This window comes from Megachile rotundata, chromosome 15, assembly GCF_050947335.1.
Source record: "Megachile rotundata isolate GNS110a chromosome 15, iyMegRotu1, whole genome shotgun sequence".
Taxonomy (NCBI): domain Eukaryota; kingdom Metazoa; phylum Arthropoda; class Insecta; order Hymenoptera; family Megachilidae; genus Megachile; species Megachile rotundata.
In genome coordinates, this window is record NC_134997.1 from 6,152,735 (window position 1) to 7,299,775 (window position 1,147,041).

The 1,147,041-nt window shown below is 32.2% G+C and overlaps 12 protein-coding genes and 3 long non-coding RNA genes across 44 annotated transcripts; 6 read left to right on the forward strand and 9 right to left on the reverse strand.

The window, feature by feature from the left end:
• The first annotated feature begins 72,081 nt into the window (after window positions 1–72,081).
• Window positions 72,082–149,328, forward strand: CycD (cyclin D). The gene is made up of 5 exons (XM_003704764.3): window positions 72,082–73,199; window positions 86,621–86,836; window positions 128,741–128,903; window positions 139,061–139,206; window positions 141,371–149,328. The coding sequence occupies exons 1-5, from the start codon at window positions 73,002–73,004 to the stop codon at window positions 141,575–141,577; spliced, it is 930 nt and encodes a 309-aa protein (XP_003704812.1). The 5' UTR covers window positions 72,082–73,001; the 3' UTR covers window positions 141,578–149,328.
• Window positions 111,679–149,051, reverse strand: LOC143265944 (uncharacterized). The gene is made up of 2 exons (XM_076540651.1): window positions 148,912–149,051; window positions 111,679–112,092 (listed from the first exon to the last, which is right to left on the reverse strand). The coding sequence occupies exons 1-2, from the start codon at window positions 149,049–149,051 to the stop codon at window positions 111,891–111,893; spliced, it is 342 nt and encodes a 113-aa protein (XP_076396766.1). The 3' UTR covers window positions 111,679–111,890.
• LOC105662905 (uncharacterized) lies at window positions 135,599–141,477 on the reverse strand. Its single transcript, XR_001096414.2, has 4 exons — window positions 141,349–141,477; window positions 136,775–140,743; window positions 136,517–136,616; window positions 135,599–136,384 (listed from the first exon to the last, which is right to left on the reverse strand). It is a non-coding gene; the product is annotated as an uncharacterized LOC105662905 (long non-coding RNA).
• Window positions 149,329–152,639: 3,311 nt separating the features above from the next.
• Window positions 152,640–193,923, reverse strand: pns (DENN domain containing pinstripe). 4 transcript variants are annotated; one of them, XM_076540646.1, is made up of 20 exons: window positions 193,275–193,923; window positions 164,147–164,256; window positions 163,547–163,767; window positions 162,105–162,299; window positions 161,037–161,508; window positions 160,383–160,519; window positions 160,121–160,308; window positions 159,767–159,945; window positions 159,482–159,693; window positions 159,173–159,379; window positions 158,618–158,792; window positions 158,169–158,433; window positions 157,353–157,460; window positions 156,652–156,910; window positions 156,306–156,570; window positions 155,921–156,233; window positions 155,670–155,846; window positions 155,334–155,544; window positions 155,039–155,255; window positions 152,640–154,972 (listed from the first exon to the last, which is right to left on the reverse strand). In XM_076540646.1, the coding sequence occupies exons 1-19, from the start codon at window positions 193,390–193,392 to the stop codon at window positions 155,066–155,068; spliced, it is 4,002 nt and encodes a 1,333-aa protein (XP_076396761.1). In that variant the 5' UTR covers window positions 193,393–193,923; the 3' UTR covers window positions 152,640–154,972; window positions 155,039–155,065. The 4 variants fall into 4 exon arrangements, with proteins under 4 accessions (XP_076396761.1, XP_012144100.1, XP_076396762.1 ...); XM_012288710.2 differs by having other exon boundaries at window positions 156,306–156,573; window positions 193,275–193,921; XM_076540647.1 differs by lacking the exon at window positions 157,353–157,460 and adding an exon at window positions 158,031–158,066 and having other exon boundaries at window positions 156,306–156,573; window positions 193,275–193,920.
• Window positions 189,772–197,341, forward strand: LOC100876914 (coiled-coil domain-containing protein 22 homolog). Of its 2 annotated transcripts, XM_003704772.3 has the most exons (10): window positions 189,772–190,026; window positions 192,009–192,143; window positions 194,101–194,153; window positions 194,676–194,847; window positions 194,934–195,234; window positions 195,307–195,551; window positions 195,627–196,052; window positions 196,137–196,577; window positions 196,675–196,845; window positions 196,949–197,341. In XM_003704772.3, the coding sequence occupies exons 1-9, from the start codon at window positions 189,994–189,996 to the stop codon at window positions 196,792–196,794; spliced, it is 1,926 nt and encodes a 641-aa protein (XP_003704820.2). In that variant the 5' UTR covers window positions 189,772–189,993; the 3' UTR covers window positions 196,795–196,845; window positions 196,949–197,341. The 2 variants fall into 2 exon arrangements, with proteins under 2 accessions (XP_003704820.2, XP_076396763.1); XM_076540648.1 differs by lacking the exons at window positions 192,009–192,143; window positions 194,101–194,153 and having other exon boundaries at window positions 189,781–190,026.
• Window positions 197,342–197,389: 48 nt separating this feature from the next.
• On the reverse strand, window positions 197,390–199,211 carry LOC100876805 (uncharacterized). Its single transcript, XM_012288706.2, has 2 exons — window positions 197,856–199,211; window positions 197,390–197,764 (listed from the first exon to the last, which is right to left on the reverse strand). Exons 1-2 carry the CDS (start codon window positions 198,912–198,914, stop codon window positions 197,480–197,482), a joined length of 1,344 nt encoding a protein of 447 aa, XP_012144096.1. The 5' UTR covers window positions 198,915–199,211; the 3' UTR covers window positions 197,390–197,479.
• A 10,878-nt stretch (window positions 199,212–210,089) lies between these two features.
• On the reverse strand, window positions 210,090–867,635 carry LOC100876585 (opioid-binding protein/cell adhesion molecule homolog). Of its 15 annotated transcripts, none has more exons than XM_076540714.1 (9): window positions 867,392–867,635; window positions 763,690–763,721; window positions 647,520–647,626; window positions 624,380–625,339; window positions 486,588–486,757; window positions 477,369–477,579; window positions 475,434–475,545; window positions 473,367–473,549; window positions 407,336–408,323 (listed from the first exon to the last, which is right to left on the reverse strand). In XM_076540714.1, the coding sequence occupies exons 4-9, from the start codon at window positions 624,447–624,449 to the stop codon at window positions 408,011–408,013; spliced, it is 1,059 nt and encodes a 352-aa protein (XP_076396829.1). In that variant the 5' UTR covers window positions 624,450–625,339; window positions 647,520–647,626; window positions 763,690–763,721; window positions 867,392–867,635; the 3' UTR covers window positions 407,336–408,010. The 15 variants fall into 15 exon arrangements, with proteins under 15 accessions (XP_076396838.1, XP_076396829.1, XP_012144093.1 ...); XM_012288703.2 differs by lacking the exon at window positions 867,392–867,635 and adding an exon at window positions 866,342–866,927; XM_076540716.1 differs by lacking the exons at window positions 647,520–647,626; window positions 763,690–763,721; window positions 867,392–867,635 and adding exons at window positions 635,161–635,424; window positions 636,193–636,366.
• On the forward strand, window positions 213,077–333,658 carry LOC100876695 (ras-specific guanine nucleotide-releasing factor 1). Of its 4 annotated transcripts, none has more exons than XM_076540135.1 (26): window positions 213,077–213,496; window positions 229,570–229,794; window positions 237,274–237,404; window positions 242,541–242,657; window positions 289,005–289,111; window positions 292,841–292,988; window positions 294,267–294,574; window positions 300,565–300,794; window positions 302,040–302,236; window positions 303,813–303,938; window positions 305,098–305,200; window positions 308,296–308,547; window positions 310,697–310,857; window positions 311,635–312,017; window positions 313,210–313,319; window positions 313,498–313,608; window positions 314,218–314,439; window positions 314,719–314,841; window positions 315,700–316,001; window positions 318,473–318,597; window positions 320,649–320,669; window positions 328,039–328,417; window positions 329,206–329,303; window positions 329,435–329,717; window positions 330,472–330,669; window positions 332,611–333,658. In XM_076540135.1, the coding sequence occupies exons 2-26, from the start codon at window positions 229,767–229,769 to the stop codon at window positions 332,827–332,829; spliced, it is 4,482 nt and encodes a 1,493-aa protein (XP_076396250.1). In that variant the 5' UTR covers window positions 213,077–213,496; window positions 229,570–229,766; the 3' UTR covers window positions 332,830–333,658. The 4 variants fall into 4 exon arrangements, with proteins under 4 accessions (XP_076396250.1, XP_076396247.1, XP_076396248.1 ...); XM_076540132.1 differs by having other exon boundaries at window positions 213,079–213,496; window positions 314,662–314,841; XM_076540133.1 differs by having other exon boundaries at window positions 213,079–213,496; window positions 310,706–310,857; window positions 314,662–314,841.
• Window positions 395,611–594,701, forward strand: LOC143265949 (uncharacterized). 2 transcript variants are annotated; one of them, XM_076540724.1, is made up of 3 exons: window positions 395,611–395,879; window positions 522,189–522,295; window positions 592,804–594,701. In XM_076540724.1, the coding sequence occupies exons 2-3, from the start codon at window positions 522,286–522,288 to the stop codon at window positions 593,334–593,336; spliced, it is 543 nt and encodes a 180-aa protein (XP_076396839.1). In that variant the 5' UTR covers window positions 395,611–395,879; window positions 522,189–522,285; the 3' UTR covers window positions 593,337–594,701. The 2 variants fall into 2 exon arrangements, 1 of the variants encoding a protein (XP_076396839.1); XR_013040724.1 differs by lacking the exons at window positions 395,611–395,879; window positions 522,189–522,295 and adding an exon at window positions 525,674–526,447.
• Window positions 518,882–521,887, reverse strand: LOC143265950 (uncharacterized). The gene is made up of 3 exons (XR_013040725.1): window positions 520,670–521,887; window positions 520,463–520,545; window positions 518,882–519,791 (listed from the first exon to the last, which is right to left on the reverse strand). It is a non-coding gene; the product is annotated as an uncharacterized LOC143265950 (long non-coding RNA).
• Window positions 867,636–888,657: 21,022 nt separating the features above from the next.
• Window positions 888,658–891,204, reverse strand: LOC143265945 (uncharacterized). Its single transcript, XR_013040717.1, has 2 exons — window positions 890,279–891,204; window positions 888,658–890,057 (listed from the first exon to the last, which is right to left on the reverse strand). It is a non-coding gene; the product is annotated as an uncharacterized LOC143265945 (long non-coding RNA).
• Window positions 891,205–894,447: 3,243 nt separating this feature from the next.
• On the reverse strand, window positions 894,448–899,600 carry LOC100875718 (ubiquitin-conjugating enzyme E2 N). 2 transcript variants are annotated; one of them, XM_003704761.3, is made up of 3 exons: window positions 899,275–899,600; window positions 897,427–897,687; window positions 894,448–897,244 (listed from the first exon to the last, which is right to left on the reverse strand). In XM_003704761.3, exons 2-3 carry the CDS (start codon window positions 897,669–897,671, stop codon window positions 897,034–897,036), a joined length of 456 nt encoding a protein of 151 aa, XP_003704809.1. In that variant the 5' UTR covers window positions 897,672–897,687; window positions 899,275–899,600; the 3' UTR covers window positions 894,448–897,033. The 2 variants fall into 2 exon arrangements, with proteins under 2 accessions (XP_003704809.1, XP_076396769.1); XM_076540654.1 differs by lacking the exon at window positions 899,275–899,600 and adding an exon at window positions 899,124–899,170.
• Window positions 899,601–900,607: 1,007 nt separating this feature from the next.
• Window positions 900,608–946,560, forward strand: ssp3 (short spindle 3). 4 transcript variants are annotated; one of them, XM_012288695.2, is made up of 16 exons: window positions 900,610–900,789; window positions 901,289–901,512; window positions 901,645–903,020; window positions 903,093–903,428; window positions 903,507–903,838; window positions 903,904–904,384; window positions 904,486–904,668; window positions 904,777–905,028; window positions 905,273–905,713; window positions 905,808–905,917; window positions 906,115–906,238; window positions 914,619–914,782; window positions 933,255–933,678; window positions 935,320–935,511; window positions 943,852–944,025; window positions 946,158–946,560. In XM_012288695.2, the coding sequence occupies exons 2-16, from the start codon at window positions 901,302–901,304 to the stop codon at window positions 946,224–946,226; spliced, it is 4,869 nt and encodes a 1,622-aa protein (XP_012144085.1). In that variant the 5' UTR covers window positions 900,610–900,789; window positions 901,289–901,301; the 3' UTR covers window positions 946,227–946,560. The 4 variants fall into 4 exon arrangements, with proteins under 4 accessions (XP_076396767.1, XP_076396768.1, XP_012144085.1 ...); XM_012288693.2 differs by having other exon boundaries at window positions 900,611–900,789; window positions 903,093–903,838; XM_076540652.1 differs by lacking the exons at window positions 914,619–914,782; window positions 933,255–933,678; window positions 935,320–935,511; window positions 943,852–944,025; window positions 946,158–946,560 and adding an exon at window positions 911,308–911,409 and having other exon boundaries at window positions 900,608–900,789; window positions 903,093–903,838.
• Window positions 946,561–1,022,359: 75,799 nt separating this feature from the next.
• Window positions 1,022,360–1,097,545, forward strand: tup (LIM1_Isl and LIM2_Isl domain-containing protein tup). Its single transcript, XM_076540002.1, has 6 exons — window positions 1,022,360–1,023,485; window positions 1,075,678–1,075,864; window positions 1,081,678–1,081,982; window positions 1,088,186–1,088,487; window positions 1,088,981–1,089,187; window positions 1,090,515–1,097,545. The coding sequence occupies exons 1-6, from the start codon at window positions 1,023,347–1,023,349 to the stop codon at window positions 1,090,749–1,090,751; spliced, it is 1,377 nt and encodes a 458-aa protein (XP_076396117.1). The 5' UTR covers window positions 1,022,360–1,023,346; the 3' UTR covers window positions 1,090,752–1,097,545.
• A 13,472-nt stretch (window positions 1,097,546–1,111,017) lies between these two features.
• Clk (circadian locomoter output cycles kaput protein Clock) lies at window positions 1,111,018–1,127,541 on the reverse strand. Of its 4 annotated transcripts, none has more exons than XM_012297302.2 (12): window positions 1,127,523–1,127,541; window positions 1,123,083–1,123,127; window positions 1,122,849–1,122,997; window positions 1,121,060–1,121,151; window positions 1,120,258–1,120,462; window positions 1,118,398–1,118,493; window positions 1,118,235–1,118,310; window positions 1,117,262–1,117,500; window positions 1,116,961–1,117,202; window positions 1,115,694–1,116,104; window positions 1,115,343–1,115,516; window positions 1,111,018–1,113,630 (listed from the first exon to the last, which is right to left on the reverse strand). In XM_012297302.2, exons 2-12 carry the CDS (start codon window positions 1,123,118–1,123,120, stop codon window positions 1,113,226–1,113,228), a joined length of 2,127 nt encoding a protein of 708 aa, XP_012152692.2. In that variant the 5' UTR covers window positions 1,123,121–1,123,127; window positions 1,127,523–1,127,541; the 3' UTR covers window positions 1,111,018–1,113,225. The 4 variants fall into 4 exon arrangements, with proteins under 4 accessions (XP_012152692.2, XP_076396053.1, XP_003708362.2 ...); XM_076539938.1 differs by lacking the exon at window positions 1,127,523–1,127,541 and adding an exon at window positions 1,125,978–1,126,288; XM_003708314.3 differs by lacking the exon at window positions 1,127,523–1,127,541 and adding an exon at window positions 1,125,726–1,126,033.
• Window positions 1,127,542–1,147,041: the final 19,500 nt, after the last annotated feature.

The following is a 1,147,041-nucleotide window of genomic DNA, read 5'->3' on the forward strand; positions in this document are numbered from 1 at the left end:
TTGTATACAAACATTTAATTATAATGTATAGATTATTTATAAAAATTTATGGAATGACAAGTTTAATGATATTCGTTTAAAAATAGATTCAAAAAGGATAGTTACATTTGATTTTAATTTTTTGAAACGTGCAAAGTAATTTATACAATGTATTATAAACATCTTAATTTTGACAAATGTCCTTATTTGTTTAACAAAAAAATTGAGTTGCAAATAATTAAATCTACTTAGCAAACATTCTATTGTGTACTAAGATTAATTATTATGCTCTGAAAGTTGATTAATACTTTCTGAAGGTTGAACAAGTAGTTAACTGACTATGATAAGACATTAATAATTGATATCAGAAAAAAAGAAAAGGTAATTTTCTTCACACGTGCCACACCATACAAAATTTTCCACAATTTTCCAAGCTTATAAAAATCATCGACACCGAAATTGTTGAAGTAATAGTCAGTGAAGCGTTATATCAAAAGAGTGTTATTCCACATGATAGCAAAGCATCCTTAAAATTATTGACGATCAATTTCTGAATCAGCCTGTACATCCGTTTCTTTAAATAAGCCAGCACCTTCTCGAACTGACATTCCAGAGAAAGAGCTTTCTCCATAAAAGTCCCCTCGATTTTCCCGAATTTCTCATCTCCATCGCCTGCGGTGTCTCCACCCTCTTCAGAAACCAGTCCCGAGGGAGCGAGGAAACGCGAGTAGGCCGAGAAAAAAGACGCGGAATCACCTCTGGAATCCGGCAGGGACAAAAGGAGCCACGAGTCGGGCCCCTTTGAAACATAGTCTCATTATTTGCAAATCCGATAAATCTCCCATCCCTGGGGCCCAGCCAGCTTCCACGAAAAGTTCCCGGCAGAATCGGGCCACAAGATTTCGAATGGAGACTAGCGATGGCGGTGATACGAGTCTTTTTGATCGATACCCTTTTCTACATCTTTATTAACGATATCAGCGATTAAACGGTACCGATAGATATCGGTAATGTAAATGTATCGGTAAGGTAAATGATATCGGTAGACATCTTACGGTAAAAAATTCCAAAAAATACAATCAAACTGTAAACACGGCCGACGTGGTTCGATACCACCGAGACGCGACAGAAACAAAAAGACCGTGCATGTAATTTGAATGCCGCTTCTTTTCCCTCGTTCAACGGTAAAATCGTATGCACGGAAAATCGTTTAGTGTCCTTCGTCTGACCAGCTACTAATAGACCTTTGTCGACTTGTGCGTTGCCTAGCCGTTTGTCTTCCGGTGTTTCTAAATGTCATTCGCTTTTCTCCAAGTGAGCCCTTAATTTACAATTGCTTAATGGTTCACGGTTAACTTCTGATCGAAGTATCCGCGATTTAGACATTCGATTCGCTGACCTCTATTTTAGTAATCATATTTGATATGTATGGAATGAAGCCCTTGGTCTTATGAGAGCTTCTAAAACTTTCCACGATGTTGACAGCTTGCGTGTTTTTTCGTGTTCCTCGGTTCGTACTCGCTTAGAGTGTGGCTCGTTAATCTGGACTGTATATTGTAATAAATATATTAATACGGTAGAAGGGGTACGACATTTTCTTCGTTTCGCAGTATATCGCAAGAGTCATGTGTCTACAGCGATTTATTAGATATTCTTATATTTTTGATGCAAGAACATCCTAAAATGAAATAATATGTCTCATGTCCACGACGTGTAATCTATCACATTTGAACAAAACTCAATTTGTCTGTAGAGAAGAGGCGTTCGATGTCTGTCATCCTACTTGTTTTTCAAGTTGTAAATAATATTAGATATACTTCTTTTTAATCTGTTCCACCTGGAAACCTCAGACATCGTACTCTTTTCTCTGTTCGAAATCATTATACAGTACATGGCCGATTCAACCAAATATCTTCATTGACAGCGTGTTATTTGCTTAATAATTCTTTATCTTTAAAAAACTGTCACTCACGTTTTGATCTAATAAATCTAATTTTTTGTATACAAGATGGTTCAACTATATCAGATGACTCCGCTATCAGTGCCGATATAATATAATGTCGAATCAGAAAAATGAATAGTAACAACTGGAACCATGTTCAATAACGATTTTATAAAAATACCTCGATAACTAATAACTTTTTTATTATTGTACAATACTTTTTTACGTAGAACAGCGAAAGGAATTCAACTGTGGACACATGAACAGAATCTTATAGGTTAAACAGCGTTTTGGATGGCGAAATTTTGTCAAAGGAAATATGTTCGCAGGACTTATCTGTGCTGATCAATGTTGGGGCACTCTATGCACAATATGGAGGCGTTTGGAACATTTCAAGGATGATTCGCAAGTATGTAATGGTTGAGTATGTTTTTAGTATTGTGGCATAATTTTTATGTAGAAGCTAACTGTGTGTAGAACGTATGTATTTACAAATACAATGTAGTTGTTGCATGTGAACCACTTCTAAAAGAACATACTGTTTGTACCATCTTTGTCGTTTTTGATGGATTTTTCTAGACCGATGATAGAATTATAACCTGCTAACACCCTCTAAAGGGTTATTTACCTTAACTCAAGTATTAAGTAAATTTATAATTAATTTTCCCAATAAACTCAGCTATGCACGTTTCGCAGAGAATCTCGTGCACAGGATCTCTCCACCACAAAAACGAACTTTTTGCCAGTTGCAATCAAAGTTTCAACCCAGTGGGGTCCGAGAAAGTTCGCGGCGTGCAGAGGGAAAATCAGAAAAAGCGAGAAAGGAAAAGCAATAAACAAGGGTTCCGAGACGAAACAGACCCGACATCGTTTGCAACAAAGCGGACGACTGTTGATAAAGTAGCTAATTTGCCGGGACGAGGTCTTCGTCCGTTTATTTTTCTCCGTTCCCCGGAATCTTTGCTCTTCCCATCGTTTCGTCTCTTTTGCCTCTTGGGTTTGCCAGCTTCTTCTTCTGGGTTAGAAAGACCCCTCCCTCTCGGAGGGTGGCGTTAACGAGCCGGCGAGACTTTCACACGATCGTTTGCATCGAGACAAACAGGTCCGCTCGGTTCAACCGAGACGATTCTTTCCTATTTACACGACAATGGTGCTCGCAGGTTGCTAGGCGATCTTCGCTGTTTCTCTTTGTTAGCAAGGTGCTTTATGAAGGTCAAATACAAAAGTCGGGGCGTTAGAATCAACGGTACATTCGACTAATCTGGTTACAGATCTTTCTGCGACTTTAGCGTACGAATGTTATAATACTACTATCGGTTATAGCGTACAAATAACTGTTTAAATTATTTTTACCTCTTTCTTGTTTGCATGCAAAGACATATAATTTTAGTAGAAGATTAACCAATAAAAATTTTGCAATCACTTGGAGAACAATCTTCAAGAGTACTCTCTTGAGAATCTTTATTCACATACTGAATGTCTGATACTCAGATTGGTTATTACCCAAAAGTTGATCATTGAATTTGTAAAAGATTATAGTAATTGTTGGAAATGTTATCAATGTAGTGCAATAAAATTCCACGTTCACATTATAGTCCTCTTAAACCATATTCTTGATGAAGATTAAGGTGGATATTAAAGTAGGTGTTTCTGTGTTTCCAAAGTGGCGCCCTGACACGATAAAATTCGTAAACACGCCCCAGTAAATTATTGTCCTTCACGAGATAAATATTTCATCGGTAATCGATCAGAACGAGCACAGTCCATCAGTTGTGCATCACCGAAAAAGGGACACGTAATAAATCATACGTTGTAAAACACCACGTAGCCTCGTGAATCAACGACGGAAAAGTACTTATTTACAATTAGTTCGAGCAAAAAATTGAGGAGAATTTTTCGATCACGTCCGAATGCCAGCACGACAAACGCGAGGAATTCCATTCGTCCGACGAGCATTGGCAATATCGTTCATTAAAATTCATTAGAATCGATAAGCTCAATTAGACTTTCTCGTGTGCATAATTTCGGGTTTACATGCGAGTTTTTTAAGCTTGTTTGATAACATTGCTTTATTATTGTGTACTCCCTCTAATTGTATAGTCATAATTGTATTTGTACACTCATATGCTCATACATGTATGCTTCATTTAATTTAACCATTTTCAATAACTTTGTTATTTATAAAAATATCTCTGAAAGAAATTATCTGCAGGAAGGTTAGAGTAAGATTGTCATTTTCTGACATTTTATAGCAATTTATAAATTTTATAGGTTTGTCTAAAGTAACTTTTGATCCAACGTTCAAATTTTGTTCTACATAGGTCTTGTTTAATAGATACTTTAGATTCAGTGTAAGGAGATTTTCGGGTATAATATTGTGGAATGAACAATTGTTATACAAGCACCATAGGTTGATAAGGGTCCACCTAACATTTGACATGAACAAATTAGACTATACTATTGTTATTGCTGTACTATTATTAACTCAGGACCTAACATAAACAAGTATCATCATATTACAGTCAGTATTTAATACAAGCATCATCTCGTACATCAAATCTGATCCAAGAATACATTTTCCTTTGAAGACTAATCCCCCTAATTCCTAATATCAACAAACATCATCTAAAACATCAGATCTGATCCAAAAGTACATTTTCCTTTGAAGACTGATCTACTTAATTCCTAACATAAGCAAGCACCATCTTACTCAAGCTAATATCTGACACAAACAAGGATCAATCTAATAACTAACACAGCAAATTCAACTAAACTAGCATCTGACATAAAGAAGTGTTATTCTGATTGTCCTAGTACCCAACACAAACAGACATCATTCTAATCATCTTACATGAATAACTTAATCATACCCAACTTAAACTAGTTTGTGACACAAACAAACATCATCTAATCCAACCTGGTATGTGGCAGAAATAAACATCATTCAAATTATTATAATTCGAATTAAACTACTATGTAACACAATCATATAATCAACGTGGCACTTAATATAAGCAAGCATCACTCAAATCATCCTAATACCTAATATGAACAAATTAAACTAAACTAGTATCTGACATAAACAAGTGTTATCCTGATTGTCCTAGTAACCAACACAAGCAGACATCATTCTAATCATCTCACATGAATAACTTAATCATACCCAACTTAAACTAGTTTGCGACACAAACAAATATCATCTAATCCAACCTGGTATGTGGCAGAAATAAGCATCATTCAAATTATTATAATTCAAACTAAACTACTGTGTAACACAATCAAATAATCAACGTGGCACTTAACATAAGCAAGCATCACTCAAATTATCCTAATACCTAAACAAATTAAACTAAACTAGTATGTGATACATCAGTTGATCAACCTAGTACTAAACCTTAAACTAAACTAGTATGTAACACAAGCAAACTTCACTTAATCAACCTAGCACCCAACGTAAGTCCGCATCATCCTAATAAATTACCTAACATGAACAGATTAAACTATAGTATCTGACACAAACAAACATCACCTAATCAACCTAGCATCATTCAAATCATCCTAATACATAACATGAACAAGTTAAACTAAACTGGTATGTGACATAAGCAAACATCACCTAATCAACCTAATACCCAACGTAAGTCAGCATCATCCTAATCATCCTATTACCCAGCATGAACAGATTAAACTAAAGTAGTATCTGACACAAACAAACATCACCTAATCAACCTAGCATCATTCTACCCAGTATCTAAGTATTATCCCAGTGAAGTAAATAAGCATTCCACCGAATCCAATACAAAAGTCCATTTTCGTCGCAAGCCTAACCGCCTCAATGATCCTTACAGCCGCAATTAATACGAGAAACCATCCAAGTAACGAAGGCGATGCATCGTTATTCATCGGACGTCCCGCTAATTCACACAGCCATGAAGGCGGTCAGCGCAGTCTCCAAGAATACACCAAAGATCGTGCAACTAATTAACAGTCCTTACGCAAATAGCAACTGTTGTCTACGTGTCGTCGTTTTTAATTAGTCGATGGGACGGCTGGCGGAGGAGGGACGAGGGAAAAGCGATTTGCCAGGGTGGCACGTAAACCCTGGAGCATGTGTCAGTCCTCGGTGAAGCTTAATGGAACAATGGTCGGAGGATGGGTAGGAGGGCAACTTGTGGGCCTCGCAGTCAATGAATCTGCTGGCCTTTTCCCATGCCCGCGAACAGCAACAGCAGAGTTCCCTCTCTCTGAGACGAGTCTTCGGGTCCAGTCGATTTTATTAGCCTCTGACTCATTCCCTCTTTACTCCCCCGCCAGGCTAGCCTCTCTCAGCCGGATATTTCTTGCTTTTTTTCGCTCTTTTCTTTCCTTTTTGCTGGGACACTGTCAGAGGATGCCATCCCGGAACGTCTCGACGTGACGTCCCAACTGTGCCGATAGGTTCATTTTCTCGGGGAAAATGGTAGCTGGACTAGGATTGTGCGGGAGTTTTCTCGAGATGTATGAGTGATATTGAAGGAAGAGCTGAAAGTGCGGAGACACTCGTGGAAAGATAATTACGTTTGTTAATAGTGGAGGTTTCTGGAAGAAGACAGTTTAATGGGCTTAGGTTTAACTGGTTTAACAAGTTATTTTGAGTTACAGAAATTCTTCTAGGTTATTTTAGATTACAAGGTTAAGTTACAAGCGACAGTTATTTAACGTTGCTATAAATTACAGAGATAGTTTGAATTGTTTGTAGATACAAAGTTATTTTATGTTGGAAGGTTAAGTCGGTTATGCTACAAAATTAAGTTATTTTAAATTGTCGAGTTAAGTTAATTTAAGTTACTTGAAATTACGGAGTCAAATTATTTTAAGTTATTTTATATTAGAGAGTTAAGTCATTTTATGTTTCAGAGTTTAGTTATTTGAAATTACAACGTTAAGTTATTTTCAGTTACCAGATTAAGTTACCTTAAGCTGCAAGTTTAAGTTACAAAGGTGAGTTACTTTAAGTTCCAAGATTAAGGTATTTTAAGTTATTTTAAACCACAAACTTAAGTTGCTTTAGGTTCTTTGAACTTACAAAATTAAACTATTTGGTGCAAACTTAAGTTACAAAGTTAAGTTATTTTGAGTTATAAAGTTAAGTTAGTTTAAGTTATAAGATTAAGTTGCTTTAGATTCTTTGATCTTACAAAGTTAAATTATTTAGTGCAAACTTAAATTACAACGTTAAGCTATTTTAAGTTACAAGGTTGAGTTACTTTAAGTTGCAAGGTTAAGTTATTCTAAGTTATTTTAAACTACAAACTTAAGTTGCTTTAGGTACTTTGAACTTTCAAAGTTAAACTACTTGGAGTAATGTTAAATTACAAAATTAAGTTATTCTAAGCTATAAAGTTAAGTTAATTTAAGTTGCAAGGTTAAGTTGCTTTATATTCTTTGAACTGACAAAGTTAAACTATTTGGTATAAACTTAAGTTACATTAAGTTATTTTAAGGTGTAAGATTAAGTTACATTAAGTTGCAAAATTAAGTTACTTTAAGTTATTTAAGTTATAAACTGAAATTACATTAGGTTATTTGAACTTACAAAGTTAAGCTATTTAGAATAATTTTAAGTTACAGAGTTAAGTTATTTTAATCCACAAAATTAAATTATCTTACACTACTTTAGGTTACAAAATCAAATTATCTTAAATTATTTTTAGTCACAAAATTAGTTAATCTAAATTTTCTTGAAAATCTGAAAATCTGAGTTATTACATTCTATCAAGTACTTTGAGTTAATTATTATTCACATTTGCCGAACCTTTGATCTCAGTAGAGTCCTTTATTTGCAGTTTCCTTCGAGGTATGGCTTGCTATAATTTGCTACAGTTTTTGGTGAACACTACCGCCAGTCACTCGGATTCTCATTTCCACCCAAATTCGTGTACGCAATAAAAATCAGGAACTCAACCTTGTTCATAAAAAATAAAAATTACACTCACACCGAGCCTCCATCTTGCAATAAGCAATCAAACAAATAGACACAAAACGAACGCTTCACTTCGGAACATCGTATATGTAACGTTCGCTTCGGAACATCGGATAGACAGTCGTTCAGTTTGAACATCGTTAAAAATAAGTCGAAACATATCGGTTAAACAATTATCTACTTATGAATATCGACTTCAAACTATATGAAGTGTCCTACGTTTAATTGTTGCTGAATATTGCTCCTCTGAGGACATACGTGGCCCAGGTCAAAGTGGTCCGTATCCATAAAATTGTCAGCAGTCCTAGACTACCTCTTAGGGCGTGTCTACATTATGCCAGTAACTGGTGCTAGCCTTGCAGTATTTAGTCGAATTTTCGCGTTTCTTTGCCCGTACCGGGTTAGAAAAAGGTGAGAAAGTAAAGAAACACAGCAATCTTGCAATAAGCAATCGAACAAACACGAACTAGACACGGTAACATTGGATACATAGACACGTTGCTTCAAAACATCAGATTTCTTAATTATTGTTAAAAATAAGTAGAAACACATCAGTTATACAATTATTCTACTCTTCATAAATATAAGGACTTGCAATACGAAGTTCACAATGTCTTAATTTCACAACTACTCCTCTAACATATGTAATAAAAACGAAATTGAATCGTTCATTAATAACTTGTGGAATGTTGATCATTAATATCAAGTAGAATATTGAATACGTTAAATCTTGTAAAATATTGAATACATTAAATCTTGTAGAATATTAAATGCATTAAATCTTGTAGAATATTGAAGACGTTAAATCTTGTAGAATGTTGAATACGTTAAGACAATCAGGTTATAAGCATAATTATCAATTAGCTGTATGAGTACAATTATTTTTGAGAGCTCTGCTATCTCGTGACAAAATTCATCTAGAAAAGGTGAGAAAGTAAAGAAATATACTAATCTTGCAATAAGCAATTGAACAGACACGAAATAGACACGGGGATGCACGTTCTTTGAAACGTACATACATAAGCTACGTACACACATAAGAACTGTATAGATAGATGGATCTATACAATTGTATATACAGGTGTGTACAGATATACAACTGTATCGACAGCTGAGAAGATAATTAAAAATAAGTAGGGAGTGTTATAGAATTATTCGACGTTCACTTATGAATATGAGGAGTGATCGGAGCTCCCCACGTCGTTTAATCGTCGCTAAATATTACCGACGCTGCGATGCGTACACAGAGATTAAATTGATAATGTGCTAATCGTTTTTTTAAAAAGTGGGCCATCATTCCCCTATATCATTGATTGACGTGGTAGGAAATTAAAAAGAGGAGGTCTGGTCGTTTTCCTCTTTTCGTTCTCTCCTTACCACCTCTTTCGGCTGTCCTGACCGCTTTATTGTCGGGCCGACTTATTTCGAGCGATTACGCAGCCCATGATGGGTCGAGATGGAATCGCTTCCTCGATAACGCGAGCACCGAGCTCAGCTTTTTGACGAAGAACGCCGCGACGAATTGAAGAGGTTCGCAGAAAAAAGAAGAGGCCCGTAACCGGGAAGAAGGACTTTTTATCGCTCGGTCTAACAAGCGCAGAATGTATCTTTTCGGTTCGAATCGAACGAGTTACAGGGAGAATAATTGAATGTGTCCAGGACCAGTATCAAAATCTGATGGAATTTCAATTTCGCCCGAACGTCTTTTATCATTATTATACTTTACGCGAGAAATTAAAGCGCCTATTTTCATTTTATTTATGGATTCTCGCGTCTACCGGCCGAGCATTAACGTCGATATTATCAAAATTACGATGAACGCGTTATGTATTTAAACACACACAATTATTTGCATACAGGTTGACTCAAAAGGGACACGCTTTGTGAACATTTGCATTTAAATGTTATCGCCTCCGGTTATGGCGATGGACTACCTTCGTACGATGATTAATTGATATAGCAGATTGTTTTCAATGCATTGTACGGATATTCGTTGATGTTTCAAAAATTTGGAAATTTTTAAGTTCATGAAAGTATGAAGTTCAAAGAAATACGAAATTCAGGACCTTATGAATTTTGGATGTAAATTCTGGATGTAAATTTTCCTGACATTCTCTACTGACATTTATTTGATTTTTGAAATTTGAACATTTGGAAATTTAAAAAATTTTATTACAGTAATTCAGAAATTTTTAATTGTAAAATCTGAAAACTTGAAGACTTGAAACCTCAACATTTTTGGATATGATTGTTATTACTACCTGCATTTCAAACTTTACAAGTTTGTTAACTTCAACCCTTGTAAAGTCTTATATTTTCATAATTGGCAATCTGTCAAACACACAGAAATTTTTTACAGTTTAAAAAATTTCTGAATATGCAATTTTATAAATTTGAAAATTTAAAAACGTGATAATTTCTAAATTTGAAAATTTATAATAAAATATTAATAATTCTTAAAAAAGAAATTTTTGAGTTTGAAATCTTAAAAAATTACTGAACATAAAGTTTCTTAAATTAAAAACAAAGAAGATTAATAAATTGAAAGTTTTTAAATTCAAAATCTTCAAATATTATTAAGCAGAAAATTAAGTTTGAAAACATATAATATTAATAAAGCAAAAGTTTTTAAATTTGAAATCTTGAAAGATTATTAAACAGAAAATTAAGATTGAGAATATATAATACTAATAAACTAAACATTTTTAAATTTGAAAACTTGAAAATATAGTATATTTTAAATATATTTAAATTATTTAAAATATATTATTAATGAGATGTTTATGATCTTTAATATTCAATAAGTCTGTGAACGGTGAGACGTTTTCTCCCTACTCCTCCACTTTCCCTGCAGAAACGAGTATTTCCCTTGCAGCTGACTTCCTACTTACTCCACTTAACCTTGCATCTTTAATGTTCATTAAAATATTAATCAGTGACATTAATCATATCTTATCTTAATATTATCAAACTTATTCTGCTTGTATGAAGAGCTTCACCCTCTTTTTACTTTTTTTGAAATTTCAACAGCACTTGTATAAAATTTACTTTATGCAAAGAGCTATTCTAAAACCAATAATAATTCTAATTTTAATTTTATCCAAAAAAAATAGTCATTATCAGAAAAATGACAAATTTGCTTTCCACATTCTAGTCAAAAAGAGCATCTATCTAATACTAAAATAATATACTGACATAATAATAACATAAATTAGAAATTTGTTGAGGAATGAAAATAAGCAAATGTTCCAGTGAAAAATATAAATTCTGCAACCAACAAAAATTCTAATTTCAATTCTAACAAAAAGAAATTGTAATTATCAGTAAAATGACAAACTTGCTTTCCACATTCTAGTCAAAAGTAGCATCTATCTAATACTAAAATAATATACTAACATAAATTAGGAATTTGTTGAGGAATGCAAATGTTCCAGCGAGAAATATTTAAAAAGAAATTGAAAAAGGGAAAGGATGCATGAAGTGGTGTGCGGAGATAATACGAAGGGAGGCAGGTCGAAAATGACAGAATAGGGGAGAAGAGAAAAGTGGTGCGCATGCAAGAAGAAGAATGCGGCGAAAGGAAAGCAACAAAAGGAGACGAGGAATCGAGGGAGAATTCGAAGAGCCGCGTACGAGCATCTTATTTCAATATTTTAAGCGCACTCCGGGGTATCACGCATACCACGAGTGGACGGCCAATATTTGAAACGGACCACAAAACGCCGCGCCGGCTGTTCCTGAGAAAAGGAAGTGGCGTGGTGGGCAACGTCGTTTAATGCTGCTAACTTTCAAACGTGAACCTCTATGCTGCTCGAAATTATCAGTTCACTTCCACATAGCTGACTGTGGATCACGCGAATTCGAATTTCGAGTTAATATACCTCTGAATCGAATTGGGACCACATATAAAAATTTCAGTCTAATGGCCACAACGCATATGTGAAAAATTGTCTTGAAAGGCCAAAAAATTAATTGTGGAGAAATTATTCAACTTAGAGAATTTTAAGCTAAAATTATTTTACCTTTCAAAGTGTCTTGACACCTCTTGGTAGAAATAGTACTAGGACCACGTATGAAAATTTCACTCTTATGGCTATAACGTGTCATGTATGGAAAATTGTCTTCAAAGGTCAAAAAATTAATTGTGGAGAAATTATTCAACTTAGAGAATTTTAAGCTAAAATTATTTTACCTTTCAAAGTGTCTTGACACCTCTTGGTAGAAATATTATTAAAAATGCTAGCCATACTTTAATTCGACCACCGATAATTCGAGCTTCACATCAAACAATATCGTTATTCACAAAAATCGCTGAAACTACTGAGGTGATTAATGGAGTGGTTACAGTTTCGTTTAATTATCGAAGAAGCATCAGATAATAACAGTAATTGGTCCGCAAGTAAAACATGATTCCTCTTATTTATGTTTCAAATTCAAAGCGGATGAAGTAGCGTTTGATCCGTCCTATCTTAAATTGATATTTTCATATAGTCCCTTCTGGTCGATAACATTGTCTCATTGGCGGCACGTTATTACTGGATCATCGTTGAAGAATTAAAGATGACTGGTCGAAGCAGTTCAACTTTTTCGGTCGGATGCATTGTGCCTGTTTTTTCCCTGGTTTAATCAACTTGTTGCCGATTTTTTCATCTTTCCCTTCCTACCTTCGTACGTCTTTCCACGAGGGTCAACATTCTGCGAGGAACGCGAACTGAGGCTTCCGAAGTACGTGCGAGTCTTTAGCTGAAAGTTATTCAATTTTAGTCTTTGCTTCTTTCTTTTGAATTTTGTTTCTATTGTTTGACAGAATTTGTTCTCTTCCAAATTTTAAATGAAATGTGTGTCATTTATCCGGAGGATACAGGGAAGTACCTTAGCATCATATGTGGAAGATGTGTGAAATTCCTATATGAAATAATATGTGAAACTCTTATATGAAATAATATGTGAAACTTATATGTGTACTAGTTTGTGGAAACTTCTAAGTAAAATAATATGTCAAACTCATATGTGGTATAATATCATATGTGATTCTCATATGTGGTACAATATGTGAAATTCCCATATGAAATAATATGTGAAACTCATATGTACACTAGTTTGTGGAAACTTTTATATAATATAATAGATGAAACTCATATGTGGTATAATATCAAACATATATGATATTCATATGTGGTACAATATGTGAAATTCCTATATGTATTAATATGTGCAACTCTTATATTAAATAATATGTGAAACTCATATGTGTACTAGTTTGTGGAAACTTCTAAGTAAAATAATATGTCAAACTCATATGTGGTATAATATCATGTGTGATTCTCATATGTGGTACAATATGTGAAATTCCCATATGAAATAATATGTGAAACTTATATGTAGACTAGTTTGTGGAAACTTCTATGTAATATAATAGATGAAACTCATATGTGGTATAATATCAAACATATATGATATTCATATGTGGTATAATATGTGAAATTCCTATATGTATTAATATGTGCAACTCTTATATGAAATAATATGTGAAATACATATGTGTACTAGTTTGTGGAAACTTCTAAGTAAAATAATATGTCAAACTCATATGTGGTATAATATCATATGTGATTCTCATATGTGGTACAATATGTAAAATTCCCATATGAAATAATATGTGAAACTCATATGTACACTAGTTTGTGGAAACTTCCATGTAATATAATAGATAAAACTCATATATAGTATAATATCAAACATATATTGTACTCATATGTAGTACAATATGTGAAATTCCTATATGAAATAATATGTGAAACTCCTATGTAAAATAATATGTCAAACTTATATGTGGTGCAATGTGACCAAGAATGGACTTAGACTTCCAAAATAAACAACTGACATACAAAACTTCTCTACGTGTGCATTTACATAATCTTCCATGTCAATTTACTAATAATAAAATTTCGTTAAAAACCCATACCAAGCTTCATTCAATTACAACCCATTTTCGAACTAACTTTGATCATCTACGTTAAGAAAAAACACCGAAAATTTTCCGTCACCGTGCATCTTTTCTTTGAATCACAAATCGGTGAATTTGCGCTTCTTGCTCGAACATCATCGCGACGCAGACGCGTTCCCCGTCATCCGGTAAATAACAGCCGACGATGATATACGACGCACCGTGGTAAATTGCCACGGATAAGGGTATGATTATCAGTTACAACACTTAAAAGGGAACGATCCCCTGAACATTGATTTAATATTTTTTTTCTCCCTTTTCCCTCGTACCTTCACCCCGTGACGCGTAATACGACCACGCCCTGTGCTTACCGGCATTATGCAATAATTCACGTTCATTACGCGATTATTAACCATTAGCGTTCGTGACGGGCTGCGCGCCTTATGGACACTGTTTTCTTACAATTTCCTTGCGTGTCACTTCCATTTTGCTGTGTATCGCGTTACGATTGATTTGCTTCTCTCATTCTGGATTGCATTCCGAGACGCATAGTGGGTTTAAATGAATCACGGTGGAAAGTTGAGTTGCGCGCTTTTGGGAAATGGAGGAAGACTGGTATTTTATGAAATATCAAACTTTGGAATTTAAGTTAGATTTTTGTTTCCTTGCATTTCTTTAATTTTAATTTGTCAAATTTTTTAATTTATTTGTGGAAAAATTTGGGAAATGAGAAATCGACAAGATGAAAATCTGTATACTTCTAAATTTATTTAGGTAATTTCAAAAATTTTGAGATCTTAATTTTCTGACATTCTGACATAGTGGAATACTAATGTTCTGATAATTCGATATTTGATGTTGTGACTTTACAACATTTTGACATTTTGATATTTTCATATTTCGATATTTTCATATTTCGATATTTTCATATTTCGATATTTTGATATTTCGATATTTTGATATTTTGATATTTTGATATTTTGATATTTTGATATTTCGATATTTTGATATTTTGATATTTTGATATTTTGATATTTTGATATTTTGATATTTTTATATTTTGACATTCTGACATTCTAACACTTTGACACGCTAACAATTTGACATGCTTAAACACCAGAATTCTGACTTTAAAATTCAGTCAAACTCTGAAATTCTAACTTGGTGGAATTCTGTCATTTTGACATTTTAGTATTGAGATTAACTAAAATTCTAAATTTTCAAGTTCTGAGATTCTGAAATTCTAAAATTTTGAAATTCAGCAATTAAAAAATTCAGGAATTTCAAAATTTAGTAAAATCATTTAGTGCTTCAGTAATTCTGTAACTTAAGCATTCAAGAATTCAGGAATTCAGGAATTTAGGAATTCAGTTACTCAATAATTCAGAAATTCAGGAATTCTGAAATTCAATGATTCAATAACTCAATAACACAATAATTCAATGATTCAGTAATTCAAGAATTCCTTGAATCGAAGAATTCAGTAATTCAGTAATTCAGTAATTCAGTAATTCAAGAATTCAGGAATTCAGGAATTCAGGAATTCAGGAATTCAATAACTCACTAACTCACTAACACACTAACTCAATAACTCAATAACTCAATAACTCAATAATTCAGTCATTCAGTCTTTTAGCAACTCAGTAATTCAGTCATTCAAGAATATAGGAATTCAGAAATTCAAAAATTCACAAATTCACAAATTCTAAAATACTGAAACTCCTAAAGAGTGGAATTCTGCTATTATAAAATGAAAAAATTGATAGATCCTGCAATTCTAATTAAAAAATTTTTAATTCAGAAATCCTTATATTTCTTCTAAAATCTTCAGATTGGGAAATCCTAAAATCCTAAGATTCTGGTATCCTAATATTCCAAAATCTTAATATCTCAAAATTCTGAAATTCTGAAATTCTGAAATTCTGAAATTCTGAAATTCTGAAATTCTGAAATTCTGAAATTCTGAAATTCTGAAATTCTGAAATTCTGAAATTCTGAAATTCTGAAATTCTGAAATTCTGAAATTCTGAAATTCTGAAATTCTGAAATTCTGAAATTCTGAAATTCTGAAATTCTGAAATTCTGAGACTCTTAAAGTCTTAAATACTCAAAGTCTCTGCTATCATAAAATTTAAAGAAAACTTCAATTTAATTCTTTCGAAGTTTGAAAGTCTCATCTTCCCAAATCTCCAAACATAAAAACTTAAGAATTTCATAATAGTACAATTACAATCCTGAATCTATCCATTTTTACACGTTATGAAACCGTAACCTATACTCGCAACATGTAACGTATTTCGATAATTTTCTAGCGATATAAGTAAAAGTCGCATCGGCAGGAAAGGGCGAGGGTGAAGCAGAGGGTCGCAAGTTGCAGTGCACGTGCCCGTTTTTCCAGTGTGGTGCGTGGTGCGCTGCGTGTTCCCGGTTCTGTTTTTCCTTTTTTCCCTTTTTTTCCTCCTCGAATGCAGCGGAAACGCGGCCTCGCGCCACAATGCGATCCTCGCTGTTGCTACGAATGCTTCTTTAACCGAATAAAAAAGGGGCGGCCAGCATTTTTGTCAGTCTGGACACGTGTTCTCGCGACGAGGAATCGTACTTCTTCGCGTTGGTCCCAGTTTGTCGCGCGGCGTTCCATGTGTGCCCATCGGAACTCGCATGCTCGCATCATGTGCTCGATTAATCCTCTCCTTCTTTCCTACAGATGCTGCTCCATCCTCCGTTTAAAGAGACCGAACTCTTTCTTTTTTCTTCTTTTTAATATCATTCAGAGCTGTCTCCGTCTAAACTGGCGCAAGGATCACGCTCGTGAATGAACTGCTACTGCATTCAAAATTCTTCGATGGTTCGGTTCTTTCTTCTTGTGGTGGATGTACGAACAACTTGCTGGCAAACTTTTTTAGTTTTTATGGATTTGTTAGCCTCTTCTACTTGAAGGTATTTTTACTATTTGCAACTTTACAACTTACTAAAGTTATAAATAAAATGAAATTCAATAAAATGTTAAATGAATTCTTTTGAGGTTGTTTCTCTATTAATAATTTTTACTATTGTCTGTTTCACTATGTTTATAAATTACATGTGTTATATTATAGAGGCAGTTAAAAAATGGTTATTTCAAATTATTGTATTAAATCGAGTGGCGATTAAGAGTCGCTTTTTGAGCGCAAAGTGTTAATGACATCTGAATAATACCTATAATAATAATATCTGAATAACATCTATAATAATAATATCTGAAAAGCAATGATATTTCAAGTTAATTATAGATAGGGCTTTAGGTAACTTCAGAATAATATTTCTTATAAACAATATTATTTCGGGCGCTAAGGTTAGAATTGAAGAATTTGTTAATTTAACAATTTGATGGGTTGAAGAATTGATAAATGGAAGAACTGGCGAATTAGAGAACTGAAAAATTATACAACTGAAGAATTGAAGAATTGAAAAATTGAAGAATTGAAGAATTGAAGAATCGAAGAATCGAGGAATCGAGGAATTGAAGAATTGAAGAATTGAAGAATTGAAGAATTGAAGAATTGAAGAATTGGAGAATTGAAGAATGGAAGAATGGAAGAATTGAAGAATGGAAGAATCGAAGAATAGAAGAATGGAAGAATTGAAGAATGGAAGAATGGAAGAATTGAATAATTAAGGAATTGAGAAATTGAGGAATCGAAGAATTGAAGAATTGAAGATTTGATGAACTGGACATTTGAAGATTTGAAGAATTGAAGAATTGAAGAATTGAATAATTGAATAATTGAAGAATGGAAGAATTGAGAAATTGAGGAATTAAGGAATTGAGGAATTGAGGAATTGAGGAATTGAGGAATTGAGGAATTGGGGAATTGAAGAATTGAAGAATTGAAGATTTGGTGAATTAGAAATTTCGAGATTTGGAGATTTGGAGAATTAAAGAGTTGAATAATTGAAGAATGGAAGAATCGAAGAATTGAAGAATTGAACATTTGGTGAATTGGAAATTTGAAGATTTGGGGAATTAAAGAATTGAATAATTGAAGAATAGAAGAATTAAAGAATTGGAGAATTGAAGAATTGAAGAATTGAAGAATTGAAGAATTGAAGAATTGAGGAATTGAAGAATTATTGAAGAATTGAAGAATTGAAAAATTGAAGAATCGAATGATTGAAAATCGAAAAATTGAAAAATTGAATAATCGAAAAATTGGAAAATTGGAAAATCAAAAAATCGAAAAATTGAAAAATTGAATAATCGAAAAATTGAAAAATCGAAAAATTGAAAAATTGAAAAATTGAAAAATTGAAAAATTGAAAAATCGAAAAATTGAAAAATTGAATAATCGAAAAATTGAAAAATTGAAAAATCGAAAAATTGAAGAATTGAAAAACCGAAAAATTGAAAAATCGAAAAATCGAAAAATTGAAAAATTGAAAAATTGAAAAATTTGATAACTGTAGAATTAAATTGACTAAATGATGAATTGAAGAAGTGAAGTATTAGGGAAGTAAAGTATTATATAACACAAATATTATATAACATTAATAAGAATGAAATAAAAAAATGTGTATTAGCACAACACAACGAAATAGCAGAAATGCTAAAAGATAGTTTAAATTCCTCCAACTAAATATTTGTAACAGGAATACATTTAGAGAGCAGAGACGTGACTAGAAACAGGAACATCAACCTAAATTATGTAAAGTTTAAATGGAACCGGTGTACCGAAGGTCGTTAAATCTCCCGGTAAATAAAAATCCAGTCCCTTTAAACGCAACAGCGTCTTACAAAATCGTGACCGCAATTTTTTATCAAGCCAATGCCGTATCACTTCGAAAGGGAAAAGAAGGGCGCAATATCTGGAGCGAAGCTCAATTTTCTGCAATCATCGATATAATTTGACCGAAAAATCACCTTCTTTCGCGAGAAACTCTTCGTCGAAACGGTGTTACGTAAAATGTCATCGGAACGCTGGTAATCCGTTTGTCTTCCGTCGAAAGATAATCTTCCCATAATTTCGTCCGGGAATCGGCAAGGCAGATTTCGTTTAGCTTTTTGCGTGCATTAAAAAGAAGTTTTCACTCGTGGCGCAATGGAAATCATTTGGATCGATTAGCCAGAAATGGACCGTATCGTCAAATGACCGGAGATGCTGTAACCATTTACAAATATTACGCCATGATAAAATCAGGGGCGTACGATTTCTCGCGATAATGATCGAATTTATAAAGGTAGCGAAAAGGGAAATTGATGGTAAGAAATGTTTCAACGTTTCACTGTCGGGTAATTCGGTGGTCAAGTGAAATTGATTTAAAAGGAAAGAGGTAATATTCTCTTGGTGGACTTTAAATCGTCTTTTGGTACCTTGCTTCTTTTGTCTTAACTTTCTTTATTGAAAGTGTCGGCTGCTTCAGAAATAGTTTTTGTTGGTAGTTTTTTAACTTACGATTGTGCAGGGATAGTATAAATCATTCGTTTTGAAAAGACTATATCTTCAAAAGTATTAGAGCTAATCTTCAATATGTGAACCTTTGGTGAAACGACAGACGATAATTGAACTCATTCCATTTTGTAGCATAATACTGTCAAGAATTTTTTGGTATTTATAAATTTCAAACCTGAAAATTTGGTATTTATAAATTTGAGTTTTTGTACATATCGAATTTGTAAATTTGAGCTTTCGTACATTTTGAATTTATAAGTAGAATTTTTGTAGGTATCAGACTTGCAGACTTGAGCTTTTGCAAGTTTTAAATTTGTAAATGAGAGCTTTCATAAATTTTGAATTTATAGTTTTGAGCTTTCGTATATTTTGAATTTATAAGTAGAATTTTTGTAGGTATCAAACTTGCAGACTTGAGCTTTTGTAAGTTTTAAATTTGTAAACTAGAACCTTCATAAATTTCGAATTTGTAATTTTGAGCTTTCGTAAGTTTCGAATTTATATATTTGAGTTCCTTAAATTTCAAAGTTATAAATTTTTGAAATTTGAAAATTTGGAATTTGTTAATTTGAGCTTTCATTCACTTCCAATTCGTGAATTTGAGCTTTCTTACATTTCCAATTTATAATTTGAGCTTTGGTTGATATCAAGTTTATAGACTTGAGCCTTTGCAAGTTTCATATTTGTAATTTGCAAATTTGAGCTTTCATATATTTCGAATTTATAAATTTAAGTTTTCTTAAATTTCAAATTTGTAATTTTGAGCTTTCGCAAATATCGAATTTGTAAATTTGCAGCTTTATAAACACCCAAAATGTGGATTTGTGCTTTCGTTAAATTTAAGCTTCTGTAAATTTGGTATTTGTAAATTTAAGCTCTTTAAATTGGAAATTTGTTCGTTTAAGCTTCTGCAAATTTGGAATTTGTGATTTTAAGCTCCCTTAGATTCCGATTTTATAATTCATTTTTTTATCAATTTTAAACTTGAAAAGTGGGCTTTTCGAAAATTTTAAATGTGAAAATTTTGTGTTTCTTAATTTTCAAGTTTCCAAATTTGAGCTTTTATGCATTTCGAATTATGTAAATTTGAGCTTTTTAAAATTTCGAATTTGTGAATTTGAACTTTCTTGAATCTCGAATTTGTAAATTTAAGCTTTTTAAAATTTCGAATTTGTAAATTTGAACTTTCTTGAATCTCGAATTTGTAAATTTGAACTTTCTTAAATTTCGCATTTGTAAATTTAAACTTTCATAAATTACAAAGTTGTGAATTTTAGCCCTTTTGAATTTTAGACTAGAAAATTTGAGCTTTTGTAAATGCCCTATTTACAAATTTACACTCTCGTAAGTTTCTAATTTGCTAATATTTGCTTTCGTAAATTTAGCTTAAGAATCCCTAACAGTCGAATTTACGAAATCGACTTGTTTCTCTCACACATTGCATGTACGTGCATGGTCCCGTTGAATGTTCCGATTTCATAAATTCTACTAAGGCTTGATAATTCCAAAAATGAAATTTTTACAAGTACAGCACTCTCCAATAGAGTTCACTACAGGGTAAACAGGTATTTTTGGACAGCAGAAAATAACGTCGAACATTAGAAGACGCAAATTTCAGACAGATGCTAATCTAGTAAGTGTATTTCATAAAAATGTGTAATGTATAATGTAGAATATTTTATAATGTATGACGTATAATGTGCGACATATTTTATAATATAATGCTTCGACCATAAGACGTCTTGAATGTCGTCAGATTAGTAGGTTTTCTTTTTGCTCGTGTTCCCTCCAAAAAATTGTTCGGAACGCCGAGACGAATAGACGTTTGCAACTTGGTAATCATTTGCCAAAAAACCAATAATACTTCATAATATTTCAAACACCATTGATCTTATTAAATATATTAAACCTATAACTATTGGTCGTATTAGCACTAAACCTACCAGCATATAATGTGTATTTAATTTGAAATTAAAACTGAACCTAAGTTAGTACACACATTTAGTCTTTATCTTGATGAAAAACAATTCTGATTGTAAGGAATATATTTTAACAAAATGTGTACCTTATAATAGGAAACTTGTGGAGCGGTCATTCGACCGGTTTGGTAATTTCAGTGTTAAATAAATAAAACCCATACTAATACAAACACAATGTCCGCAAAGAAAGAAATTTGAAGCACCCACTGTAAGGGCCACCTTAGTACCGAAACGTCCGCTCCGCGAAGAAAACACGGCAGCTCAGCGTGGCGGACGCATCGTTACGCAAACGCATCGCCGAGCGATCTGCAACGAGCGCAGCGTGTGCATGGATCCGCGGTGCGCATGCGCGGCGTAACCGTCGACGATAGTGGGAGAGGCGGGGAGGGGGAGTTCATTCATAAATGCCGGCTCGAAGGCGTCAATGGATGGCCCTGTGAACGAGCGAGACAGCCATCCCTCTTTTCTCCCTCCACCGCCGCGAATTCCTCGTCCTTTCTTTCCTCGTCGGCACCATTTACTCCCACTTCTGCTGCCCCCGCCCCGCTGTCACCGGCCCCAAGTGCAGAGAATGCAGCGCGGATGCCGGACAGGAATTTCACGGCGCAGGTGCTTTCGAGCAACGTTTTTGGAAAAGAATCAACCGTGGCCCGCCACGGGATTTTGTTACCATGTTGCCTACGCCAGGATGAGCTCGATCGAAGGGACAGGTATCGACATCGGTACACGGTGGTCCGTCGGTGAAAGAAGGGTTTCGCGAAACGGAAGTTCGCTCGATGTTTATTTGCAGTCGCGGGCTTGGGCGATCGAACTTCTGCGAGCATAGGGGATTCTTACGGGCACTGGGAGACGAGGGTGGGAGGAGTCGGATTTTGGAGTAGACTGATTTCGGGAACGGGGGTTTGGGGAGAGAGGTAGCTGGTGCAAGGTTCTGTATAGGTGGATAAGACTTAGGGTGGGGAATTTTGAATAGGGGAATTTAGGGTGTTTGGAAAGTTGGAAATAGGTTATTGGAGAAGACAGAATTTTGGAAATTTTTAAGGTTTCAGATTTTGGGATTTAGACTTTTGGAAAACTACAAATTTGGAGAGTTGGGGATTTGAGAAATTGGGAATTTGTGATTTTTGGATTTTGAGGAGTTCAGAATTTGAGAAATTGGGAATTTGGGATTTTTGGATTTTGAGCAGTTGCGAATTTAGTAACTTGGGAATTTGGAAATTTGGGGATTTAAGAAATTTGAGAATTAAGAGGGGTGGACATATATAAATTTAGAAATTTGGGAGTTTGGGAATTTGAGAATTTGGAAATTTAAAAACTTGAACATTTGAAAAATTAAAAAATTGAAAAATTGAAAAATTGAAAAATTGAAAAATTGAAAAATTGAAAAATTGAAAAATTGAAAAATTGAAAAATTGAAAAATTGAAAAATTGAAAAATTGAAAAATTGAAAAATTGAAAAATTGAAAAATTGTGATCTCTAGAAATCTGTGAATTTCAGAATTTAAAAATCTGAGAACTTCAGGAATTTGAAAATGCAGAAACTTGAGAAATTGGAAATTTAATAATTTGAGAAACTTCAAAATTAAAAAATGTTAGGATACTTATTTCGGAACTGAAAAAATAAATGACAGACCATGTAAAAGAATTTTACCACTGATTATAGTATACTTCTTTTAATCAAGCACAATAAGATGAAACTGAAGATATTGTTATTGATTACTGATAAAGTATCGAAGTTTTATTGATACTAATGATATATCAATCATATCGTTACGATACCGTCGAGGCTAATTGAAATGATTGAGATATACATATGCAACATACGTCGCACAATGAAGTTAGTATCGCAAAAATTATAATGAGATTTTAAACTTTGCAATCAAAGAGTTGCAAACAATTCCAGAAGACCCCCTTATAACGCAGTTAAAAAATTGCGACTAATATTCATAGAACGTGGACGACTTTGTATTCATACAATCACCAGAAACATTTAACATATTTTAATAGCTCTTTGGCTGTTTATTATGAAGTAGCTACATTTAGTGTTAAAAGAACGGTTGATAAACATACTCTCGTATAGTACAATTCCGGTATCTATTTCCTCAAAAGCAGACTGACAAATATAGCAAATGTTGAAAATCTGACTCTTCTGAAAAGTATGAGTGTTTGTAGAATGATTAGAATTGTACTAAATTTTCACTGGATTTTGGATTGCGGAATTGCAGAGTTTTAGAATTATAATAGTGGAATTCTAAACTTATAGAATTGTAGAACTGCGGAATTGCAGAATTGCAGAATTGCAGAGTTTTAGAATTATAATAGTGGAATTCTAAACTTATAGAATTGTAGAACTGCGGAATTGCAGAATTACAGAACTGTGGAACTGTGGAATTGTGGAATTGTGGAACTATGGAATCGTGGTTTCGTGGAATTATAGGACTTTGGAATCGTGGAATAGTGGAATTATAGAACTTTGGAATCGTGGAATCGTGGAATTCTGGAATCGTGGAATTGTGGAATCGTGGAATTGTGGAATTGTGGAATTGTGGAATCGTGGAATTCTAGAATTGTGGAAATGTGGAAACGTGGAATTGTGGAATCGTGGAATTCTAGAATTGTGGAAATGTGGAAATGTGGAATTGTGGAATTGTGGAATTGTGAAATCGTGGAATTGTGGAATTCTAGAATTGTGGAAATGTGGAATCATGGAATCATGGAATCGTGGAATCGTGGAATTGTGGAGTTATGGAATTGTTAAGTTGTGCAATTGCAAAGTTATGGAATTGTGGAATTGCGGAATTGCGAAACTACGAAATTGTGGAATCGTGGAATTGTGGAATTATGGAATCGTGGAATTCTGGAGTTATGCAATTGTGGAATTGTAGAATTGTAGAATTGTAGAATTGTGAAACTACGAAATTATGGAATCATGGAATTGTGGAACCTATAAATCTCTCGAACCAACTTCTCTCGGAAAATAAAAGCTCTACATCATAGGTACAACCTTGCTGAAGCAACCACAGAAAAACATGGCGAGGAGCAATTCCGTGCAGGAAAATATGCTCGAGACGAAACGTTTCATAGAGCCTTACAGGATAATTCTCGTTCCTATACCTTCCGACCGTGATTGACATATACACCAAATGCTACTTTCCCTCCCTATAAATCTCTCGAAGCAAATTCCATCGGAAAATAAAAGCTCGGTATCATAGGTACAACTTTCCTGAAGCGACCAGAGAAAAAAAAAATAGCGAGGAGTTATTCCGTGCAGGAAAATATGCACGAGACGAAACGTTTCATAGAGCCATAAGGTCGACGATGTTCCAGCGGAGTCGTCTCGGAGATAGGATGCACGAGAACGCTCGTCGACGAGCCGCCATTTATCTTGATCCTGCATAACTGACCATTCTGACTGTTTAGCTATAGGCGTGCATCGCATCACCGTGCAAACGTCGATTCACCGGCCGAGGAATTCTATCATGTGCTCGATCAAACTTGCGTCTCGACCTGCCACGTCTGCACGCCTCTCCTGGTAGGTGGTTTAATCCGACTGTGTCCGTATTAACCCGTAACATTCAAATGAGCGATAACAAACAGCCACGAACGCGACATATGGAACGAGCTTAGAAAGTAATTGATAGTTACGCGGACAAAAATTGGTGGAATTTTTAGTTGGGCAGATTCGACGAGATGGAAGTCATGGCACTTGGATGAGCAAGGATATAAAATATATACGTGTACATTTTATTAATTTTCAAGATTTGTAGATTTTTAGTTCTGCAATGTTATCGTTTTCGAATGTATGCAATTATAAAGTGCCTGGAGTTTTTTAGATTTTTTAGATGGAAGTCGAGGTACTTGGATGTGCAAGAACGTAAAATATGTACATTTGTGTAAATTAAGTAGTTGTTGAAATTTTGTGTCTGGGATTTTCAAGATTTGTAGATTCTCAGTTCTGCAATTTTACAATTTTTGTATATTTTCATTACTGAGTTTCAATATTTTTGTACAAGTTACATAGTTGAATTTATATAATTATAAACTGCCTGGATTGTTTAGATTTTCTAAGTTGTTTAAATCTTGTGGATTCCTTAGGTTCTTTGGATTATTCTGCTTGTCTAGATTTGTAGAATTTCTATGTCATTTAGATTATCTATATTTTGTAGGTTTTCTAGACTTTCTACACTTTGTAGGTTCTCTACATTTTCTACGTCTTCTAGGTTTTGTAGGATTTCTACATTTGATAGATTTTCTAGATTTTCTAGACTTTGTAGATTTTATAGATTTTATAGATTTTATAAATTTTAAACATTTTATACATTTTACAGATAAAACATATATTCAACAATTACAAATTGTATGTCACAACCAACTGTTAAATTACTTTACCTAACTATCATATTATTGCATGCAACACTTTATTACAGAAATTATTTTACCTAACTGTCATACTATTATATAAAATTGTTTATTACAAAATTAACTCCTATCAAAACAATTTCATTTCGTCACAAAGCTCACTGAAAACGTTCTCAATACAAATAAAATTAAATAGTTCACAATTTTATTACTTCACAATAACAATTACTATGTTCATCTGTAAAATTATTTCATTCACCATCCAAATATGCTCCAAAATTTTGTGCAAAAGGAAACTCGTTTTCTTTAACAAAACTACCATCATTTTATTGTTTTCCATAAAAAAATTCACTTCACGTAATTTCTCGAATAGCACAGATTTACGCTACAAATAAAACGCAGATAACCTGCTTTCATTTTCAAAGTAAACGTCAGAGTTTGACTATTTCTGGAACACCTTATATAACAGTACTAAAATTTCTGTCTAGATATTTGTTTTCTGTGTTAACGCGTTCCACTTAACGTAGCTGAATTTTAACAGCAAGCAATGTATGAATTTACAGTTAGATTTGCTTCACCTCTAACGGCTTTGGAAGTTCACATTCAAAACCATTAACTGATCTACACTTTAGAATTCTCAAAAACATTCTAACGTTTCTGTTCTTATTTTTGTTCTTTTTTGATGTTGTTATAAATTATTAAATGTAACTAATTATCAAATTATCAAATTTTGAAAATAGTCTCATAACTTTTGTGTATTAGATTGTTACGTATGAAATATTAATCATTTGAGCTTTAAAATTTTCTAATTGATTACACATTACAATTTAAGTATTACTCACTATAATTTCTTATCCAAAGATCATTAACATATTGATTACCATAAGTAGTTGAAAATTTATATTAAATTTTTATATTCAGTGTATTAGGTTCGAAAATTTAGGTTATGACATAATAACCTAAATGGTGTACTAAAAGAATAATTATTTTTTGACATACTAAGTACAAAATATGTTATGCTATTAACGTGAAAGGTATTATTAGTCCAAATGTATCAAAGAAGCAATGAGTTGTAAACAAAATATTCACCAGAAGACAATATTAAGCATCAGAATATAATTTGACAGCAGAGATTGTTCTATGTTAAATTTACAAGTTACGCGATATTGAAACAGAAAATAATTTTAAAAACTAGCATGTAAATGTGTTAAGTTAACAAAATAAGAAAGTGCACACTCGTAAACATACCTATTTCGTATTTGTCAGCGTGAAGTCAGTCACAAGGCATGCGACAGTTAAAGTCCGCGTCACCACGAACTACTTAACAGTTAATATCCTCTTACACGTTTTCCGTACGCACACAAAGCCTAGCCTCAAATTAAACCTTCTCAAATACCTTCAAAAGTGTTTACAATACCCTATCACAAGTGATAAAAAAAATCAAATCTCCATTCAAGATTAGAAATGTGTCAACAATAAATGTGTCACAGAAATTCAAAACGTCGAGGGGTTAAAAAACGATCCATTGAATGAGGATGTTAATCGATTCATAAACACGGGATACTTCATAAGCGGCAGTATAAACAGAAAGCAAAACGGAACGATTATCAGTCTGGTTATCCGAGCTATAAACACCGTCACATTACCGATCGGTAATCGATCGCGTAATAACATCTGGCGGCAAATTGCCATCGAAAATAAAGGAAGCGCCCGACTGCGTAAATATATGTAGATCGCGAGGTTTATATCCGCCGGGTGGTTCGTTATGCATCGACAGCTCGTTTCCAGCGCGAGGTGTCCAAGACTATCTCGGAGCGATCGGCTCGCGAGCGGCAAAAATAATGCCCGCTGGCGACGAAACATTTCGAGTTGCACGACTTATCACCGTGGAACATCGGTTGGAATGCATCGTAATTTACGGACACAGGAGAGGTCAGTCCGGTCCGTCGATACAGCAAGAAGGAGTAATGGCGAGGAGGCTGCACCCTGGCCGACACCAACGCCTGCCCGACTGTTCATGGCTTTTGTCGCGCGAGATCGGATCGCGTGTTGTCCCGTACACGACGCGCGTGTAATTATACGGCGAATTTGTTGCGTTGCGCCGTGGAAAGATGATTCGACGCCGTTTATGGAAGTTGCGTTCTAACGAGAGCACCCCGCTGACTGATACGTGGCGATTTTTACTGATCTCGAGTTGGTTGACTCAAGTGTTTAGGGGAGAAAACGTAAATTAGATATCTGACTATTCAATACGATGACCTCAACTCCGATTCATACTGTCAATACTTAGCCCTGCATTATCCTCGACCTTGTCCTCCACGTCATTTTTTAACTCTAACTTCCTCCACCATTCCCCCGAACATATCCTGTATTTTCCAAAACGACAGTTAGTCAGATTTTCTGTCTTAGAGCCATATCTCGCACGACAAAATATTCAATCGAATCAAAGTTTATTTAATACCAAAACTACTAGAAAGGCTTAATGACCCTTTTACTAGTTAATACAATTTCTTTAGGGTCTTTGCTGATCTTCATGAAGGTGAAGAATTAATATGTATATCAATTTATGTTTTATCATTTGCTTATTTATTTGTCAACTTCATTTTTAATATCACAGTAAGTGTGTACTGTACACTGGCAGGTTTAATGTTGATACAGTAACCCAGATCCCTATGGAAGACAAGAGCTACAGCACCAATTGGTCAGAATAGAAAAATGGAGGCTTGGACACGTATTTGGAACAGGGCTAGAATAAATGATTCATTTGTTTGAAAAGGTTATATCTTCAAAGGTATTACATGTGAAAAGAACCATGAACTCACCAAGTTGATACACCCTCTGATGTTCAATATGTGCCTCGTGGGTGATACGACACGTTCAAACGATAATCGAGTTCATTCCATTTTGTAGCATAGTCGTGTCAATTGTCTGCACAATTTTAATTCTAGTGTTGAATGAAATAGCCTCTAAGAACATTTGTTAAAAAGCCATTAAAAATTGTACTTATTAACATATTAATTTTGGAGGTAACCTTATTATCAAGATAACCTTGTCTTGTTAATTTGAGTGCTACGTCACCAACGTGTAGGTAATGCTTCTCATACAGTTCTACCACATGCATTAGTACGAATTTTGTTTAATTACCTCATTGAAAATACTTGTATTAACTAGTTAGAACTATGGATAAGTATCATAAAACATCGTGAAAATGTTCTGTAAGATTTGTTAAAAATAAAAATTCTATCTAATCAAATTTTCAGCTGCCTCAGTACGGCAGTCAACTTAAGACTACAAGAAGAACTGTGCTAAGAGTAATGGAAGAGTAAAGGTTAAGTCAACAAACTATTAAAAAATACGTGGTCTAATTACATAATTTTCAGAAAATTCAAATCGTACAGTTAGGGAGCAACGGTTTCGAGAAATTCACAATAAATGGAGATTTTCAATTGACCAATAGTATAAATTATATTTATACACTTGGTAAGTTTAGCTTGAGTAAAAAGAACCAACGATAAAAGTATTATCTTCATTAATCATGTTACAAGGTAAAAAGTAATGCGATGTTGAAAATCATTTCCGTTAAGTTGTTGGCGAAGTCGGATATCCTGTATGTCCTCCATATACATATATACAGGGTGTCCAGAAAGATTGGCCCCATTTTCGGTGAGAAGACATTCGCTTAATAATTGCTATTATTTCAATAGGAATTGTAAATTTAACTCTCTTAGATACACTTCAGTGTAATACATCGGTATCCTATTTCTAATTTTCTTAAAACGCATACTCTCTCAATTTAAACATAAACGGATTTAGGCCACTTTCAAAATGAACGGCTCAATTGTTCATTTCAGTAAAAGTTAGCACATAATTCAAAAATAACATCTTAACAAATTTTGCAATTTAAGCAAACGTCATTTGATCAGTTTAGTTTGTTTAAAAAATTCTCGACTTATAAAGCTGTATGTTAATAAGTTTTAACGAGAAACTCACCCAGTATTAGGTTAAGTATTAACGTTGTATTTTGAAGACCACATTCCCCAGTAACTATTTTCAATTTGCAATAATAATACATTAATCCTTTGCACTCCTTAATTTCTTTTACTTACAGAGTCCTTAATTTACAAAGTAGACGAAGAAAGGGGTTCTTCTAACCTAACACTTTGCACTTCTCAATTTCTTTTACTTACCGACTCCTTAATTTACACTTCAGAAGCCTGATATCCTATTTTTAATCCAATAAAAACGCAAACTCATATCTTAATTTTAAAACGAATGAACTTAAGTCTTTTCAAAGTGGCGCAATTATTTTTGGACATCGCGGCATTACTCATTCGATGACGTCAATTAAACGATAAACAATAGAAGGAAAAATTGTGTGTCTCGTTATCAAGAATCCGGCTGACGATCGTTGCTGACACGCGTAACACAGCAAAGTTGCATTCGCCCTGCAAGACGTTGCAGTCGCGTTTGCGTGTGGGCGTATAAAGGCCTCTCCTCGTCTTTCCCTCGCAGCGGGGTGATAAGTGCACACCGCGAAAAACGAGACGCCGGATATGACGTCATCAGGCCCTGCATATTTGCGTACACAACGAGGCACGATCGCGCTCCGCTGCAATAATTCGGTTCCGACAACCAACCAGTCTCCACCGACCACCTTCTTCCACTATTTTCATTGATAAGCAACACCTATACGCCTGTAAATGAGTGTCGAATACGTTATACCTCACTGGTTCCAGTGAACTTGACGCGGGATGCAAAGGTTAATGACCTTTGGTAATTTCTTGTATGCGTGTTATATGTGTTGTAGGTTTGATGGGAATTTTGTTGTTTTGGGACTTTGGGAAAATTGTTATTTTCGGAGTTCGAGAAGTTTGTGATTGTGGAACTTAGGGATCTTGCAACTTTGGGACTTTAAGAAGATAGCGATTTTGGGATTTTGGAAGTCTTAAAATTTTAGGAGTTTGAGAAGCTTGTTATTTTAGGACTTTGAGAATCTTATAATTTTGGGACTTTGGGAATCTTGCAATTTTGGGACTTTGAGAATCCTATGATTTTGGGACTTTGGGAATCTTGCAATTTTGGGACTTTGAAAATCCTATAATTATGAGACTTTGAGAATCTTATAACTTTGAGACTTTGGCAAGCTCGTGACTTCGAGACCTTGACAATCTTATAATTTTTGCACTTTGAGAAGCTTGTTATTCTGGGACTTTGAGAATCTTATAATTTTGGGACGCTGGAAATCTTGCAATTTTGGGACTTTGAGAATCCTATAATTATGAGATTTTGGGAATCTTACAACTTTGAGACTTTGGCAAGCTCGTGACTTCGAGACCTTGACAATCTTATAATTTTAGCACTCTGAGAAACTTGTAATTCTGGGACTTTGAGAATCTTGCAATTTTGGGACTTTGAGAATCTTGCAATTTTGGGCCTTTGAGAATCCTATAGTTTTGAGACTTTGGAAAGCTCGTGACTTCAACACCTTCAGAATCTTATAATTTTAGCTCTTTGAGAAGCTTGTAATTCTAGGGCTTGGAGAATCTTATAATTTTGTTACTTTGGAAATCTTGCAATTTTAGGACTTTGATGATGATGATGATGATCAGTGTTATGGGCATCGACTGCCATGGTCATTAACCCATTAGGACTTTGAGAATCATATAATTTTGGGACTTTGGGAATCTTGTGACTTTGAGACTTTGGAAAGCTCGTGATTTCGACACCTTCAGAATCTTATAATTTTAGCACTTTTGAGAAGCTTGTTATTCTGGGACTTTGAGAATCTTATAATTTTGGCACGTTGGAAATCTTGCAATTTTGGGACCTCGAGAATCCTATAATTATGAGACTTTGGGAATCTTATAACTTTGAAACTTTGGTAAGCTCGTGACTTCGAGACCTTAAGAATCTAATAATTTTGGGATCTTGACTTGATTGTAATTCTGAGACTTTGAAAATCTTGTAATTTTGAAATTTTCAGTAGCTTGCATCTTTGGGACTTAGATAGGATACTGTAAAAAATATATTATGATATTTGTTAAAAATGAAAATGCTACCTAATACAATTTTCAACTGTTTCAACGTGGCAGTTCACGTGCTAACGCAATAGAATGCACTGTGAAATAATTAGCTAAACCAATTTCTTTTTAGACCACTTTCATAATCAGAGACAAAATTGACCTAGAATATTTGCTTAAGTCGCAATGGCGATTGTACAAACTTGGCCCTGAACCCGAGCACGGTGCTCTTTACTCTTCCCAGGCACCAGGGACGATAGATTGTGTGCACGAAGAAGCTCAGGCACACAGGACGAGGACCGCACATCGCGAATTCCTATGGTGTACCGTGTAACCTTAATTGTCTCGCACCAATTATTTTCACTGCCCAAACTACGTATTCGATCATCATATTTCAACTTTTCTTACCACATCCATTGCTGTACGGTTCAAAATTGTATTACGTTTTTTAAACAAATTTTAATGTTTTCATAGTACATATCTTGTGTTACAAATTGTTGCGTATGGAATATTAACTCTTTCATTTAAATTTGATTTAAGGAATATTTATTGTAATTTTCTGCTGAAAGATCATTGACTGCCATGCAGTTCAAAATTGTATTGTTTTGTATAAATTAGTGAAACTAGCAGAGGAGTCAAAAGACCTCCACAATTTTCTCCTTTTAATTACCAAAATTTATTAAGGTTTACTCGAAATCTGCATTAATTTCCATCAAGACAGGGTGAAAATAAAGAAAAACAGAAACTTGTAGGTGAAGTGTTGAAAAAACTTTAAAAACCTTTAAGAAATTCGGTAAATGAAGGGTTAATTAAACGAGACGGAAAAAAATTTTCTCCTCTCCGTTAACCCTCTTAAAGCATGATTTTTCACTGCGTGAGAATCTTGTGATTCCCTCTTAATGTTCCCGAAGAGATAGGAAGGAATTCGAAACAAGTTGAAGACCTCCTGCCTGGTAGGGTACCACGCCTACGTTGCCTTTCAAGGGTTCGTTCTTCTTTAGAAGAAAAATGTTCGTGCGTAAGTCCTTTGGCAACGAATAAATATCAGTAAATCATCGCGTTGAAAATTTTAACAGTCGGTATCCCGCGAAATTATGCTATTGTTCAGGAAATTTCTTCCTGAATGTCTTTTAACTTCAAAGAGGAACCAGGTCTTGTGCGTTCCGTGCATTCTGGTCATTTCTGAGCTTGATAAATTATCTGTAACTGCATTCTTTTGCATATTTTAAATTCGTGAAATTTTCGGTTCTTGTATGTTCTTTGTTTACTTGTGGGAATACATGAGTGTGTATCCAGGTGAAATAATTTACTTGAAGAGTAGTAATATTACTAATCCTTTAGTAGTAATGTGAGCACTAATGTTTAGAGCACAAATGGTATAGGCTGAATAAATATAAGTGTAATTAATTATTAGAATACTACACAATATTATAAACTACTAGAAATTACTGGAAATGGCTAGAAATCATTAAAACCTACTAGAAACTACTACAAATTACTAGAAACTACTACAAACTACTAAAAACTGCTAAAAACTACTACAAACTACTACAAACTACTACAAACTACTAAAAACTGCTAAAAACTACTACAAACTACTACAAACTACTACAAATTACTACAAACTACTACAAACTACTACAAACTACTACAAAGTACTAAAAACTACTACAAACTACTAAAAACTATTAAAAACTATTAAAAACTACTAAAAACTACTAAAAACTGCTAAAAACTGCTAAAAACTACTAAAAACTACTGGAAATTACTAGAAACTACTAAAAACTACTAGAAACTATTAGAAACTACTAGGAACTAGTAGAAACTACCAGCAATTACTAAAAACTGCAAGAAACCACTAGAAATTAGTAGAAATCACTAGAAATTACTAGAAATTCCTAAAAATCCTTAAAATTACTCAAAAATTCTAGAAATTATTAAAAATTACTAGAATCACTAGAAATGACTAAAAATTACTAGAAATTACTAGAAATGACTAAAAATTTCTATAAATCCTTAGAAATCACTAGAAATCACTAGAAATCACTAGAAATCATAAGAAATTGCTATAAATACTAGAATTTACTAGAATTGACTGAAATTTACTAAAATTTACTAGAATTTACAAGAAATTACTAGAAATTCCTAGAAATGATTATTGGGAATCACTAGAAATCACTAGAAATCACTACAAGTACTAGAATTTACAAGAATTGACTAAAAACGACTAAAAATTATTGAGAATTACTAAAAATTACTAAAAATCACTATAAATTACTAGAAAAAGTACTGCTATACTAATTAACTTGCAATAGTACCATTATGTAATGCTAATAATACTTTACACAACATTAATAATACTGTATTGTTGCAAAGTAATTGACTTAACAATACTAATATTTCCTAATATCATTTACTTTAATACTAATACTAACATTACTTTAATACTACTATTACATAATACTACGAACACTATACAGTAATAGTACTAAATTAACTTCTCAAATCTTTAAATTCCCACATAGTCCTTTTTCAGACTTGTGCATTATCAAATGTCGATACTTCTAAATTTAGAGTATCTACTTTCAAATGTAGAAGTATAAAATCGTAGAATTTAATTTTTAACTGCTTAGATCTTCAAATTTCCAATTCACATCAGAATTTTGTCCCACCGTTGAAATTTTCAAATTGTCCAACTTCGAACATATACATCATCAAATATTAAAATTTTCAAATTTACAGTATCCATTTGCGAACATACAGTACAAAATCTGAGAACTCAAGGATTAGAATGAAAGCTTAGTTAAGTGGTTAAGCGAGGAAGACCAAAGTAGGCGCGAGAAAAACGCGTTCGTGACGGACGAAAGTGCATCGATGCAGTTGTTTGCAGGGTTCCGCTGGTGGGTGTGGGAGCGAATGCAATATTGTGCACCCACGTGCAACCACTAAGTCTATAACTCATGGGGCACCACGCGTGTACACGGTCGCGACAAAGCGCACCTTGGATCGGGAACACCGCGAACCTTGAATTCTCCTCGTGTGTGAACTCGCCTCTGCATATATGTACGTATATATCCACGTATAACGAATGTACTCACCGAGATTGACCGACTGTTGTGTGCACCGGTTCACACGCGATGCACCGAGAACCAACCATTTGTTCAATCGCGTTTACTCGCGTTCGCTGTGTTTTCCTTCCTGACCCCTTTACTCGTTTTAACCCGTTAATTGGGTCATTTGTAGGTACCACAAGTGTTACTTTCCTCCTGTTTACACTGTTCATTCAATTTATTGCCGAGTTGGATACTCTGATTGCGAGACTGTAAGGATAAGAATGCATTCTGCGCAGTTCAACGCATTCTGAGGGCGCGAAAACAGATGTTAGGAATTTAGAATTTAAACAGAAGTTTAGTTTTTTTATTCGTAGAATGTACTTTTATGTGGGAGTGTGATTTTATTTAATAGTATTTTTGTACTATTTCGAAAACACCCTATATAAAAATATGAAGTTAGTCCGGTGATTCAACAGGCAGCCACAAGTAAACAGTTCCAGGAATTGAATAGCTGGCGGTCACATAAGCGGACTCACGGTTATATGTCCGTACAGTACTGTAATTGTGAAAAATTGATCGTACGAAGCGAAGGAAGTAACATCCTGTTAAAACGAAGCGGAATATTAAAAAATATCACGCTCGTAAGTGTTGCGTTCCATGAAATTCGAGCGTAAATCATTTTCCCCGGTGTTTCTATTTTCCCGTATCCCCTTTTAAATTCCCTTTCGTTCCTCGTGGTCCTTCACGGTACCCGCAGACCAGCCACGCATTACGTCACGTAGCGCTGATGACTTTAAATGCCACTCCGGTTGGCCGTTGCGTCGGCTATCCCTTTCGATTTCGACGTCCACGTTGTCTGGGCACTCCCCTTTTGTATTTCTCACTGACTGAGACCATCACGAACAATTCGGCTGCGATAGAGACAGAAAAGGAATTCGTCGACCAACCAGTCGTTCTTTCTTGGCCATTCCAACTTCTCCTGCGCTGTTCTTCTGCCTTGGGAATCTCCGAACAGGTGAACTTAACCTTTACATTCGGAGCCACGTTTTGATCTTATGTTTTATCACACGGTACGGCAACATTATTGTAATTTGGAATTTCGTGGGGTTCATGTTTGTCGAATGTTCGATTCTTCAGTGCTTGCACTCTTGCATTCTTCCATTCTTTAATTTTTAGTTTCTTGGATTACTATGACTATTTGATTCTTTAATTATTGGAGACTTCCATTCTTCATTCATTAGCTCTTTAATATTTTAGTCTTCACATTTCTCTTCTCTGATTTTTCAATTTTTCAATTTTTCAATTTTTCAATTTTTCGATTTTTCGAGTTTTCGATTTTTCAATTTTTCAATTTTTCAATTCTTCAATTCTTCAATTTTTCAGTTTTTCAATTTTTCAATTTTTCAATTCTTCAATTTTTCATTTTTTGGTATTTCAATTTTTTAATTCTTCACCCTTCAATTCCTTAAATCCTCAATTCCTCAATTCCTCAAATCCTCAATTCTTCAATTCTTCAATTCTTCAATTTTTCAATTTTTCAATTCCTCAAATCCTCAATTCTTCAATTCTTCAATCTCTTAATTCTCCAATTTTTCAAAACTTTCAATTTCTCAACTTTTCAACTTTTCATCTTTCTATTCGATTATTCAATTAGTCAATTATTCAACTTTTATATTTTCAGATTTTTAATTTTTTAATTGTTCTGATACTTCCTGTAATTTATTCCAGTTCTTCAATTGCTTGCAATTGCTTTCACTTCATCCAATTATTCAATTTCTTTCAATTCTTCAATATCTCCCAATGGTTCAATTTCCTTTCATTCTTCAATTTTTTTCAATTCTTCAAGTTTTATCAATCTTATAATTTTTCACGTTCTTTGATCTTCGAATCTGTCAGTGTTTCAATTTAATTTCTCAGTTTTGTATTTCGAAATATGCAAATTATTATGTGCAGTGTCTACGACAGGTGCCACATGCGGCCCAAAGAAAAGGTGGCGCCATGGTTCGTGACCACAGAAGAAGAGTTAATGAAATTACAATGTGTTCCGAAAAAACCGACTTCCTTTATCGAGAAATTATTCGACACCACAGTGACACGAAAGAAGCCCACCAAAGACGCGCGGATGTCGAAAAAGAAGGGTAGAAAAATTGTTTCTCATGACCACCAATCACCGGCTCGTTCATTCGTAAACCTTCAAGGAAGATTATCAGTGCATCGAATGCACGGCAGCTTGCATGAAAAGGGCAACAAGCTCACAAGGATTTCGAGTGGCCGTCAAAATATTTAAAGGACGAGTCGAGCCAGCGAAAACATCTGTTTCTCTAGTCGGATCGTTCCCTTCACGAATTCGTTCACGATTCACGTGTTCAACCATATGTGGCCAACCATATAAATTAGTGCTGGGAATCTGGGTAAAGGAGTCCGTGAACTGAATTAACCATCATTTATTTGAACAAAATTTAATTTAACCCTTGGAACTGTAGGTGTGATTAAATTATAATTCTATGAAGTTATTTTATTTTTTATAAAATTGGATTGGAATATTAACAATTTAAAAATTGTAAGTGAAAGTGTAGGACTGGGATGAAAATTTGTGCATGTAGTTACTTCTATTTATAAATATATGTATATGCATATGTACAGGTTGCTCACCACATTTATTTTGTTCAGTTAGGGAATTCATAATGTTCACGAGAAAGTCACGATTTCCTAACAAGTTAAAATTATATTTTATAATACTTGTAATTTCTATTACTTACATCTTGTAATAAAACTTTGTAATGCAAACAAATTCGTATAAAAATTCCTTAAAAATTTATAGTATTTTAAACTAAAATATTTTATAAACGAGATAAATTTCACTGCTGCATTATTAATCACTTTTCTAAGCAAAGTAGAAAGAGCATCGTATACAAATGAATTCATCAACATAGAAGCCGAGGATTATTTTTCACGTCAGGCGTAATACCGCCTCAATCATTATCCAATTAATTAGCCAGATTCGATCGTTTCCTCGGCTGAATCTCATCGGCGAGTAAATGAAGGTCTTATGAAACGTTCACGGAAACGTGATGAATGGACATCGATGAAGAGGCAGTGAATTATTTAAGGAGAATAATCGAAGGTCTTGATCGAGGAGCAAAAGTTGAGAACTGTTGCGTAATCAGAATAGTTTATTCAGAGACTTTCCTACGGCAACCACTTCCTATAACGTTAATTACTCTTATCAACGGCATTATCGTTTGCACTATCGGAAACGTGCTCGCTGAGTGAACGAACTGCGGGGAACCGCAACACGTTCAATGTACTATGTTACCTTCGTAAAAAAATACATTTCATTTCCGTTTCCATGTCGGTCTATTTTTCTTCGACTACTGAACAATGAATGTTCAGTTTGATTCATTAACTATGAGTTGCAGTAGTATTGTTTCAGAACCGTTGAACAATCGCACACTAGCGTTTCGTAACCTTTTTACGTGGACTCTTGGAGTTTTCGGGATTTTTAAATATGACATTTTGGAATTTCGGAATTTGGGTATTTAAGAATTTGGAAATTTGGGGATTTGGGGATTTGGGAGATGAGAATTTGGGGATTTGGAAAATGGGAATTTTGGGATTTGGGGATTTGGAAGATGGGAATTTGGGGATTTGGGGAATTTCGGAATTGGGGAATTTGGGATTTAGGGAATTTGGGATTTGGGGAATTTGGGATTTGGGGAATTTGGGATTTGGGGAATTTGGGATTTGGGGAATTTGGGATTTGGGGAATTTGGGATTTGGGGAATTTGGGATTTGGGGAATTTGGGATTTGGGGAATTTGGGATTTGGGGAATTTGGGATTTGGGGAATTTGGGATTTGGGGAATTTGGGATTTGGGGAATTTGGGATTTGGGGAATTTGGGATTTGGGGAATTTGGGATTTGGGGAATTTGGGATTTGGGGAATTTGGGATTCGGGGAATTTGGGATTCGGGGAATTTGGGATTCGGGGAATTTGGGATTCGGGGAATTTGGGATTCGGGGAATTTGGGATTCGGGGAATTTGGGATTCGGGGAATTTGGGATTCGGGGAATTTGGGATTTGGGGAATTTGGGATTTGGGGAATTTGGGATTTGGGGAATTTGGGATTTGGGGAATTTCGGAATTGGAGAATTTGGGATTTGGGAAATTTGGGATTTAGGGAATTTGAGATTTGGGGAATTTGGAATTTGGGGAATTTGGGATTTGGGGAATTTGGGATTTGGGGAATTTGGGATTTGGGAAATTTGGGATTTGGGGAATTTGGGATTTGGGGAATTTGGAGAATTTGAAATTTGGGGAATTTGGAGAATTTGAAATTTGGGGAATTTGGGAAATTTTGAGAATTTAGGAATTATGGAATTAGGAAGTTTTGGAGATTTAGGAATTATGGAATTAGGAAATTTTGAGAATTTAGGAATTATGGAATTAGGAAGTTTTGGAGCTTTAGAATTTTGAAGTTTTTGAACTTTGGTATTATAGAATCAGAACTTTGGTATTATTAAATTCTTGAATACTGAAGTTAGAAACTATATTACTAATAGTCTAATTAGTTTCTTCTATGTTAATTTTCCCGTATTTTATTAATTCCATCAATTATATCTGTTACATTGTACGTTTCAATAATTCTTCAACTAATTTAACGATAAAAAATTATAAAAATTATATTAATTGTAATATTATAATGTATTATTAATATTAATATACTATATTAATATTATAATTAAGTATGAATATTAATTATAAGTTGAAAGTATATTAATCAATTTCTTTTATAACCATCATTTGCATTTTATCATAGAGACAACCTCTTGCGTTATAATATTTCCAAGACGTGACGCACCCTTATTTGCAAATGACGCACCTAACAAATCTTCCTCAAATTCTTAATAACTTTCAATTATATTTGTTCAATTATAATTTGCAGAGTCAAATACTGAATACAAAATCGACACAACATTTCTATTTTATTTTTCTCTTTACTTACTTAGTTCCGATTGACGCACCTGTTGCGTCCGAAGGGGTTGACTCACATCTAACAATTTAAAAAGTATGAAACACGTATTAGGACATGCAACATACCAAGAACGAAAAGAGTTTATCCAAGAAATAATACAATATAAATTAATATAGAAAATACAACATGGTTCTATAACATAAAAGTAAAAACCGCCAAAATTCAAATAAATGAAGTCTGGCGCCAAAAAAATTCCAATTTTTAGATGTGTTAATGTATCCCCGCCAATATTCATAAGTTTTAAAAGCTTCGCACAAAAGAGCTTTCAGAATTGTTTACGAAAGGCCTTTATCCGTGAAAACAGAAATCGTAGACTGACCGACGCAACGGAACAGGTGGTGGGTTTCGTGTCAGCGAGAGATTTTTCAGGAGCGTTTCGAGGAAACCGATTGGAACTCTAGCCTAAGAAGATTGAGTGTTGGGGTAGGCTAGAACCGAGAATCCTAAAGCGTTCTAGGCCTTAAATCTAGCCAGATTAGACCGGGTAGCGCCTTTAATCTGGCCGCGTCCCAATGAAAGGCCTCGGCTAGAGACACTGCAGGCAAAATGAAAACGTATGACTTTAAAAAAGACGAGAGGGTGCCCGCTTAAGCATTCCAGGGATCACGTTGCGACTTTGGGAAACACTTTCTCTCTCTTTTTCCTCCTTTTTTGCTTCGAGATTCGATCGGACGAAACGTTCTCGAGCGATGCGACGAATGAACAATGAGACGTTACGAAATTTCGCGACATCTGTATTGTAAATAGACGGTTTCACGGAATATTTATCTTTAGAGAATTTTCGGAAATTTTTATCGCATTCCTGCATCTTTTGAAGCTTGCACGAGATTTAATCGAACGGCCATTTTGTGCCGGAGTTATTTTTGTGAAATGCGTTTGTCTTTATAGGATTTTTAAAACTTTTTTTGAGAACGTATCTTCTGTTTAAAAAATTTGAATTGATTTATTGTTACGTACATATTGCTGATTTACTATACTCTTTGCAAAAAAGGTCACAATGCTTTTAATTTAATTATAGAATTTGCTATTTGTTTACATTTAACAAAACACGTTAAAGAGATATTAACAAGAGATTGTTTTTTTGAATAATTTTGTTATTTATAGAATTTGGTATTCTTTCAAATTTAACAAAAAATGTGCACTTTTGAAATCTTGCAGATAATATTTTTAAGAGCATAATACAAGTGAATTTTCTATTAAAAAAATTTATTTAAATGACTGATTTATTACTATCGTATATAAATGTTGCTAATTTACAACACTCTCAAGGGACTTCTATTTTTAAATTTTTCTAAAGAGTTATTATTTCATTAATTATAAAATTTGCTATTCATTTACATTTTACAAAAAATGTGTATTTTTCAAATCTTATAGATAATATTTTTAAGAACCTAATACACCTATTTTTCCTATTAAAAAAATGTATTTGAACGACTATTTATTATTCCATAAATATCACAAGTTTAAAAAACCTTGACAAGGCCCAATAAAATAAATTTTATAAATTCAAAAAAATTTTGTAAATAAATTTAAAAAATTCAAATAAATTCAATAATAAAATTTGCTATTTTTTAAACATCAAGAAACTTCACAGATCTGAACAAAAATATTACGCACTGTTATTAAAAAAATTTATTTCAATTTCTGCATAAATACGAAAATTACAAACACGGCTGATTTAATAAGCACCTAAGTTAGAAAAAAAATGTTCTATCGGCTAGAATTAATTTCCTGATCGTTTATTCAACGGAAGCGACGACTGTAAATTATATCACAAATCACGAAGCGATTTAGCGTAAAATTCTGCAGCGTATCCCCGCGTCAGAAAGAAAATCGATGGTCAGAAACGAGTTACAGCATCGCCGGTGTTTCCTGAGAATCCATAAGCGGTTATTGTACAACCTGTGTTCAAAGTACTTTAGTCTACACCTCCTTCGATTTTTGCTCTATGCTAAAAAGCACATTCCACGATGCCTAGTCATCTCGAGTTAGCGCGGTATAATGTGCAGCCACGAACCGAGCGTGGCTTGCTACTCGACAAAGAGCACTTCGTTATTTACTGTGTGCACCCTTGAAACCGCTACTTTTGTCAACTGTTGCGAGACTTTTCGAGGAAGCATCGAGTTATTCCAATCATTTCAATTCCACTTTTGCAAAAATTTCGATACTTCAGTAATAAAATTGCTTCGTTACTTCATTACTTCAGAATTTCCTCCAGAGTGCATCATAACAAGGATACTCCTCTTTATAATTAAAAGTTCAGTATTAATATCGTAATAAATCAGATAGCATCGTCATAAGTAAATTATAAGATATCGTTCTTAAAGGAATTACAAGATCAGTTGAATAAATTCTTAGACCCCGTTCGATATCGTAAATAAATTATTGTAACGTTACCCCGAAAAAACTGAGTTATGGCCTAACGCGTTATCGGATGTTATCAGAAAAATATTACTGTTACCTCGTTTATTTATTTCCACCGATAGTGTATTTTTCCCTACGATGCAAATGGGTTAAGAGGCTACCAGACGAGTTTCGAACATGACCCCAGCCACGAAGCGCCGGGCCCTTTACGGGGACCATAGACAAACGGTCGAACCTATCCTAACGTAACCGACCAACCATCTTCCTTGTTCTTTCTATTCGTGAGCGTTCCTCGTTGCTTCTCTTCGGGTTTAGCTCGTTTCCGAGAAACCGTTCACCGACGGCTACGCACACGAAACGCTCGAACTTCTGGTGGGGAAGCTTCAACAGGCGTTTGTTAACCCCCGTTCCAAGGTTTCCTTGGTCTCTTTGCTTATTTATTAACGGCTCGTTACCCTTCTTGGCGTGAACGGATTTTTTATTCAGGGGCGTGATCTTGTGGATGATCGGGTGACGCCTGCAAAAATTTTGTACTAATTTCACACCAGTTTGAAATTGCTGGGATTTGGAAGTGACGAGATCTGCGTTTGATTCGATGGAAAGAGCTTACTGTGGTTGTAGAGAAAAATTGGTCGGGACGTCTTTCTTGACGAAGTATAGCAAGGTCAAGGGTGGGTACTATAAACTCTATGTGTAGCGACATATTTTTGCAAATGACATGGATATGTTAAAATTTCTAAATTTGAGTATATTTGCAGGTTTTATTCGTTATTTTCTGATAGAAAATTTGATAACATGGAAGTCTTTATATTTCTGTATTTAATTTGCAAGTTATATAAAATTTTAATCTTTAAAGCCTAAAAATCTGATAACGTGCAAATCTCGACATTTGTGCATATGTATATTTGCAAGTTTTAAATTATACTACTATAGTATAATTAATATAAAATGTCTACATAAAATACTACTATAGTATAATTAATATAAAATGTCTACATAAAATTCTACTATAATATAATTAATATAAAATGTCTACATAAAATACTACTATAATATAATTAATATAAAATGTCTACATAAAATACTACTATAGTATAATTAATATAAAATGTTTACATAAAATACTACTATAGTATAATTAATATAAAATGTCTATATAAAATACTACTATAATATAATTAATATAAAATGTCTACATAAAATACTACTATAGTATAATTAATATAAAATGTCTACATAAAATACTACTATAATATAATTAATATAAAATGTCTACATAAAATACTACTGTAATATAATTAATATAAAATGTCTACATAAAATACTAATATCGCCATAGAATATATAGATGGCGTCAGTTGCAAGTTAGGTTAGAAAATTGACGCCTTCACTAACATAAAATAACAATTTTCAATTTTAGGAATCATTTCAATAATAATAATCAAGTTGAACAGAATGTAAATAGTGACGAAACAAAATTAAAAAATGTAATTATAGAAATAATCGTATGACCGTTAAGACGATGCGTATTCGCTTTTTAAAGAATACAGCGTACCAGTTATCGCTAAGTAAATCGTACGAAGCATCGCCCTCTAAGCATCGTTGTTTACATTCGAGTGATAAGAAACGAGCTCGTGCCGAGTTCACGCGGGTCAAAATGACCCCGTGAAGGGTTAACGTGCCCGCATCTGCCTGCGACGCTCGTCTCGGCGCCTCGTTGTTAAAAAGGAAGCGTCAGAACGGAAGACCGATGCGGGCACGAGATGCTCTTAACTTTTACCTTCTGTTCTCGGAACGAAATTTGTGAGTACAATTTTCGTTCCAGTTTTCGATAATTTAGAATTTAATGGATGAAATCTGTCCAAATGAATTTGATGACTATTTTCGATACAATTATACTTCGAATTTTGGAAAGATTACAAATAGCAAAATTTTGTTGTCTTTCAATTTTCAGGTTTTCAAGTTTATCAATACGTAAATAATTAATCTTTTCTAAATACTTCTGTTAGAGATTCTTATAGTTTGAATTTGAACAAACTTCTGGATATTATAAACTCTCAGTTCTCTGAACCAAAAAATTTTATTTTCAGACTTCCAAATTTTCAAATCTTCAAATCAAAAAATGATTCAACATCTAAATTTTCCAGGTTTTGAATATCATAATTTTCTATATTTCACAATCTTCAAATTCATAAATTCCTAAATCTCGAAATTACTAGATTTCCGAATCTGAGATATTTAGAATTTTAAATGTCTAAATTCTTAAATTCCAAAATTCATCGATTCTTGAATTCTTTAATTCCTGAATTCCTATAGTTCTCAATTCCGAAGTTCCAAAATTTCTTAAATAGAAGATCCCAGTATTCCATATTTTCATAGTTCCAGAATTTCCAAATTCCAGAGTTTCAGAATGCCAGTAGTTCGAAATTCTAGGAATGTAAAATTCCAGAATTTCAGAATTACTGAATTCCTGGATTTTTAAATTCCTGAATTCCTAAATTTCTAAATTCCTGAATTCCTAAATTCCTAAATTTTCATATCCTTAAATTTCCAAATGCCTGAATTCGCAAATCCCTAAATGTCTAAATTAAAAATTTCTAAAATTCTAAAATTCCTAAATTCCTTAATTTTCAAATCCTTAAATTTCCAAATGCCTGAATTCACAAATCCTTAAATGTCTAAGTTAAAAAATTCTTGAATTCCCAATTTCCTAAATTTTCAAATTCTTAAATTCCCAAATCCTTGAATTCACAAATCCCTAAATTCCTAAATATCTAAGTTAAAAAATTCTTAAATTCCTAAAGTCCCAAATTTCTAAATCCCTGAATTCCTGAATTCCTGAATTCCCAACTTCCTAAATTCCTAGATTCCTAAGTTTTCAAATCCTTAAATTTCCAAATGCCTGAATTCACAAATCCCTAAATGTCTAAGTTAAAAAGTTCTTAAATTCCTGAATTTCCAATTTCCTAAATTTTGAAATCCTTAAATTCCTAAAGCCCCAAATTTCTAAACTCCTAAATTTCTTAATTCTCAAAATCCAAAATTCCAAATTTTCAAAATTCCAAAATTCCAAAATTCCAAAATTCCTAAATTCCTAAATTTCTAAATTCCTAAATTCCTAAATTCCTAAATTCCTAAATTTCTAACTCCCTAAATTCCCATATTCGTGAATTCCTAAATTCCTAAATTCCTAAATTTCTGATTTTCCAAATTCCCAAATCCCTAAATTTGCAATTATAGCTTCGTTAAATCCCTAAACACGTTCATAGTATTTCAAAAGCTAAATTGACGATAATCAACAAAAAAGATCCGATTATTAACTCATTATTACACTAGACTGCTCGAGATTTAAGCACTTCAATATAATAAGAATGTGGGTAATTTGTAACAGATTGAGCAAGATCCATTTAATTAGATGTTTTTTATATCTGAATCTATCACTTAAGTTAATTTGACGTTCAATGTACATATATTCTCTAATATGCGGGCCCTGTAAGATCTATTGATTTTTAGTTTTCATATACATATAACATAAGGAAATTGAATACGAGGATAAGGGTCATTTCATATAATGCAATAGGTATTATAATACAAGTATTCAATTTTTGTGTTTAATACTTCTGTATAAAATTTAAGAAATACCCAACATAGTAGTTTTATTTTGTAGTAGCAAAAATCGTTATAAAAATGTGAAAGAAAATTTACATATTTATATATTGCAGCAGAATATTTGATAATTAAGTTAATACGACCAAAACATTTTATATAATTTGACTACATGTTTCAATTTGCCAATTTCTAAATTTGTACATTTGAAAATTCAGAGATTTCAAAATTTGAGTACTTGGAGTTGTACAATTTAAATACTTGAAAGTGTAAAATTTGAAAGTTTGAAATTTGCAAAATTGAAATATTTGAAGTTGAAAAAATTAAAACTTGAACATGCAAAATTTGAAAGCATAAAAGTGCTGAATTTAAACATCCAAAATTTGCAAAATTTGGAAACTTGAAGTTGCAAAATTCAAGTACTTGAACTTGCAAGATTTGAATACTTCAAATTTGAAAAATTGAAATACTTGAAGTTGAAAGATTTTAAAACTTGAATATACAAAATTTGAATACGTGAAACCGCCAAATTTGAACATTTGAAATTTGCAAAATTTGGAAACTTGAAGAAGCAAAATTCAAATACTTGAAGGTACAATTTTCCTGAAAAAACCAAACACCAATTTTATTGCATACTTTTTTCTTATTTTTCAACGTTGATTCCTTTTTCCGCTCTCCATTTCTGAAACACCCTTTACATTTAATACATTGAAACTGTCACTCATGTTTTTCCTTTCCAAGAAAAAACATTCTATATCAACGTTACGTTTGCAACCTGAAAGCACTATTTGATATAAACGAAAAGAAAAAATTACGTTATTGACCATGATAGATGTTGAACGTAATAACTGTACACCAAGGAATCTAATCTTTCAAATAGAATAAAAAAGATGGAATGTAAAGTAAGGAGCGGTCGAATATCAGTGTCTACGATGTACAATGAAGTTTCAGAACGCAAACGCATGACATTTAAAAACCACGAGTCAGTTAAAGCTGACAATGAGATATGGCACCCGTATCTAGCCATTTAAACCATATGGCTATTTAAATTTCTTCTAAATTAAATAACTTATTTGTATTGTATAGTTCTTTTATTATTATGCTTTTTTGTCTTTGTTAAATTTAACCCCTAATTTTAATCCTCCTTAATTTCTGTTACCTACCAACACCTTCATTCATAAGATAAATCAAGAAAGGGGTTCTGAATTAAATGTATTGTAACAGAGTAGGGTATATAACAAATATATTTTTGCTTTATTGTAAATAGTGGAAAATCCCTAGATTACTTTATTCCTACTCTCCAAAATCCCTAAATTACCTTGTTCCTAGACCCCAAATCCCTAGATTACCTTATTTCTAAATCCCTGAAATCTCTAGATTGACTTATTTCTAGTCGACCAAATCTCTAGATTACTTTATTCCTACTCTCCAAAATCCCTAGATTACCTTATTCCTCAATTTCCAAATCCCTGAATTACCATATTTCTAAATCCCCAAAATCCCTAGAGTGACTTATTCCTAGTCGACCAAATCCCTAGATTTTTTATTTCTACTCTCCAAATTCCCTAGATTACCTTACTCCTCAATTTCCAAATCCCTGAATTACCATATTTCTAAATCCCCAAAATCCCTAGATTGACTTATTCCTAGTCGACCAAATCCCTAGATTACTTTATTCCTACTCTCCAAAATCCCTAGATTACCTTATTTTTCAATTTCCAAATCTTTAAATTACTTTATTTCTAAATCCCCAAAGTCCCTAGATCGACTTATTCCTCAATTTCCAAATCCCTAAATTACCATATTTCTAAATCCCCAAAATCCCTAGATCGACTTATTCCTCAATTTCCAAATCCCTAAATTACCATATTTCTAAATCCCCAAAATCCCTAGATTGACTTATTCCTAGTCGACCAAATCCCTAGATTACTTTATTCCTACTCTCCAAAATCCCTAGATTACCTTATTTTTCAATTTCCAAATCTTTAAATTACTTTATTTCTAAATCCCCAAAATCCCTAGATTACCTTACTCCTCAATTTCCAAATCCCTGAATTACCATATTTCTGAATCCCCAAAATCCCTAGATTGACTTATTCCTCAATTTCCAAATCCCTAAATTACCATATTTCTAAATCCCCGAAATCCCTAGATTACCTTTTTCATACGGTACCTTGCTCCTAAATCTCCAAATACTTAAATTTAAAGCTTCAAATCAAATCTCAAGCTTCTCACATCTCGAAATCCTCAAATCCTAAATTCCATAAATTCTTAGATTATCTTATTCCTAGATCCTCAAATCCTTAGAATCCCTTATTCCTATCTCCTCACATCCCAAACTTCTCAATTCCCTAGATTCTCAAATCCTTTCTTAAATTCTCTCAACCACAATTCCTTGGCCTCGAATTTCTAGATCTCCCTATATTCACAAATTACCATGTTCCCAAATTCGTTCTGTCCCAATGTGTCTCAATCAATCCACCGTACAGTACAATTACGTTCCACCTTATATTAACTAACCTAATTATACTATGTCAAAACTTAAATACATTATGTTTCATTTTATGAAATATCTGACATCTAACATATTAACACACTGTCTGCCACATTGAAACAATTGAAAAGTGCATCAAGTAATGTTTTAATTTTTAATCAATTTTACCAAATATTTTCACAATATCTTATTATATTTTTTTTCCATAAATCCATGTAATTAATGCAAGAATTTTTTATGAGGAAAATGAACAAATTTTTAATAACGCTCATGTTAGATCAGTTTTGCAACTTAAGTCTCCATATATGGATGACGTGGCAGTCAACGTGTTAATCGAGTGTCAATTAATAAATAATGAAAAGATTCAGACAAATAACCATCCACATGTCATTCAGAGCAAAAGAGTTAAAAAGTACGTGAAATTAAAAATTCTATATTAACTAACCACAGTTGTAAACCACATCAGAAGTCAAATACATTGCGTTTTGTCCTACGAAATATTTGACGTCTACCATATAATCGGACGTCGCGTGTAAAATAACGAAAAGGTTAAGACAAGTAACTGTATACGTGTCACCCAAAGCGAAAGGGTTAGGGAACACGTATTGGCAGAGTTGTCCGTGTTCCATTCAGTATTTTCCAGTCGAATATCCTCCGGAATTCCGACGAAACAACGAGAAAACAGAGGCCAGACAGAGGCAGCTCGTCTCGTTTTATAATTTAAATGAGAAACCCGCATAGCTTCACGCGTTATTCCGAATGTGTGCCCTCGCGATGGAAACCGTGAAAGAGACACCGTTTCTTTTCCTTTATTTTTTAAGGGGAAACGGTGTATAACCACGTAAAAGATAAGCGAGATTTCGGTTGTTTCGTTCAACGGAAGAAACGTGGATCCGTGGGGCCAACGCTTGTGGGACACGCCTTGCATGAAGAACACTTGTGTTACCGGCAAGAATGTGAAGTTCAAACACGACACCCGGCTTCGACGGTTGTCTGGTAGCCGTTTTACTGCTGGATCAACATTCTATTCTAATAAATTGAACGTAAACGTATTTTATTTTCGTTTGTTCTTTTATGCGCCTACGTACAAGATACGTGATATTAGAATTGAACTTGTCTCACGGCTTTCTGATCGGTTTGGATTATTTTATGGGGCGAGTTTATACAAAGAAACGGAGAATTTAAAGTGAAGTTTGAGTAGGAAAATGAAGAGAAATATAAGGCTTGTAACGTCGAGTCAGACTCGTGACGCGCGTGACGCAGCTCAAGTATGACAAACTTTAATTTGATGCAGTATCAAATAAAGATCCAGTTTTCGATACCTATTATAATTTGTATAATTGAAGATAGCTAAAATATACTTAACATTTCAACGTTGTTTATTTAACACTCTAATAGTAATTAGATAAAACTGACACAACTGTCGAAAAAATTATAGGTTAAGTGCTTAATAATACAAATTCCCAAATTACCTTTCTAAACATTTCCATGTATTAATCTCAAAATTTATACCTCTATAAATTCCGAAATGCCTCAATCTTTAAACACCCCAATTTTTAAACACCTAGAAACTCAATATCTTATATTACAAATCCGTCATCATGAAAATATAGAATATTACATGCTTCCTAAGTAAAAATGACAAGAAGTCCCCTATTAACCGTTATCACTACACAGTCGTTTGTCAAGATCGATATTCTGTATAGATCCCCCAAAAAATGATAGAAAAAAGTAGGAAGGGTGAGATACGACCATTTGTGTCCGGTGATAATGCAAAGGGGGCAATTATTACTGCCTGATCATCGTCGCTATTATCTACTGGGTGCAAAATCACTTTAATTTGCATGCATCATTCATTGCGTAAGAGTTATTGTTTGTTGCTAATTACGTTCAGTCATGCAAACTCGAACCTTGACTACTTTTTCTTCCTTGATGTCTGATGAGTAGTAATTAGAAACGTTATGAGACCAGCAGGTTCGATAGTAAGAAATGAACTTAATTTATAGAAAATAAGATTACTATTTTATTCTGTTTCGTTACATAAAATTATGAAAGTTTCTACATTGTTCGTGTGAAATGAAGATTACAATTAATTTAACTCCATAATTATTTTATTCAATATTTTCAATGAAAAGAAGAATGATTGAGCTAAAGCATAAAGTTAAGAATGAAAACAGTTACTTTAACCACCAATTCATTTTTACGAATTCTATGATAACCAATTTTCTTACAATGAAAAGGAAACGAATTGAAGAAGTATTCTTATCTCTCTTGCGACATATCGATCATTAGAATAATTAATATATGTATAAGGTTACCAACTTTTGTACAATGAAAAGGACCAAAATGCAAGTCAAAAATATTATAAATAAAAGAAATATTTTATTCGTTGCAATGTTAAATGCATAACAACAACATTTGTAACATTTTACATCGTGATTATGCCTATTAATTATTATTTAAATAAGTACTTTTCCATCGACCGAATATTTTTCGTCAATGTATCATCTAACAATATATTGGAAATATCTGAACGAAAATAATCCTTCGTATCGAATTTTACGGTAAGTGCCGTATCAACATTCAATCCTGATTTCTCACCCGTCCAAAAATCATCAGATTGAAAAAACTCCTTCAACCGCTGCGTCAGTTCCAGTGGCAACGTAAATTGAACAAGAATAAAGAAATTTTCGAATCGTCGTGTCGAATACAAATACGTGAAATCACTCGCAACGGACCGGCTCGGCATCGATCGAGTACGGAGATTTACAGATTAGTCTTGAAATATCGAAGAGGACATGTAGGACACTTATCGAGGGAGGACAGAACTTACGAAAGGACTGTCCTACAGGAGGACGATTCACCTTATATACCGTTTTGTGGCCGGCATACTCTATAATTTTACAACTTTAGCCGATCATTCTTTTATCGCAATCAGCAGTGAGAAAGATCAGCAAACTGCTCTGACTGGTTAATATTTTAATAATCGACAGGATCAATTTGTATTTCGATCGATTCTTATCATATCATCGGACGATTAAGTTCGTCAAATCCAGTTACAGACTGAAACATTTCGATTTAAACAGATTTGAAACCTTCTCCTATCTCCCTCATACAAGTTCATACTAGAAATAATGAACACATAGATACTTTACATATGTTACTATCATCTGTTCTGTTAACTATAACCTATAATCAATTCTGTAATCTGTTAATAATTTGAAAAAGGGAAAGAGAAACTATGAAAGAGAAAAGTGAGAAGAGCTATTGAATGAACCCTCAAAATGAGAATACACCTCTGGTTCTTCAAATCTGATGTTCAACGAGCTTACGAAATAAAGGGATGGTGTTAGATAGCGCAATATTAAATAACCACACCCTTTTAACGATCTCTCCTAACTAAATCTATCAAATAGCTTATCGTACCCCACGTTGATAACTGCTTCCGCTCTTCTTCGATAAAGGAACGCTCAATACAAAGCCATAACGGTGTTGTTTGTAAAAATAGGGGCTTTCATTACCAGACCACAATCTAGCTTAGTTTTATCGCATCTACAGCGGTATATTTCTAGATAAATACAAACATTGATCTACCACCGGTTTAGTTGGTCTGTAATCGTTCAATCGATATGTAAACATCGACAACACAAATCCTGCTGAAGGATCCTTACAATAACGTAATTGTTGATGAACCGTTATATCGATTAAACTTTATCGACTCCTATGATTTATTACTTTGCTAGATATAGTTAAAATATATGAGACAATTTATTATACAGGGTGTCTCACAATTAGTGTAGGTCCCCGAAATGGGGGGTGTCGGACGTGATTCCGAATAAGATTTCCCTTTGCAAAAAAGGGGTTTGAAGCTTCGTTTTTGAATTATTAAGGAAAAACACGGACCAATCAGAGCGCGAGGATAAGTTTCGAGTATAGTGGCTGAGCGCGCGTAATCCTCGCGCTCTGATTGCTACGCGTTAGATTATCACACGTTGCATTAGTACGCGTAGAATTACCACACGTTGCATTACTACGCGTTGGTTAACTACGCGTTAGATTTCCACGCGTTAGATTCCTACGCGTAGAATTACCACGAGTTATATTACTACGCGTTGGATTATCACGCGTTGAATATCTTCGCGCTGGATTACTACGCGTTGGATATTCGCACGTTGGGCTACTACGCGTTGGATTATCGCACGTTGCATTACTAAGCGTAGAATTACCACGCATTGCATTACTACGCGTTGGATTACCACGCGTTGAATAACTACGCGTTGAATATCCTCGCGCTGGATTACTGCACGTTGGATATTCACACGCTGGGTGACTACGCGTTGGATTACTACGCGTTGGATTACCATACGTTGCATTACTAAGCGTAGAATTACCACGCACTACATTACTACGCGTTGGTTAACTACGCATTAGATTTCCACGCGTTAGATTCCTACGCGTAGAATTACCACGCGTTATATTACTACGCGTTGGATTATCATGCGTTGAATATCCTCGCGCTGGATTACTACGTGTTGGATATTCGCGCGCTGGTTTACTACGCGTTGGATTACTACGCGTTGGATTACTACGCATTGGATTACCACACGTTGCATTACTAAGCAAAGAATTACCACGCATTGCATTACTACGCGTTGGATAACTGCACGTTATCCGAAGCTGCCGTTCTCGTCGCGCTCTGATTGATCCGTGTTTTTCCTTAATAATTCAAAAACGAAGCTTCAAACCCCATTTTTGCAAAGGGAAATCTTATTCAGAATCACGTCAGCTACACCCTACTTCAGGGACCTACACTAATTGTGAGAAACCCTGTATTGACACTTCTATAGAATATCTGCGGGCAATATTGTCATGGACGATTTTTTCAAATAGTTGTGCATAGTTAAAGGCTAACTCTGCAGGTTAACTATTTCAGTGTTAGATTAATACTTTTCATTCTTTTAAATTCTGTTTAATCCACATATGACTGACATTCAAATTTCGTATTACTAAGTTTTTAATTTCATATTATTATGAATTTGGTCACTTATGTAGTTGGTCAAACTTAACTAAATGGAACTACGAATAATAAATATATCAATATATTGTGAAAACATGTGGTATTTATTAGGAACGAGAGTACTACGTAACAAAAGTTTCAACAGCTGGTACTGAAGCTAGGAAACTAGGAAATTAGCCATCACTACATGGGACAACGTCGAGTAATATTAACACGAAATTACAACTTCACCCACGACTTACAAAAAATATTGCCCCTAATTTCCTCGCAAAAAGAAAGGGGGCTGCACTCATCCCATTAAAGCCTCCATCTTGTCAAACAGCAACGATCCTACAATAGAGAAGCGAATTTTCTCGAGCGCCCAATAAACTCGCTAAGAACAATTTACGAGCGTGTCCCCATTGAGAAGCTTCGAAAATCAACAAACCCTGAAAGTCCGATCGGTGTCCTTTGCTGACAAGGAGCTCTCAGGTAGAATTGGTCGCAGCAGGGACCCGTTAACCGATCAGAAGGCATTGAAAACAGGCGAAAAATCCGTGGCCCGGTTCCGCAGTAAATTCAGGCTGTAAATTCGGCGGTAAGTCGAAAGTACGTCGGGTCTGAATGGCCGGCAAGCACGCCGTGGTCCCACAAGCATCCATTGTACGGTTTATTATCCTGCTACAACCCTTGAGGATGCGCGCTCCACGGGAGAAACAATGTCCGACGTTTCTTCAGGATGTTCGGGACAGGTCTGGTCATTAACGGTTCAGGTACGTGTACCATCAGCTGAAAGGTTGTTCCTCTGTTCAGAGGCCAGGTCTGGGTTTCGTCCCTTTTATCCCTGCCGCTCCTCCCTCGTTCGAGGCAAAAGTTCGTTTCAACGGTATCATGATTACGGTTCACGGGTCCCGAGGTGTCTAAACAATCTTTGGATGCTATTCCGGCACGATTGTGATTCAAAGGATAATGTGATTTGTTGGCGAAATTGGGGTTAATGGATAGCTTTTGGAAATACGGGTGATACACTTCACACGTTTGCTCGAGACGTTTATTGGGGTTTAGGTCTTTGAATATTTTGGACACAGGAAATGTTTGGGAGAGTGCTTATGGGTATTATACGGGTCTGCAAGATTGGGTGTGGAATTAGGCGTTGCAGGATAATTGTGGGAGACAGTTCTTTGAATTTTGGACATTTTGTAATACGTAAGTTTGTCTATTTACAGATTTAGGTATTTAGAAATATCAAGGTTTAGAGATATTTAAAAATGCGGAGATATTAAATTATTTAATTTGTAGATTAAGATTCATGAACGAAAATTCGAACTAGTTATATAAATTTTGGTAAAAATCACAAATATTCATGAGACTTAAAATTAAGTGCAATTTTATTGGTTACTATAAACAATCTAACAATTCAATTCACAAATTTCTTTCGTTCACATTTTTTATCAACATTATGCACGTGTAAATCATAATCGATAAATTGAATTGAATTAACCAGAGACAACTTCGAACCGTCAATTATGTCAATAATACCCACGAGTTCTTAAAAAAATTCCATTGGATTTGTGTAAAAATAAAAGAAGCGCAACAGCCAGCGCGCGTCCGAAGAACTGTCTCAGAATAATCATCGCAAGTGTCAGAGTATCAGAGCCATAATCATCGCTGATTACCCTAACGTGAAACGCGTCCGGCCAAAAATTTGCGGGGGCTAAATTAAGATAACCCCTCGTCCAATTATCTCAGCTGTCATCGTCTCCCAGTTATTAAACGAGCTCAAGGTGGAACACCTCTGATCGTTTCCGTATCTCGAGCGCTAAACCTACGGGCGTATAATGCGCACATAATTTGAAATTAAAAATGAATAAACAAACGGCGGAACGTAAATTAGTGCACACGCAGATTCTTTGTCTCGATAGAAAGCAACACGGATGTCGAGGAGATCTTGACAAATTTTGTAATTTAAAAAAGAAAACTTGCGAATGGGTCGGCGTACTGTGTCGGTACTTACGTCTACCGTACGGTAAAATGCTGGTTATAACGCGTGATTTCACGTAACGATAGTAATGTATTCGTGGCATCGTTCGATCAATATAAACTAGTCCTAAGGGACTCCACCGTCGCGCTGTATTGTTTCTATCACCGATACGTACACTCGGTAACAACGTAGGCTTCCCTTCGATCAGAACACCTATGTAAATTTCACAATTTTTAGTTCTAAATTTTCTAGTTTCCAAATTCCTGAGTCCTCGAATTTCAAAATTCCCAGTTCCTCCAATTTTCTGAACTTCAAAATTCCCAAATTGCAAGATTTATGAATATCACAGATGTTATGTTTCTCTAGAACCAAATTCTCTTGGTCTTCAAATTCATATCTTCCTAAACTGGACTTCCGATTCTCTTGATAGTTAAATACTGGATCTCAACATCTCTAGATTCTCAAATTTTTAAAATATAAAATTTCCAAATTTCTAGATCAACTAATTTCTGATTTCAAAGTCCCTAGATTCCAAAATCCCTAGACTCGAATATACGTAGACTCGAAAGTCCCTAAACTTGAAAATCCCTAGACACGAAAGTCTCCAGATTCAAAAATCCCTAGATTTGAAAATCTCCATACTCGAAAGTCCCTAGATTCCAAATTCCCCAAATACCAAGGTTCCTAGATTCCAAATTCTCCAAATACCAAAAACCTACATTCCAAATTCTTCAAATACCAAAATCCGTAGATGCCAAATTCCACAAATACCAAATTTCTTAGATTCTAAATTCCCCAAATACCAAGGTTCTTAGATTCTAAATTCCCCAAATACCAAGGTTTCTAGATTCCAAATTCTTCAAATACCAAAATCCCTAGATTCCAAATTCCCCATATACCAAAATCCCTAGATTCCAAATTCCACAAATACCAAAATTCTTAGATTCTAAATTCCCCAAATACCAAGGTTTCTAGACTCCAAATTCTCCAAATACCAAAATCCCTAGATTCCAAATTACCCATATACCAACATCCCTAGATTCCAAATTCCTCAAATTCCCAAATCCCTAAATTGCAAATACCCCAAACACCAAAATCGCTATATTCCAAATTCTCCAAATACCAAAATCCCTAGATTCAAATTCCTCAAATGCCAAAATTCCTAGATTCCAAATTCTCCAAATATAAAAATCCCTAGATTCCAAATTTTCTTAATTTCCCTATATCCTTAAATTCCTATATTCTGTGATCACTCAAAATCCAATATCTCTATACCCTCATACCCTCATATCCCTACATCCTCAAACCCCAATGCTTTCACTTGATTTACCATAAACGAACTTATCAAAATATTCGAACCTCCTTAACGCGCAAACAATTTCACCCAAGCAGTCACCGAATCAATAATAACATTGACAGGATCGAATACGAACATGAAAAGTCCCGTACGTGAAGTGTTCATCGAAGCAAGCGACATCGAACGTGTTCTTCAATCGGCGAATCGAACAGCGACAAAATCCCATGAAACTGTTCGCCTCAAACAGTCTGCTGACCATGTTCTCGATCGAACAACCCGCCTTAGGCCAACATTATTTGGCTTATCTGTCTGTAAGTGGGCGTGCTCGATAATTCCGATGCCTGCAGTCCTGACCGTATGATTTATACGCGGCTGCATAATGTGTCACATCCTTCGATGAGCCTTCCGATTGCATAAGTGACTACGGGGTTGCCGTCACGACCGTTGAAAGACCCGATGTGGCGCCAGCATCTCACGTTCTGCCACACGTGTACAGTCACCAGCAAATCTGGCTTGCCTAGGGAGAATGCGACGGACGACTGGGGGAACGCGATCGTTCATTCATAGAAATTTTGAGAAATTTTTAAAGTTTTGGGGTTAGTTGAGAATTTTGGGACTTAGGAGTCGGAGATTTAGAGATACGGAAATGTTAGGATTTGGTTCAGGGATTTCGGTAGGGACTTGGGTTAGGAATTTGGTACATGGAAATTTAGTGGTTCAGGATTTTAGGGATTTGAAGACTAGAATTTTGGACACAAAAATTTGGCGGTTTAGAAATTTCAGAGTTTAGGGATTTAGGGATATAGAGATTTGGGAACATGGGGATTTGGGAAAGTAATGATTTTTGAATCTAGGGTATACAAGGATATGTAGTTAAGTTGGGATATGGGAATATAGGGACGTAGGGATAAATCTAGGGATTTGTAAATGTAGAGTATGAGAATATGGAAATTTGGAAATCTAGGGACTTGCAGATAATGAAGGAATACACAGGAAATATGGAAATATAGAGGTGTACATAAAAATATGTAGAGATGTCAGAACGTAAGAATGTAGGGATGTTGGATACAAGAGTATATGAATGCAGAAATATAGAGATATTCGAATATAGTAATATAGGAGTATAGGTATGAACAGACACAGAAATATAGGAATATGGAAAATAGGGAGATGGGGATTCAGAAATACAAAAATATAGAAATGCAGAAATTTACAAAATGTGAAAATGTAGAAACATGGAAATATGGGAACATGGACATATGGAGACCTGGACATGGTGTCAAGAATATATCAAATTATCGAACTTAAATCATAAATCGACTGAAAAAAGACTACCTTATCGTTAGTTTATATAAACTGTGAACACCACCCCAAATGTCATTCCTTGTCGTATATTTACCATCGTTCAGTTATCAAGAGTTTCTTGTAATGTTATTTTAACAAATTAATTATTATATTAGGGGTACCGAAAAGTAATCAAAACTTTGTTTGCTGGCGAAAAATATTTATTTATTAAAGAAATCTTAAATCAACGAAACAATTTCCATCACTTTCTAACGCTTTTTGCCAGCGTAAAGGCAATTGTTCCCTTCTTAAAAAAAGTCCTTCGATTTTTCATAGAAAAACTTTGAAATCATCGAAGAAATTTTGATTACTTTTCGGTACCCCTACATTTGGTTTAACATCCATTTAATAATTCAAAGTTGTTGTCTTCAATCACTGCATCATTCTAACATATGGGAACGTAGAAATGTATAAAAATGGTGAAATAAGAGGAGGTGAAAATATAAGGACATGGAAATATGGGGACGTGGAAATATGGGAACGTGGAAATATAGAAACGTGAAAATATAGAGACGTGGAAATATGGGGATGTGGAAATATGGGAATGTGGAAATATAGAAACGTGGAAGTGTAGAAACGTGGAAATATGGGAACGTGGAAATATAGAAATGTGGAAATATAGGAACGTGAAAATATACAAACGTGGAAATATGGGAACGTGGAAATATAGAAACGTGAAAATATAGAGACGTGGAAATATGGGGATGTGGAAATATGGGGACGTGGAAATATGGAAACTTGGAAATATAGAAACGTGGAAAGATGAGAACATGGAAATATGGGGACGCGGAAATATAGAAACGTGAAAATATGGGGACGTGGAAATATAGAAACGTGGAAATATGGGTACATGGAAATACAGAAATGTGGAAATATAGAAACGTGGAAATATGGGTACATGGAAATACAGAAATGTGGAAATATAGAAACGTGGAAATATGGGTACATGGAAATACAGAAATGTGGAAATATAGAAACGTGGAAATATGGGTACATGGAAATACAGAAATGTGAAAATATAGAAACGTGGAAATATGGGTACATGGAAATACAGTAATGTGGAAATATAGAAACGTGGAAATATGGGTACATGGAAATACAGAAACGTGAAAATATAAAGACGTGGAAATATAAAAACGTGAAAATATAGAGACATGGAAATATAGAAAGATAGAAATATAAAAATATGCAAATATACAAACTTACAAGTACACAAGTATACAAATATACAAATACATGAATAACATTACACAATATTCATATATTACTATATCCAAAAAATATCGATCATAGTATTCAAAAATCAACATTATCATTAATTTATTACACCTTATCTGAAGTCTCCATTAAACACACAATTTTTCTACTTAAAAAGCGAACGGAATATAACGATAAAACTTGTCAAATAAAAAACTTGACACGATTAATGGCATTAATCGAGCAAAAGTTGACCTACAAGTATAATCAAGTATATTTTTCGTCTCTTCTTCAGTAGTTTGACCGTATATTGAACTCTCTACATAAGGTTTTTATACATATTCGTATGAATTGTTTATTTTTTACGAACGATTAAGATAAAGTTTAAAAAGTGTTATTCATTCGAATACTATTTGCCTAGATATTTCAACATCGTTGATATATTTGCACACGAATGCCAATTTATCTTCTCATTGATAATCTCTCGTTCCAATTATTTTCCCCCTTTGATCAGCGAAGATTTTGCAACAATTTCAACTCACGTCTGCGCTGAGAATTAAGAACGTTAATTCTTAAGAATTAAAACATTAAAAAAAACGTCACAGATTATATAAATTGTGACGTTTTTTTTTATTAATATGTCAAAATCTTGAAGTATTTATAGTTATGTCTAAAATAGTACACATCTATTTTAGAAACACTGCTTGTTCTATATCTTATAATTTCTACATGATTAGTTATTTTAATCTTATTTGCAGGGGACTGTAACTCGGTAATGAGAACTATTAATGTATATAACTGTCTTTCTGAACTAAAAGGTTTTTTCGATGTTCTTAAAATTCTATTTTTTATACTATAAGCAGTTGGACATTTTTATTAATTGTAATAAAATTAATTTACATAATTTATCAAAATTTATATTACAAACTTTATTAAAACTGTACTTATTATATAAAACAGGAAATATAAAAATTAAAAAATTCCTAAAAATTTCCAAAATTAAAAAATTGTGAAAATAAAAAAATTGTAAAAATAAAAAATTGTTAAAAATTGTAAAAATTAAAACATTTTTTAAAGTTGTAAAAACTAAAAAATTTTCAACTAATCGTATGATTAATCATCGCATAATAAAATTCTACTTTTTACACAATAAAAATTTTCTACCAAATATAATAAAATTAATTTCACTATAACAAGTCTAAATTATAATCTTCACAAAATTTCTATTTTTTATACAAACAATTAAAGACGTTTTATCGTAACAAAATTAATTTACATAGTCTATTAAAATTTGAATTACAATCTTCGCTAAAATTCTACTTTTTACATGAATCAATTTTCTATTAATACAACGAACTAATTAATATAGAAAGGGGGAAATATGAGGACGTGGAAATATCAAATTATAGAACGTAAATCATAAATCGATTGACAAAAGACTACCTTATCGTTAGTTTATATAAAATGTGAACACCACCCCGAATGTCATTCCTTGTCGTGTATTTGCCATCGTTCAGTTATCAATAGTTTCTTATAATATTATGTTAACAAATTAATTATTATATTTGGCTTAACATCCACTTAATAATTCAAAGTTGTCGTCTTCAATCACTGCATAATTCTAACATGTGGGAACGTAAAAATATAGAAACGGGGAAATAAGAGGAGGTGGCAATATAAGGACGTGGAAATATGGGGACATGGAAATATGGGGATGTGGAAATATGAGAACGTCGAAAGATGAGAACGTGGAAATATAGGGACATGGAAATATGGGGATGTGGAAATATAAAAGCGTGGAAGTATAGAAATGTAGAAATATAGAAACGTGGAAATATAGGAACGTGGAAATATAGAAACGTAGAAGTATGGGAACGTGGAAATATGGGGGCGTGGAAATACGGGAACGTGGAAATGTGAAAACGTGCAATTGTGAGGACGTGGAAATATGGAAACCTAGAAATATAGAAACGGGAAAATATGGGGACGTGGAAATATGAAAACACGGAAATATGAGGCGTGGAAGTATGAAAACGTGGGAATATGGGAAAGGGGGAAATATGGGGACGTGCAAATATGAGAACATGGAATCGAGCCTCCTATAATAAAATGAATTATGTTCCCTAATAAAACTAAATAATAAAGAATTGGCTCCCTAGTAATCATAACGAAAAAAAAATTTTTTTAAAAATAAAAATATTTTTTGGAAATAAGAAAAGTAATGAAAAGAGTAGAATTTATTTCATCTAAAGTAGACTTTCTCCCATCGATTGTCAACGCAGTTGCGACAAACGAATAAGATAGCTTCTTTAGGGGATTCTTTTCGGTATTTTTATAAAGACCTCGCCAGGATTTCGTTCCTAACTAATCGAGACAAGTTCGAGGGCAGGGTCTGGAGCAATGGTGGCTGAGGAATGGAATGCCACTTTTACCTTAACGGACATTTCCAACGATCCTTCCAGCAAACCGAACCAACCAAAAGCGACGAGAACTCGATAATTCGCTGATAAATTCGCCTCTCGTTCTGCACCTGTTTCCTCTATCCCTTATTTTTGGCAAACACGCGAAATAAAGTTCGTTTGAAAATTCACCGCCACCATTCGGCTACAAATATTCATTTTCTCTTACATAATTGACGTTCTTCATAATCTTTCTATTTTATGGAGAAGGATTTATACAAAAATTTTTTTATTTATTGCTATTATACTGTTTTCTTTTATTTTACATTTTATTTTATTTTTTTACATTTTTAGCTCTTTATATTAAAATCGAAAAAAGTTTTGAATTTTTCTGAGAGAATCATTTTTCAATTTTTTCACATTTTTTTGTTTACATTAAACGTTTACATTGAACATTTACGTTTAAATTTACTGAAATCAACTGTGATGTTTTAAAACGATTATCTATGATTTATTTCGAGTTAAAATAATGAATAACTTTGTATGAAACGTTTTTATTGGCTGGAGTCCTAAACGTCCCAGGTATATTATTCCGTTGAAGGTTGATCATTAAGAGTTAATGTATTCATTGAACTACAAATGATTCCAAAACTAATTCAAATTTCAATGCTATTCAATATAATTTTATAATACTTAATATAATTTTTATAACATACAGATATTTATTGCTTCTTTATGTTTAATTCTTGGTACTCTGTTCTTATTACAGGTATTCTCCACTTTTGCAATCCCAGTTATTCTTAAAATATCACTTTTCCTAGAAGATCTTAATCGTGGTTATACAATTACCTCGGTTATCTTGGATTTCGATCATTATAGGCGCCACAAACCAGGTATACTTTACGTCCACGCTACATTCTCGTTTTAAATAAAAGATTGCTGCAATTATTTCAATTTTTCACGATTACGATGTAGTAGTATCTTAAATTTTTTAATGTCGACAATTTTTGTTGAAATCGAAACAGTCTCAGACTTATTTATATTGTTTTTTATTTTAATAAAAAGAATTTGATTTATGTATTATATGTATATATGTATTTTAATATATCAAATTTCACATTATTTCGTTATTTTAATAGAATAAGGAAATGCGAATTTACAAATAAAAATTTAACCTTGAATAAATTACAGTAAACTATTTATAGATATATGTAAACTAATTACTATTACTCGTTACAATTTAATGACAGTAATTTGAAAAATTAATTATAGCTAATATGTTGTGAAATATTAACTAGTTCAGTAAAAACAACAATTATCAAAATTAATTAGTGACTAACAATTATTTACTAAATAAGTAAATTGAACAAAAAAGTTAATAACTAATGATCCATTATAAAAATGACTTATAAAAATTGATTATTGCTGATAATTTATCATTAAGATTATTGTTGACTAATGTTTAGAATAGGATTAATTAAGTAGAGTAATTATAGATAATCTATTATTAAGTTTAGTAATAACTGAAATCAATAAAAATAATAGAACTATTAACCTAACCCCACCTAACCTAACATGACAATGTCAAAAATAATGATTCAAATTAATAGCTACTAAGTACCAAACAAAATGTTCACATAACATTGTTTATAACAAATACTTCATGAAACCAAAAGACTTTCTTCGAATTTTAGAATTATAACCTACAAACTAGGCAATATATTATGGAATATTCTATTATTACCTTTAAATGCTTCTTCAATAAGAATTGTAATAAACGTTAAACACCTAATTTCTACCAAGATAAAGAATGTGAATTTTAATTTACATTTCATCATTTGTTCTTTATTTTCATTATTAAATTTTTTTATTTACTTGTTTATACATTAAACCTACCACTAGTCCACATTAAAGAATACCTCATAAATAAAATATACATCAAAATTAATGCCGTTTTCAATTTAATTTTTTTATTTGTTTGTTAATTGACAGTGTTCATAGCCATCACTAGCAAATTAAAAAACTATCCACATTAAAGAGTACCTCATAAATAAAATATACATAAAAATTAATACCATTTTCAATTTAATTTTTTTATTTGTTTGTTAATTGACAGTGTTCGTAGCCATCAGTAGCTTATAGAAAAACCATCCACAATAAAAAATGCCTCGCAAATAAAATATATAGTAAAGTTAATACCGTTTTCAATTTAATATTTTTACTTATTATTTGTTTACTAATAGTATTCGCAGCGTTCAGTAGCGTATCAAAAAACCGTCCACATTAAAGAATATCTCACAAATAAAATATTCAGCAAAATGAATAGCACTTTCAATTTAATTTTATTATTTATTTGTTTACTGACAGTGTTCGTAGCCATCACTAGCAAATTAAAAAACCGTCCACATTAAAGAATGCCTCGCAAATAAACTATACATCAAAATTAATATCGTTTTCAATTAAGATCTCCACCATAAAGAAAACAGGAAGTTGTGAAACAGCCCACTGAAAACAGTGTTCACAGTGTTGAACAGCACGCGTCACCGTCGAAAAATCTTCATCGACGCAGAGCCTTCTTCAACGAGCCTGCAGAGACGTTACGCTTGTATCGAGGGGCGTGATCCTAAAAAAAAAGATCATTTCGCTAGTTAAACACTAATTAGCCCCGAGCGGCAATTCAGTTTGTCTGGAACAGTTCGTTGCCGAAACGGGGACGTTGATCCGTCGAAGTCGTCGGTTGCCCAAAACGCAAAGCAACTAATAATTGCTTAATGAGACTCAGGTCACGATGCCGTTTCGTGTTTGCGCTTCCACGCGAGAAGCGTGTCCATCAATTTCGGCCTGGTTAACGAAACAATACGGGGGGAAATTAACGCGAACCCTTCCTGTTCTTTCCTGTGAACACGAAAAGTGAGTGTTTGATGCACTCGTTTGCAACAGAAACTCAGGACATTGTTATCAAGGTTTCGGTAGATATATTCAGATAGAAATGTCGAGGTTTCGATAGAAATTTCAAGGTTTCGATAGAAATATTAAGATTTGGTGCAAATATCAAGGTTTCGATTTGCACATTTTTGACAATAATTGCAAATTAAGTATAACGAAGATTTAAATCAGGTTTGAAGATTACTTCAGATTATAGTAAAGTGATTTCGAAAATGAAGAGTCCGGTTTGATGAAGGTACCGCCCTACATCAGTTTGAAACTAGAAATTTGATGAAGACTTAAATCAGTTTGAAAGTAAGAAGATGAATATTTAGTAGCTAGAAATTTGAGGATTACTTATATAGTTTGGACCTAGAAATTTGTGGAATACTTACATAGTTTGTACTTAACAATTTGATGAATATTTACATAACTCTAAAACTAGAAATTTGAAAAATACTGATATCAATTTAAATCTAGAAATTTAATGAATACTTGCATCAGTTTGAACCTAGAAAGATGAATGCTTACATCAGTTTGAAGCTAGAAATTTGAAGAATACGTATTTCAGTTTAAACCTAGAAATTTGATCAGTACTCACATCAATTCAAAGCTAGAAAGATAAAAGTTTGCACTAGTTTGAAGCTACAAATCTGATAAATACATACATCAGTTAAAACACATACATCAAGTTGTAACTAAAAATTTGGTAAATACATCACTTTGAACTACAACTTCATTTACCTGCACAAAAAGAAATACACAGTAAGGTTAAACCCATGTCGTTGTAGCAAATGTTTGTCCAAAAAGCCTCTCCCTCCAGCCATAAATCCATCCAAGATCGTCCCAAATGAGCACTAAACACCTAGAAACAATCCCTCAGCTCTTCAACAAAGCTTCCACATGGTAGCTCCACGTGGTCAAGGATCCACGTGGTCAAAAAGCTCATTCTCCTACAGAATTCGAGTATATGGCCGGGAAAAACCCGGTGGGTTCGAGGGGGAAGAAGTTGCGAGGCGTATCGTAAAAGACGGGTAAGCACCGAGCGGAACATTCATGCTCTAGCGAAATTAAATGCTAAAGCAACGAGAGCGCGTCTAGAGCCGCCTCGAAGCCATTTAAACCGGCCGGAGGCGAGGATATTCGCCGGGTTTCCAACAGCATAAATCTTCGGCCGACATTGGCCGACCACGTGGTGCAACCGGTACGTTGTTGGCCACTTTGTCGCAGTCCCGTCGAAGGGAATTGTTGCGTGATGCCTTGCGAACGGTTGTTCGTACGATTTAGGGGATTGTCTGGCAGTTACGGTCGATTGTCAGCCCGCGGTGTTACTTAGATTCATGTGTCGTTGTTGGATGTACAGGATGCTAAGAAAATAATGCTCATTGCTCGCAGACGTAATTCTCTGCGTCATATTGGACGGACATGTACGAAGGACCAGCTGCACAATTAATCCTTTCGCTCGCTGTTGTAGAATAGTCGTTAAAGCTTGATACATAACCTATTGTTAATTATTGACGCGTTGAATGCCTGCGGGACCACCTGTGACCAGCACATATTTCCTGTAATCGAATGTGTCCCAAGTGCGGGGGCTTTGTGTACATAAGGTATCGATTAAAAACTGTCGTATTTGTAAACAATTTTTGTGCGGGAATTCTTTTAATCTTTTGTCTTACTATATTGCACATGTGACACGTACATGTTCATATGTGATATATTAGACTTGTACTATTTTCATTGCAATTGAATTTTGGGTTCAATTTTTCATGTTGCCACGTTTATAAATTCCTAGATCTCCAAATCTTTCGATTTCCAAATTCTCCTATCCACTTCTCAAATCCACAAATATACAAATCCCTAAAGTTTTAATTACCAAATCCCAAATCCCTAAAGTCCCAGTTGTCAAGTCTGAAATCCTCAAACTTAAGAATTTCTAATTTTGCAACAAAACCAAATGTCCAGTTCCCTAATCCTCAAATGTCCAATTTTGCAACAAAACCAAATACCCAAATGTCCAAGCTCCCAAATGCCCAACTATCTAATTTTGTAACGAAACCAAATGTCCAAACTCCCAAATGCCCAAATGTTCAATTTTGCAATAAAACCAAATGTCCAAGCTCCCAAATGCCCAACTATCTAATTTTGTAACGAAACCAAATGTCCAAGCTCCCAAATGCCCAAATATTCAATTTTGCAATAAAACCAAATGTCCAAGTTCCCAAATGACCAAATGTTCAATTTTGCAACAAAACCAAATGTCCAAGCTCCCAAATGCCCAACTATCTAATTCTGTAACGAAACCAAATCTCCAAGCTCCCAAATGCCCAAATGTCCAATTTTACAATAAAACCAAATATTCAAGCTCCCAAATACTCAAACGTCCAATTTTGCAATAAAACCAAGTGTCTAAGCTCCCAAATGTCCAACTATCTAATTTTGTAACAAAACCAAATCTCCAAGCTCCCAAATGCCCAAATGTCCAATTTTACAATAAAACCAAATGTTCAAGCTCCCAAATACTCAAACGTCCAATTTTGCAATAAAACCAAGTGTCTAAGCTCCCAAATGCCGAACTATCTAATTTTGTAACAAAACCAAATCTCCAAGCTCCCAAATGCCCAAATGTCAAATTTTGCAATAAAACCAAATGTCCAAGCTCCCAAATACCCAACCACCTAAATACGAAACATCAAAATTCCACATAACCCTGCGATCTAAAACTGTTGCTCCGGTGACCCTGACGTTCTCACGTCGATCGAAGAAACCCAGTTCAGCGAAGAAATTTGTGATGCGTGTACAGGGAAAGTAAGGGCCACTTCCGGCGGATAATTTGAACGGGTCAGGAGAAAGAAACGGGCCGTGTAGGAGTGGGAATGTTGTTCGTGCACGAAACTCGCAGCTTGTTCGCGTGTACTACGCTTTTACTACTACGGGATGGTCATCGTACGCGCGTGCAACTTACGCGACCGGATGTTGCGTTGCGCGTACCAGACGACGTCGTAACGACTGTACAATAAGTGGTACGCTCGAGTACTACGGACGAGTAAGTCGGAATGATATCGGACAACACGTATGAGGGGACTTCGTGCCAACCGGATATACGATTGTTCGATTTGTAATCGATCGAATGACGATGACTTGGATCGGTTACGTGTTTTTGATCCTTGTGACCGAGAGAGTACCCTGAGAATACTAGATGCATATTGATACCTAAAGTAACTAAATAAATAAATAAGTAACTTAACTAAAACAAATTTTATAAATTCTGAAAGTGAGGATACTTATTAACACTTTGCACTCTGATTTATTTTGTTATTTGGAATATTTTTTCAGAGGAAATAACCGAGTGCAAAGGGTTAAATTCTAAGGAGAACAAGTTATAAGATAAATTAATGTCAATTGAGTACTCGACATTTTTAAAATTAAATTATTTATTTTTATTGATATTGTTCTTTGGTACTGTAGTCAGTTGTATACTCAGCATTTTTAATTCTAAATTGTTTACTTTTTTTTATATTCTTCTTGGACATTGATAGTCAATTGTACACTTAACATTTCTAATTCTAAATTGTTTATTTTTATTTATATCGTTATTTTATACTAATAACCAGCAGTACACTTAACATTCTTAATGCTAAATTGTCTATTTTTATTTAGACCATTATTTAGCATTGACAGGGTTAAATTCTTCATTCTATCACATCTAAAAACAGTCACATGTAGGTGATTTTCCAAACAGTCACATGTAGTGATTTTCAATATGGTTTAACGAAGATAATTCTACAAATGTATTTACTCGTTCATAACACTGTCCTATAAAAAGCATTTATATACCATATTTTGAAAGTAGACTAACTGTTTAGAAGATATTGACAATTAAACTCTTTAAATTCTCTAGCATGCCAGACTAGCACATGTAAAGCTGCTGCGTGGTTAAACGCTTGATAGATTGAAAGGTCTAAGGTTCAAGTACTAGTTCCTTATTTTTTTTATTTAAATGTTTGATTATGTTAAAGTATCATTACGTACTGTTACTATGTAGCTGAGTGATTAATTTAATTGCAAAAACGTTTGTTTTATAACGGTTCATTAATAGTTTGCCATTGTGGAGCTGGTAATGGTACGTTTACAGTGACTTTGATAACACAGTGAATACTTAAGAAAATTTAGAAGAGTCATCGAAGGTTAACCCCTTCAAGGATTCACATAACTAACATTTACTAATAACAAGTTTTATTAATTTTAATCATTTATACTATATGTACACATTTTTTTGCTTGAATTTTATCATCACGTTTTGAAATATTTTGGAACTAAATAAACTATAATAAAACATAATATAGAACTCTAATAAATAATACAAATAATAAACAATAATAATGTGTAAGCACTAAATAATAAATAAATATTAGATAAGTCAAATATAATTTCATAAAAAAATATCAGATGTTTCATAATTGTATACATTTAAAAAACGAAACAAAAGTTGAAGTAAACGTTGTTCTTTAAAATTTGAGTTAACGAGTCTATCATATTATACAATCAATGTATTTATAGAATTTTTTAAATCGATATACTGATTTAAAAAATTCCAGTCAAAAGATATGAAATTTTAAAGAAAGTCGCGTGATCGTTCAAAGGTGCAGTTGATAATAATCAAATAAAACATATTATCGACCTCGATGCTTATCTTAAATTTTACACGATATTGTACATAAATTAACAGCAAAAAGATAATAAAATTTCAGTTATAAATTAATTAACTAATTTTGTTTCTTAATTTGAAATAGTTGAAAATGTTGCATTGGGATTTATTTCGAAATGGAAGCTATTTTACCAATAGGAAGATATAGAATGCTATTTCTGAAAGTGAAGGTGACCTCTGTATCATTTCGTGATTCGTTTCCATTTTAAATACTTAACTATAGTGTATTATTTATGGTATAATTACATTGTAGTTATACTTATATTATAATGTGATTTAAACTTCATGTAATATTTACACTATAGTTAATGGTATTTACACTTAGTGTATTATTTACACTATAGTTAATAGTATTGCTTACACTAAGTATATTAAATACTTAACCATATTATACCACATACAGTGTACATAATTTACAGATTATTCTTCAAATAAAAGAAGCTATTTCACTTTTCATCATAAGTACAAAGATACGCGCGTAAGAAGCTCGAAATAGGTTTATTTTCGACATTTTTCACTTTTTTTCAGCCATTGTCCCTGTTTTTATTAAGGGTATCTCAAGAGATATGTCAGTCAGTTCTTAAGTTATGAAACGAAGATAACAAGTTGTAAGGTACTCTTAAAAAGCTGAAATTTCGATAGCAAAGAATGATGGAAAGATTTTCGACGTCATGTATGAACGAACGAAAACGAATAAATCCGGACATGTCCGAACCTCTTTCAAGGCAAGCACGGGTCACGTGCAAATAGCGCCCTACGCCACGTCATCGGACATTTAAACGTAACCATACACAACGTGGTCAGTTTTCGATAATTATACTGTTGCTCACAATTTTAAACACTCAAATGTCTTTACTTTAACTTTCTGTAAATGATTATAAACGAAGATATTGAAATTAAATGAATAACGTGAAAATGATTAACTTCTTAATTTTTTTCTTTTACGTATTTAACTTGTGGTTATTTGTGCACGCATATGCTTTTATAACATATTTATGTACATAATTTAATTTAGTTTGTTGTGCAATTTTACTTATGTAGATACATAGAAATATTACAATAATTTAAATATAAATATTTATCAATTTTTTTCGTTTTACAATGTAGTTCATATATTTTTTATTTTTCTATTTGCAAATTATTGGGACAAAATATTAGGTAGAATTGTTGAACGTTGTTTTAATAAATTAATAGACATCATTTGCTAGACAGAATATTAAGAATTCTATCAAAAAAATAATAATAAAATTAATAAATTGTTTGGAAAAATGTGAAGAAATTATTTTGAGTAAATATGTCCTCAAATAAAAAAACCTGCATGTTTGCAAAATTTGTATTATATATAATAATTAAATAAAATTTCTCATGTACCAAGATAACATCACCCAAACATCTTCCTAAAGAAATTGTCTAAAATTTAGAAAATTGTCTAAAATCAAATAAGTCAGTTTGATTTAGAATTTAAATTAAATTTAGATGAAATTAAACTTGATTTTTAATTTTATTACCTTAAAAATTAAATAAGAGATAAATGAGGAACATCTATTGTGTTTAAACATCCGTTAAAGACAGAACTATGGTCCTTTCACAGACCTCCGAAAGTTTTGACGCTATAAAACAGTATTTCTTGTGTATTTTCCAAGTACCACCGGAAATCGTAAATTTTGAACAGCAGTGGACACGCTAAATCATTCACGTTCGGAAATCTGTCCTAGGTCATTGCGAACCCAAAGACAGCAGGTTTAAAACGCTACCATGTTGGGATACGTCGTTTCCGTGACCATCCCTGGAAATAACACGAGAACGGCGAAGGTAGTGACCTTCATAGTAGAACCGCAGGAATTTCTACTTTCCAGTTTCTAATGTTTATGAATATCAAACTTGTTAAATACTCGAATTTTGCAACTTTAGGGCTCTGCTTTGTAAATTTTCATGTTGTTAAACTTTCAAGTTTTCAGATTTATAAGTTTTCAAATTTTCAACTTTCAAGTTTGTGAGTTTTCAAGGTTTCAAATTTTCAAGTTTTCAAGGTTTCAAATTTTCAAGTTTTTAAGGGTTCAAATTTTCAAACTATCCAGTTTATAATTTCTCAAGCTCTTAATCTCACAAGTATTTAAATATAAAAATTTTGTACCTTTCAAATTTTTTAATTTTTAAATGTCGAAAATCTCAGGTTCACAAATCTCTCAAATTTCTAAATTTCTAGTTTCATAAAACTTGAGATTCATACCTCTCTAGATCTTAAATATCTAAACCTACAAACATCTAGATTCCCACATTTCTACCTCCCTAAATCCTAAAATCCTAAATCCTTCCCAAAATCCTAAAATCTAGACCCCCAAATTTCTATTCCTATATTAGGAGTTTGATATATCTCAAGACGCTCGCATGCACCCTCAATTACAAAGTCTCCAAACCGTCATCTAAATCTCCAAAAAGTAACCCTAAATTTACAGATAAAAAACCAAACAGTAAAAATAAATCATACGTAAACCATTTGCCAATTTAGTAAAAAGCTCAACCCTTTCATACGACACAAACTGGCCAGACTTGCCAACGATTTTCCATGTCACTATCGATCAAAATTTCCCATTTTGCGGCGTCATAAGGTGTAAAAATTGTAAATCAACGACGATTCACCACCAACTGCTTAGCAATAAGTCATGAGATTCTTCTGAGAACGCATACGCGTCCACAATGCTTGAAGGATCAATAACTTTCTCATGAAACGTAAGATCCGTCATATTTCCGTAAATCTAGCGTTAAAAATGAACGAGAGTATTTTAGTTTTGTTATCTGTGTTAGAGAAGCCAGATTTGCCGTTGACTGTACTAGAACGTCGAATGTGGAGGCCCTGTAGGTGGCAGTCTCGCCGTTCGGGTTGCTGTTACACGATGCGAATCCGGCACTGGCGCCCCAGTCACTGATGCGTTGGTGGGGGTACAGTTACGTTTCACGTGACACGTTGGCGCCTCGGTGGTAGGGATCGATCGGGGCGTCACGTGACCCGTGGCGCCGCAGTGGTGGGGACGCACCTACCACCCCTTCGGCCGGAGCGAACCGGCAAGACAGGAAAACCGCCGGCATTCTGACCTGGTAAGTCGCCAGTGTCGGATCGTGAGAAAAGTGAGTGCGACAGGCTAGGCTACCTACGCCAGGACATTTAAATCGACCGTGAGCAGACATCGGCTGCAAAAGGAAACGGTTTCAACGCGTACACCGGCCGCCCAGCTTATCGCAACAATTGTGGACATAACTCGCGCACGACACTAGCCGACGATACACGAACGGGCCCGAATAATTTCTACGCTTATTTATTAGAATCCTAACGTCCCACGATCCTTCGTGAACGATCGCTCTTTATTCGGTGTGTATCGTTGCCCGCTTTTTTTTTATTATTTTGAAACCGCGAGAGGCAGCTCCGAAGACTACGAGAAAGATAGGAACGTATTAAACGGGAAAGATAGTGTTGTGTACCTCCGGTTTTTTTCTCATCCCGTGTCGTATCTAATATATTGTTTTTCGCGTAAACGGCCTTTAGGTGAGTGATATTTTGGAGTCATCGTCCGAAGCCAAGGTCCCCCTTGTTAGTACACGCGTGTATACACCCGTAAATACGCGTGTGTATATGTATGTTATTTAGTGAAGTGTTGAGTGTCCCGGTCGCGCGAATTCGTGTGAACTTCTGTCTGTATCTTTACGATCGATTCGTGCATGCTCTGTCTGGTCGCGGCGGCGAAAAACGGTTTGGCAACGTGGCGCGTGAATAAAAGTGACACCGCGACGGCGACGTCGACGACGACGACGACGACGACGGCTGCGAGAGAAGAAACGGGGGAAAAACACGAACGTTCGGGAAACAAAAAACAGCCGATCTGACAGCGTCGTTCGAATTGACAGAAACGGAATTGTACGCCGAGAGGATCGTTGTTCGTCGACGAGAGGCTGTGCCGTTGTCGCGTTCTCTAGAGGTTAGAAACGCCACGGGACCATGGATTTGCTTTGCTGCGAGACCACCGAGACAGAGTGCAGAGCCTATGCCGATCCAGCTCTACTTGGCGACGACCGTGTGTTGCAAAATCTGCTGAAAACCGAGGAGAGATATGCGCCGAGCAGTTCTTACTTCGAGTGCGTGCAGAGGGACATCTCGCCGCTCATGCGCAAGATCGTCGCAGAGTGGATGTTGGAGGTGAGCTACCGTTTCCGGTCCACGTGTCGCCCTTGAATTTTCCCGAATTTCTCTGATTCCGTCCCCCATGTCTCGTGTCGTCGAACGAACGTGTGCAAATTGTGCAGGGTTATCGATGCTTTCGAAGCTCGATTCGCCCGACGTTATTTATTTATCCGAACGTTGGTTTTGTCAAGTTGACAGTCAGTGTGTGCAATCGTATTCGATAATGCTCAACGATAACGCTCTGTGCTCGCTGGGAAACAAAATCGAAACCCATCGTTTTCGCTGTTTAAACACAAACAATTGAATCAGTAGTGTTACGTAATTGGAACGTGACGAGCACTCTGCTGTGCTAGACGAAATTATTTGCTTTAGATTCGAGAATACGACTTCCGGTATCTTGAGGATTTCAATCTCTGGATAAGTTGTAATCGCTAGTGCCAGTGGGATATGTTCGAGCAGTTTTGAATAACGGAAAAATACCTGTCGAAGATAGCGTCATTTCTCGGTCGAATTGTGCGTGTCAAATGTTTTTCTTCGAAGAAATGAAAGGCTCGAGTAAATTTAACCCTCCGTTGCATCGTGCGGCAAATCGAAACCGTGGGTTATCGAGATAGTCTTTTATTTGGATTTTTTTCTTATCATCTCAGTCGTTGTTTTATCTAGCAATGGTGCATGAGATTTTGCAAAATCACTGAGCACAATTCTTCAAAATAACGAAGAAATTTATATCGTATATTTGACTATTTGAAAAGTGCGCGAAATTGTAAATGCCAATCGTGAAAAGTGATACGTTTACACAATCGACGGTTGCAAGTTCAAAAGTTGTAACGTACTTTTTCAATTCTTTTTTTACCAAACGTAATTAAAAAAATTTTTAACATAAGTTACATTAAACAAATAGTATTGCAGGTGTTTATGCTTCGACTATTTCATAACAGTGAATTTTCTCATATTTTCTAAAAAAGAATAAAATTAAAGAAAAGCAAATTTGACCTGCCGGTGAATTTACACACAACAATTTTTTATTCAGTTTTTACTTCTTGAAAATAAACATTTTTCTCTAACATTTCTTTTTTTATAATTTTGATGAATTAAAAGAGAAAATTAAAGGGAAATCTTGTTATATTTGTACTCGTAAACCTCAGTTTTATAAACCTATAATTTTTCTACCGCACCATAATCTAGTTGCTATTATTCTGACACGGTCAAACATACGTTATGAGAATTTTAAATGTTTCTCCATTATTTTGAAGAGGTACGCGTTGTAATTGAACAAAATTATTACTTTTAGCATCCTTTATGATTGCACGCAGTTTGAATGAAATCGTTTCAAATGTCGCACCCTTTATATTGCCGTTCGTGTAATATATATTTATTAAACGAATTATTTCGTTGATCATTACTGTCATTTGCAATAACAGGTGTCCAAACCTGTTGCAAATACATAAAGTAATTCTTGCATCTTGTTGAATACAAATGAAATAAAATGTAATATTATTACTTTTATACTGTTCTTGAAATTATACAAATATTTCCTTTTTTTTACTACATTTAATATTTTCTCACGTACATTCAAATTTGTATTATTAGTTTAATGCTAATTAAAACTAATTACAATAATTAGTTTTTCGTTGAATAAATTTGTAATATAGAAATATTTGTTCTAAAAATGTATTTTCTTACAAAATTCAAAATCGGATGCAACAAAGGGTTAATAAATTATTTACATTTCTATTTCACATTCATACAATACTTTGTAAGATCACATAACTTTTTTTTAAATAAATTTTTATTATTGCTATTTTCTGATTGTTATCACTTCCAAGAATTCCAAAATATTTTTTTAACCGCGCACATACACTTTTAAAAATAGATTTTATAATATTTAATTTTATAACATTTAGATTTCAAATAACTGAAATAATTTATTCGATGCGTTGTTATTAAAATATTATCGACGAATGTAAAGCGATAGATCAAGTAATAAAAAAAATAAAAAATTGTATCGAATAAAAGCTTGTTTCTTACGTCCAAAATGGCACATATATTTCAAAGCCGTTGGCTTCGTTTCTGCAAATTCATTCGTTATTTTTATGAAAATTTTCCAAATCAAAAAGCCGTAGAATACCAAAATTGAAATGAAACAAATTAATTTTTGGACGTACAAAATTATTTCACTCTTAATGGTCATATTTCATGAGAATAACGTACTTTGCACGTTAGAACGTTTATGACCCCAGTCGCTAAAAATGGTTCTTACAAAAAATTACTCATTATTTTAATTTGAGATAAATTATAAATAATCGCGTTAAAAGTGACTAAATTTGCTAGGGTCGTTTTATACTTTAATCTGACCGTCGAGAGTTAGAATTGCATAGATACCTAAAATTATTTATTTGCTGTTAATAAATAGGGAATTGAACTAACTTAATAACTATTATATACTATATAACTACAATAACTATTTTAGCGTTCCAAAGTAACAGAATTATTTTCATTGTTAACACTAGAGTTGTCTGGCATAGACATACAATTTAAAACTACGTAACACAGGTTCTTTTTCACATTCGGTTGATCGCTTAACGGAAATCAACTTTGTAGCGTCGAGATATCGAATATACGAGCCGTGAAGTGAATTTGTTACTTTTCAACTTCCTAAAATTCGAGATCAAGAAATTTCTATATTTTTAAATATCGAAATTTTCAAGTTTCTCATTATTTTCAAATTTTTCACATTACACTGAATTTTCAAATAATGAAATTTCTATACTTTCAAATATCTCATCATTTTCAAATTTTTCAAATTAAACTGAATTTTCGAATAATAAAATTTTTAAATATTCAAATTTCTGAATTATTAAACCGAATATTCAAATTATCGAATTCACAAAATATTGTACCCAAATTTTGCACCTTTTTAAATCACAAAATTTTCAAATTTCTAAATCATTAGACTTTCAAATAGCCGCATGACCAAAGTCATTCATTTTGAAAGTAGTGCAAATCCATTTGTATAATTTCAAAACGAATGCATTTCTGTATAATTTCAATGCGTATTTAGTCAAAATAATTAACTACTGTATAATAAACTAATTACCTAACAACCTAATAGTACAAAATACATAAAGTTTGCAATTACAAAATTTAAAAATTATTATATAACAATTACTTTAAAATGAATTCTAATGCAAAGCCCGAAATATCTACCAGTAACAAAAAATGAACGCACTTCGAACTAAACGACTGGTATGTTGATCTACCTGTCCTGCGGTATTTTTTCGGTGTGTAACGATACGTTGCAAACGTAAACGTTTAGCAAATGTTAACGAACGGTTTAGATTATTTTTGGCTGCGCAGAGCAAGCGGAGACGTTCGATGACGTCGAATAAGAGCGCGTGTGGGTCCCTTTAAAATTTAAAAAACACGCTTATTGCGTAGGTACGCGTTTTACTGGCGGCGCTCTTGCGGTTCTTTGCTCGATCATTGACGAAACGAATCATGTCGGTTACCATCACTCACCGATTACGTCACCGTGCCTTTGCCAAATGTGTCTCGATAACGGCGACCACTTTCATAATTAATATTTCACTTTCGACGATTAACGCGTTAACTACCGTTGAGGTCACTCGTATCGATAAATTGCATAAAATTCTTTCGTTGCTAGTTGTACTACCGTACAAGGTATTTTCGAAAAACTGTGTAATAAAATTTGCTCGTATATGCCCCTATTTTCAAGAAAATTGAATTCGAACCTTTTTTTAAGTATTTGAAAATAAATTTTTTCACAGTATAAAATGGTAAAATCGACAAACTTTTTAATTCTACTGTAAACTAATGTAAATCAACAGATACAATTATTGATATTGCTAAAATAGGTTTATTGATTTACATTACTTGATTAGGTTTGCCATTTACGCGTGTTCTTATCGTTGACAAAATTTACGGCATTAAACATTAGTAGCATTAATGATCCGATTCATTTTTTTCATGATATTAATTATCAAAGTATAACAAAGTTTTTGCAATTTATCATTTTATAATGGTTTTTGAATCCAGGAATTTGAGGATGTAGGGATTTTAGTAATCTAGGCATTTGTAAATCTAGGAATTTGAGGAGGTAAGGATTTTACAATCTAATGATTTTACCATCTAGAGATTTCGGAATTGAGGAATTTTGCGATCTAGGCATTTTTGTCACCTAGGGATTTTGCGATCTAAGGTCTTTTGCCATCTAGGAATTTTACGATCTAGGGATTCTTGCCATCTAGGAATTTCACGGTCTAGGGATTTTTGACATCTAGGAATTTTACGATCCAGGGATTTTGTGATCCAGGAATTTTGCGATCTAGGGGTTTTTGCCATCTAGGAATTTTACGATCTAGGGATTTTCTAATCTAGGGATTTTCTAATCTAGGGATTTTGTAATCTAGGAATTTTGCGATCTACGGACTTTCCAATCTAGGAATTTTGCGATCTAGGGTTTTTTGCCATTTAGGAATTTTACGGTCTAGGGATTTTTGACATTTAGGGATTTTACGATCTAGGGATTTTGTGATCCAGGAATTTTGCAATCTAGGGTTTTTTGCCATCTAGGAATTTTACGATCTAGGGATTTTGTAATCTAGGAATTTTGCAATCTAGAGATTTTGTAATCTAGGAATTTTGCGATCTACGGACTTTCCAATCTAGGAATTTTGCGATCTAGGGATTTTCCAATTTAGTAATTTTGTAATCTAGGGATTTTCCAATCTAGGAATTTTACGATCTAGGGATTTTGTCATCTAGGGATTTTCCAATCTAGGGATTTTGCCATCTAGGGAATTTACGATCTAGAGTTTTTCGGGAATCTAGGAAATTGAGGAAGTAGGGCTTCTGCAAACTAGGGATTTAGGCATTTATCGATTTGGGTATGTTGGATTTGAAAATTTTTGATTGAAAATGATAAATACTTTACAACACCAAATGTGTAAATTCCCCATTTTCTAAATTTTGAAATATCTAAATTGTCAAATCCCTAGATCCCTAAATCGCTAAGGTGTCAACTTCTTAAAGTTTCAAACCCCCCGATTTCCAAGCTTCCACGAAATTCTTAAAATAAAAATGATTTCTTTTCGTCGTTTTCTAACGACATACCTGGTAGAGGCAAAGCAAGGAACATAAAAATTCGTCTACCTATTGTCAAGGCTACAGGCACCATTTACCAGCATAATGTAGACGCTCTCTTAGATTGTGGTCGTGTAATCGCCGTACGGCAGACTTCCTTCGACGACTATGGTAATGAATTCCCCGCTTCCGGATCGAATTGCACGATTCCACGTTCATTTTTCCTTTCAACGTGACTCTGGCCCGCTGACAATGTAGCCTTGTTGGCCAGCAAACGATTTAAATGCCCGCGTTCCGAGACTGGCCCGACGGAAATATGCGCGTTTCAAGCGACAAAGAGCATCATTCGTTTTTTCCTTTCTAAACTAACGTTCGTAACGGTAATCGTACTTCTTTTTTTTTTTTAATATCCTGCCAAGCTATTTATCGGCCGACTTTTGTTATACTTGAACGAGCAGGTTTAATAGACGTCCGTCGTTTTCTTTTTCGCCTTTTAACGCGCTATTCGAGACGCTGGATAAACGGACTTTGATGAACGTTCATCGTATCGTTTTAGTTTCAGGTTTTTTTGCCGTGGTATTTTATATATTTTGTGTAGCTGTGATACGCGATAACGATTTTATATAGTTTTGTGAGGATAGGTTTGAAGCTTTTATCGAACTTTCATTTTAGGAGTGCTTTAGGATTTTTTTATTGGGACGGAAATTTGGATAGGTGATTATTTAGTTTTATAGCAAATTTGTTATTTTTATTCATTTTCATACACTTTTATTTTTACTTATTTTTGTAGTTTTATAAAAATCATGATGTATCATGAAAGTATGAATCTCTCGAATTTATTTTTGTACTTATTCAATAAAATAATTCCCTAATAAAACTTAAAATGCATACACTAATTTAAATTTTCGAAACGAAGTGAACGTTGCACAAGTATATTACAGAATCAAATTTATAAAAGAAAGTGGGAGAACTTGTACACGCTTTCTAATGATGTAACGTTAAATTAGAAATCGTTGAAAATCGTCGCATTCAATTCGTAATTAACCGTCAAACGTTTCATCACGAAACTAGACTGAGATATTTAAAAATTCGAGGTTGTATAGGTCATTTTATAAATATTGATAAGAATAACAAGGACTATCTAATCTACGAGCCGAGATAACGCCTTAATTTCTTATGTAATACACTGTTTTCGAGATAAATATAAGTTCTGTTAAATGCTCGTTGCAAAATCCGATTGTATATTATAAATCGTTTAGTAATTCTAATTAATTCATTCGTTAGTTTCGGGTTTATCGTAAAAAGCGTATGTTTTAATCGGACATTATACGATGTATCGATTTTTTGTGTAAATCATTAGATTAAAGACGGAATGGTTGATTAATTTTCGAGATTCGCGGAAGTAATTGATTTGCAGACATTTTAGTTTGAAAGGATTTTTAAATACCATGTGTCGGCGAATTCTAATGCGATACTTTCACTTTTTATCGTTTTCGCACATCTAATAATTGGTTGGCTTAGCACGAAATTATTTGTCAAGGACGTATATAAAATTCTTGTCACAAGATTTTAATGAACAATAGCACGTAACGTTTTTTAAAATTAATATTATATTTGTTCATTTTTAATTATTAATCAGTAATTTTAATTATTAAGAGTAATTTTTGAGACTTGCAATTTCAAGCTTGATTTAATAAATTAACTATTTATTTTGAAAGTGGTGTAAGAACATTTGTCATGTGTTTGTTGTTAACTATAGCAACATGTGTCATGTGTTGCTATAATTAATTTATGTATCATGTATAGCAACATTTACTATGTATTTTTAATTTCATTGTAACGCAAACTCTTAAATATTTTAATTTAAACATGAATGGACTTAAGCCACTTTCAAAATAAACAGCTCAAGTATAATTAATTTATACCATTTGATCAAATATTAATATTTATTTTAATAAAATTAATGATATTATTTTCTACAAAGTTGACTATTTCTTCAATTAGATAGTGAAAGAATACAATGACATTGTTGTACAATAGGATGGTAGTATAGTAGTTTTGCAGAATATTAAGATAGAATGATAGTATAGTTGTGTAAATTAGAGGAATAATAGAAGTTATGAAGTAGAATTTATTAGATAGTAAAGTAGTGAGATAGTACGGTGAGAAATAGTAGAATAGTAAGTCAATGAAATAGTAAAATGGCAAAGTAGTGATATATTGGAGCAATGAAATATTAAAACATTAAAATATGTAATAAAATGGTAAAATAATAAAATGTAATACTAAATGAAATAGTAAAATAGTAAATCAGTAAAATATTAAAATGATAAAATGGTAAAATAGTACAGTGAGAAATGGTAGAATAATCAATGAAATAGTAAAATGGCAAAGTAGTGAAGTATTGGAGTAGTGGTATATTAAAACAGTAAAATATGTAATAAAATGGTAAAATAATAAAATGTAATACTAAATGAAATAGTAAAATAGTAAATCAGTAAAATATTAAAATGATAAAATGGTAAAATAGTACAGTGAGAAATGGTAGAATAATCAATGAAATAGTAAAATGGCAAAGTAGTGAAGTATTGGAGTAGTGGTATATTAAAACAGTAAAATATGTAATAAAATGGTAAAATAATAAAATGTAACGCTAAATGAAATAGTATAATAGTAAATCAGTAAAATATGAAAATAATAAAAGAGTAAACTAGTAAAATATTAAAATGATAAAGTAAAATAATGAACCAGTAAAATATTAAAATAATAAAGCAATAAACCCAGTAAAATAAAACAAGAAAATAAAATTCCCAAACAACCCATTAAATCCACGCAAACAGAAACACAATACTAAAAATTACAAACCATCAAAAACAGAAATAAATGTAAAGAATCCGTAAAATAAACATTCGAATCTTCCTAAATAAAGAAGATCTAATCTAACATAACAGATAAAGACACCTAACCTCACACACGGTTATTCTAATCTAAATACTTATATAATTACGCGTCGCAAACTTCAACAAAATAATTCTCCTCCAACTTCGCATCAGAGAACTTATCACGAAAGAAATTATCGATCAAACGTTCGAGAGCAAAGGGTTAAATGTTCCACGAACTCGTGTGGTCATTTCTGTAGGACAGTTTCCCCGCGATTAGAGGTTCAAGGCCCGGTGTTATTCGGGCGTCGATTGATTTTTTGCACGATTAATTGCAACGATCAAAAAGGTTTGTAAAGTCGTCCTTGAAGCACACACGGCTTACGATGAGAACGTGACCGGACTCTGGCTTTAACTCGGCTGCAACGCTCCCTTTAGATTGCTATACATACGATACTTAACAATTTATCGATCCCTATATTTTCGTAATGGGAAATTGTAGAAAATTCAGGAGTATCAAATTCTCTCGTTTTACATTTGTAATTGTGAAAACTTTCGAATACAGATTGTATCCTTGTATCTTTATTTTGTATTTTTAAATTGTGGAGGTTCTGACATTCTCAAGGTTAGGGACTTCGGAAGGTTATGGATCTTGGAAACTTAGCATGTGTAAATGCTTGGAATCCCAAATCACATGTTCAATTCTGAGGATCCTCAAATACTTATATTTCCAAATCTCTGGATCTCCAAATTATTATTAACTTTGATTAAATTCTTTGATTTCCACATTTCTTAATCCCCACATTCGAATGTCCTTAAATTCCTAGTCTACATTCCTACTATTGTTACTACTACTCTTATTCCTATGTCTACAAAAAGCCTAAAGTTTCAAATACATTATTGGACCTCACAATTTCATGATCCACAAATCTAAGGATTTCCAAATCCTTGCATCCTCAAATCTTTAGATTTCCAAATTCAAATGTTATTAAACCTCTATATTCCCCATATTGCTATGTCTTCAAATCTTAAGACCTTCAAATATCTGGATCCCCAGATCTATAGATTTCCAAATTTCTGAATCCTCAAATTCATATGTCTCAAATCTCTACATGTCTCATATTGATTCGTGTATAAATCTCTGGACCCCCAATTTCTAAGATCCCCGAATCTCAAGATGTGCAAATTCCTAATTCCCTAAATTTATATGTCTCAAATCTCTAATCCCCCATATTACTACGTCTACAAATCTCTGGATCCCAAAATTCCAAGATCACCAAATTCCAAGATCACCAAATTCCAAGATCCCCAAATTCCAAGATCCCCAAATTCCAAGATCCCCAAATTCCAAGATCCCCAAATTCCAAGATCCCCAAATTCCAAGATCCCCAAATTCCAAGATCCCCATATTCCAAGATGACCAAATTCCAAGATGCCCAAATTCCAAGATCGACAAATTCCAAGATCCCCAAATTCCAAGATCCCCAAATTCCAAGATCCCCATATTCCAAGATGACCAAATTCCAAGATCGACAAATTCCAAGATCCCCAAATTCCAAGATCCACAAATTGCAAGATCCCCAAATTCCATGATCCTCAAATTCCAAGATCCCAAAATTCCAAGATCCCCAAATACCATGATCCCCAAATTCCAAGATCCCCAAATTCCAAGATCCTCAAATTCCAAGATCCCCAAATTCCAAGATCCCCAAATTCCAAGATCCCCAAATTCCAAGATCCCCAAATTCCAAGATCCCCAAATTCCAAGATGACCAAATACCTGGATTTCCAAAATTCTAAATCCCCAAATTGAAATGTTCCAAATCTCTAATCTCTCATATTGCTACATCTACAAATCTCTAGATCCCTAAATCCCAAGATGCCTAAATTTCTAGATTTCCAAATTCCTAAATCTCCAAATCCCAAAATGTTCAAATTCCATGTTTTCCAAACTCAAATATTATTTAATTTCTACATTCCCCAATATCATTACGTTTATAAATCCCTAATTTCCCAAATTTCTACGTCCACAAATCCCTAGATTCTCCCAGCCCTACACCCACAAATCCATTGATTCCTAATTCCCTACTTCTTCAACTTCTTTAAACTCCAAAATTCCTAAATTCGTAATACGAAAAACATTTTTTAACAATACTCCAAATTGCTCATATCTGAAACATTCTTATTCTTATTTATTAAAAAATTAACATATATTATTCTTTTTTATTAAACAATAACTTATACCTTATAAATGTATAACTTGTAAATGATTAAATTTATAAATTTCTTTTCATAAACAAATTCGATGATAAAACTCAACGTTACTTATTTAATATACAAAATGTAAAAAATCGAAATGTAAAGCAGTAAATTTATCACTATAGTACGTTAATGAACGTCAGTTTGCCCGTTTCGAAAATGCCATGACATTTCAAGCACGAAATCCTTTTAGAACAGAAACGTTAATTATTCTAATTCAAGATACTTTATTAAACATCATGGTTGTGTGCTCATCAACTTCTCCCTGAATTTATTTCTCTTCTTTTTATCGCCTTTGTTTTACACGTTTCAAGTTCAGTTTTATGTAAGAGCTTTTGCAAATTTGGGGCAAAAATTTTGTAATAAAAAAGAAGTAGTCTAAGGTTTGAATGTTGCAATGGAACCTGGGATAAAAGGAGTACGTTGTTTGATTAAATATAGCAGAAGGGGTTAAAATTTTATTCGGGATTCTCTAAGGTTTTCTAAGTTTATCCGCGACGGAAATACGACATCCTGTCAACGATTTATTACACCACTGAATAAAAATATATTTTTAACATTGGAATATTTGCATTATGCCACGTGTCACATTAGATTTTGTTATTTTCAGTATATGATTACAAAAGGAGTGTAGAAATTTGGGTGAATAATTATTATAATTAGTGAGTAATAATTTGGGGCAGAAATTTAACTGTTAGATTAATTATTAGATTGTTTATAAGTTTAATAGCAATTTGAGATTTTATGAGGGAGGATAAAATTTATATTATACTAATTAATATTATATTATATTCCATTTATGTTATACTAATAATATTATTATTAAATTAAATTTTTATTTATTTTAGTAACCAATACATGGTTTATAAGCAAAAAATTTTATAATATAATTTTTCAGTTAGAATTTAAATTTGAATAAAAGTTTAATTCAGAGGAAAATTTTTAAAGTGAAATTTTAATTTAGAGGGAAAATTTAATTAATATTACATAGCGTTAATATATTAATATATTTTCTTATTAATAATATTACATATTAATTTAATAAAATTTGAAGTTTGACGAACTTTTGATCCTTAAATTAAAGATTATCAAAATTGTAACTTAAAATCTTAATTCCTCGGATTTAAATTTTGCAAACTTCCCAATGTCATTGAATCGAGATATCGAACCACCAATTCGAGTTAACCTTCTGCAATATTTGAACAGATGCCCGACGTAACCGAAAACTTTTATTTTTGAAACATGTGCTCGATACGACCGTTTTCTTTTTTTTTCATAAATGTACATTTTTCGATTCGTCCTATTTTATATCAGATGTTCATATATTTTTGAAGGTTTTTACGGGTTAAAAATAATTCAATATCTTTTCAAGTTTACATTTATAAAATTTCGATTATTCAAATTTTAGTTTCATCAATTTTTAGTTGTTCAAATTTTAGTTTCATAAAATCTGAGTTTTCTAATATTCAGTTTTACGAAATCTGAGTTTTCAAATTTCATCTTTGCAAAATCTCAATTTAAGTATTTCGGATTTTATGTAATTTGAATTCTTCAATTTTCAATTCGTCAAAATCTCACATACTGGAACTTTCAAAATCCTAGACACTAAAACTGTTTCTTACAAAGAAGCTTACTTTAACAAAATTATAAATAATCTTTGAAAGCATATTTTATAATTGTGACTGTTACGAGTTAATATAATCCTCTTACAAATGATAAAAACATATATTTGGGGCGAAAGAAATTTTGTTTCTTGGTGAAAAACATTTATTTATTAAAGAAATCTTAAATGCTAATCAACAAAATAATTTCCATCATTTTCCAACGTTTTTTACCAGCGTAAAGACAACTGTTCGATTCGCTTATAAAAAAAAATCCTTTCATTGAAAAGCTTTGAAGTCATCGAAGAAATTTTGAATACTTTTCAGTACCCCTAATATATTAAAAGTCTTATTTAAGAATCGTGATAGTAAATGAATAAAAAAATTCTTTTCTAAAGAATTTCCTAAAGTCTAAATAGCGGAGGTACCTGCGCACCCTCCCGACGCGACGTTTAATCGATGATAGGGCGCAGACAATTATTTCGTTAAGTCGCCGGTACTAATTGGTCGTGGTATACGCGTCATGAAGCAATTAGGAGTAGAGGGCTGTTGGAAAAGGGTAGAAAACGTTGGTCACGCTCGATAAATCGATTCGTATGGCTGCACTCACCGGTTGAAAGCAACCGGTGGGATTTCTGTGAACCCTTCATACGAAATTTCGGTCAACCCTTGCGTCAGTTAACGGAGTAATACAAAATTAACCCCTCGGTTGGACTCGTAACGAACCACCATTCAAATCTTACTTTAAACAATTATATTTCAATAGAATGTGTATCTGATCATTTTAATTTAAAGAAAATATGTACTTGCATATTTCGATTTAAGTAAAATATCTGCACGTTTTAATTTAAATAAAATATATTTCTGAATTTTCTTATTTAAACGTGTACCTGAGTTTTTTAATTTCCTTGGAATGTTTTATGTTAGGAATTTAACATTTTGGGGATTTGGGAATGTAAGATTTTAGGGGTTGCAAAATTTGGGAATTTAGGGTTTTAGGGTTTGAAAATTTCAAGCTAAAAATATTTAGAAATTTAGAAAGAGGACTTGGAAATTTAATTTGAGAAATTGAATTTTTAGAGGTTGAAAACTTGAGAATTGGAATACTTGTGGACTTCATAATTTTTTAATTTAGAAATTTAGCAATTGGGTACCTTCATTTGCACCTTGGAATTTAAGAACTGAAGAATTTGGAAATTCAGGAATTTGGGGGTTGCAAAATTTACAAATTTTAAGTTTGCAAACATTTGCGATATTTTTCTAGGTTTGCACTTGAAAAAATTTCCGAACTGCCCAACTCTTCAAATATTTGTTAAAAGTGTTAATAAGTAATCGATCAACACAGTCTCACCCTTTTTCATCAATACAAAACATTCAACAAAATACTTTCACTACAAAGGAAAACCCTGTAAATCCCTTTACTGTGAAGAGAATCTAAATCCTTTCACAATTTTGCCCTTCAAATTTCGCATCATATTCAGTTGAAACGATACAGACATCGATTTCACCCCTCTGAACAAATTGTTAAACGAAACCCTTTTCAGCCATTTGACGCGAGCAACAGGATTCTAATCTGTTTGATTATCGGTAACAGGTATGCGAGGAGCAGAAATGCCAGGACGAGGTCTTTCCCCTTTCGATGAACTACGTCGACAGGTTCCTTTCGATTTGCCCGATCAGGAAGTCGCAGCTGCAGCTGCTCGGAACCGCTTGCCTTCTTCTCGCCTCGAAATTGCGAGAACCATCACCACTCACCGCTGAGGTGTTAGTTTTCTACACGGATAACTCTATCACCATGGACGACTTGTGGGTAAGTCACTAAGTTCATGAGAACTAAATTTCACACGCATCACCTGAATATTTGAAATCACTGAATATGATTTTCACACAATTTTCAATGCGTGAGCAAATTTTCAAATATAAAATTGAGAAATTTCAATTGCATGAAGTCTCATAATTTGATGAATTATTTTTAATTCATACTTTTATGATGGTACTTGTAGAATATTTCAAGGTTAAACCGTAATAGAAGTGGTAGCGTAAAGGATGCGCGACTGCGTCTAAAACAAAATGGCGGATTGTGAGTTCTAGCGAACTGTGGTCAATGTAGAAGCGTGTTAAATCTGAAATAATTTCTCAAGTTATTTCTGAAATAATGAATTAAAAGAGTAGTTTGATAGCACTTGCAGTACATCAAATTCAAGGTTAAAGCATAACAAAAGAGGCTGCAAAAAAGACTCACATTCTAATACAAAATGGCGGACTGTCAAACTACGCTCAGTTTAGAATTATGAAAGTTTGTAAAAATTCAGAACTTGAAGTTTAGAAGCTTTGACAATTACAAATTTTCAATTATGAAACTTAAAATATTTAGAACAGATAAATTTTTAGAAAATTTAGACATACTAATAAATTAATATATTTGTACACTGTAATTACGAAATTTATCACTTCAAGAATAAAATAGTTGTCATTTCGCATACTAATTATAATGTCCTGTGTTCCCGGACTATCGATAATAACGGAAAGAACAAAAATCCTGTTGGTACACACTATTACCTTCCACTGATAAAAGACTACGCGTTAATGAAAACGCGCCGTGCTTATCGTTAATTGCACCTCCGTGCACGATAAACTCTCAGGTAGAACAGCCGTGAGTAGGTTTTCGGCGCAATCATGTGGTTGATATCTTCCACTTTCTTGCTCCACAAAAAGAGATCTCCGTGTGATAAATTAGCGATAAAAACCGGTTCAGCTTTCTTTGCCGAATCAACAAAGAAACGGGACTCTGTTCTAGGAAATTAATTTAACACGTTCGGGCGCAGACAAATAACATTGTAGAATATGCGGACACGTTAACGCTATATTTATGGTCATTTAAAATGCAATTTTCGGTTGAACATAAAATACGATTAATCAGAGAATAACATACAAACGTTTTAAAGTAACGATAAGCACTAAACACAAATTTGATTGAAAAAAAGATATACTAAAATATTAAAAGAGTGATACAATTTTTGTACGCTTATATAATTTACAAAATTATTAAATGCAGCAATTTCGTAAATTCTAGCTCCGGAATTTATCAACCGCAAGACATTTGCAGAATTAAAAAATTTAGAAATTAGAAATTTATGCACTTGAAAATTTGTGAATAGGTGAATTTATGGATCTAGTGATTTTTGAACGTAGGGAATTTGGGATTTAGGGATTTTGGTATTTGGGGAATTTGAAATCTAGGAATTTGGTATTTGGAGAATTTGAAATCTAGGGATTTGGTATTTGGGGAATTTGAAATCTAGGGATTTGGTATTTGGGGAATTTGAAATATAGGGATTTTGATGTCTGGGGAATTTGCAATTAAGGGATTTTGGAATTTGAGGAATTTAGAATCTAGGGATTTTGGCATTTGGGAAATTTGAAATCTACGGATTTGGTATTTGGGAATTTGGAATATAGGGATTTTGGTGTTTGAGGAATTTGCAATTTTGGGATTTTGGAATTTAGGGAATTTGGAATCTAGGGATTTTCGTACATGGGGAATTTGAATCTAGGGACTTTGGTATTTGGGGAATTTGGAATCTAGGGATTTTGGTATTTGGGGAATTTGGAATCTAGGGACTTTGGTATTTGGGGAATTTAGAATCTAGGGATTTGGTATTTGGGAAAATTGGAATATAGGGATTTTAGTATTTGGGGAATTTGGAAACTAGGAACTTTCGAGTCTGGGGATTTTCGCGTCTGGGGACTTTTGAGTTTAGAGACTTTCGAATCTAGGGATTTTGGAATCTAGGGACTTTGAAATCAGAAATTAGTTGATTTAGAAATTTGGAAATTTTACATTTCAAAAATTTGAGAATCTAGAGATGTTGTGATCCAGTATTTAACTATCAAGAGAATCGGAAGTCCAGTTTAGGAACATACGAATTTGAAGACCAAGAGAATTTGGTTCTGGAGAAACATAACAACTGTGATATTCATAAATCTAGCAATTTAGGAATTTTGAAGTTCAGAAAATTGGAGGAACTGGGAATTTTGAAATTCGAGAATTCAGGAATTTGGAAACTAGAAAATTTAGAAATAAAAAAATTGTGAAATTTACATAGGTGTTCTGATCGAAGGGAAGCCTACGTTGCTACCAAGTGTACGTATCGGTGATAGAAACAATACAGCGCGACGGTGGAGTCCCTTAGGACTAGTTTATATTGATCGAACGAAGCTACGAATACATTACTATCGTTACGTGAAATCACGCGTTATAACCAGCATTTTACCGTACGGTGGACGTAAGTATCGACACAGTACGCCGACCCATTCGCAAGTTTTCTTTTTTAAATTACAAAATTTGTCAAGATCTCTTCGACATCCGTGTTGCTTTCTATCGAGACAAAGAATCTGCGTGTGCACTAATTTACCTTCCGCCGTTTGTTTATTCATTTTTAATTTCAAATTATGTGCGCATTATACGCCCGTAGGTTTAGCGCTCGAGATACGGAAACGATCAGAGGTGTTCCACCTTAAGCTTAGAGCTAAATACCTGACTTAACTGTTGATTCCACATTTAATTCCTGAAATTAAGTGGATCAATATGTAATTGTTTGAATTATAACATTCAGTTGGAACTTTGTATAGGTCATTCGAACATTTCAAAGGTCAGAAATGTACGAGATATTCGTCCCCTTGTTATTTTGGTATGATCGTGTTTACGATCGGAAGCAAATCATCAGCTGGATCAAACACGCAGTCAGTGGTGCGAAGTGCCGTGAATTCCCTCTTGTCGTTAAAATGTATCGCAAGCTGTATCGATTCGCGTGCTCGTATGTTAATGCCATGAAACTTTCATAGGAGAAATTTACGGTACACTTCTTTCCCGACCATTTGGCAAAACGGTTTTGAATAGACAGAACACTGACTCTATTATATTGTCGTTCCTCGACGAAACCGTTAAATTACCGAATCTTGAACGACTGATAAACGGTACCGTCGATAACATTATCGATTATCATACCTTCTTACGTGTTTTGGGTTTATTTTATTTGCCCCGTTTGACATTCATGGAATTTAAAGTTAACCTGTATAGTTATATGCTTCAGTTTTATGATTTGTGATGATCGGAGACAATAATATTATTTATAATAAATTCTGTCGATATAAGTAGAATATATGTATATTTTTAGTACATATGAAAAATGAAAGAAATACTAAGAAGTTGGGAAAAAATTCTAGAAATTCTAAAAATAGTTAACATTTAATCATAATATTTTTTTTAATCAATTTAAAATAAAAATATATCAAATTTAAAATATAACAAAATCAAAATATATCAATTTTAAAATATAACAAAATAAAAATATATCAAGTTAAATATATAACAAAATAAAAATATATCAAGCTTAAAATATAGTAACAATAAACTATAGCAAATATAAAAAATAACAAGTATAAAATATAAAAAATTGAAAATTAAGTGTTCATAGAGTGCTTAGTATAATCCATAGTATAGACAATTGAACGAACAGCTGACTCACAATCAGGGCGCACATGACATATGTACACGTGTGTGTTCGTACAGAGAGACAACAGTTACAAAACAGTAAGAGGTCATTCACTCATAGCCCTTCTCGTAGCACAACAATCGCTCGTGTAAATAATCTCCTACTGTTCGATAGTGTTTGCTATGTGTACATGCGTGTATTTATGATGTGTGTTTATTTGTGCAAGTACAGGTATCTCTAGCCACGTGAGCCTGACATTTAAATACCTTCTGCAAGTTGAACAGTAGAATACTGAAATAGCCCTCATTGGATCAAATTATAACCAAAGCTCACCCTTGATTAGGAAAGAAAGTCCTTGAAAGGATTTTTGGTAGCAGAGCCACGTTTGCTACTTAGCCTTCAAAGCCTTTTACAGTTCTCACCAAATATATCTGAAAATATTAATTTTAGAGAAAAAAGTTTGAAACAAAAAATGAAGCTCGTAGAAAGGTCTACAAAAATGGTTATACATATATTTTTCACCTAAACCTATTGTTTTGGTTGTTATAACAAATACTATTAAATGTTCCCAACTCGTTCCTCAGCACCATTCAAAGTCTTTTACAGTTCTTACCAGATATATCTGAAAATATTGATATTAGAGCAAAAAGTTTCAAACAAAAAATGGAGTTTACAAAGAGTTCTACAAAGAAGGTTATATACATTTTTGACGTAAATCTATTATTTTGGCTGTTGTGGCTTAAAATATCTCGGTGTGGTTTGATTTCTGTCCAGGATACTTCGACTACTTTCTTTCATGATAGCCAAAGTAATGGGTTTACGTAAAAAATGTATATAATCTTTCTTGTAGAACTTTTAAAAAGCTTCATTTTTTGTTTATAACTTTTTCCTCTAAAATCAACATTTTCGAAGATATTTAAGAAAAACTGTCAAACGATGGCTTTCAGGGGGAGTAGAGGACAACGGTTCAAGCTTGTACTTATAAAAAATTGTAAATAAATATGTTTATTAAAATTGCTTACATAACCTCCGATAAATGCATTAAAAGCTTTTCAAACATCAAAGATATGATTAAATTTCTCGGATTAATTTAAAGAAACCGATCGAAATCGCACTCGAGTACCTCCAATTTTGCGAGTTAATTTTCAAAACGCATTTTATTATCTAATCTTGCACAGTCATTTTGTTAAAAGTCAAAGTACAAAATGTGTCCGTTATCAGATAAAAGGAAGCATCGTTATCAAAAGGATTTCGTGTAGTTACATAATGTATAAACCTAAAGGGACTCGAGCTAAAAAAAATATAATTTCGAATGTTTTTTTTAGCCACGGTGACTCACAATCGGTGAAATTGAAACGAACGGTGACAATATGACTCTCTGAATAATTCTATGCGTTCTAAATCGACGCTCCAATATAACTTGCCTAGTCTCGTGAATCATTGTCGTGGAAAAATTACTAAGTCTTCGTCCAAAAATAGTCTTTGGAATTCGCGTTTCTTTCGATTTCTAGACCGAGCGTTCTAGTCTCGGACGTCGCAAGAATTTCCTATTAGAAAAGGTAGAATCTAGTAAATTATGGTAACAATGATACAATTTTATTTTGTGAAATTGGACTGTTCGAAAATGTCGACGAATTAGCTGAAAATGTAAAGTTAGGATTATACAATTTTACTGTTTACTATGGTGAGTTTTCAGTAAATTACTTTTCCTTTAATACTAAAATTTAACAAAATACAGTATAATTAGTTAAAAATTATTTGAAAGCAAGTTAAAAATTGGGTAAACTTCAAAGAAGTCAATTGATGTTATGTTTAATGTGTTTCAGTCAATATTTTATGAATAATACAAATTTACAATAATACGAATTATTTTTTTTAATAATAATAATACAAGGTTTTTTAATAATACAAGTATGGGACATTCATATGTAGATAACATGTCAATGCGTTAATATAGCATTTTTCTCTTATCTCTGCATTTGAAACATGCTATATAATAAACTGAACACCCTATACATAAAAACCATAAATATCTGCCCTCCATTCAACCGACCATTCCTCAAATTCTTCACAGTCGAGAATCAACTCTTATCAACTTAACCCAGCCCACTATTTCTTAATCACGAACTACGAAGATCTCGAATCAGTGAAAAATCCCTAGAATTTCCAAGATACCAGACCGCAATCGAGACACTCGAAAATGGCTGGAAATTAAATAACGTGCCCTCCTATCAGCTGTTATCTATTTAGGCTTGCTCAGGCTATCGCTTGCTTGCCCGGTTACGCTTTCGTGTACGTATATGTACTCGAAAAGATATTCAGGCCGAGACACTGGCCATCACGGCCATTTAAAACCCTCCAGACTGTCTCTGATTTCTCAACCACGTAGATTCCTTACGAATTCTTGCGTTTCGATGCTGCGTTCGCAAAATTCCTGCGATTTCTTCCAGCTGAATTTGACACTGCCTGATGCGGAATGTTCTACGCGTTCAAAACATGTATACATTGATATAACGTGTAAATTAACTTGTAGAAAAATATAGAAAATATTTGGTAATTTTAGGTGCAACTTTTGAGGAGGTTGAATTTGAAATTTTTTTAGTACTTTACATCATCAGATCGTATTAAGGACTCTTTGGTAAATTCAAGATATAAATATAACGCCTTACCCTACAATTTTCCAGGCAGTTATGTACATAACTCACATATACAAAGCTCACTAATTATTACAACAACGCAAAGACAATGTTTTGTATTCAATGATCCGTGATTGTGAAGATTATAATTAGAGTTGAACGCAAAATCCAATTACATATGATGAACATATGAGTCTCATGTCACGTATGAACTGCAAGGTGCGTCACGAGTGTGTCACGATATTAACAAGGATCTACATGTATTAATGTTGTTAACAAGTGTTAGTAACGTCAAAATTATGTAGCTAATCAGTTTCTTTTGCGAAGATTACAATTAGAGTTGAACGCAAAATCCAATTACATATGATGAACATATGAGTCTCATGTCACGTATGAACTGCGAGGTGCGTCACGAGTGTGTCACGATATTAGCAAGGATTTACATGTATTAATGTTGTTAACAAGTGTTAGTAATGTTAAAATTATATAGCTAATCAGTTTCTTTTATGTCAACATTACTTTATTTGTATTACATATGTGCCTTACATGTTCCACATATGACGCACCCTCTTCAACTGACAAATCTTGCTCGACAAATCTTGCTCAAATTTTTAACACGTTTCATTTTGCAATTTGTCCAATTATAATCTACATAGTCAAGTATTGAATACAAAGTTGACATTTCTTTTTTTCTTTGTTTTAATATTGTAGCTATGATTAGGTCCGACTGACGCAACTGACAAGTGAATAGTAAAACAAATATCAGCGAAATTCTTTGGTTAATTTAACAACCAGTTACATATATAATTGACATTGTTAAAATTATGTTTTAGTTCCACTAATCTTGACACTAATTGCGTAACTACAGCTGTTTAATGTCTTTGTTTACGTATCTCGCAATCAGCGATGAGAATGTGGGAGGTTATCGGTTTAAAAGCTAAACCTTTGATAACTTTAACATTCGGAAATCTGACAGTGTATTAGGGTAGAACAATGTATATAAATACAGAATTTTCCCTTGTAACGGTAAACATTCTCATATTTGTTCCATTTATCTAAATGACGGATATTCAGAGATGCATTATACGTTTAATGACTTCGGATCATTAGCAGCTTAGTGACCCAAATCCGACGGTTGTATTAAAATGGTGCACGATATCTCATTATCATATTGTACACAAAAGTATCTGCCATCTCGTTTGAAGAACGATCAATGAGAGCGTAATCAAAATTGTTTGTTTCTTGGAAAAATGATTGCTGATTCGGTCGAAATTTAATATCAACGTGTGATGTTCAACCTTTATATTTAACCTTTAAATTTTTACTTAAATTTTATTCTTTATATTTTTAATTAAATTTTAATCTTCAACTTTTTACTCAAATTTAAACTTCCAATTTTTTACTCAAGTTTGAACCTTCAATTTTTTACTCAAATTTGAACCTTCAATTTTTTACTCAAATTTTTACCTTTAACTTTTTACTAAAATTGTTAAAATAAAACAAAATAATTAACCTTTGGAAGTATACATGTGCTTAAACACCTAAAATCAAATTCCGCAGTCAACTCTTTAAAATATCATTTTAACCAAACACCTTGATTCAACCCTTCCCTCAGAGTCAAACACGTGGTTAGATAGCCAAAAAAACCCGGTGCACGAGCAGATAATCGTCGCGTAAAACAGTCGAAACGTTGAAAGGGTAATTGCTGTTTTGAGGCCAATTCCGTCACCCCTGCGGCAATAAACTCGTTGCAGACGGTGTGTTGTTCCCCGCGTTCGTCCAGTCGTGTAATAAAAAAGTAAAAACAGCGAAAAAAGGAAAGGGGGAGGGAGAGACCACTGACTAATCATTGGAAAATAAACAGGAAGGTGGTAGCTGAGGGCGTGGTGCACCTGCACCACGCTGGAATGCACATGCACCGGCACGCGTGCAACAGGCACGAAAAAGTTTATCGATCGACAGACACCGGATAAAATGACGGAATTCACCGACCACCCCGGAAATGGGGGAACATTTCGAGGGTGGGGTGCTAATGATGGTGACAAAATAGAAACTCTGGGGGTGAAGTTGGTTAGGGGAGGAACAAGGGTAACACCCTTTTATTACACATTTAATATTGATATACAATATTATTACATTGTAGTATTATTTATTGATTAGTAGTATTATTACATTTATTTAATAATGATATTTCATAGTTATTATAGTAGTCATTATAGCCATAGTAGTTATACTATGGAGACTATACACTATACTCATGTACTATAGTGACTATATCTATAATATTGTAAAAAAAGAACTAAATAAATAATGTAAATAAATAATGTCGTAAAAAAATTAAAAATACTCTACATAAGTAAATAAATGATATCCTACATGAATAATACTTTAACTATACACACACACATACATGTATGTATAATAACCCAAATAAATAGATAATCAAAGAATATACTGAGTGATTAAATAAACAGCACACTAAGTAAAAATGTAGGCAGTTAAATAAATAATACTGTAAATATATAAATAAATGAATATTACTTCTACTGAATAAATAAATATCTCCTCCACATAAGTAATGTCTTTAAAAAAAAGTAATAATAATAATATCCCAGCACATAAATAATACCATAAAAAAAAAATAAATATCTTCATCACATAAAAAATACCCTAAAAAAATAAATACTACCTTAACCAAATAAATACTACCTAAACAAATAAATATAACCACATAAAAAATACCCTAAAAAAATAAGTACTACCTAAACAAATAAATACCATTTTAACCAAAAGAATACCCCCATAAACAAGTAAATACTATCTTAACCAAATAACATCCTAAAAAATTAAATCCTGTCATAAACTATCTAAACTAAAATAGACTAAACTAAAATAAAAACAACCTAAAAAAAATAAAAAAAGAGTCATCCACGTGATACAGGAAGCATCCCAGTTCCCAAGCATCAGCATAAATCAGCTTCCCATGCGCCCCTAAAAGTTTGTGTCGCGTTAAAAAAAGAAAGGTTTCGCAAGCCCATGCGAGTAGACAGGATACGGGATTGCGTCGCGACACTTTGGATCACGCGAAAATACCCATAAAAGCGAATTCCGGCCGGCTGTCCTGTTGCATGGTGTCCGCTGCAGAAGCCACAGAAAGGAAGGGAGCAGGTGAGGGCCAGGTGCGTCGATCGTCGTCGTCGCTGACGGCATCCTGGTTCTTTGAGGGCTGCACCGGGCCCCGGGCACTGCCAGCTGCATCTCTCAATGCGAACACCCCTTTCTTCCTTCGCGGCCAAGGAAACCCCGCCGGACCGATGCTCGACTTCGAGCTCTACAGAGAACGAATCTGGTTTCCCTAGGGAAAATCACTCGAATAGAAGCTTCCTTGCGGAGATAATCAGTTTTTTAGGGTGCTTTAATTGTTTTTGAAGAGTGATTTGAATCAAAGAGTTTTGATTCCAGTTTTGGAATGTGTTTGGAAGTGATTGGAGATTTGGGAAATTGGGAATTTGGAGGTTTGGATGTTTGGGACTTTTGATAGGTAGAAGATTAGGGATCTTAGAATTTGGGGAATTTAGGAATACTTTGAGAGTTTATAACTTTGGAAATTTGAAAAGTTTAAAATATGGGAAGGTGAAGTATTGGAAATAAGAGAAATAGGGGAATTGAAAATTTTAGAATTCAAAATTTGGAAACTTAAAAGTTTGGAAATTGTGTTTAAGACTTCAGGAATTTGGAAATTTAGAAATCTAAAAATCTAAAATTTAAGAATATAGAAATCTAAAAATATAATAATTTTAAACCTACAAATCTACAAATCCATAAATCCACAAACTCATGACTACAATTAATAAATCTAAAAATAAATAAATATATTCACAAATTTATAATCTAAAAATCTATAAATCCACAAACCTCAAAAATGATAAATCTTCAAATAGCCAAGAACTTGATCTCTAAATTCTCACATGTTTTCCCACTTGTCCTTATACAACGGAAGCGTACATTGCACCCTAGCGCACCTCGTGAGAGATCCTTAAAGAAGACTTCCGTTCTCGTCTTCCTGAGAAGAGGAAGCTGTGAAAGCGATCTGAATACACGTAGCACGTGTGTTTGCGCGAATGTGCGCCAGGTGCTTCATAATTGCTGTGGAAAGCGTCACCTGTTGATCGTTGAATATCAGGTGCTACCTGAGCTGATTCGATCGCCAGGTTGGCTGGAATTGGTAATTGAAATAAAAGGATTTCCTTGGTTCCATGGTGTCCTAGATTTTGAGATAAAATTCCATATTTTTGCAGAAAAATATATGTAACTTATCTTTCACTTTTTTTGCATCTGATAATATTATTAATGCTAATATAAATTAAGATTAATTAGTTAGTATTAACTAAGGTGTTATTAAATTAATCTGGTAGTATTCAACTAATTTTAGTATGCAATAATCATAGATAAAATATTATTTTGAATGTTAGAATCTATTAGTTCAAAAGTTATATGTGGAGCAAGTTTGGTACTATTTGTGTAGTTTACTGTATGTGTTTTAATAATTTTAGGTTAAGTTGTGTGATATGATGATCTTGTTAAGTTAACATTTTAACTCAAGGTTTTAACTCTTAACTCATTTTAACTCTTTAATAATTCAAGGTTAAGTTGTATGATATGATGATTCCATAAAATAAGTTAAGTTCATATGTATTTATACTTAACTTCTGGGATTTCTAAAATAATGTTTTAATCAATTTAGGTTATGTTGTGTCGTATGATAATCTGACTTTCAGTTTTATTTATTTTAATGATTTGAAGGATTAATTCAGTGGCTTTTAAAAGCCCTTCAAGATTACATCTTGTGTACATAGAAGTTTGAAGTTTGATCAAACTCACTCTTGATTTGATCAAATCACGTTTCAACCCATCACTAAAATTTGACAAAACTCACTATTGATCAAATCACGTTTCAACCCATCACTAAAATTTGATCAAAATCACATTTCAACACATCACTGAAATTCGATCAAATTCATCACAGACGAAAACAATTTTGTAGTTTACAGATAACTAAAAAAAAAAGCTAATAAACTACAATAACCAAAACTTGAAATGTTCCACCAAATACTCCTAAAAAACCTAACTATATACTCACATATGTGTATCCAAAAAGTTTAGAAACTTGAACTTAGCTAAAATAAACCTTAAGCCGTAACAAAAGCCCGAGTAAAAAGAATCTTGATGAGGACACAAAGAACACACGTTACGAAAAAAAGCGTCAACCATCACCTGCCCGCAGATAATTATGCATGCAGATCTTGTCGCGTTTCCCGTATTAATAAGCCGGATTAACGATCCAGGCAATTCCTCTTGCTTTTCTCTGCAATTATTTCGACTATTAATCAGCAATTAATTAATCCTTTCTATGTTTCGTCGATCGTTAGGCCTTTCTATCCCGTATAATTCTCGATCGCCGTGTTCCATGAACGTGTTCGGGCTCGATATAGTTGGTTGCCGATGCGGATGTTCACGAGCCTGATGATTTTAACCGATAACAAGTTGAATCCACCAGTTAGGCACGCGATAGTTCTGTTACGCTTAATCATTGTGCGTCCGCCTTGCTTTTAATCCATTTTGTTCCTTGAACTCGCCAGGAAGGATAAATTGCGAACTTGCCTTCAATGAAACTAGCAAATTATTTCTAATTTTCTTTCACTTTTCAGTTGTTTCGCACTTTGGGTTAGAAGTCTATTTTTGAGTTATATCTAATTTTGGGTTACATTGACTTTTTTTTACTTTTAATTTATTGGTAATTTTAGGTTAGAAGTCTGATTTTGGGGTATATCTAATTTTAGAAGTCTAATTTTGGCTTATATCTATTTTTAAATTATAACTAATTTTCTTCCATTTTTCAGTTTTTTCTATTTTTAGGTTAGAAGTCTAACTTTGGGTTATATCTAATTTTAGAAGACTAATTTTGCGTTATATCTATTTTTAAATTAATCTGTAATTTTCTTCCGCCTTTCACTTATTTCTAGTTTTGCATTAAAAGCCCTTTGGTTACATCAAATTTTAGAAGTCTAATTTTGGCTTATATCTATTTTTAAATTATGGCTAATTTTCTTCCATTTTTCAGTTATTTCTATTTTTAAGTTAGAAGTCTAACTTTGGGTTATATCTAATTTTAGAAGTCTAATTTTTTGCTATGTATAATTTTAGAAGACTAATTTTGCGTTATATCTATTTTTAAATTATTTCTAATTTTCTTCCACCTTTCACTTATTTCTAATTTTATATTAAAAACCCTTTGGTTACATCAAACCTTAGAAGTCTAATTTTGCCTTATATATTTTTAAATTATTCCTCACAATTTCTGACAGGATCTCTAAAGGTCCCAGTCGCGTGATTTCAACCCAACTCAGAATATGGAAATAAAATTTTGTCCCGTTACCTTTCCAAATCGTCAATTTGATTTCGAATTTCCAGCTTTCTACTTGCAAATATCAGAATACTCAAATCTGTCCCCTCTGAAGTCCCAGTATCGATTAATTCGCTAATAACCTGTATCGTAAGAAAGTGGATGATGTAAATGCTAACGAAATTATGCGGTCAAACCGCACAACGATTTTTAATCATACCTCAAGGCCATCGGCTGCATGGATGCACGGACGCGGAACGAAATGTTCTTTTACAAAAGCGAAGCTAGCTATATCATAGACCAGTCACGACGTTCCTAAGGTAAACCTGTTGCCATCATAAAATTAATAAAAAGTAAGAGTAAAACGACGAGTGAAATTTCTGAGCAACTGGTTCAATTCCATTTTGACCATTCGTGGAAATTTATGCGGGTCAGAACAGGTGCTTGCTATTTGACAATTTTTGCGTATATTCTAATAACGTGAAATGTTTCATGTCTAATGTAAACTTGAAATGATATCAGTAGCGGTAAATTCAACATTTTATATTTTATTTTTATTTTATCGCGTTTCTATAATTCTGTTAATTCAACAACCAACGCATGAATATAATACTGTTAAAATTATATCGGTCAGTTTCTTTTGTGACAATGTTACTTTAATATTTACTGTCATCTAAAGTTTTATCGTTTGTTTCGATAATTCTTTAGAGACTAATTTGGAGGTTAATTTAGGGACTAATTTGTTTAGAGGTTAATTTAGAGACTGCACGATTTGTATAATGTTACTTTTATATTTACTGCCGCCTAAATTTTATCATTCGTTTTGATAATTCTTTAAAGACTAATTTGGAGGTTAATTTAGAGACTAATTTGTTTAAAGGTCAATTTAGAGACTAATTTGTTTAAAAGTTAATTTAGAGACTGCACGATTTGTATAATGTTACTTTAAAATTTGACAATGTTACTTTTATATTTACTGTCGCCTAAATTTTATCATTCGTTTTGATAATTCTTTAGAGACTAATTTGGAGGTTAATTAGAGGCTAATTTGTTTAGAGGTTAATTTAGAGACTGCACGATTTGTGTAATGTTACTTTAATATTTGACAATGTTACTTTTATATTTACTGTCGCCTAAATTTTATCATTCGTTTCGATAATTCTTTAGAGACTAATTTGGAGGTTAATTTAGAGACTAATTTGTTTAAAAGTTAATTTAGAGACTGCACGATTTGTATAATGTTACTTTAAAATTTGACAATGTTACTTTTATATTTACTGTCGCCTAAATTTTATCATTCGTTTTGATAATTTTTTAGAGACTAATTTGGAGGTTAATTTAGAGACTAATTTGTTTAAAAGTTAATTTAGAGACTGCACGATTTGTATAATGTTACTTTAAAATTTGACAATGTTACTTTTATATTTACTGTCGCCTAAATTTTATCATTCGTTCCGATAATTCTTTAGAGACTAATTTGGAGGTTAATTTAGAGACTAATTTGTTTACAGGTTAATTTAGAGACTGCACGATTTGTATAATGTTACTTTAAAATTTAACAATGTTACTTTTATATTTACTGTCGCCTAAATTTTATCATTCGTTTTGATAATTCTTTAGAGACTAATTTGGAGGTTAATTTAGAGGCTAATTTTTTTAGAGGTTTAGAGACTGCAGAATTTACACAATGATATTAAATGCGTTTAAACTTGATAATATAATAGATTGCACGTACAGAAATGCATACTGCTGATATTTTAGTCTCATCCCAAGAGATTCATATGTAAATTGCCAGAAGTTCACAGTACGGCTCGAGTGAAATTCGCAGTAGATGAATACCGTAGGTAGTCAGACAGCTGTCTTCGGAGCTGCTACCTTTCGCTTGTGACACGCTTTATGTAGCCCGTTTTGTTTGTACCTCGGTTCCTTCTTTTTCGAATAAAATATCGTCACTACTATTATTCTTAATAATCTCCTATATTTTTTTTTTAAATTTTAATACATTTTTGAAACATTCGTTTAGCTAGTTTGAATCGAACTTTCACTTTTTTTAACTTCTTTGCTTTTAACTTTGACCTTTTTAATTATTTTGCTTTTGCAATTTTAACATTTTCAATTATTTTGCTTTTATAATTTTAACATTTTCAATTGTTTTCATTTTTTAATTTTGGCTTGTTTAATTATTTTGATTCTAACTTTGATTTTATTAATTATTTTTCAGTTTGACTTTTTTTATTATTTCAATTTTAACTAACTTCTTTAATTATTATTTTTCGAATTTTAACTTTTTTCATTATTTCAATTTTAACTTAAATTAATTTGTCTTTTATAATTTTGACTTCTTTAATTATTTCATTTTTCTAATTTTAACATCTTTAATTATTTCATCTTTCACTTCAATTTTTTAAATTATTTCCATTTTACAATTTTAACTTTTTAATTATTTTACTTTTTTAATTTTATCTTCTTGAATTGTTTCATTTTTAATTTCAAAATTTTTTAAATTATTTTACTGTTAACTTTAACTTCCTTAATTATTTCAACTTCCACCTTATTAGCCACAAAAAATTTAGTTATGACTTACATGTCCATTATCAATTCTCAATTAAATGAGCTACATAATTATTTGAACTTCAGTTTTTATTATGCAGTATTCATTTAATTGCATGTTAAATTGGCAGTGTAATTACTGTCAATTCTAATTACAATTTTTTGTTAGACCTTCTTAAAGTATTTCAAATTAGCAATATCACAAATTTTCATTAAAGAAATTTGTTTAATTACTTGTAGTCGTTTATTGTTATTTTCTTACTGTTATTACCCATTCTTATTCAAAAATTCATACTTTCCAAACAAAAAAAGTAAATATAAAACGAACAGGTGAAATAAATATTTCTCCCTCAAATTTTAAATGTAATCGCCAATTATTTATTTCATGGCAATCATCTTTTGCATCATATCTCTCGAAATAATATTTTAGCGTAATTGGTGTAACTGACCATCTGTCATAGTAATTAAGTCCTGCAACGCTAATCAATCAAATTACAGTACAGAAAGGTGGTGCTTTCCACCTGTTTTACTTCTTTATTTCTTCACGGCAATTTCTTTTTCCATCGTTTACCATTGTTATTCTTTTGTCACGGGTTGAAAACCCCTTTTTCTTCTTCTACCTTTGGTCACCGCTATTTCCTGGCATTTAAATTCTTCGTTGTGCGTGACTCGTATAAGAACAACGTTGTACCGTGTCATTGATTAAATACAAACACCACAAAATGGATCTTCGTTGTATAGAAATCGTTGTAAAGCGTTTGTTTATTGTTTAGAAAGAAAATATGTGGGAATTTTCTTTTTCTCAAATCTGTTCTTTCGTTAGTTAAATAATTATTTACAAAACAACTAAATTTCATTCAAGTTTTTAATTTAATTTTCATAAGTTAATTTTTTTTTATTAATTTTTCTAATATTAATAATGGTTAATAATATTTAATGAATTTATCAAAAAGAAATTTAATAAAGAAGTTAATGTACAATATTTATTATTTGTGATAGATTTAAATTTCCTTTAATTTTTTTATTTAATTTTCATTACATAAGTTAATGTTTTTTTATTAATTATTATAATATTAATAATTGTTAATAATATTTAATGAATTTATCAAAAAGAAATTTAATAAAATAGAAGTTAATGTACAATATTTATAATTTGTGATCGATTTAAATTTTCTTCAATTTTTTTGTCTAATTTTCATGAAACAAATTGCAACTAATAAAAGACATAAATTGTCAATTATTTATGAAGTTAATATTGTTTATACAAATAATTGTTAATAATTTGATAAGTTTATAAAAAAGAAATTTAGTAATAATTGTTTTCTTTCAATTACTTTCTAAATAACAACACTTCAAATTTATGATACAGCAAGTAGTAGTTATATAATAATTAATATATTAATACAATAATATAAATTCATATAGTATACTAATAAATTAATAAACTAGTAGTAATTACTTGTAAAATCATGAATTTTATTATTATCAATTTCCCCAAACATGATCATCAAAATAAAATAAAATTTTACATCCCTTCAGCACACTGTTAATTAACTAAGAAGCTCGTTAATCCACCTAGCAAACGATACCGGATGAAATTACGAAGAAAGAAAGGTGGTATGCCAGCATACTGGGTCATTATCGGCACATGCTACAACCTGTTGTAACATTTGTAATGCACACCTTGCAGCCCTTCACCAATGAAATGGTTCGTTCATCATCGACGTGGCCTACCTTAAAGTAGCCATACGACAGGTGCTTCTGCCGGCAGGTTTTCGTTTCAATGCGATGGAAATGGGACGAAAGGATCGGCAAATTGGCCCGACGAGAAAAAACAGCCGAGAATTAAGTCGACCCCCGTAAGTCGCGTGAAATTGAATCCACCTAGTTAATTGTTGCTTTGCCTTTCAATCTTCGACTTCTTATCGAGGAATTTGCAACGTTTTCTCTTTATCTGGGTACTGATCATTGTGGTACTTTGTGGTTGTTCTTTTTCTTTGAGACGGTTTGAAGATACTTTGTAACGGTTTGAAGGTACTTTGTTACAGTTTGAAGGTATCTTGTTACGGTTTGAAGATACTTTGTTACGGTTTCTGTATCTTAAACAATAATTATTTCCATAACTTACAAATTCATATAGATAGAGTGTTTACAACCTTGACACGAATGAAAATTGTCAGTGCAGCCATAATAAATGAAGACATGTTAAACTAATGTAACTCGTATACATAAAATAAAATACCTCACAAAAGAATAATAAAATACAACAAGAAAATCAGAAATAACAAAATATGAATCTAACCTAAAAAATCTAGCTAAACAATATAAAAAGCTAAGATATTACAAAAGTAGAATTTTAAGTACCTCATTTTCCCTCCTGTAAGAAATTCGCTCCACAACGGAACATAATGTTATAGTTCGCGAATTTCGCCGTAAGCTCGCAAAAACCCACCCACGAAGATCCGAGAAGTTTCGAGAAAAACGAATCTTCATCACGGACTACGTCACGCCTAAATTTCCGTCGAAGGCAACGATAAAGAGCATGCCTCTCTTACGAGGCAGAGGAGCGAGTTTATGCGGCCTCCGGCTGGTCACCGCCCCCATCCGACTTGTTCACGTCGAAACTATTTCTAATAGTCGGCTTAGAGCCGACAAAATCGACTCCGTGACGGCTCGAACAATAGGCGAACCTCGCTGAATTAAGGACAACCAAGGAAGAACCTAACGCCTGATACGATGCCGCCATTACGTTTCGCTTTTTCTCTTACCGCCTTTTTTCCTCTCTTTACAGCGGCGACAAAAAGTTGCACGCACCTCGGTCACGATTCTAACGGGTCAGAGAAAGTTTTAAACGGTATGTCACTGGATGCCTAGTTATTTCTCACGGTCTCTTATTGGTCGAAACGTAAGACTCTCACAAATTCTTTGCTTTATATTGGGGATGATGTATCTTCAAATATTAATGTTTCTTTTCATTTTATTTTCGGCGACCGTATTTTTATTTAGAGAGTAAATGTTTCTATTCATTTTTTATCTAGATGAAAAGTCAATATTTGTATTAATCTTTTATTTACATAAAGAGATAATGTTTATATTTATTCTCTCCCTTGATGATGACTAGATGTTTATATTAATTTCTTTATCTAGATAAATGGTTAGATAAATTTCTAGATAATTGTTTTATCTAGATAAATTTCCAGATAATTTTTTATCTAAATTAATGTCTAGATAAATTATCTAGATAAATCTAGACAAATTAATGAAAGAGAGAGTTTGCATTAATTTTTCCCTGTGAAATAGATAATGAACACATTGGTGAAGTGATGCATATACACAAATTTTATTTGTAAATAATAATAGAATGTGTCAAATATCATATAATAGATATACTGTACACATAATATTGTTTTATGGTATTTTTCAATAATTCATTCAACCCTAACCTAACCTAACAAACAAAATAATTAATATTTCAGAAAAGTAAAGATATTTAAAAATATAGTAATGTGTAAGAAAATTGAAACACGCAATGAATTCACGAAGAACGAAATTGTATTGGATGGATCACACAATTAACCATGTACAATGAAAACGTTGAATACAAAGGGAAAAATTGAAAGAGTTACATTCATACGAGAGAAATGAAGACATCTTTTATGAACGAAGCACTTGCATTTTCTTACATCGCATCGTAGACGTTGCATAAAGATGAAGAACACAGTAGATGATTATTTGTCGTCCGTAATTTACATTCGTACATTGCTACAATGTGACAACTGTTTGCAACGTTAACTGTGCATTTTAATGACAAATTTACATGGCATTCTTAATGGTACGATGATTGTTGGAACAGCATAATTTTAAAGTGACATTTATGCTAATCTGACCTCATTTGATTTAAAAAATTCTTTTTGTAGGCTTCAAGTTCTCGTAAGAAAATGGTTTTTATGCATTCAGTTCAGTGTATCGATTTGAGAAAGACGAATCAATTTATCTTTTTTTTTTGCAAGGACGGTTTATTGTTGTTGCGGAAAATGTTTGGTAGTTTAAACATTTTGTTATTGGAAGGTTTAGAAATTTGAAATTTGGGGAATTTGTGAACGTGGAAACTAGGGAATTTTGGGAATTAGAACACGTGGATAATTAGGGAATTTTAGGAATTAGAAAATATGAATAACTAGGGAATTTTGGGAACTAGGAAATATTGATAACTAAGGAATTTTAGGAATGGGAAAATATAAATAACTAGGGAATTTCAGGAAATAGGAAATATGGATAACTAGGGAATTTTGGGAACTAAAAGATATGGATCACTAGGGAATTTTAGGACTTAGAAAATATCGATAACTAGGGAATTTTGGAAACTAGAAAATGTGGATAACTGGGGAATTTTTGGGAATTTTAAAATGCGGATATTGAGGAATTTTGGGAATTAGAAAATTTGGGGAATTTAAAAATATAAATAACTAGGGAATTTTTGGAAATAGAGAATGTGAAATTTAGGGAATTTTAGTTTTCGAAATTTGAGAGTTTAAAAAGTTATGAATCTGGGATTTTTCAATATAGAAATTTGGAAATTTAGTAACTTGAAAATTTGAAGTTTGGAATATTTATTAATTTGAAAATTTCGGGAATGGGGAATTACAAAATGGGAAAATTGGGTAATTTCAAAATTTCAAAATTAAATAACTAAAAAATTTATTCTTAGAAATTTCTAAAATTACGTAATTTGTAAATTTGTAAATTGAGAGAAGAAGCAATTTGAGAGTTGAAAGTGATCAGATAATTTTAAAATTTGAAAATGCTCTGTAAGTACACTGCTGTCCCTTTACGCCAATGCCCTTTTCACATCCACTTCTTCAACGTCCATTTAATCCCACAAATGGCGCCTCGAGGCGCTATACCCACAACCAAACGCAATTCACGGAAGAAACGATCACGTAGCGCGTTTGTTAAAAAGTGACAGAGAGCCATTACACTTCCGGCAAAGAAATAATTTAACAATTCGAGGCAAATAAGTACACGAGTGTCGGGTTAATGTTTCGCGCGTGTCCCCTTGCTGAATATTGTCGCGTGAGAAACAATGGGGTCGACCACAAAAATAATCGTTTTACGAGCGAACAAAGATTGCTTCGTTAACATTTCGTAACGCATTGTAACCTGCAGGAAGCGGTTTTATGTGTTTACGCGTTTCTTTTCAATGACCATGCCTCTTCTTTTCGCGTTCACCGCCGCCATTGTGTTTCTGCACCTCTGATTTTTAAGCGCCATCTTCGCGGTAGCTATATTCTTCCGCGAAGATAACAACACTGTGGCGAATACGAATCGTAAAAGTAACTTAACTCGCTATTTACTGTTCATTGTCTTCTAAATTTAGCATATCTCTTCCTTCATTTTCGATTATTTACTTAAACTAATTTTTTACGCAAATTATTACTTTTTTGCTTGCAAAAGAGATTCAAATTTTTGAACATTTTTCCATATTACTAATCCAGTATTTTCTCATTCATTTTTCTTTCTAAAAAATTTCATATCTTATCCACTATATTTTTTGCTTATAGCAAACTTTATTAAAAGAGTTGATCTTTGCAAAAAAAGGTGTTTTAAGTTGCATAAAATTCTGTTTTAATTTGAACAAAAATCCTTTCAATTATTTAACATAAAAACAAGGAACCCTAATTCCAGAATTGTTAATTTCTTTAAATTCTTAGATTCCCTAAAATTATTTTGCCTATATTCGCCGTTGAACATAAAATGAGCCCACACGTGACGTCACAGGGCGACGAAATTCGAGCAACGACATGAAATCGAATCCACACATCCGTTTGCACAGACTACCGTGTTATGTCAGAATTTGTCACAAGATCGTTTGTAGCAGCTCGATCAAATGGCACGTCTCGGTATTTGATCTTCGTAAACCGGATGTTCGTAAATATTGATCGAGCCAAGGCCAGATACGAGAATTGGCTTTCTAACTTCTAAGAGCAACAGCCGCTCGATTCTTTTCGTCCTCGTTCCTTTCGGCCTCGAATACGGATGTGACGTATCTATGGCGGATCTATGGCTCGGACCACGTGTTGAAACATTTTGCTCGTTCAATGAGTCTTACCTCGACTCCAAGGCGAGCGCAAAATGGCGGACTGCGCGGAGCGAAGAAACTGGAACGTTCTTATTGAAACTTAAATTAACTTTGTAACTTGAATACTAAAAATTGATAGTTGTCTATATTATTGTCTTTATTTGAAAGTAGAAATTTTTTTAATGAATTTTAAGAAATTTTGTAGTTTATTGTAAATTTTACTGAATCGACATTTTTCACATATGTTCTCTCATGTGTGTCAGTTTTCAAAATTTATTTATTACATTCTTTTATTTAATCTTGTACGTAATTTTAATCATCTTATGCTAGAAAAGAACTTCGTTTATTTTATTTATTAATGTATGAAGCTTATATTTTTAATTAACCCTCTAGCTCAATAGAGACATTTTAAATGCAAAAGGTTGATGAAGTTTAAAGTTCATTTCACATTGCATTTATTAATAAATTATGTTATTATGTTCGTATAACTACAAAGATACATTTTAACATTATTTTCTTCATTTTTCAATGAACTTTATGTTATGTTCTTAACTTATGTTTAATTATAAAGATACGTTTCAACATTTTTATTTGCATTTTGTCTAAAGAACCTTATTATGTCTTGTTCTTACATTATGTTCTTAAAATTACATAAATGCATTTCAACGTTATCTTTATTTTCTAATGAACCTTATATTATGTTTTCATCTGATGTTCGTAAAATTGTAAAGATACGTTTCAACATTTTTATTCGCATTTTGTCTAGTGAATCTTATTAGTTATTTTCTTATATTATGTTTGTGCAACTACTTAAAAGCGTTTGAACATTATTATCTTCATTTTGCAGTGAGTCTTATTATGTTATGTTCAATATGAACCTTATTATGTCTTGTTCTTATATTATGTTCTTAAAATTACATAAATGCATTTCGACGTTATTATCTTTATTTTCTATTGAACCTTATGTTAGGTTCTCATCTGATGTTTGTAAAATTGTAAAGTTACGTTTCAACATTTTTATTCGCATTTTGTCTAGTGAATCTTATTAGTTATTTTCTTATATTATGTTTGTGAAACTACTAAAAAGCGTTTGAACATTATTATCTTCATTTTGCAGTAAGTCTTATGTTACGTTCAATATAAACCATATTATATTATGTTGCAACGAACCTTAGACCCAATAACAAAAATTGCCATCACAATTTAAATAAAAGCAAGATAAAATAAAGTCACTCCATCAAACTTTTCCTCCATAAAAAGAAGGAAACGATCGGTCCTCCCGAAACCCCTCGAAGCCTAACAGGACACAAAGAGAATTTTAATTACTGTTTTCCGGGTATCGTAACCCTCGAAAATACAACGATCCTTTTTCATTTTCGTCGAATGACAGTGTAAATGCACGGGACCTTAAGGATACGGGTACCCGCAGCCCCCAGGTCGACGTTTTTCCTCGAAATTTTTTCCGAAAACGATCCGTTTAATTCCGCGTTTACATGCTCTGTTCACTGATGAAGATGGCTTTTTCTTTTCAGTTACGTTTCTTCGACGCTCGTTCACGATTTTCGTGCGTTGAATACTTGTCGAACCTGTTTTTCTTTCTGTGGAAACAATTTTTCTTTCCTATACAATTTGTCGAATAGCTTGGACCTTTAGTCATTTTTCTTGGAATGGATTCCTGTGGATTCGCGATTTAAATATTAATTGTTTCAGATTTTCCGGTTTGTTTTGGGATTTTGTTAGTAAGTTGGATTTTAATATTTAGTTTTTAAATATTCATACACTTAAATAATTAAATTATATAATTAATATACAGTTAAATAATTAAGCATGTAGGAATTTAAAGATTTATTTCATGTATGAAGTTGAAGTGAATTCATACAATTATGAAATCGAATTTATAAAATAGATTTAGAAAGTAAATTTACAGAAGGAATTGATACATTATTTAATACATTATAAATTTCATTAATTCATTATAACATTAAGTATATTAATATTAATATATTGTTAGAAATAAATTCATTTATTTATTGTATGAATTTATTTTATCAAACCCTTCAATTATCAAACTGCCTGTATTAATTATTAGTTATTGGCAATTTTACAAAAAGTTATACTTTCAAGTCATTTTATAAAAAGTTAATTTTTTGAATCAGTCATTTATAAAAAAAAATCACTCTTTTAGTCAATCGTTTTAAAAATTGATTTTTAATTAATTCAAATTTAAATTTCAAATTAATTTTTGAAACGAATTTTCCATTTCATAATTTGTTATGTAAGCTTCATGCTATACTGAGTGTATAGATTGCATAATAAATGCTTCAATAAATCCACTTTAACCTCTACAGTAGAATGTATAAAATTTGATTTAGGATAGAATATTTTATTTAAAATAGAAAAAGTATATTTTGTTAAAAAAAATAAGGAGTTAGAATTGAGAAAAAGGTAGATCAGTGTAATTAAATTAAATAGTAAAGTTTAATAATGATTAATTTGAGACTGCACATACGAATAAAAGATAATTATGTTATTTTAAGGTAGAAAAAGCTTTTGTTATGAAAAAGTAGTTAAAGGTTAGGAAAATCGTGAGAAAAAGCAGACCACGTGTGGCTGACTAGTGGAATCAGTAGTCGCTGCCAGTACGCCGTCAGACACGCACGATGAGGTCACCGCCGTTCTTCTCCAAAGTGAACGTAGAAACAAGTCGGACAAGGTTGCAACGAGTTCTTTTACGAAGTTCTATCATTCAGTAATGCCTTTCTACGTAGAAAATATCCGAACTTCTGAAAATTATCTTAAAATAGCCTTGTTCAGTTTCTACATATTTATTAACGCTCGATATTTGAACGCTCGGTGACTGTTCGTTTTTAAATTGAAAATGAAGTGGAAAAATTAATGAGGGATGATACTTAAATTAGAGTACACCGTGATCTAATGAAAGTTTTTTTGTAATTTCTAATTACTTAATTATTTGTGATTATTTAGTCATTTTATTCTTGTCATTACTGGTTATTTAATAATTATTTTACTGTCATTTCTTATTCAATAATTACATTTTTATTATTTAGTAATTGCATTGTAATAACTTTTGATTATTTAATTATTATATTTTAATAATTTCTGATTATTTAACATAAGATGTCCAAGATCTACCATTTTTACAATAAAAGCAAGTCTTCTATTTTAAAACTAGAACGTTAGAAAATATCTTAGTATGATTGAAATTCTTATTGCATTTTATTTTATATTTTTCAAACTTTCACATTTCTCTCGTATTTTGAATTTATTTCATAAACGATGTTCTTTCAATTTTAAAGTTTGTGTTAAATATTGTTACAAGTATTAATGAACAAAAATAAATGTACAAATATGCAAATACACAATTTGCTAGTATACAAACACAATATTATACAAATTTATTTTATATTATTTATTATAACATTCTCAAACATGTAAATGTACACATATGAATATACAAACAAACGCAACCATAAAAATAAATATGTAAATATATTTACATTATCAAAGTGAAAATTTATTATCTCCAGAAATAATAAATAATTTAGTAAATTGTCTAAAATGAATACAAAAGAAAAGAAAGCGATGAGCTCTAAAGAAGCACGTATCTGAAAGTTGAATGGTACACGTGTTACGAGAAGAATGAAGCCCAAAATTAGTCCATACTGTGATGAAAATGAATATCAGTGATATTTCTGGCGATGGTGTGGAGAATTAGGGGCTATATGCTTGACCGTTGTAGAGAATGCATAAGCACATGCACAAATAGAAGTCGGCAGTCGAAGCAGATGTGTCCCACACGATTCCTGGAAAGGAATCGACAGGAGGACAATGATGCTTCTTTCTGTACACAGTGCAGGAACTACAGAGCCTCCTTTCAGGGTCCTAAACAAATATACATATAAATATGTGTATTAAAAAATGCCCTTTTCAATTTGAATTTACTCGAATAGGGTGAAACCTGTGGGAAATTTAGAAACATGAATAACAATCAGAAAAAAAAAGTTTTATTCATCATTGTAATACAATAACTACTTTTTCTGAATGCAATATATTTTAAAATTTAATTTCAAAAATTTTTAATTCAAATTACATTTATCAAAACGTATCAGTTTAATTTTATATGGTTTCGTCTCTAATTGTTTGTAATCCATTTTTATTTTCAGAATGAGATTTTTATTAAATCGTTTTCACCTGTAGCTTTTTGAACACTATGAACACTATGAACGATACAATTATTAGAAAAAGCAAAAATAAGGAAAATACAAATTCATTTTTGCGCTTATTCCCAACGACAGAACGTGTCTACGCTTTCCTGTAATCGACGACGGTGATAAAAGAGATAATTCCGGTGCAACGAAACGAGGGACTGTTACTTTGGAAAAAGGATCCCTCCTATAATGGGAACAGATGTCCTGCAGTGGACACGGTTCCTGGAAGTACAGTAAAGCCTCGATATAAGCGAAAGTGATCATTTGTGTCGAGGCTCTACTGAATTTACCATCGTTTCCTATAGACATTTCGGTCATGGAAGTCTACTTTGTCCAGATCACGTGATTGTCCGAATGGCACCGAAGAGAAACGAAGTTATCCGACGTTTCATTACTCATCTGTTTACCGCGATTCTTACCAGAGTAAAACCTCCCTACAAACAAGTCATTTGAAATTATAAACAAGTATGTTCCGAATTACGTCGTGTTTGGGCTCATTTTAATCAGCAAAATACCACAAATATGTTGGTAAAAGTTTCATAACAAGAAAGTCAAAAGTAAAAAAATTTAATCTTGTATTAGTATTATCTCGTTGATATGTTACTGTCTGTTTATGTTTGGTCTACGCTCGCTTTTTTACATTCGAACTTTAATCAATGTATGAACTATACAATATAAGCTAAAGTTCAAACCTGAAAGACTTTATTGTAACTTCTACCATTCTTTTCGATAGCACTTATTCATTTTAGCCATAGAAGTCTTCGATTTTGACTGGCAGGCGTATCACGTGATTATCCGAATAGCACCGAAAAGGAACGAAGTTACCCGATGTGTCACTATTCGTCCGTTTACCGCGAATTTTGCCGTAGTAAACCCTCGATATAAACAAAACTCAGCAATCAAAAACGTATTGATAAAAGTTTCATAACAAAAAAGTAAGAAATACAGTTTCATCCGTGCATTAGTTTGTTTCACCGATATGTTACTACTTGTTAACGTACGATTTGGATGTTTTCTTCGCTCACTTTTCTACAGCTGACAAACGTCGATCGATGTAGTAACTGCACGATGTAAGCGAGACTTCAGACATCGAGACTTTACTGCGCTGGCATTTTCTAGAGTACTTACTATTCCTGAAACACCCCGTATAGATGATTTTAGCTAGACCATTTTTGGAAAGTTCTAACCAGACCGAATTATTACAGTCGAACAGTTACGTTGGGAACTAGTGGTCTCTCGTTGAATTAAAGTACAACGGGGGTTGTTGCATTTTAATTCTGTTCTTACTTCGTATTATACTGTGCGTTCATTGTATTATGCTCGGTTGAGGATACACCGCGTTTATCAAACTCGCTGGCACGAAATATAGAAATACTTGTTCGAAAGATTAACGGGAATTAAACGGTAATTTTTGGTACTATACACAGTGCTTCTGTTTGAATCCATGACCGCTTTAATTATCCTACTAATTGTTATACGTGTTTTAAAAAATGTTTCATGTTCGTGCACATGGTATGTTCTTTGCGAAGTACTTTCAGGTAATTTTTATTATCACACACACTTTACATATTTTACTTATTTCGAACAATTTATTTCGTTTCCTTCCACGCTGTAGTACAAATTATGAATATAAGTGTTGTTTACGTAAAGATATATGGACTCTTGGTAAATGCATATGAAAGAAAAAAATTCAATAACAAAATAAAGCACAAAGTTAGCGTTCAATTAATAGCTGAAACGGTACTATGCTTTCACTTGAATTTATTATCTCTTTTACTTGTAAATGTGATTCCCGTTTTAATTGTACGAAGCAATTACCCAGTGTGCAGTTTAACTTTTCAGCAGTAACATCGTCGCAAAAAGAAGAAATTTCAGTCAAACAATTTATTTCATGTCCTTGCACGCTGTGGTACAAATCCTGGTTATGAACATAAGTGTTATTGAGAAGAAAATGGTAATATTTAAAACTGCACAGTGTTTCTATTTTAATTCCCGTAATTAGCATGCTATTTGTTTCTCAAATGTTTCACATGGTTATACTGTATTTTTACAAGGCTCCGCACTGTCGCAGCCATAGATGGCTACTAGAAGAACCTGAAAACGACCCCTTGAGCACCGTTTCGTGTCCCGGTCGTTCCTCGAGGAACCTTCTCTCCCCGGCAGGAATGCCTTACGCCCATGGGGAGCAAGGAATGCACGGACGGTGATTCTGCTTTTTGTTGCCAGTTACGCTGAGAGAAGGAGCTCTCCCTGGTCTTTGTATTTTATTTTTGGCCGGAATGGTAAACACCTTGCTCACAGGCGCCGCCCTTCGATCCTGCATCATTCTTCCCTCTTTCTTCGTTCACCGCTCCTATTCCCGTCGGCTCGTTTTCTACTTTTTCTTCTCACTTTCTCTTACTCTCTTTCGCCGACCATCCACTGGGTGAGCTCGAATCTTCAGAAAAAATCCGCTAGGGACTAGGCCGAATCCTTGCTGGGAACGAGGGATACTCGAGATCGCCACATCTTCGCAGGTCTCCAGGTTTGAGTTCTGAATTTGGCGAAGCGAAGATTGGGAAATTTATGAATTTGAATGTTAGAGAATACGGAGATGGAGGTTCGACTTTTTGGAGAGTTAGAAATTTAGAAACTTGATGAAAGATAGGAAGTTTGAATATTCGAGGTATATCTTGCAGAATTTGGAGACTGAGAAATGTGATGATTTAGAAATTTGGGAATTTGAAGAGTTGGAAATTTGCGAACTTGGATACTGAAGAGTATGGAAGATAGCAGAGTTGATTTGACATTTTGGGGATTAAGAAATTTGGAAACTTGGTGGGTGTAAATTTGAAAGATAGGAAGTTTGGACATTGGGGGTATCTTTTCCAGAATGTGGAAATTTAGGAATGTGATGATTTAGAAATTTAGAAATGTGGGAATTTGAAGAGTTGGAAATTTGCAAATTTGAATACTAGAAAGTATGGAAGATAGCAAAGTTGAATGTTTGACCTTTTGAGAACTCAGAAATTTGTAAACTTGATGGGCGCATATATAGAACATAGACAATTTGGACATTCAGATGTATAAATTTGGACATCTTGCAGAATTTGGACTTGCCTATTTACAGATTTATGACTGTAATGATTTAGAAATTTAGAAGTTTGAAAGTTCAAGAATTTGAATACTTGAAGTTATGAAATTTGAAGAAGAGGATTTAGCAGAGTTGCTCCCTCATCATCTAATGTTTCCACACATCTATTAATCATTTTGCCGAATGATCACAGTAGCTATTTTCTGAACACGTTGTATATTTCGGCATCTACCTTTTCGGTGCAGACCACCTCCTATCGATTCCTCATTGCGAACCAGATAAATCGGACCCCCGTTTCTCAGAACCAGCCAGGTAATGGCAGGGACGTAACCCTCCGTGTTTCTCTTCTCAAGGAAAACTATTGTCCGTTGAATTTGTTGGCCGCTTTCGCCCTGGTTCCTTGGTCTATCTAGAATTCGGGTCGAACATTTGTTGGCGAAAATTGATTGCAAGGATCTTTGCAAAGAGCTACGGCTCCTTTGAATTTTTACGCAACGCCGTTCAATTTGAAGTCTGTGGATAATGAAATTAACGCAGGAGTCTTCGCATCTGTTTATCGAGTAACAATTCAGTTTGTTTTTTGGTTATTTGCTCTTTCGGCTTGTGATTTGTTCATACATTTTTTTATTTTTAATTTTTATTGTAATATTTTTATATATTTAATTTGTAGCATTTTTAATTTTTAATGCTGTATTTTTATAAACTTAATTTCTACTATTTTTCATTTTTATTGCAATATTTTTACAAACTTAATTTCTACTATTTTTAATTTTTAATGCAATATTTTTACAAACTTAATTTCTACTATTTTTAATTTTTAATGTAGTATGTTTACAAACTTAATTTCTACTATTTTTAATTTTTAATGTAGTATGTTTACGTACTTAATTTCTACTATTTTTAATTTTTGATGTAATATTTTTACATTGTTAATTTTGAGTATTTTCAATTGTTACTGTAGCATGTTTACATATTTAATTTTTGAGTATTTTTAATTTTTATTTATCTTCACATAATTTGTATTATTTTTAACATTTGCTGTAAGACATTTGCATACTAAATTTGTGCTATTTAAAATTTTAACTCTTACAAAAATGTTATTTTGTAAAATTATTTAAATATATCTTATCATTTATAAATCATTATCTTACAGTTATAAGAATTTGAATTTTTCTTATAATTATAAGAATTTTTTATTTATTTCTTACAAAATATTTATTACAATTAACTTAATTCAAATGTAATTATGTGTATCTCCTAAAATTCCTCAGAATGAAAATTCGTAAATCATTCGACCCGCCATTGAATCGTACATCAGAATGAGGCAACGTCAAATAAATAAAAAAATAAACTTACGATTGATTATTGTAATTACGTGTCATAAACTCAATTCGATAAGAACGTAACATGTATTCCTAAAACGATACACCGTTTTAAAAAAATGATGCAGCAGAACTGTGCATATAAGAGGTATAATAAGTGAATAATATTCTGTCCTGTAATTAATAAATGGACGCCGAAAGTTCACTTCCAAGAAACTGGAGCAACTCACAAAGGAGTCGACCGAGTGAATATTACAGTAGGGACCGTATCATTTTATTACCATTAAATCAGACTTCCTGTTAGCTTTCTATTGTGTTCGATATGCGTTATCGACGCCGAAATCGAAAGAAGGAAAGTCGATAGCAGCTTCGTAAAAAGAACGAAGACGAAGAGCGTAAGACGTGGAACATTCGAGTCCTACACATATGTCCATATCCACAGGTGCGAAGTTATGTGTTGTAAATGAGTGACAGTAGTGTAACGCTGAATACGTGGACCATGTGTCAAGAATTAATGAATCATCTTCGATTATAATACTAAATTGGGTTGTTCTGAAAGTGGTCTAAGTTCATTTAGCACTATTTCTTTCACGATTCTGTGTATACCATCAAAAGATACCTCTTGGTAGAAATTATGTTAAATCTTGACTGTTGACATCAAATTGTACATGCTATAGCTAACAACAACTGATAGGTGGACTTAGGTCACTTTTAATAATTGGGTTTAAATAAATTTTTATTAATCATGTAAAATATTAAAGTATATTATTATAGAATAATAATGACTAAAAAATAAACAAGAAACTGTCTCAAAAATCCTAAAACAGCTCTGAAGTATAATCTTAATAATTCCCAATTTTTTTACTTAAATACAATATCATAATATTACCATTTAAGAGATCTCAGGTTAGGTTAGTTTGACGCTCACCGAAACAAATCTACACATGATGCATACATTCTACTTAATTTTAAAATAGGAAGACTAAACACGAGTTACGGCTGGTAATAATTCAAGCATAGATGGATAGAAAAAAGTGTGACCAGGAAGAGTAGATGATCGCCGTTTCAAAAATCTCGCAGACTGGTTCGGACCGGTTGACAAAGTGAAGAGCTGATTGCTAACGTCCGGAATGCACGCATTCCGAAGACCTGCGTGAAAAATGATCATTGGCTCCATTTTTTATGCAAAATTTTGAACGTCGACCGAAAATTTTCTTCTTATGTTTGGTAAATTATCGAGGAGTGCATGCAGACTGGTGTGGAATTTTCGTTTTCATCTTAATTTCTTTTATCAACTCTTCTTTTATATTCAGTATCAATTATTCAGTTTGCAAAATAGATGAAGGGAGGGGTAGTTAAAATATATTACAACAGTGTGGATAAATATATTCTTCATATGGTTCATTATAAGTATTAAGTAAAGTATGTATATTCAACCAATATATTTATTTGAATTATTTATGAGATTCAAGAGAAATTATATCAAGCTACATTTGTCATAGAAATACAAATGATACATTTTCTTGATTTTCCAAAAAAAATAAATAAGTACGTAATGTATTAGTGTCTGACTTGCCAGAAATGATGTGGAAGCTCTTGGTTCATTTGCTAACTTATGGTTAACAGATTTGGTAACTCTTCCTTAACTCTTAGTCACACTTCATCAGAATAATATACCTAACACATTAAAACATTGAAAACCTCATTAAAAATGATTCTTACAAAGCTACTTATTTTAACTTGAACAAAATTATAAATTTGAAAATTGACTATTCGCTAGCCTCTCACTTTATCACATAAAAATTTGAACATCAGATTTCCCCACAGCTAATTGACTTAATCATTCTATCTCCAACAAATACAGACATGAACAGAGAAAATAGAAATGTGAAATTTCTAAGTGTGAGATAATTCTACTGGCCACTTCTAATTCTTACGGTATATAGCAGGGGTCGGCAACCTGCGGCCCGCGGGCCGCATGCGGCCCTTTGCAACTTTTTGTGCGGCCCGCCAAAGCACCAATATAATTTTAGGAAAAATCAACAAACTTAGAGCGTGAGCGTGCCGAAATGTGGCCGGTGACAAAAATGCGCGCTAACAGAAGCATATTGGGAAACCTATTTTACTGCGCAAGTTTAGTCCCCGCTCTCCAGCGAATACGACGCAACGGTTCGCTTAACAAGTGTAGCACTCTTTCATTTCGCCAGTTTGCTACTGTATGTTCATATGTGCATTTTGCACGTAAACACGTTCATATTGACAACCGTATGACGTTTCACTACAATAGGTAATGAGAAATACATGTTATTCTTAATGTATTTATACTCGTATATGATATAAAAGCACTATTTAAGTTACATTTGAATGTGCGGCCCGCATACAAAATTTTATTTTGAAAATGGCCCGCCATCCGAAAAAGGTTGCCGACCCCTGGTATATAGCATTGAATGTGCCAATAGCTTGATCGAAACAGGAGAGAGTAAAATATACATATGTATCGACGTCGTAAAAGAAATCGATTTTCAAACAAGTTACTCTTGATTTAAGGAAAAAAGAAGAGAGACGAAGGGCACGTTGACAACTTGATACGCCACTTGGGTATTCATGGTATTGCGGTAGTGCATACGTATCGTGTGTACGCGTATTTCGTCGACGTACACACATTACGCACGCACGTATGACGCAACGGGTGTGCATACCTGATCCACGTGCAATTTAACCCTTTGCGGTCTCGACCCGATACCGTATTTTGCCATTATCGCCTCCGGATCGAATTTAATAAACAACGGAACTGCGTTGTGCCTTTGGAATTTTTGTAATTATCAAATTTCGATACTTGTAGGTTTGAAATTTCGGAATTTGTGCATTTGATATTTCTGTGACTATCAAATTTTGAAATTTGTATGTTTGGAATTTTTATTGTTAGGTTTTAGAATGGAATACTTCAGCAAGAGTTGTAGATGACGATACAAGTTTTTGTTGATACAGTAATATGTTTGTAACAATTCAATTTTGGAATTTGTTCATTTGACATTTCTGTGACTATCAAATTTGGAAATTTTTACGTTTGGAAGTTCTAGGACTGTTAGGTCTTTAAATGGAATATCAGAGCAAGAGTTTTAGATCACAGGTTTCTATCGATACGATAATATATGATTTTTCTCCAGACAACTAGGTTCAAATCAATAGTAGCATCAATAACACCTGTGTCGTTACATTCCTTCGAGCAGTTTTAGTTTATTATCATTCACATCTACCGAACCCTTTTAGCAGCACTTGAAATCATCAATTCAGCCTTGTTCGTAAAAATTACGCCCATACCGAGCCGCCATCTTGTAAGCAGTCGAAAAGATAGATACAAAATGGACGGTTCACTTCGGAACATTCGATACATAACGTTCGCTTTGGAACATTCGATACATAACGTTCGCTTCGGAACATCGGATGGACAATCGTTCAGTTTGAACATCGTTAAAAATAAGTAGAAACATATCGGTTATACAATTATCCACTTATGAATATCGACTTCAAACTATATACAGTGTCCTATGTTTAATCGTCGCTGAATATTGCTCCTCTGAGGACATACGTGGCCCAGGTCAAAGTGGTCCGTATCCATAAAATTGTCAGCAGTCCTAGACTACCTCTTAGGGCGTGTCTACATTATGCCAGTAACTGGTGCTAGCCTTGCAGTATTTAGTCGAATTTTCGCGTTTCTTTGCCCGTACCAGGTTAGAAAAAGGTGAGAAAGTAAAGAAACACAGCAATCTTGCAATAAGCAATCGAACAGACACGAACTAGACACGGTAACATTGGATACATAGACACGTTGCTTCAGAACATCAGATTTCTTAATTATTGTTAAAAATAAGTAGAAACACATCAGTTATACAATTATTCTACACTCCATAAATATAAGGACTTGCAATACGAAGTTCACAATGTCTTAATTTCACAATTACTCCTCTAACATATGTAATAAAAACGAAATTGAATCGTTCATTAATAACTTGTGGAATGTTGATCATTAATATCAAGTAGAATATTGAATACGTTAAATCTTGTAAAATATTGAATGCATTAAATCTTGTAGAATATTGAATACATTAAATCTTGTAGAATATCGAATACATTAAATCCCATAGAATGTTGAATACATTAAGACAGTGAGGATATAAGCATAATTATCAATTAGCTGTATGAGTACGCAATTATGTTTGAGAACTCTGTTATCTCGTGACAAAATTGTACATCATGTGTCAAAAACGCAGGATTAATTACGGGAGCATATGTTGTAAGATAAGGCATCGTGTGAAATCGAATTACATGAACCGCAGGATAATTACGGATAATTACTGCATGATGATACATCATTTTTGGGATGACGAATTTTTTACGTCAGATGGCAGGGGCTGGAATCAGTGCAACAGGTGGCGAATGTAGTGAGAATGAAAGTAAACGCAATGAATTTCATTTTCATTTATATCTATATACATGAAGACTTTCAATTTTATAATAATTATATACGAAACTGTAATTTTAGTTTTACTGCTACTTGAACTTACATGTGAATCATCTATATTATTCAAAATTTTTTTAACCTCCAGTACACACTGGATCACACATGTTCACACGAACGTGTTAATCTTGTACTATTAATCGCTACTTCTGATTATATTCTACAAATCCATAAACTTCAAAATTTTAGTACTCTACAAAATCGAAGTATTGCAAATAATTTTCTAATTTTAATAACTGTAAATTTTGTACAAATTTTTTAATAATTTTGTAACAGTTCCAAATTTCAAAATTACCAAATTACCACGTCCACAAATTCTAAAATCTGAAAATAAAAAAATACAAAAATACATGGAACCAGAAATAGAAATACTAAATATGATAAAATTTGAAAACTGGGAAGAGTTACAAATAAGTTCATAAACTTATATATGCAAAACCAGATATGTGCAGCATTATCACGAACGTTAATAATGCTAAATATCTCGACGAGATTTTTCTCCAATCTACAACTGTATTCCTCGAGCATTAGTAGACCAGTTATTCGATTTTAATTTCCCAGAAGTTGCCCAGAAACGACCGTCTGCGAACGGCGCATCGACTGCGCCGATTCGATTCCATTTAATCGAGACGGTGCTGAGAGGGTCAGAGGGGGGACTGGCCCTCTAAGCATTCCAAGAGGACCACGAACTCGTCCCCTCGTGAGAACTCGCTAGCCGACTAGCCGTTCTGTAAAAATGCAAACGCACAAGTGTAACCGCCCCGGCGTTGCATCATTTAACACACCGGCTCTTACGCTGCATCACGAGATACCAGATATTTCAAGAGAAAATAATAAAGACGCGAACGAGCGAGCGAGTTGCGAGAAGCGACTTGTGTTACTGGATGGTCTACGCGGACTCGGCCGGTCGACGATACAGAAAACCGCAACGGTCCAACTCGTTTTATATACAGGGTGGTTCTGTTGGGACGAGCTTCTTTAAAGGAAAATTTCGAGGAAATTATAGGGGAAAAAATAAGGTGGTTACTGGGTGGTTACAAGGTGGTTACAGGGTAGTTACTAGTTGTGGATGTTACTGTTGGGGGCTGTACTAGCTTTTCTGGGAGTTGTGATAGGGACTGCACTTTTTTACGTAAAACTAGGAGAAAATTATAGAGGAAAACATTGGATGGTACAAGAGGGTGCTTACTAGTTCCACCCTAGTACATAGAATGTTTCTGCGAGCTGCAATAGAGACTGTTATTTTTTAAATAAAATTAGGGGAATATTATAGAGGAAAATATTGTAAGGTACAAGAGGGTAGTTACTAGTTCCACCCTAGTACATAGAATGTTTCTGCGAGCTGCAATAGAGACTGTTATTTTTTAAGTAAAATTAGGGGAATATTATAGAGGAAAAAATTGTAAGGTACAAGAGGGTAGTTACTAGTTCCACCCTAGTACATAGGGTGTTTCTAGAAGCTGCAATAGAGACTGCTATTTTTTAAGTAAAATTAGGGGAATATTATAAAGGAAAACATTGGATGGTACAAGAGGGTGGTACTTACTAGTTCAAACTAGTACATAGGATGTTTCTAGAGGATGCAACATGGTAGAGCTTTTGTTTTGTTAAAACTAGAAGAAAATATTAGAGGAAAATATTACATGGTACAATAGGGTTGTAGTTACTGGTTCACCATGGTATAGAGTGTTTCTGGTGGATGTGAGAGGGTAGTAAAGGAAAATTAGAGTAGTTTAACTAACAAGGTAGTTTAAGTTTAGCTAACAGGGTAGTTTAAGGAGAACTAGGGAAAATGATAGAGGAAAGTGTCATATGATATGTGGAGAGGTACTTCATTACAGTAAGTGTTCGAATGGTTCTCCATCGTACTCTACGCCATTGTGAAATTATTAATTTAAGGGTGAAATTATAAAATTACAAATTTGTTATAAAAGGATGAAATTAGTGATGAAATTATGAAATAATAAAATTAATTATGAAATTATGAAGTTACAAAATTATAAAAGTATAGAATTACTAAATTATTAAATTGTAAGATTGTAAAATTATTAAATTGTAAAATTCTAAAATTCCAATATTTCAAAATTCTAAAATTCTAAAATTAATTATGGAGATCTAAAGATAAAACTAAATATGAAATTAAAAGACCATAAAATCATGAAACTAACCATAAAATCATTTAAATATAAAATATTCAAATTTACAAAAATTCCCACATCTCCAAGCTCCCAACCTCCCGAACACAAACTAAAACAGTAAAGAATTCTACAAACTAGACAAAACATCAGTATTTGTTTGAATATTGCATCAGTGTACAACCGCTAACGCACCGTGGAAATAAATGATGCATGAAGGGGTTAAAATGAGAGTGTTCACCCTGTATAAATAGTAAAACGGCGTATCCCTGAGCCGGATCGTTGGCCTTGATCGCGGAATCGTTACGTTTACGCTCGCGTACGCATCGTACCGTGTCGTGTGTAGCAGCGTCGTGTGTACCGCGTCGTTGCACCGTCACGCATTCCGTGACGAGTTTATACGACCATCGACGAGATACTACGTGTGTCGACGTTGTTCTTCGCTATGCTCGAGCGTGCCCCTTCTACTACTCTTTCCGAGCAACTTTTTATTAAATCTACTCGAAGCTTTGACCACGCTAATAGCGCGCACGTTCTCCACGAAGGTTAACTTTTTTCGTTTTAGATGAATTTTACGCGTTACTGAACTTGCCGAGGCTGATTCTTTGAAAATGGAATCATTTATTTCCTGCCTGTCATTGTTGGAAATTGTTTATGACGGGAGTTGTTTAAGCTATTTTGCGATTTTATTGTTTTTGTGGAGGGAGGACTTAGGTATATGGTTTAGCTTGAAAATAATTTATTTCCATATTATATATTTTATATGTATTTTTATATTTTTATATACGTGTATTAAATGTATTTTGTCAAAGTATATAAAAATATTAAAATGTTAAAACATACAGATATATAAAAATACACAATACATATGTATGTATAACATGTGAAAATATTTGTATGCGTACATATATGTAATTTAATATTCTCTATTTATGTGCAAAAATAATATATGTATTTATATGTACATATAAGTTGTAATATTCCCAGTTCATAGTGTATATAAAAATTGTATATTTATTATGCATATATGTACATATGAAATGTAGTATAAAACAAACATGTAGTCTAAACACTTTTTGTCGCATTAATTTATATTCATTTTTTAATTAAATTTATTCAATTTGTAATTTGTATTTTACCTAAAGTTCTCCAAATTACTGAATAATTAAATCTGTAGACATTATTGAAACTTAGGTTAGTTCACCCAACCTTTCATACCAGATTCACGAGACTATACAAAATGGCGGATCTCAGTCTCATCTCAAATTACGGAAATATTCTACCAAAATTTAACCTTCAAAATGAAGAATCATAAACCAGTTCTGGGAGAATCATGAATCAGTTCAATGTTACAAATTTTCAATTTGAATACAAATGCTTATTAATCGTCGTATGTATAAAAATGAAATACTCGAATGACGCACAACCGTGGTTCTATCATAAATCGTTTTCCTCGTTTGCCTCGACAAGCAGATAAATTGTGCATCGTCGCGTTACGGTGCAACTATCGACTACGACACCACTCGAGAATCGACTTACGGTCGCGTAAAAATCACGCCTATACCACTTGCGCGTGGTCGTCTTTGTTTCATTCACCGGCACTACGTGTCGCGTTACGAGCGTATACGTACGCACTCGAGTATGAAGCTCCACCTCTTCAAGGATGAGAGGTCAATCGAGGAGGTGAGACCAAGAGGAAAACGATATGCTTTGCACAAATACAATGAGGGTGAAAGAAAATGGATCCTTGGCGGTTTCTTCTACTTAACTGCGGAATTTCGTTTGAAAGAGTTCGTAATTAGATTCAAATGAGTATACATCAGTACATGAGCATACGTCAAAATATATTTCGGCTGTGAATTTTATTATAAATTTTGTTCTAAATGTTTCTATTATAGATTTTATGACGAATGATTATTTTTTAATTTACATGACAAGTATATACATCACTCACACTACAAATAAAACTTGAGATTAATGAGTGTACACGTTGAATGTGATTAATTGGACGAAGACCTGAGTTAAGTATATTTTTTCAAATTGATCAATTTTATTAAATTTATTGAAATTATCAAGTTCACCAAAATTTTAAATTTGATCAAATTTATCAAGTTCATTAAATTTATTCATTGAAGTTATCAAGTTCTCAAAAATTTTTAATTTGTTCAAATTTATCAAATTCATTAAATTTATTAAATTTATCAAACTCGCAAAATTTAAGAGGTTAATCAAATTTATTAAATTTATCAGACTTACCAAATTTATAGAATTGATTAAATTATTAGAATTGTCAAGTTTATCAAACTTGTCGAATCTATCATATTTATCAAACTTACCAATTCCCTTTACAGAATTTATGAAATTTATGTAATTTAATTTATTAAACTTTGCAGATACAACGAATTTATCAAATTTATCAGGATCATCAAATTTATTAAACCTATTTGTCAAATTAATTTACCAAATTGATCAGATTTATGAAATTAAATTTTATCACAAATCCCTAATACTATAATTACTAAAAGGGTATGAACCCTTTCAAATCCCCCACCTCAAACTAACCTAACCCTATACATTTTACGTACAAAGATCGCACATTTCTGACAGGAACAAAGTGTGATGACAAGACAATTAATTTCACGTGGAACGTGAAAATGTCACGAAGCGAGGTGTTGATTCGACTAAAAGTTGACTCAAGCCACGTCACACGGTTTCGTAAGAGACTTTCAGAGCCTTGAGTATCGTACCCACCGAATTCAATGGACTTTTAATCAAGCCGAAGGACGCGTAGTACTCCACGTAGTATAGCCGCCGTGTAATTTCACGGTCGAGAGAAAACGAGGGTACTACGACGTACTCGAGCGAGCAGCGCATCCGCGAGACGGAAAGGAAGCAGAAAGCGTACGTGTACGTTTACTACGATCACGCGCGATACACGCGGAGGAAATGAGCGTGTACAGTCAGCAGCAAATCTGGCTATCTTATGGAAAATATGGCAAGCGAGGGGGAAGAAATTAGTTGATCGTTCAGTTTTTTACCTTGAAAGTTTTTAGATACGTTGCGCATTTACGAACTTTGGATTTGGGGATTTATGGATGTGGGAGATGAAGGATTTGGAGATTTATGGATGTGGAAACTTAGGGTTTCGGGGATTTATGGATGTGGGAACTTAAGGATTTGGAGATTTACAGGTACGAGAGCATAGGGATGTGGGAACTTAGGGATTTGGAAATTTACGAGTATTGGAACATAGGGATTTGGGGATTTATGGACGTGGAAATTTAGAGATTTGGAAATTTACAGGTACGAGAGCATAGGGATGTGGGAACTTAGGGATTTGAAAATTTACGAGTATGGGAACATAGAGATTTGGGGATTTATGGACGTGGAAACTTAGAGATTTGGAGATTTACAGGTATGGGAGTATACAGATGTGGAAACTTAGGGATTTGGAGATTTACGAATACGGGAACATAGGGATTTGGGGATTTATGGATGTGGGAACTTAAGGATTTGGAGATTTACAGGTACGAGAGCATAGGGATGTGGGAACTTAGGGCTTTGGAAATTTACGAGTATTGGAACATAGGGATTTGGGGATTTATGGACGTGGAAACTTAGAGATTTGGAGATTTACAGGTATGGAAGTATACAGATGTGGGAACTTAGGGATTTGGAGATTTACGAGTATGGGAACATAAGGATTTGGGGATATATGAATATGGAAGCTGAAGGATTTTGGAGATTTACAGATGTGTAAATTTAAGAATTTGAGAATTTATAGACGTGGAAACTTAAATTTTGGAATTCAAAAATATAGAAACTTAAAGATTGTGGGATTTACGAGTATAGGAACTCAGGCATTTGGAGACTTGCAAGTATAAGAATTTAGAGATTCAGGAATATATGTGGAAGTTGAAGCATTAGGGGATTTACTGATGTGGAAACATAAGAATTTAAGTATTTATAGATGTGAATCTTGAGATTTAAAGGTTTATAGATATGGGAATCTAAAGACTTGGAGATTTGCTGCAATAGAAACTTATGAATTAGAAAATATGGATACAGCAACTTAGGGATTTATCGATTTAAGAATTTGACGACCGGAATTTGAACATTTACGAATTTATAAATTCAGAAATTTTGCAGATACCAAATTTGATTTAGAAAGATAAGGTAGTTATTTGAAGATATATGAATTTAGGAATATAAGTATTTGATGTCCTTAACATTTGAGTACATGCACATGTAAAAATTTAGGGTTCGAGACACTAGAAAATATAGATTTCCTGAAATTTAATGATTCAAGAACTTGTAAATATAAATGAAGATTTGAAGAATTCGAAGTTTAAGAATTTTAAAGATTTTTATAGAAACGTAATAATGTGAAAATTATCAAACTTAGATATGTCCATATCCAATGCAAAGTTATGTTGCATCCGAGTGTACAGCATGGAAGGAACATGCCAAGTTAAACGTACCTTCCTTAGGTTAGGTTAACGTTTGAATATTTAATGCGTAAACTGAGCACCATGTGCCCACGAATAATATGAAATGTACGCGCTGCAAAGAGGATATATCCTATGTGCACGTATGTGAAATTATTAACATGGGATATTTAACGTGAGGAATATTTCGTTTATATATGAGAAATTAATTGAAGGTAGGAAAGATATTTTATACGTGAAATATATAATTGTACTTGCGATAGCAATTATTTTTTTCTTGGAAAAATGAAAAATTTCTGTGATTTGAAAATTTTTTAATTTGAACAATTTATATTTTTCATGTCTGTAGAATCTGACGGTGAAACATAACATTTTGACCAATTACCCATGTAAGGTATTTTGACCTAACCCATTAATTAGCTGTTTTTATTTTGTAATAAAGTAAAAAATTTAATCAATACTCATCTGAAATAAAATTCAGTCAAAACTTCATCAAAAATTCAGACAATACTGAGAAACGTCAAAATTAAACCTCAACTCGCTAACAATAAACCAAAAAACCGTATCACTACTCTTAAATAAAATTAAAGAATGTAGCTAACAAAAATTCCCATACAAAATAATCACACAGTGCATTAATTTTTCCAAATCGTACAGACTGCACATATAAGGAAAAACAAAAATCGTATGATAATACCTATGCATCATTAACGCCCACTATGAAGCACAAATCCACTGTAAAACACGTTCCACGTGTCTCAGTTTGATGTAGGTTCCACATCGTGGAGCAATGAATCATAATCGCATTCTGTTCGATGGTTGCAGAGGTGGGAACAACTGGTCGTCTCGAAGCTGAAATGGGAATTATCTGCGGTGACACCAGGTGACTTCCTGATGCACATCCTGAGCAGACTGCCCGTGCCCGGAAGCTGGGACCCGGTGATGGTCAGGAGGCACGCGCAGACTTTCATCGCCCTCAGCGCCAGAGGTAAATAATAAAAAATTTAGAAAACCGCACACAGGATGTGGACGTAATAAGAAATGATAGCTGGAGTGATACCGAACAAGTTTTTCCTCTACCAAAATGTTCGACGAGGCTGAATTTTTGAGTTATTAATACTTTGACTGCGGTAGTGATGGCTATGAACTGATTTTGATCGTGAACAAGCAAGATCTTAAACTTTACTCTTCATTTTTTCCCCCATGAAATTTGCTTTGTATTTATGCTTATAAATATTAGCACATTTTGTAAGTGATAACGCGTTTTATTAATATAGACACATCGATTGATTAATAATATGTTACTGCTGCGGTGTAGATTTGTTTGCGATTGCAATGAACATCGGATCATACCCATCACTCTCCTAAGTTCAATATTGGTCGGCCAATCAATTTTTTTCTAAATTGATTTCTAATTTTACTCAACAATAAAATTATTTTATATTTTACATTTGATATTATCATAAAGTTCCTTGCTGAGAAACGTAACAGATTTTTGTGAAAAATAGTATGTCGTCATATGGATGACGTGACACGTTCCAAGCATATGGTCGTAAACACATTTTAAGTTTCTCTAATTTTATTAGTTTAGAAGGCACCTGGCGGATACGCTAAAATGGATATCGTGTATTTGATCATGTTAAAATTTTCTGCGTTTTAGATTTCGCGTAAAAATAGACGAACTAACCTTAGCACACTATTTATGGAGCGGCAACGTAAAAGTTTCTTAGAAGCCAGAATTTTAATTATGAAATGTAAACACTCATATTTCACTCCTTGTTATTGTTTAAATATAAATAACATACACTATAATATTCATGAGTTAATTATAATTATGATTGTTGTACAAATAAACAACGTGTATACACTGAGTAAAAATTGTATAAATATTAATTCATGTTAATACGCTACTATTATTGGGTTGAACGAAATAACATCATGGAAATATTGCACTAATTGTAAAACATTGTAACGAGTTGAATTCATTGATAAGAACTTATTACAATTCGTTCTACTTTTCGACAGGAAATCCTTCTGACAAGTTTTTAAGCTTCTTGGCGCCTACAGCCATCATTTTCATAATACTGTAATTGTCGTAGACACGATAAGAATAATTAACAAGAAAGGTCGTACCGTAGAGTAGCGCATAAATTTCTATCTGTGTTCTAGTTTTCAATCATAACTGCTCGTCAAATTTGAATATTTCAATGAAACGATAACACTCGCTCCTCTTTTTGCAAATTTGCGATACACGTTTTAAAAGTGGATCAAGTCCACTGTTTATGAAAGATAACTTAATACGTCAGCAATCTGCAGCGAAAATAATTGAAAATTCCCAATTTTTGATCAGGCAATATAATGGTAGTGAAAAGATTATGATAGTGCAAGCCCTTAGGTTGATTTTTCTTTGTCTTTCTTACGCAGTATATAAGATATGATATTGTTGCATAGCAATTATGGATAATTGTAGCGAAATTACGAGTGAAGGTTCATCGTGTGAAAACACAGAGCGTAAAATTAAGGTGTGAAAGATTGCAGCGTGGAAAATTACCATGCAAGGGATTATAAGGCGTGAAATTACGACGCAAGGGATTATAGCGCGTGAAATTACAACGTAAGGGATTCCAACGCGTGAATATACGGCACGAGAAATTACAGCACGTGAAATTACGATGCAAGGAGCTATGGCGCTAGAAAATGGGACGCGAGGAATTACAGCGCGTGAAATTACAGCGCAAGGAATTATAGCGCACGAAGATACGATGTGCAGGGATTTATAGCGCGTAGAGATACGACGCGAGAAATTACAGCGCATGATATTACAGTGCAAAGGATTATAGCGTATGGAATTATCATGCAAGGGAATGCAGCGCGTGAAATTACAGCGCAAGGAATTATAACGCGTGAAGATACGATGTGTAGGGATTTATAGCGCGCAGAGATGCGACGCGAGAAATTACAGCGCATGATATTACAGTGCAAAGGATTATAGCGTATGGAATTACCATGCAAGGAATTGCAGCGCGTGAAATTACAGCGCAAGGAATTATAACGCGTGAAGATACGATGTGTAGGGATTTATAGCGCGCAGAGATGCGACGCGAGAAATTACAGCGCATGATATTACAGTGCAAAGGATTATAGCGTATGGAATTACCATGCAAGGGATTACATCGTGTAAAATTAAGGCACTAGGAATTATAGCGCGTGAAGATACGAAGTGTAGGGATTTATAACGCGTAGAGATACGACGCGAGAAAATGCAGCGCAAGAAATTACGGCGCAAGGGATTATAACGCGTCAAATTACCACGCAAGGTATCACAACGTGTGAAATTGCGGCGCAAGGATTTACAGCGCGTAGAATTACGACGCGAGAAATTACAACGCGTGAAATTACGATGCAAGGTACTATTGCGTGTGAAACTATGACGCGAGGAATGACACCACGTGATTATACAATGCATGGAAATACGATAAGTGACGGTATACGATTCATGGAAATGGAACACATCAAAATACATCAAATTAATCAATAACAAAAGAATGTTGGAGTCAAAATACGAAGACAATGCAAGTGAAACTAAAATTACAAAAATAACTGAACAACCGAAATATTATCCATGTAATCAACAATTTATTCAGTTTGAAAGTCGATCACATGAGAAATGTTTCGAGAACTTTTTGTATTCGACCGGAACCGAGTTATCGACTTTCGTCGAGCGATTCGACACATCGAAGGCATTTCGACGCTTATTACAAATGATAATCGCGTCATGCAACGCGTAGTAAATACGACACGCTTTAAAATGCAATTCCACCGGGCTGCTGTTCATTGTCAGCCCGGTTAGAACCGTGCCACGGCATCGTAAACAATCGATAACGTGCATCGTTAACTCACGCGTTAATGAATATGCCGGTGCATCGTATAATGCACTCGACCATCACGTAACTACATACTTTCGATCGAGTCTATATATACATACACGAGTGTGTGTACTTTTTGCCTCTTTAATGGGTCATTCGCTTTGTGGGACTGTCGATAGTATACGATGAAAGTGCAAGGACGTTCATTTTTATCGTTCGATTTGTCTATTCAATTTGTTTATTGTCTATAAACTTAATCATTATTCGTTTCATATTTATTTTTCAATTCTTTTATTCTATGTATATTTTATTGATCTTCCGTGTGTGTGTATTTCATGAATTGATATTTTATGGTTACTTGTATTGTACATTTTTATTGTACATTTATATTCTACATTTACATTGCACATTTGTATTGTACATTTACATTGCACATTTACATTACACATTTGTATGGTACATTTACATTATACATTTACATTGTACATTTACATTGTACATTTACATTGTACATTTACATTGTACATTTACATTGTACATTTACATTGTACATTTACATTGTACATTTGTACTGCACATTTATATTGCACATTTACATTGCACTTTTACATTGTATATTTGTATTGCACATTTACATTGCACATTTACATTGCACATTTACATTACACATTTGTATTGTACATTTACATTATACATTTACATTGTACATTTACATTGTACATTTACATTGTACATTTACATTGTACATTTACATTGTACATTTACATTGTACATTTGCACTGTACATTTGCCCTGTACATTGTGCACTTCACAAGCATCAGATAAATCAACCAAAATGGAGTCCTATGTCCACCCCATCGCAAGAAACTCCGTAACAAAAAGTCATCGTTAACGAGTCGAAGAACAATTATCAAAATCGTGTAGGTATCGAAAACGAAGACCTTGAAAAACCACGGAATCAAAAAGAAACTGTTGAAGCGAAGAAAGAAGAAGAAGGGGGAAGCGTCGGTCACGACGGGATCGCGAGACACGTTTAAATCCCCTTCTGGTCGTTGCCAGTCGGTTGTTATTACAAGTGACGACGGCAAAAAGCAAGGACCATCGTCCTTCGTCGTCTGGCCGGCTCGGTGGTCCCTGCTTGAAGAAGGAGAAAAGACTAGAAGCGGACCCGAAGAGGATGATTGTTTCTCACGAGCCAAACTAGGTAGTCGACGTGCCCGGTTCGAGTCGTTTGACCTTCTTTTTCAGCGACGAAAAGAGAAGCAAACGGCGCCACGAATTCCAACCGCTTCCTTGAATCGCGGAAGGTCCCTGAACTCCGCCGACTTTTTCGATTACACGCCCTTATGTTGCCTGCCTGAGTGCGCGGATGCTGGGTGCTTGTACAGTCACCGGCAAATATGGAGGTTTACTAGGGAGAATGGTGGAGGAAAGGAAGGACGGGGTTTTGGGGAGTGGACTCGAAGGTTTAGGTATTTAGGTGTTTGAATATTTGGAGGGATTTGGGAATTTAAGAGTGTGAGAAGCTGCGATTGTGGAAAAGTGAAAATATGAAAATTTAGGGAATTTTAAGAATTCGGAAATTTGGAGGAATTTAGGGAAATTTAAGAATTTAAAAATTTGCAGGGGTTTGGTAATTTGGATATGTGAGAAGATGGGAATATAGAAAGTTAAGGAATTTTAAGGATTTGAGAATTTAGGGATTCGAAAGATTTAAAGAATTTGACAAATTTGCAAGAATTGGAAAATTTTTAGAACTTTTAAATTTCTGATGTTGGTAATTTAGTAACTTAGGGATTTAAGAAATTAGAAAATTTGGGGATTTCAAAATTTTAAGAATTTCGGGAGTGTTGGTTTCATAATTTGTGAATTTGGAAATTTGAAGAATTGATCATTTGGAAATTGTAAAATGTATTAGCTGGGAATTTTTTAATTTTTTAATTTTACAAAAATTGGTATCTCATCAATTTTGAAATTTTAAAAGCTTGAAATTTGGAAAATGGTATCTAGAAAATTTTAAAATATACGAAATTATTATCCGTGAAATTTTGATATTTTAAAAATTTCAAGTGATATCTAGGGAATTCTGGTACTTTAGAACTTTCAAGCGATATCTAGAGAATTTTGGTATTTTAAAAATTTCAAGTGTATCTAGGGAATTTTGTTATTTTAACAATTTAAAATAATGTCTAGGGAATTTTTATATCTTAAAATTTTCTAGTGATATCTGGGGAATTTTTGTATTTAAAAAATTTCATATTAATATCTAGGAAATTTTATATTTAAAACCTTTCGAAGCTGATATCTAAGGAATTTTCGGAATTTATAAAATTGCTATCTTAGGAATTTTTTTATTTTAACAACTTATAAAACTATATCTAAGGAATTTTATGAATGTATGAAATTGCTATCTAGGAAATTTCTTAATTTTACAAACATGAAAAATAATATCTGGGCAACTTTTAATTTTAAAAACTTAAAATCTGGTATCCAGTGAATTTAGGGAATAAATAATTGAAGTACTATTAAAATACACTTAAACGCAATTCTAGTTACAAATTTTAACACTAAAATTTCGAAATTTAAAAATAACGAATCTTAGATTTTTTATTTAAAATTACTATACTACTATTATTTTCTTAAGTATCATTATTATTTACAATTATTTTAATTAAAAACTGTTGAATTCCTTTATTAAAAAATGACCGCAACATTTCCATTAAAATTATTTGGAATGCAACATCCTATCGATTTATCATTCTTCACCGCAATATCCGTAGAAGATGAAATATTCTGACGAGAAGAAAATTTCTGAAGATTTATTTCCATAGTTAGTTTCATAGCTAGGTATTTCATTGAATACAACAATCGTTGACGTGGCACGTCGTCTTCTTCAAACATTTATAATTAGGATGCACCCTGAGGACGCCTAGCAACGCGACAAGAAAAAGGATTTGAAAAGCATAAATACCACAGAAACAGGAAGAACCACTGTCGGGAAAGAATAAGGAGAAAAGAAATCATGAAAGGTATGAAAGAAAAGCATAAGTGACAGGGAAGAAAAGAAGAAAAGAAAGGCAGGAGAATAAATATACGACGAAAGAGAAAGATCCAAAGGGAAGAGAGGAGCTCGACAAACAGCCATCAAGAGAACATAACCAAAGCACCAAAATCAAAAGAAGCTTCAGAATGGATGGAAAGAGGAAGACGTGCGGAATAAAAGAATCGCGATCAAGAAGAGAGCCCGCAAGAAAGAAGCGGAATATGAGAACAGGAAGTACAAGAGAAGTACAAGAAAATTGAAACCAAAACAAAGCAAAAGAAAACTTTTCATTATTCTGAGCGGTCTGCAGCATGATGCGAAAAATGTTCAATCTAATCGAGACTTCTGCTGTATACATAAATAAATTACCTTTTTTTTGGTAATTTAAACATTTTTATTTATGTGGTTTCTTTAATTTTTGTTTCAAAATTGTTAAAGACAGAAAATTTTATTTTGGAAAGAAAAAATTTTAGACTTATATATTTCAATAATTTTTGTATAATATAATATTCAACTATATTGAATAATTATTTAATGTATTTGGATTGCGAAACAATAGTTTTATTTCAAGTAAACATTTATTCAAAAAAATTAAAATTTGAGAAAATTATACATGACTATAAAATTAAAAATTATTGAAAACAAAAAATTTTATTTGATAACAGAATTTCTAAAGCTATAGATTTAAACAATAAAATTAATAATAATTACACTACATTATAAACTAATAAAGAAAATCTAAAATTAAGAATAAATAGAAAAAATTATACATGGCTGCAAAATTAAAAATTATCCAAAACAAGAAATTTTATGTAGGAACAGAATTCCTGAAACTACAAATTTAATAAAAAAAAAAAAAATAATTGCATCACATGTAGAAAGAACCTAAAATAAATATAATTTAAAAAAACATAAAAATTGAAGAAAGGCTTCTAAGATACCACAGCACTAAAAGGAACGGTAAAGATTAGAACGTTAAACAGCTTTTAACTTGTTGTAAAATAGAGAAAAATTAATCGCGGTTTAAAGAGATAATCAATTGACGAAAGGAGTGTGGTCCTTTGATCTCGGCACCTCATTCTCAAATTATAATTCACGATCAGAACAGACCGCACCTGCACAGAAGATGGTTCATTCTCCCTCTGCAAATTTAAAAGCGCCTTCGTGGAATTCCATTCTTAATGGCTTTATTACGGCCGGTACCCGTTGAATTTCACCTTGTCCATCGGACGCTTTGGTTGTCCGTAAACCTGTTCCCATCTTTCCATGAATGAATAGTGCTCGCGTTTCAGAAAAATCCGAACGGACCGCACCGGTCGAATGTATAGGGTGTTTCGGGGAATTTGGGTATTTTGGTATCAGGAAATTCTCAAATTTTCAGGTTTAAATGTTACAAAATTTCAAGCTTGTAAGTATGGATTTTTGGTAATTTGGGAAATTTGTAAAGTTGGAAATATGGTAACTTGGAAATTTAAGAATTTGGAATAGTTAACTTGAAAATTTTTGAATTTGTGAAACTGACAGTTCAGTAACTTGGAAAGAGAACTTCTAATTGGTAATCTGAAAAATTAAAAATTTGTTATGTTAGGTATACAATCACTTTAAAATTTAAAAGTTTAAAATTTTACAATTAAAAATTTGATTAGATCATTTTATTACTAAATCTTGCTAAATATAATCACAATATTTTACCCTTATGTATAAATCACAATATATTAAACTTATGTATGACTCACAGATCCAAGTACATGTATGCAAACATAAGTATCATAATACCTAACCTCATACATTCCTGTAAAAATTTAAAGACAAAGCATTAAAAAAATCGTCTATATTTGTCACAAGATTCATAGTAAATCGATTTATATAATATATTATTGTACAATATTAAAAGAAAAATTCCAAAAATCAATAAGAAAATGTCTAAAAAAATGTGAATACTCTCTCAACTATTCGATTGGCGGGTTTCTGGACACCGGTAACCGTTGCTTGCACCAATAGGTGGCAAAAGCTTTCACGCTCGAACCCGACATAACAAAGAAGAGGTGGCATGGCGTGGATCTGTTTGCTGTCGGTAATCTTTGGACTTGGTCCTCCGAAGGCCACGCTTTTCTACGTCGTAAATCTTATTTCAAACCTCGAATCCTTTTCCTGGGATACGTCTACCTGGCGGCTTCTATTAGCGGATTTCGATCTTGGGCCAACGTCTTTGCGACCTAGGATTCGCTCGGCAACAGGAGTCGTTTATTTTGAAAATAGAGAAAATTCATTATTCAAGGAAGTTCGGTTCAGTTCTTTATTTACTCCTTTTTAACCAAAGATGGCGTTTAGGCTATACAAAACCTATATTGCTTAACTCGACAGTATATTCTTTAAACATAAATTGGCACCATTTTCAAAATTCTCGTTTCCATAATGTCTTAAAACTCTCTTAACTTTCTATTCTTTCATGCGTTACCTTTTTGAAAGAAATGTAGATAAAAACTTAATATATTTTTATCTTTATGCACTCTACAGTGGAAATAATTGAAATTCTCTAATATTTGGCTTGGAAAGATGTTTACTTTGAAAGTAGTGCAAGTCCTTAGGTTAAAATTATTTTTGGCCGAATATATTACGTTGCAATTTAGCTCCGGTAAATTTCAGTTATACTGACTGTTGGAAATTAGCCTTTTTAAAATCGCTACGCCCTCTTTTTCTACGTCGTTGTCGGTGCTGCCTCTTGCGTGCTTGATTCATGATCGATCGAAATCCGTTGCTGTTGAATGTTGTTGCTTCGCTTTGTAAATGTATGTACTCTTATATTAAGTTAAATAAGTATATTAAAGTTAAAGTTAGTTTACTACGGCTCGTTTCAGTTATTTATCATATCCATAATCTTAACATTGACAATATCGTGAAAAATTATGAATTGTATATTGGTGGCATAACCTCAATATGAGCGATGATCTGTCAAGGTATCGTTGTTTTTATTATCACCTTGCAAGTTCTAATAAATACTCGAATTTTCTTTACGAATTTGAACGTACATACATTTGGGAAATTTCGAGATTTAAAAACTTACTTTTCAAATCGAAGAATTTGATAATTTGGTAATTTAGAAATTTTAGTGTCGAATTATTTACTAATCTAGAAAGTAGGAAAACTAAAAGTTTAAGTACAAAAATTTAAATTTATTCAAACCCGTTTAGAACTGCATAAAAATATAAATTGGTAACGTTCAACTACTTCTATATGCAGTGAACATTCCTCCATAAAGAACCAAGGAAGTATAATATCCACAGCATTAGAAATCTCGCTATTAATCTGACATTAGTATAATCATCTAAGTACCACTCGTTTATTCCACGCTGAAACCATTTATCATTTCACATATTCAAATAAAACTTGAAACATATCCGAAGCGTCATATATTAACATTTCCATGGCATCTCCTAACCGATCCCTCTACGTCATAATTCCCGCCATAATTCTCTATTATGCGTTCGAAATTCCGACCACATCCAGCAATGATCCTGAACGACGTCCATCCCGAATACGAACCAAAAGACTGGTTCTCGTTAAGCATACCAAAGAATCTCAAAACACCGTCCATTATTTTCGAACGGTCTAGTTTGATCCTGCCGCAAGAAGGAACAAGAAACCAGGTCCTGTCGGGCCAGTGCCGGATTTATGTTTCAATGGACCCTAGGCTAATAACGAAGCCTGTGGCTCTAAGACCGGTATTCTTATAATTAACCTTAGAGAATTTCAGTGCTATAATTAATAATTATTAGAGAGTTTCATTTCTTATAATTAACAATTACTAGGGAATTTTTATTGTTATAGTTGACATTTATCATGGAATTTTAATTGTTATAATATATATTTATTACGGAATTTCAATTCACAATTAATGCTTGTTAAACAATTTTTAAATTATAATTAATAATATAATTATTAATTAATAATTAGTCGTAATTAATAATATATTCATTAATAATTAGTTATAATTAACAATTATCACAAAATTTCAATATCAACTACAAATAGCTTACAGATAGAAACAAATTAAGTGTGATCTGTCGTAATCATAATTTTAATATCTTCTAAAAAATGGACGCACTTTTAAAGTAAACCCATTTATAGAAATATCTTTCCTCTCGAACAATTTCATCGACAATTTAGTAAGAAATAAATTATTCGACTGGACTTAACACATACTTAGGTAACGGTAAATTTGTTTTTGTTTTACAGAGTACAAATTCTCAATGTACACGCCTAGTATGATCGCGGCAGCGAGCGTCGCGGCAGCCCTTCATGGTCTCGATTGGACCGGGAAAAGCGGCTACGGGTTGGCCGGCCTTCTCGACGAGCTTACTCGCATCACGGCGATCGAACAGGTTTGTCTTGTGTTGATATTATTGCATGACAGCTCAGAAAAATATCGTATAGCTATGTCCGCAAGTAGATTTAATCGCGAAGCGCATTGCTTACACTCGATTGGCTCATCCAAGTGTCGGAAGCGAACGTTGTTGCGTGACGATGTCTGTATTGGTGATACTTGCATTCCCCTGATCAAAATTTTTGTTTTGATTTTATCATTTTAGTTTTATATCGCAAACCTCGGAATGCAAAATTGATATGCATATCACATAAATTTCCAAGTTGATTTCAGTTCAGTTTATGAGTTTACTTCTACGAAAGATGACGTTCCTAAATGTTTTGTAAAGTGATAAATTGTTAGAAGCGAGTTTGGCAATCTAAGTTCTGCGCCGTCTACGGCCATTAAACTCGAGTTCGCGATCTATGTAAATTCGATCGATGTACGTTAAAAAACGCGGGTTCTTTCGGCGTCGAGTTGAAGATAGTGCGTATAAAAGTAATTCAAACGTGAATCTAAAATACAGTGTTCATACACGTGCAGTACTAGAATAATGTTAGTAGTATAATATTAATAATGTGAAATATTGGATCGTATGAATTTTGAAAAACTGATCGGCAAGAACGCTCGACGGTAAGCTGTTAGTTGATTCTAGATTTTTCCACTGTTGAGAAAAAATGTCGGATTTGTTTGCAAAACTCAGACGGAGATTTGTTGTAAATGTGTTTATTGAAATTAAGTTTAAAAAGTTCTTATTTCGTTTAAAATTAAATTCCATTTCTTGGTGTTACTATTTAAAAGAAAATAAAACTATCCTTATATTAAATTACAATAGTACTTTCAGAGGTTATGCATTGCACTCCCCCACCTCATCTTCTCATAACTATTGTAGAACTGAATATTAACGAATAATATAAACGAAACAATATTACTATTTATTCTAAACTAAATTAAATTTCAAATAAATCCTACATTCTTGTACCTGAATAAATTCGACTGCACTCTGAGTCTATTTCATATTCTCTATAGGAATACTCACTGATGTGACAAGCGTGAGTCATCCGAACCTAAAATTATTGAGCATTGTTCCTGTAAGAAATCGATCGTAACGTTCATGTTGTACGAAGAAACGGCAGGAAAGTCATGAATGAAGAGAGGTCAGGTGGCCAAGATAGTTCCAAGAACATTCTTCCTGTTTCTAAACACATGCGAAAATATTGCGCTTACAGGGCGTAGACCCCATGCCGAGCCATTCACGCGTGCACTTTAGTTGCACTCACCGCATTATGAATGTATAGTCTGCGCGTGTTTCGAATCGTCTTTCCCTCTCTCGTCACGCTCTCTGGGCCCTTTTTTCCCCCATAAACATGTGCCCGACACCTGCTACGCCGCTCATCAGGACTTTTTGTCGGCCGTCGCCACTGGATTCGCGAATGATCTTTCGCGAAACGTTTCTTGAACATTCAAACAGATTCTTTCGAAATTTATCTCAAGAATGTTAATGGCGTTTGCAGATAGTCATCTTTAAATTCACTGTTGGATCTTTAGATCTGTAACTGGATATTTACAATCAACTGTTGAAGTCCTGAATTGCAAATTTAGATATTTAAAATTGGAAAATGTGGAATTTGAAAATTTAACACTTCCAAAAATTTGGAAGTGTAGAATTAAATATTTGAATATTTGAAAATGTGAAATGCAAGAATTTGAAAATTTGAAAATGTATAATTTACAAATATGAAAATGTATAATTTAAAAATTCGAAAATGTAAAATTTAAACAATTGAAATACATAAAAATATCGAAAGTGTTATTCAGACATACAGAATTAATATATTTAAAAATTAAAAAATGTAGAATTTCAGAAACTAAGAATTCAAAGTTCAAGAATTTACATTTTAAGAAATTGCATATTCAATCACATGTAAATTTCTAAATTTTGCAATACAATCTACCCACAAATACCCACAATCCGTTTCTCAGCTTCGCAATCACACTTTCAAATAATTATACAGCAAGTAACCAACATTAAAATATTATAAAACATCTCCTGTTGTTTTATGTCCAATTGTTAGAAATAATATATCTTTAAAAATAATTTTCTACCTCTTAATATTAGTAATTTTCACCAATCACCTTAATAGCAATAACCTAACTTAACCTGTGTTTATTTATCTTTTCAGGACTATCTCCAGGGTTGCCTGGAGCAGATCGAGGAGATGGTTTCGGAAGCTGTGGGTCCGAATGGCGGTGGAAACAGCCATCAGGCGTCCGACATGTCGATCTCGGCGCCCCAGAAGCCTCTGGGGGACGACATGACCAGCCAGGAGAAGATCCTGGAACACGAGAAGGCGGGCACCCCAACCGATGTGAGGGACGTCCATTTTTGAGAGACGCCGCTGAGGGAAACTCTGGCCAGGGTGACTCTCTGCTAAACCTGGAGGCCGAGGAGCAAGGGTTAGCCAGCAGCGACGAGGACGCTGAGGGACCTACGGCCAAAAAACGAATCAAGATGAACGAAGAGGAAACGCCTGACCGAGCAGATCCGCGACAAGAGGACTCTTGAAAGAGAAAACGATCAAATTCTGCTCGTACGGATCGTTTGCCTTCGTCTCGATAAACTGAATGGCCTCCAGAAGAGAGTGTCCTGGGGAGGCCCTCAACGGAAAGCGTTCTCGTAGAAATTCAGTCAAAGGGGACATTTATGGACATTTTTCTTACGCTACTTGGAACCGAGGATACACTCCGCTCCAAAGAGTGATTTTTCGAGTCAGGAGACTGTCTCTCCGCTCACCAGGGACCCCGATGATTCTTTCTTTTTGTTTCTTCTTTTCTCTTAGTCTCGAGATCGAACTATGTACGTACGAATAAGCTGTTGTAGTTTTTAAACCGGGAAGCGAACGACTGCTGAAACTGATCCGGGACTATATTTTGCTTCCCGCGTGCGAGAAACAGAGTTTTTTTTGTTTTACACGATGTGGAAAGGTCGGACGGCGTAAACGAGAGGGCCCGATTTCCCGGGGCCCCTTTTTGTTATTTAGTTGTACGCGTTTTTATTCGAAAGATGCGACCGATCCTCGCGGTCGGTATCGGTTTTGTTCTCTCGAGACACTGCGTTGTCTCGAATCATGATCTTAGACTTTGCAGAGACTTCTTTTTGTTTTATTTTCTTTTTGTTCGTTTCGAATGACGATACGGGAGATGCGCGAAAGAAGGTCGGAAACTTGTCGAAGTTTCTTCGTTCGAGCGTTGATCGCTGTTTTAACCCTCTGTGTGTGTGTTTTTTTTTCTTTTTTGTTAATTTAATGCGAGGAGAGATACAATTCGTCGTTTGAATGATGTTAACACAGGGTGAGACCTGAGAAACTCAGGCTATTTTCGACTCTCCGAGCGATTACGACATTAAATTCCGTGGAACTTTCACGTTAATGTCGGCTCGCTTTCGAACGATCTCGATATGCAGAATGCGAGAGATAACAGAGGGTTATTAATTTCAGTGTTAAATTCCACGAAGAAAAACAAAAAGGAGGTACGTCGAAATCTAAGGTCGTTTGTATGCGCGAAAATGCGAGGATAAAAAATGAAACAAATTATAAAAATGATTGTAAATCGTTTGAAAAGCGTCTCTTCGTTAACGGTGTGTCCGTGAAATCGCGAAAGATTTTAATGCACGAAGTTCAGCGACCACGAAAAGGAAGAACGAAGAAATCAAGATGGCGGAAATAGCTGAAGAGACCGGAAGGCGGCGTGCTGTTGGGGGAAGGCAATGCAATACGCTTTACGCATCTATTTCGTAATAGAATTATACACTTAATTTTTAGCCGGACGACGAAACTACCACGCCAGAGAATGTTATAACGAAAGTTTAAATAGGGGAGTTTGAGAATAACGAGAAATGCGGATTATAGCTCCTCCGTGAGACTAAACGAGATAGGGATATATAAAAGAGAGGACCGGAAAGAAAGGGAAGAAATGCACATAGTCATGTCGAGTCACTTAGTGTTTTGTACATAGGTATACATACGAAAAAAATGAGTATATATATATATGGTACACAAAATGTGTGTGAGTGTGCGCGTGTATGCGTGAGGGAGAGATTTTGGTGTAAAGAAAACGCGGAAAAGTGTTGCATGTGAATTAAGGTTCGTTTATATCATCTGTTCAGACACGAAACGTTTATGAGTTTCTTTCTGACCATAAGGGTGTTTATACTATGGTCACTGTCAATTTCTTTGACAATTTGATACTGCCAATTTGTTTGTTCGTGTTTGTTTGAGGGAAATACAGTTACAGCAACAAACAGAATACTATTTCAAAGTTGAAAGAACTGAATGTAATACATGTATCAACACATAGCATATCTAAACCAGTTTACTAGTTTGTAGTTTATAATCTCCATCTATTTATTTATAAGCAGCTTGAACTGAACCATGCAAAAGTAGAAGTTTCATTAATTAACCAAGTATACTTATAAAAGATCCAAGAGAAATGTCAGAATGTAATGGATATTGAAACATAGCTGATTCAACTATATTTGTATTTTTTTATTTATAATAATCTTTACGTGAATGGAGCCGTTTCTTGTCTGAATGGATAATATAAATGAACCTTTATTATTGCGTACGCGTGTATGCGTATAAAAAGAGAAACAAAAACAATGTTTTAGATTGATAGAATGTAGTTCCCTTTTTTGTATTTACGCTACGTTAATTGTTTATCCAAATGAGTTTTCCCGAGGGCTGTGGCGCGACCCGTCGCGTATTCCAGTCGGTTCCTAAGATCGGTTGTGCCAGCCCACAATGCGCGATTAAACGCACGAAACGCGGTGTATGAATGTGTATATGTGTGGGTGCGTGTACACTCTTGTGTGTCGGAGTTATCGTCTTGTGAAAATGGGGAAAAGAAATGATTGTATAAAGAATCGGTTTCGAAATGCGTGATCAATTCGTAAATTTGTAGATATTTGATACTTACGATTAGAATTATCTTTCTAATTTTATGAATAGATGGAACTAGGTGGTAGATGTTTGTGCAGTGCTTTGCAAAGTACTTCTGCAAAATATTGAGATCCACAATTCACAGATTTATGTATACTTCGCATTTTATAAATGCATAAACATCTACAATCAAGATATTAATTTCAAAGAATGATTCAAGTTAATATATTCACTGTCACATCGTATACAGACGATGCTTGAATTTTCATAGGAATTCATCATCCATATTCTTTCACTTACATAAAGATACTTGTATTAGGTATCATAACATTACTATTGGAAAAAGAATGGACAAAATTTGTTAAGAGTAAAATACATTTTGATGTTTTAAAAGAAAGGCAATATTTGTTCCATGAGAAGAGATTTAATTCTACTATATGGATAATACCAAAACAATTTCTATCAGAATAGTTATTTTATTTTTAAATGCTTTACTATTTGAATATTTTCTTTTGATAACATTTGGTATTTTCTTAAAACGTTTGCTACCTGAATTCACTTACAATTTAATATTCAATATTTGTATATTATACTATTTTTAAGATTGCGATACAGTTTTCATCTGTTCTATTACACACAAAACAATTAATTATCATCTCAGACATACATGTGAATTTTGTAACAAACGTTTAATAGCAATTTGTATAATCTTTATCTGACTACACCTTTATACTTTATGACTTTGTACATTCAGCATATCAAGGAACTTATTTTTGAATAATTTATGAATTTCTTATATTACTCTTCTTATGGAACAAAATCACTAAACAAAACCAAGTGCAATTGTAAACTCTTAAAAATGGTCAATAACATTTTTTAAGCAAAATACAAACTTTTGCTCAATTTTTCCAACATTGGAAACCAATTTTTAGAATCAATATCCAAAGAATTATTTAAAATATATTACAAGATCTTGAAAGCTCAATTATAGAAGTAAAAGAGATGTGTAGAATGGTTTTGATTGTCAGTTTGATAATCTTTCTCTAGAATGAATTTCTTTCTTTACTTCTTTTTCGAAACCAATGCTGTACACACGCTCTTTCCCCATAAATCGCGGCTGTACATATGTAGGTAAGCTATACGAGGCGTACGATCAAGAGTAATCACGTAATCCGTGTAAGATATTGCGACAAATAAGATGGCAAAATAAAATCGAGAACCGAAAGAGAACGTTATAAGGGAGCTTAATTAAAGCGGACGTATTCGAAAAAAATACAACTTTTTCAGTGCTGTGACATAATGTTCAAGGCGTATTTGTACTACCTTCAAAACTCTTAAAGTTGCGATTACATAAAATTTGTACAACTATTTTTTTCAAGATTCTAATTTTTTATTTTCAACTTTTGGAATGCTCGTTTATACTGATTCTTTTTACATTGATTCATTTGTATTCGTTTTGATAAGGTATTTGCACGCAGTCTATTTATACTAATTTTAATTCAGGTTTTTTTAACTTTTTAATGTACTGTAAATTACAAACTATGACGTAACTAGAACAAAGCTTCCTATTTTTGTTTTTGACATTTTATATAAAACATAACCAATTTGCCAACAGAAAAAGAATTTTCAAATTTGAAAATTTCTGATATGAGTTACGCCAATGGTTATAGAGAAAGAATTTTATAACGTAAAAGCCACTCGAGAAGATGAATAGTACAAAATAAAGTAAACCGCTCGAATAATTAGGCCAAAGCCCGAATGTTATATTTCTTAAAAATTAATTGCATTCGAAATCAGAGTTACGATTTTCAGTGATGAAAATGAGTCAAAAAAAATAAATGCGTACCTTTCGAAAATGTTAAAAATATAACCTCAAAAGCGACTGGAAGAAAAAGTCATGAAAGAATACGTCAAAAATTTGCAGCACCGAGAGAGTTCGCCTCCACTGCTATCGTTCGATCAAATTATACTACAGCATTTATATAATCGTACCCTTGTCCTGACCGTGAAAAAGCATTTAACATTTACCGTATGTACCCGTTCTAGATCGCAAAATAATAATACAGTAGAATTATATACGTATATAAACTGAAGTACAGAAAAAACAAGAATCATTTAAAAAAATAATATCGTTGTAAATCGAACGACAGAGGTCGAGGCAACGTCCGAGCATCATCCAAAAGAAAAAATATATATATTATTATATTAACTCAATAGTACTTAAAAAAAATACGTCGATAGTGTGAACAGAGCGAGAGAGAAAGAGAGAATGAAAGAGAGTGAAAGAGAGGACGGAAATTCGGAAAACGCGTGTTTCCTTTCTTTTTGAGAATCGAAAAGAAAGATACCGCGTGTTTCGTCCACTCGAATCCGCATTCCGATTAACAAATGGGAGATGTCCCAGTGCCACAAAGCGAACTAGTTTAGTAGCATACTCTTCAGTAACCAAATCTTAGTACAACGTAGCAGATCGAATAATATAAACGTTACGATAAAAAATAAACCCGGCTGGTACGCGTGGCTGACCATTCACTTACTTCTACCACTAGCAGTAGTAGTACCGTTCGTCAGGAGGTCCTATGTGCACGCACCTGTTTTGTTTTTTTATTTTTTATGATTTTATGTACCTTGGGGAAAAATGGGAATATCGTCGAGAGGGATGAAACGACGATAAAGTGCATTTTGATTAATTTTTTTATGCGGGATCCATGGTTCTCCTTGCGAGGTGCAAGAGGGATTGAGATTGTTCTTTTTATGAAGGTTATGTGCTATTAACAAGTTGAACACAGTGAGACAATGATACCATAAATTCAATGTGATTGATTAATTAACAGAAAACAATCATTTTCAATTTTAAATTGTATGAATATTATATTAGGTATCAGGGAAGTATGTTTCATTCTACTTTTGAGATACCAAATTTTCTCATTTTCAAACTTGTAAGTTTAGGACTTATAAAATTTATGAATACAAAAATTTTGTAATTTGTAATCAATAAAATTTGTAAATATAGAAATTTTCTAATTTGGGAATTTAGAATATTTAGAATGTACTGTAAAAATGAATTTATACATTCAGTAATTTGGATGTACAGTTTGCAAATTGACTAATTCATAAATTAGCAGTTGCACAATGACAATTATAATGTAAATTGTCATTAACAATTGTTTAGTCATTAAACAGCCATTTTCATTTAACGCATTAGGTTGAAAAGCTAAAGATACTTCATTGAATTTATGGTTATCTTTAGTAGTCTAATACATAGCCATACTATAGCACACAACATGCTAAAGAAATGAGAAGCATTTTGAGAACTAAATAGAGTTGATAATTGTACATAATAGAAAATTCAATAAGTTTATTCAATATTTTAAAACTCTTCATTTACATTTACTATTTAGATTTCTCTTTATATTTATTATTCCTTTATTCATTTTGCAAGAACTTGATACACTTTTTATTTGTTTGGAGATTGAATTTTGATAGATGGTCCTTCATTTTTTTATGTTTGTATTCATGATTCAGAATTTTATGTTCATATCCAGGATTCAGAATTTTATGTTTGTATACTTGATTGCTAATTATTCGCAGTTCTATGTTCTTTCATATATTATATTGTAACTTATTTATATTGATTTAGTTGGAATATTTCATACTTATTTTTCTGTAGATTTCAGTTGAATTTTTTAATTTCATTCACAGTCTTTCTTAAGATTTCATTCGTTCAAGCTCTTTCTTATGTCATTTCACAATTTATTATGGAATAGTTTTTTACTGTTATATCTTTGTAGAAATAGTCATAATGCAAACATGTATTAACTCTTCTTAGGATTTGATAATTCAATTTCATAGGTAATTTGATGGAGTCATTACTTTATTTAAATTTTAATTTACAATGATTAAAATTAGACAAGCAAATTTTTAAACAAGATTCTGTCATGGACTAGGTAAATGAAATATAGAAAGTTATTATATGTAAAGAAATATGTAGTATAAGATTTAGAAAGTGAATGAAAATGAATTTATAATTCAATTGAACTTATAAATTAGTGGTAAACAGTTCAATACAAAATATGGACAGAGGTTTCAAATTTGAAAATAGAAAAATATCAAATTTTCAAATATTAAAATTTTCCAATATTCTAATTAAAACATATGAACTTAAAAATAGTGAAACATCAAATCTACAAATTTTCTGCCTTTATTAAAATAATGAGGATCTAAAAGTTAAAAAATTAAAAAATTTAGATATTGCAAATTTTTAGTTTAAAAAATTAACAATCTATCACTGTTTTAAATATCTTCGTCTAACAATTAAACGTTTATGGTCCTTTCCATAATCCAAAGAAGAGTTAACCAAAAAGCAGACTACAAAATTTCTTTCTCAAAAGATTATAAATCTCCCTCAAGAGTAAATCGCTGGAGAACCAGGGAGATCCTAAATTTTCTGTTCCTAATAATCATCTCGTTCCAATCGAACAACCCCGTTATTCCACTTGTTTTTAGCTTTGTAAGAACACGACGAGCTTGCGACACTCTTCTATTTGTAAAACAGCGAACAAAAGCGAAATTGTAACGACGTCACAGCGATCCGTGAGTTCCTGCGAGACTCTTAGTTACTTTTACACTTCGTTTTCTCCCCGTTCGATGCGAGCCGTACCAGAAATCCTTGAACTTCTTCGACGTGAATTTTAAAATTAATATAAAAACATCGAAGTTGTTGAAGTCTCCCGTATATATATTTCACTGCCAGACACATACACACACAGCATATAAAGTGCACATACCTTTTAAAACTCGCATCGATTTTTGTACGATTTGTTGTTGTACCAGTCGTTTGTTCCCCCATATTAGTTCGAAGCAAAGCAGCGCAATAGAAATACCACTGATATACCTCAGGCACCGCGTACACCGCTCGGAACAGCATGCGTAGTTTTTAAATCGCTCGCGGCGACGATGATGAAAATAATAATAATAATAATATTAAAAAAACGAAAGAGTTGATGATGAACGAAAATGATGAAAGCAACCACACTTATATGCGTTACTTTTTAAACCTAGCACGTAAAAAGCATCATTTTTAATCGGTAGGTGCGCGACTGTTGTACCGGGGAAGATACGGTACGACGAACTTTGTACATATCCCGTGCGTGGTGCGACGCACAGTCGATTGAAAAATAAAGTATTGGTATTTTATACAGTCACATGATGTGTTTCATTTTCATACCCTTGTATATATTTCAGTAATGGATGAGAGTTAACGGGAATATTTTCAGTATATTATTGAGCGAGCGAAGCTCTTATACTTGACTTTGCAACTTCTTTGTCCGCGTTTTTCTTTTGCACCACTCAACCACATCTCATCAAATTTTGCACGCACATGCGTATGTACATCCAGATGGACATAGAAAAAAAAATTTTAAATCGGACTTGGCACGGAGGAATAATCACCGAAAAAACTGATCCTCATAGACTTCAATGTAAAAATTGAATTTGCTCGCGCTTGGAATTTTCGTTATTAGGAATATTGCAAACCACCCACCGTTTGATATTCAACACATACATTTTAAAAACACTGTTTCCGGATAAATATACAGTTTTATACATATATCTTCGTTCAAAAAATATTCTTGGACATGTCGAGACTAACTTGAGCCGTCCAGATTTAAGGGGTGAAAAAATTTCACTCTGGGTTAAAATACACTGCAGGAAATTAACGGTCAATTTTGAACTTTGACCCCATACGCAGTAGCAAACCGTTACAAAGAGTGCAGTTTATGGACTAAAAAATTGGAACCATCTAGCGGCGAAACGGCGAACTAAACCTAAAAAGTGAGGGTCCGACCCCGTATACATATAAGGAAAATAAAAAAATGAATATTTCGGTACTTTAGCGACGTAGTATTGTTCCTGAGGCATTTAGAAGCAAATTTCTATTAGGGTTTGATGCGTTTTGATGCCTAATAAAGCCAGAAAATCAAATTTTGTCGAATTCGATCCAAAACGATACAGGTGGCGCCATCTAGCGGCGAGCGGTGGAACTACGAAACAATAAAATTTCGATTTTCTCCAAAATTAGGCAATTTTACGTATTTCTGAGGGTCGGAAATTGTCCTGTGGCTTCTCTAGAGCCCATATAATGTCGCAAAAACCTCCTCAGAGCGCTAGAAAAGAAAATAAAAAATAGGTCAAAACATGGACTAAAAAATTGGCGTCCATCTAGCGGCGAAAGTTAGAACTACAAAAATACAAAAATGGGATTTTCTTGAAAATTAGCGAATTTTGAGTACTTCTCAGGCTCAGAAAGTGTTATGTGATCGCATTAGAAGCAAAATAGTGCAAGAAAAGCTTCCTAAAGGCTTTAATAAAGAAAATAAAAAAAATGTTATTTTATGGAGAAAATTTGTGGCGCCATCTAGTGGTGAAACTGCGAACTAAACTGAAAAAACGTATGCCCGTACACGCGTTAAGGAAAAATATAAAATGTAATATTTCGGAACTTTGATGACGTAGTATGATACCTTAGACATATTAAAGCAAGTTTTGTTTAATTAGTTATGCATTTTTTTGCCTATTAGGTTCAGAAAATCAATTTTTATTTGACCCTTTGTTGCGTATTCGGACGTACGGTTTTTCAGTTTAGTTCGCAGTTTCGCCACTAGATGGCGCCACAAATTTTCTCCATAAAATGCCATTTTTTTTATTTTCTTTATTAAAGCTTTCAGGAAACTTTTATTGCTTTATTTTGCTTCTAAGGCGATCACATAACACTTTCTGGGCCTAACAGGTACTCAAAGTTCACTAATATTCGAGAAAATCGCATTTTTATATTTTTGTAGTTCCAACTTTCACCGCTAGATGGATGCCAATTTTTTAGTCCATGTGTTGGACTATTTTTGTATTTTCTTTTCTAGCGCTCTGAGGAGGTTCTTGTGGCATTATATAAGTTCTAGAGATGTTACAGAACAATTTCTGACCCTCAGAAATACGTAAAATTTCCTAATTTCGGAGAAAATAGAAATTTTAGTGTTTCGTAGTTCCACCGCTCGCCGCTAGAGGGCGCCACCTGTACCGTTTTGGACCGAATTCGACAAAAATTGATTTTCTGGCTTTATTAGGCATCGAAACGCATCAAACCCTAATAGAAATTTGCTTCTAAATGCCTCAGGAACAATATTGCGTCGCCAAAGTGCCGAAATATTGCACTTTGCATGCGCAGCAGAATTGACACAGGTGGCTCTTGTACTTACGTATCGGAATGCTGACACAAAATAATTAATTACTCGTTACCCGCACATTATTTATGAACTTTTATGATCGAATCATGTAAATAATGCATTGCTGACCATTCTTTAATTATAAAAGTTCATAGACTGTGCTTAGAAAGTGAGTAATTAACGATTTTGCATACTCATTATCGTTTTCGGTTCAATTCAATTAATATAGTTCATTTTATTAACTTAATTGATTTTACTCAATTTTAAACTATTCTTAAAATAATTCTGATTAACCTAAAAGTTTTTGTGATGATCATCAGAGTCGTCGGTCAAGAAGAATTCTGTTAGCAAAGTTGTCGATCAAGAAGAGTCCTATTTTTATTTGTGAGCAAGTGATTAATGTTTAAAGCTATCGTCGTTTGATCATATTCAATTTTATTTTAAAAACAAAATAGTTTACTATTCATTCTGTAATCAAACCTTAATTCAAGAACATGTATTAAAATTAAATTTATAATCAATTCTAATAAAATTAGTTATATTGAAAAGTTAAAAGTTAATTGATTATTTAAATATAGGGAGACAATTCCTATATTTTTATGTAATAATCCGTCATCTAGCGGTAGAAGATGAGAACTAATTAAACTACAGTTTCAAAAGTGTGTAGTTCACCCTGTTGGCCTGAGAGATGGCGCCACTTGTTCCATTTTCGAAAAACGTTATTTAATAATGATTTATTGTGAATGTTTATTATAATGTCTATTAATAATTACATCGCAAAACGAGAATAGTTAATTTAAGAATGCTTTTGATTTTATCAAGATCTTATCAATTTTGTACCATTCAACTTTTTAAAATTAATATTCCGAATAAACTATTCTCTTTTATGTAAATTTTACTATAAAATCCAATTATAAGAAGAGTTATTTGCGTTCAAATGTAGTTTCTAGAATCACCTTTCTAAAATATACAGTGCATAATAAAGCAACTTTTAAAACCAGACATATATTTAAGAAAATCTTTCTCTCCACATTTACAAAGAGCAGATTTATGGAAGTTTCTCATATTTAATAATTCCATATCTTTATTTTTCAATCTCTATTAACACTCACACTTTATAATTTTAAATTAATAATTATTTATTCTCTAAATATAAAAAGTAAATGTAAATGGTAATTAAATATTAAATATTATAATAATAATTAAAATTAGTAATTGTTAAAATTCTACTAAATGATAAATAATGGCAGATTATTATGCAAGTAACAAAATGTTATTCAGAATATCAAAGGAATTCCTTTCTATTTTGACAATCCTTTATTCTACTGTACAATATTACAGTATCTTGTTTTACAATTCGTATATATACAATTATGTTATACGACGGTCGTCTTGTAAAAGATCCTACACGTTACATCAAGCTTTGTAATTTGTCATTTATATACAAACTTGGTAAATCTAATTTTCATAATGAAGAACGACCGAACATGGATAGTGATCAATGGGCATGATTTAAATTCATTAACTGAAATTTATACATAAACTATTTTTGAGTATTACAAATCGAAGCATATGTTGACATCATGTAGAAGAGACATTATGAATCTATTAAAATTAATAAAACAGTAAATTTGTTCGATTACAATTTTTACGAAAAATTATAATGACTCACGACATTGATAAGAAAATATTTTATCCTTTCACATCATTATTTTTTATAAAATAGGTGAAATTAGATTTGTACAATTTTGTCGTCAAAAATTGAATACATAATGTAACTCCAACATGACGACACAACCCTCGCATAAAATATAACAAAAATATAATAAAATAAAGTGCTACGCGTTATTTCAGTCTAGAACAATCACAATACACGTTCCTTGGCTATTTAAAATAACATTCGTCAGTTATTGCTAAAACAACAAAATTTACAATAACTTGAAACTAAACACACTTTTCTACCCTTCCGTAGAATGATCAGATCAGATCATTATGCGAGTATTTCTCATACCTTAGTATTTTGTTAACAATATAAACATGATTATTCAACAGATGAAAATGCCACGTAGTTTTTTAAAGCAACTAATTATACATAATCAACAGATTTTTTCGTGTACTGTACTTTCCTGCATGTTAATATATTGTTTCTCATCCAATTTGTATCTTAGTAAATACAAAAAATTTTAAGGAATAAGATTTAACAGATGACTATTTTATCTTTTCTTAAAATATTACAATATACAGTGCCTTTTAAATTAAAGAAGAAATAAATATTCTGAATTAATGAATATTTCAGATTTAAAAATTTGTAATGTTTTCATGGATTTATATGCAAGGCGATGCTATGAATTATTATATTTGGCCACACAGACGCGAACGGCTCGCAATGACATACGAGTTAATAATGCGGTAGAACGATTTTTATCTATGAACTGTGAATGTTCGTGGAACACTAGCAGTAGAATTGTACTCTGAAAGCTATTTGTTCAAAACATTATTAATAATAATCGATCTACTCCAGTTATCAAGTACATTAAAATCTTAAAGAGCAATCAGTACCGATGCTATGTATTCTGCAAGTTAAAAACCAACTGCCACGCTTGAAAATTTTTAACAAATAATCAAGTTTTTTGGTCCATTTTTTCAATATATACTTAAATATTTTTCACAACGTATTATGTTACTTTAACTTCAAATTTTAATTATGATTGTTTTCCAATTTTCATTAAAAAAAGAAAATTATAAACCGCGTGTAATGAAATAAAATTTTAATTGTTTGTACTTTAAGCTATGTTAATAAAAATAAGAGTTTCGTAACAGTTGCTTAAAAAGGAGTATTAGACAATAGTACAAGCATTTTTTGACAAGTGTAAGAAAACAACGTATAGAAAATAATAAAAATAATATAATACAGATAAATTATTATAAAATTATATATCATAGAATATTTAAATGCAATATAGTTTTTAAAATAATTCGAGATTTAAAAATAATAAAACATAAATTTCTTTCCTATTTACATTTTCTAGGAGAAATTTTTATTCGTCCATGGTTTTTATAACTCAATTAAAAAATTAAATAATGAAACATATAAAATTCGTGTTATCTTTCCGTTTACTTTGTTAGTTGTTGCAATATACGTTGTTAGCGCACTCCTTATGTGTTTGTCGGCTTATGTTCAAGATTGTAGAAAAACTAAATCCTTAATAATAATGACAATATTAATAATACTAATTAGTATAACTAATAGGATCACATCTTTGGTACACGATACGTCTGTTTCAACAAACTCTCTGTTGCTTCCTAACATCTACGGCAAGATGGGCCAAATTAGATAGTTTATCTTTGCACTGAACTCTCATTGTCATAATATCGTAAGCTTTCAGAACAGGGCAAGATCTATGCTTCCATTATCACTCGTGTAATAACTTCCTGTCAAATAGTTTGTCATCTAAAAACGACTATTTTACATTTTGTGTAACAGTCTTCATTTGCATTATTAAATTCCTCTTAACTTCTTAATGATAGGTTTTACAAAGTTACTCATTTTTTCAATATCATAATGCTTATCTTTTCTTCGTTTCATATTATTTAGAATTTGGTAAATTGTGCCGCTTCGAAGAAACATATCCTACGTAAAGAAGTATAATTATAATAATATAAAATCTGAAAAATCAATTATTGTAATATAACTTACCTAGTCGCCTGGAATGTTTATGATAAATTAACATATACTAGAAATCCCATGAGTTAAACTCTTTTCAAGAACAATGTGAAACTCGCTTAATGGTTCAAGAATATGAATGAGGAAATTCAATAATGTCGCATTCCTTAAAAAGGAATTTTCTTCATACATATCCGCCGTAGAACGGGCTTCGCTCATGGGTCGAAGCATTAAATGAAGGAGCTGCTCTCTGAGGTATAAATTAACGATTAGACCCGTAGACACATAAATGACGTATGTCGGAAGCGCATAAGTAATTATGTCTTACCTCGCTGCTAAGCAAATGAACAGCTGAAACTTCCCATCTTTCCCAAGAGTTTGACTGAACATGTTAATCTGATCGATAAGGTGAGAGTAACATCTTAGAGTTGTAAATCTTTGATTGTTCGCTGAATGAACTCTCCTATCTCGGTTCAATCTTTGAGAATATTCGTCCATTTCCTCCAACAAAAATATTTCGAAGTTTTCCTTCACGCGTACTGGAAAGAAAATTTGAAATGTCACTATATTCCATTAGAAGTAATATTGTCATAACCCACTTATGTGTATGCATAATACACATATATCTTGTAATTAAATTTTATTAATATGAATGATGACATACAAAGATAATCCCACACATAGAAGTTCCTCCCAAATATCCTTTGATTTTTAAATCCAAATAAAAATATTTGTTCTAACGATGGTACAAGACCTCCCTCGCCACAAAGCAATGCTGTCAAGGAACCATCTTGACATTCTCTTCTATAGTGAAATTTGACAATTGCGTTTACAGATTCGCCTATAATTAAATGTTACTCTTTATTTTTTATGTTACATTATTTGAATTAATGAAGATATTTCAGTGAGACTTACCCAACATATGTTGCAATTCAACTTGAGATAATATTGGACGTCTAGGTATACTAGGAGATCTACATCTTGGTGGTGTTGAACATGTCTCAACTAATTCTTCACTATCAATACTACGAGGTACTAGAGCACCTACTAATAACCTTTCGGTAGAACCATCATCAATGCCTCTACCAAGCCATCTACCACAAGGAAATTTGAACGTATGCCCTGTGACTTCGTTTCTTACTACAACATGTTCCACCATCCATTTAGGTGAAAGACCTGTATTGTCATGACCTATACGTAATGTAGAAAGTACTCCCAAATTTTTGTGCTAAAACAATAATTATAAGGTTATGAAATACTTATATTTGAACAACATTTAGTATGTTGGCTAAGAACGTACATGAAACACAAATTCCAATGCTCCCTTGGGAATCGGAACAGGGTTTGTTTCACACAAAGTGCCTGAGATAGCAATCCAACTGTTAGCTGAAGTGGTAGCTGCACTTGCTTTTCGACTAGGAAATATAACCACCCTATATGGCAGTTTCGTGGTCGGATAATTATTAGTGAAACAGAAATAATCAACTGCATTCAATGTCAGAAGATGATAAAGAAACTGTTCCTTTTCTTCTTCACAACGTAAAAAAGCAGAACGCTTGTATTGACTTCTAAAAAGTAACAAAGGAGTCAAAATAACTTTAAATGACATATAAAATATGTAGTTTATTAAGGGTTTATGGACTAACCTTAATAACCTGGTATCTGACAACAGAGTTTTCAAATGACGAGAAAGGAGTTTCTTCTCAAGTGCCAATCGAACCCAAGCTCTAGCATATCCAATGTGGGTTTTGATATCGGTCATGGCTTGCACGTTTCGGATATCAAAAAGCAAAGAGTCAGGTAAAGGCCTCAGATGTTCAGGACCAATTTTCCTATCTCCAGGAGATTTATGTTTATCTGTCCCACGTGTAGGTGAATCAATTTCCAATGCCAAATTTGGTAGATCTATCCATAAAAAGAACCAAATTAGATAGGAAACTTAAAGAATATTTATCCTTCACACAGTTGAAAAAGTATTTCCATAAATGCATGCAAATAATAACGCCATGCTTTGAACAAAAACATAACGCATGCACTTTGTAAACAAATCACAAAGTACACTCTTCTTTTATGGTATACGATCACATTATACATGCTAATTTTCCAAACATTGTATCCTGGCATGATAAATGTAATTTGTAATACATAGCTTTTGAGCAATGATATTTTGTAATGAAAATACATAAATAAATGAATTTTAGATTAACTCTGATTTAAATATGTATGCATAAAAAGATTTTTACTCTCAACACCCATGCGGTTTTTGATGTCTATGTAAAATTTCAAATGTATTGTTAGAATAAACGCTAATGGATTTCTTTTGTGGCAAGCCAATGTCAAGGCTTACCATTAAAATTCTCCTTGATATAAGAAGCAATTTCAAAAATATTTCTGCCCTTTAAGGTGGAAATTAAACGGTCCGGTAATCCAAAAAAACTATTTGTAGATTTCTTGGCTAGTAGCGAAAAGAAAATGAAATACAAATAAAAATCAACTGAAAAAGAAACTACTATGTATTTAACAGAATGTTACGACTCAAAAAGTAACATTAGATATAAAATTATAATTTTATAAAGGAATAGTAGAACTGAACTAATAAAAACTTTTGCAGCAAAGTATTTTTGAACAAGAATAGTTAAGAATAGAACTTTTCGAGTTATAACATGACTATGAACACAAAATAATGGATTCAAATGAACATTATAATTTAAATAAAATAAATTTGTGCAAAGAAATGTAATGATAATTTTATTTTTACAAAATAAAACTCTACCGAATATGTACTGTATTTATAAATAATACTTAACAGCAGTAGAATATGTAATTGTGAAAAATAAATAGTTTCTAAGCAGCCAAACATACTTGTTGAAATATGATGCAGTTCAGCAATAAACATGTAGAATGATTTAAATAATTATTTATCCATAATGTGTCACTTACAACTAATACAGTGCAGAGTATCTACGTATCAGAAACTAATCTCTACTTTTTTAACACTTTATTTGAAATAAAATAAGACACGTACAATCGAGTCGTTTCCGCAGCACGCACCACGCTAACGCTGCATTTCCAAATATCATAAAATTCAATAATCTTTGTGTTCTCGAAAATGAAACATGATTGTGCAGCAATATTTGATGAGAACTAACAAACTTTCACTTACCAGGAGAAAGAAAATTAGGATCTATGGGTTTACTCGGATCGTTACACTCTTCCAGTGCTTGATACATGGTAAGGTGTGACCAAAGAGCGCTTTTTCCTTGCTTATTTTGCAATCCGTGACTCCAAACTCGTTCCAAAAGATCACACAAACTGGCGACCAACGTATTTTCTTCCACGTCGGATAACGATTCTCCACCATGACCTAATGCAACAGCTTCAGAACCCATCTTCTCTACTAACATTCTTTTTGTTTTTGACTTGCAATCCTTAAAATAGGAAAACGTAAATTTAACGTATTTTCTTGTTACTGGGGATAGCTTCATAGTAAATGAATATACCATTTTTCGACAACACATTTCTAATTTTTTAAATAAATTATAAATCTCAGAAAAATATATTCTATAATATTCTCATATGTTTAATCGACGGATTTCTGTTTCTTGATTGTACCTTGAGCAATTTTTCAACAAACGTCCAGTTAGCTTGCGCTATCAAGGCTGGACTCATGTCTGCTGAGAGCTTGGTTTGTGGTCGAGGCGATTGAGTTTCTTGAGGTGCCGTTGTTTTACCGTTCGAGTCCATAGATTTCATTTTATACTTCCATTGAGTCTGTCCTCTTCGACTACTGTTAAGTATAAAATGTTAATTAGAATTATTTTTAAAATCCTTAAAAATATAGTTACATAACATACAAGAGAATAAAAATAATACTGACTTACAATATTCTCAAATCAATAAAAACTAATTTTTTTTACATTAATTAAGCTTCAGTAACTAACAAAGATAAGTTGTAAATTCTATTTCAAAGATTTTTCTAAACTATAACAAAATAAGGGATAGTAATATATTTATACAAACTTATTACACATGCGTAATGTTGTTCAATTTCTTACCGAAGTATACTACACGTAAGCAGGAAAAAGAACAATAAATGTCAATATTTTTCAATTTAGTATAAGAATATCTGTTTTATAAATGTTAATGTTTTTACACTCAAATATATACCTTTGAGCCGGTTCCTTGTTTAAAGCAACGATGTCTAGCAGCGGGAAACTTCTAAAATACGCCGCTCTATGAGGAAGAATCTCTGTGGGTGGGTTTGTTTCAAAATCCACATTCGTTAATCTTTGCTCCAAAACTTTCTGGGACTCTTCTATACTAGAACACGGCTCGTAACGTGTTGACCGTATGATACCCTCGCCAACTTTTTTTCTGTAACAAATAAAAATAGTAAACACTGTAGAAAGATTATGGTGTAATGTTATTAATCGATTTTAAAAAGATTATTTAATATTTTTATTTGCCTGTACTTACCTTAAGAGAGAAATTCTTTGATCAAAAACCCGTATGTTGAAGTCTAACTCACTCCACGTTGACATAACTTTGCTATCGACCAGAGAAGCAAACATTTGTGTTTCCAGGAATCTCGACAGAAATGGCAAATGCTGCGTGGGTTGATCGGATAAAAATGTGGCTTTATCAAAAACATGCATACTATCCCTGTTATTTAGCCACTCGTCCTTATCCTGCAAAACAAAATTATTTTTTTTTAATACAGTTTTGTGATACGACATGAATTACACAAATAATATATCGTACCTGGCTTGGCTGAATAACGAAATGTTCATAGCTAGAAAAAATCTGTACAAAACGATTCAAAAAAATCTCTCTAATGGCATTATTGAACATAAGCATCTCCTGGTACTCTTCCTGAGGCGTGAGTATTTGTTCCTTAACATTATTATCTTCAACCGACTCAATATCTTCTACGTTTACCCCTAAAAAAAGTTTTTTTTTTAACATAACATATTGCATATTTCATAAGATATTGTTATATATATATAGATGTAAGATGTAAGTACATGTATAGATGTAAGAAAAGTAGTTAAATAATCGTAGTTCTGTTGGAAGTGAAGAAAACTTGTTTTGGTATTTTTGTTAATCAGAATATACCTGTCCTTTTAACGATATCTACTATCCTCTGCAAAGTGTCAGATTGCGGAGTCGGTTCCGGCCGATCCCAATCCAATACGTCATGTAACGAATGTTTTCTTCGAGGAAGATGGAATCCAGAACCAGGAAGCGTCAAACTACTTGTCATGATGTCGCCGTTATAATGATTTATGACCATATTATCAGTCCTGGAAGAAAGTTTAATTCAGAAATGTATATCAAACGAAGAAGAGAAGCCGAATAGGATAATGTTTGAACTTACTTTCCTGTAAGTGGTACTTTGTACTTGTTTAAGAGAGCTCTAATTTCAGAAATGAATTGCATCTTATGAGGAAATACGGGTAACTCTTCTGGAAATTGACTACTTTGCTTATCTATATCTACATAACAAAGATTTGCCTGTAATTAAAAAATGTAATGTCAAAAATTTATAAAGTTATGAGTTATAAGTTATAAAATTAACACTTTACTCTGAATTAAAATAAATGTTCCAGCAGAAACTAACATTTATTTAAACTACGAATATGACAATTATTTTTTGTACTTTTAATAATCTTTTTACGGTATAAAATGCAGTCTCACTATAAGGTTTCTATTTATATGGCCTGATCAGCAAACGTACTTTCATACATATTTCCAAATTTTTTAATTAAAAATCTAAGAAAGTTAAAAGCTTAGTTCTAGTTCATAATTCATCCGTGGTCACATAACAAAACAATATTGTACAATGTCTAATTATTCTATAGTATATTAATATTATATAATAAATCTTTTCCACGATGTTTCCCGCGCTTAGAACCTCAATCATGGCCATATAGCGAGACGGTAATTATTTCTTTTCACAATAAATTCGATTAACGGCTATTTTCAGAAAGAAAATTTAATAACCATCAAATTGGAAGGAGATAACACTCACTTCGCTAGCAATTTTCAGTACACCGCCCTCGCTTTGCGCGTGCAAGCCCATTATAAATGGCACAGGCGCGTCCAAGAAATGATGTAAACTGGCGGGCAATATCGGCACGTATACATGTTGCCAAGAAAATGGAAAGAGAAGCGCTGTTATACACTCGGACACCACCATCAACTTATGGAAATCTGAGCTCCTAAGCAACACTTGATTCTCCAATAACACACACGTGAACAACTGAATAACGCAATCAGCGCCAAGCCATGTGAACATATCTTTCAGGGGGTAATCTAACATCGGTAACTCCTGCGATGGTGTTGGCTGATGTATCACCAATTCCAATGGTGATTTTGCCGGTTCATCGTTGGGAACAAAGAACTTTAACGACTTTCCAGGCAATGGTACCGGTACGTTGTAAAGGAGACTGTATACGTAGGATTCTAAACTAAGACCAGGTCCTGGATGTCTAGGAACACATCTGAAAACAAGTACAAATCAATTAATTTATAATCTACCTTACTTTATAAATTTAACTTCAATAATTTAACTAAAGTAAAATTTATAATATACAATAGTTCACAACATACAACTACTATACTCAGTTTGTTTTTTCTTAGTATCCCTAATATAATATATTCAAGTATACTTTAGAGTTCAAGCATAATAGGATCAAATGTATTTCATTCATTCACACATTAGCTATAGCATACAGAATATGTAATAGAAAAATAACTGAGAACATTGTTCCTAACATTTTCAAGGTCATTACAATTAGTAATATGTATCTATTTCTATAGAAATAGTTATTTTTAATTAACAAAAAGTGATACTCTAAAGAACTTAAATTTTCATATACATATATACACTTTTTAATCTGCACAACCCAAATTGTAAAACTTTCAGAACGGTAGTTCCGTGTTAGTATTTAATGTATGGTAGCATCTAGTGTTAGCAGCTGCTTCAGTCTGAAAGTCCTGTTGATGATGAACGTCGTCTCTCAGAACGGTTTTCCACATTATCAAGCCAGACGACAATGGCACGTCGTTAAGATGATAATCTAGGAGGTTTACTTACTTGTAGAGATTAGTGAGGAACGTTTTCGCGGCATGAAGGTAAGGCTGCTGGCATAGCAAAGATATCGATTTAGTCACTAGCAGCTTGTCTTTGGTAGAGTCATAGTAGCCTAACGCAGCGCTCGGTGAATGCGCTGATAGCTTGAAATGCCGTGGCAACGATCGCGTGTTATGTCCATCCTGGCCTTTCCTTACCCTGAAAATGTAATCATATTAGAGACTTTCACGCATTACACGTCGTTGCACGCTAGTCTGTGATGAACTCTAAAAATGAAGCATGATGGACATCGACCTCAGATCAGTCGCGACGAAATGAAAAGATTATAGGGTTTCAGATAATTAAATTCTTCATTTCAGTCCATCTACAATTGAAGATTCATTTTTAACCGAATCTTTAATTAAGAATTAAATTGAAATCATTCTAGCGATTTTGTAATTGAAAGTTAAAATTAAATTTTTAATTCGAACTTGCCATATTAAAGATTAATATTAATTTTGATGGATAGCTTTAATTTGATGATTAGCTAATAATTAATGTACAATTATTAATTGAAACTTGTTGAATTTAATTAAGAACTACAATTTTTTAATTGATTTGTATCTAAAACATTTATTAATAACATCAGAAACAAGCTATTTAAAATGATAATGTTTCCACTCCCTGTATACAGTGTTTTTAGAAAGGTTCGTTCAAACTTATATTATGTATTACTATGGCCAAGAAGATGAAAAGAGTTCACATAAATAAATGTCAGAAAATGCTGTATTGAAAAGATGTGCTTTTAAAGATATTTATGATTTACAGTTACAGAAAATGTTTGGAAATTCCAGTATGCAATAATACAGGAAAAATAAGATTCGCTGATATCAAGAATTTATTATAACATCTATCATCTTTTTCGAACGAATAGAAACACTTCGGCGACCGCCAACCGAAATTGTAATACACACGTATCATATGATTACCCGAACAGCATCGAAGGGATACGAAGTTACCCGACGTGCTATTCGTTCGTTTACCGCGAATTTTACTACAGAAATACGTCGTGTTAGGTTTCATTTTTACCGAGAAAATGACATCAATACGTTGGAAATGGTTTCATAACAAAAAATCAAACAAAGTATCATCCTTGCATTCCCACCTACTGTTAGGTTTTGTTTGTTTATGTTCTGTCGTTTTCGTCGTTTTCTTTTCTACGTTTTGGGAACTTTGACAATTTTTAGAGATTAGAAATGAAGAGTACAGCCATTTCTGTAAGCTTGAAGCACCAATTTGGTATGTTGTATGATTTATTGTATTGTGATGTAGTCGCATCAGATTCTCAACTTTTTTAAATCCACCGGTTTATATACAAGACGTAATAAATATTTGGAGATAGCCTGGAGGCGACAGTGTACCAAGAGAAGATACAGGGAGATAAACAAAGTTAGAAGACGACTCACGTTGGTGGTGTACCGTTTTGACCGCTGCTCAGTTCCGTGATATGCATCGCCTGCAGGGTTTGCATAGCCGCGCATATCTTTCGATTCCGGCACTCCTCGTAGAAAACAAGGCTGAACCCGTACGTTCTGTGACCGTCTTCCTTGGTAAGTACGAACGAGTGGAACGTCGGTTCTACAGAGTGTTTCTGTGTTCGGAATCTCAGGCCGCTCGGTAAGCAGAGCTGCAAAAGATTGAATATCTAATGAACACAGACACGTTGCTGTACACACATACATATGCACACATATGACACAATTTTTTTTCTTTTTTTTCATCCGCAACTGGGACGATAACGTGTACACCGTTGATTGCGGAATGTATACTGGGTGACCCATTTGAAGTGAACCATGCAACTTCTAAAGTATTTCCTATTGAAATTTTGAAATTTCAAGCTTAGCAACAGATTTATTGAAAGCCAAAATATAAACTGGAATTTTCCACGTTGATTTTAGCATAATATCGAAGTAAGCAATGGGTTCATCAAAATATATATATTCCCCAAAACTTGTGCTTTTGAATTGTTGAATTATATTAAGTAAATTAAATGTTTTTTAGCATACCATGCAGACAGCGTGTTCGTCGAAAGGGTTCCATGGTACAGAGACCGGATAATGTCCTAAAACTTTGCTTTTGTATGCTCGGTCCAAAGGAGTACATTGCAAAGAGTCCCCTGAAACAAAAAGTCATAATATTTTGTTATTAATTAATTATTCAAAGTTTCATGTATTTAATGTATAAATTTTTATTTCTTGAAATTTATTCATTTTTTTGGACATTAATTATTATAATTATTTAATAATTATTTTCATAATTTATAATATTTATATATTAACAATATAAGTGTATACATATGTAGAATTATTGTAATTATTGTATATACATATATTATAAATTATATACAAGTAAATAATTATTAATATGTATATTTATATAAATATTAATATTAATATTATTCATATTAATAAATATTAATATGCAATATTATGTATTAATAGTACACATTTATTTAGGTGTACATAATTTCACAATTTTAATAATAATATAAGTTTAAGCTTAATTTTACTAATTAGTAAATTAATTTATAAATAAATTCTCATAAAAACTGAAAAGTGTGAAGTTTAAACTCTATTAAATTAAATTAAAATTATGACATCCATAAAATTGTACCTAATTTTTAATTAAAACAAAATGTAATTAAGCTGAAAAAGTAATAATTAATTATGCGTAAGTAACACATTCAAAGTAAATAGACACATGCTTTCAATTTGCATCTCAATCTTTTATCTGATAATTGCATCACTCAGAAACGAAACTTGATAGCGTGACATTTATAATCAAAAGCAACACGCAACGCAAATGATGAGCAGTAATGCTCGTTAAGGATAAACCGAGACCGTGACCTTTCGGTCAAGTGCTTAAAGCTTAGAAGCATACAGTTTGTGCAGCTTAAAAATTCAACTTTATAGTAAACATGTTTTCCATATCACCACAGTATAGTATCCAACAACGCTCCAACAATATTTATAAGTATTAATAACGTTAAAATTTTCGCAATATTCGTAAATTTCTATTCAAATTAAACTTGTCAGTATACATTATTCATGCAATAATACTTCTTCCTTTCAAGGAATACGAACTAGTATGAATGGATTCGAATAACAAAATAGAATTACGGTGAAATAACGAAATGCAAAAACTATGCATTTTTGTATTGCATAAGTACAAAATTAAACTCCATTCGCATGAATGCACGATTCTTTCCCGTCGCGTAGTCGGAACGCATCTCACAAGAAGGCGGCCGCCGGAAACGCGACTGGCGCAGCTGCCAATTTCTTTTACATATAAGATACTCGTCTTAAATTTACTAGACATACATTAGAGATGATATGTTCACTATATTCCAATAATGATTAATTTATTAATTTAGAGTTACACATAAACTATGATAATGTTTAAAGAGACGAGTATTTTAGATGTTGACAATTTTCTGAAATGCCTATAAACGGATTTTTGCATTTTCCAACAGAACTATCCTAACCTAACTGATACCTAATCAGATCTAACTAAGACCTAACCTAAATATAACCCACCCCTAACCAGGGTCTAACACGCACCTAATCTAGGCCCAACCTACACCTAACTTAATCTAACCTAAACCTAACCTAGACCTAACCCAACCTAACCTATATCTAAGACGACCTAACCTATGCCTAATAAGATCTAATCTGATCTAACTTATACTATCTAATATAGATCTAATTGAATCTAACTCTAACGTAACTCGATTTTATATGGATCTAACCCAATCTAACCCAATTTAATCTAGATCTATCCCAATCTAACCCAATTTAATCTAGACCTAACCCAACTGGCTTAGACTAACTCCACCTAACTTAGATCTAACCTATGACTAAACCGACCTAGTATTCGTGTAACTATGCTTAATCAGACCTAACCTATACTTAACTGGGTACAAGTTAAGATAAGTATAAATTAGGTTAGTTTAGATATAGGTTTTATAATTAATATTAATAAATTCATAATAAAATTGAATTACGTTCATAAAATCCATATAAACGTTCATGAATTGAAGAAGAAAATTAACATCTTTTAATAAGTTCACCATATACAAATACAAAAAATTCAACAGTTAATCAGCATTCTCTCATTTCGAAATCAAAATTACAGCAATCCGCCAGATTCTTTCCATCCATCACACAATAAAATTTTAACGAGGTCCAAGAAGAATTTCTAAAAATTTTCTCGACAACGGCCTTCTAGCAAAAGATAATTAGTCCTCGTTCTTCAAGGAAGATTTAAGTCGGTCAAACATTCCAAGGGAACATTGTGACATGCATACGGGTAGAAAAAAAAATAATCCCGGTTTAAAGGGGAACATGTTCCAGTAACCGAGCCGCGTGTATTCACTCCAGTTTGCACATTGTTCACAGCTTAAACACTGCCTAAGCGCATCGAGTAAAGCTGTAACTTTGAACGCACATGGACACACACGGAAAAAAATACAGAAGAAAAGCGTTTCCTTCTTTTCTGCAAAAAATTAGAATCTCTCCAACAGCAACGTCGGCAACTTGTTATTGAACGTGGTACATATCCCAGAGCAACTCGACCTGAATGAGACTGTTGAAGTCTTGGCACGGTTCCAGCTATCTCGTGTACAACGAACACAACAGCACCCTTGTACGGGGTTAATCGTTCATGATCGAACCACCCAAGGAGACAGTGAAATGTATACGATGTAGACTCGTCCAGCGAGAATAATTACATGGAGAAATAATTAGATACGGATACAGCTTTCGGAAGGTACAGCAGCGTTCAAAACTTTTGCATGCCTACTGTATTTGTGCGCTGCAGCGAAGAGTTACGAAGGATGGTAGTAGTGACTTGCGGCTTTACGTTGGAAGTACAATCTTCAAATAAAGTACAAAATCTCCAAATTGTTAGATTACAAAATTTTTAATTTACATTTAAACGTGTGGTTTTTCAAATATTAAAATTTCCAAATTTCCAAAATCCAAAATTTTCAAATCCAAAAATTACCAAATTCCAAAATAACCAAATTCCAAATTTTCCGGACTGCAATTTCCAAAATTCCAAATTCCCCAAATTTAAAATTCCCCAAATTCTAAATTCCCCAAATTCCAAATTCCCCAAATTCCAAATTCCCCAAATACCAAATTCCCCAAATTCCAAATTCCCCAAATTCCAAATTCCCCAAATTCCCCAAATTCCAAATTCCCCAAATTCCTCAAATTCCAAATTCCCCAAATTCCAAATTCCCCAAATTCCAAATTCCCCAAATTCCAAATTCCCCAAATACCAAATTCCAAATTCCCCAAATACCAAATTCCCCAAATTCCAAATTCCCCAAATTCCCCAAATTCCAAATTTCCCAAATTCCAAATTCCCCAAATACCAAATTCCCCAAATTCCAAATTCCCCAAATTCCAAATTCCCCAAATACCAAATTCCCTAAATTCCAAATTCACCAAATTCCAAATTCTCCAAACACCAAAATCTCTATATCGCAAATTTCCCAAATTCCCCAAATTCCAAAATTTCCAAATTTGAAAGTTTCCAAATTTCCAAAATTATCAAATTTTTTAAATTACTAAATTCCAAAATTTTCAAATTTCCAAAATTACTAAATTCCAAAATTCAAAAATGTCGTCTTTAAAAATCAAACAAATTGCAAATACCCAATACATATAGAAACTTCAAAATACAAATAGAAATTATAGTAAAAATACAAACAAATAGTCCGACACAGAATAATATACATTACTATACATCATTAAAAAGAATAAAAATTAATTAATCATAATTGACTCGCAGTATAATTAATGAAATTATAAATCGTACATATATCTTGTCTTTTATAATTACATTCTTCTATTGTACCTTCACAAAATCTTCTAAATTTTTCTCTAATCAAATTTTTGGAATAGAAAATATTTATTTATCATAATTTAAGAATTAAAAGATCTCTTAAAAATGGTTAGAATTAATAATGTACAATTAATAACACTAAAATTTTTGTATCTCCATTTACCTTCATTAAATTCACACTTGAAATCAACACGTCAGATATAACAATATTAAATTTACACATATATATTTAATTAAAAATTCTCTATACTAAAAACTTTAAATATTTTCACTCGCTCTCCGATTTAAAGTGAGAAGTATTTAGTTACAGTTTAAATGGAACGTGAGATCAAAGAGGCATCTTTTTTAAAAAAAACACACATCGTGTATTCTAGAATTTGGAAAGGTTACAGAAAAGAGAGGAAAAAACGTGAAAGAGTTGAAGTGTGAGAGCTCTACAGTCAGAGTGACTTGTAGAGGTTGCAGAAAGTACTCCACTTGCATTTGAAGTGGCAGCTAATTTTTTGAATCGTTTGTTCTCACATATTTTTTAAACTTTTGTGAAAAAATTAGAAGAACAGATCTTACCGACTCTGCTGCAAATATTAATTTCTCAATTTTATATTCATTAGAAAGCTCTCAAATTTAAAATTTGTAATTTTTGAAATTTTTTTAGATTTCTTAAACTGGTCAAATATCTAAGCTTTTTAAATTTTTTAATTTTTTAAAATTTTCAAATTCTCAGATTTCTCAAATTTTTCAAGTTTCTCAAATTTCTCAAATCTCTAAATTCCTCAATGTAGAAACGTGAAATTCTCCCCGCCCCTACCATTCCTTCACGTTCCGAGCACTTCGATTGCCCGCAAGCTCTTCAGCAGACCACCGCTGCCCATAATCGTTCTAAACCAAAACCACCTATCACAAAATGTATGCACAGAAACCATACTTGCACCGTGAAAGAGTAAATCCTTGAAAAGTGAACGAGCACTCGAAGCCGAGTGGTATAACAAGCAATCTTGAAAAATCTGTTGCAACCCCGACACGAAAGTCATCCACGGGGAGTACAAAACGTTTGCATAATTCTTCCGGTCCAGACAGCGTTTTTTCTCCCGGGGAAGATATACGTGTCCGTCTTATCGTGGCATCTTCTGTTCCTCGCGGAAATATTGCACGTTCGTTCGAACACTTTTGGCATCTTTCCCTACCGAAATTACTGGAGGGCTGCTGCACCAGCCATGACAGTTATCATTGGCAATGCAACACCGTAAAAACCTTTATTTCCTTTAGGCTGGATCGAAGGAAGGTTACGTGACGAGGGTTTCTGTTGCTCTTCGTCCCCTCCCGAGGAAACACCCGGCCTTTTTCGACCACAATTTCGTCCGATTGTCCTGGGAAGAGCTTCTGGATGAGTTCTCATTCTGTTCGGCTATTGTGCATTCCACTTTTACTCTTTTGCTTTTCCTTACTCGTTATTCTTCTTGAATACGGGCAGCTGCGATTACTTGAGTCTGCTACATTTTTTATGCAAGTTTTCGGGTGTTAACCATAGAATTGTAAATTATTGTTTGGGCATATAGAAGGCGTTATGTTAGTTTTGAATGCAGGCAGCTGCTATTGAGTCTGTCATATTTTTTATGCAACAAATATTTGGATGTTAACTATAGTTAACACTTTTTAAAATTATTGTTTAAGAGGATTTTAAGGATTTTAAATTATTGTTTAAGCATATACCATAAGATTGATTTAAACCATGCGATGGGTTAACACTTTACCCTACATGTCACATATGTGGCACTGCAAGTGGAATGTGATAAACCAGACTCGTATTTTTACTGCAATTCAATATTGTCTTCAATGCTAATTTCAATTTGTATCATCAAGGATCTGAAGGCAAACTTGCCTAACATTTTAATATTCTTCAATTGTGTTAACGTTGTAGCAATAATTAGGTGTGCATAGCGCGACTGTCTAGAAAATTATAGGTTAAGGAGTTAACCTTGCTGTACAATTTATTTACCAGATGCATCAAGACTATTCAAAGAAAATTAAAATGTATTTTATATTCGGATACTTGACTAAATTTACGAAATTATAGTTGCACCTAAATTTCAAGTTGAAGAGTATTTAAGCAAGATCAAAGTATCACATGTGATCACATTTGAACTGTGAGTGCGTTTGAACCTTGATAATCTGTAATGTGTCGGAACTAAAGCTACAATATTTAAAAAAAGGTTGAAATGTGATGTCAATTTTGTATACAGCAATCCTTGACGATGAAAATTATAACTGAACTCCAAATAAAAACGTATTAACTTGAGTAAGAAGTCATATGTTGAAGTCACGTTAAAGCGTGAGTCACGTATGGGATAAGGGGTTGAAATATCTGGGTACCATAATCTTGCTCTCCACATCAAAAGCCAAAATTTTTGGAATAATCATTTCCAACAAATATGTCGACAGTTTATGAATTATGGTTATGAACTTGTTCACTGGTTATTGTAGTACACTTAATTGGAAGTAATCAAACGGTCACAATTACTGCGCCCCGTTCGAGGAACCAGCTGGAAGATTAACTTCTCTCGGTGACTTTAATTACCACTATCAACTGCTGTACCGGCTAATCTCCGTTTGGAAATTCTGTGAACGAAGTAATGACGATAATCCAATAGACCGTGCAATTTGGCATTCACTGGCCTTCGGATATTTGCTGTGAAGTACGTCTGTTAACTCGTGTACGAGTTTTCTACTCTTATAAATAACGTTGTCTAACAAATTTTAAGTTATTATTGACTTGAATAAAATTTATTAAATTTTAATTTTTCTTTTTTTTATTTATATACAGAATGTAATTTACATACAGGGTATTTTTGAAATGGTAAAAATGGCTGAATCATCGTGGAAAAGTAAATAAAAATTATGGAATAAAATTTGTTACATAACTTTTAATGGAAATTGAATTTGAACATTTTTAAGTACTTTTAAAAACGTTCACAGTGTAAAATAATAAAATTAACAAATTTCTTAATTTTGCAATAAACAAATATAACACAATAATTATACTTATTAATATTTTTAAAATAAGTTTATTATTTTACATTACTTGATTAGGTTTTAGTATCACTAATAATGCTATGAAAAATGATAACGAACTTTAGTAGTATTTTAGATTTATTTATTTAATAACATTCATTAATTCTCGGAGTAAAAGTTGCTGCATTTTATGTGAACAAATTTTTTTTACAGTTCGCACTGTACAAACTCAGTTTTTTTTTAAAATGCAGCGACGAGGAAAAATTGTATTGTATATTTTTCTTTTATTTTTTCATGTAAATTCACTGTCGTTTCAATTGTACCCTGTGTATATTTGTTTTTTTTCTGTTTGTGAAACTATACCAGGATTATCAATTATCAGAACTAACAAGGAAACATATCGAATCAGGACACAACGATTTTAATGAAACTTATGTGAAAGATAGTTCTCAAGAAAATATTTGACATGTATTTTTTTATTGGCTATCGTTCACATTGAAGGGGTGAAAATAGCCCTCAAAGTTAAGGGCTGAAATCATATTTTGTAGTAATTAACAAGAGTTAATATTAAAAAATCGGTAATTAACAAGGGTTAATATTAGAAAGTCAATAATAAACAATGAAAAATATCAATAAATTAAAAATGTTCTTTTGTCCTCTCAAAGTTTGATCTTAAATCTTTGAATCAGTGAGGTATTATATTACTGAGCTATCGCCCAGATTGCAGTTAGTAAAGTTCTAGCCGGAGAAAGCACCTACACGTTTCCTATACTGCAAATTATACACTTCTGTCATTGGCGAACTTAATTGACCGGAGAAAATTGTACGGTGATTGCTTAGTTAAACGATGGGTGCTGTCTGCGCCCTCGACTTGAACGAAATCTATCGTTTCCTTCGATTGTCTCGCACGAACTTTGGTGTCTATCTAATTTACATTTCTTTTGCGTTTATTGTTCAGGTACAAAAAGCTGGTTAAAGAAGGAAAAATCGAAGAATGTGAAGTTGCAGAAGGTTGAACAAGAGAGTGTAAAATAGAAGTAAAGAAAATAAAAGTGAGTGAAACAAAATCGAAGAGAGAATTGAATAGAACAGAACAAAAGAAAATAAAATTGAATAAAACAGAAGGAAAGCAAAGAAAATTGACTAAAATAAAATCGAAGAAAATGATACTGATTAAACTGGAATTAAAGAAAATAAAATTAAATAAACTACAATTAAAAAACATAAAATTGATTAAACCAGAATGAAAGAAATGAAAGAAAATAAAAAATTAACTAAAACAAAATCAGAGAAAATAAAATTGACTCAAACAAAAACAAAATCAAACAAAATAATATTGACTACAACCGAATGAAAGAAAATAAAATTGAATAAAATACAACAAAAAAAAAAAAAAAAAAAATCGACTAAAACAGAATCAAAGAAAATAAAATTTAATGAAATAGAACTGAAGTACGATAAAGAAAATGGAATTGAATAAAGAAGAATAAGAGGAGAATTGAAAAAGTAAAAATCCCAGAGGGTAAAATTGCAAAAGTTACAATTGAATGAGGTAGAGTTTAAAAAAGTACAATGAAACGAAATAAAATTCGAAGATAAAATAGGGGTAGTAAAAGAGTTAAAATCAAAGAAGATAATATTAAAAAGAGCTAAAAAAAAGTAGAATAGAAGAATTAAAGAAGGTATAATTACAGAGGGTAAAACTGCAGAAGTTACAATTGAACGAGGTAGAATCGAAAAAAGTACAATTAAGGAAGATGTAATTGGAAGGCTAAATAGGGGTAGTAAAAATGTTAAAATCAAAGAAGATAGCATTAAAAAGAGATAAAAGAAAGTAGAACAGAAAGAAAATTAAAGAAGGAGAAATCAAAGAGGGTGAAACTCCAAACATTGTAATTGATCGAATTAAAATTTTAAAAGCTGACAAATCATCAATCTGAAATTTAGTTAAAAAATAGGTGTAGTAGAAGTGTTTAAGTCAAAGAAGATGGTATTAGAAAGAGGTAAAAGAAGTAGGACAGATAGAAAATCAAAGAAAGAGAAATCAAAGAGGGTGGAAATTCAAAGGTTACAAGTGACCGAACTGATATTTTAAAAGGTACGATCAACAAAGCTTAAATTTGGAGAAAAAATAGAGGTACTGAAAATGTTAAACTCCAAGAAAATAGTGTTAAAAAGAGATGAAAGAAAGTAGAACAGAAAGAAAATTAAAGAAGGAAAAATCAAAGAGGGTAAAATTCCAAACCTTACAACTCACCGAACATAAATCCAAAAAGGTACAATCAAGAAAGCTTAAATTTTCCGAGAAAATAAAACTGATAAAAGTGTTAAAATCAAAGAAGATAGTATCAAATGATAAAAAAGTAAACTACAAGAAGGATTAAAGAAGAAAAAATCAAAGAGGGTGAATTCCAAAAGTTACAACTGACCGAGCTTAAATCTTAAAAGGCTCTTGCAGTCAAACAACCTAAACTTTGAAGAAAAAATAGAAGTAAAGTGTTAAAATCAAAGAAGTAGTACTAAAAGGGGTAAAAAAAGTAGAATCGCAAAAGTTAGAACCAAAGAGGGTAGAAATTCAAAGGACACGAAATAGGAGAAGATACAGAAAAGCAATATCAAAGGAGATGGAATTTTAGGTCAAACTTGTAAAGTTTCAACTTCTTTTAAATTATCACTGTCATTTACTATTGTTTTATTTCTATCGGATCCGTGCCAGTAGTTTATCGATTTATAGACATTTTTTAAGCACTACTTCATGCGTACTGCTGTAGATAATTAGCGACTCTCATGTTTGAAAAGAGAAGCAGATATCTGATTTTAAAGAGAGAACCGTGACTCGTGAATGAGGAAGATACCGTGGATGTATCGTATGCCCTATATTTCATATTTAATTTGTTAAATGGAGTAATATGCAACTAATTATTAAATTGCTTATCGTGCAATTGGAATTTGTAACGAATTGCAGAAAAATTTGGTAAATTGTCTCTGTGTGAATTGTTTCAAAATTTATGATTTGTCTCTTTGTGAATTGTTTCAAAAATAATTTGTCTCGAAATTTGTGATAAATTGTCTCAAAATCTCTGTTGAGAAATTATTAAAAATACCACGAACATAAATTCTATTAAACACGAACGTTCTCTGTTTAAAAAATAATATTTCTCAGAATTTTTCGAACAAAATTAATTACAACGGAGGAGAATTAACCCATAACGCTCACACTTCGTCAGAACAAAATAAATTGGCACATTGGGACATTTCAGACCCCAATCATAAAAGCTTTCCTTAAAAAGAAGCTACTCATTGTTTTAACTAGAAAAAAATTACGAATAATCCTTGCAAGATGTTTTAAATAGAAAAAAATTACAAGTAATCCTTGCAAGTTGTTTTAACTAGAAAAAAATTACAAATAATCCCTGCAAGCTGTTTTAACTAGAAAAAAATGACAAATACTCCTCGAAAGTTACTTGAAAGTTGCATATTTCATTCTCAATAAATTTCATCGTTGAATACGAAAAAAGTTCAGAGATAAAAAAATTGAAAAACTGGTTTTCACAGAAAAATTCAAAACTGCTTTCGGTTTCAATGTGAAGAGGTGAAGTTGTAGCTGAACACTCTTGAGATAAAAAAGTAAAAATACCAGTGCTTCATGAAAGATTTTTCAGAATAAAATGGTTGAAATTGAAACTCAATTGGATGGGGTCGTTTTATATCCCAGTATAGTTTGAGTTAATTATAGGGGTGTTACCTGTAACGCTACTCACGATTTTTCTCCCACCTGCAGCCACCTTACGAAAACAAGTTTAGGACATTATTTGCAGGGTATGAAGTGCACAATAGATATTAGTAAAGCAAATTTTGAAAACAGTTTGTTCTCTTAGCAAAGTCAAGGTCACCTTAGGTTTTTTAAATAGGAACATTGTTTTTATTCATAGCTTTAGAGGACATCGAGACGAATTCAAACTACATATTACATGATATTTTTATTAACATATTACTCGATTCACAGAAGTGGAAGTGTGAAGTAAAAGACCGGAATATTACGTGATGAAAGGCGATATACATTTTGAACATGTAATTAAATAAAGTGTATTTTTCTTACATTTTAGTCGCGTGCTTACATTCAGTAATCTCTTCGGAATCAAATAATGGTTTTACTACCAAAGTCAATAGCTAAGTACTTTACATTTCCTCTTCTGTAAATCGAGTAATATGTTAATAAAAATATCGTGTAATATGTGTTTTGAATTCGTCTCGATGTCCTCTAATGCTATGAATAAAAAAAATGTGTGTTCCTACTTAAAAAACCCGAAGTGACCTTGACTTTGCTAGGAAAACAAACTGTTTTCAAAAATTGCTTTGCTAATGTTTATTGTGCATTTCATACCCTGCAAATATTGCTCTAAATTTTTTTTCGTAAGGTAGCTGCAAGTGGGAGAAAAATAGTGAGTAGCGTTACAGATAACACCCAGTATATAAAGTGTTATATAAAAATAAGCGAAGTATTGGAAACCGGCGTTGACAGAAAAAATGTGAATGCCACTTGCACAAGGAATATTTATAACAAAATAAGGAAAGGTGAAGAAATTTCACTGGAGTATCTAGCACAATCGTTACGCATGAAGTCGTGTAACTTAATTATTGCGGAGTAAAAGATTATTTTAAATAATCCTGCTGCTTTCACCTTCGACTTTAACCCCGATCAACATAATACGCTACAATTAAATTCCTTATGTTACCACTGAAAAATATGTAATCAAATTTCGTTATTTTCGTTTTTACATTCACGGGAGACAACGAACTTTCGTGTAGGAAGAGTGAAAATGAATACATAATGTGAATGGAGGAACTAAATTTTTGAGGGAAACAGTTTTTTGTTGAATCGAAATGTTATTTGGATTAAGCTTGTGAAGTTTGTGTTTTAAGAAAAGTATTTTTATAAAATAAAAATAAAAAGAAATAAAAAGAAATAAAACTAAATAAAAATAAAAATAAAATAAAATAATAATAAACAAAACTAAATAAAAATAAAATATAATTTTATGAAACATAAAACTAGTACAGAAACTAGTTACTGAAGAATAGTTATTCTTTCATAAAATGTAAGAAATCCATATTTTCAATAGGACAGTTAATAGACGGTCAATTAACGAACAGGTAATAAAAAGAAGATTGTGCGTTGATTGAAATTAGTATTATATCTTGTTAAAAGAGTTTTAAACTGTTAATAAATTACTAAAAGCATTCTAAACTATTAATAGATTATTGAGAGACTGCAAAAGTATTAATAGATAATTGAGAGATTACTGAATTATTAATAGATTATTGAGAGGCCACTAAATTATTAATAGATTATTGGGACACTACCAAAACTACTGATAGACCATTAAACTAATAATAAATTATTAATAATTTATTCAAAAGTTACTAGTCTGATAGTAAATTATTGAGAGGCTATTAAATATAAAGTATTAAAAGTATTAAAAGATTACTAAACTACAATTAATTTATTGGAAGACAACTGAATTATCGCTAAATTATTAAGAGACTACTAAATTATCAGCCAATTATTAAGAAAGTATCAAATTATCATTAAATTATTCAGAAATTATTAAATTATCATCAAATACTTGAAAAGCTACTAAATTTTTACTAAATTATCACTAAATTATTGAAAGGTTACTAAATTATCATTAGATTATTAAAAGACTACTAAATTATCACTATATTATTGAGAGGCTACTAAATTATCACTGAATTATTGAAAGACTACTAAATTATCACTAGATTATTCAAGGACTACTAAATTATCACTGAATTATTAAAAGACTACTAAATTATCACTAACTTATTGAAAAACTACTAAATTATCACTACATTATTGAAAGGTTACTAAATTATCATTAAATTATTGAAAGACTACTAAATTATCACTAGATTATTCAAAGGCTACTAAATTATCACTGAATTATTAAAAGACTACTAAATTATCACTAACTTATTGAAAAACTACTAAATTATCACTACATTATTGAAAGGCTACTAAATTATCACTGAATTATTGAAGGACTGCTAAATTATCACTAGATTATTCAAAGGCTACAAAATTCTCACTAACTTATTAAAAAACTACTAAATTATCACCAAATCATTGGAAGACTATTAAATTATCACTAAATTATTGAAAAACAAATAAATTATCACTGGGTTACTAAAAAACTACTAAATTATCACCAAATTATCAGTAAAGTATTAAATCTATTAATAAATTATTACCAAAGATCTTATTTACTAATAAATAATCAAAGATCTCCGAAATTATTAATAAATCTCTAAAACACTACCAAGAGGTTACAACGTAAACTTTGTAATTAACACGACGGGAGTCGTTACACTTAATATCGCAATCGCTCGTAATGATACAACACGATTAACCAGTTTTTCAGTTAGCGCTCTGTCGGTATGGTGAGATACAAAGTGAAAAAACAAAGCTGCCTGTTGCGATCACGTTCAGGATGTATCAACAAGGATGAGAAGCAGGAAGAAAAGAAGATTATAACGGAAGACGGTAACGAAAAACGAGCATTAAACGTTAAATGTGCCCCTATACTACAGAAAGTATTGATTCGAGGGTTATACGCGTGAGAGACACTGTATAACAAGTATTTTCCGCGAACAGAAAAGACACGTATAATATTTCATGTAATTTTATAAAGTAGGAGAGTAAAAAGTACTGAAACCACGTGAAATTTTATCAAATAAATAATGGAATGGAAAATTATCGTTTGATTATCTGTATCGATAATATTTTGTTGTAATAATTTTGTAAAGGATTGTTAAAAATTATTTTATTCTGTGAAGAAAAATTTGAGGTTGATAAATGATAGGAAGATTAAAGTTTCTGCTTTCTGTTAACAAGTTGCATTCTGTTCATAAATATGCTGTATTTATTCTAATATTTTTCTAAAAAGTACAAATTCTAAAGTTGTAGGATTTTCAAATTTTTGAATGTTCAACTTTCCAAATTATAAAATTACTAAATTAGTGAAATGTCACATTGCCAAATTATTAAATTACCAATTTACCAACTTACCAAATTTCCAAATTTCCAAATTACAAAATTAGCAAATTATCAAATTACCAAATTACCAAATTATCAAATTTCAAAATTTCAAAACCATCAATTAGTAAATTTCCAAATTACCAAATTACCAAGTTATCAAGTTATCAAGTTATCAAGTTATTAAATTATCAAATTAAACTGCCATAATTGTAAAAAATTGTCACTTTGATAAATGACTAAATTTCCAACTTCCCAAATTTTCATTCTCTCAATGTTTCAAATTTAAAAAATTTTCACATTCTTAAAACTTTTCAATTTTCCAAAACTCCATTGAAAACGTTAAACGCTATTAATATGTAAATAAAAAGAATCAGTGTAAACATTAAAATTTGTACTAAAATTTTGTATAAGAATAGAAAAATTCTTACAAAATGATTAAATATAATTTGACAGCTTATCTAATCTCCAAACATTATACAACCTCATTCATAATATAGTTACATAAATATTCCTATTTATAACATTGTAACATAGTTCCTACATTTAATAAAAATTGTTGAGAAATATTATTCAAAATTTAACATAAAAATTGTATTATATTAATAAAAAAGTAACATGTATTATTAACAACAAATCAAACAGTTAAAATGAATTTAATATGTAGTAAATATATTATTACATTTATAAAAGTCAAGAATAATTTTTTATTGAGTGACAGAATTTTTATTTGTGTAAATAAAATATTGTAATAATAATAATATAATGTAATATAATATATAATAATAGTAGTATAATAGTATCATAATAATAATAATAATAATTCATTAATTTTCAGCTTCCAAATTTATAATAAAATACCTGCACCCCCAAATCGATTACTAAAAACTGTTAATAGCATTTAAATAATATTTTAATTAATATAAATATAAAATTGTTTATAAACATTTCTATTTTGATAAGAAATAACTTAACAACTATACACTATATAACACTATAGATTCAGTCAAAAAATATTTGTTTCAAATTGTTGCATTAAACTGTATGCTGAGTCACCTTTCTAATGTAGCAGCACATTCCTCTTGCATCCTATAAATATTTCAGATGAAATGAGATGGTTGAACATTTTCATTCATTTACTATAAATAAATTACAATAATATACAATAAATGAAAAGTATGTCACATACCCCGTCACAATACATTTTACTGAACACCCCCTTACAAATAAAAGCTAGGTCAAAGAAATGAATAGGTGCGAGGGATTAAAATAAGAAATTTGCAAAACGGTCATTTGTTAGCCTTAGCCTCAATTTATTCTATCCAAAGCACCTCATTTTCAATTGTTCCGAAGCTCGTATCTTCTGGCACATCTGCATACATTTCTTTTTAATTTATTGCTTACGACCACTCAATCACATTCGCGTTGCATTCATTTTCATTGGATATACGAAATTGCTCTCAATTTTCTTTTGTATTTACTCAGCACATCGAATGCAGCGTCCGTCACAATCGATAAACCAATAGAAAGCGTTAATCCATTTTTCGTCGATATCTTTTCTCCTTTTTTTTTAAACTTCAGCGCTGCTAAAAATAAATTTCAAACTGGAACACGGTTCGTTTCAACTTCACGAGAAACATTCCCGTTTTGTTCCAAACTCGCGCAAACTTGCACAAATCGAACAGAAGGCACTGTTGACAATGCGAAAAAAATTCTTCAAAAACTGTATTGTTCGGTAGGTCTATTCAAACTTCCGAAATGTTCCGTTTACGAAACCTTCGTGATGTTTCGGTCCAAATATTTCTGCTATCATATACTTTCAGCTCGAATTAAATCGGTTCAATTTTTTAGAGTATTTACGACTCTTAATTTTTCATTTTTACAACCCTTACCATTTTTTATAGGGATGCAGAATGCAAAATTTATGAACTTCCTTTTTCTGAATTTACAAATTTTTAATCTTAGAATTTTTTCTAAGGAGGAAAGGGATGAGGATAAATTTTCTGAAGGGTGAAAAGGGGTGAGGATAAATTTTCTGAAGGGTAGAAAGGGGTGAAAGTAAATTGTCTGAAGGATAAAGTGGAATAAAATAGTCGGATGTGCCCTTGAGCCAAATGAAACTTGAAATACACAAAAGCATATTAAAAGAAAAATCGCACAGCAAGCACCTACAAAAGAATGTACAGGGTGACTCACAATTAGTAGCTCCTTGAAATGGGGGTAGAGGTGATTCTGAATAAGATTTCCCTTTGCAAAAATTGGGTTTGAAGCTTCGTTTTTGAATTATTAAGGAAAAACACGGACCAATCAGAGCGCGAGGATTACGCATGCGCAGACGCGAGAACGACAGCTTCAGATAACGCGTAGTAATCCAACGCGTGGTAATCCACCGCGTAGTAATGCAATGCGTGGTAATTCTGCAATTAGTAATGCAATATGTGGTAATGCAATGCGTAGTAATCTAACGCGCAGTAACCCAGCGTGTAAATATCCAACGCGTAGTAATCCAGCGGGAGGATATTCAACGCGTAGTAATCCAACGTGTAGTAATACAACGCGTGGTAATTCTACGCGTACGAATCTAACGCGTGGAAATCTAACGCGTAGTAATCCAACGCGTAGTAACCCAGCATGTGAATATCCAACGCGTAATAATCCAGCGCGTCCACATTCAACGCGTAATAATCCAACGTGTAGTAATACAATGCATGATAATTCCACGAGTAGGAATCTAACACGTGGAAATCTAACGTGTAGTTAACCAACGCGTAGTAATGCAACGTGTGGTAATTCTACGCTTAGTAATGCAACGTGTGGCAATGCAATGCGTAGTAATTCAACGCGTAGTAATCCAACGTGTAGTAACCCAGCGTGTGAATATCCAACGCGTAGTAATCCAGCGCGTGGATATTCAACGCGTAGTAATCCAACGTGTAGTAATACAACGCGTGGTAATTCTACGCGTAGGAATCTAACGCGTGGAAATCTAACGCGTAGTAATCCAACGCGTAGTAACCCAGCATGTGAATATCCAACGCGTAATAATCCAGCGCGTCCACATTCAACGCGTAGTAATCCAACGTGTAGTAATACAATGCGTGATAATTCCACGCGTAGGAATCTAACACGTGGAAATCTAACGTGTAGTTAATCAACGCGTAGTAATGCAACGTGTGGTAATGCAATGCGTAGTAATTCAACGCGTAGTAATCCAACGTGTAGTAACCCAGCGTGTGAATATCCAACGCGTAGTAATCCAGCGCGTGGATATTCAACGCGTAGTAATACAACGCGTGGTAATTCTACGCGTAGGAATCTACATCTGAATGTGGTTACAGAAACAATGTAATTAAAACAGTTTCAATTTATTCATACTCCAAAACGAGATAATTGTAAAATAGGTTTAAAATTTGTCCAAATGATTATTATACATTTATACATCTGTAAAATAAAAAAATTGCGGGCGAACTTGCGTTCAAAAAATTATGATTTCACGATAAGACTCTTTCACCAACGATGTAATAAATTTTCACGCTCGATTTAGAAGCAACGGCACAGGGTCAATCGATGAACGAATTTTATTTCTTTGACTTATATACTGTTCGTGTGAATGAGACGAATCCATTTAAGATCATTTATTATGTATAGTGAAAACAGAAGACATACAAAATCGGTTCTTTTTGCAAAATAATTCATTCGTTTTTTAATTGTGGAGAGCTTTATTGAAGAATGTGAAAAATTCGAGGGTAGTTATGCTAATACGTTGTGATTATAATAACACAAAAATAGTGTTTCTACATCTTTAATGGCATGCTATATTTTTGCAAATTTTTTTACGGTTTTTCATTTTTTATAATTATAGTCTGCTATAAAAAAATCTGAAATTATTACGTGAAGAATACTAACATTTACTTAGCTGCTGTATCATACAAAATACTATAAATAGATCAGCGTTATAAATATAGTAGATAATCTTGTAAAGTAGATTTTATTTGCTGCATAGTAGATTTTCTATACATGAAATAAATATAAATTTACATAAAAATATAATTACTATATATAAAACGAATAAATCCTCAAATTGTAGAATTTTCAGATTTCTAAATTTTGTGATTGACCAATTTTCTAATTTGAAAAATCTTAAGTTCCAAAATTTTAAAAAATCTCATAAATCTTAAATTTCTAGACTTCCAGTTACTCAAACGTTGAAATTCTCAAATTGCTATATAATACAATTTTCAAATTCCTATATACTTCAATTTTCAAATTTCTATATTCTTCAATTTTCAAATTTTAATATATTTCACTCTTCAAATTTCTATATACTACAATTTTTAAATTGAAATATTTCAATATTTCAATTATCAAATTTCTATACATTTAAATTCTCAAATTCCCGAAATCCACTTAGTACATTAATATTACTACTTAAACTTGTCGACAAAAATTCTATTAACCCTAAAACTAAAGACACCCTGTATAACAATTCAAAATGAGTCAGCGATCCAGAATAAAGCAGTTGAATTACTAAAAGCTTGCAAGTTCGAAAGTTAAATAGTTCGACGAGACAAGTTAATTATAATATTGATAGAATTTTTAATTACCATAGACCTGAGTATGTTTCATCCCCTTTCGTCGAAATACTGCACCCTAGTCGGTCTACGAAAGGGTTGCATTACCACGCAACTTTAAAACGTTATTTTTAGCCACGGTACGGCGGTTTCAAATGCAAAGCGAAAAAATCATTTTAATTTAAAGCCACTTCAGGATCAGGCCTTTTAAACTTTTGCTTCGGAAAATCTACGGTAAAGCTTAATTAACTCATTAAATTAAATCACTTCAGATAAATTTTATTCAAATTTTATGCTTATTTTTGGCAAAATTTGAAAGAGCATATCTTGCGTTAATAAGAAAAAAGGTAGTTAATAAAAAGTGGAAGAAGTACCTCTAAGATTATTTCCATTCAAATTATTTTGAATGAAGTGAACGGGTTTGATTAATTTATAAAGTGCAGAATACTAAAATGAAGATCTGTATGCATTTATTGAACTATTAAATCATAATATTAATATTTTGTTTAGTGCAAAATTATTGTATGTTATGTGTTTGATGTGTTATGTTTACTTATGTATTAATATAATTTGAAGAATTTAATTAGCCACGTAAATTGAATTGCAACAGAGTAATATTTGTTAGAATTATTTGTTATAGGATAATGAATGATTTGTTTACAAGAATAATAGATTCAGAACTGTATAATTATTATTTTTAACAAATTTATTTGTATAGATAATTTGTATGTTTATTTTTATACAATATAAGAAGAGTCAAGAAATAGAAGTATAATATGAAATGAATTGTTAAGAAATAAAAATATAATGTAAAAAAAATAGTCAAAAGGTAAAAATATAATATAAGAAAAAATTGTCAGCAAATAGAAATATAACCTAAAAAAAATAGTCAACAAATATAATATAAAAGAAATTGTCAAAAAATAGAAATATAATCTGAAGTTCATTGCACCCGCAAAAATTGAAATTTCCCGCGAAGAGTACATGAAATATTCGCACATTAGATGTTTGATAATGCAACACAAATGTTTCAAGTCGTAAATAAGTTTGTTGTATACACAAAGTTACGATTTCGCTGAAATATGGAACAGCATACGATGCACAGTATAAGTGTTTGTTTTATCAGCAGTAACGGTGTGATAAGAAAAATATACGTCTATTAAAACGGTTGTAGGATACACAGAGATAGTTTCTATATGGCCCTTAGGAACAAATATTTTATTCCGGAGATATTTCGTGTCAAGAAAAACCAAGAAGATATTTTAAGCTCTCTTACAGAATGACTCAGTCTCTGCAATGGCGTATTAAAGCAAAAGTACTGCATAGTGTATTGCGTCGATATTTTATGTCACAGCTTCAACACTGTTTGTGTAGTTGAAATCATAAGATCAAATAAAACATTGTGGTTTCAAAATAATATTTGAAAAAATACTATAAGATTTTAAAGCATTATATGTAGATGTGGGTTATGAACATTGATATTGATTGATGTTGTTTACATTGAAAATGCATCGTAATATAACATTATTGGATATTAACATTAGTGGAACAATAGTGGATATTAACATTTTAATAATTATGGTAAATGATAAACAATTATTTACATTAAAAATTAGGAATTTTTATAGTTTTACATTTTTTAATTTTCTTAGATATTTATGTATCTGACCGTTATATCCCTAGATCCCTAGATCTTAGATTCTATATCCCTATACATCCGCATTCTTATTTTTTTACACTTCTGCATTATTATATTACCATATTGTTATCTTTCTATATCACTATATCCCTATATTCTAGTTTCTTATATTTTAAATTTCTTAATTTCCCTAGACATGTATGTCTGTGAAACATTATGTCCCTAGATCCCTATATCTTATATTCTATATCTCTACATTTCTATATTTCTATATTTCCATATTACTATATTATTATAGTAATATATCCCTAGTTCTCATAAGCACCAAATATTAATTTTACCAACTAAAAGCAGTTCAAACTATCACTAGATCTTTAACCGTGATATCTGTCTTACACAACGCCCCATCCATACAATTCAGAAGTGGAAATGTTTCGAAGCATATCACACTAATCATTGCATATACAACTCATATGCAAATATGTATTACATAACCATGTACAAGTAATTAATCGGTTTAATCTACTAAATTTTCATAAATGAATAAAGAAAGTACTAGGAAATTTTAAGATACCGTATCTATGAATATAACAATCGCATATGCGGCTCATATGCGGACCAGACTTCGTTCTGTAACTATACTTCCGCCCTTTAAATGCGTGCTTAAGTAACGGGGACCCCCTTCGTGCACAAATGACCCTGTGAACGATGACATCACCCACGCTCGCAAAGAGGGAGAAAGAAACATTCGAAACTGTATGAACTATGTTACATGAATATTGTTAATCGCGTTTGTTTTATTAAGGAAACTGATAGCATTTATTGGATAAATGATATTAAACTGAAAGATAATTTACGACAGTTTAAAATTCCCACGGCTTTGCACTTTTCTCTTCGCGTGTAGGTCTTGTGAGGTCATCTTTGAATTCATCTATGGAGGCAGCACAACTCGTAATGCGAACCATCAATTCGACCGTTGAGATTATTTTTACTAAAGCACGCTTTCCATCTTCGGATAAAAATCTGAAGGATTTTGGAGACGTGGGTCCACGAATGTGTATTATGTAGCTGTGGCACCACACACATTGAATCAAATACGTTTTTATATGAAAATGTTTACACGACATATTTCATACGCTGAAGTTTTTGATATAAACGCTTGAAACAAAAAGGAAATATGTTCCGAATTACGTCGTGTTCGGTTTCATTTTAATCGCACACATGTTATGTTACGTCGTGTTTGGTTTCATTTTAATCACAAATATGTTGGCAAAAATGTTTCATAACAAAAAAGTCGAAAGTAGAAAAGTTTTATCCTTGACTTAGGATTATCCGTGGATATGTTCTGTTTGTTTATGTTCGGTCGTTCGGACGTTTTCTTCGCTCATTTTTCTATGTTCGACAAACTTTAATCAATGTAGGAACTACACAATATACGTATACTGTAATCTCTGCCATTCTTTTCAATCGTATTTAGGTATTTCGGCTATAGAAGACTGTCAGATGTATCGCGTGATTCGAATAGTACCGAAGAGGAACGAAGTTAACTGACGTGTACTCATCTGTTTACCGCGAATTTTACCACAGTAAAATTTTTCTACAAACAAAACATTTGAAATTACAAATAAATATGTTCCGAATTACGTCGTGTTTGGGCTCATTTTAATCAGCAAAATATCACAAATATGTCGGTAAAAGTTTCATAACAAGAAAGTCAAAAGTAAACAAATTTAATCTTGCATTAGTATTATCTCATTGATATGTTACTGTCTGTTTACGTTCGGTCTACGCACGCTTTTCTACATTCAAACTTTAATCAATGTAAGAACTATACAATATAAGCTAAAGTTCAAACCCGAAAGACTTTATTGTAACTTCTACCATTCATTTCGATAGCACTTATTCATTTTAGCTATAGAAGTCTTCGATTTTGACTGGCAGGCGTATCACGTGACTATCCGAATAGCACCGGAAAGGAACGAAGTTACCCGATGTGTCACTATTCGTCCGTTTACCGCGAATTTTGCCGTAGTAAACCCTCGATATAAACAAAACTCAGCAATCAAAAACATATTGATAAAAGTTTCATAACAAAAAAGTAAGAAATACAGTTTCATCCTTGCATTAGTTTGTTTCACCGATATGTTACTACTTGTTAACGTTCGATTTGAATGTTTTCTTCGCTCACTTTTCTACAGCTGACAAACGTCGATCGATGTAGTAACTGCACGATGTAAGCGAGACTTCAGACATCGAGACTTTACTGCGCGTGCATTTTCTAAAGTACTTACTATTCCTGAAACACCCCGTATAGATGATTTTAGCTAGACCATTTTTGGAAAGTTCTAACCAGACCGAATTATTACAGTCGAACAGTTACGTTGGGAACAAGTGGTTTCTCGTTGAATTAAAGTGCAACGGGGGCTGTTGCATTTTAATGCTGTTCTTACTTCGTATTATACTGTGCGTTCATTGAATTATGCTCGGTTGAGGATACACGGCGTTTATCAAACTCGCTGGCACGAAATGAAGAAATACTTATTCGGAAGATTAACGGGAATTAAACGGTAATTTTTGGTACTATACACAGTGCTTCTGTTTTAATCCATGACCGCTTTAATTATCCTACTAATTGTTATACGTGTTTTAAAAAATGTTTTATGTTCGTGCACATGGTATGTTCTTTGCGAAATACTTTTAGGTAATTTTTATTATCACACACACTTTACATATTTTACTTATTCCGAACAATTTATTTCGTTTCCTTTCACGCTGTAGTACAAATTATGAATATAAGTGTTGTTTACGTAAAGATATATGGACTTTCTTGGTAAATGCACATGAAAGAAAAAAATTCAATAACAAAATAAAGCATAAAGTTAGCGTTCAATTAATAGCTGAAACGGTACTATACTTTCACCGGAATTTATTATCTCTTTTACTTGCAAATGTGATTCCCGTTTTAATTGTACGAAGCAATTACTATCCAGTGTGCAATTTAACTTTCCAGCAGTAACATCGTCGCAAAAAGAAGAAATTTCAGTCAGACTCCATCAAACATGTTCTTCAATAACCAAAAAATAAATTATGTAATAACATTAATAAAATAATCAAAAAATGTAGATCAATGCATTTACCAAAATTTATAGACTGGTAAAATGAAAAACTAAAGGATTGACAAGTAAAAAGATTGGAGAATTGAAAAATTGACAAAATTGAAGAATTAATAAATTGAAAGATTGGAGAATTGAAAAGTTGAGAAAATGAAGAATTGGAAAATGTAAGGCTTGGAGAATTGAAAAATTGAAAACATTGAAGAATTAACAAGTTAAAAGATAAGAAAAGTAAAAAGTTGAACAAAAAACGAAGAATTGACAAGTTAAAAAATTAAAGAATTGAAAAATAAAAAATTGAAAAATCGAGATTGGAATATCAGATAATTAAAAAATGGAAAAACTGAAGAATTGAAAATTGAAATATTAAAAGGTTGAAACGTTAAAGTTAAAAATCGAAGAGGTAAAAAATTGAAATATGAAATGTTCAAATATAAAAATCGTAAAAGTAGAAGAATTGAAGAACCGTCAGAATTCTGATTAATTTCATCACTCTCGAGAATGCACACGGTGCATTGCGCTGCATCTGTTGCAGCTGCACTCAGCATGCAGTATCTTTAGAGTTTCTCGGGTTTCTTTGTTACGCGGCGTTTTACTCGAGAATATCCTTTTTCAGAGAAACTCGCGGAAAGCCATCCATTTTTCGTTTTTCTTGGCCTCGTTTTCTTTCCTCTTTTTCTACGATCAGCGGCACGAAAAACGGATCCCTTTCTTTTCCCTTTTTCGCAAACGCAAAATCGCTTTTTACGGGAATAATTCTCGTTTTGTGGCTTACGGCTGGTACAGTTGTTGCATATTCATCATTTAAAAAACCAGACTAATTGTTAACGTGCGTATGCGGCTACGGTAACGTTGCCAATTCAACGTGTACAAAATTTCATTTAAATATTCTAACACTTACAGTATATTTCCATAAAATATCATTAAAATAAATAAATTTCAAAATGAATTACCATGTGAATATTTTTATGGATATACAACGTGGCTCACCACATTTTGCCATCTAGATTTGCGTCATTATTATTACTCATAGCAAACAATGTTTCAGATGAAGTTGAATGGTTTTGAGAGGGGCATGTTCTGATGGTATATTTTTTTTTGTAGGTGGACGTGTAAAGGACATATGAAGGTTATTAATGTTTTTTTAAATGGAATCATATATTTTTTATTGCATCAGCTGATACTCCTTTATATTCTTTACAAAAAAGTATTAATCTATTTATGTGAAAAAATCATCATACATTTTTTAATTTCTAAATTTCTAGACAACCATTTATTTACTTTAAGGACTGTTCGCAAAAGGATTTGTGCATCACAATACACATTCGTTTTACGTGACAAAGCTAAACATGTCGAATGAACGAGGTTGAAGGTCATAATTCAACGAAAGAGGGAATTATCTCCTCCTTGTTGCCATTGTTCACAAATAGTCTTTGTTCGGCGTACAGTATATACATTGTAGAGCACATCAAAATTACGTTTCAATTTGTGGCCCCGTGCATCTCGCACATGCACACTGCTATGGACAAAAGTGTCTTCTTTTCAGGTACTTTTCCAATTTGCATGGACAAATAGCAGCAGCAGCCTTTAAAAATTTTTAATTATACCATTATTCACGGTTGAATTATAGTGAAATAATTGATTTTAATGCTTTTATTTCAGAATTAAAATATAAGTGTTCGTTAAATGATTTTCTAGGTGAAAGTTAAAATTCAAACTTGTGAAATTAATTTTTTCAATTAACCTATAATTTTCAATCGTTAAGGGAAATTTCTTGACAATAAAAATTTAATTTGTAGTTCACACAAAATTAGATTAGTTTATGGTTAAATTAGCATAATTTAGAATTAGGTTAGGTTTGGTGATTTGAAAGTACACTAGTTTGTAGTTATCTTAGATAAGATTAGAATAGTTTGGTGTTAGGTTAGGTTAGGTAGTTTAGAATTAGACTAGATTGTGGTTATTTCGTATAAAATTAGAATAGTTTGGAGTTAGGTTAGGTTAAATAGTTTAGGTTTAGCTTAAAATAGTTTATAGTTATCTTAGATAAAATTAGAATAATTTAGAATTATCTCAAACAAGATTAGAATAGTTTGGTGTTAGGTTAGGTTAGGTAATTTAGAATTAAATTAAACAGTCAAAGTATAAAATAATTTGAAATTAGGTTAACTAGTTTAGAATTAAACTAAACTAGTTCATGATTATCTCAAGCAAAATTACAATAGCTTACAAAGATCTGAAGTTAGGTTAGTTGATTTGTTTACTCACAATATATCACATTGCATTTAAAAAATAAATATTACTAAATCACTCGACTTTTGCCTCAATAATATTTATCTATTACGAAATTCGAGATAAGTCATTCCAATTACGTGACACACCCTGTATATAATAAAATTGCGTAGAAAATGCAGGTCAGTGTAATGCTAGAAGAGTTGGTGATAAGTCATTGTGCGGTCGCAACAGCGGTGCACGCTGATGCATCGTATGCACCGTTGTGCACACGTGTTACATTTAACAACCGTAGAAATTTGTAGTGAAATAAGAATGTCGTAATTCAACACTAGCCACTTTCATCGACCAGCGCGCGAGTTTGCAGGATTGAGTTACGATGGACACATCCAATCACCTTGAAAAACTAACAGTATGTATAATAATTCCCTAATCAACCGGAAACGATTGATTACGGAGAGTTTCAGAGGGCGAGGTTTCTAACAGTATTTTAGTGTGATTGTTTGAATCAGCGATGGGTATAAACGTTCGAAGGGATCTGTACGTTATGTGCAATGATGGATTAATAATTTTTGAAGATTTTAGTTTCAAATTTTTTAATGTTTCGATTATCAGATTTTTTAATTTTCAAATACTCAAACTCTCAAGTTTTCTATTTTACAAATTTTTTAATTTTCAAATTTAAGATTTCATACTCTGGAATTCTCAAATTTTCTAATTTTTTAATTTACAAATTTACAAATTTTTACATCTTCAAATACTCAAGTTTCAAATCCTCAAATTTTCTATGTTGCAAATTTACAAATTTTTACATCTTCAAATACTCAAATTTGAAATATTCAAATTTTCTATTTTCCAAATTTCCAAATTTTTAAATCTTGAAATTTTCAAATTCTCAATTTCTCATATTCTTAAATTTTCTAGCATATAAATTTACAAATTATTACATATCAAGTTCTTAAATTTTCAAATTTTCAAATCCTCTAATTGTAAAATTATAAAATTATAAAATTTTCAATCTGTCAAATCTGAAAATTTCTAAACATTTAAATCTAAAATCTTTTCAATCAGAAAATTGGTTAACGGAAGCTGAATCTGCTTTCCCCGAGACGCCATTTTCTTTAGAGAAGTTAACCACGCTTTCCAGTATGATTGAGAAAATTGTGCGTTGAAACTGTACCGAGTGACGTCCACTCGTCTCGTTGAAGTTTAGGTAATCAGATGTATTTTATTATTCATTTACGTAAGTCTCACGTATTTCTTGCGATTGTTTGTTTTCGATTCATATTTCATAACCACGCTGGATTCCATTGTACGCAGTTTACAGGGGGAGCGTTCAACCTTTGGAACACTGATTACGTTCAAACTTGGTACAATTATAGAATACTAAGAGTAACAATTATTTTACTGTCAAGTACAGTTAAGGTCTGTGTTGTACCATTGGTGATCGATATATTATCAATTATTAACACTTGAAGATATAAGATATTAAGATTTAAACTTCAATTCAAACTTAATCTGACATTTAATTTTATCACTTAAGTTTATTATCTAACTACAAATAGAAATAAGTGATTTTAGGTGATAAATTTATTACTTAATTTGTAAATTAAACTTGAGAATTAATATCTCAGGTAAGTTTTTAATTTTTAAATTTGCAAATTAAATTCCTTAATTTTGAAAATGTCTTTTCTTAATTTTTAAATTTGCAAATTATTAAATTCCTTAATTTTGAAAATGACTTTTAATTTTTAAATTTTTGCAAATTTATTAAATTCCTTAATTTTGAAAATACCTTTTTTCATTTTTAAATGTGAAGATTTGGAAATTTGAGAATTTTAACCTTTAACAATTTAAGAATTTAAAAATTTTATGTATTGAAAATTTATAAATTAAAAAATCTTAACATTTGAAGATTTGAATGCTTGAAAATTTGGTAATTTGGAAATATAATAATTTGATAATATTAAAATATAATAATTTAAAGATTTAATTATTTATAATAATAATTTAAATAATTGTTTTAAGATAATTAAAAAATTTTTTAATTCTGAAAATTTGAGGATAAGAATTTTGAAATTTGAGAATTTAAAAATGAAAAAATTAGTGTATACTATAATTAAAAATTAGAGTATGTAAAAATTTAAGACTGAGATTTTGGGAATGCAAAAAAATTGAGAATTTAAAAATTGAGAAACTATGAAGTTAAAAGCCTTGAGAAATGAAAGTTACATATTTGACTCAAAAAATAGAAGGGATGAGAAGGGTGTTCCTGCCCCTCGTCCTAATCCAAAGGAAGCCCATATTGCACCCCGAGTGTGCACATCAAGTAAAACGATCCTTTGAGCTATTCTTGGAAAAGCCAGACTGAACCAGAGAACCATCTTTCTTCAGGAAGATCCGTTGCTTCCTGTGCCCTCATTGTTCACGTTTCAAGAAGTTTTGCGCGGGCAGCTGCTACTAACCGTCCAACACCGAGAAATCAAATATTCATCGAAGTTTACTGGGTTAATAATCACATTTTCAACGGTACTAACGCCTACTGTATTCTGAACTATTGACTTTTACTGTTAAAAATACATTTATATGCATGGCAGCTCTATAAACAGGACTGTAGCAATTGACAGTACAAAGAATGGTTTGTAATGTGCTTGAAAGTTTGCAAATTTAAGTTGAAGAATTTTAAATTTATTAATTTAACGATTTGTAATTTTCAAAATTTAAAAATTTATAAAATTCTTCATTTTGACTCGGTCGCCCAGTTTGACAGTTGCCAACGGCGGTTATTGTTTCTTCAATACCTAATTTATATTAATGCACGATCATAAGCGAGGCAGGTCTGCTACAATGGACTTGACCTCCGCCGAATTCAAAATTTAATACAGAACATTCTCGGATGCAATTTTAATAATTATCTCGTGAAACGCATAATAAGGATCCTTTACGCTAGAGATTAAAAATAAACGAATGAATATATCGATTTAACTGACATTAAGTAATAAAAAGTTAAAAATAGACACGGTGAACTTGATTGCTGTCGAGCGTTCAATTTTTTATCAAATATTCCTTTCCTTGGCATTATTAATTTATTGTACAATATATTTGGCATTGATTTATATTTAAAAACCATGACTGAAATCTATTCGTGACTACATGTATCACGTGCATCGTTTTGTACGCTAAACACATAAACGACGGATGAGCACCTTGCACTGTCATTACACGTAATGAAAGGAATTTCAAAATTGTATTAAAATAAGCTATTAACATATTCAGCAGGATCTTTCCTAAACTATATGTTAACGATTGCAATTCACGTGTACTTCACGCGTTAAAACAGATATATTTCAGGGTTAACAATATCTGAGAAAACTATAAAAAGGTTACTAATTAATCTTATAAGATTCCGCGATACAAACATATCATGTTAAACGTAAACAACAGTTACTGGCAGAATTCACTGATCTCAGATAAATTATCAACGCCGTTGCGCAATCTACAGATTTCAAAAACTGCAACAATGTAGTACAACATTTCTCTCGGACTCTAAAAACCATCAAACGGTGCACACTGTTGAAAATTAAATGAGCGATAAATGTTGCGACAAAATATGTACAGTGTGATGATATTCATTATCATCCGAATGCAAAATAGACTTACCGAAATATTTGTCTGGTTCCAAACCCGAATCTTTATCCAGTCCGCATATGACAAAATAATCTGCGAACCTTTGTGGATGTTGCTCTGGTCCGCGCATTATTCCCAGGCTCCCGTTCATTTTTCTCAGAAATAAAGATCACATACGGCTCGCCTCTGCAGTACACGAAACATCCTCACGAAAATGATTTCCACATTATGAACCTCCACGAAACTGTCATTTCATGGAAGAGCGAAACAACAGCTGATGATGTTGACGCGTACCAAACGTAACGCACGACTCCGCGGAGTGCGGACCTCTCGCCGCGAATAATTGATCTTTACTTATCGCGTGAAGTTAGCTGCCGGTCGTTCGCGTAATCGCGATTGTGAAATGGCGCGAAAATTTAAACTGCGTAATCCTTTTAAAAGATGCAATTAAGAATATAGTATAACTACGATATGTTTACTTCATTTTATATGACTCGTTCATAATTTAAAATCCGAAATTCAAATATTATAAATGTTTGACTTTTTGAATTTGCAAATCTTTTATTTCCAAATTCTGAGTTTTCGGAATGTTTTCAAATTTAAAGACATAAACATTTTAAATTTACAAAGTTTTAAATTTGAAACTATCAAGTTTAGGAATTCAGACATTCTTAAAATATAAAATAATTACTGTAAAAAGTAAATTTTATGTTGAAATCACTCCTCGCGCCATCTGTATGATTCTTCAGTGCACAAATGTTTGTTCACTCGTAGAGAGGTTAGATTTGTGAAGTTCAACATAAATTTCTAAAGATACGATAATACTATAGAAAATTTTAGAATTTTCACGTTTTTACAGATGATGGAGGAAGTTGACAATATTATTATTCATTCATTACGTCAAATAGGCTGGTGAGTTTTCAAAATTTAGTATCAGGCATTTGTCATATTTGATATTTAATGACAACCGGTTTTATAAAAATAAAGTGGGTGGTAATATTATCTATATTCATTGCTATACCTTGAATAACAATATATTGCTTTTTTCTTTTTTTTTACTCAATTTAAAATGTTATAAATTAGAATTTTTAAATATCATATATTTAAAAAATTATAAACTAATTAAAAATTATAGAAATTTAACAGTTTACAAATTGATTTTAAAAATATATAATAAAAAGTTCTACTTTCTTTAAATTAAGTTTATGAGTATTATAAAACTTATTGATAAACTTAAATAATATTTAATTTCAATATAAATAATTTGATCATTATACTTAATTACTTAATATTTAAATAAAACTAATTTGTTTAACCCAAAGATTCAATTTGTTAATGATAATGTTAATTTTTATGTAGATATACTTTGTTATTTAGAATGTTAACAATAAACAGATACCATTATATTAGAGATAAATATTAATCACATTTTAGTGACATAGACGAGGGTATAACAAATCTCAGTGGTTTTAATACGGAACTAGTGGTAGATGCAACAATAAAATGCTTGGATATAATAAAACCAGGTCTTGGATTATCTACTGTTTTACCTATAAATATGGCAGCCCGTTTTCGACTGGGTGCTACACTTGCTCAAGCATGTTCAGTAAGATTTAAAAGAAATGATTGAATATTTTAATTACTTATGTAATCATTAGTTTACCTTTGTTGACACACAGTTCATAAATTTAGGAACTAGGATACAAAGGTGATATTGGCTATCAAACATTTTTATATAGCTCAGAAGCTGACCTACGTAAAGTTTTTATGTTTTTGATTGAGAAATTACCAAAAGAAAGTGATAAGCCATTAAATGAACCGATTAGTAATATTGCATTGTTAGAAAAATCTATAGCAACAGCAGTAGATCAAAGTTTGTCAGTATCTTGGTTGCCGCATTACTGTCATACAAAAGGATTTAGAAATAGGGGAAGAGCAAGTATCCCTTGTAAATCTGTGAATTTAGAAATACCAAAAGTAGAAGATGGAGAAGGTAATATTAATTATTTCTACTAGCATTCAATATTATAGAATACTTATCTCATAAAAATGTTATCCATTGTAGAATATAAAGAATATTTCATACATTATCTACAGTCTGTTCCTGAACAAATCCAAAGTGCATCATCTGTTTTACCTTCTTTGATATCCTACAATGCAAGAAGTACTTGTTCTTATTCAATGAATATTCTTGATCGAATAAATTGGTTGAACGAGCAGTACTGTAATAAAATCACTCAGATTAATACATCTGGTGATGTTAAAGTTCTGAATACAATCCTGGTAAAAAATGCAACATTACCCTCCAAAGTAAGACAAAGAAAAAATGATTACAAATAATATGTAGATAATGTAATACTGTAATTTAATTTGTCACTATTATAGGAATCTCAGGTAAAAAACAACGGTACTACAGAATCTACGCTTGTGAAAGAGAAACCACTTACACAATTAGATAAACTGGAAGAACAAGATTTAAAAGTAGAAAAAATAAAAGTTGAATGTGAAAATTTCAGAAGTAATATAGAAGAGTTACAAGACGCGATTAAAAAGTTAACTACCAGTGTGAGTCAAATAACAATAAATTATCAAAATGAAGAAAAGGAATTAACAATTAATGAAGAACAGAAAAAATTTAAAGCAAGAATATATGACCTATTACAAGATGGTGAAGAAAACATTAAGAAATTAGAAGCAGCAATTGAAATTAGTACAAATAAATTAATTAATTTAAGTAACCAGTGGGAAAAACATAGAGTACCATTAATTGAGAAATATAGGCAAGAAAGAGAAAAACATTCAACAAAAGCTGTAAGTATAGCTATACCACTGGAACATAATATTTAAACTATGTATCTAATTATAGAATTACATGTCTTTTCATAATACGTGTAGAGTGCAAGCCAAAAGAAGCAGGATGAAATCAAACTGTTAAAAGAGAAGGAGAAAGAACTTCTAGAAGAATGTCGTAACAAAGATCAACAGTACTCACAATTAGTAACAGAAGTTCATAAACTTCCTAAAGAAGTAAATAGATCCGCTTATACCCAACGAATTTTAGAAATAATTAATAATGTTAGGAAACAAAAGGACGAAATCAACAAAGTTTTAGCTGACACACGAGAAATTCAAAAAGAAATCAACACTCTTACAGGCAGATTGGAAAGATCGTTTACGGTTGTTGATGAATTAATATTTCGAGATGCAAGAACAAATGAAGCATCAAGGAAGGCTTACAAATTACTAGCCACACTACATTCTGATTGTAGCGAACTTGTAAGTTTAGTAGAAGAAACTGGTGCGACTATACGAGAAATAAGGGATTTAGAAGAACAGGTAAACAATATATATCTTGTTAATAGAACCCATTTATATATAATATAATATAAATTATAAAAATTCTTGTATTAAATCTATCATATTTTTGGTTTAGATTGATTCTGAGTCCACAAAAAATGTTGGGGCAAACTTAGAGAGGATAACTGCTGATTTGAAACAAATGAAGCAAGAAACGGCAGCATTAACAGCACAACTACAGAGTAAAACTTCGTGATCGTTATGTAATATGTGATACTGTAATATAAATTGTAATAACAACGACCAGGTAAAAATTTAACTGAGAACTAAAAAATATACAAATATGTATATGTATAATTCGTTTTGAAGTTGTTTACAGTATAACAAAAATTAAATTGTAATGTTTATAGGACATTCCTCATAAACGAGTACGATTCCGAAGACCAAATTTTATAGTCATAAATAATACAAAAGTAAAAACAGAAGTTAAAAAACTGCTACTTGTACAGCAGTTTTTGTAAACGTATTAAGACTAATTACTAAAAATGTATAAATACGAAATATGATTACGATTGGGCCAAATACACAGCATGACTTCATTTAATATTAACGCTCAAATGAAACATCATTTGTTACAGAGCCTAATAATTTTTTAGTGTAAAGTTTAATTGTACAGTTAATTTTCGTATTTCTCAAAAATAAGCATTTACAGAGAAATCTGTTATAAATCTATATACTAAATATTAAAAACAAAAAAGAATACTTTTAAGCAATTATGTACAAAATATAAAAGATACATTACTCTTAACATGTTTCTTTTGATTTTTTTACCCTACTATTTGTGACAGAAATAATTTATAGAAATATGATTTATTATATATTTCTAAATTACAAATTTTTATCTGTTATTTACAATTATATTATATATTGATTTTTCTGACTTAAACGGTAGGTGGTACATATTCTGCTGTTTGTTTTAAATTTCTTAGTTTCCTTGCAGAATGAGGTATTCTACGAACACGCAGCTTTTCTTCCCTATCTTTAAGAGTAAGTTCTTCTATTTTTAGATCTATTTCATTTTGTCTTTCAAAGAAAGTTAGGAAAGTTTCTCGTTCTTGTAAATCTTTCTTTAATTCATCAATATGTTGTATCCTAGCCAGTCGATTTATTTCTTCCTGCTGTTTGTTTAATACTGTTTCCCTCTGTTTTTCCCATTCAGGATATTTCTAAAATATTAACAAAAATTGATTAATTGTGTATAATAAAATAATATTTTAATCTATTTTTACTACAAATTATTAATAGTGTACTAATTACCTTTAACTGTTCATTCATATCAATTTCAGCTTGTGTGTTAACTGCAGATTTAATGTTATTTTCCAATGTTTCAGTTAAATTATTTTCACATAATTTTTTTTCTTTTAATGTATTAAGTTCAGACATTAAAGTCTCTAACTCATTTGGTATTTCTTCTTTGGGTATATGTGCATTATCTTTTTCAATTAGATTAAAAACTTCATTATAAACAACATCATCCTCAATTTCAGTTTGTAATTGTTTTATAAATTTCAATGCATCCTGATATTTTTTATATAATATTAAACCTCTTAAACGACAAGTTCTTCCTAATGCATTATCCATGGCTTTTCCTTGAAAAGCTAATGTTTTTCCTACTAAATCACGTGGATCTGTAAGATCAAAGTGATCATCAAAGTAAGGATTTCTGAGATAACCTACTCGAACTTTCACCTCTTCCGTAGAATCATCCTTTGGTGGTTCCGGTTTTTTCCAAATATCAGGATTCTCTAGATATTTGTGACAACTATATACAGAAAATGCATTGGTTATTGGATTCTCAGTGTCTTCTTGAAGCATCGGTAAAACAGCAATCTTAGCTGCACTGGCATAATCTTGTTTCTTTATATATGTGTCCATGAGTATATTATATAATACATGATCAGGAAAAATACCATAATTAAGTCTGTCATGTAAAACAGTTATAAGCTCATCTGTACAATCATGACCTAACAAGTATCTTATAACTGCATGGTGTGTTGAATCTAAAGTGTTTGTTGTTTCAACAGTTAACCTTAACTTGTGAAGTAGATACAGCAGTTCCTCGCTCTGATATTTCTCTACTACAGAATTCGCAAATATATCAATGTCAACTGCGCTAATTTTTCCTTTTGAGGTGTACTGTTGTTCCAAACGCAAAAACAAATTTTCTGGGTTAACTTTTTGTAACAATGGAGACTGTAGACGTGCTTTCCATGCTTCTTCACACCGGTATGCTTCGGACAGAAAAGATCGCTTTTCTGCCACCGTTTTGCAAACCGTACGGTACACATTTTTACTAGAGTTGAATAGTTTCAACATTGTTGATTTTATTAGTTATTAGTGTATCATATCTTTATGAGAATAACTTTAGTTAGTTTTACACTCCACAACATACACCGTAGGTCTAAATATCACCAAAAATAGCGCCATCTCGTCGTATTACCGTTTATATATTAGTTTGTATACAACTTACCGAAATCAAATGATGAAAATGGAAAAGACTATTAACATTGAAAATTGTAGGAAAAGAAGTAGAATTTTACTTTATTTGAAATAAAACTTTTAAAAAGTCGGATCGTAATGAAAATTACGGATTTAAGAAATACGTACTTTTCTTTGAAAAATATTATTTCTTATATTATCAACGAGACACAGTATAGTGTGTGAATTGTTTTGCACACATAATGGCAGTACATAAGAGAGAAATGTGGTGATCATCAGAGTCGTCAGTCAAGAAGAGTTCTTATTAAACCGTCGGTCAAGAAAAGTTTTATCTGCAAATCTGAACAAATGATCAATGTTTAATGCAATCGTCGTTTCATCGTATTTAATTTTATTTTAAAAACAAAATCATCTGCTATTCATTCTGTAATTGAGCGAGCGAGCCGAAGGCGAGCGAAGCTCTTATACTTGACTTTGCAACTTCTTCGTCCGCATTCTTCTTTTGCACCACTCAACCAATTCTCGCCAAATTTTGCATGCACATGCGTATGAACATAGAAAAAAAATTTTAATCGGACCTGCCACGAACGAATAATCACCGAAAAAACTGATCCTAAAAAGTGAGGGTCCGAACACGCATATAAGGAAAATAAAAAAATGAATATTTCGGCACTTTGACGACGTAGTATGGTTCCTGAGGCATTTAGAAAAAAATTTTTATTAGGATTTGATGCGTTTTTGATGCCTAATAAAGCCAGAAAATCAATTTTTGTCGAATTCGGTCCAAAACGGTACAGATGGCGCCATCTAGCGGCGAGCGGCGGAACTACGAAAAACTAAAATTTCGATTTTCTCGAAAACTAGCGAATTGTAAGTACTTCTGAGAGTCAGATGTTCTGTGACATCTCTAGAACTTATATAATGCCACAAGAACCTCCTCAGAGCGCTAGAAAAGAAAATAACAAAATAGTCCAAAACATGGACTAAAAAATTGGCGTCCATCTAGCGGCGAAAGTTGGAACTACAAAAATACAAAAATGGGATTTTCTCGAAAATTAGCGAATTTCGAGTACTTCTCAGGCTCAGAAAGTGTTATGTGATCGCATTAGAAGCAAAATAGTGCAAGAAAAGTTTCCTAACGGTTTTAGTAAAGAAAATTAAAAAAATGTCATTTTATGGAGAAAATTTGTGGCACCATCTAGTGGTGAAATTGCGAACTAAACTGAAAAAACGTATGCCCGTACACGCGTTAAGGAGAAATATAAAATGTAATATTTCGGAACTTTGACGACGTAGTATGATACCTTAGACATTTTAAAGCAAGTTTTGTTTAATTAGTTATGCATTTTTTTGCCTATTAGGTTCAGAAAATCAATTTTTATTTGACCCTTTTCTGCGTATTCGGACATACGGTTTTTCAGTTTAGTTCGCAGTTTCGCCGCTAGATGGCGCCACAAATTTTCTCCATAAAATTACATTTTTCTTATTTTCTTTATTAAAGCTTTCAGGAAACTTTTATTGCTTTATTTTGCTTCTAAGGCGATCACATAACACTTTCTGAGCCTCACAGGTACTCAAAGTTCGCCAATATTCGAGAAAATCGCATTTTTATATTTTTGTAGTTCCAACTTTCACCGCTAGATGGACGCCAATTTTTTAGTCCATGTTTTGGACTATTTTTTAATTTTCTTTTCTAGCGCTCTGAGGAGGTTCTTGTGGCATTATATAAGTTCTATAGATGTCACAGAACAATTTCTGACTCTCAGAAGTACTTACAATTCGCTAGTTTTCGAGAAAACCGAAATTTTAATTTCTCGTAGTTCCGCCGCTCGCCGCTAGATGGCGCCACCTGTACCGTTTTGGACCGAATTCGACAAAAATTGATTTTCTGGCTTTATTAGGCATCAAAACGCATCGAACCCTAATAGAAATTTGTTTCTAAATGCCTCAGGAACTATACTACGTCGTCAAAATGCCGAAATATTGCACTTTGCATGTGCAGTAGAATTGACATAGACGGCTCATGTACGTATCGCAATGCTGACACAAAATAATTAATCACTCATTACCCGCACATTATTTATGAACTTTTATGATCGAACCATGTAAATAATGCATTGCTGTCCATTCTTTAATCATAAAAGTGTCAAAAGTGTGTAGTTCACCCTGTTCGCCGAAGAGATGTCGCCACCAGTTCAATTTTCGAAAATTCCAATTTATGATGATTTTATTGCCTTAATTCACTATAATATTCATCAAATTACATTGTAAAGCAGAAACAGTTAACTTTAGAATGCTTTTGATTTTATCGAGCTGTCTCAAAAGCTATGCTTACAGCAAGGTATGACAGATTTCCGAAAAAACGTCCAATTTTCTGCTTCGATAGTGTGACATTTGACTGTCAGATGGTACTAGCAGTTTCGTTTCAGGTGGCGCGCGAAAATATAAATTTTGAAATACATTAATGAATAGTTTTAGCTATTTAAATTAATTACTATACAATAAATTATAGTCTGTAATTCTTTTATTATACATATAGTTGTTCATGCATAAAATATGCAATAAAACAGCGTGCCTTTAAAAGTACGCATATACACTCAAAATATATAGTCTCTCCAGGCAAAAATAAATTACGAAATTAACGAATATATTGATAATCTTGATTTTTAAATTGAAAATAATTGCAAAATCTGTTGAATAGTTCAGTCATTTTTTTAATAGGAACTAAATTATGGTCTGCTGATAATGTAGGTAAGGCGGGAAATTTAAATGTAGCTCACCGGACAAAATCACACAGTTTACCATTAAAGTTTGTATACTTGTTTTGTTTGTTCTCATACTTGGTCTTATATTCGATTTGGATTGTTTAATCCTTAATTCTGAAATAATTATGTTTACATTTACGTTCATGAAGCATGAAGTTATTTTAATTATTTTTAATTTTAAGTATAGCTACTAATATAAACCATAGTAGTTACTAATATTATTAATTTAAGCTTATTGTTACAAAAATTGTTTTATGAGAACTAAATATTTGATATCGTATTGAAACCACAGATTACTAAATGATTTATAAGTTCAATTAGAAAGCCTTTACATTTTATTTGCTGTTATTTGCGTTTCAAATCAAAATTAAATATTTAGTTATACAAAATTTAACTCAATGTAAAATAAGAATATTTGGTAATTGAAAATTTTCAATATGCCCATTGCGATATTCAGGTATTTATTAAATTTGCGATACATATTTAATTTTCGATTTTCAGGCACCGCAAATAGCAGGTACATTCAGTTAATTTCTGTTACAAAACCTTATATTACATTTCGCAAAATTAAGAGTTACTGACGTAGCACTAAACTACACCGAAATTACCGCGATTACGGTAATTGAAACGTGAAATACTTATCTCTGGCGGTGCCCCAATTAGTACAACGCTATTAACATTTGTTGTTTTGAAACCAGAAAATTACAGTTACGTCTTTCGTCTGCAATTAAATTATCAAATAATGAAGCAAGTATTGTCGGATAAAATGAGTTTCGCAAAAAATTGCATTGCTAGTATCCTTACTTCAACTTCAAATAGAAAATGTTTTATGCAAATTATTTTGTCACTACATCTAGTATAATACTGTAATAACGACGACAACTCGTTCATTTTTTAATAAAAAATTAAATAATTTCTTAATTAATTCCATTGAACTTGAAAATTACATTCACACTTTCAATATTTTAAAGTATTTAGGAAACCATTGCTAAATTTTAAGGTAGGCACGTCACCTAATTTTATTAAACAAAATATTAAACAAGTTATTAAACAAAATAACTACATAAAATAAACGTAAAGTTATTAATGTTTTAATATTTTTATAAAATCAGTTCTATTTTACCTTTCATTTGTTGTTCAAATTGTCAAAAATTCTGTTTTACAACAAAGATATGTTTTGACGTATTAAAATTGAAATTATTTCGAAGAGTATAATTAGAAACGAAAATTATTTAGTATCACAATGGTGGGAATTTTAAATGAATTTTAAATTTAGGAGTGAGAAATAATTTAATATACAGTGATCAAAGCGTAATAAGACAAAAAATCGCGGAAAATTTGAAAAATAGTCCGGAAACTGAAAATGTATGGGCGGCCATCTTGTTATGGTAAAGACACAAAATGGTGGATGACTTGAGAAATACTCACAATACAAATATATGGAGGTGGATATCTTATTATCATAAAGACACAAAATGGCGGAGGATTTGAAAAATATTCACGAAATAAAAAAATGAGCACGTGGCCATCTTATTAGCGTAAGTGTACAAAATGGCGGATGATTTGGCAAATAGTCACGAAAGAAAAAAGATGAATGTGTGGCCATTTTATTATTGTACAAAACGCAAAACTGAATGTTTGAAAAATAGTCACGAAACAAAAGGAATAAACGCGTGGCTATCTTGTTATCACAAAGATACAAAATTGAGTACTTGTACGGGCTAAGAACAATGCACTTTTAAAAATTAATCGATTGTGGAAGTCGATTAGAATTATAGGAAGTAGGAGTATAGAAAAAGGATAGTCTAATCACAACAGGAAAACTAAGAACGTCTAAGGACGTTGACATAATAGGATATGAAAGCCCGACAGCTGATCTGGATCAGTGATCTGATTCGCACAGGGGTTTAGGAAGACGAAGGGTGGAAGGAATATAGACAACGGCAATATAGCAGCGTTAACTGAATTTAGCTACCGAAAGCTATCACCCATCGATTTATACTTGTATAAGGTAAATACGTAGCTGCGAATTTATGATAAAAGCTTAATATCCTAATGGGTTGTTCTTTTATTATGATCTTACTTCTTTTTCAAAACAATCTAATTTCTAGTGGTCTATCTATCTAATTCTCTGGGGTTCGTTATAATATTCATAAATTATGATAGTAACAACAGAGTATAATATTATTATAAATATGGTAGTGTAAATAATACAATAATAATAAAGAATAAAAATATTATAGCAATAGTAGATATTTATTATCAATAATGTTAACTGTTATAATAGAAAAAGTATGATGTAGTCATATATTATTATTAGTAATAAAAGCAGTAATAAAATCAATATTATTAATGATATTAATTATTACAATAGCAATTGCAGGATATGCATAAATTATTATTAATAATATGAAAGAAAATTTTAGAAATATTATTAATTATTGTAATAGCAACTGTAGGATATTATAACATTAAGACTAATAATATACAGAGTGGTTCACCACATTTTGCCATCTAGATTTGCGTCATTATTATTAATCATAGCAAACAATGTTTCAGATGAAGTTGAATGGTTTTGAGAGGGGCATATGCTGGTGGTATATTTTTTTTGTAGGTAGACGTGTAAAGGACATATGAAGGTCATTAATGTTTTTTTAAATGGAATCATATATTTTTTATTGCATCAACTGATATTCCTTCATATTCCTTACAAAAAAGTATTAATCTATTTATGTGAAAAAATCATTAGTTTAGGAGATATTTTAATTTTAATGTCTATTTACAGAAAAGGTTCAATGTGGCGACCATTTGCATCAGAACACTTTCTGAATCGAGAAATTAATGACTTACTAACATTCCGTAGTGTGTAATCTTTCTGCACGTGCAGCACTTTTCCCAGCTTCCAAATAAACTGATAACATGTCTATCTCTTCTTCTTTAGAATGCTTCATTATGAAGTGATAATTCACCGTATTAGAAACGTAAAGTGTGGTGAACCACCCTGTATATCAGCAAATATTACTGATATTATCAATTATTAAAATAACAAGAGTAAGATACTACATTACTAATAATAAAAAAGTTTTAATAATATTATTAATTATTATAATAATACCAGCAAGATATCACTACGTAATTACTTATAATACTATTAATTATTATATTAATAACAATCGAGTTACATAAAAAAAAAATGTATTAAGTGCTTAAAAAATTAATGAGACAATTTTTAAAAAGTTAAAGTTATTCAAAACCTTATGCACGAGAAGAGTGTTTTAATAAAAAACACTGATTGAAGTTCAGGCTTTGAAAATACTTTCCATGATAAAAATCAAGCAACTTCTTTGATATCAGATAATAGCAGTCAATAAAGAGACTAAATTGCTTGATATTAAAAGCACTCAATATCGTTAATTTATTAATAAATAATGACATTTTTAACACTAAAACTACCAAGCCGGTGAAATGACCGCTCCACAAGTTTTTTATTAAAAGGTATACATTTTGTTGAAGTACATTTCATGAAATCAGAATTGATTTTCATCAAGATAAAGAATAAATGTGTGTACTAATTTATGTTTCATCGTTTGTTTATTTAATTTTTAACTTCATTTTTAATTTCAAATTAAGTACGCATTGTATGCCGGTAGGTTTAGTGTTAAAAAAAGACAAATTCAGCAAATTTTATTATTTAACAGAATTAGTTTATAATAGAACATTAAAATGTTATGTTTTTTAATAAGTTATGTATTTCAAAATGGAGTATGCGAAGCAAGGGGGATGAAGTTGCGATATGGATTCTTGTAAATATTTGGAAAAGTTTTGATAACAAGTAAAACTCTGTGAAGATTGCTTTTTATTTGCAAAACACATAGTGTCTTAGGAATTCTTGAGTTTCTATGTTTGCTAAAGTAGAAGAACTCCTTACGGGACTCATTTATTTTGTTTCATTTTGTCTCTGACCGCGTAAAACTAGAACTACGTATGAACTGCACTGTGGTGTAAGTAGGTTACAGAATTTAAAATTTTAACGTACTCAATTTCTTATATTCTGTAGCTCTCAAAGTCTAAATGTATGTATTTCCCAAATATTTCAAACTTTCTAAATTTTCTATATTTTTTACATTTTTCAAATTTTCTACATTTTCCGAATTTTCTAATTCCCATATTTCATAGTTCACAAATTTCTCATTTTCCAAATTTTCAAATTTGTCAACTTCCAATTTTCCAATTTATTATATTCGAATTTTGCAATTACCAAATTTTTCCAATTTTGAAATTTTCCAGTTTCTAACTTTTTCGCATTTCAAATTTTCTATCTACCAAACTTCCCAATTGCGCTATCGAATTGCCCACTCTTCCAACGTCTCAATCCCTCAATGTCTCAATCTCCTAATGTCCCTATCTCCAGATCTTTCAATCATCTAATTTTTCAATTTCCCAATCTCCGCCTTTATCAGTTTCCCAATTTTTCCAAATTTCCTAAATTTTATCGATTTTATCAATTTCAAATTTTCTAACTTCTATTAATTTTCTATTTTTCAACTCCCAAATTTCTCTAATTTTCCAATTTTATTATTTCTAAATCCTTACATTTATCATTTTCCGAATTCTCAAATATTACAATTTTCAAATTCCCCAATTCTCAAATTTCCCAATTTCCTAATTCCCAAATATTTCAATTCCTAAATTACTCAATTTATAAATTCACCAATTTCCCAACGTCTTCAATTTTTAAATTAAAATATTTCCCAATTCTTATATTTCCCATTTCCAATTTTTCTCAATTTCATTAAATTTTCCAATTTTCTCAAATTTCCCAATTTCATGAAATTTTCCAATTTTCTCAAATTTCCCAATTTTGTCTAATTTTTCCAATTTTCCTAACTTTTGCAATTTCCAAATTTTCAAATCCTCATATGTTCCAATTTCTAAATTTCCCAATTTTCCAATTTTTTCCTTAAATTTCCCAATTTTACAAATTTTCAAATACTCATATATTCCAATTTTTACATTTCTAATTTTCCCAATTTTCCAATTTCCCAATTTCCCAATTCGCAATGTCCTCAATTTTCAAATTTCTGAATACAAATATTTACCATTTCCAAATTTCTTATAATTTTTACAATGTTTACAATTTTTACAATTTTTAACAATTTTCTCAATTTTCTCAATTTTCTCAATTTTCTAAATTTTCTCAATTTTCCTCAATTTCCCAATTTTCCTCAATTTCCCAATTTTCCCAATTTCCCAATTCATAAAGTACCCAATTTCCAAACTTTCAAATTCCCACACGTTCCACTTTCCAAATCCCCCAATTTTCAAATTCCCCAGTTCCTAATATCATTTCTCACAGTTAAGTCATACATAACAAATAGACCATCGTAGCCCCACATTACCATGTCTCCTACCTGCACTACACGGTTAAAAACGAGAGTTATACATATTCAGCTGATATTTGACCTAAAGACCTTGCATGTGTAATTGAATCGAATCGAAGACCACGGCAGGGTTTGACTTGGCTAGCTTCTCGAATTCTCATGATACCAGGTTGTATCAGATCAAATGACGGATTGCATAATACACCAAGTTTGACATAAGTCCATGCCATAAACGTTTCGCATGACACTTAAGTCGTCCCAATTGAAAGTTTAACATTATTAATTGTTAAGAATATTGATTGACAAAAAGCTATTACATCGTTAATTTATATAAAGCGTGAACTCTGTCATGAATGTCATTCTTTATCGTGTATTTACCATCGTTAAATCGTTAACAGTTTGTTGTAATATTATTTTAATAAATTGATTATATTTGGCTTAACATCCATTTAATAATTCAAAGTTGTCGTCGTCAATCACTGCATAATTCTAACATTAATTGATCAAATTATTATTGTGACACTTTAGTTATATTTTTAATTGTTTATAATCGCAAGGTGCTACTGAAAATTCAATTTGAGGGTCAAGTTTGGGGAACCAAAATATTTTATGATTTTTGGAACCCCTAGTGGAAAATTGATTCATTAAGAAAATTTTGATTCCTGTTTATGTTATGTTTTGGTCAACACAGGCAAGGATAGATGCTTCCAAACTTGTACAAAATGAAATTTAACCCCTTGGCTCACAACATCGAGTCAGACTGATGTTACAGTTCAAATGTGGCAAATTTGATTTTTTAATACTTTTCTAGTTTTCGTTCAATAATTAGCCATCGCTGAATACGAAATTATCGCTACATTTTAATTTCCTTCGTTCGTTTTAATATTGTAGCTATGAACAGTTTTGACTGACGCATCTGATCAAATGTAGGGCAACTGCTAACTCGTACTTTAAACTTCAAAAAAAAAATTTGTTCACATTTTTTTTCAAAGCTGAGGATTTTGCAATTTTGCTTTGAAAACTATTTAAGAAATGTGTGTATTTGCTTTCGCTCGTTATGAAGTTTTAAAAAGTTTTAAAAGTGAAATTGCAAAATCATGACTCTTATAGTCTAAAGAATATTTCTGAAGAAAAAGTATGACAAAATTTTTGGTTTCAAAATACTAGAATTATAAAGTCGCATTTTTGCACATTTTTGGAAACCAAACATATGTCCTTGTCTTGTCTAACTAGTACACCGCAAAATAAACAAGGATCACTGGAGCATATTTTCCGCCAGAGGTCTCAAAGATCATGTTTGACCTCGATCCTTAGTACACCAATTTGATATCAGTATTTTTAACTTAATCTACAAGTGTGATACTTGTGAATAAACATAGTGAAACAGGAGTAACAAATAATTATAAAAAAATAATAACTTTGAAAGAATTTGTCAAACTTTTCAGCTAAAAGGTCTCAAAGTCGCCATTTGCCAATAGCAAACATAGGACGAAGGGTTCATATAAAATATAAAATAATTAACACTTTGATCATACAGCAATTGCATAATATTAAAACAGACAAGGAAAGTTGAAATTTTATGTCAATTTGTTATTGTACAATGACTATGCAAGTCATAATTTAACTCAAAATTGAAGCGTATTAAAAATTTAAGTAAAATTGATCACAGCTGACGTATGAGTGCGTCGCGACTCGTTAAAATAGTGCAAGGTGTTAAAAGTGAAAATACCTAATAAAATTTTCACTAGCTTCAGTCAATGTGATAATCTTGTTATTTCAATTTAATTTCCAGTTAACAGCGGACAACGTACGATCTGGAAGCATGCAGAGATTAACACGATGGAACGAAGGTATCACAAAATGGCGCTCATGTACATCAATTCGAAGGTTCAGTAAAAATAACCCTATAAATATTTCATCGATACATTTAGTATAAAGTGATCGTTCTTTAACGGAACAAATAACGAAGCAGCTAATTTGCAATTCAATATTCTGAACTGAGAAATATTCAATTTCAATCACAAGTCGTTTTCTATTAATAATCTACCGAAACGTTTGCATAGTCATTTCTTTCAAGCTTTAAGATTAAAGTTGATATGCAGTAAGTGATATTTTGCTTTATATTTGAGACATTGCATTTATTTCAAGCTTTATTTGATTTTGTAGGTTATTTAACACAATATAAAATAATATTCTTATTTTATTTTTTAATATTGTGAACAGTAATTACTAATTTAATTTAGTTAAAGAGTAGTAACGAATATTTCTTATTACAAATCAGTTGAGTATAATTAAAAATAATAATTAATATAATTTAGTTAGGTAAAATTAACAACTATGTTTTATATAAATATGTTAAGTGTCGTTAATAAATATTGTTAATATAAATCAGTTAAGTATCATTAATAAATATTATTAAAAATCAGGTAAATATTATAAATATAAATCATTAATATTATTTAGTTAAGTAACATTTAAATATTAATATTACAATTTAATTAAATATTAATAATAATTATTATTGTACCTTAATTAAGTAACATTTACAAATATTATTAAAAGTCAGATAAGAATGATTAATAGTAATTAAATAACCTTAATAAATATCATCATTACAAATCAGTTAAATAACATATATCCTCATTACAAGTCAGTGAAGTATTATTAATAAATTTAATACAATTTAATTAAGTACCATCGATATAATTTAATCAACAACCATCATTAATTATCATTAATTAACAATCATTAACTATCAGTAATACAATTTAATTTTAATTTCCACATCACTATCCGCCATATTGTTTCCCATCAAATTCCCTCGAACAAGATTAAACATACATCCATCCAATAAAATAAAAATTTTCTTCAAGAAATCGACGTAAAATATATATTGCAAATTTCCCAAAAAACATCCACAATTATAGAGTCAATAATTTCCTCGCTTGTCACGATCGAACAACCCACTTAAGCGTATAAAAATCGAGAAAGTATGATCGTCTGAAAAATCCTCTCCCGTTCCATTCAAGAACAGAAATCCTTCTCATTCCAGGGAAGCGGTCACGTTCAAGATTCCTTCGACATATCTTCGGTAAACCTCCTGGTGCGGCCATCCGGCACAACCTGGATTGTAACTGACAAGAAGGGGAAGTTTGGTACGCCGTGGAACATAGGATACGAGATGCGGATATTTAGAAGGGTCAGATTGCCTGGAGGGTAGTTATGCAGAGTTGGATGCCAGCTTTTCGCAGTCCTGAGTTAATTTCTCTCCCTGGTTGTCGTTTATATACTGTGTCCTTGCGTTTTCCGGGAAAATCTTGTTAGTGTATTCTGTACTAAAAATGTATTGTTACAGCGTATTAACGATTAAGTTTAGTGTTAATATTGTTGAGGGTTAAGACGAGTGATAACGTTGTTAAGGGTTCAGTTTAGTGTTACTGTTCTTCGGGGTTAGGTTTAGTGTTATTGTTGTTAAGGTTTAATTTTAGTGTTAATATTGTTTAGGGGTAAATCTGGTGTTAACGTTGTTAAGGGTTAAGTTTAGCGTTATTGTTGTTAAGGGTTAAGTTTAGCGTTGTTGTTGTTAAGGGTTAAGTTTAGTGTTAATGTTGTTAAGGGTTAAGTTCAGTGTTAATATTGTTAAGGATTAAACCTAATGTTAACGTTGTTAAGGGTTAAGTTTAGTATTATTGTTAAAAAAAAATTTCTCAACCTAAAAATACAAAAACTTGTGAATTTTTCCACTTGATAATCGCTCAACCCCCGAATGAGACTGTCACGCAATGTTCCATATCCAGATTCATCGATTTTCCGGTCATATTGAACTTGATCTCGTTTTCGCAGCCCAATTAGCCCACATATAGATCCGCCCATGGTGTATGGGGTGGCTTTGAGCGGGAGTGTGCGCAGTGACAGGTGAGCGCAGCTTATATGGGAAAAGGAAGTGCAGAGGAGTAAATTTGGAACCTGAATTTATCATAGTTCGACGTTATTCAATTTCGGAATGTAGATATTTCAATCTTCCAAAAGGAATTTAGTCATTTGTATTAAAGAGTCTGGATTTTGGGGGTTGAAAAATTTCAACTTTAGAAGTCTAACTTTTCAGATTATCAAAGTCAGGAACTTTAAATATTCACATTTGGAACTGATAGAAACTGTGAATTTTTTAATTTGAGGACTAAGAGATTTCAAGTTTATAGATATTTAAATTTAGACATTGAAGTCGGGGAATTTTTTAATTCTAACCGTCACTGTAACATGTAATAAATGTTCCATGTGAAATATCTGTACAGAGATACATATTACATATGCGTATACAACTAGTGAGTTCAGGTGTGTTACGCGAATTCGAATGTGTATTTCAAATTTTGAGTACCTACTGCATACACACATGTAGGACACGAAGATGTAGAGATTTTAAAGTCGTTCAATCGATTATACGTGTCTGAAACTATCGAAAAAGATACCGAACACGATTATTGCTGATTTCACGACGACCGACGTCAATGACGACCAAGTATTGTCGTCAACGATGAGTTATAGAGCTTTAACGTGCTTCCAATCGATTCTATGTGTCAAAAATTACCGTAAAGGGTACCAAAATACGGCTTTTATCGATTCGACGATGATCGATGTCGATGACGACAGGTTTCTGTCGTCAGATCGCCGCCAAAATCTATACAGCAAATTTAGGGAATCTCGCGAATCCACCCTCAAAATTTCAAGTCGAGGACCCAAAATTAAGGTCTCCAGCGTGGCTCAGACAAACAAACGAACAAATGCAGATCAGATCGTCTCAGGAGCCTCGCTACGTTCGGCAATGAAAATGGAAAATGTTAACTGAAAGATTTCATTAGAAAAGATAATTCATTTTTTGATGCTGTCGTTTGATAATTATTACAGATTTAAGTATTACAGGTTGTATTATGACTGATGCTCGTTACGTTGCATAACTGCGTGCAATGGTCGAGATCAACGGAGGCTCATTAGGAAACGTTTCCATGCAGTACTTGAAAGTTTTCGAAGGAAGTTTGAAAATTTAATGTTCTCGATTTGGAGATTTGGAAACCTACAAACTTCTTGATTTGGGAATTTAAAATCGTTTTAATAACTCGATTTGAAAGTTACTCAATGTGAAAATTTAGGAAGTAGATATTTCTTTCTTCAGAAATGAAAAAATTTGACAGCAACTCAATTTGAAGATATAAGAACTTGATGATTTTTCGATTTAAAGATTGAAAACCCGATCACTTCTCATTTTAAAAATTTCTCAATTTAACCATTTATGAACTTGATAATATCTCAATTTAAGTATTTGAAGATCTGACATTTTCTCAACTCATAAATTTCTCAATTTGAGAATTTCTTAATTTGAAAATTAAAAACCAGACCATCCTTCACTCTGAAATTTCTTCAATTTATAAGTTTAAAAACTTGACAACTCGATTTGAAAATTTAAGTACTTGACAATAACTCAATTTGAACATTTAAGAACTTAACAATAACTCAATCTGAAAATTTAAGAACTTGACAATAACTCAATTTGAAAACTAAAAACCCAACCACTTCCCAGTTTAAAAATGTTTCAATTCGACAACTTATAAATTTGAAAATAGAGCTCCCAACCATCCCTCATTTTGAAAAATCCTCGATCAAAAAATTGAAATCCCTTCCTCAACTTGATAATCTCTCCCGAACGAGACTGTCACAAAGGGATGTCATCGATTCATCGATTCTGCGTTGGTCTTATTGAACTTGATCCCGTTTCTCTCAGCCCAATTAGCCCACATATAGATCCGCCCATGGCGTGTGGGGTGGCTTTGAACAGGAGTGTGCGCAGTGACAGGTGAGCGCAGCTTCTGGGGTTGGAGAAAAGGCAGAGCAGAGGAGGAAGCTCCGTTAACCCGTGGCGACGCGTCGGGTTAGGCACGTCGCGACCCCCGACGCCGAAACATCATCGGCCATGAGACCGTCGGGTGCCGGTAACGGGCCACCAGTCTCGACGTTTTCGTTCGTACACGTCCCGTCCTCTTTATCGTCACCTGGACCGCGTTTGCTCGCCGAGACATTCGATCAAATCGACCGCTAAAAATCGGCTCTTCTCTCTCCCGCACACGCACACTATCTTTCTCTCTATCCATCTGAGCCACGGTGGAGCCACGGACATCGCTGCATCCGCGGACATCCGCACTAGAGGGAATATATATTTAAAGAGGCAAGCAACCGTCGGAGAGGGGACGCAGAATCTGGAGCACGAACAGGTGGTGCGGCATCAGTCGAGCACTGGGGAGAGATATATCGGGAGAAGTAACAGGTATTGTGTTAGAAAGATAATTGTATAGATTTCCTAGTTAACATCCTTGTTTCTACATTATTTATTTTTTACTATTAGTGAGTTTGTACTGGGGTTGGAAATTTAGGGAATGCGATTACTATGTGAAGAAGTACTGTATGAAGTAACAGGTACTGTGTTAGAAAGATAATTGTATAGATTTCCTGGTTAACATCTTTGTTTCTACATTATTTATTTTTTACGATTAGTGAGTTTGTACTGGGGTTGGGAATTCAGGGAATACGATTACTATGTGAAGAAGTACTGTATGAAGTAACAGGTATTGTGTTAGAAAAATAATTGTATAGATTTCCTAGTTAACATCCTTGTTTCTACATTATTTATTTTTTACGATTAGTGAGTTTGTACTGGGGTTGAAAATTTAGGGAATGCGATTACTATGTGAAGAAGTACTGTATGAAGTAACAGGTACTGTGTTAGAAAGATAATTGTATAGATTTCCTGGTTAACATCTTTGTTTCTACATTATTTATTTTTGATGGTTAGTGAATTTTGGGGTTGTTGACAATTAAGGGGCGATTACTATGTGAAAGAGTTCTATATAAAGTAGCATGTATTCTGTAAGAGAGATAACTGTTGATTTTCTAGTCAACATCTTCGATTATATAATATTTTTTACGGTTAGTTTATTTGTACTGGGGTGGTCAAAAATTGAGGGGATGCGATTGCTATGTGAATGAATTTCACCGTGTAACAGGTATTCTGTTAGAAAGATAACTTTTGTATAAACTTAGTAATCAACATCATTGTTTCTGCATTATTTTTAGCGCTCAGTGAATTTGTACTGGGGTGGTTGAAAATTGAAGGGATGCGATTGCTATGTAAATAAGTACAGTATGAAGTAACAGGTATTATGTTAGAAATATCATTAATAGATTTGCTAGTCAACATTTTTACTTTTACATTATTTATTTTTAAGAGTTAGTAAATTCATCGTCCCTTAAGTTGTTAAGAGAGAATTGTGAAAGTACAATAACTATGTGAATAAATATTATCGTATGAAATAACAGGTGTTCTATTAGAAAAATAACTGTTGCACAAATTTGCTAGTCAACATCTTTGTTTTTACACTATTTATTTTTAACACTTATAAAGTGTTTTCACTTAGTGAATTTCTAATAAAGTTGTTAAGGGATAAAATTGAGGGGATGCTATGTGAATAAGTACGACAATGTGAAATAACAGGTATTCTCGTAAAAAAATAACTGTTATTTAAACTTGTTATTCAACATCTTTGATTCTACCTCATCTTTTTTTAACAGTTACTAAATTTGTGGGGTTGAAAAATGAGGGATGCGATTGTTATATGAATAAGTATTATATGAAGTAACAGTATTCTGTTAGAAAGATTTTTCTGTAAATTTGCTAGTCAACATCTTTATTTCTCCGTTATTTTTAGCGGTTAGTGAATTTGTACTGGGGTTGAGAATTGTGGAGATGCGATTGTTATGCGAATGAGTATGGTTACGTGTAACAGGTATTGTGTTAGATACTGTCATATATATTTGCTAGTCAACATCTTTCTCTACTATTTATTTTTATCGATTATTTGTATTTAGGTTGTTGAAATATACTTGTTGAGCTACGATTACTATGTGAATGAATATTATTATACGTAGAAACAAATATTATGTTAAAAATATAATTGGTCTCTAAATTTGTTAGGTTAGGTTAAATTTGCTAGTCGACATCTTTGTTTCTCTACTATTTATTTTTGTCAATTTGTATTTAGGTTGTTGAGGTACAGTTGTAGAACTGCAACTGCTATGTGAATGAATATTTTTATATAAAGTAACAAATATTATATTAAAAGTGCAATTATTCTCTAAATTTGTTAGACAACAACTTTATTTCTAATTTATTAATTTTTGTTGATTATTAAAATTGTATATAGGTTGTTGAAGTGTTAAGATTGAATAAGTATGATAGTATGAATGAATCAAGTATAATGTACGATGCACATGAATATACATATATATAATTATAGACATATAGTAATGTAGGGCAAAATACTATATTTTCGGAAGAGTGAAATTATTTTGAAGCGTGATATTAACAGAATTGTAACTGGTTCGTGTTTATGTTAGAATATATACGTAATGGGGTTAGATTTATTTTAGAAGTGACTTATGTTGTGATGAAAAGATAATTGTTTAGAAATTTCTGGTTTTAAATTTGAGGAGCAATAAATGTTTGATTTTCTTTAGGAAAACAGGAATTTGCTACATAAAAATTTGAGATGATAGAAATTTGATATTTGTAAATTTGGGATGTTACAAATTTTGAATTCAAGTTAGAAATTTTTAATTTACAAATTTGAATAGTTAGAAATTTTTTATTTATAAATTTAAGAAGTCACAGGATTTACATATCTGTATTTAATGACAAAATTTCAAGTTTACTTAGGCAGCGAGAAATTTAAAATTTATAAATTTAGAAAGTGAAAATTTTCTAATATACACATGTAGGAAGTAAAAAATTTCAAATTTGCAAATTTAAAAAGTTGACCTCAGAATTCTCTAATTTACAAACTTAAAAATCAAAAATCTGAAAATCATAAATTTTCGAAGATAGAAATTTCGAATTACAAAATTTAAAAAATCAAAAACTGCAAATTACAAATTTAAGAAATCTTGAACTTACAAACCTTCAAACAGCAATTTATAAATTAAAAATTTTTTAAAATACTTTCAGTTTCCGAATTGTTAAGCTTAGAAATTTCCAACCATCACAAACGTCAAAATTGAAGAATATTTCGACATAAAAATCTCTTCAAGATTCAAATTATAAACCTTAAAAATCCTCAACAATCCAAAATCTCGAATTTCAAATTTAAAATCTGTAGAATCTCTCGTTTTCAAATCCCCAATAAATCCCATCAAACTTAATAATCCCAAATTTCAAACACCTCTTAAATCCCTCCAATTTCAAAGTCCAAAAATCTTCAAAATCCAAACAAAAAAATGATCAAACGTTTAAATTTTTAATCCCGCAAGCTTCCAAGCTTTATACAAAGCAACTATCACTATACACACGTTACGTTTAATATTCTATTTTATTTCTGACCCAGGTAGTTCTAATTTTGTATATCCTTTGCACACCTGGATGGTTATAAATGCATGAATATCCGCAGTCTGCTGATTATTATTGCATAACTCACGGGGATAAACACATTTTGGTTTGGATGAGGTTGCTGCAGATACGTTCAGTCCTGTATTATTCTCCATGAATGATTTTTTCATAACGGATCATAAAGCTAAGTGTTTCGATACGTTTTAACCGCCATCTTGAATTACGCCAGAGAGGCATTTAAATTAAATTCATGCTCGCGTTAAATATGTTGTTATAGAATGTGTGCTTTGAAATTCAAAGTAAACAATATATGTATGCACAATTATAAACGTTGTTTAACTCTCAAACATTATAGTTCAATCTTTGCGTAGTGTTTTCATTCTTTTTAATTATAGTGCTGCTTTATTTTAGGTTAGGTCTCGCAGGACATCGAATCTTCTTCGTTTATAATTCAATATTATTTCTGCAAAGTCTCAAACGTCAAAATCTCCTCAGTGTCTCATAATAAAAAATTCTTAAAGTTTCAATAATCAAAAACTCTCAAACCTTCAATAATAAAAATATCTCAATAACCAAAAGTCCCATAATAAAGTAGTCGAAATGAAAATTAATGCATCATAAAAGTTTCCAAAGAAATAAAAATTCAATATTATTTCTGCAAAGTCTCAAACCTCAAAGAGTTCAAAATCTCCAAATGCAAAAACTTCTTAAGTGTCAAATGTCAAAAACTTTCATAGTTTCAATAATAAAAAATTTCAATAATCAAAAACTATCAAACTTTCAATAATAAAAAACTCCCAATATCTAATAACCAAAAGTACCATAATAAAGTAAGCATCGAAATAAAAATTTATACATTATAAAACTTTGCAAAGAAACAAAATGACAATTTATTAAAAAAAAACTTAACGAGTTTTCCCTGTCAGAAACTTTTGGTTTCTTTCCGAGTTTTTTTAAACTCCATGAATAATGAATAACATGAATAATCTTATAAACAGTGTTAGACCATCATCGTATCAACTTTGTAAACACTTTTTCGATTATTGAAACTGCATCTGTCCGGAACAAATGTCCGTTTACCAAAAACGAGAGTTCAGTTTCGCTGCAAAGTTTTAAATTATGCTGGTACACGAAACATCGATCTGTTTTCAGTACTCTGGAGACTGTCTCCGTGCTTCTTTCCCTCGTAAGAATTCGCTGAAAGTTTCCCTTCGTGATTTAGGTGGTCGCTTTGGGGAAACTCTTTAACGTGACCTTTCCTTTCCATTAATTACCGAACGTGTAATTTCCGGCAATTATCTGGAAATTCGTGATTTCTCTATTAACTTACTTTCGAGCAACTTTTTTAATTTTCGTATATTTTTAATTTTAATAGTTTTGGTTATTTTGTTTCGTTTATAATGTACATTTGTTGCAAATCTTGTGATGTGCTGATAGTTAATTTTTATTTTTAACTCGAATTTTTTATTACTAATAGATAGCAGTTCAAACGTTCCTAGTTGAAGTTTAGTGAATTCTTTTACAGTTATTATTTTTCTAATATTAGTTGCACTTATTGTTTGTTTTATTATGTTTATACATATACATGTATGTATGTACTTATTAATTTGAAGGATCTTTATTCACGAACAAAATTATGTATGTATGTATGAAATGGTATGTGTGAAATGTGTGTATGTGTATGTATGTAAATGCTTGCACATAATATCTATGCATGTGTATGTACGTACATATATGCATATGTGTATATGTATGTGTATACGTATGTATGTATATGTATGTGTATATGTGTGTATGTACATATACGTGTATATGTATGTGTAATGTGTATATGTATGTATATGTTACCGTGAAAGACCGAAATTGCAGAATGTCGACTTTCACCGGTGAATGTCAACACATACCAAATACGTCGGTGAAAGATCGAATATTTTATTACATTCTTGTACATTCGGACCTTCATCGGTGTATGTCGACAGTCACAGATATGCTCTAGTGGAGGTCCAAAAGAGAGGAGCCGACAAAGAAGCGACTGGCTCTCTCCCGCCAAATCCTGTGTTCTGCTGGGAGTCAGTCAGCTTTGTCAATCTTATGCAAGCTTTGATGATGCGAGCAACGTTTTCTTAATTTTTTTTTTCAATACCGTAATTTATACTGAATGGACACTGCAGTAAATCGTGATCATTTTCTTGAAAAGTTAAATGCATTAATTGCGGGTAAACGAGAAGACAATTGTTTTTATTTTTCTCAAGAAAAGTACTCTAAAATACTTTCTGAAGTGGTTTCTGCTAAAACTAAGTGTAACACACCTTTGGATTACAGACGATTAAAACGTTTTGACGTTTTAAAAATTAATGATGAAAGGAAATTAATTGTACCATTAAAATCAGGGGAAACGAATATACAGTATTATGTTACCAATGAAAAATTGTTCAGTATACTATATGAAACTCACGCCAGAATAGGCCACGGAGGAAGAACACGTATGCTTAGAATGTACTATGTGTTTTAAATTGTTGGTCTCTTCTCTCAGAAAGAGAGGCGAAAAAGTTACGTCACCCTTGTGACGTTTTATAGCGACTGAATTACGGAGAAAAAAATATAAATCTCCGACATGTTTAACGTTCACCATTATTGCATGGTGAATATCGACATTCACCGGTGTAAGTCCGAAATAAGGGTATTTAGCAAATATTTCGGACATACACCAAGCGACTATGTGAATGTTGACATTCACCGATGAAAGTCGACATTCTCCAGATTTCGGTCTTTCACGGTAACATATACATATATATGTATGTATATGCGTAGCATTACATTATATGTATATTCTATATTGTTACACTATGTATACATATTTTACACATATGTATTATAGTACTATACATTATATGTATATTAATATAACGCCACAGTTTAGTTAAAAAGTGCTTATTTTAATTCTTATAGTACGAATCAAATCGTATAGTACGTCACCCTTCACGCAAAGGGTTAATTTTTCATATCTCGCAGAATTTTTTAAATTTCTCTTCTAAAAAACTAGATGTCACATTTAATGTAACAGACTAATTGTACCTCTAGAATATACATAAAATGTACATATCAATATTAAATAAAATAGTCCGTGAATAAAGTTGTCTCCCAGAGAAATGTAGTTTTAACAATAAATAAATTTTTGTGTAAATAATAAAGCCTATAAAGAAATAGTATACCAAGTTTAATCCATCCTCGTTTGGAGTACATTTTGAGATTCTTTTTATTATTTACTTATTTATTCTTCGTACACAGGTTTACCCCTCCGATATAAAAAGTTTACATAATTTTCTACCCGAGATGATTATGTACATAAATATACAGAAAAAGAACGAGTTTTATATATAAGATCAGGAAAAAGGACAGTGTGTATTAAGTAATATTTAGATGGCGGATGTTTATATATTTATAACGTTAAATAAATAAAATAAGTACCATACAAAAAATGTGGTGATAATATATTACAAAAAATAAATCACTTAGAATTTATAAAATGTAATATGTAACTTGTGCATAAATTACCTTAAATTATTTTTAAATAACTAAACAATTATTTCTTTTTTGAACAAAAATGTAGATAAAATATTATTACAATTAAGACTAATTCCAATTATTATATTAATTAAGTAGAATTTCAAGAAAAACAAGAAACGTAATTGTAGAACAAATTTCATTGTTCATAGATTGAGTTAGATAATTTAATTAGAGGTTTCCGGATAATTGTGGAGTTTCAATTACGCGTTGCACGTTCGAATTACATTTTTATTGTAACCACCGCTTTCGGAATATTGATTTTCCCCAATGAATTTTGACGGAATAATTTTATGAAGCGATTCATACGTTAATTTGACGGAATGCTTAATTTAAAAGTATTTAATAAATGCGAATTATTTTGTATATAATACCATTAATTTGAAGGGTCTTTCACGAGCAACATTATAATTTAAAAACAAATTTTTACATTATACAATTATAATGAAAGTTTATGTCAAAATTTTATATTAATTCAATTAAATTCGAAGCGACATTTGTGTAACATAATAAATAACGTTGTTTAAAATGCAATTGAAATTGAAAGCAAATGTATCACCGTCACATGTGGAACATATGTGTATTCTTTTTTTTCAAATATCAGTGGAAATAAAAAAGTAAATAAAAGTGATAAACGAATGATTGATGTATGAACACTTCACCTCTTCAAACACAGTTGTCAAAAGACTTATTAATTACTAGTTTTTGAATAATGAAAATTGCTTCACAATACGCGTTCAAAAATCGCGTTTATCTGCGGAAATTGCATTGCGCCGGAAATTGCTTGGCAGCACACGTTTATTAAAAACGCATCGTTTAAGAGATATAAATTTTTCACGAAATAGCGTTCGTTTTTTTTTAATATTTATGCAAAAGTGTTTTACGAGGCGTCAAAGGCAATGAAAGTGCGAAGAGAATGGAGACGTTGAAAAAAGAAGATAAACAGTTGAATTTATTCCTCAACTTCGATATTCGTTTTAAAATCAAAACGGTTGGTAATCTTTATCGCCTCGCATTCGATACTTCCATTTTTGCATTTTACGCGAGCTTTTTGTTATAAATCGAGATTGATACTCTTTTAGAATGGAACATTGATTGGCTATTGTCCACCGGTTGCCGCGATGAAGCAGAGGATATTTCCGGTGATCAGATTCTCATTGTACCGGCGTCCTCGAACTTTCGCTCTTTCTTTTTCGCCTATTTCCCCTGTCGTTTTTTTTCGGATTTAACGAAAATCGAAACTTGACACCGGATATATTAAGCTGCCACTGGATATAAATCACGTTTACCGTGGCTCACGACCGAATTAACGCTGAGCGTCACAAATTGTTTCTAATGAAAAAATGAGAAAAATAAATAACAGAATATGTTTTAATAGCAGAACAAATTCGTTTTGACGCTGCAAGATTTATACGAAAGTTTATTTTCAAAGTGGTACATTTATCAGTTTAACTGTGGTAATTGATGTTAACTGTCACTTTGCGGTTAAGTATACATTTGGACATATTTTTCGCAGTTAATAGATGAAAAATTGACTGAAAGTGGCCTAAGTCCGATTCATAATGTCAGAAACCGCGGATTTTCAAAGGTCCGCGGTGACGATGGTAATTACAATTATTAGTTAGTTGATATAATAATTAATTAGTATTAATACGATATACACCGAGGCACCATGACTTCAAATCCTTTCCGCATACACGAAATGTAGACGAGCAGTAGTCATGTAATTTATATAGTTAGATTTCCTGAATCGCATAAATGTTTTTCAAGTGTTGTAATGAAATATAAAAGAAATTGAATATTGTTTTTTCATGTCGAAGCTTTTTAAATTATATCGAATGTGGGCTGTTTCTTTGATGACAAATGTTAATTTTGAAGGTGGCTTAAGTCCATTCTTGGTAAGGAGACATTCGCTTAATAATTGCTATTATTTTAATAGGAATTATAAATTTAACTCTTAGATACACTTTAGGAGGATACATTGGTAATCTACTTTGAATTTCGTTGAAACACAAACTTTTAAATATTTCAACTTAAACATAAATTACGCTTCTTTCAAAATAAAATAAATAAATGGCCCATATATTTATATTTAATTATTTGGTTGAATATGTATTCATTTTCCAACTACAACTCTTTCAAAAAAATAAATCATTTTCTTCAGAAAGTTTTTCCATTTTGTTATAATCAATTTTCAATTTTATTAGTGCACGTACTCTATACACTTCAACGCTTGAAAGTAATTGAGTAGATGCACAATTAAAAGATTTCATACTCTGTTCGTCGAATAACTTGTAAAATTGTTAGCTGTCAATTACAGGTACTGTTTCAATCACGGTATTAAGCGTGTCGATTGTACCTCGCTGCCATTTTTAGGTTATGTTTGCTATTACTTTCGTGATTGACAAAATTTAATTACATTATCCGTTTTATTTTATTATATAATAAAATGATATTGCAGTGTTATTATATGATTTTTTATAATAAATTATATTTTAGTTTATTACTGTGTTATTTTATTCGTGAAATCAACCTTCAATCTTTGACGTAGAATATTTGCTGAACAAATCTGACGAATTCTAGGTTATGCTGCTAATTATTTTATAATTCACTCTGCAATTACAGGTGTTAATTAACAGAGAATTTTAAGCTGTTAATTTGAATTTCATTTTCCTATTATTAACTGTAGTATATAATTGTTGTTGTGTTCTTAAAATTGATAAAATTTTAAGGGATTTTGTAAATAAGTCTACATTATGTTAATCACAATTTATTTTAAGAGTATTTGAGACGAATAATATTTCTTTTTAATAGTGTTGTGAAGATACAAACATTTTCTGCCATTTTATTATAAAAAAAATCGGGCTGTTCGTGTTTAGTAACTTTAGTAAGTAAAAAATAAGGATTTAGTAACCTAAATATGTATCCCTGTAAATGTGTATCCTATTATAAAAATATCGATTTATTGCAAAACTATGATTGTTATAATAAAATTACAAAGAAGTATAAAATTTAAAAAAATTATAAATAACTTTATCATGACGAATACAAGTACATTCAATTCTACAATATAATAACTTCTATTACAAAAATTTGGAGAAAAAATATTGAAGATGAAATAACTAGTACATTAAAAAGACAGAACTACGAAACTATTAGTACATGGAATCAAAGAAACGAAACGAAATTAAATTGTTAAAAATTCAATAAATGCACAAAACACACTAAAAGATCAACACAAGCATATATTCATATAAACATTAAAAAATCTAACGATTTCACCATATTTTTCCAAGACTTTTATTAAAAATAACATTATGCCCCTGCAAATATAAGAGGCATGTTTACGTTTGATCAACGAAAGCAAACAACTAACAATGGATTGTTTGTACCAATTTCACACACTGCTGCAACTTTCGGTAAACGATAGAAAGGTTTAAAAGAATACAATTATTTCAATTAAATTTCGATACAGTTCAAATTCAATCACGTTTGTGTAGGCTTGACAAATTTTTAATTATATTTTCCATGCATATTAATTGGAGGATAGATTGTGGATGGTGTAAATTCGAAATACAGTGACTCTCGTTATATCGCCGTTTCATGTGAACTTTCATAGGGAATATTAACCTTGGTGAAGTTTAAAGATTATTATAGGTTATGTTTTTAATATTCAAGTGTTATAATATTGAAGGAAATTAATATTGTAATATGATAATGTAACAATATTACAAAATGCAAATTTTATAATTTAATATAATAATATTATAAATAATAATGACAAATAATAAATATTTAGTAAATATTATAATTACTAAATAATAATTACAATATTATGAAGGAGTAGCAACGTTTTATTATCATAAATAATAATATTATAATAATACTACAAATATTATAATATTATAAAAATGTTAATACGAAATAATTGTAAAATTATAGCACATTCTTTCATATTGTGAATTTCAATAATTTTCACATACAATAATCTCGTTCGTGGCAATATAACGAGAGCGTACTGTAATCAAAGTACTGCAATAAAGAGTGAATGAGAATAATTATAGATCGAATCAACGATTCTTTTCTAAAATATAAGTACTGTTTTGTTGTAATGAGGTATTTAGTTATATTCGCTTCCAATAATTACGTTTTATATCGGATCATTAACAAAGAGAACTTTCATAATTACCTTGTTCGTAGGTCTTTCAATCCTTCCATTATTAATATAAGTGTATAAGTATAATTAGAGAAGAAATTGAACAATAGAGATTAAATAACACAAGGGAATATTTACAAAGATTTTTCAGTGTAAATTGAATTGACGAATCAAGTTACTTTATTGTTATTCATAAAGATCAAATTAGAATTTCAGGATATAAAAATTCTAAAATTTCAGTATTTCAAAATTATTACATTAGAAAAATTCAAAAATTTCCACATTTTTAAATTCCTAATTTTTCAGTTTTGGTACCTCTACATTGTCAAGGGTGGAACCATTAAATTGTCATTCTAAATGTGTAAATTGTCTAGAACCGATTAAATTTTAAAATTCAAAGATTAAATTTTACAATTCAAAAATTTCCTAAACCACCATGTTCTGAAATTTCAAAATCTCTCAGGTTTCAATTCTCAAATTTTTTAATTTCTATATTGTCAATTCTTCAATTTGTCAAATATTCAAATCGAAAACTGCAAAATCTAAAATTCTCAAATTTCCAAAGTTTGCAGCTTTAAAGTCACAAGTTTTCAAATATCAAAATCGTCAAATCCTTAATTTCACAATCTCTCGAACTCAAAATTCTCAAATCTCAAATTCTCACTTTAAAATCCTCAAATTTGGAAATTTTAAAGTGGACAAATTTTCAAATCTATAAAATTTTCAAATTTTTAAGTTTCTCACCTTTCAATTATCAAATTTGCAGATTTCTACTTATAGTCAGACTCCCAATTAGTCAAGCTTTTAAACTAAAAATTTCCACATTCTAAAATTGTAAAATTTTCTCATCTCTAAATTCGCAAATTCCAAAATTCTAAAATTTTTCATTTGTACATCCTCAAATCGCCAAATCCCCAAATCTCCAAAGCCCTAAACCTTCAAATCCCCAAATCTCTAAATCCTCAAATGTCCAAATATCCAAATCCTTAACTTTTTGAACTTCTCTATGCTGCTTCTCAAATTCCCAAATATCCAAGTTCCCACATTTGTAAATTCTCAAGTTTGTAAATTCCCTAGTACCGAATCTTCCAAATTTTTAAACTGACAAATTTCTCAATTGTTAATTTCCTAAGTATCCAAAATTTACTAATCTCTCAAAGTTTCCTAAGCTTTCTAACGTTCTAACATTTCCTAAATTTCCTAAACTTCAAAAATTTCCAAAATTTCCAAAATTTCTAAATCTGAAGGTTTCCAAATTCCTAAACTTTGAATTTCTCTTATTCCACAATTTTTAAGTTTTTAAATTCCAAAATCTCCAAATTCTCAAATTTCCAAATCTCCCAATCCCCAAATTCCTAAACTGCTCAATCCCCAAGTCGTAATTACCCAAATCCACAAATCTCCAAATCCCCAAATCACTAAATTCTCAAATCCCTAAATTCCCAAATCCCTAAATTTCCAAAATATTCAAAGATTCAAATTTCCAAATCTTCCAATCCCTAAATTTCCAAATCCAAAAATCCCAAAATCCGGAAATCCCCAAATCCCCAAATCCCCAAATCCCCAAATCCCCAAATCCCCAAATCCCCAAATCTCCAAATCCCAAAATCCCAAAATCCCATAATCCTCAAATCCCCCCAATCCCTAAGTCCCAAAGTCCCCAAATCCCCAAATCCCCAAATCCCCAAATCCCCAAATCCCCAAATCCCCAAATCCCCAAATCCCCAAGTCCCCAAATCCCTAAATTCTCAAATCCCTAAATTTCCAAAATCCCCAAATACTCAAATTCCCAAATCTCCCAATCCCTAAATTTCCAAATCCCCAAATCCCCAAATCCCCAAATCCCCAAATTCCCAAGTCCCCAAATTCCCCAATCCCCAAATCTTAAAATTCCACATTTTTGAATCCCCAAATCCCAATATTCTAAAGTACCCAAATTCTTCATCTTCAAATTCTCAAATTTTCGGCTGTCTACGTACTCAAATATTCAATTTATCAAACTTTCAAATCCAAAATTTTCACATTAAAAAATTGTAAAATTTCCTCTTCCCTAAATCTCTAAATCCTTAAATCCCCAATTTCAAAGCCTTCACATGATCAAACCCTCAAACCCCAAAATGTCAGAAACGTACCAATTCCTTTATCCTGAAATTCTAGGAAATGCTAAATTTTTGACAATAAACGTCGCGATGCGTATAATGAAATTCTGCAAATCGCAGCAGCAATATCAACGAACATTCTCTTCGAGATATATGAATATCCGAATGAATAAAAATGCGTTAATTCCATGAATTTGCTGGAAATATTTCGATACCGGATAAAAGCATTTTATTCGCTGGAAACATGGGGCGCGGGTATAAAGGGGAGAAAGCGAGACAGAAAGGTATTCAGAATGTTTAATTGAGTCAGGCAAACAACAGATGCGAGATTTAAAATAAATATTCCCTTATTTGAATGATTTGTTTCATTACACGTATCAGTTGTTGCTCGAAACGAAAGAACACTGATCGATTCGTGAAATTTTGTCTCGATTCAATTAACCGGGATTATTTTCTTTTTCGTGAGCACTGATTCGTTGAAATGCTTGGATTATTTAATAGGTTGAAGTCGCGAGATTTTGTAAATTCTTGTACGCTTAATTTTTGGAATCAAGAAATTGTCAAATTTTTAGTTTGTAAATCTGCAAATGTTCAAATTGTTAAATTTCTATATTATTAAACTCTCAAATTCACAAATTCATAATTTCACAAATTTGCAAGTTGCTAAATTCACAAATTTGTAACTTCTAAAACCATGAATTTAGGAACTTCTAATTACCCCAATCTTAAATCTCCCATTTCCTCAATTTTTACATTCCCAAAATTCTAATTCCACAAATTCCTAAATTCCTAAATCTATAAATTTCCAAATTATTAATTTTCCAAATTCCTCAATTCCCAAATTCAAAAATTTCCAAATTCTCAAATTCTTCAATTTCTAAATACCCCAATTCCCAAATTCTCAAATTTCCGAATTCTCAAATTACTACACTCCCCAACTTCCAAATTCCAAATTCCCCAAATTCCCAAATCCCCAAGTTCCAAATTCCCCAAATTCCAAATTCCCCAAACTCCAAATTCCCCGAATTCCCCAAACTCCAAATACGCGAATTCCAAATTCTCCAAATTGCAAATTCCTCAAATTCCAAATTCCCCAAACTCCAAATTCCCCAAACTCCAAATTCCCCAAACTCCAAATTCCCCAAATTCCAAATTTCCCAAACTCCAAATTCCCCAAACTCCAAATTTCCCAAATTCCAAATTCCCCAAATTCCAAATTCCCCAAATTCCAAATTCCCCAAACTCCAAATTCCCCAAATTCCAAATTCCCCAAATTCCAAATTCCCCAAACTCCAAATTACCAAATCTCCATATTCCCAAATTCCCAAATTCCCAAATTCCCCAATTCCCAAATTCCCCAATTTCCCAATTACCAAATTACCACATCTCCCCATCCGTAACTCACCAAACATCCAAAATTCATAAACTTAAAAATCCACAAATTCATCTTCCTTTATCCTCCATTATGTATTATGATAATCTCAACGTGAAAATTCATTATTTTGCGGTGTACATTATTGAAACTTCGATACACAACTTCCTGGATTATCCTTTTTCCAATATAAAAAGGAATATAAAATTACAATAGCCGTTGATTGCAGAGAATGTGAGATCGTTAATGTGGTGAAACAAAATTAAAAGTTGTTGAACTGATTAATTAACGTGTTGATGTTCATAACGAAATTTGTTTATGTATGTTATATGATTCTTTTCATTTGTAGTTTTTAAAAATTGGTACATATTTATAATAAGTGAAAATTGCATATTTATTTATTTAAATATACATGTTGAGAATAGCTTTGGAGAACCAGATTTGGTTTCACAAAGTTTAAACAAGGTTTAACTTTAAATAGTTAAATTACTAACACATAACTAATTCTAGTTCTTAACATAAGATAAATATAACCAGCACGTTCGAGTACGTGTACGAATTTAACTCCCAAGTGGGTGAGAAGTTTTCGAACAAAATTCCTTGCAGAATTTCAATCGGTTAAAATTGTTTAACGAGGTTGGAGGAAAAGAAACGGGGATTCTGAATACTAAATCACTTGGAAAAACTGGGTAGAATATTGGAAAGTTTTTGGAAGCGGAAATTTGAGTTCTTCAACGATTTAGAATTGATGACAGGAAGGGATCCAAGGTTAACCTCTTAGATATGACGTGTCCCTTTAGTGGCTTTCGCGAACATATCTCTCAGTATGACGGTCCAATATACAGATGTCTTATAATTAGTGTAACTCGCGGAAGTAACTAATAGGGCCAGTGATTCTGAACAACATTTCCCTTTGCAAAAATGCGATACGAAGCTTCGTTTTTGAATTATTAAGAAAAAACTGAAGCGAGTGATGGCTTCGAGCCTTCCAGCTGAGCGCGATCATGATCAAGCGCCCATACGCCGCGACAGCCTAAACGTTTAATGAGAAGCCTTTCTGTCAAAACTCAGTCAAGTAATGAACAGAACAATTCCAAATAATGTTCACTTATTCATTTCTCGTGAATAAACCAATTTAAATAAGACTCACCTATTGTTTAAAAATAATCCTGCTCCAGTATGTATAGTTTCGCGAATGTCATTGGAGATTACATAGCGCCATAGTGGCTCACTCTACTGACTCGCTCGTCATCGTTTCAATTGAACGATCGTTTTCATATGTTTTGAATCGCACTTTTTTGCCTTCACCACGTTTTATAAGAGTATTAACAAATCCTACAAAAGTACGTTACATGTAAATAAGAGGTAACGCCAAGTTTAGGCACCATGGGAGCACCCTTACACTAATGTACGATATTGTAACATTTGGAAATTACATATTTTTTGAATTTTCTAAAAAAGTTAAAGCATAATCATATCTTTGGAAAAAATAATTTAATCGTCAAAAATTTTGTTGCAATGTGCTCGCGTAGAGAACAGCATTGTCACACATTGCCTAAAATGGAAACGGCATAGTAAAGAGAAAGTGATTGACGAACAAATGTTTGTTACCACCAACAGTATCTTCACGTGTATATTAAAAATTCATGTAGTATATTAAAAATGTACCTACATCGTTTAAAGGCAACACGATGTTTGTTGCAAAATTGACCTTCGATGGAACTTGACATCATCTTTACGAGAAAAATAAGAGATGCGTTGTTGTTTTCAGATCCGTGGACGAGTAACGTTGAAACTCAAGAAATCGGAGTTCCTAAGGTACTTAGCCACAATAAACATCCGTGCAGCCCATAACAACAGCACGGTGCTATTTTCTACACCATAGCATCCTATACAAGGTATTCTGGACAATCAATATTTATTGTGGAGATCGCGAAAGGAAGCGTCCTTTGGCAACAACCTGTGATCATGCTCAGCCCGAAGATGCAAAGAACCGGTGGGTAATAAACGTAATCTCGGCTTCGCCAGCCAACTTAAAACTTCAGTTGATAATAAATACATTTTTCAAGACGTCTTGGCTCGATTTAATGAAAGATTTCGTGGAATCGCGACGAAACTTTCAAATGCAATATTGTATCGCGAGATAAGAACGCGAAAAAGAGAGTTTTATGGACTGCAGGAAAGTTTGCGTTGGGAATTATTTAGATTTCAGATTTAAATGCAATAATGCATTGGAGGAAGGAGAATTGGAAGAAGTTCGAGATTCAGGTTTTGAGATGGTTGAGATAGGTTTGGGGATGTAGGGATTTGCGAATTTGGGGATTTTGGAATGTAGGATTTAGGAATTTAGGGATTTGGGAATTTATGGGTGTGGAAATTGAGGGGTTTGGGAAATTAAGAAGTTGGAAATTTGGGATGTGGGAATTTTGGGACGTGGGAATTTTGGGACGTGGGAATTTTGGGACGTGGGAATTTTGGGACGTGGGAATTTTAGAATGTGGGAATTCCTATGGGTGTGGACATTTAGGGATATGGGAATTTACGGATTTAGAAATTTAGGGATGTGAGAATTTACGGATTTGGCATTTTAGAAATTTGGGAATTGGAGAATTTGGGAAAATTGGGAATTAGGGAATTGGGGAATTGAGGAATTTGGGAATTTGGAGAATTTGGAGAATTTGGGGAATTTGGGGAATTTGGGGAATTTGGGGAATTTGGAATTTAGTGAATTGGAATTTGGGAAATTTGGAATTTGGGAGATTTGGAATTTGGGAGATTTGGCATTTGCGGAATTTCAGGAATTTGGAGTATTTGGAATTTGGGGAATTTAGACTTTGGGGAGTTTGGAATTTGTGGAATTTGGAATTTGTGGAATTTGGAATTTGTGGAATTTGGAATTTGTGGAATTTGGAATTTGTGGAATTTGGAATTTGTGGAATTTGGAATTTGGGGAATTTGGAATTTGGGAAATTTGGAGTTTGGGGAATTTGGAGTTTGGGAAATTTGGAATTTGTGGAATTTGGAACTTGTGGAATTTGGAATTTGTGGAATTTGGAATTTGTGGAATTTGGAATTTGTGGAATTTGGAATTTGTGGAATTTGGAATTTGTGGAATTTGGTATTTGTGGAATTTGGGGAATTGGGAAATTGGAGAATTTGGGAATGTGGAAAATTGGAAAGTTGGAAAGTTGGAAAATGGGAACATGGAAAAATTGGAAAATTGGAAAGTTGAAAAACTGAAAAACTGAAAAACTGAAAAACTGAAAAATTGAATATTAAATAATTGATAAGGCGAAAATTGGAAGATTAAAAGACTACAACACTGCCAATTAAAAAAAGTAGAAACTTCTTACCATGAAAATACTCCAACTAACAATTTGTATTGGACAATTGACAAACTTGGAATGCATTGATAAACCCCAGTATTGGAATCTTGCAATATTGAATGATCTCCATATAACTAATTAAATCAACAAACGCCAACGAAAATTTACACCAGTCATTTTCATCAAACCTCAACCATCAAATCAATATACTTGTTATATTACTGTTCTCTTATGTAGTTCAAATGTAGTTCGAATCTTCACGATTCAGAAACCATGTGGTATACAATAATACAATCTCTACACGCTCCAACTGTAAATCCATCTTACAGATACAACTGCACTTGAAACTTTCGTATGTTACTGTAACGATATTCTCCCGAGGAATTTTTACACATACTTGGAAGAACCTATCTTCAAAAGTTTCTATGTTTTCAACTGGGGTAACACAAGCCCCAGGACACAGATGAAAACAATGTCATACGTCATCGACAAGGTTTTACATGTTTTTTTCTTTTCCCGTTCGTTTTTATATCTGGTCTGCTAGGATTTATTTTGAATTTCGTTAATGGAGTCTCTAAAGTAAAACTATAGTTCTATTAGAAAAATTAAAAATTTGTTTTTGCGATTTTATAAACATGAACAGCTAAAAGGTCTCTTCACTTTTTTGAAATAGGAGTTAAGTGTATAGAAAGGTGTGACATTTTATTCTGTATGTCAAATGTATTTAATACTTCATTGATATTTTAGTAAAATTGTAATGGATCGTTGGTATTTTTTTTTTATCGTATCTGAGATTTTTTAATTTTCTTGATTTTATGATTGTGGCGGTTGAAAGCTTTTCAGTTACTACATTTTTAAATTATGATTAATTTGTAAAATTTTTATGTATAATAAATAGTTTTTTTAATTTTTTAGTTTACAAATTCTTAATTTCCCAAATTCCTCAAATCCTCAAATTTTTAAATTCTCAAGTTCTCAAATTTTCCAATTTCCTAATTTTCCAGTTCTCCAGTTTTCCAATTTCCCAATTTCCCAATATTCCAATTCTCCAGTTTTCTAATTTTCCAAATTTCTCAATTTCTGAACCTCCTAATTTTCTACTATTCGATTCTTTTAATTTCTCAATTTTCCAATTTCCCAACTTCTTTTTTTCCTCTTTCCCAATTTCCTAACCTTCTATTTTCAAATTTTCCTAATTTTTCAATTTCTAAATTTCAAGATTTCCTATTTTCTCAATGTTCTACTCTGTCAATTTCCCTCGTTCCCACTTTCCTAATTTCCCAATTTCCCAATTTTCAAATTTCCCATTTCCTTAATAATCCAATTGCCTTGTTTCCACCTTCTTTCATTTCTCCACTTGTGAACTTCCTCTTGGCCATTTTCCTTATTTTGAAGATTCTCGTTTGCCAGTTGCCCAATTTTCTTAATTTTCCAATTTCCTAATATTCCAAGGTCTCAAAACTCAATGTCCTAATTTCCCTTTCTTCCAACTTTCCTTATGTACCAATTTCCACTTTATCATTTCCTCAATTTCGCATTTTCATATTTTCTCAATTTCCTCATTTCCCCATTTCCTTGTTTCCAACCTTTCTTGTTTCTCAATTTCCTGATTTCCTCGTTCCCATTTTCCTCATTTCCAGCTTTCCACTATCCAATTTTCCAATTTTCGAATATCGTTATTTTCCATTTCCCACATTTCTTAATTTTCCAATTTCCTAATGTTCCAATTTGGAAAATAATTTTTCTTGAGTTGTTACGTTATTGCGCACAAATTCCAATTTCCTAATGTTCCAAGGTCCCAATATCTCAATTTCCAAATTTCCCTGTTTCCAATTTTCACTTTCCCATTTTCTGAATTTTCCATTTTCACATTTACCCAGTTTCCCAATTTTCCAATTTCGCAAGTTCTCTGAAGCATCCAGAAAATAATTTTTCCTAAGTTGTTACATAATAGCACACGTTGATGTGTAAGAAAGCTTATCTGGTTTGAGAGTATGAATACAAGTATGATGGCTCTTAACTCCGTAAACATTGAGACCGTGAACTGTTATGTTTACTGAAGGATTCGCATGAAGAGATCTCTGTGAAATCTCTTGCCTTTATCGAGTTTATTTGATTCACGATAAAGTGAAGCTCAATTAAATCAGATTACCATTAATAATCGTCGTTTGAAACAATGATCAAACGGTAACTATTGATTAAATTGAGTACCTCTTTCGCGCAAATATGAACGAGATAGACAAGAACAAACGGAAAGTGCTGCTGTTTCCTTTTAACTTAAAAACTTTCTACATTTTAGAAATTAAGAATTCCAGTTTTTTTAAATTGTTTATCTACTTTATCTCAGAATTACTAAATGATTAAATTTTCTGATTTTCTGATTTTCTGATTTTCTAATTTGCCGATTTTCTAATTTTCTAATTTTCTAACTTGCCAATTTTCTGATTTTCTGATTTTCCAATTTTCTAATTTTCTAATTTTCTAATTTTCCAATTTTCCAATTCTTCCATTTTCCAATTTTCCAATTGTCCAGTTTTCCCATTTTCCCATTTACCAATTTTCTAATTTTCTAATTTTCTAATTTTCTGATTACTAAGTTTCAAAAATTTCTAAATTCTTATATTTCCAAACTCAGAAATTTCCACATTTCTAAATTGGCAAGTTACCAGAATCCTAAATTTCTAACTTCCTTAATGTCTATATTTTCAAATTTTTAAATTCACAAGCTCCTATATTTCTACATTCTTAAAGCACCAAATTTCAAGAATCTCAAAGGCCAGAATTTTTGAATCTAAAAATCCCAAAATTCCTAAACACCTAATTTTAGAAAGCCTCGAATTTCCAAATTTGCTATTTAGAAATTTCCAAGTTGCCAGATCTACAAATTTCTAACATTCAAAACTTACAAATTTACAAAATATCAAACGTTTCATATTTGCAAATCTCAAATTTCCCAAATCCCCATATTCTTAAATCTCCAAATCTCCAAATCTCCAAATCTCCAAATCTTCAATTCTCCAAACCTTCAAATCTCCAAATCTCCAAATCTCCAAATCTCCAAATCTTCAATTCTCCAAACCTTCAAATCTCCAAATCTCCAAATCTCCAAATCCACAAATCCCCAAATCCCCAAATCTCCAAATCTCCAAATCTCTAAATCTCCAAATCTCCAAATCTCCAAATCTCCAAATCTCCAAATCTCCAAATCTCCATATCTCCAAATCTCCAAATCTCCATATCTCCAAATCTCCAAATCTCCAAATCTCCAAATCTCCAAATCTTCAATTCTCCAAACCTTCAAATCTCCAAATCTCCAAATCCCCAAATCCCCAAATCCCCAAATCCCCAAATCCCCAAATCCCCAAATCTCTAAATCCCCAAATCCCCAAATCCCCAAATCCCCAAATCCCCAAATCCCCAAATCTCCAAATCCGAAATCCCAAATCTCCAATATCCAGGATCATATTCCAATATCACCACACATTGAATTTGCTCGATGCGGTTTAATTCGCTAATCTTCAGTATACAGAAGTAATCCCCAACGTAAGTTGCCGATATTATAATTGCAGACCAAGCAAAACAATGTTAACGTAAATATCACTGGAGAAGCAACGTGTAGAATTCGCGGTTTGATAATCCGTGAAACTTTATCGAAACGTTCGTAATCCAATATTCGACGTTAATGTATGCAAACTTGTCGCAATTTTGTACGTCGCGTGTTAATTTCATGCAAGAATATTCAGAACGCACGCGATTCACAGACCTATATTTCGAATACGTGTACTATCGAGAGTCTTAAACCTACGTGCACGTTTTCATCACGAATAGTACACGGTATTGGGATTTTCGCTGATTATCATTTTAGAAAAAATTTTATGCTCTCATAGAAATACGAAGTATCGATTATTTTAAGTAGTATTTATACGCTTTTTAATGCGACACGCTCCTAACTTATCAGATCATTTCAAGAGTAATGTCTTTTGCACACGACACTTTAATATGTTAAACAAAATTATGACACTCCGGTCATTTATTATTGATACTGTATGTGTTAGTTTTTATTGCTTTACTGGGGCATGAAGGGTTTTTCGAGCTTTTTTTGAATAATTGTTTCGTTTGAAATATTTTAAGTTGTCACGTATGGAGGCTTTGAAATTTACAGATTGAAATTTTAAGCTTGACGATTGTTAAATTTTCAAATGGAGGAGTGGTGAAGTATTAGAACTCGTAAAATAGTAAAGCTTCAAGTTTTTCAATATTAAAGAAGATTTCAAAATTGTCTGGTTTTCAAATTTTTTAATTTTCCGATTTTTTAATTGGGATATCAAGTTCCTAAACTGAGAAATTTTTAAACTGAAAAATTAGTGTTCTCAAATTTTTTAATTGAGGAGTTGTCAAGTTTTTAAATTTTTAATCTGAGATATCCAAACTAAGAAGTGGTCGGGCTTTCAATTTTCAAATTGAACTATTGTCAAGTTTTAAAAATTACAAATTAGGAAATTGTCAAGTTCTTAAATTTTCAAATTGAGTTATTGTCAAGTTATTACATTTTCAAATTGAGTTATTGTCAAGTTAAATTTTCAAATTGAGTTATTGTCAAATTTTTTAATTTATAAATCCAGGAATTTTCAAAGTGAAGGGCGGTCTGGTTTTTAGTTTTCAAGTTAATAAGTTCTCAAATTGAGAAGTTTATAAGTTGAGAAAATGTCAAACTTTCAAATTTTTAGATTAAAATATTATCAACTTCATAAAGAGTTAAAGTGAAAAGTGATCGGGTTTTCAATTTTCAAATAGACAAATCATCAAGTTTTTTGAGTTACTGTGAAATTTTTTCATTTTTAAATAAAGAAATGTCTAATTCTTAAAAATTCAAATTGAGAAATTTTCTAATTTTTAAATCATTCAATTTCGAAATTATGAAGTTCTCAAATTTTCAAGTTGAGTAACATTCAAATCGAGATATTAAGAGAATTTTAAATTCCCAAATCAAGAAGTTTGTAGGTTTCCAAATCTCCAAATCGAGAACATTAAATTTTCAAACTTCCTTCGAAAACTTTCAAGTACTGCATGGAAACGTTTCCTAATGAGCCTCCGTTGATCTCGACCATTGCACGCAGTTATGCAACGTAACGAGCATCAGTCATAATACAACCTGTAATACTTAAATCTATAATAATTATGAAACGACAGTATCAAAAAATGAATTATCTTTTCTAACGAAATCTTTCAGTTAACATTTTTCATTTTCATTGCCGAACGTAGCGAGACTCCTGAGACGATCTGATCTGCATTTGTTTGTTTGTTTGTCTGAGCCACGCTGGAGACCACAATTTCGGGTCCTCGACTTGAAATTTTGAGGGTGGATTCGCGAGATTCCCTAAATTTGCTGTATAGATTTTGGCGGCGATCTGACGACAGGAACCTGTCGTCATCGACGTCGATCATCGTCGAATCGATAAAAGCCGTGTTTTGGTATCCTTTACGGTAATTTTTGACACATAGAATCAACTGGAAGCACGTTAAAGCTCTATAACTCATTGTTGACGACAATACTTGGTCGTCATTGACGTCGGTCGTCGTGAAATCAACAATAATCGTGTTCGGTATCTTTTTCGATAGTTTCAGACACGTGTAATCGATTGAACGACTTTAAAATCTCTACATCTTCTTGTCCTACATGTGTATATGCAGTATGTACTCAAAATTTGAAATACACATTCGAATTCGCGTAACACACCTGAACCCACTAGTTGTATACGCATATGTAATATTATATCTCTGTACAGATATTTCACATGGAACATTTATTACATGTTACAGTGACGGTTAGAATTAAAAAATTCCCTGACTACAATGTCTAAATTTAAATATCCATAAACTTGAAATTTCTCAGTCCTCAAATTAAAAAATTCACAGTTTCTATCAGTTCCAAATGTGAATATTTAAAGTTCCTGAATTTGATAATCTGAAAAGTTAGACTTCTAAACTTGAAATTTTTCAACCCCCAAAATCCAAACTCTGTAATACAAATGACTAAACGGAACGCACCTGGACCCATTAGTTATGTATATTATGTATGCATATGTATTCTCTATGTATATGTATCTCTGTATACACATTTCACATGGAACATTTATTACATGTTTCAGTGAGGGTGAACGATTCGCAATTGGTGATGCTTTCGGAGAAAGCTCATTACGATCACTCGATGACTGGATATTTGCACAAGCGGACCGCCGACTCGGCAAAGTGGCAATTACGATGGTTCGTTTTATATCAGGTGAGTCGATACTCTTTCTGGCAACACAGGCTCGAGCCTTTTGACGCTGTATATAAGCCGATTTAGATTTGTATTTAGCTTCTAATTGAAATCTTTTTTGAAATGCGAACTATAATTTATCTCCAAAGATATATCGCTTCTACGAATAGAAAATCAATTTTTCTGAGAATATTACATGGTCACAATTTTTTTTTATTCAAACGAACTAGTATTCCGAATGTGAAAATTGAAATAAATATTTGACTCAATTTTTTCTGAAAAGTGAAGAATAATGTTACTTCTGTAAATCAATTTTCTGAAAATCTATTTTTTATTAAAATCATATAACTTGAAGTTTTTTCAGAAAGTTTTAAATGACATAATTTATTAATTTTCCTATAATATTATACAATCTTATTTTTAATTTTTATTTAATATAAATGAACTAGTATTCCGAATATGCAAATTAAAATAAATATTTCATTTAGAACTTTAATAGATTTCTCAAGGGGGGACATCACTTCCACGAAAAGAAAATCAATATTTAATTAAAATCGAATAACCCTCGGAGTTGTTCGATTTCTTTTCAAGAGTTTGAAATAACGAAGCTTATTATACCATACATTTTCATTTATTTCCAATTAGTGTCATAATTCTTTTGTACGTTTCAAAGATATTAGTATTTCAAATATGAAAATTGAAATAAATATTTTTATTTAGTCGAAGAATATCATTTTACATATTGTTTTAATTTCGTTTATAGTGAGAGGTTATGTATTGTCCATTTATTTTGAACATGGTATTCATTTAAAAAAAGAATGATACATCACATAATTTATGTTCAATTTAGTACAAACTTTTCATTTATAACTAGTTAATATTTAATATTTTAAAAAATGCCAATGCTTTGTTTAACTTAAAGATCCATAAAAGAATATGCGTAGCTATTGATTGTGAAATTTGTGTAAGTCTGTTCTCAACGAATAAATATACATTATTATATTTGCCTAAAAGAAATTTGTATAATCAAATTACACATTGATAAATTAGTAAAAAAAAATTGCTAGACTTGACATACATAACCTACATTTTCTAATCGATTAATAACATAATCTTTAATTTTAATAACCCAAATTCCAGTATTACCAAGTCTCTAAATTTGTAGGTTATGAGATTCTATAATACCACATTTCCTAATCTCCTCTCAAATTCTCAAATTCATTATTTCTGAACTCCTATATTATCAACTTCCCAAATTACTAAATATCCAAATTCCCACATTTTCAAATTCCAAAATGTCCAATTAATTTCCAAATGCCTACATTCCAATCTTACCAAGTCCCTAAATTTGTAGGTTATGAACTTCTATAATACCACATTTCCTAATCTCCTCTCAAATTCTCAAATTCATTATTTCTGAAATCCTATGTTATCAACTTCCCAAATTACTAAATATCCAAATTCCCACATTTTCAAATTCCAAAATGTCCAATTAATTTCCAAATGCCTACATTCCAATATTACCAAGTCCCTAAATTTGTAGGTTATGAACTTCTATAATACCAAATTTGTAAGACTTAACCTAATTAACCTACATTTTTTAAGTAACTAATATAGTAACCCTTAATTTTCTTGAAACGAAAGAAAACGCAAAGAAACGAAACAAAAGATGGGGCACTTACATCGCTTTTAAAAGATACGATCCATATATTTGCGATCATTTTCCGAGACAGGTCAAAGAAATTAACGGCACCAGATCTTTCGCAAACGAACATTTCCCAGATCTTTCGTTATAGGTTTAACGTGACAAAAAAAACCACCACCTTTGCAGGGATGTTCGATACCGGAGGCTTGTTACTACCTCGTACGGAGAATAAAAATTCAATTAATCCTTTGTCGCGTTAACTGGTTTTACCTCGTTTCTTCAGAAATTCATGCAATTTTTTAATGGATTAGGGACGTTTGAAATCTCGAAGATGTTTATTTTCTGTTCTTTATGAACTCTGTGTTAAATGTAATATCAAAGGACTTTTATTTAAACGTGTCTGACAAGAATAACGGTGATCTTTTTACGAATTCAAAATTTGCACTTTGTGAAGCAGAAATTGATTTTTACATACTATTTCTAAGTTTTTAGATTTTTAAGTTTATGAAGCTATCTATATTTTTAAGCTTATAAAGTTATTGAGTTATCAGTTCTTAAATTTTTAGGTTATGAGCTTTTGTATTAAGGAATTTACGAATCTTCTAATTACCAAAATTACAAATTGGCAATTTTTAAATTTCAAAATTTTGAACTTTACAAATTTCTACACTTTTGAATTCCAGAATGGTCAATTTCCAAATACATAAATTCCTATATTAAGAATTTCTAAATTTTTAGGTTATAAGACTATATTACTACATTTCTAAATTTTCTAATTATCAGATACCTACATTTTCAACTCTCCAACTCACCAAATGTACAAATTCCTAATTTTTAGAATTTCAAAATGCCCAATTCCCAAATACCTAAAGTTCAGTATTATCAAGTCTCTAAATTTTTAGGTTATGAACTTCTATAATTCCAAATTCCCAAATCTTCCATCAAATTCTCAAATTTATTATTTCTAAACTCCTATATTTTTATCTTTCCAAATTGCTAAATATCCAAGTTCCTAATTTTTCAAATTCCAAAATGTCCTATTAATTTCCAAATACTTAAATTCCTGTGCTATCAAATTTCCATATTACTAAGTAACAAAATCTAATTGAACTGTTGTATTTATTTCTTTTAAACAATAATTTGTGTCTTATTTTTTATTTAGATTTTTGTATATCAATTTAAAATGCATTGTATAGATGCTTTGTTCATATATTATTATACATGTATATAAGGCGTTTTCAAAATGACACAAAAGAGAGTGAATTTCATGAAAAAATAGAACAAACGAATACAATTTTTTCATATGCCTTCATTATCGAAAAGACTGTTGAACAGTTTCGAGGTATAAAAAATATTTGTTCACATAAAATGATAAATGCAACAACTTTTCATGATTTTGCGAATTAATGAATGTTATCAAACAAATAAATCATTAATATTACTAAATTTCGTTATAAATCATTTTCCGTAATATTATTGATGCAGATACTAATTTTTAATGCAAAGAATTTAGTCGATGATAAAAATACACATAAATAGCAAACCTAATCAAGTATTATAAAGTAACAAACCTATTTAGCGATATTAACCATATCTGTTGATTTAAATTTATTTACTGTAAAATTAAAAAATTTGTTGTTTCATCATTTTACACTGTAAACAAGCTTCCCTAAAAATCCCTAAAAAATGTTTTTCCCGAAAAGCCATATATAAACAAATTTAATTTCATATTTTTTTCCTTCCATATTGATCCATCCATTTTCGTATCATTCCCAAAACACCCAGTACAAAATACATCGCAAAACTTTCAAATTCCCGTTAAAATTCATGGACGAACAAAACTGTCTTTATTGTTTAAAAAAATTTGTCGACAAACGCAATTGTTCGAAGTTCTCAGCTCAAACTGCACTCTGCTATGACTGCACACAAACTTTTCCCTGCAGACTCATGCAAACGACCTTTGCGCGTTATCGGCCGAGTTGTTTCCTTTTGAAAAAGAGTTGAAAGCTTCGTATTTTCTTAGAACTTGTTCGAGAGTTTGAAAACTCGAGCACTGTTGAGAAATTTACCAGATCTCGAAGCTTTGATTAAGTCGTAGTCTTTTTGACAGTTGTTTCGCCGAAGTCACGAAGAGCATTTCTCGCACTTTCCACCTCCATTTCCTCTGGCATTTCATTCCCGTTGCGTCCATTCCTTGTTATTCGATAATTCCCTTCCGCGAGAACGAATCTCGTCTGCGAACGATAATTGTGTTCCATTTTATCGCTGCCACGGTGCTATCGATTACGTATTTGATGTTGTTTCGATAATACGTTGGCTACCGCATGGGAAATTGACGTATGTGGTCGGACATTATAATACGGATTATGCGTAATAATATCAGAAACGCAAATATGTGGTTAATATTTATATTCAATTTTTCATTCTTTATGATGTAGGTTTGATACGATGTTCAGTGGAGCGATTGATTACATTTTGGGATTTGGATATTTTTTGAATTTGTGATGAGAAAATTTGGGAAATTTGGGAATTGGAGAATTTGTTTAGAGATCTGAGAATTGGAGGATTTTGGTATTTGGAGATTTGGGAATTGGGGAATTTATAGAACAGAAAATTGGGGGATTTTGGAATTTCGAAATCTGACAATTGAAGGATTTTGGAATTTAGAGATTTGGAAATTGGGGAATTTTGGAAATTGAGGAATTTGGGAATTTCGAAATCTGAAAATTGGGGGATTTTGGAATTTCGAAATTTGGAAATTGGGGGATTTTGAAATTTGAGGAATTTAGAGATATGAGAATTGGAGGATTTTGGAATTTAGAGATTTGGAAATTGGGGAATTTTGGAATTTGAGGAATTTGGGAATTTCGAGATCTGAAAATTGGGGCATTTTGGAATTTCGAGATTTAGAAATTGTGGGATTTTGGAATTTGAGGAATTTGGGAATTTAGAGATATGAGAATTGGAGGATTATGGAATTTTAAAGGTTTGGAAATTGGGGAATTTGGGAATTTAGAAATTTGGAAATTTGGAAATTGGGGGATTTTGGAATTTGAGGAATTTGGGAATTTAGAGATATGAGAATTGGGAGATTTTGGAATTTAAAGATTTGGAAATTGGGGAATTTTGGGAATTCGGGGATTTAGGGAATTTAGTAAGCAGTAAGTCTGAAAACCTTAACATGTAGAAAATTAAGCAAATTTTAGAATTTTAAGAAACTTGACAAATTTAGGAATTGGAAATTTTGCAAATTTCTAAATTAAATATTTGAAATTTTCAGAATTAAAAAATTTGGGAATTCGGAAGATGTGATAATTTGCAAAATTTGCAAATGTAAATTTACTATCAGAAAAATACTTCAAAAAAACCTTGTGAAGTAAATCAGAAATGTAGTTAATTCCAGACTATCAAAACTGAGATATTGTTGATTTGGAACACCTTATTAATTTATCAATTACAAAATTCATATAAATTGAAAATACCAATAAATGGACAATTAATCTCTGTTTCAGAATTTACTGTTTTACTACGAGAATGAGAGCTGCACGAGGCCCAGCGGCGTTGTTTTGTTAGAGGGTTGTTACTGCGATCGCCTCATCACCGCAAAAGGCAAAGAGCCGGATAAACAGGTAAGTCTCTTCAATATTAAATCTACTGTTCTATTCGTTCCACTGCTAGCAGTCAGCGAACTTTAATTCTTTCAACAATTTATTATGCGTTAAATTAATTAACAGCTATCTTACTAAATAAATTAACAAAATTATTTCCATATTATATCTACAGTGTTAGTTTGTGTTCATGCAGTTTGGATAAACTTTTAACACTAGAGTCACAATAATTTCTTCTTTAACTTACAGTTGAATTGACTTATAAAAATAAATTGATTTTAACAAACATATACCTTGATGGTTATATTATACATAACTGATATAACTGTTGCGTATAACTGTTATGAGCTAATGAATTATATAATCGTTATGAAATTGTTATGAATTTGTTACTTAAGAAGTGATAAACTCGGTATACGTTTAATTCTAATTAATTATTTGCACGTACACTTTATGGTGCAATTTATTTAATCGGTAGTGCAGTAAAATCTAATGCACGAATAAATACTTCAATGGCTGCACGTTTATGCAGTCGAACGTCGCCAAGGCAACATTTTTGAAGAATTAATTTTAACAAGCTTGATGTGAATTCACGAAATAATTCAACATGTATGAACATACACGTAAAAACAACAATTTAATAACAAGTTTAATAATATATAAACATTTTAATTTGTTAAATACGGTAGCTATGGATACGACGCCAAAGCCGCCGCCATTTGCTCCATAATTTACGTGGTACACCAGTGTAGTATAACATCTAAAATTAAAAACGGGAAATAAAACAATACATAATTATGGAAGATCAAACATTGCGGGGAAATACGAGGCCAATAGCGATATCCACATTTGTTTATATTCATAATTCGTCACACATATGTGTGAGCGGCCACTAAACAGTTAATACAAGCTGTCTTACAATTAGTGTAGGTCCCTGAAATGGGGGGTAGCTGACGCGATTCTGAATAAGATTTCCCTTTGCAAAAATGGGGTTTGAAGCTCCGTTTTTGAATTATTAAGGAAAAACACGGACTAATCAGAGCGCGAGGATTACGTGCGCGCAGACGCGAGAACGTCAGCTTCGGATAACGCGTAGTTCTCCAACGCGTGGTAATCCAACGCGTAGTAATGCAATGCGTGGTAATTCTACGCTTCGTAATGCAACGTGTGGTAATCCAATGCGTAGTAATCCAACGCGTAGTAATCCAACGCGTGGTAACCCAGCGTGTGAATATCCAATGCGTAGTAATCCAGCACGTGGATATTCAACGCGTAGTAATCCAACGCGTAGTAATGCAATGCGTGGTAATTCTACGCTTAGCAATGCAACGTGTGGTAATCCAACGCGTAGTAATCCAACGCGTAGTAACCCAGCGTGTGAATATCCAATGCGTAGTAATCCAGCACGTGGATATTCAACGCATAGTAATCCAACGCGTAGTAATGCAATGCGTGGTAATTCTACGTGTAGGAATCTAACGCGTGGAAATCAAACGCGTAGTTAACCAACGCGTAGTAATGCAATGCGTGGTAATTCTACGCTTAGCAATGCAACGTGTGGTAATCCAATGCGTAGTAATCCAACGCGTAGTACTCCAACGCGTGGTAACCCAGCGTATGAATATCCAACGCGTAGTAATCCAGCATGTGGATATTCAACGCGTAGTAATCCAACGCGTAGTAATGCAATGCGTGGTAATTCTACGCGTAGGAATCTAACGCGTAGTTAAACAACGCGTAGTAATGCAACGTGTGGTAATTCTACGCGCACTAATGCAACGAGTGGTAATTTAACGCGTAGTAATCAGAGCGCGAGGATTACGAGTGCTCAACCACTAGGCTCGAAGCTGTCGCTCTTGCGTCTGCGCACGCGTAATCCTCGCGCTCTGATTTTCCGAGTTTTTCCTTAATAATTAAAAAACGAAGCTTCAAACCGCATTTTTGCAGAGGGAAATCATATTCTGAATCACGTCAGCTACCCTCCATTTCAGGGACCTACACTAATTGTGAGACACCCTGTACAGACGTTTATATTGAAAATGAAAGAAATTCATTTCTTAAAAAAGTTTGAATTACTACATTTTTTAGTTGTGTGAAACAAATACTAAAAAATATAGAAAATTTTATTGTTGAAATTCGACTTTTTCCAGCTTTATCGTTAATAGGTCATATATCGATCAGTTGACCATAGAGCCCTAATGTACATATACAGAATGTATTCAATAATATGTATGTCCACAGTATACGCATATTCGGTACCAAATGTACACAACATACAGTGTATTTTCGAAATGGTACGAAAAATGGTGAATCAATAGGGAAATAAAAAATATGAAATACAATACGCAAAAAATATGAAGTAAAATTTGACGGTATGTTGTTGTATTTTCAAGAGAATTGAATATAAACATTTTTTAGGGATTTTTAAAGAGGTGTGCTCACAGTGTAAAATAATGAAATCAAGTTTCTGAATCCTACGGTAAACAAATATAAAACAACAGATATAATTATTAATATCTAAAATAGGTTTATTATTTGGTTAGGTTTGTTAGGTTTGTTGAACGTTAATAAAATTAATGATTAGATTTATTTTTCACGTAAATTCACTCTGTCTTTGTACCTTATGTACATTGTTCATATGTGTATAATAATAATATGTACAAATCACTTAAAATTTAATAAATAAACAAAACAGAAATTATTATTTAAAGAAACAGTTGAACCATCTTCTTATTTCAAAAATTATTTTAATTTTTTATTTAAAAACTCGTCTTTAAAAAAAGAACATTCCACTTTTTCATCCTCTTAAAATCGCGCGAAATGGCACATAACGCGATTAAAAAGAGGGTGAAAAAGAGTAATTCGATAAACGTTCGCTTTGCAAGCAACAGTCGCATCAGCGATAATTGCCAGTTGGTCTTTTGTAGATGACGAAGGTCAACTATCATTATCATTTAAATCGCTCAGTCGGTGTGTACGCACGAGATCGAGGTCAAGTGTCATGCGAAACAAGCTGCATGCAAGTCGAGTAAGCTTTTGCAAAGACCACACGAACACGAGACCCAGAATGTGCGATTCGTGTCGTGGTCCTTTGTTTTCGCGTTAATACAATCTCTCTGGTTGTGCACGGCAATAAAGTAAGTAGTACGGCCACAGGTGTACAGAATCAACACAGGCATCACGACGCAATTTTTTACACGTTGGTTTACGATCATCATATATGGGGAGGTTTTTATCAACACATTTTTCAGGGTTGTTATTATGTGGAGAATAAATGTGCAGTTTTTGGAGATGAGGTGAGGAGATATTGTGGGGGTAGTATGGAAATATTGAACTGGGTATATTGAACATTATGTATAACTGTGGAATAGAGATATAGAAGTTTTTAATGGAGAATCAGTTGGCGGGAAGATATGAACGTTTAGGGATTTGAAGTTTTGGAGATTTGAGAGCTTAGAGATTTGAGCATTTAGGGATTTGGGAATTTGGAAATTAAGGGAATATAGGTTTGCGAATTCGAAACTTGAGAGTTTAGCGATTTAGGTATTTAGGAATTTGAGAATTTGGGGGTTGGTGAATTTCGGAATTTTAGAATTGGAATTTTGAGGATTTAGGTATTTGGGAAATGTACGTTTCAGAATTTGGAACTTGAGATTTTAGGGATTTGAGGGTTTAGTGATTTAGGTACTTAGGAATTTGTGGAATTTAGGAATTTTTGTATAGGAAATTTGCGTATTTAGGGATTTGTGAATTTAGGAATTTTTTAATAGGAAATTTGAGTATTTAGGGATTTGTGAATTTGGGGTCTTGAGAATCTGGGGATTCGAAAATTTGGGAATTTTAGACCTGAAGGTTTGAGAATTTTGGAAACTTGAGATTTTAGGGATTTGAGAGTTTAGTGATTTAGGCATTTAGGAATTTGTGGATTTAGGAATTTTTGTGTAGGAAATTTGTGTATTTAGGGATTTGTGAATTTGGGGTCTTGAGAATCTGGGGATTTGAGAATTTGGGAATTTTAGAACTGAAGGTTTGAGTATTTGGGGATTTGGGATTTTAGGAATTTGAAAGTTTAGTGATTTAGGTAGAGAACTTGGTAACCTGAGAATTTGGTAACTTGAGAATTTGGTAATTTGAGAGCTTGGTAACTTGAGAACTTGGTAACCTGAGAATTTGGTAACTTGAGAATTTGGTAATTTGAGAGCTTGGTAACTTGAGAACTTGGTAACCTGAGAATTTGGTAACTTGAGAATTTGGTAATTTGAGAATTTGGTAATTTGAGAATTTGGTAATTTGAGAATTTAGTAATTTGAGAATTTGGTAATTTGAGAATTTAATAATTTGAAAATTGGGAAATTGAGAATTTGGTAATTTTGAAAATTAGGAATTTGAGAATTTGGGAATTTAACAATTGGAGATTTGAAAATTTGTGGATTTAAAAACTTAGGGATTTGAAATTATAGTGATTTAGGCGTTTAGGGACTCGATAATTTGGGAATTTAAAATTTGAGGTTTTGAGAATTAGGAAATTTGACAATTTAGAAATACGAAAATTTAATGATTTGTGGAAAATTTTGGAATTTTCAGAATTTGGAAAATTTTAAATCCACAGATTTGCGAATTTGGAAATTTGAGATTTCAAAGACTTCTAGTTACAGAAATTTAGGGATTTGTAGACTTTCCAATTTGGAGACTTGATAACTAGAATTTAAAATTGGGTGATTCGAAAATTTTCTAACTTGAAAATTATGGATTTGAGAATTTAACTTTGAAACTTTAGAATTTTAGAATTTGTACATTTGAAAATTTCTAGAACCTAGAATTTAAATCAATGCTCCACAATTATAATACATATTCCCTAGTTGATATTCTTATACATGTTACATAATATTCGGAAAAGTTTGAATCAAATCAATAATACTAATAAACGAATAACCCAGATAAATGTAAAAGCTTGCCAAAGACCTAGAAGTTGTTCAACTTTTAAAACTCTTAAAGGAAATTGTGTCACAAATGTTGAAGAACACGTGAACGAAATTTATTATCGTTTGAAAATCTTACGTGTCACGAAAGGCGTGCATGTTGAAATTTTTCATCATTCTGCTATAAATATTAGATTCCATAGATATTCAAACTTTTCACGCTACGCTTTGTGCAACATTCTGCAACTATTAATATTTTACCTTGAGACACTTTTAAATTAAAGTGCAATGTATCTTTTTAAAACTATATTTTATAAACATATTAATATTTGATTTATTTAGTTTGACGTGGGTAAAAGAGTTTTTTATATCTGGACTCTTCAGAATATTTTAACAAACTATTAAAAACTTGACAAATTTTTATGAAAGTTTACATATAATTATATTTCCTGAAATTGCTTGATTAAATTTTTCTGAGAGAAAGGTATTCCAGGAGAGAGATATTTATACTTTTATTTTAGTAAAAGCATCTATAAATTACATTTCAATCCTTTTTATAATTTAAAGAATTTAACAATTAGTATTTGTCAGAAATACTTAAAAAAACATTATAAATATTTAACGAAAATTTATTGCTCTTTAATATAGCGATGTAAGGAAGAATAAATTAATTAGAATTCTGTAGTTTCCATAAGTCGGCCATCATTAATTAGAACGTACCTCAACATGGCGACACGAGAGACTACAGCGCGCGAAATTTAAAATATGTAAATTTGATCAGTAAATCATTTCTAAATCCTTCATCGTTTACAAAAATCAATAAGTAATACTAGTTTAATTAGTTTATTATTCATATACGGTAATTGATATTAACTGACCGTTAAAAAGATCTTTACATAAGATTAATATTAACGCATATTGTTTAACGACGTAACGCAGTAACGCGCGATCAAAAAATCGACAGTCGATTGAGACACGTCGAGACATTTACGTCGATGGTTACGAAAAAATAATACTAATCTACATCAAATACGAGTTCATTATTTTCCTGATTAAGAATACTGTAACAATATTAGTGAAACGTATTTTAGCAGAAACGTATTTTCGTTAAATCTATTTTGTACGGTAATGTTAACTTTCTAAACAGTTCAGTAAAGAAATGTATTTTGTACGGTAGTGTTAACTTTCTAAACAGTTCAGTGAAGAAATATATGATTCCGCAGGAAATCACCTGTTGAAATTAAACTAAATCGATTCGTGCTACGCTCGGCGACAATGAATTAAACGCTTTGTTATCTTGATGGAGTCACACGTTTCACAAACTAGCCGCAAGCTAAAACGTCGCGAAATATCAAAGAACGGAGGAATTCATTTAGGAGCCCTCCTTTGTTCCGACATAACCTCTATACAAGTGCAAATGGAACAGATAACAACCCATCCTCGTAAACAAATAGAAACAAAAGCACCGCGTATTTTACAACCGGTGTTTTCGTGCCATTTTGTATTCGGGTAGTTACGATTCGTTAGAAAATAAACTCGTGAAAAGTGGATGTACATGAAAATAATCGATATGGTTGGTTAGTTTGCATGCTGCTCGTTTAGTCCCATCGCATTTGTTACTTCCGATTGCTTCGTCCGAGAATGAAATGTCAGATAATAAACGAAGATAAACTTTCATCAATTTTATGGACGCCATGTTTGTTTTAACATTGTTTGTTTCTATTGACTCGTTTGTTTGTAGCTGGTTAATTTTGTAACAATTAAAATTTATAGTAGGAAAATGGAAAAAATTGTTAGACACAAAATTTCTAAAATTTAACAGTATCATAGTTTCAAAGTGTGTAAGTTGAAAAATTCAAAATTTTAAAATATGGTTTGTAAAATTCCAAAGTTTCAAACCTTCAATATTTAAAGATTCAAAATATAAGAATTATAAATTTGCAAACTTTAAAAATTCATAATTTCTAAATTTCAAAATATCAAAAGCTTAATAATTTACAAGTTCCAGAGTTGAAAATTGAAAAATTCTAAAAAACCAAAGGTTAAAGATTCTAAATTTTCAACATTAAAAAATTCGTAATTTTATTATTCTAAAATTGAGAAATTTAGAACTCCATAACACGAAAATTAAAAAATTAAAAGTTCCAAAGTTGAGAAATTAAAAAATAAAAAATTTTACAGTATTACTTAACCATTTCATGAACTGTAAAAATAATGTACCATGTGTACCACATTTTTGGCAATTTTCCAGAAAACTTGTTTCAAAAGTTATTAACTCTACGTGTCTAATTTTCTGCGTCGATGAAAAAAATTATAAAGTAGACACGTTTGGCAGCGTCCTATAATTTGTTTTGTTACGATACATGTAGGTCACGCCGGTACGCAGTGAAATTACGGGGAAGAAAAGTTTTGAATTTACAACAGAAATTTGATATGTTATCTCAAAGTGACTCGGGTGCATACAGAGTTAACAGAATCAGGTTTCGTTAAAAATGCAAACGTTTTGTAGACAACTCCACAGACAGGAATGCTTGCGTTTGTGACACGGCTTGTGTTAAAATAATTAAAACAACTTGAACAATGGCTGTGATGCTAATATGAAAGCAGATCGCGTTGCGTTCTACTAAAAGTGCTTTTAAATTAATTACCGGAAGAATATTTTGCGTATAATATAATCTAGAAAGTATTTGTGTTTATAATTTAAATTATTTTCAACAGTCAAAATTATGGTTTATAATTTTGTTTTAAAAAATAATTAGTGAAAAATTAAATTCATTGCATGCAGAATGTGTACATATAATGAATTTAATTATAGAAGTTTTTAAAAATAATAAAATTGTATTATATAATTATATTGTCGTAATACATTAAATAAATATTGTATTAAATCCAATAAATAAATGTTGTAATAAATTCAATAAAAATTAAATAAATGAATATTGTAAAAAATTTAATAAATTAACATTGTAGCACATTAAATAAATAAATATTGTAATAAATTCACTAAATAAACATTGTAGGATTAAATAAATAAGCATAGTAATAAATTAATTGAATAAAATTGTAACACATTAAAAAATACTGTAACAATAAATGAAATAAATAAATGAAGAAAATTGTTTCATAAGTTTGTATAAAATTAAACATTAAATGTCTTTAAAAATCTAAAGATCGTGATATTACCTCCGACGCAGTTTTTAAAAATGCAGGCCGTAACATAACCTCTTTTAAGGATGTTTAGAGCTGAATAAACCGCGGAATTAGTTCGTGAAAAAGTGCAGGTAAACTGAGCTTGATAAAACACTTGCAGGTGCTGTTAATAAACTTCATGAATTAATTTGTTACGTTAGAAGGATAAATTCGCAAAGTCGATGAATGTAGGTATACGTAAACTAGAAGTTTTGTTTATGATCCCACAGCACAAAAGCACCTCGCTTTACAGCAACTTTTTAACCGCATTCACTTCGCAGTCTCATGTGCTTGATGAGTTTGTAACTTTCGAGAATGTCGCTGGATAAGCGAAATATCAACAGTCATTTTACACTAATAAACTGAATAATTATTATTTTTTTAAATAGGATAGAAAAGAAACGATCGAAAGAACATAACCTCTAATTTTCTAGTTCCAACAAAATGGCGATATTTTCATTCAAATAATTTTTTGGTGATATTTTGAAAATTAAAATACTGTAAAAAGAAAGTCGTTTGAGCGAAATAATATTTAAGGAGAAAATGTATAAGCGTCCTGTCTTCTGATCGTACATCAATTTTGTTATTTAAGTAAGCTTAACTTTCAGCTTTCGAAAGTGAACTACAAAGTACGTTGTCTCGAGTTACTACCCGGTTCTGCATTACTTTGAAAACTTTTCAACAACATTACAACATGAAAGTCTAATATAATATGTTCGAGCCTTGGGTTATGTTACTTTGAGGAATAATAACGTTGGTTATCGATAGACACGAAACTTGGTAAAAGTTCCCATGAATTTCTCATGACTATTTGGTTAAATCAATACTACATAGAATTTACATGATATAATAGTAAACTATACTATACTAAATGTATTATTATAATTATGTACTTTATATAAAAGTATCAATAAATATTTATTGTACTCTTCATTATTTATAATTATAGTGCACTTTCATATTCACATCAATACATTCTAATTAATACAACAGCTTTTTAATATTTATATTATTGTGTTATAAATAAATTTTGTTGATTATAGAATTTTCCAAGAAAAATTCTTTTTATGTTTTACAAGTTTCTATCACAAATTAATATTTTATAAAAATTATATTGTATTAATATATTAAATAAATATTGTATTAAATTCAATAAATAGATATTGCAATAAATTCAATAAATATTAAATAAATGAATATTGTAACAAATTTAATAAATTAACATTGTAGCACATTAAATAAATAATCTTTTACAAGTTTCTATCACAAATATTTCATAAAAATGAAGTTGTACAAAGTTTTGTAACAAAAGAAATAATTTTAATAATTCCATTTTGAATAATAAATGTATGAACGAATGAATTTTTTCTGTTTTAGAAATTTATTTATTAACGTTGTTGTACAACAGATATTTGACAAAATATTCCAAGTTTTAACTACGAGATCATTATTATCTGTGAAGTTATGATTATAAGCATTGCAATAGAACATGAAACATCCAATCAGATACTATCATAAACCTTTCTTCAAAGCTAGGAGACAATGCTGGACGTCAGACAATGCTGCTCTAAAACGAACACTTCGACATAAGAACGGTGGTGACGGTAGTCATAGTCATTGTTTCACAGATGCTTGCCACGTCAAGGCTGCAATTGATTTCTCAGTCGAGGATGCGATTCTGTCTTTACAATAGCGAGATACAAGTATTCTTGACAATCTATCAATTTTAAATTTTCTAATTATTCCATTTCTGCGTTTGTAAATTTTTAAATTATTCAATTTCTACGTTTTTAAATTTTCAAATTACTAAATTTAGAAATTTGCAGATTTTCAAGTTACTAAATTTAGAAATTTGCAAATTTTTAAATTCCCAACATTCGGATTTGCATATTTCCTATTTTCATATTTTTGAATTCATCTGTTTTCAAAGGGTATAGTCGGATAAGGTGGTCAAATGTGTCCTTGATTCAAATGAGAAACCCAATTCGTCAGTCGTTAGTATATCCAAAAAAAACATGTCACACCAAATTTCAACCCCCTATCTCATCCGTGAGGGTAGTGAAAAGGAAAAAACGAAATTTCGGTTTTTGGCCCATTTTGCCTATTTAATTTCGTACAAAAATTCTGAAAAAATTTTGAGACATTGAGATGCTTGTAGCGCATATTATTGAATTTTTACAGATTTTTTTATCACAAATTGTAGACGGTGCGAATTACTTGTACGTAAATACGTCGAAATATACGTGTTCTGTGTACACACAATTTGTTTAATTTAAATCCTAAAAATTTCGTTTAATATAATCCTGTTGCAAGTGATAAAAAATAGTTTATACAGAAGAATAGATGTAAAGAAGATATAATGTATACTGTCGAATAAGAACGTACGTTAAGAAAAGAGTGTCTAGTGAAATCCTATTTCTCTTTTAGTAAAAAGAACACGAAACACGTTGACGTGCTTTTACCGTGTCTCCCACGTTTTGCGAACTGTTTCAATATTCGAATGGTCAGAATACACTGCAGGGGATTAGATTAGAATTCGCAACGCATTCAACTTCATTTTCAGGTTATGTTCGCAACCGTTCCGTCCGATGTCTGCGTATCCCCCTAGAGCAGGAATTAATTAAAGATCTGCTTGAAAGCGGTTCTCGTAGAATATACGAGACTCGAGGGAAAATTCTGCGGAAAAACTGTGAAACAACGATGTACCGCCTTTCCATTGCACAGTTTTCTTCTTTTCGCGCTTCTTTGCAACTCCTATTAGTGGCTTGTTTCCATCTCCTACACAGGAGATAAAACTTGCCTTCTGTTGGCCTTCGTTAGAGTTAAATTTCTTTTCATGTTGAAGAATTTTTATTCATGTACAAATATCAATTTTTCATTCCACTAAAGAAACCTTATTAAACTTTAACTGATTTTTACAAGGTAGTAAACGTTTTATGCATTATTCGCTCTTTCATACTTTTTATTCAGTCAGTATTAGAGGTTAGGTTTTTTTTGTTTTAGCGACAGAGGTTCTGTATATTCTTTTACTATTAGAATATATTTTTTATTATTAGAGATTAGGCTTAATCTTTTATTTTATTAGTAGAAGTTAGATTTATTTGTTTTTAGTGTCAGAGATTCTGTGTATTTTTTATCATTAAAAATTAGGCTTGTCCTTTTATCTTATTATTAGAGGTCAGGTTTATTTTTTTTCAGAGGTTCTGCGTATTCTTGTATTATTAAAATATATTTTTTACTATTAGAAATTAGGTTTGTTCTCTTATTTTATTATTAGAGGTTAGATTTATTATTTTATTTCAGTGTAAGGTTTATTGTTTTTCAATAGTGAAAATTGTTTTTTATTTTAATACTGGAGGTTAGATTTATTATTTTATTTCAGTGTAAGGTTTATTGTTTTTCAATAGTGAAAATTGTTTTTTATTTCAATGTTAGAGATTAGTTTTATTCTTTTATTTCAATAGTAGCAATTATGTTTAATTTTTAATTCCAATATAAAATGTTATTGTTAAGGTTTATTGTTACACTGTAGTATTAGAGGCTAGGATTTTATTTTAATATTAAAGGTTATGTTTATTATGTTATTTCAATATTAGAGGTTTATTAATTTATTTCAATATGAGAAATTAGGTTACTGATTATCGCAGAATAAACTACCGAATAATTTATATCATATTATTCCACTCTAAAAATACTGAATGTTTAACCAAACAGTTCTACCGTTCCTGTTTCGTTAAATATAAATTCTCCCTCAGAAGTTTTAATTAAATCAAATTTCATGTGTACTTATAATAATTAAATGTTGGATATATTTCCGTAAATCCGTCGCAGTTAATTGTAGACACGGGATCAGGTTATAAGTTTAACGAACGGCAACTCTTAAAGTTAATTAGTGACACGAATGCCACGCTTCATTATCGTGATCGTATATTGTGATTACACGCTCAATTAAACGGGGTCCTGAGGTGTTATTGGCAACCGGCTAAACTTTTGAATATATTATGCGATAACTGACCTAGAGGTGCCCATAGTGCAATTCATTTTATATTTAGTGCCCGTTGGAACGTAATTTACTGCGGTTAAACAACGGATGTTATTTAAACGACATACGTCCATTTTGATGCAATTTTGATATATGTAACTGTTCTGGAATTTAGGCACATTTAGTGTATTTGTATTGTATCATTCATTATTACTAATTCTGTTATGGTGAAACAATACGTTAGTGAAACAATGGAATAGTAATGTAATAAAATAATAAAATGGTAAAATTATAGAATAGTAAAATGTTAAATTTGTGAAGCAGCAAACTAACAAAATAATATAGGAGGAAAATTATAAAATAATAAAATAGTAAAAAGATAATAGTAATAAGATAATAAGTAATGAGGTAATAAAATAGTAAAATAGTATAATAGCAAAATATCAAAACGGTAAAAAAGAAAAACAGCAAAATAACAAAATAGCAATACATCAAAAAGGCCAAGCAGCGATATAATAAAATAACAAATTAACAAAATAGCATAATAGTAAAGTTGCAAAATAGCAAACTAACAAAATAATTCAGAAGGAAACTGATGAAGTAATAAAATAGTGAAATATAAAAATAGTAAGATAATAAGTAATGAGGTAATAAAATAGTAAAATAGTATAATAGCAAAATATCAAAACGGTAAAAAAGAAAAACAGCAAAATAACAAAATAGCAATACATCAGAAAGGCCAAGCAGCAATATAATAAAATAACAAACTAACAAAATAGCATAATAGTAAAGTTGCAAAATAGCAAATTAACAAAAGAATTCAGAAGGAAAATTATAAAATAATAAAATAGTGAAATATAAAAATAGTAAGATAATAAGCAATAAGGTAATAAAATAGTAAACTATTATAATAGCGAAATACCAAAACAGTAAAAAAGAAAAACAGCAAAAGAATAAAATAGCAATACAGCAAGAAGTAAAACCAGCAATATAATAAAATAACAGGTTAACAAAATAGCATAATAGTAAAGTTGCAAAATAGTAAAATATAAAGGAGCAATATAATAATAAAATAAAGCAGAAAATTTATAAAATAGTAAAATAACAAAGAAGCAATATAATAATAGAATAAAGTAATAAATAGTAAAATAGTAAAACAGCAAAATATCAAAACCGAAAAACAGTGAAATAGTAAAGCACTAGGTCAACATTGAAAACAACGTTCAAACCTAAAAGTTGAAATTTCAATTTAAATTCCACCTTCAGTAAATTCGTTTTAAAAAATAAAACAAATTCCAATAAATTCATACGGCCACCTAACTTAATTATAATTTCTCAATCACCTTCATAAATTCTCTTAAAAATTAACTTTACAAATACGTTTGAATACGAGTTCAGTTTTGTGCAAACAATTGTAGGACACAAAGTTTTGCAAATATCGTTGAAACCGTTCACTGTATTATTTGAAATGTATCAAATTACCACGTCAGCGAACATAACCTACACGGAAATATTGAAACACACACAGATCGATCGTAACGAAAGGTAGAATACCAGAAATAACTTTAACAATCGGTTTTCGTTGAACTCAAAAAGCACACAGGAAAATATATCAGTTAGATATTTCAATCCGTGATACTGTATTTATCGAGGACGTTGCTTTAAATATCGACGAATAACACGATCAAACGAGCTGCTGACCTCGATACGCGAAATTTTTATAAAGCTCAGTGAAATCTATATCAACAATAAAAACTATTAACCCGTGCAGTCATCAATATTTTTCTGAGCGTTGCTGTTTGTTTTCTTTTCGTATTTACACAGCCATCGCACAGACAAATTTTACAGCATGGAAACGTTTCAACAACCGGATTTTTATAAAAATAACTTTGTACAATTAAATGTGCAGTTCACATGAACGTCCAAATACAATAGCGACTCCAATTGTAAAAATTAATAATAAAATTTTGCAAACTTTAAATTAAAATATTATCAGTTATCTAGTATCTAAATATTAATATTAGAACTTTAAAATTTTTAATTATCTAATATGTAAATTTCAAAGTTTATGTTTAAATTTAAAATTTGTTATTTACATTGTAAAATTATAAAATTGCAAATTACCTGGTATATATATTTAAAAACTTTAGAATAATAATAAATTGAAATATTTCAACATTTTAAGTTATCTGGTATATACATTTTAAAATTTGGAATTAACAAATTGTAAAATTACAAAATTTCAAATAGTAAAATTCCTGAATTTTAAAATCTGTTAAAACAATAGTTATAACGTTAAAAATCTAGAAATTTAAAAGTTTGAATATTTAAATATTTGTAGTTGGAAATTGAAAAATTATAATATCTAGAAATTTCAAAATGTGAGAGTATTGAAAAATTTGAAATATGAAAATTTAGGAGTTGGAAATTAAAAAATACGAAAATTCAGAAAAGTGGAAGTGTGGAAATATGGGGTGATAATTTGAGTGTATGGGAAATTAGAGAACTGTAAATTTGAAAATTTAGGAATTTGGAGATTTAAAAATTCAGAAATGTGGAAAATTAGAAATTTGAAAATTTGGGAAGTTAAAAATTCAGAAATGTAGACATTTGAAATTTTGAAAATTTGAAAATTCAGAAATGTAAGAATTTGAAAATTGAGGAATTAAGAAATGTAAAAATCGGACAATTTAACAATTCAGAAATATAAAAATCTGAAAATTTAACAATTCAGAAACGTAGAAATCTGAAAATTTAACAATTCAGAAATGTAAAGATCTGGAAATTTAAGAATTTCAAAACTAACAATTCAAGAATCTGAAAATTCGAATATTTGAAAAGTTGAAAAATTGATAATTTAAAACTTAGAAATTTATTACTGTAAAAACTGAAAACATAGTACGATTGATACTTTATCTCTCAAAATACATCAAACGCATGCAAATGATAGTAAAATGAAAGGCAAAATGACGAAAACGATGTGATACGCTTCTTCAATTATGTGAACGTACGCGGTTCAGTTTTATCTTGAATTGGGAACATGATTTCTGAGACCGTGGTATGCAGATGTGACATTAATATGCAAATTTAGCGTTCTTTCTGACCCTGGCCATAGTAAATATTGGAGAATAATGTAAATTCTTTGCATATTTGAATGTGGAGCTGGTTACTTAAGTTATGCAGTGAAACCCCGAAATAAAAATTAGAAAAACATACACAGATATTTCTGTTCTAAAAATTCAGTGTATAATGTGTACTGTTACGGATAGAACTGGTCGAACGAGGAATCTCAGAGCATAAAACGAGAATTTAAAAGTATACAGACGATTCAACAAAATTAGCGGGGTTTTCGGGGGTGACTGGTCAAGAGCAGCAGGTATGGCGAGTCCCATGTCTCAAAGCCCTACGTGCATGGGGAAACTTGTGGCTGTATTCGTCAAAATGGCGGCGCTGCTCAAAATGGCAGCTTTCATGACTCTGATTAGTTTCTAAATCAGATTCGATATTTCACTGATGATGAAATATCGTGGTGTTTAAAAACTTATTTTAGTATAAAGTTAACCTATAAAATGCAAGCCAGCGACATATTAAGTTAACCTGTTAAGTGACCTACTATAAATTAGACCAAGTTTAGCGGACAAACGTTGCATAACATTTAATTGAAATCGAAAGAATAAAAAATTGTGGTCTCAAATAGGTAACCGGGGACGTTCTACAACGTGACGCTGTTAGTTAACGCGTTATATAATTAATTGGTCGATACCTCTATTCAATTAATGAACCATTGTCCCTTTTCTTATCCCAAGCTACACGAAACAAAGCAACAATGAAATTATTATGGAAGGTAATTTACCGAGTACAATTATTAATGAATAAGAATTCGTTTAATAGCAAAACGATTATCTCGTCCACGAACAAGACCGAACTCATCCACCTTGACCGAAAATATTCCAGATGTCTCTTATCCTCGACCTGACGCCACGATTAAACGAAAATAGTCTACTCATCCTGCGTCATTCGTTGGGGTGGCATCATTTATTAAAATCGCCATTGTGCATTCACACAGCTCACGGCTGCCACGAATTCAGTTGAACGAGGGGAAAACTTATCGAACCGCTTTATACTGTATAAAAGGAATAACTAGTGACAAGTGTGACAGGAAGTGCGTCTGACAGTAACAAGAAACAAATTAACACTGTGAGGGTGGACCTTGGATAATACGGTTAATTGGCCGCGCGTTAGACGAAATTCTATTCTATTCGGTTAGTATTGATTTCGTCGTTACGTTTATAAGTTAGTGCATTTTCAAATTTTCAACTTTATATGTTTTTGCATTTAAGACTATGCAAATTTTTCAAATTTTTCAAATTTTTCAAATTTTTAAATTTTCAAATTTTCAAATTATCGAATTTCCTAAATTCCAAATTCCCCAAATTCCCCAAATTCCCCAAATTCCAAATTCCCTAAATTCCAAATTCTCTAAATTCTAAATTTCTCAAATTCCAAAATTCCAGAATTCCAAAATTCCAAAATTTCAAATTTCCAAATTTCCAAATTTCCAAATTTCCAAAATTCCAAATTTCCAAATTTCCAAAATTCCAAAATTGCAAATTCCCCAAATTCCCCAAATTCTCCAAATTCCAAATTCCCTAAATTCCAAATTCCCTAAATTCCAAATTCCCTAAATTCCAAATTCCCTAAATTCCAAATTCCCTAAATTCCAAATTCCCTAAATTCCAAATTCTCTAAATTCTAAATTTCTCAAATTCCAAAATCCCCAAATTCCAAATTCCCTAAATTCCAAATTCTCTAAATTCTAATTTTCTCAAATTCCAAAATCTCCAAATTCCAAATTCCTCAAATTCCAAATTCTCTAAATTCTAAATTTCTCAAATTCCAAATTCCAAATTTCCAAAATTCCCAAATTCCAGAATTCCAGAATTCCAGAATTCCAGTATTCCAAAATTCTAATATTTCCAAAATTCCAAATTCCCCAAATTCCTCAAATTTCCCAAATTCCCCAAATTCCCCAAATTCTCCAAATTCTAAATTCCCCAAGTTCCAAATTCCTCAAATTCCAAAATCCCAAAATTCCAAATTTCCAAAATCCCAAATTCCAGAATTCCAGAATTCCAAAATTTCAAAATTCCAAAATTCCAAATTTCCAAAATTTCTGAATTGCTAAATGCGCGCTCATTCAAATTTTCAATTTGCTACTAAATTTGTTACGAAAACAAGTATTTCGTTGCAAAGCATTGCGAGCTCAAGAAGCGTCGCAAATATTGTAATAGAAACGCAACAGACGCGGTAACGTATGTACACAAGGGCGAAGTAATGTAATTAAACGATGGGAGAATTTACAGTTCAAAGGACCGTCCTGTGATAAAAGGGTTAAGCAAATTAATCTAAGTGCAAGCTCTGTTCAGCGTTATACCGCTCTTAGATATTTGATACATGTTGTTGTAAGTTGTATGTGAAAGATAACACGGTGCCGTATTCAACATGTAGGATGTCTCAAATAGAAAGGACCTAAGGATATTTAACAACTATACTGCAACGAAGATGTGACATAAACATTAATTGCCATCAAATATATATATATATATATCACATAATTCACAATATTAATAGTGATTGTAAAATGTGCCTCAATTTATGGGACATATAAAAACAAAATTTCTAGTGTAGGTTAAAACATTGAAGTTGGTAGTTAGAATTATTATATTGTATTAAATTTATTGTAATTTATAGTACATTTATTGTATCTCGAATTTCAATAAAAATTTGTTTATGCTTGTTAAATGAATAAACAAATAAATTAGTTTTCACAACTTGTGTAGTGTGTGGTTATTTAACGGGTGGATGTACAGTTATGCAACGTGTACTTAAGGATTGGTTATTTAACGCGTGGTCTTTTAACGCATGGTTATTCGACAGGCGATTAACTGACGCGCGATTACCTAACGTGTGATTATTTACCTTGTGGTTAATCAGTGAATGATTATAATAACGTATACAAGTTAACTAACGTGTGGTTATTTGATGTGTGGTGATTTAACGCATGGTGATCTGATGCGGTATTCATATAACGTGTAGTTATTTAACGCGTGGCTATATAACATGTGATGAATTAACGCATAGTTAATTAACGCGTAGTTAATTAGCATGTAGTTAACTAACGTGTGGCTATACAGCATATGGTGATCTAACACACAGTTAACTAACATGTGGTTAATGAAAGTGTAGTTATCTAATGCATGGCTATATAATATGCGATGAATTAACGCATAGTTAATTAACGCGTAGTTAATTAGCATGTAGTTAACTAACGTGTGGCTATACAGCATATGGTGATCTAACGCACAGTTAACTAACATGTGGTTAATGAAAGTGTAGTTATCTAACGCATGGCTATATAACATGCGATGAATTAACACACAATTAAGTAACGTATAATTAACTGGCGTGTAGTTATCTAACGTGTGCCTGTACAAGATGTGGTAATCTAACGCACAGTTATCTAACGTGTAGTTAATTAACGTGTAGTTACGTAACGCGTGGCTATAGAACGTGTGGTGATCTAACGTGCAGTTAACTAACGCGTAATTAATTAACGTGTAGTTATTTAACGCGTGGCTATAGAATGTGTGGTGATCGAACATGCAGTTAACTAACGCGTAGTTAATTAATATGCGTTAATCAACGTGTAATTATCTAACGCGTAGCTATAGAATGTGTGGTGATCGAACGTGCAGTTAACTGACGCGTAGTTAATTAATATGCGTTAATCAACGTGTAATTATCTAACGCGTGGCTATAGAATGTGTGGTGATCGAACGTGCAGTTAACTAACGCGTAGTTAATTAATGTGTAGTTACTTAACGCGTGCGAATACAACGTGTGGTGACGTTAACGCAAAGTTAACTAGCGTGCAGTTAATTAACGTATAGTTATCTAACGCGTACCTATACAACGCGTGATAATCAAACCTGACTAACGCATAATTACTTGTCTGTGTGGTGATTTTACGCGTGGCTACACATCGCGTGGTAATCTAACATAACGATTTAACACGTACTGATTTAACGCGTTGTTAACTAACGTGCAGTTATTTAATGCGTGGTGATCTAGCATATAGAAATCAAACATACAGCACTCACCTACTTAACAAAGAGATCTAACGCTCAGTAAAACAACGCATATACAACAAGCGATATAAGGTAGTTTTATCAGAATAAAAAAATCAAGTACATATAATAATATTTGCGATACAATCTTCATAAACATATATGTTCTTCAATCAGATATTGAAAATTACAAGTGTTTCACTCATATCGATTCGCGCGTGACGTTTTAACTACATAGTGACATATCATTGTGCAAACGATGTCATGCGTGCAATCTATGCAAGGGAGCGAGAATCAGTATGCGGCTAATTGTAAACGAAACCCAAGCTTGAAGTGGACGATGACTGTCCCATAGCACGTAATTATATGTACAGACTGAGGTGTGCACAATCAACTGGAATGAAATTATGCTGGTGTTCGGAACTCAAGTGGGGCCGAAGTTTCAACAACACGAGCAACAGTGTAACTAAAGTTAAACTAATGTAGCTAGTTGGCTCGCGGAAATTGAGGTCATGAAATTAGCGGGACTTTTAAATTTTAATACATTACGTGAATGTGTGTGTTAGTGTTATTGAAATGTGTATGTTGTTATTATTTTCTTTAATATTATCGGAATACTGTGAAGTGGAATATTTGGATATACAGAAGTTTGGATGTTTTTGAGTCAGTATTTCAAATTTTCGGAATTGGGAATTTTTTAGTTTAGACGTTTGGTGAATTTTAAATTTATGAGTTTGATAATTGTTGAAGTTTTAATTTAGGGATTTTTACATGTTTGTATTTGGAAATTTAGAAATGAAACTGATAAATTTTCAAATTTCCATATTTCCAAAATTCCAAATTCCCTAAGTTCTAAATTCCTCAAATTCCGATTTCCTAATTGTCCAAATTCCAAATTTCCCAAATACCAAATTCCCTATATTCTAAATTCCCTAAATTCTAAATTCCTCAAATTCCAAATTCCCCAAATTTCAAATTCCCCAAATACGAAATTCCCCAAATTCACCAATTTCCCTAAATACCAAATTCTCCGAATTCCAAATTCCCCAAAATCCAAATTCCCCAAATTCCAAATTTCTTAAATTCCAAATTTCCCAAATTTCAAATTCCCCAAATTTCAAATTTTCCAAATTCACCAATTTCCCTAAATACCAAATTCTCCGAATTCCAAATTCCCCAAAATCCAAATTCCCCAAAATCCAAATTCCCCAAATTCCAAATTTCCTAAATTCTAAATTCCCTAAATTCTAAATTCCTCAAATTCCAAATTCCCCAAATTTCAAATTCACCAATTTCCCCAAATACGAAATTCCCCAAATTTCAAATTTCCCAAATTCACCAATTTCCCTAAATACCAAATTCTCCGAATTCCAAATTCCCCAAATTCCAAATTTCTTAAATTCCAAATTCCCCAAATTCCAAATTCCCTAAATTCTAAATTCCCCAAAATCCAAACTTCCCCAAATTCCAAATTCTCCAAATTTCTCAAATTCCAAATTTCCCAACTTCCCCTTTTCCAAATTACCGTCACAAATTTAAAAAAATTAAAAATTTAAAATCTGTGAAAATTGAAAAATTTCGATGCCCAACATTTGTCGAATTAAGCAAATCAGATGTGTAAATATTTGAAAAGTTCCAAATCCATAAATTTCTCGACTTCGGAAACCTTAAAACTTTATAAGAAGAAATACTGAAATAAATCTAAAAGTTAATATCTCCGACAGAGGAATGCATAAAAGAAACATAAAAAATATATGATTTGTTATTGCGTTTAGCGAGCTCAAATAAATTATATACGTCAAACTCAATCTTTCGTGACGGATAAAAATGCCGTTAAATTTATCTTTCTTCGAAAGTAGCCGTCTAACCAGAGAAAAGCGGTGGAATAAAAGAAAGAAAGAGGGAGATACTAACAAAGAAAACAGGACACACTCAATTATCTCTAACACGGTTGGGTTGTTTTAATGAAACGAGGTTGACAGAATCGATTACTTGTAATCACCCAAAGGATGAACAGCACCTGGGTTTATTCATTCTTAAAATTTATACTTTGACTAATGAACTCGATCAATACTTTAATCTGCTAGAAATTAAAAAAAAAAATTAATGTTCTTGAGAATTAGCAAGCTGTTTCGATAAATCATATTCATCGATCAGGCTACATTATCGACATGTTGTGTTACGTGAAATTGTATGGATTAGAGATTAAACCTCATATTTATCAGTTCATAAAGTTATTAATTTGGTAACATAGAATTATCGTATTTTTCAATTGAAAAATTTAGAAATTTGGAAGGTTTTATACTTATAAATTTTTAAAGTTGTAAATACCATAATAAAAGTATACAATTTTCTAAATTTTCAATTTTTCAATTATATAATTTCTGAGTTTTTGTAAGCCGCAGTTCTTTAATTGTCCAATTCCATTTTCGTACCATTTCAATTTCCCAGTTATTCAATTCTGCTATTCTTCAATTCTTCAATTCTTCAATTCTTCAATTCTTCAATTCTTCAATTCTTCAATTCTTCAATTCTTCCATTCTTCCATTCTTCAATTCTTCGATTCTTCAATTCTTCAATTCTTTAGTTCTTCAATTTTTCAATTTCTCAATTATCTAATTTTTCAATTTTTCTATTCTTCAATTCTTCAATTCTTCAGTCTTCCAATTCTTCAATCCTTCAATTTTTCAATTCTTCAAGTCTTTCATTTTTCAGTTCTTCAATTTCCAACTTTCCAAGTTTTCCATTTCTCAATTCTTCAACTTTCAGCATTTCAAGTTTTTCATTTTTTAACTCTTTAACTCTTCAATTCTGCCCCTTTGCAATTACTCAATTACTCAATTACTCAATTACTCAATTACTCAATTATTCAATTATTCAATTATTCAATTATTCAATTATTCAATTATTCAATTATTCAATTATTCAATTATTCAATTATTCAATTTTTCAATTGATCAATTGTTCAATTGTTTAATTGTTTAATTGTTTAATTGTTTAATTGTTTAATTGTTTAATTGTTCAGTTGTTCAATTGTTCAATTTTTCTGTTGTCCAGTTGTTCAATTGTTCAATTGTTCAATTATTCAATTATTCAATTGTTCAAATGTACAGTTATTCTATTATTCAATTATACAATTGTTCAATTGTTCAGTTGTTCAATTATACAATTATTCAATTGTTCCATTATTCAATTGTTGAATTGTTCATTTGTTTATTTATTCAATTGTTCAAATATACAATTATGCATTTATTCAATTATTTAAATTATATGTTAGTCAAATTGTTAATTTGTCAAGTTCTTAATTCATTCCACAAAAATTCGAAAATTTTTTATATTCCAAAGCCATGATTAAAGATTTGAAAGTTTATAAACCAGAATGTCTCCAAATTGAAAAGTGTGGATGATTTAAATGTCCGCGTAAATTACTCTATTTACCAACATGAAAACCTGTGAAAGCAGATTATTTGTAAATAGAGAGTCTAAGAATATATCATTTCAAATGTCCGTGAAGTCATAAATCTGAAAGATTCTAGCATCGTATTTCACAAACACCTGAGCAGCCGAGATATTCAATCGATCTCAGTGCCAATGACGGATAAAAATTGCGCGCACGCGTTCAGTTACCAAACGAAACAGCGTCCCTGCAACTTTTAAAAGTTCCATAACGAAGATAAGCCGAAGTGAAATATTAGGAGAGGACTTTATATCGGGTGGCTTTATTCAACTTGACAGTGCACATTTTAAAGCCATCGCTCGAGCAAATCCGCAGCAAGCAAACTCTATGCTGGTAATCCATCAACCGCACGCTAACCGCGTTCCCCTCGATACTAGGTAAATGTTACTTACGGACAATTTCTCTCTAATCTCGATACCGCTCTCGCAATTTCGCCCCTCCCGGGTGGTTCAATGTTTTTTTCACCGCGTCAATTACGGCGGCAAAGTTTTATTGAAAAAAACCCTCCGGGGAGAAACGGAAATAATCCTTTACCTCTTCAGCTTGTTACGTCATTGTTTGCTCGGTGATCTTGTTCCGCCGGTGAATTTCAAGCTTGTTACGATGTGTTAACGAGCTTTCAATTCAACCATCTTGTTTTCAAGAATATCGAGCGGAAAGCAATTGCGGGTGAATCGGAGTTAGCGAGATGGGCAAAAAATCCATCGAACTTCGGTGACTCGAATTAGGTTATGTTAACAGCGACAGAATGGGGATTTACGGGGAAATCAAAGTCTAGTTACGAATTTCAAGTGTCATTTACTTCCACTTTAGGTAAGTTGAGGATCAATCCAGGATTTGTGGAATCCTCCGTTGATTCTGGTGGATCCAATATTCAGAGCTGACGCATTTCGTGTGAAACGCGTTGACTCACACCTGGGGCTTTGGTTGCTTCAATTACAAAACGTGGAAGTATATTTTGTTTAATTTCTTAACTTTCTATTCTCAAATTTTTAGTTTTCAAGTCCCCATTAAAAAATCGTATAAGTGAAATTATGCGAACTATTTATTCAAACATTAATTCTTTGTACATTAAAAACTGTGCTTAATTAATGAATTGTGAAGTACAATTTATATTATTATTAAAACTAGTCACTGTTTGTAAAACTATTATAACCGATGATGTTGAAGATGTGAATAATTATAACGTAATATCTAATTCGACTTATAATTGAACATCTACATTTGTAGTGAAAAAAGAGGAACCTGTAGTCAGCGAGTGCTTCAATTATTAATACATTAACTACAAAGTGGAGGTCCTAGTTATTTTTATCAGTTATTAATTAATAAGCTTGAAAATGTATGTTCTAGTACTTTGTATCAATTATTAACAAATAAACTTGAAAGTGGATGTCCTGGTACCTTGTATCGATTATTAATAAAGATACTAGAAAGTGGAGGTCTTAGTATCTTTTGTCAATTAGTAATAAATAAACTTGAAAATGTATGTACTAGTACTATGTATCAATTATTAATAAAGATACTAGAAAGTGGATGTCCTAGTACCCATTGTCAATTATTAATAAATAAAGTTGAAAGTGGATGTCCTAGTACCATGTATCAATTATTAATAAAGATACTAGAAAGTGGCGGTCCTAGTATCTTTTGTCAATTATTAATAAATAAACTTGAAAATGTATATACTAGTACCATGTATCAATTATTGATAAAGATACTAGAAAGTGGAGGTCCTAGTATCTTACGTCAATTATTAATAAATAAACTTGAAAATGTATGTACTAGTACTATGTATCAATTATTAATAAAGATACTAGAAAGTGGAGGTCCTAGTATCTTTTGTCAATTATTAATAAATAAACTTGAAAATGTATATACTAGTACCATGTATTAATTATTAATAAAGATACTATAAAATGGAGGTCCTATTATATTTTGTCAATTATTAATAAATAAACTTGAAAATGTATGTCCTAGTATCTGGTATCAATTATTAATACAGACACTAGAAAATGAAGATCCTAGTATCTTTTATCAAATATTAATAAATAAACTAGAGAGTGGATGTCCTAGTATCTTTTATCAAATATTAATAAATAAACTAGAGAGTGGATGTCCTAGTATCTTTTATCAATTATTAATAAATAAACTAGAGAGTGGATGTCCTAGTATCTTGTATCAATTATTAATTAATAAACTACAGAATGGAAGTGCTAGTACCTTGCATCAATTATTAATATAAATATAAACCAGAAAATGCAGGTCCTAATACCTTGTACTAATTATTCATAAATAAATTTGAAAGTATAGGTTCTAATACCTTACACCAAATATTACTAAATAATCTTGAAAACACAGATCCTAATACCTCGTGCCAATTATTAATAAGTAAACTCGAAAGTACATATCCTAATACCTTGTACCAAATATTCATAAATAAATTAGAAATTACATGTTCTAATACCACACATCAGTTATTTCTAAATAATCCTGAAAATAAAGGTCCTAATACCTCCTACCCATTATTTCTAAATAATCTTGAAAACACAGACCCTAATACCTCGTGCAAATTATTAATAAGTAAACTCGAAAGTACAGGTGCTAATACCTTGTACCAAATATTCATAAATAAATTAGAAAGTACAGTTCTAATACCTTATATCAATTATTACTAAATAATCTTGAAAACACAGGTTCTAATACCTCGTTCCAATCATTACTAAATAATCTTGAAAATACAGGTGCTAATACCTCGTGCAAGTTATTAATAAGTAAACTTGAATTATTAATACATAAACCAGGAAGGAGGTCCTACTTCCTGGAATAACGAGGTCACTACAAGAACCTAAACACTGCACTGTTAATTAGTGCGCATCGACGAGGAATTGTAACTGATTGACGCAGATCGTTGTGAACTCCAACCGCATCCAGGGTCTTCGATCGCTCATAAATCTTTCGTTTGCCACAAATCTCACCTACCCGGGCTAGATGCTCGGTTGCTACGCAAAGGTTCATCGTGTTAATGAAAGGGAGGCTATTAATAGTGATCGTCGCTGAGAATTAAATGCCCGTTTCGCAAGCACGGGGTTATAGGATGTGAGCCTTTGACTCTGCAGTCTCTTAGGGTTAAGGGGACAAGGTCGTTTCGATTGCCCTCCCATATTTCATTCTAAGTTAGTAATTCTAATTGCATATCAGTTTAATTTTAACGTTAGTGTAATTGTAATCACATATTAGTTTAATTTTAACGTTAGGATAATTCTTATCACACATCAGTTTAATTTTAACGTTAGTGTAATTCTAATCACATATCAGTTTAATTTTGACGCTAGTGTAATTCTAATTTAACGTTAGTAATTCTAATGTAACTATTAGTCTTAAAATTCATATTACAGTGAGAGGAGTAGACCTCAACACAAGTTTCTAGAGATACAATAACATTGTTTTTGCTCATTTAGATATATTTGTAATTTCAAGTCAATAGTTCTCTATCTGCAGCAGCAATAAAGGAGTTATTATTACACTGTAGCAAATATATTTTGATTTATTGTTAGTTACATCTAGTTGTCAGGTCTTTTAACTTTAATAGCAGAGTCTTTTATTAGTAGTTTTCTAGTTCTTTATACTTATTAATGAATTAGAAATCAGCGGATCTGGGATTATAGTGTCTGTAGCGCTTTCAGTAGTACGCTCATTGCCGCTAGATGGCGCATAAGGCTGACTTTCTCGCTAGCACTCAACAAGCTTTCCATACACTCTCGTTAAGACAAAGCTCTGTTAGGATGTCTTACTGAGTCCACTAGCAGAAACGAAAGGCTATCGCCCTCTTCTTTATTTTTTCTTAGCTCTTTCCTCTTCCTGTCAAGCGACCAAAGTGACCTATATAGAAATTTATAAATTTAAAAATTGTTAAGTGTAGAAATTTTTAAATTTATAATAAGAAAGATCTAGGGACCTAGAAATGTAGACTTAGGAACCTACACATCTCGTAATAGAGCAAATGAGATACAGAGGAATCTACAAATTTAGAAATAGTCTTCACGTAACACAAATCCATATAGAACATATTCGAAACAATAATTGATTGCGTAATAATTGAGTCGATGGTCCACTTGTGTAATGGAACTCTTACAATAATTCATATTATTACAATATATTGTTCATATTATACTCCGTTTTACTGGAAATTACAGTATCGTTTTCAATCTCTCGCTGAAACAGAATTCCGAGGAATCCTCACGAAACGAGCGAGTTTTAACGAAACAGTATTAGTGAATTTCTCGTGGATTGTCTGTATACTTGTTTTACAAGAAAAAGCGATTACTTTTTTCTCAACCGGCGTACCACTTGTTACCGCGTTTGTAACAGCTGTGAAACAAGACAAGCGAAATCCAGATGCAGATACAAAAAGGATTGCATTGAACGCTAAATCGTAATTATTTTGAAATTAGCGAAGCTGCGCGTGTTGGCGCCATTTCATTAGTTTAGAAACACTTCGTATACGATGTTTTTAACAGGAATTACAACGCGGAGGTACAACGCTTTTTCTGTGTCGTTTCATATTTGAAGGATTAAAAGCACAATTTAATAGATTGTTTTGTATAAAGTTATGTTTCTGATGCGTTTGAATGCGTAAAATATTCATTGTTTCTGCATAATTTTGACTTTCTCTTAAACAGAAAATTTAATAAATTAAATATGTGGAATAGTTTCAAACATGCTGGTCAATTTTTAGAACGAATTTTATATAAGCAGTATTATATTAACAGTTATGTGAGCAGCGAATTACATTTTCCTAGTTTATTTAATATAGAACGTGGAGGTACAAATGTCAACCCACGAGTTGGCGCGTTAAGTCACCCAGATGTTTAGGAGAGTTATGGCTCAGCAAAATGAATGCTTATGCGGCAATACACGGTGTCGATTTAAAAGATATCTCAGAAAGTATCTTTCCGAAGAAGCTCCAGCAGTTCACCCGAAAATGGCAATATAACGAGAGATCACTGTAAGTTGAATGAAAGAAAACCAAAAGGGGATGTTATCAATTTAGAATCGAATTTCTTATATAGAACGATGAATTTAACGATAGAGTGCTTATCAGATTGAAATCCACTTGAAATTCTGTACAGAGGATAGCCTTTACCCTGTCTAACAAGAATCATTAGCCAAACGTGTAGAAATAGCACTTCGCGAAAGACTTTGTTTCATTTGAAATAACGATTGTAATGAGCTTCAATCAACCGACGGATTAACCTACGACCCTTGTAGCTTTTTTATGTGACGGTAGAGTAACGTACCGATGTCAACCCACGAGTTGGCGCGTGAAGAGACTCAGGTGTTTAGAAAAGCTACGGCTCCAATTGGTGGGAATAGAAAAATGGACGCCTCACACATATTTTCGGCGGTATATTGGCTCGAGTGGTTGCACAATTAGGCCAAAAACAATGACAGGCAAACGTCTCGAGAGTGAGATAGCGCGAATTGGTGCAGTTGTTATTATCATTATTCTAATTTGCCGATATATAACGAAGCGTTCACGGTGGGAGTTTCTTTTACTTCGAGTCGAAGCGCCAACTCGTAGGTTGTTATCTGTAAAATAATTTTTATCGTGTTGTAGCGAATCGAGTGCTTAACTTTCGATTGTAATAATTTTCTTGGGCAAAATTACAATTACGTTTCAGAAATTGTATCTTTACGTTCTCCTACTCTGTGCGCGTGACGAGATGGCATGCGGATCGAATCGAAGACGTAATTTTGTGAATGATGGAACATCTTGGCGAGCCACTTTTCTTGTCTAGACAGTCTCGAGTTTAGCGGTTTTTGTGTTCGTCGTACCTAGATCGTAATTTACTTGTATAAATATCTGTGATGGAAGAAAAGTAGTTATTTTAAATACTAAGCAAATTAAGTGCTAAATATTATCGAGAACGGACTATAATCTATCATGCATTTCGTCACCGATGAATTTGACTATTCAGAAAGTAAAAATTAAATTTCGAAACATATGAACGGATGAGCTTTTTATTATAGCAATAGACCGATCAATTTTGAAATTGGTAAAAATCAAAATAACACGAAATTAATTTGTTCTTTCAGAATTAGAACTGCTCTACAATGATGTTACAATTTAAAATGTAAATTAATATGATTTTGTTTATAAACTTAAAATGGCAGTTGCGTTGATATCTGTAGAATTTGAAAGTAGCAGTGTGAAGTAGAATATATCAGCGCGTAATCAGACACACTGACAGTAGTATTACACACAGATTTCACTATTTTAATCCATAAATAACAAATTATATTAAATATAATTCTGACAGGTAATTATGTGCTTAATCCTCTCTAAAAATTTCCAAAATTAACTTTGAATATTTAATAATTTTGGTACTAGAATAATTTATACAATTAGAATAATTTTAAGTAGAATACTAGAATCACTTTAAATAATTTTTAGAATAATTTCAATTAAAATATTAGAATCATTGTCTGAATTATATTTACAAATAACAAGAAAATTAACAATAAACGTGCAAATATCGAGCAATGAAAGCAGGGGAATACAACAATAGTAATATTTGGAAGTTGCCGTTTACAAGTGAAGTAGAATATGTCAGCGTATAATCAGACATGATAGCCGCAATATTGCGTGCATATTTCACTGCGTCATTCAGCGAGCGGGAAAACATCGTAAACGTAATTTTGATAAATAATCGCGTATAAACACCCTTTGTGATGTGTCATATAAATTTCATTGCTATTCCATAACTTTTAATTTCATTGTCAAATATATAATTGAATGATAAATAATCTTAATTCAAAATAACTCAGTGTTAAACTCACTGAAGCTCCAGAACGAACTGTCGTGAACAATTTATGTTCCATATTTGTCGGAAGTTAAATTTATATCTTATGAAACTCATAACTAATTTAGTGATTGAAGAGAATTTAGTGGAAGATTATTTGGGTGCACGCTATTTATTTTTTAATGTATGTGTTATAATCACATTACGAATACAAATTATAATTTATAGGTTAGGTTATGTAAGTAGGACAACAGTAGTAGTGACTTTAGTAATTATATGTATGATAAGAGCGTAGAAACGTTACGATAATAAAATTTGGAGGTTAGGTTATATTAGCAGGTTAGTATTAATAACAGTAATTATCTGATACAAGCGTAGAAACGTTACGATAATCGAATTTGGAGGTTAGTTTATATAAGTAGGTTAGTATTAATAAAAATATTATCTGACACAAGCGTCGAAACGTTACGATAATAAAATTTGGAGGTTAGGTTATATTAGCAGGTTAGTATTAATAACAGTAATTATCTGATACAAGCGTAGAAACATCACAATAGTAAAATTTGAAGGTTAGGTTACATAAGTAGGTTAATATTAATAACAATATTATCTGACGCAAGCGTAGAAACGTTACGATAATAAAATTTGGAGGTTAGGTTATATTAGCAGGTTTGTATTAATAACAGTAATTATCTGCTACAAGCGTAGAAACGTTACGATCATAAAATTTGGAGGTTAGGTTACATAAGTAGGTTTGTATTAATAACAGTAATTATCTGATACAAGCGTAGAAACATCACAATAGTAAAATTTGAAGGTTAGGTTACATAAGTAGGTTAATATTAATAACAATATTATCTGACACAAGCGTAGAAACGTTACGATAACTTTGATATTATGTTACTAATCTAATCCACATCCGCTCAATGGTGGCCGTACATTTATTAAATTCTTTTCTTTCTATGACTACATATTTATAGCTTTCCTTTCTAAACATTTATTTAAATCCTTCTATGGCTATATATTTTTTAAATCCTTCCTGTGATTATATATTCATTAAATTCTTTCTGTAACTATGTATTCTCTAAACTCTTTCTTTGACTATGTATTCATTAAATTCTTCCTCTGACTATATGTTCATTAAATTCTTCCTCTGACTATATGTTCATTAAATTCTTCCTCTGACTATGTATTCATTAAATTCTTTCTGTGACTACGTATTTATTCAGTCCATTCTCCGACAACCTATTTGTTAATATTCTTTTTGTGACTATATATTTCTGAAATTATTTCCATTTTCAATTACAGTCAATGATCAAACTCATTTTATATTCGTACATACGTAGTTGATTTCTTTATGTTGATGGATCCCCATCGGTTAAGCTTCTTTTTATTTCGCTTGCAGGGGATACCTTAACTTTACAAATCCCTGAATCATCCCTTTTAGTACCTCGTATAAAATATAATGTAACGATGACGAAGTACCATCAAGCAATAAAGTACTTTCACCCTCCCTTCTACAGTCCGTGCAGTATTCTTTCACCTATTCTCTCCCCTTTAAATGTACGCTCCCTGCCTGTCATAACACATTCGCAGATGTTAACGTAGTAGTACGTCTTCTATAAACTGCAGTTGGTTTCCGTTGACGTACTACTACGTCATCGAAAAATCTATACCGACCACTGACGTAGTACACGTCTTGTGTGTTACACGACGCGTTTGTTGTTGATGTTAAATTTTTTAAACTCTGCGATTTTTAATAGAATTGATGGCTGATGACGTACTGCAACGTTCCTTTTAAGCCGCATTGTTGCACTGTTGATATAAATTAGGTAATTATAACTATGTTTAATTTTGGTAGCTTGACGGTATTAAAATTTATAAATTCAAGAGATGCTGGTTTTCAAAATTCGTAAATTAGTAATTTGTGTATTTCCTGATTTGCTTTGTACATTTATGTATAAAAAACGCAAAATTTGTAGTTTTGCATTTTATAAATTAACAAACTTGAAATTGATAAATTTGTAAATTTATATATTAGCAAACTTGAACCTGGTAAGCTGGTAAATTTATAAATTACCAAACTTGAAATTGGTAAATTTTTAAATTTATAAATTACCAAAATTGAAACTAGTAAATTTGTAAATTTATAATTTAGCAAACTTGAAAGGGGCAATTTTGTAAGTTTATAAATTAGGTAACTTGAAATTGGTAAATTGGTAAATGTATAAATTAGCAAACTTGAAAGAGTTAAATTTTATAAATTTATAAATTGGCAAACTTGAATTTGGTAAATTGGTAAATGTATAATTTAGCAAACTTGAAAGGGGTAATTTTGTAAGTTTATAAATTAGGAAACTTGAAATTGGTAAATTGATAAATGTATAATTTATCAAACTTGAAAGGGGTAATTTTGTAAATTTATGAATTAGTAAACTTGAAATTGGTGAATTGGTAAATGCATAAATTAGCAAACTTGAAAGGGGTAATTTTATAAGTTTATAAATTAGGAAACATGAAATTGGTGAATTGGTAAATGTATGAATTAGCAAACTTGAAAGGGGTAATTTTGTAAATTTATGAATTAGTAAACTTGAAATTGGTGAATTGGTAAATGCATAAATTAACAAACTTGAAAGGGGTAATTTTATAAGTTTATAAATTAGGAAACATGAAATTGGTGAATTGGTAAATGTATGAATTAGCAAACTTGAAAGGGGTAATTTTGTAAATTTATGAATTAGTAAACTTGAAATTGGTGAATTGGTAAATGCATAAATTAGCAAACTTGAAAGGGGTAATTTTATAAGTTTATAAATTAGGAAACATGAAATTGGTGAATTGGTAAATGTATGAATTAGCAAACTTGAAAGGGGTAATTTTGTAAATTTATGAATTAGTAAACTTGAAATTGGTGAATTGGTAAATGCATAAATTAACAAACTTGAAAGGGGTAATTTTATAAGTTTATAAATTAGGAAACATGAAATTGGTGAATTGGTAAATGTATGAATTAGCAAACTTGAAAGGGGTAATTTTGTAAATTTATGAATTAGTAAACTTGAAATTGGTGAATTGGTAAATGCATAAATTAACAAACTTGAAAGGGGTAATTTTATAAGTTTATAAATTAGGAAACATGAAATTGGTGAATTGGTAAATGTATGAATTAGCAAACTTGAAAGGGGTAATTTTGTAAATTTATGAATTAGTAAACTTGAAATTGGTGAATTGGTAAATGTTTAAATTAGCAAACTTGAAATTGTTAAATTAGTAAATTTCCAAAATGTCTGCCTAAATTTTCGAAATTTCCCGCCTTTAAAATTCGTGAATCAATTCTTAAATTTGAAAGTATTTAAAAACTTATATACATTAGAATTTTTGAATTCGAAAACTTTCGAATTTCTGAACCTAAATTTGAGAAACTGTACGTTTACAGTTCTAAATTTCAACATATAAAAATTCAAGTTTCCCAAATATTAATAAATCAACAAAAATAAAATTATCAATGTCTATAATTTCTATATAATACTAACATTCCCCTGAATAATATTTGTACGTAATATTCTTAAGTAATAATAATTAACCTATTCGAAAAAGTTCCCATTTAAACGCAAACTTATAAAAAATAAAATTACCAATATAAAAATACTTTTAATAAACCAGCACGATTTTGCAGCTCGCTAAAGTTATCAAACAGCCACGAAGAAAGAACACACATAAACAGGGCGGAAATGTCGGATGTAGAAGTAAATTCGAAGGGATGTCGAGAGTAAATATTTAACGGGGTAGAAAACTGTTCCCTAGCTGGTGGAAAGCGCAACCTCCTAGGGACATTACTTATGCTGGCACCATGAAGTATTGATGCTTGGAAAATAACCTCTACTTCAAATGAGACTGTGTTACGAGTAATAAAAGCATTCCAACGTTCTTGTCGACTCGAAGAACATTTCCGCTTCGGAAACAGAATTAAAAGGACATACTAATGGTTTTAAAAAAGTTACTGCTTTTTCCTTTGCACTTTTCTTCATTCAACATTTTAATATCTATTATTATACGACTGCACGTACATTCTTCTTTGTATACGGAAGTGTCGAATTTTTCGTTATTTGTACGGAAAGTTAGAATTTTTATCGTTTATGTTGAAAGGAATTATTTTTGGTATTTTGGTTATTTTTAAATTTTTTAGGATTTTTTTATTTTTGTTGTTTATGTTGAGGTTAGTTATTTTTGTTGTTTTTGTTATTTCGGTTATTTCTGTTATTTTGATTATTTCGGTTATTTCGGTTATTTTGGTTATTTTGGTTATTTTCAAGGCTTTTATTTGTTCTTATTCTTTATATTAACAATTATTTCTTTCATTATTTATATTGAAAGGTATTAGTTTTATTATTTGTGTTGAAAGTTATTATTTCTTTTATTTTTCTTGATCTGTTGTTTTTAATATATTTATGCTACTTATGATTTTTATATTTTGTATGATTCTTACAATTTTTATGATTTTAATAATGTTTCCATTCTTATTATTTCTGTGATTATTATTAAAAATGATTGATTTTATTATTTATATCAGAAATATTATTTGTACCTTTCATAATAAATGTTATTATTTTTATTGTTTTTACTTTTTATGCTTTCACGATATTTGTGATTTATGAAACACTTTTTTCAATTAACGCTTGATAAATGTATAAAAATTATTTTTAAACTAAAGCAATAATTCCTTTAAAAAAAATTCCATGTCCTTTGAAATAAAATTACAGCGGCCTTTTTCTCTTTCTGAAACGTGCTTCAACAAACTTGATAATTACCCTTCATAAATTTTAATATTAAACTACTTAATCAGACAAATTTGAAACGGAACTTCTTAATTAAACGAAATTATTATTAAACTGCTTAATCAATCAAAATTAAACTTAATAAAAAAAAACTAATACTAATTTACTTAATCAAACTATCAATTAACCTAAATAAACGGAATTAATATTAAACTCAAACAAAATTAATACGAATTCACTCAACCAATCAAAGCTGACTTAATAAAATAAACGACTTCATGAAACAAAATTAATGCCAATTAACATAAATTTAAATTACTAAATATGAACGTCCAAAATTAATATTAATTTCTCCTTGAATATCGACTAGTTTACCCGGTACAATATTAAACATATCCTCCATTTCCGAATATCGAACAATTAAATACACTGATGGACGAACGTGTACGTTGATTACGTACTCCTGAGTTATTGACACTCGAACATCGTCGATTAATAGCAGTTTTTCTGATTGCTTGTTTTTGTTACGTCGAAGCGAATGCGAGGGTGAACGATTGCTGGGTATATTTGTTAAGGCTTTAACGGATTGTACTGCCGAGGAAAAAGCGGGAGACAGGTCTTAGTAAAAATGTACAAGGGTAAGGTCTGAGAAACGGTTGGTTGATTTATGGTAATGTGTATTTATCCCGGAGTGGTTCTCATTCCCTATTTTACTGGGTTAAGGATACTCGATTGCTGAACACTTAATATGTCTTGTGGTTTAATGGTACCCGATTTTCGTACGAATACAGAGTAACTGTAGCTAATATAGAACGCTTTCTAATATTAAACACACCTCTGTAACTAGCAAAATCTATCGGTGAAATCATTTGACATACAATTAAAAATGCATCCTTGTGCATTCATTCTTTTATAGCATTTAAAAGGTTGGAAAAGACAAATTAAATAGTAAAATAGTCACTAAACTATTCCCTAACAGAATTTATAGTGACGAACCCATCTTTGATCTCCAGACCCTTCAATCCTCCTACAACCTCTTTTAGTTTTTATTAAATATCTCCGAAAATATTGATTTCAGAGAAAAAAGTTTTAAACAAAAAATGAAGCTCCTAAAAAGCACCATAAAAAAGGTAGCATACATTTTTGACATAAACCTATTATTTTCGCAGTTATGACAAATATTATTAAATGTCATTTCCCATCTCATTTCCCAGCCCTCTTCAATGTTTTTGAGAGTTTTTACTAAATAGATGAAAAACTATTGATTTTAGAGAAAAAAGTTTGAAGCAAAAAATGAAGGTTATGACAAGCTCTACAAAGAAGGTTCTATACATTTTCGACATAAACCTATTATTTTGGCTGTTATGACAAATATTATTAAATGTCATTTTCCAACTCATTCTCTAGCACCCTTCAAAGTTTTTAACACTTCTTACTAAATATCTCCGAAAATATTGATTTTAGAAAAAAAAGCTTGGAACAAGAATTGAAGCTTCTGAAAAGCTCTACAAAGAAGGTTATATACATTTTTGATATAAACCTATTACTTTGACTGTTATGACTAATATTAAGTGTCACTTCCAAACTCAATCTCCAGCACCCTTTAAAGTTTTTAACAGTTCTTACCAAACATCTTCGAAAATATTGATTTTAGGAAGAAAAGTTTCAAACAAGAATTGGAGCTCTTGAAAAACTCTACAAAGAAGGTTATATACATTTTTGACATAAACTTATTATTTTGACTGTTATAATCCTACAAGGATTTTGGACGACGTCTGCTCCTAGCCCTCTTTAAAATTTACATTACTTATTAAATATCTCCGAAAATATTGATTTTAGAAAAAAATGTTTCAAACAAACAATGAATCCTTTAAAAACCTCTACAAAACAGGTTCTATACATTTTTGACACAAATCCATTATTTTGACTGTTATAACCTAAAATAATTCGAATCAAATTGAACTGTCCAAACAACTTATATTACTGAATTCCAATGAACATACTATTTAAATTTTTCTTCACTGATATTTTTCTGTATTTAAAAATTATAACCTGTAAAGTGTATATAACCTAACCTAATCTAACGTAACCATTAGGTATATGAGAGCCACTGATATCATTACCACGTAGCAGAGGTTCTCCTTTAAAAGCAACAATTGATCGCAACAGAGGCTTTCTCCAAAATCAAAAGCTCTTTCAAGGCGTTTATCGTTAATCAGTGTCGTTCCAATTTCCTTTGCGTGTATTGGCAACCGGATTATGGTTGTGCTGCTGCTAATTCCATATTCAGCCTCGATAATGACAAGTCGCAACAGCAATTCCCTGGCGAATGTCTGAAAGCTACTGCGGTTTCATAACGACGATTAATTTATTCCCTTATGATTTTCTGCTTAATAATGATCCGAGATTACGATCGTGGCTGGCGTGACATTGTCATATTGTGCGAAACAATTTCATTAGTATCCCCTTCCGTGACACGACGCCATTATATTGTACTTAACTACCTGAACAATGATTCAGTGTGCATTTCACTTTGCGCGGATCTTTGGAATCTCGAAACTTTGGAATTTTCCGAAGTTTAGGATCTTGGTGCTTTAGAAATTAAAGTATTGTGGCTTTGGCGCGATGGTAATTGAAATTTTTGCATTTTGCAGTGTTAGAAATAGATATTTTTTTAATTTGACGCTTTAGAAATTGGAATCTGGAGAATTTGGTGCGTTAGAAATTGACGCATTGCGATTTTAGCGCGTTGGAAATTTAAATTTGGGGATTTTAGCGCGTAGGAAATTGCAATGTTTGGATTTTGACGCGTTAGAAATTAAGGTATTGCGATTTTAGTGCATTGGAATTTGAAATTTGGGGGTTTTAGCGCGGAGGAAATTGCAATTTTTGGATTTTGACGCGTTAGAAATTAAGGTATTGCGATTTTAGCGCGTTGGAAACTTAAATTGTGGAATTTTAGCGCGTAGGAAATTGCAATTTTTGGATCTTGACGCGTTAAAAATTGAAGTATTGCAATTTTAGCGCATTGGAAATTGAAATTGTGGGATTTTAGCGCGCAGAAAATTGCAATTTTTGGATTTTGACGCGTTAGAAATTGAAGTATTGCGATTTTAGCGCGTTGGAAACTTAAATTGTGGGATTTTAGCGCGTAGAAAATTGCAATTTTTGGATCTTGACGTGTTAGAAATTGAAGTATTGCGATTTTACCGCGTTGGAAATTTAAATTGTGGGATTTTAGCGCGTAGGAAATTACAATTTTTGGATCTTGACGCGTTAGAAATTACAGTATTGCGATTTTAGCGCATTGGAAATTGGAATTGTGGGATTTTAGCGCGTAGGAAATTGCAATTTTTGGATTTTGACGCGTTAGAAATTGAAGTATTGCGATTTTAGCGCGTTGGAAACTTAAATTGTGGGATTTTAGCGCGTAGGAAATTGCAATTTTTGGATCTCGACACGTTAGAAATTGAAGTATTGCGATTTTAGCGCGTTGGAAATTTAAATTGTGGGATTTTAGCGCGTAGGAAATTACAATTTTTGGATTTTGACGCGTTAGAAGTTGAAATTTTTTGAGTTTGGTACGTTAGAAATTGAAACTTTTTCGGATTTGGCGCGTTAGTAATTGAAGTATTGCAATGTTAGCATATTCGAAATTAAAATATTGCGACTTTAGCGCGTTAAACATTGAAATTTGTGTTAGAAATTGAAATTTTAGTGCATCACTACTTTAAAATTTTTTTACTTAAGATTTTACGTTGAAATTTTGAAATCTGATTGTTTGGTATTTTAAATCCTTCAAATTTTTATGTTATGAAATTTTTCAACTTTGTAATTTTTTAAGTTTGAAGTTTAGAGACTACTATAAAAATTTTTATGATTGTTATTAAAAGTTATTGATTTTATTATTTATATTAAGAGTTATTATTGTTGTTATTTCTATTGTTTTCATTATTTTTGTTACTTTTTATGCTTTCATGATATCAATAATTTTATTCCTATTATTTCTATGATATTTAATATTTTTGTTGACTTTATTATCTTTATTACTATTTTCATTTTTATAATTAATAATGTATGAACTACATCATAAAACAAAAATGTGAAAAATTGCATTCTAAACGTATATATATAACATTGGAATATATTTTGAAATACAAGTAACTGTTTACACCACACCCTATACTCTATACATATCAAATTAGTTTATCTCAGTAACAAAATACTGCAAGTGTAAATAAAGGAAGTCCGCCATACGTTATTTAAAGTTACGTTGTTTATTACATTACAAAAGGTGAAGTTTTTCCCATTATAAAACTTCATCAGCAGTCAATAAGTAAAGAAGGAAATGTCCGAAGTCAATATCAGTCCTAAGGGACAGGAAAGCATAATTCCGTGCTCCGTGGAATCCAAAGGAACGTTAACAGCCGGTTGATTAAAGGCGCTAAGGTAGAAGTTGCCGGTTAATCCGTCATGATTAAACGAAATCCCCGAGAGAAATCGACGTCTCGTTCTATCATGGACACTCTTAGTCTGTGGACTGGTCTAGCGACTTCTTATTCCGAGGACACGAAGATATTATTGATCTTTCTTTTTCTCTGATGATCCTTGCAAGGGTGGAATACCAACTGGTCGATTTCAATTTTAATGTCGAGTCTATGGTCACTTTTGTTTTACCAGAGATGGTTATGTGACGTGCAGAAGCATGTTTATTCTGGTTAATTAATTTTAATATCAAGTTTACGTGGTCACTTGTACTTATAATAGTAGGTTATCTCTAGAGAATGTTATGTGATGTGCAGAAGCATAATTGTTCTGTGTAAATGATTTTAGTATCAAGTCCTATCTATGTGGTCACTTGTATTTATAATAGTATAAGAGAAGGTTATGTGACCTGCAGAAGCATTTTTATTCTATTTAATTAATTTTAATATCAAGTTTATGTGGTCACTTGTACTTATAATAGTAGGTTATCTCTAGAGAAGATTATATGATGAGCAGAAGCATAATTGTTCTGTGTAAATAATTTTAGTATCAAGTCCTATCTATGTGGTCACTTATAATAGTACAAGAGAAGGTTATATGACGTGCAGAAGGATATTTATTCTGTGCAAATAGTTTTAATGTCAAGTCATGTCTGTGTGGCTAATTGTACTTATATTACTAGGGAAGGTTATTTGATCTGCAAAAGTATATTTATTTATACAAAATAAATATTTAGAGTGTTTTCAGTTTATACATAGGTTGTCTTCAAAACGGTACAAAACAGGCTAAATTCACGTGAAAAAATGAAGCAAAATTTTGTCATATGCCTTCATTTTTTAAACATATTCAATTAGAAGTACTTTTAAAAAATTTGTTCACATAAAATGCTACAACTTCTCATTACTTTGAGACTTAATAAGTGTTATTAAACAAATAATACTAACTTTTTAACTAACTTGGAGTACTAAGCAGTTATATACTAAGTAAGATATTATTTATATGTAGTGATTCAGTTATATTCGAGTGAATTCTAACCTATAAAGTTTATAGCTGAATAAGGTGGTCAAACATGCTCTCCCGTCAAATGAAACACGCAATTCGATGGCATATATAAAATGTCAATTTTTAACCCCTTATTTGACCTAAGAAATTTTTACACTATACAATAATATCTGACTTTAATTATTTATATTTAAAAAATTCTCGAGTAACCTGATAGCTCAAATAATTACATTCTAAGAACTCAAGACGTTTTTATCTTCTATTTCAGAGGATTTATGCCAAATTACTATTTTCCATAAAGTCTTCCATAAAGTTTGAACGAAAATGGTCAAACGTGATTTTTTATATTTACCGAAGATCTACGTCACGGGAGAGATGCCCACCTATTCTTTCAATTTGAATTACGACGTTTACAGAATCATTACAGTTGGAGGTTTCTTCTAAAAACTTGTTAATATATTTACATAGGATTTTTCCACAAAATAACTATTATAAAGATGTAGGTTTTCCGTAAAGTAACCATTATAAAGATGACACAGTTCTCCGCCGTGTCAACTGTACTCTTTCGTTTTGCGAAAACGCATTGCGACCTGCAAAATTTTATTCGTATTCTGCGCTCCTCAAGAGAAGTCGCAGAAAGCAGTACTCTAAGTTCCTATTCTCTCTTGCATTTTCAAATAAATTGTTAATCTTTCTTTTCCCTCTTTACCCTCACATCCTACACTTATCATTAATTTTTCTGCGTTTCCCTCTGAAAGAAAGTAGTATTTGATTTCCTGTGAAAGAAAGTAGTAAATAGATTTCCTCAAACAAACCAATCTATTCCACAAGATGTAAAATCAACACAGAAGTCGTCGCTAATGACCTCGCTGCGATCGTAAATTTGGATGCAATGTAAAACACTGACATAAAAAAAGAAAGTATCCTAAATATGTTACAAACTATACTATCGTCCTTAAAAGTACTAATGTAAAACTCGAAGCGATCCAATTGGGGTGGTTCTCTTGTTAGCGCTCGTAGACGGTTGTTTTGCTATAAAAGGGGGTAAGCGTGAACGGGGAAACTGCGCGTCGCTTTCGTGGGATAAGCTCCCACGAGTACCTTATTTTTAGCTCGAAACAGAATCGATTTATCCCTTCTGATGGTATGCTGGCTAGCACGGTGTGCCGCTGCGGCATCTGAAACAGCTGCTGCACAGGGAGAAATGGAAAATAGAGGGAAAGAGATAAGCGCGGAAGATGAGATGAGAGCTGCATGAAAAAGAACCGCCACGGTAAAGAAACGAAATGAACGCAGACAAGAACGAATGGAATGAGGTGTTTTATGAGGTTGACGAGAAAATCTCGGTTCACGAACGCGGAATTTCGTTGAGAGTCTCCGATATTTCACGATCCGTTCAAATTTCGATGGAGATATAAGGTCCGATTAAAATAATTAGGGGACATTTTTATAACTAAATGGTACATTATAATATTATACGGGGTGGCTCACCACACTTTGCCATCTAGATTTGTGTCATTATTATTAATCATAGCAAACAATGTTTTAAGTGAAGTTAGATGATTTTGAGAGGGGCATATGCTGTATATCAAAATATCCTTGGTAAATAAAAGAATTGTAGCAATCATATGTTTTAATTTATCAACTCAGTTGAAACTTTAAAATTTGGAAATTTGTTTTGTTTAACAAATTTAATTTTAAATTGTTAACATTATCTCTAGAGATTACATGCGAACACAAGTTTGTACAACACTTTTCTTTGAAAGATAGCAATTGTTTATTTAATAGTAACGTGATGAATTAACAACAGGAACAAGGTTTCGTAATGCAGGTACTCTATTTTAATTTGTAAGATTTCATCATTAATGTATTAGAAAAATTAGATAAATAAGGTTATGTTCAAAGTATCGAAAAATGGAAACTTGAGAAATATTTAATTAAAAAAGAGAACCTTAATGTTAGACTTAAAATCGAATACTTTGCAATTAATAAATAACCTCTCAAGAATAAATTGTGTAAGATTGACGTATTAACAGTATACCAATCAGCGATAATTTTCAGTCGAAAAGTCAGATGAATAAAGAGAAAAGGGATGAAATTGTAGAAACGAGAAATCGAAATAGATCATATGGTTTCTAGGAAATGTTCGGGGAAGCTTTGTAATGTTTGGCTACATTTCGGGTATTATATCAAGCTTGGTATTGTAACAGCAACAGGCGGACAAAAGCTATGCGATTACCTGAACATGCGTCGACAATAAATACCGGTGACCCTGTTTCGCGACCATATAATAGACGCGAATCGGATTAACGACCGCAGAATCGAAACGCATCGTGCCATCCATAGCTGCAATACATCCGCCATTGAGTGTTAAATGGCGACGTGTCCGAAGATACCCGTGGAATGGAAATTGAAACAGATAAATATGGAGATATAGCTGATAGGTATATAGGACAGACACTGAACATGAAGAATTGTTGATGGGTTATATAAATAAGAAGTGGAGATTTGTTAGATTATTTTTAGGTGATATATTATAGTTTGGACAATGTCAAGGTTAGGTCACGTGTTGTGAAAATACTTTTGATATGCAATTAATTTTGAAATATTTCATGGGGTCTACAATCAAAATTGAGGGCATCCTTTCAGTAAAATTATGGTTAAACTACTAAATTAATTTTGATTAAATTACGGATCTATTAATTGTGATTAAATTATTGGGCCACTAAGTTTTCAATTATGATTAGATTATTGGGCTACTGAATATTCAACCATGATTAAATTACTGAAGTACCAAATTTTCAATTATGATTAGATTACTGAACTACTAGATTTGCTATTGTGATTAAATTATTAAAAATAGTAAATCTTCAATTGTGATTAAATTACTAAAATTATTAAATCTTCAATTATGATTAAATTACTTAAAGTACTAAATCTTCAATTATGATTAAGTCACTAAAAATAATAGATCTTTAATTATGTTTAAATTACTAAAATTACTAAATCTTCACTCATGATTTAATTACTTCAAAAACTAAATCTTCAATTAAATCTTCACTCGTGATTAAATTACTAAAACTACTAAATCTTCAATTAAATCTTCAATCATGATTAAATTACTAACTCTACTAAATTTTCACTCATGATTGGATTACTAAAACTACTAAATCTTAACTCATGATTGAGTTACTAAAACTACTAAATCTTTATTTACGATTACATTACTAAAATTACTAAATCTTCACGCACAATTAAATTACTAAAACTAGTAAATTTCCATTCGAGATTAAATTACGAAAACTATTAAATTTTCATTCGAGATTAAATTACTGAAACTACTAAATCTTCACTCACAATTAAATTACTAAAACTATTAAATTTTCATTCGAGATTAAATTTTGAAAATTTTGAAAATCCTGAAAATTCTAAAAATTCTAAAAATTCTAAAAATTCTAAGAATTCTAAAAATTCTGAAAATGACTAAAATGACTAAAATTACTTAAACTACGAAAATTATCGAAACTACTAAAATTACTGAAATTACTGAAATTAGTAAAACCACTAAAATCAATAAAATTACAAAAATTACAAAAATTACAAAAATTACAAAAATTACAAAAATTACAAAAATTACAAAATTTACAATAATTGCAAAAATTACAAAACTTACAATAATTACAAAAATTACAAAAATTACGAAAATTACAAAAATTACAAAAATTATTAAAATTACTGAAATTACTAGAATTACTAAATAATCACTCATTATGAACTTACCAAATTACTACATCATTAATTCTGATTAACTACCTAAATAATGATCAAACTACCCAAAATATTCGCAGCAGAGCAAAGTTTTTCGTGACAGATCGATAAATTAACGACAGCTACCTCAGCAATGGCAGCGTGAACGTATAGCATAGTAAATTCTTTTCATTGTACTTCGAATGCTTTGACGTCGAACAAAAGAGAAGAAATGGTGCTCGGGGATCATGGTTGAAGAAATTTTGTTTGAAACGTCAACATACAACAAGAAAGTTGGCTGTATACTGGGAAAAAGTGAGCTGCACAGAATGTTCTTTCATTTTTCCTGTTTATATATAGAAAGTTTACGAAGCGTAAGGTCAAAGGTAGATCGTGAAACCATCGATTGCACCGTTTCAATCTATCATGTGTATCGGCAACAACAGATGGGAAATAGATTTCTCAACTATCAGATAATCGTTCTAACGGAATAATTTTATGTGCAAAGTTTTTCAACGAGAAGCATTCATTATGTTATTGCGATATGGGAGCTTGTTAGGTTAGGTTACATATTAACTTTGACTGCCACATTAAAACAATTTTCAATTGCATCCAGTAGTGTTTTCAGTTTTTCAAATATTTTCGCAATATCTTGTTACATTTATTTTCCATAGATCCATGTAATTAATGTGTGAAAATTCGATTAGGAAAGTGAATCAATTTTTAACAACATACATGTTAAATCAGTACAGATACTTAAGTGTCATTCATATATGGGTGGCAGTCGACGTGTTAAATTTTTTTTAGGTTACATTTGAAGGAACGAAGTCTAACAGAATATCAGAAAATGTTAGTCATTTGAGACTTCAGTGGAATAACTACGGAAATATCTTGTCGATATTCTTAATATAAAATGGCTGCTTGCAGTACACATAGCTTATTCTTAAGTAGGTAACTGTGAAATCATTTGATGATAGAAAAATGTAAAATTTTATAAATGGTATATTAATTTGAATTGTAAGGTTGTAGAACTTATTTAAAAAAATTTGAAGTTCTTTTAGAGGAGAATTTACACTTGAAGTATGATTTATAGCTAAAGTTTGATGAAAGTGGCTGTGCAATTTTATTGATATTCTTCATATAAAACTGATGGCTACCATTTTATTAGTACAGTAAACAGTGCTCAATTTCTAAAACAATATATAGGTGTAGTTTGTATCATTTAAGGACATAAAAATGTTGTAAAATGTCACAAATAGTATATTAATGTTTAGAACTATAAACATTTAGAATTTTATGATTTTAAAGATTTAAAACATTCGGGCTGCAAGTTTGTTTCTGTGTAAATTTCCAGATTTGAAAATTCTAAAATCTGGAAATGGGAAAATTCTAAATTTAGAAGTTTAAAGGTAGAAAAGGTATAAAATTAGAACCTTCAGAAATTGAAAAATTTAATATTAAGATATTAAAAAAAATGGCCAATCGAAAGAATAGGAAAGTTTAAATATTGATCAATTATGGTTGAATACTTAAACAGTTGAAAAACTGAACAATGAAATAATTGAATAACTTAGTAATTGAGTAGTTGAATACTTAGAAACTTGAATAAATAAATAATTGAACAATTCAAAAATTAAACGAGCGGACAACTGAATAATTCAACAATTCAACAATTGAGCAATTAAACAATTGAACAATTGAACAATGGAACAATGGAACAATTGAACAATCGAATAATTGAACAATTGACCAATTTAAAAATTAAATAGTGAAGCATTTCGACAATTGAAAAATTGAAAAATTGAAAGATTGAGAAATTGAAAGATTGAGAAATTAAAAGACTGAGAAATTGAAAGACTGAGGAATTGAAAGATTGAGGAATTGAGAAATTGAGAAATTGAAAAATTGAAAAATTGAAAAATTGAGAAATTGAGAAATTGAGAAATTGAAAAATTGAGAAATTGAGAAATTGAAAAGTTGAGAAATTGAAAGATTGAAAAATCGAAAAATTGAAAAATTGGGAATTTAAAAAATTGAGAAATTGAAAAATTGAAAAATGGAGAAATTGAAAGATTGAGAAATTGGAAGATTGAGAAATTGAAAGACTGAACAATTGAAAGATTGTGAAATTGAAGGACTGAGAAATTGAAAGACTGAGGAATTGAAAGATTGAGAAATTGAGAAATTGAAAAATTGAGAAATTGAGAAATTGAGAAATTGAGAAATTGAGAAATTGAGAAATTGAGAAATTGAGAAATTGAGAAATTGAAAAATTGAAAAATTGAAAAATTGAAAAATTGAAAAATTGAAAAATTGAAAAATTGAAAAATTGAAAAAATAAGAATTGAAAAATGAAAATATTGAGAATTGGAAATTTGAAAATTTCAAAAAACCGAAAATCTTAGAATAAAAAAATTGAAATATTGAAGAATTTCAAAATTGAAAAATTGAGAAATTAACAGTCGACAAAATTGGCGATTGAATAGTTGATATTTAATAACTTGGAAACTTGAAAATTAAAACAGTTGAATCATTAAACGACTGAAAAAGTTAGAAATTTAATAACAAGCTATCGAGTAAATTTATAATATCATCCCCAAATAAAAATTAAATTAAAAAAAATTTCAAATAAAAATGAGCTTTGAATTTCTTAAAATTGTCAGTACTTTCCCTAGATCTTTCAAAAAATCACTGCAAAGAATCCTTAATCAGTAAACATGCTTACACACGTGCGTTGTTTCTGTAAAACCATGATGACCCATTTCCCTCGGATTTTGTACTTAAATTTTTCGCCCGAATTTTGCGATAATGGTATGTTGTTGAAAGAATTTCTGAAAAATCCTGAATACCGATACGCTAATTGAAGTTCTCGTATGTTTCAGCACTGTTTCGCAATATCGTACAGGAGAGAAAATCAACGGCAGTACGAGCTAAAAGCAGCCACGGAGTCTGACTGCAAAACGTGGATCGATGCTATACGCGATGCCAGGTAACTATTCCGTGTGCAAATCAGAGTTCAGAATTGATATAACCGACGTGGAATGGATTTGCTTTTCGCGAGGGAAACGCGTGTGGAACGAGGAACGAACGGTTTCTAACAATGAAAAAAGTTAATTACACGAAGAGACCGTAGCTCGGTGCAAAGCCTTATTAAGTCTTTATCAGTGGTGTGTGCATCAACCGCAGGAAATTATTTCCCTCGGAACGAAGAAATAGCATGATATTGTTCATTCTGATATTAATTACCTGCGGTCTCTGTGACGTTATGTGTGCACAGCGTTCGTGAAGATTAGCGCTTTCCTTTAGAATATTGCATTCGATGTTGTCTTTCCACGCGTTTGGGAATTTCAAGAAAATTGTTTTTTGCGTATTTATCAATTTTTAGGGTTTCTATATTCTCAGGTTTTGGAATTTGCGAAATTTCAAGTTCTCAAACTGAACAATTTAACTCCTTCGTTTCTGAATGTTTGAAGTTTAGAATTTTAGTAAACTGGAAATATAGTTATTATTATTTTCATTCATTTAGAAATTTCTACAATTTTTAATTACTGCATTTAGATATTTGAAAATATCTGTAATTATATATCATCAAATTTGGAATTTATGGATCAGTATATTATGTATTTTCAAATTTTTATAATTTAGAATTGTTACATTTCCATATTTTCAAATTTTCAATTTTCCAATTATATATTTTAGCATTTTCAAAGTTTATTAATATATCAATCCGTGAATTTATCAATCTAGGAATCTATCAATCTATGAATCTAGCAATCAATTACTCTATCAATCTATCAATCTATCTTTGTATCATTTCATCAATTCATCAATTTAGCAATTCACAAATTCACCAATTCACCAATTCACCGATTCATCAATTCACCGATTCACCAATTCACCAACTCACCAAATCACCAATTCACCAATTCACCAATTCATCAACTCATCAACTCATCAACTCATCAACTCACCAATTCACCAATTCATCAATTCATTAATTCATCGATTCATCGATTCATCGATTCATCGATTCATCGATTCATCGATTCATCAATTCAACAATTCATCAATTCATCAGTACATCAATTGATCAATTCATCAATTCATCAATTGATCAATTGATCAATTCATCAATTCATCAATTCATCAATTCATCAATTCATCAATTCATCAATTCATCAATTCATCAATTCATCAATTCATCAATTGATCAATTGATCAATTGATCAATTCATCAATTCATCAATTCATCAATTCATCAATTCATCAATTCATCAATTCATCAATTCATCAATTCATCAATTCATCAATTCATCAATTCATCAATTCATCAATTCATCAATTCATCAATTCATCAATTCATCAATTCATCAATTCATCAATTCATCAATTCATCAATTCATCAATTCATCAATTCATCAATTCATCAATTCATCGATTCATCAATTCATCAGTACATCGATTCATCAATTCATCAATTTATCGATTCATCAATTCATCGATTCATCGATTCATCAATTCATCAGTACATCAATTCATAAATTCATCAATTCATCAGCTTAATAAAACATCCATTAATTAATTCATCAATCCACCAATTCGTCAATTCACCAATTCATTAATTCATTGATTTACGTTTTCGCCAATTTACCAATTCAGCAATTCACTAGTTCATTAATTCATCTATTCATTAATTGATCTTCATTCATTGATTTTCATTTTTTCAATTAATTCAATTTTTCAGCATTTGTATTTGTCCAATTTTTCAATTAAGCAATTTTCCAAATACCAAAATCTAATTGTTTACCTATTTACAAATGTACAATTGCAAAGATATACAGACGTGCAAAATTTCTTAAATACTCAAACACGTAAACACATATTTCAATATAAAGATTGAAAACCTTGTTAATTTGCAGTTTGCAAGTATAAAAATTTATAGACTCACAATTCACTCGTACGACAATGATTTATGACCGTGTAAAAATTAATTTCCAGATTCATATCGGGTGTTCTCTCCCTATTCAGTGAAGGATGACCTATCGCTGTCCATTCTTAAAATTCTGAACAATCTTTTTCCATCATCCGGCGTATCTCGACAGTATTAAATCTTGAACCGATATAAACACGATTTCTGCTCGCATTTTATGCGCCTTTCCGTAACATTAAAATCAGAGAAGCGTGACAGGAGTCGGTTCTTTTACTTCTCTGAAAGAAAAAGCAAACACTTGATGAACAACGTGCGATACGGTTGACGCACGCAGAGTGCAGAGTGTAAAGGCAACCGGGATCGTTTGACACACCTGGAGGCATTTACTAGGACGATCACGTTTGTCAGACAGGCAAAACCATTAAGGCACTAACGCGAAAAAAGGGGAATTTATCCCCTTACACAACGCACGGTGTACAAATAATTCAGAAAATAACCTTCCTCGTTTGTCAAAGTACGCACATAAGACTGTCGTGTGGACTTGTATATTTCTACATTGTTGCTTTTCCACATTTTTCTAGCTCACTCGATCCTTAATATTTTTAAAATTAAATAATAATATTGGATTTAGAGGAATATTATAAAAATGTGTGTGGTAATGTAAGTATTATTATGTAGTTGTTTGTTAATATTGTTATTGTTGTTGTGGTGAAGCAGAAGAATCTACTAAAACAAAAAGTAAACAAAAGTCAGGAAGGGGATCTCACCACATTCGCCGCAGCCAGACAACTTCTTGCCTTTATTATTATATAGAGATTGATGAATTGATGAATTGATGAATTGATGAATTGATGAATTGACGAATTGATGAATTGATGAATTGATGAATTGATGAATTGATGAATTTATGTACTGATGAATTGATGAATTGATGTACTGATGAATTGATGAATTGATGAATTGATGAGTTGATGTACTGATGAATTGTTGAATTGATGAATTGATGAATTGATGAATTGATGAATTGATGTATTAATGAATTGTTGAATTGGTGAATTGATGAATTGATACATATGTAAGATAAGAGTTTGATGTACTAATAGTTCAATATATTGATAAGTCGGTAGACTGATAAATTGATCGATTCATGGATCGATAGATTTGTGATTTGTGACTTGAAAATTCGCAAATGTAGCAATCTATAAATTTAGAATTTGATAATTTGCAAAAGTGAAAATTTGGAAATGCGTAAATATTGCAATTTAAAAATAATTTTGGAGAAATCTTTCAGTTTGGACAGTTTGATATTTCAGAAATTCTATTTTGTAATTTAAGTTTGAAAATATCACTTCGTTCCAACTGCATACAATTTATCATAAATTTAAAAATAATTTATTAAAAACCACTCGGTCTGAACAATTTGATTTTTCAAAAACTCTGTTTAGAATTAAAGAAATTTTTCACAAAAAATATCACTAACTCTATGCAATTTATTAAGAGTCACAATGTGAACAATTCGCCGTCTCCGAATTTCTGTTCAGTAATTTAACAAATTTCCATCAAAGTATCATCGTACTTCAATAGCAGTTCCTTGCAATTTCCAAGACGATTTTCCACCGTTTGTAAATTTAAAACGGTATTTACGCGAATTTGACCGAATTCCGAGTACGATAAGCATGTTTGCACTGAAACGGCAAGAGGAAGCGATATTGCAACGCGTTTCGATCCAATTAAAAGGCAAACAGGAACAGATATTTGTCTCACCGCTATCTTGCTTACTGATTACAGTTTCAACAAATTGCTGTTGCAAAAGGAAGAGCTCGAGCAGAAGCACTTGCACCTGTTGCAGATCGTGGAGAGCGAGAAGACGGCTAAGTGGCAATACACACAGCAATGCGAGGAGCTTGCTTCGGAAATAAAGAAGCTTCGGGCAGAAGTGAGTTCAAAATGGCTCCGCACTTTGTTGATCTAACGAAACTGCGGTAGAACTTCAATTATTCCTACTAATGGAAAAATGATGTACAGGTAGTCTCGAGTACCTTTATTGCCCAGTTGTACAGGCCGTGGCGCGTTTAGGTTAAACATTGAAGTTATTTTTACACCCTCGTACTTCCTTAACTGTGAATTTCTAAATGTTCGTATTTTCAAGATTCTGAAGTCACGGACTTTTAGGATTATTAACTTTTCTATTTAAATTTTCGAGCGTTTATGTTTTCCATTTTTCAAGTTTTCAATTTTTCGATACTTCAGTTATTTAACTTTTCGATTTTTCAGTTCTATGAATTTTCAATTCTTGGATTCTTGGATTTTTGGAGTTTTGGATTTTCGGATTTTTAGATTTTTGCAGTTTTGAATTTTTTGATTTTTCGATTTTTCGATTTTTCGATTTTTCGATTTTCCGATTAATCGATTGTTCGATTAGTCAGTCGCTCGATTAGTCAATAATTCAGTTAGTCGGTCGTTCGATAATTCGATTATTCGATTAGTCGATCGTTCGATTAGTCGATCGTTCGATAAGTCGATAGTTCGATAAGTCGATTATTCGATAAGTCGATTATTCGATAAGTCGATTATTCCATTAGTAGATCGTTCAATAATTCGATTGTTAGATTAGTCAATACTTCGATAAGTCGACTATTCGATAAGTCGATTATTCGATTAGTCGATCGTTCGATAAGTCGATTGTTTTATTGTTCGATTGTTCACTCAGTCAATCGTTCGATTATTCTACTAGTCGATCAGTCATTTACTAATTTAGTCGATCGTTCGTCTTTTCGTCTATTTATTAGTCGACTGATCGATTGCTCTACTATTCAATTGATCAATTATTCTATTTTTCGATTGTTTAACTAGTCGATTAATCATTCGATTATTCCATTATTTAATTAGTCGATTGATCAATTCTTCAATTGTCCGATTAGTCGATTGTTCAATCGTCCAATTATTCGATTGATTGATGGATCGTTCGATAGTTCGATACTTTCATTAATCAACATTTCTAAATTCACATATTTTAAAACTTTCAAATAACACGAAACAAACGCGTTCACATCATCCAAATCGAGAAACCGACTCTAAAATAAACGCCTCCGGAAATCCAATTCAGTAGAGGTTAGGTTAGATTACATCAGGAGAAATTACTGATAACCGCGCAGTAAAGCAGTTATAACGTACTCGAGTCTGTTTGAAATCCGGAATTTGGATGCTGTTACAGTTGTGCGCCCTGAAGAAAGAACTGAGGCCAGTAGCGGCACCGTACGCAACGAGACCGGGTGTTCAAAGGACCATGTCCCAGGGCACCGGAAGTTTGCACATCACAGGTTCTCCGTTCGGTATGGACGGGCACGGTACAGGAGTTTCCGGATTTGGGCTACGAGATGTCAGCGAGGGCTCCATTGAAATGCAGAAAATTAAGAAAGTTCAGAGCTTCTTCAGGGGCTGGCTGTGCCGTAGGCGTTGGAAACAAATTGTGGAACAGTATATCAAAAGCCCTCACGCGGAGAGCATGCGGAAACGGAACAGGTAAACTAATATATTACTATCATTTATTTCTAACATTTAGAATGATGTTGAATGACGTTGTTAAATGACAATAGTAAGATTGTATGAGTAGGGATTTTGCAGATTTTGTGGGGTATGCATTTTAGTATGTAGGGATTTCAAGATTTAGGGATTTCAGGATATAGGAACTTCGATATCTAGGGATTTTATGAAATAGGGATTGCTATCTAGAGATTTTGAGATTTTGGGATATAGGGACATAGAGATTTTGGAATTTCGAGATTTTCGAGATTTTGGGATAATTGTAGGGATTTTTCAATTTAGGGATTCTGGGATCTAGGAATTCTGGAACCTAGGAATGTTGGAATCTAGGGATTTTGGTTAGGTAGTTGGGATCTAGGGATTTTAGTATCTGAGGATTTTGGTATCTGGGGATTCTGGGATCTGGGGATATCGGGTTCTGTGGATTTCGGGATCTGGGTATTTTAGGATCTGGGGATTGTGGGTTCTGGGGATTTTGGGATCTTGGGATTTTGGGATCTAGGGATATCGGGTTCTGTGGATTTCGGGATCTAGGGATTTTAGGATCTGGGGATTTTGGGATCTGGGGATTTTGGGATCTGGGGATTTTGGGATCTGGGGATTTTGGGATCTGGGGATTTTGGGATCTGGGGATTTTGGAATCTGGAGATTTTGGGATCTGGGGATTTTGAGATCTGGGGATTTTGGGATCTGGGGATTGTGGTATATAGAGGGATTTTGGTTGGGTTTTTGGAATCTAGGGATTTTGAGATCTAGGGATTTTTAAGATATTAGTATTCTGGTCTATAAAAATTTTGGGATATAGAAATTTCAGGATATGAAGGTTTTTGCACATAGCGGTTTTTGAAAATAGTGATATAAGGATATGGATTTCAATATAATAGAAATTTTGAGTCATGTGGATTTCATTTGGAATTTGGAAATATAGAGATATGAGGAGATATAGAAATCTAGATATCTAAAAATATAGTAATCTGAGAATTTAGGAAATTATAGATATAGGAATGTATTTAAATATATTGGAATATAGTCATTTAGAGATTTAGGAATTTAAGGATATAAGGATCTAGGGATCTATTTATACATGTAATCTCTATTATACAATATTTACGGTCTCCACATAATGCGCACACGTTTCATTTTATAATATATATTATAATCATATTATAATTGTCTGATAATATATACTATAAAATCGATTTCACAGAAATTTGTCTGGCATTTAATTACCGGATGGACGTTCATGACACAAATTTTCCGCGATCAAATTATTATACTTCATTTCTGGAATTGCACAAATTTCTTGGCGTGGCAGCGATCGTTACGAGTTTCGAGTTTTGTATTTAACGAAATGAACTTTTAATTCGAAGAAAACGACACGTACAAAGTATGGCCGAACTCGTTGCACCCGCAGGGCTGTTGCAACCACAATATTGTTACATCCCATTATATTCCCACGGAAGTATCGCGAAATGGTTGAAAGCAAAGTTTACCGTGTTAAATATGCACAACCGTCGGGAATACTGTTTGCCTGCTAGCGTTTTGCATCTTGCGTTATAGAACGTGCGTTTGGTCAACCATAGACTTCAAAATTACAAAGGTACAGTTATCGCGGAGAATGAGTAATTACTTTTCCTCTGGAGGAATATGTTAGATAATAGTCTTTATAATAATCTGCGATGCGTATTCTTTCACGGTTCTGGGTTAAAATGCCTTGCCGTCTCTCAAGGTCCACTTAACGAAGGCACAAAACGGGGACCTACGGAGCGGGGGAGAGGAGGGAGAAAGGTCAACTGTGTCAACTATCCTTCTGATCAATTTTCGGTTCAGCAAGGAACTCAGTCGTCAGACTGGTCATGGCACCATTAGGGGGCGACAATGGGGACCGAGCGGGATCGGCAGGAGAGAGGAAGGAGAAACTACATCGTTCGGGGAAATAGAGACTGAAGTAAAAGGTTAGGGGCCATATTAGTTAAACATAGAGACGCGAAATAGTTGCGTAAAGTTACAGGAAATTTGGGAGGGGGGTTAGGCTAACATACACGCGATATCGAGCATTAGCGATTTAGTAGGTGTGATGTGGTGGGGAGAGGTCGCAGTTTTAGGACCGTATGTTCCGACGCGGTGGAAGGCGGAAGCGGGTGGCGTTACAGGATGAAGCTGGAAGATGGAGCGCTCGCGCAATGACTTCCCCAAGGAACTTGACGAAACCACCTGGGCCAAGAGCCACCGCGTAAGGGCATCCTCTCTCTGCATGCAGAGCACACGCGGAAGACGGGGTTCAGTCTCTTTTTCAACGAATGCAAGCGATGGCCTAGTGCGAGTGGAACATATCCAACGACGATGAAGCTCGTCGGGTTACCGCCACCTCACGCCTCCTTGGGGGCGAGGGCGGGAGACAGTTTTAGCGAGTACGCGTGGAAACCGTCCCCACTGGGGGGGGGGGGGGGGGGGGGGCGTAAGCGAGAATCTCATACTACCTGGGCTATCTTCCCAAGTGTTCATAAAGGATTTCTGTCTTCCTCAATCAAAAAAAAAATCCTTTTAACGAAGGATGCAATATCCTCCCCACTCTGTGACCAGATCCTACTAGAATACCCTAATCTCTGTGCACGTGCCACGCAGCACCATAACGTCGGGTCATCGGCCACGAGGCACGACACCTTCGGTGATCCTCAAAGGAAAAGGCATTAACTTCTAACGATAACATTCGCGACTATTAGAATTCGTCGCGGTCCTTAGCTATCGGTTACCATTGATCGTTAGCTCGATGACGGACATAAGTTTATATTATTGTCATCCTAAGACCCCTAAGAACCGGGTCAAAATCCGGGATACGATGACCCTGATACGTGTGCCACCTTTGCACACGGCTTGACGCTAACAAATATTAAAAAGTTTCTACGTTTTCCGAGGAAAATACCATGGTTTTGAACATCAAAGGGAAATACGCGAAGATTACATGTTTCACAGAAAATTTTCATTTCTTTGTTACTTATGGGGAGGGAGAGAGGGGAATCGTTACAAAAAAATTGCTTTTGATTCACTAATTTATTAAAAATTTAACGTAGAAATAACGGTATCGTATTTAATGAAATTTATAAAATAATTTAGCCGTAATATTTTCAAAAGTAATTAACATCACGGTTTTTAATATCTGGGTTGTATCTCATGTTTTTTTTCTTATGAATAATTATGTCGAAATGTAATTATCAGACGTAGAAATGAATTATCTCTGACTTAACTAACTTTGTGTGGCTGAAGTTATATAATGCAATATAACGCAAGGGCTAACAGTAGTTGCGAAAGTTGCAATATTGTTGCAGTGTAGTGATTTTATGTATAGTAATTTTACGTTTGTCAGTACAGCGCGTTGCAATTTTAATTGTGCTAATTCTACGCTTGATAACATAACGTGCGGCGATATAACGCGAGACAATTCCTCAAATAGTAATTTCATGTATGGCAACACAACGAGTAATAATATAACGTGTAAGGATTCTACGATATAGATTCTGAAATATTCATACTTGGTAATACAACATGTGGCGATATAACGCGAGAGAGTTTTACCATATTATAATTCCACGTATGACAACATAACGCGTAGTAATTTCATGCTTAACAATATAGCGCATGATAGTTCTACACATAACAATTTTACTTACAGCAATTTATCGAATGGCGATATAGCGCGAGATAAGTCTGGACATTATTTTTACACTTAAGAATACGATAACGAGTATTTTTACACTTGACAATATAACACATGACGATATAGTACATGACAGTTCTACACATAGCAATTTTATTCTCGACAATTTAACGAGTGGCGATATAACGCGAAGTAAGTTTAGGAATAGTATTTTCATGCTTGTGAATATAACACGTGGCGATATAGTACATAACAATTCCATACGTAGTAATTTTATTTTTGGCAATTTAACGAATGGCAATATAGCACGAGATAAGTCTAGACAGTATTTTTACACTTAAGAATACGATAACGAGTATTTTTATACTTGACAATATAACACATGACAATATAGTACATGACAGTTCTACACATAGCAATTTTATTCTTGACAATTTAACGAGTGGCGATATAACGCGAAGTAAATTTAGGAATAGTATTTTCATGCTTGTGAATATAACACGTGGCGATATAGTACATGACAATTCCATACGTAGTAATTTTATTTTTGGCAATTTAACGAATGGCAATATAGCGCGAGATAAGTTTAGGCACAGTATTTTCACGTTTGATAATACAACGTGTTGCAATATAGAGTATAATAGCTCCGCAAGCAGGAATTTTACATATGGTAATTAATGAATGGCGATATAATGCGAGATAAATCCAGGCATCGTTATTTCTACACTTGACAATTCAAATCATGACAATATAGTGTATAACAGTTTCACAAGTAGCAATTTTATTTATGGCAATTTAACAAGTGGCGATATAACGCGAAATCACTTCAGATATAGTATTTTCACGCTTGTCAATATAACTCTACCGGTATAGCGCATAACAGTTCAACACAGAGATATTTTACTTGTGACAATTTAACGAGTGGCAATATAACGCGAGATAAGTCCAAACATAGTATTTCCTTGCTTGGAACCACACCGTGTTGTGATATAGCACGTTGCAGTTCCACGCATAGTAATTTTATTCGTGATAGCTTAACAAATGGCGATATAACGCGCAATAAGTCCAGGCATAATATTTCCATACTTGGCAATAACGCATTATTAACAAATGGCGATATAACGCGCAATAAGTCAAGGCACAGTATTTCCACGCTTCACAATAACGCATTTTATCTTAAATACTACATTTTCCGCAATGAAATAATTAATGCATTTATTTTGCGTAAATCATTATTATACAACAGCGAATAATTTCATCCATAACTGAATGTATACCAAAAGACCTGTTGGCCATTTTCATGTTTGTAATAAGCGAAAATCGGAAGCGAATACCTTCGCATGTTCCTTTGTCAGACATATTGGGAATGATGATTCTGGTGAGCGGAAATTCATTAGCTGTGAATGAGAGATCGATTCGCTAATTACACTGTCTTCGGTGGGAAGATCCGTTAATTATCTCGGCAACCTAATTAAAGCCAAAGCGAAATTAATATGCTTGTCGCGGAGGTTAAATTGCCATGATAAAAGCGACGGACATGTTTTATAATTAAAATCGGTCCATTCTGTCCGTACTTATTCTTTTCACTGTTTTTTAATATGGAAACTGTTCCTCCTCTGCAAATGTGACGATACTTTGGCACGCTGATATACAAAAAGAGTCTACTACTAAAATATTTCGCGAAATGAGGAAAATCAGTGAAAATTGAAATGTCAGAGGGTAAAAGCGCTCGGAATTTGCATTGTTAATGCAAATAATGCTTTTCATTTTTTCATTAATAATAAGATTATTTTTTCGCACGGAAAGAAAAAGCTCTTCTAACTAAATAGATTTCGTAATGACATGTTAATTCGAGCTGCATTAATGTCGTTGAAGGATTAATTTTTGTGTAGGAATATTATTGAAATATTATTTTTATACTTATTTAGAAATTAAGTTAATTTTTATCTAAAAATCTAAACATCCAAAAAATAAAAAAATTAAAAATCTAGAAATCAAAAACCTAAAAATCTAAGAATCTAAAAATCTAAGAGTCTAAAAATCTAAGAGTCTAAATATCTAAAAATCTAAGAATTTAAAGATCTAAAAATCTAAAAATCTAAAAATCTAAAAATCTAAAAATCTAAAAATCTAAAAATCTAAAAATCTAAAAATCTAAAAATCTAAAAATGTATAAATTTAATGCAATTTTATAACAATTTAAAAACGTAACTAATTGTACGATAACCCACGTGCACAAAATAATTTTCAAATATATTCTAACGATTACAATATCTAAGAAAGAAAAAGAAAAGGAATTTTCTTGAAATTACAGCTTAGTATTTCAAATGGTGGAAGCTGAAGAGGAGTACACGGAACAAATGGAAATCTTAGTAAGCTGTTTCTTGAGGCCTTTCAAGATGGCTGCCAGTTCAAAGAAACCCCCTTGTAGTCACGAGGACGTGAATAGCATATTCTTAAATAGCGAAACCGTGTTGTTTCTCCATCAAATCTTCCTGAAAGGTCTTACTTCGCGTATGGAAAGCTGGCCCACTTTAGTTTTAGGTACGTTTTTAATTATTCATTCTTCAAACTATTTTAATTATAATTCTATACATATGAGCTTATTTTGAAGGTGGCCTATTTGTCATTTATTTGTTGTGACCCATTTCTTAGTTATTTGTCGTTAACTATAGTAACAAGTTCATAGTAACTATAATAACTGTAGTAATAAGTTCATAGTAACTACAGAAACTATAGTAACAGTTAAGCTGCCGCTAGATATAATTCACGTTTACCGCAGCTCACGACCGAATTAACGCTGAGCGTCACAAATTGTTTCTAATGAAAAACCGAGAAAAAAAATAACAGAACTTGTTTTAATAGCAGAACAAATTCGTTTTGACGCTGCAAGATTTATACGAAAGTTTATTTTCAAAGTGGTACATTTATCAGCTTAACTGTGGTAATTGATGTTAACTGTCACTTTGCGGTTAAGTATACATTTGGACATATTTTTCGCAGTTAATAGATGAAAAATTGACTGAAAGTGGCCTAAGTCCGATTGATAATGTCAGAAACCGCGGATTTTCAAATGTCCGCGGTGATGATGGTAATTACAATTATTAGTTAGTTGATATAATAATTAATTAGTATTAATACGATATACACCGAGGCACCATGACTTCAAATCCCTTCCGCATACACGAAATGTAGACGAGCAGTAGTCATGTAATTTATATAGTTAGATTTCCTGAATCGCATAAATGTTTTTCAAGTGTTGTAATGAAATATAAAAGAAATTGAATATTGTTTTTTCAAGTCGAAGCTTTTTAAATTATATCGAATATGGGCTGTTTCTTTGATGACAAATGTTAATTTTGAAGGTGGCTTAAGTCCATTCTTGGTGAGGAGACATTCTCTTAATAATTGCTATTATTTTAATAGGAATTGTAAATTTAACTCTTAGATACACTTTAGGAGGATACATTGGTAATCTACTTTGAATTTCGTTGAAACACAAACTCTTAAATTTTTCAACTTAAAGAAAGATGGACTTACGCTGCTTTCAAAATAAAAATATTAAAATGTTATTGCTAATCATTATATATTATTACTAATATTACTCAAACATTTTTCTCTAATCCAAAACAATTTACAATAATATATATTTATAAAAATATAATATTATTCCTTTAAATAATTTTTCAGCTATATAATTTAATAATTGTCTTCAAATGATTTTTATATTAAAGTTTGTTAGAACGAAATAATTGTTAAAGTTAATGGTATATATTTTTGTTCTTGTAGGTGATTTATTTGACATGTTATTACCAATGTTGTCAATTTATCAAGAGTACGTGAGGAATCATCATTATAGTCTTCAGGTGTTAACCGAATGCAAGCAATCATCACCCTCGTTTGCTGCATTGCTCACTCGATTGGAGAACAAGAATGCTTGTGGAGGTCGTTCTCTAGAGACTTTCCTAACATATCCTATGCATCAGGTACGTTAATTACTAGTTCCATGTAAATTACTTTCTAATCGATAATTAATTCCTAATCGATAATCACATACGTTTGCGGTTTCAATATTCCTTCGACAATTTCGTACAATGTTTTATGGGTAAGATAATTTGGTAAAACGTTCATAAATATCAAAGTTTTGAGGATTTAAAACTGAAGATTTCAAAATTACAAGGATTCAATATTCGAGAAAAAGATTTTAAGATATTCAAGTTGCAATATAGTTTTTGAATTGTAATATTCGAAAGATTTAATTATGGCACTAAAATATTTCGAAATTCTAAAGTTTTATAATTATAAAATTTCAAACTTTCCAAATTTCTAAATTTCTAAAATTCCAAAATTCTCCAAATTCTCCAAATTCCAAATTCCCCAAATTCTAAATTCCTCAAATTCTAAATTCCTCAAATTCCAAATTCCCCAAATTCCAAATTCCCCAAATTCCAAATTCCCCAAATTCCAAATTCCCAAAATTCCAAATTCTCTAAATTCTAAATTTCTCAAATTCCAAAATCCCCAAATTCCAAATTCCCCAAATTCCAAATTCCCCAAATTCTAAATTCCTCAAATTCCAAATTCCCCAAATTCCAAATTCCCCAAATTCCAAATTCCCCAAATTCCAAATTCCCCAAATTCCAAATTCCCCAAATTCCAAATTCCCCAAATTCCAAATTCCCCAAATTCCAAATTCCCCAAATTCCAAATTCCCCAAATTCCAAATTCCCCAAATTCCAAATTCCCCAAATTCCAAATTCCCCAAATTCCAAATTCCCCAAATTCCAAATTCCCCAAATTCCAAATTCTCTAAATTCTAAATTTCTCAAATTCCAAAATCCCCAAATTCCAAATTCCCCAAATTCTAAATTCTTCCAATTCCAAATTCTCTAAATTCTAAATTTCTCAAATTCCAAATTCCCCAAATTTCAAAATCCCCAAATTCCAAATTCCTCAAATTCCAAAATCCCCAAATTCCAAATTCTCCAAATTCCAAATTCTCCAAATTCTAAATTTCCAAAATTCCAAAATTCCAAAATTTCAAAATCCCCAAATTCCAAAATCCCCAAATTCCAAATTCTCCAAATTCTAAATTTCCAAAATTCCAAAATTCCAGAATTCCAGTATTCTAAAATTCTATAATTTCCAAAGTTCCAAAGTTCCAAAGTTCCAAAGTTCCAAAGTTCCAAAGTTCCAAATTTCCAAAGTTCCAAATTTCCAAAATTCCAAATTTCCAAATTTCCAAAATTTCCAAATTCCAAATTCCAAATTTCCAAATTTCTAAAATTCCAAAACCCTAAAATTGTAAAATTGTTCGTCCCACTTTCAAAAACTCCAATTTCTCACTATCCACTTTTGCATAGTACACGCTTGAAGAAAAACAGTAACTGTTATTCTTAAAACATCGTATAATATTAAATAAAAACAATCATTTTACGACATCAAAGAGACCCCACTATGCAGACGTGCAGATGTTTTTAAATTAAAATACAATATGTCATTCTCATAACTCCCACAGATAAATAATAACAAACAATTGCATAGAATTAATTAATTTTTCAGATTCCGAGGTACATTATTACACTGCACGAGCTGTTGGCGCACACTCCATACGACCATGTTGAAAGAAAAAGTTTGCAAAATGCGAGGCAACAACTGGAGGATTTATCGAGACAAATGCATGATGAGGTATTTAACTACTACTATGTATTATTATTTAATTTCTAATCATTTTTAAATTCGTCATTATTTAATTTGTAATCATTTTTAAATTCATCATTATTTAATAATTTTCATTAGTTTCATTAGGTCAAGAATATAAATTTGTAAAATTGCAAACTGACATCTAAATTTAGGGGTGATTTTTTTACCTTTCATTTATTATTTTTACAGACTATTATTTTTATTGAAATTCACCGCTATATTTAGGGGTAAATTTTTATCCCTATTTATTATTTTTAAAGATTTTTGCAGATATACATGTGTCAAAGTTCAGTTTAACAAATAATTTTTAGCTAACAATGTTTACAATAATATTTTGTTATATTTTTATTATTTATTGCAGAGGAATTTTTCTGCAATTTTAATTCTATATTTTTGCAATAGAATTTGTAAAATTTTATAAAATGTAGAGGAAGATTGTATAGGGTGAATTTAGATGTCCAATTAATAATTTTCTTGTATCACAATCATCTATTATTGATTTCTATAGTAATGCATTGGGTTGGTCAAAAAGTTGTATCATTTTTGAAGGAAATTCTCAAAATTTAACATATGAAACTTTACTATATAAATATTAGTTATTTTTGTAATGTATAAAGAATTATTATTGATCAAAATTTTGAACCATAGGTATTTTTAATTATGCTTGCTCTTGCAATACATTCGTTTATTACTTGAAATATTTCTGAAGCACATACTGACAAAAATCTGAAAGCAATTATTGCAATTTTTCAATAAACTAAACTCAACTTTTTCAAACATTTTTAAAAAATATTCCAGTTTCCCTGAAAAGCCATATACAAATTTTATTTCATACATTTCACTTATTTTTCCATGATTCATCTTGGTTCGTTCGTTGATTCATCTTTCGGAGGTACCCTTTCGAAAACGCCCTGTATTTTTAATAAACTCCCGCAAAGTTATTTGTATATCTCAAAATATCAAGGTTTGTTAAAAAATAAAGAACGACAAATAATCATTCACTGACAAAAATGATATTAATTTTTTAACCAATCCATGTACAAACAGTTATAAAATGTGCTATATTACACGTAGTGTTATATTATAATCGAGTTATATAGTAACTCCATTATAAAATATGTATTAACTAAGTTATTCGTTTCAGGTCAGCGAGACGGAGAATTTACGAAAAAACCTGGCCGTGGAGCGAATGATCGTGGAGGGTTGCGACATTTTACTCGATGTTAATCAAGTATTCGTGCGACAGGGTGAGCGATCTTATTATCTTGCCTGGTGCATTCAACATTTATGTCTGATGAGTTTCGCGAACGATTAAGGGAATTTATCGATAAAGTTCCGACCTAGTTAGTGAATAATCGCGTAGAAGGAATCGGGGAAGTTTCAACAAATGGCCGAAGTAAACAAAGTTTCGAACTAACACGGGATTTTCGGGTTTATGCGCAAGCGTTCGCGACATTTACAAATCTCTGCTCTTTTCCGAAGCTATACCTCCGCAATGCAGATCACGTTTTATATTTAAGCCGAGATTTGTAGAGTAAATTTGAGGGCAAAATTTTGCCGATACTTCTGGGAAAAGTATGTTAAAATAGTTTACCGATTGTTGCAACAGCTTTTATTTTATTTTTAATAATTGGATGCTGGAGGTAATTTTAAGTACAAAGAGAATATTGAGTAAAAAATTAATTGGAGTATCTATTGAATTTTTGGTAATTTTACAAATATTCGAGTTTATTATTTAGACATGAGAAATTAGGGTTGTTTAACTAAATAATGAACAATGTTTAATTTGGATGAAAATTTATTAACACTTTGCACTGCTATGTCGAGTGTGGTCCGACATTACATTTAATCTGAATAATTGAGATAATAATTATATTATATATTATATGAATAATAGATAATAATTCAAATTACCAATCATAATGAATCAATACTCTAGAGACAAGGTCGTACAAAAAATATTCTGCAAGTATGAAAACATCTTCAAACCTTAGCTTGAATCCAATTTCAATTGTTGCATTTCCTCGGGAACCTGTTAATCATTTCTATTGTATATTAATCCTAGTGTGGTAAAATTATAAATTCTGGTCCTTAGATAATCCAGATAAAGTTCATAAATAAAGGAACATCTAGGTTTTCCAGTTAGAATAATCTTAGAAAACAGAGGAATCTAGCTGTAGACTCAAACATATTTGGTAGACTCAAAAGTTCTCAGACAATCCAGATAAAGTTCATAAATAAAGGAACATCTAGGTTCTTTAGTTAGAATAATCTTAGAAAACAGAGGAATCTAGTTGTAGACTCAGACATATTTGGTAGACTCAAAAGTTCTCAGATAATCCAGATAAAGTTCATAAATAAAGGAATATCTAAGTTTTCCAGTTAGAACAATCTTAGAAAACAGAGGAATCTAGCTATAGACACAGACATCCTTGTTAGACCCAATAGTGCTTAGATAATCCAAATACAGATCTTGTGTAAAGAAATATCTAGGTTCTTCAATCAGAATAATTCGAATAAAACAGTGAAAAGTAGCCATAAATATTTTTGGTAGACTAAACAGTTTGAACGTCTCACCCTTGCTCGACTGTCACGTGACTGTCAACGGGTTAAATCATTCCAGTGAAAAGTAACTTCAGTAGGAATTTACTTTGCCCTTATCTCCACAGCGTCGGTAACCAATCTTCCCTAGTTTCACCCCGAACGCCGGTAATTCACCCCCACGGTCGGTAAACCGGCATTTTAGTTCGAATCCACTCGTCAAGGTTCGGAAGTCCGTGAAAACCGGAAATTTCGTGGCCAGGGGCGCAAGCGCACCCTCGGAATCGATGGTGTGATACGTTCGCGTACACAATCTACGCCGAATTCGTTCGATCATGCGCACGAATAATATTCAGGGCTGTCACGGGAGCCCAAAATATTCCTCAAAAATATTCCCATGACTTTCACCACCGTCTACCCGCTCGAACCATAACTTTTCAAGAAAACACGGAAGTCGGACCTAAAATGATGCAACCTATCTTTCCACCTTTCGAATAAAAATGAAAGACTACAATTCACATTTAAATTAATGTCGAATCGTCGACGGATGGGGAGGTTAAATATTTTCCCATAAATTGTAATTCGTTTAGGTGGAGATCGGAGGGAGACACGGGGTGTACAGCCCTGACTCCTCGTGTTTGATCTCGTATCACATGGTCACCACGCAAACGTCCTTTCATCTTTATAGTGCGCAGCCCCACCCGCCAAGCATTTTCTTGTTTTCTTCGACAAAATAGTGACATTATATGGCGGTGACGATCCGCGGGGACAGACATTGAGTTATCGGAATGTGCGGGACTCGTGTCGCGAGCTGACGTGCCCGGACATGAGGTTAACGGGGCAAAGAACGAAACACAAACACAAGCTTCATGATGACGTGCGAGCTAATTCGGCGGGGTTTGAAGATGTGAATAGTTTTGTCTAAAGGGCAATTGACTTTATTAGTGTGTGCAACGGGGACCAAGGAAGTATACAAATTGTACTGTTTGGGAACAAAGGACATTCAGGTAGACGGCCACGTTTTCTAGCGATGTTATTACGCACCGGTTATACGTAAACAGAATGTGTTGATTAATATTTGGAAACCTGTGGTGAAATTAAGGGACTTATGCATTTGTTTTTTGGTGGAGGAAGTGATACGTCTTGAATTACTGGGTTTTTAAGGAAGATTGCATAATAGGAATTAAAAAAGTGTTGTGAAGGTCTAAGGGTGTTAAAACGTAGGTATACGAAGAATTTCTTGAGATTTTTGGATGCATATTTTTGTTCACAGTATGCTGAATAGAAATAAGTAAATGATAATGTAAAAAGGTATAACATTAATTAAGGGTGTTAAATGTGGGTGTACATGAAGGAAAATTATTAATACTTCTATATACAATTTTTATATAAACATTTTTGTGGACAATATGCTAAATAGGAATAAGTACATGAGAAGGTAAAAACGTGTAACGTTAACTGAGGGTGTGAAAAAGTAGGTGCAGATGAAGAAAATTTGTTAATATATTTATACACAATTTTTGTATAAACATTTTTAAACATATAAACAAATTGAAAAATTTCTATAAAAGCAAGTAAAAAATATTTAGGAAAATTTCTATATAAACAAGTAAAAAAATTTTCAGAAAAATTTCTATATAAACAAATAAAAAAATTCTCGGAAAAATTTACATATAATTAAATAAAAGAATTTTGAGAAAAATTTCTATATAAATTCACTACTTTATTAACAAGTAGAAAGATTTTCAAAAAAATTGATTTTTATAAATAAGTTATATTAACACTTGTTTTTGTTTTCCAGGTGCTCTTATTCAGATCTTAGATAAGCCAAAAGGAGCTCGAAGTAGATTGAGCGCGACGTTCGGCGGTAAAGGAAGCGGCGATAAAGAAGCAGTGAGACAGTGCTTCCTTTTCTCGAATCATTTGTTACTAACGACACGTCAATCAGATGACGACGGTCGTTTGAATCTGGTTCCACAAATAGGAAAAATACCATTGTCGGATGCGGTGTTAGTGGAGGATCCCAACGACCAGAATACTGCGGATGATGACGGTATTACAATAATATTATTCTTTCGATTACGCTTTTTCTGCAGCTTTGTACAGTTATTTTAATTCTAGCAATATGCAATATGGCCGCCGTTAATCGCTGTAATATTACAGTTCTTAGTCATCGAATTAGGACTTTTCAGCATTTTTCACGTTTTCCATAAAATTGGCGACGGCACGTCACTAACGACGCGTGCGTGAACTTACGAAATCTAGCAAATAGTCAGTCAATGAAGTATTTGACATTTTTTATTTTCATCGTACGTCAATCTGTATTAGCTTAGTGAATGCAGTCAATTAGTTTATTGTTATCGAAGTTCTGCATTCTTTATGGCAAGTGAGAAACAAGCAGCGGTTAATAGTAGAAAAATGACTTCAAAAGATTAAATCAAACTTTTCAAAGCTTTTTCAGAGGTTTAAGTTACCATTTGCCAGCAGCAGAAATTATAGAATTTAGAATATTAAGCTGTTAAATTTTCAAACGTTGTCATTTTTAGAGCTTGTTATATAAAGAATTAGGTCCAGCGACTATGGTACACAAAATGGCCACGTGAAACAACGTGGATGACTACGTTACGTTACGTCGCAGTCATGTTTATGTTCAATGTTTTTCGTAAAATTAAAAGGCCTGTTCAAATTGTAATTATATAATTTATTAGCTACCATGATATTTCTGTACATAACATTAACACATGTTAAAATCTTGTATTTTCTTTGCTTTGGTCACAACTTGTTGCATGCTGCGTATACATTGATCATATGCTGTATGTCTTCATTATTTTCCCAAATATAATTCTTTTTAACTCAATGTGGTTGGTGAGTTATAAACTAGTCTTTTAGGCTTCGGACATTTTCTATGGCATTCACCAAATTTCACCTGACGCGCTATCGATACTCGAGCCTAACGTAAACGCATGGTCTTTAATCACTCATCACACAATTATCACGATAGTAACAAATTGCTATGTATATATCGTTATCAACGTATTTAATAATAATTTTGACCTAAGACAATTTTGCGTATCTGACATAATGTTATGAAAGTCATGAAAGTGAAATTTTCGTATGTGGTCCTAATTCGATGGTCAGGGACTGTACATTTAATTGAAATTAACGTAGTTGTTTTGACTACCATTAACCTTTAACTAATTTTTAAGGTCAATATGTTACAAGTTAATTAAGTACTGCTATTATTTGCAAAATGGACTTCGGGAGAAATATGATACGTGTAATGGGAACAGTTATGTTCGTAGTGCACGCATGATAATTAGATTGATGGTTATGTTTGGATGGGATGTTACAGAAGTTTAGCAATTGCTGAACGTATTGGATTAAAAAATTTTTAATTTTTAAACATTGAAAGTGGGGAATTCACTGTGATTCTACTTTTTGAGGTGTTGAATTTCCAAAAATTCAGGTACCTTGTTCTTCCATTTTTTATTTTTTTTATTTTTAAATTTCTAAATTTCCAATTCTCCAAATTTCTAATTTTCAATTTTTCAATTTTTCAATTTTTCAATTTTTCAATTTTTCAATTTTTCAATTTTTCAATTTTTCAATTTTTCAATTTTTCAATTTTTCAATTTTTCAATTTTTTATTTTTCTAATTTTCTAATTTTCTAATTTTCTAATTTTCTAGTTTTCTAAATTTCTAACTTTCTATATCCCGAAATTATTAAACCTGAAAATTACAGATTCTTGAAAGTATTCAATTTCAAAACTTCTAATTCTTCAAATCTTAAAATCTCCAAGTCACTCCATGTTTAAATTTTTAAATTACTAAGTTTCTCATTTTCCAAATTCCCAAATCCTCAAATCCCTAACTTTCCAAATATCCACATTAAAAAATCCCAAAACTCACAAATATCCAACTCACCCAATTACCAAATTTCCAAATTCCCAAAATCCATTTCGACATTTCAAGCATCTATCACTATAAAATACAAATCCTAAAAACACATTTAATTTTCAGTACACACATTGCACTCCTAGTTCCCTAAACAATTTCTCTAGTTCATCCGCAACGCTTCAACGCTTCTTTCGCTTCAGGACTGCCAGCCCAGCATTTGGTTGCTCTGCCTTGTGCCAAAAGAGTGTTCAATAATTTATAATATAATTAACGTAGTATTGCCATGACTGCGAACTGATTTTAGAACTGTCAGTATGTTCGATGTCCAGCGGTATCAGCGAGAGCAGCGGAAGTGGTAGCGGAAGTACCAACACACAGCTACAAAACCGTGATTTTAAGATTATACTTGATCTAAAATCTGGTGGACCTCAGGTGACGGTGCACCTTGTTGCTCCTACAATTCAGGTATTCTTATTTCTATCAATTTTATTTATTTATTACATTGTTGTCTGACTATTTCACACATCTATTTCGTGTCACTGATTATTATTTGTAAATCTGATTTCAATTTTATCTATGTCATTGAAATTGAACAATAAATTGTGTTAACAGTATATTGAAACCAAACTTGTTAACATAAAAAAAATTGAAACTGGGTTTATTAACATTTAAAGAATTGAAACTGAACTTGTTCTCAACATGTATACACATTATTCACATTATAATATTTCATAAATAATTCAATTTGTATATTTAATTTTTATATACAATACGTATTAAGAATAATCAAATTTGCAAAGTTATCTGCCTATACCTATTTAATATTTATGAACAAACTATTAAATAAAATATAGCAATATATTATAACAATTTTGGAGTAGTTTGTGAATCACCCTAATATAAATTATTAGAATTGCACACTTAAATTGTTAGCCACATTTAGTAATAAATTTTTAATATTAATTAAATGAATTATTGAACAAAATAACAAGACAATGAATTCTTTAGTTAATAAAAGAATTAATAATTTAGATATTAACATAGTAGTAACACAGAAATGATTAAAGTACTTGCTGCGTCATATGAACATCATAATTTTCAGTATTACTTCACAGAAAAATGACATTACTCATAAATGTTATATTTAATTCTAACCTAATCTAATTCTAGTTCTTAAAAATTTTGTTATATTTTTATCCATGTTAATAAGAAATAATAAGTATAAATATATGATTGATACAGGAAAAGGCCGCCTGGATCAGCGACATTAGCCAGTGTATAGACAACGTACACTTCAACGACTTGCTTCGTGGCTCGTTGTCGGACACCAGTTCCGTCACGATGCCTCAATCGATCAAAAACGACCCAAAGCTGTTTAAAGATGACGTTGATATCAGATTTAGCAGGACCTTGAATTCCTGCAAGGTCCCGCAGATTCGATCGGCTACACCTGAACGCCTACTTCAGCGTCTGACGGATCTGCGATTTCTCAGTATCGATTTTCTCAACACGTTTTTGTTAACGTATCGAGTGTTCACCGATGGAGTAACCGTGTTGGAAGCCTTGAAGAAAGTGTTCTACGAAGCTGAACCACCGGATTCGGAAATTCCGACGGGTTCTCTTGTGTAAGGGGTAGTTTTAGCTATGAAGCTTTTCTTGGTGTAAAGAGATTTAATGTGACATCCCAGTTTATCTTTGCTTTGGTTTCATATTAAAGTTTATTGATGTTCGTCGACGATCATATTCTCTAGCTTTTACAAATCATAGAAATTTGATTCTATTTTGGAAGCAAAAAGTAAATTTTCAAGTATGAAAAAAGTAAGTTTTTAAATATAGAAAATGTAAGAGATTCGGGAATAAATAAACTGGGTCTCATATTAGAAACCCATTTCTTTATGGATGTTTGCATCATTTTTGTCATTATTTATTTATTTATTTTTATTTTTTTTTTTTAGTGAATTGAATATTTTGTACTGTACTTTTTAGTAAAAGTTATTTGAGCATTTTTAAAAATTGTGAATTTTCGCAAAAATGTTTTAACAGAGTTATGATTCATTAAAAGAGGAAAGTTGCAAGGTTGCTTCATTTGTAACAATTTTTATTTAGAACTTGTGTCATTATGCTATCGCAAATTTGTGTATCTTTCTGTGAAATTTTGTGTCTTATTCATACTTGTAGATATAGAAGGTGAAATAATTTGTTAATTTTCTACCTTTGTACATTTAAAAAGTTTCATTCAGAATTTTATTAAATAAATAGAATTTTTATTTATCGTTACAATATTTTTATTTGTAATTCTGTGAACTACAGTATTTTTTTTACTTTTGTTACGGTTACAGTATTTTTATTTGCAATTTTATCGAGTGTCACGATATTTTCATTTACAATTTTATCCACTGATACAATATTTGTATTTATTGTTTTATCGACTGTCGCAGTATATTTATTTATTGTTGTACGCATTGATGCAGTGAATTTATTTGCAATTTTATCCATTGATACAGTATTTGTATTGATTATTTTATCGACTGCTACAATATTTTTATTTGCAACTTCGTCCACTGATAAAATGTTTTTATTTGTTATTTTATCGACTGTTACTATATTTTCATTTGTACTGCTATCATCTGTTACAATATTTTCATTTGCAACTTTGTTCGTACTACAATATTTTTATTTACAATTTTATCCAGCATTATGCGATTTCAGATTTTGCCAAGAACAAATTTCCTCTCCTAATTTTATCTGTTATTAAATTATTACTTCTGAGTGATTGACTTTATTATTAAACATAACAAAATATAATTGCATTTTCAGATCACTGGATGTACTGGGTGCAGGTACAACAGAATCGCAGCTGCATGTCGATGATCGAAGAAGAAGTAGTATCTCACCACGAAGAACTAGTGGAGCCAGTTCTGTTTCCGGTAAAACATTCAATTCAAAATAAAAATATTGATTTGACTGTTTGTTACATTTTTTTGCAAATACTACATATAGTAAGGTACAACAAATGTGTAACATTTTATAAGACGCTAATAAACAGCTGACTTTGTAAATCAACACTTTTTGCACTGCGTAAAGAGCATCTGTTTGTGTTCGAAGGGTATGGATCGGAAATCAGCGACAGTCGCGACGCAAAATGTCACAGTTCCTGCGAATCCGGTGGTTATACACTCAATTCGAAAGGTTATTGGCGAGGTGGATACCAGAAAGGTAAATTAAAGCAATGTATAATACAGTAGCCTTAGACTACCGTTATATTGCCATAAAGAAGTATCGAAAAGTCCTTGAAATTTGTTATGAATTACAGAACCTTCTATAATAAATTATGGCTTCTATAATAAATTCTATAATCAATTAGATAACTATATAATTCATAAAGTAGATACAATAAAGTTAAAGCTGGAACTATCTACTTAAAATAGTAAAGACTAGATTAGATTAGTAAAAACTAAATAGACTACTAGCTCAATTCGTTGTTTTCAATAATGCAACAGCGCCATCTGCATGAAGTTAAATATAAAACGTAACAGTACACAGTCTCACAGCTCAAATATGACTTTACTCAAACTTTTAATACTCTTCAACTTGAAATTAAGCAACCATAATCTGTGTAGTCAAGAATCGCTAAATATAAAATACTCGCATTTTAATTTTCTTTGTTTTAATATTATAGATATGAATTTGAAGTTTTGACGCATCTGACAGATAAATTGCGCGGTAAAGGGTTAATATAGCTTGTAATTAAAATTTGTGGTTCAAAGCTTTATTATGGTAAGAGACCTCTGTTTATACGAATATTAATTGCTTGATTAATTTCAGTGGACGAGGAACAACCCTTGGGCATGACCACAGTAGCTCCTTCCATCATAAAACGTAGTCCCACCATTCAATCTTCCACTGCGTCCATTGGTTCTCAGTCTTCGGCAACACCTCACAAAATCAGTATCCGCGTGGACAAAGAAAAGAAGGAAGAAGATGATGGATGTCATTTGACCATACCGAAAGTAATAGCTGTTTCCTCGAGCGCTGAAACTCTTACGGGTAAGAAAATCGCAAGTTGAGGAGCTCTTTACCCCGTTTGTCCTAACCTAACTTAACCTAACCTAATTCTTGGAGGATTTTGGTTCACTTTAAGAAAGTTTAATTCGCTAACAAAAAGGCGTACGTGGCACGGTTTGACTCGTATATTTGTATAAGTGAATGGTGGGGATGAGGTTTTGTATTTGGATGAATGTCCCACAATTCTTGTATTATGTATTTTAGATAACACTGTAGTGAGTGCACCATCCTCCCCGAGTAATTTGAGTTCCGTGACCTTAGTTGGATCCACGGGATCAGGATCGGGTTCTGGATCCGATCGAAGTCCACAAGATGGAGTCACATACTCGCGAGGCGCATCCGAAGAAACTGATACACCTGTTGCAACGGAAGCTCCAAAAGATGGTCAGATTATTATACGTTCGCATTAGCTATTAACTATTTGTATCATTACTAAATTTACTAAGTAATACTATTATTAGAGTTTTTTACAATTAATAAATTTGTGGTGGCTCGCGTTTAAATATGCGGCACACTCTATTCCCTTTTAAAAAATGCTAAAAATGCTGAACTTAATTTACGTACTTAAATGTAAGTAAAAAGTGCTTAATTTTGTTCTTTTAGAATTTTGTCAAATTTCGGAATAGATTTTCTTTGTGTACATGTTTGTTTATATTTTTGTCGCCTTTTACACAATTTTGAAAGGGAGGGTAAAAATGTTTCCAAATGAAAAATTTGTTTAAACAAAAAACTTAATGGTTTTTAATGATAAAATTAATGATTTGTAAAAATAATTAATTTGCAATAATTGAATGAATCGATTTAGTAATCATAACTTGTTACTAAATCGCTTAATTTAGTAATCACAATTTGCTTGATTAAATTTACTATTTAATAATAGTAATCAAATAAATAATAATTTATGAATTGAATAATCGTTTATTAATTCTGCTATGAATACAATCACCATCAAATTTAGTAATAATTATTAACCAGAAATGAATTCCCGATTTATCGCTCAATTAAACTAGAAATTAATTCTCGATATTGTTACCATTAAAATAGCAATAATAATTTGCAAACAGCAATAATGTGACAAAGATAACAATGTACTAATATTAATGGAAAAACAATTAATAAAAAGTAATATCTATTTGATTACAAATAAATGATTAAACGCCGAAAACGACAAAGTTAGATGTTAATAAAGTTATATGATCAATAATATAACGCTACTAATAGCATAATAATTTATATTTTCAGTTGGAGATCTCAGTTGCGAAGACTCCGAGCCCGAAACCCCAAAACTGTCGAAAGAAAATAAAACTCCGCAAACACCGCCAACTCCCCGAGAAAAGCAACCCGAAACAAGCGAGAAAGAAACGAGCAAACAAGAAAAAGAGAAACAATCTGCTACGGAAAGTGATACAAGCAGCTTGATCGTGCAGATGCAATCATCTCAACAGTCTCAGCAAAAACAATTCCATCATTATGAACACAGAGCGTCGATTGCATCTGCTCCTGCGGCTACTGCGAGAAGCAGCTCCATCTCTACTATTACTGGAGTATGTTAACTGAACATATACTATTTGCTTATTACATATATATTATACTTCTTTATGTTTGTATAATTCTTATGTTATTATTATTCTATTCTGTTATTATTATTTTAGTATTACTTGTGAAATCTTGAGATCTTTAGTTCGTGGATTGTAATATGAGTTTAGTGTAATATGAACGTTTATTTATTATTGGTAGTTACATTTATTTATACTTACTTCATATTAATTTCTTACATTCATTTGTAATTGCATTATATTTATTTTGTATTATACATTCAATTGTATTCTTCTTATATTTATTTATATATAAAACTTCTTAAGCTTAGTTATTTGGCATGTGATTTCTCAATGATTACACTTATTTTGCGTACTGGCGAATCTGAAGCTTGTTTTGTGTAATTTTACGAAAAAGTAATATTAAATTTAAAAGATCATGTATAGAAATTTTCAAGTTTACGATTTACAATCTACTAAAATTTCCGAGTAACATATATAAATTTGAATAAGAAATTTGAAAGTAAGGAAACTTCTAAATCTCTGAGTTTTTAAATTTCAAAGTTTCTAACCTCCCTTTCTAAATAACTGAACTCCAGTATTTTCAAATTTTTCAATCACATATAAAAAATTTTCAATATCTCGAAATATTCAAATTTCAACATTTTTAAATTCTCAAATTCTTAGACTTCGAAATATCTAAATATCCAAGTTTTCCCATCTTCATATTCCTAGGTTCCAAAATCTACAAATTTAGTTCTACAAATTTCTGTATCCCTAATAGTCAACAGTATCCCTAATGTTCAACAAGAAATTATTACACGAAGTGTAATAATGTTTTTAACATAAAATGGTAATTTTGCAATTTGAATACTTGAAATATGCATTTGTGTATGTATATATTTCTTCCAGTCTACATTTCTACAATTTTATACTTTTGTGTTTTTACATTTCTACATTTCTACGTTTAGACATTTCTACATAGCTATTGTTCCATACTTTTACATATCTATATATCAATATTATCTACATTGCTTCATTTTCTACATTTTTATATTTTCTACACTTCTACACTTCTACACTTCTACGCTTCTACACTTCTACACTCCTACACTTCTACACTTTTACACTTCTACACTTCTACACTTCTACACTTCTACACTTCTACACTTCTACACTTCTACACTTCTACACTTCTACACTTCGACACTTCTACACTTCTACACTTCTACACTTCTACACTTCTACACTTCTACACTTCTACACTTCTACACTTCTACACTTCTACACTTCTACACTTCTACACTTCTACACTTCTACACTTCTACACTTCTACACTTCTACACTTCTACACTTCTACACTTCTACACTTCTACACTTCTACACTTCTACACTTCGACACTTCTACACTTCTACACTTCTACACTTCTACACTTCTACACTTCTACACTTCTACACTTCTACACTTCTACACTTCTACACTTCTACACTTCTACACTTCTACACTTCTACACTTCTACACTTCTACACTTCTACACTTCTACACTTCTACACTTCTACACTTCTACACTTCTACACTTCTACACTTCTACACTTCTATACTTCTATACTTCTATACTTCTACACTTCTACACTTCTTCAAGTTAGGAATCATTTTCAAAAGAAGGTAAAAGGGCAAAGATCAATGTCCTTTACAGTTTCTAGGGTAAGTGTCGAGAGCTTCAACTCATTGTCAGTTCTTTTACCAAAAGGCATCCCCCGTCTTTCCCACTCCATAGCCAGATCCTTTGGCATTCTGCTTCTAATCATTTAGACAATGCAACGTTACATTGCTTGTCATTTCCATAGTCTCATAGACTCACAAATACGTCCTGCGCAACAGTCCTGCAACATCCGATGGCTACGTGACTCTAAGTCGATGGCCATCATCTATCGCCTCACATGGGCACTCATAAATAACCCCCCACAGTCTAACCTTATCATAAATCGTTCAAAGGCAAAATTGCGTTGAGTAATTGCTCTTGAGGACTCTTATAAATACTTTCTGCATTTCTGCATTTCTGCATTTCTGCATTTCTGCATTTCTGCATTTCTGCATTTCTGCATTTCTGCATATCTGCATTTCTACATTTCTGCATTTCTGCATATCTGCATTTCTACATTTCTACATTTCTGCATTTCTGCATATCTGCATTTCTACATTTCTACATTTCTACATTTCTACATTTCTACATTTCTACATTTCTACATTTCTACATTTCTACATTTCTACATTTCATTTCTACACTTGTATATTTCTAAGTGTCTAAGGTTTTTTTAAACTTTTAAATAATCAAGTATTTGAATCTTTAAATTTCGAAGTTCTCCAATAATGACCAAATAGCAACCAGTGAAGACCACTTCTCCCTCGTTTCAACACAGTATCTCCACGGAATCCACGCACATTTTCGATTGTCTGTATTGAAATTTTCGTTTTGCAGAACTACTGGGCCAGCAGACGATCGATTCAAGAAACCGAATTGTCCTCCCAAGGGAATTTCCAGCACGATCAAGCGTCCAGCAAAGCTGGAGTAGTGATAACCAGTTTCCGGCAAAGTCAACGAAGGTTCGTTCGAGTATTCCTGACGTGTTTAAGTGTTTACATCCATACATTGTTGTACACATTATTAAGAAGTGCGCATGTCGATCGATCTGAGGTTTTTATTTCCTGACGATTATTATACAATTACATTGTTCCATAGAGAATCGATTAAGAGTAAAAAGATCGCTCGGTGTATTCGTTGAAAAGGGATAGCATGCAATTTCGAGGAGTGTACTTGAACAAAATGGTAGAATATTGTTACGACAAAATGACGGATCGGTGCTTCTGTTGAACACGTGGCCTTGAATATATATATATATATTTATATATATTACATATTATTAAGGAACTGAGTTGTACATGCGTCTGTAATGTTCGATGAAAAATGAAAGAAAAGAAATTATCTCTATTTCGTTTCACGGTATCGCTATTGAATGTTGATTGTAATAAAGGTATTTTTCACTTTCTTACGCATGAGTGCTTTGTCTCGGTATCTTACATGTTTTCTTCCGCCTATAATAAATCTTCCTTTTCTTTTTGTAGACAAAGGTATTCGTATATTTCTGCCCTTATTTATCGACTATTATACTGCATAATTTTATATTTTCTCACGTATCACTTATCCAGTCTTCCGATTTCTTTGATGATCGTTTTCTTAATCGACTTTCATTTTTTATGTGTTATCAGTAATTTCGTTTTCATTTTTTGAAGAATTAAGAAATACGGATTATTTCTAGGAAATGTTTTTTTGCTGATTTTTTGAAAGTATCAAGTTTGCAACGTTTCTATCTTGTAAATGGAGATATTTGGTTGATATTGGGTTGCATGTCGAGTGGAGGACTTTGAAATAGCGATTTGATATAATTTGGTGGGGGAAATGTTAAGTTTACTTTTCCTCAAGCATTTTGAGGATTTAGAATTTATACGTCCTTGAATTTCCAAATTTTCAAATATATATATTATTAAATTTTGCAGGATTAAATTACTCAATTTTTTAATATTTTAACTTCAAACTTAGAACTTTGGTAAATTTAAAATAATTTTTAAAATTTTGTAGCTGTTTTAAATTTGAAATAGAGTTACAAATTTCTACATTCAAACATTTGAAATAAAATTTTTAATTTTTAAACTTGAAACAAAATTCTTATTTTCTAAATTTGAAATCAAATTAAAAATTTTTAAATTTTACGTAAAATTGTAAAATCCTAAATTTCAATACTTTTAAATTAAAAATAAAATTCTGAACTTTTAAATTTGAAATGGAATTCTAAATTTCCAAGTTAAAAATAAAATTCTGAACTTTCAAATTTGAAATTAAATTCTAAATTCCCAAATTTGAAATAAAGTTTTAAATTTTTAAATTTCAAATAAAATTGTAAATTCCTAAATTTGAAAATTTCTGAATTAAAAATAAAATGCTAAACTTCTAAATTTGACATAAAACGCTAAATTTCTGAATTTGAAAATTCCTAAATTTATAATAAAATCGTTTTACAAATCTGAAATTTTATATTTTACATTTATTAAAATTATCAAGTTTCGCAGTTTGATCGTTTTTACAAATATTCGGGAAAAATATTTTTACAAATATTCGTAAACTTAAAAATACAAATTCGTAAAATTCGAGTACATTGAGATTTCTAAATTCAAAAATACAAAAATCCATAAACTATAAAATACAAATTCACAAAATTCGAATACCTTGAGACCCATAAATTGAAAAAATACAAAAATGCATAAACTAGAAAATATAAAAACAGTGAACAAAAGTTCATCACTTCAAAATTGATAAAATTAATAAATTTCAACTCATCCAACTTTCCAAACCAAAAAATCTAAAATTTGGAAATCCAAGTTCTCAAATCTGTGTCCTTCAAACTCTGCCATTCGATACGCAACCAACGCAACTCGATTAAACAGTACAATTAGGGATGCTTCTATTCTACACTTATTCATTTGCTATTTCGAATACAATATCCCTTTAGAGATTCTTGAGGTTAATTCCTTAATCCTGGATAATACTTTAGTTGTTTTAATGCAATTGTATTTCATATGTCGTTTTGTGTCACTTATAGCGTTCGACCTGAAGCTATCTGGTAAGTATCATCATTTCTGCTTCTGGGAAAGTGCAACTTTTCACTTTGCGTGGCACATGGCGAGCTATGTTTCACCGAATCACTTATTATACATTCCTATGTTCATTTACTGTTTGCACTTGGTTAGTGTACTGTACACGCATCTCACGAGTTGGCGCGTGGAGTGATCCAAACAAATAGGTGTTTACAAGCGCAAAGGCTTTAATTGGTCAAAATTGAAAAATTATACAATTGAGGATCGTTTTCACTATGGTGTACGATTGGACCGTTTACACTATGGTGTACGATTGGACCGTTTTCACTATGGTGTACGATCGGACCATTTACGCTATGGTGTACGATCGGACCGTTTACACTATACTAGTAAGCTGTAATAGTGACACGTACAAGTACGCAGTCGAATTTTTGAATTCTCATTTTGCCCGTACCAGATCTGTTGGAAAAGGAAAATGGTTACTTTCCTTTCTTGCCTTTCTTACACCTCTGCGTCGTGTGGAGCTTCTTTTTTTACTTCACGTGCCAACTCGTGGGTTGAGATCCGTAACTGCAATCTGACTTCACTAAAATTCACCTGTGCTGCATTCACCTATTGGTGTATTAATACATTTCAGATTACTCATTTTTGTATGCTAAACAGATCTTTTAATTACTATATATAACATGTACATTAAATGTATGATATTACTATATAGATATAACATGTGTGTGATATATGTATAGTATGTATACATATAATATCATGTATAAATTAGTGTAGGTTCCTGAAATGAGGGGTAGCTGACGTGATTCTGAATAAGATTTTCCTTTGCAAAAATGGGGTTTAAAGCTTCGTTTTTGAATTATTAAGGAAAAACACGGACCAATCGGAGCGCGAGAATTACGCGTGGACAGACGTGAGTGCGACAGCTGCGAGCCTAGCGGCTGAGCGTGCGTAATCCTCGTGCTGTGATTACTACGCGTTGGTTAACTACGCGTTAGATTTCCACGCGTTACATTCCTACGCGTAGAATTACCACGCGTTGTATTACTACGCGTTGGATTACTACGCGTTGAATATCCACGCGCTGGATTATTACGCGTTGGATATTCACACGCTGGGTTACTACGCGTTGGATTACTACGCGTTGGATTACTACGCATTGGATTACCACACGTTGCATTACTAAGCGTAGAATTATCACGCGTTGCATTACTACGCGTTGGTTAACTACGCGTTAGATTTCCACGCGTTAGATTCCTACGCGTAGAATTACCATGCGTTGTATTACTCCACGTTAGATTACTACGCGCTGAATATCCTCGCGCTGGATTACCACGCGTTGGATATTCACACGCTGGGTTACTACGCGTTGGATTACTACGCGTTGGATTACTACGCATTGGATTACCACACGTTGCATTACTAAGCGTAGTATTACCACGCATTGCGTTACTACGCGTTGGAGTATCACGCGTTGGATAACTACGCGCTATCCGAAGCTGTTGCTCTCGCGTCTGCGCACGCGTAATCCTCGCGCTCTGATTGGTCCGTGTTTTTCCTTAATAATTTAAAAACGAAGCTTTATACCCCATTTTTGCAAAGGGAAATCTCATTCAGAATCGCGTCAGCTATCCCCCATTTCAGGGACCTACACTAATTGTGAGACACCCTGTATAAATATATGCCATATATACTAAATATAACATGGATGTTCATGTTACTTATGATGCAAAATTTATTTATTTTCTGTAATAATAAATTATTTTGACTAAAATAGTTATATAGTGTTCATAAATGAAGTGAGCTGAAATGACTCGAATTGCACGATTCGTATGCAAAATTTTTAGTTATTTTTTAATAAACTTGCGAAATTTTAGTTTCAAGTTATGCAAACTGAAATTATCAAAATGTTGAGTTATGAAAATTGCAAAATGTTTCGTGAGAAATACAAGGTTTGACAATCATGTGACTTTGATATTTATCATTGTTTTTTGATGAAAAAATATGTAAAACAAAAACGTGATTTGTTTGGAAAGGGCAAATATGGTAAGTAAATAAGTTATTTCATTTTTTACATTCATTTCTAGTTTTTATCGAACATCACTTCATTTTTATGTAATAAAAATGATAATTCACAGAGTGATACCAAGAATAGTAATGCGTAGTGTAATAATAAAAAATAATAATGTAATGTAATGATAAAAATAATGTATACTTTTATTTTAAAGAAATATTAGTAATTTTGAAATTATAGAAAACAGTGATTTTTTAATATTTGCCTTTTCAATACAAACATGTTTCTGTTACATTTTATCATTAAAAATAATGATGGAAAATGATAAAAGTCGTACAAATTAATTGGGCCACTTCATATGTATATCAAATCAAGTGGAGTGTTTTATGAATTATTTCAACATAAAACAAAATAAAATTATTTAAAGGCGTTCATACAAAAATTATTATATTAAAGTTAATTTTTTACAAATTTATTAAATTTATTATATCTGTCATTTTTTCAGAGATTTAATAATTGTTTCTATTATTTTTTGTATAGATATATGAAATTTGTTATTTCTATCATTGTATAATATTATTTTTTGTAAAGATTTATTAAATTTATTATTTCTATTTATTCAAATTATTCTAATATCAGGCAAAGTAGGAAATATAACAAAAATAAGAAATAATCAAAAAACAATAATTTTATCGATTGTAAGAAGACTAACTTTACAAGTACGATTACAACAATCGACTAAATAATATTTACAGAGGTCATTTATATCCACAAATTGTTAATAAATTTCCAAATTTGCAATGCATGAACCTGTAATATTTATTGCAAGTTAATTCCCCTCTCAAATTAATTAAAAGAATCTTCTGAACCACTGTTACAAACAAATCCTCTAAAAACTATTTTTATGATTTCTCTTGTGTCCTCATTTTCTATCGATCGAACTATGTTAACATTTCTCAAAATATTTCCGCCTGTAATAATTTCCATTAAAAATTTAAAATCTAATTCCTTGTAACATATGTTATATACGATTTTTCTCTTATTTCTTTTTAAATATTATACTGTTTTATTTGGTTATCAATTGTACTTGCATCATGGGCGAACTAAACGAAATAGAAATAGTTCTGATATATTAGAAGCTTCTTTTTACTTGACGTTCGCGTTAGAATTTACCATTTTTGTTAGATTTAGTGCAATAAACAAATATCCCTTGCATCGATATTTCTGTTAGTTTATTAGATGCTGAGATGCACATTAGCTGGAATATAGAAAAAATCATTCGCAATAGGCTGACTAAATAATTCATCATAATTATTATACATCGTGATAATAAATGAAAATGCTGTGCATAATTAAAAAGTTAAAACTTGTTCAGCAAATAACACAGAAAATAGCAGAAAATCAATACATAACAGTTATAGAATTCGAATATTTTATATTTTATTCACTAGTCGTTGAAAAGGAATCAAGCGCCTTTACCTGATTCAAATTTCCCGCGCTAAATTTCAGATCTCCATAACTCGTACTTTTTGTACATTTTTGTAAATTTTCTTACACGTGTACGGGTATACAAATTCAACACGTGAGAAATTGACTTTTTTGTCCTAAAATATGAGAATATTTTCTAATTAAGAATTATATGCATTTTATTACAAAATGCAAAATTTTTTATTGGTTAGTTCACGTCATTCAATGTGATATTAGTTAATGTCATTCAATCTGTTACTTCTACAGTAACAGTTTTTTTATTTCTGAATGAAACTCAAGTTTTTATTCCCTGAAAATCTATTGGTATTTATAGAGAAACAAATCAAACAATGAAAAATAAATTACGACTTCAGAAAATTAGTATATGGTATAAATTTCTGAGATTAAATTTTACAAATCTCCGAAATTAAAAAATGTAAGAAATTTCTAAAATTAACAAATCTCCAAAATTAAAAAATGTAATAATTTTCTGAAATTAAAAAATTCTATTTTTGAAAAATTTTCAAACTCACAAAGATTGAAAAATCTATTAAATTTTAGAAATGAACAAAGTTAATAAATTTCCGAAATTTAAATATCTAACAAATTCCAAAAACGTAGTCAATGATGAAAAAAATTTTGAAAATGTATTAAGAGATCTAAAAAATTTCTAACAATTTAAATTTAAATTTGTAAGATGTAACAAGAAATTTAGAATACAGCGTATTTCGAATGATTAGTAGCGATAGACTCGAGTAGAACAATTCTATGTACAACGTAGCCTGTAGATAGAAGAGTTATACTTTAATTAAACTGTGATTTCTTTTACCACATTTAATCCACCACTGTTTGACACGTTAACTGTTCAAAGTTGCTAAGGAAAAACTCAGTGCTAACATTTTATGTATGTATCTGTTTTCAGAAAACTAATTCACCTGCAAATATTTTAAAAGGATACTTAAAATGTTCAAACAAGTACAATTGTGGAATATTTTTTAATAACATTTGAAAATATATGAAATTAATTGTTCGACTGACTAGACACACTCGAATTATTAGAAGGAGAAGTACGAACAGAATATTTCGAAATTATTAATTTATTAATATTAAATAATTGATGAATTATCGTTTTGCCACTAAAAATTTGATAAACTCTTAAATTTGACATGGTTTGATGACAAAAGTATTTTACAATAATACTTGTATTACATCAATTAAACAGATGAAGTTTTATAAAAATAACTTCATGAGTTTCACTAAACAAAATGGCTGACCATCAGTTACAATAAACAGCAACCAATTTGGGAACATGAAAAATTTAATATAATTTTATGACATAAAAGTGTAACATATAATACTTATGTTATGTCTATTTATAGCTTAAAGTCCCACTAAGATAACAGTATGGAGGTTTCATTAATCTTCCAAATACAAAATGGCTGACTACCAGTTTTAGCAAACAACAATCAATTTTGAAACGTAAAATGTTTAATATAGTTTGATGACATAAAAGTGTAACATAATAACACTTACATTTCACTAGTTTCAAGATTAAAGTCTCATGAAAATAGCAGCATGAAGATTTCATTAATATTTCAAATACAAAATGGCTGACTACCAGTTTTAGCAAACAACAATCAATTTTGAAACGTAAAATGTTTAATATAGTTCGATGACATAAAAGTGTAACATAATAACACTTACATTACACTAGTTTCAAGATTAAAGTCTCATGAAAATAACTGCATAAGAATTTTGTTAATATTTCAAATACAAAATGGCTGACAATGAATTATAGTAAACATCAATCAATCTTGAAAGGTAGAAAGCTTGACATAGTTTGATAATATAAAAGTGTCACATAATAATACTTACATTACACCAATTTCAAGGTTAAAGTCTTACGAAAATAACTGCATAAAGGTTTCACTATTACTCCAAATACAAAATGGCTGACTACCAGTTACAGTAAACATCCACCAATTTTGAAACACATTCAGTTCGACATAGATTGATAACCTAAAAAATTAACAAAATGGTCCATGTGTTCAATTTACATTTTTACATTTACATCAATTTACATTTTAAAGTCTTACGAAAATAACTGCATAAAGATTTCCTTAATATTCCAAATACAAAATGGCTGACTACCAGTTACAGTAAACATCAACCAATTTTGAAACATATTAAATTCGACATAGATAGATGACATGAAAACTTCACAAAATGGCGCATGTATATCAATTTCAAAACATTACAGTTTCACGAAAATAACTCCACAAAGTTCTCACTAAAATTCTTCACACAAAATGGCGGAATCTTCAGAGTATCATTAAATATGCAGCAACGATTAAAATTAATTCTTACACTGCAAAGTCAAACAATTTCTATTAAAAATTTATATGAACTTATTCATCATTGTTGTGATTGTTTCAAAGTTTAAATTACAGGTTCTATTTTAATATTAAATCACAAGTTCTATTTTTTAATATCCACTTTTACGTAATTCGATCGTATAAATTCTCTGCTTTGAAATCCATAATAAAGTCATGTAATATGAAGCAAATTTTCTGTAGTTCAATAATTCACGAGAATTATTGTTAATTCCGGTACCGAGTTGCGGAAATTAATATCCATGTAAAGAGAATACATTTTCTTTAAAAAGAAGGATAATCATAGCTTAATCAGCAGAAAGCGGATCCTACATAATTCAGTTAATACCAGTTTGAATTCGACTAAATTGATTAAAGTGCCGTGTAAAATATTCAAATTTACTGTGCCAGTTTCACGAACAATTCAACCACAGCTCGATACGTGCATTAAATTATTTAAGTTTATTAATTTCGTATGACGAGTACTTTGCTTTAACTAATACACTGTTTTAATAGATTAATAAACTTGTTTTATTCGAAATTTAATACGTTTGAATGGTATATGATTATTTAAAAATTGTGTAATTCATAATGGAAATATAAGATATTGTTAAAATATCTAAATTCTCTAATAGTTAAATTGGAAATTCTGTTAGAATATCATTCTTATATTTACAACTGTCATGTTGTCAAATTGACAAATTAGTAAATTGGTAAATTAGTACATTGGTAAATTGGTAAATTAGTAAATTAGTACATTGACACATTGGTACATTGGCACATTGGCACATTGGCACATTGGTACATTGGTACATTGGTACATTGGTAAATTAGTAAATTGGTAAATTTACTTTAGTGAAAAATGCACTAATATTAAATATTAAGTATCAATGAATTAATATTAAAAATATGTTGCTGATACAATATTGTCAAATGTTGATTAAAATCAATAATTAACATCGATACAAGATTAATATATTAACGTTAAACATTTAATATTAATACATGATTGATATATGTACTAACATTGATTGTCAATATCAATCACAAGATTAAGATATTAATATGAATCATTCACAATTAGTAAATTAATATTAAACATTTAATATTAATTAAAATTATTAAAACTAATATTTAATATTGATTAAAATTAATAAAATTAAATATTTAATATTAATTAAAATCAATAAACTTAATATTTAATATTACTCAAAGATTAATATATTAACATTGAATGCTCAGAATTGAGACAATACGTCAATATCAAATATTGAATATCGATATACTATTAAATCATTAACATCACCACAAGAGTAATATATTTATATTATATATATTATATATATAATAATATAATATATAAATATCGAATATCACCACAATTCCAAATATTTCACACTAACACATTAACGTCCCGATGAAAAATACTTCACAGACAAAACAAATACAATATCAAATATTTTCCAAAATCCAAAATATAAAACCGATAAAAAGAAATGATAACAAAAGTAACAGATATTTTATTGTAAATAATAGGAGCAGTACATCCACGGCTGCAACTGCATTTGCAATTGCAACATCTGCGTCAAGCAACCCTCCAGACAAAGGGATGGATGGAAACAATCGCAGCGGTTCTTGTCGAGACAAAAACAGACGGAAGGAATCAGTCATGTCAACTGCAGCTACAATGCGAGTGTTAAATGTTTTGAGGCACTGGGTCTCGAAACACGCTCAAGACTTCGAGTCCGATCAGAAATTGAAGAATCTGACGATCGAGTTCTTGGAGGATATCATTTACTGCCCTAATTTGCTACCCGCCGAGCACAAAGCTGCGAGCCAACTTCTCAGGCTGATTACTAAAGAAGAACCAGAAAGCAACAAAGTGGATCTTAAGAAACTGTTGACTCCACCGACTGTATGTAAAACGTGTCACTTTATAGATTTTTGTAATTAATATGAATAAGGAGCATGAAGTTCTTATTAAATATATTCGAAAATATTGGTTTTAGAGAAAAAAGTTTAAGACAAAAAATGAAGCTTATAAAAAGCTCTATAAAGAAGGTTCTATACATTTCTGACATGAACCTATTATTTTGGCTGTTATGACAAATACTATTAAATGTCATTTCCCAACTCATTCCCTAGCACCTTTCAAAGTTTTTTACAGTTCTTACTAAATATCTCCGAAAATATTGATTTTAAAGAAAAAAGTTTGAAACAAGAATTAAAGCTCCTGAAAAGCTCTACAAAGAAGGTTATATACATTTTTGACATAAACCTATTATTTTGGCCGTTATGACCTAAAATATTTTGACGAAGTCAAATTCTGCCCAGAGTACTTCTATAACATTTTTCTTCATAACAGCTAAAATGCTAGTTCTACATAAAAATTGTATACAATATTTTTTATAGAATCTTGTAGGAGGTTTATTTTTTGCTAAAAACTTTTTCCTCTAAAATCAATACTTTCGGAGATATTCAATAAAAACCGTCAAAAGAGGGCTTCGAAAGGGTCTGAGGCAAACGAGGCTTTGTCGCTAGAAATTTTTATAGGAACTTTTTCCTCTAATCAAGAGTAAGCTTTGGTTTTCAGCACGATCGGAACTTTTCACTTTTCAGAACTTCAACCGAAATTTGTGAATTTTGAATTTTCAAACACGAGAATTCGTAATTTAAAATAAAAATCGTTTCATGTGATTTCAGGTGCAGACTAAAGAAAGTATCGAAACATTATCTGCATTGGAAATTGCTGAACAGATGACATATTTGGATCACAAGATTTTCGTTTCCATTTCCAGCGAGTGAGTATCATAATCAGATATATGAACATCTATTTTTTTTCAAGAAAAATGTTTTAAAAACACTCGGATTTCTCTACTAGTTGAATGTCCATAAATATTAAGTATTGATTATTTAATTATTTCGTGTACAGAGAATTTCTTGGCCAAGCCTGGATGAAAACTGACAAGGCGGTTCGTGCTCCTCATATATTGCTTATGACGAAAAGATTTAACGAAGTGTCGCAATTGGTGGTTTCGGAAATTGTTCGACGTTCCAATATGTCGGCGAGGGTTGCAGCTATCGAAAAATGGACGGCGGTTGCTGATATTAGCAGGGTTCTCCATAACTATAACGGAGTTCTTCAAATTTGTGCAGCCTTCACTAACAGCAGTGTCTTCAGATTGAAAAAGACGTGGGAGAAAGTTTCTAAAACGGTAAATTTTATTAATAATTATTATTACTTCTATCTTCATTTATTTTTCAGTTTTATTTCCAAAATTGTTTAAATGACATTTATTTTTCATACATTACATTTACTATATTTTTTTTTTATTATTATTCACATTATTTTTTTTTATTATTATTTATTATTATTCATTATATTTTTTTCAAATATTATTCACGAAAAGGGATATTTGAAATGATTGGCGTATGCTTTGAATATTATTTGAAGTAATTATTGCATGCCTTGAATATTTGAAATAATAATTTCTAGTACGTACTTCCTACAAAAATTACCCCTTTAAGTATTTGGTAATATTAATTTTTATGTTACAAATAAGCAGTATGAAGATATTTGTATTATATTATTATTAAATAGTAAAGTATTTGAAATAATTATTTCTAATACATTTGTTTCACAAAAATTAATATTTTCATTATTTTATAATATCAATTGTATTACAAATAAATATTACTAATATAACCTAACCTAACCTTCCTTCTTAACCTAACCTAAAATTGCAAACAATAACGAAGTAATAAATATTCTGAATTTTTTACAGAAAATAATTTTATTAATGAATTTCTTCCAACACTGTTTCTTGATTGAATACTCAAAAAATTATTTAAACATCTCAGAACTTTTGATTGAATCAAACAAATTTGAAAAATTTATTGATAAAATATTGTATGATTGTAATATAATTTTGTAAAATAATATAACAAGTATCTTTCATTATTTTCCAGACGAAGCAGACAATCGAAAGACTTCAAACGATCGTTTCATCGGACGGACGTTTCAGAAATTTAAGAGACGCTCTGCATCGATGTGACCCACCCTGCATCCCTTATTTAGGATTATACCTAACCGATCTTTCTTTTATAGAAGAGGGTACACCAACTATGACTGAGGACGGCCTTTTGAACTTTTCAAAAATGCGAATGGTATTTCTTTTACTATATCTATAGTTGCTCTATTTATACCAAAATAAATGCTATAAAATTAGATTGAATGCAATTTATTTAATAAGTTAGATAAAATACATTCTGTCAGGTAAATTAAACTGAATGAAGCGTATTGAATAAATTAAATCGAGTGACGTTTGAATTTATTAGATTGAATGAACTTTATTAAAGTAATTGGATCAGACAAGTTTTATTAAACAAATTAGACAAAACAAATTTTTCTAAAAAAGGTAAATGAATTTTTTCAAATGAAGTCGATAAAATATATTTTTACAAATGAAGTAGATATAATAAATTTGACTAAATAAATTAAGAGAAATAAATGTTCTCAAATGTAGTAGTAAAATAAATTTGACTAAACAAGTTAAATAAAATAATTTCTTTCAAATGAAGCAAATAAAATAAATTTTTACAAATGAAGTAGAAATAATAAATTTGACTAAATAAATTAAGAGAAATAAATGTTCTCAAATGTAGTAGTAAAATAAATTTGACTAAACAAGTTAAATAAAATAATTTCTTTCAAATGAAGCAAATAAAATAAATTTTTACAAATGAAGTAGGTATAATAAATTTGACTAAATAAATTAAGAGAGATTAATGTTCTCAAACGTAGTAGACAAAATAAATTTGACTAAACAAGTTAAATGAAATAATTGTTTTCAAATGAAGTAAATGAAATAAATTTTACTAAAGAAATTAGATTAAACAAGTTTCATCAAATGAATTAGATCAAATAAATTTTATTAAATAAATTCCATTGTATAAGTTCAATGATAGTTGTAGAAATGTATACATTTTAATAGCAATTGACCTTTCGACCTATGACGTTTAAAACCTTTTTCCACTATGTACAGTGTATCGTATGTATAAATATTGACTCTTGTGGACATTCTTCGGTAAACTTACGTTACATTATACTCCTCATTTCCTGTAACTTTTCATTTATTTCTTATACAAAGAACATATTTATACATATCTCGCATTTATTTCTTATTTAACCTAACTTTAAATTTAACCCATTCGCTGCCAAGCCTAAACTGTATGAAGTTATTCTCTTTGCCATTTCTGTTTTATCTTTTTGCACTTGAAGGTCATTTGACTGCAAACAGCAAGTTTTAAACTTGCTAGTTAAAAAGTTAAATGAATTCTTTTGAGGTTATTTCTTTACTAATATCTTCCACTATTCTTTGTTTCACTATGTTTATACTTCACACTTGTCATATTATAGAATTAGTTCAAAAATGCTTTGTTATTGTTCGAATTATTGTCTTAAACAAAATGGTGACTGAGAGTCACCTCTCGAGCGCAAAGGGTTATTGTTCACGACTATATTCGTGCTGGCAATGCGTGCCACGAATATATTCGTGGTTGGTAGCGAATGGGTTAACTTAACAAATTTAAATTAACGCGTTTATTTCCCGTAACATTTATTTATCACATGCGTCAGTCAAGACTAACTCAGGGCTATAACATTAAAAGGAAAAAAGAAAATTAAAATGTTGTGAGTATTTTACATTCAGGGATCCTTGATAATGCAACTTATAGTTGGATCTAAATTTCAAAGTATTCAAAATTTGAGTAAGGTTCTCACATTTAAGCAGTAAGTGCGTCACGAGTGAGACTCGTCAAAGTATGGGAAGTGGTTAACCCTTTGCACTATTTTGACGAGTCTGACTCGTGACACACTCATACTTCGTCTGTGACCAATTTTACTAGAATTTTGAATACATTTCAATTTGGAGTTCAAGACCAACTACAATTTGCATAGTCAACGACTTCATGATACCAAATTCACATAACATTTCAAGTTTCTGTGTCTGTTTTTATGTTATCTCTGAAATTAGTCAGTGCTGACTGACGCAATTGGCAAAAACATAGTGTAAGGGGTTAAACGTATCCAACGTTGAAATGTTGCAGATCGCCCACGTGATCCGCGAGATACGGCACTTCCAGCAAACACCGTACAAGATCGAATTAATAACAAAGGTAACGAACTATCTGCTGGACCCGTCGTTGCTCCTGAACGACAAAGATCTGTATCGCATGTCCTTGGAGATCGAGCCAAGGACATCCAGGCTAAGTAGTTCAGCATTGATTAATTTGCCACCCTCCGTAAGCAACACGTCAACAAAGTGAATCTAAGTGTCAAGCTACTTCAAATAATTATCTTATTCTTCAGCTAGATTTTAGATTAAATGGAAAGAGTCCATATTGATTGTTAAAGTCTCATCGTTGAGAGGAAACGAGTACATAACCTTCCGGACGAGGTCTGGCTAACTCAATCCGGTGATCTTGCGGATTCGAAGCTAACGAGTAGCAAACTCCTTCCTATTTTCCGGATATTTGTTTGTCCCGCGTCGGCCCTTAGGGTGAGTTGGTCAGGTCTACTTCTGGGGTTCCAAGATTTAATCTTTCTACGATCGTAGTATACGAAAAGTTGTCTGGTTTTACCTGGGAACGTGTCACCCACAAGTTGGCGCTAATTGATCAGAATACAAAAATGCCTCGTATTTGTCTCGAGATTTGCAGTTGTCGTTCTTAAACGCGCCAATTCGTGGGTTGATAATAGTTGTAGTAAGAAGAGTTCAAATTTTTAACCTCGGTGTTGATTCTCTACGGATTTTACATACGCGTCCATCAACGCGGGATCGATGTTGCACTGAAATTGTAAATCCACCTGACCTGAAAGGAGTTCCACGAGGTTAAGTCCCACGTTTTTTCCTTGAGTGAACGGGATCGTTTTGCGCCGCCTGGAGCCGATGCATTTTTAAAACCCCGTCCATTTCTGTCCACTCCCGCTCGTCGTACAGTAACGTCCGTCTTTCTGTATCTCAACTCGTGAATTTCGATATACATTCGAATTCAAGAAACGTAGCGCAGTTTCTTTCAAAACACGGTGTCTCGATAACTCTACTGCAAGACGTTTCTCTTGTTTTTACTGACACGGTTGAATAGCTAGGTGAATTGTTTAGTTTGGAGCGAATTTTGTGGTAAAGAAATCTTTCTCAGGATGTTTTTTGTCATATCAAGTTAATTGTTACGTACGTACATATTGTTGCTACATACGTGTAAAAAATTACATATGTGTAAAAAATTGCATATATGTAAAATTACATACATGCAAAAATAAACATGCATGTAGAATATTACATACATGTAAAAATTACATACATGCAAAAATAAACACACATATGGAAAATTACATACATGCAAAAATAAACACACATGTAGAAAATTACATACATGCAAAAATAAACATACACATAGAAAATTACATACATGCAAAAATAAACACACATGTAGAAAATTACATACATGTAACATGGTACTATATGTCTGTTTAAAAAAAGTATATTAACTTGATATCCCAAAAAATGTGACCTTAAGAAGATTTTTCTTTGCCACTGTATTTAACCCTCCAAATCAAATAACTCGACCTGTTGACATTTTTACTTATCGTTAAAAATAACGAAAATATCGTGGTGTTACAGAATTTATGAAACATTCTTTATACGAAGTGTGTTTTGAGTAAGGTCCGTTTTGAAATAAAAAATTGAAGTTCCATCTGAATTGTACAGAAAAGAGTTTTATATAGCTACTTTTTAAATTGTAGTAAATAAAAATTTAGTTTTAAATTTTTAGTTAAAATTGCATTAATTGGAATTTTTGGTTCGAATTTATTGGCGATCGGTAATATAGTACTGCGCCATTTTGAAATGTCTGATTTCTCTGTTGATGTCTTTCTGCAATATAGCAAAATGTTTTTATATAGTATTGTGTATGTACTTTTATATGTACTAGTTAAGTTGTATGTATTTCATTAATTGTTTTCATATTAATTTTTAGATATTTCTTTGCGAATTATTAATGTAGTTATACTGCATTTTATACTGAATTTTAAATTACAAATAATTGAACTGATCATATAATAAGATAACTTTTTGCCGAAATGTTATAAATGATCGGATGAGAATTATTAAAAAATTTGATCAATAATTTTAAACATAATTTTCGTTGTCAGTTTTCTTTAAGTAACTATTCAATTAGCTTTAATTAAGGATAATATCAAAACGGATCTTATTTATACAGCACACCTTGTAGGTTGTCGATTTTAATGAATCAGATGTACAGGACGTACCATAATGTGTGTACATAATTTCAGTTACGAATGAAATTAAAAAATTTTGAAACTTTTATAGTTTCATTTTCTAAATTTTTAATTTTAAACTCTTTCAATTTGATAAATTCCTAAAATTCACAAATTGAAACTATGTAAATTTTTAATTTCTAGATTGGAAAATTTGTAGGTTAGATTATTTGAAATATTGGAAATTTGAAAATTAGAAAGTTTGTAATTATATTTTTATTTTTTAAACTTTATGAATGATTAAATACCTAAAATTCTAAATTTGAAAATTCGGAAATTCTTAATTGCCAAGTTCGAAAATTTGCAGATCAAAATAATTGAAATACTCGAAATTTAAAAACTTGAAAAATTTAGAAAATTTAAAATTAAACTTTTATTTTTCTAGCTTTCTAAATGACTAAATACCTAAAATTCTAAATTGAAAAATTTGTAAATTTAAAATTGCAAACTTTTAAGTTAAAAATTTTTGAAATTAAAACATATTAAATTAATTTCAATGAAAAATTTATTCGAACTTAACAACTGAAAAATATTTAATATCTGCAAATTTTCAGCACTATCCAATAAATCAAACATTGTCCAGAAACAATACACGATTACTAAAATCTCGAAACGGTATACAAATCATTTGATACCGGCGTTGAATCGATTACTGCAATTATGTCCACAAATAATGACACGGCCTGTACATTATGGTAATATCCGAATCCTTGTCGATTGGACCGTTATTTTCATTGGAACACGGAATTGTTGTGATACAATATTGATTGTTCTATATTCAGAAGGATTTACACGTGATATACTCCTGTTTATTTTGTTATATCACAGTTATTGCTGTTATCGAGATGTACACATCGTCGAGAGACGACGTTAAACCGGTGGATGCTGTCAATAACTCTTAAAAAAAAGAACGATCCATTAAAACGGGGTGCAGTATACGGGATGATAAAGAAATCGAGGGATTTTGAGTACGGATTTTTAGTTAGCATAGCTCAATCGAGCAGTATTACTATTTGAAACTGTGAGAGTTCAAATGAAAAATTGATATTAAAGATATACTAGAGACGAAGATTAGGTGAAAATCGAAGATTGTATTTGACAATCAATAGCTTAATGACTTAATATGCCTTGAGTCGAATTTTATTCATGGACTGACCTGATTTCTTTCTTTTAGATTTTCATTTTCACGGTTCTATTAATGCACGTATTTCATGAAATGTACAAAATACTTGTGTTAGGTTATAGTGATATAAGTTTATTTAATTCGTTTCCGTTTTAAGATATAGTGTTATGTTCATGAGCTAATAGAAGGTAGGCTTCCCTTGCGTGTAGAGGCAGTAAATATTATGACACTTTGCTTTCGATATTTTGAAATTTTCCAATTTCCATACTTTCATATTTTCGAATGGTTTAACTTTCAATTTTTTTAAATTTTCGCACATTCATCTTGTTCGCTATTTTGTTTTTTTTATATTATACGTATAATGGTTAGGTTATTATTATTATAGTGTAATGGTAGATTATGCAACTGTTCAATAGTTCAATGGTTTAATCGTTCAATTTTTCAATTTTTCAATTTTTCAATTTTTCAGTTTTTCAGTTTTTCAGTTTTTCAATTATTCAATTATTCCATTATTCAATTATTCAAAAATCAAATATTCAATTTTTCAGTTTTTCAGTTTTTCAATTATTCAATTATTCAATTATTCAATTATTCAATTATTCAATTATTCAAAAAACAAATATTCAATTATTCAATTATTCAGTTATTCAGTTATTCAATTATTCAATTATTCAATTTTCCAATTACTCAATTACTCAATTACTTAATTATCAAATTATTCAATTTTCTAATTACTCAATTACTCAATTATTCAGTTATTCAATTATTCAAATATACAATTATACAATTATTCAATTATTCAGTTTTTCAATTTTTAATTCTTCAGTTCTTCAATTCTTCAATTTTACAATTTTCGAAATGTCCAAAGTACATTTTTTAATTCTCATATTTCGATTTTTAAATTTCTACATTTTCAAATACTGAAATTCTCAAAATTTGAACCCTTTATATTCCGATGTATTTTCTAAATTGAAAAATTAAGAATTTTTAATTTTCAGTTACTTATAATTTCAGATGTTGAAATTTTTTAATTTCTTTAATATTTATATTTCCAATAATTCTATGTTCATTTCCATAGTTGCCTCCAGTTTTCAATTTTTCCAAGATCTCAGTTTGTACATTTTTATATTACTTTTAAATTCCCACATTCTAAGGTTTCGAAATTACCAAAACTATCCAACTTCCCAAAATTGCAGTTTTCCAACTTTGAAACTTCTCGATTGAGAATTTGAAAGTTCTACAAACATAAGTAATTTAAAACTTCCAATTTCAAAATTGGTAAACTTCTAAATCTTAAATTTTAATTCCTAAATTCATTAATCTCCAATTATCTAACTTTTCAAATTTACAGACTTCTTATTATTTGAACTCCTAGATTTCTGAAACTTTCTAAATATCCAAAATTTTTTAAATTTTATAATTTTCTTAACTTTCGTAATTTTCAAAAATTTCTTAATTTATGTAAATTTGTTATATTTCCTAACTTCTCTACATTTCCTTTATTTCGGAAGTTCTTCAGTTCTCGACTTTCCACTGTACTAAATTTGAAAATGGAAAAATATCTGAACTTTTAAATTCAAACATGTGAAAACTTCTGAACATCGAAACGTACCATTTTACCCTGCGTCACCGTTTCCCTAGGGAAGCCTGCCATGCTCACCATTGTATATATTTAAATGTACCGTAATTACTTACTGTGAAGTATTTATCTATAACGACGCAAGTACAAACTATCAATTTGCATATCCCTGATTTGATTCGATATATGGAAAGTTAACCTTAAAGCATATCACTAAATACGTATCTAACTTTAAAACGATACCTTTAATATCATTATAATTTGATAATTTACCTAATTGGATCATTACGTTACTATATTTTTCACATTGTTATATTTATTCAAACAGAAAAGTGTTCGAGGTTGTAATACAGTAGACTCTTGTTATGTTGCCACCAACGGTCAGTAAAAAGAATGCTTATAACCGGCAATATACCGTGTCGATTTAAAAGATATCACGATACGTATCTTTCCGAAGAAGCTCCAGCAGTCCACCCGAAAACGGCGATATAACGAGAGATCACTGTAAGTTGAATCAAAGAAAACCAAAAGGGGATGTTATCAATTTAGAATCGAATTTCTTATGTAGAAGGACGAATTTAACGATAGAGTGCTTATCAGATTGAAATCCACTTGAAATTCTGAACAGAGGATAGCCTTCTATCCTGTCTAACAAGAATCATTAGCCAAACGTGTAGAAATAACACTTCGCGAAAGACTTTGTTTCATTTGAAATAACGATTGCAATGAGCTTCAATCAACCGACGGATTAACCTACGACCCTTGTAGCTTTTTTATCTGACGGTAGAGTAACGTACCGATGTCAACCCACGAGTTGGCGCGTGAAGAGACTCAGGTGTTTAGAAAAGCTACGGCTCCAATTGGTGGGAATAGAAAAATGGACGCCTCACACGTATTTTCGGCGGTATATTGACACGAGGGGTTGCATAATTAGGCCAAATACAATGACACGCAAACGTCTCGAGAGTGAGATAGCGCGAATCGATGCAGTTGTTATTGTCATTATTCTTATTTGCCGATATGTAACGAAGTGTTCACGATAGGAGTTTCTTTTACTTCGAGTCGACGCACCAACTCGTAGGTTGATATCTGCAAAATAATTTTTATCGTGTTGTAGCGAATCGAGTGCTTAACTTTCGATTGTAATAATTTTCGATGGCAAAATTACAATTACGTTTCAGAAATTGTATCTTTACGTTCTCCTACTCTGTGCGCGTGACGAGATGGCATGCGGATCGAATCGAAGGCGTAATTTTGTGAATGATGGAGCATCTTGGCGAGCCACTTTTCTTGTATAGACAGTCTCGAGTTTAGCGGTTTTTGTGTTCGTCGTACCTAGATCGTAATTTACTTGTATAAATATCTGTGATGGAAGAAAAGTAGTTATTTTAAATACTAAGCAAATTAAGTGCTAAATGTTATCGAAAGTCGAACGGACTATAATCTATCATGCATGCATTTCAATTTCGTCGCTGATGAATTTAACTATCCAGAAAGTAAAAATTAGATTTCGAAACATATGAACGCGTGTGCTTCTTATTATAACAATAGACCGATCAATTTTGAAGTTGGGTAAAAATCAAAAAAACACAGAATTAATTTTTTCTTTCAGAATTAGGGTTGTTTTACAATGATTTTACAAGTTAAAATGTAAATTAATTTAATTTTGTTCATTTTTAGAACGTAAAAAGTTCTTTTATAGTTTTCAAACTTGTTTCATGATTTCAATTTTCTTTCATGTTTACTAACAGTGGGGGTTTATAAATATTCTATTAATAATGAGGGCATTAATTACAGTCTTCGCCGCCGGTGGCGCCACCAGCATCTCGTTGCTATTCAAAACATGTTTTCATAGCTTAATTTAATTTTGTTTATCGGGAAAAATTCAATATTATACTTTCTGTGGTCGTAAGCGGTTTATTTATCATTTAAAATGATTTAATTAAAAAAAGTAACTAAAAACTGCAGAAAGATAAATAAATTTAGAAAAGTAGCTACAAATAGCAGAGAAATGAACAAACTAAGTAATTGCAAATCAAAAAGTAAATCTAGCCATTTTTATTAAATTTTTAACAAACTGAGATTTTGCAAAACATTATTTTTCTAAATTATTTATTTAATTATTGAATTATTAAAAGCTTTTTCTTCAAACAATACTTCATTAAAAAATTACTTAATTTAAATACTGATTAATGAACTGAATCATTTTAAAATTATAATTCCAAATTAATTATTTAATTATTGAATAAATATGTAATAATATATAATCATATAATTAAATAGTTCATATGTTACATTTCAAAGTTCTTCAAACCTTGTTGCAGCGAATGCAACAAATTAACACAAATACAAATATCAAACTTAATTAAATAATTTTCTAAAAATAATAGTGAATAGTCCCGAATTTAATCGTCGATCCATATATTCAAGTCTATAATTAACATTTAACAGCGAATGATCCTTAAATTACACGTTCAAATCCAATTTCGATAGGCAGCTTGATTAATACGATAATTGACATTTTCGATCGACGAACTATTAATAACGACAATCGATATGTGAACGATGTATAATATCTTCCCTATCGGTTATATCCACCTACATGAACTAATATTTTACTGATCGTATCAAGTGATCTTTTAACTTAATTGCAAAGTTCGATTTTAAGTCTAACATTAAGGTTCTCCTTTTTAATTAAATATTTCTCAAGTTTCCATTTTTCGATACCTTGAACGTAACCTTATTTATCTAATTTTTCTAATGCATTAATGATAATATCTTACAAATTAAAATAAGAATAGAGTACCTGCATTACGAAACCTTGTTCCTGTTGTTAATTTATCACGTTACTATTAAATAAACAATTGCTATCTTTCAAAGAAAAGTGTTGTACAAACTTGTGTTCACATGTAATCTCTAGAGATAATGTTAACAATGTCAACAAATTTAAAATTAAATTTGTTAAACAAAACAAATTTCCAAATTTTAAAGTTTCAACTGAATTGATAAATTAAAACATATGACTGCTACATTCTTTTGTTTACCAAAGATATTTTGATATACAGAGTGGCTCACCACATTTTGCCATCTAGATTTGCGTCATTATTATTTCTCATAGCAAACAATGTTTCAGATGAAGTTGAATGGTTTTGAGAGGGGCATGTGCTGGTGGTATATTTTTTTTTTGTAGGTGGACGTGTAAAGGACATATGAAGGTCATTAATGTTTTTTTAAATGTAATCATATATTTTTTATTGCATCAGCTGATACTCCTTCATTTTCTTTACACAAAAGTATTAATCTATTTATGTGAAAAAATCATTAGTTTAGGAGATATTTTAATTTTAATGTCTAATTACAGAAAAGGTTTAATGTGGCGACCATTTGCATCAGAACACTTTCTGAATCGAGAAATTAATGACTTACTAACATTCCGTAGTGTATAATCTTTCTGCGTGTGTAGCACTTTTCCCAGTTTCAAATTAAACTGATAACATGTCTATCTTTTCTTCTTTAGAATAATTCATTATGAAGTGATAATTCACCGTACCGTCGTATTCACCGTATTAGAGACGTAACAGAAACTAAATTTCACTGTTACTGCGTAAGAAAAAAAAACAAAAGCCCACAATTCGTTTGGTGATACGTGACCTCTCAAAGCACGTAGAAAAACATTTGCTGCTCAGTTAGGGCAATTCATAATATTGACCAGAAAGTCACGATTTCCTAACAAGTTAGAATTAAAATATCTTCTAAATTAATGATTTTTTCACATAAATAGATTAATACTTTTTTGTAAAGAATATGAAGGAATATCAGCTGATGCAATAAAAAATATATGATTCCATTTAAAAAAACATTAACGACCTTCATATGTCCTTTACGCGTCCACCTACAAAAAAAATATACCACCAGCATTTGCCCCTCTCAAAACCATTCAACTTCATCTGAAGCATTGTTTGCTATGACTAATAATAGTGACGCAAATCTAGATGGCAAAATGTGGTAAGCCACCCTGTATATAATAAATCTCTAAATACTCTAGTAAATTTTTAATTTCAAGAAAAATGAAAAACTTTCATTCCATTCGGAGACAATCTATTCTTCACGCTCATCAGTATGCATAACGCATATCTCATTTGCATCTTTGTGTACATATAAAGTATCCCGAATTCACAGACACGTGGACATACACATCTATCGATGTCAATCCATGAGGTGGCGCGTGACCCAGGCGTTTAGAAGAGATGCTATTGGTCAGAATAGAAAAATGGACTCGCACGTATTTTCAGGGGTAGATTCGAGCGGTTGCGCAATTAGGTCAGAAACAATGACAGGCAAATGTTTTGAGAGATAGTGCGAATTGCAGTTGTTGTCATTATTCTTATTTGTAGAAATGTAACAAAGTGTGAGGAGCATATTTTACGTCACGCGCCATCTCGTGGGTAGACATCTGTGCACAGACACGGAGTACACGATCACATATGACAATTTAGAGATCGTTAGATAGTTATTGTTGTTATCGATAGATCTCACGATATGAATGTTAAAGGTCAGATAGGATAAACTACATGATAGAACTCTTGTTAAACTATTTTTTTTTTCAACACACTGAACAGATTATTCAACTATTTATTTAACGAATTCATATTAGAAAAGTATAAATATTTATTTATTGAACAAGGTGAATGAGTTAAATATTCTGTGTTAATTGCATAAAATTCGTGTCAATTGTAATTGTAATTTGTATATTAATTTTTAAAATAGTCTTGAAAGAGTTAAACATTTTTTGTTTTGCATAACTGCAACTTTCAGTTTGAAATTTCTCATGTGTTGATATTTAAAAGAATTTTTATAAGAATTATTAATTGAAATAACTTTTAAAATAGGTTTTGTGTCAAAAGCTTACTGAAATCCATGAAGTTAAAATGTTATATGAATATTATAAAAGTGAAATATGTGTGAAATAGTGTTCTTAAATTTTTAAATCCTTGCATTTATAGATCCCTGTATTTCTACATTTCTGTATACCTATATTTTTCGATTTTTATGTTTGTAACTTTCTTTATTTCTAAATTTCTATATTTCTAGTTTTCTATATCCCAAAATTCCAATTCTAAAATTGGAGTTGAAATTTTAATTCTAAATTTCTTAGTATGTCTATTCTTTGTTTATTTATTTCTCAATAGATTTCTATATTTTTAGATTCCCAGATTATGTTCCTATATCTCCATGTTCCCAAATTTCTACAATCCTAGGTTCTTGTAGGATATTAGTATCTCTACATTATGTCTCCAGATTTCTATATTTCAAAATTACCAAGATTCCTACATTCCCTTACTACTAGGTACAAATAAAATAAAAGTTAAAAAATCTCTATCATAAAATTGGACTCCAATATCAAAATCTTTCAAATTTAATATTTTCACAATTTAAAATTATTCGAGTAATCTGTACATATTCAGAGTAAACGAGCAGTTAAATAGTTTATTATTCAAATGAAAATTAATGAAATTTCCACTCGATTTCTAATAATATAAAATAAGAATTACTCCAAATAAGAATTTTTATGGGCAAAGTCGCCTAATATGAAACCTCATATAAATTACTTGAAAACACATAACACTTTCATTAAATGAAAGATTTAAATGCAAAATGAATTAGACTTATTAAAAATAAGGTATGCAATCTTTTAGTAGAAATACAAGATTTCACTATCAAGTAAAGATAAAAATAATACAAATATACGTTTGAGAGCCCGATGATATTCAGTGTATAAAATTAACTTAAGTGTGTAAAGCGTCATCGGTCCGCAAAGATGAAGAACTACATTTCGATTCGTGGAAAAATACAGGGAAGTTTCAGATTAACTTGTTCACCCGACTCGTAGTAGCAATTTCCGGGCCGCCATATTTGGAAACAATAACGTTATAACTATCGAGTAGCTTCAAGGTTGAATCTTCGTTATTTAACGATGTACAACTAGTAAGTCAAACTCCGTTGCACGCACTGTGTAACAGAATACACGAAAATGATTATACACCCAGCATCGTTGAGGTCTTTATAATTTAATCGAACCGCTTCAAAAACTTCCTGCGACGTATTTCGCAAATATGCGATTGCTCAGGTTTAATCGATTTCGAAGCCAATGTGCGGATGAAACACGCGCACGGTTAGTTACGAAAAGAAAACTGCAACTTTTAAAAGCTTAGTAATGGTAAGTTGAGATCGCATGTTAGGGGAGGTTTTCGTATTAGGCAAGTTTACTATAACCTTCAAAATTTCTGTAATAGTTCATTCTTGAGAAAAAAGAAAAAGTAAATATAGTTTAATAAACCTTGAATCGCAAATCACATCATCCCTTTTGAAATCTTAGTATTAAGTTAATATCACATATTAGGAGAGGTTTTCGCATTAGGCAAGTTTGCAGCGTAACCTTCAAAATGGTTCCCGTAATAGTTTAGACTCGTGACAAAAGTAAATAAAGACAATTTAGTAAACTTTGAATCGTAAATGAAGCTATCCCTTTTGAAACCTTAGTATTAAGATGATATCGCATATTAAGAGAGGTTTTCATATTAGGCAAGTTTACTATAACCTTAAAAATTCCTGTAATAGTCTTGTGAAAGAAGAACTAAGTAAAGACAGTTTAATGTTGAATCTTGAATCACAAATCGCCGTTTGCAATAACAATGTTTACGTAAATGTTTCTTATTACGTTTAAAAGTAGATATACTATTTTCTTAGACGGAAACCTTGTAACGAGTAAAACGCATACATTTGAAAGAAGGATAAAAGTTTGAAATCTTTGTTGAAATGAAACTTCAGCACAGTTTTCTAGTTAATTAAAATGGATCAGTGGAAACATAATACCGTAGGACATCGGTATGAAAGAACGTAGAATTAGTTAAGTTTGAGATATACACTTTCTTGCAAGAAAGTGCGAAATCTTGTATCGAGTGGAACGGTCAACGCATACATTCCAGAATGTATGGAAAGCCTGAAATCTATGCAACGTGCGATTTGCTTTTAATATCTTGAATCGTCGTAACTCGAGAATATTTCATCATGATGGTACTTCAATTTAGGTCGTTGAATTTATAGCGATTTGCACTGGTAGCTTTCACGGAAATGGAAAAAATCACGTTCCATTTAAAAAATAGCTTCGATGCCTTGTAAAAGGAATATAACGATAAAAGTCGGTTACGTGTGTACCTGCATCATACGCATTCATTAAAATTGAATAGAAAAACGTTCAGACCGCATTTAGTTCTTTCGTTTGTAGTGCAAAATCGTACAAAAAATACGATAATTGGACTGCGGATGTTTATTCAAACATGTGCAAAATCTTTATTAGAACGTTTGAAGTATTGCAGTGTCCAAATTCACAGATTTCTATATTTTATAAGTTATATACTCTTCTCGTACTTCTTTTTATATTTTCTTTCATCAAGTTTTAAGTTTTTATGTTAATAATTTGTTAGATGCGTTAACGATCTTTTGTCTGTACAAATACGTAAATATTCACATTTTAACTAGAAATATAATGTAGAAGTGGTTACACTTAAAAATATTTAAACATTCATATTCTCAATGACAAATATGTAGAATATTGGTTCAAATTATAATTTCGCAGGATGCAACCACAAAAACATTCAATCTTAAAGTATTAAAGTAATCAATCAATAACACATTTGTAAAGTACATTAAAAATTTTTAATAATTGACATTGCAAACTTTTAAACTGTAAAGTTTCCAAATTTTTAAACTTGAAAGTTATCAAATTTCCTTCTCATTTGAAAATAATGAAAGATAATTTTTAAAATTTGGAATTTGCAAACTTTGAAGTTTGATAGTTATTAAATTTCAGAATTTGCAAACTGACAATGAGAAGTTTACTGGCTTTTAAGTTTCAAAATTTGCAAACTTAGGAGCTTGAGAACTGTGTGATCTCACAATTTGTAAACTGAGAATCTTAATAGCTTTTAAACTTCAGAATTTGCAAACTTGGTGATTTGACAATTGTTAAATCACAGAATTTGCAAATTTGATAGCATGAAAATGGTTAAACTTCCAAATTTGCAAACTTGATAGCTGAAAATGGCCAAATTTCATAATTTTCATAGGTCAAAGCTTGAAAATTATTAAAATTCAGAAATAGCAATGATCAAAGCATCAAGATTGTTAAACTTCATCATTTGCAAAGTTTAAGGATTGAAAATTGTTAGACTTCAGAATTTGCAAAGTTCACAATTTAAAAATTGTCAAACTTCATAATTTGCAAAGTTCAAAGCTTGAATATTTTTAAACATAAGAGTTTGCAAAGTTCGGAGCTTGACATGTTCAAGTTTCAGAATTTACAAAGTTCAAATCTTGGACATTATTAAAATTCAGAATTAGCACAGATTAAAGCTTGAAAATGGTTAAAATTCGGAATTTGCAAAATTCATAACTTTAAAATAGTCAAACTTCAGAATTTGCAAAGTTCAGAGCTTGAAAATGGCCAAATTTCATAATTTGCAAAGTTCAAACCTTGAATGTTTTCAAACCTAAGAATTTGCAAAGATCAGAGCTTGACATGGTCAAATTTTATAATTTTCAAAGTTCAAAGCTTAGAAATTATTAAAATTCAGAAATGGCAATATCAAAGCTTCAAAATTGTTAAATTTCATAAGTTGCAAAGTTTAAAGCTTCAAAATTGTTAACCTTTAAAATTTGCAAAGTTCCAAACCTGAAAATCCTTAAATAGCAGACTTTGCATACTAAAAACCTGAAAATACTAAAATTGCAAAGTTTGCAAACTAAAACCCTGAAAATATATAAATAGCAGACTTTGCATACTAAAAATCTGAAAATACTAAAATTGTAAAGTTTGCGAACTAAAAACCTGAAAATATATAAATTACAGAGTTTGCAAACTAAAAACCTTAATAACTATCAAACGACAAAGCTTACGAACTCAAAGCCTTGATATTCGAAAGAATTATGCCTCATGCGACGCCATCTTCCCTGCGACGCCATTTTCTCTGTGCCGCCATTTTATGTGCGTCAGCGTCCATTTAAGATGATTACGTATTTTCCACCATTTATTTATCAAATATCTTTACGCTTCCGTTTCGAAAAGACAAATAAAAACGTTTATCCTCGTAATAAACGACATGATACATAAAAACGACATGTTACGAATTGTGCGTGAATGCATGTGATTACGAACGAACGAAATCATGTATAGATAATTGTATTATAAATCGATGGTGTGCAATGATGTTCCTTTAACATAGTTAACTTAAGCAAAATAATATCGATCACAAATCATCAGCTGGTTGTGAGTAAATGTTAATTAAGTATCCACCGTTTAATGTGGAGTTATAGATGTACAATTGTCGGCAAATTTGAACGGGATAATTTACGCTGGTACAAACGTTACGATAAGTTCATTGATCCAGTTCAATTCCAGAGCAAATTTCTAAACTAGAAGAAGTAAAGAATCGGCATAATCATAGAATAATTATCGTGATTTATGTCAATTTCCATTGTTATCTTGCTACTTTTTATCACTTTAGTGTCACGATATTTCGATTTATAGTTTGATATTCCTTGATGGTAGGAATACTATCGAGAATTTATGGTAACAAGTAAATAGCTGGATTATAACTTTTTTCTTTTTTATTTTTATAAGGTTGCTGATGAGTAATGACGTTTTATCGTCACAATGAAAAATTTTGTCAAAAATAAAATTTAAGAGGGTGGTTCAATATTTGTTGAAAATTATTTTTTATTTTGTTAAGAATTATTTTTTGTTATCATATGATGTTAATTTGCACAATGTTTAATAGTTTCCTGGAAATTTCTTAATTTCTAGATTTTAAGTTTTGTAAATTGTAAATTTGTTACTTCAGTTTTCAAACTTTATAGTTTTTTAATATTTGGATTTCTAATTCTTCAAATTTCCAAAGTTCTAGATTTTGGGACTTCTAAACCTCTATATTTGCAATTTTCTACATTTCGAATTTTCACCCTCTTAAATAATGAAATTATCGAAATTCAAAATGTGCAAATCGAGTTTCTCAGTGTTCAAATTTTCAGACACCTAAATTCTGAAATAAAATTCCGATTTCGCAATGTCCGGATTTTCATATCTCTTAATTCTGAAATTCTGAAATTAAATGGCGATTTCTCAATGTCCAAATTTTCATATTTCTAAATTCTGAAATTCCAAAATATTCCGACTTCTGAGTGTCCAAATTTCCATATTCTTCCACATATATAAATTGTATAAATTGTTAAATTATCAAACTTTCGAATTTTCCAATTTCTAAATGTGTACATATTCACATTTCAAAATTCTCAAATTATCAAACTTCTCAAATGTCAATTTCTAAAAGTCAAAATTTACAAATTTAAAAATTCCTACTAGTTAAATTTTAGATGCTAAAATTTTCGAATTTTTAAACTGTATATCTTTGAATCTGAAACTCCGAATGTTTCGAATTTGTATTTTTACAAGTTTTCAAATCCTTAAGCTTTAAATTTAATGTTTCGTTTTTTTTAACATTTCTGTTCGCAAATTTTTTAATTTCTATATTTTTAATTATCAAAGTGTTAGGTTTTGAAATATAAAATTTATCAAATTTTTTAATTCTTTGATTTATCGATTGTGAAATGTTGAAATTCAAGAATTTAAAAATCATTTAGTTCAGAAATTTTGAAAAAGCACTCAATTATTATTATTTATAAAGTAATGAGATATTAAAAATTTAAAGAAATATCAATGTTTTAATGCAATATTAAAAATACAATGAAATATTAATAATTTGATCAAATAATAATGATTTAATTGAATATTAATCATTTAATAAAATATTAGTAATTTAGCAAATATTAATAGTTTTATAAAATATTAATAATTTTACTGAATATTAATCATTTAAAAAAATATTATTAACTTGATAAAAATTTAATAACTGTAGACAATACGAATAATTTGCAAAAATATTGATAGCTTACTCAAAATATTTTGCAAAATATTAAAAAAAAAAAATACAACAATATCAAGAAATAGAGAATGAAGGAAAAGAAAATTAATTTTTATAGATATAGCCTTATGACAGTAATAAATGATTGTCTACTCTTTTATCATTTTTAATTAATCACATTAAATTTGCAGTGAATTAACATCGAATATATTCAGCAAAAATATTGCAAACGATTATAATCCAGCTATTGTACTTTACTTCAATGAAACTTTCAGAAAACATCGTCTGTAATTACACTGTCCAACAACTTTTAACCTTCTTTGTGTCTTGCAATGCCAAATAAGTGATTTCTGTGAATTTTCTAAAAAATCTCAAAGATTTTCTACAAATTGTAACCTCTATATTTAAAGCAAGAAAGATTACAATTGAAAATCTGTTTCTCTAAAAAATTTCTCAAAACTGCAAAAAAGAAATGATTTGTAAAAAATTGTAAAAAAAGAGACTCATAAATAATATACAAGTTTCATTTACTCGGTGTTGCAAGAAAAAATATGTGTTGTACAGTGTTATCGTTGAAGAACATTTCATAATCGTAAGTTTCGAATATACCTGAAGTATATCTACTGTTCTACTCGTAGAAATTGATTTCGAACAATTGCATCTGCCTTAACCTCTTTCTCTATTTCTTCGATGGGATAAAATTCCGAAAAGCGCAAACTTCGTACTGAAATTTAAACCAAAGCTCCCCCTTGATTTTAGAAGAAAGTCCCTAAAATAATTTTTAGTAGTAAAGTTTTGTTTACCTCAGCTCCTCTCAAACCCTCTCCTGACAGTTTTTACTAAATATCTCGGAAATCATTGATTCTACAGGAAAAAGTTTCAAACAAAAACTGAAGCTATTGAAAAGTTCTGCAAAAAATGTTGTATACATTTTTTATGTGAACTTATTATTTTGGCTGTCGTGAAGAAAAAGTAATAGAAGTACCCTGGGCAGAATTTCCCCCGCTATTTGAGGTCATAACAGCCGAAGTAATAGGTTTACATAAAAAACATATAGAATCTTCTTTGTAGAGGTTTTTATGAGCTTTATTTTTTGTTTGAAACTTTTTTCTGTAAAATCAATATTTTCGGACATTATTTAGTAAGAGTCATAAACTATGAAAGGGCTAGGAGCAGAAGTCGTCCAGAATCCTTTTAGGATTATAACAGTCAAAATAATAGGTTCACGTCAAAAATGTATATAACCTTACTTACAGAACTTTTGACGACCATCATTTTTTGTTTGAAATATTTTTGTCTAAAATCAATACTTTCGGATATATTTAGTAATTATAAACTTCGAAGGCGACTACGAGTAGACAAGGCAACGTTCAAAATTCGTGTAGGGTCATAACAGCCAAAATAATAGGTTTACATAAAAAATGTATATAACCTTTCTCATAGAGCTTTTGATGGCCCTCGCTTTTTGTTTGAAACTTTTTTCTCTAAAATCAATATTTTTGAATATATTTAGTAAGAACTGTAAACTTCGAAGGGGGCTGGGGAGTAAAGACTTTGTCGCAAGAAAAGCTTTTAGGGACTTTCTTCTGCAAAGGTGAGTTCCAGTTATAATTTCAGTGTGATTGCAAGTTTGTGATTTTCGGAACTGTATCTCTTCGATATTCAATGTAGTTTTTGCGATAACGAAAAGTGGCTCGCAAGATTGAATCAAAGAGCACGCAGGACAAAGCCATTTTCCTTAGTGTCGCTAATGATTTTTTACGCTGTCCGCCATCTTTGATTCAATCGAGAATCCGAAACTCGAATATGTTTGTAAGCTGCTGAGAGGGCGAAGCGAAGAATTTTCTTGTTCAAGAATTAATTAATGAAGAAGAAGGCCAACGTTTATTCAAATACACATTTGAATACTAAACATTAATCGTTACTGCTGTCTATTGTCTATCAAACATTTTATATCTTCGATCTGTATACATTAAATAGAAAATATTCTTCTGTAAAGTTGCTTTTGTCTTTTTATTCAAACCCATGTCTTCACTTTGTATTAAATGTATAATTAGTATATTCAGTTCTTATTATGTAATATTAATTATTTGTGTAATGTATTGATTTTTATATACTTTTTGTATACATTTGTTTAATATTGTAAATTTACAAGGTTTACGTTTCTTAATATTTAATGTTTCAATATTATAATTTTGCAAATGTTCAATTTCCAATTTTGCAAGGTTTCAATTTCCCAGTTTTTCAAGGTTTTAATTTCTCAATTTTCCAAGATTTTAATTTCCCAATTTTCCAAGGTTTCAATTTCCCAATTTTCCAACGTTTCAGTTTCCCAATAAATAATATGCCAATATTACAAATTTCCAAATGTTAAATTTCTGAATTTTCCAAGGTTTTAATTTCCTAATTTTCCAATGTTGAAATTTACTATTTTTCCAAGGTATCAATTTCCCCATTTTCCAATGTTTATATTTACCAATTTTCCAAGATTTTAGTTTCCCAATTTTCCAATGTTTCAATTTCCCAATGTTTTAGTTTCCCAATTTTCCAAGGTTTCAATTTCCCAATTTTCCAAGGTTTCAATTTCCCAATTTTCCAACGTTTCAGTTTCCCAATAAATAATATGCCAATATTACAAATTTCCAAATGTTAAATTTCTGAATTTTCCAAGATTTTAATTTCCTAATTTTCCAACGTTGAAATTTACCATTTTTCCAAGGTTTTAATTTCCCCATTTTCCAATGTTTAAATTTACCAATTTGCCAAGGTTTTAATTTCCCAATTTTCCCATGTTTCAATTTCCCAATGTTTTAGTTTCCCAATTTTCCAATGTTCAAATTTCCCAATTTTCCAAGGTTTCAATTTCCCAATTTTTCAACGTTTCAGTTCCCCAATAAATAATATGCCAATATTACAAATTTCCAAATGTTAAATTTCTGAATTTTCCAAAGTTTTAATTTCCTAATTTTCCAATGTTTAAATTTACCAATTTTCCAAGATTTTAATTTCCCAACTTTCCATCGTTTCAATTTCCCAATTTTTCAATACATAATATTGCAATATTATTATTTTCCAAATGTTAAATTTCCCAATCTTCCATTGTTTCAATTTCCTATTACATTATTCCAAATTCTCACAATTTTCAATTTTCCAAATTTCTAATACTTATTTTTGTAATTCTTTAAATTTCCAAATTTTCCACATTATCCAAATGTATAAATCTTGAAAATTTTTCAAAATAAATCTTATTCTTTAATTTACTAAAGTACATTTTCTCAAATTCTCATACTAAAATCCCCAAGCTTCCTACATTCCCTAATTTATCAATTTCTTCAAATTTCAAAAAATTCTAATCTTGAAATTTTTAATTTTAACTACCCCAATTTTCTAAATTAAGAAGCATTAAATGTCTCAATTTACTAACATACAAAAATATATAGATTTCTCGCGTTTTTCTTAATTTATGTAAATCGTTAAAATTATACACCAATATTAATACAACACATTTAAATCAGAAATTTAATTTACCCTCGCAACTTCTCTCCTACTGAATTGTTAATTAAACTTCAACAAACATTTTCCATCGAAATTAGCTCAACAAACTACTTCCTTTCATAGGTATGTTCGCAAAACATGAAAAAGGTATGTTTTTCTAAAAAAGAAGAAAACACATTGCGCAATACGTGCGCTTTCAATCGCAGCGTTCCCTCTTCTAATTTAAAATTCACTTTTTGAACTGAACACAGAGACTCGTGTATTATCGTAACAAAGTTACTGTATAAATTAAACGTTGCTTATGTTGCTTCAACATTTTCCACGTTACGTATTTAACGCTCGCTCAACGGAGTTTATTTATTTTACAAAAAAAGAGATTTTACCGTTCAGGCGGAGCATTCGTTTTCACTATGTAGTGTTTGTGGTGGCTACGGACGAAATATTGTTTATAGAAAACCATACATATTATCTTTTCAAAAGCTTTTATATAAAGGTGAAGAAATTTAGAAATTTTCTATGTTCGAAATTTGAACATTTAGAAGAATTGAAGAATTGTGAGGTTGCGGAAGTGAAAAATGAGAGAACTGAGTAATTACAGCTTCGTAGAATTGGAAAATTGACAAACTGGTAAGCCGAAAAACTGGAAAATTGAAAAACTGATTAACTGGAAAATTGAGAAATTGAAAAATGGAAGAATTGAAAAATTGAAAAGTTGAAAAATTGAAGAAGTGAAAAATGGAAGAATTGAGAAATTGAAGGATTGAGAGATTGAAGAATTGAGAGATTGAGGAATTGAGAAATTGAAGAATTGAGAATTTGAAGAATTGAGAATTTGAAGAATTGAGAAATTGAAGAATTGAGAAATTGAAGGATTGAGAGATTGAAGAATTGAGAATTTGAAGAATTAAGAAACTGAGGAATTGAGAGACTGAAGAATTGAGAGATTGAAGAATTGAGAGATGGAAGAATTGAGAAATTGAAGAATTGAGAAATTGAAGGATTGAGATATTGAAGAATTGACAAATTGAAGAATTGGGAGATTGAAGAATTCAGAAATTGAAGAATTAATAATTTGAAGAATTGAGAATTTAAAGAATTGAAAAATTGAAGAATTGAGAAATTGAAGAATTAATAATTTGAAGAATTGAGAATTTGAAAAATTGAGAGATTGAAGAATTGAGAAATTGAAGAATTGAGAAATTGAAGAATTGAGAGATTGAAGAAATGAGAAATTGAATAATTGTGAAATTGAAGAATTTAGAAATTGAAAAATTAAAAAACTGGAAAATTGAAAAACTGGAAAATTGAAAAATTAAAAAATGGAAAAACGGGTAAAATTTAAAAGCTGGAAAATTGGAAAATACAGAAATCAAACGACTGAGAACCCCAAAAAATGGAATACCGAAAAAATTGGGCTTAAAACAAAGAGCTTGGGGTTTAAAAAATTGGGGCATGGAATATTTGGAAAAGTGCAAACACGAAAATTTGAGTGCCAAATATTTAGAAATCGCACATACCTAGCTGAAAGAGTAGAAAATAAAAAAAATATTATTATGGATTTCATAAATTTATTTTCCTGCAAACTTTAATACCTTATATCATCGATACTAGATTATTCATCGATAACACTACTTAAAAATAAGCGAATACATATGAATAGATTTACATGAATTAATCCTTTGTATCCTACTATATTTATTATTCAATATTTCTTGAACTCTAAACTTAAAAAGAGTTTTATAAGAGATGCAATAATGAAAGTTCGGAATGTATGGTATACAGATTTTATAAACTGGCCAGCTGCCAAATAAAGCGTGGCCAAGCGGAATAAATCAAAGTTCATTGCTGAGAAATCTCTGCAGGTTCATTTGCAAATCAAACGTGATAAAGGAAGCCCCGATGTTTCTTTACATTTTTCAACGTTTTCGACCTGCTGTCACTATAGATCCCGTTGTTCCTTTCGCGTTGTTATTCTTTTCTATATTCCGAAATACACAGAAATTTCGTTTCCATAAAGTAGATTCCAGAATAACGTTTAAGTGCTCGACGGTACTTATGATGTCCCAGTTTTAACCGCACGAACGAAAAATAAAAAACTCATGAAAATATTTTACTCGATATTTTTTAAGGCACAGCCTCACTTTTAATATCTGTAAATGGGCCAGCCACGTTTTGATCATGAAATCCTCGGGTAATTGAAGTTATCGTATAATAATAATGGATTTAATTATTTTCTCGTTAATATATTGTTGATGAGTTTCTGATTGCTATTAGATTGTGAAACGGATTTTTTTACATACTTGTATTTATATAGTTTTGTATGTAATTTTTATATAGGGTTGTTTATTAAATCTATGTACATAGTTTGGTTGCTTCTTGTTTATTTCTGCTAATATTTCGATTCATTTTGAAAATGTTTTACTCGAAAGGAATATTTTTGTATGAAATGTCTAATGATCAATATTCTTTAATTTTTTTATCTCTGAATTTGTGAATTTGTGAATTTGTGAATTCCTGAATTTTTTAATTCTTGAATTTTTGAATTTGTGAATTTGTGAATTTTTGAATTCCTGAATTCCTAATTTCCTGAATTTTCGAATTCCTTAATTCCTTCATGCCTGAATTTGTATATTTTTGAATTCCTTAATTCCTGATTTCCTGAATTCTCGAATTCCTTAACTCCTTCATGCCTGAATTTGTATATTTTTGAATTCCTTAATTCCTTAATTCCTACATGCCTGAATTCCTGAATTTGTATACTTTTGAATTCTTGAATTCCTTAATTCCTACATGCCTGAATTCCTGAATTTGTATATTTTTGAATTTCTGAATTCCTTAATTCCTACATGCCAGAATTCCTAAATTTGTATATTTTTGAATTATTGAATTCCTAAATTCTTACATGCCTGACTCCCTGAATTCGTATATTTTTGAATTACTGAATTCCTAAGTTCCTTAGCGTGCAAATGTCTGGAATTCTAAAATTCTACTCGTCCAAATTTCTGAAATTCTGAATACCTGAGTTCTTGATTTCCTAATTTCTTGAATTCCTGAATTCCTAAATTGGTATATTTCTGAATTTTTAAACTTCTGAATTCCTTAGCACCTAAATTTCTGATATTCTGAATTTCTGATCTTCCAAATTTCTGGTTTCTGAATTTCTGAATTCTTGAATTCATGAATACCTAAATTCTTGAATACTTGAATTCTTAAATTCTTAAATTCTTAAATTCTTAAATTCTTAAATTCTTAAATTCTTGAATACTTGAATACTTGAATACTCAAATTCTTGAATCCTTGAATCCTTGAATCCTTGAATCCTTGAATCCTTGAATCCTTGAATCCTTGAATCCTTGAATCCTTGAATGCTTGAATACTTAAATTCTTAAATTCTTGAATACTTGAATTCCTTCATTGTTGAATTTCTTGAATTCCTGAATTCCTAAATTGGTATATTTCTGAATTTTTAAACTTCTGAATTCCTTAGCACCTAAATTTCTGATATTCTGAATTTCTGATCTTCCAAATTTCTGGTTTCTGAATTTCTGAATTCTTGAATTCATGAATACTTAAATTCTTGAATACTTGAATTCTTAAATTCTTAAATTCTTAAATTCTTAAATTCTTGAATACTTGAATACTCAAATTCTTGAATCCTTGAATCCTTGAATCCTTGAATCCTTGAATCCTTGAATCCTTGAATCCTTGAATCCTTGAATCCTTGAATCCTTGAATCCTTGAATCCTTGAATCCTTGAATCCTTGAATCCTTGAATGCTTGAATACTTAAATTCTTAAATTCTTGAATACTTGAATTCCTTCATTCTTGAATTTCTGAATTCCTGAAATCCTGATTAAATTTTGAGGCCCACGAATTTTCAGGTTTCCAATTTCAAAATCGTAAAAATTGTTAAATTGTACATTTAAATGTACAGTGTGTTTCAAAATAGTGCAACTAAAAAGTAAGTGAATCAACATAAAAAAGTTAGTAATATATAGAGAATAAATTCTGTCTGTATATGCCCTTATTTCCAAGAACATTTAATTTGAACATTTTTTAAGTATTCATTAAAATGTTCATTTCCAATGGGAAATAATGAAATGAAATTTCTAAATTTTTAAATTCTAATTCTACAATACTGGATATAAATTGTACTTTTATCTAAGGTATCACATAGAACACAAAAATTACTTGAATGTGAAATATTTATGTAATAACATAAATTGGGACAACGAGATTATAAAACCTTCGTTACTGGCAACCATAGAAAATGAATAACCGAATTAAATAATAATCAATCTCCGAATTACATTGACCGAAAGGTACAGATTTCAATTTAGATAAAATTGTTCCGCCTTCATATCTGTTTATTAAAGTCAATTTAGATTGGGGATTTCATTATCTACGGATCGATTCATCGAACGAACGATTTATCAAATATATCGCGGAAAATTGATAACCAATCAGATATTTCTTAATTACAGCATCGCGAATTTTCTGACTATAAAAACATGTTCGACAATGGCAAAGATTAATATTCAGATATTCATTTAATTTTGGCGTCATAAAGCTTCAATTTAAAAGTATGATCTCTCGATAAAACCCATAATATTATATCCAATGTTCTTTATTAAACCTCTGACGAACGAATTTTGTTTTATTTTCTAGGAAATGACGCTGGTGCAGCGTACAAGTTTTTCTGCGTAAAATTCCAAAGTCTCCAATTGAATTTACTTTTAATTTATCCTTAAATTAATTCCATTTTGCGGGGATATAATATTTTGTAATTGGGAAGCTCTCTCGTCAATTAGGACCGAATATTTCGTTGTCATATTTCAAAGTAAATTTCATATTTCTTTGTCGTATTAAATGTATATTAATGTTAGAGAATTTAATTTATTACGCTATATTATATTTAGTTGCATTACTCAGATAATTTTAAGACTGACAATATAAATTATAAAAGAGCACCTTTCATTTTACACAAAAGTATTTGCTAATAAGTAAAATATATTAATGGAAAGATAAATAGATAAACAGATAGATAAATAGATGGATAAATGGATAAATAGATAAAAAGATAGATAAATAAATAAGTAGATAAATAGATAGATTGATAGATTGATAGATTGATAGATTGATAGATTGATAGATTGATAGATTGATAGATTGATAGATTGATAGATTGATAGATTGATAGATTGATAGATTGATAGATTGATAAATTGGTAGATTGACAAATCGATAAATTGATAAATTGATAGATTGATAAATTGATAAATTGATAAATTGATAAATTGATAAATTGATAAATTGATAAATTGATAAATTGATAAATTGATAAATTGATAAATTGATAAATTGATAAATTGATAAATTGATAAATTGATAAATTGATAAATTGATAAATTGATAAATTGATAAATTGATAAATTGATAAATTGATAAGTAGATAAGTAGATAAACAGATAAACAGATAAATAGATAAACAAGTAAGTATACAGGAAAATAGATAGATAAGTAGATAAATAAATAGGTAATTAAACAGACAAATAAATAAATAGTTAAATGCAAAAATAAATGAATAAATAGACAACAAATATATAGATGAGTAGATGGATAATCAGGTAAAGTAATACAGAAGCTAACAGATAATTTTGAGATCATAACTGTACACAAGAAAATTACTTATAAAAAAATAATTAAATAATAGCATGAACAGAAACAGGTGGACCTTAAAAGCATACCAAAAAGCTGCATACGAATAAATTTGTATATTAACAGGATAAATGGTTGTACAAATATATAAGTACTTCAACATTGTTTCAGGAAAATAACATCGTAACGTATCAATGGTAAACATCGATTAATAAATCCATCAAGTGTATATTAAACCACGATTAAACCAGATGTAGGCTGATTACGATATCTCCCAGGGGTGCATTAAATTTCATTTTGAGGGAAACAGAACAAGAGGAATAGGTCGGAGAATCCGCATTTTGCAGAACATTTCATAGCTGTAATAAACAAGGCCGTTGTGTAAAAGCAAAATTTTAATCGGATTTTTCTGATCTCGTAAACGCTTCGCAGTCTGCTGCGAGCAACCTTTTCATTCAATTTCATTGAATTTTTTAATAACTACTTCAAACGGGGCTACAATCCTCTTATAGACACATCGGTTTTTAAGTATACGCACAAATAATGTGTACAAATAATTTGTCATCTTCGAAAAACGTTTATTGTACGTGTACATCCGACGTTTTTTGTTTAATAATCAATTTTTATGTTTTGACGTTGCTTTGTTCTTTTTCGGGAAAGCAGAGTTGTAGTTTTATTGATTGCAATTGCCACTAAATTTTGATTAGATACATACACTAAAATGTTCATACTAAATACAGAATAAATCATTTCCTTTTTGTATTGCTTTGAAAATCGTTCTGGAAGAAGTTAAGTTATCTTACATATTAATCTGAGGGGAATAAAATTTATATCTTGAAGAGATTAGGTTAAGATGACTAACACTTTAATGGTTGCCTACGCAGTCAAATGTCGCCAGAATCCGGCAATATTTTTGCAAAATTAATTTAAAAAAACGTTATGTAAATTCACGAAAGAATTCAACGTGTGCGATCATACATATAAAACAAATGAAAACAACAACAATTACAATACATTTAATACAACGAATTTAATATTCTTCTTTGCATGATAATTATAAAACCAAACCATCTACATTCATGAATCGTCACACACATGTATAACCCGCCATTATAATGTTAACCATGTAGAGGTTATGTAAAGTTACAAGTTCTTATGAAGTTAGATTATGTTATATATTAATCTTGAGAAGATTTAACTTAAGTTACGTATTAATATTGAGAAGGTTAATTTATATTATATATTAATTTTGATGAGATTAGACTAATGATAGGATGTATATTAACCATGAAGAGGTTATGTGAAGTTTTACATTAATTCTGACGATGTTGGGTGATGATATATAGCTTAAACTTGAGAATGTCTACTTAAGTTATGTATTAATCTTGAGAGCATTAATTTCAGTTGTGTATTATCCTTGATGAGATTAGACTAGCAATAAGATGTGTATAAACCATCAAGAGGTTATGTGAAGTTGTATATTAATTCTTGAGAGGTTAGGTTGTGTTACATATGAGACTTCAGAAGGTTAACTTAAGTTATTTATTAATCTTGAGAAGATTTAACTTAAGTTATGTATTAATATTGAGGAGGTTAATTTATATTATATATTAATTTTGATGAGATTAGACTAATGATAGGATGTATATTAACCATGAAGAGGTTATGTGAAGTTTTACATTAATTCTGACGATGTTGGGTGATGATATATAGCTTAAACTTGAGAATGTCTACTTAAGTTATGTATTAATCTTGAGAGCATTAATTTCAGTTGTGTATTATCCTTGATGAGATTAGACTAGCAATAAGATGTGTATGAACCATCAAGAGGTTATGTGAAGTTATATATTAATTCTTGAGAGGTTAGGTTGTGTTACATATGAGACTTCAGAAGGTTAACTTAAGTTATTTATTAATCTTGAGAAGATTTAACTTAAGTTATATATTAATATTGAGGAGGTTAATTTATATTATATATTAATTTTGATGAGATTAGACTAGCAATAAGATGTGTATGAACCATCAAGAGGTTATGTGAAGTTATATATTAATTCTTGAGAGGTTAGGTTGTGTTACATATTAGACTTGAGAAGGTTAACTTAAGTTATTTATTAATCTTGAGAAGATTTAACTTAAGTTATATATTAATATTGAGGAGGTTAATTTATATTATATATTAATTTTGATGAGATTAGACTAGCAATAAGATGTGTATGAACCATCAAGAGGTTATGTGAAGTTATATATTAATTCTTGAGAGGTTAGGTTATGTTATATATTAAACTTGAGAAGGTTAACTTAAGTTATTTATTAATCTTGAGAAGATTTAACTTAAGTTATGTATTAATATTGAGGAGGTTAATTTATATTATATATTAATATTGATGAGATTAGACTAATAATAGGATGTATATTAACCATGAAGGGGTTATGTGAAGTTCTACATTAATTCTGACGATGTTGGGTGATGATATATAGCTTAAACTTGAGAATGTCTACTTAAGTTATGTATTAATCTTGAGAGCATTAATTTCAGTTGTGTATTATCCTTGATGAGATTAGACTAGCAATAAGATGTGTATGAACCATCAAGAGGTTATGTGAAGTTATATATTAATTCTTGAGAGGTTAGGTTGTGTTACATATTAAACTTGAGAAGGTTAACTTAAATTACTTATTAATCTTGAGAAAGTTGATTTAAGTTATGTATTAATCTTCATGAGATTAGACTGGCAATGAGATACATATGAACCACGAAGAGGTTATGTGAAGTTATATTTTAATTCTTGAGAGGTTAGGTTATATCATATATTAAACTTGAAAAAAGTTAACTTAAGTTATTTATTAATCGTGAGAAGGTTAATGTAAGTTATGTATTAACTTTGAAGAGATTAGACTAACAATAAGATATTGATTAGTCATAATAGAGTTATGTGATTTTATTCATGTATTAATACTGACGATATTAGGTTATGTTAAACATTAATCTTGAAAAGTTAAACTTATTAAATTAATCTTGACGAGATTAGAGTAAGATTTATATTAATTCTGAAAAGGTTAGGTTAAGTTATATAAAAAGAACGTCCACCTTTTCTAATTTAATAATTATTTTTACACGAAGCTCAACAGTAAAATTAAGCTTGACCTAACAGTTACATTAACAAATTATTGTAATATAAAATAAGTACCATCTACGTAAAGTAGCACCCTAGATTATTACAACAATATCAAACAACCTACATTACACAAATTCTATTTTCCCCAACAAAATAATCCATTTCCTCCGCTGAGCATAAGAATCCGCGAAATTATCAGTAAAATCTAAATTGTACATCGTTTGCGAAATAAATGAAAAGTTACGTCGGATCGTAAGATTGCAGCTGCAATTACGCGAGGATTATGAGCTCCAGAATGATATTTACTTATTTCAAATAGGAAATCAGAAAAGCAATTCATACTTCCATTCTGCACTTCTGATTACCTTATCTTTAACGCAATGAAAGATGGCTACGTCTAAAATTCACGTTCCTCCATCTTAAGTAAGCGTACCGGAAATCCCAGTCTTCAGTCATTGTACGAACGAAACAAATTTTACCTCGCGAATTGAAAATTTAGTTTGACGAACGTTTTCATTGCTCCGCTGCTACTGTGGAATGCCTTCCATTTCAATCTACAGAATTACGGACCACGTTATGTCGGTTAATGGAAACGATTGCTTTCTCTTTCAGACAGTTCTCTTGTCCATTTTGATCATCAACGGTTACAACACTTTTTCACCACCTTTTTCGCGCAACATCTTTAATTGCGATGAACGTGTTGAAGAGAAGCGATTGTTTCAGGCGATTTTCAAAACTTCTGCTTTCTGGTTCATGTATTTTGAGATTTTTAATCAAGTATCGAGTTTTTCCATTTGTTGAAATATCAAGTTTTATAAGGCTATAATGGAATTTTTTGAATTTTTAAATTTATCAATTTTTTAGTAACGAAGTTAACGAATAACTAAATTTGTGATTCTTAAATATTTGAATTTTCAAGGTTACAAATTATTAAATACATAAGTTTGAAAATTATTGGGGAGAACTAGCACGTGCTGTATATAAGAATGGAAAACAGTATGATAATATTAAACAATTAAAAGAAGCTATTAAGGTAGATTGGCATAATTTGCCACAAAATACAATTAAAAAGTTATACAAATCCTTACTAAAGCGGGTACTCGAAGTAGTAGAAAATAAAAGCGGATTATTATTATCATATCATTATTAACTTTGCATTAATTGCAATGTAACTTTCCTTTTTGTGAAAATATATGTATAAATTCTGTGAATGTGCTATCATTTCGTCGGCACTATTTGTATATTTCTTCTGCTTGCTCAGAAACCTAGCAAGGTCAACCATATTTACTAAGAAGTTCCTTCTCTCAGCCATGTAACAATTAGAATAGTTTGTATTACATTAAAAAATTCTAAGTAGTTGTGCACATGTGCTATCTTTTTGTCCAGGACTGTATATTAATCTTGAGAGTATTAATACAAGTTGTGTATTAACCTTGATGAGATTAGACTAGCAATGAGATGTATGTATATGAACCATGAAGAGGTTATGTAAAATTATATATTAATTCTTGAGAGGATAGGTTATTTTGTATATTAAACTTGAGAAGGTTAACTTAAGTTATTTATTAATCTTGAGAAGGTTAATTTAAGTTATGTATTAATCTTCATGAGATTAGACTAACAATAAGATGTATATTTACCGTGAAAAGGTTATGTGAAGTTATATACTAATTCTTGAGAGGTTACGTTGCGTTACATATTAATCTTGAGAAGTTTAACTTAAGTTATGTATTAATTTTGAGGAAGTTAATTTAAGTTAATTAATTTAAGTCACGTATTAACCTTAAATCTACAGTTTAGAAGTCTTGAAATTATAAACTTGCAAATCCATTAATTTTGTAATTTTCTCATTCCTAAATTTCTAGATTTTCAAACTCTTCAAAGTATGATATTTGAATATAATTATAATTTTATAAATAAAGTTTTTCTTTTCTTCATATTTACAGCGTGTAACTTTCGAACGTTGAATTTTTGAAAGTATCAAACCGAAGTAAGACCGTCGCGAGACTATCATTCGCATATTTTCACGTTTTGATTCCGCAACGAGACAGAGGTATTATATTCTGCATCTGGATAGCAGCGCTATGGATTTAGCTTCCCTACTGACTTTACTAACGCGGATAGAAAAAATTCTGTGAACGAATGAAGTCGAGAGAAATTTTCTGCATAGCAACGGGAAACGAAAAATGGCTCGTATCTATGAAACGTTGAAAGTATTTCTTTTTAAGCGCAGTTTACGCATCATCCTACATTTTTAATAAATTGCCAATTCATTCGTACCAAACGAGTGTATGCTTTCAAAGGGACTGATGAAATTTCCTGCCGAGTATATATTTTTTAAAGGTTCAGTTAAATAAAGAAAATGTTGTATTAAAGGATAACGTGGAATCGCCTAACACCTTTCAAAAATCACAATTTTTTATTAAACCTAATTATTAAAATTTCGTCAAAATTGTGACGTAAAAATAAATTTAATTCATTTATTGTAAAATTAAATTTAAAACTAGAGAAAATTGAAGTGTGATTAATGTTTTTATTCTACGATACATTTTACAAATAATAATTAAAATATGATCAATGTTTTTTAAATCGTTACTGCAAAATTTAATTAAAAAAGAAAATTAAAATTAATCTTAAAAAAATATTATCGATATTATTGTTAATTTGGAATCAATTATCCCAAAATTACGTTAATAATTATTAAAATGAAATTAATGTTCATCGACTGAATTCTGTTATTTTAAAATTTGATGTAAGAATAATAGTAATGAAGACACAATAAATGTCTCTTGAATCAATATTTTAGCATCGAATGTATGAAGATTCTCACAATGGAGCAGTATACGATTAGAACAGTGTATGAGAAACAAACAAATTCGTAAGTGGGTTTTGCGCAGTTACGAACCGCGTGATACATATGCAATTTAAACCATTTCATATATCTGCACTATGGTAACGCTCATATTGCTTGTTCTCCCCAGATACTTCCGTTATCGCGAGGTTATGTGGAAATTACTTCGTTGTAATTTATAGTTGCGGTTATTTGCATCCGCGAACTTGATTTGCTGCTTCACACACAATTGCGCGTATAATCTTGTTCATTCAATTGACACTCTTTTCGTTAGTAACGCGTCTGATGATTCATTCTTGCACAGAGAATTCGATGGTCTCTATAAATTCATTGCGATCAGCAGCGATTAACGGATATTAGAGATTTAGGGAAATTGGAAATTTGCTGATTCGTCAAAATTGAAAATTTGGTGATTTAGGAAAATTTGAAATTTGCTGATTTAGGAAAATTTGAAATTCGGGGATTTGGGGAAATTTGAATTTATGTGGTATAGGAAAATTTGGAATATGTAAATTTGTAGATTTGGCAATTATAAAAGATTCAAATTTGGAATTTCAGAAGTTTGATAAATGAGAGTTTAGAAGATCGAGAACAAGTAAACCAAAGAAATTGGTATTGTGTGAAATAGGAATATTGTAATATTGGACAATTGTGGAATTGTAAAGTTGAAGAATTGAAGAATTGAAGAATTGAAGAATTGAATATTGGCAGAATTAATGAATTTGCTGAATTGAAAAACTGAAGAATTGATGAATTGATGAATTGATGAATTGATCAATTGATAAATTGAAGAATTGAAGAATTAAAGATTGGCAGAATTGACGAATTTGCTGAATTGAAAAACTGAAGATTTGAGGAATTGATGAATTGAAGAATTGAAGAATTGAAGATTGACGAATTGACGAATTGATGAATTGATGAATTGATGAATTGACGAATTGACGAATTGATGAATTGATGAATTGATGAATTGATGAATTGATGAATTGATGAATTGATGAATCGATGAATTGAAGAAACGAACCATTTAAGAATAGAAGGTTTGGAGAATTGCAGAACTGAAGAATTCTAAAATACCAAAATTTTAGAATTTCAAAAATTAAGTATTTCAAGATTTCTCAGCACTCCAAAATTTCAAAATTTCAGAATTTCAAAATTTCAAAATTTCAAAATTCCATAATTCCAAAATTCCAAAATTCCAAAATTCCAAAATTCCAAAATTCCAAAATTCCAAAATTCCAAAGTTCCAAAATTCCAAAGTTCTAAAATTCTAAAATTCCAAATCTTTGAAAGTCCAAAAGTTAAAAATTCCAGAATTACATCTCAAATATTCGAGATATATGTTTCTCAAATTTTACTGCTTACCATACCATCTCTACCCGTATTTGTCAATCGTGCTAAGAACGTAAAAACGAGTTCAAGTGCAATTGTTATCAAGGCCCATTGCTCCCGTAAAATCAAATAATTCATTCAGTAGGTACTTACAGCTTAAAATGTTACTAGCTTTATACACGCTCTCCAGCTCTCGTGTGTAACTCACGAGAAAAAAGATGGCCATTTTTTGAACATCAGTATACCTCAAGGCGATTACCAGCATGCGAAAAAGGCAGCTTAGAAAAGGGAGAAATCCAGGATAGAAGCGAACGTAGAGATTCTTGTACGAAGCTATGAGAACAGAGAAAAGCATCTATAGTACGCCAGTCATAATTATGGCCTTAATTAAAAGAACATTAATTAAAAGCGTGCACTGCCGCGTCTACAATTAATAACGGTCCAACTTGTTCTCATTACTCCAGTATGTGCTACGTACAGAGACATTTACCAACTGAGCATCTACAACGGAATACCGAATACACGCAAAAAATGGACGTCCTTTCCGCATGTTTATTACTTTTATTTACCCTAATACGATTTTCATTTTCCATACTTTGCATGGAATTAATTCATGTGAGTTTGCTTGTATTGGCAATTTTATGTGCTTCATTTGATTAATTACAAATGTGACATAAATGTGACATAACCTCTCGTAAATTCGTTTTCCAACCTTCTGAATCTTTTGGATTTTCAAACTTCTTCAGGAATTTTTATTTTTATGACAAATGAGATTTGCAGAATATTAATGTAATACTTAATGTATGTATAGTAATTTTATAGTAAACTGAATAGTAATGTAATACTATTTTATCATTGTCAATTTTATATGATCAATACGCTCGATTACAAATGTCACGTAACCTTTCATAACTTCATTTTTTAACCTTGTAAATTTTTTTAACTTTTAAACTTCTTTAAGAATTTATCAAATTCTATTTTAGAGAACAATGAAGTTAGCTATTTACTAAGAACGTCATGAACAGGTTAGAATTACGTAATGTGATACTATTTTCATATTAAGTTGATTTAGGTTATTAGTGGACCAAGTTTTACTGCGGTGTTTACAAAATGGCGCAGAGTTATGTCAGAACTTTAAGTAATTTTCTTTGTTTCTTAAATATCATTTCCTTGACCAAAATGTGCAATTAGTAAATGGTACACAAATCTTTCTTTAATGATGAATTTAAGCTGTTATTTTTAATACCTGCAAAATTTTAAAATACGTTCAGAAAAAATGTATAGATGGTTTAATACAATCTGTTGGGACGAACAAGAGTTTATCGGATACTCCATTTAAATAATTAAAATAAACAACAGTTTGAAAATACTATCAAACATCGATATCCTGTAATTTTTCGTGCAAAATAAACAAAAAAGGAAAACAACGGAGGTTTGCACTGAAGGGGATTAATAGTTACTTAATTTTGAAATTGATGGCTTTTAAAATTCACAAAGCTTTGTGTGCGATGTTACAGCTGAAGGAAACTTATTATAGTAATTATACGGAATGAAGAACAAAAAGTTAAGTTGAATATCAATAATGAAATAGACTAAAAGCTTGTTACTTTAATAACACTATAAATACAAAAGGTATATATTAATTATAAGCTGTGTCTACATATTTTAGTACTACACCACACCAATCAAAATACAGACCCCAGATCGAATTAGGATCACGTACGAAAATTTCACTTTCATGACAATAACATTATATCACATACGGAAAATTGTCGTAGGTCAAAATTATTACTAAACACGTTGATAACGATATATACATAGCAATTTGTTACTATCGTGATAATTGTGTGATGAGTGATTAAGGACCATGCGTTTACGTTAAGCTCGAGTATCGATAGCGCGTCAGGTGAAATTTGGTGAATGCCATAGGAAATGTTTGGAGCCTAAAAGACTAGTTTACAATTCTCCAACCACATTGAGTTGAGAAGAATTATATTTGGGAAAATAATGAAGATATAAAGCATATGATCAATGTATACGCAGCATGCCACAAGTTGTGACCAAAGCAAAGGAAATACAAGATATTAACATGTGTTAATGTTATGTACAGTAATACCATGGTAGCTAATAAATTATATAATTACAATTTGAACAGGCCTTTTAATTTTACGGAAAACATGTGAACATAAACATGGCTGCGACGTAACGTAACATAGTCATCCATGTTGTTTCACGCGGCCATTTTGTGTACCATAGTCGCTGGACCTAATTCTTTATATAACAAGCTCTGAAATGGCAACGTTTGAAAATTTAACAGCTTCATATTTTAAATTCTATAATTTCTGCTGCTGGCAAATGGTAACTTAAACCTCTGAAAAAGCTTTGAAAAGTTTGATTTAATCTTTTGAAGTCATTTTTCTACTATTAAACGCTGCTTGTTTCTCACTTGCCATAAAGAATGTAGTATTTCAATAACAATAAGCTAATTAACTGCATTAACTAAGCTAATACAGATTAACGTACGATGAAAATAAGAAATGTCAAATACTTCATTCACTGACGATTATTTGCTAGATTTCGTAAGTTCACGTACGCGCCGTTAGTGACGTGCTGTCGCCAGGTTTGTGTGCTGAAACTAACAGCGCCGGTTACTTTGTATCGTGATGAGAGAATTATAATCGATACCGGCCCTTTGATGATGCATACAATGATCGGTCTGTGAACCAGATCGTAGGATTACAATGGTTTTCGCACATCAAAGGGGATTGGTTGTTCAGCGTTATTAGTATCCAAATCTCTGGCGTGGTTGTATTATAATAGTATAAGATTTCGTTATTATATCCGATTAAGCAAATACGTTATCCGGCTTAAACAATAAAGCCAAATTACGAAATGACGTCAACAGGTTTGAAAGGAATTAATCAATGTACGTATCTTTTATCTTGAAGCACGGCAACTGTTCGAAAATTAAAATTTGACGATAATTATTATTCATTGTAACGTTTTAATCGTAACTTAATATTAAAAACATGTAACTGAATGACAAAACCAAAAAATGTAACTAAATGACAAAACTAAAAAATGTAACTAAATGACGAAACCAAAAAATGTAACTAAATGACAAAACTAAAAAATGTAACTAAATGACGAAACCAAAAAATGTAACTAAATGACAAAACTAAAAAATGTAACTAAATGACAAAACTGCAATGTAGTGTTAGAACTGTCACTATGTAAACGTAGTATTAGTAAGTGATTATAAAATGTAATGAAATGTTGTATTTACTGTAAAATTATTATCTGAAATAACACTAAAATTGTACTAAAAAAATACTGGTTAAAATAGCACTAAAATAATACTTGTTTAAATACATAGTACTAAAATAGTAAATAAAAGACAACTAGCTAAAATTTCACTAAAATAATGCTTGTTAAAATAGTACTAAAATAATACTAATTAAAATAAAATATAGAAAAATATTCTATATGTAGTGAAATAGTACTGAAATAATAACAATGAAAATAAAATATAGTTAAATAATTTGTATGTAGTAAAATAGTAAATAAAATAGAACTAGTTAAAATAGCACCAAAATAATGTTTGTTAAAGTAATACTAGAACAGTACTAATTAGAATAAAATGTTTATTGCAAAATATTCTACATATAGTAAAATCATAAATGAAATGGAACTAGTTAAAATACCACCAAAATAATATTAGCTGAACTATTACTAGAATAACACTAATTAAAGTACAATATAGTGAATAAAACAAAGCCTAGTAAAATATGAATGAAAAAATATAGCATAGTCTTCCATTATTGTTATTAAAAAATATAAAAAGGAGCAAGAACAATAAAATAGTAAATGAACACTATTATTAACAACTATTCTTCCAAAAACCTATGAACTTTCATCGAGAAAAATATCTCGAACATAACCTCTTAAAATGGCAACGAGAAAATTGTATTGATCGAAACAAATTTCCTAGCAAAGATTTAATTAAATTGCAAAGAGAAAACTTTCGAGAGAGCTTTTTATGAACGAAAGGTAAACGAACGTGTTAACACGTCAAAAGTAAATGCATGGGAATTTATAGTGTGCCGTGGTGATTGCAGACCTTTGTTCCAGGCTACATGGTTTTTTTTTTATAGAGAAAAACGAAAACTGGTAGCCAATCAGGACAAAAAAAATCTGTACTTGTGATGTGTACAAAGAGAAATTTTCTACGCAAATTGAAGACCTTATTTGACACAAAGGTTATAAACGGGATAAATATTTCAGATATTCGTAGCAATGATTTCCGTGTAGAGGTCGCCATTTCGTTGAAAACGAGAAAATTAGCTTCTCGTATTTTTTAATTGGATTCTCAAGTGACAAAACTGTAGAAAAAACATTAACGCGACTTAAAATTCAACCGTTTTTGAAAAGTAGAACAGAGATAGTTAAGGACGGTATGAAAAACCTTTTCTGTCTTTAAAATTACTCAAGTGCTTGCGAGAATAACGAATTGCACAAACAAGGTGCCATAATGAACAGACGTACAAGCTTTGTGAACGCTCAAAGCAACGAAACTTTTAATGAGAAAAATACTTTATATTCGCGGGAATTTTCAAATGCCAATGAGTGTTAATGTTAACGGCTTATGTACTGATAAATAAATGAGGTTGGGGTAATATGAAACGTTACGATGTATTTTTAAAAATGTGTGTATTCGGAGATTTAGAGTTCATTTTTATATTATGTTTGTGTTGTTTTATTACTTTTCTACTGTTTTTCTATTATTTTTCTGTTGTTTTTCTATTATTTTTTTGTTTTTTATTATTTTTCTATTATTTCTCTATTAATTATCTATTATTTATCTATTATTGTTCTATTACTTTTTCATCATTTGTCTACTATTTTTCTATTAATTTTCTATTATTTATGTATCATATTTACACGCATATTATTTTTATGTTTATTTTCACATTATTACTTTTATATTCTGGAAAATATTATTTTATTTGCGTAGGAATAAGAAAATAAGTAATGAGTTGGAAAACTATAACTGATATCAATATTAAAAATTATTGATGATAATACGTTTCATAAATCTGTGAAAAATAAATTATACTACAGTCTCGATATATGGCCGTGACAAAGTTGTTGAGTGGAGGAAATTTGGGAATATTTACAAGTTATGGAATTTAAAGATTTAATATTTCTAAATTTCTAAATTTCTAAATTTCTACATTTTTCAATTTCCCAATTTCCAAATTTCCAAGTTTTCCAATCTCCCAATTTTCAAGTTTCCAAATTTCCTAATTTCCTAATTTCCCAATTTCCCAATTTCCCAATTTCCCAATTTCCAAATTTCCCAATTTCCAAATTTCCAAGTTTCCCAATTTCCAAATTTCCAAGTTTTCCAATCTCCCAATTTTCAAGTTTCCAAATTTCCTAATTTTCTAATTTCTTAATTTCCCAATTTTCCAACGTCCTAATTTCCCAATTTTCAAATTTCCCAATTTCCAAATTTCCCAATTTTCAAGTTTCCAAATTTCTATATTTCCAAATTTCCCAATTTCCCAATTTCTAAATTTCGGAATTTCTAAATTTCTAAATTTCCAAATCTCCAAATTTCTAAATTCCTTAGCTCACAAATTTAAAAGCACTTGAATTTCAAACAAACAAAAGTATAAATGTTTTTCCCCTACAGTTCAAAAGGTCGAAAATATCTAAACACAAAACTCTAAAAATTGAAACCACGTCAGTGACAATATGCAAAGAACCTTGAACAGAAACTCCAAGAGGAAATTTTTCATGTAATAAGGTACAGTCGTTAATTTTGCCGTGCGATTGATTCAACGTCAGATTAAAACGAAGGAAATTGCTTATTTCAAACGTTCATATTCATCTCATAATTATTCCGCAGTAATTTTACATTCATATTTAGTACGAGTTACGAACTTTTTCAACTCTTTTTCCTGCAATTATTAAAGCCCATTTGATTGTTCCGCATTGAATTATTCCAGCATTGCTCGTTATATCGCGTTCTTTTATTCCCGTTTTCTTACTAAACTTGGGTTAACGATAAAATATTATAACTTTCGTTCAGAACTTACTGTTCAACACTTCATTCGTTTTAATAACGCGAATGAAAGCATAAAATTGAACTCGAAATACCAAGAAAAAATATTCTGAACTACATTTTCTTTTTAAACAACTTTCAACTTTTATCCAGTTACGTATAGTTATTACATTTTGTGTAAATTCGTTGTTTTCACCATTTTGTATTAAATGTTATTTAGGTTAACTTCATCCGGGTCAATTTCTACATTTTTATTTTTATTCTGCGTAAAGGTTATTAGAAGATATTTTATTATTTGGACATTTGGGAGGTCAATCTAACCTAACCTAATCTAACTTAAGATTGGAATACTATAAGGTTAGTAAGTTGATAATTTTTACATTATTATTTTTATTCTGCATATGTGTTATTAGAAGATATTTTATTATTTGGACATTTGGAAACAGTTTTAATTGCATTGTTTCTGTAACCACGCTCACACGTGGTTTTGTTGAAAAAATTCTGTAACACTGGATTTCCACTGTTTCCAAATTTTTCTACATCATTAAATAGAACGAAAGAACACCTGGAATTTCAATTTTTCTGTTTCTACCCCAGATGAGACATGGGTAATGGGTAATGGACATGGGAAATCTGGTATGAGATATTTTGTATACTAGTTTCATTTGGCTTGTGGGTACAATTAACCCGTTCCACTACCCTTTAGAAAAAAGAAAATTTCACAATTTGAAAATTCGTGATTGTAAAAAAATTGTAGTTTCATAAATTTTGTGTTTTGTATCCCCATACAAATTTAGAAACGTTGCAAGTTTTGACAATGAACACTAAAATTAAAAGTGCGCTTTAAGTACTTTCTTGATATGCATATTCTTCATTTATACGGGGTGTCTCACAATTAGTGTAGGTCCCTGAAATGGAGGGTAGCTGACGTGATTCTAAATAAGATTTCCCTTTGCAAAAATAGGGTTTGAAGCTTCGCTTTTGAATTACTAAGGAAAAACATGGACCAATCAGAGCGCGATTACGCATGCGCAGACGCGAGAGCAACAGCTTCGGATAACGCGTAGATATCCAACGCGTGGTAATCCTACGCATAGTAATGCAATACGTGGTAATTCTACGCTTAGTGATGCAACGTGTGGTAATCAAATGCGTAGTAATCCAACGCGTAGAAACCCAGCGTGTGAATATCCAACGCGTAGTAATCCAGCGCGTGGATATTCAACGCGTAGTAATCCAATGCGTAGTAATACAACGCGTGGTAATTCTACACGTAGGAATCTAACAACGTGTGGTAATTGTACGCGTACTAATGTAACGTGTGCTAATCTAACGCGTAGCAATGCAATGCGTGGTAATTCTACGCTTAGTGATGCAACGTGTGGTAATCAAATGCGTAGTAATCTAACGCGTAATAATCCTACGCGTAGTAACCCAGCGTGTGAATATCCAACGCGCAGTAATCCAGCGCATGGATATTAAACGCGTAGTAATCCAATGCATAGTAATACAATGCGTAGTAATACTATACGTAGTAATACAATGCGTGGTAATTCTACGCGTAGGAATCTAACGCGTGGTAATTCTACGCGTAGGAATCTAACGCGTGGAAATCTAACGCGTAGTTAACCAACGCGTAGCAATGCAACGTGTGGTAATTCTACGCGTACTAACACAACGTGTGGTAATCTCACGAGTAGCAATGCAATGCGTGGTAATTCTACGCTTAGTGATGCAACGTGTGGTAATCAAATGCGTAATAATCCAACGCGTAGAAATCCAACGCGTAGTAACCCAGCGTGTGAATATCCAACGCATAGCAATCCAGCGCGTCGATATTCAACGCGTGGTAATCCAATGCGTAATAATACAATGCGTGGTAATTCTACGCGTAGGAATCTAACGCGTAGTAATACAACGCGTGGTAATTCTACGCGAACTAATGCAACGTGTGGTAATCTAATGCGTAGCAATCAGATCGCGAGGGTTACTCGAAGTTGTCGCTCTCGCGTCTGCGCACGTGTAAACCTCGCGCTTTGATTGGTCCATGTTTTTCCTTAATAATTCAAAAATGAAGCTTCAAACCCTGTTTTTACAAAGGGAAATCTTATTCAGAATCACGTCAGCTACCCCCCATTAGACCTACATTAATTGTGAGACACCCTGTACACAAGTACCCTAGCGATCGACTGTATACTTATCCCTGATTCATCCGAATACGTGGATTATGCAGTATCCAGGATAAAAATAAATTCTTCAAACATCGTCCATTTTCCATTGCCACGCTAAACCTCACAATAGGCCGGAAATAATGGAAAAACTATAATTACACTGGTCGTTACTGGTACCTATTAAGCCATTGTGGTAATGCAGCAATAAGTATAATTCACGTCTACCACATTCATACTTGGTCTTATTAACGTACGTGTTACGGACATATTTATTTAGCGCGGCTAAGTAAATGGAAGGTAACGTTTAAATCAACGTATTAACCCTTAATCTGTAAAGCGCAGTTCCGATTATATTAAGTTATGTCGTACCTAATAATTCATTTTAAGATGGTAGTAGAGACACTTTTAAATACTGGTGATATAGTTCAATTTTATGAAGTTTTATTTCTAAGTTTAATTTATATTATTATAAGTAATATACAAATATTAGCTATACTTCTGATGTAATTTTATATTTTATTATATGTAGAGATTTACATATATTTTTATATACAATTTTACTGTTTTCCTTTATAGAAAAATATTCAAAAATATTCAAAATAATGAGCTTGAAAATAATTTCAAAATAAATGTTTCAAGCTTTAAATAAATTTGAAAAAACTTCAATAGAATTCAATAGCTTTTACTTATTTTAAATTGGGAAGTATTTAAAACTTTATCAAGCTTCAAATTAATTTCTACAAAACTTGAATAGAACGTAATTATTCTCAAAAACGGTAATAATTTCAAATCGCCCTAACCCGACATCTTCACAACAAATCCGAACATAACCTAATCAAAACTTGCAAAAATCGGTTCAACCAAATTCTGAATAGTTTAAATAAAAGAAAATAATCGCGTCGCAATAATAATAAACATCGAGCGTTATCAGAAAAAGCAAGAAAAAACATTCTTTCACCGTGGTTACATTTAAACGAGTCCCAAACAACAATGGAGGCAGATGCTGCGTTGCTTGTGAGAAGAAAGAACGCGGCAGGTTATTGCACCTTCGGCCTTTTTCTCTTTCGTTCGTGTTCGCCTTTTCTCCCAATCCCCGTTTAACTTGATGGTGGCACCGGTTGTGTGGCTTTCATAGTGATTACAACGAACAATCCATTTACGCACGATCTCGCGATATTTTCTTTTAACGGTTTCCGCATTTACCTAGCCGCCAGCAGCACCGTTTCACGTCGGCCCAATTCTTCTACCCGTTTTCGTATCCTTGCAGCTTTAACTGCGCCGTACAATCGCGATTATCACACTGCCTTCAATGTCTATGTTCCGTCCGTTAGACGGGATATTCCTTTCTTTATTCAAAATTCTTTCAACGGCTCCTCATTGTCCGAGCTGTTCTTTCATACTGTTAGGAAATGGCGCTGACAAGACCTTACGTCGGACCTTTACGTATTTTCGGTTTCAGCATTTTTTCATGTACGGGCGTCACTGATTATTTTTCTTATTTTCTGCGGAAAAAGATTTTATCATTAACACATAATGTTATAGCATTCACTGTGACGCAACATTACGGGAATGTCATAGCATTCTTCTAAACTAATTTATTTGATGCATCAGTCAAACTATTCATAGCTGTAATATTTAAACAAAATGTGAGTATATATTCGGTGATATTTGTTAATTTACGTAAAATACAAGAAATGCAGGCTTAGTTTACGAGAAAATTTTCAAAAAAGAACTTAGCACCGTTTGTTCACGAGATCGAAATCACGGCAGAAGTTTCGCGCTCGAAATTTCTTAAAGCGAGGAAAATTTGCAGAAACTCAAAGAGAAGCATGAATCAGGAATCGAGGCGAAAGCCAAAGAATTAAGAGTCGAAATCTAACGGAAAGTCAAATAACGAAGAATCGGAAATTCAATGAAACTCGAAGACCAGAGAGCAGACTCGAAATCGTAGAGAGCGTAACTCTAGCAAGTGATGGGCCACGTTAACCGGGGACAATCGATACTCTCGAAAAGTGACATGCTAGCGAGTTTATGTGAGGTCACCAAAAAATTCTGTGACGCTTTTCATACTGACGGTTAGACAAAAACGTTTATATGCCTTTCGGTGCCGTGAAACGAACAAAATGTTTCTAAAATCACTTTCATTAAATATCTCTTTCATTCTATGTCCAAAATTTTGTAATTTTCCGGTGGAAACGCTTTTTATTTGCAACAGACATTTTTTCAGAATGTCGTGAATATTTGCTGCTTTCTATTTTTGATTAAATTATATTCTTTATTTTTATTCTTCTGATTTTTGTAATTTAATGAACTTTCTTATTGCAACAAAGATATTTCATATGCTGTTCAATGTTATAAAACGAAAAAATGTCCATATTGTCTTCTACTTTTCTATTCTTTTCTACTTCCACTTTTGAATATCGTCGACACAAAATTTCTATAATTTTATGTTTATAATTTTTACAGTCATTTGGAATATTTTGGTGAAATGATATACCAGGTGTGCAATAAGATTACGATGGCTTTAACACGCCCTCTACGAGACTTTGTCCCTAAAAACTTAGTGTAACAAGGTCATTGTTTGGTTAGCGGATGTCTTAGACACCTGCGCGTTAAAGTCCTGCATACTTTCGATCTTGCAAAAAATACAAATTTAAATACAAGATCTAAATTTAAATTCAAGAGATAAATTCAGTTGATAATACCGCCGGTTAATAGTTCTTCATTTTTGCACTGAATTGTACCAGACGCAAGGGCGTATTCACAGCCTAAACTCTGACATATCTTGTTATGACTTTCAAAATGTCGATGTTCAGACGATTTCGAGTTAGCATATCTTAATTTTGTGATACGTCTAGTTTCAAACTAAATGAGTTGCATTTCGTGTTTAATCGAAAGAAAGCGAATGCAAGCCATCTTGTGAAAACGATGACTATGTCCTAACGATGCTTGTTTTGGTTCTACTTTGATAAAACGCAAAACGTCATGGGTTGATTCAACCATCATCGACCGCAAGAATTACTTCGGAAGTCAATGCTATTTGGTGGAATCAGGTGTCATGAGCTGAAACCACGTGAAAACAGTTAATACCGATCGCTACCGTCAACGAATAATCAGTTTGAACCATGCATTGATCGAAAAGCGTCCAGATTGGGCTAGAAGACACGGAAAAGTGATTTTGCAACACAACGCCGCATCACACACAGAAAACGGTTAAAGGCACAATTTCTGCACTTGGTTGGTACTTTTGCCTCACCCATACTCATCAGATTTGGCCCTTTCCACATATTTTCATCAGTGGCTCACGTTTCCAGGAACACTTCAACAAGTTATCGAAAAATGACGGATGACTGGTTTCAAAACGTGAACAATTTCTGGGGGAAAAACAATTTGAAGGGCAGATGGTAAAATGTATGGCAGGTGATACTTTAAATAATGCATTTTTTCCAAATGTAAATAGTTATCTTAAAAAAGAAAATTAAGAATTATTGACTGGTATGCCTGGTAAACGCTTTGTCGAACGGTTTTTGTGAAGCACGGAAAGTTTTTAGAGAAACGAATCGGGTTGAAAAGCGGAGATTAAACGGCAGTGAAAATCTAGTTACAAAGTATTAAACGAGATCATAATTGTAAGTAGCATCGACCATTATCAGCGTACGAGAATCCTTGCTGTACAAACGCAACGCTTAATTTAAATCTGATTGCGATTTAATCGTGGCCCGAATCTAATGTTCTTTTAATTGAATCCGCAGTTAACCTCTACTTTATCACCGGCACTAATTTCAACGGTATCCTCGCCGCGATTCAAACCACGGTTAAAGCTTAACGTTACGCACCAATTAGCATACAAGTTGAATATTATATTCGGCCGTGAACGCTGGGGTTACTTTCATTACTAGCATGCTAAATGCAGAAAGATCCTCCTGGATGATGCTAATTAGTCATGGCAAGAAGTCTCTGGCCGCTGCATTATTTCTCAGGCGCAAAGCGTTTAAATACTTCAACCTTGCTCACTGTGATTGCATTTCGTGTTTCCGCCGTTTGTTTTGATTAACGAGTACATAAACCCTGACCTAACTCTGACCTAACCCGAAATACCGTTGAAGACTGTTCCAACGTAAGCTCTGGCTTAACAAGCTGACATAAGGAATGGCGCTAGTGTCGAACAGCTTCTCCAACTATTTGTATTTGGTGAATTCTAACCTACAAATTTTCTCTAGTGTAAAGGATATGCGTATAATTTTATTCCTGTGTTCTCCATTTTATTTGTGACTTAGTTTTGGTTAGAACATGAAAATATGGTGTCCTAATATGCTGACCTCTTATAATTGCAGACCCTGGTTTATCTTCGTTACACAGCTTTTAAAGGTCGCAGAGATGCTGTTATTTCGTAAATATTTGTGTATGTGTGTTTTGTACGCACATTGGATTTCAAATGAATTGTTCTTGAGCATATTTGTGGAAAGTTTAATAAAAGGTAAATTCTGTACAAGATTTAATAAATAGTGGTAAGAAATAGCGTTTAATTCTAATAATAAACAATTATAAATAATTGTCATAATATATAATTGTATATAATTGTAATAAGACGTAATTGTCCATAAATGACATAATACATGATTGATCGTAACTACGAATAAATAATTATGTAAACAATTATGTATAAAATTTAATCACAGATAAATTGTGATCTCTCATTAAATCTGTTTGTATCAGTAATTAAATACGTATTTTTATCCATTAAAATGTAGATAGTACAAATTAATAAATTGTTATATTATTGAGTGTATTTCATTGTTAAACCTACATTAATACCTTTATAGGGTATCGTTTAAAATAAACTAACGTGTAATGAATTCACAATATTTTATAAACAAAAACAGAAATTGCCTGAAAGAACTAATGTTTTCAACCGAGAATTAAATAAAATAAAACATATTTTGTACAATTTTTTAATTCCTTTCGCGTTTCTTTGTATACCGCCTGTTAATTTGGTGAAAAAGCAAGGGGCCTACAGCTGACGATTTAGTTTCATTGTTCATCGCGAAAATATGTTTTCATTGTTTGTTTAGTTCGGTTATACCACACGCACTTTCTCGCTGATCGCATTTTCCTTTATATTTCTCTTGTATTTACCAACGGTTACGTAACAAAAACATAAACCGGAACAACCGAATGATAGGGATTTTTAAGCATGCCACGTATTTACACTCACGTGCGTTGAATTAACCAGCGGTTACTGCGGATAACCGCTGAAATTCTACCAGCCGAATAAATGTCATGATATAACGATCGGAAACGTACTATGAATGCCACAGCAGTTGCGTATCTACTCGAGCGTTTTGTAAATATATTGATCCTTCAAAAAACACCGTGGATCGTGTCGGCTATAACTCTCCATTAAAACTCCACCATTTTGAAATATTTTTAAGAAATGGTAGTTTCGATGTTTTATATTAAAATTATAATTAGTACGCATTTCGTGTCATACCATGTACTAGAATTATAATCATTAAGCTTTCTGTACTAAAGTATACATTAAAATTATAGTAAGTGGTATTTTCTGTATCGCACTACTGGGTGGCCAAGATAAAGCGGCCATTGACATCACGTGACCTCTCTAGAGCGCGCAATTCAAATATCACATATCTGCGTCTCTTTCTTAGCCACACTGTATATTTTGAAATTATAATTAATAAGTATTTCGTATCAAGTTATATATTAAATTATTAAGTTATTATTAATAATTATTATTAATCAGCATTCCATAAGAAACCATATATTAAAATTATGATCATAAAACATTCTGTTCCTAACCACACATGAAAATTATAAATAGTAGAACAGTATGTACTGAACTATATATTAAAATTATATTTATTATAATGTTCTGTACTAAAATGGTTTGATATGTGGACATTAAAATTATGTAAGCATTTTGAACTAAATATATCAAAATTATAATTAGTAAGGATTCTTACTAAACTATTGTATATATAATCATTTATTCATATAACTAGAATTCTTAGTTTGAGAAGTCATCATTATATTGCAACGCACTATATCGCCGTATGTTGAAATTACTATGTGTTATATCACCACCCTTTGTACTTGACATTGCGTTATATAGATGTATACTGTATTTATGAATTATGTTGTCACAGATCATACATTGTGTTATATCGTAACAAGTTGCATATATTATGCATTATATCACCACACATTATATTTGTTAAGCATTATATTGTGATACGTTAAATTTGTTGAGCATTATATTGTGATACGTTAGATTTGTTAAACTTTTGTCACACGTCAAATTTGTTATGCGTTATATCACCACACGTTCATTTTATTGAGCGTTATATTGACAAATATTGTATCGGACATGCGTTCTATTGACACATGTTGTGTTTGATGCGCGCTATATTGACACACATTGCATGCGCGATGCGTTATATCGTCACACGTTATATTTGTTATACGTTCAATCTGCTGAACGTTAGTAGAATTTATTGTGTGTTATATTGTCATACGTGGTATCTGTAGTGCATTACATCACGCGTTGAATTTATTGTACGTTACATTGGCACATATTGTATTTGTTGCGCGCTTTAGCGCTATGTATTTTTATGCATTAAATAAATTAAATCAAATTTTATGTGTTATATCACCACGCATTATATTTGTTTATACATTATATCACTACACATTGTATATGTATACGTTATATTATCACATGTACAATTTGCTATATGTTATTTTGTCATACGTTAAATTTACTATGCGTTATATCACCACACATTCTATTCACTATATGTTATATTGTCACATGTACAGCTTGGTATACGTCATATTATCATACGTTGAGTTTACTATGTATTATATGGCCACTTGTCATATTTGTGGCGCATTATATTACACATAAAATTTACTATGCACTATCATGACACACACTGTACTTGCTATGTGATATAATTGTCACAGTTTGCATTGTCCACGCGTTATATTGCCGAAAGTGGTATTAGTTATACATTATATTGTCACACATAGAATACATGTATACTGTACGTCACATTAACATATACACTACCGTCCATAAGTATCCGGACACAAGCAAAATATGCGTTCGCGTTGCATGAAAGTTATTCAAGTATCTGTAACAGTAACTAAAATCGATTTTTTTTCTGCGAAAGTCAGAATACTGGAACGTTTTTCGATTGATAATTCTCGTTTGGAACTCATATCTCGATGAAAAAGAAGCTACAGACGAACTAAACCGAAACTGTCGAGTGCGTAGCGTTACCTCCATTCTTATCTCCATTGAGGGAACCTAACATCTACCAACAGTTTACAAACACTTGAAACATATCAAAGAACCCTCTGAATGCGTTCTGCATCATAGAAATGAAGCACAGTAGAAATTAAAATTTTTTTTAGAATCGAAAGCATTTCATTAGATTCACAAATTTGGACTTTGTACTTCTGGACATGAATTTTACTTTCACACTTTCATTGTATAATTTGTACTTAAAAATTAATTCTATTACATTATGACACCTCAAAAAAGATAATAATAATTATTACAAATGATATGATAACCCTAAATATCTTTCGTACAACGTTCAACTATGTTTTATGCAACGAAACCAAGTGTCCGGATACTTATGGACGGTAGTGTATATTTGCTATGCAATATAATTATCACAGTTTGTATTTCACTCGCGTTGTATCACCACCCATTATCCTTCATAAATTACGTCACTATAGTTACTATTATTTCCTCTTCCTATCATCATCTTTTCATCGTCCATTTTGTTTTGCGGTTTCACCCAGAATTTAACAGCAATTTCAATATACGATGATTCGTTTAATTATTCGGCACACGCTAAAACGGAAACTTTGCCCATTTTCGTTTAAATCAATTAAATATAATTCGTTTCAGTTAATGGTAATCAAATCCGTGGCAATGGAGAAAATAAATTTTGATAAGCTTGATGAAGAATTAACACGTTCGCTGCCATCGGTGCTCCAGGTTCGATGAAATTAATTATCTCGCGGGAAAAAACGAAAGAAATAATTAATATTAGGAAAGTCGATGACGTGTAGCTGAAAATTTAATGATCAAATTGAAAAATTAACTGTGCTTGTTGGAAGTTCGTAAAATTTTGTAATCTGTATATATTTTCAAATGCGTATTTATAAAAATATAATAGTAACACTTAAACAAAAATTTAATGACAATAAATAACTAAATATATATACACACAGTTATATATTTTTATAATTCTTTTTACATTCAGATATATTTTTGTTCAATTATTATTACAACACATTTATTATTTATATTTCTATATTTCGTAAATAATGCACGTACGATTAATATCAGAAAATATGATCACCCCTAAAAAAGAATTGATAATAAAAAATAATAAATATAATCGAGAGAAGCCCCGAATACTTTGTTTTCCCAATAAACATCAATACACGTCCTGTTTTTATTCGCGTTTTCCCAATCAGTTTTCAGTTCTCCGAATTTGAAAAAAGTTCACACACACGCTCCGTTGAATGAAGTACCAGAGAAAAATTCAACTCGCCTCGGAAAACCATAAATGTGTAATCAAATACGCGGCTGCGTTTGGATTATTCTGATGTATTAAGCACTTTTCGCTCGTTTTTCGTCTATCGAATTGACTACCAATAAAAATTGAAAATACCCGCGTATCGACGGAACAAATATTGGATCGCATTCGCAATAAAATTCAAGCATCCTCAAAGACAGTTTACGATAGCGAAATTCTTAGCCTAAATGGCATGCGTTCCGAATAAACGTCGGGTATGCAGTTACTTATCTCGCGTTATGAGAAACGCGATATTGAAGATATAACTGCAAAAAACGATGTCACGGCAGTGATAAATATTAATATTTATTTAACAGTTGAACACATTTTTTTTTATATTTTCAAACTCTTATTAGAGATTTTAGCATTTCAGAACTTGAGATTTTGAGAATTTTGGGATTGGGAGTTTGAGTATTTGAAAACGTAGAAATTTAGAAAGTTGGGAATTTAGAGATTGTAAGAGAATTTAGAGAATTTAGAGAATTTGGGTATTTAGAGATTTAGAGAATGTAAGAATATGAAAATATAGGGATATAGGGATATAGGGATATATGGATATAGAGATATAGGGGTACAGGGGATTTCTCAAATTTTTAATTTTTCAAATTCTAAATTTTTCGATTTCCCAAATTCTCGATTTTCTATTTTCCAAATTTTTCATTTCCCAAATTCTCAATTTTCTGAATTTTCCATTTCCCAAATTTCTAATTTCACAAATTCTAAATTTCCCAAATACTCGATTTTCCATTTTCCACATTTTCCATTTCCCAAATTCTCAATTTCCTAAATTCTAAATTTTCCAAATTTCCAGTTTCTCAAATTCTGAATTTTCCAAATTTCTAATTCTTCAAATTCTCCATTTCCCAAATTCTTAAATTACCAAATTCCCCATTTTCTAAATTCTCAATTACCAAAATTCTCATACACCCAAATTCTCCATTTTCTAAATTCTCAATTACCAATATTCTCATACACCCAAATTCTCCATTTTCTAAATTCTCAATTACCAAAATTCTCATACACCCAAATTCTCAAGTTCCCAAATTCCCAAATTCCCAAATTCCTAAATTCCCATATTCTCAAATTCTCAAAATTTCTACATTCTCAAATTCCTTAATTTTCAAATTCACAAATGTCCAAATTCTCAAATATTGTAATGCTGAAATTTCCAAGTTTCCTAATCTCCAAATCTCTAAATCCTTGAATTCCTGAATCCCCATATTGATGAATTCATCCTACATTCAAATTTCTAAATTTCTAAAAGCTCAGATTCTCTAACTCCCAAATGCTTAAATTCCCAAATACCGAAACACTGATATCCTCAAATCCGCCTACCCCAAAATTTTAAAACTTCCAAATATCAAAATTCACTAACCTCCAAATTTCTAAACGACAAAAATAAACATCCCATTTAATCCCCCAAACCGTCCCTCAATTTTACATCTTCCATTACTCTAACTTTAGCTTGCCCACAAATGCTATTTTCTCTCTAAAAATAAAAATACATCAAATTCTATCCATCATTATCATTCTTTCCAAAAGTTACCTTGTCGCACTTCCAACCTAAACATCCGAAATCTTGTCACACCCAGTACACGTGTTATTTTCTTGTTCAAATCAACAGCTTCCGCAGCAGCAATTTCCCTATGAAAACCTACCATGCTCTCCAATATACTCCACCAATGTAAACTTGCCTTAAGTCGCTACTCTGTCCGCATTCGCGTACAAGAAGTGCGCGATAAGACGGTTGAAGGGGTAATACGCTGCACAATGAATACATTAATTGCATAATTCTAAGGTTTTCGCTGGTTAAAGACAACCGCTTATCCGGTCCCTGCTTTCCTCTTCGACTGCCTACGTAGCTCTCGTTATACAGGATGCCTCATAAATGTAACTTCCGGAAAGGGGTGGTAGCTGATGTGATTCTGAATAAGATTTCCCTTTGCAAAAATGGGATTTGAAGCCACGTTTTTGAATTATTAAGGAAAAACACGTTAGATTTTCACGCGTTAGATTCCTACAAGTAGAACTATCACTCGTTGTATTACTATGCGTTGGATTACTACGCGTTGAATATCCACGCGCTGGATTACTACGCGTTGGATATTCACACGCTGGGTTACTACGCGTTGGATTATTGCCCGTTGGATTATTACGCATCGAATTACCACACGTTGCATTACTATGCGTAGAATTACCACACGTTACATTACTATGCGTAGAATTACCACACGTTGCCTTACTACGCGTTGGTTAACTACATGTTAGATTTCCACGCGTTAGATTCCTACGCGTAGAATTACCACGCATTGTATTATTACGCGTTGGATTACTACGCGTTGAATATCCACGCGCTGGATTACTACGCGTTGGATATTCACACGCTGGGTTATTATGCGTTGTATTACCACACGTTGCATTACTAAGCGTAGAATTACCACACGTTGCCTTACTACGCGTTGGTTAACTACGCGTTAGATTTCCACGCGTTAGATTCCTACGCGTAGAATTACCACGCATTGTATTACTATACGTTGGATTACTATGCGTTGAATGTCGACGCGCTGGATTACTGCGCGTTGGATATTCACACGCTGGGTTACTACGCGTTGAATTACCACCCGTTGAATATCGACGCGCTGGATTACTACGCGTTGGATATTCACACGCTGGGTTATTATGCGTTGTATTACCACACGTTGGATTACTACGCATTGAATTACCACACGTTGCATTATTAAGCGTAGAATTACCGCGCATTGCCTTATTACGCGTTGGTTAACTACACGTTAGATTTCCACGCGTTAGATTCCTACGCGTAGAGTTACCACGCGTTGTATTACTACGCGTTGAATATCCACGCGTCGGATTACTACACGTTGGATATTCGCACGCTGCGTTACTACGCGTTAGAATATTATGCGTCGGATTACTACGTATTGGATTACCACACGTTGCATTACCAAGCGTAGAATTACCGCGCATTGCATTACTACGCGTTGGATAACTACGCGTTTTCCAAGCTGCCATTCCCGCGTCTGCGCACGCTTAACCCCTTAACGCACAGTTTTTTTTGAAGAAATCGGACAAAAAAGTCAATTTTTATATACTGCGCTTTTGTTCTACGGAAAAAGGCTATATTTTATTCTTGAATAAATAAGTGTTATAGCTTACAATCCCATGTAAATGATAAATATCAATAAAACGATTTTTTTCTTTGCTTTCACATTGTTATTTTCAATTCTCGATTATATTCGCGCTCGAATTAACTCGAGCGTACATGTTAGGGGGTTGATCCTCGCGCTCTGATTGATCCGTGTTTTTCTTAATAATTCAAAAACGAAGCTTTAAAACCTCACTTTAGCAAAGCGAAGTCGTATTCAGAATTACGTTTTCTACCACCCCTTTCCACTTTAGCAAAGGGAAGTCATATTCAGAATTACGTTTTCTACCATCCCTTTTCGGGAGTTACACAAATTGTGAGACAGCCTGTATATGCAAATTTCTGGCCGAATTCGGTGTAATAGTGCCATGCTCCCCTCTTCCTTCAAAGAGCAACGGGCTAATGCTGGCACAGTTAGGCGGCGCCGACCCCAATTCAACCTGCACCCCCCACGAAAATTCATTAAGCAATTGTGATTTCATCCACCACCACTTTTACGGCTGGTCCATTTTTATTCCCGCTCGTAAAACGACTTCCCGATGCTTGTGTAAGTACTGCTTTCATCAGCGATACGATTCAGACACCACCGGGTTTAATCATTGTCGTCTTCCGCGCTGTCCGACTGCGTTGAGAAACAATTATGGGGATACGCGTAATGGGGGATGAAAGTAGGACGTCGCGTTATGTAAGTTGTGCATTTTGGAACAGAGATGGATTCAATGGATGTAAGGTGTGTTTAAGTTTGAGGACTGGTATTATCTTGCGGTGTTGCTTTTTTTATGCGATTTTTTAAGGTGGGTTTTCAACCCTTGATACGATTCAATTTGCAAGTGTATAAAATACACAAATCTCTAAATTTTCAAATTCTCAAATTTTTTAATTCTTAAGTCCCTCAATTTTCGTATTTCCAAATTTACAAATACTGAAGTGTCGAAATTCTCAAGTTTAGTCATCCACGAATCCTCAAATCCTTAACTTCTGGAATTCCTGAATTCTTGAACTTCTAAATCACCGAATTTCCAAATTCCCAAATTCTCAATTTCCCAATCTTCTAATTTCCCGAATTCTCAATTTCCGAAATTCTTAATTTCCCAAATTTCTATTTTCCCAAATTCTCAATTTCCCAAATTTTTACTTTCCGGAATTCCCAAAGTCCCTAATTCCTTAACTCTCAATTTCCGAATCCTGAAATTACCAAAATTCCCATTCGCTATTCTCTAAATCCCTAAATCCTTGAATTCCAGAATCGAGTCCCCAAATTCTGAAATAACCAGGAAAATTCAATTTCTTTACTTTCCGAAAATTCCCTAAATTGTTATTTTCTATTGTCCTTCTATTCTTCTTCTGTGTTCCAAAAAATCGTTCATATTTTCCACGTGAATGTCAAGCAACAAGTAACACACAGATCTCTACCGACACCATATATCGACATTTGAAGTAGAATAAAAATAACTAGTTATCCGACGAGTCACGTATTCGTTCCGAGACTTTTCCAATTTCACTTAAAAGCAAACATGTTAATTTCGTAATACGAGTCGCGTGTTCTGGATGATAATTTTGGTTAAGAGGAAAGCAAGCTTACGACATAACTGGAATCTAGATGTTCACGAGAAAGTCTGAATGCACTGCAGATTATTCTCCTTCATCATGAATATTCCGGGAAACTGAAAATTCTAGACACGCTTGCTGTTTTATATTAACGGAGTTTCGGTCATTTAAACGGACCATTGCAATTTATAGACGTAATTCAAAATGTAATTGGCCAATTCGTGAAGTGGAAAATTAAGGAAGTCACTTCTTTAAAAATATTGGAAATAATACATCAAACATAATATATTACAAATTATACATCAAACATAATACATTACAACACATTTACATTACATAATACATTTGCATAAATACTTGCAAATATATATAATACCTGAAATTCGAGTTGTATTTCAATTATTATAGAGCTTGCTAGGTTTAATTAATAATTCCTAGTATAGTTTTAAACAAAATTTAAATTTGGGAAAAAATGCTTTATTCAAAGTACCATCGCCAGCAATTTTACCATCTACCCTTCAAATTGTCCTCCCCAAAATATTGTTCACATTTTGAAACCAGTCATCCGCCATTTTTAGACATCTTGTTGAAGTGTTCCTGGAAACGTGAGCCATTGATGAAAACAAGTGGAAAGGGCGAAGTCTGATGAGTATGGGTGGGGCAAGAGTACCAACCAAGTGCAGAAATTGTGCCTTTAATCGTTTTCTGTGTGTGATGCGGCGTTGTGTTGCAAAATCACTTTTCCGTGTCTTCTAGCCCAATCTGTACGTTTTTCGATCAATGCATGGTTCAAACTGATTATTCGTTGACGGTAGCGTTCGGTATTAACTATTTTTACGTGGTCTCAGCTCTTGACACCTGATCCCACCAAATAGCATTGACTTCCGAAGTGATTCTTGCGGTCGATGATGGTTGAATCAATCCATGACGTTTTACGTTTTATCAAAGTAGAACCAAAACAAGTATCGTTAGGACATAGTCATCGTTTCCACAAGATGGCTTGCATTCGCTTTCTTTTGATTAAACACGAAATGCAACTCATTTAGTTTGAAACTAGACGTATCACAAAATTAAGATATGCTAACTCGAAATCGCCTGAACATCGACATTTTGAAAGTCACAGCAAGATATGTAAGATATTAGACTGTGAATACGCCCTTGCGTCTGGTGCAATTCAGTGCAAAAATGACGAATTATTAACCGGTGGTATTATCAACTGAATTTATCTCTTGAATTTAAATTTAGATCTTGTATTTAAATTTGTATTTTTTGCAAGATCGAAAGTATGCGCGACTTTAACGCGCAGGTGTCTAAGACATCCGCTAACCAAACATTGACCTTGTTACACTAAGTTTGTTGGGACAAAGTCTCGTAGAGGGTGTGTTAAACCGATCGTAATCTTATTACTTTAAGCTAGAGCTTACGTCGAAACTATTTTCAGTGGCAGGTGGGTGACCGATCAGTGACACGAGCAAGAACCAGCGAATTTGCTTAAGTGCCACTAAGTAGAAGCACAAGGTGTGAGGAACGAGCTTGTATCGGCGATACAGGTGAATGGGCAATATAGCGATAGTGTTGTGTATCGAAACGTGCTTATACAGGTATCTAGAGTACTGTTTATCGACACTCACGAGAGGCTAGATCGTGACTCCCAAGACTAACAGAGATGCAAATGAGTATCCTATATCACATCGAGGATGCGTTCATAGACAATGAACTGACGTAGGGCGCCGTTGTCCTACGGCGATTAAGGATGCAAACCTACTATTGTGTAATTGCATCTTCTTTCTGGAAATAGGTATATACATTTGCTTGCATTAATATTTGAACTGTGTTTTTGATTCACTTGTTTGGACAGTGCTTCTAGTCCATAAGTTCGGATAGTACTTCTGGTTCGGAAAGTTTGGATAATATTTCTGGTCCAGAAGTTTGGATAGTATTTCTAGTCCAAGCGTTCGCATGGTACTTTTGTATTTGTTGTTATATACCAAAAGGGATGGCTTATATATCGTACTATTTATTTTACGAAAACACAAATCATTTATTGTAGACTAACAATTTATAAATTATAAAATTTTGCGTTGTTTAACTTATAAATCCATGCTTATTATATAAGAATGATCTCGTAAAATTCTTAATATGGAAACATTGTTTTCAATGGAGAATTCTTATTCATTATTGATATTAATTATTGTGTATTATATATTATTATTGATTATTAACATTGATTAGTGTGTATTACATAATATTATTGTTTATTCATATTATTCATGCTTACTACTATTAATAAGTGTAACATTACAATAAATTACTACGTTTACTTTAACTTAAACATTTGAAACAACAAATACTACTAGAGCTAAAATACTACTTGAACAAATAAATAAATATTTATTAAATAAATATATTGGCGAATTTTAACTGTCCAACTTTAGAACACGAGAAGCATAGTACATTAATTGTTGATAACTGACCCTGACTCAATTCTTTATCTTTATTTCGCTTCGTATCTTTCCAAGAGAGAATTTATACGAAACAGTATTGTTGTTCGATGCACTGTTGAAACGATATACACCCAGTATTTTTCTAAAAGTATCAAATAACTGTTCGGTTTTATGCTCGTGCTTTAAAAGCTATTCGATACGAAAGAACCTTTTAGAGACTAACGTCGATATTGCTGACTGCGTCGTTTCCATCACTAGTTTTATTCCAAAATGGATTATCAACTAAAACCGTGGTCAACACACATGTAAAACAAACTGCGTGCCAATATTTCTCTTCTGAACAATTTCTTATTTGTTCTCCTTTCTTAACTCAACAAATTTAATTTACGAAATCTTTTCTATAATTTTATATAATTTTATAATTTATTTCAGGATGACTATTTTACACAGCAGTCTCTCATTAAACTATTAAAACTAGAACTTAAAAGTAGAACTATTCAAAAATATTAATTTGTACAAATTGCTAATTTTTAAGTAAAATAATTTTGCATTCTTCCTCCTAAAAAATTGTATTGTTAGAAGTTATTAATAACGTTTACATATAACGTTGCGTTAGTCTTGTAAACACGATGGAATACATCGATCTACGCAGCTGGGAATATATATTTTAATAGAGTATTTGCACAAACCCATTGCAATGTAAACGTTTACCAAAGCGGTAATTAACGCTTGAGTTTATCCGAGATAGTTTAAAAAACGAATTAATTGATTTAACAGTAGTGACAATTTCACTTTATCGATGATACCTCAGTATTATACAGAATTATTAACTTTGATAACACGCGTAATGTTACTTTGGTGAATGCGCTACTTCAATATTTGAGGTTATATTTTTCGGCGCGCATAAAGTTCAAAAAGCATTTGCATGTTTTTTAGGACGCTGAAGATACGTGAAATTGGAAAAAATCATATCTCTGGCACTGCGTAAATAACGCGTATTTATTCAAAAGTTTATTTTTCTACCTCCACTTCATTTTAATTACGATTTTATTTAAAAACATGAAATTGTAAATATTTTAATACCGGAAGTAATGAGAAATAATGTGTAAAATGCTTGGCGTGCAATAATAAATAATTTGGGATATTGTTTATTAAATTGGTTTTTATACTGGTATATCGCTATTTCTTTTAGAAAAGATTAAAAATTACACTCAGTAATTTCCTAGATATTTTGCATATATCATTAATTAAGAATCAGTGAAATCTTCCATTGCATATTTAAATAAATTTATTTAAGTTTGTAAATTTTAAAATTCAATTTTTGCTTTAATTTTTATATTTAAAGTTAAATCTTTACTTTACTTTGTAAATTAGAAATTGAATTTTTACTTCTATTTATAAATTTAAAATTTAGTTTTTATTTTGATTTGTAAATCTAAAGTTCACTTTTCACTTTAATTTGCATATTTAAAGTTGAATTTTTACTTTAGTTTACTTTGTAAATATAAAATTGAATTTCTACTTCTATTTGTAAATTTAAAATTTAGTTTTAATTTTGATTTGTAAATTTAAAGTTTAATTTTTACTTTAACTTGTTTCAACACTACTGATAATTATTTTAGCAATAATACAATGTTAACATTAGTAACACTGTATTAACACTAACCTTACCCTATAATGCACGCAAGCCGTGAAATTAAAAATTAAATAGAAAGACAAGCAAACAAACGATAAAACATAATTGAATATGCATTATTAATTTTTTATCGTCGTTAAAATCAACACAGGTTCCAAGGAAAGCAGCTTTATAATAATATCGATAATATATCAACGTTATCTGCTTTTGTTTTTCTTCAGAACCGAATGCGAAAACATGTGTAATAAACGCGCTCTCATTCTGATGTATTATTGAAATATCGTGTTTATGTAGTATAAAACGTAACACAAAATTTGTTCCATTAAGACCATTAACAGGTTTTGTAATTTGAACCGTGAAAATCGGTCACTGGTTAGGTTAGGTTGGTTAGTTAGTTTTAATAGCAGTGGCACTACTGTATTATTTTACTGTTTTTATTGTAATAATTGCATTATTATGTTACAATGGTTACATCAAACGAGCAATATCTTTCGCACTAAAATACAACAACAAATATTGTAATTTGAAATAAGAAATGTGTAACTTGTTATTTGGCTAGTTAGGTTAGGTCAATGTACCAATATTTGCTAATACAACAATAATAGTAATCCAATATAATCATTACAGTAATATTACAGTATCAATATTAGTCTTTTATTGTGATTATTTTTATCCTTATTGTTTTTATTGTGATTTACCTCTTTAAGGGTAGGTCATAATTGTTTAGTTTAACTTTTACTACCCCTTTTGCTTAGTTTTACACGCTTGGAGGACTTTTAACCAACAACGAAAAGTTGAAGTTGCTTATAATTTAATTAGTTTAGTTAATTTAGTTAGTTTAGTTAGTTTAGTTAGTTTAGTTAGTTTAGTTAGTTTAGTTAGTTTAGTTAGTTTAGTTAGTTTAGTTAGTTTAGTTCGTTTAGTTAGTTTAGTTAGTTTAGTTAGTTTAGTTAGTTTAGTTAGTTTAGTTAGTTTAGTTAGTTTAGTTAGTTTAGTTAGTTTAGTTAGTTTAGTTCGTTTAGTTAGTTTAGTTAGTTTAGTTAGTTTAGTTAGTTTAGTTAGTTTAGTTAGTTTAGTTAGTTTAGTTAGTTTAGTTAGTTTAGTTAGTTTAGTTAGTTTAGTTAGTTTAGTTAGTTTAGTTAGTTTAGTTAGTTTAGTTAGTTTAGTTAGTTTAGTTAGTTTAGTTAGTTTAGTTAGTTTAGTTAGTTTAGTTAGTTTAGTCAGATTAGTTAGTTTAGTTCAGTTAGTTTAGTTAGTTTAGTTAGTTTAGTTAGTTTAGTTAGTTTAGTTAGTTTAGTTAGTTTAGTTAGTTTAGTTAGTTTAGTTAGTTTAGTTAGTTTAGTTACTTTAATTAGTTCAGTTAATTCGGTTAGTTCAGTTAGGTCAGTTAGTTCAGTTGGTTCAGTCAGGTCAGCTAGTTCAGTCAGTTCAGTTAGTTCAGTTAGTTTAATTGGTTAAGTCACTGTAGTTAGTTTAGTGAGTTCAGTTAGTTCAGTTAGTTCAGTTAATTCATCTAGTTCTATTGGTTACCTTACTGTACTTAGTTTAGTGAGTTTAATTTAACACATAATTTTGAAACAAAGCTTTGTTCAGCAAAATGGCTTCTCCGAACAAGCGCGCCACATTTGTGTCATCTCCCGATGATAGAGAAACGGCAAAACTTTTCGCCATAATTCGAAACATCGATGTTTATTACAGCGAATCTCTGTCGCGAGTAGAAAAATCGTGTCGATCATAAATCCATTTAGCGGGCAAAGTGAAGCGTTATCGTATCACGGCTCTCTGGTTCGATGAATTCGAATATGTGCGTGGTACGGTCGACTATCAACGAAACATGTCTGGTTCGCTCGAGTAACAAGGTAATTGACTCGTGCAATTTTTAATTTTCTCTCTCTGTAGCTTTCACGATCGATTAAATATTTACAGTATGTCAACGGATGTGTCCGTAGCCCGAAACGGTGATACTGTCTGTCTGCTAGATAATTTGTGTCTGTACAAAAAACCTGGACAAATTAGAGCGTTTATCGTTCTGTTCATCATTTTGGAACGTTTGCGTGTTGTTTACTGTGTTATGTCGCTGATTGCGAAGAAATAGGATCGACGCGGGCAGCTTGATGCCCCTGGGGCTATGATACTCGTGATACAGATTTTATTTAAAACTCCTGATCGGTTACTTAAATTATTTTATTTTCGTCTATGTTATGATAATATTCTGTATAGGCATCAAACATATTAAAAGTAATTTTTTTAGTTTACTGCAACTGTATATTATAATAGTTCAATTATTATGTACTTTACACAATAGTTAGATCGATAACCAAATTTGCAAATTTTCCACCGAAATTTCAATCACTAAATCAAACAAGGTATTAATTAATAATACCAAGCTATAAATTGGTGAATATTTATTTTATGCTAATAAGGTGTATTCGGAATGTTAGATGAAATGTTTATATTATCATAAATTAGCTTTAAGCTAGCGCATTATATTACTTTATCGAATCTACGATAGATGTTCACAGATTTATTTTGTACATAACCTAAAAATCGAATATTAGAGAGCACAATTTAGAAGCTTTATTCAACGAAGACTTTTGAAGCACAAATACGCAGAGATATTGTACATTAATAGAAACATCTTCGAATGAGGTTAATTAACGAAATCTCTACTTTAAGGCAAACTTATTGTTATTTTCACGTTAAGAAACAACAGTAAAAGATGGATTTTCGCTTTTGTACGTAATTCTACGTTCTTTCATACCGATGTTCTATGGTATTATGTTTCCACTGATCCATTTTAATTAACTAGAAAACTGTGCTGAAGTTTCATTTCAACAAAGATTTCAAACTTTTATCCTTCTTTCAAATGTATGCGTTTCACTCGTTACAAGCTTTTCTTCTAAGAAAATAGTATATCTACTTTTAAACGTAATAAGAAATATTTACGTAAACATTGTTATTGTAAACGGCGATTTGCGATTTAAGATTCAACATTAAACTGTCTTTACTTAGTTCTTCTTTCACAAGACTATTACAGGAATTTTGAAGGTTATAGTAAACTTGCCTAATATGAAAATCTCTCTTAATATGCGATCTCATCTTAATACTAAGGTTTCAAAAGGGATAGCTTCATTTACGATTCAAAGTTTACTAAATTGTCTTTATTTACTGTGGTCACGAGTCTAAACTATTACGGGAACCATTTTGAAGGTTACGCTACAAACTTGCCTAATGCGAAAACCTCTCCTAATATGTGATATCAACTTAATACTAAGGTTACAAAAAGGATGACTTGATTTGCGATTCAAGGTTTACTAAACTGTACTTCTTCTTTTTCCTCAAAAATGAACTATTATAGAAATTTTGAAGGTTATAATAAACTTGTCTAATACGAAAACCTCCTCTAACATGCGATCTTAGCTTACCATTACCAAGTTTTTAAAAGTCGCAGTTTTCTTTTCGTAACTAACCGTGCGCGTGTTTCATCCGCACATTGGATTCGAAATCGATTAAACCTGAGCATTCGCATATTTATGAAATACGTTGCAGGAAGTTTTTGAAGCGGTACGATTAAATTATAAATACCTCAACGATGCTGGGTGTATAATCATTTTCATGGATGCTGTTACACAGTGCATGCAACGGAGTTTGACTTACTAATTGTACATCGTAAAATAATGAAGATTCAATCTTGAAGCTACTCGATAGTTATAACGTTATTGTTTCCAAATATGGCGGCCCGGAAATTGCTACTACGAATCGAGTGAACGAGTTAATCTGAAACTTCCATGTATTTTTTCACGAATCAAAAATAATTTTTAGAAAAAAAAATACGCCGACTTCGAAATGCACTAAAAAGTATAAAATAATTTCTATTTCCTAATGAAGTAATTTCTATTTCATTCAATCATACAATTACGTAACAGATATGAATGAAACCTATTTACTCGTTAGGTATTATATTAAATACATTTCAACCTTTTCGGAGGCGGCGCAAAATTAAATAACATATTCAAAATAATCTTTTAATTTTTCGCCGCCTCCGAAAAGGTTGAAATGTATTTAATATAATACCTAACGAGTAAATAGGTTTCATTCATATCTGTTACGTAATTGTATGATTGAATGAAATAGAAATTACTTCATTAGGAAATAGAAATTATTTTATACTTTTTAGTGCATTTCGAAGTCGGCGTATTTTTTTTTCTAAAAATTATTTTATTTCACACTTTTTATCGGCCGGCAAGACGTGTTTGTAGAAACAGTAGAAAATCGGCGACTGCATGTTGACTCATATACCACCAGAGACACGGAGGCATACGTAGAATTCAATATATTAGTAACAATAGTTTTTCGCTAATAACTCGAAAACTAAAGCTTCCCCTTAATTGTGGATAAGGAAAAAGTTGTTCAGAATCGTGCCCCTGATAACATATTAAAAGGACATTAAAATCGTCCAAAGTTGATTTCAAAACTTTTCAACAATTTTTCGCTAATATCTCGAAAACTAAAGCTTTCCGCGAAATTTTTATATGAACAAAATTGTTCAGAATCATGTCCGTGATAAGATATTAAAAGCGCACTAAAATCGAGAAAAGTTTATTTCAAAAGTTGCCGGTTTTTTTGCAATAACAACACTTTGCAACTGAAAAATGAAAAATTTTTTGATAATGGTACCAATGGGGAGTCAGAACCTACCAGATGCAAAAGGTTTCGTTCCGATCGGTGCATCCAGCTAGGCGTAATAGGCGGGCACACATAGAAAAAAAATAATAATAAAAAAAAAAAAAAAAAAAAAAAAATAAAAAAAAAATATACTGATCGAATTGAGTAACCTCCTCCTTTTTCGAAGTCGGTTAAAAATCTGCTTCTTCGTCTTTGCGGACACACCGATGACATTTTATAATTTCTGTTAGGTTGGTAATATAAAAATATTCAGTTTCTCCCGTTGGCGACACTGTACATTGTTTCTAAGTTGGTACAACTGGTCGACCGCCAACAGTCCTGTTTTCCCGCTAAAATGCATTGTGCGCGCTGTCACCAAGCTACGCTTAGAAATATCTTTAGTTTACTTAAAAGTAATATCTTCAATTTTAAATATAAAGTGTTATTCTGTGGTTTTGAATTGTATTTTCTATTAAATATACTAAGTGCGGAAATATAAACTGTCATCAGTGATCTACGAAAGCTACACATGACGAGTGACGCACTACAATGGCGAAGAGTATACGCGTTCATTTACGAGGAACTATACGAAAAGTAAGTTTTAATAAGGAACTATATATCATGTCAGACACCTACCTTCTTATCAGTGTATTTATATAAATTTTGTTTTCCTTTAATTATGAAGAAATTTCATGTAACCTACATTCGTGAAATGTGCTATGTCGTGCAATGTGTCGTGATATCAAAAGATACAAATATGGACGAAAAGAGGAAAATTGAATAAGGCAATAATAATTTGTCACGATCGGTTTATTATCAATGTTCTATGGAAACGTATACATGAGTATAATCAGTACGGATACGATTTTCGAATCGTGTAGAGCTTAATCGATAATTATTTAACAGACGATACATCGATCGAACATCCCTCGTTAATAGGAATGATACGATCTCGGAGATACAATCGTGCATCATTTTTCGAAACTAAATTGATGTTCAGGTTTTTCTTTTATTTAAATAATCTCGTCGTTCGCCAGAGAAATTCTTGCGTTCCTTTTATTCCTTAATTTCTTTAAATATCGATCTATCGGTCTACGATGAACAGAGTTCTTTTCACGTGCGTTTCTCGACATAATCCTTCTTATCTTAAGTTGCAATATTTTTTACAGTTACTTAACAATGGATGATCGACATTTTTTCTGCTTCGTGGGTGACATTTGTGCGTTTATACTGATCTTTGCCTTTTTTTACTTATTAAATAAGTAAATATTTAATTATTTAATAAATTATAAATAAGTGAAATAAAATTTATGAAATAAGTTTAGTTTGTTTTGCAATTTGCAATAAGAATAATGTGCATAGTAATAGTGTGTAATAATATAATAGCAACTGGTAAGTACATACTCTTGATGTATTAATGGACGCGTATTTGGTGGAATCTATGATTTTTATAAATTACAATTATTTTTTGTATTTAATCAGAGATTAATAAGACTCTATGTTAGATCATTTGATTGCTGTGATATTAAAATTAGAAATTTTTGAATTGCAATCAGTTATTTGAGAAGATAAATATAGTGCAGATATATCTTTAATTTTCCAGTTTTTCAAATTTCTTAAAATCACAAAAATGATTTTTAAATCTTCAAATTTTTAAATCTTGAATTTCAGAAACTTCCTACAAATTTCAAAATTTGTATATATATAAAGTTTCTAGATTTAAAATATTTAAAGAATGTCAAGAGTTAAAATATTCTAAAAATTTCAAGAGCTTAAAATATCCTAAAAAATTCAAGATTTAAAATATCTTAAAAATTTCAAGATTTTAAAATATCCTAAGAATTTCAAGATTTTTTGAAATATCTCGGAAATTTCAAGGGTTTAAGATATTACAAAAATTTTTAATTTCAAATAGCTTAAAAATTTCAAGTTTCCTCAACTTTCTTAAATCTCAACTTCCCCAAATTTTTAAATCTACAAATAGCTAAATTTTCTGGTTTATAAATTTTCAAATTTCCTAATTTCTAAATTTCCAAATTTTTAAGTCTCAATTTCCCCAAGTTTTCAAATCTCCAAATAGCTAAATTTTCTGGTTTATAAATTTTCAAATTTTCTAGTTTCTAAATTTCCAAATTTTTAAATCTCAATTTCTCCAAGTTTTCAAATCTCCCAATAACTAAATAACTAAAGTCCCCAATAGTCTAAATTACCAAATTTTTCAAAACCTTCATACTCAAATAAAAAAATCATGAAAATAAATTTAAAATGAAAAAATGTATTTGCAAAATCAAAAGAGGTCTCCAATTTTGCTGTCGCATATCTCCAGTAAATAATAAATTTTGTGTATTTAACATATCCGGGTTACAGGAAATAATAATTTAATCTATTTTGTTTGCAAAATCGCAGGGATTTTATCGTTTCTTCTTGCAATAGCGTTCAATCAATCGTGGATATTTACGTTCGTCAATATTCAAGCTGATCACGTAACATTACGTGTTCAACGTACCAATTACGGACTACATTCGACATCTGCGTCTGTATGAAACATATAGATAGAAGTTGAAGTATCGGAATCGATATGAACAAAAACATGAGATTATTGTAAACATAAATACTTACTTAGAACGTAAAAAATAACTGACTCTATCGATATATAAAATTTGTTCTCAAAATAACATCTTAGAATTTAAGTGTTTTAGAATTTTTTTGTAAATAGTAGGAATTCTATGAATTTTGGGAATTTTAAAAATTTTGGGAATTTTGGAAATTTGTTGAATTTTACAATTTGTTTTATGTTCACAAATTTTTTGCATTCTGGGAATTTGTTGAATTTTACAATTTTTTCTATGTTTACAAATTTTATGAATTTTGGGAATTTTTTGAATTTTACAATTTTTTTTATGTTTACAGATTTTTTTAATTTTACAGTTCTTTTTATGTTTACAGATTTTTTGAATTTTGGGAATTTTTTGAATTTTACAAACTTTGTAAATTTTGCGATATTTTAGAATTCGTTGAACTGTAGGAATTTTTTGAATTTTGCGAATTTTTTAAATTCTGGGAATTTGGAGAATTGAAATCTTTTGAAATTTTTAAATTCTGAGAATTTGGAGAAGCGGAATTCTTTGAATTTTAAGACCTTTGGAGATTCTTGGAATTTTATAACATGAGTTCATTTGAAAATTAAAAAATTTGTGAGTTTTAGAATGGCGAGACTTGAGAAATTAGAATTTTGTAAACTTCAAAATTAGATTAAAATCAAAATTAAATTAAAAAGTTTAATTGTCAGTTAAAAAGTTTGGTTGTTCGCAAACATTTTAATTAATGAATTTGACAAATTTAGGAATGTGAGAATTACAAATTGGGAAATAGGAAAATTGAAAAATTGAGAAATTAACACATTGCAAATTGGAAAATATGAAAATTGAAAAATTGAGAAATTAACACATTGCAAATGGGAAAGTAGGAAAATTGAAAAATTGTCAAATTAGCACATTACAAATTGGAAAATAGGAAAATTGAAGAATTGAAAGATTGACACATCACAAATTGGAAAATAGAAATATTGAAAAATCAAGAAATTGAGAAATTAATACATTGCAAATTGGAAAATATGAAAATTGAAAAATTGTGAAATTAACACATTGCAAATTGGAAAATATGAAAATTGAAAAATTGTGAAATTAACACATTGCAAATGGGAAAATAGGAAAATTGAAAAATTGTCAAATTAGCACATCACAAATTGGAAAATAGAAAAATTGAAGAATTGAAAAATTGACACATCACAAATTGGAAAATAGAAATATTGAAAAATCAAGAAATTGAGAAATTAATACATTGCAAATTGGAAAATATGAAAATTGAAAAATTGTGAAATTAACACATTGCAAATTGGAAAATATGAAAATTGAAAAATTGTGAAATTAACACATTGCAAATGGGAAAATAGGAAAATTGAAAAATTGTCAAATTAGCACATCACAAATTGGAAAATAGGAAAATTGAAGAATTGAAAAATTGACACATCACAAATTGGAAAATAGAAATATTGAAAAATCAAGAAATTGAGAAATTAATACATTGCAAATTGGAAAATATGAAAATTGAAAAATTGTGAAATTAACACATTGCAAATTGGAAAATATGAAAATTGAAAAATTGTGAAATTAACACATTGCAAATGGGAAAATAGGAAAATTGAAAAATTGTCAAATTAGCACATCACAAATTGGAAAATAGGAAAATTGAAGAATTGAAAAATTGACACATCACAAATTGGAAAATAGAAATTACTAATTTAGAAAACTAACATTTCAAGAAGTTTATAATTTTTTAACCTAAATCCTCTAAATTTAAAAATATAAAAACTTGAAGTTCGCAAATTTTTGAATCTCTGTCATCTCTATCATATTACAAACACCCCCTCCTTATATCGCCATTATTCCACTAATATCTTATTACACCTTCCCCAAATATCTTTCTCCCCTAAATGATGTTATTCCTCAAACCACAAAACAAGTAAAACAACATAAATTTTTCCTGAAATTTCATTTCTTTCACAATTTAAAAAAAATCATAAACTTCATACCTTGTTTATTCTACACGTCCATTAATAACCAATAATCACAAAAATAACCTGCAAAATTTCTTACCTTCGGGTCCCGTTTGACCCTGTGTTTAAAATCGCACGTTTAAAGGTAATCACAAATCGATTTCGCACAAAGTAGAATCCACAAACGAAAGCTCAAACGTTTCCACAAACGTAACCTTATTAAATTCTTAGCAGTGTTTGTAATTAATCATTGTTGTGGAGAAATTTCACGGTTAATTAACTGGTTGCTTTGATCCGATGTTTACAAAGGATTCGTTCATTCGAAATCGATCAGTTAAACCTCCACGACTTGTTCATTTGGATGTACGCGGCTGAAGTACCGGTATAAACGCACCAAGAAACGTCGATACACGTCGAAGCAGTTTCCTCGATGCCAGATGGACAGAGTTTATTTCGTAGGAAAATACCCCGTGGGTCTTCGACTGAAACATCCTTAAGCGAACGCTCGGAAAGTTATAAATATTGTTCGGAAGTACAATCAAAGATGCTCTGACAAGATGGCGGAACTTCGGACAGATTTGAAGAGCGTCTTCGAAGTTCCTTGAATACGATGTAAACTCCGGCAACGAATTTATGGAAAATACTAAGTAATTTTACTTTGTTGCGAGTGTGATTTAATGTATGCAAAATATGCGGAATTCTGTGAAAGCTGTTTTGCGATTTTACGTTTAATTAATTTTCAAGTCGCCGGTTTATTTTTGGCCATTTTGGATTTAAATATGGCGGGGGGACTGTGTGGGAGATGAGAATAATTTATTTAAACGTGATGATGTATGGGTGTTTAAGGGAATGTACATGTTAATTACAATTGTGAAAATTGTTGAATAAATTTTTTGATGTTAACTCCCAGTGTTATTATTTAGTTTATTTAGATATAAGTTAAAATTGTAAAACTTTTACAACTCTTAAGAATTGTTTTTTTTTTTAATTTGAAAAATGTAGAAAATTGTAAAACTTAAAAAATGTAAAAAATTTTAAAACTTAAAAATAGAAAAGATTTAAATTAATTAGTACCAATTATTACTTATCAATAATTATCAAATAATTCATCAAATTGTTATTACTCTCAAAGATTAATTTATGGCTGATTAATTGAATTAATCAGTTATTAAATTAAGAATTAAGACCAATTACTCATTACAAATTAATAATAAAACAAATTTGAGTGAGTTTAATTATTAAAGAATAATTAAAGAATAACTGTATTAATTAATCATTAATTTAAAATAGACAATTAACTTTAATAATTGATGATTAAATTAATAGTTAATATCAGTTACTTATTATAAATAAATAATTCATAGAACTTGAATGAATTTAATTGATGATTAATAATAAATGCGGAATGTTTAATAATAAAGAATAATAAAATAATAACAATGATAATAAGAAATAATAATTATAAGTATTAAATTATTAAATATAAATGATTTCTGAAACAAGTTTAAATAATTTTATTGTTAAAAAATGTTTATTTTTAATCAGTTATTACTTTCTAATTGTTAATCAATTTTAATAATGAATCACTATTAATCATTTTAAATAAATAATTTCCAAAATAAATTTTAATAATAATTCTCAAAGTTAAATTAACAATATTATCAAGTTATTAATTTGTATTTGATAATTAACTTTAATAATCAACTATTAAATTTATCAATTAATATTAGTTATTATGAATCAGTAATTTATAAAACAAACTTCAACGAATTTAATTTATGATTAATTCTAATAATCAGTCATTAATTAATAACATGCAACTCGTTAACCAATTTTTAAATTATTAATTACTATAGTTTATTTGTTATAAATGAGCCTTTCTTCCCAATGTTCATTTTAAATGTTACGTATAATGAGATAATATTCAAGTTTTAAAATACGCAGTTTCATTTCCGCTGGAATAAATTAATATTTCAAAACGATCTGGTTTCAGTCGATATTTTTAACTTTCCAAGAGTTCAATCCTAATTTTTCAACTTTTAAAATTGTAATATTACTATCAGTAATTTACATTATATCAATACACTATAATTTATCATAATAAAAATTTAAAAATGAAATATTAAAACATTTCAGATAATTTAAATCGTCATACCAAAGCAACGAACATTTATTGCAAATAAAAAAATAAAAAACTTTTCCCAGAAAGCAACGTATTTTTATGTTCGAAAACATTGTGTCATTCAAAATTTACATTCGTTACTCGAAAAATGCTTAACTCTGCAAAAAATAAATCAAAATTGAAGCATTAAGCTTTTAACACTCGTAAAATTTGTCAACCATACAATTTTAATTGCAACACCGAATCATTTTTCGCCTGGTTAATTAAAAAATGACTCGAATTTTCTAAAAATCACGTTCTCATTTTTTAACGATCACCCCCTCAATATTTATCGAAACGCGTTAAAATGGTTTTCGAAATGTTAATTCCTTTCTGTCCAATCGTGGATTCGAGGAATTTTCGATTGAAAACTACGACAAACCTCGTCACTCGTAGAAGAGTTCACGTTCTTCCACGCGTCTCGGGTATGCATATCGTTCCTAGTTCTACGACTTATCGATTTTATTATACGTACACGGATATGTGATGGTCTCGTATGTCGATCCGAAATTAAGGATCTGCAGCGGTGAGCTCGGTTTTGGGTAACGTTTCGAATTTCGATGATCCCAAGCGAGCTACTAATGCGCACCAGTTAGAACCTCCGTCTCTAGGGAATATTTAAACGAGCACGTGGAACTGGAATTTATTTTTATTTTCACGGACACTTTCTTTATCTCTTTTTTTTAACCCCCAGGGAAATTGTACGCCTGTGCGAGGTGGGAAAATAAAACGCGGAGATCGGATTGTTTGAATCAACTCACGTGGAAAATACTTTTATGCCTTCTGGTTACTTTGAGATATTGTAGAAAGTTTCTCTCGAATATTTATCAACCATTTTATGCTACTAATTCCACCATTTTGTACGCAGTGAATGTGATTAATTGTATAGAAATCTTGTAAACTTATAATAAATAATGTGGAAACAAGTGTTTTATGCTGTTATTCTATGTCCTTGAATTTTGTATACGATATATGCCATTTTTTACAGGACTATTTATATAAAGTATCAACCATAAAGGACAATAAAAACCAAAGAGTTATCAAACCCTATGTCAGTCATTTTATGTTTATAAATCCACCATTTTGTGTGTAACATCAGAACACATGTTTTTATATAAGATTATTGTGTAAACAATATAAACATTTTGTAAACTAAGCATAATAAACTATATTGAAACTAGACTTTTGTGTTACCAAATATGCCAGCCATTTTACATCACTAAATCCACCATTTTGTGCAGCGCTTTAATACACATGTAATTGTATTCACATTACTGAAATATCGTAAATTAATAATAGTAAGTAATAGGAAAAGTAGAATATTGTTATCAAATTATATGGCAGTCATTTTGTGTCCTCAAATCATTTTATATGCAGCATACTAATAAACATGGTATATTCACAATACTAACAGTAAGTGTATAAACAGTGTAAAAATAATGTCAATCAACTAGAACGAACAATACATAAATAAAAGTATTGTGTTGTCGAATCATGTATCCGCCATTTTAAATCCACCATTTTGTATGCAGCACCTTAATGGAGGAGATTCCTTCACAAGAGTAACTATGTAAACAGTATAAAATTACTGTGAATTAAATAGGACAAACAATATGTAAATAAAAGTATTATGTTGTCAAGTCATGTATCTTCCATTTTGTGATTCTAAATCCACCATTTTGTATGCAACGCCTTAATGGAAGAGATTCCTTTACAAGAGTAACTGTGTAGGCATTATAAAATTACTGTAAATCAACTAGAACGAATAACACGTAAATAAAAGTAGTATGTTATAAAATATATCAGCCATTTTATGATTCTACATCCACCATTTTGTACGCAACATCTTATTACAGCTATATTTATAAAATTAACCAGTGTAAGCAGTACAAAAGTACATCATCCAGAACGAACAACACGTAAATAAAAGTATTACGTTATGAAACCGTATATCAGCCATTTTATATCCCTAAATCCGCCGTTTTATGTGGAAAATCCTAACGCACATGGTTCGTTCGCAAGACTAATTGTAAATTCTACTCTTTCATCGAGTGACCGTGTTATTCCAACTTCGTGCACCTCGAGTATCGTATTATTCAAGGGTTGTCAATTCTTTTCGCCCTGTTATTCGAAACTTCGTGCAGTTCAAGTAGCGCGTTGTTCAAGGGTCACCTGCGATTCTTTCGCTTTCCTGCTTGTACACAAATAAGTTCCGTCGAAATTGTGTCAATATTCCACTGCGCTCTCTGCACTCGTTCTCACAATTCCACTTGTTTGTTCTCCATTTTTGCTGCCTGTATTTAGTTTCCAACATCCTGCTTGCATAGAATGTTATACCCTATATAAAGAACAATTTAAATGCGTTGTGTTCGTTTATCAAAAAATTAACCTCTCCCCAAGAAAATTAATTAACGACTGAATAACGCGCATTCCCATTTAATTTGCAGTATTGTAGTATTCGTTGAGTGCACGAGCATTTAGGGATATAATGGACAATGGTTCTTGGATTATAGAGATGTAGGGTCGTCGGGAATGTAGGGATATTGGTGGATGAAAGGAGATTAGGACATAGGGAGAGTGGGACATAGGGAGATTGGGACGTAGGGAGATTGGGTCGTAGGGAGATTGGGACGTAGGGAAATCGAGACATAGGGAGATTGGAACATAGGGTGATTGGGATATAGGGAGATTGAGACATAGGGAGATTGAGACATAGGGGAGTTGAGACATAGGGGAATTGGGATATAGGGAGATTGAGACATAGGGAGATTTTGACATAAGGAGATTGGGACATGGAAGATTGGAACACAGTGAGATTGGGACGTTGGGAGATTGAGACATAGGGAGATTGGGACGTAGGGAGATTGGGACGTAGGGAGATTGGGACGTAGGGATATTGGGACATAGGGAGATTGGAACATAGGGTGATTGGGATATAGGGAGATTGAGACATAGGGCGATTGGGACGTAGGGAGATTGAGACATAGGGGAATTGGGATCTAGGGAGATTGAGACATAGGGAGATTTTGACATAAGGAGATTGGGACATGGAAGATTGGAACACAGTGAGATTGGGACGTTGGGAGATTGAGACATAGGGAGATTGGGACATAGGGACATTGAGACATAGGGGAATTGGGATATAGGGAAATTGAGACATAGGGCGTTTGGGACATAGGGAGATTGGGAAATAGGGAGATAGGGACGTAGAGATATCGGGGACGCAGAGATATAAGGAACGTAGAGATATTGGGATATAGGAAGATTGGGACGTAAGGATATCAGGACGTATGGATTTCGGGGTCGTAAGAATATTAGGACATAGGGACATTGGGGTCCCAGAGTGAAGGGGACGTAGGGATATTGGACGTATGAATTTCCGGGTCATAAGGATATTGGGACATAGAGACATTGGGGTCCCAGAAATATAGATGACGCAGCGATATTGTGATCATAAGGATATCAGAACGTAGGAATATAGGGAAAATAGGAATATCATCCGGGTCGCAGTGATATAGGAGACGTGCAAACATTGAGATGTAAGGAGATTAGGATGTAAGAATATCAGGGAAGTAGAGCGATTGGGATGTAAATATGTCAGGCTCCAGGAATATTTAAATGTAAGGTGGTTGGGACATAAGAATATGGGGGACCTAAAGATGTAGGGATGTCCCAACGTAGGAATATTAAGATGTAAGGAGATTCGGACATAGATATATCAGGAACGTAGAAATATGGACGTAGGGATATTGGAGACATAGACGTATCAGTAACGTAGGAATGTCAGAGTCGTAGGGATGTCGGATTATAGAAATATCGGATTATAGGAGTATAAGGTTATGTGGACAGAGGTATACAAAGATGCTGGAATACAGGAATATCATGATGTAGAGATGCCGGGACATAGAAATATTATGACATAGGTACACCGGGATATAGGTATATTAGAATATAGGTGTTTCGAAATGTAGGGATATTCGTATGTAGGAATATCAAGTTATATGGATATTGGAATATAGGAATATCGTGATATAGGGACATCGTGTTGTAGAGACATCATTTTATAGTGATATCAGAATTTAGAAATATTAGAATCTAAGACCACGTAAAAACATTAGAATGCCAGTATGATGGAATTGAATCCTATCTAGGGATATTTTAATTTGAGAAAATAGAAATATGTCAATTAAGGGAATATAGAAAATTCCAAACATGGCGCCCAAAAGTACATATATTTTGAAATATAGAAATTTGTAAATATGTATAGTTTCTGTGACAAATCTGGTACTATAGAAGTTTGTTAATAAAGGACCTATTTTTTGAAAATGCAAATAGTTAAATAATGAAGAAATTGCAAGATATGTAAATTGAAACGGACACAATCGAAAGAGGAACATTAACTTTTTACCTTTCGTGCTTTCCACGATTTTTGCAGTTCGGTAAAGTAAACACCGTTACGCGCATCGTTGCGGATTTTCTTAAACGTCAAATTGATTTCCGGAAAAAGTACATTGTCTGTAGCACAAAGCTCGCTGAACCAACGAAGAGAAACCAGTAAACCAACACCTATTAATTTCTCTGGTCCTTTCGTAGGTTGCTCGTTTGTCACTGTCAGACGATACTATTAACCGGGGTGGTGCAGCGTGCCGTTTGATCGCGAAAATTATTGCGGCTGCATGTGGAATTGTCACGGAACAAGTAGCTCTCATGAAAGACTGCCTTTATCGCAACAACGCCTCACCGCCGAAGATTTAAATTCCCCGCTACTCGTTGTTAACCAGAAATAACTTTTTCTTCAACAAGCTGCTTGTCGGTCGCGTGATTTAAATGGCAATACCGGCTGGCGTTATATCATCCAGGTAATTGACGCTTCAAAATTCATGCCGGTCGCTGATCAACGCCGTCAATCTCCTGCTGACCAACATTTTATAAGCTAAGTTACCGATGTCACCTGATAAATTGCAGTTTTAATCACAATTCTGATGTTGTTTCTCCTGTTCGAGTTTTGATAGATTGCTGCATATCAAATGGCGGATTTTTAATTTTGATCGACGTTAGTGGTATTAAAATATTGGGATACAGTAATTGTGATACGTTTGGACAGCGATGTTACATTTTTGAAGCGAAGGTAAAAATGGAACGATGATTTTCATTTGCATAAACTACATATTTATCATTTACACCTGTCAGCGAGAACGAACTAAATTTGTATCCATTAAACAATCGTCCAAAAATGCAAATATGTACACATCAAAAAAGTAACATACCTCTCACCGTAAAATAAACTGCAAGTAACGAAATAAAAGCGACAGAGTTATAAGTAAAAATAAAGTGTGATGTCATAGAAGTGTATTAGGCAAGTTTATCTCGAAAGCAAATACTTGGTCTGAGAAGGAAATCAATAACCGTAGAAAGGCAAGATAAATCAGCAGTCTTTCGGTGTATCGTTCACCTAAACAGCTCCTCGACACTGTCCGTCGTGTTCCTTAAAGTGCCATTTAGCTCCGTCTCGTTTCGCAAAACATCCAGCAAGAAACGTTACCCAGAAACATGGCGTTAGTCCAACTTGGCAAGAGACTGGCGCCCGTTTGATCGCGAGTACCAGCTGCACAGATCCTCATTATCATGGACGCTAAGCGTCCCGGTTGGATCGCATCGAGTCCAACTTGTATCATACTAAACACCCATTTACATGTCGTCGAGTTCTCTTCACAAGAGTTCCTTCGACCGTCCTTGGAACGAAAACAAAAATCACGGTAGCCAGTCTGTACAGACACACCTCGAACGAAGAATATACATCGCCGGAGAACAGTTTTGTCACTTGTGGATCGCCTCCGGAGCCTCGATCGCTATTAGGACACAGTGTAGATTTACTAAACTCGAGTTGGAGGCGATTCAATGGCTAGAATTACGAAGATATCGATGAACAGCAGAAAGTGCGAGCAGAGCCCACGGATGCAATCAGTCTCGAGATACTCGAGTTTTCTTCCTTAGGAGTCTCTTTGATGATCACTTTGCTGAGAGCAAGATGGAGGATGATGTATGTATAGGGGCCACGAGGTCGTCGACGCTGATAGAGACGCAGTTTCCTTTCGCAATCTTCTTCGTCTTTTCCTTGCTCATCCACAAACACTCCTCCGCCTCTGTTCGGTTATGTAAAGGAGAAACGACGTTTGCTCTCGGTTTTATTGCAAGGATTCGTGATCGACCAGTCACCTCGCGAACGAACCGGCGTGCAGAAGCAACAGGAGCAACGCCAGAGTCCTCGTAGCTGCACCGCTGTTGCTCGAGTTCCCGTGTTGCATCGCCGCTGGATGCTCTCCTGCAACAACCATAAACCGGAAATTATCGGACGAATTAAAATGGATAAGGTGTAGTTTTATATCGGTGGCAGTCGAGCGAAACGCCCGTATGGAGATCTACTAGGTGTCTCACAAGTAGTGTCCAGGAATGGGGTTGTCGGGAACGTAATTCTGAACAACTACCTTTGAAAAAAATGGGGTTTCAAGCTTTATACAAGTGAACCTTTGAATATTAACGTTTGTATATTCAAGTTAATGGTCACACTTTGTAACGTACTTATAACATACTTGTACTAAATAACATACTATTCTGGTACGTTTAAGACCCAGTAAAAATTCTTACAAAGCTACTCATTTCAACGTGAAACAACCTTTGAAAGTTTCAATACACTTTACACTTCATTTCAGTAAATTTAGATGAATATGAAAAAATTCAGAAATGTACAAAAATTGGAAAAATGTTTTTCACAGAAAACTTTTTGTGGATTTTAATAAAAAGAGCTAAAATTTTAGGTGAAATAACAGTACGGCTCTTTCAAAAAAGGTATTCAAATTTTCAGGACATAAAGTGGATAAAAATGAAGGTAAATTGGCTGGGGTCGTTATATACCCAGTGTGACCATTAAGGGTTAAAACTTAGACGACTACAGAGTTGGAAATGTTAAAAATCTTCTATCTTTTCGGACGAAATAAAGTTATGTGAAACCAAAACGAATTACTTTCTGGAATCAATTTGTTCATATTGAATTAAAATTGTACTCTTCAGAATTTGGGATGAAATTTTTAATTCTAGTATTTCTAATGTTTTGAGTAAAAATGACTTACGTAGTGTTTGAAAAATTTCATTCGAAGTTATTTATTTTTATTTATGTTAATTTTCATGAAAAGGTCTATAAATACATTTATATTAAAAAAAAGTTATTTTAGTTTTATTTGAAACATTTGTCCAAAGATTATTTCAAGTATTCGATGTTTTACAGTGAAAGAAATAAATAAATAATACGTTTTAAGAGTTTTATTGCACATTCTGGAATTATATGGGAAAATGGCGGCGCTGGAACCATTTGCTGTTCACTGCTTTTAAGATAACCTTTTCTTAGCTTGCAGTAGAACTGCTCTATGTTTTAGCGTAGAACAAAACACAAATTTTTCATTGAATGTATAACATTACATGAATAATAAAAATATGTTAAAACATTCTTCTCAACTTTCTTAACCTTGAATTCCAAACTCTTAAAATTCATAATATTTTTAAATTTCTATATTTCTAACTTGTTAAAGTCATTTTGCAAATACCTGCAATCTACAGTGAATAATTTTATTTTAAAGTTAGAATTTAAATAAACTAACATTTGAACGCTAGTTAATTAACGTTATTGGAAAAATGTTCATTATGAAAGTGGCGCAAAACTATTTTCAGCCGAATACGGTGCAATTTAGCTTCTGTTTTAGTAACGCTAAGTAACAAAAATACGACCCCCGAAAAATGAAAGAAGGCTGCTAGAGTGTCTGAATACGAAGAAAATAAACGACTCGTATCAATAGGAAGTTATATTTTGGAACAATGCGAGCGTGATATGAAAGCAAAAACTGAATGTGAAGCATCTAAAATTGATTCCCTAATGAAACGTAATTGAAGAAAACAATATTTCAGTGAGAGGCTAGTTTAAATAGCAGTTTCATTAAACAGCGTTGGAGTCTATTCTTGAACAGGTCTGCCAGCCTGTTCATCGTCTCCTTCCGTTCCTCGCATTTATGTGTGCTCGTGGGTTTATACTTGGACCGCCTCGGGCGACGCCACGGCATTTCTGTCACGCGTGCATTCTTGCCCGTTAAATGCGCCAGGATGGCGCAGAATGCAGAGAAAATCGGCTACCAGAGGATAAACCGACTGGATTGTCCAGGATGACAAATATAGGAGCTCGCAGGAGCAGGGTGTACCGATGTGCGCGTGCACGTTATCAATTTGAGAACGACTGCGTCCCATTTTCGCGACGACTACGAACATTTTGGCCGAATAGTTTGCGAACCACCTTGTTATACCGAACAAGTCGAAAGCAATTATTGAACGTTGTATACGTTACCGAACCGAATTTTCGGCCTGTAAAAGGAACCATTTCGCATTACCTTCTCCAATGCGTACGATTACTATTTCTGTGGTAATTGATCTTTTTCAATTAAGGTATACGGAAGCCATCGATCCTTTTGAAGGTTCTGACACTACTTTTCATAGCTGGAATAAATCTGACGTATAAAAATACAGAAACTTCAGTTGGGAGATTTTGGAGTTCAGATCTGAAAAGTATTCAGATATCAAATTATCAAATCTTAGTCATTTTTCATAGTTACAAATTTAGATCTTTGGTGACGTGAAAGTTTTGAAATATCCAAGTGTGGGAATGAGAAAATGACAAAACAGCTGACAGTGACCGAACGTCGGTAATGAATGTTATTAAATTATTTATCATTTGTGTAAGAGTTACCGACGTTGCAAGACTTTGTAAGAGCGAGCGGGCGTTCATTCGTTCTTCTTTGAAAAGGCAAGCGGAATAAAAGAGTGTTGATTGGAGACTTCAGCAGAAGGAGGGCGTTTAGAGATTAGACGGAAGAAAGTCGTAAAAGTCGTTATAAATGTTTTGAGTTTTTTAAATAGTGTTTAAGTAAAGTTTCTTTAAAAGTTATTGTTAGTGTTACAGGTTTTAAAAGTGTTAAAGATTTTTGTTAATTAATAGATAAGAGTTTTGCATAAACCAAATTAAAACAGTGACCAGAAAGTCACGATTTCCTAACAAGTTAGAATTAAAATATCTCCTAAACTAATGATTTTTTCACATAAATAGATTAATACTTTTTTGTAAAGAATATGAAGGAGTATCAGCTGACGCAATCAAAAATATATGATTCTATTTAAAATAACATTAATGACCTTCATATGTCCTTTACACGTCCACCTACAAAAAAAATATACCACCAGCATATGGCCGTCTTAAAACCATTCAACTTCATTTGAAACATTGTTTGCTATGAGTAATAATAATGACGCAAATCTAGATCCTGTGTACAGAAATAAACTTCGAAATTAGGCAAGTACCATGCCGCCTTCTAATTATAATATTTTCAGTGAAATCCAAATTATTTCATCAACATCACTTAATGACTCTCCGTATAATAAATCCGAGTACATGGAACAGAACATATAATACGGCTTAAAATCGAGTTATATATAAATTTAATTAATCCTCGATTTCCTGCAGGATTTAATAAACTCCGAACAGATTAAATTCCAATTTAAATTCCGCTGTAGACGAGCTAAATATTATTAAAAAATGGATACAATATTGACAAGTTTATTCACACGAGGCTACTTATACTAAACGTTCGAGTGAAAATTCAGTAGGTCATACATTCTCTATTGTTTCGGGTAATGCATTTCTTTGTTGAGCACCTCTACGGTTTTACCGGTAGTGTTTCTTCGTTCGAATGTATTTTTTTCTTCCGGCACGCCGCTGCTGTTGGGCTTAATTTATGGTGTGCAATTCGACAAACAACCGTACGCTGCAAGAAGCACTCATTTTTCAGTGAAAACGACCATCAACGTTCGCTGAGAAAAAGCAGCCAACCGCAGCTGCGGAATAACGTCGAATTTCCGCCATTGCAAATGTATCGGTTACCTGAAACGTCCATTGTTACTATTGACGTTGATTAAGCGCGTTTTAATTCCATTTCAGAAGTTTCTGCTGTCTTGCAACTGTATAACATTCGCTCATTAAATATTGTATATTTTCTATGTAATTCTGTATATTAATTTTGTTCTGCATATTAATAAAATATTTTGTGTATTGATTCTGTACTTACAATAAATAACCTCATTTCATTAATAAACAATGTTACTTGATATTATATAATAGTAATATGTACGTAAAATATGTCAAAATTTAGAATAATATATTTTAGGATTACATATTATGTTTTAATATAAACGCTTACAGTAATAACAATAAATAAAAAATTATCGTTCTATGAATTATTAATAAAAAGTTGTATATTCAGAACCACTTATGGTGGTTCAAAGTCCAAATAAAACATCAAGTAATTTTAATTTTTATAACTGTAACATTTCACAGTGATATAATATTGAAAACTATCCTTCCAATATATTGCATAAAACTGTAACTATAAATATAATTGAATTTTTGTATACTTTATACCTATACACAGTAACATGTGTTCATGGTACTTGTAACAATACTTTATACACACATTATACATAACACCTAACCATTTTTTAAAACTTTCAAAGCTATTACGACATCAAAGGTTGAACATAAAGTGGTTGCTTATTGCAAATAATTCCCTGAAAATAATGTCCTTTTCATAAAATTATTAGAAAACGAGCGTTTTAGTTCTTGTTTTAACGAAGTTTTATATCCGCGTGGTGTGTATGTAGACGCGGCAAAATTTCCATTTAACTCACTGCTTTTCACACTTGCACCTATTAAAAGGCAATGGGTTCTGTGTATTTTCGTGCACCAGTTCAGCACAAAGAATCTCGTTAAATTAGAGTCCACCGTAATTTCGAAATCCCCGGTTGGGTTGCTGTGAAGTCTCTTTCCAAGGGACGAAAAACTTCGCAGTATTCGCCGGTAGCGTAAACTCGGCATAACATGCAGCGCCCCCGTCTCGACTGAATTTAGAAACGCATTACGACTCGACACGGAAATATTTTATGAGGAAGTGTCTCGTACCTGAACGCACACGAGGATTCACCTTTTCCTTTAATACTCGGGAAACTATTTTTAACAAGGACGAAATGTGGACGTTAATTAATTGTTCACGTATTCCTCTTTAATTGTTACGGGTTCACTCTTAATTTCGCAACCTACAAACTTTTAGTCTGATTTGTTGGTTAAAGTTAATCTTTAGTTTTATAGCTTAAGATTAGTTTATAATTTATAGGTTAAAACTAGTGAATAATTTATAGGTTAAGATTAGTCAAGTTTGAAGGGCAAGGTTAGTTCACAGATGTGCAGGTTAAAATTAGTTTGCAAATTTTTAGGTTACGATTAGTATGAAATTTGTAAATTAAGATTAGTCTAATATTTTATAGATTAATATTAATTTAAAATTTGTAAATTAAATCTAGAATTTTGTAAATTAAGATTAGACTACAAATTTATAGGTTAAGTCTAAAATTTTGTAAACTAGGATTAGTCTACAATTTGTAGATTAAGAATAGTCTATTTTGAAGAGCAAGGTTAGTCCACAAATGTGTAGGTTAAAATTAATTTGCAAATTTTTAGGTTAAGGTTAGTATGAAATTTTTAAATTAAAATTAGTCTAATATTTTGTAGATTAAGATTAGTTTAAAATTTGTAGGTTAAGATTAGTCTACTATTTTATAGATTAAGATTAGTTAAAAATTTGTAAATTAAGTCTAGAATTTTGTAAATTAAGATTAGACTACAAATTTGTAGGTTAAGATTAGTCTACTTTGAAGGGTAAGGTTAGTCCACAAATGTATAAGTTTTGCAAACTTTTAGGTTGAGATTAGTATAAAATTTGTAGGTTAAAATTAGTCTACTATTGTGCAGATTAAGATTAGTTTATAATTTGTAGGTTAAGTCTAAAATTTTGTAAATTAAGATTAGTGCTAAACTTGTAAACTAATCTACAATACCAAGTCAAATAAAGAAGGATAAAACATTAGGCATATTTAATCCTAGTTATCCCCGATTGTGCGGACTAGTTGGAACTGAATCCAAAATTAAATTGCGGTGAAAATACGAGTCTGGTGTGTCGCATTCGAGCTGTAGTGTGCGTCACGGGTGTGACACGCTATTATATAGCAAGGGGTTAAATATCAAAAGGTCGGTGTACAATAGAATTCTCTGTTTCTGGGTTAACCTATTTATATATACTTATTGCAGGATTGATTGCATCGACGTATCGAGGAACTTCGTTATGTACTAATTAAAAGTCCAAGCTAAATTAGGTATACAATATTTAAACACGTATGATATAATATAAATGAGATTAATTCCATATAAATTTTGTGATGAGTATTACCACATAGAGTCAAGTACAAATGTGGAATTTTTAAGAACCGCAAACTCTCAAAAATAAAAAATTTGAGATAAAAAATTAAGAGATTCGAAAGGAAAAGCAACATTCGTTATCCTCGCGACGCACTTGTAATACTCATGACGCAGTCACGACGCACTTGTAATATTCGTGACACACTTATGACGCACTTGTGATACTAGTGACGCACTCGCGATGCATTTGTGATACTTTCAACGTTTAACATTTAAAAGAAGTCCAAGTCGAGAGCACACGCTAAGCATTCCAGGTAGAATAGAAATTTTGTTTGGCTCTCAGCTGTCATCTTTTGAGCCGCGCGGTGGGGCGTGTGGCAGGTGTTGACACGCAAGGAACAAGAGCGGATCAAGCGAACGACGGGAGGCTGCTTCTCCTGAAGCAAGCATCTCCTTAACCGAGAAAAGCCATCTATGCACGCGACCATGCAAACTACACATTCAAAGGCATTAATCAGGTTGGAAATCGCGCGAAAGTGCTTAGGATTTCCCCGGTGTAGGTTAAGTAACCGAAGCTTACATAACGTCGACTGTGTATCGGGTACCGTGGCGTGTCGACTCACGGTTTATGCTTCGTTTTAATGTCGCTACGCCGATGTTCTACACAATCTCGGTTTCCTTTTGGTGCCAAGTTCACGTTCCTGCGTATGTTGCGGTTGCCGCGTACTTCGCGTCGCGCTACCCTGCTTATGTCCTATATGGTGTACAGGGTGGTTCGATAAGTATCCGCGGTTGTTTTATGAAGATGAAGGACTTTGGTAAATATTTAGAATAAGTTTACACTGTGTCAGTAAACCGTGCTAGTGACATATGTCAGTATTTTTACGTTCAACTTTGCCTGTACCAGATCTATTGTTGGTAAAGGAAAATGGTTCCCGTTCTTGCCTTTCTTCCATCAGACTCTACATCGTCATTTAACCCGCCATTTTTTAACACAATTGTGGAGACTCGGATAAAGTAAGAAACGCTTGGTGTTGAAAATTTGTAGATTTGGAAGTTTGATCAATTTTGTAACCTTTGAAATAGAAATAGGTCATATTTAAATTCTCCATGTTACAAATTCGTAAATATAGAAATTTAGTCATTCTCAAAGCAGTAAATTTGAAAAATTAAATTATTCCTTTATTTTTGAAGTTTGAATTTTGAAAATTTAGTACTTCATTTATTTTTGACGCTCAAAACTTAAAAATTCAATTCTTTCTTTACTTTCGAAGTTTAAAATTTAAAAACTGGGTAACTTGACCATTTCACAAGTACAAAATTTGAATATGCCGTAACTTTTTATCGTCAAACGCATTGATGCTGAGAAATGGAAATTTGGTAGTATAATTTACGAAGTTCATTATTTAGCAACTTTCTGAAGCTGAAACTCTTTACATATCGCAAGTAGGTCACTTTCTGAACTACGAATTAAAAGATTTGCTAATCTTTGAAGTAGAAAACGTGCAAACTTTGCAAGCTGCGTCGATAAGGTAGGTACCACAAAACTTTTCCTCGAATTTCTGAAAATCTTTCTTGTTAATCTTATTTTTACACAAAATGAAAGCTACTTACAAAATTTCAGGGCAATCAGATTCGCTTTTTTCCTGAAATACCATGTTACTGAGTAATAGAAATATCGTTAGATTGTGGAATAAAATACTATAGCGGATTGCAATTCGATCCAACTTTCTGTTGATACAATAATGTATTGATGGAATATTTTTTAAAATCGTTTTAGTTTCTTCGGATACTTTGTAAAGGATCATGTAAAGATCGTGTTAGAAGATTTAACATTTGACTGTTACACAAAAGAATCAGCAATAGTCATTATTTCTGCAAGCACTAATACTTTTTAACTTTAAATTTAACATGCATTTCTAAATTTATATATTTGCAAGTATTTTTTAGTTTTTCTTCTCATCTTTTGTTTTAGACCCCAATACAAGTTTCTATCGATAGAATATATCATTTCTGCAGACACATTAAGTTGAAATCAATAGTAGCATCACCTGAGTCACATTCCATCGCATATTTTTAGTTTATTATCATTCACATCTACCGAACCTTTTTAGTAGTATTTGCAGTTTCCTTCACTTGCTTTTATTACTTGCTACAGTTTTTTGGGAATACCACAGTCGGATTTTCATTTCCATCCAAATTTGTGTACCCAGAAATCAGGAATTCAGCCTTGTCCGTAAAAATTACGCCCGCACTGAGCCGCCATCTTGCAAAACAAGCAGTCTAGCAGATAGACACGATATGGACGGTTCGCTTCGGAACATCAGACACATACTGTTCGCTTCGGAACATCGGATACATACTGTACGCTTCGGAACATCGGACATCGTTCAGTTTGAACATCGTTAAATATAAGTGGAAACATATCTGTTATATTATACAGTCCACTTATGAACATATGTATTATCTAATACAGTCCACTTATGAACATATCTGTTATATTATACGGTCCACTTATAAACATCGACTTCAAACTATATGAAGTGTCTTACGTTTAATCATCTCTCTGTTGAAGGCATACGTGATTTAGGTCAAAGTAGTCCTTTAGCCACATCCATAAAATTGTCAGTAGTTTCGGCCCTAAAGTGCAAGCGAAAAGATCTACATTATACTTCCTCTTTGAAACTTCGGATTTGAAAATTGTGAGAACTAGAGATGAATATCGACTTGAAACTTCATAAAGTGTCCGGCGTCTGATCGTCTCTAAATAACTAACAATACGACATACTTGTGCTGATAAATGAAAACGAGACACAGCAGAGATATTACATATTTGTAAGAGCTGCTAAGTTTCAGTTAAAAGTTGGTCGGTAAGTGGCTGCAACAGTTCGGAATTGTTAAGAAAGTGGTCTGGCGCGTTCAAGAGGCGCGATTTGGTGGCGCATTGAAGCGATTCACAGGAGTGTTGCTGACGACGCGGTTTTAATAGCCGCAAAACAGAAAACGGCAAGGACACAAGGGAACATTGAAGCAGCCACGGTATTCTGGAGCAAGAGCCTGGAACTTTGACGGGAAGACTTGCACAGGAAATGGAGGTTAGTCTGGCTCCGGTATGGCGCATCACAAGAATAGATGTGCAGATGTTTCCGTACAAGATCCAACTTGCTCGACCTTTGAGCGAAGAAGCCGCGTTCAGACGAGGGTTTGCGAATAGAATCTGTTCAATGATCGAGGGAGAGAGAGATAGATCTTTGATGTTGAATACCACCATCTTCTGCAGTGAGGCGCATTTCTAGCTGGATGGCTACGTGAACCGTCAAAATTATCAAATTTGGAGAAGCCGGTAAACTGAGATCGCTGCGATCAAGCTGTTCCCTCATGAAAATAACCATAAATTTGATATCGTTAACCCTTTGACGGCGGTTATCTAAGTATACGGTTCTTAGAAATTTTCTATTAAAGCTACTTTTCGTTTGTACAGGATTCATCAAACTGATGAAAGTAACTTCATAAGCATCAAGTTTCTAATTAAAAACATTTTTTTAGAAATTATGGTAATAGATATCTATTTACTTTTTTTTATTATTAATTGTATAAATTCGAAGATAACGAAAAAATCGTGTTAAAAATCGTTGAATTCCGTATATTTGCAAAGTTGATATTTTTCAAGCTTAACAAATTTCAATAATATTGTTTTTAAATAAAAAACTTATACTTAAAAATTGTTTAATTCTTACATTTCCAAATTTGCAAATTTGACAATTAACAAACAAGAAATCTAATCATGAGTTTGAAATGTTTAAATTCGATATTTCTACATTCTAAAATTAGAAAGTCAAATTTCGGAGCTCCCAAATTTTTATCCCTCTTTCAAAGAGCGTACTTGATTACTGAAATATTTTATACGAAACCCATATTATTCTATCTCCTGTGACAGAAAGATATATTTAAAATAAATAACCAAAATAACGACGGGTAGACAGCGAATATCTCCTCTGTACGTTGCACAAACTACGTACAAATATGCAGCAATTTATAGCAATTTGTAGGAAATTTGATTTTGTTACGGCATGGTATATAAACGTGACGTAATATATGTAGCATCAAAAGCAAAATTTTATGTAGCTTCTCGCGGAGAAAGGAAGACTTGATTGATGCAAACACCCAGGAGGCGTGTTCTCAACTGCGTCATCAATTTTCAGTCGAATCACATATAAGTTTGCTCCCATGTTGTATACCACAACAATTCACCGTTAGACCGAGCGAAAATCGATATTAGGCTTTAAAGGGTTAATTTAACTCAGTAAACTTAACAACAGACGCAGCCCTTTCATACGTTGCACCCGGTACACCGTGAAATTCTTGACAAACACTGCAAAATTGTGTGTCAAACGCGTTTAAAAATCGTATCCATCAACGTTTTAACAAAAATGACACGATGAAAAGTTGGTTTACAGCGTAAAATATGTTTATTCTTCAATATTTGATGGTATGTTAAACTGTGTGTAATATTATCTAGTTGGGTTTGAGAATGTTAATTCTAACCAAACGTTGATTCTAACAAAATTAAAATTTGGAGATCAAAAGAACATTTAGCAGCTACTTAAATGCACTTTATGGTAAATAACATTTAATAATTTTTAAGAATAGTTCATAGTAAACATCAGTTTGAAATTTAGAAGCTTTTCATGCCTGTAGAGGTGAAACGCATTTATCGCCATATTAGGTAATTGTGCATATTTAATATTACCTAGTTGGGTTTCAGAAAGTTGATTATAACCCAATTAGAATTTGACGACAAAAAGAACGTTTAGAAGCTATAATATTATATAGTGAACATCAGTGTGAAATTTAAAAGCTCCTCGTGTTCATAAAGGGAAATATTCAACGCCATATTAAATTCCTTCGTGTAATATTACATAGCTGGGTTCGAAAACGTTAATTTTAACCCAATTAGAATTTGACGACGAAACGAACGTTTAGAACCTATAATATTTTATATTAAATATCAGTTCGAAATTTAAAATCTTATGTCCGAAAGGTTAAACATATTTAATCCCATATGAAATTCCATAGGGTAATATTACCTAGTTGGGTTTGAAACTGCTACTTCTAACCAAACTATAATTTTACGATTAAAATAAAATTTATATACAATATTTTCTGTCAAAAACCAGTTAAAATTATAAAAATAAGCTTCTCCCATCCATAAAAGTTAAAAATATTGCTTTATCATTTTTTACATGCATGAATGGATACGTCGCGTTTAAATTTAAGAGTCTAATAAAAAGAGGGGAACTATTTCGTGAATATATGACCAAAATTCGACGGACGTACGTCCTCGAGAGTCACGTATCGAATTACATCAGTTGTCGTTCAGAAAAGTTGAACTTTTGGACACGTATTGCGCGTCACATTCAAAGAGCGCAATTTTCCCGCGCTTTTACCAAGAGCCGAGTTCAAGTAATCCAATCGAATCAGGAGACGTGAAAGCAAGTTCTGTTGCACATTCTGAGTTTACAGATGATAGAAACATTTGAAATTGGGGAAACTTCGATACCGGAGAGACCATTGAGAGAATATTTCAAAAATTTTCGACTTTTTTGATTGCACATACTTTTAACTTCAAAGCAATTCAGTCGTAATATTATAGATAGGTTTATGAAATAATTCATGTAATGGAAATGGTTCATTTATTGAATGTAGAAGTGTAACATTCCCGGGAATGTTACAGAAGGATCAATAGTGTGTCGTTCAATGAGATTTGTCTTTGATATTAATTATTATGGTTTCTGTGTAAATAAATTGTACTTTATGGATAGGTTAGGGCAATTCTTGATGGCCGCCATTGTTCTCATTTTTAGCATTTTGAGACTTGACAGATTTGGGAATTGAAACATTTTAAAATTTGGGAATATGAAATCTTGAAAAGTTAAAAATGTTGAAGTTATTAAATTAAAATATTAGAAACTTGAAAAACTGAAAAATTGAAAACTTTAAATCTTGAAAACTTTAAAACTCGAAAATTGAAAAATTGAAAACTTGGAAACTTTAAACCTTGAAAACTTGAAAAACTGAAAAATTGAAAACTAAAACTCGAAAATTGAAAAATTGAAAACTTGGAAACTTGAAACCTTGAAAACTTTAAAAATTTAAAAATTGAAGAATTGAAGAATTGCAGAATTGAAAAATGAAAATTGAAAAATTGAAAACTTAGAAACTTAAAAATATTAAAGCTTGAAAACTTGAAAAATAAAAAGTTTGAAAATTTGAAAACATAAAAAATCGAAAACAACCATTCGCCATTTGCAGCTTAAAATCAAACAGCTCTTACGAAACACTTCACCTGATAATTAAAGCAATTTACAAGATGTAAAACGAGTTTCATGAAAACAGAAAAAAAAAAGATTGAATGAAAAGGTAGACGTTGAAGGTAAATTAAATTGACAAAGGGAAATAAAGTTGAGGAGCGAGGCGTAAACACAATTTCTTTTTAACAAGAATCGTTTCAGCCAAGATGTAACTTTACAACTAAGGAATCGTGGATTACAAGGCAACTCGTAAAACGAGAAGTTATTTCTACTGAAGTTCGAAAAATTAATACCTTGCAAAATGTACTTGGGCCATTACCGCTTAGCTGTGAAATGGGTTATGCCGAATAAAATTTCAAATTTTGATTTTACAACTTCGAAGAGCTTGTAAAATTTGCATAATTCGCGAAGTGAAGTAGTGACAATTTTATTTCTTCTTCGTTTGATTTATCTTCTTTGGGGAAATGATACTAATTACTTATTGCTTTGAATGGCAATCATTTTTTAACGTTTCGCGCAATTCGTTTAAAATAGAAATTTGGCACGAAATTTAAGCTTGATATTGTTATATTTCGTTGTATTTCAATTTTTGTGAATTATGTAACTAGTATAATAAGTTTCATTAATTCTAATTTTAGTTTTAACAAGAGGAATTTAACTAGTTATAAAATAAAGTAATACAATACTATTTTTTTACTTTTTTAATTTACCCAAGAAATTCTTAATATTAATTTTTTTAATTTACCAGAAATTTCGTAATATTCACTTTTCTAATTAACCTATAAACGTTTTAGTATTCACTTTTTTAATTTCCTTACAAAATTGCAATTTATCTACAAAATTTGAAATATTCACTTCTCTAATTAACCTACAATTTTCGTAATATTTACTTTTCTAAGATACCTATACATTTCGTAATATTTACTTGCCTAAATTACCTATAAATTTTGCAATATTTACTTTTCTAATTTATTTATAAATTTCTACTTAAACATTTACTTTTCTAATTTACTTATCTTCACATCAAATACCTTCAACGTGACAAAATAATTGTACCATACTTACAAACTAACGCTTCTAATATTACACTATAGTGCACATCAAAATTTATGATAATACTTCAATTTTAATTTCTAATTAACATATTACGCACACCAGTGAAAATTTACATAACTATACGTAATTATACATAGTACATAATTATACTGTGGTTTTAATCGATATTGGTATACTAACATAACCTCCGCAGTTCAAAATGCAGTTTCGATGTACTACCATAACCTTCTCGATCCAACACGCAGTCACCATCATAATCTTTTCAAAATATGCAACATGTAAATAATAAATTATTCTCCATTTAAAAAGGTTAAACTAAAACAATAATAAAATCTATAATGTTATATGGTATAATCATACAAAGACAATCCTCTCAACCTATAACTTCTGATTATAATCTCAGTATAATTTCTAGCTCGTGCATCGTACAAGAAAATATCGCTTTATGCGGACTCACGACTTTTGAAACACCATTTTCATTCAAACTTTGTGCACTCACAGAGGACGCCGAAAGTAATAATTCTGCAAAACTACAGTAAGCAACTCTCCAAACTAAGGAAGTAAATTATGTACTCCTACTTACTGGTTATTTACTCTAACTTAAACAACTTGTTAGTTATTTACTCTCTCACTGATATGATTACATTGATTACCTGTGATGTTTTGCAACTTTTTAAGCAGAAAATACTAGAATTACGATTAAACGTTTGGACACTTCATTTAGATTGAAGTCGATATTCATAAGTGCGTTGTAGCCAGACCACTTTCTTAACAATTCTGAACTGCTGCAGCCACTTAGCGACCACCTTTTAACTGAAACTTATCTGCTCTTACAAATATATAATATCTCTGCTGTGTCTCGTTTTCATTTATCAGCACAAGTACGTCGTATTGTTAGTTATTTAGAGACGATCAGACGCCGGACACTTTATGAAGTTTCAAGTCGATATTCATCTCTAGTTCTCACACTTTTCAAATCCAAAGTTTCAAAGAGGAAGTATAATGTAGATTTTTTCGCTTGCACTTTAGGGCCGAAACTATTGACAATTTTATGGGTGTAGCTAACGGACTACTTTGACCTAAATCGCGTATGCCCTCAACAGAGAGATGATTAAACGTAAGACACTTCATATAGTTTGAAGTCGATGTTCATAAGTGGACCGTATAATATAACAGATATGTTCATAAGTGGACTGTATTAGATAATACATATGTTCATAAGTGGACTGTATAATATAACAGATATGTTTCTACTTATTTTTAACGATATTCAAACTGAACGATGGTCTGTCCGATGTTCCGAAGCGTACAGTATGTATCCGATGTTCCGAAGCGAACAGTATGTATCCGATGTTCCGAAGCGAACCGTTCATATCGTGTCTATCTGTTCGACTGCTTATTTCGCAAGATGGCGGCTCAGTGCGGGCGTAATTTTTACAGACAAGTCTGACTTCCTGATTTCTGAGTACACAAATTTGGATGGAAATGAAAATCCGACTGTGGTATTCCCAAAAAATTGTAGCAAGTAATAAAAGCAAGCGAAGGAAACTGCAAATACTACTGAAAGGGTTCGATAGATGTGAATGATAATAAACCAAAAATACTCGATGGAATGTGACTCAGGTGATGCTGCTATTGGTTTCAACCTAATGTGTCTGCACAAACCGTATATTGTGTCCATAGAAACTTGTATTGGAGTCTGAAACGAAAGATGAGAAAAACTAGAAAATACTTGAAAATATATAAATTTAGAAATGCATTTGATATTGTGTTAAATTTGAAGTTTAAGAGTATTTGTGCTTACAGTAATAGTGACTATTGTTGATTCTCTTGTGTAACAGTTAAATGTTAATTCTTCCAATATGATCCTTTAGATAATCCTCTACAAAGTATCCGAAGAAACTAAAAATTGATCCAAAATAATTTTGTTATTTGTCTGTTATTGATGTTTTTGAACCTAGTGTGAGACAAACAGTCTCCGCGATACTTTATCGTGTCACTAAACTGCTAATCCTTTCATTGTCGTATTCTAGGACCCCACTAAAATATTTTTGAGCCACGAAGAGTAGATCAGACAAGTTGAAGTGAAACGTATAGTGAATAGTTGTGGCACACCATGAATCAATATGAACTTGTCGATAATATTGCTATGCATATTAATATCGAGTTTATCATTCAAAACGTGGTCAAATTTACGTCACTGCGAACAAAACTGAATATCGAACATGGCGATATCGATAAAATTACAATTAACGAATCGGACACACTCGTCATTAATTACGTTTGACGTCGAATTTCAATGTACATACGTGCAATACTCACGGCGATGAATAATATACGTGCACGCGCTTCCGCGTTTTGCACGATTAATTCGATACTTTGGAATGTGAACGTAGCTCAAAACGTTAGTTTACGTTTTATTAAAATAATTATCACGCGTGACAGGGAACGCCGTAGCCCATTTCGCTCGTATCGATTTTAACCGGTTTCGTTACAAATTGAACCAGTGTTACACAGTTTATACAAGTCCTGGGCCAATTTAAATCTTGATTGCTCAGATTTTAACAAGTCGGAAACCTGGGTCGCTAGTATTGATAGTCAATCCAATTTTTTGGATGTTTCATTCGTTATCGATTTCTAACCATTTTGCAGCGTCAGATAGGAGGAAAATTATAGGACAAAGTTTATTTTACTTAGCTAATATTTTATTTTGGCCCCTGACCGATAATTTATTTTTCACATAAAGTACACTCATATAAGTATTTATAAAAATTTATAGTCGTGTGAAAGTGACAAAATCTTTACGATAATTATTCAAATACATACCTTATTTATTTACATTCTACTGATGATTGGTATTTTATAAAATCCTCGATAATGTGTAAAATAAAATACTTCTACAATTAAATTTCCATTACAATATTTAGTGAATCCACACAAAAGTCCATCACTGAAATTGCTGAAACTCAATTTCAAAAGAGTTTAATTAAACAGCAGTCATCAAGCTCTAATTACATAAGTGTGTACCCAGAAGAAAGAAATAATTCGCTAACGAAATGGTTCAATTAAACAAGAGCAATCAATCTAAATTTCCGCAACAATCACTCAAAAACATCATCGATCGGTATCGTTGAAATAATACCAGTGCTATAACAAGTTCTCGAAGTATTGTTCGACTGCACATCTCGATTCAATGGAACGCTGATAGAAATAAAATTTATGAGGTTGCGTGAACGAGTTCGATTTTCGAATAGAAACGGCCGAGTGAGAGACGGGAGAAAAAAGGGAAAGAACGTTTATGAATTTTTCCTCCGTTTCTCATTTACGTCGAAAGTATTTTTAATTAAAGAGTTTTTCCACAGCTCGAAGCACTTCTAGAGAGTCTTCGACGGCGGCACGGTTCTATCGAATTTGAACGAAAATCGATGCCAGCGACACACTAATTAACAAGTTTGAAATAAAGTTTAAAAGCTCGTCGAGCTTTCTTTGAACATCAACGTGAAACGTGTCACTGGAAATTCGGAGGAGAAAGGAGATGGAAAAATAATGATTCTTAGTAATTCTTCTCGATCTCACGTACCATCAGGCAAATAAAGTTTCGAGGCTGAAATAAAATTGCCGGAAGCTTCGTGGCGCTCGTTTTTAATTTCCCGGCAAAAAGACGAAATTGAATCTGTACGGTGTAGAAGGTATGCAAGTGCTTCGTTGAAAGCTGACCGGCTAAGTAAATGTTTAATTAAATTTCTTCCTGAATACGATGGAACATTTATGTTCGATCTGTCTGTCAATCTTTGATGTATTGTGGTCGATCTTCTTCGGATTCATTCTTGCGGTTGTTAATCTTTGCACTGAATTTAATGAATCTCGTTGGGTTAATATTCTTTTTTTATACATTCCTACTTTATACAATATTTAAGTTTATTATTTAATTTTAAGTAATGATAAAGTGTGATATTATTACTAATTTGGAGGTTATTGAATATAATTGTATATTATTGTCTTATACTGTTATTTTATAAATTTTTGATTTCTAAAGTTTAGTAATTTATTTTGAAAAATTTATAGTTTTATGTTTATAATTTACATTAATTTTTGATCTTCGTTTTTATTTAACAGTACAAATTTACAAATCAATAAATGTACAAGTTTACAAGTTTTGAAGCTTAGAAATTTATAAGCTTACAAATTCGTAAGTTTAGAAATATAGTGGTTTAGAAATTTACAAATTTAAAAGTTTATAAGTTTATCAATTTACAAGTTTACCAATTCACAAATTTCAAGCTTCTAAAATTTCAAAATTTGCAAATTCAAAAACTTACAAAATTACAAACGAAAAGTGTCAGAACATACAAACGTATAATTCATAAATTGTATAATTTATAAAATTGTAAAATTGACAATTAATCAAATTTTCAAATATCAAGTAAGAAAAATGTTTAATTTCTAAATTATCAGTTCTAATATAAAAAGATATACCATAATCTCTATTTCACGCTAATTAAATATAATAAAGTTATGTAAATAAATACTTTCTCTTTGTAACAAGTTAACACGCATGTTTATTACTTTACCTGCTTCCGTATCGAAGCAATATTAATATATTCCATTTAATAATAATTCCACTAATTGACTATACATCATCATTACTAAGTACGGATTAATTACAAATGCATGATGCATTATTATTAATAGAGAAGTCGTAGAATTATAAATACCAATTCATCAAACTGTTGAAATTTGAGAACTGCTTCACTCGTGATGTATTATGATGTCAGTTGTGCTCGTATTTCGATGGTATACGTAATACAAATGATTATTAACTCGTGAATCGTATTGAAATTGGTGGGAAACCATTTTAAAGTAATAGTGATACAGTCCGTGAGTATGTCATTTAATGAAAATGTATTTAGAATTATAATTAAAGCGTTATTTTGCATTAATGTTATTAGAATATTTATTAAATTTTCAACTTCGTATTAAATATTTTTGTTTAATTTCTTTTTTTGCACATTTTATATATTTTATCAATATTTAATATTTAATTAATCTAATATTAAATTTCGATAAAATGTCTCAATAAAATACTGAAAAAGAATGATACATGAAAGGACATAATACGAAATTGAAAAATGTATAAATAAATTTTTATTTAGAGAAAAATGACAGCCATTCCTCCATCAGTCACTGTCATTATTCTTTTTACTGCGACAATGCCTTCCAAAACGCTATTGATGTACAGACAATTTTAAGTTTTAATAAATTAGTAAACTTGTCATATTTATGACTTACAAAATGGCGTCGATGTTTAGACGATGTCGAGTTAGCATATTTTAATTCTGTGATACGTCTAGTTTCAAACTAAATGAGTTGCATTTCGTGTTTAATCGAAAGAAAGCGAATACAAGCCATCTTATGGAAACGATGACTATGTCCTAGCGATACTTGTTTTGGTTCTACTTTGGTAAAACGCAAAACGTCACGGGTTGACATAACCATCATCGACCGCAAGAATCACTTCGGAAGTCAATGCTATTTGGTGGGATCAGGTGTCATGAGCTGAAACCACGTGAAAACAGTTAATACCGATCGCTACCGTCAACGAATAATCAGTTTGAACCATGCATTGATCGAAAAGCGTACAGATTGGGCTAGAAGACACGGAAAAGTGATTTTGCAACACAACGCCGCATCACACACAGAAAACGCTTAAAGGCACAATTTCTGCACTTGGTTGGTACTCTTGCCCCACCCGTACTTATCAGACTTGGCCCTTTCCACTTGTTTTCATCAATGGTTCACGTTTCCAGGAACACTTCAACAAGATGTCGAAAAATGGCGGATGACTGGTTTCAAAATGTGAACAATTTTTTGGGGAGGGTAATTTGAAAGGCAGATGATAAAATTGCTGGCGATGGTACTTCGAATAAAGCATATTTTCCCAAATTTAAATTTTGTTAAAAATTATATTAAGAATTATTAACTGGTACACCTGGTACAAGTATTGAATAAGGACATGTACGATCAATTATCGAATAATGTTGTATATAATTAATTACTGAATAATAGCGTATGGAATTAATTATTGATTACTGACATATGGAACCAATTATTGAATAGTGACATATACAATCAATTATATAATAGCAAAAACTAGTCAATAGTATTATTCACAATCAATTATTGAACAGTGTCATATACAATTAATTATTGAACATTATAGAAATTTCTATTTATAGATTAAACAAAACTATAAGTTTGCTTATAAAATCATTTATTTAGCAAGTAAATTATTTTTGAAGACTGCTATTCCATTGCAGCAATTATTGATTGAAAATTTTATCAGTTAGTAGTTTAAATTAGGTAAAAAATGTTAGATATTGTAAAAAATATGAGAAATGTTACTAAATCAAAGAAATATAAAAAATGTTATCAAATTTAAGAAATATAAAAAATATTACCAAATACAGAAAATATAAAAAGTGTGACTGAACATAAAAATATACAAAATATTACCAAATATAAAAAATTTTAAAAGTGTAACTGAACATAAAAATATAAAAAATATTACCAAATATAGAAAGTATAAAAACTGGCGATGGTACTTTGAATAAAATATTTTTTCCCAAATTTAAATTTTGTTAAAAATTATATTAAATACGCCTGGTAACAACCTTAAAAGAAGTACTCTAGAAATATCCCAAGTCAAAACCACCGTATAAAATTTGAACTCTCCGCAATAATTATATTAAAACATAACTGCATTCAAAACTAATAAGCTTGATATATAAGTTTGATATATGAGCTTAATATGTAAGCTTGATATATAATAAAATATTTGAAACCTCCTCAGTGAATGGACAACATCCATGAAAGTAGTACACTAATAAAAGTATAATGCATCCATGAAGTAACACTTAAGTATGACAGAGAAAAAAGTGTGGCAATTAGAACGATTTCGATCACGAACCGAGTGGATCGAAATATAGATTGAATGCCCTATTTAAAATCTATGGAAGGTTTTTATACTCTGTATACTTTCTAAGTACATAAAACTGTGTCAAGGAGGTAGTAATACGATTTGCGAATTCGTGACGGTAAAGTCGGTATGTAATTTTCTATTTTTCCAACTTTCAGCTGAATTTATCGCGAAGGAATTTGCCTCCCACAGAAATGCTCGGTGTATTTGCACATTCGTGTTCCAGATTTTAAAGCGACATTAGCCCGTCTGTAATCGAACGCATCATATTCGACTGCTTGAAGTGATCGGTCCTGAAAAAGAAGTAAGAAGGAGGGCAAATAAATTAAATTCGGTCATGAATTTCGAAAAAATCTAATTAAGGCTTCGTTCGTTCAAGAGGTCAGAATTTTAATCGATTTCATTTAATATTCGCTTTATAATTTAATACAAGGTAATTTATTGCGATTGGTTTTTAATGACATTTTCTGTTCATGAGGTAGAATGAAAATTTTATTTTATATAATTCCTCAATATTATTAAAATAAAATAACTCAAATACATTTATGCACTTCGTGTACCATAGGTGCAATGTTATAACTGATGTGATAATATTTTTAATAAAAGTTACTTTATAAATGATACGTAATATTTCCGTATAAAATAAATAAAATATAAAATGGTTCAAATGTATGTTGTTAATTTCCAACGAAAATATTCATTTGAACACAGTAAAATTTCAATGAAAATTAAAAATATTCAATTGAATTAAAGCAGTCCAGATGTATGCACATCGTTATAATAACATTTCAGTACAAATTATTCATATTAAATTTAAAAATTCTTTTAGTTAGTTTATTTAGTTGTAAAAATGACACTAAATGAAAAAGTCAAATAAAGTAAATATAAAAGTACGATAGTATAATTAATTCTTGACCAATTTTTACTTAGCTCGAAAGCGATGAAGAATAAAAACTACAAATAAAGTAATTCGATTGTACAATATCGTAATTGGTTTTTAATACACTTTTAACCTAATTGGTTTTCAGCTAGTTCAAAAGAGAGCCGGAAGGAAAAATTGAAATGGAACATTTCAACTTTACATGCAGTTATAATTAATTTCAAATAAATTTCTATGCTAATTAAGTTTTGGTTAATGTAGAAGCAACGTAGAATAACTATAAATGAAGGAATATGAATGTAGAACAGCATAATTAATTTTAATGTACTTTTAACCTAATTAATTTTAGTTTAATGTGCTTCTGAAAATTGTTCACGAAACAATTTTGATCAATCGTTCTTGTCAAAATTATAATTATAAATATACTTAGAAGACTGATATATTCGAACAAGATATCAAATGTATTCGTGCAAGAAAGAAAATGAATTCATACAAGAAATTACGTGACGTAATAACAAACTCAGCCATTCAATTTGTCGAAAAATGTATTTCAAGTTTCCAATTGCACGCGGTCGGAAATCCTAATAAGTAATGCAAATGTTATTCAAATTGAAGGAATACGCGTTGACTAGATTTTGCGCCTTCAAAAAGCAACGGAAATGATTTCGCTGGATTCAACGGGGAAATGCAAATGAAACGTGTCAAAGTTTCATCGGGAAACGCGAGCGAGCACCTTATCCGGTGCAGAGATTTGTAATAATTGATCGAAAAGAGAGGCCCATCTGCGGTTCTAATCAAATTTCCCATAAGATCCAATCGTATTTGATTAATCACGGGATTGCCAATTTATCTAGGGCTATTGGTGGCCACATTAGCGGTTCTATATAACTGTGTACTCCGATTCGGGAAGCCAGCTTCAGATGTATGGAAGCAATTAGCAAATCAGCTGTCGCCAATGTTTGTTTACGACTGATGAAGGCACCGATGTTTTGGTTATGCGTATAGCCCTCTTGTTGGCACACGTAACGTTTGCTCTTGTTTGTCCATTTTATCTAAAAGAGTGCCATGTTTCTGAATATTTTCTGTTTAAACGTTCTAAAACTGTTGAATTAAATCGAAGGTCACACCTTCGAGAAGAAATCCTAAAACAATGTTTATGGACCCTCATTTGCCAGCAATTCCTCTCAAATCCCCCCTTCGACAATTTTTACTAAATATCTCCGAAACTGTTGATTTTAGAGAAAAAAGTTTTAAACAAAAATTCAAGCCCTTAAAAAGTTCTACGAAAAGTGTTCTACACATTTTTTACGTAAACCTATTATTTCGGTTGTAATGAAATAGTACCCTGATTAGAAATCAATTTTTCCGAGATATTTTAGGTCATAACAGCCCATATAATCAGTTTATGTCAAAAATGTATATAACCTCCTTTATAGAGTTTTTGATAAGCTTCATTTTTTATTTGAAACTTTTTTCTCCAAAATCAATACTTTCGGATATATTTAATAAGAAGCGTAAACTTTGAAGGGGGCTAGGATCAGACGTTGTCCAGAGTTTGTTTAGGGTCATAACAGCCAAAATAATAGGTTCATGTAAAAAATGTATATAATCTTCTTTGTAGAGCTTTTGATGAGCTTCATTTTTGGTTTGAAACTTTTTTCTCCAAAACCAATACTTTCGGATATATTTAGTAATTATAAACTCTGAAGGGGGCTAGGGGCAGACAAGGAGTCGTCCAGAATCCTTTTAGGGTCATAATAGCCAAAATAATAGGTTTACGTCAAAAATGTATATAACCTTCCTTGTAGAGTTTTTGATGACCTTCATTTTTCATTTCAAGCATTTTCCCCTAAAATAAATATTTTTGGATATATTTAATACGAACTGTAAACTTTGCAGGGGACTAGGAGCAGACATCGTCCAAAATCCTTTTAAAGACTTTCTTCTCTAATTAAGGATTTGGTAATAATTTCAGTGCGAAGTTCGTGCTCTTATAACACCCAATATTTCACAATAGGCATATTTCTTCGTGAACGAAATTTGTCCCTGACTGTACAAACTATTTATTTCCCCGCAGCTCCCATGAAAAATCCTGATCGCGAACCCTAGCACGGCAACGTCGCATAATCCCATTAAAGTGGTCTGATTTGCAGTGACTCGTACGAAAAAGGATGAGAAGAGGGCGTGCACCGGCAGCCAGCGAGAATTATTGCGGTTTTTTTACGAGACATTAGTAGGCGGGTATCCGGGTCGCCGAATACGCTGCTGCTGCTAATACAATGTACCCGAGGTACGTCGTGAATGAGGCAAAGCCAGCCCGACGCCGAGTATTCATCTCGGAAACAGGAAGGATGAGGGTTCAGGAAAGAGGGAAACCCGCTCGAGATATGTAGCCAAGTTCATCCCGCGGAATGGAGAACGCTATAACCGAAACGTAACCCACCTATGGTCCTTGCTATATGTACACTCGCCGGAGACGTAGTATTCCTTTGGATAAGGATACGTGGGTCAACTTGACAATAGAGCCATTTATTTTGAAAGCGAAGCCATTTGTAAAAAAATGAAAATGAAATGAGCAATGCGTATAATGTGATATTTTTATCTTCTATACACATACATATATTTTATACTCTATACAGGGCGTTTCATAATTGATGTAGGTTTCTGAAATGGGGAGTAGCTGACGTGATTCTGAATAAGATTTCCCTTTGCAAAAATGGGGTTTGAAGCTTCGTTTTCGAATTATTAAGGAAAAACACGGACCAGTTAGAGCGCGAGGATTACGCGTGCGCAGACGCGAGAGTGACAGCTGCGAACCTAGTGGCTGAGCGCGCGTAATCCTCGCGCTCTGATTGCTACGCGTTAGATTACCACACGTTGCATTAGTACGCGTAGAATTACCACACGTTGCATTATTACGCGTTGGTTAACTACGCGTTAGATTTCCACGCGTTGGTTAACTACGCGTTAGATTTCCACGCGTTGGTTAACTACGCGTTAGATTTCCACGCGTTAGATTCCTACGCGTAGAATTACTACGCGTTGAATATCCACGCGCTGGATTACTACGCGTTGGATATTCACACGCTGGGTTACTACGCGTTGGATTACTACGCGTTGAATATCGACGCGCTGGGTTACTACGCGTTGGATATTCACACGCTGGGTTACTACGCGTTGGATTACTACGCATTGGATTACCACACGTTGCATTACTAGGCGTAGAATTACCACGCACTGCATTACTACGTGTTAGATTACCACACGTTGCATTAGTACGCGTAGAATTACCACACGTTGCATTATTACGCGTTGGTTAACTACGCGTTAGATTTCCACGCGTTGGTTAACTACGCGTTAGATTTCCACGCGTTAGATTCCTACGCGTAGAATTACCACGCGCTGGATTACTACGCGTTGAATATCTACGCGCTGGATTACTACGCTTTGGATATTCACACGCTGGGTTACTACGGGTTGGATTGCTACGCGTTGGATTACTACGCATTGGATTACCATACGTTGCATTACTAGGCGTAGAATTACCACGCACTGCATTACTACGCGTTGGATTACCACGCGTTGGATAACTACGCGTTATCCGAAGCTGCCGTTCTCGCGTCTGCGCATGCGTAATCCTTGCGCTCTGATTGGTCCAAATTTTTCCTTAATACTTCAAAAACGAAGTTTCAAACCCCATTTTTGCAAAGGGAGATCTTATTCAGAATCATGTCAGCTACTTCCCATTTCAGAAGCCTACATCAATTATGAAACACCCTGTATATTTTATACTCTATAGTATTATCTAATATTTGGTCGATGGTTGGATGAATAACAGTGTTGGAACGTTTACTTTGAAAATAATGCTTGAAATTATTTTTGGTCGAATTACGGCATAATTTACATCCGGTTTCTGGTAATACTGACTGTTGGAGTCTTTGCTAAGATTATTGCACCCTGCTTTTCTACGTCAGTGTTGTCTCTTGCGTGCTGCGTGATTCATGATCGATCGAGATCCGTTGCATGCGGTAGCTTTGTGAATATGTATTCTTATATTATTTTAAATAGGTATATTAAAGTTAGTTTGGTACGATGTTTTAGTTATTTATCACACTGGTGATCTCAACATTGATAATACCGTAGAAAATTACATATTGTATAATATTGGTGACATAACCTCAATATGGGCGAGGATCTGTTTATTTAGGTATTACTGCTTCTATCAGCTTGCAAGTTCTAGTTCAGTTTCTGATAAATATTTGGCAATGTCGATAAGATTCTTGTTTTAGTATCGGTGTATATAACACCTTAAGTTTTATTGTTATTTGAAGATTAATTATGAATCATGTGATTTTGTTCAAAAATATAATATATTCGGAAATATTTATGTTTGAATGCAGACTACTACAGTTGCGTATTTGAAAATTCTTAAATTTTGATGTTTGGATTCGTTGAAACTTTAAAGTTTACAAATTTACAAATTTACAAATATCTTAAATCTTCAAAATCCTTAAAATGTTATATTTTCAAAGTTTCAAATGTATAAATTTCGAAGTTCCTACATCCTCATATTCTCAAATTAGTAAATTAGCAAATCTAACAGAAACTAACCTAACCTCCAAGATTAAAAATGTTCTTATTCTAAAATTCGTGAATTAATATGATACTATATCTCACAATCCCCAAATACTGAAACCTTTAAATTTCAAAGTCCACAAACCTCCATCTTTATAACCTCCAAATTCCAAAATCCCAAAATCATGAAATATCTAGATTCCCTAATTGCTAAATTTCTCAATTGTTAAGTTCCTAAATCTCAAAATTCTGAAATTATTAAATTTTCAAATTTATAAATTCTCAAATTCCACTATTCTCAAATTACTATGTTTCCAAGTTCTAAAATTCTGCATTCCTAAAACTTCCAAATTCTGAAAGTCCTTTAATTCACAAATTACTAAATTGTCAAGTTCTAAAATCCAAATATCACGAAATTCCTTAACTCTCAAATACTATAATTCCCAAATTCTCAAATCCCAAAATTCTCATATTCCAAAATTCTCAAATCCCAAAATTCTCAAATTCCAAAATTGTCAAATTCCAAAATTGTCAAATTCCAAAATTGTCAAATTCCAAAATTGTCAAATCCCAAAATTCTCAAATCCCAAAATTCTGAAATTCCAAAATTCTCAAATCCCAAAATTCTGAAATTCCAAAATTCTGAAATTCTAAAATTCTGAAATTCTGAAATTCCAAAATTCCAAAATTCTCAAATCCCAAAATTCCCAAATCCTTAAATCCACAAACAATAAGTTTCACAAATCCCAAAATTCCCAAATCCTTAAATCCACAAACAATAAATTTCACAAATCCCAAAATTCCCGATCCACAAGATTCCAAAATCCTAACATTCCAAATTCCCAAAAGTTCTGAAAAATAAAAAAGAAAAATTTAAGAGAAAGTTCGAGCAGAGAATAAAAACGGGACACCCTGTATATACATGCGTCACGTGCACGCGCATAACCAATGCCCATCTTTGTGCTTGAACCCACCGGAATAACGATCCCTGGTTTCTCTTGCAAGAAGAATAAAGCTTGTTCGTAATCCCTTACAGCTGAGAGCTTGCTTTCCAGCTTGGATTAGTTAGTTTCGAGCCCGTATTACTATACACTGATGTACATATTAAATGGAACGTTCCGTTATTTTCCAAACAATAACGAAATCTGATACGTAATTTAAATCGTTCTGCAGTGAAATCTAGTACCGGTTAGATATTCTATAAGGTACATTAAATATTCTGCGGTTGTGATATTATTTCATATTAATCATATTAACCATTTTATTTATTTAATCTGAATATAATCGAACAAATACAATTTTTCATTTTAACTTTATTTTATTTTTTTTTAAAGATACTGTTAAATTGAGAAGATAGCTTATTTATTTTAAATATTGAACATACCTTAATAATAATTGAAATTGATTGTGTTGGTAATTGTTGCATACTTCATTTTATATTTGAAAAAAACTCAAGAATGAAATAAAATATAAAATAAAGTATGTAACAATTACCAACACAATTAATTTTAATTATTGTAAAAGTATGTTCAATATTTAATTTCATTCTTGATTTTTTTCCAACATAATTTTTTTGATATGAGTCATTTTATAATTGAATGTTTATGATAATGATAATATATAAAAATTGTAATAATATATGTGTGTTGAATATTAGAAACGTCTAGTAATATAAAAATTATGAAACTGAATTAATATGCAACATTGCAGAAATATAACCCTTAACTCCGTTTGGGTATGAAACGACCCCAGCCAATTCAGCTTCAATTTGACCTGTTTTCCTGAGAATCTGAATAAATATCTTTTTTTGAAACCCCAGCATTTTACTGTCATACCTCCATGTTAAGCTAAAATTTTAGCTCTTCAAAAAAGTTTTGAATTCTTCAGTGAAAATCGTCATTTTTTCAATTTTTTTATTTCTAAATTTTGTTGTTACATTCAACGTTTAAATTTACTGAAATGAGCTGTGGAAATAAAGATTTAGAATTTTTTTCAAGGATTTAGAAATTTTTTTTCAAGTGTGTAAATGAGTAGCTTCTTTGTGGTTTGGGTCATAAACGTCCCATTGTGCTAAAAGTGTGTTATTTTAATGAACTGTGACCAATGTTGATAAAGTTGCTCATAAAATAATTGATATTATAAATAACGATTATGGGATTTTGTATTTTAAAACTGTACTTTGTTCATCAGTTTATATACCAGAAGCGAAAATTTCGATCCGTTGAGTGTTAAACGATGCACGATTTTTCACTTGCAGTAATCGGTGATTAACTTAAATAGCGTATGAAAAATCGGCGAAACGTTTTAATCTTATTGCGACGAATTAATGGTAAAAATTCGTCAGGTTATATTGCAGACCGCGGTATCAGCAGTTTACTGCTCGCATTAATCCATCGAAATAAATTTCCCAAGCGAATTCAGCTAACCTCAGGCACCAATCAGAGTAGAATTTAGTATTCACCTCTGTGTACTTAGGTTATCAGCAAAAACGATCAATATTCTTCAATGCAACGATGAATCATTAAAAAGTGCATTAAAATCTCGTATAATCCTGTGTTGCATCATAAGCCATCACAAATCTGCATTGCAAGTGTAAAATTGTAAAAATGCGTTTCATCAAATTCGGATTAACTTTTATTAAATTCTGGATTTAGTATTTTATTCGTGAGTAAATGAAAGACAATTGATAAATTATTAATAAATTTTTGTTAATTTTATTTAAATAAAAATTAATAATTTTAGAAAAATATTTTTCTATAAAAGAGACAAAATATCAAAATTTGCATTGTTTAAGAGAAATCGATCAAGTATGATGAAAATCTAATCTAGAAAATATACTTGTAATTATTTAGTACATTTTATTTGAAACAAATTAATAAGTAGCAATAGCTTCTAAGCTAAGTGAAGTATTAGCTTCTAAAAAAGTGTTTATTAATTTTCTAAAATACCAAAAGAATTAATAATTTAAAAATACATATTGTTCATAAGAAAATGAAAAGATAATTTGAAAATATAAATTGTCAATAGGAAAATGAAAAAATAATTTAAAAATATATAAATTGTTAATGTTAACATAACTTCATCATTTAAAAATACAGATTGTTAATAAAAAAATGAAAAGATAATTTGAAAATATAAATTGTTAATAACAACATGAATTGATAACTTAAATATACATATTGTTCATAAGAAAATGAAAACATAATTTAAAAATATATATTGTTAATATGAAAATGAAGAAGTAATTTAAAAATATAAATTGTTAATAAGAAAATGAAAAAATAATACAAAAATATATAAATTGTTAATAATAATATGAATTGATAACTTAAAAATATCCATTATCAATAACAAACTAAATTGATAATTTACAGTAAAAAAATATTATTAATAAAAGTAATTATAAACCTTTATTTAGTAAAATATTCATTATCTAAAAAATATAAAACAATTAAAGATGTAACCTAAACGGTATACTAGTAATTTCATTTTACTACATTTTGTTTGAAACAAAATAAAAAGTAAGTTGTAAAAACGAATTATTTTAACAAGTAAATAATTAATGCCAGTAATGTTAATTTTTATAAATAAAACTTGCTAATTTTCTGTAAATATCAGGAGAATTGCATATAAAAGGCAATATGTATAAATATATTGTCAATAATAGTGTTGAACATGTATTTAAATCTAGCGCGGCTGAGCGACATCGCTACTTTCACGTGAATCGGCGTTCGGGTGTTTCCGGGCGTTCCGAACGTAACCGAAGGAAGTCTCAATTGTTTTTCTATAGCGTCCGAGTCTCATGTGTTTCTTTATCATTCTCCAATCTGTGCTTCTAATTCTACAATCCAAAAACTGCATCCAATTAAATAAAACAGTCAATAGTGGTGTTGAACATGTATTTAAATCTAGCGCGGTTGAGCGACATCGCTACTTTCACGTGAATCGGCGTTCGGGTGTTTCCGGGCGTTCCGAACGTAACCGAAGGAAGTCTCAATTGTTTTTCTATGGCGTCCGAGACTCATGTATATCATCATTCTCGAATCTATGCTTCTAATTCTATAATCCAAAAACTGCATCCAGTTAAATAAAACATCTATTATTCATTCACTGATCTGAAATAGGCAAAGAAAATTAAGAATTGAAAGTTTCACCAAAAATATACGTTCGAATGGGTTCTCGGTAATAGCATTATAGGAGAAAATAGTAGGTCGAGAATCCTTGTTCTAAAATTATGCCATAATTTCGCGATTTCGCCACAATGGTCTTGAAAGTATAAAAACTGTCGTTTCACGTTATACGACAGCGAAGGAATCTTGGGAATACATTTTTATTCGGGTAGACGTCAAACTATGACAGCTAGCATAGTTATACTTTCAGCAAAAAGCTGAATAAATGACATAACTGGTAAGTCAGAAAAAGGTATTGAATTAAAAATACATAACCCTTGAGTCTTCGCGACATCTACGACGGATTCTGAGTTCACGTATTCGAACTCTAGGGAATGCGACTAAACTACGTGTCCCGTAGTAATTTTTTATCGTATCCCGCAGTCGGTAAGAAACTAGATACGAGTAGAACGGTGGACTACGAATTTCATTTCTTGAAATGGTCTAGTGATAACGTTTACGATTTAGTGGTACTTGAATCGGTGTTAATTCCTTTTAGAATTAAGACGTTCGTACAGCGATGCTATTTGGATTAAAAAAGTAAAGGTACTATAAAATTACTAAATGTTTAGCAATAATTGATTTTTTTTATTGATTGTAAATTTACAAATTTAATAAAAATATTACTAAAATAGCAAGCTCTTAAATTGTCAAATTAAAATATATGAATTAAAATATTAGAAAATTAACAAGTTTATAAATTGTCAAATTAAAAAATGCAAATTAAAATGTTGTCAAACTAGCAAATTTTTAAATTATGAAATTAACACATTCAAATTAAGATGTTACCAAGTTGACAACTTTACAAATTACTAAATTGACAAATTTAAATTAAAATATTATAAAATTAACAAATTTACAAATTATCATATTAAAAAATACAAGTTAAAATATTAGCAAACTAGCAAATTTTTAAATTATGAAGCTATAATTGTAAATTAAAATTAAAATAAATTATAAAATTAAAATTTACAATTATTTAAATTTAAATTTAAATGTAAATTAAAATTTTACCTAGGTGGTAAGTTAAACAAATCACAATATCAACAAATTTAAACTAAAATCTTATTAAACTAGTAAATTAAAAAATTCTGATATTAACAAATTCCCATTAAAATGTTACCAATTTGGCAAGTTATCAAATTACAAAACTAACAAATTTAAATTAAAATATTACTGAATTACCAAAATACCGAAATTACTAAAATACCAAATTACAATAAAAAATTCCAAAATCATCAAATTATCAAACTACTAAATTAAAATAAAAAATTTCCCAAAATTATAAATTTTAATAAAAAAATTTCAAACTCTACTGCCAATTTTCAAAATTTCCTAATTCCGTAACCTCCCTTTACCAAATATCCACTAAAACTTCAATAAACATGAAAATTCTTGAAAGTATCGAAAGTATTCATTCAAATTACCCAAACAAAAACATACCACATATCATAATACACCTGTGCATTCAGAAAACAATGATTCTTTACAAAATGAAATTTACAACTTTCCATTTAACACGTTTGTTTGAAAGCCATTCCCTTCCAGCAACCCCCCCTCCCCCTCCCCCCCATTAGTCTCCAAATAAAAAGCTTTTAGTTTTATCAGATGTGACAGTTACTAAGCTTCACCTGAACTGGGTCAACTAATTTTTTCAAATCCTTTTCTCTCCCTTCGACGCTTTTGTTTTATTCATACCTTACCGATCGGTTCTACTGGATATTCTTGGTAAAGTTATTGTTAGCTACCTAAGACGTGCAACGATCGGAAATGATCGAAAAAAAGACGTTTCCCCTTTCATTATTGTTAAACACTATGCAATACATCGGTATATCATACTTTCACCAAAACTATTCACTTAATGTAAATTGACTGTCTCGCAAAATAGCCATGAAGAGATTTGTAATCTACCATAGTACTGTAAGATGTTAGACAAAATGGCCGATCTTCAAAGTAGCCACGAAATGTAGGTCTTCAATGTATCTCAAGAATACTAAACTTTTAAAACTACTTCGAGACGTTAGACAAAATGGCTGCTCTTCAAAGTAGCCATGAAAAGTAGGTCTTGAATGTATCTCCAGAATGAACTGTTAAAACTACTGCAAAACATTAGATAAAATGGCTGATTTTTAAAGTAGCCATAGGTCTTACATTTATCTTAATAACACTGAAATGTTAAAACTGTATTGCTAAAAACTTGTAGTGCAGTTTAATTCTATCGCTGGAAAATACCTTGTACGATCTGACAGAGATTGTAAACAAAATGGCGGATTTTTGTAGTTGCCACGAAATCTTGAGTGTATCTCAAAAATATCGTATTGAAGAAAACTGCTATAAAATTTTAAACAAAATGGCTGATTTTGAAAGTGGACATGTAAAATAAATTTTGAACGTATCTCAGTAAATCTTGTGACAAAATGGCTGACGAAGGCAGTGAAATTTGAGACAAATTGACATGAAGAGAAACTATAAATTACCTTAAGTTTGCTGTAAGTTTGTTCAAACGAAAAACACACTTTTCTTTTAAAAATATGTATTTGTCTTGATCGAATAAAGAAATTTTGGTTGGACTAAATTTTACAACAATGAATGAATGGAACCTTGCAGAATGAAACCTAACCTAAACGTAAGTGTGTTTGTCTTCCGGCGGACGATAATTATAATTCAGATACATCTCATTAGTAGAACAAGATACGCTCGCGTGTAATTCCGGTGTAATGGCAGCAACGATCGTTCGTTCGATTAGGTATGCCAATAAAGCTGTACATTTGTTCTGAAGCCGAGTTTTCCGTATCGTGCGAAACGGTGATACCTCCTTGATTATCGTGCAGCAGTTACAACGAGGAATTCTTGGAAGTTCAAACGCAATTAGCGCAAACTCCAGGCGATCGTTGCACGTGAAATATCGTGCTTGCCTGTGCGTTGTTTCACGTAATATCGGTTCCTTTTAACTCGTTCGATCGTTTCGCTGACTTGGCTAACAGCTGGGTATCCTTACTTTACGGAACGTAATTAAAATTTCCTGCCTGAATTCGATTCTTTCATTTATTTTGATTTTCAAGATTGTATCTTACAAACAAGTACGTAATTAACTGAGTGGGAATTTTGTTGATATTTCTGTTTATTTTTTCGTACTTTGGAAGTCAACGTTTTTAACTTCATTTCACAATAACTTAAGCAAACCAGGGATTACTGTAAAGTTGTCATTAATTAATGTCATATAATTTTTTAAATAGTAACATTCTTTTAGATTTATTAAGTAGTAGATCATTAAAATTAATTGTTCTTACTAATTTTGTTTAAATACTGAAATTAAGCATTGTGTTTCGGCAGTAGGTAATATGATACCCAGCAGAGGTTAAACGCCATAGGCGCCATTTTATGCGAGGACGAATTATTAAAGAAACCAACCTCAATATATATCATTAATACTTATATTGTAATAAGTATATTTTGTATTCCACACATTTATGTTAATAATAATCATACAAAAATATCATTCTGCTTATTTTCAAACCCGTCGTAACATCAACATAACCTAACATTATATAATACACTTTCAATCATTTTTCTTGCATTATAAAGCCGCACAAATGCTTCGGACGAAGGAAAAGACAAAGAAGATTACAAAAAGATGTTTGTGCAGCAGTAAAAGCTTTTAGAACAGACACTTTGTTACAAGTTGCCAGTGCAAAGTTTCACGAGCCAAAATTAATTCAGGAGAAATCCATTGTGATTGATTAAATTGAATTTATTATAAATCAAACATTTTCATTCCTCAAAACATCTTGACTTTTTCAATGATATGATGAAAATAATTAAATGCATACATATTTAACATTCGGAGCAGCAATAATTAATGACTGAGACGTGCTACGAATATAGCTGAGCTGCGCCATATTTCCAGATTTTAATTCATTTGAAATCTTTCGCAAAGTTTATTTCATCTGAAAGGAGATATTTTACGCTTTCGAGTAAATTTAGAGTTTTATATTATTTAAAAATGGAAAAAAATTGTAGTTGTCGTGATAATTATTTGTTTTGGCTCATTTATTTTATAGCTTAGATTATTAGACAATGATTTATAATTCTTTTTTAGTAGTTGATAGTTAACACAGTGTCTACGTTACAGACTCTAAATTTGTACTAACTTCTTATATTTGTTTGTACTTTTTATACTTCGTGAGAGATTCACATATGTTAATAATTTATTGAATTACTAATGCACACAGTATTATTTAACTGAATCACTAACTATAATATCTAGATGATTTACTGATATATATAATAGTACCTAACTGAATTGCCAATACACATAATAATGCACATAATAATTATTGACATATATAATACTTACAGATGTCGACCCATGTGTTGGCGCACCTGTGTCAGTCTCCTCACGCGCCAACTGGTGGTTGACATCGGTAACTAAATTGCTAACGTACATAACACTAAATTACTAATCCATATAGTTATACCTAACTGAATTACTAGCGTAATAATACCTGACTGAATTACTAACCCGTACCTACTAACTAAATTAGTGATCCATATTACAGTACCTAACTGAATTACTAATTCATATAATACCTAACTAAATTACTAACGCATACCGAGTTATGGACATAATCACCATATAAAACCACACCTAACTAAGTTACCAATCCATATAATACCTAATTAAATTACTAACAAACACCGAACCACCTCTAAAAACGCTATAAACACAATATCCATAAACCGTTCCAATTCAAAAATGTCTATCAAAAGCATAGAAAGTTCATATTATACAGTGAATCAATGTCTTTGATATTGTTTCTGTCTTCAAAAATAAATTCACCTCTGTTGATACGTCCTTTGCCTCGATGCGGCCGATTTTATTGCGCACGTTAACACAAAAACATAACAATATTTCACATATATCTCTTGTTCCGTCTATCGCGCAGCGATAAAATATTTCTCCACAACCATCGAAATTGATTCAGATTCCTGAGCTAGTATATTTAACGCGAACCCATTATCGCTTTTCTCGCGGCCACTTTTCATCCAGGCCAGCAAAGAAAACAAAGTTCAGTATCCTGTTATCTCGTATCTAATTTTCATCGTTGCGCGAATTAATTACAGGCGAACAACCTCGTCGGCTCGAAACCATATTTTCACCGGGGACAAGCGCTATTTACCAGAAATAGGCGGATAGATAAAGGAGCAAGAGTTGAAAGGGAAGCTTCTTCGACGAAAGTGCGGAATATATCGGCGATATTCCAAATAATAATTTCCACGCGAAAAGACCACCGGCATGGACGAACGGATTAAAAGTTTCGTCGGCAGTGTAGAGAATTGGTTTAGTTATTGGATCTTCGGGCTGAACTGCGATATCGAACTGCATTCTTTGCTTTTCGCTTTGGACTATTCTTGCACACTCTCTAATACCGAGGTATGGTCTTTAGTTCTGATCGCTGGACAACTGCACGCTCGATAAGTGCCCGGTAACGCCCACTTAATCGAATGGTCAGGTTCGAAAATTTTTAGTAATTTTTAGAGACGATTTTTTGAACTGTGATGGTTCTATATTTGTATATCTACAAATTGAGATGTTTGGAAGAGATTTGTAAATTATTCATTTCACAAGTCTTCCATCTCTAAGTTCCATTGTATTTCAAGAACAAATGATGTTTAAATGAACTTCACATGTGCTTCACAGTAAATGAACATTTTTGCCTAAACAGAAAATTGAATTTATGATCACAACTACTGAAGTGGAGATACACATATGTTGAAGCCTGTTACGATTTATACTGTAGTGTTAATATGAAAGCAAAAGCAACGCATTAACCTAATTCTCAAGAACTGTGATACCAAGCTTCGCAGAGAACAATACTAAAAATGTGAATATTTATTTGTTTACAAGGTAAACTGTTTTATACAGAAGGAAATATAATGCAGAACTGTGTTTGACGGCCACTATTACAGCAAGCTTCCACTGCTGCACGCATTCATCATTAATTCGAGAGTCGCTGGAATGGGATTATACCTCAAAATTAGGTTTAATTAGTTGGTGGTAAAGCGGTCTGAATGTGACAGTGTTGTTAAACTTTGAGGCCTGTAAATGAGAGCTAGGTATTTTTAGCTGTGAACTTTTGTGAATTGTAAAGCAAAAATTAGATGAGGACTTAGATCTATGAAAGTGTTGATTCTGGTAGTTGGCTATAAATTGTATTGTTCTAAATAATTGTATTACTTCTATGATTAAATCTAATTAAGTGACACTGAAAGAAGAACTTGTTAAATTAATTTTGAGAGCTTATGAAGAATTTTCTAGCTTAATTTTGAGAGCTTATGAAGAACTTGCTAACTTAATTTTGAGAGCTTATTAATTTAATTTTGAGAACTTATTAACTAGACAATCTGTTGATACCTTACCCTGGATGCAGTGAATAACCCCTTGCACTATTATTTATTTGTCAGGTGCGCCAGATATTGAAATGTTATGTCAACTATTCAGCAATCCTTGTCTATGTTAATTATAATGGGTCTTTAATTCAAAATTGAAGTAAATTAGAAATTCAAGCAAAATCACGAGACAAGTGTGTCACGTATCTGACTCGTAAAAATATGATAAGGGTTATATCCGGGCACAAGAATATGATAATGCTGTCCTCTACGCGAGTACATTCGAACAAAATTTTTGGCGATTAAATTTTGATTTTTCCCAAAGATATGATACATATACTTTAACTTTGATAATTTACTTTTTTAGAAAATTCACGAAATATTTAATTTGCAAATGTTACAATATCGTGTATTAGTGCAACAGTGCTCCCATGGTGCCTAAATTTGGCGTTACCTTTTATTTACATGTAACGTACTTTTGTGGGATTTGTTAATACTCTTATAAAACGTGGTGAAGGCAAAAAGTGCGAATCAAAACATATGAAAACGATCGTTAAAAACGATGGCGAATGAGTCAGTAGAGTGAGCCACTATGGTGCTATGTAATCTCCAGTGACATTCGCGAAACTATACATACTGGAGCAGGATTATTTTTAAACAATAGGTGAGTCTTATTTAAATTGGTTTATTCACGAGAAATGAATAAGTGAACATTATTTGTAATTATTCTGTTCATTATTCAACTGAGTTTTGACAAAAGGGTTTCTCATTAAACGTTTAGACTGTCGCGGCGCATCGGCGCTTGTTCATGATCGCGCTCAGCTGCAAGGCTCGAAGCCATCACTCACTTCAGTTTTTTCTTAATAATTAAAAAACGAAGCTTCGTATTGCTTTTTTGTAAAGGGAAATGTTGTTCAGACTCACTTGCTCTATCACTTACTTCCGGGAGTTACAATTGTGAGACACCCTATGTATTGGACTGCTGTATACAAGGATGGTGCCCGCGAAAGTCACTATAGTGGCGCGTCGTGTCTAAGAAGTTAATTTATCTTCACACATAGTAATAGCTTTAAACATTATATTATTTTCCCAATAAATTATTTTCCCCTTATAGTGGACCGTCATGCTGAGAGATGCTATCCGCGAAAGCCACTATAGTCGTCTAAGAGATTAAAATAACGTACCATACTCAAGTAATTGACGCATACGAGACTAACCTACGTGTTTGGAAGGACTACAGCCGTAATTGGTCAGAACAGAAAAATGGACATCTAGATTCTAACCTAACCTAGATTTACGTGTTTTTTCGGCAATGGTACATATTGGCTCGAGCGGTCACGCATACCAATAAGGTCAAATGACAGTGGACAAACGTCTCTCGAGTGGTATGGGGCGAATCGATGCAGTTATTGTCATTATTCTTATTTTGCCGATATGTCACACTGGAAGTAACCACGGGAACAGACGAAATGACCGAGTTTTCTTTTACTCTGGGTCAATCTACGCGCCAATTCCTGGCTTGTCTACCGTACGTGAATATGTCGCATGTGGATGTATCTAGTCTCGTAGAACTGGTGACGTTATTGGCGTCACAGCAGAACTTTAGGTTAAACTGGTATTTCGAAAGGTAATCAGGGGTACGGGTGTCCGCATGTTCGCTAAATTCGAAACGTCCAATTTCATTTTTCCTTGATCCCTTTTAATTTCAATGGCTGCGTGTCCAACAGTTCGTGCTGGGCTAGCTTCCACGGCATTAAAGGATTATCGACGTTATGTGCCTCGGCGGAGTATCGTTTCGTAGAATTCAGAGGATGTTCCACATTTTCGGCTATTCGCCATTAGGAGAATCACCTAATTATTTTAATAGGGTTCGCGAACTCTTATTTACGCGATGGCTGCTCGCAATCGGTACGCTGAAATGAAATGTTGAAATACGCGTCGTTTAAATGTAATAGTTATCGATCGACATCTGCATTTGTAATTATGTTAAATAAATAAGGTCCGCGATTCGAAATTTATGGACCTTGTTTATATCGAATAAATAAACTCTACGTTCATGAATCTTATGTGTGCCAAATAAATAAAGTGCTTCATTCTAAATTCGCGACATTTATTTCTGTCGAATAAATAAACTCCATTTTTTAACTTTATGAATTTTATTTATGTAAAATAAATGCGGGTTTGATTTTACCTTCGCGAACTTTGTGACAAATAAATGAAGTCCTGATTTTAACTCTACGATTTTTATTTATGTAAAACAAATACAGCTCTGATTTTAAATGTACCGGTTTTAAAATTATGGATTACATTTGTGTAAACTAAATAAAAAATATACTGTAGATGAAGAGGTAAAAAATGGTAATATGTCAAACCTAAAGATAAAATCGTTAAGACATTCGTACAGAAATATTTATATCCATTCGTTCGAAACGACTTCACGATATAACGCGGTTAAGACAGTTTGAAGTGTCAAAGGGGCGATCGTGACATTTTATCGGTACAATATCAACCTCAATACTTCAGTTTTCAATTAAAGTTCGGTAATGTATCAACAATGATTCTTCTGACAGGAAGTTCTGTTAATAGAATCGATGGCGAACGCGGCACGTGTATCTGATACGAGAAAGAGGAAACGGCCATTTTCTTTTCTCGTCGGCGTACTGCGTTGACAGTAGCCATTTCTCGCCGGCGAAATACGAAGGTTGATTCCGTATTATCGCGGCATGTAGGCGTCATTCCGTGGCTTTAATTATGCATCTGGCTGTAGCAACGGAAGTTTGCCATTTATTGCTTTCACCGCATTAAAACTGTCGCTTGCTTCGCAACACGTTTCATGCTGAACGCTTTAAACACAGATAACACCTGACTTTTTCTACCCTTGGGATCGATGACGACTCTTAATCTTACAAACTGGCTTACATATTTCTTGGTCAATTGTTTCTTTACTTTCTTCGAAATATGTACTCGTAGAAAGTTACTTGTAAACCGTACGAGATTTAGGAAACATTTTATTATACTTACCCACATTCTTTATATTTTTTATATTTGGTAATATTTTTTATATTTAGTCGCACTTTTTATATTTTTTATATTCAATCACACTTTTTATATTTTCTATATTGGTAATATTTTTTATATTTTTATGTTTAGTCACACTTTATACATTTTCTGTATTTGGTAATATTTTTTATATTTTTTATATTCAATCACAGTTTTTATATTTTCTATATTTCGTAATATTTTTTATATTTTTATGTTCAGTTACACTTTTTATATTTTCTATATTTGGTAATATTTTTTATATTTTTATGTTCAGTCACACTTTTTATATTTTCTGTATTTGATAATATTTTTTATATTTCTTACATTTAGTAACATTTCTTATATTTCTTAAATTTGATAACATTTTTTATATTTCTTTGATTTAGTAACATTTTTCATATTTTTTACAATATCTAACATTTTTTACCTAATTTAAACTACTAACTGATAAAATTTTCAATCAATAATTGCTGCAATGGAATAGCAGTCTTCAAAAATAATTTACTTGCTAAATAAATGATTTTATAAGCAAACTTATAGTTTTGTTTAATCTATAAATAGAAATTTCTATAATGTTCAATAATTAATTGTATATGACACTGTTCAATAATTGATTGTGAATAATACTATTGACTAGTTTTTGCTATTATTTAATAATTGATTGTATATGTCACTATTCAATAATTGGTTCCATATGTCAGTAATCAATAATTAATTCTATACGCTATTATTCAGTAATTAATTGTATACAACATTATTCGATAATTGATCGTACATGTCCTTATTCAATACTTGTACCAGGTGTACCAGTTAATAATTCTTAATATAATTTTTAACAAAATTTAAATTTGGGAAAATATGCTTTATTCGAAGTACCATCGCCAGCTATTTTATCATCTGCCCTTCAAATTGTCCTCCCCAAAAAATTGTTCACATTTTGAAACCAGTCATCCGCCATTTTTCGACATCTTGTTGAAGTGCTCCTGGAAACGTGAGCCATTGATGAAAACAAGTGGAAAGGGCCAAGTCTGATGAGTATGGGTGGGGCAAGAGTACCAACCAAGTGCAGAAATTGTGCCTTTAAGCGTTTTCTGTGTGTGATGCGACGTTGTGTTGCAAAATCACTTTTCCGTGTCTTCTAGTCCAATCTGTACGCTTTTCGATCAATGCATGGTTCAAACTGATTATTCGTTGACGGTAGCGATCGGTATTAACTGTTTTCACGTGGTTTCAGCTCATGACACCTGATCCCACCAAATGGCATTGTCTTCCGAAGTGGTTCTTGCGGTCGATGATGGTTGTGTCTACCCATGACTTTTTTCGTTTTGGGTACCAAAGTAGAACCAATGCGTATTGCGTTAGGACGGTCATCGTAAATTTCCACAAGATGGCTCACATTTGTTTTCTTTCGATCGAACACGAAAATGCAACTGCTCATTTGGTCCGAGACATGTTTACCACAAAAATGAAATATGACGCTCACTCGAAATAGACAGAATTCCGACTTCTTCAACACAGAAGAATTATTAACCAAAAAAATTGCAAAACTTTAATATTACTTTTCTTCCATTCTATCCATGCGGAAGATAATAATTTACAGTAGTAGATTAGGTAAAACTAGAATGTAATTTTGAGGAGCGGTACAAAAGCAATTTCCCGAATACGAAAGAACGAATCTTTTGCAACCGGGCGATAATGGAGTGTTCTCATCCATCCAGTATATTCGCTCGGACCGCCATTTGTTTCGATCTCTGCAAAATTCGCTTGATTGTAGGAACCTTGATTCCCTGGAGAAGTACAAAATGCAGCTATCAAGGTGTTTTACTGAAAAAGACGGATAGTTCTTGGAGGATGAGATTGTAACCACAATGGCCTCGGATCGAATTGGCAAGGTGTTTAGCAGAGTTTCTTATATTCACGAAGGATGATTAATGTCTCTTATCGAAAATTTCGATATTACTTTCAGCATTTAAAACGTGTAACCTTTCAGCTACCCGAAACTCTTTCCCGGGTAGCGTGATTAATCGCAACTTTATCGTTTCTTGCTTTTCGTACGTGAAAAAGTTATTTCTATGCAAATTAGCGGATCAGTGGGAGAATAACTTCGATTCTCATCGTTCTCGTTTTAATTATTTTTACGACTTCCGTCGTTTTGTTTAAAAGCAACCGCGCGATTATCGATTAAAACGGGAAGCGTGGGAAGCGAGGAGCTTAGATTATTTATTCGATATTCATGTACTCTATTCATATTGCCGGAAAAGCGAATTGGAGGAAACTCGATATGTATATAAATAGTCATTCGAATGAAATATTTCTTCGTTTCGCGTCATAGGATTGAAATGTTCAGTGATTTAAAGATAACTCGTGTTCGGGCAATTGACCGCGGAAAAATATGATACAAATAAACGGATCGCTGAATTCGATTATGAATGATGGCTACTCGGAAATTTGGTAATTCGGCAAATTGATAATTCGGTAATCTGACAATTTGGTAATTTGTACACTTGTAAGTTTGTAATTTGATAGTTGGACCGTTTGAAATTTTAGAAAATAAATTTGCTAATACAATTTTCAAAATAACAGCAAATCTAACCTTGAGAACTTCCATACTTCGCAAAATTGCGCGTTACAATTTCACAAAATAATTACTGTGTGCTTTTCTTATAATTGTATCAAGTTTGAAGCAAATTCCAGTTTCCGGTGAACTCAAAAAAATTCTCATACATAAACCTGAAAATACCTGTCATTCAGATTCAACTATATTACTACTGTACTACTTCAGAGATACAATGATTAATACCGCTAACGAGCTCAAGAAGCTATTAGCATCCAAAGAATAAGGTTATTCTGAGAAGTTGCGATCGCGTAATTGGAAATCTTAAACTACTTCAACTTAGAGAGCCATTTTCTAGATATCCTCAAAGGGTCGTTTGTACTTCCTTGCCAAAAGGTGTTGCACTCTTCGCCACCATGCTGCAGCAAATTGCATTAAAGACGGTGCAATTGCAACTTGCTAAGTGCGATCAGAAACACGTCGATTGCGTCACGGTTCCTTTAGAAATGTTCTCGTTTTCTTAGAAAACTACGGCTGACGTTCGTTATCGGGATTCAAATTACGATTCGATTCAGACTGACAGCCACTCAATCTTTCTAATCAGCTGCAGTTTCATGAAACGCTCAGCTTAACGTCTATTAATCTTAATTCCTCTGTAATATTAATTTCTTTGTCTGTCTTACTTTCCTTAAACGTCGCGTTTAATATTATTGCATTCACCGTTTCTTGAGTCTTAAATTCTATTTCAACGAGGTAGATGTTAATATAATTATTTTTAGCTTATACATAGAAAGATATTTAGGAAACGAAAATTCAGCGAATTGATCTCGTGCGAAGTTTGAAAATATTCAGTTATTAATTTTTCATTCCTCAGAGCATATAGAGTGCTGTGTTCGTTTGATAAATTCCCGATTTTGGGGCTGTAGAGATATCTTCCATAACACACAGTGAGATAAATGTGTAATAGTGTACTTAATACGTATTTATTTACAAGGTATTTATACGATATTTGGTGATGGAATGTTTATCGAGTAGGTACTCATCGGGTGTGTATTTATTGAGCAGATACTTGTGGGATAGGTACATAGCGAGCAGGTACTTCCAGGATAGAAATATATTAAGCAGGTACTCATCAGATAGATGTTTATGGAGCAGGTACTCGTTTGATAGGAACATATCGAGCAGATACTCAACAGATGAATATTTATCGAGCAGTTACTCATCGAATGATTACTTATCGATCACTAATTTATCAGATGTATATTTATTGATTCATCACTTCATATTCCTGTGTCCAACTAAGTATCTCTCCATCTATAAAATCCTTATACCATTTACTTTATCCACACATCGATTTACTTCAAAGATTCAAACAAATATCTGAAGCGATATAATAAACATATATAATCCTTAACACAAGTAATCAAATACACATGTAAATAAATGATTATGACAGAAATTCGCGATCATTTCGTACCGAAATCGAATTATTTTGGGAGCAGCCTTTCGTCTTTATTAAATTATACTCTCCTTTGTCCGTTCTATCGTAAATATGTTCGCAATCTTTTCGCTCGTTCGTTCCGGCTCCCCAGGTTTACCTATCATCTAACCTGTTCTCGAGACGATTATCTCTCACGCAAATCGAGCATAGACCCACCTTAGTCGTAATTCGCTGTCCGCGCTCCTTTCGTGTCCCAAAATGGAGAGTCGAGTAATTGCCAGGGGCCCGAGAGATAGTACGACAGAAACGTGTCGAGGATCACGCCGATTTAATAGAAATTCGCGCCAAAACTAATGCCTCTTCTTGCTTCCGATTTATGCTACCGTTAAATGTCGCAATTCTTTAACGGTGATCAATGTTTCTGGGAAAACAATGCTAGGAGAAAACGTTTAAGATGTTCGTATATTACATCTTTTCCTTTCTATCGATTAGAGCTCGATGTCACAGTACAGTGAATGTAAGTAGTATGGATGAAGGTAGAAACGAAATTCACTTAAGGTTCTCCTGCAATTTTAATGGATTTAATCTATAAATATCTAGGTTATAATTTTCAAATCTAAAGTTTCAAAGAGGAAGTATAATGTAGATCTTTTTGCTTGCACTTATACTTTACGGCTGAAGCTACTGACAATTTTATGGATGTGACTAACGGACTACTTTGACCTAAATCACGTATGCCCTCAACAGAGAGATGATTAAGCGTACGACACTTCATATAGTTTGAAATCGATGTTCATAAGTGGACTGTATAATATAACAGATATGTTCATAAGTGGACTGTATTAGATAATACATATGTTCATAAGTGGACTGTATAATATAACACATATATTTCTACTTATTTTTAACGATGTTCGAACTGAACGACTGTCTAACTGATGTTCCGAACCGTGTCTATTTCGTGTCTGTTCCATTGCTTATTGCAAGGTGTGTTTCTTTACTTTCTCACTTTCTTTTTCTAACAACCTACAGTCAAAGAAACGCAAAAATTCGACTAAATACTGGCAAGGCTGGCACCAGTTACTGGCATAATGTAGACCCGCCCTAAGAGATAATCTAAGATTGCTGACAATTTTATGGATATGGACCACTTTGACCTGGGCCACGTATGTCCTCAGAGGGCAATATTCAGCGATGATTAAACGTAGGACACTCCATATAGTTTGAAGTCGACATTCATAAGTGGATAATTGTATAACCGATATGTTTCTACTTATTTTTAACGATGTTCAAATTGAACGACTGTCTATCCGATGTTCCGAAGCAAACATTATGTATCCGATGTTTCGAAGTGAACCGTCCATTTCGTGTCTATTTGTTCGACTGCTTATTTCGCAAGATGGCGGCTCAGTGTGGGCGTAATTTTTACAGACAAGGCTGAATTCCTGATTTCTGTGTACACAAATTTGGATGGAAATCAAAATCCGACTGTGGTATTCCCAAAAAATTGTAGCAAGTAATAAAAGCAAGTGAAGGAAACTGCAAATACTACTAAAAGGGTTCGGTAGATGTGAATGATAATAAACTAGAAATACTCGATGGAATGTGACTCAGGTGATGCTGCTATTGGTTTCAACCTAATGTGTCTGCACAAACCGTATATTGTGTCGATAGAAACTTGTATTGGGGTCTAAAACGAAAGATGAGGAGAAAAACTAGAAAATACTTGAAAATATATAAATTTAGAAATGCATTTGATATTGTGTTAAATTTGAAGTTTAAGAGTATTTGTGCTTGCAGTAATAGTGACTATTGTTGATTCTCTTGTGTAACAGTCAAATGTTAAATCTTCCAATATGATCCTTTAGATAATCCTGTACAACGATCCGAAGAAACTAAAAATTGATCCAAAATAATTTTGTTATTTGTCTGTCATTGATGTTTTTGAACCTAGTGTGAGACAAACAGTCTCCGCGATACTTTATCGTATCACTAAACTGCTAATCCTCTCGTTGTCGTATTCTAGGACCCCACTAAAATATTTCTGAGCCACGAAGAGTAGATCAGACAAGTTGAAGTGAAACGTATAGTGAATAGTTGTGGCACACCATGAATCAATATGAACTTGTCGATAATATTGCTATGCATATTAATATCGAGTTTATCATTCAAAACGTGGTCAAATTCACGTCACTACGAACAAAACTGAATATCGAACGTGGCGATATCGATACAATTACAATTAATCTGATCGCCTCGCCTAAGAGTTAAGACCCAGAGAATTTAAAGTAAAATACGAAACTTGATAAATGAACGAGTGTGACGAATAAACTTGAAATGGTTCAAGGTAACACGGTTTAACATTTGATCGACTTTGCAGAATCTTTCATCCGGTCGATATAACTTATCCTTGTTGTGTTTGATATCGATTCCAGCTTATTGCCAGCGAACATCTCTATAGGTATCTTTGCGAACAAGAACCTAACCGTAGGAAGAATCTCTCTATCGATCGAACGGTTTCTCTTCCATTTATCTTCAGCGAAGCTAAACTTCTGCAAGCTTTCCACTCTAGTTTCTCGTGTATCGATCTCCATCTTTCCACCCATAAAAGAGTGGATACGCGTAACGAGCACAATTTCCACGGTGATTTGTGCTTAATTGCCGGCCGTTTTATAGGGTCGCTATTTAACCTCCTTTATCTTTAATCCGTTTTGCATGAACTTCCAGCTTCCGATTAACTGATCGCTTCGTTTATTGACGGTTAATAAGCCTACGACAAGCCAGGCTTAAACCGGTGTTCATAATCGCGTTAATTAAGAACGATGCGTGTACGGGACGTGTCCACAGTGCCGTATAAGGTAGTCAACCTGAAGGTGGATACAGTGTATCCAAGATTTTTGGAACGATGTTCTTTTTATTATTTTAATGCGAGGTATATATTGCGTTGTTATACACGTGGTTGTATAACACATGGTTGTATCACATATGTATGGTAATACAACATATGGTGATATTGCTCATGGTGACATATAACTTGTTCATGGAAGTCCATGCTTGAGTGTAGCAAAAGTCCAAAATCACACATTTAAGCTTCATAGTTCAAAAATTAAGGAAGTCTAAGATCTTAAGGTTTCAAAATTTTTAAATGTTCACAATTCTAAAATTCCACAGTTCCACAATTCTACAATATAAAAATTTTAAAACTCAAAATTTGAAAATATCAACATTTCAAAATTTGAAAATTTCAACGTTCTAAACTTCCAATAATTCTTAAATTCTAAAATTGTAGAATTCAACAATTTCATAATTCTACAATACCAAAATTCCAAAACTCAAAAAATTTCAACATATCAAATTTGCAAAATTTCAAAATCTCAATGTTCTAAAATTCCAAAGTTGTAATATTCTAAAATTTCATAATTCTACAATTACAAAATTCCAAAATCTAAAAGCCTAAAATTCCATAATCTAAAAGCCTAAAATTCCAAAATATCAAAATCCTAGAATTTCAAAATCTCAAAAATCGTAAACTTCCAAAATCCCAAAATCTCAAATTCCAAATAAAAAATAAATAATTAATTTAACGCAAGTCTCCTATTGTTCCAAAAATGCCTTAAAATTTCAAGTAAACACAAAAACTTCTAAACGAAGTTAATCAAACGTTACTAAATTATTTGTACAACTCTTGGTCAGCTAAATCAGCTAAACTTAATGAACTGCGAACTGCGATTAACATTCAATGGTCTGTGATACGAGCATGTATATCCATTTAATAGATAATACCCACAAAACGCACAATGTTTATGAACACATCACTGCATTTATAAATGTCTAACAGAAATGTTTACCACAGTAACAACATATTCAATCCCTTCTATTTATTTAACAATTATTATTCTTTTATGAAAAGAAAAATCATTTGTTTCTCAAACTTTGATATGTAGAAGAAATGTACAGTTATAATTATTAAAAGTATTCGCTCAAATTTTTTTTTGTTATTTGTTATTATTTATAAGAAAATATTGTGTAGTGTTATTTACATAGACATGAGGTGGTACTTAAAATTTTAGTTTGTATAAATTAACAAACTAATTGGGTAGAAGGTATAAACATGATTGAAATAAGGTAAGTCGCTATTTTTGTGATGAATGCGCCCCAGAGCCCGGAAATCGGGCGATTATCGAGCGATCAATGCTTACAAACACTGATCCTGAAACTTATATGTACTTTTCTTTAATAACTCATTTGTAGAATAATATAGATTAGGAGGAGGTATAAGCATAATTAAAATAAAGTGACTTGCTACTTGCTTTATGGACCCAGCCCTAGAGCCCAGGAATCGGGCGATTATCGAGCAAGCAATACACACAAACACTGCTCTTCATATTTATATTTTTCTTTAATAACTGATTTGTAGAACTTAAGTAATACAGATTAGGAGGAGGTATAAACATAATTAAAATAAAGTGACTTGCTACTTGCTTTATGGACCCAGCCCTAGAGCCCAGGAATCGGACGATTATCGAGCAAGCAATACACACAAACACTGCTCTTCATACTTATATTTTTCTTTAATAACTGATTTGTAGAACTTGAATAATACAAATTAGGAGGAGGTATAAACATAATTAAAATAAAGTGACTTACTACTTGCTTCACGGACCCACTCCTACAGCCCCGAAATCAGGAAATTATTGAACGACCAATGACAAACATTGATCCTAAAACTTGACCACTATTTTTAATATCTGATTAGAATCTAACTAACTACTTTGGTTATTAAAATTCCATTTTACATCTCAAATTCACATAATTTTTCGCGAAATAGTTACGAATATAATGTTTTCGACGTGTTCTAGAAGCCATAACTGATAATTGATATCCACACGGAACAGGAGACACCAGTAATTTATAGAGGTACGGGTACCATTTTGCTGGAAAAATTTGGCACCGTTTCAAATCGTTGTAAAGTTAACCGAGCTCGCGCAGATGTATCGACATTTGCTGGTTAGCTGCGATTCCGCTGATAAATTGCGCGTTATTATTTCCATGTCAGCGTGTATGTTTATAGGATAATAAATGCATCAATGTATTTTGACGTCCCGCTAAATCCCCGAATGAAAAATTCCAATCTGAAGAATCTAACTGACGGATAGTATGATAAATGTACAGTGAGTTGCAAAAGTATTCCCGACGTGGATATCAATTAATGATCGTGATCGATCATGCGTGATAACAAATGGACAACCTGATTCGGGACAAAGATCCTTCACATATGACGTACGCTATAAAATAATTGCTATGCAGGGTGTCACGTATGAATTAAACGATTGACAATATATTTAATTACCTTTACTTGTTGCATGTTTCTGCACTGTTTTGTTAATTAAAATATCTCTTTTGATGTTCATGTTTATAGTATAGTTCTTATATGTATAAAATATTTATAAAAATATTACAAGGTAATATAAGTGTACATACATTTTAATATAAACATGTGTTCAACATTAAATTATTTTATGGAATGATTAAAAAAAAAATTATTTTTATAAAACAAATATAAAACGATTAAAATAAAATGACTTTTATAAAAGAAATATAAAATGATTAAAATAAAATTATTTTTAGAACGCAAATATAAAATGGTGAAAATAAAATTATTTTAAAAAAAGAAATATAAAATGGTCAAAACAAAATATAAAATGGACAAAATAAAATTATTTTTAAAACACAAACATAATATGATCAAAATAAAATTATTTTTAAAAAAGAAATATAAAATGATCAAAATAAAATTATTTTTAAAAAAGAAATATAAAATTGTCGAAATAAAATTATTTTTAAAAAACAAATATAAAATTGTCGAAATAAAATTTTTTTATAACACAAATACAAAATGTTTAAAACAAAATTCTTTTATAAAATTTCACTATACATAAAATAGTCAAAATTATTTTAAAATAAAAAATTTTTAAGTAGTAAAAATAGAAATAAATAATTATGAAAATTTTTATAAAGCAAACATAAAAACTTTCATACTGTAAATGCACAAACAGCAGTTTTGCGAATCGCTGAATTTGAAAGTTTGAAATTAACACTCCAGAAAATTGCAACTTCATAATTTTCTGCAGTGAACATCTCCTTTAACCTTCCATTGTTAAATAATAATATTTGGACAATAAACTAAAAATTATAGAAAAATGTAAAATATTTTTCCCAAAAATTGTGTTGTGTTAATTTAAACGGATAATAGTGATAAAATGGTTGGATGAATATTCAATTGAACAGTCAATTACTCATCGTAGAATTCGTCACACGCCTACAATCTCTGTCATCCGTTAATTATTCAGGTGGAATTATTATGTAATAGCAGTTGATCGGTCGCGTTATTCGAGGAGTATATTCTGTTTTATCTGCTTGAATAAAATACAGTTTACGCTAAATTACGCTGCACGATCATCAGGTCTGATCCCTCGCAGTGACCTCGTTCCGAAATTGCTTGCTTTTATCATCTTCGATGGAAAAGTTTGCCGCTCTTTTTTCCCACCGCAGATAGGAAGTATTAGCTTCGATAGTGCGCGGTTTGTAATGAGTTTTTACGTTGGTTATTTAAAACAAAGAGAGAAAATGTCGTTGTGTCTACTGTTCATTATGGATTGCTTGAAAAATGAACTGTCGATTGCAACGCACAAACGACTGACAGCCGTGTACAATAGCCAACGTATGAATAGGGAAATATTAAGCTTCCTTCGGTCATGTATGGCACAGAATTCAATTTTAATCGGTCCGCAAGAAATGATAGGTAAAATTGTATTTAAAATTACAATGGACGTTATGATAATAAAAATTACAATTAAATTTATTAGTACTGAAGCAAAAATTATTAGCATTTACCGGCAAATTGCATGAAATTTGTTTAGTTAAAATTTGTACATAAATTAAAATATGTTGGGTAATGACACTAATTCGCAAAGAATTGTTATGATTTTTCTTCGAAGCAATTATTCTCCAGCGAACCAATTTCAACGACAGAATACCCCGTGTCAGTGTCGACAACACGTGAATACGTAGTGCTCCCGTTTTATACGCTGACTGCGTGCCGGTTGTAACGAAATTCAATGTTTTCCAGGCTGAATAAATCGCCGTTGTAACAATACTCTTTAGCAGCTCGCGAAACAGTAAATAATTTTTCCGCATGAGAATTGTTCAAACGGGTACACGGATACTTCTGACTTATCACTGCAAAGCTTGGAAACTCGTCATGTGATAATTTCTAGCTTTAAAGGGAAAAAATGGAAACGTAAAAAGCGAGCCATGTGTGTCGTTGATTATGGGACCGGTTGAAATTTTCACGAAAATTTCAATAATTTATTTTCCACCGACACATATGTCACTCAAAAAATTACAAATAAAAACTGAGCGAAAAGGAAAACAGAAAAAATTGACAATAAAAAAGAGATAAAAAGAAAATGAACAAAAAAACAAAAATAAAAATATTGCCAAAAACAGGCAAATGAAAATGTTAACAAGAGAAGACAAATGAAAAAATTAACAAAGCCAAATAAAGTAATAAAGGTAAAAGCAAATAGAAACGAATTAATAAAAAAAATAAATAAAATAATGTAACAAATGAAAAAAGCGAACAAAAAGAGTGTAGACTGAAAAATAAAAAATGTTTGCAAAATAAATGAAAGGTAAAAGAAGTTAAAAACAAAAGTAAAAAAAAATAAACAGAGAAATATGAGTAAATGTATGAAAACCGATAAATAAAATAAAGAATATAAAAACAGAAAAAAATTGTTTACTAGGTGGTTTGAATTTGCAACAATTAATTGAACATGTCGCTTCACTGTCACCACAGTTATTGCAACATGATCTATCTCTTCAAATCAAAGAATAAAATATAAAATATTATTTGAAATAATAGGTATTAGCAGAAATGGCCGAATATGGGTCATCATGTTCTTGGTGTAGATTCATCGCAAAAAGTTTTATCAAAATCGATAACCCAACGACTGTGACCTCTCCTAGTTAGTGGCAAACCAGTAATACTTTGCTGTATAGGGTCACATTGTTGCAGACTATTTGCCAACTCACGTCAAATATGAAACTGATGTTCCGGTAGGTTACGATGGACTCGTCCACCTAAACTTCCGATTGAATGGCTGCACCGAGATTTCTCGGTTTTCTGACTTTCGACTTTTATGCAACCTACTTTCTTATGGGACCGTAACGCGGCTCACGCATCAGCGATTGCAATAGTTTCCACGAAAGGATTTTCTAAAATGATGTGCTCTATCGCTATTATTTACGAACCTTGTATCGTGAGACCAAAAATCTTTGACGATATGCCAGATCATCAATTTTTTATGTATCAGAAATTCTTTCAACACGGTTTTTTGTATATTTGTAGTCGTAAAGAACGATTAGAGTAAGATAATACGTACGTTCGCAACTTGCAAGCTTTGACAGTTGATTCTGTTTAAAAATTAAACAGAATTGTCTAATTGTCTTGCGTGTTATGTTGATTATATGCATGGTAGAGAACGCAAAGTAATGAATATACGCTGTAAGGTTATTGTAATAAATACATTCAAAATATACTGTAGCAACTTTACTGCGTATGATTAGTGTATGCAGGTCATTACTGCGCACGATTATGTTGTATAATTAACTACTGCGCATTATTATTACGCGCAGCAAGCTACTGCGCATGATTTTCATGCGCGGTTCACTAATGCGTATGATCGTTATGCGCGGGTAACTACTGCGCACGGTCATTATGCGCAATTGACTACTGCGCACGATGAGTCTGCGCGGTTGACTACTGCGCACGATCAGTATGCGCGATCAACTACTGCGCACATAATTCAATTTCTAGATCATCTTATAACAATTCTTTAAAATACATTTACTTTATACGCTCTACATTTTGTAACATTAAGGATGAAAATTAAGTAACTATGAAGGTATCAATATAAACTGGAAGAATATATTCTAAAAGTGGGACGTGTTTGATAATATTAATGCCGAACGTTTATAAGAATGGATATTAAAACATCGGTAACAATCTATAACACCCAATGAGGTACAAAATAAGAACATTATAAAATTATATTTACATGAAAGTTTTAATTGATAATCGAATATTTATATTTTCGTAATCGTTATTTTAAATTGATTGAAAAAATAAATAGAATGTTTTGTATTATATAAAAGTTTTTCTCCAACCACTACTCCAACAAATCAGTGAATACATGCAGACTTAGGCAACATTTCTAGATCGTAAGATAGTCTCGTTCATCTTGCAGCATATAACTCGCAGAGTTGCAATGCAGGACAGCTGGGCCCAGGGGATACAGAAACGTTAGGTTCACTGACTGCATGCGTCACATGTTGGCTTATCGTACGTCACTTCCTGTTGAGGATGAAGGAGTTAGGAGGATGATGTTGGCAGCTAGCATGGTCAGCGGAAGTGTTTAGGTATTGTGTATGTATAACGATTCCTCGTTAATTCCCGACTGGTTGGCTTCAATAATACATGGATCTTATCGAAACTGAAACCTAAACTTAAAAAATATGAAAAATTTCACTTTCTTCAAAAATATAATACACGGAAATAAAACTATAAGTTATAGTTTATAAAAGTTATTTTCTATTTCAACAGAACCACCGTGGATGAATTTTTTAAATTTAATTCCCGACCAGGTCTTATCGGAACATCCTTCAGATGCCAAAGATCGTTTCTCAGCGCTATATTGGCAAATAGCTGTTGAGGCTGTTGACATGCCATTTCGTTTGACGGAATTGCAATACCAGATCTCCAATTACAATATACTGTCAGTCTGAACATTTTCACGAATACGAATTTATCGATCGTCCGGGATCGATGTGCGGCTCGTAGTACACCTAATTTCTATCTGAAGTGCCGGTTAATAGGTTTTGACAGGGAACTGATGAAATTGTACACATACCGTGTAAAGCAGTTACACATACCGATGCATTATGAAACGGCAGCGAAGCCGTAACTGGAATTCCAGCTGGTAGAAGCTGATCGCACGATCTCCACACTATCGCGCGTTTTAATCCATTCCTTCTCCAACGTACCGACATTATTCCCCGGCATTATTCCAATAGGAAGTCTTCGCCTGGCTACCGAGTCGAAGTTGAAATGCAAAGAGAGACATTACGTCCTTACGCGTCCGCCATTATGTACAGCTATTTCTGACCGCCTACAGTTGCATACTCCACGTGCACGTACGTACAGTTAGTTCTCTGGAACTTGCACAATTTAGCTCAAGGATATTATGGTATCACGCGGTAACGACGTCTTCTGAAACGTCTTCGGAATGAAGATATTCGTGTATATCTTGCTGTAATCTTCGACAAGCTTTATCATTCTTGCGTTATTACTCCTCGTTTCGCTCAGTACGTTCGCCACAATAATATTTAGAGCAGTCTTATAAGCAAATCTCCTGGAACTTCAATCTGCTTCAATGCTTTATGGTCTGTGATTTCCACTGATTTGCCTTTCTAGTGGAGAACATGGAGTAACATCGGTAGGATAATCCCAAGACAAAAATAAACAAAATAAAACATTTTCATTACTGATTCGTTATGAAATTTTTACTGACACTTTCCTGATTGAAATGACTCCAAATACGACATAATTGTCCACATGTGAATGGAAATATCCACATTCCCACGTACCGATATTCATGTACCAATTTATGCGTTAAAACTTAGGACACCCGGTATAATCCTCTTAATCCTCCAACCTAGATTCTTTAATCCTGCAGTGTTCTTCTTTGAGAACTAATCTTAGAACAAGCTAATTACTGCTATAGTTGCAAGGAAAATTGAAATGTTAGGTATTTGAAGATCCAGCAAAATTACAGTTATTAGATTCCAGACTAAATTGAGCTGTAAACACGGTTTTGTATACGAGCTGTAATGTGCGTCACAGTATATTATGAGCGAAACTATTAAGTTTTGTTTCCCGAGCGAAATTGTAGAAGCATCTCTTTAGCGATTCAAGTAGCGTGAGTCAGCCATTAGCCGGGCTCGTTGCGTGCAAGTAATCGAGATTTCTTCACGAGGCAAGTGATTCACGATTTGTCAACAGATCGTGAGTATTATTTTCATTACCATGTATCACGGGACATAAATGGCCTCGTAAAGTGTTACACGGTAGCACTTCCAGGGTCGATAAGATGAAATATGAAATTAAATTACTGTTATATTTTTGGGTCGATCTTTAACTGTGAGCATTATTGTTCGGTACAATTTAAGACTTCCTACTTCCTTGAAGTGTATTATGATATCGTGGGCACGAGTTCAAGGAACGAGTGAAACAATCGTCTAACTAACTGATTACGTATAGTCAGCAGAGACGCGTGGAATTGTTAGGATATATGAATTCTATGAAATGAATTTGACGTCGAAGATATACAGTAAATCAGAAATGTATTAAGACGCTTGCTATTGCTCGGCTACGTCATATTTGCTGAAATGTGGGGTCTTGAATTAAATAATTTTGTTACACTTCATGTCAGAGATTTGAACAATTTTACAGTTACAAACATTCAAGTTTCGAAATATAACTTGAATCGAAATATAACTGCTTATAATGAAATTTCAAATTTAAATTCATGTAATTGTAAATTTTTCACTTGAATTTTAAAAAGTTCGAATACTCATTCAAGAAAAATTGTCGCTAAATGTAAAAGAAAAATATTGAATGAGAAGTGCGTTTGTAATTCGCGCCTTTCTTTAAACAGCGACATTTGTGGGCCTTAGGTTCGTACTATTCTATGGCGTCATGTCGCGCGTTTTTGCAACTCGCTTTCGCCGTAATACCTTATTAAGAATACTTTTACTTCCACCATCAATAAATAAAGTCCTTAACACAATGACTTCATAAATTTATTCTTGCTATGGTACAGAATCTTTTGGAACGCCTAAAGTCATTTGCAGTATTAAAACTCTTAACTGTTTTACTATAAAACAAAAGCGCAATAGGCAGGAACAATAATCGATTAAGTTTGGAGCTTGATTAGCTTGTAAACTTGAAAATTTGATTTGTAACTTACGTAACAGGCTTTTAGCGCTTGACGAAGCCATTTTGTGCGTCGCAGCGTCAATAGTGACGACTGTTTGACGCAATCATGAGTTTCCCAAGTGGACTGTATCTAAGAAATGAATTTCCCTTCGACCAGAGTTTATTTTGCCGTGACTCGAGAGTATCTTTCCAAATTTTTACGTTTCATAAAAGCTTGAGTACAATTTTTGTGACGTTGGTGAAAGTTATTAATTTTATATTTAGCTAAAATTCGTGTGCAGATGCAAATGTGAATGACATATAAAGGAGGTCTTTACCCAAAGACCGTAGCAAGTAGTAAAACCAAGCAATACCTCGACACGAATAGAAAACTGCTAACAAAAGACTACTGCTAAGGTTAAGGGTTCGGATGTGACTGACAAATAAAAAAATACTCGCCAGAATGGACTTGGGTCTTATTGCTGCTACGGATAGTTGATTTGAAACTACAATTGATGTAATATGCATTCTATGACCTAACATTACCTTAATCATGTAAATAGTTGTATGATACTTTACAAATTCGATGGCATTATAATTTTCTGTAATAAGCAGTGACACACCTGGTGCGTCAGTTGAGTACCATATTACTATTAACTGACGCACCAGGTGTGTCGCTGTCTATTACAGAAAATGACGTATGATGACATCACAATACATCATCTTCTGCAACAAGCAGCGACACACCAAGTGCGTCATAACCATTATCTGACGCACCAGGTGTATTACTACTTATTACAGAAAATGACGAAGCCATCAGAATTTAATGAATTCAAAATTTGAAATGTACAGGGACAATATAGAAATTTGCAAACGTCATTCAGACAGAATAACCAGTTTTTGTCTACCTTGGAAGCATGGAAAGCAAACTGATATTGAATAAAACGGTCATGAAATGAATATCATCTTTTAATTGTATCGAAGTTAACAAATATTTCGAACAAAAGATCCACGTAATGTACCTTCGATGGGTTTGGATGTCCAGCCATCAACGAATATCGAGTTTCCAATTATTTATATTTCAAATTGATAAAACAACTGATTTATTTTGCGAAAACTTTGGACGTGTTTCCCAATCCATTTACTTTGCAGTATCTGTTTAATAATTCGAAAGCAGGGAATATTACACGTACTTTTCCGCCATATTGCAACTCAAAATATGAACTGTGATTTACTGTTGTTATTAAAACCGTCATGTGCGAATCAGACTCCTCTTTCTGTGATGCACGGGTTATTTCAGGGAAAAGGTATAAAACAGAAACTGGGGATTCTCTGCGAAATAATAAACAGAAAAGTCTGCCGCCATTTTGAGATTTAAGCGGCGGAAAGTTGCGTATACGCTAATGAATAATGTCGAGTTCCGTTGATCCACTGCTTTCAACCAACAATAATTTTTCTAAGAATTATTTTGTACAAAGAGAATATCTGGGACATGTAGAGTTTGCTTTGATGTTATTAAAACTTCGACATAAAAGTTGCGAAATATTTACATATTTTTAATGGAAGCTTCATTTGTAGACTGATGTAACGAAAATGTTATTTTATATTTTGTATCGGTAAATCGTACTGGAGGTTCAATCTGATACAGGTGCAACAAACATGTTATCGATATATTGGTAAACTTAATGTGCAGTGTGCATTCGAATATAATTACTCCATTTTGAAATAGGGACAATTGTAATTGATGCTGAGTGAGAATACAGGTTGCCTCAAAAAAGATATTCGCACTTTGAAATTAGGATTATATTACGCTGGTTATAAAATTCATTAGATAAATAGATCAGATTGTACTTGATGCTTGAGTAAGAAGAAATACAGGCTGTTTCAAAAACGGTACTCACTTTGATGTAAGGATACATTATACTTAAACAAAAATTCAGGCTGTCTCAAAAAGTGTACTCATTTTGAAATAAAGACACATTATACATGATACTTGAATAATAATACAGGCTGTCTCAAAATACATATTCACTTTGAAGTAAGGATAGATTATATTTTGTTAGGTATAAAATTCATTACATAAGTAGATTAAACTCCGTTTTGAGGCAAGGATAGTTTATTCTTGATGCTCGAGCAAAAACAAATACAAGCTGTTTCAAAAATGGTACTCACTTTGAAGAAAGAATAGATGATACTTGATACTGAAATAAAAATACAGTTGAATACATTTTTTGAGACACCCTGTATTTTTATTTAAGCATCAAGTATAATGTATCCTTATTTAAAAATGAGTACAGTTTTTGAGACAGCCTGTAGATTTGAGACATGAAACGTAAATTAATAACATGGACAACACTGATAGTGAAATTGTAAATTTAATTTGATTTATGAAAATATAACCCAACATAACCTAACTTTATAATCGATTTAAAAATCTACAAAATACGTTTTGAATTTAATTTTAACCTACTTTATATTAAGTAATCTAACACATGCTAACCTTGTGATCAATTTAAAAATTTATCGAGGCAAATATATTTTTAACGTAGCTTTAACCTACTTTTATATTAACTCTACAATTTAACATAGCAAATAAAATTTTGTGTGAAAAATATTAGAATAATGCAATTACGTATTTCGTTAGATTAAGTTAGGTTGAATTTCAAATTTACACGAAAATAAGTAGATTTCAATGACAAAATCTGAATTAGACTTAACGATCTTTTAACGATGTTAAAGAGACATCGTTAAGTATTAGTAAGATATCGATAATGTATCGATAATCGATAGTATCATTAGAGATGCGACTGTCGATTATCGATGCATCAACCGTATATCGATACCATCGTTAAGATACTGTTAATGCGAATAAAAAGAAAAGATATAGAATCTGATTGAAGTAGTAATTTGGGATTCGAAAATTTTAAAAATTTAAGAATTTTAGAGCTTGCTAATCTACAAGCATAGAAATTTGTAAATTTCAGGATTCGGAAATTTTTAGTTTTGAAAATGTGATAGTTTGAAAATTTAGAAAACTTGGAAAACTTACGAATTTAAAATTAGAAAACTGGAAAATTTATTAATTAGAAAATTAGAAAATTGGAAAATTGGAAAACTGAAAAATTTGAAAAAATAATAGAAATTTAGCAATTCAAAAATTTGGTGATTTTTCAAATTTATAAAATCCTAAAAAACTCGAAAATGTAAACCGTGGAAGATGTGAAAATCTAAAAATGTAAAAACTTAGGAAATTTAAAAATTCGAAAATATATAATTTGGCAAATTGGAAAATTCGAAAATATCAATCCTGGAAGATTTGAGAATTTGAAAACGTAAAACTTAGAAAATTGAAAAACCCAAAAATGTGAAATTTGAAAGATTGGATAATTCGAAAATTAGAGTTAGGAAATTAAAAAATTGAAGCACGTAGAAAATTTAGAAATCCAAAAAATTCGAAAATATAAAATTTGCAAAATTTAAAAATCTGAAAATGTAAAACCTTGTGAAACTAAAAAATTCGAAACTGCAAAACTGATGTAGCATAAAAATTGAAGGTTAGGTGAAGAAAATTAAAACCTTAGAAAATAAAACAAATTTTAGAATTTTAAATTTTAAAATGAGAAAACATTCAAATATACAACGCTTTCATTATCTTCTCACTACTTCAGCGCCGCTTGTTTGAAGAATTATTATTAAAAAGCAACTTAATAGAATACACTCTTAACAGTATTTACACATTAATAAGTTTTCACTCCGTATAACAGCACTTTACAAAGGACAAGTTAGCCAGAAGTTTGTAAGAATTAAGTTATACCTTACTTCAGATATCGCAGCTTCTTCAGAAACTTTTCAATAGCTATTGAAACATTATCAAAGCGTTCGGAATAAAGTTATCTCGTTGCGAGCAGAACAAAAGAATGTAACCGATGCAAAATTATTATTCAAGATGAGAAATAAGAAAGAAGAAATTTAAGGACATCTTTCTCTTCTGCGGAATACAAGAACGGTTTAATGGGTTTATGAAATTTTGAAGGATTAATTGTAGCAGTTTTAAATGGAATGCCAGAATTAAAAGGATGTAATTGCAATAGTTTCCATGGGAGGATTTTCTAAAATGATGCGCTCTATCGCTACTATTTACGAATCTTGTACCGTGAGACCAAAAATCTTTGACGACATGCCAGACCGTCAATTTTTTATGAATCAGAAATTCTTTCAACACGAGTTTTTATATATTTGTAGTCGTAAAGAACGATTAGAGTAAGATAGTATGTACGTTCGCAACTTGCAAGCTTTGACAGTTGATTCTGTTTAAAAATCAGACAGAATTGTCTAATTGTCTTGCGTGTTATGTTGATTATATGCATGGTAGAGAACGCAAAGTAATAAATATTCGCTGTAAGGTTATTGTAATAAATACATTCAAAATATACTGTAGCAACTTTACTGCGCATGATTAGTATATGCAGGTCATTACTGCGCACGATTATGTTGTATAATTAATTACTGCGCATTATTATTACGTGCAGCAAGCTACTGCGCATGATCTTCATGCGCGGTTCACTAATGCGCATGATCATTATGCGCGGTTAACTACTGCGCACAATCATTATGCGCAATTGACTACTGTGCACGATTAGTATGCGCGGTTGACTACTGTGCACGATCAGTATGCGCGATCAACTACTGCGCACATAATTCAATTTCTAGATCATCTTATAACAATTCTTTAACATACATTTACTTTATACGCTCTACATTTTGTAACATTAAGGATGGAAATTAAGTAACTATGAAGGTATCAATATAAACTGAAAGAATATATTCTAAAAGTAGGACGTGTTTGATAATATTAATACCGAACGTCCATAAGAATGGATATTAAAACATCGATAACAATCTATGTATAACTCCCAATGAGGTACAAAATAAGAACATTATAAAATTATATTTACATGAAAGTTTTAATTGATAATCGAGTATCTATATTATTAAATTATTATTCAAGATGAGAAATTTAAGGACAAGTTTCTCTCCTGCGGAATACAGGAACGGTTTAATGGGTTTATGAAATTTCGAAGGATTAATTGTAGCAGTTTTAAATGGAATGCCAGAAATAAAAAGATGTTGTAAATCAAGAGAGTTGGGAGCTTTCCAGAGATTCTAACGAGCAAGTTTAGCGATAGAGTCGAGAGTCTTGAGAGCAGGGAAGAAGCTCCGAAAAAACAAGAGCTCGTATATTCAAGAGTACCTCTGCAATAAAGTATCTCGCACAAACTGGGATATACAGTTATTCAGAGGAGAATTATTTAATGATGTTTGTAACAGAGATTCTTGGATTTATTTCGGATTATGCGGACTACGTTGTATGTGCGTAAAATCTGAAAGGGCTGCGCATAAATCTGGACGTTTGAAATTGTTTGGTGTTATGAGAATTTGGAGTTTGTGGAGTTTTTGGTGGAGAGGTAGATATGGACGATTTGAGAAGTTGGAGTAGTTGGGGAATTTGCGAAATATAGGACATTTAGAAGTTTTAGGAAATTTTTGAAAAAGGAACCTTGGCAGAATTAGCAAATCTAGGAACTTTAAGAAAGTTAAGAAACGCGACAAATTTAGGGAACTTAGAAAATTTGTAAGAAATACAAGAAATTTGGGTGATTTGCGGAATTTAAGGAATTTAAGGAACTTAAGAAAGTTAGGAAATTTCAGAAATTTAGGAAATTTAAAAATTTTGTACGAAATGCAAGAAAATTGAGTAATTTAAGGAATTTAAGGAATTTCTTAATTTAAGAAATTTAAGGAATTTAGAAAGTTTAAGAAATTCTAATTAGATTCTAGTTAGATTCTAAATTCCCTAGATTCCTACTTCCTTAGATTCTGAACTTCCTAGATTCCTAATTACTTAGATTTTAAATTATCTAGATTTCTACTTCTCTACATTCTAAATTACCTAGATCTCTCATTCCTTAGATTCTGAATTTCACAAATTCTAAATTCTCTAGATTCCTCGTTCCCTAGATATTAAATTCCCTAGATTCTTAATTCTGTAGATTCTGAATTCCTTAGATTTCTCATTCCTTAGATTCTAAATTCCCTAAATATCTAATTCTCTAAATTTTGAATTCCCTAGATTCCTAATTTCATATATTCTAAATTCCCTAGATTCTGAATTCCCTAGACTCCCAATTCCTTACATTCCTAATTCCCTAGATTCCTAATTCCTTAGGTTCAGTATTCCCTATATCCCTGGACACCTTAAACTATCTAATTCCCCAGATCTCTAATTTCCCCTGTACCCATTCTCATATAATACTCTCAAATTTATCGAAACGCAAATCCTAATTTGCCAAATAAATTCCCTAGATTTTCTAATTCCACATATCCTCATTCCAAGTATTCTCACATCCCCAAACTTCAGTACCCTTTCTCCCAAAATCTGAATTTCTCTCATTTCCCTAAAATATTTGAAAACATATCGGAACGCGAGCCCCTAAACATTCCGTAACAAGAAAAAACAGACTTGGCCCGCATTCAAAATAAACGGCCGCTACGTTCTAATCGAAATAAAGCGCAAGTACGTTGCACCTGGCAGTGTATCCATGCAAAGTAAGCTTAAAGGCGGTAACAGCAGATCGAAAGCAAGACTGAAAAGCGTGGAAAGATATTACTCTCTCTTGCACCGTTTCACGCAATCTTCATGGCCGGGTTGTTGATGCACGTATCCCATACGTTTGCGTGCCTCGCTGTTCACTCTTTGGATTTGCGCACGAACACTAAAGCAACCTGCATATGTTAGTCCGTCGGCCCTTCTGCTACCAGCTAGAAGGGATTTCCAGCGAACAATATCTCGACCGATATATATTCACGCTTCTGAGAGGTCGAATAACGAGACAGACGTATCTGAGAGATTTGTATCGTCCTCAATTCCGCGTGTACTATCGTGGGACGCTCTGTGCGATGGATAAAGGTGTGTATACACTGAACCCACGTACAACGCGGAGAATACGTTTTGTGTTACCGTCCTGTCCTGCTATATGGCGCGCTTTTATATGGCCTCGTTCGCGGATCTACCCTTCATACAGACTTTCAGCCATACGATACTGATTTCATCTTAATCTACGGGATAAGGGGCTTTAGCAATTTTAACTTTGTAATTTTCGCGACTCACGATTTATTCGCTTTCGGGGGATATCTTTAGATTTATTTGCGTGGTTACGAATTTACGAGCACGGAATTTGTGGACTTGAAGGTTGTGAATTAATAACGGAGGAAGTTTGTTGCTTTATACGTTTTGAAGGGAATTACGTTGATGCGAATTTAGACATTTTCAATCTTTAAGTACGGTTTATGTGAAATTAAATATTATTTTCGAGTTTTTTAATTTTGTCATTTTTATGTTTAAATATTTTCAGGTTTGAGAGTTTCGTAATTTGTGTACTACAAATTTCAAGTCAGAATTGTCAGTATATTTCATTTTCTCATTTTGTAAATTTTGGAATTCTTAAATTTTGAAACTGAAATTCCTCAAATTTTCTAAATTTTTTTAAGTTTCTTAAGTTTCTTAAATTTCTTAAGTCTTTTAAGTTTCTTAAATTTCTTCAATTTCTCAAGTTTCTTAAATTTCTTCAATTTCTTAAAATTCTTAAATTTCTTAAGTCTCTTAAGTTTCTTAAGTTTCTTAAGTTTCTTAAAATTATAAAATTTCCTAAATTTTCTAAATTTGTTAAGTTTCTTAAATTTCTTCAATTTCTTCAATTTCTTCAATTTCTTCAATTTCTTAAGTTTCTTAAAATTATTAAATTTCCTAAATTTTCTAAAGTTAAATTTGTTAAATTTGTTAAATTTCTTAAATTTCTTAAGTTTCTTAAAATTATTAAATTTCCTAAGTTTTCTAAATTTGTTAAGTTTCCTATACAAGTTTAGCTAGAAATCTAGGGAATTTAGAATCTTTGGAATTTGTAATGTGAAGAACTAGAAATCTAGGGAATTTAGAATCTGGGAAATTTAGAATGCGAAGAACTAAGAATCTAGGAAATTTTTGATCTAAGGATTTAGGAATCCAGGAAATTTAAAAAATGAAGAATTAGAAATCTAGGGAATTGCCATAAGAAATTAGAGTTAGGAATTTCTATAAATCTTGAAATATTATACAATAAAAATAGGGACATACGAAATTAGAGATCCAAAAAATTAGACAAACTAAAAAATGTAAAAATCTGAAAATGTAAGTGTGAAAAAGTACCCCCGAAAATTTGCCAATCCAAAAATCCGAAGATCGTAAAACTCGTACTTGCTAACTACCAAAATGGGCGAGAGAAGTTATCCGAGCGTGGTTCGTACCTAGTTACGTGAGTATAACTCGAAACCCATAAAACCATCATAAACTTCTGCGACGACCTAATATCCGAGATTCTAAAAAGAAAAGCGTACATAAAACCGATGCTTATTACACGCTCCGTCCGTCCTGGTATCGCTCAAACGTCTGTGTTTCTATGATGCTCGAACATTTTTCTATTTACGGTAATATTTCGAAAGACGAAGAAAGGTAAGCCTTCGCGGGAAGACTTTATCCGATATACGGCAACAGCATCAGGTTTATTGGTCCTGATGCAGGTAGCTGGCTGGTAGAAAGTGATGACAGTAACGCCGGCATTCTGCTTCCTCTTTTTTTATGACTTTCTCCGTTTAGTTTATCTGTGCTCCAACCTACCCGGCTCGTCGTCATGGACTTATGGCGCCCATAAAGCCCTACCCCCGCGCTTTTCAGGAGTTCGTTTCGTAACTTTCATCTCCGTATTTATATGCTATGGTAATTCCGAAAATTTTCAGTGAAAACGCGATAATACAGGCATACGGTAGAAAATACTTATTGGCCAACTGTAAACGGGTTATACAGGGTGTTCCAAAATTGTGGCGCAGAAAGGGATGAATTTACTTCAAACAAATTTTTTCACGTAACTTCATTTTTTTTTTAAATTTTAAACAGTTTCCAAAGATGTATACAAATATTTTGTTTGCGGTATATAAAATGATACATGCAAGTATTGATACGCTACATAAATTATAGAGGTTAAGGCAATCTAACCTAACCTTGTCAATAGGAATAGTTAATGTATTGATTAAATTGTAGAGGTTATGGTCAATTGGTGACAGTTCGAGGTTAAGGTAACCTAACCTAACGTTGTCACTAGGTTATAGTTAATGTATTAAATAAATTATAGAGGTTATGGCCAATTGGTGACAGTTCGAGGTTAAGGTAACCTAACCTAATCTTGCTACTAGGTGCAGTTAATATGTTGTATAAATTATAGAGGTTAAGGTAACCTAACCTAACCTTGTTACTAGGAATAGTTAATGTATCGAATAAATTGTAGAGGTTATGGTCAATTGGTGACAGTTCGAGGTTAAGGTAACCTAATCTAATCTTGTTACTAGGTACAGTTAATATGTTGTATAAATTGTAGACGTTAAGGTAGCCTAACTTCACCTTGTTAATAGGAATAGTTAATGTATTGAATAAATTGTAGAGGTTATGGTCAATTGCTGACAATTCGAGGAAACTTTGCTGGGGAATTTTGTGTCATTGTGACTCACCCACCATTGAGTACGTGGACTAGGATACTGGCTGACTCGGCCGTAGATGGAGCACATGTGTAATTTCCAGAATCAGCAGGTAACGCTCTTGATATCAAGAGATGCGACGTTCGCGTTTGCTTTTCGGTGACTACGCTGATGCCTCCTCTCTGACTATAATTTATCACGTGATCACCCTTGTACCTATAACAGTAAGAGGGAAACGTTAATTTAACCCTTTGTACTCGAAAGATACATTCATCGTAATAGGACAATTTGAAATGGGTATTTTTTAATAAGTTATATGTGTTTACATGTACGTATACGTGTTTATAGTTATGTGTGATGTATGAATATAATGAAATAGCAGTGGTAACAATAGTAAAGAAATATCTGCAAAGGATTGAATAAAACTTTTCAATGTTTTTACGAATTCCTTTTTCATAATGAAACAGGCGATTAACAGTAAAAAATAACATCAAAAGTTTTAATGAAACTTTTCAGTCCTTTCACAAATTCCTTTTCCACGATGAAACAGGCAGTGGTAATTAATAGTAGAAAAATAACTTCAAAAGATTTAATCAAACTTTTCAAAGCTTTTTCAAAGGTCTAAAAGTTACCATTTGCCAGCAGCAAGAATTATAGAATTTAAAATATGAAGGTGTTAAATTTTCAAACGTTGCCATTTTTAGTGCTTGTTATATAAAGAATTAGGTGCAGCGACTATGATACACAAAATGGCCGCGTGAAACAACATGGATGACTATGTTACGTTACGTCGCAGCCATGTTTATGTTCACATGTTTTCTGTAAAATTAAAAGGCCTGTTCAAATTGTAATTATATAATTTATTAGCTACCATGATACTGCTGTACATAACATTAACACATGTTAATATCTTGTATTTCCTTTGCATTGGTCACAGTTTGTGGCATGCTGCGTATACATTGATCATATGCTTTATATCTTCATTATTTTCCCAAATATAATTCTTCTCAACTCAATGTGGTTAGAGAGTTGTAAACTAGTCTTTTAGGCTCCAGATTTTCTATGGCATTCACCAAATTTTACCTGACGCGCTATCGATACTCGAGCCTAACGTAAACGCATGGCCCTTAATCACTCATCACACAATTATCACGATAATAACAAATTACTATGTATATATTGTTATCAACGTATTTAGTAATAATTTTGACCTACGACAATTTTCCGTATGTGAAATAATGTTATAGTCATGAAGGTGAAATTTTCGTATGTGATCCTAATTCGATCTGGTGTCTGTATTTTGATTGATGTGATGCAGTACTAAAATATGTAGACACAACTTATAATTAATATATACCTTTTCTATTTATATTGTTATTAAAGTAACAAGCTTTTAGTCTATTTCATTATTGATATTTAACTTAACTAAAATCTAAATTTACCAAAATGTCAGTCATTTTGACTGTTGAGATCACCTAACCTACCATAAATCCCAAAAAGCCATCCTGACTTGTGTAGCACTTTTATCACTAAAATATATAAAAACACAGTTACGATTTATATATTCCTTTTGTACTTATATTGCCCCTAAAATAGCAAGCTTTCACAATATTTCATTACCGATATTTGATACCACCTACCCTAACATAAATCCCAAAACGCCGTCTTGACTCATGTGGCACCTTTAGTACTAAAATATATAAAAATACAACTTATAATTAATATATACCCCCTGTATTTATATTGTCAAAATAGCAAGCTTTCATAATATCTTATTACCGATATTTGATAACCTAACCTAACATAAATCCCAAAACTATAAATTTTCCAATAAATTCGTCTGGTCCAAACGATCGAAGGTTGAGCCAAAGGGTGTAACGGGAAGAAAGGGATCAATTTCAGCAAAGCAAATGATTTTGCTGTATGCCAATCAGGAACCGTAGCTCGGGTTCGTTTATGGCGTGTAATCGAGACCTTGGGAAAATCGTTCCCGATGATCTATAGAGAAGTTCATCGGTCGAAGTTTGTTCGTGTCGCGACGCGAATTCGGCGTTTATGTTCGAACCTAAATTGAATTTCAGAAAGTCCAATTAAACTTACCAATAAATGAAGGACGGCGGCTCGGGTGTTTGCAGTACGATGCAGGTCAGATTGATGTCGCTTCCGCTTTTGATGTACAGCTCTGAATTACCGTTAATCTTCGCCTTTGACACTGCGAACATAATAGATCCGTCATTAAATCAATGGGGTTTCTGTGTGGAACAGCTCTCGGAGTAACGGTAATTAAAATAATAATCATTTCGTGGATGACGGATTAGGACCTGCGAATTGATTTATGGGTTCGAAATGTTTTATATAATGTTGTTGTTTTATGTAATATAGTGTTGGTTCGTGGAAATTTGGGAATTTGGATTTGGCAAGTTTCATGTGTGGGGGTTTGGAAATTTTTAAATTTCGGGATTTGGATACTGGGGAATTTTTAGATTTTAATTGTGGGGAATTTGGGGAACTTGGTGATTTGATTTGTGGAAATTTGGGAAGTTGGAGATTTTAATATTTACGGATTTGGAAATTTCAGGATTAGGATATTGGGGAATTTGGAAATTTTAATATTTACAGATTTGGAAATTTCAGGATTCGGATATTGGGGAATTTTTAGATTCTAGTAATGGGGAATTTGGGGATTTGAGGATTGGGGGATCTTGGGGATTTGATTTGTAGAAATTTGGGAAGTTGGAGATTTTAATATTTACAAATTTTGGGATTTGGATATTGGGGAATTTTTTGACTTTAATGATGGGGAATTTGAGGATTTGAGGATTTGATTTGTAGAAATTTGAGAATTCAGAGATTTTAATATTTACAGATTAGAAAATTTCGTTATTTGGATATTGGTGAATTTCGCGATTTGGATCTAGGGAAATTTTGAGATTTGAATACTGGGGAATTTGGATCTAGGGGAACTTCAAGGTGTAGAGACTATATTTGAGTACTTGAAGATATAAAAATTTCTAAATTTAAGTGATTTGAATATTTGAGAGTTTAGGGATTTGGGAAATTTGAAAATTTGGAATTTGGGAAATTTGAAAATTTGGGATTTAGGAAATTAGAAAATTTGAAAACTTGAAATTTGGTCTTTGGAAAATTTGGAAATTGGGAAATTGGAAAATTGGAAAAATGTGAAAAATTGGAATTTGAAAAGTTGGAAAATTTGAAATTTGGGCTTTGGAAAATTGGAAAATTTGGAAATTTGGAATTTGAAAAATTTGGAAAATTTGGAAATTTGAAAATTTGAAAATTTGAAATTTGGGAATTTGGAAATTGGAAATCAATACAAAGTGTAACTCTCTAAATCAATGTTAAATAATGTAAACTATTATAAATCAGTGTAATTTAGTGGAAATTCCTGTAAATGATTGAAAACGACTACAAATTGGTTGAAATTACTGTAATATTGCGAAAATCAGTGTAAAGTAATATAAATTAATATAAAGTGACATAAACTAGTGAAAATTGCTATAAATTACTGGAAATTACTATAAATTGGTGTAAATTAATGTAACTCTGTGGAAATCAGTGCGAAGTATTGTAAATTAATATAAAATGGTGTAAACTAGTGGAAACTCTAAATCACTGGAAATTAATATAAATTGATGTAAATTACTGTAACCTCGCGTAAATTAGTGCGAAGTACAAACAATGGCGAAAACTAGTATAAATTGCTGTAAATGAATATAAATCGTTGTAAATTAATGTAACTGTATAAATCACTGTTACGCAAACATGTAATACAAATTAAAGTAAATTGCTGTAAATTACTACAAATATTGCAAACTAATGAATATTAAATGTTCATTAATAATATTAATGAATATTAAAGTCTGAATCATCTCCAAAGCACCTAATTACTCCACACCCAAAATAACATCAATGTCAAAAAGTTTTCCATCGCGTTAAAATTGCGATGCATATCGCAGTAAATGTCGGAGAGCAAAATAGAACGAACATTAAATAACATTTTCATCAGATACGAACCTACAACGCTCAAGTTAAAAGACTGACTAATTTTCGGCTCAGTTGAGACCTGACACTCGTACGTTCCGCTATCTCGAACTTGTGGTGAACTAATCTTCAGGGTCCATTCGTCACTTCCGTCGCTGTGCAACGACACAAAGCGTTGGTCGTTGGTGTACGTTAAGATTCCCACGGTGAGAATGTGCAAATCCCGTTTCCTGATCCACGACACCTGTAAAAAGAACCAAGGAAATCTTCGCATCAATTCGGGAACCGACGAAAAATTTCTCTACGTGACGTACAAGATAAAGTCATTTTATCTACGACCGCATTGTTCATATTCAACGGCTGTTGTGCATATACATATAAATCTCAATATGTATGAGAAAAGCTGAACTTTCATGAAATTTTCGGTAAACGTGATGTAGAAGCGTTAATAACTAATACATATAAACGTTAATAACTAAGACATATAAACGTTAATAAATAAGACATGAGCAAATCGGTGAAAATTTTTAGGTTGACTTAATTGTGAGGAAATGCACATGAAGACGATTTTTTAAACGTGTAAATAAATACTACGAATTTATGGATGAATAAAGCGAAATTCGGAGCTTTACGATAAAAGTTAATCTTCAATATCATTTATTTAAATTATCAAGAGATAACAATATATTTTATAAAATATTCAAGTATTTTTATGATCATGTACCATAAACTTAATCGATGTCATTATGGTTAATACAATCGATTTAGATCGCTGCAATTCTGTTACAGTCTAAAGGATCATAAAATCATTATCTTATGACATCACATAAATCTGAGTTCAATTTTACATCGCATCACGCAGGAACTGAATATTTTTTTCATGAAATTTTGCTCGGAGGTAGATCAGAATCTGTAGATTTGGGACAGGTTTTGTGGCGATCAAAATTGAAGTACTACAAAACCTTAACTACAATTTCACGCGCATCTTGGCGGCAAAAATGGCGTCACCGTATCACGTCACTATGTCATACGAGTTGAACATTCTCTGTCACGACAAACGCACAAAGAATATAGTTTATCAAAGAGCTCTGCGATGGTTACAAGTTATTCAGCGAGCCAGACTTCAAGAATTAATTGCCGGTGAAATTTCACCGCTCCTATTCTAATTTGGACAACAGTTTTTTTAATATTCCAATCATTACAAAAGTAAATCTGATTATTGATATTATCTCTTCTTCAAAAATAAAACACGCGAATTTCATGAATATCTTATTCTCTTATTGAATCTTGCTGGCGATATTTATTTTTAACCCTGCGAAGAGGGTAGACGGGCTAGTTTATTAATAAAATGAAACGAACTAATGAAGACGTGGTCTCTATTTGATATTTTCGCTTTAGCTAAGTTAATGAGAGCTTCCGGGGAAGATATTTTGTTAAAATATAGCAATCTAAATTTAAATATTGGCGCCAACTAGCGAAAGCGTGAGGCTTGTGAAGGCACCACTGTTTTACCGCGCGATCGTAAAAGGTTAACTTCCGGAAAACGTGTTACTCTTCGTTGTAAAAGCGGCGTATATGTAGCACGGCGAATTATTATTAAGAAGAATATTACTATTATTATTACAAAAGTCTAAATGTATCATTAAATCATAATTAACAAATTACAGAATATTTTATAGTATTTGAAGCGTGTAAAATTATTTTGCTTCGTCTGCAACATACTTGGTATAATTTTAAATAACCAAGTCATAAATATTTGTGTAAACATAAAGCATTTGTAATAAATAACATTTAAGAATAATATAAATGTCTTAAGGAATAGTATCATAGTTTTAAATATTAAAACCGAATATTCGTAAAATTGTTATATGAAGAGGTAAAAAGATTAGTGTTAAAAATCCCATATTATTGAAAAATATTAATAAATAATTCAGAAAATATTAATTAATATTTGACATATGACAATTATATTTGTTAAGTAAAAATTTTATTATTTTATGTAATGAATAGATTTGTTGACACTCATTTACTAAACTTAAATATGGTCTAAATATAGTGAAGAATGAAAAGGGGATGAATTTCTTAAAGTGGCTACCTTAAAAAATTACCTGTAACAATGCTTATATTTTAAAATTAATGATCTAAATTTGGAACAAGAAATTACGATCAGTACTTCTCATAAAATAGAAAATAAATATATGAAACTGATTTTAACATAAAAAATGTCAGAGATCGTATAAAACCATACGATCTTCCACTCCATTTCTATTTTCGCTAAAAAAAAACAATCCCCAGTTCTCCCACACAAAAAAGACCAGGAAATGAGTAGTAGTAAAATTTCACGCGATACTAAATTATGTTAAAAAAGCAGCGTATCATCGATAATAAATCCCTATAATCTTTCACTGTTACGCTCGAATAATTCTACAAAAACGAACTCAATATTTATTGGATAAAACGGAACGGAACAGAGGTAGAATTTATGTTTCTGCGCTTTGGTAAATCCGGTCTGAAATTATCGAGAAAATCTTCCCTCTATCCGATGCAGCCTGTCCCTCGAAATTCGTATTACGTTCGAAAAAAAAAAAAAATATCTTCGCTTTTTTCGCCCCCGTTTCGACGAAGCTCTCGACGCGAAAACATTTAACCGATCCGCAATAATCTTGGTACACGGATATCGTTTTCTATCGGACTCAATTACTCGGGACTTGTGCGTTGAACCAGTAATTTTTCGTAGGGGGAAAAAAAACTGTCACGGTTCAATTTAACTTTCGGTCAGATATAATTAGAACAGCGGCACGCTGGAAGCCTGGAAAATGGATGGCTTATCGGCGAAACGTTTATCCCCCGTGTTGAACGGTGTTGAGAACGGAGAATTGATAACTGCAAAATGTCCTCGCAGAAAATTAATCGTTGTAAGTCGTACGTAACTTGGGTATTACGTGGATACTGGGCGGAATACAATGGCGGGAAACCGCCGGAACGGTCTGCGTTTGTTGCATTGATGCTTTATTAACGTTGTTATTGTTCGATTGGGTTTTATTGTGCTTGCTTTTGTGGGATAAGGAGACGGATTTTGGAAAGGGGAGGTTTGGTAAGGTTGATGTCTTTATGTAAGTTTGGGGGTGGAAGAATTTGAAGGTATGAAGGTTTAAGAATTCGAAAATTTGATGATTTGATGATTTGACGATACAGTAATTTGGTGATTTGACAATTTGACAATTTAACAATTTGACAATTTGTCGATTTCATAGTTTGACAATTTTACAATTTGATGATTTGACTATTTTACAATTTGATGGCTTGACGATTTGACTATTGAATGATTTAACAATTTCACGATTTCATAATGTGACAATTTTACAATTTAACAAATTGATGATTTAACGATTTAACGATTTGACGATATGACATTTTGACAATTTTACAATTTTGCAATTTTACAATTTTGCAATTTTACAATTTTACAATTTTACAATTTTACAATTTGACAATTTGACAATTTGACAATTTGACAATTTGACAATTTGACAATGTGACGATTTGACATTTTGACAATTTGTCGATTTCTTAATTTGATAAGCTGATTATTTGACAATTTGACAATTTAACAATTTGACAATTTGACGATTTGACAATTTCCAAATTTAAGATCTTCAAAATTTTGAATACTCAAGCTTCCTAACCTTAAACTTGAAAATCATCTAATTTCCAAACTATCAATTAGACAAATTTCTAAATTATCCATTCAAATTAAAAACCTACAAATTCTTAGGTAGTACAATAATATTGTACTGTAAGATTCAACTTTAACCTCATTTTACAATAACTCAAGCAAACAAGGAATAACTTTTGTTAAAGTTGTCATTAATTAATGTCACATAATTTTTTAAATAGCAACGACCTTTTAGATTTATTAAATAATAGACCATTAAAATTAATTGTACTTGGCTAACAGCTGGGCATCCTTACTTTACGGAACGTAATTAAAATTTCCTGTCTGAATTCGATTCTTTCATTTCTTTTGATTTTCAAGATTGCATTTTACAAACAAGTACGTAATTAACTGAGTGGGAATTTTGTTGATATTTCTGTTTATTTTTTCGTACTTTGGAAGTCAACGTTTTTAACTTCATTTCACAATAACTTAAGCAAACTAGGGATTACTTTAAAGTTATCATTAATTTGTGTTACATAATTTTTTAAATAGTAACGTTCTTTTAGATTTATTAAATAATAGATCATTAAAATTAATTGTTCTTATTAATTTTGTTTAAACTCTGAAATCAAGCATTGGGTTTCGGCACTAGTAGGTAACATGATACCCAGCAGAGGTTGAACGCTATAGGCGCCATTTTACGCGAGACCGAATTATTAAAGAAACCAACCCCAATATATAACATTAATACTTATATTGTAATAAGTATATTTTGTATTCCACACATTTATGTTAATAATAATCATACAAAAATATTCTGTCTATTTTCAAACCCGTCGTAACATCAACATAACCTAACATTATATAATACACTTTCAATCATTTTTCTTGCATTATAAAGCCGCACAAATTCTTCGGACGAAGGAAAAGACAAAGAAAGAAGATTACAAAAAGATCTTGTGCAGCAGTAAAAGCTTTTAGAACAGACACTTCGTTACAAGTTGCCAGTGCAAAGTTTCACGAGCCAAAATTAATTCAGGAGAAACCCATTGTGATTGATTAAATTGAATTTATTATAAATCAAACATTTTCATTCCCCAAAACATCTTGACTTTTTCAATGAAATGATGAAAATAATTAAATGCATACATATTTAACATTCGGAGCAGCAATAATTAATGACTGAGACATGCTACGAATATTGCTGAATTACTGCGGCATACGAATATTTCCAGATTTTAATTAATTTATAACCGTTTCTTTCACAAATATAAATTCATATTATTTTCTGCGAAAGTAGAAATTTCATCCGTTCGTATTTAATTATAATTTTGTATTTTCTATATGTAAAATAAATTACTAATTGCTTCTTTAATTGTTTACCTTATAATTTAAAAATTCTGAAACTCAGTTCTAATAAATTTCAAATTCAATTAATGTAAATATGTGAATCAGTTTATTTCCTCTATCGTCATATCATTCAATTTACTAGTTGATAATAATTGGTAAGAATGAAAAATAAAAATATTTTTATTTTTCGTTAAATTCCACTGGTTATTGATTAGGTTATTATTAGAGATTGGTAGTTCGAATTTAATCTACCTAACACAGGTAAAAGCAGTCTAGGACAACGTTAAATAACATCAATATTATATCACTTGCGGGAAACAGTAATTAGTAAATTTTGATTGAAAAATGTATTGAAACGTATCCGGAGAAATTGCAATTATAACTCGTTTTCAATGCGGCCTTCACCGCGTTGTTTAAGCCACGAAAATTTTTCAAATCAATCCTCCCGGACACAAGAGCTCGTATAAATGAATTTCATCCATCAGTTTCATCGATTACCTACTAATTTTTCGACACTTTTATTACAGGATGTTCGATTCGAAAAACCTATCAATAATTGTTTCGCCGCCCAAATTATTCCCGATATTTCCAACATCATTGGTTTATTTTTTTTTTATTTCGTTTTCAATGAACCGTACGTGCACGGGTTCCGCAGTTTCGGGCGAAAATTATTGAGAACAACGAATAAAAGGATCACGGATAAACTTGAATTATTCGTTGTTCGTGAATAACAAATATATTAATTAATTTTATACGTGCATTACGGATAAATGGAAATTATTCGGTATCTTTTAATTGCGCGTTCTTTGACATTTTTATGTAAGAGATAAATGAGTTTCGATTTAAAGACTGTTTTATATTGGGTGATATATCGAATCTGTATAAATATTTGAATATTCGAATGTTCTAATTAAAATTTAGAAATGAATATTTAAATAAAAATTTTGATTTTGACTTACTGAAGTTTAAAACTTCAAATCTTTAGAAAATAACATATGCATTATTTTGCACGTATAGTTAGGTTAATTTAAGGAGAAAGTATAACAAAAAAATTCGATTCAATTCTGAGCACATAAAAGTCAAAATTCAATATAAATTATGTTAACAGTTTACAGAATTTAATATTATTCAAGTAATATGTACCTAAACATATATTTAAACTAACAGAACAAGTTTTTACTGAACCAGAAAATCAATATTTCAGTGGAAGAATTTTAACTCTTCTAATAACATAATGCGACCACCAACTTAATACTTCACCGATGAGTCTATAAAATTAACACAACCGTTAAGTGTATCAAGTGTCATCGATTCGCGAAGAAGAAGAAATAGATTCCCCTCAATTCGTGGAAAAATACAGGGAAGTTTCAGATTAAAACGAGAAGTTAAATAGTTTATTATTCAAATGAAAATTAATGAAATTTCCACTCGATTTCTAATAATATAAAATAAAACTCCAAATAAGAATTTTTATGGGCAAAGTCGCCTAATATGAAACCTCATATGAATTATTTGAAAACTCATAACACTTTCATTAAATGAAAGAATTAAATGCAAAATGAATTAGACTTACTAAAAATAAGGTATGCAATCTTTTAGTAGAAATACAAGATTTCACTATCAAGTAAAGATAAAAATAATACAAATGCACGTTTGAGAGCCCGATGATATTCAGTGTATAAAATTAACTTAAGTGTATAAAGCGTCATCGGTCCGCAAAGATGAAGAATTACATTTCGATTCGTGGAAAAATACAGGGAAGTTTCAGATTAACTTGTTCACCCGACTCGTAGTAGCAATTTCCACGGCCGCCATGTTTGGAAACAATAACGTTACAACTGTCGAGTAGCTTCAAGGTTGAATCTTCGTTATTTAACGATGTACAACTAGTAAGTCAAACTCCGTTGCATGCACTGTGTAACAGTATTCATGAAAATGATAATACACTCAGCATCGTTGAGGTATTTATAATTTAATCGAACCGCTTCAAAAACTTCCTGCGACGTATTTCACAAATATGCGATTGCTCAGGTTTAATCGATTTCGAAGCCAATGTGCGAATGAAACACGTGCACAGTTAGTTACGAAAAGAAAACTGCGACTTTTAAAAGCTTAGTAATGGTAAGTTGAAATCGCATGTTAGGAGAGGTCTTCGTTTTAGGCAGGTTTACCATAACCTTCAAAATTTCTGTAATAGTTTATTCTTGAGAAAAAGGAAAAAGTAAATGCAGTTTAGTAAACCTTGAATCGCAAATCGAGTCATACCTTTTGAAGCCTTAGTGTTAAGTTGATATCGCATATTAGGAGACGTTTTCGCATTAGGCAAGTTTGCACCATAACCTTCAAAATGGTTCCTGTAATAGTTTAAACTCGTGACAAAAGTAAATAAAGACAATTTAGTAAACTTTGAATCGTAAATGAAGCTATCCCTTTTGAAGCCGTAGTATTAAGTTAAGATCGCATATTAAGAGAGGTTTCCATATTAGTCAAGTTTATCATAACCTTCAAAATGGTTCCCGTAATAGTTTAGACTTGCGACAAAAGAAGAAGTAGGTGAATACAGTTTAGTAAGCTTGGTATCGTAAATGAAGCTGTCCCTTTTGAAACCTTAGCATCAAGCTGAGATCCTATATTAAAAGAGGTTTGATCAGGCAAGTATAGTCCGTAACATAACCTCACAAATTGCAATATTCCCAATGTCTAATCTAAGCTATGATACTACAAATAAATACAAGAATACAAAAAACAATACAAGAATATAAGAAAATATGTAACAGTACAATAAATACTTATTTATAAATAAATATTATTAATCTATACATTTATTTATAATAGCACAATGCAGCGAATTCTCAAGTAACGAACGAAACATCTCCATACCGAAGATAAGATCCTCAAAGGAGGTCTTAAACTTCCGAAACGATTAATCATTTATTCGTTACTCTGCATGGAAGTTTTACTCGAATAATTCCCAGCGCTATCCCATACGAAACAATGAATGGCAGAGAAGCTGTTGTATAGAACGACAATGGCACCGAGTGTTGCCAGGTTGATTTTACGCCGCGAATATAAACGCCTGGGTTCGCGTAGATAGAGAGCCGAGCATGATGCATACTGGCTCAAGTGGGGACGAGGCGAAGGGAAATCTGATTTATCGTCGATTACGATCGGTGATTGGATTCTGACGGGTTCCTATGCGTCATGCGGTGATGCATGAGTAACGCCGATAACGAGTAATGTCACTACTCGACGGTGACCCGTGCACTTATCCGCAAAAGTACCTTCCATTAAGATGGCCCTGGATAGCAGCCCTTGTCTCGGGGATTTATGAGCAATTTACTCGTACAATATGCTCCCAAACAATTTCAAGTATTATTCTGTCTTAACACCTTGACCTGAATATCCTGTCACGCTTCGTACGTGACAACTACTGCAAATCTCATTAATTCGTATTTTTATCCTGGTTAGCTATAATTATACTGGATAAGATAAAAGGGACACCTCTCTAGCTAAATTCAAATATCACGTATATGACTGTGGACCTCTTTTTTTGACCACCTTGTACAATTCAACGACTATAGCCTAATCATGTAGGCCACTTTATTTGTCTTAATAATGTAGCAATGATCAACCTGTGGATGATCAGTTAGATAGAGTCTGACATGCCCAACTTAACTTAAAGGCTACGACAGGTCAGAGGGTTAGTGAAAGTTGATATATTCTCAAATAGAATGACCACATATTTCACATACGTGAAATGTGCATTTTTCATGTTTGCTTAGCTTGTGCGATTTTGTGTCACATTTCTCAGCAAGAATGAAAAAGTATTGTTAAAATGTTTGACAATGAAGTGGTTAATTCTAGCGTTATAATTATACTGTCACATCATAGTTACTGATAGTATAATAATATGACTGTAAGCATACCACAATATTCATCAGAACCAAAGTGTCTTTAATTTGTAGCTGCAATAAAAACGTGGTTAGAGTAACAAAACCCATTAAGGTGGAAACATGTCCTCTATCGTTGGGAAGGATTGGAATCAGGTGTCCGGGAATCGCGGGCGAAATTGGCAGGAAATCCAGGATCGATGGGTAAAAGTCAGAATGAAAAGGGTAGGTGGACAGAGTGCGACAACCAGACCGTTTCATCAGCCAGCTACTCATCCGTGAAACGCGATTTCTTTCGCGTTCTTATTACACCAGAAACGGAAGGTCATGCCAATAAGGAAACTCGAAACTTACAGCACGATCGCCAAGATTGCGCACCCTGCAGTGCAGGTAAGCGGATTGGCCGACGGTCGTCGTGGTCTCCCTTTTGGTCGTGTTGTCGAAGTAAGGCTGGCTAAAGGGTTGCTCCCAGTAAGAAGACGGATGGTGCTCCACCGATATTCCGCCGCTTTTCGCTGCACACTCTGTTAAAACCAATAAACACCGTTAAGAGGATTTTTAATACAGTGTTAAGGTGCCGGCATTATTTTGACTACGTAATTCTGTTATCCGGATGAATGGAAATGAACGGATCGGGGACACCAAATATTTTCTAACAATTTGCTGTCTTACTTAAACATCCTTACGAGACGTTGTTCGAGTCTTGTTTGAACAAGACTTCGTTGTAGCGATTAGGCAAATGTTTCAATGCAAGAGTGTGAGAGTACCTTTAATATCTGGTAAAACATTTAAATGGACGATCACGAAGTGTGCTGTTCATAATAATTGAGTTAGTGAATAAATCAGTAAGTGAAAGTGAATATTTCTGGCAAAAACAGGATTTATTAAAGCTGAAATATAAATCTCTCGGGTCTGAATATCAGTTTATAATTCGATCGCTGAATATAGAAAGTGAAGATTGAATAACCGTAAACGGAGAAGTATCACTGTGATGATTTCTAGCGCAAGGATAAAAATGAAATTTTTTGTTACGAAACTTTCACCAATATTTCTGACATTTCTGATAAAAGTGAAACACGTAATTTATATTTACTTGTAATTCCGAGCGTATCGATTATATCGAAAATTTGCTTTAAGTTATTAGAAGTAAATATGAATTACGTCATGTTTGATCTTACTTTGATCAGGAAAGTGTCATAAAATGTTGGAAAAAATTGAATACAAAGGACTGAAGATAAAAGAGCGTTGACACTGTAAACGATACAGTTTTGATCGCTGACTGGCACGGTCAACGATCGGCGCATTTCTCCGCGTTTTAAAAGTATAATCATCAATTAAAGCAGTAAATATTGTTCAAGTTATATCGTGTTTGGTGTCGTTTTAATCGGAAAAATGTCACAAATTTATTGGTAAAAGTTTAATAACGGGAAAATAAGAAATAAAAGAGTTTTATATTTGTGTTGTTATTGTTTCGTTTACCCGAACTCTCACGTGACACTTCGGCAAACATGGCGTCCCGAGTCATGATCTGCGCTTTCGTTGGGAAATCAACAATATTATTTAAATACGCAAACTTGTTTACATTCGTAAAATGTGGTATAAATTTTGTAAAAGAAAATTTACATATTAATGTAAATATTAAATTATGGGAACGTAATTCGTATTTTTCTAAAACATATTAAAACGGATATTGTTTAAACAATTGATGTACTTATAACACATCTGAAAGTTGGTTTATATAGATTTACGTAATTTACAGTTACGTAGGAAAATATTTAATACAAATACTTTTTATATAATTTATTCCCTACAAATATTTAAACAGTATCGGCCATGATTTTCAGTTGAAGCTCGGATTAATAAAAACAAAATACATTAATTCAACGCAGTATCGGCGCTACTTGTTTTTTGTTCGGAAGTTTAATATATGCTTTTCATCTGGCAAATTAAAAACACATATTTGGACAAGTACTTTACTCAGACTTCACCGGTGTTTTAATATATCAACGCATAAGCGAATTTACAGTCGCTAAATTAATTACTGTAAAATACGAAAGTCTGATTTTATACACATCTACTTCAAAGTTAACAAAATTGAAAAATAAACGATATAACATGAGTTACCGATGTCAACAAGTTGGCGCGAAGAGACGTGTTTAGAGCAGCTACAATTGGTCAGAAGAGCAAAATGGACGCCAAATTAATTTTCAAATATTTCTTCCACACTTTTCAAACTTGTTTCATGTTTTCGAGTTTCTTTCATAATTACTGACAGTGAGGGTTTATAAATATTTTATTAATAATGAGGGAATTAATTGCCATCGTCGCCGTCGGTGGCGCCACCAGCATCTCCTTGGTGTTCAACACATGTTTTCATGGCTCAATTTAATTTTGTTTATCAGAAAAAATTCAATATTTTACTTTCTGTAATCGTAAACGTTTTATTATTTGAAATGATTAAATTTAAAAAAGTAACTAAAAACAGCAAAAAAATAAATAAATTTAGAAAAGTAGCAAATAGCAAAGAAATGAACGAACTAATCGCAGATCAAAAAAGTAAATCCTTTTATTAAATTTTAAGCATATTCAAGTGTTGCAAACATTATTTTTTTAATCGTTTTAGTTTTAGCGTTAATTGGATTAAAATAAAGATACAATCGTGCGCTAATCCACTGCGCGACGGCAACTGTCTTCCGAGGGTTAACTCTAAATCCCTGACCAACGTCCTTCAAAGCTGTATTTGCACGCTTATGTTTTCAGTAACAAAATCGCTCGTGTGTTTCTCATGACCCGGTTTCCGTGGAAGCTTGTATTTCAGTTTGCCAACTTTATTAAAAATAGTTCATACGATCGTTGACACAGATGAGTTGCAGTTCCATCTGGAATATTTCAGTTGTGTCTGGTCCAGAGTTTGCTCTTATCTGTTTGATCTGATTCGAGCACGATATTGAGGACCCAACGTAAATAAACGCGAAGGAAACGTTCGCTGTCCGGGCAAAATTTTACAAATTTCTGGAACTCGAATATTATTCCAGCACCCTGACATGATCGGATAAAGATGATTCATTGAAACGTTCGGTTTGCTATTTTTAAGATTTTGCTTTTTCGGATGTTATTTAAATTCGAAAAACTGATTCAATTTTTGCGTTAAGTATTATTTTTAAATACTTGTAACATGTGCTATTAACTGAAATTTATATTTATGAACGGGTTCTATAATTAACTTCATATAATAAATTCGTCAATCAGAAAAATTCGCCAGGTACGACATGCACATTTCATCCTCACGTGGCGTAACGAAAGGATTTCCATACACGGCGCCTTCATTAGCGGCACGACAATCAACGTGTTAATCCGTTCAGAGTAGGCTGTCGAATCGGCAAGAAACGCTCAAGGAAACGTCAATAAATATCACATTGTTCGACAGTATTCGCAATAAAATTACAGCAACGAGCTGAAGTGCGAAATGCAATCGCGAAATGATTAATCGGACGTGAGTGAAACGTGAATCGATAATTAATCGCACGTACATCCACTGTTGCGACGGAGTCGCGTGCTCGTTTGAGGGTCCTTTTAATGCCTGGCTTTTTCACCTGTCACTCAGCAACGGTACGTCGTGCTTTCGCTTGCCAGCTTTTTTACAAAAGCGCTTCGTTACATAAAACGTTCAGTCATAAGACATTCTGTCACGAGCCGATCGATGGGGAGTTAAAAAAAAGAGCGTCACAATCGGTGGTGTGTTGTAATGGAACATGTGACATGGAAGAAACGCTTCATTTCTGATCAATACATTCATCCAGTTTTCACACATGTTGCTTCTGGAGCGTGTCGAATGAACAACGGGTCTCGATTTGAATCAATTGCATCGTTATGTAGGTGGCTAGGTATTAATACCTTGAGTGCCGCCGTGAAAATGAACGTATGTAGGACGCATAAGGCGTCTAAATGTCACCAAATATTTGATACGTACAATTTTCACGTAAATATCACGGAAAAAGTGTCGTCAGCTTCGTAAACTCTTGATCTTGATAAAGTCAGCGTGTTTACGAGGAATAGACTTAAAAATTATGAGGTCGTGACGCGAAAAAGCTACGTGCAATTTCCGACTTTGCCGGGATGTGACTCTGGATGGCGTTAAGAACCCCGGGACAAGTTGGTGAAAACATCATCAAATAAACTTGTTGAAATCATAGTCTAGTAAATCATAAAAACAGGTATTGCTGTTTCGAGTTGGAACACTGCTTTGGACTTTTACTCGAATTAATGGTTGCCTTCGTAAGGTGTTATTTTGTTTATTTGACACGTTATTTGTCTGCTTTATTGAGGGGAAATGTTTACTATACTTTCGAAGTCATTTTGTACTTTTTAGTGAAATCTTTGTATGTTAATGTGACGTTTTTTTGAAATATTTCTGAAAATATTGCTTTTAGAGAAAAATGTTTAAAACAAAAAATGAAGATCATAAGTAGCTCTATAAAGAAGGTTATATACATTTTTGACGTAGACCTATCATTTCAGCTGTTATAACAAATATTATCAAATGCCATTTCCTAACTCACCCCCCAGCTCCCTTCCAAGATTTCTACAGTTCTTATTAAATATCTCCGAAAATATAGGTTTTAGAAAAAAAAGTTTAAAATAAGAATTGAAGCTCTTGAAAAGCTCTACAAAGAAGGTCTTATGCATTTTTGACATAAATCTATTATTTTGGCTGTTATGACAAGTATTATTAAATGTCATTTCCCACCTCACTCCTCAGCCCTCTACAAAGATTTCTGCAGTTCCTACTAAATATTTCCAAAAATATAGATTTTACAGAGAAAAGTTTCGTACAAAAAATGAAGCTCACAAAAAGCTCTACAAGGAAGGTTCTACACATTTTTTACATAAATCTCTTATTTTGGCTGTTATGACAAATATTATTAAATGTCATTTCGCAATGTGTTCGCTAGCACCCTTCAGAGATCTTTACAGTTCCTACTGAATATATACAAATATATTAATTTTAGAGAAAAAAGTTTGAAACAAAAAATAAAGCTAATAAAAAGCTCTACGAAGAAGGTTCTATACATTTTTGACGTAACCCTATTATTTTGGCTGTTATGACCTAAAATATCTGGGTGGGTTTCAAATTGACTTGTGCCAAGGATACTTTCCTTGGCCAGAAAATTTCTCTTCATGCCAGCCAAAATAATAGGTTTACATGAAAAATGTATAGAACGTTTTTTATAGACCTTGTTAAGAGCTTTATTTTCTGTTTGAAACTTTTTTCTCTAAAATGAGTATTTTGAAAGACATTCGATAAAAACATCCAAAAGGAGTGTCTGAGAGAGGTTGCAGCTAAAAATCCTTTTACGGATTTTCTCTAATTAAACGTTTGGTTATAATTTCAGTGCAAACTCATTCGAAACTGCATCCAAGTATCTTCTGTATCGTAAACACGAATCAATAACGCAATTATAGGAGAAAAGATGTATTCCAACAACGAACAAACTGTCTTCGATGTTTTGAACAGTTTCATCAGGGAAACAATATAGATGGCCGACGGCGATTGTAACTCGATAAAGGAACGATGAAAACCGATGGCCCTTTCAACTTCTGACTTTTCTCATTAAACATTCCAAGGGATGTTAAAACATTTCTACTATAGATCGAGGTATAAAAGTGCTCCACGAATCTCTCGAATGGTGTTTTTCTTTGGAACTATCCGTCGACGAGGAAGCGGAAGTTAGCTGGTGGCAAAAGTTGGCAAAAAAGTACCGGCGCGTTTCAACAAACGGCGTCTATCAACGAGTGGTCGGTTTCGTGCCGTTAACAAGCGCCAGAAGTTTTTTTCACCAAGAATTCCAAAACTAAAGTTCAAGTGAAACGACCGGGGTTAACGATCTCGAAATTCAGACCCGCCACACCTCGATAGTAGTTGTGCTTTCAAATACCATTGGGTTTGCTGTTCGGAACCGTCGATGGCCAGACCGGATGCCCGCTGACTATTTTCGCGGGCAACGCGGTATACAACGTCGTATTAGGGGTCTAGTTAATTTTCAGTATTTGGAAATTTTTATGACTCGTGAAGTTATGAAATTTGAACTTGGGAAGTTTGAAATTTAAACATTTGAGAAATTAGAAATTGTTAAATTTAGATATGGGTTCGAAAATTTTGAAGTTTAGAATTTTTAACATTTATAAATATCGACATTAAGAAACTCGATAAGTCTCTATTTTAAAATTTTAAATATTTATAAATTTCAGACGAAAAAATTTCAACAACTGCACCGAAGACAGTGTTCATTATAATATACGTTTTACTTCGTTTCAAATTAAAAAATTTGCAAGAATATTATTTCTACTATATACATAGAATTTTATTTATAATATCAGAAAACGACATTGGTGTATTACAATAACTTCTTCAGTTCAAACTTCAGTATTATTAATCTATTTCTCCTATAAACAGTCTGATGTATCCCTTCCATTACAAATCAAGCTTGAAAAGATTAAAATATAATTGTACTAAAATGATTAGTATATCAAGAAGAGGTTTACCTTAAAGTCTATTATAGTTGCAAATCGCCATAACAGAGGTTACATTTTATTTCATTTACTCACGAAGCAAGCCCCTTTACACAAAAAGAAATATAACGTACGGAAGATTTAACATGTTACACAATTTCACAATCTCTCACAGTAAACAAAACATAAATTAAAGTTTAAACTGTGGGTGCGTGAATAATATTGACGATACCGCTCGAATATAAACAGAATATAATGTTTAATAAATGAGAAATCGGAGATAAAATGGTGCAATTACAGACTGAGTATTTTGCGTTTCGATTACATGACGCGCTCCTGTTTTTGAGGTTATGTTCCACCGATCATGTGGGTCGATAACCGATACTCGTGCAGACATACACACGCCACGTAAATAATAAAAAAAGCGACAAGGAGAAGAAATACAATGTAACATAATATAAAATATAATATATAAAACATATGTGTCGCGTATCAACGCGAAAATATAACATAATCAAGAATCAAAGATGGCCGGCTCAGTGTTTTAAGGATGCTATAGTCTCCGAATATCTCAACATTATGAATCGAGTTAACACGAACTCCGATTCGATTTACGCAACTGTCAACCGTAATCAATGTTGTTCGAATTAAAATTTCTTACGCAAGATATCCAAAGGGAAAATTTGGATTATCACTGAACAAGTACCTTCCATTTTGCAAGTGTAAACTCGTGCATTTTCCCTGCATCATGTAGTGCCTGGAGGTTTAATTTATTGAAAATTAAATCGGAGTCGTGAGAATTACACGACATGGAACAACGATATGTTCCGATCGTTGCGTATAAAAATATTCGCAATATAGTGCACATATTACTGTACTAGTATCCGTAATTATCATTGAATTATAATAACCTAACCTCTTTCGAGAACTCGGTATTATCCATCCGTCCCTCATATAAACCGACATGCTCCTTCAGTTATAAAATAAATTAAGTTAGAGAAGGTTAAAAGTAAGCACCTAAAAGAAACATTTTTCCTTAAATCAAAAAGTGCAAAAAATTAAAAAATCTCGAAAAGAAAAATTACAATGTTGGTTTCACTAAATGTCGATATTTATTAAAAGAAGTGAAATGTAATGTTACTGAAAGAAATAATAATTTGCTCTTTGTTTATGTGCAATTTCAAGCACTGCCCGAATGCAACATACAATACATAACGAAAGCAAATATTTATTGTTCAGTTTGATGCAATCACCGAATTGTTTTCTTCCTTTACGGAATAGTGGAATTGTTCATATTGCGAGTGCAGTGGAAAAGGTCCGTAAACATCGTCGAAGTATCTCGTTGCAGTCTCGGTAAGTGAGAACGAAATGCGAAACCTCTTGCTAAAATCCAAGTGGCTCGTGTCCTCAACATTACGGCTTGTTCACTCTAAAAGTTAGCACATACCGGAAGCAGTGCACTCCACGCTTTCTCCAGCTTCCTTTTCGTGCACACGCTTTCGTACGAATAACATTAATGTTAGCGCAACTATACCGAAATTATATCGAATCTTTTGTCTCGTACTCCTCCAAATTGCTGCTATTAGGTTGCGATTGTACCGTGTTTGGTAATTTACGAATTTATAGGGGTGGAAGTTGGGAATTTCTGGATTTGAAGGTATGGGAATTTGAAAATTTATGAAGAGTGTTTAGGAATTTGAATATTCAGCAATTTGTGTTTTAAGAAGTTGGGAATATCGGAATTTGGGGTATTGGAAATATGGGATATTAGGAACTTGAGAAGTTAGGATATCAATTAAGATATTAAGAATTGAGATATTGGGATATTATGATATTGAGACATTGGGAATTTGAGAATTTGTAAGTTTGAGAAGAGGCAAATTTCTAAATTTATACAATCGATAATATTTTTAGAATGTGAGGGTTTGAGAATTTGGGATATTGGGAATTTGAGATATTGGGAATTTGGGATATTGGAAATTTGAGATATGGGGAATTTGGGATATTGGGAATTTGGCCACTTTGGAATTTGAGAATGGTGGAATTTGAGAAAAGTGGAATTTGAGAAAAGTGGAATTTGAGAATAGTGGAATTTGAGAATAGCGGAATTTGAGAATAGTGGAATTTGAGAAAAGTGGAATTTGAGAATAGTGGAATTTGAGAAAAGTGGAATTTGAGAATAGCGAATTTTGAGAAAAGTGGAATTTGAGAATAGTGGAACTTGAGAAAAGTGGAATTTGAGAATAGTGGAATTTGAGAAAAGTGGAATTTGAGAATTTTAGAATTTGAGAATAGTGGAATTTGAAAAAACTGGAATTTGAGAATAATGGAATTTGAGAATAGTGGAATTTGAGAATTTTGGGATTTGAGAATTTTAGGATTTGAGAATAGTGGAATTTGGGAATTTTGGAATTTGGGAATTTGGGAATTTGGGAATTTTGGAATTTGGGAATTTTGGAATTTGAGAATTTTGAAATTTGAGAATTTATAAATTTAAAAAGTGGACAATTTTTAAATTTGTTCCCCCAATAATTAATATTTTAAGAATGTGATAAATTGGCAATTTGGGATTTTGAGAATTTGAGAATTTAAGAATTTACAAATTTATAAATCTTAAAGTTAGGAAATGTGAAAATTTAAATATCTAGTAATTTATGTCTTATTCGTTTGAAAATTTGTAAAATTATGAATTTGAGTATTGGGAAATTTACAAATTTACAGATTTGAAGGTTCAGGAATACTGAACGTTGAATACTCAATAATTAATAATTTGAGAATATGAGAATTTGAGAGTTTAATAACTGCATATTTTGTAAATTAGTTCATTTGTAAACTGGTATACTTGTAAACTTGTAAACATGTACTCTTGTAAACTTGTAAATTTGTAAACTTGTAAACTTGTAAACTTGTAAACTTGGAAAGTTGCCAACTTTTAAGCTTTTAAGCTTTTAAACTTGTGAACTTGTAAACTTTTAAATTTACAAATTTAGCAAAAAACTGTACAAAGTATTTTCAGTTAAGTCAATCATACACGCTTCCACTAACATAACATTACATAAAATAACAAATTTCAATTTCAATAAATGTCAATACTTAGTTCACCCTAATTCCACACTAATCCAAAATTACTACTCCACCTCACAATAAACAATTTTACAAAAAAGAATCTCACAAAAATAATTTTTATTAAATTCAGAAACTGTTAATGAGTTCTATTAAATTCCGAAGCTGTAACCTACCATGTTAATTAAACGTACGACAGGCATTAATTAATTACAGTACCTAAATATGTTGCAGAAAAATAATATTAGATAAAATGGAAGCAGACCGTGTTCCTAAATGAAACTTCATAGTATCAGAGAATTAAAAGGGTTCGAGAGTAAAAATGCTGCTAAATGGCTCTTTAATAAATCGAAGTAGGTTACGTTCTTGATATCTAGATACGTCTAGCGCATGTTATCCTCAAAGGCAAGATAAATTGAACTTTCAGTTCCAAAGAGGAGTTATAGATGGGTACAGTTCTCGACAAAATGTGGGCTGCCATGTTTAATATTTTAGTGCTGGCTTTCGAGAATTTATTGGTTACAATCAATTTTAAATAGGTATTACATAGTTAGTAGATCGTTATTTAATGGCAATTTCATGTTATTTTATTTATGGAAATTTTAGGAACGAATTTTTATTATTCGAGTTTATTTATAGAAGATGGTCACAAGTTTCGAATTTTTAACTTTATTTAATTTCGGAATTAAACATTTTTTTAATGACCTGTAAGTTATTAAACTTTGAATTTTCTAACCTCCAAATCTTTCATTCTTAAATTTCTGAAATTGCCAAAATTGTCAAGATATCGTATTACTATATTGTTAATTTTTCCAAGTCTCCTACTTTCCAAATTTTCAAAGTCTTCAATTATTACATTGCTAAATCCTCAAATTTCTCATTTTCAGAGCATCTATTTCACCAAAAATTACCGAAACTGTTGAGTTACTGAATTGCTCAATTTCTAACCTCCAAATCTTTCATTCTCAAACTACACAAATTCCCTAATTTGTCAAGATACTGTATTACTGTATTGTTAAATTCCCACGTCTCCTACTTTTCAAATAGTCAAATATTGGTGATAAAAACGATGCCCGAATTAACTTTTAAATTTGTCTCCATCTAACGGTATTAATCACCATTAATTATTTCTTCTTACATGTTTCGTTTCAATTTTGTTCTCTGTTTTTCCTCGCGCAATTTAATTGTGCATTTTTGTAATCGTTCTTGAATAAATAGTTTACTCGTTCAATATATAATTTATCGACACTTTATTCGACCACGGATCTCCTCGCCTTCAACATCAAATTCTCAAAAACTACAAAACTGTCTAACCATCCAATCATTAAATCTCCAAATCCCCACTTTCCTAAGTCCCTAAATTCCCCCAAATTCTTCCTTCGCGATAAACTTGAACGCTGAGTACATCAGGTACCATCAGACGCTCCGTGCGCCGCCATTTTAGTGTAACTTATTGCGCCGGCCAATGCACGCGACTAAAAAGCTCGCTTCTTGTCTTGCGCCTCATTCTTCCGCTGGTAGGAAACAGGAACACTTAGGTTGTATATGAGGAAACCGTCGGCTAGGTTTCCATTAAGGTCAAATTAAAAACTAATGTGTTGACTTGCTAAACATGGCCGGCTCGCAACGACGAATAGTTTTAGTTGGTTCGCCGAAGAAGTAGCAACTTCTGAAAGAGCAACCGTGTGTACTCGGTCCAAATTCCCTTTTTTCTTCATCTTTTTCCGCATAGTCGTTGAATGCAACTTGCCACGATTAACGAGCGTGTTTATTCAAACGAACTTGGCTTTCTTCAAGAGTAAATACGAAACGAGCTACGTAAATCGTGCAAAATGGAGCGTGCTATACAAGACGATCTATATAACCTTCAGAGACGTTCCTCGTTTCGTATAAAGCTGAATCTCAACCGTACGAGGAATTTCTTCTTATTTGTTGCTTTGTGAACGACATGAAAGATGGGGTACAAGTAAACTCTTGCACGGGAACTGAACAATTCAAATTATTTGGAAGTATAATTGTGCATAGGTATGATGACGTAACGATGGATGTAGACTTTCGGTAGATTTCAATATTTCTTAATTGGTTCATTATTATATTTGTTCAGTTTTATATCATTTCTGAGAGATATGTAATTTTTAGTTTGTTTGTCATTAGATTGTTGACATGTCACTAGATTTGGGATATTGGGAATTTGAGCATTTTGGAATTTTGGAATTTGAGTTTTTTGGAATTTAGGATTTTCGGATATTGGGAATTTGGGATATTGGGAATTTGGGATATTGGGAATTTGGGATATTGGGAATTTGGGATATTGGGAATTTGGGATATTGGGAATTTGGGATATTGGGAATTTGGGATATTGGGAATTTGGGATATTGGGAATTTGGGATATTGGGAATTTGGGATATTGGGAATTTGGGATATTGGGAATTTGGGATATTGGGAATTTGGGCATTTCGGAATTTGAGAATTTTGGAATTTGAGGACTTGAAAATTTGAGAATTTGGGAATTTGGCAAATTGAGTATTTGGGATTTTGGGAATTGGGGAACTTGGGAATTTTGGAATTTTGGAATTTGAGTATTTTAGAATTTAGAATACTGGGAACTTGGGCATTTTGGAATTTGAGAATTTTGGAATTTGAAAATTTGAAAATTCGAGAATTTGGGAATTTGGCAAATTGAATATTTGGGATTTTGGGAATTGGGGAACTTGAGAATTTGAGTATTTTGGAATTTAGGATATTGGGAATTTGGGCATTTCGGAATTTGAGAATTTTGGAATTTGAGGACTTGAAAATTTGAGAATTTGGGAATTTGGCAAATTGAGTATTTGGGATTTTGGGAATTGGGGAACTTGGGAATTTTGGAATTTTGGAATTTGAGTATTTTAGAATTTAGAATACTGGGAACTTGGGCATTTCGGAATTTGAGAATTTTGGAATTTGGGAACTTGAAAATTTGAGAATTTGGGAATTTGGCAAATTGAATATTTGGGATTTTGGGAATTGGGGAACTTGGGAATTTTGGAATTTAGAATATTGGGAATTTGGGAATTTTGAAATTTGAGAATTTCGGAATTTCGGAATTTGGTAAATTGAGTATTTAGGATTTCAGCAATTGGGAAACTTGGGAATTTGTGAATTTGGGAAATTGAGAATTTGGCAAATTAAGAATTTAGGATATTGGGCATTTAAGATATTTAGCATTTGAGAATTTGAGAATTTATAAATTTGAAAAGTGGAAAAGTTTTAAATTTTTATACTCAGTAATCAATATTTTAAGAATACGAGAATTTGGAAATTTGGGAATTTGAAAATTTAAATATTTAGTCATTTATATTTTATTAATGTGAAAATTTGAGAAGTTAGGAACTTGTAAAATTATTAGTTTGAATGTTAGTATTGCAAATTTGATTGCGAAATGGTATTGCAAAATAGTATTTGCAAATTTCAGTACCCATAGATTTCAATATTTCTAAATAATTTCAATCTTGTATACATTATTTCTTAAATTTCTATATTTCTAAACTCCTATATCTCTCCCTGTATTACCAAATTTCTATATCCCTAGATTTCTCGTTAGACGTATGCAGGAATTATTTGTAGAAGTCGAAAGGTTCGATTACTAGCGAGAAAGTCTCGACCTCACTCGCCATCTAGCGGCGTAAAAATGAAACCTCCACACTTTACATCTCCGTATACTTAAATTCCTTCACATTAATAAATTCCAATCTCCCCAGATATTTACGTGCATATTTTCAGTGCATAAAATCGTTGAAAATTATTTCAGCGAATTGTTACAATTACAAAAACATCCAACAGAATACGAGTTATAAGATTATCTTATTATCGTGAACGTAATTAGATCGGATACTCGAGATCCTACAGTATCAGGAAGAGGAAACTTTTTAACCGCCGTTAATTTTAGCTGATATCATGAAAACGAAATATGACGGTCCATTTTTTAATGCCCCTTCAGTTCGTATGGCTCACGAGAAATAAAGTATTTGAAGAATAAAATTCCTTCCTTTCTTCAGTTTCAACTGCGCCGGAATATATAAAATGGAGAGCTTCTTTCTTACTTCATTTCCGTTCTCCCATAAAGATAAAGTGTAAAGGTAAATTTCTTTGTTATTTCGTTTCTGCTACACCACCGGGTTAAATCGTGAGCGAAATATTCTCGTACTCCTTTTTTATGAGATAAAAGTGTATTTCGGAGATAAGCATTTTTGTTAATGTAAAGAATTATTTTCACTTCGACGTTGCTGCGTTTTTTTAAATTATTCAGATAAATATTTGTATATACAGTAGACAAAGGAACAGCCCTGAGTTCGCGGAATATAGAGTTTATTATCATATTATTAATATTATCATACAGTTTGCATATCTTCTGAATACAACTCTAAACTTCTTTTTTGTGCATTTCTGTATTTGGACTGCGGAGCTCGGACGCTCCCTTTCTCGATCGCATAAAAATTATTTTAATAAGGCATTTTATTTACTCGCTACTTTTAGTAAGGTAGTTCTGTTCCTTTATTCATTTTATTTTGATGAAAAATTTCATTTAGTTTACTTTCGTAGTTTCATTCATTTATTAATTTTACTTTGGTGTATCATTTTATTTATTTACTAATTTGTTTGGTAAGCAAGTTTATTTACTTGCATTTTACTTTAATAATTCATTTTATTTACTTACAAATTTTACTTTGACAAGAATTTTATTTCAATAACTTTGTTTTATTAATTCTATTTTTGTCAGCAATTTTATTTACTTGCATTTTACTTTGATAATTAAATTTATTTACTCACAAATTTTACTTTGACAAGAATTTTATTTCAATAATTTTACTTTTGTCAGCAATTTTATTTACTTGCATTTTACTTTGATAATTAATTGTATTTACTTACAAATTTTACTTTGACAAGAACTTCATTTCAATAATTTTACTTTATTAATTTTACTTTTGTCATTAATTTTATTTATTTACTAACTTTATTTCAATAAGCAATTTTTAATAAATAATTTTCACCCGCATTGATGTACAAACTGTAAAAGTTATTTTACTTTAAATAGTCACAGACTATGATAATTGATTAATAAAATAATATTGTGATAATATTAAAAACACTAATTATAGGATGCATTGTATCAAATATAAATTCCTGTTCTTGAAATAAATATCAAACATGAGGATCCATATAAATAAATTATACTACTTATTTAATACACATACTTTAACACTGCATATAATTACATAATAATTACTACAGAATTGTCCCAAAAGAGAAACGTGTCCTAATACAACCATAATCATTTTACAATTCTACTGATTCGTTTAGAATCGCAGCTTTCGTATGCATCGAACGTTTTCCTATTTCCGTTTGAAATCTGCGGGGAACACGTCCTCGATATTCGTATACGATATCTTACGAAATTCACGTTCAAACAAATGCATGAAATGGATTTTCAGCTCCGAACAGGATGACACAACATGTTGTTTCTATAATTTTTCTTTCTGCGTAGAAACAACGTCGAAAATATTTTACGGTGACATTAAAGTAATGTATTTTAAATCACGGATACAAAGACCCAGTAACAACGATTTTATATGTCCTCATGTGGAATAACTCAATTTTATTAATTAAAAATTTCTTTATTTAATTATTTGAACATGATTTAAAATTACCTGATTATTATTTAAAATATTTGCATTAAATTACTTAAATAAATTTTGGATATTGTCAGGATTAATATACATACTTTAATTATCTCAGTAAAATGAAAAATTGTTTTCATGCTTTTAATACCGACCGGAAATTTCGAATTACGAGGTTGGATTTTAAATTATAATAAAAATCACTATAATAATAAAAAAATTATAATAAAAAGCCCCATGGCTCATTATAATAAAAATCACATTTATTTTACTTCAAATTATAAAATGTTGAATGAAACTTATTTCTGCTTTTGTAAAATTGTTTTTATAAAATTACGAAATGATGTGTTATAATAACTTCTTTAGTCTAAACTACAATATTATTCATGCAAACAGATATATTCATTCAATCATAAATCAAGTTTGAAAAGATTAAAATATAATTGTACTACAATGATTCGTATATCAGGAAGAGGTTTTCCTTAAATTCTATTATAGTTGCAAATCCCCATAACAGAGGTTACATTTTATTTCATTTACTCACGAAGCAAGCCCCTTTACACAAAAAAATATAACGTACGGAAGATTTAACATGTTACACAATTTCACAATCTCTCACAGTAAACAAAACATAAATTAAAGTTTAAACTGTAGGTGCGTGAATAATATTGACAATACCGTTCGAATATAAACAGAATATAATGTTTAATAAATGAAAAATCGGAAACAAAATGGTGCAATTACAGACTGAGTATTTTGCGTTTCGATTACGTGACGCACTCTTGTTTTCGAGGTTATGTTCCACCGATCATGTGGGTCGATAACCGATACTCTTGCGGACATACACACGCCACGTAAATAATAAAAAAAGCGACAAGGAGAAGAAATACAATGTAACATAATATCAAATATAATATATAAAACATACGTGTCGCGTATCAACGCGAAAATATAACATAATCAAGAATCAAAGACGGCAGGCTCAGTGTTTTAAGGATGCTATAGTCTCCGAATATCTCAACATTATGAATCGAGTTAACATGAACTCCGATTCGATTTACGCAACTGTCAACCGTAATCAATGTAGTTTGAATTAAAATTTCATACGCAAGATATCCAAAGGGAAAATTTGGATTTTCACTGAACAAGATGTACATTTTAAATAATATCAAGAATTTACCTTTTGTGTAGTGCTTGCAGGTTTAAATTATTGAGAATTAAACGACATGGACAACCACATCACGTTTCGACATGCGCCCACTCCTCAAAATGAACGAAAACATTACCAAACACGAATTGCTTTTTTAATCAAACGCTTTCCAGTTATCAAAGGCGAAATTAATAAAGGAAATGGAAAATATCTACTGTGCAGAACGTTTCGATTTACCTGGGAAGTGCGAGATACAGAAAGTCGGAACATTTACCAGGAAGAACGTAGCTGTGCAACAAAAATACCGAGATTCGGGTTACTGGAACGCTGTTAAATCGAAACCGGTCGCGTGTACTCGGCGCAAGTGCTTCACGTAATGCGAAAACCTTTTTTTTTTTCTTTAAATCCAAGTAGCTTATGTGCTCAACGTCACAACTTGTCTACGTGTTTTCTCACGAAATACCAGCACAAAAGCTTAAGAAATACTGACCCGAGTATGAGAAGGCACGAGTACTTACGTATTACGAGCACCCTTTTCTCATCTTTCTGTGTGTTGTTTTTTTTCTCTTTGGTTCGCATTGCGCGATTCCTTTGTGTCGTCACTGAATCGAGTTCACGAACATTTTTGAGAAATCAGTGGACGTATCGAACGCATTCAAAGGCACACCGTCTTTGCCCGCAACTTCTTTGCTGGTGAAAGGTAGTTCTATTTATTCAGGTGAAAAAATAAAGCTCGGAAACGTTTATGAAAAACGGGGGATCTTTTGTATTATAACTTTGCAAGTTTATGCTTCTCGAATGATGTTCGATGCTGTTTATACTTTTTTTCATTTAACTTTCTTATTTATTGTGTAAGACATTTGTTACATAATACCGTTCTTGTAGTACTGTTTGAATAACGTTCGTTACAAAGAGTATTATTTAAATAACGTTCATTATTGTTAAAATACTCCAATAAGTATTATTATAAATAAAATAAGTAAGTTTTTATTACACAAAAAAATCGTACATTATTTATATAAACAAAGAAGTTAGAAGAGTATAAAATCTGACATGAACTGTCGTGGTAAAAGAATAGCAGAGAGCATTTAAATAGCTATGAAATATCAATTAAAAAAGTAATGAAATAAAGCTAGGCTATGAATATTGCTACTAGAAACTATTTGCTAATTGCAGCGAAGAGTAATTAATATCAGAAAATATTTGAAGTACTCGAAACAATTTGACCGAATAACCGTGTCATAGCGTGGACGCCATTTTATTAAACTCTGTGTATGCATACGTGATTTGAGAGTTTGGAAATTCGCGAATTTCAGCATTTGAGAGTTTGGAAATTTGGGAATTTGAGAGTTTGGAAATTTGAGAATTTGGAAATTTGAGAGTTTGAGAGTTTGGAAATTTGAGAGTTTGGAAATTTGAGAGTTTGGGAATTTGAGAGTTTGGGAATTTGAGAGTTTGGGAATTTGAGAGTTTGGGAATTTGAGAGTTTGGAAATTCGAGAGTTTGGAAATTCGAGAATTTCAGCATTTGAGAGTTTGGAAATTCGAGAATTTCAGCATTTAAGAGTTTGCAAATTCGAGAATTTGGACGTTTGAGAATTTGGGAATTTGAGAGTTTGGAAATTTGAGAATTTGGGAATTTGAGAGTTTGGAAATTTGAAAATTGGGAACTTTGAGAATTTGGAAATTTGAGAGTTTGGGAATTTGAGAGTTTGGGAATTTGAGAGTTTGGAAATTTGAAAGTTTGGGAATTTGAGAGTTTGGGAATTTGAGAGTTTGGAAATTTGAGAATTTGGAAATTTGAGAGTTTGGAAATTCGAGAGTTTGGAAATTCGAGAATTTCAGCATTTGAGAGTTTGGAAATTCGAGAATTTCAGCTTGAGAGTTTGCAAATTCGAGAATTTGGGAATTTGAGAGTTTGGAAATTTGAGAATTTGGGAATTTGAGAGTTTGGAAATTTGAGAATTTGGGGATTTGAGAGTTTGGAAATTTGAAAATTTGGAATTTTGAGAATTTGGGAATTTGAGAGTTTGGAAATTTGAGAATTTGGAAATTTGAGAGTTTGAGAATTTGAGAATTTGAGAGTTTGGAAATTTGAAAATTTGGAACTTCGAGAATTTGAAAATTTGAGAGTTTGGTAATTTGAGAATTTGTTAACTTGAGAGCTTGGTAATTTGAGAACTTGATAACTTCAGAACTTTAAAAAATCCATAACTTCACCCAGAAATATATAACTAAAAGACCCATTTTATTAAACGCTGTGTATGCATACGTGATCGAACAGTATACGTCACAGTTTCTGAAATAGGCTATAAAACATTGAAAATATAGGATGAAGTAAGTGCAAGATAATATTTGGCCATTTTACATCGTTCGCGTGAAACACGATTTGCATGCTTTTAAAATTGATATGCGCGAACGCTGGCAATTCTGTAAGAAAAGCAAAAGGTCCTCACCGGAAGTGGTTAGAAGAGTGGTCGATCACCTTTTACTGTTATCTGTCACGAACAGCTACGATACTCTTTTCGTGTTTCACCATTCAACTCTTGACTAACTTCCTTTCGGTAATGGAAGCAATTTGACAAAGCGATGTATGCATTAACGAAGAAATATTGCGTTCGTGTCATTCTTTTTCGAGCGATGATACTTCGATGGAAGAACATTGTGATGAACGGACAGTTTTTGTTTTGAAAATTTTAATTTTTATTATTTAATTTTAAACTGGGCTTTTCTATTTTTTTATACTTTATAGTTGCTACAGTTAATGACTTTTGAAAGCGATATTTAAAGTGTAAGTATAATTAACGCATAGTGGCGTCAGAAACAAGATGGCGTAACAGGAAAAAGCGCGCGCGAATAGCGTCCCTACGCCATATAGCCAATAGTTCGCAACAAGGCCCACTTATAGATGGCACTAATATACGCAGGGGCGCGAATTACAAACGCATGTTCTAACAATAGTTATAAATACTTTATTTTATTTACGTTTATTCATATGTTTTGTGACACATATTTTATTTATTTTCTAAACGATTTTAAATTCTGAAACCATAATAATGAGATTTATTCATATCTTTCACAATATTTATTTTATTTATTTTCTAAATGACTTTATATTTTAAAACCATGGTAAGTAACAAGGTTTATTATATTTATGTCTACTCATGTCTTTCACAATATTTATTTCATTTGTTTTTTGAGTTATTTTCTTATTTTAAAACCATGATAAGTAATAAAGTTTATTATATTTATGTCTACTCATGTCTTTCACGATATTTATTTCATTTATTTTTTGAGTAATTTTCTTATTTTTAAACCATGATAAGTAATAAAGTTTATTATATTTATGTCTACTCATGTCTTTCACAATATTTATTTCATTTATTTTTTGAGTGATTTTCTTATTTTAAAACATGATAAGCAAAAACATTTATTGTACTTACATCCACTCATTAATTTTATAATATGCACTTTGTTTATTTAATAAATGATTTTCTATTTTAAAACCATGATAAGCAAAAACATTTATTGTACATACATCTACTCATTCATTTTATAATGTGCACTTTGTTTATTTAATAAATGATTTTCTATTTTAAAATCATGACAAACAAAAACATTTATTGTACTTAAATCTACTCATACATTTTATAATATGCACTTTGTTTATTTAATAAATGATTTTCTATTTTAAAACCATGATAAGCAAAAACATTTATTGTACATACATCTACTCATTAATTTTATAATATGCACTTTATTTGTTCAATAAATGATTGTATATTTTAGACTCATAAATAAGCTTCATTTATGTAGCTCAAATGATTTTACATCATAAAATCATAACAAAAATATTTATTTTATCCATATATATACATTCTATGTGTACTTTATTTTAAAAATGACATTATATCTTGAAACCATAAAAAATGTAAGAATTTATTACATTTAACAAGTCCATTAAATAAAATCAATAAAATCATGTAATAAATTTGTTATGACACAGAAAATAATGTTCACGCAAACCACAGATTGGATAAAAATAATAATTGGATATGAAAGTCGTAGGATGACGCCTTGGTATCCCGACCATCCCCGATCGCGTTATAATTTTTAATTATGAAATAAAGTTGCTGCTCGCATCGTAATTGCAAACACAAAAGCGGATAACGCCGTGCAATTTCGAATTACGAAATAATGGAAAACTATGTGGCCGCGGTGAGAGTACAAAGCAATCTCAAAAATACACTGTAATTTCGCTGTTATCGTTATTTCGAAACCTCATTTCCAAGCGCAAACACGAGCTCTGTGTAATCTAAAATAATATAGAGAAACGATTTTCTACGTACGGTAGCAAGGTATGCGTACAAAATGAATTGATAGCGGATTATTCTTTAAGTACTTGCTTCTTTATGCACATATTTCTTTTTAAACGTTCTACCGTGATTTTACCCTCACTGATTGAACATTAAGTTCTACCATAAATTCTACATCGAGATTGATTCGTTTTAACAAACATTAAATCTCTCCACAAGATTTCTTCCTCATTTAAACATTTCGAATTCGCCGTATAACGATCCGAAACGTACGAAACTTTCGCTGATTCTGTAGACACGTAGAACCACACCGATTACAAAATAAAAAAACGATTTAGTAAATTTCGAACGGCGCATCTTGTCCCCTTTTGACGGCTTTATGAATTAATTTTAAAACGGGAATTCCTTGTGCATTGTTAACCCGAAAATGAAAAGCAATTATTCCCGAAATTTTGCTGCTTTTTGTTACTCGTTTTTAGCAGACTTAATGCCGGTTCAGCTTTTACCCTCATTTATTCCTCCCGTTTCTTTTCTTTTTCTGTTCTTTATTTTTTCGTTTGCCACTGCATATGTATATTCAAATACTGCTTATGGCGGTAAAGTTTGCACGCGAAGTTCGCAGCTCCGGGGACTTCTCAAAGATGCATCCACAGCGGTGCCGCTATAAAACGATAAACTAAAGCGAGAAAAAAAAGAGGAGAAATGAAAGGGAAGAAAAAAATACGGGGAGCGCTTTTCCTTCGCGGAAAATACACCACGTGTTCCAGATTCAATCTCTAAAGGAACAAGACAAATTCCCACGAGCTCCTAAATGTAGGACAGTGAAATATCACGTAAGCTAGGACAACTGTCTGCAAAGGTTTTGAATTTCTTTCTGGACGACGAATTTAGATCCAGTTTTATAACCGAATATTTTACGGGAATCTTCCACTTCGTTTCTTCTCTGTCAATTAATTTGACAGTTGTAATATTTATAGAATTGTTCACACATGACACATGAATTATTGTCGCAAGGCATACACTTTAATTTTAGGAATGTGGATAATTTTCAGATTATGAATTTGAATTTTTGGAATTTTATTTCTGTATCAATTATCAGCGCAATTATAATTAGTGAGTTATGAAGAATGTCTGATACCGAACTTCAGCAGGATTAATGATTACATTTATTTGTTTAATAATTTGTTAATAATTTATTTGATTCTAGGGATTTGGGAACCTAGGAATCGAAGAAACTTTAGAAGTTTTGCATTTGGGAATCCAGAGATTTTTGGATCTAGGGACTTTTGATTCTAGAGATTTTGAATTCTAAGAATTTCGGAATCTAGGGATTTCAAAAGGTAGAGATCTTTAAATCTAGGGATTTTGAATTCTAAGAATTTCGGAATCTAGGGATTTCAAAAGGTAGAGATCTTTAAATCTAGGGATTTTTCGATCTAGGGACTTTTTATTCTAGGGATTTCGGGAGGCAGAAATTTTCGAATCTAAGGATTTCGAAAGGTAGAGATTTTTTAATCTAGGGATTTTGGAAGGAAGAGATTTTGGGGTCTAGGTATTTTTTTAATCTAGAGATTTTTCGATCTAGGGATTTTTTAATTTAGAGATTTTGGGAGGTAGAGATTTCTTAATCTAGGGATTTCGAAAAGATCTTGGGATCTAGAGATTTTTTGAATCCAGGGATTTTTCGATCTACGGACTTTTCAATTTAGAGATTTTGAGAGGTAGGGATTTTTTACTTTATAGATTTCGAAGACTAGAGGTTTTGGGATATAGGGATTTTTTGAATCTAGAGATTTTGGGATCTAGGGGTTTTATATTCTAAGGATTTCGTGAGATAGAGATTTTTGAATCTAAGGATTTCGAAATGTTGCGATCTTGAGATCTAGGGATTTTTTGAATCTAGGTATTTTTCTAGGGATTTCGAGATTGAGGAATCTGGGGATTTAGAGATCTACGAATTTGGAAATTTCAAGATTAGAGGCTCTCAATATTGGTTATTCCTGCGATTTCGACATCTAATGATTTAATCGAAATATAGGGATTTATCTGTACAAGTAGGTGTATACGTGTATTGTGTGCTGTAAGTTGTATGTATGTATATGTATACTGTATTGTACATACGTATAAATTATGAATATTGTATGACAAATCCGTTTAAATTATACATATTGTACATGCATGCGTAAGCTATTGTGTACATATAGTGTACACATGTATATGTACATAATAACATGAGTGATTAACACAACAAGGGGAACGCTATAGATATCCATTTAAACGTAATAACGTAATTACTCTTGAATGATAGAAAATTATCACGGTTGAAGTTCGCAGTTTAATTTCTACCCTTCGTTGAGCAAAGTTTACGCAAGTCGGAAATCATGTTGAAATTTCTTGAGGGGATTAACTACCGTGAAGAAGCGTGCCCGGGGGGCACGCATCGACACGATCTAAAAGTGTAGGCGAACTAACATCCACGCGTATTTCATTTTAACTTAGGGAGTTACTAAGCATCTATCGAAGTTACGGCACCATGGATGTGCAACTGTTTTCCTTTCATAAAGTTTCCAGGGAAAGCAAAGGACGGCGCGAAAGTATAACAGGATGATTCGAAGAGCAACAGGGGAAATTCACTTATCTACGTTTCGTATCGTGGAATAAACTGCAACCGAAAACTCTTGCTATCCTATACGGTTCATTTTATCGTTCTATTATTATTTGGAAACACTTCTGGGGATTTGGGTATTTTGGGGATTTCGGAATGTGAAGATCAAAGGACCTGTAACTGTAAATTTGGGTTTCACTTGGAACTAGAGATGTAGGGAATTTAAAAAAATAAAATCATACCCAAATCTACTTCCATTTTCAAATTTAATGAATTATTGTAATTGTAAAGATTAATATTAGAGAATTTCAATTATTTTGACTGTAGGCTGTTCACAGATAAAAATAGCATACTAAGTTTTATCTATTGCTGCCATTACCGTCATTTCTTTTAAAGATGGACGTGGCACACTGTGAAAATAAACGGCTGAAATATTTCGTTGAAACGGAATAAAGGATCGTGGTAAATGTACCTATATCCAATTCTTCTGTGCACAGTACAGTTTGAAGGCATTGATTAATTGATCTGCCGATCGCAAAGAGAATCTGATCGAACAGGGACAATATAGACGCAGCATTGAAATCTCTCTTTGAACGTTTAATATATTTGCTACGTAGGTGCTAACTGGTATACGATTTTCCGTAGAATCCTAGAATTATCTGGATTTCGTGTTCCACTGATGTGGGACGTATCGGGATCGAATAATCCGACGTATTCGGTAAACGTGAAACAGAATTGTGTAGCGTTAAACCAACAAACAAAAAACATTGGCAGATCAGTATAAATAAATACTACGAATTTATGAATGCATAAAACGAAATTCTGAGCTGTACGATATAAGTTAATTTTTAATATCATTTATTTAAATTATCAAAAGATAACAGTATATTTTATAAAATTTTCGAGTATTCTTATGATCATGTACCATAAACTTAATCGATGTCATTACGGTTAATACAATCGATTCAGATCGCTGCAATTCTGTTACAGTTTAAAAGTATCATAAAATCATTATCTTATAACATCACATAAATCTGAGTTCAATTTTACATCGCATCACGCAGGAACTGAATATTTTTTTTATAAATTTTGCTCGGAGGTAGATCAGAATCTGTAGATTTGGGACAGGTTTTGTGGCGATCAAAATTGAAGTACTACAAAACCTTAACTACAATTCCACGCGCACCTTGGCGGCAAAAATGGCGTCACCGTATCATGTCACTATGTCGTACGAGTTGAACATTCTCTGTCACGACAAACGCACAAAGAATATAGTTTATCAAAGAGCTCTGCGATAGTTACAAGTTATTCAACGAGCCAGACTTCAAGAATTAATTGCCGGTGAAATTTCACCGCTCCTATTCTAATTTGGACAACAGTTTTTTTAATATTCCAATCATTACAATAGTAAATCTGATTATTGATATTATCTCTTCTTCAAAAATAAAACACGCGAATTTCATGAATATCTTATTCTCTTATTGAATCTTGCTGGCGATATTTATTTTTAACCCTGCGAAGAGGGTAGATGGGCTAGTTTATTAATAAAATGAAACGAACTAATGAAGACGTGGTCTCTAACTGATATTTTCGCTTTAGCTAAGTTAATGAAAGCTTCCGGGGGAGATATTTTGTTAAAATATAGCAATCTAAATTTAAATATTGGCGCCAACTAGCGAAAGCGTGAGGCTTATGAGGGCAGCACTGTTTTACTGCGCAATCGTAAAAGGTTAACTTCCGGAAAACGTGTTACTCTTCGTTGTAAAAACGGCGTATATGTAGCATGGCGAATTATTATTAAGAAAAATATTACTATTATTACTACAAAAGTCTAAATGTATCATTAAATCATAATTAACAAATTACAGAACATTTGTAGTATTTGTGTAAAATTATTTTTCTTCCACTACGTGATGCCAACATATTTGGTACAGTTTTAAATACCAAGTCATAAATATTTCTGTAAACATAAGGCAGTTGTAATAAATAAACATTTAGGAATAATACATGGATATTTTATTTAATATATTATAATATTTATTATTAAACGAAAACAATATGTATTGTTTAATATATTGTAATATTTATTATTAACTGAAAAGACAGAAAGGAATGGTGTTAAATGATCCCACATAGAAGAAGTAGAAAAGAACGAGTTTAGTCGTCCGAATAAGAACCAGGGAAGATATCAGTAATCATTATGCAAAAATCACAATAATGCATTCTTATTCAAACTTCATACTCCTTGCATTTTTATGCAACCCACTAATGCACTTACATGCAAAAACCTAATATTGCAGCGTTATTCTTTATTCGTGTTGGTGCACATCGATCAATCAGCGAACGGTACATTAACGAAACAATTCGATGGAATCGCACTTTTATGGGACAAACGTGCTTTGTCGTTATCGTTATATCCCTTGACGGTGTATAAGTAAATAGCATCAGTATGGTGAAATGGTGCACGACGAAATTTCAATTAACTGGTCGGTCGTTAAACAGATGTGTGATAATTTGAGTATTTGCTGTTGGACAATTGATCGCGTGCGTTCTACTGTACATATTTTTTCCTCGCATGTTACATACATCTACACGCTGGTATAATATTGAATCGAGATTAATTCATTTAATTAAAACGTAATTAAATGGATTTGTCATACGCGAAAAACGTCCGCTCGCAAATAATTGGAATCGAACGTGAATACAGTTTCACCTATGTAATAAAATTGACAAATCTTCGATTATATTTATTTTCTGTTTTGTAATAAATTCGTTATGGACTAGTTTGTGTAGGTACGTGGTGCAAACATTGCTTGTAATTACATGAGAAGATTGATGCTCACATATCATACATATGCTTATACAGATATGCTTATTCACATATGCTTATTACATATGCATTGATTATACGACAGCAATTTTCATTAAATATGGATGATACATTTCTCTACTTTTTGAAAGCTGTATTTGATTACATTTTTTGTGGGAAAAAATTTAAAAAGTTCTATACTTAATAGGTCACCAGGGGTCATCAAATTTATGTGTATATGTACATATATGTATGTCATGTGCATATGTGGAGGACTCCCTCCTCAACATCTCTTTTGTAGACCAACCCTAGGCATTTTAATCTTGAGACATAATTTTTGACTCAATTATCTAGTTCTATTATTAACTAGTTACGTACCAACCACAAAAAGTCTTGACGCAATATTTTTATTAAACGAGATTTTAATAAAAGCAAAAACTTAAGGGATATAATTTCAAAATTTAGTTTAAGAATCTCTGAAATAATCGGCATAAATCAAATATGTACAACTTATTTTGTATCACAGGCATTTTTCCTAAACCATATAATAAAAACTAGAAATAGCACATTCGTAATGAGTTAAACTGACATCGTTAATAAAGAATGCATGAATTTTTCCAGTGAAGGGTGATTATAGTTAGCGAAACACTATCCCACATTATTGTTCCCAAGCTGAATACTTGATGCATTGTCTTCATTTAACGACGGGTTAACGCAACAGCTTCTGCGTTATATGCCTGTTGATTTATGCCGATGATAGGCTTCGTAATGGCAGCAAAATGAAAGATTCAGTATGCATTGTTCCGTGTTCGATCACATCAGCGTTGAGCTAGGGACCGTTAATAACGACTATTAATAATCGCATTAATGCTATCAACGAGATATTTGCTGACTTTGATAATGTAACGGTATTGGTTCGATGCATTAACGATTAATTTAATTGAGCGAAACAGTGTCGTTCGATGGGCGAACGATAAATCATACAACAAAATTACGTTTTAATTATTAAGTGTCTAAATTTGATACGATGTCTTCTATATGACGCTACAATTTTGGTTACTTCAAGATTTTGTTGCGACTTGCAAGTTTTTTGGTAGGGATTCAGTAGAATCTTCTTTTCGGTAGAGGATCTCAAGTTTGTAACTTTTATTTTGAGTTTGTTGAGGTTTTAATTGTAAATTTTTATTTTAATTCTAACTTGTTAGGAAATCGTGACTTTCTGGTCAATATTATGAATTGCCCTAACTGAACAGCAAATGTTTTTCTACATGCTTTGGGAGGTCACGTGTCACCAAACGAATTGTGAGTTTTTGTTTTTTTTTTTTGTTACGCAGTAACAGTGAAATTTAGTCTCTGTTACGTCTCTAATACGGTGAATACGACGATACGGTGAATTATCACTTCATAATGAAGTATTCTAAAGAAGACAAGATAGACATGTTAACAGTTTATTTTGAAGCTGAGAAAAGTGATACACATGCAGAAAAATTATACACTACGGAATGTTAGTAAGTCATTAATTTCTCGATTCAGAAAGTGTTCTGATGAAATGGTCGCCATATTGAACCTTATCTGTAAATAGACATTAAAATTAAAATATCTCTTAAACTAATGATTTTTTCACATAAATAGATTAATACTTTTTTGTAAAGAATATGAAGGAGTATCAGCTGATGCAATAAAAAATATATGATTCCATTTAAAAAAACATTAATGACCTTCATATGTCCTTTACATGTCCACCTACAAAAAAAAATACCACCAGCATATGCCCCCTTTAAAACCATTCAACTTCATCTAAAACATTGTTTGCTATGAGTAATAATAATGACACAAATTTAGATGGTAAAATGTGGTGAGCCACCCTGTATATGGCAGTATAACCTAACCTTAAAAGTATCATAAACAATAATTTAAAATTTGTCTACAATTTTAATTGCAAACTTTCATCCTGCAAAGTAATAATAATTAATTAAAACCTGGTAATAAAATTCTTGTAAATTTCCTAATTACTTTAAAATTTTGCTACGATTTCTTTTAATCGAACGAGTAATAAAAGTAACAATTTTTAAAATTGTTTTAAATTAAATAAAATAATTTTTAAAAATATGCGGAAGGAGATATTAATTCTATTTTAAATGATGTACTCAAGGCAGAGTAATGAATGATTGATACAGGCTTTGTATATGGTTCAACAGACACCACTTCCGGTACTAATAAGACCACTATGACTACGTACTTCCTGTTCTCAGAGTTTCCTTCCTCTTCAAACATAATATCCACGGTGTTATTAACATTGTACTAATTACTGGTGCTTGTAACTTAAGAAAGAATTTGATTTTAAAAAATAAAGTTTAATCTTCTTTCTTTCTTACTCTTCATACTTTTAATCTGTTAGGAATAAAAAGGTCTCGGTATAATTTATTGTAACGTTCTTTTAAATATTTGGAACGACATACAGACTGACATTTATAAAAATTTAAGTACGTTATAAACATTTATAGAAAGATATGCAAATTAATGTACATACGTATTTAAGGCTTCTTTAAATAATTTTGAAAGGTCACGGAGATTAATAATTATTAACCTTTTTAGATAGTCACAGACTAAAATTTATAAACGTTTAAGTGTTTCACAAATTGTTTTTTTAAGGATACCCAGACTAATATTCATAAATATTTAAGTATTTTTAAAAAGACTTGTAAATATTTGAAAATCTTCAATTTGTATGAAAACATACAGACTAACATTTATAAATGTTCAAACATTCTTGAAGATTTTTAGAAAAACGTTGAAAATAATGTGTGTAAATATTTTATCATTTGTCTAGACTAATACTCATCAATATTTCAAATTGCAATTAATATTTTTAGATTCAGACAAGTATTAATAAAGACTTGAATATTTTTTAAACATTTTTAAAAGAAGACAGAGGTTAATATTTATATAATATTGAGAATTTGGAAATTTGAGAGTTTGGGAATTTGAGAGTTTGGGAATTTGAGAATTTGGAAATTTGAGAGTTTGGGAATTTGAGAGCTTGGGAATTTGAAAGTTTAGGAATTTGAGAGTTTGGAAATTTGAGAGTTTGGGAATTTGAGAGTTTGCAAATTCGAGAATTTGGGAATTTGAGAGTTTGGAAATTTGAGAATTTGGGAATTTGAGTTTGGAAATTTGAGAATTTGGAACTTTGAGAATTTGGAAATTTGAAAATTTGGGAATTTGAGAGTTTGGAAATTTGAGAATTTGGAACTTTGAGAATTTGGGAATTTGAGAGTTTGGAAATTTGAGAATTTGGGAATTTGAGAGTTTGGAAATTTGAGAATTTGGAACTTTGAGAATTTGGAAATTTGAGAGTTTGAGAATTTGAAAGTTTGGAAATTTGAGAATTTGGAACTTTGAGAATTTGGGAATTTGAGTTTGGAAATTTGAGAATTTGGGAATTTGAGAGTTTGGAAATTTGAGAATTTGGAACTTTGAGAATTTGGAAATTTGAGAGTTTGAGAATTTGAAAATTTTGAACTTTGAGAATTTGAGAGTTTGGAACTTTGAGAATTTGGGAATTTGAGAGATTGGAAATTTGAGAATTTGTTAACTTGAGAGCTTGGTAATTTGAGAACATGGTAACTTCAGAACTTTAAAAAATCCATAACTTCACCCAGAAATATATAACTAAAAAACCCAGTAACTAACCTAACCTAGTTATATACCTAGTTACATAATTAAATATAAAATGTCTCCAAGTATTTTTGAAAATATTTTTTGAACATACAAATATTAAAAATAAATCTTGTTATGAAAACGAGTAAAAAATATATCAAAAACTTATTTTTCAATCAAATTACCCTAAATTCCTTGAGCCTCCAATATTTTGAATTTTTCCACAATTAAAAAGAAAATCACAGAAAACTAGTAAAAGAAATTGCGTTTAACATCAAATTATATTTTTATCGATACGTTACATCTACGAGAACTGAATTTCTTCGAATAAAATTTGACTTTCAAAAATTTTTATCATTTCGTTGCACGATTTTTATTACGTTCCCTGCATCTCATTTTCAACGGGGATTCAGCTGGTATCGTAAAATTCATTTTAAACAGCATGATTCTAAAATTATTGATTCCCTTTCCCTTTCCCGATCGGCATGGAAATTTTTGCAAATGAGATTGAATCCGTGCAGCTGAATTTAAAACACAGGATGGTAGTAGTTTGTCAGGGTTTTAACTAACCGGTGTTCGCCCAACGTTTCAACAAATCCGAACAATTCTATTTCGCTAAAACACTGCTGATTTGCATCTAGCGTGTTTTTAATCTTGTGCGCCGATTGGTATCTATTATTCTTCCCCCTTCCCCGAACGACTCTTCATTGATTATCTACATTTTCAGTCTAATTCTAGGTACCGGGAAATTACGGCGGACGGACATAGATAGATGGGAGAATGTATTATGTTTGACAAAATTGGGAATTTGGAAATTTCAGAATTTGGTATTTTCAAGGTTGGGAAATTGGAAATTGGGGGATTTAAGAATTTGGTAATTTTCAAGGTTGGGAAATTGACAATTGGGGGATGTGAGAATTTGGTAATTTTCAAAGTTGCGAAATTGAGAATTTGGTAATTTGCAAAGTAGCGAAATTGAGAATTGGGGGATTTGAGAATTCGGTCATTTTCAAGGTTGGGAAATTGAGAATTGGGGGATTTGAGAATTTAGTAATTTTCAAGGTTGGGAAATTGAGAATTGGGGGGTGTGAGAATTTGTTAATTTTCAAAATTGGGAAATTGAGAATTTGGTCATTTTCAAGGTTTTGGAAATTGAGAATTGGGGGATTTGAGAATTTAGTAATTTTCAAGGTTGGGAAATTGAGAATTAGGGGATGTGAGAATTTGTTAATTTTCAAAATTGGGAAATTGAGAATTTGGTCATTTTCAAGGTTGGGAAATTGAGAATTGGGGGATTTGAGAATTTGGTCATTTTCAAGGTTGGGAAATTGAGAATTGGGGGTGTGAGAATTTGTTAATTTTCAAAATTGGGAAATTGAGAATTTGGTCATTTTCAAGGTTTTGGAAATTGAGAATTGGGGGATTTGAGAATTTAGTAATTTTCAAGGTTGGGAAATTGAGAATTAGGGGATGTGAGAATTCGTCAATTTTCAAAATTGGGAAATTGAGAATTTGGTCATTTTCAAGGTTGGGAAATTGAGAATTGGGGGATTTGAGAATTTGGTCATTTTCAAGGCTGGAAAATTGAGAATTGGGGCATTTCAGAAGTCGGTCATTTTTAAAGATGAGAAATTGGGAATTTGGTGATTTGTGAATTTAGTCATTTTCAAAATTGGGAAAATGAGAATTTCGAAATTTGAGAATTTGGAAATTTGACAATATAGAAATTTGAGAGTTTGGAAATTTGACAATATAGAAATTTGAGAGTTTGGGAATTTGAGAGTTTGGGAATTTGAAAGTTTGGAAATTTGAGAGTTTGGAAATTGGAGAATTTGGAAATTGGGGAATTTGGAAATTGGGGAATTTGGAAATTTAAGAGTTTGGAAATTTAAGAATTTGTGAATTTGAGAATTTGGAAGTTAGGGAGTTTGGAAATTTGAGTGTTCTGAAATGTGAGAGTTTGGAAACTTGAGAATTTGGAAATTTGAGAGTTTGGAAATATGAGTATTTGGTAATTTGAGAACTTGGTAACCTGAGAATGTGGTAACTTGAGAATCTGGTAATTTAAGAGTTTGGTAACTTGAGAACTTTAACTTTGAGTAATTTTCAAATTTTCAAATTCTCAAATTAGTATATTAACCAATTATAAACTTGTAAACTAAAGAAATGAATAATTCAAGAACTTGAAATTCTAAAAAATACAAAAATGTAAAAATATGTAAATTAAAAAATGAAAAAACTCTAAAGTTCAAAAATTAAAACAAGTGTTCAAATTTATATACGTGACCTTTCTCAAAGTTATGCTACGTTGTATCCGAGTGTACATCGTAATATCTATCGAGAGTGGCACGTGAACTTACCTCGGAGGAGGCCATTTGCTTCGTGGACGACGTGCACTGGCCATTTGCCAGGAACGAATATCGCACGGCAACGGAACGTCGGATTCGAATCGTTGAATTATCGAATGTCGGTTGCGACGATATTAGCTTGCGATTTAATCGTAGGCCTACTATTGCGTGTCCGCATTATTATCTGATCCTTCCGACAACAAATAACGAAACCACCCTGTCGGGGACTACTGCTCGAAACGGACAGATATATTGCCGGATGAACGTTGTCTGTATTGGTATACACTCGTTATATGGCCACCAATACAATGCAAATATTTTCTGCTGTACAAAAAACATTTTGACAGCTACCTCGTATAGCAACCTTTTTCCTGTAGTGCAAAATTCATTTAAACTTTATATTTTCTTTACTTTTATACACTTTATTTTTTCTTCACTTTTTATACATTTTTTTATAACTTCTTTATTCTCAATTTTTTAACATTACTTGTAATAAATATTGCAACTGATGCTTGGTTTTAATTTCAACTTAACTCTTAAAGTTAAGAATTGTCAAGAAATATTGGAAAGTTTGCAAGTTGCTAATAATAGCAGAGCAAGCAGCACTGATAGAAGGATTCAATAAATTTTTAACTAAAACAGAGCATCAGTTGCAATATTTATTATAATACAAGTAGTACAACAACACATAAGAATATCAATCATGTAATAAAAATAATTGCTTGACAGAAAAAGACTGCAAGTCTTAAATTAAATACATAAAATTATAAATTTGATACCTACAATTAACATAAAAAATAACTATTGATAAATACATAATTTTAAATAAATGGTTAACAAATATTTTTAATTTCATCTTGTGAACTTTGAGCGTCCTCTTGAATTTAAATCTCTAAGCTCAAGCTTTGAAAGGATGCTTTTACATAACATACTAAATTTTTAGAGGGTGAAAAAAATGTTCACCCTAAGTTACGATCTTGAAGCTTATTACCGCATGATGTTTGTAATACACGCTTTATAAAAAAGTCAACGGCTAACCGGTTAAAGACAACGTGACACATAACATATTTATTTGGTATGTAGCTGCTTGCGAGGGTACAATTCGAGTCACTCGTAAAGATAGCAGAAGAAACCATTCGAGGAGAGAAGAATAAACCCTGAGAAACGTTCTCGAAGCGTACCTTCCTCTTCACTCTACGCTGATGGAACATCGATTCACGTGTCGCATTAGAATGTCGGAAACACACGACGCCAGCCGCCTCTTTTCTGTCTCTGAACCGACGAAAATCTCGGCGAGGAAATACACTTTTCTTTGACTCGACGCCTCGGCTGCACAGACAAATGGTTCCAGCACAGTTTCCACCAGGGACGTTCCTTTTCCAACCCATATGTATCCATACAAATCCGCATCCTTTTTATTCGGGACTGTAAATTCGTCAGGCTACGAAACATTTTCAATTTTTGATCAATAAATTAAACTTCACTAAATTGATACTTCGCTCTGTGATTTAATAGGCAGGTGCGTCTGACGCACTAATCAAAATGGAGAAGGAAAGTCAAAATACCATGCAGCATTTCTATTTAGTGATCCCACATAGTTAGTCAATTTATAATCAGATCTAAATGATTTTTTATATACAAATAATTATCGTATTTATTATACTATTATGCATAATCACTGTTTATGACATTGTGACTTTAAATTAAGTACACTTGTAGCAACCTTAACCTCAAAAATGTTACTCATGAAGAGTCTAGTAAGCAGTGTATCTTCGTACTAATCTGTTACAGATTTTTTGTATAAATATGAAATATGTTATACTACATTATTATACACAAATAATCAGTATAACTACTGCACATAAATATTAATTCATAGAAGTAATTATTGTACTTAAATATTAATTTATTATATTCAGGAAACCATTAGATTAATTATATATAAATAATCATTTTTGATAGGTTTGAAATAAATGAAATATAAAAATGTTACTCGTGAAGAGGTTATGCAGTGTATGTTATATTAAATTATTATGCCTACAATAAACGTTATATAAAAATATTCGCCACATGCAAATAATAATTACTAATTATATTAATCTTTATACTAACCCTTATACTATTATGTACTATGACCTCCGTATTTTATTAATACAATTATCACAGATTTAAGTAAAATATAATTGCTCAATAATCTGAAAAAAATCGCGCATAAAGAGGTTAATAAGTATTGTGACATAATTATTTTCACGTTACAATCGGAACATGCATAACAGATTCGCTGATTAATACGGAAACTAATAACGAAAAGAGGCTTACCGTTTCATCGGTTTAATATTGTAAAGTGGTTAGCAGCCTCTGCAATTAGTTCGTAATTACTGCCAGTACTTATGGTATCACAATTTCATAGAGGATACAGATTCCAGAATTGAGATACTCTGCGGTACGATTGTTTTCCCGATTTCGTAAAGTGTCACTGAACAAATGATTCCGATTACTGAACGTAATGAAATTTCGCAGCAGTTGTTAACGAGCAATTCGAATGTCCCAATAAACTGGTACCGGTGATCGTACACGAATTAAATCAAATCACGCATACACGTAGAGTGGCAATACATGTATGAAGGATCGCGAGATTGCAAGAATCGAAGTCATTTATTAGCTCCGGCAATGGCGCTGTAAATGAAATATTCGATGAAACAAATCACTCATCGAATAATTTCCGATTCTACAATATAATATACTATCGTGTAATACAATAGAATCGTATGATATTTATTGATATTTCTTAATAATTCCAGCAATATTTTTCAAGAATCAAAGATTTTTATATTGCGAATCTTCTGAATACTTATATTAATACATTCTTGCTTATGAATTAGTATTCAGAAAATATTAGCCATAATTTTTAACTATAAATACAGATTAATGAATGGGAATTGGGTGATTTGAGAATTTGATAATTTTCAAAACTGGGAAATTGGGAATTGGGGGATTTGAGAATTTGGTAATTTTCAAAATTGGGAAATTGAGAATTAGGGGATTTGAAAATTTGGTAATTTTCAAAATTGGGAAATTGAGAATTGGGGGATTTGAGAATTTGGTAATTTTCAAAATTGGGAAATTGAGAATTAGGGGATTTGAGAATTCGCTCATTTTCAAAGCTGAGAAATTGGGAATTTGGTGATTTGTGAATTTGGTAATTTTCAGAATTGGGAAATTGAGAATTGGGGGATTTGAGAATTTGTTAATTTTCAAAATTGGGAAATTGAGAATTGGGGGATTTGAGAATTTGGTAATTTTCAAAATTGGGAAATTGAGAATTGGGGGATTTGAGAATTTGGTAATTTTCAAAATTGGGAAATTGAGAATTAGAGGATTTGAGAATTCGCTCATTTTCAAAGCTGAGAAATTGGGAATTTAGTGATTTGTGAATTTGGTAATTTTCAAAATTGAGAAATTGAGAATTAGGGGATTTGAGAATTCGCTCATTTTCAAAGCTGAGAAATTGGGAATTTAGTGATTTGTGAATTTGGTAATTTTCAAAATTGAGAAATTGAGAATTTGGTAATTTGCAAAGTAGCGAAATTGAGAATTGGGGGATTTGAGAATTTGGTAATATTCAAGGTTGGGAAATTAAGAATTGGGTGATTTGAAAACTTGATAATTTTCAAAATTGGGAAATTGAGAATTGGGGGATTTGAGAATTTGCTAATTTTTAAAATTGGGAAATATTTATATTAATACATTCTTGCTTATGTATTAGTATTTAGAAAATATTAGGCATAATTTTTAATTATAAATACAGAATAATGGACACTGATATTTGGTTTTGTAGGTTTGCGGATTGTGGAGAATTAGAAACACTGATTCGAAGACGATGAAGAATTTAAGAAGCATTCAGAACGCAATGCAAAGTTGGACTTTCTTCGGTGATGGCGAAACGTACGGAAGTGCCCGAACGCCAATTCATCGCGCTATATTTAAATAAATGTCCAACAAAAACAATATATTTATACAATGCACTTAATTCTTGTGTTTAATATTCATAAAAAAATTAGTTTTCGTTTCTAAATGTGTTCGGGTAGAATTTCTTGTATTTAAAAATTCGATTTTCTTCTCGTTAGAAATCAGCCTTTTTCATAAGACTACTGCACCCTCTCTTCATCATTAGTGCTGCTTCTTGCGATCTTGTTGATTCATGATTGATCTCAAGATGTTCGTTGCACGTCGTTTCGTGAATATGTTCTTGCATTAAATTACGTTAAATAACCACGTTAAGTTAAAGTTGGTTTAGTGCGATTTGTGTAAGTTATTCACATCGACATTTCTTAAAATATCTCGGAAGCGAGAATGGAAAAGGAGAGAAGAAACACCGGTAGATGAAAGTTTAAAAGATTTTCCTCCTCGATATCGTAAAATAAAATTCGTGTTGTATAAGGAAAATAAGGGTTTTATTGGATTTTTCAGTCGATCAACAATATCGCCGGTTCATATAACATCCCCTTACCCTGCAATCGACTCTTCACCCTTTCTTTTATTGCCATACGAGGGTGAATATGAACGAAGCGCGTGCATATACGAGCATAGAAATGCAGGATTAATGTCGAAAATATTGCTTTCAATAATGCGGATGATACGATTGATTTCATCGATTCGATCAGAAAAAAGAATTTCAATAAAAGGAGATATCATTTCTGAACGAATCGAACAAAACGTTTGTTCGATTAAAATTTTAGTAACTATATAAATATTTCCTAGATTTCCATATCCCAAAATCCCTAGATTTGCAAGTTACCAAGTTTCTAGATTTTAAAATCCCAAAATTCCTAGATTCGAAAGTTTCCAAATTCCCAGATTTCCGAATCTAAAAATTCCTAGATTCGAAAGTTACCAAGTTTCTGGATTTTTTAAATCCCAAAATCCCTAGATTCGAAAGTTTCCAAATTCCCAGATTTCCGAATCTAAAAATCCCTAGATTCGAAAGTTACCAAGTTTCTAGATTTCTAAATCCCAAAATCCCTAGATTCGAAAGCTAGCAACTTCCTAGATTTCTAAATCCCAGAGTCTCTAGATTCGAAAGCTACCAAATTCCTAGATTTCCAAATCCAAAACTCCCTAGATTCGAAAGTTACCAAGTTTCTAGATTTCTAAATCCCAAAATCCCTAGATTCGAAAGCTAGCAACTTCCTAGATTTCTAAATCCCAAAGTCTCTAGATTCGAAAGCTACCAAATTCCTAGATTTCCAAATCCAAAAATCCCTAGATTCGAAAGTTGCCAAGTTTCTAGATTTCTAAATGCCAAAATCCCCAAATTCGAAAGCTATCAACTTCCTACATTTCTAAATCCCAAAGTCTCTAAATTCGAAAGCTACCAAATTCCTAGATTTCCAAATCCAAATATCCCTAGATTCGAATCTGACCAAATTCTTAGATTTCTAAATCCTAAAATTCCTATATTCGAAACTGACCAAATTCTTAGATTTCTAAATCCTAAAATCCCTAGATTCGAAAGCCACAAAATTTCTAGATTTCCAAATCCAAAAATCCCTAGATTCGAAAGCTACCAACTTCCTACATTTCTAAATCCAAATATCCCTAGATTCGAAAGTTTCCAAATTGCCAAATTTCCAAATTTAAGAATCCCTAGGTTTGAAAGCTCAAAACTTGCCAAGTGAGAAATTTAAAAAGTTTTAAAAGTGTTAAATTAAATAGTTCTGAAATTTCTTATTGTGTACAAATCAATACATTGAGAATGTCTGTAAATCTCATCGACATCTACAGAAAAGGTAGAAAAACAAAAAGACAGTACCACTAAAAATCTTTTTCAGGGATTTCTCTTGTCAAGAGAGAAGGCTGCGCGTAAACGCGATTTTATCTAGGTTATTCGAAACGACGCTGAAAGAAACGTAGCTACCTATCCAAGAAGCAGAATCTATTCAGTAGGTCGAGGCATCGCGCCGATGTCTTCGAGGTGCAATCGATTGCGAGCAGATCCTTTCTTTTTCCCTTTTTTTTCGCTCTTAATCCAACGTTTTCTTTAGCTATTCGTTGCTAACCGAGGGGCTGGTATAGTTCGAGAAACGCAAAGAGGGAACGAATACAGAGATTCGTATCAGTGTTTCCACTGATCCAACATTCTCCTATCTTTCACCGATTCGAGTGTCATCGAACGATAGTTCTGAAGTACCACGTTCGTTATTTCGATCAGATGAATCGCTCCCCTTCGATTTCCATTCGATTAGCAAAATTGACTGGTTCGTTGACGATCGCTGGGATTTCACCGCTTTAACCCTTCTTCACGTTTCTGAACCTCGATAGTTTTCAAATTATCAACTTACGAATTTCTTTGTAGTTTTACGAATACTTGAACTTTCAAGCTTTCGAATTTTCGGGTTTATAAATTCTCCAATTAATAAATTCACATTTCTAACTTACTTTTTCGTATTTCAAAAGCAACCATAAATCCATAGATTTTCATATTTTTTCGCTGTCAAATTGATCCCCATATCTCTGAAGTAGTAGATTTAAATGTCATGATTCGAAGGTTACCAAATTCCTAGATTGCTAAATCTCAAAATCCCTAGATTCGAAAGTTATCAAATTACTAGATTTCCAAATCCAAATATCCTTATATTTGAAAGTTACCAAATTCCTAGATTTCCAAATCCAAAAATCCCTAGATTCGAAAGTTTCTAAATTCCTAGATTTCCAAATGCAAAAATTCCTAGATTCGGAAGTTACTAAATACCTGGATTTCCAAATCCAAAAATCCCTAGATTCGAAGGTTACCAAATACCTAGACTTCTAAATCCCAAAATCCCTAGATTCGAAAACTACCAAATTCCTAGATGTCCAAATCCAAAAATCCGTATATTAAAAAATTGCCAAATTTCTAGATTTCTAAATGCAAAAGTTACCAGATTCAAAGCTACCAAATTCCTAGATTTTCAAATCCCGAAATCCCTAAATTCCAATATCCCCAAATTTAATGACTCCAAATATGTCTTTACATTTCTATACTCCAAAATATCCAAATCCTCAAATTCTAAAGTTATCGTACTCCTAGCTCTTAAAATACGTTGATCTCCCGATCTTAAAATCCCCAAATTCCCAATAGACCGAATACTTATATTTTCAAGTCGCTGTGTCGCCATATCTTTACATTCCCGTACATCGAAAATCCCTAAATCCCCAGAGATCCGTAAAAATGAACGAGAGCGACATCCCCTTTCCATTGGTTGTCACATTTTCTGTAAGAATGCCAGTTACTGCTCCCGATCGTGCTCATAACCGTTCTATCGATTAATATAACACACGAGTAACTAACGCGGCGGAAGAGTGCACGTTTCTTTCGAACGTATAATTAAATTCGGCCGAACCACCCATCGCTTAATTACTTCGTTTTAAACTCCACGCCTGTTTTCCCCGATTGCCGCTTACCTTTAATTACGATAAAATACTGGTATTCCCTTTATCGTAAGAAATTGAAAAAGTTCGCCGGAACTCCTGGCTGCGGGCGCTGTTTAGGCAGAGCCCACATATTCCGCGGCCGACCGATTACTTAAAACCCGTCTTTCTGAATCGCAAACGATACTCGATTATGGCCGAGATGGACGAACTTTGCGAGAATCGAGTGTCGAGACTGATGGCCTCGTTTCCCGCCAAGCAGAAATGTAATCAAACGAAAAAAGAGACAACAGTTCGCTTACTAGATTTCAGCCGTTTATTTGGAAAATGGGGCAAGTCCATTTCTGAAAGAAATGAAGATAATTGTTACCGTGTAAAACTTAATCCGATATTTTTATCTGTAATCTGTAACGAAAATAACTGAAATTCTATAATATTTAATCGATGGTGATTAACGGTATTGGAAAAATTATTTTGGAAGTGGTACAGATATTTAGTTTGAAATTATTTTTAGTAGATTGTCGCACAATTTAGCTGCAGTAAATTTTAGTAACACTGTTGGGATCAGTCTTTTACGAGATTACTACGCCCTCTTTTTTTACGTCGACGGTGCTGCCCCTTGCGTGATGGTTGATTCATGATCGATCGAGATCTGTTCGGTACATGCGGAAGCTTCGCTCTGTGAATGTATGTATTCTTATATTATGTTAAATAAGTATGTTACAGTTAAAATTAGTATTGTGCGACTTAGTTATTTATCACGTCCATAATCTCAACACTGACAATACAAATTGTGTAATATTGGTGGCATAGGTAACCTCGATATGAGCGGGAATGGATGTCAACCTGTCTAACTTTCTCAGTGATATTAAGAATGATTCAAACAGTGTTTAAACTTTGTTCAGTACAATATTCACTGTACATTTATATTGAACTAACTTTATATTTCACATTAACACAAAACTTCACATTACAACAAATCATTCTATACTATGCATATCTACAGACTTATGATAATTTTCTATTTTCAACATTTTGTTTCACATCAAAATAAAAAATACCCGTGATAAATAAAACCGATTAAACTTCCAAACGTAAATTCGTTATAAGTTTCCCCGTTCGACAGAATTTTCAAGCATGAAATATAAATTTTCATCTCAATTTTGGAAAGTCTTATGTAGAATTCAAACTTTTTCTGCAGAAACTGTGAACGATACTGCTGCTAGTTTACGCTGTGCTAAAGCAAAAGTTCCTGTTTCTTAAGAGTTTCAAAGTTTCTCTCTTTTGATTACTCATTTGGATCTTGTTAAAGTTTCGGAACGTTTAACGTCCTGTTAGTATATATTTATCTTTTGCTTCCCTGTAATTGCAGTTTTCATCTGAATTTTAAAAATTTCATAATATGTAAATGAAAATATATAATAATATATACGTCATTTATAATAGATGCATCTCTCATAATAGATACATCATACAAGTTTTATAAATAAGTTAATGGTTGAAATTTGAGTGAATCTCAAATTGTATTTTGTGATGTTCGATAATGTATGTATTATTCAATAATGTTCAAATTCCTTGCTAAAAGAGTGAAGGTTTTTTCATACTCAAGTGGACCTTCGCAATTAATCCATTATTATAATCATTAATTAAATGGATTTCAGTTGTTCCATTTCTTAATTTCTTTGAATAATTTGGTACTAATTGTCTTCATATCCAGTTTCTGAAATGAGGACTTTATTGGAATGACCTCATTACTCAGAAAAATATTTTTATGTTCTTATTATTACCGATCAGCTTTACCTTCAGATCACAATTATAATTTTCATTGAAATCGGAGCCAGTACGAAATTAATTTTCATAATTAATTTTCAAATAACAGTGAAATTGTTAAGGAGTTTTATGCATTGATTATAAAACAGTGTCCACTTTGTTGAATATTAGAAATTAAACTAGAACGTGCAAGTTGATAATAGAAGCAACGATACTTGAACAGATTTACAAATTTTCAGATTAACGATACTTGAACAGATTTACAGATTTACAAGTAGTATTACTAAGTATTTCTAATAACTATTAATAAATACTTATTGAAGCTAAAAACCATAATATATTCTGTCAAAAATAATTTCAACCCAAAGACAGTACCGCTTTCAAAATATTAAAGAATTTCAATTATTTTCATTATAGATTGCTTATAGGTAAAAGTACCATTAAGATATTTAAAAATATATTGATAAAATATGAATTGATATAGAATATCATATTCTGTTATCATAATCTTCATTTCTTTCACATCACCAGTGTCAAAGTAAATGAATCAAATGTGTAATAGCAATTGAAAAAGAAATTCCGAGTCAGTCGCGGTTAGTCGGCTGTTGCAAAGCACTATGCAATACCCTCATAGGAAATTCTTAAAGCGACAATTTTCTTTGAAAGAACCGTGTTGTGAATTGCTAAATTGCAAAAAAAAATAGGAAATTTTCACGCTAACCAGTTTACTCTGGAACACATCGTTTGCGAGTACCTACCTCGTTTGAAAGATTCAAAGTACGATGACACACTTCACCGTCTTTCTCATGGTTACGCGATTACACGTTTTCATTCGAGGTCAAAAGTGTAATAGAAACCGAGCGCAGAATGTCAACAGCAGGTTTTTCAAAGAGATGAAAGAATTGATACTATCGCCGCCATAATGGATTACAGGCGAATCAAAGTTCTACCGTTGTCTTCGCGCAAAACATCAAACGTTTATTTTGAAACTGCAGATTCATTAAAAATCGACAACTTTTTAATGAAAAACAAACATTACAAGAATTTTTCATCTTTCATACATATGTGGTCGCTGAAAACTAAATGGATATGAAATAATATTTTGCAGTAGAGAAAATTGAATTCGTAAATTCAAGGAGGTTATGTATTTGAAAGAAAATTCGTTTACGAAAAGTGATTTCAATTGTTCGCATAATTTAGTAATTAATTAATGCTATAAATTAATATATGCAATTATTAATATTTTTTTTCCAATTTAGGTTATTAATATTTATTGGTTGTATTATTTATTAATTTAAACCTGTAGTACTATATGACGTTACTACGTATATCAAAAATATTACTAAAGAATAAATGAAAATATTTTTTCACAATAATAATAATATTGTTAACAACAATATTTTTAAGTTTAAAACATAGATAAATTATAATGAAAAATTCGAGATATTTTTGTGAAGTTTTATGACAAGTTTCGTTGTAAATCAAGTGGAGTTGTTAATCGTTGTAAATGATTTTTATTCAGGATGGCTCGTCATGACGTGACGTTTACGTGACACGAAAGCACATTAGAGAAACTCGGTGAGCTATCTAACGCGATTCGCTTAAAATTTCGTCGGAACAAATTTTGGCATAGCTGCTTGTCGCAGCACAAATTCGCGATAACGGGATATTAACGATTAAAATGCAAATTTCCATGGAAGTGTGCAATTCCGAGGGAAATTAGACCGAAACACAGTCATTATAAACGTGACAAAAATGTTTGCACTTGAATTTTCTTTCTCATAACGCGGAGTCGAAAAAAGGAACAATTATGATGTATGAAAGTACACGGGAGTAGAAATTTCTTTGCTAAATACGGAACTGGTAGATAAATTTATGATTTATTTATGAAATTTTATTAAAAACTGTAAGGAACAGGTATGTCTGGTATATTTTAGAATACGTAAAATTCTGGTTAAATCACTGACGTTGATTTACGACTTTGGTGATAAATGCGCAGTTATGGAATGGTAAGGTTGTAGTGTATAATACGGGAATATTGGAATAGTAAGAAGTAAAAATAGTAAAATAGTATGACTGCAAGATGATGAAATAAAACAATAAGATAGCAAAGTAGTGGAAGAGTAATATAATGAAATAGCAGAACATTAATATAACAAATAATAAAATGGTAAAACAATAATATAGTTAATTAGAAAAAGATAAAACCGTGAAACAGTAAAATAATACAATACTGAAATAGGAAAATGATGAATTAATAAAACAGCAAAGTAGCAAAAGATTATAACAATAATACAGTAAAACAGAATTATAAAAAACAGTAAAATAATAAATTAATAAAACAGCAAAGTACTAAAATATTATAACAATAATACAGTAAAACAAACAGTAAAATAATAAAATAGCAATAAAACAATATAATAATAAATTAATGAAATAAAAATATAGTGAAGTATTAAAACAGAAAAGCAGTAAAATAACAAAATAATAAAATGGTTAAACAATACAGTATTAAAAAAGTAAACAAATAATTTAATACAACAGTAAGACAGCAAAATAGTAAAATCGTAAAATAATTAAATAAAATAAGTAATAAACTAAAATATCAAAACGTTAAAATAATAAAATAATAATATACAAAATAATAATACAATAAAACAGTAATATAATAAAACTATAAACTATCAAAACAACGAAACAATAAAATAGTTAAACAATATAATATTGAAAAAGTAAAATAATAAATCATTAAAATAGCAACACAATAAAATAGTAAAATAGCAAAATAATAAAATAAAATAAGTAATATAATAAAATAATAGTGCACAAAATAATAATACAATAAAACAGTAATATAGTAAAACTATAAACTATCAAAATAACGAAACAATAAAATAGTTAAACAATGTAATATTGAAAAAATAAAATAAAAAATTATTAAAATAGCAACACAATAAAATAGTAAAATAGCAAAATAATAAAATACAATAAGTAATATAATAAAATATCAAAACATCAAAATAATAAAATAATAATACAATAAAATAGTAAAACAATAACCTAGCAAAATAATAAAAGAATAAATTAGTAAACCAGCAACTCAGAAAGCTATCAAAATAGTAAAACACTAAAACAGAAATAAAAATACAAAATTAATGATACAATAAAATAATAAAATAGCAAAACTGTAAAATCTAAAAATCCCCAAATTTCATCAAAACTTTTCCCCTGTCAAATATACCATAATGTCCGGTTTTATAAGCCAACCGTTTGGAGCTAAATGTATTGACCAATTTGGCTAGTTGGCCAGCTGCAAGTGCTACTTGCCTGGTAGAATATGTATGTTTGTCCGGAATTTCACTCAGTGATTGGTCTTCTAGTTGCTCGCATACATGTCGACCACAGTTGTGCTCGCATTCGCAAAATTGGCTACGTTATGTTGTTACAAGATCGTGGCTTAACATGTTAGGTATTTCTGTCAGTTTCGAGCGATTTAGGAATTTCTGGTGGACTTAGAGCGACTTGTGACTTCTAACACCGATTAATTACAATGGCACTTATTAAACTGAAAATGGAATTTTAGAATTTTAAGACTAAAGTATGTTATAATAATAGAAATTTGCAATTTTACAATTAAAAAATTTTAGAGGTTTTGAATTAAAAAATTGTTAAATTTCAAAGTTCTACCATTTTTGAATTTTAGAATTTCTGTGATTTTAATAACTTTCAGATCCTAATTACTATTCTAACGCTAACCTAAGCAAATTAGAATTTATCAGTAACTGGAATTAATTATTATACTGTTATAGTCCAAGTATGTTGGAACTATAACAAGTATGTATTGTACGCTCTTAAAAGAAAAGTATTCTATTTCCCTCAAACGGAATATATTTTCGTTGTGGTTAGTATTCACATCAAGCGTCGCATTTATTTTAATATTTACAATCTAACGTATTTTAGTAAGAATTCGTAGTATCTGTAATAACTGAAGTTGCTGAATGTGAATATTGACCAGCAAATATGCTCATACCTTTATAGGATCATGGTATACGTAACATCAAAGGGTTAATCGTTTCTGCTCGACGAACTAAACGTTTCTGTGTGTCTTGATAAAAGGCACGATGTACAGCAAAAGAAACTTTTTAATCACACGGAACTAACAACTATGTAGGTTATTGTTATTTTTTACTTATTTCAGGTAAAGAACGCAAGTTAATATTATTGACATTTGTTGTTCTGTTATTAATTTAAGGTTATGTTATATTTGTTAGGAAAATGGTTAGGTTAGGTTATAAATGAAGGTTATGTCATTGATGTTACTAGTAAGGTTAAGTTATGTTATAAATAAAGGTTATGTCATTATTGTTAATAGTAAGGTTATGTTTGTTACGTTGTAAATAAAGGTTACATCTATTACTAACATAAGTAAGGTTACGCTATTAATAACTCAAGAAAAGTTAGGTTATTAAGGTTGCAAATAAAGGTTATGTTAATCAGGTTATAAGTTATATTAATGTTACAGGTAAGTTTCGATTATTAAGATTACAATAATAATTATTTTAATGTTACAAGCAAAATTATGATACTTGAGTTACAAGTAAAAATATAATTTAAAGCGATAAATAAAAGTGATTATATGATTATTACAGGTAAGTAATATTAAGATTATAAGTACTGTTATTAACATTACCATGTCGAAACAATAAATAAAGATATTACACTAAATTTCCATGTAATAAAAGTTTATTTAACCCAAATTGTCCTCTGTACAGCGATGCAAACACAGTCCACTGATATTTTAAATGAGCATTTACTATCTATTTCCACGAAATACACTTACATACTAAATGTTTTTCCTTTACAATTTTACACTAAAATGCTTGGTGTGTAATTGTACAGCGTTGTACGCCGCTAACGTTAAAATATTTGTGCACAGAGGGAAGGTTAATTAGCGAGTACATATATAATATATTTTCGCTGTACGATTGCAGAACATGGCCCTGGAATATTAAATTGAAACCGAAGGTACTTATGCATACAGAACGCTATGACACGGTTCGTAACATGTCGAATCCGCTACTATCACACATAGGGACTCTAATACATGATCACTTAACGGTTTCAGGATGTTAAGCTACTGCGGACTTATTGATGAAATAGCTTGTACGCGAAATTGGTACCTGATTTGCAGGTTGAATTATAGGCATATTAAATCGGCGGTTTGCTTAAACGGTAATGAGTTGCTGATTCAATCGGAGTTCGCTCAGCAACTGCTCGATATGTCAACTTTTTATCGATCTCGATTTACAAGGGTCAAACGATGAAAGCGCTTTGACAACAACACAAGGATAAAATAAGATTCGTTACGAAACTTTGTTCTTCGATTACTTAATTTATTATGAAGATTATTAATCTCTGTTTTAAGCACATTATCGTCGACTAAACCAGTAAACATAGTACAAATTATATCGTGTTTGGTCTCATTTTAATGAGAAAAATGTCACAAATATGCTGGTAAAAGTTTGATAACAAAAAAATCAAGAATAAAAAAGTTTTATACTAGTACTTGTATCGCTCATGGCTGCAGGCGGGTCACGTGACGTTTCCCGCCAAGCGAACATAATGGCGTCTCATAGGTTACGTTTGGTAGCGAGGACAATTTTATTTGAACATATTGCAAAAAGCATACAAAGCAAATAAATGAATAATTCGTGTCTCCTCGAAATTATCAAACGCGAATGGCCGATCGAAATATCTCGTGATAGAAACGATGCGTAAACCTGTAAGCAAAATACAAAAGGTACTGGCTGTTACGAAATGAAATCGGATGTTCGATGAGGAACACGAGACGAGCTTGTTAACCGAGCGATACCAGAATCGGATTCGTGGGAAACAAAGTCGCCATGCAAATTCAGTCGACGTGTCTGTCGGGTGTCTCGAATATAAAGGGCAGACGCGTCGGTGGCGGAAGTAATTTCCATGAAACATTCTCGAATGAATGAGAAGCGAGTAGGACCGACTACCCCGGACCGTACCCTATACTCGACACTTGCATTTCCACCCTTTATGTTCGGTTTTCCTTCATTCCGATTACTTTTCCCTAATGATCACCGTGTTCTAGCTACCTTTCTTTGTTGCTGAGAGTTTATTGTATCTTTTGAAGCGACCGAAACACCGGTATTGGGTCAGTGCTTGTCAAACGACACGTCTGAGGAGCTCTGATACAAAGGTCGATCAAACAGAAACCGGATCTTTTCGCTCGGAGAACATTTTCTACATTTAGATTGTAAGCACTCGAATTGCGTCTGAATACCTTTCGGTGGTTCGAGCAGATTTGGTATGTGACGTTCGTCAAATGGAAGTTGAATGAGTTGTTAAATTGTATAATAGAATGATTGCAGTTTAGTGGATCATTGATGGTTCAAAAACTGACTAATATTTGCAGATTTATTTAAATAATACTAACCTAGTTTAGTCAAACCTATATTGATAAAATCAGTGTATTTGTCTGAGTTAACACAAGGGTTACAGTTTAACCATGACTGCACTTTAATGGCTGTAGTTTAACACTAGATTGCCTAAGGCAGTCATTTTGACTGCTTTTCAATTTCAATTAGAAAAACAATTGTGTATAGAATGACACAGCTTCTTAGAATTTGTGACTTTTTGTACAACGTATAAATGCGTTTATTAATAATTGTAGTTACCTCTCCCCTCCTTCATTTCCGGTATATATATATGTGTTATACCTATATTGCCCCAAAGCAGTCAAAATGAATCAAAGCTTCAGTCTTTCTAGTGTTAATAAATCATTTTGGTGGTTTCAACAAACTACTGATATTTGCAGATTCAAAATATGATTCGAATAAACTACTAGTGTTTATTTAAAATATAATACAATGGCAACTTATAAAAGATAAAAACTCTGTTAATAAATTCAGTGTAACTATATTAGGAGAGAGACTGCAGCCATGTTAATTATTTCAATGGTCCAAACTTATAAATATTTTTGCAAATTCATTTAAAATGCAATACTGCAACCTAGTGATAATTTAATAACTCAAATCGATAAGTTTAATGCATCTAACTGGGTTAAGTCCTTAAGACTTTTTAAGTTGAATCAGTCACAGATAACTAATATTGTAATGTTAAAATAAGTAATTAATATTGTAATGTTGAAATAAGTAATTAATATTGTAATGTTAAAATAAATAATTAAAATTGTAATATTAGTTTAATTTCGAATTTCCCAAACTATAGTCGTCGAAATTATAATCCGCATCGAATTGAAAACTCAATCCTAGTGAAAATACGATTAAAGTTCACACGTGAACTGTAATGTGTTCACGAGTCGAATTCGGTGTTATAAGCCAAGGGATTAATAGTAGCGTTGCAGTTTAATCGATCCATCTCTGTGCTCCAAACAACTTACCAACATCTGTAAATTTATTTAAAATATTATACAACAACCTGGTGTTAATATAATACATGGTATATTCATAAATTAAGTGTGTTTTGTTCTGTTGACTAGAAGATTGAGGTTATGTTTATCCACATAACCTATCCTAGGTTTATCCTAGTAATATTTGCAAATTCATTTACTGTACATGAAATAATAGTTCAGTGATAACTTAACAAAATTGAAATTGATAAATGGAGTTTGTTTAACTGCGTTGATACAACAACTGTATATGAGACAACAGCCTAGTGATAGTTTAAAAAAATTAAAAATGATAAATAGAATGTAACTAGGTTAACATAACAACTGTATATGATACAACAGCCTAGTAATAATTTTAAAAAAGTGAAATGAATAAATAGAATGTATTTAATTGGATTGATACGACAACTGTATATATTACAACGACATAGTGATCATTTAAAAAAAATTAAAAATGATAAAGAGAAAGTAACTAGGTGAATACAACAACTGTTTATGATCCAACAGTCTAGTAATAATTTACCAAACTTGAAGTGTATAATTAAAATATAACTGTGTTGATGCAACAACTGTATATGGTACAACAACCTAGTAATAATTTAATGAAATTGAAGTGTATAATTAAAATATAACTGTGTTGATGCAACAACTGTATATCATACAACAACCTAGTAATAATTTAATAAAATTGAAATGTATAAATAAACTTAATTTAATACAACAATTGTCTACGTTGCAAAAACCCAGTAATAATTTACCAGAATTAAAAATAATAAATAGAGTGTATTCAACTGTACCAATATCAAAATTACAAATTAATTCTCCCTATCAGCAATTGAATGTCAGTCAGATTCACCATATGAACGTTCCGAAATTTATACAAAATACAACCTAGCGATACACAGTGCTAGTGATAGCTCAATAAACTGAAATTGAACGCGTTTAACTAGGTTAATGGCAAGATCGCAGTTTAATAAATCGTCTGAACGATACCGCGGGTTAAACACACACGTGAAATTAGATGTGAAATTTTGTTGGAACAATAGCCGAACGAAATGCGAGGTAAAACACGAAGCGTGAAGATCTCTGGAGACTTCGTAGAGTTATGTAGTTACCTGTAAGAACGAAATGTGTAATGTGTGAGCCAAGTAATCCGGACAGTTTTACGTTCACAAAAGTTTCGGATCGATACGCATGGATTAAGCAAGCCTGACAATGAGAGCTCGCCATTTGGGACCTGTATTTTCTATTGACCCACTAACTTATACGTATAGATAGCACGAGGCAATTGGTCAATATCTTTAACTTCCGAACTCGTTGCCCCCGAGATTAGATTTCAAAGAGAATTTCCGTCCAGGGATTTTCCGTTTCGATCGTCCCGTGACGAGATGATACCACTTTCTTCCGGCGCTTTTGTCGTTTGCAGGAGAATTACGGTGTGTATTGACACCTTGGAAGAGATGTCGACTGTTTTGTGCTAAACTACGAATGTTTATTATTAATACCGTAACCTATGATCTTTTTCGACAGTTGCGTCAGAGATTTTGTTAGACTTAATTACTTTAGGAAGCGATATTTTAATGTGCATGTTAGCGTCAACGTATTTTGGAGGGTCGTCAAGCGCAATTAGCCTGTGCTATTTTGCCTTTGAACAATTTATGATAAGGACAGACTGCATGAGGTCTAAGCGAAAGGTTGTTTATGAGAGTCCAAGTGAGGCGACAGACGATGGCTATTGGTTTGTAGTCGCATGGTCATCAGATGTCGCAGGACTGTGTGTTTTATAGAAAATGGTGTGAGATTGTAGAAAAGGGCAGGCAGTTTGTTATTGCATTGCCTAAATGAATAGGAACGTTGTTCCTTAAAGATCTGGCCATGGAGTGGGGAAGGCATCCTTGCCTTTGGTAAGAGGACTGAGTTGAACCTCTCGGAACATACCCCAGAACCTTGTAAATATCCGGATCTTGCCTTTGCCTTTTTGCCTTGACAAATATTAAAAAATAGTATTTTCTAACATGCAAATGCAATTAACGCATAGCACACATTTAACGCATAATGAATATGGCGTCAGAAACAAGACTGCATCGCTGGAAAAAGCGCGCGCGTATAGCGTCCCGCCATATAACCAATAGTTTGCAACAAGGCCCACGCTTATAGATGGCACTAATATACGCGGAGGCGCGAATTACAAACGCATGTTCTAATAGATCTGTTGCGATGTTAAAACAAATACGAAAACATGAAATGTTAGATAAACTTCGTTTCTGCAATCTTTAATTGCACAAATTGTGAATAGTGTTATAGTGAAAACTTTGTTATAGATCAAATGCGATTTATCTTTGTTATTTTTGATCTGTGGTGTGCGTCACGTGTGCAGTGTCAGTCAAGAGGATAGTACAACCTTAACCGTAGGATAAAAATTGACAAGTTATTTTAAATATGAAATTGAGGACATTTTTAGGACAACTTAATGTGCATTGTGCTGTTACTGTTATAATATTCATACATTATTTTAATCATTTTCTATTTAATTTCACATTACTGATTAACTTAATATTTCTTTTATTTAATATTGTAATATGTATTAATTTAATATTTCTCTTATTTAACATGATGTTATTTATTTATTTTATACTTCTTTTATTTAACATGATATTATTTACTGATTTTATACTTCTTTTATTTAACATGATATTATTTACTGATTTTATATTTGTTTTATTTAACATGTTATTATTTACTGATTTTATACTTTTTTTATTTAACATGATATTATTTACTGATTTTATATTTCTTTTATTTAACCTGATATTATTTACTGATTTTATATTTGTTTTATTTAACATGATATTATTTATTGATTTTATACTTCTTTTATTTAACATGATATTATTTACTGATTTTGTATTTCTTTTATTTAACATGATATTATTTACTGATTTTGTATTTCTTTTATTTACTATGATATTATTTATTGATTTTATATTTCTTTTATTTAATATGATATTATTTAGTGATTTTATACTTCTTTCATTTAACATGATATTATTTACTGATTTTATATTTCTTTTGTTTAATATGATATTATTTATTGATTTTATACTTCTTTCATTTAACATGATATTATTTACTGATTTTATATTTCTTTTACTTATTATGATATTATTTATTGATTTTATACTTCTTTCATTTAACATGATATTATTTATTGATTTTAAACTTCTTTTATTTAACACGTCATCATTTATACATTTAATATTTCTTTTTACTTGATACGATATTATCAATTATTTTAAATAATTTATGAATTTATGAATTTATTATAAAAGACAATATTGTCTTAATAACAAAATTTTGATCGAACCGAAAATTACGCAACTCATGTTTTAACACGGAATAAGCAGAGTAATGTAGGTACAATCACATTTTGGTTTATACCATTTAAGCTAATGACATATAATGGAAGAATCACTTTATAGAGTGACCTATCTCGAGCCAATTTATTCGAATCGTTGACCGACTTCCGCTTAATTGTTGTATTACCCAATATTCCGTTCAGCAAATAACTAGCCATTAATTGAGAAAGCATTATATTATTCATTAATAACGGCGTACAAATGACCAATCATAATAAAAGTATCATGTGTTAAACGCTCAAATCAATCGTTCAAACGTTATGTTCCGTCAAATTATGAAACCATCATGATAAAGCTTAATACTATAATTTATAATATAGATGACTGTAGTATCATCGTACAATTTGTAGGGAGAATATGTATCATTGAGAAGCAATTTTAGATTATTAATTTTACAATTTAACTTCAACTTTTTTAATTTTTAAAATTATACATTTTTAAATGTGGAAATTTATAAATTTGTAAAATTGCACATTTGTGTGTTTCTACATTTTTAGATTTCTAAATTTCCAAATTTCTAAACTTCAGAGTTTTTAAATTAACAGATTGCTCAATTTTTAAATTTCAAATAACATAAATTACTAAATTTTGCAATATTTAAGTTTCAAAATTTCTAAACTTTTATATTTCTAAATTACCAATTTTCAAAATTATTAAATTCTCAAATCCCCTAACTCCCAGTTTTTAAAATTACCAAATTTTCAATTCCCCAAATTTCCAATTTCACAATTTTCAAAATTACCAAATTCTCAAATCGCCAAATTCCTACTTAGCCAATTTTGAAAATTATCACATTCTCAAATCCTCCAATTCTCAATCTCCCAACCTTGAAAGTTACCAAATTCTCAAATCCCCCAATTCTCAATTTCCCAACCTCGAAAATTATCAAATTCTCACATCGCCCAATTCTCAATTTCCCAATTTTGAAAATTACCAAATTTAGAAATCACCAAATTTCTAATTTCCCAGTTTTGAAAATGACCAAACTCTCAAATCCCCCAATTCTTAATTTCCCAACCTTGAAAATTAACAAATTCTCAAATCCCCCAATTCCCAACTCCCCAATTTTCAAAATTACCAAACCCTCAAATCCTCAAGTTCCAAATTTCTAAATTTTTAAATTCTCATTTCTAACCTTCCAAATTTCCAAATCGAATATTCCTAAACTTTCACATTTTCAAACTCCCAAATATTCACCCTAAAAACTACCAATCTGCAAATAATCAAATTACCAAATTTCCGAATTAACTAACAAGCCAATTATAAAGTTTGTAAATTCTCAGAAATTAAGTTCCTCTGTGCTTCATGACGCAACAAACAATACCTGAACGTGGTAAAATATTTTGTACCCTAAGGGAATGTTTACATTGAAGCATACATTTTGTTGGAAACTTCATGGAAGAACGCTCCCCAATGCAAACAAGAAGCATCCCTGACAGTTTCTTGGACACGATACACGGTATTTCCATTTATTGAATTGCGATATTCATTGTCGTGAAGTCTATGTTCGAGAAAATACGCCGGCGGCCATCATGGTCGATTTTACGTCCGTCGAAATTCATACGGTTATGATGAAAGTGCAGCCTGATATTAAATCGTTCGAGCTTTTAGATATTAAAATTCTTTTTTGTAAATATTAAACGTTAATTAATATATTACTGCTGTATTTGTAAATTGAATGTTATTTAGCAATTCAATGATTAATTTTTTATTCATTTCAGGTTGAAGGTGTGATTGTTGATAACATTGCAATTTTTATTTTGATAAATATTTCTGACAGTTTTTTATATAATTGAAAGTTGAGTTGATTTTTTGTAATATGAAGAACTTTTATATAGTAATTCAATGATCCAAATTCTCAAATTACCAAATTCTCAAGTTACCAAGTTCTCAAGTTACCAGATTCTCAAATTACCAAGCTCTCAAATTACCAAATTCTCAAATTACCAAACTCTCAAATTACCAAGCTCTCAAATTACCAAATTCTCAAATTACCAAGCTCTCAAATTACCAAATTCTCAAATTACCAAACTCTCAGATTACCAAGCTCTGAAATTACCAAATTCTCAAGTTACCAAGCTCTTAAGATACTGAACTCTCAAGTTACCAAGCTCTCAAATTACCAAATTCTCAAGTTACCAAGTTCTCAAGTTACCAAGCTCTCAAGTTACCAAACTCTCAAATTACCAAGTCCTCAAGTTACCAAGCACTTAAATTACCGAACTCTCAAGTTACCAAGGTCTCAAATTACCTAATTCTCAAGTTACCAGGTTCTCAAATTACCAAGTTCTCAAGTTACCAAACTCTCAAATTACCAAATTCTCAAATTACCAAGCTCTCAAATTACCGAATTCTCAAGTTACCAAGCTCTCAAATTTACAAATTATCAAATTATCAAATTACCAAATTCTCAAACTACTAAAAAATAAAATGATAGAAAATTAAAAATAAATACAAAATAAAATAATAGAAGGCAAAAGATAAATAAATAAAAAAACACTAGAAGATGAAAGATAAATAAAAAAGAAAAGACGAAAGATAAATAAGCTCGACAGCGTAAAGCAGTTGTTGAAGAACACACGTCTCGTACATTTTTCCCCGCATAAGGAGTTGAAAATTCATCAGTCTGTCATGGATTTTCAAGTACTATGGTAATGCTTGATGTAATTGAAGGTGCAGCAACGCGTTTACCTACGAGCACCTTCGACATTCGTGGTTCGTTAGTCAAAGCGATTCAGCGATGACTAGCAAGCGTTAACACATGGAGATCCGAAAGCTTTTCATTTTCATTCTGTTTCGCCCTGTCTCCGATCTTTTCGCCGACTGCCTTCTTTCCCTCCGTTCTTTCTCTCCCTTTCGAGTCCCTTTCGAGCCTGCTTTTCATTCTGTTTCTGTAATTGCATTGCCGTATAGTTATGCCGAACGAAAGTTCAAAGGGGGCGCCAGTATATTCTGCTGGTAGAGTGGAAGTGCCATCACGATGAAGCTACTTCGCGATTCAAGGAATTTCTGCTAACAGAATTTGCTAAAAGGAAACCTCCATTCTAACTAGACTAACACGTGAACCTTTCTTCTATCGCCTCCATCTTAATCCTTCGTTATATTCGTAAATATACTATGGCTGAAACAATACTACGTTTTATAACGTTTACCGACGTTCTTATTGTTAGCAACATTTTTTAGATTTCTTATATTTAGTAACATTTTTGATATTTAGTAACGTTTATTACATTTTTTTATATTATAGTTTTTTGGCAGATTTTTTACATTTCGTAATGTTTTTCTGATTTATTACATTTAGTAACATTTTTTATATTTTTTATATTCAGTAACAGTTTTTGTGTTTCTTACATTGAGTAACATTTCTTGTATTTCTTACATTGAGTAACATTTCTTGTATTTGTTACATTGAGTAACATTTCTTGTGTTTGTTACGTTGAGTAACATTTCTTGTATTTCTTACATTGACTAACATTTCTTGTGTTTGTTACGTTGAGTAACATTTCTTGCGTTTGTTACGTTGAGTAACATTTCTTGTATTTCTTACATTGAGTAACATTTTTTGTATTTCTTACATTGAGTAACATTTCTCGTATTTGTTACATTGAGTAACATTTCTTGTATTTGTTACATTAGGTAACATTTCTCGTATTTCTTACATTGAGTAACATTTTTTAAACTTGTGTTTAGTAACATTTGTTACATTGTTTACGATTAATCGCAATTAATAGAAATAATTTCCAAACTCACCAATTAGAATGATCGAATTATTTGAATAATAAGGAACATCTACGAACGGTTCAATTTCTTTCTGTATTACATTTATGGATACATAAGTTCTACGCGAGGATCTTAGCTTCGTGTCTGATGCAAACAGAGAAGTTAATTAAATTAAGAAAGTCAACGTACTATATTGAAGGAACAAACTAAGAGAAACAGTTGTCTCAGAAACTGGGTGTGCAATCCAGGCTGCGGATACTAGCGAAGATAATTGCTGGATAAATAGAGTTTGCTTAGGTTCTGGGGAATAAGACATCTCTGTCTTTCCAACGTTACCGTGATTCTTCGAAGAATTATAGTTCTATTATCTGAATCCAGTCGGTCGGAAAGATTAGGAAATATATTCTTCTTCGTTTTCTTGACAGTATTCTTTTAACCTTCGACTGTTATACCTTTCTTGAATCATTTGTGGTCATTCGTAAAATGTACTTGGTAGCAAAGTCTTTCTTACAATATTCACATTCGAGCTGTACTAATTTCACATCTATAGTATTATTTTATTGAAGTATGAGTATGCAATTATTCAAGTTGTACATTTTTTGCTAATACAAAAGATAACCTTGAAAATTTCAGAAGAATCAGAAAACACAACTTTGAAAAAAATTTCAAAGCCATCACTAGTTTGTTCAAGAAGAAAAGTAGTTTCTTTCTGAAAATAAGAGAAAAGAGAGGTGGGTACAGCTCCCAAGCGTATAAACCTTCGATGTCGTTGAAATTATAACCAAAGTTCAACCTTTATTAGAAGGAAGTTCTTAAACGTATTTTTAGCGACAAGGCTCATTTGCTCCCAAGTTTTCTTCAAAGTTGTTACAGTTCTTACTAAATATATCCGAAAGCATCCATTTTAGAGAAAAAAGTTTCAAACAAAAAATAAAGCTCATGTAAAGCTTCACAAAGAAGGTTATATACATTTTTGACATAAATTTATTATTTTGGCTGTTATGATTAATATTATTAAATGTCATTTTCCAACTCGTTCCTTAATCGCTTTCAGAGTTGCTTAGAGTTGCTACTCAAAATATCTGAAAATATTGACTTTAGAGAAAAAAGTTTCAAACAAAAAATGAAGTGTATAAAAAGTTCTACAAGGATGGTTATATAAATTTTTGACATAAATTTATTATTTTGGCTGTTATGACTAATATTATTAAATGTCATTTTCCAACTCCTTCCCTAACTCCTTTCAAAGTTATTTATAGTTCCTACCGAATATATTCAAAAATATTGATTTTAGAGAAAAATGTTTCAAACAAAAAATAAAGCTAACGAAAAACTCTACAAAGAAGGTTCTATACATTTTTGACATAAACCTACTATTTTGGTTGTTATGACCTAAAATGACTCGGCGGAGATCTAACTGACTTCTGACCAGGATACGTCTGTTACTTTTTTCTTTACGATGGCCAAAATATTAGGTTTACATAAAAAATGTATAGAATACTTTTTATAGAACTTTCTAAGAGCTCCATTTTTCGTTTGAAACTTTTTCCTTTCAAATCAATATTTTTGAAGTTGTCCAAAATAAAATAAGCAAATGTGTTACAACATCAGAAATCTGTATCTTTGATTCCATAAAACCGAGTCCTAATTTTCATAAATGTTAGTGACAAAAAGCATTTCCAAAAACCTGAAAAGCAAGACAATTTCAAATGTTGCACGACATCGCGACGAAGTTGCATTGACCCATAATTAAGGATCGCCTTTTTCAACTTTTGAATTCGCTTTGCATTCGAGGGCGGCCCAGAAAAAGCGAGCGTTACTTTTTATTATATTTAACGTTTTCATCCCGAAAAGCTAAACGAACCGAAAATAAAAGTTGGCTGAAACTCGAATCGACGTTCTTCATGAACTTACAAAGCTTCAAAGGAAGTGAATTTTCAGAATCGCGAAAGTTCGTCTGTATTAGCGAGGCGGCCATTTTTAACGGGACCATTTCAGTTCCAAAATATACGATACGGATCAACAATAAGTCAAAGAACTGTCGTGTACCAAAGGATACTTCAATCGCTTACAAGTCGCTAGCGTTTGTTTCTGCAAAACGTTCGCTAAAAGGAAATCAATCCATCCCGAAAATATCAGCTTTTCCGGAAGAAAGATTATCACAGAGGGTGGCTGTGCGCGAAACGCTACAAAGGAAACCTGTATCAAGCAAATGTCAATAAATTCCGAAAGCTTCTGACTGCTTCTGTACCTTTTCCCTTTTCTCTTTCCAGAACAGTAGAGAGATGTTCCAGCAATCACGGAATAACGACGTGGATTTTAATTGACGCCGCCATTTTGTGGTGGAGTACCACGAAATTTCATTTGTTTATTAAGGTGTATAGTAAATTTTTATTTTGTGGGTCACGAGAGTGATGAAGCTTTTATCGAGTTTTAGTCTTAATTAGATTTAATGTAGGTTTTGTAACAGTTTTAGTCTTCATTGTTCTTAATAATGTAATAAAGTATTTTGGTATTTATGTAAGTGTCCTTGAAGGTTTTTGGGTGAATGGAACGTAGTATGAAAAATAAATTGTCAACAGAATTTGTAAATTTTCTGGTTTAGGAATGAAGGAATATTAGGTATATCAATTTTTAATTTACTAAATTTTCAAATTTGGAAATTGTAAGATTTCAAATTTGGAAATTCAGAAATTTCAAAGGTTTCAAATTTGGAAGATAAGAAGTTTCAAAAGTTTCATATTTGGAAATTCAGAAATTTCAAAGGTTTCAAATTTGGAAAATTCAGAAATTTCAAAGGTTTCAAATTTGGAAATTCAGAAATTTCAAAGGTTTCAAATTTGGAAGTTAAGAAATTTCAGAAGTTTCAAATTTGGAAATTCAGAAATTTCAAAGGTTTCAAATTTGGAAATTTACTAGTCGTCAATTTTATAAATTCCAAAATTTCTAATTTATTGATTAAAAAAAATCAAGATAAGCAATTTTTAACTTTCTGCATTTGCAAATTTGAAATTTCAGGCTTTCAGATTTGGAAATTCAGTAATCTTCAATATTAAATTAAAAAATCTCTAATTTAGTTATTAAAAAAATTGAAATTTACTAATTTTTAACTTCTCGCATTTCCATTAAAAAATTTCAAACTTGCAAACCTGAGAGTTTAATTATTCTTAAATTTTCGAAGTTAGAAGCTTCAAATTTCTAATTTTGAAGATTTCAAATTTTCAGATTACCAGCTTCTCAAATTACCAAATTCTCAAGTTACCAAATTCTCAAATTATAAAATTCTCAGGTCACCAAGTTCTCAAGTTACCAAGCTCTCAAATTATCAAATTCCCAAGTTACCAAATTCTCAAATTACCAAGTTCTCAAGTTACCAAGCTCTCAAATTACCAAATTCTCAAATTACCAAGCTCTCAAATTACCAAATTCTCAAATTACCAAGTTCTCAAGTTACCAAGCTCTCAAATTATCAAATTCCCAAGTTACCAAATTACCAAATTACCAAATTCTCGAATTACCAAGTTCTCAAGTTACCAAGCTCTCAAATTATCAAATTCCCAAGTTACCAAATTCTCAAATTACCAAGTTCTCAAGTTACCAAGCTCTCAAATTACCAAATTCTCAAATTACCAAGTTCTCAAGTTACCAAGCTCTCAAATTACCAAATTCTCAAATTACCAAGCTCTCAAATTACCAAATTCTCAAATTACCAAGTTCTCAAGTTACCAAGTTCTTAAGTTACCAAATTCTTAAGTTACCAACTTCTTAAGTTACCAAATTCTTAAGTTACCAAGCTCTCAAATTACCAAATTCTCAAGTTACCAAGTTCTCAGGTTACTAAGTTATCGAATTACCAAGCTCTGAAATGACCAAATTCTCAAGTTATTAAAGCCTCAAATTACCAAATTCTCGAATTACTGTAATCTCAAGTTACCAAATTCTGAGGTTCTATTCGTTATATCTCTAAATCTAATAAAAATCGGGAAAATACATTAAGTCTTAACGAATTCGTCTTGAAAAGCACTATCGCCTGACCAAAAAACATGTATAGTTCCATTGAAGAAACGAAATTTCACCATCATACCTTTCACATTAATAACATTAAAGAAAACTTTGTTTACGCCAAAATAGCCCCTTTTATCCTGCAATTTCCATATTAGCCTATATATATTTATATTTCCATATAAATATTTGGCTGCCACACTTAGGTGTGGTATATATTAACACTAGAACTACCAACTAAATGGAACTACCAGCAAAATGACTGGTTTCAGATTTCCCATTTTATATTACAAAATTTTATTGTCGTGATGTTATGGAAATGTCTGTCATATTTTGTTGAGGTAAAAACTAGTTTTATTATATGTTACTTGATGCTTTAATAATTATTTACTTCCCTTTTCATTTTATTTTTCATTCTTCGATAGACAATCATTTAATGTCGGTAGTTCTACTGTAAATTCTCTAACACTTTGCAACAAATTCAATAACAGATGTGTATTACTGCACAATTATCAGTCTCATGCGTTGTCCCATCGTCCATAATAAACCGAACATTAGAAGAGAATATTATTTTTCGCGTAATCGTTATTCCGCATGAAACGCGAAACAAAAGGGGGAGTAAATAATAGAGAGGAAAGGAATAAAAGACTCCAATACTCCTATAGATTCCAATAAAAATTCCAATACTTTGCTATACTGCTTTTGCGCCTTATTCTTCGAACAAAGGATGGGCTTAATGCACGTTTAATCTCAAGTGATTCGGCCACGTTTTTATCGACGTTACCCGCGGAGCTTTTTTTTTTTTACGCCGTTTTATCGATATTCGTTCCATTTCGTTTACGAACTTTCCTTTGTTCCCTCACGATTTGTCGCTTTAAACATACGACACTGTTCCACCACGTTCTCCATCATCCCCCGGGGATTAATAGTTTCTCGATAATGTCCAACCGAATAGCCTTAAAGACGTGAGTTGCTGAGTATAGCATCCGGTGAAGTCGAATCGTGGCTTTGACGATGAGGAACCTGTACCCGCGGGGAATGTTCAATGCTCCGCGGGTATCATTCGTTGACCCGTTTTGAATTAGTTTGCCGAGACACATTTCTATCTCGGGGATTTTGATCGGAAAGGTGGAATATGCGGGTTGAGATAAGGGAAATGCCTGGGGAAATTGGTGATCATTAAATTAAATTGATAATTAAAGTGTTTTGTTTATTTGTTATGCGTGTAGGAAGATTTTGAAATTTTGAAATCGCAGATTAATATGTTTGTGGAATTCGTTGTTAGATTTTTCATCTGTAAATAGCGGAGTCACTGGGTTTCTATTTTTCCAAATAGACAAATTACTAGGTTTCCACGTTTATAAGCAGCAAAATCTCTAGGTTTTTATATTTACAAATAACTACGTTATTAGATTTCTACATTTACACATCTTTAAATCACTGGGTGTCTACATTTATAAATAGCTAAATCGCTAGACTTCTTTATTTCCAAATTACTGAATCACTAGGTTTCTAAATTTCCAAATAGCTGAATCACTAGATTTCTGCATTTACAATTCGTTAAATCACTAGGTTTCTACATTTATAGATAGTTAAATCACTAGACTTCCATATTTTCAAATTATTAAATCACTAGATTTCTACATTTCCAAATGACTAAATCACAAGATTTCTACATTTCCGAATAGCTGAATCACTGGATTTCTACATTTACAAATCATTAAATCACTAGGTTTCTACATTTACAAATGACTAAATCACTAGACTTCCATATTTCTAAATTATTAAATCACTGGGTTTCTAATTTTCCAAATATCAAACTCACTAAACTTCTACATTTCCAAGTTACTAAATCACTATGTTCCTAATTTTTAAATAGCTAATTCACTAGGTCTCTATATTTTAAAATCACTAAATCTCTAGGTTTCTATATTTCAGAATCACTAAATCACTAGATTTCTACATCCCTAAATAGCTAAATCACTAGGCTTCTATACTTCAGAATTACTAAATTACTAGATTTCTACATTCTCCAATAACTAGATTTCTGTATTTCAATGTTGTCAACTCCCTAGATTTGTTTTAGTATATTTCCAAATCATAAACTCCCTAGATTCCTAAATTTCTAAATTAACAAATGACCAAATTATTTGACTTATAAATTTTGAAATTCGTAAAATACCTAAATTTCTAAGTTCCAAAATAATCAAAGCTTGAAATTTCAAAATCAATAAATTTCTAGATTTCTAAACATTAAAATCCCTATATCTGTAAACTTCTACATTTCCAAATTATCAACTCCCTAGATTGCTACATCTCCACATCAGGTTCCTAGATTTTTATATTTCCAAGTCGTTAACTCTCTACATTTATATATTTTTAAAGAATTCCTTAGATTCCTAAATATTACCAATTACAATTCCAAATATTATAGTCATAAATTACCAAATGAGTTATTAGATTGATCAATTTTGAAGGTACTGAAATCTCTAAATTTCTGAATTTCGAAATTATCAAATAATTGAATCGTTCATTAAAAAATTGTTATATCTTAAAATATCTAGATTTTCAAATTCGTAATTATACAAAATGCCATAACAGTGGTTTTTCTTCTTTAGTTCAAATTTTTGTTTGTCTAAAGATTGTCATTCTAAGTATTATTAATCTATTTCTCCTATAAACAGTCCGATATATTCCTTCCTTACAAATCAAGTTTGAAACGATTAAAATATAATTGTACTACAATGACACGTATATCAAGAAGAGATTTTCTCTAAATTGCATTATAGTTGCAAATCCCCATAACAAAGGTTACATTTTATTTCATTTACTCACGAAGCAAGCCCCTTTACACAAAAAGAAATATAACGTACGGAAGATTTAACATGTTACACAATTTCACAATCTCTCACAGTAAACAAAACATAAATTAAAGTTTAAACTGTGGGTGCGTGAATAATATTGACAATACCGTTCGAATATAAACAGAATATAATGGTTAATAAATGAGAAATCGGAAATAAAATGGTGCAATTACAGACTGAGTATTTTGCGTTTCGATTACGTGGCGCGCTCCTGTTTTTGAGGTTATGTTCCACCGATCATGTGAGTCGATAACCGATACTCGTGCGGACATACACACGCCACGTAAATAATAAAAAAAGCGACAAGGAGAAGAAATACAATGTAACATAATATAAAATATAATATATAAAACATATGTGTCGCGTATCAACGCGAAAATATAACATAATCAAGAATCAAAGATGGCCCGCTCAGTGTTTTAAAGATGCTATACTCTCTGAATATATCAACATTATGAACCGAGTTAACATAATCTCCAATTCCATTTACACAACTGTAACAACCATAATCAATGTTTTCCGAATTAAAATTTTTAATGCAAGATAAGACATTCAAAGAGAAAATCTGGATTATCTTTCATTCTGGATTCTGGATTATCTGTCTACACATGTATCTTTCATTTTGCAAAAGTACATAAAGTCGAGCATTTTTCTTCCATCATACACTGCTTGGAGGTTTAAATTATTGAGAATTAAATCGGAGTCGTGAGAATTAAACGACATGGGACAACCACTATACTTGGCAGCAAGCCCTCAAAATTTCTGCTGGTCGCATTCAACATCATTACCATGAGAGTCACAGTGCGGAGACTGGATTATACTTCCGTATTCCAAAGTAGCTCTAATTAGTTGGCAGTACAACGTTCTGAAAGTGTCAGTGTCGTTAAAAAACTTTGAAACGCAATAAACGAGAGCCCAGCGATTGAAAGACTTGTCGTAAAACATAAACTGATCCTACATTGTTCACTATATCAATTAATTAAAATAATTTTATTACTTCTATAGCTAAGTCAAGGACGTATCTCTCGCAATATATAAAGCCTTATCCGACAACGGAATTACCATTTCGAAAGCAGTTTCAATTTCTAAAGAATCAGCGGGATATCGACCGATAGGATTGCTTTCATAAAATATCTACGTATCCATCTTATTGGCAGTTGGAAGTTAACGCGGCTGAATTCCAGTGTCAAATTTTCGATACGATATAGATTCTCTGCGGTATAGATATATCAATCCGGTTATCGTTCGCAGAGATCGTTTTTCCGTTAAAGGACATTCCGACCAAAGTAATCGGACTGACCTCTCTTTTTGTCAGGATGACGACATCTATAGATTCGGCGTAGCCTTGCGGAACTCTCGGTGGGGTTTCGCGACTTCAGCAACTTTTATTGGAAAACTATTAACCCTGTACGTTCAAAGAAAGTTTACATTACAGGTATCGATCTCCCTGTTGGAATATTGCGAACGTGAGTTGTTTGGTCTACAACGTGCATTCTATTAAACAAGCGATGTCACTTCGATCAGTTAAGCAAAGCCTTGTTTCGAATAGAATTTTCCTACGGCGCTTAAAACTTCGGTATAGAGAACTTTCTGTGTGTCGTATGGACAACAATTTGACCGTGATAATTCGTTTGCGTTTTTTTTAACCTTGACGACACCCTATCTTGTTTATTAGGATTATGGACTTGAGTTATTTTTAAATTGGAAGGTTGATAAATAAGGGGATGTTACGAATATCGTTTTATGTCAATGATTTTTCATTTCGAGATATTTATTCTTTACAGAGCTTTGGGCGACGCTTGTATGTACCGATATCGATTTGACCCATATGATCGGTGGAACATAACCTCGAAAACAGGAACTGTCGATCAAAACACAAAAATTGTAAATTTCTTGTGAAATAAATTTCATGAAATCAGTTTTCAAATTTCATGAAAGTAAGAATTTCACTTGAATAATTAAATAAAGATATTTAAAATTGCGGTAAAATAATTAAATAAGGAAATGTTTTATTTCGTTCAAGTAATTAAAGAAGTCGTAAATTTATTTTAATACTGAAATTATGAAATGTGAAACTTCACTTAAATAACTAAATAAAGACATTTAAAATTGCGTTAAAATAATTTAGTGAAGAAATTTTTCATTTTGTTAAAGTAATTATATAAAAGTTAAATTGAGTGTCTAATTTTATTCAAGTATTTAGAGAAGCTGTAAATTTATTTTAATACTGAAATTAAAGAATGTGAATCTTCACTTAAATAATTAAACGAAGATATTTAAAATTGCATTAAAATAGTTAAATTAAGAATTTTTTCATTTTGTTAAAGTAATGAAATGAAAATTAAATTAAGTGTCTAATTTTATTCAAGTATTTAGAGAAGCTGTGAATTTATTTTAATGCTGAAATTAAGAAATGTGAAATTTCACTTAAATAACTAAGTAAAGATGTTTAAAATTGCATTAAAATAATTAAATACAGAAATTTTTCATTTTGTTAACGTAATGAAATGAAAATGAAATTAAAAGTCTAACTTCATTTAAATAATGAAAGAAGTTGTAAATTTATTTTAATACTAAAATAAAGAAATATAAAACTTCATTTAAATAATTAAACATAGGTATTTTAAATCACATTCGGTTAATAAAACCAATATTTTTAAAATCACATTCCATTATTAAAATAATGAATTAAAATTCTTTTGTTAATAAACTAAAAGTGTTTAAAATAACTTTCAGTTAATAAAACTGAATAATTTTGCTGTGTACATAAAGTTGTATCGTTCGTATATTTCTTTTCCTGAAAGGAGGTTCGTAACGAATAAAGAAGCGACAAAATAAATAAAGAGTGAAAAGAAAAATAAAAGAAACAAAGGAATAAAAGTCAAAATAATAAATGAATAAGCAAACAAATAGAAATAATAAAAAATGAAGAAATACAATGTAATAAAAATAACAAATAAACAATGAGTACATTTTGCCTGGTACACAAAAATATTCGTGGCAATATTTTTCAAGTTACCAAGTTCTCAAGTTACCAAATTCTCATGTTATCAAATTCTCAGGTTACCAAGTACTCAAATTATCAAATACTCAGATTACCAAATTCTCAAGTTACCAATCTCTCAAATTACCAAGTTCTCAAGTTACCAAGCTCTCAAATTACCAAATTCTCAAATTACCAAATTCTCAAGTTACCTAGCTCTCAAATTACCAAATTTTCAAGTTACCAAGCTCTCAAATTACCAAATTCTCAAGTTACCAAGCTTTCAAATTACTAAATTCTCAAATTACCAAATTCTCAAGTTACCAATCTCTCAAATTACCAAATTCTCAAGTTACCAATCTCTCAAATTACCAAGTTCTCAAGTTACCAAGCTCTCAAATTACCAAATTCTCAAATTACCAAATTCTCAAGTTACCAAATTCTCAAGTTACCAAATACTCAAAGTAACAAATTCTCAAGTTACCAAATTCTCAAGTTACCCGATTCTCAAATTTCCAAGTTCTCAAGTTACCAAATTCTCAAATTATCAAATTCTCAAATTACCAAATTCTCAAATTACCAAAATATCCAAATAAGGTTCACAACTTTTATAATTGCAAAAAAACTGAAAGACTGCAGATAATAAAGCAAGAGAAGTTTCCGTTGTGTCTCCGACGTAATTTCTTTCAACAATTTGACTCGGATAACAGGTCCGTAAATTGAGAAACGATTCCATGGAACTTGTGTGCTGTATGCAAACAAATTGGAATTTGAGTCGAACGGTTGCCTGATCGATTTTACGATGCCGAGAGAAGGTAATTCGAATTCGTTGCTTGACGCTGACTCGGAGAATGTCTGAAAGTTCACCGCCGTTATCGTTTCAAGGGATCTTCCGTCCATTAAGAGACGTTTCCCTTTTTCTGTAACGACCCTCACCGACGTGCCCCTTTTGCAATGGTAACCATGCACTTGAGACACAACGTGGGGTACGTTTCTGCTGGCACGACACTTTTTGTTAAAAAGAAATTTGTTCCTTAGAGTTGATCGCTTGTATTTACACGGATATGATGAAATATGAAACACGAGAAACGGAGAGACGATGGAGACAAATTATGTTATTCGTGTATTGCTGATGATATGGAAATTTATTGGTTAAGAAGATATTACAATTAAATTAACACTAAAGTTAATACTAAAACTGACAATAAATGAAAGTGATAAATTGACAGTAAATTTTTTAAGTGAAAGTTAATTTTAGGTTAATTTTTAGGATAGTTTTTGTTTTGTTCATTTTTCTGTAAAAATTGAGGCAAGATTTATTTGTGTATTAATTTTTAGATTTTCAGATTTTTATATTTTTAAATTCTTACGTTTATAAATTTTGGTAATTGTAAATTTCTGAACTCCTAGATTTTTAAATTTACAAAGTGACGAATTCACAAATTACCAAAGTACCAATTTATCAAATTACTACATTCTGAAATTATCAAATTCACAAATTACTAAATTCTCCAATTACCAAATTCTCAAGTTACCAAATTCTCAAGTTACCAAGCTCTCAAATTACCAAATTCTCAAATTACCAAATTCTCAAATTACCAAATTCTCAAATTACCAAGTTCTCAAAATACCAAGGTCTCAAATTACCAACTTCTCAAATTACCAAATTCTCAAGTTACCAAGCTCTCAAATTACCAATTCTCAAGTTACCAAGCTTTCAAATTACTAAATTCTCAAGTTACCAAGCTCTCAAATTACCAATTCTCAAGTTACCAAGCTCTCAAATTACCAAATTCTCAAGTTACCATGTTCTCAAGTTACCTAGCTCTCAAATTACCAAATTCTCAAGTTACCAAGTTCTCAAATTACCAAATTCTCAAGTTACCAAGTTCTCAAATTACCAAACTCTCAAATTACCAAATGCTCAAGTTACCAAGCTTTCAAGTTACCAATCTCTCAAATTACCAAATTCTCAAATTACCAAGTTCTCAAATTACCGACTTCTCAAATTACGAAATTTTCAAATTACCAAACTAAATTTTTGAAAACTTAGAAGTTTAAAAATTGAAAATTTCAAAATTTAGAAGTTTGCAAGTAAGAAAATATGAAATGTCGAAATTTATAAAATCCCTAAAGGTCCAACCCATCTCTCCACCTCATGTTCCATTTACAGAACTATTGCATCCGTCCCAAATCACTAATCCTAACAATAATGCGATTATCATTCTCCTAGTACGCATCAAATGTTCATCATTCAATCCTATTTCACGGGCCAATCGAATATGGAACATAAATCAGTAAAAAGAATATTTCCTTTGAAAATGTGTCAAATGCCACATTTGATAGTTTATTCTATTTAAACAATAAAGCAAATATTCGAATTAATATCTGAAACTATTTTAATCTTATTGGAAATGGAATTATATTAGAATTTGCTATTAAACGAAACTTTAATATTAGTTTTAAACAATTTTTATTATAAATAAATTAACTCTGAAGGAAATTACAGAGCGAAAAGCAATGTGATTTTGCAATCAAATTCGATGCAAAAATCCGACTTTCAGTATACAGTGTACATTTAAATTGCATTTAAAAATTAATATTATTTCTGTGTAAATTATGTTTAATTTTGATATTGCAAAATAAATACAGTTTCAATGTTAAAAATTAAAAATAATAAAGTATTAACATATATTGTTTTACCTCTTATTTTATTTAAATAAATATTCAGTTCATTTATTCACAAAAATATCAATTTTTGCATAAATGAACACGTAAAATGCAGTTCTTGGAATTATTGAAAATTATAAAACGCAAACGTTTGTCGGAAAATAATTTTATTCTTTAGCCAAGGTATAATGTCGGAATCACAAGGCATTAGCTGAGAAAATTAGATAGCCTCCTGGAAACGCTTTCAACGAGCTTAAAAACTTAATCCGTTTAATAAGTAAGAATAATATCCTGTCTACTATATTAATACGTTGACTGCGCCAGCGAAAATGGACACATGCTGTAGGACACACTGAAGCTCTAATTACTAAGAATACGAACGGTTTATTTTTAAATTTTATCTCTCAGTTCTGCAATTTTACATTATTAATGGAGGCTGCAGCAGATGTTACTAAGCGTTTTCAATTAGTCGCCATTTTCTCTTCTGCGGATTGTTATATCGATTGTATTTTACTCATTTTTATACCTGCAATTACTAGATTGTCATATATTATATTATAACTTTATTGGTGTGGACAGATTCGTTTTTAATTCTTGCTATTTGATATTAGGAAATTATTAACAGTAGAGGTTATGTTCAGAAATTTGATATTCGATTCTGCGATTTGTTAGTATATTCACAAGTATATTTGAATACACATGTTTCATACGTTACAAGTATATTTAAATATACAGGTCTGTAAAGTCCAACCCATCCTTATATTTCGAAAGCGTCTTTAAATATGGAAGAATGGTTCAGACAAAAGTTGTAGGATATCAAGGGAAACATAAGATAGTGGGAACAATTTGAGCTTGAATGGTCGTTTCAAGGTCACGAACATCAGTTTCTTAAATAGAACCCCCATTTTTATCGCATATTCTGTAGCCGAGACGTTTTCAGAACACAATGTTTGTTTTTTGTGCAAGTCGTTCCCAAGATATGAAGCTTCAAAGTTGACATATCGTCGGCATTCGCATTATTCAAGCTGTACCGCGCGAAAGTTGCACGATCAGATTTACGCCACTTACGTGTCAACTTTGAAGCTTCATATCTTGGGAACGACTTGCACAAAAAACAAACATAGGTTATGAAAACGTTTCGACGTGCTACAAGAATGTACAATAAAAAATTGGGGTCTATTTAAGAAACTGAAGATGTTCACGTGATCTACAAATCATTCAAGGTTAAATTGATGGTGGCATCTTATGTTTTCTTGGTGTTCTGCAACTTTTGTCTGAAACATTTTTCTGTATTTAAAGACGTTTCTAAAATGGAAGGGTGGGGTTGGAATTTGGAGAGACGTATATAGTGATAGGGGGCGTTGTGAATGTGGACATGGCGAATAAAGTAGAGGACTAAGTTGTGTGTGGCTAAATATCAAATCTCTTTGTGATATTTTGTATAATACATTCTGATAATTTTTAAAATTAGTACTTAAATATAAATATAAACATGATGGTTAAATTAAATCTGCTTAATTTATTAAATTTGTCAAGTTTCTAATTTGCGTTCGCCTAAAATTCATTCCTATGCGATTAGAAATACAATAATAATATAATTTTGAAGACAATTTAATAATTATTAAATAATACCCCTTAGAGAAGATTTCTTTTGACTATAATGAGGTAATATAATATTTATAGGTTATGTTCATATTTTTATATTTGTAGGAATTCATTATTTTTATATTTTATCTTGATGTTACAATCTTATATATACTCAATTTCACAAATATATAATTTTATAAATATTACTTAAAAGAATTTGTCTTACAAATATTGCTTTAGAAATATAACCTGTTTTACAAAAATTTTCTTGCAAATACATTTTGTTATTTACACCCGCATGCAGCTATCTAACAAATAAAAATTAACAAGTAACTGCACATTGTTTCTCACAAATATTTTACATACATAAATTGTTCTTTAACCTAACTCTCGACAAAAATTCAATACAATTATAAATAAAATGTTTTGCAATAATGTTTACGAATTATAGTCAAATAATTTTTGTACCAAACGATCAATGATGTTTGCTCCCTTTTACCATTCAATTGACGATCTGCTCAATTTTAGTTTAATAGAAACTTGCGAGAGGATGTGGAACCAATTGTGCACAACTTCCGCCATCGTGACTTCAATAGAAAACTTTGCTGCCGCCAATGCTTCTTTGAATGCCGTAAACAAATGGTAGTTACAAGTTGAGAAATTTGAGTTGTACGAAAGATGCGAAGTGGAGTCTCCACGGTGGTTTCGCAAAGTTTCGTCCACTTCCGTTGTGTTATGGCGTTGGTATTCTGTCTTTGAAACTGCGTTAAGCACATTTTGATCGCCCATTGCGATTTCTATTAACTCCCGAACGACTTATTCCTTGGACAACTGCTTAAAATTTAGTTTATGAGAAAATTACTCTTTAACTGTTTTCCATTCTTTTTTCTCAGAATTTTAAAAAACATTTATTATTTAAGTTTATTAAATAAACATTTATTATTTCAAAATATAATAATGAATAATACTACTGAATAATAAAATGTAATAATAAATAGTACTACCGAACAAAATAGTGCTCGTTTTAATCGTCAAAATTAATATTCATACAACAACATCTCAGATTTGTCCCAATGGCATAAACAAAAATAGCAACGTTATTTCATGAAGTTTGCTGAAGTTTTCATTCACGTATTCGAATGTTCGTATTTAATATTAAATTCCCAGGAATTGCCGTATCACACTCGTACTAGATTTTCTTCTAATTGTGCATAATTAAAATCCAACAGGCTTCAGGGCGCGTTTCGAGGTGATATTAATCCCGGCTCTAGGTATCACCGCATCGCGAAATAAAGTTTACTCTCTGACTGTTAGTAGACACGTAACGAGTAAACTTATGCTGTGATGTTACTAAATAACGGCCACCTTTAGACACAGATTAAATTACTCTTTGCGAGATGCGAGTTAAAAGCCAGCCACGACGATTAACAACAATCTAACTTGAACAACTCATGCCTGCCAACTATTAACTTTACGATGATAACGAGCGCAATGGAACAACACGAAAATTATAGCGACGGATGCTCACCTTACGATTATAACTTTATGCTCTTCATATTTTAATAAGCGAATTTCTGAGTACGTACTCTTTGAAATTAGCAATTATTTTTTAAGAGAAATCGTACTTTTTAATAATAGTACATAGATAGGTTAGGTTAGGTTTATAAATATTATCAATAATAATACATAGTTAGGTTAGGTTAGGTTTATAACTATTAATAATAGTACATAGTTAGGTTAGGTTAGGTTTATAACTACTATTAATAATAGTACATAGTTAGGTTAGGTTCATAACTACTATTATTAATAGTACATGGTCATGTTAGGTTAGGTTCATATTTTATCTTAAAGAACTCCTTTTATATCAAGATTTAAATTAATGGAAAACTTCAATTTTCAAAGAACAATGCTGTATGCAATTATGTTATGGAATATGTAATTAAACAAACGTTATGCAAACGTTAAACGTGAGAAAATGTTTTAAACGCTTCATAATATAAAACGGTTTGCAGGCAAATGCAATTTATTTATAAACATTAATAAATGTTAACTAGCGTACTCAGAAAATTGCATCGTCCTGAAAATCGTACGAGAAGAGGACATTTTTGCGCTAATAAATTTGCACTTTGATCGTATGAATATTTATGGCGACAATTTTCAAACAATATTGACTTAATAGCATTTTCAATGGAGTCGACCCGAGCGAAATATGTGTTTTACTGTATAATAAAGGTGCCCTCGTTACCACATTAAAGTGAGTATTCCAAAATTGGCGAGCTTGAACATATAACTTTTGAATCAATTCAATCGTAATATTTCGTCTGTACTTATCGAATCAGCAGAGTACAAGAGGAGATTCAAAGTCCCTTTAAATAGATTCTATAGACGGGCGGGAAATTTAAATCGATCGAATTTAATTTCGTGTCAATCTCCGATAATTAGAAATCTATTTGTTGTTAATTTTCTGTGCATTACTAATTCTGCCTTTCGAAGAATTTATATCAATTTTACAGGGTTGAACAATTGAAAAAGAGAGGTATGCGGACTCTACAAAATATTGAAGAATATATTACTGAAACGATTATTATAAATAACTTATAAAGAAATGAACTATTTATTACGAGAAAATATGGATGAACGTGTTGCAGGAAATGTCAAAATATCACAAATAAATTGCTGACCAATGTTACAGGAAATTTACTCGTATTTATTGCAAATTACAAATGAATAACAAAGTATTTGTTATGAATTACAAATAAATGACAGCGTAAGCATCGTTTAAAACACCATACTTGCACAGTGTATTCGCTTTTCGGAATACAAAGTAATTTCTCTGTCAGTGTCACCTCTTTGCTACTCCTTGCTTGTATTATACGTGTGTGAATATATTTAAGAAATTGGAGAAATTATAGTGGAGGGTAAATTCTTTACTAGATTCATCAAAAGTTCTACCTTGTGAATTTTCTATTTTCATCTCATTATAATACAAGCAGAATTTTCTGTTGGAAAATTAGATTTATTCCTTCTGCACGTGATTCTGTAAAGAACCTAACACGATAAAATATGTATATTAAAATATTCCCGCATGAAAATTCGATGACTTTTAACTTACAACATGGCTTCTTTCCATGCGTGAACACACAAAATGGTTGACTACTGAATATCTCTGAACATAACCTAAAAATATCTGCGATAAATTTCGTGAGTAAATTCTATAATTACATCCACATTATCAATGTTATAATTTTGTAATAAAATAACAGTACATAAATTTAAAGGGGTCAGTAATTTTGTAATATCGCGTGTCGACAAATACTCTACGTTTACATGTCGCATTAGTTTAATATAATTCACGTTATATCGAACCAGCATGAAATTGCAATATAAAAGTCTTTGTCAGACAGTCTATTGTTATACCCCGCAGTCAGCTTACGCAAGAGAAGCGGAAAGAAATGTTACAAGACAAAGTTTAACCAACTCGTTATCTTTTCCAATTTCTACATACCGAGTGACAAGTTGATCCATCGATTGTCACATTCATCCCCCGGATTTGTCGACTCAATCGAACGGAAATCATCGGTGCATCGATAGCGTCTCTCAGAGCAGAGCGACGTAATCGAACTGGATAACCGATAACAAAGCAATAAGTTGGTTAATATCGATCCAGGACGGGTTCGACTGGTAACAGAGATGAATTTGTCGCAACGGTGCGCATCCGCCAGATGTTCGGCATGGAACGTTAACGAATTCGAAGTTGCCAACGGTTTGAAGTCGACCCGAATGAAATCGCGTCGTGGAATAATCTATCCGCCACAGCAATTCGAAACTTGGATGTCCCTGGATCTTAAGTTCCCTTGCGCCAACTTCGGATTACACTTTGGCCGGAAGTGTAATCGACTTGAATTTCACAGAGTGCTGCTCGCGCTCAGACGCGGGATTGGCTTTCTCGTTGGTTCAAAGAGCCGTTTGTTCTTTAAGAAGTTTCGCTATTCAACGGATACGAAACTGTGAACGTTGTCCGAAATATTGGAATATCATTAGCTTGCATTCATCGTGGAAACAATTTATTAGACGTGTTTGGGGTTCTAGTGCGGGATTCGCTTGTGTACCTCTGCTATATAGGTTAATTACTGCTGTGCGTTTGTTATACACGCTTCGGGGAAACGTGCACTTTGTTTCGATGACAAGTGTTGCGGAAACTGTATCTATCTTTCATTTCGGCTAATCGAATGTGTGATCATTTTCCCAATTTTTGTTTATAGCTTTCATCGATTTATAATTACATTTTCTAGTTATTATTGACTATTTTTTTCGTAAGATTTTTTATCTTTTAATTGGTACATTTTACATACGAAAGCTCTTGTTTTGTAATTTGTACATTTTTAGTCACGAAATTTTTTCATTTTTAATTGGCAACTTTTTAGTTTAGAAATTTTTTTATTTTTAATAGGTACATTTTTATTTTTCATTTGTAAATATTTAGTCGTGAAGGTTATTAATTTTCAATTTCTAAATTTTTAATTGTGGAAGTTTTTAATTTTCAACTGTTAAATTTTTAATCATGGAAGTTTTTAATTTTTAGGCACGAAAGTTTCAATTTTTTATTAGTGATTTTTTAGTCACTAATTTGTACTAGAAATTTTATTAATTTTTATTAGGAAATTTGTATTTATTGATTGGTAGATTAATACATTTTTGAATTATTAATTAGGAAATTTTTAGCTAGGTAATTTAACTTTCAAAATTTTTTGTGGACTTTGTAGACAAATATCGCTATTCATACTCCTGTTTCTTATGAACAGTCCTATAATCGTGTGCAAGAAACATGTTGAATAAATTAATGCTTCCTTGCTTTCTTTTTTCTTCCGTCTTACCAAGAACCTACATTTCTGCCACGTCAGGGACCTATACACCCAAGCACCCTCTTCGTGTTCTCACACCATGTTCTCCACTAAAGTATGCTTCACCGAGAAGATCCCGGAAGAAATATCTAGTTTTTCGCATAATGCCGCGATTCTATTACTATTAATTAGATCCCTCGTCGTGAGTTCCAGATACGAGGATAAAGTGGTTCTCTTAAATTCAATTAGGTAATTTCTTTAATCTACGAGATTTCTTCAAATAAGTAGTATTTAACTTCATATATCAGAACACTAAGGACTTCATGAGAGAGTACTGAAGCATAGTGTTTAAGTCGACTCATTCTGCAAATTTTCATTCAAATCTTCAAATCTTATTAGTCAAATGTTTGACTAGTCAAATGAAACAAAAATTAGTCAAATGAAACAAAAATTATGAAATTATGTGATACAAATAACTTCCTTCTATAAAGATCCATAGGACAAATATAAAGGTCAACATATTTTTTCAAATATAATTATATTTTAATGCACGCCTTTAATCTCTACACAGAATTACCAAGTCACCATCAGCGAAAAATCATTAGGTCAGATGTTATTTTTATACCAAGTACCGACATAAGTACTGAGTGCACGTTTTAGCGCTAGCCTCTAAAGTTAGTTTAAAAGTGCCTCCTTCAGACCGAATGCAGACGTTTATTCAATTTCTAAACGATTCTTCGACTCTCCGTAACATTTCCACGGAAATTTGTTGGCACGAGTCAGGGATCACTTGGCGTTGCACATTCTTCCGTGTGAACATTGTTTTTCAAATATCCCTTAGAAAAAATCTAAGGATGTCAGATCTGGTAATCTTGGCGGAAATTCGACGTGCTCACCTCGTCCAATCCGACGATTAGGAAACACTTCATTTGACGTGGCTAGAACAGTGCGATGATATTGTGCAGAAGCACCGCCGTGCTGGAACCACGTCCGTAGTCTCGTTGCCAAGTCGACAGAATGCAGGAATCCCAAAGTTCCTTTCGAACGAAGTCATCGTATCTTTCTCCAGTGGGAGTGTCATTAAAAAGTATGGATCGATATGGTCCATTAAGAATTTCACACCACGCATTGAACGACCACCGATGTAGGAACTGAACGATGCCAATGTGGACCACGATCAGACCACTAATGACAATTCCGCCGATTTAGCTCTCATTCGTTATTAAAAGTAGCCTCATCGAACAGCTGGATCTTTAACTGTCAGACTGTAATGGCAAGGGGGAAGATGAGCGTGGGAACGGACAGTTATCGGAAGCGAGTACTCTCTCCTAACCGTAAGAGCATTACAAGCAACCACAGTACTGGTCTTACTCTTCTAACTTATGTTGGAGTTTACGGTATAGTAGGGTAGATGTGTGTTTTGTTAACTTGTTAACTTTGTAAATGTTGAGTTGTTAACATTTCGACGAGTGTGCAGATATATGATTAGGTTCAGATAAGCTTTGGGTAGGTTTAGGTTAGGTTAGGTTAAATTGAAGGAATATAAACAATAAGCAGTTCAATTCATTTTTGTTGTTATTTTTTACTAGAGGAAGGCTATTTTATTATAGTTTGATGTGGTAGAAGACTAAAATTATGTAATTATAGACAGTTTGGCATATAATTTTTGTGTTTAGCAGTTCATACATAAATTAATTTAATTTATTTCGAAAACTCTATTTGTACTACACACATAAATATAAAATTTCTACATGGTATATACAATAGTTCTATTCGCCATATCTTGCAGAAATTAATGTATTAAGACACCGTCTTTTATTTACATAGATTGTTGTGACATATAGTAACACAAAGCGATGAGACAAAGTTTAAAATTACTCCGGATAAAATAGGATTAAATGAGGCAGCACAAAGTTACCGTGTTAGGTTTGTTATATATCGCATACACTTCGCATAGTTTCTCTAATTCTCCAATTTCAAATTGCTACTGGCTCTCTGTATGCTAATTTAGTGTCTGATGTTTGCAACGAGCTGAAGGAACTGCTAGAGAGTTACGATGATAAATTTCACAACTATAATGCTCTTGTAGCCGTTGCTAACTTTTGAATATTAATAATTACTACATACAAGTAAATTACATTTTATATCTACAGGTGCTAGCCACAAATGTACATTTAATGCATACATTATATCACAATAACAGATTGTGCAAATTAATTTCATTTCGAACGAAATCAAATTTCCAAATTTGATAAACTCTAAATTTTCAGGCTTCAACATTTCAAACCCACAAGTTTTCAAATTTCTGAATTTTCCAGATACGTAGACACTGATATACATCAGTTGCAAATGATTAAATTCATTTACAATTTTGAACCGACAAGTGGCTTTTCGGTATGAACGTAAATATATAGCGATTAAATTTAAATTTAATCCGCAGCTAAATTTAATACGGGTGATTATTGAACGTACGCACAATTGAACGTTATCTCCGCGTGTAATCGAGAAAATGTTAAACGGAAAAATTGTTCGTTATACGGTGGAAGAGAATCGATGTTCATGCGAATTTTGCATTGGTAATCTTCAAACGGCCTAGATGTTTCCTCGAAAAAGATTATAGAACAAAGAGTTTCCAGAGCTATTTCGTTTTACTTCATCGCTGGCCCGGTCGAGATATAGGTCTGGAATTTTGCCAACGGGAAGATCTTCCACGAAGCCAGCAGAATTTAACGAGCACGCTGGTAAGACCATGTGGATGTACGTTTTCCATAGAATACCATTAACCATTAACTGTCTCCACCTACCAGAAACTGATTAAATTTATGTAACTATACCGTGTTTCTGTGAATGATAAATTATTTTTAACGACTTGGTCCATTAATGGAATACTCATTATCCTGTGGAATTACAAAATTTCAGTCGGATTCACTTTTTTTCAGGGCATGTTTCCGAGTAATTCTGGTGAATTTGTGCTATTATCAACGATTCATTAACATTTGCAATAATTTAGGACCTCTTAGTTTCTATCGATACAATATACCATTTCTCCAAACACTGGATTCAAATCAATAGCAGCATAACACCTGAGTCACTATCGAGTATTATTAGTATATTATTATTCACATCTGTGAACTCTTGATCTCAGTTAATTTGCAATTTGCTTCGTATCGCTTGCTTTTATTACTTGCTACGGTTTTTGTGACTCACCGCAGTCACTCGGATTTTCATTTCCACCCAAATTTGTGTATCAATAGAAATCAGGAACTCTTGTTCATAAAAATTACGCCCGCATCTCCATCTTGCGAAATAAGCAATCGGATAGACACAAAATGGAGGTCCATTTCGGAACATCGGATACATAACGTTCGCTTCGGAACATCGGATAAACGGTCGTTCAGTTTGAACACCGATAAAAATAAGTAGAAACATATCGTTTATACAATTATACAGTCCACTTATGAATATTGACTTCAAACGATATGAAGTCTCCCGCGTCTAATTGTCGTTAAATATTGATGCTGCGACGTAGGTACACTAGCCAAATTTAAATGAAGGATGAATTCAAATAACAAGTTAATTTTAAATAGTAGACGAGTCAAGTTTGAATAAAAGTTAAGATCAAATAATAGGTTAGGTTAGGATAAAGAATGGTTACGGTTAAATAAAAGGTAGGTTAGGTTCAAATAGACAAGTTCAAATAAAATACAGGTTAAGGTTAAATAAAAGATGGGTTAAACTTAAATATAAGACAAGTTCAGATCACATAGAAGATAGGTTATGTTTAAATATAAAAAACGAATTAAGATCACGTAAAAGATAGGTTATGTTCAAATAAAAGACAAGTGAAGTTTAAATAAAAGATAGGTTAGGTTCAAATAGAAGATGAATTAATTTCAAGTAAAAGACAAGTGAAACATCGTTAAAAATAATTAGAAACACATTGGTTATAAAATTATACAATTTACTTATGAATGATGTGTATTTCGACTTTGAAACAATATGAAATAGCGTCATTTAACCCCTTGCACTACAATTCATTTATCAAGTGCGTCAGTCAGAACTATTCACAGCTGCAATATTAAAACAATGAAAGTTGAAATGTTATGTCAATTTTGTATTATGCAATCATTCACTACACAAATTATTAAACTTGCTAAACTTGCAATCATTGACTATATTAATTATTTCCAAACAGAAGTGTATTAAAAATCCGAGTAAAATTGATCACAGGTATAGTGCGTCAGACTCGTCAAAATAGCGCAAGAGTAATATTGATGCCGTGACGCAATAACAGCGATTTGTACACAGAATTCTGGGAACTGGGGCAGATTACTCTTTTCCAAAAATAGAGGAAAAAATATGGTGTAATATGTACTTTCTGTGACAATTTTTATGCGGATGCACCTGTGACGTGCAACTTCTGTAATGCGCCCCAATTTTTTTGTTAGAGCAATCGGCTCCTGTTCTGCGGTTAAAGGTACCAAGGTCACCGAGATGTCAATAGTACTTGACATTTTATGTAAAAAACGTACTTCACGAATTTAGAAATTCGGGTTTGAAAATTCATGAAGGAATAACACGTCGAATAGGCAGCAAAGGCATATTATTTATACAAAAAAGAAATGAAAGACTACATTTTCATTCGAGGCAAAAAAGGAACAATTTGCCAATTCGATTGATGAGAGTCGAACGCAGTTAACTGTTCAACCCTAAATTTATAGGCGCTGGATTTATATTTAAAGTGCAGCTACACTATAAAAATAAATAAAAAAACAGTAAAAATAAATAAAAGATTTGTAGCAATAAATAGTAACGTAAAGTGGTTTATATGATTCGTTATTTCAGTAAAAGTCAACATTTCGACAAAACACAGCGCATTAAAGAAACGGCGCTAATTGTAAGATTAAAATTGTATTTTGAAAGTAGCCGGCCGTGTTAAAACAAGTGACGTGCATTAATCTGGCGGCTGATTCCGCTCCCAGTTCCACGAATTACTGTTAACACATGGCGCTAATGGTTCCGAATGGAAAACGCCGCCTTAAATTATTCAACGCATAGCAAACGGCCGAAATGTTCGCCGTGATAAAAAGATTCGTGTCAGCGATAAAACAACGTTCAGCACCCGGTTTTATCCCGGACGTCTTCGGCCTGGTTGGCCGGCAGCAAACCGATGAAATTAAATCACCGCTTTATCTCAACACTCGATAAATTACGCAATTAATTAGCCGAGCAATTAAGCCGGAATCAGATGGTGTACGAATTTAAGAGGGCGTAATTCTTAGGCGTGCGTGAGCAGAGACCATAAGGCGATACGTGGTGGCAGGAAAGAATCGGAGGGGAAAAAAAATAGCGAGAATTACGTTTCCAAGAACGAGACTTTGCACCAAGTGCAAAAATGGGTTTATGATCAAGGGATGTTTTATGAGCTGAAGGGAAAGAGCTGTTCGACCTCCTTCACCGGGGATACGAGACTCACCGGGGTTAAGATTCCAGTTTATCAACGAAGATTAACGACCCGGACCACTATTAGAGCGATTAAGCTGACTGATCCTAACTTCGAACACCGACTTTCGATTCTCTTACCCCCTTTATTAAGATAAAAAGACGTCTGGCGAGTTTGATGGGAACGATAATGATATGGGAGCCTCTTAACGATCAATCAAACGTCGAAATTGAACGGTGAAGAGGTCAAGCCTGAAATGCTCGTACAACTTTTACAAACTGTGAAATTAGGAGATAATTAATAAATCTGGCAAAAATACCATTAGGGAATTCGTCTTTATTATTGAAAGTGATCTGTAGCTTGAAACATTAAAAAGGTTTAATGGAAGCTTGAAATGGTAGTACTTCATTTACTGTTTTGAAGGTTTATGAAGGTGCTTGTTAATAAGTATAATCACAGATTTTAGAAAGTTATAAGAAATATAAGAGTGTATTTAGTGTCAAATTTTTATCAAGAAAATTTTTTGTGGTACAATAAAGTTCTCAACCTTGAAAAGTTACACTTTCTATATTTGAAAATAGATAGTAACATATTTTCTTATGAACACCCTGATAGATATGTGGAATTAAAGCTAATTAAACAATGGTGTTTTGTAAACTAGACATTATTTCTGCTGAACGTAGAATCTGAGTTTCAACATATACATATACATAAGAGATTACAGGGGAAAATAATAAATCACAGATAGGAAAAGTAGAAGTTATAATCATTGAGATAGTAGAATATGAGTATTTATATGTTATGTCTTGCGTTACTTCCAAAACTGTATTTTACGTTGCTATTGCATTGCAATTTAGTTTTGAAACATGCCACATTGTATGATACTTATATTTTCATTATAAATGTTACTAATAATATGCTAATAATGTTTCATAAATGTATTAAGAACATACTCATAATGTATTATAAATGTCTTAATAGCGTACTAACAATGTAGCATAAATGTACTGGTAACGTACTCATAATGTATCATAAATGTAATAGTAACGTACTAATAATGTAGTATAAATGTATCAATAACATATTTATAATGTGTCATAAATGTTCTAATAACATACTAATGATGTAGCATAAATGTACTGGTAACATACTCATAATGTATCATAAATGTAATAGTAACGTACTAATAATGTAGTATAAATGTATCAATAATATATTTTGTAATGTGTCATCAATGTTCTAATAACATACTAATAACGTATGACAAATATATTACTAATACACTAATAATGTATGAATGTATTAATGTTATGTAGTAATGTTATGAATGTATTAATAATGTACCAATAGTGCATCACGAAAGTTCTAATAACATACTAATAATGTATAACAATTATATTAATAATATACTAATAATATATTATGAATATACTAATGACGTACTAATAATGTAGCATAAATGTATTAATAACACACTCATAATATACCAATAATGTATCATAAATATATAAATAACATATTAATAATATATCATAAATAACATACAATGTATTACAAACATACTAACATATAAATCTATTAATAAAAAATTATTAATGTACCAATGTATCAAAAATATATGTATAAAGACCCCCATTTCCACAAAATGAAAACTAGATAAATATGTCCTAGCCTAACCTACAAAACAATTAAACGAAGCATAACCATAAAACAATAACGACAGAAAAACACATTATTTCACAAAACGCATGTTCAAGAATGTATCTACATTCTCAAATATACGTTTACTGAAGATTTTCTTACACTCCGACACATTTCTCAAGCTCCTTTTCGCTTAGAAAGTATACGTTGTTTTATATTTCTTAGAAGTTCGATAAGAAGTAAGCCAAAGTGCATTATACAACGAAGAAGAAACGTGAGAATGTTTTTCGAAACACGTGAAAACGGAAACTGGATACAGCTTCGGTCCAAAACGCTTTCTGGGAAAACGTGTCATTTTTTGTCGGTTTCTGGAAAGGACATTTCGGTGCGCATCGGATTGCGTCTATTTACACGTATTTAACTCGTTAAGGAGGTTAGGAATCGAAGCTTTTAGGAGACTTTGTTAGAAAACTGTGTTCTACTTTGAAACTTTGTTACCAAATTAATGTTTTTTAATTAATTATACATACTTGTACTGTTTTGAAGTTTAGTGCTTTGCGGTGCGTTTCAAAATGGCGTCGTTGAAGAGATACAAAATGGTCGATAAATTATACTCGTTGGACAGGAAGTTGAAAATTAATTGCAGTAAGAGGAATTATGTTAGAATTATTAGTATGTAATAATATAATGTAATAGTGTAATAATATATCTAATAATGTAATAATGTAATAGTGTATATAATAATGTAACAATGTAATAACACATATTGTTATGTAATAATATACTAATGCAATAATATTATAATATATTGTAGTTACATTTAGTATTAAAAGCAAGAAAATTTAATGAAATACTGTCAAAATGTGTTCTATTGATTTTACTAAATTTTAGAACAAAAAAGTTAAAGAAACATTCTTCCTTAAAAATTAAAGAAAAATTATAAGTAAGTATACAATCTGTATAAATTTGTAATATACTATATACATTGAAGCACATATAAATTTATAATATATTATACATATTAAAGTACATACTAATTTATAGCATATTATATATGCACATTAAAGTACATATAAGTATATAATTTACCAAATACATAAAAGTACATGCAAACTTCATATGTGATATTCCAGCAAACTGTTGCAAACTTCTTATGTTATACTGAAGTATCTACAAATTTCTAATATGTACGTATAAGTATGTACAACTATACAAAAGCATAAATATAATTCGCTAAACATACAAAAAAAGATAAAAATATTATAACACATCTTAGAATTATTATAATACGTAAGTGAGAAAAAATGTTAGTTTCGACTTGATGTTTTTCACAGCTGATAATAAAATCTTTTACTTGCACTTTGAGAAAACCGGAAGCGGTCAAATTTTCAGCCACGTCGGATTCCAAGTAGAAATTATGTGACGATGTACCTACGGCCAAAAACCTCACTGGGGAACATTACGGCAGCTGAAAAACGGAAACTACTACGATAATGGTTTAGTCCTTCGCTTCATTCTCACAACTACCGACCCTGGTCTCGCTTAATTTCCCATTTGACTTTAACATTTTCATAGAATGCTCTACTACTACCTTTTATATTAAATAATATCTAATTTGATGTAAGGATTTTATTCTATTTAAATTATGTGCGAAACGCGAGGATACGTTTTTATAATTTATGTTGTTATAGTTTGTGATTTGTTATAGAATTTTAATTTGGGTGGTTTGGGAGTTTGGGAATTTTAATGTTTGGTGATTTAGAAATTTCAGATTTGGAAATTTAGAAAATTTAAGAAATTTAAGAAATTTAGGGAATCCAGAAAATTTAAGAAATTTAGGAAATTTAGGAAATTTAGAAATTTTAGAAATTTTGGGAAATTTTAGAAAACTAGGAAATTTAGAAAATTTTGGGAATTTGGAATTTTAAGAAATTTAATAACTTTAGAAATTTAAACATTCAAAAATTCAGAAATTCAGAAATGTGGAAGTTTGAAAATTTCAGAATATAAAAATATACAAATTTAGAAATTTGGAAATTGACGAACTTGAAATTTGGAAATGTAATCTGTGAATAATATTTAAATTTTTCAGGGAATAATACTTATAATTTAAAACAGTAATGTAACAATAATTTGGAGTATTAAATCAAAAAAATTTCGTCAAACATAAAATGCCTATAATAAACAAATTGCGTGATAACTATTAAACATACGAAACAACGAATATCTGCCTCCATAAACCGATAGTGATAAATAAATAAACAACAGTTTCTCTCACACGCGAAAAGCGTCAGAAAACATCGCAGTCTATAAAAGAGCTAATATTGTAGGTCGACGGATATCAGTTCCTGACAGAGTTCTCTTCGTCTCTGTTCTATTTTTTCTCCGCAACATCCCCTTTATCAAATCCTGGAAAGCAGATATTTTATCGCGAGAAAAAAAGTAGACAGCCTTGGGTAACTCCTCGCAGTTAATTTCAGCATAAAAAAAGGAGAGAAATCGTATCAGAAGGGTAGGTTGTAACGAGATACAACGTCCAGTAATTTCTGCAAACTAAAACTCTAACGTCGTTAATTAACGGCTCATCGTGTGTACAGACCATCTACCGGTTACAGAAGATTAAATAGTCGTGTGATATGGGTGATATGCGGGTGTCTAGATAATTCTAATTAACCCGTCGCTCTATTTACTCAGACAGGCTAATGCTGATGCTTCATTTTATTGATTTCCTAAATCAATTCTGGTTGCTACTCGAAGTACCAGTGTCTCACGAGTATGTACATAATGGGTGTCCCAGTTTTCTGCCTGCGAACTTTAGTAACATATTCTGCACGCAAAAATAAGAGGAATATGTTGTGATATGGGAAAAATTTATTGGAGAGTGATCAAATACTAAATGACTGTCTTTCTATAATTAATGACGTTAATATTAATCTTAATTATCAATATTAATAATTAATATACTGTATAAATAATTAATGTACTATATTATTATTGTCACTTGATATTATTAATTATTTATTGAATATTATATAAACTTATTAATTACTGATAATTGTTGACGAATTGTTGCATACAATTTTTAATCAGTATTTATTATTGCCAATGTATAAAAATATTAATTACTATTAATTAATGATAATGATTGTATAAAGTTATTAATTAATATCAATTATTGATTGATCATTATATGCATACATTAATTAGTATCAATTATTGATTGATTATCACATGAACATATTAATTGTTATCAATAATTAATTGATTATCATATGAACATATTAATTATTATCAGTTATTGATTGATTATCATACGAAGATATTCATTATTATTAATTATTGATTTATTATCGTATGAACATATTAAATATTATCAATTATTGATTGATTATCATATGGACATATTAATTATTATCAATTATTGATTGCTTATCATATGAACATAATAATCATTATTAATTATTGATTGATTATCATATGAAGATATTAATCATTATCAATTATTGATTGATTATCATATGAAGATATTAATCATTATCAATAATTGATTGATTATCATATGAACATATTAATTATTAAAAATTATTGATTAATTAACATATGAAGGTATTAATTATTATCAATTATTAATTGATTATCATATGAACATATTAATCATTATCAATTATTGATTGATTCTCGTATGAACATATTAACTACCATTAATCATTGATTGAATCTATTAATGAACCAATTAATTATACATAGGTACAAGATGACTAATTACTATTGAAATCAGAGGAAAATATGCGAAATATAATATAACAGATTACAGTTAAGCAAAATTTCGGCAAATGGAACAGAAAAAATTTCCAGAGTAATTATTTTTTTGAAGTTGAACACTTTTATCCATCACGAGCAATGTAGTCACGAACTTCGTCCGTTTCTCCTGTCAGCCGCTCATTTATTATCGGTCTTTTATTACGCGTCCTGAAAACCTTCTCCCACACCTTCGATTCTTTTTCCCTCAATTGGCAGGGTAACTGGAGTGGCGCCGGATTTCCATGAATTGCCATCTGTTATTCATAGTTAGACAGCTTTACTTGAAAAGTGTGTCGCGCAACCGGTAGTAATACACACGCCACCTGTATACTGTCAGCCGAGTACACACATACATATCGTACCTATCATAAGTAGAACCAATGATAACCTCTCGCAGGATAAAAACGAGAACGAACCGATGCAACTATATATAGTAGACAAACCACGAGTTGGCGCGTCGACGGAAAGTAGAAGAAGCTCCCACCGTGAACACTTCGTTACATTTCGGCAAATACGAATAATGAAAATAACAACTGCATCGATTCGCACTATCTCACTCTCGAGACGTTTGACTGTCATTGTTTTTGGTCCGATTGCGCGACCACTCGAATATGCCGCCGAAAATACGTGTGAGGTGTCCATTTTTCTATTCTGAACAATTGGAGCCGTATCGCTTCTTAACACTTGGCTTAGCCTCTTCACGCGCCAACTTGTGGGTTGACATCGGTATGTATTGCATGAACCATGTATTTGAAGAACTGTACATTCACAGCTTCTGGTGCTTGTATTAGGTTATGAAGGTTGACATTGAGGACCAAAGTTTTCAAAAAGTTTTTCAAGCTTGTGAAATTTGAGAAATTTAACAAGTTTAAGAAACTTGAGAAATTTAAAAAATTTGGGGTTTTTGAGGAATTTGAGATATTACTCGTTGATGGATTGTTAGTGAATGTCGGTAGCAATACTGAATCTAACGATGGGGAACACTGTATATTGCCTGCGTAAGTTTGGAAAACTTTGACGGAATTGGGGAGGTTTGGATATTTACGTATTTGAAAATTTAGAAGAATTTGAGATATTTGAAAAGTTGGGAATGGTTGGAAAATTTGAGGATTTTGATGAGTTTGAGTGATAGGGGAAGGTTGACAAATGTGAGATGTACTTAATATTTTAGATATTTCAGAAATTTTAGCACTTACTAAGATTTGACAAATTTTAGAAATGAATGAGATTTAAGAAATTTGAGAAATATAAGAAATTTTAAAAATTAATGAGATTTGAGATATTTGCGAAATTTGAAAGATTAGAAATATTTGAGATATTTGAGACGTTTGAGAAATTTGAAAGATTTGACAAATTTAAGAAATTTAAGGTATATGAGGAACTAATAAATTTGAGAGACTTTAGAAATTTAACATAAAAAAGAATTGCAAGGTTTCAAGAAATTTAAGAAAGTAATGTAATTTAAGAAACATGAAAAATTTGAGAATTTTGAGAAATTTGCGAAATTTGAGATATCAATGAAATTTTAGATGTCTGACAAATTTGAGAAATTAATGAAACTTGAGATATCCGAGAAATTTTAGAAATATGAGAAAAATAAGAACTATGAGAAATATGAGAAATTCGAGTAATTAATGAAATTTGAGAAATATGAGAAATTAATGAAATTTGAGATATCTGAGAAATTTGAGAAGTTAACGAAATTTGAGATATCTGAGAAATTTTAGAAATATGAGAAATAAGTGAAATATGAGAAATTTAACAAATTTGAAGAATTTAAGAAATTTGAGTTACTAATGGGTGGAAAATTTGAGGCATTTAATGAGTGTGAATGATTAGGAAGTTTGAAAAACACGAGATGCATTTTATGTTTAAAAAAACTGGAGAAAATCTACCCTACTAAAAAATACACATACTTATAAATAATGAAACCAGAACTTACCCCACCAGAAATTAACATCAAGTTTCTAAGAGGTGTTCGATATAAACTATTCAGAGCACCAAATGAATATTAAATTCAGGTGTAAATGCAAATACAAGCATGTACGGTAACAGCAAGCGTGGTATTTTTCCTGTAGAACCCCGATATTCGTGCGAAAAATATTCATTTAAATATTCCCTTGCTTCATCCTCCCTCCGAGCATTTGAATATTGATTTTACTTACACCTGAATTTCAAATCAACCGTTTATCATGCATGTCCGAAAAGTTCGTTAATGTTACTCCCAATTTCAGAAACATTTGGGAAAGTACATATATGCATTTTGATGCAATCACTGAACAACTATTATATTTTTAACTAATTGCGTTCGTTGTGTGGCTACAGTTTCGCGACAATTACTCTGATTGCTATTAGCATATATTGTAACTTTTCGTTTATTATTTTACGTGGGCCATGATCTCAAGTTTGGAATACAAAATAGTAACTAGATTATTAGTAGTATTAGGGTAATGAATTGTTATTGTGACATTTAATTTTTATTAAATAAGTTTTTGGAGAATTACGGTGGAAAAATATTTATCGAAATGCTAGAAGGATTTTATGATAATACAATTTGGAATTTATATCTATTTTTGCAATTAATGCAAGAAGACAGAGATCTAGGGAATTAGGTAATCGAAGATTTAGGGAGTTCTAAGAAATCTAAGGAAGGATGTGCAAAATCAGCAATCTAGCATTCACAAGTTAGATTTCCAATAAATTTAGAGTTTTAATAAATTTTTAAATATTTTACAAAAATGTAGGCTTTGCATTTAAATGAATTTCAAAACATAACACTAATAAACCATTTTGTTTAATAATGATCCAATAATATTTATTATCCAACAATGTTGAAAGTTCTAGCTAAAAAGAAAGGTTTCGTTATACCTAAGTGGTCTTTCAAAATTAATCAATTACCGTAATCGTTAATTAGGATTTCAGTCGGTCAGTTATTCCCTTACTTCATTCCTTGAATTTGTTCCAAATTGTCTTCATATTCAGATCTCCATCGTCCTTTCATTCTTTCATTCATTCCTTTATTACTCTATCATTCTTTTATTATCAATTCTCATCTTATTTCTATAAAAATAGAAATTCTTTGGTAACGAGAATTTTATGGAGGTTGTTACCCAGAAAAGTATTTTTATTTTCCTATTACTGCTAGCTTCGATTTTATATTACAGTTATAATTTTCCTTCAAATCGTTATATGGTTTTGCAGATTAAGTAACTTTAGCAGGAATCGAATGTGTATTTCAAATTTAGAGCACCAGTCATAAACATATAGATAGAACAAGAATAAAAATAAGATAAGTAGGGATTATAAAATCGTTCTAAACAATTAAACATGTCTGAAGCTATCGAAAACGATACCAAACACAATTATTCTCGTTTTCACGACAACTGACGTCAATGCCGACCAAGTAACGATAACCTCAATATAACCTCAACGATGAGTTACAAAACTTTCATAGTGTCTCCAGACGATTCTTTTTGTCAAAAATTATTGAAAACTATGAGAATATCCTGTCGTCAGATCACCGCCAAAATCTATACAGCAAATTCAAGATGTCTCCCGAGTATGACCTCAAAATTTCAAGTCAAAAGACCCAAAATGGCGTCTTGTAACGCACAGACATACAGCCTCACTACATTCGACAAAAACATTACTTTATAAAAACCCATTCATTTAATCCAAACATCACGGATGAACTCTAATAAAGAACTCCACAAAGAAAATTACTTTATCACAACGAATGATCAGTGAAGACGCGCTGTGTCTTAAAAAGGACGATTTAATTGTACGCAAAGTAGAAAATTGTACTTGTGTTCGAGAAACGGGGACATTCGACACAGAGGAAATATAATAACGGTCGTAAATTAAACTAGCGCAAAAAGATAGGACGTTTTAATTATCGGACAAATTTAATTCTCCACCGCGGTCCGGCTACACCGAGAATATTCAGAATTTTGGGCGGTCAGAAACGTGTGGCATTTCTAACACGAAAAGTACGTGAATATAAGTTATGCGGTCGGAATTAGGATTTGTAAATTGCATTCGCAGCTAGGCACTTGCAGAACGAGGTAATTTCGGTTACTATGTATGCACATGTTTAGCGAGAGGTCCGAAGTTGCATTTAGAATGCGTGTCGTTGAAAATACGGAACGAGGATTTTTAGTGCGATCGTTACGACAATGTTTATCTTCGTGACAAACTTTTAGGTTATAAATTTACGGTGGAAGGAATTTAATTTAGTTTATTTTTAAATATTTTTATTGTTACATAAATTGGAATTTCTTGTTTGAGAAAGTAAAGTTTGAGAGAAAAGGGGTATTATTTAATAATAATTATTAAATTCTTTTCAAGAACGATATCATTACTGTATTGCTAATCACATAGGAATAAATTTTAGGCGAACACAAGTTAGAAACTTGACAAATTCAATAAATTAAGCAGATTTAATTTAACCACTATGTTTATATTTATATTTAAGTATTAATTTTTAAAATTATCAGAAAGTATTACACAAAATATCACAAAGAGATTTGATATTTAATAACACACAAATTAGTCCTCTACTTTATTCGCCATGTCCACATTCACAACGCCCTCTATCACTATATACGTCTCTCCAAATTCCAACCCCACCCTTCCATTTTAGAAACGTCTTTAAATACAGAAAAATGTTTCAGACAAAAGTTGTAGAACACCAAGAAAAACATAAGATGCCACCATCAATTTAACCTTGAATGATTTGAAGATCACGTGAACATCTTCAGTTTCTTAAATAGACCCCAATTTTTTATTGTACATTCTTGTAGCACGTCGAAACGTTTTCATAACCTATGTTTGTTTTTTGTGCAAGTCGTTCACAAGATATGAAGCTTCAAAGTTGACACGTAAGTGGCGTAAATCTGATCGTGCAACTTTCGCGCGGTACAGCTTGAATAATGCCAATGCCGACGATATGTCAACTTTGAAGCTTCATATCTTGGGAACGACTTGCACAAAAACCAAACATTGTGTTCTGAAAACGTCTCGGCTACAGAATATGCGATAAAAATGGGGGTTCTATTTAAGAAACTGATGTTCGTGACCTTGAAACGACCATTCAACCTCAAATTGTTCCCACTATCTTATGTTTCCCTTGATATCCTATAACTTTTGTCTGTAACATTCTTCCATATTTAAAGACGCTTTCGAAATATAAGGGTGGGTTGGTCTTTACAGACCTGTATATTTAAATATACTTGTAACGTACGAAGCATGTGTATTCAAATATACTTGTGAATATACTAACAAATCGCTGAATCGAATATCAAATTTCTGAACATAACCTCCACTGTTAATAATTTCCTAATATCAAACAGCAAGAATTAAAAACGAATCTGTCCACAGCAATAAAGTTATAATATAATATATGGCAATCTAGTAATTGTAGGTATAAAAATGAGTAAAATCGATATATCAATTCGCAGAAGATCAGGATTATTTTTGTTAAATTATACAGTCATTTCCCACTTAAACTTCAATTTTCCATTTGAGCTTTCTCCATTTAATTTGAGTGCTTTCGATATCATGAGCAATGTTTTTTAACGTAACATAATAAATAATTGAATGAAGTCATAAATGAATGTAAGTATATTTTATAAACACACACTGCATTTGCGCGATAGCTAATGAACTCCGTTCGTTGATGCAAAGTAATTAAATAACAAAAATTGTTGTACGTCACAGCCTAAATTGTAAAGTGTATTGTATTCAAATATTTATGTAATTTATATGAATGATGTGATATGCTGTTAATAACTTTACTCGACAGGAGCGAATGAATAAATATCGAAAATCATTCTACTTTGATGTTTTACGTAAATACTATTAAATATTTATTGGAAACTTATGTTTAATGCATAACTGTGATCAGTTTGGCAATATTATACTTTTTTTTTTTCTGCAGTTGTGAACTTTCATATTTTTTATTCATCGAATTTGTAAATTTGTAAAATTCCACACTTTTAAACTTTTAAATTCCGAGGATTCTATGTTTATAAATTCCTAAAGTTCCAGGTTTATAAATATTTTTATTTTTAATATTCCACGTTTGTACACTTCTGCATTTCTAAATTTCCAAATTTTAAAATTTCTGTATGTGTAAATTTTCAAGTATATAAATTTTTATGCTCCCAATTTGAAAGTTTACAAATTTCATACGAGAGTTCTCAAACTTCCGAATTCCAAAATTGCAAAATTTACAAACTGCAAATTTCAAACCCTTCAAATGGTCACACTTCTAAATTTGACAACACAAAATATTACTTTGAAAATATTGAAACCTCCATTGATCTCCGTCACTTCATTACCGTCATACACGTAGCAGCCACATTATCCATCACTTCTGTCTAATACATCATCGTTGCATCGAAACGATAATACAACTAACAATCCATACAATCCAATTAAAATTCCTCTCCCTAAACAGAAGATCGCAAACAATCTCATTGCCGAAAAAACACAGAGACCTATAATTCGATAACAGTGGCACGACATAGAAATTTTTCAGAACGGTCGATAAATTTGCCAACTCCGGCCTTAAAGTCAACACAATACCCTCGCAAGTAAACAATTATTTTCCAATTTTTTTCCGATCCCTGTCGATACTGGTTTTTCGCTGTTCAAACGTAATACGCGATACCAGCAACGAAGTTCGTTTCTACGTATCGACAATTAGCCAGCCGATCATTCATTTTTCATATCGTGTAATCGATCATTGTTCAATTTACTCGACGATCCCGCGGCAGCGGATCGGGGAAAAACCGGAAATGTGCATCCATCATGGATCCATTGGAAAACTGTCGACAAGAGGTGCACGCGTCAACCATAAATAGTTTTGACGCATGAGAAATGGACCAGATGCAGCATGTGTATCCTGCTGTATCATTGCTGAAGCAATACGAACGCCTGATTTAAATAAAAAATGATGCTTTCATGATGGACTAAAGACGAAAATATAGATGGCATAATATAGATGTAAGGTTTAGAATGTTAGGTCACATCTGAACCTTTAACCTTAGGCAGTAGGTTTTAGTTTGCAGTTTTCATGCTTATTTTGAAGGTGGACAAAAACTGGTTATTCTGTCTGAACGTTTGTAAACCTCTATATTGTTCCTGTACCTTTCAAATTTTTAATTCGTTAAATTCTGATGGCTTCGTCATTTTTTGTAATAAGCAGAAAGTACCCATTAACTGACGCACCAGGTGTGTCACTGCTTATTACAGAAAATTATGTATGATGCCATCAGAATTTGTAAAGTATCATATAACTATTTACATGATTAAGGTAATGTTAGGTCGTAGAATGCATATTACATCAGTTGTAGTTTCAAATCAATTATCCGTAACAGCAATAAGACCCAGGTCCATTCTGGCGAGTATTTTTTGATTTGTCAGTCACATCCGAACCCTTAACCTTAGCAGTAGTCTTTCGTTTGCAGTTTTCTATTCGTGTCGAGGTATTGCTTGGTTTTACTACTTGCTACGGTCTTTGGGTAAAGACCCACTTCGTACGTCATTCACATTTCCATCTGCACTCGAATTTTAGTTAAATAGAAAATTAGAAATTTTCACCAACGTCACAATAATTGTACTCAAGCTTTTGTGAAACGTAAAAATTTAGATAGATACTCTCGGGTCACAGCAAAATAAACTCTGGTCGAAGGGAAATTCATTTCTTAGATACAGTCCACTTGGGAAACTCATAATTGCGACATACAGTCGTCACTGTTGACTCTGCGACGCACAAAATGACTTCCTCAAACGCTAAGAGCCTGTTACGTAAATTACAAATCAAATTTTCAAGTTTAGAAGCTAATCAAGCTGCAAACTAAATCGGTCATCGTTCCTGCTTATTGCGTTTTTGTTTTATAATAAAACAGTTGAGAGTTTCAATACTGCAAATGACTTTAGGCGTTCCAAAAGATTCTGTACCATAGCAAGAAAAAATTTATGAAGTCATTGTGTTAAGGACTTTATTTGTTGATGGTGAAAGTAAAAATATTCTTAACCCTTTGCACTCCTATGTCGAGTGTAGCTCGACATAACATTTCTCTTGGATCTTATGAATGATTCAGATAAATAGATTGATTGAATTGTATATTTTCATTTAATTACTATTTATAATAAATGAAAAATGTAGTTGTCACATACTCCACACTGTTACAATACATTTTACTGAGAACCCCTTTTTTGATGTGTTTTGTAAATACAGGAGATGTTAGGTAACAGAAATTAAGGAGTGCAAAGGGTTAATAAGGTATTACGGCGAAAGCGTTAGAGCAAAAACGTGCGATATGACGCCATGCATAGAATAGTACGAGCCTAAACCCCACAGATGTCGCTGTTTAGAAAAAGGCGCGAATTACAAACGCACTTCTCATTGAATAGTTTTCTGTTACATTTAGCGACAATTTTTCTTGAATTAGTATTTGAAATTTTTAAAATTCAAGTGAAAAATTTACAGTTACATGAATTTAAATTTGAAATTTTATAACAAGCAGTTATATTTCAACTCAATTTATATTTCGAAACTTGAATATTTGTAACTGTAAAGTTGTCTAAATCTCTGATATAAAATGTAAGAAAATTATGTAAATTAAGACCCCATATATCAGCAAATATGATATAGCCAAGCAATAAAAAGTATCTTAACATATTTTTGATTTACTGTATATCTTTGACGGCTCTGTCGTTTAGTTTGTTCCTCCTTAATGTCTCTAAGCTACATACAGATATATGTTACTGATATTGCGCAAGTTTCTGTTATACATCCTCCACGGTGTTCTTTGTAGATTGCACATCGCTATGATACTTGTTCCTTGTGTGTGCTACTCTTTGATATCTTTCCTCGGCGGTATTTCTCATACCCACCGAATCACTCTGGTACATACGCATTGTATATTCACAATTGTACTTGCACCCCTTGATATCATCCCTAAGTCGTATTCTACATCCTGACGACTACGTTCGTGTAAATTCGTTCTTTTTTTATCTTTTCTGTGTGGGATTTTTCATTTAACAATATTCTTTCTTGTGTTTTCATTTAGTACTACGTTTACGAATATTCGGAGATTTAATTTTAAAAATTGTAAACATTACTCCTAAAACATTTACGTATTGTTTTTAAGTGTTATTTATTACAGCTGCTTTATGTTTACAGAAATATTTATGGCCTGGCATTTAAAACTGTACCAAATATGTTGGCATCAAGCAGTAGAAGAAAAGTAATTGTACACAAATACTATAAAATGTTCTGTAATTTGTTAATTATGATTTAATAATACATGTAAACTTTTGTAAGAATAATAATAGTAATATTCTCCTTAATAATAATTCACCGTGCTACATGTATGCCGCTTTTACAACGAAGAGTAACACGTTTTCCGGAAGTTAACCTTTTACGACCGCGCGGTGAAACAGTACTGCCTTCACAAGCCTCACGCTTTCGCTAGTTGGCGCCAATATTTAAATTTAGATTGCTATATTCTAACAAAATATCTCTCCCGGAAGCTTTTATTAACTTAACTAAAGCGAAAATATCAATTAGAGACCACGTCTTCATTAGTTTGTTTCATTTTATTAATAAATTAGCCGGTCTACCCTCTTCGCAGGGTTAAAAATAAATATCGCCAGCAAGATTCAATAAGAAAATAAAATATTCATGAAATTCGCGTGTTTTATTTTTGAAGAAGAGATAATATCAATAATCAGATTTACTTTTGTAATGATTGGAATATTAAAAAAACTGTTGTCCAAATTAGAATAGGAGCGGTGAAATTTCACCGGCAATTAATTCTTGAAGTCTGGCTCGTTGAATAACTTGTAACTATCGCAGATATCTTTGATAAACTATATTCTTTGTGCGTTTGTCGTGACAGAGAATATGTTCAACCCGTATAATATAGTGACGTGATACGATGACGTCATTTTTGCCGCCAAGATGCACGTGAAATTGTAGTTAAGGTTTTGTAGTACTTCAATTTTGATCGTCACAAAACCTGTCCCAAATCTACAGATTCAGATCTCCGAGCAAAATTTCATGAAAAAAATATTCAGTTCCTGCGTGATGCGATGTAAAATTGAACTCAGATTTATGTGATGTTATAAGATAATGATTTTATGCTCTTTTAGACTGTAACAGAATTGCAGCGATCTAAAGGGGACGTATTAACCATAATGACATCAATTAAGTTTATGGTATGATTATGCCACGAATGACGTTCTTGATCATTTTATTGTAGTCTTCACTTTTACTAGTTATTCCACGTCTTCATATCAATTTCTAATTCCCTTTACTCGTTTGTATATAGTGCACGTTTGTGTCTGAATTCTGCAGATGGCGATACTGAAGTTGTGGCAGATTTATTCTTCGATTTAACATCGACTTTCCTTTATAGATTGAAGTTAGTTTATGGTAAAACGAGAATATGTTCCAAGGTAATGTCATGATACATTTTTTAAAAGTCAAGCAGAACATTAAATAAATAAGAGATGAAACGTAATTACAGTATCTTAATAGACGTTAATTTACATTTTGACGAAAGCTTCTCACTAATTTTTGTAACTCATAAGGCACCTAAGATGGCGGAATAAAATCTAAGATGGCGAATAAATAAAATGGCGATCTTTTACTTCAAATTTTGTTGTTTTATGAAGGTGTTCGTTAGCAATAATTAATTGAAAGAAATGTTTAAAACAAAAGTAACACTGTTTCTATACGATTTTTTTACAAAAATTATTTCTCCTATTTCTTTCATTACGAATATTCAAACAAAATTCAGCTGTACCTTAAAATTATAATATAATTATAGTATGCAATCATAATATTTTTCCCTCGACATGTATAAAAATTACCAGTTCTGTTCGTCAAGTTTCAAACGCGAAATATTAAAATGGTTAAACAAATAATAGCTCGAAAGAGATCAGCCCAGATTAAAATGCAAATCAGATTACGAACAAATAGGAGTATCAGTTGAAACGGACAATTCCGTCTTCGATCTCTGATTACGATCGCAGTACAATGAATTCATTGAGTTATCGAAACATTCATATTTCAAGCTAAGCTTCAGCGTGCCTCTAATTTGCAAGACAGAACAGAATTGAAACGCTCGATAAATCTCACGCGATATTTTATTGATCTGTTAGCCGAACAACAGCAGCAGTGTGTAAATCGTTTATATCTTGATTTACTGGCTTTTGTGTCATTCAATAACACCGGCTCTTGTTGTTGGTTTCGTCTGTTCTGACATACTTGCTGCAACTGGAACAACGTAATGTACCGTGCAGTGCACGACCAAGGGAAACGAGTTGATGTTTGTAATTTCTGAAACGAGTACACTTTGCGGCTGACTTTTTTAATTCGTAAGATGATACGTGCTGATCCTTTGTGCTTCTATGAAGAATGGCTCTGCATTTCTCTTGGATCTTATACACCCTTTATTTTGGAGTTTAGGTGATGTTTAAATTTGGATGTTTAAGAGTTTGCGATTAGACGAAATTCAGAACAGTTCAAAATTCAAAATACACTTCTGAATTTTTACCTTTTTCAATTTCTTTCAGCTTTAAATTATCACGTCTATCAATTTCGAATTTTATTAAACTTTTACTTGCTAAATTTTCCAATTTGTCCATTTCTAAATGTTTCTAAATGTTCAGTTATAAATATTTCATTTCCCCATTTTTTCATTTCTAAAATTTTTCATTTTGCAATCTCAAATGTTCACATTTTCTATCTCCACTTCTATCTATCTTTTTCAATTTTCTACAGCTCCAAATATTCACATCTATCGATTTCGCAATTGCCCCAATTCTCCCATATTTTCCAATTTTTCTATTTGTTCATTTTCAAATTTCCAGGCGTGATACCGATGTCAACCCATGAGTTGGTGCGTGGAGAGAGTGACCCAGGTGTTTAGAAGAGCTATGGCTGCTATTAGTCAAAATACAAAAATTTCATCAGTTTTTTAAATTTCTCAAATTTATTAAATTCTTCACATTTTTCAAATTTCCCAACCTTTTTAGATATCTCAAATTTGATTAATTTCTTAAATTTCTTGAAACCTTCCAATTTCTTTTTCTCAAATTTCTCAAGTCTTTCAAATTTAGTAATTTCTCAAATTCCTTAAATTTCTTAAATCTTTCAAATTTCTCAAATTTCTTAAATCTCATTCATGTCTAAAACTTGTCAAATCTTAGTAAGTCCTAAAATTTCTCAAATATCTAAAATATTCAGTACATCTCACATTTGTCAAACTACCCCTATCACTCAAACTCATCAAAATCCTCAAATTTTCCAACCATTCCCAACTTTTCAAATATCTCAAATTCTTCTAAATTTTCAAATACGTAAATATCCAAACCTCCCCAATTCCGTCAAAGTTTTCCAAACTTATGCAGGCAATAGATAGTGTTCCTCATCATTAGATTCAGTTTTGCTACCAACATTCACTAACAATCCATCAACGAGTAATATCTCAAATTCCTCAAAAACCCCAAATTTTTTAAATTTCTCAAGTTTCTCAAACTTATTAAATTTCTCAAATTTCACAAGCTTGAAAAACTTTTTGAAAACTTTGGTCCTCAATGTCAACCTTCATAACCTAATACAAGCACCAGAAGCTGTGAATGTACAGTTCTTCAAATACATGGTTCATGCAATACATACCGATGTCAACCCACAAGTTGGCGCGTGAAGAGGCTAAGCCAAGTGTTAAGAAGCGATACGGCTCCAATTGTTCAGAATAGAAAAATGGACACCTCACACGTATTTTCGGCGGCATATTCGAGTGGTCGCGCAATCGGACCAAAAACAATGACAGTCAAACGTCTCGAGAGTGAGATAGTGCGAATCGATGCAGTTGTTATTTTCATTATTCGTATTTGCCGAAATGTAACGAAGTGTTCACGGTGGGAGCTTCTTCTACTTTCCGTCGACGCGCCAACTCGTGGGTTGTTTACCAGATATAGTTGCATCGGTTCGTTCTCGTTTTTATCCTGCGAGAGGTTATCATTGGTTCTACTTATGATAGGTACGATATGTATGTGTGCACTCGGCTGACAGTATACAGGTGGCGTGTGTATTTACATTTGTATCTCTCATACGTATCTGTAAAAAATGACTATTACTAGAAAGAAATGACTTCAAAAAGCAACAACAAGAACAGCACACATAGGTCATTCGATACGCTCGTATTCAAAGGTCCCAGCATCTTGAAAAGAACGGTATCCGATAATTAACAAGCTAATTTAATCTAGCGTATAGGGAGAACGGAAGACCGATGTGTGTCGTACACTCGATACAAGAGCAAAAGATTTGCCGGACGATTTTTTAATCGAATGAAACATCAATCGAAAAAGCAGTCTGATGTTTGTCCGAGGAAGTAGGATATCGGTTAATTGCTAATAAGTGCAAAGCAAATATTGCTTCAATCACGGTTCCTCGATAACGTCGTTAAACCCGGTGACTGCTGATTGCGAGAGAGCAAGCCACGTTCACAACGTATGACGAATGAATTAAATTGCCAAAAATAACAGGATAAAAAGATTACTCGGTTTGGCCGCACGGCTGCCACCGCTACACTTCCCTCTAGCGGACAGCGGTTTTCGAACTGAGGAAAAATGTTCACCGATGATCGATAATCATTTGATTGAAATTGAAATCAAATTCCTTTGTCGGACCCTGCGAGCCCGCTGCTACCCACATTTTATCTCTTTCGCGTCGATACGGCGCAACTATGTTGTAATATTCACCTTCAGTTCTATTATTTTTATTAACGACGAATTTTGGAATTTTAGCAATTTATTTAAATAATAGGAGATTTTCAAATTTGTGAGTTGTGTTTTTGAAATCTTTTATTATGACTTTTTCAAATTTTTAGGTTATACATTTTTTAAATTTATTTTATCAGATTTTTAATTTTTCCCAATTCTCAAATTATCGAATACCAAATTTTCGAAATTTTCAAGTTGTTGAATACTAAATTTCCCAAATTCTCAAATTACCGAATACCAAATTTTCCAAATTCTCAAATTAGCGAATACCAAATTTCCCAAATTCTCAAACTACAGAATACCAAATTTCCCAAATTCTCAAATTAGCAAATACCAAATTTCCCAAATTCTCAAATTACAGAATACCAAATTTTCCAAATTCTCAAATTACCGAATACCAAATTTCCCAAATTCTCAAATCATCGAATACCGAATTTCGCAAATTTTCAAATTTCCGAATACCAAAATTCCTAAATTCTCAAATTACCGATAACCAAATTTCCTAAATTCTCAAATTACCGATAACCAAATTTTCCAAATTCACAAATTACCGAATGCCAAATTTCCCAAATTCTCAAATCATCGAATACCAAATTTCCCAAATTCCCAAAATTCCGAATTAATCCAACTATCCAAATTTCCACAAATCTCAGATCAAATTCTGCAACTCCTATTTTATTCAGTAACCCTCCATTTTATTTCAGTAACTTTTCTCATGCGTTAACATGAAATTAAAATTAAATATATGTAATATCCATAATAATCCAATTGTCAAAACCTTCTCACGTATTCGGGAAACTTTATAAATTTAGGATTAAAATTTATAAAAATATTGTATAAATATTGAATTAAATTTGCGATGCAGATTAACAGATAACGTCGAGAGGAAAAGAATTTTCTTTCTGTTGCCATTAAGCTACGTTTGATCCTTTTAGATTGTAATAGGATTGCAGTGAAGAGGTCTGAAGGGATTGTATTAACCATGATGACGACGTGGATTAAGTTTATGGTGCGTTCGTGACCATTTTGCTTTAGTCGCCACTTTTACTAGTTATCCGACGACTTCATATCACCTCTTTATTTTTATTATTTTTCTTGTTTCAGGATAGGTTTATTTCTGAATTGCGCAGATGGCGGCACTTTACAAATTTATTCTTCGATATCGAGTTTCCTTTATAGGTTTACGTATGTTTATGATTAAAAGAAAATGGTGGACGACAAGCGTAATGATGCATTTTTAGGTTACATATTAATTATATTAACAGTAGATTTAGAGACGTTCGATTAGTTTTGGGTTCAAAATAAAATAGAACAAGGGATGAAATAATTTGTACAATTATTCTTCTTCTCGACAAATTTACATTTTGAAAGTTTCTTAATAATTTCTGTAACCTACGATAAAGTGTCTGAGATGTTTTTTGATATATTTCGAGGACATTATTTTCAATATGGCGATTCAAATTATGGGGATCTAGTTTAAATATTGCCCTTTTCTGAATGTGTTTAGCACAGTCACACATTTTTATAAAATATCTCACAAAATCTGTATGTAGTCACTTTCATCAAAAAATGAAATCATAAAAAACAAGTTGTTAAAATTAACAAAAAACGTCTGATTGATATAATGATAGAATTAATTTATATAATTATACAATATGGTAGTCAATAAAAGAGACATCCAACTGGATTTTTCTTAATAATTCTTTAGTATATATTCAACGTTTAAAAATTGACTTACTTAGAAATTTAGATGGACTGACAGTTATTTTATACAAAAATATTTTGCTGAAAAATGTCTATTTTTAAACTATTACATTCTTGTGTAACTAATGATTTTATATTCGATTATATTCTTATGTATCCAATGCGTGAATTACTATTACCGTTTAAAAATGTTGTATACAATGTGTCCGCTGTAATATCCAGAGTTCTCGTACACAAAAAAAATTTCAAGAAAATAGGAACAAAAATTGTACTATACTTCACTAACGACCCGATGACCCATATCAACATTTTATATCCATATTATTTTTCGAGAAACGACGTACATTTTCGTGGAGGACATTCAAAAATACGTAGCGTTCCATTTAGAAAATGGAAGGTCACCTTTGTTTCTCGAAAAATAATGCAAATATCAAAAACTGATGCATAGCCGTCAGTAAAATATAGTACCAATAACTTTTCTTACTAACTCCCTCTTTCTTTTTCAAATCACAACCCAATGACTGATACACTCCGATTTTTTACACAAAATTTATACAATTATCCATGAAACTTTACACAATTATTCATTAGATTTAAGAACGTAGTCGTCCTTCATTACTGTCTATTTTTACTTTAAAACTCTTTTACTCGAAACGTTTAACTGCTTAAAAGTCATAAAAGTAAAGATATGAAAAAGGGTTTAAAAGTTGTACTGTTTCATTACCCACTAAGTAAGAGGTTTTTGGAAAAAATATTTTAGCAAGTTCTTTCTTACTTTCACAATGCAAAGCAGGTGCGGTACTAAGGTAACCACACTTTTATCTCGTGATACGTAAACGAGCAGACAGGGCTATTGTTTCAGCCCTGTTCTTCAAGGCCAATCGTTAAACTTCTTCTGGAGTGGACTGTGAAGACAGTTTCGTTGGAGAGTACCTGTTCTTGCTAAACGAGGTTCCTTTGCTAGGGTTCGCTAAAGGGAACCAACTCTTGTTAAATAAAGTGGCCCTTTTGCATTCTGTACACTCTACAAAAAGAAATCGGTTCTTTGTAAGAGAGATTGTTTGCTTCGTGCACCGTTCTTACAGTCTAACTGCATGCACGCAATTAGAGATTTTAATTACATATTGCGAAAGTAATTATTAAGTTAATATTCCTTGCATGAGATTCATGAAAGTATAATTCTCACTCTAACACTTGTTAATTTACGAAATTAAGTAGAAACTGGGAGGAGTGGTCTAAATATGGGCTACGCATGTACAGTTAGTGTATATGTTGTTTTAGGTTAAATTCATCACCAATTTCTACTATAAGAATTCGAAGCGTGTCTGAGATAACGCTAATAAAATCGCAATTCTTGTGAAGGAAAAAGTAGAAAACAGATGCTAATTAAAAGTTGCACCTTGCAAATACCACTTGCATTATCCATCCAAGTTTTAACCGCTGACGTTTATTACACTTTGCTTAACATTAATGACTGAGCGAGCCCAAGTGACGCGAACGCCATAAAAGTTGGAGCGAAGGGGTGAAAAAAAGCTGGCATCAACTATCGGGAATAACAGAATTCAGGCAAACAAGCATGAAGGCGGAGAACAATACCAGTAATTTCTTGCTTCTCGATTAAAATCCAAATTGCTGGTACTTCAGGCCGGGAACAAAAAAACAAGGGACGTCCTAAACAATTGTATAGTTTTGTCTTTCTTCTTTGCCGGCGGCTCTCGGCCGAACCCTTTTCTATCTATTTTCACCATCTCCACGTTCTTTCTCCTCTTTTTGTTTGCTGGAAATCGCGGGATATGGATGCGGTGAGCGTTTCGGAGCCTGTACAAACGAGTCCGCACAATACCGACGAAAAGAAATAGATTTTCCACCTAACGAGACGGAAACCAACAAATAGCGATGTGAGGTCGTGCGTGCCGGTGGCCCACTGCCAACAACACATGATAAAACACAAGCAGTGCTAGCTTTTTTATTTCTTTTCGGGGTTTTTGGTTTGGTGTTTCACCACTTTTTGGTTTCGCAGTGGAAATGACGGCTGCGATGACCGAAACCCTTCCGTTTTGCTACTAGTCATTTTCGCTGCACGTTCGACCAAGGGAAAGTAATTGCGGATTTGACAAGATAAAGGGCAAATGGAGAAGTTTCGTGATTCTGAAACTTTTACAAGTTATTTTATCTTATTTTCGGGGTAATTCTACTGTGGTAGTAATGTCTTATGTGAAGTAGTCTTATGTGAACACGCTCATGACGCACTCATGACGCAATCGTGATGCACTCGTGACACATTCGTGACGCACTCGTGACGCACTCGCGATGCACGCATGACGCAGTCGTGACGCACTTGTGACTAACTCGTGACACACTCATGACGCAATCGTAATGCACTCGTGACACATTCATGACGCACTCGTGATGCACTCGCGACGCACTCGTGATGCACTCATGACGCAGTCGTGACGCACACTACAGTTCACATATGTCCAGTTTTGTATTTTCGTCGCAAATAAATTTTGAGTTCAATTGTAATTATTCTCTTCACAAAGGAACGAATACCAAACGTGTCTAAATTTGAATTTTCTTTACTCATACCATTGCAGCAATAATTATTTGGACATGACATAACTCTCTAAAAAATTGTAAGCTAAGTTATGCTTATGCTATGATACAATTTGAAACCATCAGCAAATATTTCCATGTCAAAAGAACCCCTGATAAATCGTTAATAAACGAAATAGGTCCTAAATCGCATAATAAATGTATCTTCGTGACGACCTGTTTCAAATTTTCAATCAACGTAATTAAAAATATAACAGGCTTCACCCATCAGTCATTCAGTTTAATTCAAAAACGACAGATGAACGTATCACGTTTAATCCATTTATAAACGAGAAATGAAATGCGAGGTCAGTTCATAAGCAACATGTCCCGTCAAATAACGAATAAAATAAAAAAAAAAAGTTAAATAGAGCGCGTTTAAACCTAAAATTTGAAAAGATAGCAAAAGTTATGCAACAACATGATAAATTTCTTATCAAAGTTTCATCGAAATGGACGCGTGTCGCTCGGATAACTTTCCTTGTTGTCATCGCCGTTTTCCCCGGCAATAGTATAGTTGTATCGCAGTTACGTGCCTCTGTATGTGTATATAAAGTTCCTTCGTTCACAGAGTTCCCTTTTCCACGACTATCTCTCTTATCTTTTCCGTAATTCGATACGCCAGGAAAATTGCTAGCACAGTTGCTCCGATGCTTTCGAACCAACCCCCACCGTCACATAAATATTTCCATTGTACGACCGCGATTTCTTGTTCGATTATTCAAGCAGATCAACGCCTGGTAAATCGATTTTTATGCACGGTGGGTGTGTCCTGAAAGGAAAGGATTATACCGGATCGAGCGTAAATAACGACGTACATTTACTGGAAAAAGGAGTATACCAGATCGCTTACCCCTATAAAGGATGCTCGCGAAACGAAATGTCATTCAAAATCCAATAAAAGCTGCCTCGTTTCCCTGGGATGGAAATTGAAGTGCGAACGAGACGTCAAAAAGACAGCCAAGAAAAACGGCGAAACGGACTAATTTTATTTCGTTTTAAAAAATCCCCAGCTGAAAGCGACCCGGCTGATTATGGCGGGTTAGCGAGCGCGAGTTTTCAGACTTCAGAAACAAAAAACGTTTTAAAAATTTTAGACGTAATTTCGAGTTCGTAAATTTATAGGCTTTAAACACGGTTCACGCTTTTCTCCCTTATGAAGGAAATTGAGAACCGCTGCTCCAGTTTGCGAAAGTTTCAGAACATAGCTTGGCGTATCTTAGATCCTCGCCTACGAATTTACGAGAGGAGACACTACAATCAGCCGGGAAACTCTATTGCTCCTCCGGAAAAACCGGAGACACATTTTCGATGCATAAGACCTACTCCAGCTTTCTTTTGCATTATGATAACACGCAGCCGCGATGTAGCGGAAAAGCTCCGGAAAAATTGATCGACTTGAAATTCGAAGTCGTACCTCAACCATAATGCAACCCAGATCTGGCTCCTGCGATTTCTACCTCCGAAAGACAATGGAAAGTCAAATTTGGCTCGAACGAACGAGGTTAAACATGCTCCGGTGACGTGGTCGCAATACCAAGACAAGAACCCCTATTTCCACGGCAGTCGAACTCCGCGATTGGAAAAGTATGTTACTGAAAATGGAAGTGACGGAGTTAATACGAGTCGTATGGTGAATTATAAATGACGAAAATTTTATAACCGCCCCAGTTTTTCAAACTTTATTTGTAAAAAATGGTTTCGAGTACTAAAATATGGTATGAAAGTTCCTATGGCTCTTGAGGGTTGTAAATAATGTTAAATATTGCGTTTTGTTCTTGTCTCTTAAAAAAGATTTCCGAAAGGACATTCGACGAGAACAAGGGAATGGAAGGAAAAGCTTTAGTTATACTTTCATCGTATTTTATGATCACATCGTAGGCAAAGTTTAGCATATTCTTGAAGCAGCTCGCGGAGGCAGTTCTCGAAGTGCAAACAACTTGGACAGAATTCCTTGAGTCAAGTTTGCACCTGAAAGTTCCTGGCGTACTCCAACTCGTTTGTCGGATCAGCTATGGTTGCATTTTTCGAACAACTTGTTGACACTTATGCAGCGGCGCGACGCGTGGCAATGCATACAACTTTTCTACATTTTCTGTTCGAGCCGCGGAAGTTGCAGAGATAGCGGAAAGGCCGATTCGTGCGCGGAAGCCGACAGATGGCAGAATTTCATTCGATTGTGCACCTTTGAAATAAGTTTTGATACTATTTCGGAGTTCGCGGTCCAATCCGGTTGATGGAGTATGAGAGATCGAAATTTGTGACGTATTTTAGGATTGTCCAACTTCCGGAGGTATTTGCTTAGAAAATATAGTATACAGGGTGGCTGACCACATTTTGTCATATTGATTTGCGTCATTATTATTACTCATAGCAATGCTTCAGACGAAGTTGAATGGTTCTGAGAGGGGCATATACTTGTGATATATTCTTTTTGTAGGTGGACGTGTGAAGGACATATGATGATCATTAATGTTTTCTTAGATGGAATCATATATTTTTTATTCCACCAGCTGATACTCCTTCATATTCTTTACCAAAAAGTATTAATATATTTATGTGACAAAGTCATTACTTTAAGTGAGCCACCCTGATGGACCACAACGTGACAGGTCACTGATTATTACACTCCAAGTTTCATATTTTATAATTTCACCTAGATTGTAATGTCCAACTTCAGGAGGACTCAAGGTTCACTTTCCACAAATATCAATAATGAACTATGTAATCAATGAAGTAATCAATTTTGAACTTTCGCTTTCCAGAAAAATGTCTTGGCAGACACTTGGCTGAAAGGTCCAGGAACAGTGATTCAGAGGTGGAAGAATGGAAAGCGGGCCTCTTGAAAGAGGTCAGAGAATCCACGGATGTTTCGGGATTGCAGCTATTCTTTCACCACAATAAGAGACACAAGGGTCTCGCGACGTGGATGCATCCAGAACGGTGTACTATTGATCCCGAAAGTGGTGAAAATGTAGTTTTGCCTGTGATACGCTACGAATGGTATCTCCGATATGGTGTCCGCGGTACTCCAGGAGTTATGGAAAAGGGTGGAGGGAGAATTTATGTGCCACCCATATCAATTGTTCCATATAAATTTATGAGTGACCGAGGTTCCTCCCACTGCGATGAATTTACTTCGCTTTTACTTTTTTTTGGTTTTGTACGCTTATGGGAGAGGCTTGGACGTCGTATGTTTGGACAGTTTGAATTTGCCGCCTTAATATGTTCCGTAATGGCGGATAGACTCTGTGATGGAATTATGAATATTCATTATATTGTACGATTTATTATTTAGGAAACAATTTAGTATATTGTTGAGGTATTAATAATTGTTATTTAGTATACTGTTAAGGAATTAAACAGTTTTTGTTTTTGGGCTGGGAAGATTTAAAATTATTGAGTTGTACTTTCATAAATTATACAGTATAATTATTTTATAAAACTTCTACTATTTTTAACTTTTCAATATGTACTTCATTATATATTTCATGTTGGACGTGATTAGATAATTTCAACATCAGCCTCCTCAATAGAACTACAAACAATTTGCAAACTTATAAACTCGTACAAATATCCATAATTAACGAAAAGTAAAGCTGTATATTTGCAAATAGTTTAATTACAAATACAACTGTTCATAAACACTGTTAATACTCTTATACGTAAAGTGTCGCTTTATTAAATAAGGAAGATAACTTTGAAACTACAAAGTTAACTTTGAAACCACTTGAAAATACTTGCAAATATACTCCTAGAAATTGCTACGACGGCACAAGTGAATTCTATCACGTGTTCAAATGATTCCCCGTATTTTTAAGTTTGAAATACGACGACGGGTAACTCATTTCGTCCGATTGAAAACACACCAGGAATATTGAAAGGGGATTTTCTAAACTACCACTGTATCCACGATATATTATCGATCTCAAAAGTGGCGAAAACGTAGTTTCATCTGTGGTATCCGTGATATGCGGTTCGCGGTATACACCGACGACAGGAAGGAGCAAAAGGAATTTATACGTTACCCAGATGTATTGTTCCTTATGGATTTATGTACTGTGATTCTTCATCGTACTTGCTTGGCTAGAAACTTCCGGGAAAATTTCGACTTCGAAGACGACAGAGTGGTATGCTTCATGAGGCAGACGTATATTTTTCTCTCCCTGAAGTCTCATATTTTCTAGTAAAAACCGACGCACGGCAATCCCAACATTTTTCTATTAACACTTCTTTTCGTAACTGTTTTTCTTATGGAATTTGAAACGCAGATGGGACAATGTGTGGTATTCTGCATTGTGGGTTTGTTTTCAATATGTCAAGTGCAACTGAGAGGTTTGAAATGTGTAATTTTTGAGGAACGGTTTTATGTTTGTATATTGTAAGTTATTGTTATAGCACTTATATATGTTTATTAGGTTTGGTTAGGTGTATTATATGTTACTTGTACGTGTGTGTTTATATGTCACTTATATGTACATCATTGTATGGCACTGATATATGTTGCTATGTCACTTATATCTTGTATGTCATTTATATGTGATTGACCCTTAAATATTGTACATCATTTATAATATGTTTGTATGTCGCTATATGCATATGTATATGTGTAACTCACTTATGTATTGTACATCACTTGTATATGTTTATATGTCACTATATGTATATGTATATTTGTAAGTCACTTATATATTGTATATCATTTATAGTATGTTTGTATGTTGTTATATGCATATGTATATGTGTAACTCACTTATGTATTGTACATCACTTGTATATGTTTATATGTCACTATATGTATATGTATATTTGTAAGTCACTTATATATTGTATATCATTTATAATATGTTTGTATGTTGCTATATGCATACGTATATATGTAATTCACTTATATATTGTACATCACTTCCATATGTTTATATGTCACTATATGTACATATATGTATATGTATATGTATTTGTAAGTCACTTATATATGTTTGCATGTTACTATGTGTATATGTACACTTGTAAGTCACTTATATATTGTACATCACTTATATATGTCTGCATCCCACTATATGTATACGTATATTTGTAAATCACTTATATTGTATACATCACATATACATATCCACATGTCAATTACTATAATTAATCAGGAGAACCATTTCAAACTTCACATTATAATAATTAAAAAAAAGATGCCTAATAAAGAAAATATGAGACATTTATTAACAATCAGAATATTTGAAAGTACGTTTGAAAAGTTGATTTACCTAACCCTCGATAGACATAAATCGTTTACAAGCATGGAAAAACACATTTATTTCAAAGTCGTGTAACGAAGCGATAAAGGAAAATTATAGCCAACAAATTGCAATAAAAACCGTACTACAGAACGGAATATTTTTGATTTCATTAAAACCGAACTGAATTTCGCGATATAAAATATTCGTTAAACGATTAATATTAATGAAGAGTTGTTTTTTACATAAACAGCACGTGAAATGCAAGAACATGTGTTTTATACAATTTTGCAACGCAATTAATAACGTTGAGTGATTAATAATAATAAATTCTCTTTGAAGCGCTAGTTGCACTATCCCCAATTAACTGCGAGATTAGTATTAATCAAACAATGAATCTTATAAGGCAAGAAGTCTATTAGCCGAACTCTTCTATCAGAACTTTCGTCGAGTTTGCCCGCCACAAAAAAAGGGAAATAAAAGATATATTCGTTCTTTGGAATTACCTTCTTTACCAGTCTCCACCAAATATTCCTTCAGCACTCCTAAATCCCAAGGAAACCCACTTTCTGCAGCGTTATATCGACATCGAAAACTAGGTCAGAGAATCCGCGAATGTTTTATGAATCGTAGCTATTTTTCAATTGCGATATAAAATACGTACCGTCAAGCGACGCCATTCAACGTGACGTACTTTCCGTGTCGAAAGTCCACTGACCAACATGATCGTTTCTTTTAAGGGACACTACACTTGTTGTTTGTCAAGAAATTTCTGTTCCGGTAGAAAATGGGAAAGTCGTTTTCGTTGTAGGGCGCGCAAGTTTATAAGCAACTTTTATGTTTGTTTTATTGGTTGATAGTGGTAAGATAAAGGTTAGGTTGATATTAAATTTGTAGTACATATATTGTATTTAATTTTTGCGTTAAATAATTCAATTTGGGAATTTGGATGTTTAGTATGGGAAAATTCGTCGATTAGATGTGAAAGATCTGTAAAGTTATTGTAAATTTTTAGGTTTAATATTGATAAAGTATTGAACTCTTAGATAGGTAAATTTGTCAATTTTAATACTTTTGCAAAATTAACAAACTCCCAAGTTTCAAAATTGTAACACTTTCATTCTTCAAATTTCAAAATATCAAAATGAGCAAATTCTCAAATTTCAAAATTGTACAATTTTCATTTCTTAAATTTCAAAATTGCAATGTTTTCATTTTTTAAATTCCATAATTATAAAATTACCAAATTCTCAAATTTCAAAATTGCAAAATTAACAAATACTCCAGTTGCAAAATTACAAAATTTTCATTTCTTAAGTTTCAAAATTGCAAGTTTTCACTTTTTAAATTCCAAAATTATGAAATTAGCAAATTCTCAAATTTAAAAATTGCAAAATTAACAAATACTCTAGTTTCAAAATTGTAAAATTTTAATTCCCAAAATTCTAAAATTGCAAAATTAGAAAATTCTCAAGTTTCAAAATTGTAAAATTGTCAATTTGAAAAATTCTACTATTATTATTTATTTTATTGGCCTGTTATTTGTAATGAAAAAGTGAATAAGAGTTTTTGGTTGTTAAATATTAAATAATAAATGTTAGGAACCCATAGAACTTATTAAAAATAAATCCAGTATTACTATTTATTTTATTAGCTCGTTATTTATAGTAAACAAGTGATCAATGTTATTGTGTAATTTTGTAAACTATAATGAACGCTTGAAACTTGATGAATTTATTTAAAAGTAGTCCCATTATTATTATTTAATTTATTCACTCATTATTTGTAATATCAAATAAATACAAGTTTGTGTTATTTTTTAAACAGTAATTAATATTTCAAACTTGCAGAATTTATGGAAAAATAAATCCATCATTATTATTTGTGTTATTAGCTTGATACTTAGAATGAATAATTGATAAAAATTATTGTACAATTTTTTAAACAATAATTAAAGCTTGAAACTTGATGAATTTATTGAAAAATAATTCCACTATTATTTAATTTATTAACTTATAGTTTCGATTTTCAAACAATAATAAATGCTTCAAACTTGCAGAATTTATGGAAAAATAAATCCATCATTATTATTCACTTTCTTAGCAATTCATAGTAGAAAGCAAATGAAATTTTTCTGAAGCTGCTTTTTATTTATAATAAATTTATAAGGAAACTAAGTTAGTGTAAAAATAAATGAAAAATAACAGTAAATAGTGAAAATGTATAAATTAATAATAAAAACACTTCTTAATCTTAACCTTAAAAATAAGAAAAACTTCTACTATTTACAATAAGTCTTAATAAACAATAAATAAATATAAATTTATTTATATTGAAAATGTAAGCTAACCATATGTTAGCTTATGTAATAAATATAAATTTTGAACAATGAATGAACTGTATCCTCATCTCTGCATCAACAAAAAGGTAAAATACATTTCTGACGACGCCATATTCAACGAAACGATTAAATAATACTATACAAAGAGATTCGAAGCGTTACGTAATTTTGTACATAGCAGAATATGTAACAGATACACGAGGGAATGAGCTAACCGTGTTTTTGCCTTAATTAGAAGGTACCATTGCCTTTTTCACCTAGGTTAAACTAGAATTACGTGTTTGGAATACGAGTTGTTTCCTGAATAACTTCTAGCCACTTGACCCGAGAAAATTGCAGGGAATTTGGAACTTATGTAATGACACTTCCGTTTCTACGACTGTTGACAATGTGTTTCATAAAGTTCTATGGCTGTTACCAAACTTGTTTTGCCGTCAATAGTTACTTGCCATTAATTGCAAGTCTCCGCGGAATGTGAGATATTATCGTGGTTACGTGAAAAAGGGATATTTAGTACTGATCATTCATGTTATTCTGTTTTATGTATATTATTATAAATTTTGTTGTAATTTCTTGGCGATTTTGGGAATTTCTTAGTTTAGTTGGAAAGAGTTTAGAAAGTTAGGTGTTTAAGTGTTTAGATTTTTAGGTATTTAGATATTTAGACATTTAGACATTTAGACATTTAGACATTTAGATATTTAGGTGTTTATAAATTTAGATATTTAGGTGTTTAGAAATTTAGATATTTAGATATTTATATTTTTAGGTATTTAGATATTTAGATATTTAGGTGTTTAGAAATTTAGGTGTTTAGATATTTAGATATTTAGGTATTTATATATTTAGATTTTTAGGTATTTAGGTATTTAGGTGTTTATAAATTTAGATATTTAGGTGTTTAGAAATTTAGGTATTTAGATATTTAGGTATTTCGATATTTATATATTTAGATTTTTAGGTATTTAGGTATTTAGGTTTTTAGATATTTAGATATTTAGATAATTCAATATTTAATTAGATATTAAGATAATTAGATATTAAGGTTTTTAGATATTTAGGAACATAGAAATATTTATTTTATATTACAAAGAATGAGTCAATAAACTAAACAATAATAATGGAACTACTTTTCAATAAATTCATCAAGTTTCAAGCTTTCATTATAGTTTCAAAAATTATACAGTAACATTTATCACTTGTTTACTATAAATAACAAGTTAATAAAATAAATAATAGTAACGAAGTTATTTCGTGAATAATCAATATACCAACAATACATTTCAAGAAAAAAAAGTTAGAAGCAAAGCAGTAGGATCTAACCTCGATAAGAATAAATTCCCTAATTTAGATAAAAAAGAAATAGTGTCCCGAAAAGGTCTGTTTTTCCTGCCTTTCCTTTTATCCTTATCAAACGATAAAAGACGTTTCTACCCACCGAAATTAGAAGTAGAAAAAGGATTTTTATTATCAGTAGTTGCGGCCGTAAATGGAGCGATATTTTCGCACGGAACTCTGATATCCGCGTTAAAGAAATAATGGGAAATCGCGATCAAACGTAATTAGCGTAAAAATCGAAAATTCGTGAATGTTCAACGTTCGCATAAAGATTCGTATCGCGTACGGGACACGGCGAAATTAAATGAATAATCTTAAAACGTGCCTTGGAAACCATTTAACCAATTCCACGGCCATTGCTCTTTTGAATGATCATGTAATTCCTCTTCTGCAGCGAAAAGTGATTTAACTGCACGACCGTTATCCTGCTTGTCTGCAGATATAAATTTGCCGGACACATTCCCGACAACCATCGAAGGGATTGCTTCCTGTTTCCTACGCTCTTCGGGGTTATGTAGAACGAAGACATCGATTGAAAATGAAAATGGCGGCTGGTTCTTCTCTAACCTCGCTACACTCCTGTTACATACTAATTAACTCCCTTTCAAAAATCATATTTCACTCATTAATTTCGATCGTATTCGTATGTTATACAGAACCAAACCACTCTTTTATGGTATAAAATACTATCAATTTTATTTCAACTTGTATTTTAATGAGTCTCGTTCGTACTCACAGCTCAAATGTGAAAACTTACTTTAATTTTTAATATTCAAGTTGAAATTTAGGACCAACTATAATTTACAAAATCAAGGATCACTAAACATTTCAATTTTCTTTCTTTGTTTTAATATAGCTATGAAGAGTAATTTTTGACTGACAAATAAATAGCAAGGTTAAATAAAGAATTAAAACATAACCTCAAAGTTGTGACCTAAAACTACGTTTTAAACTTTGTAGTCTTCTTCAAAAAATAATTCTAAAAATACTTGTTAAAGCGTTCTAAAAGAGTATTCTAATGAAAAGAATATTAGAAAGTACTATAATTAATTAGAAAGGTAATACAAAGAGTATATAAGAAGATTAAAAAGATTTTTTAGGTATGGTCACATGTATTTAATGTAATACCACTTACTCCAATTTTGTAATTTTAGAACGTCAAATATTAATTTTTGCATAGAAAGGTATTTCGTTAAAAAATTTGTATGACTTTAGTTCAAACAGTACTGTGTAGGTCTGAGACACAGTTGACCCAGATCCTATCCGAGAGTTAAAAATGAAAAAGGGTCATAAAATGTAGGTCCAAAAACGATTTTCTTTTCAAGATATACTTTTTATATGAATATTTGAATTTTTACATTTTGCTGCTGTCATGTTATAAATGTAACATGTAGGAATATTATTCTATAATACATTGGTTTATATTAATTGTACTGACTGAAATAATTTACATATTGAATCACTTGCATTAGTAATGTCTATAAAAGGCAGATATTGTAATTGTATGTTATAATAACGTGTGTAGGTACGTGAGATATTGTATTATGTTATTATAGGAATGAATATGTGAAATAAACATTCATAGTCGTTAAATTACATGGGAGCTTTTATTATTTATTTTTATTATAATGAACTGTTTCACATATATATTATTACTACTACACATTTATGTTTTACGTATTTATTTTTACTGTACAAGCAAATTTTATATATTTATTATTACTTCACATGTGAGTTTCACATGTTTACTATTACTGCACACGTCAGTTTTACATATTTATTATTACTGTACAAGCTCATTTTACATATTTATTATTACTGTACCTGCAGGTTTTAAATATTTGTCATTACTGTACATATAAATTTTACATATTTATTATTACTTCACATGTGAGTTTCACATGCTTATTATTACTGCACACGTCAGTTTTACATATTTATTATTACTGTACAAGCTAATTTTACATGTTTATTATTACTGTACCTGCAGATTTTAAATATTTGTCATTACTGTACATATAAATTTTATATATTTATTATTACTTCACATATCAGTTTCACATGCTTATTATTACTGTACATATCAGTTTTACATATTTATTGTTACTCCACATATTTACATATTTACATATTTAAAAGTTTGACATATTTATTGTTACTGTACATATAGGTTTTACATGTTTATTTTTACTGTATGTGTATTTTATTTTACTTTTATTATATGTACATATATGTCATGTATATGCATATGTCAGTTTCGCATGCTCATTACTATACATGTCAGTTTTACATATTTATTATTACTCCACATATTTACATATTTAAAAATTTTACATATTTATATATTTGAAAGTTCGACATGTTTATTGTTACTATATGTATGCATATGTCATGTATGTGTATATGTGAATTTCACACACTTGCTATTACTGTACTTATTAGTGTTACATATTAATGATTACTGTTTATGTTAGTTTTATATATTTATTATTAACATTCAAGTTAGTTTTACATATTTAATATTCATGTACATGTCAGTTTCACATATGTATGTACATATCAATTTCACATATTTACTATTCGTATTTTATTATGTTTATTATTATTACTTATTTGCTATTGCCTCTTTGACAAAATCCTTATAATATTCGTGATGATATAATTATATCTACCCTTCGTGTAACTATGAAAATATTAATACAAGATCTTTCAGAAGCAGAGATGCTCACGGTTTACAGATTCCTTTCAAGCTCCGCTTAATAAATTGATGTTTCACAGAAAATGTTTCTGAGCGTAAACGTGAAACTTTTACTGAGAATACGTGCACAGTTACTTACGTAGAATCCTTTTAACCAACGGAACAGTTTCTGATACCTATCAAAAACAGCATGGCTACATTTTTATAAACACGATTCAATCTGACTATAAAATTATGTTCTACCTTTACTGTAAATAAACTGAGAGAAATCGTGGTGTATAAAAAGGAAAACAGATTCCACGAAATATCTTGTTAATGCAATATACAGGGCGTAATATTTCATTAATGCAGTACAAACGAGCATAAAATACCTCATTATTATATAAATGCATGAAATATCTTATTAATGTGTAAATGAATAGAATATTTCATTAATACATAAATGAATAAAATATTTCATTAATACATAAATGAATAAAATATCTCTTTAATACATAAATGAATAAAACATCTTATTAACATATAAATGCATTAAATATTTTATTAATATATAAATTGATAAAATATTGTATTAATGTTATTTGATTATTACAAATTTAGGTTGTAATATTTTTGTATTAATTCATATGAGAATTCAGATTTCTAAAGTAAACCGTAAGAACTATTTTACTGAAATTATAACCAAAACTAACCTTTGATTACGGAAGAAAGTCCCTAGAAAGATTTTTTACGACAAAGCTTCGTTTGCTGCCAGCTCTCTTCGAAGTGTTTCATAGTTCATATTGAATATATCCGAAAATATTTATTTTAGAGAAAAAAGTTTCAATTAAAAAATAAAGCTAATGAAAGGCTGTATAAAAAAGGTTATATACATTTTTTACATAAACCTATTATTTTGGCAGTTATGACAAATATTATTAAGTATCATTTCGCAATGTGTTCGTTAGCACCCTTCAGAAATCTTTACAGTTCCTACTGAATATATATGAAAATAATGATTTTAGAGAAAAAAGTTTGAAACAACACATGAAGCTCATGAAAAGTTCTACAAAGGAAGTCCTATACATTTTTGACATAAATCTATTATTTTAGTTGTTATGACCCAAAATGACTCGGTGGGGATCAAACTGACTTCTGCCCAGGATATTATCTATTACTTTTTTCTTCATGACAGCCAAACTATTAGATTTACATAAAAAATGTATAGAACACTTTTTATAGAACTTTTTAAGAGCTTCATTTTTTGTTTGAAACTTTTTTCTCTAGAATCACTATCAATAATAATAATATTACTAGTAATATTAATACTAATATTATTAATGATATTATAGCTTCTAATTGTTATTACTAATAATATTAATATCAACAATTGTTAATAGCTCCATTATTAACACACACATCACAAATCTGAAAGGAAGATAAAATGTCTCCTACAATTTCCCAGAAATAACATAATACAAGCTTTCAATGCTCCTGAAACTCCCAATTACAGACATAAACGATGAAAAGACATTAAAGAATATAATAACATTTGCATAATTGTCTTCAAGAGAACGATAAAAAAAGCATCACTCCTTTGACAAGATAGTGCTCCCATTCACTTTAGAGGCACACAATATGGCGTAAGGAAGACAGTATTCAAACATCAAAATGGCGGACTCTCTGCGGGTTTCAATACCATTAAGAATATACGAATACGGAGAATGTGAATAATATTCGGCTTACTATTATACAAAACCTGCGTCATAATGTTGGAAGAAATTAATACAAATTTCTAAAATAAATTAGAAAACTACGATCTTTGGTAAAAATATGAAAGCTCAGATTTTTTACTTAAATAACGACACTACTGGACACAATTTTTGTTTTAACTATTTTATTTTATTTTTAACCAAACAAATCTTGTTTCTGTAAGTAAAATATTTTTGTTTAACCCACAAATAATTTTCATGAATATTAGAAATTAATTTTCAGTAATAGGAAAATTGTATTAATTGAAAATGCGTAAAAATTGTGAAATTTCTTAAACGCAATATTGTTCTTTTCGCATTTTTGCGTGACATTGCAAGTTGTTTTCAATGATATTAAATTAGTGAAATATAAATATGAAGTGTATTTATAATAAAAATATAATTTTGAGCAGTGGAATATTATTTTGTATGTCTTCTCACGTTGAAGAAAGATTTCTCCACGCACTGTAATTCTCGCAAAAATAAAGTACACGATAGATTCTCTCTTCATTACAAACGGTTAAAACGTTTTTACTCCGTTTTAGAGTAAGACATTCTTAGAAGCTCTTGCAAACAGACAAATGGAATTCCATTGTCTTTCTTTTGTACGTATCTGCTTCATTCTTACCGTCTCACCGTTTCTCCTCACCAGAAAATCAACGTGAAAAATCCACGGATTTCGTGCGCCTTTATGTTAAAATAAGAAATTAACTCCAACGAAACGCTTTCGAACATTTAATCACGACTACACGAGTTTCGATCCAGTAAAATTTATTTCGTATTGAGAATTCTTTTGCGAAATAGAATTTCGGGATTAAAGTAACACAGAAATATTTTATTAAAATATTGGGGAATTTAATATTCGTTCTTTAATCTTTCGAGGTAATTATATAAAATCTAGGCAAATATCAAAGCAGTCACTTAAGACCAATATTCGTAATTAAATACCTGGAAGCTCTTCATTTAATTAACTTTATAATTAGGCGAGTGAGGGAAAGTTAGTAGAAAACGTTTCATTGGAAAATAATAAGGATGTAAATTATTATTCTATAATGAATCGGTCCAGTATGGGCTTAATAACTTTAACATACTTTGTTATTTTGTAGTGATTGAAGCTTTATAATTTTAACTTAATTCCATAAATCATATGCTTTTGAAATAATTCAAGAAGCTTCTTAATTCAAAAATAATTCAATAAATTGCATGATTTTGAAATAATTCAAGAAGCTTCCTAATTTAAAAATAATTCTATAAATTGCATGATTTTGAAATAATTCAAGAAGCTTCTTAATTCAAAAATAATTCAATAAATTGCATGATTTTGAAATAATTCAAGAAGCTTTTTAATTTAAAAATAATTCAATAAATTGCATGATTTTGAAATAATTCAAGAAGCTTCTTAATTTAAAAATAATTCAATAAGCTACATGATTTTGAAATAATTCAAGAAGCTTCCTAATTTAAAAATAATTCAATAAGCTACATGATTTTGAAATAATTCAAGAAGCTTCCTAATTTAAAAATAATTCAATAAGCTACATGATTTTGAAATAATTCAAGAAGCTTCCTAATTTAAAAATAATTCAATAAATTGCATGATTTTGAAATAATTCAAGAAGCTTCTTAATTTAAAAATAATTCAATAAGCTACATGATTTTAAAACAATTCAAGAAGCTTCCTAATTTTAAAATAATTCAATAAGCTACATGATTTTGAAATAATTCAAGAAGCTTCTTAATTTAGAAATAATTAAAAATACAGTTACCACTGGTTAAAATACTGTTAATGGTAAAAAATTGTCTGCAAAAACATGTGGTACACAGAATTTGCATTAGGACTAATTTTACTTCGATAAAATTGACTGAATCTGAACTATTCAAAAATTAAACGAATTGAAACTAATTCAAAATTTACTCAACCTAAAATACCTAAAAATAACTGAATTTAAACTATTAGGAAATCTACTAAATTTAAACTAATCAAAGATTTACCGAATTTAAAATAATAAAAAAGTTACAGAGTCCAAACTAATTCGAAATTGAATTTAAAATAATTAAAAATTGATCGAATTAAAAATAGTTAAATCTGTTAAAAAAAAAGAGTAATCGAACAAATATAAATAATTCCAATAACGGAGAAAATGACATATATGGCAGAAAAGTGGTAGTAGTATTGTTAAAAAAAAAAGAAGAGAAACAAATAGCTATATATATTTTTCCGTTTTTATTATACCAGGATAGTATTTTATTTTTAACATGGGTTCGCTCGTGCACAACGAATATTGCGCGTATTTCAAGCATTTTGATTGTCGGAAAAATAGTAAAACGAAATTTTCTACAAATCTTTTCATATTCCCGCCAATTTGGTGGAGATTTGTTCTTTGGAAGTGGACGTTCTGAAGCTCACTAAACATTTTCGCTGCAAACTTTCAATTATATTTCTGTCTGCTCGTTAAACTAACAGTCATATATCAAAAGGAAACTATTGTCCTTTTCGAATTTTTATTTTCAAACATTTCGACGTTGACAATTCGTTCTTTCAATTACTTTTAATTCCGTAAATTCTCAAATTTTTAGAACTTTTAAATCCGGAATTTTAGAATTGTCAAGCTTAGTCTTTTGTTGCAAAAAACTAGTTTGTTGCTGTATCTAAAAATTCCTAAATTTAAAAGTTATCAAGTTTACACTTTTTTAATTTTAATTATAAAGCATTTTAAACTCAAATTGCAGAATTTCTAATTTGCAAATCCTCGAACGAAAAATTACAAATCTTTATGTCTGTAAATATCTAAATTTTCAAGTTTAGAAATTTAGAAATTTTCAATTGATTAGAATTACACTTCGTAATGAGTGATTTTATGTAAATTCTCTTTACACATTAAAAGAACAATTAACATGTCATACAATAATACCTTAATCACACACACTAGATTTGTAATCGAATATCTTCTTAAAAGACAACAAAACTTGTCAACTGAACGTACGTTCCATTTATAAAATACATCAACCAACATAAAATAAGGTACAATCAATGTAGCTGCATCTTCGAGTTAAAATCTATGCCAAATCTTTACTCATCGATTATAACAAACAACTATACCTGTATAGAGAACAAAAATTTTCCGATCATTTTTAAAGTTTTTAAAATGTCGCAATATACACATTCCATTCATAAAAGCACATTAAATGATACTTTACATAAAATATTGTGCTATTATTAAAATTTATTATTTACGTGCCTTACGTCTCTCAGTTAAGCATCGTCACGAATTGAATTTCGCGGGTTTCGCCGAAAAATAGCGGCGCGAAACAAAATGTTCGCGACTCTATTTAGGCGGAAGTAGCTGTTCTATTAAACGTTTAGAAGCGGTAGAGCAAGGAAAAAAGGCAATTGACATTCAAAAAGCAATTCACACCCTTAGTTTCGTTATATGTAAGATTTACAATCGAGTCTCAAAATGCGACAGAACTTGATGGTCAACAAGTACTTATTTCTGCTTTAGTCACTTTTTTATCGTTTTCGTCTCGTTTTCTTTCTGTCACTTCTCTGCTTCTTTTAGTTTGTTTTTTTAGTACCGTCTGAACGTTTTCTTCTCCTTTGTCTTTATTCATACTCATCTCTCGTTCCTGATGTACTCTCCTGTTGGTCAAAGCCCGACTTCCTCATGCTAACCCTTCGTTATTTCTTTCACTCCTTATTTTTTGTATGCTCCATATGTGCTTTTCTGTTTCTTTTACTTGTAAAAGTAAATCTTCTCCTTTCAATGTTACCCACTGAATTTCGCGGGTTCCGAAAAATGGCGGCGCGAAACAAAATGTCCGCTCGCGGCTCTAGAGTATCTATTTAAGCGAATCTGTTAGCCGTTCTAAACGTTTATGAAATTAACCTGCGGTAGCGCATCGGAAAGTAGAGTCAGTTAACCGTAAACGTTTAGTAGAGGATCGAGCAGTAAATAGAAGGCAGCCGTAGAAAGAGCAACTACATCGAAACAGACGAACGGGTAGGGCGTAAACTATTGCTATTGGGCTTATCAAAGTGATTCACGTGACTGGTCGCGGGCATTATGCAAATGACCTGTAAAATTATCGTACCCTTCGGGCATCGGCGAACAAGAGCAAAACTGAACCTTTCATTAAACCCGATGGAACACTTTCGCGTTGGGCGGCCAGAAAGGACCCCGTCTCTGTGATGCTGTTAAACCCTATTTACAATGACGTCTGTTTAACATAATGCTATCGACGTATCCAGTCTGCAATTAAGACTTGAAACTGTTTAGTCGAACGGCTTTCAACGCTTTTAATTAATCACTCTGAAAGGTAGCTGAGAGAAACTTCACGCGTATCCCTTACGCCTTCCTCGTTTCTGATTAAATTTTACGTGTTCGTAATTGAATTAGGTTAAATTCATTATTTGTGCCGAGCAATTTTCGTGTATGGATTCTCGATGGACTATAATGAACGGTAGCAACTTATTTGCAGGTATCATTTTACGATACTCATTAACGCAAACTGGATTATATTTCGACCTGACTGGATTAAATTATCCTTCGAACATGGTGCGGGGCGCTTTCTTTGGGACGGAAACGATGTTTAGTCTGTTGGGAAAATGAACTGTGAGGAGACTTTTGTTATATTGCTGGATATGGGACAAATTTGGAATTTGAGATGGCTTATTTAGTAGATTTGGAAATTGATTTGGCGATTTGGAAGTTTGAATATTTAGGAGTGGGAAAATTTGAAAACTTGAGGGTTTGAAAATTGAGTGATTGAGAAGTTGAACAGTTGAGAATTTAAAAAATTAAGAAATTAAGAAATTAAGAAAATAGGAAAGTAGGAAATTAGGAAATTAGGAAATTAGGAAATTAGGAAATTAGGAAATTACAAAATTACAAAATTACAAAGTTGCAAAATTACAAAATTAAGGAATTAGAAAAATAACAAGGTAAGAAATTAAGAAATTTATAACATGAACTTCATAACTCAAAAATTTGAAAATTAAAGAATTCAAAAATATGCAATAATAAAGTTTCAAAACTTCGCCACTAGTCGCCATTTTCCCTGTGAATAAATCTACCTATTACATAAGGATTGTCTCGACTGCGGTCAGTTACCGATGCAGATATTCTAATGATATATTCCACAAGACCGTTCCCCTTTTTTACATCGAAATCCAGTAAAAAGATTTGCGTTTCAATCGGGAAGATATTTCATACACATTCGCAAACTTTCACAATTGCCCAAACATCCGCATCGAAAATCTCCCCATGATACGAAAATAAAGAAGAAGCTTACAACAAAGCCTTCCATATACTCCTGATACGATAAAATGTTTGCTCTCGAACGTACAATACAAAAATCTTCTTCTTATTATAAACTCTATGCTCGTTGCGATGCTTGTATGGTTATCAAGATGAAAAAATATCGTTGAAGCGATGCCAGAACGTCGTTCGGTGATCGGAAAATGTTCCGCCATATTGATCTAAGCTGCACGTGACCTCAGATGGCGGTAAAATTCAAATCCATTTATGTGAACACAAATTTATTGAGCAATGACATGAAAATAAATTGTAATAAAGTAATAAAACAAAATTTTCTTGTTGATTAAACATCGAGTACTAAAATCTAATATTTTGTAGTATCAATTTTGTAATAAAAAACATATAAAATTTTCTGAGAGGGAATTACTGAAATTCTTCTGTATGGACTCGTAGAACAAATATGAAGGTCAAAATATTTTTTCAAATATAATTATCTTTCAATGCACTCCTTTAATCTCTACACAGAATTACCAAGTCATCATCAGCGAAAAATCATTAGGTCAAATGTTATTTTTATACCAAGTACCGACATAAGTACTGAATGCAAGTTTTAGCACTAACCTCTAAAGTTAGTTTAAAAGTGCCTCCTTCAATCCGAATGCAGACGTTTATTCGATTTCTAAACGATTCTTCGACTCTCCGTAACATTTCCACGGAAATTTGTTGGCACGAGTCAAGGATCATTTGGCGTTGCACATTCTTCCGTGTGAACATTGTTTTTCAAATATCCCTTAGAAAAAATCTAAGGATATCAGATCTGGTAATCTTGGCGGAAATTCGACGTGCTCACCTCGTCCAATCCGACGATTAGGAAACATTTCATTTGACGCGGCTAGAACAGTGCGATGATAATGTGCAGAAGCACCGCCGTGCTGGAACCACGTCCGTAGTCTCGTTGCCAAGTCGACAGAATGCAGGAATCCCAAAGTTCCTTTCGAACGAAGTCATCGTATCTTTCTCCAGCGGGAGTGTCATTAAAAAGTATGGATCGATATGGTCCATTAAGAATTTCACACCACGCATTGAACGATCACCGATGTAGAAACTGAACGATGCCAACGTGGACCACGATCAGACCACTAATGACAATTCCGTCGATTTAGCTCTCATTTGTTATTAAATGTAGCCTCATCGAACTGCTGGATCTTTAACTGTCAGACTGTAATGGCACGGGGAAGATGACCGTGGGAATGTTGCGGACACTTAACGGAAGCAAATACTCTGTCTTTGTAGGGTAGAGGTGTACAAGACAGAAGTGTACTAGGATAACTTCTGTTAGAGGTGTGAGAGAGATGTACTAGAATAACTCTAACTTCTGTTAGAGCCTAGAATAGATGTGTGTAGTATTCTAGGATGGAGGTCTGTAGATTAGAAATGTACTATAGAGGACACCAGGATAGAGGATGCTAAGATATACATGCAAAGTCATACACCGAGGATGAAGACCTCTTTTTAATAATTCGGAAACTGTATGTATCAATTTAATTTTCTATGACACTAATATTAAGAGCTGTATTGGTCGGTTTCCCTTTAGATTCGCCGGAACTAATTTTATCCAAATCACTGATACGACCGTGACGACTTGCAGTAAGCGTCGTTTTACCAATAACGATATCCGACTATTACGAAGGTTATTCTGTCCCAGAATTGTGCACACAAGCGGACGTGTTACACGTTTGCGGAATGCGGTTGATTGTAAGTCGAGAACCCAATTTGCCAAACTCAAGTTCGTCGTTTAGGGGCGGGGGCGTACCGCAAGGACGTTGTGGCATTCTATTGAAGTTGTAGCAGCTGATGTTATTATGCCACGTTCGGGTAACTACAAGGACGAATATTGTGGATTTAGAGCATACCTCGTTTCAACTCTATTGGAGAATGTCAAAATTAAACTCAGTACTATTGGTACGTTATTAAATCCGCTGTATGTGTGAGTACATGTGTGCACCACCGCACGTGTGTACGTGTACCGTTACCAACTTTATTTCTATCCGATTATTGCAACAAGTGCTTATCAAACTATTCCGTTTGCACCTCGAGTATATTCGCTGCTTACCAACTTCCATTTACTGTTTCTCCTGATGAATATGGTGTTATTTGATTTTAATGAATTTCGAACGATTGCGTGGGTTTGGTATAGCAAATAGGTTGCTAGGTTTTAACATGGAGGCGTAAATTATTAGTGATAATGGATGTTAAGAGGTTATTTTACTTTCAGAGATTTAACAGGTAGTATAACTATACTTTGACAAATATGTAATTTAAAAAAGATGTCGAAAAGTGGCGGATGGTTTCAAAATGTGAACAATTTTTGGAGAGGGAGAGTTTGAGGGGTAAATGGTATAGGTAGTGATTATTAAACGGTTCACTTGGTAAAAGCAAGAAGTGGTAGATTGGTGGTTAAGAAGAAACACAGAAAGATTGATTCGACAGAGTCAAAGGCGCTGCCGATGAAATTACTCACCGGTAAATGAGCTGTCGCTTAAAAATGCAATTTTCTGAGACGCTGCTAAGAAAGTTCACCTCGAATGTAATTTCCAGACATTTCGTCCCTTGATCCGTGCATGGATAGCCGTTGCAGAAGGGTGGGTAAAATTTCTTCGGCTAATTCGAACGATGTTTATTCTCCCTAAAGTTAACGGTTGTACGAACGCGCAGAATAACGTGTTAATTAGAGAACGCGAATAATTGAGTTTGAAGTTTATTTCCTTCCTTTTTTTATTCCACGATTTCCTGGCATTGTAATATTACCAGCACAATCACGTTGTTGCCGGATTCAGGCAAGCTTCATCGAAACGATTCGAGCGTTCGGTGTTTTCGCGTTGCTGTTTAATCTCATTACGACAGTCCGATGCGCCAAACGTTTTTATTAACGGGAATTCTGCACGATCGAACGAGACATTGTTAAACGTTCCTCTTTCGGCTCGAATGCACTCTCGTGTATGCAATAATTGTCTATTATTCGGTGATTCGCCTGCGCCGAGCGAAATCATTTCTGTTATGAATGTAAAATCAAATGAACTGTAAATTCGTTATAAATAACGAGCTGCGAAATGACGTTGTCGATTACACGTAATTACTCTCTCGTTCCTAAACAGATCGGATTAATACAATCGATTTGTTTTTTTAACGAACCTTCGAAACCGGCTCATTAAGAATTAATCAAACTACGATTAATTATGCTGGAGTTGATTAGATTGTAATCGAATACTTCTCTATTGAAGAGTAGTTGTTAATTACATGGTTTTTCAATTAACGGATGTTTAATTCTTACTTGGACTGTTGAAGACAAACTAATAAATTTTATGGACCTTCTTAATTAATTATTTGCAATTGTTAAGAAAAATTTTCCTGTTAAAAAAAAGTTAATACGACAAAAAATGAATTTGTGGTTTGCTTTTAATTAAAGATTAAAATTTATTACTTGAGTGAATTTCATTCAGTAAAAATTAATTCGATTTTTAACTGAGATTAAGAATAAATCAATTTAACTAAAATTTAATTTTTAATTAAATTAAGAAAAAATTGTGAAGATTAATTCTAATCTGGAGATGTTTCCTTGACCTTCAGAAATGGACACATTTTTTAATTTCTTAAGTATAAAATTGCTTTTTATTCTTAATTTTATTTGGTACAAATAATTACTCATTTAAGAGTTCATTTAATTGTTTGATTTTAATTTATATTTTAATATTCAGTTGTCAGATACACAATTAATTACTAATGTATCTTCCAGCAAATTCCAATTATTATACATCTAGCCATAATACATACGTATACACATTCAGCCACTGTTCGACTTATGACGCAAAAACAATTCAATTAACTGACTCTACTCTGTTTACGTGTCTACGTTCTCTCGATTGCTCGAAAATCAAGCAATTATCAGTAATTGCCTGCTGTTGCTGCCATTATTGAAGTTTAAATAGAGTAAGAAAAATGTACCGTCAGAATTTCGTATAATCAGCGCTCGCTATTAAATGCAACGAATATTTCTCTATTTACATAAATCTTTCGTGATAAACGTAAAAAAATACTGTGGGTAAATAAAAATTGCACCGCAGCAAAATTTCATATTTAATTACTGGGGAAATAAGAGAACAGAACAAATTTTCGTTTTACATAATAAAGCAGATTAAATATTTTTTCTTCGACGTCCTTTATTTGACAACTTGTTTTTTACTTTAGTCGTTCTTTTTTTAAACTTGTTAATGTTTGAACTTAACCTAGCTTTTATTTTACTTTCACTTGTCTTTTATCTGAACTTAACCTAGCTTTTCTAATTATTTTTAACGATGTTTCACTTGTCTTTTACTTGAACTTAACTCACCTTCTATTTGAACCTAACCTATCTTTTATTTAACCTTCACTTGTGTTTTATTTGAACACAACCTATCTTTTATGTGATTTTAATTCGTTTTTTATATTTAAACATAACCTATCTTCTATGTGATCTTAACTTGTCTTATATTTAAGTTTAACCCATCTTTTATTTAACCTTAACCTGTATTTTATTTGAACTCGTCTATTTGAACTTAACCTACCTTTTATTTAACCGTAACCATCCTGTATCCTAACCTAACCTATTATTTGATCTTAACTTTTATTCAAACTTGACTCGTCTACTATTTAAAATTAACTTGTTATTTGAATTCATCCTTCATTTAAATTTGACTAGTGTACCTACGTCGCAGCATCAATATTTAACGACAATTAGACGCGGGAGACTTCATATTGTTTGAAGTCGATATTCATAAGTGGACTGTGTAATTGTATAACCGATATGTTTCTACTTATTTTTAACGATGTTCAAACTGAACGACCGTCTATCCGATGTTCCGAAGCGAACGTTATGTATCCGATGTTCCGAAGTGGACCTCCATTTTGTGTCTATCCGATTGCTTATTTCGCAAAATGGAGGTGCGAGCGTAATTTTTATGAACAAAAGTTCCTGATTTCTATTGGTACACACATTTGGGTGGAAATGAAAATCCGAGTGACTGCAGTGGTTCACAAAAACCGTAGCAAGTAATAAAAGCAAGCGATACGAAGTAAATTGCAAATAAACTAAGATCAAGGGTTCACAGATGTGAATAATAATATACTAAAAATGCTCGATGGTGACTCAGGTGTTATGCTGCTATTGATTTGAATCTAATGTCTGGAGAAATGGTATATTGTATCGAAACTTAGATCGAGGGCCTAAATATTTTAATGAGCTCCTAAATTATTGCAAATCTTAGTGAATCGTTCATAATAGTACAAATACAACATTCACCAGAATTTACTTACTTATCTCAAACAACATTATATCTGGATTAACCCAGAGCATCGGTAACTGCAAGTCAGTTTCCCGGCTATCATCGATTTCTTGCAGTGCGAATTTCCTCACAGAAAATGAAAAATGGATTACAGCAAGTAATCAGAACGGAATTTACTAATCTCCGTGCAGAGATGAATAGCAATTTTAAAGCCAAGTACGAGAAGATTAACGGTCATTGTAACTAATTCGGTAAAAAGGATTGAATGAGTTGAAACCAGACTAAACCTCGTTGAGCGGTCACATTTTTTCTCGTAGCTTTTTTAAAATAAAATCTACCGTCTACTTTCGAGGAAATAAAAGAAAAAGCATAGCTTTAATTGTACGTTAAGTGGCAAAAGTTACGGGCTCGTTATTAATCTCTGATATCGTATAATTTGCTTAATAAAGATATTTTGCTGATGCAAATTAATTGGGACATTCCAATTAGGGAAAGTAATAACCGCGAATGTAGAGTTATGTAATTAGTTTATAACATAATTGCTTTTCTATTGTTAAAATGTTTTAATACGATTGTTGAAGATAACTCGTGAATATTTGTCAAAACAGAAATAATATTAATATCAATAATAACATTAACGATGTTCATAATTATTAATGCTAATATTATTGATAAATGTTAATGTTAGCGTGAATAGCATTAATATCGTTGCGGCTGTTCGCGAAAATTAAATGCAAAACGGGTATCAATAGTGGCATTAATAATATATGTATAGTTGAGGACAAAAGTATTCATAAACCTAATACAATTATTTGTGTATTTTTTGCTACAACTATTTTAGCAGGAATTTCATAAATTTTTTATAATTTTGTATTTTATATTTTATATTTTATTTTTTACATTTTATATTTCACATTTTATATTTTATATTTTATATTTTATATTTTATATTTTATATTTTATTTTGAATATTTCTTATTTTTATATTATTTTTACATTTTATTATATTTGCTACTCATAACAAATAATACAATTAAATGAACAAATTCCTAATAATGTAGTCGCTAAATTTATCAAGCTTGTACGACACGTTTTTCAAAACTGTGTAAAGTTTCGTTACGAACTACAACGTAATTTGCAAGGAGATATTGAAACAACATTCGACGCCATACACCGAAGATAAAGTAGCATAAAATTGTATTTTCCAGAGTAATAACGATTTAAAGTATCGATCGATGGTAATCCAGGCACGGTTATCTCTTTAGTTTTATACCGTTATCACGGTTGTCCGATTTAATTGCCAATAAAGATTTGTTCGAACAAGAGTCAATCGAATGATATTATCAACAATTTGAATCGACGCGAATGTGCTCGCATTATTGTTGCTAAATACTTGGGTGGCGCAATATTATTTGCTTGTTTCAGGAAAAAAGTCGATGTATTTAATTTCTTTCGATATTATTTTTCCGCTTATTGTTATGAAAATACGGTGTTCGGAAACTTCCGTATGTGTGATTCGTTATAAAATAATTTTATAAAAATAATGACAATATTTAATTGTATATTTTGTTATTAGAATGACTTCAAATTAGAGCGACTTCAAGTCTGTTCAATTTTTGTACATTTTTAAATGATGCCTGTCATTTGAAGCAGCTCAGTTATTTGTCTTTTTGCAATTTATTTTACAGTCAGTTTTTTAAATAATTGAAAAATAACTTTTGCATTTGAGTTTATTTTGGTACTTGCAATTAGTTGTATACAACGCATGAATACAAGTATTTTGTTAGTTTTGTTATTGTTCAAACTTTTCCTTAAAATTTATATCTGACTCTTCTTATTCGGAATTTTGATAATTTAATGCAATATATTTTGTACTTACATGCATGTAGTACATAATAGCATTCATTATATATTAATTTGAAGCTCAAACTGAACCTAACCTAACCACTTTATATTAAAAAGATTAATCGAATGATTTGCATAGCTATTTTCCCCAAACGTTTAGCTTTTAATTAATATAACAGCCTACTTTGCAATATCAAACTAATATAGGCTACTTTACGATATGTCAGCAAATTATGAACTTTAGAGCGTTGTGAAATCGATCGCTGTAACCAGCAACCATTTTGTATTTAAAATATTAGTTATTGTACATTTATTTTTGGTTGTGTAATCGTTTTCGTTGAACTGTTCAGATTGATATAATCTTAGTTACATCAATTATTTTTGGGGAGGTTTATGCTATTAAATTTGATTCAGAGGTTATGTTGCCAAATGTAATTCAGAGGTGATTAATTCTAACTCAGAGGTTATGTTGTCGAATGTAATTCAGAGGTCATTAAATTTAACTCAGAGGTTATGTTATTAAATTACAAGCATAGTATAATTATACAGGGTGTTACCTGTAACGCTACTCACGATTTTTCTTCTACTTGCAGCCACCTTACGAAAAAAAGTTTAGAATAAAATTTGCAGGGTATGAAGTGCACAATAGATATTAGTAAAGCAAATTTTGAAAACAGTTTGTTCTCTTGGCAAAGTCAAGGTCACCTTGGGTTTCTTAAATAGGAACATACATTTTTTTTATTCACAGCTTTAGAGGACATCGAGACGAATTCGAAACATATATTACATTATATTTTTATTAACATATTACTCAATTTACAGAAGTGGAAAAATGTAAAGTACTTAGCTTTTGACTTTGGTAAGGTAACCATTATTCGGTTCCAAAGAGATCACTGAATGTAAACACGCGACTAGAATATAAGAAAAATACACTTTATTTAATTACATGTTCAAAATGTAACATATGCTGCCTTCTATCACATAATATTCCAGTCTTTTACTTCACATTTCCACTTCTGTAAATCGAGTAATATGTTAATAAAAATATAATGTAATATATGTTTTGAATTCGTCTCGATGTCCTCTAAAGCTATGAATAAAAAAAATTGTATGTTCCTATTTAAAAAACCCAAGGTGACCTTGACTTTGCCAAGAGAACAAACTGTTTTCAAAATTTGCTTTACTAATATCTATTGTGCACTTCATACCCTGCAAATTTTATTCTAAACTTTTTTTCGTAAGGTGGCTGCAAGTAGAAGAAAAGTCGTGAGTAGCGTTACAGGTAACACCCTGTATAAATCCTGTGTAATTATACACATTGACATTTTGACGTCAATTACGAAATTTCCTAACCTAACCTATTACCAAATCAAAGTATTACGTTGAAAAATAATTGTATTTCAGTTAGTTGCAAAACCGAATTCTAACGAACCATAATATTTAATATTTGTGTACGAAATTATGATACATGAAAAGAAATTTTACAGACATACTCATAGTAACCAATTTGACAAATATCCAATCGCATCCTCATCGCAAAATTTCGTAAAATTCTTCCATAAATAATTTTATTACTAAAGTTTTACTATTGTACCACTACTTTCCTACACAGAAAAGCAAATCCTGTAAAAAAATATGCTTTCTCTAAATAAAAGTTGTGCAATCCTGAATAAACTTGACTCCACAAATATACTCTGAACCATTTATCTTCATCCTTCATTTCTCTATTATAATTTATAACCTAACCTTAAATTTAAAGTTGCAGTTGAACATTACAACTTGTACACTACGTACTGTCGACCAATTCTCCTACAATTGCTTACATTTATCCTTATCAACCCTTAGCTACTTATAAACCAGATTTTCCCTTTGCGTTCCTTAATCTCTGACGCATTGTGGAACTTTATGCTACTTCCTGTACGGCAGACTTCGACAAGAATTACGCGTAAGCCACTACAATGTGTGACAACGCTGTTCTCTACGTGCATGCATTGGAACGTAGTCTTTGATGATTAAATTATCATTTTTCCAAAGATATACTTTAACTTTGATAATTTATTCTTTTAAAAAATTCACAAAATTTTCAAATGTTACAATATCGTGTATTAGTGCAGAGGCGCTCCCATGGTGCCTAAACTTGGCATTACCTTTTATTTACATGTAACGTACTTTTATGGGATTTGTTGATACTCTTATAAAACGTGGTGAAGGCAAAAAGGTGCGAATCAAAACATATGAAAACGATCGTTCAATTGAAACGGTGGCGAGTGAGTCAATAGAGTGAGCCACTATGGCGCTATGTAATCTCCAATGACATTCGCGAAACTATACATACTGGAGCAGGATCATTTTTAAACAATAGGTGAGTCTTATTTAAATTGGTTTATTCACGAGAAATGAATAAGTGAACATTATTTGTAAATTGTTCTGTTCATTATTTAACTGAGTTTTGACGGAAAGGCTTCTCATTAAACGTTTAGACTGTCGCGGCACATGGGCGCTTGATCATGATCGCGCTCAGCTGCAAGGCTCGAAGCCATCACTCACTTCAGTTTTTTCTTAATAATTCAAAAACGAAGCTTCGTATCGCATTTTTGCAAAGGGAAATGTTGTTCAGAATCACTGGCCCTATTAGTTACTTCCGGGAGTTACACTAATTATGGGATACCCGTATAGTGGACCGCCGTAGGTGGCGGTTTCACTCCTATCGCCACTAGACGGCGCATAAGACCGACACTTTTTCGATAGTACTTAACGACTCTTTCGATACCTATAAATAGTTCCTGTCCTTATATAATTCTAATACTTCCTAGCTCTTCCATCATTCTATAAGCTTGAAGAAGTAGAATATTTCAAAACCTCGTTTTTGGTAATTCGATGATAAATGTATGTATGAAGTAATGAACTAATAAAAGTGTAATGTATCTATGAAGTACCTCTTAAGAATAGCAGAACAAAAAAATTGTAGCAATTAGAACATTTTTAATCACGAGTTAATCGAATTATAAATTGCGTTATTTAAAATCTATGGCATTACGCTGACAACAATACTATGCCCTGCATATTTCCAAATGAAACTCGCAAATTAGAAATTGCCCGTATCTACGCTTTCATTTGGTCGCATCAAAATTATCGGCAGGTTTCTTCAGCTCGAAGTGTTCAAGAATCGCAGCTGCTTTATTCATGAAACCATTCATCGTATGGAAATCGAGCAGAATGCGATAGCGGTTAAAGTTATTCAAGAATGCCCAGTTGAAATAGCTCTCCGTCTTTTCGTAATTGCGAAAGCACTCGAAGCTTCTTATCTCAGGCTGGCTGGTATTTCACCCACCTTTTCCTTCGCGATGTTGCGGATTCCTGGAATAACTGCGATTCCCGTTGCGCACCGTGAAAAACCCCTCGTGTGTGAACTATTCGATTAAAAAAAATTCCTCGGTAACACGAAAGCTCGCGAGTAAGACGTTCCAGCTGCTTGTCAAGATCGATGGAATTACCCGCGAGCAAACTTTAACGCAGGCTAGAAATTATGATTAGCTTCGTTGCGTAGCTCGCAACTCCCATACGTCACACGCTAACTTAATCATGTTTGTCGGTTGGATGTAAAATGTATATACGATAGCTCTATTTTCAGGGGGTTTCAGTCAATTTTACGGCGAGTTGAGAGCCTTGAGATACGAGCCGTGTTTGAAACTACCTACAAATAGTCGATTTTTGGGGAGCTAAAGATTTTACGGTGCTTTTACAAGGGGATATGATTCGTGAATAAATTATGGTTTGAGGAGATTTTTAAGACAATGGTATGCGTTTATTAGACGTATAAATATAATATAGATTTATCGGTAGTAAATTTCAAATTTTATGGTATAGGGCACATCACAAATTTTAGTATTGATGTATCAAAATTTTAAATTTTGCAAATAGATTGTACATTTGTAAATTGTAAATTTTGTAAGAAGGTTGCAAACTACAAATATAGACTTGTTAAATTTTATTTAATTTTATTTTACTGCCTAAATTTATATTACTATATAAATTTTTCAGTTTTAACGTAAATTACTACCCTTCTTAAATTACAAATAATAGCAACTTTTATTATTTTTTAAACTTCTAAATTACCAGTAAAAATTGAAATTTCTTAACTTTAGCATTGCTGTTAATATGTTAATGAAAAACAAGATAGAAAATATAGCACAGAAAAGTAACAGATATCTCTTCTGTAACATAAGCTAGTAAGAATGTTAATACTCTTGAACTTCCACATCAATAATTCACCTTCACATCAATAATTCACCTTCATATGAATAACGTTTTTAATACGTATTAATAATTTTCTTTGTGTCATTAAAACGTTACTGTTAGCGCGAATAATGCCGTATAACACATCGGAAGTAGTATAACTGTAGGATTAAGTAAACTTAACATTTTTCTCTGCTCAGTGACAGAAGTTGTAATCGGATTGCGATGAATCCCTGGTTTTAACGGCTCACGACGAATGTGAAATTGGTTAATATTCTATTAACATGGCGATGGAACCTTCGTAATTTAGTAAAATTTCGTAAATTGAAGCTCGGGTAATGTACACGTTTTAATAAACGCAAAAGGAATATGTGAATATTCGACTAACGTATTGAGTAGCAGAGAAGGTATTAGAAAATGGAAAATTGATACATTAAAAAATTACTAATTCTTTAGGCAGTTTTTACCTGGGTGGACTTTGTATAAATTTTTGTACTGTGATCATTTATTTTGGCTATCAAATATTTAGTTGTTGGATTGCAAAAATTTTTAGGTTATAATATAGAATTTTGTTGGATTGAATTTTGATATTTATTAGATTTTTGTTGGATTGAATTTCGATATTTGTTAGATTTTAATTCGGAATATTTGTTAAATTATAATATGGCATATTGTAATATTCGTTGAGGTACAGAGTGGCATTATATTTTTTAGGTTAGGTTGGGTTATGTAGCATATTATAATATTTGTCAGGTAATAATACAGGATGTTGTAATATTTGTTATATTACGTTTTATAATATTATAATATCTGTTAAGTATTAATACATAATACTTGTTCAGTTGTGATATGGAACATTGTAATATTTAGGTTATAATACAGAGTGGTATTATATTTTTTAGGTTAGGTTAGGTTATGTAGCATATTATAATATTTGTCAGGTAATAATACAGGATGTTGTAATATTTGTTATATTACGTTTTATAATATTATAATATCTGTTAAGTTTTAATATAAAATATATGTTAAGTTGTGATATGGAACATTGTAATATTTAGGTTATAATACAGAGTGGTATTATATTTTTTAGGTTAGGTTAGGTTATGTAGCATATTATAATATTTGTCAGGTAATAATACAGGATGTTGTAATATTTGTTATATTACGTTGTACAATATTATAATATCTATTAAGTTGTAATATAAAATATATGTTAAGTTGTTATATGGAACATTGTAATATTTAGGTTATAATACAGAGTGGTATTATATTTTTTAGGTTGGGTTAGGTTATGTAGGATACTATAATATTTGTTAGGTTATAATACGGAATGCTATAATATTTGTTATGTTACTTTATAAAATATTGTAATATCTGTTGAGTTTTAATATAAAATATTTGTTAAGTCACGATATTTGTTAGGTTATGGTACAAAGTATTATAATACTTGTTGCTTTATAACACAGAATGTTATAATATTTGTTGGGGTATAATATTTGTTAAGTTATGACACAGAATATTTGTTGAACTCTAATATGGAATATTAAAATATTTGTTAGCTTGTGATACATTGTATTATAATCCTTGTTAGGTTGAAATATAGTGTATTATAATATTTGTTACGTTATAACACATAATATTATAATACTTGTTAGGTTATGGTGCAGAATATTTATTGAACTATAATTTAAAATATTTAATTATTTGTTAGCTTGTAATACATTGTATTACAATCCTTGTTAGGTTGAAATATAGTGTATTATAATATTTGTTACGTTATAACACAGAATATTATAATACTTGTTAAGTTATGGTGCAGAATACTTGTTGAATTATAATACAGTATATTAAAATATTTGTTAGGTTCTGATACAAAGTATTATAATGCTAGTTAGGTTATGCTATAAAGCATTATAAAATTTGTTAAATTATGAAACATAACCTTAAAATATTTATTATATTATAATACAGAATATTCTAACCCCCAAATAAAATCAGAATAAAAAGATAGAAAAGAAATAAAATAAAATCCGTCTAATATAAAATATTCTATTATTTGTTCAGTTGTAATACAAACTATAATAAATTATAAAACTGAGCACGAAGTAAATATTTACTAAAAATAAGTACAGAAATACAATAAAAATCTTACTGAAAATATCAATAAAGTAAAAATGAATAAAATTTGTATTGAACGCGAAAAGTAAAGGTAATAACAACGTCTTCAAATTTATGAGAGTAGATGACATTATGTAATATTCTGTTGTTCTCGCACGTTTTAAGTATTCATCGGTGTATTTTTTCATAAATCAATCGAGCGTTGTTGAAATTTGTTTCCTCCTTCACCGCAATTTTTGGTCACGAGAAATGTCTGAGTGAAAAATTGCATTTCGTGCACTGCGTAATATTGCAGTAAAAATCGTATAACAAGAATACATTACACATACAATGTATACATATCAAATATTTCGAAGGAGGTCATGGGTTTTTTGTCATCAAATCTTCACTTTATTTTTATCTTTTCAATATTTTCAATTTTATTTTTGTTCCTGAAGAATTATTATTATATGTATAATTTTTTAGGGACATTCCATTAAAAGTTTATAAGTCTTTAAATTTTGCAAAAATAGTCACGTGTGTGCACAATATTTTGTTTTATCTATTAAAATATATAATTAATTGGAATTTATTTTATAGGTTAATCATGATGTAATAGAAATTGTAATGTAATGTAATAATGTTAGTTTAAATTAAGAAATGAAGTAATTACAGTTATTTCTATTTTTAGATTTATTAAAATTCAAGCAATTAAGATTATGTCAATCTCTTTGGATTTATGGAAAATTGAAGCAACTAAAATTACTTCAAATTTTAGATTTATGAAAAATTAAATTAATTATAATTATTTAAATCTAAATTAACAATTAATATAATTATAGTTACTTTAATCTACGTTTGCAATTAACTTTATTCAATTATTTTAACCTAAATTAATTTTAATTATTTCATTCTAAATAATCAAATTCTTATGATTTCATGAAAATTAAATGAATTATAATTATTGCAAATTATGTTGAAAGTACAATTTAACCTAAATTAATTTTAGACTAAAATTATATTAAATTTGGAAGAAATCTGAAAAGAGATTATTCCTAAACAGATTGAACCAGAAAATCAGTAGATTCAAATATATTTTTTATCACGTCGAATAAAAGTATTAATCAGTTCTGAACGCACTAATATTCTGATCAGAACCTACATCATATCGGTAATTGTTCAATTGGTTATTCAATCATTGATGATATTATAATATGCATTATCTGAAAATTACGATATTGGAATGTTAGCTGATTTCGAAAGATTAAATACATGCCTTTGATCTCGTTATTATCAATACAATTCGAAAGGACCTCAACAATTTAATATGCTAATTATTCCTCGAAACAAAGAAAATTTTATATAAACTTACTAATCTGTTTACATCGTATTGCTATAATAAATATATTAATATTTCTGCATCAAACACTAAAGTGAATTTGATCATCAAATTTTAACTTTTAACACTGAAACTATCCTAATTTAACAATTCAATTTAATTTAATTTAATTCGACTATTCAAATATTTAATTTAATTTAATTTAATCTGACATATAAACTAAGTTAATTTAACAATTCAACTAACTTAATTTAATTCAATTTAACAATTTATCAAATTTAATTTAATTTAATTTAATTTTACAAATAAACTAAGTTAATTTAACAATTCAACTAACTTAATTTAATTCAATTTGACAAATAAAATAATTTAACAATTTATCTAATATAATTTAATTTAATTTATAAATAAACTAAGTTAATTTAACTTCCACGTTAATTTAAGTTAATTTGATTCAAATTCAAATAACTAGTTTAATTTAATTAAATTTAACAAATAAAATAATTGAACTGAACAATCAAACCTAATTTAGCAAACAGATTTGTAATTTTAACGCTAAAATCACCCAACTTGTCAAAATTGTTTCGCAAGTTTATTTTAAGTTACAAAATATGTGAAGATATTTCGAAGTCTATGTCGACTATTCTCAAAATAAAAAATTAATTTTTTATTACTTATTTGTCTACTATATTTCCAATTTTATATTATGCAATATCGAAGAACAATATTCCCTCTTGTATCATCTTTTCAAGAACATCAGTTGCGTGACAACAAAATGTCGGTTCCCATTAAAGATATCTTTAATCGAATCCCCAGAGCCCTCAAAGTTAACCTAAAATTCGTGAAGATATTTCGAAACCGAGATTGAGTGAAGTCACGGGTCGATCATCGAGTAAAACGAATGGAAACTCACCGATTTGATGCGAGAAGAAGGTGATTAATGGTAGCGCGGCGAACAGCCATCTTCTACGACGGTCCTTCATTCTGTCACTCTTCCTTTCCCTCTGTTCCTCGACGTTTATCCCTCTCCTCCCGCGAACAAGAACGTAAACACACCTCGATCTCCTTATCAATTACTCACAGAGATCGTAAGAGACCTTTGAAATCACGATCCGGATTCACCCACATCACTGTCACCCTTTGGTTACTCTTCTTTAACTTACTTGTTCCGTACGCAAATCACCGTCCACGATCATAACTGATCGCTGTATCACTTCTCGAGCACGGCTCAATGCTCCGACGATTTTGCACTTGATTTATCACTCATCGTGCACGTCGCCTCTTTAAGTATCCCTGCTGAATCAACGTTAACGCCGAGCGACGTTAAAGGGATACGAAAAGAATACGTTGCCGAGGATGCTCCGGAAAAGGATACCCGTCAGAAAAGACCGGTCAGAGAAGGATGCGAGAAAAGGATATCTCACCGTGTCAGTCGATAAGGATTCTACGATTCGGTTCGAAGCTTTCCGTTCGCTGACTGAGGATCCAACGCGACCGGAAGAATTGTATTATTCATCAGACACACCGGGTCCGATCTGGACTTGGATTTACGGTCGCGCACTATCGATTCGTCGAATTCATTTGTAAGGTTTTAACGGAACTGGACATAATTTATATTCCTCCAAAGTTTTAATGTCGCCGAGTGTTAGAACTATCGAGTTCCACTGGAACTTGCACTCAGTTTCGATCAGTTTCCTGTCAGTCAGAGTTCACTTTCACTCGGTTCACTTCACGAGATTCAACGTTTCGGACACTTAATTGTTTTTTTACACACTGTCACTACACTTTTGGATGCCAAATAGGCTGGTTAGAGTGTCAGGATACGTTAATCTGCTTCTTGGGTTGGGGATCGGTCAGCTGCATTAAGTTCGACCTGCAACGAAAATTTTAATCGTTTAAATATCATTGAATTAAGTAGGAAGGTTAATTTTAGTATTAAGCTATTTGTGGGATCATATGTGCAACTTTCAAGGTTCTCTGGTGAAAATTTAGTTTAGGGAGGTTATTATTGCTGTTCGATTATATATAAAATGCCGGCGGTATTTATGCATTCATAGACCAAGATATTCCTAGACGAAGATGTCGTTGGATTCAGATATAATTAGATGTCTAGACTTAGAATTAGAACATCTAGATATCAAACATCCTTATATTCATATATTTCTACATGTAGATATTTTTGAACTTGTATATCTCAACATCTGGATATACCTACATGTGGATGTCCTATCATCCAGATATCCTTATATCCACATGTACCTATGTATCCAGACATCCTTATATTCACATATCTCTACATGTAGATATTTTTGAACTTGGATATCTCAATATCTGGATATACCTACATGTGGATGTCTTATCATCCAGATATCCTTATATCCACATGTACTTATGTACCCAGACATCCTTATATCTAGACATCCACACATCTAGACATCTTTATATCCACATATCTCTACATGTAGATATTCTTTGATTTAGACATCCCAACATCCACATATCCCTACATCAACATATGTCTATGTTCCCAGACGTCCTTATATTCACATATCTCTACATGTAAATATTTTTGAACTTAGATATCTCAACATCTGGGTATACCTAAATGCAGATGTCCTATCCTTCAAATATCTCCACAACTAAAAATCCTCATACTCAAATATCTCCAAACATTGTCAAACTTAGACAACCCCAAATTCAGATCATCCCAACCTTCTTACATCCAGCTATCCCAAAATTCCCAGAGCCCCATATTCCTAAATCCCTACGTCAGATCCTGACATCCCTAACTTCCGGCAATAATTTGATCAGCGACTGCAGATGAGCTTCAGGCGAAGCAGTCGCGAAGCCAATAACGTAACTATATCTCCGAAGCATACACCCGTGCAACAGTCAGATGGTTCTATAGACAATCGCGAGATCCGAAACAATTTCCATCCAACAAGCTGAATTTCATGAATTTATAGTCGCGGAATGCGGAAGCTAGAGGCACCGGTGATTGATAGAGGTCGGCACTTAAACGAATCTCGACGGTTAGAGAACGCCGGTACAAATCCCAAGGTAGTTAAAGCGTCTTAAGCGTCTTGTATGCATTCGTCCGATTCTAGGGGAACGAGATGTAATTGGGTCTTTCTATCCCCGTCCGTGCGATCCGAACTTCCGTCTGCAGCAGCCTCGTCTGTGAACCTAGTGCTTAGGATTAAAGTAGCACAGAGCGTTATAGCAGTTGCGATTTAAAATGGACGATACCGGACGGATATGACCCAAGGATTCAGTCCGGTTAGGTTAGCTCGCACATCTGGGAATGCGCGATGGAAGAAAACTTCATTGGATTTCCTTTGATGGACTGTTTGCGCTACGAATTGACACCCTGCTTTATGGTTCATTTGGAGGGTGCGTCAGGGAGAAGTTACTGTGAACTGCGGCAGTATAGAAGGGAAAATATTGGGGATGTGAATGTGTAGTCTTGCGTAGTCTTGACGATGTAAATTGTAACTTGGTATGAAGTTGCGATTGAAGCGTATGATTTGGGAGCGTCCGTTTGAAGTTAATGTGAACTATTTGGAGAAATAAGACATGGAAATTTTAGGTATGTTTTAAGCGATAGTTGGTTATGTGAATTGTAATTAGATTTTAACTTGAAATTGGGAAATTTGATAAGTTTGAGAAAATTTAGATGTTTGGAGAATTATGGGGTCAGAAATGTTAAGATTTATATATTTGGTCAAGTTCTCACAATTTGATGGTTCTAAAGTCTCATATTGTTATATAATTAAATGACTGAAATTCTCAAACTTTTCAGGTTCGCAAAGTGTCAAGGTTTAAAGATTTCAAATTCTCAAATTCGTAACTGCACAAACTCTACAATACTCAAATTCTAAAACTCTTAAATTCTATAATTCACAAATTCTCAAATTCTTAAATTATCACAGTCTCAAATTCCCAAATTCTCAACTTCTCAAATTTTCCAATTCTCCAATTCTTTAATTCTTCAATTCTTCAATTCTCAAATTCTCAAAATCATACTCTCAAACTCTTAAATTCTCAAAATTCTAATTTTCTATAATTCCAAATTCTCAAAATATCGAATACTAAAAATACCAAATTTCCAAAATTCCACATTCCTCAAATGCCAAATTCCAAAAACTCTAAATTCTCAAAATTCCAATTTCCTGTAATTCCAAATTCTCAAAGTACCAAAATCACCATACCCAATGCTAAAAATGGTAAATTTCCAAATCCCCAAAATCGCAATTTCCAACACTAAAAATACCAAAATTTCAAATCCCAGAAATCACAATACCCAACACTAAAGAGTACTAAAATTCCAAATCTCCAAAATCACAATATTCAGCACTAAATACATCAAAATTTCAAATCCCCAAAATTGCAATTTCCAACACCAAAAATACCAAAATTCCAATACCCAAAATCAAAAATACAAAAATTTTCAAATATCCAAAATCACAATATCCAATTCCAAAGATACCAAAATTTTCACTTCCCAAAATCACAATTTACCACAATTTCCAATACTAAAAATACTAAAATTCAAAATCCCCAAAATCACAATGTCCAATACTAAAAGTGTAAAAATTCCAAAATCCCCCAAATCACTAATTACCACAATTCCTAATACTAAAAATACCAAAATTCTAAACCTTCCAAATCACAATTCACCATAATTCCTAATACTGAAAATGCCAAAATTGTCAATCCCCAAAAATGCAATTCACCACAAATCCCAATATTAAAAATACTAAAATTCTAACCCTTCCAAATCACAATTCACCATAATTCCTAATACTGAAAATACCAAAATTCCAAATCTCCTAAATCACAATTCACTATAATACCTAATACTGAAAATACAAAAATTCCAAATCTCCAAAATCACAATACCCAACACCGAAAATATAAAAATTCCAAATCTCCAAAATCACAATATCTAATTCCAAACATACCAAACTTCCCAATTCCCAAAATCACAATATTCATAACCAAAATTCCCAAAATTCCGAATCCCCGAATTCCCAATACCCCTCACTAAAATTCTCAAAATTCCAAATCCCAAACTTCCAAACTTCCCAAAAACCCATCCCGAAATCCCATCTCCAAAAACTCCAAATCCCCCTGACGACCGCATTGTCTTTTTAAACAGCGGAAGCCGAGCACTTCCGTCCGAAGCTGTTGCGTCCAACAACGAGGATGCAGCTTTGTGTCCATCTCCGTGTTGTGTAAACCCAAGGAATCCCATGTACACGTAGCGTAACCGGGTACACTAACTCCGTAGCTACGATTGCTTAGTTGGCAGGAAGCTGCCATGTAACCGTCGAATTAGTGCGTCGATGAAAGACCATTTTCTCGGTGATCGAAGCACCAGCAGTTTCCTCTCGAATAGACTTCCTATCGGCTCTGACCCTCCATTTCCAGAGAAATTCTAACGGTGATTAAGAGGTTCGTTCTCTTCTTCTCGAATGGCTCCGGTAATGTCGACATTCTGTAAATATTATCGTCCTCCACTAATCGCGCAGTTTAAATAACCCGGACGTTTATTTATCCGATAGTTTATTTCAGGTTCTTTGGTGATTTTTTACGGTTGCTCGAGATGTTGTTCGACAATGGAAGGGTTTGTGTGGTGGAGGTTTGGTGGAGTTGGGAGTTTGGGGATTTCAAGATTTAGAAAATTCAGGATTTTGGAGAATTTGGGATTTGAGAATTTTGGGAATTTGGGAATTTTTGGCATTTGGAGAATTTTAGGGATTTCAGAATTTAGAGAATTTAGGATTTTGAAGATTCTGGAATTTGGAGAATTTAGGATTTGAGAGTTCTGGGATTTGGGAATTTGTGAATTTTTGGCATTTGGGGGATTTTGGGGATTTCAAGATTTAGAGAATTTAGGAATTTTGAGATGTTGGAATTTGGAGAATTTGGGATTTGAGAGTTCTGGGATTTGGGAATTTGGGAATTTTTGGCATTTGGAGGATTTTAGGGATTTCAGGATTTAGAGAATTTAGGATTTTGGAGATTTTGGAATTTGGAGAATTTGGGATTTGAGAGTTCTGGGATTTGGGAATTTGTGAATTTTTTGCATTTGGGGGATTTTGGGGATTTAAGGATTTAGAGAATTTAGGAATTTTGAGATGTTGGAATTTGGAGAATTTGGGATTTTGGAGATTTTGGAATTTAGAGAATTTGGGATTTGGAGAATTTGGGATTTGGAGAATTTGGGATTTGGAGAATTTGGGATTTGGAGAATTTGGGATTTGGAGAATTTGGGATTTGGAGAATTTGGATTTGAGAGTTTTGGGATTTGGAGAATTTGGAAATTTGGAGAATTTGGGATTTGGAGAATTTGGATTTGAGAGTTTTGGGATTTGGAGAATTTGGAAATTTGGGAATTTGGGAATTTGAGAATTTGGGAATTTGGGAATTTGGAGATTTTGGAATTTGGAGAATTTGGGATTTGGAGAATTTGGAATTTGGAGAATTTGGGATTTGGAAAATATGGATTTGAGAGTTTTGGGATTTGAAGAATTTGGAAATTTGGAGAATTTGGGATTTGAAGAATTTGGGATTTGGAGAATTTGGATTTGAGAGTTTTGGGATTTGGAGAATTTGGGAATTTGGGAATTTGGGAATTTGGGAATTTGGGAATTTGAGAATTTGGGAATTTGGGAATTTTGGAATTTGAGAATTTGGAAATTTGGGAATTTAAGAATGTTGGGATTTGATGAATTTTAAAGTCTAGGTATGCTGTGATTTTCAGATTTGTAGAATTTGAGATATTTCTTAAATTTCCACTTTCTGAAATTTTTAATTCCAAAACTTCAACTTCATCAAACTCCTAAATTTACAAAATTGTAAAACCTACAATTACAAAAATCAAAGACATTCAAAATGCCGTATCATTCAAATTTTTAGTTTCACATATTGGAAAATTTAAAAATATATATATGTACATGTTTGCGTCCCAAGAAAGCATATGTTGCACTCGAGTGTAGATATCTTTGTCCTCCGTCACTGCCCCTTGTTGTCCGTTTCAACAAAAGACAAAAGACAAGTCAATACTCGTCCACCGTGTGTTTTCAGATTTGTATTTTATTTCTCGTTGTCTGCAAATTGTCCACGGACAATGTATGTATATAGACTGTTTGGGGACTGTCCGCCGACACGTGCCTGCGGACTATTTGTCCTTAAGTTTGAACAACCCTTTACACACATAACCTTGCTCCTAACTGCACTGGGTGGTTAAATTATTATACTCAAACAGAAAGATCCGTATTTTATTACGTCATTTGGTGAAACAGAATATAGATATTTTTATTGCATTTTGCGTTAAAAAATATTATTGTTATTGTCTGATACATTGTATAATTTGATCAAATGTTTTAGTACGACAATATATTTAAACAATGTTTTACTTCCTTATTTTTTAATTTTTATTTATTACGATAATATTTGTAATTGGAAGTAAAAATTGAACATTGTATTGTAGAATGAAATATGATTTTTTAATATTTTGTTATTTTGTAATTTTTAATTGCCATCGTAAATAGGTTACAACTGGATTTGCAAATTTTAGAAAGTGGGAATTTGGTGGATTTATAACTATATGGTTTGAAGAGACCAGCATTTAGAATTTTAGAATTTCATCAAAATCAGAGTGTTACATTAGTACCGCACTAGCTTTGCATTGTGAAAGTAAGAAAGAGCTTGCTAAAATATTTCTTCCAAAAACCTCTTACTTAGTGGGTCTAATGAAACAGTACAACTTTCAACCCTTTTTCCTATCTTTACTTTTATGACTTTTAAGCAGTTAAACGTTTCGAGTAAAAGAGTTTTAAAGTAAAAATAGACAGTAATGAAGGATGACTACGTTCTTAAATCTAATGAATAATTGTGTAAAGTTTCATGGATAATTGTATAAATTTTGTGTAAAAAATCGGAGTGTATCGGTTATTGGGTTGTGATTTGGAAAAGAAAGAGGGAGTTAGTAAAAGTCATTGGCACCATATTTCACTGACAGCTATGCATCAGTTTTTGATGTCTGCATTATTTTTCGAGAAACAAAGGTGACCTTCCATTTTCTAAATGGAACGCTACATATTTTTGAATGTCATCCACGAAAATGTACGTCGTTTCTCGAAAAATAATATGGATATAAAATGTTGATATGGGTCATCGGGTCGTTAGTGAAGTATAGTACAATTTTTGTTCCTATTTTCTTGAAATTTTTTCTGTGTACGAGAACTTTGGATATTACACCGGACACCTTGTATACAACATTTTTAAACGGTAATAGTAATTCACGCATTGGATACATAAGAATGTAATCGAATATAAAACCATTAGTTACACAAGAATGTAATAATTTAAAAATAGTCATTTTCCAACAAAATATTTTTCTATAAAATAACTGTCAGTCCATCTAAATTTCTAAGTAAGTCAATTTTTAAACGTTGAATATTTACTAAAAAATTATTAAGAAAATGCAGTTGAATGTCTCTTTTATTGACTACCATATTGTATAAGTATACAAATTAATTCTGTCATCATATCAATCAGGCGTCTTTTGTTAATTTTAACAAATTGTTTCATATGGTTTCACTTTTTGTTGAAACTGACTGCATATGGATTTTGTGAGTTATTTTATAAAAATGTGTAACTGTGCTAAACACATTCAGAAAGGGACAATATCTAAACTAGATCCCCATAATTTGAATCGCCATATTGAAAATAATGTTCTCGAAATATATAAAAAAATATCTCAGACACTTTATCTTAGATTACAGAAATTATTAAGAAACTTTCAAAATGTAAATTAACTTTTGTCGAGAAGAAGAATAATTGTACAAATTATTTCATCCCTTGTTCTATTTTATTTTTAACCCAAAACTAATCGAACATCTCTGAATCTACTGTTAATATAATTAGTATATAACTTAAAAATGTATCATGACGCTTGTCATCCACCATTTTTTTAATCATAAACGAACGACTGTACGTCTACTGCTAATCTAATTAATATTTAACCCTCAACGGTCATTAATATTTAACCCTCAACACTCATCAGAATAACATACCTGGTATACTAAGACGTTTAAAACCCTAAAAAATGTTTCTCACAAAGCTTATTATATCTTTAAAAAAATTACAAATAATCTTCAAAAGTTTCATCAAATTTCCTTGCAGTTTCAGTCAATTTAAACGTTGAACATAAAAGCAGTTCAGAAATGTAAAAAAAAATGATGTTTCTCCCAAAAATTTAAACCTTGAAAAGTTAAAACAGTCCAAAATTGTCAAAAAAAAATGATGTTTCTCTCAAAAATGTAAACCTTGAAGAGTTAAAATTTTAACTGAAGCCCCTTGAGATATAACAGTGTATCAAATAAAGTTTATTCAAATATTCAAAATACGAAGTGTAAAATTTCCAAAAGTTGTTTCATAGCCCAGTGAATGTTAAATATCAAAATAAATATGTTAAATATCATATTATACGTTGTGAGATAACAGCAAAAAAATCTTGTAGCACAAAAGACGAATTCCCGCGAATCAACATCGCGTCAGTCCCTCCACTTTGTAGTCACGCCATATTAAATTCACGTACCGCGAAAACAATATCTTTCAGTTAGCACTTAATCGAACAAACGATACGGTGCACAAACTCATCAGAAGCACACAGAGAGAGTCTAGTTGATAAGCGACGCGAAAAGATGGAGAATAGCCCCATTCACTCTCACCATGAAAAGTACGTCACCGTTGCACTCTGCATCACACGATCCCATCTAATCTGACAAGCTCAAAAAGAGAACGGCGTTATAGAAGATTGGTCTGTCGGCCCGTGTAACTGCTTCATTTTCCAGCGAATTTCTAAGAGATTTCCTCAGGAAATTTCGCCCTTCGCTAACTTCTCTACACCGTTCAGAATTCACGTACGAACACCCGCCTGATCATTATTAATTCCCCGCCGTTTTTCGACGTTTTGCGAAACCGTAGAGAACTATTGTGTTTTCGAGTGCATGTTTGGGTACTGGTTTTTAGTTCTTTTTTTCTTTTTTATTGGGGCTTTTAGGGGGTACATTTTTTAACTTGTTATGGATTGTTGGGAAAGGATGATTGCTTTTAGGTTGGGTTGAAATGGTTGTTCATTGTTTTACGCTTCGGGGAATGTTTAGTTGTTGTGAATTGTGGGGTAGGTAGTATTGCAGGGTTTGAAGGGAATTGAGAAATTTGGATGTTTGGAAGTTTAGGGATTGGGGGTTTGAGAATTTGGGGATTTGGGGAGTTAGGGATTTGGGGATTCGGGGATTTAGGGATTTAGGGAGTTAGGAATATAGGAATCTGGGAATCTAGGAATTTTGGAATTTTGGAATTTTGGAATTTAAGGATTTAGAAATTTAGTGATTTAGGAATTTAGGGTTTAAGGAATTTTGGAATTTTGGAAATTTGAAAGTTTAGAATTTTGGAAATTTGAAAGTTTAGAATTTTGGAATTTTGGAAATTTGAAAGTTTAGAATGTTGGAATTTTGGAAATTTGAAAGTTTAGAATTTTGGAATTTTAGAACACACGAATTCAAGGATTTAGAATTTCAAGGATTTGGGAATTTGGGGATTTAGGGATTTAGGGACTTAGGGTTTAGGGAATTTTAGAATTTTGGAATTTAAGCATTCAAAAATTTGCAGATTTAGGAATTTAGGGATTTGATGATTTGGTGAGTTGAGGATTTAGGGATTTGGGGATTTGGGGATTTCGTAACTTTGAAATTTTGGAATTTTGAAATTTGAGAGATTAATACTTTACAGATTTAGCTATTTTGGGATTTGGGATGTGGAGAATTTAGGAGTTTAGAGTTTCAGAGATTTAGAGATTTAGAGATTTAGGAACCTAAAAATATACAATTTCAGAACTATGAAACTATTAAATTCTGAAATTTAAAAATTATAAAATTTCAGATTCTTATATTCTCAAACATAAAAATTTATGATGTAATCAATTTGCAAAATAACCTAGCTTTGCACCTTTAAAAGATCAATAATTAATAAACTTAAAACCTCACAAATTTACGAGATTACAAATTTGTAAATTGACAAATTTACAAATTAACAAATTAACAATTCGACAAGTTAACAAATTGACAAATTGACAAATTGACAAATTGACAAATTGACAAATTGATAAATTGACAAATTGACAAGTGGATAAATTGACAAATTTACAAATTTGCAAATTTGCAAATTGAGAAATTTACAAGTTAACAAATTGGCACATTGACAAATTTACAAGCTTACAAATTTGCAAATTGACAAATTCACATGTTGACAAATTGACAAATTGGCAAATTTACAAATTTACAAATATCTAAATTTACAAATACTCAAATTCACAAATACCCAAATTCATAAATATCCAAATTCACAAATACCCAAATTTACAAATACCGAAATTCACAAATACCCAAATTCCCAAATATCCAAATATCCAAATTTACAAACTCACATGTTTATAAATTTATAAATTTACAGATATCTAAATTTACCAATCTGCAATTTCCCAGAACACAAAAGTTTACTCATAGAAAAACCTACCAACAACAAAGTATAAAATTTCAAACCCTCAAATCTCCTATCCACCCCTACGCAAAAACTAACCTATAAACGCAGTTCCAAAAAAACCACAATTTCAATGCACACCCTAAAGCGCCAAACCCACAGCTGCATCAAAACATAAATCTATCACTGTCTTTCTCCAACAGCCACAAACACCATTATCTACAGTTCTTTTTCAAAACAAGTTCCATTATCGCTTCCCGTTTCACGGGATATTGTCGAGCGTCAAAGCCGTGTAACCGTTGGTATTAATGGCGTCATTGTATCATTATGTTGAGCACAATGCTAATTAGCTTTCCAACGTTTCAATGTATTACAAACTTCCATATTACACTCTCACGAACATTCCTGCGATTTTAGTGTGGTTCGATAATCATTTCACCGAAAGAATTCGAAGTTGCTCGTTAATATTACGTTTTTAACAATGAGGCAGAAGTTAATTACGTTTCAGGGCTTTTGTGGCGTAACTGGCAAAGTATGGCGAACAAAATATGCAACTTTTTGTTTGTGACAAAGTTGTACGACTGTTCGATGGTCGAGAGAAAACTTTGAGTGGAGTAGCTGCGCTTCGGCCATTTTGCGCGTTTCTGCCATTTTGTGAAACACTCGATCACGGTTAACGCGATCACGGTATGATTGAATTGGCGAGCCGAAAAAAACACGTATATCCTTCATTGTTCGGATATTTCGATTTTGAAAAGAGGTTTAGGTGTACAAGACGTGTAGCGTGTAAACATTTTTTGTTCGATTTAGGGAAGATAACGAAGTTTTTTGGAGGTGATGGAAATATTGAACATTTTTAAACGTGGCGGTTTGTTATAATAGTTTTAGCAGTTTTTGTCGTGTTAATTCAGTTGAGACTATTTAAGGGTTAATTATTGTTAATTATGGGTTGATAAGAAGATGCAAGAATTGGGAAGTATAATTATTGTAGTTTTGAAATTTAGTCTTTTCGAAAATTTATAAAAATGCTTTAAGGAAGTGTAATCACGTGTGTATTGTTTTCAGTAGTTTTGTTAATTAGGATATTTAGCACACGTTTTTGGAATTCTTAAGTTTTCGAATGTTTAAGCATTTTTTAAATACCTAAATTACTAAATTCTCGACAACACTTACGAAACCCAAATACTGTAATTTTAAAACCTGTCGAAACTTCAAATTCCCAAATTTATAATTTTACAAATTCCGATATAAATGACAATTTATATTGTTACACAGGAAGTCACTCCGTTTGTGTTTTAAAATACTTTATTTCTAAACCACACTACTGGCTTGTTAGTAATATGAACTCCGAATCTCTCGCGCGCACCTGCCTGCTTCTGATTTTATACTTTGCTTATCTCCGAATTGCGTTATTGTCTCGAGCTTATCTTATTTGCGTCTTCTGGATCGCGCGATATCTTACGACTTCTGACCGGTGAGAATATTAAATTATAACTAATATTGGAATTTATTTATTTTTGTATCTCGAAATTTACAAATTTATTTTATAAATTGTCAAGTTTCTAAATTCTTGAAACTCAATGTCAACGAGATTTCAATTTATTCAATTTTATAGTTCTGAAAATGATACAATTTTGAATTTTTGAACTTCCAAGTATATGCACTCTTAATTTTCTGAATATGCATTTAGAAATTTTCGGATTTTCAAGTTTGCAAATCCCTAAATATCGTAAATTCCATAACTCTCGCATTAACATTTGTCTCCATCTAGCGATGTTAATCATCATTGTTTGTTCCTTCTTGTGTTCGCATGTTTCGATTCAATTTTGTTCTCTAATTTTCTTCTCACGTAATTCTTATTGTATTTTATATCGTTCTTAAATAAATAGTTTTTGTGCTTTGTACATAATTAATTACGACACTTTATTCGTCCACGGATCTCCTCGCCTTCAACAGGTCAAAATCTCTAAATTTCATAAGACACAAATTTCCAAATCCCTATATTCCATACGACTGAAATTTCCAAATCTCTAAATTTCATAACTCTCAAATTTCCGATTCTCTAAATTTCATAACTTTCATGGTTCCAAATCCCTAAATTTCATAACTCTCAAATTTCCAATTCTCTAAATTTCATAACTTTCATGGTTCCAAATCCCTAAATTTCATAACTCTCAAATTTCCAGTTCTCTAAATTTCATAACTCTCGTGGTTCCAAATCCCTAAATTTCATAACTCTCAAATTTCCAATTCTCTAAATTTCATAACTCTCATAGTCCCAAATCCCTAAATTTCATAACTTTCAAATTTCCAATTCTCTAAATTTCATAACTCTCATGGTTTCAAATCCCTAAATTTCATGACTCTCAAATGTCCAATTCTGTAAATTTCATAACTCTCATGGTTCCAAATCCCTAAATTTCATAACTCTCAAATTTCCAGTTCTCTAAATTTCATAACTCTCATGGTTCCAAATCCCTAAACTTCATAACTATCAAATTTCCAAATCTCTAAATTTCTAAATTCAAAAATTTCCAAATCCCTAAATTCTAGAACCCCCAAGTTTCCAAATCTCTAAATTCTGGAACCTTCAAATTTTCAAATTCCCAAATTCCTAAAATCTCAAATTCCCAAATTCCTAAAAACTCAAATTTCTAAATTCCCAAATTCGCAATTTCCTAAAATATCAAATTTCAAAGTCCCTAATTTCCTAAACATCCAAATCCCTAAACTCAGAGATTTAATTCAAAGCCTCAAATATCCAGATCACCAAGTTCCTAAACCCTCCCATATGCAACACAAATTAAAAATTTTCCACTAATTTCAACAATTTTACATAAATCATATCATCCTTCATATCAATAATACTAAACTCTAACTATAAATAACAAATCTAAATATCCCAATATTTAAATACCTAAATTATAATATTAAACAATATTACATTCCACATTAAAGTATTTAATATTTATTCCTATTATTTATCATGAAATAACGAGTTAATATATTTAATATTTATAAATATATTTAATATCAAAGAACTGTAATTAACAAGAAAGTTAATTAACTTTCAAAAAGATCCAACCATCAAAAGTTTGTTCCATTACGTAAACCAGTTATTTGTTCAGAGGAAAATTGTTTACAACATCAGTTGCAGTGTTTGAGAAGGAAATGGACGAGAAGATGAAACTTATCAATGGCGTATTTATGTTCGAACGATTGAATGATTCGTCTGGTTCTCGTTTACGTCGTTTCTCGGATAAATTCGATAGGAAAAATTTCAATTTCCTATCGTCCAATCTCTCTAACGAAACGAAACGGCTTTAACATACACTCTGTGTATCATTAAATACGTTTTAATATCAGTCAGCCAGAACGTAACCGAGAAAATGAACAAAAGAATGTAATTATTACATTCGTAACAATCGCGGACATTCATTTTAATCACAAATGTAGAAAGTTATTTCATAACGTACATTCATGAACATTGTGAAGCAGCCGTACGAGGAAAACGAAATACACTGCGTAAAAAAAGACGGAATAATGTTCGAAATTTGTTTCACGACAGAGATAATATTTAAAGTTTGCTTTAACGACATCCGCTTCAAACGTTTGTCAAACGATTTTTTTCACCCTTCATTTCAATCTGAAATGTTTACCGTGTTTTTTAACCCAACGTTTACGAAGAATTTGCTGTTTGCAAGAATAACAACGACAGTTGACATGTTTCACCGGTGGGAAAAAAAATAAATGTCATCGGTATTTGTTCGCTGCACGTTCCTCTGTCCATCGAATTTCATTCTCGTTTAACGTTTGCAAAAGAATTTGTAACTGTGAATGAAACAACGGTAATCCGACGGGAAAGTACGAAAACATCGAAAAACAATATTTTTCTTCGTTAAACAATTTTTGGTAATTCATGAATTGGCGAGAATTTTTTCGCAATAAGAAAAAATATTGTATAGAAATTGAAACAGGCGATTATTTCATTCCTCCTTTATTAAGGTTAAGTTAGGTTAGATTCAATAAAATTGAGGTTAGGATTCTTGTCGACACAAGAAAACTCTAATGTTATATAGAAATTGAAACGAATGATTATTTCACTGCTTTCGTTAACCGAAAGATTATTTCGTAAACGCAATAAAATTGAGGTTAAGTTAGGTTAGATTTAATGAAATTGAGGTTAGGATTCTTGTCGACACAAGAAAACTCTAATATTATATAGAAATTGAAACGAATGATTATTTCACTGCTTTCGTTAACCGAAAGATTATTTCGTAACCGCAATAAAATTGAGGTTATGTTAGGTTAAATTCAATAAAATTGAGGTTAGGATTCTTGTCGACACAAGAAAACTCTAATATTATATAGAAATTGAAACGAATGATTATTTCACTACTTTCGTTAACCGAAAGATTATTTCGTAATCTCGAAATTAAGGTTAGGTTAGTTTCAATAAAATTGAGGTTAGATTCTGTCGATGTTTTTCGAATTTCAATTATTTCTTACAGGAATTTTTAATAATTAGCAAAGAGTGAAATTTCTAAAGAAATTTTATTTAACTGCAATTTATGTTAATTAAAAAATAAGTTTCCAAAAATTGAAATTATATATTAAAAGTAAGAGATGTAATGTAACAAAGTGACTTGTGTAATTTTATAATATTTAATACTGTAATCGTATTAATGTAAACTCCGTTACTTAGAGGAGAAATGAATTTTATATTTTTAGAAAGAAAGGAGCTCCACTGCATGGTTTACTTAACCTCTTTAAAGACACGGACACATGTGTGCATTTAATTTCCATTAAAATTCAACAACCGATGCCCGACGTCGACATTGTAATTTTTCGGTATATTATAATCGTGTTTGCAGCTTTATTTGATTATCGAATCGACATAAATTAGGAAAATTTCAGATAAATTGTATTAACATAAATTACTGAATGTGTGGGTAAATAAATTAATGTAAACAGAATTGAAGGAGATATTAAATAATGAAATTAAGACAAAGGACATTGAATGTGATACTAAGTAATTAAATTGACATAAGTTGCACTACATGTGAAACTAAATAATTAATTTAAAATAGATTAAAAAATTTACAATTTAAGTTCAGACAAATTTAAAAATTTGTAATTTAAAACTACGACAAATTTAAAAAATTATAATTTAAAATTAAGACATATTTAAGAAATTACTATTTAAAAATTAACATGAATTAAAAAATTTACAATTTAAAATTAACACAAACTAAAAGAATCTATAATTTAAAATTAACATAAATTAAAAATTCTACAATTTGAAATTAATACGAATATAAAAATTTCCAATGTAAAACTAAGACAAGTATAAAAACATTCTAATTTAAAATTAACACGAATTGAAAGACCTAAAATTTTAAATTAACACAAATTTTAAAATCTTGAACTATTAATTTAAATTTAAAATCAACACAAATTAAAAATTCTGCAATTTAAAATTGACACAAATTAAGAAATCTACAATTTAAACTTAACACGATTTAAAAAATCTACAATTCAAAACTAAAACAAATTTAAACTTTCCAATTTAAAATTAGCACGAATTTAAAAACCTAAATTCAAAATTAACAAAGATGAAAAAATCTCGTCTTATTAATTTAAATTCACAATTAACACAAAATCTACAAATTTTAAATTGTTAATTAGAATTTTAAGTTAGCATAAAAATTATCTTTAACTGACCATAAAAGGGTCGTGTGCGAAGAAATTAAAATGAGTTTCATTATACACCTATGTTAAAATCTGAATTTCCATTCTTCAAAGAAAGGTAAAATTCTTCTCACAAAAGTGATTCCATTAAAATTACCAGAAGTGACAAAAAATTCGAAAAAACTTTGACTTCTGTCCTTAAAAACACAGCGAATTTTCGTTAAAGAGGAAATGCAAAAGTGGAGAAGAAAAATTGAAGAATATCGTCTTCATTGAGTAATAGTAGATTTCTCATGCACCTGATGTATAAATCTTAGTTCACCTTTGTTATTCTTAACAAAAGACAGAAGTACAAGAATATTCCGTAAATAAAAATCGATTAAATATTGAAGAGGAAAAGTTGGGACTGCTTGTCAAGTTCAATTAGAGTTAAATTCGAAATTCGAGAGAAAATAGGAGAAAAACTTGAAGGACAGAGTTCGTACAATGGCGACTTTTTAATCAATTGCTATAGCACTAAAATTCAATCATTTGAATCTTCTCTCAATAATATTTTATCGATATATCCCAATAAATCAGAAGCCGAAACTGAACTATGTGTCATAGTAATCTAATTACCCATCTATCATTTCATAATATTTATGACGCTGTAACATCTGTCATAATACTGCAGAGTGTTTGGCATATGTCACGTTCCCATGTGGATCAAAATCATTTGGTATCATCTCCGATTACATTCATGGTGCGAAAACAGTGCAGTGAAACATTGAGAAGTCTGAAGAATTTTATACCACAAAAAGACCTTTTTGTAATTGTAGCAAATTTTGGATAATTTGTTTTGGTACAAAGTTTAAGGTCGTAGATAAATTCAAGATGTCGCAAACTAAACAGAAGAAGACCTAATCTAAATGTCATATCAAGATCTTCCTATTATTCTAGGTTTTGACTGATATTTATTACGAAGTGTCAAGTTTAGGGTCCGCAACATCAGGATTATAGATAAGTCAAGATTATAGAAGATCGAGTGGATGGAGTTGTAAGAGTTACATGGTCGGAGTCACAGGATTTGTAGGAACATGTGAAGATGCTTCAGACATGCTACGGAATTAATAGTCATCGACGTCGTTAATGTTATTAATAGCTATTCTGAAGTATTAATTTAAATACTGAAATAAGCTTCAGTTTAGATATGTAAGTTTAGGTACGTGAAATAGAGTCAAAGGATTTGAAGAAACATATGAAGATACAATTATGCTGCGACACTAATAATTACCTACGTTGTTAATGTTATCAATAGTATTTCTGAAGTACAAGCTTCAGTTTAGGTATGCAAGTTTAGATATTTAAGATAGAGTCAAAGGATTTGAAGAAACATGTGAAGATGTTCTAACTATGTTACCTCATTCAATAGTAATCTACGTCGTTAATGTTATTAATAATTTTAATGAAGTATAAGCTTCAATTTAGGTATGCAAGTTTAGACATTTAATATGGAGTCAAAGGATTTGAAGAAGCACGTGAAGATGCTCCAACTATGTTACCTCATTCAATAGTCATCTACGTCGTTAATGTTATTAACAGTTTTAATGAAGTATAAGCTTCAGTTTAGGTATGCAAGTTTAGATATTTAAGATGGAGTCAAAGGATTTGAAGAAACATGTGAAGGTGCTCCAACTATGTTACCCCATTCAACAGTCATCTACGTCGTTAATATCATTAATAGTTATTCTGAAGTACAAACTTTAATCCCTTCCCGTGCCATTTATTTATCAGATGCGTCAGCCAAGACTAACTATTCAAGACTATAACATTAAAACGAACAAAGAAAATTAAAATGTTGTAACTATTTTATATTCAGGGATCCTTGATAATGCAACTTATAGTTGGACCTAAATTTCAAGTTGAAGAGTATTCAAAATTTAAGTAAGGTTTGCCACATTTGAGATATAAGTGCGTCACGAGGGAGACTTGTCAAAACACCGGAAGAGGTTAATTTATATATGCAAGTTAAAAATTGAGGAAGTGGGTTTAAATTGAGAGGTGGAGCTGAAGAATATATAACGTAAATTCGTCTGACTATATTTTTATTAATTGTTATCCAAGAGTATCAATTTCAGTTAGGGTAGATCAAAAATTGAAGAATAGGGTTCAGTTGAAGTAATATGAAGAATGCATAACATGTGGAGAAACTCGACGAAACATACTAAATATTAACAAATACGCTAAAGTATCAATTTCAGTTAGGGGCATAGGTAGATCAAAAATTGAAGAAGTTAATAGAGTTCAATTGAAGTAATCTGAAGAATGCATAACATGTGAAGAAACTCGACGAAACATACTAAATATTAACAAATACGCTAAAGTATCAGTTTCAATTAGGGTCATAGGTAGATCAAAAATTGAAGAAGTTAATAGAGTTCAATTGAAGTAATCTGAAGAATGCATAACATGTGAAGAAACTCGACGAAACATACTAAATATTAAACAATACGCTAAAGTATCAGTTTCAGTTAGGGTCATAGTAGATCAGAAATTGAAGAAATTAATAGGAATCAATTGAAGTAATCTGAAGAATGCATAACATATGGAGAAACTCAACGAATCATACTAAATTTTGATCAGCATTTATCCTGAGGTATCAACTTCATTTAGAGTTATAGATGGATTCAAAATCCTACATATCTACTATTTAGCGTTATAGTTGCAGTGTCAACTTTAGTTACGATTATAGGTGGATTCAAAATCCTTAAGTATCAACTTTAGTTAGGGTTATTAGAAATCCTGAAGTGTCAATTTTATTTAGGGTTATAGGTAGATTAATAATCTTACAGTGCCAACTTTAGTTACGATTATAGGTGGATTCCAAATCCTTGAACATCAACTTTAGTTAGGGTTATTAGAAATCCTGAAGTGTCAATTTTATTTAAAGTTATAGGTGGATTAAGAGTCTTGCAGTCTCAACTTTAACCAAAATGAGTTGGAGAGGAAGGTAAACAAAATTAAACAGAAGAAATAAACCTGAAGAATATACAACAAAATTTGTCATCACTCTAGGTGTCTAATAACATTTATCTCCAGGTGTCTTCCATCAAATTAATAAGAGAAGACCAAAAGAGTGGGTAGAGTTGAAAGAAGTGAACCTGAAGAATATGTAGACAAAGATTCAGTTGCACTTCAACTAATATTTATTCCTAGAAATCATCTTCAATCAAAAGACCTAATGACCAAAAAGGTGGACGGAGTTGAAAGAAAGAAATGGAGATTAGACAATGCGTGAATAGATTCATCGCACTGGAATTCTACCATATGTAGATATCTTTCAGTCAATGTGAAGACCAAACGAGTGAACAGAGTTAAAAGAAAGAAATGAACCTGAATATGTAGACAATGCGAGATTCAACCAGTCTCTTCTATCAATATTTATTTCCAGGTTTCAAAAGAATAGGTGAAGATCAAAAGCGTAGAGTTGAACCGAAGAACCTGAAGACAATGATTCGTCCAATCACTCTAGAATTCTGCCAATATTTATCCTGAGGTATCTTTCAATCAAAAGAATAGGTGAAGATCAAAAAAGATATAGTACTGAAGAAACCCAAAGAATAGACAATACACGAGATTCGTCCAATCGCAAGTCTCTGCGTATCCCCAGGTAGCTTCAATTACAATTCGGAAGATTCAAAGAAGTGACAACAAAAGAATCTCCGAACGAAGGCTCCGAAAGTTAACAATGTTTTCAGCGTGCGATTCAATTAGGACGATAGTTCGAAGGTAGGGAATAAAAGTCACACTAGTGTCCCTGAAAGTGGTCTATTTATGTCGTTATCAGGGTGGGCTGGTTAATCTTAATTAAAAGTTCCATTTCCGTGGAGTAAGGGAAACTCCTTATCGCAGGTATTCGATCGAGCTGTAACGAAGCTGCGTATCGGTCCGCAACAAAGGCGCAACATCGACGGGTACTAATTAGCGTCTGTAACACACAATTATGGACCCGCAACGAGCGTGTGAATCACCTGTGACGCGGTTCGGAAATGTTTCGTAGCACCGTCTCACTTGGCCCGCTCTCTGTAACGTCCACGTGGTGGTCACCTAGGTGTCCAAGTAACGTAACTGGCGTGCGGATTGTTTATAAATTTTTCACTGAAAACTCGCAGATTGTCGGTCACTTGGGTGATTACGAGTGATCGTGCGACGACGGACGAACGATTACGTTCACCAGCGAACTTTCTGACGAGATAATACGCGTCCGATGTTATCCTCGCGTAACGGTTTGTGCGCGACTGAGAGCTTGCGGGCCAATCCCGTCCGTGTTTCCTGCTTTCGCCGTCACAGCGCTGCCACCCTTACGAGAATTCACCCCCAGTCTCACCCTCTGATCATCCCCTCTCTGGACTGCACACCTACACACCCGCCGATCCATTAGCCCATTGCTCCGTGACAAAAACAACCCTGTGTCCCTCCTCGACACGCTGCTGCTGAACTCTTTTGAGATGCATTCTTAAGAGGCGATGACTACCTGAACTTTTCAGGCGAACGGATGCACCGCTGTTTCGATAATTCAGCAGTTTATGGGACTCGTGGACGGAATTCCGGAACTGGCGATGTCGAAAAAGTCATGGTATCGAATACGGTATGAGCCTGATTATGTTATGAAGTGAGAAGTGATGTTAAAGTGATGCTAAGTTAGAGAATTTGAGTAGCAATTTTTTTTGAGACTATTTTTATGACGTGATAGTAATATTTGCGAGTATGAACTTCTAAATTAAAATGGGAAACTTGGGTTTGAAGCGTGGAAATTGGGAAGTTTATAAGTAGGATCAAACATAAAAAATTTCGGATACTGTAGATTTTGACATTCTATGGTTTTAAAATAACAATATTTAAGAATATCAAGGTTATAAAAGTTAAGAATTAAGTAATTCTAAGGTTCTAAGATTCTAAGATACTATGATTCTACGACTCTACGTTTCTGCGATGATATGCTTCCACGTTTCTGCCATTCTGCGATTCTGAGATTCTAAGATTCTAAGCTTGTCTGATTCTTCGATTCTCAGTTCCCTGATTCTGCGATTCTACGATTCTACAATTCAACGAATCTATGATTCTACGATTTCACAATTGAACAATTCTACGATTGTAGATTATTACGGTTCCACTATTCAGCAGTTCGGCAGTTGCACAATTTTGCAGTTCCACGATTGTACAATTCCATAATTCTAGACATAAAAAATTCCACAATTCCAATCATCCAAAATGACAAAAACTCCACAATTCCGCAATTCCACAACTCAGCAATTTCACAATTCCGCAAATTCGCAATTCGACAAATTCGCAAATCCTCAATTCCACTATTTTAAAACTCCACAATTCCATACTTCTGCAATTTTGCAATTTCACAGTTGCACAACTTCGCAATTCTTCAAATCCGCAATTCCCGAATTCTACAAATCCGCAATTCCACAATTCCACTATTTCTATATTCTTAAATGTCAGACTTCAACAATTTCACAATCTCACAATTCTACAATTGCAATATACCAAAATGTCAAAAGTTTTCGATTCCGCAATTCCATAGTTCTACAATTCTGTAATTCCACAAATCCAAAATTCCACGATTGCTGTATTCCAAAATTTAAAAACTTCACAATTTCACAAATTTGAATTTCCGAAATTCCAAAATTATACAATTCCAAAATTGCGAAATCCCAAAAATCTACAACTACGCAATTCTAAAACTCCCCAATTCCATAGATGCACAATTTCGAAGTTCTACAATTGCACAATTCCAAAAATAAAAAATTCTACAATTCCAATATTCCAATATTCCAAAATGTTATAATTCTTCAATTCCGTAATTCCACAATTCCACAGTTATAAAGTTACAAAAAAGCGATATTCCAATATTATACAATTCCACAGTTTCAAATATCAAAAATTCCACAATTTTGTCGCTCTTCAATTCCACGTTTGCAATATTCCAAAATGTCACAGTTCCGCAATTCCACAATTCTACAATACCACAAGTCCACAATTATATGATTGCAATATTCTACAATTTCACAATTCTAAAACTCCACAATTTTGCAATAGCACTGCTGCACCATTCCGAAATTCCATAATCCTACAATTCCGTAATTTCACAATTCCACGATTGCAATATTCTACAATTCCACAATTCTAAAATTCCACAGTTTCAAAATTCCACATTTCAAGGTTTTACAATTCCAAAATTGCAATATTCTACAATTGTGCAATTCCAGAATTCTACAAATTCAGAATTCCAAGTTTCCACAATTCCGAAATTCCAAAATTGCAAAATGTAGAGTTTCCAAATTTCCTAAACCCAAACGAGGACAAAGAAATTTCAGCACTTCGAAACCTAAGACTCAAATACGCAAGATTTACCCAAAACATAAAACAAAATTAAAGTACCAAAACCCCTCCACCGTAAATTCCAAAAATCCGTAAATTTTCAATTTCCAAAGTTCCACCGTCGAAAACGATAATCCTAAAAAATGTCCGTGATTTGTTCCCTGTTTTGCGAAGATACGAGAATTCTTCGGTTTGAAATTAGACTCCAGGGACCTTGGTATATCTACGATATGTCTGGGTCACGATTGACCCGGCTGCACCGTTCGATGGTTAATATGTAGAGAAAGTTCGGTTAAAGTACGCAAAGTTCTGTAACATTGGACGTTAGACATTCTGTGAAATGTGACAGACGCAATCATGAGCATATCGACGGAATATCAAGAGTTAGAATTCTCGAGAAGAGGAAACTCATCTCGGTGCTGAATGGTAAGATTACTGACCTAAAATGCTGCTGGACATGAATAGGGGAAATCCTCTACCCTTGGAATTTCGTTGGAACTTCTTCTCCTCGGGGGTTGGATGTAACGGCCGTATAAAGTAACGGGACCTGTAAAACGTTGTGTCTTTTCAATTTTCTTCGTCAATCTTTTTTACCGTTTAATTATTTATGAATATTAGAATGTTTAATTTTCTTTTTACTCTTATTATGCAGATATTGCAATAAACAAGTTCGTTTATTTAGTATTTATAGTGATATAAAAGATTCGGGTTCTGTTACGCTTCGCTGCTTCTCACGCGCGCATGCGTACAATCGCTTACGTTTGCGCGGGAGTTTTGAATCTTGCTAACTACAAATATGTACAATAAGCATATTATTTACATGTATATATAGTACAATTTTGCTTATATCAAATATATATTCTTATATACAATATATAATATAATTTTCGTTATGTTTAATACTTATTTTAATTATCTAATGACAATATACAGGAAGCTTCAAAATTTATTATATTTGAAATAGTATACATTTTTTATTGTTCCTTTTTAAGTGCATTATAGTATGTTTTTGGAATTATAATATAAAATTAATATTATGATATAAATGTGCACAAAAGTGATATAAATTATGACACAACTGTGTATGTAAATGGTATAAATTATACAATATTCACAAAAATTGAATAAATCATATTTTATAAATTATACAAGCTATATAATTATTGTATATTTATCGACTACAATGCAATATAATTGCATAAATTGTGATATAATGTGTTATATGAAATACGATATAATTATTCAAACTATATTAATTATAAATATTTATATTTATTGATTATATTTGATTATATTTAATGAATTATATTTATAATTATATAATTACGTTAATAACGTAAATTGAAATTATTACAAATATATAAGTTATATAAATTATACATAATTTTAATTGTCAAATGCAATACAATACATAACGCAGATTATAATGTAACTTCAAATAAACTTGTGAATGTAAAATTACAGTAGGTACGTTCGAACAGAAATGTAATTAAAAGACTTATAAAGCACTTTAACAAAAACCACTGTGCAAATTAAATTCTTCCTGTTAAGCAATGTAATAAAAGCATAAAAATTTCTTTCGTTTCGAGTACTGGGCTGTGTAAAAAAGTTTTAACAATCGGAAGCACGAAAAGAACGCACGGGGAATATGCTGTGAGATAAAATGAAGTATTCAAAAGGATATTTAATAGTTCATTACATATTAGTTAATTATATGAATTATTGAGTTGAGAATCATAAGAGGCAAATAACCAATTTCATATATTTTATAAATCTTTAAACAGCAAAATTTTCGAAGTATAAAATATCCGAAGTTCTAAATGATCACATGACCAATTAACTTAATTCAAAATTATTTAAATAGCAAGATTTTCAAATTAAAAAGTACCTGAAGTCTTAAATGGTCAGATGGCTAATTTCTCAAATTTACAAATTATTAAACAGCAAAATTCTCGAATTATAAAATATCTGAAGTCCTAAGTGGTCAAATGACCAATTTCCCAAATTCACAAATCCTCAAACATCAAAATTCTCAAATTACCAAATATCGAAAGTCGTAAATGTTCAAATGATCAATTTCCCAAATTCACAAATCCTTAAATGCCATCATTCTCAAATCCCAAAGTCTCTAAAGTCCTAAATGGCCAAATCACCCATTTTCCAAATCCACAAATTCTTAAACGTCAAAATTCTCAAATCCCCAAATCCATAAAGCCCTTAAAATCCCTAAATCACCAATTTCCTAAATTCACAAATGCTTAAACACTAAAATTCTCAAGTCCCAAAATCCCTAAAGTCCTTAACATCCCTAAAATCCTTGAAATCCTTGAAATCTTTGAAATGCTTGAAATCCTTGAAATCCTTGAAATCCTTGAAATCCTTGAAATTCTTGAAATCCTTGAAATCCTTGAAATCCTTGAAATCCTTGAAATCCTTGAAATCCTTGAAATCCTTGAAATCCTTGAAATCCTTGAAATCCTTAAATAACCAATTTCCCAAATTCCCAAATGCCTAAACACCAAAATTCTCAAGTCCCAAAATCCCTAAAATCTGAAATCGTAAAATCACCACTTCTCCAAATAACCAAATTCCAAAATCACCAAACATCCGAACGCGGAAACGTCAAGATTTCCAATAAGTAATTGACTTATTTATTTCGATACAAAGAATTTGCAATTTTCTCCGCATCCCTTCTTTTACGGCTCCCCTGTCCAGCACGGACAAAATTTATTTCCCTTTACATTCTTTTTAGTTGAGTCACGATCGATCGTTTAAGGAGCGGAACGACGTATCGGTAACAAGTTGGTCCATGAAATATTTTCAACTAATGCATTATGCATTCGGCTTCCAATTCAATATCGCAAAAAAATATTCTAAGAAAGAACACCTCTTCTTTGAAAGATTGTTCTCATTCAATGGATTCTATCTATCGGTAGCGATATCACGCATAGTAAATTCAACATTGCTATTCTATATTCAAATTTGACCCACTGCAGGGATATCACTTTAACGTATGATGTTACTATCAAATATAGATGTGATAAGTAATGGCTACCGTATCTTGATCGAGGTATTCGTCTTCGTACACGGAATATTTCAGAACGTCTCAACTCTTTCACAAATTTTTTCAAACTCCCTGCACCATCAAACTTTTATCTATTCTTCTCAGTTTTGTCATCGTAATTTCCTACACTTGTATTCTTCTAACATGAAACTCATCCTTTCATAAATTGGAGATGTGTTTCACAGTAGTCCACCGGTAACGCTCTATACCGTGTACAAAATTAACTTAACCGTTAAATAAAGCGTCATCGAAGACGAAGAACTAGATTTCGATTCGTGGAAAAGTACAGGGAAGTTTCAGATTAACTCGTTCACCCGACTCGTAGTAGCAATTTCCGCGCCGCCATATTTGGAAACAATGTCGTTATAACTATCGAGTAGCTTCAAGGTTGAATCTTCGTTATTTAACGATGTACAACTAGTAAGTCAAACTCCGTTGCATGCACTGTGTAACTGTATCCATGAAAATGATTATACATTCAGCATCGTTGAGGTATTTATAATTTAATCGAACCGCTTCAAAAACTTCCTGCAACGTATTTCACAAATATGCGATTGCTCAGGTTTAATCGGTTTCGAAGCCAATGTGTGGATGAAACACGTGCACGATTAGTTACGAAAAGAAAACTGCGACTTTTAAAAGCCTAGTAATGGTAAGTTGAGATCGCATGTTAGGGGAGGTTTTCGTATTAGGCAGGTTTACCATAACCTTCAAAATTTCTGTAATAGTTTATTCTTGAGAAAAAAGAAAAAGTAAATACAGTTTAGTAAACCTTGAATCGCAAATCAAGACATCCCTTTTGAAACCTTAGAATTAAGTTGTAAGAGGTTTTCGCATTAGGCAAGTTTGCGCCGTAACCTTCAAAATGGTTCCCGTAATAGTTTAGACTCGTGACAAAAGTAAATAAAGACAATTTAGTAAACTTTGAATCGTAAATGAAGCTATCCCTTTTGAAACCTAAGTATTGAGTTGAGATCGCATGTTAGGAAAGGTTTTCGTATTAGTCAAATACCATAACCTTAAAAAGTCTTGTAATAGTTTATTCTTGAGAAAAAAGAACAAGTAACAGTTTAGCAAACCTTGAATCGTAAATCAAGTCATTCAGAAGCTTAATAAGTTATCGCCTGTTAGGGGAGGTTTTTATGTTAGGCAAGTTTGCTTCGTAACCTTGAAAATTGTCTTTGTACTTTATTTTTGAGAAAATAGCAAATAAATAAAAATAATGGAAAGTGAACATAATTAATCATAATTAATTACCTACCCTTTTATACAAATACACAGTTCTATTTACATTTTTCAAAATATAATACATACAATTATATAAACGTACAGTACATACTTGAATAATTCTGTAAAAATATCAACGAACATACATAAATATTAAATATAAAACTTTTGAACGAATCGCAACATAACCTTAAAATTGAACAGCATAACCTTAAAATTGAGCAACATAACCTTAAAATTGAACGACATAACCTCAAAAAAGAACAAGAAACAATTCCTACAAGCTACTAGAAAATCTCCACAGTAGTCCACATTATCATATCGCAATACAAAAATAATTTAATCACAACGTAACTGAAAATTATTAAATCCCACGAAGAGCGTGAAACATCCGAATATCGAACGTTTCAGCACCCGAGGCGTTAGAACGTTGTTATTCAACTGCGTTATCATATGGAGCGGAAAATTCGGTATGTTTTACGTATCAGCATGTTTCAGAAAGTTAAGGTTTAATCAACATTAGTGCATCATTATCGAATGTTCAACCGTATTTACGAAGCTTGCGGTTTTATGATCGATATCGGCGAAAGTTATCACATCCCCGGGCTTAAAGAAACTTTATAAACACCCTATATTGCAGTTACGTGTACTACAACTTTATAGAGAGGAAGTCGGACCTATTTCTGGGTTAGATAGAAAGCTGAGAGTTTCGGATCCATACACCACTCTTCTCTCAAACACACCCTTGAGTCGAAGAGATTTAAAGATAAATAGAGAGCGATAGAAAGTGTCAAAGTGAATGAATATACGATGAATTAAATTGCTTTCCAAGGTTCCCAATTTGTGGTCGACTCTTCGAATGTCCATACTTGTACAATTTTAATATGCGACATTTTTCTGGCACGAAATTCCGAATCATTCAAATGTACGAGTTTAGAAATTTTTGCCTGAAAAAGTTTTGAACCTTCTAAATTAATAATTTGAGAGCTTTACAAGATTTCTAACCTCAAATTCTCCGATATCTCATCACACCATTGCCAGCTTATTGCCAGGCTCTTAATCCGTTCATCACTGTTATATACGTTATCGTTCTGTGCTTTCTTTATCCAGATATTGAAGCGATAAATAGCCAATTCAATTACTATAAAAATCGTGAGGCAACTTTGTACGCTGTTGGTACAAATCCAAGCATTTACTTTCAGCTCTACCTCGCTCTATAATCTAGAGCATTTATTTGAACTGTATTTCAAACCAATAACATTTTTTGTTATAATATTATATGAGCTTTAAAATTGATACACGTTAGAGTAAAATTCAAGGAATATCATAAGCTTTGATTGCCTAGTCTTGGTACCGTTATATAGTAAATGCCAGAGCGTAATTCAGTTATTGCATTTTTCGCATATTTTTGAAAATGATTAAAGCGTTTTGTTGGGGAGGAAAGAAGACGAACATTCTTCTCTACACAATGAATAATGGATGTACCGAAAATAAAGCATATTTTAATTTATGATCCAATACAAGTAGCTCCTCTCTGAGTCTTATTCTGAATACATTAGTATTTTCAAGTAAAAAATGATGAATATTCAAAATTCTTCACAGAAAAGTACGGAGTTAATAAACACGTGAATATTTTCTTTTGCACGTTGTGAGTAATTAGCTAATTATACGTTAAATTGCAGAAAATTGTATGCACATGTTATTGTAAAAATTAACTACATATTAAATAGGTTATAACATACATATAGTTCAAATCTTTAAATCTATAAATAACTTAATTTTTAAGTTTAGAAATTTAGGAATTTAGACATTTTCAAATGATCAAAGCAGCACTTCCTAAAGAGTGATTAAATGAAAATTCTCTTTATACATTAAAAAAGCAATTAACATGTCATACAATAATACCTGAATCACATACACTTGATTCATAATCGAACATCTTCTTAAAAGACAACAAAACTTGTCAACTCAACATATGTTTCATTTATAAAATACATCAACCAACATAAAATTAGGTACAATAATTTATGTAGCTGTATCTTCCGGTTAAAATCTCTGCCAAATCTTTATTCATCGATTATAACAAACAACTATGCCTGTATAGAGAACAAAAATTTTAAAACGTTGTCACAATATACACATTCCATTCATAAAAGCACATTAAATGATACTTTACATAAAATATTGTGCTATTATTAAAATTTATTATTTACGTGCTTTACGTCTCTCGGTTAAGCATCGTCACGAATTGAATTTCGCGGGTTCCGCCGAAAAATGGCGACGCGAAACAAAATGTTCGCGACTCTATTTAGGCGGAAGTAGCTGTTCTATTAAACGTTTAGAAGCGGTAGAGCAAGGAAAAGTGGCAATTGACATTCAAAAAGCAATTCACACCCTTATTTTAGTTATATTGAAGATTTACAATCGAGTCTCAAAATGCGACAGAACTTGATGGTCAACCAGTACTTATTTCTGCTTTAGTTACGTTTTTTATCGTTTTCGTCTCGTTTTCTTTCTGTCACTTCTCTGCTTCTTTTAGTTTGTTTTTTTAGTACCGTCTGAACGTTTTCTTCTCCTTTGTCTTTATTCATGCTCATCTCTCTTTCCTGATATGCAACTCTCCTGCTGGCCAAAGCTCGACCACTTCCTCATGCTGCTAACCCTCCGTTATTTCTTTTACTCTCTTTATTTTTTTGCATGCTCCACTTGTGCTTTTCTCTACTTCTTTTCCTTCTAACCTCCTTTTCGATGTTCCTTTTCTACCATTTTTTCCACCTCGAACTTCTGTTCCTCCCGTTTCCTTTGTCTTGCCTGGGCTTCTTCTCTCCATCGAGCGTCTCTTTCGCCTTCGCTTTTTACGCGTGACACTTCCTTTTGACGATACGAATCGAAACGTGAAGATTCGGATGCATTTCGTTCGGATTCAACGTTTCAGTGAGACTTTCGGACCGTGGAACTTAGGGATTTTCACTCTGCGATGTTTTACGAACTTCAGTCAGGCGAATTTTGAGACTTCAAAGGTTACTTTGGAACTTTGATCTTACAGATTTTTGTAAGGTTACACAATTTGGAACTTTCAAATAGTGGAACTAATTTTGGAGTATTAGAAATTTGCACCTTTGAATTTTGGGGCTTAGAATCTTGGAACTTTTAAATTTTGAGGTTATAGAGTTTCAGACCTTTGAAATTTAAACGTAATAAAATTTGGGAATTTTACAAATTTGGAACATTAAAATTTTGAAGCAATAGAACTTTGAAGTATCAAGAATTTGAAACCCCCAAATTTTGAAACAATAAAATTTAAAAAGGTCAGAAATATGAAACTTCGAAATCACAATTCGCGTTTGAAATTTTATTATTCAGCAACATGATACGATTCTTAATTTTCAGAAATCTTTAAATAAAATATAAGTACTGACAGTTCCACAAGTAGCTCCATTTAATCCCACTCGTTTCCTGAAGAAGAAGGAATATAATTGAAGTACCACTTACATTTCTTGCCTCTTTAATAATTCCTATAGCACAGATTGCTGTTGAACTTGCATTTTAATATTTAACTCACTTTTTATCAGAAGCATCACTCAAAATCTGAAGTATTCAGCGGAATAACGATTAACGGATTAGAAAGCAGACTTAACCTCAAAGTGCAAGGTTCTTAGTGTTAAACTGTAATGAACTACTTTCAAAATAGCATACATATTAATCAAAACCTTAATCGCTTTTGAATAAATTAAATTCTAAAGAAATGTTAAATGGAAATTTGATCTTTGATGGATTAATAATTAAACGGTGTAACGTTTTCGACAAAATGGACGAAAGTGGGAAAATGGTTCCGCATATCTCCTCGTAATATCTAGAATGGAATTCTGAAAAGAGCAAACATCGAATCGCGCTGAAATTATAACCAAAACTTACTTTTGACTAGAAAAGAAAATCCCTAAATTGTTTCACGACAACGCCTCATTTGCTCCCCAGCCTCCTTCAAAGTTTACAGTTCTTACTGAATATGTCCGAAAATATTGATTTTAGAAAAAAAAGTTTTAAACAAAAAATGAAGATCATAAAAAGCTCTACAAAGAAGGTTATATACATTTTTGACGTGGGTTCATCATTTCAGCTGTTATGACAAGTATTATTATACGTCATTTCCCAGCTCGTTTCCCAGACCTCTTCAAAGTTTTATAATTAGTACCAAATATAGTCGAAAATATTAATTCTAGAGAAACAAGTTTCAAACAAAAAATACAGCTTATGAAGTGCTCTACAAAGAAGGTTATATACATTTTTGGCATAAACCTATTATTTTTGTTGTTATAACAAAAATTATTAAATGTCATTTTCTAACTCGTTCCCTAGTCCCCTTAAAAGTTTACAGTTCTTACTAAATATACCCGAAAATGTTGATTTCAGAGAAAAAAGTTTAAAACAAAAAATAAAGCTCATAAAAATCTCTACAAACAAGGTTCTATACACTTTTAACGTAGACCTATTATTTCAGCTGCTATAACCTAAAATAACTCAACGTGGGTCAAATTGACTTCTACCCAGGGCGCATCTACTACTTTTTTCTCCATGACAGCCAAAATAATAGGTTTACACAAAAGATGTGTAGAATATTTTTTCTAGGTCTTGTTTAGAGCTTTATGTTTTGTTTGAACTTTTTTCCTCCAAAATCAATATTTTCAGAGATATCTAATAAAAACTGACAAAAGGCTCGGATCAAAAGAGGCTTTGCTGCCAAAAATTCTTTTAGGAACTTCCTTTAATAAAAAGCGAGCTTCGATTAAAATTTCAGCACGATGGAAGGTTGCACTTTTCGGAAGTTTATTCTAAAAAACAATTTTGAATTTTACAAAGGTTTGACGTCGGTGAAAAGACCACCTGTAAGCCTGGATGCGTTTGCTTATAACAGATTCAGCTAACAAGTATTCAACTAGTTAAAATATTGAAGTTGATGTAGTAGATTATTCATCGAAGAAAGCAAGACAAACCGAACTTTACCAACAGTTTCAGCAATAATGATCAGCAAATGTTAGCAAGTAACAGGATACATTAGCACAGTACGTACAATACAAGTTAAATATTCTGCGCCGAGTTTCGAATTTCAAACGACTTCTGATGTACGGCCATAAATTCGCACATAGGTAGTTTTCATTCAGGGATTAAATAGTGATAATACTTTACCACGGATAAGTACTGAAATTTACCGATTATTGATATTGAAATTTTACAGAAAATTTATTATAGTAAATACAGCGAATGTAGTAAATTGTTTTTAATTATTAATTATTTGTATTCGATTTTTTCAAATGTCTACATATCTAAATTTCGAAACTGCCAAGTGTCAAAAATTCTAAATTGACAAGTATTCAAATTTTTAAAATACTAAATGTCCAAATTTTGTAAATTACAGTGTCAAAAATTCTAAATTATTAAGTGTAAAATTTTTCTAATTTCCAAATAGTCAAGTGTCCAAATTTTTAAATTACCACTTGTCCAAAATTCTAAATTCCCAAATATCTAAATTTATAAATTATCTCATGTCCAAATTTCTAAATTAGGAAGTTACCTTTCTAAATTACTAATAGTCCAAATGTACAAATTTCCAAATTCCAAATCTTCCAACTCCCAATAATCTTTCCAAAATTATTATAACACAAGAAAGTTTCCTCCATCATCTTACCAACAGTTTCTTCCCGGTTCAAGATTCGACCACGACACGATGGCTACTTGTTTGCTCCAAGCTTGTCCGGCATAGTTCCCAAGTTTCCATTTTGCCCTGAACCCATCACTGTACATAATTTTGGTTTTGCTCACCTCAAATTTGTCTTAGACCGGATGTTTACAAATTCTGGTTACAAACTCTACTGCTTTCATAGAGAAACATTAAATATGTACATGTACATATGGTGTATGTGGTACATGTTACACGTGTGGATTTGTTGGCGTATCGTATGTGTCACTGATCAGCATGATTAAAAGCTTCGTAACCAATACCTAGCTAACTAATTATAGTTACGATACTATTATTATTAGGCTGGTTATAATATAATCTATACATAAATCATATTTGTCAAATTTTTAATATTAATTGTTCTTTTTATGTAAGATGAGTAGACGTGTAGATTGAAGTGTATTGACATGTTTCTCTCAAAATGTATATTTAATGAAACTTTCATTATACTGTGTGTAACATAAGAAATTACTATGAGACTCACAGTAGTAAATAATAAATATTGAGCTTCATATGACGTATGTGGTACATGTTACACATGTGGACCTGTCAGGGTGTTATATGTGTCACTGATCAGCATGATTAAAAGCTTCGTAACCAATACCTAACTAACTAATTATAGTTACGATACTATTATTATTAGGCTGGTTATAATGTAATCTATACATAAATTATGTTTGTCAAATGTTGAATATTAATTGTTCTTTTTGTGTAAGATGTGTGGATGTGTAGATTGAAGTGTATTGATATGTTTCTCTCAAAATGTATATTTAATGAAACTTTCATTATACTGTATATAACATAAGAAAATTACGATGAGACTCATAGTAATAAATAATAAATATTAAGCTTCATAATCAACAAAACTCTTGAAATCACTTTTATAAATTTGCAATGAAGTGACACAAAATGTTGCTTGTAGTGTCACTCAAAAATATATTCAATTAACATTTTATTATACTGTATAATAACATCACAAAAATTACTGAGACTCATAATAATAAATAATAAATATTAAGCTTCATAATCAACAAAACTCTGGAAATCACTTTTATAAAATATATTGAATTAATGTTTCATTCTACTGTACATAAAATAAAATAATTACTATAAGACTCATAATATTAAATAATAAATAAACTTCATATTAAATGAAACTATTAAATCAATTTTTCTTTGCACAGAACTGACACAGAAAGTGGTATGTTTCACTCAAAAATATATTCAATTAACATTTTATTATACTGTATAATAATATAACAAAAATTACTGAGACTCATAATAATAAATAATAAATATTAAGCTTCATAATCAGCAAAACTCTTGAAACTACTTTTACAAACTTATTTACCAGTTTCATAAAATATATTGAATTAATATTTCATTTTACTGTACATAAAATTACTATAAGACTCATAGTATTAAATAATAAATAAACTTGATAATACAATAAATGAAGCTAGAAACCACTTTTCAGAATTTCCTTCCGTCAATAATTGAATATCCCATAAAAAAGATTCTATTTCACCACGGCAACGTATACGTATAAAACTGATCCGACATCGAACGTGTTAAACATTATGTAGGAATCCGTGAAAAATAGGAACTGTCGACACCGGAAATCGAACCCAAAATCTTCGTCTTCGCAGCCGGCTTACCTTATCCACTACGCCACCAGTCCACTGACATCTCTGCTCCCATAATTCCTCTTTATATTGGGTCTAGCTAGGGGATCTCAATCCCACATCTGGCTGTTCTACTCTGACATTCGTTCTCAAATATCGTCCATCTTCGTTTTGCCCGCACGCGGATCCTTCCGCCGTTATATCTATGTATTTGTTTCGGGATATATCTTCTTGATTCCTTATATCGCTGTATCTGATGTTTCTCTCGACTCTGTTATCTTAATACCTGACTCCTTTTTTCAACGGGAACTTTTTTTCCTCTTTTTTCACGGGAGTATTCTCTTTTTTGGGGATTTTGGAGGGAAATGTGGTGGACAATTTGGGGAAATTATTTTGGGCGAAATGTTAAGATATTTTTGTGATTGTATTTTGTGGTTATTTGCAAGTTTTTAAAAGTAGTAAATGTATTTGAAAATTTAGTAATTGGTAAATTTTTAATATTTCAGATTTTTTAAGCTTATTTGCAATATTTGTTATTGGGGTATTTGGCAATTTGTTAGTTGGTAAATTTCTAATATTTCAAATTTTTCAAGCTTCAATTTTTTTATTTGCAAATGACCTAATTTGTCAGCTTCGAAATTCTCAAATTTATCAATTTACAAATTCTCAAATTTATACTTTTATAAATTCACAAATTCTCAAATTCTCAAATTTATAATTTCATAAATTCACAAATACTCAAATCCTCAAATTTACAATTCCACAAATTCACAAATGCACAAATTCAAAAATTTATTAAAGTAATAATTACGAAATTTGAAACTCTACAAATATGGAAATATTCTAATTACCAAATTGGAAATTTCAAATCCTCCAATATCCATATTTTTATTTCTGAAATCAGATATCTTCCATATTGCAAATTTTCACAATTTCCAAATCCCTAAATTTTCAAACTTGAAACTCTTAAATTTAAGAATTTTCAAATCCTCAAATTTTCACATTTTTATTTCTTAAATTACAAATTTACAATAATTTTAATTTCAAAATCCCCAAATTCTCAATCTTGAAACTCCAACATTTTCAAATTCTGAAATCTTGAATTTCTCAATTTCTTAAATTCTCAAATTTTGAATTCGTCAAATTCTCAAATCTTGAATTTCTCAAATTCCCAAATACCAAAATTTTCTAGCTTCTAAATTCACGAGCAATAATTCGATTATCCAAAATTGAAAGCGTCCTTCAGCATCGATCGATGTAGCGCCGAACGTTATAAATTGAAGTTTTTGTTCCACAAAATTGATTCTCTTCAATCAAATTTCAGTCGAACCGAAAACTTAATTGATAAAGCACATAATTCTTTTCACCTTCAGAGTATAGGTTCCGTTTTATAAATTTGAACCACATACCATTTTTGTTTAAAAAAAAAATGTCATATTTTATGTTTAGTTCATATCGTGTCATCCATAAATTTTATTTGATTGATTAATTATAATTTATTTTTAATTAATTAATTGCGTTCTATTTTCTGTTTAATTAACTATATTTTATTTCTTGACTATTATTTATTTCTTTTTTTATTTTATTTAAATAAGTTGTGTTTAGGTATACACTTTATTTGATTGATCAATTATATTTTATTTTTGATTAATTAATTGCATTCTATTTTCTGATTAATTAACTATATTCTACTTTTTGATTGTTTATTATATAGATGGATAAACTTCGTCTGACTGTGTTTAATTTAAACATTAAGATAAAATTGAATATATAAAATTATAGATAAAATTGTAAATAAGTTGTAGATAAAATCATAAATAAAATACTGGATAGATCTACACATCTACATATTAATACGTTAATAAGGTAAAACGCGCGAATTTTCAAACCCTAACGTGAGAGTCGAATACTTTGATCCGTCAATAATCAGTACAGCAAAACTTTGTTTATACCAAAACTTCCTATTTACCAACTACTCCTATAATTCAGTATTCCATGTTTCGGTGCATCTTGGTAGTAAACTATTGAGTAATTCCGCCAGTAATCCTACGAGTAATGATATTTACAAGAAAGACGGTGTTAAACTAACTTTATGGTAGAGATTTACCTTTTGTGCGGCGAAGTCACGTAACGAAGGTACGTGACTATGTGTAGAATACGAGGGATCGCTTTGTATTTTGAGATTGTAACTTTCGTTACACCAACTTGTCGATTATATTGCAGTTTCATGCTGGTTCGGTATAACGTGATAGAATTATATTAAACTAATACGATACATAAACGTAGAGTATTTGTAGACACGCAATAACTATTACAAAATTTCTTGACTTTCTTTAATTTATGTATTGTTATTTGTAGAATGATAACATTGATAATGTGGATGTAATTACAGAGTTTACATTACGGAATTTACCACAGATATTTTTAGGTTATGTTCAGAGATATTCAGTCGTCAAACATTTCGTGCGTTCACGCATGGAAAGTAGCCATATTGTAAGTTAAAAGTCATCGAATTTTCATGCGGGAATATTTTAATATACATATTTTATCGTGTTACGTTCTTTACGGAATCACGTGCAGAAAGAACAAATCTAATTTTCCGACAGAAAATTCTACTTGTATTATAATGAGATGAAAATAGAAAATTCACAAGGTAGAACTTTTGATGAATCTAGTAAAGAATTTACCTTCCACTGTAATTTCTCCAATTTCTTAAATATATTCACACACGTATAATACAAGCAAGGAGTAGCAAAGAGGTGACACTGACAGAGAAATTACTTTGTATTCCGAAAAGCGAATACACTGTGCAAGTATGGCGTTTTAAACGATGCTTACGCTGTCATTTATTTGTAATTCATAACAAATATTTTGTTATTCATTTGTAATTTGCAATAAATACGAGTAAATTCCCTGTAACATTTGTCAGCAATTTATTTGTGATATTTTGTCATTTCCTGCAACACGTTCATCCATATTTCCTCGTAATAAATAGTTCATTTCTTTATAAGTTATTTATAATAATCGTTTCAGTAATATATTCTTCAATATTTTGTAGAGTCCGCATGCCTCTCTTTTTCAACTGTTCAACCCTGTAAAATTGATATAAATACTTCGAAAGGCAGTATTACTAATGCACAGAAAATTGACAACAAATAGATTTCTAATTATCGGAGGTTGACACGAAATTAAATTCGATCGATTTAAATTTCCCGCCGTCTATAGAATCAATTTAGAAGGACTTTGAATCCCCTCTTGTACTCTGCTGATTCGATAAGTACAGACGAAATATTACGATTGAATTGATTCAAAAGTTATATGTTCAAGCTTGCCAATTTTGGAATACTCACTTTAATGTGAGAACGAGGGCACTTTTATTATACTGTAAAACACATATTTCGTTCGGGTCGACTCCATTCAAAATGCTATTAAGTTAATATTGTTTTAAAATTGTGGCTATAAATATTCGTACGGTCGAAGTGTATATTTAGTGTGAAATTCAATTTGTTCGATTTGAATTTCCCGCTTACAGGATGCACTTATAGGCTCTGCCGAACAACAATGGCCGGAGCGTCTCTTATATTTTCTGTTTGATATAAGGACAATCTTAATATAAATATAGTATAATATAAGTATATAATATGTATAAATATAATACGATATAAGTATAATTTAATATAATTATAATATAATATAAGTGGTATAAGTAATATAGTTATAATTTAATATAAATATAATAAAATACAAGTATAATTTAATATAACAATAATTTTATAGAATAATCTTCGTTTCACAAAGACAAATAAATTAAAAAATTTCAAATATGGTTTAAATCTGAAGGGAGTTTCACTTTTGAATCACCATGTACACACGATGTGTCACACGTGTCATTGGTAAGCCGGCTCACACTCGATTATTTCGATAGGGAAGCTTCCCGCCCCGTTCCTAACAAAGTTTCTTAAACCAGTCAAGCATTTTTCCACTCCGAACAGAATGCTCAATCTCGCACGTATTCAGCGACTCGATTCAACGCTTAAATTGATTACAGTTCAACATTTAGGAAAGTTAGTTACATTTGTGAAATACGAACAGGTGGATTTCAATACTGCAATCATGAATTACATTTTATAAATCAATATGTGCAGCTTCGTTTTTAGTTGGAACGTTTAAAATCAATGGGGAACGCGATTTCAATGGATGCTGTTAATCGTATCTGCATGATACTTACGTAATCAAGTGTTATTGTTTTTCGAACTCGATGCTTTTTGGACGTTGGTTAATTAATTTAGGTTTTTATATTTGGACGTGGTCTTAATTTAATTTTGAGTGTCTCTGCAGTTTTCTTAATTTAATTTTGAGTATTGGTATATGATATTAATTTAATTTTGAGTGTTTGTCCAATTTACTTAAATTAATTTTGGCTATTGGTATATATTGTTAATTTGATTTTGAGTGTATGTGTAATTTTCTTAATTTAATTTTGGCTATTAATTTTGGAAATTGGTACAAATTGTTAATTTAATTTTACGCACTGGTACAAGTTCTTAATTTAATTTTAAATATTTGTGCAGATTATTAATTTAATTTTAAGCATTTGTGTCTATTGTTAATTTAATTTTGATTATTCAAATTATTAAATATTAAATATTTGCTTACTTAATTTTAAACAATTATACAAATGATTAGTTTCATTTTGAATGTTGACACAAGTTGTTATTTTTATTCCAAATATTGGCAAACATTATTAATTTAATTTTAAGTATTTTTGTGGGTTGTTAATTTAATTTTGAGTACCCTTACAAATTATTAAACGTTAAATATTTGCTTACTTAATTTTAAACAATTATACAAATGATTAGTTTCATTTTGAATGCTGACACAAGTTGTTAATTTTATTCCAAATATTTTCAAAAATTATTAATTAAATATTGATAATATTAATTTCTTAAATATTGATAATTTAATTGCAACCATTAGTACAACCTGCTAATTTAATTTTAACTACTCGCACAACCTGCTAATTTAATTTTAACCATTGGTTCAACCTGCTAACTTAATTTTAATATTGTTTTAAAATTGTAGCTTAAAATTGTGGAACAAATTGTTCAGTTAATTCTAAATATCAATATAAATTTTTAGTTTGTTTTTATACATCAGTACAAAACACTCAACTAATTTTAAATACTATTACAAATCATTCATTCAGTTTTAAATATTAGTACAATTTTTTAATTTGCTCCTAAATATTCATTTAAATTAATAATTTTTTTACAAACATTAGTCGAAATTGTTAATTCCCTTCTAAATATTCGCTCAAACTGTTAATTCATTTCTAAATATTTGTCTAAATTGTCACATTAACTTATTTCTTAATTTTTTGTTTCCTTTATTGTTTTCACCTAATTTTATTTTATTTATTGTTGTATTGACTTATTTTTAAACTTAGTTTATTTTACTTATTGTTATATTAACTTACTTTTAAACTTATTCTGTTTTACTTATTGTTGCATTACCTTACTTTTAAACTTATTTTATTTTGCTGATTGTTACTTTAACTTACTTTTAAACTTATTTTATTTTGCTGATTGTTACATTAACTTACTTTTAAACTTAATTTGCTTTACTTATTGCGTTCAACATTAACTTTATTTCACGTATTGGTAAAAAATCAGTAATTACTTGACCATTAATTATGTCAGAACAGCTTCCTAATTCGTATTCGTTTCAAATAGTCGTGTTATATTCCGAATTACATGTCGCTGGTCAATTTCCAGAGAAGCAGTTTCGTGTTTCCTAACACCTACGGTCAGAATTCTTGGCAATAAGGCGCGTGTCGTGACTGTAACGCTGTAAACATCGATTAACACGATAAACACAATCGTGACAAGGGTTTCTTACCAACATTTTACTAATTACGTGATAAGGATCAACGCGTGCGCAGACCTGGAAACCAGCAGGAATTGGAACGTATAATCATTTGAATAAAACAGTCTCCATAATCGAACTCACTAAAACTACGCGTTAAAACATTTTTCTACTAAAAAAACTCAGAATCAAACTTCAATTAAGTGTAACACCAATTACAATAAATAGCACTGCTTTTTACATTAAATTATTTTTACATTATATTTTTATATTTTTTAATTTTTACATTTAAATATATTTTGGAACAATTTGTTGCATTTTTTGTTCATTTATTTTTATTTATATTTACATTAACTTATTTGTAAATTTTTTGAGTTTTACTTATTTTATTTTATATATTGTTACATTAACTTATTTTTAAATTTATGTTGCTTTATTTATTTTATTTTATTTATTGTTACATTAACTTATTTTTAAACTTATTTTATTTTATTTTTATATTAATTTATTTTTAAACTTATTTTGTTTTACTTATTATTACATTAACTCATTATTAATACTGAAGAAATGAATCATATTTTTAATTCAAAGAAGCAGAAAATATTTTTAAAAGATTATTTCTTGTTCCTTCATTTTGAGGGAAATGAATTTGCAGTTCAATTTCCCGCCAAAAATAACAACTGCATAAGAACAGAAATATTAAGATCACACTTCGCATGTAAAGTGTTCCGATAGTTCTATCGATTTACGTCGAATAATGCTTTCAATTAACTTATTGTTAGTACAACATCGATCGTTAACAAACGCATTCATAATGACTTCCCATTCATCGGATGCCGATATTATGTGACAAATTATGTGCCATTTTGTTAACTGAAAGCCGAAGTTCTAGACAAAGGAATTCAGTAATTCTGAATTGTGCCATTGAAATTGTTTTTTCTTTCATAAAGAAGTCCGGGAATCGTGCTAACAGCACCATCGATCACTTTAATATAAAAATTATAAGAAAATTAAATGTTAATCGGTACTTTTATATCGAAAATGATCGCAATTCTAATTACGATACATTACACTGCATACTCGTTTCAGCGTGTTAATTTTCTGCTGGAAGCTTCAAATTCGACACGTCGCAAATCACTGTTTGCCATTTGATTCACAGAAACCTGATATTGATTAAAAACATGCATGGATAAAATTGGCATCGTTAATTAATCAACGATCCATTACTGCGAATAAACCTATATGTCAGGACATAATGGCTGAATGACACCATTTTGTTTCATGAATGCTCTGACAAAATGGCGACAAATAAATACAATAACGACAGCAAAGTTTAATAAAAATAATTAAATAAAAAATTATACTATACAAATGAAAATAAAAAAGCAAAATTCTCATTTAAAATTATACAAACAGCAAAATATATATATTATTACAGAAGTTATTAAAAAAGATAAATATACTTTCCTTTACTTGAAGATTAATCTAGATCCTCACAAGTTATTCTAAATAATATAGCATAAACGAAATATGTCGGCAGAAATGCTAAAAGTTTAATAGCCATAAAAAATAGATTAATGCACACTCGCATGTTACGACATCGATCTACCGGCACGTAGAATACTTTTACTTTGATAAGGGTAGTTTTAACCCCGTGCAATTCCAACTTCGTGTTGGATCCCTGCAGATAAGATAGAATCTCACGTTTACGCGCTTCGAAAATGCCAACAAACACGAGTTTTTTTTTAACGCGAACATAACCTCACTGTACATCGTTTGAAATGGTAGAAAGACATTTTCTTTATCGTTCGTTTCGATTTTCTGTACTCAGATTTTTTGCGAATTTATTGATGGGACTTTTTAATGAAATTTACATTTAAATTTGTCTTTCGTAACGTTTAATGCGTTATCAAGGGGATCGATGATTATGGAAAATTTCCCGTAACGTCATTACTTTTAACGAGATGCTCTGATTAATTCAGTGTTAATCCGAAATAATCAGTTGCGAAACGCTGGATCTTACCGATCAAATTATTACGAGAAATTAATTTATTTGTATGTGTGTCGCAGTAGTAACGATTAAACGACCCAATCTGATTACGATATTGCGATATTTGCTCGAGTATGTATCTAAGAATTTCCCTTCGACTAGAGTTTATTTTGCTATGACTCGAGAGTCTCTTCGAATTTTACGTTTCACAAAAGCTCGTACAATTTTTATGACATTGGTGAAAGTTTCTAATTTTCTATTTAGCTAAAATTCGAGTGGAGATGCAAATGCAATGACGTATAAAGTGGTCTTTACCCAAAGACCGTAGCAAGTAGTAAAACCAAGCAATACCTCGACACGAATAGAAAACCGCAAACAAAAGACTACTGCTAAGGTTAAGGGTTCGGATGTGACTGACAAATCAAAAAATACTCGCCTGAATGGACTTGGGTCTTATTGCTGTTACGGATAATTGATTTGAAACTACAACTGATGTAATATGCATTCTACGACCTGACATTACCTTAATCATGTAAATAGTTATATGATACTTTACAAATTCTGATGGCATCATACATAATTTTCTGTAATAAGCAGTGACACACCTGGTGCGTCAGTTAAGTACCATATTACTATTAACTGACACACCAGGTGTGTCACTGTTTATTACAGAAAATGACGTATGATAACGTCAGAATACATCATTTTCTGTAACAAGCAGTGACACACCTAGTGCGTCATAACCCTTAACTGACGCACCAGGTGTGTCACTGTTTATGACGGAAAATTACGGAGCCATCAGAATTTGTTAATGAATTAAAAATTTGAAATGTGACACACCTGATGCGTCAGTTAAGTACTATATTACTATTAACTGACGCACCAGGTGTGTCACTGTTTATTACAGAAAATGACGTATGATGACATCAGAATACATCATTTTCTGTAACAAGCAGTGACACACCTAGTGTGTCATAACCATTAACTGACACACCAGGTGTGTCGCTGCTTATGACAGAAAATTACGAAGCCATCAAAATTTGTTAATGAATTAAAAATTTGAAATGTGACACACCTGATGCGTCAGTTAAGTACTATATTACTATTAACTGACGCACCAGGTGTGTCACTGTTTATTACAGAAAATGACGTATGATGACATCAAAATACATCATTTTCTGTAACAAGCAGTGGCACACCTAGTGGGTCATAACCATTAACTGACGCACCAGATGCGTCACTGCTTATGACAGAAAATTACGAATCCATCAAAATTTGTTAATGAATTAAAAATATGAAATGTGCAGAAACAATACAGAAATTTGCAAACATCGGACGGGTAATGATTGAAACAAAGGAACGAAAAATCGTAAGACTGTACCACTAGAAACTTGTACTGAAGTACTAAAAAAACTTGTCCTCTAATATTTTAATCTTCTAATATTTTAAGATCCATCAATATTTCCTGAATTCACTTTAATTAAAAAACTGAAGTATGAAACTTAAATGTTACGGTGAATAAAAAGAATTTAACGGGTTCGTAGAGGAAGGAAGTATTAAATGCAAGGTTGATCGGTAGTTGCTGAGCGATAAGCGCAAGTCTCATCATCAAAGCAGTGAGCTTCCGGCTTTAAATGTTCACAGATTTTTCATAAAATCCTTCATGAAGCGAAGTTTCGTTCAAATTTTCATCAGCACCGACGGAAGGTGGAAACTATCGCGAAACTTCCCGAAAGTTCAAGCTCAAGCTCCGTTGTGTCTGGCCGCGAAGAGTAGGGGCACACGCGAACGCATCCGGAGGCAGCAGCTATCGCGTTTCCTCTTCAAAACACTCGCTCCTATGCATTTGTCTTCATTTCTTGCGCCACTCTGGCCGGTGTACACGTGGTTATGATTTAAGATAGCAAGTTCCGAGCTTTGGTTGGCTCTTGGTCGTTAGAGGAAAAAGTTGAGGGACGATGGCCGCATCGATGGGGAAAAAGAAGCGTGGACGTCGTTTAAGTGAACTACACGTATTTAGTTGGGAGGGAAGTTTATTTGGACCCTTGGAAGTTTAATATTTTGATACTTGGGTGTGCAGGATTTTTGATAATTTGGGGACTCTGGTATTTGGGAAGTTAAATTGGGAAATTGTGGAGTTTGGACATTAGAGGATTTAGGGATTGTGTATTTTGGGATTGTGGGATTTAGTGATTGAGGTATTTAGGAATTGCAGAGCTTAAGAACATATAAATTTGATAATTATGAAATTTGAACACTTGGACAACTGTTCAAGTATTTTGAAATCCATGAACCTACAAATTTGCAAATGATCATTTTTAATTTTTGTAACAACATTTGAAAATTTTATAATTTACAAATTTTCAGTTCTTTAAATTTTAGGAATTTCGGTAACACAAAAATTGTGATATTTGAATTCTAAAACTGTTCTAAAATCCCAATTCTAAAAGTAACCAACGCGGTCATTCTGTAAACTGGAAAAGGTTAATATCATTTCAAGGCATAATTAAAACCGTGTTAATCACGAATGATAGGCGTCTAAGGAAACTGTAAGTTACACGGTTTCTTGAATATCCAAGCTTGTCGTTTTCGCGCTTGTGCATCATGTCCAACGATAATTATACTATTGCGTGACAAGCAGTTCGCGGGCAAAATCTTGGCACGCCTCTGAATCGTCACACTCTGACACGGAAATGTTGTTTGGTACATAGTTTGTTTCACGAACATTTCTCGATGAGCTTAATGCAAGTGCATGTTGTTCGAAGAATTGTATGCCGCACGCTAACTTTTCGGAATACGAAAACTACGTTTCCAAATTTCTAAATTTCAAATCACATTTTCTAAGCTTACAGATGAAATAGTAGACTAAAAAATAAACCGTAAGCAATAGCACTATGTGTGACAATACTGTTCATTGGAATTATGTTTTTGATGTAAATTATCATTTTTCCAAAGATATACTTTAACTTTGATAATTTATTCTTTTAAAAAATTCACAAAATTTCCAAATGTTACAATATCGTGTATTAGTGCAGAGGCGCTCCCATGATGCCTAAACTTGGCATTACTTTTTATTTACATGTAACGTACTTTTATGGGATTTGTTGATACTCTTATAAAACGTGGTGAAGGCAAAAAGGTGCGAATCAAAACATATGAAAACGATCGTTCAATTGAAACGGTGGCGAGTGAGTCAATAGAGTGAGCCACTATGGCGCTATGTAATCTCCAATGACATTCGCGAAACTATACATACTGGAGCAGGATCATTTTTAAACAATAGGTGAGTCTTATTTAAATTGGTTTATTCACGAGAAATGAATAAGTGAACATTATTTGGAATTGTTCTGTTCATTATTTAACTGAGTTTTGACAGAAAGGCTTCTCATTAAACGTTTAGACTATCGCGGTGCATAGGCGCTTGATCATGATCGCGCTCAGCTGCAAGGCTCGAAGCCATCACTCACTTCAGTTTTTTCTTAATAATTCAAAAACGAAGCTTCGTACCGCATTTTTGCAAAGGGAAATGTTGTTCAGAATCACTTGCCCTATCACTTACTACCAGGAGTTACATTAATTATGAGACACTGTATAGTGGATCGCTGTACTGAGCGATGGTGTCCGCGAAAGTTACTATAGTGGCTATGAGATTAATTTAACTTCACACATACAATAAGCCTTAAACAATAAATTACTGCCCCAATAAATTAATGTACAGTCAATCGTCATAGTGCCAGATGGTGACCGTGAAAGCCACTATAGTGGCCCTAAAAGGTTAACAATTCTTATACAAGAAATGATCAATATCTCGTTTGAAAACATTAAAAGATCAATTATAAACCCTCTAATAAATTTACAACAACACAGTAAATTTATTTAAAATTAATAACACAAAATATCTCAATTTCCGCCCAAACGTTCAGTTCCGATCAGGAGACATTTAAGTAGAATTGGCCGAGAGACACAGCCGTTCACAATTTCCAATATTGGAGCAATATAGGAATTCAAAGATGCATTAACTGTCGGGCAGGTTCGCGAGAAATGGTTTAGCTTTCGCGTTAAATGGATCCAGAGCGCGGAAAAGCGGGATTCGCACATGCCAATTGTTTGCTGCGATTCACACGTAAGTTTGCTAGGAAGCAACGTGTGACCGCGTGCTAGCTCTCTGAATAATGAAAGCGGTTTCGAATTCAAGCATACCCATCGATTTCCCTTGTCTGGCCTGTTCGTCGCGATTGTTTCGTGGTTTAAACTGAAACTCGCAGACCTTCTTCCCGCGGTGTACCTTCGGTGTTACCACTTTTATGAGATCTGTTTTATTCATTAACGTGCTATCGCAAATATTCCTTTTCATATTTTAGTAACTATATTCGAACACCCGATCTTTATGAAATATTAACTGAGTTATTTCTGAAAAAAACCATCTTAAATTTCATTAATCATTTATATTTTGTTGACCCACAAATGTCAAGATCTCACTTAACAAGTAATCTTAGCATGTTAAGATTTCTTGACTGACATGAAGTCTAATCTAGGCAAAATTGAACTCTTGACTGGTCTGATGTAGACTAAATTTAACCCTTGCTAATATCAAGTCTAATCTAGGTAAAATTTAACCCTTGGCTAACATCAAATTTAACCTAGTCAAAATTTAACCTTCACATCATGTTTCGTACACGGGATTTTTGGGAGACTATGTGGGATTATGGGCATACTATGGTCTTTAGCAGCCCTAGAATAGTGGTTGAAAATTAAAATTGTGGATTAAAATAATTCTCCCTATCCACATCTACCTAGCCCAGATTTAAGGTGAATCTCTCTTGCGTTCACAATGTAGAAGTTCACATTGTAGAAGTTCACAAGACTGACACCGTCATCGCTCACACAACTTGCCTCAATTTATTGTGCAGCTCTCCCCATGCTTTTCTCACAAGTTCATCGGATAAAAGGAAAGTCCAATTTCCTTTGTACTTATTTAAAGTACGATAGTTGCGTGTCTTAGAAGCTAACGTTTCTCGTTACGTACCGATGAAATTTCCGATGTCGATAAAAGCGAAACAAGTAAACAATTACGGGGCCCTTAAATACACTCGAACGAACGTGTTCTTTTTTCTGTTGAACGTTAGGTAAGACAGAAGTCCTTTCAACGGTAAGTAAAATGGAAACTGAAGACCATCGATGTTTTCTTTTTAACGCTAAACCGATACGGTTCTAACGCCCAAGAAGGTTTCCCATCGCTTTTCTATTACCTTCTGTAAAAATTCGCTGCTCGGGTTTTCCAGTTATTCCTCCCTGTTCTTATTCGACCCTCGCTGAAAAGAAATCTCTCCGAACGGAGCTATCAACGTAATAGCAGCTAAAAGCAAACAGCCGTCGCTACAATTGTTCAAGAACAGAAGTTCATAAACTCCTATTTACTTATGTCAGTCACTTCGGAATGTCCTGAATGGATAAAAAAAACAAAAGGCGAGATATTCGAGGAATTAAGGTAGTATTTTCTCGTTTCAACCATGAATCTTCTTTTCGCGTTTAATATGATAAAAACTTGGATTCGAGTTATTCAACCGAAATCGGTGACATTTAGGGATTTGAGAGTTTGATAATTTCGTTGACTAGGTGCCAGCGAATTCGAGTGTGTTTGATATTTAGAGCATCTGTAAATGTGTGTATCTGACCATCGAATTAGGAGCAATTTTTAACATTTTTACGTGGTTCTGTAAGTAAAACAAGATATGATTTTATAGTTGTTCCAAACGAGGAAACGTGTCTGAAACTATAGAGAACGATACTAAGCACGATTATTGTTGATTTCATGACTGATGTGAATGACTAAGTGTGATCATCAACGATGAGTATATATAGAACTTTCGACGTGGCTGCAATCGATTCTGTGTACATATAAAAAATTATAGAAAACGTTAACAAAACGATGTTTGATCAATTTGACGACGATCCACGTCGATGACGAATGATTCCTAGCCTCAGATTGCCGCCAAAATCTATGCACCAAAGTTAGGATGTTTCGTGAATTAAAAATTCACGTCACCTTCAAAATTTCAAGACTACAAAATTTTAGCCTGGTACAAACAAATACACAAACGATCAAATGTAGATCGAGTCCCAGGCGGCACTACGTTCGACAATAAAATTGATATGCACGTAACGAACGTAGAGTGCATCTCACATAACGAACATAGGGTGATGTAACGAACATAGAATGCGTCTGATGTAACATATGCATGATATCGTACGTCTGATGTAATATGAAGTGACGTAATGAAACAGCTGTATGGATTAATAATTCTTAATTATTTTGAAGAAAATTTAAAGTTGGGAAAAAATGCTTTATGCAAAGTACCGTCGCCAGCATTTTACCATCCCATCAAATTGACCCTCCCCAAAAAATTGTTGACATTTTGAAACCAGTCATCCACCATTTTTCGATATCTTGTTGAAGTGTTAAAGTGCAATCAATTAAGAAATATCCGTACACCTAGATCTGACACAACACTCATAAAGTAGTCCACCGTAACGAAACATATAAATGTAACGGATATTAGAGACATAAGTGCAACACCTTGAGTATCCGAGAATGAAACATGTTCACCGGTTGTTCGTCGTTACCGTGAATGTTGGCGTTCTGACAGGATTACAGCAGGGCATATTAACGGCGAAACAGAACGTTAAATCCGTAATTCCGCGGAAGATTCTGTACACAGTGCTACACGTCACAACGTTAGCCCATACATCTCGCAGCACCAAACAGCAACGATTTACGTTTATTTGCTCCCACTTTATATAGAACTCGTCTGGCTTAGTAACGGGCATCGCTTATCACTCGAACAACGTGTTACGGTTCATAATGCTACTTCTCGTCGATCTGATAAATCTGTGCCGGGATAATAATTTATTCATTAGACACCAGTCACGAACCGGGGCGACATGCTTCTGACCACCACCCCTTTTCTTATATTGAATTTCCATCAACGAGCTTGGAAACGCGCGACCATAATCTTCTTATCAATGCTTCGTTTCCGAGGAAATTCTGTTTAAGAGTCATTAAATTCTTCGGTATCAAACGGTTCATGTAATTGAATAGTCTATACAATGTATTCGTACATTGCTGTTCATGTATTTGAATAATATATACATTTTTTTTAACTTTTTTAATACATATTTTTTTAACTTTTTTAATACACTTTTTTTTAACTTTTTTAATACATATTTTGATAATATTGATTCTTTTCCTCTTTTGACAATTATATTCACTAATTACTGAATTAATCAGATTAACATTTACTGATGAATTAACGAGATTAATGGTTAATTGCTGAATTAATAAGATTGACATTTATTAATTTCTCATCGAACGAGGTTAACGTTTATTAATTGATGAAGGAACGTAACATTATTGCTGAAATTAACAATTAACATTATGACCGCTCTGAGCAAATATTTTATTTAAATGCAATTTAGGAGGATGTTGTTCTATGTTTCCAATTTATTTTCTCATTAATTCACATGCTGTGTTTCATTGCCTATTTATGTGACATTACGTAATTATGTTGTATACGCGTGCATATATATTTAATAATAAATGGAATCTGTCCTTTTGACGGAATCTTAAATTCTTCAAAGTTATGTGAATTATTGAGAATTTAGGGCAAAGAAAATTATTGAGAATTTACAAATTATTAAGAAGTCATGGTGAAGTAAATTATTCAGAATTTACAAATTATTAAAAATTTTTCAAACCAAAATAAATTATTAAGAATTTCTCAAGACAAAGAAAATTATTAAAATTCACAGATTATTACGAATTTGTGAAGACAAAGGAAATTATTAATAATTGTCGAAACAAATTGTGTGCATTTTACTTTACTTTCAGTCTAAAAATAATTAATTATAAAAAGGCAGTAAATTTAATATTAATAACAATTTATCATATAAGATATATCTTCAAACATTCTGTACTTCGAAATTCGTCATTTGATATGCAACCTAACCTACAAAAGTTAAATGTCAGCGTTCTACGCGGATCTTCAAGGAACAGATAGGATTCCGAAAAAGAAGTATAAGAATGTCTCATCTAAGATTCAGGAACCGGTGAACATTAAGCGTGTCACAGACTTACCACAGGTTAAACAATTCCGTCGTACGTTTCAAGAAGGATTTTATCGTCTACGTTAAGAGAGAAAAATTCCAGGGCAAGTTTCAAGAAAGATTTCTATAGTTGTTTACGTCTGATATTTCAACGGCTTTACTCGTCATTTCGTATTGCTGAGAAATTTTCTCAATTTTTACATTGAAAATGGGACAGTTTATTATTTTTACCGGAAAAATTATTTTTTACAGAGATTAAAGACATTTGATAATTTTAACAATCTTGATAATTTTATTCAAATTTTAAATAATTTTTATGTTATTTAAATAATATTAAAACTGATTTAAAATAATATTGCAACTGATTTAAAATAATATTAAAATTCTGATTCTAGAATAGTGACATTTATCTGAAAATATTTTTAATTCAACCCATTTTAAGATATTTCAAAATAACATTGAGATCACTCGTTTGAAAATAGTAATCAGATCACTCGTCCGAAATTAACATCGAAAACGTCGATTTAAAAATAATATTAAAATAACTGATTTCAAATTTACACTGAAATAATATCTAAATGACTTCAAAATAATGTTCAAATGATTGATTTTAAAATAAAATTTAAGTCAAAAGTTGTAGTGTATTAAACTTCTATTAAAAAATTCATATGTTCTTTATATTTATATGTTTTATATGTTCTACGTGTAAAATTTGTTATTATTCTTAATAGTAAATATTTCGTTCCAATATGTTTTTTTATTGTAATAATTACTTACATTATTAATTATCAAATATAAATTTTGTAGCACAAGCTGAAATGTATTAAATATACTCTTCTTTAAAAATAATGTTCCATATGATTTATGTATATAATTTTTCATCATTTTTAGTGGTAAATATTTTATACTACCACATTTAATGTTTACTGTAATTACTGTAAAAATTGCAAAGTAAGAGGTATTTGTCATATAGCAGCAAAGTGACACAAATATGAATGCATTCCAGCGTAAAATCCCTAAGATGACCCTATTCATCAGTTCAGACCACTTCGCCCAAGAAAAGCAGAAAAATATTGATCTCGAAAAGTCTTGAAGGAAGCAAGGACGCGATGTTTCGTCCATTAAACGTAGAAACGGTGCTCGAAAGAAGAAATAGAGAGATCAACAGGAGAGTCGAAGCTCACACGCAAAATTCATACATTTTGTGCTAGTAGTACCGTTGTAGTCGACCACTTTTCCGCTGTACCGCTTTTCCCCCCGCTTTCCGCCCTCTTTTCCCTCTTTCTCGCTCCTCTCGATCAATAAGGGCTTCAGTTTACCGGGACACTTTTATCCAGCAGCTGCATGCACGACGTGAAGTCGTAAATAATAGTACCTCCGAACGAGAAAAAGGAAAAAAAACGAAAAGGATTACCTCGCTATACCACACGAAGGGAATTGATAATTAAAACGAGCGACACTTCCATTACTCGGCGTCGGTAACGGCGTTAAGAGGATACCAGCTAGATGGTATTTAACAGTACCGCTACGTTTATCGCCGAAATTTTTGCCACCTCATCACTGGGAATTATGAGTCCTGATTTTTGACCGTGTGTCATTATTATGGGACATCGAATCAGGACCAATTTTCACGGTGAAATTCCTTTTTCATTATAAAACGAACAGTGGTAATTAATAGTAGCAAAATAACCTCAAAAGATTAAATAAAACTTTTCAAAACCTTTTCAAAGGTCTAACTTACCGTTTGCCAGCAGCAAAAATTATAGAATTTAAAATATGAAGCTGTTAAATTTTCAAACGTTGCCATTTCAGAGCTTGTTATATAAAGAATTAGGTCCAGCGACTATGGTACACAAAATGGCGGCGTGAAACAACATGGATGACTATGTTACGTTACGTCGCAGCCATGTTTATGTTCACATGTTCTCCGTAAAATTAAAAGGCCTGTTCAAATTGTAATTATATAATTTATTAGTCATCATGATACTACTGTACATAACATTAACACATGTTAATATCTTGTATTTCCTTTGCTTTGGTCACAGCTTGTGGCATGCTGCGTATATATTGATCATATGTTTTATATCTTCATTATTTTCCCAAATATAATTCTTTTCAACTCAATGTGGTTGGAGAGTTGTAAACTAGTCTTTTGGGCTCCAGACATTTTCTATGGCATTCACCAAATTTCACTTGACGCGCTATCGATACTCGAGCCTAACGTAAACGCATGGTCCTTAATCACTCATCACGCAATTAACGCGATAGTAACAAATTACCATGTACATATCGTTATCAACGTATTTAGTAATAATTTTGACCTAAGACAATTTTTCGTATATGACATAATGTTATTGCTATAAATGTGAAATTTTCGTATGTGATCCTAATTCGATCCAGAGATGTCCATTCGAGTCACGACGCAACCACTCCTTTTTAACCCCCGAATGATAATAATTTTACTTTAATTATAATCCCGTAACTCTCATTATCGAAGCTTTAAATAACGCTCGTGCGGTGGAGTGCTTTGGGAGATAATTTGACCTTGCTGCTTTAGTAGACGTGGCATTCGGCGGTTCTGAAATTTAGGGATTTGGGAGTTGGGAATTTGGGAATGAGGATTTGAAGGGGGAGAAATTTAAAAATTGCTGGTCTGAGGATTTGGATATTTTGGAAATTTGTTAGTTTGAAATTGTGCGTTTGAGAATTTAGAAATTTGGAGATTTGGAAAATTGGAAATTTGGAAATTTGGAAATTTGGAAAATTGGAAATTTGAAAAATTGGGAAATTGTGAAGTTAGGAGTTTTGAAAGTTCCAAAGTAAGGAATTTTGAAATTTGTAAATCTGGGAATTTAGAAATTTTGAAAGTTGCAAATTTAGGAATTTTGAAATTTGTAAATTTGTAAATTTGGGGATTTGGGAATCTTAAAAGTTAAAATTTCAGGAATTTGTAAATTTGAAAATTTAAACACGAGTGAAACAGAAACTAATTTCTGATTCATAATTTCTTCGTAAAAAATTCAATAATTTAAAACTTTATTAAAATGTTCGCTGCACAAAATTATTACAGTGGAGCACAGAAACCATTTATAATTTTCATCACTTTGTTCCTCCTTCTAACTCTTCCATGCATTACAAGACATTCAATTATGTTATTATAAGACCTTACAGAGTATCCATGATCGACACATTTTTCAGTCTCACAAAAAAGAATAATTTCTCATCGAAAAAGTGGAAAAGTTAAATTGCTTCGAGCAATTTCATCGTACTTTCATTAATACAAGGTAAAAGTTTATTAAGCATGTTTTAAAGTTTCGTGTATATTCTGATAAAGGTAAACAGCAAACGCGTCTACTTTCTTCGGAAGTTACGGAAAGGATTCACCTGGAGCAAAAATTTAAGTTCAACATTCATGTTTCGTGCATTGAAAATAAAGTATATGCATTATACATGTATAATGCTGCAAAATATATTGTACATAAATATTATAAAATATAGTATACATTTTATTGCAACAAGAATTTATATTGTTCCAATAAACAAGAATGTAATAAAAATAATGATAATAACGTAATAGCAATGTAATAATAATGCAGTAACAACAATAACAACAACAACAACAATGAAATCAAAAATAACAATGACAATAATGACAACAAGGCAACAATGGTAACAATGATAATAATAACAACAATGACGACAAGAAAAACAAGGATAACAAAAACAGCACTGACAATAATGACAACAAGGACAGCAATGACAGCAATGACAATAAGGGTACCAAGGATAACAAGGACAACAGTGGCAACAATAACGACAATAAGAACAATGCAAACCATACAAACAATAAAAGCAATAAAAACAATAACAACGGTAATAATAGTAACAACCACAAAAACAGCAGCAACAATAACAACAGTAACAGCAACAGAAAAAATAACAGCAGTAACAACACAAGCATCGATAACAGCAATAACAGCAAAAACAGCAAAAACAGCAATAACAGCAATAACAGCAATAGTAGCAATAGCAGCAATAACAACAATAACAGCAATAAGAGCAATGACAGCAGTAACAGCCATAATAGTAATATCAGTAGTACCAACAATAAAAGCAATGCCAACAATAGCAATAACGACTAAAATAGCATTAATTATCAAGAATGGTAACAATAGGAACAGGAGCAACAATAACAATAATGATATTAACAACAACAATGAGAGTAGCCATGAAAAGAAAGCAATGGAAACAGCAATAGCAATAGCAATAGCAATAGCAATAGCAATAGCAATAGCAATAGCAATAGCAATAGCAATAGCAACAGCAATAACAATAGCAATACCAATAACACCAGCAATAGCAATAGCAATAGCAATAACAATAACAATAGCAATACCAATAACACCAGCAATTGCACTAGCAATAAGAATAGTACCAGCAATAACACCAGAAATAGCACCAGCAATAGCAATAGCAATAACAATGGCACCCAAATGATAATAATATTAATAGCAACAGCAATAATAATAAAAATACTGATGATAATGTTGATAACAATAATAATCACTAAAATAATAAATATAACGAATGTAATAATACAACTCCTATTATACGTATCCGTCTAGAGACCTATTTTAATAAATAATCAGACCAGTAACTTATAACTTATGTACGTTCGGATAAATTGTTATCGAGATTCAATAGAGCGCAGACAAACGAAAAGAAAAGCATTGTTAGCCATAGCGCTTCTTATTGTTATCGGATATCGAGCACAGAATGCAATTTTGCCGGACGAAATGGAAATTGCTACATAAATTCTAACATAATAATTGAATGTCATGACAAGGACGAGTATCCGTGCCATTAGTGCAGAACATGGATTCTCGACTATTTATCCGCGTTATAGCCAATTGCGTGCGACCATCACCACTTTACGTTATTGTATTCGCAACACGACCAGCATTGATTTCGTAATTAATCAGGACATATGCCTGATGAAACCATTTTATACGGTGAAAAGGTCCGGCTAATTAGGCGACCGATTGATTAAATTAATCACGTGATCACTATAATTTCCCCGGTAATACCGTTATATTGGTCCGATGTGTATAAGTGATTTCAAGGCGACGTTGTTTAGGAATTCATTGAACTTAGGAGAGTTTTGTGAAGATCGGTGTTGATCGATGGATGTTTAGTATATTTATGGAAGGGGGGTTTGGTGCACTAGTGAATTAGTGATGGAACGGACTAGTGGTTGGCACTGGGGATACAGTGATATAGTGGAATGAATATTTAATGATCGACTGATGCAATGATTTAGTGATACAGCAATGTAATAATACATGGATCTAGCAATGTAGTGGACTAGTAGACTAGCGGACTAGCGAATTAGTAATCTAGTGATATAGTGAATTAGTGATACGGTGAATTGGTGATACAGTGAATTACTGATAAGGTGAATTAGTGATAAGGTGAATTGGTGATACAGTGAATTAGTGGTAAGGTGAATCAGTGATACGACGAATTGGTGATACAGTGAATTAGTGATAAGGTGAATCAGTGATACGGTGAATTGGCGATACAGTGAATTAGTGATAAGGTGAATTAGTGATATCGTGATTTAGTGATGCAGTGAATTAGTGATATCGTGGTTTAGTGATACAGTGAATTAGTGATATAGTGAATCAGTGAATCAGTGATATAGTGACTCAGCGATATAGTGAATCATTGATATAGTGAATCAGTGATATAGTGAATAAGTGATATAGTGAATCAGTGATATAGTTAATCAGTGATATAATGAATCAGTGACACGGTTAATCAGTGATGTAGTGAATCAGCGATATAGTGAATCAGTGATGTAGTGAATCAGCGATATAGTGAATCAGTGATGTAGTGAATCAGCGATATAGTGAATCAGTGGTATGGTGATTTTCTGATCAAGTGACTTAGTGATCTAGGGATTTGATAATTTGTCGATTAGTAAATTAGTGATATAGTGAATCAGTCATATGATGACTTTGTGATTTAGTGACTTAGTGATCTAGTGATTTGATAATTTGTCGATTTATTGATTTAGTCATTTTAGAAATTACTAATCTTATAATTCTGCGACTCTAATCCAGCAATTTAATAATTTGTTAATAAAATATAATTGCAGTCTGATAACTTAGCAATCTAAATTATCGAATTTCATGTCCTAGATTTCTACAAATGAAAATTCCTAACTTCCTCCAAATTCTGAAATCCAAATGAAACGTTGTCGTAACATAAAATGTTGTTCAGTGAGTAATTTGTCCGAAAAACAATGGCCAAAGCAATTAGTCAACTGCGTTAAAGTGAAAGATTGATACAAGGCAGTATTTAATTAGAATTATTGCCTGGTTAATGCTCGCCTCTGCCCGCTGTACACATGTAGATATTACTGCCACCTGTAGTTGGTTGCAACGGCAAATTAACTTCCAAGGAATTAGTTCTAATTGGAGGGAATGAGCTGGTAACTCTAATTCTGCCTTGCAACCATAGTATTATTCACAAGTTCGGTATATAAACTACCAATTAATTGGAATTATTCATTACTTGCGGCGGAACGGTCGTACAATAGGGAGATTAAATTGATGAGTGTATCAAAGGGTTCGTATATATAAAGTTTACTATCTATCATTTTCGTGATATCTTTTACTTCGCTGCGTGCAGTGGGTTGTAAAACTTTGAACAAGTTCAATTCGCGAAAACTTCCCTTCCAAGTTTTATAACCTTGACGATGTATGGGAAATTTGGAACTTTTGTATTTCGTTAGGTCATGTTTTGGAGCTTCATTCTTTTTCTATGATTTTGAAATTTATTATGTTTTTATATTACCAAATTTTTAAGTTAGCGAAACGAAAAGTTTTGACATAATATGGAAAATTATTTTTACTGGATTTTGCATTGTAGTGAATTAGTAAATTCACTAGACCACTAATTCACTATATCACTAGTTCACTATATCACTAATTCACTATATTACTGATTCACTATATCACTAATTCACGATATTACTGATTCACTATATCTCTAATTCACTGTATCACTAATTCACTGTATCATAAGTTCACTATATCACTAATTCACTATATTGTTAATTCACTATATCAGTAAGTAACTAGGTGCCTACGTCACTATCGCTAAGTCACTAGGTTGCTAACTCACTAGATCGCTAATTTACTATTGTAGATTGCCAAGTCGCTAGATTCACTAAGTCCCCAGATAACAAAATCCTAAGTCAGTAGGTAGGTAAATCAGTAAATCACTAAACCAATAAACCACTAAATCAATAGATTACTGATTTACTTCACTGAATTATTAAATTACTAAATCATTAAATCATATTATTTAATTATTGAACTATAAAATCATTAAAGCATATTATTTAATTATCGAACCAGAAAATCATTAAATCATATTATTTAATTATTGAACTATAAAATCATTAAATCATAAATTACTAAATTACCACTGTACTAATTACTAAAACCCTTAAATTAATAATTTTAATATTATTAAACCACGAAGGTACAAAATTAATAAATCCTCATTCACGAAACTGCAATACTACCAAATTAAGTTCAACGTTCCCGTAACAAAGTTCTTAATTCGCAATTGAAAGAGTTCACGAATTTAAAACTATATATTGAAAATTTCGAAACTTCCGAATGTTCGAATTACCGAGTTACCAAGTGTCTAGATTCTCATAAATCGGGAATCCGAAGTTGCGAAATAAACGATGCGTACACCTCCGTATCCCGTTGAACTTGAGAGCCCGGAATCTGTGAAATATCGCGGAACGAGAATATTGTGCATTATGAAACAGCAATTGGAATGGATTCGGCGAACGAGCTAATTTAGCTATCAGGATGGTATCTGCAGCGGTTCTGGCCACTGCAAACGTTTTGAAACTCAAACTGATAGTCAAACCACGTCCCAAGAATAAAAATAACGCGCGTCGAGGTTGGAGGAAAAAGTTGGCGCCAGTTTTGTCCATTAAGTCCTCTTCAATACACTCGAAGGATTGTTCGTACGGTATACCTGTGACCCACTCTACAAAGTCGTCCGGAACTTTCAACGATTCTCCACTTATCTGATGTATGCGCTGCGTTCAAAGGTGTTTTGTATATAATAATTATCTGGTCTAAGGAACGGGTGCATTGTGCGCGGCCGAGATGCACCGCGAAGACAAACGGGGTCTTAAATTTAACACGGATAACTAATCAGCTTATTAAGATCAACTTCTCGACTATCCTTCCTAGCGGGTTTATAGTACTACTTCGCTTTATTGTGCAAATACTAATGAGCATGGTAGAAATATATATGGGGTTTAATTACTTCTTTATGTCAAGCTGGTACTTCACACGTAGAGTCTAACGATGGTTTTAAGATAATGCAAAATTTGTCATATTTTACAATTCTACAATTCGACTGTTACAATTCAACAATTCTGCAAAGCCGTAGTTTTGCAATTCCACGATCCCAAAATTTTGCAACTCTAAAATTCCCCAATTTCATAACCCCATAATTAATACAATTCCACAACTTCGCAACCCCGCAACTCCACAATTCCGCAATTTCGGAACTCCACAATTCCGCGATTCCATAAGTCCGCAATTTCAAGATTCTACCATTCCACAATTCAACTATTTTGCGATTCCACAATTCCACGATTCCGCAATTCCACGATTGCATGATTCCGCAATTTTACAATTCCACAATTCCATGATTCCGCTTTTTCGCGAATCCGCAATTACGCAATTCCACAACTTCTCAATCCCGCAATTCCGTAAATCCACGATCCCGCAGTTTCGCAATTTCTGAACTCCACAAATCCGCAATTCCACAACTTCTCCGCTCCGCAATTTCTGAACTTCCCAATTCCGCAGCTCCACAATTCCGCAACCTCTGAACTCTGCAAATTCCACAATTCCGCAATTTCACGATTCTACAATTCCAAGGTTCTGCTATTTCGCGATTCCACAAGTACGCAATGCCACAACTCCGCAATTTCACAACTCCGCAAATCCAGAAATCCGCAATTCCACAATTCTATAGTTCTATAATTTCGCAATTCTACAATTGCACAAATCCACAAGCCTGCAACTCCGTAACGCCCCAATTCCACAGTTTCAGAAGTCCGCAATTCCCCAACTTCTGAACACCGCAATTCCGCAATTTCACGATTCTACAATTCCACAATTCTGCTATTTCGCGCTCTCACAATTAGGCAATTCCGCAATTCCACATTTCCATAGTCGCACAACTCCGCAATTCCATAATTCCGCAAGTCCGCAATTCCACAATTATATAATTTTACAATTTCGCACTTCCACACTTCCACAACTTCGCAATTCAAAAACTTCGCAACTGCGCAATTCCACAATTCTACTATTTCACAATTTTGCAATTCCCTAATATCAGATTTCTATAGTTCTACAATTTTTTGCATTTAAAATTCTTTTGAAGATTACGGAATTTTAGAGTCAGACGTGTCAGAAACTCAAGATTCCAAGTTCCAGTTATCTCAAAATTTAAAAGTCCCAAAATTTCATTATTTCGTAGTTTCAAAGTTCAAAAATTCTAAATTTCAAAAACCTGACACTCATGGAACTTTACATCTTTGTAGTCTTATACTATAAGAATGTTAAAGCTTCCAAATTGCAGAGCCAACATGCCGGACCTGCACAGTACAGATCTTAATCAGAATTACATGCAATATCGAATTACTGCGCATCAGAGTTCGAATTTCGTGATCAATAACGCGCAGAGTCGATCAATAATTACGTGTTCCAAAATTTGCAATGTAACTAGTAATTTATCTTGTAATTATGAATTATCATAAAAGACGGAAGTTGTTCTAAATCTACCTAAATGTCTACGGCTCGAAAAGTCGGAAACAGAAGAATAAGTAAATACGTGGAACGAAATGGTAGCCAGTCTCTTCCGTTTCATTCAATCTTCCAGAAGTTGAAAATTTAATATTTCCAAATCCATTTAAACAAGAAAGCTGAAACTTCACCGAGGTAACTTGCTGGAGAGCATCGAGGAACATCATAAGTTCGAAATGAAATCAACTACTATCTTGACAGACCATAAACAATATTTAACGTGGACCGGCTTCCATTCGTTAACATGAAACGTACTGCCGATTAAAAAACAAATTTCTTCCATTTCTATTGTCATTTTTGTAACTCGTAGTTACTTTTTTAATGGAATTTATGTGGAGGAAAGTAGCAGTTTTGTTAAATAAATTTGTAAGTACCAGTACAAAATTGTAAGTTGTTGAATTTTTATAGCAAGTTAGAGAAGTTTTAAAATTTAATATTTTGTGGTGCTTAAATTTGAAAATTTATCTTTGTAGGTTTTTGTAATATTTAGTTATAAGTTCATAAATTTGTAAATTTGTAAATTTCTAAATTCATCAATTCATTAATTCGTCAAATCATAAATTCATCAATTTATCAATTCATCAGTTCACCAATTCACCAACTAGTCAATTAACCAAATCGCCAATTTACGGATTTACCAATTTACCAATTCATCAATTTATCAAATCAGTAATTCATTAATTCACCAACTAATCAAATAACTAATTCACCAATTTATCAATTTACTCGTTCATCAATTTATCAATTCACCAATTCATCAATTCATCAATTCATCAATTCATCAATTCATCAATTCATCAGTTCACCAATTCACCAACTAGTCAATTAACCAAATCGCCAATTTACGGATTTACCAATTTACCAATTCATCAATTTATCAAATCAGTAATTCATTAATTCACCAACTAATCAAATAACTAATTCACCAATTTATCAATTTACTCGTTCATCAATTTATCAATTCACCAATTCATCAATTCATCAATTCATCAATTCATCAATTTATCAATTCACCAATTTATCAAATAATTAATTCACCAAATAACCAATTCACCAATTTATCAATTCATCAATTCATCAATCCATCAATCCATCAATTCACCAATTCACCAATTCATCAATTCATCAACTCATCAATTCATCAATTCATCAATTCATCAACTCATCAGTTCATCAATTCATCAATTCATCAATTCACCAATTTAACAATTTACCAATTTATCAAATAATTAATTCACCAACTAATCAAATAATCAATTCATCAATTTACCCGTTTATCAATTCATCAATTCATCAATTCATCGATTAACAAATTCTTCAATACATAAAATAGAATTATAAATTAAATAATAGAAATTTGCTTATTTTTAAGTTTGTTGATTTGTAGATTTATGAATTTATAAATTTAAAAATTCATAAATTCCTCCACCAGTAAATTTGTAAATTTTCAAAACTTATACACTTGTGAATTTGAAAATACGTAAATTCAGCAGTTTAAAAATTACGTGATTCATGAATTTTTAAAGAAATTTCAAAAATCACCAAACATACCTCTACAATCAGATAAACTATACTTAATACATTAACATGAATCTAATACAAACTACAATAGCAATCAAAAAGCCATAATGTCCCTGAAACTTGCTTATCAAATAACACTGGTTCTTTTTTCTTGCGCCAAATGTACCGGTACGTCATGCAACTTCAAAGTCAAGCGAACACTCTCACTTTATCGCACGAAACTTTTAAAGTACCCACAAGGGACGGAGTTTCTTTAAAAATTCATTTTTTTTTTAAGGAGAATTTTTAAAAATGTTATTAATGCAAACTGTAGCACTTATTGTATCATAACATTTTACCGCGCCTCAGGTATCTTTAGAATTTTATGCGAAAAACTGAACGTTTCGATTTGACTTTGAGATTAGTTTTCACACCCTTGACCCTGCCATGAAGGATGTAGGGTCACTTTGACCAAGCTGCCGGAATGAAATATGCAAAATACAGGAAGTTTATTTGTAAAGATTATGCGGAACATCAAATTGTTCCCTATGCAGCATTCAATCTTCTTCTTCCTGTACAACGAGGTTCATATAAATCAAAATGGCGCGGGGTTTATGTGAATCAAAATGGCGCGGTGTTTATATGAATCAAAATGGCGCTTATACGGATAAAATGGTGTTTATACAGATCTAAATGGAGTGTGCGTCGATTAAAACATACATAAATATAAAAGAAGGAAGATATACTATTTTTGTAATAATACTGGTGATGTTTCGTAGTGAAAAGTGACCAAATGTGAAATAGAATAATGTTGATATATAATTTTGAAGCGTCATTTCAAACATGTAGCAATTTTAATATTCTACTTCTACTACTTACTTCGTACGTACTTTTCTTTATATGAAATATCCTTATATTAATATTCATTAATATTAAAATTTATATTATATTATTATTTAATATTCTTTTTATATTTTTACATTTTCAAGCTTGTGAATTTGTGAATTTGTAAACTTTTAAACTTGTAAATTCAGCAGTAGCTAAATTACAAAATTTGCAACCTTGTAAATTCGTAAACTTCTACATTAAAAAATCTTTAAATTCCTGATTTGTAAAATGTCTAAATTCCCAACTTTCAAAATTTCTAAAATTCTAAATTTTTAAATACAAAGATTCCTACATTTCTATGTTCCTAAATTCAGGAATAGGTAAATTTCTATATTTTGATGTTCCTCAATTTTCGAACTACCCAATCCAACATTCCCCTATTATTAATTTCAAAATTTGAAAACTTCAAAATTCCCAAATTCCCAAATTCTCAAATTCTCAAATTTCTCAATTCCAAAATTCCAAAATTCCAGAATTTTAAAATTCCAATCTTCCAAAATTCAATAATTCCACAAGTCCACAATTCTACAATTCCACAATTTCATAATTGCACAATTCCAAAATCCCACAATTCCAAAATCCCACAATTCCACAATTTCACAATTCCACAATTCCACAATTCCAAAATTCCACAATTCCAAAATTCCAAAATCCCAAAATCCCAAAATTCAAAAATCCCACAATTTCAAAATCCCCAAATTCCTAAATTTCGAAATCCCCAAATTCCCAAATTCCTAAGATCCTAAATCACTAGATCCCTAAATCGCTAAATCATATATCCCAGAAATCCCTAGATCTCCAAAATCCGCAGATCCCAAAAGCGCTAGATCCCTAGATCCCAAAATCTCTCTAGATCCAAAAATCCCTAGATCCAAAAATCCCTAGATCTCAAAGCTCCAAAATCCCAAAATCTCTAGATCTCAAAGTTCCAAAATCCCAATATCGCTAGATATCAAAATCCCTAGATACTCTAGATCTCAAAGTTCCAAAATCCCAAAATCCCGAAATCCCTAAATCCCTAGATACTCTAGATCTCAAAGTTCCAAAATCCCAAAATCCCTAGATCTCAAAATCTCGAAATCCCTAAATCCCTAAATCCCTATATACCCTAGTTCTCAGAGTTCCAAAATCCCAAAATCCCTAGATCCCAAAATTCCTGAATCGCAAAATTCCTAGATCTCTAGATACTCTAGATCCCTAAATCCCCAACTTCGAAAGTCCCCAAATCCAGCGTTTTCTTCTGTCCTCCAAATTCGTATATTCACAAATATCATAAAATGCAAAAATTTAAATATCCAGCATTTCTCAATTTCCAAATACTCAAATTTATAAAAAGAAAGACCTGTTGCGATTACATTTTCATCAAAGGTTGTCGAGTATATGTACCGTAGTAGAGATCCTGTCGAACGCTTTCCAACGCCTCTCTAAAATCGTTTTTCCAGAATCTGACGATTTCCTTCGAACGCCGTATACGAGATGCATTCAGCTTCCTGTAATGAGTTTTCGTAAAACACGTGTTCGTCGAACGTGTTTAAATAACAAGAAAGCAACACCGGTCCGTCCTCGTCGGTTTCGATGAAATTTTGTCAGTTTGTACAGGATGTGTTCCATCTGCCAAAGGTACTAGAGGAGAGGATATGAATCTCGGTAAAAAAAAACAAGTTTGCAACTGGGATTCACACTTTTTTCGGCGGACTTCGTTTCCGATTAAATAAATATTGAATCTTTCCTTAAAACTGTTAACTCTTTTACGGTGTGTTTTTTCTAGGAACAAATAAAGTAATATGGAATAGATGTAGAAGTTAATAGGTCTGATTAGAATTGTGCTTTAATTTGTTTATATAAGTACTAGACATTATGTGGATTTTACATTCACAGATTTTACAGTTTTGCAATTAAAACATTTCTAGATATTGAAATTTTAGAGTTTTCATATTTACAGATTTTTAAATAAGATTAAATTTGTGTCGTTTAAAATTTGGGAAATTCAAAATATACGAAACTTGTTCAAATAAGAAAATTTGTGGAATTATAATATAAAATGGAGGGTGAGAAGGTCTGGGAAATGGTAAGTTTCTGAAGCTAATAAATTGAAAGATGTATAAAATCCGTGTATTTTCCGGATCATTAAGTACAGGATCTTGGACAGAACGAATCGGCAAGCGACTGTACGAATCGTCCGTGTCCGAAGTTCTTTTAAAAGTCAAATGCCGTCCATTATTATTCGCCATAAAATTCATTTAGCGTGCTGTCGTGGTAAACAGCAGTTTCTCAGTAGAACTACGGAACCGAGTGATTACATTGTAAAATCGGAAGCGGAGTTTTTCCGGGCCGGGCAGGAAGTTGCCGCTGTCGTTGCTGCTCTATTTCGCCGCATAAATTTCTATTTCCAGCTGGAAGTTCCAGAGCTTATTCCGCGTGATGGAGAAGGCGTCAATGGCACTTGGGCGTTACGATAGTCGACGAGAGCAATAAGACCGCCGGCTCTCGGCGATTGCTTCATTTCCGTAAAGAGGCAGCCTATCTATGCTTCCGTTTTCATCGAAGCCTGTCGAGTCTGTGTACGTACTACAGATCCTGTCGCTCCTCTATACTCTAGCTTTTCCACGCTCCTCGAAAATCGTTTTTCCTCGATCTGACGTTCGTTTGCTTCCTTCGTCGAATGCATTCTAATCTACGTGCACCATAACCAGATTTTCGAGTTTTAATAACTTTCATTTCCTACTTTCGCATATTACATATTTTGCTAATCAGTAATAATTATTAAAATAGGACGCAAACTTCATTGATTTGGATGACCTCGAAATATGTTATAAAGGACGCTATTCTGAACAATATTGTCCTATATATGTAATTGTCGTTTGGCTTCAGTTTTAGAGATATTGGCAAAAATAGTGTTGCGGTAATAATTGGTTATAGAAGGACGGAGGCTTCGCCGATCTCAATGACCTTGAAATATGTTGTCAAGGACATTATTCTGAACAATATTGTTCTATACATGTAATTGTCGTTAGGCTTTAGTTTCAGAGATATTGGCTAAAATAGTGTTGACGTCATCATTGGTTATAAGAGGACACAGACTTCACCGATTTAGATGACCTTGAAATATGTTATCAAGGACATCATTCTGAACAATTTTGCTCTCTACATATAATCTTCCTTCGGTGTTAGTTTCTGAGATATTCGCAAAAATAGTGAGAACGTGATATTTGTTTATGGAAAGACACAGACTCCACTGATTTAGATGACCTTGAAATATGTTATCAAGGACCTCATTTTGAACAATTTTGATTTCCACATATAATCTTCCTTCGATATTAGTTTAGGAGATATTCGCAAAAATAGTAACGTCACAATAATTATTTATAAAAGTTGACAGACTTCACTGATCTCAATAACCATGAAATATGTTGTCAAGGACATCATTCGGAACAATAATGTTTTATATATATAATTGTCGTTCGGCTTTAGTTTTAGAGATATTTGCAAAAACAGTACCGACATCATAATCGTTTATGAAAGTTCATAGACTTCGTCAAGTTCGATGACCTTGAAATATATTATTAAGGACATCATTTTGAATAATTTTGTTCATATGTATAATAACCTCTAGTCATAATTTTTAAGATTTTTGTAAAATCTGTAATATCATCCAAATCTTCAAAACTTCGTCAAATTCATTCCTCAATTTTTTAACCTTGCAGAAATTATAATTTTTAATTCCTCAAGTTTCATAATTTCCAAAGAAATTGAATGAGAAATAATAAATTTATTATCGCGAGGTCAGTGACACAACAATCAAACAGACGGAGAGCAAAAAAGAAGACGAAACGAACCAGCATAGTATCCGATCGAAGAATAATAATTTACAGACATCGGATAAAAGTTTTAATTAACTTATCGAATACTCAACAGCAGTTGTAGCAGCAGGTTGGTCAGGGGTGGTTCTGAAAACTTCCTAATTGTTCGGGACATCAGCAATAATGACCGGTCGTTCGATTAAGAAACTGCGACAGACTCGGAACAGCATTAAAATTGTGAACTCTTTCTACCCGGACCTATTCCACGGTTACTCGAACTGAATCTTGATTAAATTCCACGAGTGACCGTGGAAAAAAGAGCGAGAAGATGAAAGATTCCTTAACGGACAGATTTACCTAGTCGAAGGGTGGATCGGTGAATCGCGAAGTGCTTCAAGCACTTGAAAACTTCTTCCATTCACTCTTTTCTTTCGTTCTCTGGCTCCCTTTTTTTTAACGGCTTCACCATCTATCCATCGCACTTGGTCGCGAGAGAAGGGAGGAAAAAAAGGAAAAGGATTTAATGAAAACGCTTTTAACGTTCCGGAGGGTACGTTATGTGATGGCTGTTCATAAAATAGAGAACTCGAATTCTTCGGGTGTAGCAGATTGTCTGCGGATCAGCAGAGCAAAAGCTTGATCCGTGTTACGTGCCGTATCCTTAGCGTTCTCTGATTCATTAATTCTTCAGGGTAAATCCGCGATCTGTACGTTCCTTCTTCGTCGTTGAAAAGTCTTCAGACGGTTGAAAGGGTTAAATTTCTCATAAGTCGATTATGAAAGACGGCGGAAACATTGAATCAAATTTTATCCCGTACACGGGAACTCAAAGGATTTCAGATTTTTAATCGACAATGGAGAGCCGGGAATTAAGGACAAATCGGCTAATTTTCAAGTTAATTCTCATGAAATATGAATAGTAGGATTTTGTACCTCAGTTTTTAAATTAACGAACCTTCAGTCGTAAAATTTTTTATTTTACAATTTTGCATGTTTATTACGTTCTGAGAATATAGGTGGTGTGAATTTTAAATTTCCAAGTCTGCAGACGATTAAATCATTCAGGTTCAGTTTTTCAATTTTTCAATTTTTCGATTTTCGATTTTTCAATTCTTTAATTTTTCAATTCTTCAATTCTTCGATTCTTCAATTCTTCAATTTTTTAAATCTTCACTTTTGCAATTTTTCAATTCTTCAATTCTCCATCTTCGATTTCTAAAATTTTCAAATTTCCCGCTCTAATTTTTCATATTTCCTATTTCATAACTTCAAAATGCTCGAATAGTCCCTAATTCCCAACTTCTCAAATCATCAAACTTGTAAATTTACAAGTTTCCAATTTTCCAAATTCCCAAACAACCAAATTGCAAAAACTCCACCCGTAAATTTCCAAATCTCACAGCCCCAAATGATCAATTTCCCTATTCCCAATCTCCCGCGCACAAAATCTTCAAAATCTTCGCATACGAACTTGATCACATCATGAATCACAATTTCTTCATTATCCGTTCGCCAATACTTGTTTCATTACCGCGATCATAACGAATCTCTTAATATAACTAAATTATTTCGCGCATGTATGACAATTTTCCAGTTTGCACGTTGTGGCAGTTTCATTGGTCCGCACTTGGTATCCAAGGAGACATAAAAACTGCTCAGGTCCCTCTAGGATCGAAGTCATACGAAATTCGATGCCAGGCCATAAATGCGAAATGCAGAACGTGTCGTGGGTGAAATCCACTTTAAAGAACAATAACTAGTAATTTAGCGGTGTACGTGTGTTACGGGTGACGCGGTTTCATCGATGTATGTATATTAATGTGACGCGAGGCGTCTGGTTCAATGCTTAAATTATCTTAATTGCATCGTTCGGGTTATATCGAGCCGGGCCTGGTCGGGTTTTAATAAAAGCAAATTCAGCCGTTTTAACGCGGTTCAACGTGCTCACGATCTGTCACGGAATTAACGTGACCTTCCTGATTGCCGCTTTGCCGAAGATTTACCGTATATACGGTATCGGTCACACGTCTCCAGGACATCCGGTGCATGCATATGGATGTACAAATGTAAGCGATCTGTCGATGCCCACTGGACGTTAACACATCGTAACGTTGAATGATTGAGTGGCCGGTTATTCAACCGTGACAAATTGCATTCTTTGATTGCAAATTATATGCACCTATTTGTGTTCATGTAGCGATAGCCAATACGAATTTAATGATTAATATCGTTTGAAGTAGATATAAATGAACTACAATATAACGGATATGTTTCTTATTTTCAATGATGTGTAAACGATTGTCTGTAGAATGTTCCGAACCACGTGTCTATTTCGTGTTTGGACACTTTATGAAGTTTCAAGTCGATATTCTAGGTCTCACAATTTTCAATTTGGAAGTTTCAAAGAGGAAGTATGATGAAGATCTTTTTGCTTGCACTTTAGGGCCGAAACTACTGACAATTTTATGGATGTGACTAATGGATCACTTTGACCTAAATCACGTATGCCCTCAACAGAGAGATGATTAAACGTAAGACACTTCATATAGTTTGAAGTCGATGTTCATACGTGCACTGTATAACATAACAGATATGTTCATAAGTGGACTGTATTAGATAATATATATGTTCATAAGTGGACTGTATAATATAACAGATATGTTTCTACTTATTTTTAACGATGTTCAAACTGAACGACTGTCTATCTGATGTTCCGAACTGTGTCTATTTCGTGTCTGTGCAATTGCTTATTGCACGGTGTGTTTCTTTACTTTCTCACCTTCTTTTTCTAACAACCTACAGGCAAAAAAACGCAAAAATTCGACTAAATACTGGCAAGGCTAGCACCAGTTACTGGCATAATGTAGACGCGCCCTAAGAGGTAGTCTAAGACTGCTGACAATTTTATGGGTACGAACCACTTTGACCTGGGCCACGTATGTCCTCAGAGAAGCAATATTCAGCGGCGATTAAACGTAGGACGCTTCATATAGTTTGAAGTCAATACTCATAAGTGGATAATTGTATAACCGATATGTTTCTACTTATTTTTAACGATGTTCAAACTGAACGACTGTCTATCCGATGTTCCTAAGCTAACGTTATGTTTCGAATGTTCCAAAGTGAACCGTCCATTTCGTGTCTATCTGTTCGACTGCTTGTTTCGCAAGATGGAGGTGCGGGCGTAATTTTTGTGAACACGGCTGAATTCCTGATTTCTGTTGGGTACACAAATTTGGGTGGAAATGAAAATCCGAGTGGTATTCCTCAAAAACCGTAGATAAAGCAAGCGATACGAAGGAAACTACAAATTGTAAAATCAAGGGTTCGGCAGATGTGAATGATAAACTAAAAATACTCGATGGAATGTACTCAAGTTATGCTACTATTTGAACCTAGTGTCCGGAGAAAAATATTGATAGAAACTTGCATCGGGGTAATATTCTTGAACTGGGAACCTAACTCAGAAATACTCGTGTTAACTACTTGCTACTACGAAAAACAAACATAGAAGCTATCTATAACAAATATAAATAAAAGCTATGAATAACAAATATAACTAGAAGCTATGAATAACAGATATAACTAGAAGCTATGAACAAATCCAAAAAGATATCAGAAGATTAGTCAGAAATAAAAGTACGAGTCTGAATTTGAGCGTGACAGTTGAGTTTCAAAATAAAATTGAGGTACCAAAATTAATTTCAACCTAGTCTTATATTATATCGATCAAAACTTATATCTAAAGTTCAAATCTGGAAAATGAGGGGCAAAGAGCGAAATTGCCAAATGCATGAAAGTATATAAATTTAGAAATGCATTTGATACCTCGTTAATTTTGAAGTTTAAGAATATTAATATTTGTAGAACTAGGGTTGACTATTTGTGCAACAGTCAAAATGTTAAACTTTCTAACATGATGTGAACCTTTGTAAGTAGCACATGATAGTGTCCGTATTATGTGGCTACCGCTCGTGTAAGCGTGGTTTAGGTGGTGGCAGTTAGTGTGTGCTCAAGCAGAAAATTAGCTGCCCATTGGGGCAACTAATTGAGCAATCTGCTCTAGATTTAACTGTAGATATATTATTACGTTAATGAGGGCGAGCTTGTACATAGAAAATATGCATATCAAAATTTATTATGAAACTCGGTGTAACACCTGATTTGGTGTGTTAAATTACTGACACGCAAGAAGTATGTAATAAATATATTTTTTAACAACCTGCAATTTTTTGGTAATTGAAACATGTCAATTACTGTTACATTTGTAAACTATTTAAATAAACTATTGGTAAATTGAAAGTGATTGATTTACAAGAACTCTGTAATAAGTATGTCTGTTAAAACAGTGTCAAATTTAATTAATTTCAGTGTATTAATTTATGTCAGTTGTCAAATTACAATTAGTTGTCAAACTATTGTTAAATCAATCAGTAGTAATATTAAACTATTAAACACAGGGTTTCAGGTATAAAATACAAGAACCACACTATATTGCATTCTATTGTAGATATATAATATAAAATAATGTATTATGAAATTTATACACTTGTATTTCTTATATAATATTTCCCAGTATTTATAAATTATAAAATAACATTTCTCAGTATTACTTTTAATGCAAAATGTACCATATAATTTTTTATCATTTTGTGAAACAAAATGAAATAATAAATTTCTTAATTAAAAATTGTATACATATTTTGTTCTTTTATAATTTTTTATACATTTTTAAATATTTCATAAATTTGCAATATATTTCTCTCAATTTTAATTTTAATTTCAGGGGTTAACAAACTTTTCTCTCGAAATCGAAAGAATTCGCACAATGAATATTGTAATGCAATAATAATTATCTCAGATAATAATAATAAGCTAACAGTAATTTTTGATGAGGGTTTAATATTTAAAAAGTTACAGGAATATTTGAAATAAAAATTGACGCTAAAGAATAAAAATGAAAAGAATTTAGAATTCTGTGAAAAAACAGAGATGTAAATTGACGTAGTAATTAAGTGGAGTGCATAAAAGAATGCATTCCAGAAAAAAAATTTAATATACGTCGCAGATTCTGATGAATCAAGTAATTATGTATTGGTATTAATAAAGTTAGAATTCGTTTTTAGCAAAAAAATTTAATTAAAATGCATGTCGGAAACTAACAAAAGCATTCCTCCGGAATTCCGTTTATGTGTTAAAGTTGATTGTATTTGTGGAATCGCGCAAAGATTAAAATATGAATTTCGTACACTGCTATTTGATTGTCCTGCAATATTTGATTTTATGCGATCTGCATGCTACGCGATATTTCAGTTAAAATAATTTTAAAAGAGTTGTAAAAATAATTTTATATGGTTCAGATTGATTACATTCTTATTCAAAGGTCGCAAAAAAATATTGTTTTAAATTTAAAAATTAAAAAATTTGTAAATTTGAAAATTTGAAAAATAAAGAATCTGTAAATTTGAAAATTTGGAAAATAAAGAATTTGTACATTTTGCACTTGAAAAATAACAAGTTTGCAAATTTTAAATTAAAATTTTGAAAACTAACAAATTTGTAGGTTTTAAATTTGCAAATCTGTATTTACGAATTGGAAAATTTGGAAATTGGAAAATTTAAGGATTTATGAATTATGGAATCTATCAATTTTGATTGGTGAATTTTGAAATTTGTGAATTCAGAAATTTATAATTGAAGAACTTCTAAACTGTCTGTCTTGAACTTCTGAAGACCTAAATTTCCAAGACATCTACCTCTCAAAGTATCAAAATTCCTGAGTCACAGAACCCTAGAGTTCCAAGGTTATAAAGTTATAAAACTACAAATTCGAGAAACATCAATGTGTCAAGATGCCAGGTCCCAAAACTCCAAATTACCAAAGTCCCAAAATACGAAATTCCCTATGTTTAAAATTTTTAAATTGAAAAAGTTTCAAAATCTCAAAACTTCAAAGATGCAATGTCTCCAAGTCCTAAAACTCAAAATTACTAAAGTTCCAAACACCCAAAATACCAAAATCCCTAAGTTTCAAAACTCCAAATTACCGAAGTCCAAAGCACCGAAATCCCTAGTTATAAAAGTCACAAAAATTCCAGAGTTTCAAAGTTTCAATGTCCCAAAACTCTAATATCCCAAAATACCAAAATCCCAAAATTCCAAGTCCTAAAACTCCAACGTGCCAAAATTCCAAAGATCCATAATTGTAAGATTACAAAACTTTGAAGTACGAAAGTCCTTAAATCGCAAAGTTCTAAAGTCTCATAACTCATTGTCCTAATACCCCTAATCCCCAATACCTCAGAGTCCCAAAGTCACCTAACCCCAAAATCTTAAACTCCCAAACTCGTAAATTTCCGATTCATAAATTTCTAAATTTTTTCAAATCCCCAATCTCTAAATTCATAAATCCTCAAATCTCAAATCTCCAAATTTCTAAATTTCTAAATCTCCAAATCTCCAAATTTCCAAATTTTCAAATCTCCAAATCTCCAAATCCTTAAATCTCCAAATCTCCAAATCTCCAAATCTCCAAATCCCTAAATCTCCTATCCCTAAATAAATAAATCCATAAATCCTCAAATCCCCCAATCTCCAAATCCCCAAATCTCCAAATCCCCAAATCTCCAAATCCCCAATCCCTAAATCCCCAATCCCTAAATCCCCAATCCCTAAATCCCCAATCCCTAAATCCCCAATCCCTAAATCCCCAATCCCTAAATCCCCAATCCCTAAATCCCCAATCCCTAAATCCCCAATCCCTAAATCCCCAATCCCTAAATCCCCAATCCCTAAATCCCCAATCCCTAAATCCCCAATCCCTAAATCCCCAATCCCTAAATCCATAAATCCATAAATCCTCAAATTCCAAATCTCCAAATCTTCAAATCTTCAAATCTTCAAATCTTCAAATCTTCAAATCTCCAAATCTCCAAATCTCCAAATCCCCAAATCCCAAATCCCCAAATCTGCAAATCCCAAGTCTTCAAATCCTGAAATCCTGAAATCCTCAAAACCTCAAATCTCCCGAAACCCAAAATCCCCCCAAAACTTCAAAAGTCCCAAAAATATCCAACTCCCATCCTATCCCAAAGTCCCCAAACCGAAAAATTCCAAAATTCATCAATCCAAGCGTACCGCATCGCCACTGTGAACCTCCATGTTACAGTCTCCAGACAAAAAAGCCCCATAAATCGGTACTCGTCCAATCGACGCTTCTTTACCGAGCAAAAAGCCCGATAACCCGTCAGCTAGCCTACTCAGAGAAACTGTGGAATACAGTAATGAATACCGAAGCTATTAGGCAGCCATATATGTGGAGGTTACATAGGTGAGCGCGAGGGGTTTGCCTATGCTGGAATGGTAGGAAGCAATTAATAACTTTGTTGTGGCAGGCAAGCAGACCTGTAGGCAGACAGGCAGGCTTGGTAGCTGGAGCTACGTTGCAATAATTACGACGTCACGCCTCCTGCCCAACCTAATTAACTAATGCTATCCTCTCTCGCTCCCGTTCACGTAGTATCTCCGTTTATTTCCCTATTTCCCTAGCAGAGGTCCCGCTCGTTGGCCGTGCTTTATTTTTGCCAATTCGCAAGTTTCTTGGCCGGTAATAAACGTACAACGGGAGGTGCGGCGGTTACGACGGTCCTACGTTAACAACGGGAAACAGGACGATACTTTCCTGGCCCGACGGAGGAAATGCAGCCACTGAAACATTAAATCCGGCGAAAAAGCGGTGCCGTTGGATGGAAAAACATGGCGAAACAAGCAATTAGCGGAACGAGCTTGATGAGACGCGTTGGCCCGCTCAGGACACCTACACCCGTGTAGACACCTACACGATGATAATATCGAACCGGGACGATAATTCCGACGAGATTTTGTTGTTTTCGAGCGGGAATGGACGACGGTGAGCAACGGGTTGCAGAATTAAAGGAACCTCTGTTAACGCACGGACAACGTGTTTCTGAGGGATCGCCGTAACGGTAATTAGATGAGATCTTATTAAATCGAATTCCGCTCTTTCTATCAAGTGCGGGAAATTGCACTCGTTCGGCGGAATTTATGGCTTCAATTACACGCACGTTAATGAGCTTTCTCGTTATCGATTATTTTGCAGGAAAAGATTGTTGCTATGCATGGAGGGTAATACTGGGTATTAGCAAACAATCGGAGGGACTTTGGGTAGTCGTTAAAGGTTGGTAATGATTTTTGATAGTGAAATGGAGGAAGTTTTAAGTAAATTTTCAAATTTCATAGTCATCGAATTGTTTAATCTTCGAAAGTTAAATTTATTTTATACGTTTGCGAAGTTGGAAATTAGTCATTTTTGTAATTTCAAGTTTTCAATTTTATTGATTTTTAAATGGCTTGATTTGCAAGTTCTGAAATTTTTGAATATTCAAATTATGAAATTTCTGATTTGAAGAGGAGAGACTTTCAAATCTTAATATTTTTCTAAACAGATCTTTCGATTTTTTAAATTTGAAACTCGTAAATTTTCTGAGTTTCGAATTTTGTTATAAAGAGATTTTTAAGTTCTTCAATTTTTAACTTTTCAAGGTTCAAAGTGGTTTGGCTACCAAATCTCTATATTTTTAATACATTTCTGGATTTCTAAATTTTCTAATTTTCTAATCCACAAATTTTTAAGTTATTAAATGTCCACATTTGCAATTACTTAGTTCCAAATTTCCAAATCTCCAAATTCTCAAATTCTCAAATTCTCAAATTCTCAAATTCAGAAATTCAGAAATTCACAAATTTGGTACTTTCTAAATATTCAAATTTCCAAACTAATAATCTCATAATCATCACATTTTTCAAATTCTTAATTTCCTAAAATTTACAAATTTCTAAATTTTCAAGTTTGTTGATCTCCAAATCCCCAAACTTCCAAACTTGTAAATTACAAAATTACATTTTCAAATTTCTCAAATTTCCAAATGTCTTAACCTCTAATTTACCAAATATTAAGTCTTCAAACCTTTAATTTCATGAATTTGCTCATCGCGAAATTTCCCAATCCCCAAGTCATGAAATCCGTAAAACCCCAAGTTTTGAAGTACCAAGTCCGCAAGTTCCCTAAATCCCCAAATCTTCAAATCTTCAAATCTTCAAAGTGCCATATCCTGAAATCCCCAAATCTCCAAATCCCAAATCCCCGAATCTCAAAATCCCCAAATCTCCCAAATCTCCAAATCTCCAAATCTCCAAATCCGCAAATCTCCAAATCCCCAAATCCCCAAATCCCCAAATCTTCAAATCCTCAAAGTTCCATATCCTGAAATCCCCAAATCTCCCAAATCCCCAAATCTCCAAATCCGCAAATCCCCAAATCCCCAAATCCCCAAATCCCCAAATCCCCAAATCCCCAAATCCCCAAATCTTCAAATCCTCAAAGTTCCATATCCTGAAATCCCCAAATCTCCAAATCCCAAATCCCCTAATCTCAAAATCCCCAAATTCTCAAATCCCTAAACTCCTAAGTTCTCTAACCCCTAAATCCCCAAACCTCCAAAATTTCATCCACCAATCACCATATTTCCAAAATCTCCAAATCCCGAAATATCCACATTTCCAAACTCCCAAAGCCCCTCAAATTTCCATTCTCAAGTTCCCTCGTTAAAAACCATAACAATCAAACACTTGAAACTCAACAGCACCCTTCACGTTCCCATACACGTATTTCATGGCGACCACAAAATCTGTCCGTCATTGATCCACCCTTAGCTCAAGAATCGGGTTTCCATAGTGCCGTTAAATGCAGAAATATAAGAATGGAAGTCAAATGGGACGTACATATCCCTCTGATCACAAAAGGGTTAAGAAGGTAGCCAGCTATTCAGAAATGGAGGACGTGGTTTGGTTTGGTCCAGTTACGCAATATCTCGACTGAAACGTCATGTCTGCCGCTCGAAAATATGGGACATGAACGTCAGGGTCCAGAGAAAAATGATTCGGATTCAAAGCATAAATCCTCGTGAAATCCCTTTACATCTGTGCAGAGTATCGTGCGTCTCTTCCTTATTTTACTCGAATGACCGCGAGGAGGATATCACGGAAAATTATGAGAATAATAAAAACGTTTCTCGAAACGGTCGAAAGTAAACGGTCGGTTGATATGTGCGAATAAAATAGTGTTTTGCTACGGGAATTCAAAATGGACGGACAATGGTCAAGATTTCGCGATTTGCATTTCAATGGAGCACAATACATTTGCTGATGTGTTTATTTCGAAATGTTTTTTCGTTTATTGCATTACGGGGTGGATATTGAACTTCGGGGTATTTTTCAAATTGGGGGTGAAATTCGTGTGATGGATACATTGTTATTGGATTAATTCAAAGGGTGCATATCACGGTATTGAAATTTTGAAAAATTGTATTGTTTTTTAGGTAAAATTGTTATATGCAGATAAACAGTTATTGTGTGTTAACATAAAATATTTTAAAGTAATGAATATTAACAAATTTAGTTTTGTTGAAATTTTATTATTTTTCAGATGAAATTGTTGTGTAAAAATAAATATCTGTATATTCGCTAGAAATGTTTGAACATGGAGGATATTAGAGAATTAAACTTCACTTAAAATCTATTATCTTTCTCATAAAATTGTTATGTATAGACAAACAGTTACTGTATGTTAACATAAAATATTAAAAAATAATGAATATTAAGTAATTTAGTTTTATTGAAATTTTATTATTTTTCAGATGAAATTGTTATGTAAAAATAAATATCTGTATATTAGCTAGAAATGTTTAAACATGGTGGATATTAGAGAACTAAATTTTGCTGAAATTCTATTATTTTTTCTCATAAAATTGATATGTATAGACAAACAGTTATTGTATGTTAACATAAAATATTTTAAAGTAATGAATATTAAGAAATTTAGTTTTGCTGAAATTTTATTATTTTTCAAATAAAATTCTTGTGTAAAAATTAATATCTGTATATTAGCTAGAAATGTTTGAACATGGTGGATATTAGAGAACTAAACTTTGCTGAAATTCTAGTATTTTTCTCATAAAATTACAATATTTTTGAGATGAAACTACAAATAAATAATTTGTCACAAGTTAAAAAATTCGTCTTCAGTAAAACAAACCGTGAGAAATAAATCAGTAATAAAAACTCTTCGAACGTAACCAAACCAGCCATCAAGTTTCACGCAATCTACGTAACCTAAATCTACAGTTTCATCTGCACGATTAAAAAGTTGTCTTAAAAAAAAACAAAACGTGTGAAATCAAAACTAAAAACTCTTCGAACATAACCAAACCGGTCTTCGAATTTTTCACAACTGGAACATGTAACAAAAACTAGTGCAGTGTCTGTCGTGTACAATTAAAAGTCTTGTCTCTTCGTGTTTGAATTGTATCCGGTGTTCGTATGGTCCGTGGTTGAAAAACAGCGATGCATCAACTTCCAATATTAGTCAGTTATTTCAGTAGAGCAGAAAAATCTGTTACTTGAACACGAAGAATAGCAAGTATCGTTTATTCGATCAAAAACACAACAAAACCGTGGAAAGCATCGATGGGTTTCGGGAGGGAGGGAAAAAAAATGTACAGAAAGCTATTCCCACGCGTATTCTCTGAAGCGCGGCATAAAGTAATGCAAGCCGGTTGGTCGAAAATTGAAAGCAAACAGTGTTTCCAATCACAAAAAGATAACAATTGGTGTGCATTGATGCGCGAGAACAACTTCAATGGTTGCCGCGAAACGAACCCAATTACCACTAATTGTTTCATTTTTCCGCGATTTAATTAATTAATTTACGTAACGGGACCGATGTGAAACTATCGAATCTATAAAAGGGATACAAAAACCGGTACGAAATGAGCAGAAAGATAATTAGCGGGATAATTAATACAGAAAACGGCGCGTTCGATGTGAGGAAGATGGTAAATCGGAACTTGTAAATTTGAAATTTAAGAGGAAATTTGAAGCTTGAATATTTGCGACAATTAGATATTTGATAGCTTGGATGTTTGTTTATTTAGATTTTGAAGATTTGGAAATTTGGAATTTGGAATTTGACAATTCGGCAAATTGACAATGTGACAATTTGACAATGTGACAATTTGACAATTTGACAATGTGACAATTTGACAATTTGACAATTTGACAATTTGACAATTTGACAATTTGACAATTTGACAATTTGACAATTTGACAATTTGACAATTTGACAATTTGGTAATTTGGCAATTTAGGTACTTGAAAACTTCTAAATTTGCAAATTTGGAAATTTGATAATTTAAGTAGTTGGGAATTATGATATTTGAGAATTTTGAGATTAGGAAATAGAAAATTTGAAAATTTGATGTTTAGAGATTTGGAAATTTGAACATTTGTTCATTTAGATATTTGAAAATTTGGGCATTTGTTTATTTAAATTTTGGAGATTTGAAAATTTGGGAATTTGACAATTTGGCAATTTGAAAATTTGAAAATTTGACAATTTGACAATTTGGCGATTTAGGTACTTGAAAATTTCTAAATTTGCACATTTGGAAATTTGATAATTTAAGTAGTTGGGAATTGGGATATTTGAGAATTTTGAGGTTAGGAAATAAGAAATTTGAGAATTTGGTATTTAGCGATTTGGAAATTTTAACATTTGCTCATTTAGATAATGGAAATTTGAGAATGTGAAAGTTGAGAGTTAGATAATTCTGAAACTTGAAAGGTAAATAATTTATAAATTTGGAAATTGGATACTTTGCACATTTAGTAATTTTAAAATTTTAAAATTTAATAATTTAAAATTCAAAAATCTAAGAACTTGTGAATTTGTAAATTTAAAAAATTTAGGGAATTTAGAAAATTGGAGAAATTTAAGAAATTTAAGGAATTTAGGGAATTTAAGAAATTTAAGAAATTTAAGAAATTTAAGAAATTTAAGAAATTTAAGAAATTTAGAAATTTAGAAATTTAGAAATTTAGAAATTTAGAAATTTAGAAATTTAGGAATTTAGGAATTTAAGTATTTAGGAATTTAGATATTTAGGTAGTTAAGTAGTTAGGAATTTATTTATTTACGTATTTAATTAGTTGCTTATTCAGAAATTTGGTTATTAAGTTATTTAGGTATTTAGGTATTCAGGCATTTAGTTAGTTAATTATTTAGAAAATGAATTATTCAGATACTTGGGTATTTAAAAATAGAAAATCTAAGTATTTAGTGGTTTGAGGATTGATTATTTAAAAATTTATAAAATTATACATTTCAGGATTAAACAATTTAAAAATTTCAGAATTTCATAATTAAAAAATTTGAGATTTTACTAATTTAAACAGTTATATATTTAGGAATCTATATATTTGAGTATTTGAGTATTTGAGTATTTATGTATTTGAATATTTGAGAATTTGATAATTTGAAAACATTAAAATTTGAGAATCGGAGTATTTAAGAGATTAAATATAAGACAAAGCTTCTTCTTCTTCTTTGAGTCCATTACGTGCCAACCCGTGAGTGACATCCGTATCACTCAGTCCATATACAAAGAAAACGCATAAAAGGTGAGCTCACAAACAGGACGAATAAACAGCAAATATAATAAAAGCCACGATAAAGAAGAAAAAAGCAAGGTGTGCTGAAAGAAACGTACTAAACCAGCGAACCTTAAGCACACAAATAATCAGAAATAATCAGTCGTTCGGAATCTGTTGACCAGTTGTTGCACAAAAGAAATACACTTGTCGATACGAAACGGTAATCGCATCGAAGGTTTCGTTTTCCGCGGTACGATAACGCAGCGACACAAAGAACAAATCGAGATAAAACGCGACAAACTCGTTGTTATAATGTAGCTTTAATTACGTTTTCTACCTGAATGAATAGCCCAGGCGTTGCTTTGTCCTCATTTTGTGGTATAACGCGGCAACGGTTGCGCGATCCGAAATCCGCGTCGTTAATGCCGGCTGCTTTCGTGCAAAATATAGTATTTTTCGGTTACCATTTAAACCAGCTTATCGTAATTCATTCTGCGGTTTGGTGTATTATTACGAGATTGGTGCCGGATCGACTGGAAAATTGTTGTGACCGTTGTACTGCGTAATCATATTACAATCGCTCGATAGATGCTCGGTTTAGGGGCTGTGGATGATTCTTTTTGGAAACGGGTATTTATCGAGCGGTCAATAATGCAGCAGTAATTTGTTCAGACCATGGTACTGCGTAATTATATTACAATCGCTCGATAGATGCTCGGTTTAGGGGCTGTGAATGATTCTTTTTGGAAACGGGTATTTATCGAGCGGTTAATAACGTGACCGAGTACGAATATATTTATAACTTATATTCTGTAAAACCAAATACGCGAATTTCCAAATTTCTTATATTACAAGGTTGTTTATTTCACAAATTTTAAATTTCAAAACTTTAATACTTCCAAATTACAAAATTCTAAAACTTCAAAAAATTACTAAAATTCTTAAACTTCCTAATTTATTGAATTAAAAATTTCTGTAATTTCTAGCTTACTATTTTTTCAAATTTATAGAGAATTTTAATATTCCTTACCAAAAGCCTAAGTACGCAACCTAACCTAACACAATAGTCTACTATAACTACAATCTAATCAAATACGATAGCTAAACCTAACCTAACCAAAACGTATAAAGATAATGCAACCTTAAAAATAAAATCTAATACGAAACGAGTTCAAATAAACTAAAAAATATCCCTAAAACAAAAGAATTGAATACATAGAGAAAATCTACATAAATACTCCATAAAATAAGGAATCGTTTCAGAAATTTTGAGAAGTCTCCCGTTTGTTCTTGCGAGAACGTCTCTCGGATTTAAAGCGTATAACAAAAAGAATTATTAAAGGCAGTTGGCCGAGATAATAGAAAATTCAACAAAGATCGTTCAAAGAGAGCCGCGTTCCACGTCGTCTACTTATTGGCGATATCATCTATTCCGGACATCTTTTTAACTGAACCGGACCACGGGGGCCATGCTGGTTCCTCCTCTGACATATATTCGCCCCATTCTGTCCGGCAGCTTTCCTCTTCTTGAAAATTAATGGTCTCATTCATTTCTGAAATTTCAGATAATGAGAGATACCTCTCCTTTGCCACTGCTTTACTTCTATCTCCTCCCCTTTATGTTCTTTTCCTTTCTCATGAAATTCTTTCCATTTTTATCACGACTCTCTCTCGTTCTCTTCCGTCCTTCGTGTGCCCTATCTCGCATCCCTTCACCGGAAATGATGCGGTATTAGGGAGCTCGCGAGACGACCATTATATGCTGATAACATTGTAGTTGAATTCTTGTCCACGATTACGTAGCCAGATAAAAGGGGAGGGGAAGAAATTGCCACACTCTACTTTCCAGCTAGTTGAATACCACCTTTCGAGAAGAGCCACGGTTATATCGTTCCGGGATTATTTGCTGTGTCTGCTGCACTGAAATTTCACCCAGAATTTCGATTGAGATTAACTAGCGAGCTGCTCGGATATACTGTGCACAGTTGAGGTCGTTTGAGCGGATGGCAACTGCCCAGGGCAACCAAAGAACATATAACCTGGACATCCAATTGGTACCCTGGCCATCCATCACTATAAATTCTCAGCATTTTTCACGTTTTATTCACCTGTTCAAATTATACAATTTATAACCTACAGCTACTACTCTACATAACATTAACACACGTTAATACTTTGTATTTCCACCATTTGCTTCGGACACAGCTCATATCTGACTGAAGTGTTGAAAACTTTGTGACTGAAGAAAGCTAAAAAATTGTAAATGTATTGAAATGTAAAAGAGTGGAAAATTTAAGAGAGGTGAAATTTGAATATATGAACAGTATATCTAAAAGCAATCGTGAATGCATTTAACAGTTCCTGTCCCAGATAATCGTACGAGGTCATTTGCTACATCACGATAGGGACTTCCTTCGATCGACTCGGAAACAATGTATCACGAATAACGATTGTTTTCAGCGGTATTGCATATGGCGTTTTGTTCGTTTGCCTTCCTTTAAATATTCTGCTCGTCTCGTTGTTCTTAATCGTTGTTGGTCACTCCATGATAAACCACGTGCAATTAATCTTCTGAATATTTGCATGATTAAATATCAGTGGTATATCGAAGGATCTGCGTATGATAATTTAATGATACTTGAAAGTGGTTAGGTTAGGTTAGGTTATTGTATTTGATTGGATTGCGGTTATATTAGACTACTGTTAGGTTAGGTTGTACTGTGGTTATATTAAATTATTAGGTTAGGTTAGGCTGTGGTTATATTAAATTATTAGGTTAGGTTAGATTGTGGTTATATTAAATTACTGTTATAGCAGGTTAGATTGGATTGTTGTTATACTAAATTACTGTTGTGTTAGGTTAGGATTGATTGTGGTTATATTAAATTATTAGGTTATGTTAGGTTGTGGTTATATTAAATTATTTGGTTATGTTAGGTTGTAGTTATATTAAATTACTGTTAAAGCAGGTGAGATTCAATTATTATTATATTAAGTTACTGTTATGTTAGGTTAGGTTTGATTGTGGATGTGTTAAATTACTGTTATACCAGATTAGGTTAACTTGTGCTTATATTAAATTACTTTTATACCAAATTAGGTTGGATTCTTGTTGTGTTATATTACTGTTATGTTGGGTTAGGTTGTATTGTAATTATATTATGATAAATTACTATCAAGTTAGATTGTGGTTATATAAAATTATTGTTATACCACATTAGGTTAGATTGTGCTTATATTAAATTACTTTCAGGTTATATTAGATTGAATTGTGATTATGTTTCGTTATGGTTAAAATCAAGGTTATTAAAATATTACATATTCTCCACAGACTGAAAACTTTTATACTTAATTTCTATTGCCACTATGTGTTTTGTGTATTTTCCTTACTTAATTCTTAGGATTATCTTTATATCTTGTATTTAGATTAGATGAAGTTATGATTATGTTATATTAGATTTCACTTTTGTTTCATTACATTATATATTGTTATCAATATGTTTGATTAGATCATGGTTGTACTGTGTTAGGTTAGAATCATGTGAAGCTGGGTTATGATTTGATGTTTGGTTATGATTATGATCAAGATCAGTAAAATATATTAGTTGTACTAATTATAAGATTGCAACTAACTCTAACAATATTCTCCATTTTGTTTAGCTTATTTCTGGGTGTTTATTTCTTTATTTAACAATGTTTTATTTTTGAGGTTGTTATCCAGACTCTTTTAGGTTATGTTTACATAAAATTGAGTTATGACTAAACTATTATTATATTATTATTTGACTTTGACTTGAAAGATTTCAATGATATTTTACATTTTATTTCATTTGAGAGTCCATCATAATTGAAAGTCTTTGGAAATGTGCCGTTATCAGCGAAACTGAGACATTTCATCATAATTTAAGTTTCATTCACAGTAAAGCCGGCAATTATCAAAAAAGTTAATTTCTTATTCTCTTCCGTTCAATACTATTCACCAGGACTGAAAAGAGAGATCCACTCCAAAAGAACCAATTAAATCTATGGCTGTCTGATTAAAAAGCATCTCGCTCCTTGCACAGGAATTCCTCTTCGAATCCCGTTTCCTCCAGTCAACTGACCACTCAGTTTCCGAGATACCGCATAATCCGGTTAGCTTTTCTTTCAATGAAAAGAAAGGGCCATGGTGCACTGTACCATGAAACGAAAGAAATCCATACCACCGAAAACTGCCAACTGTCATCTACGGTTAATAAGAATTATCGGAACCCTCGATCAATACTCCACGACTTATCTAATTTTACAATTTCAAAATCTTCAAGTTTTTTAATTAATAAATTAGCTAATTAAAGTATTAGGTTACTAGATTACCAAGTTAAATTATCAAATTTTTAGATTATTAAATTATCTAATTATCAGATTAGCAGATTACCAGATTATAAGATTATAAGATTATAAGATTGTAAAATTACCAAATTACTGTATTACTGGATTAGCAAGTTACCAAATTACAGAGTCATCAAACTATCAAATTTACGAATAAAACTTCAATCAAATTCACTAGGTTATTTATTTAAAAAATAACTATATTTTCCTTTAGTTGTTAATTATTCTTTTACCTATTAATAATTATTTGCATATTTATTAGCTTAATAATTACTCAAATACAGTTACTCAAATATTTATTAACTTAATAATTACTCAAATACAGTTACTCAAATATTTATTAACTTAATAATTACTCAAATACAGTTACTCAAATATTTATTAACTTAATAATTACTCAAATACAGTTACTCAAGTATTTATTAACTTAATAATTACTCAAATACAGTTACTCAAATATTTATTAACTTAATAATTACTCAAATACAGTTACTCAAGTATTTATTAACTTAATAATTACTCAAATACAGTTACTCAAATATTTATTAGCTTAATAATTACTCAAATACAGTTACTCAAATATTTATTGGCTTAGTAATTACTCAAATACAGTTACCCAAGTATTTATTAACTTAATTGCTCCAGTATGGCCACTTAACTATTCCTTAACTTAAAAACGACTCAATAACAATTACGTCCATTTCCCCTTTTCACAAATTTCCAAAAATTGCCAAAACCGAATTGATTTAGGGGATCAGAATAATGGCAAATAAGAGTTGGATTAGTTTCAGCCCGTAGTCACCCTATCTGCAGTATCTCGTTCAAATAAGAATTTCCAGCAAAGCAGAGTACCACGTTCCATCAATAGACCGTAAACGGAAACTCGCGAAGCGTGATAACCGAATCGAAACTTTGCAAGCAACAGAGAATCGATTCTTCCGTCTATTACCAATAAGTTAACGAATTCTCAATGCACAGTGGTGCACAGAGGTTCATAGAAAGAGGTTAACGATGCAAATTCCGATTATACTTCGCTTGCACTTCAGACGCGGGCAATCGATGCGACCAACGAAATATCTAACCACATTTTATCCACTCCTCTTTATCGTATCGTTCAAATAATTATTACACGTGCAGGTATCTGCAAAAGCGATATACAAAGAGTGCATTGTACTCGTAAAGGCTCGCTGACATCTTTTATGGGCTTCATATTTTGTTGCGTGAGCGTACCTCTGTGGATTGAAACGTTTAGTAAACGTGCTAGTAAAACTTGGAATATTGATTCACCAGTGGACTGAATCAATTTCATTTAGACTTCAAAATTAAATGTTAAATACTAGATATAAAATTTCTACTTATTACGAAATAAAATTTGAACTGCAATAAATAAAATATAATAGCAAAATGTATTAGATTTTCATATGTATAATAAGTTCCTCTAATTCAATATTTGAATTAGATAAAAATATTGTACACTACTTGAAGATTCAACTTTAACCTCATTTCACAATAACTCAAGCAAACAAGGAATAACTTTTGTTAAAGTTTTCATTAATTAATGCCACGTAATTTTTTAAATAGTAACGTCCTTTTAGATTTATTAAATAGTAGACCATTAAAATTAATTGTACTTGGCTAACAGTTGGACATCCTTACTTTACGGAACGTAATTAAAATTTCCTGTCTGAATTCGATTCTTTCATTTCTTTTGATTTTCAAGATTGCATCTTACAAACAAGTACGTAATTAACTGAGTGGGAATTTTGTTGATATTTCTGTTTATTTTTTCGTACTTTGGAAGTCAACGTTTTTAACTTCATTTCACAGGAACTTAAGCAAACTAGGGATTACTTTAAAGTTGTCATTAATTAATGACACATAATTTGTTAAATAGTAACGTTGTTTTAGATTTATTAAGTAATAGATCATTAAAATTGTACTTATTAATTTTGTTTAAACACTGATATCAAGCATTGTGTTTCGGCACTAGTAGGTAACACGATACCGAGCAGACGTTGAACGCCATAGGCGTCATTTTACGCGAAAACGAATTATTAAAAAAACCAACCTCAATGTATTACATTAATACTTGTATTGTAATAAGTATATTTTGTATTTTACACATTTAGATTAACAATAACCATACCAAAATATCATTCTGTTTATTCTCAAACCCATCGTAACATCAACATAACCTAAAATTATATAATACACTTTTAATCATTTTTCTTGCATTATGAAGTCACACAAATTCTTCGAACGAAGGAAAAGACAGAGAAAGAAGATTACAAAAAGATGTTTGAGCAGCAGTAAAAGCTTTCAGAACAGACACTTCGTTACAAGTTGCCAGTGAAAAGTTTCATATGCCAAAATTAATTTAGGAGAAACCGATTGTAATTGATTAAATTGAATTTATTACAAATCAAATATTTTCATTTGCCAAAAAATCTTGACTTTTTCAATGAAATGATGAAAATAATTTAATATTCGGAACGGCAACAATTAATGACTGAGGCGTGCTACGAATATTGCTCAATTACTGTACCATGTGAATATTTGCAGATTTTAATTAACTTGAAACCGTTTCTTTCATAAATATAGATTCCGGTTATTTGATCTGGAAGTACGAATTTTACCTTCCTGGATAAACGTTTCCAGTTATAATTTTATTGAGTTTGAAAGAAATTGCAATTACCTTCAGAATTACTTGTTTTTGTGATTGTTTTAATGCTGGGATATTTATTTTACTTAGTTTTTGTTAATAAGAACAGTAGTTTATTATAAGCAAATTAATTTTGACTGTATTAATTTTTAATTAATATTGTTTAATATTGGTTAATGTTAAGAGAAAGTTTGACTGATAAGGTTTATATAAATGTTCATATTAATTATGTATTATTCTTTAAATTTTCAAATGTTACAGTTCCCAATTTTGCAAATTTCCAAATACCCCAACTTTCAATTTTCCAATTTCTCAAGTACCCCAATTTTCAATTTTCCCATTTTCCAATACCCTAACTTTCAATTTTCCAATTTTCCAAATATCCCAACTTTCAATTTTCCAAATTTCCAAATACCCCAACTTTCAATTTGCCAATTTTCCAAATAGCCCAATTCTCAATTTTCCAAATTTCCAAATACCCCAACTTTCAATTTTCCAAATTTCCAAATACCCCAACTTTCAATTTTCCAATTTTCCAAATACCCCAACTTTCAATTTTCCAATTTCCCATGTACCCCAATTTTCAATTTTCCCATTTTCCAATACCCCAACTTTCAATTTTCCAATTTTCCAAATATCCCAACTTTCAATTTTCCAAATTTCCAAATACCCCAACTTTCAATTTGCCAATTTTCCAAATATCCCAACTTTCAATTTTCCAAATTTCCAAATACCCCAACTTTCAATTTGCCAATTTTCCAAATAGCCCAATTCTCAATTTTCCAAATTTCCAAATACCCCAACTTTCAATTTTCCAAATTTCCAAATACCCCAACTTTCAATTTTCCAATTTTCCAAATACCCCAACTTTCAATTTTCCAATTTCCCAAGTACCCCAATTTTCAATTTTCCCATTTTCCAATACCCCAACTTTCAATTTTCCAATTTTCCAAATACCCCAACTATCAATTTTCCAAGTTACTATTAATAGTAACTACATAAACCACTATTTAACATTATTAATATAAATGTTACTATTAACTATATAAATCTTCAATTAACGTCATTAATATAAAAATTAATACTAATTGCATAAACTCACAATTGACTCTTAATACACATGTTAATGTTAACTGTATAAATCTTCAATTAAAGTAGCTAATATAAAAATTAATATTAAGTATAGAAATCTTCTACTAACACGTCACTATAGAAACTAATATCAACTAATATAAATCTCGTTAATGTAAAATGGCTGTTGCCAGCAGAGTTTTCCAACGATAATACCTTGTTTCATCATAAGTGCAATAGGATTAGACTCAATAAATTTAATACAAACTAGGTGTTACGGCACATTGTTTGAAGGTACAAGCTTTGATGAAGATAGCAGCGTAAATTCTCCATCAATATTCTTAACGTAAAATGGCTGGTTGCCAGTTGCATCAAACAATGAATCAACCCATTTACAGCTTATATGCTTCGAAACAGGCCATTGTTTACTATAAACTGGCAATCAGCCATTTTACATTAAGAACATTAATGATGTATTTGTGTAGCCACTCACAAGTGATACTCCATAAATTATGTAAATTAAGGGGGACAATACCTTTGGAATCTTAAAAAATTACACAATTTTTTTTTCTATAAAATGTTAGCGTAACATCTTAAAAATATTGTCTCAAAATTTTTAAGTGAAATACGAAGCCCTTTTGAAGTTATGGCCGATTTGCGCCGCGGATATACACACGTTCAGTGCGGAGGACTGAAACTTTAAACGCGTTTTTCTCAAAACTACGTTCTAAAATTGGCGTGGCTGATAACTCAAAAACTAGTTTATCAATCGCACTCAAATTTTGCGCACATATCCATGAAAATACTATCTAACATATGAACCTAAATGTATGAAATAAATTGAACATTAAAGTCCTTTTTATTTCAAAACATTACAAAGATTCTCAATAAAATTCAAAGTTTTTCTTTGAAAGCGTGCCATTTCTTCAATTTTACATATTTTGCACATTTCTGAGGTTCATCTACTAACTGTAAATGTTAATTTTCGAAACATTGTCTGCAAACTTGTTTCAGACCAATATATCTAAAGCTAGAACCTACGCCGATTCACGAGGCGCGTCAAAACACTTCCAGAAAGGATTGTCATACTTCCGGCATTTTGAAATATTTTGCAAAACAAAAAATATTCTGTAATAGTTATAATAAATTATATCAGAAATTTTGAAAATGCAAAACAAAGGTGTCTTATACAAAAAAATCTCACAAAATCAGCTTATTTTCATCTGTCTAAAGGTATTGCCCCCCTTAATACTGCTAAAATACATCGTAATGTTAAATAAGTTGGAGTAAAAGCATCTCAAATCTCCTGACGAGTATTTTTCAATTCATCTTTTAAATCCGCTATAAGAATAAATCTAAATATACTCCGCAATAGGGCAGTCTTCCCGTAGGAACCATAAAAACTGCTACAAATCATGTTTCGTTTTGTCACGTGTTTCGTGTTTTTTATTGAAAACAAATTACGATCTTTTTTTTCCATAGAAAAACAATTTGTGAGCACTTCACTCTTTCAAGGACGCTAGATGACATCACGTAATCACTATGTGATTAATTTTTTATTAACATTCATCGCTTCTGTCTTCATTTCGACGACGGCCATATATGGGAACATTATCAGTTTATTGGCCATTATCAACATTTTTGTAACTTTTTTAAGTAATTGTAGTTAATTCAGAATAAGGATATAATTATGGGAAAGACTGAGTCATTTTCTAACCTCAAAAGCAGGGATAAGTTTTAGTTCTTAAACTCAAAAAAAAGGAAAAAGGTTTAAAACTATTTTTCCTGGAGACATTTTGAAATTTATTGAAGAGATTTTCTGAATTAATAAATATAGAATAAATAAGATAATTATGTCAAGAATTAAGTAATTTATTTTTCTAACCTCAAAAAATTTTTGCAGAAGTTTTATAGAAATTATTCCTTAAGACACTATTTTGAAATTGATTGAAAACACTTTCTTAATTAATTGTTACAAATTCAGAATAAATAGAATAATTATATTAAGAATTAAATCATTTATTTTTCTAACCCTAAAAAATTTTTGAAGATGTTTTATAAAAATTATTTCTTAAGACACTATTTTGAAAATGGCTGAAGAAGATTTCTTAATTAATTGTTATCAATTCATGCTAAATAAAATAATTACATCAAAGATTAATAATTTATTTTTCTAACTTCAACAAATTTTTGAAGAAGTTTTATCAAAATTATTCCTTAAGACACTATTTTGAAATTGACTGAAGAAGCTTTTTTAATTAATTATTACAAATTCACAATGAATAAAACAATTATATTAAGGGTTAAATCATTTATTTTTCTAACCTCAAAAAATTTCTAAAGAAGTTTCCTAAAAATTATTGCTCAACACACTATTTTAAAATAGAATGAAGAAACATTCTGAATTGTTATAAATTCTGAATAATGAACTTATAACTACATGAAGGATCAAACCACTGATTCTTTTAACCCAAGAAAGAAATCCTAAATTTTATAAATATTTTTCCTTCAGACATTCTGAAATAAAGAAACATTCTTAACTCTTATCAATTCAAACTAAATGAAATATAATTATAAGAAATATTAAATCTTGTTCTAACCTCAAAAAGTTCCCAAAGTTCCAAAAATTGAATTCCTTTAAACAAAGAAATATAAAAGTAATTCCTAACCAAAACAAAAAGTACTTAAATTCAAAGCGTTAAATTAATTTCGTAATTAATACACTTGTTAACGACGTTTCAAACAGATTAAAAAAGTTATTACAAATATGAGAAGCGTACACAGAAACGGGTGCACAGTAAATTAACAGATTTACCCGCAAATGCTTGCACGGATAAAATATGAAATTTTTAGGTGCAAGTTAACGAGTGCTTCCATAATACGATTATAAAAGTCAGAGAACTTTTTCGTGAAATAGAGGTTCAAACTCACCGATAAAATTAAAAATAAAAAAATTTAGACTCGTGACGATACGGGAACATGGAGCATACCGTGAAAGAAGTGCAATTAAATTTGTTTCAATTTAGTGCACCGCGAATGTGCTACACCTTTCAAGTGGAGGGGAAAGAAAAGGTGTAGCGGCTTGTGGAAACATTTATGGAAGAATTATATACTTTAATAACACTTCAAATTAGAACGGAAATCGTTGATTGAAATGGTACGATAATTATTTTGCGAAAAATGGAAATGAAACGTGATTTTTGGGGTGTGTTATAGTTGCGTACAAAGGATTTGAGAATGTAGGGATATAGGAGATATAGGGATTTATAGGATTTATAGGAATTATAGGATTTTAAGAGGGGGAAATTGAAAAATTCAATGTTCAGAAATGTATAGAAAAAGAATTTTGAAGATTGAGAATTTCGATTTTTGGAATTTGAGAAATATTGAAAATTTTGGATATTGCAATTTTGGAATGTTGGGAAATTTTAAAAATATGACAGTTTGAGAGTATTAAATTTTGGAATTTGAGAAACATTAAAAATTTTGGATATTGCAATTTTGGAATTTTGGGAAATTTTAAAAATATGACAGTTTGAAAGTACTGAATTTTGGAATTTGAGAAATATAGAAAATTGAGAATTTTTGAATTCAGGAAATTTGGAAAATTGGAGAAACTTAGGAAATTTGGAAAATATGAAAGATTGAGAACATTGAATTTTTGAATTTGAGAAATATTGAAAATTGAGAATTTAGGAAGTTGTGAAATTTAAGAAATTTGAGGAATTTGAGAAATTTGAGAAGTTTGAGGCATTTGAAAAATTTGAGAAATTTGAAAAATATGAAAAATTGAGAACGTTGAATTTTGGAACTCGTGAAGCATGGAATATTGAGAATTTTAGAATTTAGGAAATTTGGTAAATAAAGAATTTTTGAATTTTGAAAACTTGCTAAATTAAGGATTTAGAATTTAGGAAAATTGGAAAATTAAGAATTTGGGAAATATGGAAAGTTGCAAATTTTGTTATTTTGAAAATTTGGAAAATTGAGAATTTCAGAACGGTTCGTGAAATTTGGAGAATTGAGAAGTTTGCAATTTGGAAAATCTGAAAAATTGAAAATTTCCAATTTTACAAAATCTGAATTTCATATTTTAAAATTCAGAAATTCTCGTAAATCAACAATTTCAAATTCACTATTTCTAAAATTAGCAAAATTATATATTTGAAAATTAGAAATCAGGAAATTCAAACATTTTGAAACTCGTTACCACAGAAACATAACCATGTCAATTATAATTTACCAAAAGTATGTTATTAACGAATCAACATAATTAATAAATATCACATTCGACTAGACGAAAACCTAATAAAAATATAAATTGTCACCTTCCGCAGTGCTGCCAATCTAATGACTCACATGGTCTGTACCCTCCATGATAAATGATTGCACCACCATGTGAGCAATATAGGTAACGCCATTTTCATTAGAGATAAACCAATAAACTTCATTTCTTTTCTGTTCGTACATTTATAACTTCTCAAAAAAATATACTCTCAAGATTTAATTTAATAAAAAAAATTAGAAGACTGTCTAAATGTATCACATTTCTCTCATGTGAGGTAACTCTCATAATTATAACAGCATTGCACATAAATCTCATATGTACTCATATGTCTCATAAGTCCCATAAATCTAAAACAAGTCTCCTATGAAATAAGCATGAAAATAAGTATCAAACACTTAAGTAAGAACTCATATGTACTCATATGTCTCATAAGTCTCATAAGTCTAAAACAAGTCTCCTATCAAATAAGCATGAAAATAAGTATCAAACACTTAAGTAAAAACTCATATGTACTCACATGTCGCATAAGTCTCATAAGTCTAAAACAAGTCTCCTATGAAATAAGCATGAAAATAAGTATCAAACACTTAAGTAAAAACTCATATGTACTCATATGTCTCATAAGTCTCATAAATCTAAAACAAGTCTCCTATGAAATAAGCATGAAAATAAGTATCAAAGCTTAAGTAAAACTGTTAGTAAATGTTCTTGGTAAAAATTGGGTAGTGACCAGGTTAAACTCCGAAGGTCATCTAAATCCGAAGACTATGAAATGAAAGGTTCGGCGCAAAGTTTCAGAAGCGTAATGGCGGCGAAAGAAGAGGCCGGACAGTTATGGAGCAACGTCGCGTCGGCTCGAAATTTTGCGTCGCAGTATAACTGAGAAGCATTGAAATGGTCTCGTTTGACGTGCAGCCCCCTCAAAGGCTCACATTATGAGTACCACGATCTTTTCACGGGCACAGTAGGAGATATCTCATAGAAATGCTCGCGTCTATTTACCGCGGACAGAGGGGACCTCTGAACGAGGGAGCGAGAAAAACGGAATGAGGTAGAGCAGTTCTGAAAGAGACCAAGAGAACTAGCCTCTGCAAACGTCGAGTGCATAACCCGGGGGAAACTCGAGTGGTTCGGTCGTCTTTTCCGTAGCGCGTGCCTTGAGACCCGTTAATAGTACTCCTGCTAAGATCTTCCATCTTGCTACTCGATCTCTGCTAGGTGAAAGATGTCCACACTCCGGAAACACTTCTCGTACTTCCTTCTGAAGTAGGTCGTACCGACAGTCTCGAGCAATGAACTTCTTTCTTTTTTTTCTTTCTTTCTTTCTTCTTCTGCCTCTTCTTTCGCGAGACTAACGGATTTCAACGGATGCGTCCACTGGGCCGACGAGTTTCTCTACTCTGAACGCTCATTAGTCCTTAATTAGAGATGCAGTTAGCAAAGGAGCGAAGAGTGTCACAAACAATGTCGAAAAATAATAGCCCTGTAGCTCAATTATGGATGGACAGATTTAAGGAGACCGATGAGTCGCGTTTAGGGTAAACGATTTTCTTGCATCTGGGACGAATGGTTAATGGGATGCTCGAGGGCCCATTTTAGTTAGATATCAAAATTTATTAATTTTTGAATTTTACATTTGGCAAATTTTCGTGGTATTTTGGTGGTTTTATAAATTTTTTATGTTAACACCTTTTAATATTGGAAGTCTCATGTTTAATTTTGGGGAAATGTGGGTTTATGATGCTGGGACGTTTGACTGCTCATTTTGTTTAGGTAACTTCACAGTTTATGCCTATACAACCTTTTTTATTTTTAAGTGGCCGATTTGACAAATTTTTGGGGGGTTCAGTTTTGAGAAGTTTGACCAAATACCCCAACTTTCAATTTTCCAATTTTCCAAATACCCCAACTTTCAATTTTCCAAATTTCCAAATACCCCACTTTCAATTTTCCAAATTTCCAAATACTCCAATTCCGAATTTTCCAAATTTCCAAATACCCCAAATTTCAATTTTCCACATTTCCAAATACCCCAACTTTCAATTTTCCAATTTTCCAAATACTCCAATTCTGACTTTTTCAAATTTCCGAATACCTCAATTCTTAATTGCCAAATTTCCAAATACACCAACTTTTAATTTTCCAAATTTCCAAATACCCCAATTCTGAATTTTCCCAATTTCCGAATACCTCAAATCCTAATTTTCCAAATTTTCAAATACACCAACTTTTAATTTTCCAAATTTCCAAATACCCCAACTTTCAATTTTCCAATTTTCTAAATACTCCAAGTTTGAATTTTCCAAATTTCCGAATACCTCAATTCCTAATTTTCCAAATTGCCAAATACCCCAACTCTCAATTTTGGAAATTTCCAAATAGCCCAATTCTCAATTTTCCAAATTTCCAAATACTCCAATTTTCAATTTTCCACTTTTCTAAATACTCCAATTCTCAATTTTTCAAATTTCCAAATACCTCAATGCTCAATTTCCAATTTCTCAACGTTTCCAACATACAACATTCCAACTTTTTAAATTTTCAATTGCCCAAATTTCCATTTTCTCAATTTCTCAAATGTTCAAATTTTCATCTTCCCAAATTCTCAATTGTTCAAATTCCTAAATATTTAATTTTGAAATTCCCAAACGCTAAATCTTGAATTTACAATTTCCCAAATTTCTCAATAATCAAATTGCAATTTCTCCAAATAACCAAAGTTACTTTATAAAAATTAGCACAGATTTATCAAATTTTCAATTCTTACATTTTACTCCACACATTCTACAATCTCTCCAAATTCTCAAAAATTTGAATCATCAAATTCACATATTTATAAACTTACTAATCTCAAGTATTTATTCACTCAACAATGAATTTGTGAAATAATTTATTGGAAAGAAGAAATTAAACTACGAATTTGTCATACAATTTATTAAAATTGAGATTTGATTAACAAATTTGTCTTGCAGTTAAAAATCAAGATTTCATCAGTTTGTTAAACAATCTATTAAAATTGAGAATTTTTACATTGAATTTCTGAAGAGATTTGCTAAAATTGTTTAAGGGTTTTTATATTTCCCGCTCGTATAACCTCTAAAACAAAATGCCCGCCGCGCACACGATTCTCAACGTATGATTGTTCAGTAATTATCTTTCTGTTTAAAATTATGTATCCTAATTATAAGTAATGTTATTTATCTAAATAAATTATCGAAATATTACCGTAATTATAAGTAATATTATTTGTCTAAATAAATTAGCGAAATATTACCATAACCATAAATAATGTTGTTTGCCTAAACAAATTATCAAAAATTATCGTAACTATAAGCAATGTTATTTGTCCAAATAAATCATGGAAATATTGTCATAACAATAAGCAATGTTATTTTTGTAAATAAATTATCAAAATATTACCATAACCATAAGTAGTGCTATTTGTCTAAATAAATTATCAAAAATTATCATAACTAGAAGTACTGTTATTTGTCTATAAACAATCGAAATATCCTTGTAACTGCAAGTAAACTTATGTGTCTATATAAGTAAATAATTATACCCTATCCTTACCCCTCTTATTTCACCCCCAAATTTGTTATCAATTTTTCTACCACAAGATAAAAGGATTATCCCGAAATAAATATTGGTATACTTAGCGATAATCCATAGTGTAGTGCGAGGTATGTTGATTGCTCGTATCTGAACGTGTATAAGTCTTATGGGTATGGTAAGAGCCGTGGGTAATCGATCGGGCTTAACAGGGGATCTGATATCGATGAAGCACGGTTCGTAATTAATAGCGGCTGATCCTCTCGAAAATAGGCGAAAAAGAGCTCATCAAACACAAGGAAGATGGGAAACGCGAGGTAACGGAGGATAATTTTGTCATCCAGGAAGCTGGCGAAAAAGTCAGGACAGGAAATTCGTCTCTAGGTACCAACAGAATTTTTTACTCGAACCTTGTGAGCTCATCATCGTCGCAATCTTTCAAGCGCCGTGATACACACTGGGTGTTCTGTCTTAATTTTATTGTCGATTAACAAAATTATTCGAGGCATTTTCTCCGTTCAGATTTCTATGAAGCATTTTTCTTCGTGGGTCTTCTCAAATTTTTCTTCTTGTTTGTTTTAATATTTTTGATGTTATAGTGAAGGTAGCTGTATTTATCAAGGCTTACAATTTATTTCATTTTTCTTTATGTAAATCTTCTTGATAGTACGCAGAATTTTATTGGAATTAATATTATTTCAAATGTTAATCAATTCACCAATACACTTTCATGTTAATCAAACCATCTTTATAATAAATATTTATAACTGAAACTAATATTATGGCAAATATTAATTCGCTTACTAATACATTAAATATTAACAGAATTAACAATATGTTGAATGTTAATTATTACTTCCAATGCTAATCGCAACAAAATCAAATTCTAATCGAATTAAGATTAAACACTAAGTTTTGAGGTTATGTTCAGTCGACATGATAAATGTTAACCAAACTGAAAGTCAATAAAATCAATATAGTGTTAAATGTTAATCAAATCAAAATAATATCAAATATTAACATAATTAACATTAATATTACAATTTAAGTTAATATATACTAACATTAAATAATACTAATTGAATTATTAATATATAAGTCTTGATAAAAAGAGGAAGTTCTAAATTCAAATAGAAATTGTAAACAATACGAAATTTGAATAAATTTTCCGCCATCTAGCAAGTAAATATTTCCCCGCGAAAACACTTCTTTCTGAACACCTCGTATATTGCATCGTTTTCGTTTAAAGGAGAACCTGCAATCATTTCGTATTCTTCGCTTACACAGCCTGCAAAGGCGCACGCCAGACACAGATGTTTGTACAGTCTAAAATTAATCATGTCGGTGAAATAAGCTGGTTTAAGACCCTCTGTAAAGAATCTATATTTTTAAGTAAGATGAAACTTATTTCCCGAAAAAAATTTCAACCTACTTCGCAAAAAAAAATCAGGCAACGTTATTCTCTTTCAAGGGTTTCGAAAATTTGATGTACTTTGACGATGCGAAAGTATACGATTTGATGATGCAAAATATCAATTACTGCATATCGATATAAATTTCAAATATTTATCAAAATAATAGGAAATGTTCAATATTCGTAATACAATATGATTGGTTAGAGCTGAAAAATGAAAAATGAATATGGAAAACTGGAAAATTGCTGATGTTATAGATAGTAGGGTGTAATTTATACATAAAAATAATTACAAGTAAGTGGATATTATGATATTAATCTTTATTGGTCGTAAGTCATCTCTCACATGACCACTTTGGCGCTGCGGTCGCACGTCACGTGGGAGGTGACAATGATGGAACCTGTCGTAATTCTAATTTTCGAGAAGGTGAAACTACGCGATATCGCCATCAACAATAGACAATGAGAATAGATTAGATGGAGAACTACATATCTTGCAACTTGATGCTAAGGAAAGCTTAGTATGTTCTAATCGTGTGTTGCTTGGAGGAAGAAAATGCAATACTTCCGTGAAACGTGCAACAGAAAACCATTCCTCCATGTTGGAGATTGTTTCACAAAATGGCATGCATAAAAGTCTTATAAATAATTATTTGAAGTCGCTGTTCATAAGTGGACTGTATAATATAACAGATACGTTCATAAGTGGACTGTATTAGATAACAGATATGTTCATAAGTGGACTGTATTAGATAATAGATATGTTCATAAGTGGACTGTATAATATAACAGATATGTTTCTACTTATTTTTACCGATGTTCAAACTGAACGACTGTCTATCTGATGTTCCGAACCGTGTCTATTTCGTGTCTGTGCAATTGCTTATTGCTCGGTGTGTTTCTTTACTTTTTCACCTTCTTTTTCTAACAATCTACAGGCAAAGAAACGCAAAAATTCGACTAAATACTGACAAGGCTAGCACCAGTTACTGGCATAATGTAGACGCGCCCTAAGAGGTAGTCTAAGACTGCTGACAATTTTATAGGTACGAACCACTTTGACCTGGGTCACGTATGTCCTCAGAGAAGCAATATTCAGCGACGATTAAACGTAGGACACTTCATATAGTTTGAAGTCGATATTCATAAGTGGATGATTGTATAACCGATATGTTTCTACTTATTTTTAACGATGTTCAAACTGAACGACTGTCTATCCGATGTTCCGAAGCGAACGTTATGTACCGAATGTTCCAAAGTGAACCGTCCATTTCGTGTCTATCTGTTCGACTGCTTGTTTCGCAAGATGGAGGTGCGGGCGTAATTTTTGTGAACACGGCTGAATTCCTGATTTCTTTTGGGTACACAAATTTGGGTGGAAATGAAAATCCGAGTGATATTCCTCAAAAACCGTAGGTAAAGCAAGCGGTACGAAGGAAACTGCAAATTGTAAGATCAAGGGTTCGGCAGATGTGAATGATAAACTAAAAATACTCGATGGAATGTACTCAGGTTATGCTACTATTTGAACCTAGTGTCCGGAGAAAAATATTGATAGAAACTTGCATCGGGGTAATATTCTTGAACCGGGAACCTAACTTAGAAATACTCGTGTTAACTACTTGCTACTACGAAAAACAAACATAGAAGCTATCTATAACAAATATAAATAAAAGCTATGAATAACAAATATAACTGGAAGCTATGAATAACAGATATAACTAGAAGCTATGAACAAATCCAAAAAGATATCGGAATATTAGTCAGAAATAAAAGTACGAGTCTGAATTTGAGCGTGACAGTTGAGTTTCTGAATAAAATTCGATATAAAGAAAAATGAAGTTCTTATATGGATGGATAAGTTGAGCCCGCGAGCGTTAGCAGAATTTACGAGAACAATAAATGTTTCATCGGGTATCAGATAGTTTTCATCGTTATTCGGATCAGTGGAAAATTCACCGGCGGCATTCAGTGATATTCTCGTTCGCTAGTCAGCCATGTGGCTAGTTGCCTGCCATTCGATGCTATCGTGAAACCGTTGCATCGCTTTATATTTTATGCATTCTTCGAATACAGAGGAACCGAACAGAAGCCAAGAAGTATTAGGAAACCGGATAACTGAAAAATCGAACAGACTCAAGGAGAATTTAACCCTAAAGAGGACTACTGGGATCCATTAAGATAGAAACTTTCGATATGTAAGACATTCGTCTTTATAACCGCTACAACCTTTTCTATACTTTTCTTTTCGTGTGTAAACTAGTTTATTTTAACTTTATTTGTATTTATACACATTATATATGATATTTGTTATGATATTTGTAGATGCATGTTTTGAATTTGTAGAGGGTTAGTGTTTGTAGACTTTTTAAGATGCCACCTTTGGAAATTGTGAATTTGAATGCTGCGAAATGATTCATAACCTCAAAATACGACATGACGTTACCTTCATAACAAAATTAAATGCAGTACTGCAAAATAATGGTGAAAGAATGTATCGTTTAATTTCCATTTTGCTGCTAGGCAAAGGACAATATTGACAACGGTCATTTTTATCATGAACCTTCCAATTACTACAATTACAAATATATGAATGTTTCTACAATGATAAAATTATAAAAGAATTCCAGACTAAAGGAAAATGGTGGATAAGTGCTGAAAAAATGTCAATGCCGATATTTAATTACTGATTTTCTTATCGAATATTTCACTGTGCTAAATATTAAATAAAATACATAAATAATTTTATTCGCTGTTATTAATTATTGTCACATTATATTTGAGAAAATGACATAACCTAAAATAGTACATTTCGTATTAAAATGTTTGTTCATTAAAACATTGTTCTTCTTTATTTTTCCTAAAATTTTTTACAGAACAGAAAGATTAAACGTACAAAAGAAAAACGTAAAAAATCAATCGCACATTTCAAGAAAAATTAATAAAAAATTAAGCGGATCTAAAAAGTGGTTTACAACATAAAAAATATAAAACTGACCATCGAAAACCCATAAAAAGAATCTTTTATTTCTTGCAATCGATTTTATAAAATCACGTTTGAGAAGTAAAATGCTATTCAGTATTTACTTCCATTTGAACGAAACATTTTTTAAAAACTCGAACCAGCAGTTCTATCGAATTGTTTCGGATGTACTATTCCAACAAGATGAAAAGAATCTGTATTTATTAAATCTAATGAATGAATGCTTTCGAATCGACGCTGTATTAAAAACCGTGCCTCAAAAGGGTGTTATTCGATCACGCACGAAGTTCAATAAAATTTTGATACGACGTAAAACCTTAAAAAAAGAATATTCGACAGGTATTTTTCCTCTTTTTTTTGAAACTGCCGTCAAAGTTGGAATTGGAAACACATTCCATCGAATATCTCGGAAAGTGCACGTCATAAAAAAAGAGCTTTAAATGTAAAACTAGCCGATCTTGAAATAAAACCGTGGTTTCGCAAACAAACGAGTTGGAACAACGTTCATTAAAAAGTATGGGTATTAACTGTTATTGTCCTTGTGCAAATTGGTTCATCAAATATTGATTCAGATCCATAAAAATCTATGTTGACGAAACAATCAACTGTCTATTAAAATTCATAGAATTGATTTAAAAAATATTTAGCCGACAATCTTTGTAAAGGTTTGATAAATAAAAAAATATTGTTCTGTTAATTGCTCTTGAAGAGAATAGGTTTTAAAGCAATCATTTGCAATTTTTGTGGACTTCCGAGAAACTTCAGTTTAAGTTAATTAGATAGTATAGATAGGAAGGTAATTAACTATTTTTTTTTGTAATTTTAAGATAGTAAATGATTTTTGCTTTAAAATTGGATTCATGTGAAGGAATAAATGAAATTAAGGATAAAATTGAAAATTTGACAAATTTGCAATGTTTTGTATTTGAAAAGTTTATACGATTAGAAATTTCAAAATATTTAAATTTGAAAATCTCAATGTACGTAAATCTAGGTAGTCAAAGTTCTTTAAACTTAAAAATATCAAAGTTCATTTTTGTTGCTTGAAAATTACTAAATTTAAAAATTCCAAAGTTCATAAATTTTGAAGTTTGAAAATTACTAACTATGGAAATTTTAATATATATAAATTTTGAAAAGTACTAAATTTGAAAATTTTGAAAATTATAATTTTGACGCTTGAAAATTAAATTTAAAAAATTTTTAAATTCATTAATTTCTAAATTTGGAAAGAATGACTAAATTAACAAATTTGGAAGTTCATAAATTTTGAAGTTTGAAAGGCATTAAATTTGAATATTTCAAAGCTCATAAATTTCAATTCTTGAAAATTACTAATTTTGGAAATTTTAAAAATTAATTTTTGGGGCTTAAAAATTCCTAAATTAAAAAACTTGAAAATTTATAAATTTTGAAGCTCCAAAATTACTGATCTTGAACATCTTAAAGTTCATAAACTTGATTAAAAATTTATTAAAAAATTAAAAATTCTTAAAAATTAAAAAAAGAAAAAAAGTATATAAATTTCTAAATTTGCAAATTTCAAAATTTCAGACATTTATAAATTTGGAATAAAACTAGAAAATTTCTAGATTTGAGTATCTCAAAGTACACACATTCCACCCTTGAAAATCTCAAATTTCCCAAATTTCAAAACTTGAAAATTTCAAAAGTGGAAAATTTGAAACTTTAAATATCTCAAATTCTAAAAATTTCGAATTGTCAAAATCTCTAAATCTCCAATTCCTCATCCAAACTTACCTAAACCCAAAAACCTCAGAATTTCACAATTTCTAAATCCACGCCAAAAAATTCTCTTCAAAACAATTCCCCAAATAAAAATCTCAAAAATCGTAAATTTGTAAACCCGAAAAAAAAATCTAAAAATTCTCAATTTCCATCTGGTTTCTCATAATTCCGTCCGAAATAATTAAAACTATCACGAGTCCCTCATCAGCGAGACCCTAGCGAGATATAGCCAGGTAAAAAACAAACTTACAACGTAAAGTAACTTATCTTGTACATCGGTTTTTTAAACTTTCCTCTTTCTGTTTCCCCTTTTCCATCCGACCCAGCTCTTTTTCCTCGTTCTTTTTTTTTCCTTTTTTTGGGAAGGAGGTTCCCATCAAAAGCAAGGAAAAGTTAGATCGGAGGTACATGCGGGCATGCGATAAAACGACGATGCCTGCACGAGTTGAGTCTGTCAAGCACATCGCCGGTATAAAGACGATTTTAAGCGTTCACTGCCAAGCGAACCGACGCTATCTACCATTAAAAAGTAATTTCTAGCAGCCAGGTAAAAAAGGCAAGAGGATTTTTTTCTGACGTTACAGTCAGGTGCTCTACCAGGTAAGTGGATAAGGATGCATGACGCTGGGCTAGATATTTCAACCTTCCTTTTTGTGAAATCCAGCTATTTATTTTTTTCCTCTTTGTTCATCATGCTTTGGTCTAGAGGGCAATTTTTTCCCACGCTACGTATATACCGGCGTGCAAAGTAATTTCAGTATCAGAATCACTTAAAGTGTCGCGGCGTGTAATTGTTTCCGAAAGAGAAAGATACGAAATTATTCGAGAACTCAAGATATCTGGAATATACGAAGGGAAAATTTCAACTTTAGGTTTTAATGAAAACTTCTTTTTAAAAGGGTCTTCATTGGCTTCCTGCTTTCATTAACGTCCTTTGACTCGGCAAATAAATCATCTCAGAGAGCTAATTTTCGCTGAACATCATTACTAGATGAAAGATGTTTTAAACAGCTTTTATGTTCATTAAAAATGCTTTTATGGGATGGAGAATGTAACCAATTAGTTGGTTGTAAGCTGGACGCTAAATATACTTGTTTTATGCGAACTGTTGCTATTCGCCTTATTGATTCTTAGAAATCTTGTAATGATAAACTTTCGTTATAATTAAGAAAATATATTAAAATTAATCTTTATATCAGCCATTATTTCTTACGTCGGGGGATTCGCCATTTTGTGTTGGAAATCTATGAAATCTAAGCAGACATTTTCTTTAGACTTCAAGCTTGAAATTTATATACCATAAGTATTATTAAATTATCCATTAAGCCACTAATTAATATGAGACTTCATAATCTCAAAATCAGTCATTGTTTACTAAAATTAACTGGCAGCCATTTTGAATTTCGAATATCCCTGAAACCTTGATGCAGCCATTTTCTTTACATTTCAAGCTTGAAGTGTATATACAATAAGTATTATTGAATTATACATTAAGCCACTAATTAAGGTGAGACTTCATAACCTCAAATTCAGTCATTGTTTACTAAAATTAACTGGCAGCCATTTTGAATTTCGAATATCCCTGAAACCTTGATGCAGCCATTTTCTTTACATTTCAAGCTTGAAGTGTATATACAATAAGTATTATTGAATTATACATTAAGGCAGCAATTAAGGTGAGACTTCATAACCTCAAACTCAGTCATTGTTCCCTAAAATTAACTGGCGGCCATTTTGTATCATGAACATCCATTAAAACTTGACGCAGCCATTTTCTTACACTCTAACCTTGAAATGTACATAACATAAGTGTTATTGAATTATAAATTAAGTCATCAAATTAATGTGAGACTTCATAACCTCAAAATCAGACATTCGCTAAAATTGTCAGCCATTTTGAATTACGAAAATCGCCATTTTGATCTCGTCACAAGCAAAGAACCCCAGCACACAATCTTGCAGTATTTTTATATCACGAAAGAGTACACAAAGATTTCAAAGTCAGGCACAATGGAATCTAATAAGTAAACAGAATCTACCGATTGATTTATGCGTTCCAGCAGTTTGTGCAGCCTAACGAAAGAAAAAAACATTTCGCCCGTATCTCGGAGAACAGTGATTCTTAAACATCTTCCATAACCGCGATGAACAACACGCGCGAAATACATATTCAAAATGCATATTCAAATGCCCAACAGAATTCCGGTAGCGAAACTTTAACAAGAGTGTCCGTGGCGCAACAAACGAAACGTACACATGTACGTGAGGCTTTTTTTTGTCATAATATCGGTACTCGCAATTCACCGGGAGGGACGACAGCGAAACGTTTCAATCAACAAAACGACAGCTCCCTATCCGATCTCTCTCTCTCCTTTTTTTCCTTTTTCATTCCGGACCGGACTTTCCTATTTTCATTCTACACTTTTCTGACGGGAACGCTCGCAAGGGAGACACGCTGCAATCGTATGGACGTGATGTCGACGCGATTGCCACTTACGAGTATCCCCGATTGGGTATCATCGTTTGCTCTCGCAGCAGTGATCGGTGAACAGAAGCGACTCGTCAAGCGTATAACGACGCAGGGAAATCCAATATTCGAGCGATGCACGTGCCGGTCCCTTTCTATGCGTCATGAATCCAATTTCGCGCATTTCCGCGACAGATCAAAAGAGGCTTGATCCGTAGGCACGCGTGATTTCGCCTCACCTGCCCATTTTTCATCCGTTAACATCCGACCGGACGAATTACAGTAGCGATCGAATGTGAGGCGCACCATAGTGTTACGAATCAGCCTTAATCCCTCACACATCACATTAGAGCACTTGACGAACCAATATGTGAGCTACGTACCGTCAGTAATCCTAAATATGGCGCATGAAAGGTAGCCCCAGGTTTAAGGGACGCACCATGTACTTCATCTTGTACAGTTCCAATGTGACGAACTAAGATACGAGTTACATACTGTCAGTAGCTCTAAATGTGTCGCATAAGACGCTGACCCAAGTTTAAGGGACACCTTGCACAGTTCCGATATGACGAACCAAGATGTGAGCTACGTCAGTAACCCCAAATTTAGCGCATAAGAGCCTAACCCAGATGACCGAAGTCTAATAAGATTGTGGACCTCAGTGAACTCGGTAATGCGATGAATCCCCGCTATACAAGGGATGATTTGCGCCCTACGTTCTTATTGTACGTCGTAGACTTCGCTGGACCAAGACCGATGCAAATCTTATTTCGTTCGTTGAGACGCCGGTGGATTGGACGAGGAACAAGAATAATTCGTCGTGTCTAACGGCGAAGGGAAATGCAATATACAGAGTCGCGGTGGTGTTACTCTCCGGCGCGAATCTAATTTTGCCAGCCTATCAGGAACGTTCGCTCGCGATGCCACGCCATGCCGCGTCGGAATCAGAAGCGTTCGTTTACGTTTAGACGGGATTATGGAAATTGCGATATCCGAGATGAATACTTATTGAGGGAATTACTGTTTGATTCGCTGCCTGGTTATGTAAATAAAGGATTAAATCCGACGGTATGGCGCGGCCTGTTTTATTCCCCGTTGCCTTCCTACGATTTTTATGTCGACGACTGGCATCGCATATTTTTGCCTGTCGAAATTTTCAAACTTAAAAGTTTCGTAGAATAAATATAAACTTTATTGATGTTGGTCAAATGGATCTTGTGTGCCCTGGCAACGAGTAGAAGCTCAGCAAACCTGCGTGTCTGACAAGAAGACAACCCGACCTTGACAACGCCGAATTCAAACTTCGTACCATTATAAAGCACACCAAAAGCAGTTCCATTATAGTTCGCAACTCTTCATAATGACGGAGAAATTAATTTGCAAAGAATTCGAATTACCGAACTTACGAAATTCATCTCACAAAAAATTTTAAGACTTGAAAATTGTGTGCTGAATTTTGACAAAATTATCTTCGGTTGCACTATGTAACGTACGCATACTATAGTGTCACGTTGCCGAACTTGAATGCATTAATTTACTTTCAAGTGGATTAACGAAGCTTCAATCGGTGCTTCGAGCTTCCGTCAAAGAGGACAGCGCCATTAAATTCTAGCAGGTGTGACACGTTCATGCCGCACGCCTATTGAAGTCATTTAGTTGGTCGATTGATGAACAGGTGGCTCGTTATACAGTTACCTGAAGAGTGAACGCTATGACACTTAAATTTACATTACTTCAACATGCCTGAGCTTACGTCATGCGTTGCTTCGACACATTTCATCTCGAACTGAAGGTACTTGTCGATAACTTCAAATGTTCCTATCACTTCGCCGAAAGTCTACTTCATTTAAGTAGAACATCATTGATAAAAATTTTAGTTTTGCATAATTTTACGGGACTTTTTATGAAAATAGCTTTGAAGTAGATATTTGATGTTTAGAAGATGTTAGACATTGCATACACTAAAAATATTGCGTTTTAGGATGAAATACCATAGAATAAAAATTAGATACAAGTTCTAACTGAACGAGATTACCCAGATAAGCGAAAAATGATGGGATAAATTGAGTGAAAAGGTTAAGCACATTTAAAAGGGGTCATAGCAGACATTCGAAAAGAGTACACTTGAAACGTCGTGGATAGACTTGGAGATTGTAGAGTTACACACTGTAAAACAAACCACCTGAGATAAAGTGCTTACACACGGTAACGACGAGAAAAACAACTTGAGTCTTCTAGTTGGAGTCATCAAAAAGGACACCGGCTCCTTTACGCCGTATATGAAGCCCATTGTTCCATTTCATTAGCCTGATTCTTCGTTCTATTGACTTAATCCTCGACTGATATCCATGTGATTCATACTTTCACATCTACCTGTACACGTCTATGGAAGTCATAACTAGTTTGTGTTACGAGCCTTTGAAGACTTTTAGCCAGTAGCGTAACTAGACGTTTTATTCGGGGTGCGCTAGTGGGTGACCAAACTACAGTCAATTGATATTTTCATGTTTTCGATATTTTGCAATTTGTCTGATGAAATGGGAGAGATATTTTTTGTAATGCTACAATATATTATTTTTATGAAATGATATATTGTTGCAATATGTGTTTTGTACAATGATATTGTAATGCCATGTATCGTCATCATTGTCATTATTATATAATCACTGTAATATGTCACTCATATGTCATTCTCATATGTCATTCTCATATGTCATTCTCATATGTCATTCTCATATGTCATTCTCATATGTCATTCTCATATGTCATTCTCATATGTCATTATCACATGTCATTCTCATATGTTATTATCATATGTCATTATCATATGTCATTATCACATGTCATTATCACATGTCATTCTCATATATCATTCTCATATGTCATTATTATATGTCATTATCATATGTCATTATCATATGTCATTATCATATGTCATTATCATATGTCGTTATCATATGTCACTGTCATATGTCATTATCATATGTCATTATTATATATCATTATTATATATCATTATCATATATCATTATCATATATCATTATCATATATCATTATCATATATCATTATCATATATCATTATCATATATCATTCTCATATATCATTGTCATATATCATTGTCATATATCATTGCCATATATCATTGCCATATATCATTGCCATATATCATTGCCATATATCATTGTCGTATATCATTGTTCTATAACATTGTCGTACATCATTGTCATATGCCAGGTTGTAAAAATTTTATCTAACTAAATTTTCTCTTTACTTTCTAAATTAAAAAAATTTTACAATAATGTTACATCTCATACACCATGAGAACAAGATGTACATTATAGTGACACTAGTCAGAATCTAGTCCCTACCTAGTTACGCCCACGTTCCTAGCACTATGTGCAATTAATTCGAGTTACAAGAGCGCGTTAAACGGCATATTTATTTGCAGCTTCGAGGGAGAACGTAAATCTAGTTTTCCGTCGCATCAATGCCGTTTACACAGATATTTGGCCGCGTCCGTATCCTTCTCGCACCGTAAATCACGTTTCGGTTCAACCCCTCACCAACCCCACGCTCTCATCCCCTTTTCGAACCAGCGACTGGCGTTTCGCGTAATAATGTACGAAGACCGGTTTGCGATGACGAGAACGGGAAATAGGATGTAGTGCAGTGCAAACGCGTCACTTTCCCTTCCTGAATATCGGTAAACGCGACTCAAGATGCTTTTTACCTTATAAATCTTCGAAATTTTACTTCAATGATAAGGAACCAGTAACCTGTTCAGAATTGCTTCGTTTTTAGGGACGTTTACAGGTACGCGCACTGGAATTGAATTTAGTTCACGAAAAGAGCATTTGTATGGTGTTTGGAGTAGACTCTCGTTATATTGCCGCTGGTGGGATTCTGTTAGTGGTCCCATAACGTTAACGGATTGCTTTATTTTGTATACTAATGTGTGTAAAGGAAATTCGGTTTACAACTTTTATTGTACAGTGGACTCTCGTTATATTGCCGCAGGTGAGATACTGTTAATGGTCGTATAACGTTAACAGATTGCTTTATTTTTTATAGTATTGGATGTGAAGTAAATTCAGTTCATAATTTTTATAATACAGTGGACTCTCGTTATATTGCCGTTGGTGTAATTTCGTTGATGGTTCTATAACATTAACGGACCGTTTTATTCTGTATATTATTGGATGTGAAGTAAATTCAGTTCACAATTTTTATAATACAGTAGACTCTCGTTATATTGCCGCTGGCGGAATTCCCCTAGCGATTTTATAACATTAACAAATCGTTTCAGTTTGTATACTACTGTGTGTAAAATAAATGCAGTTCACAATTTTTATAATATAGTGGACTCTCGTTATATTGCCGCAAGTGAGTCTCTATTAGTGATCATTCAACATTAGCAGATCTTGTTATTTTGTATACTATACGTGAAGTAAATTTTAAAAACGATGGCGTTTCATATCGTTGTAATTTTTTCAATTATACTTATTCCTCTTAGAATTCTCCTATATGGCCGATTTTAAGAAATTTTACAATTATTAACACACATATGAATCGTTGAAGGTTCTACCAAAAAAATTATTTTTTCAGTAAATTCATCCACACATTTTACGATACAGTGGACTCTCGCTATATTGCCGCCGATAAAATAGATATAAAAGAGTTTGCATGAAAATACTCGTGCCCAAAGAAATATTACACGGTTCTGTTCGCAGAAATTTGTGGAAATTCGCTGCAAAAGTAAAAAATATATAATTAAAATATATGCACACTGAACAACAGAACTGGTTGCGTTGTAGCGTGATTTTTTTGGTATTAAAACATAAATTCTGTTCTTTCCCGACACACCTAGATATTCTAGGAATTTATGATATTCTCGATTTTTGTCACAAAGGACTTTTATAAAAATCTGAAAATACTACCTTTGACGAATACGTATTTTCCGAAATGTCAAAGAGAATTCTTCGAAATGGATTATTGCATTACAAAGAGCAGAAATATCATCAAACGTTTATGAATAGTTGTACTTTTCCATGAAATAATTTTCTGTTTCGCACGATTGCTTTAGTTATTGGTAAAAAACGAAAGATCATTTTTTTTAAATTATTATTAATAATGAATTATTAATATTACGAATTAATTGTTATTAATTGTCGAAATTATTTAAATTACAGTATAAAAATTATGTTATACTGCAAGCTATTCTTTGTATACAGTGTGGCGAAAATAATTCACTTTGTCGTTTTACTTTGAGCTACAAATTTTAATAAAATTTCAAGCTTCCGTTTTCACCGGGAAATATTTTAAGTAATGATTTTCTACGAATACTCAGTATATTCAAATGTTTTATGCAAACAATATCCCTGTCTATGTGTCCTGTGGATTCCATTTAGCGAAATTAAAGACACTCGTGAAACAAAGGATACCGTTCTTTTAAAAGAATCCAATTTCTTCGTCAAACATTCGGAATTCCAACTAATTTCCCGATCGAATTTTCTTGCATACAGATTAATACTTTTACGTACACAAAATTCGTAAATATTTTTATTTTAATTCCTCAGAAAAATTGGACTGTTTTATTTTATTTAAAATTACTAGTTTTCATTGGACAATTTTGTCAAATATAATGTTGTTATTTTTATATTAAATTATACACTCAAATGTATTATTACATTATTACATTTATTTACACATAAAAATCAAGAGTAAGTAAATATTAATTTTATTTTTAAACTTTGACTTTAATTTAATTTTTCAGATAGATGTATTTGTTTTCACTTTTCATTTTAATTTCACCCTAACGCGCTGAATTAATATTTTTCTATTACAACATACAATTTATATATTCACAATTATTATTTATTATTTGCATATAAGTATACATTTATTTGTACACTCATAGTTATCTTTCTATCATTTAAATATAACTATAAATTTGTTCATTCATAATTATTATTTATTATTTAAATATAAATATACATTTATTTCTACACTCATTTTTCTATCATTTAAATGTAACTAAATTTATTCATACAGTTATTATTTATTATAGAAATACATTTAAACTTCACGGTTATTAAATGTATAAAATAACAATTTATTACAAAATGAATTTAAACATTCAGTTACAAATTACAACCGACATTTATTTATATTTTCCGCAGCAGAAGAAACGCGTGTAAAGCGAAGTATTCGAGTAACGACAGAGAACAAAATGGTGGATCAAATACACGGTTGCGATTTTCAAGCTCCGACAAAAGTACAATGCTGTATTAATAATACAAGATAGATGAGACGAAACAAATTACAAAGCGAATGGAGAATCAGAATAAGGAGAAAATGTGTCCGCGAGAAGTACGGTGAAAAATAGCTGAAGAAGATGTAAATGAAAAATTAACTTCTATTATTTTCATAGTGATTATGTTTATTTTCATTCAGATTTTTCAACCCATTTAACAATCTTCCTTTAAATACACATTATCGATCCCCTGTTCCTGCGATATCTCCCATTCCGTTTAAATCCCACGATTCTTTTCACTTCTGCTCCTATCAATTTTCTTTTTGTTCACATGGGGTGAATTTATGACTTCGTTGTTCTACAGACATCTGAATTCTTGCAGATTCTCCTGATTTTATGGTATAATGCGTTTTTAAAGAATTATGCTGCCTCTGTCACAATTTGCCGCCGTGACAAAGCGGAACTTTTACATGAAGTAATTAATGAATCAACAGCAAGATTAATTTAACTCAGCTAATTTTAACAAGATACAGTTTATTCAATCAATTATTACATCGAGTTGTGGTCAAAGTTTAATGAAAATAGACTGATTGGAGTGTGAAGTCGAGTTTTCTTTATTGTGGGAGGGTTGATTTTTATTCTGTACATATTTGCTGAGGAAAAGTTTAACAAGATTTTATGCAGTTCATTTAATTAATTATTCCATAGAATTTTAGTCAAAATTTTATTCAAAATATAATAGAAATATTGGAGAATGATTCGACTGCAAGGATGTTGAATTTCTGTCATTAGGAAGGGGGTGGTTTTTATATTGACTAAGGATAAGTTTAACAAGATTTTATACTGTTCATTCAGTTTATTATTCTGTAGAATTTTAGTCAAATTTTAGTAAAAATATTGGAGAATTTTTCGATTGCAAGGAAATTGAATTTCTGTTAATAGGAAGGGGTTGATTCTGTACATATTTACTGAGGATAAGTTTAACAAGATTTTAGGCAGTTCATTCAATTAATTAGTCTGTAGAATTTTAGTCAAATTTTAGTAAAAATATTGGAGAAGGATTCGATTGCAAAGAAGTTGAATTTCTGTTATTAAAAGGGGGTTGATTCTGTACATATTTACTAAGGATAAGTTTAACAAAATTTTATGCAATTCACTCAATTAATTATTCCATAGAATTTTAGTCAAATTTTAGTAAAAATATTGAAGAATGATTCGATTGTAAGGAAGTTGAACTTTTGTCATTAGGAGGGGGTTAATTTTGAATATATTTAATTCAGCTATCTTCCACAAAATTTCATACAATTCAGTTAATTAATTATTATACCGAATTTTATTCCAAATTAATAAAAATGTTAGACTGCTTCTATCTCAATGAAGCTGAAATTTTGTTCATTTGGAAGGGGTTGATTCAGTACATATTAAATAGATGATCTAATTTTAGCAAGATTTCATACAGTTCACTTAATTATTTCATTGAATTTCATTAAAAATTCAATAACGTTAGACTCGTTCAACTGCAATGAAGTCGTATCTTTTTCATTTGGAAGGGGTTGATTCTGTTCATATTAAATAGAGCTAACTTTACCCAAATTATTATAGTTCACTCAATTAATTATTCCACCGAATTTTATTGAAAATTCGCTAAAAATTTTAGACTGCTTCAACTGCAACGAAGTCGAGTTTCTTTTAGTAGGCAGGGGTTGATTATTTTTTACTCTGCATACATGTACTAAAGCTATCTTTAACAAGACTTCATGCAGTTCATTCAACTATTCCGTCGAATTTTATTCAAAATTTAATAAAAATGCTCGACTGCACCGATTGCAATAAAGTTGAATTTCTTTTATTGGGATTTGTTTAATATTTATTCTGTGCACATGTCCTAACACGTACTGCCACAAGACTTCATTCGTTCAATTAAATATTCCATCGAATTTCATTCAAAATTTAATAAAAATTTCAGACTTTGATTGCAAAGTCGAGTTTCTTTTATTAGTTAGGGGTTGATTAATTTCTATTCTGTGCACATGTTAAGCTATTTTTAACAATTCATTCAACTATCAAATTTTATTTAAAATTCAATAAAAATGTTTTGATAGCAAAGAAGCAGAGTTTCAGCCATATTTGTTGCTCCGCAAAATGCATCCCCGCAATCAATTTTTCACCCAGTCCAATCGTCGTCACAGGTCTTAATAGATATGACCCGAATTATATCTCGAACGGCACGCTATACCGCCATCAATCAGTATCAATTTCATCGTCAAAGACGAAACTGTCACGTCATGCGAATCGGAAGCATCCCCCAATGGAATTCCAAGACCACTTGGTCCTCCGGACGCCGAAATGTCAGCTCCATTTCGATCACAACGTGTCTCTTAAGAATCGACTTTAAAAAGTCGATTCCTGCACCTAACATCCTGGGACAAAGTTTGCAGGAAAAGCGGCTGGGTCGAAGGCAGGAGACTGAAAGATAGAAAGGGGACACGTTGCAGCTAACTTGACAGGGATCGGGGTTATCAAATTTCATATCGGTTCAACCTTTTGCGGGACTCTTGGGAGTGGTTTGGGATGGCCACAGCAGACCACCGCTCTCTAATTCGCGCAGACGATCGCCAGCAGCTGTTGCTGGTCCATCGACTTCACTCACGTAACCCAGCTTCTATCCTCCATTACTGTATCGAAATTTCTTACCAGTACATCTATACCTCGAGCTTTTACCGACATCGTGACGGACACGCGACCAGAACCTGTACTCTAAAAGATTCATCGACCGATATAACGAGGGAGCTGCATCGCAAATTCCTCTTAACCTCTTCAGACACGATTGTCCTCAGATTAGGATCGTTCGATGCTTTACTGGTTTTAGACGCGTGTATTTGATTATAACTGTATTAACTTGCCATATAGTCGTGATAAATTTTTGTTTAACCACTTGCAAGATTTTGACGAGTCTGACGTATTTCAACTATGGTTTACTCGAATTTTTATTGCACTTCAATTTGAAGTTTAAGTCAAGTTTACACAATGTGTGCTATAAAAGAACATAACAGTCCTAAACTATTAGAACAAGATTATATCACACTCATTGTAAAGTGTCTTTTATACCTTTCCCCCAAAATCAACTACCTCCCGCTGCAATTGATCGCGTCGAGACTTAAACGATCAGTTAACGCGACTTTACTGTGAAATCAACACTTCTTCAACTATTTTATTCGAATTATTAATGTGCTTTACTTTGAAGTTTATTTCCAATTGTTTGCATAATTACCGATTGTATAATACTAAAATAACACTTCAATTTTCTTTGTCTGTTTTAATATTGTAGCTGGGATTAGTTTCTGACTGACGCACCTCACAAGTGAATTATAGTGCAAGAAGTTAATAACACATTTCAATTTGAAGCTTAAGTCAAGTTCACATACATATATGCTATAAAAGAATGCAACATCGAGTCCTAAATTATTAGGACTCTATGACAAGATTATATCACAGTCATTGCAAAGTGTTTTTCATACCTTTTTCCCAAAATTAACTACGTCCCGCTGTAACTGATCACGTCGAGACTCAAACGATCAGTTAACGCGACTCTACTGTAAAATCCATCAAACACCATGTGAAATGGTATGTCTTATAACACCATCTTATTATAAGACAATCCTATTAACATTTAAGCTTCGAAAACGTGTCACTGAAACATTCACAGTATTAAATTCTTGAGCAACAAGTTAGATTTAAGTTTTAGTGTTTTGATATTCTTGGAGAGATTTAACGTCCTGTCTAAAGAGACTGTATACTCAAAATTTGTAGCAATGGTTGGGTCACGGTTACTTAACTTTTAAAGGTTTTACTGACGCGCTTTGTGGTTCATGAAGAAGGAGGAGCGTGTCTCCTCTAAGATGAAGCGAATGTAGGAAGTTTTATGGTACGAAAGTGGTTAGGCCGTTATCAAGGGTGTCTCGCAAGAGTGATGTTTTATGATCGTATTATTTCGCAAGTCATTGAGTAGATAACGATGCATGCAAACTAGAATTCTACCTTGTCGTTTCAACTTCGGTTTAATATACGTATTTTTTCGCGGTTTACTGTGTTGTATTATATAAGATGGTAATGTCATTTTATGTCAATATTTGACTGTTATTTTATGACAATATTTGACTGTCATTTTATGTTAATACTTGGCTGTCATTGTGAACTTTAATTTCAAAGACATTTCAAAGTTGTGACTACTTGGCTTGTAAATAGAATCTTAAATTTACCTTTGTAATTTTATGTGAAATTCGACAGAATACCAAAAGAAATGTGTTATCTGACACTGTCTATTTTTTGACAAAAAATCAAAAACCAATTAATTTCAATTTTATGATATCCAAAACGCCATCTCCAGTTATTTAGTTCAAAAACCAATTAATTTGTATCCATTCGATGAAAATTTGTTAATCAAACATATGAGAGTAATTGCAACACTGTAATTGAAAACGAGATATCATTGATTAAAAGTAGGGATTCGTTAAAAATTTATTTGTCTGAATTTAATACAAAAAAATTGCTTTTCCCTCTAATACAAAAGGGGTGATTTTTAAATCATAGATACCCTGAAGTTGATGATTTAAAACTAACATTTGCGTTATATCGATTTAGGAATGAAACTCTATTACCAATTTCTGCGTAAGCGCTTGATTAATGTTCTGAATGCAAAATGTCAGTTAATTGAAGCTTCAATAATAGATTTTAGAACCTGTGTAGTCGGATATTATTTAATGACATAAAACAGTCGCAAACTTCAATTTGGAGTTTGAATTGTGTTGTAAATGGCAACGCAAACACTTCATGAAGGCTCCACATTCAAAATGACTGTTAGCTAATTGAAACATCAATAACCAATTTCAAAACCACTATAAAACCTCAGTGGAATGTGTACAGAACCTCTATGAAATGTGCATAAAACTATTGGAAGCACTTGTATTGCATCAATTTGGTGCTGAAAATTCACTGATAACAACTGTTCAGATTTTTTCAGTTGATAATGCTTTTAGTAATATTGGAGGGAATAAAGAAATGTTTGTAAAACAATTTAGAAGTGAAATTATACCTTGAGATTGACAACAAAGTTTGTTATGAGACAATATGGCTAAATTGAAGTCCACGCTAGGTAAATGACCGTCTGTTATTCTTGAGACACTCGAATAAGATACGAACAGTTTAAAATAAAATATTTGTTATCCACTTAAATATAATTGTAATTAAACCAGAAATATTATATTATGTTACAAAGTTAATTATAATGTAACATTTCCACATGAAAGTACCACGTTAGTTACATGACTGTCCGTTAAACTTAAGTCTCCCGGTTAGGATACAAGCAGTTTAAAATATAATATCTACAATCTATTTAAATATAACTGTAATGAAAATAGAAATATTATATTATGTTACAAAGTTAATTATAATGTAACACTTCCACATGAAAGTACTACGCTAGTTAAATGATTGTCCGTTAAACTTAAGTCTCCTGGTTAGGATACAAGCAGTTTAAAATATAATATCTACAATCTATTTAAATATAACTGTAATGAAAACAGAAATATTACATTATGTTACAAGGTTAGTTATAACGTAACATTGCCACATCAATGTATCACACTACATAAATGACCGCCCGTTATACTTAAGTTACACGATCATAAGACAAGCCGTTTAAGATAAGATACTTACAGTTTATCTAAATGTGATTGCAATGAAAACAGAAGTACTGTCATAGATATTAAAATTTGCTACAGAGCATCATTGTTAACTTAAAGTACCACGCTAATTAAGTAACCGCCGGTTATACTTCAGTCACTGAGTTAGGGTGACTCATACAACTTACACAAACAGATTAAAACATCTACTATTTATCTAAATATAACTATAATAACGAAACTATTCACATTGGCTACAAAGTCAGTTTTAAGATAACATTACCAAACTGAGTACTGTGCTAGATAAATGATCGTCTGTTAAACGTAAGTCACCCGATTAGGAAATAAACAGTTTACTATAAAATATCTAGTTATTGTTTAAATATAAGTGTGATGGGAATAAAAACATTCACATTGCTCATAAAGTTAGTTATAACATAACATTGCCAGGTCAAATTACTACGCTAGTTAAATGACCGTCCGTTAAGCTTAAGTCACCCGATTAGGGAATAAACAGTTTAAAATAATATACCTACGGTCTACCTATAATTATGATGAGAATAAAAGCATTAACATCGATATCAAAGTTCGCTACACCGCATTGCCAAAGCAAAGTACCGCGCCAGATAAATGACCGTCCGTTACACTCAAGTCATCCAGTAAGATACAAACCGTAAAATAAAATACATGATGTGATTAATAGTTGCAACAGATCGAGGCAGTCCAAAGGTTAACCAAGATAGAATGGTCAAACTTTTCTAGTAAATCGTGGCATCTGCACAAGGGATTCATCAAAAGTTTAAACGGTCGATTTACAAAACGTCGTATTTTCATTTGCATTCCGGCTACATTTTGTACCATCTACGTCCAGAACTGCAAGCACAGGCAATGTTCTAGCTTTCTTTCGAGCCCTACCGTTTATGTAAATTAAACCAATAATGCCGCTAAGCGGGAGGCTAATAAAATTACCCCGAGCCTTGAAAGCTGAACGAGACAAGGAACGTGCATCCGCATTTTTCCTTCCCGCAAATGGTACACGACAATTTTAATCAAATTTTTAATATAATGTAGTGTCCTCTGTAAAAAAAACAAGGAATTATTCAATATGCAACATTTTTATCGGTATATTGGCTGAATTGTACATAGCTTGTAATATATCGATTCGGGACCATACGAAATAAAATATAAATTAGTTTTAACGGAAGTTTCGTTGCTTTATTCCAGTTATTTGAAACACTATAGTTCCCTCGTCTATTTTCTCGCTTTTTATAACAGTTTTCTTTTTCACCAAATTTACTCACCGGTTATTTTTCGGTGTTTTATCCGCTGATGGGTTTTGTCCGGGATAATTTAATTATCGTGTTGACGTTCAGTGTGTGGGAAAATTAACTTTCAAATTTGTGAACGTCTGAATTTTACAGGGTGGAAATTCTCTTCGGAGGTTTATGCAGTTTTTATAGTTTGATATTTCCAAATTTTCGAGTTTAAGAACTTTCAAATTTAACTGCGGCATTTCTTAATTCTTTGATTTAGGAATTTGAGAAATTTCAGTGATCTGAACGTCTGAATTTTTCAGGGTGGAAATTCTCTTCGGAGGTTTATGCAGTTTTTATAGTTTGATATTTCCAAATTTTCGAGTTTAAGAATTTTCAAATTTAATTGCGGCATTTCTTAATTCTTTGATTTAGGAATTTGAGAAATTTCAGTGATCTGAAAATTTTACTTCAGAAATTTGAAATTTTGCCATTTTTGAGCTACGTAACGATACAGAAATGTGAGATTTCTGAAATTCTGAAATTCCTGAGCTGTTTAACATGAGCGTTATTGATTCTGCGGTACTGTTCCAAGTTAGGGACAATTATGCTGACCCAGATAAACTTTCGTACATAACTATCGTTAAACATTTTTCATACACTTTTTATCATTAGTGTATGGTTAAACAAGTTCTTGTATGCCTGAAATATTATTTATTTAACATGTAATATAACAATATTTTGTATGAGTCTTGACTTTTCTGTTATAATTACTTTAAGCCTTAAATTCCTGAAGTTAAAGAATAGCACGATATTTGTGTATATCCATCAGTTGCCTATAGGGGTTTAAAACTAAGTTTCTTAACCTATCAACCGCCAAATTTTAAGTGTCAAATGCAGAACAAATTTATTTCGTAAAATATCATCTTTTAAGTTAAGCAAGAATGAAACAGAAAATAATTGTGAAGATTGGAATATAAGAGCAAATACATTATACAGATTTTATTTAATATAATTCTATTGCGAGGGATAAAAAGGTATGTATATTTAAATCACCATTTGAGGTTATGGTAGCAAATTGCACTTTGCATTAAATGAAAGTTATTTAGTCAAAAAATTCAGTTAAAAGATTAATTAAATTTAAAGTAAATGTGTGTAAAAATGTTATTAAATAAATTAAATTTAAAAGAAAAGTATATATACATTTAAATTAAATATGTGTATAAAATAAATTAAATTTGAAAGAGAAGTATACATATATACATTTAAATTAAATGTGTGTATAAAATAAATTAAATTTAAAAAAGAAACGCATATATACATTTAAACTAAATATGTGTATAAAATAAATTAAATTTAAAATAGAAGTATGTACACATTTAACTTAAATATGCGAATAAAATAAATTAAATTTGAAGGAAAAGTGCATATACATTTATTCCAAACGATGTCAGATTCAAGAAAGAAAGATAAACGAGAGATTCCGATAATAAAGAAGAAATCTTCTCTTACGAATAAAGAGAATTGATCTCTTCGAAATGGCGATGGGAAACGTTACGTGAACGAAATGATATATTAGAAATCTTACGACGTGATATTTTCATATTCAACGTGATTGTGAGATATTAAGCTGTATGTGCTGGAAGGTGATAAAAGATACAAAGAGAGGTACAGTTTAAATTATTAAAATTTGCGTTTTTGATTTTGGTGAATGGAAAGAGAGAAAAATGTAATTTTAAGAGGTTAGAAATGTGGTGAAATTGAAATATGCAGAAAGATTTATATAAATATGAAAGGAACTGAAAAATTTGAAAATTTGTATATTTAGGTGTTGAAAAATTCAAACATTTAGAAATTTCGAAAACTTAGAAAATATGAAAGGTTGAGAACATTGAATTTTGGAATTTGAGAAATGTGAAAAATTTGAAATTTAGAAAATTTAAGAAATTTAAGAAATTTAGGAAATTAGGGAAATTTAAGAAATTTATAAAATGAGGGAAATTTAGGAAAATTTAGTGAATTTTTGAAATTTGGGAAATTTGGGAAACTTGGGAAATTTATGGAAATTTAGTAAATTTTTGAAACTTGGGAAATTTGGGAAATTTATGGAAATTTAGTGAATTTTTAAATTTGGGAAATTTGGGAAACGGGAAATTTATGGAAATTTATAGAAATTTATGAAAATTTATGGAAATTTATGGAAATTTATGGAAATTTTAGAAATTTAGGAAATTTGGGAAATTTAGGACAATTGGAAAATTTAGAAATTTTTAATTTAAGAGATCTAAAAACTCCGATATCCTGAAATTTGGAGGTTTAGGAATTTGGGGACCTAGAAACTCAGATGTCTAGAAACATGAAGATCTCGAAATAAAAAGGGATAAATTATCTAAAAATTTGTCAACTTCGATTTATAAATTTGTGCATTCAAAGCCCTAAAAATTTGCAAATAAAAAAGTTTGCAAACCTCGTAACTTTAAATCATTGTAAAATTGAATATTCATGAATTTTCACAATTTAGAAACCTTATTCATAAAATTAAAAATATAAAAATTAAAAAAGTCAGAAGTTTCAACCAAAACAAAATTTCCCATTATGTCAAATATTTAATGTACCATACATAAAATAAACTACTAAACGTACTAACAAACGTAAACAATTATCTTAATTACAAATACACGCACTCGTCAAGGCGTTAATTCCTGAAACATGTAAAAGTTAGTTAGTCAATATGTAGCAAATGAAATCTTCAGCCACGTAAACATTGCATATTACGTAGTTAACTCGCGCGTTGCAGGCTCATAAAATCTGAACATGAACCGAAACATCGTATGAAAAGAAAGTTTCTGAACGAACTACGCCCTGAATAACATACCCAAACAAAAGTTTGTAAAATTGAAAGCGGTTTTGTTGCTGGAAACAAACATCTCGACTAAATTAAACCACGCTGTTTCGTCAGGACAATACACCTCTCGTTTGAAGTTTTAAAGCAACAGGATAAAGACTGTCATTTATTATTCTGTACGAATAAAAATTGTTGCTAATTTATAATTCTCGCGAACTTTGCTCACAATGTTGTGGAATAATGTCGGTACTTTTATGATGGCATTTGTAGTGTGAGGTTATGTTGTTTGCGCGCGAAATTTAAAACGGATTTGTGCGCATGTTATTCACTTTTCCTGTTGTAAATTCTTTCAGGTCTGAATACTAGATTATTTCTTGTGTTATTTGTGCTTTGTGATTATTTGGTTGCAGTTTATATTTAGAAAAGCGAGGGAAAATAGAAGTCAAAGGTAAAACAGTGAAATATCAGTGAGATTCTAATTTTATTTTACATTTTTGTTATGAAAATTTAATGCAAATTGTGACGGCTTGCTGATTAAAATGAGATCAAACACGATGTAATTTCCAGCATATTTATTTGTAATTGCAAGTCTATCGATTATATTGAAAATTTGACTTTAAGTTATTACGTTAAGTTAAGCAAATATTACGTATTTGATCTCACTTTAATCAGAAAAATATTACAAAAATATTAGGAAAAGCTGTATACAAAGAACTGAAAATAAAAAGAAGTTAATATTGTAAAAATTACAACAGTTTTAATCTTTGTCACTATCGCAGTCTTTTTTTCGCTCGCTATATTTTTCTGCATTTTAAGCTTATCGTCAATTAAACCCGTAAATACTGTCCAAATTATATCGTGTTTGGTGTCATTTTAATCAGGAAAACACCACAAATCTGTTGGTAAAAGTTTGATATCAAAAGAATAAGAAACAAAAAAGATTTATATTTGCTCTGGTCTTGTTTCACGAGTGTACCCGAACTCGGGTCACGTGACTCTCCGGGAAACATGGCGTCTCGCGTCGTATATTCAGTGATCCTCGCTCTCGATAGAAAAACATGATCAGTACTATTTAAACACCCATTTGTAGTGAAGAATAAATTGTATAAAAGAGAATGGACATATTAAACATTAAATTATGACAAAATAAACTATGAAATTTCCTTTTCTTCTGTATAAAGTATAATTCAACTAGTTTTTATATTACATCAATAAAGTATTGTACAAACGATTAGTATACTTGTGAAACACGAATTGTTTGTAAATATGCAACCAGTGGCCTCATAATTTTGTCGTTTATATCGTATAGATAATTTCGGTTATATCGAGACATCGCCAAATTAATTTTCACGACTTACGAAAATTCTCTAAATTAATGTAGCAACTTGCACGGTTAACTTTTTCATTTGTACGATAAGCTTTTACCAGAATCTTATGACATTTGAAATTGTTTATAATCCTTGAAGGCTTTGAGCAAAGCTTGCTTTTCCCGCTTGAAAATAGTTTCGTGACGTTTTAAAACTTCCTTACCCGGCTCTGTACGTACATACGTATACTTGCTCCGCTCGGAAAGTATTCAGTTACCTTTTGCTACGAAAGACTTTGTAGAAAAGCAAACAGTTCACAATTTCCGACACCGAGGCAAAGTGAGAAGTTTCTGAAGCGGTATAAGTAGAAAACAGGCGGAGGTGAAACGAATGTAAATGTTGATATTAGAGATATAATAATCGCCTCGCTAGAACGAAATTGTGGTGAACGCGGTATTAACGGGATGATTTATTTTAGAAAAATATGGCCAAAACGATTATATCGTCCGACAGACGAACACATTCTGATAAAGCGATTTTTCGGATTATCGGACTGGAAGAACTGAATTTGCAAATATGCACTAAAACGATTTTCAATAAAACAACTTTCAAATATGCGGGTTTATTACGGGAGAAAGCATGCTTCAAAACGCGGGTCTATTTTTGTTAGGAACAGAGTTCCACTTGTAAATTTAGTTTGAGCTTTCTTAAATTTGTAAAAATTATGATTTTTTGAATTTGTCTAATTTAAGCTTTTTTAAGTTTGTTTAATTTGGACTTTCTCAAAATTTGTTTTAATTTCAATTTTCTTAGATTTCTTTAAATTAAAGATACTTGAATTTATTTATATTTAGAATAGCTTAAATTTATTTAAATTTAAATTTTCTTAAATTTTTTCATATTCAAGTTAATTGAATTTGGTTATACTTTTGAATAGCTTATATTTAATTAAATTTAAATTTTCTTTAATTTTGTTAAATTAAGGTTACTTTATTTGTTGCCATTTAGATTTTGTTAAATTTTGTTCAAAGTTAGACTTCCTTAAAGTTATTTAAATTTAAACTTCCTCAAATTTGTTTAAATATAGGCTTCCTCAAATTTGTTTAAATTTAAACATTCTTAAATTTGTTTAAATTTAAACTTCTTTATTTTTGTTAAAATTCAAACATTCTTAAATTTGTTTAAATTTAAACTTCTTTAAATTTGTTAAAATTCAAACATTCTTAAATTTGTTTAAATTTAAACTTCTTCAAATTTGTTTAAATTTAAACATTCTTAAATTTGTTTAAATTTAAACTTCTTCAAATTTGTTAAAATTCAAACATTCTTCAATTTGTTAGAATTTAATTTTTCCTAAATTCACTTAAATTAAAACATTTTTAAATATGTTTAATTGAAACGTCCTTTTACTCCTCGACTATTTTTCTTATTTATTTAAAAAAAGGGACTGCAAACGTTTGATTAAAGGGACAAAGAGTAATTCTGTACCATTGTTCTAGCACATATTGCAAATTTAGCGGAAACAGTCATTCACGAACTGAATTAGGAAATTCTTACACACCCGCTTTACTCTTGGTCCTAGCTTTATCAGACCATCCTTTCTTCCGGTGTCTCTGTAACAATCTTCGAGGAATTTCCTTCAACGTCGACGACAGCCTCTAAATTTACCTCGACAAACTTTTCGACCCGAAATCGAGAAATTCTTTTCATCATAAAAGCGGTCATTTATCTCACAGTAATTTATTGGGTTGAAAATAAAGGACCGTAAATTTAAACGAGTGTAAATAATCAATTGTAGATATATTAATAGATTTCTAGAATTATATTTGTGAAATAAAAATGATACAAAATTGGGGTCGAATTTACTTATATAGCAAATTTAATTTCTTTACAAGTCTTTCATTTTTTCATTTCTTCAAATTTGTTCAATTTTTTAGTTTTTTCATTTCTTTAATTTTGTTCAATTTTTTAGTTTTTTCATATCTTCAATTTTATTCAATTTTTTAGATTTTTCATTTCCTCAATTTTGTTGAATTTTTTAGTTTTTTCATTTCTTCAATTCTGTTGAATTTTTTAGTTTCTTCATTTTTTTAATTTTGTCGAATTTTTTAGTTTTTTCATTTTGTCAATTTTTTTCATTTGGAAACTTCCAAATTAAAAATTAAAAAATTTCCCAGCTTCTAAATTTACAATTCACAGAGTACAAAAATTCTAATAAAGATCCGAAAAATAAACATAGAAAAATTTTAAAATGTTATTTTTTTATTTATACATTTAACCATAAACTTGAATAAGAACTTCATCATGTAGCTTCTGAGTTCGAACATTTCCGATCATGTCAAGCATTCATAAATTGTAATTGCATAGTAAATAAGATCGATACGATATTCCATCGAGCGTGAAACTTGAAAATAACAAAAAGTAAAGCATTTTCTATACATCATGATTTATTTGTTTATGCTGTATGAATGGCAAAATTTATGGGCGAATATATTTTCCACACGAGTTGAATTAAATTTATAGTTCACCGTATAAAGTAATCTCATGTAAATACAGCGATATCCAACACGAATATGCAAATGTATGGCGACATTGTTGTAACTAATTTATAGGGAAGCACCTACGGGCGCGTATGAATCGCATATAAAATACAAAATGCAAAAATAAATACGTAAAATGTAAAATTTGCTAATCATCAATTTTTTTGAATCTTCGAGTGTGCTTAAAGTACTGAAAGTAGATAGGTACGCCATTTTGTTGTAACTCTACGCCGCCATATTGTTGGAGTCACGTGAGATCACTCGTTAACCTCTTATGACATTGTATTACACTTGTTACGTACACCGCAGTGCAAATATAACGAAAATAAATCGTATTTTTTCCATAACTGAGTTTCCAGTTCAATAGTAGTTGCAATTTACATGATTAAATGTAAAAATTCAAAGTAAATCTAATATTTAAAGTTTTGTTATTTATTTTAAGGTTGCGACAGTGATTAATTAGCTTTAACGCAGTTGTCGAAAAAATCTTAGGTTAAGAGTTAATTGAACGAATACGATCGATTTTAAATGATACTAGTCACAAATTATTAGTCTTAATACCAAACTTAATACTTCATACTTAATATTAAATTAAAACATTAAGGAAATTGGTAGTGACAAGTACGAAACTTGTACACAAAGTACTAACACAATATAAATGCACAAATATATAAATTCTGAAATTCATTTTCAGATATGAAAGTCTACACATTCTTAAATACAAGATGTCTCAAATTTTTAGAACTCCAAACTTGCAAATTAACGTATTTAAAAATTACTAGATACATGAAACATAAAATCCCTACATTTCTAAATATTTAAGTAGAAAAGTTCTCAAATCTCTACATACTTAAAGCTCAAATCGCCAAATCTCTATAATTAAAGTTTAAAGCCCTCAAATCCCTAAATACATGAAGTCTGAAATCCTCAGTTCTTCAAACTTTGAAAACAACCAATCTACAAATTTCTAGATACCTACAGACCAAAATCCTCAATACCTCAATACCTCAATACCTAAATACATAAATACTTAAATACTTCAATACCTAAATACCTAAATACCTAAATACCTAAATACCTAAATATCTAAATACCTAAATACCTAAATACCTAAATACCTAAATATCTAAATACCTAAATACCTAAATACTTAAGTACCTAAATGACCAAATATCTGAATGTCCAAATACCTAAATGCTCAAATGCCTAAATACCTAAATACTTAAGTACCTAAATGACCAAATATCCGAATGCCCAAATGCCTAAGTGCTCAAATACCTAAATATCCAAATACTAAATACCTAAGTACCTAAATACGTAAAACTCCAAATCCCCAAATCTCCAAATCTACAAACCTCCAAGTCTCCAAGTCCTCAAATCTTCAAATCTCCAAATCTCCTAATCCAGAAATTTTCATATCCACAAATCTCCAAATCCACAGATCTTCAAATCCACAAATCTCTAAATACACAAATCTCCAAATCCACAAATCTCCAAATCCACAAATCTCCAAATCCACAAATCTCCAAATCCACAAATCTCCAAATCCACAAATCTCCAAATCCACAAATCTCCAAATCCACAGATCTTCAAATCCACAAATCTCTAAATACACAAATCTCCAAATCCACAAATCTCCAAATCCACAAATCTCCAAATCCACAAATCTCCAAATCTCCAAATCTCCAAATCTCCAAATCTCCAAATCTCCAAATCTCCAAATCTCCAAACCTCCAAACCTCCAAACCTCCAAACCTCTAAACTTCCAAATCTCCAAACCTCCAAATCTCTAAATATCTAATGTCCGAAGTCAAATCCCCAATTACACAAAGTCCCAAATGCAATCCCCAAATATAAACTCCAAGATGCAAAAAAATCCTTACTACATAAAACCTAAAATCCCCAAATCTCCAACTTAAATCTCCACCCTAAATACTCAAACTAGATGCTCCATTTCGTAGTACCTCCACGCCGCCATATTGTTGTCATGAGCGATCACTCGTTAATTCTACGAATACGACCGATTCCATATAATGCTAGTCGAAAATGAGGGTATTAAGACATCAAGGAAACCGTCAATGACAATTACAAAGCGTTTGTTCAGCGACAGTGTGTAATTACACGTTCGGTTTCGTAAAGGTAACACTAGCGCAATAATGACGGCAACGCGCACGTCAGACAATAAAGGACAATGTATTTAACTTAACCAACGCGAAAGGTGTTAAACACGAGAATACATTTACAAAGGGAATAGGAGAAGCACAAGTCAAACACGAAACAAACTTAATCGAGTTTCTCAATGCGTGTGTGATAACATGGTTCGATTAAAGGATTATGGCGACGGGGTGAAACACCAAGGTGCAAGAACAGTATGTAAAAGGTGGATTATCGTTTTGTGTATATATTGCTTATGATATTACGGTGAAATTACGTGAAAATCCGTGCGAGGTAAATACTTCTGCGAACATTATCGTGGATGACCTTACAGCAAGAACAGTGGCGCGCAGGTGAGTGAGATAATTCGGGTTTTCTACTTTTTGAAAGTTTTAAATTGACCAATTCACGTGTTATCAGATGTAAGCTTTTAAAATGGGTAGATTTCTGAGTGCACTTATTTTCAAATTACTGACATTCGAAATTCTTGAATTTTTTGATAAAAACTTGTAAATTTGGGAGTTTACTGGATTCTGAATATATCAATTCCGCAAATACAGAATTTTCGAGTTTTCGAACTTTTGAATTCCTAAATTTATGAATGTTTGAATTCCCGAATTCTTGAATTCAGTTGTTGAATTTTTGAATTCTCGAATTCTTGAAACTTGAATTCTTGAAACTTTCAATTCTTCAATTCTTCAATTCTGCAATTCCTCTATTTTCCAATTCTTCAGTTCTTCAGTTCTTCAGTTCATTAATTCTTCAATTCTTCAATTCTTCAATTCTTCAATTCTTCAATTCTTCAATTCTTCAATTCTTCAATTCTTCAATTCTTCAATTCTGCAATTCCTCTATTTTCCAATTCTTCAGTTCTTCAGTTCTTCAGTTCATTAATTCTTCAATTCTTCAATTCTTCAATCCTTCAATCCTTCAATCCTTCAATCCTTCAATCCTTCAATCCTTCAATCCTTCAATCCTTCAATCCTTCAATCCTTCAATCCTTCAATCATTGAATTCTTGAATTCTTCAATTCTTCAATTCTTGAATTCTTCAATTCTTCAATTCTTGAATTCTTCAATTTTTGAATCCTTCAATCCTTGGATCATTGAATTCTTGAATTCTTAAACTGTTGAACTCTCGAAAACATTCAAATATTCCAACTACTCTTAAATTCCTAAATACAAAAACTCCAACTATCTCCAGATCCCTAAATTCCAAAAATTCCACAATCCCCAAATCCTCAAATACCAAAACTGTAAAATCTCCAAATACTCAAATGTAGAAATTTCAAAATCCCCAAATTTCCATATGCTAAAATTTAAAAATCCCCAAATCTTCAAATGCCAAAATTCGAAAATTCCCAAATGCTCAAATGCCAAAATTTGAAAATCCCTAAATCCTCAAATACCAAAAATGTAAAATCTCCAATTGCTCAAATGTAAGAATTTAAAAATCCCCAAATTTTCAAATGCCAAAATTCCCAAATACTCAAATGCTAAAATTTGAAAATCCCTAAATGCTCAAATGTCAAAATTTCAAAATACCCTAATTCCTAAATAGCAAAATTCCAAAATCTCCAAATACTCTAACACCAAAATTCAAAAATCCCGAAATACTCAAATATCAGTATTCCAAAATCCCCAAATGCCTGTATTCCAAAATTCCAACTATTCCCAAATCCCTAAATGTTCAAATACCAAAATCTCAAAATCCTCAAATAAATTTAAAAATTTCCCCAAACTTAAATTTCAAAATTCCCCACCCCCAAAAAAATGTCTTCCATCGACAATGCCCAACTGAATTACATCCACCTCCTCGATAAGTAATCGCTTTCTAACAACTCAAAACCAACGATCACGTAACCATTAACATTCCATGACGGGAATAGAAGTTCAAGTTATAAATGTTGCCGTTAAAACACACGTGCTGTAACGACAGGTACGAAACGCAAGCACAAGTTTCAGACAAAACATTTGTCATGAGGCCATCATAAATCAAACCCACTATGAAACAACACATCGCAGCGTTCACATCGGGAGCATAAAAAGTTTCGAAAACATGTTAGCGCATCCATAAACTTTAAGACGCCATTAACTCCTTCGCGGTCCAGATGACTAACTTCCTTTTTCACGGGAATTCTAGTTCCATTTACTGCTTCGTGCGTTTCTTAAATGGTGAATCAGAATCTAGTTTAATTTTTGATGAACTCAGGAAAAATAAATCGTTATTGTTTCAACAGTATTTTACGTTTCTTTTTGGTGTATTTTGTATATGACACTCGTGGTGTAAGCGAAGTACCGCGCCAGATAAATGACCGCCCGTCATGCTTAAGTTACACGATCATAAGACAAGCCGTTTAAGATAAGATACTTACAGTTTATCTAAATGTGATTGCAATGAAAACAGAAGTACTGTCATGGACATTAAAATTTGCTAGAGAGCATCATTGTTAACTTAAAGTGCCACGCTAATTAAGTGACCGCCGGTTATGCTTCAGTCACTGAGTTAAGGTGACTCATACAACTTACACAAACAGATTAAAACATCTACTATTTATCTAATATAACTATATAACTATAAATATAACTATAATAACGAAAATATTCACATTGGCTACAAAATCAGTTTTAAGGTAACATTACCAAACTGAGTACTATGCTAGATAAATAACCGTCTGTTAAACGTAAGTCGCCCGATTAGAAAATAAACAGTTTACTATGAAATATCTAGGAATGGTTTAAATATAAGTGTGATGGGAATAAAAACATTCACATTGCTTATAAAGTTAGTTATAACGTAACATTGCCAGGTCAAATTACTACGCTAATTAAATGACCGTCTGTTAAGCTTAAGTCACCCGATTAGGAAATAAACAGTTTAAAATAAAATACCTACGGTCTATCTGAATATAATTATGATGAGAACAAAAGCATTAACATCGAGAGCAAAGTTCGCTACGCAGCATCGCTAAAGTAAAGTACCGCGCCAGATAAATGACCGCCCGTTAAACTGAAGTCATCCAGTAAGATACAAACAGTGAAATAAAATACGCGGTGTGATTAATAGTTGCTACAGATCGAGGCAGTGCCCAAAGGTTAACCAAGATAGAAAGGGCAAGCTTTTCTAGTAAATCGTGGCATCTGCACGAGGGATTCATCAAAAGTTTAGACGGTCGATTTGCGAAACGTATTTTCATTTACATCTCGGCTATATTTTGTACCTACGATGTTCTAGCTTTCTACCGGGCTCTAGCATTTATGTAAATTAAACCAATTGAACTCCTATATGATACATGGAAGGAACCATATGCTAAACGTGTGGTGGAACCCAAGTACACGTGATAAAATTATTATGGAGATCGTATAGCATTGTTGCAGCGAATAGCAAAGTATTATAGCGCGGAACGCAAGCACCTTAGTTTGAAAAATGTTCCGCAATGAACGATTTACGAGTTGTTTGATACGGCGGCGTTGGGAGACTCATTCCGTAAACAACCAGATTCGGGGTTATATTTCTCCAGAAATACGAGGTAAGTTCTTAGCCGATAGAGTACCCAGATCGTGTTATATATGCAGCAGCGTAGCAAAGGGTAAAGGATAAACAGTACTTAATTTCAGTAGTCATAGCTCATCTCGGAATTATATAAAGTCCGATGGCAGACTGCCAGTATGAACTGGAACGTCACGTTCTAAGCTCGAGCACGGTATTTTTGGAATTCCCTGGCGTGTTCTGGCTGTGAACTATGTTTCGCGATACATTCGTGACGAAAAACGTAAAAAAGTGACGCGCGTTTGCGACTTAATGGCTTTATGCTAATGATATCCTGACTGCATCGCTGATTTAGCGTGACTTTCAAAACAAGCACTTGACGCTTTCGCGGATCATAATTATGTCTTTCATCGTTTGCAGGATTAACTGGATATTAATTTATCATTGTCTCTATTAGTTTACATTGGGACTCGAAAATTTCTTCCTGGGAATATTTAGTATATCGTATAAAAATACGAAGCTTTCAACTGAAAAATTTAAGAAGTTACTCAAAGCAGATTAAAATTTGTTAAACATCTTTTTATCAATAGATATCTATTATATTACCCAGTTATATTTTATCGGATTTATAAAATATTTCAAGCTTTGAAGCCTTTTAGTGTTCTACCAGATGAGGTTCGAAACGCTGCTTTGCGAATGTCGGACGGCAGCCATTTTGATTTGCGCCGCCATTTCGTGCCGAAATGCCGCGTTTAACTTGATTTCATTTGAATTCAATGATGTACTGTATTCAATCATGTATGAAGTTTAAACTAACAAAAATAATAATTATTTTCATATGAACGTCAAACTACATTTGATATACGTGCACGTATGTATACAATATGTTACTCACCGTCACAAAAGAAATTTTTTTTTAGTAAAACCTAAAAAGACGATAAACTCCACAAATTAAAAAAAAATATTATTTACTCTCCATAAAAGTCAAATCAAAAATATCGGAAAACCATGTAAAGGAAACATTTCTATTAACAATTTTCCAAAGTCACTTTCAGCTAACCTCTATTTTTCGACCTGCATTTTTCACAGAGTACACAATTTTTTTTTCGGTGCAATAAAAAAGTACAAAACCACTTTCGAGTGGATACATTTTTCGTCGAAGCACAACAGCAATGAACGATTCGATCGATTATTTAATTTTGCCCGAAGCAAATTCACAGCTCAAAGAAGACAGTTTGACCCTTTTACATTTTGTCTGTTCTGAAACTATTTTTGCACCACGCACCGAAAATAGTGTACATCGATTATTTAAATCGGAGTGATAGATTCTTTTCGACCTGAAATCTTTTTATTGCAGCTACGACAATAACGCGAAGAAAGATATAAGATGTAAAAATATAACTGATTAATTTTTAACGAGTCTCTTCCTTTATGGTTGGAGCAATTATTCTTCCAGTTATTATTTGGGACAGTTCTTGCATGGCGAAATTTAGGCAAAGTCGTAAATTTGGAGGAAACTTAATTGGATTATGAAAGGGGATTATTACGAAGTTTGTGATAGGAATGAAATATTGGCTTGATTATTAAGTAATTTTTGAAATTACGTACTTTGCAATTTTGTGTTTTCACATTTTTAAATTATCAAGTTTACAAATTTTCAAATTTTTTAATTTTTAAATGTTTATATCACAAAGTTTACAGAGCAGTAAATTCTTGAATTTCCATGTTCTCAAATTTTCAAGCTTACAAGTTTACAATTTTTAAAACTTCTAGATTCCTGCAGCCCCAAATTTTCAAGCTTACAAATTTACAATTTCTTAAACTTCTAGATTTCTAAAATGCAACATTTTCAGATTCCTAAATTCCCAAAATCTAAACTTGTCAGTACCTTTGATCAAGATATGTAAACAAAAAATCCAGATGAATGAGAAGCTCCACATTTATTCGAAACCTCATCACAAGGGGGTTAAAGTCACAATATCTCAACAACATTCACACAAGAAATATCCGTAATGCTAAAAAAAAATGAGAGAAGAGAAAATCACTAATTCTTTTTCAAGGAGTGTCGCGAGAGAAGGCAGCTAGCAACGCTTAGGCTACGGATGAGAACAGCTGTAGTAGCTGCTGTGCATTGCAAATTGGATGGAGTTCCCTCGTCTCGTAGCCTTTCGTCGGACTATCCAATTTGTCCTTTGGGATAAGAGACACAGACGTGCAAGATAAGTGAAAATTTTTACCGAGACTAACAGTCTTGGATACAAATTTCAACCGGCAGATGGGACAGCGATGCGTCTTCCTGACGATTTTCGATCCTTCAGGAACGTTTCTCGATAACACCGAGGTATTCCACTGATACGTTCTCTACGATTGCTGAGCAACTTTCAACGGCAGATTTATCGCTTCGAATAATTCCGATATTTTCACTGAAACACCTTGCAAGCTTTTTATAGCACAAAATTTATTAAGACTTTTCAAGATAAATTTTTATTTATTTTTTAGGTTTATTTATTTTTCAGGGCCGTTTAGGTTATTTTATTTATTTCTCAATGTCGTTTTTTAGGTTATTTTATTTATTTTTCAGGGTCGTTTAGGTTATTTTATTTTTAGGAGCGTTTTTAATTTCCTGAGGGTGGTTTGCTTGCATATATTTTTTAGGAAATTTTTTCGGTGGACTTTCAGTGTGAAATTGTGTGATTTTTATGCAACTTTTTAAAATATAACAGTGAATAGCCAGTTCTTTTGAGAGAAAAATCAACCCCTCTAAAACGTGTTAGAAATTTTATTAATACAATAAATAGGAAACAAAACTGTTATCATTCAAAGACCTAAAATTTGTCTCAACTCTCCTTAACGCACGTTTATTTCAACACAGTTTTAGAGCAAATTTCCAGCACTCCTAATTAGCCACAGGAATAGCTTCAGAGCTAAAAATCCCCAGCAGTAAAAGCAAGAAGCGATCACATCGAAATTTATTCAATTCCCATCAGAACGAAATGTGAAAATAGTCAAGTTGAAACGTAGCTAGAGCCCCAAAAAGTAAGAGTTCCATTTAAAACATCTGCATGTTATAATAGCGGAATTTGAATAAAACCGCATGGGAACTCTAGTTATATTCGCAGTGTGTTTATCGTGAAAAAGACAATGCGTACACGATATCACACGTGTATACGTACACAAAAATATGGGTACATGCGTGTGGCTGTTCACTATTCAGGGAGCAAATAAATGAAACGAGGTCGCGATGTAATACCGTCTTCTACAGCCGTAGACCTTTATACCACAGTTTTTCATATTGCCTTCCAGTTACTTCAACATGAAAATCTGTCTTCCAACTTCCCCACGAGCTCCATATTGATCGTGGTTTTATGTTAATGAACGTCTTGGAACATTCGTCAGGCAGCTGCGGGTAGTTTATTGTTCATGTAGTGACATCAACGCGGTAAAAAGGAAGGAGGAGAGGGAACTCGCCCTCGCATAATGCTTATCACGAGATCAACAATAAAAGTAACGTTCCATAAAGGAACCGTGCTCTTTCAAACCTTTATACGGGATTTATTTTTGAAAATTGCGAGGCCACTTTTATGCGGGATTTATTTCTTAAAATTGCTTAGCTATCTTTCGCTATTTTCATTTTATTTCGTGACTCGTGATTTACAGTAACTGAAAATTTTTGTTGAGGATGCAATTAGTTTTATGGCTTTGGGGCGGTTTTGGTTCACTCTGAATTTGGGGTAAATTTGAGATATTATTTATTTTATTATTTCCTGTAATTTTAGATGAAATAGAAGATGAAGATATTGGATGAAGAAGAAATTGTCCTAAGTGCTTTTAAGATGGGTTTTGCAAACTATAGAATTTTATACAGAATTTCAAAGAATTTTTGTACAATTTTAAAATATTAAAATTTGATTATACGTATATCAAAATTTATTTAAAAAAATTAAAAGCAACACTCAAATAGTACTCAGAAAAATTACTAATAACTTTTACTATCAAAGTTTATTTTAAAAAAATCAAAAGCAATATTCGAACAGTATTTATAAAAATGACTAATGTAATTTCGGATTAAATCGATCATAATTTATTAAAAAAAATGAAAAACAGCATTTGAGTGTTCATAAAAGTGACTAATGACTTTTCTCATTGTCTCCGAACGTTAAGCTATAAATGATTCGCCACGGTCATCGATATTCAGGGAAATTAGTAGGGAACAAATTTATGTGTTTCGTTTTCAGGAAGTATGGGCTGTTTCGTGTAATTCCGTTCATTCGGTGGCAGTTTAATTATTAATTAGCAAATACAAACGAGGCTAAAATTGTCGAGCGGAATTATCACGCGTCGACGAGAATCTGCTAACGATCGCATTTGCGACCGCGAATTTCCGGTGTTACGCCGCGTATTCTTTGAATTTCGCGTGTGCGATTGCATCGTCCTTACCGCAATGATCGGAAAACATCAACCATTTCACTCTCGCGTGTACATTGCTAATAGTTTTTGTGGAAATAAATTATCTTTCCTGAAAACAAATTGGGGTATTTAAAAATTAGGTCTTACATATTACAGTTCTGTACAAGTTTCTGGCGATTTAACGTTTTTCACAGTTTCAAATTGTGTAATGTACATCGAATGTACATTAGATCTTTGTTCGAAATATTTGTTAACTTCAATACAATTGAAAGATGATATCCATTTCATGATCGCTTTATTTAATATCAGTTTGCTTTATCTTTGTTTGCTTTTCATGCTTATTTTAAAGGTAGACAAAAACTGGTTATTCTGTCTGACGTTTGCAAATTTCTGTATTGTTCCCGTACATTTCAAATTTTGAATTCATCAACAAATTCTGATGGCTTCGTCATTTTCTGTAATAAGCAGTGACACACCTAGTGCGTCAGTGAATAGTTATGACGCACTTGGTGTGTCACTGGTTGTTACAGAAAATGATGTATTCTGATGTCATCATACGTCATTTTCTGTAATAAACAGTGTCACACCTGGTGCGTCAGTTAATAGTAATGATACTTAACTGACGCACCAGGTGTGTCACTGTTTATTACAGAAAATTATGTATAATGCCATCAGAATTTGTAAAGTATCATATAACTATTTACATGATTAAGGTAATGTTAAGTCGTGGAATGCATATTACATCAGTTGTAGTTTCAAATCAATTATCCGTAGCAACAATAAGATCCAAGTCCATTCTGGCGAGTATTTTTTGATTTGTCAGTCACATCTGAACCCTTAACCTTAGCAGTAGTCTTTTGTTTGTAGTTTTTTATTCGTGTCCAGGTATTGCTTGGTTTTACTACTTGCTACGGTCTTTGGGTAAAGACCCACTTTACACGTTATTGCATTTCCATCTCCATTCGAATTTTAGCTAAATAGAAAATTAGAAACTTTCGCCAATGTCACAAAAATTGTACGAGCTTTTGTGAAACGTAAAAATTCGAAGAGACTCTCGAGTCATAGCAAAACAAACTCTAGTCAAAGTGAAATTCATTTCTCATAATCCGCTTATATTCACTTGTTCTAATTATACCGCGCGTTGTTTCAATCCTCACTACGACAATTTTTCCCCACCTAGAAAGTCAGAAAATGCTACAAAAACTCAGTTAAAAAATTAAAATTTTGAAAAACCCCGCAAAATTTAATTTTTCAAAATAAAATTAAACCCTGCCTTATGCATTGTGTACGTGGTAAATAATAAATCGCGTAATCATACAACAATTTCCCTTCAAATTGCATTCATTATACTTTAACTTCGAAAGAGTAGCACACAACAAAACAAAGGTTGCAAATAAAATTGCATTTAAAAAACAAATTTCAATGATATACTCGCGCAATAACTTAAAAGAATTATAAGGTCAAACGAAATTGTAGAACGTTTCATGCGAATAAAATAAAGAATACAATGTTAATACTTTTCAGCACCACTGTATTGCCGTAATAATTTTCAAGGAGAATCGACCGAATTTCAGAGTGAAAATTCATTGTCCAATTTAATATTTCTTTTGTATTACACGGTGTATTCTTCACAGAGTGCCCCACATGTTCGTTCGTACTTCGTTTTCTTTCTTCCAAATCGGTACACCGGTAAATAAATGGTGGTCCCAGGGCAAAGATAGAAATATTTCCGATACAGATAAAGTAAACCATTGACAGGGATAAAGCGTTTCGAATTCGAACGAAAATACATACCATGTATCCTTTCGTCTATCCCGAATAATGTCATGTAGCAGGCCACCATGGAGATATGCTTTAAGGATTACGTAAATCCAGGTTTATTGTAATCGGTAAGGAAGTTTGGGTTCCGATCCTTTATCGCATCGTTTTAAAGCATGTGATTTTTTACCGGAGTATTATTATAGAGAGATACCCGAAATATTCAGCGAGGTTCCTGAAAAAAGCTTCCGGGATAGTTAGAATATTCAGAGGTTAATAACGCCATTTTTTGGCGACGTACCATGAAATTTAATTTGTGAACGCTTTGACTAAAATACTTTCAATTCTTAAAATAAAAATTTCTGAATGGAAGGCAGATTCATTAATTACTTTTGTGTATCACAGTTTTTATCTATTGTCAGTGAAAACGTAAAATTATTTAAATAGATATTAAATAGATTTTTTAAAAGATTATCTTTGTGTTAGGGGAGAACGGAGAAAAAATTAATACCTTCTCACTTGACCAATTTTTCAATCACCTATTAAAGGCACAAAAAAATTAAATTTAATAAAAAGTAAAAAAATTTAGTCGAAAATTTTTTTAAAAATTAAATATTTCAATCCAACGTTCTCTCAAAAATTTATAAATTTAGAAGATCAGTAATTTGAAAATCTAGAAACTTAGCAAAAATTGCAAGGTGAAAAATGAGATTTAAAACGATAAGTTGCTTTGCTCGCGTTTCAAGAAATGGAGGAATGGAGAGGAGGGAAACAGTGGCGACAACTTTCGTCCTCGCTAATTTTCTTAGATTCCTTCTACTCTCTTTCCTTCATTCTCGTTTGTTCCCTTAATCCTCGTTATTTCTATTCCTCGTTTTTACATAATTAGAGAACCGTTGTAAGAAGTTCGTTTTCCATTAAGCATTGTGATCAACGGCTTTGGCGTTTTTCTGCGGTACTCAAAGAATCGTTCAGTTTCTGAATGCTAATCCTTTCGAGGAATTTCATATCTTTTGAAGAAGTTCCGGAGAACTTCATATTATTCATAATATCAATTTTATATTATTTGTCAAATATTTATTTATATTTATAGAACTATTGCACGACACCGATATGTGCTTTCTTAATTTACAAAATAGATCAAGGGATACTCATTAATTTAATTTACATAGTCTACAGTGTGAAGTGTTTATTATAAGTAGAAAATAAAAATGTATATATTCAACAAGCCTATTCATTGAATTTTTTATGAGATCCAAGAGAAATATGTCTAACCACATTCGACATGGTACATACTGTTAACTGTATGTGGAGCAATATTTAATAATAATTAAACACAAGAGACTTCATATCGTTTGAAGTCGATATTTATAAGTGGATAATTGTATAACCAATATATTATGTGCTTATATAACAGTTTTGGTAAACGAAGAAAATTCATAATGCAAAAACAGAGGCTCATGGCTACATGTGAAAGGGAGTGAAATGATGCGGCATACAGAGTGTCTCACAACTAGTGTAACTCCTGGAAGTGGGTGGCAGAGCAAGTGATTCTGAACAACATTTCCTTTTTCAAAAATGGGATTCGAAGCTTAGTTTTTGAATTATTAAGAAAAAACACGGACCAATCAGAGCGCGAGAACTGCGCGTGCGCAGAAGCGAGAGTGAAAGCTTCGAGCCTTGCAGCGAGCGCGATCATGATCAAGCGCCTATGCGGGACAGTCTAAACGTTTAATGAGTAGCCCTTTCGTCAAAACTCAGTTAAATAATGAACAGAACAATTACAAATAATGTTCACTTATTCATTTCTCGTGAACAAGGCAATTGAAATCAGACTCACCGTTTAAAAATAATCCTGCTGCAGTATGTATGTACATAGAAGAGCGTAACACTGCGCGTTAACGAATGAAGAATGACACGTTGCAATTGTTGATTTGAAACTAAAGTGTCTGAAGAAAAACGGTATATCAACCCTGTACCGAAGTCCTCGCTATTCTAAGACCTAACTATCAGAACCTATGAACATACCAGAATGTACCTATAGACGAATTACTGCGCTTACATAACAGTCTTGGTAAGCGAAGATAATTCGGAATGCACCCCAAAACGAACGGGGAGTCCATTGACATGGCTACATGTAAACGGAGTGAAATGATGCGATTTCGGCAAACATATATAATGTACACAGGACAAGATAGTAACACTGCGAGTTAACAAATGAAGAATGACACGTTGTAATTATCGATTTAAACCTAAAGTGTTCTAAAGTTTGTAAAGAAGAGAACGATGTATCCAGCCTTGTACAGAAGTCGCTATTCTGAGACCTAAATTGTAGAAACCCATCCTGGTCCAAAAGCGTTTCCTCGCTAATAACAGCATTATCTCCAATCAATTTCGAATTTCGTGCCTTCACTTCCAATTCGTTTCTGGATCTAAATAGTTGACGGATCAAAAGCCGAAACGGATTAAACGTCGCCACCGTCGTTATTCATCCTCGAGTAAAATCAGCTGGAAATACACGCAGCTGGCCGTAATAAAAGCTGAAAATTCATAATACGCTCGCGGTGATGATAATACGTCATTTTGTACGTATCTGGGTCAGTTGTTCGGTCTTTCCGCGAATATGCGCGCACGCAGAGGACTACGACTCCGCTTGCTAGATCGTGTAGTTTCTTGCATGTGTTTCCTGTTACCTGTGTACGTTATGTCATACGTGATTGCATGCACGCGTAAAATGCGTGCAATATTCCCAGCGATCCGCCAGTGACTTGATGACATGCGAATGTTTTTTAAAACTACACGTATGCAGAACACTGCTCCGAAACCGTTCTACACCCCAGAGAAATGAACGTTTCACGGCGATTCTTAACGAAAAAATGTTAGACTGCTGCGAACGTAATTGCAGTTTTTACCCAGCGTTTTATATTTACTGGCTGATTGAAAATGGAAAAGGGTTAAAATTGGTATCAATTTTTTGCTCGGCAGACAACTCGTTTGAAACGCTGTATAAATTCTGTTATTTAAAATGGAGTCGGCTAGTTTAATTGGAACTGCATGGTGGTCTGCTCGTAGGGCAATTTTAGAAAAGTTAATTGAGTTTTTTGGAAATAGTAAGGTGTTTTATGTAACTTTATTTGTAATTACCTTTTGGCTCCAGTGAGGGATTGTGTTAGAACCTGCAACAGAAATATAGTTACAATTTTAATTTACACATTCCCAAATTTAATACATAGATTTTAAAATATTCTAATTTATACATGTTTCATTTTCGTCATCAAGGTTCGAAATTACCAAGTACCAACGTTCTAAAGTTCCAAGAATGAAATTTTGGAAATTTTCAAAAATCCATAATTTCCATATTCTTTCTCTTCAAAGTACAAAATTCTTAAATTCCCTCAAATTCCAAAATTCTAAATTTCCAAGTTCCTCAGATTCCAAAATCAGAAATTTGCAAACAATCACAGGATACAAGTCATCTGCAATTAATAGTAAACATGTACAATAGTATTTAATACATGTAATAATATTTGTCAATTTGTGGTGTGGGGGGCATTCAGGAGTCCTGGGGAACTCCACTGGATTTTGGACAATTAGTATGTGGTGTTTTGGGGGTATGGGGCACCACTAGCTCTTGGACAACTAGTGGTGTGTGGAGCATTTTGGGGGTATATGACACCACTAGATCTTGGGTACCTAGTGGTGTGTGGAACATTTTGGGGGATGGGGCACCAGTAGGTCTTGGGTACCTAGTGGTGTGTGACATTTTTGGGGTATGGGGTGTGTTCAGGTGTCAGGGCATTCCAGAGTCTGGGACATTCAGTGTAGTGTGTGGGGCATTCAGGGTTTGGGGCACCTATTGGGTCAGGGACGGAAGCTTCCTTTGGGATGTCACCATGGTGAGTACCTATCAGAGCAGGGGGCATAGTGTGTGTCATCGGTGGTCAGCAGCAGAATGCTTTCCATAAATGGAACCATACAGATTCCCAAAATGGGACACTTAGGGGCGCGGGTATGAAACCAACTTGCTATCCCCTAACATAAAAATCTGAGCATGCTTCCGCTTTCAACGTATAGGTAAAGACCGTATACGTGAATCGGAAACATGCTGTCGTCTCCTTCTCGCGGTCCTTTAATATAGGCGCGGGGGCCCATTATTATTTTGAGAAAAAGGATTCGCGGCTGGCCACCTAGCGGTCGCGGTGCCTAGTTCGCGAACCGCGGCCTCCGCGAGACGCGCGAAAAAATGATCAGTGGGGGGAAGCCCCCTCGCGACACCGTGAAGCTCACGCGCCGAGAAGTGTAACATGATCCACGGTTCCAATATATCCGTGAGACTATACTAATGCAAATATAAAACTTTTTTATTTTTGACTTTTTCGTTTTTAAACTTTTACCAATCAATTCTTGACATTTTCCCGGTTAAAATGAGACTAAACACGGTATAATTTCGACTATGTTTACTGGTTTAATTGACCGTAGGATTTGAACAGGGAATAACGAAAGGAGAAGAAAAACGCTGCGATTGAATCTGTTGTATTATTACAAAATTAAATTATTACAAAACAAAATTATTTAAATTATTACAAAAAAAGAAAATGAAAAACATAACGTGGAAAAACGAGACAGAACTCTTAACCACTTAACCAATTCTTTAGTTGAAGGATTGTCTTATGTTCTGGAATATAACTGTCTACGACGTAAAATTAATTAATAAATAAATTTTATTTCATTAACTAATATATCATTTGTATTAATTATGAATGTGAATCTATTTAAAATTACTTAATACATATAGGTACTGACAAAAGAAAGCAAGCAAATTCAAAGCGGAAAGTACTGTTTTAAACGAATATATCGGTTTTTGATTTTTCAACTACGGCGCACTTCACCGAAAAATCTGAAAAAATTAAGGAATATTAGTTATGCTAATACGTAACTACCACATTAATATAAAAGTAGTGCTCCGACATCTTCACTAAAAATCTCAATTTTTCGGATTTTTTTTCGGTTTTTGATTTTTTACAATTACAATTTGCGATCAAAAAATCTGAAAAAATTCTATAATGTGCAATACGAGCACCTCAATGTCTCAGAATTTTTTCAGAATTTTTGAACGAAATTAAATAGGCAAAAAAGGCCAAAAACTGGAATTTCGTTTTTTCCCTTTTACTACTCCCACGGATGAGATAGGGGGTTGAAACTTGGTTGAAACTTGAGATGTTTTTTTTTTGATATGCTACCAACTGACGAATTGGGTTTTTGATTCGACTCAAGGGCACATTTGACAAATTATCCGGCTATACGCTTTCTCAAATTTCTCAAATTTCTCAATTTCCAAATTTCCAAATCCTCTAATGAAAGTCCAAAATTTCCAAATTTCTCCAATCCCAAAATCCCAAATTACCAAATCCCAAAATTCAGGTCCCCCAAAATTGTTAATCATCCATATTTAAAAATCAGGAACCGCTCAATAAAACTACCCAACGTTCCCTTTCACTTATAAACTGACCAAGCACAATACAGCCATCAGAATGTGAAATTAAACTAGCGTCAACTGCATTTTATGTCGTATATAGCACTTGAGGCTTAGTTTCGAAAAATACGTTGCTGAAACTGGTCTTTTACTTCCAGGTCAGCGAGAAATCGAAGAAATTGGATTGCCTTGAATCGATTAAACTTTGCTATCGAAGAAGTTTCGCGAAGCCTTAGACTAAAATTTGTTGAATGCAATCCAAGATGCGGAATAAAAGTTTCACCATAGTTAATGGCACATGGATTCAACTTTCGAGTAAATACGTAACGATCAAACATACATTATGTTACATTCTTTGACGAATTAAAATTTATTTATTTTTTACTGTTATGTTCTATAGCATATACTTATTTTGTATTATTATGTTCAATATTATGTACTTATTTTGTAAAATATTAAATATTATTGGTTATTTCGTTTTAACATATGAATTACATTAAATAGCGTTAGTAGATAAAAAATTTCACATATGAATATTGCGTATGTAGGCACATGTATATAGTGATACATTATATGTATCATGTGTGATACGTTATGTATGTATACTATTATGTATAAGTATACATTATATTGCATACTTTGTATCAATACATGTACACCATACATACCTACATATGTGATATTCATATGTGAAACACATGCATTATAACAATATGTACATTTAGACATTTCCATACATTAATACAGTATTTATATTAATTTCAAATTTTCTATGCAGCCTCGATGATTGGCACTGCCCCATTTTATGTCAAATTAATAATTGATAATTATCGGAACTAGCATGTATTATTAACTAGTGCTGTGAATGTGGATGAAATTTAGAAACGTTAGTATTAATAAGTTATTTTTTAGTTTATATTTTCATAAATAGGTCAGACTCGTTAATTTAGATCAAATATGAGTCAGCTTTTACCAAATGTCAATTACGATATTTGAATGCGAATGTAATTGGCTGAAAAAGTCGTCTCTCGTTCGACGTGACTTCATGTCATTTTCCTTGTTAGCATAAGAGATCACATCATATGATCCGATGTGTCAGCATGTGTCAGTAAGATCCTATTCTGTGGACTTCAACAGTGTCGAAGGTGGGGCGCCACATGTCACCCTGCGACTCCATTATGGACGCTCAATATTTTCAACAAATTTCAATCTCGGAAGATTACTCATGCTTCTTATTTGACACGTAACTATGTGTATGTATCAAGGATACATACATGTTACAAATTTTATGTCTAACGTTAAACATGTATGTTACATGTGTTATGATTAACAGTGATCATACATGTAACAAATTTTGCATTTAACCTTAAACATATGTAACACATGTTAAATATGTAACATATGCAACATATGTTAAATACGTAACATATGTAGCGTCTGTTAAATATGTAATATATGCAACATATGTTAAATATGTTAAACGTAACATGTTAAATGTAACATATGTAACACATGTTAAATATGTAACATATGCAACAAATGTTAAATACGTAACATATGTACCATCTGCTAAATATGTAACATATGCACGTATGTTAAATATATAATATATGTTAAATATGTTAAACGTAACATGTTAAATGTAACATATGTAACACATGTTAAATATGTAACATATGCAACATATGTTAAATACGTAACATATGTAGCATCTGCTAAATATGTAACATATGCAACATATGTTAAATATGTAACATATGTTAAATATATTAAACGTAACATTTTAAATGTAACATATGTAACATATGTTAAACGTATGAACCGCATGATTAACATACGATACTTATGTAGCGCAGTAACTCTTATCCAAGTTCTCCAAACTAAAATACCGTGTCCAATTTCGCAGTGCACATAGCGGAATCGATTTGCACTTTCACGGAATGAAAGAAATAAATATTAAATATATCCGACGATGTTATCCGGATTCTATATTTATCAGGAAAAGTTTTAGCCAAATCCAGCGACCGCGAGATCCCTTTGTCAGCGAAACTGAAATCACAGAGCAATCTCAATAACAGGATTCGCAGATGGTATGCATAATTTTGGAGGCATGTACCTCTATCGGTATACTTGCATCTCGACACTGCTTAAACGCTTCGGTAACACACAGCCAGGGGTATATATGCTTCTAACAGCAAGTTTGCACGTGATTTCTGATCCACCATACAGCCCCGTCACGAACTGTCACTGTAACACCAACTATTCTCGCACAGACCTCCTGTTGACGGACAACCTTTATAGCTGCGAGCGGCTATATATATAGATTCCGTTCGCCGAAGGCCACCGATTACCCGTGACAACTGTCACGTCAAAATATTTCCCTCGAAAATGCTCGACAGCTACCCACGACGATGTCATGTTAACCCCTAACGAAGCATTTCAAACGTGGACCATGAGGTTCGGAAAAATATTGCTCAAACTCGTACGACACAATGGCGGTAATTTTCAATACGAAAAAAACTTCTGTTACGCTATTATGTTTCATCGAACACGTACATCGTTTTCTGATGTTACAAGATGCTTTCAAACGATTCTCTTACATATCGATTACTTAATTTCACATATTATAAGCTTTGTCATGAATTGGTTATCGTTGAAATATTGGTGTAGAAACGTTTGAGACAAATTGATACAATTATAATTGAGACAAAATACGAGTCGTTAGAGTTTTAAGTAAATTACTGGGTATAGAAATGTTTGAGACAAGACAATACGCACTAGTAAAATGTTTGAGACAATTTAATACAGGAGGTTAAAATATTTGAGACAAGTTAATATATGTTACAGAGGAGTTTGAACCAAAGTGATATATGTTATAAGAATGTTTGAGATAAATTAATACAAGGGGTTAAAATATTTGAGACAAATTATTAAATGTTAAAGAGAAGTTTGAAGCAAAGTGATACATGTTATAAGAATATTTGAGACAAATTAATACAAGGGGTTAAAATATTTGAGACAAATTAATACATGTTGAAGAGAAGTTTGAAGCGAAGTGATACATGTTATAAGAATGTTTGAGACAAATTAATACAAGCAGTTAAGATGTTTGAGAAAAATTAATACAATCAGTTAAAATGTTTGAGACAAATGAATACATGTTGAAAAAATGTTTGAAACAAAATCATACATGTTGCAAAAATATTTGAGACAAATGAATGAATGATTGAAAAAGAAGTAGACTAAATTGACACATGTTATAAAAATATTTTAAGACAAATTCAAGCTTGCAGCAAAATTGAAAAGTAAATAATTGATACAGCAACTAGAAATAAAATGATTTTGAGAGAGCATATAAATTTTGAGAAACTTTCGAAAAAATTGAAAGTTAAATAATTGATAGAGCAACGTTCACCTATACACGAAGAGCAATTTGTAAAAAGGAAGAAATGTTTTCTAAAAATTTCATCGAAATCGATGACCCAGAGCCTTCGAAGGCCCTTGCAAGAATTTCATTTAAGGAATGTACATGTATCAGATAGCTATACTACATATACATATAGGGTGTTTCCAGCGAGTTCGAATTTACATATTGAAAGATTCATTCTGGAAACGCGGTACCGATGGATTTTCTGTTTTCTGCAACGTTCAACGTATTTTTCTATATTCAAGGATAATGTTAAGTGACGTTTCTGGTATTCAATATAGTGATATCAATATCTCAAATATTGATACATGTTCTTTTATCGATATTTTATGTGGTGTTGAATTGTGATTGGGGTGGTTTATACATCTTTCTCTGAAACTTTGTGGTTCTCAAATTTTTTTTTAATTTTAGTGTTGGTTTAAAATTTTTAATGTTGTTGTTGGTTTAAAAATTTAGTTATTGTTGTTTCTTGACTTCAAAATTTAATTATTGTTGTTTGTTGACTTAAAAATTTAATTATTGTTGTTGTTGACCTCCAAATTTAATTGTTGTTGTTGATTTAAAAATTTAGTTATTATTGTTGTTGACTTCAAAATTTAATTATTTTTGTTGTTGGCTTCAAAATTTAATTATTTTTGTTGTTGACTTCAAAATTTAATTGTTGTTGTTGGTTTAAAAATTTATTTATTGTTGCTTGTTGATTTAAAAATTTAATTACTGTTGTTTGTTGACTTCAAAATTTAATTGTTGCTGTTGGCTTAAAAATTTAATTGCCGTCTAATCACTTAGACTGATTGCTATTTAGTTAATTCTAAAAAACTTAATCATTGTTTAAAGAGTTTTAAAAAAATGCATTTACTCAAAACAGTCTTGTAAACATTTAATTATTGTTTGTACAGTTTCTTAAAACTTTAATTCTTATTTAAATAATTTAAGAAGACTTTAATTATTGTTTTGAAGTCCATGGCAGAGTTTGATTATGTCATTTTAATTTTTTAACAAATTCAATAATTTTTTCAAAATTTGTTAAAAAATTAGAAGAAGAAATTCTTTTAATTTGAGGTATTTTAAGACAAATTTAGTGTCAATAGTTAACCTGTTAAATTTTTTTACATATGAAATTTTAAAAATGTGAAATTTGACATATGAAACTTTTCACATATGAAAAAATTAAACCTTGCAATATATATTTAATAAGTTATACAAAATTCACAGAAAATAAACAATAATTCATTTTTTAAATTAAAATTGTTTAAAAGAGTCAATTTAAATTTCGTAAATAGCCTTTCAAAAATATTACTGGAGCACATTTTTATATATAATACCTCAAATATATTTGAATGTCGTCGAAATGATTTTTTTTAGTAACATTTTCCGAATTTTTCAGATTCTTCGTATTGTTGCGGAACATTTGCGTACTTCTTCCTACAAAATTCTGAACATCCGCGAAATATGCAGGATAGGTACGTATGCAAAATGCACAGCCTTCGTGAAAGAACTGAATAGTTTAATGTTTGAAAAACTCCATTCATAGTAAACAACTCATAGAACCGTGTAGTGGCTTATACCAAACCGAAAGGAATCAAAATAAAAAGACCGTGTGTTTAACTGTATGTGTGTTGCAAGCAAAAATTCTGTATTTATTGCCTATGGAAATCTGGATATTTGGGGTTTGGAAGTTTGGAGATTCGAAGACTTGGAAATTTGGAGAAATTTAAAATATTTGTGGATTAAATACATTTGAAGAAATTTAAATAAATTAAAGACAGGAGAAATTGGAGGAAATTTAAAGAAATTTTAACATTGAAGAAATTTAAACAAATTTTGAAAAATTTGAAGAAATTTGAGGAAGTTTGAAAATTGGAGCAATTTGAACAAATTTTCAACTTGCAGAAATTTGAGAAAATTTAAAGGAATTCAAACATTGAAGAAATGTGATAAAATTAGAAGAAATGTGCAAATAAAAAGATTTGGTAATTTAGTAATTTTTAAATAATTTTAAGTCCTAGTCCATACGTATGTATGTATATTTAAAATTATCTAACAATAAAATAAAAATTATGTAACCTACATCTCACTACCTTTTATTAACTCTTCCGTGCATCCTACGTCCACAAACGTCAATAAACTTGACCAAAGTAAAATATAAAATACAAGAATAATAAATAAATTCTTGCAAATTAAATAATGTTAAAGAAGAAATAAATTTTGAGACACGTTATACAAGAAATACGTTAATATTACATTTCGTTAATTCCTGCAGGAATATGCATTTTCATAGACTTCCGCGTAACACACATCAGACTTGGGCGCACATGCGCGAAAGAGGTTCAATAAATATGGCTGTGACACGGATGTCGCATATATCCATCCAGGTTTGTGTATACAAACATCTATATTCGCATAAGGAAGCCGAGTTGCTTGATTCTCCTTGCAAGGTACTGAAGCTTTAGAGAAGACGACGCTAAAAGAGGAGAAGGATGAGGAAGGAAGGAGGATAGGAGCCGAGGTCTACTCTGTTTGCTAATTACTCGGCGTCGGCACATTTGCATCCACGTTCGCACCAGCCTCCGACTGGTGGCGTTAACCTTCTCATTAAACGTAATTGTTTGCAATAATTTGATGCCACCTGTCTCCCCACTCCTGTCGTTACGACCAGCCAACTTCCATACTAAGTCTCTGCTACCTTGCTGACTAGTTGCACCACCATCACCCTGTCTTCTCGCGTTCTGTCTTTTCTATTCTTCCCGGTTTCACTGTCCTCGTAATTTCCTACGCTTGTGTACGCTCGCCTAACATGACACTCGTGTCCTTTCATAAATAGAAGATGTGTTTCACCGTAGTCGGTAACGCTTTATACCGTGTACAAAATTGACTTAACCGTTAAACAAAGCGTCATCGAAGATGAAGAACTAGATTTCGATTCGTGGAAAAATACAGGGAAGTTTCAGATTAACTCGTTCACCCGACTCGTAGTAGCAATTTCCGGGCCGCTATATTTGGAAACAATAACGTTATAACTATCGAGTGGCTTCAAGATTGAATCTTCGTTATTTAACGATGTACAACTAGTAAGTCAAACTCCGTTGTATGCACTGTGTAACAGAATACATGAAAATGATTATACACCCAGCATCGTTGAGGCATTTATAATTTAATCGAACCGCTTCAAAAACTTCCTGCGTCGTATTTCACAAATATGCGATTGCTCAGGTTTAATCGATTTCGAAGCCAATGTGCGGATGAAACACGCGCACGATTAGTTACGAAAAGAAAACTGCGATTTTTAAAAGCTTAGTAATGGTAAGTTGAGATCGCATGTTAGGGGAGGTTTTCGTATTAGGCAGGTTTACCATAACCTTCAAAATTTATGTAATAGTTTATTCTTGAGAAAAAAGAAAAAGTAAATACAGTTTAGTAAACGTTGAATCGCAATTTGAGTCATCCCTTTTGAAACCTTAGTATTAAGTTGATATCGCATATTAGGAGAGGTTTTCGCATTAGGCAAGTTTGCACCATAACCTTCAAAATGGTTCCCGTAATAGTTTAAACTCGTGACAAAAGAAGTAAATAAAGACAGTTTAGTAAACTTTGAATCGTAAATGAAGCTATCCCTTTTGAAACCTTAGTATTAAGTCAAGATCGCAAGTTAAAAGAGGTTTTCATACTAGACAAGTTTACCTTGTACCATAACCTTCAAAATTGTTCCTGTAATGGTTATGTATCATGTGCATAAAACATGTGCACTGGAATGGCAGGCTTCCGTAGGGAAATGACGACGTACAGGAAAGTGAATTAATTATTTATAGGATTTTGACTGTCAAGTTCACGGATTTTTTGGTTTGGATCTGCTGGGATTTGAGGACTTGGTAATTGGGAAACTGAGGGAATTAGGAAATGCTAATGAGGATGTTTTGTGATGTTTTGGAATATCAAAATTAGGAATTTTGATATTTGGGAAATTGGAAATTTGAGAATTTGAGATTTTGGAAATTTAGGGATTTGAGAATTTGGGGATTTGAAAAATGAGGGAATTTGGGAATTTGGGATTTTGGAAATTTAGGGATTTGAGAATTTGGGGATTTGGAAAATGGGGGAATTTTGGAATTTGGAGATTTGGGATTGTAGGAATTTTGGGAATTTAGGAGTTTAGGAATTTGGGAATTTGGGAATTTGGGAATTTGGGAATTTGGGAATTTAGGAATTTCAGGAATATCTAAATTAAAAATTTAGAAATTTAGAAATTGAGAGATTTAAAAATGTTCAGATTTCCAAATCCCCAAGTTTCCTAAATTCCCCAAATTCCTTAAATTTTCTAGAATCCCTAAATTTCCTCATTTCTCTAAATTCTCTAAATTCTCTAAATTCTCTAAATTCTCTAAATTCCCAAACTTCCCAGAATTCCTGAAATTTTCAAAATTCCCCAAATTCTCAGAATTCTCAAAATTCTCCAAATTTCCTCAAATTCCCAGATTTTTTGAGGTTACAGTTTATTAGCGGAAGAGGGTTAACCCAAAACGACTAATAATTGAAGGCTTGTAAACATCCAGCTAGCTCACTAATTGAACATTAGTCTCTGTACATGGCCGAAGGGGATCTTGGGTGCAGGAAGGAGGAAAATACGGATGATTGAATATCGAGAACGGCTTCGCAGACCATTTATGGCAGTTAAGGTTAAATCGGTTGTTCCGCGAAAATCGATGTAAAAAATTGTAGAGATATACATATATTATATATTATAGCACAATAAATAAATAATATTCGGTTCGATTACATAATATGTCAATTTTAATGTATATGTATGTAATCTGAAATAAGGGAATAAACTAGTAACGTAAAATAGGTTATACTATTGTAATAATAACATTACATTTTTGGTAATAACACATATTTATACATTCAACGTATTTGTTTAGGTTATGTAATTTTATATAACAACATACAAACCTGTTATTATTGTTATAAAATTATGTAACTTATTTCACATTGTTAGAATATTTTTTCATGTAGAATTATGTTATTTTATAATTTAAGTTATGTAACGTCTTCAAGTTATGTTGTTATACAAAATTATTATTTTTATATTATTGTACAATGTTATGTTTTTATATTATTATTTTATACATGAATGGACTTTGAATATAATTATTTTAAATGCTATTTGTCGTACATAAATTGACTCTGAATTTGTCCTGAAAGTACCATTTCTCTCAATTATGTTATTTAAGTTATATAATGTCTTCAAGTTATGTTGTTATACAAAATTATTATTTGTATATTATTGTAAAATGTTATGATTTTATATTATTATTTTATACATGTATGGACTTTGAATATAATTATTTTAAATGCTATTTGTCGTACATAAATTGACTCTGAATTTGTCCTAAAAGTACCATTTCTTTCAATAAACAATATAATTTGAAATCAAGCGGAATTGATAAAATACAGAAAAGAAGATTTAAGAGGTACGAGTGTTGAATATGTAGAACAGAACGTGTGTATTGAATAAAAATAACTGTAACTGGTGATAATCGTATTTGCTAGCCGTAAATTTGTACGTTGTTTTTTTTCTACTGAAAACGTTTCTTTTCCCCTTAACAACGACACATCATATATCTTCCAAGCTTGGTGCTCGTGACAGCGCTGTAGAAATACAATAACTCACATTTTCACGAAAAAACACATTACACGCGCGCACAAGGATATACTATAACAAAAGTGATATTAAACCACAAGTGTTTAAACATGTGATCCGCCCCATTTTAGTTTATTTTTTATGGACGGTTCTTTATTGGATATTCGTTGTTTTGATGTTCAATGTTTTATCTCGCTGACTTTTCAAATTTGACTTTAATAGTATTTTCGCATTTCGGTTTATTGTAAATAATATGGAAATATTTTGAATGTTTTTTTGAAGTACAATGTGTTGTTTTATTTTTGGAGCTTTATTGGTTTCATTAATGTTGTGTCACGATATGTTATTGATTTTATTGTTATATGCTTATTTTACATGTTATAATTTTACATGTTGTCATCGAGTTTATTAGTATTGTGATGTTAACATTTATTACTGTTATTATGATACAATATATTATTGATTTTCATAATGTTATATATTACAATTTATTATTTCATTGATTTTATTGATTTTATGAGTATCATTACGTTACAATATGTTATTGATTTTGATGATGTTCTATATTACAATTTATTATTTCCTTGATTTTATTGATTTTATTATGTCATTGATTTTATGAGTATTATTATGTTACAATATGTTATTCATTTTGATGATGTTATATATTACAATTTATTATTTCGTTGATTTTATTAATTTTATTATGTCATTGATTTTATTAATTTTATTATGTCATTGATTATATGAGAGTTATTATGTTACAATATATGTATTATTGACTTTCATGATGTTATATATTACAATTTATTATTTCATTGATTTTATGAGTATTGTGATATTCCAGTTTATTATTATTTTTTATAAATATTATTATTTTCCAATTTATTTTTAATTTTATAGACAGTATGCTTTTCTAATGTATTTTCAAGTTTATTACTGTTATAATACTTCAATTTATTATTGATTTTATAAATATTATTATTTTCCAACTCATTGTTTATTTTCCAAATGGAAAGCTTGCCCAATTAGCTCTTAACTTGAAGAATATAATGTATTTCAATTTTTTAATCATTTTGCAAATATTCTGATATCTTAATTTGTTTTATTGATTCTATAAATATTATAATATTTCAATTTTTTACTAGTTTTATATACATTATGGTATTTTCTATTTATTAAAGATTTTATAAATATCACAATATTTAATATTATTTACAGTTTCAAAGTTGTACGCCAAGTTTCACGTTACTGTAAATGTCTATTTCCTGAGTATGAAACCATTTCGTTTCAAAATTGATACATCTACCTTCCACGTATGGTAGAAACGCCATTGGATACGTTCTATAGATCTGGGTCACGATTGACCCCGTTCAGTCATCCCAGAGTTAGACCATTTATTTGGGTCGTTCTTAAAAATCACAGATATAAAACAAAGATTTCATCTACAAATTTTCTTATTTTTCAATTTTTGAGTGTTCAAGTCTTCGAATTTTTAAATTTCTGTCTCTTCTGTCTCTGGATATTCTAAGTTTTGCATGTTCAAGTTTTCGAATTCTTCAAAATTAGAATTTAGCAATTTTTCTAACCTTTAAATTATCAGATTTTCACTTCTATAAATTTCTGAATGATTAAATTTTGTTTTGAAAATTTTCAAATTTACTGATTTCCAAATTCTTAGATGTTTGTTTATAAAAATTCATGAGACCCAAAATTCCCAAATCCCCAATTTCCAAATCCTTGAATTCCCAAAATCCCAAATTCTCAAATTCCTAAATCTTCAAATTACCAAATGTCCAAATTCCAAAATTCCCAAATTTCCAAATTTTCCAATTCCCAAATTCCCAAATTCCCCAAATTCCAAATTCCCAATTCCCTAAATTCCTCAAATTCCCCAAATTCCTCAAATTCCCCATTCCGCAAATTCCAAATTCCCTAAATTCCCAATTCCTCAAATTCCCCAAATTCCACAAATTCCAAATTCCCCAAATTCCAAATGCCCCAAATTCCAAATTCCCCAAATTCCAAATTCCCCAAATTCCAAATTCCCCAAATTCCAAATTCCCCAAATTCCAAATTCCCCAAATTCCAAATTCCCCAAATTCCAAATTCCCCAAATTCCAAATTCCCCAAATTCCAAATTCCCCAAATTCCAAATTCCCCAAATTCCAAATGCCCCAAATTCCAAATTCCCCAAATTCCAAATTCCCCAAGTTCTAAATTCCCCAATTTCTAAATTCCCCAAATTCCAAATTCCCCAAATTCCCAATTCTCCAAATTTCTGAAATTCCCCAAATTCCAAATTTCCAAAATTCCGATTTCCCCAAATTCCAAATGTCCAAATCCCCAAATCCCCAAATCCCTAAATTTCCAAATGGCCAAATTCTCAAATTCCAAAGTTCAAAACTTTTAAAATTCCCAAATTGCCAAATTCTCAAAAGTCCAGAGAAACCTATATCTACTCCACACAAGCAAGATTTGCTTGTGAATGATCACTCCAACTTCCAACAAAGAATTGTCTATCATATATTATCAATATTGTTAAGTACTTGCCTCATTCATACCTAACTAATCATTGCCACAATACTAAAACAACCAGAGAAATTTAAAACATTAGTCCCATCCTACATTCATCGATCCTTCATTTCAAACATCATAACACGAATTAAATCTAAAATGCAATACACCAACGAAAATCCAAACGCGATCTGACATTCGATTCGTAAAGTGCGTCCGTGTGTGACACGATTCTGCAAAGGAACACGATACCCACGCGATATTTTGTTAATTAACACGTGATTTCGCAAATTGTATCGAAAGAGCTCTAAGTGAAACACGTACTCCAGTTTCACTTCGGATTCCAATTTTTTCCGATTGCATCGCTAGTTACTCGACACCCTATACACGCGCCCTGGTTTCTCCTGATAGCTTCACGAAGCTTCGAAAATCGACGCCTTGCATTTCGATGCTCACGATTCTCTCGGGTAGTTCGGTTTAACGTTTCGCAAGTCGAGCCATATCCATGAAATTACTCGATCGATCCCGTGAGAATGGCAACGCTTATTCATACCGGAGAAACAAGCTTAAGAATTTCGAAATCTTCAGGATTCGGTCGTTGAAACAAACTGGGTTGTAAAATTTATCGATTCAAAAATTATAATAATTTTTGCTTGACGGTAGATTTAGAACTTGCAACAATTTTGGGTATTTTATTTTTGTGTTATTTGAGATTCGATAACTAAAGAAGCTAAGAATTTTAAAATTCGATGTAAAATTTCAAACTTTCAGTAGATTTAATGATTCCCACAAAGTTTTATAATTAACATTGATCACACATATTGCAAATTTTGTTTACCTTTAAATATATATGTTACATGTGTTATGATTAACATTGATCACACATGTCACAAATTTTATATTTAACAGTAAACATATGTGTTACAAGTTTTATGATTAACATTGATCATACATGTAACAAATTTTATGTCTAACGTTAAACATGTATGTTACATGTGTTATGATTAACATTGATCACACATGTCACAAATTTTATATTTAACGGTAAACATGTGTGTTACAAGTTTTATGATTAACGTTGATCACACATGTAACAAATTTTATGTCTAACGTTAAACATGTATGTTACATGTGTTATGATTAACATTGATCACACATGTCACAAATTTTATATTTAACGGTAAACATGTGTGTTACATGTGTTATGATTAACGTTGATCATACATGTAACCAATTTTATGTCTAACGTTAAACATGTATGTTACATGTCTTATGATTAACATTGATCACACATGTCACAAATTTTATATTTAACGGTAAACATGTGTGTTACAAGTTTTATGATTAATGTTGATCATACATGTAAATTTAACGGTAGATTTAGATGTTGCAAAAATCTTGAATATTTTTGTGTTACTTATTTGAGATTCGATAACTCTGGAACTAAAAATTTGAAAATTCAATATAAAATTTCAAACTTTATATTTAATGATTCAGATATATCAGACTTTGCCAAGTACAAATAAAGCTGATCCCCCAAAAACTAGTTATCAAAATAGAAACTACCCCTAATCCCCAGATAATAATTGTAGATAAAACAAAGCTTTCAAAGGTCTATCGAAATTACGTCCGCACGTGTTGTATGCACATTAAGGCACATTAGCCACCTAAGAAGCCATTTGCACGAACGGATAGAAGAGTTGTATACGTTTCGACGAATCGATAATATAACGTTCCTTAATGTACACATTACCGGTTGATTCGGCTGCGAAAATCGAAGTGGTCGTTTTCGAGCGCTTGTTTAACGCAATATTTCGTGCCGTCGAATATTCGTAGCAGCTCGTTGGAACAGATAAAGGCGTCGAGAAAAGGAAGTCGGGGGAAATAAAAGGAGGGTAAAAAAAAAAGAAGTGGAAGAACTCGAGGATCATAGCAACACTCGTATAAGAGGCAAGCTAAGCAGCTTATCTGTTGATGATGCACTGTATTTTCCGCTGGTACTCAGCCCACTGGTAGACACCGGAGTGTTCTCGCTTGATAGCGTATCGTTTTCTACCGCATAACCCACCCTTTATCCTTGCTTCCTTCTTACCAGTCTCTTTACCTACGTTTTCTCCGTTAAGCCACGGTCATCGGTATCGCCGCCATACTCGAGTCACCTTCTTTTTACTCGGCTTTTTTCCTCAGAAACCCACCGCTTTCCACCACTTTCGTTCGACCGTCACCCTCCGGACATCGTCTTTTCAACCCCGCTGTTCGCCCCACGTGTTACACGCGGCGAGCAATTTGCCTCCATTATCCTACGCTCGCTATCAAATGTATAATACGATGTGGTTGCCTGCAACGTACAGCCAAGAAAAAATCTGGGTACCGTAAGAAAAATATGGCGAGAACTGGCTCGACGATTTAGGGATATTTGATCATTTGTAAATGTGGGAGTTTAGGAGTTAGGGTGTAATCTTACGATTTGGAATTTTGGGGTTTTATGAATTTGAGGATGTATCTTGGAAATTTGTATTGAGCGTGGAAACTCAGGACATGGGTATTTGGGGATCTAGGGATATTAGAATCGAGGGATTTGGAAGTACAGAAGTTTAAAGAGGAGGAAATTGATAGAAGACTTGGGCACTTTGGATATTTAAAAATTTGAGGATTTGGGGTTTTGGGAAGTTAGAAGATTGAGCACTTGGGACGTCTAGGGATATTTGACGATTTGGAAGTGTGGAAGTATAGGAATTAGGGAATGTAATCTTCAGATTTGGAATTTTGGTGTTTCATGAATTTGAGGATGCATCTCGAAAATTTGTGATAGAGGTAGAAACTTAGGACATAAGTGTTTGGGGATCTAGGGACATTAGAATCTAGGGATTTGGTAGTATGGAACTTTAGAGAGGAGGAAATTGATGGAAGACTTGGGCACTTTGTATATTTAAAAATTTGAGAATTTAGGGTTTTGGAAAATTAAAAGCTTAGACATTTGTGACATCTAGGGATATTTGAAGATTTAGTAATTTGGTGTTTCACGAATTTGAGGGTGCATGAATCTCAGGATTTTGAAATTTGATATATTACAAATTTGAAGATATAGAAAGTTGACATATGGGATCTAGGAATATTAGGATCTAGGGATTTTTTTAATGTAGAACTGTGAGGATAATAGCATTAAACAGTAATACTGACATCCAGTAAATAATAAAATTAAGTATATAAATACACAAAATATGATATTACGAAAGAAGTAATAAATCGTAAGGGTATTTAAACTGTCCCTCACTGTTTATTTAATGTCTACAATTTGTCAGTAACAAAAAATATTAATAGTTTCTCGTTAAACTGAAAAAACTTGAATAACGAAAATCGTAACACTCAACCTAACCTAACATTCATTTATTTATTAGCAGCGAAAAATGTAATAAAAGAAAGGTTCTCCACGAACTAAGGAAAAAGTTATTTCAACGATAGAAATTGCAACAATAGATTTGTACTAATATCGAGTTTATTGGACATAGATAAGAAGCAGAGATTATTGTTGAGCGCGAAAGCATTTCGATGAATGGCCTCCATTTTTCAGGGAATCTGCACGAACGAAATTTTCTAGTTTAGCAATATTTTCTCGAGCTGGCACTCTCAATATCTGCGTTCGTTTCTCCCCCTTCGGCACAATTCCTTTCAAACTCCGCGTGTATCTTCAATGTTTGCCGTGCAAAGTGAGTACACCTTGTATCATTTCACGGCACCGAGCCAATAAGCATTCGCAAGCGATAAATTCTTCGCCTTTCGTACGGCTTCGTTCGAAAGGATCACAACAAACTTTACCCTGCGGCGAAATACCTTTGGAACTTTTATGCTCGCGTGAATATTGACGCGATCCTTACCGGACGTACGAATACTCTTTGCTTGCCTTCCGCGAAATTTATCGACAAATGATCCTACGACTATTTTGTTCAATGATATTTGGATACGATTCCGAAAAACGTAAACTGATAGTACGGATATTATAACCAAAGATTAATTTTGATTAGAGAAGAAGATTCATAAAATTTTTTGGTGGTAATGCCTCGTTTGCTTTTCACCCCCTTCAAACTTTACAGTTCTTACGAAAATATTGATTTTAGAGAAAAACGTTTTGAACAAAACATAAAGCTAATAAAAAGCTCTACAAAGAAGGTTATATACGTTTTTGACATAAATCTATTAGTTTAGCTGTTATGACAAATGTTGTTAAATGTCTTTTCCCAACTCGTTCTCCAGCACCCTACCAAGTTCTTTACAGTTCTTACTCAATATATCCGAAAATATTGATTCTAGAGAAAAAAGATTTAAACAAAAAATAAAGCTCATTGAAAGCTCTACAAAGAAAGTTATATACACTTTTGACATAAACCTATTATTTTGGCTGTTATAACAAATGTTATTAAATGTCATTTCCCAACTGGTTAACCAGCACTCTTCAAAGCTTTTTACAGTTCTTACTAAATATATCCGAAAATATTAACTTTAGGGAAAAAAGTATAAAACAAAAAATGAAGTTCATGAAAAGTTCTACAGAAAAGGTTATATACGTCTTTGACGTAAACCTATTATTTTTACTGTTATGATCTAAAATAACTTGGAGGGGGTCAAAGTGACTTCCATCCAGAGCTGAAGACTTTTTTCTTCATGATCGCTAAGATAACAGGTTTATGTAAAAAGAGTATAGAACATTTTTCGTAGAATTTTTCAAGAGCTTCATCTTCTGTTTGAAACTTTTTCCTCTAAAATTAATATTTACAGAGATATTTAATAAAAACTAACAAAACGTGACTTTGACAAAGGTTGGGGACAAATGAGAGGCTCAGTTTTTGACTTCCTTTTATGAAATTTTACACATGTGCAACCATCACAGATAAAAATATGTAATAATTCAAAATATAATATCTTTACAATGTAATATTCTATTAAAGTACGTATTAGAACAGTTTTCTTCAAAATTTCGAGTTAATCCGAACAAAATTGACAACGTTACAAGGGTTTAATACAATAATCGAAGCAGTAAATACGTTTTCTACAAAATCGGGTTTCTGATAACCAGCGCAACCACTGGGTTTATTTACTTCCAGCTTCGTTCTGAGAACCGAAATCTTTTCTTGCAATATTACGCGCTCAAATATCTTCATGATTAAAAATTTTTCTTTTTCCTTTTTTTAGTTACTTTTTATACCTATATCATATTTTCACATATTCTCTTAATTTGTAATATTATGTTCTTGTTCTATCAACTTTTCGTTACTTTTTATTTAATTTATTTTTGCAATGTTTATTTAAAACCTTTCCAAATTCTCAAATATCCACCTTTCATACTCAATTCCACATTTTCTTATTTCATTTTCAGTATACAATTAATCGCGAATAACAGGCCGATAAGCTTAGTGAAATAAGCGGCGGGAAATGTTATCTAAAGAATTAAATCTCGTCCCGATGAAAATTCTGGGACTGCCATTGTCAATGCCAATAGCAGGCCATCACGGAACAATTTTCTGCCGCGTTGCTTCGTAAATTGCTTCGTAAGGAAAAGCCAGCGACGTGCATGACAAAGTCAGAAAAATTCTGAAATTACGTCGCCATTATGCTCCGTGATTCTGTTCCATTACGGTTGGTCCAGCGACGCCTCTACCAATTAATCCACACATCTGTAATTGTCACGTTCAAGGATTCACATCTAAAGTCGCTATTATTGCATGTACGTACCACGGATGTCATCGTCGAAACAAAAGCCCTCTACAGCAAGATCCAGACAACGACTACCTGCTCTTGCAGAAGTGACTGCAATCAGAATCCCTGTCCAGACGCAATGGAAAGGGGATTATTCCAGCCAACGGGTAATTTCGACGACTTGTATTTCTTCTCAAACTAAAATACACGTTCTATAAAACATACTTTAAGTAGAAAATAAAATTTATTCATTGAAGTATTTATAAGATCAAAGAGAAATATGTCGAGCCACACTCAACATAGTGCAAAGGGTTAACTGTATGTGGAGCAATATTTAATAATAATTAAACACAAGAGACTTCATATCGTTTGAAGTCGATATTCATAAGTGGATAATTGTATAACCAATATATTATGTGCTTACATAACAGTTTTGGTAAATGAAGAAAATGCATAATGCAAAAACAAAGGCACATGGCTACATGTGAAAGAGAGTGAAATGATGCGACATACAGGGTGTCTAACAACTAGTGTAACTCCTGGAAGTAGCTGATAGGGCAAGTGATTCTGAACAACATTTCTCTTTTCAAAAATGGGATTCGAAGCTTAGTTTTTGAATTATTAAGAAAAAACACGGACCAATCAGAGCGCGAGAATTGCGCGTGCGCAGAAGCGCGAGTGAAAGCTTCGAGCCTTGCAGCGAGCGCGATCATGATCAAGCGCCTATGCGGGTCAGTCTAAACGTTTAATGAGCAGCCCTTTCGTCAAAACTCAGTTAAATAATGAACAGAACAATTACAAATAATGTTCACTTATTCATTTCTCGTGAACAAGGCAATTGAAATCAGACTCACCGTTTAAAAATAATCTTGCTGCAGTATGTATGTACATAGGAGAGCGTATCACTGCGCGTTAACGAATGAAGAATGACACGTCGCAATTGTTGATTTGAAACTAAAGTATCCGGAGAAAAACGGTATATGAACCCTGTACCGAAGTCTTCGCTATTCTAAGACCTAACTATCAGAACCTATGAACGTACCAGAATGTACCTATAGACGAATTACTGTGCTTACATAACAGTTTTGGTAAGCGAAGAAAATTCGGAATGCACGCAAAAACGAACGAGGGGTCCACTGACATGGCTACATGTGAAAGGGAGTGAAATGATGCGATTCCGGCATACATATATATATGTACACAGGGCAAGAGCGTAACACTGCGTGTTAACGAATAAAGAATGGCATGTTGCACCGGCTGCATTGGATGGGAGCCGGTGCACTGCGAAACGACATGCAACCGACAACGTGTCAGCAGGAACAAAAAGGGGTCGTAGAAAAGAGGACAAAAGCGAACAGCCAAGTCAGCTCTTGGGGCCAAAAGCTATCTATAGTGAGATAATTGCGATCGGGCTTTCCAAAGGAAGAAATTGCGAAATTTACGCTGTCCCGATCCAGTTAACTGGATCATTTCATTTTCTGTTTTAAGTAGTTGTTTCGTACTTTCGAATGTTTATTGCATTTTTGTTGTTGTATATTTAGCGTGTTTTATTGGTTGTGGAATTTTACTTATTTTATACGGGTTGTGGGATTTTAGTTGTGCAGACAACCTTTTGATTTTAAAGTTATTAAATTTTCATATATCCTAATATCTAAAATTTCCAAATTTCTTAATTTTTACCAAATCCCTAAATTCCCAAGTCTCTAAATCACCAAATCTCCAAGCTCCTAAATCCTTAGAATTATAAATTCCAAATTTCCAAATTTTCTTGCAAAATCCCCAACTTAAAGCTTAAGAATTCAACCTTAAAAAACATAATCTTCCTAACTATCCAAACTCCTAAATTCTGAATTCGTAAATTCAGATCCTTAAACCCCTAAATCCCTAAATCCCAATCTTCGTCCACCGAAATATAAGAAAACGACAAAGTACACCAAATTAATTTTTACACATAATCCCTCCAATTATAACTTCCCATAATGTGTACAAAAAAGAAAATAAAACAGAAGTTACAATTCGACACTATTTACAATTTTACTTTTCTTTCTAATTGGAGCGTCAGCTTTCTCTAATCTTTCTGCTTTTATAGCCGTGTGAAATTGCTCTCATTAAGTACGCTCACCGAGCACTTGTAAATTCTTGAAAAACTTTCCCAGCAACGATAACGCTGATATCTTTTGCACTTCCTGTCTGACTGGCGTAGAAGATGGAACTGCGGCGCAGTAGAGAGAAAGTACTTAAAGAACTAATCTCATTAGACGCTGAAGAGATTACTCACACTGATTTATTACGCCATATACACTATGAATGTTAATAAATTCCTGTATTCTCGATTATCTTGCAATCGTAAACGTTTTATATTTATTTCTTCATTTCTCTCGTCTTTCATTTCCTCTTATACTTTCATCGTTTTTTTATATTTTCATTTCTTCATTTTTTTTTCATGTCATTTCATCATTCTTTCATCTTTTAATTTCTTCATTTTTTCTGCTTGTCATTTCAGCATTCTTTTATATTTTAATTCTTCCATTTTTCTTCTTGCCATTTTTTCATTTTTTCATATTGTCGTTTCTTCATTTTTTTCTTCTTGTCATTTCATTATTTTTTCAGCTTTTTGGCGTAATCATTACTTTTGCAACAAGCATTGCATTGTTTACTGACTTTTTAGGTGGGGCCAAAAAATTGTCGTAGTGAGGATTGAAACGACACTTGAAATCAGAACAAGCGACTATAAGTATCCAAGAAATGAATATCACTTCGACTAGAGTTTATTTTGCAATGAGTCAAGAGTATCTTCTCAAAATTTTGCGTTTCACAAAAGCTGGTACAATTTTTGTGACATTGGCGAAAGTTTCTAATTTTCTATTTAGCCAAAATTCGAGTGGAGATGGAAATGCAATGACATGTAAAGTGGGTCTTTACCCAAAGACCGTAGCAAGTAGTAAAACCATGCAATACCTCGACACGAATAGAAAACTGCAAACAAAAGACAACTGCTAAGGTCCAGGGTTCAGATGTGACTGACAAATCAAAAAATACTCGCCAGAATGTACTTGGATCTTATTGCTGCTACGGATAATTGATTTGAAACTACAACTGATGTAATATGCATTCTACGACCTAATATTACCTTAATCATGTAAATAGTTATATGATACTTTACAAATTCTGATGGCATCATACATAATTTTCTGTAATAAGCAGTGACACACCTGGTGCGTCAGTTAAGTACCATATTACTATTAACTGACGCACCAGGTGTGTCACTGTTTATTACAGAAAATGACGTATGATGCCATCAGAATACATCATTTTCTGTAACAAGCAGTGACACACCTAGTGCGTCATAACTATTAACTGACGCACCAGGTGTGTCACTGCTTATTACAGAAAATGACGAAGCCATCAGAATTTGTTAATGAATTCAAAATTTAAAATGTACAGGTACAATACAGAAATTTGCAAACGTCAGACAGAATAACCAGGTTTTGTCTACCTTTAAAATAAGCATGAAAAGCAAACAAACATAAAGCAAACTGATATTAAGTAAAACGATCATGAAATGGATATCGTCTTTCAATTGTATTGAAGTTAACAAATATTTCGAACAAAAGATCCACCGTACATTACAGAATTTGAAACTATGAAGAAAAATCCGTTACATCGCTAGAGACTCGTATTGAATCTATAATATTCTACGACCTAACACAATATATTCTAGGACCTAATAATATGAATGTAAAGCGACCCTTTCGTTAAATTACCAAAATACCGAAGTATCGTTCGGTATATTTATGATAGGCGATGTACTCAAGAAAGGGAGACGGTCGACAAAATGGAAGGCAAGAATTATTGGTGGCGGAAATGTGGGATCGTGTTCGTCCTTGCAGATACGAAGGACTTGAACTTCTCCTCGGGGCAAAAGCACGAGAACGGCACATAAGAAGAGAGGGTGGCACCCGACGTAAAGCATTTTCACGCACGATTCACACTTCGCCCAGCCACGAAAAAAGGGAAAAAACAGGAAGAGGAAAGGGGGAAGTGTCTGTGTGTACACTCAGTTTGCCGGAGAGACTGCGGTTTTTCGTCCGGATTCACGGTTCTCTGCGGAACGACAGGGTAAAATTGATGCGAATGTTGCGAAAGATCGAATTGGACGGTTGCACAGTGGAAAAGCTCAGTGTGTTTTATTTAAAGTAGTAGACCGTAAATATCGTCGTAGTGATTTTATTCGTAAATTGATTGAACATTTGCGTTTATATACAGGGTGTCCGAAACGGACGCAAAATTTAACCGAACGTGCTTTGGAAATTGAATGCTCTCCCGGATGAATGTTTATTCAATTAGATGTTCGATTTCCTCGATTGAATTATTGCGGCTTTCTTACGGGCGTTTCAAGATGGCGCACCGTTCAACTGTGGTCGATGTCTACTGCAATAATTATGAGAATACGTTTTATATTACAGTAATTATTAGAATATTTTTATTCTATATTACAGTAGTTACACAAATATATTTACTGTAATAATTAATAATAAAATTTTACGCTTGTTACAGTTTTTGTACAATTGTAGAAATAATGCAACGTGGCATTCTTTAATGCGATATTGATTTTTTTATTGCTGCTATGTTTACATTATTATTAATAGGTATTTATAGTTTTTTTTTTAAGTCGTGAAACTGGCAATTCGGTGTTCTGTCTGCAATCGAACTTGATCAATCAGAACAACGGTAAACACGATACGATTGCCATTAGCACACGTATACGTTTGATCTGTTCACGGGTTTCACGCCTCCAGGCACTGGCTTTAGCCGGTAAACACATTTAGATGGCCCGCTACGAAGAGGTTAATGATAATGTAAGTTCACGTCTGGCAACCACAAACCCACCGTTTCGCATTGGGTATAGTTAAGTGTTGAACAGGAAATTAGGTTACTTGTATTTGTATTTTCAGCAATGATCCGAAAGTACCGAAATTTGGGAAAATTGCTGTTGTTCGAGGAGGTATTCGAATGTTTACATCCGAGGCTATTAGCAGCTAAAATATACCAGGTGCACTCGCGTCTTCGGAGTACTTCAATTACGTTATATATAGGGTGTCTTAATTGTTTAACGAATATTAAAACATCATTATAATTGAATATTAAAACATCAAGTTCTGTGACATTAAGACACTAAGTGTATCAAGGCACCTGTGATATTAAGGCAAACGTAGAAAGTAGTAACATTACGCACAATTTCATTTCAGGGACCTTTGATTCTGCATATTACGCTTATAACTTCCGTAACCGACTGTAATTATTACCCCAAGTAAAGAGTTTGCAATTCTGCAAAGTCTTCCCTGATCGTCGCGTAGCAACAAATATGTGTACAACAAACGCGTGAGCAGTCGAAATTGCGAAAACTATGCGGCAATTTCTGTACCTTGCATAAATGAACAAACACGGAACACGGAAATCGCAATGGAAACGACTACGTACCTTGTAATCATACAATTTCCTGAGCCAGTAATCAGGAAGAATTGATCAGAATTTCAGTGAATATTTAAACCAGCAGCTAACTTTATGATTCATTCGCGACATCCTTAACGATTATCGACGCATGGTATATGATCTATAACTTACAGCATAACGTCGCGTTATTACTACACCCTTTGTACCTACTCCCCGCGTACTATACGGCAATCGTCCGAACTTGTTTTCCTACCGTATCACCCTATACTTGAAATGGAAACCGTCTAGAAACGAATGCCCGGTTTCTGGTTACCCATTATTCAGTCGGAGATGGTTCTCAGGAAAATGCGAATGAGAGATGCGTTATTCTTCCGATAAATACAGGGTGTTTCAGTTTCGTACTCAAGCTTTCTTAACATATTCTATTCGCAAAAATAAGGAGTATCAATGTAGGGTTTCAACTGAGTTGCAACAAAAATGTGGAATGACAAGGAATTGTTCGATATTGTATAGAGGGTGTTTCAGTTTCGTACTCAAGCTTTCTTAACATATTCTATTCGTGAAAATAAAGGATATCAATGTAGGGTTTCAACTAAGTTGTAACAAAAATGTGAAACTACAAGGAATTGTTTGATATTGTGTACAGGGTGTTTCAGTTTCGTACTCAAGCTTTCTTAACATATTCTATTCGTGAAAATAAAGGATATCAATGTAGGGTTTCAACTAAGTTGCAACAAAAATGTGAAACTACAAGAAATTGTTCGATATTGTGTACAGGGTGTTTCAGTTTTGACCACATAACACTACTAGCCTATTCTGTAAATAATAGATAGAAAAAATAAGAAAAAATATTTATAATATTTTTATATAGAATCCTAGAGAACATAGCATCTCGAATAAATTATTGAAAATTATTAAAAAAAATAAGTTAACTATTTATATGCACCATCGAAGATGTATTGTCGTTTCCATTTCTAGTCTTTCAAATAAAATATTCACTGGCCTACGTTTATACAATATTTTTGTATCATTTTGTTGAGAGAACGTGCTGGAAAAATTTTACTTCGAAAACTAGGACACACTGTACGTGGCATCGAAAAACAGCAGTCCAAAGTTATTTTGTACTTCTATTATAACTTTTTAATAAAGTGCTTAAGCCACTATGTTCACATGACATCTTTTTCTTATTTTTGTGGATGTGTATTAATAAAGTTTGGTTAAAAAGTAGGGCAACCTTTACGTAATTATAGTTAGCTCTGAAATGTGTGAAACACATACCAACAAAACTCAGGCAAATGTATAAAAATAAACTAAATATTGAATGCGAACGTATTTGGTGCATCAAGTAACTGTATTTACTGTGAAATTATTATATTGCAAATAATTGTTTAAAAATTTGGAAATTTCTTTAATTAAACGATCAAATTTAATTCTACAATTAAACACTTTTTAATTGGAAATCAAATAAGGATTTTTAAATAAATTTCGGAGTACAAATATTTTAATTCGAACATGTCAAATGAAGGACCGAAATTGCAATTTTAATTACAATCGATTGCACCTTTAATTAAACGTTCTTTCAAGCCATGTTACTTTAAATTCTTCGATGAAACTTCTTTTAATTAAGAATAAAAATTAATTTATAATTTAATTACGTTTAATGGAAGATTTTAATTTATCGTCCTGTTCGGTCGTGTCAAATAAAAGACTTAACTGTAATTTTTAAACGAGTTTCGTAAAAATTACACACGTACTGCATTTATAACGACACAATAAAGTGTGATTAAATAATAATAAAATATGTATATGAACTGAATTTTACTGTTCACACGAGATAAAATATAACGAAGGAACTTTTTTAAACTGCCGGATGTTTGAAATTTTTATAACGTACTTATACGTTATTGCATACAAAATCAACTATGTTGCATAAAAGTGATGAGGTTTTCATATTTTAACCATGGGTTACGGTTTTCAAAAAAATGTACAGTATATTGATTTTAAAAATTTGTATGTTTGTATTCTTTTGGGCAATGGATTACGAAATTGTATAACAATTGTATAACAATTGTATAAATTGTATAACAATTGCCTTGGATTGTTGAGGATGAACTGGGTAGAGTTTACAAATTTCTCGGTCAATGTATTTGCTAATTTTCAAATTTTCTTATTACAAATTTTTCATGTTTTGTGTCTTCAAGTTTTTTGGTTTCTGAATTTTTAGAATTTTGGGAGTAAAAGTTTGCGAGTTTGAGAGCTTGAGAGTTTGAAAGATTGAGAGTTTGAGAGCTTGAGAGTTTGAGAGCTTGGGAGTTTTAGAGCTTGGGAGTTTTAGAGCTTGAGAGCTTGAGAGTTTAAGAGCTTGAGAGTTTTAGAGCTTGAGAGCTTCAGAGCTTGAGAGTTTCAGAGCTTGAGAGTTTTAGAACTTGAGAGTTTCAGAGCTTGAGAGTTTTAGGACTTGAGAGTTTCAGAGCTTGAGAGTTTTAGAGCTTGAGAGTTTAAGAGCTTGAGAGTTTTAGAGCTTGAGAGTTTCAGAGCTTGAGAGTTTTAGAGCTTGAGAGTTTCAGAGCTTGAGAGTTTCAGAGCTTGAGAGTTTTAGAGCTTGAGAGTTTCAAAGCTTGAGAGTTTTAGAGCTTGAGAGTTTTAGGAACATCAGAATAAAAAATTAAGCTTCATTGTTTTCGAGCTTTCAAGTTTACAAATTTTCAAATAAATAAATCCCTAATTTCCATAACTTCTTAATATCCAAATCTCCAAATCCATAAATCTCTAAATTTCCAAATTCTCAAGTATTTCATCACAGATATTTCAAAATCCAGAAGTTTTCAAACACACAAATCTCCAAATCTACATATCCCTAAATCTCCAAATTCTCGAATATTCCCTAAATCTCCACATTTCTCAATTCTGTAATTTCCAATTTTTTTTATTGCAATTGTTCCTAAAATTTTCTGAATCTCCACCTTTCTCAAACCTTGCATTCTCAAAATTTCCAACTCCACAAATTTTCAAATTTACAAATCACCAATTATCCAAATTTTCATCTCTCCCTCATTGAACACAAAAAACATGTGCCCCCAAATACCAGAAATAAATCTTAACAATATATCACAAAGTCATCATTCGATAATAAATCGTTAATAATTAAGAATCTCGATATCACCGATCGAAAATGTCACAAATTTTCCACGCAATTCAATCTTTAACGTCGCGTTACATCACATTCTCGTTGATACTACCCGAACAGCGTTCGCTCGATTTACGTGATTATCAACGCTTTCATTATTCCCGAAATTAATTGCATATTTTGTGTACGTGCGTACATTTAGATAGCGACACAAGTTTCTACTTTTATTCACTTCGGTTCTCGAATTTCGCTGAACCGTTTAAAATGAATGAACGTTTTGCAAGGCAGCTTGCGCATGAAGCTGCAGTTTATTTCGGATAAAATCATTTTGACATACACCCGCCTCGTGGCGCAGAATTTACTAAAATTCGGTTGAAAACCCGTAACGAATAATTTCGTAAATATATTACGTACCGTTAGGAGCGTAATGCGGCGATTTAAAAAGTTTTTAATAAATTTACATCCAGTTTACCGATTTATCCGGCACCGCTATCAATTTTATTCATAAATTTCTAGCTTAGAATTGTTTACCGGTAAATGTACCGTATTTCATTTTAAATTTAAGCTTTCGACAAACACTTCAAATTTATTTTCCAACGAATTTTTTTCACCGGCTAATTTTTAGGGGGAAGATTGTTTGCCGTTTAGTTAAATTGTGTATCAAAGCTTTTTTCCATCGGTATGCATGTTTCGGAGTATTTAAATTTTTACCGTCCGTATTATGTTAATTTCGTAAATTTTCCTCGAGATATTTCGTTACAGCGTGCGAAATGTTTTGATTAAATCTCAAGGAAACTTTTGTCGGAGACGGATTTTCAATTTTCTTAATTTCCAAGTGTTTGAACATTTCAGTTATTAAATTTCTGAATCTTCTCAAATTCGCATATAAAAGCTTACAATTTTCAAATTACAAATCTTCCGAAAATTTCCAATTTTCCGGGCTTCAGCTTTTCCAATTTTCCAACTATCAACACTCTTCAATCTACCAGGTACAATGATCACCGATCGATTCCTGCGCATTCGATTGTCCGCGTATCGGTAAAGCGTTCCGTGACGTCATTGTACTCATTCGATAAACTTCCGTCCTGTGACATTTCAACATTTCTCAAAGAATTCGCCCCAGCTGCGACCAACGTCCGAAAATTTTGAAATTCCGCAAGAACTTTTGCATAAGAAAATTTCCTCTGCAGAATTTTTTCGTTTTTTCCCTCCCTCGCAAGATATTTCCTGAATATCGACTATACACCTAAAACTTTCTTTGTGGCGATAAATCTTCGCGACTCCATTGGTACTTAATCGTCGGCCGGGTGTTCAGATTTAGAAGAAATGATTTATCGTCGGTGCAGAACTTCCTCGTACAAGGGAAATTAAATGAAGAAACGAGTGATGCGGATGATGCCGACCATCGCGTCATGAAAACGTTTCCTGAACGAGCACTAGCTAGGTAATTGAACAGGAAATGAACGTGGTTACGATGTTCTCGCTGTATGCAACTCTCGTCTCCTATTAATATCCTTGAAGATATTGCTCGGTTTAGTATCCCCACTATTGCTACGTCAAATCCTTCGAGTACTGGCATTGCCTATATATATTATTCAACTACGTATTTGCGTTTCGGAACACGTTGGATCGCCGCGAATTATGTGGAATGTGGAGATTACTTCACACCTTGAACTTGTGTGTGCGTGGAATACAATAAGGAAGATTTATGAAGCATTTCAATTTACTTGTTGACGGAATTCGTTAATTTTTCAAGGTGACATCACTGGTTTTCTGAGTTCAGATCCTGGATTGCACTCCGGGACGTATTCTAGACTGTTATTTTGCTATTTTATTTGCTTGCCAGAAATATTGTAGGTCAACCTGTCTGCGGCTATTTAAAATCGCCTTAGCAGATGTAATTATTCGATGAGGAACGATTGCTGATAACTGCGTCTTGTCTGGTAATTGCTAGTTTGACATTAAAGGTCCACATGTAGATTATCGGTGGTCGATTGTACAAGATGTGGTGGTCTTTTTACGTTGAGAGTATTATGTACGCTTTGCGAATAGCTTTTTTCGTCACGAATGGTAGCCATTTTGATTTGCGCCGCCATTTCGTAGCAAAATACCGCGAAATTTAATTTGATTTCAGCGGAGTTCAAACACGTATTCATAGTCTCTTTTTACGCAAAACGTAAAAAAGCGACGCGCAGTTGCGACAATGGCTTTATGTTAATGAAATCCTGACTGCATCGCTGATTTAGCGTAACTTTCAAACCAAGTATTTAACGCTTTCGCGAATTATAATTATGTCTTTCATCGTTTGCAAGATTAACTGGATATTAATTTATCATTGTTTCCATTAGTTTACATTGGGGCTCGAAAATTTCTTCCTACGAATAATTAGTATATCGTATAAAAATACGAAGCTTTCAACTGAAAAATTTACGAAGTTGCTCAAAGCAGATTAAAATTTGTTAAACATCTTTTTATCAATAGATATCTATTATATTACTCAGTTATATTTTATCGGATTTATAAAGTATTTCAAGCTTTGAAACCTTTTAGTGTTTTACCAGATGAGGTTCAACACGCCGCTTTATGAATGTCGAACAGAAGCCATTTTGATTTGCGCCGCCATTTCGTAACGAAATTCCGCGAAATTTAATTTGATTTCAGCTGAGTTCAAACGTGTATTCATACTCCCTTATTTTGCGATATCTTTAAAAATCATCGATGTTCAGACGATTTTAAGTTAGCATCATATTTTATTTTTGTGGTATATTTCAAAAATAGCAGTTGCAGCGTTTTCGTGTCAAATCAAAAGAAAGCGAATGTGAGCCACCTTGTGGAAACTTACGATGACCGTCCTAACGCAATACGCATTGGTTCTACTTTGGTACCCAAAACGCAAAAAGTCATGGGTTGACACAACCATCATCGACCGCAAGAATCACTTCGGAAGACAATGCTCTTTGGTGGGATCAGGTGTCACGAGCTGAAACCACGTGAAAACAGTTAATACCGATCGCTACCGTCAACGAATAATCAGTTTAAACCTTGCATTGATCGAAAAGCGTACAGATTGGGCTAGAAGACACGGAAAAGTGATTTTGCAACACAACGCCGCATCGCACACAGAAAACGGTTAAAGGCACAATTTCTGCACTTGGTTGGTACTCTTGCGCCACCCATACTCATCAGACTTGGCCCTTTCCACTTGTTTTCATCAATGGCTCACGTTTCCAGGAACACTTCAACAAGATGTCGAAAAATGGCGGATAACTGGTTTCAAAATGTAAGCAATTTTTAGGGAGGGACAATTTAAAGGGATGGTAAAAACAGTTGACGATGGTGCTTTGAATAAAAAATATCTTCCTTTATTCCAAATTTGAATTGTTTGCTTGAACAGAAATGGAGGATTATCTCTACTCCTGGTACAAGTGTACAAGCTTCTAAATTTACTAGTCTACAGATTAAATCATTAATTTCGCAAACCCCTAATTTTCTACAACTCTAAATCCTCAAATTCATAACTCACCAACCCCCTAAGTTCCTAAGTTCCCAACCTCTCAAGTTCCCACCCTTCCAAGTGCCCAACCTCTCAAGTTCCCTTGCTCCCAAGTTCCTAACCTCCCATCTAAATTTCCCTTAAATTAAGTTTCAAATCTCCCTGCAAATTCACCTCCCCTTAACAAATTCATAGATATCCAAAACTCGAAATTTCGGAAATTCCCAAAACCATGTACAGAAGCAAGTAAGCGTGTCTCCTTCAACACGCTCGCGAAAGTGATTTAACAATGTTTGCGGCAAATGTTAACGATTGAGCCCGCAATGGGCATCCCTAGTGCACACTCGAACGTTGAACAGCAAACCTCGATACATGAATTCGCAATAACGGCGACAAACAGCAATAACATCGAATCGCTATTGTATCTCGTAAATCCCACAAGGCTAATAGACTTCCATGCCGCGGTAATAATTACGAGTACAGTCAACAGCAAATCGAGTTTAACTACGAAAAATATGACTGTTGGAAATCGGTAGTCGGTAGAGTTAGATCGATGTATGCTCTAAATATAAATGGAAATTTGAAGATTCGTAAGTTCGAGGAATTTAACACTAAATTTATGGAGACTTCATCGGTAGTTTTAGGTTAGGAATAAATACGAGAAATGAAACATGAATTAACTTATGCAATTATTCTTGATTTTAAAACTCATCTTTATTTATGAAACGTACGTATATTAATTTATGCAATTACTTTTCATCTCAAAATGTAAAATGTAACATCTTTATTTATGGAACGAATTATTCACAATTATTCCCTAAAGGGAAAAGTTTGAAATGTAGTAACCTAGAAATTGAAAAATTCGTAAATTATCAAAAATTGAAACAATTTACAAATCAACTGTTTTTGTGACACCGAGAGAAGTCTACGCTGCAGTGGAGGACAGTTTGTTCGGCAATTTGACAGATGTTGAAATTAAATGTTCGGCGCTAGCGAGATTGCACGCGTTCCTGAGGCCATCCAATAACTTCTTAACGAGGAAGTAAGAGCTTTGCTTGTGTTTCTGCTAAAAGAGAAACCGTCGAGTGCAGCGCAGTTTTCCTCCACGCCGATTAATTTCCGCTAGCTTGGACACTGGCACTTTATTACTCCTCGCCCGGCTAAGGAACACGGCCCTGGAACCCTGGAGTAACTACACGGAAAACTCTATCGGATTTCTTCGCCTCGTTTTACACGTATACACGATCAACGTGTCGTCGTTTTAACGGCGAGTCCAGTTTTAATAGTTACCCTTATCTCCCTTTCAACTGCGATTATCAAACATTTTCTTCGAAATTGAATTCGATCGGTAATGCTGTCGAAACCTAATCTGAACACCTAAATCTAAACACAACTGTACGCCATCTGACATAAATCTGTGACCCAATGAAGGTGACATACAGAAAATATTAACACTACTGTACTACATGTTGGTTGAATGTTTTTCAAATTTACGTAGGTATATTAAAAAAAATTCTTTCAAAGAATTTTTAACGACAGAGCCTACACCCTCTAGACCCATGTTAATCACCCTTGTGATAGCTTTTATTAAATATCTTCGAAAATATTGATTTTAGGGAAAAAAGTTTCAAATAAAAAATGAAGTTCTCTAAAAGTTCTACAAAAAGTATTATATACATTTTTTACATAAACCTATTATTTTAGCTACCATGAAGAAAATAATGGAAGTACCCTAGGTAGAAGTCAGTTTGACCCCCGCCGAGTCATTTTAAGTCATAACCGCTTAAATAATAGGTTTATGTCAAAATTGTATAGAAACTTCTTTGTAAAGCTTTTCATGCACTTCATTTTTTGTTTCGAGCTTTTTTCTCTAGAATCAATACTTTCGGATATATTTAGTAGGAATTGTAAAAGACTTTGAAGGGTGTTGGAAAAGAAGTTGGGAAATGAAATTTACTAATATTTATCATAACAACCATAATAGTAGGTTTATGTCAAAAATGTATAGAACCTTTTTTATAGAGCTTTTTATAATCTTCATTTTTTGTTTCAACCTTTTTTCTCTAAAATCAATAGTTTCGTATATATTTAGTAAGAACTGTAAAAAATTTTAAAGGATGCTGAGGAACAAATGAAAAAGTGACATTTAATAATATTTTTAATAACAGCCAAAATAATAGGTTTATAGCTAAAATGTGTAGAACCTATTTTATAGAGCTTTTTATGACCTTCATTTTTTGTATCAAACTTTTTTCTCTAAAATCAATATTTTCGCATATATTTAGTAAAAACTTTTCTGTAGTGAAAGAGACTATACATAAAACCTATAATTCATCAAATTCATTATAAAAGTGGCACAAATCCACTTCAAAAGTTTGCAATTAACTCCAAAATGTTGGCAATTAAAAACGAATTTGTATTCATCAATATAAAATCTTCCTGTCGTTCGTGAAATATTTTTTAACGTCAGATTTTGCAGAATCATATCTCTATTGCATACCAGGTACGCATACGTGGCCATTTTCGATTGCGCTTTATTAGTCATCTCACGCGCGTGCATGACATTTCGTACCGCACAATACCGTTAGATCCTTTTCAATTAAAACAATACAGGTACTGCATTCCATTTGCATTTTAGCTAAAAGAAGAAAAATGCTATTGATACGGACAAAATGATTTGATTAACAATGTACGTCATTCTATTTGCCTGCGGTATAATATTCTCTGATATAATACTATAAACGAACGATTTGTTTTTTTTTTGAAGTTATCCAAAAATGACAAATACAACATAATCCTGTGGATATACAATTCCTTTTCAGAGGGTGCATAGAAACGAACGAGTTTTAATAAATATAGGGCGATTCATTTAAAGCGGTTTTCCGACGTCTCTAAAATTATTTACAAAATTGGAAAAATATTTCTGTATTAACCAAACGAAAAATGTTTTTCGATAAATTTTCTGAACAAACGTTTTCATCAGACTAAAAGAGAGTAAAAGTCGAAAATAATTAGGCGAATGTAAGCTGAAATGTAATCCCGTCCTGAATCGATGAATCCATTAAAAGCAACATGTTCCTGTCATAAAATCCAATCAATGTGGAAAAACTGGGGTAATACTAGACAATTTCAATTGCCTAACTACAGTCGGCAGATCTGGACTAATAGCAGAAGAGAGATCGATTTGCAATTGTAATTTTGTCACGCGGCTTTTCCGCCTGTTACATGTGATATCCCCCTTTAGAAAATTATTCTCGTTTAATAAACATTGTAACCGAAGCGTTCCAAATCGACACCTTGGTGGATTCGATTGAATTTGAGGATGGGGGTTTAATTAGAGGGTGAGAGCGAAATAGGAAGGAAAATTTGTTAACACTAGATTTACAGAACCCATCAAGCTAAAGTTTTGTCAAGCTAAAAAGTGTCATGCTAGTTTACATATCATCCTCAATTTATTTATTTTTCTACTTTAATTAAAATTTAAATGTGAGTGACCAACAAATATACATCTAATATTAAACCACCCAATTACGAATAATAATTATTATATTTATTGTCAATATAATAATATGATTTATTATTGATACCATAACCGAAATTTCACAAACAGAAAAACTAAATATCTAAAAAATCAATGAAATATCTCGTTGTTTATGCGAATGTTATTCTTCACGGTCCTCAATGCATCAAAAGTGCTGCTTCTAATTTTATTGCAAGTTTTGTTTCGTAAGTATGTATCGCATTGTTTCCGGTAAAAAGAGGGATATGAGAAAGGAAGCAAGAAGAAGCTCGAGAAATGCCAGAAAGTTGAAAGCAGAAAAGTGTACAAAGAGCTGTCTTCTGGTGAAAGCTATCGTAAGATATTGACCAAAGACAGACGAGTCCTTGAAGAAGACATCGAGCGCACTTCGGACAGGAAACGATTGAAACGAGCAAAAAAGTTCAAGTTTGAAACGTCGGAGTGTGAAAGAGAACGAAAATAACAATGGTGCGATGACAATGTGTCTTACTGTCGTATATGTATATATTACTGAAAATACTGAAAATACTGAATTCGAAATGAGAATGTATATTAGGTGGATCTTTTGTTCGAAATATTTGTTAACTTCAATACAATTGAAAGACGATATCCATTTCATGACCGTATTTAATATCAGTTTGCTTTTCATGCTTATTTTAAAGGTAGACAAAAACTGTATTCTGTCTGAATGACGCTTGCAAATTTGTGTATTGTTCCTGTACATTTCAAATTTTGAATTCATTATCGAATTCCGATGGCTTCGTCATTTTCTGTAATAAGCAGTGACATACCTGGTGCGTCAGTTAATAGTTATGACGCACTAGGTGTGTCACTGCTTGTTACAGAAAATGATGTATTCTGATGGCATCATACGTCATTTTCTGTAATAAACAGTGACACACCTGGTGCGTCAGTTAATAGTAATATGGTACTTAACTGACGCACCAGGTGTGTCACTGCTTATTACAGAAAATTATGTATGATGCCATCAGAATTTGTAAAGTATCATATAACTATTTACATGATTAAGGTAATGTTAGGTCGTAGAATGCATATTACATTAGTTGTAGTTTCAAATCAATTATCCGTAGCAGCAATAAGACCCAAGTGCATTCTGGCGAGTATTTTTTGATTTGTCAGTCACATCCGAACCCTTAACCTTAGCAGTAGTCTTTTGTTTGCAGTTTTCTATTCGTGTCGAGGTATTGCTTGGTTTTACTACTTGCTACGGTCTTTGGGTAAAGACCCACTTTACACGTCATTGCATTTCCATCTCCACTCGAATTTTAGCTAAATAGAAAATTAGAAACTCTCACCAATTTCACAACAATTGTACGAGCTTTTGTGAAACGTAAAAATTCGAAGAGACACTCTCGAGTCATAGCAAAATAAACTCTATTTGAAGTGAAATTCGTTTCTTATAACTTCTTTGTTAGATACAGTGCTTGTCGAAAATCCTAATGATTGCGTCGCTTAATTGCTGACGCGGTAAAATGACGTTAAACAGGAATTTGTAATGACCCCAGGCACACCATTCCGTTGCAAATAACGAGATACAAATTGTTCAAACAACTTTAGCGACCATTAGCAACGCGATTGGCTTGCTTCAGCCTCGTTGAAATTTTGCGGCTACTTTGCGATTTTATCGGCGATGTTCCGAAAGTTTCTGCGGCCAAGAGGAAAGGTAATCGCGTGTTTCTACGTGCACTTTCCGACTGTTTTCGCAGAATTTGTTCAATTGTTTGCTCGTGAAATAAACGTCGAGTGTGTGAATTCTCTCTGTTTAACGAGCGTGTTTGTGTAATTTTGGGAAGATCGTTCTGGCACGCTGTAGCGATATGGATAAGTTTGTAAGCCGCTGTTTGTTTAACGCGTTCAATCCCCGGGGGGTCAACACCAACTACGAATTTAATATATAGCGCTCTCTCGATATATGGCTCCATTTTATAGGGCCCGCAACGAGCCAGCGCTGCGCGCGGATTTGTATGCGCATTAGTGGTGTTTTATCATCATTGTTGCGGACACCGAGATTCCAATTTAGAGCTTACACATTTGCACATACAGAAATTTCCAGCTTTTTAAGTTAGTTAAATTTAGAAATTTGAAATGTAGAATTCGAAATTTTTAATTTTAGTGTTTGCAAATTTCAAAATTATTGGCAGGAAATTTTTAAATTTATTTTGCACATTTAAAATATAGAAATTGTCAATTTTTTAATTAGAAACTTTTCAAATTCAAGAAGCATTCAAATGTAGAGATTGCAAATTTTTTATTTGAAGACATGGAGAATCCAAATTTAAATAATTTCCTTAAATATATAAAACTCGTCGAATAAGGGTTGAATATTGCCAACTAGCAAAAATAAAATTACTAAAAGGAATATTTCATATAGCACTCAAAGTCACACAAATTCTGAAGTAGAAACGATACTAACGGTATAATAGTTCTCTAATTCTCCTCGAATTCGCAGCAGATTAAATTTCGAAAAGATTAGCCCGATCTTGCATACGCGGAATTATAACGCAAGTTAAATCTTCAGCGGACATTTTGAGTCGACGGTGGTTTACCCAACGTGAAATTAAGTATACTCGTTAGCAAGGGGATGTTTGCTAATGCAGGAAAGATTCGGGTTTCCCCGTCTTCTTATCTTTTTGTAACACTATAGCCACGGTGTTTCGCATTAATTCGCAATCTTGCGACCGGGTCACACGTACTGTCGAAGAAAACGACACCCCTGCAATATTTTATACCGCTTTTACTGAATGCATAAAACCGCGCGAAATGAACCATCCACTTTAGCGACGGGAAGTCTGGGTCAAAATGAACTCTGACGCGACAATAATCTTGTAACGGTTCAATTACTGAATTACCTCTTGGATACGCTTATCATATTATTTATTGATTTTATTATGAAATTATTTATTAGGTTCAAATACGAAATTATTTGGTAAGTCATGTTATGTAATTATTTGGAAGGTTCTGTTACGAGATTATTTATTTGGTTCAATTATGAAATTATTTATTAGTTTTTACTAGGAAATTATTTATTAGATACAATATGGAAATTATTGAACAGGTTAATTGTTAAATAGTCACACATGTAAGTAACAAATACCGAACATATGAAAGTATGTTATAACGATTGAGAAAACAAAATGGTAGACTGTGTCATGTTAGAATTAATTAACGTCTGCTCCTTAAAATCTTCATATAACCAATCCTCATATGATCCTCATATGATTACCGAATATAACCAATAACCAAGTATGGAACCAGATACCATTGTACCAACAAAGAAAACAAAATGGCTGACTATGTCATGTTAGAATCAATTAACGTCTGCTCCTAAGAATCCTCATATAACCAATCCTCATATGAGCCTCATATGGTTACCGAACGTAACCAATAACCAAGTATGGAACTAGATACTATTGTACCAACAAAAAAACAAAATGTCTGACTATGTCATGTTAGAATCAATTAACGTCTGCTCCTAAGAATCCTCATATAACCAATCCTCATATGAGCCTCATATGGTTACCGAACGTAACCAATAACCAAGTATGGAACTAGATACTATTGTACCAACAAAGAAAACAAAATGGCTGACTATGTCATGTTAAAATTAAGGATCTTATAGCCAAAAGTACCGAATGTTACCAATAACCAAATAAGAAACCAGATACCGTCGTATCGATCGAAAAGCAAAATGGTGGAGAATTACGTGTTTGTTCCATACGTTTGCATGAAACGATAGACACGTTACGTGAAGCCGTCTTTCAGCGCAGGTATCAGAATGTCTGGAACGGAAACGTTATCTCGAAAATGTGATACGGGATACGGGGTTGCATGGCATTGATTATGATCATAAATAACAATCGGCTACCGGTTACGAGATCGACATTTACCCGGTGTCGCGTCGTGATACATGTGTGAGAGTACTAGCCAGCCTGTTAGAAGAGCCAGAAGGATTATCTATCAATCATAACCAGGCGCCGATGTTAACGGATGCATACTTGCCGTCGTTTCGTGTACAGCTGCAGTTTATTCCCATGCTGGCAGCTTTAATTAACACAGGAACGTTACGTTGCAATAATCCTTAATACGGCTGCAGGATTATTCATGTTCCTTTGCGTTCCTTTTGATGATCTTTATCTTTGGATTCTATAAGAGGATGTCGTATTTGTGGAGGGTGCGATGTTGGATAAACACTTTGATGTTATCAAACGATGATGTTATATTTAATTTTTATAAAACAAGATTTATAAAGTTTTAAATTTCTAAATTTATTAATGTATAAGTTTTTACATTTCTAAATTACTACATTCCTATATTCCTCATGTTGTATAAATCCATGGATCCCGTAATTTCTATGCTCCTACATACCCACGTTCCTTTTGTACGTCCCCAAATTTCTGTGTTCCTCTGTTTTTATGTTTTTGAATAGCTATGTTCTTAAAACTCTACGTCTCTAAATCCCACGTCTCTAGATCCCACGTCCCTAGATCCCACGTCCTTAAATCCCACGTCTCTAGATCCCACGTCCCTAGATCCCACGTCCTTAAATCCCACGTCTCTAGATCCCACGTCCTTAAATCTCACGTTTCTAAACCCCACGTTACTAAATTTCTACGTCCTTAAATCCCATGTCCCTTCAATCCCTCGTCCCAAAATCTCACGTCCCTATATCCCACGTACCTATATCCCACGTCCCCAAATCCCACGTGCTTAAATCCCACGTCCCTAAATTCCACGTCCCTAACTCTCACGTCCCTAAATCCCACGTCCTTAAATCCCACGTCCCTAAATTCCTCGTCCCTAACTCCCACGTCCCTAAATCCCACGTCCCTAAATCCCACGTCCCTAAATCCCACGTCCCTAAATCCCACGTCCCTAAATCCCACGTCCCTAAATCCCACGTCGTTAAATCCCACGTGCTTAAATCCCACGTCCCTAAATTCCACGTCCCTAATTCCCACGTCCCTAAATCTCACGTCCTTAACTCCCACGTCCCTAACTCCCACGTCCCTAACTGCCACGTCCCTAAATCCCACGTCGTTAAATCCCACGTGCTTAAATCCCACGTCGTTAAATCCCACGTGCTTAAATCCCACGTCCCTAACTCCCACGTCCTTAACTCCCACGTCCCTAACTCCCACGTCCTTAACTCCCACGTCCCTAACTCCCACGTCCCTAACTCCCACGTCCTTAAATCCCACATCCTTAAATCCCACGTCCTTAAATCCCACGTCCTTAAATCCCACGTCTTTAAATTCCACGTCCTGCATGCCCTAATCCTCAAATCCCCAATTCTAAAATTTTAAAATACTAAAACCTTAAAATCCCAAAATACTAAGAACTTAAAAACCAAAAATTAAAAAATTCTAATATACGAAAATTCCAAAGTGTCAAGACTCTAAAATTCCAAAGTACTGACATCTAAAATTCCTAAAGTCTTAAAAGTCCAATACCCTAAAATCCCACAACCATAAAATCACAAAATCCCAATACAAAACTTAAAAATTCCAAGATTCTTTCCAAAGCACTAAATTTTCATCTTCCCAAAATTTCAAGTCCCTTAAATCAATATCAAATTACCGAAAACCTTAACCTAACCGAATTTACCCAAATCCTCGAAGTTCCTAAATATCCAGAATTCCAACATAAACGCACCATACATTTCACAACAAAATGAAATATCTGAAACTGGTAACGGCAGAGAACATACTTGATAGCCTGATGAAATTAAACCGTGGTTTTATAGAAATCGAGCTTTCGCTCGTCGTGTCGTCCGGTATTATTGCAACACAACGAATTTCATCAGGATCCATCGAAATTAAACAAAGACCCAATTTTATCACTCCATTTGATTTTATTTCATATTCCACTGTAAACGTAAAGCTATAAAATTGGCCGCTTGTATTTAATTGTTGCGCACGGTGCGTGTAATTGGAAAGGCAATTTATGGTCTCGTATACTGTCGTCAGCACCGATTCTTGCCCAAATTTCGCACCGTTGTGGAGCACGGTATTGTTTCGAAAGTCTCATAGTCGAATACGGGAGCTTCCTTGCAGACAGAGAGATGAAATATGCGAAAATTTATTTTTGGTTTATTAGAAGCTTTATTTATTATTATATTATTTCTTTATATTATATTATAGTAAATGGTTTATATTATTTGTTGTGTGTACTTATACTTTTATATTATAGTAATTATATACTACTATACTTTTATTATAGGATAGCGTCAAAATCTGAAATTTCCAGAATTTCCCTAATTTTCCAAATCTTCAAAAATTCTAAAATTTCAAAAGTTACTAAAACTCAAAAATTCTAAGTTTCTAGAATCCGAAAATTCCAAAATCCAAATTTCCAGAATTTCCAAAATTTCAAGAATTCAAAAATTCCAAATTTCCAGAATCCCAAAAATCCAAAAATCCAAAATCCCAAATTTTCTGAATTTCCAGAGTTTCTAAAATTTCAAAAATTCTAAATTTCTAGAATCCTAAAATTCCAAGAATTCGAAAATTCTGAATTTCCAAAATTCCAAAAATTCCAAGATCCCAAATTTCCAAAATTTCCAAAATTTCCAAAATTCCAAGAATTCGAAAATTCCAAATTTCCAAATTTCCAGAATCCTAAATATCCAAAAATTCCAAAATCCCAAATTTTCTGAATTTCCAGTTTCCAAAATTTCAAAAATTCTAAATTTCTAAAATTCCAAAATTCCAAGAATTTCAAAATTCCAAAAATGCCAAGATCCCAAATTTCCAGAATTTCCAAAATTCAAAAAATTCGAAAATTCCGAATTTCCAAAATTCCAAAAATTCCAAGATCTCAAATTTCTAGAATTTCCAAAATTCCAAGATCTCAAATTTCTAGAATTTCCAAAATTCCAAGAATTCGAAAATTCCGAATTTCCAGAATCCCATAATTCCAAAATCCCTAATTTTCTGAATTTCCAAAATTTTTAAAATTCCAAATTTCTAGATTCCTAAAATTCCAAAATTCCAAAATTCCAAATATTCTAAAAATTCTAAAAATTCCAAAATTCCAAAATTCCAAAAATGCCAAGATCCCAAATTTCCAGAATTTCCAAAATTCCAAAAATTCGAAAAGTCCGAATTTCCAGAATCCCAAAATTCCAAAAATTAAAAAATTCCAACATCCCTAATTTTCTAAATTTCCAGAATTTCCAAAATTTCAAAATTCCAAGTTTCTAAAAATTTCCAAATTCTATAATGCAAAATCCAAAAAATTTAAACATCCCCAAATACCAAAGCCCCACAAATCAAATCCCAAATTTTCTAACCTTATAAACTTACGCATCACTATCTATTTTCCATCATACAGCGTTACATACAGCAAAACGAAGGAATACACAAATTCATTTACAATGCAAAACATAACAGCCACGTATATAACAAACGTTGGTTCGAATTTATTTCCATTATATGTATAAAATTTCACCACCTATAGCGTTAACTGTTCTGCATTGCTGCTGATTGGATTCGTTTCAGTTTGCCAACGTTTCGCTATTTTCAAAGGGAACGAGTGTACCGGTATTGAGACCGGTGGATGTAACTACTGCAATTAAAATTATTTTTGTTTTTTACGATTCTCGACACGTGCGATCTCTGGTTCTCTGAAAAAAAAACATCCCTTCCTTCTCTTATGAACTTTATTCGAGTGTCGAATTCTAACTGAACTCCGTATTCGGTATTTCACTCGAGTTCAAAAAAATTATCAAGTCTGCTAGGTTAATTATTATTTTCAAGGCACTTCTTTAATTAATTTTCTTTGAAGTAAAATATTGTCATGTTGTTCAAATGAAGCAGTTTCAAAATGGTCCATATTGCAACTTCGATATTTTTAATCTGTTACAATTTGAAAATTGACAAACTTTCCATCATGATTTTGCAAGTGTCGAAATTCCACTTCATCTCATTGTTCCTGTGAACAGAGATTCTTCAAGCACAGTTGACAGTTAAAAAATCAGTTAATGAATAACAAAATGTAAGATTGCGAGTATTATTTCCAGCGCATAGTTTCCTTTGTATTTCCTTTCAAGGGTCCGTCTGAATTCATCGAGAAGCAGTGAAACGCAATTGCAACGGGTGTTTGAAGAGAAGAATCGCAAAGGCTTAATCAGATTGTCTACTGCCTCTCTTTGAAAACGAGAACGTAGGAAATCTGTGTTCGCCGACCGCGTTCTCAATCGATTGATCGCTGTATTCAACTTTTTCTCTCGAGCACACCACCGCTCGTTTCGCCTCTATATAGCTTCATTACTTGACTTACTGCATTTCTATGGAACGTACCGCGACAAACAGCGGTGAGTGACTTGCATTGACGTTTCGAAATTTGAAAATTGAGAAAGTGGTGAATTGGAGAATTGAAGAATTCGAGATTTACAAATGGAAACATTGGGAAATCGAAAAATCAAAAATTTGTGAATTCGAAATTCGTACAGTAGAATAATCAATTAATCGAACAATCGATATAATCGAACAATTGATATTATGAAACAATCGATATAATAGAACAATCGATATAATGGAACAATCGATATTATCGAACAATCGATATAATGGAACAATCGATATAATCGAACAATCGATATAATGGAACAATCGATATAATGGAACAATCGATATTATCGAACGATCGATATAATCGAACAATCGATATAATCGAACAATCGATATAATCGAACAATCGATATAATGGAACAATCGATATAATGAAACAATCAATATAATCGAACAATCAATATAATGGAACAATCGATATTATCGAACAATCGATATAATGAAACAATCAATATAATCGAACAATCAATATAATGGAACAATCGATATAATCGAACAATCGATGTAATCAAACAATCGATATAATCGAACAATCGATATAATGGAACAATCGATATGATGGAGCAATCGATATAATCGAACCATAGATATAATTGAACAATGAATATATTCGAACAATTGTTATTATCGAACAATCAATATAATCGAACAATTGACTAATCGAACAATCAACTAATCAAACGATGCAAAATTTGTGAATTAAAATGAAATTTGTGGATTTGTTAATTTGAGAAATTGTATGTACAGGAATTCTAAAATTTAAGGATTTATTACCGTAACCTAAAATCTCCTATTTGATGTGCCATAACCTTCAAATTCTTAACAACGAGGTGCCATAGCTGTTAAAAGTTTTGTCACTATTCTGCATATTTTCACCTTAATACTGTTAGAGCAACGTATACGTCAGTTTTATAACTTTTTCAACTTTATCACTAAATGTTCCTACTAAATTATTAACTACACGAGTTCTAAAAAACACTATACCACAGTAACATTTATTTTGACGAACATCTGTCGTGAAATTTTAAAAAATAATATTAAAACAGAATAAATATGGACATTGTTAATTATTTATTAAGAATAAGTGATTATTTGAATTTGTTAATAACTGATTTTTATACTATTATTATAATATTGTTAGAATTATGTTTTTAGTATGTGACAGCATAAAGGAAAATTGAAACAAATGATCTTGTTACTTAGTTTGTACCATCATACCATTACGAGAAGGAAACCGAACCATCAATAAGGAAATAGATTTCTCTACTTCCCATGAGAACATAGGGAACATATGTGTTATGATATCCCAACATCCCTTATACTCTTCCCTGGGTCATCGTTTTATTTCGATTTTATGGCATCTGAACTATCTTCGCGCCTTATCCTTCCATGTGAATCACAATGTGTCTTGTGATTCGACTTGTCACTGAACAAAGCACTGGTCTTCGACCATTGATATATTTAGTAGGATGCTGGATACCTTTTATGTGGTATATTAAACCTTCAGATATAATATTTTTAAAGTTACAAATTTCTATGGAACTTCAATTTATGAGGAATTCGATTCTTTGATTCGATAGTTCTCTAATTTTCAAACTGTGAAATTTGCAAGATTTCGAATTCTCTTTCGAAAATTATGCTTTTCACATTTCTAAATTCGTCAACTTTTAAATTTTCAAATTAGAAATTTTAATATTCTCAAGTTTACAAATTTTTATATGCTCAAATTTGAAAATTCCCAAATCTCCAAATCTCCAAATCCCCAAATCTCCAAATTTCCCAATCTCCCAAACCCCAAATTCCTCAGCTCTTAAGTATCCCAATTCCAAATCCAAAATTTAAATCCCCAAAATCTCATTTTCCCCAATTCACAAATTTCCAAATCTTTAAATTTCCAGCCTCGCAAAACTGGAAATACCTCTTCCCAAAATATTAACCTCCCTAAAATAAGCAATTATCGCATTGACCGCACACTAAACCATTTAACAATTGTATTAAGTAATTTTTAATAATACAGCTGATAGAATCGTACGAAAATTTAATCGTCACCCAAACGCGACCAATGCGGCATTCAAAGCGTTAATATATTAACCTGATAATATTTCATCACTTATTTACCGATTTGTCTACTTTATCCTTAATTTCAAATCATTCGTGCATCATACGCGGATCTAGCACTAAACCTGCTACTAATTCATAAACGGAAACTATTCAACAATAATATTCACAAATCATCGTCGTTGGTTCCCTTGACAATGCCCCTATACATAATACAATAGATAAGTCAAAACACATGTCAATTAAACCGGCAAATTTCTAAATGAATTTGCTTTCCAGATTAATTATCAAAACATGAACAGTTGCATTTCAGTTTCATGGATGTATGTGGCTCCGCACAGAGACGCGTATAAATGTTCCGCTCGCGTTTAAATGAAAAGATAATACATTTCGCGAACAATGCACGTGATCTGCGCTATGAAACAGAAATCAGAATGAAATTAATGTACGGTCGGTGAATGTACCGGTTAGCGGTTCAGCAAAATACCTCAACTTTTGGTTAAGCTTTCAATTTCACAGGCAACACCCTTTTAAAGGAGCTTGCAGTGCGCGGAAAATAATAGTATATTTCTCTACAGAAATTAATGGCGACGCTTATATTTTTGACAATATTTAATAGTACAAAAAAAATTAAAGATACTAACACTATATCTATCATGCACACTTAGTCTGAGCTCAAAACTGAAGTTAAAAAATAAATCGAATGATAAACTACAAATGAATATACACATTTTTTGTTCCTATGAAGAACTTTCACAGAAGTCATATTAAATTTTGTAAATTGAAATAAACTTGTGGAACTAAAAATGTTTCAGACAAAAATTGTAGGATATCAAGGGGAAAATGGCAACTTGACCTTGAATGGTCAGGTCACCAGTTTTGTAAATAGAACCCCCATTTCTTATTGCATATTGTAGCCGAGACGTTTTCAACACACTGTGTTTGTTTTTTGTGCAAGTCGTTTCCAAGATATGAAGCTTCAAAGTTGACATACCATCGGCATTCACATTACCGAGGTAACGCGCGAAAGTTGCACGATCAGATTTACACCGCTTATGTGTCAACTTTGAGACTTCATATCTTGGGAACGACTTGCATAAAAAACGTTGTGTTTTGAAAAAGTCTTGACGGGTTACAATATACAATAAAAAGTGGGGTCTATTTAAGAAACTGATGTTCACGTGACCTTCAGACGACCATCCGAGGTCAAATTGCTGCCACCATCTTATCCCTTGACATCGTACAACTTTTGTCCGAAACATCTTTCCATATTTAAAGCCGTTTCCGAAATATAAGGGGTCGGACTTTAGATACCCTGTAGTTTTGGCAATATTCGTCATAAAAAAGTTAAATATGTTAATTTAGGCAAAGAAATAAATTGAGTAGAATACGCTGTTTTCTGTTCAATTGCATTTTTTGAAAGTTTCTCTATCTTTTCTTTTTGTTATTTTAGCGAAAGTCGCTTTTAGCGATCAGGTCGATAAAAACGATCGTGACTTATCGACCTGTACTTCAGAAATAGCGAAGTTCGTTAATTAATTAATCTGGATGATCATTATGAGCTGAAGATAGTTTCTTTGAGGGAAGTTCTGCGTCAAGTTACTGGAATTTTCTTTGCTTCTTTTTTTCTTATTTTAGATTCAATATTATTGAATATACATGGAAAGTAATTTGAAAATCATGAATGATGTAGTGATGGCGGCTCGTTGTGGGTGTGGAAAGTTTTATAATTATATTTTTAATGTGTTTTACACGTATTTCCATATTTTCACACTTCTATATTTTTAAATTTCCAAACTTCCAAGTTATGAAATTTTTTAATTTTTGAATTATCTAAATTTTCTAATTTTTATAAATTTCCCAAAGTTTCTAAATCTTAAAAATTTTATGAGTTTTTTAAGTTTTTTAAATTTCTTAAATTCTTTAAATTTTCTAAATTTAGTAAATTCTTTAAATTTTATAAATTCCCTAAATTTCTTAAATTTCTACACAATATTACTAGAGTACTATAATACTATAATATTGAGTCATCATGTATAATGAATCTTGATAAAATTTCTAATATAATCAAAATATCCGTCGATCGCTAATTGAAATTTTTCTACAAAAATCGATAGCTATATTATTAAACAAAACGAAACACAATATTACGCATCAAATTCTCAATATTAAATTTGAAGTAATAGAACCAAGAAGATGTTTATATTTCTTAAAAAATATCGAGGTAATAGAAGTCATTTGTGTTTCTGAGAAAAGAATATGTCATGCTTAGAATTCGATTTATGTTCAGATTAATGTCAGAAATATAGGAAAGTCAAGAAATACGGGTGTATTCGATAACACTGCGAAATGGCTATTGAAAACTACCATATTTATTGGAATTCAGCGCATTTCTTCTTTAATACGATATTAGTAGTTCAGCCATGGACCATCCAATAACTCCATTACCAATACGATTCCATATATCACTGATGTACCTACAGTAATGGCATATTTTGCGATATAATTGATTTTATGAAGTTCGATAACGATGTTTGGCGGTACTTTAAAAATAATGTTCCGATAGATGTACTATACCAAACTCCGCTAAATATCGAGTGTATTTTCTGGATATTATTCAATCTGTACATTTAGGATGTCACCAAAGTTCTTTAGGAATGTCAAAAATTTTGCATACAGAGATCTGATACTGTACACACATCCCACGAGATGGCGCGTGAAGAGCTTTGGGTCGACACGCCAACTCGTGGGTTGACATCTGTACATCATCGTGCAGTAACTACATTTTGCACTGATGGTACAGATTTTAAAAAAATTTTTGTGGTAACTAAAATTGAACTATCACAAATCCATCACCACAATTTCACATTTTTCAGTAAAAGTCATTTATCAAATTTTTAAATATTAGTTTAACGTCAGTACTCCAGAAAAATCCTATTCACCGCTGTTAATCAAATTCTTCGTTCGCAATTTGCACAGGTGACCATAGTTCGAACGACTGTAATGCATCGAAACATTCAGTAAATATACCGGCAGAAATTGTTGCCGCTTTATAGCACGTCATGCATTCATACAAACGCGAACTCCGTGACTCAATGAACGCTTTAGAATGTTTAACGTAGAACATAATTAATGTTTCACGCTTGAACCAGGCGAAAAGTTCCAGTAACTTCCGTCTCGTAGGACGACGATAACTAATACAACGATCCACTATTAACGTGTAATTAATTTTCAAGTAAAAACAATGGGCGTAATAGTAGTCTCGACGAACTTATTATGTTCTGGCAAGGATAATGGCGGATGAAAGTGTGGATATTTAAGTTTTTAAGCAGGTTGACGAATTAACTTAGAGGTAATCTTTTGTATTCACTTTTAATATTGAATTTATCGAGGTTTAATACGTACTACATATTTTTAAGATGGATATTTGTGAGATACAATGTTGAAATTTATTTAGAAGCTGAAATAGGTTATGTTGACTAGGTTAGATTAGGTTAGTTGAAAATATATGTTCTCCCTTATATATACAATTTTTTTAAGAACTGTTAAAACAATTGTAGAAATTAATTATTGCTGTATCAAGGATTATGTTATATATTTTATAAATAAATTTTGTACATGTATTTTATCTTTCACACTGATCAACTTTTAATATAGACTGAATTTGTCAAGTTTTTATATATGTTAGTACATGTTTTTTAGATAGGTACCTGTAAAATAAAATATTGAAACTCATCCAGAAGCTGAACTAGGTTATGTTGACTAGGTTAGGTTAAGTTAATTGAAGATATATGTCCTCTCTTATATTGTATACAATTTTTTTAAGAACTGTTGAAACAAATGTAGAAATTAATTAATGCTGCATCAAGGATTATGTTGTATATTTTATAAATAAATTTTGTACATGTATTTTATCTTTCACACTGATGAAGTTTTAATATAGATTGAATTTGTCAAGTTTTAATATATGTTAGTATATGTTTTATAGATAGGTACCTGTAAAATAAAATATTGAAACTCATCCGGAAGCTGAACTAGGTTATGTTGACTAGGTTAGGTTAGGTTAATTGAAAGTATATGTCCTCTCTTATATATACAATTTTTTTTTAAGGACCGTTGAAACAATTGTAGAAATTAATTATTGCTATATCAAGGATTATATTGTGCACGTATATTATAAATATAATTTCAATAATACATTGTCTATACTGTAAATACATTTCTTACATTCTATTGTACCTAACCTAAACATACTCCTACATTTACTTCTTATATTGCAACATATATTATTAATTCCCCATTTTACTATTTTATACATTTTTCTTTTCGAATTCAATGAAATTATTTTTCCCTTATGCAAATACTTTGTATATAATTTTGTTAGGTTATTCTCGACATATTTCACCCTGCAACCTACACGCACACATAGTTAACAATGAAACTTGAGATAAAACTTGCACTGCAAATTAACGTATCAAAAGTTTTAATTGAAAATTCAGATGCTCGTATAGTTGCAATTATAAAGTGGCTTAATAAGCACGTTCATTTTCACTTTAGCCTCTGTACGTTAAATAACAAACACGGCAACAATTACAGCAAGTAATATTGCCTGTGTTTCAATCTCGTTGCAATTAAATTAGAACTCAATTCAAAATCACTGAGCCGAATTGAGTTTGCAGTCGAACGATTCCCAAAATGTTACTCTTGCCGTTTCAAACGAAATGATACAACTGCGCACAAAGGTCGCTGAGCAGTATTGCTTTTAAAAATGTTCTTTGTATCCTTTTAACGGAAATCTTTGTTTTAATTTGTTCGGGGTACAGGAATTAATTATTGCGAGACAATTATTTATTGCAGTCAAAATATTTTTCATCAAAACAGATTTTGCATATTTTCATATAGTTATAGTAAAATTGTATAATTTTTACAATAATACAGTATATAATTATATTTAATATTCTATATTAATATATAATTACATTTTGTATATTTTTATGTAGCTGTAAAGATTGAATAAAAATGTCGACACAATATTGTATATTTGTATTTAATATAGTATACAACTACAAAATTAAAGAAAACAATTTATTTTTACTTATTTTTACAATTTTTGATATTTTTAAAATTCTAGAAATTGTATATCCTAGTATATTTTACCAAACGAGTATACAAATGTAACAAGTCCGCCATATTGCTACATAACCTCAAATAAATCAACAACGCACCAATTACTTTCCATACAATAAACCAAATGTATTTGATTTATAAATCCCTTAACACCCCACGTTATTACGTTAAATTTTAACATTCCATTGATTTATATTCCCCCGGCACTCAACGTTATTACCTTAAATTTTGATTTTTGATTCATTTATATTCCCCCGACGCTCCAAGTTATTACGTTAAATTTTGATTTTTGATTGATTTATATTTCCTCGACACTCCGCAATATCATATTAAACTTCGGTATCGTTATAAACAGTGCATTTGTTAATGGAGCATGCTATCAAGTTCAAAGCTTCGATAAATTAATTCCGTTTGTAGAAAATGTTAATCGGTGCAAAATTTATCACATAACGATGGACGTGGCTGGGTTTATTGATGTTTTAAGCGAGGAAGCGTAAATGAGTATCCTGGTATGCGTTGACATAAGAGTTAAATCCCATCGCATCAACGCGGGGTTAAGGGGTTAAACGGTGGTGAACACCAGACGTTCTTCCAACACACACGATCATCCCTTTCCGACGTAAAGGTCCATTTATATTCAACCGAACCGCCGGCGTAGCGTCCCTTTAAGGTCCATTTATACTCAGACATACCGACGGTACATTCAGGAGCAACGTACACTTCTTTTCAATCGTGCCACTCGTTTCACGATTTTTATATCTTCATGTTAACGCGTGTTCACGTTTTTCTGAATTCTTCAGTTTTTACAGTTTTCATATTTAAAAATATTTTAATTTTTTCAAAGTTTCATATTCAAAATTGTTTCGATGGATTGCTAAATATAGAGATTTCTATATTCTGAGATTCTTGAAGACCCAAAGATTGGTTTCAAAATTTCTAGAGCTTCAAATTTTTTAAATTTTAAATTCTTAGCTTGTCAAGTCCATAGATGTCTAATTTTTTTTCGACTAGATTCTCAAATTTTTAGATCTTCTCAGATTTTTAAATTAGATTACACTCAAAATTTCTACTTCAACGGAGTTGAACCCCTAGATTTCTGAAATCCCTAGATTACCAAGTTCTCTAAATCTCAAGAAACCAAAATTTTTAGATCTCCAAATCTTTACATAGCAAAACTTAGGGAAACTCAAATTCCTAGATCCCCAAATCCCTAGATTCTGAAATTTCTATAGCACCAAATCCCTGGAATCCCAAATTTCTAGATCCCCAAATTCTGAATTCCCCAAATACCAAAGTCCCTAGATTACAAAATCCCCAAATACCAAAATTCCTAGATTCCAAATTCTCCAAATACCAAAATCCCTAAATTCCCAATTCCCCAAATAGTAAGGTCCCTAGATTCCAAAATCCCCAAATACCAAAATTCCTAGATTCCAAATTCTCCAAATACCATAATCCCTAAATTCCCAATTCCCCAAATAGTAAGGTCCCTAAATTCCAAAATCCCCAAATACCAAAATCCTAAGATTCCAAATTCTCCAAATACCAAAATCCCTAAATTCCCAATTCCCCAAATAGTAAGGTTCCTAGATTCCAAAATGCTCAAATACCAAGATCCCAAATTCCAAATTCCCTAAATGTCAAATTCCCCAAATACCAAATTCTCAAAGTCTCAAATTCTCCCAATCCCAATACCCCAAATTCCCATATTCCTAAATTTTACAATACTCAAACTTGTGTACCCACAAATCACCATATCCCTTCATTAAAAATTTCAATACATTCAAACCCTCGAACTCTCAAATTCTCATACATACTTCACCATATTTCTCTTTTTATAACTTAAAACACAGATCACATTTTACATTCAATTTTCTACAATTAACTTCGTATTCTCCCACACTTATCCCTCCAATATCTCATTCGATCTAATTCTCCGAGAAATTAACCCCGAGTCCCCAGAAAGATCAATTCATGAATGATTCCAACCGGTGTAAGGTTAACAAGCTATAACCCGATCGCAGGACGGTGTGCAAACTCGTCAGCTGCGTCTCAATTTCCCTCCATTTTCGCTCTTTTGGCGGTTCTCATCGATCGTCCTCGAACGATAACGCGTGCCAGTCAAGCCTCTTGCTTTTCTTCTCTTTTTTTCGACCGTTCAACTCGCAACCCACTTTCATTCCGGACAATTTCGACGGCTGCTTTTGATGTTTTCGCGTGGTGCGCGAGATAGGAACTAGCTCTTTGCCCGTTTCCCTTTGCCGCCATCTTTCTGAGAATCCGATATACCGATTCGGGAGCGTCTGGCGGCGAAACCAAGAAGCTGCGGTCCTCCTGCGAGGACAGTAATTCCGTCGTCGCTTTCAACCAATATTTTCGCGTACTTTCCAAAGTATTCCCGCAATTACGGCACGACAATTTTGCAATTTGCCCCCTGAAGAGTTATAAAAATATATTTTCATTTTTAATAAAATTCCGAGAGTCGAATCGCGGAATCGGGCTCGGTATGGCCGCGTAATTGTACGAAGAATATTTTGAACGGGAAAGCGCGAGAAAATACTGCTTCGTCGCTCGAAAATTTTGGATCGAAATTGCTGTCCTTGTCTCTCCGAGCACCGCGAGAGACGGGATCGCCGGAGTTTCGTATTTCGCCGCTCGAGGCCTCCAAGGTCGATTCAGGGGTTGCGAATTCCTTAATTGCTCCATTTCGTGCAATTAAGAGAATATCTGTCATCGAAAAGTAACGCGTACAGTAATAAGTAGAATTCGTATATCGCTAGCGGTACATTTCGGCGAAACGGTAATGCACCAACACGAACGTGACTCGAAGAGGATAACAGCCGTGTAGAACACTTGTGTATCCAATACAATCTAAATCTAATTTTAGTCGGTCCGAGTACTCGTTCTGCTGAACCGGAAACTGCGTATTATAGGCTGTATTATCAGCACTCTGACCTTCCGTTCTCCAGTATGGCATCCAAGGTCATTATTTGTTATGGTGAATTGTTGGCCACGCCTCCGTCCACGGAAGAATGTAACGCAATCGAAGTGGCAGATAAATGAACCGGATAAACAGTCGGGTCAGGTCGAAACGCTTCCCTCCTCGAACAGACATGCGGGACCGTAGAATGAATTGGCCCGATCTGTATGTATGTGCGGTACCGAAACCTGAAAATTGGCGACAGATCGATGGATCGCCGACAGCTTTTATCTCGGTTTTCGAGCTTTCACTGGATATGGATGCGTATTGACGTTTATAACCGATTCAACGTTTACGTTCGGATGACATACGCGTGATACGAGCGACGGCTTTAAGAATTAATCGTTATAACTCTTCGAGTTTACATTGTATGGACGCTGTAGTTATGTTGACCAACGTTGGGCAACTGCGCCCGGGAGGGCGAGCTGAATGAACGTACACACGCGTGTGTGCTCGGAGGCTCGATGGACGGTTAACTTCTCTATTCGGAAATTTGCATATTCCGAAATTTGGAAATTATCGAATTTATGGATTTATTCGGTGGCGTTTGTTTAGCTCTGGATTTCTGGATTCGTAATTCGGATTCTAAAATTTTGTGTTATCGAGCAAGTTACCAAATTTGAAAATTTTTTATTTGTATGCATGAGTACTCTAATGTACAATTTTTTACGTTTGAAGATTCTGTAAAATTTTGTTTCGATTTGTTACTTTTATGTTCGTGTACATTTTGAAATTTTCTGGGCACAAAATTTGTATATACCTAGTTTCGAGAATTTGCAATTTATAAGGATATAAGTTCCTAAATATTTAAGCATCTAAATTTTCACATTTGGAAAGTTTATAAATTATTTCTTAATTTTTTCTTTTCATAATTTTTCCTTAATTTTATTTATTTTAATCATTTTATTTATTTATATAATTTTTTCTGTTCCTGAATTTCGGAAAATGTAAAATTGTAAAATTCTAAAATTCTAAAATTTTAGAAATTCTAAAATTTCAAATTTGCATATCCCTAAATTTAAAAATTTGAACCACAAGTTTAAATTTAGTATTTAATTTTATTTAATATGTATAATAATAAATGCAAGTAAATAATTTTATATTTTATTTTTATTAATGAAGAATTTGTGAGGTACAGAATTTTCTTTCTACAACTGCGACTGTTTTACAATAACTTGAGCAAATTAGATTTGAAAGTAGATATTATTCGAGAAATACAGAAACAGTACAAACTGTAGACGGCCTACCGGAAGAATTGCGTAATCTCGCTTGCAAACGGAAGAAACGGTCGTAAGACGAAAAATGTCCCCGAGGATCTTGTTAGTCGTAACAATGTTGAATGACCGTTTCCGCGAACGATAAATCTGAAATCTAGCATGAACAAATGGAGTTATTCACTCTTTAAACGGAAAATGACGTAGTCAAAAAGTAAACTGCACATTTTCACATAACAATAAGATTCGATGCATTATTTGTCCATAACAGTGGATAATGTACTATGTTACTGTATTTATACTATATTATAGTACTAAATTATTTGAACAATTATTTTAAAATACAGTAAATTATTTAGATACTTATATTATAGTATAATAAATTTGAAAGATAGTTGTATTATAATACAATATAAATTTTTAATAAATTGAGTTAATTGTTTGAATAATTATATTATAGTAAAATGTTAAAATATTCATATTATACTATGGTAAATAATAAAATAAGAATATAGTAAATTATTTAAATAATTATAATATAGTAAACTATATGTTAGAATAAATTATATAAACAATTATGTTATAATACAGTAAATTACATGAACAATTGTATTAAAATATAATAAATTATATTACAGTAAATTAATCAATAACGTAGATAATTAATATAATTTAAATAATAATATTTAAGTCCAACAACAGTAATGAATAACAGATTAAGTCAATTAGATTTGCAAATTAGCTTAACTAGATTATAGGTAATGTAAATTAGAAATTGATCTTCCATTTCTGCAACACGTATAATTAATCCAGTACAAACATAAATTACTGTTAATATTACTAATTTCAGAAATTGATTAGAACTCAAAGCATGTGGCTTGTAATGTTAATTGGAAAGCAATCTTTAATTCCTTTGTAACGGGGTTTGCGAACATATTATTTACTTAATTATGTATGAGCTCCCACAGTGTTAATACAAGGAAAAAGGAAGCCATTTTGTACAAATAAAATACAATTTTGTCACGTAGGTATATTCTTTATTAGTAGTATTACTAGTAATACTTTGCTTCATATAAAATTTATTAAATGAAGGAACTGTAAAACGTTATTGAAATAAAAGCCATTTATTTTTGAAGTGACTTCACACATTTTAATATTTAAAGATTCGCGTTTTAATGCGTTTAAAAATATTGGTGACTTTTTCGTTTCTAAATTTATTTACCCAACCACAGACATTTGTGATCGATATAAATGAACTTAAACCACAGAAACACATTAATTGGAGTATACAATGTTAGTTCAAAAATTTGTATTCAATTAAAGTATTTAATTAGTAAGTTTAACCGATGCAACGTGCATATCAGGTGTACGTTAATAATTATAATTTTAAAAAAATTTTAACTTTGCGAGAGGAAAAAATTCTTTGTTCAAAGTACCATCGTCAACTATACATTTTACCGTCCCTTCAAATTGTCCCTCCGCAAAAAATTGTTCACATTTTGAAACCAGTCATCCGTCATTTTTCGACATCTTGTTGAAGTGTTCCTGGAAACGTGAGCTATTGATGAAAACAAGTGGAAAGGGCCAAGTCTGATGAGTATGGATGGGGCAAGAGTACCAACCAAGTGCAGAAATTGTGCCTTTAACCGTTTTCTGTGTATGATGCGGCGTTGTGTTGCAAAATCACTTTTCCGTGTCTTCTAGCCCAATCTGTACGCTTTTCGATCAATGCAAGGTTCAAACTGATTATTCGTTGACGGTAGCGATCGGTATTAACTGTTTTTACGTGGTTTCAGCTCGTGACACCTGAGCCCACCAAAGAGCATTGTCTTCCGAAGTGATTCTTGCGGTCGATGATGGTTGTGTCAACCCATGACTTTTTGCGTTTTGGGTACCAAAGTAGAACCAATGCGTATTGCGTTAGGACGGTCATCGTAAGTTTCCATAAGATGGCTCACATTCGCTTTCTTTTGATCGGACACGAAAACGCTGCAACTGCTATTTTTGAAATATACCACAAAAATAAAATATGATGCTAACTTAAAATCGTCTGAACATCGATGATTTTTAAAGATATCGCAAAATAAGAGAGTATGAATACACGTTTGAACTCCGCTGAAATCAAATTAAATTTCGTGGGATTCCACTACAAAATGGCAGCGAAAATCAAAATGGCTACCGTCCGATTTACAAAGCGTACACGATAAACACGAACGCTCGTAAAATGAACAACCATATCTCGTACGATAGATTATCGATAATCGACAAGTGGTCCTTAAATGTCAAACTGACAATTAGTAAGCGTAACGCAGATATCAGCAATCGTTCGTCATCGAATAATTATATCTGTTAAAGCAAATCAGGGGATTTTAAATAGCCCTGTTCGATTATAACCCAGACAGGTCGACCTACAATATTTCTGGCAGGCAAATGTCAATATTGAAATATTATCGGTGAACCTGAGACATGAATCAATAAAACTTGTCCATATTTACCAACGTTAACATGGAAATTTATATTTTGTACTTACCGACTAAAATATTATTTTTCCCAAAGATGAATAAAAATATTAAAATATGTCAGCTGAGAAATTAACGTTCATTTTATGCACTTCTGTTCCATAAATCGTCGCCATTTTGATAATCAAACGGTGTCCCATTTCAGCGAAGAAAGTTGAAAGTGTGCAGTTTGAAACTTCCATTCGATGAATTTTCTGGATGCTAAAGGGATAAAGTATGGATAAAAATCGTTGTATACCCTGATCAAAGACTGATTCTTGTAACGTTCGTCTGTGATAAATGCGGGCAACGAGCAGAGCAGTAATCGATTAGAACAAAAAGAGTCGACGAGAACATTTCTCCACCTTTCAAACTTTTCGCATTACCGGGAAATAAGTTTACTTTTGTTCACCCACTTTCGCTGTGATTTCTTAAACGCAACTATCATTATTCACAACTTTTGTTTTTTCAATTTGCGTCGCATCGCCGATCGAATCGGTACAAATATCGCGGTAATTCGATTCTGTGATGTATTGGATATACAGTTTCGATTTGAGATACGAGCTTTTAATTGATGCTGCTGGATGCTGTTTCTAAATTACTAAAATTTCTGTTTACTAAAATTTTTCATTTTCAATATATGAAACTTTTTTATTTTCAATGTATTTCTAAATTCTCAGTTTTCGAAGACTGAATGAATTTCCATTGTAAATTTCCAATTTTCTAAATTTTCAATCTACTAAATTTCCAAATTTTCAATCTCTGAAGTTTGTATATTTCCAAACTAAAAATTTGTAAATTTCCAATTTTCCAAATCTAAATTTTCAGTCATCTAAATTTAAAAACAGCCAATCTTCGAAATTTCTACATTCGAGAAACCCCAAGTCCACGAATCCAAATATTCAAAAAGTTGATAACAAAAAGAAATTTCCAACTCGTAAATTTGAAAGGGAATAGCATCGATATGATGGAAGAGTCGTATATTCCTCATTCTATCAAATTTAATGTCTTATTTGGAAGGTGTCTGTAGCCAGATTGCGATAGTGCACTGATTTATGGTGGTGGTTTTCACGGTTATCAGTCGCAGACTTATACCGTTAAAAAATTAAGTATTCTGCCATGATTGCTTCGCGTGTTCGAATGCATATTTCAAATGAGCCAATTTTACTGGCGAATTATTGCTGCTGGCATAATACATTCATATCTTTGATCAATTGCAGCCATTTTTCGTTAACGTGTTCATGTCTCGGACGAAAACGTTCTAACCTAACCTCACCCATCTTCAACAAATATGTCTTGCTATTTAGAATATTGACTTATTCTATTAAATACTGTGTTGATTAATATCTTTAAATGTTTATAATTTAAATTTAAATTTAAATTTAAATAATTCAAATTTTAGTGAGAAATTTAAATCATTCAAATTTTAATGATTAAATTTAAAAATTTAAATTTAAGTAGCTAGTTTAGATAATTCAAATTTAAGTAACTAGTTTAATTAATTTAAATTTAAGTGTCTAGTTTAAATAATTCAAATTTAAGTAACTAGTTTATATAATTCAAATTTAAGTAACTAGTTTAACTAATTCAAATTTAAGTAACTAGTTTATATAATTCAAATTTAAGTAACTAATTTAAATAATTCAAATTTAAGTAACTAGTTTATATAATTCAAATTTAAGTAACTAGTTTAACTAATTCAAATTTAAGTAACTAGTTTATATAATTCAAATTTAAGTAACTAGTTTAACTAATTCAAATTTAAGTAACTAGTTTAACTAATTCAAATTTAAGTAACTAATTTAAATAATTCAAATTTAAGTAACTAGTTTATATAATTCAAATTTAAGTAACTAGTTTAACTAATTCAAATTTAAGTAACTAGTTTATATAATTCAAATTTAAGTAGCTAGTTTAACTAATTCAAATTTAAGTAACTAGTTTATATAATTCAAATTTAAGTAACTAGTTTAACTAATTCAAATTTAAGTAACTAGTTTAATTAATTTAAATTTAAGTGACTAGTTTAAATAATTCAAATTTAAGTAACTAGTTTAAATAATTTAAATTCTAGTAACTAGTTTAGATCATTCAAATTTAAGTAACTAGTTTAATTAATTTAAATTTGAGTAACTAGTTTAAATAATTCAAATTTAAGTAACTAATTTTAATAATTTAAATCTAATTAACTAGTTTAAATAATTAATTTATAAGTAACTTGTTTAAATAATTCAAATTTAAGTAACTAGTTTAAATAATTCAAATTTAAGTAACTAGTTCAAATAATAAAATTTGTCTCATTTGTAAAAATTTCATTAGAACAATAATTTGATTGTAAACATAAAATGTGTTTATGAAAAATAATGCAAATATTTCTTCAAAAAATTAGAAAATTATGTTCTAATTAATAAAGAAGAATGATTGCATTAAAAGAATAATAGCGTAAAGTACGACAATTCATAAAAATTATTAATTAAAAAAAATTTGTTGTACGTTAAAGAAAAAAAAATTATATGTTTAGTATAATTAAAGTTCACGAATTATAACCTTGAATGGAGTATTTAAGAGAAGTTTAAAACTCCTGGAGACTTCCTTTTCCACGACTTCCGTTTAATGGTCCTTTTTACAAGAGCAATAAAACTTCATCGCAAAGGAGTTCGTAAATTAACTTCAAGCGTTCAAAGTATCTTTTCGAAGTATCTTCAAGTATCTTTTCTTAGTCTTCAAGTATTTTCGTCGCATTGGACGTCGATCGAGGAATTCAGAAATCGATACAGCAACAATATTGTTACGCAAAACAAATTACCGAAGCACGCTCGAAAGTTTCGAGCAATTAATATTTGCAATTCACGGCTTTAAACGGGCCATTACATTCGAGGAACTTTAAAGTGTACCTTTCAACGCTCGCAATTTTTACAAGAATCAAACGGAATTGATTAAACTTCATCAAAGGTTCGTTAAGTTGATCGAACGCAGTTGCATCCGTGAAGGAAATACAAAAAGGAGACACAATTTGCACCGAGTCCGCCATAACGAACGTGTTTCCCTGAAAATGCAAACGCAGTCTTATTCAGATCTTCTCGTTCAGGACATCTGACGAAAGCTTCTGCGAGGATAGCAATTTCGTCGTCGCTTTCAACCAATATTTTCACGTACTTTCCAAAGAATTCCCGCAATTACGGCACGACAATTTTGCAGTTTGCCCCCTGAAAAGTTATAAAAATATATTTTCATTTTTAATAAAACTCCGAGAGTCGAATCGCGGAATCGGGCTCGGTATCGCCGCGTAATTGTACGAAGAATACTTTGAGCGGGAAAGCGCGAGAAAATACTGCTTCGTCGCTTGAAAATTTTGGATCGAAATTGCTGTCCTTGTCTCTCCGAGCACCGCGAGAGACGGGATCGCCGGAGTTTCGTATTTCGCCGCTCGAGGCTTCCAAGGTCGATTCAGGGGTTGCGAATTCCTTAATTGCTCCATTTCGTGCAATTAAGAGAATATCTGTCATCGAAAAGTAACGCGTACAGTAATAAGTAGAATTCGTATCTCGCTAGCTGCACATTTCGGCGAAACGGTAATGCACCAACACGAACGTGACTCGAAGAGGATAACAGCCGTGTAGAACACTTGTGTATCCAATACAATCTAAACCTAATTTTAGTCGGTCCGAGTTCTCGTTCTGCTGAACCGGAAACTGCGTATTATAGGCTGTATTATCAGCACTCTGACCTTCCGTTCTCCAGCATCGGCTTAAATTTGAATTAACCGAGATGCATAAGTACGATTGCTATTCTCGAAAATAATGCTCCGTGTTTCGACTGGGAAGTAGCGTTTTATTGGCGAAGGTCTTTGTTGTAGTAACTGAGGTAATTTGCTGCACTGGCGAAAATCTTTGGGGAAAATGGTAATATACGGAGGGAGACAAGGTTAGGTTCTTAGAATTAAAAGTGGAGTTGAATTTTTATGATTTGTGTGCTGTAAGTTTTTAAGGCTGAAATTGAGTTGAGATTTAGTGGTTGGTGGTTGGAGAATTTGGGGATATGAAGATTTGGGGATTTGGAAAATTTGGAATTTTGAGAATTTAAGGGATTAGAGTTTGAGGGTTTGGGAATCAGAGAATTCAACAATTTAAGAGTTCCGAAATTCCAGATTTTCAGAATTCTAGAATTCAACAATTCCAGAATTCCAAAATTGCAAGATTCCAAAATTCCAAAAATTCCAAACTTTTAAAATTCCAAAATTCTAAAAATTTCAAGAGTTCTAAAAATTTCAAAATTCCAAAATTTCAGTGTTCCAAAATTATAAAATGACAAAATTACAAAATCACAACGTTACAGAATCGCCTGAAGTTCCCAAAATTCTAAAAATTCAGCAATTTCGAAAACATGAAAAATTGCAAGTTTTATAACAACGTCGAAATTTCAAAATTCGTGTCGAATATTTCAGCAATTATCCAAACTACGGCATTCCGTCCGCTCTAAAAGTACGAATCATGTTGCCGCTCTAAAAATTTCAATTTTCCAATGTTTCCCGTAATCGGTCAGCGTGTAAACGGCTCTGAAGCGTTAATTAAAATTGCTTAACGAGTGAAATTGCTGGCGGAGCGTGGCCAAGTTCTTATGCAAACCTAAACACGTTTGCTTATATGAACGTTAAACCCAAACCGGCATTGTTCGTGCAAATGTATTTTGATAACAACAGCTTTTCTGAACCGTATTAAATCTCGAGAACGAAAGCTGCTCCTAATAACGAACACCGGAAATTAATGATTACGTGAATCACGTGTGCGTTTAATTGATGTTATCGCGTTGTTCATTGACTCGTAGTGATGAAACGGAGTCAGGTAATAAAGAAGATCAAATTACAGATACATTTTACATTTTACAGTTATTATTATTGATTCACAGCTCAAGGCTATGATTGTTGATCCATTACAGTTTCTATTATATTTCTATATCAGCTTCTATAATATGCACATTTGATATCTTTGTACTTATGATATAAACATACTCCATTATTTGCTAGATAAGTTTGTATTGCAGCATCAGCAGTGACTATTAAACGACGCAATTATTCCTAACAAGTATAAGTGGACCATATTTAAGAAATGAACTTCACTTCGACAAGAGTTTATTTAGCAATGAATCGTGAATGTCTCCGAATTTTTATGTTTCACAAAAGCTCGTACAATTTTTGTGAAATTGGTGAAAGTTTCTAATTTTCTATTTAGCTAAAATTCGAGTGGAGATGGAAATGCAATGACGTGTAAAGTGGGTCTTTACCCAAAGACCGTAGCAAGTAGTAAAACCAAGCAATACCTCGACACGAATAGAAAACTGCAAACAAAAGACAACTGCTAAGGTTAAGGGTTCGGATGTGACTGACAAATCAAAAAATACTCGCCAGAATGGACTTGGGTCTTATTGCTGCTACGGATAATTGATTTGAAACTACAACTGATGTAATATGCATTCTGCGACCTAACATTACCTTAATCATGTAAATAGTTATATGATACTTCACAAATTCTGATGGCATCATACATAATTTTCTGTAATAAGCAGTGACACACCTGGTGCGTCAGTTAAGTATCATATTACTATTAACTGACGCACCAGGTGTGTCACTGTTTATTACAGAAAATGACGTATGATGACATCAGAATACATCATTTTCTGTAACAAGCAGTGACACACCTAGTGCGTCATAACTATTAACTGACGCACCAGGTGTGTCACTGCTTATTGCAGAAAATGACGAAGCCATCAGAATTTGTTAATGAATTCAAAATTTGAAATGTACGGAAACAATACAGAAATTTGCAAACTTCAGATAGAATAACCAGTTTTTGTCTACCTTTAAAATAAGCATGAAAAGCAAACTGATATTAAATAAAACGGTCATGAAAAGGATATCTTCTTTCAATTGTATTGAAGTTAACAAATATTTCGAACAAAAGATGTACATTCGATGGGTACATTCCACAATTTGAAGCTATGAAGGAAAAACGGTTAAATCGCTCGAAACTTGTATTGAAGTCTATTGTATCAAGGTCCTCGTAATATGCGGTCTACGGTCTGACACCGTACGACGTAATCACCGGTTAATGCTATTTGCAATCTTAAAACTCCCTCATATTTTCGCAATTTAAATGAATTTGCTTAAGTGCCGTTTACCACGTTCTTCGCGACTCATGGAATTATTTTTATGCGCTTATCTGCACGGCTAATTTTTAATGGCCGGTATCTTTTAATGGACCGTTAGCCGTGGCTGCTGATTTATTGAGGATAAATGACACTGCTCGTGGCAAAATGCGTTTCGTTCTTATGAAAGGTCGCTAGCAGTAAGCAGTAAGATGGAGGATAATACCTGGACGTTAGGGTGGATCAAACAGGGTTTTTCTTCTTCTTGTTATTGGGTATTATACGATGGAGAGGTAGAACTTGGGGTAGAAAAAATTCACTTGGAGGTTGAGCTAGAAAATTTTAGGGAGAGGTGGATGAAAGAAATTTTGAATTGGTATGTTGAGCTTTTCTTGTATCGAATTTTAATTAGAAATTAATTTTAATTAGAATTAGAATATTTGTAAATACATGGTGCTCATTTCTAAATGTTGAAACGCACTTTGTGAGCTTCCAAATTTTCAAGGTACTGAAATTTCAAATTTCCAAATTCCCAAAAATTCAAAAATTTTTAATTCACTAAATTTCGAAATTATCAAATTTACTAAATTTCGAATTTCCATATTTCCACATTCCCAAAAATTCCAAATTTTCAAATATACGAAATTTCCAAATCATCAAATTTACTAAATTTCAAATTTCCAAATTCCCAAAAATTCAAAAATTTTAAATTCACTAAATTTCCAAATCATCAAATTTACTAAATTTCAAATTTCCAAATTCCCAAAAATTCAAAAATTTTAAATTCACTAAATTTCCAAATTATCAAATTTACTAAATTTCGAATTTCCATATTTCCAAATTCCCAAAAATTCCAAATTTTCAAATATACGAAATTTCCAAATCATCAAATTTACTAAATTTCAAATTTCCAAATTCCCAAAAATTCAAAAATTTTAAATTCACTAAATTTCCAAATTATCAAATTTACTAAATTTCGAATTTCCATATTTCCACATTCCCAAAAATTCCAAATTTTCAAATATACGAAATTTCCAAATCATCAAATTTACTAAATTTCAAATTGCCAAATTTCCAAATTTCCAAATTCCCAAATTCCCAAAAATGCCAAAAATTCAAAAAATTCCAAATTTCACTAATCATTAATTAGCTATAAAAATCTAGATGTAAACCTTTATCAAACGAAAAATTATCAGAAATAATTACATCACAAGCAACATAACGGAACGCACAAAATTGTCCTGACAACTGCAGAATTCCCTCGTGAACATCCTCCATTTTCTTTTCTAATTTTCAAGAAGCTTCTCTGCAATTACAATTTACGTGTTACAGCGCCGCAGATTGAAGCAACGAGCTTGGAAAATAAAGCGGTTTACGAAACTACTGCCTGTAGCGTTGTTCGTTAATTTTGATTGATAGTCTTCACCGCTGTTTCGCAATTTCATTACTCGTTAAAGAGTAATGAAGCCGCGAAACCTTAGGAACAAGTGGTTCAACGAGAAAAGATGGCTTAATGCAGCTCAAATAACTCGTCACAATTATGTTTGTCATCATAAGCCGGCGTAATTGAATACATACTGTGTTCATGTACATTGTTCCTTAACAAACATAGCATATTGTAGGTGAAACAATTTCATACGGTCGATGTTCCTTGAAATTGCTTTATATCTTACTTTACTTTTGATATATTGCAATTTACCAAATTTTCTAGAATTCAAACGTAGAAATTAATTATTTGTTTATTATAAATTTACTGAACTATATTGATAATTATTATGTTATTAATTGCAGTTATTTTTAATTGTATTATTTATATTAAGCTGTCGACATTTGTAATTTAATTTAAGTTTACATATATGTGTTTCAAATACTAGAAACATTTGACACGAATATAAAACTGTCACAGTTAACAAATTCCTGTCAGCATTTTTAATTTAAAAGACTGGAACAACCACAATACATAGAACGAAAGTAAAACCGGTGTTTCATAAAATAATCCACCCACGTCACACAAATCTACATTCAAATCTCAGTTACGAGTGTCACAGTTGGGATGCAGACAATCTCGAAACAATGCGTTCCATAGATTTTACCGCGGACTAGTATTCGCAACACGTTTCGCACGAGCGTGAGAGAATATCCGAATCACTGCTGACAAAGTCTCAGATTTGAAGTTCATAGTATTCTGTGGTGATCTTTAGTGAGTACACTTCGTGGCAACATAAGAAATCGAGAAACAGTAGAGGAGAGAAATATGCTACCTTCTTCTATGTCTGCATATTTTGTACTTGCAAACTCAAGGAGAAAGTCACAGCATTCTACCTCCCTTCCTAACTGTTCGCTTACTTTTTGTCTGTAAGGATAAGGAAAGAAAAACAATTCGTATAGTGTAAATATTCTACCTTTCTTGTCATCTGTCCACGTATTTTTCATCTGTATAGACAAGAAAAAAATGAGGAAGGTATAATAGGAGGAATAATCTACCTCCCGCTCTATCTGAGCGTATAAGTTTTCGTTTGCGAGACTAAATAGAAATAAAACAGTATGAGTGAGTATTCTACCTTTCACCGTATCTGTCTGCATACTTTTTGCTTGCCAATTCAAGAAGAAAGCGAAGAAAGTATAAGAGTCGGAATGTTCTACCTCCCGCCGTATATGATCGCATGATTTCGTTTGCGAAGATAAAATAGAAATAAAACAATATGGAAGAGTGAGTACTCTACCTTTCGCAGTATCTGTCTGCATACTTTTTGCTTGTCAAGAAGAAAGTAAAGAAAGTATAAGAGTAGGAATATTCTACCTCCCGCCCTATCTGATCGCGTACTTTTCGTTTGCGAGACAAAATAGAAATAAAACAATATGGTTGAGTATTCTACCTTTCGCCGCATCTGTCCGCACACTTCTCACTTGCAAACTCATGAAAAAAATATAACACAAGGAATATTCTATCTCCCTCCCTATTTGTTCGCACACTTTTCGTCTGCAAGACCAACAACATATCAGTCTTTCCTTTACTGTCTCTTACAAACAGTATAAAAGAAATATTCAACCTGACATATTTTACGTCTGCAACGTCAAGAAAGTATAACAGAATAAAATATACTACCTCTCTTATCTGCATACTTTGCAAAGACGCGGAAAAACAAAGAAAGTACACAACACGAAATATTCCACCTCTCACCATATTTGTCTGAATGTTCTTGCAAAAGTATCGAATACACTTTCTTACTTGTCCACACTCTTTTCCGCAAAAACAGAAGAACGAAAGAGTATACACCTCCCGTCTTACCTGACCGTATTCTCTGCAAAGATGTACACACAGAACCTTACCTCTCGTTCTATAGATTCCGTTTATCTGTAAACACAAATAAGGTACGGAAGAATATATCACCTCTCAGGTTATTTGTCCGCATTGTTTACGTACAAACAATGAAATACGAACAAAATGTCTTACATATGGATATTTATCTACGTTCTCACAATTTACGTACTCATTTCGATTGTAAAAATACACAATAATCACATAACGTGACACGACATTAACATATCGGTGCATTCAAAATGGCAGCAGCTCTTAAAAATTTATATTTGTTACAGTCGACATATTTTTGAGGGTCGACGCAATATTAACGTATTTGTGCATTAAAAATGGTGGCAACTTCTAAGAATTAATATTTGTTAAAGTCGACATATTTTTGAGGACCGACAAGTCTGCTGTTATTTCGATTTCATACGATGAAGACGAACTGCGTGAGGTCCGAGAGGATTTCTATGAGTAAGCAATCTGGGCGACGGACAATAGCCGGTGACTCGAAGTCGCATGGCTGTCGCAGGTCTGTTTGTATGAATGTGATAATTGAATAGGAATATTGTTCCTGAATGAATAGGAATATTGTTCCTCAAGGATCTGACCACGAAGTGGGGAAGACGGAGGTGTCTTCCGGTAGGAGGACCGTGAGAGGCTGCATGACACTTAAGGAGCTTCCACATTATGCCGGCAACTGGCGCCAGTAACTTTGCTAGCATGGTAGTCGAATTTTTGCGTTTTTTGCTTTGTCTTTACTCTGCGTCTCGTAGAAGAAAGAGGGCGGGAAAGAAAAGAAACTACGTTTATTTTAGGGATTTTTAGGAATTTCTGAATTTGGAGGCGTGGTAATTTAGGGATTTGGGGCTTTAGGAAGTTGATAATCCAGATATTTGGGTATTTGGGAGATTAGGAAGCTGGCAATCCAGATATTTGGAAATTTAGCGATTTAGAAGTCTAGGATTTGAGGATTTGAGAATTTGGAGATTTGAAGATTCGAAATTTTAGGTATTTGGAAATCTAGGAGTTTGGAGATGTAGGGAATTGGAGATATTAGAATTTGAGAATCTGGGGATTTGGGGATGTAGAGATTTGGGATTGTAGAAATTTGGGAATGTGAGGATTAGGAAATGTAGGGATTTGAGAATGTGGGGATTTGGGAATGTGAGGATTTGGGGATGTAGGGATTTGGGAATGTAAAGATTTGGGAATGTGAGGATTTGGGGATGTGGAGATTTGGGAATGTAGAGATTTGGGAATGTGGGGATTTGAGAATGTGGGGATTTAGGGATGTAGGGATTTGGAAATGCTGAGATTTGGGGATGTGGGGATTTAGGAATGTAGGGATTTGGGAATGTGGGGATTTGGGGATGTAGGGATTTGGGAATGCGGAGATTTGGGGATGTGGGGATTTAGGAATGTAGGGATTTGGGAATGTAGATATCTGGGAATGTGGGGATTTGGGGATGTGGGGATTTGGGAATGTAAAGATTTGGGTATGTGGGGATTTGGGGATGTAGGGATTTGGGAATGTGGAGATTTGGGAATGTAGGGATTTGGGAATGCGGAGATTTTGGGGATGTGGGGATTTGGGGATGTAAGGATTTGGAAATGTAGAGATTTGGGGATGTGGGGATTTGGGAATGTAGAGATTTGGGAATGTAGGGATTTGGGAATGTAGAGATTTGGGAATATGAGGATTTGGGGATGTAGGGATTTGGGAATGTGGGGATTTGAGGACGTAGGGATTTGAGGATGCAGAGATTTGGGGATGTAAGGATTTGGGGATGTAGGATATTGGGGACATAGACTATTCAGAATACAGGTATCTGAAGATGTAGCCATTTAGAGCTGTAAGGATTCAGCAATATAGAAATTCAGAAATTTAGTGATTTGAGGTCTAGAAATTTGAGGATATAGGCATTTGGAAATATAGGAATGTAGGAATTTGAGGACACAAGGCTTTGGCAATGTAAAGACTTCAGAATTTAGGATTTTGGGAACTTTGCAGTTTAAGTTTATAAGGATTTGTGGATGTAGGAATCTATGAATATATGTATATTGGGGAGATATACATATGTGGGTACTTAGGGACATACAGTAGAGATGTAGGAACTTGGGGATATAGAGTTGTAGAGATGTAAGTACTTGTGGATACAGAAATATGAAACTGTAGGTACTTGAGGATATAGAAATATGAAGATGTAGGTACTTAGGCATACAGACTTGTGAAGATGTAAGTATTTAAGGATATATGCAGACATGTAGTGATGTAGGTAATTAAGTATCTAAAGATTTAGGGACTTGTGACTTTTGAAAAATCCCCAGTCTGTCCTTCCTTTCTTACCTCTTTGTTCCAACAATAATTCTGATCCAATCAACCCAAAAATGCAAAAATTCGACTACCAGTAGCTTAAACCTAACCTGTTACCTACATAATGTGAATCCTTACTCCAGAATCTTCAGCAAAAAGACATTTCCAACACATACTCATCACCAAATCGAAACAGAACCTTGAGAAAGCCTACGTGCGTGAAACTTCCTATGTCCGTTCACAATATGGACAAATAGAGCGGTAGAACATCCTGGGGAGGAAGAGTGGGAGCTCTCCCAGTGAGCCACACGGGAGTTTCCTTTCTCTATATCTCTTTTCTCCCGGGATTGACTAGTATGCTCAGGGTTGTACATCAGCGGACAGTCACCCCTCGTAGCCCAATGTCGTTGACAGAAACACGGTTTAAGCTGGCCGCAACCGACCGCCGAAGGCGAAAGCTATTCTCGATGCTACGTGAGCGTCGCAGATTGCTTTCGCCGTGAGCGCCGGTGAATTTTGTACCCAGGCACTTCAGCGAATTCCCAACATTTTCCATTTCCGGTGAAAGGCTCATAAACACAGGAAGGAGTCAGCTCTCCCGAAACTGAGGAGCTGCTTGCCGAAGTGTGAAATAATGTATAAAGCGCGGATGAATAATGACCTGCTTACAATCCATTGCAGATACACCGGTTCCCGTGTCGCTTCCCTGTCTAATGCTGTTTTCAACGCTGTCCCATTTCTATAAGTACGAGGTAGTGATGGACAAGTGTACCCGACAGGACGCATAGACGTTACATTGGTTTTTATTTGAAAATTTGTGCTTTGCGATTTGAAATTTTTATTTTTCGAAATTTTGTATATCTTCAGATGAACTTTTAGAATGATACCTTTAAGATACCTTTAGAATTCTACCTTTAAGATAGGAGCCCTTCAGATACGTCAGAACTGCAGATTGCTACAAGGTTAAAATAAATAATGTAAGGTGATGTTATTTAAATTTTGTATACAATCTTCTATGCAAACTATAATTGTACAAATTGAAAAATATTCAAAACTTGAGAAAAATTTGTCAAGTCACTCGTGACGCACTCAATGCGTCATGACTCAAACTCAAACTGCAAAGGTTAAATTATTTAACTGAGAAATTTCTGAATTTCTAAATTAACAAAACAGAAATTTAAACATAAAATATACATATTTAAACACTGAATTCTTGTCCATTTTTTAAGTACCCAATTCAAGTTTAAGTATCCAGTCTATCTTATTAAGTTTATAATTAAATTTTTTATTTAAAAGTCTTTATATTAAAATGCAAAAATGTGTAAAACAATTACAAAGTAAAGAACTTGACAAGAAATAAACATTTCAATGGAAAGGTAAAAGGATAGGAAAGTACTCTCGAGAAAGCTAAGTCGAAGTCTAAATCTGATGCAGAGGATTACTTTGTTACGTTCTTCCTATTGACCACCTAAACGTGACACTTAAAATGGAGGAGCTGGAAAAGTGCAGGTGTTCCTCTTGCTTTGTACCCTTAGGTGGCAACCGAGGGAAAAGATTGAAGTTGGTTTAGTTATTCTATTTTCACCGGTTGGTTCAGAGTGACTCTATTTTATCCCAAAGGAGTTCTATAGAGATTTCCGTCGCGTTATATTGTTCCACCAGACGTGGAATTTTTAACGAATGTAGAAATAAATTTGGGGACTTTACGACCTAATGTTTCACTCGTATAAGCGCGTTAATTCGTTCTTTGTTCAATTTTATTCAACGAACGAATATTTCTTGGTGAATTATTGTCGGACTGTTTGTAGCTCTCTGTGACTGATATACACATTTGATATCTTGCGCTATAAACGTACTCATTTATTCGATTAAATAAGTATGTGTACAGCGTCAGCAATAGTGATTAAACGACACGTCAGGAAATCACCCAAGTTCGGAGTCAAACTTGGTTCCACTTATCCCAAGTGTAAGTGGACCTAATGAATTTTACTTCAACTAGAGTTTATTTTGCTATGACTCAAGAGTGTCTCTTCGAAATTTTACGTTTCACAAAAGCTCGTACAATTTTTGTGACATTGGTGAAAGTTTCTAATTTTCTATTTAGCTAAAATTCGAGTGGAGATGGAAATGCAATGACGTGTAAAGTGGGTCTGTACCCAAAGACTGCAGCAAGTAGTAAAACCAAGCAATACCTCGACACGAATAGAAAACTGCAAACAAAAGACTACTGCTAAGGTTAAGGGTTTGGATGTGACTGGCAAATCAAAAAATACTCGCCAGAATGGACTTGGGTCTTATTGCTGCTAGGGATAATTGATTTGAAACTACAACTGATGTAATATGCATTCTACGACCTAACATTACCTTAATCATGTAAATAGTTATATGATACTTCACAAATTCTGATGGCATCATACATAATTTTCTGTAATAAGCAGTGACACACCTGGTGCGTCAGTTAAGTACCATATTACTATTAACTGACGCACCAGGTGTGTCACTGTTTATTACAGAAAATGACGTATGATGACATCAGAATACATCATTTTCTGTAACAAGCAGTGACACACCTAGTGCGTCATAACTATTAACTGACGCACCAGGTGTGTCACTGCTTAGTACAGAAATTGACGAAGCCATCAGAATTTGTTAATGAATTCAAAATTTGAAATGTGCGGGAATAAAAGATATTCTCCAGAATGTAATGACTTGTGTCTTATTGCTGCTGCGGGTAATTGATTTGAAACTATAAAGGAACGAAAGGTTAACTCGCTAGAAACTTCTATGAATGTCCATTGTATTAAGGTCCTTCCGTTGTAACATGCAGTGTACGCCCCAGTGCGTTTCACGTAGAATGCACAGTCTACGTACACAAAGTCTATATGTTTGTCATATTAAAGTTCAGTGTAAAGATTAAGGGTTACTAACATTTTGTGAAATATTTCTTGTTGAAGTATAACATTGTAGTAAGGGCAGTTAATTTCTGCGGTTAACCTTTCAATTATCTTGCTTCCTAAACAGGAACATTGTTTTTTGCGTTTCTACGGAACGAAATTGCAAGCCGGTTCGTGCTTCAAGCTTTCGACCTATTTCAAACTCGAGCATTGTTGCGCATCGGAGAAATGCATGAATGAAACGTTGTTTAAAGCAGATGTGCCAACAAGTGAACCAGTTGCTCATAGGAAAAACGTGGCCACTTATTATGTATTTAACCTCCTTGGACATATATCGTGTTGTTCACGGTGCGTTATGTGAGTGGGTATGTCGAAAGGAATAGATAGTCAAGAATTCTAATTAGTATTAAGGGAAGGAAGATTGCAAATTTTGAGATTTAGAAATTTGGAAATTTGGATGTTGGGGATGTGAAGTTACAGGATTTTTGAATTTGTAGTAATGAAAAATTGAGAAGGTGAAAATTTATATATTGGAGATGTGGAAGTGAAAATTTGGAATTTTGGAATTTTGGAATTTTGGAATTTTAAAATTTTAGAATTTTGGAATTTTGGAATTTTGAAATTTTAGAATTTTGGAATTTTGGAATTTTGGAATTTTGGAATTTTAGGATTTTGGAATTTTGGAATTTTGGAATTTTGGAATTTTGGAATTTTGGAATTTTAGAGATATGGAGGTTTTAAATTTGAAGAATCAAAAATTTAAGAGGGTGAAAATTGTCAGGTTTACTAATTTGCAAGTTTAAATCTTCAAATGTGAAATTTTAGAATTTAAAAATGAACGTATCAACATCTTATAACGTTTAAAAATATTGAATTCAAAGACCAAAATTCGTATTAATACAAGAAGTCTCTAAATATCAACTTTCACCAAGATCCATAAAATAAAATTCATAGAAACCTCATAGTCGGCCATATTCACCCGCCATTTTATTTCTGCCAGCTGCAAATGAACGCATTAACATCTTATCGATCACGTATCCGTCTTTCATCCATCTCTTCCATAGTATTGTATTAAAAAGTTAGAAAGTAACAGAAGAAAGGGTCTGCAGACTTATTCGAAGATAACGTCAAAAGATTTGTTGGAAAGTTTTAAAAGATAGCAGACGAAAAAGTTCTGAATCGATTTCCTGAAATCCCTTAAAAGACTCTAACTGCACAGTCAGATATCGGGGAGATACCACACGTCTTTTATTAAATTCACTTTCTGTTAAGAAAGAATGATAGATGGTGGGGTTATGTTTTGATCTGCCGGTTGATATCCGACTACGGTTATCCGAAACGGAGTGTACGTCAATGCCAGCGGGGAAAGCAATAAAACACACGTGACGATAAATTGCCCGTGGTCACACGGGCGTCGTCGAGTGGGCAATAATGTGTGCCTTGTGGTCAGACGATCCTGTAGCTGGAAACCGAAAAGAAATTTGCTTGATATATTGAATTGTGTAACTAGCTGGTGAATAGATAGGTCCGTTTATGGATGAGTATGAATTGGTGATCAGAAACTGTGGAATGTAGGGTAATTTGTGTCAAGAGCTTGATAAGTGGAATTCATATAAAGCTATTGTAGAGTTTTAAATTTCTTAGCTTAGGTTTTAAATGTTTGATGTTTTTGGGTTCATTTTCACGTTTGTAGAGTGCATAATTTATATTTATGGATTTTAGATTGTTCTGATTGGTTTCAGAATTATTAATGTTAGTAATTGGTAGCATGTTACCTAGCCTCCAGATTACAAAGCTCAGGTTTTCAAGTTTCACCTTTTTCAGTTCTCAAATTTACAAGCTCTCAAGTTGTCAAGTTCATAAGATTCAAGTTATAAGTATTAGGTTTCAGGTTTCAGGTTTCAGGATTCAGGTTTCAAATCTCAGGTTTCAGGTTTCAAGTTTCAGATTACAGGTTACAAGTTTCAAGTTTCAGGTTTTATGTCACAAGTCTCAGGTTTCAGATTTCAAGCTTCAGGTTTCAGGTTTCAGATTTCAGGTTTCGGGTTTCAAGTTTCAGGTTTCAAGTTTCAGATTACAAGTTACAAGTTTTAGGTTTCAGGTTTCAGGTTTCAAGTTTCAAGTTTTAGGTTTGTGATTTTTTTTTTGAGGTTTCAAGTCTTAAATCTCAAATATCAAGTTACAAGTTTTAAGCTTCAAGTTTCAAATTTAAAAATTACAAGTTTTCAAATCTTCAAGTCTTCAAGTCTTCAAGTCTTCAAGTCTTCAATTCTTCAATTCTTCAATTCTTCAATTCTTCAATTCTTCAATTCTTCAATTCTTCAGTTCTTCCATTCTTCAATTCTTCAATTCTTCAGTTCTTCAATTCTTCAATTTTTTAAATAATGTGTTTCAAGTTTTTAAATCTTCAAATATGTAAATTCTAAAATTTCCCTTTTCATATTTCTTAAATTTCCAAGTTCCAAAATTCAAAATTACTTCAACAATCTTAAAATTCTAAATTTATGATTCACTCATAAATGAAGGCATGGAAAATGGTTAATCAATAGTCCTCTCTGTAAACAAATAATTTCCTCCATATTTGCAATACGTTTTTCCTACATGCAACGTCTCCGTTAAAAGTGTTCTTCATTTCTCGTATTCAATGAAAAAGCAAAACTTCATCGTCGTTGCTTTTGCAATTACGAAATGTACCATGCCATATGTACGCTTTTGCTGTTAGTAAAATTATATATGTACGCGTGTGTATACTCGGAAAAAGACGAGTGTAACAAATACGATGCAGTAAATTACATATTAACGGCGGATGTGTACTTACTTTGTAGATACATACTGTTAATTATCGGCTAACTGAATATCCTACTTGTCGCAAAGGGGATCAATATTTACTAATATAATATTAATTAACGGTGCGTCTGTAGTTTAACTGGTCGAATTATCAAAGAATCAATTAAATATGCTTTTAAAATACCTGACGTCGTTATTATTAATCATTCAGCGCTGCTAATTAAATTCTTACCTGTCGATGTTCGTTTGGTGTTCCATCGTTTTCATACTCTCGCTCTGGAAATATTTATATGAGACCGAAATAAATTTTTGGTATTCTTTGGTATATTTATGTCAATTATTGCGCTGCTACCTGAAGAATGATATGCATTATTATTTAAGAAACTTAGATATAATTATTTGAAGAACTAATAATTAATTCAAGAACTTAGGCATAATTATTTAATGAACTGAAAGCTGTATTTTTACTTGAAGAAATTTGTATTATTGCTTAAAGAACGGAATCTAAATATATTGCATATTGTATCATTCGACAGATTACATTTACATATATCGAATCTGAATTACTAAATAGATTGTGTTTAAATAAATTGGATTTGAATTGCTAGGTATATTGTCAAGTCATTGAATTTGAATACGTTGCATCTAAATATATTGCAGTTCGACTGGTGCATTGTATTTGAACCACTATATTGTGTACAGATACATATCTATTTGATACATTTCAAATATTGATTTAGGTATATTACATATAGCTCTATTTACTATAATAGATTCGTAAATATGAGGTATAAATAAATCATCTAAGTATATTGCATATGAATTATTAAATTATGCACATTCCTTTTTGAACAAACCAAATTTACATGACACTTAAATATATAACATCAAAATTAGTAAATACATTCACTCTAAGTATATTGCATGGTACTCTAGTACCTAACATGTATCTAGCATTGTATGTAATACTGAATATATGGCAAGTTTTGTATTACATGAAGTTCTTAAACTAACCTAACATAACCTAGCCAACCAGTTTTATATTGTATGAAGTATTCAAACTAACATAACCTAACATAGTTAAATTGTTTTATATTACATGAAGCTTTCAAACTAAACTAACCTAATCTAGTCAACTAGTTTTATATTACATGAAGTATTCAAACTAACCTAACCTAACGTAACCAACTAGGCTTATATTACATGAAATATTCAAACGAACATAACCTAACCTCGTCAACTGGATTTATATTAAACGAAATAATCAAACTAAACTAACCCAACCTAGTCAGCTAGTTTTATATTACATGAAGTATTCAAACTAACCTAACCTAACCTAGTCAACTGGATCTATATCAAATGAAATATTCAAACTAAACTAAACTAACCTAGCCAGCTAGTTTTATATTATATGAAATATTCAAATTAACGTGACCTAACCTAGTCAACTAGTTTTATATTACATGAAGTATTCAAACTAACCTAACCTAACGTAGCCAACTAGGCTTATATTACATGAAATATTCAAACGAACATAACCTAACCTAGTCAGCTAGTTTTATATTACATGAAGTATTCAAACTAAACTAACCTAACCTAGTCAACTGGATCTATATCAAATGAAATATTCAAACTAAACTAACCTAACCTAGTCAACTAGTTTTATATTATATGAAGTATTCAAGTTACAGTAACCTAACCTAGTCAACTAGTATTATATTATATGAAGTATTCAAATTAACCTAACCTTGTCAACTAGTATTATATTATATCAAGTATAATTAACCTAACCTTGTCAGTTAGTTCTATATTACATGAAGTATTCGAATTAACCCCGCCTTACCTAGTCAGTTAGTTATATATCATTAATTAGTACAATTAAATAATATTGAACGATATCCCTTATACCACTGATAAACCTAACCTAACCTAATAAAAATTTGTATTACATAGTACAATATAAAATAGAAGAAAACTAACGTAAGGCTATAAAATAATGCAAGTAAAATTATTTCTCTTATAGATTGGTAAAGTTTGATCGTAAAACACTGGGACACTCTATATATCACAAGAGAGCAATTGCATAGAATTGATATTCCTGAAACGACTGATATACCTAACCTAACCTAATAAAAATTTCTATTATACAGTATAATATACAATAGAATAGAATTAACGTGAAATTATAAAAGAATGCAAATAAAATTATTTCTCTTCTATGTTGATAAAGTTTGACCGTAAAGCACTGAGACATACTATATGAAGACAATACAGTTGAATAAAAAGGAACGATATTCCTTAAATAACCAATAAAAGATTAAAGTGCTGGCATTATTACAACGATAAGTTTGTAAACCGACGAAAATTTAGTTTAGAGTTATGATTAATGCTTCGTTGAATGCTGAAGTTTCGGCAATTACTCGCAAGTCTGACAAATATTCCCTACGGTATGTCGATAGTCTGAACGATTCATCATGCCGCGCTAGAGTAGAAGTCGCTCGAGCGTTTCCTTAATTTCGATATTACCCCCACGATCGGGTAATCTGCCCGAATTTACCAATAAATAATATTGCTCGGGATACGAGCGAATCTTCTGACTTCGATTTACTACGAGATTGACCCTCCAATACGGTATAACCACTAGAATATAGTCAGCTACGTAAAACTGCTGATCAATAGAGATTAGGAGGATTCTCAAACTTTCTAGGGAGAGTACTTCTTAATAGGATTCCCTGTAGAAAGAATTCTCAAATTTTCTAAGGAGAGTAATTCTACGATTCCGTAAAGAAAGTAATTTGAAATTTTCAAGTTTCGAATTCGGGAAGGAAAGTTTCCAAGTTTTAAAATCTTTGAATTTATAAATTCTTATAATAAAATTTTTGGACATGTCACAATTCCAAATATCACAAACTCACAATGTTTTGACATACCAATATACTCAAATTTCAGTGTCTTGATATGCAAATATTTTCAAAACACAATATTATTCAATCTTCAAATCCTCACACCCTCAAATCTTTAAATTATCAAGTGACAAAATTCTTGCAGTACACGAATCTTTAAATTCTCAAATTCCAAATTTGTCAAATCCCAACTTCCAGGTTTCAAGTTTCAGATTTCGGGGTTCAGGTTTCAGGTTTCAGGTATCAGGTTTTAAGTTTCAAGTTTCAGATTTCAAGTTTTAGGTTTCGAGTTTCAGATTTCAGGTTTCTGGTTTCAAGTTTCAGGTTTCGAATTTCAGATTTCAGGTTTCAGGTTTCAAGTTTTAGATTTCAAGTTTCAGGTTTCAGGTTTCAGGTTTCAAGTTTCCTCAATTCCCAAAATTCCTCAGATCCCAATATCTCCAAATCCAAAATTCCACAATTCCCTAAATTCCCCAGATCCCAAAATTCCCTAAATTCCAATATCTCCCAATTCCATATTTCCCAAATCCAAAAATTTCCCAATATTCCCAAATTTCGAATTCTCCAATCTCCAAAATTCTACAGATCTCAAATCCCCCAAATCCAAAAACTCTCCAGATCCCAAAATTACACAGATTCCAATACCACAAATTCCAAATTTTCCAATTCCCAGAATTCCCCAGATCCCAATTTTCTAAATTCGAATATCTCCAAATCCCAAATTCCCCAGATTCCAATATATCCATATCTCAAATTCCCCAGATCCCAATTTCTCCAAATTCCAAACTCCCCAGATCCCAATGTCCCAAAATCCCAAATTTTCCCAATTTCAAATTCCAAATTCTCAAATCCCAAATTTCCCAATTTCAAATTCCGAAATCCTAAAGTCCCCAAATTCCGAATTCCCTAAATCCCAGATTCCCCAAAATTCCCCAATTCTGCAAATGCCGCATTCCTCAAATCCCAAATTCCCCAAATCTCATATTCTCCAATTCCCAAAATTCCCCAAAATCCCAAATTTTTGATATCCCAATATTTCCATATCCCTACATCCCAAATCCCAATACCCCCATATTCTTGCATCTCGACATCCCCAATTTGAAACCCCATATTTCCAAATTACCTAAAATTAAAAAAGCCCCAAACCCCGCATTCACCGCGCACATCTCGAAATGATAATTTTCCTAAATTGTAAGTTCGCTAACTATCCAAACGGCCGAATTCACAAATTCAAATTGCATGCATAAAAGGACAAACACGTTGGCGCATTCCCGGTGAAATATTTCGTAGCCGTTCCGAAAACATTCGTGCTACCCCTTTACAAATTCCGTTTTGCTCTCTTTCTCCCTGTCCGGGATTATACGAAAGCAAGGTGAGAAAGAAACCATTTGTAGGGAAGAACATTTACGTTTTCAGCGTCTGATTACGTTAATTACACATTCGCATGCTTGTTTCCATATCCAGTGCTCGCAGATAGATGTAACAGCGTGCACATTCATCATACGGCATCGCGGAATTTATCACAAGGTTTTCATTAATTATTCAACTAGAGAAGTTCTTTCCTGAACATATTCCCGCTATCCTTATCTTAATTATACGTTGCAGGATTTATCGTACCAGAGGAAAAAAGATCTCTTATGAGTAGATCGTGACAATGATAGTGATCGCATTGATAAAGAAAATTTGCCTGGAAAACAAAGGATTTTTGGCTCCGCTTTCTCCGCCCGTTTCAAGTGCACGCTGATTCTTTTCCTAGATATCAGACGGTATATTATCTTCGCCTCGTCGAATTTAATCTGATGCATTCGTTTGCAGTCGTATCTCTTTAAAAGCTTGCTACCATTACACTTTCATCAAACAGGATCCTAACCTGTCGTTCCACGATCAAATGAATAGTGTGTGCAAAATTATTTTCGAGGGTCAAATAGGCGAGGGGTATACATAGCTTTCGATTTATGTGGTCGCGTGTTTAACAATCAAAAATGAAGGATTGTGCGGCTTAGAGAACGGCCATCTTGTTCATTCTCTTTTCAACCCCTTAGTTTACAACGCTGAATCATGACGTCACAGTTTAAATGTTACAAACCTAAATCGTATTTGCACGAAAGAGTTTTGATAACAATTGTAATTTATATAATTGGAGATAGATAAGTTTAAAACATAGCATTTCAGTTTTATTCACCTTATCAGTGAAGTAATTGGGTTGCTCTGAGTGGCTGCTGAAGAATTTGTAGGTTAGGTTACATTTCTGGTGTTGATGATAATGTTTAGAATGAAAATTAAAATAGGATATTAAAGTATAAGGGTTGGGAAATCTGAAGTATGTTAAATGCAGAGCAGGTGAATTATAAAATGTGCCAAATTCAGGGGTTGCTTAAAGTAAAGTATGTAATTCTCCAGATTCAAAAATTCCCTAGATGCCAATATCTCCAAATCCCAAATTACCCAATTCCCTAAATTCCACAGATTCCAAAATTCTCCAGGTTCCAAAATTCCCTAGAACCCAATATCTCCCAAACTCCAAATTACCCAATCCCCTAAATTCCCTAGATCCCATAATCTCCCAGATCTCAAATTCCCTAAATTTCCTAGATCCCAAAATTCCCCAGACCTCAAATTCCCTGAATTTCCTAGATCCCAAAATTCCCCAAAGCCCAATATCTCCAAATTTCAAATTAACCAATTCCCTGAATTCCCTAGATCCCAAAATTCTTGAGATTTCAAAATTCCCTAGATCCCAATATCTCCAAATCCCAAATTACTCAATTCCCTAAGTTCCCCAGATCCCAAAATTCTTCAAATTCCAAAATTCCCTAGATCCCAATATGTCCAAATCCCAAATTACTCAATTCCCTAAGTTCCCCAGATCCCAAAATTCTTCAAATTCCAAAATTCCCTAAATCCCAATATCTCCCAAATTCCAAATTCTCTAGATCACAAATTTCCTAAATTCCCTAGATCCCAAAATTTTCCAGATTCAAAAATTCCCTATTTCCCAACATTTCTCAATCCCAAATTCCATAGATTCCAATATCCCCAAATTCCAAATTCTCCAATCCTCAAAATTTCCTAAATCCCAAAATTCCCCAGATCTCAAAATTACCCAAATCCTAAATTCCCTAGATCCCAATATTCCCAAATCTGATCATAAAGTTTACAATGAAAATTAAAATAGAACAATAAAACGCAAAGGTTATAAGATATGAAGGATGTTAAATGCATAGATTGTAAATTATTGTGGATGTCAAATGCAGGGGTTCTATAGTGCAAAGTATGTCAAAGGTTGTGCAATATAAAGGATGTCAAACGTGAAGGTTATGAAATGTAAAGGATGTCAAATGCAGAGGTTGTAATATGTGAAGATTCTATAAATGTTATATATTATTACATATAAAAAATTTTAATTAGAAATTTCAATAAGAATTTTAGTAAGAAATATTGTCAAATGTGAAGGTTGCAAAATATATAGATTTATATGAAGATGATATTACATAGATGATTCATAAAGAAATTGAAGTGTATATGACGTGACAGTGTTAGATGTAAATAAGAGTTACTTTATCGATGTGTTTGCATTGTGTGAAAGCCAGCCACGGTGACATTGGTGTTCCCGCGATGGTATCGTCGTCGTAAGACCCAGAATTACAGGTCGGCCATGTTACGAAAGGATAGGCCGTTTATAAGCGGCTGTTATTGGCAAGCTCGATATACGTACGATAATACGACATATAGGACGCACATACCGCCCACGTTCATTGCCTAATGGGTCATGTAGTGAACATACAGCAGGTGCACCGTGTATACAGTGTGTTTCCTTCTTGCTAGTATAGCACTGCACGTGCAAATTGGTAAACAGAAATATCTAACAACTTATCCCGTTACAAGTACTTCCTGGCTATACTCGATCACTAAATAGCTTTGCATACCGGGTTATCGAGCTGACACATTGAGCATCGTCTACATTGTTTTCTACGCGTGTCAGTCGAAAATTTACGATAAGATACTGCGGAAATTGAACGTCGATCTCCAACGGGAAGCTATAGATCGCGGGGTGATGAAAGACGTTTCGATTTCTTTTCATGCCGAAAATTTACTGGATTCGCGCTGGATATTTCTTTTCTGCTAATTGCAAAGTTTTCAGAGCTTTAGAGTTTGATCATTTTGTTATTTAGTAATTTAAAAGTTTGATAATTTTGTAATTTGATAATTTACAAGTTTCATAATTTAATAAGTTGAAATTTTAGGAATATGAAAATATAGAAATATCATATTCACAAATGTATAAATTAATCTAGAAAATTTAGAAACATATAAATAACACATTTTCTGCTCCAAAAGTGTAAATACTTGATAATTCACAAATTTGGAAGTATCAAGCTGTAAATATTCGTCTTAAAATTGAAATTTCTTGAGGTATATTGCTGCAATTAAAGTACTTATGAAGAAATCAATCATATTTGCTTGAATAAAGTATAAGAGTGCGTGTCGTTGATACATATGCGCTCTATTGCGCGTGCGCTGTTCCTACTGCGCATGCGCTATGCGTACTCCGCATGCGCCATACAAGCCACGCATGCGCAATACGACCCGCAACTCAAAATGACGGATCTCTTACACAAATTCAATCAACAAAGCTCAAGCTACACTTAACAAAAAAATTCCACATGCACTTTTACAAAATATACTTCCACAAGAACAACTAATATAAATAAACGTATAAATATCACCTTACATAAAATAATAATATATTCTAACAATGTTATACACCTCTACTTACGAATCTTCTTTTTCAAGTCACTTAAAAATTAAAACCCAGCAATTGATGTTATTCATAAATCAATTGCTGATAATAAACGTGACAAACAAATGATCAAATTTTAATTGTGGCGCATTGTATAGCATTTCAGATGACTCGATTCTATTCAAAGTTCTCGGCATTGCGATTGTAATCTCCTGTATCGTCTGCAGTGTTGATATACGAACAGATAAGACGTACTTCAACTAGTTCAAGGATTGTCTTTGATCTGATTGAACTAGCCTGATATACATCGGCAATCAATGATCAATGGTGTCCTTAGTGCACATCCCACATGTTCTGACTAAGGCGGTTAAGTGATTATAGAGAAGCATTATATGTCAATTCAATTATTAGATTGAATGCGATATGTAAATGTTTCACACTGCGTCATATTTGGAATCAATGGCATTTGAAATTTTGTATCTTTGTCCTACACCTTTTGATGCTTGCCTTAAGTATTCTCATAATCGTTATGGTTTTTAATTTTATAGCCATTTGATCTTTTATTGAAATTCTTTATAGGCGCATATTTATTGTATTTTATTCTTGAATTTTTCAGGTAAAGTAATTCATCGAATCGTTCAATTATTAGGCAGGCGGTTATGAAAGACATTTTATCTGAACAGAGGATATTATTTCACGGGTCTGTTTCTCAATTATTACGGAATTATTGTTATATCAAAAAAGATACTATTATATAAGCTTAAACAATGGTAGCTCATAAGCGATACTAGACAATGGGTGCGATAACGTGACAGAACTCCGATAGCCAATATTTTATGCATTGATCCACGGCCAAACTCTGAACGAACGTCGATAAATAATAATGGGTATTCTCGTGCTATCCATAAATCTTGATACCTTGAATTACGTTTACCAATGCATCACAATGTTCCTCTAAAATGTGGGCTTTCGTAGGAAGCTTCAGTTATCTTTATGTTCAATTAACGCTTATTACGCAGCAACAATATGAAATCATTTCGTTAAACGATCGTTTCAATGTATTCCCGCATGCATTATCCTTCGTAACATTTTCAGTCTACTGGAAAGCTGTGAAGTTGATGCGTATTAACCTCTTCAAGAATGTTGACGTGCAGGTGCTGGTTTACGATACTCATGTAAATGTAGTAGATTCTGAAATCGATTATCGATGTTTCAATTAGTGAATGCTGCGATACACTACAGTCATTTTGACAAAATACCAAGTTAATTGGAGATAGATTCAGGTGTAGACAAAAATATAAATTCCTATTTATACGAAAAGGAAGTAGAAAATTAATTAAAACTTGTCACACACATTTTTATTGAAATAGTTAAAACTGTAATTGAATACTGAAATTTTAATGTATAGGTGCTTGTTTTATATGAGTATTGCCTGATAATGTGAATGCGCTCATATAGTATACCATCTTGACAATGTACCATAAGAGTCCTATATACTAGCCGCTCGATAAGTAACCGCCACGTACACTTGTAGTTTGTAACCGCCAATCTTTGACGACATCGTTGAATCATGCGAACATGAGGTTGTAGACTATATAGTCTCTAATAGAGTTTCGAATAATTCCAGAATAGATTCCAGAGATCGATTATCGATACTTCAATTAATTAGCAGTCATTCTGCATTCAGAACCTCGGTGAAGTGTTTACGTAGCCAATTTTGACGACGTTTAAATCTAAATTGATGTAACACGAACGATGGTTTATGACAGTGTCATGTCATCAAATCGCACTAGAATTTGAATGTTCCGAAATTAACTACTGTTAGCTATAATTAATCGGCTATTTTGTATTAAGCATATTGAATAGTTCACTCTGACACGATATTTAAGTTTTGTTGTACTATATAAAATATAAGCGTTACTGTTTGGAATTTTCATGTCATCAAATCTCAATCTTTTGTTTAAAAATCAGCCATTGCTCAATGGCACTAGCAAAGAACCCGCCATTTTATATTAGCAATATTAATGAACAGTTCATGTAGTGATTTCATCAAACTTCAACCTTCAAACTAATACGTATTTAATAATGGTTCGAGAGCAATCTTGTCGAAACTTCAACTACGTCAAAACTTTTGATAATAGCAAATCAGCCTTGTTTGCAGTAACTCTCCGTCAGCCATTTTGTATTAAGCATATTTATTACATGTATTTTTACTGAATATTAAACTTGAAATTGATGTGTGGTTGATACTTCCATGTTATTAAATCTTGTAAGTCTTTTGTTTGAAGATTAGCCATTGTTTTCTCTAGCCGTCAGCCATTTTGCATAAAAAATACTGAAGATATATTTCGTACAACTTTAAACTTCAGATATGTACTTTGAGGATGCTTTTACCGTTATCAAAGCTACTTAGATTATTGACGTCTCGCAATCGGCCACTTAATTCGTAACAACCTAATGATATATAAAAAAGAGGAAGCTAAAAAAGAAATTTGCAGATCGCGTGTGTCGATCCGCTTTTCTCCGTCTTGACCTTATTAGTCGAATTGCTACTCGAGTAACGTTATCGTGTTCCTAAATCTGTCTGTTAACGTTCTCTCGGCAGCAATTGCTTAAAGTCTAGTTGTCGATAGCAGTTACGCTCGCGTGTCATGGTGTTCAATGTGTTGTAGAAACTCGAGCTCAACGAACTTACGAGTGGATTTAATTTCCGTAAAAAGAAAAATTCGTATGGCAATGTTTCCTTGCATTATGGAGGTGTTAAACTGTGTGAGAACATGCTCTTTATTACGTAATACAGATTTTATGTCCTTTTTTACTTTTTCCTGCTTAACGTATATTCTTTAAGTACATCTTATCATGCACCGTGAAGAAATTCATGGTTAAATCAGGTGTAACAGGATGGAATGTTAACATGGAATAAAGGAGTTGTTCTAATTTAATCGTCGAATATATTGTATAATGTTGTAAGTTGTCACTTGTAAGCGCCAAGTTACTGGTTCTAAGTTTTAAGATACAAATTTCTAGTTTTAAGATTCAAGTTTCAGGTTTCAGGCTTCAGGTTTCAAGTTTCAAGTTTCAAGATTCAGGTTTCAGGTTTCAGGTTTCAGGTTTCAGGTTTCAGGTTTCAGGTATCAGGTTTCAAGTTTCAAGCTTTAGGTTTCTGGTTTCAGACATCAGGTATCAGGTTTCAAGTTTCAGGTTGCAGGTTGCAGGTTTCAAGTTTCAGGTATCAGGTTTCAGGTAGCAGGTATCAGGTATCAGGTTTCTGGTATCAAGTTTCAGGTTTCAGGTTTCAAGTTTCAAGCTTTAGGTCTTTAGTTTCAGCTATCAATTATCAGATATCAGGTTTCAGGTATCAGGTGATGAAGGTTTTTGGTTTCAGATATCAGGTATCAGGCATCAGGTTTCAGGTATCAGGTTTCAAGTTTTAAGTTTGAGGTTTCAGGTTTCAAGCTTTAGGTTTTTAGTTTCAGCTATCAGCTATCAGCTATCAGGTATCAGGTATCAGGTATCAGGTATCAGATATCAGGTATTGGGTTTCAAGTTTCAGATTTCAGGTTTCAGGTTTCAGGTTTCAAGTTTTATGTATCAAGTATCAGGTTTCAAGTTTCAAGCTTTAGGTTTTTGGTTTCAGGTTTCAGGTATCAGGTGTCAAGTTCCATGTTTTAGGTGTTCGATTTCAGGTTTCAAATTTTAAATTTCAGGTTTCAAGTTTCAAATTTAAAATTTGAAGTTCTAGGTTCTAAGTTTCAAGTTGTATATCACAAATCCAAAATTTTGAGACATAAATTCCACCTTTTATGTTTCAAATTCTATTCCAAATATTAAGTCCCAAATTATATGTATATCATAACCTATAAATTTTAAATCACAAGTCCTAAATTATAAATCAAAATTTGAAGTCCGATTCCAAAATCTAAAATTCCAAATAGCAAATGGTAATCTCAACACCAGTAAACAATACACAGTTGACAAAAACAAACAGTGTATCAATAGCTTCCCGAAATATGCAACATACCAAACACCCGAAATAACCAGAAATTCATCTGACAGCATATGCCGTTATTTTCACTATAATAGCTGAAATGTTTTACAGATAGAATCGTGATCTCGTTAAGTGCCGGAATGGTAATAACGAGATACGATCATAGCCAGTAAATTGACGTTTATTACCTCTCGCTCGACATGATCGGTCTGGAAACAAGTTGCAGATGGTATTTGGCTTCGCGTGTCACCGATTTCGAATCACGTATAGCTTTCAGTTGAGAACCAATGTCTAAATTAGCCAGGAAAAGTGGCCTTAAAGTAGATATTTCACAGCCAACTAAAGAATATATACGTATATCGCAATTGCCTTGTACTGGCAGGAACAAAAATTTCGAGCCCTGTAGTGGTGATGAAGTAATTTAGTTTCGAACTTTAAATACTGCATTCAGAAAAACGCTCCAACTGTTCAAATCTGTGGTTTAAAACGTTTAAACTAGTTCCTTGAAACTCCACTGATTAATCCAAGCACGAAATGCGATATATTGCGTATTTAATTTTCACAAAGGTGCTGTTTAATAATTCGTACAAAATCTGGTGCGGTTTAATTAATAAAGTGATTTGTTTGATGACGAAATAATTTAAAGTACGAGATTATTTTAAAATTCGCAATGGGGCCATATAGCGAGAACTATGGTAGGATATTTTTACAAGGATACAATTGAATAATTTGTACAAAATCTAATGTAGTTTACGTAACAATGGTAATGAAATAATTAAAAGTGTAAGAATATTCTAAAATTCGACACAAGGCCATATAGCGAGAGAACGCTATGGTAGGATATTTTTGCAAAGGTACAATTGAATAATTTATGCAAAATCTGATGTGGTTTATGTAACAATATTTTATGTGAAAGTGTAAGAATATTCTAAAATTCGACACAAGGCCATATAGCGAGAGAACGCTATGGTAGAATATTTTTGCAAAGGTACAATTGAATAATTTATACAAAATCTGATGTGGTTTATGAAACAATATTATGATTTATGTGGAAGTGTAAGTATATTCTAAAATTCGACACAAGGCCATATAGCGAGAGAACGCTATGGTAGAATATTTTTGCAAAGGTACAATTGAATAATTTATACAAAATCTGATGTGGTTTATGAAACAATATTATGATTTATGTGGAAGTGTAAGTATATTCTAAAATTCGACACAAGGCCATATAGCGAGAGAAATATTTATTTCAAATTGTTAAACTGAATAACAAACATAACCTTCCAAACGCAAATATTTCTTAAATATAAAATAACTTAAGTATACAATTTGTTATTTATCAATATTTAACAAAATCTAACAATTTACCAGTATATTGTTGCAGCATCTCAACAAAACAGACTAGAAATAATGTCTGGTAATCTTCGAGTAATACGCGAATAGCAGAGCATTTTGCAACGCCATTTTCTTTAGGAAAGCCTGGAACACCATAATGGCACTGTCAGCTGTCTGAATGTTAAAACCGTTATTCTTTCCACATAATAACCTGATTTGTCGCTGTAACAAGATTTTCGCGCTGAAATCGGATTTATCAGCGGTGTTTTTCCTTTTTTTTTAGCCGGGTTATTTGAATTTTCGTAATTGAATTTCGTCGTCTCCCTTCTATTTAATTCTTCGTTTGATACTTATTTACCCTCGCTAAATTACTCGGTTTCTGGTCTTAATTCAGACTTTACCTTGTTCTATTCCTGTGTCCATGTTTGGTGTCAAAATTGTTTAATTTTGAACGGCTGGGTTATAATTAAATGGAAATTATATATGGAAAACTTTCATATGTGTTAAAAGAATGTCATGTATGTTCACATATCACAATGTTTAAGAATAACAAATTTCAAATATTGTAATATTCAAAAAACAAAGTTTACGTATCAAAACTTTCAACAATCCCAAAGTTCACATATCACAACTTTCACAATCCCTAAAGTTCACATATCACAATATTCAAAAACCCCAAACTCTAAATATCACAATATTCAAAAACCCCAAACTCTAAATATCACAATATTCAAAAACCCTAAAGTTCACATATCACAACTTTCAAAAACCCAAAAGTTCACATATCACAACTTTCAAAAACCCTAATGTTCACATATCACAACATTTAAAAACGCCAAACTCTAAGTATCACAATATTCAAAAACCCTAGTGTTCACATATCACAATATTCAAAAACTCGAAAGTTCACATATCACAATATTCAAAAACCTTGAAGTTCACATATCACAATACTCAAAAACCCTGAAGTTCACATATCACAATATTCAAAAACCCTAATGTTCATATATCACAACTTTCAAAAATCCCAAAGTTCATATATCACAACATTCAAAAACCCCAAACTCTAAATATCCCAACATTCAAAAAACCTGAAGTTTACATATCACAACATTAAAAAATCCCAGACTCTAAATATCCCAATATTCAAAAACCCCAAATCTCAAATATCCCAATATTCAAGAACCCCAAACTCGAAATATCCCAATATTCAAAAATCCCAAACTCAAAATATTCCAATATTCAAAAACTCCAAATCTCAAATATGCCAATATTAAAAAATCCCAAATCTCAAATATCCCAATATTCAAGAACCCCAAACTCGAAATATCCCAATATTCAAAAACCCCAAATCTCAAACATCCCAATATTCAAAAATCCCAAACTCGAAGTATCCCAATATTCAAAAACCCCAAATCTCAAATATGCCAATATTCAAAAATCCCAAACTCGAAGTATCCCAATATTCAAAAACCCCAAATCTCAAATATCCCAAAAAACCCCCAAAATTCATATATCACAATTTTCAAAAACCCCAAACTCTAAATATCACAATATTCAAAAACCCCAAACTCTAAATATCACAATATTCAAAAACCCTAAAGTTCACATATCACAACTTTCAAAAACCCAAAAGTTCACATATCACAACTTTCAAAAACCCTAATGTTCACATATCACAACATTTAAAAACGCCAAACTCTAAGTATCACAATATTCAAAAACCCTAGTGTTCACATATCACAATATTCAAAAACTCGAAAGTTCACATATCACAATATTCAAAAACCTTGAAGTTCACATATCACAATACTCAAAAACCCTGAAGTTCACATATCACAATATTCAAAAACCCTAATGTTCATATATCACAACTTTCAAAAATCCCAAAGTTCATATATCACAACATTCAAAAACCCCAAACTCTAAATATCCCAACATTCAAAAAACCTGAAGTTTACATATCACAACATTAAAAAATCCCAGACTCTAAATATCCCAATATTCAAAAACCCCAAATCTCAAATATCCCAATATTCAAGAACCCCAAACTCGAAATATCCCAATATTCAAAAATCCCAAACTCAAAATATTCCAATATTCAAAAACTCCAAATCTCAAATATGCCAATATTAAAAAATCCCAAATCTCAAATATCCCAATATTCAAGAACCCCAAACTCGAAATATCCCAATATTCAAAAACCCCAAATCTCAAACATCCCAATATTCAAAAATCCCAAACTCGAAGTATCCCAATATTCAAAAACCCCAAATCTCAAATATGCCAATATTCAAAAATCCCAAACTCGAAGTATCCCAATATTCAAAAACCCCAAATCTCAAATATCCCAAAAAACCCCCAAAATTCATATATCACAATTTTCAAAAACCCCAAACTCTAAATATCACAATATTCAAAAACCCCAAACTCTAAATATCACAATATTCAAAAACCCTAAAGTTCACATATCACAACTTTCAAAAACCCAAAAGTTCACATATCACAACTTTCAAAAACCCTAATGTTCACATATCACAACATTTAAAAACGCCAAACTCTAAGTATCACAATATTCAAAAACCCTAGTGTTCACATATCACAATATTCAAAAACTCGAAAGTTCACATATCACAATATTCAAAAACCTTGAAGTTCACATATCACAATACTCAAAAACCCTGAAGTTCACATATCACAATATTCAAAAACCCTAATGTTCATATATCACAACTTTCAAAAATCCCAAAGTTCATATATCACAACATTCAAAAACCCCAAACTCTAAATATCCCAACATTCAAAAAACCTGAAGTTTACATATCACAACATTAAAAAATCCCAGACTCTAAATATCCCAATATTCAAAAACCCCAAATCTCAAATATCCCAATATTCAAGAACCCCAAACTCGAAATATCCCAATATTCAAAAACCCCAAATCTCAAACATCCCAATATTCAAAAATCCCAAACTCGAAATATTCTAATATTCAAAAACCCCAAATCTCAAATATGCCAATATTCAAGAACCCCAAACTCGAAATATCCCAATATTCAAAAACCCCAAATCTCAAACATCCCAATATTCAAAAATCCCAAACTCGAAGTATCCCAATATTCAAAAACCCCAAATCTCAAATATGCCAATATTCAAAAATCCCAAAATCGAAGTATCCCAATATTCAAAAACCCCAAATCTCAAATATCCCAATATTCGAAAACCCCCAAAATTCATATATCACAATTTTCAAAAACCCCAAACTCCAAATACCCCAATATTCAAGAACCCCCAAACACCAAATAACCCAACATCCAAAAACCCCAAACTTCAAACATCACACCATCCAAAACCCCCAAAGTCTCACAACCACAATCCCCAACAAAAACCCTAATGTCCCTAACCATCAAACACCCAGACCCTAATCTCCATAAATTCCAAATCCCCATAAGCTCGAAAAAAATTAATTTTCCACATGCCATTCATAATTCATGCACCCGAGTAGGTATTTGAATAAAAAGATATCGTTCGTAGAACCACATTGGAATCTTTCGTATTTCAATATTTAACGTGACCTATTGAAAATCAGTTCTCGATCCAACGGTTTGGTGACCCACTCTTGAAGAATGATTGTTCCAACAAGACGCTAAATGAAGCATCGATTCGAAAGAGTTACAATGAAAAAATTACGAATTGCTGACCAACGCTGGTTAGATTCATCCCATTCAGCAACGGCGAACGTACGACTTCGCATTTTCGTTGGAATTCAAGCTTTATGCGATCCGAACGTATCTTATTAGTGAAATCGCTCTGAAAACGGTCCAACTTTAAATAATTCAAGCAATTGCCTGTTCGTCTCGTTTTACCGTCGTTAAACCCTGATTAAATCCTTTACGGTGTGAGGGACGATAACGAAGATATTCATCCTTGAAACATCCAGAGAGCGAACTTACTTCGGAAAAGACAGGATTATAGGAAATAAATACCTCTCTGTTAGAGATCCACGGTATAATGAAAGATGCTGACAAGCAGCGCTGAATTAAGAGCACTGTGATAATTGGAGGAAAAAGGAAGCGAAATTAAAAGAAAACCTGGTAGGAGAAATTTTATGGTAACAGAGAGAAAAAAGTCGTGATTCGAATACCTGCGGTCTGTTCGTTTTCAGCTAATTGCCTTTTTTAACATTGTTGTCTCTTCATTTGAAAACATTCTAACGAAATTTGTTAATATTATAAGATTTGTAAGGTATGAATGAATATGATTAATATGCTAAGGATTAATTATGACGTGATTAATGGTTTCAAGATAGAATATCACGTACACTTGATGGTACTTTTAATGGACGAAAGAAAATGGTAGAAAACGGTCAAGATTCCTAGTTTCCGTGCTATGCAAGCTGGTGTTTGGAACGCCCCGTCTTGGCGAAAGTATTACCGCTAATGGCGACTATATATTCCAACCTTACCTAAATACACCTTGATACGCCCTACGCCACTATCAAGAGTGCCCTCTTCTAATGGCCTGAGCCTAATGTTACCTATACTTCCAGTTCCCTGTTCTGAGGGAATAGCTTGCTATCATAGTTAACTAGAATCAAGTCGAGACAGAAATAGAAGTCCCTGCTTACAAAAAGGGGTGGAAAGTTAATTGAAACGTGTGGTGTCACGTACAGTAGTGATGTAAAAATTCTAATTAAACAGTAAAATATACGATAAGTTCAGTATTGATTATTAATCTAAGTTTTTATACTATAATATACCGCCTTGATAATATAGCATTGTACGAGTCCTATATACTAGCCGCTCGATAAGTAACCGCCACTCGTTACAGCCGTTTTTTAACGACGTAACGTGTATCATTGAATTATACACACACGAAGGTATGTACAGATAAGGAATGTGTTCATTGACAAATACAAATACTTGTTGCGTATTAACCTTTTCAAGAATGTTGACGTACAGGTACTAGTTTACTCTTGTAAATGTAGTAGATTCTGAAATCGATTATCGACGTTTCAATTAGTTGCTGTGATACACTACAGTCATTTTGACAAAATACCTTGTCAAGTAGAGACACATCCAAATCTAGACAAAAATAGAAAACGCTATTTACACCAAAAAGAAGTAGAAATTTAATTAAAACTTGTCACACACATTTTTATTGAAATAGTTAAAACTGTAATTGAACGCAGAAATTTTAATGTATAGGTGCTTGTATTATATGAGTATTGCCTGATAATGTGAATGCGTTCATATAGTATACCATCTTGACAATGTACCATAAGAGTCCTATATACTAGCCGCTCGATAAGTAACCGCCACGTACACTTGTAGTTTGTAACCGCCAATCTTTGACGACATCGTTGAATCATGCGAACATGAGGTTACAGACTATATAGTCTCTAATAGAGTTTCGAATAATTCCAGAATAGATTCCAGAGATCGATTATCGATACTTCAATTAATTAGCAGTCATTCTGCATTCAGAACCTCGGTGAAGTGTTTACGTAGCCAATTTTGACGACGTTTAAATCTAAATTGATGTAACACGAGCGACGGTTTGTGACAGTGTCATGTCATCAAATCGCACTAGAATTTGAATGTTCCGAAATTAACTACTGTTAGCTATAATTAATCGGCTATTTTGTAGTAAGCATATTGAATAGTTCACTCTGTTACGATATTTAAGTTTTGTTGCACTATATAAAATATAAGCGTTACTGTTTGGAATTTTCATGTCATCAAATCTGTAACTTCTACTGTTTAGAAATCAGCCATTGCTCAATGGCACTAACAAAGAACCCGCCATTTTAGCAATATCGTAACACGTCAGATCAGCCATTTCCATAACTGTCCAACCCTTGTTATTAAAATCAGAATCCATTGGTAATTTCCACGAGACCCTCAATCTCGATAAAAATAGTGGAATAAACTACTTGAGCATACAACATTACGAAAATCTCGTAGCGCGATAAAGAAAATAAAGAGTCAGCAACGGATAAGTGGAAGAAGACGTCGAGGAAAAAGAAGCATTCTATTCTAGTGGTGAAAAGATCCGAGGATTCCATCGACTGGTGTGTCACGAATGACTTCGCTAGAACATTTCATTGCTTCTTATCCTTATCCCGATTCACTGGCCGACCAGGAAAAGATATGAAGGTAACCGTGATTCGAATCGAAGCAAGAAATACTCCTCGTGAGAGGAAAAAGTCGACTATCAAAGCCACGACTGGAGTCATATAATCCATCGGTTACTGTTATTACTGCGCCTCTTCGAACAGGAGCGTTTCACAGGATAGCCAGACGCACAGTTTGTTGCTACATAGTAAGGAGAATCGACAGTGCTAAGAAAATACTATAGAATCTGTAGTAGAAAATCATACAGATATGATCCGCGATTCAATACTGGAATATCATTGAGATACAGGATTTTTGTGAGGTAAGGTTACGTACAAGATTAATTTCGGAAGAGTAGAATCATTGCTATTAAAAAATCAGGTTTCAAGTTTCGAGTTTCAGGTTTCAGGTTTCAGGTTTTATGTTTCAGGTTTCATATTTCAAGTTTTAGGTTTCAAGTTTCAAATTTCAGGTTTCAGGTTTCAACTATCAAGTTTCAGGTTTCAAATTTCAAGCTTTAGTCTTCAGGTTTCAGGTTTCAGGTTTCAGGTGTCAGGTTTCAGGTTTTGGGATTCAAGCTTTAGGTATCAGGTATCAGGTATAAGGTTGAGGTATCAGGTATCAGGTATCAGGTATCAGCTTTCAAGTTTCAAGTTTTAGATTTTAAATCTCAGGTTTCAGGTTTCAAATTTCAAGTTTAAAGTTTCAAATTTTAAATTCAAAGCTCTGAGTTCTAAGTTCTAACTTCTAAGTTGTCAGTTTCATGTTTTAAGTTCTAAGTTCTAAGTTTCAGTAGAATCATTGTTATTAAAAAACGTGATCAACCAATTCGGGAATCTTGAATATTTCGAGAAATGCAGATAAGAGATTTTTGTAACGTTAGGTTAGGTACAATATTACTTTCCGAAGGGTAGAATCATCAAAAAAGATGATCTCGAAGTTAGGTTAGGTAGGGAATTAACTACTATTCTAATTTTATAAAAAATTAATTTGTCGTTGAAGATTTACAATTTAATTATTAAACATAATAGACTTATATGTACATCCTAGAGTACAAAATTAATAACCAGACATAAACTAATTATACCTAGGAGACTATAATAGCTAGAAACCACGGCTAATCAATTTTTTATAAAAGCTCCCAGAGTGTTAATAAAGATTATTTTTTCTAATAAAGATATAACGAAATGTGCAGAGGATCGGTATCCAGCGGTGCCGCTATTAAAATGCAAATACAAAAATGAAATGTCTCTTCTAATCCCGCGTATTAAAGGTCGAATATAATCCCTAGACAGGTATTCCTCGGAATGGAAGCAGGGAAAAGTGCGGGGAGTTTTTCTCGGTTGGCTAGCGATCGTTTCGTTAAATTAATTGAAGGCGTCTCGCGCCCGACGAAACTGACTAACGAACGCATCCGTTGCGTTTCGTGCGTGTTCATTAGCCGTGATGAAAGTTTCACGAAGACGTTTAAGCCGGTACACGATTGCTCCGACAATTTCCCTGAACATTCCTACACCGAATAATTAAATGCCAAGCAAAAGTGGTTCCCAGGTTGCTGGCCATTACCGGCTCGAGGACAACCAGGATGAAACTCTCGTCCGTCGTTGTCGTTACGGAAATTTATGTAACTTTCGTACTGTGACTAATGAGATAAAGAGGTTCCACCCAGTTGGTCTGACACCTTTGTCGGTTATCTCGTAACCATAACTTCTACTAATTAAAGTTTGATTAAGAGGAATAAACTTCGGTACGTTGACTGTTGTGCCGGCTCTACGGCCTACTAGTGTCGTGAATTTCATTTAATTAAGGATTCGAACTGGGAGAAAGAAACTCAGTTACATTTATTGTTATAACTGTCATAGTTTAATGGGAAATAATTTTAGTACGATCCTTTAAGCCTGTTTTTGTTAATCTTTAAGGTGAAACTTGTGGTCAATATTATTTAAGTATTAATTTTGTAAAAATAGTTTGGTGTAGTATTTAGGTGATTTCTATGAAAACTTATTTTCAGGTGTTATATAAGAATTAATCTTCTTAGATAATTATATTTTTGTATTTTGTTATTATAGAACTAATTTTCAGGTGTTCCATAAAAATCTGTCTTCTTAGACAACAATATTTTTATATTTTAAGATATTTTATGTTTACAGCTCACTATCAGTAAATAATAAACAACCAGAAATAAATTGATTCTTAACCTAAAAATGATGGTAATTGCTTAAACTATGGCATTTATGGATAACAATTAAGTATATCAAAATCTAGAAATTTTGACACTTGAAAATATGGAAGTTAATTAGAAAAGTAGAAAATTGGAAAATGGAAATTGGATATTGGACATTGGAAATTTGAGAAATTGAAAAATTGGAAAATTGGAAAACTGGGAAATTAAGAAATTGAGAAATTGGAAAATTGGGCAAATGGGAAATTGGGTAATTGAGAGATTAGAAATGGGAAATTTGAGAAATTGGGAAATTAGGCAAATGGGAAATTGGGTAATTGAGAGATTAGAAATGGGAAATTTGAGAAATTGGAAAATTGGGAAATTGAAAAATTGGGAAATTAGGGAATTGAGAAATTGGGAAATCGGGAAAATGGGAAATTGGAAAATTGGAAAATTGGGTAATTGAAAAATTATAAATGGGAAATTTGAGAAATTGGAAAACTTGAGAAAATGGGAAATTTGAGAAATTGGGAAACTTGAGAAATTTGAGAAATTGGGAAATTGAGAAAATGGGAAACTGGAAATTTGAGAAATTGGGTAATTGAGTAATTAAGAAATTAGAAATGGGAAATTTAAGAAATTGGAAAATTGGGAAATTGAGAGAATGGGAAATTGAAAATTTGGGAAATTGGGTAATTGAGAAATTAGAAATAGGAAATTTGAGAAATTGGGAAATTAGGAAACTGAGAAATAAGGAAATAGGAAAGGGAAATTGGGAAAGTGGAGATTGGAAACTTGAGGAATTAAGAAATTGTTTATTGGGGCATTGAGAAAATGAAAATTTGGAAAATTGAAAAATTGGGAAATTGGAAAATTGGAAAATGAGAAATTTAGAAAATTAGAAAATTAGAAACCAAATCCCCAAAAAACTGTCTAAACCTACAACGCAAATCTTTACAATGATCAAAAACCATGTAACATCGAGTCACGCAATTGCGTTTAAATGAATTATATTGCCGGCGTTGCTAACGGTGCATAGTTGGCCTGCCAAGTAGCAATCGAAATTATTCTGCATTGTTGCGTGAGGAATCCGAAATACGTGTCCCAAGCTCTTCTCGCGAGGCTATTATGGTGCAAACAACAATGCGAGCAAACGTTAACGATGTCCCCAATTCAATTGCCATGTCGAAATATTCCGATCAATCCTCGTCCTATATCGTAACCGTTCGATGAACACAATAATTTTTACAAATAAAATTCGAACTAAATATTTGTCGTCCGCCATATGCATGCAATAACCGATACATGAACAAACATTCTATTTACAAAATATAAATATTCAAGGCGCAATATTTCGGAATTAATATCGTATATTTGCATGGGGAAAAAATTTCGCGAATGTTTAATAGATATGTATATTTTAATGAAATAACAGTACACGTTTCATGGAAATGTACATACGATGAAAACGCGAAATAAAATTCGTGGTATCATTCGCGCAGTGTAAATGACGTATTTGCGGAGTTTATGCGAATTTTATCAGTCGACTTTATTGACATCTTTTTTATTACTCGAAAAATACCGGAACATTATTTTCAGCGTTGCCATTTGAATTTTTTTGTTTGAACAATTTCAAATGCGGTGGAATTGTGGAATATTATTTCAATACGATGTTTGTAGAGGTTAGGATAACCTCACTTTATTTTATATTACATCGATATTTTCTGTGTTACAGAAATTTAGTAATTTACTTTGAGATTATTTTTAAATACATTTCCATAATATTAAATTATTTTCTCTTTTATTTTTTGCTTTTTATTTTTAGTTACAATTATTTATTTTCAATTCTGTGCTTCGTAATTTAAGAATGTTTTCAATTTCTCAATTTGCAAATAAAAATAAATATCTGCAATGTCTCAATTTTCAATGAAAAACGTATATTTTCAATTTCTCTATTTGCAAATAAAAATAAATATTTGCAATGTCTGAATTTTCGATGAAAAACGTATATTTTCAATTTCTCAATTTGCAAACAAAAATATATATTTGCAATGACTGAATTTTCGATGAAAAATGTATATTTTCAATTTCTTTAGTTGCAAACAAAAATAAATATTTGCAATGTCTGAATTTTCGATGAAAAATGTATATTTTCAATTTCTCAATTTGCAAATAAAAATAAATATTTGCAATATCTCACCTTTTGAATGAAAAACGTATATTTTCAATTTCTCAATTTGCAAATAAAAATAAATATTTGCAATGCCTCAATTTTCAGTGAAAAACGTATATTTCCAATTTCTCAATTTGCAAATAAAAATAAATATTTGCAATGCCTCAATTTTCAATGGAAATCATATATTTTCAATTTCTGATCGAACAGACATTTCTAATTTTCTACTTTCTAATATATTTAAAATTTCTGAATTTTCGTCTTTAAGCATATATTTATAATTTTAATATTTCAAATAAAAAGTAATTTCCCAATTTCTTAATTTTCGATTGAAATTACAGTCTACCTCGTGAACAGAAATTTTCCTTTAGTCCCGTTATTAATGTTTGCTAATTCATTATTATGGCACCGTATACAGCACCCAACTCATTCAATTTACGGTGTCAAAAGGAAGAGCGTTCACCTTGCGATATAATTTTCAAAGGTAGCAAAGCTAACGCAAGATCGAAGAAGATTGAACTGCAGGTAGCAGGTGCATTTCTCCGAAGATGCATTTGGCAAAAGAGAGAAAAAAAATTCGGTAGTTTCATTTCGCTTTATGGGCTCGGTATCATCGAAGATTTCTTCCTCATCACGGATGCAGAGGTAAAAAGATGAAAAGTCGGAACCGGTTGAACGAAAAGCCCTTTTAGTGCAACTTGTGGTGATGTATGTACGAGTACAGGTATTTGTCGACTGTACAATTGATGAATACCTGTATTCACCGGAGATACGAGCTGAACGATCCATCAAACGTGTACGGGCACAGAGACGTCGACAAAATGGCGGCTAAACGGTATAAACATTCTGAAAACAATTATTCGTTCACGTGCTTTCATGGTTGATTTTATAAACGTTACAAATTATAGATATAATTTACATGTGTTAAACAATAAACCATAAAGCAATTTATACATGTTAAACTATTAATGGTGGCTCAAACAAAATTTCTTTTTCACCCTTTACAAAATTTAGTACTTCGTGAAAAAATTCTTTCAAAATTTGAGATCAAAAATTTCAGTTTGAGGTCTTTCGAACAATTTAAAAGTTTGCGAAACAAAATTAAAAATAACATTTTTTAACTACTTTTTTATTTATTTAAAATTGCCTATTTATCAATAGTTATCTTGTATATTAATCAAGTATAGGTATTCCAGAGAATTTATAATTTAAATACACCTTTATGTATTAGTATTGTTATTATAATAAATATTGCAATTGTACGTTTTTAGGTTAACATTTATTAAATTTTTCTGTCAGTGCTATTTCTTGTCCTGTCGTATTAATAACAGCTTGAAAACTTTGCAATGTTTTTTGACATTTTTCACAACTTCATATGACACGAGATTTATGAAATCAAGATGGCGGATGTTCGTGTTTTCAGTCACGAAATGGAAGAACTTTTATTAAAATGGCTGTTAACCTTCAAGATAACAAATTCAATATAACCTCGTTTAATTATTATTAATAATAAACTAGTTTAATTATTATCAACAATAAACTAGTTTAATTATTATTAATTACATATTGTTCATTTATTGTCATAATTTAGTTTCAATTTAAATATAAATAAATGTCCATGAATTTGAAGTTAAATTCCATAAATGTAAAACAGAGAAAGTCACGTAATAAATATATAAAAATAAAGGATGCTATATAATACATAGAAGAACATTATAAAAGATTTAAGTATAAATAAAAAAGTTAAAAAAAGTCGTAGGACCACAATTGATAGAAAAATTATGCTACCGTTCAAGTGTGAACCTTCGAAGTTAGCTTTCCAGTCAATCTAGAAAGACATCGAATTTACATTTGAATTTTAAACAGTTCTCCAAAGAATCGGGGTTCGCTCTTTGATGACCCCATTCGCATTAAGGTGAGAAGTTCCAAGACCGTCTTCCAATCATCTCCTTCGAATTGAAGGAGTAATTCGCAATGCTAAGACTGCGCGTTGACTTCTGTCGTAATGCGGGTATTCTAATATCCAACACTAAATGCAGTGTTTTCGAAGTATGTTCTTTGTTCGAAAACTAACCTAACCTCTTCGTATATTACATACCTTAACACTGACAATATTTTCTGTAAAATAAATTAATATCGAATGGAATTTCTAGTTTATTAGTTTTCTTCTTCACAAGATGGCGCTGTTATGATATCCAATACTGAATGCTGGGTTTTCGAAGTGTGTTCTTTGTTCAAAACCTAACCTCCTTGCATGTTACCTCAGCATTCTTTGTGAAATAACTTAATATGTAATGTTTAGTTTGTTGGATAGGTTCCTCAAAAGATGACGCTTGAGTCAAATGGAATGAAATACAGGGTGTTTCATTTTAAGCGTTCTTTAGGAGTGTCCCAAAAATGAAGGAGCCTGTACATTCATTTAATGCATAAATATAGAGTTTGTTAAACAATTCGTTAATATAGTCTTACTGTATATGTAACTATAAGGATGATGAAAATTTTAGTCAATAAATACATATATGTAAACAGTCTCATGATATGGTAATAAATATGCACACATATATAAAACTAGAGTTGGTTAAGAAGTAATAATTAATAAATATATATATGTACATAAAGATAGATTTCGTTAGAAAGTTATGGTAAATAAATATATGTATAGACTTGGTGAAAAAGATATAATAATTATAAATATTTAATAGTTGTATAATTAAAAGTCAAATAATACATAACTAGTTATATAATATATCATTTTTTATATGTATAAAGTAGATAAAAAGTTATATATAAGCTTGATTAAAATATTGTTCGTCTTTTACATACCTAAATTGAATTTTTTCAAAAATATAGTACAAAAATTGACCAAACGTGTATTTGTTCACTTAGAATATTACAATTGACCCAATATTTAGTGGATGATTGTAGAGGTCCATTTTAGTAATTCGAACATGTTGATTTTCATAAACAATTATTTCTTATTAATCATAGTACTCTCCGTGCATTATATCTTCCATGAAATATCGGTTTGCCGCAGGCAGGGCAAAGAATTTGTGTCCGTCGTAACTAACAAGCTATGATCGATTATGATATATTGTTCTCATCCATCGGAAGAGATACAACGCATATTGACTTCCTCTTCTAGAAACGTAAAATTGATTTTCGAAATTACGTCTAGTTTAATTTTACTATTTCCTCATTTTTGTTTGTACATTTTTTTCGTTTGTATACATTGTATATTTATTGTGATTACATACTTAATTGTTTAAATATTTCATGGCTGAATATTTGTTCTATTTAATTTTGAATTTATTGTAATTGTAAAGTAGTTTCTGTACTGAAAAATGTATTGAGGTATTAGGTTAGGTTAGTCAATGTGTTAGATTGATATTTTAAGGAAATATAGTAGGAAAATCTATTGTATATTAGTAAAATTTATATTAATATTAATATGTTATATTAATATTTTAACAAGGATTAATAGCAAAATGTGTTATACTAATATATTAAGAAAGTATATTAGTAAAATATATTATTAAAAGCTGTACTATTATATTAGGAAGATATATTAAATTTGTTATATTAATATTTTAACAAGGTTTAGTAGTAAAATGTGTTATATTAATATATTAAGAAGGTATATTAGTAAAATATATTATTAGAAGCTGTACTATTATATCAGGAAGATATATTAAATATGTCATTTTAATATTTTTTAAAAATAGTAAAATATATTATATTAATATTTTTACAGTGTTTATTAACAAAATAGGTTATGTCAATATATTAATCATTGCATTCAATCATTGCATATTTTAATTATGCATAAGTCACATTACATACATTACATTCTGTAAAATGAAAATTTATTTCATGTTTATTTTGGTTAATTTTCCTCATTCTCCAATATTATCAAAAATCACTACATAACATATACTTATCAAAAAACATATGTACATATATTTTCACTCTCATTAAATAGAACATTGTAAGCATAGTACTAAAAATAAAATGTTAATAAATAATACAAGTCATTAATGAACACTGTTATCAATATTCAGCAAGTTCTTATATATTTCTCAAACAAACTCTCGATTCCTTATTATTCATTTGTATACTATAAATTAATTTCATTCACCCGTTAATTCATAAGCTTCCATTATCTCAGATAAGCAACCTAAAACTTCCCAAACAAACACAAACTCGAAAAATAGAAACGTACGAATTAAAGAAGAAAACAAAGGGGGAATCTGAAAGTCTTTGTACGCGAACAAACAATAGCAATCGAAGCGCTCATAAATACAAAACGAAAGAAAATATCGTCTCGGTAAGAAGATATTCATTACTCACCTCTGGTACGGGCAGCCGCAGTTCCCGAAACGAAACACAAACAACAATAGAATTCCAGCATCACTAATCACTCGTTAAATACACATACAACACCCCGAGAACAATTTCACAATACCAACGCGTATCTCACTCGGCTTACAACCACAGTTGGATCATTAAATTTGTTCAAAAACAAAAATGAAATCTCTGAACCTTTAAATCGCACGGTGAACTTAATCAATTGGGAATCGATTAAAAAAGTCCAATGAAATTACCTGAAACTGTTTTGAAACGAATGAATAGGGATTTTTGTGTGGTGGATAATTGGCAGCACTGAGGAAAATTTGAGCAAAATGGAGATTTTTATTGATAACTTCTTTTGGTAATAATATTAATTAGTAATGTTGGTTAGGTTAGGTTTATTAATAGTAATCTGTTAGGTTAGGTTTATTAACAGTAATTTGTTAGGTTGGGTTTGTTGACAGTAATGTGTTAGGTTAGGTTTATTGACAAGAATATGTGAGGTTATGTTTATTAACAGTAATGTGTGAGGTTATGTTTGTTAACAGTAATGTGTTAGGTTAGGTTTATGAACATTGTTTACTAGTTCATAGATTAAGCACGTGTTATAAGCATTAGTTGGTATCTTCTAGGTTATTTATAATATATTATTAAATATTTATTAATAAATTATAGGGTAATGTTAGGTTATGTATTCTTTATAATATCAAGCATAAAATAAAGTAACTTATTTATCTATTTGACTATTTGTTTATTTAATTATTTAATTATTTAGCTATTTGACTATTTAACTATTTAATTACTTAACCACGTAATTATTTGATTATATAATTATTTCATTATTTGACTATTTGATTGTTTGACTACTTGACTACTTAACTATTTGACAGCTTATCTATTCGAATATTTAATTACTTACTATGTAATTATTTAACTACTTAACTACCTGTTTGTTCACCTACTTACCTATTTAACTATCTACATATAATAACTACATAACTTAATTATTCAACTTGCCTGTAGAAACCATAAATCTCTATCAGCACATACCTCCATTGAGCCCCCAAAAACCAACAGTTTCAACGCAAAGATACAATAACAGTCAAGTAAACAACTTGTTCAAACGTTCAAAAGGTACACAACCACCAGCACATATTTCATGAACCACAACGCACATGCGCCACACATTCAAGACAATAGTTCCCTCGCAACAGTCCTATATCGAAATATACATGATCACTGATTATAGATTTAGCTACTTATTCACCGACATATTACCGCGTTCCATATTAGGCGAGCAGTTACCGTCCGTGGCTCGCGGATCGATAGAGGATCGATGGATCAATTTAGCCGTCGAACAGCAGTTTCTGATCAAGCCACGAACATCGGCCAGTAACCCTCGTCAACAGAGAGGAACGCGGACGTTGTTCAATATTCGCGACGTTTATCGCGGCAATGAATAACAGAAGGTTCGATCGGGCAGGACTGAAAAGGACGATTTAGTGAGGCCATATAAAGGTTGCGCGCGGCACGGCCGCGGAACGTGAGTGCCGCCTCGGATGTCGACTGATCCCGCAGGGTAATGGAACGCGCAGGTCCTCCCGGACGTCCCACACGTCTGGCTGTCTGGTTTTGCCTCCAGTTTTCAGGAACAAGTACCACTCGTGCCAGCGGGAAACGCCACTTCGTAACGTACGAAACACTTACTCGAGTTTTGCCTAGCTGCAACACCGTGCCTGCCTCCAATTTGTGATATCGCTGCGGAACGCACGAGATTAAAGTATTGATTATGTATCGACGCGACCGAACGGGGAACGTGACGATAACGGGGATTTACTCGATACTTGCTGATTCTGGGGTGAGGTCTCGGGATCTCGAATTTCGGGGGAGGTGGATTTTTGGTGGCTGGGCTGATTCAAGCGGGATTTTTGGGGTTTTGGAGGCTTAGGAAGTTACGATGTGGGGATTTTATAAGATTTGGGGAGCTGGGGAGCTGGGATTTGAGAATTTAGGGATTTGGGAAGGTGGGAAGTTGGATTTTTCGGGTTTACGTAGCTGGGAAGTTGGATTTTTGGGATTTAGGTGGATAAGGAGCTGGATTTTTGGGGTTTAGGAGAGTTAGGAAGTTAGGATGTGGGGATTTTAAGAGATTTGGGGAGTTGGAGAGCTGGGATTTGAGAATTTAGGGATTTGGATTTTTGGGATTTAGGTGGATAAGGAATTGGATTTTTAGGGTTTAGACAGTTGGGAAGTTGAGATGTGGGGACTTCAAGAGATTTGGTGAGTTGGGGAGTTGGGATTTGAGAATTTAGGGATTTGGGAAGGTAGGGAGTTGGATTTTTTGAGTTTAGGTGACTGGGTAATTGGACTTTTGGGATTTAGGAGGGTTGGGAAGTTGGGATGTGGGGATTTTAAGAGATTTGAGGAGTTGGAGAGTTGGAACTTGAGAATTTGGGGATTTGAGAAGGTGGGGAATTGGATTTTTTGAGTTTAGGTAGCTGGGAAATTGGATTTTTGGGATTTAGGTGGATAAGGAGCTGGATTTTTGGGGTTCAGGAGGGTTGGGAAGTTGAGATGTGGGGACTTCAAGAGATTTGAGGAGTTGGGGAGCTAGAATTTGAGAATTTGGGAATTTGAGAAGTTAGGGAGTTGGATTTTTTGAGTTTAGGTATCTCGAAAGTTGGATTTTTGGGGTTTAGGAGGGTTGGGAAGTTGGGATGTGGGGATTTTAAGAGGTTTGGTGAGTTGGGGAGCTGAGATTTGAGAATTTAGGGATTTGGGAAGGTGGGAAGCTGGTTTTTTGGGGTTTAGATAGCTGGTGTGTTGGATTTTTGGGGTTTAAGTGGCTAGGAAATTGAATTTTGGGAGTTAAGACGGCTCAGGAGTTGGGATAAGGTGGTTTCAAGAAATTTAGTGAGCTAGAGAGTTTGCGATTTGAGAATTTAGGGATTTGAGAAGGTAGAGGGTTGGATTTTTGCGGTTTAGGCAACTGAGGAGTTGGGTTGTAGAGGTTTGAAGATATTTGGGAAGTTGGAGTGTTGGGTATTTGAAAATTGGCGGATGTGGGAAGATGGAAAGATTGTATTTTAAGGATACTGAGATTTGACAGTAGTGGAATCTGAAGATGTTGGAATTTAAGAATGTTAGGATTTGGGAATGTTGCGATTTGGTGATACTGATGTTTGGAAATACTGCAATTTGAGACCGGTGGAACTGGAAGATATTAACATTTGTGGACATTGAAATTTGGGAATATTTGGATTTGAGTATATTGAGATTCGAGGATTTAAAGATTGAAGGACGATAGGATTTAAAGATATTGAAATTTTGAAATGCTAGGATTTGAGGATATTGAGACTCAAAGACATAGGGATTTGGGAATATTGGGATTTAAGGATATTTAGATTTGTGAATACTGATATATAGGGGCACTGGAATTTGGGAATATTGGAATTTGGAGAGATTGGAATTTGACAATATTGGAATTTAGAAATGTTGGCTATTGAGGATTATAGGATTTGAGAATATTGGTATGACGAGACATTGGAATTTGGGAATATTGGGATTGATGAATATTGATTTTTCAGAATATTGGGATTTGTAGATAGTGGTATTAGGAAATGCTGAAATTTGAAAATATTGTGAAAATTTTGTGAAAAGAATTGACGAATTGATAAATTGACTGATAAATTGATGGATTTATAGATGAAAGGTTTGATGGATTGATTGATCGATTGATTAGTTAATGAATTTATGCACCGATCAATTGATGAACCATGAACTAATAAACTGTGGAATTAGTATATTGATGAATTATTAAATTGATGAGTAGATAGATTGATAAATTGGTAAATCGATGAATTGATAAATTGACAAATTGATGAATTGAGGAATTTATGAATAAATGGATTGGTGCATCGATAGATTGATAAATTGATAAATTGATGAATTTATGAATCGATGAATTGGTGGATTCATAAATTGACGAATTGATGAATTATTGAATTCACGAATTGACAAATTGATAAATTCACAAATTGACAAATTGATGAATTGATGAATCAGCGAATTAGACCATTGATAGATCAATAAATCAATGAATTGATGAATTGACAAATTGACGAATTAGTAAATGATAATAATTGATAATGATAACATACAAACACATCAAATTTGAAGTCAAATAACTCGTTACCGATTAAAATATTGCGCAAGAAATAATATTTAAATAAAATTAAAATCGTTCAAGAATAGCAAACATAGTAGACTGTAAATTAATCCTGCCGGAACAAAGACTCGTTGAAATTCCATGGTCTTTTGAACCCCTCGATGTCACCCTATTCTCTTCTTTTGTTTTGGTAATATGGAACGACATCAAGGAGCGAACGTAATTTAGTAAGTATTGTATCTTTCGTGTAATAGAATGAAGGTCCAAGAAGCAACCTACTCGGAGGGGTCGTGACACCAGTACGAACGCAGTGTCTCCGAAGACAGAGCCCTTCGTCTCTTCTTCCTCCTTTTCTTCCAACAGGATGCCATAAAAAAAGGGACGATAAATGTGTCAGTTAAACCGTGAAATATGAACGGAGACGAATTCGTTTCGTTTTAAGCTTTACTGCAGTACATTTGTTCTAAAGGTTCGATCCGAATTTTTGAATTCTCCAAATCCGAAACTGAAACTTTAAAAAATTTCGAATCTTGAAGTTATAATTTTAAAGTGGAAACTTGAAGTGCAACTGAAACATGGGGAAATGAAACTTTCTGCATTCGTGACAATCCGCCATTAATCATTCATCGTTTTCAAGTAATTCTCCGTGTATTCAATAATCAATTCGCTACAAGAAAAAAAGACAAAGAAAATTCTACTAACTCGATGCAGAACTTTCCTGAAAGAAACTATCTTCAGCTAATGATGACCCAGATTAATTAATTAGCGAACTTCGCTATTTCTGAAGTACAGGTCGATAAGTCACGATCGTTTTTATCGACCTAATCGCTAAAAGCGACTGTCGCTAAAATAACAAAAAGAAAAGATAGAGAAGCTTTCAAAAAATGCAATTGAACAGAAAATAGCGTATTCTACTCAATTTATTTCATTGCCTAAATTAACATATTTAACCTTTTTATGATGAATATTGCCAAAACTACAGGGTATCTAAAGTCCGACCCCTTATATTTCGGAAACGGCTTTAAATATGGAAAGATGTTTCGGACAAAAGTTGTAGGATATCAAGGGATAATATGGTGGCAGCAATTTGACCTCGGATGGTCGTCTGAAGGTCACGTGAACATCAGTTTCTTAAATAGACCCCACTTTTTATTGTATATTGTAACCCGTCAAGACTTTTTCAAAACACAACGTTTTTTATGCAAGTCGTTCCCAAGATATGAAGCCTCAAAGTTGACACATAAGCGGTGTAAATCTGATCGTGCAACTTTCGCGCGTTACCTCGGTAATGTGAATGCCGATGGTATGTCAACTTTGAAGCTTCATATCTTGGAAACGACTTGCACAAAAAACAAACACAATGTGTTGAAAACGTCTCGGCTACAATATGCAATAAGAAATGGGGGTTCTATTTAAAAAACTGGTGACCTGACCATTCAAGGTCAAGTTGCCATTTTCTCCTTGATATCCTACAACTTTTGTCTGAAACATTTTTAGTTTCACAAGTTTATTTCAAGTTATAAAATTTAATATGACTTCTGTGAAAGTTCTTCATAGGAACAAAAAATGTGTATATTCATTTGTAGTTTATCATTTGATTTATTTTTTAACTTCAGTTTTGAGTTCAGACTAAGTGTGGATGATAGATTTAGTTTAGTATCTTTAATTTTTTTTGTATTAAATATTGTTAAAAATATAAGCGTTGCTACTAATTTCTGTAGAGAAATATACTATTATTTTCCTCGCACTGCAAGCTTCTTTAAAAGGGCGTCTTCGAAATTGAAAGCTTAAAAGTTGAGGTATTTTGCTGAACCGCTCAAGGTCAAATTCTTGCCACCATCTTCCCCTACAACTTTCGTCTGAAACATTTTCCCATATTTGAAACCATTTCCGCAATACGAGATTGTGCTTCAGAGATACCCTATACAGTATACAAATACAAGAATGAAATATTCCCGATACATTCATTCGATACTTTTTTTTATCAAAAGTTTCTCATCGCGAAAAAACTGCAAAGTTTCGAATTTCAGATACTTGAAAGTTGCTCCGCGCCCATCCCGCTTCATATGAAAATCTTAATAATATCGCACGCGGTAATTGTGCAACCAAGCATTCGAAGCTCGGAAATTGCCTAGAAATCGCCGGAAATATGGACTGATCTTACGCTTCGACGAATATGCCGTACCAGTTTCCGTGCCTTATTATGGAAGTTCCGTCTAACTTCGGTTCCACGTTTTGTGGGATCAGGACCGGCAGACCTAATAATAAGAGAAATCGCGGCAGTTGAAGATGTCAACGAACTGGCGAGGCACAGCGAGGAAGGCACGGATCCATTTCCGGTACGCGATGAGTAATCGCGCGCGTCGACGTCACATTCAAATTTCACGGATAAATTAAAAAACTTATGGCGCCCGCTGGAGTGACGCTCTGAATTGGGTGACCACAAAAATATGATTACTTCTATGAATTCTGAAATGAAATTTCATAACAAAACTTTTATGACATAGTTGAGGAAATGAAGGAAGATTTTTATATTTTTTATGTTCTTATGCTCTTATGATATTATATTTTTATATTCCTATGTTCTAAAATGTATTTCTATGACCCTATGATCTTATATTCTACTATTAGAAAATTCATCCATCATGAATTTATTATGGATTTTCATAAAATCACAAAATATGTCTTCGTCCTTAAATCCCAAAATCCATATATTGAAACTCTTCATTCACCATATTTTCATTACTGAATATAAAATGGTTCCGGAACAAAATACCGTGTCCGATTTTTGCAGAAACACGAGACGTCGATCGATGCGAGCGACGTATTCAATTTTGAAATGTTTATCAATTTCGTGAGAATGAACAGCCGATATTTTTGAGTTAACGAACGTCACCAATAAATCGCTCTCGATTGTCGGTAACGTGTACTTCCTAAGCCCATACTGGCTTCCTAGAGTTAAACTGCAGCCCGTATTGGTCAGCGGAAGCGAAATCAGCAGGTCGTGTCGAAAGTTCAGCAAACCTGCGCGCCGGAGGCACAGTTGAATGACTGATACCGCAGCCGTAATTTCTCAGTGTCGTGTAGTGCGTGTGCGTGTATTGCGGTGGATTGTAGACCAATCGTTTCTACCACCGAACTTGGAACAGTTCAAACACGGCCTTGGATCGGTTTAATCTCGCGGCCGACTTGCCGAATTTCGATACCGAAACTCCACGCCCAAACCGTCACCCGCCATTTTATATTTAGCGAAATATATTTCCGAATTTTTACTATAATTTTGAAATTTTAGTGTTGTTGGGTATGTAGCTAGCTGGTATTAGCTAGTAACTTAGCTAAGGTACTTAACTGGGAGGAAAATATTAGAATGTTCAATGTCGATTATCAGTGATGCTTGGAGAATATTTAGGGATTTTTAGTTCAGAGGAAATTGAATAGGCACTTTGCTAATGTTATTTAAATTGATGGATTATTAAAATGATACAGTGTTTAGCAAGTTTTGGGGAAAATAGGAAAATTGGAAATTGGAAAAATGGAAAACTGGAGATTTGGGAAATTGGAAATTTGAAAAATTGGAAATTGAGAATTTGGAAAATTGGAAAAATGGAAAACTAGAAGTTTAGGAAATTAGAAGTTTGGAAAATTAGTAAATGGGAAATTTGGAAAATTGGAAATTGAGAAATTTGAAAATTGAGAAATTGGGAAATTGGAAAATTCGATATTGGAAATTTGGAAAATTGGAAAAATGTAAAACTAGAAGTTTGGGAAATTGTAAATTTGGAAAATTGGTAAATGGGAAATTTGGAAAATTGGAAATTGAGAAATTGGGAAATTGGAAAATTGGATATTGGAAATTTAGGAAATTGGAAAAATGGAAAACTAGAAATTTGAGAAATTGGAAATTTGGAAAATTGGTAAGTGTGAAATTTAGAAAATTGGAAATTGAGAAATTTGGGATATTGGAAACTTTGAAATTGGAAAATGAGAAAATAGGAAAATTAGAAAATTAGGAAATTGAAAATTTGGAAAACTAGAAAATTAAAAAATTTGAAAACTAGAAAACTAGAAAATTAGAAAACTTATTAAACTAAAAAACTACAAAACTACAAAATTTCAAAGTTTGGAAATTAAAAAATACGTAATTTTCCAATTTAAAACTCCAAAAATACTATGAATTTGAAATCATAAAAGAGAATATAATAATTAAAAAACAGTAATCTCGCAGAACGTAGAAAATCGCAGTTTGAAAACTCCCGTATTTCCACACATCCGCATCTCCAAATTCCAAAAGCTTTCAGAAACCCCAACAAAATCCCGTAATTAGACAAACCGAAAGCCAAAGTATTAATTTTAAAGTAAGAAAGTTTGAACGAGCAGTTGCTTACAAGCTTACTTCGACCATCTCGCGATAGTGCGAATAAAATGGCATCCTCGTAGAGGCACTGAAAATTTTCTTCCCGAAAACATTTTGTAAGTTGATATTAGCGCGAGTTTCGTAAATGTTATCGCAGTTGGAAGTCACATTGTCTGACGTGTAGTAGAATGAAATCTCGAGGTATCTCTTAACAAAGAGTTTCCTGATGTTCAAGTTTTCGTTTTTACGTAACAGGTTGCGCCAAACTATCCTCAAAGTAGGTTCTTAGGTAGAAATTCGTGCTACCTCATTAGAATTCGTTCTACAATACTGTACAATTTAGTTACACCGCAAAATTGTATCTTTTAGGTCTATACTATGCTGCATCTCCACATACCGTGATTTTCGTTATTTTATTTTTTGGGTTGTTCTAATTTAATTAGGGATCTCAGAAGAACTATGCTAACAAGATTATGATACAATTTTCGTTTATATCGAATTTTATAAACTCAACTCTCACGTTCAAATTCAGACTCTGACTAATCTTCTTCCGATATCTTTTTGGATTTGTTCATAGCTTCTAGTTATATCTGTTATTCATAGCTTCTAGTTATATTTGTTATTCACAGCTTTTATTTATATTTGTTATTTATAGCTTCTATGTTTGTTATTCATAGTTGCAAGTAGTTAACACGAGTATTTCTAAGTTAGGTTTCAGAGTTCAGGAATATTACCTCGATGCAAGTTTCTATCAATATTTTTCTCCGGACACTAGGTTCAAGTAGTAGCATAACCTGAGTACATTCCATCGAGTATTTTTAGTTTATCATTCACATCTGCCGGACCCTTGATCTTACAATTTGCAGTTTCCTTCGTATCGCTTGCTTTACCTACGGTTATTTAGGAATACCACTCGGATTTTCATTTCCACCCAAATTTGTGTACCCAACAGAAATCAGGAATTCAGCCGTGTTCACAAAAATTACGCCCGCACCTCCATCTTGCGAAACAAGCAGTCGAACAGATGGACACGAAATGGACGATTCACTTCGGAACATTCGATACGTAACGTTCACTTAGGAACATCGGATAGACAGTCGTTCAGTTTGAACATCGTTAAAAATAAGTAGAAACATATCGGTTATACAATTATCCACTTATGAATATCGAGTTCAAACTATATGAAGTGTCCTACGTTTTATCGTCGCTGAATATTGCTTCTCTGAGGACATACGTGGCTCAGGTCAAAGTGGTCCGTATCCATAAAATTGTCAGCAGTCTAAGACTACATCTTAGGGCGCGTCTACATTATGCCAGTAACTGGAGCTAGCCTTGCCAGTATTTAGTCGAATTTTTGCGTTTCTTTGCCTGTAGGTTGTTAGAAAAAGAAGGTGAGAAAGTAAAGAAACACACCGAGCAATAAGCAATTGCACAGACACGAAATAGACACGGTTCGGAACATCAGATAGACAGTCGTTCAGTTTGAACATCGTTAAAAATAAATAGAAACATATCTGTTATATTATACAGTCCACTTATGAATATATCTATTATCTAATACAGTCCACTTATGAACATATCTGTTATGTTATACAGTCCACTTATGAACATCGATTTCGAACTATATGAAGTGACTTACGTTTAATCATCTCTCTGTTGAGGGCATACGTGATTTAGGTCAAAGTGGTCCATTAGTCACATCCATAAAATTGTCAGTAGCTTCGGCCCTAAAGTGCAAGCAAATCTACATTATACTTCCTCTTTGAAACTTCCGATTTGAAAATTGTGAGACCTAGAATATCGATTTGAAACTTCATGAAGTGTCCAAACAGACACGTGATTCGGAACACTAGACAACAATAATTAATTCGGAACAATAGACAATCGTTTAGAACATCGTTAAAAAAAAGAAACGCATCAGTTATATTATAATCCGCTTATGAATATCGACTTCGAACAATACGTCGCTCGTCTAATATGGCTGACCACAAGCCAGAGTTTAACCTGCAGATAGAAACACTTCCAGTGTACATTTCATTTATTCTATCAAATATTGCAAAATGATATATTTTACAAATTTGTAATTACAGTATTGTAGGATTATTTCCACGTGCTGTCATGGTTTTTTCCATAGAATGACCGTTAACATGGGTTTTTTCCATCAGCGATCGTCTTTTGTTTTAACGGCGTTTGGCGCGTGCGAAAGACTTGCGAGTCAATCGTGATTTTACTCTCTTGCGTGTAGCTTCGACGGAAAGCAGTGCCGTCCGAAGTGTTGTGTGTCTTTCTTTGTGTGCATTTTTAAATATATATATTGTTAATCTCTTTTGTTTATTAAAACGTACTCGAGTGTTATTTCTCCTTACCCTCCTATCCTACAAATTTGGGGGCTCGTCAAAAAGAACCATAAACATTTTCGTGTGAATAGTGTGTTTAAAGTAACGAACAGTGTGACTAAAGAAACGAACAGTGTGATTAAAGCAATAAACAGTGTGATTTAAGCAACAAACAGTGTGATTTGAGAGAAAAGACTTGTAACTACTGAACTGGGAACATTTTTCTGTGTGTTACGTTGTGTAATTCGTTCAATACGTGTCCATCATGGAGTGTTTGGGACAAATCGAGGCTGTAAAGGAAAAAATTAAAACTGCGTCTGTAGCTGCGATAAGGTCTTTGCATAAATTCATCTTCCATGATGAAGGAGATCGAAGTAATCGCAAAAGGCTGAGAAATTTTGAAGGTTTTTCGTTTGCCATTAATTCGGAAGAATATACAGCGCAATTAGAATATGCCAGACGGTTAACTACCGGTGATCTTATTTCAAGTTGCAACGTTTTAGGCATTGATTTTACGGGAAGTAAAGAGGAAATAATAGTACGTATGTGCAGCGCTCTAATGGATTTGAATCAGTTAGTAAAACCGAATGATGAAGAGGAAGAGGGTGAGGAAGATGATGATAAAAATGCTGCTGATGAAATGGGAAACGACAGTGGTAATGAACGTGATATCGAAGTAACCCCAGCACGGCGACAAGAAAGAGACGTTAATTTTGCTTTCAGTTTTAAAGATGTGGAAAACACGTTACGCACTTTCGATGGTAGTAACGCATATCCGGTGGAAAAGTGGATAGAAGATTTTGAAGAAGCGGCTGAAATCTTTCAATGGACAGAATTGCAAAAAATGATATTTGCTAAACGATCTTTATCGGGGTTGGCAAAATTGTTCATTCAGAGTGAGCGTGCTATTAATTCGTGGTGCAAATTGAAAAATGCGCTAAAAAAAGAATTCGTCTCTAAAGCGAACAGTGCACAAATTCATAAAATGCTGTCCAAACGAAAACTCCTGGCGCATGAAAGTGTGCAAGAATATTATTTGACAATGAAAGAATTGGCTGCAAGAGGTTCCGTCGAAGAAGAAGCTTTGATCCAGTATATCGTGGACGGTGTAGTAGACGATACACCTAATAAATTTATTCTATTTGGTGCTACCACTTTGGAAGAGGTGAAGAAACGCTTGGTTACATACGAGGAGGTACGGAAGAAATGCCGAGAAAGAAATTATTCTTACAAGAGGACGACGCAGGCAAACAAGGAATCTTTCACGAATCAGAAAATAGCAGAACAACCCGCCAATACCAGTAAGATAAGTAAAAGCGAAGTACGTTGTTTCATTTGCGGTAAGAAAGGACATCATGCGAATAATTGCGAAAATAAATCTCTAGGTCGAAAATGTTTCAAGTGTCAATCTCACGGTCATATAGCGTCTAACTGTCCGACTATTAAAAATGAAAATGTAACTAATGTCCCGCGAATGAATAATATTGCCATAGTTCCTTCAAATAATATGACTAAGGAAATTAAAATTGACAATGTTTCTCTAAATGCATTGATTGATACGGGAAGCCAGCTTACCATAGTTCGAACAAGTTTTGCTGATAAATTGAACATTCAATCTTTAAACAAAATAAATGTTACATTGTCGGGATTAGGAAAGAATACAGTTTCTACGTTAGGTTATTTCTCTTCTGTTGTGAGCATTGATAATTTTGATTTTCCATGCAATATTTACGTTGTACCAGATAGCGCGATATATTTAGATGCAATAGTTGGTAGAGATATTTTAAATCAAGCGGAAATAAAAATCGATCCATATGGAATTTCTATTAAAAAGGTGTCGCAAAATATTTTTCTTGCCGAAATCAATATACCTAATGATAATAATTTAAATATCGAAGAAACTGCGAGCGTAGAACATCGTGAAAGCATTGAGAAATTAATTACAAATTATAAACCAAAAAAAGTTAAAAATACAGAAGTTGAGATGAAAATAGTATTAAAAGACGAAATGCCGATTTTTGAAAGACCGAGACGTTTACCAGTACCAGAACGCGAGATAGTTGATAAACAGGTAGAAGAATGGATTAAAGAAGATATTGTTGAGCCTTGCGTATCAGATTTTTGTAGCCAGGTAGTTGTTGTAAAAAAGAAAGATGGTTCGCCGAGAGTGTGCATAGATTATAGGAAGATTAATAAAATGATAATGAAGGATAGATTTCCCTTGCCATTAATAGAAGACCAGCTCGATAAATTGTATGATGCAAAAGTTTTTACAACTCTTGATATGAGAAATGGTTTTTTTCATGTATTTGTAGAAGAAAATAGCCGAAAATACACGTCTTTCGTTACACATAAAGGTCATTTTCAATTTAAGAGAGTTCCTTTCGGTTTGTGTAACTCTCCGGCAGTTTTCCAGCGCTTTGTAAACCATGTGTTTAGAAAATTAATAAATGACGGGATTTTAGTACCATATATTGACGATTTTATCATTCCAGCTGAAGACGAAAACGTGTCTATTTTAAGATTAGCATTAGTGTTAGATACAGCTGCAGAATTCGGATTAGAATTGAATCTTAAAAAGTGTGTCTTTTTAAAGCGAGAAATAGAGTTTTTGGGTCATGTGATAAAGAATGGTCGTATATATCCTTCATCATCAAAAATACAAGCGATACTGAAATTCCCAGAACCAAAAACTGTAAAGGATACACGTAGTTTTCTCGGACTCGCTGGATATTTTCGTAAATTTATTTTCAATTTCGCTGTATTGGCTAAACCTTTGACTGATTTGCTAAAAAAAGAAACTACATTTAATTTTAGTGATAAAGAAAAAATTGCTTTTGAAACGCTTAAAAATTGTTTGTCGCAGAATCCGGTTTTGAATATCTATAATCCAAAATTCGAAACGGAATTGCACACTGATGCAAGCAGTGACGGTTATGGTGCTATTTTGTTGCAAAAATCTTTAGATGATAGTCAATGGCATCCAGTGTATTATTTTAGTAAAAAGACAACCGATATCGAGAAAAAATATTCCAGTTACGAATTAGAAGTATTAGCGGTGATAGAAGCATTAAAAAGACTGCGTGTTTACCTTTTAGGTATTAAATTTAAAATTGTAACTGATTGTCAGGCATTTGAGAAAACGATGAGTAAAAGAGATATTACAACGAAAATAGCGAGATGGGCATTATTACTTCAAGAATATGATTATAAAATCGAACATAGACCGGGTGTTAAAATGAAGCATGTAGATGCGTTGAGTCGGTATCCAGTTATGTGTGTTAAAATTTGCGATATTGCGGCACGTGTTAAGCGAGCACAAGATGACGATGAATCTATTAAAGTAATCAAAGATTTGTTAAAAAATGAACCGTATGAAGACTACTTTGTAAAAAATAATATTCTCTATAAATTTGCAGAAGGTCGTGAATTATTAGTCATACCCGAAAATATGCAAAACGAATTAATTAAACAAGCGCATGATAAAGGGCATTTTGCAGTTAAAAGAACGGAAGAATCAATAAAGCAGAATTATTACATTCCGAAATTGCAACAAAAAATTAAAGATTGTATCTCAAATTGTATTCCGTGTATTTTAGTGAATAAGAAAGCTGGTAAGCAAGAAGGATATCTGCATCCTTTGTTTAAAGGAGATGCACCGTTGCAAACATATCATCTCGATCATTTAGGCCCGTTAGAATCTACTAATAAGAAATACTCGTATATTTTAGCAGTAATAGATAGTTTTACGAAATTTGTATGGTTATACCCTACAAAATCTACAACATCAGCGGAAGTGATCGCTAAATTAGAAATTCAAAAAACTACTTTTGGAAACCCAGCACATATTATTACTGATAGAGGTACTGCATTCACATCCAAAGAATTTGTTGATTACTGCGTTACAGAAAATATTAAACTTTCAAATATTACTACAGGTTTACCTCGTGCTAACGGTCAAGTTGAAAGATTAAATCGCACAATTATTTCTGTTTTATCTAAACTAACGTTAGATGATCCTACTAAGTGGTATAAGTTTATAGGCGATATTCAAAGAATAATAAATAATACCTACCAGAGAAGTATAAATACGACACCGTTTGAATTACTTGTAGGAACGAAAATAAAAACAAAAACGGACATAATGCTAAAAGAGTTAATAGAAGCGGAATTTATCAATGATTTTAACGATGCTAGGGAGAAATTGAGACAGGAAGCAAAGAAACAAATTGTAAAGGTGCAGGAGGAGAATAGAAAAACGTATAACTTGCGTAGAAGACCGGCTAGTGTGTATAAAATAGGCGATTTGGTGGCAATAAAGCGTACACAAATTCAACCGGGAAGTAAATTAAAACCGGCATATTTAGGACCTTATCAAATTAGTAAAGTGAAAAACAATAACACATATAACGTTATTAAAGTAGGTTATTGCGATGGACCGAAGACGACAACAACTTGCGCACAATATTTAAAGCCATGGGCGTTAATTAATTTGGCATCCGAGGCGGATGAACTATAGGATGGCCGAGTTGTAGGATTATTTCCACGTGCTGTCATGGTTTTTTCCATAGAATGACCGTTAACATGGGTTTTTTCCATCAGCGATCGTCTTTTGTTTTAACGGCGTTTGGCGCGTGCGAAAGACTTGCGAGTCAATCGTGATTTTACTCTCTTGCGTGTAGCTTCGACGGAAAGCAGTGCCGTCCGAAGTGTTGTGTGTCTTTCTTTGTGTGCATTTTTAAATATATATATTGTTAATCTCTTTTGTTTATTAAAACGTACTCGAGTGTTATTTCTCCTTACCCTCCTATCCTACAGTATTATTATTCACAGTGTTACTAAAATGTTAATATACAAATATTCGTATACATATTGTATATTTTTAAAGTATGCATTTTCAAAGTCTTGCAAATTCTTAAAAAAGCTTACACCACTTCCAAAAACGTCTCGAATAAACAAATAAATAATACAATTGATAAGACACGTTTCACTTTCCTTTTCTTGTTTATTCGTTCCGTGGCCTCCTCTCTTAGTTTCTCAGGCACAAAACAAAGTCCACGCTTGTAAAATATTGTCTAGGATAAGGAGGTCTTGGCTGTGAGCCACAATCGATGCAGGAAGTCTGGAAAGTTTATCCGGCCAAAGAGCTTAACGTGGCCTCCGTTATTCTAAACTTTCCCTTTATAAACAAACTTCGTCGCGATCCCTATTCCTATAATGTTCGAAGGAAACATTTAATAGTAACGCATCACTTGTCTTGTTACAGCTGCTCGATATCTGCTTGCTGTCTGACCTATTCTCTGACATACTACTGCCACGGGTTTCAAGTGGAGGAAGCATGAATACGATACGATTTTGTTCTTGTAATCAAAGGAAGCTAAAATTAGACACAATTAGAAAAATTAAAGAAGTTTTAGGTATTTTAGAAAATTTTCAAATGTAATCTTGTAGATGTGTTTACTTCTTTTTCTTTTTTTAAAAGAGTAGAAATTTATGAATTTCAAATAATATTATTAGAAATAATATTCATCATATATATGATTATTTATACGTTCATGTAATTATGTACAATAATATAATTGTGTTAAAAAGATATGAAAAATTCTGTATGAAATATAAACATAAAATTATAATGAAACTTGCACATATGAAATATATAAAAAATTTCGAAATTGCAGAATGTATCTTGACAACATGAAAAATAAAAAATTTCAAAATAGAGAGATTTACGTTCTCAAAATTTATAAATTGTACAATTTCAGAATGTTAAATTTTCCGAATATTAACAAATTTGGAAACACTCAAATTTTAGTAAATCGGAAATATTTGAATGCGAGAATTTGTTTAACTAATAGCAGAGCTGTTAGCGAAACGATATAAATGAAGCTCATTTTTCAAGTAAAGTGTGCTCTTGAATTTGCATGGTCACTTACAATTTATAGTGAGTCTTGTGCAGCTGAAAAAAATATGAATTTACTGGAATTACAGGCTCCGATTAAATTACCTGTGAATGAGGTAACTGTACGGAAACAGAATATTCATGTAGCAATTATTCGTTCATGTGAAGCCTCTATCTAATGCACCGATGGGTACCTAGTTCCTTAATTTGAAACATTGTAAATTTGTAGATTTGATAGTTTCAAGTTGATATAATTCTAAAATTGTATTACTTTGAAATTTATACATTTATTCAAAGTTTTCGAATTAATAAATTTTCAAATTTATACATTTATAACTGGACAAGTTTTTGAATTCTTAAATTGTTTTTTATAGAAATTTTCAAAAATTCTAAATTTGAGAATTCAGCAATTTTTGTGTTTTCGAAAATTTTAAATTTTCTAGAGACTTTTTGAGTTTTTGAATTTTTAAGTTTTCTGGAAACTTTTCGTTTTTTCGAATTTCCGAATTCTCATATTCTCAAATTTTCTGATAGTATAAATTTCCAAATTCTCAAATTTTCCAATAGTATAAATTTCCAAATTCTCAAATTCCCCAATTTTATGGATTCCCTGAATCTACAAATTTCTAAATTCTTGAATTCCCGATTTTACAAATTTCCAAATCTCCAAACTCCCAAATCTCCAAATTCCCCAAATCTCCAAATTTCCAAATTCTCAAACTCCCAATTTTATAAATCCCCAAATCCTCAAATCTCTAAATTCCTAATTCTGCAAATTTCCAAATCTCTAAATTCCCAAAATCTGCAAGTTTCCAAATTCTCAAACTCCCAATTTTACAAATCCCCAAATTTTCAAATCCCCAAATTCCCAATTCTCCAAATCCCCAAATCTCTAAACTCCCAAATCTCCAAGTCCTTAAATCTCTAAATTCCCCAAATCTACAAATTTGCAAATTCTCAAATTCCCAATTCTCCAAATCCTCAAATCTCTAAATTCCTAATTCTGCAAATTTCCAAATCTCTAAATTCCCAAAACTGCAAGTTTCCGAATTCTGAAATTCCCAATTCTACAAATCCCCAAATTCTCAAATTCCCAATTCTCCAAATCCCCAAATCTCCAAGTCCTCAAATCTCTAAATTCCCCAAATCTACAAATTTCCAAATTCTCAAATTCCCAATTCTCCAAATCCCCAAATCTCTAAATTCCCAATTCCACAAATCCCCAATTCTCCAAATCCCCAAATCTCTAAATTCCCAATTCCACAAATCCCCAAATCTCCAAATCCTCAAATTTCTAAATTCCCAATTCCACAAATCCCCAAATTCCCAACTTCCCCAATTTCTGTCCAATCCTCTCATTTCCCCACGTTCTAATCTCCCGATTCCCAAATCCTCCTCCTCCGAATTACCCAAATCCTCAATTTCCCCACTTGTCCCAAAATTCTCAATGTTCCCAATAACTCTAATCCCCAAATGCTGTAATCATCATATTCCCGAGTTAAACTTAATAGCAAGTTTCCAACTAACCAAAGTTCCCGACTGACACTTAAAAAACACTTGTAGCATCTTGTTACAAGGTTATAAACGTATCTCTCAGCAGCATTCATAAATCTGGTCGCAAGATTCTAAGGAACGACGCAGTCGACGATTACACTTAATGGCCGAAGACGCGGCGGGCGTCTCAAAATGGCTGCACAGCAGGAAAACCACAGAGTTATAACGCCACTTCCGAGCTCTCTGAGCCGAACGAAATTGAATTTATGCTAGCTCGGTTCACAACAGCATACGAAGTGTGCTGTTCTTCGTCAAACATGACAATGTTTTTCTGCATCGGTTGTAATCTAGCATCGATGTGAAACGTTAGATAATAAAAGCAAGGTTATCTTGTTTTCGCGTACCTGAAGAACAATATTCGAGGATTATCTAACCATCTATTATCTAATCTTATTGCTGTGAGACTCCTGGGATTTGTTTTGTATTTGTATGTTTATTCGTGCACTGCAGGGGATGATTTTAGGTTTTGGAAATTTGAGAATTTGGGAACTTGAAAATTTGGGAAATTGGAAGAATGGAAAGGTAGAAATTTGGGAAATTGGAAGTTTGGAAAATTAAGAAATTGAAAAATTCGAAAATTGGGAAATGAGAAATTTCGGAACTTGCAGAATGGGAAAATTTAAGAATTGGGAAATGTAGGAATCGAGGAATTTAGGAATTTGGAAATGTGGAAATTTGGAAGATTGGAAAAATGCGAATTTGGAGATTTGACAATTCGAAAATTTTGAAAATTGGGGAATTGAGAATTTGGTAACTTTGAAAATTGGATAATTGAGAATTTGGGTATTTAGGAATTTGGGAATTTGAAAAATTGGGAAATTCGTAATTTGGGAAATTGGGAAATTGGAAAATTGAAAAATTGGGAAATTCGTAATTTGGGAAATTGGAAAATTGCAAATTTGGAGATTTTACAATTTTAGAATTTTGAAAATTGGAGAATTGAGAATTTGATAATTTTGAAAATTGGATAATTGAGAATTTGGGTATTTAGGAATTTGGAAATTTGGGAATTTGAGAAATTGGGAAATTGAGAAATTGAAAAATTGGAAAATTAGAAAATTGAGAAATTGGAAAATTGGGAAATTGGAAAATTGGGAAATTGGAAAATTGCAAATTTGGAGATTTTACCGTTTGAGAATTTTGAAAATTGGGGAATTGAGAATTTCGTAATTTTGAAAATTAGATAATTGAGAATTTGGGAATTTGGAAGTTTGAAAATTTAGAAAATTGGAAACTTGGAAACTTGGAAAATTAAAAATTTTATAAATTTAGGAATTTCGGAATATAAGAATTCTTGAGTTTTTGGCTACACAAAATATGTTTGTGTGAATTAGAGTTTTGATAGGAGTCAAGGAAAGTAGAGATACATGTGTGCATATAGAAATTTGGATGAATAGAGATAAACTAGGTATAGCAAATTACAGAGATTTGGAAATACAGTGGTTTGTCCATATAGCAATTCAGAGATGCAGGCATATGTGCAATTAGGAAATACAGATTATAGAGATTTCATAATACAAAGATTTATGTATACTGGAATTTTGGGATACAGAGATTTGTACAATTCGAGATTATGGATTACAGGGATATAGATTTGTGCAATTGGGGATAATGGATTATAGAGATTTAGGAATATGGGAATCTGGGATTAAAGAGATGATGGTATTGGTATTTGGATTACAGAAATTTAGAATTGTAATAATTGGAGATATATCTCTAGATGTGTCTCTAGATACCCTAATTCCCTTTCTACATTTTTAAATTCCAGACTCTCAAATTTCCAAATTCTATATTTCTAATTTTCCATTTTTCTAATTTCCCAAATTACCTATTATTAATTTCCCAATTTTCCAAATTTCTAATTTTTCAATTTTCTAATTTCTCAATTTTCCAATTTATCAATTTTTCATTTTTCCAATTTTTAATTTTCCAGTTTCCAATTTATTAATTTTCCATTTTTCCAATTTTCACATCCTCTAATTTAAAAATTTTTTAATTGTACAACACGTTAGTTCCCAAATTTCCAAATTCCCAATACTTCAAATTCTATATTTCCCAAATTCTCAACGCCCCAAATTCCCAGCACTCCAAAATTCCCAAATTCCTAATTGCCCAAATTCTCAATTATCCAATTTTCAAAATCACCAAATTCCAATTCTCCAATTTTCAAAATTTCCAAATTCTCATATCCCCAAAACCTAAAATTTTCCCAAAAATCAAAATCTCCAAATTCTCAAAATCCCAAGTCCCAAACCTCCCTACTCAAAATCCCAGATATCCAACCCTCAAATCTCCAAATTTTCCAAATTCATAAATTCTCAAAACCCCCAAACCCTATCCTCCACAATCCACCTCCCAACCTCCAACATCCCCAAACTATAAAACTCCGTCCATCCCCCATCAAACTCTATCCTGCTCCCCCAAGATAAAAAGCCACAAACACGTGAATAATCTCTCCCCATTCCCAAGGCGAACGTCTGAACAACGAGCGCACGTCCAAGTACCAGCATCGATATTAAATTATTTCAGCAGGAAAATGTAGTTAGAGAAACTTGAGTTGAACGTTCGTTTCGCCCGAAGACATCGTTGCGTTTCCACGCGGGCTGCCGTAGAAGCCGCAACTCTGAATCCCAAATCGTTGGGAGCAGCGGTGGCAAGCTGGGCCTTTGATTTGCGCATGGTTGGCCGCATGCACAGAGCCAGCAACAAAACAATAACGGAAAATTGGCAGTGCTAACTTTCGCGAGTGTCAGACAGAGCCTGTTGCGTTGTTCGTGTTGCCTCGGTCTGGGCGGCCTCAGAGCCCTGGTGTTCTCTTCGGGGCTCGGTCTCCTACATAAAGGTAAGCGAACCGCAGTTAACTGCACACCGACTATCGTTCAACAGTGACAAGAACAGAGAATCATGGGATGAATGTTAAAGGAACAAAGAGAGGCGAAATGGAAAACTATGCGGAGACAGAAGGCGAACGCGGACTCTGTATTGTTATGCTTCTGAAATTCGCGAACAAAAGATGCCTATCCTTCGCTGCTTTATCCTGGCCTTAATTGTTGAGGCCACGGACTTCAAGCCGCGCATGTACCGCTGAAAAAAGACCAACTTTTAATCAAACAATAAGAACAACGCCGCTGAAATTAATGGAAACTCGCCCGTTCGTGGACGCCGATTCGGGACGAAACACTGATATGAGAAATGCGGATACTTTTCATCACTGTTCTTGATACCTTGTCGGATAAAGGCATGTTTCTGCAGATTTAATGACTGGTTTGGTTATCTGGGCGGTTAATGGAGCTATCGGAGCGAGATAGGTTGGGCGCCATCTTTTAATTATTGGCGCGAAATTCAATTTGTAGATAATTGTACTTTTGCTGGGAGATGCGTATTGTATAAATAAAACGCTTTTATTTATTTTCTTTAGATGCTATGTAGTTAGTTAAATTATTCTGTGCCCTTTACAATTTTTGCTTGTAATTTTACATTTAACAACAACAAAATTTTAGAAAATATTTATTGCTAAATTATGACTTCGTTCGAAATTACACTTAATGTTATTTTGTTTACTAAATTTGTCGCTTGTAATCTTATATTTAAAAGCAATGCAAGATTATTTAGAATTATCTAAAATTAATAAATAATTTAGAATTATTATTTAGAAACATCCCTAATTTATAATAGTTCATTTACTATAATTAACAAATCTAAAAATAGAATGAAAACATATACATATAAAGAACTGCATAATAAATATTTCGGTACATATTTACTACAAAATAAAACCTGAATAAAAATTGTTATGTACTTTAAAATCTATACGCTCTGAAATCAATCAGTTTGCTATAACTAACAACCAGCCATTTTATATCATCGAAATGTTTATGCGATCGTTCCTATTGGATTTTAAGCTTGAAACTGATATAATATAGATGTTTTTTTACGGCACTGTTATCGAGTCGTGTCAGATTTTAATAACTAGACAGTTTTCATGAAAAATATGGTCCGCAATCATTTTGATCAAATTTATTTTTATTTAAGCTTCAAATTGATATAGCAGATGGTTATATTTTTGTATCGACAGATTTATATTCTTTTTGTAGACGTAGTTATATTTTCTGGTAAATTATTCGCCATATTTTAATCGTTATCTTAGATTTTCAAAAGATTTTTAGAATTTGAAGATTTTTAAGGCTTTTAAAATTTTTAGAATTTTTAGAATTCTAAGAGTTTTAAGATTTTTGAAATTTTATAAAGAAATGTAATTTTTACATATGCATATATAATTAAAATTGTGCAAGAGATGCATTGCATAACAAATATCTTTACAGAATCTTTACAAAATCTTCAAAGAAACATTTTAAAATATCACAATATTTTTTCTGATTTATCAATTATAATAATGCAGAGTTTATTTTGTATAACTTATCTCTGTACATTTTTCTTAAAATGATCTTACTATAACAATACAATTTAACAATATAATTTAGCCTGATCTGAATTTCTCACACTGTTCAATTTTGCCATAACATATTTGTATTGTAAACTGACTAAAACTAACCTAACCTAACACTGACGTATTTCAGATGAACAGTAAACTAATATTTAATAATATAAAGTAATATTAAAAAATCAGACTTACATATTCAAATATAAATTTGAAAATTTCACTAAACAATTATTTACTATTTGTATTGTAAAGTGATTAAGCTAACCTGACATTAACATATTTTACATGAATAATAAACTAATACTTAATAATGTTAACTAATATTAAAAACCTTGATTTACATATTCAAATATAAATTTGAAAATTTCACTAAACAATTATTTACTATTTGTATTGTAAAGTGACTAAAACTAAGCTAACCTGACATTAACATATTTTACATGAACAATAAACTAATACTTAATAATGTTAACTAATATTAAAAACCTTGATTTACATATTCAAATATAAATTTGAAAATTTCACTAAACAATTATTTACTAAAAACAACGCTTCAGATATTAACATGACAATTATTATTTCAAATTAATAATGTTAAGGAAATTTCCAAAAATTACTGTCCATACAATACTTTTATCAGTAAAAGTAAATACGTGAAATTAACAAACAGATAAAAATATCGAAGTCTTCAGTGTCGTCCACATTCGTTGATGTTCATCAAACTATTATTAGAGGCGATGATTTCCAGAATCCGTGAAAGTAATTTAATTACTTTAAATAAACGATAAAAAATCGAAGTGTGGAGGTCGTCCATATCCGTTGATATTCATCAAACTCTTTATTATTAGAAGCGATGAATGGTCGCAGGCGGTATGCAAGGTATTTCATCTTGGGTCTATTAATGTTCCGGCTGTGGAAAAGTTGCGGGAGAAGGGCACGGTTGAAAGAAGCTGGAACGAGTATCCTGAAAAGAAAGGACAAGGACAGGAATAAGGAAAAGCTGGATGATTTCGTGGCGGAACAAGTGGCCCGGCCCTGATGTATGCCCTAAGTTCCTTTGGGCGGGGAATTCTCGCTGTAGGAATCGGTAACACATTGGACCCTCGTTTACGGGGCTAAGTGAGATTCTTGAGAAGTTTAATTTAATTATACGAGGGCCAACCAAAGCGATTAATCGTGACGTACCAATAACCGAGCTCTCCGTCTTGTTCCCCGCGTTGTTGGACCCGCTTTGTCCTTCTTATATCGATTCCTCGCTCACGAAAACTTTGGTCATACGGTAAGGAGGACACTTTGGAACGCCATTGCCAGCGTTGAAATTATAATAAGATTAAAGAGCAATGTGCCAATACGTCGAACCCGTGAACCAAATAAAATCCTGAATGAAACATAGCATCACCTCTTCGAGAAACTTATGCGTATTCCATTGAAAATATTTTATTGATCGTGTTGTAACTCTCGGATGCACGATGATTAATTCGAGAACTTCCTCGGCTAATTTGAGAATTTAAATCCCCTAAGGAAGGTGCTGCTTTCTACTTTTAGGTTAAATTACGTTTTTATTACTTTGTCGGAGATTTTAATATTGAATCCTTGGAGGATTTCGTTTTGATAATATTCTGCAGCGAATTCAGGTTCGTTGTGTATATGTATAATTTTTATTTAATTTTGAGCTTCAGTTTCTGGCATTTTGTGCTTTTATGTCGTTGCGCCGAAGAAATACACTGTACAATTAATAAGAAGCATGGAGGCTGACCATTATTTGTCAATAAATATTCTTTTTTCAAATATCATTTAATTTATTTATAATTATGGGTCAAGATTGTATAAAATATTAATGAAGTTATTAGTAATTAAATCAAATAACATTTAGCAATATATCAATTAATTTATCAATAATTATTGATTAATTTTGTTATCAATAACAATGAATTTATCAATAATTACTGATTAGTTTTCTATCAAATATCAATGAATATATAAATAATTATTGATTAATTTTGTTATCAAATATCAATGAATATATCAATTATTATTGATAAATTTTGTTATCAAATATCAATAAATTTATCAATAATTATCGATGAATTTTTTTAACAAATATCAGTGAATTTATCAATAACTTCTCATTAATTGTGTTATCAAATATCAATACATTTATCAGTAATTATTGATTAATTTTCTATAAGATATCAATGAATTTATCAAGAATTATTGATTAATTTTCTATCAAATATCAATGAATATATCAATAATTATTGATAAATTTTGTTATCAAACATCAGTGAATTTATGAATAATTATTGATTACTTTTCTATCAAACATCCATTAATTTATCAATAATTCTGATTTAATCTTTCATCAAATATCAATCAATTTATAAATAATTATTGATAGATTTCTGATCGATTATCAATCGATTTATAATTAAAAAACCAATATCCATAAAATTATTAATTATGAAGTTTCCACAACGTATTCCTCAATCAAGTTCAATTAAAGAATTAGTTGCATATTTTTTTTGTTTTGCGTATCGCGTAAAGTCTGCGGGGATAAGCGTATCCTCAAATGCTTTTGAGTTAGTAGATCGCCTGGATAACATTATACAGGGCATTAACGTAGTTTCTAATTATCGTGCAGATACATTGAGCACTCAACGTGCGCTACGAGGTGAATAACAAGGCCGCCACGCAGGATGATAATGGCTATCAGAATTCTGGGGTCGTGCTATTAAGTAAATTGTGAAATGCCGTGGATTGCGATTCATGGACGGCTGATGTAGTCGTACCACGTTCGAATTCTCATGAGTACGGCCACGTTACCTCTGAGAAACTTGCAGGACGATTTGATTAAGCTGCAAGCCATTTTAATCGCCCTTGTTGACAACTCTTCATTCTTTAATTCTGATCTTAAGAATTAATTGTGGTAAAATCATTAAATATGTTTTTATTTTTTATGCTTATTTAATTAGTCAATTTTATTGACTTTTAATCAATTTTGTTTTGTTTCGGTAACTTTTAATGAACCCAGCTTTGTTTTGGTAGCTTTTAATAAATTTTGTTTTGTTTTGGTAACTTTTAATAAATTTAGTTTTGTTTTGGTAACTTTTAATGAAGTTAGCTTTGTTTTGGTAGCTTTTAATGAATTCAGTTTTGCTGTGTTTTTGTTGGTATATGCTGAAGATGGAATTGACTTAATTTTAACATTAGTTCTCAGTCTTTTGTATTCAATTTCCAATGATTAAATACAATTGTTATTTTATTTTATTTACAATTGGGGATTTAACTCTTTGGTGAATTTTAAAATCCTGAATTGCTAAATTCTCAAATTCTATTTGCAAATATTCAACTGATAAATTTATGAACTTTCAGATTCTTAAGTCCACTAAATCTACAATTCTCAAATTTGTAAATTTCCATATTTCCAAATATTTAAGTACTCATATTAACAGATCAATTTTATAATTTTTAAATGACTGAATTCCCAAATTTTTAAACATCCAATTCTCAAATTTGCACACTGCCAAATCTCTAATTCTGAAATTTACATTATTCTAAATCTCCAACCCTTAAATTTCCAAACTCTCAAATTTCCAAATTTCAAATTCCTGCATTTCTAAATCTCCAACCCTTAAATTTCCAAGCTCCTAAATTTCCATATTTCAAATTCCTGTATTTCTAAATCTCCAACCCTTAAATTCCCAAACTCCCAAATTTCCAATTCTGAAATTTACATATTTCTAAATTTCCAACCCTTAAATTTTCAAACTCTCAAATTTCCAAATTTCAAATTCCTGCATTTCTAAATCTCCAACCCTTAAATTTCCAAGCTCCTAAATTTCCATATTTCAAATTCCTACATTTCTAAATCTCCAACCCTTAAATTCCCAAACTCCCAAATTTCCAATTCTGAAATTTACATATTTCTAAATTTCCAACCCTTAAATTCCCAAACTCCCAAATTTCCAATTCTGAAATTTACATATTTCTAAATTTCCAACTCTTAAATTTTCAAACTCTCAAATTTCCAAATTTCAAATTCCTGCATTTCTAAATCTCCAACCCTTAAATTTCCAAGCTCCTAAATTTCCATATTTCAAATTCCTGCATTTCTAAATCTCCAACCCTTAAATTTCCAAGCTCCTAAATTTCCATATTTCAAATTCCTACATTTCTAAATCTCCAACCCTAAAATTCTCAAACTCCCAAATCTCCAATTCTGAAATTTATGTATTTCTTAATTTCCAACCCTTAAATTTCCAAGTTCCCAAATTTCCAATTCTCAAATTCCTGCATTTCTAAATTTCCAAACTCTCAAATTTCCAATTCTCAAATTCCTGCATTTCTAAATCAACCCTTAAATTTCCAAATCTCCACCTCTCAAATTTCTACATTCCCACATCTATAATTTCTCAAATCCCCAAATCCAGCTCTTACATTTCCAACTGACCCATTCCCAATATTTCAAAATCTATTTTATACAGTACCCAATCACAACTAAAAGTCTAACCCCCAAAAAATCATATTGAATAACTATATTCCTTCATATAAATTTTACCATTTTTACCATAAGAAATTTCTGTAGTTACTACTTTAACAGTAAAAAGCCAGAAGTGGTCAGGAGAGCAGGAGGTGCACCCAGAAACCTCCAGCACATGCGTAAGTCGACATATATTCTTAAACTGCTCCAAGTACTGATAATTAGCGAAACTTTAATAGAAATACTGCAGTCCTCTTCTGGAATTATACATGGAGAAAAAAGAAAACATTATCTAAATGATACCTGCAAGGGAGAAAACACCAAGCTGGCCTCAGAAGCTCTCTCTATGGTCACCATTAGAAACTGGCTCCGTAACAGGAGTCGGAACTTGCCTGTCAAACAAAAAATGTACTTTTAATTATTATTAAATTCCTGGGTGAGTAATTTGTATTAATTAAAAGTTGATATGCTGTCAACGGAAATAATTAACCAAAGCATGAATGAAATAGTCGAATATTAAATAAATAATAATAAATAAGTATTCTACTAAAAAGTAGAATATTAAATAAACTTTTCATATTCGTTCTTCTGTGTTTAATTATGGAAAATATTGCAATTTGAAATTGCGATTATTTGATGAATTTTATAGAATGTCTTGTGTGAACAGTGAACTGTGTAAATTAAAATGTAATGAAATAATGAATTTCAAATATTTTCATAGAAATGAAATATTTTTGAATGAAAAATTGAACGCGTTTCCGAGAACTGGTAAGAACGGAAGTGTGGTTGTCGATGATCGTCAATAAAATACCGTCCGTTAGCAATCAAATGATTTTTCGTAAAACGCAGCTAAAATCGTTGAAGAACTAACACGTTTGTTTACTTTATTCTCTACTTTATTTACCTTTCCACATTCAATAAAGTTTGCATAGAACTTACTGTAAATTACACGAAACTTTTACCCAGGAGATTCTATTTACCATCAGAGGTAACGGGAATAAATATACATATGTAACATCACACCTTAACAAATATTGGCAAAAGGAATGTAAAGTAAAATTTTGAATCTAATTCAATAATTGTGGCATCTATTTTGCAGTATTTATCACACAAGTTTTTCAAACAAGTTATGGAAGATTCTTATGTTTTTTAAAACAATCTTTCAAACATAATTTAACGCAAATATCCTTCGTATAAAATAAATAAAAGTTGTAGGAAATAAATATTACAGTAAAATTTGTTAACTAAATGTTGTATCGGATTTAGAACAAGTTATTAAATGCAACCAACTTTAATTTCCTTTTTCATTGAGTAACGAATCTTAATTTAAAACATACAAATTGTAGCTATTGTTTTTCATTACATGTTTGTCAGTTTGATTCATCGAGTAATTTTCTTGAAAAGTGGATTCTTTTTGGACGCTAAGAACAACTTTTTTTGGGAAATCTATTTATTTCGGGATTCAAATCATTGAAGTTAAAATATCAATGACGAACAATTCTGTGCCCTTCTAATGAAAAAATTCACTTTTACTCGAACTTTTTAACAATAAAAGTGCTTAACCATCTGAACTTTGTCAAAATATATTTGAAAACTGTATATACTTTTAAATTCGAGGAAAGCTTATTGCTTGTACCTTTTCCTTTTCAATAGAAAATTTCGGCTAAATTTTATACGTATTTATATCTAACTAGCCTACACTTTTGTATATCCTCAAAATAATTACATGTTTAATAATTGGCAGCAATACATTGGCATTTTAATATTGCTTTATAACACATTTATAATAATATTTTTATTATTGCAAATTATCTACAGATATTTTTTTCCCTCTTTTTTTTGCGTAACCGATCCCAGTGTCCTTTTATAATCTATGCTTCATTATTTATTGTTGTTTCCATTAAAATATACAAATACAAGCTTTAGATTCACAAACATACCAACTGGTTGTTCGAATTCTTTAATAAAAGTGTCGATGAATCATCAAAACAAGGAGTATAAAAAGCTTTACTATCAATACAGATGAATAGTATTTTTAAAACTGTGCAATTTGTACCATGGAGAAAAGTTCATGCTAATAAAATTTATAAATACATGAAACTAACATTGTAACAGAATTTCTACACCTAATTTGCTAGATATTAAATTCTATTTTTCAATAATTTGTAATTATTTATGTTGTACATTTTTTCTGTAAAGAAATATATTACATAAATCATTTTCTAATAATTAAACATGTTTTACAGATACATCAAGTTCAACGCTTTTAGGATGTAGCATGAATGAATTCATAAATTGTACTGTCAGTTTTCTTTCCTGCATAATTTTATTTATTAAATCTATTTTAAATACTAAAAGAAAACAATAGTTAAAAAGAAATATTTAAATATATATGTTTTTAGGAAACATATATTTATTCGCTTTTAATTTTTTCCAAGACATATAAGTACACGGTCAAGAATTTTTCAATCTGCAGAAAATGTTACAAATTACACAAAAAAATATTTTCCCGGATGAATTTTATATTAGAAAAAAAATAACAAAAAATAAAAGTAGTAGATAGGAAACATTTTTCTCAGCTGTATGTATTTACATAATAAAAACGTAAATTAACATAATCATGAGTAAAATGGTTTGCGTTGTGATCAAGAAACAACTGGAATTTCCTATGAATGAGAAGCACGTTTTATCTTACAATATGCTAATAAATAAAGTCCTGCAATATATAAATGATATTACAATAACTATACATCTTAAAAATGGAACATTACATTTGCGAATGGTATCAATACTTCAATACGCACACTAATTAGAATGATTAATTATAAATAAATGCCATCACGATCTCAAATATCATATTTTTCTTCAAACACGGTATGCTAGCGTAAATCATAAATACCTAAAGATTATCAGACAACCAGTTAGTAGACATTATGAAATACAGAAAATATAATCATATTAGTATAATATAATGAACCACCCGGTACTATTTCTGTCTTTAGGGATACATTAAAGGTACCGAAATAAAGGTTATAAGTTACTGATTGCACAAGCCATTCTGTAATCATATATAAAAAAAAGAAAGAAACGTTTACGCAATATACTACATTCACTTACTTTTACTACAAAGGTATGTTTTTTTTTAAGTAAAAACTAGTAATCCATTAAAATTATACCTTCTTGCTGAAAAGGAAATCTTCTTACAATTGATATTTCTCAATATCAGAAGATTCTTTACAAATCTGCTCGATAAATCGTTGAAGAAATCTAAACACGACATCTTTGTATTCCCCGCAATATAGAAAATACAGTTTCATTCTGTTTACTCTTACAAAACTTTTATTATTTTTATAGCAAAATTGTGGACACAGGTGCAGGGTACGCAGCTGGTGCGGGTAAAGTGATCGGTAAACTCGGAAAGATAGGGGTAACGTCACTTTTCATCATGGATGATCTGAGATCAGTTGTCCATAGCATATCTTCGAGTCCACTCTTTGGCATTACGTATTGCTTCACTTTCATTTACTTTCCAAAGTTCAGCTACGTCATTTGCCAGAGGATCATCTGGGTTTGGTGCACTCAAAAGCGCTTGTATTGACAATAAAACTGTTCTGATTTGGAGAGCAGGACTCCACTTATCTTTGAGAATATCCAAGCAAATCCTGCCCAATCTATGTAAGAAACAATTTATGTCATACAAATAAAATAAACGTATTATACATCAATTAAATTTAAGCTTTGGATATACTTCACATTAAAAATTATTTCATAAATAATATTAAATAATATAACATTTAAATGCAAATAATTTAACAAATTTATAAGAAATAATATATGTAAATGTGTATATCACCTGTCTATATTTGGATGATAAATTTTTGTAATGAATCTAACTTTAGGAGCAGACATTGGATAGTCTTCAGGTAGGAACAACTCAAGTTTAAAAAGTCCACCTTCGAATGGTGAATCTTCAGGTCCAGTTACAATTACGTGAAAATACCTAGCATTTGTATCATCTGGCACAGCACTTATACCAGGAACTGGTTCTTGCATTAATCTTTGTGTTTCTTTGATAATCCTCCGTGGTAGCGCAGCCATATTTTCTGAAACTCCCCTAAAAAAAATAATCCATACATCTTTTGATTAATTTTTCATTTAAAAACCATAATGATGCAATGAGTTAGACACAAATAATAAGATATGGAAACATTATACCAAATTGTTTATGTTTGTAAACTATTTTTATTTTAATTAAAGAGCTACAAACTTTGCGCTTCGATTTCTTAGATATGATGCTGCGTATTTATAACTTAAAAATATGTTGATGAAAAATTAGACAAAACACAATCTGATCATACATATACGATAATACTGCAATGCCACTCAAAGGGTTAAAACCAATGTGATAGCAAACAAATAATATAAACTGCTAATTAGACTGCAGATTTTTATGCATTTATAACGTAACAAAATCTGAAAAATATATGTAAATCGTATAATGACCATATACATTGGCTGTAGATCTTTTTACCTTACATTTACATGTACACTATTTCGATATAACATAAATGCATAAACATCTGTAATTCGCTCATAATAATGAAGTTTTACATACACACATTCATGACTATAGTCATTGATGGCTTACATCACAAATTTATTTTAATTAAATAATTAAGATAAAGATATGATTTTAATGGCACTAAATATCAATAAAAATGCAATGATGATGTAAAATAGCAAATGGAAGAATGTTATTAGAAAACTATTTATAATATCTTCAATAATCTATTTTACCGTGTACCTTACTACATAAGATTATTTCTATCCCTACAACAGTATTCCAAAGAAACCCGTTATCCTAACGTAACTTCAACTAACGTTTTCTTTACGAACTTTGCAGCTTTAATAGTATCGAAAGTACTCTTATCTGTCATAAATCCATCAACTTTAAAAATTGTATACATTGATCTTTTCCTTATTATCTAAGGTATAAAGTAACAGATTAAAAAAGAAAGAAATTTAGAAAAAGTTATGTAGGTTACTTGTTCCTCACTATACTGTTAATGATTACACCCAAAACTTATACCATTATAGAGTTAATATATCAAACACATTACATAAAGATCTCAACAAAATCTAATGATAAATACAAAATTAACATATTACTGTCAGTAAATTTATCATAAAATATTAATTACATATGAAGAGACGTACAAGACAATACAATTTACAAATAACCAACATACGAAAATGTAGGTTATCAAAGAATGATTTCTTTTATTTTTACAGACATAATATACACTGTAAGAACTCCTAAAACGTTGAAATTACAAATTCCTTTCATAATTTTAATGGTTCACCGCTAAATGACAGTTTGTCACGCTACATGTATCAGCGAAATAAATATTTCTACCATCACACACAACCAACAAAAGGTTCGATACAAATTTTTATAACGCTTTTGATCACTAGTGAAATTAAACAAATCGTTCAGAGAACAAACGGTATGTTAACATTCCCATTTTTCTCCCCAGTATCACGGCCAACCTCCAAAGCTGTTGGAAACCTCTGCATACGCGTAAACAAAGAATACATGCACCAGGTCACGTACTGTACAAAACTAAACCGTGCAAAGTATCCTGATCGTACAAGAACGTTAGAAATATAACTAGTTTACGTTCAACTATAAAATACGTACGATTATCTGAAAATATCCCCGCGTCGGCCCGCAAAGTCTGGCAGATCTTCCGCCTTTCGGATGGCTTTTTCTTCTAGAAACCTCGAAATTGATTTTTAATTTTATTTTCGTAGCACTTCTGCGTACCGTGGTGATCGGCTTTACAGCCGATTTCAAAAATCTGTCTGGGATCTATGGTGCAACCCCAAAGAGGTACTACGGCGAAGCGTTAATTAAATTTCCACACATAAATGTGTATTACAGCCCTCGCAACCGCTTCTCACGATTCATCTTATCACGCGTTGATGGCGCTGCACGCGAATTCACTGCGTAAACCAATTTAACAATTTCTCGGAGAAATGTTGGTTATCGTTGGCATTTGAACTATATGACGGTTTTTAAATTTAATTACTTCATATGCAACCTATAAAATCGAAGAATTCTTATATGTACAATAAGTCTGATTTATGTAATTTCATCGTGACTATAGTTTTCATTTCAATATTTTTTACATATAGATGATCGAATGATTTGCAAATGCATTGAATGATTTGGTACACAAAAAGTGTATGAAAAATAAACTATTGTTATTGTAAGATACATTTTTCTTTGTTTTTTTCTCCACAGCTATTCTTACATGATTAGCTGAAAGAAGATAATTGTTCATCTTATCTTTCAAATACTGCGAAAAATACTTGCAATAAGAGTATATTGCTAAAATACATACGAAGTATTTACGGTTATCAAACTCATTAACGTGATTCATAAAGGAAAAGTAAAATGATTCATTTATGTAAACAGCTTTAATCAAAAAGAAAAATTGTTAGTTAATATTGCTTTTAGGTACAATTTGAAACTATACTTATATTTTCTAATGCGGTAATGTTATACATATATTTGTAACCTTTATTGGTAAAGTAAAGCCTAGTTTCCATTGAATATCTGATAAAGCATCTAGCGCAGTACGAAGATTCACCAGTCACTATTGTTTAGACATGCTCTATTCAAAGATGGATAACGGGATATGCTATGAGTACAAAATGCAGGATAATAAATAAACCCCTGAACAAATATTTTGTATATAAATAAAATACTAGAATTCATTACATAGTTTGGAGAAAACTGAAATATGTCAATATTCAAAGTATATAGAGAATTCATCAATGAAAGAAGATACTATTTTTCTCTCTTAGTTACTCTATTAGCTTATACTTTATATCAATGAATATAAACCTTGATAGCGATAGAGTACAGAAAAAATTAAATCCCTTACTATACTAAAGAAAATGATTGGGTTAGTAACTCTATTACTAACCTTCTTCCACCGCAGTAATATACTAGAGCTAGTATATTCTACTAGTTACTCTAACAATATAGCCTAGGCTTATCAGGGCAACCAACAAACTGCTATGTAACTTACAAGAAGCATAAAATGTTTTGTATTACTATTGAAATGACAGTTCGAAGTTCTCGCTATTTGAAAACAATTTGTAGTCAATCATTCTTTAATATTTTGTAATTGTTATTACGCTAAAGGTAATTTCTGTATTAAATATGCAGATACCATTATTACTTGGATTTTATAGAATGATGACATAAATTGACTGTGTAAACAAATATATTTATTGATTATATTGTAACTAATTGATAGTGAGATTATTAATATATTATTGTTTATTTATTTAAACAGATATTTAGTGTCTTTTATTTTGTGGTATTTAAAATGTAGATGACAGTACTATAACCTCATGGTTTTAATTAAACATTTCATTTTAAATTTGGTATAAAATGATTAAATAATGTCAATTGTTTATTATATTTACCTTTGTAAACTTACTATGATTTTAACTTTTTATTTTAGTATGTAGGATAAACAAATGCTTGTTATTTCTCTTATGAAAACAATGATTCATTAGAATTTAATTTTTGATGTTTTATGCATTGTATTACCTTTCCATCATTTCATATTACACTGTTTTTGTATATTAAACAAGAAAATAAGAAAATGTTATTTAATTATTATTTCTTTTTATAGCAACTTATTGAAAATGGCTGATGTAAGGTTATTGATACAAGAAGAAGGTCGGGCAGCTAGAAATTTGATAGCCTTTAATGTACCAGTTGGAACAAATAATACAGAAAAAGTTACTAAAAAACCTCCTAGTGTTCCAAGAGTATCACACGTAAATACAACTAAAAGGTCAATGAAACCAACTTCTAGAGTACGATCAGCTTCTACTGGTCGAGACAAAAAATCTGGTATGTTATAGTTTTGATGAAAAGGTTCTTTTGATATTTTTTATTTCTGTCAGTTATTATTGTTTCTTAAATTTGGAAATTGTATAAATGTAATACAGAGCTGTTTTTTATATATTTGTTTTCTAATTCTAGAATTACAGGCAAGATATTGGGCTTTTTTATTTGGCAATTTACAAAGAGCAGTCGATGGTATTTATCAGACTTGTGAAGAAGATGAAAATATTTCCGAATGCAAAGAAGTAATACTTGTTTTAGAAAATTATACAAGAGATTTTCATAATCTGATTGAATGGTTTAAAGTCAAATGGGCATATGAGAATTCACCACCACCATTGAGACGTACTCCATTAGCTTGGGAAGTTAGAAAAACATCTCCTTGTCGTATTTGGAATTCAACAATGATTCCAAAATCTTCTAGTCCTTTACAAAGAATGAGTCCCACAGAATCGCTTTGTCGAAGTCCTGTTGATCAAATTATTTCAGAAAATAAACCTATCACTTTAGATAACAAAATTAATCAGATAAAAGGAGAGACAGTTCATAAATTGATGAAAGATAACAAAAACAATATTCCTAAAAATAATTTATCAAACATAAATGAAAGATGTAAAAGTTCAATGGATAAGGGAATAAATCAGTCGTTGAATAAAGATAAGCTGACTTCAGTAAAAATTAACAAAGGTCTTGTAAAACATACAGTGCCTGCAAAAACTGGCACCAATACTACAATAGATCAGAAATCAAATGAAGTTTCCCCTCGAGATGTAAAAAATAAAATAGATATTAAAAGTACATCAAAACTTGTTAAAACTGAAGTTCAGAGTACCACCAAAATAACAGATTCTAATGTAATCATGGAAAAGAATGAACAAATTATTCACAATGATAAAAACGCTCAATTAAATACTTCTACATCAGGAGAAAAAGAACATTGTAAATCTAATAACATAGATAATAAATTGAATTCTCAAAATAATTTCCAAGTTAAGCCTTTAGGTCCCAAGAATGATTTAGGGCTAGGAAAAAATGAAATTAATGCTAAAGTAAGAAAACAAAGCATGGGAAAGAATATTAAATCTGTCGGTATAGAAAATGTAGTGACAGAGAACAAAATAGCTGATCCTATCAACATAGCAAAAGATAATAGTAGTGCTATTGTAGTGCTTAAGAATACACAAAATATTACAAAAGCTTCTAACAAAGTTAATCAGAAATTCAAAAGGCAGCCAAGTATTAATGACAGCACAAACAATAAAAATGTAACAAAACCTTTATCTGACACATCATCCAGTAGTTTGAATAAAGGTTCAGTCAATGTAAATAAACCAGCATATTCTACAGTGTCACAGATGAAGATTGTAAAACCAAAACAATCAAATCTTCCAGAAACTCCAAAATTTATTAGAAGTAAAACTACATTGAGTGAAAAAAACGTGTCAACTTCAAATAAAATAAGACCTGGAACATCTGTCATAGTTCGACAACGGTTTCAACCACTTGATAACAAGGTATTCTCATCTTTCACTCTATTAACATGAATCGGAACTGTAATATTTTTACTTATTTGCCTTTCTTATTAGATTTCAGAACAAAGTTTATTAAAGAAAGATCAGAATAAAGATCTAAATGGTTCTGTAGAAGTATTAACGAAGCAACCCACTGTTGTCAAAGCCAAGGAAGAAACCGATGGTTGGCAAACGGTTCGTAGTCGTTACAGAAGAGGTAGTACTCACAATTTAAATATGTCCACCAGATTCCATAAACCAAGTACTGCTACATCATTACCAGCTTTGTCAATTGAAAGTCCCTCAGAAAAGAACAAGAAAAATTGTTTGACCCCAGATGGGAATAACAAACAGAAAAAGAAGTGCATTGTTGGGAAAGAAGGGAAAAATATAAGTAATGAGGTAGAAAAGGTGAAAGGAGAATCAGTTGTAAATATTACCATTAAGGATAAGGTAGAAGAAGTTTTCAAGAACACTAATAATTTAAAGGAAATCAATTCTACATCAATGATAGCAGCTATTTTTAAAAGTGATGCAGAGTTACTCGAAAAACGTATACAACAATTTATGGCTGCTCAGGCAGAAAGGGAAAGAATTATTTTGGAAGAGGAAAGAAAGACTGAAGAAGCTGATTCGCAGCGGTCGCAACAGTTGTCAGATGAAGAAGCATCTTTGCATAGACAGATTTTGGAGTTAGAATGTACTGAAACCGATGTTGATACAGAAACCGACGAAACAGATGGCGAGATGATTCTCGAAATGGAAGACGATCGAGGATCATCCCCTAATGCAATACCTGATGATGTCAGCATAGAAGATAGGTATGTATCATATTTGTATTTCTTTTATTTTATTTTTCTGTATACTTGAAATAAATTTTTTATAGATATGACCACGTGTTGGATGGAATGTCCTGGGCAGATTGCGTGGATACAATTGCTCAGTTACGTGCATTGGTGGCTCGTCATCCTGGCAGAGCTTTAGAATTGCACCAAAAGCTTTCATCTCCATCGCGCAAAAGATCATTACCGGAAACGTTAAGAAGGTACCACGCGAAACAAGCTTGTGCACAACATAAACGTCAGAAGCTTTTAATGGAGAAGTCGCAGAGGTTACGGGAATTATTGAACAAGGTAAAAGATGTTAAAAGCGCGAAGAACCAATTAATAGAAGACAAGAGAATCAGAATGGAGATGAAGTTGAAGAAGGCAGAAGAAAATAGAACGCAGCATTTATTAGAAATAGTAAGAAAGGCTCATGACGAAGATTCGAAATTGAAAGAGATTGCATTTATTAATGAACTTGAAGCACAGAATAAAAGACACGATTTTATGGCGTTATGTCAAGAGCAAGAAGAGAGATTACAAGTACGTTACAACCATTTCTATTCTATTAGGAAAAGAAATTATAGGAAGTTACAGCTCTTAACATTTTCTATCTTTCTGGATCTTAATTATTGGTATTATAGGGAATTCAAGAAGAACGTCAGCGTCGACAAGAGGAGAAAGCTGCTAAAGAAGCTGCGGCTGAAGAACGTAGACGAGCTTTAGAAGCGGAAAGGCAGTTGCGTATTCAAAAAATGAAGCAGGCTCGTCGCGAACGCGAAGAACGAGTTGGTAAAATGCAACTGGAAAGAGAAAAAGAACGACAGGTAATCAGAAATTTGCCTACAACCTTGCCGAGGACCATATAGTAAGACTACTTCTAATTAATAACCATATTAAATCAAAGTATTAATATCAGGATTGTTAACTTGTAGGAGATTGCTAGAGAAAAAGCAAGGGATCGAGAAGAACGATTATCAGCCCTTCATGCAGCTCAGTTAGCAAATCAAGAAGAACTACAAAAGAAGATAGCACAAAAGCAACAAGAGTCGGCCAGACGACACGTTGAAAATATAGAACATATTAGGCAAAGAGCAGTTGAATCCTCGATTTTAAGGTCGGAAGAAGTTCCACCTATGCTTAAATCGTACCCTGCTCAGAAGCAGTGTTCCTTGTGCGGGACAATTGTAAGCATTGATAGAATTTAATTAGGTATTGTACAGCTCTTGGAGAATCTCTTGAAAACATGAGAGGTTAGGTTAGGTAGTATATCTAACCTGCTATGTAAAAGCAGAAAAAACAAATTCATTGTTAGGTTAGGTATACTACCAACTTCATATTTTTAAAAGGAGCTTCCAGAAAGCTGTACATTCAATGATGTCTAATAATTTAATTAACTGTCAATATTCATAAAGTATATGTTTATTACAGATTTCCAATGAAGTGTATCTATTAAGTCATTTAAAAGGGAAAACACATTTTGAAGCAGTGAAGAATGCTCATGACGGTCGCGAACCGTCTCGAGACGAATTACAACGTTTCAATATATTGCAGATTCATGATTTACCGACCTCTGTGATCGATAATAATAATTCGAACGAAGTCAAAGCCGCGAAAGAGAAACAAAAGGCTTTGAAACGCCGATGTAGGAAAATGAAACAACGTATGATTCTACGCGGCAAAGAGTGGGAAGATACTCATAAGACAGACGTAAATCAATCTGTCGAGTCAACTAACAAAGCAAAGTTTCGTCGAAATTTGAAAGAATTAGATCGGTTGTATAACAATCATTCTAAAACTGCGTGGTCAAGCGTTGCTATTTCTGCCTTAGAACGTTGTTTGGGTGAAATAACAAGAGCTTTCTCTAAATCGGTAAGTAATTTTGTGTTAAGAAAGATAATACTAACCCTTTATTTTTTATTGGAACAATTTATATATTTAAACATTTTTTTCTTTAATGTTTCAGTGTCCATTTGATCAGAATGCCTTCCGTGTGTTGAATGGATTCGATGTTTTAACAAATCTGCTGAATTTGGGATTGCAAGCACAAAATGTTTCCCATATTTTACCAAATAAGTAAGTATATATAGTTTTATATTTGTATATTTTTGTTTCTATACTTCAGTATATATATACTTATTAAAATAATAATATAGAAGAATTAATATTTTGCTAAGTATTCACTGTTATTAAATATGTCATTGGGAAGAAAATGTTTGATAATTTGATGCATAATAATTTTGTAATTCAAGGAAATATTTTTTATGTTTTAGGAGCATACTTTCAGTGTGTCGCGTGTATAAACTTAGCGTCAACGAGAATGACACTAATATAGAAGAAATTTTATCCAGCAATAAAATCATGGTCATTTTGGATCTTCTACTTCAACATTTAGAGGTATGTTTCCTTCTTTCATTAATTATTAGGTTCTTGCATAAGTTCTGCCCAAATGATGCGCTTTCTATTATTATTTATAATAGCTTTTCATTTTTGTGAAGTGCATTATACCTTTTTTTATAAAACTCTGCACATCTATCACTGAATAAAGATTTTTCTTTTTTTATAAGAGATTTATATGATAAATTTCAAATTTATAAAATAATATTTATGTTAGTTTTTATGTCAGTGTTTAAAATGTAACATATTGTAAATAATAAATTTTTTGTTGCTTTCCATAATTTTCAACAGGTTTTTATAGAATGTCCCAGATAATTCCAGTAACAATTTGAAAATGTTTTTTCATGAAAAAATATCGGGGAACATACTCTAGAAAGTTTTTTAAAAATGGTACTAGTGTAACTGTTTAAATTTTAAACGAAATGGCGGACAGAACTTATACAGCAACCAAATATTGTTTCTTTCACGGTACGGTTTTAACGCGTGCACATGTTTACGTTCGTAAAGTATATTTTTCTCACCGCTGAAAGCATTGGGCGTGCAACTATTAAACTTCTGTCTAGTTAATAGTAGAAGCATTTTAAGAGATGTCGGCGCCTTTTTCCATCTGGTTATGTCCTACCCTTTTTTACGCTGCTGTTTATTTCATGTTGAAAGGTGGGCTATTCGTGTATCATCTCGTCGTTTCCTCGTTGAGAGGTGATTCTTTCCTTTGTTTGAAAGATTTCTTTCCCCTCAGCTTTAACAACAAAAATGTCAATTAAAAGTTAGCCTATTGCATTGTGTTATAAAAATGCTACATCATATAAAATACATTATGCAGTTTTTTTAATTTATCAAATATTAATTTATGTTAATATTTTTTTATGTTGTTTAATTTATGATGTTAATATAATTAATATGTATTATATACAATAATATGTATTACGGTTATTGACATTGGCAAAAATGCACATGAAAATTGTAATTTATAATAGATAATAATTTTATATAACATAATACTTCATTGTTATGTGTAATGGACAATACACAATTGTTCTGTATTACACAATACTCAATTGTTATGCACTGTAGATGACAGATGTATTATAGTTAATTTTAAAATAGTACTGTAGATAACAATTATCTTTTGCAACTAAATATAGTTTGCTATAACCATTATGTTTTACTAAAATTAATTATTATAAAAAAAGAAGAGAATGCCATACAGAACCTTATTCACAACCTAGTAGTAAAAACCTCAGAAGTTGATGTTAAATAATAAGTCATACAAATATTTTTTATCTCAACCCAAAAAGAATAAATATTTTGGTTAGTAAGAACATCTTGACCTTTTGTTTATTTTGTTTCAATTGCACATAATTATGTTTTAGGTTATCAAAAATATTAATTTCTTTTTAATTTTTCAAATCAATCACAATATTTAAGAATTCAATTTAATATAAAAGTTACTTATCTTATCTCAATTATCATTTACATTATCGGATGGAGGTGTCATTTATAACAATGAGATCTGATTTTATTATCAAGCGAAAAGTGTCCTCAAACGTAATCGTTAATCTGTCGCAAACATTCAATAAACGTGGAATTCAGCCAGCAGCGATTCGCGAGTGGATTCCTTTTCGTTATGCTCTTTTTGTCCCGCTCATTTCGAGGTTGGTAAATAAACCAAGGCAAAGACCATCATGCCTGTCCTGTCGGACTTGTCAAAATAAGGATTAAGAGTTTTAGGGTCGGCTTTCGCCTCTCGTCTTCTGCTTCGGAGGCCGACTTCGAATATTTAACTCTCTTACTCTATAAAAGAATTTCGACTGTAAATATTAAGGTACAAACTCTTGTGTATATTTCTAGGTAAAATTGAAAATATCGCGTTACATTTTGCGAACACCGTTTCAAAATGATTTTACGATTCGTAAAGTCGTAATTTTATAAAATAAATTATGCAATATAGATTATATTGCAAGACAAAATTAAATTTAATGAACAGATCATTTTTTATAATTGTGAATATGTTGTGTGGGATAATTTACAGAGGGCAGGATTTATGATACAATAATTTAGGGGAGTTCTGTGTACAAGAAAAAAATCCAAAATGGCGGAATAAAATTATTGGAAGTAATTATTTATTATTGTTATAATTTACTATTTATTATTTATTATAGAAAATTAAAAAATTAAAAAGTGATATTATTTTTACAAAATTATGAAGTTACATTATTTCTAAAAATTATTTCACTTTATAATTTATAATTTTACTTTATTTTCGGAATAAATACAGAAATATTCGTACTCGAAAATATGCATTATAACCTATGTGCGGAAACTAAGTTTTTAAATTAAAATTTTAAACTAAGTTTTGGAAAGATTCTAATTATTAATGTAAGTTTTTTTATAATTGAAATTATTAATGAGCACGAGCATTATCTTTCTGTACTTCTTTCGTTGTTGAACGAGTATAGGTGTCGCAATTCTGAAACTTCTGATGGTTATCGATTCTTTTAGTCGATAGAGAAAATGCTACAGTGGTACAGCTCTAATGGATAAGTGAAGTGCAAAAGGGGAGAGCGAAGTTGAAAGTAGAGAACAGTGGTTGAGAAACTCACGTGTTCTCACTGATGTGTATGGATAAATTTTGAATTTCTACAGAATTCCTTAACGCATTTATGAAAATATCTTGATTTCATTAACGTTTACGTTTCAATTCTTAGCGCATTACTATCGTTATTATTAACCACATTAATATCATTATTTTGCAATATTTAAACGATTTTATTTACAATATTTAATTGGTCATAATACTTACATAAATTATAATATTTAATTTTTTCAATTCTTAAATATATTGCGATATTTAACTGTTTGCAGTATTTAATTAGGATATTTAAATGTTGTGCAATATTTATTGTTTGCAATATTCAAATAAATTACAATTTTTTTTTGACAATATTCAATTGTTTACAATATTTAAATACGTTGTAATATTAAATTGTTTGCAATATTTAATTGTTCACAATATTTAAATACATTGCAATATTTAATCGTTTGAATATTTACAAAAGTTATGTTATGTACAAAATTTCACTTTGAACATAAATAATGGAAATTTTACAATTTTTAAATATAATTACTGTCTCCATGTATTTTATCAGTTAATAGTTTACTTTTGACGCCTTTCAGAAATGTCTTCTTTATCATTTAATTAGCTTATCTCTCCCAGTTTCATTTTTTAATATCACTTGAAAAATATCTCTATATCAAAGCTGCATTTGTTAACATTATTAGAAATATACATATACTACTTATTTTGTATTGTCACATCAACAGCTAATCTTAGCAAAATTGTTTACATTACACACAAACATTACATTGTCCTATTTTATCCTAACACATTATACAAAATGTCCATTATTCCTAATTTCCGCAAAAATTCTCCGATTTTCTACCCGTTCTCCGTTTATTCAATAATTTTCGAAACAGCTGTCCACATCCAATCCAATCCGTTCAGAATCAATCGTTTCGTTATAATCGGTTCGCGAATTCACCATCGTGATTTCAAGATCGATTTTTCACGCTTCATAGATACAGCACTGGCGCCTTCCTTCCTTCTCCTGTTCCTCCCCTGGGAATCCCCCTCCGCAAATGCATTAGCGGCGAGAGAGCTTTTAGTGACGTCACCCACGCACATATACACACATATGGAGGTACACGGTACACGTACATACGACGGAATCGGGTTATACGGTGAAAGGAGCGTGTGTTCCATGTAGAATGTGCGTGGGTACTTCTTTTGTCGTTTCCATCAAGCTCCGTTTCGAGGACCCGGCCTAATCTTTTGTCTCGTTCTCCTATCGCCGCTTTTTCAACCACTTCTTCGCACGTTTCAGAATTCGGCTGCTCCTCGTATTTTATGGCCACGAGCTTTTCCTCCCTCTCGGATATAAACTTTAAAACTGTTATATTTCGGGCGGGTGGGTGGCCATATTGTTTCAGAGTTCTTTTCGAGGACTTTAATTAGTATCTGAAGTTTCAATTTTTGACAAGCTTTAAGATTGAAGCATTGAACAGAAGCATAAAGAGGGTAGCTACTATTATATTTAATAAAAGAGTTACATATTTTATAACCTTGATTGATGTAACCTAACCTAACCTTAATTGATGACGTAGACACAGATACTTTAGAACATATCATTTTCACAAAATAATGTTTACTTTGTTACAATGTATTATTTTTTAACAACACATTAAAGATAAAAAGCAGTACAAGCCTATAATTGTGAAGGTGTAGTTGAGTTAAAGAATAATTACAGTTGGTAGCCAAACTATCATACGTAACTTAAAAATTTCATATTTTATAACCTTAATTGATGAGGTAGAAACTGATGCTTTAGAACATATCATTTTCACAAAATAATGTATACTTTGTTACAATGTATTATTTTTTAACAACACATTAAAGATAAAAAGCTATGCAAGCCTATAATTGCGAAGGTGTAGTTGAGTCAAAGTATAATTACAGTTTGTTACCAAACTATCATACGTAACCAAAAAATTTCATATTTTATAACCTTAATTGATGAGGTAGAAACTGATGCTTTAGAACATATTATTTTTACAGAATAATGTATACTTTGTTACTTTTTATATTATATTTATAATGAAATATATATTCTATTACAACACATTATTTTTGAACAATGCATTAAAATAACTTTGTTCTGAAAGTAGGAAGATTTAACTATCACAGTTCAGAAGCTTCCCCATCGAATATAAAGAAACGTATTCAAATGAATTCTCAAGCGATCGAGCATGATTCGCATAAATTCCGTCGGAAACTATATGGTTGAAGTTGTCCGATGTAATCAAAAAGTTTTCAGAAGAATATACTAGCAGGTTCTCGTATTAAAGCCCAGGAAGAATCACGGTTTGGGCCATTACGCAACGAGATCGATTGTCCTGTAGGGTCCGAATGCTTTTCAATCTGGCCAGGGAAATTTACAATTTTTCGTAAATCGTTCCCCTTGCGATTTTGTTTCTTCCTTGAATGGCATAGACAAATTCGATGATTCAAGGTTGGAGCGGTCGTAAAGAGGGACGGGAAAATGGCGTCCTAATCTGAGGGACGAGAAAATGGCGCCCTAATCTGAGGGACGTTCTTTAAAATAATTCTTACTCTGTATTTCACGTATTGAAAATTTGTTAAATATTTCACGTATTATTAACAAACTGTAAATATTTTATAATATTTAGGAGTAAAGTGTTAGTTTTTACTGTATAATCGTGGAGAAATCTAAATATGTGAATGTAGGATTTAATACTGTGATTTACAGTGTAGATTTATTTAGTAGTATTTGGACATTGTAGTGTTTTATTAATTATTATTTTGTATATGTATTGTTAAATTAATATATTATTATTGTAGTGTGCTGTTGTACTGCAAGTTTTATTTATTTAAACTAATTAATTCGTCGTATAACAAGCAATATATTAGAAAATGTATTATTGTGTTTTAATGAGATGAGAACTTTTTTTTGTTTTTATATTATTTTATCTATTATTATTATTATTATTTTCATTCAAGTGATATATTAGAAACTATATTATTATACTTTAACAACGTAAGAGTTTTTGTTTTTTTATTATCATAAATCTTGTCATTCTTACACTACAAATTTAATTTGCTTAAACTAATTAATTTGTGATACAACAAATGATATAACAAGGATTAAATGATTATCAAACAACAAGAGCAGTTTCATAAAACAAAACTATAAAAATACCAGAATTATACAAAATTAAAAAATAGAAAAGCGAATATTCGCATTAAAGCTCCATTTTCTTTCTCCAATGAACATTTTCCCAGCGCGTTTTTAAAACTCCTAATCCGTAATCGGATTTTCAATGTAAAACCATTTATGTTTCATTCCACTTACAACTAAAAAGCTCGGTGAGTGCTGAAGTATCCGAAGCAAAGAACATTACTTCACATTTAAACGTTTAGACGGGAATTTTTTCCATTAAACTTCCTTCAACATTTTCCTTCTGCGCGGAAAGAGTTTTTTAAGTGAGAAGTGTTCGTAAAACATGGATTTTTCAATGGATTTATAAATTTGAGGATTTGGGGATTTAGGAATTAGTAATTTGGGGATTTGAGGATTGGGGATTTGGGAATTTGGGGATTTGGGGATTTGGGGATTTGGGGATTTGGAGATTTGGGGGTAGCAGAATTAGGGTATTTAGGAATTTAAAAATTGGAGATTAAGAGAAATGGAAATTTGGAAAGTTGTGCATTGAAGATTTGTTAATTTGAAATTTGGAGATTTAGGGATTGGTAATTTGAGGATTTGAGGATTTGAAGATTTGGAAATTTGGAAATTTGGGGGTTGCAGAATTAGGGTATTTGGGAATTTAAAAATTGGAGATTTGGAGGAATGGAAATTTGGAAAGTTGGACATTGAAGATTTGTTAATTTGAGATTTGGAGATTTAGGGATTGGTAATTTGAGGATTTGGAAATTTGAAGAATTAGAGATTGGGGATAGTAGAATTAGGAAATTTCAGAATTGAAAAATTGCATATTTGAAAAAATAGAAATATATGCATTGCAAATTGAAGAAAAGGTAATTTGAATATTTGACAATTTCGGAATTCGAGTTATAGAGATTCAGAAATTTGTATACTTGGTAATTTGAAGATTTAGAAAACACACCCAATATTTCACCCATAATAACACCCTCAACATCAATTATTTCTCTACTCCACACTATTGTATTTACCCAAAACAATTTCCATAAATATTTCCACTAGTTTTTTCCCAAAAAATAGCCAGTATCTATACGTGGAAAGGTAAGCCGTTAAGTGTTCCCCGAAGGACTGATTGAAGCCGAGGCTGAACCGTTTAGGGGCCATATTCCTCAGGACTCTTATCTGTACCTTCCGACTCGTTACCTCTAATTTAGCATTTTAAATGTCACCTATATGTATGTGTCGTTGATCGTCCGCTCGAAGCAAACTGGTATCAATGACTCAACGTGCCAGGAATTCGCCTTCTTCAGCATCCGGATGATCTTTAAGCTCTGAAAACATGCGACCACCCGACTGGTAGCTGTTCGCCCGAGTGAACATTACAGTTGCGGGAGAATCAGCTTCACGAGCCTTTTAGAAAACCGATATCGACCTTTTTACGAAAGAAACTGACGAATATTCGTTCAGGTGCAGCTTTGATGTTTAAGAATCTTCGTTGCGATATTTTAGATCACTATTTCGTTAGGTACAGGATTCGTGTTAGATCTTCTGTGATTTTTTATATTATTGTATTTTTGTGAAAATTTTGTTCTGTTGGACGAAAGAATATTTAATTGCAAATTTATCTGAGTGGCAGTAGAAGTTTTTGTTAAAATTTTATGAAGAAAAGAATAGCTTGATCATCTTAGCTGCTACGTCATCCACATGTGAGGCTTAAGTCTCCATATGTGTCACCTATATTGTTGAAGAATTTATTTACTAGAAATTTATCTGAGTGAAAATAGAAGTTTTTGTTAAAATTTTATGAAGAAAAGAATAGCTTGACCACCTTAGCTGCTACGTCATCCACATATGAGGCTTAAGCCTCCACATGTGTCACCTATACTGTTCAAGAATTTATTTACTAGAAATTTATCTGAGTGGCAGTAGAAGTTTTTGTTGAAATTTCATGAAGAAAAGAATAGCTTGATCACCTTAGTTGCTACGTCATCCACATATGAGGCTTAAGTCTCCACATGTGTCACCTATATTGTTGAAGAATTTATTTACTAGAAATTTATCTGAGTGGCAGTAGAAGTTTTTGTTGAAATTTTATGGAGAAAAGAATAGCTTGACCACCTTAGCTGCTACGTCATCCACATGTGAGGCTTAAGTCTCCACATGTGTCACCTATACTGTTCAAGAATTTATTTACTAATATAACTGAAAGTATTTGTATCAAATTGGAATTGTGAAGGATAAGTATAATAAATATTAAAAAAATGTTTAGTACATTTATTAAAAATAATAGTTAGTATTTTTATTTTCAACTGTTTAGTGCAGCAGTCAACATGTTATTTATAAAGTATACTTTAAACCAAAATAAATTATAATCACTCAGAAATTTAAATATTTGGTATTTTATCATTATAGTCGTCATTAAAAATAATAATAAATATTCTAATAAGAAATTTTTGAATTTCTCCCCACTTATAACCTTCAAGCCATCTCCATCTTGCCATCCTGCCATCGAACACTCCTAAAAGTACAATTTTTATCCGAATACCCGTATGTAATTTTTATGAAACCACTTCTGGGAACCCGGTGAATTTGCGGAATAAATTGAAAAAAAAATGGAATGAAATTGTTTTTGCCCGTAGAGTATGACGAAACTCGAGGACCATCTCCAGGTGCAGGAAGCATCCGGTAATTCGATCGGAAATGGAATCGTAGCCAGCAGCCTGATGCAACTGCTGTGCAGCTTTATCCCAGAGGAACCCTTTGAGAAATCGGCATTGCAAACGCGGGTTCAGGATATTGCCGGGTGAGTAACGGAAATGCATGATGTTGTCTGACGTTTCCGTGTTATGAGACCTTAAAAATTCCACATCCACCTACGTATGTTCTACGTCGATCATAACTTTATACAGGCGTCCATGTTATTTTCCTTCACGGAAAATCGTGCTATTTAAAGTGATGGCGCGCATTAGGTGAAGGCTATCGTAACTGTTTCTCTTGAATTAGAAACGAGGAGGCAGAAGAATGTGAATGTGAATTCTATGGGACATAGTAAGATTAATTGTCACTGGACAATTTTAGTAAACAATTACTAAGTTTTGTAGAAGAAAATTGGGTTGGGTCAGGTTAGATTATTATACAACTACTAAACAATTAATTATGTCACTCAACAAAATTCTCAAATCCCTCATGTATTTTTGAGTATAAAAATTCTTAAATATTTCAACATCTAAACACCAAAAGTAACTTCCTAAATTCTCAAATCCTCACATTTCAAAATACCCAAATTTTCAACTTCTCAAACCTGCAAATCTTCCACTACATCAAACTGTCAGAAGAAAATCTTAAATAACATTTTTACAAGAAAAATTATTGGCACGAAATGGCGATAAAAGACGAGCCCGCGCATATTTTATTTCTTTTCTGCCGAGGGGACGATGAATGCACTTAACGATTCTCAAATACGTATTACGAGGTACGAAATGATCGATCGCCGTTAGACATCTGCGCACTTTAAAGGTACGAGCGGAAAGCAATCTTAACGCTGAGTAAAATCGTGACTAGGCCATTCTCGCATCGGCAGGAAATTAATCATAATAATTCGACTACCGGCGGCCCGACCAGCAATCATTCTGATCGCGCCTTCGTCGTTCATTATTCAAACTTGAACGTTACAGTCAGTAAACTCGAAATTCGCAGATTCATCGACTGATAAAACGTCACTAGACTCGTTCGGGCGAAATTTTCGTAAACATTGTTTCTATCGAATCGTTTCATCGTTCTTTAATCTATTTCTTATTTTATTTTGTAATTGAAAAAGAAGTGACATAGAATATTTTATTTTTGGACTTCAATGTTCGATAATTTTTCTTTGAAGATAATTCTTGTAATTTAATTATTCTTTGAATAAACATAATTAGTACCATTACTTAATTTATTTCTCATTTAATTGTATCGGTAGGTAAGTAATAATCAAGTACAATATGGTGTAAAATATTTTATTACTTCAATGTTCGATTATTATTGTTTAATTAATTTTTCTTTGAAGCTAATTCATTCTTGTAAAGAGTCGCTCAATTATTCAATATTAATTATTTAGTACCGCTATTTAATGTATTCCTTACTTATATCGGTACGTAATTAATAAAGAAGTATGCAACATGGTAGAATATTTTATTTTCGTATTTCACCATTCAGTTACTGCTTAATTAATTTTCCTTTCATATAATTCAAAGAACCATTTTGCTTCATTTAATTTTAATCACTCAGTACTTCTATTTAATATATTCCTTGTTAAGTTCTGTTAATACATAATTAATAAAAAAGTATGCAGTATGGAGTGGAATATTTTATTTTCATACCACAATATTGCAACAATTATAGTTTGCATATAATTCATTTTTGTAATGTCATTTAATTATTCCTTAATTAATCGAATTTATTTAATACCTCTAAAAGTATGCAGTATGACATAAAATATTTTATTTTGATATCACAATATTGCAATAATTATTCATTGCATATAATTCATTCTTTTAATATTATTTAATCATCCCCATTTACTTAGTACTATTTATTCCATGTATTTATTACGTCCAAGTATAACCTTGAAGCGACCTCGAGCAAGTTTAATTTCTATAAAAATCGCTGCTCACCGAAAAAATGTAGATACGTTTTACAAAAAAAGTAGTTCCATATATTTGGTGCGCAAACAAGGGCGAGAACTTCTTTGAAACTTTAACACTTTGACGCACAGGGACCACCCCTGTGGAAAAACATGACGATTCTGTCATTCAAACCGAACTTAATACGCGAGTCATACGAAGTGACAAGACGCAAGCTGTTTTCGTGCCATCCTCTGAGATCCGATCTTTGCAAGGAAGAAGCGTTCCACCTGGGTCAACTTCCTCCTTCGGGACCCCCCAATATGTTCCTTAATCCTTTCTTATTTACACCGAATCGACCCTTCATTTTCGTTTGAATTGTTTCGACATTCTTTCTGCTATTGGCCTGTTATCTCGCATTTCGAAATATAGTACGATTTTCTGATATAATGCAAAATATGGGATATTTATTTTTATCTTGGGATTTTGGGCAAAAGAATAGTATTTGTACTTTTATGTGTATCTTATTTTATATATATATTCTATTTTCTAATTCAATTATATGTATTTTCTACTTTTATTTCTTCTTAAATTTTTAGGTGTTAAATTTAAAAAAAAATAGTTTTGTATTTTAGTATTCAATTGAACTTAAAATTATTTTATAAATCGCCATTAATTCATGGCCTAACCTAACCTCACTCTTCGTTATTCTCTAACTTGTGTCTGATAAAAAAACTTCCACACAGAACAAGACTTGTAAATTTGTTAATATTTCTGTTGTAAAATGACTACTTTTTAATTGGAATAAGTAATAAATTAAATTTATAGTTTATCTTTAACGATACTTATTAATAAATTCAAAAGAATGGTTCCATGTTTCAGTATTCAACGCTAACCTAACTTAAAATTATTTTACACATCGTCATTAATTTCTAGTCTAACCTAACCTCACTCTTCTATAACCTAATCGAAAATCTGCACAGAACAAAATTTGTATATTTGTTAATACTTCTACTGTAAAATGACTAGTTGTCATTGCAATAAATAATAAATTTGTATATTTTAGCTTTAAATGTTAATCAATATTTAATATATAATCTTTACACATAAAAATGAAAAAATTTGGGAATTTGAAAATTCACTCACTGAACCCAGAAAAACGAATCTGTTGCAATACTCAAAAATTGCAACTGAAAAAAAAGAACATTTACTTGCAACTAAAAAAAAGAACAAAAACAAAGAGTTTATAACAGTCAGTAATCGGAAACTAAGACGATGATAATCGGGAGCTCAAGTGGCAATCGGCCAGGTAATTGCTAGAACGCTCCTAGAAAAATCAGTCAGCAAACACTCTCTTGTTATTAATCCCGATGAGTTGATTGAACGAACGTTCTCCGTGTTCATTCCCTTTCGCTTTCTGAGATGTTGATACAGGGTTAATCGAAGTAGGATCAACCGAGCAATTGGTGATTTACTTATGAGACGCGTGCGGCCATTTTCTTCGCTTGGTCTCCCCTCGTTCGCGAAATTGATAAGATACCCCGTGAATTAAGAAATGTAAACGTTTCGTTCAATCTCTTTGCTCGCGAAACTCCTTTAATTTTCCTGGGATAATAGAAAGGTACAACTTTCATTATCTTAGCGTTTATTTTCCAACTGGGGCAAAGTTCGACATATTTCTTCCTTTTTATTGTTTGATACTCGGTCTATTTTATCTGCATGAAATTTTTATTATAGTATCGTTTTTATTGACAAAAATTTTTGCGTATTTATCTGAATATTTGCACAAATGGTATTTAAACAAATATTAATTATAAATAATTTAAATTTCATGTATTTATATAACTACCCCTCCTATTTTAAAAAAATTTGATTTTACGTTCAAAGTAAAAATAAAAGTGTGATACATTTCTATGAACAAAATGTTTCGGTTTCCGAAACAAGGAACACCGATACGTAGATAACGAAAGTGTGTCAAATTTGTAAAATCGTTACGCCGTTATACTAGTAGCCCATTTCACCCCGCTGTTTCAGTGTAAATCACAGTTTACTTTCGTTAATTGGAACACGACTGTGAAAGGAACACGGGACGCTTTCAGTTTTTGTTTCACTTTAAAGTAGAATTAACCGAGCTCTCAATCGGCTTATCGACATTTGCGTCTACAAATGTGTGCTTGAACGTCATAAATTAAATATAAACAACGTTTATTGTACACATTATTATTTGCTTTGTCGTAGCGTTGTTTTGAGATTTCATTCATTTGCAGTTTGTTTATCTGGTAGTTTCAACGTACTGGGTGTTCGAGGAACATTTTTCAGTTCTAACTTTGTGAGAGATTGGATGGGGGAAGTTTTTTGTGGTGTAGGGCTGTAGAACTTGTGTTTTGAAGTTTAGAATGTATGCATTTGAGAGGATTTGGAAGTTTTGAAGGGTTTAGTTTGCAAAATTGGGGAGTTGAATTTGGGAAATTGGGAATTTTTTACTTTTATTTCGGAAATTAGGAATTCGGAAATTTTGGATTTGTGGAGATTCGTGTTTAGAAATTTTCGTATTTACAAATTTTAAATTTGCAAGTGATTAAATTGTCAAATTTCGATTTTACAAGTTTCAAATTTGCAAGTTTTCAAATGGACAAATTTCAACTTTGCAAGTATTCAAATTGACTAATTTCAAACTTACAAGTCTTTAAATTCATTAATTTTAATTTTATAAGTGTCCAAATTGACTAATTCTAATTTTGCACGTGTTCAAATGGACAAATTTCAACTTTGCAAGTGTTCAAATTGACAAATTTCAATTTTGCAAGTGTAAAAATTGAGTAATTTCAATCTTGGAAGTGTTCGAATTGGCTAATTTCAATTTTCCAAGTGTTCAAATTGTCTAATTTCAATTTTGCAAGTGTAAAAATTAACAAATGTCAAATGTACAAGTGTTCAAATGAACTAATTTCAATTTTGCAAGTGTTCAAACTGTCTAATTCCAAATTTACAAGTGTTCAAATTGACAAATTTCAATTTTGCAAGTGTTCAAATTACTAGTTTCAATTTTGCAAGGGTTCAAATTGACTAAAATCAAATTTACAAGTGTACAAATTGGCTAATTTCAATTTTGCAAGTGTTCAAATTAAATAATTTTAATTTTGCAAGTGTTCAAATTGACTAATTTCAATTTTCCAAGTGTTCAAATGACTAATTTCAATTTTGCAAGTGTTCAAATTGACTAATTTCAATTTTACAAGTGTTCAAATTGACTAATTTCAATTTTACAAGTGTTCAAATTAACAAATGTCAAATTTAAAAGTGTTCAAATTACTAGTTTCAATTTTGCAAGGGTTCAAATTGACTAAAATCAAATTTACAAGTGTACAAATTGGCTAATTTCAATTTTGCAAGTGTTCAAATTAACAAATGTCAATTTTTCAAGTGTTCAAATTGAAAAATTTCAATTTTGCAAGTGTTCAAATTGATAAATTTTAATTTTGCAATTGTTCAAACTGACTAATTTCAAATTTACTTATTACCTCATACTATATTGAAGAGTCTAACTCGTGACGCACTCGTTGAGCTACGTTGAATTTCATTCGAATTTTCAATACGTTTCAATTTGAAGTTCAAGTATAATTATAATTTGCATGATCAACAATTGGATAATACCAGATTGACATAACATTTCAACTTTCGTTGTCTATTTCAATATTATATCTGTGATTAGTTCATTTTGTCTGACGCACTCGACAAGTAAATTACAGGGGTCATTAATAATAAAATTAAATATTAAATATTTCGATTTTAATAATAAGGTTAAGGATTAAACATAATAATAATATTAATAGGTAAATGCAATAAATTTCCAGCAAATATTTATTTATATTTATTTAAATATTTATTTATCACAAATTTTCGTAATCAACAAATCATCCCTCAACGATCCACTTAAAAGTATCCCCACATTTAAAGAACGTAAAAAACCTAAAAGAACGTAAAAAACAAATGCACTTGTAACAATACTATTTCTAATCGAATTACAAAGAAATATTCCATCAGAATCAGCTTTATCGCGAAAATGAAAAAGCTGCGCTTTAGTGGTACGCGATTAAGGCGGGAGTTGCTCGAAACAAAGTTACGTCGGAGACGAAAGCGTTCTTCCTCCTTTGAAGAGCACGAAAATCTATTTTATTAATATAACGTCGCTGCTGTTTGATCTGGTAATTTCGTTTCGCCGTTCTAAAGAGCATCCTCGCTTTTTCCTCTTGCAAAAGCTCTTTCGTTCACTATTTTTTTCCTCAGCATTCTCAATGCTCTGCTGGAGATCCTTTGCGTAGTCTTCTGATTATTGATTTATTGAAAATTTTCATTAATAAATAAGTATTAACCTTGTCGAAATTATACTCAAATTTTTATCCTACAAAATTTTTTTAGATTTTTCATTTATTCGGATTTTATGCTGTGACCTTGAGATGACCTTCATTTTAAGCATTGGGTCAGTTTCTATGTTTTTTAAACTTAATACAATTTTTTTTTAATCAAATTTTATCACAAATTTTTATTTATAATTTTTTCTTTTAATTTTTGCTTTTTGCAATGATCTTTTATTCATTTGGACTTTGTGCTGTGACCTTGAGATGATCTTTAATTTAAACATTAGGTCATTTACTATTTTTTTAAAATTTAATACAATTTTTCTTAGAACAAATTTAATTTCACATTTTGATTTATAACTTTTCTTTTAATTTTTGCTTTTTGCAATGATCTTTTATTTATTTTGATTTTGTACGTTGACCTTGAGGTGACCTTCAATTCAAAACATTTTGTAATATTTAATTTTTGAAAATTTGATACAATTTTTCAATATTTCAAATATTTTAAATAAATCCAATTTTTTTGTGTTTAATAATTCTTCATTAAACGACCCTTCAAATATTTCATAAACTGAAATTAATTCTAATAAATCTTCACCCACGTAAAAATTCATACAGGATTGCGATTTCAAAGGGTTGAATAGCGTCCGAGGGATGTTCAGCACAATTTCGCGATCGCAAAAGAAGGGTGGTACTAACGGTCTTTGACACGGAATTAAATTTTCCCTTCAATGGAAATTACTCCTCGTTCGAACGAAATCGTGTAGCTACTCTTTTTGGACAAAGTCCAAACGGCGACGTTGTGCACCTGCCGCAAAGAAAAGCTTCGAAGTTTAGGCGAATGATCTAAAAGCGAGATAGTTGAAAGAGCGAGAGAGAGATCGTTAGCGGTCGAAGAAGAAAGGGGGTGGAAGAAAAAATATCGCGGGGGGTGAATGAGCGTGGCGGGTTGGGTACGTAATCTGCTAATGGACTCTCTCTCCCTTTCCTTCTCTTTCGTCGTCCAAATTCACCCTCATTCGATGTACGGCTGTCTCTAACCCTCCTTCGACCCTCCTACACTCGTCTCGACTCATCCCTTCGTTTTCTTTTTTTTTTGTCGTTCTCTTTTTAGTGTTATTTTTATTTTGTTTCTAAAGTATTTTTTAACTGATTCTGAAACAAGTATAATTGCCCTTCTGCCACTCTTCGTTTAAATATCGTGATGTACGGGGTGTTTTGACCATTGATTAAATTTTTAGGGTACTGTTTTGTTTTATGAGATATATGATGGTCCAACTTATTATGCATGGTACTGGTTTTGGTATTTTGGGGATTAAAACATTTCGAGGTGAAGGTTTTTGTGTTAGTACCAAAATTAAATTTTAATTTTACTTATTAGGAAGATGTGTCGAAACTTGTGTCTTACAAGGGTAGAAATATATGAAGCTCTGTCAATATTGAACTTTAAAAAAAACAATTTTTTTATTTATCAGAATATTTATTAGGAAGATATGTCGAAACTTGTTTCTTACAAGGGTGGAAAAATATGAGGCTCTGTCAAAATTAAATTTTTAAGGATAACAATTTTTTTTATTACCAAAATAATATTTATGGACAAAATATATTATAACTTATTTCTTACAGGGGTGGAAATCAGGCTCTGCTAAAATTGAGTTTTTAAAAATAATTCTTTTATTTAACAGAATATTTGTTAGGAAGATATGTCAAAACTTGCTTCTCTCGAGGATGGAAAAAAATGAAGCTCTTACATAATAAAATTTTTGAAGATAAATATTTGTTTATTTGTAAAATATTTATAAGTCAAGTTATGTCAAGACTTGTTCTTTACGAAGGTGGAAATAAAGAAAGCTGCCCCAAATGAAATTTGCAACAAAATTCTTAAGAAATTTTAAACAAATTCTTAATAAACTTTTCTCCTGAAGTCGAACCTTGTTAAATTTTCACCTAAAAACACATTTTTAAATTTTCCTTTTTACAAAACACAAAATTATTGTCGAATCCTGTAGTTGCTATCAATATCATTCTTCAGAGTATTAAAAGTTTGAGGAAGATTCGAAGATAGTTGAAAAGTGGTTGAAGTGTGAATCACTAACACCAGGCCTATCTAGGCCAGCTGATGTTTCGAGTACATCTGTTGCCTAATTCCTAACCGAATCGTTTAACCCGGCGTTTATTATAGACTCATCTGATCCCGAAATGTCTGCAATTACGTCAATTGGATGATTTATTCGTGTCTATTCTACTGTAGCGTTTTGGTAGACTTAAGAACTTTGTCTTGTGTAGATTTACGTTAACATAGACTAATTTTTTTTATGTGATTCATATGTAATTCATATGTGATTCACAACTTAGGTACAGAAATAAAATTTTTACGGGGGCATGTATTTTTCTTTATGCAAATTCCGAAGACTTCATAAATTTTGGGACGCAACAAGTTTAAGTTAACAAATTTCAATTATCAAATTTCATATAACAAATTTGATTATAATATGTATTGTGAAAAGTGAAATATTACTTCAGGTTTCAAAACTAATGTCACAGAAGATCAAAAAGTCTTTCAACAATTCCAACTTATATTTTTTAATGTATCCATTTTAACAAAAAAAAATTTGGACCTTCGTTAAATAATTTATTCTCGTCTCACTGTTTGAACCGAACGATTTTGCAATTGGAAGAACCTTCACTACAAATTATCGAACTTCAATTACTTATAACTTCAATTTCAAGAGACCCGGTAATTTTTTTGGAGTTTTCTGCTTTTATTCCACAAACATTATAAGCACTGTATTTTTTACCTGAAAAATAGCTAGTCTAAAAATAATGTCTATCGCTAAAAAATAGCAAAAACGTTGTTTGAGTTAGCTTAGCTATAGTGAGACCTTTCATATCAGGGCAAATGAAGAATCAAAGCTTTTAACTCTACTGAGAATATTTTGTTAAAATTGAAAATATGATGAAAATACGAGGAAAATTCTATTGTAAAAATTTGTTATATTCCAAAGGCACTTAACTCTAAAATCCGAGTAAAAGTTTTATTCTACACCTAAATTGTATTGGTATATCACTTTTTATCTTATATTTGTTATAACTTTTTAGTAAAGCACGTTAATATAATATCTTTTATTAACGTTACTTTTCATTAACTTTCCATTGCATCTGAAAATGTTAGTAAAATTGTATTAAAAACGTAGGATCTGTATTATACCCCTAGGTGAAATATGTGAAGATTGCCTCGACCTAAATTCTGATCCATCAAAGTGCATATCAGTCTTCACAGCGTTAAAATATAAATCTCCGTTCTGAAATAATCAACAGGCAAGAACAGAGGCGTTCTTCTACAATAGTTAACGACAGTAATGACGACAGAAATAGGAACTGTGGGATTGGATCAGTATTTGATCAGGCTGGATAGGGTCGTAAGTAGAAGCAGGCAGCACGGCTGCTCCCGTTCCCATTCTGCTAAGTGGCGAATTTCACTGTCGTTTATTATCCTTCTATAATGCTGCTTGTTGACAGAGGTAGCTTTAAATGTCGTAGAAAAATGTGCACTCGCATGCGTGCATTCATATGATGGAGTGTAGAAAATGTACATGGTGTAGAAATAGACACATGGATATCAGGGACTCTTCAGAGGTGTGAAGAGGAATCTAGAAAAGTAGGGAGGTTTCGTGAAAGAGTAAGGTTTTGAGATGCAGAAATTTAGGAGTTGAATTGTGGAGTTGGAGCTGTAGGAATCTAAGCACATAGGAATTTGGAAATACAAAGATCTGAAGATGGAGATATGAGATAATCAAATTAAGATTTGAGATTGTGCGAATGTCCTCAGGATACATGGATATCTGGAACTAGATGTCTGTGAGACTTCAAGAAAGTAGATCTTGAAATTTATAGATCTGGTGTGACTTACGAATTCATCAATTTAGTGAATTTGATCTACTGCTGAGGCTACGTATGAACTACATATGAATGTAAATCTACATATGATCTACGTATGAATTTATGGATCTAAGTACCTATGGATCTTGAAATTTATGAATTCAGTGATCTATTGATCTGGTTGCCTATGGAGCTAGGAATCTGTCGATCAGGCTAATTATGGACCTAGCTTTCGATGGACCTAGGTAGCTATGAACTTAGGAGCCTATAAATGTAGATACCTATAGAGGTAAGACTTTATGAATTTAGTGATCTACTGATCTTGATAAGTGTGTATTTAGGAATCTGTCGATCAGGGTACTTATAAAGCTAGCTTTATATGGATCTAGGTAACTGTGAACTTAGGAATCTATAGACCTAGGTATCTAGAGCTAGAAATCTATGGGTCTGGGTACCTATGGACCTAGGCATCTTTGGATATACGTAGCTATGTGTCTTGGAGTTCATGAATTTAGTGACTTACTGATCTCGATACACATGGATATAGGAATCTAAGGATGTGGTTACCTATGGATTTAGGAATCTGTGGATATAGGTACCTATGGACTTAGGAATCTGTGAATATAGGTACCTATGGATCTTGGAGTTCATGGATTTAGTGATTCACTGATCTCGATACGTATAGATATAGGAATCTAGGGATGTGGTTGCCTATGGACCTAGGTACCTATGGACTTTGGAACTTAGGGATTTGATTTACTGATCGGAGTACATGTGGACGTAAGAATTGATAGAATTGATACTTATGGATTTAGGTAGCTATAGATCTAGGTACCTATGAATCTAGCAATATGTAGAATAAGTAATCTGTTAATCTAGGTACCTGCGAATCTACCTATGAATCAAGGAACCTATAGACCTATGAATGTACAACTTTGATCTATTGATCTACGTATTCGTACACCTAGCTATCTACGAATCCAGATCCCTACGAACCTAGTACCTAACCTAACCCAGTGATCGATCCAGAAATCCACAAATCTAGATACTAGATCATTTACGTATCCATAAACCTAAAACCCATGAATCTCAATATAACCTAAAACCTAAAAGAACTAATAACCACGAAGTTCTACTGAAATTCCACCTGTTCATACAACACAAATATTTTCTTTCACATTGCAGTGCAAATGTAGTAAAAGTAGATCGTGAATTATGCATAAAATTTGAACAAACAAAATAAAGCTCTATGTTCAGAACAGAAAGCACAATGTATTTTTACCCGTATTCCTTGGGATTCCGTCCCACTGTGAGCCGCCGGTAAAACTCGATTGTGTGTATGAAGTACTAGGATTCACCTCATCCCTCGGGCTACCGAAATCCCGGCGTGAATGCATTACGCGTCAACGAACTCAGAGTAGCAATATCCTGAGTTGCTGGATGTTAGAGCACGGGGGGGATTATAATACATTACCAATTCGATGAACGCCTCGGCCATTTGACCTTGTTTTAGACTTTATTTCGCGTGTCTGTCTCGTTCATTGCATTTCAACGTTTTATTGCGCTATCGGGTTGCGAACGTGTCACGAAATGCAATTTTTAGGGGAATTGCTGCGTTCGATCGACCATTCTTAACCGGTCTTTTATCCTATTGCAAAATGAAATATTTGTGTGGCACGAAGAAAATAAAATTATTTTTTTTTTGTAAAATAAATGAAAATAAGATGTAAGACTATGACATTAATAGTAACAATAATAATAATAGTAAAATTAATAACAACAACAATAATAATAGTAATAGTACTAATAATAATAAAATTAATAACAACAACGATAATAGTAAGATTACTCATAATAATAAAATTAATAACAACAAGAATAATAATAGTAATAGTGCTAGTAATAACAAAATTAATAACAACAACAATAATAGTAGTAATAGTAGTAATAATAATAAAATAACAACAATAATAATAGTAATAGTATTAATAATAACAAAATTAATAACAACAATGATAATAGTAAGATTACTCATAATAATAAAATTAATAACAACAACAATAATAGTAGTAATAATAATAAAATAACAACAATAATAATAGTAATATTACTAATAATAATAAAATTAATAACAACAACAATAATAATAAAATAACATATAAAACTGTACTAAAAATAATACCCAAAAATAATAACTAAATGTCTGACAAAATATACCTATATAACAAAAAATACACATAAACCCACAATAAAAATTAATATTATAAAAAAGTACATTAAACAAAATGTTTACAATAATATAACCTGTACCTATGTACCTACGGTGTCGTATATTATTTACAATTCTAATTTTGCAAAATAAATAATTTATTTCACCCAGAAATTTTTTGCAAGCAGAATTGAACGACAATATTATTAGAGACTTGATAATATTATTTTTCTAGTGTTTTTCCATACACGTATGCAATATATACGTTGTATGTATTACGTAGATTGTCGTCGTAGAATAAAAGGCGAGGGGTGCAAAAGGGGATGCTGAAATTCGGTAGCTGGAGACATTTGTCAACGGCAGGCAGGGGGTCGGTTTCAGGGGTGGATCGAGACGACTCTGTAAATATTGTAACAAGTGTGCCACCGTTGCTAGCATTGATGTGCTTGGTTAATCGATTGACCGAAATTTTTTTTTTAATCATATCAAAATGACATTTTTGTTTTTGAATAAAGTGGACCACTGTTTCAGAATATATTGAGTTTGTTAAATATTTTTACGGTGTAACGCTACGGTGTGTGTACAAAACATGTTTGCTTTGGCGTAGGTGTAATAAGCTGAGGGAAAGTAATTGAGAAGCTCAACATTGAAGAGAGTATGAATTACGAATTTTGTATTTAAAATAAAGGTAGAGAGGTTCATTTTTGAAATGTGGGCTTAAACGTAAGAATTTGTGGGTGCAAGAATTGGAAGACCTAGGGATTTGTTAGGAGGACCTAGGAATTTGTAAATTTGGTCGTTTGGTGGCTTAGGAATGTGTGAATCAAGGGGTTTGAAGATGTAGAAATTGGGGTAAATGGGAATTTGTGGATTTTGGGATTTGGAGATGTAGAATATTTGGAGACATAGGGATTTGTGGTTTTAGAAATTTATGGATCAAGGGATTTAATAAAAATAATTACCTGGGGACATAAGAATTTGTGGATTTAGAAATTTGGAGACCTAGGAATTTATGCATCAAGGAATTTGGAGCTATAGTTTGATCACGTAGAGATTTGTGAATTTAGAAATTTGTAGAAATAGAGATGTGAAGACCTAGAAATATTCAAACATGTGGACTGGGGAGATCTAGGTATTTGTGCATTTGGGGATTTGGAAATGTAGAAATTTAACAATATAGGAACTTGTCGATTTATAGATTTGGAGACCTGGAAATTTGTGGAGTTAGAGATGTGACAGTCTGGGTATTTACGATATAGGGATTTGTGAACATGGCAATTTGAGAATTTAGGGATTTGTAAGCATAGAAATGTACAAACATAGAAATTTGTTAATTTAGGGATTTGTAGACCTAGAAATTTGTGAAGCTAAAAATGTGATAACCTAGACCTAGGTATCTATTGAGCTAGAAATCTATGGGTCTGGGTACCTATGGACCTAGGAATCCACGAATATAGGTACCTATGGATCTTAGAATTCATGGATTTGTGAATCTAACCCGTGTATTTGAACATCTAGAGATGTGGAGTCTTATTTGTGAATCTAGGTCTTTGGAAACCTACAAAATTCAAATTCAACACATAGTTATTAAAATAATTACAATAGACACATCAGTAAAACATTTCAAGATTTCTAATTAAATAAAATTACATATTCTACAATTTTAACTATTAAATTTTTTATTAAGAAATTTACCTAATATTTGAGGTATCGAGTTATTATACATAGTTGCAAGGAACATTTGTTATTTATATTTCCTAAGAAGTTGAAATCACGTGTCAGTGAATAATACGGCAAAGTAGCCGTTCTTCATCGTTTCTGTTCATTTTCTCAGTTCTCCACTGATACACGACTGTCGTTTTCACACTTCCGCCATTTCGTTGCGCAAACATCGTCTATTGTGGATGCAGTGAATGATACTTCTGTCAGGCACATTTTCCGCTCACAGAAAAGGTCCTCGTTCAAGAGGGTCCTTGCCATCCAACTAAAAATTGTAGTACATCCATGAAATAGACACTTTGACTGGTTAAAAAAGGATCTTTCACAGTTTGGGGAAATATTTTTCTAAATTCAAGAGATATTTTCTTACGATCGGAGTACTATGGGATGCATCATTTTTAAATATGTTACATGTAAAATATTTGTTCATTGTTACTATTATTTATCTCAAGACTACTATTATTTATGTCGAGAACACTTCATGTAACAAATTGTTAAAGATAATTGTATTTATACCCTAACCTACAAACTTGTTTTTATAATGATTTTCCAAGCATGCGCACCACCCTATAATTCTTCGAATAAATTTTATATTAGTTCTTTGAACAAACTTTTTAAGTACGTTACATGTAAAATATTCAGTATTTATGACAGCTCAAAAGCATTTCTTTTCATGCAGCAAACTATTAAAAATAAATATATTCATATCCTAACCTCAAAAGCTGTTCGAACAAATTTTATATTCATTCTTTAAACAAATTTCTTAAATGTGTTATACATAAAATATTAGTTTATTATTAGTGCTATTAGTAACAGCTCAAAAACATTTTTTTTATGCAACAAATTGTTATTCATATATTCAGATATTCATATAACCTATAAACTAACCTATAAACTTGTTAGCACAACAGTCTCCAAGTCATGCACCTATAATTCTTTGAACAAAGATATTAATACTTTAAACAATTTTTTAAAATATATAACATGTAAATATTCATTTGTACTTACTATTATTTACAGTACAAAACATTTACATGTAGAAAATTTAATATAATGAGATTCCCGCCCTAACCTAACCTTACGTTCTCATAAAAGTTCCAATTACACCCTAACACAAATTTCTCCCAAAACCCATAAATCCAACTCACAACGAAAACTCATCACCCGATAGTCACAGTTATCAGGAAAATTGCACTCTTCATGAATATTTCAACTAATTTTCCCGATTAGCCGCAGTCTTCCGCGCTTAAGCGTGCACTCGGTATTGCATCGGTAAATCGCGTAAGCTAGTGGAACGGGGCACCAGCCCCGTCTAAAGTTATGCACCCCTGCACCCTTGCTATGAAATAATCATATGGTTAGCTAATGGCAGAGCTGGGGTAGTGATTGCTCGAGCTGCTGCGGCCTCCATAAGGCGGCCAGGGAGAATAATAAATAAATTCAATGTATTTGCTTCAACCCCCCGCAAACATTCAATGATAGATCGGAATCTTAGGGAGAGCGATGATGCATGGCTTGGGGTCCCTAGCAGATAACCAGACGTCGGATGTTTCTGTTTCCACGAAATTGCCTTGTAGATGTTTATATACTTCACTAGTTTCGGTATCTTTTGAGTTTTATGCATTTTTTGAATTTTTTGAGGAGCTATGCTTTTGAATTTCCTGAGAGTCAACTTACATAGGCAGTTTTGAAATCTTCCGATGTTTTTAGAAGTTTTGAAAACCTATTTGAGTTGAAAATTTGAACAATTGATAATTTGAAAAGGTTCGACTAGAAAAACTTGAAAGTGTCATAATATAAAAATTTCAAACTGGTCTTAAAGAACGTAGAAAGTCATTTAATCTACCTGAAGATATTTTTGAGATAAAATTGCATTTTAATAATTTTCTTCTATCCTCACCCTAATGGAACAAATATGGAAGTCAGAGTTTGCCAATGTTTATTTAAAACATATCTTTAATATTTAGCATGACGTCCAATAATGAATAAATTTCATCGGATGCAAGTAGAAGGAATACTGATTCGTTGCATAATTCAACGATATGTATAAAAGCAAAGACGCTTAAATTCTATTGGTCGGAGGATGAAAGCAACGAGTACAATGGGCGAACACGAACAGGCGATAATACCGATACTTTCGACGGTATTCCGAGGGATTCGGTAAATACGCTAATAAAATGCAACGGGATGCGCGCGTGGATTAGAATCGATCGAGTCGTACACCCCTTAACCTATAATAACATAAATGATAGCCGAAAAGGGGATCCTTGCTGAATTGTAATAACTCTCGTAGGACGAGTTGATCCGCCTACGATTCGTTCTGTCAGGGATTCCGCAAAGTCAATAGAATTGCTGATTAATGGTCGATCGGTATGTTCCCTAGGTTATTTGGTCCTTAGGTAACTGGAAAATCATTATTAATTTTATTAAAATTAATCATTAAAATTTTCAAATTTTGCAAAGCCCTGAAGTTTTGGAACCCACTAGACTTTACTGTATATTCATAAGCAAGTTTATTGCATTACTTCATCGTTTAAATTTTTACTCTGCTGTATATAATAATTTTATAATTTTGTAATTTAAATTTTACCGCCATTCCACATGCTTCAAATTAAGATGGCGGACGTAAGAAAATTTATTGCATTATTTCATCGTTTAAATTTCTATACTGCTTTACATAATGATTCTATAATTTTGTAATTCAAATTTCCCCGCCATTCGATACGCTTCAAATCAAGATGGCGGACCATCAGTTCGCACCTCACGCTTTTAACAACTAATCAACCTCTTACTAAAAGTACAATTTACTAAAAGTAAATAATAAACGCAGAATACCTGCAAAAGTTCCTAAACTTTAATTCAATCGTTTCTTCCGCCATCTTTCCGCGCCATTGAGCATCCTTAATCCATACGCACCTTCAATCGTTCGTAATTAATAGCCCATCGCAAGGACCCGGTGACATGTCAATCAGGGGGTCAGGTCGTTGTCCTATTATTTTCCGTAAGGGTTGTTCTCCCTCTCTCCCTGTTGAACAACGGTCCACCCTGAAGTGTGCGTGTCGAGTTCAGTGGCGTTGGATTAGCTTCCAGCTAGTTATGATTAGAGGAGACAGTTGGCCCTCCACTACTCCATATTCGAATAGCGATCGGCGAGTGTAGAAGCCGAGGCATGTCGGTGTTTTGGTGGAAAGGGGGCGGCGATAATACGCACTGACAGCCGCGCACCCTCGTATTCAGAGGGGGGTCAGTTTGCGAAAGGAAGGGTGCCGTCGGAGAAAAGAAAAACATATACAACAACCCGATAGAATGAGCATCGCATGCGCCGACGCTTGTTCCCTCTTCTGATGGCTGCGCGCACAGAATTACCCACTGATGTTATAATCCTCTCGTGTTACGCCGTCGCACATGCTGTCCTGTAAGCAATACATTGTTTTTTTTTGTCTCTTTTCTTTTAACCGGCCGCTCCCCTCGCGCTTTATGACGCCAGATCTATCGGTACCCATATGCACACTTTGCTGCCCGATACATGTGCTCGATGTGGACACCGATCGCTCTCCAACGGCAAGTGGACGCTCTTTGTCGCGGGACAAGCGGAATTGACGAGCAGCTGAAAATGTCGGAAGTTAGAGCGTCATGAAATATACAATCTGGGTACATATTGTGAAAAATGTGACGATTTAGGTCTCTAGTGAACTCTCATTTTTTGGATGTTTTTAGGGATTTTTTTGGATAGGGAACATAGGAATTTGGAGACCTAGAACTGGATTATAGATGAGCGTGAGTTATGTAGAGGAGTTGGGAGTTTAGGGATGTGGGTGTTTAGGAACCCTGAGATGTGGTCATCTAGGGATGTGGTCATCTCATTCAAGATTTGATTGATTGAATGGCAGTTTGAACATTTAGGGATCTGGGAGATTGTAGTGATGACTTTAGGGTTGTAGGTACACATTTAGAAATCTTGGGATTTGGACTTGGACTTGGTCTAATAATGTGCTGATCTAAGGATACGGTAATGTTGAGATTTGGAGACTTGTATGGTTGGAGTTATAGTTTGGAAATTCAGGGATTTTGGAGACTATGTTGACGACTTTAGGAAAATAGGTATTTAGTAATTCTGAGTTTTAAACATCTAAGGACGTGGTAATTTAAGGATGTGGTAGTCTAAGGACTTGGAGATACACTTGGAGGTAGGATATGGAGACATAGATCTGAAGAACTAAGGATATAGAAAATCAATACTTTGATAGACTATTTGGGTACAACAGAATTTGAACTATAGATGAACATAGGTTTGGTGGGCTAGGAATTGCAGCATTTAAGCATTTGAGCCCCTAGTGACTTCATAGACCAATGTGAGGATTTAGAAACTTAAAGATGCAGATTTAGAGTCCTCAGAATTTGGGTGGTCTACAAATCTGTGTATTTCAAAATTTGAATTATTCTTAAATTTAACATATACCTACAAGAAGTAACTATTTTCGCTAATTCACTGAACTATTTTTGTTTCAGATACCTAGTAGCAGGTGGACTCGTAGATCGGATATACCGACACAGTCGCGCTCTGATCGAGACAGATTTCTTCGTCGATCAGGATCACGAATCACCAGTATTGATATCCGCTTACGATCTCCTCTTCCGCATCTGTTGCCACCTGAAGAAGTCAACGGACCAAGAAATCGGAAATGTTCACGAGAACAATAACAATGTCGAGCAGACAAGCGTCGAATCGCATTTACTCTCGACGTTGTCTATGACCGAAGCTGCTGGTGCGATTGGTGCACTTTACGCTGCAGTTGCATTGACGCCGCAGAATCAGAAGGGGTCGTCTCCGACCCCTCATCAGACCACCATGTCACAGTCTACTAGGATTTTGGTTGTTCGCAGTCTGAGGCTACTTAAATCCATCGCTGGGTTAAATCTTCAGAAATTACAGGTGGGTGGTTCTAAATATGCCCTAATGTACATAAAATAATTATTCATGTAAGTTCAGGTATTTAGAAATCACAAAATAGGGTAATTTACGAATTTTCTAATTTGATCTCTCTCTAAATTTTCCTCAGATTCCTCTTAGACTTCCTAAGATTCTTCCTTCAAAGAATCCAAAATTGCACCCAAGTGACCTAACGGTTTTGTTAGCACGCAAAAATCGCGATCCATAATAATTCTGGAATCATAGTTAGCACCCTAAATTCAGGGTCTCTTTGAAACGCACCAGGAGACAGATTCCCGTAGAGATTAAAGAACAGTCAGTCGGTTGCCAGTAAGTCAAAGAGAATAGATAATAAACATTGGTTTTTCGGCAAACGCCGGCTGCAAAGACCGCAAGGATAATCGAGAGCGGGCCCCATGGGACTCAGCAGGCTCTCCTGCGGGACACGGGATAGCCCTTATGGTTTTTATGGATGGGGGCGCGAGGTTTCGATTCAATTCGTGGTTTGATCATTGTAGACTTCACGGGAGGGCTTTCTATCTTGACAAACAAAACCCCATAGGATACACGATATCTCTATCGCGGTCTGTAGGCTGCTCGACCATAATGGACATCAATGATTGAAATAAAGAACCATGGTGCTGTACTAAGCATAGCACTTAGGTTTCCACCTTCACGAGGTTCACTATGGAGTTAGAAAGCCGATTATTTAGAAATTGCCCTGAGTCTGTTGTTTAAAAATATTAAGCTAGCTGTTAAAATATTAATTTTTAGGCCAGTGTCCATAGCAGTCGAGGCCCATATAAAATCAATCATCAAATATTACTTTTACGTTGTCTTTCAATTTTGAAGCAAGTTGTAATTTATTTAGAATTACTAAGATTTTGCAGTAAGAAAATTATCTGGTTAACAAATTTTGTAGCCAATGTTAAGGTTTCGTTATAATCATATTTAGATTTATTGATATTTAAAATAAAATTTCATTGATAATTTATTCATTAATATGATTGATATTTTAAGCTGCTTTTAACTGGATGACTATAGTTTGGGAGTATAGCAGACGGTCATTTATCTAGTCTACTTTGAATTAACAACGTTGCGCAGCTGTTGACAATACGTTATAGACATGCGCAGTACTTAATACCTTGTAGACATGCGCAGTGCATTATAGTTATGCGCAGTTATTAACGGTGCGGTATAATTATGCGCAGTGAAGTTATTATACTTTGTTCACATGTGTTTCATACACAAACTTTACTGTACATGTTTATTGCTTACCATTATCTACTGCGCACGTGTCAAATATTCGAGGTGACAGGTCTCAGTGATCGATGTTTCGCATTTGCCATAATCTAACATTAATTGTAACAATACCTAATGAAATAGTCGAATAAATTATAGCGTTTCGCGGACCAAACTTGACAACAAATTTTTAATTTTAATTAATTATTCTTCACTGCATGCAGCTCTGTAGAACATTTGTGAAATATAAATTTACACAGTGATATTATGACGTCATAATAGAGTCTGAAATATGAATGTACACAGTATTAATAACATAATACATTAAAAGAAAAATTCTATTATTTAAAGTAAATAAATTTATCGCGTTCGTAACGTTATTCGAATATCTTTCGGTTTCAGAACCTGCTAGGTGCAGAAGGCACCAGCTTACAATGGCGACTGATAGCTAGTCATGTGATAACTCGATTATCACGGGATCCAATATCGCACAAGCCGGAAATTGGATCTGCGCAGAACACTAGTGGTACTTACATCCTGTCAGAACTGTTCCAAGTTCTCGGCTATTTTGCAGTTAATAATCCGGAAAATCAGGTGAGCACCCTTCGCAGAATCTCTATTCATGTTTAAGCGACATATTGGTCATCTCCTGTTCCGTCGGGGGATTTAATTGTATTTTCAATTGAGAACTACTGGAGTGTGAATTGCGTTATATAGGTAAATTGATTACTATATGTTCAGATGATTAACGTGTGGGGTAGATTATGAGTTAGGTCATTTAATTACTACTGTTTGTTCAGATGATTAGTATAGGGTAGAATGTGATTACATAGGATAATTATGACTTTACAACAATATGTATACATAATTAATTAATAACATGTAGTTTCACAATGTTGCAAATTTGCAATGTTAATTGTCTAAAAAACAATTTTTTTAAAGTTGTTATCTAGTTGCAATAGTTGAAAAATGTATCTTAAAAATTGAAAGCATCATGCAACAAAGGATTACATCATTGTGGGTCAGTTTGATCCCAACAGTAGTTATTTTTGTCCTTCCATCTTCTATGCAACATTTCTGCACATTCTTCCGCCATAAACTCCCCAGGATTGAATTCCGCTCGCCGGTCGAATAAGTAAAGCTGACCGAATCAATCCGAAAAGTTGCAGGCGAGTGTTTGTCGTGTGTCCGCAAACTTGACAATAAAATTGCTGAAAGTTAGTGGAACGGGCGGAAATAAATTGCGCCAGTTGCAAGAATATTCACGAGGAATGCCGAAGGGAAACGATCGGTTGATTCAAAGCAGTTGAGTGACGATGTCCATTTATCTGATGTAACGTTGACTCCGGACACCCACTGTGAATTCTCGACAAAATGCAAGAAAGTAATCGACTTTTATTGAACTTAAATCATGTCGGACGGGAAATCAAGTTGATGAAAAAAATTGTGAATGAATCTATGGTGTGTGAATGTTATATCGCAACCTTGAATCTAGTTCTTTCTCGAGTGAACATGAAAGTTCAATTTTTCATGGTTCAAATTGATTTACTCTGACATTGACTTTAACAGGATTTTTATTTGAGAGTTGCTTTCGTTTACGAGATTACGTGTTAAATTTATGTTAAGTCCCTATGCGATAACTTCTTATCGTGTTAAATTCCTGTGCGTTAACTCCCTGTTACGTTAAATCCGTACGCGTTGAATTTCACTATGTTACCTTCTTAATGTATCAAGTCCTATCACGTTAAATTTCTGTATGTTAATTTTACGTTATGTTAAACTCCATCACGTTAATTCCATACTGTGTTAAATTCCTACGCGTTAACAGCCTGTTGGATAAAATTCCACTGCGTTGAAGCCTTATTGTGCGAAGTTCCTATACGTTAAATTCCATTGCATTACTTTCCTGTCAAGTTAAATTCCGATCTTTGAAATTCCTACGCGTGGAGAACCTATTACGTTAAATTCCTACGTGTTAAATTTCACCGTGTTAATTTCCTAACGCATCACATTCCATCGCGTTAATTCCACATCACGTTAAACTCTATTGCGTTAATTTTGTGCTGTGTTAAATCTCTACGTGTTAAATTCCAGCGCGTTAGTTTTCTGTTACGTTAACTCCCACTCGTGTTAAATTCCTACGTGTTAAATTCCACCGCGTTAATTTCCTAACGCATCACATTCCATCGCGTCAAATTTCTATGCGTTAATTTCACATCATGTTAAACTCTATTGCGTTAATTTTGTGCTGTGTTAAATCTCTACGCGTTAAATTCCAGTGCGTTAGTTTTTGTTACGTTAACTCCCACTCGTGTTAAATTCCTACGCGTTGAATTCCACCGCGTTATTTCCCTATTATGTTAACTCTTGCTCGTGTTAAATCCTTGCGCGCTAAATTCCGATGCGTTAAATTTCACCGCGTTACTTCCCTATTACGTTAACTCTTTCTCGTATTAAATCCTTACGCACTAAATTCCGATGCGTTAAATTCCACCGCGTTACTTCTCTATTATGTTAACTCCTGCTCGTGTTAAAACCTTGCGCGCTAAATTCCGACGCGTTAAATTCCACCGCGATAACTCTCCACGCACTAACAAGTTAATTCCCCACCGTTTAAATCCCGAAACCAGGCCCACCCAGGCCCCCATTCACTTACGCCGATGGCAACACGCATAAATCGTGTAACGAGGCCACAAACTCCCCCTCACAATTCATCGGCCAAATCGGCCTCCAGTTAAAGGTTAAAAGCGTTTTCCCGCCAGTTTCCTCGTCCCGTATCGAATACACTTTCGGCAGGCAAGAGCCTTCTTTCAAAAAAAAAGAAAGAAAAAAAAAATAAAAACAAGAGGGAAAAAAGAGAGGAAAGAAAGCGGCGAAAGACGAATGCGCGACGTCGCCGATGCACTCAACGCTACACACATCCCCCATGCACGCGTTGGGGATTGATGCACCCTCCCGGCACCGTGCATGTACACACACACGAACAAATGTACGAAATGGAACCGAGTAAATATATCTTAACTGCATTCGTACCGTATATTGATGGGAGGTCCGCTGAGTGTGTTGTGTCTAACAGCTTCTTCCTTCTTCGCTGCTTGTTGCGCGATGCATTTCACGCTGATCTAACGGGTGGTTCCACGATGGGAATATCGATTGCTTTGCGATCGATGTATCGATTTGTACTGCAATTTACCGCAGCAAGGTAACGTTCACAATGGGAAGTATTCGAAAGGTGCGTCGTTTATTTTGAAAGTGGGTTAGTCCGGTTTTGACAAGAATGATGATGAATCAAACTTAATTTCTTCTGCAATTTATTGTTAAAATAATACTGAATTCTCTGGTAGTTGGGTGAGGAAAATTTGAAAGGTGTACTTGAAAGAATATTTTGCAAGTGCTGAAATTATTTTTAACCAAACTATGCTGGTTTGAGTAATACACAATACTGCGAAAATTTACAAACTGTATATTGACATATCCTTAATATGAGGATCTAGGTCCATGTAGGTACCATAACTTGCAAGTTCCGGTACACTTAAATACTCATTAAATTACGTTAACTCCTGCTCGTGTTAAATCCTTACGCGCTAAATTCCTACTTGTTAAATTTTACTGCGTTACTTCTCCATTACGTTAACTTCTTATCGTGTTAAATTCCTGCGCGTTAAATTCCACCGCGTTACTTCTCCATTACGTTAATTCCCTCTCGTGTTAAATTCCTATGCGTTAAATTCCACTGCGTTACTTTCCTATTACGTTAATTCCTTATCGTGTTAAACTCCTGCGCGTTAAATTCCACCGCGTTACTTCCCTATTACGTTAACTCCCTCTCTTGTTAAATTCCTACGCGTTAAATTCCACCGCGTTACTTTCCTATTACGTTAACTTCTTATTGTGTTAAATTTCTACGCGTTGAATTCCACCGCGTTACTTTCCTATTACGTTAACTTCTTATTGTGTTAAATTTCTACGCGTTGAATTTCACCGCGTTACTTCTCCATTACGTTAACTCCCTCTCGTGTTAAATTCCTACGCGTTAAATTCCACCGCGTTACTTCTCCATTACATTAATTCCCTCTCTTGTTAAATTCTTACGCGTTAAATTCCACCGCGTTACTTCCCCATTACGTTAATTCTCTCTCCTGTTAAATTCCTACGCGTTAAATTCCACCGCGTTACTTCCCTATTACGTTAATTCTCTCTCCTGTTAAATTCCTACGCGTTAAATTCCACCGCGTTACTTCCCTATTACATTAATTCCCTCTCGTGTTAAATTCCTACGCGTTAAATTCCACCGCGTTATTTCCCTATTACGTTAACTCCCTCTCGTGTTAAATTCCTACGCGTTAAATTCCACCGCGTTACTTCCCTATTACATTAATTCCCTCTCGTGTTGAATTCCTACGCGTTAAATCCCACCGCGTTACTTCCCCATTACGTTAATTCCCTCTCTTGTTAACTTCCTACGCGTTAAATTCCACCGCGTTGCTTCCCTATTACATTAACTCCCTCTCTTCTTAAATTCCTACGCGTTTCAATAAACGCAACCCCTTCAATAAACCTTATTTAAGGATTAAATACAAATTGTTTCAACTTAAAATGACTTCACTATCGAAAAGATTTGTTACATGATGCATTCATTACACCACACAGTGATTTGTACAGTTGTACATTTGTTGGGTCGTTAGCGGTGATTTTGCGTAAACAGATTCCTCAACCGAGCTACTGTTCTTTATGCTTCACCATTGTTTCATTCGGTTAAGATAGATCGAAGGTGTTTCGGGTTATTGATGAGGGGTTGTTTTAGACGGACACCCTGTAACTGACTCGTACACGAGATGTTTCTTGAATGGACTTCTAAGTTTGGAGCGTGCTTCTCGTTTTCTTGCTTTTTTCCCATTAACCTGACTCTATTCTTGAATCATTGCTGGTTTGAAAGCATGTTTCCATTGAAGAATAAATTGCTTTTAGGAAGAGAGTTTTATGGATTTGTTGTTATGATTTCACCGGGACGGCTGTGTATATTGCATTATTTCGGTGGGATGATCGTAGTGTGGATCGTAATGATTTTTGAATTTTGTGGTCTTGTTATTGGTCTTGATATTAGTCGTGTTGTTGCTCTTGTTATTGGTCTTCCTTTTGGTCTTGTTATTGGTCTTCTTATTGGTTTTCTTATTGGTCTTGTTATTGCTCTTGTTATTGGTCTTCCTTTCGGTCTTATTATTGTTCTTCTTATTGGTCTTCTTATTAGTTTTGTTATTCGTCTTGTTATTGGTCTTGTTATTGCTCTTGTTATTGTGCTTGCTATTGGTCTTGTTATTGGTTCTGTTATTTCTCTTCTTATTGATTTTGTTATCGATCTTGTTATTGGTTTTGTTATCGATCTTGTTATTTTCTTGTTATTTATCTTGTTATTGACCTTGTTGTTTCGCCTTGTTATTAACCTTATTCTTTGGCATTGTTATTTGCCCTTGTTATTGGCCTTGTTATTGTCCTGTTATTGTCCTGTTATTGTCCAGTTATCACTTGTTCTGTTACTTGCCTTGTTATTGCCTTGTTGTTATCTTGTTATTGTCTTGTTATTGTCCTGTTATCATCTTGTTACTTGTCTTCTTACTTATCTTGTTACTTGTCTTGTTGTTGTCTTGTTATCATCTTGTTACTTGTCTTCTTACTTATCTTGTTACTTGTCTTGTTGTTATCTTGTTATTGTCTTGTTACTTGTCTTGTTAGTGTCTTGCTCTCGTCTTGTTACTTATTTTGTTATGTGTTTTGTTATTGTTTTGTTGTTGTCTCGTTTTTGTCTTGTTATTGTCTTGTTATTGTCTTGTTATTATGTTGTTACTTATCTTGATAATTATCTTTTTATTGTCTGGTTGTTACCTTGTTATTGTCTTGTTATATCCTTTTTATTACCTTGTTATTTGCCTGGTTACTTGTCCTGTTACATCTCTTGCTAGTGTCTTCTTAATATCTTGTTACTTGTCGTATTGTCTGTATTGTAGTTTCCTAATTGTCTTCTTAGTTCTCTATCCAAAAACTTTCATCCTAGACTCTCCTAAACATTTCTAATCCTCCCAAATTAACCAATTAAGAAAAACTAATCTCAGAAATACCCCACAAACACGAATCGCACGAAAAATGTGGTGATATCAAACTCCAGATACCCGAACGAACGTTTTCTCCCCAACGTTCATCAAGATATTTCTAGCGACGTGAAAATGTCCGACGTTCTGGCGCCATTCAAAACGTCGCGACGTCTTTTCTTTCTATCGAGCCCCATTTTTTCGAGATATCGGCTAGCCGGTGATCGTCTAAGCATTCGATCTATGCCGAAGGATATCGAAAAGTAACGGTAAGCTAAGATTAGACGATACAGAACGAGCTTCACTGCGTTCACTGTTGGCTTTCAACGGACCTTTGCCTACCGTCACCCTAATTGTTCTGCTTATGGGCTTTCCTTCTATTTTTGGTCCTCATCTACGAGATATCACGGAAGAATGTGACCTTCTAATCTTTGGGAACTTGTGACGAGGTAAATTGGGATGTGCAGGAAGACAAATGGTTGGAGGTAATAGTTCCTTTTTTGGGTACATTGCTTATAGGAAGGATGATTAACTCGTGGGATTATATTATTAAGGTGAAGTGCCTATGTGTGATATTTAAATTTTTCTCAGTCCATTTATAGGTTATTAAATTTTTATGCAGGTAGCTTATTAGATCCCTTGTTCACTAAATTTTTAAGTCCCCAGGTTAGGTCACTGATATCTCTAGATTTGATCTATGGACCTCTGCATTATCATCACATGAGACTTCACATATCTCCACATATAGTGAGACCTAGGGATCTAAATTTTTAAATTGGAATTTGAATATTTAAATCCATAGGTTATTAGGTCACTTCATACCCTTAGATTTGATCTATAGACATAATCATCACATGAGACTTCACATATTTCCACATAACGATTTACACAACATCAAATATATAAACTTGAAATAAACTGATACATGTGTCACAAAAATGCATAAAAACACCGTAACCAGATAATCTCCCTATAATCAACCCAGAAACGAACATACCAGCATACAATAACATCTGCAGAGTAATCGTCCTCTTTCCTGCCATATATCAAACGCATCGAAGGAAGATGAATCGCTCTACAGATTGACTTTGTCAAAAGACAGGTGGAATCCTTCGTTGAACAGTTGAACGGTTTAACGACAGCTAACGAGGAAATAAAAATGTTTCATGTGGGTACTTCCTGTAAACTGACTTCTCTACAGGTGCACGAGGAAGACACTTGTTGAACCCCAGGTGTCCTCGGACATTTTCTTGTTTCTCGAAGTGCAAATAGTTTCCGACACCTGCGATAGTTGCGCACTTTCCCACGATGTTCTCGAGAGTCGCAGGCATCATTACACCGTATTAATTAAACGTCTTCGTTGTCCAACGACCGTAGGTTTGTTTGGTCTATTCTGGTATACGGGTGTTCTGCAATGGAAAGCAAATCTTGCGACGGGTGGTATTTCTGGGGGATTGTAGTTGTTTTCTGTGTCGTAGCAGTTTTAGTTTTTGTAGAACTCTTACAGACTGTGTCAGTTTTTAGAAATGAATTTTGTGTATAGGTGTATTGCAGTAAATTAAACTCCCTATTGCGTTAAATTCTTATGTGTTAAATTCCATCGCGTTAATTTCCTATCGTGTTAAATTTCATCGCGTTAATTTTCTATTGTGTTAAATTCCATCGCGTTAAATTTCAACGCGTTAATTCTCTATTGCATTGCCTCCCTATCACTTTAAATCCCTACGTGTTAAATTCCTACGCGTTAATTCCTTATTGCGTTAAATCCTTACGTGTTAAGCTCCATCGCGTTAATTTCCTATCGTGTTAAGTTCCATCGCGTTAAATTTCTGCGCGTTAATTTTGGACTGCGTTGACTCCCTATCGCTTTAAATTCCTACGCGTTAACTCCCTATTGCGTTAAATTCCTACGCGTTAAATTCCACGGCGTTACTTTCTTATCATGTTAAGTTCCATCGCGTTAAATTTCTGCGCGTTAATTTTGTACTGCGTTGACTCCCTATCGCTTTAAATTCCTACGCGTTAACTCCCTATTGCGTTAAATTCCTACGCGTTAAATTCCACGGCGTTGCCTTCTTATCATGTTAAGTTCCATCGCGTTAAATTTCTGCGCGTTAATTTCGTACTGCGTTGCCTCCCTATCGCTTTAAATTCCTACGCGTTAACTCCCTATTGCGTTAAATTCCTACGCGTTAAATTCCATCGCGTTATTTTCTTATCACGTTGGGACTGTGTAAGTTTTTAGAAATGAATTTTGTGTATAGGTATATTGTAGTAAATTGCAGTATGTGAAGTTTATCTGGTACTTGTGTTACTGTTTCTGAGGAGATTGACATATGTAGTTCTTCCACATGTCCTGACGCTTCTAAGTCTTCTATGTCACTTCTAGAATTGTGTGGTTTCACAAAATTAAATTTTGCCTATATGTATAATATAATATTAAATTGTGTATTATAACAAATATTTGATTATTAATAATCGGTGTAAACAATATTAAGTTTATTACAATATTATGTTTTGGTACAAGGAGCACTGTTTCTGAGAAGATTGATATATTTCTTTCCTACACCGTGACACTTTCAACATTTCTACATAGAACACCATGTTAATAAAAATAAATTTTGCATATATAATATAATAAAATATGAAATTATACAGTAGTACAATATCAAGTTTATTAACTTTAATTTTAGAACTGAAACTTTAAAAGGATCTTTTTGTATACCATGTATCAGCTCTGTAAAGGATGAGAACAAAAAAATTTTTTTTCCAGCCACCCTAATGTATATTTATGTGTAACAGTGAAGTAGTAGACAATCGAGTGAAGGATTTTTGTCGAAATTGATTTCAGTTGGTACTTCAGTCGGCTGGAGCTGGACCGAGTGTTCTTCAGCAACTGTGTACTTTACCGTTTCCATTTTATGGCGCTCCAGGATTAACATCCTACATTTTCCCAACGCTTTTGACGGCGACGCATCAAAATCCAGAGGCGACGGCGATTCTTTCTTGCGAATTGTCCTATCAGGTGAGTGTTCAAGCTTTAATTCATTATAATTACTTGTATAGTAGTAAATTAGCAGTTGAGATCACTAGTTTACTACTAAGTATAGTGTATACGTTGTAAATTTATTTTAAGTCCCTACGCGTTAATTTCTTATCGTTAATTTCCTATGCGGTGACTCCCTGTTGCGTTAAATCCTTACGCGTTAAATTTCATTTCGTTATTTATCTATTACGCTAATTCCGTATGCATTAAATTCATCTACATTGATTCCTTGTTGCGTTAAATACGTGTGCATTCAATTTCACCTCGTTACTTACCTATCGCGTTAATTCCTTACGTGTTAAATTCCTCTTCATTGACTCCCTGTTGCGTTAAATCCTTACACGTTAAATTTCATTTCATTACTTATTATGTTAATTCGCTATGTATTAAATTTATCTACATTGATTCCTTGTTGCGTTAAATACGTATGCATTCAATTTCACCTCGTTACTTTCCTGTCGCGTTAATTCCTTACGTGTTAAATTCCTCTGCGTTGAGTCCCTGTTGTGTTAATTCCGTACACATTAAATTTCACTTCGTCATTTCTTTATCATATTAAATACTTATATGTTAAACTCCTACTCGTTAACTTCCTATCGTGTTAAATCCCTACACGTTGACTCCTTATTGCGTTAAATTCCTATGCGTTAAATACCACCGTGTTAACTTCTTATTGCGTTAAATTCCATCGCGTTAAATTTCTGTTCGTTAATTCTCCACTGCCTTAAATTCCATCGCGTTAAATTTCTGTTCGTTAATTCTCCACTGCGTTAAATTCCATCGCGTTAAATTCCAGCGTGTTATTTCCATATCACGATAATTCCATATCGCGTTAAATCCCTACATGTTGACTCCTTATTGCGTTAAATTCCTACGCTTTAAATTTCACCGCATTACTGGCCTATCAAGTTAAAACCCTTACATGTTAAATTCCATTCCGTTAAATTTCTACGCGTGTATTTTCTACTACGTTAAATTCCTACGCGTTTATTCTCTATTACGTTAAATTCCTACGCGTTTATTCTCTACTGCGTTAAATTCCTACGCATTAAATTCCAGCGCGTTACTTTTCTAGCACGTTAACTCCCTGCGTGTTATATTCCTACGCGTTAACTCCCGATTGTGTTAAATCCGTACCCGTTAAAACTCATCAAGTTAATTTTTTGTCGCATTAAGTTCCATCGCGTTAAATTCCTACGCGTTAACTCCACATTACGTTAAACATCATCGCGTTAATTCCATACTGCGTTAAATCCCGTGTTACACCGTATTCACTCTATTGCGTTAAATTCCATCGCATCCAAACGCATTACGTTAAATTCCTACGCGTTTAATCTTTACTGCGTTAAATTTCTACGCATTAAATTCCAACGCGTTACTTTCCTAGCACGTTAACTCCCTCTCGTGTTAAATTCCTACGCGTTAACTCCCGATTGCGTTAAATCTCATCAAGTTAATATCTTATCGCTTCAAGTTCCATCGCGTTAACTCCACATCACGTTAGACATCATCGCGTTAATTCCATACTGCGTTAAATCCCGCGTTACACCGTATTCACTCTATTGCGTTAAATTCCATCGCATCCAAACGCATTACGTTAAATTCCTACGCGTTTATTCTTTACTGCGTTAAATTCCTACGCATTAAATTTCAACGCGTTACTTTCCTAGCACGTTAACTCCCTCTCGTGTTAAATTCCTACGCGTTAACTCCCGATTGCGTTAAATCTCATCAAGTTAATTTCCTATCGCATCAAGTTCCATCGCATTAACTCCACATTACGTTAAACATCATCGCGTTAATTCCATACTGCGTTAAATTCCGCGTTACACCGTATTCACTCTATTGCGTTAAATTCCATCGCATCGAAGCGCATTACGTTAAATTCCATCGCGTTTGTACCATTAAATCCCTGCGCATTAAATTCCACCGCGTTACTTTCCTACCACATTAAATCCCTACGTATTAAATTCCTATACACCAACCTATAACGTAGTAAACTAGTAGTAATACACAGTGCTCTCAATAGATACTCTAACAAAATAACAGAACAAGAGCGCAACCAAGGTACAAAAGTAACAAAAAAAGAGTGATAATGTTATCTTTCACAGCTACTAGAAGAATACAAGAATTCAGACGAGGGTAAGCTGAATCCTTTAGTCCGTCTGCTGAAGGACTAGTCCTTAATCTCTGGCAAGATCCAATTAGTTTTTTTCGAGTCCCTTCGAGATTTTCTCCATGAACGTTGATCGGAGGACCACCCGTTATATTTCGTTCAAAAATAGCCAAGGAACGACGGCAAAATTGTTGTTAGGTACGTCCATCATCGATTGAAAGATCAATATAATGTCTCGAGGCTGGCACTCGACGATTAATTTATATCGAATGCAACAATTCCGGATAGAGATACGAGAAATCATTTTTCGTTTTTTTGCCGTGTTTCCATCGGTAACTGATCAGTCGAAGGGTTTTTTACAGAAAGCAGTAATTATAGGGAGAGAGAACTCGAGTGCAGCTTTTTCCGATGCACTCTGAGTGCTACGCGTTTAATTACTATTCCTCTCGCGAGAGCTGAAGCTGCTGTTAACGATCGCTCGATTAGATATTCATGAATTATCGCTGATCGCGTTAAGATATTCGCCAGCCGATATGTATGGGAACATTTTAACACGTACAGTGGCGGGCATCGATGATTTATGAGGTGAAATTTATGGTGTTGGGGGTAGGGGGGTTTGCTTGCTTTTTGGGTAATTGGGTAATTTACGAATTTATATTTTTGTGGTTTTAGAGATTTATTGGCGGGACAATTTCAAGTTTTCGGATTTTTGAATTTATAGATTTACGAATTTTTTAATTCAACTTTTGAGTTTTTTAATTTTCACATTCTTCAAGCGTACAGATGTAGGAATTTTTAAATTTTTGGATTTTAGAATTTTAAAAATTTCAAGTTTACAAATTTAGGGGTTTACGAAATTTCAAATTTGTCGATTAAAAAATTTTTAAGTTTTCAAATTTAAGGATTTACTGATTTTTGAAATTTTATAATTTGCAAGTTTACAGATTTACGAATTTTTGAATTTATGAATCTGTGAATTTACTAATGGATGGATTGGGAAATTTGGAAATTTGAAAATTTGGAAAATCGATAAACTAAGAGTTTAGAAATATGGAAATTTTAAATTTGAAAATTTCGAAATTTGGAAAATTGGGAAATTGGAAACTTGGAAATTTGAAAAATTTGGGAAATATGAGATCTTTAAGAAATTTGAGAACTTTGAGAAATTTTGGAAATTTGGGAAATTTGGGAAATTGAAAAATTTGAGAACTCGATAAACTAAGAATTCTGAAATACGGAAATTTTAAATTTGAAAATTTGGAAACACGGGGAAATTTGGAAAATTAGAAATTTGGGAAATTTGAGAAATTTGAAAAATTGTGAAATTTGGAAAATTCCAAAATTCGAAAATTTAAAGATTCCAAAATTTGAACAATGAAAAACTTGCAAATGTAAAAAATGTGAAAAAACTGAACATACGAAAAAGTGTTTCAAATTTGAATTTTGCCGCCATTTTCAGTACAAAAGGCATCCATGCCCGCCACTGTACTTACTTTTCCCGCGTCTTAATATGTCAGATATATTGAAAGCAACTGAACTATAATTACGAAGACAAAAACTGAACCGTACGTCATCGAACATTTAACGGTAAAGATATCGCTTCTGTATGAATATGTTTTTGCAATTACGATGATCGAATGTTCCCTATATATTTTTAATAAAATATATGCAGGTGTGGCTGATAATATAATTGTTTTTTTACACACCTGTTTTAATACCCTCATACCTGGTAATTTTTACGTTCTATTTTAAATGAAAGCTGCGTAAAACTTGCCCTTATTATTTGTTTATTCGTTAATATTGAATATTTAATTTATTTGTTCATATTGCAAGATGAATATTGCTTATTGATTATGTTCTCAATATTTGTTAAAACTAAGAAATATTATTAGTAATATTATTTATTACTTCTTATTAATTTTATTAATAATCGTGAATAAATATTACTCAGTAGTATTCTTGTTTTTTATTAATATTAATAATTATTACTTATGATTTTCTTATGAGTAAGTAAAAATTACTTACTGTTGCTAGAAAATAAATATTCACCAACAATATTTCTATTATTTTTTATTATTAAAATATAAATATTTATTTACTGGTATTAACAATTTAATTTGTTAATCTCCATCCCATAATTTACGCAGTTCCTGTAAATTGTTCGATTACGTTAACAGCAATTCAGTTCTCACGAATAATCGAAGGTGTTTAAAACTTTTTCTAGTTATAACAAATATAATCTCTATTATAATATACAGGGTCTTCAAATATCTCCAAAATTGTTACTAGAAACTTATATTATTAATTTTTCTGTCACCCTAAATTATCAGTCATAAAGGAACGATATATCAATTATAAATTATAAATTGTAATCGATAATTGTAAGTAATCAGTAATTAATATCATAATTATCAAGAATTATAAATCTTCATTTTGGAGATATTCGAGATTTGCCTGTATATTTTCTTTTAATACTTTGCCAAGCTGTTCATAAACAAAATGGCGAATTGTTTAAAAAATTAGTCTTTTAACTTGTTCGAAAAGAATCGACAAGAATCCTTCTAGTCTTAGACTTATTCTTAAGAGCATTATAATGTGCAAAAATGACAAAAATATGTATGTTATTTTTTTTTGTTTTGAAAATAGTAAAACCCCACAAATTGATTCTGTTTAATATTTTTTATTGTTTTCACAAGTTAAAATTTATGTTTGAAAATCTGCCGAGCAGAAGTTATATTTACGTTTAAACTTTTGAAAAGATAGTTAACAATTAGCGGTAATTAGAGTTAATATTAATGACTTTAAGCTTTGTAGTGTAAAGTGTGAGAAATTGGGTCTTCAATATATACTTTGACGTAATATTTGCTCAAGTTTTATATTGAAAATATTCGAGAATTTGTTACCTTTGTAAATTACATATTAGTGTACTGTAGTTAACCCAGGAGTTGGCGCGTGGGCGGAGCTAAGTGTTTAGAAGCGCTCCAACGGCGGAAGTGTTCATGGTGGGGATGGGCGGAGCTTCTTTCACTTCGGACCGCCCCACGCGCCAACTCCTAGGTCGAGTACTCGTAACAAAAAAGAAAAATATTAAAATAATTTAATATTGGACGTCAATGTGATAGACATTTACAGAATTGTCAAAATTTTTCTATTTTTGCGATATGTACTTTACATTGTTGTAAATAACATTCAGCAACGATTACATTCGAATTAATAGGAAAAAGGTGGCAAAAAGCTTTATTCCAGTGTTTCTATTTTTATAAAATATATTGTACAATCCCTGTACGATAGAAACGTTAAAAAATTAAAAAGTGTAATTTGTGCAAAAACAATAATCTTCATTATTTATTCAAAAAGTTTTTTTGTGCGAGACAATTATTTGTCTCGTTCAGTTAATTTTATTTTAATCAAATATTATTGAATAACAGTTATGTGTTGCATATATCAGTGAAATTTTTGTTGATTTAAGATTTATTTTATTTACAGTAATTGCCTGTAAAAATAATGTTATTTAACATTAAACATTTATTTTAGTTCCTTGATATATATCTTTCATTTCGAAGGAAATTATTTCTGTAAAAAAACTCTTCGGTTTCGTTTCAATTTAGTGATGGACGCACGTAAATAAACAATTTCGTGTATACGTTGGAAATCGTCGTTGTTTGATAAACGTAGATGAAATTAATGATTGATAATGATGAATTATCTGGGATTACTATTTTTCCGTGTAATCGTATCGCTATGGGGTCAGAGATACAGAATTTAACAAATTAGTTTTAATTAACTACATGCACACGATAAAATATTCAATTTTCAACATTCGGTATTTGAATAGTTTGTATACGTTTCTCAATTTTGAAGTTCGAATTTTCAAAATTGAAAGTAATTAAAAATTTACAATAAATGTAAACTGAACATAATTGAAAATTGAAAAGAATTAGAAACAATTGAGCTTGATTGTCAATTGAAAATAATTGAGCTTGATTAAGAATTGAAAACAATTGAAAATTGCAGAGAATTGGAAACAATTGAACTTCATTGAAAATTGAAAAAAATTGAAAGTAATTGAACTTGATTGACAATCGAAAACAATTGGAAACTGAAAAGCATTGAAAACAATTAAGCTTGATTGAAAATCGAAAATAATTGCAAATTGAAAAGTATTGAAAACAATCGAAGAGTGACAAGAATTAAAAATAACTGAAAATTGGAAAAAATTGAAAATAATTGAAAATTGACAATAATCAAAAGTAATTGCAAATTAAAAAGAATTGAAAATAATTGGAAATTGAAACGTACTGAAAACGATTGAGCCTAATTGAAAATGGAAAATAATTGAGCTTAATTGAGAATTGAAAAGAATTGAAGTTAACTGTAAACTGAAATGAATTGAAAATAATTGAAAGTTGACAAGAATTGAAATTAACTGAAAACTGAAATGAATTGAAAATAAATGAAAATTGACAAGAATGGAAATTAACTGAAAACTGAAATGAATTGAAAATAAATGAAAATTGACAAAAATTGAAAATATTCGAAAATTGAAATGAATTGAAAATAATTGAAATTTGAAAGTTAAAGACTGGAAACTAGAAAATGGAAATTGAGAATTGATAATTGAAATTAGAAATTGAAAATTGACAAGTAAAAATTTAATATCGAAAATGGATACAGTACATTCTCGTTATATCGTGGCAAAAAAAATGATAAGAGCATAAAATTCTTGAAATTGACAATATATCGCTGTGACCAAAAAATTGATTTCTTTTATATCGTAAGCAGTCCGCGACTGCCCTTATATTGTGCCATATAACAAGACTTTACTGTGTACCATAAAATTCGTTCCTGAAAGGAACAAGATTATCGTAAAACGATGCATAAAAATTATTTTGAAACGCATTTGTATAATTCTGAGTCTGACTCTATCAGTAATTCCCAAGCTTTCTCATCTTCTTCGTACTTGTTTCCCACGCGTGCCAATAATTCGTGCAAATGAACGTGTCTTTTGAACGGGCCTTTTAAATGTTTTTAGCTGTCGTGCAATGATGATGTTGCGACTCTTTAGAATTAGAATATACATAAATAATATATATATTTTCCGTGCGTGAACCACGTGAACCACTCAGCCTCTTTTTATTTTTCAAAGTGCGCTCAGTATCAAAATACTTGAAAAATTGAACTGAAAGGAATTTTCAGGTATCTTTCGTATTTGTATGAGAATACGTGGATTATTGGATGATAAGTTGAAACTCAAATTTTATTTAGATTATATTTAGTTCAATATAATTTTCGGATTTAACATAATTTTTATTATGAAGACAATTTCTTTGTCTACAAGCATATGTTTATTTTATTTGTTAACCCTTCGGTGCATTGCATTGCGACTATTTTCTAGTAGATAGTACGTTGTGACATTCTTGTATTTTGTAAATGAATTGCAAATTTCATGGTTAAATGTATTGAAAATAATTCTGCAGAAAAAAATTCCGCAAATATTTTCGGTTGTCACTGCTTATTCCAGTTGTGATTAATTATAGTTAATTGATGTAATTACAGTTTTGATTAATTGTGATTGATGATTGTCAGTTGTAATTAATAATTGTGAGTAATTGTAATTAACAGTTGTGATCAAGTGAAATTAACAGTTGTGATCAGTTGTAATTAATAGTTGTGATAAATTGTGTTTAACAGTTGTGGTCAATTGTAATTGCCACTTGTGATAAATTGCAATTGCCAGTTGTGATCAATTGTATTTAAAACTTGTGATCAATTGTAATTAATACTTGTGATTAATTGTAATTGCGACCTGTGATCAATTGAAATTGCTACTTGTGATCAATTGTTATTGCCACTTGTGATCAATTGTAATTAATACTTGTGATCAATTATAATTGCCACTTGTGATCAATTGAAATTGCCAGTTGTGATCAAGTGTATTTAGACTTGTGATCAATTGTAATTAATACTTGTGATCAATTGTAATTAACACTTGTGATCAATTATAATTGCCACTTGTGATCAATTGTAATTGCCAGTTGTGATCAATTGTATTTAACACTTGTGATCAATTGTAATTGCCACTTGTGATCAATCGAAATTGCCACTTGTGATCAATTGTAATTGCCAGTCGTGATCAATTGTATTTAACACTTGTGGTCAATTCTATTTAACACTTGTGATCAATTGTAATTAATACTTGTGGTCAATTGCAATTGCCAGTTGTGATCAATTATATTTAACACTTGTGATCAGTTGTAATTAATATTTGTGATCAGTTGTAATTGTCACTTGTGATCAGTTGTAATTGCCAGTTCTGATCAATCGAAATTGCCACTTGTGATCAATTGTAATTAACACTTGTGATCAATTGTAATTGCCACTTGTGATCAATTGTAATTGCCACTTGTGATCAATTGTAATTATCACTTGTATCAACTGTAATTACCAGTTACAATTAAAATTAACAATTAAACAATTACAATTAATTACAACGACCAATCTCACATAATACAATTATATAATTATCAATTCCATTGCATTTACATTATAATTGCAGTTTTACCTGCCAAAAATATTGCAGAACATTAAATACAGACAATGATTATACAATTACGTTTCTTATAATCAATATCCTATATTTATACAACATAAAATCATTATAAGATAACACTATAATTATATATCAATTCTCCCTAAAATAAACATTTATTACTATTTATTTATTCACAACGCTTTTTTCCAATAAAAAAATGCAACAAAGGGTTTAATCTTCAATTTTTCTCGAGTGGTTCTCAACTTCGTGTAACTCGCAACACAATTTATATTGTAAAAGTATGTGATAATGTGTTGAGAGAAAAAACGTGTACATAGCTGGATAAAATCTCGATTAAAACGTTATTCGAGAATCACTGGTTTGTAAAATTTATCTTCATTTCAACGATAAATTTTATCACATAAATCTTTTTTTTATTTTCTTCTCGTAGTCACACATTAATGTGTGTTTATAAATATTTAATCAAGATTAATAAAAAGTTATTTACAAAAGAAATTGGATATATAATTTTAATTTAAGCATTTTGTTGATGCAATTGGCGCTGTAATTTGACAAATATTTATCTTCCAACAAATTATTTTTTATTTCTTTCAGAGAAATTTTGCTTTTTTTTATTTCTACATATTTTCAAATATTTCTTATTTTATTGTTTTGAAAGTATAATAATGAATAAATTGTTAAAAATATCATTTCTAATAATTATTCACAATTATTTATTTTAAAACTACTAACAAAAAAATTATATAAATTTATTATTATAATTTATGACTATAAATTACATAGTTTATTACATAAATAAATTACACGAATCTAGTAAAATTTATATCACATTTTAAAAATTTATTTTCACTTCAAAGAAACAAATAGAAATTGTATTATTAAAAAAGAATTATAGCACCGAATGCATCGACAGAAAATATTTATCGGCATTGTAAAACGACTATTTGCGATTGAAATTGACTGCGGTAATGGTCGATTAATTTATTGTTAAAAGAAGGACGAAAATGAAGTACTTAGGAGGTACAGGTTTTCGTGGCTGCAGCGAACGCACTCGTGCAATGTCCTGCCAATGCAATTAATAATCAAGTATTATATATTGTATACATATATTTAGCGAATATTTAATGGTGGTATCAAAGAATCGATCGAAGAACGCGTCGATTGACACTAATGTAATTTTACTGTGTAAATTTTGTCGTTCGACGGCCGCCGGAACATTTTGTATTTAAAAAGCGCGCGCTCATATTTATTTTCGCCGATTGGAGTTGCAGTGTCAGGCGATAAATTTCATTTTAACGTTCGATGTATTTAACGAACGGGATCGAGTGGGTAGAGCGGTTTATTTCGAAGGTTCTTCGAATAAATTTCAGATGGAACGACAAAATTGTTACACGTCGACGTAGAAACAATAAATAATCACGCAATAAAATTGTAAAAGCTTGAGGAGATAGGTTAGGAACGATTTCTTTCGGACGAATAAAAACTTATTTGCGATGGAGGCGGAGGTAAACAATCGTTTTGCAAGCTGAACATTCAGAAATTATTAGAAGTGTTCAAATTCTTTTTATGTTAAATTTTTTTTAATTATTTAAAATTATCGAAAATTGAAATTATTTAAAATTATCGGAAATTGTCTGAAATTATTTAAAATTATCGGAAATTGTCTGAAATTATTTAAAATTATCTCGAGTTGTCTGAAATTATTTAAAATCGTATGCGATTATTTAAAATTACATGGAATTGTTTAAAATTGTTTAAAGCAGCAAATTATCTGGTTACATAAATTTTTTAAAAATTGTGTTCGGTCATTCGTTTCGAAATCATGTAAATGAATCATTGTTCAAAACTGTTTAAAATTATTTAAGATTATGGAAAATTATCTGTAATTATTTAAAGTTTCATAACACTATTTAAAAATTTTTTTAAATTTAAAATTATGGAGAATTATTTTAAATTGTTTTCAGTTATCTAAAATTGTCTACAATTACTTAAAATTTCATAACACTAAAAATTTTTTTAAACCATTTAAAATTATGGAAAATTATTTTAAATTATCTAAAATTGTCTATAATTACTTAAAATTTCATAACACTAAAAATTTTTTTAAACCATTTAAAATTATGGAAAATTATTTTAAATTATCCAAAATTGTCTACAATTATTTAAAATTTCATGACACTATTTAAAAATAGTTTAAAATCATCTGAATTCATTAAAATTTATCTAAAATTATCTAAACTTGTTTGCAATTATTCAAAATATCATAGCAATGTTTAAAAATAGTTTAAAGTCACTTAAATTTATTCAGAATTGTGTAAAATAAATTAAGAGTGTTGAAAATTATTTAGAATTGTGTAGAATTATTTGGAGTAAATTGTCTAAAGTTTAAATAGATTTGATAATATAATTCATATGAATAAATTTGGTAATATAAATGGTAAAATTAATAAATAATAAATTTGGTAATATAAGCAGAAATAAATATAATAATATAATTTTCTTAATTGAACAGAAATTATAAAAATTACAGAAATAAATATAATAATATAATTTTCTTAATTGAACAGAAATTATAAAAATTACAGAAATAAATATAATAATATAATTTGTTCTTATACAATTTTATTTTATTTTATTTTATGTTATTATTATTTTAATTTATTTATTAAAATTTGAAAATAAAATTTATAGAATTTATAGCAAATAAATTTAGTAATAATTTACGAGTAATTTGATAACAATTAATATAAGTAAATCTGATAATACAATTTCCATGAAGAAATATAATAATAATTATAATAAGAAACAAAATAGTAATAATGATAATAATTTACAATGAGTTTAAAAATACAATTTACGCAACTGAATTTAACCCAATAATATCCACGAATAAAGTCGATAATTAATAAAATTAATATATCAACTTCTGATAATTAATAGAATAGATTTATTCATACGAGAGCGAAGTTAAAAATAATGAAAACTTGATATCCATCGCAAAAATGGTATTCATTCGTGGCGATCGAATATCGTTTAAAAGGTAAAGCATTTCATCGCTAGGAACTAACGTTTAAGAGAAACTATTCTAATTAAAACAATTTTTACACTGTCACAAGTGTTTTTAATATTACAATCCTCTTTTGAACTCGCGCTTCAACGCTTCAACACAAAACCATCCACACCAGATTTTGCACAACAGTTTCGCGATTCATTATTCACGATCGTACTTTTCCTCGATTTTAACATGTCGACCGTTCGTGAAAATGGAAATCGAACATACGCTTTGTACGTTTCGCTAGAAATAGTGAGGATATTGAGACTAATAAATTTGGATTAGAAAAGTGTCTTTATTCTTTTCCGGCCTCTTTTCCTTTTCCTTCACTTCCGTTGTTCCTTTTTTGTATTTTGTAAAATTGCAGACTCGCTATATGGCCGTGGATCAAGATGAAGATATTTACGGAGAGGTATATAAACTTTATTTGAAAATTTATGAACCACGATCTGACATACTTTAAACTTTTTGTTTAATTTCAATTTTAAACTTTCGATCACGAGTTATTTACTTTTTTTCATTAACTATTTTTCTTTTAATTATGGCTTTGTACTTCTTTAAGTGAAATTATGATTTTACAGTTGTATAAAATATCTTTGAGATATTACATAGAAAGAAAATCTATGGTTTTGACTATATGGAAACATTTAAAAGCGGTAAAATTTACTGAATTTTACTAAATGCGCCGAGCGTTTACTTAGCATGTCCTTATATGAGCGCGGCATGGCTAAAAGGGTTAAATTCTAAAACTGCAAGTTTGAGATTTTAACTCGACAAATTTGAAATGGCTAAATTTGATAACTTGAAATGTTTAAATTTGGCAGATAGATGGTTGAATTTGGTAACTAAAGATGGCGGAATGTAGTATCATAAAATGGCGGAATTTGGTAGCTTAAGATGGCGGAATTTGGTCGCTTGAAATGGCTATATTTGATAGTTTAAAATGATAGAGTTTGGTAGTTTAAAATGGTTGAATTTCGTAACTTAAAATGGCGGTAATTGATAGTTTAAAATAATAGAATTTGGTAGTTTAAAATGGCGGAATGTGGTAGCTTAAAATAGTAGAATGTGATAGATTAAAATAGCTAAATTTAATAATATGAAGTGGATAAATATAAGAATCTGAAATAATTAAATTTGAAAACTTGTGAATGTCAATTTGAAACATTTTAAGTTGTAAAAATTCTAGTTTTGAGATTTTTAATAATTTGATAATTTCAAATAATTATATTTGATAACTTAAGATATATGTATAAATTTGAGGTTTCCACCCTTGCAAGTTCTCAAATTTGAAAGTATGTGAATTTGTGATTACTACCCTTGCAAAGTCCTAAATTTTAAAGTATGCAAATTTGAGGTTATTACACTTGCATATTTCTGTATTTGAAAGTATTCCAATTTGAGGTTACTACTTTCACACATTTCTAAATATAAAAATACTTAAATTTGAGGTTACTACTCTCACTAATTTCTAAATATGAAAATACTTAAATTTAAGGTTACTACCCTCACTAATTTCTAAATTTGAAAATACTTAAATTTGAGTTTACTACCCCTACTAATTTCCAAATTTGGAAATACTTAAATTTGAGGTTACTACCCTTACTAATTTCTAAATTTGGAAATACTTAAATTTGAGGTTACTACCCTTACTAATTTCTAAATTTGGAAATACTTAAATTTGAGGTTACTACCCTTACTAAATTCTAAATTTGGAAATACTTAAATTTGAGGTTACTACCCTTACTAAATTCTAAATTTGGAAATACTTAAATTTGAGGTTACTACCCTTACTAAATTCTAAATTTGGAAATACTTAAATTTGAGGTTACTACCCTTATTAATTTCTAAATTTGGAAATACTTAAATTTGAGGTTACTACCCTTACTAATTTCTAAATTTGAAAATACTTAAATTTGAGTTTACTACCCTTACTAATTTCTAACTTTGAAAATACTTAAATTTAAGTTTACTACCCTCACTAATTCCTAAATTTGAAATTATTTGAATTTGTGGTTACTACCCACACAAATTCCTAAATTTGAAGATACTTAAATTTGAGGTTACTACCCTCACAAATTCCTAAATTTTCAAATACTTAAACTTGAAGTTATTACCCTTACAAATTTCTAAATTTGAAACTGTGTAGATTTAAGGTTATAACTCTTACAAATTTAAGAATATTTTGTGGTATCTAAACTTCAAACCTCACAAACTCCAAAAATAAGAGAAAAGCTTCAATATTATCAATATTATAAAGTTTTCTATATTTTCAATATTTTCTACGTCCCAAAATTGAAGCCCTACAGTTCTACAAACTTTAAAATCTAAAAATTTCTACTTTAACCAAAATTTCAAATTTTACTTCCAAAACTCCTGCATACATTCAAACCTTGTAATACCCAAATTTCTGAATTTGTAAAATGATAAAAATGCAAGTGTCCACCCCTACAATTGCAAACACATTGATCCGTTCAAATAATCGTCCTTCCGTTCCCAGCACTTCCAAGCATAATAACATACAATTTGATTCCCCAATTTGAAAAACCGATCATACAATATTCCACCTAATTTTCCAATACAAAAACGTTTATCAAAATTGTGCAAACTACATTGAAATTTGCCCGTTAAATAAGTGATCCGATACGTCTCCTTATATTGTAGCTAGCATTGTCATTAAAATGCATTCTGAGCGACGTATCATTCGGTTTCGATCGAGCTATCAAAACATAATATCATGGTGTCAGTCGATGAGAATGGCTACGCTAAGAAAGTCCACGAAAGTTGTCTTATTTTCCCATTAAAGTGTACGAAACCGAGCTCGGCCAATAGAACGAAACAGACAGGTTCGTAGGCGTGTCTTTCATGACGTTGCAAAGTTTATTTAAAATGCTAATTTTGCTAGTGAACGATTGCATTTCTTATTTTGTCGATGGGCAAACTTGATTTTGTCGACAAAATTATTTGTGTAATTACAGAAAACAAATACGTGAAGTGGAGAGAAATACATTATATGGAAATTTTAAATCACATTTAATGCAAGGTACGTGCAAACTTATTTCATAGGGAAATTTTTCTGACTGTTCTTTTTTTGAAGGTGATGTTATTTGTAAACATTTGGAGAGCATCATTTTTGTTCTGTAGGATGTTTGTTGATTTACAAGCTTTATTTATTATGTAAATTTGTGTTAATTTAGAAGCTTTATTTACTGTGTAAATTGTTGTTAGGTTACAAACATTATTTAATTTGTGAAATATTTGCTAATTTACAAGCTTTGTTTATTACGTAAATTTGTGTTAATTTAGAAGCTTTATTTACTGTGTAAATTTTTGTTAGGTTACAAACATTATTTAATTCGTAAAATATTTGTTAATTCACAAGCTTTGTTTATTATGTAAATTTCTGTTAATTTAGAAGCTTTATTTAAAATGTCAATTTCTTATTTACAAGTTTTACTTAATGTATAGAATATTTGTTAGTTTGCAAGCTCTATTTAATATGTAAGTTTTGTATGGTTTTTGTAATGAAGAACGTTGTATTAGTAATTTCATTATTTTTGTAGCAAAATATATTTTCGTAGTATTTTTAATATTTTTGTAGCAAAAAACGATTCACTATTTACTGTAATATTTTTGCAGCACACGATATTTTGCTATTCTTTCAAAATTTTAATTCAAAATGTTTTATTACTTATTTTAATATTTTCACAGACAAAACTATTTTACTATTCGTCCTAGTATTTTTGTAGTAAAAAATATTTTACTGTCCCTTTATCATTTTTGTAGCAAAATATATTTCGCTATCTGTTATAGTATTTTTATAGCAAAAAAATGTCACTATCTCTTTTAGTATTTTTATATAAAAAAATATTTGTCTAGTAATATTTTCATCAAGATAATAAATTAATGCATACACCATCTCAATTTCAGCCATTTGTTTATTTAATCCCATACCCTATTTCTAATTTCAAGTTAAATATACTCTGTCACCCTTAAATTTACCCTTCAAAACCTAAGAACAACTATTTTCAACAAAATAATATCAATCTTCGTAAAAAAAAACTTAAAAATCTTACTATACTCTTACAATCGCATCCTCCAATCTGAATCCCAAATTTCCAATACAAAATTAATATTCGACAACCAAAAATCTCAACAAAATACAAACGCATTAATAATTTAGTCGACGCAATTCTCAAACCTCCATCTTAAATTACAAATATTAAGAATCCGATTTTTTGACACTGAAAAACTACAAATATCAAGTTTTACGGCCAGAAACCGAATTATGATCATGATCAGGTTTTCTATGCACCGGAGTACCGATACGCGTGTAAGCTCGCGAAAACGTGGCAATGTAACTAGCGTCTATTATAACAAGGCAATTTCGTAAAAGAAAAAGATGGAAGTTGCACCGCTAACAAGCGTCGAACGATTTGTCGATCCTAAAAGGGCCGAGGTAAGAAGAACCGAAAGGTCGACATAACAAGCCTTTAAAAGCCAACTAATTTCTAAGAAAATTGTTGAAAATCATTCGCACACTTACCGAAAACCCATAGAGAATCATCTATAAAAAGCTACGTCCCTCACGGGTTAACACATCGACCAGTCACCCACAAATGGCACTTAAATTTCTATACAGACCCAAAATCTACATTATCAAAAAGTTCCCTTTCCCAACCGAAAATACTCGTATTATTACCAGGAACTACAGAAAATAAATATAACAAGACACCGATGAAAATATTTGCTGCGTAAAAATGAAAATACTTGACGCAATTTTCAATCGCTCCAGTATGGATGCGTTAATACCTCAGTAACATTGAAACGGGTGTCGACACGATAATCGTGCACGTGTTTATAGGAATACTCGTACTCGAAATAGTCCATACCGTAATTTGTTGAAGTATTTACTATTCGTGGTGAAACAGCCTGTATAGCCGGGCACGAAACGCGTCTCCACAATTCACAGGGTAAAAGCAAGCACGCGTGATATATTGTACGGTGCCGCTAAGTGGAAGCCGGCAGACTCTTCTCTCCTCTTTCAGTTCTCTGTGGCGAGAAACACAAGCGACGAAGAAAGGCGGCCGAAAGCTGAGGAAAGAGGAAACAGGGCGCGGGGGAGGTTACTCGAACGAGCAGCTGTATTAAGTGCGCCTATAGATTACGCCCGGGGAAAAAAGTGGAGGCCCCGGCGCGCTAAAACGCTTCGGAAAAAAGATTACCCTATGCACACCATACGTCATTCGCGGGCAGCCCGCTTGGACGCCTCGGTCCTGTGTCTTCCATGCTCTTCCGAGTTATGGTGACATCTTCCGGAAGTATGTACGCGGTCTCGTTGCCAAATTTGCTAATTACGGGATTTGGGAAATTGTGCATGGGGGAAGAGATTTGGGAGGTTTGCGAGTTGGGGATTTTGGGTTTAGGGGTTTGGAAAGTTGGGAATTTGAGGGGTTGGGAAGTTGGGGAGTTGGGGAGTTGGGAATTTGGGAATTTGGGGATTTGAGAACTTGGGAAGTGGAGAATTTGGGAATTTGGGGATTTGGGAAGTGGAGAATTTGGGAATTTGGGGATTTGGGGATTTGAGAGCTTGGGAAGTGGAGAATTTGGGAATTTGGGGATTTGGGGATTTGAGAGCTTGGGAAGTTGAGAGTTTGGGGATTTGAGAGCTTTGAGAGTTGAGAATTTGGGGATTTGAGAGCTTGGAGAGTTGAGAATTTGGGGATTTGAGAGTTTGGAGAGTTGAGAATTTGGGGATTTGAGAGCTTGGGAAGTTGAGAGCTTGGGGATTTGAGAGCTTGGGAAGTTGAGAATTTGGGGATTTGAGAGCTTGGAAAATTGAAAGTTTGGAGATTTGAGAGCTTGGGAAGTTGAGAATTTGGGGTTTAGGTATTTGCGGATTTGAGAGCTTGGAAAGTTGAGAGTTTGGGGATTTGAGAGCTTGGGAAGTTGAGAGCTTGGGGATTTGAGAGCTTGGGAAGTTGAGAATTTGGGGATTTGAGTGCTTGGAAAATTGAAAGTTTGGAGATTTGAGAGCTTGGGAAGTTGAGAATTTGGGGATTTGAGAGCTTAGAAAATGAATAATTTGGGGATTTAGGTATTTGGGGATTTGAAAGTTTAGGAAGTTGAGAATTTAGAAATTTGAGAGCTTGGAAAGTTAAGAATTTGGGAATTTGGAAACTTGTAAAGATGAGAACTGGAGAATTCGGCGATGTAGAAATTTGAGAAGTTGGGAATTGGAATTTGGTAATTTGGAATCCTAACCTCAACAAACAAAAGTACACTAAAAACCTAATGAAACTAACGCACACGCTAAAACATTAAAATAACAAAATATAGTGAAATAATAAAATAAACTGAAAATCACTGATGAATGATCTTATAGCAATATATCCACCTATTTCGCCCAGCACTCGTCACATCATTTATTTCGCCAGGCAGAAAAGCGAAATTTTATTCGATACTCGTCAAACTTTATTTCAAGCGCATCAATCTCGAAACCACTTCGAAGTGGTTCTTTACGACCGTCTGATCGAATGGCAAAGTGGTCATCCTTGATAACCGAGGGACAAACAGACGAAACATCTTTAAGGAAAAGTATCCCGTCTTCGGCAATCGAATCACAGACAGGGTCATCCGGCCTCGTCGCGGTAAACTTGTGAAACAATAAAAGCTTCCGGTGAGCCAACGAACCGGTACATCGAGTTAGTCAACTCGAACTTTTCACCGGAAACCGCCGCAAACCGTGTGCGAACTGGGAGATTGGTGACTTCTTTCTAACCGTTTCAATCTTGCCACGAATAGTAAATACTTCAGCAAAGGTATGGACTTCGAGTACGAGTATTTCTACAAACACGTGCACGATTATCGTGTCGACGCACGTTTCAATGTTACTGTGATATTGACGTGAAAATATTAAAATAAGTTATAACACATTTTTAATGAAAATTTTGAAAAAATAGCAAAATATCGTGTGCTGCAAAAATGTTACAGTAAATAGTGAATCGTTGTTTTGCTAGAAAGATATTAAATTTACTAGGAAAATATTTTTTGCTATGAGTACTGAAATATTGTAAAATATAGTCTACTACAAAAATAATAAAATTAACATAACTTTCTTCACTCTAAAAACAGTATTATAAGAAATAAATCTTTTTTTATTATAAAAATAATGAAATTACTAGTAAAACATTTTCTACTACAAAAATATTGAAATAAATAACAAAATATTTTCTTGGATTAAACTAAAAAAATTGCAATATATTTTCTTGTACAAAATTTAAATATCTTCCTGTAATTGCAAATAAAATATTTACTCTAAAAATACTAAGACAAAGAGTAAAATATGTTTTGCCATAAAATAAGTCCCAATACATGTTTCATTACAAAAATATTAAAGCAAATGTATTCTCCCACAAAAACATTCAAATACTAAAATGTTCTCCCACAAAAATATTTTCTCAAAAACTTCCATCCTCAGAATTCGAGTTCAAAAATTCCTCAAAATGAGATCAACAACTATTCTCAGACGATGTACTACAATAATTATGTCATCTACCCTTCGTTCCATTCTCCCGCATCTCCTGCTCTATTTAATCCTCGTCCCGAAACACGGTGCACCCCCGTCGGCCCAGTTGCAAAGCGGAATATTCACGAGGCCCACGCTTTTTTCCCGTCAAATCGAAATAAAAAGGGAGGCATAATGAAAATAACGCCGTCGCTGGACAGCGAAAGGAATAAACCGGGGGTTGTAGCAGCGGCGGGGGTGTTCGGGGCAGGGGGTTGGCGTTCTCACGATTATACGAAGCAACCCTTTGCTGCGTGAACACGTTGCATCGGTCGTCGCGAAGCGAGGGCATGCGTGCAGACCCGCTATATCCATTACGCTTATTACAACCCCGACTGCCGCCACTATCCTTTAACCATCCGTTCCCTCGAACCACCACCCACCCTTTTACGTGGATGAACATCGATCGACACCCGACCTGGAACAGTCCGGCCGCCAGGTAACCAAATTGCCCCCATTCTAGCTGATTCTTTCTCTGTTTTCTTTTTTTCAGAAAGCTACCGATCGATCGCTTTTTCTCCCTTCGAACATCCCTTACTTTAACGTCTCAGAATTCAAACAATTTTCGTGCGACTAATTTTTGAGGGGGTTTGGGGCAGAATTTGTGAAATGACATTATTTATTTTATGTGTCATGCATCTTTTTTGATAGTACATGTTTGTGTTTTAGGTTATGTTTCTCTTTCGATCTTGAATGTTGACATCTTGAATATTATGAGGTCTAAGAAATTGGTTGAAAAATTAGTTTTTCGTGGGATATTATTAATTTTTTAAATAGGAATGTATGATGTTGAAGATTACGTTTTAAGGTATGCTGAAATTTTGATATTGATAAAATTGTAGATTTAAGAATGTAATATTTTTTGTTTCTAAATAAATAAGAATTTGTAAATTTTCAATTTCTCAATTTCTTGATTTCTCAATTACTCAATTTCTCAATTTCTTAGTTTCTCACTTTTTTAATTTCTCATATTCTAAATTCTTTAACTTCGCAACTTTTTAATTTCTTAACTTTTCAACTTCCCAACTTCTCAGTTTCTAAATTATGTAATTTTGTAACTTTGTAACTTTGTAACTTTGTAACTTTGTAACTTTGTAATTTTGTAATTTTGTAATTTTGTAACTTTGTAACTTTGTAATTTTGTAATTTTGTAATTTTATAATTTTATAATTCCTAAATTCCTAAATTCCTAAATTCTTAAATTTCTATATTCCTGAATTCGTAAAAGCACTTAATAGTAGTGAGTTGTAAATTATTCTTCCTTAAACGTGATTTCTTTCACCAGACGTTTAGTTTCTGCTAGCAATAATCAATTGCCTATTATTTACTCCTGATCACAAAACGATGCAATTTTTGTTATGCTCAGAACTGCACTTATTATAAAACACTTAATTTTTTAAATTGGGTGCAGACATTTTCTTTCAAAATTAATGTTAAAATCATTGTTCAAGGCGTTGAAAATTTTTAATTGGTATATTTCAAAGTCCTCAAATTCCTAGGTTACAAAATTTTAAATATCCATGCGTCACAACTACTTATTTTCATAATATTAACACAAACGTAGAAAGTAGTAACATTTTCATTTCAGCGACCTTTGATTCTGCATATTACGCTTATAACATCCGTAACAGACAATAATTATTATCCCGAGTAAACAAGAGTTTGCAATTTTGTAAAGTCTTCCCTGATCGTCGCGTAGTAACAAATATGTGTACAACAAACGCGTGAGCAGTCGAAATTGGGAAAACTATGCGGCAATTTCTGTAGCTTGCATAAATGAACAAACACGGAACGTGGAAATCGCAATGGAAACGATTACGTACCTTGTAATCATACAATTTCCTGAGCCAGTAATCAAGAAGAATTGATCGGAATTTCAGTGAATATTTAAATCTGCAGCTAACTCTATGATTCATTCGCGACGTCCTTAACGATTATCGATGCATGATATATGATCTATAACTTACAACATAATGTCGCGTAATTACTACACCCTTTGTACTTACTCCCCCGCGTACTATACGGCAATCATTCGAATTTGTTTTCCCACCGTATCACCCTATACTTGAAATCGAAACCGTCTAGAAACGGGTGCCCCGTTTCTGGTCATCCATTATCCAGTCGGAGATAGTTCTCAGGAAAACGCGAATGAGAGACGCGCTATTCTTCCGATAAATACAGGGTGTCCAGTTTCTTACTCGAACTTTAACATACTCTATTCGCAAAAATAAAGAATATCAACGTAGGGTTTTAAGTTGTAACAAAAATGTGAAATAGCAATGTTTTGTTCGATATCGCATACAGGGTGTATCAGTTCTGTCCACATAACTTTATTAGCATCAATAAGTGTATCAGTGACAATAAGAAAAAATGTTTATATGAACATAGGCTCTTGAATGCACTCTTCTCCTTATTTGTGTGTACATACGGTAAAGTTTAGCTGTGAGGAACTACGACACCCCATATAACGTAGTCTATCGGTTGATCAAAGTTCGCAGCACGTCGCGGATCACGCAGCGAGATCGATTCTCGTTCTCCCGTTTGTGTCCCGCGAAGGAAAATAAAGCAGAGGGCGTGTTTGGTGTTTCCGTTTCTATGGACGCTTGACCTATTGTCTCAGAGGTTTAATTTTTGGCCCCTGCACGGGCCTTCTTCTTCGTGTCTCTCCCTCTGTGCTCGGGTTCCTCCCACGTCATCGGGAGTCTTGCCAACGTATTCAGGGCTGGTACGCGACAATGCGTTGTCCTCGTTGTGGGACGAGGCGATATACAATGCGACAGCAATCAGAAATCGCACCCCTGTCTCCTTCCTTCTTTCCCAGTTTGTCTCCCGCCACTGCCCACCTTTTTTCCGTTTTGTCTTCTATTTTTCTTTCATTCGGCTTCCATGGAACCACGTTGCTCAATGGGACAGACAGGGGGCAGATAAGAACGATTCTCTCTCTATCTCTCGGCTCGCTACGGGAGCCGGTGATTTCACTGCTGGGGTAAAAGATTACTCGGATCTTGGATCGGCGATGAGAAAAATTTTCAAATTACGCGAACACTATTGTCCTTGATTTATTATACCCGGAGATTACAAAAGGCACTTGTCGATTACATACGTAATACAAGTAAATAAAATAATAAGTTAATAATACACAGGAAATTAATTAAAACAAATCTCTCCAACAATTTGACCACCCACTGTCACATTTATCCAGAAAGACGCGAACCGCGTGAAAGTCGAGACCCGAACGAAAATAAAGAGCATTTCTCGATCCACAACAAAAACACACGAAGCAGAAGCGGTTCGTGAGTTAAACGAAGATTTTACGGCCCTGTTGTAATGGGGCACGGGGGTGGCGTGTTTGCCCGCCCCGATGGATGGATGGGCGCTTTGCTTACGCAGGGAACGACGCACTGGGTAAACAACGATTGGGTTTCCTCTTCGACCTCGTCCTTCTCTAGACTTTCTACATTCTACACGATAGATCCTGTATCCGGCTTGTTGAGGAAAGGGTGTCCTCTGCAGTTAGTACCCGATCCGATTTCGAGGGTAGAACTGTGCCCATACTTTTCTTACTCCCACGCTCCCTGCTGAAAATTGCTGGACTATTCTAACATTTGTTCGTTGAATTGCTTTTAGGGAAGAAATTGTGTAACTTTCGAACAAGGTTCATTCGATATCTCTGAAACTTTAAATTAATAGTCTGAGAAATAATTTCATAATTTCTGATTTGTTATATCATGATGTTCTTACAATCCTAAGATCTCCATATTTTTACATAGCTTAACTCCTTCTCATTTACATATCAAATGCCTAACTATTCTTATGTTGCCAAATTTGCTATATCTCCAATATTCCCATAAATTCCCATATCCGAGTTTTAAAATCTACCGTGAGAGTGCATCGACGCGAAACGACACAAGTCTGTCACGTTGAATGACACGTTTGATAACAAAATGGATTCCGAAGATTTATGCGAGCGTAACTCATACGAATTGAATCGACAGGATGAAGATCGACGAACGAACTTTTAATCAGCGATGAACGATTCACGCGTGCAATATGCCCATTATATGGCCGTGGAAGAAAGCTAAAAAAACAAGAGGGCGTTCGCGACCCTTCTTTTCGTCCTCACCCTGTCCAGGAAGTATTTCTTCCGACTCAGTGGACCACGACGACAACGAACAGGTCACATCTGAATTTTTTCCGTTCATTTCTCGTTCTGACGATTTGTAGTCCACGAATGTCGGCTTGATAAGGGTTATTCTTCTGGCTCACTGGATCGCTTCATTACGGATTAAAGTGATTTCGGTGCCGAACACGGTTTTCGCATGAAGGATTTTGCGATGTGAATATTGTAGTTTGAATGAATGCTTTAATGTTTTATGGTAATAAAATATGTCTAATATTGTTATTGTATATTGTAAGTTTTATATTGTAATTATAGTTTGTTATACGTTATTGTAATAATATTTGTTTCACGTAACATAACCTAACTTGACGAATCTAATAAATTAATTATATTATTTATTTATGAATTTAAGTTATTTTAGAGAAATTTTCTAGTTGGTGTAAAATCTAGCTTGCAGAAAATTGAAATAACATAACCTAACCTAACTCAAATTAATGAATTAATTGTATTATGTCTTTGATTAAATTAAGTTAGGTTAAAATCTTAGCTAGTGTAAAATCTGGTTTGCAAAAAATTAAAGTAGTATAACCTAACTAATTCAGTCTAATAAATTAATATTATTAAATTAATTATTATTTAATTAAATTAAGTTAGGTTAAAATTGTAGCTAGTGTAAAATCTCGTCTGCAGAAAATTAAAGTAGTATAACCTAACTAATTCAGTCTAATAAATTAATATTATTAAATTAATTATTATTTAATTAAATTAAGTTAGGTTAAAATTGTAGTCAGTGTGAAATCTCGTCTGCAAAAAATTAAAGTAGCATAACCTAACCTAACTCAAGCTACTAAACTAATATTACTAATTTGATTAAATTAAGTTAGGTTAAAATCCTAGCTAGTGTGAAATCTAGTTTTGTGGAAAAAAAAGTGCACAAAAGTAATATTTTCTTTAAATTTTTTTGTATGATTGTATTAATTTATATTGTCAAAGTAAAATAGTGTACTTTCCCTTCATACTTTGATTTGTAGAATCTACCATTTTAATATAGCATTTAGTGAAAGGTAAACGAATTTAATATAGTATTAAATGATGAATTAATATAGTATTAAGAGAAAGTGCAATTAACGAATGTAAAATATTAAATTGGTTTGACAATCTTTGGCCAGGTATACATCTCCATATTTTACTAAACTGTATAGATAATTCGTGGTTTTAATTAATATACATTCCGTGGAGAACGTTTTAACCTACTTCATTTTCGACATGATTTAACAAATATAATTTGTTAAAGTAATTCTGAAACTGAACCTCGGTAATTCATGATTGTAAGGGATGTAGTTATTTTTAACCTAATATTGATATTAATAACTACATTTTCTTTAAATATGTTATTATGCAGAATTTGTGACTTTAATGAATTATAAAGTTTATTAAAGAAATGAAGTTTAATGATGGACTAGTAAATTATGTTAAATTAAATTTTAATTTTCTGGTGAATGTAATGGATAATTATTACTATGTATTTTAGTTTTAATAAGAGTAGCATATTTTATTAAAATTCGTTTTAATAACAAATTGTAGGTGGCTGTAGAATTTATCACATTACAAAACAGAAAATGTGGTAAAACATTATAGGGGGTTGTAAAATGTAATAAAATAATATGAAATAGTGCAAAATAGGGTGAAGTATATAAACTGCTGCAACATAGTGTAGAATACTGTCGAATAGTGTAGAATTAGTAAAAAATACAGTAAAATGGTACAAATTAATATAAAACAGTATACAATAGTGTGAAGTACTATAAATTACTGCAATATAATGTAGAACACTGTAAAATAATGTAGAATAATCCAAAATACAGTAAAATAGCGCTCAACCGTGTAAAACAATGCAAACCAGCATAAAATAATGCAAAAATTACAATAAATAAATAATGCACAAGTCACATAACCTACAAACTACATATGATTTATTCAAATTAACTATATGAACTTACGAAAATATTCAAAAACTTTTTAGCAAGTGATTATGGTTTAACTATGAAAATTAACAAAAAAGTCAAGATCCTATTTAATAGTTAAATCTTATTTTTCGTTTACTTCTTACAATATGATATTTGTATATATTGATACATATGTGATCGTGACAATAATAGTACAATTTTCTTTTCTCGAAATCTTTGACGTACACAAGAAAATCTGGCGCATTTCTCCGCGAACACCCCGTATGTTTATGGTGCATACACACGCATCGACGCACACCTATCGGCCTCGCATTAAGGCGACAACGCGACCAGCGACGAGGGAGAGCAACCAGAAGGGAGAACCGTGTTTCTGCCATATAGGGGGTTGCTAGTCTACTTGCGCACGGTACTTGGTCACCTGAAAAACTACTGTGACTTTCACACTTGATGTCACCTCAGAAATCTCCTCATCAAGTCTTCAACAACTTTGTGTATTTTCACCATTCTAATTAACCCCTTACAATATTTTGACTCGTGACGCACTTACGGTTCAAATACGACAAATCTTACTTGAGTATTTAATATATTTCCATTTGAAGTTCAAGTCCAATTATAATTTGTATAATCAAAGATCGTTGAATACAACATTTTGACTTTTTAAAATGATTTTAATACTATCGCAGGTAATAGTTACTTCTGACTGACGCACTTGACAAACTAATCATACAGCAAGGGGTTAATTAGATCTACTAGTTCTACATGTATAGACATATACAGTATAATATGTTACAGAATAAAATTATACATCTAGACAAAATTAGTATATATTATATAATATTCACTGTAGCGATTGAACTCTCTTATTGTGAAAGTCACTGTACACCGTGACGAAGGATATCGTTTCCTGAGCGTTATTGTTCACGATGGATAACGTTAAGTGCTCTGGGTCAGACTGCCCAACGTGCTCCTGCGAGGGCGTACCGTCAATTTTTATTATGGGTTATTGCAATTGTTGAATTATTGGGTTGCTTGCAACATTTGTGCTCGTGGATATAGTGACATTTTTAAACAGTTCTGTACATCATTATAGTAGTGATGGTTTTAACTCCTTGGACTATGACATGTAGTCAGACTTCTGACGTTACAGTTCATATGTGACAAAATTAAATTTGCATTAAAATCAAGATTTCAGTATGATACCATTTGCAGTTTGTATAATTAATTGTTAAATCCAAAATATACCTAAAATTTCAACATTCTTTATTTACCTTAACCTTGCAATAATAATTAGACAGCTCTGTCGAAAAACATGTAGGCTAAGGATTAATCCCCACATGTGACAAATTATATATACTCGTTCACCCAGAATTTTATTTTACAGTAGCAATTTTTACAAATACCTCAAAAATCACTACCTGTTTAATTTATTCTTTAAGTCATACTTGCTAATTTTTATATGCTTCAACACAGTTTTATTTATTTACTAAAATTTATAATTCCTCAAAGTCATGCATTGTAAAACACATAATACTAATTACAGATAATGTAGTTTCTAATGTAGCTCTTTATAGTTCCTTGTCTAATTGTCTATAGAATTATAAAAACCTGTTAGGTTTCGTTTATTCATTACGTGATACTTGCTAATTTTTTACAGATCAATCAGTTTATTTATTTACTAAAATTCATAATTCCTCAAAGTCATGCATATGTAAAACATATACAATGCATAGTTCCTAGTTCTTTATAGTACCTTGTCTAATTGTCTACAGAATTAAATCTCCCAAAACGAAGCAGGTAATCACGATTGCCTCTAATCACGAACAACAAGGCTAAAGGGTTAATTCCATTGGAAATCGTCGAGCAAATCCCACGTCGAATTCATCCTCTGGCGTCTCCAGTAGAGCGTCTGTCATCCCACTCACGATGATACCCCTAAATAGCAACCCCCATGGAGACAATCAATCAGCTGGTCACTGGACCTTGACTGTGTCCACATTGCGCTTTCTACGCTTCTCTCTTTCTCTTTATCCTTCTCCCTTCCGATAATGGGCGTGAAGCCTCTCTCTTTTTCGCCGTACTTGCCAGGTCGCAATAGACGTCACGAGGGGCGCGAGCCTATGAAATAAAATAACACGTAGCTATGAATGCTTCCGAGCATCTGCGATTTTCTATGGTGCGTTGGTCAGCGACCCCCTTTCTTTTTTATTCCGGGTCCAGGTATTCGTTGCGCGATAGGGGTGCTACCGTGTCGGAGAATTATGTTGTTCGAATGAGAGTTTCATTTGGGGGATGAATTTGTAGATTACGAACTTACGGATTAGTGTTTGAATTTAAACATTTTATGAAAACATAAGAAAACATTTTAGATAGAAATCATGTTATGAGAACTTCTTTCCAATGAGTTCCAAAGAAGCAGCCACAAAAATTTTTCCTGTAATTCATCATTAAATATCTTTATTAAACTCGAGGATCTTTCTAACCTGCATAAATACAATAATTCCTTATGCACATAAAAATTCATATGAACATATGAACATTCTTTTTACAAGAAGAAAGTAGGAGTACTCGTAATAGTACCATCCACAATAGTAATCTAATATCTTCTTCTGAACAAAAAATAATTAATAATTATTAAGTGCTACATCTGGTAATCAAATGAAGTGAACTCACAATTTGTCCAAGCGATATTAACAAGTAGTTGGCTAGAGCACTCTGGCAACAATACAGCAGTTCTAATATCAGAACTAGCTAGAGTGAGAGGAAAAAGCGAAAAAATAGAGTAGCACTCTCTTAGAAATGAACCACTGTCCAAGAAATCAGGTGCACGAAAAGAAGTAGCGAGGCAACAAAGGAACGTCTCGAGCGTGAAGTCTTCGAGTTTGGAGAAGCAACCCCCTGCGCAGGAAGTATTTCTTCCGAGCCGGTGATCCGGACCGGAAATGAAAATTTCACATCTGAATTTTTTTCACCAGACAGTCCCATTCGAAGGGGGTACGTCGAAGGACAATGGGAAAGCCAGCTCGTGTCACCCTTACGTTAATTTCTAACGGAGTGTTCGCTCTCCTCTACTTCACCCTCGTCGCCAGCCAGAAACCCACCCTCGCCCTCTCGTCCTTCGCCACTCTGTCTCCATTATAGAGACTTCTTCGAGTACATATCCGATGACCCGATTTAAACGACGAACTCCGCTTCCTGTGCTGAAGCAATCGGTTAATAACTAGGGATCTATTTTCGATTCGTTCTCTATTCATTTTATTGCACTGGGTTGTTTTTTACTGGGCTATCGTTGTTGAACAATGTTGTGTTTATGATGTAGTATTTTTGCTATTTTATATTTTGCATTATTTTGTTTTATTCAATATGTTGACTACAGATGTTGGGAACGTATGTTGATACATACGTGTATATGCATTTATTGAACGTATATTGATATGTTCACATATGTTCACATATGTTCACATATGTTTGTTGTGAAATATATTCACACATATATACATATATGTATTCATACATTGAACGTTCATACATTGATGTATAAATTGATACGTTCATATATTGATGCATATATTGATACGTTCACATATGTTCTCAAACATGTGAATATGTTCACATGTTGATATATTTACTATGCACAATCTCAGGTATCTAGTTAGGTATTATAGTACTATAGTAATTGACTAGTATGTTCAATTAGTGAAAAAAGTGAACAAAATCTTAATAACGCAGATTTTATATTCGTAAGGAAATTTAAACGTCATATGTGTTAAATCTACATATGAGTTAAATCTAGAGTCATAAGAATGAGTTAAATGTAGGTCATCAGATTACTAGTAAAATGTATAACCATTTCTTCAATTTCTAGAAATCATCATTGATCGCTAAAAAAATTTTGATGTGTAACTATGAATGACTGTATGGTGACATGTGTATACCCATATGTGGATGAAATAGCAAAGTGTAAAATTTACACTCATGCATCTATTCTAGGTCACACGATTACTAGTAAAATACAACCTTCCACCTCTCAAAATCCTCATTGTTCATTAAAAAAGTTTTGATATGTGTAACTACAAACACCCTGTATAGTAACATGTGTACCCATATGTGGATGACTGGACAAAATATTAAATCTACAGTCATACCTATGTCGCCAGATTGCTAGTAAAATCGTTTCTTCCATCATTTGAAAATCTTGCTGTTTACTAAAAAAATTCTGATGTGTGTAACCACGTGTGTATACCCACATGTGGATGATTTGGCAAAGTGTTAAATCTACAGTCATAGACTACCCTATCAGATTGCGACCCAAATGTACAAATGTAAAATGAACCATCATTTGAAAATCATACTATTCACTAGTAAACACTATAGTGAATATACTGAACACCCCGTATAGTGACATTCGTATACGTCTATGGTACGCACATAGCCAGCCGGAAGACGCGTGCGCTCGGAAACGCACCGTTCCACCCCCGGCTCCCGCTAAAAGCATATCTGTGTCGTCTTGCGAGTACATACGGGAGGGTACAAGAAACCCAAGGGAGGGGATCCTTCGGTATATAAAACATTTACTAGTTTAGCAACAAAAGGGTATCGAAAGTGAACGCGTTAAAGAAGATGTATAAACGCGCCGGGAGACCTAAACAGAGAAAAGGGAAGACGGAAGATGGTTCCAGGAGGCTATATAGCCGAATATATGGGGATATAGCCTAAATTTGGTTATTACGAAATGATTTTCTTTGAAAGTTTTATGAGACTCAAGCTTTTTACATTTTGAACTTGATATTCTCAAGTTTCAGGGGTTGAATAGTTCTGAAGATCTAACACTTTCGAAGTTACAAGATTCTAAAGCTTAAATGTCTTTGAAGTTTCAGAAGTCTCAGAGTAGGACTCCGAAATTCAGAAATCTCGAAGTATTGAATTCGTGTTTATTCTGAAGAAGCTTCAAAAGAAATTGAAATTCGTAGATGTTGAAATGTGGAGAATTAGTTTCAAGTTTTTTAAGTTGAATTTATTAAAAGATCTGTAGGACTACGTTTTAAAATTGTGAAGTTAATTTTATAAGTTCTGAAGTTCAAATGTTACAAAGTTTCTTTAGTTTCAAAGTTTCCATCAAAGTTTCACTATTTTGTAAGTTTTAAAGTCTGGTATAACGAAGTCTTAGAGTTTTATAGGTTCCAACATCAAATTCTCAATGTAGCAAAGTCCCAAGGCTACAGAATTTGAAATTTCACAAACTTTGTAGGTCCTGAGGTATTGAAATTGTATAATTCTTATGTTTTAGAGTTTTATCGGTCCTAGAATCTCAAATTCACAAAGTACCAAGGTTCCTAGGTGACAAAACTCTCAACTCCGCAAACTCATCAAGTCCAACAGTTCTAAAATTGCAAAATTGCTAAGTTCTATAATTCTACAGGGCCTAGAATTTAACATTCACAAAATACCAAGGTTTCAAGATTATCAGAGTCTCCATTTAACAAACTACCAAGATCCACAGCTACAAACTAGCAAGCTATCCCCAACTGCATAAACTCTACAGGTCCTGAAGTCTCAAAGTTCTAATCAGTCTCTAACATTCAAATGCGCAAGATCTCAAAATCCTCAAGGTCCATAAGTACCTCCCAAAATGTCCCTCCAACGTCCCCACATCCTAAACTCACAAAAATTCCATAAAAATACCACAATAATATTATAATCAGTAATGTCCCTAATCTGTATAATCCTGAAATCTTGAAATAAAGTTCCGTCTTCACAGCGAAAGGCTAACCGCGATAGGCATCGCGTGACCAGATTGATTACCCACCGAAACGGTAGCGAAAGAGTTCGTCCTAATCCGTCATCTCCCGCTCCTCAAGCTCCGCTGCGTCCCCGTCTGACAGGAGGTACACAAAGCGAGTTAAATCAATTATCGCGAGAAGGAATTCCACACGAGCGGAAATCAAACAAAAAACCGCTGGTAGCGAATTAAGTCTTCTGGTCGTTGTCGGCTCCAATCATAAATATTGACCGCGGTTCTCGTATCCTCGGAGGCATACACTTGTGAACCAAGATCCACCCTTGGATTTCGGTCATAAATATTGATCAGCAATGGCGTGCGCTCCTTAACGGCACGGGAGCACGGACCGCGTATCCTGCTGGCTCGGTCAATGATGTCCCGCGGGACCGCGAGCGTTGTGTGTTTGCCGTCGATGATTGCGGTTAATTACAACACTGCCCATCTGTTTGTATGTCAACTCTCTGTAACGTGTGTAATCTAACGATCCCCCGTGGGAGGGGCGGGTGCTTTGCAAGAAGTCGCCTCTTCGCGAATCGCCGGTTGGGGTTAAGTCGATCACTTGCGAAGATGGAACAACATTTATCTAGTAGACAGAATTCATTTTTATCGTTTGAGTAATTCTTCTTAAAAAAAAACAAGAACTAGCAAGATTCAGATTCAAGGGAAAGGTTCTATGTTCAAATGATTTCTGTTGTTAGAGTGTGGATGTTTATATACTCTACGTATCGAAGTCTGCAAAATAAATATGAATTATGAGTTTCATTGAATATATGACTTATTCACGTTTCATAGACCTCGACATATGAATGTATAAATATCCGTAGTCTATTATTAATTGACTTGAGAAGGACAGAAGTTTATAGTTTGACATTTATACATATATCATTGTTCAGCTGGTAATATTTTGCTAATATTTTGTGTAGGTGTTATGTGTTCACGTGTAAACTTGTATTTCTTAGTATTGTAAAAGTAAATCTACTGAAAAGCTTCTTTTTGTGCATCGCAATAATACTTGTAGTTTGATGTTGTTGACGAAATCAGCCATTTTGTAGATAGATGCGCATTGCGCATGCGTACGGTACTGCGCATGCAGCTGCGCATGCGTATGATTCTGCGCATGCGCGTTGACAAATAGTATTCTGTACAAGAAAGTAATTTGTTTGCATTTTTTGCAATAAATATTTGAATTGTACAAATCTTTGGTGCTAAAACAATTCGAAAATGACTTGCAACAATTTTTTGATAATCATAACAATTTCAAATGACCATTACATTGAAAAGTATGACGATTTTAACATGTGAAAGAAAAATTTTCTCCTTAGAAACGAAACTTAACCTAATCTCCACTGAATTTGTAGTTTGTTATTTACTTTTGAAGAGACTATATTAAATTATATTTAAAAATGTGTGACCTAATCAAATTTAATTTGTATTTTGTCGCAGAATTTTTTTAAATGAATACATTTCTTGTAGCATATCACATTATCACGTAAAAATATTATTTTTCACGAAAAATAAGGATCCTCATATTTCATACGTAGACTGAAACATCGTTACATTTCAAAACAATTCACTGATTGCGCAAAGTAATGTTTAATGTAAAGTAAAAGTGTTATTGCAAATTGTAAAAAGCATCGCGTGTCCGTTATTAACGAATACAAAATATTAGCTTTTTCCAGCATTTTATGCGTGATATATCGCATCGATGTTATTGTGAAAAATAAATGTTACAGTAATGGATTTAAAAGCACCATTAAAAGAATAAAAAAAAGGTCCAAGCAAATAATTCGTAGAGATTTATGAAGTTATTACATCGTACGTTAATAAATTTTACTCTTAAAATACGATTTTTCGAAATTTAGGTTATAACGAGATACATTCTTGTTTTTATTTTTGGACTGGGGTGATTCGAACATTTTTTAAGGTTATGTCGTACTTTTCGCTAAAGTAAGCACCATTTTTTAGTCTTTATTACATTCTGCTGCAAATATACAATGAAAAATGTTATTCCTGTTAATATTAATAAATTATATATTTTATTATTAATAAAAATTTAAAGAAAACTTCCCTGTCATTTGTAATTAAAAGCTAGGTTATATTTTTCTTCAAATAAATTTAACTTGATATAATTTAAATAAATGTGAATGAGATACATGATATATACTTGATTTTATCTTTTTATTATTGTTAATATGTTCTTTCAAGCAAATTTTTGTTGTAAAAAAACAGTCAACTATAAAGATCACTTATGTATTTCATAAAGTGACACTATATTATATATTATAATATAATAACATATAAATACTGAAATCTAACTTCTGTAGATTTTATTATGCACTCAAATTTTCAAAACTCCTTTTTGACTAATATTTTTAAAACTTTTAATTTAATATAATTTTTAGATATGTTCTATTATTTTTTATATTTTTTAGTACAGTAACTGATATTCTGCAATAATATGTAGATTGGCAATTTGACTGTCTAGTAAAATAAATATGCTCATGAATATTGACGTAACCAAATAGGGGTTAGGCCCTTCCCTAAAGTATCGATAACAACCCTCCTAAGAAGCAATGAAATTCACTCTCTTGCAATACAGTATTTTTATACTTTGATAGTTGCATATTTCACAAAATTCTGAATTATTATATTGAAGCTTAAAGGAACCTCACTCTACAAATAAAAATACTTTCAACCCCCTCCAAGGGGCACAAATTAAATTTTAATTATGATTAACTAGTTTTTAAATTAATATTTGAATAAATTAAAAATTCACATTTTACTTCCAACCCTTCAATTCATATTTACTCAACGTTTCCCTTCAAAACCTCCCTTTGATACTTTTCCCTCTTGAGGTATTTTTCCAATAAAATCCTTCCATAAATCCTTCCAAATTTTCACAATACAATCCTTTCTTTTCTAACAAAGAATTAGATTGTATTATCAACGAAACAAATTTAAGAATTTTAAAATCCCCCCAAAAAGTCTCGGTTGCCTCGTTACGTTCTCCCATAGTTCGATAAAAATTTCAATCGAATTGGAAAGCAAAAAAAAAGAGTGCATCGAGAGAATTTCAAGTTCAGATTTACGAGTTTGCAATCACGATCCTCGACACGGAGGGGGTGAAAGCCGATCGTCGCTGCAATAGAGCGCAAAATGCAACATGTTCCAAATGGAAATCGAGACTGAGGGTGCATTATGGGGCACCTGTTTCGACGCGGGGTCGGGCACACGGTGCTCCTAGAGGATCGTGATTAAACCTCTCTGTCTCCCTGTTCCTCCCCCATTCTCGTTGTCCCATCGCCAAGTATCATGGGGTCCAACCTCCGACTCGACATTTGGTGTCATTGTCGTAAGGCGACACGAGGGTGCAGCGCGTTGCAACTGCTCTAATGCTGATTTAATCAGAATCTCGGATCCAACGTGGATTTACTCGGGGTCATTCTTGTAATCGCGTGTATTTCTCGGTCCTTTTTTTTCGATCGCCCCTTGTTTCTTGTTGGATCGTTCTTGTGTGGACCCTCTGAGGGTTCAAGTTACTTGTTTGCAAAGTTTATGTCGATTTGTAACTGTCTATTCTTTTACTTGTTTAATATATTTAAATATTATTTGGATTTTCTTGAGATTTGATTGTTTATTTACGGTTGGTAGTAGTTATATGTCTTTTTTGAAATGTTTTATACTTTGAAATGTATAAAATCTCATACTAGGTGTAAGTACAACATTGATATGCATTAAAATTATAATTTTGTATATATATTAAAAGTCTGTATTGAAATTAGCAAGTACAATTTCATGTTTGCATTAAAAATTTATATTAAAATTAATAAGCGCACATTCACACTTGTATTAAAAATTTATTTTGAAATTAGCAAATAGAACTTCATATTTAAATTAACAATGTATATTGAAACTGAAAACTAATTTTCATATTTATATTAAAAATTTATATTGAAATTAGCAAGTACAATTTCATGTTTGCATTAAAAATTTATATTAAAATTAATAAGCACACTTTCATATTTATATTAAAAGTGTATATTGAAACTAACAACTACAATTTCATATTTATATTAAAAATTTATATTGAAATTAGCAAGTACAATTTCATGTTTGCATTAAAAATTTATATTAAAATTAATAAATACACTTTCACACTTGTATTAAAAATTTATTTTGAAATTAGCAAGTAGAACTTCATATTTATATTAAAAGTGTGTATTGAAACTAAAAACTAATTTTCATATTTATATTAAAAATTTGTACTAAACTTCACAAGTATAATTTCATATCCTAAACAAACATAAAAGCGTGGATCCCTATTTTAGGTCACCGAGGCAACCATATGATTATTCCATCGTCGTTCGTCAGAAGCGTCGACGTGACGATTCAACGTCGAGACTCGTTGCGCTTTTGCGAGACGACAAAATCGAATTTATTACCCCGTAGGAAGGGTGCACGGGGTACGTGTTTGTAGGGTCCTAATCGAATTCGGCTGGACAATAATCGAAGTAGACCAGTTACTTTTACCAGGAACGTTCCGAGCCACGTGCCTAACCTATGAAAATTCGTTATCGAACAAAGAATTTTCCCTGTAATTTTCTCTATCGATCCACAAATTACCATTCAGGACATACTCTTAAACATTAACATACTTTCCACTTATTCAATATTTTTTCTCTTAAAGTATTCTCACATTTACAGAAATAACGTTATTTGTAATAATTTTGAGGTTAGGTTTCGAAGTATGACAAAATTCAAATTCTGATAATTTTGTTTTATATTTTTATTCAATTCTTGCTTCATTTATTCAGTAAGCTTCTTTATACAAAGAAAATAGAGGGAAAAAATTATAATTACTTGAAGTTTGAAGTTTGATAAATCTTTGGTTATGTTTTCAACACGTTACAATTTTCAGCAAATTGATCCACCAAAGTAACTGTGAATTAAAGTAACTCTACTACTGTTCATTTTCAAAAATTACAACAAACCAAAGCTTCTCATCAAACCGAACTATCCACACAAAAGTGTCTTACCAAAAATTGCCGCCTAATCACATATCATTTTACACGATCTCATCGAACGTCATATTTCTCCATTCTTGTCACACTTCTCCAGTTTCACCCAAAGATTCCGAAGGTCTAACAAAAGCGTCAGAAACGTAACGTAGGTCAACGCGGAAACAGGTGAAACGCGACTTCGCCTTTCGCACCGATCCCTTTTGTTTTCGAAATCCGGCCTCTTTTGCCGAAATATGCCGTATGACATCATCGATGCTTGCAAGATAGACAGGCCTTTAGTTCCGAGAAGACGAAGAAGAGGGTAATCCCGTATCGAGCAGTTGCATCTGCCACGTCATTGACCCGACCACTCTTTTTCTCGCATTCATCGGTGCATTTCTCTGACGGGGTCCTCGATGACCCACCTCCGGCTCGCTTAATCTACCTGGCCATCTACATCCATGTTATCTTGCATCGCGGCTCGATGGCTACTAATTCGAGGATTTAGTGAAAGTAAGACCTTAAACGTGCCACGGTCATTTCGGACCCATGGGACGACACTTCGGATCCCTTTGACTGTTTCTGGAGCGACGGATTCTTTACTTTGACGTACTTTCCTTTTATACAGTTTACTCCTAACGAATTTACTTATCAGGTGTGCTGGTTTCTTAATTTTTTTTGGACTGTTGCAAATCAAGGTTATCATACCTGATTGTCATATATTAACATCAGATTCTTAAGTATAAAAATTGCAACACCAACGTATCCAGCTATGATACGTGCCAAGGTTGCATTGTTACACATCGAGACTGTAAACCAAAATTGGACACTGGGTCAAAATTGTACCAAGTTATACATCAAACATATAACACCTTGCATATCAGAGTTCTCAAAGTTCCAACGATCTTAACTAAAAAAACTTTATATTCTCGAAATATTTAAATTACAGGATAATTGTTTATAGTATGCTCATATTTCCTGCTGTATTTTTGAATGGGGTGAAATAGAGAGATGAGTTATAGAACATCCACCTTAAATCAATTATGTCGACCTGGCGCATCACGATTTCATTAGGTCACGATCATACAGGCTTTCATGACACAAGTTTCGTGGAAGATGCGTCTTGCATAATAGAAGGATGCACTTAGCGTTTCGCCACGGGAACCACGCCGTGGCGAATCCCTTAACAAACACGCGGTAGTCTTCCATGGGATGCATGGTGCATCATCTGCTCCATTAGACGTTCCCGTCGAATCGACCAGCGGCCGGAAGCTGTTGAGTCATTCGCGGCATTGATCTCACTGCATCATCGCCTGCTTTTAACCCTTCCACCAGTGAGCGATTTTTGGAAACGAACAATGTCAGCGGAATTAGCTTTGTTTAGTGTGGCGGAAAGCTTTCTATCGTTAGCTTGTACAAGTTTTGGGGGTAAACGGTGTCGGTAAGCTTTGGTTAGTGCGATGGAGAGTTTATTATCGTTAGGTTGTTTTATCAAACGATGAATTGGTTCTTTGTTTTCTATTGTTTTGTTAGGGTGAGCTTGCGGGGGTAGAGATTGGGAAAGTTTGATGGGAACTGTAATAAACTGAAAATTTGCGAATTTGTATATTTTTAATTTGGGACATTCTCAAATTTGCAAACTTGAAAAAAAAATGAAACCATTGAAAATTAAGAAAATTTGAAATTGAGCAAATGTTCGAGTATCATAAAAATGGCAAAACTAACATAAAATTCTTAAATGTATAAAAATTATAAATGTATAAAAATGTATAAAAATATATTTAAAAAATTGTGAAGTATAAAAATTTGAACAAGGTGTATGTTACCAAAACTGTCTCATATAAGTACTATTTCGACATACTTTTCTCTCATCGGACATCATACCTTCTCTACCCCAAAATCCGTCATTTAATCTGTCAGCTTAAATATCCATCGTACCTGTCACAAATAAACTGTCAGCGAGTAAATACACGCATATCCACAATCACATATAAGGTGTCCCAATTTTCTTCGAAACTACATACGAGTTGACATCCACATTTTAATAACTTTTAATAAAGCACCATGTTCGTATAAACATTTTTCCTTACTGTCATTGATACACTTATTGATGCTAATAAAGTTATGTGGACAGAACTGAAACACCGTGTATGCGATATCGAACAAAACATTGCCATTTCACATTTTTGTTACAACTTAAAACCCTACGTTGATATTCTTTATTTTTGCGAATAGAGTATGTTAAAATTCGAGTAAGAAACTGGACACCCTGTATTTATCGGAAGAATAGCGCGTCTCTCATTCGCGTTTTCCTGAGAACTATCTCCGACTGGATAATGGATGACCAGAAACGGGGCACCCGTTTCTAGACGGTTTCGATTTCAAGTATAGGGTGATACGGTGGGAAAACAAGTTCGAATGATTGCCGTATAGTACGCGGGGGAGTAGGTACAAAGGGTGTAGTAATTACGCGACATTATGTTGTAAGTTATAGATCATATATCATGCATCGATAATCGTTAAGGACGTCGCGAATGAATCATAGAGTTAGCTGCAGGTTTAAATATTCACTGAAATTCCGATCAATTCTTCTTGATTACTGGCTCAGGAAATTGTATGATTACAGGGTATGTAATCGTTTCCATTGCGATTTCCACGTTCCGTGTTTGTTCATTTATGCAAGCTACAGAAATTGCCGCATAGCTTTCCCAATTTCGACTGCTCACGCGTTTGTTGTACACATATTTGTTGCTACGCGACGATTAGGGAAGACTTTACAAAATTGCAAACCCTTGTTTACTCGGGATAATAATTACTGTCTGCTACGGATGTTATAAGCGTAATATGCAGAATCAAAGGTCGCTGAAATGAAATTGTGCGTAATGTTACTGCTTTCTACGTTTGTGTTAATATTATGAAAATAGGTAGTTGTGACGCATGGATATTTAAAATTTTTGTAACTTAGGAATTTGAGGATTTTGAAATATACCAATTAAAAATTTTCAACGCCATGAATAATGATTTTAACATTAATTTTGAAAGAAAATGTCTCCAACCAATTTAAAAAAATTAAGTGTTTTGTAATAAGTGCGGTTGTGTGCACAACAAAAATTGTATCTTGTTGCGATCAGGAGTAAATAATAGGCGATTGATTATTGCTAGCAGAAACTAAATGTCTGGTCAAAGAAATCACGTCTAATGAAGAACAATTTACAACTCACCACTGTTAAGTGCTTTTACGATTTTTCACCTCGCCTTGAATGATGAGCGTTGCCAAGCTTTCCATTAATCTGCCTCCTTCCCTTGAGTTTCTCCTTCCGGTAGAATAGCTTCCGTTCGAGCAGAATCCTGCAAGAAATCAGAGAACCGTAATGAATTCCCGTGGAAATTGTTTCTCGGTTTTACTTTGAATCCAGCTTTCGGTACACGTTGTACTTCAAATCAAATTTTTATTCTTTTCGAAATATTAATTGTGCAATAATTATTCGTTTATGTATTAAGAAAAATATTATTAATTTACTTTGTTTCACTTTTTCAGTTAAAAATGTCGCTAAAAATTTTAATATAACTTCATGCTTGATATGCTTTCTTTTGTACAATCTAACTTCTTGATGAACCTAACCTAACACTGTTTATAACGTCAAGCCGCCATATTTTTATTTTCAACGTATTATGGAAGGTCTAAAACATATTTTAGTATATATTGCATTATTTAATAAATTCGAACATAATTTATGAAAATCGAAAGCTGTAATCATATGAACTTGTCGCCGTCTATAACAAAAATGACGTCACACTTCCATTTATAACATATAGTGAAGAATTTAAAATAAATCCCAACATATACTTAATTAAACAATTAAGTCCAACAAAATTTCTAAAATGTATCAACTTACACCTATTTATAACAAAGACTACTAACATTTATAATACACAGAAAGGTTCAAAATTTCAGTATATTTAGTAACGTAAAAATACCTCCACCTATAAAAAACATCGTCACGGTAAATCGCAACAGTTGTACACCCTCGGATTCCTCCCCGTCCTTATCGGCGTATCTGCACGCACGCGCGGGGTGCGAGGAAAACACGTGGACATCCGAATATCCGGCCAGGGTCACGTGGTCGCTGAATAATTAGTCGATTGTCCCGTCCGTGGCCGGAACCGAACCATCAATATTTTTATTGCCAGCCGACCCCCGTGAAGCGAAGAAGAGGGGGGTTTCGTGCGCAACCCCTGCGGTTCCCTACTCTCTTTTTGCGCGTGTTACGGCTCCTAAGGGTGGGCGATGTTGGCTAAGTGATATCCTTCGGACGTTGCCGAGGGAGCAAACATCACGCAACACGGTTCAAGCATCCCGTACCGCGATGAATGGATCCTGCCAGGAAGAAAAAGCGCATCGTTCCTGAGATACTCGATGGATTAATGGATCCACACGTTCGAGGACACTCGTGCTTTCGCGGAGGATAAGCGGGAGGTGCGACGGGGCTTTCAAACGGGGGTGGATATTTCTGTAACCGTCATTTTGATTATTTCGTTTCGACAACAAAAGGAGAATCTTGAAATTAGGGTGCTGGGGAAGTTTGGACGTTTTGGACTTTATTATGGGGGTGGTTGGGAGTTTCAGAATTTGAAATGATGGAGAGGTATAATTTAGGTGATGTAGGGAATTTGAGTTGTTGGAGATGTGAGGAGTTGTGACTGTAGGAATGTAGGAATTTAAATACTTACAAGAAATTAGAAGGTTTGTAACTTTAGGTATCTAGGGAATTTGGGGAATGAGAAGTTTGGATATTTGTAATTACAGGAATTTAGGGAATTTGGGGAGTGAGAAGTCTGAACATTTGTAATTTTAGGAATGTAGGGAATTTGAGGAGTGAGAAGTTCGGATATTTGTAACCATAGGAATCTAGGGAATTTGGAGAGTGAGAATCCTGAACATTTGTAACTTCAAGAATCTGGGGAATTTGAGAAGTGTGAATTTCGGATATTTGTAACTTCAGGAATCTAGGGAATATTTGAACTTTGAAATATGAAGAGTTGTAACTTTAGAAATCTAGAGAATTTTAGAACTTCAAAATGTAGAAAATTGTAATGTTAGGAATCTAGGGAATTTAAATACTAAGGAACATTGATATTTGTTGAACTATAGGAATCTAGAGAATTTGAACTTAAAAATCTGAAGAATTGTAACTTTAGAAATCTAGGGAATTTGAGAACTTTAAAATTTGAAGAGTTATAACGTTCAGAAATTTAGAGAATTTTGTTATTAAGAAATGTGAACATTTGGAACTTTAGGAATTTAGGGAATTAAGGTGCTTATAAATTACAGTTAGGAATCTAGGGAATCTGAGAACGCAGAAAGTAAAACCTTTGTAACATTAAATATCTAACAATAAGAAAGGGAACTTAGAAACCTGACAATTTCTATCTATAGGGATTTACGGAATTAGAAAAGTTGGTAGTCTGAGTAATTCATATCTTGGGGTTCTAGGGAATTTAGAAATTAGGAGAATTGAGAATTTTCTAATTTGAAGATTTAAAAGTCTGTAAATTTAGGAATTTGAAAACTTGAAAATTTGAGAGTTTGTAAATATGAAAATATGAAACTTTGAGAGACTATAAATTTAAAGATTTGAAACTTAGAGAAATTGTAAATTAAAAAATTTGAAACTCTGAAAGCTTGTAAATTTGAAAACTTCAAACTTTGAGAGTTTACGAATTCGATAATAAGAAAATTAAATTTGGAAATCTAAGATCAAAAAATTTGGAAACTTGGCAATTTAAAATCGAAAGACCGTAACAATCGACCGACTCAAAAATTTTAAAGAATTAAAAAGTTGAAGCGTAGCCGCGAGAACGCGTATTATATGGCATTAGGGTGTTCGTAAGCTTGCAAATGGGCAAAGTCGCGGCACGTGACGTCACGGTAGCGTCAATTAGGCGTCACGTGGCCGAACGACGCCACGCGTCATTTGTCAGCGTCCCCGCGAGAAGTAACGTTCAGTTCCTGCGAACACGCAACGCTAAATTCTCCACCTCTTCTTCTTCCGAGCAGTTCTACCCCGAGGAAGAAGGATGCAGCGTTGTACTACGTCATTCTTCACTTACGATTTCTTCTTTGTACGATCTCTTTTAATACACGATCCGATACTTTCGTGACCTAAAATTAATCCACGGAACCTGGCAAAATGATCTTAAGTATTATATTTTGAAAGTTATTAAATTTTTGTTAAAATGTGTGTTAACATTCATTCATAGGAAGAAATCTATGTTAACATTCATCGACACAAAGAATTGTATAAGTTAATTTATGTATTATTCATTATTTGTTCGTTTGTAGTTTCGCAATTTCAAATTACGCGCGGTTTTTTGTAAATTGTTTAGTGTCACGTGCTCAGCGAGTAAATTGTGTCGATGCGCATGCGTAGTAATGTGGGCGTTCCTACTTGCGTTTAGTAGATTACAAATTAAATATGCAGCACGAAGAAAGGTTTATTATCAAATTTCCTAATCTATTCTAACATATACTCTATATATTATTCTATCTATTATTGTATTTATTATTTTATCTATTATTCTGACTTTATATCATTAATTCTTTCTAAAGCTTTTTAACATCACATTCAGGAAATTTAAAGTACAACTAATTATCGTAAAGTTTTTTTTAAAAACACTCGTTTAGAACAATTCGGAAAAGGATAGTAAACGTGTCAGACGAAGGAAACATTTCTCAAGGGACCGATTAATCCCTGATCCAGCGATCGTACCTCCGTCAAGGCAGTCTACAAATTCTACAGCTACGAGTGTAACTTCTGTGTGGCACAATGGCGGCTGATTGGAAGTCACGTGCCGGTGGCAATGAATTCGAATATTGGGGTCACGTGTCGTGCCGCGTTTCCATGAACGGCGTAGCCTAAAGTCAGTGTCCCTGTGTCGCCCCTGAAACCCTAAAACCCACCCCTACTTCGGCTACCAACGTCATTTTGGGTTGCTTCCGAGGAGGAGCTGTTTCCGTGATCAAACTCAGATAACGCTTCATTTCTACATGTTTTTGTAAACGTACTTCAAACTCTATTTTATTTGTGTATTATTGTAAATGAATTAAATTTCTTTACTATTTTGAAAAATGTAACGTTACTGTTGTAAAGGAGATGCTTTGTTAGTATTGTAAATAAATGAAATTGTTATTATTAATTTATTAATTTTATGTAATATAGCAAGTTTGAAGTAAAAACTGAATTACAAATAATTGTTAATAATTTCATTTATTAATTTTAGTATAGTTATTAATTTTCATTTACTAATTTTAAATGACATAGCAAGTTTAAAGTAAAAATTAAATTACATTGAATTGTTAATAATTTTATTCATAAATTTTAATGTACTTGTTTATTTTCATTTATTAATTTTAAGTAATATAGCAAGTTTGAAGTAAAAATTAAATTACAATTAATTTTGAATAGTTTCATTTATAAATTTTAATGTATTTATTTATTTTCACTTATTAATTTTAAGTATTATAGCAAGTTTGAAGTAAAAATTAAATTACAATTAATTTTTAATACTTTCATTTATAAAATTTAATGTATTTGTTTATTTTCACTTATTAATTTTAAGTAATATAGCAAGTTTGAAGTAAAAATGAAATTACAATTAATTGCTAATAATTTCATTTATAAATTTTAATGTACTTGTTTATTCTCATTTATTAATTTTAAGTAATATAGCAAGTTTGAAGTAAAAATTAAATTACAATTAATTGTTAATAATTTCATTTATAAATTTTAACATATTTACTTTAATCTACTAATTTTAAGTAACATATTCAGTTTAAACAATTAATCATAATCAAATTTTTACTTCAATCTTCGTATATGTTAAAAATAAAAATTTGATTAAACAAATTATAATAAAACAATTTAATTAGAGATAGCATTGATCACTCACAAGTAAAGAATGTAACAAATTATTGGAAGCGCACTGTCTTCCCACGTGACCGCAATAACAATATGTCGTAAAGAGTCATGGCGTAGAATTTATAGGGGGTGGAGTAACGGAAACGAAAGGATTTCAAGAAATCCAGCTTTCGTGCCGTTTGTACCCTTCGACGTGCGGACACGATAAATATTTTCCAGGACAATGAGCCACATTAAAGCTTTGTCCTCTTTTCAATCGTTCTTGTGGCTTTCGATCGGAACCACCAGCGGAAAGGAAGGAATCACCGCGGCCGGAAGTCGGGGACGATCGACTGCGCATCCGGCCACGCGTCGCTGCTACCCAATTAATTCATTACCACCCTCTATTTTTCTTCATTTTTTTCTCTCCCTTCGGTTTATACATTTTTGTCACCCTTTCACGAGTTCTGATCGCTAATCAAGCTTTTTTGTTAATGTTTCATTTACAAAGTTAATTTTGATTAATTTTCTATGAATTCATTAATTCTAGTTAATGTTTAATAGTAAGGAATGTTTCATTTATTTAATTGTTTAATACTGAATAATATTTCATTTGTTAAATTGTTTAATATTAAGAAATATTTCATTTAATAAATTGATAAATGTAAATCAATATTTCATTTACAAAATTGAGTAATTTACGTCAATGTTTTATTTGTGAAGTTGATTGATGTTAATTAATATTAACTAATTGATTAATGTGAGCCAATGCTTTATGTACAAAATTGGATAAAGCAATTTAATACTTCATTAGTAAAATTAATTAATATAAGTGAAGATTATGTTAATTAATATTACAATATTTAAGATATCTATAATATAAGCACTGGAATGTTGAAATAATGAAATTATGAAATAGTGAAATTCTCAAATATTAAAATTATAAAATATTGAAATTATAATATATTGAAATTATAAAATATTAACCTTATAAAATATTGAAATTATAATATATTGTAATTATAAAATATAGAAATTATAAAATATTAAAATTATAAAATATTGAAATTATAAAATATTAAAATTACAAAATATTGAAATTATAAAATATTAAAATTACAAAATATTAAAATTCTCCAATATAAAAATTAATAAATTTCGAACCAACAATAAACCACCCCATATCTAACACCCAATTTCACCACTCCAATCCAACCACCTCGACCCCACACCAATCCCAAAAATCTATGTCACGCAGTACCACACGATTAAACTTATTCTGCATAAACCTAATCATCTCATTCGTCACATAGGAATTTCCCTGGAAAGCAGAAATAGTTGCGTCATCCTCCCACGCGAGTATACAAATTGTGCCATCTGCAAATCAAGTAGAAACGCCGAGCATGAGTTGGCTATAGGGCTAGCAACGATGATGAGCCTACGATCTGATCAACAGCTGCCCTTCTCGGCCATATGGCATGCACCGAGCACACTTCTCTCTTTGCTGCCCACCCTGCCCTGTCGGCCACCCTCCTGCACATCTGATAAGAGATCGCGCCGCTGATAAGCCTTCCAACTTGCCCACGCCTAATAAATCCTCTGTTCCCGTGCGAGGAACACTACTGCTCTATTTTACCAATTGGCGGGATTGTTCCGGTTTATGGATCAACGGAAGTGACAGTTGTCTACACTTTTGGCCCTTTGACGCCTGGTCGATTATTATCGAAAAATATAATATTTTAAATAAATGTGGAAATTTCTAACATGACATATCAACCTTGATATAACATGACAAATTATAACCCAACCTAACCTAATCTTGTCTACAAAATAAATTAATTATTATCACATAACTTCCAAGATATGAAATTAATTTCTTGCAGACTTGTATAAAAAGTTAACCTAACCTAACCTTGTCTACAAAATAAATTAATTCTTATCACACAACTTGCAAGATATAAAGTTAATTTTCTACAAACTTGTACAAAAAACTAACCTAACATAACCTTGTCTAGAAAATAAATTAATTCTTATCACACAACTTTCAAGATATAAAATTAATTTTTTGCAAACTTGTACAAAAAACTGACCTAACCTTAACTTGACTACAAAATAAATAAATTCTTACCACATAACTCCCAAGATATAATGTTAATTCTTTGCAAACTTGTTCAAAAAGCTAACCTAACCTAACCTTATCTACAAAATAAGTAAATTCTAATCACATAACTTCCACGATATAAAATTAATTTTTTGCAAATTTGTACAAAATTCTGATATTTAAAATTTTTGTTATTTTTTAATTAATGAATTTATTTTCTCTTATGTGGTAAATTGGTAATAATTAAAATTGATTTGCACTTATATTTACAATGTAGATTTTCGTGGAAACGAGTGACGGAAAAGCACGTTCTCAGGGACCGAGCAAGATAAAAGCGTTTGAAAAGCTTACGAAAATATTAACAGTTGCGTGGACTTGATAAAAGAGATAACGAACGATCATGTGCATGAAAAGTAAGAGTAACAGGCATATGATAAAGTGTAACGGATGCCATGTTTGTCCAGATAATCCTTTGATCCCTTTTATGTTGGCAAACAAATCCCGTTCCCAGTGCGGTAGCTTTGCAAACAGGTGATTCGAAAACCGTGCTGCTTTAAATCCTCCATACGAGCGTAATTGCAATCGGTATATAAAAATTTATTTCGAAAACGAGAGTGATCTTACCAATGACCGTTGTTTACGATTTCTATTGACTTATAGATTACTTGGAAAATGGGGATTACGGTTCGAGCTATGACTTAAGTGTGTATACTTTTGGATAAAGAATAAACTATAGCTAATCTTCCACTTGAGATCGATATTGCGTGCCTGATTAGATAGAGGTTAGGCGTGAAACTGGGAATTTTTTTTATTTCTATGCATTTAGCCTGAACGATGTATACATACAATGTTTATTATCTATATAATACATTGTTACTATAAATGTTTTATAAATATTGTTACAAATTTTAAATGTTCATGTTGGTATAAATATTAAGTGTTCACATATGTTGATATGTGATATGTGCATATGGGTCCAATACTGCACTTGATACTGTATGTAAGTATATATAAAAGTATATGCAACAAAATGTATATACATATAATGTGCATACAATCGTATGTGTACACATGTACATATGTTTAACATACAGTGAACATGTGTATTATTTTGGTACAATAACATATGTGCATATAAGTACACTGCTGTTCTTAATACTGTACTATGCACATGAGTATGTATATACATATATGCCTGATACTGTATGTAAGTATGCATATGTGTGTACGCAGCAAAACATATGTGTATAGAATCAACCGTATGTATATGTGTAATACTGTACTTAAGTGTGCACATATGTAAGTATTACATCTAATACATACCTAATACTATACAGTAGGTATGCATATGAGCTTACACATCAAAATGTATGTATGTGTATGTACGTATGTGCCAGTATAATATAATATGTATGCGCATGTATGACATATATGATATAACATATGAGTACAATAACCACCCAGTAAAATATATGAATATACAACAGTACAATACGTATCCAACAAAATATATGAATGCATATAAGCAAAATGCACGTACACATATGTATAAATACGATATGTGACGAAATGTATGTACGAACGAAAAACCAAGTAACACGTGTTAACACACAGACTACAGTACTTTCCACAAAGGTAAAATTAAAGAACATTATAAACAGTAAAAAAAAGAATGATTTGCAAAGGAATGTTAGCGTGACCATACAAGAACAGTGTAATTAAAGGAAGATCACCTTGACTAGTTGACGTAAATGGCCGACGTATCGGCAAGGGTTGTATGTAGTATGACGAGGTAAATGTGGAAAAGCGTGTAACGATTATACGGTGTTGCGTGTTACGTGCTCGTATACGTTCCATCCTGGCACACCTAACTATCCTGGCATCCCTTAACCGTTTGTTCAACCCCTAGACCACCCTCTGGTCAGTCAGTTAGTCAGATCCTCGCACGCGATGCACGCATTTGATTCTACGTTTGAACAACTCATTTCATCCTACGTTTGTTCGTCTGCTCTTTTACTTTTATTGCTTATATGGCTGTACATTTTCTTCGTTTCATTTTTTTACTATTTTTAATCATGAAAATTAAAGTCTAGGGTTAGGTTAGATACTGTATGTAGGGTTTTTTATTAACATTTTATTTATTATTACTGTTGTTATTTTTATTTCTTATTATTATTAGTTTTTTATTTATTAATATTGCTGTTAGGTTTATTAATGATATATTTTAAATTGAAAGTCAGTGTATGCAATAGCAACTCTTCCTCACATATTAAACTGTAGTATCATATAAAAATATGCATTACAAGATAAAATAAAGGCGATAATATAAATATGAATGCAATACGAGACAAAATAAAGTTTGAAGCAAGATATCAAAGTAGAAAAAAATGGAAAATAAAATAAGCAATGGCGGCAGGTTCTTACGGACAAACGATGAAGCAGTGAGAAAAATACTTTCTTAGAAAGCGGATAAAAATGCGCGGTGCTTCCTAAATACAGGATCCAAGTCAGACACAACGATGGCTGACAGGGACTCTCTCACAATATTGACTCTTGACCGTGAGTATTTATCCTTTTTTATAGTTACATATTTATCCGTGGCTGCCCTTTTGTCGGACGGATAGAGAAAGCCAAACCACGGTCCCATGTCTCGAGACACGACATATAGACATAACTGCTTTATCTATATAGATGCAGCCATCCTACCAGCTGCATCTGCAGCCGCATCTGCAAAGTGAACCAGTAAAACTGGCTTCCCTTTCTCGTTCGGAGGCCCAATCATCGTTGTTAGACAAAAAGCGCTCGAGAAATCTCGAGATTTCTGTGCTTTTTTTTTCTCTGCGATTCGCGGAACAATTTCGGCAACCCCGAGATTTTACCGTCTTCGATCTGGTCGATTTGACGGATTCAGGACGTTGCTTACTTCATTCAATAGCAACGCATTTGACCCAGTACGAAATACCGCAATATCTCGGTGAATGTACAATAAATTGTCAGTGATCTTGTCAAATATTCTGTTGTAAACCAAAGACAATTATATTAATATTTGAGCTTCGAAAGTGTGTGAAGCATTGTAGCGTTTCATAGTGCTTAAAAGTTTCTTGAAGGCAAGTTGAATAGTTAAATTTTTTAGCGAAGGTTCGTTACAAAATATTACTCTCGATTTATCGTTGAACGTGTTCGTTCTCGAGTGTTCATATTTACCATTAAATTTATTTTCTTCTATAATTATTATTTTCCTGTTGTGACACGCGCGAACGCGATGTGAATATGATTGTACGTAATGTGGAACATGTTTCGTATCAGGTACTGTTGCTTGATAATATTATGTAGTGTTACAAGATATATTTTTACCGTTCGAAGTACATTACAGTGATAATAACAGAGAAAAATGGGTCCAATGCATTCGCGCGTGCGAAATGTGCTCGACGTGTGGACGAAGAGATGTATTATACAAGATAAACTAAAAAAGGAATTTGTTCATTTATCTTTTTTATTTAAATAAATATTCATTTTTCATGGGGGACATTTTCTCGGTTTTTACAAATTTCGTACTTGTGATGCATCAGGTGCCATCTTCTCAACTCATCGCTCTTGACACGTTTTACATCTTTTATTCGAGACACTTTAATTTTTATGGAATTAATAATTGAGACGCGAATTATTAAGTTAATGTTTTAGTGTTGAAAAGAAAACATTTCTAAATAAATTTTATTTTTAAGTTTCTAAAATCAAATGTTTAACAGCAGGAGCAATTACCTTGTAGTTCACAGTACCGCACGAGTGTTTATTATTTATTTATTTCGCAAACGACATTTCGTGCCTGTGATATTAAAACCTGACCCGTATCAATTTATCTCATTAATTAATCACCTTTGAATGGCATTTCTTAATTACAGTGCAGCAGCGCCGAGTGTTGGACAAATTAATCGACAAATGGAATTAAAATTCACTCGAATGAAAGAGTGTATTATGAAAATTGTACACCTACGTGATTCATTGAATTTTTACTTTCAATCGAACTTCGTTCGGTCGTAATGTGTATTTGATAAACAACTTCAAAACCTGTGCCGCAATTATTTGTTTAACGGAATACATGATAATTAACAACATAATGAATTTTGTTTTCATTACAGTTACAGGCAATTATCACAAAAATTAAATATGTTGATTAGTGTAACAGAACTTATTTTTATTTTTCACTTTTTAAATTATTTATTTTTACTTTTTACTTTTGAATTTATTTATTTTTACACTTTATCTTGATTACTTTTTACCTTTGAAATTATTTATTGTTACTTCTTCAAATTGTTTAAACCTCCATTTATTTTTATTTCTTACTTTTCAATTTATTTATTTATGTTTACTCTTTATTGTGATTACTTTTTATCTTTGAAATGATTTATTTTTACTTCTTCAAATTATTTAAAAATCCATTTATTTTTATTTCTTCAAATTATTAATTCTCTGTCTTTACTTTTACAATTGCTGAAATACAAAATATAATTATTCTAAAGTGAAATCCAAGGTTCCTTATTGACAAATAATTTGCATCAAAATTATCCTAATTAGTAACAAGGACTGCTCTTTTAATTACGTTATAGTGCAAAGTTATTGGTCCCTATAGGTATCCATTACCTAGGGTTGTGCGCCAAAATATTAACCCCTTCTTGATTGCAAAACAGCCCTTGGCTAATGAAGTGTAAATCCCTCTGTCGCCGCAGGCCAAATACGAACATCCAAAGACTTTATCTTCAGTGCTGAAAAATTTGCTTTATTTCACTACACATGTGAACATGTAGACTTGTAGAAACGTGGGTATATAGAAATGTGGATCTATAGAAAAGTAGATAAATGAACTGTGTAAATAAACGTAAATAAAAACTTAATTAAACGTAGGTTAAATTGTGGATCTATAAAAATATGTAGGTAGTAAAACATGAAACTGGGAAAATGTAGATCTGCGAAAAGGTGGACTTGGAGAAAGGTGTATCTATGAAAATGTAGATGTACGAAAAGGTGGATGCAGAGGAAGGTAGATCTACGAAAAAGTGTACTTAGAGAAAGGTAGATTTATGAAAATGTAGACCTAGCAAAAGGTGAACCTAGAGGAAGGTGAATTTATGAAAATGTAGATTTACGGAAAGATGGATCCAGAAAAAGGTAGATCTATGAAAATGTAGACCTACGAAAAGATGAACCTAGAGAAAGGTAGATCTATGAAAGTGTAAAACTAAGAAAAGGTGGACCCAGGGAAAGGTAAATTTCTGAAAGTGTAGAACTAAGAAAAGGTGGACCTAGAGGTGGATATACCAAAGTGTAGACCTACGAAAAGATGGATCCAGAAAAAGCAAGATCTATAAAAATATACCTCTACGAAAAAGCAAACTCAGATAAATGTAGATCCACAAAATTAAGAATACATAAAAACAGATCTCCACGAAAGTACACAATAAAAAATTTCCAAAAACCATCGCAAAATTATTTAAACTGGCTCAAATACCACAGGAAGATCGTCGTTAAAGCCATTATTTCCGTAGAACGCAGGTGTTGGCTTCTCTAGACAGGACTATAACGGAGGTCCTCGAGAAGAGTGGCTTCCATTCTAGATCAAAGATCTGAGCCGCTGTTCGTCTGTCTAGGTTCTAGGGTGCAGCTTCTTCGAGTACGTAGTTATATACCGGGTATCACTTTATGTCAAGGACCTATCTTGATCCTGATGGAACGAAAATGACAGTGGAAAAAATGTCATAGTACTTATCAAGCTTTAGATCAAGTAATAAGCTATATTTTTTTGGAACTCTCGTTTGAAGGATGATTGGCAAATATTTTAATCGTTCTTCTAGATATTTAATATCGTTAGATCTTTGCTTTTGTTACCTAACAGGAATATGATTAGTCAAGAAATTTTATTTCCATAACTCAAGAATTATCTTTATTTCTATGAACTCAGAGTTAGACTCTCATGTGGCTAAAGTGACTTATGTGGTTTTTAGATATCAGTCTAGGAATAATAAGTCTAAGAATTTTCTTTCAATTTATCGAACTCGAAGATTCAATATGGTCGATGATCAGACAGTAGGATCATAACGTTCCTATCGGAATTCCCTTCCGAGGATCGCCATTGAAGCCATGAATTATTATCCTCGGGCGTGAGTCGCGGTTTAAGCGGCCCTGGAACCGACCGATCGATAAACCCCGTCCGCGCAAGTCTGTCGCTTTCACGGTAAATACCAGTCCAACCCCCATGGAATATCGAAGTACGCACGCGTGTACACACGTGCACCTCTATACACACCTGCAACATGGGACTTTGGATGACTTCGGGGGAGGCCCATCCCCTGTGACCACAAAATTCGATCCAACCGGATCCTTCAAACGATCGTCTTTCACTGCGACCGCCTTCCTGAACCCTTCATTTTGCACGACAGCCAAAAGGGAGAGTCGATCATACCTACACTTTATTATTTTTGTTGAATTCGAATTTTTGAAATCGCATGATGTTTTTGCATTCGAGCTTTGTAAAATTTTGGACTCGGAAGCTTGGAAACTTGGAGTCAGTGAAATCGAAACTTGCTTTTGAAGGTTTATGAAATCTCGAAACTTGCATTTGAAGGTTTATGAAATCTTGAAACTTGCATCTGAAGGTTTTTCTCGAGACTACTCTTGAGGAAGCGATTTAACTATTCACATCGTTCGATCATGACAAATTTTTGAATTGTTGCACCGATGCTTTGTAAAATCTTGGAAGCTTGAAAACTTGGAGTCAGTGAAATCGAAACTTGCTTTTGAAGGTTTATGAAATCTCGAAACTTGCACTTGAAGAATTATGAAATCTTGAAACTTGCATTTGAAGGTTTTTCTCGAGACTACTCCTGAAGAAACGATTTAACTATTCACATCCCAAAAAATATTCAAAGCACCACAAAATGGGGGAATATGAATGAAACGTTCTGAAGGTTTTGTTGATTTTCTACGTTTACTTTTAGGTTAGGTTCCGCTTCGAAGTGCGAAGTTTCGAGTTCTGGTACTTGAAACTTTCTTGTGTTTCGAGGTTTTGGAAACCATTAATTATTTTATTAGCTTGCTGACAAGTTTACTTCGAAGTCGGTTGAACTTCGTAATAATGCTTGTCATGTGTAAAGGAGGTAAAACTGATAATTACAGTTTGTTGTAATTATTTGGGTGTTGAACTAAATTTTGTAATTTAGGGATGTTTATGAATTTTTCAAGTGTAGTTTAAATGAATATTGACTATGTAATGAACCATGAATTTTTTAAATTAAGTTATTTATAGCACATGTTATGTGTTAATGATATGAGTCTATAAATAAAAATAGAATAACAAAAATAAAAGTTTCAGGTATTAAATATTGAAGTGTTTGAAAAATAGTTATTAGTAGACTGGTGTTGTTGCATTTATATTTCAATGTTTGTAAAATGTGAATTACGATAATTCATATGTTATGGATTTTCTAAATTGATTCTCTTAAAAATACTACCCTCAAATTTTCCTGAAATACATATACTATATCACCAATAAATATTGCATGAATATTAATAACATATGTATGTATAAATAAAAAATAATATAATAATACAAGTTTGAAAAATTTATATCATACATTGAAATATTACTAAAAATTCTTTTAATACTTTTACTCTAAATATACTGTTATTATACTGTTATTCTACTGTTATTATAATGATTACCCAATTAAACAAAACTGACCAATAAATTCTTACAAATAACAAAAGAAACAATTCCGAATACAAAATTTTGTTTAACATCACATTGAAAAATTATTACAAAAAAATTTCTGCTAAAGTTTCCCTTAAACGTCAAAGAGTTAAAAAAGCAGAAATAGATTACAATAATACGTTCGTTAATTACATAAAAGGATATAATCCATCGGAAAAACCCGTTTCCATTATAAAAGCTTAAAAATGTTGCATGAAATTTGTTTTAAGCGAATGTTCAGGATTAGCGTGGCTTAAAATTCTTACTCCATTTTCATCCGTGAAAATAGTACAATATTATTACACCAGTAGACTCGAATCCTGAAATATTTCTATATTATTATATCGCATTACCTTCGAAATGCATTAGGTGGAATATTCCAGGGAAATTGAATTAGTGTGCGAAAGCATTTTAATTTTATCATTCTATGAAAAAAAAAAAAGGAAAATTTGTCTTTGTAATTAAGATCAAAATTTTAAGGTAAAATGGTTTATTGATTATTATTCAAAAAAAGTGTATACGTGTTATTTTGTATATTTTTCAAATATTTATTTGAGACGTTTCATGAAACAGGTATTGTGAATCAATTATGAGGTTTTAATTAGGATAATGACTTGATGAATATTTAATATAAGGAATCGGTGATTAAGTGTTCTTTGACTGTCTTTCAACTTTGTACATTTCAGCGAAATTTTCTTTCATTCGTCGGAAAGAGTAGCTTTACCAAGGGCGGGTTAAAATTAATTTCCTAATTGATATTAATTCATTCTTTTTTTGGAGATTGTAGAACGAAGTTTGTAGGTTCAATTTTTAAAATTCACAAGTTTACAAGTTTTCTAGTTTTTTAGTTTTCTAGGGTTTAAGTTTTCAAGTTTTCAAATTTTCAAGTTTTCAAGTTTCAAGTTTTCTAGGGTTCAAGTTTTCAAATTTTCAAGTTTTCAAGTTTTCAAGTTTTCAAGTTTTCAAGTTTTCAAATTTCAAGTTTTCAAGTTTTCAAGCTTTCAAGTTTCCAAGTTTCCAAGTTTTCAAGTTTTCAAATTCTTAAGTTCTTAAATTTTCAAATTTTCCAAATCTCAAATTTTGCAACTCTCAAATATCCAAATTCTCAAATCGCCAAATTCTCCAATTCTCCAATTCCTTAATTCCCTAATTCCCTAATTCCTTAATTCCTTAATTCCCTAATTCCCTAATTCCCTAATTCTCCAATTCCCTAATTCCCAATTCTCAATCACTCAAAATTCATAATTCCCAAATTATTAAATTTCCAAGCTTCCAAACTTCCAACTGTCCAAATTCCCAGATTCCTAACCTTGCAAATCCCCAATACCCCAAGCTTCTAAATTCTCAAATTCTCAGCCTCATAACTTTCGAATATCCCAAACTTTCAACCCTTTAAATTTCCAGATTACAAAATTCTCAAACAATCCACAGACACCCAAACATCCACATCTGCTTTCCAAGCACCTTTTCCATAAATTAACAAAAATGCATCAATAACATTAATACAAATAACATGTTCACATTATCCAACCTAACATGTCCATACTATCCAACCTAACTCTCATCCAACCTAATTTCACCCAACTAAAAGTTCCCAAAATCTCCAAACTCCATCACCTCCACCACAGTACAAATGCTTCCTTCAGCTCACCACACAGTAACCCACTAATTCATCACAAATCAATCGCAAAATTCTAGAAATCAATTTGAAGCAGTCTTCAACAATTCCAAAAATATCAAAGATTTAGATCTTGTCCAATAACCCTCAAAAGCAAAATAACCCAGAATCATCCTCCATCGACAGAAAGTGCATCCGAGGCGTCCATCGCTAGACAAAAGGAGGAAGAATGAAACAAAACGCATAAGTCCGTAGAACCCTGAAGAGAAGGAGAATCTTCGGTTCGATGAAGGAGGATAGGTGACGCAGTAGAAATCTATGTATATAAAATGCCGGAGGACACGGGTAACAAGATGTTAAGCAGTCGGTCGCGGCAGTCGGTTTTCGGGAGGTTCTCGTCCGGGCGGGCTGTAAAAAAAATTGGGACATAGACGAAGATGAGGAAGGTGGGCACGGGTCCGGTAGGAAGGGAGCCGAAGAAGAAGGGAGTTGATAGGGAGAAGCTTTTAGCCCGGCTAGATGGTGCCGAGATAACGGCGCGGCGAAGTGCAGAGTGCGCCTCTGCTCTACCACTCGTCCCCACACGTACACGCGCACTCGTTCCACGTGGTGAAATCGATGTGACCCCACACAGACACGCGGCAACGCTATATTGCTCCACTTTGAGAGCGTACCGCGTCTGTTACAATTTTGACAATAAACGCTGCCTCGGAACCTGAACTTACCGCTGGAACGATGTTTCCGTTCATCCGCACGAAAATGCAACACTTTTTGGATGGAATACGAAGAATAACATTATTTTCAAGGGAACTGTCGTTGAAGGCGGAGTTAATGTTTTAGGTTGAGTTTCTGCTGGAATCTGGGGTTTGAATTTCGCGCCATTGAGGTGTTTTTATGATTCGGTGGGTTTGTTCGTTTGAAGGGGAAATTCGATTGGTTTCTCTTTTTTGAATAATGTACATGCATAGTTAAATGTGTGTGTATGGTTAACAAAGGTATGTACATGTAGGGTGGTACATATGTGGTGACTAATATACATATGTGCTTGACAATTATATTTACATACACAATTACATGTATACATGGGTGAATATATGAATCTGTGTACATACATGTACAGTTGCATACACACATACATATATACATACATACACACATGGTTCACTAACATACATACATATATACATACATACACACATGGTTGACTAACATATATATGTACATACATACACATATGGTTGAATAACATACATGTCTACATGATTGATAAAAATATCTACATACATACATACATGGACGATAAACATAACTGTACACATATATAGTTGGCAAACATACAATGTATGTATAATAAAAATTATTAAAGTCAATTATTAAAGTTTGTTGAAGTCAATTAAAAACAATATTAATGAATTGTATTATTAAAAATAATACTACTCATATTTTCAAGGAACACATAAAATTAATATCAATTAATATATTTTTGTGTGATCAATTAAAAATAATACTAATAGACATATTTTAGTTAGCAATATTCCTCCACGTATCTGGTTTAAGTTTCTTGAAGTATGAAGAAATTATTGTGTCTCACGCTGAAATTAAGTAATTTTATATTTTTCAGCATAAAGAAAAATTGCTATAGACCTAAATCTAATTGTTCAAGCTTCAAATATTATTAAAAATAAAGTGTCTATGCAAAATAATATAGAAATGTTTTCTTGTATAAAGTACAAGTTTAATGCGCAACTTAATGCGCATATGATGTGCGCACCAAGCGTATGCGCACCTCCATTAAAAATGTTGGCTTTCGCAGACGACATCAAGCATCAAACTTAAACAAAAGAGTTATTATTTCTTTTTTATAGATATAATATACTCTTGCAATTCAGGTATTTTACAAAAGGGAAGCTTAGACTTTATTATACGGTCAGTAAGGGAATCTTCAAGGTACATATTTGTTACCTGAATTATCGTTACAGCGATTTATAGACCTATCTAATCCTCTTGCCCACCTTACCCACTTAAGCTGCTCATTCGTACCTATTCTGCCCTAATTACTTTCTAAGAACAGAGTGGTCACATAACGAGGTTCAACCCACAACTTCCTGCATTATTACGAATTCCACGTAATCTACTTTGTGAATATCTAAGTTAATAATTGTGTTCATTGTGAAGATATAGTGCACATAGAAATGGGTTATTGGGTATTTAAGGTTGCAAGGTTTTAAAATTCGGAAATTTCCAAAGCTTCATTAAGTCGCAAAGTTCCAAAAATTACAGAAGCACGTGTTTAGTTTTATAGTTTCAAGATCTTGAAAGTTTCACAATTCTGAAATTTCAAAGCTTCTAGGTTTTAAAATTTCTTAAGTCCCAAAATACCACAGCTAAATTCTGAAGTCTTAAAATCCCAAAGTATTATATTTTTATAATTTCAAAATTATAATAGGCTTCAATATTTGTCAGTCCCAAAATTCAGCAATTATAAAATATATTCAAGATAACTCATAAGTCCCAAAATTTTCGTAGTGTCATAATTTAAAAATGTGAAAGTCCACTATTCCATAATTTCAAAATTACGTGTTTCCAAATACTCATAAAGTCCCAAAATCCCAAACTTGCGTGATTCCCAAATAATCAAGTCCCGAAATCTCGTAAGTCCCAAGATCCCAAATTTCCGTAGTTTCACAATTAAAAAATCTAAAAGTCTAATACTCCACAAATCCAACATATGCAACACTGTGCTCCTAAATACTCACAACTCCCAAAGTCCCAAACTTCCATGATTCCTAAATAATCAAGTCCCGAAATCTCGTAAGTCCCAAGATCCCAAATTTCCGTAGTTTTACAATTAAAAAATCTGAAAGTCCAATACTCCACAAATCCAACATATGCAACACTGTGCTCCTAAATACTCACAACTCCCAAAGTCCCAAACTTGCATGATTCCTAAATAATCAAGTCCCAAAATCTCATAAGTCCCAAAGTCCTAAATTTCCATACTTTCACAATTAAAAAATCTGAAAGTCCAATACTCCACAAATCCAACATATGCGACATTGCGCTCCCAAATACTCATAAGTCCCAAAGTCCCAAACTTCCATAATTCAAAAATTCTAAACTTCTAAAAAGTTCAAAGGTCCCAAAATTCGAAAGTATTAAAATCCCAAAATCTCATAAGTCCCAAAGTGGAATTTTCCACTAGTAAAAATATCCACCTCACCATTATTTATCTACCACTTTGAATTTCCAATGTTCAATTTTGCACAAAATGGCGGACGTCTCATCTTGCGTCACCGAAGTCGTAAAAGTCCCTGCGATTAGCCTCAGCTTACAGTGGCCAACTACGCATTTTTCAGATTTACGATTGTCCCATCCCCGAAAAAAAGAGCTATCAATTGACTGTAGTAGGAACAGTTTCGGATAGTGGGCAATGGGTAATTGCGAAAGGTCTTGTTGCAAGAGCCAGACCCTCCGGTAATAAGTGCCGAGGCTCATTGTCGCCTGTTCACGGTAAACATTTAAGTGCGTCGTTGCGCCTGGCGCCATGCTTTATGACGCGTATCCTGTTTGTCCTACAGGCTCAGGTAGCCGGGATCCTTCCGGCGCAACATTAAGGGAGACGAATGTCAATCGTAAACAAGGTCACGAATTATCCACGTCGCTTTTTCCTGTCCGCGTAAAAAGAAAATGGACGAAATGCTTTTTACGTTGCGGAATGCTGCATTAACCTCGATGGTTTATTTAACCTAACACTTTGGGTGGCTTGGGTTAGGTTTGTCTTCAGGATACATTCCACTTTTAACTGTTCTAACTCTACTGGGTATATAATTCTAATTTAAAGGTTATGAAACCTAATAGCCTATTAGGTTATGAAAATTAGTGGAAATTTAAAAAATTAGAAATTTGGGATATATTTTAAAAATACAATTTTGTGTAGATGAGTCTGTATCCACAAATATTGTCACATAAAATGAGAAAAAAAATACTTCAATTTTATTCAGATATTTATTAAAAATGAAAAGTAAATCAACAAAAAAATTTGAGTCTCTATTTGTGCAATGTTACTGTAACATTAAATCTAAATATAATCTTTAATGGTAATCTAAATTAATTTAAAAGTGTGAATATATAAGTGTAATAAATTTAGAAATAAATCTACGAAAGTTTTTTGAAGCTAAGAAATTTATAGCGAAAAGTATCAGCGATGTAAATCGATGAAAATAGCATTAACATCGTCGATGTTCCGCCATTTTAAACAAATATTAGTGATTTTCTCTGCGGATGGGACCTTGAACGATCAAACAGCATTGCGGTCAAATAAACCGAACGAATATTGCCAGTTCGGAACGATGGGGAAAATAAATGGCAAGTTTCGATAATTATTAAATTTGCTCGACGATTATTGCTATTTGTCGCGACATTATTAACATCGCAAACTACGGTGCTTGAATAAATATTCGAGAGGTAGTCAATTACTTCTTTCTATAGGTATGTGACGTTGAAACTCGGTATTTTCCTGCGCTGCGGGCTCTTAGGGTGGGACGGAAAATTATCGAGAGATATCGTATGTTACTTATGTGTTGTTTTAAACATAATTGTGGTGGTATTGCAAAATTCCTAAGATTAAAAAATTTCCAATATTTTAAAAATTTCCAAAATTCCTAATATTTTTAAAATTTCAATAATACCTGAAATTTCTAAAATTCCCAATATTTCCAATATTTTAAAAATTCACAAAATTCCACCAATTCTCCCAATTTCCAAAATTCCCAATATTTTAAAAATTTTTGAAATTCCTGAAATTCCTGAAATTCTCAAAATTTCCAAAATTCCTAAAATTCCACTAATTTCCCCAATTCCTCCAATTCCTCCAATTCCCCCAATTCCCAAAACCCCCAAAATTCCCATCATTTTAAAAATTTCAAAAATTTCTGAAATTCCTGAAATTCCCAAAATTCCTAAAATTCCCAAAATTCCTCCAATTTCCCCAATTCCCAAAATTCCCATTATTCCCAAAGTTCCCAAAATTCTCAAAATTCCCAAAATTCCCAAAAATCCCAAAATTCCCATTATTTCCAAAATTCCCAAAATTCCCAAATTCTCAAACCTTCAAATCTTCAAATCTTTCATTTTCCTAATTGCAAAGTTCTAAACTTCCAAAGCAAGAAAACATCAAAAGCACAGTCGAAAATTTGAAAGTTCCAAAGGCCGATTACGACCCAAGCTTATAACGGTTGTGCAAAAACAGGGAATTTATCTGTACAGAAAATATCAAGATTTAACTGTGCTTCTCGTGTCAATTTTCGAGATCAAAATATTGCGAGTACGTTCTGAGTCATTTCGGAATTTACGGTGCTACCTGACCTCAGCCTTTCCACAGTTACCCTCATTAGTACGGATTTATCGATCCTTTTTCCCTTTCTGATGGTTAACTGATACTACGATAGCGAGGACCATTTCCGGTATTCGAGAACTTCATATTCGTACGCGTTTTTGTGCAAATCTTGGAGAGGTATTGTTTCTCAAGGAGCTTAGTATAGTAAGTGAAGGAATATTAAGTATTATATGGTTACTAGCTATATAATATTAGCTATATTAAGTGTTATATAGTTTCAGTAATAGTTATAGTTAGTGTTATAACATAGAGATGCAAAGTTTAATTGACAAATAGAGGTGAGAGAATTATATTTGTTAAAAATGCAAATTGCACTTGCAGGTCTAGGTACAATGAACAATTCTTAAATGAGGTTTATAGCAAAGGGTTACATTAAGAAATTTCACATTTGCAGATAGATTAATATATATCATATACACATCAAGGTTAATGAAATTGATGTCTATAGTCATTTCAACACGTATGTATTATACTTCAGTGACAATTCAAATAAGTAAGAACATTAGAAGCATTTACATAGACATCTAGATCAACCAAAAACACTTTCACATGAATATCTGAATCAATAAAATTCACTATTAGATCCACATATGGATCCATCAAAGTCCACTTCCATATCAACATTTGGATGAACAAAGTACATCTTCATATCTACATATGGATCAACAAAAACCATATTCATATGTTTCTATATCCACATTTAGAAGGTTTACATCCACATCTAGATTAACAAAATTTACAACCACATTCGTACTAGCAACTTAATATGTGTATTAATTATGTCAGTCTATTTTATGTACACATTGATACTTACATGATCAAAATTCATATCCACATTCATATAAATAAAGTCTACCTGCAAGTTTGCATCTACATCAATAAAATCTCCGCTAACATGAACAACATCCACATTCATATGAGTATCATCTACATTCAAGTTTGCATCTACATCAGTAAAACTTCCATCAACACGAAAGAAATTCACATTCACTTATCAACATCTACATTTGCATCTGCATCAATAAAATTCATATGTAGACATTATCAAGGTTCACTTAGATCGTCAAGATTCATATTCATATTAATATGAACAAAATCCACATTCATGCGAATAGTATCCACATCCATATGTACGTAAATTGAATCCATGTCCACATCTATGTTAGCACAATTCACGTCCACATTTATGTCTTCAAAATCCATATCCACATTCATATGAATAAAGTCTATATCCAATTTCACGTCAGTAAAACCTCCATGGTTATGAACAGCATCCATATTCATATGAGTAACATCCATATCCACATGTACCTCAATAAATTCACTACCATAAACAATATGCACATTCACACGAACAAAATCTTATCTTAATATCCACATATACATCAACTTTAATAAAATCTTCATCGACTCAAACAATATCCACATCCACCGAGTTAGACTCATACCCCAATCGCTACCATATCCATATGTCAAACATATGACTCCATATCCACATATGTTAAACCAACAATCCGTACGTAAGCAACAGAAAGCTACACGTAATACATCGAAATCCACGGTTGGCCGAATTAACAAGTGGAACAGTCGATCAGATACGACAAAACTGGACGAAAAGCGAGCGAAGTGGCAAGGGTGAGAGGAAAAAGGAGATGCAGTCGAAGGGAGAGCAACGGGAGGAAAAAAGGTATAAAAGCTACGAAGGATTAAGGCTTTCTTCCGCGCTCAGGCGCCCAGAGCAACCGATTGACCTCCATATTCTCGACTGCCTGAACCAGGAGCCGTTCTGAGCCGCTTAAGTAGGTAGGATTTGGTTTCCTGGAGCTACGAGTGCCTCGGTGAGCTCTTTACCCCGGGCACAAGGCGCCACCCGGTGTTTTTTCCTGTTTTCTCGCACGCATAATCGCCTACGAGCTGTCCCGTTGCTGCTCTGATTTTGGCCTTGATAGAGTTCTGGAATTTGGAACTTTAAGTGGTAATTTGGAGGTCGATAGATGAAAAATTTGAAAAGGAGGAGTTATGAAATTAGGGAAATTGGAATCTTGCTGAAATTACTCACTTTAAAGTCCTTTCACCACGAAGTCCTAGAATGTGCAAGGATTTAAAATTATATAGGTCCCAAAATTGCAGGTTTTCAAAAGGTACTAGAGTTTCTAGATTCCTAGGTTAAGAGACTGTATGTTCTAAACATCTTTAAGTTGTATACTTTGAAAGTTTTTAAATTCCAAAGTTTCGATGTGCTACAGCTTCAGGATTTCGGAGGTCCCTATTTCTTCAGAGTTTCCAAGGCCCAAAATCTTTAAATTAAAAAATTCTGAATATTTTAAATTCTGAGTTGCACAATTTGAAAGTCCCTAAGGTTAAAAGTATCAATATGTCATAGTTTCAAAATTGTATAGGACCCAACTACTTCAGTTTACAAAGGTCCAAAGTATCAGAGGCCCAAAATTAAAAAGTTGACAAATTTCAATATTCCTAATATTCTAAAATTGCACAAATCTACAATTCCAAAATCACAAGCTCTCAAGATATTAAATTTATAAAATTCTGTGAGTTCCAAAGGTCTCGAATTCTCAAAATTCCAGGGCCTTAAGATCTTACAATTAGACTTATAAAATACTGAAGTTCAAACATTTCATAGATCTCATAGTGTCAAACTTTTCAAGTTTTATTCATGTACAGTCCTAAAGTCTCAAATTATTAAAGTTCCAAAATTTTATTGGAACAGTAAGTCCCAGGGTTGCATACTTCAAAAATATTTAAGTCCTAAAATCACAAGGTTTCAAATATTATAAAGTCCCAGAGTTGTAAAATTCAAAAGTCTTGAAAATCTTAAAATACCAAACTTCTAAAATTCTGTAGGTCCCGAAGTCTCATATAGAGTTAGAGACCCATAAGTCCCATAAGATACAAGGACTATGAGCTTCAAAATATTAAATAACGTAAACTCTCAAGGTTGTATAATTTCCTAGGCATTAAGGTCATAATTCTCAAAATAATAAAGTTCAAAAATTCTATAGGTCCCAAAGTTTAGAAATTCTAAATACTCTTCAGTCCCAAAGTGATAAAATTGCAGATAGAATGTGTCCCAAACTTGGACAATACTAAATACAATGAAAACCTAAACTTACAAAATTCTAAATGCTTTAATGCCACAAAATTGCAAAATTATAAATACCATAGGTCCCAAATTGCAAAATTCTGGATACTTTAAAGTCCCAAGCTTGTTAAATTATAAATATGCGGTGGTCTCAATATTGCAAAATTCTAAATATCCTAAAGTCCCAAATTTAGAAAAATTCTAAATAAGTATGGTGCCAAACTTGTAAAATTCTAAGTCTCAAACTTGTCAAATTTTAAATACTTCGAAGTCCTAAACTTGCAAAATTCTAAATACTCGCAAGTCCCAAATTTGTCAAATTCCAAATATCACAAAGTCCCAAACTTGCAAAGTTTCAAATACTCAGGAGTCCCAAATTTGTCAAATTCCAAATACCACAAAGTCCCAAACTTGCAAAGTTCAAACTACTCAGAAGTCCCAAATTTGTCAAATTCCAAATATCATAAAGTTCCAAACTTGCAAAGTTCTAAATACTCGAAAGTCCCAAATTTGTCAAATACCAAATACCCCAAAGTCCCAAACTTGCAAAATTCTGAATACTCTAAATTCCCAAACTTACAAAATTCGAAATACCCTCAAGAGCCAAGCTTATAAAATTCTAAATACCCCAAAGTCCTAAACTTACAAAATTCTAAAAACTCCGAAGTCCCAAATTTGCAAAATTCCAAATAACGTCAGTTCCAAATTTTCAAAATTCTCTTGTCCCCAATTCCCAATCTCCCAAAACTCTCCCAAAATCTCCTCCCCTCAAAGTCCCAAATTCCCAAAACTCCACAACGGTCCCAAAATTCCAAGACCACATCATTCCAAACGCTTGTAATCTCCTGCGAGCAGTCCCGTTGCTACTCTGGTTTTATCCTTGACGTCCGGTTACTTGTCCACAGCGCGTCTCCTAACTGCCGCCACATACGTGAGACGTGAATGTCTCCGATGGTAATCTCAGGCAAAATGTTGCAATATTTTATCAGAATGCAGTTTCTCGCTGCTGAGCTCCTTCGTTAAATGAATTTAAAAACTCGATATCGATCATTTGCGGAGCCTTCGATTGGTTTAACTGCGTACGCGAGTTTTGAATCCACACGCTGCGGATGCATTTCACGCAAACGACGCGAATGTTGCAATATTTTATCGATGCACAATTCCGTGTTGCTTCGTTAACCGAGCGAAAAAGTTTCAGGATCGATCGTTTGAAAATTCTTCGACTTAGCTGCAATCGTATATGCAACGGATGCTTTTGATGCAAGTGAATGTTGAATCGTTTTATCGGTGCTGATTTTTGTTGCGGTATCGCTTCGTTAAACTAATTGAAAAATACGGAATCGATCATTTGCGATGTTTTTGAACGGTGACTGCAAATCTTGTTGGAGGGACAGGTTTGCAAATGGTAATGGTAATCATTCCTGATAGGAATGATGCAAATGTTGCAATAGTTTTTGCTGCTGTGTTTTCTTTGATAAATTGATTTTTCATTTTTATTTATATTGGTATACTATGTTTTGTTATATAGGTTAGGTTAGGTTAGTATTAATTTTTATTGGTAGATCTTTAATTTTTAAGATCGTTTGCAATTGTTATTTGTTAAAATACAATTTCATATACGAAGTTGACTTGTTAGTTCAAATGCAACTGCATGTGAATTTGTATGCACTTGATGCATACGATGCCAATGTAATATTTTATCAATTTATAATTTTGTACTATTATGACTGCTTCGATATGTGATTTTCAAGGTTTAAGATATAAATGCATGTACAAAATATTTTATTTGCTTAAGTGCAATATCATGCGCATAGTTCTGAATGCACTTGGTGCATACGTTAACAATGCAACATTTTATCAATTTACAATTTTGTGCTATTAAAACATGTTTGATACATGATTTTCAAAGCTTAAGATCGATCATATACAATATTTTCAATTATTTAATAATGCAAATATATGTGCGAAGTATTCCATCGAATTAAATGCAACTACACATGCATCACTGTAAATGCACTTAATGCAAAATACGTAAACATTGCTACTTTTTATCAATGCGCCATTTTGTGCTACTATGAAAGGTTAAGCTCGATTATTTACGTGTTTGACAGTTTAAGATACACCTGCAAATTTTATTAGCGACTCAATTGCATATATGAATATGTTTAGTTACGCAAAACATTGTAACTGTTATTAATGTAAAATTTTATGCGCTCTACATTTTTATTAAATGAATTAAAAAAATTCAAATTGATTTGCGAAGTCTTTGATCAGCTCTGCATCTACATATGCAAATACTGAATATGCAAACTGTGAATGCAATTGACGTAACCGAACGCATTGCACTTAGCTCATTAATAAATGATTTTCTGCTACTTTGTTCACTTTGTTACTAATTTTTGCTGTTTATTATTTTTAGTAATTTTTGAAAATTCTGTTATTATTTTCAATTTATAATTTTTAAGAATTATGTAAGGAGGTGGGTGAAATTTGTAATTTACTTGTAATTTATTTGTAATTTATCTGAAATTTGTAATTGATTAGTATATTTATATTTTTATAATTTATATTATAATGTATATGTTATTTAAATTTTTTATAGCGTATTTCATAGCAAATATATTTAAGTGCTTGCTGTACTTCCACATTTTTAACTTTTACTATACCTGTCACGTGTGTACAGAAATTATATAAAAATAAAACAGTTTACATAAATAACCTTCAAAACCTTCATAACCTCCAACAATCTTCATTTCATCAATTTCTAAAATTAACAATTACTTAAATTCACAACTCACGAAATCTAGCAATACTTAACAAAGAAAAACGACACAGAATTATTTAGCAAAATTAGTCGGTAGAAATTTCATTATTCCATCTTCGTGCCAATAAATTCCAGCAAAATCACCGCAATAATTTTACAGTCACGCAAGAAAATCATGGAAACTTCGAATTTGCACGCGTCCTCGTAATTTCATCGTTCTTTATCTCCGCTCTGAAACGATCGAGGTCATGAAATCGCGTTTTTTTTCTCAAAGAAACATAAAGACAGAAATATGTTAATGCGTAACGATTGCAAAAGTCGTGCTGATCATCCGAAGTACCTTGTTACGTGGAAATAAAGTTTCCTTCCACTTCTGATTAAATTATGAGCGATCTGATTTACTTAATCCGTTCATCTGCGTGTTAAGGAAGAATCGAGATAATCGTGAGACGATGTTGTTGAAATGTACACATGTTACATGATTTATCTTCCTCTGCAATTATTATATCGCTCGAGAAAATTATACAAACTTTATATAATTTGCACAAATTGAAATTCAGGTAATTTTTGTAAATTGAAGTTTGTACAATTTTTACAAATTGAAGTAAAGTTAAATTTTTACAAATTATAATTTCCACGAATTAAAGTTTATACAATTTCCACAAATTAAAGTTTATACAATTTCCACAAATTAAAGTTTATACAATTTCCACAAATTAAAGTTTATACAATTTCCACAAATTAAAGATCTTACAATTCTCACAATTTCCTACTTCGAGTATGATTCGAATGCCCTCCTCAGTAAATCAAATCTTCCAGTAAAAAGCCAAAATTTGCAAAAATCATTTTTACAAGATATTTAAACCGAGATCAAACGGTTGAGTTTACAGAAAAAGTCGAAACGTGCCCCCGCATGGTTTAACCCTGATACCACAAATGCAAATTGTATGGCGATGCAATAAATATACACGTTACATTTCTCCATGACAGCCACTTTCGGGCATGACTTCCATCGATTCTGACGGAATGTTCTTTATCGCACGCGTATAAATTGCTACTTGACTCCACGTTTTGCTCCACGAAGGAATCGCGCTTTTCGAGATAAACTAAGGTCGACGCGCCGCTAATTGTCCGCCATGTTGATTTTTCTACCGCCATCAGCGGACCCCGTGAAATATTGTTATTGTACGCTCGAAAAGTATCGATGATTCGTGACCTTACTACTTAACATTTGGACACCTGGGTACAAATGTATCCACTCACATTTCGGCATAACAAATTTGCACACTTTTAAATCACCGTTACGAGAATCGTTCTATGCCGATTTATCTGTGTATGGAAATCGATCGACAAATTTTTAGATACGTGGGGTACATTTGTTTGCACAGTTCTGAATAATGGAGGCGAGATGTTTTTGCGTCGCGTTAATTTGGTAATTTAAAGTAATGAACGACTATCTGTAATTATGCATACGAGCGTGAACTTATAGCAGGTATTTGGTTTTTATTTCAGTTTTTACTGAATTCAATTTTATGAGTTAAGCGTGATGTTTGTGAGACATGTTAAGTGAAAGGTTTATGAGAAATGTGTATTAATTATTGTAGGATTATCTTGATGGATGCTGGAGACTTTTATTTATTTGAAATTTATTTATTGACAAAATTGTGCAGCGTGAAATTGATGTTAATTGACAAACTAAAATATTACTAGAATATTATAAAAACAGTTACAATGTGCTTACTACTAAATTCACAAATTTTATTATAATTTAATTAACTTAACCTTAGCTTAATTACCTATATTCAAATTAATTTGGAAATTATTTCGAATCATCTATATTCAAGTTCAATGGCTTATATTCAAATTGCAAATTAAAAAAATGAACAAATAGTACATAAATTAATATAATGATTCCTCAGCTTAATGAACCTGACAAAACCTTGATTAACCTTGAAAAAATCTCCCCAACTTTTCTACCTAATTAAATTCTGAAAATAAATAAAAGATCCATCATTTTGAGTTTCAAAATTCTCCATTAACTTGCAATACTTTAAAACAAATTTGAATTACTTTAAAGCAAACTTGTATTAATTTTTATAATTATTAATGACAGTTGCTACTAACTCCACGTGCATTCAAAGAATTTCCTCTCGAGCTCTCGAAGCCCCGTAACTCGTCACATTTTTCAGCGGGGCGAAAATTGCTCTATCGTCCGGGACCGGTGAAATGTCCGCTCGAACGTTTCAGGGTTTACATGTACGAGGGACCGACTGGTGAATTATTACGCAGGGTTCACATGGCTTCGACACTCGAACTCGGTCTGAGAAAGATGGAAGGGAAAGAGGAGGGCAAAGCAAAGGGAGCATCTGCCCGGGATGCATTCGGCGCTGATAGCTTTGTCGGCTTCTCGCTCGTACACGCTTCTACGCGCTGAGCCGCTTAAGAGGCCTCCTCTTCGTTCTTTTCCTTCTTCCCTGCGTTACCGACACTTCACAACGAAGCATTGTACGTCGCTGAACCTTGAATACACTTACAAATATACAGGACGTGTCATAATATGTGCTTGGTGGATTCAGCAAGTGGATGACACACTTTAACAAAATCGTTAGATAGATCAAATGGTGTTCCGGTTAATTCTTAATTTTTAAAAAAAAAGATTTGGATAAAGATTTATGGAAAGGATGCTTTATCAAAGTATCATCGCCAACTATTTTACCATCCCTTCACCCTCCCCAAAAATTGTTCACATTTTGAAACCAGTCATCCGCCATTTTTCGACATCTCGTTGAAGTGTTCCTGGAAACGTGAGCCACTGATGAAAACAAGTGGAAAGGGCCAAGTCTGATGAGTATGGTGGGGCAAGAGTACCAACCAAGTGCAGAAATTGTGCCTTTAACCGTTTTCTGTGTATGATGCGGCGTTGCGTTGCAAAAACACTTTTCCGTGTCTTCTAGCCCAGTCTGTACGCTTTTCGATCAATGCAAGGTTTAAACTAATTATTCGTTGACGGTAGCGATCGGTATTAACTGTTTTCACGTGGTTTCAGCTCGTGACACCTGATCCCACCAAAGAGCATTGTCTTCCGTAATGATTCTTGCGGTCGATGATGGTTGTGTCAACCCATGACTTTTTGCGTTTTGGGTATCAAAGTAGAACCAATGCGTATTGCGTTAGGACGGTCATCGTAAGTTTCCACAAGATGGCTCACATTCGCTTTCTTTTGATCGGACATGAAAACGCTGCAACTTCTATTTTTGAAATATACCACAAAAATAAAATATGATGCTAACATAAAATCATCTGAACATCGATGGTTTTGAAAGATATCGCAAGATAAGAGACTATGAGTACGTGATTGAACTCAGCAGGAATTTAGGAATTTGGGAATTTGAGGGTTCAGAAGTTTAGGAATTTAGAAACTTGAGTGTCCTGAAATTTAGAAATTTGAGAACTTGAGGATCCAGAAATTTGGAAAAGTGGAAGAATTTAATAATCTAAAATTTTTGTAAATTTGGGAAATTAAGAATTCCAAAATATTAGATTTTGTAAATTTGTAAATTAAAAAATTTGAAAATACTACTCCCACTAATAATAATAATAGTTTCGTAATTTTGAAATTATTGAATTTTTCCAAAATAGAAATTTAAGAATTTTAGGATTCAATTATTCAAAAACTCAAAAATTGCAAAGTTCAAAAACTCGAAAAGCTGAAAAATAAAAAATCTGAAAACAAAAAAGTTTTAGGATTAAAAATTGCCCCAAATGACCCTACAAACACTTCATTATCATTTTACCTATTTCCATAAAAATCTCATAACATAATTTCTAAAAAACAAAAACCTTTTACCTTCACTCCAATATTCTCTTTCCACCCTCTCGCTAATACCTGAAAGATAAAATACTTTTAAATTCCCTACTTGACTAATACTCACGCGGTTTCTTTACATTAGATACAAATCGACAAATTCCAATAATAATTGATTGGAGAACGACCAGCAATTTATTTCGCTTTAGCACGAGGAAAGCAACAACGTTGATGTATCTGAGATTAAGATAATGGCGTAACGCAGACTACACTTTATCTTGTAAGAACCAGAAAAATAACCTCCTCGCAGCCTACATTCACATCTTTTCTCTTGTTACATCGATTCGTATCTACGGTATTGACGGGCAGTTACGAATCATTCTGTATGCAAGATGTATTGCTGCGTGTTGCCTCGTTGAATTAATATACATGCATCAGTGTATGCTTGTTATGTTTGAAATGTTCTAATCTGATACTTAAAGCAATATAAAGTGATTCAACAAGTGTCGAGTAGCTTTCATTTTACTTCTAATAGCCTTCATTTTATTCGTGTTTGTCGTATTGCAGATTGGTCGTTAAATGTAATTCGTTGAATGTCATTATAGGAAATGTTAATTGGTACAATGTTTATAATTGTAAGAGTAGGAGGTGTTCTGGGAAGATTAATAAGATATTTATTTAATTTAGTTTTGTTTAAGTTGCTTTTATAAATTCGTATATACAAATATACTTATATGTACATATGCACAGATATACATACACATACATATGTACACATATGCACACATATACATATACAAACATATGTACACATATGCACACATATACATATACAAACATATGTACACATCCACACATATGTATATAAACTTCATATGTACATATACACACATATGCATATAAACTTCATATTGCACACATGTCCACATATGCATATAAACTTCATATTCACATATGCACACATATGCATACATCTACATATACACACATATGCATACATCCACATATACACACATATGCTCACACATATATATACACACATATGTACACATATACATACACACATACATATATGCACCCATATACACATCACTTAATATGAACATATGCACATATGCACATATTCACATCATTTTACACATATGTACATATGCACATATGCACATATTCACATCATTTTGCACATATGCACATATTCATATCATTTTGCACATATGCACATATGCACATGTACACATAAATACATATGCACGTGCATACATTCTTCATTTCTCAAAAGAAAATAAATTTGAATATATGACTCTCAATTTTAATACAAGACAATACCAAAAAAACAATTTAAAAAATTGTTAAAAAATGAAACTTAATTACAAATCTCATAAAATAGCTTCACATTAAATTTTCAATCTTGTTCATACATTTTCATATGAACATACATTATACAAAGTAGCAAATAATCTCTGTCTCGTTTTCTACATACTCTCGCATCCTTGATTTTCTTGCATTTCTATTTCCATCGAATACATCGAAATCCTTGAATTTATACGTATAAACCGAGATACACCCTTGTAAGGAGCGACATGTCGTCAGACTCCTTTTCAAACGAAATTTCGCGGGAGAAGCGTGACGCTTCTCGTGTGTGCAGCATGACATCGTCTGGGATTAGCATTTTGCACGCGGTTGGATCGTGTTTTGTGTTCGCAGTTAATCTGCGAATCACCGTGTCTCGGGTGCGTGTTTTCTTTATGTTTGTCACTCCTGATACCGGCTTCTTTATTTTCATTTTTCTTAATGTCCACAAACGTCGACAACGCTGACATTCGGGTGTCGTATGTTTATTCCGAATACGAGATATTTCATTCATTGGTCAAAATATCGGTGGCCGAATTATTATATCTGCAGTAATATTTTGTTATTTAATATTTTATAATATATTTTAAATGAGATATTTTAAGTGAGATAGATATTTTAAATGAGACATTGTAGATGATATTACAGACATTGTTATTTATTGTATCGAAACGAACTGCACTAATAATATTTCGTTATTTAACATTTTATAATGTATTTTAAATGAAACGTAAATGACATTACGAATGACATTGTTAATGAAAAATATTTTCTTTGTGACAATTTTATATATTTTACGACGTATTTTTTTTAACAATAATTTAATCAGAAGTAAAAGCTGAACGCTATGTTGCAATTGAAGAATATAATTATTTAGTACTTTGTTACTTCTTATTTTTGTATTATTAAATACATAAGAATGCAGCAATATATATAAATAGTGTAAATTTGTTTAAATTGAAATCAAGCTTCTTGTCCAATGGAGGTCCAAATACTGCTGGTACTCTTTTGTCGAATTTCGTTTTTCCTTTTAAAATTGTATCAATTTTTTACTGTAATTATTTTAGAGATTTTGCAGAATATGTACGTATATATTCCTTATACAAAATTGTATAATAAATAATTTCTTAAAGGCTTGTTTGAAAGTGGCGTATGAATACTACACTCGATGTACATACACATCCGCCATTTTCTAGTTCTTTGCACTCGAGAGGTGACTCACATTGACTACTCAGGTTAGTAGAACAGTTTCTACATAAATATTTAGAAATTTTAACTAAATCTATAGTACTGTACATAATTTATAAACATAGTAGAATAAATAGTAGTGAAAAATTAATAGTAGAGAAATAATCTTGAAAGAATTCGATAAACTTTGTAACTAAACACTTTCAAAGTTGATATGTGGCATATGTGGCAACATATACCTAACCTAACATTACTTTTAGGTACAAAGACCTGATACATCAACTATCGATAATATTTATCTAATTAAAGTTATGTCTCTTGTATTCTATCTAAAAATTTCTATCATTTAAATATGAAAATAATATTTTTTAAATAATTGAAGTTATGACTGATTAAAGTTATGTCTGCTGTATCTATATTATCTAAAAATTTCTATCATTTAAATGTAAAAATAATATTTCTTAACCAATAGAAATGATAAATAATACAAATTTTGTCATAATAAAAGTAATTCTCTAAAAAATTTCATAGAAGTCGTAATCGGAACAAAAATGAACATATGCAAAGTTACAGAAGAGAGAAAAGAAGAGAAGAATAAATAAATGACAGAAGGAAGAAAAGAGAGGATCTCAACAATGAAGCAAGCTTTCCAGAATCCGTTCACGGTTGAACGTATTGGTGCAATGTGGATTAGCTAATGCACGTGGCCGGTGAACCGCAAAAGATTGTCCTTTTTCGGAGGGCAAATCGTAGGTTGCTCTTTTTGCGCAACTTTCTTTCGAGCCGCATTCATGGAAGAGATTTCTGCTTCAACGGTGTGAATGCGGTCTTGCATCACAATTGAGACGTTTATTTTGAAAGTGGGGCAAGATCTTTTTCCACGAAAATTGAGGTAATGATAAAATTTGAATCTATGAAGATTATTCGTTCGTTGTAATTCGCTAGTTTTTGTTGAAATTTAGTTTTTTGAGGAATTTTAGGTTTGGTAATTTGAAAAGATATTTTGAATAAGCGATTTTTAAAAAATGGAATAATTGTTTAAAGAAATGGAAGGAGAGGTAGTAATAGGTAAAACTTAATATGACAGTTTTGTTTGTAGGATCTACAGAGAAAATATTGAAATTTGGTATTTGGGTGGGTGGGTGATTAAGGAGAATGCAGTGATTTTTGAAACGTGAACTCTTGAATGTTTCGTAGTAATAGAAAAGATATTTGTCTCAATTGAATTTAGGAATTTAGGAATTTCTGAGTTTGAGAGATTGGGATTTGATGACTTTGAAGATTAAAGTTATTCGCACGTTTGAGGGTGAGGTTGTCAGAATTTGACAATTTGATAGTGTCTAAATTTAAGGGTTTGAAAATTTCAGAATTTGGAAACTTAAGAGTGTAAAAATTTAAGGGTTGAAAATTTCAGAATTTGGAAACATGATAGTATATTAATTTGAGGGTTGAAAATTTTAGAATTTGGAAACTTGTGAGTATAGTAATTCGAGGGTTGAAAATTTTAGAATTTGACAATTTGAGAGTGTAGAAATTTAAGAGTTGGAAATTTCCAAATTTAGAAACTTGAGAGTATAGAATTGCGAGTGTTGGAAATTTCAGAATTTGGAAGTTTGAGAGTGTAGATATTTGAGGGTTGGAAATTTCAGAATTTGACATTTTGAGAGTGTAGTAGTTTGAGGGTTGGAAGTTTCAGAATTTAGAAATTTGAGAGTTTAGAAATTTGAGGGTTGGAAATTTCAGAATTTAGAAATTTGAGGGTTGGAAATTTCAGAATTTAGAAACTTGAGAGTATAGAATTGTGAGTGTTGGAAATTTCAGAATTTGGAAGTTTGAGAGTGTAGAAATTTGAGGGTTGAAAATTTCAGTATTTGATATTTTGAGAGTGTAGTAGTTTGAGGGTTGGAAATTTTAGAATTTAGAAATTTGAGAGTTTAGAAATTTGAGGGTTGAAAATTTCAGAATTTGGAAGCTTGAGGCTTTAAAAATTTCGGAATTTAGAAACTTGAGTGCTTGGAAATTTCAGAATATAGAAATTTGAGAGTAAAAATTTGAGGGTTGAAAATTTGAAAACCTGAAAACTTGATAATGAAGAAATTTGAGAATTGACAATTTGAAAATCTGAAAACTTGAGAGTAGAAATTTGAGGGTTAAAAAATTAAAAATTTGGTGATTGATCATCCAAAGAATCTCAACACAAAATTCTACATAGGTCATATACGACCCACACATTACGTTACATAACTTTATAAATAACTGAATAATCTAAATGAACATTAAACTTGTTTACTTTCTCAAATCAAAACTCTTGTGTTTTGTGAATCCACATCTATATTCGTATCTGTCAAACTGTTGTCCACTGAGCTGTCTATACGAAATTGAGAAAATAACAGCTCCAGCTTATTTTCAATCTCGCGATTTATTTCTGTCGCGAATGATGTGACTGTTAATGTATTCGCGAGGAAACATCTTATCTATTTTCGGGGTAAACCGTTTTACTCTGTTGGTTGTTTCGGTTATTTTCAGCGTGTCAATGAACCGATGGATTGATTAATTACGGTGGAATCGGAGGAACTTATTTGATTCGAAGTTTGCGTGGAAAACATAACCTCAATTAGAAAAATTTATTTTCACGCTTTATTTTTCCATTATTATTAGACATATTATAAAGTACAAAAATGAACAACAATATTTTTTAACAAAGAAGTTAGTTAATATAATAAGTTCTCATCTTAATGAAAAGTAATCCTTAACAAAATTTCGCTAATTTTTATAAATGAAAATAAATAAAAAGTCTGTCATTTTGAATTGCGTTAACTTGGATTAACTTAAGTAATATAACTAAAATTATGTATGTATGTAATAAGAAATAGTTTAGCTAAGCGTAGTTTATAAGTAGTTTTACTATGACTAATTTTAATTTGTATAATCATGTATAATATTATTAACAATTCAAATAATCATATATAATAATAACTCAGTAATTTAAATAATTATGTATAATAAAAATTTAGTAATTTAGGGGAAATAAAATTAATGTGTAACGAATTACTCGTTATTTATAACAAATAATATAATTAATATGTAAGGTTAATCTTCAAGTTAAGGTTTGTAGCATATTATAGAAATATGCAACAATTTTAATGAAATAAGTGAAGATAGTATTATAAGTTATATTTTATTTTATTTTATGCATTTATTTATATAATTCTGTTAATGATGAAGTTCTACTTAACAACAGAGTTTAAGTGTACCTTATATGTATTCTAGTCAGAGTTAACTCAATTTAAATAGTGAAATTATGAAATTATACAGCAAAAATTTGATATTAATATTTAAAGGAATTTTTGGAAATATTGTATGTAGTCTGAAATAATTAAAATTTTAAATAAATTCTAATAGTAATTAATTTGCTGAAATTAAATAAAAATTAATTAACAAATTGAAAATGCAAGTAACAGGTTGAAAATATAAAAAGGGAATTTATGAAAACAGATGTAATAATAATTTATTTCATATCTATTTCCTTTTTACGATTTGTTCGAATGATTTCATGCAAAATTAATAAAATGTTAAATATTTACTACTTCAGTCTAAATTATTGAAACACGTAACATAATTAAATATCAAAATTAAAAAAATAGTGAGACACATAATAATAATAAGATTAAAGTAGTGAAAAGTTATGTTCAGCCATGTACAATATTTTGTTAAAATTTTCTGAAAACAAAGATACATTCATAAAATGAAGGAACTAGATTTTCCTGTGCGATTTGTGAAATTAGTCATATTAACGAAGCATCCTCTTTAATAATTCGATTCACGCGCGAACGGATGAATCGAATACTTTGAATACTCGAAAGGTACACATTAATGCAATATTAAAAATTTTAGAGAAAAGACTCGTAGAGTTTTTTCAAATTAAACCAGAAATTACATTACTTAATCTTAAAAGCTTGTAAAAAGTTTATAAAATTTGAAAGACTGATAAAAGTAAATTTACTTAAAGTTTATCAAATTTGCAAATTCGTTTGCTTAAAATTTTTTAAATACGTTTGCAATCTATAGAATTTAATACACTTACTCAGAATTTATAAAATTTATAAAAACGTCATTTACTTAAAATTTATAAAAACGGCATTTACTTAAAATTTATAAAATCGTTTACCTAAAATTTGTAAATACATTTACAATTTATAAAAATGTTGCTTACTTGAAATTTATAAACTTCACAAATACAATTGAACTTATATAATTATTAATCATAAAAATAATACAAATGATCGAAGGATTTGAAACTGACTTTTTTTGTCCATTTTCCTAACTGAACCTCTCAAAGCTACAAGGATCTCGCATTAAAAGAAAATGAACCTATTCAACATTTTGTTCCACAAATGCCCCATAAATCGAACAAACTCAAATCAAACATAAGCTACAATTACAAGAATTCCCAAATAAGAGAGTAAAGAATTCCCAAAAATTGTTATTAACAAAAGTAATCCAAATGATCGATTCTGAAAATCGCCTTACTCTACCACAGCTCCATGTCTTTCGAATTAAAATACAATGTACCCTGCAAACCATTTCTTCCACAAATCGAACCTCGATTAGATCAAACCTCACCGAAACCAAACACCAAAGATTCAATTACAAGTACTCCGAAAGGTTCCAAATCCCAGAAGACCCGGAAGACCCAAGAGCGCTCCTCCTCCGCTAAAAATGTCAATCCGCAGAATTTTCGAAGACCTCAGAATTTTCTGTTGTAAGAAAGACACCGCCATGAAGCGTGAGTCCGAGGAGAAGCCGCGTGCAGTATTCTGGAGACAAAAGGATTGGAGGCATCCGGGAACGCAGCGAATCAATAAAGCGGCAAGGCGATATTCGGAATCGCGCGAGAAAAAAGAATCTCAGCTCTTCGGAGCTCCGGGCTCCTCCTCCGCGGGCGGATACGTGGATGGTACATAACGAAAGTCGAGAAAGACAACAGGTCGTCGGCAGTTTGACAGGCAGGTCAGAGACGCGATTCGAGGAAGCCAGTGGCCAGAGGAACTGTTTAACGTCTTTGGCAGCGGATAGATATCTGGTCGTGGGTTCGGATCAGCATCGTCGAGAGCGACGGAGATATCGGGTGAGGCTCGATAAAGAGGAGAGGAGAGGGTCGAGGTACGAATCGATTAGGTCTGTCGGCCATTTTGTTGGCGGCTCGAACCGGCCAAGTGTCCCGCAGCTGCCCCCAGGAGGCGTGGAAGCGACAGAGTCGACTCCATCGGGAGAACGAATGGTTCGACGTCTGCGTGGAAACGAGCCTCGGTTTCTCGCCAGCGGATAGGACGTGGCTCGATGTGGAGGACCGACCTCGGTAGTGGGGTCGAAGAGGTCGACCTCGAAGGTGGGGGCCTCGGGTGGTTAGGTTGGGTGCTATAGGAGCCTAACCGGCAGTCAGTGCCTCCCAGGGCCCCGCGCCGTCAGTTTCGTTGGTGTGTTGTGTCGTGTAACGTGTTCTCTCTTTCTCTCTTTTTTCTCTCTTCTCCTGTCTCTCTTCCTCTCTCTCTGTCTCTCTCTCTCTCGGTTGCTCTCCCTCCCCGTCCACCTTTCCAACCCCCTTTCTCCCTGATTTTTCGTTACCGCTACGGGAGAGCCGCCGGTGTACCGCGAGTGACAAGGGAATAATCGTACACCCGCGATCCTTTTTTTCCACCTGGACCACGGATCCGTTAACCCTTCCAAACAATCGGATCGGACCGATCGAAGCCCCGATCGAGGAGGGGAGCAGGTTCAACCGTGCGAGTCGATTTGGATCTGTCAAACGCTTGGATCCGTTGACAGCGTTTGCCCCGAGCTCGGGCAGACTTCCAGGCTGCACTGGAATGGCCAGAACACAGTGCGTGACGTTAATTGTCTAAGAAATCGAATCCATGTGCGTTCTGACGATGAGGGACTCGGATAAACTCGAGTGATCCGAGGACCAGTGAAGTGTTGAACGATCGAGACGATAGTGTTCGATAGTGTAAGGATTGATAGTGTCGATCTCTGAACTCCCGGAGGGAGTAACCGTGCGTGGTGACGGGGTTGAAACTTTCGTGGAATTCTGTCCGGGTAAAAGTAAGTACGACCCGTGGTCGTACTTGGCAGGAAGGCTTCAAGATTGCTCGAAAGTCGTCGAAAGAGGTGCGCAGGGCTGGAAGAGCGATGGAAATCGGGGGTGCAGCGATGCAGAGGATGGCCGCTGCCGGAGGGCCCGGGCCCCTCAGCCTTCAGGGCCCTCCAAGGTCAGTGAAAATCTCACCCGTTAACATACAGGACGAACCCGGTGACCTCACTTCCCAAAGTACGTATACTTTCTAATCGTTTTGCTGTGCCATTATTGTGACCTTTATTGCGAACTACTTGTTTCGACAGTGACATTTCAGATTTTCGAAAGTTGGCTTCCTTAATTGTACTTTACTGGCCAGTTATCGGTTATGAAATGTGTAAGGTGCATTAATTTGTTTCGGGGTTTTTTTGTGATATATTTGAAGATTTTTGAGCAAAATTTATTTGCGTCGAGTGGATAATATGGTTTCTGTAGGCGCATTGCACGTGTGAATATTTCAGAAAGACATGTAGACGTGTATGAACATTTGTACACCATGTGGACATGTATGAACATTTGTAAAGTACACTGGATGATATGTACTTGTAATGAATATTTTGAGAACGCTAGGTGCACATGTAGGCACATATGAACAATTAGAGAATACATGTGGATAGTCATATGTGAACATTTAGGTAATACAATGTGTAGATATGTAATTATGTATGGGTATTTTGAAAAGTCTGTGTGGACATGTAGTCACATATGAATATATAGAAAATAGAATATATGGACATAATATATGTGAACATTTAAAAAGTACAATATGTGGATATAATTATGTATGATCATTTGCAGATATATTCACATATGAGCATATAGAAAATAGGATATATGAACATACTATATGTGAACATTTAAAAAGTACAATATGTGGATATAATTATGTATGACAATTTTGAGGACGCTATGTGGATATGCAGTCACATATGAACATATATGTATGTAGTCACATATGAACACATATGAAAATACATTATATGGACATATTCATATAGGAATCTTTTAAAAATACATTATGTGGAGAATATGTAGTTATATGAATATTATGAAGTACTTTATGTGGACATATAATAATAACGTAAAAATAAATATTTCAGAAGTGTATTATGTTAACATGTCATATATGAACTAAATCTGGTAAAAAGTTTAAATGTTATTAAATGATGTGAACAAACTTATTAACATTTTAATTTGTTAGTTATTATTTATGATAGTTATTGGAGTACATGTAGATTTCATGAGTATAAAAAATTAAGTGATACTGTCAATTATAATCAGTAAAAACGTGAACTTAGAATTGTAGGTTAAGTCGTATATTTAATATGAAATAAGCACAGAGACTAAAATAAAAATATTATTTTTCTTTTAAATTTATGATATGTTTTACGACATATTTTATTATAACAGTGAAGGTTTGACTGAATATTTCAATGCAACGAACAAAAATTTTGCATAATAGTAAATTACAGTTATAACGTGTGATACATGGCCGTATTTATTATAACAGTGAACGTTAAAAACACATTCAATATACTGACAAAGGAATGTTGAATTTATTATAAAAAATAAGTATCGTCAAATGTTCATTGTCACAATTTATCCACTCGACACAAATAAATTTTGATACATAATTCCTTTCATTATTGCAAATGCTCGAAAATTCGCAGCTTGATATAAAAATATCGAGTTTACTTTCATAATAAAGGAAAGAATAAATGCGATTAGGATGACGTTTATATCAGCACAGAATACTAGACAATTTTATTTATAATCCGAAGTTACGACACTTTGTTTCGTGTTTGAACTTCAACTCGTTTCACCTGTCACATTGTTTCAATGTACGAATAATTAAATTTAATCGCGAATATTAAAATATTTTACACAGAAAACTCATTATTATAAATTCAATAATTCACGATTATAAATTCAATTTAACGTTGTTACAAATTTTATGATTAATTAAAAGAAATGTTTGAGTCAACATTTTTTGAATGCTATAAAATTATGAACACTATGTGAATACATAAAAAAACATATAAACACTATGTGTAATTTGTCTACTACAAAATATTAATTAATGAATTAATTTATATTCCATAAAATATTAATAGCAAAATAATATTACACGAGTAAAACAATTGAGATGTTCATTATTTTTATGTTCATACTAAAGAAAGTTAAGACTGTTCTCATTGTTAGAAAACTTTTAACAAAAGTTTTAAAGAATCAAAGTTTATTGTTCTAGTAAAGTTTCACGCGTCACCGTTGCCTAAATAATTTATTTATTCTCCCACTTCGAGGTGTCTATATTTTTTCCTTCACCTATATTATGAATTCAGAACTGCGTAATCTATGTTTCTAACTCATGTGAACTTTGCAGGACTTTGTAACTGTTTAATTAACGTAAAATTTGCATGAAGTTGCGCCTTGTTTCTATGAAAATGTGATTTGGATTCGATAACGTTTTATGTTGAGAGAACATTTGAAATAAATATTTGATTTTGAAGATTTTTGGAGGTAAATTTTTGTGAGTTTTAAGGAGTTTAGAAATGAACATTTTTGGGTTTTAAGAAGTTTAGAAATGAACATTTTTGGGTTTTGAGAAGGTTAGAAATGGACATTTTTGGGTTTTAAGAATTTTAGAAATGGACATTTCTGGGTTTCAAGAATTTTAGAAATAAACATTTCTGGGTTTTAAGAATTTTAGAAATAAATATTTCTGGGTTTCAAGAATTTTAGAAATAAACATTTCTGGGTTTCAAGAATTTTAGAAATGGGTATTTTTGGGTTTTAAGGATTTTAGAAACTAACAATTCTGGATTTCAAGAATTTCGGAAATAAACATTTCTGAGTTTTAAGAATTTTTGAAATAAATATTTCTGATAATTAAAGTTTTGGTCAAAAATTTTATTTACTTCATAAAATGAAGTTTGAAATAAATTTTTGATTGAATAATTATAGTCATAATTTAATAAATGTAACTATAGTTTGTAGTTATAATTTTATGACAAATATATCAATAATTTATAAATGTAATTTAATAATAAATATAACTGTAATTTATAGTTAAACTTTAATAATAAATATAACTGCAATTTATAGTTATACTTTAATAACAAATATAACTACAATTTATAGTTATAATTTGATAACAAATATAACTGCAATTTACAGCTAAAATTTAACAATGGTTACAATTAAAACTCACATACAAGAAAGCTTTATTTTTTTACAATTAAAATCTCTTACTGTTTCACATTAGTCTGTCTCATAATTCAATTCAATAATATCATAAAGTATAGTTCTGTCTCACCAAAATAAATTCATAAATTGCAGCACAGAAAAGTTATCTATAGTTCGCCAAATTCGATAGCTTTAATAAATAATTTCAAGAACCTATTTCGATCTAATTGTACTTTGTAATAATTAATACCAGTCAGAAATACTAATAGCGAAGAAATCTCAATTAAAGACTCTATTAATTAATTTTCAAATTTACTCTCAATTTATGACAATTTGCAAATTTAGCAATTATTATAATTTCAATCGTACTTTAACTGAAAATCAGTTAAATTTTATAATATACAAAATTAGAGAAAGAGTTAAATTTAATTGTCAGCTTTTAAATAAATAATTAAAATAATATTAGTCAGACTATAAATATGAAGTCAACATGAAATCATTAGTAAATTATGTAATCATACAAAGAAGAATTAGTAAAAATAAAAAATGAACGATGAAATTATTAATTAAAGACTATTTAAAATAAATAGTTAAAGTAACGTTAGTGTCAGTAAATATAAATTCTAAATTTTGTACACTTTTTATTTTTCCGTTCGATCTTTTATTCCTCAATGACAAGTTTCATCAGATTTGATTGAAAATATCCACCATAAATCAAGTTAAACTACGTATTCCGACAATGAGATCACGCTAAAATTTAGAGAGAATTAACCTTGGTTTGAACAAAGGAAAGCGGTAGAAAAACATGCACCGATTATTCCGAGGATTTTTAATACTCTATTGTCAGGACTATCGTTGTTGCTTTAATTTTGCAGCAATTTTTGGCATCAATTTTCTGCACGAAAAATAGTACGCGTTTTGTTCAAATTATTTCGAATGTTCCTTTGTCATACTAATTGAATAATTGTTCGATAAAATAACGCTTTTACGTTATTGTTTTGTACACAAACTTGCCTATAAATTCGTGACTGATGCTTTGGTAAAAATATTTTTCGCAAAAATCGCGAAATCCGAGTAAAAATGTTTATGATCGCTCGAAACAACGGCCGACGGAATTTTTTCGCCCTCGCGGTATTTATCTAATATCTCCGTCGATTAATTCTTTTTCCGTTTTTCTTTCGTTTGATGTTTCCGGTAATTTTGCTGCTTATATGATTTTGTGGAAATGGAGAATAAGAAGGTAATGTTAAAGTAAGAAGTTAAGAAGTTTATTTTCAATAGTATTTAAAATATAATCCGTTGGTATGTTGAAACGTTAACTTGTCTAAAGTAAAATTAAAATTGACATTTTCGTTTCTTTGACGATCGTGATCTAATATAATACTCGTTTGTTTATTTACTTTCATCTTTTCAAATTTTTAATTTTTAAACAATACATAAAAATTACATTAGTAGAAAAGTGTAGTTCACATACATAAAAAATTTCACATATTGTACTCCTTTAAAATTGGACACACACTGCTACCTTTTATATGATGATTTGATAATCATAATTCGAACATAATATCTTGACAATCATATTTCTAATATTATATCTTGGTAATCATACTTGATACATGATATCTAGATATCTAGATTATACTTCTTGCACAATACCTCAATAATCATATTCTTATATGCTATCCAGGTAATCATACTTCTCATACAATACCTTGATAACCATACTCGCAAATAACATCTGCTTAAGTCGCCATTTTAGATCAAACGTAAAGATCACGCTATCAATTATTTTCCGCCATTTCTGTAATAAATACGCTTTCGAGTTACTAGGGTTATTTTACAAAACCGTATCAATCGGTATCGATTCCTCAAGGAACTACATCACTTCGATTCTTGAAAATATCACGGTGCAACTTTTACAAACGTCTCATTAATTCCGTAACAGTCCACGTATTTCTCAACCGAGCGACAGAAAGATGTCGAACTAGTGCCTTCCACGACGACCACTGACGCCGCTATTTAAAGTCCAACCACTGACAGGTCAAATTTCTGCGGCTTTTTTGGAAGCGTTCTTCGCGTCAGTATTTGCTCGAACCCTTCGCGAATTCTCGTTCAAAGCGAACAAGTCGAAACGACGAATAGATTGCGTTGTCTGCGTGACAAAAATAGAGAAAACCAAGTGTTCTTTTGGAACCGATAGACCTTGCAGACGCGTCTGGGGATATTGGTTGTCCGGAAAGTTTGTGTCACTATGGAAACCACGATTTTATTACCTTCTGACCGGATAATAAACGTTTGGCTTACCTGACTGGATATTCATAGGTTTGTCGCTCAGGTACGTAGGGTCAACTTGTTTAATTTGAAGAACTCTCCTAATATACGATCCTAGCTTCCGATACAGATCTTTTGTGAGTTTCAAGGATATCCTTTTATTTCGTAACTAACCGTACGCGTGTTTTATCCGTGCATTGGCTTTGAAATCGATTAAACATCTCGAGCAATCGCATAGCAGTGAAATACTGAATCCAGGGAAATCGGGATGTAGTTAAAACGCAGACCTGTAGAAACGTAGATCTACGAAGACGTGGATCTATGTGAAGGTAGATCTGTGGAAATGTGGATCTGCGGAAATGTTGACCTATGAAAGCGTAAACCTATGGAAATGTAGTCCTATGAAAATGTAGACCTATGGAGATGTAGACTTGTGGACACGTAGAGCTATGAAAGCGTACACCTACGGAGACGTAGACTTATAGACAAGTAGAACTGTGAAAACGTAGACATATGGAAAGGCAGATGTATGAAGACGTGGGTTTATGGAAACGTAGATCTATGAAAACGTGGACTTACGTGTAGACTTGCGGAAACGTAGACCTACGTTTGCGTAGATCTATGAAAACGTAAACCTAGTGAAATACTTAATACCTAACGAAATTTAAAGTTGATCTCTGATTAACTGAAAAATATACTTTCAGTTTTTACTGTTACTTGACTAACTTATATTTTATAACATTCTTGTAATATAATCGCAGGTATATTTTGAACAAATGTGTGACGCACCAATTAGAATATTTTGGTTAAATTTTCGCGCGATCGCGAGGTATTTAATCCGATTGCAACGTGTTCATGTATGTATAAAATATGCACCAACGATAATTTGCTTCAGCTATCACCGTCTCGTAACAGCTTTATCTGTTTGACAAAAGCAATTTACTGGGGCCCTGAATGAAATAGATTCCCTGTGAATAATGCAGAAGCGCGCGGATTCTCAGCTTTGCATTCCTATGTGAATGTAAACGATTGAATTTTGAACACTTTTTAAAATTCCTTTACATCTGTCAATCTACAGTTTTCATTGTAATATGTTATTCTTTGAAATTTATTATGGAACTATTATAATAGGTGTTACTTGTATGAATTGTAACTAAAAAACGATTTTAAGGAATGTTAATGATCATATGTGACGTTTTGGATTTAATTTTGAATCGTCATGTAACATGTGTTATGGTTGTAATATGTATTATCACATGACTTATTACATGAAAGTGATTGTAACAAATTTTAATAATCATATGTGATATTTTAGATTTAATTTTGCGTCATCATGTAACATGTGTTATCATGTGTAAATGTGTTAACATATGTGATCAAGTATCATATGTCCTGTAACACGTATATGTGTCATCATATGAAATAAAATATAAATAATCATACTTAACGTTTTAGCCTTAATATTTAATAAAAATAAGAATTTCATTATAGACTATTTATGAATTTTAAATTCATACTACTTCTTCAAAACACAAAATTGCAAATTTCGTTAAAAAATTTCACTTTAAATTTGTAATTTTAGTGAAGATATTTCTGCGTGTCTCTATTCTGTATTTTATCACATTTGCGCACTTCTGTCACACAATATTGATTAACCAAACAAAAGTTATACTGACAGAAGTTAACAAGACATAACACCTGTCAGATTTCAAAGGAGGACCTAAATACGTCACTACAGCTTATGATACTAAAATTCAGTAGTCGGACAGTTTCATTTATTTTCATTGAAAATGTTGCTCCGAGTGATAAAAGCATGCTGGATGGAGGTTCATCGTGTTTTCGCACGAGGATTTGGGAACACAACAACCGCTAATTTTGATTACAATAGACGCTCTATAATCTGAATGCTCCTCTATTCGAACATCCTACTATCTGAAGATCTACTAGTCTCGGCCACAAAATGTTACTACCGCTTCACACTATATTTTTCAACAATTTTTACTCTAATCAATTTACTGTACATCGTACAATTATTACGGTAATACAATTTTTATAGTATGCAATCACAGTTACATTTGTTTAAAAGATGAACATAGTTTCGGATACTTAATGTAATTTTCACGTATTTCAAAATCCTAACCTCTAACTTTAAAAGATATTTGATTATAAATATCTAAACCTAATACCTAATTAAAAGATATTTGCTGTTGTGTACAGAACTTGATTGAGTATGACACTTGCAAATTATACATATATGCACATGTGTAAAATATACATGTACATATGCACCGATGTAATACATATGCATGTATACAAACATGTACCAAATATACATATATATTCATATGTATACACATGTACCCATATACACATACGTCCACATGTATACACATACACACATATACATATGTATCCATATGTGTACATATATACCCATATACGCATACATCCATATGTATACACATGTACCCATACACACATATATCTCCATATATATACACATACATCCATATACACACATGAATATCACATATACACATATGGATGTCACATATACAAAAAAGTAGAAAATACTTCAGTATAAAAAACACATACCAAATGCACATGTACACATATACCAAAAAATAGAAAATAGTTTCAAACCTGTTAATTGTTATCAGTAAAATAATCTGAAGTACTATTTCAATACAAATTATTTGCACGTCACAAAGTCGATGTAGATAAATAATGTAAATAAGGAAACAAGTGAGAGGCGAACGTGAGATAAAAAATTGCTCTAAATCGTTTTGAAACGAGTCCTTTGACCGAATAAAAGTGATTAAAGCGCCGGCATGTACCATGCATCCTCGGATCAGATAAATCTGTTGTAACTATAGAATATTCAGTAGCGTGTGGCGATTCAACGATAACTTTCAATCGTTCAACGTTACACGCTGTTAAGGCAGCTCGTTTAACACGTATTTCCCGCATTTTGCGGACGATTATGAATCCTGCACGTCGATCGTAATTACACTAACGAAACACTATCATCCAGCAATTTATCTCCACGATTATGAGCGGGTAACTAACGAGAAATTCTACGAGATTTGACGATGTCGATTATAATACCTGTGGTATGAACACGAGAGGCGATACCGTGATACATTCTTTGGAAAACGAATGAAAAGTGTAGTGTTTTGTGGATTGTTTTATGGGTGAAGAGTGTTTTGTTTGACACCGTGGATTAAATGAAGTAGTGTCTCGAAATTGCAATAAAAGATGTAAAACATGTCAAAAGCGTTGAATTGAGAAAATGGCACCTGATACATCACAAGTACGAAATTTGTAAAAACCGAGAAAATGTCCCCCATGAAAAATGAATATTTATTTAAACAAAAAAGATAAATGAACAAATTCCTTTTTTAGTTTATCTTGTATAATACATCTCTTCGTCCACACGTCGAGCACATTTCGCATGCGCGAATGCATTGGACCCATTTTTCTCTGTTATTATCACTGTAATGTACTTCGAACGGTAAAAATATATCTTGTAACACTACATAATATTATCAAGCAACAGTACCTGATACGAAACATGTTCCACATTACGTACAATCATGTTCACATCGCGTTCACGCGTGTCACGACAGGAAAATAATAATTATAGAAGAAAATAAATTTAATGGTAAATATGAACACTCGAGAACGAACACGTTCAACGATAAATCGAGAGTAATATTTTATAACGAACCTTCGCTAAAAAATTTAACTATTCAACTTGCCTTCAAGAAACTTTTAAGCACTATGAAACGCCACAATGCTTCACACACTATCGAAGCTCAAATATTAATATAATTGTCTTTGGTTTACAACAAAATATTTGACAAGATCACTGACAATTTATTATACATTCATCGAGATATTGCGGTATTTCGTACTGGGTCAAATGCATTGCTATTGAATGAAGTGAGCAATGTCCTCAGCAACGAATCCGTCAAATCGACCAGACAGGGTTAATAAAAAGACAGTTATAAAATAGTTGTAGCTTATTTTTAAGATTTCGATCAATAGTACACTTTGCATATTAGAGGATTTTTGTTAATACTTTGAATAGTTTATAATTTTAGTGGGTATTTGACCGATTGAAGATAGTGGAATTTTTGAAGAGGTTCTGTGTAAAATGGAACGAGACGATGAAGAAGAAAAGGAGATTTGAGTCGATCGTTTGATTTCGAAAAACTATTTAGAGCGATTCCAGAGACCACAGTCTTAGTTCGAATTCCTCGAATTCACTTCATTTGTTTCTACTTAACTACCGAATAGCCGACCGCCGAATCGGTCCACGGGTGCAATCAGAAATAAACTCAAGCGAATTCTGCCCGTCACGACCGATTCTAATAGCGACGATTTTCGAAACGCTGAAATATACAGATTTTCAGATTCTCAAATGTTCGAGTTAAAAAATGAAATCAAATTTTATAAAAGATTTGTGACCTGACATTTTTGACATTTGTGAAAATTCAGTAATTTGGAATGTGTTCTTTCGCCCCTGGACTTTCAAACTGATAAATTTGGAAATTAAAAAAATTGTTGATATTAAAAGTTTGGTGATGTGGAAATGGGAAAAAATGGGAGAAGACAAATGTTTGAAATTTGAAAGTTTTTAAGTTTTGGAGTTTTGGAGTTTAGTATTTTGGATAATCAAATACGTATTTTTAGTTTTAATATTTTAGATATTTCAGTAGCTTATTTGTTACTTTAGTAATTTATTGGTTTACTAATTCACTAATTCATCAATTTACTAAGTTATTAAATTATTAATCTACTAATCTATTAATTTACTAATTTACTAGTTTGTCAATTACCCAGTTTATCACTTTAAAAATTTAACAATTTATCACTTTAATATTTTAACAATTTAACAGTTTAACGGTTTAACATTTTAACATTTTAACATTTAACTTTAATATTTTAACAATTTAGCAGTTTAACGGTTTAACATTTTAACATTTTAACATTTTAACATTTTAACAGTTTAACATTTTAACAGTTAAACAATTTCATATTTTAACAATTTAACATTTTAACATTTTAACATTTTAACATTTTAACAGTTTAACAATTTCACAATTTTAGAAATTAACAATTTAACAATTATACAAATTAAGTATTTCCCAATTTAGTAATTATCTAATTTTCGAATTTTCTAATTTACTAGGTCACTAATTTCATATATCACTAAATTATCAATTTTCGAGCATGGAAGTACAAAATTTTCAAACTTTCACGTTTAGAAATTTAGCAGCAATCAGATCTAAAAACTTTGACGTTTAGATATTTATCAACTATAAAATTTTCACCTCTGAAGATTTAACAAGCATCAAATTTTCAAGCCTCAATTACTGACTTGGAAAGCATCAATTTTTCAAATTCTCACATTTAGAAATTTATCTAGTATCCAATTTTTAGTGCATGGCATCTAACGACTTGGCAAGCATTAAATTTTCAAATTGTCACATTTAAGAATTGAAAAATTCAGAATATTGGTAATTTTAAAATTGAAGAAACTAGGAAATTCGAAAATTCGTGAATATCTAAAATTTCAAGATGAAGAATTCGAAGAAAATCGAGTGCCTTGCAATTGCTTTTTACAGTGCCCTTTGGGGAACATTTGCCCGTCGTTACGTCAATTTTCGAGCTACTAGAAAAACATTTATTACTAAATTTTGCATTAGATATGTATCTACAAACAATAAAATCTAGGAATGTGGATGTCTAAAAACATTTTGCAATGCGTATATTTGAAAATTTCTTAATTCAAGAGTTAGTTTCTCAAAAATTAAACAACAAGCAACTAAAACTGTCAAACCATTTCACTACGATCTTACGACCAAATATAACTAACTTTCAAAACCCTTTACTAAAAATAAAATGAGAGTCTCATTAAAATAAACGAATTATATCTCCATCAAAATTACTAAAAGACTCATAAATTCGAATGAAAATACCTCCTAACGTTGGCCGCCATATTAACTAGATTCACGAAAGCCGACAAAATGGCGGATCTTAGATTTTAAATGAATCTTAGATTTCCCCTTTCAAATTAGAATCTTTCGTATATCAACTTTCGTTGGAATAAAGAATAATTATAGAGTTTATGTGTTATTTATTTTTATTATTCAGTTTCAGTTAAAATTTAAGCAGTCCTCAAACATCCATTTTATGGATAAATTCATGAAACACCAAAATGGTAGAAATACATCAAAATCCCAGACTTCTTATTTCAAATTACAAGTTTCATGTTAATTTTCGTTATAAAGAGTAATTGTAGAGGCCATTTATTTTTATGATATAGTTTTATTTAAAATATAAGCAGTCCTCAAACATCCATTTTATGGATAAATTCATGAAACACCAAAATGGTAAAAATACATCAAAATCCCAGACTTCTGATTTCAAATTACAAGCTTCATGCTAACTTTCGTTATAAGGAATAATTGTAGAGGTCATTCATTTTTATGATACAGTTTCATTTAAAATATAAGCAGTCCTCAAAGATCCATTTTATGGATAAATTCATGAAGCACCAAAATGGTAGAAATACAACAAAATCCCAGACTTCTTATTTCAAATTAGAAGCTTCATGTTAATTTTCGTTATAAAGAATAATTGTAGAGGCCATTCATTTTTATGATACAGTTTCATTTAAAATATAAGCGTTCAAACGTCCGTAAATCTACGAATAAATATTTAAAGGCAAGCGCAGTTATACGCGTCGTTGGACATTGGAGCGAGAGGAATCCCCGCCATTAGTGTCGTAGTCGGTTTCGATGCACGGAATGCTGATACCGCGTAACTTTTAGCGTCTAATCATGCAAATGTATGAGCCGTTAATTAAAACCGACGCAGGTTGCATTTTGCTCGACGTGGAGAAAAAAGAAAACTTTTTTCCAACGCCACTAGCCGGAATCTGTGAAATCCTGTAAATTTTCTGCCGGTTTTCTCGAATTAACGGACCCGATCGGAGTGTATACCGAGAGTAAGATAAGCTCGATGTTAAACGAACGCTGTAGTACACATTTCGATAGCTAACTTATACTTATTTTATACACGTTTCTCGTATTTTAATGAAAACTTGTATACATTTTTAAATTTGTAAATTCGAAAACTGCTTTTACATCTTGTTCTTCAATTTTTCTTTTTTACAAATTGTGGATGGGGTAAAATGACGAGTGAGAGGTTTAGTGTAGTGTACAATTATTGTAGTTTGAAATTATGTACTTGATTTTGTTTTTCAATAATTCTTTCGTTGAATATTTGCTTATTTTTCATTTTAGTCAGAAATAATAATTTAGAATTTTGTCGAGGTTCTTATTTTTATTTTATGCAATATTAAGTTTCTTTAATATTTTTTGAGAATTGTTAAGTTTTATTCTTTAACTTTTTTGTTAAGAATTATTTTGTGATTTTTCTTAAGAATTATTAAAAATTATTTTGTAATTTTTCTTGAGAATTTTTAAGAATTATTTTGTAATTTTTCTTAAGAATTATTAAGAATTATTTTGTGACTTTTCTTAAGAATTTTTAAGAATTATTTTGCAATTTCATTAAAAATTATTAAGAATTATTTTGTAATTTTTCTTAAGAATGTTTAAGAATTATTCTGCAATTTTATTAAAAATTATTAAGAATTATTTTGTAACTTTTCTTAAGAATGTTTAAGAATTATTCTGCAATTTTATTAAAAATTATTAAGAATTATTTTGTAATCTTTCTCAAGAATGTTTAAGAATTATTCTGCAATTTTATTAAAAATTATTAAGAATTATTTTGTATTCTTTCTTAAGAATGTTTAAGAATTATTCTGCAATTTTATTAAAAGTTATTAAGAATTATTTTGTAATTTTTCTTAAGAACTTTTAAAAATTATCTTGCAATTTGATTAAAAATGATTAAGAATTATTTGTCAATTTTACTAAGAATCAGTAACTCTAAAATTCTTCTTACTTATCAATAATTTTAAATAAATAAAAAAAAGTAGTTTGGTAAAATATACGAGCTCCGTTTCGTAACGCGAGTATTCCTTGTATCTAATCTCGAGGAAAAAATATTTTTCCAGCCCATTTGTATTTAAACGCGAAATAATGGTTATTCAGGAGAGTTGGTTTGCATAATTACTCTAATTAAAGTAATTTCCTATCGACCTTATATTTGCATGCAACGCGAACAGCAAAAATACCAGAAAAAAAACGCAGTCTCGGATAAGCTAAAACCGTTGCCGCAAAAAAACTAAATTTATAATTTCACTCTAAACGAGTCGATTACAATAAAACGTACGAGCTGTCCTCGTGCACGCTCGAATAAACGTACATATAATGAACATATACACGTTATATGTATATTAAGATAACGTTAAAATAGAACCACGTGTTGCTGACAATGCAATAGCGTTTAATATAGTCGTTATAAAAATAAGTTGCGAAGCAGGTGAAGATCATTTTCTTCGTGTCACTTATATTTTTCTGAGCTTCTCGTAAAAAATGTTTAAATAAAAGATACTTTAATGGTGATACTGAAATTATCTTTTCTGATAAAGTCATTTTTTAAGGATGACATTATAAAATCACCTGTTAAGTGGTTTATATAATAAATTCGAGGTATAATTACGCGAGGCTAATTTTGAGGCGTTGTTATTTTTACAACGAGGAAAAATAATAGTGTGACGTTGGACACGTGCATTGCGTTTAGATGTGAAGTTTTTATAAATATCGAAATTACTGGATTTTAACTTACATAGGAACTTGTTTAAAAATAGAAAGCTAAATTTAGAATTTGTTGTAGTTTATCAGTGATACGTTAAATTTTACTTGAATATATATTTTCGATCTCCCATTTTGATTTTTATATTCTAAGCTCCAGAATTAATTACTGATTTTAACTTACATAGAAACTTGTTTAAAAATAGAAAGCTAAATTTAGAATTTGTTGTAGTTTATCAGTGATACGTTAAATTTTACTTGAATATGTATTTTTGATCTCTCATTTTGATTTTTATATTTTAAACTCCAGAATTAATTACTGATTTTAAGTTACATAGGAACTTGTTTAAAAATAGAAAGCTAAATTTAGAATTTGTTGTTGTTTATCAGTGATACGTCAAATTTTACTTGAATATATATTTTTGATCTCCCATTTTGATTTTTATATTCTAAACTCCAGAATTAATTACTGATTTTAAGTTACATAGGAACTTGTTTAAAAATAGAAAGCTAAATTTAGAATTTGTTGTAGTTTATCAGTGATACGTTAAATTTTACTTGAATATGTATTTTTGATCTCTCATTTTGATTTTTATATTTTAAACTCCAGAATTAATTACTGATTTTAACTTACATAGAAAATGTAAGTTACTTACATTTAAGTTAACTTACATAGAAAATGTAAGTTAAAAATAGAAAGCTAAATTTAGAATTTATTGTGGATTATTGTTAATACATCAAATTTTACTTAAATATATATTTCATCCCATATTCTAATTTTTTTACCTTGAATACCGAAATTAATTACTGACTTTAAAAGTAATTTACGTGGAAACTAATTGAAAGATATAAAAGCATAAAAATTTACTGTAGTATTTTATTTATATGTCCGAAGTGAAATATAAGTCTAATCAAAATATTTTGATTTTAATACGAAGATACAAAGATAAATAAAGTCTGTAGCTTATTATACCTCAATATTTTACTTAATGACACATTTAATTTAATATTTTGTTTGTCCAATATTGCACAGTATTTAACAATAACACTTCCACAAATATTTATTAATAAAGTACAATATTATCTTGTTTGAAAGATTTATGTGCACCATTTTCTGTAATTAAAATATTAAATTTAGGTTATGTAACTCCACGTTTTTAAGCCAATTACCATCATTATATTCTGCAAACAAAAAGCTTATTTCTGTTGAAAGCTTCTTTAATTTCTGTAATTGAAGTATTTACTTTACATGGCAACATTTTGTTCGTAAATATTTTTTAGTGAGAATATAACTATAAATTTATGAATAACTCTTCAAAATTGTTTGCATTTTAAGTATTTACTTTGCTGCAGTAAGTGATAAAAAATTATTAAATGCTAGTGAAAAGAAGTGTAAAAAAAAAGTTATACAAAAATTCTTACACTAATACTAAAACTATTAAACCAATGAAATAACCCTTTTATAATTTGCTTATTTCAAGTCATAAAATTTGTTAAAACTTTCTTCAAATCTATGCTGATTTTTATTGAAGTCGAAAAATAATAAATTTATATTTTATTATTTTGTTGTTTCTTATTCAACTTTATTTTGTAAAGTTAAACAAGTTTTACATTAAAAGAAAGAATTAAACAAATTATAAATCACGCAGACGTAAAACTTTTAAAAATGTACAGAATCATAGAATTAAACAAAAATAAACTTGTATTATTTTTTCTACTATCTGAATTGCAGAGGGTCAACACATTTTTCACAATACAATTTACTTTCCTCTGCAATTATGAGCGTCATTATGAGATTACGAACGTCAAAAATATGAATATGAATTATTAAAATGGTCTACGAATGACAAATGTTCACCAGAAATTTTCACGGACAACCACATGATTTACCACGGAAGGGTGCATGTGTGTGTCTAAGGGACAAGGACGTAGGTTTAGGTGGAAATCATCAGCCGATTAGAGTGCAGATGTTCTCATACGGAGATTATGAGCCGTTTCCACCCTCTGCAGTGCTCCTATGGGGTTCTTGGCCGAGTGGGGCCGCTTCCGAGGGAGGAATCGGTATAACTCGATGGGGTGAACTTGATTGAATTATCATGAGTGTTTGCGGAACGGCGGCCTGCAATTGAATTAAGCCTCGGGTCCTTTTTCTATCGGCACACGTAGACATCTATCAGTGTCTCGAGCCCTTGCTTTTAATCAATGCTTTCGTGAAACTATGACAAACCAGGTATCATTCTAATATTTCAAATTAAGCGCGTCATATAGGTACAAGAATGCAGGGTTTTCAATCTTTTCTTCATTTCTTTTACGTGATTCTTTAAAAAATAGATCAAAAGGGTTTCTCAATTAAATGTATTGTAATAGTGCGAATATGTGACAAACATATTTATTGTTTATTTAAAATAAACAAATATACATATAATAAGCGACCATCAAACTTGAACTTAGTGTTAAGTTGTTTCAGTTGTTAGAAACATATGAATGTTGTAAACTTGATTGTAAACTTGAATATATGTATATGTATGTATATGCTATGTATGCATATGTATATGTTCAAGTTTATACATATGTGTATACAAATATGTAAACATGTGTGTATGTTCAAGTTCATATGTGTATACATATATGTATGCATGTGTGTATGTCAAGTTTATATGTGTATACATATATGTATACATATGTGTATACATATACGTATACATATGTGTATGTCAAGTTCATATGTGTATACATATATGTATGCATGTGTGTATGTCAAGTTTATATGTGTATACATATATGTATACATATGTGTATACATATACGTATACATATGTGTATGTCAAGTTCATATGTGTATACATATATGTATACATGTGTGTATGTTCAAGTTTATATATTTATACATACATATACATATGTATATGTTCATATGTATATACATACATATTCATATATGTATACATATATGTTCAAACTCATACATGTACATATGTGTTGTACACATATGTGTTCAATCAAGTGCACCGACATATGTCTACATGTGTGCATATTTAATAGAATAGTACAAATTTGTATTCTACACACAAACAATATACACAACAGCACAAAAATGGATTTGTACAAGAAAAACTGTTCGTAAAGCAAAATTGAAATCGAAAAGAATCTATTGGCGTTATCGACATCGAAAACAATTGTTTTACATAATCGAATTTTCCCGTGGATACTGTTACGTCCACATTGAATTAAGTCGTCCATTGAAGCAACGAAACCCCGTGAGAACAACGTGATAATTTGTCTTCGTTTCGAGTGCCATTAGTAACCGTGAAAATCGAATTTTCCTCGGGTGGATTCGACCGATCAGTTTTTCACAACTTCGATTCATAAATGTCCTCTCTGCGCAGTGGAGGATATTTCAATTCCACAGTGGAATTGTGGAACAAATATTTCAGCTGTGAAACTTTGAGTGGCTGAATTAAAAATTTTTAAATTGTTCAATCGTAAAATTTGAAGGAATTGAATTGCAAAAGCTTGAATGGACAAATTGTACAAATTCAAACATTTGAATTGTAAATATTGAGAAAAATAAATACACTTCTGGCATTTCATCTCTTGTGCAAAATAAATTTCAGTCAATAATTTTAAATAATTTCCAAAAAATTCCCAAAAACCCAAATTCCCAAAAAATGGGACCAAAGAATAATATTAATGACCTAAATAATTTTAATAGAGCGATAAAAATTTAGTATTGTACTGTTAAGAATGATGTTATTTCTTGCATCAAATCTTATCATTAGTTCTTGTAATCAATCGTTCGATTATTCTTAGCTCATCGAACGAAAACACTGCAGGTCAATTATTTCGTGCACAATCGATATGAAAATGAATATTCTTCTATTTCAGTTTTGAGGATCTTTTCAAGTATGACCAAAAATAAAATTATTCAACTATCCAAATATTTGCATATTTTATTTCATTTACAATTCTTGATTATTAATTTGAACATTTGTTCTTTTAAAATTTGTTGCATTCGGATGTGAAATTAATATTCTATTTTCTGTCAAATAAGTCACAAAATGTCTGTGCTGATTTAGGAAATAAAGTCTTTTTTTTGTAATTAGCACTGTATTAATGATTTACTGTATTCCAATTGAACGATTTAGAGAATTTGTTTGATAAATTTGAAGTGTACTCACGTGAGTGGATATCGCTATAACGCGCAGCTGAGAAATTCTTGAAGCAATTTATTTCACAATAAACTTTTCGAATTACTAATTAATTTTGCTGGAGAAAAGTTTAAACTAATTTAAAGCCACCAATTAATTATGTAAAATTTTAAATATTAGTCTAAAAGAAATATTGTGTAGATTTTGTATAACTTTGTGTTTATTTCATAATTATTTATATAACTTGTGAAAGCTATTTAGAAACTCATCACAAATACCGAATTTTCTCAAATACTATAAACAACGTAAGAAAAAAATAAAATATAATCGTGACGTTGGATCAGCGTTGATGACGCGATTCTTGTCGGTTTATCAGACAGTTTGTCAATTCGTCGTTGGTGATAACAGCGATGTTATCGAAAAGGCTGATACAGGGAACACTTTTTCCTTCGAAGCGGCCTGGCTTTGATCTGTCGAAAGCAGCACCGATTTCTTTTCGGTATTAGTAATAAGCGAAGGATGTCTTCGATTCTTGATAACTGTGTGTACCGAGTGATTAGGCATTTACAAATCAGGGAATGTCGTTTTTTTCCATATCTCGATCATGTGGACACAGCACTGATTTCGTCATATTATTCCGGTCATTTCGTTTAGACTTCCGTCAAGATGTCCACTCGACGAAGTATAGAATCGTTATCAAGGAAATTTGCAATTTATTTTATTTTTCATGGATCGTTTGTTTTTACTGATGTTGACGAAGAATCATTTTTCATTTATTTGATAATGTGGGTTTTATGAATGGTTGATTATTGTTTAAATGATTGTAAATGTGCTGTAAATTTTCTGTAACAATGTGTGTATAATAATGTATAACTTTATGTAACAAGATGTGGTAATGTGTGAGAATATATGAAGACGTATAATGATATGTGAGAATGTGATACAATAGAATTATAGGTTAGGGTGATGCCTAATTTTAGAAGTTTGCTGAGAATAGAGATGTGGTTGAAGTCTTCTACAATAATATACAAGAATATTTAACGTTATTCAACGATATGTGACAATATATAACAATTTATAACAATGTATAGCAATACATAACAATATATAGCAATATACAACAGGACAGTACAACAGACGTATAGGTTAGGATCCAATTTCCAAAACCCTCTAAAACTACAGAAATGCTTCATTTCAACCGAAACAACCATTTAAGCATGACAGAGTTAATATCTCATATGTTATACCCATATGTGAAATACATACACACGTTCAGTATGACAAATACAAACACACACATTCATCTTTAGCATAAGAGATACATAGACACATTCATATTCAGCGTGAGAGATACATGTACACATTCATGTTCAGTATGGTACATATATGCACACATTCATATTCAGTATGTGACATATGCATACGTGTATTCATCTTCAGTATCAGACACACATACACTCGTCTTCAGTATGAAATGTATATGGACACATGCATATTCAGTATGACATTCATATTCATTAATAAGAATACACACACATGTCACATGTAATAATGTATACACATGTTCATGTTCCATATGAGAAATTTGTAGAATATATTCAGTGTGTGAAATACGTACAAATATTTATATTGAGTATGAGAGATACGTAGATGTATTCATCAGTATCATCAGTGTAATAAATGCATACATACATACATGGTCAGTATGAGAAGTTCATATACATCCATATTCATTATGAAGGGTGAATATATACATTCATGTTCAGTATGACAAGTTCATATAAATATTCATATTCATTATGAGGAATACATACACACATTCATATAAGAGCACGAGACGTTTATATGCACATTAATATTTATTATGAGGGATGCATACATATATTCATGTTCAGTATGAGAAGTTCATATGTATATCCATATTCATTATGAGGGATACATACATACATACATGTTTAGTATGAGAAGTTCATATACATATTCATATTCATTATGAGGGACACATACATATATTCATGTTCAGTATGAGAAGTTCATATGTATATCCATATTCATTATGAGGGATACATACATACATACATGTTTAGTATGAGAAGTTCATATACATATTCATATTCATTATGAGGGACACATACGTACATACATGTTTAGTATGAGAAGTTCGTATACATATTAATATTTATTATGAGGGATACATACATACAATTCATGTTCAGTATGAGAAGTTCATATACATATACATATTCATTATGAGGGACACATACATACATACATGTTTAGTATGATAAGTTCATATACATATACATATTCATTATGAGGGACACATACGTACATACATGTTTAGTATGAGAAGTTCATATACATATCCATATTCATTATGAGGGATGCATACATATTTTCATGTTAAGTATGAGAGATACATACACACACATGTTCAAAGTCAGTATGAGGAACATATACACACTCCATATGAGATAAATACAGACACATAATCCCATATGCAAATATGACCGTCGCTCTAAGTACATGACTAGCAAGAATCTTCACATAGGTACTCCACATATCCAAATCAGCCCACTTACGACACAATCCGTAACAATGAATGAATCAGAGTAGCAACGAAGCAAAGTAGCCCCGAACGAGCAAGAACAACGGAATGAAACGGAAGGACAGTGGTCCGTGCTCGTTAAACCGAACTAATGATGGGACCATATCGATTCGGTGTCGTAAACCCGAAACCTGGCGCCGGCGTTAGGGCCCGAAAAGCTCGGTTTACAATCGTCGCAAAGAAGGTCCGTGGCTGACGGGAGTCCCGTGGGGCCTTCTGGACATCGTTCTCCCGAAACCGGCCAAATGGCCTGTCGATGACCATAAGCTGTAAAACCGTGTCGGAATAGTAGTCGATGCGCCATCGCCAAGGTCTGCTTCTTGTCAGTGACGCTAATTCCTGAAGAGAATTAGGAAGCCCTTACTCCGGGGTATTATACTGTGTAATGACACTGGGAACACGGTGGGCAAACATGAATATCGTTTACTTTTATTTCACCTATTTATGAACTCTTTTGTAAAGAGTTAGGCTTTCTTTTTAAAAGGGACGTGGACTGCATTTTTAAAATGCACTTTTCGCAAATATAAATTTCTCCAAATTCCAAATTTTCTAAATTTCAATTTCCCCAAATTCCAAATTCCCTAAATCCCATTTTTCTCAAATTCCAAATTCCCCAAAACCCAACTTCCCCAATTTCCACTTTCCCCAAATTAAAGTTTCCCTAAATTCCAAATTTCCAAATTCCAATTTCCCCAATTTTCACTTTCCCCAACTTCCACTTTCCTCAAATCCCAATTTACCCAAATTCCAAATTCTCCAAATCTCAGTTTCCCCAAATTCCCCAATTTCCACTTTCTCCAAATTAAAGTTTCCCTAAATTCCAAATTTCCAAATTCCAATTTCCTCAAAGCCCAATTTCCCCAATTTCCACTTTCCCCAAATCCCAATTTCCCCAAATCCCAATTTCCCCAACTTCCACTTTCCTCAAATCCCAATTTACCCAAATTCCAAATTCTCCAAATCTCAATTTCCCCAAATTCCAAATTCCCCAAATCCCAATTTCCCCAATTTCCACTTTCCTCAAATCCCAATTTATCCAAATTGCAAATTCTCCAAAACCCAATTTCCCCAATTTCCACTTTCCCCAAATTAAAGTTTCCCCAAATCCCAATTTACCCAAATTCCAAATTCTCCAAATTCCAAAATCTGCAAAACCCAATTTCCCCAATTTCCACTTTCCCCAAATTAAAGTTTCCCTAAATTCCAAATTCTCCAAAACCCAATTTCCCCAATTTCCACTTTCCCCAAATTAAAGTTTCCCTAAATTCCAGACTCTCTAAATCCCATTTTCCTCAAATTCCAAATTCCCCAAAACCCAATTTCCCCAAATAAAAATTTCCCTAAACTCCCAAAGACGTGGACACGGTTTGTCCACGTCTTGCAAGTGTAACTCCTGTTTATGGATTATTAATTAGTTATTACCTAACCTAACTATAGACTCATGGACATATTTTCATACTGACACCATCTTTTTGATTCCATCTTTGAAACCATCTTTTGACTTGAAGACAATACGTGAAAATTGTCAGACTAAAAATTTTTCAAAATTTCTTCAAAGTTCAAAAATTTGATAAACTCTGAAAATTCATCAACTTTGCAAACTTGAAAAATAAAAGTTTGAAAGGTTTGTGAATATGAAAATTTGAGATTAAAAATGTTTACGTTCACATATGTACGCGAACGTACGTGGCGTGTGCAATAATTTATTCATCGGCGTTTTCATCGAGCGATAGAAATTTTGCGTCGTCCCCGATTATTTTCCGGCGGAAATTTGTGCCCGGAATATTATTTCCTCGCGAATTGAATATTTTTTCTGTTACGAACGGCAGCTATGAAATTGGAACTTTTTCGAATTCCCTGATGGAAATACGAGTGTATGCACGAGATTTTAATAACGCGGTTAACTTGGATTCGTTTATGTATTTTTGCGATTCAAAGCGAGTTTCATTAATTTGTCGAGAGATGTTCGTGAAATTTTCATGAAGCGGATGGATTCTGTCGTTGGTGATTTTCCCAGGGAAAATTTTTATCGATTCGGAAATTATTTTCTTGGGTGCTTTTTTGCGATTAATGGAAGCTGTTTCGATTTTTGTTTTTTGTACTATTTTACGGTTCGATGAAAATACTTATTTAATATTGAAATATCTCAAAATAAATTTGTGAACTAATCTTGAAAACTCTGTACATTTACAAAAAATTTTGTGATAATATTATTTCTGATACTTGATAATACGATTGATAAATTTACTGAGAATCTGATGAATCGTCGTTCAAAATGTTATTAATGGAATAACGGAGTAAAAAATTAAAACTCTCAAAATTGATAAAATGCAAAGAATTTCAAACAAACTTGTTTTTTAGAGAAAAAAATTCAAGTGTGCAAACAATATTTTTGAATAAAAATTTTGAAGACCAATACTAACAAAATTTTGAAGCTAAAATACTAAATTGGAGTTATAATACTAAAAAACGTAATAATTAATAATACACATAATAACTAAAATTAATGAAATAATTTTTAATTTTGAAAATTTCTGAACTTACTAAGTTTTCGTGTTTAACAAATATTTGCGATTTACATTTATTCAGTAATTAAACTGTAAAAACTGTGCTCGCAAAAGTACTTTATTGATTTCTCTTAAAACGAGTCGGCTCCTTGCAATTTACTTTCTCGCAAAAACTGAAAAAGAAAAAAAGAAGGATATCTTGGAATTTCAATTTGCACAGTCCGCTGCGTTAACCGTGCTCGTTTCGAAATTTCATGGACATTTGTCAAAATTTCATTAGCGGTGTAATAATTAACATAACGAATAAGCAAACTCTCTAAAATTAGCGGCGATTCACAAACTTTTCCACTTTTTTTTTTAAGAAAAATCGACGGGAAAAGTGAATAAACTTATGAGTTTGCAAATCTTTAATTGTTAATGAGACATGTTCTATTTTACAAATAAGGAAAATGTTATCGTGCAATATTTTTGTGATTGTAGGTTTTTTTAAAATTGTAGGTTGGAGGTTTGACGAAAAATAATTTTGTAATTTTCGATGAAACACTTTTTTTTAATATAGGCAGTGTAACAAGAATTATTTTAACTATAGACAGTTTGAACGTAATTATTTTTAAATATAGACAAAACTTCGTAAAATATACACAAAGGTGATTTTTAAAATATATACAATCGTAAGTTTTTTAATATAAACAGTTGAAACCTAATTTTCCAAATTATAGACAGCTTAAATATAATTTCTTTAAATACAAATATTAAACATAACCTTGTAAAACGTATGTAAACATAACCTCTCTGAATATACAAACATAACCTCTTTAAATATACACAAGCTTAGTTTTTATAAATATACACAAACTGACCACAATCTTCTTACATACACAAAATTTAATAGAAAAATGCATTCATCATTTAAATTGGAATTTCTAAAAATTAAAGATCTGATGTCCAGAAATTTTTTAACATAAAATGTCTCCACAGTTCAGCACTAAACATATAGACGTGTAGAGTTAATTTAAAATTGAAAAATAAATATGCACAAATTCCCCAAATTCCCCAGATCCCAATTTCCTCAATTTCCAAATTCTCCAAATCCCAATTTCTTCAATTTCCACTTTCCTCAAATTAAAATTTTCCTAAATTCCAAAATCTCCAAATTTTAATTTCCCCAAATTCCAAATTCTCCAAATCCCAATTTACCCAAATTCCAAATTCTCCTAATCCCAATTTCCCCAAATTCCAAATTCTCCTAATCCCAATTTCCCCAAATTCAAATTTCCCCAATTTCCACTTTCCCTAAATTAAAATTTCCTTAAATTCCAAAATCTCCAAAACCCAATTTCCCCAATTTCCACTTTCTCCAAATTAAAATTTCCCTAAATTCCAAAATCTCCAAATCCCAATTTCCCCAATTTTCACCTTCCCAAGTTAAAATTTCCCTAAATTCCAAAATCTTCAAATTTCAATTTCCCCAAATTCCAAATTCAGCAAATCCTAATTTCCCCAAATTTCAAATTCTCCAAAATCCAATTTCCCCAATTTTCACTTTTCCAAATTAAAATTTCCCTAAATTCCAAAATCTCCAAATCTTAATTTCCCCAAATTCCAAATTCTCTGAGTCCCAATTTTCCCAAATTCAAAATTCTCCAAAATCAAATTTCCCTAAATTCCAATTTTCCCAAATTCCACTTTCCCCAAATCCCAATTTTCCCAAATCCAAACTTTCCCAAGTCCCAACTTCCCCAAATTCCAATTTCTTTTGTATTTATTTTACTTTTGGTGGCATGCAAACCACAATTATACTATTGTATGTAAACTTGTATGTAAACTATTTGATATTAACAAAAATTAGTTTGCTTTTCATATATCATACCTTCTTTACATACATCACTTCATGTATGTATCCAACTATAATTTTAGCTTGTTTATAAACAACACCCAGCAAAGAATTAAAGAATACAAAATCTCCGCTATAAGAAACCCCATACATTCTTATACATAATCCCTTGCCTGGTTCACATTTTCCTTTCAATATTTATAAGGTCAACGTGGGTGGACCAACGCAATTTCTTTCCACGCGAATCGATCCTAATCGTTTCGTGTTCTGGCTACACCTTATCCCTTCGATTTCGTTCTATGTCGAGGCTTGAAGAGTGCATAATCGTGCACCTGACTTGTTAACCAGCGGGACAAGCGATCGCCAGTTGCTCGATCGTTGATTTCATACGGTCGGCACGTAAGTAATGTCCCTAGAAATCAGTTCTGTGTATGGCGAATCAAGTACACGTTATCTTCGTTGAATTGTTTAAATCGTTTGATGATATAGGGTAAGAAGGAAAGTCATTCTTTGAACATTTTGCAATTTTTTGTTTGGTATGGTGTCAATGAACTTCTGCTGTTTTGAGTAATTATTTTTAGGTTGTTCAATAAGTGATATTTTGCATTATTATTTACTCATTGTTAGTAATTGATATTTTGCATTATTATGTACTCATTGTTAGTCATTGATATTTTGTATTTTCAATTACTTAATAATTGATATTTTATATTCTCAATTATTTGATAATTGGTATGTTGTATTTTCAGTTACTCAATAACTGGTATTTTGCAGTTTTGATTACTCATAATTGATATTTTCTATTTTCAATGACTTAATAATCAGTATACTGTATTTTCAATGATTTAATAACTGATATTCTACGTTATTACTAACGTAACCCCTTGCAATATGATTTTGTTATCTTCGTCAGTCAAAACTAAATACTCAAAGCAGCAATATTAAAACAAACAAAGAAAGTTGAAATGTTATGTCAATTTAGTATTATACAATCGTTGACTATGCAAGTTATAATTGCACTTGAACTCCAAATTAATGCGTATTCAAAATTCGAATAAAATTGATCACAGCTGAAGTACGAGTGCGTCGCGAGTCAGATTCGTCAAAATGGCGTAAGGGGTTCATAAGTGATTTTGCGTATTATTACTTAATATTTAATATTTGATATTATTAGTTACTTAATAATTTATATTTTCTATTACTGCATACTTAATAATTGACATTTCATGTTATTAATTACTTAGTAATCAATATTTTGTATTGTTACTCATTTAATAATTAATATTTCGTATTGTAGCTCACTTAATAATTAATATTTCGTATTACTACTATATTTCGTATTAATATTTTATTTTCCAACAAACTACTTCTGAACAACTCGACTATCATTACTTAATTACTTAACTACACCCTCGACTATTACATAATTACTACGCCCATTACACAGATTACCCCACTTAATTAATAGTTAAGACTGCATAAAGTCGCAATTAAAAATCTGCGAATCAACCCATCTCCATCTGTAAACTTGTGAGATGTCACATTTATACTCATGTCTTCTATTACCACGCACTGAACACACACTGTTTATTGTTTTTCATACACACACATCACTGCCTAGAAATTTTCCCTGCCAACCCAAGCAGAATGCGTTGAAACCGTCGCGTGAAGAGGCACTTCGTAAATCGGTGCAAAAATTACAAAAAATTAAATCTGAATTAGTAATAAATAAATGATACTTCGTATGTAAAAAATTTGCAAATTTAAAATTTGTTGTAAGTAAGATGGTTTTAGTTTAATATAAATTTTGCTCATTCTGATCTGCAGTCTGGGTACATTAGCTTTGCGATTATTTGTGATTAACTTTGTGATTATTAGTTGATCTAACTACACCCCTGATCATCAGTTAACCTAACCATTCAGTTAATCACATTAGTTAACCTAATCTTTGATTGTCACTTAACTACACCCTTGTTACTTAGTTCTTCAATTACATAAATGATTATTTAAATCAATCCATTAAACTAGTGAATTCATTTTTAGTGAAATGAAGTGTACAAAATCAGTGACTCAACCACGCTCCAAATAACAAAATCAATGTTCATCCACCTATCGATGTTCTTCATCCACCTATCACTGAATGCACCGTTTGTCTTTCTTTTCCTCTGCGCACATCAGAAAGTCTGCAAATTCTCTGTGGTCAAACATCGAAGAACCGTCGCTATCGTCACTGAGGGTGAATTTCGAAACTCAATGCAAAATTGACAAAAAATTAGTTCTGAATAATTAGTAACAAATAAATGATACTTCACATGTAAAAACATATGTAGAATGTATTGCAAGTGACGTGGTTTTACTTTAAAATAAATTTGACCCATTCTGAGGGAGAGCCTAGCTTCACATTAACTAACCCTACCTCTGAATATCAGTCACCCTAACTACATTATTAATTAATTTAACCTCATTATTAGTTAATTTAACTGTACCCTTGATTACTTCTTAGCTGTCCAATTACACGAATAATAATTCAATTCGTTAACCTAGTGAATTTATTAGTGAAAGTGCGCAAAATCTGGGACCCGCGCTCCAAATACCGAAATCGTCATCGTATTAATTTCATCCACCTATCAATGTTTATCCACCGATTACCACTGAACGCACTGTCTTTCCTTTCCACCGTACACAAATTTTCAGCGTCCAAGCATGGAACCGTCGCGTAAATCGTGAGTGAAGGCGCACTTCGAAGCCCGGTCCGGGTGAACATTATCCGCGCGGTTTCTCGGACAAATCGAAGTACAGCCCCGAGAGGAGATAACGGCGAATAATTTTGCCAGTTCGCGCGTCAAAGTATAAATACGCCGTTTCGTGCGACCTTTTTCGCGAGCGGCCGAAGACGAGCCGAATTCGAGGAACCGGGTCGCAGTCACACGAATTAGAACCTGCTCTCGGGCGACACCGGGGCGCCGGGTGGACGCAAAGGAATGCCAGCCGGACTGATAAAAGCCACGGACAACACCTACATAAATTTCGGCCCCGGGGATATCTAAGGACGACCTTTCGTTCATTTAAGTATACATCCTAAATTTAGTGCTAGCCACGGTGCTGTATCGGCCTCCATTGGATACGAGAGGCGCCTGCTTTGCGTGCAGCAGCCACGTCGCGACGCCGACGTGAGGAAACCTTATCGGTCTTCACTCTCTTTCTTCTTTCTCTATATAAGCCGCATTAGTAAAGGCGAATTGTTACGGGCGGGACACACGCGATCTGTCTAGGGACATTTTTTGGATGGAATATGGAGGGATGCGGTATTTGGTGTTAGAGGAATGAACTTGCGGATTTGAGGATGAATTTTTAAATTCGGACTACAATTTTTGGAATAGGCAGGTTTAGGGGTTTCTTGAATTTTTGAAATAATCTAATTAAGGTAACAGATTTCCAGATTAACAAGCTTTCGTGTATGATGAAGTTGGATTTGCCATCCTTAAGTTTTCAAGTTTGCTAAAATTGGATTTCCAAGTCCTTAAGTCTTCACATCTGCTTCAATTGAATTTCTGAAGAATCAAGTTTTCATATCTGTTAGAGGTGGATTTTGAAAGCCTCCAGTTTTCAAAGCTGTTAAAATTGGATCTTTGAATCGTCAAGACTCCATGTCTCTTCAAATTGCACTTAAAAATCTTGAAGCTCCCAGATTTTTACTATTGAATTTCCCAATCCATAAATTTACAAATTTACAAGATTTACAAGATTTACAAGATTTACAAGATTTACAAAAGTTACAAACTTTACATGATTTACAAGATCTACACAATCTATAAAATTTATAAAATTTATAAAATTTACAAAATCTACAAAATTTACAATTCATGATTTCTAATACCACAAATCTATAATTTAACAAATCTCAAAATTTCTTTAAATTGTCTTTCAGAATTTATGACTGCTCAAATCCTATATGCTTTCGAATCTGTAATTTTTTAAAGTGTTCAAATCTCCCAATAATAATATCTAAATTCCAACTTCCCAAATCCCAATTTCTCCAAAATCAAAATTTCCCCAAATCCCAGTTTTCACAAATTCCAAATTTCCCAAATTCCAATTTTCCCTATTTCCGCTTTCTCTAAATTAAAATTTTCCTAAATCCTAATTTTCCCATATTCCAATTTCCCTCAATTCCATTTTCCCAAATTCCAATTTTCCTCTATTTCAAATTTCCCTAAATCCCAATTCCTCTAAATTCGAATTTCCCCAAATTCCAAATTCTTCAAATCCCAATTCTACCAAATTCCTCTTTCCTCAGATCTCAATTTTCCCAAATACTAATTTCCCTAAATTCCAAATTCTCCGAATCCCAATTTCCCCAAATCCCAATTTTACCAAATTTCACTATCCTCAGATCTCAATTTTCCCAAATTCTAATTTCCCCAAATTCCAAATTCTTCAAATCCCAATTTCCCCAAATTCCACTTTCCTCAGATCTCAATTTTCCCAAATACTAATTTCCATAAATTCCAAATTCTCCGAATCCCAATTTTCCCAAATCTCAATTTTACCAAATTCCACTTTCCTCAGATCTCAATTTTCCCAAATTCTAATTGCCCTAAATTCCAAATTCCTCCAAATTCCAAATTTCCCTAAATCCCAATTCCCCAGAATCCCAAATTTCCCAAAATCCCAATTTCCCAAATTCCCCAAAATCCCAATTTCCCAAAATCCCAAATTTCCCAAAATCCCAATTTCCCAAATTCCCCAAAATTCCAAAATCCCAATTTCCCTAAATCCCAGTTCCCAAAATCCCAGTTTCCCAAAATCCCAATTTCCCAAAATCCCAATTTCCCAAAATCCCAATTTCCCAAAATCTCAATTTCCCAAAATCCCAATTTCCCAAAATCCCAATTTCCCAAAATTCCAAATTCCCCAAAATCCCAAATTTCCCAAATCCCCAAACAAATATCGCAAAATCCGCAAATTCCTCAACTATCTAAAGATCGTACAACCCCTTAGAAATTAAAAAATTCCAAATCATTTTTATCGGTGCAACCCCCAAATTACCATTCAATTCAAACCTCATATTCATCTCGAAAAGTATATATCATCCAGAAGCACAGTACCGCTCATTTTTGTATTTAAGCAGCCTCTTCTTTTTTGTCTCGTAAACGGCGCATATTAAAACGTTTAATATCAACTAACGGATAAACGAAGCGAAATCTCGTACATGTACCGCAAATTGTACACGGTAGAGACGATAATACAAGAAGAAAATGCGTGTAACATGCGATGAAGCAAGTGTATCGATTATGTACGAATAATGATAATTAATTGGATAGAAATAAAATGATAATAGTGGCTCTTTCTTTTTTCCTTCGTTTTCGACTCATGCGTATGCACGTCTCAGTGATTCATGAATCTTTCATTGTCATTAAGATACACTTTGCGTTACATCTTGAGCTACTTTATTATGCATACTGTAAAAAAACGAGTTCAGATTTTTATGTTACACGTGTTCATCGATTTTTCTTTTATTAATTTATTTGGTGATAGAACATGTTCAATTAGAGCGAATTTATTATCTTGGTCATTATGGGGTCTGATATTGGGTGCGAGACATATTCTGCTAGTCTATCTTATTATAAGATATTTTTCTTTTGTGCGGATATATGGAGGTTATTTTGATTTAGATAGGTTACATGTTTGATATTTTGGAAGTGTTTTGGAAATATTTAGGGAAACGTTTTGGGAACGTTTTTGGAAACGTAATTTTTTCATTTTGATCGACTTTATCTCTCAAGCTAAACTTGATGGAAATGGCAGTTCAAATGTGATAAGTTTTCATTTTTAATGCATTTTGAATACAGTTAAGGTTCAAGTCCAAGTACTATTTACGTAATGAAGGATTACCAGATACAAAAGTGACATAACATTTTTACTTTCTTTAGTATCAGCTGATACACCATCAACATAACCTCTCAAGGTAAACTTGATGGAGTCGACAGCTCAAATGTGACATATCTTCACATGTTTAATACATTTTCAATACAGTTAAGGTTCAAGTCCAAGTACTATTTACGTAATGAAGGATTACCAGATACAAAAGTGATATAATATTTTTACTTTCTTTAGTATCAGCTGATACACCATCAACATAACCTCTCAAGGTAAACTTGATGCAGTCGACAGCTCAAATGTGACATATCTTCACAGTTTTAATACATTTTGAATGCAGTAATAGTTCAAGTCCAATTATTGTTTACAAGATCAAGGACTACTGAATGCAACAAAGAGCTAATAATTTAAGTTTTTTTATTTGTTCATCGCAGCTGACAAATCAAGGGGTTAAAATAATTGTAGTGAAAAATCAAGTTTAATTACAGTTTATGTAGTATTTTTAATTTTAACGTTCTTCACTTGTTTATCGCAGATGACAATGGTGATGACGCACCTGACGCAGCAAATCAAGGGGTTAGGTTAGGTTAACAAATACCAAGTCCACTTACAATCTACATAATCAGGGATTACTAAATACCAAAATAATCTAAAATTCTAACTTTCTTCACTTGGTCATCGCAGTTGACAGCAGTGATGACGCACCTGACGCACCAAATCAAGGGGTTAGGTTAGGTTAACAAATACCAAGTCCACTTACAATCTACATAATCAAGGATTACTAAATACCAAAATAACCTAAAATTCTAACTTTCTTCACTTGGTCATCGCAGTTGACAGCAGTGATGACGCACCTGACGCAGCAAATCAAGGGGTTAAGTTAGGTTAACAAATACCAAGTCCACTTACAATCTACATAATGAGGGATTACTAAATACCAAAATAACCTAAAATTCTAACTTTCTTCACTTGGTCCTCGCATATGATTGTCAGTATGATACACCTAACAAGACAAGGGGGTTAAAAATAATCGTACTGAAACCTCAAGTCCAATGTTTCAGAAATGTCCTGAACTAAAAAATGTCCTTCACCTTTCCTTACCGTTACTCCTAGTAACTATGATCAATGGTAAAAGAAAAGTGGTGAAATATAAAATGGGAGAATGTAAAGTGCATAATTACTTAAACGATATTGGAGGAAAGGATTTTACATCCGCAGAAGCATATCCTTAGAAAAGGCAGAAGGTATCCTTAAGGTTGGACTTGTAAGGTGCATTCCCGATCCTGCTACGAAACCGGCCTCGCCGCACAAAAAAAGGGAAATAATTAGCGGAGGTGTTAATGAAATACCAAACAAACGCCGTGGGACACCGGGTCGGCGCCTCTGAACTGCCAACCAGACATCCTCGACACAGTCCACGGCGCCGTTTTCTTTTCCTCGTCCTTCTGTAACGCTGCAACCGCTACTCTCCTAACGTATCTCCTTGTTTCCCCTCCCTACGTTTCCGACTTACCTCGCTATGTCTCATCGGACACTCTTTTAACCCTTCACGAATTTTTGTCGACTTTCGACGAAGAATGCATCTGGCCGACTCGAAAATCCACGTCGCACCAAACCTGGATACGGTTCAACGGACATTTAATTTAGTATGCCCTCGCTTTTGGGCAGCTGGGATGTCACGTTGACCTGGCCGGGGATGGGATAACTGTGGGCAGATCAAGTGCAAAGAAACTCGATGTACACGTTTATTTCGGTCGTTCGTTTTCAATGTGGGCCAAGTTTCTTACTTTTTACTGGATATTTTACGATAAGAGTATATTCAAGTGACCGATTCACAAGATTCAAACAAATTGTTTAATTTGAGATGGCATTCTTGAAATTTGTACTTGATAAATTTTGATAAAGAACGTGTGTACTTTATAGGTAGCTTGTCTATTTATTTTTCTTCATTTTTAATTTTAAATTAAGGGTACGTAGGTTTAGTGTCAAGGGTTTGCGTTAAGATGAATTGGAAGATACTGATAATCTAACCTAACCTGAATTAGAAGATATTGATAGCCTAACCTAACCTAAATTAAAAGATATCGATAACTTAACCTAACCTGAATTAGAAGATACTGATAATCTAACCTAACCTGAATTAGAAGATATTGATAGCCTAACCTAACCAGAATTAAAAGATATCGATAACTTAACCTAACCTGAATTAGAAGATATTGATAGCCTAACTTAACCTGAAGTAGAAGATATTAATAGCCTAACCTAACCTGAATTAGAAGATATTGATAACCTAACCTAACCTGAATTAGAAGATATTGATAACCTAACCAAATATGAGCAAAATTAAATGGACAAAGTTTCTGGAGTTTGTGGTTAATGTCTGTGGTGTACGTTTATTATCTAATAGCGTTTAAGAAGTTAATATTCAAGTTCGTAATATTACCTCGATAACCTCAAAAAGAATACATCACTGGGAAATTGGAAATTTTAGAGGTTAGGTTCTGGGGAATTTAGAGATGTAGGAGGTTTAAGGAGTTTGATAATTTGATCATTTGGAAATTTGGAAATTTAGTTGGTATCAAATATTGAGAAATTGAGGAATTGAAGAATTGAAGAATTGAAGAATTGAGGAATTGAAGAATTGAAGAATTGAAGAATTGAAGAATTGAAGAATTGAAGAATTGAAGAATTGAAGAATTGAAGAATTGAAGAATTGAAGAATTGAAGAATTAGAGAATTGACAAATAGAAAAATTGAGAAATTGAGAAATTGAGAAGTTGAGAAGTTGAGAAATTGAGAAATTGAGAAGTTGAAAAATTGAGAAATTGAGAAATTGAGAAATTGAGAAATTGAGAAATTGAGAAATTGAGAAGTTGAGAAGTTGAGAAATTGAGAAATTGAGAAGTTGAGAAATTGAGAAGTTGAGAAATTGAGAAATTGAGAAGTTGAAAAATTGAGAAATTGAGAAATTGAGAAATTGAAAAATTGAAAAATTGAGAAATTGAGGAATTGAGAATTGAGAATTGGAAAAATTGAAAAATCGAAAAATTGAAGAATGGAAAAATTGAAGAATCGAAAAATTGAAAAATTGAAAAATTGAAAAATTGAAAAATTGAAAAATTGAAAAATTGAAAAATTGAAAAATTGAAAAATTGAAAAATTGAAAAATGGAAATTTTCATAATTTGATAATAATGTCACCCACAAAATATTAATTAATCATACAGACATTCACAACGTCTCCAATCATTATGAATCAATACCTAATCAATAGTTAAATAAAATAAAAACTAAAGAAAAATTGATCTACCTGTTCAATCAGCAACGTACCAAACACAATTTTTCCCACGAATAATTTAAAGAAAACAGAACACGAGCTTGGTTCCTCGATTAATTGCGAAGCTTCCAACACCCCTTAACGAAGATATGTAAATTATGATACCCGATATTCGGATTCTGACCTGCTGATCAAACACCCTTAACCGTACCTGTATTTTTTTTTTACTTCGCTCTTTTAGTAACACGCTACCCTACGATACCTCTCTCCGATATTTTTTCACTTTGCTTTCGCTTTTGCTCGGTCCTCTTACTCTATTTACGTCCCTTTTTATTTTTATACTCTTCTTCACGTCGTCTTATCTACCTGTTCTAAATTCAGGATTTTTTATGCGGCTCCCATCGTTCTGCTGTCAAGGGTTATCCATCGTTTTTGTACGAGCACGTGTTTCTTGGAAATATGCTTTAACCTAATTGTTGAGTAACTCGTACTTGAAACGTTTGGAAAAAATATTTTGGAGCGTGAGATTTTGAGAAAAAAAATTTGGGAAGTTGGAAATTTTGAAGGCTAGGTATTGGTGAATTTGAGAATTGGAGAAGTTCGATATTTGGAGATTTTGGAAATTTGGGAGTTTAGATTATTTGGGGGATATTGAGAATTTTGGAATTTAGGTCGTTTGGGGAATTTGAGAATTTGGGAAGTTAGGTGTTTGGGAAATTTGGATATTTGGAAATTTAGGTTATTTGGGGAATTTGAGAATTTGGGAAGTTTGGTATTTGGGGATTTTGGAGATTTGGAAATTTAGATTATTTGGGCAATTTTGAGAATTTGGAAATTTAGGTTATTTTGGGAATTTGAGAATTTGGGAAGTTTGGTAATTGGGGATTTTGGAGATTTGGAAATTTAGATTATTTGGGCAATTTTGAAAATTTGGAAATTTAGGTTATTTTGGGAACTTGAGAATTTGGGAAGTTTGGTAATTGGGGATTTTGGAGATTTGGAAATTTAGATTATTTGGGCAATTTTGAGAATTTGGAAATTTAGGTTATTTGAGGAATTTGAAAATTTGAAAATTTGGAAGTTTGGAACTTTGGAAGTTTGAAAGTTTGAAAGTTTGGAAAGTTGGATCTTTGTAAAATTGGAAAATTGGAAAATTTGGGAATTTAGAAATTTGCAAACTGGGAAACTTAGAAATTTGGAAATTTAGAAATTTGTTAGTCAACAACGGTTTCAACCATCAATTTTAATAAATGCACATATATGTCCTAACTAACCTATAACAATTATTAGTTATTATAAGTTAAAACCTAACCTAACCTCTTTTCTCGTTAACCCCTTCTTTCGACATTCTCATTTAGTTTTCAAAATTATTTGTTCAATCTAAAATAGTGTTATACAACATTATTTTATTAAAAACAGTAATATCATGAGAAAGTAAATAAATGTAAAAAAAAACAATATCTGATGCATATAAAAAGTATGACGTATAGGTGATATTAAGACCAACGATGATTCGCCACCCACATTCTACCAGTAGCAAGCTACTTTAAAATCCCTGCTTTCTTCTTTTTCCCTTCACGATCCCATCCCTTCTCATCCTTATTATCTTTTTTTTCATGTTTCGGGATCCATTTTGCCGCCAATCAATCACTTGAGCTGTGCTATCTCCTCTGATTGTAAAGGATATTTCGTTAGAACCGTGATCCATTATTTAAAATAACAAATTCTGAATAGATTACTTATCAATGATGTAAAGAGAGTTATTGATTACTTATTAATAATTGATAGATATCTATCTATGAGTAAAGACTATTTATTAAAAATTTTGAAGGACATTTGTTTAGGTTCAATAATTATTTATTAGTAATTTCAAGGATATTTATCTATGGCCAAATTTCCAAATTTCCAAACTTCCAAATTTCCAAATTTCCAAATTTCTAAATTTTCAAATTTCCAAATTTCCAAATTTCCAAATTTCCAAATTTTTAAAGATCCAAAGTTCCAAAGATCCAACTTTCCAAACTTCTAAATTTCCAAATTTCCAAATTTCCAAAGTTCTAAAAATCCAACTTTCCAACTTTCCAAATTTCCAAAGTTCCAAAGATCCAACTTTTCAAACTTCCAAATTTCCAAATTTCCAAACTTCCAAATTTCCAAATTTCCAAGTTTCCAAATTTCCAAATTTCCAAATTTTCAAATTTCCAAATTTCCAAATTTCCATAGATCCAACTTTCCAAATTTCCAAAGTTCCAAAGATCCAACTTTCCAAACTTCTAAATTTCCAAATTTCCAAAGTTCTAAAAATCCAACTTTCCAAATTTCCAAAGTTCCAAAGATCCAACTTTTCAAACTTCCAAATTTCCAAATTTCCAAACTTCCAAATTTTCAAATTTCCAAATTTCCAAATTTCCAAATTTCCAAATTTCCAAATTTCCAAATTTCCAAATTTTCAAATTTCCAAATTTCCATAGACCCAACTTTCCAAATTTCCAAAGTTCCAAAGATCCAACTTTCCAAACTTCTAAATTTCCAAATTTCCAAATTTCCAAATTTCCAAACTTCCAAATTTCCAAATTTCCAAATTTCCAAATTTCCAAATTTCCAAACTTCCAAAGATCCAACTTTTCAAACTTCCAAATTTGCAAATTGACTAATTTCCAAATTCACAAATTATTTCTTAATAATTGGAAAGTTATTTCAAAGACCATCGATTAATACTTTAAAGATATTTCACTGTGCTCAGTGACTAGTTATTCACAATTTAAGGACATTTATCTATGTTGTCAATTTACAATAATTTTAGGGATATTTATCTAGGTTCAATAATTATTTATTAATAATTTAAGAGACATTTGTCTATGTTCAATAATTATTTATTATAATAACTTCAGGATATTTATGTCTGAGAAGTGTTTTTTTATTACTTAAAGAGAAATTCATTTCTATAAATGAATTTTTACAAAGAAGACATATGTAGCAATAATGATTGAAATAATATTATGTTTCACACTATGAAATTAAATTAAAGTGTAAACATCAGCCACGTATTTTAAAAGAATTTGAGAAAGTTTCCAAAGTTTTTGTGTCCAAGTGAATTGCACCCTTACATTATTTGTAGTGATCAATTTTACCAACTTTAGTACGTAATCTACATTATTTATTTATTTACTTGAGCAGTTAAGACTTTATCAAGTATAGTGAATATATTCTTCACAATAAAATGATCAATTTATATTAACTTTTTTAGGTAACTTACAATATTTATCTAACTGTAAATAATTTTCTTATTTATTTAAACAGTGAAATTTTGTCCACTTCGATCGCAATGGAATTATTCAGTAATCAACGTTCAAACAGACAATACTATTAAATGCCTTTTAAATAAAATGCAAGATAATCTAAATAAATTATCTACATCGACTACGCGTTTCTAAATAAAATGCAAGATAATGATACATAGTAACAGCATAAGTATTTGAAGCAAACAAGTTCTAATCTATGTTAAAATTTTCAGTATAACATATCAAGGTAGAATGATTAATGATTACAGTTGTTTGATGTAATGATTAGTTATACTAATTGTACGGTTAAAACGGTAGTATATTAATCCTCTAGTTATTGTGACAGACATTTCATTTAAAATGTAAATCGAGACATATCCTGCCTCTTATCTAACGATTAATCAAATATTCTTCGAGTTAAATAACTCATCAATAACTTTTGTTACGAAGTATCTTTACTTCTCTAAAATTTTAACTTTAGAAATTTTAGAAGGAAGGCTCAAAATTTTATTTTAGAGAATTTTTTAGAAATCGAAGAGCTCCTTAAAATTTTCGATGCTTAGGAAATTTTAAAAATTTGGAAAAATTGGGAAATTTTATTTTTGGTAATATTTTTTATAAATTTTGAAACTAAAATTGAACATTTCTGTAATTACACATATTTTATTTTCATTAAGTTTAAAATTTTGCTAAGTCTAATCAATCTATCTATAATTAAACTAAGTAACAATCTATTAATTTTAATTTAATCGTACAAAAAAATTCATAATACACTCTAAGGTGATTTTGAAATATTCCACGATAATTACTAGAAATTACATTCTAATAATATATTATTAAAAAAGTAGAAAGTAATATTTCTTGGCGATTAATTTCCAAGTACCTCAAAAATAATTCTGACGTAATAAACAAAATTACATTAAATTTGAATCCATTAAAATAAAAGTACGAAACGTCCTTTCACCATAAACGAATAAATAATTAAAATGAAAAATTATAGCTCGCGACGAAATAATAATGCTAAAACGAAATGAAACGCAACAGGTACATAAAACCAGTTTCTCCGCGAAGACATAAAATATTTCTGAAGCGTTGATTTACAGGTATTTCGAAAAACAGTTTTTTGCGAAACGCCACACAATATCACCGCGTGTTATCGAGCGATTAATTGATCTTAAATCATACATTAATCGGTCGCGATTGATACACATTGTACGTGTTGCCGGTGTCTCCGATTGCTCTTGAATCGCTGTAATATTTAAATGGCAAACTGAATATTTTATAACCGAAGCCGCATGAATTGCATGCATTATTCATGCTTTCCAGAAATCGTACAGGGACGGTGCAACGCGATGTCAATTAAGCATTCATTATTACCGCATATATTATAAACCCGACTTCGAAATGTCAATTTTTTTTTTCTAAACACGCATCGATGTTGCCTCGCACCGAGATCGGTTGTACCCTCTATTTACTCTCTTAACGAGTTGCTCGATAAGACTTTGAAAACACGTCAAGCGTTTCCGTTTTACGCCGTAAGATTCCTCAAACATCGCAAAGGTCGGACGGTTTTGAATTCAGAATCTTGATGAGAAGTTGACGTGCGTGCGATTCAACCGTCTGTGCTATGTAATGTATGGAGACGTACGCTGGGAAACGAATGTAGTTGCTTTACAGATAGTTTTCAGATAATTTAGAGACTGCGAGGTTTGAATTGATGGGGAGGCGATTTCGGGATATGGGGAGTTGGGGATTTGGGGATTTGGGGAGTTGGGGATTTGGGGAGTTGGGGAGTTGGGTATTTGGGGATTTGGGGATTTGGGGATTTGGGGATTTACGAATGTAGATATTTGGGGATTTAGGGATTTTGGGATTTGGGGATTTAAGCACTTGAAGACTTAGGAATTTGGGGATTTAGGGATTTGGAGATTTAGGGATTTGGGAAATTTTGGTAGTTGGAGATTTAGGTATTTGGGAATTTAGGTAAGTTGGAGATTTAGGTATTTGGGGATTTAGGTAAGGTGGAGATTTAGGTATTTGGGGATTTAGGTAAGGTGGAGATTTAGGTAATTGGGATTTAGAGATTTGAAGATTTGGGGACTTAGCGATTTATGGGTTTATGTATTTGGGGATTTAGGGATTTAAAGGCTTAGGTATTGGGGATTTAGGGATTTGGAGATTTAGGTATTTGGGGATTCAGGTAAGTTGGAGATTTAGGTATTTGGGGATTTGGGGATTTGCGAAATTAGGTATTTGTGGATTGCTGGATTTGAGGATTTAGAGATTTGCGCTTTTAGTAGTTTGGAGATTTAGGTATTTGGGGATTTGGGGATTTGCGAAATTAGGTATTTGTGGATTGCTGGATTTGAGGATTTAGAGATTTACGCTTTTAGGAGTTTGGAGATTTAGGTATTTGGGAATGTAAAGTTTTCGCAATTTCGAAATTTGAGGATATAGGGATTTGGAGACTTGTGGAACTGAAAACATGAGAATTTGGAAATTTAGGATTTGAGAAATTGAGAAATTTGGAAACTTAGAGATTTCAAGATTTAAATAACCGAAAATATCAGAATTAGGGAATTTGGGAATTTAAGATTTGAGAAATTCGAACATTTAGGGATTTCGTGATTTTGGGAATTGGAAATACTGGAATTTGGGTGTTTAGAAATTTAAAAACTTAAAAACTTGAAAATTTGGAATTTAGGAATTTGAAAATTAAGGGAATTGGAGATTTAGGAATTGGAAGTATTGGTATTTGGGAATTTAGGAATTTCCAAATTTGAAAATGTGGGACCTTTGGACTTTGGAAATTTACTAGTTTATAAATGTGAAAATATACGAATTTGGAAATTCTGAAATCTATTAGAAATTTAGGGACTTCGAAATTTACAAAGTTCACAAATTTAAGAATTGAGATTTAAGGAATTGATAAATTTGTAAAGTTTTATGTTTGGAAATCTTGAAGTTTAAGAATTTAAGAATTTTTATATCTGAAACATTGAGAGTTAAGCTTTTGGAATTTCATGATTTCTAACTTCGAAAATTCTTAAACTTCTAATCTCAAAAATTGTATATTTTAGGAATTTTGTGATTTGGAAATTTTTGAATTATTAAATTTAGATATTTGGTATTTTTTACTCTCTATATTAGAAAATTTAGAAATTAAAAAATATAGAAATACCAGAATTTAAAAATTCAAAAAAATAGAATTTACAAAATGTTAACCTCTGAAGACGTAATTGTTTAAGTACTTATAACTTTGAAAATAATGTGCCTAAATCGCATAATTTATAAACATTCTAATTTACATATTCTACAACATTGAAAATTACGAACAATGATTATACAATAAATTAATAAACTCATAAGTTTGAGGAATTTGAATTTCGCGCCTTTTGCTCCATCTCGACATGACACTCAATCATCGATTTCTGAACGTTGCGTCTTCACATGTCCGATCATCGATGCGATACGATCGCAATTACCTGCTTTAATTGCACCTTTTCGATCGCGTTTATGCAGCCTTCATTTTGAGTGACAGCTGAATACGAAAGAAAATTGTTTAATAGTTATTGATTTTACGATGTTAATCATCGACGTTTTTGTGACGTTAACGAACAGATCTAATCGTAATAAATATGTAAATGTAATTAATGGAATGATAAATGCTTCACGTAACATTTTCAATTCACTTTTGTTTTATTTTTCTTTATTTTATGTTCTAATATCTTTGTATTTCAATTATTTAAATCTTTAAAGTTATTTAAACATGAAGCTTTAATTTAATTAAATTCAATGAAAATTTGATTTAATTAAATTTAATGAAGATTTTATTTAATTAAGTTTAACGAAGATTTTATTTAATTTAATTTGTTGAAGACTTTTGATTTAATTTAATTAATTCTACATAACTAAATAATTTTTATGATGAGTTTGAATTTGATTTACTTTTCTGATTAATTTATGTACTTTTTGTTATAAATATATATTTATTTGTTTTTTATCTATTAAAGTAAGATTTCTTTTATCTAAAGAAATATTTTGTTAAAAATAAATAAAGGAATAATATAAATCATATAAAACTTGATATAATTTTTTTGGAAAAGATTATGCAAAATGGAGACTTCGAGGCCATGTAGATTTTTTTCTAAAAAATAAAGAATATTCACATAAATAGAATAATACTTGTTCTACTTAATTGTAGTGTTCCTATTAATTATATATAATAAATTATATCTACTAATTTTAAAATTTGAAATTTAAACATTAAATATTAATATTAATTTGAATATTAATTTTTTAATTTAAATCACAATTTAAATGTTACAAGATTAACACTTCCTCAGTTTATATGAATGTTGTTCTATAAAAATATATAAAAATCATCCAGTAAAAGAAAAGATATAATTTTTTACTAAGCCAATATATAGCCGTTCTTTCCAAATTAGCAATCCTATGTCACATGCCAATGCAAATTACATAAAAATGGTCGAATAAAAACAGCCGATATAATATTTTGACCCAAACATTTTTACCTCAATATATCACCATTATTCCAAATTACCAACACTTACAAGCATACACCTGTCACCAGACATCAGAAAACGGTGATGTGTCGTGCAAATATCTATCGAATACCGGCGGTGAATTCGTCATCGTAACATCATAAATCCGAGAGTGTTCCATATTTATAAGAGACAGAGAGGAAGCGAAAGGTGCATCGGTGCAGAGGCACAGTTCTCGAAGATACGGCGTGGTTGTCGTCTCTGGAAGCTAATGGGACGCCGCCGACACTCTTCTCTCCTTCGAATCTCTTTGATCCTGACCGAACTTGCCCTTGCCTTTACCTCCGCGACTCCTGTCCTCTTTCCCCAACTCCTTGCCCCTCCACACCCTTGCTTCTGACCTTATCCACATCCTCCTCGGGATCTTCATGGTGGTCGCGGCTCCTCATGCGTGTACGCCGTTGTAGAGAGGACATCCGGTAGAAATGATCGATTTTTACAGCGACTGGAAGCCCACTCGTTTCTCGACTTCTACTTTGTTCACCGTGTCATCGGACTTGCTCACCAATTGCAGATTAAACTTACACCGCGTTTTTTAAGCTAGTACTCGAGTGTTGGAATTTAGGAACGTTCTTTGTAGTTCAAAGATACTTTGAAGTTCAATATATGGACTGTTAGATTATTTCACTTTTATGTGGGTTGTATATTTATATCAAATACTTTTAGGTATTTGAAAAATTTATATTAGTGACAAGGAAATGGAAAATAATTTTGGAAAGTAGTAAGTGTTAATTCATTCATTGTTACGAGATATCTTGTTATAGATTTTGGATAATAACCCTATCCTGACCACTCTTGCCTATACACGTACAGGCCAAACCGTAGGAGATACGACATTTTATCAGGGAATCAAACTTTTTTAGAATGTATCAAAACCCCCAGAAAAATTGTAAAGTGGTTAATGAGAGCTGAGTGTCCCTCTGCGAAAGAGAGTCAAAATACTATAAGACCTCATCTGACCATTCATGCCTATATACGTACAGGCCAAACCGTAAGAGATACAATATTTTGTCAGAGAATCAAACTTTCTTAGAATGGGCCAAAACCCCCAAAAAAAATGTCAAAAGTGGTTAACGAGGTCTGAGTAACCCCCAGTGAACGCGAGTCATAATACTATGAGATGCCACCTTGACTACTCATGCCTATGTACGTACAGGTCAAACCGTGAGAGATACGACTTTTTGTAAGGGAATCAAACTTTCTTAAAATGGGCCAAAACTACCAGAAAAATTGTCAGAAGTGACTAATAAGGGCTGAGTGTCCCCCTGCGAACGCGAGTCATAATACTACGAGATACTACCTTGACTACTCATGCCTATGTACGTACAGGTCAAACTGTGAGAGATACGACTTTTTATAAGGGAGTCAAACTTTCTTAGAATGGGCCAGAACCTCCAGAAAAATTGTTAGTAGTGGCTAATGAAGGCTGAGTGACCCCCAGCGAATGCAAGTCAATATACTATGAGATGCCACCTTGACTACTCATGCCTATACAAGTACAGGCCAAACTATGCGAGATACGGTATCTTGTCAGAGACTCAAACTTTCTTAGAATGTGCTAAAACCCCTATAAAAATTGTCAAAAGTGCCGAAACAACAGAAATGCAAAGGTGAAGAAACCCCAGCGAGCGAAAGCCAGTTTTGTTTAATACAATCCTAAATTATAAAATATATATATACTAAAAGTGGGTTAAGTATAGAAAGTGAGTGGCTTAATTACAAGAATCTTATTTTGTAAACATAAATTGCTTTGAGCGACCTCTTTAAGCTTGATTAAAATTTAACCTTGATTTAAATTAAATAAAACTTGACAGCACCTTTTATACACGATATAAATTTCTAGAGGGTGAAAACAATTTTTAATTACCTTACAGAGTGCTTTAAAGTTATGCGTCCTTAATGTATACTCTAAATTTATTTTGCACCTGAAATTTCAATACGCATAATTATGAAATGGCAAATGCACCTTGAAAGCTAAAAAGGAAGCAGTGATAAATATCGGATAACGATACGAGTAAAGGAGAAAATAAATAAAGTATGGGAGGGTCCGAGACACTGTAAGTTTTACGATGGAACAAACACCATCCGGCTTAGCTTCCGACTTCACGAAAGTTTTACCTCGAAACCGGTAAAAACACGGCCCCTCGAACGTTTTCTGACCGGTTGGAAAATAAGAAGAACATACACGCGGCGTACACGATAGCGCGGATAAGCTTACAGATGAGTTTTCAGTCTTTTTGCTTTGTTCCGCGCGTACAGCCAGATGTAAATGCGCGTGGAAAAAGGGTTGAGATTTACGACCACCCTGGAAGCCCTCAACCACGCGTGGATAAGATTTAACCCCCTTTATGTGTGACCAACAACACATATATTAGGCGCAGCTACGGGCAATTCAATGGTCTTTTAATAGCGAAGAAATGTAGATTAACAGTTTGTGACTTGGACATTTACGTGGATTGCGTGCGACTTTATTGTCTAGAAATTTTGTGCACACTTTATAGAAATAGAAATTTAATATTTAATGGGAGGGTAATACAGAGATATATTTTATAAGTTAGAAATGCAAATCTAAATTTGAGGCTTTTAAGGTTTTGACTTTAGATAAAAATATAAAAATTGAAATTTAAATTTATTAGAAGAGCAGTGATTCAATAGTTTGTAGGTTAGTTACAAATGTAGATTAACGTGAGTCGAATTTTTACTTGATTTCTATGTGATTTTATATGGAAATTTTGTGGAAACTTAAGAAAAATAAAAATTCAATTGGAGAGCAAAAATGGCGTATTCTGGAGGTTAGAAAGGTGGGTTAACATTTTAAGACCCGTACTTTTACTTTGCTTGAATGAAAAATATTTTATATAACTTTAGATAAAAATATAAAAATTGAAATCCAATTTAATAAAAGAACAATAATTCAATGGTGTATTAGGTTAGTTCGAAACGAAGATTAATATTTTGAGACTCGGACTTTTACGAGAATTGCATATGGCTACATATAGAAATTTGCTAGAAGTTGAAATTTAATTTAGTATTAGAAGTACAGTGATTCAATGACGTATTTTATAGGTTAGAAGTGAAAATTAGACTTTTACGTGTACCACGTGTGGTTTTAGATAGAATTTAATATTCAGTAGGAGAGTAATGATAAAATCGTGTATTTTATAGGTTAGAAATTGTACTTCTATTTGCGTATAATTTCAAATAGAAAGATAGAAGTGATATTTAATATTTAATAAGAGAAGAGTGATTGAATGGTGTGCTTAAACGTAGTTTAATATTTTAGGTGTCGAACTGAATTGTATAATGTATAATTTTAATAGAAGTTTAATTCTGTATTTAATACGAGTAATGAGTGATTCAATGGTCTTTCAATAGATAAGTTACAAATTTAATAGTTTAAGAGCTTGATATATTGCTAATCACATGTGACTTTAACAAGAATGAATTTAATAATTAAAATATGAAGGAGATAGAGAGGTTAAACTTTTCAATTTAGAATTTTAGAAATTTGAAAGGTGGGGACTTTAGGAAATTTGAAGATTGAAATATTTGGGCTTTCAAAGTTAGAAACTTGAAAGATTAATAACGTTTGACACATTTGGGAAATTTGGAAAATTTGGGAAATTTGAGGAATTTGAGAAATTTGGGAAATTTAGGAAATTTGGTAAATTAGGTAAATTTGAGGAATTTGGGAAACTGCAGAATATTGGAAAATTTGGGGAATTTGGGAAATTTGAGAATTTTCGTAAATTTGCGGAATTTGGGAAACTGCAGAATACATATTGGGAAATTTGGGGAATTTGGGAAATTTGAGAAATTTCGTAAATTTGCGGAATTTAGGAAACTTGAGGAATTTGGGGAATGTGGGGAATTTGGAAAACTTGAGAAAATTGTAAAATTTGGTAAATTTGGTAAACTTGGGAAACTTGAGAAAATTTAGGGAATTTGGGAAATTTGAGAAATGTCAGAAATTTGAGGAAGAGAAATTTGGTAAATTAGGTAAATTTGGGGAATTTGGGAAACTTGAGAATATTGGAAAATTTGGGGAATTTGGGGAATTTGGGGAATTTGAGAAATTTGGTAAATTTGGAGAATTTGGAAAACTTGAGAAATTTTGGAAATTTTGGAAAATGGAAAGAATTAGAAAACGTAATAAATTTTGGAAATTTAGTAAAATCTGAAAATTTGCAGAACTTGAAAAGTTTAAAACATATAAAGAATTTGAAAATTTAATAAAATGTAAAGAATTTGAAAAGTTTAAAAAATTTTAAAAATAGAAGAAATTGAAAAATTTCAAGAATTCTAAAAATCTGTAAAATTTGCAAATACAAAACTTTCATATCTACACATTCCTCCAAAACCTAAAATACATCAATACCTTAAACCTTTCACAGCAAACTACAAAGCAAATAAACAATATCAACACTTAAAATACTATCGCTTGTAACAAGTATTTCTAACCTCACTTTATAACTCATTCCCCAGAACATAGTTCCACGTTATTTACAACGAATATAACATTCCGAAGGCTATATACAAAATTTATATACATGTCAATTACATATACTGAACTAGTAGCTCGTGTTTCACGATAGATTCTATGAATCAAATGTTGCATGTGTCGCAACTGCGAGCAAGACTCAAATTGCACATATAATTCCTCGTATGTAGTTGCTGTCTCTTTATAGACGCCATTATGCAATATTCATTGCTGCATATTTCATTGGTGGCATTTACGTCACTGAAAGATAGTAGCACATTTTAATGCGGTGAAATAGTTTCGAGAGAAACTTATTGTCACCTAAATACGTCGATAGATATGCAGTTTGGCAACTGTTGGCGCGATATTTCTTTCTGGACTGCGATTATAATTTGATTTTTGAATAAATAAAGGTGTACTGGTGCCGAGTAGTATAGTTTACTTTGAAAATGGAGCGAGTTCATTTTTATTATTTTTATATTTATGGTGTTTCGATAAATTTAACACTAGAACTATCTTTTAGGTGTTACATTTTAGTTTGTGAAATATTAGAACTTTCAGATGTTATATTTTATTATACAGAACACTAGAACTATATTTCAGGTGCAACATTTTATTTTGCAAAATAATAGAACTTTGAGATGTGACATTTTATTATACAAAACAAAATTAGAACTATCTCTCAGATGTTACATTTTAGTTTGTGAAATATTAGAACTTTGAGATGTTATATTTTATTATACGAAACAGAAGTAGAACTATCTTTTAGGTGTCACATTTTATTTTGCAAAATAATAGAACTTTGAGATGTTATATTTTATTATACGAAACAGAAGAAGAACTATCTTTTAGGTGTTACATTTTAGTTTGTGAAATATTAGAACTTTGTGATGTTATATTTCATTATACAGAACACTAGAACTATCTTTCAGATGTTATATTTCATTTTACGACACAATAGAACTACCTTTTAGATGTTACACTTTATTTAGCAAAATTTTAGTAGTTTGCTTTTGTCAAAATATCGATCATTTTTTAGTTTTTTATTTTCTTCCTCACAAGATGGCGTTTGAGCCCCGTAGGGACTCATTTTGTTATCTGTGCTCAAATCCTCAAATTTTCATATTCGCAAATCTTGAAATCTCTAAATTCTTAAATATTCTAGACGCTGAAGCTCCAAATCCTAAAATTGCCATATATCTAAATCTCTAGTTTCCCAAATCCCTAGATCTTCAAATTCCGAAATGATAAATTTACAGATCCTGGAACCGCCAGATTCCCAAATTCCCTATTTCCCAAGTTCTCAAATTACTAAATTCACAAACTTCGAAATCCTTAAATTCTCAATTACGTAAGTCTTTGGATCTACAAATTTCGAAATTCAAAATCCACCAATTCTGAAACCATCAGATCCCCAAATTCCTAAATTCTCAAAATTTCAAATTTTGAAACCTTCAGATCCCCAAATTCTCAAATTCCCAAACTACCAAATTCTAAAATTCTGAAATCTTCAAATTCCCAATTCACCAAATCCCAAATCACCCAAATCCCAAATCTCCCAAATCCCAAATCTCCCAAATCCCAAATCTCCCAAATCCCAAATCTCCCAAATCCCAAATCTCCCAAATCCCAAATCTCCCAAATCCCAAATCTCCCAAATCCCAAATCTCCCAAATCCCAAATCTCCCAAATCCCAAATCTCCCAAATCCCAAATCTCCCAAATCCCAAATCTCCCAAATCCCAAATTCCCAAACTCTCAAAAACCCCCAAAAATCCTAAATTCCCAAATTCCCAAACTCGCAAACCCTTGAATCTCAAGGTCCTTAAACTCCCGAAACCCCTACACTTCAAATTCCCAAACCCGTACTTCTCCAAAATCTCAGTCCCTAAAACCTCCCCAAGTCCACAAAATCCCCAGTCCCGCAAATCCCCACCTCCCACACCTCCTCGTACCAGCAACCTTAAAACCTCACCTAAAAAACCAAGACCATCGCAACTAAAATGGAAGAACGTACTAAATAATCGAAATAAGAATTGCGAGGGGTCCGTTCAGAGCAATATTACGACAGGCGTCAGATTTAAGGGCGAGTAGAATGGGCTGACGGGGATGATGCACCGAAATTTATCGAACATCTCTCGCCGACTCGACGATAAGACTCGTCGGGAGGCACTCCAGCACTCTCGAGTGCAAAGCAGAAATGCATTCGGCGAAAGAGGCAAAGAACCTGCGCCGACTCGATGGTTTCAACCTCGGCAAACCTGGGCGGAGTTTCGAGCTACCGAGCTGAATCTGCACCGCCCAACTTCGTCCCCTGTTCGTCCTTCTGTGTTCACCATTCCCCTCTTTCTCGTCTTTCCCACCCTTGTCAGGATTTCTTCTTTTCACGGTTTCGCGTACAGCCAGCGCGCAAACGCGCCCCGACGACGCGCCGACTAATTTCAGAACGATCCGCCAACAGTGGGGCAGCCACATCTATGCCTCCTTCTACCTTTTTCTCCTCTGACGCTTCATCTTTTCCTTCGTATTTTCGACGATTAGTTACTTTCGATGCCGGTAATCGCTATTAGGGACACGGAACAATTGCGATTTTCAAGGTGCTGCGGGACTTTGATGCTAGGTTTAGGTAGCTTGTTTCTGAGTGACAGGATATGACAGCTTAGGTTTCAGAATTTTTAAATTACGAAATTTGTGAATTTTCAAGACTGCAAGTTTGAAATTTCTTATTACTGTTCTTGATGACAATAGAGAATTTTGTAGGAAGGGTTTTGGGACTTTGATGCGGTGACTGATGCTAGGTGTAGGTAGTTTTTGTCTGGGTGACAGAATATGGAATCTTTGAGTTTTTAGATTTCAGTATTTATCAGTTTCAAAATTATGAAACTTGTAAATTTTCAAGGCTGCAAGTTTGAAATTTCTTATTACTGTTTCTGATGGCAATAGGGAATTTTGTAGGAAGGGTTTTGGGACTTTGATGCGGTGACTGATGCTAGGTGGTCTGTTTCTGGGTGACAATATATGGAATATTTGAGTTCCTATTTTTTGCGAATTTATCAATTTCAAATTTTGAAAATTTTACAGTTTTAAGTTATGCAAGTTTGCAATATACTGATGCTGTTTTTGACAGGAATGGGGAATTTTCAAGGTGGGGATTTGGAATTTTGATGGGGTGCAATAATTGCATCTAGGTTTACGTAGTTCCTTGTTTCTGGATGAAGAAATGTCAAATGTTTGAGTTGCTACATTTCTGAATTTACTAATCGTAAAATTATGATATTTATAAATTTTCAAGTCTACAAGTTTGAGATTACGACTACCATTTGATCGTAATTACTATTATTGTTTTTGACAGTAATGGAGAGTCTTCGGAGATAGTTTTCGGTATTTTGACACAGCCTGCAGTGTAACTTAACCTAAATTCAGATAGTTCTTTGTCTCTATATGACAGAATATCGAATCTTTGAATTCTTAAATTTGCGAATATACCAATAGCAAAATTCAGAAATTAAAAAATTGTCAAATTCACAAGTTTTTGAATTTCCTCAAAAATTCAAACACTTAGCTTCAAAACATTAGAATTCTGATGTTTCAGATGTTTAGTTTCAGAAATTTGAAAATTTCCTAATATTCCAAAAGTGCACAAATCCTTCAAGTATTAAAATTCCCAATTTCCTTCAATTGCACTCAATATTCTCAAATTTCCCTAAATTCCTTACATTTCCTTACATTTTATTAAATCTCCAGAAATTTCTCTAAATTACCCTAAATTTCTCTGAATGCTGCATTCCCTCAATAAGGGACTCCCTAAACCCCACTTACAAATTTCCAATCCCTCAAATTTTCAAATTTCTGAATCACATATGTTATTGTATGTTATAATTCATAAAAAATAAAAATACCTAATCAAACTTTCAACAGTTCTAATATGATAGTCAATGCGTTACACTTGATAAAATACCCTCTTACTATAAACAAAATCTTGCAAAAAGTATTTGATGAAATTCGGTAAAAATAAAAATACCTCAAAAATAAAAATAACCTCTTCACCTATTCTAACACGACAGTCAATACTATGTAAAACATCACGAAATAAAAGTAGTATTTCATATTTAAGCCCCGCTCATGCATTATTTCCTACCGCACGAGGGTTGCGACGGGTAAATCAGATCTCCTCAACAATGGGGTCCTTCAGTCCCTTCTGTTCTTTCCGACGCGTTAAAACACTCCTTATCAATAGGCACTCGCTGAAATCTCGACTTGCCCAATTTTTTGCACGCATCCCGGTCTCGAAACAAAAGATGATGACTGTAATTTTCGCGAGAAGTGTCCGTATTGACGGCACAAATGACGCGCGGCTTCGAGCTACGCGTTTTCGATGCGTTCGGACATAAAAGAAAGACGTGAAGATGAATTGTTTTACGCAGATGGCTGTTCGATGACTGACACTCGACGAGCATTTTATTTTTAAAGTGGGTCTCTTTTTATAGGTTCATTTTTTGGTGCTGAATGTTTAAAGGTTGCTTTTTGATAAATTTAAAAATATAGTCAAGTTTTCTTTTGTGGTATCAAATAATGTTTACAGAGCTGACTAAAAAAAATATAGGTTTTATATCTCAATTGTCTGACTTTAAAAATTAATGAACTATTGTAGTCGTTGATTAAATAGATAATTTTTTACATCTTTTACAAAATATTACAGTGACTGTAAATAACATTGTAATTAATTTTAAAGGTTGTTGATGACATTGTAATTGAACTTTTATAATAATCGATTATTATATAACATTATGAATGATTACAATTTTTACTAGTATCTGTTGTTTTTGCTAGTACAGATTATAATTATTTTTAATAGTGAACTAGCTGTTGGATGACTAACTATGGATGACGGAAGTAAATTTTGATTGTTATTAAGTAATACAAATTTTCAACGTATAGAGAACATATGCATAGCGTGTGTTATGATATGTAACAACAGCTATAATGATATATCTTATGCACACGTACAATAACAGATATAATAATACACATTACACACATATATTTATGACACATATATTACTGTTATACACATGTATGTATAACAATTATAAAAATACTACATATATGTACAGTAACAGACATAATAATATATGTTCATTATATTCACATGCAATAATAATTATAATGCATATTATATTCTTATTGAGTTATAGCAGTGTATGTTATGAACATATATATATGTATTATATGTATGTGTATTATACAATAATAGTTGTGATAATATATATTATGTGACATTATATACATATGCAATAACAGTCATAATAACATATATTAAAAAGATGTGCAATAACATATATAACATATACAAAACATTTCATAACATATATCATTTTAGTAACATATATCATACACACATGCAAAAAATTTTAATAACGTACACATATGAAAAAAATTCTAATAACATATATTATACACATACGTCCACCAAGTTGCGCAAATATATTTTTACAAAAAAAAAATCATATCGTTGCACAAATTTTGTTACCAAAGTAAAGCAAGAGCGTGCGGAAAGTAAAATTTTTGCGTACCTTTGATATCTGTATTTGAAGGGTGTTTCTTTTATTTTCAGAGAGTACAAGCTCGCACTGTGTGGGATGCGGTGGACGAATACATGACCAGTGGATTTTGCGGGTTGCACCAAATCTGGAATGGCACGCCGCTTGTTTGAAATGTGCGGAGTGCCAACAATTTTTGGACGAACACTGCACCTGTTTTGTTCGGGATGGAAAAACTTACTGCAAACGAGACTATGTCAGGTAAGAAATTATATTAAACTTCTGTACAATTACAAAATATATGTGTATGTTAAAAATGGAAGAATGTAAAAATGCAAAAATGTAGAAAATTCATGGAGCACACCTTCGATTTATCAATTTATCAATTTTCCGCCAGAGTTCTCAAAAATCCCCAAAAATAATTCTTGAAATATTTAGTCTTCAAATGATCGGTTCACAAAGATCTAAGTCGCACAACTAAACCTGCGTTCACTTTCAATGGAAATAAAAAATTAATACACATATTAATTTATGTTTTATTTATTTATTTTCCAATTTTATTTTTAATTTCAAAGTACAAGTACGCCGGTACATTTACCGATATAATTTACGGTGAAATTTATTTCACGAGATCGACATATTTTCGAACGGCGTTCGCGAACGATGGGATTGCAGAGGAACAAAAAGAGAGACGCAACAGCGAAGGGGAGAAACGATGAAAGTAAGAACTGACAGAGGGTGTCTTCAGTGTATTTTTATCTGAGATACACGGACCAGAAGCCACCGTGTGCGCTCGGAGAAACACAACGCCAACAAAAAAGTACAGTTCACACGTGGTTGCATCGAACTCACGGAATTGAACGTAGAATTAATGTCTCTCCGAATGTTGATGTTACGTAAAGGGCCAAAACAAACGAGTACGATGGTGATTTTAACCTAGAGTGAGCGCCAACCGTCTTACAAATCGAAGTTTGAATATTGCTTGAATCGGACATTTTGATTTCACGTGGCGGGAAATTCAATTTAATTAAATTAATGACGGAGGTGATTTCTGTAATTTTCAAATTTTTTTAGACATTTCAATTTGTGCATTTCGAACTTATTTGCAAGTTTAGACATTTTTGAGTTATTGAGTTATCAAATTTTAAATCGATAAATTCGTAAATTCTCAAGTTTTTAAAGCTGCGAATTTCTTACATTTACAAATTGCGTAAATAGCTGATTTTCTTAAATTTTCAACTGTCCAAATTTTTAAGCTTGCAAATCGTTTTCAAAGTTTCCGGATTTATTTACGAACTCTCAAATCTTCAAATCACAAAATCCTCAAATTTTCAAGTTTCAAAACTTTTCCAAGTTCTAACATTTCCCAGATTTTCAAGATCTAAAATTTTTAACCCTTGAATCTCTATATTCACGAATTCTCAAATCCCCAAAGTTTTAAGTTTAAAACGAGTACAGTGGAGAAGAAAGACGAGAACTTTTTAAAACTCGAAGCGGATCGATCGACAACCCGGGGCAACCTGCGCCAAATATTTTTCTCTTTCGGGGACAGGCGGTTTATTTGCATTGATCCATCGAACGTCGAAACGCCTCCGAAACGAAGAAGAAGAAGAAGAAGACTGGCATATCCGGTCGACACGGATTTGCCAGCCCAGAGAGACACCGATGACAACTGTTTGTTGTCTCTGTCGCCACGCTCGAAAAGTCGAAACAACCCGGGTAAAACGTTTCCTTCTGGGTGATCCTCGATGTAGAGGCTGTCGAGTAAATTTGGCAGGGACGGGTTGGAATTATTGGTTCTTGCTTAAATAAATTATATTGTAATTAAGGAATGACAACACTGAATGTACAAAATAAAATTATTTAGAGGTTAGAGAATAAAGACAAAGCTGGTTTTGAAGTATGAGTTTGTCATCGGACGGTTTTAGACTTCTGAAAAATTAGACATTTGTATATTTAGTAATATTTTCTAAATCTCTTTTATATTATAACGATTAATAACGTCAAATTTTTGCAAATGGTTTTGGATGAAGTTAGGTCAAGTTTCAGTTGCGTCAACAATCCAGATTAGTACATCACTAATTTAAAATTGAAATTGTAACTCTAATGATATTTCAATATAGTATAATTAATATGTACATCAAGTTTGTGTGAAACTCTCCATGTATTTGTGGAACAAGTATATAACACATATGTACGCTCAACACTGAGTGCCATCTCTTATTAGATAACGTGATAATCATATTTCATACATAATATCTTCATAATCATATTTCTAATATTATATCTTGGTAATCATACTTGATACATGATATCTAGATATCTAGATTATACTTCTTGCACAATACCTCGATAATCATATTCTTATATACTATCCAGATAATCATACTTCTCATAAAATACCTTGACAACCATACTCGCAAATAACATCTCCTTAAGTCGCCATTTTAAATCAAACGTAAAGATCACGCTATCAATCATTTTCCGCCATTTCTGTAATAAATACGCTTTCGAGTTACTAGGGTTATTTTACAAAACCGTATCAATCGGTATCGATTCCTTAAGGAACTACATCACTTCGATTCTTGAAAATATCACGGTACAACTTTTACAAACGTCTCATTAATTCCGTAACAGTCCACGTATTTCTCAACCGAGCGACAGAAAGATGTCGAACTAGTGCCTTCCACGACGACCACTGACGCCGCTATTTAAAGTCCAACCACTGACAGGTCAAATTTCTGCGGCTTTTTTGGAAGCGTTCTTTGCGTCAGTATTTGCTCGAACCCTTTGCGAATTCTCGTTCAAAGCGAACAAGTCGAAACGACGAATAGATTGCGTTGTCTGCGTGACAAAAATAGAGAAAACCAAGTGTTCTTTTGGAACCGATAGACCTTGCAGACGCGTCTGGGGATATTGGTTGTCCGGAAAGTTTGTGTCACTATGGAAACCACGATTTTATTACCTTCTGACCGGATAATAAACGTTTGGCTTACCTGACTGGATATTCATAGGTTTGTCGCTCAGGTACGTAGGGTCAACTTGTATAATTTGAAGAACTCTCCTAATATAAGATCCTAGCTTCCGATACAGATCTTTTGTGAGTTTCAAGGATACTCTTTTATTTCGCAACTAACCGTACGCGTGTTTTATCCGTGCATTGGCTTTGAAATCGATTAAACATCTCGAGCAATCGCATAGCAGTGAAATACTGAATCCAGGGAAATCGGGATGTAGTTAAAACGCAGACCTGCAGAAACGTAGATCTACGAAGACGTGGATCTATGTGAAGGTAGATCTGTGGAAATGTGGATCTGCGGAAATGTTGATCTATGAAAATGTAAACCTATAAAAATAGTCCTATGAAAACGTAGACCTATGGAGATGTAGACTTGTGGCACACAGATCTATGAAAGCGTACACCTATGGAGACCTATGTACACGTGAACCTATGAAAATGTAGATATATGCAAACGCAAATCGCAGATGGAAAACGCAGATCTATGGAAATGTGGAAATATGAAAGCAGATTTATGAAACCATAAACCTATACTAATTTAGATCTATGATACGCAGACTTGCGTAATATGAGTCAATCCTAAAATTTACCGTTCCCATTTTTTTGCAAATTAAACGAATAAAATCCGTTTCTTCAACACAGTTTCCATACACCCATAATGCTTCAGTTATATCAATATTATGTGCTTAATACATTTTGGCTGTAAACGCATTAAAAAATAAAACGATGCTATTTTGAATAATTGCAGTAACAGCATGTGTGACATACACAAGCCACTATAGCACGTGCTAATAGCATAACGCACGCGAGAGAAATAAAATTGCGGACGACAATAGAACATAGCCGCTCGACTCCAACGCAGTTGTCAATTATTAGCCATAAAGCATGATTTATGATCGTTTCGTTTACGAGTATCTTTTCTTTCTCATAATTCACGAATGAACCACGTTACTCGGAAAAGACAACGTTGTTCTACGCCTATTTTAGTTAACCGTCGATGGAACTCGGTAATGTAATTAATGGAGCGATTGATCATTAGCCGGTTACCGTCAGAGCCAATTATGCATCGGATAGAACTTTTATTTAATAAAATTCGACAATTTAGGAGGTACCGCTAATGAATGCAATTTACCTCGTTCGGAGAAATCGAACTCGGATAGGCGAACCCGAGTACACCTTGCTGAAAAACCGATAATTAACTGCTCGATACGGCGTGCAAGTGAAATTTCATGCAAACGTGTACACGAGGGTTGACGCCGATAGGGGCAATAAATACATTTACGAGTGAAAGATGGTAATTTCAATTACGATATTTAGCGAAATTAATGAGACTTTAGACACCTCATGCTGGACCGGCATGAATAGATTTCGTGGATCATATTGATCTAAATCAATTTAATTACAAGGAACTAATTAATCATTGCAAAATGAAGCTTAAGTGATTTTTAAATCGTTGTGTGCATGCGTGAATTCTGGAACTCAAATGAGTTTAGTGGTTTATTCAATTTTATTCGATTTTATTTATTTTATTCGGTTTTACTTATTTTATTCAATTGCATTCAATTTTATTTGACTTTATTCAGTTTTATTCAGATTTATACAATTTTATTTAACTCTATGCAGTATTATTGAACTTTATTCAAATTTATTCAGCTCCATTCAATTTTACTCAAATTTATTCAGTCTTATTCAATTTTATTCAATTTTATTCAATTTTACTCAATTTTTTCAATTTTACTCAATTTTATCCAATTTTATTCAAATTTATTCTGCTCCATTCAATTTTACTCAAATTTATTCAGTTTTATTCAATTTTATTCAATTTTACTCAATTTTACTCAATTTTACTCAATGTTACTCAATTTTACTCAATTTTACTCAATTTTACTAAATTTTACTAAATTTTACTTAATTTTATTCAATTTTATTCAAATTTATTCAGCTGTATTCAGTTTTATTCGATTTTGTTCGATTTCATACAGTTTTAAACAATTTTATTCACTTTTATACAATTTTATACAATTTTTTGATTTACTAACAAATTTTACTTAACGTTTGTAAGTATTTTATTAGAAAAATGACAATTTCATGCGAGCACAATCATCACAGATCAAAATCAAAATTTATAAAATACGAATTACAATAATAATAATGCAAATTATAAAAAGAATAATGATTTTATACTGAAACTATTTTGTAACAACAATATATTATAAAATACCGCAATTTAGTAATAAAATATTCTAATTATATACTAACACATAAAAATAATGTTTAATAAGAACTAATAAGATACTTAAAACTGCAATTAGCACCACTTTTAAAATAGAAATCATAGACACATTTTAAACAGAAATTAATAATACATTTGATTTTGAAATTAAGAACACATTAGGACCTGAAATTTTTAGTACATCTGAAACTGAAATTTATGATATATTAAAAATTAAAATTAATAATACATTTAGAACTGAAATTAGCAACTACAATAAGCATTTAATACAGAAATTAATAATACGCTTGAAACTGAGAATAACACAATTATACCTCAAATTACCAACATATTTAACGCAGTAATTAATTCATTTAACATAGAAACTTATAAACTTGAAGCTAAAGTTAAAAATACTTCCATATGTTAAATTAAAAGTAACGTAAAAATAAAATTTCTTCATATTATCTTACGTCACTGAAGTCACAGAAGATTAACCTTCTAAATACGAGTACTTCTTTTTAATAATTATTAATTTATTGACTAATTTTAACATAATTTTATTACCGTATTGCTATTCTATTTTAAAAGATTGTTTTGTATTTATTTTGTAGTGGTATAACCACAGCTGCCACCTGATATTATCAAAAATTTGTTTATATTCTGCCTCTGCCTCTAATATTAACATGTGGTTTATGAACCGCATCCGCAGTTAAAAAGTGTTCCAAAACGCGACATTCGCCATTAGTAACATTAAAAGTCACATTTCGTGTTACGCGACCACATCGCTAATATTAAAAACGAAAGCGAATAATTTCACTTACAAAGTGAAATTTGTTGCAGGTTGTTCGGGACGAAGTGCGACAAGTGTAGTGAGTGTTTCAGTAAGGACGATTACGTGATGAGAGCAAAAAGCAAAATTTATCACATAAAGTGCTTCCGATGTTCGGCTTGCATGAGGCAACTGGTACCTGGCGACGAATTTGCCTTGAGACAAGATGGCCTCTTCTGTAGACACGACCACGATGTTCTCGAGGGTGGAAAACTCTGTTCCGGACCTGGTGGTGTTCCGGGAAGTGAAAACAACAACAACGCATCCCTTATGAATAATAATCATCATCTGCACCCGAACGACGGCTCGATATCAGGTACAGAAATTCTCTTTGTGTTACGCGATTAGAACTTTTACGTTTTCAATTTGAAATTTGGTAATACAATTTGATATTCGGTAGTTTAAGTTTGATCAAGTATGGAATAAAGATAGTGTGATGTGTTTGAACCTTTCATTCTCTAAATTGTATGTGTGTAACATTCTTTTGACAAATTAGTCATGTTAGGAGGAGTGAAAAATTATTCAAGTTTAATGTAGTCGAAGATTATTTGAGTTTTAAGCAGACAATGATAGATCAAGTTTAAAGTAGTGAAAAGTAAGTCAAGTTCGAAGTAATCAAAAGTAAATCAAATTCAAAGTAGTCGAATATTAGTCAAGTTGAAAGTAGTCTAATAATAATCAAGTTAGGAGTAGTCGGAAATTAATCAAGTTTAAAGCAGTCAATAACTAATCAAGTTCAAAGCAGTCAAAAGTAAGTCAAGTTCGAAGTAGTAAAAAAATAAATCAAGTTCAAAGCAGTCGAATATTTGTCAAGTTGAAAGTAGTCTAGTAATAATCAAGTTAGGAGTAGTCGGAAATTAATCAAGTTTAAAGCAGTCAATAACTAATCAAGTTCAAAGCAGTCAAAAGTAAGTCAAGTTCGAAGTAGTAAAAAAATAAATCAAGTTCAAAGTAGTCGAATAGTAGTCAAGTTGAAAGTAGTCTAATATTAATCAAGATAGGAGTAGTCAGAAATTAATCAAGTTTAAAGCAGTCAATAACTAATCAAGTTCGAAGTAGTCAAAAATAAATCAAGTTCAAAGTAGTCCAATATTAATCAAGTTGAAGATAGACTAATATTAATCAAGTTATTCGTAGTGAATAACAATTCGGTTCAATAAATAATGACTCCAATCACTCCTGTTGACCCTAAACTCTCTGACACATGTAATAAAACACAATAGTAAATAATTTAACGTCACCCTAACTTTGTTTATTCTTTCACCATGAAAATTCACCGCACCTTCGTAAAATTAAAATCAGACATAGGAGTCCAAAATAAAATATTTTTCCGATATCCAAGATATCGATCTAATTTCCTTTACACCGTAACACAACATAATTAAATTACGATGGTATCCCTGTTAGACATTTAATCCATGCAATATGTGTGCACGGACATATTAGTAAGGCTAGGAGCACTGATCCCGTGTAATCCCGTAGTAGGGAAGTGGTCAAGCCTTTCGGGACTTAACGGCTTCAATTATCAACACCTAATTATGACTCGTGATCCTAACAAAACACCATGATGTCGCAACGGCCCTTTGAGCTTTTCCCCCGCAACCCTTTCGCAAATTTGCTCTTTGTGCCCCTGTCAACGTAATCCGCAACGTTCCGCCGACGCAATAATTCCCTGCACCAACTGATATTTTATTACCAATTTTGAAATTAACACGCTAGTTCAAACAGAAACAAAAAACGGTGAAATGCTACCGTTTCCGATTCTTGGGGGCAACAATGGCCCTCCGCGGTTCGATGATTTATTTCTACACAAGGACCGTATTACTAATTCATTATTTACATGTGCCAACGATAAATTACATTTGGACGTTCGCTCTAACGACGTGGCACCACGCTGGTTAATCGGTGATAATTGAAAATTGTATAGTGACGCGAGAGCAACGGGTCCTCTCCTAATTCTCCCGTAAACAATTACGTATTTTCCATGGTGTTTGTCACTTGGCCGGCCTTTTTCTCCTTTTGGATGGAAATCGCTGTGCCTAAACGTCTTTTCCGATGCACGAAAGCACGGGCCACCGAACGGACGCGACCAGTGGTTTGACAACTCTTTAGAGAGGAGCCGAGGTGTCAAATGTAACATCTCTCTGCCAACTACCGTGGTACATAACTACGCACGATCTCTTTCACATTTTCTTTCTCATTCTCCTTTTTTTATTTATGAAGGTTTATTCAATTCCCGACGTTCGGCCTTTCCTTTCTGGCCGGTTTAATGGGACCCTCTTACGAGCTCGAACCCTGTCGAAATGAGAATTCTCTTGCGGCGACAAATTTGTACATCTGTTAATTTTTGCTGGTTTTACTTCTTTCAGAGGTTGTTTCGATTTTAGGGGTTAATTATTCTACTTTGTTTCGTGGTTTCGGTACGAGATTGAAAGATACAGAGTTTCTAGGTTTTTATGTTGCGACTTTTTTGAATTTATTGTTTAGGAGTTAATTATTCTATTTTGGTTTATATTTTGGGGGAGGATTAGAAGATTTTGTGAATAGGACTTTTCGGAATTTTTCGTGTTACAGGATGGAGACAATTTTGGAGCTCTTATTGTATTTTGTAAATTTTCTATTTTTGAGTTTTTTAAATTTATTATAAAAATTTGTAATTTCCTTATTACCAAAGAACAGAATTCTCTAAAACTCAAATACTCAAATCACCAAATCACTAAATCACCAAATCACCAAATCACCAAATCACCAAATCACCAAATCCCTAAAACCTTAAATTTTTAAGTTCCCTTCATCAGACAAACTAATAAACAATAAACCTGTACCTAATTAATAATTTCCCACCATATATTTCTTCTTCCAATTTCCCCTAGAATCTCCCCAAAATACGATGCGTCACTTTACCAATAAAATATCGTCAAAATTCTATTCCTAAATTACCAATCAAGCTACTTAAAAGACTCACAAACATCCATAAATTATTCTTTCCAAACCAAGTCTTTCGCTTCTGGGCACATTTGGAGAGCAAACTCTTACATCAAACAGGTAGTCTCGGAGAACGCCGCTATTACCAACAAATGGCGTAATATTCTCATTAATAATAATTGCCGTCACCTTCGATCTAACAGATAATTACTAAAATTTATTCCAAGAAAATCGATGCATGTTTATATTTTCTCAAAGCGCAACAAATTGTAATCAAACAAGACATTAATTGTCAGTTATGCGGTTAACTGATCTAAGCTTATTATGCAATTTGCTGTTTATACCGGGTGTACCGATTAATACTCAATTTTTAAGAAAATTTAAATTTGAGAAATATTTATTCAAAGTTATATGGTTGTCTTACGATCTGCTCTTTAAACTGTGTCCTCCTAAAATTGTTCACATTTTGAAACCAGTCTAACATTTAAATTTGAGAAAAATTTATTCAAAGTTACATTGCTAGCTACTTTACTATGTGGTCTTCAAAATGTGTCCTCCTAAAATTGTTCACATTTTGAAACCAGTCATTTTTAGTTTGAAACTAGACTTACTTAAATATATTTGAGGACCTGAGAATTTTCAGGTATTGTCACAGCAAGTTACATGAGAGACTAAATATACCTGAAGAGATCTAATACTACTATTCATTTATTACTTTAATTATTGAAACCACATAAAAATACTAAAATATTTTCACAAGAAATTACAAGCTATCAATTTTACCAATTTTAAGGTTAACTCCTCCGTCGGTAAGGTAGGGACTCTCCGAAAATTCCACTCTAAAATTTTCCTCCGAAAAGTCAAATCTGAAATTCTAATATCTCAATGACATTTTTAAAGAACAGATAACCATTGTTTATTTTGGATCTGCTTTTTCTCGCGGTGGCCTTTGTAGCCGCTTATTTGGTTAGGACGCAAAAATAGACGCAGGATTTCGTTTGCTCGTTCGCCTTTTCGTCTTACCGTCCGCAAACATTCGATTTCGTGCGGCTACCAAATCCTTCCGAAGGACACCGCCAAGGAAACTGGATCCTTATCGCGGCACGAGTTACTTATTACTCGTTAATTGGGAGTTAATGAAATTCGACGCTCGTCCCTCGTCCAGCCGTTTACATATGGGTTTCGCTGTTTGGCCGGCTGAAAAAGTGTCCGAAAGGTTCCTGAATTCTCTCTCTCTTTTTTTTCGAGTCCATCGTTTTCTCGTCGCTGATCGATGCGACAAGGGAGAACCTAAAAATTTCGATGCTATTTTTTCTTGTTGGCTTTGCTGTTCGATAGAGCGAAGATTCGTCCGACATAAATATCAGGCAATTTTTAGTTCGTTAGATGATAATGGATGCGATAAAACGTGTAGTACACTGTAGAACCTACCGTATACAGCCATTAAATACCCTAATATCGAAGCGTCGCTTGTTTCGATTGTAAAGGTCGTTCTAGTAATAATTAGAGAGCAGAGTCGAGTGCACAAGGATTATGTGAACTTTATAGGGATCTTTTATTCGATCACTTTCGAGGGAATGGAAATATAAATATTTCCAAGGAAATATGTATAGTTTAGAAATTGAATTTTAGTATTAAATATTTTATATTAATAAATATTTTTAAAAATATGATGTGTGTTAAGTGTCTCATAAGTTATGAGATTAAATGTTTGATGAATTAAGGGACTGTTTTTATTAAATATTTTATAAGCTGCATTAGAGGAATAAGGATTTTGCAAGTTGAACTATGATATTTTTTAACTTTAACTGCAGTGTATTTTACAAATTAAATTACAATGTGTTAAATATTTTATAAGGTATATTACAAGGTTAAGTTAGATTAGGTTAAATATTTTACAGGTTGAATACATATTTTACAAATTAATTTTTATTTGACAAGTTAAACTAGAATACATATGAAATATTTTACAAATCGAATTCCAATATATTTTAAATATTTTACAAATTAAATTACAATACATATCAAGTATTTTACAAATTAAATTCTAATATACATATTAAATATTTCACAAATTAAATTCCAATATATATCAAGTACTTTACAAATTAAATTCTAATATACATTAAATATTTTGCAAATCAAATTCCAAAACATATCAAGAATTTTACAAATTAAATTCTAATATACATTAAATATTTTGCAAATAAAATCCCAGTACATATCAAATATTTTACAAATTAAATTCTAATATACATTAAATATTTTGCAAATAAAATTCTAATACATATCGAGTATTTTACAAATTGAATTCTAATATACATTTAATATTTTACAAATTAAATACCAGTACATATAAAAAATTTACAAATGAAATTCCAATATAAAATAACAAATTAAGTTCCAATATTAAGCGCAATACAAACACATGAAATAAGTTAACTATTACGAAAGTGATCTAAAACTGCGTTGTAAAATAATTTCAAAAGAGCCTGTACCTTGTCGGCCTGAATACCGATCACGTAAATCGGTCAAAGTTTGCTCATCGAAAATATTGTCTCTGTTCTCTCGAATACGCACATGTTCGTCTTCGCGTTCTCCATCCGCCATATTGAATCACTATCCGGATCTCCCATTAGCTGGCAAAGAACGTTTCACAGGACCGGTTAGGAAGACAGTCGCACTCTGGCATTCTACTCTGCATTCTCCTGATTTAGTCCCTTGGTAGCTTCACTTTTTCCCTCTTAATTACTTGTTCTGTCTAATTAAAGGATCATGATTGCTTTCGTAATAACTTCTTTACTGAGAATACCATACTGAATTAGTTTCAATATTAACCACTTCATGGTACTATTATCATTTGTAAAATTTATGCAAAATTTTAATTTGGTACAGAGGTACTTTGCATGAAAAGTAATAATTAAAGCGAAAGTTAAATAAAGCAAAAATTATCATTTGTAATATTTATAAAAAAATTCTGGTTCGACACAAAAATTCTAAGACTCACACCTTGATAAGTTTCAAATGTCATTTAAATATGAGAAAATTCATGTAAAATTTTCAGAAATTAATCAAGTTTAAAACAGTCAGTAACTAATCAAGTTCAAAGTAGTCGAAAGTAAGTCAAGTTCGAAGCAGTCAAAAATAAATCAAATTCAAAGCAGTCGAATATTAGTCAAGTTGAAAGTGGTCTAATATTAATCAAGATAGGAGTAGTCAGTAATTAATCAAGTTTAAAGCAGTCAATAACTAATCAAGTTCAAAGTAGTCGAAAGTAAGTCAAGTTCGAAGCAGTCAAAAGTAAATCAAGTTCAAAGTAGTCGAAAGTAAGTCAAGTTCGAAGTAGTAAAAGATAAATCAAGTTCAAAGCAGTCAAATATTAGTACATTATTAAATATGAGAAAATTGGTCTAAAATTTTGATATCAAAGAAAATTCATATCTCTTGCATTATCACAAATAAAATTATAAAATTGACGTGGTTCTATTATTAGATCAGATTTTTGACTCACTCCAAAATTCTTTTCCTTTCTGACATACATCATTATTATTTTTGACTCCCATCAGTTTTGATATATTTCTAAATTTGTTGCAGATTCCGGATCCGAAAGTGGATCGCATAAAGCAGGCGTGGGTGGCACTCGAGGATCGGGCGGCCATAAAAGCGGTGGCGGCTCTGACGGAAAACCGACCAGGGTTCGCACTGTTTTGAACGAGAAGCAGCTTCACACTTTGAGAACTTGTTACGCCGCCAATCCACGACCGGATGCGTTGATGAAGGAACAATTGGTCGAAATGACTGGCCTCAGCCCCAGAGTAATTAGGGTATGGTTCCAAAATAAACGATGCAAGGATAAGAAAAAAACGATCGCTATGAAGCAGCAGATGCAGGAAAAGGTGAGTGCAAAAAAAAAAGTGAAACACTTAATCGATCGATTAAAAGATCTAAAATTTCGTTTCATCGAAGCCATGTTTCAGTTTTTATTTTTGTGAATTTTTCTTGCAGTAATTTTATTAAAAACTGTGCGTATTTTGCAATAATAAAATTATGAAAAATTTCACACGGTAATTTTCACTGAATACGTCAATTTTTAAATTTATCTGTTTTTTATTAAGCCTGTATGAATTATATTTTACGTTTTTATGGTAATTTTATTGAAAGCAGTTTGAGTGCCATCATAAAATGAGAGATCATTCAGTAAAGATGATAGACAACTTTTATGATATTTAACAGGTTTTTATTAAGCCTTTCACATATTTATTTCGTTAAGAAAACGAACCATAAAATTTCGAATAAAATTGACGGAGAAAATGTCGATTGTATGAATGTTAGTCTAAAATGAAGATGATTTAGCAATAGTTTAACGAATCCAGGTATTTTTTGTTTCAGGATGGCCGTAAATTAGGCTTCGGTGGAATGCACGGAATTCCTATGGTGGCCAGTAGTCCAGTGCGACACGAGAGCTCCATAGGAATGACGCCACTCGAAGTGCAAGCTTATCAGCCACCCTGGAAAGCTCTTTCTGACTTTGCTCTTCATACTGATCTGGATAGGCTAGATCCCAACACGCCTTCTTTTCATCATTTAGTGTCACAGGTAATTCAATATGTTTTTTGTCATTTTTGTTCTACTGGTGAAAACTTGAGTTTGAACTTGAGTTATAAATAGACGACTTCAATTCGCAATAGCAAGCTTGAGTTTCAACTTGAGTTCCAAGTAGACAACTTGAGTTGCAAATAGAAAACTTGAGTTTCAACTTGAATTCCAAATAGGTTAATTGAGTTACAAATAGAAAACTTGAGTTTCAACTTGAGTTCCAAATAGGTTAGTTGAGTTACAAATAAAAAACTTGACTTCTAACTTGAGTTCTAAATAGACAACTTGAGTTGCAAATAGCAAACTTGAGTTTCAACTTGAGTTCCAAATAGACAACTTGAGTTTTCAATAGCAAGCTTGAGTTTCAACTTGAGTTCCAAATAGACAACTTGAGTTCTCGATAGCAAACTTGAGTTCCAAATAGACAACTTGAGTTGCAAATAGAAAACTTGAGTTTCAACTTGAATTCCAAATAGATTACTTGAGTTACAAATAGGAAGCTTGAGTCCGAACTTCAGTTCTAAATAGACAACTTGAGTTGCAAATAGAAAATTTGAGTTTCAACTTGAATTACAAATAGCCTACTTCAGTTGCAAATAAAAAACTTGAGTTCTCACTTGAGTTATAAATAGACAACTTGAGTTTTCAATAGCAAACTTGAGTTTCAACTTGAGTTCCAAATAGATCACTTGAGTTACAAATAAAAAACTTGACTTCTAACTTGAGTTCTAAATAGACAACTTGAGTTTTCAATAGCAAGCTTGAGTTCCAACTCGAGTTCCAAATGGACAACTTGAATTCAAACTTGAGTTCTAAATAGAAGACTATATTTCCAATTTGAGTTCCAAATAGAAAACTTGAGTTTCACCGTGAGTTGCAAATAAAAAACTTGAGTTCCAACCTGACTTGCACATTGAAAACTTGAGTTCCAATTTGATTTCCAAATAGAAAACTTGAGTTTCAACTTGATTCCCAAATAGAAAACTTGCGTCCCATCTATAGTTCCAAATAAAGAAGCTTGAGTTCTAACTTATATTTTCACCATAACATTCCACCAAAATCACAACTCCAAAATTTTGTAATACAAATCATGAAATCTGAAAAATAGTAATACTATTAAGTTCATAAAAACACAGCCTCTTAAACATCTCCTAATAAAAACAAGGTTCCACCTTCAAAGCAAACGTCTCCTATACTCCTGTAATTAATCCAAAAATAAAAACAAGGCTCTACCTTCAAAGCAAACGTCTCGTACACTCATACACGTCTCCTATATTCTTATAATTAATCCAAAAATAAAAATCCCGTGGAAATTATTTGATTCCAGATGCACGGTTACGATCTCCATAGCGGTCCGCCGCAACTACCACCGCCGGGTATGCTCGGTGGTCCAATGAACGACGGTGGAGGCGGCGGGGGTGGTGGTCCTCTTCCACCCCCGGGTCCACACCACCCCAGCAGCGGTGGTCCAGACATGGGCCAACATCCCGACAGCACGGATAGCTATGTAACTTATCTCGAAAGTGACAGTGACTCCCTTCATCACGATACAGGAAGTCCATAGTGTTGTGCGGTGTGGCCAGAACGAAAGTGTCCGCTTTCTTCGTGGTCTTCTTTCAATAAGTGCTTGAAGAGAATAGTAATTTGCGAGAACATGTAGGGGGTGCAAAAAGAACAGTCCGAAGAATCACTGAATATCTCGAGGAATAGCTTGACCTTTTTTGCGCTTGATCGAGTGTCTTTTCCTTTGTTCTGATCGAGCGGTCTAATAAACTGGATTTGTGCCATAAAACCGATTGATTTCATTTCAAATGTTCCGATAGGTTTAATTCGATTTTAGGAAGTACAGGGTGAATCGCCTGTGTGCCTAAGTTTTGTGAAATTATATTAGATATCAAGGTTGCTTGCTTTATTGAACGCGTTCGTTTTTGGCGCGCGTGTTTTTTCACACCTCTGAAACCGAACGCGTCAATCGGCGATATCTTGATTGTTATTCACTTTTCGACACATGTTCCTTAATACTTTTTTACTCTATATTGAAGGCTCTTTCGAACTGCATAATTAAATTTGGGTCATTACTACGAAAAAATTTGATGATAATGAACTGATTATTGTAATTTCTTTTTAATTCGATATCTCGATTGTTATTCACTTTTCGACCCATGTTCCTTAATACTTTTTTACTCTATATTGAAAGCTCCTTCGAACTGCATAATTAAATTTTGGTCATTACTACTAAAAAATTTGCTGAAGATAAACAATGACCTGATTATTGTACTTTATGTTTTTCTTTTTAATTCTGTACATTTTTCTTGGAACATCTGTGTAATAAAATTAACGTGGCACATTTAGGGGATCACCCTATAGATTATACCATAGGATTCGAATTATTAAATTATTGTTATGAATACGGTATAACTTTGTATATTTAATTACCTGATTCGTTAAGTATAATTGGGTTGTATAATAATTCAAATATCGGGATTATTTATATTTCGTGTAGCCATGGTTTTTAATAATATTACAGTGATAGAACACCGAAATACTCATTACAGTAAACCTTTCTAATAAATTCTTATGAAACTTTCAGCTTTTTGTTCCTAATGAGAAAACCGACATATCATTAGACAATTTGGCTGCAGAACTTCTTTATTCAGAAGTTGAATGATTCTTTGAGTTGTGTTGATTTGACGAGAAGAAATCAAATGCGCGAAAGGGTTGAGATATGACGTGTCTAATTCTCGATGAATCGCAATGGACAAAAGGATCAAATTTGCGGAAACATGAGCTTAAATAATGAGTAATTGAATTGTTAAACCGGGATATGGAAATGTGTGACTGAACTTTTGGTTAGATTTTGGGGGAAAATTTGAGTTATTGAATGCAGTGGTTCTTTTTGGTTTATGGTTTTAGAACAAACAGAATTAAAAAATGTCAATTAAAAGTTCAATAATTAAAAAATTTCAAACTCAGAAATTTTGTTTCAATATCTAAAAATCCTCAGGATTTTAAAGTTTTAAATTCTCAAAAAATCTTATGATTTCAAAATATCAGAAAATATCAAACTATCAAAAATTTTTAAATTCTCAAAAAATGTTATGGTTTAAAAATATCAGAAAATATCAAACTATCAAAAATTTTTAAATTCTCAAAAAATCTTATGGTTTTTAAATATCAGAAAATATCGAAATATCAAAAATTTCTCAATTTTCAAAAAATCTTTTGGTTTCAAAATATCAAAAATTGAAAATGTTCAAATTCTGAAGTATTATAACCTTAAAGATTAACAATATCACCGTTTCGAAATTTGTAAGTTATACCAAAATTGAAAATTCCCATAACTTCTAAATACTGCAACCTCAAAGTCTCAAATTTCAATAACCTATAATTCTAAAATCTTGAAGTCTCAAAATTCTAAAATATTAAAGTCCCAAAATTCTAAAATCCAAAGTCCAAAGTTCCAAATATTAAAAAATCCAATCTCCAAAGCCCAAATATTTCAAAATTCAAATTTCAAAAAATGCAATTTCCAATGCCAAAATATTAAAAAATCCAAGCCACAATGTCCAAATATTAAAAAATCCAATCTTCCATAACAAAATCCTCAAAAATCCGAATTTGCAAATTTTCAAAAGTCCAAAACTCCAAAAAACCGCCAAAAAATTCCAAAATCCGTAAACCATTGAGAACCACTGCTCGCCCAATATTCCGTTACCGAACAATAAAAATGCTCGATGTTTCGCAAATAGAAATTTTAATCGTGAACGAGAGAAATTCGACCATAAATCTCGAAGGTATCCGTGCACGAAAGATCTCAGGTATGACGAGAAACATCGGCAATCGAGATTGTCCGCACGAAAAAAAAATGAATAATTTACCTTAAAACCAAGAAAACTTACAAAAGCACGCGAGAAAGTATTTTCAAACAGAAAAAAATACCATCGCGTAATTTTCAATAATCAAATTGTCACAAAATAATTAATGTATAATTTGCGGAGTGTGCGAGAGAAATGTGTAAAAGACAATTAATTGAGGTAGATTATTTAAGCGTAACTTGCTGATTTTCGGAATTCACCCTTGCGAACGATTTCGGAAATAAAAATTGTTAGTTTAGTCGTGTGTTGATTACGCGAACCTTGATTATTTAATTATTTAATAAGTAGGACGTTTTGTTCGATTATTTATGGCAATCTCGAAGGGTGAAGGGGTGCAATAAGCATTTTCAGACGCATAAGAATTTTGCAAACTTTCAAGTTTTCGATATTCTGTGACTGCGAACAATTTCGAGGAGTCTTTGTTCGTACAAACTTGAGACTATCTTGAACTCTATGCGCCATGGTGGAGCGATTTGGTGCATTTGTTCTCCGGGGTTCCGCCATCTTGGTCTGAAAGGAACTTAATGGCGGCAAAATTCAAATCTCTTTATACTAAATTCAAACTCTATTTAAAATATCATGATATGCTAATGAACTAAATTATTATTGAGTTAATATAACATAATTTCATCTGTCACTACCAATTTTTGTGATAAAAAATCAACGTTATTAATAGTGAAAATATTTATACTAAATTCAAAAAGTATTTAAAGTTTCACGATGTAGTAATGAAACAAATTATTATTGAGTTAATATAAAATAATTTCTGTCACTCTTTTAAGATGAAAAATCAATATTATTAATAGTGAAAATAAATATTTCACACAGTGATGAAAAATAAACTTTGTCTTCATTTTTCAATTTATTTAAATTCTGAAAGAGTTTAATGTTTACTTTCATCAAATAGGAATTAAAACAACTTTTGTATATACTGGAGCGAATGAAAATAATTTTTAAATAATCACAATACAAAAATAAAGAAAATAAGAAAATATATTGTTTGTTGTACAAGATTTGGTATCTTGTAATCTTGTTTTGTTCTTAGCATTTTATATTCGTATTTCATTTGAAATAATTCATATTCGTAGTTCATACTTGTTATTTCATATTCGTATTTCTTACTTATTACTTCATGTTTGTATTTCATACTTAATGTCTCATATTAGTGTTTCAAACTTAATAATTCATACTCGTTTCATTTTCGTGTTTCAAACTTAACGACTTAGTTTCGTTATTTCAATATTTTTCATTAAACAAATTTGAATTTTGCCGCCATCAGCACCGAGAAGCCGCTTCTCTTCCGATTTAGATCAAAATGGCGGCGATCGAAAAACTGTGACCACTCTGGAGAATCACTGGGATGTTAACGATTCGATTTTCGCAGGTTTCGAGCACGTGATGGACTTTATTCGTCGATGAGGTTCGATTTAGTACGTTCGAGTGACCAAAGAGTGTTTTATCGGCTGAGAAATAAAGAGAAAGAGAGAACGGCGCTGATTCGACAGAGTTGGGTTAGTTTTGTTATTCGAGACAAATGAAAATCGAAGTAGATTCATGATGAATAAAGCACTTATTTGCAGGAAATTTTGTTTATGCGTTTACCCTATTAATACAATTTTTGGAAATTTGTTAATTATGGAACAAATTTCTACTTTGAAAGAATCCCATTTCCCGCCGCTTTTATAACGATTGGAAAATTTGTTTTACAGTCATCGTTTATGAAATTTAAATTTAATAATCATTTGGAAGGTTTATATTGATTTAACAAATATTATGATTTACATTATTAAACATTGTGTTATGATTTAATATTGTTGCATTCAATGGCTATTTACAAAATTCATATTAAATAATTATCGTAAAAGAAATATATATGTAACAATCGTTTAAAAAATTTATTTAAAAGAATTAATGAAATTTGATTTGACAAAAATTCAATGCATATGATGTACTTTACAGAAAAAATTAAATATAATTAAAAAATAATATGATTATTATTTTTATGACTTTTTTAAGTAACTATTATATTATCAGTTTATTAATAGCAAAAATGCTATGACAATTTTTTTGAACAGTGTATGTAACATTTATGCTTCCGTTTCGATTTTCTTTGGTTTACTTCATTAAACATTTTGTATCATTAAACAAAATTGCATTTTTTATTATTTGCCATGAGAAACCTATGAACATTTCGAAACTATGATAATTTAAAAATTGAAGGGTTTAGAAATATAATTAGTAATTTGAACATTTAAAATGTTGATCATTTTGAAAGTGATGAATTTGAGAATTTGGGAATTCGAGAATTTGGAAATTTAGGAAGTTGAAAATGGGAAAATTTGCAGTTTTGAATATTTAAACATTTGCATCTTTAACCACTTGAGAATTTGATTCTTTGAAAATTTGAAACTTTAAGAATTTGAAACATTGAAAATTTCAAACATTGAAAATTTCAAACTTTGAAAATTTGACTTCTTGAATATGTTGAAATTTCAATTTTTAAAAATTTCTAACTACGAAAATTTTAATAATTGATTCTTTAAAAATTGAGAATTCGCAACTTCGAAAATTTGAGAAGTTAAAAGTTTGAAAATTAAAAATTATAATTTTTGAAAATTTGAAAACTTAAAAATATTAAAATTTGAAAACTTAGTTAACTACATAGAAATTTGAAAGTTTAAAAAGTACAAAATTTAGAAACTTGAGAGTTTATTTTAGTTTTTTGAAAATATCAAAATGTAAAAATCTGAAACTCTGAGATTACAAAATTTAAAAATTCCCTGTTTTCATACTTGATCCACATTTCCTACTAAAACTACTCTAAATTTCTTTCTTAAAATCTTTTCCTCAAGTATTTTAATACTTAATATTTTTAAATATTTTAAACAAACCAAATTACACTTTTCAACTCAAAATTTTAAAATCAATTTATCACAACTAACTTTATCAAATCTGATATAAAAAATACAGTTTCTAATTGGTAATAAACAATATAAAAAAAACAATATCCAACTCTGCTTCGTTCAACAGCATCGAATTAACAAAAGGATTAACATCAACAACAGTGTAAATACGATTGTGTCCATTGTAAATTCGAATCTCGATGTACCGGTCAGGCGCAACTAATTCATAATATCGATACACGAATAATCGACTTGCGTATAATCGATTTAAGAGACAAAAAAAATTGTAAAAGGCAAAGTACCATAATATTGACGATAGCACATTACCCCGATGTACGTTGTATTTGTAAACGCAGGTACAATGAGAGGAAAATGGCATTCATGCAATATTTCGAAAATTTTATCAATTTTCTACAAGTTTAGACAAAATAATTTTCAAGATTAATTTCAAGATTAATATGTTTTTAAAGAATTTGGAAAAAATAATTTTTCATAAATTTCAAGGTTAATAAGTTTTCAAAGAATTTGGAGAAAAATAGTTTTTCATAAATCTCAAGATTAGTAAGTTTTAAAAGAATTTGAAGAAAAACAATTTTTCATAAATTTCAAGATTAATAAATTTTCAAAGAATTTGGAGAAAAATAATTTTAATAAGTTTTAAGAAAATAAGTCTTCACAAATTTTGAGAAAATAAGTTTTCACAAATTTCAAGAAAATAATAAGTTTTCTCAAATTTTGAAAAAATAAGATTTTACAAATTTTGAGAAAATGATGAATTTTCACAAATCTCAAAAAAATAAATTTTCACAAATTTTAAGAAAACGAATTTTCACAAATTTTGAGAAAATAATTTTTCTCAAGTTTCAGGAAAATTAATTTTCATAAACTTCGAGAAAATAACTTTTCCTAAATTTCAGGAAAATTAATTTTTCCAAATTTCAAGAAAACTAGTAAATTTTGACAAAATATTTTCACCAGATTCGAAAAAATAAATTCTCATAAATTTTAAGAAAATAAATTTCCCCAAATTTAAACAAAATAAATCTTCACAAATATTGAAAAATTTTAATATTTTAAATTGAACAAATATTCAAATATTTTCCTCACGATTCCATTATTTACTATTTTCCAAAAACCAAAAAAGAATTCTATTTCACAGTAAATTCAAACTTGACCGAATTCAAATTATGACCCATTATCGACCCAAGAAGAATGACAACAATCGAAAAATGATATTATTTGAAATATTGTGTGTATACTCTTTTTGCTCACTTAGGTACATTCGATTAATACCAAAGTGTACGGAGCTTCATGTGAATACGGGAAACGCACTGAATTGTAAATATCTTCTCCCCTCCTGCCCTAACTTCATTGTCGCTAATTAGTGGTTCGTTTTTAGTAGTGATTCGTTTAGGTGTTTGTCTAGAATCGTTCTACCATCCTCTTGTAATGTATGTACATGTCTCGAGAAGGGGAACCACCGTAGACCTAATGTTTTTCGTAATCCAGTTCGGATCGTCTTCGGATTTGTATGATATTTCTATACCGGCGCACACGTAATAAACTGTCCAATTAAACCAGTTGTTTGAACGTTCATTTTCATCTATTGTCCTTTACTATCCTCATAATATAACATATCCTCAAATTTTCATAATAAAATTTTCATTTAATAACATTTTCATTTAATACAATTTTCATTTCATAAAATTTTCATTTGATACAATTTTCATTTAATAAAATTTTCATAATAAAATTTTCATTTGATAAGATTTCTATAACATTTCTTTCAAATTTATACCATAACCATTTTGTTAAACACAATTTTTCATTATTTTATTGCAGTTTGCAATATTCTTGTATATAATAATTAATCCTCAAACACTTCTTGTTAATTATAAAATTATTATTTATGATATTGAGAAATAAATTATTTATTTGTTATAGTCTTATATGATATTAAGAAATGATTATTGTGTTTCAATATAAATATAGTTTTTATTTGTTTTATAGTGTATTAAAGATCTATTTATTATTTACTAAAATGCAATAGTATTGTAGACATTATGGATATGGTTCCAGCTTTATGTATGTACTTGAATGAATATTGTTTTTTTAAAGAGCAATTTCAAAGTATTATAATATATTTTTAGAGTCATATAATAATATAAAAAATAATACTATAATAATAGTAATAATAATAATACAATAGTATAATAATAACAGTACAATAATATAATAATAATAATAATGCAATAATATAATAATAATAATACAATAGTGTAATAATAATAATACAATAATATAATAATTATTATAATGCTATAATATAATAATAATAATACAGCAATAATAATAGTTCTCAATAATATAGTAATAACAATATTAAGGGTTATAATATTACATACTTAAAGAGTTATTCCCCAAAAGAATTATCAATTCCTAAGTGAAAAAAGAACGTGAAGAATTTTTAAATTTATCTTTATGCGCGCGCTTATGATAAACGGTACCACTTACGTCATCTGACGACACAAGACGATAGTAACCGAACAGAATATTCTGCTCTTCTTCAAAAATTAGTGACTGACGCTTCTCTAGAACTGTTAGAATATTCTATAATCTCAATGGAACTGAAGTCACTAAGATATAATTCACTAAAATTAGAGAAGAATTTAAAAAATAGTATGGTACCTAGTGGTGGAAGACGCGAACTAATAAAACCAAAATCGAAGTTCAGTTTTTGAATTTATTAACGTTTCTGAGATGGTAACACTCTTGAAACGGCTTGAAATTAATTACTGTTGCATTTAGATCTAATTTGTTGTGTTTTATTGTAAACTAGACTAATAAAAATCAAGGTTGATTGAATTTTTCTGAAAATGGTACAAGTGGCGCTATCTCTCCAGCGTACAGGGTGAACTACACGGTTTTGGAACTGAAGTTTCAATAGTTCTTACAATTCGCCGCTAGGTGGCACAACGTGTATCGTTTCGTTCAACATGATCATCAGCATTGTCGGTCAAGAAGTGTTCTGCTATCAAGCTGTCAATCAAGAAGAGTTCTGCTTTCAAGCCGTCGTTCAAGAAGAGTTCTGCTATCAAGCCGTCAATCAAGAAGAGTTCTGCTATGAAGCTGTCGATCAAGAAGAGTTCTGCTATCAAGCCGTCGGTTAAGAAGAGTTCTATTTGTATTTGCTCTGACGATCACCACATTTCTACAGAGCAGTGTTGGGCAGTCCCAGTGCATGCGCAGTAAGCTATCCGTAGAAGTCCACAGTAGCGTATACACTTTGATGAAATATAAGGTATCATTAGGCCCTAGTAAAGAAAAAAAAATAAATCTGAAGAAAATTTCAGGAAAGAGAATAAAAGGGTTAAATAACACAACAGATTATATATAATGAAAGTAATATTAAATTTATTTATGATTATTATTATTTTTTACGTCTGCAGCCGATTTGTTATATGAATACCAATATTTGTTGCAAGAGCAAAGGAAAAAGATACCGCTCGATTTTTATCGGATCTATGCATGTTAACAAAATAAAATCCATGTATTTCTTTGTTATTGTTTCTCTGATATTATAATTTTCACGCGTCTAAAATACAGTTATTCAAAGAGGTCCTTCGAAGTCGTTTTTCTTAAATAATAAATTCATTTAGTGTTTTAAAAGTTATTGTGCTTTTGTGTTATTTCAAATATAATAATCTCCTATATTCCATCATATTATTCCCATTATATTATTGAGCGAGCGAGCCGAAGGCGAGCGAAGCTCTTATACTTGACTTTGCAACTACTTTGTTCGCGTTTTTCTTTCGCACCACTCATCCAATCCCCATCAAATTTTGCACGCACATGCGTATGTACATCCAGATGGACATAGAGAAAAAAATTTTAAATCGGACTTGCCACGGAGGAATAATCCCCGAAAAATCTGATCCCCATAGACTTCAGCATTGCGATACGTACATGAGTTGCCTATGTCAATTCTACTGCGCATGCAAAATGCAATATTTCGGCACTTTGACGACGTAGTATGGTTCCTGAGGCATTTAGAAACAAATTTCTATTAGGGTTTGATGCGTTTTGATGCCTAATAAAGCCAGAAAATGAATTTTCGTCGAATTGGGTCCAAAACGGTACAGGTGGTGCCATCAAAAACTAAAATTTCGATTTTCTCCCAAATTAGGCAATTTTATGTATTTCTGAGGGTCAGAAATTATTCTGTAACCTCTCTAGAACCTATATAATGCCACAAGAACCTTCTCACAGCCCTAGAAAAAAAAATAGAAAAGTAGGCCAAAACACGGACTAAAAAATTGGCGTCCATCTAGCGGTGAAAGTTGGAACTACGAAAAAATATAATCTCGATTTCCTCGAAAACTAGCGACATTCCCGAAATTCTGGGATATACAAATTGTTCCTTGTCGCCTACGGAATCGAACGAATATAATTATAACCTGCTAGGACCATTATTAAAGAAAATAGAAAAATAACCCATTTCATGGACTAAAAAATTGGCGTCCATCTAGCGGTGAAAGTTGGAACTACAAAAATATAAAAATACGATTTTCTCGAAAATTAGCGAACTTTGAGTACTTCTGAGGCCGAGAAAGTGTTATGTGATCGCATTAGAAGCAAAATAATGCAATAAAAGCTTCCTGAAGGCTTTAATAAAGAAAATAAAAAAAATGTCATTTTATGGAGAAAATTGTTGCGCCATCTAGCGGAAGAATTGAGAACTAAAGTGAAAAAACGCATGTCCGAACACGCAGCAAAGGGGTCTAATAAAAATTGATTTTCTGGGCTTAATAGGCCAAAAAATGAACAACTTATTCAACAAAAGTTTCTTTCAAATGTCTAAAGAAGCATACTACGTCATCAAAGTTGCGAAATATTACTTTTTATATTTTTCCTTAACGCGTGTACGGACATACGGTTTTTTAGTTTAGTTCACAGTTTCGCCGCTAGATGGCGGAACAAATTTTCTCCATAAAATGACATTTTGTTTATTTTCTTTATCAAAGCCTTCAGGAAGCTTTTATTGCATTATTTTGCTTCTAATGCGATCACATAACACTTTCTCAGCCTCAGAAGTACTCAAAGTTCGCTAATTTTCGAGAAAATCGTATTTTTATATTTTTGTAGTTCCAACTTTCACCGCTAGATGGACGCCAATTTTTTAGTCCATGAAATGGGTTATTTTTCTATTTTCTTTAATAATGGTCCTAGCAGGTTATAATTATATTCGTTCGATTCCGTAGGCGACAAGGAACAATTTGTATATCTCAGAATTTCGGGAAAGTCGCTAGTTTTCGAGGAAATCGAGATTATAGTTTTTCGTAGTTCCAACTTTCACCGCTAGATGGACGCCAATTTTTTAGTCCGTGTTTTGGCCTATTTTTCTATTTTCTTTTCTAGGGCTGTGAGAAGGTACTTGTGGCATTATATAGGTTCTTGAGAGGTTACAGAATAATTTCTAACCCTCAGAAATACATAAAATTGCCTAATTTGGGAGAAAATCGAAATTTTAGTTTTTGATGGCGCCACCTGTACCGTTTTGGACCCAATTCGATGAAAATTCATTTTCTGGCTTTATTAGGCATCAAAACGCATCAAACCCTAATAGAAATTTGTTTCTAAATGCCTCAGGAACCATACTACGTCGTCAAAGTGCCGAAATATTGCATTTTGCATGCGCAGTAGAATTGACATAGGCAACTCATGTACGTATTGCAATGCTGAAGTCTATGAGGATCAGATTTTTCGGTGATTATTCCTCTGTGGCAAGTCCGATTTAAAATTTTTTTCTCTATGTCCATCTGGATGTACATACGCATGTGCGTGCAAAATTTGATGGGGATTGGATGAGTGGTGCGAAAGAAAAACGCGGACAAAGTAGTTGCAAAGTCAAGTATAAGAGCTTCGCTCGCCTTCGGCTCGCTCGCTCAATAATATAATGGGAATAATATGATGGAATATAGGAGATTATTATATTTGAAATAACACAAAAGCACAATAACTTTTAAAACGCTAAATGAATTTATTATTTAAGAAAAACGACTTCGAAGGACCTCTTTGAATAACTATATTTTAGACGCGTGAAAATTATAATATCAGAGAAACAATAACAAAGAAATACATGGATTTTATTTTGTTAACATGCATAGATCCGATAAAAATCGAGCGGTATCTTTTTCCTTTGCTCTTGCAACAAATATTGGTATTCATATAACAAATCGGCTGCAGACGTAAAAAATAATAATAATCATAAATAAATTTAATATTACTTTTATTATATGTATATGTATATTAATAAATAATCATTTGGCAACATATCTGCAAGATTAAGTTAAAAAAAATTAATAAATTTAAATAATTACAACAATAAATTTGTTAATAAACTACCAAAAAATATAAAATTATAAAAAATATGACGTTAGAATAATTATACAGCAGCCAATGAGAATGACTGCACGCTATTGGTGGATTACATGATGTCTGATTGGCTACTGTACACTAGCAATCACTCTTGCACTTCGATTTGATCTATTGGTCGATTACGTGATGTCTAATTGGCTACTGTAAACTACCAATCGCACTTACACTTGAAGAGGTCGCCGCTGCTCAGTTTTGTTTTGGAAGTCGAGGAGATCGGATCGGCCCTGTCAACACTTACCGGTACGAGTCAAGGGTTTACTTTACCGATATTGTGCTAGTCCCTGTATTACCTACTGTGCTTTAATAAGTGTTTAATGTGTTTTAATAAATATTTTTTAATAAATATGCGGGTGTATTAACAAATTTTATGGTGTGATTCTACAAGTGTCAGTGACTTAACCAGTGTGTTACCTGCATGCATATACGGATATATTAGTGTACCTAGTGTGTTATTACTAGTGTTTAATGTGCTTTAATAATTATTTTTTATTAATTATGGGGGTGTATTAATAAAATTGATGGTGTGGTTCTACAAGTATCAGTGACTTTACTAGTGTATTTCCTTAAGTGATTGTGCATGTGTATACGGATTTATTACTGTGTTTTATGGTGCGGTTATTTGAATGTTTTATTCATTTTTTACTGTTTTAATGTATTTTGTGAAGTGATTATTTAAGTGCTTTTACAAACTGTTATTGGGTGTTGGTGTACTTTATGCAATGATTATTTAAGTGTTTTGGCATAGTGTTACTGGTGCTTCAGTGTACTTTATGCAATGATTATTTAAGTGTTTTGACATATTGTTACTGGTTTTTTAACATATTTTATGGAGTGATTATTTAAAGGTTTTAACAAATTGTTACTGATGTTTTAGTGTGTATTATGGAATAGTTATTTGAATAATATAACAAATTATTACTGGTGTTTTAGTGTGTATTATGGAGTGGTTATTTAAATAATATAACAAATTATTACTGGTGTTTTAGTGTGTATTATGGAGTGGTTATTTAAATGTTTTGGAATACTTGCACTGGTGTTTTAATGTGTTTTACCATGTAGTTATCTATGTGTTTCGGTATAAATTTGCAAACGTTTTAACTTGTGCCATACAATAATTATTCAAGTGCATTGACATATTTTTTCGAATATTTTATAATGTTTCACTGAATGACTATACGTTTTGATATACATTTGCAAATTTATTACTGGTTTTTGTAATGTAGTACTGCATGCATGCTTAACTTGTTTATTAACTGTTTGCGTTTCAAAAATGTATACGTTACTCGAAATGCAAATTGATTGACAGTTACTAAATTGTTGTCCTGCTATGATTACAGGTCACGCTGCCAATCCAATGGACAAACTGCCAAATCCAAACGTTGCCAAAGCAGTCCAAAGCAGTCCAAATATCTGATGCTTTACCGGTAAAGCGATCGCAGTGGCGCAAGTCAGCGATCGGTGAGTCGCATGCTTTATGGTTCCTCCGGTTCCCATCATGTCGTAGGACGAATGGTCCGAAGCGACACGGGAACTGGTTGTATTTTATATTTTTGAGCGAGCATAGTGACCACGACTGTACGATCGTGCAAAATTCGTACAAACTGTTTATTATATTTATTAGATCAGGTCAGGGTTTTCTTGTACATCGCGTTTTAACTTAACTTTTTTACAAATCAAATTAAAATTAGTATATTGAAGTCGGATGACCTTCCGATTTCGTGCTAATTTACTTTTAAAGTCACTTTCAATTTTATTTTCACTTTCAATTGTATCGCGAACTCTTTTTGAATACACATATGTACAAGAAAGTTTCGCGAAAAACAGATTTCGATATCAAAGTTATTTGTGAATGTTGAGTCATTTAGAAATTTACTTTGATATCATAAATCTGTTAAGAATGAAACTACCGATATACTTAGATTTTTGCAAAGTGATCTTCCATTTTCCATTTCGAAAGTTTTTTAAAGTTAGAGTCAATTTTTGCTGGAAGACACTTTATTAGCATGTTTCTAATCATGTCTTTTAGCTCAGGATTTTCAGCACACATGAAGAAAACTGGTAGGTCAAAATACATGTGGCCGTGTTCATTTTTATGCTCTATACTCATGCGCGTGCTTAGATGCTACTCGCATGGGTTAGGGCAGGTGGACACGGTTTAGTTTTAAGATGTTTTGGCGATCGACAAATTGACAGTGAATTATCGACACAAGTTACACGTGTGTGTGTGGTTAGGTCGTGGACCTTGTGTCGATTAAACTGCAGATTTATTTTTTAAATTTTGCAAAATTCTATTTGAAAATGCATACAAAATGCAAGTCGAGTCATTTGAAAATGCATACAAAATGCAAGTCGAATCATTTGAAAATGCATACAAAATGCAAGTAGAGTCATTTCAAAGTTATATAAATTGATTAAGTTAGAAAATTGTATGAGTAGTTAAAATTATTACATGTACATATTGCATTGAATATTCGAAAGAGTAGAAAAATGAAATATGTTCAATGTTCACTGTCGATTGTCGATCGATTTCAGCAAAAAGGTATGAACTTAGAGTGTGAATGTTGTATTGAACTCGGGTGTCGGAGACGTCCCGGGACGTACTCCCTAGGATTAGGCTTATTTGCACCCGGGTGGTACGTGTGAGAACCGTGGAGTGTGTTTTTGTGAGAATGGACTTTGCAATTTTTTAAATATAGCGATAGGCAGGCAGGTAGCTTACTTCTGGTGTGAATGAGTTAGTTTTAAGTAGGTAGGGCCAGAGCAAGCATTCATGTTTCTCTCTCCTCCTCTCTCACACGTGAGATGCTTGCATCTGGGGGGTTCACGAAAAATCGAGAAGAGAAAAATATTAAATATAAATTTATTTAATATCTCTTGAACTCGATTGTTCGTTCAGGCCAGGCCTTTTAGTTTGTAAGTCGCAGTCGGGTTCTAGATCCGACTGCAAAAATGAAGTATAAAGTGAAGTGAAGTGTAGTGAAATAAAATATTCTGCTCGGACATTCTTTTACGGACAGCGCATTCTAAGAATCGCTGGTCGTATTTTCATCTTGAGTAATTATTTTTCTTATCAAACTTACTTATTATATATTACATAAAATTTCGATTTAGTTATCGATCGAAATAAATGGATAGTATTGCAATTTTATTTCTATAAAATTGTCTGCTATCTTTTTATGGAGATTGATAGCAAAATTGAAAATTTATGTAAGTGTGGAAACTAAGAATATCCGAGTTACCGTAAAATTTCGCGAGTGATTTTTGTGAGGCTTTGCCGAAGAGAGAAGAGGCTATATGCCGAAGAGCCCCGGCAAAAGTTGCCAAAGAAGAGGGGAACTATTAATGGCTGTCCATTTTAGGATGGACAGTCATTTGTCACTATGCTCGCTATTATTTTCTTGTATTTTACATGTGCTTTTTGAATGATACGAAATGTATACTTCTGATAAATGATGTTGCATTTGGAGGGTGGATGGGATTTGAAGTTAGGGTGGGTCACTATCGTAGTCACCTCCACGTGGTGTGACCTGGTAATCGATGTCGTTTTCTAAATATTTTTCACGAAATTATCTGTAGAAAACGACATCGAGCTGAGAGCTACGATTATAATTTGTCAATTTCATATCTAAGTTACAATAATTCCGAGCTGTGGGAGGAAGGGTGGGCTCGGGCGCAAGTTTTTCGTCACAACACGTGGCGAAAAACTTGCGCAAATTGTGCCTTTTGTTCTTATTTGCATTCATCTCTACAGTTTTTTAACTTGTTACATATTAGATTGTAGAATTAGCCTATCATTTTTATTGTCAATTGCTCGAAACTTAAAAGAAAGTTCTGCCAACTTTCTTCTTTACCCCTTCTCTGTACGAAGTTTTAAATTATACAAATGCAATTTTAGAACAAAAGGCACATTTAGGGCTTAATCATTTTTGTATGTTTCAGGTTTTAATTTTATGTGGGTAATTTATTTATTCATACGGGTCTTATTTGTATTTGTATGTTTCAGGGTTCTACTTTAACGATTCCTATCTGTTTTAATTTCATTGATATGTTTCATGTTTTGATGTCAATAATTCTTGTTTGTCTTAATTTCACTCAGATGTTGCAGGTTTTTATTTTAACTAGATAATCTTGCATTTCCTTTTCTGTTTCCTTTTTCATTGTTACACCTATTTATTTTACAGGTAATGAATAGTTCATCATTGAAGACATTGATCAGCGAGGGATCATCGAGGGATCATCGAGGGATGCGTGCGCTAGTTTTAAATAATTTTATGCGTGTTTTAGTTTTAAGTTAATTGTATGCGTGCATTAGTTCTAAGTTAATTGTAATCGTGTGGGAAGGGTGGGTGGGTCCATGTAAGTGCCTCTCATTCCAACTTGCACTCATCTTCTCAATTCTCAAACTTTGTACGCGTTAGCTTGTAGTATACCCACTTATTTTTTGTCAATCGTTCTGCGCCCAAGTGGATCATTGGGGGTTCATAGCGCTGTGAACACGCGGTAGAGGTGAGCTGCAAGTGCCGGTGAGCGCGAGTGACATTCTTTGCCCGGCGGGGCGGATCGGGGTTGGCACCTCTCATACTCTGATGTGCCTCCCCGACCCGCCGCCATTCTGCCAAGGGGCATCACGGTCTGGGTATCCTCTCTGTAGTAAGACGCGAGAGCGCTGGGGGAAATGGGAACCCTCCGCCAACTGGGGTGTGTCACTCGTTCTTGCCAAAGGTATCTTCGGTTCATCTTTGCCGTCGTGGTTCACGTAAGCCACTATGGACTACCCTTTGACCCATGGAAAGCAAGGTTCACTCGGCGAAAAATAATGGTCCCCTTTTTTGACAGAAAGTTCTTCTAACTTTCTTTTCTTTTAGTAGAAAGTTCTTCTAACTTTCTTTTTTTTTTAGTAGAAAGTTCTTCTAACTTTCTTTGCTCTTAGTAGAAAGTTCTTCTAACTTTCTTCCCTTTGCTTTTTGAATTCGTCATAGATTATTTGAGTGCAATCTTAGAATGAGAGGTACCGTGCGGCGTTTAGAATAAGTTAAGCGTGCGTGTGTGGGATCCCATGCGATTAGTATTAAGTTAATGTATGTGTGTGTGTGAGTGATACAAGTTCTTTGCTGGATTGTGGTAAAGAACTTGTATATGCGAGCCTATGAGCTGAGTAGAGTTAGTACTCATTTATCCTTCTGATAAATGAGGTTGCAATGGAGGGTGGTTGGGATTTGGAGTTAGGGTGGGTCACTATCGTAGCCACCTCCACGTGGCGTGACCCGGTAATCGGTATAGTTCCCTAAAGATTTTTTAATCGTTAGAAAACTATACCGAGCTGAGAGCTACGGTTTTATTTCGCGATTTTATTTCGAATAGTTCACTCCTTTGCCTAATTTTCTATGTTTATAAAATTTTATCTGTTTTAGCATTTAATTTTTCGTAAGTTTCTACATTGTTCTCTCTTCTCAAATTTTCGTGTGAATAATTTTTGTCTGTTTCAGAATTTAATTTTTGCTAATTTATCATGTTGTTCTCTCCTCCAAATTTTTGTGCTAATAAATTTTTGTCTGTTTCAGAATTTAATTTTTGATAAGTTTAAATATTGGGTGTATTAGTTTCATGTTGATTCCGAGCTTGTGGGAGGAAGGGTGGGCTCGGGCGCAGGTTTTTCGTCACATGTGGCGAAAAGCTTGCGCATATTGTGCCTTTTGTTCTAATTTGCGCTCATCTTAACGACAATTTTTTAACTTGTTAGATATTAGTTTGTAGTATTAGTCTATCATTTTTATTATCAATTGCCTTGAACTTAAAAGAAAGTTCTTCCAACTTTCTTCTTTTACCCTTTTCTTTACTTACTTTTACATTATACGAGTGCAATTTTAGAACAAAAGGTACATGTAGGGCTTAATCATTTTTGTATGTTTCAGATTTTTATTTTATGTACGTAATTTATTTATTCGTATGTGTCTTAATTGCATTTGTATGTTTCAGGTTTCTATTTTAATTAAGCAATTGAATATTTCTCAAGTATATTGTATATTTTACAGGCGTGTTTCTACTGAGTCGACTCGAGATTTTTATTCCGAAAATGTTAATATGAATTTTGCATGTTAGCATAAACTGTGCATGTCTATACATTATAATGTTACTAATATTGCATTTGCTCCTCTGTTTCCTCTTTTTATTGTTATGACTAATTATTCTGTAGGTAATGAATAGGTCATCATTGAAGACATGCATCGAGGGATCATCGAGGGATCATCGAGGGATCATCGAGGGATGCGTGCGCTAGTTTTAAGTTATTTTATGCGTGTTTTAGTTTTAAGCTAATTTTATGCGTGTGTTAATTTTAAGTTATGTGTGCTCGTGGGTCCCTGTAAGTATCTCTCATTCCAACTTGCGCTCATCGTCCCAATTCTCAAACTTTGTACGCGTTAGTTTGTAGTATACCCCGTTATTTTTTGTCAATCGGTCCGAACCCAAGTGGATCATTGGGGGTTCATAGCGCTGTGAACACGGGCAGAGGTGAGCTGCAAGTACTGGTGTAGCGCCAGGGACACATCTCTGCGGGGCCGATCGATTGATGTTCCGTCTCGATCGGGTGCCTCACGGCAGGGTTTCCTCTCTGCAGTCAGACTTACCTAAAACGTAAGCGGGGAGAAATGGGAAACTTTCCGCGGATGTGTCACTCGTTCTTGCCAGTATTTTCGGTTTATCTCTGTCTCGTGGTTCACGTAAGACACTATGCATTACCCTTTGACCCATGGAAGGCGAGGTTCACTTGGCGAAAAATACTCATCCCCTTTTTTGACAGAAAGTTCTTCTAACTTTCTTTTTTTTTGTGACAGAAAGTTCTTTTAACTTTCGTTAGCTTGTAGTATACCCCGTTATTTTTTGTCAATCGTTCTGCGCCCAAGTGGATCATGGGGGGTTCACAGCGCTGTGAACACGCGGTAGAGGTGAGCTGCAAGTGCCGGTGTAGCGCGAGTGATATTCTTTGCCCGGCGGGGCGGATCGGGGTTGGCACCTCTCATACTCTGATGTGCCTCCCCGACCCGCCGCCATTCTGCCAAGGGGCATCACGGTCTGGGTATCCTCTCTGTGGTTAGACGCGAAAGCGCTGGGGGAAATGGGAACCCTCCGCCAACTGGGGTGTATCACTCGTTCTTGCCAGAGGTATCTTCGGTTCATCTTTGCCGTCGTGGTTCACGTAAGCCACTATGGGCTACCCTTTGACCCATGGAAAGCAAGGTTCACTTGGCGAAAAATACAGTTCCCCTTTTTTGACAGAAAGTTCTTCTAACTTTCTTTTCTTTTAGTAGAAAGTTCTTCTAACTTTCTTCCCTTTGCTTTTTGAATTCGTCATAGATTATTTGAGTGCAATCTTAGAATGAGAGGTATCGTGCGGCGTTTAGAATAAGTTAAGCGTATGCGTGGGATCCTACGCGAATAATATTAAGTTAATGTATGTGTGTGTGTGCGTGATACAAGTTCTTTACTGGATTGTGGCAAAGAACTTGTATATGCGAGCCTATGAGCTAAGTAGAGTCAGAACTCATTTATCCTTCTGATAAATGAGGTTGCATTTGGAGGGAGGAAGGGATTTGGAGTTAGGGTGGGTCGCTATCGTAGCCACCTCCACGTGGTGTGACCTGGTAATTGGTATAGTTCTCTGGAGGCTTTAAAAAATCTTCAGAGAACTATACCGAGCTAAGAGCTACGATTAGAATTTAATTGAGAATTAGAATTTAGAATTTAAGAGCTACGATTGTAATTTTACTTATAATATTGTATATATAGTTGTATAGTTTTATACAGTCATATATATAACTAACCTAACCGGCCTAATGTAATCTAACCCTACCTATACATTCATAGTTTACAGTGCAATTATAAGAATTTTTGAAAAATTATGTAGGATCGTTAAGGTGTCCTCATCAGTCACCACTGCGTGTACCGGCTAGGTACGGCATTGACAGAAAGCTATGACGTCAGCTGACGCATGCGCATAAAGCTCTCGCGTGAGATAAAATCTCACGACTGCCCAACACTGCTACAGACTTTGTTTTGCTATATTTTAAATAGTCAATAAGCAATAACATTTCAGAAATAACTGATTTATTGAAATTAATTTTGGATTGAATTTAAATATGTGCTTTTGAATTCAGATATGATCAAGGAATGAATAACGAACGTTTTGCATTTTAAAATACAATTGAACATAAATAAAATTGAATATCAAGTACAAATAAAGTTCTGCTTTATTAACGGCTTGAAAATAGAACTCTTCTTCAACGACTCCGAAGATCACCACATTTGTGTACCGCCATCTAGCGGAAAAAACCGATAACTAATTAAATTACAGTTTCAGAAGTGTGTACTTCACCCTGTTTGGCGGAGAGATGGCGCTACCTATTCAATTTTCGTAAAAACTCAATTAATATTAATTTTATTAGCTCAATCACCTTCAACATGTCTCAAATTACATGGGAGAGCAAGAATAATTAATTTTGGAATGTTTTAACCTAATTGAATATCCCTGCCATATTCCCCAGGATCGCCATGTTTGCCCTAGAATATTACCGCGAAATTTGAACGTACCCCACATAACGAATGAACTTCCACACAATTTTACTTGGAATGTATATATATGTATATTGAACGTAACAATTATAAAATATACGAATTTTGATCTGACATCCACGGGTACACGTGCGCTCGGAAACCTATCGTCACACGTTTACAACAAAATATATTAATATACATATGTATAGAATATATAGATTTGTGAATATACCCTGTTTCCGTACTTCCCGCGATGAAACGTCGTAAAATCAAACGATACATTATTGTCCCTAATACATGGAACATACAGTTTCTGATATTCAAGATTCTTTGTACTCTCATGAATAAATTAAAAAATACTATTCTCCTCTTGTTTTCCTCTCGTACTTTCACGGATAAACACCAGTTTCGTGGATAATATATACATATACACATAATGATGTTATTGTTCGTTTTCGTACGCTTTTATACAGTGGTGTTGTTAGAGCGGTCTCGCTATATGGCCGTAGGTGGTGCAGCCATGGTTCATATATTTGTGGATAGTTATTGGAGGGGGAAGATGGTTTGAGAGTTTAGATGGGTTTAGATGTGAAAGCTAATGGATGAGAGTTATATAGGGATTTTGGATCATAGGGATTTCGGAGTGTAGGGATTTTGGGTTATAGGAATTTCAGAATATAGAAATTTTAAGATATAAGAATTTAGAAATTTTGGGATTTCAGAACATGGGAATTTTGGCATAAATTAATTTTAGAATATAGGGATTTCGGGATCTGGGGATTTCGGGATCTGGGGATTTCGGGATCTGGGGATTTCGGGATCTGGGGATTTCGGGATCTGGGGATTTCGGGATCTGGGGATTTCGGGATCTGGGGATTTCGGGATCTAGGGATTTCGGTATATAGGAATTTCGAAACATTGCGATTTCAGAACATGGGAATTTTTACATAAATTAATTTTAAAATTTAGGGATTTCAACATATATAGACTTCGAAATCTAGGAATTTCGGGATATAGGGATTTTAGGATATAAAAATTTCAAGATATAGAAATTTGATGACACAAATATTTCACAATAAAAGAATTTCGGAACGCAGGAATTCCACCATGTAGAAATTTCTAAATATAGGGATTTCTCAGTATAGGGATTTCGATGCATAGACATTTTGAAATAAAAGAATGTCAGGACATAGGGATTTCGAGATACAATTTAGGAAGATAGGGACTTCCACATATAGGAATTTGGAAATATTTGGTGTTCTGAGGATCTAGGGACCTAGATATCTAGGGATATAGTGATACACTACAGGATCTATAAATACAATAATCTAGGGAAATAGGAATGAATACAAGGATCTAAGCACATACATATCCAAAGATCAAGGAATATTCCTATCCAACGACACATGAACCTAAACCCCACAAATTGTAAGCCATATACAAAAGGGCCATATAACAAGACACCATAATACAAATACAGAAAACAGACGAAATAACAGAAACTCTAAACATTATGAAAAGTGTACTTTCTATAAAATTTGGAAAATGTAATTTGTTACAAAACATCAATATCTTTATCAATTTAACAAATTAAAAGAAAGAACTACGAATAGTGTTCCCATTATTCTGTCCATTCTCTCCACATATTTTGTGTTATGTTCAATTATGGTCCATACAATATGTTTGTACAAAGGTTTGTCTGAACAAACGGCAGGAAAGGTTTTGTAATACAAAATCGGGATTACTTTTAGTTCCTTAAATATCACTATACAATAGAACCACGACATTTTTCAGTTACACAATTTTGACCTCAGAAGTTGAGAATCACTGGCGACAGTATCTCTTCAAACTGTTATTTCTCCCTTCAAAAACAAAATTTTTTATAAACGTTTGTCTATAAACATTTTTGTAAACAATGTACTATCAGATTCTAACAGATTCGCTATAAATCGATGTCATAAAAATGTAACATTTTCAACTATGACATCCGAAACTTATACATTACAAAAATTGATCTTAACGTACAAACTAAATGAAAAATGTACAAAAGATTCGATAAGTTGAACAATCGCAAAATCTCAAAGACATTCACATCGGAAGACCGCCATTCTGAACTTCAAAACCCAATTCTAATCGAAAATACCAATTCGTCTCATCGAAGTTCTAACCTACATTCCTTACAAAATTGGTCATCGTAACATCGTTCAACATCGGTCATCGTAACGCGTTCATTTGGGCCCAATTTTTACATAACCTCTCAGTCAAACGGTTCTCAATTCTGCGACGATCGCTGTTGATTCGCTGGCGTTTCCATGTCGTTGTACAATATATCCGCTTGATGTGGACAGATCTGAAAAGGCACGAGCTCCGGAGCATTGTTGTTCGGCTGCGTCGATGCTTGTTGCTGAGGTTGTTGAGTTTGAGGTTGTAGCTGCTGCGGTTGTATCATCGTGGCGACGTTGCCTTGAATGGTGGCAGGAACAGTTGGCACAGAACTCACCGTCAACGGATGAGAGAACAATTCCGTAGGCACTATTGGCACTGGCACGGTGATTGGCAGAGGAAGGACGTTCACACCTTGCACGCTGTTCGATGTGGGTAACTGCACGTTGGAATTGTTCGTGTTGCAGCGGTTCATCTGCTGGCACGCGTTCGTTGCGTTGTATGGCATGCTTGCCTGTAATTGAAGAAGCGATTGAGATGTGACCGCCATTTTGGTTTGGATGTTTGGGTCAAGTGGTGTGGACAGACGATTTTGCAATTTTGGGATTTCAGGATCTTGGACTTTTGGCATTTTGTAGTTTTAGGAGTATGGAATGTTGGGATTTTAGAACATTCGGACTATGGGGGGTTGAGACCTTGTTGGGACTATGGGATATTCGGATGTTGAGACGATGCATGGCTGCTGAGATGTTAGGACGTTGTTGGAACGTTAGGAGTATTGGATATTGGGACTATGGGACGTTGGGAGTATGGGACGTTGAGAGCATGGGACGTTGGGAGTATGGGACGTTGGGAGTATGGGACGATCGGAGTAAAGGATATTGGGACTATGGGACGTTACGAATATTGGATATTGGGACTATGGGACGTTAGGAGTATTGGATATTGGGACTATGGGACGTTGGGAGTATGGGATGTTGGGAGTATGGGACGTTGGGAGTATGGGACGTTGGAAGTATGGGACGTTGGAAGTATGGGACGTTAGGAGTATTGGATATTGGGACTATGGGACGTTGGGAGTATGGGGCCTTGGGAGTATGGGACCTTGGGAGTATGGGACGTTGGGACTATGAAATCTTGGGAGTATGGGACCTTGAGAGTATGGGACCTTGGAAGTATGGGATCTTGGGAGTATGGGATTTTGGGAATATGGGACCTTGAGAGTATGGGACCTTGGAAGTATGGGATCTTGGGAGTATGGGACGTTGGGAGTATAGGACCTTGGAAGTATGGGATCTTGGGAGTATGGGACGTTGGGAGCATGGGATCTTGGAAGTATGGAATCTTGGGAGTATGGGACCTTGGGAGTGTGGGACGTTGGGACTATGAGATCTTGGGAGTATGGGACCTTGAGAGTATGGGACCTTGGAAGTATGGGACCATGAGAGTATGGGACCTTGGAAGTATGGGACGTTGGGAGTATGGGACCTTGGAAGTATGGGATCTTGAGAGTATGGGACGTTGGGAGTATGGGACCTTGAGAGTATGGGACCTTGGAAGTATGGGATCTTGGGAGTATGGGGCCTTGAGAGTATGGGACCTTGGAAGTATGGGATCTTGGGAGTATGGGACGTTGGGAGTATGGGACCTTGGAAGTATGGGATCTTGGGAGTATGGGACCTTGGGAGTATGGGACGTTGGGACTATGGGACCTTGGGAGTATGGAACCTTGGGAGTATGGGACCTTGGGAGTATGGAACCTTGAGGCGTTGTTGGAGCGTTGGGACTATGGAACCTTCAGTCCTTTTTGGAACGTTGGGACTATGGAACCTTGAGGCGTTGTTGGAACGTTGGGACGTTGGGGTTTTATCAGATCTCTCATTACCTAATATTTACACTTGGAATTATGAAACAATTTTGAATTCTTCAAATTCTGGGACCTTGACAAAATTTTAGTCTTCAAAGTCAGTACTCAAGATTTCGATAAATAATAATACCTATTTTCAAAAATCGGTTTGCGCCCATAAAAATTGATAATGTATGCTACATAATTTTTGTATAACAATCAAAGAACTATAACTGCGAACTATCAAAACATTTTAAAGGTACCAAAATTGGTAGTACCTTAAATTTTCAAGAATAAACAATTTTGTCGAAATCTTGTTCAGTTTTGATGTAATTTAAAATGTCTCTAATCTCGAGTACTTCAGAAATTAATATACTTACATTGAGTAATGGGGATAGAATTCCGTATCTAGCTATAAATAATTGTTCCGACACCCTTCTAAGCTCTTCTTGTTGATGCACGATCAACTGCTGCAACTCTTCATGTTTACGCTGCAGTTCATCTTGTATCTGATTCTGGGCAGGTGTCATCACCATTCCTTGTGGATGTAACATCTACAAACATATATACATACACTCCCCAATTCAAACTTAACAAAATCCAAGTATCAAAATCTTTAAATTTTGAATCTTTATTTGTTTCATTTTTATAAATTTTATTTTCATTATTTATTTTCAGAGTTTCTTTTACTTTGGGTCAATTCATGGCTTATTATCTCTAGGTAACATTACCTCAGGAGTTGCCAACGTAGAAATAATCGGTGTAGGCGGTGCCGCAAAAGCAGTACTGACAACAGGTTGCAGATTAACAGTCGCATACTGTGTTTGTTCCATAAAATTAATGCAACCTTGATCAACATCCAACAGTGGTTGTTGATGCTGCGCCTGTTGCGGTTGCTGTTGTTGTCTATTATCTATCGTGGCTATGTGACTCTTGTTCGTGATCGAGCTGTTCGCAGAAGTACCCTTCGACCTTGAAATGTGTATGATCTGCGAATGTGGAGAGCTTCGTAGGGAAGCTGACACGGAGGAACTGTCGGAACTTTCGACGTGGTGCCGTGATCTGGTGTTGGAAGATACAGATTTCGGCGTTCTGGAGGATTTGGGCCACTGCGTTGGCGAAACTGGACAAGAAGTCGTCACCTGGAAGTAGAAATGTTAGCTCTGGTTAGTTGGTCTAATTAGTTGGTCTGGTTAGTTGGTCTGGTCTGATTAGTTGATTGCTCAGAGGTGCAGATATGAAGTTGGGAGCTATGAACTGTGATGTGAAGCAGTTGGAGGTGATTGAGTAGTGTCAGGTGATGCGTAGGTGGTTATGGAGGTACTAGGATGTGGTCATTGGATGTGGAGGTATTAGATGTGGCTATTGGATGTGGAGGTACTAGATGTGGTCATTGGATGTGAATGTATTAGGATGTGGTCATTGGATATGGAGGTACTAGATGTGATCATTGGATGTAGTCATTGGATGTGGAGGTACTAGGATGTGGAGGTGCTAGGATGTGGAAGCATTAGGATGTGAAGGTACTAGGATGTGGTTATTGAATGAGGAGGTACTAAGATGTGGTACTTGGACGTGGAGGTACTAGGATGTGGAGGTACTAGGATGTGAAGGTATTAGATGTGGCCATTGGATGTGGAGGTACTAGATGTGGTCATTGGATGTGAATATATTAGGATGTGGTCATTGGAGGTACTAGATGTGGTCATTGGATGTAGTCATTGGATGTGGAGGTACTAGGATGTGGAGGTGCTAGGATGTGGAAGTACTAGGATGTGAAGGTACTAGGATGTGGTTATTGAATGAGGAGGTACTAAGATGTGGTACTTGGATGTGGAGGTACTAGGATGTGGAGGTACTAAGATGTGGAGGTACTAGGATGTGGAGACGCTAAACAACCCCTCAAAAAGTCCACAAATAAAGCAAACACACAGCAACCATACTAAAAGTAACACACTCCCGATATATTGCCGTCACATAACATCAAAATAGCTTCACCTGCTGCTGCTTCACAGGAATAAGAACATCCTGACTATGTTCCTTATTGAAGTTCTCCGACTCCTTCCTTAGTTCCTTAATAACGTCAATATAGCTAACAACATAGTGCGTGCAGACAATGAACTCCGGTTTCGAGTTCCACTGATTATAGGTTATGTAAAACCTAGTTTGCAGCCATATCCATTGCTGGCCTTTCGTGAGAAACCTGTAGTAGCAGGAAGTTCCTTCGCCCTTTTGCATAACTGTAAATAAATTCTTCATCGTCTCTGTCTTTCTCAGACACTTCATTTTTGATACTCACGCGATTCGTGACACATGACAACCTTGTCCAAATCGTCCACGTGATAGTAATCGTATCCGGACGTGCCCAGAACCTCGAACGGAAGGTAACCGATGATGGGTGGTGCTCGATGGTCCAGAAATAAAAATTTCCACTCGAGACTGTGTCGAGATGTGAACTCTGACTTTGTGTTGTCCATCACGGACAACTCGCGGATCAGCTGTGGCGTTTGGAGACGTCCTGTACCCACGAAAACTAATCTAAGACAAGACAAGCGGGTTCACTGCAATGCGATATAGTAGGAGGTGCTATGATACGGTATCTGCGTGTTTAAGATCAGATGTTATTTTTGCTGTCACTCTGATGAAACGTTACGACATTTGGTGGATGTCTGAATGTGGTTACCATTTTGTAGGATGTATTGCAAAGTTAAATATCTTTACATATAATGTTAAATATTATTGAAAGGTGATATTTAATCTATATTTAAAAAATCTAAAAAAAAAAATAAAAAAGAATTAAAAAGATTTGAACTCTGGGCCTTTAGATCATGAAATTAAAACGCTTCTGCTACAGCCAATTTATTATTTAAAAATTATTGTTAACATAATCTGTTAAGTAATAAAATATATACAAATAAAAACTCACAATTATTTAAAAAGCGAACACAATTATAAATAAATAATCCAACAATAATTTTCCACCAAAAATATAAATCGCAAATGTAACATTTGACCTAACCTTTCCAACTAAACTATATAAATTATTTCTACAATTATCAATAACAAAGAAAAGTATTTTAATCGTGATTCATAATTACCCATTACACTAAGACTTTTACTCTTATGCAAACAGTAAGAACATTTCGTCTCACATTAAGAACGAATTAATAAATTAATTAAAAGACAACGGAGAATTTGTTCTGGTATTAAACCCAATGTAAGGCTGTTGCATATTAAATGGCCGACTTTGTTTTAATTTGCAATGTAATTACTTTGTATCAATTCCAGTGGTATTACCGAACTTCGTGTTCGGTAATAAATTGTCTACCTCCGTGTCGACATCGGAACCTGTAAACGAAATAAAAAACAATGTACCTATGTTATTTATTGTCGATGTACGAAGAAATGCGAAACGGAATATCGTCAATTACGCACGAAAGTACCCAACAAATTGTACAAGCTCGTATACCGGGTTGTCCTGGATATTTAGGCCGCCCCTCTTGATATGACACGAGAAGGATATTTGGTCCTCTGCGAATCAAATTATTAATTATAAATGTAATTGTAGACGTGTGACATATTGTCGAGTATATCATATATGTGAGTACAATAAATAAGAACTAAGAATAAATGAAGATAAATTGAACAAATAAAATTTTTATATTAGACTTTTATAACTAACACAAATTAGTTAAACGTGTAACAGTGGGATTTTTTTGTTTACGTGTTTTTATGCCGAATTTTGGGATATTATAAGATTCTAAGGAAGATATAGAGAATTTTCACGTGGGGCATTTTAGGTTCCGGGCTATTCTGGGATTTTTTTAAATTTGGAACTTTGTGATTTTAGAATTTCAGATCAAATTTCAATAGAATACAACTTAATAGAATTTCCATTTCTTTAGGATTTCAGGATTTTTTTACTTCGGAATTGTAGACTTTTAGACTTGTAGAGTTGTGGAATTGTAGAATTATAGAAACGTAGATTCATGGAATTGTGGAACTATAGAATTGTGGAATTGCGGAATTGTGGAACTGTGGAATTGTAGAATTGCGGAATTGTAGAATTCTAGAATTGTGGAATGTTTAATTGTGGAATTGTGGAGTTATAGAATTGTTGAATTGTGGAATAGTGCAATAATGTAATAGTCGAATTGTAGAATTGTGGAGTTGCGGAAATGTGGAATTGTGGAATTGTTGAATTGTGGAATTGTAGAATTCTAGATTTGTGAAGTTGTACAATTGTAGAATTGAGGAATTGAGTAATTATGGAATTGCGAAACTGTTGAATTGTAGAACTGTGGAATTGTAGATTTGTAAAATTGTAGAATTGTGGAATTGTGGAATTGTGGAATTGTGGAATTGTAGAATTGTGGAATGTGGAATTGTGGCATTGTGGAATTGTAGAATTGTGGAGTTCCGGAAATGTGGAATTGTTGAATTGTAATATTCTAGATTTGTGAAGTTGTAGAATTGTGGAATGTTGAATTGTGGAGTTGTAGAATTGTAGAATTGTGGAATTGTGGAATTGAGGAATTGAGGAATTGAGGAATTGAGGAATTGAGTAATTGTGGAATTGCGAAACTGTTGAATTGTAGAACTGTGGAATTGTAGATTTGTGAAATTGTAGAATTATGGAATGTGTATTTGTAAAATTGTGATGTTGTAAAGTTTTACATTTTGGAGTTTTAGAATTGTAGAGTTCTAGTGTTTTACAGTTTCAAAATTGTAGAACTCTGAATTCGTAGAATTGCGAAATTGTAGAACAGTGAAATCGTAGAATTATGAAGTAGCGGAATTAGACTATTTTACAATCGTAGAATTTTAAAATTAAATTCTTTTAGAATATTAGTTTTCCAATTTGATAACTTAATCACCTCCAAATTTTGAAATATAAAATTTTCATAAACTTCACCTTTATATAAGCAGTACCTTCCAATTTGATCAACGTCAAGATCTTAAAATTCTCAAAATTGTCCTTTCAGTGGACACAAAATTGTCCTCTCCATCTAAATCTACGAAATATCCAGAAAATTTCTAGCAACTAGAAATTAATAGAATACCTCAACTATCTAAAATACCTACGGAATTCCAAAAAGAGTAACCTATCAAAAATTCCAAAAACTTCCCTGCTCTAAATTCCTATTTCACCCTACTATCAATTCACAATCTTATTAATCTCATTAATCATTTTACGACCCAACTATATCACATACTCGACTGTACAGCGAATATAAGTTCACGTGTGCACAGTAGATCTGCTGTTGAAGGGTGCAACGGAGGGTGAATATTTACCTTTCTTAATATTCCGCCGATCCCTCGTGTTGACAGGATTCAGTAATACGTTGTATAACGATGATTGGTCCTCTTGATACGTAATATCATAGATTGTTGTGTTCTCTAACTCGTTTGGGAGATAGCCGAGCAGAGATGTAACGCTTTCGGACACGTAATAAATGCGCCCGCTTGAAGAAAATACCATTATAAAACCGTCCAGAGCCTATATTGAGGAAATGTCGCTCGTGTTTTTATCAGTAACAACATCAGTCGACGAAACATTTACATTCATGCTACTAATCGAACTTGGATATCGTTTTATTTCAGCGATAACGTTAATAAATAATTTTGTAGATAATCCACTACTTAAATGTGGTCGATATTTCTGCTGATTTAATAAATAATTTAGTAGATTTACTAGCACCAGATTAAAATTAAGATAAAATTAAAGTTTGATGAAATTGATTCATTTTAAGATACACTAATTTGTAGTGAGTGACTTATGATTATCTTTGCACGATTTTAAAAACAAAAATGCACAGCAAAGTTTTCAGAGAAATTGTAAATTGAAAAAGTTTGAAAAATAGAATTTTGAAAAAGAAAAATTTGCAATTATTTTTCGAATAATGCAGACAATTATATTAATAATGCAAATAAAAGTGAGGAGTTAAATTATTTTTTAAGCAAATTTCGAAATGCCATAATTAAACGATATCAGTGTTCGTTCTTAATTTTCTGAAGAAGAAAAACGATCTGAAACATCGAGTCAGCAGTGATATTGTTTTAGATTCGACGATTAAGCACAACAAGACTCTCGTACCTCTAATATCAGATGCGTGAATTCTTCGTTCGAAAGAAACGACGGTTTCCAATCTTCCTGAATTTCGTGAACCCTGGATCTTACTGCTATTTCTGTAACAAAGAAATTGTTTCGTTATTTTTTTATTAAATATTACTTTGAATAGATTCCTGAGACCATTATTTAATTAATTATTAGGAGTATGAAACGAATTCAGGACTAGCTTCAATTTTACTTACTTCATAATGTTTAATAAACTTCATAGTCTTTAATGTTCATTAAAATGAAATTTTTTAAATTATGTACAATTTTAAAAATAATAGAAATGTGTCAATTTTACTACATTAATATCAATTTTAGTCACTTCATAATATTTGATATACTTCGTAGCCTTTAATGTTCATTAAAATTAAATTTTTTAAATTATGTACAATTTTAGAAATAATAGAGATGTCAATTTTAATACATTAATATAACTTTAAATAACTAACTAAGACTTTAATTGAAAAATATTCTACGAACTAAGAATTCGAACGAAACCCTTGTCGTACAATTTATTTGTCAGATGCGTCAGTTAAAACTAAGCTATAATAAAATAAACAAAGAAAATTAAAATTTGAGTATTCTATATTCAGTGATTCTTGTCTATACAAATTTTAGTTAAACTTCAATTTCAAATTAAGGAGTATTATAAATTTGAGTAACGTTTTTCAAATTAGAGCTGTGAGTCAAGAGTGAGAGTCGCGAAAGAACGGCAGGCAGTTAAGAAAAATGGCGGGCAACGCGTGCATCCTGATATATTAGTTTTTAATAGAACTATTCTTTTACAGATTCCTTTTGAATAGATTTTACTTGAAAAGTTACTTGTAATCATGCACTAAAAATATTTTTAGTTACAATACAACGAAATATTTTTTAATTAAATCTGTAGTACTACATATTGATGTCTAAATATAGTGGAACATACAATAGTGGAATAAATAATAAAGTAGAAACCTCAAAAGAATTCAAGTTATTCGAGTAAAATTTGTAACTAAAATACAACAATTCAAGTAAAATTTGTGAGTAAAATTCAATAATTCAAATAAAATTTGTAAGTAAAATACAATTGAGGTAAAATTTGTAACTAAAATTCAACAATTCAACTAAAATTGTGGAATTGGGGAATGGTGGAATTATGGAATTGTGGATTTGTGGAATTGTGGAATTGCGGAATTGTGGAATTGGGGAATGGTGGAATTATGGAATTGTAGAATTGCGGAATTGTGGATTTGTGGAATTGCGGAATTGCGGAATTGTGGAAATGTAGAATTCTAGATTTGTGAAATTGTAGAATTCTAGATTTGTGAAATTGTAGAGTTGTGGAACGTGAAATTGCGGAATTGTGGAATTCTAGATTTGTGAAATTGTAGAATTGTAGAATGTGGAATTGCGGAATTGTGGAATTCTAGATTTGTGAAATTGTAGAGTTGTGGAATGTGAAATTGTGGAATTGTGGAATTCTAGATTTGTGAAATTGTAGAGTTGTAGAATGTGGAATTGAGGAATTGTTATAAAGTTTTACCGTTTTGGAGGTTTAGAATGGTAAAATTATAGTACTTTAGAGTTTCAGAATTGTCGAATACTGAAATTGCAGAATTCTGAATTCATAGAATTGTGAAAATGTAGAGTTATGAAATTGTAGAATTGTAAAATTTGTAAGTAAAAAGTGTTAAAGGAAACTGACAACACTAAAAATATTACCTAATACAAAAAGTTAATAAAACAAAAATAGAAATAATTTTTAGTATATAATTCTTAAATGACTCACCATTGTGATTCTTCAGAAACGAGATCGTCGACTTCAACACGGTAGATTTGTCCATTTTCCGTGTGTTCGAACTCACCATGCTTCCTAGCTCGTTAACGAGCATGTTGAACTGATCACGACGTTTTTTTTCGCTTAAATTACGTGATTTCCTGGTGGAAAGATTATTTAATAGTAGATGTGGATGTAACGATTTTCAAAGTTTTCTTTTTTTTTAATTGAAAAATTATGGCTCACCGTTTTGTGTCATCCTTATCGTCAACGTCATCGTCCATCGTGTCACTGAAAGGAATTTAATTAAGGAGTTAATTAATGTAGACAGAAGATAGAAGTGGTATTGTCGAGGATGAATGAACATTTAGGGGATTCGTTTAATAATTTAATTCTATATATAATTTTATTCTTAAATAAGTTTAGTGGTAAATCTGTATTTGATATCAATAGATGTATTTCTTCAAATATTTATTTTTGACATTAATATTTAAGTCTAAATTAAGTTAAGATTCTAAATTCTGAAATACGTATTTAAGTATTTATGTTTGATGTTAGCATTTAAATTTATGAAATTAATAAATTCGATAAATTTTATAATTTATAAAACTTGTACGAATTTCTGATAATTTATAAAACTTATCGTACACAAAATTTGTAGAAATTTATGACATTTCCAGTACTCCCCAAAAAGTTGAATTATATAATTTTTAATATATCTTTGAAAAGTGAAAATTTATCTGGCACCAAAAAAATAAAAGTTCAGGGTAACTTTTGAAACTTAAACAAATTTTTACATAGTTTACAACTAAAAAAATAATGATTCCAAGCTTCTCTGTTTATTAGAAAACAGATATTATTAGGGGAAGCAAAAGAAATACATTTTCTTGCCCCATGAGCAAAGACACTCGCGTTGTAACCGGATCATACTAAGGAACCGCGTATTGGGTAACAGGCTTAAAATCAATATTGGTTGGATAATAGTATCCAAACACGATATATATTTATATAATTGATTTAGTAAATTATCTTATAAATTAACAAGAAATTATCAAAATTAAGATTTATCAAATTTACGAATGATTAAATTTCTGTATTTAAAATTTGAAAAATATCAAGTTTCTGTATTCATGTGTTGCAAATTTTTATATTTCCAAATTTCTCAAGTTTTAATTTTTGAGATTATTAAAAATTGTTGGTTGTCAAATTATGAAGTTATCAAAGTAGACAATTACAAAATTACAAAATTGCAAAATTACAAAATTACCACATTAGAAAATTACAAAACTATCAAATCACCAAATTACAAAATTCTTACACCTACTACATCAAATCAACTGAAACTTAACCTCTTATCCTACAACAAAGTTGAAAATTTTTTAAATAAAAATAATCCAAAAGTACATCTACATTATCCTTACTCTCAAATACCTAAAAACTCTCCAGCTTTCGCAATCAAACATTTGAACGAAGACGCGAGGTGCCAGATCAACAACGGCTCAAAAGAAAACATAACATGGCGACAACATAACCCAGAACTATAACACAAAAACCTTCTCTATTTAATAAATGCCCACCTTACAATATTAAATTTGCAAATAATTTCCTGTTCAGGCAACTAATAATAGTAACAAATCATAGCGGCTATATAGAAAATGTCAACAACGGGCTATATCGCCTAAATACAATTACAGCGACGTATCAGAAATATCACTAATCTTGAAATAAAAATCCACTTATTTAGCAAAACTACACACTGTGACATCAAATTTATAAACAATTTTTTATTTGAATATTCAAAATTAGAGATAGATCGTAGATACCATGTAGGAAGTGTCAACAATGCGTTATATTGCCAATTATGATTACATTGGTGTATTAGAAACGTTAGCAAAACTTGAAATAAAAATCTAATTATTTAGGAAACTGACACATCTTGTAAGGATAGATTCGTAAACAATCTTTGATGAGGAGAAGTAAAACTAAGGAGATGAAGGCCATATAAAGAGAGTCAACGCTTCATCGCGCAAATAAATACATTTGCACCAATGTATCGGTAACGTTAGTGAAAGACCAGAAGAAATAAAAATTCACTCATTCATCAAATCGTCACGTTGTAATATCAAATTTACAATTTTCTACACGAACAGGGACAAATTAAATGCCATATAGGGAGGGTGAACGTTCCACCGTTCAAATACACTTGTACCAACGTTGGGAAAAAATTAGAAGAACTAAAAATTCACTTATTCATCAAATCCTCACATTGTAACATCAAATTTACAATTTCCTACTTGAACAATAACAATTAGCGTCAGGTCAAGTGCCATATAGAAAGAGCGAACGTCCCACCGTCCAAATACACTTATACCAACTTGTCGGTAATTCTACTAAAAAACTAGAATAAGTAAAAATCCAATTACTCATCAAAGCATCACACTGTACTACCAACATTTACAATTTCCCACTCGAACCAAATTAGCGTCAGGTCAAGTGCCATATAGAAAGAGCGAACGTCCCACCGTTCAAATACACTTATACCAACTTGTCGGTAATTCTACTAAAAAACTAGAATAAGTAAAAATCCAATTACTCATCAAAGCATCACACTGTACTATCAAAATTTACAATTTCCACTCGAACGAAATTAGCGTCAGGTCAAGTGCCATATAGGAAGAGTGAACGCTCCACCGTTCAAATGCACTTATACCAACTTACCAACGCTAGTAGGCAAACATGCGGAACTAAAAATCCTATTACATGGCAAAGTGACACATTGCAGGAGGAATGCGTTAGGTAGCCACAGCACTAACATGCGTTGCAGTCAGATCGAAGGCAAAAAGCATCGCGTTATATCACCGGATCAAAGTATAATTGCGTGTCACTCACTCGGATTGTCGGGAGGAACGTCCCCGCGAATAACTCGCCATGTAACTTTGTACTTATGTTGTCGGACCAATTACGGTGTCGATATGCAGTCGTCGGATCGACTGATCCTCGTCCTAGCCTGGTAATTTCTGGTGATTTCTCGTCGGACACGCAACAACACCCGGACAGCACCGGCACATTTTTCCTCACCGATAGAAATTCTCGACGAACGTTTCTTACCAGTTCGTTCAGTTACGTGCAATGCTTACGTACTCTTGCGACTTTGCGATGGAAGGTCCGCTGCACTGTCTGAAGTTGCATACATATGGCTGTCTCTCTCTGTATATCGCTCTGTTTCTGTTCGAACGACGGTCGTTAGAACGCATGCTCCGATTCGAAGCACGGACGCTCAGTACGAAACGTTTATCGACGTGCGGATGGAGCAAGCCTGCCTTCCTTAGGGAAAATGTGAGATGGGGGATAGGTGTGGGCTCCTTTCTGGAGGCTGCAGTTTTGGGAATTGGGAGGTTGGGACTTTCTGAGTTGGGAAGTTGAGATGTTTGGAAGGGGAAGGAATTTTGAATTTGGAATTTTAGATATTTGGAAGGTGGAGGATTTTTAAATACGGAATTTTAGAAATTTGGGAGATGGAGGATTTGAAATTTACTATTTTGTTAATTTGGATGGTAGAGACTTTTTGAATTTTAGAAACATGGAAATTTTGCACATTTGGGAATTTAGGGATTCAGAAGATTGAGAATTTAGGAATTGAAGGATTTGAAAACTTGTGACTTTTAGAATTTTAGAATTTTAGAGTATGGGAATTTGGGTAATTGAGAATTCAGAAATTTGGGAAATTGAGAATTGGGGAACTTCAGACTTGAAAATATTTAAATTTGTGAAAACTAAGAAATTTAAAATTTTAGGAAATTTAGGAAATTTAAGAAATTTGAGAAATTTGAGAAATTTGAAAAGTTTAAGAAATTTGAAAAGTTTAAGAAATTTGAGAAATTTGAGAAATTTGAGAAATTTGAGAAATTTAAGAAATTTAAGAAATTTGAGAAATTTGAGAAATTTAAGAAATTTAAGAAATTTGAGAAATTTAAGAAATTTAAGAAATTTAAGAAATTTAAGAAATTTGAGAAATCTAAAAAATTTGAGAAATTTGAGAAATCTAAAAAATTTAATTACTCTAAGTAATTGCACAAATTAAAGAAATTGGTTATAACCTTTTAATTTTATAAATTAATAATTAAGAAATTTTTAATTTACAAGGTGAGAAATTTCAAAATAAGAAAACTAAAATATTTGATACTGCAAATTTGAAAATTGTTAAATTTTCAAATTTATCTATTTGAAAATTTTTATTTGACGAATTTGGAAATAATCAAATTAAACGATTTGATATTTCAAAATTTTTTAATTCTTGAATTTATCAGTTTGAAAATTTTAATTTGACAAATTTAGAGAGAAGAAAATTTAAGAATTTAATTTTAGAGATTTAATAATCATAAATTTATAAATTTTTAAATTGTGCCATTTAAAATTGAATATATTAATATTTAAAACTTGGCAACTATACTTGATTAAATTTTGAAATTTTTACATTATAGAACTAACAAATTTAAAAAATCGGATAAAGTCAGAAAACTTGAAGATTTGAAAATTTCATGATTTAACAAAATTTAAAAATCATTGAATCCGGAAACTTAAATATATTTAAACTTTATTTAAAGCATCTATCTTCAAACATTTCGAAGTTCATACATACAAAGTCCATAAGAAAATAATACAAAATTACTATTTATTAAAACTTACCTCCGTTAAATTCGCACAAATTGCTTCGCATTTCGTACGAGATATCCGCAGCCAACTTCAAGGGAATTTTCCATAAACGTATCTTATAGACGCTAAAAATTTTCCGGCAACGCGCAGTCGCGGCTTATCAATGACGCCAGCGAACTCTGTTTATGCGCTGAATTATGGCTGATTGGTCAATCATCTTGCACTATTTCAACGTTTATCCAATAGCAATCACACTATCACACGAGGGTCAAAACAAATTAAGAAACTAGTAGAACTATAAAACGTAGGGAATATATATACTATATCAAGTTTAAAAGTGCATTGCATTTATCATTTCTGTTTTACTGACTGTTGGTCAGAAAGATTTGTTACTTTTTAACGATAGAAATATTAGAAATAACGTACTAGAAATATTTAAGTAGGTGACACGTGAATACAATGTTAAGTATACAATTATTATTACGAATTAATAATTTAATTGCTTTTTTTAATGTATAAGAGATATTAATAAATTTTCTTTCACTTCGGAAGGTGTCCATAATGTGGTCATCTTGAATATCTTATTTATTTTTCATAATAAAAGAAAATATCAAAGGAAAATATTTTGTTCAAACAGACAAATATTATAGTGGTTAAGGAATTTGGCCATTTTGAGTACTTTGTTAATTTTTCATAACAAAAGAAAATGTCAAAGAATAATATTTTTTTCAACCGAATAAACATTATGGTGGTTAAGAAATTTGGCCATTTTAAGTACCTTGCTTATTTTTCATGATAAAAGAAAATGTCGAAGCAAAATATTTTGTTCAAACTAGCAAATATTAAATTTTGCTAAAATTTTGTTAAAATATTATGATACATATTATTTTATCATATTACTGTTAGACAATTTAAAAATTTTTAGATTTCTGAGAATTTGTAAATTTAGGGATTCTAGAATTTAATAATTTAGTAATTTCTAATTTACAAAATTTGAAAAGCTAGCAATACTAAAATTAGAAATTTAAGGTTTTGGAAATTTGCAAATGTTGATCTTTGACAATTTGGTAATTATTTAAATTTTATATTGAAAATTGATAATTTTAAAATTTAGAAATTTGAGGATCTAGAGATTTGCAAATTTAGAGGTTTTAGAATTTGCTAATTTGGCCAAATTTAAATTAAAAACGAGAAAATTTAGCAATTTTTAAACTTGAAAGTTTAGAAATTTGGAAACTGGGAAATTTTGCAAATTTTGAAACTGGGAACTTGCAAATTCAATAATTTGCTAATTATTTAATTAAAAAGTTGGAAAAATCAATTTAAAAATGTAGACATTTCAGGAGTAGTCAAATTAAAAATTTGAAAATTTAATAAACTTGAAATTTTATAATCTCAGAAATATAGGAACCTGAAACTTGGTAATTTGATGACTCAATATGGAAATTTGATAGTTCAAAAATAAAATACACATTTCATTCAACACCCTCCTTACTTAAACACTCAACGATACAAACCACCAGAAAGAAAATAAAAAACTTGTCTAAAACTGAAAAAGTAACTTACTGTCTCTTAAATCTACTGCACCTGAAAATAAGATGTAGAATAAAAGCATTTACAACTACAGGTAAATTTTACGTAATATTTATTATTTATAGTGTATTCAGAAATGTCAGGCCTCAACCAGTGGGCCTTCTCTTTTTTTCCTTTTTTTTCTTTCATTTTTTTTTTCGTTTTTCGACATATTTGATCAGTAAACATCACAATGTTAATTTTTCCCCTAGTCCGTACAGTTTATCTGTATTATTTCCTCTTTCCTATTAGAAGCAACGCACAAGCTGCTCGTATCGGGACAATTATCGTTTCATCCTCGTATCTATTCACACATCTCGTCCGAATAAAACCATCCCGTCCATTTTCCTGTTCTCTCGCGAGAATGCAAAATGGCCGAACGTAAACGTACAACAGAAACCCAAAAAAAAGAACGTGCAACGAGCAGCTTACGCCTCGCAGGAAATCGAATAATATCCAGCTTCTCGTTCTTGATTCCTCACCCACAGTTTTGCATGCCAGCATAAATATTCGCGTCGCTAAAACGACGAATGTAACAAGTGCGCGGTGAAACGAAACGGTTCGGACCAAACGAAGAAACAAAAGGAACGAAAACAGAGGGCAATTGAAAACGATCCAGCTCGCATCCGTTCATTCGATGTGATCGTTTTTTTTTTAACTTAACAATAGTATTACATTAAAAACCACGTTTCGTTCGAGCAATATCGTGTCGTAGAAAAGAACGCATCGTCGATTTAAATCCTGTCGTCACGCTCGCTCATAACCTCGCCGACATACTCGGGGGAGCTACAGCTACAAGGTCGAAGAAACGGGCGACGATCACAAAAATCAGGGATGGTGAAAGGAAGCGGGATCCGGGAACTGACTTCGCTTTTTCTCACGTTCCTTTTATTCGTGTTACAGTAAACCAACCACCCCCGCTGTACACGCTTCTGTTCGATCCTTTGTCCTCGCGGGGACATTGAAAAATTAGGATACGCAGACCTGGGGCCGAGGCCGAGAAACGGAGAACTCTTCCGTTTCTCGGTGTCGACCGAATTGAAACTCGACCGAGGGCTCGGTCGTCCATCCGCCATCTTTTCGTTGCGGTCTCGACGACCGATCCGTGGTCGCGTACTAAAAGAATCGAGGCGGAAGCGGAAGTGGCGCGCGGCCACGTGACCGTCTCCATTTTCTCTTTCGTCGAGTCCCGTGTCTAGGAATCGTTCGGGGTTAATTTGTTCGAAAAAGCTTGGTAAAAATATGTGTTGAGACCGCGCGCCACTCGACTCGCCAACGCTTCTGGACTACCTTAATTTATATTTATATTTATATTTATATATATCTACATTACATTGCTATGTTCGAAAAATAATATTACAATATAGTATGTCGTTATGTGTATTATCATATTACTTTTTTTTTTGTTTTGTTACTTTTCTTATTCTTCCTCTCCTCTCGTGATAATACGCCTCGCCTCTCGCTCTCTGTCTCACGATTCTCTCGCATTCTCTCACTCTCTCACGCTCTCTCTCTCACGGTCTCTCTCACTCTCGCTCGGTTTTTGTTGTATTATACGCGTGGTAATACCTAAAATTTACAATTAGTTTATAACCGCGACCGCTCGATGCTGCCGAGAGAACACTTTCACGTGATCGTTGAAGCGAAGGGAACTCGAAAGCGATTCGAGTCGTATAAAATTATTACGTGTCTCGACACCGTACAAACATACATTCTCGCTCTCTCTCTCTCTCTCTCGGTTAGAAAATTCGTTTCGCGAATCAAGGGTTAAGCAAACAGAGCGATCGATTCGTTTCTATCAGGTTTCGTCCTGAGTTTTTAAATTAACGGAGACCTCGACGACGAAAGTGAGAAACTTCGTCCTTGTTTGTCCTGCGAGACAGCAAATTCGGTAGAGAAAAGCAATATTTTCTCGTGACTTCATTTTCAACATTTTTTATATAATCATCGTTCTGCAATTTGGGTCTCAACAAATTTTTTTGTGAAGTTCAAAGAGAACAAAATTAGACTTTGTACGGATTTTCGTTATTGTACAAAGAATATCTTGGAAAAGAAAGTAAGGGAAAATATTGCTTCGTTTCGAAATTTTGTATCAAGGAAATTGTTGCTGTCTTTGTTTTATTAATGCAAGAAAGACAAGATCGACGAAATTTCTGTATTTTGCTGTGAAAGGTCCTTAAAATTGATATAAAAATGGCGCATTATTGCTTCATATTTTTTAATATACAGTTTGGACTTGATTATGATTGAAATTCGATTATTTCCTGCAGTTTCTTGCATAAATAGAAGTTAAAATAAGGTAAAATAAGGTTGAAATTGTGTTAATATTGATGAAATTTTTGTACGTATTGTTTCTCTGACGTTTGCGGTAATTTTGTACAGTGGAGAGCACAGTAGGGAAAATGGAGATTGTTTAGTAATATTTCGTGAGAAAGGGATTTGGAATTTTGTGATTGTGGGGTTTTGAAAATTTGGGGATTTTGGGTGGAATTTGAGGATTTGGAAAAGTGGGATTTGGAGAATTTTGGAATTGGGGAATTTTGGAATTGGGGAATTTTGGAATTGGAAAATTAGGAATTGGGGGATTTTAGAATTTGGAAAATTAAGAATTAGTGAATTTTGGATTTGGGGAATGTTGGAATAGGGGAATTTTGGAATTGGCAAATTTTGGACTAGGGGAATTTTGGAATTGTGGAATTTTGGAATAGGGGAATTTTGAAATTGGGGAATTTTAGAATTGGGGAAATTTGGAATTGGGGAATTTTAGAATTTGGAAATTTGGAATTGGGGAATTTTAGAATTTGGAAATTTTGGAATTGGGGAATTTTAGAATTTGGAAATTTAGGAATTGGGGAATTTTGTTATTAGGGTATTTTAGAATTTGGAAATTTCAGAATTTGGAAATTTCAGATTCGGCAAACTGTAGAATTTGCAAAATTTAGTAATCGAAGAATTGTAGAATTTGCGAATTTAAGAACTTAGAAAATTCTGAAATTCGATAATATTCCAGCTCCAAAACCAAAATCTGCAACCCTCAAGATTGCAACTATAGAAAGAGAGAGAAAAAATTTCGAAGTAACAATTTCCAACATTCGATCACTTCAAACAGACCAAAAATAATCTACCACGTTGCCCCAACACGTTCATCGCGTTCTCTACACCCGAAAATATCGGATCACATAATTGTTGATTTCAGAAATCATACATCAGCGTTAGCTCTTGTTTTTATGACATTCTGAACGTGTCAGGGCATATTACATCCGCGAAACAAAATGTCGGTCGACGAACGATCGCTCAAACAGTGTACTCTATTCGTGGAATGCCCTATAAGATTCATACTCATCGTGGAACAATGGTGGTCGCTTCTCTCAGCAGCCGGCGTGTCGCGTTACCAAATCCATTTGGTGTGTGTTAATCGTGTAAAACTGCTAGGCGTTTCTCTCTCCTCTTTCTCTTCGCGTTTAGTTTGAACAACAACCATCTTTTTTCCTTTTTAAATTTGTTTTTACTAAATATATCACAAATCGCCGGTGGCACGCGCAGCCCTCGTATTCGCGGCGAGCGTAATGGCGGTCAAATGGATGATCGCGTATATCTCTCGTGCTTCCAAATATCGTCCCGGCACGAATACTCGGGCTACCACCGAAAAAATATAACGTTTAAACGGTTACGTGTTACAATAGTTACATCACTGTTGAAAAGACGAAACCCTTCGGTCCCGTCCTCAACGTACAGTTAGCTTTAAATCGTCGAACTAGTAATTTCTTTCTTTTCGTTTATTTATTCATTTATTTATTTATTATTTTTTTTCTGTTTTTAGCTTTTAATTCTCCGTTTTCGTTATGCTGCCACAGAAGATTCTCTTTCGTTCGTTATTACCTTTTTTTTTTCTTTCGATTGCCAACTGTTTAAATATTCTTTATAAATTTATTATCTTAAAAGTATACAATACGCAATAAGAATTCGTTAATTTAGCTTTTTACCTTGCTCTCGCATCGTCCGTTACGATCTAGTACGATCGTGATCAATGTGTGTTTTTTATTTTGCTCTTCTTTTAGAAAACTTGTAGTCAAGGGGGCAGGGGGGCGATCGTGTTCATGTCCGAGAGACATAACAGGGGCGGGGGTACAGGATAGAGAAGATCAAGCCACGTTTAAGGTGTACGATCAGCTATGAGGACTATAACACTGAATTCAACGTTTTATACAGGCTCAGTCAAAAGTGGTTCTTAAAATTCAACCACGCAAGTTTCATTCTTTTATGGTTGCAAACGTGATTCCAATTTATTTTTTGATTTAAGGTCTTCATTTTTAACCCTCTAAAAATTACCTTGACCTAACCTACTCACTTCGTAGTTGCACTATTATTTAATTGTTAAGATTGTTCTGTTATTTGAGGACTTTTATCACTGTGTGTCTGTCTTACTTTTCATATCAATTTTTTAGGCAGGAGTTCAAGTACATTGTTACTAAAATTTATGGATGTAATGTGATTAATAATGTAGATTAATACAGTAACATGATTTAATAGTACTCAAAATTTCAACTCAATTGAAACTCAATAACAAGATAAAATTCGACAGAAACTGAAATAAACAATTTTAATTAATTATACATTTATAAAATTGTATTGCAGTAGTAAAAAATTTTAAATTAACTCCACTATAGCGATGACAAAAATTAATACAACCCTTTAAAAATTTAATATAACCCTTTAAAAGCAAAAATGAAAAGCTTTGATATCTCATATGTACATAAAATATGTATGTGCATATGTATGTATATTTACATATAAATGATTTATTTTTAAAATATTTTTTTAAACAAAGTTGTTAAATAAAGTGTACCTGTTTCGTGAAAAATTGCAAGAAACTTGCAATGTCATTGAATAGTTCAAAAAACCTCGATGAGACTGAGCCTGTATATAATAGTAAACGACACCATGAAAAATCAAGTACTTGAACATTTTAAATCGAGCACCCTACGCATCGTTGACGAATTAAAGACGTTCCGCTTAAAAATTCGATTGAAAATAACCAGATTATAAGTAGGCGACATTTTAACCGGTAGAATTTCGTTCGAGGAACTTCATCAGCTAGGAACCTATCTTCGATAACGCCACCAACGCGTATATAACCGCGTTCCCATGAGAACAATACGTCACCTTAATAGCTAAACTGTATACCGTTTGGAACTGTCACTGGGAAAATGCATCGTCACTAAATGTTTATGGGAACAGAACGTTTGTCTACCGTGTACGATAAACTCTCGTTATATTGCAATTTTTTGTGTAGATCTCACGATAGTGATATTTCTGTTTATTGTTTATGATGGAATTTTAAACTTAATGTGGGAAAAGTATTTAGTTGTTTGGGTGCATGTACCATGCGTTATATTGCTATAAAGTGAAATATTATGCGTTACATTGTCATGCGATGAAATATTACGCGTTATATGGCTGAATGATGGAATATCACATGTTATATTACCACAAGGTGGAATACCACGTGTTATATTGCCGAATAATGGAACATCACACGTTATAATACCATAAGGTGTAATACCATGTGTTATATTGCCAAATAATGGAATACCACACGTTATATTACCACAAAGTGAAATACCACGCGTTATATTGCCAAATGATGGAATACCACACGTTATATTACCACAAAGTGAAATACCACGCGTTATATTGCCAAATGATGGAATACCACACGTTATATTACCACAAAGTGAAATACCACGTGTTATATTGCCAAATGATGGAATACCACACGTTATATTACCACAAAGTGAAATACCACGCGTTATATTGCCAAATATTGGAATACCACACGTTATATTACCACCAAGTGAAATACCACGCGTTATATTGCCAAACGATGGAACATCACACGTTATATTACCACCAAGTGAAATACCACGCGTTATATTGCCAAATATTGGAATACCACACGTTATATTACCACCAAGTGAAATAGCACACGTTATATTGCCAAACGATGGAACATCACACGTTATATTACCACCAAGTGAAATACCACGCGTTATATTGCCAAATTATGGAATACCACACGTTATACTACCACTCGGTGGAATACTATGCGTTATATTACCGCAAGGTGGAACACTACGCGTTACATTGCCAAATGGTGGAAGACCATGTGTTATATCACCACGTGATGGAATCCTCGCGTTGTGTTGCCATGGGGTGCAATATAACGTGTTGTATTGCCACAAGTGAGGTACCATGCGTTATTACACATAAATATTTTCAACTCGATGTATCAATTCGAAGAGTCTTTCATTGTTACGTCAGTGGCAATATAACGAGAGTCTACTGTAATAATATTTAACTGGCTCTTGAATAGTACAATTACTAAATGATTAATGTTATAGTGTAAGTTAAATCCTTCGACCTCACACACCTTCTTCTTCAAGAATGTTAAATATGTTATCAAATTTTAACAAAAATACTAAATAACAATTTGTAATAAGAGATTTAAATCTCGACGATATTTAATTCAACTCGTGCAGTTACAAAATGGCTGCTACTCTGCATTAGAGTTACTTCAACATTACAGTTAACAATTTTGTTTTATTATTATTAACAATGATAATAATTAAGAAGAGAATTAAAATAACAGACGTAAACTAATAATAACTTATTTCAAATTGCTATAATGATAAAAAAGAATTCATTATCGACTCCATCTTTTTTAATAGCAAGCCATATTTTGGCGGGAAAATTCAACACTTCATTTACTAACCTCATCAGGTGTTTAATTAAACAAATGTTTCGAAGCATATTTTTCAAGTTATGATAAATATTTTTAAAATAATTCTGAATATAAAACAATATAAACTATGATACTTTTTAAAATTTTTTCAAATGACCTTGAATATGAAACATATGTGCACTCGTTACCCATAAGCAATAGTTCTGCGCAGTGAAGTTACACTTTATCACAATAATCTACAAAATGCTCGATAGACAAGATTAAAAATAAATAAGAAATATAATAAATTATTAGTCCACACGCCTTTTATCAAATTTAAGAAAACGAAATCGAAATGAGGTCGAAGTGATTTAAGAGAAACTAATTTACCTACTTTTGCCCTGAAACGAATCGATCCTAGCGCAAAATGGCGTCCGAAAACGCGTTTAAAACAGCAACGACGCGAGTCTCGAAGGGGATATGAAACTTCCTAAGCGGCCTACAACTATCGTGTCAAAAAGCGTAAATACCTGACGATAAATGTGTACTTATACCGACAACCACATCCTATTAAACTGTAGCCTAGCTCACACACGCGTACGTATCGTGTACATGCAAGAAGAACATCGATTTCATTTTTAGTATAATTAAATATATCGGGTGCGTACATCATTTTTAAGGTTACAAGGGATTAATGCGACAAGCGTTTCGCGAAGGCGCTGAAGCTTTTTTCTCTCACGTGAAGCGGAGGGGAGACGTCGAAGCAACGAATGTCGAAAGCGGATTAACACGTGTTTTATTTACTTTTTTTTCGTTAATTACGGGACCTACCATTACACGAACGATCAGTTTAGATTAAATACACGATTTCAAGATCTCTGCGGTTAAATTTTTCCATTACCGTTTCGCTACTCGTCTTTTCTCGCCTCTCTATTACTCTACGCCTAGCTGAGAATACAAGGAGAATCAGGATCCTATTGCGTTCACCTACTAACTCGAACCGTATATGAATTTCTCGCCGAACGAATACGTAAATAACCCGGAATGGTTTTTGGACAAACGGCACAGCTTCTTTTCATCGAACGAAAAGGCTCGTTCATCGTCTTCGTCTCAAGGGGACAAGAAAGAGAAGCTGCGGTAAGGAGCGGGAAGAAAGGAAACCACGTGACGCCTGAAACCGATTATCCGACAACTTGGTTGTACCATAGGAAAATGGAGAAGTGTATTTATCGAGGAGAAGCACTATATTTAGATGTCTTCTAATTAGTTTCGCTTACACGTCTACGTAAGGAGAAACGGCGGCCGGCCATGCTCTATCCCGGTGATTGGGCAATCCGGGTGCCCGCCGAGCGTCCAGGGGCTCCTGCGTGCCCCAAACCGTACCGAATCCCTAATCGAACAAGTATACCGTCAGAGAGCGGCGCACGCGAGCGCCAGGCCCTCCGAGCAGCCGGTTGCCCATCACCGCTTTACCATACACTACGAGAAGCTTCACTAAGCATATAAACTTGGATACACTGATAATACGTAATTTCTTTAATCGACTGGTAAAAGTTTCACGTCGCTACTTAGCTAAGATTCGTGTACTACAATGTACCGCCATTTCCGTAACCGCTAAACTCGAAAAATACTATTAGTCTTCGATAGCTTAGTTCGAGGAAATCGTATTAATTATCGTAAATATTTTGTTTAACATCGAGAAACCTACGAGTGTTCGAACCATAGTGTTCATCGTGTGTTTTTTCTTTTTCTCATTTAATCTCTTCGCCTACGATGTCTGCGTCGTTTTCACTCAACGACTTCGTCGATCCTACGGGCATTCGTGTTAATCACGCTATCACTCCTTCTACGATCGGCATTGTGCTGCTGTCTAAAGAAAAAATCCACTGTTCTCTTAGCCGGGAACGTGTGTACACGTCTATAGTGTTCGGGGGCAGGGAAAAAGGAACTCTCTCGAAGAATCACGCTAGATACAGTCTATATATACAGATACGTTTTCTCTATGCACGTCAAGATAATATTATAATATTTCATGCGTGTATTAACGGAGTCTCGGTGTACACGCACGTGTTAGTGTATAAATACGTGCGCGGATAGTTTAGGTGCAATTCTATAATGTGTGAATCCAATCGTTTTTTTTTTAGTATCGTGTTTTCATACTTTGTGTCCGTACAGAGAGGCAACACCTTGGCTCTGCAGAGAAACGCGATTCTTGTTCGTTGTCGTCGCTTTTTTTTAGCGGAGGTCTTTTTCTTTCGTGGAGAGGAAGTTTCTCTTTCTTTGTTTCTTTGTCCTTCGTTTCGGAACTGTTACTTTTTTTTTCGTTTATCATTTTTCGGAATCTTCTGTATTAGCGCGATATCGTTGGCTGTAGTGTAGTGCAAATGCGACCAAGGATGCTTGTCCGTTGCTTCTAGGGTAAATATGTACTATACACGGTCCACTTACGAGTTATTGTAAAATAAAAGTCAAAAATATATATCGTTATGTATATTCGTGTATACGGGGACCGGAGGTGATCGTGATGGTTTCTTAAACATAAGTTGATCGAAAATTGGGCAATGGACTCTTTGGAAAATCAAGTTTATTGTATTCGAACATTTGCCGAGCTTTATGGCAAATGGAAAATTAATCATTTGGGATTTAATTATAGGGTGTTATGGACGTTATTATTATAGGTTAGGATCGATAGTATTATAGGATCAGCAGTATTATAGGTTAGGGTGAACAATATCGTAGGTGGGATTAAAAGTTGCATCATAGGTTATGATAATTATAGATTTTACTAAGACTGGGTTGTGGAATGTGGAACTTAGGGACTTTTGAATTCGAGAATGTTGGAATTTAACACCTTTAAATTTAGGGTACATAGAGTTTGAGGATTGTAGAATTTGGGAATACTAGAACTTATAAGGCAATTTGGGAAAATTATTTATATTAGGAGGAAATTTGGGGAAATTAGAATTTGTGGAGCTTGAAATTTGGGCAAATTAAAAATTTGGGGTAATTAGAATTTGTAGAACTAGAAATTTGGGCAAATTAAAAATTTGGGGTAATTAGAATTTGTGGAGCTAGAAATTTGGGGAAACTAGAATTTGCAGAGCTTGGAAGGTAAAACTAGAATTTGAAAACCTTAAAGTTTGTGGACCTTGAAATTTGTCAAACTTAGAACTTGAGGACCTTATTATATCTCGTATTGTATCATATCTAGCAAAGTTTATAATACTAACTTTGTAATTATATCTCATGTTGTATATCTTATAAAATTTACATATATTTACTTCTATATTCAGAAAACTAGGACGCTAGTGCGTGAAACAAACATGGCGGTTACTCTTAATTAAATGACCAAAAATCAAAAGCATTTATACAACAAAATATTATATACTATCGTAAAAAACAATTAAATTATTATACACTGTCATTAAAACCCGTTATACTTCTTCAAGTATCAGACAAGTAAAATTACAAGTTTGTTTGCATGTGACTTCCGCCATTTTGAGTACTGTAATTCGCGCGCTCACCGCTAGGCGTACGTCGCAATTAAATAAACCATTCTCCGTCTAAATTTGTGTATGGCATCTAAACTGATTTTCCAAGAAAGAATCCCATTACACATTCCCGTTCAATTATTGCACGAGTTTGACCCCGATCACAACCGGGCCTGTACATGCATACGTGTGTATACATACATGTATAAACGTATATATGTACATATACATAGAGTGTGACCAGCGATCGAAAACCAAAAATCCAGAACAACTTCCACAAAATTTGATCATAATTGTAAAATTGCCCAAACGTTTATTAATTCGATAATGCAGAAGTCTTCAATTTTAGTCTAAAAATTGCAAGTTTCAGAAAGTTGTTCTTTAATTTCGATTTTCTCGCTTTCCACTCTACGCACATAACATATGTATTCCGTTCTGTGTACTATATACCATCTACTGACGAGAAGCGTGTACGAGCGAGCTTGATTTTTAGATCTTCTTTTTTTTTAAACATAGATTATACGAAGAAAGCCCGCCGTGCACTTTCTCAGTTAACCTAACCTCGATAGGTTCAGGTTAGGTGTTCACTGGGTCGAACAGAATTCCCTGGACTTCCGGCGCGTGATCTCCTGTTTTTTTTTTTCGTTATTTCACTGTATATTCTTGTCGATTAGCGGACAAGCTTGTCCCTGGCGTGGACGGTCTATAGTGTATTAATTAGATATATATTTCTATATATTTCTATATAATATATATATAATATATACTGTATATATATTCGCGCATCGTTTTTTGTTCCGCGTACTTAAATTCCCATTTTCTTCTCTTCTTTTAGTTACTATATGTCTATCTATTTTACGATTCTATGGACTGCTCTCATTTCACTCTTGCGTTCAATTGTTTCGTGGCCGGTGAACGATTCACGACCGAGAAATAGCAACTATAGTGTCGGGATCAGAGTTGGTGTTTCAATTTGTTCGAAAGGTCTTTACGTTTTGCATGAATCATTCGAACATTTCGCGTGGAAGCGGCTCCCTGCAGAACGGAACGGTGCTCTCCCTGGATCTCTTTTTGGATCTCCATCTTTTTTTATTCTTTTCATTTCTTTTTTATTTTCTTCGTTTGTTCCTGGGGAACGAGTACTTGCAAGCTCTCTGTTTTTTCGTTTTAGTTTCTAGACTTGTTCTTTCGTAGAGTGAAAGATGCGCGTTTGAAGAAGCTACAAGTATACGATAGCAGGTATTTGCGGGCGGACGAAAGTAAAATGGTTTGCACGGAAACGCGGGAAATTTAAACTGTTTTAAAACATTTTTAGAATTACATGAGAATTTTTTTGTTGATCTTCTTACATAATTGTATAAAATAACGTAAAATATATAAAATTTCAATTTTTATGGGATTAATGAATTTTTATGGTAATTTATTATAAGGTTAAATTAATTCAAGTGTTAACTTGCAGATCATTGTAATTTTTTGCTTATACAATGATTTGAAACTTTGATTCAAATTTTACATCAAAGTGAAGTTATTTGTAATTATTTGCTGATTGATTTTAAACTACTTACTTAAGAATTGAATTTTTTTAGGAAAAATAAAAAATTTGTGAAGTTGACTCGATTCAGACGAATGTCTACAATTTTTAAAATAATATTTTTTGAATTGTAATGATTGTTAATAAATAGTTTATAAGTACTGAATATTGATAAATAAATTATTTGAAAATTTTTTATAAGATGTTTATGTAGAAAATAATCAAGTTTGATAAGCTTTATATTATTAATTATTATAAACAAAAATTGACCGAATTTAAATAGTAAATTTCTTTGTGTAAATTATTATAAATCATATACTATAATTTTTGTAACAAATATATAAATCAAATGCAATATTTTGAACATGAAATTTTAGCTTACAGAGTATTTAAAAAATTGTTGAATAATTTAAAAATAAATTGATAGTTAATTATGAATTATAAAAAATCTTTAAACCAATGTATTAACAAAAAATTAATTTAAAATTATTTATAATTCAAAAACTTAATAACTATAAATACCAGTAAATCAATAGAAAATTCATATTTACAAGAATTCAATAATTATAACAAATTTTTTTTTGTTAAGATATATAAAAAAATTCTAAGCAAACAATTTAGACTTCCATAAAAAATAATTAATCTCAGTAGAGAGATAAAAATTAATATTTCTTACAAAAGAATGAAACTTCGATATAATCGAAAAGTTAACCTCAAAAATACATACTGAAATTTTTAAGTCCAAAAAAGATGACTGATTGTCAATATAAGTGATTGTATTATTTAAAAAAAAGTTCATTTAGATTAATATTCCTAGAAAAATTTGAATGATAGGTTTGATATCGCGTTATTCGTGCGAACAATCATAATTCGTCCGCCATACGAAGCACAGCATATTCTTTCATGTAAAGCGACAGCATGGTACAAATCATCCTACGAATCCATCGATACCGGACAATACTTGGAGGAAATCGTTTATCTGTAATATTCGATTTTCATTTCAAAAAGGATTGCACTGCTTCTAACACGGCGACAGAGCGAGCTAATATCTTTTAGCTTGCTTTACAAACAACTTTTTGCTTTATTTTAACCACTTTGCGATCATTTAATGCAGCAATTAAACCCTTGACTCAAGTTGGGAAGCTTCACTTCATTTTCTTCTTTGTCTCTTTCTTGTATCATTTACTTTTATTTCTTATTTTTATTTCGTTCTTTTATCACGGTAGTTCCTTGACATTAAAACGATTTTACGGTTGACATTGGTTCCTCTTCATCTTTTATAGTAGCCCTCGTTTTTACTATCATTAATCAGTCCTAATTGCTTCGTAGTTTCGCTAGAAAACGTTCAGTATCGAAGGGAAAGACTAATTCTGCAAATATTCGTTGATGAGTCTCTAACCTTATGGAAATTCTTGTCCCTTCTGGCTTCGAAGAGAGACGGTTATTAGTTAAAAAAGAATGGAAACGAGAGATTGAACATTGGCAGCAATTGGAAGGAATTTTTCATTTCGTGAAGTTTTCTGAAGAAATGATGCACGTAGCGAGGTACAAAACTTTCTGCCCTTATCTCAAACATCTAATTCAATCAAAAACGTGGATACCTAATTTTCAATTTATATTTCGCAAAAACAATCTCCTCAAAATTAATAAATTCCTTGATAAAAAATAATTAGTACAAATGTAGATAAATTCAGAAATGAGTAGCGAGTGTCCGAAAGTCAAAAATATATTTTGTTGTACGTTTCACTTATTGCAAATTTTGACCTCACTACGTAAGTTCGTGAAATTAGTCGAAAATCTAACCTTAGTCACGAAGTGTCTCGTCTTACTTGCTTCAACCACTTAAATGGACATTAATTATTCTATATAGTAAAATAAAATGTACATACTTTTGATTTTTATCTAAATTCTATATATGTACATTTATCTGATTTTGTTCTTCTTCGTCTCTTGCCTCAACGAAATTACGATCATATATATATATATATGTATATCGAAGAAGTGAAATTTTGGAATTTAACGGAAATTTATGTACAATGTATCCAAGTACGATTCTAAACAAATAAACAATTAAGGCATTCTTGAAACCTGAACGCTCACGACGTCCATTAAATTTAACCTCACTTATCTGAAAACTCGATAACTGATCGCTAATCAGGTTTTGAAATAACTTCGGTTAAATTTCGTCAGTGACCGTTCAAGTTTGGTGAATCTAAGAATAAAAAAGGAAGAAACGAAAAGCGTTAATGGTTGCTATAAACCTATCGTTACTTCGTTAACGTATTCGTAAATCTTTCCCTTCCAATATCAACGAGAGCAAACAGAAACGGAAGAAAAGTATATACAGTAGCGGACAAATTGTTTCCTCCCTATTGTTTCAATTAATTTAGTACCATTTTGAAAAACTCAACGTGTTCTCTGTTTCGTCTTCCTGCTCGTTCGAAAACCTTTGTCACTCGCGTTTCTGTTCTCTACTGAAAAATATATATTTAAATATATTCTAAATACATATGTCCAGTATTGCATGTACAGGATGCCCAAAATAAAATGTACACTGTGAAAATGCCGTCCGCAAATTCCCTTGTGGTTAGAGGAATCGATTATTACTATTATTGTTTAGTTTCTGGTTTTCGTGTTACAAACGATTGAAATTTTTAGGACGCCGTTTTGTGGTGGCACGAACACAGTGTGGAACATGAAGATGCAAGGAACATAGAGTTATGAGAAAAGAGTTACAAGAAGAGAGATATAAGAGTGGAGTTGTAAGAATATAGGGACACTAGAATAAGAGACATAAGGATTTTGGGACTTTGGGACCTGGGGATCTAGGGATTTTCGAATCCAAGAATTTTGGGATCTGGGGATTTTCAGATCTAAGGCATTAGGAATTTTAAGATCTAGGGATTTAGGGATTTTGGGATCTGGGAATTTAGGAATTTTGGGATCTACGGATTTTGGGATCTAGGAATTTTGGGATCTAGGGATTTTGGGATTTTGGGATTTGGGGATTTTGGGATTTTGGGATATGGGGATTTTGGGATATGGGGATTTTGGGATATGGGGATTTTGGGATATGGGGATTTTGGGATATGGGGATTTTGGGATCTGGGGATTTAGGAATTTTGGGATCTAGTGATTTTGGGATCTTAGGATTTGGGGATTTTGAGATCTGGGGATTTTGGGATCTGGGGATTTTGGGATCTGGGGATTTTGAGATCTAAGGCATTAGGAATTTTAAGATCTAGGGATTTAGGGATTTTGGGATCTGGGAATTTAGGAATTTTGGGATCTACGGATTTTGGGATCTAGGAATTTTGGGATCTAGGGATTTTGGGATTTTGGGATTTGGGGATTTTGGGATTTGGGGATTTTGGGATATGGGGATTTTGGGATATGGGGATTTTGGGATATGGGGATTTTGGGATATGGGGATTTTGGGATATGGGGATTTTGGGATCTAGTGATTTTGGGATCTTAGGATTTGGGGATTTTGAGATCTGGGGATTTTGGGATCTGGGAATTTTGGGATTTTGGGGTCTAGGAATTTTGGGATTTTGGGATCTGGGAATTTAGGGATTTTGGGATCTACGGATTTTGGGATTTTGGGATCTGGGCATTTGTGAATCTAGGGATCTAGGGATTTTGGGATCTGCGGATTTTAGGATCTAGGGATTTTTGAATCTGGGGATTTTGGAATTTACAGATTCAGAAATCTAGGGATTATGAATCTAGAAATTTTGGAATTTAGAAACACAGTGACCTAGAAATATATGAACAGTGAAATACAGGAATGTAGAAATACAAGAATCCAGAAAAATAAGTATCTAGAATTACAGGAATCTAACTATACAGGAATCTAGAAATAGAGATCCAGAAATATGGTAACAGAAATAAGAGTCTCTAAGAATACAACTATCTAGGAATATAGAGATCTATAAATACAAAACTCTAGAAATAGAGAAAAGCAATAGTATAAAAGTCTAAAATAAACCTAGATATAGAATAGCGTTATCTAGAATTGTAGGGATTTATGTCAGATATAAATGTAAAAGAGAATGACTATACTAAGTTCATAAAAAACGTGATTTCAAATCGTTTGTGTCACGAAAACGAAGATTCACAGTGCAAAATAATAAATGTCCGAGAATTTGTAATTTTCACGATGTGCATCCTCTTTTGATAGAACCTGTACACATTAATTCTCCTCTCCACTTCGCTCATATTGTATATATTTTGTCGGTAAGAGTGTATATGTACGTGTAACGTGGCCTTTGATTGTTAAATGCCGTACAGGAACATTTAATCGTTTCATATTTTTTGTTCATTTTCGTTTTTCACTTGTTACTATCCCGTAGCTAAATATTCGTAAACCTATTATACGCTTACTTCGTGATTAGAGTAACTCGTTACGCCTACTCGATTTTTTTTTTCGTTTTATCTCAAATGATTCGATCCTAACCTCTAAATCGATCGAACATTGTTCAAACAAACAACGAGGGAAATGAAAGCGCGCGCGAAGAATCCTGAAAAGCGGAACACAACGAGTTATCGAACATAATATGGTTTGCTTCGAAGAAAATGGACGATTTTCGTTTGAGCGTCGGAAACGGATTAATGAAATGGAGATTGAACATTTTTATTCATCGAGAGTTGATAGATAATTCTGTGAAGGAAATATGAAAGGAACGAAGATAGACAAGTAGAAAGTATTTGAACTGCCATTTTGTGACTCAATTATTGGCGGGAAAATCAAAGTTTCGAAACTTCTTATAGAAGTATTGCACGAGATAATTTCTATATACACGATTGCTTCTATTTTCGTACTTTTGTTTAAATTTTATTAAATTGTTAGAAAATGAACAGAAACAAGTGATTAAAAAAATAGTCATAAAAGAGTAAAGTGTTAACAATCGTGTAAATTAAACAGAAATGAAATTTTGTAAGTTTATGACGTGCGTCTGCAAAGTTGGCAGCTGGATATAAATCCTACTGATTCGCATGCCAACTTGCCAGAAGCGAACACTATGAAGGTTATTAATAAATTAAGATGGATCCTTCGCGCGACACTAGGAGAAGAAAAATCCAAATGCAAAATTCCCTAACAACGTACGAACTTATTCCCTATTGAAACGTTGGAAAAATAAGAATCGAAGAGCTTCATATCGGAGTTCCTTTCGCGAATTAATACAGGGTGTATCAAAAGTTGCAACATTCTTATTCTGAAGAATATTAAATTTTTCTGATTAAGAAAATTAATTTAACATTTAGTGTATGGAGTTTATTTTTCAAAATAATGTAATGGGTTCATCAAGGACCCACTGAAAATTCAGTGAAATAATTTTCTGTTTTTTTTTTTTTTTTTTCAGTAACATATAGATATATAATTCTGTATTAAAATTTGCAATATTTACTTTTATATAAATAATAAATTCTCCACTCCATACTCTAAAGGTTAATATATTACTAGGCCAATAGGGGAACAGAATTTTCCTAAAACTTATAGTGCACAAAATCATTTATAATATAATATACGTAACATACTATATACACTTGCATATATTTAAAAATTCTCTTCAAATTAGAATAAAATACAGTGTTCAGTTTAATAAGTAATGGTAATTATTTTTTCTTTTTAAATTTAAAAAAATTAAGAATGAACATTTTTTGTGATACACCCTGTAGAAAAACAATAGTCCTGTAACCAGTTACGGTTTTCTATTAGTCGTCTCTCTATCATTCCTCGTCCTTACCTCGTCCTTCGTACGTTTTGGAAAATCCTATCACTTTAATTAAATATAATTTCTTTGCCGTGTAATGTGTATGTATATATACATTTATCGTACGTATATGTATACATACAATTGTCGTAACGTTAATGATTAAACTTTAGGCGTTTACTCGCCTAGAGGTGTACAGATTTTCGGCGTTCAAAGGAAAACATAGAATAAAAAAGAAGGTAAGAAAAGTGTGAAAGTTTAGAGTCGCCGGAAATCTCGTATGTAAGGCTTTCTTCCTTTCACGGAAGGTTCTTGCGTATGTGTATGAAATTCGTACAGGGCTATTCAAAAAGAATATCTTTGTCGATCGAATAGCTGAGAATGTAGAAAATTATACCAAATTACTGGTAATTTGTCTTTTGAGTGCTCGTTTGTTCGTTTAATTCGGTGGGATTCGCTTTGACGTGATTTTAATTCGAGTTTTCCGCCATATTTTTTTATCGAATTTGGCGCCATTACA

Coding starts and splice junctions, on each gene's coding strand:
- CycD (XM_003704764.3), top strand. CDS start 73,002: ATGGATTTGCTTTGCTGCGAGACCACCGAGACAGAGTGCAGAGCCTAT. Junction 86,837..128,740: donor TCACCATGGACGACTTGTGG/GTAAGTCACTAA, acceptor CGATGGTTGCAG/AGGTGGGAACAACTGGTCGT. Junction 139,207..141,370: donor GCATCACGGCGATCGAACAG/GTTTGTCTTGTG, acceptor TTATCTTTTCAG/GACTATCTCCAGGGTTGCCT.
- LOC143265944 (XM_076540651.1), bottom strand. CDS start 149,051: ATGCTGTTCCGAGCGGTGTACGCGGTGCCTGAGGTATATCAGTGGTAT. Junction 112,093..148,911: donor ATCGATGCGAGTTTTAAAAG/GTATGTGCACTT, acceptor ATATTTGTTTAG/GACCCTGAAAGGAGGCTCTG.
- LOC100876914 (XM_003704772.3), top strand. CDS start 189,994: ATGGACACATCCAATCACCTTGAAAAACTAACA. Junction 194,154..194,675: donor TCATTACGTCAAATAGGCTG/GTGAGTTTTCAA, acceptor ATCACATTTTAG/TGACATAGACGAGGGTATAA. Junction 195,235..195,306: donor AAAAGTAGAAGATGGAGAAG/GTAATATTAATT, acceptor TATCCATTGTAG/AATATAAAGAATATTTCATA.
- pns (XM_012288710.2), bottom strand. CDS start 193,392: ATGAACGGGAGCCTGGGAATAATGCGCGGACCAGAGCAACATCCACAA. Junction 159,694..159,766: donor TCGTTATTCAGCCAAGCCAG/GTACGATATATT, acceptor TTTGTTTTGCAG/GATAAGGACGAGTGGCTAAA. Junction 155,847..155,920: donor TGAATTGCAACATATGTTGG/GTAAGTCTCACT, acceptor ATTTAATTATAG/GCGAATCTGTAAACGCAATT.
- LOC100876805 (XM_012288706.2), bottom strand. CDS start 198,914: ATGTTGAAACTATTCAACTCTAGTAAAAATGTGTACCGTACGGTTTGC. Junction 197,765..197,855: donor ATATGAATGAACAGTTAAAG/GTAATTAGTACA, acceptor TTAATATTTTAG/AAATATCCTGAATGGGAAAA.
- LOC100876695 (XM_076540132.1), top strand. CDS start 229,767: ATGCTCAGCCCGAAGATGCAAAGAACCG. Junction 312,018..313,209: donor ATTCCGACGGGTTCTCTTGT/GTAAGGGGTAGT, acceptor TTGCATTTTCAG/ATCACTGGATGTACTGGGTG. Junction 314,842..315,699: donor AACGGAAGCTCCAAAAGATG/GTCAGATTATTA, acceptor TTATATTTTCAG/TTGGAGATCTCAGTTGCGAA.
- LOC100876585 (XM_076540714.1), bottom strand. CDS start 624,449: ATGAAGGACCGTCGTAGAAGATGGCTGTTCGCCGCGCTACCATTAATC. Junction 473,550..475,433: donor CCGCCGTCCTTCATTTATTG/GTAAGTTTAATT, acceptor TTACTGTTATAG/GTACAAGGGTGATCACGTGA. Junction 408,324..473,366: donor GTCCACGTACTCAATGGTGG/GTGAGTCACAAT, acceptor TGGTTGTTGCAG/GAGAGCATCCAGCGGCGATG.
- LOC100875718 (XM_003704761.3), bottom strand. CDS start 897,671: ATGGCTGCGCTACCACGGAGGATTATCAAAGAAACACAAAGATTAATG. Junction 897,245..897,426: donor TATCATCCAAATATAGACAG/GTGATATACACA, acceptor TTTCTTACATAG/ATTGGGCAGGATTTGCTTGG.
- ssp3 (XM_012288693.2), top strand. CDS start 901,302: ATGGCTGATGTAAGGTTATTGATACAAGAAGAAGGTCGGGCAGCTAGA. Junction 903,839..903,903: donor GATGTCAGCATAGAAGATAG/GTATGTATCATA, acceptor AATTTTTTATAG/ATATGACCACGTGTTGGATG. Junction 906,239..914,618: donor TTCTACTTCAACATTTAGAG/GTATGTTTCCTT, acceptor TTTTGCCCGTAG/AGTATGACGAAACTCGAGGA.
- tup (XM_076540002.1), top strand. CDS start 1,023,347: ATGGAAATCGGGGGTGCAGCGATGCAGAGGATGGCCGCTGCCGGAGGG. Junction 1,023,486..1,075,677: donor CGGTGACCTCACTTCCCAAA/GTACGTATACTT, acceptor TTTTATTTTCAG/AGAGTACAAGCTCGCACTGT. Junction 1,089,188..1,090,514: donor TTCATCATTTAGTGTCACAG/GTAATTCAATAT, acceptor ATTTGATTCCAG/ATGCACGGTTACGATCTCCA.
- Clk (XM_076539938.1), bottom strand. CDS start 1,126,090: ATGCGTTCTAACGACCGTCGTTCGAACAGAAACAGAGCGATATACAGA. Junction 1,121,152..1,122,848: donor GTTTCTGAAGAATCACAATG/GTGAGTCATTTA, acceptor TCTTTGTTACAG/AAATAGCAGTAAGATCCAGG. Junction 1,118,494..1,120,257: donor TCGGCGGAATATTAAGAAAG/GTAAATATTCAC, acceptor TTTGATTCGCAG/AGGACCAAATATCCTTCTCG.